General features: G+C 36.7%; 3 protein-coding genes and 2 pseudogenes across 7 annotated transcripts in view; 3 read left to right on the top strand and 2 right to left on the bottom strand.

The window, feature by feature from the left end:
- Mecom (MDS1 and EVI1 complex locus) overlaps positions 1–20,820 on the top strand; it is a 542,464-nt gene extending 521,644 nt beyond the window's left edge. For all 3 annotated transcript variants that reach the window (XM_026394988.2, XM_077795307.1, XM_077795308.1), the window contains 7 exons: positions 3,540–3,706; positions 4,798–4,875; positions 8,540–8,709; positions 10,692–10,836; positions 14,394–14,630; positions 15,473–15,656; positions 19,278–20,820. In XM_026394988.2, the coding sequence (XP_026250773.1) occupies positions 3,540–3,706; positions 4,798–4,875; positions 8,540–8,709; positions 10,692–10,836; positions 14,394–14,630; positions 15,473–15,656; positions 19,278–19,412 (1,116 nt within the window). In that variant the 3' untranslated portion in view covers positions 19,413–20,820. The remainder of the gene's footprint in view (positions 1–3,539; positions 3,707–4,797; positions 4,876–8,539; positions 8,710–10,691; positions 10,837–14,393; positions 14,631–15,472; positions 15,657–19,277) is intronic.
- Positions 20,821–264,671: 243,851 nt separating this feature from the next.
- LOC113187260 (EGF-like and EMI domain-containing protein 1) lies at positions 264,672–793,377 on the bottom strand. Its single transcript, XM_077795506.1, has 15 exons — positions 793,289–793,377; positions 733,685–733,819; positions 730,892–731,001; positions 729,341–729,445; positions 421,336–421,458; positions 353,383–353,505; positions 298,464–298,583; positions 296,626–296,748; positions 286,526–286,663; positions 282,442–282,564; positions 279,900–280,091; positions 273,582–273,710; positions 272,034–272,162; positions 268,368–268,502; positions 264,672–264,739 (listed from the first exon to the last, which is right to left on the bottom strand). The coding sequence occupies exons 1-15, from the start codon at positions 793,375–793,377 to the stop codon at positions 264,672–264,674; spliced, it is 1,842 nt and encodes a 613-aa protein (XP_077651632.1).
- An 85,923-nt stretch (positions 793,378–879,300) lies between these two features.
- LOC113187261 (sodium/myo-inositol cotransporter-like) lies at positions 879,301–894,276 on the bottom strand (annotated as a pseudogene).
- A 113,430-nt stretch (positions 894,277–1,007,706) lies between these two features.
- On the top strand, positions 1,007,707–1,086,503 carry Golim4 (golgi integral membrane protein 4). Of its 3 annotated transcripts, XM_026403654.2 has the most exons (16): positions 1,007,708–1,008,275; positions 1,048,869–1,048,943; positions 1,050,210–1,050,259; positions 1,051,855–1,051,908; positions 1,053,833–1,053,983; positions 1,058,544–1,058,626; positions 1,059,128–1,059,211; positions 1,062,534–1,062,698; positions 1,064,800–1,065,129; positions 1,067,297–1,067,550; positions 1,068,016–1,068,098; positions 1,070,100–1,070,209; positions 1,073,242–1,073,409; positions 1,073,732–1,073,800; positions 1,084,361–1,084,441; positions 1,084,771–1,086,503. In XM_026403654.2, exons 1-16 carry the CDS (start codon positions 1,008,089–1,008,091, stop codon positions 1,084,915–1,084,917), a joined length of 2,091 nt encoding a protein of 696 aa, XP_026259439.1. In that variant the 5' UTR covers positions 1,007,708–1,008,088; the 3' UTR covers positions 1,084,918–1,086,503. The 3 variants fall into 3 exon arrangements, with proteins under 3 accessions (XP_026259442.1, XP_026259441.1, XP_026259439.1); XM_026403657.2 differs by lacking the exon at positions 1,059,128–1,059,211 and having other exon boundaries at positions 1,007,707–1,008,275; XM_026403656.2 differs by lacking the exon at positions 1,084,361–1,084,441 and having other exon boundaries at positions 1,007,707–1,008,275.
- LOC113193242 (U2 spliceosomal RNA) lies at positions 1,019,060–1,019,237 on the top strand (annotated as a pseudogene).
- Positions 1,086,504–1,153,433: the final 66,930 nt, after the last annotated feature.

Raw genomic sequence — 1,153,433 nt, 5'->3', positions numbered from 1 at the left:
AGTTATTTTATGATAAAGACATGTGTAATTTAATTGTGAAACTTTAGGTCACATAATTCATGGTGCCTTTGGACATATCATTTCATATAATCAGGTTGTCATTTTAATAGTTTTAATGAGAAAATTTTTTTATGTCATCAGTCCTTGGCTGCCAGATAATAAATGTTAGGCTGAGCGCTTAGGACTCAGTTGATGATATCTTGCCTGCTGAAATGTTTTTAAAAATACTAGCTTTATTTGACTAGAGATATAGCTACATTTTTGGTAGGAGCTAGGGAATTGTGTCTAAATATTAGTTTGCGTCAGTATGAAGTTAATAGCCTCTTGGGGACTCAAAGGAGGTGAAACAACTTCCTCTTCCAGACATCTGGCTGCAGATACCATCAACAATTATTATATATGTAAATAAAAATTACTGTTCCATAGAAAAAAACTGTCATTTACTGATCTAAGATTAGCCTAAGACATCAATGGGTCACATGGTAATTCATTTCTAAAATATATGATCTAAGTTCTCTCCCCTTCAATTTCCCTATGCTCAGCAAATTTCTTATTCATAGTGGTACACATTACATTTTTAACGGATTTTTTTCATAATTAGAAAATATAAAGCCAGATATGTCCCATCCATTCCAATTAATTGATTTTTAAAATACTAGTTAGACTTTAAAATGAAGGTCAAAACTTGTTACATATTCTGTGAGTCAGGCCCGATAGAAGAAAAAGTTGGAGTTCTGCCCCATATGTTAGGTAAACTATCTTAACCCAATACCTTGATCTACAGTATAGACTAGAGTTGACATTGGTCACAGAGTTGCTAAACTACCCCAACTGGCAGATGCTAAGTCACTTCAGTTTTGATGGGGACACATTTTTTTCAACTGAGGTCAAGAGCTATAAGAGCAAATCTTAAGATGAAAGGAGTATTCAATGATAGGTTTTATGTCACTTTGGTTGTTGCTAGCTGAGCAGAATGTGCGTGTGTGCATGTGCATGCACACTCGACTACATGTGGTATTAAGAGCTATCCTTAGCTCACTTCCCATCTTCCTCCTCTCCCTTTCCTCCTCCGATTTAATCCTCTCTTCATTTGATATCAGAAGCCAAAGGTGGGGGTGGCTTCTAAGAGAAGCACTAGGCCATCCATATTCTTTCCCCTATTGTCTTTAAGAATGTCATTATTTAGCCATCATGTCCATAATATATTTTCTTGTGTCTTGATGGTTTTCTCAAATTGAAACAGTTTGAGATAAAGTAATCACAGTGATCTTTCTTCAAAGGAGCTAGCTATTAGCAGCTACTAAAGCAAGACACATTTCTCAACAGCCAATTGCTCTCAAATAACTTGAAGGACTTGTAGTTTATGTGTGCTAGAGATGAAAGCTGAGAATAATAGTAGTCATGAGTAAGCTATTTTCCATATAAAAGGGAAAGTGTTTCTATAAGATGTATTGCTGCAGGAATCTGAGTGTGTCAGCGGGACAGACCCTCCAGTGATTTAAAACCACTTGATAATGAAACTTTGCCCAAATATTAAATGTACATAAATAAAACATTTATAATCATCACCCATGCACTTACTGTTCTTCCCAATAAATACATGCAACCATGACCCTTACCCTTGCTTGTTACTGCTAATCAGCTTGAAGACCAGAGGTCATTTTTCACTTAGACAATGTATTCCACCGTGGAGGGAATATCAAAATGATTTTCTGCAAGGAACAATTAGAAGGAATAAATGCAAATAAAATAGTATCATAAAATATTTCTGGATTGATTTTTAATAAATAAAATCCAAAGTAGTGTGGAAATGTTAATGCCCTGCCTAGAAGGGGATAATGACTGTATTCTGCAGAGACAGAATTTCCTCCAACCTCTCTGAGCAACATCATCATTCCATATCTCTGCCCTGTGATCAGTATGTGTCAAAATCCTTCATAGTGACAAATGTGCTGTCCACTTGCATCTGTGGAGAATGTTTTAGCAGCTGAGTGATTATGAATCAAACCCTTGAGCTTATAGCCCTTACCGCCTCCCAATGCGTTCACATTTGTCGTCTGACAAGTAAATGTATCTTGACTTTCCTCTGAGATTTTTTTGCACTGTGTTTGATGAAAGACATTTGGCAAATTGGCAGTGGTACCCTGTACATTGCAATTTGTAGCTAGCATTAGGAGTCCGGGCATGAAATGAGAGGGCAGGTTTCAGGATAAAGAGAAAAGAAAGAGAGCTAACTAGAACATGAATAGGCATTTGAAGAATCAAACATAAAATATTTCCTTCATGAGAAGAGAATCGTGTTAGGGCCATTCTTGTTAGCATTTGGCTCTAGATTAAGAAGTTGGTGTAACTTCGTATTCCTTTTTTTTTTTTTGTAGGAAATGCTGTTTTTTATTTTTAATGTGAGCTTATAAATTAGATCTCTGTCTTTCTTGCTGTCTCATCAACGAAGTAGTTAGCCTCTTGGGTTGACCAGTTGCTTGGATTTGTGGTTATTACCATCTAGTCCTTATGTGTCCTCAGAAGCATACAGAATGCATTCAGAGCCTTTTAAGTAGGTATTTCCCCAGAGGTGTAAGGAGAACCAAAACTGTAAATAGTAAGTGATTTGATATAACAAGATGGCTTGTCTACTTAAAAATTTGGTTGTTAACCTAGCTTCCGCATAAAATGCAGGCACTGAGAAAACTTAACATTTTGAGAGGGCTTAAGGAGAGGAGAAGGTCCCTCTAACCGTAGACATTAAAGATCAAACTGACTTTAAAATGCCACCCTCTAATTGTGACTCTATCAACTGTGTGTGTAGGTAAATTAAAACTTGATTATTATAAGCAAAATCAATTAGGTTGTTAGAATTAGGCAAAATTTTTATTCATGTATATTTCTGTAAGAGTATGATTATGTGCCCATCTCCCCGTCTTATAAAGTGCACATCAAGTTACATGAAAACTTGATCAATTGTCATTTCAGCTCAAATCTTTATCCAGACAGATTAATATTTCATCAAAATTGTTCATATGTGATCCTACTTAAACATTCTGATACTAATTTAACATACTCTTAGGCAATATACCTCTTGTACATTTTCTTTCTTCTTTTTTTACTTTTTGGATTACACATATTTGACTTAAGCTGAGTCTTTGGTCTCATGATTTTTATTACCTAGGCAAGATATATATCATCTTTCCCTAAAATTCCAGTTTTTTATTGACATCCATAACAGTGCTATTAATTAAATAAAATGTTGATTTGATTTGATTACGTCTTTTAGGTATTTTATCAGATTGTTATAAAACATTTTAACTAAGGTCTTATGAGTAAAGTTCACCTAGCATCATATAAGCTTGGTTCTACCTTTATTTCCACAATCAAATATCTTGTGGTTTAATGTTGAGACCCTACAATTTTTTTTTCCAAACTCATTTTATTCAGAAAATTTGACCCTTTCCCATTAATAATGGTTTTTGTTTGCCAGTGATTAGTACAGAAGGAAAAATGTCTGATCAGACCCTGCATGGTCCTGTGCTTTTGCCTTTCAGATGTCAGCTATTGAAAACATGGCAGAAAAGCTAGAGAGCTTCAGTGCCCTGAAGCCCGAGGCCAGCGAGCTTCTCCAGTCGGTGCCCTCTATGTTCAACTTTAGAGCACCTCCCAATACCCTGCCTGAGAACCTACTGCGGAAGGGAAAAGAGCGTTATACCTGCAGGTAACCTGCAAAGTTAATTATGGCTGACTTTCCAAAAATCTCCCCTCTGATTTCAAAAGGCCCTTTTGTTTTTTCTGGAAATTATTCTTGATTGGATGACTAATAGAAACCATGATAGATTTCAGGCACTTCAAAGTGTTCTTTATTTAGTGAGATATAAAAATAGTGGTTTTAAAAAATTATTATTAAATGAGAATTTTAACACAGGCCATTTGGTTGTGATGAATGAGGTTGGAAACAGTCCAACTACTATCTACTTGTCTCACTTTGATATTTATGAATTTTCTTTCACAGTTAATTATTTTCATCCAAAGGTAAAATACTACTGTCCTCCAGTATACATTTATTAATTGTCATGGCAATGGGGAGTAACACCATTCGTGAAGGATGAATAGTTCATAAGTAAAAAAGAAAACTAGAGAATAAATTTTTTAGTTACTTATGAGTAGAAGAGTAAAGCTTGTCTTTATATTTCTGTTTTTCTGTATTAAAAAATAAATTAGATGCTTATAATTTTTTATTTGTCCTCAGAAAATTGTGCTATCTGACTCAGGCATATCAATTTATCTGCTCTTAGGAAAATGTGTCACTTTCTTTCCAGAAAGGCTTTTATGGGAACATACCTTGATGGATGAAGTCTCAGGATCTTGTCTGATCTGATACCACTCAATGTGCAGAGAGTTGTCACTATGGCTGACATGTAAAATGAGTTGAAACCTTTGAAATATGTTTACATCCACCCAGAATCACAAACTCTTGTCATTTTTTTATCCCCTTGTCTGGTTCAGTTTTGTGAATGTAAAGATACGGAGTTAATAAAAGAGGCATATGGGGGTCATCAAAACTAAAGTCTATTTTCATAAACTGCTTACTTATGCACGAGCAAATTCAACCAGATCTCTTAGTGCAGCCTTTATTTGTAGAGTTATTTATATCTGTAGAATGGCTTTGTTGCAAATTTTAAATACCAAAGACATGTGAGTTCCATGCAAGATTAATTAAATCAGGAATAAGCATCTGGCTGCTCTGCAGCGCGAGTGAAATAAAGTTGACTGTGCTGACTTTCTCTTATAAACATCTTTTCATAACAGATACTGTGGCAAGATTTTTCCAAGGTCTGCAAACCTAACACGACATTTGAGAACCCACACAGGAGAGCAGCCGTACAGGTCTGACAGTGATTCTTCTAAATATCTTGATAAATAATGTAAAATTCAAACTGCACTCCTAGGCACAAGTTTAAAGGAAGCTACTTTTATCTGTGGCTGAATGAATGTGTACTCAGTGCTGAGTCAAGGAAGAATTGTCTGATTGCTAGGATCTAAATTTAGAAGAGTCCCATATTCTTTAGCCAAGGCTTCCTACCTATCAGTTTAAAAGTTCTGGGTCAGAGTTTACTAAAGAATAAGCATTTAACAGACGCTAGTCATTTAAAAAATTATTTATTATTACTTCAGTGCTCTTTCTCAATCCCTACTATTTTAGTTGACAAAAATTAAAACATTACATCTTCCATTTCCCAAACCTTGACTCTCTGCTAGGAATTAATAGTCTATACATACTTTGTTTTCTCAGCACAGCAAACCAGTGTCCTCAGGTCACAATAGGAAGTTTAAAAAAAAAAAAAATCTTAAGCATCAGGAAGAGGGAAAAAAAAAACATATGTAACTGGAGATAAAACAGATAATATAGAGTATATTAAAGGAAAAGGGCCAATTCTATCAACAATTTCCTGAAGTACCTATTAGTTCATTCTATTAAATGTCAAAATTAGCAATATGACAAAAACATCTAATTTTAATGTTATTGTTTATAAAAGAAAGAAAATAAGCAACGTAGCCCCTTCCAGTTTTAAAATAAGACCTACATTTTTTAATGTGCAATTCTTCATGAACAGTATTAGGAACTCATATTTTTTCCAAGAAAGAATGGTATTTATCTCAAGTTATATCATAATTTCATTCTCCTTTGAAATTCTTATGCATTTCATGTGTTTAAAATTATTTGGGTCTGAATACTAACATTTTTTTTTAAATAAGTAAATTATACAGTTTCAGAGGTTTTTTGTTTGTTTGTTTTTTACATGCAAGAATGAGACAATGGGCAGAAGCCAATGCTCATTTGAAGATAATCAAAATTTTAGAACAATAGAAAGACTTAAACTCAAAAACATCACAGTGTTTTATAAATTTCCTTGATATCCTGCATATTTTATAAATCACTGATCATACATGATGTTTTTACTTTACACATAATAGGATGTGCTTAGTCAAAAAGATCTTTTAGAGATATTAACAATGGGAAATTTTCGATAATTTCTCCTTAGGAGAAAATTCCATCTTCTGGGGATTCTGATTAAGGAGAAGAAAAGATTTGCACCTTTATGTTTTGTTATGGCCCAGGGTACTGGTATGCAATGATGATACCATGCTCTACCTACTCCTTCTCTGTACCTGAATGCACTAGTTTTAATTTTTTCCTCATAAATTGTAGTACTGTACATGTATTTTTTAAAAAACAAAAACCAGCAGAGCTGGAGATCTTAAACAATGTTTTTTTCCAGCCCTTCCCTCTGTTTTGCAAATAAAGACAGGGAGGGAGGGGAGAGAGAGAAAGAAAGCTAGGGTGGGGGGAGGGAAGGAGAGGGAGGGAAGGAGGGAGAGAGGGAGGGGGAAAGAGAGAGAACCAGGCAAGAGCTCACTAACTGCCTCTGTGAAGTCTGGTACCAACAGAGTCGAAATTAAAATCCAGGCCCAGAACTCTCACATCTGGGTTTTTCTCTTACAATCCTCTTGACCACCTTATCTACATCCAATAACCAGGAAGGCCTGATAATATACTACTCATGATAGAATTATTCATTTTAAGAATTTCTGGAACTTTGATCTGATTTGAACTGATTATTTTTTTAACCATCTATTAATTCATTGGAGTAGAAAGGAATGATTTTTTAAAAGAATTTTTATTTAGACTGCTTACCCCTCTGGCCAAGATGTTAGCAGAAGAGAGATATAAGGTAACAGCTTATCATGATATAAAACATCCCTGTGGGCCAATTTTATTAAGATTTGAGAAGATGATGTCTACTAGATTTGGAAGAGCTCCTTTTGCTTATAATCAGGAAGTCGGAAGTATGTCCTAGACTATATCTCTCTTCCTCATGATTTGTGTAAAAAATGAGTGAAAATTTTTCTAAAATGTTTGATGGGAGTTTAGGTTTTCTCTGCAGTATTGGCTAAGTTGTTCGGCTTCATACAACATAATCGTGTTCCATGTACCTTGCTTCTATTACAGTGGGCCTTTGAATAAACAAAGCTATTTCAAAGTCAGCTGTGATTCCACATACTTATTTTTCAGAAGTAGAGGCTGAAAGGGTACAACCACTATCAACATGGGGTTCCACACAGTTTATCTTAATATGATAAGCAAGAAAAGTTGAGGAACTTCATGAGGCCAGAACAGTTTTTAAGGGGGAAGAATTAAAGCAGTCCTTAAGTTGGTTTACTCATACTACGCCAAAGCGACTATTCAACAGATTTGTTTTTCCTACTGAACTGCCTAGACTTTTGGTATCACGTAAGGACAGCTGTAGAAGCCCAAGGACCTGGAGTGGAATGGAGTGATTTCTGATTTAGAGCCCTTGAACTTGAGTCTGCAATCAGAAGAGGGAAGATAAGGGCCCTTCACACATGGAAGAATGAGTTAAGAATGTTCTGGCCACTGTTAGAAATTTTCACTTAAAAGTCACTTGGAAAAAGTCAGTTTTTTTTTTTTAAGCAACACACACACACACACACACACACACATACACACACACATCACAGCACATAAACAAATGATGGACTCTTTATCTTCTAATGCCAGTAGAGAATAACTCCATTAATTACAAAACCCACTTTTCTTCCTCATTGATAAGAACTGGTGGGTATGCTGGGGTCTTGCATTTTATATTTTTACTTGATACCAAAAAAAAAAAACTTTAAAATGATTTTATTTTATTTTTTAAATCTAATTGAAGGCAGAAACAATTAACCAACCAATAATAAGTGCTTTCTTGAAAACCTGACCTCCTTTGAATCTATACTGAGACTGCAAACTCCTGAAGAAACATTGAAATGGAAAATTAGGAGATAGGGAGAGGGAAGCTGATTGAAACCTTTGCTTTCATCTGGAAGAGTTAGTGGCAGCTTGACTTGCTTTTGCAGCAGTTTAAAGATTAATAAATGCTTTGGTATTCCCAATCACTAAAGGTGATGAAAATCACTGTCTTTGGCATCAGACAACACTGTTCTCATTGTCTCCATTTTAAAGGCTTGGAATGTTTATTGCTACTTTGGAGAAGATAAGAGAATGTTTTTAGGATTAGCAACAGATTAGGAGAATTTGCTAAGAAACTAATTAATCAGACTCTCCAATTTTGAATGAAGAAGTAATCTTTTACTTCAATGAATACATGAATTTGTTTTATGTTTGTTTAAAAAGAATCCAATTGTATTTACGCTAAGCAGAAGATAAAAGATTATTTCATTTCTTGATGTCCTTAGTTTTGTGAGGTTTATTTAAAATATTAGAAGTGAGTGCTGTAATAAACTTGGGAGCCATAGAATCACATAGAATCATAGAATCATATTGGTACATTTTTTTCATAAAGTCATGAAAATATAACCCTCAAAGTCTGTTGGAATTGAAATCTTGACTGTGTGAATAGTGTTCTTCCCTGTGCCTTTTCTAAACTGATATTTCATGGGTAATAATTTTTTATCTGTGTCTTATGAGTCTTGAGAAATATCTTTTGATTTGCTTGCAAGTATTTTCTCTGTGATTATTTTTCAGATGCAAATACTGTGACAGATCATTTAGCATATCTTCCAACTTGCAGCGGCATGTTCGCAACATCCACAATAAGGAGAAGCCCTTTAAGTGTCACTTATGTGACAGGTGTTTTGGTCAACAAACCAATTTAGACAGGCACCTAAAGAAACATGAGAATGGGAACATGTCTGGTAAGTATTTGTGTTACAAGAACAAAAATGACTTTATTTTTCACATTTTAAAAGATAATTGTGGTCTTCTTTCTTTCCATTTTGATTCCAACATCAGATCTTACTATAAATTTACAACCAAGAGTCCCTTGAGAATTTGGAATCACGGGAATGGTATGATCACAGGTCAATGGCCTTATTTGGACTATCATTATTATTATTATCTTATTGTGCTGGATTCGTTTCAAAGAGGAATCTCAAGAGAACCATGATTGTACTCACCGTAGACATCTGAATGGAGGTTTCCTGAATCACAGGGAACAATCTTTCCACCTGTTGTTCAGAATGTGTCCCTTTAGCATTTCCAGAGGGGCAGCTCCAGAATGCCACACTCTAAATATTAACCTAGAAACCATGGCTGCATTTGCAGGAGGACTGCAGTACAGGGAACCTCTCTTTGGTAACATTTTTGAAGTTTAGGCATAGAAAACTGTCAACATGATCAGAGCCACCCACAGCAATCCATGAAGGTGTCTTGTTTTTGTCACTAATTCTGAGGTAAAATTAAATCAAAAGTAATGAATCAAAAGAAAAAAAATAGCTTTCCCTTAAACCTACAAGCATATATTTAGTGGAAAGGACTGTAGGTCCTTTGTCTTTGGCTTCTTAGAGTCAGATACTAACTCAGTAACTAACATTGGCCTGGTGCATACATATGCAGAACCCACTAGTGCAGTCACAGGTTCTTTCTAGGATGTTAAGGAATGAATTAGAAAGTTGAGAACTCTTCTGGGGTTCAGATGGGGCTCAGGAAAAGAGATTTTAGGAGCAAAAAAAATATGGATTTACTACTAATCTTTATTTAAAGAGATTTGTTTATTATCAATCTTTCATTTATTGATCATGGTTTTAAAATGTGCCTATAAAAGCACATGGTTTATGATTTGAGTAGTGTGACTACTTATAGCTACATACTGTTCATTTCCCATACTATTCACTTCAAAGTAAAAAAAAAAGAAAGAAAATCTAACATTCATGGTTTTAAATATTAGATTTTAGTGCAGAAATCTAATCCGGTATCCAAAACAGGCCACACTTTCTAACCATGTGTTTACTCATAGCCTACTCCTGTAATTTTCTAATTAAAGCTATTTTGTAAAAAAAGAAAATCTAATGTGTAACTTTTCAAAGTTGAATAGTTATCTGTTAACACAGATTATGACTTCTTTAAATGAAAGGAACATTCTGATCTCTTGTTTTTGTCATATAGACTACTGTGATTAGCTATTAAATTGTAGATACTTTATGAGCAAGATAAACAGCATAAAGCGAATGTTGGTATAAAGTTTGACCATGTAAATAGTGCTTACGATTGTGCCAATGTATGTAAACACTGAAGTAGTCCTGTGAGATGGGTATTGTGATTCTAATTTTGTAGGCAAGAAAAGCTGAGGATCACCTTGTAGCAGGCTGATTCAAAATTGTTGACTTCTTATTAGATCAGCCCTTGGGCTGCTATGTTCTGAGCCTATCCATGGCATTGCCCAAGTCAAGATGCAGAATATTCAGTATGTTCTCAATCCCTATTTTGTAACATATGTTAGTACAGCAGTAATAAATATGCATTGATTGTAATCAGGACTGGGTACAGTTTCTTCTTTCTGAAACTATTTAAGACCTGTCTTTATTTGATTCACCCTATCTCTGCGTTAGATGAAGGAAAACATTTCCATGTGACAGTGAAGGTAGGGAAAGCTAGTGAAAGAAATGATATCCTTGGAGACTGTACCTCATGACTTTAATGGGTCAGAATATTTTCAAGGGATTTTGATGGGCATGCATATTTTGTTAAATTGGGAAGAATTCAACCTCCTAATGTTACTATTATTCAAAAGGTTGTGTTTTAAGAAACAACACTGATCAAATTAATAAGAAATGAGGTTGAAAATAAGTTGCCACATCAATAATAATCTTTGTCACAAAAGGCTTTCTGCTCCATTCAGGTACAGCAACCTCGTCACCTCACTCTGAACTGGAAAGTACAGGTGCGATTCTGGATGATAAAGAAGATGCTTATTTCACAGAAATCCGAAATTTCATTGGGAACAGCAACCATAGCAGCCAGTCTCCCAGGAATGCAGAGGAGAGGTAAAGCTGGTTTTTGCTTTTTAAACTCCTCCTCTAGGTTTCTAGAGGAGGAGGGAGAGAGGAACTTTTTAAACTCTGTGACATCTAAAATGAATGTATTTCTAAATATATTTTCTGGGCTCACTTTTGTAGTACTACTATTACTCCTTCCACCAATGACTAGTATTTATTTAGTGCATATTAAATACTATATACACATAATACTTGACCCTTTGGGATTGTGACTATAATTTTAGCAGTGAAGGAATGGAGACATGCAAGATTAAATGACTTGCTGAGGTCACAGAAGTAATAAATGGGATTCAACATGATTTCTCTGATTCCAGAACCCCTGACTTTACCTCCATTGTGCTTCTCTTGATAGCTAAACAAAATGTTTTATCAAAATTTCAAAAGGAAGCTGGGTGCGGTGACACACACCTATAATCCCAGCGGCTCAGGGGGCTGAAGCAGGAGGATCACGAATTCAAGACCAGCCTCAGCAACAGCGAGTTGCTAAGCAACTCAGTGAGTCCCTGTCTCTAAGTAAAGTACAAAATAGAGCTGGAGATGTGGCTCAGTAGTTGAGCACCCCTAAGTTCAATCCTCGGTATGCCCCCAAAAAATTTTTTCAAAAGGAGAATGGAAAACCCCCACAGAGATTCAATGGAATCACAGGTCATTATTAGCTACTATCATAGATCATATATTGTGTGTATTATACATAATTTAAAACTCTCTGTGTCTGTCTCTATCTCTCTCCTCCCTCCCTCTCTTTCTATATATATGTAAATATATATATATATATATATTTGTATATATTGATATGTATTTATATATGAAATACTCATTGAGTGTCCCTCAAATATCTGAAATTAATTAGGATTCTAACACTACTTCATGTTCTTTCAATTGGTGCACATTTAATTCTGGTGGTTTATTTCAGTGGTCATAATCATTCTTATTTTTAGTGATATGGTATACTTCCTCCCTTTTGTCAATATCAATTTCAAACATGTTAAAATAAATTTCCTTTATTTTAATTAGTTTCTCCATTAAGACGTGCTTTAAATAAACATTTTTACCAAATGTTAATGCTATTTATAAGAACTAACACCTACCACATTACCTTATATGCAAAGTTCATGAAAATTATTTTGCCAAAACTACTGGATGCAATTTTCCTTATGTATTAGTTATAATCAAGTATCTGAAATTGGGAAATACACTTTTCTGAACCTGACTATCCTGTGACTTTTTAAATTGGGATGCTGCATTGTAAATATTAATATAACATGAGACCTGTTAATGAAAGTTCAATTATTTTTCATTATACCAATTCCACTGGGTTAGTATGCTTCATTTTTAATGCTGGTAAACATCAAGGTTAATTATTTTAGGTAGTTTCTTCATTAAAATGTGCTTTAAATAAAATTTTTTTACCAAATAGCACAAAAACATACGACCACTTTTGTTCTCTACCTTGTATAAAAGCATATCCAAGGAAAAAGAGAGGGAAAGGTCTTTCTGGGTGTTCAAGACATCTGATAAGAACTATACATTGTGCTGTATCCTTCCTACTACTTGCTCCTTCATGTGCATGAGTGTGTTTGTGTGTGTATGTGTGTGTGTGTGTGTGTGTGTGTGAGAGAGAGAGAGAGAGACAGAGAGAGAGAAGGATACAGCAGATGATTCGAAAAGCAACATAGTAAAAGCAAGTAAGAAGCACAATCTTAAATTTTGATAATGATATTGACAAGATGCAAATTAAGAAAAAAAAATGAACAGAAGATACAGTTTGAATTCTGAGATGCCTGTTCAGATTTCCTAGCTCTTAACTGGAGAACTGTGAGTCTGTGTCACCACAACATCTGGCTTCAACATGTCTAAACAGCACAGAAGTAAGAAGGTTGAATCATCCAGCTTTTCCCTCCTCTGCTCCTATCAGGCTACTTTTGATGAATAATTTATCCCCTATAAATTGCCACATTTGAAAGCATAATTAACAAAAAGATTGTCTTAATTATGCTGGCTTTTGTTACTTTTGGTTTTCATCCATGCACTTTTGTTCTTTTACTTATTCTTTCATTTGAAAAAAAATAACAATTTTGATCTGTTCTAGCTAGCAAGTTGGCAGCGTATCTGGAAACTAATAATTTATGTCTGTGCGAAATATGTTTTCATCATTCTTTGATAAAAGAGGTTAAAAGATTGGTTATATAAAATGCTTAATAATAATGATATGACTTTTTCTGGTCAAATGAATTTTTAGTATGTGCATCTGTCATAGCCAAGATTGTTTTATTTATGGATTAATTTTATTCTGGAAATCTAAGTACTAAGCTCTGCTCATTTTTATATGAAAAAATTATGGGGATAAATTACTGATACCCAATCTTCCATAATCTGAAAAATGTTTACATTACTTGTGAAAGTCATACATGACTATAACAGTAATTTAACAGTCTCTCTGAGTTTTCTGAATTAATAAGTAGATAAAAGAGCAAGGCAAAATGGGAAAACTGTGAATGGCCCAGAAATTAGGATGTCTGAATAGCCATGATGGTTCTATCCCTAACAAGTGTTCTGAACTTGAGCAAAATATTCTCTAGAGCAAACTGTTTACACTTTGTAACCAATTACAATTTATAAATTTCATGTCAAAGCTGAAATCCAAATTACCCTTATTTTAATGTTCATTTGAGAGCCTGAGAAGCTTACTATAATTTCATAAATACCCTCAAGTATATTAAATTCCTGGGTAATTAATTTTTTAAATTATTCTTGATCTGCATATTACAACCTGTGTAAGCAAAATCTGATAAGAACTATAATAAAAATACTATATTATTTTGCATCATTATATTAGACCTGCTTCTTAAGAAAAACTTCAGAAATCAGTACAATTCCATTTTTATTCACTTCCTACTTCAGTATTTTCCTGGGAAACAAGGAACTTTTTCACACTCACACTATTAAGAATAATTTGGAGATATTACAAATAAATGAGGTATCCATCACTTTCAAGGTTGGGTGAAGTGTCCAAGTGGAGTTAACCACTAATGTCACCTAGGAAGAGTAAATACCAGTTGGTCCTTGGCTGCTAGTTACACGTTTTCTTCGAATTCATAGATTTATTTCAAATGGATGTGTTGAAGCTATTGTCAGTGTTGCTTGTTGTTATGAATTTTCCCCAGAAATCAACTCTTAAGTGGTGGGTACTTAAATGGTGATTAGGTACATTATGTAGAGAAAGTATTTGTGGGCTTTTTATATTATAAATAACAATATCATTTATAAGGCAAAGGTCTGATAAGAAATCAGAGTCTAAGATTGTTCTTCCGGTTCTGCCAGAAACTCCATTTATAATCTGAATAATCATTCAATTATTTTTTTCTTCATTTTCTTATTTATGGAATTATATTATTTTCTCAAGGTTGCCACAAAACTTAAACAACAAAAATTTCCCTTTGTAAGTTGAAAATCTAAAGTATTGTCAGGGAAAAGATAAGAAAACTAACTACATGTTTAAAAATTAAACCAATGATTGAAGCTTTTTATTCTTATGCTTTTGAAAGAATGAATGGCAGTCACTTTAAGGATGAAAAGGCTTTGGTGACCAGTCAAAATTCAGATTTATTGGATGATGAAGAAGTGGAAGATGAAGTGTTGTTAGATGAGGATGATGAAGACAATGATCTGACTGGGAAACCCAGAAAGGAATCAGTGGCAAGTAATTTACATGAAGGAAACACTGAGGATGACTTTGAAGAAGCCAGTGGTCTGGAGATGAGCTGTAAGACATCCCCAGTGAGGTGAGCACCTTTGGTGACTTCAGAAGCTAAGCCAGAGTAGACCCACACACGGTTGCAACTCCTCCTGCTCCGTTTGTCCCTTAGAACATTTCAGTGAGAAGGAATTTGTGAGTAATGAATTTTAAAAATTAAATTTGAATCAGCAAGGCACACACAGTGTATTGGTTTTACATAGAGGAACATGAGATGGCCATCAACATAATCTGAAAGCATATGAGTACATTAATGTTTGTGGAACGCTGGTTAACCCGGTAGGAAGGATAAGTGAAAATTACACAAACATGCAGTCATTTAATTTTAGACTTGACTTATGAAACCCAAAGGAAAATAGAGATTTCAGCATTATCTAATTCATTCAGTAATTCGGCGTGATCATCAGTCAAGTATTATTAAGATAAATTTCATTTCATTAGATATATATGTAATTTACATGGGTGATAAATTTTTAAATGGAAAAAAAAACCAAACAGTTAAATTGATGGGGATATTATATTTTCATGAAGATAATGTGTGCTGACTGCATATTTTCATATCTAGCTTGGCTTTACATGGAAATTTTAAATGTATGAATTCTGTCTTCACACATGGCTGGCTTAATGTGTCATTGACTTTATGTCAAATATATGCTTGACTTTAGTTATTCAAAATGTTAAGGGAAATATATTTCAAGATATACTTGTAAATATTTTAAAGAATCCAATCGCCACGTGTGCAACTTTATACTGCAAATACAGTACAGAGTTCAGCAGCTGTATAGGGTCAAATGAAAGTGATTTGATCAGATGACAAACTGAAAAAGGAAAAAAAAACTTCTGTGCTTTCCCATTGGTTGTTCATTTTAGGTATAAAGAGGAAGAATATAAAACTGGACTTTCTGCTCTAGATCATATAAGGCACTTCACAGATAGCCTCAAAATGAGGAAAATGGAAGATAATCAATATACTGAAGCTGAGCTGTCTTCTTTTAGTACTTCCCATGTGCCAGAGGAACTTAAACAGCCGTTACACAGAAAGTCCAAATCACAGGTACATGTTTTCCTGTAGTAAAGCATCATGGTGATGTTGTGCATGAAAACGTACATTTCCTTTGATTAGCAAAAAGTTGATAGTCTTTCTTCATAATATTCTTGAATCTAAGCAGGTTCAGATGCTTTATCCCTAGTGTTCCTCGCTGTACTCTGTATATGACAAACCCCAAAGAGTTCACCAGTGCAACAGTTGGCATGGCTGCATTCTGCGCAGAAATTCCTGGGGCACACCTCACCCTACTGCAATCTCTCCTTTACTTTGCAGTTCCCTTCCTTTGGTATATGTAGTCCATAAGATTTGTTTTCCACAAATAAATGCTTCAGAACAATTTTCTAATTATTTTGTATTTGAAAAATTTAATCTATGATTTTTTTGTCCACATAATTATGTTGCAAGATTTGGGGAAAACAAATTTTATTTTTTCCCCTTACTATAGGTAGTAAATTATTATGTATTTTTCATTAACAATTCATCAGACTATAGAACTTAGGAGTAAACTGAAGATTAGAAATGAAATGAGATGTCAAAGATCTACGCTAACTTAGTGGCAGATCTGGAAATAAAACCTACCAGGTTTTCTTGGACGAATGGATGGTACTTCATTTTACAGTAACTAAAAGCAAATCCATTGGAGGATCCATAAACATCAACTAAAAGGGCCTCTGTTCTTTTACTAGAGTTAAGAAAGTCAGTAGTTTCTTTTTGACATCTGTACTCAGCCACTATTCATTCAGGTCAACTAATGGTAAAAAGAAGTAGAAACATCCTCTTACCATCTTTATTGATCAAATTGATTGAATTGTTTGATCCATTGAGGTCATTTTTGAAGTGACCCAACCTGTCAAACAATATGACCATTATTAGCTTATATATTTGGAAATGATTTCCCTTTTTGGCTGAGATGTTCTGGGCTGGTCTTAAAAGACAAAACAGTAACATGTCAAGGACAGTGGGAAGACATTGTGTCAATGTGATAATATAGATCTTCAAATGTTATTCAATTCAATGAAAGGTCCAAGGTATTATGTATGGTGATAGACCAGGTAATGGTTATGACCAAGTTAATGGTCTCACCATACATATTGAAGTGAAGGCAGCCAGCCTCAACACTAGCGACTTCTATAGCCCACCCCCACTTCCTTGAGAGCATCTCTTAAGGACTATGCATGGGGACAATGTCCTCACTGTATCGGGGGCATATGGGGAAGATATTCCTTTCTTCTTCCTAATAGGGATGAAAGTGAACTTTTCAGTTTTTAATATTAAAAGTAAACCAGCAAGAATAGACCTCTCATTTTCACTTGGAGACATGCACAAAGAAGTAGCTAGTATTATTTTAACCCCTTTACTTCCCATTCTTCCTTCCTAGCAGATCAGAGATACCAGGGGGGATTTGTGCTCTCTTTAAATTTCTTTTAGTTATTCTATTCAAAATACTTTTCATTATAATATACAATATCTAAAACTTTCAGAAATGGTCAGATGTGATAGAAAGCAAAAAGGCCTATATTAGAGATAATATATATGAGATATATTTAAGTACTAGCAATTTGATATCAAATCCCTGCTTATTTAACTCTTACCATCACAAGTAATGCTAGCATTCTGTAAACTAACATTCTGCAATCCTAGCTCATACTTTTCTTCTTACTTGATTATATGATATATATTGATTTATAAACAGTGAGGCTTCGTGCAAATTGACTTTGTCTCATGAGACTCTTCATTCATTCATTCATTCATGGTTTACCAATTGTCAGTTATGTGCTAGACACTGATCCTTGTACATGAAAGTGTTCATTTCTTTTGATTATCAAAAGGTAGATATTCTATATTTGCCATTTTATTAGTATCTGAAGGTTCAGATGCTTTATTCAAAACATTTATACATTTACTCTCTGTGATTTTTATAGTGATTGAATCCAAAATAGTTGACCAATACTACAATAGCTGCATTCTGCATGGAATCTTCTCTGAAAAACCCTATTCTATAGAAATTAATTTTATGGAAATAGGTACTATCTATATAAGTGTGCTGAAGTAAGCTCTTTATGTAAGTTAGAATTTGTGATTCCTTCATAACCCTTGGAGGCAAGTACTTTTATTGTTATCGCCTTTTTGTATGAAGAAAGTAAAACTTCTGAGGTAAAGCAACTTGCCCAAGTTCACACAGCCGGGCAAGTAGAGGCAAGGTAGAATCCAGATTCAAACTCGGTATTCTAAAATTTTCTCTATACTCCCTTTCATCTTTCCCAAATACTGGAAAAAACAGCTATTAAAACTATTCCAAAATATTCTTTATTATTTTGATCTCCAAAAGTGGGCGCATAATTTGAGTAATTTAAGTTTGATGCTCACTTACCACATACTATAAACTCTACAAAGGAAAAGGACTCTATATTCTTTCCCTTGATTTCTTAGGGCCTAGTACAGTGCCTGGCATCCAGTACATACTTAATCAATATGTGTTAAATGGATACTGTGGTTTTGTACAGGTCCAGAAAGCAAATTGCATACATAAAAGTCAAATGTGTACATTCAGAGCGATGACCCAGCAAATCAAAATCAGCCTGTAAGGGCAGATTTCTAACTGAATGGCATGATTACCGAAGAAACCACAGACTGGCCACATGTCTCAGCATGACTCCCAGAGATGAAATTCTGCCTAACAACAGAGGCATTTTGTCTTTGTTTACAGACAGTGGAATGTCTTTGGCAGGACTTTAATGATTCCACTTCAACAGCATTTTGACAAGCAAGTTTAGCAATGGATGAGACCAACAATAGTAAATCAACAGTGAAAAGTTCACTCACAAGTCAAGACCAAACATTTCATTTGAATATTTCACTTGGCAGTAAATGGGGGATTCTCTGAACAGTTATTTAGAATTTGACATGATAATAGGGAAGAAAGACTATTTCTTTACAAAGCACCTTCATGCACCTTCTGCTTGGCAGGCGCCTGCGCACAAAACGCTTAGGACGTTGTTAGGTCTTGTGCTTCGTTTTATTTTTCTGGTGGAGCTGATTTGACCCACCCCAACACTCAAGGTCCTTGGGGGTTGGCTGTGACTGTTTCAAGCATGAAGAAAATTGGAGAAAGGACATTGGATTAAAAGTTGGGCAGAAGTCAGTTTTAGTTCTTCTATCTAGTTGAGTGATTTGGGCAGGTCATTTCCCCTTTGGAGGTCACAGTTACTAGAGTCAGACTACTCCATCAGACCACAGCTCTGTCAAGGCAGGTCTAGATCTATTAATTAGTGTTTTTAGCTTCAGTCTTAAGTACACAATAATCTCTTTGGTGAGCTGAACATATGTAAGATGGATGACTTTCCTTATGGTTATCCAGAAGGATGAAGTACTGTTGACCTTTTAGGTAGAATAATTAATTTTTGTTTGGTAAGATGCATCCCATTGGTGACCCCTAGATACTGTAGATCAACAGTGATCCCATGTCATATGTCATTTTAACAAAAATACATGCCCCCTTTACCAAACATAATCATGAATGATGCTCCTACCCAGGGTCCCCTCCCTTCCCAACATTCACCTACATTCTACAAATCAAAAGCGGTGTTTTTCAAATGCCATTTACTGGGTCTCTCCTTTTTACCTCAGGCATATGCTATGATGCTGTCATTGTCCGACAAGGAGTCCCTCCATTCTACATCCCACAGTTCTTCCAACGTGTGGCACAGCATGGCAAGGGCTGCTGCGGAATCCAGTGCCATCCAGTCCATCAGCCACGTATGACATTATCAAGGTTGACCAGAGTGGGACCAAGTCCAACAGTAGCATGGCTCTTTCATATAGGACTATGTACAAGACTGCTGAGCAGAATGCCTTATAAACCCGAAGGGTCACTCATTTAAAGTCTGGTGACCTTAAACTGAAATGATTAAAGAAAAAAGAAAGAAAGAAAAAGGAAACTATTTATTCTCAATATTTTGTTTTGCACAGCAAAGGCAGCTGCTGACTTCCGGAGGATCAGTTTGGCTTAAAATGAGTCAAGGAAAACCTTGCTGGGCAGAAGGCACCTTCTAGTTCCCCCGGCCCTAGGGTATGGGTGGGTGAGAGGGGCAGTTGAGCTGGCAGCATTGATACGATGAACACTCCATAGAAACTGAATTCTTGTTTGTACAAGATCACCTGACATGATTGGGAACAGTTGCTTTCAATTACAGATTTAAGTTTTTATTTTCCTTTGTTAAAGTTTTATGTAATTTAACCCTTTGAAGATGGAAGTAGTTGGATGAAATGCACAGTCAATTATTATAGAAATTGATAACAGGGAGAAATTGTTCCACAATTAACTTTTGCCTTCTTAAGTACATTGTTTAAAACTAGGGGAAAAGGGTATGTGTATATTGTAAACTATGGATGTTCATGCTCAAAGAGGTTAAGTCAGTGACCTAACCCATTCATCACCAATACCGCTGTACCACTAATAAAATGTTTGCCAAATCCTTGTAATAACATCTTAATTTTAGACAATCATGTCACTGTTTTTTAATGTTTAAATTTTTTTTGTGTGTGTTGCGTGTATCATGTATTTATTTGTTGGCAAACTCTGTTTGTTGATTAAAATAGCACTGTTCCAGTCAGCCACTATTTTATGACGTCTGAGGCACACCCCTTTCTGAATTTCAAGGACCAAGGTGACTCGACCTGTGTATGGGAGTGCCAAATGGTGTTTGGCTTTTCTTAACATTCCTTTTTTTGTTGTTATTGTTGTTTTTTTGTTTTGTTTTGTTTTTCCTTCTTAATGAACTAAATACGAATAGATGCAACTTAGTTTTTGTAATACTGAAATTGATTCAATTGTATAAACGATTATAATTTCTTTCATGAAAGCATGATTCTTCTGATTAAAAACTGTACCCCGTATTTTATGCTGGTCGTCTGCAAGCTTGTGCGACGTTATGTTCATGTTAATCCTATTTGTAAAATGAAGTGTTCCTGACATTATGTTAAAAGAGAAAAGTAAATAACAGACTGTATTCAGTTATTTTGCCCTTTATCCGAGGAACCAGATTTGTTTTCTTTTTTTGTTTGTAATCTCATTTTGAAATAATCGGCAAGTTGAGGTACTTTCTTCAAATGCTTTGTACAATATAAACTGTTATGCCTTTCAGTGCATTACTATGGGAGGAGCAACTAAAAAAAAATAAAGACTTACAAAAAGGATTATCCTCTCCCACTGTGTGGTGTTTTCCTTCTCATGTGATTTTAGTTCTCCTTTGGGGTCAAGTGATTTAAAGATACAGTGTTTGGGACCTTGATGTCCTAACAAAAACCTGGAATCTGAAGCATGTCTGTGTTGTTTTTCGATGACACACTGATAGCTCTTGATCAGCAATGAGTTGTGTTTGTGGTGCTGAACTTTCCACCACTACCCATGTACCCATTCCTGTGGACTGGCGTTCCATGTCCACAGCACCCACTTTCTCTAGGGCAGGAAGCAACTTAGTTTTTCTACTGGATTTTTCTGGATTTTACATGCCAAACAGAGCTTTCTTATTTTTGCAGCTAATAATACCAATACTGTTAACCTAATTCAAAAGGAGGGGAAAATACCTTTAACTTTCCTACATTCCTTTTAAGTTTTGAGCCACATGCAATCTATCTTTTTTTTTATAGTTTGCAATCAGAGTGTAAATATGGTTTTGCATTTTCTTACTTGTGGCAGAAAAAAGAAAGAAAAGAAAATATCACTGCATGGTGCTAAAAATTGTGCAAAATAATCATTTGGTGGTTACTCAATGTTTTCTGTCAAGTTTGATCTACTATAATTTCTCCAAGAATTTTAATTATGTTGAAAATGTAGGTTGTTTTCTGTTTTCACTGGTATAAGCAAGGACATTTTAATTTCCATGAATATACTTTGTTTCTGAGTGTTCACATATGTATATGCAGAGCTGGAGTGTAATGAGCGGAACTTGCGGAGAGAAGTTATCCTGTGGGGGAGCCATTATGAATTTTTTTTCTTTGCTCCTTTAATATAATGCCAATTTATTTTAGAATGGTTATTCCAATTTTGGCTGGCTGTAGGGGTTTCGCTTAACAAGTCCTGAAGAACAAATAAAGTTGACATGTGAAAATATATCCAGGGTAATTCCTTCCTTCATTTATTCATTCTTAGTCACAATATCAGAGAATCCCCTTGCATGGCTTTTGAGTGTTGTATAGGAATTAAAAACATGGGATAGATGTATTGATTTTTTTATTAGAAAGTATAGATAGGAGGAAGTATTCAGAAAATATACTTAAGCTATAAGTCCATAAATGAAGGAGAACAGGAATCTAGTATTTAGGACATAAGAATAACACATTGGAGAAAGTAGAGATGGGGAAGGTCTACACAGTATTTTGGTATTAAAAAATATACCTATAAACTTCAAAGCAATTCAAATACTCCCAGGGCTTCTTACTTCTCGTTAGACTTTGATCATGTCATTTCGGTTGTTCCCTGATGCTTACTTCCTCCAAATTCCAAAAAGGCTTTCAAGCCTTACATTTCTGCTTTTTTCTTTCTTTTTTTCCATTTATTTTGCCAACAGTTCACCACATGGCCCTGGGGGGAGGCAGTGAGTTGCATCGCAGACAATCTGAGACTTGGAAATGGAAGGCCTGGGTTTGAGTTCTGGCTCTACTGTTTACTGGCTTCAAAGTCTTGGGAAAGTCACATAGCTTCCAAAATCTCATCTGTGAAACCAGCATAATAAGCCCATTTCTGCTACTGCACAGTGTTTCTGTGAATGTCAAAATTCAAAATAAGGTTTTGAAAATATTAGGTCTAGGTTCTGCAAATGCAAGGCATTTTATAATTTTCATGGGAAGAATTAAAGGAATAGAGATATGTGTATGTACAATGTATACAAACACTATGCTAAGAGGAATGTTTTATAATATGAGGAATCTAGATCATGCAAAGGTAGATATGGAAGTTTCTTTAGAAGAATTTTTTTTTATGGTGCTGGGGATTGAACTAAGGGCCTTATTCATATTAAGTACACGCTCTATTATTAAGCTACATTCCCAGTTCCAAAGAAAGGTTAGCCCTTTGAAAACATGAAGTATTCAATACAATTGTTATTCTTCAGTGGATAAATAAAAATGGTATTTATTTATGATGTGCAATATATTTTTATATATGTTGTGGAATAACTAAATCAAATGAATTAGTACATGCATTATCACATAATTTTTGTGGTAAGAACACACAAAGCCTACTCTCAAGTATAAAATATATTGTTGGTAACTATAGTCACTATTATGTATTTAAATCTCTTGGAAATTTTTCCCATTATAATTCCAGAGAGCTCTCAAAAACTTTCAAGAATAGTCAAGAAAACACATTTGAAGAGTAAACACATTTATAATTTTATTTTCAGATAATAAATGTCTACCAATCTTAATCTGTACAGAATAAATAAAATAATAAATAAAGTGAATTATTCATTGTTATGGTTTAGATGTGGTGTCTCCCTCAAAAGCTCATATGTAAGGCAACACAAGAGGTTTGCAGAAGAAATGATTGGTTTCTAGCTTTAATATAATTAGTGGATTAATCCCTGATAGGATTAACTGAATAGTGACTGGAGGCAGGTGGGGTATGGTTGGAGGAAGTGATTCACTGGGGGCATAGCTATGGGGTATATATTTTGCATCTGGAGAATAGAGTCTCTCTCTGTTTTCTGATCACCATGTGAGCTGCTTCCCTCTGCCATACTTTTCCGCCATGATGTTCTGCCTCACCCCCAAGGCTAGAGGCATGAAACCGGCCTTCTGTGGACTAAGACTTCTGAACCTATGAGCCCTCAAATAAATTTTTCTCCTCTATAATTGTTCCAGTGGATTCCTTTAATAACAGCAGCAAAAAAAAAAAAAAAAAAAAAAAAAAAAAAAAAAAAAAAAGCACTACATAAAACAGAGTAGAACACTGGAGGTCAGAGAGTTTAAGAAATTTGCTCAAAGTAATCTAGCTAGGAAGCAGTTGGCAGAGAATTTGGGGAGGGAGGTACACTCAGTGTTTCAGACCTCCTGGTTCAGGTACAGTAGAACAAAAGCCAAAAAAGAATGTTCCAAAACAGGAAATGTACCCCGTGGAGATGGAGCCTGTTAGAGAGGTAAACATGCCCCTAGACATTTAGGCGACTAAGTTTTGGCTGTGAAGAACTTGCAAGGTGGGTGCCAAGGTGGTTCCCAGGGTTTTAAAATTCAGGTTATGTCAAGTCAGAACCAACAACACCAGTGCTTTTGAAAGATCCTAATTAATTCCTTAATAAGGGCCTTCGTCATCTTATTTGCAAATTCCTTGCAGGTGGCTTGAATTTCTTTCTTATCCTTTATGAAAAAGAAAGATTTATCCCAAATTTATGTTTTTTAATTCATTAATATGGCATAATTTAAGCCCTTTCTGAAATGGTTAACAGACTCATCATGAGAGAAAGTAAATGCAAAATCAAGTGCAGTTTGGAAGTGTACTTATCAGGTTCAAAGTAATTGCTAATGGGAGAAAGGGAGGGGGAGGGGAAAGAGTGCAAGAAGAAATTTAGCTAACTGATTGGGCCCAGAGCCCTAAGGAGAGTTAAAGGAGCTGGCCAACTCTTTCCCAAGAGATGGGTTAGTATTTAACTATTTATCATTTTTTTGTAACTATTTGTGAATAGGAGAGACTGTCTTTGGCACTATATATATTTTAAAAAATAAAAGAACTTCTCAGATCCATTAGTTGGTAAGATGGCTACTATTCAAAAAAGAAAATAACTATTGCTGGCATGAGCATGGAGAAATCAGAGCTCTGTGCTGTTGCTAGAAATGTAAAATAGTGCAGCCACTATGAAAAAAAGTGTAAAGGCACCTTAAAAAATTAGGATTATAACTCTGGGTGTATACCCAAAGGAATTAAAATCAGGTCTGTAAGAGAGATTTGTACATCCACGTTTATGGCAGCATTTTTTTCACAGTAGCCAAAAGATGGAAGTGATCCAGTGGCCATGGTAAATGAACAGAGAAATAAAATATAGTATGTACATACAATGGGATATTATTCTGTATGAATGGATAAAGAAAATGTGGTATGTATATACAATGGAGCATTACTTAGTCAGAAAGAAGAATGACTTCATGGCATTTGCAGGTTAATGGCTGGATCTGGAGATTATCATGCTAAGTGAAATAAGCCAGTCCCCAAAAGTCAAAGGTTGAATGATTTCTCTGATATGTGGAAGTTGTTCCAAAATAAAGAGGAGGGATGAAAATTAAAAAGAATAGAAGAACGATCAGTGGAGCAGATAAAAGGGAATGAAGGGAGGGGAGGAAAGATGGGATAGGGAATGGAATGACATAACATTCCTGTGTACATATATGAATACACCACAGTGAATCTCAACATCATGTATATCCATCCACAAGACATTATTTTAAAAAAAAAAAAAGTAAACAGCAAGTAGATCAGTAGAACAGAGGGAAGAGAACAGAGAGTAGGAGGAAGGGAGGGGAAGGGCAAGTACTGGGGACTAAATTAAAACAAATATTCTGTGCTTTTATAATTATGTCAAAATGCATTCTATTGTCATGTATAACTAAAAACATACCAATAAACAATAATAGGGGGAAAAGGAAGGAAATTTTAACGTGCTGTAATATGGATAAAACTTGAGAACATTTCATCAAGTGAAAAAGCCAATCACAAAAAAAGAAATATTCCCAAAATGAACCCCAATATTACGTATAACCATAACATACTAATAAAAGTGTAAACAGAGAGAAGTGCTCTGTGATTCCACTTATCGAGGCACCTAGAAAAGTCATTTCCTAGAGAGAGCAAGTGGAGGGGTGGCTGCCAGGGACTGGGAGGTGAGGAATGAGGAGTTCATAGGTATAGAATTTTAGTTTTCTAAGATGAAAAGAGTTTTAGAGGTTGGCTACACAGCAGTATGGATGTACCTGTCACTATTGAAGTGTACACTTACAATGGGTGAGATGATGCATTTTATGTAATGTCCCATTTGGCCACTATTAAAAAAGGAAAGAAAAATAATCCCTCCCTATCTCTGTGGTTCCTCAGACTGAAAGAATCCAATTCTATTCAACTTACTCTGAGAAACAAATTACCAGGTGGACCTGGGTGGGCTCATTACAATTGAGGAATAGATACAGAAACTGTGGTATATATACACAATGGAAGATTACACAGCATTAAGTAGAATAAAATCACGGCATTCACAGGTAAATGGATGGAGTCGGAGAATATCATGCTAAGCGAAGTAAGCCAATCCCCCAAAATACCAAAGTCCGAATGTTTTCTCTGATAAGTGGATGCTGATCCATAACAGGGAGGGAGAGGCATGGGAAAAATGGAGGAACTTTGATTGGGCAAAGAGGAGGGAAGGAAGGGGCAGTACATGGAGGCAGGAAAAGATGGTGGAGTGAGATGGACATCATTACCCTAGGTACATGTGTGACTGCACATTTGGTGTGACGCTCCATCCTGTACAACCATAGAAATGGAAAGTCGTGCTGCAATTGTGTACAGTAAATCAAAATGCATTCTGCTGTCATATATATACCTAATTAAAATAGATAAATCAATAGGTAAATAAATAAATAAATAAATAAATAAACAAGGATCGCTGGGACACAGCCCAGAACCAGTGGGTAGGCAATAGCAAGCAGAGGTAGGCAGCTTCTTAGATGATTATCAAGATGAAGCTACCATATCATGTTTAATCTTTTATTGCAACTCTGGGTTCAGATTAAAATTCTAGGGTGAGAGTGTGAAATGGGCCCTACTTAAGACTAGGAAGCAGCTGAAGGCCTCACTCACCGTGGAGCTCTAGAGGTATGGCTTCTCTGTTTGCTGCTGCTGCTGCTGCACAGAGGCTGTTCTTACTGCTGTTGCTGAAACCCTGATGGCCTTCAGGGACCTTTGGCTACTACCACCCCCATGCCTCACACCGCACCTCACTGGGAACAACCAGCAAGGAAGAATGGGGAGTGAGGTTTTGGAACATCTGGGTTCCTGTGATACTGAGGAAGGGTGCTGGGGTCCCATCCCATCATATCTGGCATACAACTGCCTAAACCAGACATGCATTCTGGACCAAAGGAGAAAGAAAGGCTCTAATTGCTCCCCACCGTGTGGAGTCTGGGACACTCCATGCCTGGTTCTTGCTTAACTCTCTAGTGTCTCCTTGATTGCTTGACTCAGATTTCCTGGGTTGTTATCAATCACCAAGTTCAAGTCTACTTTGGAGGACTTTGCAAGTGATACCCGGTGAACTTGGAGCACTCCTTCTTGTCTTCCTCTCCCAGAACCCCACCACCTCCTAAATGTCCCCATAATCTTAGTTGACTAAATAAACTTATTTTTAGATTTTTAACTGATACGTTACTCTTTCAGAGAAGCTTTCTGTGATATCTTTTCACTCTTTCCCACCTGTTAGTGTTGATTAATTAATCCTATTTTAGTCTCTTAATAGAACCAGTACCACGCATTTAACACACCTGTTACAATTTGTGATGTTGTGTGTGTGTTATTTAGGATCTGCTTTGTTAAAATCTTAGGCTCCGTGAATGCACATACGGTATCTACTTTAATCAGAGCTGTATTCCTAGGGACATATTGAGTCTATTCTGTAAAGTTTATAATCAATGACTAACTAAATATATTGTCTGAAAGGACACACACCAAACTGTCATCCCTGGTTACTTCTAGGAAGTGGGGAGGCAACTTTTTATATTGTATGCTTTTGATTATGTTTTTGATCAGAACAAATTACTCTTATCTTTTAAAAGAACACGTATTTATTTTTATGAGCATAAGTCATGATAAAGAAACTCTCAGTTTGGGAATTCATCCTAAGAAATTAACATTACACATTAGGACTTGCATACGTCAATGTCTGTTTAAAACATTGGTAGTAAGAAATCAATGAAAGAGACCCATGAAGTAAGCCATGCTGTCTGCATGCCCATGTTCAAGAACATGGACAGACAATGTCAGCATATCATTAACTGAAGAATCAGGTTACAAATATCTGGAAGCTATATATATATATACATATATACATACTATAATGTTTTCCTGGTTGGTGGGATCATGGATGGATTTTGTTTGCTCTACTCTTGTTGCTTATCTACATGTTTTTTACATTATCTAAAAATAAACATGTGTTGCTTTTTTTTTTTAAAGAGAGAGTAAGAGGAGAGAGAGAGAGAGAATTTTTAATATTTATTTTTTAGTTCTTGGCAGACACAACATCTTTGTTGGTATGTGGTGCTGAGGATAGAACCTGGGCCGCACGCATGCCAGGCGAGCGCGCTACCGCTTGAGCCACATCCCCAGCCCACATGTGTTGCTTTTTAAATGAGAAAATTATTATGAAAACACACAAAAAGTTCCTTTCATTTAGATAAATAGTGCAGAGTGTCCTTTGCCCAAAAAGATACCTTGTCCACAAGAGTGAAAGGTGACTTCTGATCATCAGCTCTGAGAGTTGGATGAGCCCCACCTGCTCACTATGGATGACAGGGAGATTTAGAATGAGGCATGAGGGTTTTGTTAAGGTCTGAGATCACACAGCTAATTTGTAGTTCAAACCTAGGTTTCTGCTTTCTAAGACACTGCAGTGAGGAGTGAGGGGAAGTCCTGGTGTCCAACAAGGGCACTCAGCCCAAAGGCTTGTATAATGAGCTCTGGAGTTGGAGTACCTTTAAATGTGTCCAAATTGACTATGCCATGGACACTGAACCCTATTTGTTTTATGTGCTATCAACTAAAAGAACACATGCCTTTAAGGCAACAAATTTATTGTTCATATGATAGAAGTAGAGTGCAGTACCCATTTCCCATCTCACTTCATATTGATTTCATTCCACTTTGGAGTTCTAACTCCTCATCAGAAATGGGCTTCTTTAACCAACTGAATGGTATGAGCTTATAAAAGCATAAGAATATTGGTAGAAAAAAATCTTGTGTAAGGACTGTGACCCGATGTGACATCTCAGAAGGCAAAGTAAACTTTCAGTCCTTTCTCTCCAACATGTCCCTAAAGGATAAAATTCTGGCCTCTTTCAATCATGTCTTATAGGCAGCAGCCTCTCTAAGTCAGGTTGAATAGAAAGCAAGCAATTGGAGAGCCCCCACCCGCAAAGAAGACAAGACAGGAGGCCTACCAGCTGCAATGAACTTGTTAAAAAATATCTTCTAGTCACCACCACTGAAGCCATCCTGGTCTGGGACAGTCAGATTCTCTTCACCTAAAATAATAACATTTCACTCTAGGGAGGGTGACATATTACATGCTTTATGTCAGCATTATTGTGATTTAACAAATTCAATCATTTTCTTTATAATAACCAGAGAGGGGAATATATATATATTTTAAAACAATCAGAGAAGTGTGAAAATGAATGCAAGGGGACATATTTGAGGCAGCATCTGAATGAGCAAGCCTGGGATGTATGAAGCAGCAGATGGTGGCAGAGCCATCTGAGCATTCTGTTTTCTAGTTGGGAGAAGTTGCCTTGAGAGGGAGAGAAGGTGGCAGACTTTCATATTGCTTTGCTTGCTCATTTTACTTTTTATGTTTTGGTGAGGAACCGTTCATTCTTCAAAATTCACTTGAAAGTTAAGGACTAAGATCTTCAAGATCTTCAACTTGACAGAAGAAAGAAGACAATATCAGAAGAACAAATTGTAAATATCAGTAAAGAATTTTTTAAATCATCTGCTGGGATAGTGTCAATTCAAAGTTTTCTTTTATAAACCTCCATGGACCAAAAATCTCTGACGAAAAGAGAATGATTTCAATTAGGCACAGTGGCTCACACCTGCAGGCGTGGCTACTCAGTAGGCTGAGACAGATTCCTGTAGTCAGCTTTTTATCATGGAGACCAAAATATCTGACAAGAACAACTTAGAAGGAAAGTTGATTTGGGGTTCATGGTTTCCGAGGTCTCTGTCTATGGTCTGCAGACTCCATTGCTATGGGCCAGTGGGGAGGCAGAGCATGAAGGCAGTAGAACTTGGCAGAGGAAAACTGCTCCCCTCATAGGGGTGAGAAAGGAGAGAAGGAGAGGGAGAGGGAGAGAGGGAGAGAGTACAAACCAGGGAAAAGATATAATCTCCAAGGGCATGTCCCCAGTAGTCTGCTTCCTCCAGCCACACTCCACCTGCTTACCCAACATGGTAAGTTGTCCTTTTGAATTATTAATCCATCAAATGAATTAATCCATTGATTAGATCACAGCTCCCTGATCATTAACAGAGGCTCTTTTGGGTGACACCTCATATCCAAACCATAACAAGGATGATTCTTGAGCTCAGAAGTTCAAGGCTAGTCTTGGCAACACAGCAAGACTCCATTTCAATAACAAAACCCTCCAAACCAAACAGCAACAACAAAAACCCTAAAAGGTGATTTTCGTTGTTTTAACCTTTGAATTTCTTCATGCAGAAATTAGCATTAAATTTATAGAAAATAATTTCCTTCTTAGTATCACTAATTTAGTGCCACCTTTGGCGCCTTTACTATTTTTTCATGTACTTAAAATCTGCAGTTTCTTGTCTATTTTCTTGCTATAAATATAATAAATTTTGTAGAAGTAACAAAAAAAGTGGTTGTTGAATTGTTTCAGGTTTTCCTAATATGCCATCCAAACATACAAAAAAATTAAAGAATAATTAGTGGAATTTTCTCTCATTAATTCTAGCAGAAGTGACTTGGGCGATTATATAGGCAACAGCAATATGGGAAGGGAACAGATGTAGAATCAAAAAAATCTGGAATCTTATTGGTTTTGCCCCAAGCTAGTTATATGACCTCATGCAAGAATAGCGTTTCCCAGAATTTAATTATTTAGCTATTGCTGCAATGTTTGCATTTCTAAACCCCTCAAACCCACCCATATCATAATTCACTTAACATTTCTTTGTCTTCATTCATTGTTTTACATCTTAATAATCTCATTTTAAAAGAATATGCAAATAGAAATCCACCTGCCATAAATACTATTTCTTCATGGGCGTATGCACCATGAGAAACTACGATGCTATTAGATCCTAACTAGACAATGTGATCAGTGCTGTTGCTTTGTGGAAATAGTGAAAAGAACACATTTGTGTTAAGGAGATACGTATGACTATCTCCGCCTACAAGACTTCTAAGGAGAAGCCCAGCCTTGCTGGACCAAATAATTTATTTGGCAAAGCACAAATTTCTCTATTCTCTTTCCTGAATGTGACAAAAGAAGAAAGCTCTAGGTTTCAGATGATGGAGCTCTTGGAGGGTGCAGCCTCAGCCTTGGTCCCTGAATGACAAGGGCACATACCTGCTTCCATCCTGAACATCCATCCATATAGGGCATAGACCGGGAATAAGAGATAAACTTCTATTCAATTCAGTCACTGAGGCTGTGGGTGTGTTTTATATTTTTTCCATCAGAGAAACCTAAGTTATCCTGCCTCTGACTGCACTTTTTCTATGTTTGCTTTTGGTTGACAAATCTCACCTCAGTCAGAATGGCAATTATCAAGAATACAAACAACAATGAATGTTGACGAGGATGTGGGGGAAAAGGCTCACTCATACATTGCTGCTGGGAATGCAAATTGGTACAACCATTATATAAAACAGTATGGAGAGTCCTCAGAAAACTTGGAATGGAACCACCATTTGACCCAGCTATCCCATTCTTTGGTTCATACCCAAAGGACTTAAAATCAGCATATTACAGTGATGCAGCCACATCAATGTTTATAGCAGCGCAATTCACAGTAGCTAAGCTATGGAACCCACCTAGATGGCCTTCAACAGATGAATGGATAAAGAAAATGTGAGATATATATATATATGATATATATATGATATATATATGATGGAATATTACTTCGCCTTAAAGAAGAATGAAATATGGCATTTGCTGGTAAATGTATAGGGCTGGAGAATACCATGCTAAGTGAAATAAGCCAATCCCCACAAAACCAAAGGTTGAATGTTTTCTCTGATGTGAGGATGCTAATTCACAATATGGCGCCGGGGTTGGGGGGGCCTCGCTAGGGAATAATTAAGGTACTTTGTATTAGACAGAGGGGAGTGAAGGGAAGGTAGGGGATTTGGGGTAGGAAAGTAAACAGTAGAATGAATCAGACATGATTACCCTATATACATATATAACTATACAAGCAGTGGGATTCTACATCATGTACAACCAGAATAATAAGAAATTATATTCCATCTATTTATGATGTATCAACGTGTATTCTATTGTCATGTATAGCTAATTAGAACAAACAATAAGTAAATAAAGAAATATTAACACTGCTAAAGAAATATTAACACTGATTGGGGACGTGGTTTTTCAGTATGATAACAAAAAATAGTTAAAATGAGAACAATTTACTTTCAGGTACTTCACATGTATCCCCATTACCTTATGACACATTGAGAACAATTAGTGAATCCTTTGATCCTTGGTTCCCTTATCAAAAAAAGTGATAGGAAAAAAATTATGATGATAAGAGAAAAATATATGTAGATGCCATTTATTCAGCATATGATGAAAATTTTTAGTAGTTTGTCTTAAAGTGGCATGAAGTTAAGCAACATAGCAAAATCTTGCTTTGGAAGGCAAATGTTTATTTAACACTATTTTAGCCTCTTGGGGTTCTAAGAAGCAAAGACGATCCTTTGATTGGGTAAGCCTGTCGGTGCTGAAGTGTTCAAGTGGAAGCCTGAATGTTGGAAAGGAATCCTCTGTGAATGATCTGGCTAGGGTGTGGCAGGCAAAAGGGAGAGTGATATAGTCCTCAGAGATCCCCGTGTATGAAAGAGTAGAATTCGGGGTATCAGATACTCAGAAAAGGAGTTTCAGAATAGAAGTTCCTCATTTGTGCCATATGGTTTGGAGGGAGAGCCAGTAGGACTTATTGATGGGTTGACTTGTAGTGTAATCAAATATTACCTAAAGCAATAGTTATCATTCATTGAATCCTTACCATGTTTATAGCACTGAGGATAATACTTTATTTTATTTTTAACCCTCACAACAATCCTGCCCATGAGATAGACAATATTATTATTCTCACCTTATGATCTGAGAAATCAAAGCTAAAGAAGTTAGGAAATTTACCCAAGATTTCACAGCAGGTTAATAAAAAGAGTTGGGAACCCACTTGGCTATATCTTACTCTGAATGATGGGCGCTTAGTCACTTCCCTTCATGCTGATGATGAGGGATATACTTCATTTTTTCCCAGAATTAACTAGCAGCTCTACTTTTCTGTATCAACTGTGTCCTGCTCCTTGTCTTTCAAATATTTAGAACTTGGTCATGAAGACAGTCTACGATCTATCCATGTGCTTAGAATTTTTGCCTGTGTAAACAAAACAGTTTGCAGAGGAATGTAAGGGTTGAGGACTACGAGAGCAGCCCAGTTATGCGGAGTAGGATGGATGCCACTTAACTTTGACCAATTACTCACATATGTCTTGAACATGAAAACTATTTGTTGGTTTCCTACAATTATTCATGGAACTGTGCAAGGTTCTGGGTCATTTCACAGTAGGTGGTTGCTTTCCAAACAAAGTCATTTCTGTATGCACTGAGTTTGGGTGAGTGTGGGGGGTGGGTAGAGAGGAAATGTAGAGGGGCTAGTGAAGTGATAGATGGATTGCAAACTTGGCTGTGACTTCATCAAGCTGGCTTTACAGAGAATCTCAGTAAAAATGGCATAACAAGAGGAAGCATGAAATGAAATGCTCGTGGCTTGACCTAGACAATCCAGTAAGGATAATGGTTGTTCTTAATTAATACATGACCATAGACAATTTTCTCTCATTAAGTCCCAGTTTCTTTAACTGTAAAATGGGGATGGTAATAACTACCACATTTGGGGACGATTATCAACATTGATGCATATAAAGAATGTGGTACCTAGTCTGTGTTCATTAGGTAGTACCAATAAATGATCAGTGTTGTGTTTTCATGAAAATCCCATCTGACTTAAAAAAATTTATTGTTATTCTCATCATCTTTTGGAAAAAGATAATATCTATTAATTTTAAATTTCTGGGTTTAAAGAAAAAAGAGTAATATAAGAGGAAAGAAAAAAAAGCATGAGATCTTATTCACAATAACCTCAAAAAAAAAATCTTGGGAATCAATCTAATAAAAGAGGTGAAAGATCCACAATGAAAGCTACAGAACATTAAAGAAGGAAATGAAGAAGACCTTAGAAGATGGAAAGATCTCCCATGTTCTTGGATAGGCAGAATTAATATTGTCAAAATGGCTATACTACCAAAAACACTATACAGATTTAATGCAATTCCTATTAAAATCCCTGTGACATTCTTCATAGAAATAGAAAAAGCAGTTATGAAATTCATTTGGAAAAATAATAGGACCAGATTAGCCAAAGCAATCCATAGTGAGAAAAATAAAGCAGGAGACATCTCAATACCAGACCTTAACTTATACTACAGAGCTGTAGTAACAAACCAGCATGGTTTGGGCACCAAAATAGGCATGAAGACCACTAGAATAGAAGACACAAAAACAAACCCACATAAATTGTCATCTCATACTAGACAAAGGCATCATAAATATATACTGGAGAAAACCTAGCCCATTCAACCCATGGTGCTGGGAAAACTGGAAATCCATATGTAGCAGAATGAAATTTGATCTCTGTCTTTCACTCTGCATAAAACTCAACTCAAAGTGGGTCAAATACCTAGGTATTAGAACAGAAATGCACCTACTAGAAGAAAATATAGGCCCAACAATCCAACATGTTGGACTTCCTCAATAAGGGGATGGTGTCAAACTAATATCTTCCTCATAGCAAAGAAAACAATCAAGAACATGAAGAGAGAGCCTACAGAATGGGAAAAAAAAAAAACCAAAAAACATTCCTGCCCATACCTCAAACAATGTGTTATTTCCCAGGCTATACAAAGAACTCAAAAAGCTTAATGGCAACCACAAAAATAAATAAAAAAAAATAAAAAGAAAGAAAGAAAAAACAAGTAACCCAATCAATAAATGGGCAAAGGGACTAAACAGACTTCTGAAAAAGAAGAAATACGAATGGCCAACAAATACATGAGAAAGTGTTCAACATCTCTAGCAGGTAGAGAAGTGCAAATTAAAACCACACTGAGATTTTACCGCACTCTAGTCAGAATGGCAACAATCAAGAGTAAAGGGCTGGGGTCATGGCTCGGTGGTGGATTGCTCGCCTAGCACGTGTGAAACCCTGGGTTGGATTCTCAGCACCACATAAAAATAAATAAATAAAATAAGAGGTATTGTGTCCATCTACAACTAAAAAAATATATTAAAAAAGAGAATTTGAAAATAAAGAATACAAGTAACAATAAAGGCTGATGAGGCTGTGAGGAAAAGCGTAGACTCATGTATTGCTGGTAGGCCTGCAAATTAGTGTAACCACTCTGGGAAGCAGTATGGAGAGTCCTCAAAAAAATAAGAATGAAAACACCATTTGACTGGGTTATACCACTTCTCATTATACAACTAAAGGAGTTAAAAATCAGCATATTACAGTGACACAGTCACACCAGTATTTATTGCAACACAATTCACAGTAGCTAAATTATGGAACCAGCCTAGGTATTCTTCAATAGAAAAAAAGATGAAGATAATATGATATATGTATATGTGTATATATATGAAGAAATATTACTAAGCCATAAATAAGAATGACTTTATGCCATTTGCCAGTAAGTGGATAGATCTGGAGACTATCATACTAAGAGAAATAAGCCAATCCCCCAAAACCAAAGGTCGAATGTTCTCTCTGATATGGGGATGCTTACACACAACAAGGTATGTGGGAGGGGAAGAATAGATGTTCAGAGGATTAGACAAAGTGTAATGAAGGGAAGAGGGAGGGAGGATAGGAATAGGAAAGACAATGGAATGAAACTGCCATAAGTTTCCTATGTACATATGTGAACACACCACAATGAATCTCCACATCATGTATATCCATAAGAATGGGATCCTAATTAGAATCAGATATACTCCATTGGATAAATATGTCAAAATTGACTCTCTGTCATATGTAACTTAAAAGAAGTAACGAAAAACTGTAACTCCAAAAAACTTAATAACTGCAATTAAATGCAACAAAATGGATAAATCCCACCAACACATTTGAAAGCGCAAGATCTTAGATGCAAAAGAATGCACACTGTGTTTTTCAGTTTATGTATTTGAAAAAGGCAATACTAATGTAAAATAGTAATGAGGATAGTGGTTACTTTGGCATAGGAGGGAAGAGTAATGACACAGATGTCATTAAAAGAAATTGTTAGTGTCAATTATGTTCTATTTCTCAGTCTGGGTCATGGTCACACAGATGTGTCCACTTTAGGTCTGGAGACTGGGAAGTACAAGACAGGGGTGAGAGCCTTCTTGCTGCATCATTTCATAGAACAGGGGCAAAGAGAGGGGAAAAGAGAGAAAGGCCATCCAGACGGATTCTTTTAATGTTATTATTTGCAAGAGATTGAAACCAAGGGTGTTTTACCACTGTGCTACATGCCCAACCCTTTTAAATTTTTATTTTGAGTCAGTGTCTCACCAAATTGTTTAGGGCCTTGCTAAATTGCCATCCCCCTGCTTCAGCATCCTGTCACTGGTATTACAGGCATGTGCCACCACACCTGGAAAATGTGTCCTTTTAGAAGGAACCTAGTCCAAAGTAAAAGAATCTACTACTGAGATAATGGCATTAATTCTTGAAGGCAGAATCTTCATGGCTTAATCATCTCTCGTTGGGCCCCATCTCTCAGTACTGTTGTATTGGGAATAAGTTTCCAGTCTATCCTTCTGGAGTGGACATAGTCAAACCATAGCACCCCACTAACCTGATAAAAATACCCCAACAACTGTGTGGAAGAATAGACTTGGGTTGCAACCTCATGGATTCCTCAGAGTTCTTCTCTAGTATATGGTAACTGGATAGATTAACTTCAAACCCCTACCCCTTGGAGCCACCTAGGTTTTCTTCCCATTTCTGTAAACTCTATGCCAAGAGGATCTCTGCTGACCTATGTGTGTGTGACAAGCTAGGTTACAAGTCCAAGATCCATCCACACTTGTTTCCCTGTTATGGTTTATTTATGGAATGTCTTCCCTAAAAATCTCATGTTTTGAAAGCATGATTCCTCAGAGAAGCTAGCTTCAGAGGTGGGGCTTTCAGGCAATGATTAAGGCTCTGACCTCACCAGTGGATTAATCCATTTGCTGGATTAATCCATTGATAGGTGAATGAGCTACTGGGTGGTAATCATAGGCAGGTAGGGCATTGCTAGAGGAAGTAGGTCACTGGGGGTATGCCCTGGAGGACTATAACTTGTCCCTGGGTTCTATGGTCTTTCTCTCTCTCTCTGCTGTCTGGATGCCATGTGCCATAACAGCTTTCTTCTGTGATGTCCCTCCACCATGATGTTTCTGCCTTGAAACCTGCCGACTGAGGACTAAGACCTCTGAAACTCAGAGTTAAAATACATTTTCCTCCTCTAAGTTGTTCTTGTCGGGTACTTCGGTCACAACAATGAAAAGCTGACTATTATACCCTGTCAGCCTCCACCCTAGGCTCCTCCTTGATCTTTAGGTTGTGCTCGCTGAAGCAGCATACTTTGATTTCTAGAGAGCTGATTGGAGGAAAAACCCCTAAAAAATTGAGGATGAAATATATCTTTTCATGCTTGAGGGGGTATCTTTTTTCATGCCTTTTTTTTTTCACAGAGGGGATAGGCTTCCATAGAGAAGAAGGGAAATTATGGATCAATTTGTAAATGGAGCAGGAGTTTAGTATTCTCAGAAGTTTATATTTCACTTCTCTGTAAACTATGAAACTGTCTGGTGAGAGAAAGCAGTTGGGGTTGGGGAAGGAGGAGAGTGATTGTGACAAATGCAAGGAATTGCATTTCTTAGGGAAAAAAATCTCTTTTTCAGTGGCAGGAGAGATGCTCAGAGATGAGTGGAAGTCCACTACCTGGACTTCAGGATCAAACTGAGTTTGGAGTAAAAAAAAAAATGTAGTTGCGACTAATTGTGTGATTGTGGGATTTTTCCTGTCTGTGGAGGAATAGGAGGCATAATGTTCACTACAAGGTAAATGCAGGATCACACTCAAAGGTGGTTTGGTGAACATTTAGTGGGTAATTACATAATTATTTTTGAGATTTTCCTTTCATATCAAGTCAGAGAAAATATAAATGGAAAAGATCTCCTTCCATTCCCCAAGCAAAATTGCTTGTTATAAGGGTCTCCAAGAATGCATGCCTCATTTCCAAAGTCCTGTTAGGGAAGAGATCTCCACTTCCTTTAGGAATTATTTCATATCCTAACAGTTCTTGTAGCCAGGAGGCTTATTTTTTTCTCCTTTTGATATTTAGTCCAACTTATATTCTTGTTGATTTCAACCTATTATTATTAGTCATTTCCTCATGGTTAGCTTCGGAATCTCTATCCCTTCCTGGTATTTACACCTTCCAAATATTATGTCGACTTATCACCTGGCCTGGCAATAACTGTTTAATAATACACATTTTTGGTTTATGCATAGGATGATGGCTTTACATCCTATAAACACACTCTACATGGATGTCTAGGGACTCAAGAAAATATACTTTTGTGTGAGTGAAAATATGTAGGCCATATATACCTGATATATGTAGTTACAATCTTCATAATCATTCATTTTAGATTTGCCAACTTGCACATGTGGAAATGTTCAATTTGTAATGTGATTATAACACAAAAACAAAACATGTTTGATACCTGTGGCTTGGTCGTTTCATGGTAAGTGCAGAAATTTCGAAAAACCGTGTTACATTTCATATTCCTGGCCAAGTCAAACTCTGAAAGTAGCTCTATAATTCTTGGGGAATCTCTTTAAGCAGACTTGTGTCAAGGCCAATTAGAATCCAAACAGCCTTTTTCTAATTGGGGTGAGGTATGCAGCTGAATAATTCTGTCATTAAGCAAACCCCTTATAAAGGTTACAACTCCAAGGCAAACCTCAGCCCCAGGCCTGAATAAACATGGGAGGTAGGAGTGCAGCATTCCACGCCTGGCACCTTCGCCCCATGCACCCTGGGGAGGAGGGTGTGGGATTTCTTCCTGTGCTATTGCATACACTTCTCCCTCCATGCCCTGCCATCTCTCATATGTAGCGAAGACATTGTAGAATTAAGGGGGCAAATGTAACGTTCCCATTAGCTCTTGCCTTGTCGAGAAGCCATTCTGTATTTCCTTTTTGGGGATAAGAGAATAGTGGAGAATTCTTCAGCACTAGTTCAACTCAATTTTGTGGTAAGTCCATGTCTGCTGTGGAATTCATGTCTTATCCCAATTTGAACTCTTCTGTCTTTTTCAGACTTGTTTCTCTCTAACACTTCTCATGACCCCAAACCACAGCTACTATCTTCCATGGACTTCTCTTTATGAGCGATCTATCTATCTATCTATCTATCTATCTATCTATCTATCTATCATCTATCCATCTATCATCTACCTATCTTCTATCTATCTATTTATCTATCATGTATCTACCTACCTATCAATCATCTAATCTTTGCTCATGTGATGGCTACTGATAGCAATATTTGTTCACTGTGCTTCACAGGCTTGACAAGTTGACTGACCTAGCTCAAATCTTGACTGTAATAATAGTTAAGACAGTATGTCATATCAAGTAAAGTATTAAATTTTTCTAAGTTTTGGCTTCCTCAACTTTACAGGATTTACTTCAGTATTGAACTCACAGTTTATCTTGGGGATTTAATTATCTTTAATTATATTAACACAAGATAAGTGCCCCCTACTACTAATAATTAATACTAATCATATCTAATTCTATGGTGTAGGTTGGGATCCCAGAGAAAGAAAACTTTGAAATGGAGACTTGTGTGCAGGAACTTTGTTGGGGAAAACCATGAGAATGTCAGAGGTATGATAAAGTAATAGCAAATACCTCAGTCCATCTTGTGAAGAACTCTGGAAACAATAGCCTTTAGAGTTGACCAATAGCATAGAAAGAAATAAAAAAATAATGCCCAGAATTAACTAGTCATTGTATGAGGATTGGTTCTGAGTAAGGAGGTCTTGGGTAAGGAGGCTGTCTTCATCTGAGGGTAGTATCAATAGTTGAAGTTCCGAGCTAGTTAGTGAAGAAGGGAAAACATGGATAGTGCAACATGTTTCAATAGTATTCAGTACAGCCCACTCTTGGTATTGCTTCACTTACAGGGAGAAGCTCCATCATAATTCTGGATAACCTTAAAAGAACATGAGGAGGGGAGCTACAGCAACTACTGCTGTAGCTGATCTTGAGGCTGCAACTGACACTCATCATCTCCCATCCTCTAGCATCCATTAATTCCCTTGGTTGACATATGTTCTGGGCTAGGTGACTTACCTTGTGGCTATAACACAGATTTTCTTCTTTTAGATATCTGACCTCATGGTTCCCGTGCCTTTCTCAGTTCATGGCTACTTCCTTTCTTAATTTACCATCGAAATCAGTGAGGGAGTATCAAGAAACACCCAGATGGATCCCATGAATACCAAATATATTCTTTCCTGTCCTCAGTTTATAATAGTATCTCTTCATATTTCTTGCTGAGGGCCATTACCAAGTAGGTATTGACGCATCGTAATCCTTGCCAGTGTACCCCATGTTAAATGGACTTGCCTTGGAAATTTGCTGCGACCTTGCTTGTGTGTTTGAGAAAGATGACCCTGCTCAAGGTGATCGAGGGTGGATCCAGGTTTGAGGAAGTATCCTGCAGGTTTGAGGAAGTATCCCGGTCCTTGGGCTTAGGGTGTTCCCGGTTTAAGGTGTTTCCCGGTGTAAGAATATGGGTTTTAGGGAAGTTGAGGTTGAAGATTATTGCTGCTGGGATTAGGGTGTTCCTGTTGCTTGTTCCCGTTGAGTTCTCGTGAGATTCAAATGGGATTTGGAAAAAGCCTCCTGGAGTAGGATTTGGGATCAGACATATTGGAATTTCCCCGGAACGCGTGTGGAGGCTGGTGTGAGATCGGGAATAAAGAATTGCTGTTTGAACCTACAAAGCTGTGGTGCCTCCTGATTCTGGTGCCCCCCAAGACATCGGCAATTTCTGATGATCAGGGTTAACTATCCTTGCTTTTCTTTCCTTTCCTTTTCTTTCTTTCCCTCTATCTCTTTTCTCTTTCTTTCTTTCTTCCTTCCTCTCTTTCTATTGTTCTCTTGATACAAGGAGCCCAAGATGACCAGGCACCACTGAAATTTAGTATTATATAATGCTAGTGAAAGCACTTTCCAGGTATGGGAAGCACAAATTCCCCCAAGTCAGTGGGAGTGATGGTAGTAAGATCACTCCTGTTTCTATTCCTTGGTTCTTGTTTTATGTATTAAAGACAGAGTTCAGTATTATGGTTATTTATTTTGGTTATATACTGCATCATGAAGGATAAGGTCCCATCCTCATTATTTATCAGCTCTAAGCTGGCCCCTGACTGCATTCTTCCATATTCTATCAGGACAACTGAGAGGAGCATTATGCAAAAATGTTCAATGGATGCCGTGACATGTGCCAACTGCCATATTTGTTTTCTGTACAGTATAGTTTGGATCAATATGATGTTATATGGGGTCCTTTGTTGGAGATCAGACTCTATACATCCTCAGTTGATGGTGCTGGCAGGGTCTTCTGGGAAAGGCAAGTTCATACTTAAAATTCATGTTGATTTAGCTGAAGATAAATTGTTGCCCTTTCATGGGGTCCATTGTTGTCAATTTGCCACCAAAATTGTTCTCCTTGAAATATGATGCCACATAAAAAACTCAGATTTGGTCTTTATTCCTGGAGACTTGGACGTTTGATAGTGGCAGCAGCTAGATAGTGTTCCATGAGAGTGAGCAGAGGCTCTTGATCTCATTCAGATCCTCCATTCCCCTCATCAGTCAACTGACTCATTCATTCTTTTTTTTTTTTTGCAGCTTTAATGAGGAATGACTGAAACAAAATTTAATATATTTAATTGTACACTGTGATGATTTGCTATATGTCTATATTGTGGAATAATTATCACAATTACATTTATTAACACATTCATCACTTCACATCATAACCTCTTGTGGGTGTGTGGTTTTGAGACCATTTAAGATATACTTTCCCAGAAAATTTCAAATATATGATACACTATTACTAACCATAGTTACCACACATTGCATTTGAACCTCAGAATTTACTTATCTCATAACCAAAAGTTTACACCCTTTGGCCAACATTCCTCCTTCCCCCTACCCCCGACCTCCAGCCTTAGCAACCATCATGGTATTCTGTGTTTCTATGAGTTTATGAGTCATTCTTTTTATTTTGTTGAGAGCCTCTTCTGTAACAAATGCTGTCTTTAAGTGACATTATGTGACACAAAGATCTTATCCATGCATTAATCTGTCCAAATTCCTTTGTTCTAAACTTCCTTGTACCATCTAATTATTTTTTTCCTTCAGGTTCCAGAGTAAACAGCTTTGAAGCCTTATGCGCAACAAACTGGACTTCTTATTTTCCGTACAAAGTATGTAACATGATGCCAAGGATGACTATGTTCACTGCTCAGAGCTTTTTCCTTTAGGAGAATATCCCATCACTTCTCTTTCTCATTGGCCCAGAATGAGGCTACTGTTTGGTTACAGCTCATTTGTGACCTGCACACCCAGACCAGACCAACTCATCCATGAATGTACCTCAATACTTCCTCCCCTCTGTCTGGTTCCTTCTCCTCACCATGTGACCATAGGTGTGAACTGTGAAAGACAGTACAATTGTGCTGGAGGACATAGGGATCTGAGCCATCAGTGAACATAGACTAAAGGGTAGTTTTCTTAGGGCCTCTGGCCCTACTCACCATAATACCAGATATATTGCTTCCATTTTAATATAGATTGCTGCTAGACTCATTCAAATTTATGACTCAGTGACTCTGGAAGAGCCCAGTTTATGATGGAAGGTTTTGGCCATGAGGTCACTTGATAGTCCATGATCATGCCCTTGGTGTATATGATGGCTAGCAGCACACCAAGAACTAGTATCCAAAAATTATGTGATTCTCATTTGCAATTCTCTGACTTTGCTCCACAACCTAATGATGTTGTGATATTCCATTGGGGCTTTCCATAAAAGCCATATAGCATCTTTGCTTTCCACTGATACCTCCTATATCATAGTGTCTCCTGTCATGTGGCACAGTGAGCATGTAACCTAATCCCTAATTGTGTAATATGCTCTCTCCACAACCCTGAGAGACTCACCAGAAACATATTACTTCTTTCTTAGTGATGGGAGTTATTCAGTGCGATAATTTGTCCTTTATATTGGATGGGATAACTATACTCCAAAGATATTCAGTGATATGAAGTTCTGAATTTTTATTAGGTTTATTTATACCCACCCCCACATTTCGAGAATACTTGTGTTTTACTAAGATCTCCAACATCCTTGTCATTTCTTGTTCATTATGGTTAAATAACGGGCCTTCATCTATATATGGAATTGATATAATTTATGAAGAATATTTATGTAGTGCAGGTCCTTTGTACTATATTATGATAGGGGATGGGAAAGGGAAAATAGACTAGAGGGCAAGATTTTTTCCTACTTATTCTTGTCTATCTTAAATAAATGTGAGGCATTCCTGATTTTTCTAATTAGACTATAAAAAATGCATTTACCAGATTAGTGGCTATATATAATCTGTCTGGGACTTCATTAATCTGCTCTAGCAAACATGTCATTTCTGGTTTAGCAACTACAATTGGGGCTGCTATTGAGTTTCTAATAGTCTATTGCCACATTTCAGGGCCTATTCCTCACTCAGTTTCCAGATCAGAGCCTCTACCATTCATTTGGAAAAAGGTAAAAAGCGAACATTTTAATAACTATTAGATATACTCAGAGCTGTCACTCCAACACTGCTGCTCACGGAAACCACTGTATCTACCTTGCTTCTGTGATTATTCCAGCTTCTATCCCCCTCTGCTGTCAGAGAGTTCTGTATAAGTATCTTCTGTTATTAGCCCTGACCTATCTGGGATATTCACCACAGAGGTTCTCAGTGATGCTGCCCTCCTCTGACGTGCAAGCTCCTTATTATCTTGGGAAATTATCTTTTGGCCTTCCTACAAAAAAAAAAAGTCTAGTGGGCTTTCCTGTCTTATGAAATGTAGGTACTGTACTATGTCCCTTTTTTCTTGGCTTTATAAAGATTCCTTCTTTTTTGTCTTCTAGAGTACCCTTGTAAGTGTATTTCAGTTATAATGGCATTAATTTCTAACAAACATCCAAGAGTATCCTAAAAGCACATTGACACTATCTCCTTGGCTCCTTTGCTGGAACATTAAATCCTGTATAGTGGTAGAGTGCTCCCATATTAATAAATTCTTCTTTATCCAACATTGTTTCAACCATCCTGTTATTGTTGGTGCATGTTGATTAGGCCCTGTTGTGATTTTGAAACATAGACTTGTTCTTTCCTTAGCAGGCCCTGGCCCTTTCCTTACTGGGTTTGTGTGGAGACTCCGTTCCAGCTATTATATTAAAAGACCAATTGGGGAGTTAGATCCGGGAAGGGGGATGTTGGTCTATAAAGTATCGACTTTGCATCATTTTCAGACAAAGGATAAGTATTGGCTGTGAACAGGCAGGGTGGGTCACTTATGCAGATTCAAAGATTTCATGAGAATCTGTAGGGATTCAAAATGTTTTAAGGGAATTACCCTGGTATCCGCAACCTGTCTTGGTGTCTTACTGCTTTACACCTAGGGCTGTGACCCTGGTATTATAGAACAGCCATGTTTGGAAATTGAATTTCTTTTGGGGCTTTGTTACTCATTAAGTTCTTGATCTGGTCCACAGCTTTTTCTGCTCGAAAGCTGCAGGGGCTAAGAGGCTCTTCATATGTTGTCATTTAGTCTTCAAGTAGTGAATAATTCTGTGAAGCCTTCATTTTCTTCCTCCACTGCATACACAGCCAACATTAGAAGACATAAAATTTGATAGTCTTGATAGTCTTTATCATTACATTTCTTCATTCTTTCTTCAATGTGATATATTGCACCTTTTAGTATATTCCCTTCCATCAGTATCTATATTTGTTATCTATCATTACATAACAAATTACCACCCCATTCAATTTAGTGAATTGAAATAGCAATAAACATTTGTTATCTTTCATAGCTTCCTTGGGTCAGTGATGAGGGAATGGTTAGGATGGAGAGTTTCCAGCTCAGGGTTTGTCATGGGTTGAGTTACATTTCAACCAGATCTGTGCTCATGAGAAAGGTTTGACTGGAGCTGTAATAGCCAGTCTCACATGGCTAGCTTTTGAGTTAGACCTCAGGGTTTCTCTACAGAGAAATAAGGACATAAATGTCCTTATGACATGGCAGTTAGCTGCACCTGGAGAAAGTGACCTGAGATACTAAGATAGAAATTTCCACGTGTTAACAACCTATCCTCAGAAATCATACATCATCACTTTGGTAATTTCTATTAAGTATATAGATCAACCTAGGGAAGAAATTGCTCAAGAGCATGCATTCCAGGAGGTAAGGCTAATTGGAGAACATCTTAGGCCTTTCACAGCATCCCATTCAAGTTTAGAATTAGTGAAAACTTTAACAGTTGCCCCACTATGCAAGCCAATGATCCTAATGTTCTCCTTAGACACTCTCCAAGAGGTCTCCATTACCAATTGGCCATCTATGATCTAGCTCCAAAATCCCATTTTGATCCTGCGTCCTTTGATCAGTCCCAGTGTTCATGTGCCAGGTTTTCTGGGAAATAGACTCTGGAGATTTTCATGTAAGTTGTTTCTGAAAGGTGCTGTTAAAATTGACACTGTACAGAAGAGGGGCACAGGAAACAAGATTGAACAGAGGAATAGCTGAGCTTTTATGCAGTTGCATCGAAGATGTCAGTGATACAAGAGGAACTCTGGAACTGAAATGCCCCTTTAGAGTAGCCCTGAATTAAGTCAAGGGAGCTGGATATTAACCACTAGCATCCCATCCAACAGTAATTAAGTAGATAGGTAAGTGGGTAGGTAGTTAGATGGTTCTATCTATCAATAAATCAGTTTATCTTTATTTCTATCCATATATCCATTTATCTATCTAATGAATTTGGCTATTTTCACAGCCACTTATTACTCTTGTCTAGGCCACAATACCAATTTATCATGGCCTTTGGTGTCTCTGTCATCTGAACCCCAGCTCCCCGTCCAGCCTCTTTTCTGACCATACTTCTCCTGGCTTATCCTTCTGTAGCACAAATGTCACCTTAACAGACAGGCCACATCTGCCCTCCTCATCATAAGTGCCACCACCCTGCACTCTCTTCTCCCACTGCTTCTCTGGTCATCATCAGACATCACAACATAGTAGATATGTGATTGCTTACTCACTCTGTGTTCATCTTCCACACAATATTATTTGGTTCACTGCTTAGAACTGTTTCTGATAAACAGTGTGGGTCCTATCAATATTTGTAAAAATGAATACATAAATCCATTATTGACAACTTAGTGTTATCAGATATCACATTGATGACCTGTGTTAAAATATTCCTGGGCCCTGATTGAACCAATACAAACCTGATATTATAATCAGAATTATCTTTTTGAGTTAAATTTGGCTTTAATTTTAAGGCAGAAGGCAGCCTTCTTCCTCCTCAGTGGCCCTATTTCTGTCTACACTATTGTCCTGTGAACTTCATTCTTGCAGAGTCTATTGTTCAGCTTTGCACCAACATACAATCCCCTAAGAATCAAAATGAAGGGTTAAAAAGGATATCATATCACCCAATTTTCCGTGGCTTCTTTTAACTCTTAGCATCTAGATCCTCAGCATTCCCATGACCAGTCTGACGTGTGAGCACTGTGGAGCTGTCTCCGAGGTTTCTCTGTCAACTGGCCTTGTCGTTGCTGTTCATTGTAAATTCTGAGTGTTTCAGGAAATAAAAAAGGGGCAAAATTACTACAATGAACTTATTCCTTGTAAACCTATTTGATGTCTGATATAAGAGCCTTTCTGTTGTTTTGAAATATTTAAGTTAACCAAGTTCAAGTAATATTTACCTATTTAAACATAAATGTCTGTAGTGGTAAATCCACAGAGATTACATCAACTTCGGCATTTATCAAAGTGCCTCATCTTTGTGTCTTTCTGCAATGTCTAGAAGATGTCTTAGGAAATCCAAGGGTAGAATAAACAAAAACAATACTATCATTTGGTAGATCAAATTCAGAAATACTTAAGTGTTTTTATAAAATTTTGGCCAAGCCACAGTGGATATTGTCTCTATTTTTTTTTTCTGTGTTTGTGTATTTGATTAGTCTTGCTGTGTTACTAGAATGTAAACATCATGAGAGAAGACATTAGTTTCTATTTTTTTTCAACTTATCTATATCTAAATCATCTAGAACATAGCCTGGCATGTATTAAACTCTTAATATATAACATTTCTTTTAAAAAATTAAGATCTGTTATTTTTTTCTGCTTATATGCTTTTGACATCCCTTAATGCCAATATTTAGTTTTACCAACCATAACTCACATTAAGATTTTTGTTGCTTTTATTTTCTGTGGAAAAATAATCTAACCCTTTAAAAAATATGTTCTTGATTTTATAAGTTTTCACAAAGTGTCTTACTTTTCTTAATCATATTTTGAGATCTCAAGAAGTGTAAAGCTCTCATCATCTCTAAAAAAAATCTAAGAAAATTAGAATTTTACCTCTTTAGAATGCCTGATATTTGATCCAGGTTGGCCATTAATTCATTCTCTCCCACAAATATGTATTGAGTCATATTTTATGTCAAGCATTAATCTTGCCTTGAAAACAGAAGTTGTCCTCATTGATCCTATACTTTGGAGGGAAAAATAGACATAGGACTAGTGAGTTCACCTGAGATGGATGTTGCAAAAGATTAATAATTGTGTGCTATGGGAGCCAACATTGAGCAGGGTGATGTCCCTGAGGAAATAATGCATAATTTAAATGTGACGGCTGAGTTGGTAGCATTCACTGAAAGAGTAGTAGAACAAAATGTTCCTGGTAGAGCAAGTAGCAAGTTCAAAGCTCTTGAGGAGATGGAGAAGTTGTTATACTAAGAACCAGGATCTATGTGGTATATGATGAGGCCAGAGAAACTGACAAGGTCCAAACTACGTAGATTTGATTTTGAAATTAGAGCAAGTGTTGTTTTAAACAGGAAATAACATGATCAGAGTTGGTTGGAGAAGTTCTTTAGCTTCGGTGTGTAGAATGATGTTAGAATTACCTTTTGCAAACGTTTGAAATATTATATGTGAGAAAAAATGGTGAATTGGGGCTGAGGTGTCATCAAGAGAGACAAGAAAAAATCCATAGAACAAGGGCTTGTATAGGAGATGGAATTGCCAGGACTCATTGAATGATGAATTTGGAAAGTGAAGAAAAGGATGGAGTCAACAATGACTTCTGGATTTTTTACTAAATCCATAAGCTGAATAGTGGGCACATACACTAAGATGGGAGATACTTAGTTGGGTAAATGTTAGTATGATTGTGATCATGTACTTCATATGACCAAAATGCTTGCAAAAATCTCTCTCCTCCAAATCTATTACTCTGTTGAAATTTTTAAGATTTTTAAGATTGAAATACAAAAATGTTGGAAGGGTTTTATAGATAATCTTCCTAATGTATCTCTATTGACTTCATATAAAAGTACTGTAGAATGATTATTCAGTGTCTATTTACTTCCAGCAAGAAGGAGCTAACTTTTACCTTAAGAGATACTACTGATTATCTCTTCATATCATCTCCTCCGGTCTCAGTACTAACCTGGAAGTCTTGACCATATTGGTAACTAGTAGACCTAACCTACTTGGCATAACAAATTGAAGCAAATAGGTTTAACTAGATAATATTCTACTGGGAGAATGTGAACTACAAGACTCTGAAGTAGTGGAGAGATGTTGTTGGGTTTGGGAAAATACAGAAATGGGTATAGAGTTGTTCCTGTGGCTAGACAGAGCTGAATACAAATTGAAAATATGGAGTCACAGAAGCCTGAAATCTCTCAAAGGATCATGCATTCCTTTGAAGAGAGAAGAATGTAACAGACTTAGAGAAAGAGGAATAGGTATCTTATGGTTTATGAGAGAACAGGGTAGAGAGGAGGTGCCATATACTATTTTGTTTGCCCTGAAGTGTGACTGCACTGACTGCAGTTTACAAGTATTTCCCTTGTCTTTCAATAATCTACTTTAAAAAATATATGCTAGAGCAAGATTTTCATTGCAACCATTAGGTATCTGTCTCAGACACTGTCATAAAGAAGATTCCCATTTAACAGATGCAGTGAATAGAATTTTCTTCCATACATGAAGTCATATCTTTCTTCCTGCAAATTATGTGCCTTGGTTCTTGTGATCCATATCGAATAAGTCCAATTCTATTATATTCATGTTCATTGAACATCAGAGGGTGCGTCTCTCGTCCAGGTCTTCTTTTCTTCACACAAAATATCCATTTTAATTATTCTTAATGTGATTTAATTTTCAGACCTCTCCCCGATTCTGCTACACTCATCTGAATATTTTATGATTTGGCAAACCTCTTAAAATAAGAGGCTCACAATTAAATGTAATACTTCATATATGATCAGAATAACATAGGCTATTTCGATCCATTGTAACTTTTTAGTAGCTAAATTTCTTTCCAGAAAATTCTTATATTTGTGCTTTTACTCTTTAGCATAGAACATTTCCTAGGAAAAATCACCTCGCCTCCGCAATTTATTTGGATTAAAACTCTATCACCTGGTAAAATGAAAATACTATTTTCAGTAAGGTAATGCATTTGTTACCACCAGCTACTTATATCTGAAGTAGTGGAGAGATGCTGTTGGGTTTGGGAAAATACAGAAATGGGTATAGAGTTGTGGTCCTTCCAGTGGGTCAGCTAAAAGATGCTAACTCCTATATTATCTATATTGAGAGAAGAATAAAGATTACTGGGCCAGAATACCCATGAATGTGTAGAAGTGGAGGGATTATGCTTCTAAGTCAATGAGAATATTGGGTAGGTTGAATAGATTTGGAAGAGAAGTCAATGTAAGTAAAGAAATTAAATGAGAGGTGGTAAGGTATGGTAAGCAAGTCGGTGACGGGCAGCACTTCTCTAATGATGAAGCATTCTCCAGATAGCTGCTTTCTTAAGATCAGTCCAGGAAGTAAAGAATCAAGAGCAAGCAGTTTCTGTTCTTCTGATCATGGGTGGTTGTCTATGACCAGTGAGGGTGATAAGATTAGCAAATATCTTTAAACTGTCATTGATCAGCTGCAGATCTGTTGATCTCTGCAGCCAGGTCCCACAAACTGGCATACCACCCTCAATATATCAGATTAGGTGATACTTTAATATCTGATCCTCATAACTCCTTATAGAAGAGAGTCAATGGTTGATTGTTAAATTTCATTTTCTTTTTTTTGTGTGTGTGAAATTGAGAAGCAAATGTAATAAGGCTTTTTACATAGTTATGGATGACTCCAGGGGCAGAGCCAGGAATAGACACCCCTTCTTTATACAGACTTGGATTTCCAGCCATGCAGAGCCCTGCCAATTGCAAACTGATCCGGTGTGTGCTGGCAATCTGTCCGTGAGCAGTAAGTGATCAAGCGCCACCCTTTCTGCAATAAGGCATTAACATGGACATCTGGCAAAAGTTACTTCTGCCAGGAGAATGCCTCTGCCCAGCTGTGGCTGGAGCTGCAGAAGATGAATTCTCTCACCGTCTCTCTGGGTCAAGTTTGCCTGAGGAGAGAGGCATTCAGTCAAAATAAGAAATCAAAGTAAAACATTTTCTTGCACCTTCTCAGGTCTTAGAGATACTCTCTGCAGTGCAGGTTTCAGTTAGCTTTCATAAGATCACAATGCTTAGTCTCATTAAGGTTATCAGTTCTGTCATGTATTATAAACCCTCCAATCAAGGCAGTGGGAACCAGTGTTTCTATTTAATACCCGGAGAAATGGTGGAAGTCAGCGATTGATACCAACACAATGATGGGAAAAAGTGTCCAGAGGTGCTGCTCACATAATCTCATTTTACAACATCTTGAAAATTCAATAGAAAAGGCTCCACTAACAATACCATTACACACCACTGATTATTGTTCTCAAATGTTCCTAAAGCTCTAAAAGCATAACTTAACAATAAAAATGCTCTATAAATACATCCCGACAATGTAGGTAACTGTATTTTTTCCCTTTAAAAACAAAAGCACCCTGTGTTAGTCACAGTCATATAATTTTACTTAGGCAATTTCTTGGCTAAAAGTAGATTATCACTTTAAAAACATCTAAATCTAAATCTAAATAAATGAGCTGTTACTTAACATTATGAAGTAATTCCAAATGATTTAGAAAAGGTAAAAAATATTGTGCATTGTAATAACTGCTACCTATTTAATATGTGATATATATTAGGAGAAATATTTTGTTTATTGTGTATTCTGTCTCATTTGCAAAGACATTTGTTGAAAATGAACAGAATTTCCTGGCAAAAATCATGTATGGTTTTAAAATTTCCTGCTACAAATGTGTCTATGATTCTTGATTTTTATCTTTGGCTATTAAGACTTTCAAAATACATATATATTTCAAATGAGTTAAAATGGTAGGAAGTTACTATAATATCCTGTCCAAAAAACAAACAGTTGAAAGCTATACATGAAATGCCAGCACTTGAAAAAAAAATTCGAACTCATTTAGAAAAATATATTTTGTGCTTCCTGTCTGTACTCACATCTTGGACCAAAAAAGGAGCAATACCAGTCTATAGGATCAAGAAAAACTTTCAATATTATTTTCCTAAGAATTTTATATTATTTCATTCTGCAATTGAAAGAAATAAAAAATAAATATTTTTTGTTTTAATGCTAAAACTGCTAAAATTTTAGTTTGGCAAGTCTAAATTTTAAATAATTTGAATACTATTGAAGACCTTAAAAATGATTTTCAAAACCATTGGTGAAATCCATATGCTTTTAAAAATTCATATTTACATCAAAATTCACTTTCAAAGTATCATATGGAATTCCTTGAAATTTGCTGACACAAAAATTTTAATGCAAATTAAAGTATTCACAATAGCAATTTAAAAATGAATGTCCTAAACTGTTTTATATTTTTACATATTGTTAACGTATGTCATTGAGAAATCTGTACATTCTTATTGAAGTACATCCAGAAAAATAATACTCATAACCTATCAGGATAAATTTCAAAACCTGTTTTCTACTAAGAATTCACAAAACTATCAGCTTACATTTTCTTTAAATGCTTTTAAAAATGATTATTTGAAGCTATATTCTTAGATGGTAATTTTATGTACTCTGCCAGATTTGTTTACAGTTTTTATAAACAACATTTATTGGAGAATGCAAGATCATCCGAAGAGAAAGTTTTAACTCCTTCAAACATAGTAAAATGATCAAACGTTTGGAATAGAAGCAAATTGTAAAAATGTGTCTTAACTGAGACGCTTTGCCCTAAGGAATCATGCCTTTGTGTTTGATGATTCTTCCATAAACCTGAGTTTATTTTTAAAAATTGACCCTTTTAATGCAAGAAGGTTGATGGAGAAAGAATTCCTCTTACGAGTTTTTCCACTAGACACTATAAAACTCCATCATAGCACCTTGCATTTTTGGCATCTGCAGTTGAAACTCACAGCTGAATATTGCCAGACCTTATTTTGAAAAACGGGGTTGTCTGTAGAATGCAAATCATCTGGATTAAAATTCAAGTCAAATAAGAAAACCTTATTATTTTTTTTTTAATTGAGGTTGAGTGGTGAGAAGACCAAAACTATCAGGACGTAAAGCAAATTCTCCAATATTTTAAACAAAATAATTGATTACAGTGTGCTAAATGCTTTATGAAAACAACTTTGTAATGTCATGGAGTAAAGAATGCATTCTTGAAATTAACTTTTAAATTAATGTTTTAAGGGAGAAAGAGTGAAAAAAAGAGAGAGAGAGGAATGAAGGAAAGGCAAGTGTAAAGATAAAAAGCAAAGAAAGCTAGGGTTGGCTTAGAAAGAGCCTTGGTCACATGCTTCCTGGTCTGTTGTGGTGTCACCACCTCCCCCACACACTGAGATATCTTGCCCATAGCATGGATTCTATGTGATCCTATCAAATATGGAAATATTTGGTATTTGAGTAAATTTTAAATTTTTTCTTGGATAGCTAGTGATTTTTAAATTCTCTTTTCTTTATTGAAGAAACTCAGACTTCATTCTTTACTGTTTTTGCATTATATTTATAGCTTCTGTATCAACCCAAATTCTCATTTTACAATGGTTTATATTAATACTCTAATGAACTATGTACTCACTTTGCTGAACACTCAATCTAGAAAGTACAAGCATTTATTGAGAAGTCTATTTACATGAAGAAGTGGCTCATGTGGAATTCAGTATTGTATATGTTTTATCTTTCTCAGGACAATAGTTTAAAATAAGTGTTGCAACCAGGAAGAGCAGAGAGGAGTCATAAACTTAGAAATTCTAAATAATTCAAGGATGTACATGGAAATAATGTTTCAAAACTGAAGTCAGAAGCAGCTGCTGGGGAAAAATTGTTGTTGTTGTTTTTTTTTTTTAAAGAGTCGCAGAAACAACAGTAGTATTATTTCAGGTTAGCTCACACCATTGTGTACATTTACAATGCTACATTTGTATGCTTACATTGATTTTGGAAAGAAAATTTAGACCACTTAAAACACATAAACACAGCAAATATAAAGAATCTTTCTAGTTCTTGCAGATCATATGTGTGACGCTATAGTAAGCAATACTGTTCTACTTGCAGAATGTATTCTAAAATATGATTCTATGTTTTTTTTAAAAGACTTACCTTACTTTTATTTGATGATGCATAATAAATGTGCAAATTTATGTGATTTAAAATAAGTAGAAGAGAGGATTTGAAATGTTTCACCATGAAAAATGATAAATGTTTGAGGTAATGATTTTATACTTTTAAAAGTAAATCTAAACTTGAATCGTAAGCCAAAGAATCACCCGTTCGCAAAGAAAATATAAAAATAAGACGTTATTTTTTTTCTCTTTTGTTTATTTCACAAATGTGCTGTATCTTGACATAGGATCAGGAAAAGGGACATTGGAGGTGGTTGACAATAAATGTGAAGCCAGTCATTATCCAGGCAGGTAGTTCCCAATTCTAAAATTGAACAAGATGTGGAAGCAGCTTATTTATTACTCATAATCCCTAGGTCTGAAGTGAGAATGGAGAAATGGGAAAAGGAAAGTAATTGAAACCGTATGGGCATAAATATTCAAGTTAAAGAAGATATTCTTCAAGACATCATTTGGAAAGAAGATAACTGATAATGATACAAGTAGAACCATTCTTCAGCTTATTTAAATTGGTTTAAAACAGTTTCCTTTTCATAGCAAGAATTATTCTAGCTCCCTAGACTAATATAAAGATACTACAAATATATTTACCACTATATTTAAGTATTAAAAATTTAAATTTCTCCAATATTTTAAACAAAATAATTGATTAAAGTGTGCTAAAAGCTTTATGAAAACAACTTTGTAATGTCATGAATTAAAAAATACATTCTTGAAATGAATTTTTAAATTAATGTTTTAAGATTATTTACAGTTACTTTTTCTTTGAGTGATGGTGATGTTTACCCTATAATTTACTGGGAAAAAACCCCACATCATTCATCTTTAAAATTTGAGAAAGAACAAGCCCTATATCGAGCATAACTTGGTAAATTTCAAATAACATTTCTAAATTTGTAAGCTGGTCTCTCCTCTTACCAGAGTGTACATTTGATCTATTCAAACCATGAGGCTATAAACAGTATATTTTGAGGAATTTTATTTTAGCTATTGGGAAAACTAAAATAATATATGGTTTGAATGCTAAAACATATAACAATATTAATTACTCTAATTAAAAGACTTCTTAATTCACATTGCTAGTTAACTTTCAAATACTGATGTTATTTTAATCTGGATATATTTTTATTCATAAGAATGCAAATTAATGGTATTTAAGAAGAAACTTACTTTTTAAATGTATTCCTAAAATGACAAGTTTTTTTTTCCTTTATTTTCTTTTGATTATCAAATGTATTGTTTCCTGTTTTTTATTTGGTATTACTCTAATACCCAAAAAGAACTTTCATGCAGTTGATTCTCATTAAAGCCAAACATTTCACCTGCGATATGATCTCCCATAATCAACTCTTCCATAGAATTAAAATTAAGAGCAATACTAAACCATGCCCCATCCCCGTGAATTACAGCTCACAGACAACAGCTGTAATATGCCAAGACTTGGCCATAGAAACATGGTGAACTGAGTGGCCACGGGCTAGATCCTGACTTCGCTGAGCACTTCAAATTTCCATTTTGATGATACTGTTATTGACTTATTCTGCATGGATTATCTTATTTAGATTACATGTGCATGGCATACATGAGTTACTCTCCCCACCCCTTCTGATCTTGACTTTCAGTACTTTTCAGTCCTGGATGTCTTCTCTGCTCTTTCCTCTGCAGTTTACTGGAAAGTGTGACATGAATAAAAGTTCTTTTTTATGTTCCTGTCATGTGAAAAAAAAAAAAAAAACACAATCCAAAACTGCACACTGGTCAAGAAGAGCAAGGAGGTTTCTTCTCCTCTACTATTTTCATCTTTTTGCAGTAGGTCCCTGTGGATTCTGTCATGAGGTCTCAGGCAGGTCTGAGAAAAAAGAATGCTGTGTTCTAGTGGAGATGTCTAGCTTTGGGCATAGAAGGGAAAAGTTTGTCATCCCAAATCCTGGTGCAAAGTTCAGCAAACGAGCAGCTATGCTCTTCTGAAAATCAGAAAATGATTTTGTGTTATTTACATGCCAATTTCAACTTATCTCTGGTTGGACCTGAGAAAAATAAATATCTAAAAATGGTTAATAATTGATGATAATTGGGGCTCAGTTATCTACCGTGAGTAATGTCTGAATTGAGGTTTCAGGTTACTGTAGACAAAAGTGTGAAGCCATAGTAAAAAACATAAAAACAAAAAAAAAAAAAATAAGAAGAAGGTTTATTCAGTTAAGAGAATCATTTATTGGTTAAAATAAATTTTAAAGCATTTCAAGGAAACCCAGAAACTCATGCATATCTTAAAATGTAGTTATGATTGAATACTTTATTCGGTGAGATTGAAGTGATTTTTTTTTTCATTTTTTTTTTCTGGTTAAGGTTCAAATGGGGAGAAAACCTATTGTCTCAGTTTCAAAAGTAAAGAGTTACCTACTTTTTTCCCCCACTGTAAAACTTAAGAAATTATCTAGATATTCTGATATTTAATGGGTTAGAAACCTTTTCCACTCCAAGTCTGATTGATCTTAAATTGCTGTATAACTTTTTACTTGGAAGCATAGCTAAGCAATAGCCATTATAGTCACTTTTTTTTAAAAAAAAATCTATTTTATAATTATATTCACAAAATGAAGAAAAGATCCCTTTAGAAGAAAAATATGTAAATTTAGAAGTATGTTTTCATAAATTCCTTCACATGTGTACAGTAACTATTTCTCATCAATAGCATATGTACAGATACATCGGCCCACAAATGTGTCTGATTATTGGGCCATCAATTTCACTCATACTAAATAAAGTAGTTTGACTTTATTATTTACATGATTCTTAAAATATGCAGACCATTGACCACACAAATAAACATGTGCTTTTGGATCAGTATAAAGCCTGGTGTTTATGAACAGGGTTCTTTGTGTTTTTAACAATATCTGGCACACTTAAGCAAAACTCTTTACTGAGACATGGAGCTTGGGTAATTGTGTGCTTCATGATCTGTGCCCCACAGGGGCCTCAACCTCTGCTCTTCAGGCAGACAAGAGTACAAAAATCTGTTTCTACAGTTTGACATTTTCTTTGCATGATTCGGTCAGTTGGTAAATCTCCACTTCACAGTTCTTAGAAGCCCAGATTTCCCGTTATGAAGCAATGTAGTTCTGATTACAGCATTATTGAAATCCAGGCATAGTACCTGTGTTCTGCCAGCAGTTCTACCTCTCATTTCCCACATTAACATGAACAACTTGGGATCTCTGCCTCCTTCTTCTTTGCTGTAGTGGTTTGGGGAGGTTGACAATTCTAGGGGTTGCAGCAGGTGAGGATGAAGACAGTAATCATCATCCACATTTCAAGTTATCCTGCAATGATCTTAAGTGGAGAAGAGAATCATGATGAATGGAACTAAAACTGAAAATGTTTTTTCTATGTAGAGCTATGGAACTAGCGCATCTGTTTTGGGCTCTAGTTCTGACTCTTACCAGCAAGTTCAGTTTGTGAGACAATATGAATATCTTCCAAAGGAACGCTGCCAAAGACTTCTAGAGGCACCTTGAAAAGCCTCAATCCTACCTCATATTGCATGATGAACCTGGTACATGGCACCATCTTGGCTCTCCTGATTTATATAGCAGGTTCCGAACTCATCTCCTCTGTCCTTTCATTCTTATCATCCTATAATTATTTCCCCACAGGTGAGGCTGAATTTTCTTTCAAAAATGAGCATAGGTGATATAGTTCGCCTCTTGCTGGAATGCTCCAGTGGCTTCTCACTGCACTCTGATCAACATCCAGGATCGTTTCTGTGACATCAAAAGCCAGACACTATCTGGGAAGAACCATTTTTTCTGACCTCATTTCTTACCACTCTCTCTGTTCCATGCATAATGGCTCCTCTCTGAAACCTTTGAGGTGGCTATTCCTTCATTTTAAAAGGCTCTTTACCTGCTCCATCTTACTGCCTTCCTTGCATTCATCCTTAAAGTCTCAGCTGGTCCCTCATGGCAGCTCCTTAGAGAACTCTTCCAGGAGCACTGCATCTAAAGAAATCCCTGAGGGAGTCTTCATTCTACCTTATTTTCTTCACTGCACTTATTAATCCCAATATTATTTAGTTGCTTTATTAGTTTACTTGTATTTTTTTTGTCTTTCTGTGCATGATGTATGCTATCTAAGGAAAATGATTTCACCTTATTCCTGTTGGACCATAGTTTACAGAGCACAGTCATCCAGTGGATGAAGACCAAATCATTGAGTTTACCTTAGTTTCTTCACTAAGAAGAAAAAGCTCAGGATGGGTTTCAGAGCCTCAATCTACTACAACTAACACGGAGTTCACTGATTTTCATTCACTTTTCCCATTGCCCTAGTTCTTGTCAGAATCCTACATTTATTTATTTATTCCAAGGTTTAAACTCAGGGACACTTCACCACTGTGCAACATGCCCAGTCCTTTCTATTGTTTATTTAGAGGCAGGGTCTTGCTAAGTTGCTGAGGGTCTGGCTAAACTGCTGAAGCTGGCCTCAAACTTGCAATCCTCCTGTGTTGGCATCCCAGGTCATGTGCCACCACATCTGGCAGAGCTTTACATTTATTTAGTTTCTATTACTGCCTAGAAATAGAACCCAAAACAGGTTCCCAGTCGGTATTGAAAAAAAATGGAATCTGATTTTTATTTTCAATAAGGTGAACAATCTCATACTTGCCCATTAACTTTACTAAAATAGCCAAATATTTACATATAAATAGAGAATAATTAGTGATAACACTCCCTCTTCTAACATCAGCAAGACCGTCTCAGTTCCTGAAATGTGAAGGCCATGCAAGCTAAGGAAGGGATAAAAATAATACTTGCAGTTTTTATAGAAACAACTTGCTAACAGTTTTTACCTATTACTGTGTCTGCTCACATAGAATGTCTTTAAGGAAGTGTTCTTACATGTCCCTATTCTAGATGGAGTTCATGTGAAGTGACTCATGCCAAGCAGAGGAAACACCACACGTTTCTGATCCCCACCCTACTCGAGCAAGACCATCCTTCCTTGCCTCCTGTGTCCCTACTTTCTGCCTATTTGCTGTTTGAATGTGTTTGCTCTTTTTTATTTCCCTTGGATTTATTAAAGTTCAAACTTATCCCCTTGTTTTTCATATTTTAAAGCATGCAGAAATGAAAGGTGAGGGAGTGGAAAGAACTGCCATTCAGGGAATAAGAAGGGTAGGAAGAGATTGTGGTAAGCATCGAGGGATCTTCGACAAAGAGAAGCTCGACAAAGCTTTTTAATAAAGAGAGGAAGACCAGTGCAAGGTTAAGTAATTCCTTTTCAAAGTTAGCCAGAGGAAGACTGGAAATGACTAGTGCATTTACTCATCCTTGACGGCAATGCTTTCCTTATTGTGCAACCAGAGCCTTGTGTCCTGTTTCCAAGTCATCCTGGGAGCCCAGCACTTGAGAGCATTTAAAGGCTCTGGCTCTCAAATAAAATTTGATTGGCTGCTAAAGACTAGATTTTCAGTTGTGATGGATAAAACAGTGGCATTTACTTCCTTTTCTGCTCTCAAGTCTCAATGACACAATTTAAAAAAAAAAAAAACTTTTCTGGGAAGGATAAAATACATGCTGAAGGGGTGCAGAGTTGCAACCAGTTAATAAGGGTAGCAGGGACACCTGCTCCAGTTCCACAAATGGAGAACAAAAAAATGGATAGCAACTTCAAGGTGCTTTGGACCATCTGTGGTTAAACTATGACTTGTCCATGGGTCTGCTTTGCCTTGTACCCACCAGCAGAGCCTATCATTTCCCAGAAGCATAAACGGAGGAAAATCTCAGATACCTTTTCCATCTGGAAGGGTTCAGTAATACGAGGAAAACGAGCCCCAAAGTGTGAACAGTTGGGGAAAAGCTATCTTTTCTATTAAGAAAATAGATGCCAGGCTTGTGGAGGCTGCAGAGTGTGTGAGATGCTTTCTTAGTTTCAGCAACACCGTTCCTGGGCCAAGTATTGAGCCCAAGTTTAGCATCTTAAATTGGAGATAATAATATATAGTTTGCAGTGTTGTTTTGAGGTCTAATCTAATAGGAGGTTCATAGGAGATATTTTGATGGTGGATAACTTTAGAAAATATAGGGATAATTCAAACTCAGCCAAAATTAAATAATTACTGATATCTTGTGCTAAGAAATGTAATATTCTTTACCAAATATGTAGTAATTGCAAATTCCCTATAAAATGATTTTTATCATTGTGTAAGCTATCCTCAGCTATACAGAGGCCACATGGAGTAATGAAGGTTCTTTTGAAATATGCTTCATCATACTAGTTACAGATTAAATGTAGACCTGAAAATCTACGAGAATATGGTTCTTTAAAACATTCAGAAAAAAATCAAATAGTTTAAATGCCAGGATGCTGGGTAGCTCATGGGTAAAAACGTAAGGAGGTTTTTGTTGTTGTTGTTTGTTTGTTTTGTTTTGTTTTTCCCTTGAAATAGAAAGGTATTTATGTTATGAAGTATGAAAATCTACTTGAGTGAATTTTTTAAAAATTGCTTATCTGGTTGTATTAGTTTCATTTAGACCCAACTTGATTTACCCTAGTAAATCAAGTTGTTGGGTAAATCAAGTTGTTATGTATTTTCTTTCACATTATTAAGAAAATGTGAATGTCACAGATTGTAGTTTATTAATTCATGGTTTCATTGCAACTTGATATATGGGGATTAAGCATCAAACCTCTCACAAATTCACCAAACTAATGTTTAATATTATGAAGATTATCTGCCAACACAAAAATAGCTTTTTTATGTTTTTACAAATTTTGAAAGCAACATACACTAACTGTTAAAAAACAAAACCAACCTAAAAAAAAAAAAAGCAAAAGGAAAACAAAACAAGCAAACAAACAAAACAGAAAATGAACTCAGACCTGAAGGAAGTTCTGAAAAAGAAAAACAAACATCTATAACGCCATTACCCAGGCAGACGGCCTTTTTGGTGTATATCATCCAGACATCTTTTAAAGCAGTCCCGGATTCTACCTAGCTGGATTCATACTATATGTGATGTTTTCAACCTCATTTTAAATTAAAATGGGCTGTGGAGATCAATATCAATGAACATGTATCTGTAGCATTTGTAATGGCTTTCATGAGAATCCATTTGTATAGGTATACCTTAATTTACTCATTTTCCTTTTTGAGACAATTCAAGTTCTTATTTTCCTAATTCTTCTTACTATTAAAACAAAGACATTTATTTGCCTGGTTGTATCCACGGAATTAATTACTAGCAATAAAATTGCTAGGTTAAAGGAAATTCACATTTTTAAATTTTTTGATATGGATTTCTAAACTAACTTTTGAAAGTTTTTCCCACTGTGACCTGTGTTTGTGTGTAGCTTTTTCTTTCTTGATATACCCAACATTGTTGTCCCTTTTAATCTGTGCTTATCTAGTAACATAAAATATGCTATTTCAACTTTCTTCTTTTTCTCCTTCTCCTTCTCCTTCTTCTTTTTCTATTGGGGCCTTTATCACTGAGCTACATTCCCAGCCATTTTTAAAAAAATTTATTTTGATACACTAATCCTCTTGTGTCAGCCTCCCAAACTGCTGGGATTACAGGCATGCATTACCATGCCCATAAATTTGCATTTTTTTTGTTTACTGATTACCATGAACAATTTTTGTCTGTATATTGACTATCATCCTACTTTTGCAAACTGCCTGCTTATTATTTATTATTTTTATGCTGGTCTTTAATGTTTTTCTAGACTAATGTCTAACAGCGTTTCATATATTAAGACTATTTGCTAGTCATTTTGCAAATTTATTATTTTAAAATTATTTTTAAAAATTAATAGCATCCACTTTCAAAGTAAAAAGTAGCAAAGCTAATATGGGCTAAAAGGAGCAGGGATGTGGGGCCAGGGTTGTCGTTCAGTGGTAGAGTGCTTGCCTAGCATGTGGGAGGCACTGGGTTTAATCCCCAGCACCACATAAAAATAGAAACAAATAAAATAAAGGTATTGTGTCCATCCATGACTGAAAAAAAATGTTTAAAAAAAAAATGAGCAGGGGTGCATAAAGAAATAGGGATGGACATTAGAGAAAGATCCAGGATGTCCCTAGATATTTTTTTTGAATAATGGTTAAATTATAATATGAAGAGTAGGATTAGACATTTAAAAAATTCCTAATAGTTAAGGTTTTAAAATTTTGACGATGCTCTAGAAAGAGTCACAGAAGTCTTCTGGGGTACTTTGTAAATGGGTTACCTACCTTTCTGTCAGGCTTGCATAATCCACAGGGATGGGCCAGATGACCTCTCAAGATGTCCCTTTGCTCTGGGGAATTATTTTCTTCTATTTTCACACATGAACTTGATTTTCTAAAAGCTTTGATTCTTTTCACTTAACTTACTCATGTTATCTATATTTGCCTTCCTAAATAGCTTTTCAAGAAGAAAAAAGTAAAGTGAATAAATTCTAAAGTATATTGCTAAATCCAAGAACAAGTATGAGTGGGCTTGTCTTTCAATCCTTCCTAATAGCAGAGAGCACACAGAACAGTGTGACTGTGAGTCATCTTCCTAAGCTTTAATTTCTTACTGCTCTCTTGTGGCCATTCAAATGAACTGTCCAGAGGCATTTTTTAAAAAAACAGATCCTATATTAATAGGAAAAAGTTTTCCAAGCAGAGTCATCTGATTTTGTTTATGTAAGAAATTTGGAGTTTTTGACATTTGAACATCAAGGACGTAAAATAATTTATTTTATTATTATGCTCTGGGATGGAATTGCAGAAAAGAAATGCCTGTTAATTTCTTCCTACTATTTTTTTTAAATAAAGCCAACCACATTGTTATTCATCTGTGAAGTCATCAAAAGGCTGAAGTTTGAAATATTTCTGGCCATCCTGAAGATAAAATAATGGAATTCCCAGCTTGTTCCCTTACTGTGGTTTTGGGACTATCAGTAGGGTCTAAGTTTAGTCTTCATAATTTAAAACAGCCTCTTCTTAAGGGAAAAAATAATTCAAATACTAGTTATATGTTAGAGTACAAATAAGACATAACTAATACATAAAATTATGTTGTTATATTTGGGTCATGTAAAAATCATCCATGAATACAGAGGACCCAGGAGTTGCATCTTAGAAATCTTAAGACAAACGGAATTGAAATGTTCTATTCTACAGTTATGTTAGTCATGGAAATTATGATGTACTCTGACAGATTTCTAATTCATTTTTCCTCAATTTCTGGGACCACATGTACTCAATCATGCCAGGATTTAAGCAGAGTTGGTCGATACTGTAATTAGCACACATGTATTTTTGTACCTAACATTCCTGCAGAGATGCACCCAGAGTGCCAAGGGTTAAGTTTCGTGAACCAATGCATCTTGGAGGTGCATCTATATGCCAGATCCTGGTTAAACAGTGGAAATACCCACCCTGGAAGGCATAGCCTCATAGAGTTTGTGTAGTTGACTATATGAGACAGACACAATCAAAGAATGACAAGAAGGTATGTAAAAATGCAACCATGGTAAGTGCTACAAAGAGGAGATGAAGATGTTATCAAGTTGAGAAAGTCAGATGAGGTTTTCCTGAGGATGTGATGCCACAGCCAAGATGTCAAGATGAGTAGGCAAAGAGGAGAAGAGCAGAAGGACCAGCATGTGCAACAGCCTTGCACTGAGAGGGAGCAAGGAGCTTTCAATGAAATGCAGGAGAGTCAAGGACTACAGTAAGAAAAGTAGAGGCAGTACGGGATGATTTGAAGTTGACATTTGCAGGTTTTGTGAGTTGTCAAGTAGATAGTATGACTTTATTATGGAGTGAAAGGAAGACATTGACATGATTTAATCAGGTAATGATAGGATTTCCTCGTGTTTGAAAGGATCATTCTTTTCAATGTGTGGAAAATAGACATAAGTTAGAGCAGTGAGAAGAGAGTTCCTTTCATGGGTGTGAAGAATGTAAATCAGAGGATAAAGGAGGTCTTATCCTTAGGGCTTGTATTAGATATCAGGGATGGGTGTGACAGAAGTGGTCTGGAAAACTCTTGGCTTAATAGCTTCAACAGCACATTGAATGCTGGTTATATTTACTGAGGGGGAAATACCAGAAAGTGACCTCTTTGGGAGAAAAGTTGAGTTGATGTATGGGAGACATTCAAGTGGAGACATCTAAAAGGCAGTTTGACATGTCAATCAAGAATTCAGAGGAGCAACCTGTGCTGGAAAGAGAATTTGAATGAATTTAATATTCTAATGGGTGAATTTTGATGAGATTGCTTGAGGGGTAGAAAAATGATATAAAGAGTAAACCTTGTAAGTAAAACTTGAAAAACTTAAATATTTATTTGTTAAGTAAAAAATAAATAAACAAGAACAGAGAGGGGTGGGAATATAGCAAAGGAGAGTGAGAAATACGACTATAGCAGATAGTATAAAATCATGAGTACATGGTACCAGAGAAATCAATGGACGATTGGAGTTAAAGCATAATGAGATGGGGGCTGGGATTGTGGCTCAGCGGTAGAGCGCTCGCCTAGCATGTGTGTGCGAGGCCCTGGATTCTATCCTCTCAGCTCCACATAAAAATAAATAAATAAAGATATTGTGTTCGATGACAACTAAAAATGAAATATTAAGCAAAATGAAGAAGAATACAGATGATTAATATGTGTGTTAGTCAGCTTTTCATTGCTGTGACTAAATATCTGAGAAATTAACTTAAAAATTATAGAGGTTTCAGTTCATGAGCAGTTGGCTGTGTTGTTTCTGGGCCCATGGGGAGGGAGAACATCATGGTTGGGAACAATTGATGGAGCAAAGCTACTCACCTGGTGGTGGCCAGGAAAAAGAGATATAGGAAGAAGAGGGGTTGGGGACAAAATATGACCTTCAAAAGCATGCCCCTAAGGATCAACTTCTTCTAATAAGGCATCATCGTCTAAACTTCTAGTACCTCTTAATAGCCCATTTTTTAAACTATAATTCTATCAATGGGTTGATCATTTCAGATCCAAACCATATCAGCATGTCAAGCATCTGACAAAGTAATAACAAATGATAATATCTAACACCTAAACATTAATACAAGTCAGTTATTTTCCCAGATCTTTATCATGTATGAGTTCATGGAATCCTCCCACTTGTACTATGACGTAGACGCTATTGTCATATTGAATTTGTGGGTGGAGCAAGTGAAGCACAGAGAGTTTAAGTACCTTGCTTAAGGACGCACAACTAGAAAACCAAGTGTGTAAGTCAGCCTTCCACTACTGCAACAAAGACCTGAGATAATAGAATTAATACTAAAAAAGGTTTGGTTTGTTTCATAGTTTTGGAGATTTCAGTGCATAATCAATTGGTTCCATCACTTTGGGGCCTGTGGGAAGGCAGTGCATCATCATGGGAAGAACATGGTTGAATAAAGCTATTCATTTCATAAACAGGACACAAAAAGAGAGACAGAGAGGAGGAAATGGGGGAGTCCATAATCTCCTTCAAGGGCATTCCCCCCATCACCTTAAGGCCTCAGATCTTAAGGTTTCTACCAGAAACCAATACTGCCACTCTGTGGAACCAGCATTTAACACGTGGGGCTTTGGGGACACCCAAGACGCAAACTATATCACCCAGGTGGTCTAACCTCAGAGTTCATGCTTTGTGTACCACTATTTTTCTGCTTCATGAAAATCCAAAGATAAAGACAGAAAAGTATATTTTTTACTTCAGTTACACGAAGGTCAACCATGACCTTCCCAAAAGCTGTTTGAGTGGAACAGCAGGGCTAGCAGCCACACTGGAGCGAATTGGAGAGCCAGGGAAGGTAAGGAAATGGACATTGCATTGAGTACAGCTGTACACATAGATTTCAAGAAGTGTCGATCTGAGAAATGTAGCTTGAATCAGGTCCAAAGACAGACATGTGCCAGGAAGACTCCTGTGAGCTCCGGGTAGCGATGGAAGATGCCAAAGATTCGGGTCATCACTCTATGGAAATGAGGGAGCGGTTCAGAAATGTATTGGGCTCTCAGTTCTCATTTCAAATGAGACCAATTTGTTGCATTACTTCTGATATTAAATTTTTGAGGTCAAAAACTATTTTACTCATCTCATTATCAATCCTGTTTCCAAACCCAAGTACTTATTACTGTGCTTTATATGTAACAGAGAGAAATGTGGTGCTGGGGAAAGTCACTCTTCATTGGCTGTGACTTTGGACAAATCCCAATATCCTGGTTCTTTAGCTGTAGAAGAGGGAAAACACCTCCCTGTCAGCATTTTGGGAAGAATTAAGAATAAAAATACTTTGTTAACAACCCTATTCCACATAAATGCTAGGTATTAATATAATAACTGTTATTGAAAAAAAAACAAAGGAACGTGAAAGGCAGGGAGAGAGCTATAGGTTTTGAGAGTTTCATTGGACTGGAAGAAACATAAGCCTATCAAAAAATGTGGGCACATAGTAGGTGCTCAATGAATTAATTGGTGTGTCCATTTGGAAAGGGCCAGAAGCAAAATATCCAACCACTGATCAGCCTGGTCTTTGCCTCAACACCACTCATGTGAGCACCTTGGCCAGCAGAGGGGGCGTGTCATGTCAGCAGTACTGATAGAAATGCATTTAACATAAATATTTGCTGATTGATTGATTGAACTGGACACATCATCAACATTGCAGCCCAAAACATTTCGACAAGTGATCTTGTGAGACTTGAGAGGCATAAGCCCGCCAGCACTATGGCAGCCAGACGTTTCCTGAATAGTCACACTGCAGCGCCCCAGATGAATTGCCCACCAGCGCCAATTAAACATAGCTGTAGTTAAGCTTTCAGGGTGGTAGAAAATGATCTGTAGGACAGTTTAGGATTCACTGGGGAGCAACCAGTCTGCAATATTCGTTTCATACATAATTTGAGAAGGGAAGTGGAGGAAGATGCAAGGAGTGCTGTGCTGTATCTGCATAGACTAAAGATTCTTCAACCAGATCAAGTCTGAGCATGTTTCAATCTTTAGAAACAATAAGATTTGTGGCTCTTTCAGACAGGACACCATGTCCTCTGAAATTTTTTTTTTTCAAGCACGCACATTATTTGTTAAAATACTTTGTAAAAATGCTAACTTTTTAAACAAAACAAACAAGCCTTAAGAACAATAGCAAACAGCAAATGAACCAAGGAGAAAAGAGTACATGTCTGTGTTTGAGTCCATAGGTCCTGACCCTGTTAATGGGAAGCAAACTATTTAGAAATATTTTCTATGTTTCATCTCTAGAGGAGTCATCATTCCCTACACTAGAGCGCCCTGGAGCCCCAGCTTCTGTCCTTGACCAAACCAGGGGATGCTGGTAGGATCAGGCACTAAATCAGGTCAAGGTCAAATGCAGACTTTTGTGCAACCTGAAGGAGGGTTATATTCCTTTTTAAACTTTCTCTTGGAGATTCTGTATTGGTGAGGTCCTTCAGGATAGGTGCTTTTTGGGATCTAGTGTTTCACTTGGTACAAATTCCACTTTGTGATAAGACTTTCTGTCTTTGGACATAAATTATCCCCCCGAATTAATCAAAGCCTGGAGGCCTGAGATTGAAACCTGGATTCTGCAACCTAGTTTGAAGAACCAGTTGAATGTAGCATAAATGTTACTTGATTCATTTTAGCAATAAAATTTAAAAGGCCTAGTCTTTTGTTGATGGGTGGGCCATCAAGCCCCTAAATTCTCTTGCAAAAAACCCCCCACAACTATACCCACTTAGGTTCATGAAAATGGCTTTTGTATCCCTCCTTGCAGTTAACAGAAACTTTCCTGGAAATGACATCTGCTGAAACCCACAGGTGGAACAGCTTTACCTCAAGATTGGATGAATCAATGCAGTCAATTGTGAGCCACACAGAAGGAAAACTCCATTATTCCCTGCTGGTGAAGAATGGAGTTCTTCTCATCCCCAGGATTCCATGTTCCATATTCTCTTCATTTACATGAAGAGGAAACCCCTCAGACTTCCATTTCTAAAGCCAAATTATCAGGTGATCTGTCACATTCCGTGTTCTGCTCTGCCATAGATTCACAATTTTTTTTCCCACTCAAGAAAACATATCAGGTGGAACATAAGGAAATGGTGATATCAATGCTTTATAGAGATGGCATTGATCTAATTAATAAAAACTAATAAATGATGGTACTTCATCACCAGTGACACACTGCAGTCACAACTGTTGTTGAGTTCTGTTTTCTAAGACAGACACCCAAGAGGAAGGTTTGACTTAGAATGAAGTGTAAAACCATCTGATGTTCACTATCTCCTCCAAGTTCCCGTTGAGTAGGCCTTCAGGAATCAGATGATGCTACATATAGCAAGAGCTTTTTTCTGTGACTGTACAGGGAAGAACCAGGCAAGAAAAAGAGCTCAGAAGTCACATTGACTCTGACATTTCCATGACTGTCCTGACATCATTTATTTTAGTTCATTACTCTCAAAACTATTCTTGGATTATTTTTGTAAATAAAAATGTTCTCTAGGAAACAAAGTTAACATGTTCATCCTGATAATTATGTCAAGAACTCTTAATTGCAGCTAAATACTCTCATACTACTCTTGTTCTCATTCCAAAATATCCAGCTATACAAATACTAAGTGAATATCTAATTAATATGTATTGAGATATACTATATTCTAAACTCTATTTATGTTCTACAGATAAAACGGAGAACAAAATAGCTTCTGTCATCACAGAGTTTACATCCTGGATGAGGAAATAAGTAACAAAAAAGCAATTATAACAAGGATTTAGGTCAACAATTATACATGTTGATGGGTAAACACTAGATGCTAACAAATTAAATAGCAAAATGCATTTAATCTCAAGTTCGAGGGAGGGTTCCATGCCTGGGGTCATGATAATTTAGCTGCTGCCTGAGGATTGATAGGGAGTTAGTGACACACTAATCAGGCAGAAGAATCTGAGCTTAAGTAAGAGTTCTAGTCAAATGGAATGCCATGTGCAAAGGAATCAAGACTAGGGATAAGTGGTCTGTGCAAAAAATTCAGAATAAAGTACCTCTGGGAGTTGAAGTTTCATAGTGGAGTGGCAGGATTAAGAAAAATCAGATAATCTAACTCTTCTAAGCCAAGTTAAGACTTTGGGTTATCATAAGGACTATAGGAAGCCATTTTAAAACTACCTAGGTAGTCGTGTTGTAGATTAGATTTGCATGTCAAAAGATTACTTGAGCATCACTGTAGAGAACAGAGGTACCCTTCACTACCCACATTTTTCAGTAGTAAAAGTTCATAGTGTCCCAACCCAGGAGTGATGAGACTTGAATAAACTTTTAAGTAACACCTGCCCCTAACCTCTTGCAACTTGCCGTACCAAATAGACTTGGATAACTTAATGTCCTGTCCTATCGGAACTCTTTCAGTTCAAGCTGAGGAAGCAGATTCAAAAAATCCCTGATTCAGGGAATGGAGAGTACCTGTAAGTTTCCGTGGGAAAAGACACTACTGGAGACACTACTTTTCTTCATGGTGCTTTAACTTTTACCCCAGTGACAGAGAATGTGTTAGATACACCAGGGAAAGAATGCAGAGTGAGAAAAGAAAGGCCATGTGAACCAATCCTGGTGGAGCACCAGTGTTGAAAGTGTATTTCAGAATCTTCAAAAAGGGGTGAGAACATGAAGTAGAGGAGGGGATGAGGGGTGTCTTCCTGTGAGATGGTAAAGATAGTTTCAGGAAGAAGTATGTGGTCAGTAGTGCCAAACGATACCGAGAGGTCCAATAAGAACAAGAGAAAAATAGTCTAGGAGATTTAGAGTCAAGAAGGCCATGGGGAGCAAGTTCACTGGGGTGATGGAGTGAAGAGATGGCAGAGAAATGAAGACAAGAAGCCTGCAAACGCAGAGAGCATGTTAAGGAAATTTAGTGTGGCAGAATATTTGGTGTTTGGTATAGATGGAAATGAGATTGACGACTAATAATTAACATGTGGATCAGATAGTTTTCTAAATATTTTACATTTATTGTCCCATTCAATCTCCACAAAACCCTATTAAATCACTTCTACTAAGCATATTTCCCAGATAGAAAAACTAAGGCAAAAAGACAGGGAATAGTTGCCCAAGGGTCCACTAAGTTTTGAAGCACCCTTCATCACAGTTGTACTGCAGCTGCTAATCAGTCCAAGGAGGTTATATATGGGTGCCCTTTCTCGATGTATACCACTGAAACACCTCCTACTTTATATTTGCTGAGTGAGAGTTCAAGTTAATCCTGCCCCCTCAAATGTTTAACTCCAAGGAAAAATCACATTAGTTTTTCTACTTCAACAATTTGTCCCACTTAGCCCTGAAAAATGAAAGAAAGACACTTCTGGATTTTGTACATTGGTAGCAATTAGCACCATTTGTTAGTCACACCATGTATTATAGAGTTAACTTGTGGGTTCCTGTGAAACCATTTGCCTTGGATGCCAACATTATTAGGCTCACTTGATTATTTGAAATAAGTATGAGGGGATCTAGCAAATGAGCTAAGACAAGGTAGAAGAAAGTAGTTTTATTTAAAGAGAGAGAGAGAGAGAGAGAGAGAGAGAGAGAGAGAGAGAGAGAGAATTTTTAATATTTATTTTTTAGTTTTTCGGCAGACACACATCTTTGTTTTTTTTTTTGTATGTGGTGCTGAGGATCGAACCCGGGCCACATGCATGCCAGGGGAGCGTGCTACCGCTTGAGCCACATCCCCAGCCCATTAAATTATTTTTTTTAAAACATTTTTACTTGTTCTTTTTAGTTACACATGGCAGTAGAATGTATTTTGACATATTACACCTACATGGAGTATAACTTCCCATTCTTGTGGTTGTACATAATGTGGAATTACCCTGGTCATGTATTCATATATGAATGTAGGAAAGTTATATCTGATTCAATCTACTGTCTTTCCCATTCCCATTCCTCCTTCCTTCCCTTCATTCCCCTTTGTCTAATCTAACGAACTTCTAGTCCTCCTCTCACAACTTTATTTTGTATCAGCATCCACATATCTGAGAGAATATTTGGTGTTTGGTTTTTTTAGGATTGGCTTATTTCACTTAGCATGATAGTCTCCAGTTCCATCCATTTACCAGCACATGCCATAATTCATTAGAAGAAATTATTTCTAAGAAGTGCTGAGAACCCAATGGCGGTTGTAGAGACCACGAATTTACTGTGGTATCTATCTACAAAATTATGTGATTTCCTCCAAATTATGTTCAGTTGCTGAGGTTAATGCACTGAGAAGGGAGTTGGTTGGATTCCTCTTGGCTTGGGCTCCTACCAACAGATGATGGAAAAATAATGAGTAAGGAAGTCAGGATATTAAAAGCAGAGTAGTCGAAATCATGGATCATGGGATTTAAGCTGTGTAAGAAAGGAAGTTAGGAGAGACTTGGTCAGAGAGAAAAGAAGGGTCAGAATTTCAATGGAATCACCTTCCTTACCTGAATCACTCTAGAGAGCCAATGTCTAGAACATTACCAGGTATCCAAAGGGCTTTCAATAATATGTTTAAGTGGCTAAACAAATGAGATTAAATCATTAGAAAGAACTGAGCAATTGTTAGAGAAAGTGAGAGTTTTATGTTAAGTAATTACAGAATCTTAATTTGAAATTTAAAAGCCAGAGCTGTTTCAGGTAAAGATTAAGGTCCAGATTTACAACTTGCTTGAGGATGCCTGAAGGGTATTGGGTAGGAAAGGGAAAGCCACTGGACATGAGGTCCATGTGCTGAGAGCCAGGAGTTGGTTTGGGCTGAGCATAAATCTTTTCAGGCCCTCAGGATGATAATAGAACCTGTGGAGAGAGTAGAAATGGAAACTCAGGCACCAAGGCAATCAGAGAGTGACAGGAATCAGGGAGTTGGAAGACAATGCAGAGGGGAGGACACAGGATGATATAACCAAAAGGGGCAGAGGTCAAAGAAAATTATTCCAGTTAATTTCACCCAATAATGTTAATGGTTAATGTGATCACTTCACTTGGCTAAAAAGTAGGTGACAATATAGGTTTTGTAGCCTTATTTACCTGTTTTCAAGGACCCAAATGAAACATTGATTGCCTGTCTGGAAAATTGTTTTATTCTGTGCCTTAGGGCATGAATCTTGTTTCTTTGTTTTTGGTATATGCCAACATTGGTTGAATCTCCAAGGAAAAATTTTATTTGAGGGTAATAATCAATCAATACCAAGAAAAAAAAAACATTCCAATGAGTTTGAGTTTTTGATAACTATCTTATAATGTTCACAAATTCTTATTATTCACTACTGTTTCTCAATAAGAATTATCTACTTACTCTTGACTCCCTTTACTATGGTGTGCATGATTTGAAGCAGGGTATGTCAAATACCTTGGGTTGGCCAGGGCCTTTTATTTTTTGCAATTGTATACTGTTTATTTGATGGTGTAGGTTGAAATTTCTTTCATTCACATTTGATAATACAGATATTTCATTTTCAGGTGATTTCTTTTTATTTGAATAATATTATGTAAAATGCTAAATTCTTTATTTTATGTCTTAGAACTAAAATTTATCTCAGCTAGAAACAAATAAAGGTAAGTGGTTCCTTTGTTTCATACTTGGAAGAGAAAATGGAAAATCTCACCAACAATTTCAGGATAAAAAATGACTTGGCTATTTTACTCCAAAGAGTTTTTTTTTTTCACTTGAATTATCTGAATATTTGTCTAATTCTACCCATCCATTTCTGTCAGGGAAAGACAGTGTCTGAATCAGAAACTCAAGAAAAACTTTCTAAGGCTTCAGTTCAAAAGTAGATGAAAATGTTCTGTCTAGGCTGTAAAATGTAGAAATTCGAATGCCAAAATATTAACAACAACAAAAAAATCTTCTACCTTGATGGCCAATAACTAGAATTTAGGAACAGAATCCAATCAATGAGTAGACCATTTCATAAAAGAGAGCTTTTGTGCTGAACTCCTTTTTTCCCCCTCTTTTTTTTTTTATAAGTTGAAAGTCACCAGGCACTATTTGATAGCTTGTTCTACCATTTCATAGTATTCTTTTCTTTTCACTATTTCAGCTATGCTACTCAAATGAGTTTCCATGGCCCCGTCCTCAAACGTTGTACAGGGCATGATGGCTTGTTTTGTTTGGCAAAATTCTCTAAAACGTGATTCATTGTCTGCAGGTGATTCATGGTTAGGAAATTAATTCTGAACTCTGCCAGTGATTGTGGTTGATTAAAGTCCAGAAGTCCCTGCCGTCTGTTCACTAGCACTCTTTGTCAACTGGAATATTTCTATAATAAAAAGAGCCGAAAGTCGATGTGCTTGATGCATGGAATTTACATGCATGTTTGCATCTTTTGAAACAGCTACTCAGGCCTACACAATTTTAACACTTGGCATGAAAATCATTCTAAAAGTGTCTGACTGAATGAATCACATTTTACAAATAAATATCTGTCAAATGGTGCAATTACTTCAGATTCAGTCATTAAGCCATAAAATAAAGAAGTAAATAGGATACATCTGCTGCAAAGTGCTATAGAAATGTGAGTTTCCTTCTCAAGTTTCTTGTCTTTAATATTTTAGACTAATTGGTAGAGTGATTCACTAGAAACATCTATCACTCCATCTCATCATGGCATCCCCCCCCCAAAAAAAAAGGAGGGGAAAAGACTTAGGAAGCCTTTTCATAGGAAATGAAAAAAAAAATTTCCCTAAGTGAAAAAAGAAAGCAAAAAAATGGGAATGGGCATAAAGCTTCCTTTGGTGTTTCACACTAAGGAGATGAACCAGACATCTCCTGAGAAGCACACCAATAGCTCATGGCGTTAACCCATTTCCTTCCACAGCAGAACATTTAGCTGAGTGCATGCTAATAAAAGTCGAGGTAGAGAGATTGTTCTCTGTGTAAATGAAAAAAAAATTCTTTATTTCTAGGGGATGGTTTTCTTAAATGAAGAAAGTAAATATACTGGGATGATGTGAACTTCATAATTCTCCACCTCTTTAACTTGGTCCGTGGCATAGAATTTATATTTGCAGGCAGGTGAGGGATTACAAGTGTTAAGCACATCTGTTGATATATTAATAGACAATATAAAACAGGTCTTCTTTCTCCACTTGGCCCCCTTTATGTTAATAAATGTAAAATAAATGACTAAATGTGAACATTTAGTTTGGTAAAATATTTAAAATATTTTTCATCGGAATTTGATTATAAAACAGTACAATTTTATTGTTATTATAACATAAAAGTAGTATGTTGTTAGTGTTAGAAAAAATAACAAAAAGAATTGGAAATTACACAGAATACTGCCATCTAGATAACTAATGTTGGAGTCTACATATCTTGTGGTTTTTCTGTTTTTCAAAGAATAATTGTAAGCCTAGACCTAAAGAGATTTCCCTGTTCCTGATTCCTCTTCTGACTTGACCATAAGAAGAACATACTCAGGCTAGTTTGATTCTCTAAAGGGGATGAAAGACTTCTGGAACATGTAGAGCAGAGCTGTCCCATCTGACCACAGGCCTACAGTGATGCATGAGTGATGATAACTGTATACTCATACAGAGTATATAGTGGTAATACGTGATTGTCATTTGGGGTTGACTCATTATGCAGCAATAGCTAACAGATACAAAGTGTTTACAGATAAATTTGTGTATATTAAAGGATATCATGCTTTGGAAGCACAATATCCTTAATCTGTTTTTTTAAAGTCACTATATAACCACACTTAGCATAAATAAATATTTCCATTTTTGTCTTCCTGCTAGAATGTGAAGTTGGTGAAAACAGATACAATTGAATGCCAATATCTGGCCAGGATCTGGCATTCTATAAGAACCTAAAAGGTGCATATAGACCAAATTAAAAATTTCATTAACAGCATTTTAATGGTTGTATTTATTCCATTATATATATATATATATATATATATATATATATATATATATATATATTCTATAATGCATCATGATTTCTCTACTTTATTCTTATTAAAATCTTTGTGCAGCCTTTCAGTTCAGTCTCTGTGCACATGTATGATTACTTCCTTGGAAAAAATTTCTGAGGAGTATAATTTTGGATCCACAGAAAGGACAGCAATTTAAATTTAAAAACCCAGTTTATTAGCATCTTAGCCATCACAATTTGGCAAATTGTCTTTTTTTTCCTTCTACTTTATTTGACTCATAATGTGGTTTTTCTAGATTCAAGTGAGAAAAAGAATGTTTTCAGATTGTCCCAAGCACAAGGAAGGTATATAATATTGGGAATTTTCCTGCCTAAAGATGAAGAAAATAGGCTATAAGCACTATATTTTTCTGTTGTTTTCTCTCTCTGCTTCTTATGGTTCCTGTCATTTCTAGTCTATGCAGCTCCTTTGAGGTTGTATGTGAGCAGAATTTTTTTCACCAACCTCTTCTGTGAAAGGGCTGCTCTCCTCCATGGCACCCCAGTAGGCCCATGGAGTAGGTAAGTGCAGAAACTGCAAATTACAGCCTGAAAATTCCAAAGACAGGACCTATCAAGGCCTTTGTGTACAACCCTATTATCTAGCTTTTGCACCTTTCAGTCTGGACAGGTTTAAAAGCCAAGGCCAGGAAGTTGACTAGAGGAGGAGAGAACTTATTAGCAACCGGAAGAGAGGTGTGCCCAGTAAAGTTGAGGGCCTTACACCCACAGCATTTGACTGAGCATAGTCTTTCAAATGGGCCATAATTGTGTCTGAGCCTCTTCCTTCCTCATCTCTAGGGATCATTCCACAACATAGACTTCACAGCGAACAAAGACACTAGCTTTACCGCTTTCTGTGTAGTACCTGTTGAAAGTACAATAGGCTTGTCAATCCATGGTAATGCTATTCCCACATTCTGCCAAGCACTGTATTTACTATCCAACGTAAATGACAGCAGGCTGACAGATTTTGTTAGCACGGACACTAGACATTAACTCTGCCCCATCTATTTTAATTGATGTGTACTACTATAGTTTAAGAAACTTTTGTTGGTTGTTTTCTAAATGAGACTAATTTCTATTTTAAGGCTGATATTATGTTCAGTTCAGGCTGAAGCTAAGGAAATCTAATCAGAAGAATTTCATTCTACCTTGACATAGGTTATATGGTTTGTAAAGATCAGAAAAAAATAGGGGGTGGGTTTTTTTTTTTTAGTTTCAAATAACTGTAATTTTAGCCCTCTTCTGATATCAGAATTGTCTTGGACGGATTGGAATATAATCCTTTTTAGCAGAGTTGAAACATTGACTCCAGGATCAGAACTCTACTCTGTATATAGAATAAAAGCTGAAAAGATTTGTGTTTCCAACTGTGCCTCACCCCCAAAACTCACCCCCAAAGAAAGCCATGTCTTGTCACTGTTGTAGGAAGTTGTGCTTGTAAGCAGCCTAATTCAAACCATTAAAATTGAAAGTACCATATTTCAGTAAAGATTTTCCCATTTATCCATGAAGTTCAATTTAATAAAAAAAAGCCTCTGAATTTTGAAACAAATTAGAAAGAGAAAAATGAAAAATGATACTCTCCATTTATGTTGGAAAATTGGAGACACAATTCAGGGCCTACCCTCACCCTCTCCTCCACAAAAAGACCAGATTTATACGTGTATTCAAAATGATATGAATAATTGGGGCAATTATTCAGAAATTTGGACTCGAATATTCAGGAATACTACATAAAAGTGTTTCAATTTTTTTGAGTTTGAATTATTTTGATAATGGGACCAATTCACCATTTTATATTACTTCTGCAGTATAGCAGTACCTTTATTATTGTTTAATTTATACACAATAATTTTCTTTCTCTCTCTCGCTCTCTCTCTCTCCCCAACCACCACCTCACTGCCCCCACAGGGGCACATTACCACTGAACTACTTCCCCAGAACTTTTTATTTTGAGACAGGGTCTACATTTTTGAGGCTGGCCTCCAACTTGAGATCCTTCTGCCTCAGCCTTCTGAGTCACTTGGATTACAGACATGCTCCACTATGCCAGGTTCTCCATAGACACTTCAAGAATACTGACTTTCAGGGCTGGGGGATGTGTCTCAGTGGTAGAGCACTTGCCTAGGATGTGTGAGGTACTGGGTTAGGTTCTCAGCACCTTCTACACAAACATAAGGGATTATTATTCCTATGATTCTAGGCAGAGCAATGAACCAAACAACCTACAACAAGTTGAGCAAACTTCCATACTGGTGGATATTTAAAATTTGCAGATTTCTTAATCTTTTTTCACCAATGATTCTAGGACACTGCAACAAATGTCTGTTCACAGTGTCACAGTTGGGGCTGTAGCTCCATGTTCATGAAGGACATGTGAAACCTGTTAGTGTTGGCACCATCATCAATAATAACTTTGCCATTTCCCTCAGCATGGGAATCAATCCCTGGGGTTGGATTTGCTAACACCAGCATGAGGTCTCTTATCTAATCAGAGCTAGACTTAGCCATATTTCAGTGCATTTGACAAGGAATGATGTAATGGTCTTAGTCGAAAATGAGATACGCAGTTGGCATTCGAATATCATATGGTAATATGATTGTTAACTGAATTACCAATAATAGGTTTACTAAAAGCGTAGTTTAAAATAGGATAATGGTTTTACTCTAGACTTTTTTTTTCCCCTTGGTTACCATGCTACTTAACCACACACATGTACATATGTGTCGACACACATATATATGTACTTATCTACAAAATAATAATGATATGCCTGTGAAAACAACCAGATTATGTCTGTTTTAAATAAAGAGAAGTCACCATTTTTTCATCATTTAAATTTTTTCCCACATATGGATGAGAAAAATAAAAATAAAAATCTTCTTTCTTGGATTCCAGGAGTGAGTTATTTTTTCCCATCTGTTCAGCATCTCTACCCTTCAGATGTTTTGAGGGTAACACAATAGTACATTCCATCCTTCATAAATTTCCACCAAAATTTCCATCAAACATATTATACAACGAACATGGACTAGGCTGCCTACCACTTACATAGCTAAAAAAGAAGGAATATTTGCAATTAATAAAGGGGATGATTTGATCTTTCTAGAAATAATGGATAAGATATAATATATAGCACAACTCCATGAAATATAGAGATATGACAAATAGACTAATTTTATATTAAACTATTGCTAGGAAAACTGCAAATGGAGGTCAATCTTTGACAGATCTAAAAATACAACCATGTGGATCAAATTTTCCAGTCACAGTTTCATCTTCATAGATTTTCTTTCCTTTGTAAAAAAATCTTGCTATTTCTGCAGAGGAGCTGATTAGACTGTCCACTTTAGTGCTGAGCAATGTGTTTCTGAAAATGAACTTCAGCCAACAATGCAGTCTATTTGCTGAGTGTTTTTTTAATCTGTCCAAGACCAGCCTTGTAGACCCTACACTTCTATTTGACAGTTTGCCTTCGGCATGAAGTCTCTGCTAGTGGCAGATGCTTGAATTTTCACATAAATAGTATCCCAGTTGAAAACTGTACTAAAAGAGACATGTCATTGGAACATAGAATTTTAAGCATCCTCTAATGATTAACATCCATTTACATGTATTGCTCTCACCAAGTTTTGGCTTGTACCTCTGGAAAAGTAAACAATATTATACATTTTCACCTCAATTCATAAACTTCAGAACAACTGAGCTAAAAGTTGAAATCATTCTTGGAATATTTTATTAAAATATCTCAGAGAAATTTGCTTTTTTTATGAACGCACTTATTCAACCCTAGGACTTTAATCACAATGGAATTGTTTTGTTTTTCTAGGCCACTTAAATACTGTTGCACAATTCAGTGCTCTAGTAATGCTAAGACATTCTGGGAAAAAGACTTTCACTAGAATGTAAGCTAAATCCAAATCATTAAATGATGAAATATCCCAAATAAGTAAATCTAGATAATTGAAGATTATTCCAAAAAGCAACCACATTTTTTTTGTGTGTTTAAAATTCATAGTGTTTTGGTAGAGTTTTCCCCAGAATGCACTTCATAACAAGCTATGAGCATTTTTTTTTGTTGCCTAATTCAGTTGGATGCAAATGCAATAAATATTACTAGTGGTGCCTACTTGTCTCATAACTTATCAGGAAGAAACTCTATTCCCATTTTGATACTATGTGAACCTTTCTCATGCATACATTTGATTAGCTTATGAGTAGACTCTGATCTGTGTTGCATAATTAGATTTCTTATTTTCAAAATAAGACTAAATGAAGGGACAGAATCTCAAATTTAGCTCTAGAATGTGATGCTAAGTTACTTCTGGCAGTCATAAACCCAGCTTGCAGTAGGAGAACATGACATGGAGAGAGACCAAGGTGAACAGAAAGACAGGAGTCAGTGAGGAAGAGTTGGGGAAGATCAATTTCTTTGTCCATTTATCCTTGAGGCATAACTGTACTTCAGTCCTTCATTTTTTATAATTACAAAAGATAACTGTCAAATAGAGGCATGTATATATTCAGAATTAGATTATCATTAGTGAATACAAGCTGCAGTCTAGTGTCCTCTTGAATCAGAAAGGAAATTTGTTCACTATCAATAAAAGCTCAATATAGTATCTTTTTATTTTCCAATAAATATATACCTCAGCACCAATTATAAAATCTTACTTTTTTGGAAACTAGATATTTCTGCCTCTTTATAATTTTGTAAGATTATCACATGCTTCTGTCTTTTCATTATAAATGTTTTTAGTACATTGAATTGGACGTCTTTAGGACATTTATAATACTAGGTGTTCTTTCAGAATCATGATGGTCATTTTGATCTGACTCTAATCATTTCAATTCTCATGCTACATTCTTTTAGTCTGGGAAGTTTTCAACCTTCAGAGAATTGACTTCTCTATGTCATTTACAAAAATTGTTCCATGTTGGAGTGATCCAATATTTTTCTTGATTTCTTTTCTCTCAATATCTTTGAAAACTGAAAAGTTCTTTTGGGTACTCTTTTCCTAGATGTGTGTGGAGTGTTAAGGCTCAGGTTATTTGGGACTTTAATACAATATGTTAATTTAAGCCAACTGTAAAAGTTTGTAGGGACCAGTTTCTGCTGAGACCACTGTTAAGTTGATAATTCACTAGAAGATTCACAGTACTCACTGAAAGCTATTATACTCAAGGTTACGGTTCATTACTAGGGAAGGGCACAGATTAAAATCTGCCAAGGGAGGAAGCACATGGGGCAGATCTAGGAAAGGTACCTGACATGAGGTTCCCTTGTCTTCCTGTGGAGTCAGAGATGGGATACTTTTTTGGCACTGATGTTGGATAGTACACAGGGAGTGTTGCCAACTGGGGAAAATGGTCTTAGGCTTCCATGTTTCAGCGTTTTTACTGAGGTTCAATTATATACTACCCACCTGGCTGCCTTCTTCTGGAGGTTGGACTGATACCTGTGGTCTTGATTCTTTTGAAGGCAAATCTGATGCTGTATGATCCACAGACTTTACTATAAATCACATATTTCGGCTCTTTGGTGGCTAAAGCCATAAGGCAAACAAAGACACACCTATTGGACATGACATTTTTACTGTGGTAAGATGACCAGTAATTGGAATTCTTACTAGACACAGAATCTATGAGTTGACACTGTTCTGCCAGCCTCCAGAAATAGGAGAAATAAATGTTTGTTGTTTAAGTCACTCATTCTGTGTTTTTTTTTTTGTTGTTGTTGTTATAGCAGGGAAAGATTCGTTTAATCAATAGGAAGGGGATGGCATACTTTGTTGCTTAGTTGGAAAATATAAAACTTTATTCCTACCTCGTAATGTTGAAAAATTGCAGATGGGTTGAATGAATGTTTAAAAGGACATAATTTTAAAGTCATAAAATATGTAGAAGAAAAAGATAAAACACTAACTTTTAATATAGATGTTCTCATGGAGCACTCTAAGAATTCAATAAAATGTGCAAGCAGTCATACAGTGTGTTCAATATTTCTAATGATGAGTAATGCAATTTATCAGGGAGAAGCTCTATTCCCAATCTTTGGAATTTTGCCTTGAATACACAAAATTTTTGCATAAATCCTACTCCTTTTTATTAAGTAGAACCATATTGAATGCATCTACACATACATAATTGCTCCAGCTGTATCTCTACTTGACACTTGACTCTTGCTTTGTGAGGAGGAGACAAAATTGGACAAAGGTACAGTTGATGATGGGTCATCCTGAGCTGTGTGTGACATGACTATTTTGCAGGCACTTATTGGCACCATATATTTATAAGTTTTGAAAATTAAAGAAGGTATGGGAAAGAGAGTGGGCAACTGATGGTGGCTTTTAAAAGTAAATTGACTTGCCACATGGAATATTTAAATTATGTATTCAAAAGTTAGGCCAATGGTTTAACACTGTTAGGTTTAGATGTGGTGTTCCCCAAAAGCTCATTGTGAGACAATGCAAGAATGTTTGGAGGAGAAATTATTGGATTATGACCTTAGCCCAATTAGTGGATTATTACCTGATGGGATTAACTGAAGTGGTAGTGTGTGGCTGGAGGAGATGGGAACTGGGGCATGGCTTTAGGGTATATATTTGTATCTCTCTCGGCTTCTTGAATCACTGTGATGTGAGCTGCTTCCCTCTGCCAAACACTTCTGCCATGTTCAGCCTTGCCTTCAGCCCCAAGAAATGTAACCAGCTTTCTACGGACTTGGAGGTCTGAAACCATGAGCCCTCAAACAAACTCTTGCTCTTCTACAGTTGTTCTGGTCATAACCTTTAGTCACAGCAGCGAGAAAGCTAATACAAACACATAATTTTTAAAGATGCTGTGATTAGCCTGAGTGTTTCTGAGGTGAGAAAGCAGATTTGTTTAATTGCTTAATCCTTACTTATTTAGTGTAAAATGCACCATGCTAGACTCTGGTTGTCCGGTGATGACTGGGAGGTTCTTCGCCTTTGTGGAGCTTATGATCTAGAAACAGATACAAATTTAAATTTTTCCAAAATATTTCACCATGTCCAATGCCATGACAGATTTTTCTGGTAGCCATGGAAACAAGATAAGTCTAATGGTGCCCAGAAAAAGTGATATCTAGGGTAAGAATTGCAGGATTTATAAGAAACAGTGAAGTTCATGAGATTGGGACAGAGAAGCATGTTGGGTGAGGAGGGAAAGAAAATTTCCATCAATCCCAGAGATGAAAGGAAACATGATTTTCCAAAAAGGCAGTATTTCATGGTGGAAGAGTCCAGAAATAGGATTGAAAGGGTAAGTAGGAAGAGCGTGAGTGGTCTTATTAGGCCATGTAAAATGATTAGAACTTAATCCTGTGGGCAGTGTAACACTGCTGGAAGTACAAATGACAAATCTGGTTGGAATTAGTGATCACAGTGACGAGGATAGAGAGGGCCATAACTAATGGAGGCAGAGCACATGGAGAGAAACAAGATTTCAAGGGTAGAGAAGACAAGGCCATTGGCTGTGGATGGTTGAGGGAATGCTGGATTCAAGAGTGCTGTCAAAGATTCTGACTTGGGTGCATGATGTGACATAGGAAACCAAACCCCAAAGAATATGTGGAAAAACGTATGGTGGCTTGAAGTTGGATGAACTGGACTTAAAAAGCTCTTGAAGCTTCCAAGTAGAGATAGAGCCGTACGGTTGTGTACATGTAGACAGAGGAAAAGGCATTATAAAAATGATTGATAAAATAGGAGAGAAAGAAACCTGAAAATTATAGATTATATAATTTGAACTAAAAAAATCTTTCTTCTTCAATCCTTAGTATGTGTGTTGTGCATAAGAGGGATTAAGTAAATATTTGTGAGATATAAATTTCAAACAACAAACTTTACCAAATTTGGCATACAATTTGATGATTTTTCCAAAAGTAGACAATTGTGTAGCCACACCTCAATGCTGATATGTAACGTTTTTGTCATTCTCAAAAGTTCCCCTGTGGCCCTCACAGTCCTACTCACCTAATTCTAGTCCCTGACACTGATCTTTGTGTCACTGTATTTTTGCCTTTAAAAACTTTCATATAAAGCAAACTGTTCAGTGTGAAGACTATCATATACGGCTTCTTAGTTTTTTCAAAATTTATTTATTTACTTTTATTGATGTATTATAATTATACATAATAGCGGATTCATTATGTCATATTCATATATGCACATAACATAATTTGATTAATCTCATTTCCCAGGGCCTTTCCTTTTTTGTCTCCTCTCTACTTCTGATGTACTTGCTCTACTCTGCTGATTACCATTTCAAATATTATTGTTTTATTTTTTTTTATTTTTTTTTTATTGTTGGTCGTTCAAAACATTACATAGTTCCTCATACATCATATTTCACAGTTTGATTCAAATGAGTTATGAACTCCCAATTTTATCCCGTATACAGATTACTGCATCACATCAGTTACCCTTCCATTGATTGACATATTGCCTTTCTGGTGTCTGATGTATTCTGCTGTCTATATTATTCTCTACTATCCCCCCTCCCCTCCCCTCCCCTCCCCTTTTCTCTCTCTACCCCTTCTACTGTAAATCACTTCTTCCATTTGAATTATCTTGTCTTACCCCTCCTTTCCTCTTATATGTCATTTTGTATAACCCTGAGGATCGCCTTCCATTTCCATGCGATTCCCCTTCTCGTTTCCTTTCCCTCCCACCTCTCAACCCTGTTAATGAAAATCTTCGTCTCAAGCTCTTCGTCCCTACCCTGTCCTTGTTTCCTCCCCTTATATCAGAGGAGTCATTTGGTATTTGTTTTTTAAAGATTGACTAGCTTCACTTAGCATAATCTGCTCTAATGCCATCCATTTCCCTCCAAATTCTATGATTTTGTCATTTTTAAATGCAGAGTAATACTCCATTGTGTATAAATGCCACATTTTTTTAATCCATTCATCTATTGAAGGGCATCTAGGCTGATTCCACAATCTTGCTATCGTGAATTGTGCTGCTATGAACATCGATGTAGCAGTGTCCCTGTAGCATGCTCTTATTAGGTCTTTAGGGAATAGACCGAGAAGGGGAATAGCTGGATCAAATGGTGGTTCCATTCCCAGCTTTCCAAGAAATCTCCATACTGCTTTCCAAATTGGCTGCACCAATTTGCAGTCCCACCAGCAATGAACAAGAGTGCCCTTTTCCCCACATCCTCTCCAGCACTTATTGTTGTTTGACTTCCTAATGGCTGCCAATCTTACTGGAGTGAGATGGTATCTTAGGGTAGTTTTGATTTGCATTTCTCTGACTGCTAGCGATGGTGAGCATTTTTTCATGTACTTATTGATTGATTGTATGTCCTCTTCTGAGAAGTGTCTGTTCAGGTCCTTTGCCCATTTATTGATTGGGTTACTTGTTGTCTTATTGTCTAATTTTTTGAGTTCTTTATATATTCTGGTTATTAGGGCTCTATCTGAAGTGTGTGGAGTAAAGATTTGTTCCCAGGATGTAGGCTCCCTGTTTATCTCTCTTATTGTTTCTTTTGCTGAGAAAAAACTTTTTAGTTTGAGTAAGTCCCATTTGTTGATTCTAGTTGTTAACTCTTGCGCTATGGGTGTCCTATTGAGGAATTTGGAGCCTGCTCCCACAGTATGTAGATCATAACCAACTTTTTCTTCTATCAGATGCCGTGTCTCTGATTTAATATCAAGCTCCTTGATCCATACGGGATGAAAAAGGCAATATCACAACAGACACTTCAGAAATACAGAAGATAATCAGAGACTATTTTGAAGCCTTATACTCCAATAAAATAGAAGATAGTGAAGGCATAGATAAATTCCTTAAGTCTTACGATCTGCCCAGATTGAACCAGGCGGATATAGACAACCTAAACAGACCAATAACAATAGAAGAAATAGAAGAAACCATCAAAAGACTACCAACTAAGAAAAGCCCAGGACCGGATGGGTATACAGCAGAGTTTTACAAAACCTTTAAAGAGGAACTAACACCAATACTTTTCAAGCTATTTCAGGAAATAGAAAAAGAGGGAGAACTTCCAAATTCATTCTACGAGGCCAACATCACCCTGATTCCGAAACCAGACAAAGACACTTCAAAGAAAGAAAACTACAGACCAATATCTCTAATGAACCTTGACGCAAAAATTCTCAATAAAATTCTGGCGAACCGGATTCAAATACATATCAAAAAAATTATACACCATGATCAAGTAGGATTCATCCATGGGATGCAAGGCTGGTTCAATATACGGAAATCAATAAATGTTATCCACCACATCAATAGACTAAAAAATAAGAACCATATGATAGTCTCGATAGACGCAGAAAAAGCATTCGACAAAGTACAGCATCCCTTTATGTTCAAAACTCTAGAAAAATTAGGGATAACAGGATCATACCTCAACATTGTAAAAGCAATATATGATAAGCCACAGGCCAGCATCATTCTGAATGGAGAAAAATTGAAGGCATTCCCTCTAAGATCTGGTACAAGACAGGGATGCCCTCTCTCACCACTTCTGTTCAACATAGTCCTCGAAACACTGGCAAGAGCAATTAGACAGACGAAAGAAATTAAAGGGATAAAAATTGGAAAAGAAGAACTTAAATTATCACTATTTGCAGATGATATGATTCTATACCTAGCAGACCCAAAAGGGTCTACAGAGAAGCTATTAGAGCTAATAAATGAATTCAGCAAAGTGGCAGGATATAAAATCAACACGCATAAATCAAAGGCATTCCTGTATATCAGCGACAAATCCTCTGAAACGGAAATGAGGACAACTACTCCATTCACAATATCCCCCCAAAAAATAAAATACTTGGGAATCAACCTAACAAAAGAGGTGAAAGATTTATACAATGAAAATTACAAAACCCTAAAGAAAGACATAGAAGAAGACCTTAGAAGATGGAAAAATATACCCTGCTCATGGATAGGCAGATCCAACATCATCAAAATGGCGATATTACCAAAAGTTCTCTATAAGTTCAATGCAATGCCAATCAAAATCCCAGCTGCATTTCTTGTAGAAATAGATAAAAGAATCATGAAATTCATATGGAATAATAAAAGACCCAGAATAGCAAAAACAATACTAAGCAGGAAGTGTGAATCAGGCGGTATAGCGATACCAGACTTCAAACTATACTACAGAGCAATAGTAACGAAAACAGCATGGTACTGGTACCAAAACAGGCGGGTGGACCAATGGTATAGAATAGAGGACACAGTAACCAATCCACAAAACTACAACTATCTTATATTTGATAAAGGGGCTAAAAGCATGCAATGGAGGAAGGATAGCATCTTCAACAAATGGTGCTGGGAAAACTGGAAATCCATTTGCACCAAAATGAATCTGAATCCCTATCTCTCGCCTTGCACAAAAGTTAACTCAAATATTATTGTTTTAATCAATGCAATACGTGTGTGTATGAATGCAGAATTCATTGTGATATATTCATACAGACATAGCATAACTTGGTAGAATTCATTCCCCAGTACTTCGATACCTTCCAATCCACCTTCCCTCTCAAACTCCCTCCTCTGCTCTATTGACCTTCCTTCTATTTTTATGAGGTTCCCCTTTTTAAAAATATTTAATATTTTCCTCTCTATCTTCTGTATATGAGAGAAAACATTTGACCCTTGACTTCCATTTACCAACAAATGATATAATTTCATTCTTTATGGCTGAGTTAAACTCTACTGTGCATATTTATCATATTTTCATTATCCATTTGCTTCTTGATAGGCACCTGGATTGTTCATGTAACCTGGCTATTGTGAATTGTACTACTATAAATGTAGATATGCATGTATCAATATAGTATGCTGATTTTGATCTTTTGGATGAATATTGAAGAGTGAAATAGCTGGGTTTGGGGGTGGTTCTGTTACTAGCTTGTTGAGAAATCTCCATTCTGCTTTCCAAAGTGGTTGTACTAATTTGAAGTCTCACCAACAATGTTTGAGTGTACTTTCCTCTACATAGTCTTGCCATCAATTCTTGTTAATTGTGTTTTTTATATTTATTTTAGTTGTAAATGAACACAATACCTTTATTGTGTTTGTTTAGGTTTGTTTTTTGTTTTTTTTAATGTGGTGCTGGAGATGGAACCCAGTGCTCCACACATGCTAGGCAAGCTCTCTACCACTGAGCCACAATCCAAGCCCATTAATTGTGTTCTTGATGATTGATGTTCTAATTGGTGTGAGAGAAAATCTCAGAGGAGCTTTGATTTGCATTTCCCTGATTTCTAAAGATATTGAACCTTTTCTCCATGTATTTTTGGCCATTTGTATTTCTTCTTTTGATAAACATTTGTTTAGATCCTTTGCTTATTTATTTATTTACTTTGTTTGGTGTTACGTGTTTTGAGTTCTTTATATATTAGACCTTCTATCAGAAAAGTAGCCGGCAATGATTTTCTCCTATTCTGTGGGCTGATAGTTGTTTTTAAGTCTATAACATTATTTTTTGTCCATTTGTTTGTTCTATCAATTACTGAGAAAAGGGTGTTAAAATCCCTGAATACAATTATAACTTTACTGTTTATCTTTTTAGTTTTCTTTCCTTCAGTTTTTGCTTAATGTATTTTTAAACTCTGTTTCAAGGTACACACACATTATATATATATATATATATATATATTTAGATAGATAGATATAGATATATATAGATATAGATATATAGATATGGATATAGATATATAATCTATATCTATATATATATATCCACACACCCACACATACATGTATATACACATATGTATACATACACACATATGTATATATTTATATGTATGTGTACATGTATCATATATGTATATGTATATATGGTACATGTACACACAAATATAGATATATATATGTTTATATATTTGTTCATTATGTCTATGAAACATCTCTCTTCATTATCAGAAATCTTTCTTATTCTGAGTTCTGTTTTTAATATTAGTATGGTAACTTTAGTTTTTTTAAAAAAATATGTTTTCATGGCATATCTATTCTCATCCTTTTATTTTTAACTTATTGCTATATTTATGTTTTATGGTTCATTTTAAGTATCAACTTAACAAATCATGATGTGCCCAGATATTTGATTACGCATTACCCTGGGTGGGTCTGTGAGGGTGTTTTTAGATGAGATTAACATTAGTAAAGCACATTGTCCTCTCCATTGTGGATGGGCCTCATCCAATCCACTGGAGGACTGAGTAGCACAAGAAAGAAGAAGTAAGGGAGAATGAATTTATTTATTTATTTATTTATTTATTTATTTATTTATTTATTTATTTATTTTTGCATGCCTTGAACATGTAGAAAAGCTGGGACATTGGTCTTCTCCTGCACTAGGACTGGGAAGTTATTTCTTCAATTCTCTCAATGTGTAGGCCCTCAGACTAGATCCATGACACAACCAATCATGGCTCTCCAGTTTGCAATTGTCATATTGTGATACTGTTCAGCCTCAAAAATTATATGAACAAATTCCATATTATAATTTCTGTATCTATCTTTCATTTGATATATTTCCTAAAGAATCCTGAGTAATATAATTTTAAATTGAGTTTTCTGTAAGAGACGATACTTTGGTTTCACTTTAAAAATCCAATGTGAATAGCTCTAAGTTTTTTTGTTTAGTTTTGTTTGACTTTTTTTTTCTCAATGATTTCTCTATTTCTTTGCTTGAAAAAAAATTATCTAGGTGGAATGTTGTCTCCTCTCTTCCTTCCTTCCTTCCATCCCTTCTTTCTTCCTTCTTTTGTCTTTTTCCTTCTCTTTCTTTCTAGACCTAAAAGATTTTACTTCATTGTCATTTAGCTTGCATAGTTTTAAATAGAGTGTTTGCTGTAATTCTTACATTTGTTCTATAATACGTATTTTTTTCTAGCATCTTTTAAGACTTTATTACTGTTTTAAAATAATTGATTATGATATAGCTTTGCATGTTGCTATTCATTTGTTTTTCCTGAGATTCTTAGTACATATTGTATTGATAAATAGATCATTTAGATAAAATTAGCATCATTTATTCAATTTCTCCTCTCTCTCACTCTCATTCTTCTTTCTTGGGAATCAAATTGCACAAATTTTATCAATAGATACTGTCTCATAGGTCAGTGATGCTTTGTTCATGTTTTTCAATTTTTATGTAATATTTTTTCACTTTAGATAGTTCAACTAAAATGCATTCATATTTTCTAATACAATAATTTTTAATAGTTTCTGTTATTATATTTTCTTTTGCAGTGATTAATAGGCTGCTAATCTCATCCAAATTATTTTAAGTTTTATGCACTGTATATTCTCCATTAGCAGTGCCATTGGTTTTTTGTTTTTTTTTTTACAATTTTTCCCTTCATTGTGCCATTCATGAATATGTGAAGCTTTTATATTATAACTGCTTCAATGTACTTTGCTGACAATTCCCTAATCTCTGTCATATCTAGAACTGTTTCTATTGATTGATGTTCTTCTGTAATAGGCGATACTTTCCTGCTTATTTAAAATATGTCTAATAATTTGTAAATGAATTACAAGCATTGTAAAATTTCTCTTATTGGTTGCAGGATCATACTGCATTTCTTTAATAGTATTGGAATATGTTTTGTTATAGAGTTGTACTATTTGGAATAATTTGGGTCATGTTGAGACTTGCTTTTAAACTTTGAGCAGAAACAAAGGAGCCTTTAGTCTATAATTAATATAGCACCCTACAAATGCTTGACTTTTTTGAGTATTCTACACTTTTATTGTAAGATAAGCTCTTTTTACTTTGGCTTGTGGGAACACAAACTACTCTCTGATTAGCAAGACTATGAGGGATTGTTCTGCCTATTGCCCTATGTTGGTTGTTTCTCTGAACTTGGAAATTCTTCTTTCAACATATGCTTATTAATATTAAAAAAACTCAAAGTTTTGTCTGCAGATTTTTGGAGATTTCTGACTTTTTGTACAGATCCCTGTAACTCCCTTCTCTCTGATACTCTTCTTCTAAATTCCATTTGTCTTGACCTCCCATATGTTTTTATCTCTCTCCTTAACTCTAAAGCACATTTTTGATTTTGTCTTCCTAAAGTATAGCATGGATACTGCCTCCAGGCATGAAGCTGATACAATTGTGTGTATCACCTTTTCTTCCCCTCTCCTCTCAGAGATTATAGTTTTATATTGTTTGATTTTCCAATGTCTGAAAATTGTGTGTGTATCAATTCTTTTTTTACATTTGCTTTAGATGAGGAGGTAATTCTGTTTCTGTTACTCTATTTTGGCCACAAGCATAAGTCAATATATAATTGTTTTTATGATAGAACTGTTCCAATTTGGGAAACATATCTACTAAATGAATTAACCTAGACAGGTTACTTAACTCATGAAAACCTTAATTTCCTAGCACATACAATGTTAATAATAATGCTTCCCATTTTGATATTTGGATTGTGATTAGGATCCCATGTGACAGAGGAAGGATTTTGTAAATAAAGAAGCTGTCTGCAAATGGTAAGATTGAGGGTTGTGGTGAGGGTGGTATTGATTATAATGATGATGACTCTTTTCTCTTCCATACCATCTTTAGATAGTAAAACTATGTGTTATAGTTTGGGTATGAAGTATCCCCTAAAACATCTTGTGCTAATAAAGACATGTTTGGAGGTGAAATGATTGGATTGTGAAAGATGCAAAGAAATATCAGTCCATCCTTGTTTTAATGGATGAACTGGGTTGTGATTGTAGGCAGGTGGAGTGTGGCTGGAGGAGGTAAGTCACTGGGAACATGCCTTGGCAGTTTGCATCTTCCCTGTGGCCCTTTCTCCCTTCATTCTTTCTGCTTCCTGGCTTCCACCATGCCATTCTCCCAGAATGTGGTGCCTCACTTAGTGCTCAGAGCAATGGACGTGGCTGTGATTAACCTGACCATGTGGTTCAGAAGTCTTTTGGAGCTGGCTTATGGGAGGAGTTCAGAAAAGTTTAGGAGGCAAGCTGGAAAACCTTTAGAATATTGTAAGCAGAGCTTAATGGGTGATTCTGGTGGGCGCTCAGAAGACCAGAATGCTGAATGAAATGTGGAGTGTGCTCACGAGGTTCCAGAGGAAATGAGGATTGCACTGGGAATTGGCCATTCGTGTTTACCCATGTCCCAAGATTTGGTGTGAGGCTGAATTTAAAACTGATGGGCTAATTAATCTGGTAGAGGAAATTTTAAAGCAGCACAGCATTGAGTCAGTGGCATGGATGTGGCTGGCAGCTCTTAGCCAGGCTTACTGTGAGAATTGAGAGCAGAAAGCAGAGCTAAAAGATTTTAAAAATTGAAGTTTGACCAGAAAAATGTATTTAAAACTGGGTACAAGAAAGGTAAAGTCATTAGATTATAATTACTAAAAGATGCTAAATTTGGTTATACCAACACAAAGTTGACTAACACATGATTTTTAGAAAGATTCACTTAGAAAAATTCTGTGAATAGTATCAATAATACTAATAACACTTACTCTATACCCTAGGTGTAGAGGTCCCACATCTTAACTGGTTTTAAGCAAAGAGCATATACTGGTTCATGATCTGGGAAGGTCAAATTGTAGGTCAAGCCTGCTTGAATCCAGAGGCCAAATGTTGTCAGTATCCTTCTTTTCTCTTTCTGTCTTCAATACTTTTGCCTCTCTTTCAGACTTTCTCCAGGTGGCAACAAGATGGTCATTGGCAACCCCATATTAGTATTCCAACAGCTTGGAAAAATGAGCAGACAGAAGGAAACTTTCAACAATTGTTTTGGCAGAAAAGTTCTGAATTTTGTTTAGAAGACTTTTCTCTTTTCTGAATCAACCACAGTGACCAGGAGAAAGTGCTATAACAAGGAGCCAGGTCTTGGAAACCAGGGACAATTGCCTAGATACTTGGGGTTCAAAGGTCAAATAGGATATCATCTTTGATGTTTCTGAGATAGTGAACTATGCTGCACAATGAGTCACAAGACAGGGTGAGGCCAGTTCTATTCAGCTAGTGATCAGGAAGAAGTTCACAATGTTTTCTATGTTTAGCACCCTTGCTTGCTACAATGGTACACTTTGATGCTTTGCTATGTGGGTTAATAAGAAAACAGGCAACTGGCAAGCAAGTTCTGAAAACAAAACCCTTCATAGCAACAGAAAAACACTAAATCACTTTAAATTACAGGATTATAAGTGGGAAATAATACTAGTATTGACCTACTCTGTCTTGTTTCACTTTCATATATAATATATTTAAGTTATATGTTTTGATTATTATCCGATATTGTTGATATTTTTGTTTGTTAATTATTTTTGAGACTAGACAATTAATTGCTTAAAGGCAGGAAAAAGACTATCTTTGCTTTATGTTCCCTTGAGGCTCAGGACAGTAGCCTACGCATATTAGAGTCTCTATTAATTATTTGTTTAATGTAAATAAATAACTAATAATAATTATAAATAACTAATGCTTGTTCTACATTTTGGTGTGTGAGATACATCTGAAGGGTTTACATTTAATTACTTGTATTCATCTGAGAATCCTGATATGTGTTATACTTATTCTTCTTTTGCAAATGTAGAAATTCACAAAAAAAGAGTTGCTACTTGCACAGAATCTTGTAACTAAGAATGAGGTTTCAAATCCAGGTAACCTGATTCCAGATTATTCTAACATGCACTAAAAAAAGTTGTATTGAATTACTTTACTAGAGAATAGGAAACAAAACAGAAAAATGAATAGTCAATAGCATTTGCCACCCATGAAAGAAACAGAAAGATTATTATTAGCTTTTGTAGAAGTACAAGGAAATTATCCATTAACTGGATGAGTCAAGCGATGATCCAAAGAAAAACCTTCACTGCTTAACCAATCATTTGGGTGATTGTTAGTATTGTAAGAGGGCTGATTCCCTCTTTGTTCTTACGTAGCCATGTAGAAATAAACAAATTTAAGCAACAGGTTGCTTCAACTATTGGTGATGCAAGAAACCACATTCTGAGTTCTTGTGACATCAAATTACTTGATTCATACAATAAAGCTTAATAAACCTAAACTATTGTAGAAGAAACCCAAGACTTTAGCAATAGCAATGGGAAAGGAACCTAGGATTACTATTTGCAACTGTATTGGAGACCTTTCTATTGATGAATCTCTTGATTTGTGGTGATTGCTATTTGTTTTAACTACAAATTGTGTAAAATCTAAATCAATAATCTTGGCTGGCTCCAGGAAACATTGCAATTTGAGTAAAGTCTCTGTTGTTTCTGTACTCTCCTTTGAGTATTGTCTTAGTAGAGCTTTGTCTTTGAGCAACTGAAATGCAAACTCAAACTAGTTTAAATAATAACAAAATTATCTTAAGTATGTTATAAGAGGTTCAGAAATAGGGCACCCTGGAGTTGATGAATAGCTCACAATGCTATCACAGGACTGGTTTGTTTTTATCTCTTCATTCTGGTAGCCACAGTGCTAGCTTGTTTCTCAGGCTGTTTGTCCCCTTGGTCTCAAGGTTGTTACCAGGAGCAACTAGCATCCTTTATTTATACATCCTCATTTACATAGACAGGATGAAGGATCTAGCTACCTGGGACAGCATCTTAAGAAATGGAAAGAACATATCATGTGGAAATAAATGATCAGAAGTCACAAATTTCTTGATACAATACTGATAAAATATTAGGTAAAGTCATGGACCATAAATTGAAAACCCACTTAATTAAAAACTTCAGTGAAGTAACTACTGAAATAAGAACTTAGAACATAGAAAGCACTGTATTAGCTGTTCATTTTTAAGAAGAAAGAGAAAGAAATAATATGAAGAAAAGCTGATATACTTGCTACAATAAAATTTAAGTTATATCTACAGTTAATTTGTTGATAGACAAACATAGTTCCTTTCTAGTTGTAAGTAAAAATACTAGAGTTTTCATGTGATATCCAAAAGTTTATTTTCATTTTTATTTTCCAACCACTATTAACATGAATCATGGAGATATTAGTTAGAATGCTCTTCAGTTTGTTGTAGAAAAATTGCATTGGTTCCCTTAACATTGTAAATACTTTGTTATTAGAGGTTAATTTTCCCTACCAATCATGTGACCCATAAATAATGACTATAGTGTTCCTCCTGACAAATCAGTAGGTAAGAGTTGAACACTCTCTTATTAAGTCGGGGATGTATTTCAAAACATTTCTTCACATAAAGAATGTTCATTGAACAATTAAAGTAAGTGACTATTAACAGATTCATTTAAAAATATAGTACAATGCAAAAATCCATGGTTCTGTACTGTGAGGCCTTCAGCACACACACAATTTTATTACTGTGAGGTAAAAATTGTCATACTTTGTCAGTTTGTTAGTGAAATTTTGGACTAAATGAGATTGCTTTCAGCTCTTAAGTTGTGTTTAAAACTATATAGCTCAAGAGAGAAGCTGTGACTGATACATTCAAAAATTTTGTCATCCTTCTCCAAAAATGATAACCTCCATGAATATTTGATAATAATGCAAAGCCGCAAGTCATCAATTCTCGATTTTGTGCTGGATATTTTAAGTACTACAGGAGCACCTCTCTAAACTGTGGAAGCTCAGATGGGACTAAGTGTCTCCTTTTGTCTGAAAACTTTACCACCCAGGAGTGTCACAAAGCCCCTAAAGGAAAATAAACAACTAATTATGTTGCATTTGACATTTACACTTAAGTTCACAAATGAATAAAGGAAATTTTAAAATTGTATATTTAAATTACAGCTAATGATGTTCAAAAAGGCAGTGATTAGATTAAGGTTGAGAAAGGAGATATTCAGCTTGTTCTAAAGATATTTATTGTTTGACTCAGTCCTATGAGTTTCATAAAATGAACATAAAATGTGCAAAATTTAAATATAGAATAAATAAAAAATTTCACATTTTAATTTTTTTAATAATTGTAATTCTGTATTGGTTCATGCATATGCTATTGTTTTGTTTGTTTGTTTTTAGGAGACAATAAGGAGAATTTCATACTTCCAGGAAAGAAAACCTCTTTAGCTAATAGATTCAAATACTTCAGAACATCAATTAATGATGCTGGGACTATGGGAGACAGAACAAACAGAACAGAAACTTTTTCTCTCAAAAGTTTATAATATAATGAGGGAGAAAATAATGAGGCTTTCTTACTGACAGGAAAGCAGTAAGAAAAGGTAAATCACATTTTCTTGTGAAAATGTTTACTATTCTAACATGGTTTTCTAAAGTAATTGTTCATGTAATTTGTTTCACTTACCTAATTACAGACACAGGATATCCCTGTGCTTAGGAATCCTTGTATTTGATATTATTTTCTAATGTTTATTTCTTCTCTTAAGTTTAGGAATTAATTCCATATCTAGGATCTGGGGTAAGCTTATAAGTCTTTCTATTGAGATTTCTGAAAAAATTCTTCAGGACATTTTTTATGTACTTGGATCCAGAGATCTTCAATTTCTCTTCATTTAGCCCCTGTTCCTAACCTGAGCAAAGGTGAAATATAACCTCTTTTAAATTCTTACTAAGGTTACTCTTGCTTTGCCATTATTTATAATGTTGCCATAAGGTCTGTGGTAGAGCTCAATGATAGAGTACTTGCCCAGCATGCAGGAGGACCAAGGTTCAATCCCAGCATAAAAACAAGCAAACAACAACAAAACTATAAAATGTTTCTGTGATATAATCTTAAGAGACCCTAAAACCAGAAAATGAACCCTGGGGCACTTTACTGCTGAGCCACAGCCACTGACCTTTTTTGTATATTATTTAGAGACAGGGTCTCACTGAGCTGCTTAAGGCCTTGCTAAATTATGGAGACTGAGTTTGAACTCCCAGTCCTCCTGCCTCAGCCTCTGGGATTACAGGTGTGTGCTACTGAATCCAGGTGTAAAGAATATATATCTCTTACACTTTAATCTCCCCCCAATTTTGAGTTGTCATTTAAAGGAAAGGAGAAAGGATAAATAGTAAGCAAAGTGAGCCACCAGGTAAGTGCTTTGGACAGAGAAAAATTTGTGCTTATGTTTTGGCTTTGTTTTCAAATAACAGAAAGAGAAGAGAAATTATTAGCTCTTCTGCCCAAATCGCATGAAGCCGAAAGCTTGTGGTGGTGGTAAACATAAAACAAACTTCTGATTCTCCATCTGTGCTCTAACCACTAGACTGCCATTTCCTGCTTAGTTTTCTGAAATACATCTTATTGATCCTGGACTTGATTGATATATAAAGTGAATTTAATAAACTTAAGGGTCATATAAAAATAAAATATGATTTATCAGTCGAAAGAATTTCCTGACCAAGGGTGCGCTTAGGAACATACCCCAAACCACAGCATTTCTCTAATGGTGTCTTTTAAAAATTCCTGACCTCCCACCACTTCTGCCCTGACAGATTTTTCCTGTTTTAGCAGTGCACTCTTATGCCATCAGGCAGCTTTCAGCGGCATTATTTATTCAGATAAAAACAACAGGAGTGGAGATGAGGGACTCATCAATTCCAAGGTAGACAGAAAAATGACTAAAATTATCTGGTTTGGAGTTACTTTCTTTTTCACCTCATAAACCATACCACACATTCATCAGGCATCCACTTTCTGATTACATTTCAACCTGACCGTTCTGTTTGTAGGCTCAAATAATGTTCACAGCCCTGTCTCAGTGTTTGTCTGGAGTTGCTGTGGTGCTGTGGGTCTTGCTCCTTGGTCTTCTAACTGTAGCATCAGAAGCTGAGACTTACTTCAAAAGTTCCTGCACCTCTATCTTTTTCCCTCAAGTCAGAAACCCATGAGAAACTCTGGGAGATAAGGGTTTGGTCCCCAAACCCTTAGTGCTAGGCTTTGGGTAAACTGAAAATGTACTTCAAGATTGATGTGTGTGCGTCCAAGTGAAAGGGAGACGAAGAAGACACAAGGCAACAGGGGGACAGACCCAGTCTGGGACTGATTTATGTGACCTGAGCTAATTGCCTATCATCTTTGACACCCAATCCTTTCCCCCTACTAAAAGCAATAGCACAGAAACAATAATGCCCACCTTCTTTACCTCACATTCTAGTGATCAGATTTCATGATGGACTGTAGAATCCTTTGAAACTCTTAGCATGTCCCAAATTATTGGCATTCGTTAACACAGATTCCTTAAACTTTGTTACATGTTTCATCTCAGGTGTGTGGATGTGGAGGTACCTTCATTGAGTCAATTACATGGCCCTCTTTCTCCATCCACTGAACTCTGTGCTAGCTATCTCGAGAGGTAGCACGGGATGACTATGGATATCGGAGAGAAGCAGGTTTCTGTCTAGTGCCCCACACCACATTTCCTGATCGAAACCAAACTCATTTGTTAACATTTCCCTAGTTCCTTCACTCTCCAGTCTGTGGAGCGCTTTGTGATAGTTTATTCCTGGTGGTGTACAAAGAGTTATCTCAAAGGTGTTTCTTTTACAGGAAAAGAATCAAGACATCAATGGATGAAGCGCTAATGTAGTCATTGGCAACCTCTCTTCCATTTCCTGGTTGGCTCATTGTTTACCTAATTGCCAGTAATAATATTTCATTGTGTAAAGAATGTTGGCACCAGAGGCCCAGGTTCCAGTTTATGGATGGCTCAGAGTTTATGAATTGATGCCCTCAGCAGGTTGCTGCCCTGATGAATGGCAATTACTGTGGCTCCCACAGAGGCAATTGTAGCTAGAGCATTTACTCCTTTCAAATAATTGCCCCTGAGAAGCTGAACAGGTAATTGTAACATCTGAAAACCATGCTTTTGGCTCAGAATCAAAGAGCATTAATCTCCATAACAGAGGTGTTTTGGAATAACCCAAAAGAGTTGTTAAAGAATGGTCTCTGGAGTGTTTAATTTTAAGATGGCTTGGAGAAACCTTAGTAAGAACTCCCCTCCCCAATGCAAATTATTATTTTTTTTCAGGCTTGAAATAATCTGTTTATTATGAGTACATTATAGATAGACATGATTTGGATATAAAGAAAATGAAATATTCACTATTTAAATAAGTTGGTGAATTCATTGGACAACTATAGCTATATTCAGTAAAGGCAAGAGACTTTTCCCATTTTCCCTTACCCATATTTCAGATTCAGTATTTACTTCTTTCTTTATTCCTTCGGAATTCTAAGTCCAAAACATAAGGGAAGAAGTTAATTATATCAGAAGGAAAATTTTTCCCTCTCTTCCTTTCTCTGTTTTCTTTTTTTTTTATTGTTGGTTGTTCAAAACATTACATAGTTCTTGATATATCATATTTCACACTTTGATTCAAGTGGGTTATGAACTCCCATTTTTACCCCGTATACAGATTGCAGAATCACATCAGTTACACTTCCATTGATTTACATATTGCCATACTAGTGTCTGTTGTATTCTGCTGCCTTTCCTATCCTCTACTATCCCCCCTCCCCTCCCCTCCCCTCCCCTCCCCTCTTCTCTCTCTACCCCCTCTACTGTAATTCATTTCTCCCCCTTGTATTATTTTTCCCTTTCCCCTCACTTCCTCTTGTATGTAATTTTGTATAACCCCGAGGGTCTCCTTCCATTTCCATGCAATTTCCCTTCTCTCTCCCATTCCCTCCCACCTCTCATCCCTGTTTAATGTTAGTCTTCTTCTCATGCTCTTCTTCCCTACTCTGTTCTTAGTTACTCTCCTTATATCAAAGAAGACATTTGGCATTTGTTTCTTAGGGATTGGCTAGCTTCACTTAGCATAATCTGCTCTAATGCCATCCATTTCCCTCCAAATTCTATGATTTTGTCATTTTTTAATGCAGAGTAATACTCCATTGTGTATAAATGCCACATTTTTTTTTTTATCCATTCGTCTATTGAAGGGCATCTAGGTTGCTTCCACAGTCTTGCTATTGTGAATTGTGCTGCTATGAACCCCAATGCAAATTAAAATGCTGTAAAGATACCCAGGTAACAGTTAAGGGTGCCACCTTTCTTTTTTGAAGTTGTTCTATCTTTTGGGTAAGTGAGTGATTTTAGACTTTGTACCTATCTCTACCTCTCCTTCGTGTGTTTTTAAAGGTTCTGTTCTGGCTACTTTAAACTTCCCATTAAGCACCCCTTCCCCAAAATGTTATGTGCTCATTCTCACCCCCCAGAGTACTTGTTTACACTGTTCTTTACATACATTGATAAATATAGGTCATGAAAAATGACAAATAGAATGATTTCAAATGAACTTTAATGTTATACTGTGATTTTGGTGAAGTCAGCTAAAATCGCTTTAATATTATAAGTATTGAGAAAATCTTGGAGGGATGCATATGTACTTTACAGAATCAAACAATCACCCGTGTTAAACCCTCTCTGTTTACTTTGGTGTCCTGGGAGAAATGGGAAATAGCCACATGGCATAATTTCTTTTTGCAAACTTTATTTTGGAGACAATATGAAGAGAGAGAAAAAAAACACAAAGAAACTAATTCATATTTTTTAATGGAAAAAAGAAAGTAAAATAGGGGAAAAATGGTAATGTATAATCACAGGTATAACTTTGAGGACTTCTGTGTGAAATCAGGTCCAGACGTCTTTAAAGGATGACATTGGAGGAAAGAGAGGAAATAAGAAAAAAAAGGAAGAAAAAACTATTTTGTTTTCAAATAGATTAGGGTGTAGAAAGATCATAAATTCATTTCAAATCTGGAATACTTGATGTTTAAACATTTATTCTTCTCAAATTGTTGGAAATAAGGCAGTGTGCTGAAAAGAAAACTGCCAGGTATGTTCAATCAAAGCATCATCATTCAAAGTGCCAGGGCTTTAAAACAGTGTTTCAGTCTCATCATATTTCAGACTGATTGGTAATGCCAAGAGCAATGATTGGAAGACTTCAGACTGAGTTATGAGTCAGTTCAGAAACACTCAACAATTAAAACAAAATCTTTGAAAAAGTAATTATGAACTTAGGCAGATATGGGATAAAATTATAAATTTAGGTAAAATTAAATATGTAGAAATCCTATAAGCCCACACGTGTATGCACAACTAGAAGGATCTAAAGCATGCCAAAATAAAGATAGACATAAATTATCTTGATATGCATTTACCTCAAGGCTTCAATACTTGAATCTCTCTCTTATATAATCATGGCCTTGTTCTGCTAATTAGATTATTGCAACTGAGAGGTATATAGCCTCATGGAACTGGCTGTGAATTTTTAGAGATCATCTGTTCCAGGTGCCTCCCTTAAGGCTGTTAAATACGTGAACTAAGGATGACAAACAGGTATTAACTTAAAGGCCAATTCCAATCCATTTGTAGTTGAGTGTCTAGAGCAACGTGTTGAGGGGAATTCTGAGGAAGAAGAGCCTTGTCTGCTTGATAATGTCTCCCATGACCATGCAAGAAGCTTCTCCACTGCTCAGGAGCGAGATCCCAGACACATACTGGGGTGGAGGTGGCTTGAGTGTAAAGCACTTGTCCTTATTAGTCAAAGCTATTTAGGTTCAAGAACACCCAATCAAAGGGGTACTTGATGGGATAATTACTACTTAGCCTGGATTACTTTTCCCCACCAAATTGTCTTTGATGTCTTAGGAGATTTCTTTTAATTGTTTAGGATATCTTGAAGAATCTGAAAATCATGCTACAAGTTCTTTGCTCTCCATTAGGTCTAAAATAAAAGAGGAAGAGCAAAAGGAACAGAAAGTAAGAGTCAAGAACATTAAGTGATTGGCATGTACTGTCAATGACTATTCTTTTCCCCATGCTTTTGTCGTTTAGATGGCTATGACAGCCTAGGCCTCTGCCTAGTTCATCATTTTTTCCATAAGTAACTCTACCAAATGCTTGGTTGAGCCATGTAACTGTGATGGTAATTGCAGACATTTATCCTAACTGCAAACTATTTATATCTAATAGCCATGCAGCATAAGAATTACTCACATTAAAGATGTGTCAAATTCACTTTGTGGTATGCCTTCAGTTAGCACAGGAATGAACCCTGTTAATTCCAGCTCATTTTTCATGAGGGCTCACCTCTTTGGCATAGTCTCCTGCCACAATTCAAAACAATCACAGGGTGTTGACATCCTCCATTGATTCCCTCTACCCTGAACTATTTTCATTCTCTCCCAACTGCCTATTCTCTCCTTCCGTGTGTCCTTTCTCCGCTCTTTACCTTCCACCTCTACTCTGAGGCATCCATTCATAAATTCAGCAAATATCCATTGATAATTACCTCGAACCAGTTAAAAAATGTGTGTGAGACACTGCAGTGGGTACTTTCCTATCTTCTCTTAATTCTTCACAGTATTCAAAAGAGTCCAACGTTGCTGTACCCATTTTGTGCTTGGACAAGTTGAGGTTCAGAGATGTCAAGTAATTTATTTAACATCCCAGAGTTAGAGAACACCTAGCAATTCTCTTTCCAGTGTTTCTCTTTCACTTGCAAATCACTATTTAATATGTGGCATCCATAATGGCAAAACATTATGTAAACTTTTATGGAACTTGTAAAGTAGAAATATACCAAATTAACTGCGTACCCTTTTTCAGGTCTACTTCTACTCAACCTGATGGCTCTGTCCTGTCCCCCATTGCTATTGCTAATATTGATCCTGTCCTTATCATATCATGCTCAGGACCAAAACCTTCTTCCTTAACATTTTTAGACTCTGTGGTACTTTCTTATATGTGATCTTCATGCAGATTGTTTTTTCTGCTTAAGGACTTGGAGTGTTATCTTGATTAATTTATAGAGAATCACATGAGTGGGTACAAAAGCAACTATATCATTTATAGTATATCCTCTGTATCATTTATGAATCTGTAACATACCCATTTATTCAACAAGTAGTCCTTGAATGTGTGGCTGTTTGTTATTAGGCTCTGTCAGAGGCAGAAGAATCAGACTTGGTCCTTTTGGCCAAAATGCTCTTAGGGAAAAGTGAGAACCCAAGGTTTACACACCAGAGCTATGATGCAAAGTGGGGGAAAAAAATGTCCTACAGAAAGAGAGGTGCTGTCTGAGAGTTCATGAAAGAAAATAGCTGGATAGAGCAGAAATCGTCAAGGGACAGCATTTGGGGTAGACCTTGAGGGAATACATTTCAGGCTCATAGACATGGAAAGAAGAGAAGAACTCATTGTAAAGACATGGCCAGTAGAACTGTATGGGGTGCCAGGAAATGCAAATTCTGCTCTCTTAGCTTTGGGCTTCTGCTCCTGGACACTCTCAGGGAGGTTAGTACTTCTTTTGGCTTTATAACACCGTTCACCTACTGAACTGTGCTTGTTCAGTTTCTAGAGTTTCCTAAAAATGAATTTCCCCCCCTCACTTTTTGCCACACCCCAGGCCTTTTCTATGCTTTAAACAGTTTGATTCTCTCTGTTCTAGTCAAAGATGCCTCTGTGTCTGTGTGCCAATGGTGTCCCAATCAGATTACAGTCTCTCCAAGGCCAGCGATGCATTCTTTCTATGCTCACATAAAACAGAGCACACAGCACACTCTCAATAAACACTGGATGCTTTATTAGGTCCTTAGTTATGAGTGAATGAAACTATCCACAGAAAATGTAGTTGAAAATGTCAAATGACTACTTCAGATTAATCTCAAATTGTCAGCTATGGAAAAAAGTATACATCAATTTAAGAAAGGGTACCACCAGATGATTCTTGCCACATTGCTTCTGTTAAAGGTATTTGTTCAATCAAAAACACTCAAGTTGGATGAGTATTGTGGTATGTATCTGGCTTTGAAGATCTATTTTGGGGCGATCTTAGGAAAGAAAAAAAAACCTTACTTGCTTCAGTTTTAAAACAACATTCTCAAGTGTATGCTGAAATGATTCATATTTATTAACTACTTAGATTGAGATATGTGCTTTTCAACCAGAATTATTTTCTCAAGTATAAAGTTTCTTTCTTTTTTCCCCATAGAAATTTGATTTTACTTATTAATGCAGAGTTATCACCAGGTTAAAATGCAGAGTCTAAAACTGCTGGATAATTTAAACAAAATTCTATTATTGAAATCTGCCTATGGGGTTGCCATGGCATAATTAAACTCCACTTGTTAAAAAAATCACTTAAAAACTGTCAAAAATTTGAGAACCCCAATTATATACATGTACCATGAACATTCACTTTCTTAGTTGACATTGAGCTGGTAAGTTTCACAAGTCCTACCATACAAGAAATTTAAAGGAAAAACTTATATTATTTTCTTTGACTTCAACTTGGCCTGAGATTGCTACCACCTCCTAAGTGTATACAGTTCCTTCAGAGAATGATTACCTCTTACTTCCCATTCTATCCATCTGCTAAGTCTTTTCTCATGTGAGAGAAAAGTCTTACAAACAACACATTTAGCTTTCAGCTTTTCCTATAATTACAGTTTCATGCCTCTCTTGTTTTTCCAATTCAGCTATGGCTTCTCCTATAGCAAAAGATGGCAATTTTCCTTGTATCTTAATTCTATTACAAGGTATATTGCTTTCATAGAAGAGAGTACAGAATGAGATATAGCAACTCAACTTATCTTTTACAATTAATTGCTAGAGTCTGGGGTTAGCTCAGTGGTAAGAGCACATGATGAGCTTGCATAAGGCCTTGGATTTGATGCTCAGCACTCAAAATAAGTAACTAAATAAGGTAATAAATTAAATAAATAACATATATTTTAAATAAAAGCAACATTGTTGGTTGTTTATCTAATAATTTAGTCAAACCATTGGCCATCTGGAAATGTGGCCAGGACAAGATAAATCTATATTAAAATGGCACAAATTCTGGATCATACTAGGAGTGTTTACTATACTGCTCAGTTGTTGAACATATATATGCAACTATTGGGCATATGCCTGGATCAAAAATGCTCAATGAGTTTGGATTTTTTTGTTGCAGAGTATTTACTTTGGTTGAGTAAGTCAGGTTTCCTGAGCATTCTACATATCTGCTTTAAAGTTTTTAGTTGACTCCTGTTCCCATGGCATAACCACATGGATCAGATTTGAAGTGTGCAAGTCACTTAGTGTTTTCCCAAACACACTGTTAACCTTGAGCCAAAGCAATTTTGCAAAACTGTTGATTGAGGCTTCTTGGCTGTGTCCTTCTATATTTTCCCTTTGACTTTGTAATTTTGTGACAATCTTTGCCCTCAAACCCTTTCTTCTAAAACACACATATTAGTGTGAATGCATCTTTTCTCACACATTTTGGTTACCACATTTAGTCAAAACTAATTAAATAAACACAGGGTTGCACTCAAAGATGTCTTAAAATATGCTTCATAATGATACCAAACATATTTAAATATGGTTCAACTTTCAAATCACAAACTTAGGGCCCCCCCAAAAATACCATGTCTTTGTGGAAAACACTGTGAAGATGTGCTAGGGAGATAGTATACTTTGCACGTGGAATCAGAAACATAGCTTAGTGACACGAAGGGAGGCTTCATTGAGTAAATGATCCAAGGACTAGGTATGAGAATAGGCCTGATTTTCCTATTGGGATAGGGGCAATTTGGGCATAAGGATGTGCATGAACAAAATGTGTGGAGCTCAGAGTCAAAGTCAAAAGGATTCAATCCATTGTATTATATATGATGTGGACTCAGAGTTATGGGAAAACAAGGATGAATAAAAGATGGTACCTACCATCATAATCTAGAGAAAAGCCAGCTTAAATAACTTTATTTTGAAAAAATGTAAATGGAACAAGTAGATAATCATATAATAAAGGAGAACATTATTGTGGACTGTAGAAAAGTGAAAGAAAATGACAATGGGATTTTTTTTTTTTCAGATAAAATGGCATTTGAGGTAGATCTTGAAAGATGAGCAGGAACATGAAAGACAGATTCAGAAGAAAGGGCCTTACTTGGGAAGAATGTGTGAGTGTGAATTAAAGCATGCATAGAATGCTCTTAGACTGTAACATGCCACTTGGACAGGAAAGTGAGACTCTTAGGTTGCAAGGTGGGAAACACAGGTTAGTGAGAGTGAATGCTGAAATAATCATTTATAGTTGATTGGCAGAATTCTTTGATTCATAAATGGAGGAACTTGGACAGCAGAATGAGGTGAAAGTGTCATGATTTGATTTCTGTCTTGAGTTCAGTAGAGAAGCTAAGTTTAGAGATTTCAGGCATTGTCCCTAAAGAATGGCCAATTGTCACTGTAGGAAGGACATGGTAAAATATTGCATTTATGTCAGTTGGGGTTTCTTCACTATGACCAAAATATCAAATAAGAACAATACAGAGGAGGAAAAAGTTTGTTTTTAGCTCATAGTTTCAGAGGTTCAGCCCTTGGTTGGTAGACTCCATGGCTCTGGGACAGAGGTGAGGTGGAGCATCCTGGCAAGAGGGTGTGGTGGAGGAGCCAGGAAGCAGAGAGAGAGAGCAGGAGGAGTCGAGGACAGAATATAGAATCCTCAAGGTTTTCCCAAGTGACCATCCATCTCCTCCAGTCATGCCCCACTTGCCTATAATCACCACCCAGTTCCATTCAAATTAAGCCAACAAGCTATCAAATGAATTAGTACTCTGATTAAGTTACAGAACTCAGAATCTAATCATTTCACCTCCTGTGTTAACATGGGGAGTTTTGGAGGGGAGGACACCTCATCTTCTAAACATAACAGTGTTTATATGAGCACACATGGATGAAGATGGAATTTGTGAAAATCTTTCATATCAATAGAGAAAGGAAATAGAAAAACCAGGAAAAGATTAATAAAGAGACTACAGGGAGACAGGGAAGAATATTCTGGTGCACGAAATCTTCCTTTTTTTTTTTTTTTTTCCTTTGAGAACACACTCAGACACATCACCACAGAGCTTGTGGGATTTTACTCTGTTGGACTTCATCAAATACCTGGCTTATATACTCAGCAAACCTTTAAAGTATTGAGATGATAGAGGACAAATCCTACAGTATGTAAAACCCTCATCTCCACTCTTTTTTATTCTGTCCTCCATCATGTAATCCAATCCAAATTCACTTATTCTATGAATCACCCTCTGAAAAATCCCTATATATATAATTTTGGGACTAAAACCACAGGGATAATTCTGAACTATAATTATGAAAGGTTTTCTTATTGTCGTTTGCTTGTTATACAAGGGATAAGAAATGACTAGAATGATATTCTGAATAGTCCTAAAAGACTTTTATAGACCCACACAAAATATTAACCCCAAATCTATTCCTTAGGGTACTTTAATATTAAACTAATAATTGATTTAGGACATTGCAGTAATCTACTCTTCACTATGGTAACAAAATACCTGAGATAATCAAATTTAAAAGATTTGAAATTATTTTGGCTCACAGTTTTGGAACTTTTGATCCATGTTTATTGACTCCCTTCCTTTTGGACCTGTGGTGAGTCAGCACATCATGGAAGGAAAATATGCTGGAGGAGGTTTATTCACCTCATGACTGGGAGTGGAAGAGTAGGGTCAGGGTGGCCCCAATATCCCTTTGGAGGTCATATTCCCATATTGCAGAAAGCCTGCAAGCTAGGCTCTAGCTCTTTAAGGTTCCATCACTTTCCAATGGTGCCACAGACAGGGGCTAAGCCTTTAACACATGGTCTGTGGCGTGGAATTTATTCAAACCATAACAGACACCATTAGGTAAAGTTTTTCTTCTAAGTATTTGTCCATTTATTGACATGAAGTAGTATGCACCATTATTTTATTTCCTTTGTCATCACTGTAGGATTGTAGTGATAATACCACTTTCATTCCTGACATTGGTAATTAATGCCCTCTCTCTCTTTTACTCCCTCTATATTGATCAGTGTTGCTTATTATTAATCCTATAGTCTTTTTAAAAATAATTATTTTTGCTTCTGTTAAATTTCTCTCTTGTATTTTTTATTTCACTAATTCCTACTATCATATTATATTATGATATTTTTAGATTTTGTTGTTTTTTATTTCTTGTTACTTTTTATTAGCTTTTGATTGGTATTTGATTTTTCATATTTTCTTCTTTATAAATAAATATGTGTATTCCCCAAGAAAGACTTTAGCTGCAACATCTCACAAATTTTGATTGCTATATTTTTATAACCATTAACCTTTTTTTTCTAATTTGCCTTGTGATTTCTTCCTTGACCCATGGGTTGTGTAGAATTGTCACAAGTTTCCAAATATATGTAGACTTACAGATATTTTTAAATTATTGTTTTGTCACTTCATGCTCCTATGTCAGGGTAAAATATTTTAAATGATTTCAGCCTTTTAAGGATAAAGATGCACTTTGTGGCTCAATATTTGCTCAATTTTGATGAATGTTTCAAGGGTACTTGTAAAGGATATAAATTTTGCAGGTGCTGAATGTGATGTTTTATATATGAACTTGAAATTATGTTCGGAGAATTTATTGCTGAAACAAAAATCAGGAAAGAAAGTGAAGGAAACAAGGAAAAGAAGACAGTTTTTCAGAGGGATTGGAGGAGGAAGTTGAAAAGGAAGAGGAACAGAAAGGAGGAAGAGGAGGAAGAGGAGAAAGAAGAGGAGGAGGAGGAGGAGAACCAGGAGGAGGAAGAGGAGGAGGAGGAGGAGGAAGAGGAGAAAGAGGAGGAGGAGGAGGAGGAGGAGGAGGAGGAGGAAGAGGAGGAGGAGGAAGAGGAGGAGGAGGAAGAGGAGGAGGAGGAAGAGGAGGAGGAGGAAGAGGAGGAGGAGGAGGAAGAGGAGGAGGAGGAGGAAGAGGACCAGGAGGAGGAGGAGGAGGAGGAGGAGGAGGAGGAAGAGGACCAGGAGGAGGAGGAGGAGGAGGAGGAGAAAACCACCACCACCAAGGCAGAGCTGAGACACCATTATATGATCTCCAGATGTGTTTCATCCTGAGGCTACCTCTCTCTGTTTCTGGGGTTGGGGTTTTTTACACCCTTTGTCTTTCTTGTGCCTGTCATTGCTTGTTGCTTCAATCAACCTCTCTGAGAAGTTCATGGTGCACTTGGTCCTGGATGCATCCCACTACCCTTTCCTCAGACTCTTTCTTGGTCCGCACATCTAAGATATCCACTGCCTGCACTGCTTGATTGCATGCCAGCTGGGGCTGAGACTGATCTTTCCCCATGTTTCCTTTCCCACTCCTAACCCTCTTTTAGGCCTTTGTTGGAGTCCTTGGCCATCTGCCTGACATCCAGATTTGCCTCATTCTGACAAGACAGAGTGTCTCACCTAGCTTCAGAACACCATCATTGGTGCCAACCAAAGTAGACCAGATACACCTTCCAAAATACCTCTCTGGGTTATTCCAAACCCAGGCTGAGGCCAGGATTTGTTTCAAAAACACATCACTGTAATTTTGTGTTGGGTGTCATTTCCCTACTTGGCAAGCTAGGGCTAGAAAAGTTGGAACAGAGATTTCCTGTTCACATGGCTCATATTCTCTCCTTTCTTTCAGATATACATATCTTTTACTTATACCATCTCTAATAGGACAGAGAGGCCTCAACTTTTACAATGACTCAGTGCATATTAGAAAGCAATGAACAGTCTACATTTTGTCTCCAATCTTCTCTAAATGTTTAAGCCAGACTGTTTTCTCCCAGAACCAAATGTTTTTGTGTGGATAGATAATTACCTGAATCAATATTTGTTTTGTATTTCTCCTTTCATATTGTCATTCAGCACTCTGTGTGTGTGTATTTTCTCTTTTTCTAGACCTAGGCAATTATACCTATCCTATAGGGTCCTTTCAAATCTTGAAGCCTCTGCTCACTATTGGCCTATTTGATACCATTTTAAAACTAATTACTAAAATAGTTAATTTTTTTTAACCACTTACTGGGATCAGTTGATAACTTCATTTAACTAACACTGTAACACATGATATAAAGATTCCTTGCCTCCAGAAATGGTTGGATGGGACCTTCCTTTTTTAAGGAAAAAATTCCTGTCCTTATGATACCTATGTTGGCCCTATGTTTATAGTTCACAAAAAATTTTCACCTGTTTTGTATTGTCTCCTTTAATTCTCGAAGATCAGACTAAGGCAGGATAGTGTTCTTACTCCAATTTTAAAAATGAAGAGGGCTGGTGAGGTAGCTCAGTGATAGAGCACTTGCTCAACATGAACATGGCCCTGGGTTTGATCCCCAGCACAGCAAAACAAGTGAACAAACAAGCAACAACAACAACAACACCAGAAATGATGAGCCTAAAATGTAGAGAGAATAAGTGACTTGCTCAAGGTCATATTCTTACTTGTGAAGAAGGAAGGATTGAACCAAATCTTCTTCCTCCGAGGGCTCTGACTCTTCTACTATAGCATGCTATTTTCTACTTTTTAAATTCCCCTTTGGCCTTTAGCAAAATCTTTCACAAGTCTTAAAAGACTTAACAAACAAAATGATTAAATAGATAAATGCCTTTTTCCTTTCCTCATTTAAATATTTATTCAGAAATAGACCTGGTTAAGATTTTCTTCAGAGTAAAAGAATTCCTCTATGAGTATAGAATATATATGGAAGGACATGGGCATTAATCAATATAAGAAATAACTAGAAATGACTAAAAGTTTCAGGACAGGATATGGATTCTGGTTTGATATCAATTTTTCAAAGTTCTAAATCAAGGTGTTCTCAGCCCTTGAGTGAATTACTTAAATACAGTCTAACTTCTGATCTCATGCCTTAATCTCATCTTGGATTCACTACTAGGTTCTGCTTTCTGTGTGGGCGCCCTTGTAGATGTCCAAAACACATAAGGATAACAGTCAAACTGACTGCATGATCATCTTCTCTGACCCTGCTCTCTTGGAGACACTGTGAGACATTTTGAGACAGTTCATGTTGCAGGATATATATATATTTTTTTCAGACTGGTACCATATTTCACAGTAATTGGCTTCTCGAATGTCCTGGAAGCTTTTGAAAATGTTAGACTATCTGTACATTGCCTTTCTGACATGTCAGTAGAGATTATGAAGTATTATCATTCACCATTAATTTGCTTTTCTGACTGAGAAAAGTGTACTTTCAAAAAAAAAAGAGGGAAATCTTAATGATAGGTTCTTGAATGTTAATCAGCATTACTATAAATTAGCTTTTGTGCTAGAACAGCCTGTTTGGTGCCAGGAACAATCCAAAAGCCTTACAATACAAAAAGGTGAGATTTTAACACAATACAGTCTAGACAGAATTGTGTGACAATACAGTCACATCATTACTGTGAAATTTAAAAACAAAATAAAATAAATGATGCAAAATTACTTTTAATTACTTCTTGGTGCCAGATTTTGCACCCTAGGCTGTTTTTTTCTTAAACTGATATATATATATATATATATATATATATATATATATATATATATATATATTTTCTGTTTTAGAAGTCTTCCGCTGCTTATATCTTGACCAGTAAATCCCCTGGCCACAGGCACTGATTTAAAATATGAGAGTTGGGGCTGAAATTTTACTTGTGCCCAAATTCTGCTTGGCCATCAGCTCTCAGCTCAGCCTGGCCTTTGCCAGTTCTTTGGTATACCTGTGTTGGGGAATGCAGACCCAGAGCCTTGCCAAGGCCAGGGCTAAGCTGGCAGGCCTGGAGTGCTGCTGCAAGTCAGGACAATGTCCTAGCAACCAAGTGACTCAGCTCTTCAATTATCTCATTATTCTCTTACCCTAAATTGGGAGAAAGCTCATAATTTCCTTCCAATATACTTTTTTTTTTTTTTTGCCACAATCCACTTTTCTTTTTAATTATAGGCAGGAAAAGAGGTTTCCACAGTGTTGATGAGTTTCTTTTCCTTACCACTTAGTCTTTTAAATAAGAATACATTCTTTGTGAACATATATGCATATATACATGCACACACATATGCATATAAATTAAAACTTCATCTGTTGCTTCCTTTAATCTCTATATTTTTAAAAATATACTTTCTTTTTTCTGTTAGCTTAGGATCAGTTCCAACTTCCAATCCCCAATTTAGATTACATGCTCTGAAACTAACTCCAAACATTAACTGAGTTTGAAGGTCACAGTGCTATTGATTGATTTCTAGTTATAATGTATGTTGTCCTAACATGAATTGTGCTTTTTTTTTTTTCTGAAACATTGGGCTGAGTCCAAAAATGCAAGGATCAAAGCATCTGGACTTGTTGCTTTCATGTTTGGCATATAAAGGGGCTGGCAGTCACCAATGTGGTCTTGGCTGGGCCCTCCTTGTTTTCATTCTCTGATGTGAAACAGTTGGGAATCACAGACCCTCCAACAGCTAGAGTGGACTCAATAAAAATTGGCTTAATAATCTGCCAAGCATTTGGAAGTGCCAGTCTCCAGTTTTTCAGGAGTTATTGGCCATGACATGTTCCTTTTTTTTTTTTTTTTTAAGAAAAGAATTTCCTGGGAAATTGGTTTTGAGATCAACATGTGAAAAAGGTAAACTATTCATCACAGTAAACCAACTTTATCATCTTTGATCTCATTTTCTTCATTATTTCATATGTTCCATTTTCCTTATATGATGGTTCCTTTCATCCATTTGTTTGTCTGCTCCTCTTGAAAAATCAAACCTGATATATAACAAATAACACAAAGTGCTCCAGCATGTGACAATTCTATTCAGGGTTCACTCATTTTGAAAGATATCTAGTCATTTTAAAGTTTCCAGTTTCTGAGATGTAAAATGTTCTATACTAAATAATTGAAATTTGATTCCACTAAAAATGAACTGAACATAATTATAAAACACTGTCTTCAATGGGAACATCTATTTTCATTAAATGAGCAGGTTGCCTGATCATTTTTTAGCATTAAACTCCAGGGAAATGTTATTATTTGTATTGAATCTTGTTATCAGAATTACTACTTAGGTGGAATTGTTATTTAAACTTGCATATATTTTCATTATTTAGAAAATTCCTTGGCTTTAGGTATAGTTTATATATTTATCACTATTTTTGTCTTTCTTTACCACTTTTGTTTTTCACCAAAAAATAGTCACCATACACATTCTATGGATTAAGATTTTCCAAGGGAAGGCTGTACTAAGCCAGGTGTGGTGGTGTGTGCCTGTGATCCCAGAGATTCCAGAGGCTAAAGCAGAAGGATTATAAATTCAAGGCCAGCCTTAGCAACTTAAGGAGGCCCTAAGAACTTAGCAAGACCTTGTCTCAAAATAAAAATCAAAAGGGCTGGGGTTGTAGCTCAGTAGTAAAGCGTCCCTGGGTTCAATCCCTGGTAGAGAGAGAGAGAAGGCTGTAGTAGCTAATGTAAGTTTAATAGTATTAGAAGTGGGGGTAGGGAGCAAAGTTGGGAGAGCAGATTAATCTGTGTATTAAAACTGTAGCTCTATTATGAATTTAACTACTGGTTCTACCCATTACAATTAGACAAAAGAAAATGATAGATAGCTTAAAAATTGGGGAGAAAGAAAATTACTGTTATTTGTTAATAATTATATTGTTCTATGGTGTGCATGTTGGAGTATGTAACAACAAATACCACAATTATTTATAGTTATGAGTCACTAAACGTAGGATATGGATATATATATATATATATATATATATATATATATATACACACACACACACACACACACACACACATATATAAAGATAAATATATATATATATATTTAGAAAGCTCAAGAAAATGAATTAAAGATATCAAAAAAAATAAACACATTTAGTAAATTTGTGGGGGAAATATTAATATGATAAAATCCCCTATCATCATATATTTCTTAAAAATGCTAAGAGGCAAAATGGATAGCACTTTTTATAAGAGCAATTGAAGATGAAATATGGAAGAATAAATTTAAAATGAATGCATAGATATATGAAAAGAAAATTATAAAATGCTTCTAAGGAAACAAAATAAGATTTAAATAAGTGCACATAATGTTTTTAACAGGAAGATACAAAACCTGAGGTTTTCCTTAATTAATCTATTTAATATTAAATTTTTAGAAAATATATTTTTTAGGAAGCAGAATGCTGTTTCTAAAACTTATGTGGAAAAATAAACAAACAAGTGTAGGAAGAACAATTCTGAAAAATGAAAGTAATAATGATGGAGGAAGTCCAATGTTAAACCACACTATAATGTTACAGTAATTAAAACAGTGTGGTGTCAGCATATGACTAGAAAGGCTGATTAATAGACCAAAAAGGCTATGAATAGACACATAGATACACACACACACACACACACATTCACACACATACAGAGTCATTTAGCATATGGTAAAGGTGGCCTTACAAATCAAAGGAAAGGATTTATTTAATAAATATGTTGGAACAACTGTGTAAACATCTGTTAGAAAATGAAGTTAAATCCCTAACTCAGATGCTATATAAAAATGAATCTCAAAATGGATCAGATGTGCAAATCCATAGAGATATGTTCTTATTTAAATCCACAGGAAAATGTTTTTGTGATTCAATTGTGGGAGTCCTTTGTGAGTCAGTTGTGAATTTAGAAGCCACTTTAAATGAAATAAACTCAATTGCATAAATGTTGAAGAATTCTGCATGGATTAAGAAACACCTAAAAAAATAAAAGTTAGTAAATTAATAAGTGGTATAAAAATAAAGGGATCATTTTCTTGGTATTTTAATATTGCCTTTGAGTAATTAGGTAAAATTTAATCCACTGAAATAGAAATGCCAAAATCATATAAAAGGTGACATAAATTGATCTAAAACAAAGGAAAATATTTTAACCACATTTAAAATGAAAAAAATTTTGTCTTAACATATTGCATTCTGCTGTCATATATGACAAATTAGAATAAAAAATTAAATATATATATTGATATAAATTTTTAGCTTTCCGTTTAGAAAAGAAAATGTAGGAGTTTGGCATATTATATTAATAAATGTATATCCTTACCAGCTGGAACTTTCTACAACAAGCATTTTTGGAGCACCTAAACTTTTAAAGTGTGTGTACCCTTTGACCAAGAAGTTCCAATTCTAGGATTTTGTTTTGCAAATATGCCTGCTCACGCATAGAATAATATGTATCTGGGTATTTTTTTTTGCAGAGTTGTTTTTAATGGGAACATTAAAACACCCAACTGGACTTTAATAAGAGTCTAGAAATAATTATATCATCCCCATAAAATAGAATATTACATTACAGTTAAGAGGATGCTGGAAAAGTTAGGAATTTTATTTTCTAACATAAAAGCAGTCTTGTGCTATCCTTGTGACACCATTATACTAGCAAGGAACCAGGTTCTTCTGTCTTTCTTTCGTTAATTCTTACCATGTGGTTTGCCACTTACTTATTGCAAGATGCCTGTTCCATTTCCAACATCTTATTGACATTTCAGGTAAAGAAAAGTGGAACTGTACATTCTGTACCCTTTCAGAAAACATTCTTGAAAGCCCCAACAACCAATTTCTGTTTTCCTCCCATTGATCAGAACTGTGTTGAACAGCCACCCAAATGGCAAGTTACCTTACCTTCTATTTTAGCTGGGGTGCATTTTTACCCTGAACAGATTGGACTTCCATGATATGGATTTGGTGATTGCTGGAGAGAAAGGAAATATAGATGCATGTGTCTTTGAGTATTATATGTGAAAAGGGTATCTGTAAGGAGTGCAAAACTGATGTTCTTGGTTTTCTCCTCCAAGGAAAATCAAGAGTTTTGATAAGTAAAGAGGTATTTTTTACTGTACTACCTTTGAATTTTATACATATATTACTTGTCCCCAAAATATTTTAATAAAAATTGTACTTCCTTTTAAAATACTTTTTCAAGGAATTTTCTTTAAAAGTTCTAATGCACATAATTTCTTAATCAAGTGCTCTAATATTAAGGAGATATTTTCTTACCATACATATAATTTATCCTTTATAAAAACATATTAACTTTCTTTCATGAATTTTGGGTCAAAACTTCAGTTTTGCTAATTATGGGTTGCATGGACTAAGGCAAATTACATCTAATTTCTTTAAATATCAGTTTTTTTCATATGAAACATGGGGGGAAATATTATTGATATGGCATTAAGCTAGATGAACACGTACAGTGCATTTAACATGGTACCAGGCACAGAGTAGTTGTTTCATAAGTGGGGATGTACCATTTCTTTTTTTTTTTTTTAGAATTTTTTATTAATTTTTTAAAAAAAATAAATGACAGCAGAATTGTAATGCATTACAATTCTTATTACATATATACAGCACAATTTTTCATATCTATGGTTGTATATAAAGTATGTTGACACCAATTTGTGTCTTCATACATGTACTTTATATAATGATGTCCATCACATTCCGCCATCCTGGCTAATCCCCTGCCCCTTCCCTTTCCTTCCTGCCCCTCTGCCCTATGTAGAATTCATCTATTCCTCCCATGCTCCCCCTCCCTACCCCACTATGAGTCAGCCTCCTTATATCAGAGAAAACATTTGGCATTTGTTTTTTTGGGATTGGCTAACTTTTACACTTAGCATTATTTCCTCCAATGCCATCCATTTACCATTTCTATTACTATTACAATAATTATTGTTTCTGACAACATGAACATGAAACCGTTTACTCTCTAAGTAGTATTAAAAAAAATAATAGTGCAAAGATTGCCAGTTCAACAAAATAGTAAGTAGCAGGGAGATCTGTAGTAAAGAATGGTAGCCTGGTACGTCTTAATCTGAGACTGAGAGCATGACAATTTTATAAGCATCACATTGTGTGATATAAACAGTTGAATCACTAGGCTCAGTACTGTCAAAGGATATATCCCCTAGATTGAATACTATATTTTCTTTTTTTTTTTTTTTTTTTTTTTTACCTCTTTTTTTTTTATTGTTGGTCGTTCAAAACATTACATAGTTCCTCATACATCATATTTCACAGTTTGATTCAAATGAGTTATGAACTCCCAATTTTATCCCGTATACAGATTACTGCATCACATCAGTTACCCTTCCATTGATTGACATATTGCCTTTCTGGTGTCTGATGTATTCTGCTGTCTATATTATTCTCTACTATCCCCCCTCCCCTCCCCTCCCCTCCCCTTTTCTCTCTCTACCCCTTCTACTGTAAATCACTTCTTCCATTTGAATTATCTTGTCTTACCCCTCCTTTCCTCTTATATGTCATTTTGTATAACCCTGAGGATCGCCTTCCATTTCCATGCGATTCCCCTTCTCGTTTCCTTTCCCTCCCACCTCTCAACCCTGTTAATGAAAATCTTCGTCTCAAGCTCTTCGTCCCTACCCTGTCCTTGTTTCCTCCCCTTATATCAGAGGAGTCATTTGGTATTTGTTTTTTAAAGATTGACTAGCTTCACTTAGCATAATCTGCTCTAATGCCATCCATTTCCCTCCAAATTCTATGATTTTGTCATTTTTAAATGCAGAGTAATACTCCATTGTGTATAAATGCCACATTTTTTTAATCCATTCATCTATTGAAGGGCATCTAGGCTGATTCCACAATCTTGCTATCGTGAATTGTGCTGCTATGAACATCGATGTAGCAGTGTCCCTGTAGCATGCTCTTATTAGGTCTTTAGGGAATAGACCGAGAAGGGGAATAGCTGGATCAAATGGTGGTTCCATTCCCAGCTTTCCAAGAAATCTCCATACTGCTTTCCAAATTGGCTGCACCAATTTGCAGTCCCACCAGCAATGAACAAGAGTGCCCTTTTCCCCACATCCTCTCCAGCACTTATTGTTGTTTGACTTCCTAATGGCTGCCAATCTTACTGGAGTGAGATGGTATCTTAGGGTAGTTTTGATTTGCATTTCTCTGACTGCTAGCGATGGTGAGCATTTTTTCATGTACTTATTGATTGATTGTATGTCCTCTTCTGAGAAGTGTCTGTTCAGGTCCTTTGCCCATTTATTGATTGGGTTACTTGTTGTCTTATTGTCTAATTTTTTGAGTTCTTTGTATATTCTGGTTATTAGGGCTCTATCTGAAGTGTGTGGAGTAAAGATTTGTTCCCAGGATGTAGGCTCCCTGTTTATCTCTCTTATTGTTTCTTTTGCTGAGAAAAAACTTTTTAGTTTGAGTAAGTCCCATTTGTTGATTCTAGTTGTTAACTCTTGCGCTATGGGTGTCCTATTGAGGAATTTGGAGCCTGCTCCCACAGTATGTAGATCATAACCAACTTTTTCTTCTATCAGATGCCGTGTCTCTGATTTAATATCAAGCTCCTTGATCCATTTTGAGTTAACTTTTGTGCAAGGCGAGAGATAGGGATTCAGATTCATTTTGATGCAAATGGATTTCCAGTTTTCCCAGCACCATTTGTTGAAGATGCTATCCTTCCTCCATTGCATGCTTTTAGCCCCTTTATCAAATATAAGATAGTTGTAGTTTTGTGGATTGGTTACTGTGTCCTCTATTCTATACCATTGGTCCACCCGCCTGTTTTGGTACCAGTACCATGCTGTTTTCGTTACTATTGCTCTGTAGTATAGTTTGAAGTCTGGTATCGCTATACCGCCTGATTCACACTTCCTGCTTAGTATTGTTTTTGCTATTCTGGGTCTTTTATTATTCCATATGAATTTCATGATTCTTTTATCTATTTCTACAAGAAATGCAGCTGGGATTTTGATTGGCATTGCATTGAACTTATAGAGAACTTTTGGTAATATCGCCATTTTGATGATGTTGGATCTGCCTATCCATGAGCAGGGTATATTTTTCCATCTTCTAAGGTCTTCTTCTATGTCTTTCTTTAGGGTTTTGTAATTTTCATTGTATAAATCTTTCACCTCTTTTGTTAGGTTGATTCCCAAGTATTTTATTTTTTGGGGGGATATTGTGAATGGAGTAGTTGTCCTCATTTCCGTTTCAGAGGATTTGTCGCTGATATACAGGAATGCCTTTGATTTATGCGTGTTGATTTTATATCCTGCCACTTTGCTGAATTCATTTATTAGCTCTAATAGCTTCTCTGTAGACCCTTTTGGGTCTGCTAGGTATAGAATCATATCATCTGCAAATAGTGATAATTTAAGTTCTTCTTTTCCAATTTTTATCCCTTTAATTTCTTTCGTCTGTCTAATTGCTCTTGCCAGTGTTTCGAGGACTATGTTGAACAGAAGTGGTGAGAGAGGGCATCCCTGTCTTGTACCAGATCTTAGAGGGAATGCCTTCAATTTTTCTCCATTCAGAATGATGCTGGCCTGTGGCTTATCATATATTGCTTTTACAATGTTGAGGTATGATCCTGTTATCCCTAATTTTTCTAGAGTTTTGAACATAAAGGGATGCTGTACTTTGTCGAATGCTTTTTCTGCGTCTATCGAGACTATCATATGGTTCTTATTTTTTAGTCTATTGATGTGGTGGATAACATTTATTGATTTCCGTATATTGAACCAGCCTTGCATCCCATGGATGAATCCTACTTGATCATGGTGTATAATTTTTTTGATATGTATTTGAATCCGGTTCGCCAGAATTTTATTGAGAATTTTTGCGTCAAGGTTCATTAGAGATATTGGTCTGTAGTTTTCTTTCTTTGAAGTGTCTTTGTCTGGTTTCGGAATCAGGGTGATGTTGGCCTCGTAGAATGAATTTGGAAGTTCTCCCTCTTTTTCTATTTCCTGAAATAGCTTGAAAAGTATTGGTGTTAGTTCCTCTTTAAAGGTTTTGTAAAACTCTGCTGTATACCCATCCGGTCCTGGGCTTTTCTTAGTTGGTAGTCTTTTGATGGTTTCTTCTATTTCTTCTATTGTTATTGGTCTGTTTAGGTTGTCTATATCCTCCTGGTTCAATCTGGGCAGATCATAAGACTCAAGGAATTTATCTATGCCTTCACTATCTTCTATTTTATTGGAGTATAAGGCTTCAAAATAGTCTCTGATTATCTTCTGTATTTCTGAAGTGTCTGTTGTGATATTGCCTTTTTCATCCCGTATGCTAGTAATCTGGGTTCTCTCTCTTCTTCTCTTCGTTAGCATGGCTAAGGGTCTGTCAATTTTATTTATTTTTTCAAAGAACCAGCTTTTAGTTTTGTCAATTTTTTCAATTGTTTCTTTTGTTTCAATTTCATTAATTTCAGCTCTGATTTTGATTATTTCTTGCCTTCTACTTCTTTTGCTGTTGTTTTGCTCCTCTTTTTCTAGGATTTTGAGATGAAGTATGAGATCATTTATTTGTTGGTTTTTTCTTTTTTTGAGGAATGAACTCCAAGCAATGAATTTTCCTCTTAGGACTGCTTTCAATGTGTCCCATAGATTCCGATATGTTGTGTCCGTGTTTTCATTTAACTCTAGGAATTTTTTAATTTCCTCCTTGATGTCTTCAATAACCCATATGTCACTCAGCAACCTGTTGTTCATTCTCCAAGTGATGCTTGATTTTTCCTTTCTTCTTTTATCATTGATTTTCAGTTTCATTCCATTATGATCAGATAAGATGCATGGTATTATCTCTACCCCTTTATATTGTCTAAGAGTTGCCCTGTGACATAATATATGGTCTATTTTTGAGAAGGTTCCATGTGCTGCTGAAAAAAAAGTGTAACTACTTGATGTTGGGTGGTAAAGTCTATATATGTCAATTAAGTCTAGGTTATTAATTGTGTTGTTGAGTTCTATAGTTTCCTTGTTTAACTTTTGTTTGGAAGATCTGTCCAGTGGTGAGAGAGGTGTGTTGAAGTCTCCCATGATGATTGTATGGTGGTCTATCAGACTCTTGAACTTGAGAAGAGTTTGCTGGATGAACACCGCTGCACCATTATTTGGGGCATATATATTTATGATTGTTATGTCTTGTTGGTTTATGGTTCCCTTGAGCAGTATGAAGTGTCCTTCTTTATCCCTTTTGATTAGCTTTGGCTTGAAATCTATTTTATTAGATATGAGTATGGACACGCCTGCTTGTTTCCGCTGTCCATATGAGTGGTATGATTTTTCCCAACCTTTCACCTTCAGTCTATGGATATCTTTTTCTATCAGATGCGTCTCCTGTAGACAGCATATTGTTGGGTCTTGTTTTGTGATCCATTCTACTAGCCTGTGTCTCTTAATTGGTGAGTTTAAGCCATTGACATTTAGGGTTATTATTGAGATATGGTTTGTACTTCTATCCATATTTGTTTGTTAATGTTACTAAACCTGATTTGTTATCCTCTTTGACTACTTTCCCCCCTTTACTGTCCTACCTCCCATTGTTGGTTTTCAATGTTATTTTCCATTTCCTCTTCCTGCAATGTTTTGCCAAGGATTTTTTGAAGAGATGGTTTTCTAGCTGCGAATTCTTTTAACTTTTGTTTATCATGGAAGGTTTTAATTTCATCTTCTAACCTGAAGCTTAATTTTGCCGGATACACGATTCTTGGTTGGAACCCATTTTCTTTCAGTGTTTGAAATATGTTATTCCAGGATCTTCTAGCTTTCAGAGTCTGTGTTGAGAGATCAGCTGTTATCCTGATTGGTTTACCCCTAAATGTAATCTGCTTCCTTTCCCTTGTAGCTTTTAAAATTCTTTCCTTATTCTGTATGTTGGACATCTTCACTATAATGTGTCTAGGTGTGGATCTCTTATGGTTTTGTACATTCGGCGTCCTGTAGGCTTCTAGGATTTGGGATTCTGTCTCATTCTTCAAGTCTGGGAAGTTTTCTCGTATTATTTCATTGAATAGGCTGTGTATTCCTCTGGTTTGGAGCTCTGTGCCTTCCTGTATCCCAATGACTCTTAAATTTGGTCTTTTGATATTGTCCCATATTTCTTGGATGTTCTGTTCATGGTTTCTTAGCAGACTTGCTGAGCTGTCTATGTTCTTTTCCAGTTGAAATACTTTGTCTTCATTGTCTGATGTTCTCTCTTCTAAGTGATCTACTCTGCTGGTAGTATTCTCAATTGAGTTTTTAAGTTGGTTTATTTTTTCCTGCAATTCTAGTATTTCTATTTGTTTGTTTTTTATTTCCTCTATCTCCCTGTGAAATTGATCTTTTACTTCCTGGATTTGTTTGTCAATGTGATCTTTCATTATCTGATTTTGCTGTCTCATGTCTTCCTTGAGACTCCAGATCATCTGAAGCATGTATATCCTGATCTCTCTATCTGACATTCCATCTGTTGCACCTATTACCTCTTCTAAAGTTGAGTTGACCTGCATTGCCTGTGGTCCTTTCTTTCCTTGTCTTTTCATACTGCTGGCGTTTCTTTCTGCTTGGTGAAACTGTTGTGTTTTGAAATTTTCCCTCTATTTATTTATATTGCTCTTGTATAGTTGAATAATCACCCTTGCAGGGCATGTAGTGGCTGTGATCCTCCTCCAATTGGTGTGATCCGTCTACCACGCTGGGAGGCCCTAGGTCTGCTCTGCTGGTCGGTCAAAGGTCCGCCTACCCAGCAGGTACGAGGGGCACCTCTATCACTCCGCAGGTTGCTGGGCCTAACCTCCCGATGGGTCAAAGGTTCCCCTAGCTTGCAGGGGGCTGCTCCCGGAGCGAGAGCTAGGCCTCCCGGGGGAGCCCGGATGGTGGAGGCCGACTGCCGGTTCAGGCGGGGTGGGCCAAGCCGCACTGGGTGCCGGCGGCTTGCAAACGCGGCTGGTATCAGCAGGACTTAACTCCTGCACCCGCTGCGGGGGCACCTTTATCGCCGAGTAGCTGCGGTCGCGTGGTTGGGACCCGGGCGGGTGGGGCCGCTTCTCCCAGGGCGAGAGCTGGGCCTCCCGGGGGAGCCCGTATGGCGGAGGACTGCCGGTTCAGGCGGGGCGGGCCAAGCCGCTCCGGGATCCCGCGGGTTGCAAAGGTGGCTGGCGTCTGCAGGACTTAACTTCTGCACCCGCCGCCGGTTCGGGCGGGGTGGGCCAAGCCGCTCAGGGTTCCCGCGAGTTGCAAAGGTGGCTGGCGTCTGCAGGACTTAACTTCTGCACCCACCACGAGGGCACCTTTATTGCCGAGTAGCTGTGGCTGCCTGGTTAGGAACCGGGCGGGTGGGGCCGCTTTTCCCTGGGCGACAGCTAGGCCTCCCGGGGGAGCCCGTATGGTGGAGGACTGCCGGTTCGGGCGGGGCTGGCCAAGCCGCTCAGGGATCCCGCGGGTTGCAAAGGCGGTTGGCGTCTGCAGGACTTAACTTCTGCACCCGCCGCCGCTTGGGCAGGGCGGGCCAAGCCGCTCAGGGTTCCCGCGGGTTGCAAAGGCGGCTGGCGTCTGCAGGATTTAACTTCTGCACCCGCCACGTGGGCACCTTTATTGCCGAGTAGCTGTGGCTGCCTGGTTAGGAACCGGGCGGGTGGGGCCGCTTTTCCCAGGGCGAGAGTTAGGCCTCCCGGGGGAGCCTGTATGTCGGAGGACTGCCGGTTCCGGCGGGGCGGGCCAAGCCACTCAGGGATCCCGCGGGTTGCAAAGGTGGCTGGCGTCTGCAGGACTTAACTTCTGCACCCGCCACGTGGGCACCTTTATTGCCGAGTAGCTGTGGCTGCCTGGTTAGGAACCGGGCGGGTGGGGCCGCTTTTCCCAGGGCGAGAGCTAGGCCTCCTGGGGGAGCCTGTATGTCGGAGGACTGCCGGTTCCGGCGGGGCGGGCCAAGCCACTCAGGGATCCCGCGGGTTGCAAAGGTGGCTTGGGTCTGCAGGACTTAACTTCTGCACCCACCACGAGGGCACCTTTATCTCCAAGTAGCTGAGGCCACCTGGTTAGAAACCGGGCGGGTGGGGCCGCTTCTCCCGGGGCGAGAGCTAGGCCTCCCGGGGGAGCCCGTATGGCGGAGGACTGCCGGTTCGGGCGGGGCGGGCCAAGCCGCCCAGGGATCCCGCGGGTTGCAAAGGCGGTTGGCGTCCGCAGGACTTAACTTCTGCACCCGCCGGTTCGGGCGGGGCGGGCTAAGCCGCTCAGGGTTCCCGCGGGTTGCAAAGGCGGCTGGCGTCTACAGGACTTAACTTCTGCACTCGCCACGTGGGCACCTTTATTGCCGAGTAGCTGTGGCTGCCTGGTTAGGAACCTGGCGGGTGGGGCCGCTTCTCCCAGGGCGAGAGCTAGGCCTCCCGGGGGAGCCCGTATGGCGGAGGACTGCCGGTTCGGGCGGGGCGGGCCAAGCCACTCAGGGTTCCCGGGGGTTGCAAAGGTGGCTGGCGTCTACAGGACTTAACTTCTGCACCCGCCACGTGGGCACCTTTATCGCTGAGTAGCTGTGGCTGCCAGGTTAGGAAGCGGGTGGGTGGGGCCGCTTCTCCCAGGGCGAGAGCTAGGCCTCCAGGGGGAGCCGCCTGCCGGAGCGGCTGATGGTTGGGGGACTAGACCTCTGTGCCCGCGTGGCCTTCCAAGATCCACTTCTCTGGGGCAACCTGTCACTTCGAGTAAACCTACCAGTTCACGGCAGCTCTCCTCTTAAGGAAGTTATGGTAGAAGTTCCTCCGTAGCTAGGCTGCAGCTGTTTCGATGAGTCTTTCATATCCCGTTAAAGTGGAGACGTTGGAGACGCTGCTTCCTCGCCGGCCGCCATGTTGGATTCCCCTCTCCACTTAATCGATTGAATACTATAAATGGTAGGTTCTGGACACTACAAATGAACAGTCTTGAGCAGGTTTTTGCCAGATTAAAAGGAAATTGAAATTTCTGACCCAGCTATAAATTTGTATCACCCCCAAATTTCATTGGCAACTTGTTGCAAAAAGTGACTATTCAAAAAGTCAGAATGAATCAAAGTGGTGGTGGTAGTTAAGTAAAAGACATATTTGAAAAGTGAACCTGTCAGAAACCTAAGATAATGCAACATGTCCATACTTTAAAATTCACAGTATTTCTAAATGACATTATTAGCATATGACCTACTGAAAACCAAAACAAAAAACAAAAATGAAATCTAAGCTAAGTGGCCCTTTCAGATTGCTAATGTTTTTCTAAATAAAATACTAAAATCGTTTATTAAGTAGCATGCTTTCTCTTGTGTACTATTTTCCCCAAAGAATCAAAGATTTTCTGTCTTCCATAGAAAGGCTTTGGTGCATATAATGTAAGACAAGAAAATTAGCTAGACAAATAGCTACTGGGTGATGAGCTAATAAGATCAATAGCTTTTCCACCATATCAGCTTTGCAAGAAATCCACCCAACTTATTCCTCAGAAAGAAAGTAGTGAAATATTCCATGTCCTAATTCTTAACGGTTGCCTGCTACAGTGAAATAATTAAGTTTTATTTTTGAAATCCTGGGGTCAGATCTACTGCCATGACACGCAATAGTTTACATTTAACACAGCTCAGCATTAAACACAGTTGACTATTTCAGAATATTATGGCTTTCTTTTAAAATTAAACATATGTTGAAATTGAAGAGTTTCCTTCATCGATTGAATATTGGCTCTATACAGAGTTTCAGAAATCTTTGTAAATCAACAATATATTCAAAATTTCCACTTTATTTCAAAGTTGGATATAACATTTACAATACATAGGCAAAGCAACTGGAAAAAAGAAAAAAAAATTGATGTAGTCCAGGGCTCCTGAAATGCAAGAGCAACAGCCTTAAATAGTAACCAAGTTGTTAGTCAGTTATTCAAAAAGGTTGTCTTTAACCCTTGGCCAGAATATGCAAGTCTTGCAGTTTTCCAAACCATTAAGTATATCAGTAACACAGATACACAGAGCAGCATGTTGAAGCCAAAGGAGCTGAATGTGTTCTTTGTGCTCCCTCATCCTGTGTCCTTCACCAGCACGGCTGTGTCTTACACATTTCAGTCTTTGAGATACTCCCTAAACATCCCCCTTCCTTCGCCTCAAAGCTGCTGAGGAGGGTCCTGAGGAGGGAAGGGACTACAGCAACTTGAATGAAGGTGGCACCGGGCCAAATGAAGAAAATGGCCCAATAATTACAGTCAGCCTTATAGATTTGTATGTTAATACCCCTATTTCTATAGTAAACATTTTGGCATTCATTTCAGAACCTTTGATTAGTTAAACATTTTAAGGTGGGAAGCACGTCTTTCCTCGCCTCTTCAAAGCATCAGCAAATTTTCACATATTATATTTGCACATATAATCTTTACAACTTAAGAGAGGTGCCTCTATGAGGGAGCATATGCAAGACATCGGAAGGGGGCTGGGGAGAGAGAAGGAAAGAAAATAATGTTGGGTTATACAACTCTTGTATCCTTAAAGACAGCTTGGAGACATGGAAACCATATGTGAACTTTTAGCTAATAAAATAAAAATGCCAAAATGTGGTGGCTAAAGCTATTGCACCCAAAATGTAATTGGACATATGCTCATTTACTTTCTTATAATCAAAACATTAAAAAACTGTTTTGAACTCAGGCTAGGTGTAAGTATTGGACTAACTTGATTTATGTAATTATCTCACATGGAAAGAATGCATTGGTGCCATGATGTTATTATTATATTAAGAAAAGTAAACAATGTATAAGCTGGAATAGATAATACTTAAGCAAAACCAAAAAGTTCCTATTGCCCATGTTGAAAAAAAGGAAAAAAGCTTATTAATTTCACACTGGAGCTATTTTCCAATGAACGTGCTGTTTGGCTAGTGTTCTCGCTGTAGATTTATCATATTCATGCAAATGAATGTCAGTCTGTTTGGGTAATCAATGCAAATTTCATTTTTTCAATCAAAAATAACAGCTTTTACTAGTCTGCTGAAATTGCCAGCATGTCAGGCTTTGGTTGCTAAACTCAGTTTATGCACTGGGTGAATCTGGATCTCACATGTGAGTTTGAAAATGTCAAGAGTATTGGGCTTCTCCTACCCAAAGGCTCTGTGCAGTTGGTTGATCTATTTATCTTCATTTATTGATTTGTTGGTTGGTTTATTGAACACTGAGCAAAAAGCAGTTGTTTAAAGAAGTGATAGCTCATATACAGCATAGTTAATTATGGCTTAAATATAGGAGAGAGAGCAAAATAAATTAGAAGATTTTTTTAACTTAAACAATTTTTGAAGGAAAATAAATGTGACTTATTAATAGAAAATTATTGGTATGTTTTAATTATGTCAGATGGCATTTGAGTGGGAACTTGAGAGATTAGCTGTCAGAATTTTAAAAAACCTAAAAATCAATTTTCCTTCCTCAAAACAAGGTAGCATAAAAAAACAAAATAAACACAGATTAAATATGTAGAGAATATTTGTAAAGCAACCTTTCAAATTATATAAGAGAGCATAATCTAGACATAGTAACATGGCAAGCTCTGACAATACATAAACATCTTGCAGTTAATGGTCTCATATTCTTACTAAAATTCCCAAGCCCTCTGTCTGCTCATACTTAACACTTATTGAATCATCATTCTACACTGAAGACACAAAGAATTATCATAAGGTAAAGTTTTACAGCAGAAGATATTTTGGGGCAAGGTTAATTTGAAGGAAAAATAACAAGAACCCAGTTGTGTGATTGACATATAGAGAGTCACAAAGGCCCGGGGAAACAAGGCAAAATTGGAAAGACAGACACCAGTGGGCCTGGAGAGAGTTGATCAAGTTAGATGATAATGTTGTTGAAAACCAAGGAACATTGTAAGATGCTTAGAGGGAAAAAAAAAGAAGTATTAAGTTTATTTAAAATATGCCAATAACGCTAGTTAATTCAGTACTTTGTTGAGGTTTAAAAATTAATTCATTGATTTATCATTACTAAATTTGCATAGGCCTCTGGTGTTGAAAGATTGGTATGAGGCTCAAAGAAGGAACAAAGAAGGCCCTGTGATTAATTTGATGGGTTTATATTCAAGACAGATGAGCAGGGGACGACTATCATGCAGTGATGAAGATCTGGCGTTGATTTGTGTCCATGAGAATGGAAGAAGGGACTCTCCTGACTGTGTGTGACCACTGAGTCTGAACTCGGCCCTTGCCTGTGTTTTGAGCACAAAAACACAGCCACTTAGAGTGACTGAAAGAAAGTATCGGGAAAAAAAACAAAACTTTAGAGAAAAAGGAAGCATGTCAATATAAGCAAAGAGAAATATGAAATATGAGGGAATAATAGTGAAAATTAACAATATCTTCATTTGCTTTCTCCTTTCTACAAAAGAAAATCAAATCCTAAGGAACAAGGGAAAATGAAAAAACCCTTACCTCATATAGAGTAATTACAGAGCATTTCTTCAATTTTCTCTGTTTATGCTAAGTATGCAGAGGGAAAGAGATCCTCTTAAATTAGTAATCAGAATAGCTATCAATTCTAACAAATTCTCAAAACTCTCTAATTGTTTAGCAGATGAAGGTTGTTATATCTTGCTCAAAGTTCCAGAAACAAACCTTAAAAACTCATGAGATATATATTCAAATATATAAGTTTTATATATATAATAAATGAATAAATATTAAAATATCTAATTATTAAATATTCACTATATGCCAGGCCACATGTCAAGTGACTTAGTGACACCCCTGGTAGCCAAAAGTACAGACATTAGAGTCAAACTGCCTAAGTTCAAACTGTCATTACTAACTTTGTGACTAACTTTGTTAGCTTTGACCAAGTATCCTTTCTTTTAGTTTCCTCATCTTTTGATAATCCAAATAATAGTATTCGCTTCATACCTCATAGGAACGCTGTGAAAATTAAATGGAATTTTGCAGGTAATGTGCTTAGAAGAAGGACCAAGCCTACAAGCAGCACACAATATACCTGAACCCTCACCGCACTTAAAGGTTGTGAAAACTGAAGCTCATGGATTTTAACAATTTTGTCTAAGTTCGTGCCTCCAGCTAGCAGAGCTGGGATTTTAACCCACGCTCGCTCCTCTGGCTAATCTGTCTTCACAGTGCTTTGTCCCTTCCTATGCACAACTGGCCCTCTGTCTTACCCTTTACTTGGCCCCCAGGTGTTGTTACCCTGAAAGGATCAGCCTCACAGCTCCATTTCCCTCCTGTCCAAAGACTGTCAGGCATTCCTCACTCTCCCCTGACCTCTGCAGAATTCAGTGAACCTAAGCTACAGATCTCAAAACTTAACTCATTCAAAAAGAAAAAAAAAAAAAAAACAGTCTTAATTTCTTCAGAAAAGCCAGAATGGCTCTTCCGTTTATTTGTTTGCTTAGGATCGTGTAACTCTCCAAGGAAAACATTTAAGATTCTGGAGAGTAGTTGATTTTCAGTGTTGAAAAAAATGACATGATAACTGGACAGAGTTGGATCCAGAGGGGGCAACAGCATATAAAATCAAGAGACACTTCAACCATCCTGTTAAAGTTAGAAAAATCCATTACCAAGTTGTAGAAGGAAAACAACTTGCGGAAATATCATCTAGGGCCGACCGTTTCCAATCACTGGTACTCCATTCATTATATGCTTGAGTGGTTCCAGGAACAACAGAAGACCGTGCGCTGCTACAATGCCAAGGACAAGAAAGGCAACCCAGTCTGTCGGGCTGACTTCCCCTCACTGCAGTCCCAACATTTCAGGCTTCGCTTCCCTTGCCCAGAGGAGTTAGTCACTTGGGAAGTGGACTTGTAGCCAGTCATCCTCCCTGCTCTCTTGTGCACCATCTGCTTCTTCTAGTCTTCAGGGGCCCAGCACACACACACACACTCAACTTCAAAGGGGCAAGAATGGCTCCTTGGTGCATCCTCATCCTACCTGCCTTAGGTCCTCATTTTAAGATCTACTGTCTGCTGATGCCATCTTTTTTTTTTTTTTCCCAGTGTCTCTCTTTTTTACACTATGCCTAAAAGATGGTTTCATTTCTAGATGAGGAAATTGATGCTCGTGATATTCAGCTTAAAAGACACACACTTAATAGACATAGGGGTTGTACAGGTTTGTTGAGTTCCAAAATCTGTGTTCTTTCACATGGCAGAGCTTAGGATGCTCTGGAAATATTTTTTAAAAATGCAGTCAATAATATAATAACTATACTAGAGTATAAGGAAAAAGACATAAAACTTCTGTTTGAGCAAATTCAGAAAACTGTGCCTTGGAATGAAATGGAAAAATTTGGCGAAGAAAGTATCTGGTATGACATTAAAGAAGAGAAGGAAGGCTGGGGATATAGCTCAGTTGGTAGAATGCTTGCCTCACACGCACAAGGCTTTGGGTTTGATCTTCAACACCCCTCCAAAAAAAGAAAAAGAAAAAGAAAGAAAGAAAAGAGAGAGAATGAGTTGTCTAATCAATATTCTGTCATAAGGAATGGGTGGGTGAGAGAAAGTTGAATTTTAGCTTGTCGAATAAATTGTCAATGGCCAAAACAAAATATGCAGCTGTACTGAAACACTGTTTTAAAATTTCTTTTGAAGTCCTTGTTCATTTGCATCTCACTCAAACTTATATGCTGAAATGTTTAAATTCTTTCTGAGCCTAAACACATGCATCCTAAACCTACTTTGCCAATGTAGTCAGCAATATGCTTGTTGTTGAAGCCTTAAATGAGAGCTTGAATTTGATGGAGAATCTCTAAATATTAAATTTAGATATTGTTTTGATATTAAGACTCTGGTAGCAACACTATATTAAGTCTAGATATTAAAATCATATTAATATATATACATAAAAAGAGCTATTTCCTTCACCTTAACCTTGACATGACATTATTTGATTCACAAAGCTAGTGATATCTGCTGCCAAACATTGGAGACTGGACCCTGGGGATTCCTTGAAAGGTCTCCCACTAGAGTGTTGCCCAGAGAATCTTTTAGATAACTATGTTTTTATCATTGGTTCTGGATTGAACTGTGGTTAATTTATCCCTTAGCTTTTTTGCTCTGCTTTTAAAAAGGTGTAACTTAAAATAATGAAACTGGCTTCACTGACTAACTTTCTATTTTCCACTCTCTGGAGAGTTTTGTCCTAATATCTTCAGCTCAGGAACGAATAAATTTATGCAGGGCTTGGGTTGGGGAACAGCTGGTACTGGAAGTGTTTCTCTTCTTTAAGCCCTCTCCCCTCCTTATCCAAACAGAGAAAAGACAGATCTGTTTTCTCCTACTCAGATGGAGTGGAGTGAAATCCAAGTCCTCCAAAAAAAGAGATGGAATGCTGTTCTACCTCACCGTTCACTCCTACTTCAAACTCGACTTTTGGACTCATGTCATTTTTAAAATGGTAAACCATTTTTCTAAGACATTAGCCTCCCAGGAGGTAGGTAAGGATTCATTCCAGTTTAAGCAACATTTAAACACATTTTTTTTTCTTTAAACACAGCAAAACAAACAATTCGGACACCAACTTCTCTCTTCCTTTTTAGACAATGACGTCTTAACCAACAACACAGAGCGTTTGACACTCCTCAAACTGCATTCTTTTGACCCTCCAGTCCTCCGAAAAGGGGTTTGGGAAGACGTGCACTGTTGAGAAGTTGCCAGTTAAGAAGTCAGTTTGGAAGCCACTTTAAACCAAAGTTGTGTAATCAGAACTGTTGGTCTTAAGTATGTGTTTGAGTAATGTATTAAATGGCATTAACATGGACAGTAAAACTCTTGCATTATTTTCTTCCCTGGGGGCATATAATGCGAAACTTCATTGACTGGAGCCAGTTTGGTAAATGGGGCAGAAAATGCCTGTAGAACTGATGTAATGTTATGAAGAAAGTGGAGCATAAGATGGCATATAAACTCTTAATGGCATTGTTTCCTAGATTCCCCATGTGCAGCAAAGTGGATACTGTTGCTGCCTGTAAGGGAACAGCATTACAATTAAAACAGCAGCGTGTTCATTTCCTGGCACACATATGAACTCGAGGCACAGATTAGAATTTATTTCATCAAGCTTTAATTTCATTTTCAGCCCCTTAAAAGTTCCATATCTCTTAAATATGCTGCCAGCAACCTGTTATCTGGTATAATGAAAAGCAGTGCAGCCACTCACCAAATAAAACCCCACATAAAACCTAAACCTCAGTTTCACTTTTCAAGCCCAGGTTTCATTGCTTCTTCCACCCACCCTTTCTCTCTGCCAGAGCCTCTAATGAGCAGCAACGAGGGCCAAATCCTGCCAAGTGTGAGCAGGTGGGCTTAATGGGATGTGAGAAGTAGCTTGCTTATAACCAGACTGCCATTCACTGGCAAGATCACATGGATACAAGGGTAAGAGAGAAAAAAATTTAAGCAAGGTGTTTACAAATATGAATGGAAATAAACCATACTGCTTGGTGTTAATACTCATCATATGTACGCATATTTAAAGAAAAGTTTCTGAAAATATTTCCCAACTTCTGTTAGATGTGACATAAGTGGCTTTCCAGTGGGGAGGAAGAGATTCCTTACTATTTTTACGAAGCCCCAAAGAACAGAAGCTGTTTGGACCCTATACCCATCCATCCATTCATCCATTCATTCATTCAGTTGTTCTGCCCTCCCACCCCCCAAAATCAAGTTTTCAAACTAATTAATTTTGCTTATTTCTTAGATAAAGCCATGCATATTACCATGGAGTTCATGAAACAAAACAGAATTATTTTATTGTAACTTTTGACCTGGTTATCTAGAAAAAAATTTTAACAGAAAGATCTTAAATGTTGATAGCCCAGTCCATGTTTGGTTTAAATTATGCTCTATGTATGTTCTAAGAAGGAAAAAATATACTAAAGAAACTCAAGGGTGAATGTGAAGATCAAAACATGATGATGTGGTATGGAAGGCATTTTGAAAGTGGTGAAATATTTTACAGACTTACAAGCTTATTATCTTTAAAGGTAAAATGGTTTAGGGAAAATAGTAGATAATGAGTTAGATTCAAATACAAATTATACAACTAACTGGTTGTATGAGTCTGCTTAGGTGACTTAGTCTCTTAAACACTTAGTTTCTTATTTAAGTACTTCTCCAACTATGGATAACAAACTTATCCATCTAACCCTCAGGCTCACGGAGAGCCCAATGTACTTAAATACACTTTTTCAAACTATAAATCACAAAAAAATTTGAAATTGATAAATTTCATATCAATGCACCTTAATTTACATTTGCATCATTCATGAGATTGAGCCTTTCCTAATTTTGCTTGGCAAAATATTACCTATTATGTGAAATTTCTGTTTGTACTTTCTGTCTAGTTTTCTATATTTTAACTGTATTATTGATTTGTGAGGTTTTTTTTTTAAGTTGAGACAAAACCTTATGTTGGTCACATATTTTGTAAATATCTTCTTTGTGATATGTTTTTGTCATTCTCTTCTGAGGTACAGAAGTTGTTAAGTCAATCTTATTAATCTTTTCTTGTGGTTAATTTTTAAAAATTATTTAAGAAAGTTTCCTTTACCCTACTTTCAGAGGAATTTCTCCTATAGTTTCTTCAAAATTTTTTGGTTTTCTATTTCACAGAGAAGACTTTAAAGCATTAACAAACAGCACAGAGCGTTTGACACTTCTCAAACGGCAAGGGAAGAGCAAGGGGCTAATGTATTTATATTTTATGGATTAACATTTTTTTTAGCAATGTTTCCTGGGTAGCCTTTCCTTTCCTCCATGATCTGTCATGCCACTGTAGACAGTTTCTTCTCTGCCTGAACTTGTATTCTGTCTTATTGATCAATCTGTCTAACCATGTGACAATTATCACTTTCTTAACTACTATGGCTTTATCATAATTCTTAATACCTATTAGGATAAACATTGCTACTGGTTCTTCTTTCTTATGAATGTCTTAGCCAATCTTAGCTCTTTTCTATGCACATACTAAGTTTGTATTTAAAAACTACATATAAAACTCTGAATTTCTACTGCAGCATTAAAGCTATAGATCAATTTGAGGATGGAGCTATTGATCAATTGAGCTATTGATCAATCTCAAGGACGTTTGATATCTTTCTAACTTTGGAGCTCTCTACGTATAAAATATCACTCCATTAATTTAGGCCCTGCTTAAATTACTTGGTAAAAGTGTTAAAATTTTGTTTTGTGTGCCTTTTATTAGATTTCCTTTAGTATACTAGAGTTTTCATCACTACTACTAGGTTATTTTGGAAAAATTATATTTTCTCTTTGTTGCCATTCTATAAAAATGCAAATGATTTTTGCATATGAATCTAATATTCTGCCAGCTTGCTCTATATCCTCATGCTATGCTCAACTACTTGTACTAGATTCTTTGGTGCCGTTTCTTCCTTTCCAAGTTTGCTTTATTTTCTCTTTATTTTCTCAGGGTATTTAGGGTGATGGTGACTTATCATATGACCTAATATACATGTGATAAAATTTTATAAATATTATTAATGTGTGTAAGCAGAATGTAAATTATATATAGAATTTAATTAGATCAAGCATGTGAAAACTTTTCTATATCTATATTAATTTTCATCTGATTTATCTAGGAATAATTAAAAGATACTCTTTTAAAATTCCTACTATGAAGAAGGATTTATTAATTTTACCGCACTTACATTTATTGAGATGGGGTCTTATTGTGTTACTTATGTTGGTCTCACACACCTGGGTTCCGGTGATCCTCCTACTTCAGTCTCCAGAGTACCGGGGACTACAGGCATGCACCACCATGTCTGCCTTCATTTTTACTCTCTGTATTTTGAGGTCATTTTATAGGATCATTCAAATGCTATCTCTATATAAATGGAATATTTATTATTATGTACTGATCCTATTTATATGAACTAGATTTTTTTGGGGGGGGTACCATGGGTTGAACCCAGTGGCACTTAACCACTGAGCCATATTCCCAGCATCCCCGCTTTTGTTTTTCAGCAGTTACTACTTACTATTTTTTAAATTTGTTCTTATTAGTTATACATGACAGTAGATGTATTTTCGGATATCATACATACATGGAGTAAACTTCTCATTTTTGTGGTTGTACATGAGTTGCACTGGTCTTGTATGCATATATAAATATAGGAAAGTTATGTCCAATTTATTCTACTGTCTTTCCCATTCCCACTGCCCTCCCTTACCCACACGCCCCCATCATATCCAGTGAACTTCTCCACACACCCTCACCAGTTCTGCGTCAACATCCTCATATCAGAAAGAACATTTGGCCTGTGGTGTTTTGGGATTGGCTTATTTTACTTAGCAAGATAGTCTCCAGTTCTGTCCATTTACTGGTAAATGCCATAATTTCATTCTTCTCTATGGCTAAGTAAAATTCCATTGAGTATATGTAACACATATTTGTTAACCATTCATCCATTTAAGGACACCTAGGTTGGTTCCATAGCTTAGCTACTGTGAATTGAGCTACTATGAACATTGATGGGGCTGAGTCACTATAGTATGCTGATTTTAAGTCCTTTGGTTGTATGCCAAGTAGTGGGATTCCTGGGTCAAATGGTGGTTCCATTCCAAATTTTCTAAGGAATCTTCATACTGCTTTCCAGACTGGTTGTACCTATGTGCAGTCCCACCACCAATGTATGAATGTACCTTTTTCCCGATCCTCTCCAACACTTATTGTTGTTTGTCTTCATAACAGCTGCCATTCTGACTGGAGTGAGATGAAATCTCAGTGTAGTTTTAATTTGCATTTTTATAATTGCTAGTTATGTTGAATAATTTTTCATGTATTTTTTGACCATTTGTATTTCTTCTGTGAAGTATCTGTTCAGTTTCTGTACCCATTTATTGATTGGGATATTTGATTTTCTGTTTGAGTTTTTTATCCTGTTTGAGTTATATATCTTGGAGATTAATGATCTCTCTGTGGTACAGGTGGTAAAGATTTTCTCCAATTCTGTAGGCTCTCTCTTCACATTCTTGATTGTTTCCTTTGTTATGAATAGGCTATTTAGTTTAACACCATCCCATTTATTGATTCTTGATTTCACTTCTTATGCTTTAGGAGTCTTGTTGAGGAATTCAGTTCCTAAGCTGACATAATGAATACTTGATAATGAAGACTTGGTTTACGTTTTCTTCTAGTAAACGTAGGGTCTCTGTTCTAATGCCTAAGTCCTTGGTCCACTTTAAGTTGAGTTACATGCCAGTTGAGAGATAAGGGTCTAATTTCATTTTATTATATGTGGATTTCCAGTTTTCCCAGCATCATTTGTTGAAGAGGCTATCTTTTCTCCAACATATGTTTTTGGCACCTTTGTCTAGTATGAGATAACTGTATTTATGTGGGTTTGTCTTTGTGTCTTTTATTCTGTACCATTGGTATTCATGTCTGTTTTGGTGCCAATACCATGCCTTTATATTATTATTATTATTATTATTATTATTATTATTTTACTATTGCTCTGTAGTATAATTTAAAGTCTGGTATTGTGATTCCTCCTGCTTCACTTTTCTTACTGAGGATTGTTTTGGCTATTTTGGGTCTCTTATTTCTTCAAATGAATTTCATGACTGCTTTTTCTATTTCTATTAAGAACATCATTGGAATTTTAATGGAAATTGCATTAAATCTGTATAGCACTTTTGGTAGTATGGCCATTTTGATAAAATTAATTCTGCCTATCCAAGAACATAGGGAATCTTTCCATCTTCTAAGGTCTTCTTCAATTTCTTTCTTTAGTGTTCTGTAGTTTTCATTGTAGAGGTCTTTCCCCTCTTTTGTTAGATTGATTCCTAAGTATTTTTTTTTAGGCTATTGTGAATGGAATAGTTTTCCCAGTTTCTCTTTCAGCTGACTCATCACTGATGTATAGGAACACAATTGATTTATGGGGGTTAATTTTATATCCTGAAACTTTGCTGAATTAATCTATGAGTTCTAGAGTTTTTCCTGTGGAGTTTTGGGTCTTCTAAATATAGTATCATGCTGTCATCAAATAGGAATAATTTGAGTTCTTATTTTCCTATCTGTATCCCTTTAATTTCTTTCTTCTGTCTAATTTCTCTGGCTAAATTTTCTAGGACTATATTGAATAGAAGTGGTAAAAGAAGACATCACTGTCTTGTCCCAGTTTTGAAAGGGAATGCTTCCAATTTTTCTCCATTTAGAATGATGTTTGCCTTGGGTTTAGCATATATACCTTTTACATGTTGAGGTATGTTCCTCCTATCCTTAATTTTTCTAGTGTTTTGAACATGAATGGATGCTGTATTTTGTCAAGAATACAAAATTTGTATTTTTCTGCATCTATTGAGATAATCTTATGGTTCTGTCTTTAAGTCTATTGATGTGATGAATTATGCTTATTGATTTCCATATGTTGAACCAACCTTGTATCCCTGAGATGAACCCTACTTGATCATGGTGCACTGTCTTTTAAATGTGTTTTTGTATGCTTTTTGCCAGTATTTCATTAAGAATTTTTTTGCCTATGTTCATCATGGATATTTGTCTGAAATTTTGTTTCCTTGATGTGTCTTTGTCTGGTTTTCATATCAGGGTGATACTAATATCATAGAATGAGTCTGGAAAGTTTTTCATCCTTTTCTATACCATGGAATAATTTGAGGGGGGTTGGGGTTAGTTCTTCTTTGAAGGGCTGGTAGAACTCAGCTGAGAATCTATCTGGTCCTGAGCTTTACTTTCTTGGCAAGCTTTTGATACCATTTTCAATTTCATTGTTTGAAATTGATTTGTTTAAGTTTTCTATGTCTTCCTAAATCAAAGTCAGTAGGTCTTATGTCACTAGAAATTTATTGATATCTTCAAGATTTCCTGAGGGTATGAATTTTCAAAATATCTTCTGCTTATCATTTGTATTTCAGTAGTGCCCATTGTGATATTTTCTTTTTCACCATGAATTTTAGTAATTTGAGTTTTCTCTTTCCTTTTATTCACTAGCTAGACTAGAGGTTTATAATTTTTTTAAAGAGAGAGAGAGAGAGAGAGAGAGAGAGAGAGAGAGACAGAGAATTTCAATATTTATTTTTTTAGTTTTCAGTGGACACAACATCTTTGTTTGTATGTGGTGCTGAGGATCAAACCCGGGCCGCACGCATGCCAGGTGAGCACGCTACCCCTTGAGCCACATCCCCAGCCCCTAGAGGTTTATAAATTTTATTGATTTTTTCAAAGTACCAACATTTTATTTTGTCAATTTTTTTGGATTACTTCTTTTGTTTAAATTTCATTGATTTAAGCTCTGATTTTAATTATTTCCTGTCTTCTGTTATGTTGGTGTTGATTTCTTCTTCTTTTTCTAGGGCTTTGAGATGTAATTTTAGGATATTTTATGACTTTCTATTCTTTTAATGAATAACCTCAATGCAATGAACTTTCCTATTAGCAATACCCTCATAGGGTCCCAGAGACTTTGATATGTTGTATTGCTAGTCTCATTTACCTCTAACTATTATTAATCTAAATTATTAATTATGTAATCTAAATTATTAATTGTGTTTTTAATTCTATAGCTTCTGTTTTTAGCTTTTGTTTAGAGAATCTATCCAGTATTGAGAAAGGTGTGTTAAAGTCACCCAGTATTATTGTGTTGTCATCTATTTGATTCTTGAAATTGAGAAGGATTTGTTTGATCCACATTGATACTCCATTTTTTGGAGCATAAATATTTATGATTGTTATATCTTGTTGATGTATAATTCCGTTAAGTAGTTTGAAATGTCCATCTTTGTCCCTTCTGATTAACTTTGGCAAGAAGTCCACTTTATCTGATTTGAGGATAGAAACCCCTGCTTGTTTACTAGATCCAGGTCAATGATATGTTTTTCCCCATCCTTTCACTTTCAGCCTGTGAATATCTTTGACTATGAGGTGAGTCTCTTGGAGACAGCATGTTATTGGATCTTGTTTTTTAATCCAATCTGCCAGTCTATGTCTTTTGATTGATGAGTTTAGGCCATTTATGTTCAATGTTATTATTGAGTCATGATTTTTATTTCTTGTCATTTATTTATTTCCAGTTTTTAATTTGAATTAGTTTCTCCATTGATTCACTGTTTTTTTTTTTTGTAGTTCCTCCCTCTTCTGTTTTTCACTTTTATTCTTCATTTCTTCTTCATGAAATATCTTATGGTTTGTAGTATGTCATTTTAAAACTTTTAGAACTTCTTTTCTCTTTGTGCATTAGGAGTGTCTCTTACAAATTATAGATACATCATTTCCTCAATTCAATGAAAGATCTGATTTAACTAAAGAATTAAAATTATCATTGACATGTTGATTAATATAAATTTTTACTTTAATATTTAGATTTTATAATGCTGTTTCTCCTTTCTTGTCTTCATATTATTGATTTATTGAGGTTGTTTTCAGCATTTTTTTCCTTTATTATATTGTTTTCTCTACTGCTTTGGACTTTGTACCATATATTTTATTTTATTTATCTTTCTTTTAAAAATATTTATTTTTTAGTTATAGGTGGACACAATATCTTTATTTTATTTTAATGTGGTGCTGAGGATCGAACCCAGTGCCTCACACATGCTAGGTGAGCACTCTACCTCTGAGCCACAACCGCAGCCCTACTTTATTTATCTTAAGTTTAAAGTTAAACAACATATAAATCTCCTCAACCAAAAATCTCTTAAAGAATATGCTTTGCAAAAATATGAAGATCAGTGGAACAAAATAGAAGACATAGAGATAAACCTACATAAATACAGTTATGTCATATTAGACAAAGGTGCCAAAAACATACATTGGAGAAAAGATAGCCTTTTCAACAAGTGGTGCTGAGAAAACTGAAAATCCATATGTAGTAGAATGAATTTGAACCCCTATCTCACACCCTGCATAAAACTCAAAGTGGATCAAGGACCTAGGCATTAGACCAGAGACCCTGCACTTAGTGGAAGAAAAAGTAGGGCCAACCCTTTATCATATTGGCACAAGAAATAAAATCAAGAATCAATAAATGGGATGGTATCAAACTAGATAGCTTATTCATAACAAAGGAAACAATAAAAAATGTGAAGAGAGAGCCTACAGAATGGGAGAAAATCTTTACCACCTGTACCACAGATGGATCATTAATCTCCAGGATATACCTTAGAAAACTTGGAATGGAACCACCCTTTGACCCAGTTATCCCACTCCTTGGCAAAAATCCAAAGGACTTAAAACCAATATACTATAGTGATGCAGCCTCATCAATGTTCATAATAGCTTAATTCACATTAGTTAAGCTATGGAACCAACCTAGGTGTCCTTAAATGGATGAATGGTTAACGAAAATGTGTTACATACACTCAATGGAATATCACTCAGCCATAGATAAGAAAGAAATTATGGCATTTGCCAGTAAATGGACAGAACTGGAGACTATCTTGCTAAGTGAAATAAGCCAATCCCAAACACCACAGGCCAAATGTCCTCTCTGATATGAGAATGCTGACTCACAATTGGTGAGGGGTGTGTAGGAGGAGTAGAAGTTCACTGGATATGACAGGGAGGAGTGTGGGTAAGGGAGGTCAGTGGGAATGGGAAGATAGTAGAATAGACTGGACATAACATTCCTATACTTATGTATGAATATAGAACCATTGTAACTCCATGTCATGTACAACCACAAGAAGAGGATCCTAATTAGAATACATTATACTCCATGTACTTACAATATGCCAAAATACCTTCTATTGTCATATATATCAAATGAACAAACAAACAAAAAGAATGTACCTTGCCCATGGACTGTCTATCTGTTCTATAATATATATTATTTATTACAAACATTTATCTATGTCTTTAATAAAAACCAATGTCACATTATGTAAATTATTTTGGAAAATAAATCAGTACAATCATTATGTTCACTTTTAAGAACAGAAACTATAGCAAGGATTTGAATGAAAAAAAATGTGAGTTCAGGTTCTGGCCCCAGAATTTTTTAACCTTGGATATGTTTCTTATAATCTCTAAACCAAAGATATTTCTGTAAAAAAATAGATGTAACAATATATACTACACAGATATTTATTTATTTATTCTTTAAATTTACTGATTGATTTGTTGGGGAATATTTATTTGAACCAACATGGGACTGATTATGCGCCAAATGCTGGCTATATAGTATGATAAACAAAATGTGTTTATATTCTTCCCTAGTGGTTTTACAGTTTTCAGAAAACTATACATTTTTAAAATTCATACATTAGCTGAGACAAATTCTCAGAAGAAAGAAATTGGTGTGAAATAATAGGCTGTTTCAATGATATCGTTTATGAAGTATATTGAATATAATAAGTGTATTTATAAAGTGTATTGTACTATATAATACAATAACATAGTAATACAAGCATATAGAAAGTGTATTGAATATAATATTGCATTTAGTATTGCATTTAGTAATTTGTGTCCAACTCAATCACTGCAAACTATGACTTTGACTCACCCATTTTAAAGTAAGAGATCAATAAGTTTTGTAAGCCAAGGGAAAGAAATCTTTGTGGATATAAAGTAGGAGTTAGAGCTTTAAAGCATTAGAAACTGAATCTGGTTCAGCAATGACCATATTCTTCAGAAATTAAAATTCCCTGGAATACTGAACACTTACCATTTACGAATTTACCTCTTAAATGGAAAATTACAAATAGTAATTAAATGAACCTAATAAAGTACGAAGAATTACTGGGAAGATAGAATAGATGAGTTCTTGTCAACTTATTGAGCTTTTGCCTTTGGATACTTGACAGACATTTTTGTAGTTTGGTTTGCCGCGAGTCTGTTCATAAATAAACTGTTTCTTCATGAGATCAGATAGAAATGACACTCATGCTACAAAAATCTTCAAGTTCTGAAAAAAATAGTAGGATTAGTGATGCAGTGATTTGATATTTAGATCATTTAATTACTATCTTTATTGAATATGTCTACATTTTCATTTATAGTTTTTACTAAAAATGAGAAGGGGGGAATGTTTTTATGGAGTCACGGAGAGCTAAATCTTCTACCACCATTTTTTTCTCCCTCTAAATGAAGTCTTCATTGTAGAAAAAACTAGTGGCTATGAAAATATAGTACTTTTACTTCTTACCAAACTAAAGAACATCAGGAAATAATTACAAACAGACTGGCATTTTTGTTGTTATTGTTTTGGATATTGTTGTTTACTTCTCTTGTATAGTGGACTATATTTCAAATAGTACCTCAAATTATTTGTTAAGTGATAGGTATCCTTCCCCACACTTAGAAAAGAAAAAAAGACAACAATTTTTTTCTTTTTTGGTACGGGGGATTGAACCCATGGGCACTTTACCACTGAGCTACATACCCAGCCCTTTTAATTTTTTTTATTATGAGATAAAGGTCTTGCTAAGTTGCTGGCCTTGAACTTGTAATCCTCCTGTCTCAGTCTCCCAAGTTGCTGGGATTCAAAATAATTTTTAATTAAAATGATAATAGTTGTAGTGACAGATATAATTATAGACTCCTTAGGCTGGGATGGGGGAAAATGTAAGAACAGAGGTCTGAACAAATGCATTTCGGGATGACCTGTAATGGATTTGGGGTAATGCTTATGATCTCTGAGGTGAGAGAGGTGGTGGAGACTTGCTATTTATTCACCAAATTGTGTACCTTTTCTTTCTGGACACAGACTACATTTCCCAGCCTCCCATTCACTTCATTTTTCACAATGAAGACAAAGAACAGTATGTCTAGAATATGAGTGATCCCTTAGGGAGTGTCTTAACATCAGACTGTGATTAAAATTAAAGGAAAACTACAACAACCCAATCCAGGCACTAATGGCTACTATTCATGGTTCAAACCATTCAAAATGCAGCTGTGGGTCACCCCACCAGGTAAATAACCACAACTAGCTGAGATGTTTGCTGAGATCAAAGGGAATATGAAATTATTAATATAAGAAGAGAGTTATAAATACCAATTGCAACCATGTGAACAGTTACTGAGTGTTTCTTCCTTATTTTGTTATGTGATTCTCTCTCTATACCAAATATCTGTGTTTACTTCCCTTTCTTATTATCTTTTAATGTAACATAAGAACTATTAGCTTTACATCACAGTATTTTAGTCACATGATATCAAGGAAAAGAGTGATTATTATACAATGACTTTGCATCGCATTTTAATGTGGTTTTGGTTATAAACTGAATGGTTTTTTATCATGTAAGACCTGAAATTGATTTCTTTGGAGATTAAATATGGTTTAAAGAAAATGCACATAAGTAATGAGTGGACTTGTGATGGTTAATTTTATGCATCAAATCAACTGCGTGATTGTGTCCAGGTATGTGTTCAACCTCATTCTGGATGTTTCTGGGAGGGAGATTTTTGGATAAAATTAACATTCAAATTGATTGACTTTCAGTAGATTCCCTCCATGATGTAGGTGGACCTCATCCAATCAGTTGAAGCCCTGAGTATACCAAAAAATAAAAACTTCACCACTCATGAGTAAGAGGAAATTCTACAGAAAGCATTCATTAAAATAAGCTCCTTACTGGGTCTCCAGCCTGGCAGCCCTCAGACTTGATTAGTAACACTGACTTTCTCTGTGTCTATAAGCAACTGACCTATCCCATAGATTTTTTAATTGCCAACTTCCACAATTACATAATTCAATTCCTTAAAAATAAATTTCTTTCTATTATTTACATGGTTCTATTTCCCTGGAGAACCCTGGCTAATATAGAGTCATTGAATGCTTTTGAAGAATGCTGTCTTAGTTTTCTGTCCTATACTTAAATATATGATTACCAATTAGCCATAATAAAGCTGCAGAGAGAACTCAATTAAATTCAATTTGACAAATATTCACCAAGTACCTTTTGCAATAGTAGAAATTTTAAAATTGTGGATTCAAATCTTAGTGGATAATTTTGAAGCTGTTATCTTTTGATCTCCAGAATATCATAGTGGAGTAGGCTATAAGATAAGCATGCTGTTAACCTCATCAAAAGTAGAATGTGATGAATTTCATATGTGAGATCTTACATGTGATTAGAGTTCAAAGAAGACAAGCTAAATTAGTTTCACAAATGAGGAAGGGCTTTTTAAGTCTACTACTTTTCTTTCTTTCTTTATCTTTTTTGCAATGCTTGAGATTGAACCCAGGTCTCCATATATGCTATCTATTGCTTTTCTATATCTCAGGAAATTCAAGTAGGATTTGAAATGAAAAACAATGCTATTTATACTAGTACCATAAAATTTCAAAATATTTAGGCATAAATTTAACCAATATATACTACATATATGTGAAAAAATATAAAACTCTGATGAAAGAAATCAAAGAAGAACTAAACAAATGGAGAAATAATTCATGTCCATTGCTAAGAAGACAACTTTGTCAAGATGTCAGTTCCTTCCAAATCAATCAATAGATTCAACTCACCACAGACAACAATCCCAGAAACCCATTTTGTAGATGTTGATGAAGTGAGTCTAAAGTTTAGATAAAAAAGTAAGGAATCCAAAATGTCTAACACAATATTGCTACAGAAGAACAAAGTTGAATACTGTTTAACTATAAAACTATAGCATCCACGGCAGTGTGAACAAATAGATCAATGGAACAGAACAGAGTTTAAAAATAGACTCACCTATAATAAATAGTGTTAATTAATCTTTAATGGATATCCAAAGATGACATGATGGGATATGGTTAGTCTCTTCAAAAATGATGCTGGAGCCAGCCGTGGTGGCACACGCCTGTAATCCCAGCATCTTGGGAGACGGAGACAGGAGGATTGCGAGTTCAAAGCCAGCCTCAGCAAAAATGAGGTGCTAAGCAATTCAGTGAGACACTGTCTTTAAATATAATACAAAATAGGGCTAAGGATGTGGCTCAGTGGTTGAGTGTCCCTGAGTTCAATCTCTATTAACCGCCCCCCCCCCCAAAAAAAAAAACCACAAATGATTCTGGAACAAGAAGACATTCACATGCAATAAATTTATTTTATTGCAGTTCTTACAGCCTCCCCCAAAATTAATTTGAAAAGTATCACAGATGTATATGTAAAACAAAACAAAACAAGACAAAAAACTATAAAACTCCTAGAAGAGAACAGGAGAATATCTAGATGAACTAGAATTAGGAAATGACTTTTGAAATACAACACCAAATCCATGCACAAAGCCAGGCACAATCCATGGAAGATAGACCCGACAATGCAGACTTCTTTAAAATTGGAAATGTGAAAATGTTTTTTCTGTGAAAGCCAGAAAAGACATAGCCTGAAAGAAAGTAAAAATCATAGCCTGAGAGAAAATACTTGCAAAAGACAAATCTGGTAAAGGATTCTTGTCTAAAATATATAAAGAAGTCTTAAAACTCAACAATAACACAACTCAAAAATGGCCCAAAAACTTTTACACCTCACAAAATATATAGTGATGGCAAATGAGCATATTAAAAGATATTTCACATTATATGTCATTGGAGGATTTCAAGTTGAAAACAATATCACTACATATCTGTCAGAATGGCCCAAATCTAGTACACTACAAACACCAAAAGATGATAAGGATGTGGAGCAGCAAAGACTTTGATGCATCAATGTAAGAATTAATTGCAAAGTGGTATAGGATACAGCTGGAATATAATATAATTTGAAATATAATTTTGACAGCTTCTTAGAAAACTAAACATATTTTTACTATAAAATCCAACAATTGTCATCCTTGTTATATACCCCAAAATGCTGAAAACACACATCTACACACACAAAAAAAAACTTCACAAAGAGATTTATAGCAGTTTTAGTCAAAATTACATACACTTGAAAGCTACCAAAATGTCTTTCAGCCAGTAAATGAATAAGTAAACTGCGGTGCTTACAGATAATGGATGTTATTCAATGCCAATAAGAAATAAGTTTTCAAGCCAGGAAAAAAACATGGAAGATATTTAAAAGTATATTAGTAAGTGAATTTATCCAATGTGAAAAGGTATATTCATTATATTCTCACTATATGACATTCTTAAAAGTTAAGTTACCGGTGATTTCCAGGGGGAAGGAGAGAGGCTTTTAATGCCTGTGAAACTATTCTGTATGATATCATAATGGTGGATACATGTCATTATAAATGTGCTGAAACTCATAGAATGTAAAACACCAAGAATGGTCCTTAATGTGAACTACGGATTCTGGGTTATAATGATGTGTCAATATAGGTTCATTATTTATAACACATATGTCACTGTGGTGAAGAATGTTGATAATGGCTAAGATTGTGCAGGGGCTAGGGCTACATGGGAACTCTTTGTATCTTGTGCCAATTTTGCTGTGAACCAAACTGCTCTAAAAGTAAAGTGTTATTTTGATATGGGCAAAGTCTGGACTCTAAAATATAAACAACATTTTTTGAAGAAAATGAAGACCTAATAAATTGAGTAATTATAATATGTTCACAAGTTGGAAGACTCAGTGTTGTTTAAATTGATGTATACATTCAACATAATTTAAATGAAAATACCACTGGGTATTTTTATAAAAGTAGAAAATGATAAGCTAGTTACAAATCCATGTGGAAAATCAAAGGAGCTAGCCTGCCAAAAGAACATTGTGAAAGAAGAGCAAGGCTAGAGAACTTAGAGTACCTGACTTCCAAACTTACCTACTGTAAGGTTATTGTAACTAGAACAGGATGGTATTGGCATGAGAATAGACAATACATTCAATGGAACAAAATAGGTATTCTAAAAATAAATCCACGCATTTATTATGGTCAATTTATTTTTGACAAAGGGACCAATGTAATTCAGCAAAGAAAGGTTAGTGTTTTCAACAAAGTATGCCAGAAAATTGGATATTCATATGGGAGAAAGAAAACTGCAAAAAAACCAAAAACCAACCTCTCTCTTTAACTCAGACACGTGCAGAATCTCTCAAAATGAATAATATATTTAAATGTAAAAGAAAATCTGATACAAATTTCTAGGGGGAAAAAGCATACACAAAAATCTTAGGCTACAAAATGCACAAATAATAATGTTTGATAAATTTGACTTCCTGAAAGTTAAAAAATAATGGTGACTCTTCAGAAGTCACCATTAAGAAAATCAATAGGTAATCCAAGGGCAGACAAAAGATCTTTCATATGCATATGAGAGATATAGTAACATATGCACACACATATTCTCATATATATATATATATATAAAGAATTTATTTTACATGTCATAATAAGAAAACAAACTGAGTTAAAATGAGTAAAACAACTTAAGCAGATTATTTTACCAAAGATATATAAATGGTGATAAGTCATGAAGAGAAGCCCAAACTCATTACTTCCCATCTGAACACAAATTTAAACCACAAGAGACACCATTTTGTACCCACTGAAATGGTTAAAATTAAGATAATGCCAGGTAATGGTGAGGCTGTGGATGTGGAGAGCCTAGAACCTCAGAACTGGTAGAATTGTAAAATTGTATGAAGCTTTGGAAACATGTGTACAGTTTCTTATAAAGGTAAATAAATATATACTTACCATCTGACTCTGCACTTCCACCTTATAAGTTTACCTAAAAGAAAAAATATATACTGCCTAAATAAAGCATAGCAACTTACTCAGGTAATGTATAACAGCCATACAAATTAATACTGTGTAACCATAAGGAATAAGTTCTTTCTGCATGCAACAATGTGGATAATTGTGAAAAACGTTTTACCAAGAAAATGGTGCCAAGAACAATCTTCATTCTGAAACTCCAGTGCCTCATGATAGAATTCAAAGCAGCACAATCTGGTTTTGAGAGTAGGGTATAGGTTGGGTAGGACACAAGGAAATAGTTGTGGGCAATAGAAATGTTCTAAATCTTCATCATGGTGATGGTTATGAGGGGTGTATGTATTTTATGTTACATGGAAACATTTTTGTCATATGTAGATTATACCTTAATCAAGTTGACTTTTAAGATGCTCTCAGCTTAGTGAGAAAAGATTCATGCATAAATCACACAGTAAATGCTAATATTGTATTACAACATGCCTCCAAAACCATGGGAGTTACTTACATATTTTATCAACTATACCCTTGATGTTCTAGTTTCATAATTATTCTTTTCAAAATTCCTTCCAAAAATTATATTTAAAAATACACTAGAATTTTCTTACCACGTTCTCAGACCTCTCACCTTGGTAATGACAAAGTTATTTTTACTCTTTAGAGGTACACTGGCTTCTGACCTAATGTTTCATATCTAAATTAACCCAATTTTCAAAATTATTATAAGAGAAATTCAAGAGCTGAGTTCTTCACATCAGCTGTGAGGGGACAAGATGAGCTATTTTCAGCAAGAACCACTGCTCTTGGATCTGGAATCAGAAAACTGGAAGGAAAAGAAGGGCTCGATTGAATGGATTCTATTAAAAGTAAACAGGTTTGTTTAAGGACAGTGAGGTGTGAGTTTTGACAGTATCCATTGCTAGTAGAAGTCTATACTAGTGTGGCATCTGTCTTCCCTTTCACCTAAGTCTTTCAAAACAGGAAGAGAAGATGGCTGACGTCATCATGAGAAGTAGCACTGAGAACACAAAAGTCTTCTATCTATGATAACATGCACTTCATTTTTCATATTCTTTTTAGTGGGGACAGAATTCAGAATAAAAATCCCAGTGAACTAGAATTCATCTGCCAATTGATCTCATTTTATGAACTGGTTATTGTGACCTTGTCTTTCTCCTCTCAATAAATTCTTTGATAAGACCACCACCCATTGTTAGTAATGTGCACTAACCAGTCCTTACCTCTTCTGTAGAAGTATTTAAAAAAAAAATCAAGGAAATGAAAAATATACAGTCCTCAAGATAAAGTTAATGATGTTATTTGTTTTAGTCAGCTTTTTCACTACTGTGACTAAAGGACCCACCAGAACAATTGTAGAGGAGGAAAGGTTTATTTTAGGGCTCACAGTTTCAGAGGCCATCCAAGGCTGTCTCCATTCCTTGGGGCTAGAGGTGAGGCTGATCATTATGGTGGGAGAGTGTAGCAGGGAGAAGCAGCTCACATGGTGATCAGAAGCAGAGAGAAAGACACACACTCCACTCTCCAGATACAAAATATATACCTATAGCCACGCCCCCGATGAACCACTTCCTCTAGCCTCATCCCACCTGCCTCCAGTTACCACTCGGTTAATTGCATCAGGGACTAATTCTCTGATGAGGGTAAGGTTATAACCCAGTTATTTCTCCTCCAAACCTTCTTGCATTTTCTCACACATGAGCTTTTGGGAGACACCTCACATGCAAGCCAAACATCGCTTCTATTGACTGGTACAATCGATGCGTCAATAATGCTGACTGGACCACAGGAACCTGAGGAACCAGGTACTTGGGCCAAAAGTTTGAGAATTAGGCAGACAGGTTTACCTCCTGGCTTCCTTGCTTCTGATCTTTTGAAACCCTCTTCCTCATCTTACAAATAAGAGTTCTAATATCTACCAAGTTATGTTTTATGAGGATTCAAGGAGATAAGGAATGTAAGCAGTGTCTGCAGTTCCTGGTAAACTGTGCCATGGACAGCGGCTTTGATTTTCACCAGGGGTTTTATTAGGAGTTAGGATTCCTGATTTCTGATCTTATGAAGTGTTTTAATAATGGGTGAGTATTAGTGTTTGTGCTCAAGTTTTCTTTTTTTCTAAATTGGAAAATCATACTTTCTCCATTTCTTATTTCCTATTAGATCATTAAAAGAATCTTAGGTAAAGGAATTTTGAGAATGACGATGAGCTTATTAAGAACATGCCCCATCTCATTGTGTTCGCAGTAGGAGTAGACAGGTAAAAAGGAAATATAAAAATAACTGATTTTTAATTGGGTGAAAGAACACTTTGGAGAAATGTATAATTGTGTAAATTATAGAATTTGAGTGCGATAAGAAGGCGAGAAACATGAGTGTATTAAAATCAGAATTGAAAATTGTGGATTATTTGAAAACTGTACACAAATGGGAAAAATGTTGGACACAAATTATTGCTTAAGACTTGTAGGAAGTAAAATTCAGCTTAGTTTTCTTTTTGGCATACTCCAACACACACACACACACACACACACACACACACACACACGTGATTAAGAGCTTTTTTTTTGTCATTTTCAAGAGTCACTGCTTCCTAGCATTTGGGGAGGCTTTGCAGGATAGGGCTCCCTACTTCTTAAGTGGCCCTCCTTGCATAACTCTGGGTTTTGAAGAGGTACGCCAGAGGCAAAGTGCACACTGTGTCATTTCCAGGATTTATGGAGAACCACATGCTTGAGGAAGAAGTTGCCAAGTACACATTTCATTTTGATTTAAAAGATAGTTAATGTCTAAAATTGAAAAGACACCAGCGATCATTAATAAAACAGGTACCAGGAACAAACAATTTAGAAACAGATCTCTTTGACGTGTAGCAAATTTGCAATTCGGTGGCTAAAGCAGGCTCCTAATAAAGCGAGAATCAGTTTTCTGAATGACAGTGTTCTGCGACTGAGGCATTGGATCCTCTTTGATGATGAAGAGGCAGATGGGGCATGTTGATATGTCACTGGAAATATCATTTTCTCTAGCTGTGCCATAAAGTTCTATTTATACCCTTGACTTCAATGCCACAATAAGGTTGCAAGAAGCTCCAATGTCTCACAAATGGATGCTTATAGAGGCATTAAATTGTCCAGGCTTAGTTGCCGTCTGGAGAAAATGAAGGGGCTGATGGTTACTGTAAATGTGGACCTTGCCATTGAAGGGTGATATATAAGACTGATGACTAATAAACATACCCTACATGGGAAACTTTTGAGTGATGACATCTTTTTTCTTTCACCCTTTTAAGTAGCCACAATAGCTGGGATTGTACTTAAGGAATATATGGGAAACAGACTAAGCCCCAAGGCAGATCACCCTGGCAGCTGTAGAAAGAGAAGGCTATACTTTCCCATGTATGTTATCTGCATTTCTCTATTGTTTCAACATCTGCAAGGGAGAACAGCTTGGTGCCCTGCATGCTGCACATTGAATGTCCAAGTCTGGTGGACAACTGTAGCTTCCTGCGTTAAGGAACACTACGTGGCCATGCTGCCGGGCTCTTTGGATGATCGTGCCTACAACAATTCTAGGTAATCTTGGGCACAATCGATTTCTACATTACCTCCTTCCTGATGTCCTAAACAAGGAAGAGAGTTGCACTCAGTTTACTATCTGTGATAGTAAAAGGGATATTGTGACAAGTGATAAAAAAACATTGTAATTTTGCAAAGTATAAGATATCTTATTTGGTAATGGCCGTTTAGACCAAAGAAGGAGTCCTTCACACCTTTTCCATGTGATTTATTCTATCTAGTTACCTAATTTTTGTCTGTAGATATGCATTTCTGGGTACAAAATTAGCCTGGTAGGCTAATTAGACACTATTGTGTCACTGGACATATTCCTACCCTTCTATCCTATGTAGCTGAGATTTTTCTATTAAAAAGTAAGCAAGTTGCGTACTCTTATTTCCTCCATTCTTGACCCTGTTAGATAAATTAAAGCCTGTAGACAAATCTCTCCAGTTTGGGGAATATTTTCCATTTCTTGCTTTTCTTCCCTAGAATCATCTGTTTAGAATGAAGACGAGTACCTGTCTGAATAAGGATCTGATCATTCTAGAATCACCTTACTGGGGACACAGTGGGGAACATGGATCTCCTCAGCCACGAAGTCCCTCAAATCAACATAAATGTCAATCTATGCCTTGATGTCTAGATTAACATCAAGGGTATCTCAAACTGCCTAGGCCTTCCTATATTGCTTGCATTGTAATTTAGATAAAGTAGACCCAAGGGTTTAGACTTTGAGAAGTGAATGGAAGATGTCTGAGGTCAGCATGACCTAACATGAGTAGCAGATAAACAAGACCAGCTTCCAGAGTCAATGCTAATCCTGGGAACAGCTCAAAGAACATTACTGCCCCTTCAATCCTTCCTTTTATCACATTTATTGCTAAGACCAAATGACAAAATATTGCATTTACAGTCTATTGCATTTCTAAGATAATGTGGTAAAACAGAGTATAAAGTTATTTAAAGAGCTTTTCGTCCCTACTCTCCTATCTCCACCCCCACTCTGCCCAACCACATAAAAATTAAAATGCTATCTAGACCTCATTGTAAGTCATAGGAAGGCTTACATGTTTCTATTGGCAACCCTGCTCCTTAACATCACTGTGCACCAAGAAACAGGACTGACGAAAACACAAAGGTAAGATTTGTTCTAGATGATTTATTCTGCTGTAATTTCTTCCAAGAGCACCCTACCCCCAACACACACACACACACACACACACACACACACACACACACCCTTTTTTTCCCTTAAATAAATAATGAGCTTTGGAAGTCCTTTAACCTGTTTTTCTTATAGACATCTTTCCAAAAGAAAATAGAGACAGTGTATTCTGGAAGTTTATGTAAGTTCCAAAAAAGGAGTCACTCTGGTGCAGTTTCAACCCTCAACTACAGCAGGTTTCTTTATGGTGACTATGACAAAGGGCAGGCTGTGCTGCGAAAATGCCAGCCATCTCTGTGTTCGAAAACCTTCTATCACTCTTCTTGATTTGACATGAAATATTAAACACCAGTTACCAGCAAAAAGTTATTGAACACAGATGTCCACTATCACTTTCAAATTGCTAAAGTCAATTTAGGTTTATATATTTTCTTTGCTTAAGCATTCACATGCAACGCAAATGTTCTGTGACAGTAATGATTTCACAATATACCCTTTCAATTAGGAAAGGACATCGTATATGTGTTTTCATTTTTAAAATGCCTATTTTTTTTTCTTTTTTTCATTCCAAAGCTTTCGGTCCCTCACTAAAAATGGGACCTTGGATTGAAAAATAAATAAAAAGAAAGAGCTCCACCTACTGATTCATTCTAAAACCTTTTTTCCCCCCTGTTCTCTTTTTTTGAATTGAAAATGCTCTTTGGCACAACAGAGACCTTGTGAACGTGTAACTCAAACTGTTTGGTTAAAAAAAGAAAAAAGAAAGAAAGAAACAGGAGTTGCCCCTATGGAAAGGAATTGGTTAGAATGGAGCTCTGTCTCTGTAACTAAGAAAGCCCCCTCCTCCTTTCTTGTGCCCCTCAGAAGCCCTAATTAATAAGTCTGCTTCAGGTTTAGTGCTCCCCAGGGACACGGGTTAACTGTGGCATTCCCTTTGGCTGAGTTTAACAGAATCCTGATGGGTCACACATTTTGCTCTATTACAATAATCGTATTCATGTCACTGGCTGCCCCCTTCTTACTGAAAGGGTTGGTGGGCGCTCTTTGAAAGGATTTACAGGGCCATTTCTCCCACCAGTGAAGTTGGAATTGTTCAGCACCTACCCTACTACTCCCCACCCGCACCACTGGCCAGACTCAAGTGATTTCATAGGGAAGTGAGGAAAAACATCCACTGGGAACCTGCAGGTCCAGGAGGCCAAGAGTAATTACTTGAGGAGGAACTGCCTGGGTTAGTACCCCGGGAGTGACGCTTGAGAGTCCCAACTGGACCAATGGCCCACTGTGACATCTGCCCGGTTTGCCCTGCTACTCTGTCTCTGAGAAGCTTTCAGAATCATTTTTAATACCTGCCTTGAAGCTCCTTTTTCAAAAAGCACACTCCTAGGAATCTCTCCCTGTGTGTGTCAAACCCCAGAGTTTCTTCATGATGCAGACGCATGTGACTGACTTCCTTGGGACTGGACTCTTGAAGGGTCACAGTGTCCTGGATCTTCCAGCTTCCATCCTGCTTCCTACACTACAGAATTTCTCTTAAGACGAAAGGACACTGGACTCCATTTGTCTCACACATTTGAGCAGGGGGCTATAGAAAATATTAGCAATAAGCAACAAGATGATATCTGGAAACCAACAGTGGAGTGATTTAAAGTTCCCTGCCTTTGAACCTGTCTGCTCAGTCATGCATTCTGTAGACATGATTAACTCACCATAGGACCCAGGTACTCCAAGTCTGAATCGAAAATGTTTATTCTTCCCCCAAATGAATCACACATCACCTATCACGGCAGAGTTGCCAAACTCTATGGTTTTCTTGTCATACATAAATTCAATAACTGACCACAGCCAGAGACAGAAATTTCTTATAAATCAAATAACTACATACATTAGAGGGAGAGGGAGGGAACACACTGCCACATTTCAGTCAATCAAAAATATGTGTAGTGAGGATCTACTGTGTCCAAGGTGCAGTGCTTTGTGTGGTGGGGGTATTTAATAAAATATGACCCAGCCCTAACCTCATGCCAGGAAATACCTACCTTACAGTGCTGCTCTGATGGGTATACACCATTACCCAGCGCAGTGCCTGGTGTGCAGTTAGTGACAGAGAGTCACTATTATCATTATTAGTCATATAATGTCATATCCAGACAATAGAAATGATGAAAATAGAAGAGATGCCCAAAATGATGGGTTACAGATATCAATTGTTTTGATGTCAGAAGAAAGGAAATCCCTGGAATCTCTCCTTGGATAGTTTCATGTAGGTGGTTTCAGTCTCATTATCATTTACCATTTTGGAAAGCTCATTATGTTCGAGGCACCAGGCAGAGCTCTTGAAAATTTCATCTCTTTTAATGTTCACTATCATAATGCTGTAAATTCTATCAACTCCATTTTACAGATAAGGAAAGGAGGCCCCAAGAGGCCCAGGAACATATTGTGTCACAAAGACTTGACACTGATGCTCAGGGTTTCTCCACTTACTCTCAGAGTAGAAAGAAAGGCAGAGGCCATCTTGTCCTAATGGCTTACTTGAAAAGTAACAAAGGAAAAAAAGCGACCTGTATGCATTCACATACCCAACCAGTGACATCACTGAAATTAGAAACCCAGGCTTCTGGTTTCAAGTTAGTGACATTTCCAATATTTTCACGTTTTTTCAATAAATCATAAGTCAATAGTCATTTTCTTGTTGTTGTACAAATGTAAAAAGACCATGCTAAGAAAAATCTTAGTGTTCTCTTGTCAATTTTACATCCTGTTCTTTGGGTGAGTAGGCACTTAGTGATTTCCTATTATTGAGAAATCATTCGCCTTACATTCCACTCCCCAACAGGGCACACACATTCACACCTACAGTATGCATACCCTGTTTTCACTCAGAAGGAAAACACAGGCTAAAATTATATCACAGCATGGGGGAGTTCTATTTAAGCCTAAACTTAGTTGAACCATTCCCTCTTCAAACTCACCTTTCAGCAGAACTTGGAGCTAATCTGTTTCCTAGGAACTCTCCATTTTAGGACAAGTGTAACAAATATCCACCAATAGATATTAATAATTGATCACACTGTAGTTTCTTTTATGGCTCATGAGTGGTCCCCAAATCAGTCAGACTACCAATGAATCAGATTGTCAAGTGAGATGAAAACTTTTCCTCATCATTACCCTTTTCTTTGGTGTACTATATCATTCTGTGTACCTCCTTTTTTTCTGTTATAGTTCTCTTCCGATTCTAAAGTTGCACCAAGTATAAAATCAAAAGCGGCATTGATATGACCCTGCAGTAAACAGCCTCTTTTTTTTCTTTTCTTTATTTATTTTTTTTAGTCATACATGACAGCAGAATGTATTTTGACATATAATACATACATGGAATGCACATACATCAATCATATTGTCTATTCTATTCTGCTGCCCTTCCTATCCTCCCTACTCCTCCAACCTCTTTTAAAAAGATCTATAACAGCAACAAACAAACAAAACAGTAGTTGTTTGCTTTCTATTATCTTTCAGATCATGAATTCATTTTTTTTAAGAATGCCATTATTTGTCACAAAGCAAACACCAGTGTTATTATCATGGATTAAAATACTGTAAGACCATGGATTAAAATACTGTAAGTGCCCAAAATGACCCTCTGTGCCTTTTGTCAATCACTCTTTCTCTCTCAAAAATTTCCATTACCTTGCTGGGATAATCATTATATTATTTTTCTTTATACCATGTAAATGTGTATTATCAAGTAATACACTTTTTTTCTATTTTTAGTATATACACATATGTGTTTGTATATCACATATATACAATACACATATATAAATGTATACATATATATGAAATATATACATATATATAATTTTTCCTTTCTCTTTTCACTCAACATTATATTCATCCATTTATGCGTATGCCACAAGTTATTTAACCATTCCCCTGTTAAAGGACATTGGGTTGTTTCCAAGTTTGACTATGGTAAACAATGCTGTCATGAACATTTTTGTGCATGCCTCCAGGTGTGCATGATCTACATAATTTGGGGTATATATTAAAGAGTAAAATTATAAGTACATACAACATAAGTACAGTTTCAGATTTATTAGATATATCTCTCCAAGGAGTTATAGCCATATTTAATCCTATTGCCTCCTAATGTCTATTATCAATATTTAAAAACAGTCTTTCTTGTAGATGGCTTTAATTTGCATTTCCTCATTACTATTTAGGTTAACTTTTCAGGTATTTAGTATACTCACTACATATGTCAATCATTGTGTGAATGTGTGTATAGTACTTTTCAGTTGTTTTCTTTTTTTTTCTTTCTTCTTTTGGATTGTCTGCTTTTTTCTTGTTCCTATGTGGCAGTTTCTTTATGTAATCAGGAAACAAGCTCTTTGCCAGTAATTTGTGTTTAAAGTATTATTTCCCTCTTGGTATTTTGCCTTTTCACTTTGTTGATTTGTACATTTTGATAAACCAAAACGTTCAATTTTAATATATCACTGCATTTATCAATCTTTCTTTTATGGCTATCACTTTTATTTCCATTTAAGAAGTTTTTTCTATTGTGACATTATGATGATATTCTACTATATTATCTCCTAGATGTTTTACCTTGCACATCTAAATATACCATAGCAATGAATTAATCTGTTACACGAAGTAGAGGTTGCATTTTTAAAATCTTCCTATGCATACTCAACTTCCACCAAATCATTTGTTGAGAAGAACATTATTTCTCCAATATTATAGTACCACCATTGTTACAAATATCATACCTACATATACATCAGTGTGTTGATGAGCTCTTGATTCTACTAATTTTATTTTCTTATGCCTTTATAAGCCAATATAATATAATTGCTATAGCATTTGAGTTTTGATATACAGAAGAACAATGCAAATCATTAATAATTAGTTAGAGAGAGATGAGTCTGTAGCACACACCAAGAAGGAACATTAAAAGAGGAATGAGAATTAAGATATGAATTATCTAGGGCTCAGTCTTTGGACCATTTCTCTTTTTTGCCTATACAGTACCTAGGTTGTTTCATTATCTCAAGATCTATATGGTAATGGTACAAAATTTCATATCTCTGGCCCAGAATTCTTCCCTGAACCCTGGACTAAATTCTGACCAAGAAGCTACTTGATATATCCAGCTGAAAATCTAACACAGACCTCAAATTTAATGTGCTTAAAACTGACCTCCTCATAGCTTCATCTCTCCGATAAACTTCTATCTCTTTATGACATCCTTCCCATCTTGGTTAAATAGAACCTCAATTCTTCCATAAGCCTTGAGGTTATTCTTATTTTATTGCTCCTCTTCTTCTCACACTGCACATTCATTGTATCACCAGATTTTCTTTGTTCTCCATGAAATTATATCCAAAATTAACTTCTTGTTCTCATTCCACTACTGACACTGGCCTAAACTATCATTTTATTACATGCCTGAATTGTTGCAGTAACTCCTAAGTGTTCTATGTTCTTCTGTTCTTATTCCCCATAATTCAGTCTCTATGCAAAAACTAATGATATATAACAAAAAAATTAAAAATGAAACACAAAATTGTTATTTGCATGCTAATTGTTCCTTTTGAACAAAGTTTAACAAGAATTTCCACATCATTCAGAGTAAAAACCAAAATTCTCACTACGTTAAATAACTACCTAAATAATCTAGTTCCATAATATTTCTCTGATTTATTCTCAATATTTTTCTCCACATTCTCTGTTCCAGTTACCTTGGCTTCAAACATCCCAGGCATGCTCCTTCCTTGGTGCTTTTAACTTAGCTGTTCCCCGTGCCTGGAACATTATTTGTTGTCTCCCTAGGGGACAGTCACCCATCTGTATTCCTCATTCCCTGTAGTCCTTCAAAGTTATCTCCTTTGTTGGACCATCCCTGAACACTCTGCCTAAAGTTCCACATCCATTATTTCATATTTACTTTCCATACTTTATTTTTCTCCTTACCACTTGTCATATCTAAGCAAAATAGGTATACCAGACAGTAAGGTATACCTATTTTGCTTATTTTATTGCTTACAGATCAGGAGGAGGATAGGAGAAGCCCAAATAATGGGTTTATAAATCTAATAGGTTGAGGAGTCTATCTATCAGATCTACTCCATGGACTGTGCCCCTCATGACTATATGTTATCTCAAAAGGCTTAATTAGGCTGATCATGTTTCTTTAAATCGTGTTTTGAAAAGTTCTTTATGATTGATCAGCTTCTGTAATCCATGAACATATTTGAACATTTTGACTATTAAATATGGTTGAAAACGGAAAAGATGGAGAGAGTTGGGAAAATGTTCGAATCAAATCTAATGTAAGCTCTTCTGAAATTAAACATTGTTATCAATTTTATAAGTAGCTGGTAGGTATATCTGCTGTTTTAGCTATGATTTTGTCAGTGTAGATGTAATAAAGCCTGAAATCTGATTGGCCTAAGAAAGAGGGCTTTTTACTTAATTCCAAGATACCATGCAGAAAACTCAAGTTATAATTTGGAAGATAACAGGAGCTCTATCCAAGCACTATCACATGAGGCACCCAATGAGTGAAATCACTATGTGCAACCTTCACTTAAGTAATGGATGTCTTTTTTCTCTCATTTATTTGATAATTTTTGTATCTATACAGTATCTATACAGACTTTTGGATATTTATTTTATGCTTTAGGTCATAATTCAATATGGACTTTTTTCAGTTATAATTATATGCATTTCATACTAGAAATTTTCCTCTCAGCCTGCTTTTGCTATATTCCACCACTTTTAATATTTTTATTTTTATTTTCCTTCAGTTCAAAATATTTTTAACTACTCTTGAGATGTCTTTGACTTATGTGTTACTTAGAAATGTGTTCTTTAATTTCCAAATAGGGTGAAAATTTCCAATGGTCTTTCTGTCCTTGATTTCTGGTTTAATTGCATTGTGGTCATAGAATATCCTCATATGATTTCTATAACTTTAAATTTATTGAGATCTATTTTGTGGTCCAGAATATGTTCTGTTTTAGAGAATTTTCCATGTGGTCTTGAAAAGAATGTGTGTTCTAGGGCAACATGAGGTATTCCATTGATGCCAATTAGATTCTGCTGATTGATGGTGAGGTTCAAGCCAACTTTATTTGCTTTTTGCCTGTTTGATTTAGCAATCACTGATAGAAGTGTGGAGAAATTTTCTATCTTCGGAGTGGATATGTCTATTTATCCTTGCAGTTCTATCAGGTTTTGCCTCATGCATTTTGATTATTGTTACTTGTATACAGGTTAACAATTATTCTTTCTTCTAAGATAATTGACAAGTAAGGTTTTCTTTATCTCTAACAGTTTTCCCTGTTCTGAAGTTGGCTCTGCCTGAAATTAATATAACTATTTCAGCTTTATTTTGTTTAGTTTTATCATATCTTTCTCCACCCTTTTTTTAACCAATCTGTGTTAATGTAATTACAATTATTTTCAAGTACGCAACATATAGTAGTGTCTTTCAAAAAACTAAATAAATAAAGTACTCCAACAATCTCTCTTTTAATTGGTATATACAGATCTTTCATCTTTAAAATGTTTATTGATCTAGTTAGATTAGTAGCTAACCTGTTATCATGGCTCTCCATTCTTTGAACTGGTCATTTATTTTTTCATTTTTTTAGAGCATTATAATTATACATAGTATTTGGGTTCATTTTGATAGAATAATACCTGCAATGAATTTTATTTCAATTCTGTTATGGTTTGGATGTTAGGTGTCCCCCAAAAGCTTACATGTGAGACAATGCAAGAGGGCTCAGAGGGGAAATGATTGGGTTGTGAAAACCTTAAACTAATCAGTAAGTCAATCCCTTGATGGGATTAACTGGGTGGGAACTGGAGGCAGGTGAGCTATGGCTGGGGGAGGTGGGTCACTGGGGGCGTGGCTTTGGGGTGTATATTTGTATTTGGCAGGTAGAGACCTCTCTATCTCTCTCCCTCCTTCCCTCCCTTTCTCCCTCTCCCTCCCACCCTCTCTCCTTCCCCCCCACCACTCCCTCTCTCTCTCCCCCCCATTCCTCCCTCTCTTTTCCTCCTACCCCACTCCTGCTCTCTGATCATTATGAGAGCTTCTTCCCTCTACCACACTCTTCCACCCTGATGTTCAGCCTCAACTCAAGCCCGGATGAATGGAGCCTGCAGTCTGTGGACTGAGACTTCTGAAACCGTGAGTCTCCAAATAAACGTGTCTTCCTCTACAGTTGCTCTGGTTGGGTCCTTTAGCAACAGCAGCAAAAAAGTTGACTAAAACAAATTCCCATTCCTCGTTCCCCTTTCCCTTCCCTCCTCACTCCCCTGTTCTTTCTCCACTTCACTATTGATCTTCCTTCACTATTAATTTATTTATTTTTGATTGGTATTGTGTGTGTCTCTGTGTATATATATATATATAGTAAAATTCTTTTGATACATTGTTATATGTATGTAACTATGTATGTAACATGCTATTGTTTAATTCATTCCATATTTCTATCCTTTTCCTTCTTTCTTCCCTCCCTGCCTTTCATTCTCCCTCTTCTTCTTTTCTACTGATCCACCAAAAGTTTATGATATCCAGTCTCATTTCCTGCCACCTTCTTTCCATTATTTTGCTGTAGCTCCCATATAGGAGAAAAAAATATTTGGCTTTTGATTTTATGAGTTTGACTTATTTCCACTTAGTATTATTTTCTTCATTTTCATTCATTTATCAGCAAATACCATTATGTCATTCTTCTTTATGGCTGACTATAACTCCATTGTGTATACCACATTTTCTTGATCCATTCATGTGTTGATGGGCATCTGGGTTGATTCTATAATCTGGCTATTGTGAATTGTTTATACTGATAATCTAATCCCCCTCTCCTTCTGGTTTGGTTGAGAATTGTATATGATTCTATTTTATCTTCATACTCTTCTAGAATTCACAGTAGACATTATGAATTAATCCAGATTCTCCTTCAAATACCACTACACTATTTCATATGTAGTGCAGACATCTATAAGCAGTTAATCTCAGTTCTTTGTTTCATTTCCAATGATATTGCCTTAATTCATTTAACTTTCCCGTATGTCATGATATTTACCTTATTATATTACTATAATTAGTTATGTATATTTTAGATAAAAAAGAAACAGTTATCTTTTAGGCAAATTAAGACAAAGAAAAGTAAAATATTTTAATCTTCTCTTCATTAATTCCTTCTCCAATGTTCTTTCTTGATGTTGTCCCAAGTTTCTGACTAACATAATTTTCCTTCTCCCTGAATAACATCCTTTATCATTTTTTTGCATGGCAAAAGTTGTAGTGATAGATACCTTAAGTTTTATTTGTCTGAGAAATTCTTTATACCTCTTTCACTTTTGAAGGATAATTGGGTGAATGTAGAATTGGAGCTTAGTGGATTTTTTCTCCCAATGCCTTAAAAATTTCACTCTACCTAACTCCTGTTTGCATGGCTTCTGAAGAAATGATTGCTGTGTTTTTTTGTCCTTGTTCCTCCATAAGTAAAATTGTTTTCCCTGCCTCTGACATCTTTTAAGATTATCTCCCTTTGAATATGATCTATAGACTTATATTTGTTATTTATTTATTTAGTGCTAGGGATTGAATCCAAAGTTTTGGGCATCTGAAGACATGCTCTACCACTGAGCAACACCAATCTTATAATTGTTATTATTTATCCTGCTTGATGAATTTGTATTTTGTGTCATTAGTTTTGAAACAAAAAATTTAAATTATCAGAAACTTTTACTTCAAGTAGTTCTTCTGCTTACATTTCTTTTCTTTTTTCCTTTCTCCTTCTGGGTATAATAAATATGTATATATTTTTAAGTTTTTAAAATTTCTCACAGTTCCTGGATGTTCCTTTTTGGTTTTTTACCCCAACCCTTTTAATCTTCTCTAATGTTCTTTTTTTTTTTTTTTTTGCATTTCAGATTGGGAAGTTTCTATTTATGTATCTTGAAGTTCACTAATTTTTTCCCTTTAATCTCATTTGGTATATTAATGAGTTAAACAAAGGCATGCTTCTGATAGCATTTTCTAAGTAATTATTTACACACATTGATGGAATTCACTGTGGTATTTCCATGCACGTATACATCATGCATTAATTGTGTCTCACCATCCTTCTTCAAACATTGAACTCTCCTACCTCTTCCCAGTCCCTTAAAGTCCTTCCTAATTTCTTCCTATTTCCCATGGCTCTTCATCTTTCCCATCTGTAATGATAACTATTCCGCTTTGTGCTTCTACTAGGTTCACTTATTTGTTTCCTTTAATGGGTAAGAACATGTGTCACTTGTCCTTCTCTGTCTGGCTTGTTTAACTCAACATAATGTTCTCTAGTTGCATCCGTGTTGCTTAAAATGACTATAGATTTCCTTTTTTTTCATGATGGAGTTGTATTCCATTGTACAAATATACCACATTTTCTTTATGCAGGCATACACCAAAGGGCATCTAGGCTGATTCCATATTTTGACTATTGTGAATAGTGTAATGGTTTGGATATTAGGTGTCTTGCTTGGCTACAGGAGGTAGAATCATGTCCTGGAAAGGTGCATTTCCCTGTGACCCCTTTCGCTCTCAGTTTATCTGCTTCCTGGTACCCATAAGCAGAGCAGTGCTCCTCCACTATATCCTTCCATCATGATATGCTTCCTAACATTTGGGCCCGGAGTAATGGACTAAATCTCTAAAACCAAGAAACAAAATAAACTTCCTCCTCTAAGTTGTTATTTTCAGATATTTTGGTTTCATTGATGAAAAGCTAATACAGAAATTGATACCAGAAGCGGGGACATTGTTGTGACAAAGCTGACTGTGTGAATCAGAGGTCTTTGGATCTGGTTTGCAGGAGGAGTTTGGAAATATTTGAAGATGAAGGTTGGTGAAGACTTATAATTTTGTAAGCAGAGGTTAATGGGTGATTCTCGTAGAATCTCAGAAGACCAGAATGCAAGCAAAAAAGATTGTTCTTATGAGGTTTCAGAGGGAAATGAGGATTATGTTATGAATGGGACTAGAGACACTAATGTTATGTTATGGCAAATAATTTGTGTACATTTTTACCATGCCTGAGATTTTGTGTGAGTCTGAATTTAAAGGTGAGGCACTAAATAATCTGGTGGAAGAAATTTCAACGCAGCAAAGCATTCAGGCAGCAAATACATGGATATTGCTGGTAGCTTTTAGTCTGGCTCACTGTGATAATGGGGGAGTAGAAGACAGAGCTGAAGGATTTCTAAAACTTTCAGTTTGGCCAGAAAAGTGTGTGTAAAGTTGGGGCCAAGAAAGTTGTGGCTGTTGAAGGGATTATAGCCACTGAATACACTGTAAGTACTTTTCACAGAGACAATAGGAAAGATTACTTGAGGGTAACTCAGGAATTTGCAAGATCACACCCATTGCAGTCTCAAGGGTATAGAAAGGAAAATTCTTTTGAGAAGAAATCATTTTGGTGCCCTGCCTGTGGAACAATCCATGAGCAGGAAGTTTTTTTCGCCATGCTCAGCTCAGAGGCCACTGCAGCCACAAGCCCAGGAGGCCCAGCTATGGGTGAGCTCGTGGTAGACCTTGGCATCATTCACATGGTGCTGGATCTGTAGGAATGTAGGGGATGATCATGAAGGCTTTCACCAAGATTTCCAAAGAAGGCTTGGGAGACTAGGCAAAGTATTAGAGTCCTTGCAGGATGCTCCCTGAGAGTGATGTGTGTGAAGCTGCAAAGGCAAAACTTAATTATGGAATGAAGACCCCAGTAATTAAGAGATGCCAGTAAGGTAGACTATTTGAAAAGAAGAGCTGGGGGCTACAGAGAGAGCTAGGCTAAAAGAGAAGCCTGTGCCCCCCAACTGGCAAGATCAAAGTGGTTGGACTACTCAAATGCATTGGATAACACACCTAATCATGTGTCATAGATGATGTGAGCAGAGCTATGGTATCTGTTTGCTCTGTTGGGTTTCAATCTTGTTTTGGTCTCACCCCTTCTTTCTATGCCCCTATTCCTCCTTTTTGGAATGGGAATGTTTACTGTATGCCACTGTATATTGGATGTAAGTAACTTGCTTTTATTCTTTACAGAGGCTCATAACCAAGACTTTGATTTGAGTCTCAGATGAAACTTTGGACTTGAACTTTTGGTCAATCCTGGAAATATTATATTAACACTGTGAAGGCTCTTTGAGATCAACTAAAGGCATTTTGCATTGGGAGATGGACATGAGCTTTTGGGAGCTCATGTGTGTCTCATGATGGGACAATGGGGTAGAATGTTATAGTTTGGATGTTAGGTGTCTACCCAAAGCTCCTGTGTTAACATAGGAATATTCAGAGGTGAAAAGATGGGATTCAGAAAGGTGTAACCGAATCAGTCCATCCTAATTTGAATGGACTGACTGGGTGGCAGCTGTAGGCAGGTAGGATATAAGTGGAGAAGGTGGGACACTAGGTTCATGCCCTGTAAAACCTTCCCCCTTCACTGCTTCCTGGCTCCCATGAATGGAGCAGCAGTCTTCCACCACACCTTTCCTCCATGTGCTCCCTCACACTGGGCCCAGAGCAACAGAGTTGGCCCACTATGGACAAAACCTATGAAGCCATGAGCCAAAAGAAAATGTTCTCTTTTTAAGTTGTTCTTCTCAGATATTTTGGTCATAGTAATGAAAAGTCAACTACCCATTAGGGCTGCAACAAATATCAAAGTGCAAGTATCATTTTGGTATAAAGATTTCTACTCCTTTTGGTACATATCCAGTAGAGGAAGTGCTGGATCTAGTGGTGGTTCTATTTTAAGCTTTCAGAGGAATCTCTATACTGTTTTCCATAATGGCTACATTAATTTACATGTCTACCGATCACATGTAAGAGTTCCATTTCTCCACATCCTCACCAGCATTTGTTTTCTTGTCTTTTTGATGATATGGCCATTCTAAATAAGGTGAGAATATACTTTGTTGTGGTTTTGACTTTTATTTGCCTGATGATTAGTGAGTAGATATATCTAATGTATTTATCAGCTAGTTGTATGTCTTTTTTTGAGAGTGTCTTTTTAGTTATTTAGCCCATTTTAATTGTTTTTTTTCCTTTGTTTTTTGATGTTATCTCTTTGAGCTTACTTATATATACTGGATGTCAAAACATTGTTAGATGTATCATTTGCAAATATTTTCTCCCATTCTGTAGGTTGTCTCTGAATCCTGTGGAGTGTTTCATTTACTATGCAGAAACATCTTGATTTGATGTGATTCCATTTGCCTCTTTTTACTGCTGGTATTGTTTTTGATTTCTAGGGTTTTATTTTGATTACTTATTAGACTTTTAGCTCTCTGCCTACTTTACTTTTTTTTTACTTTGACTTTTTTTTTTTACTCACACTCTTAGCATATTAGGGATAGTTAAATTCTCTATTTAATAATTTTAAAAATCTATGCCATATTTGTGCCTGATTGTGATGCTCACCTTGTCTTTTCAGACTGCATTTTTTTCTTGCATTTTAGCATGACTTATAATTTAAAAATTTATATAAGGTAATAGAAAGTAAGGTAAATGATTCTTAGTGTGAGAATTGATGTGCTGCTTAATGTCTGCTATAGCTGTGGGTACCAGAGGCTTAAGATTCCAATAATCTTGTTTTGTGTCTAAGAATTCCTCTTTGCAAAGAGTCTGCCTCTTTCAGTCCTTCAGCTATAATCCACTGGTTTTATACTGACACATAATGGCGGGTTTGGTGGAGGGGGCTGGGAGTTGTAAAATGCTGGAGAGAGGAAGAATTCTATAATCTTATGATTAAATTTTAGTTCTTTTAGTGAGCCTGTTAACTGTGTCCTTCACAGGTGTTTCTTGGTTTTTTCATCTTTAGGTGACACAGGAAGTTGTGGAGTGTGTGTGTGCTGGAATTCAAGAAAGGCCATTCTTAGGATGGTTTTAGCAGAGCTATTGGTAGACAATTTTCATCTGAACAGCAGGTTTTTATTATGGAAAACACTGTGGTCATATTTCACAATAGTCACTTTCCCTCTTACATTTCTAGAACCACAAGGGGATATTTTTTTGGTCTTTACAATGAGAACCTGTTATGCTTCCTAGAGATATAACCCATGAAATTATAATTCTCCCCCACTTTAAGAGACCTCCAGAGAAGAGAAACTACCAGTCATAGTTTAAAAACTCCTAGGGTTAATTAGAACAACAACAATAAACTCCTAGGTCCAGGTCAATGGGAAAAATAGAGTTTCATTCCCCACCAGGATTCAAAGGTTTATCTGTCTAGAAATTACTATTTCATTTCAAGAATCTAGTCGGGCTCTTCTTCTGTTGTGTGTTATTGGCTGGCATGTGGTGCTAAGCATCAAACCCAGTGCCTCACATGTGTGAGGCAAGTGCTCTACCATAGAACCACAGCCTCAGCCCCATATTTTCTTCAGAAGAGTTTCGGTTTACAACAAAATTTAATGGAAGGCAGGGACTTCTCATATACTCCCTTTCCCCAGCCATGCATAGCATCTCCTACTCTCAACATTCCACCACAGAATTGCTCACTGTACAATTGATTGATCACATACATAATATCAACACGTCATTATCACCCAAAATGTATAGTTTATATCAGGGTTCACACTTGGTACATTCTGTGGGTTTTAGCAAATGCGTGATGACATAAATCCATCATTCTAGTATCATACATAATAGTTTCATTTCCCTAAAATCCTCTACGCTCCTCTGATTCATCCTTCTCTCCTCCCATTTCCTGGCAATCACTGATCCTTTTTGTCTTAATAGTTTTGCCTTTTCCAGAATGTTGTGTAGCTGTAATCACACAGTATTTGATCTTTCTCAGCTTTTTCCATTCAATATGCATTTAAGTTCCCTCCAAGTCTTATTATACCTTGACAGCTTGTTTCTTTGTAGTGCTCAATTATATTCCATTAGATGAATGCACCTTCGTTCATTTATCCACTTACTTCCTGAAGAACATCTTAGGTGTTTCCAAGTTTTGACAATTATGAAGAAAGCTGCTATAAACAACTGTGTGCAGCTTTTTGTGTGAACATGTTTTCTGCTCCTTTGAGTCAATACCAAGGAACTCATTGGCTGCATCGCATGAAAAGATTACTATATATTAAAAGTAATTCTTCATGTCTGGTAGTGTTAGCCCTCCAACTCTGTATTCCTTTAACATTTTGTGTGGGCAAGTCTGACTCTTTTGGCTCTTTATACTTTTGCTTCTTTATACTCAGTTTGTCAATATCCACAGAATGATTTGCTGGAATTTTGACTGGCTTTTTGTTGAGCCTATAAATCAAGTTCGAAAGAAGTGATATTTTGAGAGTCTTTTCTTCCTCTTAACAGGAATACAAAGTATTTCTCCATTTGTTTAGCTCTTTGATGTTTTTCATTAGTGCTATTCTTTTCCTCACATAGATCTTGTGTATTTTTTTTTGTTGTTGTCAAATTTATACCTAAGTACTTCACTTTGGGGATGCTATTATAAATGGTATTTTAAAATTTCAAATTCCACTTGTTTGTTGCTGATCCATAGGAAAGTATTAAACTTTTGTATATTATCCTTGTATCCTAAAACCTTGCTATAATTCTGGGAGTTTGTTAGTTTGTTGATTGATTCTTTCAAGGTTTCTATATAGATGATTAGGTTACTTTAAACAAAGAGTTTTATTTATTCTTTCTTGGTTCAACACTGATCTCTTCTAGTATTTTTCTATCTCCTTGACTTACTATTTTCAGCAAAATATGTTTTTTCCCTCTGAAACTCATCATGTAGAGCATATCTATTTTATCTGCATTAGTAGGTCTTCTCTACCAGAATTTCTTTCCTACATACTCAACGTTGAAATAAGTTTAGCCTCCAATTTCAACATCCTAGAGCCAAGTATAGGTTTCAAGGAATCTCACAGTGTATTCCATCAATTTCACACAATTAACATAACTAATGTTAAAAACAATCTACTCAAACCAAAGCCAAGGATATTTCTGATGAAGAAATGAAAACTTAAAACTTACCATCAGACACCCATGATCATGTGTCACATTTTGTGGTTCTAAGTACTCAACAGAACAGACTGAACTGTAATTACCTGTATAATTTCAAAATACTGAAAGAAGAAAAACTATACCCAGAGGAAAATTAACTTGAAAAATAGCATAAATGAGTTTTATTTTTTTTAATTTTTAAATTGACCATTAAAATTTGAACATTTTTATAGAATACTGTCTGATGATTTAATATATGTATTTATTGTATAATCAAGATAAGCATATTTAACTCCTCTAATATTTATCATTTCTTTGTGATGAAAACTTCAAAATAATTTCTTCCAGCTTTGTGTGTGTGTGTGTGTGTGTGTGTGTGTGTGTATCCTGGTGCAAACAAAAATATAGGTATGTTTTACTAAAAGCATTCCTTTTCTCATATAACCCTTTCCCCTCTCTATTGGAGCATGTATTCTCTATTCTTTAAAGCCTAAAAATCATCTGCTTGTTGTAGGGGAAAAAACAGATTATTAGATATTACAATGGCTTATGACCTTCTAAAGGGTTACATGATTTAAACAGATACAGGGTATATTTATGACATAACATTTCCAAGAAGAACAATTGAAAAAAAGTCCCAAAGGGCTCCTTTGTTGGGTGAAAAAGGTCAAGGAAACTACTAGAAAATTATTTCAGATGGAATTTCTTCTTCTTATTATTATTGTACTGGGGATAGATTCCAGGGGGGTCTACCACTTGGTTACATCCCCAAACCTTCTTATTTTGTATTTTGGGACAGGGTCTCATTATGTTTTCCAGACTTGCCTGAAACTTATGATCCTCCTGCCTTCACCTCCTAAGTTATTGGGATTACAGGTGTGTGCCACTGTGCCAGCTTCAGATGCAATTTTTTTTTTATTGATTCAACTGTGTCTTCCTGCCTCTAAAAAAAAGGAGAGAGATTAAAATCCTAACCTCTAGTACCTCAGAATATGATCTTATTGTAAATTGAATCAATAAGGATATAATTAATTAAGATGAGGTAAAATTTGTTGAGCATCTAATGGGATTATTTTTGTTTAACTAGTGTCCTTATAAGAAGACTGTCACATAATGAGATGCAAACACAGAGAGGATATCACATGATAAATCTACATATCAGGGAATGCCAAAGATTACCAGAAAAGCTAGAAAGAAGATGGTGAAGGATTCACCCCCCCCCCCAGGTTTCAGAGGCTTCATGGGCCAGCTAATATCTTTGGACTTTTAGCATATAGGAATGTAAGACACCTATATATTTTTTTAAACCACACAGTTTGTGGTGTTTTGTTATGGCAGCCCTGGGAGACCAATAAACATACTTTCACTAATTTATTCATCTTTGAACATACAAACATTTTTTTTTCTCCTCTCCCAGTTGATCTTCTCATCAGTCCATCCCCTTCCAGATAGCTCAGGACATGGTGGAGGCAGCTTCTGTGTTGGCCAATTGGAACTTTCTGAAGGTCTTAAGTATTATGAGTCAGAAAATGGTAAAGCTTGTGTTTTACACAGATTTTTTGTTGCTGTGACTAAAATATCTGACAAGAACAATTTTAAAGGAGGAAATGTTTACTTGGGGGGCACACAGTTTCAGAGGTCTCAGTTGATAGATGGCCGGCTCCATTCCTTAGGGCTCAAAGTGAGATAGACCATCATGGTGGAAGAGTGTGGTGGAGAAAAGCAACTCAGGACTCACATCAGAAAGAAGAGAGAGACTCTTTTTGCCAATACAAAAGTTATACACCAAAGGCACACCACCAACGACCCACCTCTTCCAGCCACACCCTAATCACCCTCGGTTACCACTCCGTTAATCCCCCTCAGGGGATTAATTCACTGATTGGGTTAAGGCTTTCATAATCCAAATATCTCACCTCTGAATGTTTTTGCATAGTTTCACACATGAGCTTTTGGAGGACTCCTAATACCTAAACCCTAACAGTTTGTGAATGATATGTAAGGTCATTTAATCTAAGTACTACTTTTTTTTTTTTAATCTGTGTTGAAACTGAATCTTGAATAGGTTAATGAGCTGGATGATTTAGAGCAAAAGTTGTACTAGAGTGTGGGGCCCCAGACTACAAGTTTGGTTTTCTTTCCAATATGCTGGTTTTACAGGCAATCTGGACTTAATTTAACTTTATCCACTTCAAGAAAGGCAATTTATTATTTGCCTTACAAGTATTTATTTGATATTATGCCTTTATTATAAATACATTTCCAAATGTGAAAATAAATCCTTTGTCAGGCTTTTCACACAGATTTTAAAGGATCAGAGTACATGATTATAATACATTTCCTTCTGGTCCAGTTTGTATGCCCTGCATGTTGTGTTTAACATCAAATGATTTTTGACAGTGCTAAAAATGAAAAGAGAGTATCTTCTGTGAAATCTTATTTTCAAAATGCATTTCCCTGAATATTCATTTACTCATTTGCTGTTTTAATAATGAATTTTGTCCTTATCCCCAGAGGAAAGAGTCAAATTGACAAGCTCTGTTTAATCCTCTCAATGGGTCAAAAAGAATTCTTCCCAGTTACAAAGAAAACTTACATCAGTTACCCGATGTGATTCAGCAATCTGTATACGGGGTAAAATTGGGAGTTCATAACCCACTTGAACCAAACCGTGTAATATGATGTATTAAGAACTATGTAATATTTTGAAAGACCAATAATAAAAAAAAAAAAGAAAACTTACTATGGGAACACAAGATGCTGTAAACTCTTCCATTGTTACATGGAGAGTATCATATCCTTGTTTATCACCCAATACAGCCCCTGATTTATGTCTCTACTCCTCCTGAGGCAAAACAGAGGTGAGAAAGAGAGGAGAAGTCCCGGGGTCTCTCCCAAGATGGCAGCCTGCCATTAACCCTGGGCATACTGAAGTCAGAGGTTCCAGATTTTGCCTTCCAAAGCAGAGTTTCACTCTTCACCTCTTTTCTCAGGTAAAACTAATAAAGCAGTATTATGGAAAAGCTCATTTTTATTTTAAAGGAACCCAAGACAGCATAATGAATGTGTTATTTTTTTTCATTCAGCAAATATTTATGGAGAAATGCAATGCACTATGTTTGATCCTGAGGAAACACCACTAGAAAAGCATAAGTAAAAATAATTTTTTACAGAGTTTTTTTTTCTCCTAACTTGATGAAGAAGATAGGCATTGAATAAGAATTGAAAGTGTGCTGAGTCATATGAAAAAGTTTAGGGTACTATGAGTATATAAAATGTGATCAAGTAGTGGGTTAGTATAATGATAAATTTAGTGCAAAGTAATAGAAAATTTCTTTGAGAAAACTATATTTAAGCCCAAATCTGCAGGATGCATAGGAGTCAGGTAAGCAACTTGAATAAACTTGGGGAGGACTATCATATTATGTGACAAGAGTCCTACTTTGAGTGAGAGTTAGGGTTCCCCTTACTTTACAAAAGCAAAGGGAAACTTTAGAAAAGAATTTGAGTAAAGCTAATACTAGAGCTTAGAATGTTTTTGGAAAATGAGTTGAAAACTCCTTATCCTAAAAATGTATTATGAATAACAAGGGATAACTCAAACTGGGATACTCTCTTCAAAACTCTCATGGAAATAGAAACAGTAAAATGCTTCCATAATAGATTCAGCAATTTATAATAGCCCACCTCCTAGTGCAACTACTAATACCTTGTGGTTGTCAGGATGTTTGCTGCAAAGGAAAAAGGCAGTAGTTTTCCAAAATGTGGTGACAGTCTAGTCATAAAAGAACAGCCTGCTTCATTGTTATGAATATATGAATCATTCCAGTGGTTTACTGTGAATATTTTTTTTTTTTTACCATTTACAAGAAAACATCTGTGACAACTAAATGCATGATTAGCTGCAGAGTAGATTGCAATTTTGATTTTAAGGGTTGTTTTCCAAACTACCCTGAATTCACCCTTCACTTCTTTCAGGTACATGAGGAAGAACATGGGAGGTCTTTTCCAGAACTTTCTGGGTTGCTAGGAACAAATTCTTGAAGACTATCTTAAAATAAAGTTTTTGCTTCTCTCAGAACTTGAGGATTTTGTCAAGATTATCCTATTTTCAAAGAAGTCCACACTCCCTTTCACTCTCTCTCCAACCCCCAGGACATATCTTCAAGGTTAATGTTTAAGTGTTAATTAAGCCTAGCCATCTCTGAAGAGATAAGTAAGTAAACAGGCTGGCCAGGATAACAAGGTTTCCAAGAGTGGACATAAAGGAATGTTAATGCATCCTTCATAATGGAAACAACACATTTATAATCTCAGACTTAAAGTAACTATGGTTACAAAGCCTCGGGCTGCTTCACCTTCACTTGGTGCCTTTCACTGGGGATCCACCTCTGTCATCAGGAGAGAGTCTCCTTGTGCTAATGGCACTCAGTTTGTCACCATGAGAATACAAAGATTAAATACCTTATGAATAGAGAGTGCAAATTTCTTTATCTGCTTGAGAAGTGTCTTTTCAGGAAAGAAGACTTAGTCAACAAGAGGAAGTGTTCTCAGTTTAAGCTAACTCAATAAGAACCTTGGCTTTCTATTGTAGCTGAAGTGTTTTGTTATCCACGATTACCTGGCAAGTGCTTCAAGTCTTTGTAGGCTTCTTCCTGATGTTGACTGAGTGCTTCAAAAAGAATCTCTGCAGATACTTGGGGTGAAGGGGTCAAGAAGAGACTATCAATGTACAATTTAGAATACTGGATTTAGGAGAAACTGTTGGAGTTATCAAAGATGGTTTAAGATGTAGGAAATTGTTCAAACCATAACATCAGAGAAAAAGCAGGAATCTAAATTCTTTACATAATCTGTTTTTTAAAATGATACTAAACATATAAAAAGAAAGGAGGCATATGAAAATGTAAACAGTGTTTATCTTAAGGTTGGTAGTAAGAATGATTCACCACAGTAAATACATACTTCTAAACCAGGAGATATCCAGTAAGTTTTATATGAAATGAATTTTAAACTCTAACCACAGTTTTGGCAACTAGAAAAAGGACTCTGCTAATTTGGAATACTTTCAGAGGTGATTGACAAACAGCCTGAGAATCTGGGAAATACATTAATGATTTTTTACCAGCACTAGAGTGGGTAAGGTAACATGGAAGCTAACTTCAAATATTTAAAGGACTGTCAAGTAGCATCAAGATTTATTTTCCAAAGACTAGAGATTCTATGAAGAGAACCATTTTCTTTTTTTTTTTAAAGAGAAATAGAGCGAGAAAAAGAGAGAGAGAGAGAGAGAATTTTATTATTTATTTTTTAGTTTTCGGTGGGCACAACATCTTTGTATGTGGTGCTGAGAATCGAACCTGGGCCACACGCATGCCAGGCAAGCATGCTACTACTTGAACCACATCCCCAGCCTGAGAACCATTTTCTTAATTAAATGATTTTTTTTCTAGCAACAAAGAGACAGAATGGTATTCTAGAATTACTGAGGACATTTAAGACGAGGTTGAGTGGATATCAGTTTATAAAAATGATTGCTCCACTAGTTGAAAAATAAGATTTGGGTTTTTTAAGATCCTTAAAAACTGCTGCAAACTCCTATAATCTCAGCAGCTCAGGAGACTAAGGCAGGAGGATCACAAGTTTAAAGCCAGCCTCAATAATTTAATGAGGCCCTAAGCAAATTTGCAAGACCCTGTTTCAAAATAAAAATTTTTAAAAAAGAGCTGGGGGATGTGACTCAGTGGTGAAGTGCCTGTGGGTTTAATCCCTGGTACCAAAAAAGGAAAAAGAACAACAACAAAAAATTCTTAAAAACCTTGGATTCCTTTTTTTTTTTTTTTTAATGTATTGTACACATTTGCCACAATCTCTAGAGGTTGCAGTTCTTGGTTTTTCTTTTCTTCTTTGTTCTTTTCCCCACCTGACTTCCACCTCCCTCCTGCATTGACAGAAAGTGCTGACTTGTGCACTGGGGCAAATTGCCCTTGGAAACAATGCTAAAAGAGCAGCAAATTGCTCATAAGAAAGCTTCTGATTAAAGTAGAATCAGAAGCCACAGAAAAGAATGACTTGTCTAATTTTCCCCCATTTGTTAATTATGTACTTTTAGCAGAAGGGAAATGTTCTCTTAAGTTTGGGGTTTCCAGGGATGTAAGACAAATCATAGAAAATGAGATGGGCCCAAATAATGACTTATCTGATGGCACACTCCAACATCACTATGTTGTCCATCCTTTCCTCCAGTCCATCAATTTTCATGCCATTTTGCTTGGAAAGGGTCAAAGATATTTTTTGAACAACTTTCCCACACATTCCAGCCCTCTAATGTTTTTATTTTATTATTTCTTTTGAGACAGAGTCTAGCTAAATTGCCCAGGCTGGTCTTGAATTTGCAATTCTCCTGTCTCAGTTTCCCAAGTCACTGGAATTACTGGCATGTGCCACTGCACCCACATTTCAGTCCCTGAATTCAGGGTGCTCCTAGTGTGATAATGTGTGTGGCACTTACCTCTCAATGGCCCAAGATACGAAGAAAATATCCTTAACACCATTCATTCAGGAATCAGCTCAAGAGTACCAGATTTTTTTTTTTTTTTTACAAATACCAATGACTATCTTCTAATAGAAAGAATTTAATATAGATGTTTAGAATTTTAGATAATTTGGATATTCAGCAAATTTTTTCCACTCAAAACATAAAACCTGGAGGAATGATTCAGTTATTCACGTGTATTTCTTTGATAATATTTTTTAAAATATTTATTCCTTGGTTGTATATGTACACAATACCTTTATTTATTTTTATGTGGTACTGAGCATGGAACCCAGGGCCTCCGACATGCTAGATAAGCACTCCACCCCTGAGCCACAAACCTAGCCCCTTTCTTTGATAATATTAAAGGTGTAGATAATTTGAACAATTCTAACTTTGATTCTTAGATAGAAGATCATTCTCGTGGAAGGCAGATTATAGCTGGTTCTGGGGATTGAACCCAAGGATGATCTACCACTGAACTATATCCCCTGCCTTTTTTATTTTTTATTTTGACACAGGGTCTTGCTAAGTTTCTGAGGCTGGCCTGAAACTTGTTATCTTCCTGTCTTAGCCTGCCAAATCAGAACTGAAATTCTGATTTTCTGAGTGAGCCTCTAATTTCAAATATTTCATGGTAAACTTTCCTTTACCACACCTTGTGTTCTGACGCTTGGTTTGCAAAATACTGTCCCACACAAGTCAGTATTGATACCACACTCTATAAATGAAAGAATATATCAATAGTAACTTCCTCAGGGGCTGCCACAGGTGTTCAGTAGCTAACACACATGCAGTGCATGGAATAACATTCTGAGTTCAGTCATGAAGAGGAGACAAGGTTAGTAAGATCTTTTTTCTCACTTATTACAAGCTTCATAACTAAGACTCCTAAAAAAATCAATAAGAGAAAAGCATAAAAAAGTTCACTGAACCAAAGTTTTATGGGACCCAGGAGTTTCATCAATGAAAACCCAGAAAACCAGTAAAATTATGTCTTTTTATAGACACCTGTGCAAAGAAAGAGTATGATTGGATAACAAAAGGATATGACCTAATGACAATGAGCTGGGAGGAGCTTAGCAAGGTCTTTTTGTTCAGATTCTTGTTGGACTCTCTGTGACATTTCTTCCCTTCAGTTATAGGGCAGGACACCTCTGACATGAGGGTCTTCAGGAGAGGAAGGAGGTCAGAGAGGGACCTTCCTGTTTCTACACTTTTATCAATTTCCTTTAGCTTAAAACATGCAGTATGCCAACGTGTCATATTTGGGAATATTTTTTTCTGAACCCAACATATGAATGAAAAAATCTGTGTGCCATTATTATTGTTGTTAATGGGTAAAACACATTTATAGTCCAGATTCTACTGGGATTTGTCAAGCATCTATGTGTTCCAGGTATATAGATGTGCTTTTTGTATTCATTTAAATTCCTTGCTCACTAGGAGAGAGGAAAACCTTGTTCCTCTTGGTTCATATGAGTAAAATGATGTTCAAGGGATCAAGTGGTTGATTCTTTGCTGGAAGGATCATCTGGTTGCTTGAAACACCTAGCTGCATAGAGCTAAAAGCACCAGATAAATTCTCATGCCTTCAAAACTGAGGCAAAGAATCTTTAAGATGCCATCACTTGATTAATGTTTAATTACCCAAACAACTCATATTATTTAACAATAATAATAATGTGAAAATGTACACATTAACCTGTAAGGTGCATACTACATATGACGAAAGATATTCCATCTTGAGTTAGATGTGTTAAACTACCTGCCAAGATCACTTTGTATAGGATAAATGAGGGATCTAAAGTCACATGTCTGGATCCACACTGCAGCGCAGGAGGAGGCTGTGAAGTTTATACCTCTCAAGAAGAACAATGGATCTTCACAACAAGAAGTCCCAAATTCTTGTTTTCAATTCCTTGGTCTTTACATGATGCACATTATAATTAATTGTTTTGAATACAGAACTTTCTTTAGAAACATTTAATTCCTATGAAGGAGTTTTACTTTCAAATAAAGAAAAGCGTTCAACAAAATGGAAGACCTAAAATTGAGCCAGAAGATGCTGGTCCAAAAAGAAGAAATAACAGGTGTTAGCCCTTATTCCACACTCCTTCAGACTGGAATACAGTAGAGCAACCCTCTTGTTACTGTGAGCATGTGCTAAAGAAAACATAAAAATCTGGCCAAGTTGTTCAGTGAGTCTCATGAATACAGGAAGAAATGTTTACTTGTCTTGAGAATGGAATTCTAGTCCCTGTAGACTGTGAGCCAACTTCTAGAAGGAGGCCAGCATAAGCCTACTTGTATTGTCTAATCATTCTCTCTTCTGGGAACACTCTAATTTAGCTAAAACCAGGATTTGGATTTGGTCTCACTATAAATTAAAAGAATACTACATGGCTATGCAGCTCTGCTCAAGAGTTTATTTGCCCTTACATTAAAAAATAACTCAAGTTACTCTCGATGGATTCATTAGAAAACTGATTTTTCCACTTTATAGCTATTTTGCCTGGCAGATGGGATCTGGTTTTTTCCTTATGCTGCATTTTTTGAACTAAGTATATATGGTGGGATAGCAATATACTCTGCCGCCAACACAAAAGCCACATGCATATTTCAATAAAATTGCATTATTTTGGCATCTACTGTCCACATATGTTCATTTGGCTTTGGCTAGTCCAAGCCAATTATAGCCACAAGGGGAGTAGGTGTTTGAAATTTAAACAAAGAACTCTAAATTTTTGAAGGGAGAAGAGGCCTCTCGAAAGGTAGATCCATCTCTAACTCATTTTTAATGTAGCTGACAGTGCCATAAATCATTTGTTTGTTTCCCATTACTTGTTGGCTTCTGTGCCTTAGAAACCTGAAAAGAAAGCTTCTTTATACTTTGCATTGAGGGCTTAAGTATAAGTGGGACTCTGGATGAGTCTCTGAGAATGAATGGCTTTGCCATGCAGAGAGGAGGGAGCATTTCAAACAGAGAGAATGGCAGGGAGGTGTGGTGCATTCAGGGGGACAGCAAGTTGTCCTGTGTGGCTGGAGCACACATGGTGGCCTGAATGCAGACAGGATGGTGGGAGGGGCATGGCAGGGAAGATGGACTTCGGATGATGACAACTCTATACTCATGAATACTGAAAAACAGAACAGTACATTCTCCAAAGCATGACAGGAAACCCTGATGTATCTTCTTCCAAACAAAGAACATCTACAAATATAGGTTTGAACTTAACCGGACTAGTGACTAGGGGAACAAATTACCTAGAAGTATTGTTATAAAACTAAGAAGCAAAATACTCAATACTCTAGACAGATGACCCCATCATTTATAGTCATTCTGGTTTTTAGAAATTTGTTTGGGGATTTGTAAATAACAGGGTACAGATGGAATTACTGTGACTGGGTTTTGATCTAAACTGAAGGTCACTCAGAGATACCCTTTGTTAAATCACTGCTCATCTATGTGTCAAAAAAGAAAAACCCTAACTAAAATGTATTGTGTCATATATATTTTGTATGACACAAAATAAAGGCCGTTGACAATATGGCTTTGTGCTTCTTTGTAATTAGTATTTGGAGTGTGACCGAATTCTAAGTTGGATTTATCCAGATTTTATACTTCCCAAAACATTTAGCTATGGACTTTTATTCTGTGTGGTAGTGTTTTAGATTTGCATGCATAGTGTAGTCAGGAGCTCAGTCACCAGAACCAAGGAAACCTGAGCTCTGCACCTCTTAGGAGTCACATGACCTCAGCAAGTTATAAGATTCTTTCAAGTCTCAAGTTTCTCAACTGTTAAAAAGAAAAATCAGATGACTTCTCCTATCTACCAAGTAATTATTGTGAAGATTAAGTAAAAGTGTTTGAAAAATTCTTATTATGGTTCCTGGTAGGTACTAATAACCTGATAAATGTCATTAGTCAATTAAATAATTATTATTATCACCCAAAGATAAACATGCATAATCAGTTTGAGAAAAAACATCTGTATAAACAACTTTATCTGCACACTCAAGCCAGTTGATTGAGTACATTTTGCTTGATTAAATTATGATTACAAGGGGTAATGATATTAACAAAATAAAATACTTCAGTGTTTAAGAATAAATAATTGTGTTTTTGTAACAACATTATGAATCTTAAAATATAGAATATTTTTACAGATCACAAAGAAAAAAATCAGCATAAAACATTCAAGAAAAAACTTACACACAAATTCATGACAGAATAGACCAAGGAAATGAAGGGAAAAGGGAAACCTCTCAAAAAGATTAATTTGTCACAACAAATACTTTCAAATAACCAGAGTGGAAAAAACATCATGTCAGCTAGTGAATTGATACTGTCAAATAAAATGATGGGGATCTAAAAATACCAGACTTACTTAACCTTTTTAAAAATAGCTATCTTCTTATTTCTCAAGTTTAACCATTCATCCCCAATGTAATATTTTAGATATGTTTGTGACTTTTAACACATCATATCACAAAGAATGTACATTGTAGATGTAGACACATTCAGTTAAAATAAGCACCATTTTCATAATACCTAGGATTATTTTAAAAGATGTGAATTATTGAGTAAAGCCTCATGTTCTCAATTTTTTAAAGAATATAGGGATTAAAATACAGTTGCCATACTTATCTTTTCACCAACAAACTAAAATATAGTCTTTATGTAGTAATGGTCCTCAAATTATACAATGATATGATAAAAACTTGGGAAAAGAATTTGTTCTATTTCTAATTTGAATTTGGCCAATCTTTCTCCAAGTTTACATTTGAATGTATTTTCTTATTTAAGAAAATATTTCTTAAGCCAGGCACAATAGTCCATGCCTGTAATCCAATGGATCAGGAGGCTAAGGCAGGAGGATTCCAAGTTCAAAGCCATCCTCAGCAACTTAGAGAAGCCCCAAGCAATTTAGAGAGACCCTATCTCTAAATAAAATATAAAAAAGGGCTGAAGATGTGGCTCAGTGGTTAAGCACCCTTGGGTTCAAATCCCATTACCAAAAAGAAAACAATAATATTTTTTATTTAAGAAGATATTGTTAAAATATGTTGGCAGAAGAGTATTTTTAAACAGAAGATATGGAAACATAATAACATATGTTAAAGAAGATTTTAATTCAAACATTTCACCAATATTTAATATTTTCACCAATAAAACTTAAAAAAAATAGTGACCAATAATTGTGACTATACAAATATGGTAAAATATTTTGATGGAATTTCTCAGAAAGTTAACTGCCTGACTGATGATTTACTAAATTTCCATCATCATATATATTCATGTTTCATATATTTATTACATGTAAAATATATAGTTTTTCTATGTAGTGTCAATTCCAGCTTATATATGATTAAATATTTCAATAATTCATATTCCTCTTTGAGCACCATGATATTCAGAGGTGCTAACTCCTCATCATGTTTGAGAATTACCACTAGAAGGACACACACATCTTAATTGTCCATTTCTATGTAATTATTCTAAATTTCTTTGATTATATCTCTGTTGAGTAAGGAAACTATGAGGCAACATACATGGATAGTCACCTCCCTGAGGAACAGGTTCATTGATACTTTCTGGGATGTCCATCACAAGTGCTCTCACCCTAATGATAAGATGATAAACTTAATGCAACTTTTCCTTATAGTTGCAAAGGGGTATTAACCACTAATGCTTCTCACAGCTTTCTTTGGCCCTTATATAATCAACATAAAGGAGGAATTCATGCTTATATAACATCTATATGGGGGAATTATGTTTATCATTCATTACAGGAACTATCAAGTTGAGACAAATGAAGATATTGTTAAAATATGCTGGAAAAAAAACCCCAGAAAATATAGAGTTTGAATAATATATGTTAAAGAAGATCTAAAAATATTAAATGTAAAATTACTTTTCTTGGAAGACAATGAAATCATTACAGACCACTATCCTCTCATTGGCTTGAATTCTTTATATCTATATTTAACTGTTCCTCTCAGATGTAGTGTGAATGTCTAATAAGTGGCGACACCAGAAGCTTGAAATTTAGAAGGATTTTAGTAAAGCTCACTGACTCTCCTTGCCAAAATAATTTCTCACATGTCAGAAAGAAGGGACAGATCAAATGTCACAAGATGAGAGAAATCAAGAGAGCAGAGATAAGACTTAGAAAGTCTTGGTTTTAGAACTTGTTCATTGTAGGACTTGATCTCTTTGCCTTGGTTTCCTGGACTGTTAAACATAAGAACTGGGGACACCTTAGATCTCTCCTTTTCTGCACTTTTGTGATTGCAAGCATTCAGGGTTCTCTGCTTTATAAGAAATGATTCTCTGTTTTGTTGAGCTAAATAACATAGTATAGCAAAAATCAAAGATTAAGTATCTCAAATTATGAATACAGGCTGCATTATAGCCTGGTCATGCACAAATTGAGATTAAGTTTATTTATTAATTTATTAATTTTTAAATTCAAGTGGATGTCTATAAAAACCATGTAGAACTAGAGGTATCTTTAAATCAGATTTTGTGAATACAAATGTGTACGTTTATCTAAAATAAATTGCATTTTTCTTTCTTTCCTTTTTTTTTGGGGGGGGGTAAGTATTGAACCCAGAATCTCTTTACCTCTGAGCTACATCCCCAGTTCTTTTATTTTTTTATTTTGAGATGTCTTACATATATCATGGTAAATAAAACTCCTTTACAGAGAACAACATAAATTGTGCTCTGTATGTGTGTTTGGTTGGGGTGTAAGGGATAATTTATGTTAAATATTTTATTTGGTGAGCTGAAAGAAGTTCACGAGCCAATGATGCACAGATTATAATTCTAGCATGATCAGAATCCATATACTTCAATCATGATATGATAACAATTTATGTAACCATTCAGTGATTTTCAGAAAGTAATTATAATCATTCTAGTGAGATATTAAACATTGTTTCTTTGGAGTTTTTAATGCATTTAAATAATCGTTACAGGTTTTTCAAAATATGGTATGTGAAACTGCTATAAAATGCCCAGATGTTAGCAAAAGTTTGGTCTTTTATTTTCTAACACCTTTTTCTAACACCTATTCCTGTATAATTTTAGAGTATTTCATTTAAATACAACACATTTCACATCTTCATAACAGTCCTTAGTGTTTAAAAAAGTACTTACTCAATTTTTCATATTAATCAGACATGTAAAAGAAGAAGATCTTCTTAAAAGCCTTCATCAACATTCTGCTTTGTATTTCCAAAGCTCCATTTTGAGAAATATTTACTGGCTTATAGGGGATCCCTGGGAAGCTAGACAGGTCTTACTGAAAGAGATGTCTCAGGAATTTACTGGAAACACCATAAAAATGTGTGGTTGGGATGTCTGGATCAAGGATGTTTCTGGGCTTCACTTAACATTTATCCTTATTTTTGACTAAAAATATTACTTGGGACACTAGGTTTTCAAAATATTACTCAAAAAAGGAATTTCTGGTTGAAAAATTCGGAATCTTCTTATTGGAAATTCACAGACCACAATAATACACTTGAGTTCCCAACAGTTACCGCATTAAAATATATTATTTAGCTCTGTTTAAAGAGTATTTCCTCAGTTGTATGTGCTGGTGTGGTCTATATGAACCAACTAGATCGTTCCTTTTTTCTTTTTCCTTTTTACTAAATGCTACCAATTTGGGATTCCATCAAATACTCTTCAGGAAACACTGCTCCATTCCCCAAGGCCTTGAGATCCTCTGTATCATCATCTCAGTCTTGTGACTGTGGCAGGCCTGAGTGTAGTCCTGGAAACAGGCATTTAGGAAAACAGTAAAATCTTAGAAATCCCCGAGGGTTGTTCAAAATATGATTCCAAGTTCAACTGCTATTTCCTAGGGCACAGTGAGTTGTTTGTTGCATCATGCTTTTCCAGTATGTTCAGAAATACGATAAGTAATGAGCTCTGACAATGATATGTTCACTAAAATGAGTGCTTTCCAGCCCCTGGATTCCCAGAAAATGGATAACTGCTTACCTGGAAAACATGTCTGTGCTGCAGAAATTGCCATAAAATATGGAAAAAAATGATAAGAAGTTATATTTTGGTTATATGTTTGAATATAACCAAGCTTCAAATAACCAGAATTTTCAATGATTATGAAAAACTTCAGATGAGCAAGCATGACATGGATTGTCCATTCAAGTGGACCAATAACTTGAACTTGAAGCCCTGCTTGTAACTCAATTGTCAAAAAGAAGTTCTTCCTTAATTTAAAAAGAAATCCTTTGTGATAGTAACACAACAAGGTGAATGCACTTAGTGGCACTGAACAGTACACTGTTCAGTTAAGATGGTTAAGATGGCAAACTTTTTGCTACATGTGTTTTACCACAATTAAAAAAAATGAAATTATGCTTTGAGATCCACTTCAATAGCAATATATTTTTAGATATCTGTTAGAATTACATGCCTTGTAATAAAATCAGATTCCTAAAAGTATCTAAACCTAGCATGATAGAGGAGAGGCTGTCTCACTGGGAAACTCTCATCTCCACCAACAAAGAAGGCAGTAATGGGTGTGGGAAAGCACAAACAGTGGCCAGAATTGGGGAGTATATTCTCTGCTTTCACCACTTAAATCCTCATCACATTAGGGCTACAACAGCTTTGAAAGTGAAATTCCCTCCTGCATGCCCTTCTGTAAATTTGAAATGTAATTCATGATTTTTTTAAAAAAAAGTTACTTCACTTCCTCTAGTAGCATTGAGAGTAAAACTTGCTCTAAGTTTAGGTAGAAAACATTTGATTTATCATAGGGTGCATTAATATAGGGGAATTAACAAATTTGAGACATATTCCTAGGCAAGGATTAATGAGTTCTAAAAGGATGGAGAATGGTAAAATTGATTGCATAGCCAAGAATATCTAAAACCTTTGTTCATGTTGGCTAAGGTAGTCTCCTGATTGTAACTTTATGAGGACAGGAAATGTATCCATCCTGTTCAATACTATTTTTTTTCCTGGCTAAAACAGTACCTAGTGTAATATGTACCTAATAAAGATTTTTAAATGATTTAGTCATTAATTGTAATATGTACCTAATAAAGATTTTTAAATGATTTAGTCATTAATTGGTGATAATTCAAATTATTTATTAACTGAAAATAATTTACTTGATGTCACTTTTTAAGCATTACCAAAAATATTATTATTTTAGAGAAGCCCCAAACAACTTAGAAATGCAAAAAATAAATAAATAAATAAAAATCCTGTGTTTTTGGTAATGCTTAAAAAGTGACATTAAGTAAATTATTTTCAGTTAATAAATGATTTGAATTATCACCAATTAATCATTTAGATATCTAATCAGTCACAGGTTCCATCATTCACCAAATACTTTCTCAAATTCATCCAAATCTCACATATGGAATTTTATTCATAAGCCAATGACTACATTTCAAGAGACCAATATTGTCAACACTTAAGCACTTCGTATCCAGTTCTTCACAAGAATCTTTTTGTCTGTTGGACTATTGTTGAACTTTCCTCATGAAATCTGAGCAATAAAATTACATTTCATAAATGTTTTTGTATCCTTTTAGAAGCATTAATGTATAATTTCCTATATATTTTAAGATATTCCATGGAAGAAAAATACTTTAAAATATTAATATTATTTAAATTAATTAATAGTCCTCAAAATTTGAGCTATTTGCATACAAACATTAAAATGAGAAGTGATTAAATGTTTCATGTAATCCTGATATAAGATTTAGAGATGAAAAAAAAAGTACCAATATTTGGAAGAAAATGAAGAGGTATCCAACTGTTTTTAAATATATAACCCAGATTTCAGTGATTGGTATTGGAGTTTTCGATTTAGAAACACTAAAATGTAAACAGGAAAAGTTGGAACATAGTTTCCACATGATTAGCTAAAAAAGGACAAAACTTTGGAATCGCTTTGAAACCTATTTTAAAAGCTCAGCTACTTTGGTTTTTTTTCTATTACAGAATCATGAAAAGTTATTTCAACTGAATTGCATACATAACTCCTAGAGTGTAGACAGTTGCTATTATTTGTTCACTTCATCAAAATGCTCTTTTAAATTCTTGCTGCATCTGTATTACCAGGTCTTGGAGAAACCAAGGTGAAAGAGGCCCAGGAGAGGCCAGACCCTCTTTGCTATTTCTAACAAAGGAAATGCCATTCTTGCCACTAACTCTTGGAATGATTTCCAAGTTCTCTAAAAATAATTTAACCTGTGTCAAATAGCTGTCTCATCTGGAAAACTCAATAAATGAATGTAGAAGTTAGAAAGAGTAGGGAAAGTTAGGTGTTACACTGAAATGGTATATCCCAGGCATGTTGGGTTGGGACTCCAAATTAGCCAACACACTTCCATCCATCTGCTTACTTTTCTTTAAACTTGAACTATATTATTGCAGAAAAGCATAATAATCCCCACTCTGATCTTGTGTTTCAAATAAAAGTGCCTAAAGCATCACGGCACAAGCACTTTTGTAAAGAGGTTAAATATTAAGCGTGGATGAATTTCCTTTGGGGATCAGCAGTTCTATATTAAAGGACAGATTATTCAGAGATGAAAAGTAGGAGAAGTAATTTACAAACTATTCCTATTCACTGACAAGGATTCCAATTTTGCATTGAACTGTAGCTTAAAGAGTACATACCTAACAATAGATTCTTTACAATTTTGTGCAAATTATTTCTTGGTAACTAAATCACACTTTACCCAAATAGCTAAACCTCAGGCAAATCCTTATATAATGTGAAAGTGAACAGTATGCTTTATTTGTTCTAAGTATGATGGTTTTATATACTATTTTCTTCTTTTGAAACATTTTTAACATGGCAGTTATTAGAAACCATATTTTAAAATGATGTTATATGATTTTGGAAGGAAATTATATTTTATACATTTTTTGGCTATCATATTATTTGAGATTAACATTTATTATACATTCATCTACATGTGAAATATTGCCTCTAATGATTTTCAGAACGTGCTAGTGTCCTCAAGCAAGAGAACTGGACTATTTTAGGAAGTCTGACTGCACTGACCATTAATTTTTGCAGGATATCGCTCTGCTAAAGTTTGGAGCCTAAGTTTCTCCCAAAGGTCTTTGTGGTGAAGACGTGGTCTCCGGCATGGCACTATTGGGGAATGATGGAATGTTCAAGAGGAGGGGCCTAGTGGGAGGTCTTCAGGCCATTTGGAGCTTGTCCTTGAAGAGGGTAGTAGGTTCCTGACCATTTTCTCTTCTTCTTTCATATAGTGGCCATGAGATAAGCAGGTTTGCTCTACCATGTTTTCCCACGGTGATGTGCTGCCTGCATCCCAAGATGCCCAAAAGCAATAGGGCTAACCAGTCATGGACTGGAATAGCCCAATCTGTGACCCCAAATGAGCCTTTTTTCTTTAAAGTTGATAATCTCAGTATTTGTTATAGTATTGGAAAGCTGACTAGTACATATACAAAGATGATTTTTTTAAGGTAACCAAAATGACAATGGAAACATTCTGGATTTTAAACATTTTTCTATTTCATTTTTAATATGAAAGAGACAAGTTGTAAACATTTTTTAAAGAAAAGGGACTGTGGCAACTTTTATATTTGTTCTAGATGATTATATCAAGATGAAAGTGGAACTCCACTTGTCTAAAGAGTTTTGTGATAGTGCAAATATAGGTTCATGCTATGGCTTTCTTTCCTGCTTTCATAAGTGTGTGTGTGTGTGTGTGCGCGCGAGTGCCTGCCCGCTTGCCTCTACATGTGTATGTGCATGCATGTCCAGGGTGGAAAAGATTATGAAATAAGATAATATATGGAATGTCTAACCCTTGCCGAGAACTGGTGCTCAACTCTTGGCTTCTGACTAACAAAGAAATAGGTGATATATATATATATATATATATATATATATATATATATATATATATATATATATAAAATTTTGCCCAAAAAAATCCATAATTCTTTTCTTTCTACTAAACCTAGAGTTGCTCTTACGTCTTACTGGAGATTCTCAGGTAAGGAAAAGAAATCTGATTTCTTGTTATTTACCCTGTTTGAGTTACTGTCTTTAATAATTGCTAAAAATGAAAGGAGCACACAGGTGGATATCAGCCCAAGAGAGAATGTTGGTTTTATGCTGCTTAGTCTCTCTGTAGGTTAGATAGTTATATTCGAGAGAAATGAAAAATGTTGAGTAAGGAAAGTGGGCAAATGTTCAGAAAAAAACATGTTTTTTAATTGACTCCAACAAATAATTGGAATACTAATTACTATATAAATAGTTAAAATGCATGTAAATGTAATTCCAAATATTGAATAAAAATTAAAAAGTAAATTGTATCTCTTTTAAGACTAAGCAAAATTATTTATAAAGAATCCCTGAGGAAATGCTCTCTCCTTAGAATCTTTATTTCACTTAATGACATTAATTGTGGCATGGCTTTCCATGCAGGTAGGCTGAAATAGAGGAAGATACGTTTAAGAAAGATTAACAACTGTGTTGAATTGATAGCAATAAGTATTTTTCATCAATCCTGTCTTCAATTTATCCTAAATCAGTTTTGATTTAAAAGACTCTCTCGTCATTTGTATAAATAACATCTAGTCATGTACTTTTGCTGTTTTCTGTTTCTGAAAAAGCATGAGAAACGGGTAACCTGAGTAACATTTCCAGTCAAGAGAGTTATTGTTTGTTAATGTAAATTAGCTAGCAGTCTGAAAATATAAATGTTTATAAAATCTTTGAGAGCAAAAATAAAATTGTATTTATCATTGTGTCTTTCTTGGGCTTTTCCCAGGGCCCATTTTATGCTTACAAGTGGCTGTAAAATTATCCTAAATGATGAGCAATTTGAGTCAAGATTACCAATCTGGATTAAGAGTCTAAATCCAATCTGCTCCTAATTTATGGGAAATTCATGTCCCCCAGAGTAGGCTAAGCACTGGCCTTAACCACTTCTATCTGCTTTTATTTTCCTGCCTCCTGGCTAGTGACAGGAAAAACAGCACTAAACATTTTGATGATTCACTGTAAATATGTATGTCATCCTTTTCCCCTGATCTTTATGTGGCTAGAATCTTAAGAGTCTGCCACACCAAGAGTCATGTTTGAAATACAATACATTAGCAATGTGAAGCAGAATTAGCTGTGAAGCAGGATCCCCAGAATAAATAGATGAAATTCTAGACATTTCTAAAGAGGATCCAGCTCCTTAATGGCCACTGAGGTCTTCACTGAATAGGTGTGAATATTTCAGTGCAGTCCAACCTGAACTGAAAAGCAGTTCTTCCTTCCAAATTTAAATACCTCCTGTGCACATAAAAAAAGAGGTTCTTTTATTAGTCCAAATGTTACTGTGGTTCGGATCCTGAAAAAACATTCTCTTATTCTTGGGTTATGTTCTTCAGCAAAAGGAAGTTGGGAAGTTAGGCGAGGGATTGGACTAATGAGTGGAAGTGATAAACTGGAGACGTCCCGTTTTTCCCCCATAACAAGCAAGGCTGGGAAGAAGATGGTTGAGAAAGTACATCTCTCTGCCAAGTTCAGATGATAAACTGTGGGTGAACTTCAACCGAAGTCTATTAGCCAACCAATAATCTGCTGGTATTTGGTTACTGAGGATGGTCCAAACCATTTTCCTCGCAGGTTGGACCCATCCTCCTTGAGGGGCAAGTGCAGTTCCCATTGAGAGGGTTGCAAGTAGCTCCCTGAGCACATTGGCACTCCAGAGCACAGTTCCATCCATACTGGCCTGGCTTGCATTCTGTGAGAGAAAATAAGTAAAAATGACAGCAATTCAAATATGTTTCTCAAGCACACTTTTCTTCACTGTTACTTCTTGGAACATAATAGGAAAATGATAGACTTGAAAAAAAAAAAAACCTTTTTGTATCCTGTGGTATCTTTTTCCCATGCTAGAATGTTGTATAATAAAAGCAACTATTTCAAAAGCAACCAGGAGGAGGGTAGTGGGTAAGAAGGAAGTGAGTGACAAAATGGGAAGAGGAGAAGTCAGGACAGCTACTGATATTTTTAAAGTGCTTTCTCAGAATTAGATTATTCAATAACATTTATAGAAGTAGCATTGTGAGGGACACAGGGAAAATGGATTAGTTGCCTGGAGGTCAGAAAAAAGGCAAGATGCCCCCTGAATACACAATACCTGAGATTTGTCTTCAGGTTAAAAACACGATTATTTGTGCTTCTGTTGTTGAAAGTGAAATGGCTTTAAATTCAACTCTTTCATCTCTTAAAATATGTCAAAGGGCCACAGATCCCGTGTGTCTGCTGCTGCAAAATCCCGCTCTATGCACTGAGGGATTCAAACAATCTCTAAGTTGAATCGTACTATACTTACAACCAGTAGGAAAATGAAGGGAAGGAATAAAAAGTGTTAGCTTTATAAATAACTAAATGTGGAATAAAAGGGGGCAGCATGGGTGTTTGCTCTTAGTCTGGTATCCAGGAAAGAATTAGCAGAGAAAAAAAAAAAAGGTTCGTTTTTTGAAGGATTGTGAGGATAAGAAAGCCCAGCCCAGCCCACAGGCAAAAAGTAACCTCACATTTCCTGGCCAGTCAGGCAGGACTGGGAAGTCACTCAACTTACCAATGTTTAAGGACCAGAGAGACTTTGCTTTGCTTTCAGGACAGTCACCTACTTTTGTCCCATTAGCAAAGGGGGTTCTTCTTAATACATTAACTTAATTGATTTTAACAAATACCTTTAAGGTAGGCATGGCAGTGAGGTAAGCTCTCCCATTCTAGAGAGAAATAAATTGAGGTTTGATATGGCATAAGTGACCTTCTTAATTGTTACATCCTTGCTGAATGGCAGGGCTGCATTTCTGAATTCTCACCTAGTGTTCTTTCCTCTTCCTGCACTACTACGAAGAAGACATAAGGCATATGTAGAAGAAAGCTCAAAATAAGAAAGTAGCAGGTTGGAAAAAGTAAATTTTCAGAAATATCATTATAAACATGAGGATATAGGTAGGAGTGTTAATTTGAGCCCATGGGCAAAATTTTGTTGAATACATCTTTATTGCCTCAATATCCTCTTTTCTGGATTAGAGATTGGTTCCTCATAAATATTTCATGAGCAGTTGGATGCTTAGTTTTTCAAGTCTCTTGAAGGTGGGCTAAGTTGTGGTCTACCTCTCTCATCTTAATCAACTAATTAGATTAATTAGATTTTAAATATGAAGCAAATAGAAACACAAACCGATTTTGTAACTTTTTTTTTTTTTTTAAACAGGGCTCAATGTTAGCAAACAGCAATTCAATCTCTTCCTTCAGAAGGAAGCTTTGGAGGCAGAGCAAATGCTGCTTTTAAATGATTCTTTTCTCTAAACCACTGAGCTTTGTGAAAAAAAAATTAAGAAGTTATATGTTATTTCAAATTTAGCCCCACATGCCCACCTTGGTCCAGTGTACTGCAGGATTACTTAGTTTGGTGGTAAGACCACGTTTCCTTGTTTGAAAGAGTTATTAGTCAGGATCTCTCCTGAGCAGTACAGAATCTGATTTTAATTTATAAAAATACCACATTTTCATGTTATTAACGATGTGTATTTAAGACATCTGTTTGAATGTCTGAAAATGTTAATTTACCAAGGGGGGGAATAATCCAATAAAAAGTTGTTACATTCTTTTATGAATTAATATTATGGCTGTTTAATAGGCCCTTTACCAGAGTTCAAGTTAAAATGAGGTCTTTTATCTTTATGGCGCCTGCATAGACACAGCTGCTCACAGTTAATATCGCAGATGAACTGTGCCTAATTGAAAATAAAAATGCAAATAAAAGACCTGGTAGTGCATCTGTGTAGGCTGTGGGCACCTCCATGAGCTCATGACAAGAGGGACCTTGGGGTACCCATAGATCCACAGTAATGTGGCAATTTGCTTCTGGATGGTGAGAGATATGTGATACAGAAATTTAGACGATAGAAGATAGAGGCTTCTTTAACTTACATTCTGTCCATAAGCTCTCTTGGTTTAGTGATTAGTTTTAAAACACTGCTGGGTGCTATCCAATAAAACATTCTGTAGTGATGGACATGTCCTATATTGTGCTATCCAGATTGGTTGTGAATAACTTCATGTGTTCATTGGGTGCTTGAAGTATGTCCTGTGTAAGGGAGTAGGTGAATTTCAAGTTTTAAATTTAAATTGATTAGCAATATATGGTTAATGACTATCATATTGGACACTGCATATGGGCAAGCAAAATCACTTCCTATTCTTTCTGTCCCCTGAGAGGTGATATAATGGGGATGGTAAAAGTTCAGCTCTGAACCCAGACTATCTATTTCACATTCCTAATCTACCACTTCCTAGCTGTGTAACAGTGGGCAAGGTACTTAGCTGTTTTTTTTTTTTTTAATTTCAGCTTCCTCATCTATAACACGAGAGTGGTGATGACAGGAAGGGCACAGAAAATAAACTAAAATGCAAGTTACATAATGTGCACTCAATAAACATCTGTGGTTGTCTTCAGTGTTCAGGTGGGACCACAAATGCTACAAGCATTCTGCTTTTAGTGCCCATTCAATGAGTGACGTATGTACTGCAGATATTTGTTCTGATAGATTTAGTTGTTACAAGGTTCAAGTCCTCTGTCCACTCTGACTCGTGAAGAATGCTGAGAAGAGAAGAATCCTTTCCACAAACATTTGCTGAAGCTTATCGTGTGTTAAACTGTGCTCTAGGCTTTTTTTCTGGTAAAAGAAAAATTTAAAAATAATATGGACTGGACTCTCAAAAAGCTTATAGTACACATGGATCCGAAATTTAAATGACACAGTTTTGCAAAAAAAAAAAGAAAAGAAAAGAAAGAAGAGGAAGAAAGGGAGGGAGGGAGAAGAGAGAGAGAGAGAGAGAGAGAGAGAGAGAGAACCTCCCCCCCCCAAGGTTGGAAAAGCCAAAGGATTCCAAATCAATATTCATAACCTCCTGATCATATTATATACGTCTATGAAAAATGGAAGAAGAGATAATAAGGAATATAGCATTCTTGAGAGCAATTGGTGGTTTCTTATTCTGGAGTATATGTATACATTCACATACAGTATTGTCTACAGATAGCCTTGCACAAAGTCTGGAACCAGACTGTCTGGGTTTAAATCTTGGTTCTGCCGCTTGCTAACTTTCTGTGCTCCAGCTTTTTCTTCTGACAAATAGGAATATGACTGACTAGTGACAACCTTGTAAGGTTGTGGTTAGAACAAAAAGAACTGAGGCAAAATATTTAAGATAATCCCTGGCATTCAAAGAAAGCAGCTGCATTGCTATCCCTCAGAAGCAAGTGGGATGTACAGAGGTGAAAGTGCTGCTGAACAGCATTTTTTTTTTAATGAGCTAGAAGGTTACTGTGGCTTTCTTACCATTATCATAACCCCACGTTATAGGATCATAGATTATTAGTGCAGGAAATGATCTTAGAAATACATAGTCTTAGCCTTTCTCTTTTTGAAGATAATTAAAGTAAATTCTGACATTAAACACACTGTTTTGGGTCATATATGAGGCAGGCTCGGTCTTTCAGGACTATTGTGAATTATTTAAAGCCTTTTGATCTGGCGAGCATTCATCAAGTCTAATAATAAATGATTAGTCAGCAATCATCTCAGTCTATTCTATCCTCTTCTTAGGATAGTTCCTGAAGAATCAGAGCTTTTCATTCTGGGTCATTCTTCCTGTGATTGGAAAGGAAAATAAAGTATAGATTTCAATTTGCAGAGACTACCTGGGAGCTTCAGTCTCAAAAATATTTCTGGGACTGTGTATAATAATTACTTTATTCTGTTGAATTCTGTGAGTCACCTTTGTTATCAGGTTGACTATGTAGGTACTTACCTTATGCCCTCTGTCAACCAAATTGCCAGTGTGGGTGCCTGTGATGTAAGAATACAAACCTTGATTCATCTTGCTAAGGGGCAAGGTGTAAAGCAATATTCGGACAGTGTTCTTTAATAGAATGTTATTTCTAGCATAAAAGTGTCTGCAGATCTCTGTGTGAACATGAATCCGAGGGGAGTTCTGAGGTGCTCTGGCTCATACCGGCTTCACATCGAGCTCCAGTTCTCCCTGGTGGGCAAAGGCATTTCCCAGTTACTGGATGGCAGTAACTTTTTCCTTCACAGTCACAAAGCTGATGGCAGTTATCTCCAAACATTCCCAGCAGACACTCTACAAAGGAAAGAGAAACGCTGAAATATGAACCCCTTGAGCTTTCACTGATGGAAATGTGCTGTACCGTGGGTGTTTTAGTCAGCTTTTGCACCGCTGTGACTAAAGGATGCAACCAAAACAACTGTATAAAGGAGGAAAGGTTTATTTCGGGGCTCGTAGTTTCAGAGGTCTTAGACCAGAAAAGGCTGGCTCCATTCCTCATGGTAGAAGAATGGAGAATGGAGTGGAGGGACGCGGCTCACATGGTGATCAGAAAACAGAGAGAGGGGTCTCCACTTGCCAGATACAAACATATACCCTAAAGCCATGCCCCAATTCCCACCTCCTCCTGCCACACCCTACCACTTTAGTTACCACTTAGTTAATCCCAATCAGGGGATCAATTCACTGATTGGGTTAAGACTCTTACAACCCAATCATTTCTCCTCTGAACTTTTTTGCATAGTCTCACATGTGTGCTTTTGGGGGATACCTCACATCCAAACCGTAACATTGTGCTTTCCAATATGGTAGTCAATAGATACAATCGGCCACTTGAAATGTGTCATGTGTGACTATGGAGGTGAATTTTAAGTTCAATTAAACAGCAACATTCTGTTAATGACTACCACATTGAACAATGCAACCTTTAAATTGAGATTAATGATAAAATTATCAAGATAGCAAATAAAATCATCCAAATAGCAAAGTGGGATGACAAAGTGAGATTTGCTGGTCAGAAGAAGAAAGTTTTAGAATTCTCAGAAATAAGGTCCATTCTCATTTGATATTTAGGATTTAAAATTGACTTACTTTGACACTGGTTTATATTTTTGAGAAAATAAATAAACTGAAGATAGAAATTTAAGGAAGAATACCAAGTCTACTGGCTAAGAGTGTTATTTTTTTTTAACATTTTCCCTCAAAGCATTATTTATTGTGCATCTTTCTAGAAGATTATAAGTTCCATGTCTTCCATTATATTTCCAGAATTTAACACAGAAACAGGCATATAATAATTATCACTTTATTGAGTTACTAAATAATATATGAATAGAGGATGAATAAGAGATAAAATATGTAAAGCTTTAGTGACATCTGAGAATATGGTATGGGACTAATAGATATGCTTTTAAAAGGCCACAGACAATAACTTGATTTATCACTTAAAGTTAAATTTCTATTATCATTGTATTATTAACATCATCATGATTGTTGTAATTCTGTGCATAAGAATGTACATAAAATAGGTCAAAATGGTACTCATAGTTGTTAACCCAAAACTATGTAGTCTGCCTGGCATTACTTCTAATAGAATTGATCAGTCATTGAGGGTTTTATAATATTTCAAATTGAGTAGCCTAAGTTCTTATCTTTATATCTTCATAAACACTCATAGCTGTGATCACATTCTAGTGATAAATGCCTAAATCACCTCTTTTAATATTTTCATAGTCTTTGTATTAGTATCAGTACCATTGAACTCAATATATAAGTCATATTTCTTCAAAAATATTTAATGAACTCTTTCCTTTCATTCAGAGGTAGAATCTTCATCTGTTGAAGACTAACAGCTTCAACTGTGTTCTGAGATGTTAAACAATTTCATTTAAGGGAAAATAACATTTTTGTGCACAAAAGTCAACAACAAATCAGAAGGAACAATGAAGCATCAAAATCAGAAGGACCCATTAAAGTGGTCACTGAGTGAATTCCTGTTACTTTGATGTCAGAAACTATGAGATTGTTACATATTTTCAGTTTGGGTTTGCATGTCTGCCCCTGGTTAGGAAGATCTCACAGTCACACAGAATGTTCATGTCTTATGCTTAAAATGGCCCTGGCTATACCTTTTTCACACTGGCTGCCATGAAAACCTGCTGGGCAAATGCACTGTCCACTTCTTATATCACAGCTGCCTCCATTTTTGCAGTCACAGATGTGAGCACAATTCAAGCCATAAAAACCAGGTGGGCATGCTGGAAAATAGAAATGTCAAAATGCTATTTTAACTCTTAAAAATAAATAAAGGAAAAATTAATGAATATGCTCCAGGTCATTTGTTTCTAAAGACCAAATAAGGAGAAGGAAAAAGAAAATTTGAAAATAAGAAAAAGCTATATGGAGAAGCACATTGACAACAGTTTACTCATATGAATAAGTGAACATACAGATGCCATTCTCTGAGACTAGTTTAGAAACATCCATAAGATAATTTGAAATATCTTCAAGTATGTGGAATTTAGTTGCTCTGATGTACCATAGTTGGCAAAAACATCACTAAACCCTGTCAAACTATAAACACCTAAAAGAACAGTCTTCAAACTTCAGATTAAGGATAAATTTAATGATAATAATTTTGAATTGTTTTTTCATAAGACAGTGTCTGTGGAAGATGATTCATATAGTTTTTTTAAGAGAGAGAGAGAAGAGAGAGAGAGAATTTTGTAATATTTATTTTTCAGTTTTCAGTGGAAACAACATCTTTATTTTATTTTTATATGGTGCTGAGGATCGAATCCAGTGCCCCGAGCATGCCAGGCATCCCCAGTCCCCCATATAGTTTTTGATATTTAAAATCCTGGGAATGGACAACAGAGAGGGTATGAAGCACAGTGGGAAGGGGAGTAAAGGAGAGAGAAAGAGGATAAAAAACAGGAAATATGGTGCACATCTTACATGGATGTTGGAAATTTGGGGGGGAGGGGTACTGGGAATTGAACTCAGGGGCACTCAACCACTGAGCCTCATCCCCAGTCCTATTTTGTGTTTTATTTAGAAATAGGGCCTCACTGAATTGCTTAGTGCCTTGCTTTTTCTGAGGCTGACTTTGAACTCTAGATCCTCCTGTGCTAGCGTCTGAGCTTCTGGGATTACAGGTGTGTACCATCTTGCCTGGCCAGAAGTTGGAATTTATAGTCAATGAAATTTAATCATTGAAAATTTTCCTTACATCACCTATTAAATACAATACACAACTGCCTTCTGGTAAGTCCAGCATGTTCTATTTTTCCTCCAGAGTTGAAGATCACTACTTTTGTAAGTTACTTTTTGTAACCATTAGGAGTAATGGTTCACCTTTAGAAACCTTGTATCCAAGCAAATGTGTTTCTTTATAAGCTAAATTGTTATCTGCCTAAGGAGATGGTCCTCTTTGAAGTGTCCCAGAACTAAGCCTGACTAGGACAAAGTATTTCCATTTCTTATCTCCAGGTTTCCCTAGAGATGTGTCTGCCATCCACCTATGAAACAAAGTTTACTCACTCTTTAATTTCCATTATTTCCCCTTGTCTTTCTTTCTTTCCTTCTTTCCTTCTTTCCTTCCATCCATCATCCTTCCTTTCTCCTTTTTATCTCTCTCTGTCTCCCCTGGCTCCCTACCCCGTTTGGGGCACACAGAGCTGAGTTTGCCCATGTTGATGGAGTTGACCCTTCTCATGTCTGCATAGAGTTACTCAGGACAGAGATATCATTAGGAAAGACAATTAAGGAGTAGAAAAAGGAGACAAACACAAAAGGAAATAACAAAAGAAATATATATATATATATATATATATATATATATATATATATATATATATTCCTCCATTTACTGATCTTAAAAACAAACAATAAGTGGAAATCTAGTTCAGATTTTTTCTGCTTTTCATTCTTATGAAATTAATTTTAATTGAGACTGCATACAAAAATCAGATTTTTTCTATATTTAATTATGTATAAAACTAGGACCATAAAGGTAGCCTTGCCTGACCTTTTCATTCCCTTAAATAATACTATTCTTCCATGTTTCCTGGTTTGGAAGTTTAGAACCATCTTTGAATTTTTCATTTTCCTTATATCCACGACCACCTCAATCACTAATGCAGTCAATAGTTTTCTCAAAATGTTCATTCATTTCCATTTCATTCCAGTCCAGATTTTTAAAACCCTGGATTATCATTCAAGTTTCCCAGGTGTCCTCCACTGATGAGTCCTTTTCCTAATTATCAATAATGTACCCACATTCAGAGTTATTTAATCAGAGTGATATTTCTTATTTACTCAAAACCTTCCCTGATATCCCACTGCATGTAGGATAAAATCGATGGATTTCAAATAAATATTTTTCTTCTTTTATCTTTTATTCCAATTTCAAAAACAAAATAAAGAAACAAAAACCATAAGACATTTGTTCCCATAGTCCCTGATTCAAAAAAAAAAAAATCAACTTAGAATCATTGCCACAGTTCTAAACTCTCAAAGGCTTGGTAATATCTGTTCCTATGAAATACATTGGTCAGGATGAAACAAAAAGGAACATAGTTAATATCATTTCAGGGACTTTAGAAAATGCTTTTCATTCTAAATAACTAATATTCACTGAGCTTTTGCCAAAGTTCTCAGTGCTAAAGTTTCCAAGGTATCTTCTTACTTGGTCCTCATGACAACCTTAAAAGGCAGCTGGCTATTATTAGCTCCACTCTATAGATGGTGACACTGGGAGAGGTGGACCACACATGACTAATTCTAGAGCCTAAACTCTCAAATCTTAATCTCTTAACTGTCTTGTCCAATAGAACTCTCTGATGCCAAAGACAAATTACTCTATATTACTTGCATTCCTAATTTTAGCTGAAAATATAAATTAAGAGACAATATAAATCAACGTGTTCAAAGAGAACTTGAAAGCAGATATTTCAGAGTCAAGTCTAGATTAACATGACAGAAATAAGTAGCTTCCTCATCTGTTATTGCCTTTGGGCAGCTATCAGAAGAATAATTTTGTTCTGAAGGACTTGTGGTGGTTCTCAGGGCACATTATCTGCCAGTGTCTACTCCAAATAATCATGGGTGCATAGAACAATTTCTTGCAGAGAAGAACCAAAAAGAACTAAAAAGACCAATTTTTTTCAACATGGCAATTGTCAATGTTTAGAGATTAAATGTTAATTGTGAAATTAGCTCTAATTGCAAGAATATACACTAAAAGCTTTATAGTTTGATATAATGTGAATATATTACTTCTATGATTTGAATGTATTTTGAAAGCCTAGAAAAGTTACAAATACCATAGTATGACCATTAATTTCTCTGCTTACCATGCTCACAGCTTTGTCCATAATAACCTTGGAGGCATTCACAGCTTCCAGAAAACCTGTTGCAAATTCCATAGTTCCGACATGTGCAATTAAAATAGCAGTTTGGGCCATAATAACCAGGAGAACATTCTGAGAAAGAAACCATGAAGCCATTATTTTTAGTTAACAGACAACTGAGTTTAAAATGAGTTCAAAGGCTGGAAGGAAAAAAAAGAGACTTAATGAAAAAAATGAAAGCACATGAACCATTGGCTAGCTCAACGAATTAAAATAAAGCATGCACATGTACAGAATATTTTTTAAAGGATGGAGGAAATAACCATCAAAAAAGATAAATTTCAAAATTATAACCAAATAGATTTTTTAAATGAAATGGAAAATCTTACAGAAAACGACTTACCAAAATTGTCCTAATTTGAGGCAGAAACCTAGATGAGTCAATTACAATGAAAAAAAATATAAAATTGCTCCCATATTAAAAAGGGAAAGCATCAGTACTGGTTTACAGGGAAATTCTATAAATATTTACCAATGAGTTCATGACCTTGCCACTTCAACTATTCCAGTGCATTTAAAGGAAGGAACATTTCAAATATATTTTATTGAGTGATTATAATATCAATTCCAATACGGAACAAAATTGCATAAATAACTCTGCTCAATTTCTCTTATAAATATCAGTGCAGATTTGGTTTTAAAGGTATACAGATTCCAAAGGCACAATATGAAATAATGCATTATGACCAAATACTTATTCCTAACATATAAGGTCATTCAAAATTTAAAAATTCATAATATATCATATTTATCAGCCTAAAAGGAAAACTCATATTATTAATTTCATATGTGAAGAAAAGAAAGTTGTAATACATTGAAACAGTAAAATATTGAATAAGTTATAAAATTAATTAGTCATATTTTAATATGAATATTAAAGTATGGCATCATACTCAATAGGGAGCAAAATATCTGAACTAATGGAAAGATATACCATGTCTGTTCTTATGGGATGAGTTTATATAAGAATCTTAACTCTTCCTGAGAGAAAGTAGACACAGGGACAATAAAACATCTGATTATTTTTTGTTTTGTTTTTCATTTAGATATTTGATTATAAAGTTCACTTGGAAGAACAAATGAACAAGAATAGGAAGAAAAATTCTGGATAAGAAGAGCAATTGGAAGGACAGAACTTTCATATTAAACATATCTAATAAAGCCTCCATAATAAAATTAGTGTTGCATTTGTACAAAGAGAGGCCAGTAGAATATTATATTTAGAAGGGCTATTGGGTTTTATTCAGCTCCATACTCTCTCACTTTAGGTGGGAAAACCAGTCCACAGAGAGGCTACCCAAAGACAGCCTGCATGGTATTAGCAGAGTGGTGGTTAGCATATATATATATTTATCCATTCAAGTTGCAAGGTGTTCTTTTCTATATATCATGCTGTCAAATTTCATGACCATTAAATTAGAAGTGATGGATGGTGTATAATCACATTCATTGTGACCTAAAGAGCCATACACTCACAGTTGAAAACATCTAGATGAAAATTAACTGTAAATAAATAAACATACATGCAGACACACACACACACACACACGTATATTGTTTAAACTTAGGGCACCCTAAGTTTAGGCCTCCAGCACACTGTCTCACAACAAGAACCATTGTTCTGTATTCTGCCAAAATACAATTTTTCTTCTATAATAGTTGGCTCTAACTGTAGTTAGTAGCTGCTCTTCAGTGATGAACAAAATAATAAATTGTGGTTCAAGAAGAAAGTAACCATTAATGTTTGTCTTTTTCCATTTTTTAAAATATTTATCTTTTAGTTGTAGTTGGACACAATACCTTTATTTTATACATTCACTTTTTTTTTTTTTAACGTGGTGCTGTTGAACCCAGGGTTTCGCAAATGCAAAGCGAGTGCTCTACCGCTGAGCCACAACCCCAGCCCAATCTTTTTCCATTTTTATTAATTAAAACTTTCATATATTGTATAATATACACATGATAGACAAAGTATCAAGAAGTACAAGAATGTTATTGATAAATCAAAATATTTATACTAAATACATACATAACAATACAGGATTAAATTTTTCCTGATGAAGTCAAGTTTGGAGACTTCTGGCAGGTCACTATCACTTCCTTGCACTGGGTCTAATACTAATGTGAACTGGTTCTTTTCAGGCCACACATCCTCCACCCTGCCTGCCTCAAGGCCTCAGTGGTGACTGAGGTTCTCCAGTTCTGTGCCTAGAAATTGAAGGTTCAGAGGATGAGTTTATATACACAATGGCTTTGAACTTAAGAACTGGCTGAAGAGAGAATGAAATATTGGTCTCAGAGGAGCTCTTGCACATTAATAATATTTCAATTACTTAAGAAGTTTAAGAGTTTTCATGTGATATTCCAGTAACAAGATAATCAATATTTACATACCTATTTTTATTGGAAATGCATAAAAAACTTGCATGCACTTACTTGAAAAACAGTTTCTTCACTGGCCTCTATTATAACCAGTGATGATACACGCTAAAGGGTGTGTGTGTGTGTGTGTGTGTGTGCATGTGTGTGTGTGTGTGTGTGTATACATATATATATATATGTGTATATATATATACACACATATATATATGGAATCTTAAGGTACTATAACAACTTGCCTTTTTCACAATAATTTCCTGTCCACCCAAGACCACAGGTACAGCTTCCGTCCTCGATATTACAAAGTCCACCATTTTTACAGTTACAGTTTAATTCACAATTTGTGCCATATCTTGTCTGGGGACATCCTGCAGGAAAAAAAGTTTTTAAAATGTCAGACTGAATGAAAGTGTCATATGAGTAAACATCTTTCTGTACTCCAGATAAAGTAGCCATATCTAGACAGCAAAAGCATTACACAATTAAAGAATCCCCCAGATCTATCTGTAGGCTCACAAGCACATCACTGTTATTCATTCACTTTTCATTCACCCCATAAATATTTACTGAGCTTGTACTATGTGCCTGGCACACTGTGAACTGCAGCTATCCTAATGAATAATCAGCAATAATTCCCAATTAGAGGAGGGAGTATTTTATATAGTTAGTCTCATAATTGTTGAAGAAGAAAGATGAGCAGTTTGCTCCTTAACATTTGTGTACTGAAATCAAAAGAGCATTTCACCATAGAGCAGTGAAGAACACAAACTAAAATGCACTGCCAAGGGAAGTTAAGACAAAGGTAAGTGACAAGGACCAGACATAAGGAAAACTGAGACTCTCCTTCATGTCCAGGAGAAGCACCTGAGTGATGGGAAGTGCTACCAATGGAAGAGTGGAGCCCCCTAGCCTGAGAATAATGTTCACATTTAGTTGATTTTGTCATGAGGAATATGGGCCCAATATTGCCAGCTAATAGGATTTTTTTTCAGGAAAACTGAAAATCCATATTTTATATGAAATTATCCAAACTTTGAAAGTTGGCAACTAATTAAAATAGTTTTACAGCACGGTGGAAGTCAAACTATGCCAGCCAATTCAAACACATTTGTGGCTAGATTTGGCCAAGAGCCTGCCATTTATGACCTCCAGTTTATAGTATTTTTACATAATGATATTTTCCACATGAATTATCTCATTTAATGCTCACAAATACCCCTGTGATGTGGGTAACAGTATTCTTATTTTACTCTTGGGAAAATCGAAACTCAGAGACAGCCAGTAAGATTAAGAATCAAGACTCAAATTTAGAACATCTGACTTCTAATCAACTATTCTTTCAATTCCAGCTAGCAGGAGAGACATTAGAGATTTCTTTATTTTTTTAATTCCAGCTAGCAGGAAAAACATTAGACAGATTTTTTTTTTAAACTTGCCCAGAGGCATTGGTTAATACAAAGCAGAGCAGGTATTTGAATTCAATATGCATGACACTTTTCTTTATTTGACTGAATAGCTGCACTTAACTTTAGAACCAAATGAAAGAAGGGTTTTGATTTTGTTAGGTAACAGTTATAGTTGTATGATGAATGGTTGAATCTCCATTGCATTTGTAATAGGCTACCTTAAGTTCACCACCTTTAAGTTAACTTCCCTAAGTTAACGTTTGCCTTTAAGGCAAATTAAACCTTGAATTGCTTTGTTGGAACCCAGGGAACTGTGAAAATATAGAACTCCTACTACTACTACCTCTAACCCCTGCTATCCCAAGATATATATATATAATATATAATTTAGAAATGTTTCTGCAGGCCTAAGTCTTAGGATAATATTTAGACAGAATTGTGAATAGAACATGGCTCTTGTAGAGTTAAGGTTATTGCACAATTCTTTCAAACAGTACATAACAATATATATTATGGGATAAAGCATTCTATATGTACTCCAGTCTCCCTGATTCTCTTCTTAAATACCACCACCAGGTTTTCTCCATAGCATAGTTTCTCTTCTTTTAATGAGACTTACCCTGTCCACTCTATAGAAACCATTGGTCCACCCCATGCTCTCTGGCCCTAGTCAGTCTCCATTTGTAATCTTACCACATATTTTATGCCCTCTAGAATACATGTAATTCACTTCCTAATTATGTTTATTGCTTATTATCTTCCTTACCCTCTAGGAAGCAATTTGCAAGAATATTGTCTATTTTACACATATTGTTCTGTAAGCTTAAACAGGCATTGACTTCAATAAAAATTTGTCAAATTAAGTGGAGGATGACTGAATAGGTTCAGAAGTATTCCACATTAATGAAGTATTTGTAGGTGTATCTATCTTCCTCCTTTAACCTTTTTCTTTAAGCAAAAGGTTAATAGAGATGAATAATAACATAATTTTTGCTTTATTTGATAAATAAAATTCCCCCAAGATTTTTCCTAATTAGCATAGGACAGACCAGTTTTTAAAAAAAAATAAATAAAATAGGTGCATTAGAATTTATTTGATCACACAGAATTTATATTCCTCACTCCACAATTGATGGACAAGTAGATTGTTTAAAATAATTTTAGTATAAACAATGCCATAATGAATATATTATGTGTTTATTCAAATATAACATTATATTGGTAGAGCAAATTACCAGAAGGTTCTTTGGATAAAACAATATGTGCATTTTAAATTGTCGTTAACTTTATTAAATTTCTCTACAAAGAGATAAATACTAAGAAGTAGTATCAATGTGGCTCTATTTCAATGTTTAGTTAATGTAACATGCTATGAAAATCTGATGGGGGAGACAATGGGATGTAAATAGAACTTAACTTTGAATTTCTCACATTAGGAAAAGAGGCTGAACAGCTTTTGATAAGCTGTGGATCCTTTTTTATCTACATATAGTGACACTTCTTTATTAAGAAAGTCCTTTGTTGGTCTTTATTCTTTCAGAGTTTGTTTATCTTTTGATTTTGTGTGTGTGTGTGTGGTGGAGATATTTTATACTTTGAAGACACTTTTGGTTTTCCCTTAAACCCAGAAGACAATGTTATTTCTTTATCTTTCATGGTTTCATGATTTCAGATTTTTTTCTCAGCTTTATATATGGTCTCATAATTTCTTTTTAAAGTCCTATGTTAATTCTTGTATCCTCATGGTTTTTATCAATTGTCTTTAAGTACTTTATACAACCAGAAGTAATGTGGAGAACAAAGTTATATAAGATTTCCAACTTTACTTTTATCTAGATTGGTGGTCAATGGTCTTAATGTAACTTCTTACCTAAGTCATATTTTCCCTATTTTTACTTCAGTAATTCCTCATTTTCATTTTATTTTATTGTTTTATTGTTCTTTATTTTTATCACTTCTCATATACTAATGTATTCTAGAAGATAAATTTTCCTCTAATTACTGAATTAGCTTTACCCCAAGGGTTCTAGATTTCATGATTGTTGTTTTCAAATTTCTGGAATACCAATTTTATTTGCTTCTTTTTAAAAAATCTACTAGGTATTTAAGAAGGTTATTTTTAAATGATGTGGTACAGGTTTTTTTTTTCCTGGAAATAGCATAAGTTTTGTTATTACTGGAATATGTTCTATGGACACTTGAAATAAAATATGTATTCTCTTATTATTGGATGGAGCTGTCCATACATGTTGATAAGATCATTTTGATTGCGTTTTTCTATAGCCTTGCTGAATTTCTGTTCTATCAATTATTGACAAAGGGGTGTTGAAATCTCCAACTGTAATAATGAATTTGTCTGTTTTTCCCTTTAGAAGTATCAGACTTTTCTTCGTATATTTGGTGGGTGTGATATTTGAAGCAGACACATTTAGGAGTTCAGTGTCTTCTTAAGGAATGATTTCATCCTTATAAAATGGCCCTCTGTCACTGGTAATTTTTCTCTGCTCTGAAGTCTACTTCATCACATGGTATATTGTTTTCTATTCTTTTATTTCCAACTAATCTATATGTATGTTATATTCTCCTTATATTTATGCATATATAGGTAGACTGAAAGATAACGTTGTATGTTTTCTTTTGTATGGAATAGGACATTTTGAAGTACATACACATTGCAGAATGATTAAGAAATGTATTATCTCACATAGATTTTTTTGGTAATAGCATATAACATTCCCAGTTTACACTGCTCAAGAACTGCATTTGCTTATTCACTTTAGTTTCCTTACTGTACAGTAATCTCCTGAGATTCATTCCTCCTCTCTACCTGTAATTATGTACCTGCAACAAATATCTCCCAGGGCTCCCTCCTTCCAGTTTCAACTACCCAGCCTCTAACAATCATCATTATATTCTCCTTATATAAGATGAATTTTTCTGGATTCAGCTTAGGAGTTACATTATGTATTGTCTTTCTGTGCTTGGCTTACCGAATGTCCTTTGGGTTTATCCATGTTTTCACGAATGACAGAACATATTTTGATTGGTATATTTAGATGATTTTTTATATTCAATGTAATTGCTAACATTTTAAGTTTGTCATTTTGTTTTTTAGTTTGTTCCATGTTTTTCATTTTCCAACTTCTTTTTAATTACTTTAGCATTTTGAATGCAATCTGATTTATCTATAGCATTTTCCAGCTTATCTTTCCATATAGATTGTTCCTGATTCCTGTGGGTGTTACAGTATACATGTGTGACTTGTTATGCTCCACTGTGACATTTTTACCAATTTGAAAGAAGTGTAGAAACCTCAGATTCTTTATGTACCTTTACCCTCCCCATTTATAATGCAATTATCTTAAAAATTTCTTCTAAATCCATTGAGAACTACATTTTTGCTTCCTTTGTCAAGCATATTTTAGAAAAGAGAAGGAAAATAAATTTCATGTATCTGTAATTTATTCTTTCCTTTTTTGCAGTCTAAATTTCCTAATATTCTTCCTCATTTCTTTCAGTTTCAAGAATTTCCTTTAGGTATTTCTTTAAGTTAAGTCTACTGGCAATAAACATAATTTTCCTTCCTCTGAGGATATGTTTTTCTCCTTTATTCTTGGAGGATGCTTTCAGTGGATATAGGACTCTGGATTCAAAGTTTTTTGATTTTTGCTTTTTTTCTCTCAGCACATGGAAAATGCTGCATCTCTCCCCAAGGTTTTAATGAGAATTCTGCTGCCATTCGATGTGCACTTCCTCTTTAGCTGAGGTCTTTCTCTTTCACTGCTTTTCAGATTTTTTTTTTTTAATTTTCAGAAGTTGAAATGTGTTTTTCAAATATTTTTGAGTTTAACCTTTTTGGCAATCACTCATTTTCTTGACTTTGTAGACTTACTTTTTTTTGCTGTTGTTATATTTGAGACATTTTCAGTCATTTTTCCTTCAAATACTTGTTTGGCCTTCTCCATTTCTCCTCTCTTCTAGAACTCACTTTTCTTATGACATAAATGTTATATTTTTTATTGTAGTCTCAAGGTCCCCTGTGATTCCATTATCTATTTGTTTATTTATTTGAGAGTTGTTTGTTATTTTTTTCACTCTCTTATTCAGTATGATAATTTCTATGGTTCTGTATTAAAGTTCACTAATTTGTGGTTGTGTCCTGTTCATTCTCCTGCTTAATCCATCTCTTGAGCTATTTAAATTTTTGTTATTGCATTTTCTGGTTATAAAATTTCCATTTGGTTCTTCTTCATGTTTCTTATTCTTTACTGAGTCTTTTATATTTTTATTGGTTTTAATCACATTTGTTGTTGCTCATTGAATCATGTTTTGATGACTGGTTTAAAATACTTGTTAGACAAGTCTAACCTTAGTCTTCAAGGGCTGATATCTATTGTCTTTTATCAGTTAAGTGGACCTTGTCTGTTGTTAGTATGATGAATCATTTTTATTGAAACCTGGACATTTTTAATATTGTGAAGTGAGACTACAGATCTCATTTAAGTCTTTCACTTTTTTAAAGCTTCCTATGACATTGCACTGGCCAAGAGAGAGAGAGAGAGAGAGAGAGAGAGAGAGAGAGAGAGAGAGAGAGAAGGGATTGATTCAGCAAATAGGAGGTAAAGTCAAAGTTTCCCAGTTGGCCTTCAAGTGGGAAATCTGCTTCTTTCCTCCTAGGCCAGTTCAGAATCCTCACTAGGCCTCTGTAGACAGCAACTCCCCTAGAGGGGCAGAGGTGCTTCCATGTGGCTCTCCAGTGGACCTGCTCTGACACTGCATGGGATGGGCTCTTTGCTGCTTGGTGGTGATGGAAGTCCTACCCTTCCATTAGATCTCCCAGAGGGAAAGGCTGGTGACTCCTTACTGCCTGGTTGGGTGCAGGTTCTCATTCCCTATACTCCACACTGACAGCAAGGATGTCATTACCACCTGGACAAGGCTATAAGTCCCAACTCACAGGAGAGGGGTCGCTTTTCACATCCAGGTAGGCTCAGGAAAGTGCACACTTCATTCAGCCTTTACTGATAGAATCACAGTTAGGGATGCCGTTGTATTCTGTAGTGTTTGCAGAAGAAGACCAGTTATTGTCTAAAAGTTTTCTGTCTTGCTGAGCTGCCCCTATTCCTAGTCCTTCAACTGGACAAATTATCTCTCTGAGTTGTAGGCTTCTCCGACACTCATTCCAGGATACAAAAGACAAAAAGAAAGGCCAGAAGTCTTGCCATCGTGTTGTTCCTTAGGTGTATGAGGTCCCTAGCCAGTCTGCCTCTTTTTTCCACATTATGGTGATTTTTATGTTTGTTTTGTACATATGGTCTAGAATTTTAACTGTGTTCAGAGGGAAAACAGGGAAAAGTATGTGTATTCTATTATTATCTAAGTGAAAGTCTTATATAATTTTATATAATCTGGAGGATTTTCTTAACTGTGCATATAATATTATATAATAGAGTGAATTTCTTATTTATTACAACTTGACCACACAGTATGAATTGCAAGGGAATTAATATGGTTCTGTTTTCACATATTTTTTCTCATTTCTCTCCTCAATCTGATTTTAGTTGGCTATATTTTTGTTCTCAAGTTCTCAATTACAGCATTCTAAATTCTAGAATTTATACATATATACATACTTATTGATGTAACATCTGATACATACTGGTCCTCCCCTACCTGAAAACCTTGAGTGAAGAAATAAGATCCTTGTACTCCTTCACCTTCTCTGTTTTTCCTGTTTATAGCTTGTTAAAGTTATGTTAAAATTCTGCACAGTTAGAATTTATAATACTTACCTTCTGTCACTTAGTCATATTCCAACTGTTGTTTTAAACTTGGCCCTAATTAAAATGCCATATTTTAACTACAGAGATTTTCCATTTATTATTTCATTGCTCAAATTTACCTTTCAATTGTTTTCACAAAAATATTTTAAGGCTCTTAGATTTCCAACAACTTTTTATTTTTTTAAAAAGTTGTTTATTTGCCACCATGTTATATTCGAGTAATGATTTTAACTGTGAATAAAATACTTGATTTACATTTTTTCCAAGAACTGAATAGGCATTGATTAATCACATGCTAGCAATGAATACTGCTGTGAGTTATAAATCCAGGCTGATTTTACCCATTTTTAAGTGATCTTATATGTTCCTTTATATCCTCAACAGAGTTGCCCCTGGTCTGCCACCAATCATAACTATTATTTCCCAGAAATATAATAATAGGTAGCATCAGATCTTTTATTTCAGAGAAAAAAATCTTGAAAATTATATTTGAAGGTTTACCTCTTCCACTTATCATCTCTGTTCTTTTTCATTCCATTACTTCACTTTCCTTATTTTCAGCATACTCTCCAGGTTCCTAGTTGTATCATCAGCAGATTCTGACCTCCTGTTACCTGCTTCTAATGTGGCCTTCATTTGTATCATGTGAGGTTTAAAATTAATTTTACTTCTTCTCTGAGCTCTGCCAGCTTACTTTTTCATTTCCTTTTGTTGTCTTTTCATTTATTCCATGGACCCTTGTATCTCTGTACTGCACTCACATTTTATGGAAAACTCTTTTTCATTATGTCCTTTGAATTCTTGGAAGCCATTCTGGGTAATACCTTCATGAGTTCCATAGCAAAATCTTTCTGATCTACTTTCATCAGCTTTTTGTTTTTCCATTCCTTTTCTCCTTTGTCCTTCTTACAAAATTTGCACTAAAAAATGCAAGCAAAACTTTGAACCGTTTCACCTTTTTTGTTTCTAAAATGAGGGGAATGTTTTATTCACCAGCTTCATGTTTTTAATGCACCAGTTTTAAAAGTGTGGATCCAGGGCTAGGAAACTGACTTCAGCCATTTGGTTAGAATAAAGCTCCATATAATAGAAGTTACAGAATTTGTGTGTGTGTATATGTGTGTATGTGTGTGTGTACACATAGATGTGTAGATGTAGATGTGTACGTATGTATGCATGTGTATATGTTTGTGTATATGTGTATGCTTGTGCAAGTGTGTATCTGAGGATGCATGTGGGTTTGTGTATGTGTATGTGTGTAGCTATGAGTATGTATATGTACAGTTAGCCTCCCTTTAGCTACAAGGCTGCTAGTCACCCACACGGCTGCTTATGTTCTTGTCATAATACAGTGTAGAAAACATGATATGTCTGTATATTTTCTGTGCTTCCCTCCCATTTTCCTTCACCCTATGGTATCTCCTGTGACACACCTATTCACCCAGTCCTTGTTTTTCAATGAGGGGTCATTAGTTCTGCCCACCTGTGTGTGCCCAGGAGAAATAGCCATTTTGCTATCCCCACCTAAGACTGGAGGGGCCCAGTATCCTCTCTACCTGTACTCATTGAACTGAATTTGATACTTCTTCTATTGTTAGGATTATTATGATAACAATCAACATTATGATTTATAACAAGAAAGTTTTGTAGTTTTCAACAAAGATCATGTTTTTCTTTGTGTCTTCTGTTTTTCTTACCCTCTGTTGGCTTCTGAGGGTTGAAGAGGATATGCACTTCTTCAATTCCCATTATTTGATATCTCCAACATAAAATTTTTAGCAATTTTACAAAATTAGCCACAGTTACTTAAACATTCCCTCCCAGTCAAGAAAATTCATAAATTATTCTTTGTTTCTGTTTTCTATTTTTTAAACCTTATTTTGGACTGTTTCCTAAATAGTGCTACAGGTATGTGTACTTTCATGTCATTAAAGCAGCATTTAGAGAAGAAAGTGTTGTAAACAATGCCCATGTAATTATATTCCTTGGCACCAAATCTGCTTTAATGGTTTGGCTTAGTGCTTGGATGGACAAGGTAACTCTGCAGTCATTGTTACCTTGCTGACACCTGACTCCCATTTGTCCAGGGGGACACTGGCACCCTCCAGTCACCGGGTCACACTGTCCTGCACCACAGGAACACCTTTGGACACAATCCTGACCATAGTGATCTTCAGGACAAGCTGCAGGAAAAAGTAAGACAAAGTCGGACAAAACGAAACCACACTTTTCTTATAAACATTTTGCCAGTTGAGATTTTAAAAAATGTTTAAATACAATGCCGTTTCTCTTAATCAAATGGAATCTATTGTCTAGTTTTTAGTTTGGTTTGTAGTCTAAAAGTTTACTTTGAAAAAAAACAGAAGGAGGAACTCTTCAAATGTCACTTACTTTAGAGCTATTTTAGTTGAAATTAGAAACAGATAACCAAATATGTATTGTCAAAAATTTACATATGTCTTTTAAAAATTTGGATACCAGGCTAGGGATGTAGTTTAGTGGTAAAGCATTTGTCTAGCATGTATAGGGCTCTGGGTTCAATCCTCAATGCTGCAAAAAATAAAATAAACAAAACAAAATAATAAATAAGGAACACCAACTCTTCACAGCATGGATCGGGTCTCACTTTGCCACATGGCACTGGCTTAGGGTGTGTGTATATGTATATGTTTTTGCATTGCATATATATTATATTTATAATAATCTTGACTATGTTTATTCCTAAAGTCCATTATGGAATCTTAGTTTACAATCCTAAACATCAGTATAGGACCCATCATGTTTACATTCTCAAATACTGATTGATGTATTTGTACCTATTAATCTAATTAACTATTTATTTTGATTTATTCCAAAATTCAGTACAATGCTTACCAAAATGCAGTTAATACATAAGCAAAAATGACTATCTGTGAAAATCCAGGGAGGGGGAAAAATGGCAGCAACATAAACAAAAAACAATATCATCCATCCTTGACCTTGCATGAGAAGTGGGTTGAAAATTTGGCTCTAGTCTTCATAGTTAAGGCAAACGGAAGTGCTGATGTAGGAGATCACAGCTTTCTAAAGACAATGTGTTCCTAATGTTCAGGGAAACCACAGTTTTTGAAAATGCTTTGGCATGAGCATATTTGTCCATTGATTCTCTGAAGAACAAACACAAAGGAGTCAGCCAGGACCTTCCTTGGGAAATGTTTATGGCTTTGACTCAAAACTGAGCTGGCAGTAGAGACCTCAGAGGCTGTATCCATTAAGTGTCCATTGTCCCCTACCTGGATTCAAGACTTTTTCTTATTTGTTTTTTTTTTTTTTTTGTCCTCAGCACAGCAGAAAGAAAAATTAAACAGAGAAGTTACCTTTATACAAAGCAGACAGAACAGCTACCTGCCAGGGAAATACAAACATTTTGGGTATCTTCAGCACAGAACAACTTAGTCCTCGGTCCATGCACAAACTCAGCTTCCAAACAGGATCATGAATAAAGGAGCTTCACAATCCAATCACATAAGTTGAGGTGTGCATGCATGATAAAGCAGCTTTTCTATTTTGAAGATAGTTTCCAATGGTACTTTTGCCCTTTCACTGTGAGGTATGTGATAACAGAACACAGCCCCCAAACATAATGTGCAGCTCAATGAATGATCACAAAATGAACATCCTCATCAAAAGCTCCAGGCACCCAAATCGATAAGGCCAGGACTGCCCCCATTATGTGGGCTCCTTCTTGTTGCCTCCTCTATGTTCCAGAAAAAGATCATCATGATACTGACTTCAAACACTAGGGTCTCCTTCTGACTCAGAGTCACAGGGGATAAGTACATCCAGAGTTATTTGGGTTAAGCAAAAAACTACCCAAATATTTAGAAAATGAAAGATCTGATAACAATAAAATGTATTTGCTCTGTGTGTTCAAACCTGTACCTTTTTAAACGTTCTTCACCTTTCTGTCCCTTAAACTTTTTGTCAATAGTTTTTGTAATATGCAGCTAAGGTCTTCGGGTTTTGTGGTGCTATTTACTTTTTGGTGTTTACTTTTTGCTTACTTTGGAGCTAGCAAATTGCTAAGGATAAATGAAATGGTGGGACTTAGACAATGAGGTTGACATTGTGAATGCAGGAACCGCCAGTTTGCTCTGTTCTTGGCAAACAGATTTTCTAATCTTGACTTGGGGCCAGCATGGCTGGGGTGGGAGGGATTATGACCGAAAGGATCTCTTTTGTCACTTTCACCAACTTTAGCTCTCAACCAAAGTCTTTCGTGAGTATTCCTCAACCATGAATTTAAGAAAGCTTGTGTTTGCTGTTGCTGCAGTAAATTATTAAGCGAATTACAACATTTACTCTTCTAACTGCAGTCCTTAAAAACCTCAGCTTTAGCATATTTGGTACCTGTATCCAGCATGGAACCATCAGTATATCCATTCCATAATAGGTAAGAGTAACTTACTTTGGCTGCAGTCTGCTCCGATGAAGCCAGGAGGGCAGTTACAGGTGCCAATCATGGTATCACAGCTGCCGCCATTTAAGCACTTGCATGTCATTTGGCAATATGGGCCATAAGTGCCTTTTGGGCACCCTGTTAAAGAAATCCAAAACCATATGTGGTGGTATAACTTAAAACAGTCAGTGTTCAAACTTATACCCATAGACACGTGGTTAACTCAGCATTCCAATTATTGTTCTTTGGTATTTTCAGTCATTTCAAGCTACTGGTTCAAGGATGTGAGGATATGAGAATACATAGAGATAGATGGATATCAGTACCTGTTGCTGCTTAAGAAAACATTTGACTTAACTTGAGCTACCTTGGAAATCAACCTCTAAAGAAAGCTTAGAATGGAAGATTTTTCCTAAACAAGAGTATTTCATTCCAACCTAGAAAAATTTATTATTTTGCTTAATGTTTAAATGTTATAGTTTGTCTTGTCTGGAATGATCTAGACTTCTTTAATAAATGGAGGAATTCCTAAGATACCAAGTAAAGGATGCTTTTAATTTTCTGTTGTTTTCAATTGTCTATTTTCATATCCATAGATGTATACTCTACCAGCAGGATACCTATATAAGAGAAAATTAAGCATTCAAAGAATGTTTTTCTTTTCTTTTGAGATTCACATTTTTATAATCTCCACCCATGTCTTGTCTACAAACTCATAGTTCTTACCTGGAGTCTTAAATTTTGCTTATAGATTCAAAGAGTGACTCGGTTTTCCTTCTCTTCTCCTTCTAGTTTAAAAAAAATAAATTCTCTACAATGGAAATGGGAAGCCCAATAACCCAACATTGTTCAGATCAAGGTTTGTTTCTCTGGCATAGCTGTATAGCTGTTGTGTTTCTTTATTCCTCTTCTGTGAAAAATGATGGATTCACTTTGCATTCTCTCCTGCCATTCTCTCTTTCCAAGGGATATCATTTCTCAAAGCTAACTGACTGTTTTTTTTTTTTTGTTTTTTGTTTTTTGGTTTTTTTTTGGTGTAGAGCATCCTTTAGTATTCCCAAGTAGTTCTTTATCACCAGCCCTTATAAAAACTTAATAGAGTGTAATACTCACTATAAAATTAATGATTTAAAAATGTGTCTTCTTCTCTTCTTCCATTCACTAAGACAAAAAATTCTTCTGGCCCATCTAGCTGGGTTAGTACTGTGAATGTTTATAGTTTTTATCAAGTTACTAACATAGTCAAACAAATGTATGATGCTGAAAAATAATATTCAGTGACTTGGTTTTAGGAAAAAAAAAACACACACACAAGCTGAAAATTCAGAGATGGAAGCCACGAGTTGTGGTGTATCTTGCTGACATGTTGCTTCTAAAAAAAGAGGCTGAATTAACAACTGTTGATTAGTATGGAAAACTCTGGAGTCACATTACTGTGAAGTGAAAGATGGCATGAATTTCTGTGCAAGTAAAGAAAAGAGCAATCTTTATGAAATGAAAGTGATGCTCTTATTTGAGGAAATGTTGAACTGAGGATATAATTCTGAGTAACAAAGAGTCAGTATCTCAGTTGAAAGGAATGAAGGGCTTATATATAAATATTTGATGAATTCAAACAACTGATACATGTGATGGTCTCAATTTGAAGATAATTTTCACGTAAGTTGAAGTTCCTTGGGAAACATAATTTCCCTTTGGCATATACCCAACTGCACACTATCTTAATGGTGGCTTTACATTTGATTGCATCATCCCTAAGTATTCCTTTTTCATACAAAAAAAAAAAAACCACCTCATTTCTGGACTTCGACTTAATTATCCTTTTAAAACTGGGACACTGGATTTGATGAAATTAGCCTACTGATGAGAATGCCATCTTTCAAAGATAGTGTATGTGCTAACCTCTTAGTCCCCCAACTCATTAAATTTATATCAATACCATGGTACATATTTATAAAAGCAGTCTAAACTTTTTTCAAGAATAATTATTTTATTGATAATTCTACTTTCTCATTCAATTCTCTATTATGTGAAAGTTGAATTTCTGGAATCATGCACACAGGTCTTGCTCAAATGTTCACTGTATTTAACAAGGAAACACACCCAGGACATAATGATTTAATTTGGCTTTTCTGAGTAAAAGTCAGCTCTCCTCCCTCATCTCCTAATGTTCCATTTTGATCATTACTTGGCCTTTGCTTGATCTTTTACAATTATTTCTCCCTGGAAATCTTGTCTCCCTGGCAAAGGGTATTTAGTTATTTTCCATTGCAAAGTGATTTTTTCCCCCATCCTTGCACAATCCCCTTCTCTCACTTCTTCATTCCAAGAAGGAGCTTGGATTCACATTTACAGTTCTAATTTGTTTAAATATTAAAGATTAAGTTGCTTAGCATAAATGGCAAGTATCGATGCTACTGTATGCTCTGTTGCTATGAATGGCATTTGGTAGTTTCGTTAGAAACCTAGAACAAACAAGACTATTACCAAATCCTGAGACATAGCTCCCAAGTAAGTGAACAGCAAGAATCAGCTTTACACAGCCTGTTTTTCTAGTATTTGACCAGGTAATTCACATTAGCCATTGTTATACAGTATTGCTTTATTACTAAAAAGAGATACTAACATGTGATATTGCTGAATATTTATTGCTATGAACAACAACATTACAGCCAAGCATCCATGAATGACTTGATTTCTTACTCTTGGCCCTGGTAGGCTATTTTGTGGCCCATATTTCTCAGAGCATTCTATACCAAGTGTGAGGCTGTTCTGAATACTTTCAAAAGAACTGACTATGGTTATAGGGGACTCCTTAACTTTTCTTGGGAAGAGTAGATATAAACAGCATGTATAGCAAGTTGCAGAAATAAAAGGTTTTCAGGGTCTGTGCTACTTTAAGACCTCTCATGGGTCATAAGAAACATAATAGGGTGAGTTTGCCTCTACTGGACAGTTATTGTGTTTTTCCTACCTGTTATCCACATGCTGGGACTGACCTGCCTATGTGAATTAAGAAGTGGTGAGATTCTTATTGCAAGTTTGCCTGCTTCCTCTGACCTCTGCCGAGAGAAAATTTTAATTCTCTACTCTGAACCTGAGAACATGAAAGCCCAGTTGTTCTTGGCTGCGGCAACTTTTGCTTGGGAGCCAGCTACACCTTTTATGGATATTTTCTTGAATCTTTTTTCATAGTCCTGTAATTATAGTGGATGTTGCCAAGGAACCCTCGCAGCCACACTCACCACGTGTTGCTTGGAACTCAGCCAATTCCACCAGGCAGGGGAGCGGCTCCCTGACCCAGCCAGCCTCCTGTCGCAAGGTGAAGCCACCCTCCTTTATCCTGGGCTAGCTCCCCTTCTGAATGAAAGCATAACCTGGGTGTATGCAAACTGATCTTATTTTTATGAAGAGAAAGATGATATCCTGGATATCATGAAGGAAAATTTCTCAAGATAGGCATCTTCCTTTTCTCTAGTAGAAGGGTGTTTGAAATTTCCCATAATAGAAAACTCATAGAGATTGATTAATTTTATATTTAAGTTCTTCAGGTTAAGTTTGAATAACTGCAATAGTTCTGGGCCTCCAACAAGATATTAATTGAAACCATTTTCGTGGGTGTTTAATTGTGTTTTTAGCTGGTAATGTTTAAAGTTAGGAAAAATCAAGAAGTGACATTCAAAATATATATATTCTATGGCTTGTAGAAAATTAAATAGCTTGATCATGAGTTTATGTTTAAGTGATATTTGGGGGGAAATAAATCCCCAAATCAGTTGGATTCTTGTAGAATTAGGAAAGGAGAGCAGAGGAATCTGCTATGGGAAGGACTAGGAAAGAAAGAGAGTAGTCAGAGCCAAGTGTGTGTGTGTGTGGAGGAATGAAACTGAGGCCAAATCATTCTATTCTTAAACCAATAAAAAGTACATTATAAATAATTACAAGCTTAAAAATTAAGTAGCTGCCTGAACATTTTTACATGCTCCTTGGGATATTTTTTTTTCTTCTACATTTTTCAGCAACCATTTTCAATGTTAAAATGTCCTAACAAGTCAATATTAAAGTCTTGGTCTAGGGACTATTCTTTTTTATTACACAACAGGGAGCCAACTGGCATTTTGTCATCTAAGTGAGTTATCATTTACATTCTAGAATAAGAATTTGATTTGATTGTTCCTAAGCAGGCCCTGGAACTAACTTACTATATGAATCACTTTAACTACATTGTCATTTACCACATGTTGATTTATAATAATAAGTTCATACTTTCTTTTCTTTATCTCATTCTTTTCTTCTTGGATATTTGTGAAGAACTAGGGTATATTTTGAATAGAAAAGGCAAATAAAGGAATGATTTGCACAAGAAAATATAGGCTTTCAACTTCAAGGAAGAGATCCCACGGGATTTGGGATGAATTAACTTTTGCCTTTTCATATTCTGAGTGGTGACCCACCCTATTGGTGTCCCCTCAGTAAATTACAACTAAGCAGAGCCCACACTTACGGAGATGACAGTGGTTTCCATGGTAGCCAGGCAGACAGGTACATCTCCCTGTGACTGGGTGACACTCCTCATTCTCAGCTGAACACTGACATACCTGGTTACAGTCCTTCCCATATGTGCCTGGTGGACAAACTAAGGGGAAGAGGAAATGTAAACCCAGTGAATTAAATTTGTCTGTGTAAATATAGCTCTAAAAGTGAAAGCGGGGAAAAATTTATTAAATAAGACCATTGCCTACAGAAGTGTGCTGCCCTTCGGGATTTCGGTTTCATTAAATTTACTTGGGGATTACTTCACTGTTTGATTTTGTTTTGTTCAGTCAATTTGTGACCGACTGTCAAGGGCCAGCTGCAATTTTCTTGTCACTGAAAAAAATCATAGGGTGATGTCAGGTAAAATCAACTAAAATAATAGTATAATTCATGAGGGACCGCATATCTGGATAAAGATATTTTTTTTTTCTGATACAGCTGGTTTAAACTCTCAAGGTTGTTTCTCTCTGTACATTAGCATGTACTATATATGTGTCACTTGTCAGCCACTCTGCTCAGTTCTGCTGTTTCTTTTTTTACAAACCAAACAGTAAAAGCTTTCCCTCCAACTTTTAAATAAAATAATGTCTTTTTTTGGAGTAAATAAAAAGGTTTTCTGGGTATATTTCATCTTATAAAATGGAGTCAAGTAGACATTTTGAGTTTCATGGTTGTTTCACAGGAACATTCAAATGGAAAAAGTGGACAAGTTAAGTTGGTCATGAGGTTCTGCATGTCTAAAATTAAATAATAATTTCTGGACCAACCTTTCTATTTACAACTTAAAGATCTGGCATCAGGAGTATAAGAAAGAATTAAACTGTTTTGAAAGACCTGTGTTGGAGAAATTTTCAGTTGCTTTATTCTCTCCCCCCACATTTTTATTTGTGGTTACTATAAGTCCATACTGTCCCTTATTTTCTTAGCATCCACTATTCTTAAGAATATGTCATCTTCCAGCTTTCTTTAAGTAACAACGACAGCAAGGATAGAATTCCTAACTATGGGCCAGTGGTTACTTGCTCAGTACTAACATCAAAGACTGATAAAACTCAGGGTGAGTAACAACAACCACCAAACACACATGTACACACACAAAACACACACACATACAAAAAGAAACCCCAAAAATATTCACTAGAGGATTTTTCCTTTGATTTTTGACTGGGAAATTCACAAATGTGAGACCAATAAATGGGATCTGATTCAGCATCTGAACAGCCATTTATGTGCTCTGCTGTTGGTCTGGACGTTCTTTTATCTAGAAGTCAATGATTGTTCAAATATCTATCAAAGACATATTCATCCTGAATTTTCCACATACAACAAGAAGCACATCTGGATTTCCCATCTAAAAAGCTTATTTAACAGGTTGATAAGTGACTGAATAAGAACTACCAATGATGGTGGTATCTCGGAGGTGACAGGAGTAGATCTAGGATGTCCTTGCTCCCTTCAGCTCCTATCAGGAAGCACATGAGGAAAGGAACTGCTTAATGGGAGGTTTCTAGCAGGAAATGCTGACCAACAATCAAAACTGTCAAAATATGTGTCCTTAGAGACTTCTGAAAGCTTTAGAACCCCAGAGCTGAAATTACCAAAAATTGTTCCCATCATTGGGAAGACCCATTTTGGTCACAGGGATTGCATGAGCAAAAGCTTCTTCTCCCCACAGCAAATAATCCCACAAAAGAGTCCTCCAAAAAGATTAGTTACACTGAGAAATCCAAGTAGCTAGGCTGAGCATTATAGGGTTTGTGTAATAATTTGCAGTATCCTGATCTTCATACCCATTCCCCATCTGGTATAGGGCTTTGAGGGAAGTGACATTTGGGATGCTGTGCTATGAGAGAGCCATAAAAAAAGAAATTGTACAGGTCTGAAAGTATCCAGTGAAGGAGGTGTGGTCCAAGGTCAGGTGACCCTATGCTACCATTGACCTTATCTCTGGATTTGAAGAAGTTAGTTAAGCTCTAAGACTTTCAATTTTGTTTTCCACATAATGAGATTAATGGAATCTATCTCACAGATTGTTATTAGTAACACAGAGGACACAGTAACATATAGTAACATATAACTCTTAGTGCCTAGGCAACATGTATTCCCTCTCTACTAAAACACATTTAAAATCAGAATCAACTGTCCAAAAAAGGTGCTCCATGTAGACAAACCACAGAATAACTCTGCATAATTATGCAGAAACTTTGTCTAGCATTTAAAGACCATCTTTCCATGTATCTGCTATTCAGAGAAAAATATTTCTTAAAAACAAACAATGAAATCACTAGATAGGAAGTTTCTGTTACACATAAATCAAACTTTTCCACATTCTCATTAATTTCTCACTCTTTGGGGGCTTTATGAAACCATTCGCAACTGTTGGCTACTTTTCTATCTTTGGAGAACCCCAGAGACATTTTAAGCTTGGACTATTGAACTCTGGAGAAATCAAATTTTAGAAGATATAAATAATTTGCTCATGAAAAGTTGACCTCTTGGTGCTCTTACAGTCAGTTCTCCAGTGGATGTTTAAACATCATTAAAGGAATTTACAATTTGTACTGCAAAGTAATAAAATGAAAATGGAAATAAAGAAATGAAAGCAAGAAAAAAAAGCATTCTAAATGTTATGCAAAAAGAAGTTTTGAGAAATACTATAGCATTTCTCAGATTATTCAGTCACTCTGAAATACATTATCAATTGTCACTTGACTAAAAAACGTGACCAACTTAAGATTCAGAGGAAATCGAGTGAATGCACAGCCCAGTAGCCTCTGTTATTGGTAAGAGAAGGTCAAAAGGAACAAAAGCAATTCCTCTTGTTAGTTTATTTTCTTCTGCTTCCAGATGTACTTCACTGCAGTGTGTGATTTAGGTCCATCTTTCAAGACCTGCAGAATTCTGGAATCTTCAGAATTTCTTTCTGTCAAGAATTGTTTCCTGAATAACCCTATGGGCCAGGTTCTAAATAGTCAGCAAAATCAGATGTGATTTTTGTACACATCAAGCTCACAATACTGGGAAACAAAAACAATCAAATAGTTATTCTATCAAATATCTAATTTAAACATATTAAAAGAGTACGGGGTGCTATGAGGGAAATAACACCAGGGACCCCAATTTAGACACCAGGTGAGAGATGCGTGTTTGTTTGCAGATATGCTCTCTGAAGAGGTCATGACTTAACTAGAGCTGAAACACTAGAGAGTGGGTATGTAGGGAGAAATGGAGTGGGAGGAAAGAGTAGGGAGAAGAAGAAATTTCAGAGGGAAAATGCTGGTCATTTTCGAGAACATGGGCAAGAGTATATGTATGAGGGACAATGGTCACACTCTCATCAACATTTCATAGCCCATGGCTGCTGTAACAAGTTTGTATTTATAAATTAGTGACTTAAAACAACACAAAACCATTTTGTCACTGTTCTGAAGGCCAGAATTCTAAAATCCAGCTGCTGGCGGGGCTTTGTTCTTTTAGAGATTTAAGTAGAAAATCTACTTCTTTGCTTTATCAAGTTTCTGATTTATTTATTTTTATGTGGTGCTGAGGATCGAACCTAGGGCCTCACTTGTGTGAGGCAAGCGCTCTACCTCTGAGCTACAACCTCAGCCATCTTTTTGCTCTATCAAGTTTCTAGAAGCCACCTGCATTCCTTGGCTTGTGGCACCTCCTTCTATCTTCAACCAAAAGCTTAGGTTCTTACTTCTCTGCTTTATTTGTAAGAACTTTTGTGATGAAATTAAGCCCACCCAGATAACCAGAAAAAATCTCCCATCTCAAGATGCTTCACTTAATCATGTCAACAAAATCCTTTTGCCATGTAAAGTCATGCTTCAGGAATTAGGACATGGGTATTTTGGGAACCATTATTCATCCTACTGCAACTTCTATGCTCCGAATCATTTCAATTAACTTCTGATTTATTCCATAGAGGCTATGTTATCATACAGGGTCATGTTCTCAATAGTAACCTGATATATAACTCTTTATAAAAGTGAATACAAATCTCATATTTAACTATATTAGATTAAAATTTATGTGGAAAAACTATTGTCAATTATTTTAAAAGTAATTCTATTTATGGATCCAAAATAGGGGTTTTAATACAATGTCACCTTGAAAATGACTTGGGGGCTGGGCCTATAGCTCAGTGACAGAGTGATTGCCAAGCACATGTGAGGCACTGGGTTCAATCCTTAGCACTGCAGAGAAAATAATGCTAAGTGAAGTTAGCCAATCCCCAAAAAACAAATGCTGAATGTTTTCTCTGATATAAGGTGACTGACCCATAATGGGGTAGGGAGGGGAGCATGGGAGGAATAGAGGAACTCTAGATAGGGCAGAGGGGATGGGAGGGGCCAGGGGTTTAGCAATGATGGTGGAATGTGATAGACATCATTATCCAAAGTACATGTATGAAGTCATAAATTGATGTGAACATACTTTATATACAGAGATATGAAAATTGTGGTCTATATGTGTAATAAGAATTGTAATGCATTCCACTGTCTTGTATTTAAAAAATAAAATCAATTAAGTATTAAAAAATAAAATAAACAAAATAAAAGCATGCTGTCCATCTACAACTACCAAAAAAATTAAGATTAAAAAAAATGATGAGAGTCTTCAGAGAAGATCAGGATTCAGGAAAAATCTTTGGAATTGCCTTGGGATTCCCAAGACATGTAAAAGGAGACCCAAGAAGAAGAACTGTACATTGAAAAAAATATATACATGTAATGTTATTATATATTTATATGTTAGATATATTATATAAAAAGATAATAACATTGTTGTGCCATTTAAAAAATATTTTAGGGCTCCCAACTATCTTCAGAACAGCATTTACTTTCTATATAGATCTCCTTTAAGCCAGCATTATTGTGCACCTAGTAAGATAAACTGACATTAAACCACTTGACCAAATGACAAAGCCAATAAGTGTTATACTGAGGAAGAATACCAGGTGTTCTTAAGATGAGCTCTGAGATTCCTCTTTCCCAGGGCTGCTCTTAGGAAATAAGACTAATGTTAACATTATTTAGTCTTAAAGACATCTAGTGTTTTAACACACTAGATAGGAAAATCAGTCTGAAAATTTTACATTAAAATTTTTTTCTTTGGGTGTGCTGGTGCACACCTATAATAATCCCAGGAGCTCAGGGGGCTGAGGCAAGAGGATCACAAAAGACTGGAGATATTACTTTGTGATTAAATATCCCTGGGTTCAATCTCTGGTAATAATAATAGTAATAATAATAATAATAACAATAATTCTCATTTACATTTTATTAGCCATTGCAAGAACTGGTCAACCCAGTTTGAGCTAATGTATCTGATGATTTTTCTTAGTTGAAATCATTTGGGCAACCCAAGTGACCACAAAACATCTATGGATAGCTTCCACACAGACATATAAACCTACATTTTACTCTTTAAATTGACCAGTGAATATACTCATAAATAAAAATAAATGGTGATTTATTTTAATTTAGTATTACTTAAATCAGTTTGGCCATTGATTAACCTGGATATAGATAGTACCCAGAAAATTTTGGAAGAAGACAATTTGCTATTTTTTTATTATGGTTTTTATTAAAATTTAAGAAGCCAGCTTTGCTAAGATTCAAATTGAGACAAAGTGAATTAGAGAGACAAGTTGGTTAATCCTGTCAACCTTATAAACTCTGCACCTCAACTAATTAGATATTAGGCAACATTTTCTAATTTAACTTTCTGTTTCTGAGGAGTAAGAAGTGCCTTCTCAAAGGTAATTATCTACTTTTTCTATAAAATTTAAAGACAAATGAAATATCAACTAGAGTATTTAAAGAATTTGTTCTTATTTATCCGATCTATTGGTTTATATAATTATTGTACTGTCCTTGAGCAATATTCTGCATGGCAAACATTTTATAAAATGGCATATAGAAACCATACCTTTAAGAAAATGTAATTAATTAATTTTTTCTTGTTCAATCATGGCTGATTGGCATGAAATGCAGTAACTTCTTTAGTAAGACCCTGTGCAGACTGAGAAGAAGATCATTGTGCAACCCTAAGTTCTCAGTCCTTCTACTGTGGCAGTTACAAATTCCATACTATCTCCAGTAGCATAGTGTCCCTGACAAGCTAAATAAGCATTGGCAGAAAGAATAGTGTTTTGGATGGTTAAAAGAAGTGCCCTTTACCCTGCCAATTTTAAAATAAAATAGCTTACACTCTCATGGTAGACAGAGATGTATATTCAAATTTTGTCTAATACTTTGCTTTTCACAAATTGGGATTGACCTTCTGTGGTTTATGACAACATCTTTTTCTCAGGTCTTTATCAAAGGCCTGGAACCACCAGGGTGATAGATCAGCTGTCATCCACCCGTTCTTCAGAATGTCTTTGTATTAAACTAATGGTCCAGCAGAGCAGCCAGCCTGACAGGAAGGTTATTTATTTGCAATCTGGTAAAAGAACTGACAACTTCATTGTTTTAATTGTTCATTTTTCATAGGTTGATGCATTAGCTCACCGGATCTCTGTGCCTCATTCAGAGAATAAATATATGGGAGTCAGGGCATCAGAATAACTGGGTCCATCTTAAAGTTCAAGAAGCTGAAGCTGTGGATAGCCTTGGCTGGGATGACTTGCAGGCATCTAGCATTATTATTATTATTATTATTTTGGTCTTATCTCTGTTCTGCATCTCTTTCCTCTCTTTCAGGAAGACCTATGATGTCAGCTACTGATCTGATTGTTTTTTGAAACAATGTTCCTGGTTCTCACAGCCTATTAAAGGAGAATGGCTGAAGGGGACTGAGAGTCTCTATAGCTCAATCAGGGTGGGGGCCTGCCAGACTATGTCATAAAATCAGAGAGGCTCCAAACCTCACATATCATGAAATCATCAAGAATAGATAGAGCTCAGGTCAGAGTTTCTCAGAATCATGGGAAAACCTTTTGCTAACCCCCATAGCCTGGGATCCTTTAAGAGATTCTAATTCAGTGAATTTTTTTTTTTGGTGGGAACTATATATGTATAGTAGTATATTATGTATACATTTCATTTTTAAAAATCTAATATGAACTTGTGTTTGAGAACATCTAATCTCTAATCTAGACCAGTATCTTTAATCTATACATAGGTCTCTGATAGATTGAGCCATTGAATTAGGGCCAAAACCAATTAGTAGTAGAGCTAGAACTAGAATCCAGGGACCCAGACAAATCAGATAAATGACTTTTTAATTATCTCCCTCAGATACCATTTTCCACGAACCACTGAAGTAGATTTTGTCAATAGCTTCTGCATATACTAATATGTCAGGGCACAATATGGAGGTGATCATTTTCACTCAAAGCTCATCTCAAAATCTGGCCTTTAGAGAGCAGAGGGCATCTCCACAATTCAGTTACAAACATGGTTTTGTAACTGCTATGCTGACGCCCAAATTATATTATGACTTACTCTTTTCCTTCACATTAAAATTCAGAGCACTTCTAGGGAGATGATATTTCATTATTCTCAATGTTTCTGATACCTCATACAGGATCCAGAACACAGAAGGGGCTCAGTAACTGTTTAGGGGAAAAAAGGAAGAAAGGAAAGCAGAGAAAATAACTTTTCTAGCCCATTACTGTGTGTGTGTGTGTGTGTGTTTGTGTGTGTGTGTAGGTATATGCAAGCCTCCCTATATGGTACACTTATACATTCAATTGCTTATTGAACAATTAGCAACAGGAAGAGGATACTGTGCTTGGCATAGATGCCATAAAATTGAATGTGATTTGTATCTATTTTCAAGTATTAAACATACTGATTTGGGGGCTCGGGTTGTAGCTCAGTGTTAGAGTGCTTGCCTAGCCTGTGTGAGGCACTGGATTGGATTCTTAGCACAATAGACAAATAAATAAATAAATAGGTAAATAAATAAATAAAAGGTCCATTGACAACAATTTAAAAAATACTGATTTGGGAAGACAGGTAAAAAACTGATAGAGAAAAAAATCTAACTAGTGCTATGAACAAAGACATGTAAAAGGAGCTAAGTCACCTAAATAAAAAAATAGTTAATCTTATCAGGAGGGAATCAGGATGTCCTCAGGAGGTAGCACCAGAACTGAGGCTAGAAAAATGAGTAGAAATGCCCTAGTCAAAGGAACAACAGGAAAGACTAAAGTCTTTTAATGAAAGGGATAGTTATTTTTGCTTCATGACTGGAGGACAGGATGTAGGGATAAGTTTGGTGTCAGAGTTGAACTGATCCTCAAAAATGAGCATTTTCCCCAATATCATGAAGGTTTAATCTTAGCCTGATGATAATAAGCATATTGAACTGGAAGATGGGAACCCAGTTTGGGGGACACTGGAGACATCCTAGCAAGAGATAACTGTTTTAGTCAGCTTTTTTGCTATTGTGACTAAAAGATCTGACCAAAACAATTTTAGGGGAAGAAAAGTTTATTTGGGGGCTCATGATTTCAGAGTTCCCAGTCCATCAACAGCTGGCTCCATTCCTCCAGGCTCGAGGTGAGGCCGAACATCATGGCAGAGAGAAGCAGCTCACAAAGTGATCAGAAAACAGAGAGACTCCATTCCCTAGATACAAATACCCACCCCCAAGCCATGCTCCAATTCCCACCTTCTCCAGCCCTACCACTCAATTACCACTCAGTTAATCCTTATCACGGTTTTAATTCACTGACTGGGTTAAGACTCTTAGAACCCAATCATCTCTCCTCTGAAACTTCTTGCATTGTCTCACATGTAAGCTTTTGGGGGCCAACTCACACCCAAACCATAACAGATACCAAGAACTTGAGTTACTAAACTGGACAGCAAAGGGGATAGGAGCTGCACCAAAAAAAAATTTTTTTTGAGGTGGAATGGAAAGTACTGGATGAAAGATTGCATGAGAGATCAGAGGATAGCGGACAGCATCCCTCCCTTTCTAAACATTGATTCCATTGACTGTGTTTATTGTTTGTTTGCTTGCTTTTGCTATGCAGCTTCTCTAATTTGAAATGGCCTTAGAGTCTTATATTCCAAAAATATTAAGACATTGGTGTCAGAAGGTGACAGCAAACAAGGAAATCTGAACCGACATGCAGACATTCTGATACTTCTGATAACAGGTCTTGTCAGCTCAGCTTGGCAGTTGGAGCACTGGCTGGAGATGGTACAAGACAGGGCAGAGAAACTGAAGTCTTTAGAATGTGTCTACTCAGTGAGCTCAGGACTGGGAAGCAATATGAGCATGTGCTTTTTTAGAGAGTAAATCTGAGATAGGTCCTGAAAGCAACTTTTACTTGGCTCATTCCTTTTAGACTTCCTTTCTGAGTATGTGTTCATACAGGGCACAATACCTAATAAGTGTAAAGCTGATGGATTATATTAATAGCCTCAGAACAAGTGCATCCATTCAGAAAACCAAGGGTTAATTTATCCATAACTGTCTTTTAATCTTCTCCTTTGTTTTGGTTAGTTACTAAAAGATGAAAATAAGTAGCACTGTTAAAAATATTTGTGGTTAGGAGACTAGCCTTCAGTAGATATTCAGTACACAAGAACTCAAGGCAGGAGTAATGGCAAATGAAAGAAAATTTTGCAGAAAAATAAGAATGTCAAAAAATGAATTTCATGGAAACTTGAAGAAAGAATCACAATTAAACAGGTGACATTTTCTGAGTACCTATATGTGTCAGACACTATTCGAAGCCTTCTAGCTGTATTATCTCACTTGATAACCAAAGCAACCTCTGAGAGAGCAACTATTATCCTTTTCATTTTATAGGAGAAACTAAGGAAACAAATGTGAAGTCATTTCCCTAGAGGCAGCATTGTTAACTATGATATACTACCTCCCAGCAGTTACTACACTAATGGGTAACATGAACATGCCATATTGGTTCATGGGCCCTTGAAGAAGGATCTGTAATCCATGTCTTTACCTCACTTCACAGAATCAGTAAAGTTCAGTGAAAGAGATCTGTGCTGAGTATTGGAAGTTACCTATTCTTGCCTTTTGTTAGCCTGGGAGAGTTACCTATTCCCTAAGGTCCATATTGAATTCTGTAATTTCCATAGTTCCATTCAGTTTAAAATTTCAAATGATTTTTGTTATAACAATGATCAATAAAGCACTTTTAACAACGAGATTATGAGATTCTGATGCATTCTGCTTTGATATGAGTATATAATAAGTTGGCTAGACTATATTCATGACCATAGTAATTGTTATATTAGATTAAATCTCATAATTTTCTGTTCCTCTATTTAAAAAAAAAACCTTAAGCATTGAGTTTGAGATAGAATGTCACCAATAACTGCTTTGAGAAAAGACCTACAGAATTCAGAGGAAAGGAGTTGTCTAGAGAAAAAGGACATCCTTGTCCAATGTGCTAAGTTAGTGGATCTCACCAATTATACTCGATGCAAGAATTGTCCTTTGGAATGGTAATGGAGGATGTACATAATATCTATTTAGGACTCAGAGGCTGGATGGTGAGTGGTATGACAATTAGACAAAAACAGGACCAGAGAGAGTGCTGCTTACCTAGTAGACAAAAATCCCTGGAATCCAAAACACTTGAGTGCCTGTGCTTCTACTCAAGTTCATCAATACAACTTAAAGGGACATGCAAGACAACATTTATGTAATATAGCAGATAAAAGCAACATAATTCATGGTAATTATTTTCTCTTTTCAGATTTGCTACTAGAAGATGGGTAATTTTGTTTAATCTATAACCCCAGAGTGTTAATTTTTGGTATCCAAATAAAAAGAATCCTTAAGGAAAGGATCAATAAAATGAATCTTTCATGAAAATATTTCTTCATATCAATCAAGGTCCATGAAAGTCAACAAGTGATATTCCAGTACACCAATGTCAGTACACCAATGTCTGTATCAGTTACCAGCTCAAATCCTGATCTGAAAGTGAACATTATTCCCCATTTACCATTGTAAATATTTTAGCAGCAAAAATAGAAATATAAGAATAGAAGTTAAAGTTAAACCAGGTGCAGTGGTGCATGCCTGTAATCCCAGCAGCTCAGGAGTCTGAGGCAGGAGGATTGCAAGTTCAAAACCAGCCTCAAAAATTTAGCAAGGCCCTAAGGAACTTAGTGAGACCTTGTCTTAAAAAATAAAAAGGGCTGGGGATATGGCTCAGTTGTTAAGCGCTCAATCACTGATACAAAAAAAAAAAAAAGAAAAAGAAAAAGAAAAAAAATAGAAGTTAATGTCACTCTGCATGATGCAATAAAATGAAAAAACAATAGGAGAGTAAGTAGGTTTTTGTCAGCTCAAACCATATAGTTGTTATTTTCAGGGCTATGAAAGCAAATGCTCTTTTCTTAACACTGATAATTTAAATATGAATATAAACATTCACTCCAAAACAGCCTTGATGGCTGAATTCACTCAACTTGCAAATATTAATTAAAAACTTACTGTGCTATAGGCACGGAGGTTACTTGAGAAACACTCAAAGTTGACCAGATCTCAGGGTTTTTTTTTTTTATGTGAGTCACTCATATGAATTTCTTAAGAACAAGAAGATGCTTAAAGAAAACTGGCCTCTAACCTTCATAAATTGTGCATCTCTACTTTAGCTACTTTAACTGCCAACTCTCCAAAACAAACTCCAATTCAATTAGTAATAAAATATTACAACTCTCCACGAAGCTCTTTTCTTCCCTAGTGGCAATTTGCTTGGTCCAAAGTAAGGGACTGAAATCACTACTTCATTTTATCACCCTCTCCTTCCATATTGTCCTGAATAAGTCACATTCTTTCTTAATAATTTGAAAGCATTTTCATTTGTGCCCTGGGAATGACTAGAGGAGCTTTTAATATTATTAAGTCTAGATCAAATCAATCTAGTCTAAATAGAGCATGGGACTAATGCTTTCTAACCACACCTCCTTCTTACCAATTATTCATGACTCTATTGGTGGCCTTGTTAGAAAATCCTTGACATCTCTGATCAGAGGTTCCAGACACAGGCCACTTTCATACACTTTTGCTGGCAACCTTTGAACCAATCTGCCAAGTCAAAGCTCACCATCCGGTCCTAAAATCCAAGTGGTGATTCATTGTTTACAAACACAGAGACAGATTACCATTGTTAACTTGACCTTAGCCTCTAACTCCAAGTCCCAAACACTTGAAGACCTGGGCATCTTAACTAGAACAAGTCATAAATCAAATTACCTTCAGCACTACAAAGAAATGAATGGTTGGCATCTTATGAACTGTAAAGTGCTGTGGGTTTTCCCTGGAAGATGAAGTTCAGACTGATGACAAAAGACCCCATTACTTAATTAAGTTTAATAAAATATGGAGGAACAAACTTTGCCTCGGTTCCAAATAGTTTGATGAATCAATAGGCTTGTTCTGAGAATTAACTGCGTAGTTCTGGGGAGCAAAGTTTTTTTAAGATTATGAACGAGACAACAGAAAGGAAACTATCCTGTGACATGGATAATACTGTCTTAATTTCCTTGCTGCCACCAAATGAAATTAGTAAATTATATTCTATTAACAGGCTTGCTTGCAAGATTTAGAAGCAAGATAAGAGCAGAGAGGAAGGAGTAAAAAGGCTGCTAACTGGGAAACAAGGGGAAAATTTTTGCTCCAGAAAAAGACAAACGACTTTGGTAAAAGCAGAAGGTGCGGTGAGGTTGGTTAGGCCAGAGCTGAGTCCAGGCCAAACATGATCATCAAATAAGAATTTTACAAGTCAATTAAAACTCATCATGTCATGAGTTAGATGGCAATTTTATTAGATGTGGGTTGAACTGAATTGAAGCAGTATGGATCCACAATTGAGGAAAAGAGAGAGCTGGAACTTTAGATAATAATAGGTCATTATTATTCTTGGTTTGTGATATGAACTCTACTTTTTCCACTAAGTTTTGACTAGAAAATAGAGGTAGAAACTAAAATGTTTTTATGATTTTTAAAAATTGCGGATAAAATTTAATTTTTAAAACCAAAGTCAAAATGGAAAGGTGAAAAATGTCTAGTATTTATCAGGAACAACATGGATTCTAATATTTCAGGTTATATCTATCATTTACTTTTCTGCTTCAGATCTGGAAGGGGATAGAACTCCTTTCCAGTCCGGAGACATGTGACCCGTCAACATTATTGCTCTTGATGTCTCTATAAAAGTATTGGTTTTGCAAAACAAAACCTTTTTGAAAATTGTTCTAGGGGGGAAAAATCGCAAATAAGCCCTTTAGAGTGTTCTTCCCAGAATGCATTGTAATCTAATGTTTCCAACAAAAGATGATACATCCCAGAAACACTGCAGACATTTCTTCTTTTAAGAGTTTGCCAAAGTGTAAGCTCTTGTGACATCTGAAGGTTTAAACATTGGCACAGCTAGTTACTTAGAAACACGAACATTTCTTTTTGCCTCTGGAGAATGCAACCAAATAGAAAGTGGCATTCCCACACCTGACAATGCCAACAGCGCATGTGTCCACCAAAAGTCATGAGCAAGGTGTGCTCACACTGGGGAGACTGATGCATCTGTGCACCTCTTCCTGTCACCTAATCAACCTCTGTCAAAAGTGCTGGTTAAAATATGAACAAGTCAATTACTCACCTGGTTATTTTGCCTATTCTAACTAGTCTGATTTTTTTTCCTTTTAAATTACTGGGCTATTATTCATGTTACAAAGCCAAGCCTATATTATCTTCAGGGATTGGAAATGTATGGCTCCTTTTTCTACATATGAGTGTATAAATGTTTTTAAAGGAGACACTTTTGCAAGTTGACTGTAAAAATAGAATGTAGGACAACTTTTTATTTGTGTATATTTTTATGAACCAGAATTTCAATCATTTATAACTGCAGGAATCTTTGGACCAAAAAAGGGGTGAGAACTACAAGTGGGGCATCCCCCTGTGTAAGAGGAGAACGGCTGTTCTTATGGCCAATGTCAGGGAGGTGTGGGGATATCACTGAGAGAGAGTGGTAGTGTCATATGCTTGGTTGACAGTTCAACCCACAGAAATCATGTAATGAAGCTGAAAAAGGAAAATAATAAATCAGTTTTCCCTCTGTCTTGTGCATCTTCTATGTACCACTCTATTGTCTGGTAAATGTCTCAGTTCTGTTTCTAGGTTTCTGGACATAAATGTTTCAACCACTGGAAAATCGTTTAATTTTTTAGTCATGTTTAGAAGAATTTGACCCTCTGTAAAATTATTCATTACCTTTCTGACCTGGAGCATGGAGAATTTTATGCATAATATGTGCAATGGAGAATATGCAACAGTTTTTAAATATCCAGTCCAGAGGTCATTTTATACAACTGATAAGACATTACTGCACAGCTACAACTTCAGAATCCAAAATCATATTTTTCAACACAGAAAGTTATGGCAAAAGGCAGAAATAAATTCAAATTTATCTACACAAATCTCCTTTCTGGTTTGCATGAACACATTTTTATTAAATTATTATTTTTTTACAACAACACTCCACTCAGGAATTCATCCCATATACATAACTCATTTTTCACAGACAAAAGCCATATCCATATACCAGCTAATTCATTTTTCCTGATTCATATATATTTTCCTTTTCTCTCAATGCCATATTTTTAGTTCAGAAATTGTCAGTTAATAAAAATTCTGGCTCATTTCACCCCCTTTATTTAAAACACATTAGTTAATCACTAGAAATGGAAATTATATAGGACAATTAAAAATCCAAAATAAGAATATATTAAGCCCTCAGGTTACACTAATTCTTATTTGTAGGGGACACAGTAGAAGAAGAGTATATTTCCTTAGCACCAGAGAAGAACAGAATCCCCAGACCCAGAAAGGCTGGAACATGGATGTAAAACATTCTATTCTTTTTGTTTGTTTGTTTGATACTGGGGATTGAGCTAAGGGGCACTGGACCACTAAGCCACATCCCCAGTCCTATTTTGCATTTTCTTTAGAGACAGGGTCTCACTGACTTGCTTAGCACCTTGCTTTTGCTGAGGCTGGCTTTGAATTCATGATCCTCTTGCTTCAGCCTCCCAAGCTGCTGGGATTACAGGCATGTGCCACCATGTCCAGCAAACATTCCATTCTTAAGCTTTAGTATAAGTGACAACAAAACCAAGCAATGACAACAAAATGCCCACAGAAAAATAAGTCAACCAGTATATTGAAATAGTGATAAGCCTGGCATGGTGGTGCATGCCTGTATTTCCAGCAACTCAGGAGGCTGAGGAAGAAGGATCACAAGTTCAAAGTTAGTCTCAGCAATTTGGAGAGACACAGTCTCAAAATAAAATAAAATAAATAAAGCAGGCTGGGGACGTGGCTCAGTGGTTAAGCACCTCTGGGTTCAATTTTAAGGAAGGAAGGAAGGAAGGAAAGAAGGAAGAAGGAAGGAAGGAAGGAAGGAAGGAAGGAAGGAAGGAAGGAAGGAAGGAAGGAAGGAAGGAAGGAAGGAAAAGAAAGAAAGAAAGAAAGAAAGAAAGAAAGAAAGAAAGAAAGAAAGAAAGAAAGAAAGAAAGAAAGAAAGAAAGAAAAAGAAATAGATGCTCCAGGACAGCTAATGACTAATTCAATGCTGCTCCATCTGGGGGCTGGAGCTGCCCCATGTTAGGAAGCATAGGAAACACCTATGAAATGCTCTCTGCTTGAATACACCTCTCCTGCTCACCATTTCCCTAATGCATCCCCTTGAGTGAGACTTTCCTTTGAGTCTCTGGAATGTCCTTTATTTAATGCACTGTCCATATTTTATTAGTTAATCTAACACTGAAGTTCAGGAACCTTCTTCCCTGTTGGGAACTACTTGGACAAAGCTAAACACAGGCAGGTGGTGAGTAGAAAGAAGGAGAGAAGAGGAACTCAGATGGGGACAATGCTGGGAGGGCGGGTGGCAGCAGACAAGTCTTGCCTTCTTTGTTTTTTCTTTAAGGTGGACTTTTCCCTGGAGATGATATTTTGGGTATGTAGAATATACATGGCCATCACAAAAAGAGCCAGTTTTCCCTCAAGGGAAAATGAACACATCTGGTACAACAAATAAGCCAACTTTTATAATTTTATAACCTGCTACTTTGGGGGCATAATTAACCTAGTAATAAAAATATTTTGTTAGGGATAAAAATACTTGACATTTCAATTCTGGGCATTTTATTCTTTGCTAAAAACTAAGAGGAAAGGGTGTGTTTGTAGCTTAGAATGGAAAGAATGGGCAAATGATAATATCCGCTAAGGAGAAAGAAAGAAAGAGCCTTAGAAGGGTAAGTGAATTCAGATTAGAAATGTTGAGATTAATTAATTAATGATGGTGGAATGTGATGATCATTACTCTCCAAAGTGCATGGGTGAAGACACAAATTGGTGTGAATATACTGTGTATACAACCAGAGATATGAAAAATTGTGCTCTATATGTGTAATAAGAATTGCAATGCATTCTTCTGTCATATATAAATAAAAAATTACATAAAAATAAAATAAAAGGAGGTTATCATAAAAAAGAAATGTTGACATTATTTGTTAAATTTTTAAAAACTGATAATTATAATAGTGATGAAGGAAAAAGAGTATTGTTTGAAAATTTGGTCTTAACTGTATAATAGAAATGATAATATCTGACCACATTATTTTGCAGTTTTCAAAATAATAAAAACTTTTCAAGTGAAATAAAGTATTTGGGGAAATAGTAATCATTTATTTAGATGTACAACTGGTTTTATTATCACTAGTTTGCCTGAAGTATCTTTTCTAGTAATCCTGCTTCCACCTCTTGCTAAAATTTGTGAGACAATATTTACAAGTTTAAGACAATTTAAGTGGGAATAGTTAATTCATTCACTGAAGTAAGTTATTAAGGGTCTAGAAAATTTTAAAACTACCTACAAGATATTATTTTTCCTTTAGCAGGTCAGCAAAGACTACAAGGCTTTTATATTCCTAGTGTTTTTCAAGTTCAGGCCTAAAAAGCACTTTCACACACAGTCATGTGTGTGTGTGTGTGTAAATCAGTGAAAACAACTTCTTCGGGGTGGGAAAAATAGACCCAATTTACAAGAGTGATTCTATTTTTAAATAAACATGCCCCGAAATTAAACAGGAAATTTTAACTTCCAGAGAAATTCTCACAACTGTGCAAAGAAATAAATGCAAGAATGTTCACAGCAGCAATGTTTTTAATAGCAAAGTACTGAAAACAATCTAAATGTTACCTCTATGGGATTTATTAAAGAAATCATTTTAGAGACAAGCATCAGAATACTCTTCAACCGTATGAGAGAAAAGGCAAATCTGTGTACTGAGATAAAAAGGTGCTTTCAATATATTGTTATTGCATAAAAACTAAGTCAAACATAATAAGTGTTTAGTGCAATCACATTTTTTGGGAAAAAATATGCTTAGCTTAATTGTGGAAGGCGATGTAGAGCTCTCTAATGGTGGTTAGGTGAGAGGGGTGAGCTTGGAGAGAAAATCCACAGAGAAGCTTCTTTACACTCGGCACATTTCTACATCTATTTTAGAAAACTTATTATGATTTTGTGATATGTATGAGATATATAAAATAAAGACTTTGAGAGGAAATAATAGCATCTACCTTTTTCTTTTGAGCCTTGGTCCAGACTCCCAGTGAATGTGGGAGCTAGGGCCCTCTAGTGGACAACTTTAGCAATGCACTTCTCTTAAGGCTACTTAATACCACATTCCAGGAAAAGTCTCACCAAAAATCTTACATCAAATAATATCACAAAATTCAATGCTGTTGAATATATTTCTGAATTTAAAATTCCTGGAAATATCTTGATAAAATTTTAATTCATGATGTATTTTCTGTGCATAACATGACAGCATCCGCATACTCAGTTGCATTTCATGGGAAAGCTCTGAGCATGTCCATTTGCTGTGAGAGTACATTTGTTAGCATTAAAAAATGTTTCCATACAGGAAATTCTGACCTCCAGTAATTATCAAAGCTGGTTTCTAATTGAGAAACAGCCATTGCTTATGCCAATCTCTAAAGTAGAATCTCCATAGGCAGCTGTCACCTCAAGACTGAATCACTTATGTGAATAATGAAGGTGCCTATGTTCATGGGCTAATCTAAAACATTTCTAACAAGAGAAAATATTTCAAAACTATATATGGTTATGTCAACCGCCAAATTCCCTCGGTTGGGTTGAAGGCGTGCGGAGTTTCCTGTCAACTTGCGCTCTGAAGCAGAACAGTCTCCAGCCCCCAACCACTGTGGTTTGCTCCGTATTAACTATTGGCTACCTTGGAAATGTACCGTCTCTCATTGTAAAACTCCCCAAAGGGCAATTCAAATCACATTTAGAATTTCCTATTTACATTGCAATGGCCATGGCAGAAGTTTGAATGTCACAGTACAAATCTGGTACCAAATGCTGAGCGTGTTCAGCGGATTCGGTTTCAGAATTCACTTCACATGAACATATTTTCATCAAGTAAAAGGGGGAGGGAATGTCATGGGATAAGGTCATGTTATGAACTCTATATTTAACCCTTTATCATCTAGAACAAGTAAACTCGTGATTTTGCTCAGGCAAAAGAGAATCTACCAGACACATTTACATCATAATCTTGCCTTTTAAACTCGTATGCAAAAAAAGTGATGGAGCACAGGCCACTAATATTTCCAGATAAACACCAAGTGTGGGAAAGGGAAATTTTGGTTATATTAGCCTAGAAAATAAGAGGTAACTTTCCTGGAAAGGCTAATATTTTTCTAAACAAGTAATAAGGATTCCTAATTATTTCTCTTTCTTAAGCTGTGTCACTTGAAAAGATGTGTATTTGGGCATCATTTTTTATCTTCTGATATTTTTTCCCTAGTAGGTGGATTTTTAGGGTATATTGCAAAATGAATAAGTTGATATTATTTTTAGAAAACTTTGTTTTGTGTGCTTTGTTTTGCCTTTTTGTGTTTTTGTTATAACAAATGCTCTGTAAGAGGAAAATGTTATTCCAATTGGACACAGTTACACACATGCATAGTATCTTAATCTCTAGATTCTTTGGTTCATGCAACTGAGGAGAACTTGAAAGATTTCTGTCCAAACAGAGCAGGTCGGTAACCATGGCACTGAGAAGCACTGCTTCATGTCACTATAATGACTAGGTGGCTGAGTTCACCTCAGCCCAAGGTTCCCCATTTCAGACATGTACATTTATTTGCAGTAAATGATGATATGTCTACCAATTTATTATAATCCCACATTGAAATAATTTATTCTGACCTGTTTGTTTGAAGTTTGTTTAAAATAAACTGTACCTAAAGGCAATATGTGATTAGCATAGACTTCTAGACTCAAGAAAGAGACATATTATTTGGCTTCTAAATGGTTATAGGAAAATAACAGTCATCCCTTGGCTAAGACTGCCTTTAAACAGTCCTGACTTGGAAGACTTAAATTGCTGCCTTAATTTTAAAACTGATAGAACCCATTTGGGGCTTGGATTATATATGTTACCATCACATGAAGGAGAAGAATACATAAAGGCACACAGAGAAAGAAAGACCTGTCAGCATATGGCATATTCTCAAGAAAATAAGACATAGTTTGTTATTCAAAATCTATGGGGGTAGAAATTGGTTTTTCTTTCAAGATTTTGAATTTTTTAAAAGTGCTTGGAACCAGACACTTATACCGGGTTTTGATAATAAGTTGCCATAACACATTACCATATTAGACTGACACTTATACTTTCTTAAAGAAGCAGAATAGATCTTTTTAGAGACTCAAAATTCACCTCATAAATTTTGGATCATTTCATGTATCAACTCAAATGAGAAAGGAATAATGCAGTTCTTATCAAAGAAGACAGAAACTGGATACTTAGAAAATCATATAAATTAAAATAATTATGATTTTATAACATCTTAATGTGGCCTTGATGCAATGCTCAATGCCATTTTGTTAAAGCATATTATTTTAATCCTCATTGACAGCTAGTTTTAAAAATTCTGTGACAGCCATACCACACTCAATGGATACTACAGTATAATGAAAAATGAAGGATTGAAGGAATATGGCTCTATTTTAGCTCTGCAAAATGAAGGTGACAGTATTTACACTTTGCACCATCAGGTGTTGGAGATAAAGCATAAAGATCAGCTGAGCCAGGGCCTGGCATACAACAGCAATGGGAGGCTTTACTCCTGAATGACAAGTGGGTAAACTAAGAGACAAAGGTCTAGAGCAGCTAGAACTCAAAATTCTTATCAAGTCCTTAACTTTAACTGTGCATTCAAGCACAAAGTTTCCCTATCTTCCTTGATGTTCTATTACTGGATAATCATAGTCCCCAAAAGGAAGGAAAACCTTAGCCAAGTTGCTCATTCTGTAGAAACTACAGCAGGGAAGCACTTACTGTGAGTGGTCCTTTTATGACATAAGCCAGATCATGTCACTCTGCTCAAAGCCTTTCAGTGGTTCCCCCCATCTCAGTCTGCTAAAAGCAGAAGTCTTGCACTGGCCCCTAAGGTGCTATAAAATAGGCCCTTCCTCCTGCTTTTCTGGCTTCATCACTGTAGCTCTTTCTGTTTCTCCACTCCTGACCCATGAGCCTTAGTTGTTCTTAACTTCCCCACCTTGACTTCTGTCTGGCCTTCTGTTGACCCCTGTGAACTCTGTTGCCTGCTCTGCACTCCTGATCCCTTTTGCTCTATGCTGCTTGTATTTGTCCAACAGCACTTACCTTCTATTGTGCTACCAAAGGTACTTGTTTGTTATGTTGATTGCCTATTGCATGTTTTCTCTTGCTAGACTGTAAGCTCTAGGAGGACAGTGCTCTTTGCTTCCTTCATGGGTACAACCCAGCTAATCCCAAGATTATTGCTTGCATATAAAATATGGGTTTAGGATGTTAACCAGCAATTCCTGGAACACTCCATGTGAAGAGACCATATAAAAGAAGGTGCCAAGCCACACCAGTAATCAGAAAAATAAAAAATATATCTTTTAAAATCTGATGCAAGGTAGACACACTGTAGATAACCTACTTTGGCTGCGGTTGTGCCTCAATGTTAAGTTAGCAAAGTTGATGAAGGAATCAGTTTTTTTGTCTATTCAGCAAGTACCCGCGGATTACAAACCCAAAAGAAATGCTGAGACATGCACAAGCATATATATACGTAGAGAGATTTTTTGTAAACTAAGCAGCCCAAATGGCCTTTGTCTTCCCTTTAGAAAAATGGAAAACAAAGTTGTAGATCCTTCACATAACAGTGAGATTTTACACACATAAAAGAAATGGGACACATTCAACATTCATCATTCCAAATGAACTCCCAAAGCAATGCTGAGTTGAAACGACAAGTTTTCAGGTTGAGAGTCACAATATGATGCTATTGGTTCACCGGTGATTTCAAGCTTGCTTAACGTTGCTACATGTTGTAAGCGGAACACGATCTGAGCTCCCTGCCTGTGGTGCTCTGCGGAGCATCCAGCTCCGCCACAGGCTGTGCACACTCTTGCTCACACCAAGCACACCCTCTCACCCTGTTTCTGATTCTGCTCCAATTTTGAATGAAGTTCAGTGATTCTGCCCCAAGTACAAAGAATAGCAAGTTGTGCCCCTGAACTGTTTCCACCTAAACAGGCTTGTTTTAGTTTGACTATAGGGAGGGCTGTCCCCAATCTCAAAAGTTACGCAGAATGTTTGCATTAAATGATCTAGGTCCTGAGAGGTCAGCCATGACTTTTCTCGAGGGCTATTTTCATAGGCTTTATCTTGTTCCATGTGACATATCTCTAGCAATAGACCATTTGAGTTGCTATTTGTAGACGTAGCTCTTGATTTTGAGGGAAATAGAACTATTGTGTGGTTTCCAAATGGAAGATTATCAGAGAGATACCAAGTTTTTAAGATACAATCTAAATTTGCAAAATTTTAAGAATATAAACAGTTAACTCATGCATTTTCTACAATGCCAACAACATCATTTATTATTTGAAACAGGGCAAAACAACATATCATTTTCTAAATGCTCAAGAAAGAAGACTTTTCCCCTGCTTTTGAAACATTCCAATTTTTCACTAAATGCTTTACTTAGGATGGAAATGACCTAGAAGATTCCTGGCTCACAGCAAGAATTCTTCTTTTTCAATGTGAACATGTCTTTTTTTTTATGGTAAACATTGACAGGATGAGATTAGGCTGGTCCTGGGCAAAATTCATCAGAGGAATCCATATTCTTCAACTTCACCTAAAAGCCTTTCTTGCTATAACTCCTGGTAACAATGATTCTTATCTGACTTTCTGTAAGTCAACTCTGTTTCAGGGGCTACTAGCTTGAGACCATGAGTTATTCACAGGAGTTTTGTGACCTCTCTGAAACTGTTAGCAAAAATGAACTTGGGGGCTGTGATTGTGACTCAGTGGTAGAGGGCTCGCCTAACATGCATGAGGCACTGGGTTCAATTCTCAGCACCATATATAAATAAATGAATAAAATAAAGGTCCGTCAACATCTAAACAATACTAAAAAAAAAAAAAAAGAATGGGCACATCCGTTTTCTAGGAAGAACCAGCATAGTTTTGAGCAGTTCCTCTAACATTCAGAGAACCACCCCCCAAGAAACAAAAAGTTTGAAAAATGATGTTTTAAGCACTGGGGGCATGGCTGCCAGTAGTGTTCTTTCACAGGGTGCTTAAGTTGCTGATTCCTTTGTTCAATCTTCAAGAAAGTCTGATTCAATTGATCTGTGGTAAAGATCTGCCATTTTTATCAGGTACCTAGCAGATCCTGATGATGCAAGAGAAAATGATACAAAAGATTGCACCATTCCAAGGAATAAAATCACAGTTAAGTGTTGACTTCAAAGTCTTTGCCCCTAACCAATCTCTCTAGTCTTATTTCTTCTACTACTCACGCTGCCCTACATAGAGACAAATAGTTCTTCTGCTCATTTATTCCTGAATTCAAAGAATAACTATTGAATTCATTATAGGAGCCTGTGCTAGGTTTCAAAAGCAGAATGATTTTAGTTCACCCGAGTCAACCTCAGTTTGAAACTATTAACTGAAGAATTTCAGAAATAAACAATTAGGAAGTTTTTAATAACTTTTATTGCTGTATCTATTATAATTGTTCCATTTTATTATTATCTATTATTGCTAATCTCTTACTATACCTATGTATAAATTAAACTTTATCATAGTTATGTACATAGAGAAAAAAACCTGTGAGCATGCGTGTGTGTGTGTGTTTGGTGGTATCTGCTGTTTCAGCTATCCACTGGGGGTCTTGGGTCATATCATCCATGGATAAGGGGTACTACTGTATCAGCTTCTATTAGGGCTTCATTCTTATCTGTTCCCCTTCACTGGGTAAAGGACTATTGATCCTGGGGTACTCAGTCTCAATATTAACCACTCTGTGTAGCCAACCTAGATCCCTTGGAACAGATTTATGATTGTTTGTTTTTCCCAGTGGACCCCAGATGTTTTTTGTTTTGTTTTTCCTGTCTTAATTGCACCACAACCTATTTGTTATGTTTTGGTTTCGGGTTTCAGGGCTCTTCCTGGCCAGAAACCATGTAAAAGTCTTAATTAGGCTGCCTCCAATTCTAATGCTAGCGTCCTAATATTTGCTGAACAGATGAAGAAATCACCATGTGTTCATCTTTACCAATGAGATACTTCTGAAATTCAGGCATCCAGGAGGAGGATCCCCATGGTCAGGATCCTAAGCACAATGATGACTCTAAGGACAAAGTAATTTGGTTAGAATCTCTTCACTTAATCTGGCAGTGTCTGAAGAATGAGCTTCCCCCCACCAAAGAAAAACAAAACAAAAAACAAAACAAAAAACAGTTGCACAGATGGATGGGAACACATCCAGGCCGTGACCCCTCAGTGACCAAGGTGATTTTCAGCTCAGTGTGAGCCCCACAGCCTACCTATTTTATTCAGCTTTTTTAGCTGCTGTGACCAAAAGACCAGACAAGAACAATTTTAGGAGAGGAAATGTTTATTTGGGGGCTCACAGTTTTAGAGGTCTCAGTCCATAAATGGCCGGCTCCATTCCTCGGGGCTTTAGATGAGAAAGAATACTATGGTGGAAAAGTGTGGTGGAGAGAAGCAGCTCAAGACATCACACCTGGAAGCAGAGAGAGCTCTGCTCAACAAGCACAAAATACAAACTCCAAAGTCACGACCCCAGGGACCCACTTCCTCCAGCCACATCCTTCCTGCCTATAGTTACTACCAGTTAATCCCTGTCAGTGGATTAACACACTGATTGTATTAAAACTCTGCTAACCCAAGCATATGCGTTCTTGCATTGTATCACACAAAAGCTTTTGGGGGACACCTCACAGCTAAACTATAACACTACCCTAGAGTTAAGTCCCTCTTTAGATGATCTCAAAAGGTACCAGTCAGTGCACAGTCAGACCAGACTAGGAAAGAAACCACAGAGCAAATCAAGAGTCCATCTAAAGTTGGCTTTACCTTTAAAGTCCTTCCAGAAAACTTAAAATTTGCAGTAAAATAAAATAGCATTTCCTGAATCTTGGATGCAGTGAGGACAGAGAGGGTCAAACCACAGTGAGCATGCCTGGTGAAGAATACTTACTGGGTAACACCTGACTAGAGTTTTTGCGATTAGTTCTGCAGCCATTTATTAAGCACTCTCTTCATAGCCAAAGATAAAATAAATTGATTAAAATATGATTTTCCCCCCTCTAAATGAGTGCCTTAAATTTATTTTTGAGCTTAATATTTTTGAAGTATTTTATATATCTTTAAGAATAAGCTACACTACAAGTAATTTATATAGCATCCGTATTTTTATTCTATATGTGTTGTGAAATTAGTAGGATCTTACAATGTCATGTGTCTGTTCAGGTTATTGCTGAACACAATAACTTCCTTCATGTGTTGAGATGCTGGGAGCCTGTGCTTTGCATATAGATATTTACACATACACATACGGAGATGAGAACACATGCATAGAATTTGTTTCAGTACAAGACCTGTGAGGTTGATACACAAGTTTTAGTAGCTGTCCATTCCAGAAAGCACAATCAGAGGACAGTGGACAGAATCAAATTTATTTTTCAAATGAAACCTTCACTGAAAATTGAATTCACACTTACAAATGGAATATTTCACATGAAACCTGTGAGTTTTAGTTTTTCATCTTAGTCATGTCAGGAATCCTGATTATAGGGCCATCCTTCCTGTATGGCTAGACTACAGATGGGAAAGATGGGAAGTAGTTTAATGAATAGCCCCTGTGACAGGAGAGGGGATTGCCAATTCATTCCACCCTTTATTCCAAATATTTTTCTAAAGCCTAGAGGTCTTTCACATTTTTTAGTTTTCTTTTTCAAAACCATATTTTAATGTCTGATGTGTAATATTTGGTCATAATTGACTCCTGCTTCAATAATCCCCAAAGTCTGAAAGACTTATTCCTGATTGAGTGCAGCAACTCTCTGAGGTAGAGTTAGAGAGGGAATATTTGGCATAGCCTTTGATGGGAATGAAAACACTCACAGGTACTCTGCTTCCCAAGGAGGGCTTTAGGTTGCTGGATGACCCAATTGAGGGCAATGGGGACCCTTGTCTTCCTTTTTCCTGTGCACTCTTCAGTGGCCAGGAGCAGGTGGCCAAATTTAGCACTACCAGGGGAAGTATGTGTTTATCTATCCCAAGAAGGTGTGGTAGTCCATAACCATCATTCTCCAGCTTCAACTAGCACCAGTATCACTGGGAAGACTTTTAAAACACAGATTTAAGGGCATTACCTCTGAAGTTTTTGATTAGGTAGGTGAGATGGAGCTGAAAATTTTACATTTCTGACAAATTCACACAGGGTGATGATGTGTTGGTATGTGAACTGGCCAATGCCTAATAATACCTATAAAGATTTTTTTCTAGATTTTCTAGACACTGGAGATGCTCAATTTATATAGAAAAAGTTAATTAAAGCAGCGTCTTTTAGCAAAGGTCCTGATGGCATTCACTGGAAAGAAACTGAATTCATGAAGCCCATATTTCTACCTCTTTTAAGGTCTCCTCTGCTCTACCTTCTGAAATAATCCATGCACTCTATGTGCCATTGTAACACAGGGTAAACTACAAAAATAGCTAAAAATACTTGAATTATTATTTTTTGTTCTTTCTTTCTTTTTCTTTTCCTTTCTTTTTTCTTTTCTTTCTTTCTTTTTTTTTTTTTTTTTTTTTTTTTGGTGAGACCGTTTCTTTGATTTTCTTTTAATTGAAAAGGTTCTTTAAAACCACACGGTGGCGCTGTAATCACATGAGTGGCAGTCTCAGGATTGCAGAACTGGGTCTCTGAACCCATTATAAATTAAGAGATAATTCTGAAAGCTAAGCATCTGCAATTTTGGCATAACAATTATTGGCCCATAAAGTATAAATGACAAGTTGTAGCTAGATACCTTTACAAAAACTTCAGTCAGAGCTTTCAATATTTTTACAATGCCTGAGACAGAATGCATTCTTCTCCTCTGCCGTTTCATAGTGTGAAAACAACTTCACAAGAGCAAGCAACAGATCATTTCTTGTATGAGCTATGTAACAAATTCAATCAAAAATAACTCCCGCTTCAGTTTAGCAGATTACTGTGTGATAGCAAATTCACTTCTACACTTAAATCATTTTTGAAAAGTGAATTCTTTTCTCTAGCATTTTTAATTTTAGATATTTACATGCCTCTATATTTCTTGCAAAAAGTAAAATTCAGCTTTTGATTTTTTTTTTTTTTTTACTAAATTATCTACTTGGGTCCTTCGTATCTCTAAGTGAGATTTTAAGATGGCATTGAGTCTTTAGTGTATTCTGATTTACTAAATTGCTGTTAAGGTAGACACTATAATCTATGCAACTGTAAGATAAGCACAGAATTCTTAGATCAGGGTACTGTCAAAGTGAAGTTAGAGAGGGAAGAGTTGGCACAGCCTTTGATGGGAGATTACATTTAGCGATGCCAATTCCTGTCCTATAACAGAATACTTGGTACTATTAGCAGAAATGGTAGTTTCCTGGAGTTGGTGGGCTGGCTTAAAATGCCAACTTCTTTGTAATTGCATCTTGATATAGTGCTTTGATCACCCAAGCAACACAAAAACCAAATAATACCACAGCAAGTACCAATAGATAAGCATGTCAACAGAAGAGAACAATGGACCTAGAAATTTGCTTTGCAATCTGGAATTCAAAGTCTACCTTTGCCAAAGATAAAAGGACCCCCAAACACGAGCACCCAGGCTAATAGCAATCAACAACAACAACAAAAAACAAACAAACAGATGAAAAGAAAACAAAGAAAAGATGCAGAAAAGAGGGACATAAGGTGTCCCTCTCCATCCTCCTGAATATGTACAGACTTCTCACATCACCACTGACATGGATTCTGGTTCTTGATGCTGAACTTACATTTTGGATCAAAGTTTCCCTCTGGGCATTCTGAGTCAGACAAAGTACTCTGGGAATACATGGTGACATATTTCCCCAAATGCAGAGATCTGAGGGGTAAAGTCTATTAACCTAGAAAAAGAGAAGACTTGAGGTCTGAAATCATCACCTCCAATACAGATTAGAGATGCCATTACAATGTTATTTTGGGGATGGAGCTATTGCTCTGAGGTGGGTACTGTGTGCTGCACTTTATTGCCACGTGAGTTAGGTGGAATTGGCGTTCAGAGAGCCCGTGGGCACTGCGGTGCTCCACAGTACAGCAGCCGTGGCTACGGTCACAGAGGTTACAACTCCCCAGATCCTCATTGCAATTGATGGGCTGCACACAGTACTCAGAATTTCTTATTTACCCCACATCATCCAGGTTTGTCACCTGTTCTCCTGGTTGATCTATTACATATTCAGTCTGCTTATTGCATAGAGGTGTCCAGTTTTATTTTCTTCCAAATCTTGAAATCAAGTCTGTAAAGGGTGGGTATTAAAGTTTTTTAATTACACTCTGCATAAAATCTGTATCATGTATACATTCAGCCATTTATAGCATCAAGCTTATATGAGGTAGGTATTATTATCCCTATTTCAGATATAAAGCAACTGAGTCTTAAGAAGATCAAGTAACTTGCCCAAGACTACACAGTAGCAAAGCTGGGATTCCTGTGCAGGTAGGTCTAATAACCATAAATCCTTGTACATAGTTATCAACAGCATTTAAAACTGCTTTCTGTCATTACACTCCTCACCTTCTAGATGGTTATTCCTTCCCTTCTATGTACTCTTTCCATAGGAGAAAGATATTTTCACATCCAGACAATGTTTCCTGAAAAGGAACACGCTATCTTTTTTTTATCCAAATATATATTACATTCAGTTTATAAAAAGCCAGCTCTTTCTCTATGTAAATGCTACTTATTTTGAATACAGATGCATATGTTAACATTTAAAGAATATTCTATGTAATATTTATATGCATAATATGTATTAGCAATATGATGTTGGACAGTTATAATTTTATCAAAGCATAATTACTAAGATTACTATATGCACTATAATTCTTTTTGACAATTCAATCAGGCTTCAAAATTCAAAAGAGGTTTAACTTGCCTCATTGATTGATTTATTCATTATTTAGCTCTATTTTAAAAATGATTAAAATAATTTACACAAGAAGGAGAGTCCCATAAAATAGAATCTTTAAAGCATGTATAGAAGAACAATAGCCATGTAATAAAAGGAAAAAGAGAACAGTATCCAATAGTGTTTTTTTCCCACAGAAAACTGCTAAAATCATATGTGCTTTAGTTGTATTTCTAGTTGCAAAAGAAAACAAATAAACAAATAAAAATCCAATTCTCTAACTAAAAGAATGCTAACTTTTAAGAAAAGACACATATCTTTGACTTTTGTGTGGTGTGAGGTAAGGGTTAAGAGAAATATCTTCCTCTGTATGAATATTCATTAACCCCAGAACCATTAATTGAAAATACCTTCACATATTTACAGCACTGTAGGGTAATCTCTGTCATAAATCAACTAACTATATTAGTGGGTCATTTTCTCTAGTTTTTATTATCTTCTAGTAGTACATTTGACTCAACAGCAAATTATCTTAATCACTAAAGAATCTTATAGTAGTGTAAGTTTGGTGGGTCTATTCTTATTCTTCAAAATTGTCTTGGCTCTTTTCGAAACTTTTCCTTTCCAAATACGTTTTAGAGTGAGCTTGTTGATTCCAAAATACTGTGGGGATCTTGATTATGTTTGAGTTGGAGCTATAAATCACTTTGGATGGAATCTTCCAACCTATAACTACAGTATATGCTTCCATTTTCTTAGAGGTTCTTTCTTGTCTTTCACTAATATAGTATATTTTCAAGTTACAGGCATTATGAATCTTGTATCTATTTTTTTGACATTTGTTATTCTCTAATGTGATTATAAGTGGTATCTTAAAAAACCTCTTCTACCCATTTCTGATGTACAAATATTAGACTGTTTATTGACACAGTATCCAATGACCTTGCTAAAGTTACCAATTGGTTCTAATAATAAGTAGTTTCTTTTAGATTTCCTAGACAAATAATCATGTCATCTAAGAATAATGGTAGTTTTACATCTTCCTTTCCTGTAGGTCTCTTTGTGACTTGCTCCACTAGATGTAGCATTGATGACCATACAATGGTGAAAAGATGTGTTGGGAACAGTGTCCCTGTCCTGTTCCCCTTTTCTCAAGGAATGGTTTCAGCATTTTATTGCCAGTGGTTGCTGTATGTAAGTTCATAGGATTTTTAAAATCAGAATTTTGTCCTCTAACAATGTGTTTTTTAATTTGATTTGAATTTTATGAAATTTATCTATAAAAATCAGATTTATGATGCTCTTTTCCTAATTTGCTGAGAGAATATATATGTGCATGCATGTATGGCTGTGTTTTATTATAATGAGTATTGAATTTTATCACATAATTTTCTGCACCTATTAATATGATCATATAATTTTGTCCTCCCCCCCCAATAATGTAGTACACTGCACTGATTGGTTTTTAATTGCAAGACCACATTTGAATTCCTATTATAAACCCTCTGAGGCAAGACATACTATCCTTCATATATGCAGTTCAATGGATGGTAGATGTAAATGTGAAAGGTAAGACAATATAACTTCTAGGAGAAAACATAAGCAAATGTGTTCTTTATCTTAAATAAGCAAAAGATTCTCAACAAAGCTCAAAATTTAAACCCAAAGAGAAAAGAAAAAACAATGATAATTTGGACCATATTATAACTAAGAACTTTTGTTCATCCAAAGATATGATTAACAAAGTGAAATGTGAGGACCATAATCAGAACATAGGAAGAACCTCTGTAGACCAATAATAAAAAAATGGGCAGCCTACTGTAAACATGCTACTAGAATAGGGATTTCACAAAACAGAAAACACAAATGACATACACAAAAAATTATCAGAGGAGTACAAATTGAAATCACAATGTGATACAGTTATAAAATCCCCATCCCCAGAATTGCCAGAATGAAAAATACACACAATATCAAATGTTTTCAAGGATGGAACAAGTTGTTTGTAAACCTATACATTTATAAAAGCACTTTTCTAAATCTCTTTGGTAGCGTCTTACTAAAGGTAGATTCTGTATAACATATGATGCAGGAATTTCACTATTAGATATAGACCTAACAGAAATGCAGAATGTATTTATGGAATGTATGTAAAGGAATGTTCAAGGCAGCATTATTTATATCGGCCAAACACCAAAATCTACTCTAAAGCCTCAAGGTAAACCACGTCATGAGAAGCCCTATGAAGAGGCCCAAGTGGAGCTGAAGCCTCTGGCCAACACCACAAGAGTGAAGCACATTGTCTCAGGCAAGTCTTCAGAGACCCAGCCTGCTTGGTAACTTAAACATAATCTCATGAGAGACTGTGAACCAGAACCCCTATGGACCAAGCCATTCACCCACTCCTGACACTTAGAAGCTGTGTGAGATAATGTTCATTCTTTGAACAAATTTTGTTGCAAACTTGGGATACTTTGTTATGCAGCAATAGGTAACTAGTATTTTCACGAACAACATAATGGAGCATTGTGGGAAAATCATAAGATGAAACGCTAAATAGCAATGGAAATGAATAAATTACCACCACATGTGACATTACAGATAAATCTGACAAGGATGTTTAGTGAAAAAACCTGAACACTATAGAGCATATCATTATACACTAATTTACAGGGATCCAAATGAGGATGGTGGTGATCCTTGCATGAGGCCCATGGGGCTTCTAGGGAGTATTAATAATGTTCTGTTTGTTGATCTGAGTGCTGGTGACACAGATGTTTTCATTTTGAAAATAAATTATCCTGCTGTATGCTTCTGATTCATTCATCTTCTATATGTGTATGATATGATTCATTAAGCAGTTTATTTAGGTTGGAAAAAAACTATTGAGAATTTTTGAGGGCCTCTGAATTACACAGTGAACTACTATTTTAGTTTCTTAAAAGTACAGATTCACTTTATATGTTGCCCTTTCTTATACTGATTCTTTTTGTTGTTTGTTTGTTTTCTTATACTGACTTCTTGATTTTAAAAACTCAAGCACAAAATAGTGAATCATTGTGCCATGAAGATAATTCTCTAAGGAATTAAATTAATGAGGACCTACTATTTAGTTTCCCAATAATTAATTAATTTTGCAATAAGCTTAGCAGTGTTTCTTGAACTTTAATATGTATGTGAAATACCTAGGGGATTGACTTAAAATGGGGATACTCTGCCTCTACTCCTAGGGACTCTGATTCAGCAGGACTGTTAACAGGCCAAGAATATGTATTTTCAACAGGTATCCTGGTGATAATAATTTGTAAAACAAAGGAATAAAACTGCAGATAGGGCTGGGATTGTGGCTCAGTGGTAGAGCGCTTGTCTAGCATGTGTGAGGCACTGGGTGCAATTCTTAGCACCGCATAGAAATAAATAAAGCCCATTGACAACTAAAAAAATATTTTTAAAAATGTAGATACTTTTTGCAAGCTGGATAAATACTTTTGCTTTTGAATTCCAAATGGAAATCACAGCTTAATTGCATACACACAGGATATTTGGTGCTTTTATGAACTTCTCTTAAAAATGGGCCAAACAAATAAAGCTTAAATATAGAAGCTCTTATTTTAACTATCTTTAGAAAATAAAAATAAACACCTAGAGTTTGCTGCCTTCAGCATATAACTTCTGCTGCAGGAAGAATCGACACATCTATAGAAAATATAACATATACACTTGTTGCCCAATTAAATATCATTCTAATGAAAACATGTCCCCTCCACACCCATGTACTTAAATCAGAGTCCAAATAGTCAACTTCAAATCCTTCAAGAACAGTAAGCAAGTTTTAAAAATAAGGCAACAAAACAAATCCCAGTAAGATCACATTGGTTTCTTAGAACTTTATCTGTTTCTATGTTGCATCCCTGGGTACAGTTGGTTCGCAAATCTTCACTTGGTGTGGAAATGACTACGGCATGGAAAACATGATTCTGAGTTGGAGGGAAGAATAAGCAAGCACTCTCAAAGGACAGATCTCCAAATAACCTGTTTCCATGCAAATGTACTCATAACAAACAGAGTAAGGCAAAAGGAATCCTGAAGACATAGACATATAGGCAGAATTATTTATAAACTGTATTATTCTGAAACTGCCCAAGAGGCATCAGCAAGTCTTTAAAGGTCCCTTATGATCACTGTTATAAGTACTGCCGGAAATAACATACAGCAGTAATAAACCACGGGTAGCTACAGAAGCAGGCATACCATTTACTTTACCAAATGGGGTTTATTTTTCCTCTGTAGTCTCCTCTTAATAATATGAGGCCCAAAGTGAAGTCTGTGTCTGGATTTATGAAGTAAGTAAACACAGGGAGGTCCCAGCTCTTTGCACACACCAGCAGCCCTGTAATCACACAGCAGCTTGCTGGGCAGAGGATGTGGCTACCTGTGTTCTGTGCATTAGGTAGGCCTGTGGGTACTCATTAAATTCTTAATGGAGATGACAACACTCCACCCGATGAAGGATTATAAATGCAGCTACCCCAGGTGCAAAATTATGGGCCAGATTTCGAGCCCCCTAATGCTGAGGCACTGAAATTTCCCTAGGAACTACCACATGAACAGATGTGTGAACATACTTATCAACATCGCCACCTAGATTTCTCCTTTGTAAAATAACTAGCTGGCCCCTGTGAGGCAGGAAACATGTCCTCCTCTGGACAGAGACACCTTTAGAGTAATCAGCATCCTCAGAATATAACCATAATTTGGTAGTTCAGGGGAGCAAAGAATAACAAAGACACTGGAGTGCTGGCAGAAGTGAACTAGAAAAATGGATATTATATAGGCAGGTATATCCATATGCTTAAAACACAAATGCATCTGTATATATCTATATATCTCTCTATATAATACACACATCCAATCACATATGCAAATATAAACACATGTATATGTAAGAAAATAGACAAGAAAAAACCACTTTCAGAACATGCTAATATAAATATGAACATTACATGAAACAGGAAAACCACAACTACTTTAAACCAAATGTTGCAAAAGTGTTTTAATTTGTGCAAAACAACAATATGAAGTTGTCTATTAATTTTTCTCAAATGCAAATAGAATAATTCACTGAAGGTTAGAGATCATTCCAGACCTCATGTCTCATTTTTGACCCATGGAGCTTACCAAGAGTGTGTTGGCAAGATTTGGTATTTGAAGGGCCAACAATACTGCTTTTCACAATCTGGGAAGCAATTGGGAAAATTGACTATAAAACTGGCCTCAATCCTCCATCCAGCCTTGTAACCCTTCCCTTTGAAATGTAACTTTTCAGCTCTTCCCTTGAAGTGCTGGAGTTTATTTCCCTACCCCTTGATCCTGGGCTGGCTGACTTGCTTTGGCCGGTAGACCATGGCAGAAGTAACTGTGGGCCAATTCTGAGATAGGCCTTAGGAGGCCACCGTGGTTCAGGCAACTACAGCCAACCTGCCAGCTGACTGCAGACATGAGAGAGTTGAAATGATCCAGGTCTACACTAACACAACTACCTAGTCTATCCATGATCTCTTGAGAAATTACAGCTAGTGTTTCATTGCATTACATTTTGGGGCAGTGTGAGACACAGTAATAGCTACAGTTCTTGCTTACTTTTATGGTGAGTCACCTATCTAAGAAAAGAATATTTTTCACATTCTTTTTAAAATTCTGTATTATTGCCATCATTATCATTTTTGCTATATCATGTGATATGCAGTTCTTAGTACCCTGAACAATTATGATAAGCAATGGCTTTAGAAATCCAGGTTTCTGGTGTAGCCCTTTACCTAAATGAGAGGTCTGCTTCTAACCACAGAGACACTAGTTTCTAGCTGTTGACCCTCTGCATTAGAAACAGTAGTTCAAAGGAGCAGCAGCCAGTACAGAAAAGCAGTGGGAAGATTAAAAGTGATCTAGCATGGGATCCAGATGAAAAGTGGGTTGCATCATGAATAGGCAAACCTCACCATTTCATCCTCAACTGGTACTTTGAATTGAAAACAAAGTCAAAAGCTCAAAATGAATTGTGGTCAGGAAAAAAATGACTAGCATCTTTCAATCATCATGGTCAGGGACCAACTGTGATCACTTGTCTCACAACTTAAGTGAACAAAGACGAACACCTAATAGTCTTTCTCCCTGAAAAACCAAACTCTAATTGCTAAGCAAACAGACCTTTCACAAGCAAAGAAATCTGAAAATAACCTGGTATACAATCTATTACATATTTGAATTCAAATGATATAATGTTAAACATGGGCTCTCTAAAAACACTGGTGCTCACAACATATTGGAAAATCTACAACTTGGAAGAGATTGTAAAATATCATCAAGACAAAAAAAATAAACATTTCTATTCCCTTGACTCCTGCAGATTTACTGCTTTGGCTCAAGGGTAGCTTCCGCATGAAATCCTCTTCATGGAGACAAGCAACAGTGGGAAGGGTCACAGCTATTACTGCTTTTAAGCACTGTCACATGTGTTTCCATAGCCCAGTCCCCAAATACCAGCATCACTAGTTGCAAAGAAACATAAAATTTAAATGAGAATGAATTTCACACTTGAGGCAACAGGCAGCTTTACATTTGGATATGACATTCAGAGCTATGTAAAAATACTACTTTGCATACAGATTATTGAATGCTTTGCCTTGGAAACCAATTTATGTGCTGTATGCCAGGACCAAGGGAAAACAGGCGATGCTGACTGGCAGACTCCTTAATTCAAGTTCCAGGATTCCAAGAAGGAAGTGTAATTTCCCCCAAAGCATTATTTTATATATATATATATATATATATATATATATATATATATATATATATATATATATATCTTTTTTTTTAACGCCAAAAAGAAACCAGTAAACCTTTCGGGACAGATGCATAAGCACCTACGATAAAAGAAATATACCCTTTGAAAGGCAGAGAAACTATAATTTCCCCCAAATTGGAAGTGAAGGCAACTTTAGGAATTTACATAATCATGCTAAACCAAATAGTATAGTTCACTAGATTATCTTTTTTTAAAACTTAAAAGATCTTGGAAAATCATATCTAGATATTTAGAAAATTAAATGTCATCATAACAGTTACTAGTTTTTGAGGATCTACTGTGCCAAACTTCTTTTTAGATAGTAACCCTGGTCCTCACAACAATTCATCAACACAGGTAGTATGGTTATGTTGATTTGAAAGATGAGGGAAATGTTATATAATTCACCAGAGATCACATTTGAAATACATTAATGATTTAAACAAAAAAACAAGAAAATAATTTAAATTTATCCCTTCTACTTCTTTCTGTTACCCACAGCCTACCCCAGGGACTGCCTGGATTGGGGCTATTGGGATTGGGCTACCCGCCTACACAGGAAATAGACAAAAGATGGAAAAATGAATAGCGAACTTCAGGCAGTTTGATCCAGCTGCTTCTCCCTACTGGTCCCACAGAAGCGGTTACAATTTATAGCAACAAAAGCCAAATGATACATGTGTGTAGATTTTGTTGGCCTGATAAAGGGCAAAATGAGAGAAGGCAGGAAATATACATAAGCAGATTTAGGTACCCTGTGTTAGGCGAATGGGCAATCTTTCCCATCTTCTTGGGTGCCTCTCAGTGTGGGGGTCCCAGCCCATTAGCTTCCTTCTCTTGGCAGGAAAAATGTGTTCCCAATTGGGAGGATGGGGCAAATTCAGTCCGTTTCACTTCCACATTTATTATTATTATTTTTTTGGTGGCTGTATGAACACATCCAAGTCAGAATTCTCTAAGAATCAAAAAACTTCTCTGGACTTTCTTCTCATTCCCATTTCTCTTGCCCAGTTCCTTATAATTCTCAAAACTCCTCTATTCTTTATTTAGATATCTATTTTTAAATTTATCTTCTTATTCCCAGACTCTTGCTCAACTTACTTTCATGGTCACACGTCATGACAGCCTTGCACAGATTTAGACTAAAGGCTTCTCAACTGACATGACTTCTGACTGACCCTTGATTTACCCAACTAAGTTACATAAAGTTAAGGAGTGAACCTTGAAAGCATTCCTCCATACCAAAATTCTTTACCTGTATGCATCTTGCCATCATGTTTTTCATTTGTGAAAAACTATTGAGTTAATGTTTCTCTCTCTGTGTGTGTGTGTGTGTGTGTGTGTGTGTGTGTGTGTTCATAAGAATTTAGGGTTATGAGGAAGGCAGAGAGCCTTGTACTATGTATTCTTATTAGAGCAGATGTATGCTAATTCAGATAACCAAAAACCACTCAAACTCTGTGACCTCAAATATGGCATGCAATTAACCACTACTTAATATTAATTAATATTAATATTCTTTGCATAGTTTTAAAAGGGCTTGCCGTGGACTCATAAAATTATTAAAATTTAAAAAATTATCCCTGAACAGGTGAGTGTCCTATTTTACTGTCTTGTCAGGAGTGTAATGTGCTTGAATATCAAGTATGTGGGAATATGCAACTCTGTAAAGAGTAGCTTTTCAAATGCTTGCATGACACTCACTCTTGGAGCTATTCATGATCTAATACATAGTCTTTTCATGTTTTCAATTGATTTGTCTTATTTTAAATTTCCCAACACCTAGAAGAAGAAAAATGTATGAAATCCAAGATATGAAATCTTAAGAGTGCACATTAGTTACCAGAGAGAACACATAATTCAAGTTTGATGGAAATAATAAAGCATTTCAATAGTACTGTAACACTGAAGTGGGCATTGTTGTTTTCCTTAGAAAAAAAATTTCCATGTTTGAACAAAATAATAGATGTGAAAATTTTTTGTAAAGGCTGAAGTATCAAACAATTCTTTACCTTGGTATGATTATAGAGATGTATATCAGACTGCTTAATCTTGGTTTAAATTATAGACATCCTTTAATACCATGCAAACTTCTATGGATGCTACATATGAACGGGTTAGCATTCTCATTTTGCATTCTCTTAAATTTAAATTAATAATGAGCAACCTACAGTTGAAATAGGTAATGGGTATATTTCAGATTTTATCATATAATAAAATGTAATTTTCTGATGATAGCTCACACACATTATCCCTGAGGGAATATATCAGCAATTTCAATGACATTGCAGAGCTGCTTCTTCAAGATTTGAAAAGTTGCAGGGTGAGCTTCCAAAACACATTAATTATGTGGATACTCTCACAAAGGTAGACAAGCAGGAAGTCGGAGCACTTTGCCACTGCGCTAAAGGAAGGCACATTAAGTGGTCTGCAGGCTTCCTTCCCTTTCTTCTCCGTATTCAGACAATTGATTAATGATGGCACAAAAACACAGTTAGTAAGATCGACAGCATCTTAAAATAGCAGAAGGATATTTTTTTTCCAGTTTCTTGGACCTGTCATTTTTATTATAGAAGGGGGGAAAAAAAGCAAATACAGATATCTCAGACTGAGTATCACTATTGTCTCTGAAGCCAACAAGCAGTTATTTATTTCAACTTGAAAATAACTACTATGATCAATCAGGCATTTAAAATTGAGCCACTTCAAACTGTTTGAAAATTGATTAAATACACATACTTCAACTGATTTTCCCTTCACATTCTATCTCCCTCTGGGCCCAGGAGATTGAAATTATTTGTAATGTAGTCATAAACACTTTCCTTCAAGGTATTCCTAGAAAATGGATTATATTAGAAAATTACAAATATAGCGATGTATTGCTATCAGTTGTAAGGCATTCTTTAATTTTAGAGACATTAAAATGACCAAAAGTTGTTATTTAGAATGCCTAATGTAAATATGACATGCGTGTATGTGGGGAGCAAATGGGGGGGTGGATATATTAAATGTGACATGGGGAGAAAAGTTCAATGGGTTGAAAATTATTTCTAGAAGTATCCATCAGTAGAATTATTTGAATGTTTTCTTTGCAAGCTTCATGTAGAAAGAAATTTTTGAATATTTGACTTTATTTTAGCACTAATAACTCTCATGGCTTCTGAAACCTTCTATGATGACCTAAAACAAGAGAGATCGAGACTGAATAAAATTCATCAGTAGATAAGTGATGTATGCTGGTGACCAGGAGGGATAATGTATCTTGTAGAGAAAAGAAGATTTTAAGCATTCTGTTAGTAGAGAAAAAAAAAAAAAAGAATCAACCATTTTTATCGTTCACTCTCAAACTTTCTGAAAGAGTAGTCTATTGGTGCTATTTTTATCTCTTTACTTTCCATTTATTCTTTAATCCCAACCTGTATTTCACGTTGTGTCTTTTGTTGTTGTTGTTCTTTTTTCGAAAACTACTATGTACTAAATCTCAAGTTCTTCACTTGTCCTTCTTTTTTTCTTTTCTTTTTTTAAGCAGTATGTGAGACTGTGATTGTAGTTTTTTCTTGAAAGGCTTTCTTCTCTGGAATCACATCTCTTGAGTTTTTCTATTTCCTCTTCCCTTTTTCTAAAGCAGGAACCACAAACACAGGTCCCAGGGGCCAGGTAACACATAGGAGTCAGCAGGGGAGTCTCAGCCTGTGAACCTGCCAGAGCACCTAGGGACTACCCCACCTGGAGAGTGCCCACCCCTGAACAGCTGGTGAAAGGAGCTATTCACGCCCACCCAGGGATGAGGCCCAGTGTTCATATATCTTCTGATCTTAAAATAATGAGTCACCTATTTAAAAGGAATTTGCCTGCCATTTATAACATACCTGCAAGCCAAATTTGGCTTTTAGTTTCTTCTGCTCTAAGTAAATCTTAGTTTCATTCACTGGTCTCCCTTTCTGAAATTTCATCATCTCAAATTTAGGAAGTCACTGAGATGGTGCTCACAGTCCTCCTGACTTCCCCTCTGAATTTTCTGCTTAGTCATCCCATCAAGCCCATCTCCATGTGGATAGTTCTTCTACCCATACTTCTAGTTCTGTCTTTTCTTTCGAATTCTTAGGTTCTGATTTTTCCAACAAAGCATTGTTCATGCATGTCCTGTTAAGCATAACTCAAACACATTAACCAAATATTTTTTTTTATTTTTGGTCTTTATCATCACCTTCTCTTTTTGTTGTATGGTTTAACATTTTAGTCATTTTTCACCTTCTGTATGTATTCATTAAACTTTGTTTTTTTCTCTCTCTCTGAATTTATAGGGTTTTTTTGATAGGTAATATTTTCATAGTACTTAAAATTAGTCATTGGAATCAAACTGTTGGATTTCAATCCCAACTTTCTTACTTACCAAGTAGCCTCCCCGTGCCTCTTTCCCTTATCTGGAGATGACATCACAATATTATCTACTTCATGAGATTATAATGAGGATTTAAAAAGTAATGACTAGATAGCAGGCTACAAAATGAAATTTTCTTTGGGCCCAGATTTGCATAAGAGACTTAATGTGGGACAGATCATTTATTTGGGTCTTGCTAAGAAGAGCTAATCTAGTATTTTCTTTTCTATTTTTTTTTGTGTCTAAATTATGTGCTAATAAATGCTCTTCCAAGGGTACAACATATATTAACCTATTTGATCTTTATGAGAATCTGATAAGTGCTTTATTAATTCCATTTTATGGATGAGGAAATTAAGACAAATTAAGCAATTCCCTAATGAAACAGCTGAAGTAGAGAAGCCAGGGTATAAGAGGTTAGGAAGTCTGGCTTCTAGGTGCAGGTGTTCATTACCATGCCAAATAGCATCATTCAGTTGTCCAAGGATTGCTACCTTCCTTCTCCACTCTCCACACAGTACTTTCTTCTTGCCTTAAGCCAGTTGCAGAGGGTTTTGAGAAAACCACTTTGAAAACTTGGTCTATGCCTTCTGGAAACTGGGAGATCCATGAGCTGATATATAAATTTCATTTGAAGAGGACAGACTACAGAGTGTCACTTCTATGGACCATAGAACATTTTCTGTAGGCCAAATGCCACCCAAAAGGGTAGAGAACAAGAACAGTGCGAGGATAGAGTAAAGAGCCCCACCATTTCTCTTTCTCACTTCTGAGTGTGCATTAGGCTCGCACTAGACAAGGAATAAGCTTTAAGTTAGATTTGAAATTGAAGTTTTGATGGCATAGTGTAGGTGAATGGGGAAAGGGCAGGAAGAGTGACTGAAAACCACAGGGAGCCTTATGGGACAGGCAAGTACCTGGAAGATGAGGTCCTGGTATGTCAAAATCTCCCCCAGCCATAATTAATTATTAACTGCATCCCCTTAAGAAAAACTATTGTTTCAACTTTATGTCCCACCTTTCCGGTGGCCAGGATGTTCCATTATCACAAAAATTATGTCAAAACCACCCCCAACCATTCTTTGAGACCAGGATATCTCAGACCCTTACCAAAAAAAAAAAAAAAAAAAGGTTTGCTGAGGGCTATTCAAAGGGCAATATATAGATTAAGGGTTTATGAGAAATCAAGGCAACAAAAAAATGAGACCTAGAAATCCTTAAAAACCCCTGACTTGCTCTCCTCTCTCCTGAGAGGGTCCTCTTTCTCCCTTTTCTTATGCCTTCTAATAAACTGCTATTCCTTTACTAAGTGTCTGGTCTTGCATGGAATCCTGTTGAGCAAGACCACAAGGATCCACAGTGGGGACCTCTGAGCTGCCTCCCTCAGGCTCCCTCAGCAGGTCCCCTCTACAGCAAGAGAATTATGCTTTTTAATTACACAATCACCATTGAGAATTACTAGCAAAGTCTTGGTATCTTTCTGGATACTATTCAGAAGTAGAGAAAAATGAATCCACATGGAGGCCGGGTGGAGCAGATACACAGGCTGCACACTACAACTTGAGGTAATATTGATTTATTTCTCCAAAGCTTTAGATTTTCCTTATTACTTCCTTAATTGCTCAGAACACTCAAACTTAGATCCTATCTTACTCTAACATCTGTATTATTTAACACCACTTGGTCTGTGCTCTTAGGACTACCTGAGATGAACTTAATACTTGCCCACACTTCAAGGTTTTTTTGGGATATCAGCTAAACCATAAATCTTTTCAAGAAAGACTCAGGTATCCCCCTAGTAGGATTGATCATAGCCTTCTATCACACATTTATTATCTTATCCTCTTTTACAGTATAATTAAAATTAGTAATTTATATATCTTTCTTATTCACTAAATTCTGCATAAATTCCTTGGGGGTAAGAAGATGTCTTATCATTTTTAGTAATCCATATAGCACCAAGCAAACTACATGGATACAGAAGTTTCAATAGACAATCACAAAATTAAACCTTAATGAATATTATGACCAGAGACTTTATTCACCTTCAATGCATTCTGAAAAATTCTCCACCATATGGACCTTGTTAAAAATCTCTGCTTGCAAAAGAAACAATGATATTTGGATATAGTGGCAACAACAGCAAAAGGAAAATCAAATTACAGAGAACGAAGTTTCCTCTAATGTCAGACTGGTCCTTATATGTTTGCATACTAAGGAATTATAGCACAAGAATGAATACAAGCCAAAGAAGTAAAAATGAATATTCAGTCCCAAGTAGATAAAAATTGCAAGACACAGTAGACCATGAGCCCAACTAAGAACTCATAAAGGGTTTGTGCCTATACCCCTATGAAAGGTGTGTGTATTAGAGGGTAAAACTTTTGGATGACTCAGAACTTAGTTTATACTCTGCCAGATATTCAACACAAGACTCTGGAAGCCAGAAGCAAGAGTAATCATGGATTACTGGAGGCAGCTAGCCAACAATATTTACCAACACACAAAGAGAATTTTAAACACAGTTAAGATAAAAACAAAGAGAATCGGGACCACTCAGCATCTGCAGAATGTAGAGAAAATTCCTCAGATCGTTATTTATGCTAGATGAAGAACAGGATTTATGATCAGCTCCTGATTTACAGTATCTGTCATCAGTCTGGGTCCAGTTGGACAGGCAGGTACACTGGCTGGCATCATGGTCCCTCTGAGAACTGTCATTACCAGTGAGGTACAGTAGCAACATCGGCTGTAGAAATAGATTGGGCATGCTGCATAAAGACAAACAAAAGACCTCTCTCCTTCAGTAAACTGAGAACACTCTCTTGGCCCTTGACATTCCAACAATGCTCTGGACTGTGTCAACTTTTGGCAGCCTACATCTGTGGGGTTCAAAAGAGAAAAACATTCGTTGAACTACTTGACTACTCTGGTTTTTCTATGGAATACTTTCATGAAAATTTTTCTTTTCCTCTAAAATTCCCAAGCAGGTAGCTACAATATCACATGTTATTTCATTGCACAAATGTGTCATGTCCATATGTGCTTCTCTGATTCTCTAGTTCAGAATTACTAATTATATTATTGCAGCAAAGTCACTTAATGTTCCCTTGATTTGGATTCCTCATTCATAAAATGAGGGTAGATGAATACCAAATTCAGATGCCTGTTCTGAGGATTAAGTAAGAAATCTAATGGAAAACACCCAGCACCATAGATAACAGAGTTGGAGCTCAGTTAACAAGAGCTTTGAGTAATGTATTATCACTATGATACATGAGTTTCTATTGACCATATAGTGTTATTATTTACTACACATTGAACTATATATTATATATATTATTACCTAACTGAAACTTTCCTTTCCTTTCTTTTCACTAAGAGCCAGAGACATTTATTCATTTATCTAAGATGGCTATTTTATTTTAAAGAAGAGAATGCATACACTGAAGGTGTGTATAGAAGGAAATAAGTCAAGAATCTTCAGAGAAAAGCTAAGGGATCATAAAAACTTGACCACAAGCTGGGTGCAGTGGTACACACCTACAATCCCAGTGGCTCAGGAGGCTGAGACGGTAGGATTGCAAGTTCAAAGCCAGCCTCAGCAACTTAATGGGACCCTGTCTCAAAAATAAAAAATAAAAATGGGTAGAGGATGTAGTTCTGTGGTAAAGTGCCCCTGGGTTCAATCCCCAGTATAAAACAAAACACAACAAAAACAAACTTTACCCTTGTCTGATATTGTAAGTCTTCTAAAACATTGAAAAAGTTTCTGCAATTAAAGAAAGGAAGTTGAATCCAGTGGATGCTGAGAGCCATTGTCAAGTAGTGTAAGGGTCTGGCGAAACGTAGGAGGAAGAGACCATAAGAGACCAGCTTCGTGCAATAAGCAGGAGGGATTTTTATTGAGAAGGATCCTAATTCAGTGCGCTGAGGCTCTAAGCTCACTCAGGAAGGAAAAACAGCCCAGAGCCCAGAGTAGAGGTCAAGCAGAGCTTAAGTACACTTTTGGGGGAGGGCGGGGTGCTTTGCATACATCAGAACATATCATCATGAGGTGCGGGAAAACTGAACAACAACTCTGAGACATGATTAGTACATTCATTGGCGGGAACAGGCTGGGCAGGGGTGATTGGTCACTCCTAAGCGGGGTACACATTTAAACTGATTGGTTTTAGGGCCTAAATAACTACTTGACAAACTACGCAGAACCCTAGGTTATTAGACAACCAAGGAGTCAGGAGAAATATTTACTGGGCAGTTTCAGTATTGTCCTAACAGCTACAGGGATTACAGGTTCTGGGGGTAGCAGAGGAATTTTAACAATACCTAGTCCTTCACTTTTTAACTCAGGCCCTGTAGCTTGGAAACTTTACAATGCCCGGTCTTTTACACTTTAACTCAGGCTTTGCGGCTTAGAATCAGCTTAGAAATTTTATCCTTACAGTAGAAATGACGCATGGCAATTTCTTTGTCAGCCTACCCCATGTTGCTCAGAGGAAGGACTCTCCATTGTGGAAATGGGCTTGTCTTAGACTCAGGTCATTTGCAGTGACATTGCATGTAAGGTGACCTTGCTCAAGGACCAGGGCAGATCCAGGTTTAGGGCGGATCAGGGTTTAGGGCGCTCCTTGGGTTTAGGGTGCTCCTTGTGTTCAGGGTGGTTCCAGGTTTAAGGTGTATCCTGCTGGGAATAAGGCGTATCCTGCTGGGAATAGGGCGTATCTTGCTGCCTCAGGCACATCTGCTCCTTGAGTTCTCGGGGGATTCAGAGAGTATTTTGGGATACAGAGCCCAGTGGAGGTGTGGATTTCCCCCAGAACATTCGTGTAGAGTGCGGGTGACAGTTCGAGAATAAAGAGTTGCTGTTTGAATCTACAAGGTGTGAGTGGCTCGTGATTTTGTGCCCAGCAAGACTTCGGCAAGTGGAGCTGTGGTGCTGGGCATAAGCTACAACTTCCTTCTCCTCTCTCCCCTTGAACCATCTTAACAGGTCTAATAATTCAACCTAGGACACATGATATCCAGAAGTACAGTAATCTCGGTGTTTCTCAGGTCTCCTTTGTATTGGATGAGTTATTTCTCTGAAACTTAAAGCCCAACCTTCTTTACTAAGTTGTTAAGAATGTTCTTAATTGAATCAAGCCCATCAAATAGAGCATCTCATGTACAGAGAGAGCTGAAGAGTGCCAAAAAATGAATGATAGCCTTCATCATGCACAAACAGACAACTAATTATCAGGCACTATGATCAGTGATGTTATGGAAGAAAGAAATTTCATGGTTTGGTTTGTTTGCATAGGACTAAAAAATAAAATTCCTTGAAGAAATTTAACCAGCAATTATAATGGAAAAAAGATATTTAGTAAAGAACAATGAACTATGGTTCTTGTCGTTCCATATTTTAAATGTACATGGTGCTTGGGGGGAATTCAGGGCTGAAGTATGAGGGTCATCTCTGGAAGCACAGTTGTGGGTCCTATGATTAAATAGGTGGGTTCTATGTGAGAGTGGTCAATGTGAGGTGAGGGACAGGTTGATGATGAGCCTTTAACATTATGGTATTGTCACTTCTTGTGTATAGTATAAGTCAATGAGGCTTATTAAGGAATGACAAGATGAACTTTGTTCTTAATGATCTAACAGACAGGATGGAAGCTCATCCAGTAGGGGTGAGACTGCTCTTAGGTTGCATTCAATGTGTATATGTTAAAAAGGCAAGCTAATTTGAATATTAACTTTTTAAAAATACAGATATAAAGACAAATCTCCTCGAGACCAGGAGACCAGCTCTACCATCCCTCAACTTAATGTCTGCACCTCAGCTGCTCCAGGACTCCCTTCTCTGCCTCCTGATGATGGGGAGATGAACGCCTTGGTAATGACATACCCATTTGTCCTCAACCACATCCCTGTTTCAAAACCGAATTTGCACAATAGCTTCTTGAAAGGCCTGTCACTGCTTCAGTGTCGCCTCTGTCGCACTTCTCTGTGGGAGCTGACATTTTGCTGATACTTCATCAGGCTGGCCCACCTGCTGAGAACCAGATTGGTAAGGGAAATGCATCTCACTGCGGGAAAGGATGGGCGATGTATTATTTAAATACAATTTATTTTACGGCAACTTTAAAAATCAGATTTGCAATGGCTTCAGAGAAACAGAGGCTTTTTGCTGCATCTCACTTCTTTGTTTGTGGAGGTACTGAGGACTTTTAATTGTTCTTCTTAAGTTTTTCTTTTTATTCGTCTACTTCTTTTGTTGATTTTACATATAATCTTTTCTTTTTCTTCTACTTTAGATAACTGTCCTTTCTTTCTTCTTTTTTTAATAACAACTTGTCATAAAGAAAACGCCAGCCCTGGTTTGTGGTGGGTGTAGTAGAAATTGAAAATAGCTTATAGGTGGTTAAAAGAAGCAAATGATCCCTCTAGATCAGAATTTTACATGAATTCTAGAAAAAAAAAGGATAAATAAGGCTCTGTTTCAGGCTCAATATTTTTTTGGTCAGTTTTTTGAATCTTGTATGGGTTCAAACGATTGATTTTTGTCTTAAAAATAAACTAGACTAGCTAAATAGCCAATTTTTTGTTGGTTGGAGCTATTTGTTGGTTAATTCAACCAGAAAGGTCAAACTGGTTAGCTGTTTTAGAAAGAGCAATGTAAAACCACTACCTGAAAAGCAATCATTTCTTAATATAGAAGGAGAAAGTAAAGGTCATGAAATCATTTTGTGTATTCAGAACACAATGTTTGTCAGCCAGTGGTTTGTTGGAGCCATTACTACCAGCTTGGGACACCAACCATTAAATTTTCAGGAATTTTGTAAGCCATTTGACATCACATTGGTTGCTTGAAATGACCACGGTGGGAGTATTACACCATGGAAATAGGTGAACGCTACAACCCAGGTTTTTTATATTTCAGACAGCCAGTTGTTAAATATTTACCAGCTTTCCATTGGGAACTTAGACCTGTGTTCAATATGATTTCCATGAAGTTTCATCTAGTGATGTTGGAAACATGGTTGTATTTGTTATTAGAATCTCCCTCCTTATATCTGTTCCCTATTCTCTGTCACTTCACTTAGTTCAGAGGCCTATTTTATAAAGGTTTATGAAAAACATGGCAAAAATCAGAGATATATTAGCAAAATGATTAAGAGATAGAAAATCGAATTTCTGAAGAACGGCAAAGGAAACAAATGTTCAGGGGACATATTACTGAGGTTTTTTTTTTTTAAGTTTTGGTAGTATTGATGGACTGTGTTCAACATTCACAACAAAACAGAGAAAATTGGACTTCAATTAAAAGAGCAAGTTCAGTGAGACTGGTATTCACTGTCATGGGAACAGTGAAGATTCTCAAAGGCTACTTTAAGTAATGACAAAAATTGCGCACTGGTATTCACTACCTTACTACTTTTTACATTAACAACTTTTCCAAGGAAAAATTGTAAGGCAGTATATATGGAAAAGACAGAAACGTATAAAGGAGAAAAATACTTACCCACAGCCACTGTTAACAACAGCTGTCCTTTCTACTACAATTTTCCATGGGTTCCTGTTCTCATAAATTTGGATCATTCTCTATATACAGCATTTAACGTCAATTCTCCTGACAATAAACATTTATCAAAAAACACAAATCCTAACCGCCTAAGAATAGTCCACAGATGTATTATATAATGGTTTAATCATTCTCCCCTTGGATGGATATTTAGGCTGTTTCCATTTTGTACTTTTGCTATGAGAAATAATGTCAGGATAAAGAAAAAGCTAGGACCACTTCTCTGATTATTTGATAAAAGGCCTGATAGAAAGTTACAGTGCCCTTCCCAGAGGTGACACTTTTCCCAAGTTGTGAGGGCCTGGGAAGCCATCCACCTCCCTGTGCCACACACACCATGCAGGAAAAAGAAAAAAACCCACAAAACCCACACATTCGCATAAAACATTAACCAGCATAAGACATAATCTAGAGGGTTTCCTACCAGTAAAATAAAATACTTTTTAAAAGAAAAATTTCTCAAGTATGTGTATTTATAACTTCCAAACAATGGAATTTTTACAAAGCCAATAACTTTAGAAATAGCTTTTTGGTCTCTCCTGTCTATAAAAAATATTACTTTGTATCGCCTGTAAGTGTTTTTACAGTTCATTATGCAGAGTAAGTAGGTTTTAAAATTCTGTGAGCACCATAACAGGGTATTTAGAGATATGTTGTATGTTTTTCTTCAAATACAGGCCTTTTAAAAAGTGCCATACATAGTCTTTGTGAAGTATGTGTGAAGCATTTTTTTATGAGTTCTATCATTCAGTTTCACTCATTTTCCTAAATAACTTATTACCGTGATTATATAATACGTGTTTGTGTTTCTGTGATTAAAATCAAATAATAGCATGTCTCACTAAAACTGAACTGGACCAGGAGTTAGGGCACTTTTTGTCTAGTCAATTCAGTACATGTATCATAATCAGTTTGCCAATACAATTTAAACAACCATTGCTTTCACCACAAATTTCTCAGGACTATCATAAAATATTCTCTTGGGGTTTGAAATACTAGGATGGAAGCATTATAACACAGCACGACTATTAAAATTAATATTTGAGAGAATGAGCAGTTTATCTTTTCCTTGTTTTTAAATAATCTATTTATATCACCTGACAATTGAAACAATGTAAATTTTATTACTATCTGCTTAATAATAACTCCATTAATGTTGAGTTAAGACAAGAGAAAATGTCACTGCGCTTTGGAAAGAGCAAGAAACTACCTTTTGAATATGTAAATTCTTACCTTTAAATCTTTTTTTTTTTTTTTAAAGCAAACAACTAGGTTAGGGATAGTCAACTGCTGCTCTGGTAAACTTCTATACTATTTGAGATGATTGTCAACAGTGCCAGAATGATGGTCCTGAAATAAAAACTGTCTAGTTATATACAGAAAAACTGTCAGGCAAAGACCTGTCCTGTCACTTCTGCTTGAGGGTTATCCTTAGGGGTAGTAATGTATTTCCCCAAATGATCAGATGATTAGCTCTGTGCTAAATACTCTCCTGTATTATATTTTATGTTTATAGTTTATATTTCTGGTTTTGTTTGTTTTTAGAAAGTCCTAAGCACTCAGAACTCATTCAGACACAGCCTACATTTTAATAAAAGATAGCTAATCACAAAAAATAGAGTTTTGCTAATCTTTATTAGACAAAGTTGTAATAGTAATGTGGAAAACGCCATCATTACCATCCAGTTCACAGCTTTTCTCCAGCTCTCAAGCTACTCTGTTTCACTGCGGATGGGGCAGAGGAGATAAAGCAGTGGGGGTTAGCTTAGGTGTAGGTAAGAATCACAATCAGAAGAGGGTATGGCAGGATAGTAGTTCTGACTCTTTTAAACAGGTTCAATTTAGCTAATCACTTTTTAGCAGTTTATAATCTGCTCCCATTCTGTCAAGAATGATAATCCTAGTCTAGAATTTCTTAAAATGCATTTCAGTATAACATTAACTACTATACTCTGGGAGATTGGTTCCCCGAATGACTGCAACCATCTCACCCAGTTTGCAAGTCTCTGGCAATGAAATTTTGCTACTCCTCTGCATCAGGAGTTAGAACCTCTTTCTCCTCCCCCTAACTCTGGCTTGCCTCATGATTTGCTTTAAACAGTGGAATGCAGTGGAAATAATAATGTGTGGCTTCTGTGGCTACACTTTGAGACATCTGTAGCTTCTGCTCTCACGTTTTCTGTATGCTCCTTCTTGGAGTGTTGTCCTAACACTGCTGTGTGAGGAGGAAGTCCAATGGAAGAAATGCTATGCAGAGGAAAAGCCAGGTTGCATGGTTGAGAAGCCCAATTGTTCCCAGCTGATCAACTTCCTGAAATTGCCACACGAGTGATACATGAGCAACTAGCAGTGAGAGCCATCTCATCAACCCACAGGATCAAGAGAAATGATAAATTATTGTTTTAAGCCACAAAGTATTGGGGTGGATTGTTGTACAATGATAGCTGGAACAGCTTTCTAACAGCAACACCTTGTATAGCAGTCAATAAGAAAAGCATTTATAAAGCCAACAATTTTATTGACTCTGTTGGGTCTCCTTTCTAGGTTTATTACTTACACATTGTGCAGGATTTTCCCATGTAACCAGGAGCACAGGTACAGTTTCCAGTTTCTTTGTCACACTGACCTCCATTTTCACAGGGTCCACAGGAGAACCTGCATTCTGGTCCCCAGAGGCCATCAGGGCAGGCTTGTGAAATAGAGAGAGAAAGAAAGACTTGCAATAAAGCTCAAGATGGTCCCAGATTTCTACTGTTGCCTAAGTGAGTTGGCAAATGTGTGCGTGTGTGTCTGTGTGTGTGTGTGTGTGCACGTGTGCGTGTGTCTGAGCTGCAAAGAAAGAAACATTCTAGTAGCCTCTGAGGATTTATAGCACTTCCAAAAATATTCCCTGAAGAAATCAACATGATGCTCTATCTTGTCACTTTGGAAACACAGATACAGTGGTTGGCTTTTTGCTGAAAATGTAGTTTTTCAGACAGTAACAATGGAAGCAATTTTGATATATATCTTTGGAGGCAGTTGCACAGAACAAAACATGAAAATGAGATGTAATTTGTAAAGGAGGCATGGTGCTTGGGAAGTTGCCCCCAAATGCTTGCCTCAATCCTTTGCTCCCAGTCTTTGCTTTTTTTTTTTCCTAAGTCAGAATAATCACACCAGAGGTTTGCAAATTGTGGATTTTATGAAAGTATACAATGCACTCAAGAGAAATTGTGTGCTTCTTTGTTGAATGTCCTTTGAACTAGAAAAGGACAGTTGAAGCTGTATCAACACTGAGACTCGGAGGTCTCAGCATATGCTCTACCATCAAAATCACTGGAATTAGAAACCTAGTGGGAAGCATTCTTTTAACACAGGGAAAAAATGGTGAAATTTTCCAAAACATATGGTAATTATAGAAAGTCACAGTAATTGAAATCGAATCATGAAGTATCTTCTGAACTGGGCAGAGTGAATTATTTTCTGGGATTTTAGTACCTGATCTGATGATTGCTTACTCTGCACCAAGCACTTTATGTAAATTAGCTTATATTTCCATAAAAATTTCCCCGTGATCACTTTATTTTATTTTTTACATGAGATGTTAAGTGACCTACTCCTTCACCAAGCTAGAGAGTAGCAAAGGAAGGATTTGAACCCAGACCATTTGGCTTCTGAAACTGGAGCCATCAGCCACTGCAGTCAGCTTTCCCAGCTATACTAAGTACTCAGGACCTTCAGAGTCAATTAACCTGCCCTTAGAGACCCATGAGAGTTCAAATTTCAAAGTTCATCTAACGTGGAACTACTTTAACAATAATCTGTCATTCTTATTATGACATGAAGGTTATTATGGACCATCTTAAATGGACTTAAGGGAATTGCTGGACCAGAGGGTCCTCTACAGGTAACTGGGGTCCAAAATACCCCAGGCTATAAACTAATGGATATAGAAGGGAAAGGCATTGTCTGCTTTTAGAAAATAACCTTTTTTTCCTTTCTTTTCTTTTTTTTTTTTTTTTTTTTTTTTTTTTTTGGTATTTCACAGGTTAGTTGAAGAAACCAGCTCCTCTGTTCTTAGAAGTCACTGCTGATAAGCTAAATAAGGACTGGTGTTGATTGTGGAGAATACTGTTCATTAGTGCCATTGAAACAATTTGAAGTCTTTAATTAACTATTCATCTGCAATCTAGACACAGGTCTGGAGTTAAGATTTTTAAGGATCTGTCTGGCGCTAGGAGCACTTGGGCTACTTCACTCTTTTAAAAAGGAAAAAGAAAAACAACAGGCCTGATTTTCATCATGCACAACTCTTAAAGAGCTCTTTTTGCCTTGATTTCAGCTGCCAATCATGGCAAGCCCATTCACCCGCTCCAGTCTGATTCATAATTTCATTTTGTGGTTAGACAAAAATATCAGAATTGGACAAAGTTATCTGATTGAAAAATAATATGTTTTCCAGAGATTATGGTGACCTCTCTATTTTGCTGATTTACATATACTTTCAACTCATTTTCTTTCACAGTGGGAATCTCAGAAGCATTTTCCAATAAAGTATATTCAGCAGCTGCTTTAAGAAAAAGTTATCAGAATAAATTAAATTTACCCAGGTGTGTGGATATGGTATTATCTCCTTGGGCATTAGCTTCCAGGGCATGACTTCTCCATTGGGGAAAGAAAGAAGGGGCCAACTCTGGGTTTAAAAATCAGTTGAGGCAAGAGATTTAGAGAGTGACACAAGACCCACTTATACCATCTTAAACACGTTCATGTGATATGTGATATTCCCAGGTTCCTTTCCCCATTACCTAGAAACTCACAATCCAGCTATCTAAAGAGTTCACTCTCCACAAAATTCAGACGGACATTACTGCTAACATGCTTCAGTTCCACAGGCACAGAATAACCCGGAACAAAGTCACACTCCCCTTCTCATTCAGCTCCAGAAAAGCCTTTTAGACTCTCTGAAGACTGCAGTATAAGGAGCAGTTGAGGATACAAGAGGGTCAAGAACAACTGTCAATCTCAGTGCTTCCCTTTGTAAGTGAACTTGGTACATGATGGCTTCCTTTCAAACCCATTATCTTCTCCCAATTTTAAGCAACATTACCTTTTGGGTCCTGCAAAGGCAAAAAGTATCATAACTTATCATTAGTTATGATAATTGTATTTGTGGTATGGTCAGTATTTTGTATGTCAAGATTGTTCTAGGAGTTTAGGGATACTGGCATAAAATTGCAGATACTCTTCACACATGGGGTTCAGATTTTAGCAGGGAAGGACAGGCAATATATATTAGACAATATATAATTAGAATATGTGGTCTATTAGAATATGATAAGCATGAGAGAAAAAGAAAAATGTTCAGGGAAACTTGCAAGTTGCCATGTTAGATAGGGTGGGACTGATAAAATTCGGTGCAAAGGTGACATGAGGCTTTGAAAACACACACAAAAAATGCCCTGAAAAACCTAAGGAGGAGCATTCCATGAGTCCACAAGCCAGAAACAAAATCGCTGACATCTTGGGACCCTGTCTTCCAAATTTTCATGCAAATACACACACACACAGACACACACATGAATATATTACTTATAATTGAAATTATGCTATACATAAACCTTTCTATTTGTAGTTTAAATTTAAAAGTTATATAATATCTAAAAATTTGAGAAAGGACAATATTGATAGCCATTTTAAATTTTCCACAATTAAGCATCTTTGCATTTTATTTGTTTGAGTGACCCATTTTTAGATATAGAGAGAATAACTCTTTAATTCAGGAAGCCAGCAGTGTTCTTGGTTGATTAGTTCAGCTCAAAGAAGTGGACACAAGTAGCTCTCATCTTTTTTTCTGGACAAGATACTATATAATGTGATCTTTCCTCCTTTCTCAAGTCAGTAAGGGGATTGCTTATAACAGAATCTGAGAAGACAAGGTTAAATAACTATATTGCCCTGTGTCTCAGTTTCCTCACCTGCAAATAGGGGATTAATAAAGCATACCACACCACCTGAGGACACTGGTGGATTAACTAATTAATGATCATATGATGCTGAACAAAGGCTGAGTGTTATTATTAGAGAAGAAAGAAAAATCTATCATCAGATTGTACCTTTCTGGCATCTGTTGCCTTGGTAACCAGATTTGCAGGTGCAACTACCATTTTTGGCACTGCATTCCAGGGTGTTCTCCTCCACACACTGACATTCCAAAGAGCAGCCAGCTCCGTAGGCCCCCTTGGGACAGTCTGTGAGCAGATTGAAGCAAAATGGTCACCTGAAAACCACGCTTTGTTTATTTTAAATTGTTAGTGCACAGGCATGTCATTCTGTGGGGCCTGATTATGAGGAAAACAGGGGATCATCCTGACTGCCAAAATAAAATAAGGAAACAAATGTCTTTCAAATCAGACAATTCATTTGCTTTTTGGCAACTGGACATGAACAGTGAAGCCTAAACTACTTAAAAGGCTTTGGTGCTTCCAGGAGAGAAATTGCTTCTCAATGTGCTCCACTGGTGCCCATAGTTAATATTCTCCAAGGACTGCTGCCGCTGCCAGGACCCATAGCCATCCTGCTGCAGCATGGAGATGATGGACAAGCATTTATGTGAAGGCTTGCCATTGTTTCCACTCCCCTTCATTATATGGTAATCGGAAAAAATTTTACATCATGCAGATAGCACAAAGCTTTCACAGTGATAGTAGCGTAATCTTGACCACATCTTTGGCAAATGGTGCTTGCCCTCATGTCATTATCTTCCCCCTGCCATTGAGCTTTAGGGTTGGTCGTCAGCATTGGAATCCCAAATTGGAAAAAGTCCCACTTTTGCATTTAAGAAAACATACCTGTAGTTCCCTTTCTGAGGAGTTACTAGAATAATTCATTTCCCTTTCCAAAATGTTTCTCTGACATCGTTTCTTCCCTATTACAGATGTTCCAGGGACTTATCAAATGAGAGATCCTTTTAAGTGCCCTCCAGGCTCAAGGTAATTGTTTTGTGTGTCTTTATGGGCTTTGCTACAGAAAGTTGCTTGCAGAAAACAAAACACACCACTCCACTTGGTGGTAGATGGAGAGGGACAAGTAGAGATCATTCAAAGCAGTGGTTATAAAGGTACACCCAGGATGATCCTAGTGCCACTTGCCAGGGACACTCAGTTACCACTGAGGCAAAACAAAATTATTAACAGAATTTTGTTCTCAAAATCGTTCATGATTCCCCTGTCAAATTTTCTACAATGTTTAAGTCTGTAATTCTTTCTCAGACCCTCCAAGCCCCAGGGTTTCTCAGACTTCAGTCTGCCCTGATATAAGCCTCTTTTTATCATCTCAGAATACTACCCTAGATTGACTTTCATGTATTACTCTACCTGATTCAGCATATAGATTTGTGGCTCCGGGGACAACTCAGGCACAGTGGAATGCATAAATTTGACATTTGGGTATATTAAGAACATATAATTGTAGCAATACGTTTGGAAAAAAAGGGAAAGTAGAAGTAACCTCTGTTGGCAACCAAGTGCCTATTCAGGGTTTGTTATGTATTAAAATGTATTTTCAAAAAATTCATATATTGAAGTCCTAATTCTCTGGATCTCAGAATGTGTGTGATCTTATTTGGAAATTGCAGATGTAACTGGTGAAGTTATGATGAGGTCATACTAGAATAAGATGGCCTTTAATTCAAGGTGACTAGTATGTTTATAAATGGGGAAATCTGTCTACAGAGACATGCACATGGGGAGAAGAGCATATGAAGACTGGGTTATGCTGCTGCAGGACGAGGATCTACTAGAAGCTGGGAGGTCTAGATCCTTCTCTAGCCTCTTTAGAGGGATCATAACCCTGATAAAACCCTGAAATTGGACTTCTAGCCTCCACAACTGTGAGACAACGAATTTCTTTAAGCCACTTAGTTTGAGGTACTAGGTTATAGAAGCATTAAAAAAATTAATATAGGATTGTCAACTCAAGCTCCCTCAGAGACAGTCAAGTGACATTAATAAATGAAGCCTCAATTCCAAGAATAATGGAATTCCAAAGAATAGGATATGTGTGTTCTACTTGAAGATGGTCACATTCAAAATGCTAACCACCACTAGTAACAACAAACCTGATAGCATGAAAAGGAATAAAAATATGCTACGTTGATATTTAAAACTAAAACTTCAATTTTAGATGTTTCTGACAATTAGCTCTGAAAGTTTTCACTCAGATGTTTTATGATTAATTTGTGCCAAAACATCTAATATTATCTTGTCAAATATCCAAAAGCTATTACTAGCCAGGCACAATGGTACATGCCTGTAATCCCAGCAGCTCAGGAGGCTGAGGCAGGAGGATTTCAAATTCAAAGCCAGATTCAGAACTTAGTGAGGCCCTAAGCAACTTAGTGAGATCCTGTCTCAAAAATACAAAAAAAAAAAAAAAGAAAAGGAAAAAGAAAAAAAAAGAGCTGAGGATGTTAGTGGTTAAGCAATCCCAAGTATTAAAAAACCAAAAAAAAAAAAAAAAACCCAACCTATTACTAAATATGGGGTTACATATCTTTTATTTTGCTCATTTAAGACTAACCATTCCTCATGATCCATTGGCTTTCATATTGGAGTATTCACCACTGACTCTGTATTTTCCAGGTACATACCTTTTATAAATAGATAAGTCTCATGGATATTCAACTTAAGATAGACTATAAAACTCTAAAAGCTGTCTGTTATGAAGAGGTGGTCATGATACTGTTCAGGCAATAGGTATGTATGTCTGTATCCTCCTAAAATTCATATGTTGAAACCTACCCCCAGGGATGGTAGGTGGGAGTGGGGTCTTGAAGGTGAGTCATGAGTGGGATTCCTGCTCTTATAGAAGAGGCCCACAAGCCAATTTCCTTGTCCTGCCATATGAGGACACAGCAAATGGCATTGACCATGAACCAGAAAGCAGGCTTCAGGAGATGGAGACCTGAAATCCACAGTGCTTTGTGGTGGGACTGCCCAACCTCCAGGACTAAGTACATTTCTGATGTCTGCAAGCTTTCTGGTTTACACTATTCTGTTATAACAGTCCAAACAGACTGAGACACTGACATTCAGTCAGAAGAAATTCCTGGAGAAGTGGTTCCTTCAAGAGAAAGAGGAGGGAAATGGAATAGGTGGAGGAGTGGAGCTGAGATCACTCCAGCCCAGGGATTCCCGCACACAGCTCTAGGGCGGGCTGGTGAACATCCAGAGTTATCCTGCTGGGAGAAACTCTAAAAGACCCTGAGGGGGCCCCTATCTAGATATATATTTTAGTGTTTGTGTTTTGTTGCACCTTTTGGAAAAATGTGATCAATAAGGAGGATGGAAAATGAAGAGCCTCTTTTAGAAACTTGAGGAAGTAAATATTTGGGGCTAGATCCCAGAAAGAGACTCATTCTTGGCCCTTGATATTAAACTCCTGTAAAGTGTCACATGTCCTCTTAACCAAACTATTAACAATCCTTTCTCAATACTTGAGAGAAATATTAACTAGAAAAAAAAATGTAAAAAATTAAAAATAATTTAGGGAAATATTAACTAGAAAAAAAGTTAAAATCAGAAATATTTTCATTTATCTAGATTCTATAAAGAAATTAAATAAAAGCTAGAACACAATCATATATATATATATATATATATATATATATATATATATATATATATATATATAATGTTCTTACTCCTCTTTGTCTGATATATTCTCCATACATTTTGAGCCACCATGCTTTGCATAGAAAGCAACTGGCGTTTGTGACTTACTCAGATGACAAAATCTCCCATAGCGCCCTGCCTCACACATACAGGAACCAAATATCCTGTGGCAATGGCCGTTGTTGGCACAGTTACATTTTCTTCTGCAGTTTTTCCCAAAGAACCCTTTTGGGCATCCTGGAGGGTGAAAGGACAAACAAAGAAAACATTAACCCATATGCAAACCCTGCTAGAGCTGTTGCTGTATGAAATTGAGACACTGAAGACATTTCCAAGCTGGCTGGACTGAAGCTAGAGAGATATTTTGAAAATCACAGACATGATGCTGCATTCTCTGCTTAATACCCTGCGGCGACTTGCCACTGCTACAGGTTCGAAACCCGACTCAGCACTGCAAGCCCTGTGCTAGGGGAGCTCAAGTTGCACTACTATCTCCTCAACTGCCTTTTCTCCGCCTCCTTGGGGTTCTGCAGTGCATTGCACATCTTCCTGGCTTGGTCTAGAAAGCTAGCCCCTTGCTCTTCCCTTGTCTCCTCTGTTCATTCTGCAGACTTGTGCTTAAGTATTACTTCTCCAGAAGTCTCTTCCATCACACACAGTCGGCCTGTCCTCATGGTCTCATTTCCAGCCATGCATTAATAAATTTGTAATATCTATGCTTGTCTTGGACAAGACCACAGGCTCCACATGGAGGGACCAGGAACTTTCCTTTTACTTTTTTGTTATCATATCATATAGTTCTAGGCACAGTTCTTTGCAACCACTTAGTATATTTTTAAAATAGACAAACAAACATGGCTCACAGGGATATGCAAGTGGAATGCCAGAAGAAGCCTTCCTGTGCCTCTGAAAGTGAAGTAAATTTGGTTTCCGTCTTCCCAGTTCTGTGGTCTGTGAGAATCTAATAAACTCCCCATGATTTCTGGCAATCCCTAGAGATGTACATCCTCGCTGACTCTCTGCCTTCAGCTCTTGTGTCTGTACAAGCAGTGTCTTTATTTTTGTGCTTCATCAACCCATGTAGGAAATGTGGCCTTTTCACTGGTTTCCGTGAAAAATCCATACACAGCACTCATTGGCACTTTGTGAGATTTGTATCCATTTCTCCTTTCCTCTCTCCCTCCTCTCCTCTCTTTTCCTGACTTTCATCTCTCCTTCCCAGTTTGCCTTGGAAATCACATTGCTCTTTCTTTCACTATGCAAAGCAAATCAAGTCTTCCCAGGTTCTACATCCAAAACATAGTGTGTTATATTATACTATAAAACACACACACACACACACACACACACACACACACACACACACCTAGGCATATATGGACAAAAACTCAACTTTTTGCTCAGCAGGAAGAAAAATGCTTTCTTTGTCTCAAGATTCATCCTGCTTAGATCACAGTTGGCGATTTAATTATCAATTATGTTGTTCTGTTACACATGGCATCAGTCAAAGCCATTGCATCTTGTATGTATAGACACAGCCTTTGACTTCATCAGTAAAGGCTGCCTTGAAAAATGCAGATGAAACTTTGACTCAGTTTATTTCTATTAGAAACCTCAAGAAAAAGGTTCTCGTGTGACTGGCACAGACATTCCTACCATCTTCGCAAGTCTTCCCATGAACCCCTGGGGGGCACCGGCACCGTCCAGTCAGAAGATCACAGGTGACTCCATTCTGACACTTGCAGATGCTGTCACACTCTTTCCCATTTGTCCCTGGGGCACAAGCTGTGAAAAAAAATAGAAAGACAAACAAGAGGTGTAACCTATCTCTTGCATTACAAATGGAGGGGAAGAAAAAGCTCATCTATTATGATAGATACCAAGTAATTACAATCTCACTAGTTTGCAGACCCAGGAAAAAATCTCCAGCATATTCCTAGTTCATATGGCATAATCATTCCTGGGGGAATTATTGATGCAGCTAGTTAAAATAATGATGAGTGAAAGAAATGCTAACAAGGTTCAAATGTGAAATTTACCTCTTTCCTTAAACTCTAGCTCTCTGTTTCCAGAGCTGCCCAGACACCTTTGCTGAACCACTCCAACTAACCTTAATGAGAAACAAACCGTATCTTCTATTTTGAAAAATGGAAAGAAAACACATTAAAAAGTTCCATTTATTTTTTAACCAGAAATGAATGCAGCTAAGGTTCTCTTGAGGGTCCCAAGGTACTTGGCATAGTCAAAGATTGATGAAGTTAAGCAAACAATAGTTTTGTCGGGTTTGTTGGTTTTGGGGGAAGCGTTTAGTATTTGAATAAAAAAATATTTTGAGAAAAATGTCTGGTTTTATTTGAACTTGAGTAAATACAGTTGTTGAGGTAATTTTAGCAATCATTTTAATCGAAATTTTACCATAATAGGCTAAATATTACAAAACTACATTTACATTATTTCCTCCATCCACCCTTCCCCCACTATTCCAGATGCCAACGTGGAACTCAGCTTCTTATTCACCTTTTCTTTGCTTTCAAGCCACAATCTACTATAAAAGGGCAAGGATAAAAAAAAAAGAAGAGAGGAAAACAAAGGAAGAGAAGACACAGAGACCAGAAATGAACATTCATTGAGTTCTACCTTATTAATCTGTATGTAATAAGCGTCTGAATTCTCACAGCAACTATAGAAGGGACAGTTTAAAAAAATACACCTGTGAAGTGAAGCTGAAGAATTCTCAGTAGGTTCCACAGGGTCTAGATTATAGCAAGTCATCAATACAGGCAAACCTACACTATTATCTGGCACTGCCCCATGAAGCAGAATATTATATCATAAAATACAAGGATTTGCCAAATATTTCATTAGCACCCAATACAACAAAGATCTGGAGAAAAGAATTGGAAGACGTGTCCCTAACCATAGCTGGATGATTTGGAAGATATCATAAACCTTCCCTTCCATCTAGTCCATTCATCTGCCATATGAAATGATTCTTTTCTTCCCTAACCACAAAATAGTCTCGCAATAATAAATGATTTCAGCATGAAATTTCTTCAGAAGGAACAGGGTTCTAAAAATATGCTATTAAAATTAAATATGTGATAGTTTTAAAAATGTTTCATTATAATTACTTAGAGAAATTCCTGAGAAACCAAAGTAGATATTTTCATAATAGAACAATAAAGATATTGGGTCAGAAGATCTAATCTATGGGAAAGCCTACTTTCTAGATCCCTGATGAATGCTTTTTTTTCCCCCTTGCTGTGTTTTCAAAGCTGATAATCTTAAAAAATATGGGTAATGATTGATTGATCAACTCTATTTATTATAATTTATAGGAATTTTTAATATCCCCAACCCTCTTATTATTAATGAATTAATGAACATTTTTTTCATTACTGATAGATGGATTTGGATTGTCTTGTTTTCATTTTTGCAAGAATGATGAAAGAGGATGAAGAGAAATTGCTAATAAGTCATAGGTTTCTTTCATAAGTAGACTCCCCTTTTTAGGACCTCATGAGTATACAGAAGATGCTCAAGGTTTCCAAAGCCAAAGGGGCCATCCTATCTTTATTTTAATCAGCCAGCTTAATTGTAATATTTCTGTATTCAATTTTTTTTTAACTGATTCTTTTTTTTTTTTTTTTAGAGAGAGTGAGAGAGAGAGGGGGACAGAGAGAGAGAGAGAATTTTAACATTTATTTATTTTTTCTTAGTTCTCGGCAGACACAACATCTTTGTTGGTATGTGGTGCTGAGGATCGAACCCGGGCCGCACGCACGCCAGGCGAGCGCGCTACCGCTTGAGCCACATCCCCAGCCCCATTCAATTTATTTTGGAAATGTTTTATTTTGAAGTATTTGGCATGGAAATTCTGTTTTATTTATCATGCTACCATGTTAGAGATCAAGTGTTCTGAAGATGCATATTTATTAACACAGCTTACGATATAAGGTAAGTGCTCACTTCTTAAAAATCATGCAAAAACATATTCTTAATTCCAATTTTATATAATTGAGCATGTCCAATTACAGTTCAACATAGCTTTATAGCTGGGTGTCCCAATATCAATTTTTTAAAAATTTGTTTGTTTTTGTCATTTGTTCACTGAAGTAGTGGGTGCTCATGATATGGAGCAACTTACAACAAATTTACAGGAATAGGAACTGGACAAAGAGTCCATAGCCTAGTAAGTGAGTTTAATCCAATGTAGACAGTGAGTTTAATCCACTGGAAAGATAAATAGTTGTGTTAGACTGGGGTCACCATCTAGGACTTCATGCCATAGGCAGCATGGACCATCAAAGAAGGCCGTTTGACAAAAGGCACAAAGCTGCAAAGTCCAGGGAAGCAAGTAGCAGGTGTTTTAGTTTGCTGGAAATAATAGGCTGGGCAAAGAGTCGTGCCTAGGATAAAAACAAAAGGGATTTATGGGAGCCTGATTTTAGATGGTTACCAGTGACTGAACAAGAAGTGCACACCTTTCTACAGGCAACAGGGCCCTCTTAATTAAAGCTTCAGAGCAGCAGAGAAACATGATCGGAGGCTGCTTGAGAAAGATGCCCAAAATCCTAACAAGTAATCTTGGCTACACCACTTCACTGTGCCATGGCTCATGTTTTGCATCTATATCAGGTAATAGAAAAAAAAAATTGTGCTCTTTTTTTTTTTTGTGCAGGAGGTTCAGAAGAAAATCTGCTTATACCATCTTCCATGCCAATCACAAAGATTAAGACAAACCCTTCCAGGAAATGATGTGTATGCTGGATTTTTAAAAAGAAAACAAAGCAGTCAATATACTTTATTTTATCATAGGGTAGTTTTAACTCCAGAAAGCATATCTTCATTTAAAATATGAAGAGAAAAAGATTTTCCAGTGATAGCAACCCCAAATCTTTGTTATTTTCTCATAAGAAACTTGTAAAACACAATTAAACCAATGTAAATGGCTCTGTTAGCATATATAAAAATAGAGAAAAAGAAAAGAAAAAAGAACACAGAAACAAAAAACAGGCAGCAAGAAGTCAAGCAATTTCATTTAGTTTGCACTTTGTACCACAAATCCTTTCCTTTCCTCCCACCTCCCCTCATTAGGAATAGTTTGCCACAATCTGACGACTTATTTAAATGGAGGGATTTTAGAAGTCTAAAATATTAGGATCCTTTATTAACTTTTACATTTTATGGAGAAAAAAGAGACAAATCGTCTGCTTTCCCAGGAAACACAAAATCTCCTCTTGTGCTCAAAAGTTCTGTTTAAACCCTCAGCATTCATAGGCCTTCTGTATGAATAGCAAATGACTTGGTTTCTCACCCACATCAATTCTTTATTTTATCTCAACATTTTAGGGAGCACGACTTAAAGATAAAAAAAAAGCTGGGCTCAGTGGTGCCTGCCTGTAATCCCAGCAGCTCAGGAGGCTGAGGGAGGAGGATGGAGAGTTCAAAGCCAGCCTCAGCAACTTAGTGAGGCTCTGAGCAACTCAGTGAGACTCTGTCTCTAAGTAAAATATATAAAAGGCCTGATTAAGCACCCCTGGATTAAATCCCTGGTACCAAAAAAAGAGAGAACCTGTCCCCAGTAGCTAGTGGCCTGTACCATTTCTCAGGCTACTACTTAATTTCATTGCAAAGAAGAGCAGGAGCCCTGGGTCCTTCCCTCCAGGCATGTCTCTGTTCATGCAGTCCTCAGAGTTCAGGATGCAAGGCTGTCCCAAGGTGTGACCTAAATGACTGCAACATGATACTATCTTAGTTGGTTCCCGTCTACAATAGGAAATGGAAAGGAAATCCTTCTTTACTGAAAGAAAACCAGGATTCTTTTTTTTTTTTTAAAGAGAGAGAGAGAGAATTTTTAATATTTATTTATTTTTTTTAGTTTGGGGCGGACACAACATCTTTGTATGTGGTGCTGAGGATCGAACCCGGGCCTTAAGCATGCCAGGCGAGCGCACTACTGCTTGAGCCACATTGCCAGCCCCAAGGATTCTTGACAGCATACATTCTAAAGAGTCCCAGGAAAAGACCACAATAAAGAGATAGCTTTAAAATAGAACTCATTTTATTTTTTTCCCACAATTATATTAGAATACGTTCCCTAAAGAATATCTAGAGTCTTTAGAAAAAATAAAAAAAGAAATCACTCTTAATTCCAGAATACAATAATAACAAATATCCTAGGTAGTTTAGAAGTTTTCTTTACAGGTTTTATGTGCATGGCATTTTTAGAAATAATTTTTTATCAAAAAATATGCAAAAAATATGCAAAAAAATATGCAAAAAGTAGACAGATCCCAAATGTATACTTCAAAAAAAATTTTTAATGATGTAAACAACTTATATGCATGTCACTCAGGTCAAGATAATGGATATTACCAGCTACCTAAAATCTCAAAGGTGACTTGATGAGTGTGTCATTAACTTCATAAATTAAGCACAATACTGATTTCTAACACCAGAGATTATCTTCTCTTATTTCTGATATTACCAGCTACCTAAAATCTCAAAAGTGACTTGATGAGTGTGTCATTAACTTCATAAATTAAGCACAATACTGATTTCTAACACCAGAGATTATCTTCTCTTATTTCTGAAGTTATATAATGGGATTATGCAGTATGTGCTCTTTGGTATGAAACTTCTTTCATTAATATAATGTTCGTAAGATTCATTTACATTATGTGTATATTCCATTCCAAAAATATACCAAATGAATTTATTTCTCCATTCTGTACTTGAGGGAGATTACTTCAATTTGAATAAGTATGGATAGACTTTCATTCCTTTAAGGTCCATTCCTTTTAAGTTTTTTTTTTTTTTTTTTTTTTTTTTTTAGGGTGAGGTCTTTCAGATAAAATGATTTAAAAAGTTGCCATTTCCAACAAGGCCTCTCTACTTTGGCAGACCCTGAGCTACAACTTTTGCTCCCTTATCATCACTGTACTGCTGAGAGCTGTGCCTTGCTCCTTATCCTCTTAGCAGCTGTCTTTTGGATTTCCTGGCACAGTCCATATATTGGAAAATAGATGGAGGAGGGGGACACAGCAAGAGATGTGTCTGTTTCCCTTCTTTACAAAACTTACTCAGGTTAATCAAACTCTGACTGCCTTTTGCCCTGAATTACTTCCATTCTGATTTGAGTAGCCAAAGAAGGAAGCTTCGTTAACAAACATTAAAATATTCCTCTTTTCATGCAGAAGTCTTTAATGATATTATTATGATGATTTTTCCATAACATAAAATATTTCTGCTCTTCTACTGAATGCCTTATATAGCAGTCATCAAGCTTTTATATTGTTAAAAAACAACAAACAGAAGTAGAGCAAAATGAGTAGCTCTGTTTAACAAAGAAAGGGAAAAAAAACAGTTTTTGACTGGCTGTGCACAGTTAGTTTTGATAGAGGTTGTACTAATTTATTTTGATCAGAAATGATTTAATGCTTGAGCTCTGTTGCTTGGATATGGGAGAAAAACTGCTCACATTTTGAAGATATTTTCTTGGTCTACTTGGGCATATTAAACAACTGGTTCTCTATTTTAAAAATCTAGAAAGGAACAATATTTTAAGGCTCTTCAAGGTAGATTTTAATTATATAAAATGACTTCTAATAAAATTTTAATAATTATAAGAATTTGAAATACTGGTCCTTTCCCCCTTTTATGCAAATTTAAAGATTTTTCCAGTTCTTTTTCTCTGTATAACATAGCAAGGGCACCTCTTCACCCTGCGCCTTGATTTTTGCAAATACCTATACAGTGCCCCTTTATTGTGCAGGAGGAAGAAAGGCAAAAGGTGGTAAATTTGATAGAAGCTGTAAAGAAGTGATCTTGCTCCAACCTTTTTTGCAACCTTCATGTTAAAAACCATTTGATAGCATTAAATATTGATAATGACACTGCCTCAACAGAATATATGTGAGCTACCTAAAAATAAGGAGAGGCCAGTGTTATGAGATCAATTACTTTACTCACCAACTTTATGCAAAGCAGTTAGTTCCTGGAAATCCTTTTCCTCTTCTCCCTCATCTTCTTCCTCTTCATTAGAGGCAGCCGGGGCAGTAGCAACATAATGACCTAGCTGAGGTGGGCTCTGGAGTTGAAGTCCTGGAAACCTCACAATTTCTAATTCCTCTTCTTCACCCTCCAGCTCGTCATCATCTAAAGCTAAGACCACAGAGGAAATGCTGGGTTTCACATGTGGATTGGAAAGGGAAACAACTAATCAAGTGTGGACAGAGCAGTGAGGGTTTGAACCAAGCAGACCAGGGGAGGTCACCAACAGGCAACCACTTTGAGATGGCTAGTTCAAAAGTCTATTGTAAAGGAAAGGGAAGCTACTGGGAGTTGAATGTGAGGGAGAGAGAACAAAAGGGGAAGAGAGAGAGAGAGGGACAGGGAGAGGAAGAGAGCAAGAGGGAGAGGTAGAGAGGAAGAAGGAGGTAGAGATGGAAGAGAGGGAGGGAGGAGAAAGGGAGGGAGGGAGAAGCGAGGGAGGGAGGAAGGAAGGAAGGAAGGGGGAAAGAAACACAAACAGAAAGCAGGAAGGAAAGAAGGGGTAGGGAAGAAGGAGGGAGGGAGGGAGATCTCAGATTATGAAGACAGAAAGGGGAAGACACGTTGAGTTGAGGAATGTGTGGTTTTTATTGCTCTTGAAAGCAAGGTGAGGCCGAGGGTAGAGACCCTTTAGAAAAGACACAAGAAAATTCTTTAGTGACTCACAGATGCAAGTTTTCCTGTCACTTCCAATTCTGTAGCCTTCAGCACAGGTGCAGTCGTAGGTTCCCACAGAATTGATACATAGTTGGTCACAGACTATGCTGACATCCAGACACTCATCCACATCTAGGAGGATGTAAACAACATCTGCTTTTTGTGTTGTTTTTGTGGCCTTCGTTAGCCAATAACAGCACACTGCCATCTAGAAAGCAGGCACAGCCCCCTGATTCTTTCTCCAGTGTACCCTGCCAATTCTTTTTTCTTTGCTTATTTCCAAGCTTACCATATAGCTTATCTATATAAGTAAGGTCTTTCTGAGACCTTGATTATGAGAGTTAGATAAAGAACATAAAACTTAAATTCCATAGTTTTAGGCTCTGGCCCATTTTGGAGGATGTTCGTTCACTCTTGAATTCAAATATCGGATAGAACACTTAAGTCCGTGCATATATCTGCACAAGGATTGTGGAGAATTTTAGAGATGAAGGAACTCTAGTCTCTGACCTCATATGACTTAGTGGTTTATGACCAATCTGAGTCCAGACTTTGGTCAATGTGTACAAGATACTAAAAATTCACCAATGAAGCTGTATTTCTAGGCTTTGCCTGAGATTACAGATAGATTTTCCATTTGGATATGTGTACGCAAGTACGTACATTCATGCCATACAATCATTTCTTGGCTCACTCTGCTGAAGAGCAGATGGTACATAAAATTCAAAATTTTTTGTTGGCTCTGTTAATTGGCTACAATGTGGTAAATGGTAATATACTCTAGTATGTGTAGTATATATAGACTTCAGAGTTGTGTGGTTTTTTGCTGTTATCTATACTGCAAGGCTGCGGGGGTGGGGGGGCTTGATATCTACATAGAAAAAAATCTCAACAGAATTCAGGTAATTGTTTCTTTAAGAAAAGAAACATTATTTTCTCTGAGACACTGAAGCTATGTATTTGACCTGTTATTTGCGTAAAGATCAACATTCTGATCTTTGCTTTGATTTCAAGAAAAATATAGTTTGGAGTAATAGTGATTAAAATTGAAAACTTAAAGATTATACATCAAAGGTAACTTTTTAAAGAAAATCAAGTAAGCTATGACTTATGTGACCTAATTTTAATGGAATAAAGTTAACTGATTCTACTCACTATAGTCAAATGCCCCTATATCAAAAAACAGACAAGAAAATATAAGCTAGAAATCACTTGGAAATTAAGTTAGAAAATTGTAAGATGATTTATCTTAAAACATACATCAGCTATATATTAATATCAGATATATACAAGGGATTCTGGTACAGAATTATCATGAACTGATAATTGCTTTGCTATTGCTCTTGTCATTGGTTAAAATGACTCTCAATCAAGTTTGCTGTGGATGATTCCTATGGCACTGGGCTGTAACCTTCCAGAATCTCTTAATTGCTTATGTGTGTATATGCATGCATATGTGTATGTGTGTGAGATGGAGTGAAGGGTATCATGCACTAATGAATATGATGATAATAATAGCTACTTTTAGCTGAGTGATTTCTGTATGCCAACCATTGTACTTTCATTTATTACTTTTTAAAATTTACTTCACTAATCCTAATACTGCCTTCATTTTAAAGATGAGAATCTGAGGTTCACAGAAGTTGGAGCTGCCTAAGCCAACACCATAGTTTAATGGTAGAACCACATAGAAATCCAATCTCTTTTTAGTGTCTCAGCACTCTACCTTAGAGTAGAGGTAGAGCCGTCCTTCACTGATGGCCTCATCACAACCATTATTGCATGTTAGATCTCAGAAATTTACCATCACATCCACAACCGTCCAGACTGATCTGAAAGCCTTCCTGACAATGGCATTCATAGCCTCCTAAATAGTTGGTGCAGAGCTGGGCACAGCAGGCCTCTCCGTTCTCACACTCATCGAGATCTGCAGGGAAAAGGACACTCCTGTTATTGCAGAGATAGGAGTTTAGCCAACCTAAGGAAGCTCTGAGAAGCCTCATTTCCAAATTAAAACAGTGTTGCTACTGTTTTCTCTTTCTCAGGTCATATAGTACAAACACTGAAGAACACAAAGATGATAAGACCTACTTCTGGCTTAGGTTTCTAGCATGCTTCTTCTATGCCTGTTATTTATTTTAAAACAATGTAAATAATCTCGAAATGCATTTATAAGAACAAGAGAAGAAATCTCTGCTATTTTTTCTAATTCAAACAGCAATTTGAATGAATAAACCTGAAGAAACAAAAAAACAGCTTGAAAAAGATGAGACAAAGAATTCCATTTAGTAGCATTTGACAGCTACAGAAAGGAGACTATCTTAAACTCCATAATGTGCTTATTCTTCTAGAACTTCAGATCTCAAAGTGCTCTCCAGCAAAAGTCCCTTTCTCACACAACTGGGAAGAGAAGTGGTAATATACTCCTGAGAGAGGACAGAATGTTTATTTAACATATTGTGTTTTAACACATAGAATAGTTTAGAACATTTGTTTGAACATTTAGGTGATGCTTGACTAGGATGAGTGAGGTCTGGGGTTTTTTTTTTTTTGTTACAGCTGTGACATTGTTGCCTTGTCATGCCCAGCCCAATGCGCAGCTTTCTAAATGATGATCTTTAAGTCTCCTGCAGTAATATTATTCTAGAATTCTAGAAGCCTGAATGTTTCTTCCTAAAACACAATTGCCCTGGGGAAAACAGAAACATACCAGAAGATGTCAAACTGAACCCCTCAGCCAAAGAGTAATCTCTTTTGCCTTTGAAGTGCTCCTTTTTAATATAATGACCAAAGAGGAGCAACAAACACCTGCTTCTGCTTTCCTTAAGCTGGGCTCCTGGGAATTGTGTGGTCAACGTGTTTGGCTTTAAGCCCTTGGTTCAATTCAGCTCTCTCTGTTAAGTTGGGTGGTCTGTCATTGCTGAGTTTACAAAATCCCATTGCTCCATAACTACATGAGCAGCCACAGATAAAAAAAGGTCAGTGTCTCAATTAACCTGGGAAAAGGTACCAAACAACGCAAGGAAATGAAGACAAGAGACAGAAAGGAAAGAAAATGCAATCAGTCAATCAAGGTGAGGGGTCAATATAAAATATCTAAATGAAGGTCATTTGGAGACAAAACACGCTTTCTCCTGTAAAATATGATAAGCACTTTCACTTCAGATGAGCGTTTATTGGTGCATTGTAATTGTACATAACAGTGGGATTCATTGTTACATATTTGTATGTGCACACAACAGAACAGTATAATTTACTGGATTTCATTTATTAAAACTTCTGCCTTTTAGACAAAATAGCATGAACTTGGAGGATTAAAAACAGTTCAAAAATACAATTGTTTTATTTCATCTAAAATATTACCCTTTATTTACTTACTTAATTTATTTTTTTAATTTCCAAATTTTTAAAGAAGACTTCTTAACTACCACCAGAGCCTCCAAACATACAGGTCTCAAATAGCAAGATGCTGAAATGCCTCTTATAATTGGAAAATAAGCCCTTTGTTCTGACTGTTATATTATGATTCATTTTGGATTCTTCTTCGATTATCATTCCTCAGGAGCTATTTCTAGATTCTTTTATATATACCATTTTCAATTCTAAATTCATCTGCAACCCCATTCTTCCTCTACCACAAACCTTTCTTAGACTGCCCTGGTATTTCAGCTCTACATCCCTTGTTTTCTAAATTTCTTGATTTCTTTTCAGATCACATTTGCTGATATCTTCACTGACTCATTTTTTTCCTTTTAATTTTCCTCCCTTATGATGGTCATATCTTATCTAAATTGGACAATGTTATCAATATTGTCTCACTATGGACACATACTGCACCAGTTACCTATACATAAAAATTTAGCCCTAATTAAAAGTAGAGCACCAATTGTAGCCAGGCAAAATAATTAAACATTTCAGCTCTGACTTCTGAAAAGCATCATCTTCTTTATCTAATTTACAGTTACTTGTTAAAGCTCAGTAAGTTAGAATTAAAAACATATTTTCTAATAACTGGATAATTGTTAAATTTATTAAGTTTGTTGCTGGTTAGATGCTTGCATGTTATACATAGTAGTCTTTCAAATTGTGTTACAACTCTATCTAGGGTGTAGCACTGATAAGTTTTCCTATTCTGGCAAGACTGGTTGACCATTTGCATATTGGCTGAATTATTTTCACATTTCTTTGTACATTCACAATTTAAAAAAAATACTTGATACTAAAATAAGCTAAAAATTCTTTCATTTCCTTCATGCATAAATGTTTTTACAAAGCATCCATGACTTTAATCTGTTCCCAGGCAAATAAGCAAAGTATGTATATATGCACTCCAAATGAATCACTGCCTTTTACACTAAGTGAATATTTGTCTTTAGAAATAAGTATTTTTTTTATCATTGGAAAATGAAATAAATTTGAAATACCATAAAGAATGTAACACTGTCATGTTGACTGCTGAAATCTCATAAATATGCAATTTTCTGCATTTTGACCCTGGCAGATGCTATTTTTTTCTAACTGTAAATAAGAACTTTACTGAATTGTACTTTTCAAAGAATAAAGAAAGACATCAATTATAATTTGCAAAGACAAGATTTAGTAAAATTTCAGTTTCCCTTATCTAGTACTCAAACGAGGAATACAGATGGAAGGAAGGGAGGGAGGAAGAAAGGAAGAAGGAAGGAAAGAAGGAAGTAAGGAAGGAAGGAAGTCAGTTAGTCATTAATTTTCCATAAATATGAACATTTCGTGGTATAAAAAAAAAACAATTTTTTTTTCATTATACAAAAAGAGACAAGGAAAACAGTTGATTTCCATAAGTTAACCACTACAGACTCAGACAGCAATGTAAAAGGCAAGGTTGGATCAAGAAATATAAATAATGTCAGTGTTTTTCTTAAATAATTTATGAAACCAGATTACTGCAAAATATCTTGAGATTCATCCTCTCCCATCAATCAACCTATATTTAAAAAAATAATAAAACCTGCAGTTCTTAAATCATAGACTTTTACTTGTTTATTTATACTTCAGATTGTCTCTCACCCTAGTGAATAGCATGAAGTGGACCAAAGAATTTTTTTTTTTATCATTTACATTATAATTTTAAAAACAGCATCAGAAAAGAAGAGAAACAGATATAGTATCTTGATAAGTGATGGCAAATCACTGTTTAGGGGCTTGAAAGTGTCCTCAGAACCAAAGCCCATACTAATGTGATTTGATGCTCTATCTTTACAAAAGATATTCCTTCTCCCCACCCCTGACCTCCCCTCCAAAAAAAAAAAAAAAAAAAAAAAGGTCTTGATTAAACATTTCATTATGATGAAAGGACAGGGTGGAATATATTCTTATCATTGTCTCAAATGATATAATTCTAATAATATGTCAGGAGAGCTTAGCCATTAAAAATAGGTTTGGATTGGGATGTTAAAAATGATTATCTACCAAAGTTTTCTTTTGTAACATAGTTACCTGCTGTTTTAAAGTTGAATATTCATCCAAATCTTTACTAATTTGAAAACCAGTACATTTGATTTAGTTTCTGTTTGAGGCATGGGGCACATGATAGCATCTGTTGTTGGAATATGAATCACATGAGATGGTTAGGTAGACCTTGGGATATTTTCCTGAATTAAATTATTAAGCCCATATATTTTGTTAAAATGCTTTTAATCTCCTTAATTTCAAGGCAATATCTAATTGTAATGATATCTTCTGCCAAGTGATCTTTCCTTCACATTTATTTTGTAGCCAGAGACACTATCCAATCTAGTTCTCCTTGAAGTTTGAGATATGTCTCTCTTTATAGCAATGAGCATCAAGATGAAAGAATTAAATGAATCCAGGGCAACTTTTGAATGAAGATGGCATTGACCAAACATTACCTATGCACGTTTTCTCATCCGAATCAAGCTGGTGTCCATGGTTACAGGAACAAAGGGGTCCACCAATTGCATGTTCACAGTGATGGGAACAGCCACCATTGTTCTTTTCACAGCTATTGACAATTTCCAATTCAATTCCTTTCCAAAACAAGCAAAAGATGGTCATTAACATAACAAAAGAGAAACCTGAATATATGTCAACAATGAGCACACTTTCTCTGTTGAGAGGATGACAAACTTTATTGGAAATTTATCAACACTCTGTACATTTAAAAGTAAATGTCTGAGAGCTATTCAGCATTGTAAATATCTATACCATATTGAAATACTAATAAAGCTATAAATAATGTTAAGTTGACCAGATGATGCAGAAAGATGAAGATAAGCCCATCAGCGATTATTAAACACATAGTAAGGTAACTTAGGGAATTCTCAGTATCTTCAAGATAGAAAAGTACACGTATCGAATCAACAACCAGAAAGCAAATAAGTTGTTTTCCAGCTGACATTTCTTTCTCAGCTAATTGTATGTTATTATCTGTCCTTTTTTAGGGTCTACAAGTACATGAAACTACTGTTAAAAATAGCCTTGGGACAAAAGTATGTAAGTAACACCAGTGAATTAGCTGATCACATGTAAGTAGTGTCAAGTGGGTCTATTAGTCAGCTTTGATGTATATGACTCATTTGTAATGTTAACATACTATTACTTTGAAAACCAATTTGCCAATCCTGATAGAGGCTACTAATTGGGGACATACTAGTGAGCACTGGCTTCAGCATATGGATGTCAACTGTCCTGAGCATGCAGGTATTACAGCCTGAATTTCTAAGTGAGGAGATGAGAAATAAGAAAAGATTTTGAACCCATGTTACCAATATGGAGTTTAGATAGTCTGACTGCTGTTTTTAACCATTAGAGTCCATGTTCCTTCATCTGTGTTGTGTGGACACAGCTTTTCTACTGAGTGTCTATACTGATTCATTCCCTTCCCATCTTAATTGATGAATCCTTTGGAAGAAGATAGGGGGAAAAGAACAGGACAAGAGTATAGGATTGTGATACTTCTCGAAAGCACAAATCATCAACTGCCTAGATATTGGCTAGAATTTCAGAGATCAACCTTGACGATCCCTGATCCACAGCTTCGAGTTCTGGGCAGACAGTAGCCCTGCACGCTCCCAAAGCATCCGGTGCACATCCCTGTCATTGTGTTCAATCCACTATGCCATCATCATCTTGCATTACCCAGCTCATAACAGATATTCAAAATGGGTTTTGAATGATTGGATAAAGTAAAGATGGGTTATGCTAATCAATTATTGTTGAAAGCAAGAACCCTTTGGGGTTTAGAAACAACTAAACTAGTTGTTTTGTCCAAAGAAAATCAGACAGCCAAAAGAAAGATTAAAATTGTAAAGGAAACTGATTTTTTCAAATATTTTAAAATATACATTTGGGATCTATATTTTAACTTATGGGTCTGGTAGTGAAGGTAGGTATACACATCTCTATGAAACAGAATTGGGATTTTTTTCTTCCTTTTTACTTATGACTTCTATTGTCATTCTTACATTATTTTAAAGTATTTAAAAATCATATTTGATATCTGATAGTTCATCAAGTCTCACTCCACTCAGAATGGCAGCTATTATGAATAGGAACAACAGTAAATGTTGGTGAGGATGTGGGGGAAAAGACACACTCTTACACTGCTGGTGGGACTGCAAATTGGTGCAGACAATATGGAAAGTAGTATGGGGATTCCTTGGAAAATTGGGAATGGAACCATCATTTCACCCAGCTATCCCACTCCTTCGTGTACATCCAAAGAACTTAAAAACAGCTTATTACAGAGACACAGCCATATTAATGTTTATAGCAGCACAATTCACATTAGCTAAACTGTGGAACCAACCTAGATGCACTTCAATAAATGAATGGATAAAAAAAAAATGTGGCATATATACACAATGAAATATTACTCAGCAATAAATGAGAACAAAAATCATAGCATTTTCAGGTAAATGGATGGAGTTAGAGAATATAAAAGCTAAGTGAAGTTAGCCAGTCCCCAAAACCCAAAAGCCAAATGTTTTCTCTGATATAAGGAGGCTGATTCACAGTAGAGTAGGGAGGGAGAGCATGGGAGAAATAGAGGAACTCTAGATAGGGCAGAGGGGTGAGTGGGGCAGGGAGGGGGCATGGGGTTAGAAATGATGGTGGAATGTGATGGACACCATTATCCAAATACACGTATGAAGACACAAATTGGTGTCAACATACTTTGTATACAACCAGAGATATGAAAACTTTGTGCTGTATATGTGTAATATGAATTGTAATGCATTCCATTGTCATATATAAATAAAAAGATTGATATAAAAAAAGGAAATGTTGATTGCTAAGAATAATTAGAGCATTGCTGGTAGTAGAAGTCAGGTCTCCCAGGACAGTTTTACTAATATATAATGTTACCTTTCCCAGATTGCTTTCATGTAGTTAGAGTTTAGATAAATACTTGTTTTAAATTTTCTTTTTTGAATGATACTGTAAAAGTTAAATGATTTATTATATTTATTTGGATAGTTATACAATGCAAATTAAGACTTAAATATAACATTAAAACTTTTGTTTACAGATGAGAGATATGAGGTTCAGGAAGGATTAAGAAAACAGAGTTAATGAGAAGGAGAGTCTTCCATTTCAGAAGGGTTTTCCTATGTCATATTGAAGCCAGAATTAGACAGGCAGTCAGTGTAGATAGGTAAATCAGGTCAGATCAAGGAAGCCAATTTGAGTGAGTCTGGGAAGTTGAAGACTGTCCCCTGAGAGATCTTATCAAGAACCTGCCCCTGCTCCAAACTGTTGCCAGGATTTCCCCTCCCTACAGGGAGCTATAAGATTGTTACTGTGTCTTTGGCTACTCCATCCTGCCCTTCCCCCTTCAGCCCACCTTTCCCACCTTTTGGCCCTCCCACCCAGCATTCCTGGGCTTAGTCGCCTACACAGGAAGGAGAAAGGGGTAGGGGGCAGGAGAACAAAGCAAGCTTAGGACGTATAAAAAGGGCAGAACACCTCACTTCTTGGGATACCAAGATACCAGCTATGGCCCCCTTCTCCCTCCTGGGAGAAGTCTATGTTACCCCTTTTAAAATAAACCCTGCTTTATATGCTTACTCAGCGTGCTTCTCTAATGTTCAAACTTCAAACACATGGGGAAGCAGGACTCATCACTGGTAACGGTTGGTATCAATATGTGTTAACAGAAAATGATTTCAGTAGCGGGGCAACCTATTTCACTGAAAGGTATTAATAGTTCTAAGGGAGGCAGTATGAAAGTAGAAAGAACACAATATTCAAAGTCGAAAGACCTGGCATTTGCAGGGTATGCAAGAAGTTTGCACACCTGAAATCCTAGCAGTCAGTCGGGGAGGCTGAGGTAGGAGGATCTCAAGTTCAAAGCCAGCCTCAGCAAGGGTGAGGTGATAAGCAACTCAGTGAGAGGGACCCTGTCTCTAAATAAAATACAAAATAGGGCTGGGGATGTGACTTAGTGGCCCAGTGCCCCTGAGTTCAATCCCTGGTACCAAAAAAACAAATAAACAAACAAAAACCTGGCACTTTAAGGCCCTGCAATAATAACAAATTATTTTTTAACCTCTCATTCTCAACTTTTACCAATTATTAACATAGGGATTGGGTTATGTCAATGTTTGAAAACTAGTGGCCTGCAGAGAGAAAGAATTTGACCCCTAAGATGTTTTAAAAATTGAGAAAATTTTCATAAAATTCTGAATGCTTACAGTTTCTTTCCCTCCTTCCCTCCCTCTCTCCCTTCCTTCCTTTCTTTTTTTTTTTTAAACTAGAAATTGAACCTAGGGCACTTAACTACTGAGCCATATTCTCAGCCTTTTTTATTTTCAATTTCACTAAGTTGCAGAGGTCAGATTTGAACTTGGGATCCTCTTCCTTAGCTTCCTGAGATGCTGGGTTTACAGGTATACACCACAGAGCCTGGTTTACCTTTTCTTAAAAAATTAAAAGTCTTCTATTTTAAAAAAATAAATTAAAAAGCTAATAACCTATATTACAGTTATTCCAAAAAATAATCTTGCACTTTCATATAAACCTAAATATACTCTTATTACTTTGCAATTCTAGTCCTGGGGTATGTTTATGCAAGAAACTGTATAAAAATACTTACAGCAGTTTTCTTCATAAATTACCAAAAAAACTGAAAAAAACCTTCAATGTCCTTGAAGGGGTGCATAATAACCTAGCTATGGTATATCTATATAATAGCCTACTACGCACCCCCAAATAGAACTCTTTGGTGAGCAGCAACTTATCTAACTATCAAAGGCCTTATGCTGGATGAAAGGTTCTATACCTTGTGACTCCATTTATCTGACATTACTGAAAAAAACAAAAAGCCAGTGATGGAGAACAGATGTGTGGTTGCCAAAGGTTAGGGGTAGGGAACAGAGAGCAAGCCACAAATAGCACAGGGAGTTTTCTGGGATTGATGAAAATGTACTTAATTCTGATTGCAACAGTGGTTATGTAAATCTATGCCTGTGGTAAAACGGATAGAACTATATAATAAAAAAGAAAATTTTACCATCTGCTAATTTAAAAGATCCAATTGGAGAGAAGATAACCCTGTCTGGATCCCAGAGCTTTCTCTAGTGGACCTCACACTGCCTGATTTCCAGCAGTACTTGATATCTTTGGCCAAGTTCTTCCTTCTACCTTTACTTAGATTGCCTTTCAGGAAATCATACTTTTCAGGTTTTCATCATACTTTCCTGGACATTTCAGCCTTTCATGACCCTCTGTCATATTCTAGTTGCTAGGTGCAGAGGACACCAGCCTCAGTTCTCTGTCCATGGCTCCAGATGCCCTCACTTTGTAGGTGATCCCATTCTTGCTTATGGCCTAACTACTACTATCCCAGCCTTGCCTTTTATAAACTTCTAGATTATTCTATCTAGTTAGAATACAGGCAGAAACTGCCCAGTTCTCAGATCTATTTGGTCTCTCAAACTTCACCCAGTGAAGACAGAACTCATGATTTCCAAATATACCCCATCCCATTGTCCAAAACTCTTTTTCCACAGATCTCCACATTTTGGAAGTAGTCATTCCCATTCACCTCGTTCCGGAAGCCCCAAACCCAAGGGTCCATCCATTTTTCTGCAAGCAACATAATTTCTTTATTTTTTATGGCTAAAGTCACATGGACATTTTTTAAAAAAATGAATATCATAGCACCTTACTGTTTATTCAGAACTATCCCAATGCCTTCTCATCCCATTTAGAATAAAGTCTTAATTCTTGCTTACTTTTGCCCTGGCTTAATGGCCTTGTATGATGTGCCTCCTCCCACTCCCTGCCTACCATTCTGATTTCATTGCTTATTTATCTCCTTATTCACCACTTCTAGCCCAGACTGGCTTCTGACCAATTTCCTGAACCCACGAAGCTCAGCCCTACCTTAGAGTTTTAGTTCTCACTGCTCTTGCTTCTTGGATCTTCTTTTCATTACAAACAGGCTGAATATCCCTTATCTGAAATGTGTGGGACCGAAATGTCTTCCATTTTTAACTTTTTCAACTTGTAGAATATATACTTATATATAATGAGATCTCTTGCAGATGAGACACAAGTTTCAACATGAAAATCATTTGTTTCCTAGCCACTTTATATGTGTGGTCTGAAGGTAATTTTACGCAATATTTGTAGTGCACCTGCGCTTTGATTGCCTCCCACCACATGGGGTCAGGTGTGGAATTTTCCACTGTGCCATCATGTCAGGGCTCAGAAAGTTTCATATTTTGGAGCATTTGGGAGTTTGAATTTTTGAATTAGAAAGAGACAACCTGTATTATCAATATGTGTTGTGACAGAACATATTTATTTGATAGCTCTTCCATTTTCTATCTCTTCTGTATGAATTTTACATTCAACAAAGGGAATGTCTGACTTGTTGATCATTGTGTCTCTAGGCTGAGAACAGTGTCTGGCACATGGTGGGTGTTCACAAAGCACTTGGTTAGTTGAGTCAGAGAATCCAGACACATTGACAGAGTGCTTGCTCCTTTTGGGAAACACTTAGTAGGAAGTAAGCAGTAAGGGTCCTCTTTAGTACCAGAATTCCCTCTCCAGTTCAACGCAGTTCCCGTAGCTCTTTATTTCCTCATACTCAGCCTTCTTTACACATTTATATTTAGTCTTGTTCTGGTGCCTGAAGTAGATTCTACTTAAAGTACTGGAACCTACAATACATTTTCCAATATATATCAGAGTTTCAGGAGGGAAATCAGAAGTATCCATCTGAAGAATTGTATGTGGAATCATTTCATTCTTGCTGGTTTCCTGTGATATTGCATCAGTACAGTTCTATGTCTACTGATGGTAATCTAGTACAAATTAATGATAGTATAGTAACCTCTTTTAAAAAAAATCTGGGACTAAGCCAGGCATGGAGATGCACACCAGTAATTCCAGCTAATTGGGAAGCTAAGGCAGGAGGATTGCTGCCTTGGTAACTTAGTGATATTTTGTCTCAAGATAAAAAATATAAAGATCTAGAGATGTGGCTTTGTAGTCAATCATCCCTGGGTCTAATCCTCATTGCTGAACAAAAAATATATATGGGTACATATTTATGCACACACACACATACATGTGTATATATGTATACATATGATTATGCATGTGCATTTGTATATATATGCACATGAATAACCTGCTTTATACATATATGTGTATATGTGCATAGATGTATATGTATATATGTGTATATATGTATCAATATGATTAAAACAAGTTCAAACTCATATCTATAGCGGCCTACTAAAAGTAATTGACATTTTGAGTTCTTGATCCAGATGACAAATATGGCTTAATGTCATACTATTTTTTAAAAAGTCATACTAAAAATGATCCTCACAGATTACCATAGGTAGAAAATACATTATTTGTAATAAGTATTCATAAAACTCAATTTAAACTGTATTATGCATTTTTTTTGAAGGAAGGCTTGTCTAACCATGCTATGTCTGGAACTTTCCAATTTCTAATCGGAAATCAGTGAGAGGTACTTCATAGCTCAGTGTGAGGATTCAATGGTTATACTATAAAATGTTTTGAGACCCTCTCTCAAGAAATTACATCAATATAAAGCACTGTATTCTAGGCAAAAGGTAAACTAAGTCCCCTAAAATACACTTGTTAGAGATGATGGGCAATAATTCATTATTAAATATTACTATGCTCTGGAAAGATTTACTCTGCCTATAGGTTTTGAAACACCTCATAATACAAGTTTTCACCAAGAAAGCTTTATATGTGAGTAAATACTGAGGTCTGGTGATGACTTCAGAAAGAACTTAGCCAAATAGTCACATAAGGGAAATAAAAATTAAAATATATTTCTATTAAATGTATTCAACTATAGGGAAAATTACTTTCCCAACTAAATTCTACAGAATGTCTATTATTCATAAATCATTACCAATAATTATCCCCTCTTTCATGATAACTGAAAACACACCACTCAGACTACGAAAGTTTTATTTCATACATTCGTAAATGTATTCATCCCCTTAAACTGTGTCTATATTTAAAAAACCAAATATTAAAAATAAAGGAAAACCCATCAACATTTTTCTCTTCCTGAAAGGATTCCTTAGGGTATTCAGGAAAAGACTGACTTTAGAAATTGTATCTTAATCAGTAGTCAGTTTGTCCTTGCCATCTTATTTAGTTTGTTCTTTAAAAGGCAAATATCACCTTAGCAAAAACTTCAGTCTACAAACAGTAGAAATATACCAGAAGACTTGAAGGCCACACTGGCAAACCAAGAACTGCAGAATTTTATGCAGAGGAGACTAATGAATTCAGTGACCTTAATAATATCTCTTCAGGAGGGAGCTCAGTTAAAAATGCTAAAATACATATTCTATTAATCACCATATCAATGCCTCTTCTTGGTTAACAACAATAAAGAGACATGTAATATATATATAAACAGATGATGAAGTTGAAAGGGTAGTATATATAGCACTGAAAGACCCTCTTTCAAACCCAAGTTCTGTCACTTGCTGATTTTGGGTTATTGGGTTTTGGGCTCTAGTGTTGAATGGATAGTTTACAAAGATGGGGAAAAACAGAGAAGAACATCTCTGGGATGTAGACTTATAAGCAGCAGTTTGGTTTTGGCTCTGTCAATTTTGGTTTTAGAAGTCATAGAAATGAAGACATTGAGTATATAGTTAATTATATTCACATGTAGTTTAAACAAGAGAGACGTTGGAAATATTTGACATTGAAATAGAACACAGATGGAGAGGAAAGTATATTACTGCAGAAAGGAAATGAGAAATTTAAGAAGACTGAAGGTAGTCCACTGTGTTGAAAGATGCTGAGAGGCAAAGGAGTATAAAACCAGAGAAACTGCCATTTAATCTGGCAACATGGAGGTCTTGCCTGACCATGGAGGGGTGGAGATGGAGTCCTGATTAGTATGGACTGTAAGATGAGAAAAGAGAGACACTGATCATGGTCATCAAAAATTTTGCTGTGAAAGTTCTATTGGGATGTGGGCCCATGTGAACATACTTTCAAGACAGAAAGCACTTGACCATGTTTCTATGTTAATGAGAACATCCCAGAAGGCAGAAATGACTATTCAGAAAAGAGGGAGATAATTGCAAAAGCAAAGCTATGGCGATGTTAAGAGATAATGGAATCCAAATAAGATGGCTTTTGATAGAAATAGGGCCAACTCTTTCATACTAATAGGAGTGAAGGCTTCCCCATGTGATTCTAGCAAAGACTAGGAGATTGTTGGCAGGATAGATTGCCTACATTTTTGGATGAGGTCAGAGATAAGATGGGATAAAGGCAAAAGTATGGAAAGATAGTCAAAAAAAGATTTGGAAGAGCAAAGAGGGTGAAAGTGATATAATCTGGCATTATATGTGGGTCCTGCCATGCTGCTTAATCAACTTGAGTGTTACAGCATGAAATTTAAAACAAAACCAGTTAGCATGGCTATGCTTTGAACACAGCAAAACTTACCTGCTAGGGTAAAGATATGAACTAGAGAAAGCAGGGAAGAGGGCATTCAGAGAAGGTAGGATCAGAATATGGAAAATTTTATTGTCCATGGACGAAGACCACCTAAGAGGTAGAGATGAAGAAATCTGTCATAAACAAGAGAAAAACATCTGTCATTTGAAAAAGAGGGTGGGGAAAAGTAGGGATGAATAAGGATGGGAAATACTGAGGAAGAAAACTTGAGGAATTTGTATCAGCTAGTTCTAAGCTAAGTGAAATAGGAAATGTGTTCATCCATAGATGAAAACCAGTAGGGAAACCACGGTTTCCAACAAACAGCAACTACCACGGTGAGCTCAGCCCACTAACACGGCAACATATTCCTAATAAGGGGCATATTAAATTGTGTAACTGGACCTAGATAAGGATCAAGTTAAGGTCAGAGGACATGGATCAGATTTATTTGAAGAGAAGAGGTAGAGGGAAGAGTGAGAAAGACGGGAAAGTAGGATGAGCTGCTTAAAAAGCAAGCTGAGTGGAGATGGGGGAAGGAGGACAAAAGCCAGTGTGGAAGACATGCACCTGGGCCCCCACTGAGTCGAGCATGATATTGCAGCCTAGCATATCTCCTGCAGGATGGTTCCTTCACTCCTTCTAGTTCCTTTGCCTTCAGTTTTACATTGAGTTTTGTAGTGATTAATAAATAACGCATGGCAGCAGTGATAAAGAAAGGCACTACTTCACAAAGAAGAGCTCTCAAGCCCAAGAATCCCAAATCAGAAACCCCGAGGACTTAGTTCTTGCTTGCCCACATGGCAGATCATTACACTAACCATTTTCTTCTGACTCTGAGCCCCTCTTTCTTTATCGGTAAAATGGAGGGAGATGGACTTCTTATATAAGTAAACAGGGGGAAATTCTCAGGAGATTCTGCTTTGGCAAGATATGCAGTGTTGTTCTTCTGTTTACTGCATTTATTTAGTACCAGTCAAACATACTTATTTCCTGAGCAGCAGTTGTGGCCACTTACTGTAACACTGATGTCCATCAGCTCCCAGCTCAAAGCCAGGGTCGCAGGCACAAGTGAAGGACCCCACTGAGTTCACACAGCGATGACCACAGTGAGCAAGCCCTTCGGTGCATTCATTTATATCTGTAGAGAGAGAGACAATAGCCATGTCTTAGCAGCTCTAATTAAGACTTCTTTGTAAACTATAAAAATAAACTAACCTTCCCCCTCCATTTATCCCCTAGCATACAATGAAGGGTCAAATACCATATGGACTCCATATTCTTAGTATGAAGAGGGCATTTATAAAAAACAACTCTCCCTTACTTCTGCTGTTGGTCTTATGTGCTCATAAACACTTCTAGCTAGTAGAACCTACAATTTTCTATTAATTAAAAAAACAAAAGAAAAAAAATAGGTCCCTCAATAATACAGGTAGAAGTTAGTTATTAAAATTTGCCTTTAGGAATATATATCACACTCTGTTAATCAAAAACAGCACTGCTCTGGTTTAAATTAGACAATATGTGTGGCCGCTGGCAAGGCAGGTTTGGGGCTTTTATATGTAGCAATCCATGGTTTATGTTGTGCAAGGGAATGTTACAGGCAGGCCATGTGAACTCTGGAACCTTCTCTCTTGGTGTTGACCATTAATTCTATTCAGTGTGACTTCAGTTTTGAGGCGCCCACAATTTCTGCTTCTTCCTCTTAAAATGTCAGGTCTCATCATAATTATTTTTTAGTAGTATTTCCTCTTTCCACTGTCCTACATGTCTAAAACCAGGGCACAGAAGAGGAATACTCATTCTTTTAATATGTTCATAAAAATACAAATAGGAAGTAGTTTTAGGGATATATTTTATGGTTATAATGTATCAGGTCTTAAAAGGTTGAGAAAGATGGTAGAGATGTATGTATGTATGAATGTATGTATGTGTATATGTATGAATCTGTCTGCCTGCCTATTCATATTCATCAATTTTCAACTATTTAATAAGACCCTATTCTGTTCCAGGTGCAGATCTGTGGAAAGAGAAGTCTAAAGCAAAATGTTTTCCTTAGAATAGTAGGCTAACCGAATCCATAAAAACATTTTATCTTAGTTTTGGCTTGAAGGAATAAAACAAACTTAACACTAATTTCTATGTCTAATTATTTTTTCAATTTCACAAAATGTTTATCAGTTCTGTAAGTCAGGAAACATTTTTGTATTTTCCTAATTAATCTAAATAAGCTGTTTCTCATTACACGAAAATGTCATGATAAAAATGAAGGATTCTGCGATTTCTCAGAAGTTATTAAAACAAAGACTGTCCCACAGGAATGATTTCCTTTATCAGTCCTGGTCATGGAATAATTTATCACTTTCATCTTTGAATTGAAGTATGACTGTTTTGCTATTTCTGAGAAACAGAAATGTGTAACCTTGTATTTACAGAGTTTCTTTCTTTTTAATTTTAATTATTCCTACCTTCTGAGAACATTCATTTGCACACACTTGCTTTTCAAAGGTTATCCCCACCTTCTGCAGTCTATAATAAAAATCTCCCTGTGTGGTTATGAAAGGTTTTGAAATATTAATTCTAGAAGTCATTTCAGAATAAAAAAAAAACCCAGAAAACAAAAAGCATTAATTCTGAAGCTACACAAGGTCTTTTTTCTTAATTGTAACTAAGAATTTCACTTAGTTTTATAGCATTATAAAAATACCTTTCAGAGTGATCAAATAAGAATTTAAATGTTCCCTTTTACTCAGAAATGAAAACACCTTTGCTCCTAGCTGTTCTGCCTATTCAAAACTGAGCTACCACAAAATTTCAAACAATTACACAATTAAGCCATCAGCTTCCGCTTCCTACCTGCACAGGCCTTTTTGTCTTCAGACAGCTGGTACCCTGGGTGGCAGGCACACCTGGCCACGCCATTCTCACTCTGACACATGTGAGCACATCCATTCCCACCTATGCAGGGGTCCATCTCTGAAAGCAATTAAGCAGTGAGAGTTTACAATTCATTCAGTTTAGAAAGATGAGCCCAGTAGAAGGGCAGACAAAGAAGAACCAAGCAGCCCTAGAGCCCCTGGATTTCCCACCGAAAGATGGAAAGGACTGCACAAAGACATTTCCCCATTTCCTATGGAACCTGTTCAACAAAAGCATTCCCATTTTGTGATCTGAACCTCAAACTCAGACTAATCTAAATGTAGATCAAGGCCAAAGAAGAATTAATTCATTGTCACCCTTCCCCAAAGTATGCCTCCTGCTCTCTGGTATCTGATTGAAGAACCAGCAGAGACTCCTTCAGATACCTCTTGACCTTCCCTCCGGCTCTCTCCACCTTTTCTGTTTCTATGAGTAAGCAGGCTCATCCTTAAGTAAAGCCTATCTCGTCTACTAGGTCTGCTCTGCCTGTGAACAAGCAGTCATGGGGTCAGGAGAAGGAGGTCTGGAGAGATGGAGGGAGAGTCCTAGCTCTAGAAGGCATACAGGTAGCCCTGAAGAAGCTGAAATGCCTCCACTGGAATTAAATCAGCTGGCCTCCTTCTCTGCTTCACTTGCTCCTATTTTAATCATTCTTAGTCATATTATCTGGAAATTCAAAGCAATGGGAAGCCACAGGAGTCTGCACAGAGCTTATTTGTCAGTTTTTGTTTAGTGACTCTGGCCTGAATCTATGAATACAGACTTGCTTTGTCTTACAGGCTGCTGGAATGGGACCTCAGAATGTCCACTCCTGCCCCTGCCTGCTCCATGGGAAGCCAAGGCTTTATGAAAATATAAATAACACATACAGAACAATATACATTGTGCTGCTTCTTAATTTTTAGATATAGAGATATTGAGGTGAAATGTCGATGAATTTGGGGAGTGTTACCATTTGAACAATATCTTCTGAAGTACGAGCATGTTTTTCTTTTTATTTAGACCTTCAACAATTAATTAATTTATTATTTATTTCAACATTTCATAGTTTTCAGTATACACACCTGCACTTCTTTTGTTAAATTTGTACCTATGTGTCTTATTATTTTTTGATGCTGTTGTAAACGGAATTGTTATGCAATTTCATGTCTGGATTGTTCATTGATAGTATATTGAAATTCAATTTATTTTAATGTGTCAATCTGGTATTCTGCTGCTCTATTGAATTCCTTTATCAGTGTTAATGGGATTTTAAAGGTACTTCCAAGGATTGTCTTTTTAATAATTTTTTTGTTTTTTATTTAACTATTTAATTTCACAAATTTACTGAGTACAGTGTGATTAGAACTTTCTCTAGAGAATATGATATGCTATGTGCAAAAAATATTTTGCTTTTCTTCCTTCCCAAACTGGATGCTATTTATTTTGTTCTTACCTTATTGCTTTAGTGAAACCTTTAGTACGATGCTGAATAGACATACCATCTGAACGAGCTGACACCTTGTCTTATTCCTTATCTTAGAAGGAAAGCTTTTTTGCTATTTCATAATTACAAAATTATTATGAATGATGTTATCTATTTTTTTAATAAACTCCCTTCACTGGAATGAGGAATTTTCATTGTATCACAAATTTGTTAGGTAATTTTATTATGAAACAATATTAAAATTTTAAATTCTTTTTTTCACCCATTATTGATAAGATCATGGGGTTTTGTCCTTTACTTTTATGGTTTATCACAATAATTAATTTTTATATATTCTATTAATCTATTTTCCTGAAATAATTCTCACTTTGGTATACTGCACAACACTTCTATATGTTGTTGGATTTGATTTCTTTGTATTTTGTTGAGGATTTACATATCTATACTCATAGGGGATATCAGTCTACAATTTCTTTCTTGCAATATCTTTGGTTTTGTTATCAAGGTGATTCTGTACTCATGGTATGAATGTGAAGTGTTTCCTCCTCTTCTATATTTTGGAAACATTTGTGAATAATTTGTATTAGTTTTTTTTTAATGTGTATTGTCTTTCGTCATTGAAATATCTTGCCCAGGACTTTTCTTATTGGAAGCTTTAAAATGAGTTATTTAATCTCTTTACTTATTATATGTCTAATCAGATTTTCTATTTCTTCAGAAGTCAATTTCACTAATTCTCGGAATTTGTCTCTTTCATTTAAATTTGTTGTTTTAGAGTTGTTTGTAACATTTCTTTATTCTACTATTTATTTCTGTGGGGTCAGTAAACAGGATCCAGCTTTCATTCTTGGTTTTAGTAATTTAAGTCTTCCCTTTATTTTTCTTCATCTGTCTAGCTAGGAGTTTATCAATTTTATTGATCTTTTCAATGAAACACTTTTGTTTTTGTTTTATCTGTTGTTTTTCTATTCTCTATTTTATTAGTTTATACACTAATCTTTATTATTGTCTTTCTTTTTACTTTCTTTGGGTTTAGTTTGTTCTTGTTTCTCCATCATTTTGACGTGGGGAGTTGGGTTATTGGTTTAGATTCTTTTTCTTTTTCCACTACAGGCACTGGTGGCAATAAACTTCCCTCTAACACTCCTCTTAGCTATATCCCAAAGTTTTGTTACACTGTATATTTATTTTGACTCATCTGGAAGTATTAGCTAATTTTCCTCATGATTGTTTTCCTCTGATCCATTGGTTATTTGGAAATGTGACAACTTGCCTTAATAAATTCCTTTTAAATGTAGTTTTAGGATGACAGTGAAATTGAGAGGAAGGGTCCAGAGATTTTCTATATTCCCTGCTACAGTTTGGAACTAAAGCATCTCCCAAAGGAGCATGCATAAAGTCAATGGCACTATTGGGAAGTGGTAGGACCTTTAAGAGGTGGGGCCTAGTTGGAGGAAGTTAGATCATTGAAGTGTGACCTTGAAGAGGAAGTATTGGGAACCTGACCCCTTCGGCTCCTTTTTGCTTCCCAGCCACCATGAGTGACTTCCTCAGCCAAATGCTCCTGCCTTAATATGCTGCCTTGCCACAGGCCCAACGCAATAGGACCACTAAGACTGGGACCTCGGAAACTATGAGCCAAAGCAAGCATTTCTTCTTCTTCTTTTTTTTTTTTAGTTGATTTATCACAGATACTTATTACAGCAATTGAAAGCTAATACATACCCATGTCCCTACACCTGCATAGCCTTCCCATGATTACCATACTCCACCAGAGTGGGACATTTTTCTAAATTGGTGAATCTGCATGAACATATCATAGTTTAGCATTTACCTTTGGTAATACACACCCTGTGGGTGGAACAAATGTATAAAGCATATATCTACCATTATAATATCATACAGAGAATTTTCACTGCTATAAAAATTCTTTTTCTTCTGCTTATTCATCCCTCTCCTCACAGCAACTCCTAGCAACCACTGATCTTTTTATTATTGCCACAATTTTGTCTTTTGAAGGATGTAATATAGCTTGAATCATATACTAGGTAGCTTTTTCATAGTGGCTTTTTTCTTTGTATTAATTATTATTATCAACAAACATTAATTGTACAAATTAGTGGGATTCATTGTGATATTTACATCCATGCCTTTACATCATGCTTTGATCCTGTCAATCCACCTTTTTTCTATTCTCATTCCTTATACCCTACAGGTGTTCTTCCCATTTCACAGTAACCCCTCTCTTTCTTTTAGGTAATTTTTGTTTTCAGTTTCCATTTTCACGAAAGAGCATGTCTTTTGTGATACTTGTCTTTCTGGTTCTGATTTACTTTCTTGATATGTCCTCAAGTTCCATCCATTTTGCTGCAAATGAGAGGATTTCATTCTTCTTTATGGCTGAACAATACACCATTTTGTATATATGAGTTTTATATCTGTTGGTAGGCACCTAGGCTGATTATTAGCTGTTGTGAATTGAGCCCAGCAAATATGGGCATGTCTCTTTTCTAGGCTGACTTCCTTTCCTTCAAGTATATACCCAGGTATGATAGCTGCATTATGTGGTAGGTCTATTTGTAGTTTTAAAAGAATCTACATGTGACTTCCATAGTATTGCACTAATTTAAATTCTCACCAACAGTGTACAAGCATTTTTTTTTTAAACTCCACATCCTTGCTGAAATTTAAAAAAAATTAATTGGAGTGTGCTGGTACCTTGCTATAGTTTCGATTTGCATTTCCCTGATTGCTTATGATATTGAACCTTTTTCACATATTTATTGGCCATTCATCTTACTTCTTTTGAGAAGTATCTAGTCAGATCATTTGACCATTTTAATACTTTTGTTTGTATGTTTCAGGACTAGGAATTGAACTCAGGGCCTCTCTCACATGCGAGGCCACCATTATACCACTGAAGTATATCTCTGATTTTTGCTTTTGTTTTCTCTACTTCTGAAATCCTCTCAAAAAATTATTATTTGTGCCAACATTTTGAAGTGTTTCCCTTACGTTTTTCTTAATTAGTTTAAGGTCTTATATTAAGGTTCTTGATCCATTTTTAATTGCCATTTTTACAGGGTGAGATATATAAGGTCAGGTTTTGATCTTCTGTATGTGGATATCCAGCACCATTTGTTGAAGAGATTGTTTTTTGTCCTGTGGAAAGTTTTTTGTCAGCTTTGTTGAGAATCAGTTGGATGTAGTTGTGTGGATTTGTTCTGAGTTCTCTATTCTGTTCCTTCAGTCTATGTGTTCATTTTTATGCCAATACCATGCTGGTTTTATTACTATGGCTCTGTAGTATGTCTTGAAATCAGGTATTATGATGCCTCTTGCTTTGCTCTTTTTGCTCAAGATTGCTTTGACTCTTTGGAGTCTTTTGTGATTCCATATGAATTTTAGGATTTTTTTCTAGTTCTGTGTTAGGATTTTTTTCTAGTTCTCTGTAGAATGTCATTGGTGTTTTCACCAGGATTGCACTGAATCTGCAGATTGCTTTTTGTAATATAGCCAATTTAACAATATTAATTTTCCCAATCTATAAACACAGGAGGTTTTTCTACCTTTTAGTGTCTTTCAATTTCTTTCTCCAGTATTTTGTAATATTTACTGTAGTTTTCACTTTCTCAGTTAAGTTTATTCCTGTATATTTTATTTTATTTTTGTGGTTATTGTGAATGGAATTCCTTTTACTATTTCTTTCTCAGAAAATTATTAGCATATAAAAAAGATACTCATTTTGCATATTGATTTTCTGTTCTGCTACTTTACTGAATTCACATATTAGTTCTAAGAGGCTGTTGGTGAAATCTGTGTGTGTGTGTGTGTGTGTGTGTGTGTGTGTGTGTGTGTGTGTGTAGAATCATATCATTTATAAACAGGGATACTTTTGACTTCTTTCTTTGCTATTTGGATGCCTTTTATTTTGTTTTCTTGCCTAATTGTTCTACCTAAAATTTTCTAGCATTATTTTGAATAGGAGTCATGAATAGTTTAGAAAATATTGGTGCTAGTTCTTCTTTAAATGTTTGAGAAATTCAGCAGTGACACCATCTAATCCTGGGCTTTTTTTTTAATTGGGAGACTTTTTTGTTACTAATTCAGTGTCATTGCTTTCATTTGTCTATTCAGGTTTTGTTTAAATCCTCTTAATTTAATTATGCTAGGTCACATGTCTCCAGAAATTTGTCAAGTTCTTCCAGATTTTCCAACTTGTTACATAAAGTTTTTTTAAAAATGATTCCCAAATATCCTTTGAATTTCTGTGATATTAGTAGTTATGTCTCCTTTTTCTTTAATTTTATCTATTTGAGTCCTCTCCTTCTCCTTTCCCTCTCTCTCTCTCTCTCTCTCTCTCTCTCTCTCTTTCTCTCTGTCTCTCTCGCCTGACTAAAGATTTGTCAGTTTTGCTTCTTTTTCTAAAGAGCCAACTCTTTATTTCATTGTTCTTTTGTATCACTTTTAGACTCTATTTATTTCTGTTCTGATCTTTATAATTTATTTCCATTTAGTAATTTTATTTTCTTTCCTTTTACTAATTTATTCTTGATTTTCTAAAACCTTGAGATGCTAGGATTTTTTTTTAATCTAAGACCCTTTTTTTTCTTTTTCTTTCTTTAAATGTAGCATTCATTGCTATAAACTTTTCTCTTTTTTAATACTGTTTTTTTTTCTGTATTTCGCAGGTTTTGATATGTTTTGTTTCCATTTTCATTTGTTTTAAGGAAGTTTTAATCTCCCATTATGATTTCCTCAGTGACTCACTGTCATTCAAAATTGTGTTGGTCAGTCTTCACATATTAATATAACTTTCTCAAGTTTCTCTTGCTGTTGATTTCTAGTTTCATTCTATTGTGATCAGAAAAGATATAGGACATGTTTATAATTTTTTAAAATTTATTAAGACTTGATTTGTGGCTTAATATACGGTCCATTCTAAAGAAAGTTCCATGTGCTAATGAAAAGAATGTATATTGTACAGCTTTTGGACAACATGTTCTGTAGATGTAGTGTAGTTTAACACTGATGTTTCTTTGTTGATTTCTTCTTTTTCTGGTGAGAGTGGAGTATTGAAATCTCCCAATATTATTGTATTGGAACTTATCTCTCCCTTTAGGTGTAATAGTGTTTGGCTTGTAAAATTAGGTGTTCCAATATTAGGTCCATATTGATTTATAATTGGCATTTCTTCTCTGTGAATTGATTCCTTGATCATTATATGGTGGCTTCCTTGTCTCTTCATACTACTTTTGTCTTAAAGCCTATTTTTTCAAGTATAAATGTAGCAACTCCTGATTGGTTTTCAATTCTATGTGATTGGAAATTCATTTTCCATACTTTCACTTTCAATCTGTGCCTATAATCAGTTGCTTATAGGTGGCACACTATTGGGTTTTGTGTTTTACTCTATTCAGCCAATCTGAATATTTTAATTGGATAATCAATAGCATTTACAGAGTTATTGGAATTGTACCTGTATTTTGTTGATTTTCTTTTTTTGTAAGAGAGAGAGAGAGAGAGAGAGAGAGAGATAGTGATAGTTTTTGGCGGACACAACATCTTTGTATGTGGTGCTAAGGATTGAACATGCCAAGCGAGCTCGCTACCCCTGGAGCCACATCCCCAGCCCCTTGTTGATTTTCTTCTAGTTGTTTTTCATATTTTTTCTTCATTTTTCCTCATTCATCTTTGAACTTTGATGGTTTAATATATTGATAATATTTGATGTTTGATTTTTTAAAAATTTCTCATGTGTATACCTACTCTTCTAATAGGATTCGTATATCCACATAATTTCATAATGGTAGTTATTTTTTTCTCCTTTTCATTGTAGGACCACATTAAAATCATCTTTTGTAGTGCTGGTCTGGTAGTCTTAAATTTCCTTATCATTTATTTACCTTGGAAGGTCTTTATTTCTTCTTTGATTCAATAGGGTAGACTTGTTGGGTATAATATGTTTGGTTGGCAATTATTTTCTTTAAGACTTGAAACATATTGTTTCATGCCTTCCTAGCTTGAAGGTTGATCTAATAGGGTTGCCCTTAAATATGATTTCACAGTTTTTTTCTCACATATTTTAAAGTACTTCTTTGTCCTGCAGACTTGAAATTTTGACTATAATATCTAGCAGTGAGGATTTTTTCCAGTTATGTCTACATTGGGTTCCATTGAGTTTCTGTATCTGAATGTCAATATCTTTTCCAAGATCAGGGTAGTTTTCTGCTATTATTCCATTGAATAGGTATTCTATTCCCTTAATCTTTATTTTTCCCTTTTAGGTATGCCAATGATATGAACATTTAATTTTTTAATAATTTTCCAAATATCTTGCATACTCTCTTTATTCTTATTTTCCCCTTATTTCTCTCTAATTATGGTATTTTGAAATACCTGTCTTCAAGTTCTGATATTTTGCTTAACTTTGTCTATTCTGTTGTTGAGGCTTTCAATACTTTTTTCTTAAAAATCTGACTTATTGGGCTCTTCAGTTCCAAGATTTTGAATTGTTTTTTTTTCCAGAATATCTTTGTTAAATTTTATTTATATCCTGCATTGTCTTTCTAATTTTATTTAACTGTTTATCTGCATTCTTTTGGAATTTATTGAGTTTTTAAAAATACATCTTTTGAGTTATTTACTAGTCATTTCATCCACTTGAATATTTTAGGAATCTATTATTTAGAGAGTTTTGATCTTTCAGCAGTGTCATATTTCCTTATTTTTCACATCTCTTGTATTTCTTCATTAATGTTTGCACATTTGGTGAAATGGATACCTTACCATTTTTGTGGGTTGGCTTTCTTAGTAAGTGGCTTTCTCCTGAAGATATGTTTTGGGGTATTCATTTATTAGGCAATGTTAAGTTTATTTTCAGCTGAGTGCCCTAATATAATCTACCTGTAGCTCATTTAGCTATAATTAGTCAGTTTAGGCACAGTTTGTACCATATTAGAGTTAGACCCACTGTTTCTATTCATTGTGTAAAAATGGGAGCACTCCAGTAGATATGTGCAAACACAAGAGAGTGTACTCTGTGTGGTTTCTCCTATATAGAAGTGGGGTGGCCCCTGTCAGGTGATGGGGGTTCCTCATGTACTGTTAATATTGGCTGTGCCACTTGAATGGAACTGTGGCATTGGCTACTCCAGCACGGGTCAGGGGTCTGAAGCATTTATCTTCAAATTAGATACTGCTGTGGGTTCAAATGCTTTGCAGGGAATCATAGAGTCCCCTCTGTGACATTTCTACTCATTCTTATCAGTAGTGCATGATTAGACAAATGTGGGGCCAGCTGAATCGGCGGGGGGCGGGGGGGGGGCATATAGATTTCAGTAGTAACAAAAGTTGTGTTATTCTTCTTTGTTGCTACAATGGACAAGCCTTCCCACCTCAAAATCCCTGAACTGGGCAGGCCTGGTTATGGAGTCATGAATGACTTTTCTTCCCCTGATTTTTCTCACTTGTAGTGCCCTCCAGGGATTGAGTAGGAGTGGGTGGTGGCTGGAGCTGAAGTGCTTACAGGTGCAAGCAAGAGCATAACATGGCCAACACTAAGTGGTTTCTCTCCAGATCTTCTCAGATAATGAACACTTAGGGCTACAACTGGAGCCATGGTGATATTGCTGGAGACTTCCCAGCATGCCTCTATGGGCAAGGGAACAGCAGAAATTCAGAGTTCTCTCTATGACAGGTGTCCATCTGCAACACAGAGAGAGGATTGGTGGAAATCAACTGGATAATTACCTTCAGTCCTGAAACTCATGTGAAATCACACATGACTTGTTGCGTCCCTAGTCTCAAAGGGCAAGCTCCCTGATTCCCTGGTTTTTGGAGGCAGCAATCTCCAACATTCTTCACATTGAAGCATGCCTTTTCCACTGTGTAGCATCATCAGTGGGTTTGCATTAGACTACTGCTGCCCCAGCCAAGCCCCTGCCACACCTAGTCAAGCCTGGATTACAATCTGCTACCCACTGACCAATGCAGTAGAATGTCTGTTGGGTCTCAGACAAGGGAACACACAGGGGTGTCTGACTGCTACAGCAGTCCAAACTTAGTTATCTCAAGGTGGCTTTTGGCTCCAGCACCCTAGGGGCAGAGGTTATTGGGAGATGATGTGAATTCCTTTTTCACAGAGACTGGATTTTTTTTTATCAATATGTATCTGCATTTCTTATTTTTCAGAACTTGATAGACCATTTATTTTTAGTACTAAATAATATTCTATTGTTTGGATGTAGCAAAGCTTATATATTCACCTACTGAAAGATGTCTTGGTAGCTTCCAAGCTTTGACAATTATGATTAAGGCTGCTATAAACATCTCTGTGCCGGTTTTTCTCTGGATATAAATTTTCCATTTCTTTGGGCAAATTCTAATAAGCATTCTTGTTGGACTGTATAGTAAAAAATGTTTCTTTTTGTAAGAATCTGCATCTTCAAAAGTGTCTGTACTATTTTGTATAAGGAATCAGAGTTCCAGTGGCTCCACATCTTCATAAATTTTTGGTGCTATGAGCATTCTTGATTTTGATAATTTTAATTAGTATGTGATGGTATCTCCTTGACACTTTGACCTGAGTTTACCTAATGACCCATGATGTGGAACATGTTTTCATGTGCTCACTTGCTGTCTGTATATTTTCTTTGGTCCAATGCCTGTTAAGGTCCTTGGACCACTTATTTTAATTGTGTGTATGTGTGTGTTTACTGTTGAGTTTTAAGAGTTCTTTTCATATTTTGAAAAATAGTCTATTATCATATGTCTTTTGCAATTTTTTTCTCCTTCTCTATGACTTGTCTTCTCAGGATCTTGACATTATCTTTAATAAAGCAGAAAATCTTAATTTGAATGAAATCCAATTTATTAATTATTTCTGCAGTATGTATTTGGTGTTCAATCTAAAGATTGACTAACAAACCTGAGATGATCTAGACTTTCTAGATTTTCTCCTATGTTTTCATATAGGAGTTTCAATGTGTGTGTGTGTGTGTGTGTGTGTGTGTGTGTGTGTGTGTGTTGCTGGGGACGGAACCCAGATTTTTTGTGTGATGATTACATAAATTGATTTTAAAATATGGAATCAATCTTTTTTATTTGAGCTAAATCCCACTTGGTCCTAGTGTCTTCTTGTATTCACTGTTGAATTTAATTTACTACTATTTTGTAGAGGAGTTTTCTTTATGAGAAATACTGTTTTTGTCTAATTTTCTTTTCTGGTAACGTCTTTTATTTTGATTTGGGTATTAGGGTAATTCTGACATTGTAAAATGAATTAGGAAGTATTTCCTCTGATTCTCCTTTTTGAAAAATACCAAATCTCTTTTAAACTTATTACTTATGTATTTGTTAGAGTCTACTAGTGATCTTGTCTAGTTGTTTCTATTTTGGAAGATTATTAAGTATTGATTCAATTTTGTTACTTGATATAAGACTTCAGAGTCTATATTTCTTCTTGTATGAGTTTTGGCAGACTGTGTCTTTCAAGGAATTGAACAATTTCATCTATGTTATGAGGAGAAGTATACAAACTCGTATAAATAGTTGGATATTTCAACAATCCTCTAACTTTAACCAATAAAAAAATAACAGAATAATGGTAAGCACACAGGCATAGATTAAATAACCATAAATCAATTGATATTTATAGCAATGTTAGTCAACAATTGCAGTACATACATTTTCAAGTGCAAATAGAACATTGAACAAGATACACCATACTCTGAGTAAAAAAATAAAATCTTAATAAATATAAATCATTATAGTTTTAAAAAATATATTTTGATAATAATGGAATTTATCTAGAACATGAAATCAAAATAACATCTGAAAATTCCCTAATACTAAGAAATTAAACAACAGAATTCTGTTTTCCATGACTCAATCTTTCCAGGGGAAATTAGGAAATAATTATAAGCAAAGAAATATTATCAAAATGCACAGGAGAAAAACATAGTGTTAGAGAAATGTATCAGTTTAAGTACTTACATAAGAATATAAATGAAGCTGGAATTTAGAAACTACAGATAAAGAAACAAATTAACTCAAAATTAATCAAAAGTAATAAATATGAATTTTTAAATCTCTTCCTTGATATATTTTGCAAACCATTGTTTATTCAAGAGCATATTATTTCATCTCCAGGTGTTGGAGTAGTTTTTATTTTTTATTTATTTTGAATTTTTTAAATTTTTAAATTTGTTTTAATTAGTTACACATGAGAGTACAATGACTTTGATATATCATACATTTGAATCAGATAGGATATAATTTCTCATTTTTCTGAGTGTACAGGTTGCAGAATCATATTGGTCATGCAGTCACATATATACATACAGTAATAATAATGTCTGTTTCATTCTACTATCTTTCCTATCCCCCCCCTCCCCTCCCCTCCCTTCCCATCACTTCTCTCTACCTAATCTAAGGTAAGGCTATTTTTTTCTCACATCTTCATACATGTATTTTGTATAACAATGAGGGTCTCCTTCCACCATCCATGCAATTCTCCTTCTCCCTCCCTGTCCCTCCCACCTCTCTTCCCTATCTAGAGGTAATCTTCTTTCCATGCTCTTCCTCCCTACCCCATTTTGAGAAGAGAAAATTAGGCATTTTTGGGGGGGATTTGCTAACTTCACTTAGCATAATCTGCTCTAATGCCATCCATTTCCCTGCAAATGCCATGATCTTATTATTTTTTAGTGCTAAGGAATATTTCATTGTGTAGTTTTTATTTTTTATTTTATCATTGATTTCTAATTTCACTCCATTATGATCTGATAGAATGCAGGGTAGTATCTCTACTTTTTTATATTTATTAAGAGTTGCTTTACGGCAAATATATCACATAGCTAAACTGTGGAACCAACCTAGATGTCCTTCAGTAGATGAATGGATAAAGAAAATGTGGTGTATATACACAATGGAATATTACTCAGCATTAAAAGAGAATAAAATCATGGCATTTGAGGGTAAATATATGAAGCTGGAGAATATAATGCTAAGGGAAATTATCCAATCCCCCAAAACCATATGCCAAATGTTTTCTCTGATATAAGGAGGCTGATTCATAATGGGGTTGGGTGGGGGAGCATGGGAGGAATAGACGAACTCTAGATAGGGCAGAGGGGTGGGAGGGGAAAGGAGGTGGGGTTAGAAATGGGGTTAGAAATGATGGTGGAATGTGATGGGTATCATTATTTAAAAGTACATGTATGAAGACACAAATTGATGTGAATATACTTTGTATACAACCAGAGATAAAAAATTGTGCTCTATGTGTGTAACAAGAATTACATATATGTAATTCATACACATATGTAACATAATGTAATGCATTCCACTGTCATATATAACAAATTAGAATAAAAAATTAAAAAGTAATAAACATGAGTGAAATCAGTTAAAAAACCCTAAAATCATAAATAAAATCAAAGATTTTTTTAAAGCATCAATGAAATTGTCAAAGATCTAGTTAAGCTGATAAAAATATAACATTATGAATAATTTTACATGACTTTGTCTGAATATTTACATAAAATAGGCAAATACCTTTCAAAGAATAATTTAATATCATTTATCAAGACTGACTCAAGAAGTAATGGAACCCTTTAAAAGGAGCTTTATTTCTTTTTTAAAAATGGAATTCCAAAATGATTTTTTTCCCAAGGAAAATACTTTATCATAATGTCTTCACTGGTAAATTGTCTTAAACACTTAAAAATTATTCTAATCCCACACACACTCTTACAGAAAATAGTTGGGAAGCAATGCCTCTCAAGTTGCTTGATTAAGCCTACTGAACTAAACCAGATACACATTGCAAAACATTGAATTATAGAAAATAATCTGAATTAACCTAGATGCAGAAACTCCACATAACATCTTGACTAATGATTCTAAGCTTTGGCAGTAGGATAGAGCTCCTTCAACCCTTGTACACTGGGAGGAAATTTAAAGTTGGTCAACTCTAGAGGATAATTTGGCACTATTTCATAAGGATAAACAGGTACTTATCATATATTCTATTCTTGCTTATTTCTTCTGTAATAAAGTGTTGTTTAGTAATAAAAGGATAAAAGGCATGAACTACTAATATGTGCAGAAACCTAGATGAATTTTGAAAGAAATTTCTGCTGGGCAAAAGAAACCAGACACAAATAATTACATAGAGAATTATACTATTTATCTGATACTCCAGAATACACACATCTAATCTATAGTGATACACAGCAGATCATTGGTTGCTGGGATTGACAGTAGAAAGATTGTATGAAAAAAGTTCATAAAGTAAACTTTGGAGGTGATAGAAATATTCATCTTTATTGTGGTGATAGTTACATGGTATGTATCTTTTCATACATAAAATTAAAAATTATTATACTTTGTTGAATATAAATTATACTAGTAAAAATTGAATCCAAAAGGTAAACAATAATAATAAAAAGTAAGGGCTATTTTTGTTTGATTGCCTGTGATTTACATTATATCAGAGAAATTGATGTATATCATTCTTTCCATATGTTCCAGTGAATTTTGTGGCCTCATTCAGAGCAAGTACCATGTCTTATTTATTTTTCTATTCTAAAGATACTCAAATATACTTAATAAATGAACATTAATGTTTTAAATGACAATGTGAATAAATAACGTGCTTCTTAATTTATTTCCAAAGAAAACAGTTGTCATAAGCTATTTTATATTATCCTGGCTGGTTAGTCATTGTCCTCACTATCTGATTGACTAAGATCTAAATCTGTTCTTTTTCCAAGACTGAATTCTAGCTACAGCCTCCCTGCAAGGACACCTTTCTCTATTGTTCTCAGTGACCACTCTCATGATTGAAAGGAGCCTGCTTTTCTCAAATTGGATCCCTTACAATAGTACTTTTGGGGGATATTAATAAATACTGTATGATAAAAGTTTCAACATCAAAAAAGCTTGTGAATGAGAAAAAAAACTGTTCTCTGTGAATGTCTCAGAACCTTTAATATGTAATGCATTATGGTCACCCCAAAATGATGAGATCCTAACTTTGCACACAAATATGACCATGATAGCTTTATTATAAACTATCCAATTAATAAATCTTTCATGGAGCAGATATGAGAAATAATGATTGAAGACATACATTTAATTCTTTTACTACCTTTACTATCTTAAACTTTGAGGAGCAGCATATTCTGTACTTTTGAATAAGTTATAATTCCTTAAAGGCAGCCATAATACTCATTCATATACCTTGATATACCAATATATGGTTCAACCTATAAAGAAGATACGTGATACTCTGGTTTAATGGAAAGAGGATTTAGCTGTCAGAAATCTGATTTCAGATATTGGTTTGGCAGTTGCTAGAAAAGTCAAATGTTGTTTTGAATTACACTCAATAGATGCAACGTGACAGAACATCTCCCTGCCCTCTTAGAGCATCTAATTAGTATGTGAGATAAACAGTACCTGAGTAAACCAGTAAGAAAAAAAAATCATCACAGTTTATTGTGACTGATAAAAAAGAAATAGGAAGATGTACAAACAGTAGCTAGAGCATAAAGCCTTCAAGAATAAGGGAATAAAGCTTCCCTCTCAAAAGAAAAACTGTGGGCAAAGGTCTAGAGACACTAAGATAGGATAGGCTTAGCTTATTGTCATAGTCTGTTTTCTGTTGCTATCACAAAATGCCCAAGGCTAAGTTGTGCATAAAGAGAACAATTTTATTTAACTGACAGTTTTGGAAGCTGAAATTTAAAAACTGTGTGGCCCCATTGGGTCATCCTCTACGGAAGACCTTGTGGCAGATGGCATTGTGATGGTCAAAGTACACAGGAGGAAGACAGCACATGACAAGATAGGAAGCCAGAGATTCAAGGTCAGGCTTGCATTTTTGTAAATGATCATTCTAGAACTAATTCCATCAATCCCATATTAATCCATTCCTGAAGGTGATACTCCAAATGATCTAATTTTGCCATTGATTAGGTCCCACCTCTAAATGTCTTCCTCCCTCCCAACACTGCCATACTCAGGACCAAGTTTCAACATATATAAACACTTGGAGAACTCACTCCAACATATCCAAACCACATCCAAACTGTAGCACACGTTCAATGAACAAAAATGAAACCTCTTTAGCTGCATATGTCAGACATTATGGCTCAAGGTAATGATTTTGTAATGAATGCAATAGAAGTCATTAAAGATTATAAACAGAGAAGTAGTAGGGTTTTAAGTAAAATTCCCAGGTGTTCTGGGTTCAATAATCTCTTTTTATTATATTATCATAAATACACATATTTTATTAAGAAAATGCCTATTCCACAATGGTAATTCTTAAGTCACATAGTAGGCCACTCACTGCTTCTTAAATCACTCCATAGCTTTCACAATTACACACAGTTAATGCATTTTTAAATTCAAAAGAAATTGTTGTTTCCTTTGCACTTCCTACATGACTTGGATAATATAAATAAGTAGGTAATTTGGACAGATGACTTGGCAAGGATTTCACTAACTACATTAGTTTAACATTAGTTTAAAATAATGCATTGCAATTTATCTTGAACAGCTCAAACCTGGCTAGAAATCACTTTAAGGACTAAATTATTAGTCACAATTTTGGAAGATGCTTAAGTTAAAAAAAATAATTTTATTTTATGTATTCCCAAATACTAACTATTTCTTTAGGTAAGAACTATGGGATAAAATATATAAGATCAAAAAATTGGAAAATGACATCACCAAGATAGCAATGTAAGATTTTCCAGTAGTAGTAGGCTCAAAGAAACATCAATTTGAACAACCAGTCACACATGAAAACACCTTCACAAGAGCTAAAAAAATCAAGGTGTGAGATTATAGCATTTGATTGTAGGACAGAAATAAGAAAGATGCTCTGAGTTAGTAGGAAGGACAGTTTTGCATTGCCCGTATCACCTTATTCTATGTCCTGACAGCAAAAGAGGATGATACCCTCTGAAAGTATGGAGAGAGAGACCTTCTGCACAAGTGAAGGAGAATGAATTAGTCCCATAATTTTGCCATGGATATCATCACTAGTTCTTCCCAGTGAAACCCAGGACCAGGCCAAATCCTATGGTCCCAGGCTTCAGACCTGACAAAGCCTACATGTTTATCCCAATTCTAGATTGGACCCTGGGACCCCAGGCTCCTAGATGGCCCCATGGCCCTAAGCTTCAGACCTTTACCAGCAGTCCCAGACCACAGGCTGGCATCCACAAACCCAGGCTCCAGCCCTATCCTGGAACCCCAAGCTCCAGATCACCCAGCGTCCAGGCTCATTACAGTAGAACTTAGCATCAGGCTGGTCCTTGCAGTCCAGAGAGTGCCAGGATTACCCTCCTCATCAAGATCCAGATTGGCCAAAGTGCTTAGATGGGCCCTACGGACTTAGGCTCCAGGTCTGCCCAGTTGATCCAGATACCAAGCTAGGCTCACTGTACTTTAGCTTTAGGCCAGTCCCACAGACTCAGGACTAGGTCTGTCATTGTGGAAGGAGGCACCAGCACTATCCAAATGTCAAGCCAGACCTTGTTGACTCAGAGTCAAATAGCCTTCTATTGCCAGGTAACCCCTGTGCACCTTGGCTCCTGGTAGAACCCTGTGAAGCCAAGCTCTAGTACTTGCCTTAGAGTCTCAGTTGACAGGCCTGTTCTCAGTGGACTCAGAGTTTAGGATTATCCTGTGAACCCAGGTGTTAGGACAGCCAGGCTATGCATCCTTTCAGTTCTCCATGTATATGCAAGGCTTGGTGTTTGTGTGTGTGCGTGTGTGTGTGTGTGTGTATGTGTTTTAATTAAAATGTTACCATACTAGACACAGAATTCTGCATTTTTTAAAAATATTTTTTAGTTGTTGATGGACCTTTATTTTATTTGCTTACTTAAATGTGGTGCTGGGAATCAAACCTACTGCCTCACACATATGAGGCAAGCGCTCTACTGCTGAGCTAACAACTATAGTGCCCTACAGTTTTGTTTTGTTTTTAACTTTGTATCTCAGAGACTGTTTCATATCAGAACCTAAACTCCTTCATTTTAATCACTAAATAGTATCTTTTATAAAAAATGTATTAAAATCTATTTTACCAGGGCTAAGGTTGTGGCTCAGTGGTAGAGCACTCACTTCTCACATGTAAGGCACTGGGTCAGATCCTCAGTACCACATAAAAATAAAGTAAAGGTACTGTGTCCACCTACAAACAAAAAATATTTTTTAAAAAACCTGTTTAACTTTGCCAATTTATTTTAAACAACCCTACTAATAGTTTTTAGTTGTTTTGTAGGCCTAACAGAAGTATTCCTATCTTTATCTCAATAAAATGAGTTTTCTGCCTCTTATTAAATAAAAACAAAACTTTTTCCAATAACCAAAAAAAAAACAATTATTAAATTATACTACCTTTATGTGCAATCTAAAAATGTAGAATTCCTAGAACCAGAGAGTAGAATGATCTTTGCCAAGGGGACCTGGAGGAAGGTGCAAGGGAGAAAGGGGAAGATGTAAGTTAAAGGGCATAAAATTTCAGTTAGATAGAGTTAAGTTCTGCAGAGTTATTACACAACATGGTGTGTTATTCAGCTTCGCATCACTGTGAACAAATATCTGACAAAAACAACTCAGAAGAGGAAAAGTTTATTTGGGCTCACAGCTTCAGATGTTTAGTCCATGATCAACTAATTCCATTGCTCTGAGCCTGAGGTGAAGGGGAGCATGGTGGCCAAAGAACACAGTGGAGGAGGGCTAGTCAGGAAGAAGAGAGATGGGGTGGAGCCAGAGGAACCAGATGTAATCTTCAAGGGTGCACCCCTAGTGACTCCTCACTAACCCAGAGTTATCATAGGATATATTGCACAAAAAGCTGGAGAGGGATTCTTGAAGGATTGAATGAACCGTTCATCTACTTTGCAAGCTATTATAGCCAATTTACATCTCTGAAAGTTTGAGGAAAACCTCTTTTAGAATATACACAAATGTACCTTAAAGCAGTTAAATGTTATTTTCCTATAATCAGTGACACAAAGTTTGAGAGTAAGCCCCCCATTTTTCCCTAAAAGATTCTATATAATATTTTCTTGGGTTTTCCATTGAACAGATTTTATTCAAAGTTAAAGACAAAAGGATTACTGATGCTTTGGAAAGGATCTACCTAATTCTGACCTCAGATCTGATCTCTGATCTGTCTACGTCCTAATACACTCGTGGAACACTCTCATGGAACAAAATGCATATCCCCTTGGGCCCCAGTGTATTTGCTTAGGTATTTCACTAGTAGAGAGATTTCACCTATATCTGGATTCTTATTCCTGACTTTCAAAAAGGCCTGATAGCCAGTGATTCTATTCTAAGGGTGGAGATGTCCATGTTTAACAAAGAACAGCGTGTTTGAACAATGTGCATTTTTCCCAGTGACATCTTACTGGGAAACATGTCTTAGCCCCAAGAAATGTGTTCCTAAGGAAAAAAAATTTAGTTATATTGCAAATAGAAATAAATATCCACTCTAAAACCCCAATAGCTTCCTCAATTGTTAATATTTGAGATATAATGTGTTCCTTCCTTATCTGTGCAGAAAATCTGTCACAGGAGAGCTGTCTGGGACCTTGGTGTTTCTTTCTTTTGACTAATTTCTATTCCTCACGTAAAATGATTTAAATCCCTTTAGGTGGGGTTCCCTTAATACACTATAAACATCTATACCATTGTGCTATCACACTCCCTCTTTATGCATTTGACTTCCCCACAAGAAAGGAGCTTTCTGAGAGCAGAGACTATTGGTTTTTGTGTGAAAGAGCTCCTCAGTACAGCTCCAGTGCCTGGCCCATAATAGGAACTTGAAAATGTCTCTTCATGAAGGAAATGAAAGACAAAGCAACATGTGAGAGGATGGTGAAGAAAGTAAGCAGATTTTCCATCTGGTGAAATACTAAATGACTATTCCAAGCCTGTGGGAAGGAATCCTCAAAGCAAAAGTGAGATAAAACAATCATTTGGTACATGCTCTTTAAAAAAGAGACTGAAAACTTTCTAAACCTTTAGATTTTCCTTTCAAGTTCTGCTCATTACTAATATTATTCATTTCATATATACTCTATCTGTTCAAGTTCCTCAGAGTCAAGGCTTATTTCTAACACAGTATTATGGATCTCTTTCATCTAGTCCTAGATAAAATGCAAGAAATCTATTTAGTTCATGGAGAGAAGTGCCGTTGCAGTGGAGCTACTATAAGCTTAATGAACTGCATGTTCACTTTAAAGGCTAATCCAAACCAATTCAAGTTAGGGCCATTACGAGGCATACAAGGGTGCACACACATGAAATGCTCACTAAGAATCTAACTGGGATTCATAATTGACAGCATCTCGGTTTATGGGACAGTAAGATCGTATTAATCGCGGTATAATGTAAGACTTTGTATTGACTGAGCAGTGAAACTAGCCACATCTTCCTATGCAGCTGTAGTTTAGTCTAGCTGTCAATTTGGCAGTTCCTGGGTTACAAATTGTGGATACTATTGCTTAGCATTCATGTCTGGTTCACATCCCAGCAGCGGCAGTTCACCATCTACAATCACGTTTCCCAACTGCAGTCCAGCCCAGCTGGGGAGCCAATTTCCAACACAATTGCAACCAGCCCAGACAAGAGATCTGGTAGTCAAATGCCACATTCTCTGAGGCCTGGGAGACTGTTTTGTAAAGTATTAATAGATGTAGTAAAAAAGAAATGGATTAGGACTAGATCTTTTTTAAAGTTAAGGCATATTATTGAAAAAAAAAAGATTCTATTCCTCAGAATTTCTATGCTAATTATTGTCTAGAATATTCATGCTGACATTTAATACATTAAAACCTTGAAAAAGACAGAGAAAAGATCAAAGAGACATGAATTTATAGCCCGAGTCTGTCAAGGCCACTATATCTGGGACCTTGGGATAATCATGTGACTTTTTGGATCCTTAAGTCCCTTATCTGTAAAACAAACAAATAATTTATGTAAAGCAGCTAAGACAGTATCAGGAATATTATAGGCACTCAGTGAATGTTAGGCATTACTAGTGTAAGTGCAATAAACAGGAAGAATTAAAATGGACAGAAGGGTAATAGCTAGCATCAGAAAGAGATATCTTTCCATTTAAGTTATTCAAGTAAAACAACCATGATGGTATGAAAATCCAGAGCATATTTAGGCTTTTATATAAGTAAACAAAATGGAATTGATGAAATTTAAAAATAATCCTTATGCAGTAAGTGAACAGAATCAAGACAAATACCACAGTTAACAAAGTTTTCTCAATTCTTATTATTTTAAAGATACTGATAGAGAAAGATAAAATGATATTCCCACTGCCTTCAGGGAGCTCACACCACACGGAGCAAGGAACATGTACACAGGGAAAGAGATGAAGAAGGAAATGTTCAAGTATTAGAAGACAGAAACAAAGAGAGGCAGGAAAGAATAGAATCTCAAAATCCAAAGGAAGAGATTTTCAAGAAAATAAAGGGCTACTGGAGCAAATCTTGAGAGGTTAGGAATCAACAAAAAGGATTCATTTTGTGAGTGCTTTTCTGTGCTAAGTGTAGTTTCAGGCTCTTCACACATATTTGTTCGATACATCATTCAAGAAAGGTCCATTTAGTGGATGTTAGCAGGGAATAAAAATATGAATTTGGAAGAAACCACTGAGTTCCATTTCAAATTTTTTTAACAGAGAACATTAATGACAATATTATGCAAATTTTTATAGCATTCACTATGTTCAAGACATAATTGCAAGTTCTTTGCATGTATGCATTTGATCTTTGAAACAACTCAGGGAGGTACATGCAATTTTATTTCACTTATTTTTTTTTATCAGAGCATACATAGTAATTGGTTTCATCTCAACAAAATCATACATAAATAGAATTAGGTTCACATTCTTCCCCTTTTCCCTCCCCTCTTCCATCCACCATTCTCCTTCCTCTACTGATCTTCCTTTTGCTCATCTATTAATTATTTTTAACTTTTTTTCCTACTTATACCTAAAAGTGAAGTCCCCTGTGGTATACTTAAATATTCACATAACAGGATTTAAAAAAAAATTATTCTGCATTTCCTCCGCTTTTCTGACCCTCTTCCCCCAGCCCTTCATCTTCTTCTACTCCATTGTTCTTCCCTTTACTTTATGATATCTAATCCTCCCCTCCCTCTTTTCCTTATTTTGCTTTAGCTTTCACATATGAGAGAAAACATTTAACCCCTGATTTTTTTGAGATTGCCTTATTTCACTTAGTATGATAGAGTCAATTTCTATCCATTTACTTTTGTTCTTCTTTATGGCTGAATAAAAGTCCATTGGGCATATGTACTGCAATTTCTTAATTCATTCATCTTTTGATGGGCATCAGCGGTGTGAGCTCTCTGAAGGCAGTGGGAATATCATTTTATCTTTCTCTATCAGTATCTTTAAAATAATAAGAATTGAGAAAACTTTGTTAACTGTGGTATTTGTCTTGATTCTGTTCACTTACTGCATAAGAATTATTTTAAAATTTCATCAATTCCATTTTGTTTACTTATATAAAAGCCTAAATATGCTCTGGATTTTCATTTGATTCCACAAATTGGCTATTGTGAATTGTACTGTTATAAACACTTGAGGTGGCTGCATCACTACAGTATGCTGATTTTAGTTCTTTTGGATAAATACCAAGGAGTGACATAGCTGGGTCCCATGGTTCCATTCCTAGTTTTTTGATGAGTCTCCATACCACTTTCCAAAGTGGTTGTTCTAGTGGATGTTCTAGTCATTGTACTCTGCAGTCCCATCAGTTGTTGATGTACCTTTATTTTATTTACTTATTTATTTGTGGTGCTGAGAATAGAACCCAGTGCCTCACACATGGTAGGCAAGTGCTCTATCACTGAGCCACAACTCCACCCCAATACATATAATTTTAATCTCTGTTTTTCAGACAAGGAGATTAGAGCAGTAAATGTTTTCAAAGTCCCCCAGCTAAAATGTGATTGAACTGGCATTTGTGGAAATAGAGCACTTCAAACTCAGATAGTTTGGCTGCAATGGATATTTTCGCACTCTTTTGATGTTGAAAGGCCTGAGTTCTCTTATGACAGATATGGACACGGGATGCTGAGAAAGATAAATTATAAGGCATGGAATAAACCAAGCTGATGATAGCTTTTTGAAAGATAAGTGGAAAAGAGAACCAAAGTATGATATTAATGATGGATAAGGGATACAGGATAGCTAAAGGGGGAAATAATGCATCAGGAGATGGTAGGAAGAGTAAGACATATTTGACAATATATGGGAACTTATTCCTAAAACTCAGCATCCAAGTATTGAAACCCACCAAGAAGAGGCCCAGCAAAGGTTGTGATGGATAGTGTATATAAATTTTGAGCATAGGGTATGGTGATGTCATGAGCCTGGGTTCCAACCTTGACTCTGCCAAGAAACAGTTTTGTCACCATCTAGCTCCGTGCTTTATATTTCTAAGCAATTTAACATGATTGAGGTAACCAACTAAACACTATATATGCATTACCTTATTTAGCCTTCACTTGTAACCTTATGATGTCTGTGCTATTGTTATTCTCAAGTCTCAAAAGAAATAGACCAATGAGTTTAAGGAACTCAACGACACTTCTCAACATCACAGTGAGTGGGGGAGCTAGGACTCCAACCAGACCTATTTGATCCTGGATCACTATATCATGCTACATCTCTAATGACCCAATGCTGCCAGTGAGAAAAAAAAAAAACACACCAAAAAACAAGTTTTATAATTTTATACCCAACCCACAAATATGGACCATAGATAGGAAGGCAGGAGGCTAAGAACAATGATAGCTGGGGCCATTGGAAATCCCTTCTTTGAAATTATCTGTGTGCGTAGACAAACCCCAAGAACCCAGGTGGAGTGCTGAATGGGGAAAACTTATTCTCTTGTTTGAGCAATCTTTCTACAGAGGATGTTCATAGGGTAGGTGATAGAGGCAAGGGAGAGGATTTGAAGAGATCTGATAACATTAACTCATTTCAACAATGAGAGATACAATGGAAATGAATCTTTAGGAAATTATTTATCAAAAAGCTATATTTATTTTTAAAATATATTTTTAGATGTAGATGGAGACAATTTTTATTTTATTTTATTTTATTTTTATGTGATGCTGGGGATCAAACCCAGTGTTTCACATATGCAAGGCAAGCACTCTACCACTGAGCTACAATCTCAGCCCTATTGAAAAGTTATATTTTGGGGGGCTGGGGTTGTGGCTGAAGTGGTAGCGCGCTCGCCTGGCATGCGTGCGGCTTGGGTTGGATCCTCAGCACCACATACAAATAAAGATGTTGTGTCCACCGAAAACTAAAAAATAAAAAAAAGGAAAAGTTATTTTTTAATGGTACATAGAGAAATGTTGGCATACTGGTGTGCAACTTAGGAACTATATTTTTCAAGAAAAGTCAAATTTTCAAGTTCATGTATTGATAAGCCTTTTAATTTGGGGCTTAAATAATATCAAAGTGAAAAAAGTTCCAATTGTTTCAAAGTGCTACTATAGTTTAAAAACATGTCACAGCAATTTCCAGTTATAAAAGACATTTCCAGACACAATAATATTGGAAACAAGCCTAGTAGGAAATTCCACTAAATGGTAAATACAGTTATTTAATGTAAAGTGCATAATAGGTCACTGAAAGTCATTTAACCTTAATCCTTTATCTGGTCTTTATTCAGTTTCCAGATTATCTCTTTAATTATTTAAGAATTCAGGTGACTATTTTGTCAGGAAAAATTTCACAAAAATAAGAAACACAGAGCACTTTCCCAATCTGGACAAATCAGTCACCAATCCCCTAATGAGGATTCATTACATATTCAAGGAACCTTTCTAAGTATCAAATTTTGCCTTAAAATACTTCCTAAAATCCCTGTCTTAACATTTACCAAAATTGTATCAAACATATTTTATATTTCCAAAATATTTCTTAATTCCAAGGCAAGAAAAATATTATTAGACTTTTTTTCTCACAAGATACACAGTGGTGATATGATTCACTGAAAGTCAGAAAAGGATTTGAATTTAATGCTCTATTATTTCCAGTTTTCAGCCTACAGTTGCTAGACTGAACTGCATTTAGATTTAAGTTTGCATTAAAAATTTAATAACATAAATTGTGCAAATAACTATTGGGCTCTACAGCTTTAATCACTAGAATTTATCTTAAGGAAATCAGCGGGAACAAGAGCCAAAATTTATTAACAATAATCTGTTGTAATTTTCTTTAAAATAATAAGAATGTGCAAATTCAAGTAGCCAACATTAAGAAATTGTTATTGTGAAATTATTGAAAACAATGGCATGCTATGCATTATACAGCCAGGTTGAAAAAACTGGAGTTTCAAAGTTATAGTTCCTGGGTTAAATCAAGCTTTAGCCAGTTACATAGTATGAAATTTTGGGCCAATTATCAAATCTCTACTGTGCTCCATTTCTTCTTTTATAAGATGGGAATAGCAGAAGTGACCATCTTGCATGGTTTTTGTGAAATCTTAATGAGACAATGCATAAAAATATACTTTTCAGTACTGAGAGACTCAAAGAAAATTCTATATATGCTGTCATTACAATGTCATCATTAAGAAAACAGTAGAGAGTGATATCAATTAATTTGCAAAAATATTTTAATAAATCAAATTGTAAAATAGAATTTAAAAGTCTTGTTTTACAAAGGAGTGTTTATTTATGCACATAAAATACTAAAAAAGGTATATACTGGGCTGGGGCTATAGTTCAGTGGTGGAGTGTTTGCCTTGCATGTGTGAGGCACTGGATTCAATCCTCAGCACCACATAAAAATAAATAAATAAAGATTTTTTTAAAAAAAAGATATATACCAATATGTTAATCATTTTTACTTCTGTATGGTGGGATTGCAAGTGATTTTATTGTTCTTCATTTGTGTTATTTTATTATCCTTTCCCCCCACCAAATTTCTTTCAATGAACACATATTACTTTTATAATGGAAAGTATAAAGCCTTGGAAATAAATCGTGTGGCATGTATTGATCCCTGACAAAGTTTAAAGGATCTCAGTAGAAGTTGCTGTTATCAGTCTGTCAATAGTTCCTGAGGCAAGAGATGCTAATGAACCCAAAAAGACCACAGGGAGAGGGGAAGGTGTGGGGGGAGATTCGAGTATTCAATATAAAGTAATAGCACTTGAGGTTGATGACATTCAGACCGAAAGTCAATGTCTACAGAAAACACAAAAGTTGTGACTTTTACATTAAGACCACTACTGTTGAAGTAGAGAATGTTTCTAATTATCTGGAAATCTAGTAATTTCACCTTGAGTTAAATATGTAAAGTGATGATTAAATTTGTGAATTTCTTTATGTTTTGGGATCCTTTTTATGTGTAAGTCCAGTGGTAGACATCATTTCAGGGTCTGGGCAGGTTCATTCCCAGTGGAAGCCTGGGGACACCATTTTGGGATGATTTGTGAGCTAAGACACTGCTGAACCAGGACCAGTTACACCTCACTTTGCATTTGTATACCTGCTTGTGTAGAGGTTATGATCAATATCTGTTTTCTCTCTTTGCTCATTCTTACTCATTGCTGGACTTCCAATTCCTATTTCAGTGTGAATAAAGTGAGTTTAAACAAATCACCTAATCTCCTGGAGACTCACTATTTTATAATTTTCAAGTTTATTATTTAGGACTAAACTGCTGGGTTTCAAATCTTTTAATGCCATAGTAACTATGTTTTTTAACTTTTAAAAAAATTAACTTGTTTATTTTAATTAGATCTATATGACAGCAGAATGCATTTTGATTCATTGTACACAATTGCAGTACCACTTTTCATTTCTCTGGTTGCACATGATAAAAAATCCACTATTACTAGCAAATTCAATATGGAGTCTTTCTGATTAAATAGTGGATATAAAACCTAGAACAGTTCTACATGTCATGGACTGAATATTTGTGGCTCCCCAGAATTCATAGTTTGAAGCCCAAACCACTAATGTGATGGTGTTTAAAAGTGGGACTGGTGGGAGTTAATCACATTTAGATGAGGTCACAAGGGTGGAAGCCTGTGATGGGATTAGTGTCCTTACAAGAAGAGACCATAATTCTCTCCCTACTATGTGAGGACACAGGGAGAAGGTGATTGTCTTCAAGTCAAGAAAAGTGCTCTTACCAAGAACTAAATCTTCCAGCACCTTAATCTTCTGAGCTCCCAGAACTATGAGAAATAAATGCAATGTTGTTTCAGTGACTCAGTCTAATAGTATTTAGTCACAACAGTCCAAGATGATTAAGGTAACATCTATATTTTTCTCTCTCCACAGGTGTGCATGCACCACACACACACACACACACACACACACACACACACACACACACTCACACAGTATTTTCTCTGACTTACCTTCTACAACCTTTTAAATCAGTTTTAAGTTTCTGGGAGCACTTAATTTGAAAACTATTGAACTATGCAACCTTTAAATTTTTTTTCTATGAATTGGGGCATTTCAACAAAGGTTGTCCAGCTTTTCTCTTTTCTGCTTTCCAGTCTCTCATCCAATTAGCATGACCTTACGTTCCAGTTTTGGGAATATTCAGCCCTTTAGCCTATTTGTCCCACTCCTTGGTTTGTAATGCCAGAAGGGCAAGCATGATATTTCTTTATGATTTCTTATGATTTCTCAGGCACAGCATGGAGATACTCTTGAGCTCTCTCCTCTGCCTTGCCCGTGTCTTCCCTGTTTAGCTTGAAAAGGTTCCTCCATACTGTTGCTCTCCCTTCTTCCCTCACTGATCATCATCTTAAACTCATCAGTCCAATAGCTTTCTCATTACCATGTTCCCAATCATCCTATTACTGCTATCTCTTACTCCCAAACAGGAAATCCTAAAATTCTTTTCTCTTTCATTTTTCACCACATCCATCAGTTTCTTCCTCAATTGAGTTTTAACCCTTCCTATACATCTTTGCTGGAACTTGCTTAATCATTGCTGAATCTTTGCAAATCATTTCTGAATCACTGATTTTCCTAAAATGTCACCTTTACTCACCTCACTTCTAAATTGAAAACAGATACAGACTTCTTTGGCACTTTTTTTTCTTCATTGTCAAGTCTAAACCCTGAAATGTCCTAAAATTAGATTCCTCTACTCTCCCTATCAATTATTAACATTCAAGTTACATATAAATCTATTTTTAACTACCTACAAAGATAAATAAGAATGACATTACCCAATGTTGGTAGATTTGGAAGAACCATCCATCTTATACACCGGTGGAAGTATAAATTGGTTCCTTTTTCTTTTTTCTTTTTTAATTATAAGTGGACACAATACCTTTATTTTGTTTATTTATTTTTATGCAGAGCTGAGGATCAAACCCAGTGCCTCATACATGCTAGCTAAGTGTTCTACCACTGAGCTACAATCCCAGCCCTGGTTCCTTTTTCTTAAGGACAGATATGTAAATTGTATTCAAAACCCTAAAACACTACACATTGTATGCTTCATATGTAGAAATTTATCTTAAGGAAATAATCTGACCAGTGTCCAAAATTTATGCATTAGCACATTAATTTAAGCTTCCATTGACTGGGGACTAGACAAAAAATGATGGTAATTTGTACACTGGAACACTATCTAGACATAAAACATCAAGAAAACTTTGTACTTTTATATTTCAATAATAGAGATTTCACACATTTGAAATGTGAAAGCTTTCCACACTTGAATGTTTTCCACATTTTATTAATCTTAAAATTCATATTTTGGTGAATGTATTTTAGAGTAAAATATTTTAGATAGAAATTCTACTTGGGGGAAACATTATAAAAAAGAAAAAAAAACTTCAGAATGACAAGAATCTCTTTCATAAATGATGTGAAAATCAAATAACAAATTAGGAAAAATATTTAAATATATATTTATGCTTAGTATTCATTAATATTGAGATTATATAATAGATATATAATAAATTCCTACATATGTATTTGAAGGAAAAGGCACTGCCCATAGAAAAGTGGCCAAATGGCATGAAGCTGTGACACAATACAAAATGTGTTCTAATTGCTAAATAATCCATAAGCAAATTTCAACTTCATGTATTAAAAAGAAAAGGGCCAACATGAATAATGACAGGAAATACTGAGCCTTTCCACTGGTGAACCTAAGAATAAATGGGTTTTCTTACTCCTGGTGGAATTAAACACAGCTTCATAATTGTAGTTGGGCTACATATCAAAACTCATACTATTTGAACCCAAAATTACACTTTTGAGAATTTCACTTATGAAGAAATTAAGAATGTTAAAACATAGTTACAAAAGTGTTCACTGAAGCATTGTTCTTAATAGCAAGAGTAAAAAAATATAGTTGTTTTCTGTTAATGAAAAAATAATTAAGGACATTCACTACATTCATTCAATGGAAAGTTATACAGCTGTTAGAAATTATATAGCACAGGTTGAGTCACTTATTTGAAATCATTTGGATCAGAAGTATTTCAGATATCACATTTTTTCAGTGTTTGTAATTTTACATGTACATAATAAAATATCTTGGAATTGGGACTCAAGTCTAAACAAATATCCACTTATGTTTCATATACACCTTATGTGCTTGGCCTGAACATTATGCAATATTTTTAGTGTGCTTGCATTTTCACTGCAAACTGTCATATGAGGTCAGATGTGGGATTACTCGTGGTATCATGTTAGTGCTCAAAAAATTTCAGATTTGGTCATTAAGGCTGTTCAATCTGTATAAATATTTTAACTGACTTTGAAATATATTCATAAAATATGAGGTAAGGAAAAGAAACAGGTTAGTTGACAAAAATATACAACCACTGTGATTCCAGAACTGCCCCAAACAAAACAAAACAATATAAAAAGAACACATATAAGTTCTGGAAGAATGAATAACATGATAAAAGGCAAATCCACTGGTGTTGAGGTTTGTAGGATTAAGGGTGAAGTTCTTTTTTTTTTTTTCATTCATTGGGGTTTTTAAAATTTGTTTATTTGGGTTTTTTTGTTTTGTTTTAGTTCATCCTCAACAAACACTTATTGCTTTCTTAAGAAAGGGAAGAAAAAGCTAAAACACAATGGTAGGGACATGAGATGTATCTCCTATAAATAATAACTGAATGAAGGCACACATGGGCACAAGTTTTCTGAAGAGGGTTTCTAGAGGCGATTGGTGGTGTGTTTTCCTGTGTGTGTGTGTGTGTATGTGTGTGTGTGTGTGTGTGTGTGTGTGTGTGTGTCAGTGGGCAAGGGAAAGCACAAGCTGGGGCCTGAAGGGCCATGTCTGTGGACACTGATGTTTGCTAGTTCCTTACTCTCATGATCTGTTGGCCATGCACCTGCCCCAGGGGAATCTAAGCAAGTCATGGTGATTCTGGTCTTTTCTGTTTAATTCTTCCCATCCTAGCCTCAGTATCTTCTTCCCCCACTTAGCTTTGAGCTTATATGTCTCTACTGTTTCCTATTTACAGTTAAAGAAGATGATTTTAGGACAAGTTTATAAGAAGAAACCGAGGTACGACACATGGTTAAATCAGACAACACAGAAAATACGAGAGATGTAGAGAAAGAAAAGCCAGCATATCTGTTCTCTTCCCATGCTTTATTATGAACCTCAAGTGATGAGCAGATACTATTCCTGATTCATGAACAGCTGGAATTGCTTTGCTCATCAAGCCTCACATGCATTCGTCTAAAGCCATTGTCTTTGTATGCTCATTAATGGGGACTTTTCCCTCAAGTTGTTACCTCTGCTACCAGATAGTAGCTCAACTATTTCAGTATTGGTTTCCTTTTTTTATCTTTAGCTTTCATTTTTTTTTTTGGGGGGGCGGTAATCTCATTTATGAATGATGCCAAATTGTTTGGTAATTTCTACTGCTGGCCTCTGAGATGTTGCGCTTCTAATCTCAATCTCGTTGTATTCTCTTTACTTCTATGGGCAGTGACAAATTGCCAGCAAGATCACAGCCCTGTGTATATGAGCATTCCAAATGTCCTTCCAACTGACACAATGATTTTTTGTGGATGGGACTGGATAAGAATTAAGGTGCACCACAATTCATCTCAGAGGGCTGAATGTTTTCTAAAATCAACTTCTTCAGCACAATTTCATGTTTTCACACTTCTATTTAAAATTAGACAAATCAATATAATTAAATCAATTAATTCTCATTTGACTTTGTAATTGGAAAAACATAGCTCTTGATAGAAAAATAAAATATGTAACAGCAAAGTCCCAGTCAGTAAATTGAAATAAAATGTTCAAATATCAGTGAGATGATCTAAGTTAGAAGTTGAAAAATGGTCATGCTTCCCCATCAGTCTATTCAGTACTCCATGATTGGTTTCTAGGTACAGGGGTACTGCTACCAAACCTCAGTTCACAGCTGAATTAACATTTCAACTGAATTTACAATGAATCCTTCTCAGGGGCATAGCAATCACTCTTAAGTCCACTGCTAGACTAAAAGGAGGTGATCTATAAATATTTGTTGAACAAATGAAGGAAACTGTTTTTTGTCAGATTAGGATTAGATGACTGTAAACAGAAATCTGATTGTATCAACATTGGATTTAGTTAAACAGAGTAATGACTAATGTCTGTAGGACCGGGAAGACCATGTCACTTGGGGACTCTTGCAGTTTCCTATTATGTGTACCAGGATGCCAGAAGAAAAAAAAATGCAGCAAAATCACAGTCATGGGAAGTTTGTGTACAATATATAATACATTTTGTTAGTCATCTACATTATTCTGAAAGCAAGAAATCTTAAGCATTAATCATTTTCTTCCTCCTACTTCTTTCCAATATTGCTGTCTAATGATGGTGAACTGAAAATACAGGTGATGGATATCAGCTACCAAACGTCTATGAACTTTAGCAATGTCAATTCAGACAACAGATGGGATAAGGCTCAGAAAAATGGCCTTTGCTACTTTCCATTGCTTACTCTGAAAAACTACAGCAGAATCATCCAAAACTCAAACTATACATTTGATTTGATAAAAAAAATACATAATTTCAGTTGGAAAGAAGGCTTTTTTTTTTTTTTTTTGGTCCACCATGTGAAAAAATAGCTAGGGTAGTTTTTCTTTCTGTATATAACCAGAACCCCATCACCTTGCAATATTACACTCAAACCCAACTGTCCTCTTTCTTTTGCTTAGGAAAGTTATTCCAGATTGCATGAAAATCTGTCATTCTTTTGGACAATGCCAAGTGACCTAGAAATGATTCCTCATCAAAGAACTCCTAAAATGTAGTGTTTCTCTTTGATCATGAGAAGGTGCAAGGAAGGAGCAGCAATGATTCAAAACTACGGTACAAAGGGAGGTTGATTAGGAGAGCTTTATGGCCTAGTTGGAGATTTGCTGATGAGAAAACTAGGAGAGGGGGAAACATTCAGAAGGTAGGGAAAAGAAAAGAAACCCAAAGATGTATTAGAAAAAAAGCTGTAAGCATCTGGGGAATGAACACTGATGATAGTTTTATACAGAAGGAAATTTTAAAAAAAGTGTTTTGAAGAAAGAGAAGTCTTGAGCCTTCATTTTCATGGCAAGTACACTGTTTAGATTGCATGTTAGAGATGAATAAGACTTTCAGAAACTCAAAGGATGGTTTTCTTTAACTGTTACTTAAGTATCTGAGAAAAGTATCTTGCCTTACTGGAGAACGTGAAAATATACCCATTTGGGTTTTGCCCCAAGGAGCAGAGGGAGATGATGGATGAAGGCTTGAAGCTTCCTCGATTTCTTCCCACTTCTACTGAAGAATTGAGCTAGCATTCCAAACTTCCAAGTCATTTCAGAGAATTTTAATTAATTAAAAAAAAAAGAAACCAGTCTTTTATGTCTTACCTACACGCATGCACAAAAGGCAGACTTTTGTCAAAAACACTACTATGAACAAATACTAGGGAGTCCACAGTAACAAAATATGTAATGGAAAATAAAAGCCCTCACCCATCCGGCTTAGTTTGCGCTTTTAAGCATTCTCCAGAAATCTTTGTTTTGAGATTTCTTATAAACTCAATGGGATACTTAACATCACTTTAAATTCCTGAATCCTATCACAGCTCACCACCATGAATCACACAGCTATAGCTGGCTGCCCTTCTTCAAAGAGAATGAATATGAACCTAGAGCTACAAATAGTTTGAGAGACAAAAAAGTAAAAACTCAAAAAGTAGCAGCTGTTTATGGCAAGCAATGTGTGAAGTAGATTGTAGAGGGAAAAAAATTATATGAAAGACACAATGTTGCAAAATGGTACACAGTGCCAGAAAAGTTGTATTGCTCTCTACAAGTTGTTCCCTTGCAGCAGGTAATATGTGCTCACTGTGACTTCCTATCACAGTGTTTGCCATCTCATTTCAGCTGGTGGTGGGGAAAGCACCAGTGCCTGTAGTGTTCATCAGTGATGTGAATATACTCCAGCTCTCAGTCCCCATTGTTAACAGAGCAGGAGCTGACAGCTTGAATACTGGAAAAAGCAAGAAACAAAATAAAACAGATGTCAAAAGAATCCTGTGCTTGTTTGGGCATAACTAGCATGCTGGGGAAATCAATTGCCAAAGGGAATATATTTCTGTCTATTTCCTACCTACTCCTGAGGGTTTGGGGCTAATATATTTTGATATAACCCCCTTCCCCAAAGAAAACCATCACATATGCATTAATCCAAAACTCAAGACAAATCACATAATCATTATCTACAACATTCTCATTCTAATAAGATGCATTTCTTTCCTAGTGACAATGCTTCTCACATTGGGAGGACAATATCCTTTCAGGAAGTCAGAGTAATGAGAGAAAAATTTCCAGCTGCTACTACAATCCATAGCACATACGTGCCCACTATTGATATGAAATTCCCTCCATAAAGAGCCTTTGTATTGCTTTATTGAAAAATATATTTGTAAAGATTATAATAATCTCCTGGATTTTATCATTACTTAGTTCATAGAAACATGTCCTGCAAACAATTATCATCTAAAATTTCTCCTAGGGACTGGGGCTGTAGCTCAGTGGCAAAGCGTGTGCCCAGCACGTGTGAGGCACTGGGTTCGATCCTTAGCACCACATAAAAATAAATAAATTAAATAAAGGCATTCTGTCCATCTACAACTACAAAAATATATTTTTAAAAAATTCTCCTAAATGAGTATTAAGGAAATGAAAGATGAAGAACTATCCTGGGGTTTGGGAATGAACATGAAGAAATCAAATTTCCAAACCCAATTCTGAATTAGAGAAGATAGAGAACTCTCAAAGAAATATATTGTTATTCTTCTGTCCTCACATAATATTAATTCAGTGAGTTCCATGTTGGACAAGTAACCACAGGAGTTTCTCAGCTCCAGGACCTCAGTGACCAGCACATTGTATATAGGTTATGTTCAGACAGGGGCCAACTTCAAGGACCTTCAACCTACACAACTCCAAACACTGTTTTGAATGCTTTGCTATCGCCAGCTTAAAAACTCTTTTTTAAAAAAATATTTTTAGTTGTAGAAGGACACAATGCTTTTATTGAATTTATTTGTTATTTTTATGTGATGCTGAGGATCAAAACTAGTGTCTCAGATGTGCGAGGCAATAACTCCACCACTGAGCTACAACCCAGCCCCCTTGAAATTCTTAATACACTTTTTGACAAAAGGACACCACCTTTCATGTTTGTATTTGTAAGTTGTGTAGCTGGTCTTTCACTCTGTAAATATATGGAACGAATAAAAACAAACTGATAAAAGCAACCACTATCTAACATCTTCATTCTATGGAGTTCCAAAACTTTCAGCTATGTTTGGAGCTCTTCAAATTCAGGCTCTATAACATTCTTGAAAGTTAACCCAGCTTAAATGGCATTCAGATAAGTACTTTTAAAAATTCATTCCACAACTAAATTGTGTGAAGAACCAGATATCCAAATTATAAATATTAAGAGCCTCATGAATGAAATCTCTTTAGAAAAAAGAAAGAAAAAGTACATATCTATATGTCATTTCAGTGAATTGCAATGTAACCACTGTTTTCACCCTTTCCTACCACATGGTGAGGTATTCTGGAAATGGCTTGTAACTTAGAGAAATCAAGAGCCATAGAGACGACACATAGAGGAAGTGATGATCTTATTCATCCAACACTCAATTAATAGATATTGATGTTGTATTATATGCTGAGTCCTGGGATAGAAAGTACGAGTAATTTGAAAAGAAACATGCAGTTCAATGGCTATTTGAAAAGACTGACAATCCACAAAGTGGGGGGGAAGAAGTGGGAATCATGAAGGACAAGAGTGTGACACTTCCAAACAGCATCTGAACATTTGTCGAGTGGTTAAGTGTATAGAACAGATGGTCAGAAATGAAAAAAATATAGATGTTTCCATATAGGCAAAATGGTTTCTAATATTATCATAGTATCTACCCCTGTATTGATAAGCTGATCACCTTGGTGGTTTAGATTAACTGGGCTGTATGCCACAAATTAGAGTAATTTAGGCAATGTGTTTTAGAAATAAATATAAACAGGTTAGTTGACGAGTAGAATATTACATCAAAACCTAGCACATTAAAGACCTTAATACATTAGGTAAAAATAAAAATCACTGAATATGAGAATTATTATTCAAATATGGTATTGGGATACTTGTTGGAATATTGTAACTGGGAAACACACACATACACACATAATTTAAGTCCTTGCCTTTCACCATGCACCAAAGTAAATTCTCTAAAGATCAAACATTTATGCTGGGCATGGTGGTGCATGCCTGTAATCCCACCAGCTTGGGAGGCTGAGACAGGAGTATCATGAGTTCAGAGTCAGCCTCAGTAATTTAGAGAGGCCCTAATTAACTCAGTGAGACTCTGTCTCTAAATAAAATATAAAATCAGGCTGGGGATGTGGCTCATTGATCAAAAGCACCTGAGTTCAATCCCTGGTACCAAACAAACATACAAACAAAAAACCAAAACAACAACAACAAAAGATCAAGCATTTGAATCTAGCAAATATAGGATTTTTAAAGCTACGGAAGAAAGTGATACAAAATGAAAAGAAATGCACTACATAAAACTCCAACATGCATATATAAAAGAAGATAATTGAAAAACAGAAAATATCTGCAACAGACATAAGAAAAAAGGAAATGAAATAAATATTAGCTACATAAAAATGGAAGAAAGATATAATTAAAAGAAAAAAATGCATATGATGAATTAGCATATGAAATGATCCATAGTAATAATGAAATGTCATCCAAAATCACTGTCCTAGATACTAGTCCATTTTAGGAGTGATATGCACATTCTCAGCTGCTGGAGTTCAGGCAACTCATAAATTTCAGCTGAGTCTTTCTCTAGGAAGTGATACTCACTGACAAGAGTCATGAGGCTCAAGTTCACATCCACCACCTTATAGCAATCAGTAGCCAGCAGCCAACATCTAATGACTGGTCCAATGCAATAATATAAAGTCTTGCCACCTGACACAAAGGTGGGCCAATCTGAAAAGCCATCTCAGCTCTGAAAGTCCTACAGAATTGGCCAAGGCCCACTGCAACTGTATCTCCATTTTAACTCATCCCTCTGCCCAATTAGACTTCTCTCACCCTTCACCTTTATTGTTCCTCAGGGTGTGCTTCAACAAGCATCCTATATACACATCTCAGAGTTTGTTTTTTCCAGAGAGCCTTATCGACCATAGTCGGTAATGGAAGTAGGGTAAGAGAATTCTAGAACTGTAATGAGAAGTGGTCTCAGTTGCAACCCCATGACCAGTTGCTGGAACAGGGACTATGGTTCATTTCATTAACCTTCCTCTTGTAAATCCTGAAAAAGAAACCAACCAAAATCCTGGGGGAACCATTTCCACTAATTACTGCACTGGGCAAGTGGACCATTGCAGAGGCTCTGACTTACCACCCAGAACAGCACACATTCCTCAATGGCTAGCATTGTAAGCACACAGCTTCTGGCAAAATCCTCCATGAGTTGTTCTCAGGTGAGTGAGCCTCCTCATCCAAGGTCACAACCATCCCACTACAGGCTTCAGGTTGTTACAAGGATTTCAAGTCCCAGTTTCCTGGGAAAGATTTTTTTTTTCCTTTCCTTTTTTTTTTTTTTTTTTGATACTGGGGATTGAACCCAACGGGCACTGACCCACATCCTCTGCCCTTGTTTTTTTTTTAATATTTTATTTTGAGACAGGGTCATGCTAAGTTGCTAAGGGCTTGTCTAAATTGCTGAATCTGGCCTCAAACTTGCAAACCTCCTGCCTCAGCCTCCTAAATGGCTGGGGTTACAGGAGAATGCCAATACACCTGGCTAAGGCAAAATGATGTTGAAGAAACACCCCAGCTCTGGAGTTCTCTCTAAAGATTGACAGAGCACTAGTTGAAATTGTGTTTCCATTTGACTTCTCCCAGTGCCTTATACCATTCCCAATCCCTCACTTGCATAGTTCCCAGTAAACCTCACGCAAAAAAGCTTACAGCCTGTATTCTAGGAATCCAGCCTTTGACACTTATCATATTAGGGGAAATGATGAAACAAAAGTAAATACATAAATTTTATGTAGGTATAATGAAAAAAGTAAGTTTTTCCAATGTGTTGTAGATATAAATTTAAATTGATATTTTTCTGAAGAAAAATTTCATAATAAACATCATTTTTGTGGTAGTAATTCTATTTGTGCTGATTTATTTTAAGGGAATAACCCTGGAGATATTTAAAGATTTGGCTACACATGTACTCATATGGCCGTGTTCACTACATAAAGAAGGGAGAGAAAACAGAATAAAATCCACAAGGAGCTAAATCATTAATAAATTATATATCATAAAATAATACTTCTTATTAAAATGACTTTATAAAATATACATGGATGAGAATATATATATTTAAAAGTCTCTAAAATTCATATAAAGTATGATTTCATTTCTGTTAGGAAAGGAAAAGAAGTATGTATTCACTTACACTCAAGACTCCAAATCTGCTCTTTTCTCCTTGTAGGAAGCAGATGACTGGCAGACTGAGGACACTGTGTCAAGACTTTTGTTTCTGCTCTTAAGAAATTGTTTTCCTAGCTGCAGTAATGATAGGAAATTCCACATCACTTTGTCCTTTTTGAAAGTTAATAACCACACTTGTGTAACTGTTGTCCTAAGAACTTCCTCTTTAAATGGATGTTTTTAGGCTCTTTTAAATATGTATGCCTCTTTACATAATATCAAGGAAATCAAGGAAATGATTACCTACTAATGTCCCAACATTTAAAAAAAATTTAAATTGATGTCACCATGGGCCCTACTTTTTTTTTTTTTTGCCTTGAATAAAACCATATAAGAATTCAGAATTTATTTCCATCTAAAGAGCTTTTTGGTTGTCTCTGTGTTTACCAGCACTGGGACCCTGGGAAGAATCTCACAGCCAGGACAACTATGTCAGGGACTGTGAAATGTGGTCTTGTTGGGACAGGAGACTGGATCCCTTTGATGAGTTTCCCTTGGAGTCTTCTATTTCCCATTTAATTACAATCCAGAGAAGGGAGGTACTGTTTCATCTGCTAAGGAAAGAGGGAAGGCAGCCCTAGTTCAAAAGCTTCTAAAGCCCTAAAGAAGATTGGTTGATGACAGCTAGCTAGAAGCTAGATAAAACAAAACAAAACAAAACAAAAAACAAGGAAGCCATTACCCTGAGGTTGTCTCACTTAGATCTCTTATGTGAAGAAATCAAAACTAAACTTGGACAATTTTACAATTATTTTGTAATTGACTAAAACAAAGCAAAAAAAAAATGCAAAAGAACCCTGAGCCTTAGTCAAACAGATCTGATTAGTTATATAGCTACTTCCCATTGAACCACATCCAAAGAGGGGGGAAGGCCTGGCTGTCACAGTCAAGCCATTTCTCCACTTTGCTTCATGTTCAGGCTATAAAAGCTGACTGCTCATGCTCCTAGAATGCACCCCATCACCTTTCAGTTTGATGTTTCTTGATTCATGAATTATTTCTGGCTCAAATAAATTCTCAAACTTTATATTAAGCTTTTATTCTCACAACATTTAGATAAATATATAGACAGTAAAAGAACAATAGGTACATAGTATATTTATTAGATTTATCTTTACATTTGTTCCAAAGACCTATCCAGGCCCCAGTATGTAAGTGAAAAGACAATAGTTAACTGGTGATGAGGTTGATGGTTTGTAACTTTATATATATATATATATATATATATATATATATATATATATATATATATATCTTTTCATTCACATATATATCTGAATATAGGTACACAACATGTGTATGTGTGTATATATCTTGCTTTTATGCTAAAATTATAGCTTAAATACAGTGTGCTATTAAAAATAGTTAACTATGGCAACATTTATAACAAGGATGACAAAAATTATGCTTGCTTTATAAGACAATCTATGCATATGATATTTTAAGATGAAATTCACAATAGGCAAAGTACACCCAGCAGTAAATTCATAAAAAGATACATAAACAACAAATATATTTTTAGAACCTGAATTTAATAAAAGAGGTGAAAAATATCAAATTTTACTTAGCAAATTAGTGAGGAATAAAAAGGAAAGTAAAATTCAATGTCAATGATGTTAAGACGGGAACTATTAACAGAGTGGTAATGAATCAGTAAGTTGCATTAAAATTTGGGAAACAGTTTGACAAATGGAATCAAGAATTTTAAAAAATAACCATTGTTTTAACTACTTTTATTTAATCCCCCTGATAGAAATCTGACAAAGAAAACAACAGAATTTCTAGGAAACCACTTATTCAAATAAATATTAATATCAGTATTAGTTGGAAGAGAAAAAACACAATATATATGTTTATATCCATATGTACTGAAAAGTATTTGCCACCATTAAAATGAAGTTAACAAATATTTTAACTTAATAAATATTGGGATGGGTGTGTATGTGTTCTAGTGCTTTTTAAAATATAAATATATATAACGAAAAATAGCATGCTCTCAATTATAAAGGAAAAAAATACATATAAAATAGATTGGGATGAAATAAGTCCAAATGTTAACAATGGTTACCCTTGAGTGGTGAGATTATGGTTGCTTTATTCTTTCCTTATTTACATTATTTTGTACTTCCAATTTTTTTTGAACACTAAGGATATAATCTTTTGGATAAAAAACAAATGAAGTAGTCAAATAACATATAACAATTAAAAAAATCTGAGCTTTTCACAAAACCTTTCATTAAGTGTATATTATTAAACTAAGAAAGGTATTATATGGTAATTAGCTCAATAGACTATTAATTAAAATATCTGGGTTTTAATCCTTGCTCTGACAGTTCCTAGCAGCATGACTTTGTTCTCACCTATTTGCTGATTGTTTGATAATAGGGGATTTATTTAATTCCTGTAAGCTTCAGTTTTCACATCTTTAAAAAGATTATAATGAGTATTTGGCAGGATTGTTGAAGGGATTAAATAACTAAAAGAGAAAGAGACAAGCAATGTGCCTGACACCCTCTAGGTGTTCCATCAATGTTTGTTGAAGGTAAAACAGCTGGGTGGTTCCACTGTTGGAAATCACATTATTTTTTTTTAAAACATGTAAAAACAGCCTTACTTCACAGTTCTGGGTCACACTCCTCTACGCAGACAAAAAGAGTATCCTAAAAATACCTGAGCCTCCGGTAGTAACTAACTCCTCAGAGCAATGCAGTGAGAATATTAGTCCTATCTCTGAAACCTTTGTCTCCTTTTTATTTTCTTTTGTTCTGCATGTTTTTGGGCCATTTTTTTGTTATTGTTTGTTTTATTGTTCAGGGGGGACTGATTATTTATCTTGAATTATGTAGCCTAAATTAGCATCCTTTTAATTTTTTTACATATTAATTCATTCTATATTTGGAATGATATCATTTTATACTTTGAGTTCATATAAAATGTTTTTCTTCTAAAAGGAAGAATAAAAAAAAATAGAAAAGGAGGACCATCTGTATTCGATTCTGGAGAATGATGGACATTTTAGACATGGTAGTTCCAAAGGACTGCAAAGCAGAAATTAATCCCACTGCCTGTGGAGTTCTGAGGATGAGCAGGGCAGCAGATCTCATTTAGAATCCTCCTTTGCCATCTATTAAGAAGTGAGTATGGCAGAGCTGGCCATGGGGGAGGCTTTTTGATTCTCAATTCCTCTGAACATTGTCAGTGTTTAATCAATAGCTAGTCTGGGCATCATTAAACATGTGCTCTTGGTTCAAGGTCCTCTGATCGGGATGGTTGAGGGAATTGCTCAGTTTTGCTGTAAAGTGCAAAAAAAAAAAAAAAAAGGGTGCCCACATTCAGGTTAGCCTACTTAAAAGAGATACAATTTTAAACTGTATTGCATTAAATGAGACCTGTTTTAATGGGTCACATGGAATATCAATTATTCTTGATCTCCTAATTTTTGCTTCAAATGCAAGATGTATCCTACTGAATTTGAGATTCTGCACTTATTAATTTATGCTTGCTACAAGGAGAAGGGTTAGCAAATATGTCAGTCACTGGAATGAAGGAAGCCTATTCTTCCACATCTTAAATTTTGTAGTTCAATGATTCCATACAAGTTTAAATTCCTTGTACCATGGGCTTAATCAACTGTGTAACAAAGGCAGGACAGTCTGTTTCAACATTCTGAGTGGGGCTATAGAGGTTTAATATACAATTTTTTTCTTCCTAGTTTTAATCCATTGTTCTGATATGTACGTGATATGGCACTTAGCAAAACCTTCACTGGTCTCATGGATACACTAAGAGATGAAATAGTGTAGTTCTTACACCACAGGGTCTCATAAAAGTTATAATGAGAAATAAGGAAGATTATTAAATCATTTTCTTTTGGAAATAAGACCAGGTTGAAATTAGACTGTTTTCTAACCTAAAGAACTTAAAAATGTGAGTTGTAAGAATCAGGACATTCTCCACAGAGGAAAGAGGACTAATTAATCAGAGAGGTATGAAAATATATTTACATTTTTGTACCCTGAATCCAGGAGAAATGTTGAAATCTTGCACATTTTTTTTTCCAATGTGCAATATAGAAAATGTTGGAGGCAGAAAATCAATCAAACCATTCCACTGCAATTATTAAAAGCTTGAGTCATATACTATATTCACTTCTAAAATAAATGAGTGCGGGCACTGAGATACTATAAAGTAGAACAGGAATGGCATTCTTCATGCTATTGTTTTATAATCTATGAATCTCATTTGGTAGGGACCAACATGATGAAGGTTTCTAGTAAATTTGAAACCACACAGTATAAATCCTTCAAATCAAATTTCCAACAGTTCAAACAAGAATAAGTCATGGAATGCCCTTCTTTTTATTACAAGACATTGGGTTATTATTAAACAATCCAGCAAAGTTTTAGAACTTGATACAAATCCATGTACTTAGAATGCATATTCAAATGATTATATTGACTTTGATAAAGCTAATTTTAAAACTTTGTGAAAACTCCAACTAGAAAATTTTATGGAGTTTGTATGATACTATAATTTGTAAAATAAAATATATACAACTAAGAATCCATAGGAAAAAAGACAACTGCTTCCTGCCATTCATTTTCTTCACTATCATAATATTCCAAAATTCCAGATTCTTCAATCCATTCTTTACCCAATAATCTCTTTACCAGGTTTTTAAATCCCATAGGTGACTAACCCATTTTCCATATAACACTGTGTTGTGAGCCCTTCACATTTCAATTACTGACGTTTCCTTCCTTAACAAGCTTTAATAAAACCCCAGCACCTTACTTTTGTATAGACACAGTTTTGGTTTGATTTTGTACAACTGGATTCAGTGGGTCAGCTATACCCAAATAACATGGACTGGATCTCCTTCTTACAACAGGGTGACTTTTTCAAGTTGCTTCAACTTTCTAAGTCTCATTTTTTACAATAGTGAAACAGGACAACAATAGTGCCCACTTCACAGGGATTTTTATGAGGGTTTTTTCACACCAGACATTGGATGAACCAGTGGATGTAAAGTACTTAACACTGTGCCTCATGCTAACAAGTGTTTCATAAACATCAGGCATTGTTATCATTCAACAACATGTCCACGTCCACACAGCTTGTAGGCACAAAGCTGGGATTTTCACTTAGAGCATCTTAGTGCCAAGGCTTATGAGATTTCTGCTGTGTACTCTTTATATCAGATGTCTTAGGGGAGATTTGGATGGATGCTGGCTCCCATTCAATTCATAGTCAAATCCTCCAACATGGGACTAGAGTATAGAATTTCTACTTTGGTGATTGAAGTGAGAACCATAAGATTTAGACACCAGACACTGGGGAGGCAAGGTTGATATTCTGTTGAGAAAGCTTAAGATCCTGACTTGAACAAACAGAAGGCCAACCCTGAAGTCCAAGTGTGTCTATGGAATGAGTCAACTTTGTACTTGCCAAGAGGGAACATAGAGAATCTTCTTAAACTCTAAAACTTGAGATGAAATAAAACTCTAAATTGCCATACTGCATTGACTGGAAGAGAGAATTCATTATAAAGATTACCCGGCAGATGTATTTAACAATACCCCCATCTCCTTCTTCCCCTTTTTACGTTGTAAAGCACATCTCCATTCACTTCCCTCAGGTGATCTAAAAGAGGTAATCTGTAGAGATGTAAACCTGAGTCTGAAATTCCAAAACTTCTATGATACTCACCTCTGAGAACCCCAGTTCCAGTACTTTAAAATTCAAGATAATAACATTTGCCTGTTATGGTTGTTGTGAGGATTAGACATAATATTTTTAAATCATAGTAATTATTATTACTAACGTACGTGGCCAAAATGACCTACAAACTACAATTATCTGGATTCTAGTATTAATCACTAGTTTCATTAAAATGTCTGAAGCTGAGTACCAGACCACGCTTGGTGAGACAGGGTCTCACTAGGTTGCTTAGGGTCTCACTAAATCACTAAGGCTGACCTCAGACTTGGAATCCTTCTGTCTCAGCCTCCCAAGTTGCTGGGATTACAGGTGTGCACCACCATTCCAGGATTTGCTCAGCTTCTTCCTATCATGCAAGCCACAGGACTGATGCTTGAGGAGAGCTGCTTTCCTAGGTAAGGTTCCATCTCCCAGCAGCCTGGCTCCACCCACACCCTGGCTCCACCCACACCCTGGCTCCACCCACACCCGCCAGCCTATGGGCCAGAAGACACAGGTCTTGATGGTCAGGTCCGTTGTTAGTCTTGTTCTGTGATTACTGAAGGAAAGTTTCCTGAAAAACTTTCAGAGTCAGAATTCACAATTTATTTGCTGAATACCTCCTTATTTTGTCTCAAATTTAACCCTAACTTGGATTTTAACCCTAACTTGGGTCCTTGCTTGTTTAACAACACTTTCACCTCAGATTTCCATCTCTCATTTTCAGAATTTCTATGTATCAGCTTATAATTCAGCCTGAGTTTCTAGATGGTGACTTCAGCCCTTTCACCTGTGTCTGGTTTCTTACTCCTTGCTCTGTCCTGAGGTTAGAAATGACAGCTCAGACTCAAATCAAGCCTTGCTGTTGACCATCATTGGTAACCACACATGTCTTTATTAAGTGGTCACCGGACACCAGGCTCTAGGTCTGTCTAGGTATCCTTCCCATTCTTGTGGTGTGGAGCCAGTGCTTGTCCTACTGACATGCTCTCCCTCACTTGTCCTGGCAAAGGCAGCAATACCCAGGATTTTAGAGGACCAATATGCACACCATCCAGCTGAATGACAGGTTCATATCTCTGGTACAGCTGGGTTTTAAAATATTGTCCATGATGTCACTCATTCATTTTTGTGAGGATCCAGGTAACAAACGTAGGCTTAGATTTAGTATTTTAAAATTACATTTATATTTTGCTGACTTCCAAAGATGATTTGAGGTAGTGAACGGAGTAAAACACATTTATAATACAACTACTAACACTAAGGTTTAAAAGGAGAGGAAAAAAAAAGTACAAAAATAACGGTTGCAGAAAATAAGCACCACGTTATGAAGTGGGGTAGAGAAAGCTAAATTAAGAATATAGGTTAAATAGGGTCCCTGCAATTAAACCTTCAACTTAGTGTCCGGTTTCCTAGGAGGCAAAGTCATGCATTATAAAATTATTCTTATCTAATTAAGAAGAGATGATCATGAGGGAGACAAAATGTTCCTACTTCTAAACAAAGCATAACTTATGGCAAGGATCTTTATATTTTGAACACTGAATTAATACAGAGTCATGAAATAACATTAAACACTTTATTTCAGGCATATGCTAGAAACTGAGGACACAGAAGTAATATCAGTGGGATAGACAGACAAGTGAACCCTTTAGAGTTTATTGTGAGAGGTTCCATGTTAGAGTTGTGCTCTTGTTCTATGTGATAGTATAAAATAACACTTTAGAAGTCCAATCTTGACCCAGTTTTGAAAACATGACTGAAATCTCTTGGTTCCCCTTCACAGGAGTTAGCTAAGCCTGTAGGTTGGATACTTCTCCTATTAGGCTCTAATATTTCTGGGTTATAATGCATATGTCCAATTACAAGTCTAAATGTCAGGGTCCCCCAGACACTTAATACCCAAGAGTATCCCCTTCTTCCTTTGATTTGTAGAATTTTTCAAAATAACTAGTCTGCATGAAGATGAGGAGACTTAGCCTATCAGCACCCTGTTTACATATGCAAGCAGTTCTCTACCTTTCCAACTTGCTGTTACCCTGCCCAGGGACAACCCAGAGTGCAGCCCTGCTCAGCAGTGCTCTCTCATTCAAGGTTGTAAGTAACAAGTTCCGAGTTTCATTTAACTGAGTGTCTTTAGGTTATGTCTTGCCATCAGAAGAATCTTCAAACTTAAGAAACACGTGGTGCATTTGCTTTATGAATAAAGGAGTAGATCTAGGAAGTCTTCATAGAGGAAATGACTTCAAACTAAGGGCAGACAAACAATAGTAAAATAATAATTTTAAAAAAAAAGGTAGAGAAGAGGAAAACATGAGGAGAAGAGGAGAAGTGTTGTCATGCATCCAAACTAAGGGAGAAGCAGACACCAAGGCAGTGTGGCAGATAGAACACTAAGGGAAAGGAGTAAGATGGGATCTTCTTGGGTCCATTAGGGAATTGCAACTTTTCTTTGTGTCTGATGCTGGAGTCTGAAGCATACAGTAGAAATATGAGGCAAGACATTAGTAAATAGAAGTCAAAGCCTGAAGCATCTCTTTTTAAAAAAAAAAAAAATTTTAGTCATAGTTGGACACAATATCCTTATTTTATTTATTCATTTTTATGTGGTGCTGAGGATCAAACCCAATGCCTTGCAAGTGCTAGGTGAGTGCTCTCCCTCTGAGCCTCAACCCCAGCCTCAAAGCATCTCTTAAGCCACTGCAGGGCTTGGGATTAATTCTGAACACTAGGTAGAAATGAAAAGGGGTTTTAAGCATGGCAAAATAAATTTTTATCTACCTATTTATTTATTTATTTATTTATATTTATGGTACCGGGGATTGAACCCAGGGATATTCTACCATTGAGCTACATTCCCAGCCTTTTTTAATTAATTAATTAATTAATTTATTATTTTTGAGACATGCTCTCCCTAAGTGGCTGAGGCTGGCCTCAGACTTGAGATCCTCCTGCCTCAGCTTCCCCAGTAGCTGGGATTATAGGTGTGTATCATGGTGCTTGGCTTAATTTTTAAATTAGATGTTAAAAGGATTGCTCTGGCAGTACTTAAGATAATGGATTAAAACGGACATGTATACAGGATAGCAGTTAAGATAAATTGCAAAAACCTTTCTGAAATTATAAGGGCCTTAATTAGAGCAGTCATAGTGGAGGAATGCTATGGTGGTGGTGCCCATTTGCATTACTGGGGAATTAGATGTGTAGAATCAGAGGCAGGAAGCCATGAATAGGCTATGCTATCCTGGCCTGGAAAAAGGGTGACCTGAAGTCCTGACTCTCAAAAAGGTGAATGCAAGGGAAGAGTTGGTTGGGTGGGGAAGGAAGACTCAGTCTTAGACCCACCCTACTGCTAATGCAGGGGGACATCATCTAGGAGAAAGGAACTCAGGCAGTAGCCAAATCTATGGGTGGAGGTAACAAGGAGAGTGAGCTCCTCTAGGGATACTGACTTGGGCATCATTCCCCTCTAACTAATTGAGGTAGGTAAAACATTGTAAGGGAAAACAATCACAGTTGGCAAAGAAGAAAGGGACAAAATTTGAACTCTGAAGATCATGAGGACTTTCATGGTGGATAGAAATAAAAGACTCCATGAAAGAAGTTATGGAATCATTATAGGGAAGAGAATCAAGTGAAAATTCTCTTCAAGAGAAGAGAAATCAAGAAGGAAGGAAAGGTAACTACTTTCAAGATATGAAGCAAAATAAGGAATTAAAAGTGCTCCTTGAACTTAACAGTGAATTATTTATTAATAACCATGGCAAATGTTTTAGGGAGGAGTTTTTGTTTTTTTTTTTTTTTTAACATGGAGAGAAAGAAGCTGGTAAAAGAGGAGAGAGAAGATTCTAAGGAGGAGGTCAGGATGGGTTCTCAGATATGAGGAAACTAGTTTTAAAACACAGTTGAGCACCTTTTTCTTCTGACGTAAGAGCAAAGCAGACAGAGATGAGGGTTAATTCTTGGGTTTCTGGGTGGGATTACGATTTTCGAAGCCCCTTGGCTAAGGATTTGTATTCTCTGTAAAATAAAAGACATAGGTTATGAAATCACTAAATTCTCCCACCCACCAAAAAGATGTCTCTATGATTGTTATTTCAGAAAATTCAAAGTATGAAGTCCTGTGGTCTCTTTTTCTCAGTAGCTGAAAGCTGTACAGTGATACTAGGTTTGGATTTAAGTTTTCCATTTCTAGCTGGTATTTGCAAGCACTTACTCCTCCTGATTTTTTGAGATGCAGGAAGTTACTATTTTATGTTCAATGTCTTTTTTCATTTTATGCCCTGTAAAAATACATAAGTTGCCTGATGCTCTCTGCCCCCAGTGCTTTTGGAAACATTGAGTATAAATTTGCAACCTCCTGATAAATGAGAATGGGAGAATTCCATCATATAGTCAAAATATAGTTGTGAACATTGCTCTAAAAATAAAAAAAATAAAAATGCAAAAATGGAGAAGGTGTTAAAAGAATGAATATATATTTTAAAAGTCGATTGTCTTAGTCCATTGGTCAGCTATGACAAAATACCATAGACTGGGTAGCTCGTAAATAACAAAAAACTTATTTCTCATAATTCTGGAGGCTGAAAGTCCAAGATCAAGGCACCAGTTGATTATTATTGTCTGGTAAGGGTCAATTCTTTATAGACTGTGCCTTCTGTCTGCATGCTTATGTGGTGGAAGGAGCAAACAAATTCTCATGGGCCTCTTTAAATAAGAGTACTAACCCCATTTAGAAGGGCTCTACCCTGATCATCGAATCACTTCCCCAAAGGCCCTACCTCCTAATACTATCATTGATAGATTAAAATTTCAACATGCAAATTTGGAGAGAAGACACATTCTTACTATTGTACCTACCAACAAAGATGCACAATGGAAGCTATCTGATCCCCAAAGCAAGTTTGTACCTATGGCATCTGACCCTCCATAATTTTGTTTAGTACCATGATTTATGGCCAACTGCAGGAATTAGCTGATGTATACTGAGTGCTTGCTCAGTGTCAGGAAAAGAATCAAGGATTTAATTGATACTGTCACATTCGATACTGCACCCAACATAGAGACTACTGGCTAGATCAAAGCTACACACAATGTGTGTATATTTAAACTACATGATGAAGTTAACATTATCATCCCAAAGAGGAGGCAAAAATTATTCCCAAGATGTACCACTCTCATATTAGCATTATTTTTTTCTCACAATCCTAAATGCCATGATATATTTTCATAAATGTGTAATTTAAAGCTAACTTCTAGGATTCTTATTTGTACATATTGAAGAATCTCCAATTCTCAGTATCTCTGCATAGAATGAGTGCTCTGTTTGTGGGAAAATAATGTAGGAGTAGATAAATTATTGATCTAGGCCACTATTTATTGGGCATTCATTGTGTTCCAGTTACTATTTTAATCTCTTCACATTTGAGTTCATCCCACAGTGGGTATCCTACAATGCATTACGAAGTCAGTGAAGAAACACAGGAAACCAAAATTAATTACTGCTTAACATTAGGATTTTATTATTTGATACAATATGTACTATAAAATATTTTCTAAATATTTTATAAGTGGAACTAGAAAAAAATCCTAAAACTTATCCCAAAGGATGGCATGTTAAGATATTTCCCACAGAGAGAGAAGAAAAAGCACTAACCAAACATGAAGACCATTGTGCTAGCATTTCATTGTTTTGTCTTCTTTGTGTTTATTCTAACCTCGGGCACAGAGAGTGGAATTTATCACAGTGAGCAGTTCAAGGGACTTTCTCATCACACTCTGGTCCTTGGAAAAGTTTCTCATTTACTCTCAGCCTCATGGGTAACCATTGTTGTGTGTTAAGACACTCTTCTGTAAGATATGTGCTCTTGTGCAATGTATAATACTGAATATTGTAAATTATTTTCCTGGTTTTATTAGCTAAAGATACAAATATAGAGACAGAGATGACATAGCCTCTGAAAATTGGAGGGACTGAGTAACTGGGCCAAGATCACATAATTCTTACTTGATGTAGTGAGAATTCAAACTTCAATCTGTGTCTATCTAAAACTGCAAGTCTTATCTTCCTGAGCCTACAATCTGTAGAAAAATTGAAGGAAAAAAGAGAAAATTCTAAATGTGTTCCTGAAATTCAAGTGGATGAAAAAAGTTATTGAATTGAGTTTAATATTCAAAACTGTTTGAAAATTTGAGAAGCTCATCATTTTCCACAGTGTCACAGAATGGGGACAAGGTGGGCAGAGGGGAAGTGTTCTTTAAATTCAGCTTTCAAGAGTTAAATTTAACCATCTACCACACAAAAATGCTTAATATTTCTAGGGTGATGAATTTGATAATGACAGAGAGATGCCATCAATCTGACAAACTAAACAAATTTTTTAACCTGACATAGCCTTATTCAAGACATCAGCTGTCATCTGAAGTGAATTCTGTTTCTAATTTGTCTTCATAAATAATGCAACTAATTGAAAGGTAGTTACAATGAAAGTCTTTAACCTCTTTCATCTCCAATTTGAGGGAAATCTCTTGCGTTTCCTCGAAAGTATCTTCTTCTCCTCTTATCAAATAAAACTTAGACATCATTGATGAGAATATTGAGTTCAAAAACAAAAGAATCCATTGTGTGAAGACCAGCACTTCTAATGGTTTTCTCAGCTTTATATTTTTAAAGTTAGCATTATCTTAAAATATGAAACTTATGAAAATCTGATATAAAGAAATTTATTCAAGCTCCAAGTTTCAATGAGAAATTATTAAAATCATTATTTTAATCAACCTTCTCAGTTATACCTTCTTGCCACCCAACTTCTGCCTACTTGTAATTAAAGTATAACACTGACTTCACCATGTTATATATACACTTACCAACACAGAAAAAATCTTTAAATTTTAGTTCTGGGTAACCATTAATTTTTTCTTCTCATTTAGTAAGAATAAAACGGGGCCATTGAAGAAAAACAGATCCTGACCATTCCAAGCAACTGGAAATGAAGAATTCTTGTGTTAGAGATTGAAAGTAATTAAAATATCCTCTATCTAAATTTTCTTTATGCAGACATAAGTGATTCCATTTGTTTATTTGTGAATACATGTGTTAATAGACCTATGTGCCAAAGGTATGAAAGAGAGGAAAGAGAACTAGGCAAGCATTAAAATATTCAATCATTTCATAATTTCACCCCTCTGAGAGGGCCAATTTCAGCAAATACATCAGAGGAAGGACATGATTCTGAATGAGGATTTGAGCTGGTCATCTTTCATAAGATTGTTATATATCTATATAGTCATAAAAGCAACACAAATGACATGGCATTTCTTAAAGAAAAAAAGGAATATCTTCAGCTGGAGTATTCAGAGAAAGCTTAACAGGACAGATGATATTTAACATGGACCATGGTAAGTAGAGTTTTGATAGGGAAGGTGGTGGTGGGGGGTGTGAGATATATTGTAATTTAAGAGTAAAGTAAGGCATTAAAGTAGAGTGACTTAAGAGAACAGAGAGAAGCCAGGGTATTTTGGAGCCTATTTCCAAAATACAGGAGAGAAATATAAAGTATAAATTTATAGGTTGATGACATAAGGTAAGTTTCTGTTATTGATAGCTATTGTGAAAAATATATTGTTTTAACTTTTAGCTCCATTTATTATAACAGAATGTGAGAATTTCATCTAGCAGTGTCTTTATGATTTTCTTGGTCTATCTTTAAAAATATATATCAGATATTACTTGAAGGCATTGGATCAGGAGTGGTATTAGCTAGGTTTTCCTGAAACTGTTTTTCTTTCTCAGAGTGAAAGTTCCTTGATCTCTTTGGCTCTGAGTCTTCTTATCTCTAAGAAAGGAGTTGGGGCTGGATTATTCCTTGAATTCCTTCTAGATATGCTTCTATGATATGGAAAACAGTGCAAAAGCACCACCCACTGAATATTTTTTTTCAATAAAACATTTCTTATCCACTGATTTTTATTAAATTGGAATGTCAGTTTCTCACTTTTAAAAAAATTAAACTAGATCATGGAATCTTCACTCTGTTTCTATGCTTGATCTTTGTAAAGTCTTAGTTCTATAAACTTTTGTGTTTTTTTTCCAAATTTAATTACAGCTCTATAAGAGAGTTATTATGCACAATCCAATAGCTTTACTTAGTAGATGCTATGTAATGATTTAGTGATTTTGAAAATTCTGTAAATTATAACACTTCAGAGTGGAAGTAATTTTAAGAAAACTTTATCTGATTTCTACATTTTACACACAGGGAAAGTGGGATGTAGAGAGACTCAGTGACTTTCTGGAATTCACTTGCCAATCCGAATTCCACTGTACCATTGTCCCTAATCTACATGGATGAGATTGAATGGGCAAATAATATGAACATAAACATCTCTGACTTTCTAAACATTGCTAAAATGTAGTTTTTGTTTGTTGTTAATTGCAGTACTAGGTATTGAACTCAGAGCCTTTCACAGGTTAGGCAAGCACTCTACCACTGAGCTATATCCCCAATCCTTTTTATTTTAACTTAAGACAAGGTCTGGCTAAATTGCCTAGGCTGGTCTCAAACTTGCAGCTCTCCTGCCTTAGCCTTCCGCGTACCTTGGGTTACAGTCATGCACCACTACACCCAGCCTAGTTTTCCTTTTATAAGTTGTTGATCTTCAACTGTTAGTCTTGGTAACATCCATGTTAAGGCAGAACACTGAAAATCTGGTGAGGGTTCCACTTGTCTGCTTCTCTGTGCTGTGCTTGCTCTGTGCCACCAAACAATGGCAATTGTTTTCATTTGCTGTGATGCTCCTCACCTGAGGGACATCTCCACAGACTAGCTTTCCTGATTTCAGGACCATGACAGTGGGCCAGGTGCCATGCTACTCAAGGGCAGGAATGGAGGCCTCTGGCCTGGAATTTTATTGAATGTAGGCAGAAGCAGTCACTGACAACTTGGCCTCAGCCCATATTGCAGTATCATAAGTCAGTGTCATAATGTAAGTGTCATGAGACTCTCCCATGTATACTTCTTTTTAAGAAGTGCCTTCAAAAAGACAAAAAGATCTATGGGATATTTGGGGGTACCACAGACTTAAGAATCTTAGAGAAATTATAAGCCCTTCCCTCCAAAAAATTACATGCATTCCAAAACTTTACAGACAAATTTGTTATATGAAACTGAGACCACAAGGCCAAAATCATAAATTTTCATAGCTCCATCTTCTCTTCTGTGACTCTACCATTGGTCAAAACAAATTTCTAACATAATCTCCTAATATACATCAATCACGGTTCTCAGTTTTCTGTCAATTAAAATATCCCAAAGGAAAAGTGAGACAACTCAGTTTTAAAATTATTTAAAAAATAATGGAACCTTCCTACAATTTAATCCAAAATAAACTAATGTAACACTCAGTTCTCTATAGTAAAGCCTTTCTTTTAAAATAAATAAACAAACAAACAGTTGCCCTCAAGGTCATTTTATTAAACTTTGAATACAAAGTGCTGAAATTCTTCTTGAACTCCTTTTAACAAGACTGAGGTAATTATAAACTGTGTCAGATGTGTCTCTTGAGAGGAAACAAATACTTCTATGTGCGCATGTGACAATAGTATAAAATTTTTCATGAAGGTCAAGAGCTGGGTTTTAAGTCCAGTACTTCCTGTGCAATGGAATCCAAGGAGTTAAAGTCTTTGAAATAATTACACTCATGAATTTCCTACTTCTCATTAGCTTAATTTACTCATCATATATATACTTGAATCAATTTAATTTGCATACTATGTTGAAATTCTGCATAAAGAAATCAGTTTATGGAGTTGCAAATAAGCTATTATCATAGTGTCCATGTACATACACAATAAGAATTGGCTTTTAAGAAATGGGAATATAAAAGATAAACCATAACATCCTTATCCAACTCAACTTTTGACCTGATGTCATTAAAACAAAAATTGGAAAATTCAAGGGCAGTGATGGTAAGGAATAAAGAGAGCTTAATGATTTTACTCAGAAATAGCTAATAACTTCCAGGGTTTAGAGAACTAATTATTCTTGTAAACACAATTTAATTGGTAACTAGAGTGTTTATTTTGCCTTATCACAAAGACCAGATATCATTGATTCATATAAATCACTACTTTGCAAAAAAATTTGTATATCAGATACAAAAATTCACCAGCTCAGCTTTTACTGATAAATACCCCATCTGCAAGTATCAATAATCCTGCTGCTGCTAAATATTTTGTGACTCAGAGAATTAATAGAGGCAGCTTAAGGATGCTACCAGTGGAAGACCTTACAAGGTTGGGATTGGGGCTGGGAAAAGGAATCTCATTGCTAAGACCATTAATCCTGCCAAAAGAAGAGGGTGTTTTGATTAAATAAGTGTGCCTGTGCTCTGTTCCACAGCTTGTGTTTGCAGTAGATAGAATCATTATGATATTGGGCTCCCTAGATATTAGTACAATTACTTGACCTTGACTTTTGAAAAGTATTTTTTTTTTTTTGCTAACATACTTTCATAACTTGTTTCTCATACCAAAATCAGATTTATGACCAGGATGTCTTCACCTGTTTACCTTGGTCTTCTCTTACTTCATATAATACATAGTAAAATATAGAAAGAAGGAGAAAATGTTATGAAACTAGGGGAAACTGACTTCTATTACAAGTTTTGTGTAGAATAAATTATAAGATGCCTATAATCTTGGGTGGGTGGACTAGTTAACACATTCTATCTAAATAAAGCCAGCTATACTAAGTGCTACTTTTTAAAGAGATCGTTAGTTTTAAAGGGCACCTGGAGTTAAAAGTGTAATATATCATTACATCATCTTAGGATCATGACTTAATTAAAAAATACATTTATGTACATGACTTCAGTGAAAACAACAAGGAACATTTACACATTGTAAGGCTAGGACTGTTATTATTAAAGTTTATTCTATTTCTTCTCTTTATAGAAGTAGTATACACTTCTTAAATTTCTCATTTTAGGAAATTCATAAAAATTTAGAAACATACAAAGAAGATAAAAAGTAATAATGTAATCACACAAAAGTTATATTTAGGAACAGTGTGATGCAAATAAATATATTATAATGTAGATTCAATGTGTGCAGTTTTAATTGTGCTTGAGTAACTCTAAGGTCTTCGACATATAATCTGTTATAATATTCATGAGGACTGAATTTTAATCATGACTCTGATTTTGAATCCGGTTCTAAGCCCGGGTTGAAATGAGAAACTTATAGCTAATAATTACAAGGGCTCAGCATCCTCACTTCATTGTGGCTCTGTGCTGTACTTGCTTTACATAAGCAATAACCAACAAATTATACTTCTCTGAATACATCAGAAATTATATGCTATGGAAATACTCCCACATTTAGAGATTCAAGCTTTGCTTTTGAATGTTAATTTCTATATTTCTTTCCCCATGTTTCTTTTCTTTCAGTCTTTTAATAGCATTTTTTTTTTTTATTCTACAGGACAGAATTGTGCTTGAGAACTATCAGCTTCTATAGATATTTCCACAATAGGAAAACCTTTTCTTCCTGTCCCCACATGGGCAGGTCGATTTTCATTGAAAATGGCTTCAAGCTGGTTCTAATATTTACTCACTTATGCAGGTGCGTGCATCAGCATGGAGTCTGTATCCCGTATCACATTCACAGTGGAAGGTGCCCAGAGTGTTAATACAGCGCTGCTGGCAGCCTCCATTCACCACCGCACATTCATCGACATCTAGAGGAGGAAGACAGATGGCCAGGATTACAATGTCATTCCAATGTCAGCTTCAGAGAAGTGGCACAATATTTCTGTGATACACAGTATGTGTTATATTGTACAAAGGCAACATCTCTGTTGCCACAAATCTTTACCTGTTTGATCCACTTTGCTCTACTATGTAAACAAGAAAATGTAGGTAGAAACTTTATTGAGCTTTTTGAAGCCCAGAAACAATGAGCCTAGGAATTGTCTCACAGTTTTCTATTCTTCACACAGTAGATAATTAGACAGGTCCAAGATATATAGATATTTCCTTGTGGAAGAAAAACTGGAGGGAAGAATTACAATGAGCTACTCTATCTGGAGCAGCACAAACTAGTAGATAAAGACCTATTATTGGTCTGACATTGTTGAATAAAACCAGTAATGGAGTTAAGACCTTGAATCCCCTTCTCATATGCTGCAGTAGACATCAGGGCAAAGACAGATAAATTCAAATAAAACCATGGTTTGGTGTCCTTAAAAACATATCGACACATTTGTTCCACTGATTCAGCTTCTTCCTTCTCATTCAAGCTGCCATTTTCTGAATCACCATGTTGATATGAAAGGTTGCTTTATTTTTAAAAAAAATGGATAGAGGTCAAGACTTATGATATTTTATGATATAATATTAATTTTTTATTAGGCAAAAATCAGTTCATCTCTGTAAACCTATAGTTCCTTGTGCACTATGTAATCAGTGTATATATATATATATATATATATATATATATATATAATCATAAAAAGAAAATATCCATAAAGCATAAGGCTATGGAGGGATTTTTCAGGTAATCAGAGGATGAAGAACTTCTAAATGTTCTTGTTTCAGAATTTAAAAAATAAAAATCTATATCTTTGGCAAGTTCCAAAGAAAAAATCCTCTTCCAATGCAGGAAGTACAAGTCTCATGCACAGAATGTCCTCATTTTTCCTGCTCTTCATCCCAGACTTTGCAGCAAAGAATGTTGGGTGTGAATATTCTTCACCAAAATATAAATCATCCTACAAGACAATTATCAGCATAAAATACTCTGAGTGACATTCATTCCACAAGGCAAGTTCCTTATTCAAGAAGACATCAACATGGAGGATGAATACTATTGCAATGACTCACAATAACTGTCATGCAAAGATCTCATGATATCTAATGAATGTTTTATATTAAAATAAAGATGCAAGGATATGAGTGAAGGGAAACAAAAAAGCTTTCTTTTACATGGCATTGCTTTTTGTTGTTTTGTTTTAATATAAAAAGAAAGAAAGCATTATGAAGAACATATTAAGTCTCCAAACAAGAACCAGGAGATCACTATATTTTGCACAATTTAGTATTTTCCTTCAAAAATAAGTTAGTTTGGAGTAATCCCTGATATTTTAAAGAAATTTTATTTTAGATATGAGAATTACTGACTTTTCAAAGAACTAGAATTTTTATTACATTTTGAGTAATATGATAACCAAACCTCTAGGTCTTTTTTCATATAAACTAATATTAAACCAGAACTCTCCATTTGTTGCCTATACTTTATGCAGGACTTTAATATTTATGCAGGGTAAATTTTTATCTTTCTGTCTTCAGGGCATTATTCTGCAGAATTGATATATAATTTTGAATCTTAACTCCATCAAACTCCGACTTAGATATCTTTCCCAGGTTTTTTTTTTAATTTTGGACATATAAGTGAAACTCTTAATTCCCAAGAGTATTTCATTTCACATGATAAGTGACTTTGCCACTATTGAGAATTATATAGCACACTATTTATATGTTCTTGAGCACACTGAAAAACATTTTAAAGCATGTTCACAGGTATAAATAATTGACTGCTACTGAGAAAAGGGAGTCTGAGATGGGCATACTGGAGTTGAATGACAAAAAGATTTTTGTCAAATGTATAGTGTTCTATTTTTTTTCAAGAAAAAGTTGTCCTTGTGTTACTTTCATAACAAAACAAAAATTTGAAGAAAGAAGTATAATCTGACCACCCTGACCACCTCCTCCTGACTCACTCATGAAGTTTTAATAGCTTTTCATCAAAGGCACAAAGTTATTGAAAAAAAGAAAATCTCTGCGTTCATTCTAAAGACAAGTGGGCATAGATTTTGAGAACGAAATTTCTCTAAGTATGTTTTTATGTTTCCACATCATTAATCAACACCAGAGTTATAATTAAATACTATATTCTGTTTGAAACACAAACACAGGCTCATGTACCCACACACCCAAAGACCATCTAAATTTCTCTGTACTTTTAGACAGATGGTCACAGGAAAAATAGTTTATTGAATCTTACACACGTATCACCTTGCCTACCTGAGACTCAATTTTCTCACCTATAATGGGAACAATGATAGTCATATGTACTATGCTATGATTTTCTTCTCCATTCACATTTAAGATTTTGATACAGAGTGTTAAAAATTCTTGATTACATAGAGAAATTAAACAACAGGTAAGTTTACTTCACTAATTGGTAGATCTTACGTAAGACCATAAAAGAAGAGATGTGAGCCATATGAGAATTAGGGGAGGGATTCATTTTTCTTAGGGTGAGAAGGGAATGCTCAAGGGGAAAAATGAGAACTGAGTACTTGGAGAAGTGAGTGGACAATCCATAGATGCAGTGGTTAAAATGTGCACAGTGTATAAAATTCATCATTGCGATCTGTCAGGCTGGAGAATAGGGTTGGTAAAAGGAAGTGGTTGAGAAACAAACATAAAACCTTTTTTAATTAATTGGGATAGTAAAGCATTCCTCTTCTTGATTAACAATACAATACACTTCTGGGCAGTTGGAGCTGTAATAGGCTGTGTTCACGCAGTAGCAAAGCAAACTTATTAAAAGTTAAAAAAAATCAATCATTTATAGAGTGGTACCAAATGCTAAGTAATTGGTTTTTTTGTTGTTGTTGTTTCAGAATATACTGAATTAGCTGATTATTTGGGCATTGTGTAATCAATAGTTCTCAAACCTGGTGGCTCATTAGAATAACTTGGTGAGCATTTAGAAAATACAGAGGTTGTTCAATCCCTAGTACTATTAAAAAAAAGAAAGAAAGAAAGAAAGAAAGAAAGAAAGAAAGAAAGAAAGAAAGAAAGAAAGAAAGGGTTCCATTCTTACAGGGTCTGATTTAATTGATCTGGGTATAAGCCTGGGAATCAAAACATTTTAAAAGTACTCTTAAGTGATTGTAATGTGTAGCCATAGCCAAAATCACATTGTGTAGATAGGACTTCAATTACCAGTGTATTTTATTAAAAATGCAGATGCTGATTCTGTAGATCTGGTGTAGGGGATGAGAATCTGCATTTCCCACTTGATTCAAGATAAATCTGATGCTATCGATATGTGGACCATATTACAATTGGCAAGAGTAAAGATAGTCTTCTATTTAGCCATAACTGTCACGAGAATATGATGGTTGGCTCAACGTCTTAGTTGCTGGACTGACTCAGACCAGTTCAGTCCAAATAAATTCTCAATCAAAATACTTAAATATATAAAAATGTACATATTCGAATAAATAAAATTATAAAATATTTCAACTATTTACCACAAACCTCCAAAATAAGCTATCAATATTTTTCACAATATTCTTTCTAATAATTAATAACTTTAAGACAATTTTGGCATTATCTGTTGTGAGAAAGGATTCACTTCCGTAAATGAAGTAAAACATGAAGGAAACTTTGCTTCTTTTTTGATAGAGTACCTCTGATATAGGATAAAACCGGGTTAAATTGCTATGATATTAGACACTCAGGCTGAAGCTGTCACAAGTGATTTTCTTTTTCATCAAGATTCTGCTCCACAGAGTTAAAAACCAGAAATGTCAATATTACATTAAAATGTTATTATCAAGTATACTTCATGTGAAGAAACAATTTCTCAAAAAATTCTCTGAGTTATATCTTCATGTTAGATGCCTCCAGAAAGCCATGCCCTTAGAATTGGAACTCCAGGACACTGCTGGGAATAATGACAAAGTGATTAGAATTTTTTCAGTATTATCACTATGATATGGACCTAGGATTTCAGAATACAAAAAAAACTGTCAAAAATCAACTATGTTTGCTATTTTTCCTTTTAATATCTTTTTGGCTATATTTATTTCCCCAAATATTTCCCCAGATGGGCACAGAATTTAATAGCTTAAAGGAATTCACTTTATTATCAAAATGTATTTTGCACATAAAAGCTCCCTGAGACAACAATGATCCACTGTTGTTACCAAACAACCAAAGTTGGATCATATTATTTTTCTTAGATTTTGTGACTGTTTACACGAGAACCAGAGTAAGACAAATTATGCTTCCATTTGCATTTTAACATACTGTTCTCAGAGAGCTGCTCATTGAAAAATAAGTATTCTTGGGTTTGCTTATGTTAGAGATTGCATTGTACAAGAGTTAGGTATGGAGGAAATATCAAATGGTATGGTAAAGACACCATTATGTTTCCTATGTGGCCTTACTTTTACGAAGTGGCAATTACTCCAGATATCAAAACTTCTGACATTTACTTATAATTCCATAGTGTGTGATAGGAAAAATACCTTGAAGTCAAATATCCTTTTGTATCAAGCATTTATGGCATAGACTAATCACTCTAAAAATGTTCTATGAATGAATGAACGAATGAACGAGTGGCTTGAGAATCATGCACAACACTGGATCTTCCTATCTTCCCATATTCATCAATGAGATTTCTCAGAATTGGGCTCTTCAGATTTCTTTACTCTTTCTTCACTTCTGCAGCAGACACTTGATGTTTGCTTCTGAGTATTCAAAAGTAGCTTTTAAAATACAGGATACAATACAACTCCTAAATTGCTGATGAACACATTTAAACTGTGCCTGTAGTGAAGACTGATTGGTTGCCTGCTTGGGATTTTCCAGTCTTCTCTTTCCAAATAACTTTCAGGTTTTCCTTTGGAAATTCCATCTTTAACTTTAGATATGCCATGTAGTTTATATGGAATTGGTGAATACAGTCACTCTCCAAAGTCCAGGTGGACTTGCTATAATCTCATCTCCATTAATCACAACAATTGGATTGGGTTTTATCTGTCTTAGCATGGCTTTCTTGCAAATTGTGAACAAATTCAGATGTGAACCAATCAACATGAAGCTCAATATATAGGTTGGGAATCCTAGGACATAGGTATTCTCTTTCTCTGGAAATTGTAATGTATATGTGTGAGACATTTTGCAGTAGCCACTTGGCTACATGAATGAAGCAACATCAAAGATGAAGTCAACAAGTGGGATGGAATGGAAGGACTCAACAGAAGACTGGAGTTGGATCCCTGATTGAACAATATCTGAAGTTCTCACTACCTCTGAACTTGTTGGTCAAGTGACTCAATAACCCTCTTTTGTTATTTAAGCATCTAGATTCTGTTGCACATAAGCAAAATCATCCTTTACATACATGTGGGTAAAGCCAAGTGTGCCGAGGGAAGCCACTTAGTGCTGCTCAAAAGTAGATTTTATCATCTACTTTTTGAAGAGAGTTTTTTAAAAATATTTTTTTAGTTGTTGATAGACCTTTATTTTATTTATTTTTATATGGTGCTGAGAATTGAACACAGTGCGTCACACATGCTAGGCAAGCGCACTACCACTGAGCCTCAACCCTGGCCACTGAAGAGATGTTTTTAATCAGTAAAATGTTTCAAAATGTGCTTCATCAAGGGTCTAAGAAAGTTATGCTTTTTATTTATTCTGTGTAGTATCTATTGGGGAAATTATATTCTATCAAGGTTTTAATGAATTTGGGCATTTGGGACAATCTTGGTTCCTCTGTATTACATATGTTAAGGGTGTATCAAATTGCCTATACCAAGTCATGGTACATCTCATAGTGCCAGGATTGGTGAAATGCCTCCTTGAGTCATTTCTTCCCACTCTCCCTGTATATAATCCACCTGTATATAACCTGTATATAACCCCCATTTCCGCCCCGCTAATCTTTGCCCTCAGTTTTTTCCTTTTTTTCTTTTCTGGGCAGCTACAATCTGTGGTAGTTTGACTCCCTGATCCTACTTGGTAGGAAATGAATGAATGCTGATAACTTTGTGGATACTGTTATTTCCCTAATTCGTCCTCAGTTTTCTAACCCAGAACTTCACTAAGGAATAAAGGTAGAATATTTCAGCATAAAGCACTTAATTCAGAAAAAGAGGCAAATAGGACTCTTGAGGAGAATGCCAGTAATAAAGCGAGGCTGATTCATCATTTTTCCAAAATCCAGATGAAGGATGATGAAGACTTGACTCAAGGTACTAGTAGTAGAAATAGAGAGATATGGGCAGATAAAAAATAACTTAGATGAAATGGACACGCAGTAGCTATTAAGCGGAAGTGATGGAGAGAAATATTTCAAGGCTAATTGCCTTGAGCAATTGGAGGGATGGTTACGGCATTTGCTGATATAGCATGATTTGGAAAATAGTAGATATGAAGAGGAATAGTTCAGTTTTGAACTTAAATTACTTGATGGGCAAGTGAGATGGAAAGTTGGGGATATCTATTAGGCAACTGAGAATGTAGATTAAGATCAGGAGAAAAATATCTGTGGGACATTCAGCTACCATCCATTGACATGTACATCATTGATTCCTATTGATAATTCCCTTACATTCACTCATATTCAATCTCATGTCAGATTGTACTGCATCAGATTTACTTAATACATGTCAAATCTATTCTCATCTTCACTGTAACCACACTAACTTAACCTTTGAGGATGGTTAAAATGGCCTAAGAATAGCTCTCTCCACGTCCATCCTTGGGCTTTCCAATACCTTCTCCATGCTCTATCACAGTGAAGTGTTAAGAATAAAAATGTGATCAACTCCCTCACCCCTCACTCCTGCTGTGGTTTTATACCCTCTGATCACTTCTCATTGCTCTTAGGGTTCGACTGAACACCAGTGTGGTCTGCAAGTTCTTGCATGGTCTGATCTACATTTTACAATGTTTTAGCAACACTAATGTTTTTTAAGTTCCTTGAAGGCTGTATACCCACTTTTACTTCATCTTCACATATTTTACATAGTTACTACCTATAGACCCTATAGATGTTCACCCAAACACCACCACTTCAGAGAGGCCTGACATTTTCTTTGACTCTAGGTCAGATTTGATTTCCGTGTTACACTTTCTTGGTACTGCCTTCCCTTTGGAGCTATTAACTCATCTGCTGAGATAGATTCTTAGGTGTGAGTTAAGATATGCCTTCTTATAAGTTTGACTACTAAGGAGAAGGTTTGTCATTGAACAGGAAATTGTGATGGTGAGACAGAGTTTTTAACTCAGATTACTTATGACAGTATTTGCAGAAATACTGATACTCATGTGGAGGGACCAACAGAGTTAATTTAAAGATATATAAGAGAGAGGGGGGGGATTCTCAAATCATTAAGAACCTCAAATTACATTAATATGTGCCAATAGAAGATAGATGTGAGGAGAGAATCTGGCTGGGTATGCTAAGAATGTATGGCCCTGATCACTCTTCACCCAAGCCAGTTTTCAGGTCTGTATTTGCACGGAGAAATGAGCTAACATCTCCCTTGAGAAAAAGAACAGCCTTGTTTCCACTAATATAAAAGAAGTAGATTCCCCAAGCTCAGTGTTTCCCTGACACAAGGTAGCCAATTGCACACATAGGCATCCATAATAGGCCCTTTGTGCCACTGCTGTGGGATTTGGGGAAACATGGGGAATTGACACAAACAAATGAAACCCTGGCTACTGCTTTTGCCATGAATAATAAAGTCCTTTGCCTTTGACCTAGGAATCTCAAGTCTTCTGTCGGCATCCGTGAAACAGTAACTGTTAGGAGCCACAGCAAAAATATTGATACAGGCACCTTTGGATTTTATTGACTGCCAGCCAGCAATTCACATTCATATGGTAATTGGACTCATGCTGTCCAGCTGGGCCCATTTTCAGGACTCAGGTTACTCATGTCACTCTTGTAATGGGAGAGTTCCCATTGGTTGGGAAAGGATGGTAGGAGGGTGTTCCGGGGGAAGGGGAAACCCCCCCGGCTCAGGTAGAACACACACGTGGCGGACCCACCTGTTAGGGGACGCACACGGCCTCTCTCTAAATAAAACTTTGTCTCAGTTTGACTGGCTTGTGTTTTTGTGCCCAACCGGGTTGCAAGATTGCAAGCCCGTGTGCACTGACAGCTCAGCAGGGGATCGCTCAGCAGGGGTGCCGCAGGCAGTGCTCGGCAGCAGGAGCGGGACTCAGCCGGCCCGGGGCCGGGCAGTTTGCGGCATTTTGGTGGCCCTGTACTGGGAACGCCCAAAACTTAAAGGTGAGTAATATCACTCGCCCCTAAGGAAAGGCGACAGAATGGGTATTTCTGTTTTGATTTATTCTGCTCTTATTTCAGGCTCTCTAGCCTTACAATTTTTCCAGGCGAGTTGGGATAAATGGCTGACTCAAGGTTTGAAGTTATTCGGCCCTGAGAGAGAGAAAATTGACATAATCATTTTCCTCCTCTCCGTTTCTGTTTCATTCTGTTTTGGCTTTCTTCTATCCTATCTTATTGGGTTACGTTACCTTTATAGTAGATTAGAATCTAGTAAAAAACAAACCGAAAAACTGTTAAGTAAATTGTTAGAGGTCCAAGCCATGGCAGAAAACATATTAGGTCAAGCAAAACAAAAGGTCTCTCAAGCTAGTCAGATAGAAGAAAATTTGAACAAGGCAAGCTCAGGGAAAAAACGGTCGTCAGATAGGGAGGCTGCTACTAACTCCGTTCCACCACCAGAGGGCATAGTTCAACCAACAGCTTTACCTGCCTCCATAGATGATGAACGGAATCCTGAGGCGGGACCCCAAAAACTAGCATGCCCTGTAATTGAGCAGGGAGAAGAAAAAGAACGAGTTTACCGTGCCTTAGATTTCAAAATAATAAAACAATTAAAGGAAGCTGTAGCAGCCTACGGCCCGGCCGCTCCCTTCACATTCAGTATGGTCGAATCTATTACCGGCTGGAACTTAACACCAGCAGATTGGGCTAACGTGTGTAATTCTGTGCTAAATAGAGGACAGTATTTATTATGGAAAATTGCCAATGAGGAATTTTGCAAGGAGACAGCTAGGCAAAATGCAGAAGCAGGTTACCCTGAACGAGGCCTGAAAATGTTACTGGGAAAAGAAGAGTTTCAAGAACAGATGCAACAGCTCAGATATGATCCTGGCGTATACGCTCAAGTCGCTATAAATGCAATTAAGGCATGGAAAACTTTAAAGGGACAAGGGGATTTTCAAGGTCAACTATCTAAGATAATACAAGGAGTTAATGAGCCCTACGCTGACTTTGTAGCTAGACTTATTGAAGCAGCCTCTGAGACATTTGAAAATACAGAACAGGCAATGCCATTTATAAAACAGCTGGCTTACGATCAAGCAAATCGTTGCTGCAAAGAGGTCATTAGACCGTGGAAACAGGAAGATTTAAACACATATATTAAATTATGTAGAGACATTAATGAACAAGGACAAGTCATGGCAGCTGAAGTAAAACAGGCTTTAAGTACCAAGCCAAAAACATGCTATAATTGCAATCAAGAAGGGCATTTTAAAAGAAATTGCCCCATAGGAGGAGGGTTTAACAAAGCTAGGTATCAAAAGAGTAGAATCCCGGGTATTTGCCCACGATGCCATAGAGGGAGACATTGGGCTAATGAATGCCATTCTCAAACCACCATAGAGGGTATTCCGTTATCAAAAAATGGACAAAGACCAAGTGTCTACCCACGATATCGTGGAGAAAGGCATCAGGCCCCGTTGTCAAAAAACGAATTGGAGGGCCCAATGCCCCGGGGCCCAAAACCACAAATATACGGGGCAATGGAGGAACCCAGCAGCACCATCAAGGTGGTGCCCAGGACGCATTATCCATCAGATCCCTCATCAGACAGACTAGAGGGAGCGCAGGGTTGGACATCTGTGCCTCTGCCAGAGCAGTATTAACTCCAGAGATGGGAGTTCAAATCATTCCCACAGGAGTAAAAGGACCTCTTCCCCAGGGAACAGTAGGCTTATTATTAGGACGCAGTTCTTCTACACTTAAAGGACTTATGATAAGTCCTGGGGTAATTGATCCCGATTATGAGGGTGAAATAAAAATCATAGCTAGTTCTCCAAGAGGTATATCAGTAATTTCATCAGGAGATAGAATAGCACAGTTATTAATAATACCAAGCCTACATGATAAATTTTCCAGTTGTAATGTAGAAAGAGGTTCCAAGGGATTAGGCTCCACAGGTGTAGATTGGGCTATGCTATCTTTAAATTTAGATTCTCGCCCTATGCTAAAATTAAATATTCAAGGGCATGATTTTAATGGACTGCTGGACACAGGCGCTGACCTCAGCATCATATCTCGCCAGGAATGGCCTAAGCATTGGCCATTACAGCAAGCGACCCAAACGCTTAGAGGCCTAGGAGTGGCAACTAATCCCCATAGAAGTGCAATGGTATTAGATTGGAGGGATCCTGAAGGATGTGAAGGAACTATACAGCCCTATGTATTGGACCATCTCCCCATAAATTTATGGGGACGAGACGTCCTAGATCAATTAGGATTGACATTAACAAATAACGTCAATCCTAACGCGCCCACTACTAGGGCAAAACAAGGCTTTAAAAAAAAAAAGAGATTAAGAGATCAAGAACAAGATATAACAGCACCAATTCAAGTAGATCAAGAGATAGATAAACATGGATTGGGTTTTCAAAAAGGGCCACTGAGACAATCAAAATTACTTGGAAATCAGAAAGACCAGTGTGGGTTCCTCAGTGGCCCCTAACTAAAGAAAAGATACAAGTAGCCCATGATCTGGTCAAACAGCAATTAGCGGAAGGACATATACAACCTTCCGTATCTCCCCATAATACTCCCATTTTTGTTATTAAAAAGAAATCTGGTAAATGGAGATTATTACAAGATTTAAGAGCCATTAATAATGAGATGGTTATTATGGGACCTGCTCAATCAGGGATTCCCCAACTGTCTGCTTTACCAAAAACGTGGCATGTTCTAGCTATAGATATTAAAGATTGTTTCTTCTCAATTCCAATTCACCCCGAGGATAGTCCACATTTTGCATTTACTATCCCTGCACTGAATCATGAAGGTCCTGATCAGAGATATGAATGGAAAGTACTCCCTCAAGGGATGGCTAACAGCCCAACTTTGTGCCAAATTTATGTTGATAAAGCAATCCAGCCACTTAGAATTCAAAACCCTGAACTACAGATATTTCACTATATGGATGATGTGTTAATGGCACATAAAGATAAAAACACATTGCTAGAATGTTATGCCACGCTTACAAACTTATTAAAAAATTATAATCTAGAAATAGCAATAGATAAAGTACAATTAAATCTTCCAATTAATTATTTAGGAGTTCTATTATCCTCAACCATGGTCCGTCCACCAAAAATTCAAATACGAGTAGATCAACTCAAATCACTTAATGACTTTCAAAAGTTATTGGGAGATATAAATTGGATAAGGCCTTATCTAGGCATACCAACAGGAGAATTAGGACCTTTATTTGATATTTTAAAAGGTCCATCAGATCCAAATTCACCCCGCATGTTAACGCCTGAAGCTAGAAAGGCATTAAAAATCATTGAAACATATATGGAAAATATGCATTTGGATAGAATTGATATAAGTTTGCCTTTATTATTTATTGTATTACCGACAAAAAATATTCCTACAGGGGTATTTTGGCAAAAAGGTCCATTATTATGGATACATTTATCTTATTCTCCTAATACTATTCTTACTAGATATCCTGAGGCTGTAGGGCAATTAATACTCAAAGGAATAAAAGCAGCAAAAGGAGTGTTTGGGATTTCTCCCAATAAAATTATTACTCCATATACTATGGATCAAATTGATGAGTTAGCTAATGAGTTAAATACTTGGGCAATAATCATGTGTAAATCTAGTGTTGCATTTGATAATCACTTGCCATCTAATCCTTTGTTGTCCTTTTGGTCTAAGCATCCTGTAGTTTTTCCAAAAATGACAAGAAAAACCCCTATCACAAATGCTCCAAATATATTCACTGATGGGTCAAATAATGGTACAGCAGCAGTAGTTACTCCTGATCAAACTTTTACATTTTTAGTACCCAAACAATCAGCTCAAAAGGTAGAGCTCAATGCAGTATTGCAAGCTTTTATGATGTTCAAAGATTCTACATTTAATTTATTTTCTGATAGTCAGTATGTAGTTAATGCTATCGTATCTCTTGAAGATGCTGGTAGGATTTCTCCTTCCTCTACTGTTTTCTCTTTGTTCTCTGCTATACAAAGTCTAATCTGGGATAGAAAGGATCCATTCTTTATAGGACATATCAGAGCACATACAGGATTGCCTGGAGCCCTTAGTTTGGGTAATGAACTAGCAGATAAATCTACACATGACATACATATTTTCTCCACAATAGAAGAAGCTATAAATTTTCATAAAAGGTTCCATGTCAATGCTAATACTTTACAAAAACGTTTTAAAATAACTAAAGAACAAGCCAGACATATAATAAAACAATGTCAAAATTGTGTGACATTTTTGCCACAAGTTAATCTTGGAGTCAATCCTAGAGGACTGATACCTAACCATATTTGGCAGATGGACGTCACACACTTGCCAGAATTTGGAAAATTAAAATATTTACATGTTACAGTTGATACTTCTTCTGGATTTTTGATGGGCTCCCTTCATCCCGGAGAAAAAACTAAAGATGTTATAGCTCATTGCTTACAAAATTTTGCCACTGTGGGTGTTCCTAAACAGTTAAAAACCGATAACGGTCCTGGTTACATCTCCAAGTCTTTTAAACAATTTTGCTCATCATTTGGCATTACTCATATAACAGGAATCCCATACAACCCACAGGGACAAGGCATAGTTGAAAGAGCTCATCAAACTATAAAAATGTACTTATTAAAGCAAAGGGAGGGAATTAGTAAGGGGTATATATCCCCCAAAGATAAACTTAAAATAACCCTTTTTACTCTAAACTTTCTAAATTTGGATTCATCAGGACTTAGTGCTGCGGAAAGACATATGTATCCGAAAAATGTACATAAGCCTAAGGTACTTTGGAAAGATATTCTAACAGGACAATGGAAAGGTCCGGACCCAGTAATAGTCTGGAGTCGGGGCTCCGTCTGTGTTTTTCCACAGGAGGAACAGCAACCAATTTGGATTCCAGAGAGATTAACTAAAACAATTTCTACAGAAAAAGAAGATGATTTGACTCAAATCCATAACAGCTGATATCCAGAGTTCCAGCCTGGCTATTCTTGCATCTGCGACAGTGATTTACCACGGTGCCTTTTTCAATATCTATTTTATTATTTGCATTTTTCCCACATCATAAAGTTCCATTTTATTTTATTTTATTTTATTTTACCTTATTTTTTAAGCTCATACAAACCTAGGTTAATGTTTTTCTGATCAGTTTTATTTTTTTGACTGTGTTTTATTTATTTTTTTTTTTTTTTAACTGTAAAGTTTTTAAACATTGCAATGGAGATTTCACCTAGCTATAGCTACAAGGCCTTTATTTACTATTGTCTTATATGTTCTATGTTATGTATGCTGTTTTGTGTTGTATGTCTGTATGTGTGTATGTCCATATTTCATTTATAAGGAGCGCTCATGTATATATAGATACAAGTATTCAAAAAAAAAAAAATTTAGTCACGTGACTTATATGGTTTAATTTACTTTAGGTAAACAGCTGTTATTAAATTTTGTTTTTAAAGGTGGTTAACAGATATGTTTGTTTACTTTCACCTTTCCTTTTCATTATATTTCATAATTCTGTTCAGGATAATGTCTCTTTAGCAACATGGCCATAATTCCCATCTCCATCCCAGTGCCGGTGAAGACTAAGACCAAACTACAACTTTTATGATAGCTATCACTATAAACTGTATAAATTGATACATCAATCAAAATAACTCAATAAGACTGCTCAATCAAGGACTTAATTTACTTTGGGAGGAAATGGACATATTGATAGACTCCTCCAATTTGAACTGCTCAATCAAGGACTTAATTTACCTTGGGAGGAAATGGACATATTGATAGACTCCTCCACTTTGAACTGCTTACACAACTTGTCTGGACTATGTATCACCTGTATACATTGTGTTCTATTTGTTGTTACAGCGAACTGGTAGTGCTAAATATCTTAGCCGATGTGTCACCAGTGTTTCCATAGGAGCCGTCAATTGGCTTGGTGTCGTGGCAATTCTGCGTCTTTCTCCCTTCTGCTAGTGATGGTCTAAATTTGGGGGCCAACAGAGGTGAGGCAAGAACCTCACCCCCCCCACTGGCACCAAGGTTAAATTTGGGGGCCAACAGAGGTGAGGCAAGAACCTCACCCCCCCACTGGTGCATAGGCCTATTTACACAGGTATGGCTATATACTGGACCGGTAGTCAGTGACGGGTATGATTCGGTTACAGTGGTATCAACCTAAGCCAGGAGACTGACGCAATAAGGTCAGTTTTCCCATGACGGGTAAGAACCATATGTGAATTGGACATACCTAACAGGCACGGTCCCTAGCCACATTTGCCTGTTGTTTATTTAAACAGTAGGGGGCAGATGTTAGGAGCCACAGCAAAAATATTGATACAGGCACCTTTGGATTTTATTGACTGCCAGCCAGCAATTCACATTCATATGGTAATTGGACTCATGCTGTCCAGCTGGGCCCATTTTCAGGACTCAGGTTACTCATGTCACTCTTGTAATGGGAGAGTTCCCATTGGTTGGGAAAGGATGGTAGGAGGGTGTTCCGGGGGAAGGGGAAACCCCCCCCCCCCCCCGGCTCAGGTAGAACACACACGTGGCGGACCCACCTGTTAGGGGACGCACACGGCCTCTCTCTAAATAAAACTTTGTCTCAGTTTGACTGGCTTGTGTTTTTGTGCCCAACCGGGTTGCAAGATTGCAAGCCCGTGTGCACTGACAGCTCAGCAGGGGATCGCTCAGCAGGGGTGCCGCAGGCAGTGCTCGGCAGCAGGAGCGGGACTCAGCCGGCCTGGGGCCGGGCAGTTTGCGGCAAGTAACAACTTATTAGCATGAAAGTAGTGCAAAATCCCAGACCCTCTGTATTTCTTGATAGTATGCAGAATAAAAACCACACACAGGATCTTCTTCTATTCTGGATTAGAGTAGTGTGTGGCAGAATGAAAGAATCTGGGGACCCACCGAGGAATGTTCCTGTCTTCACGCTATCCTACTGATGCCTGTTGATTGCTTATAGCCCTGAAATTATTAGTAAAGCATGATCCAGGATAGATTCCTGTTCTGTCTGAGCCGGATTTGAAAATCTAATTCTTTGTGTTAGCTTAGAAGGGAGGAAGGAAGAGATGTCATACCATCATGCCTTCATGTGATTTTAAGGAACAGCAAGGAAACAAATACCCAAACCAGGAAACCAGTAACTTTACTGTTAGCTCTTTGAAATATATTTTGCTTCCCACTTTATTTCTAGCATCTATTTTAATGTGTGTTTCATAGTAGTTGCATCATAAATATCAGTCAAAAATGAAAAGAATTTATTGACAACCAAATTGACCAAAGAAGAAAGTCAAATTAAAAGAAAATGAGATTAAGAAAGAGGAGTGAGCGAAGGTAGGAGAATAGGTTGGCACCCAGGGAGGGGAGTCTTCAGAAAAGAGAAGGAACAATTGTTTTAAACACTTCAGATAGAGCCCTAATATCCAGAGTATACAAAGAACTCAAAAAATTAAACAATAAGATAACAACCCAATCAACAAATGGGCCAAAGACCTGAACAGACACTTCTCAGAGGAGGACATACAATCAATCAACAAGTACATGAAAAAATGCTCACCATCTCTAGCAGTCAGAGAAATGCAAATCAAAACCACCCTAAGATACCATCTCACTTCAGTAAGATTAGCAGCCATTATGAAGTCAAACAACAAGTGCTGGCGAGGATGTGGGGAAAGGGGTACTCATTGCTGGTAGGACTGCAAATTGGTGCGGCTAATTTGGAAAGCAGTATGGAGATTCCTGGGAAATCTGGGAATGGAACCACCATTTGACCCAGCTATTGCCCTTCTCGGACTATTCCCTTAAGACCTTAAAAGAGTGCACTACAGGAATACTGCCACATGGATGTTCATAGCAGCACAATTCACAACAGCTAGACTGTGGAACCAACCCAGATGCCCTTCAATAGATGAATGGATAAAAAAATGTGGCATTTATACACAATGGAGTATTATGCAGAACTATAAAATGACAAAATCATGGATTTTTCAGGGAAATGGATGGCATTAGAACAGATTATGCTAAGTGAAGCTAGCCAATCCCTAGAAAACAAATACCAAATGTCTTCTTTGATATAATGAGAGCAACTAAGAACAGAGCAGGGAGGAAGAGCAAGAGGAAAAGACATAAGGTGGGAGGGAAAGGGAGAGAAATGGGAAATTGCATGGAAATGGAAGGAGACCCTCATTGTTATACAAAATTCCATATAAGAGGTTGTGAGGGGAAAGGGAAAAAAACATGGAAGAGAATTAAATTACAGTAGATGGGGTAGAGAGAGAAGATGGGAGGGGAGGGGAGGGGGGATAGTAGAGGATAGGAAAGGTAGCAGAATACAACAGTTACTAATATGGCATTATGTAAAAATGTGGATGTGTAACCAATGTGATTCTGCAATCTGTATATGGGGTAAAAACAGGAGTTCATAACCCACTTGAATCTAAAGTATGAAATATGATATGTCAAGAGCTTTGTAATGTTTTGAACAACCAATAAAAATATGGCTAAAAATTGTTTTATTACTGCTAAAATAAAATGGGAATGGCAAATAATCTGGTAAATTTGGCAATGATAAGATCTTTCTGCTGCCATGCAGAATGTGAGTAGTAAGTTAAACATTTGGGGACCTCTAATTCTTTAATTTTTTTCCAAGCCCAGAATGACCTATTCTTTATTCCTTATTGAAAATGATTCTGGCAACATCATGTTTTCATGGAACTGTTATGTTTCTGCCTCATCTATGTCATGATTCAGTATCATCCATGATGACCACAGTGTGACAAAGCTCTGTTATATTGTGATACAATATTGTCATCAGACTTTTTCTGTGCATGGGAACAGAAAACAATGAAAATAAAGCATGTTCACAGAGACTACTAGAAACATAAATTTGACATATATTTAATGATACACAAAGTTATTTTGAGCTTCTTGATTAAGTAAAAGAAGGTGGGTGGGCCAATAAAACTTAGGATGAACAAATATTCATATAACTGTTTTGGCCTAGCCAATTGCCTCTACTTTTGTGTTCACTCAGTCCAAAATACATTGATTGTCTTCCAGTTTTCAAAGAAAATCCAAATACTCTGGGAGACGTGGGGAGAACTAAAGATAATAATTCCAGGAATAAATGAGTTAAGGTTTTCAGAAGCATAAACCTTGAACCAAACTCATATTTCACTCACTCCCTACGAAAATGAATGGTGTGTTCCTCTGAGATTTTAATTGTTGGATAGTGACTGTTTCCCTCTGTGTATAACATGACTTTAGCTTTCAGATGATGATTAGAAGGCATTTCCCAAAGGAATGGGGAATAGAGACATATCTAGACAGGAAGAAGAGAAACCACAGGAGATAGGAAAACCAATATGGGTTTGAAAATTGAAGGCAGATAATAAATAATGTCTGTCTGGTTGACTACTTGCTTGACTGAATAAACTGGATTTATCTAGATATTACTCAAACACCCTTCTGAAAGCCTTGAATAACTTAACTCAAGTAGTCTTAGGTTAGGGGAAGACATCTGGAGCCCTGGGTATTTAAGAAGTCATTGCATGGAGGGTTAAACTTTTCCTAGGTATAGGACAGAGTGCACACTGGGGTCTATAATAGAAAAGTATAAGGGAAGCTCCCAGGCCCAAACCTCTTTCTTACTGATTATTTGTGTCAACAGGAAAACTCTTCTAGGAAAGTGAATGTGTGACTAACATTCTCTTGTCAGTGGCTGTGTTGATTAGGTTTTATCTCCACATGGTTGGGATGCAGGGAAGAGGAAGATCTCTAATGGAAATGAGGGAGGGAAAAACAGATGAGCAGGGATAGCCTCAGGGCCTGGGAAAGCCCAAGGTCACTGGGCATCTGGGGTAGCAGGACATGAGTCCACAGGCTGGCAATTAAGACTCAGAAAAGGAGTTCAGGAACTGACTTCTCTGTTCTGTAACCTCCAATGGACCCTTTATAACCGACCATATTCCATATCCCAATCAAAAGGGTCATTTTAGCTTATCTGAACTAATTCCTTTTATGATATCCCAAAACTTCACATTTATCCCATGGATGGCAGTTTGATTATAATAATAATCATTGTAATAATGATTCATCAATATTGATTTTGAAAGGCTCTTGTGGATATTTTCATCTGCACAGAGTATTTTTGCTTTTCTCTTTTTTTCTTTCTTGTGGGCTGGGATAAAATGAGCCTGTTCCCACCTTTCTGCCCCATGTTCACCACCACTAAACCATTAGGTAGGCACAGGACCTATGGGACAAGTTGAGGACTCCATCTCCCTATCCACAGTGAGAAGTTCAAGGATGGGCATGTGACCCAAGCTAAATGATGCAGAATCCTGACAAGGACCTTTGATAAGTCCAGTTTCCTAATTGGAAATGCTATCTTTTCCGTGGAATCTGCAATTATAAATATAGGGAAAGCTTACAGATTTCAAGGGATGTAGTTTCCACCATGGGGAGAATCCACCTGAGAACAGACACCCCAGTGGGGAGCAGAATCAGGAGATGAAAACAGACAGCCTTCTAAGAGAGTGTTTAAGTGCCCGTATACAACTCTGCCTGATATCTTATGTTCTATCACACAGAGCACAGTTATATGTTTCATTTACTTATTATAACACCCCCCCCCCCAGTTAAATGGCAATAATAGCAAGTCAGTGTGATGTGGATCTCTCTCAGGTGCAACCAGATCAATCTTGATTAATTCATATAGTATCTCAAAATGAGGCCACTATTTTGGATGTAAGAATATCTTTAGAGAAAAGCATCTGCTATTCCATATCCCTGACAGGAAACTGTTTTGTCATTGCTTTGTCTCCTGAGTCCCTATGAGATAGGAATTGTTATTCTCAGGATATCTCTACGTCATTATTCATGTTTATCATTGTATGCTTTAAATAATATTTGGGGGACTGTCAAACAGTATGGCAATAATAAAAATATTTGCCAGAAAAGGTAAAGATTTTGACATGACTCTGTCAAACTGGTCCATAGACTCTTCTGTAGCCAACAGTTCTATATTCTGGATTCATCTAACAAAAGGCAGTGGCAGAGGGGAGCTGGCACATGTAGGTTCCTACAATTTGCTGCACACCTTAACTATTTTACCACCTTTTGTCTTTCCTGAAACTTCTTTGAGATAGGAATTATTATGAATTTTAAAGATGAAGCTAACATTCTCAGAAATTAAGCAATTTACTGAAGTCTTACTACTGACACATCTAGGATTTGAATTCAGATTTTTTAAAAATCTCAGATAATTTTGGGCCTGACACCAAAACTCTTTTAAATAAACTTTCTGTTCATATTATGATGGGTGGTTTAATAATTTTTGCTCTGCAGAAAGGAGAATAAGATGAATGGTTAGATGATAGCATGTTTAGTGTACACTCTGTTAACAATTACCTTTTGAGAGAATCCCTCTTCTTCCATTTTCCCCACCCAATATCCACTTTGTGATCTCATTATTGTCACTTACCAGTCAGCTGTTATGAGAAACTCAGGTTGGTAGCTGGATAGGTAGGTCTATAAGAAATAACAATGGTAGACCTATCCACAAAATTTTATTTATATACTTAGATATTTACTTCTATATTTTGAGTTGGTATTTTTATGAAACAAAAACAAAAAAACTTCCCTGTGTCTCAGAGCAAATAGAATGGGTCTTAATTTGCTAGGATAATTTCATGATGTTTTATATTCTATCACATTCCTCACCTAAGATTGTTCCCCTTGGGATATCAAATTATAATTGATAGCAGAGAGATTATAAACTGTAGAAGAGAAAATTGTTCTGTGAGAGGTTCTCTGGAGGTCCATAGATACCTGTCCAACTTATGCTCAAGAACTTGACTACTTAAACTTCTACTTTACATCTATTTACTTTATTATTACCGCTTGGGATACAATCTGCTTCTCTCTCTCTCTCTCTCTCTCTCTCTCTCTCTCTCTCTCTCTCTCTCTCTCCTCTCCTTCTCTGTCTCTCCCCCACCCCACCCCTTACCTCCTGCCACTTTTCCTGCCTTCCTCTACAGTGTTTGGTGACTTTTATCCAAGCCTCCATTTCAGGAAAATGTAATTATTAATTAGATACTTTTACAAATACAATTGCAAATAATAGGTTAGTATTCTGTATATGCCTGCTAACGTATGATTAGGGGAGAAATCTTTAAGACCTCTCCAATTGCCTTCCCATAATGTAAAGTTTCTTGTTTTCTTGGCAAATGAGATGACACAATTTTCAGGAAGGAGTAGGCAATATTAAACCACCTATATTTTCCCTGTGGAGATAGCAAGAATTTTGATTATCATGTTTAGAAACAACAATAAAGTCTTGCTGCTTTTCCTCCACCCCCAGGTTCAAAAATTATCTCAGTTTTGATTGACTGGTTTTCCTCTTCATGATGAGTCATACTTTCATGCATCCTGAGCTACTAATGTTTTAACTGGATTCCAGATGCCATGAACTTTATATTGTTGAGAGCTAGATAGCTTCGTATTCCTCTAAATATTATTGAGCTTTGCTCATCAATAAAACTTAGTTATTCGGAAACAGTCTGGTCCTTGTAGGCCTTGCTTTTCAGACTAGTTATGTGACAGGAGCAGCATTGAGTTGAGGGCTAAAAATACTCCAATACTGAGAGGAGATATTGATTATTCATTTCAGGGCTTTGTCATTATGAAGTTTTCCAGGCTGGCCGCTGGGAAGAGGCACTATTTCTGCCTCTTGTGCGAACACCATAGGGAACTGTTTCTTTCCTCAAATACTTGGGTTCTTCATCCTGAACCTGTGCAGCTCCCTCACATGCAAATGTGGGTCAGTCCTCTACTACATACTGTCCCTGTTTTGGCTGCCCACCAGTGTAGGTGTGAACTTGTTTTCAGGCTAAAATGCCTTAAAAATGAGATTGTCACCTCATTTCTCTATTCACTCTTAGGTAATTTTTTTTTAAGAGAGAGAGAGAGAGAGAATTTTTAATATTTATTTTTTAGTTTTCGGCGGACACAACATCTTTGTTGGTATGTGGTGCTGAGGATCGAACCCGGACCGCACGCATGCCAGGTGAGCGGATACCACTTGAGCCACATCCCCAGCCCCTCTTAGGTAATTTTTAAAAAATAATACACATGCAAATATCCAGTTTATGGTTATCTATAATAGGCTTATTCTAATTGTAGCTTACTCAGCCATTCTAAAAATATGCCTTCCTTTCTGAAGTTACCACAAATATTCCTTCTATCACATTCCCAAATACATAGAATGTAGTTATGTATAAGAGCACCAATAAAGTAGTTGTATACCAATTGCAATATATAAAATCACAAAAGTAGGACAAGGAATTAAAAATTAAATTCATATCCTGTTTCTTTTAGCACAAATGTTTGTCTCCTTAAATCATTTAAAGACTGCCCATTGTTTACTCCTTGTAAAATAATTTTAAAAAATTTAAATATACATAAATCCCTTAACAGAGGACAGCAGAGTAGAGCAAGTGGATCAGAGGGAGGGAAGAAGGGAAGGAAAGGGAAGTAATGAGGAATAAGATTGATCAAATTTTGTCATGGGCATATATGAATATGGCATATATGAATTTCACTGTAATATATAATTATAATGCACATATAAAAATATTGCTTATTAAAGGACCTGATTCAATGAGAAATATTCTGTGATGGAGGTTCCTGGAAACTGTGACTTCTGGCATGCCCCCTTCCTTGTTCCCTTCTTTTAATTTTGAAGTCATGCCTTTATGTTGAGGGTGGTGGTGCCTGGCACAGAGTCACCTTATTATGTGAGTTTCAGCCCAATTTCTAGCCAATGCCCATTAGACACCTTACTTCCACAGTTTCATACTCAGTGGGCTCTGTCTCCATCTCACTCCAGTCTCCAGCTCCCCAACCATTCTGGAGCACTGTCAATCAAAACTGTTCCCACTTTCAATTCTCAACCTGTTTGTATTTCTCACTCCACAATTTATCCTTCCAACACAGTATCTCCCTTGCCAATATTATCTATAATTTTGCCACATTATATGTCTCTTACAAATACCTAGGAAATGCTGGTCCTCAAATAATCCACTCTTTTTCAACTTCTGTAGTTTGTTGTGGAGTTTTGCTGGAGAGTATCATGTAGCCATGATGAATTATATCTCTGCAAGTGCTTTTTCTCCAACATCTGCTGGAATCCCCAGTGCTCAGTAGCAAGCATCTCCCATCAACCTCAACAGTGATTGCACACCCTATTTATTCTCTGCAATTTACTCTCAAATTTCACATCTTTTGCTCTCAGTGACTCTTAGAGAAAATATCAGTTAGAATAGTTCATGTTTACCTTATTATAATCCCAAGCAAGACTTTCATTTATGATATGTATATGTCATAAAATATAAATATATATTTACCTTTATTTTTATTATTCATATTTTCAATATCTCTCTATATATTTATTTATTATCTATCTATCTATACACATACACACACAAATATTTATCTATATTTCTCTATCTCAAATATTGGCAAAAAGAGTTAGCTAAAAACACCTATGTTTTTATTTTCCAAATCTTTATAGCTGAAAATTTCAAACCCAAAAAGTTGAAACAATTGTTAATGAACATTCTCATACTCTTCTTATTTGCCAAATTTTATTATTTTACTCCTATTTATCCTTTTATCATCTACCTGTATGTTTAAGTTATTTTGTACTTAAACCTTTGAAAATAACTTTTTAAGTTATTTTCATGAATAATTTAATATTTCTCTCTTTGGGAAAAAATTCTCCTACATGACTATATTACCTTTAACACAGCCAAGAAATTTAAAATGGGTAAAATAATGTTATCAAATGTATGTGTGAATATTATTATATCATAATTTGAGTGTGCATAAATACATATAATATATTCATAGGATATATTATTATATTATTTCTTATTTGTATTCCCTGAAAGGACCTTAAAGCAATGAATGCTAATTGAGAACAAATAAAGCAAATAAAGACATCTGGATCCCAGAAGTTAATTTTTTTTCTTTTTTTTTTTTCCTTCCTATTTTTTTTTTGCATGTGTGTGTGTGTGTGTGTGTGTGTGTGTGTGTGTGTGTGTGTTATGGTACAAACCCAGGACCTTGCACATGCTAGGACTAAGGTGTCCAATGGGCATTGGCTACTGTACCACCAAGCTATATCCTTAGTTTCTAGGACTTATTATTTCTTACCAAAGGAAACAGAGTTCTTGGATAAATAGCTGATTCCAGGCCTGAAGCAAGGGAAGTATAAGTTAAATCTAGAACATCTTTTGGTACTACAGATCTAGAAAGTACTCAGTCTTACAAATCCACTTATATTTGGAATTTAATTGTTTTTAACTTATCAAGAAATTGACACAGCAAATTCTTTGTATCTTTAATATTCTCTTCTCAACACCCTATCCAACTTATTATCTTCTTGTTTTCATTTAAAATTGTCCCACTATCATCATTTACTCATTGTTCATTCCCTCCTTGATCCATTGATTTTGGGTTATTAAGACATTAATTCTTTGAAAATTCTTTTGGGACAATCACAAAGAAACTTTCAGTCAAATGCAATGAGCATTTCTATTCCTCATTTTATTCTACCTCTTCATCATTGGACATTGTTGAACAACATTCTTGACTCACTCATTTGTCTTGGCTTCCTCAACACCAGTCTCCTAATTCTCCCACACCCTATTCTTCCTGGAGGCCCTTCACAGGTTGTTCTTTCTTTACTTTCATTTGGGTGTAGTGTTCTTCTGAGTCCCTGGCCTATCCTCCAAACACCTCACCATGGCGTGCAAAGTCCTGTATCTCTTCCACTGCCAAGAAAACTAGTAACTCATTTGGATGGGTAATCAGACTTTTTCTTTTTAAAATTTGTTCTTTTATTACCATCATTTCTATGTAAACTCTGGTCATTTTTTTTTTTTTTTGCCCTTGGACAGATGAGTTAAGATGTCTTTATGCTCTTCATCTTGTTCAATAGGGAGTGGGCTATATTACCTTTCCCATAGAATGAATGTGAGAAATAATAAAAAAAAGATAATTAGTCTAAAATAATTTCTCAAATGTTAGGGAAATAATAGTTACTTTTATTAACAGGAAAAACAACATTCACTAGATATTCTTGAGCACGGGATAATTAGGAGGTATTTTTCTAAGCACTCTACTTAATCCTCCAAATACATAAGTGGACACCAAGAAGAGCCCCATATTACAAATGGGGAAACTGAGGTACATGGAATTTAAGACATGGGTCCATATTCATGTGTCTACTATCAATACTACATCTGGATCCTGCTGGTATGACACCAGTATTAGGTTGTCCTCAGTCTTACTTGTACTGCAGTGTGTCTCTAGGTTTTATTCTGTCTCAGAGAACATGGCTCTTTCTGGAATGCATTTCTGTGCCCATGCTCTTTCTGGTTAAGATATCATTTAGGACTCAGTTCAAGTGGAGAGTTGATGTGCACTGACTTAGGTGGCTTCCATGTACACTCTTGGATATGTCTCTACTATTGCACTTGCCAAATGATGTCATCATTGTTGATTCCATGAGATGTTGTCTTTCATTTCTTCTCTAACAGTAGTTGGTACTGTGTTCAATTTCAACAAATATTTGTTAAATGAAAATGAAATACTGATTACACTTAAAATAAATTGGTTCATTTTGTCACTGTTTGGTTATTATCTAATCAGGGCCTCTCAGATTTTAACATGTGTGCAAAATACTTCAGGATCATGGTTAAAAGAACAATCTATCCTCAAGGTGTGGGTTAGGGCCCAAGATTCTGTATTACTAACAAACTCCAAGCCATAACAGTGCTTCTGCTCCTGGGTCACATTTTCAGTTTCAAGCAGCACTTAAACCAAATTCATTAAAATGAAGATTTCTAGAACTCTGAGATTTCTGATATTCTTATTCATCGAGTCTCAGTATAAGCCTCAGAACTCACCTTTTAGCAAGCTCTACCAGGTGTTTCTGATGTTTTATTCCAAAGATTACACTCTCTGTAACATAGACCTAAAATCTAAGATTTAAAGTAACTTATTCAACACAAGAGCCCCCACATAATTAAGAAATAATTATTTTATTCCTTTACCTAGTAAATCATGTACAGCTAATATTTAATGGCAGAATGGTATCCAATTGCTCGTTATGTATATCACAAAATCTTCAGTTTTCTTCATAGTTTTTGAAAACTGATAAGCTGCTGGTCCCTCTTTTTCTCTTCTAGTAATGGATATGGTAGAAATCCCTGATTTATCCAATTGTAGACTTTAAGAGGACCTTAAAGGATGAAGTATTCTGGACTCCTGCACACTATAGGAGGCCCTTCTTTAACATGTTTAACCAATGGCAACACAGACTCTAATTAAACACTTTGAGTTATGGAGAACTCAGCAGCTAATCCTTGTTAAGTCTCTCTATCTCTCCTGCTGTGGCATCTTCTTCTTCTCCTTGTTATTTTAAGGGAGTAAAATTCACAAGTATGCATCTATTCCATCAGGAAAAAATGAAATATTTTAAAACATTAAAAATATTATAAATGAGATATACAAATAAAATTATGGATATCTTGCCAATTTATTTAGCAAATTTGGTAACATTTTTAAGTTTATACTTTATTTCTATTGAGAATAAATGCTTTATGTTGGTTCACAAGTTGTACTTCCTTTTTCCTGAAATTTTTTACTTATTGTTTAATGACATTCTTTTGTTCTTTCCCTGTACCTTTTCTTTTCTATTGTTTATAAAACTAAAACCAGAATTTTTTTTATTTAGTTTTCCTTTCTTTTCCAACAGCTTTCAACCAAGCTTCCAAGAAAGATAAATTTAATTTAAAGTGCACCTCTAAACTATCTAGGACTTAGGTACTTAATTATAAATCCATTAAAATAATTGTATTCCCTTTTAATGTAGTCACTTAACCTGTAGTTAAAAGTGACTTCTATTATTATAAAATAGCTCATATATAATCTGATGCTCTATTGCTTAAAATTATCTCAGAAATATTAACACTTGTAAGTTAAATATAAATGTGCTGGATTCAAAACCCTGAAGTTACTCTTCACAAAATATATTTAACTATCCCAATTGAAAAAAAACAATATTTCTCTTTACATTTAAAAAAATCTCAGTCAAATAAATTGGAAGTGGGAGAAAAATAATTCAGGAATATTTCCCTCTCAAAATTTAAGATAACAGAAATTCTTTTTGGTCTAGAATTTATTTCCTAGAGACTTACTTCTTTTCTTTTTCTTTTCTTTTCTTTTTTTTTAGAGAGAGAGAGAGAGAATTTTTGAATATTTATTTTTTAGTTTTTGGTGGACACACCATCTTTATTTTATTTGTATGTGGTGCTGAGGATGGAACCCAGCGCCCCTCGCATGCCAGGTGAGCGCGCTACCACTTGAGCCACATCCCCAGCCCGAGAATTATTTCTTGATTACAATATGTGGCATATATGACAAAGCAAATTAATAAAATCAAACATAAAATAAAATAGTCAAATGATACATAACTGGCCTCTCAATAAAAGAATTAAATCTCTTATTTTCTGAAAACTTTAACAACATAAGACCTAAACTAGTTCTCAATCTGACCCCAAGCTTCCATTTGTTTATTACCCCATTCCTCTGACTACCATAATACTTATATTATTATAAGTCCAACATATATGTTTCAATATCTTAAAATCAAGAGAAAAATAAGCTTTGAGATTAAAAAATATATTTTCATATGTAATACTAACATATTTGTCTTTATGTCAAGGCAGTCATAAAATATACATTTTGAATTTTTTTTTCTTCTAGAGAAAGGGGTCTACTATAGGAAAAGTACCCATGGCCCATAAAACCCATAAATGTGGCTCTGTTATCCACTCATTCCCCTTTATCCCTAAAGACACTAACCAAGTACTGCATTATTGAAGATACTATTACTTATTATTCTATGTTGATACTCTTGAATTCTGCAATGATTATTCTAAGTTTTGTACATTTTTTTCACACATACACACAGTGTTGACTTCACAGTGCAACCACAAGGGTGTCTAACTAGAAGGGCCTTGTTATGGTTCAGATATGGGGTGTTTCCTCCAAAAGCTCATGTGTTAATGCAAGAATGTTCAGAGCTAAAGGAATAGATTATGAGAGGTATGACCTAATCAGTGGATTAATCCATTTGATGGTTTAATAATTTGAATGGACTGCAGTGTTGGGTGGTATCTATTGGCAGGTGGGGCATACTGGAGGAAGTAGGTCACTGGGGGCTTATATTTTGGTACCTTTTCTCTCTGTGCTTCCTCCTTGCCATGAACTGAGCAGCTTTCCTTCACCATACCCTTCTGCCATAATGTGGTGCCTCCCTTCAGGACCAGAATAATGGAGTTGGTTGACCATGGACTGAGTCTCTGAAACTGTGAGCCCCAAATATACTTTTCCATCTGTAAGTTGTTCTTGTCAGATATTTTGGTCTCATCAAGGAAAAGGTAACAGGCCTTTTTCCTTGAGGCTTGGTGCTACACCTCAAAACCGTTAGTAATTTTAACATGGAATTTGCATTTTGTAAGCGAGATGGACAATGGAGCATGTATTAGGGACTTGGAGCCTTACCTCACATATAGTTCCACCTCCTACTGGTGTGCCTGTTTGCTGTTGCCCAGTTCCTACTGCAGTTCCAGCCAGTGGCCACCACCTCTCTCTGTTCCCGCCCTTTGTGGGTCCCTGAACATATTTGGGAGAGCGTCAGGTAGTGCAGAATCTTCATGGTATCACAACAGGTGATAGCCACAGGCAGGCTCCACCCCAGACTGGTAGCACCACAGCACAGCTGAAGGGTGACTTAGTAGGGTTGAGCTTCAAGCAATCCAGTATTCTGAGAGTCCTAATGTAGTGGCTGCATTCACTTGGCATTTATCTATCTGCTGTGGAAAGGGGCACAAGCTGATGGGAAGTGGGCACTGAGGGCATGTATCCCTAGAGCATACATGTGCTGAATTATGGGGCTAGCCTTCCTGCAGCCTGGGTGTATCCACAACCCACCTTCTACTTCAAATATCTTCATGGCCAAGGAGCACAGAGCATAAGAGCAAATGGAAAATACCATGATAGTGAGGGAGGGAGGAAAAAAGGGAGGGCATGAAATAAATTTTTATATATTAATATCTTTAACAACACTCTTCTCCCTAATTTTTTGAATAAAGGACCAAATGTGTTCATTTTTCACTGGGTCCTATACTCCTCGCTTCTCAGGACCTATTCTCCTTTTATCTTATTGTGACCCTAAGCTAGTTAATGACTGCTCTCTTAACTTGTTTCTGACACAAAATGCCTTTTGTCCACTCTTCTTCCCCTTCTTCCTATAGATTCAAAATAAATTCTGCTACAGGATGCCCTCCATCTGTTTCTATTTCCATTCCCCAGGCTCCATAACATCAGTTATCCCCTTCAGTTTCAATCTCCTCTCTCCCTTCCCATTGGTTATTTATCCCTATCTTCCATTTTTGCACATTCTCTCCCCACCCCACACACCATTCTACTACCCCTCCTACTCCAAAAGCCAGTGGTCTAAAAATTATAGTCTCTGATTCATTGTCATCCCATCTGGTACTTTGATCATCTTGCCCTTCATGCTGCTAAAATTGCTTGGTCAAAGGTTACCTGCACTTCTGTTCCATCAAAAAAAAAAAAATTATCCCTGTCAAAGAGTTTCGAGACTTAATATCTAAAATGTGTTGTTTATTTATTAAAAGTTTTGGGTATCTTGGTAAATTCAAAAGTGAATTTTGATGACTCCTTGATGTCACTCAAACCCCTGTACTGGGAATGAACTTTTCATTTTCTGCATACCCAAATTCACTGTCTCTCTGGTCCTAGATAAATTCTTATCTACTATGAAGATCTTTTTTTGTTTGTTTGTTTCTTCAAGTAGAAATGGATTTAAGTTCTCAGGAAAACGACTATATTTTCTGCCCTTCTTTCATATGGACAGTCTACCTTTCCTGTAACTATTTGTAAGTATTTGTATTGTCCTCCATTGAAATATAAGTTTATTAGGAATAGGAAACATGGATGACTAATTTTCTATAGTTAGCATGCACATTACTCAATTTCGGAGTGATTTGGCATTCACTTAATTCTTGTGAAGTCAGTGAGAAGTGTTTTATCAGCTCCATTTGAGATACAAATGGAAACTGAAGCAGAGGTAGTTTAAGTAATTTGGGCAAGGTCAGACCGCAACTAAATGGCTGAGACAGGATCCAAACCCACAATTTCTGATGATAAATCTAGTACTCTTCCTACTATACTATCTATAATCATTTTTATATGATAGAGAAATGAGCCCCAGTGCTTAGCATATTATCTCGGGTATAGTAGACACCCTAGAGAGATATCAGTTAAAAAATGAATAATGTACACAAAGTACTTAGAAGCAAAACAACCTGCTTAATTGACATAAAAGAGATGTAATAAAACAGCTCACTTATCAAGAGACACATCTTCCATCTGAAAGAGTCGGTGGTGCCAAGAATATATTTAGCCAAAGTTAGAACTATTCCAACAAATGTTGCCGAACGGACACAGATTTAAGTCGATCATAATTTTAGAGAGTGGAACTAATTCAAAAAGGGAGAACGCTGTTAGCACCTGATGTGTCAGTGTAAGAAAAATACATTTCCAGGTTTATCATTTAAGAGATTCCAACTGCAGGCCAACAAACATAGATGAGGTTCTCAGTGAGAATTGAACAAGGAGGAGAAATTTGTAGGGCCTGAAGTCCTTTAGCAAAGAAAACATGCGTCTAGCCCCTGTGCTCTTTCTTCCACTACTGTTCTGAACGTGATTTTGTGGCTTCACAAAGGCAGCACAAATGAAAGAGATGGAAAAGTACAGGCTAGTAACATTCAAAGGGAAGCAAAAGCTGTCTGGATTCAAGCTGATAACGCTGAACTTGTCTAGGGATGGATTCTCTTGAAATTCGCACTTGATGCTCAAGGGGCTGTACCAAGAATTATCAGCTATAAGAAGGCACTCTAATTTAGCTTATGAAGCAGTTATTGCTCTGGTTGAATGGACATTGATTGGAAATTGGAAGAATGTGCTGTAGTGGGTCAGGATTTTATAATGCATGTCTCAAAAAAACGGGAAGTTTAACCCAACATATAAACTTTATTTAGAGGTAGACTTTAATTTATAGGATTGCACTGATTTATGAATAACCTGGTATTTGCTATTATGTATCACATAATGTTGTAGCAGAACCTGTCTTCTCAAAAAGGAGAGAAAGCCAGAGAAGAATCTGCCTACAGAAAAAGAACATATGGAAGAGACGAATATAAAAATATTTTTAAACAATACAATAGAAGATTTATTTTAGAATTAGCATTCCAGCCTTAAAAACATTTAGACAAGGATACTATTTAGAGTGGAAGGAAAAGTACTAGGGAATGAGGTTGATCAGATTATGTTATGCATATGTATGAATATAGCGTAAAGATTTCTACCATTACAGAAAATTACAGTGTACCAGTAAAAAATAAATTTAAAAAAGAATATTTGAACTTTTACAAAAATTTAAGCATCAAATAATACAGAGCAAAGTTTTCACTCCTTTTATCCTCATATTTTAATTTCTTTTTCATGTTGCATTTCTGTTTTATTTAGAAGGGAATAAATAAAATAAAATAAAATACAAAATTATCCATCTATTTAACAAAATAAATGAACTATAACAAATCAAATGAATATATGCTCAAAGAACACATATATATGTTTTAGCATGATTATGTAAAAATGGTAAATTTACCCTATGGAATATTATGCAACAGTTTTAAAAGAAAAGGCTGTATTTAGATGTGCAGACAAGAAAATGTCTATGTCATAATTCTAAGTTGGAGGGTAAGATGAATTTATGAATAATGCACATGTCATGCTATGGATATATGCATCTCTCTCTCTCTCTGCCTCAAAATTTCTAAATTCTAAGTAAATACTCAGAATCTACACACACATGTACTTTGTATGTGAACATACATGTGTTTTTGTAAATGCTTAGATCGAGACGACTAACAATGCACACAGAACTGATACACGGTGATTAAGTAAAGGAAGTGTAAGCGCAAAATGTAAAAATAGTTACTAAAGTTATTTTAGATTTCTCATTATTATTTATATATATTCTAATAATAATGGATAACTTCTACATGTTTTAAATTACATGCATTTTGTCTTCAAAGTGGGGAACTGAAGTCACTGATGGAACCTGGCAGTAGCTAATCACTATTTGTCCGATAGTGCAATATTACATAGTCTACATGTAATTCCTAGTTATCAATTGTGCTTCTTTTGCTTTAACATCCGCAGTAACTAAAGATGGATTACAAGCAAATATTACTGCTCATATTTAAAAATCAGAACTTAAGTGGAAAAAAAAACTTCAATATTTATCACAGAAGAGTTTTCACAAATTTGGTATGATCAGAGAACAGGTGTTCCTTTGCAACTTTTAATGTATGCTCAAATAATTACTATTAACAGATGACAGAATATGTTACAGCTAATCTCAATAATGATATGGCAGGGTATGGGGGAGAGGGAAGTTATCATTATTCTTATTAAGGTGTACTCACAAACTCTAAAGAAAATATAAAGCCCAAAAGGAATTATTATATATAATTCAAAACTGATTATTCTTGCTTTAGTCTTTCTTTTACATCTGAATCACATTTGATAGTGGCTGGTGGAATATTCTTTTAGCTACTCCACAGACAGTAATTATCTTCCTTCTATTCTAAATCTTTTATGCAAACCATATGGCACATTTAGAAATTTTGCAGGCTCTAATTAAAAGTGTCCATTCAAATTAAACAAGGTCACCAAAGAAACTATATTCAGACCTACTATTATATTTTTAGGGGAACTATCCATAAGGAGAAACATACAGACCCATTGTGAGTTGAATCTATTGCCATCTTCATGTGGATTTATAACACAAAATATCAGAAGACACAAGTACATAGTAGTTGGTCTCCGAAACATTCAAAGAAAACCTAAGGGCTGGGGTTGTGTCCCAGTGGTACAGCACGTGCCTCATACATGTGAGGCCCTGGGTTTGATCCTCAGCACCACATAAAAAAATAAATCGGGCTGAGGTTATAGCTCAGTGGTGGGAGGGCTTGCCTAGCATGTGTGAGGCACTGGGTTCGATTCTCAGCACCACACATAAATAAATAAAAGTTCTATCAACAACTTAAAAATTTTTTTAAAAAGTCTTTAAAAATAAATAAGTATATAAAAATAAAGATATTGTATTCATCTACAATTAAAAAATATTTTTTAAAAAAGAAAACTAAATGTCAGGGAGGCAAAGAAGTAGGCAAAGCACACAATACATGCTTCATCATTTTGTGTGACATAGCTCTGTTTCTCTACCAAACAGCTTGGTTTAACTCCTTGAATGTACTCTGCTTTTGGTGGGTGCTGCCTGATCTGTCACCCTAATGTCCCTTAAGGACTGGAGTGATCATTCGCTAGGTGCCAGGAGCACTGTACTCTACAGATCCCCAGCTGTTACCTCTCCTGGGGAGCTGTCTTTGCTCACCAGGGCCTCTTTATCCCAGTACTTGTTCCCTTCTGGAGTGGCCCATGTCCAGTGACTTGCCAGATGGAGTTTAAAAGCCTGACCTCTGGCTTCAAGTGAGGACAACCCATAAAGACCACCTGAGCCTCAAACTTGCCATGAGATGCGGAAGATTTTTTGTCATAGCTCCATACTCTATTTTCTCCTGCCTGTTTCTTTTTTTTCTACTCCCCTATAGCTGGAGATCCTAAGTGTATCTCCCAAATAATACATTTGCTGGTTAATCTCATGTCCGAGTCTGCTTCTTGTGACTGCGTATCTAAAAACTCAGGTTAAAAATCAAATTCAAAACAGAATAATTCACAAGAAGAAAAATTAAAAATACAGTAAAATGTTGGAAATGATTTGGTTTCCATATTTCTGTGAACGTATATTTCTGATCATGTAACATATTTCTTTGAAACAACACTTTGCTATTAATTTTTAAGAGGGAGTCCATTGGGGAAACTTGAATTTTCTTTCTGAAGCATCTGTGAGTTAAAGCAAAAAAAAAAAAAGTTCATGATGAAGGGAGGTAAAAGCATGCTAGAGACTAGATGTTTATTTAATCTAAGTAAAATTAATGAAAGGTCAATAATTTGGGGAAATAAATGAAAGGTCACCTGAGACGGAAACCCACCTTCAGAACCTAGACCGAGCACCCCTGACACTGTTACTGGAGAAGACAATGCAGCCAGCACAGGAGTGACACATTTTCAACCAAGAGTCACATAAACAACCTGTAGAGAAAAGTCTTTCTGGCAGGAAGAGCTGAGAAAAAATCCAAACTGTAAATTATTTTGACATGCTTTTTGAAAATAACAAAGCAGATACATTTCTGGTTAAATCAGTAAACTACAGATAATGACTTGTAATATAACAGAGACAAAGAACACTCATCCTCAGCCCACAGGGAAAACCTTAAAATGCACTTTCTAAAATGGGAGTTCATAACTCACTTGAATCTAATGTATGAAATATGATATGTCAAGATCTTTGTAATGTTTTGAACAACTAATAAAAAAATAAGAATAAAGTTCTCTGTTTACTTTTAAAAAATAAATAAAAAATAAAACTTCCCTAGACAAGCCTTTTCTCAAAAAAAAAAAAAAAAAAACCCTACCTTTTTTTTTATTTGATAGTTGTGTGTACACTTTGAATGGAGGCTGGAACATTTTTAGCCAACTGGAAAGGGGAAGATACTCTTCTTCAATTCATCTAATTGTTAATTTATGCTACAAAGAGAACTCTACTTTTTTGTTAGAATCACCTTTATTACTACAAATGCTTGAAAATTTTATACAAATCACCCCTATGAAAGTTCAACTATAATTTTAATTAATTCTGAACACAATATTATCTCAATGTGTGTGTGTATGTGCGTGTGTGTGTGTGTGTGTGTGTGTGTGTGTGTATATATATATATATATTGAACCTAGGGGTATTTAACGACTGAGTTACAACTCTAGCCCTTTCTTTTATGTTTTATTTAGAGACATGGTCTCCCTAAATTGCTGAAGTTGCCTTTGAACTTTTGATCCTCTTGCCTCAGCTTCCTGAGCTGCTGGGATTACAGGGGTGTGCCACAGTGCCTGGCTCTCTCAAAATATTTTTGAAATAAGAATAACATTTGGTATAAGAACAAAAATTACAGCATATGGATATCAAAGCTTTGTTTTAAAAATATATCATGTGAAAATACACTTCAACATTTAGTGCTTTTTTTCCCCTTATTAAAAATCTAAAAATAGAGCTTTACCAAGTTAATTGTTCATAAATATTTTAACCTAGAAAAATACCTTAGATTATTCCTAAAGATTCCTACATCAAATGTATGTCTAATATTCTCATGAATATTTTTACAGAGATTTGATACACATCTATCCAATTTAAATCACACATTATCAAAATGTCATCACAAAAGTAATATGCTGAATCTATTACGAATCTTTGAAAGCTTTTCTTCTAAAAGGAACTTGAATATTAAAAAGCTACTGTTTTTTCCTTACACCAAACTCACAAAGTTCAAGACCTTAATTTTTTTTCAATTAATATTGAAAAAAAAGAAGAAATCTAATACCTGGTTTTCAGAACATTTCTAAGCATAGATTTGAAGAAGCGAATGAGTTTTCAATATAATGAATACATTCTAGCATGCTCATTAGCATCTGATCCATACTTCTTAGAATATTTTATTAAAAACCATGACAATTTTCTTAGGAGATAGAGATAATGAGCCCTTTTATATAGTTATCTCCTGAGATGTTAAAGAACCGCAGAAAGGGTTAATTTACTCTCCACTTCCCCTAAATTGAAAGACAAAGATGACTAGAGCTGATGAATTCTTAGGTGGTTCCAACTTCCTAAAATTCTTTCTGATGTTATTGGTAATACTTTTTCACTTTAAAATATATTACTCTTTTCAAATGTGTCAATGAGTTCAACAGGAGAATAAAGAATTGAAGAAGACCAAGATGACAGGTGGGATTCCAGGATAAAAATTTTAAAATTACCCATAAAAAATGACTGAGGGGAGGCCATTCACAACCTTGGACTTTTAAGCAGATCCTATGCATGGGTATTTTTGTTAAAAAAAAAATTTAAAAAGGAAAAATGTGAATAACATGATGCAGATCACAAGGAAAAACCAAAAACTCATTTAACACATATTATGTATCAGTCTTAATTACATCTCTTCTCTACATAAATAATTAGCTAACTGGCTAAGGAAATAGGTTTCTTATTAAAGACTTATTAATATGCTTATTATGCTCTTGCATAAAACACTTAAAATATTTTTAGGGTCATAAAAGTCACATATTGCTATAGTGACAAGTGGATACTATGGTAAATCATTTTTAGAAAGAAAATTAAATATTCCATGAAGCCACTATTGGTAGAAGTTTGTTAACATTTTGGTGTATTTCTCTCTGGTCTTCACATATCTCATGTGTATCTGTATTTCTATCTTTATAAATTTATTTCCCAGACTCCATATCACTGTCTGCATCAATTCCTACTTCTATTTCTGCTTTATTTATTTTTCAATCTCTCTGTACGTACATCAATCTATCAGGTGATCCGCAAACGGTAGTTATCCTTCCATTTCATTGTCTCTTCTTTCAAGGCCATTCAAGGTACCTTTGTCGGAAATTTCTAGATTTTTCATTTCTTTTCTCTTTAGGAAAAATAAAAAGCAAATCTTTATCTGATGCTAATCACCTTTCATACCTCAACCTAAAACAGCTCTATCACCAGGTAATTAGAATTTCTTAAGCCCATTTCAATTTGGTTTGTGGCGCAAATTATGATATCTTCTAAATAAATTTTACTAGTATAGAGTTCAGATCAAGCTGTGTCTATATTTGGATTTTTCGCTGACTTGCATATCATTAACATTTTCTGTAAATGTAAACGTACATTTACATTCTGTAAATGAAATTTTTAAATTGTCAATTAATATTTCAGGGTATTTTTATATTTTTAATGAACTTTATAACCTACAAGTAAGTCCATAGCTAAATAAGAGGAGCAGATCAGAAACCAAGAATACTGCTACGTACCTGTAGCACTAGGAAATGACAGTAAGAATGAAGATGGGGTGGGAAATTATATAAAGCAGACAAAATACTTCTAAATATCAGAGTGTTACATTACATTGTTTGGGAAGGGTTAATATAATGCATGCATGTATGTAAAGTTCATCAGTGGGCAAAGTTAAATCAAATCCACATACTTTTATTAGAGATACAATGTATTCCACACCAAAGAGGAAATAAATGCCACTATATTTATAAGAGGAAATAAATTCTATTTTTTTATAAGAGGTAAGGAAATTCACTTTTCCTTCCTTTTTAAAATTTTTTCCCCTAAACAAAATGTTATCTGTGCTGATTTCCATTTAACAGAAAATTTAATCTTCATCCTTTGGCTGGGAAAAGTAGCATCTCTTCCCAGACTCTTGGACAGGGTCCTGGCAGGGTCCTCTCTTTAGTTCATAAGAGCCTCTCACATACAGCGCTGGCTCTCCAGACCCCTTGACAGGTTGCACCTCTGGCAAGCACAGCACTGGGATGGGTCCTTTGGCCCCGACCTTCACACCTAGAGGCCATTTCTTTGTGGCATTGTCAGGTCATGTTCTAGACTCCTGGGGTCACAGCAACAATGGGACAAGGCCCTGTTCTTATGAGATCCAGCATTATGTCCATCTCCCCTCCCACAACTCCCAAGCAACTTCTCCCTGCTTAAAATTCAGGTTGCTTCTACCTCTTTAACCCTTTTATATTTTCCTGAATTCTCTCCACACTCTAGTGTCCAGCAAAATCCCTTCATGTTGGTTAATACTTTTCAATATCTGACACATGGTGACTATTTTATGAGGCCAGTGGACAAAAAAAAAAAAAAAAAAAAAAAAAAGATGGAATTGTCCACAAAGATGGTAGAATACACTAATGATTTGGGTTAAATCAGACCTTTCTTTATAAACATAAATAAAATACTTTTAATAAAACTAGCTTACTTCTGTAGCACATTTTACAACACTTTCAAATACACCCTGTTTGGTTGCAAGTGTTCCTGGAATGAGACTCAGTGTATAAGTTATTAGTAAATAAGAGAACTAGGTCAATTTTTTTTTCAAATGGTAATTTCTTATTTTTTAATTGATTTTTTAAAAATAAATGACAGCAGAATGCATTACATTTCTTATTACACATATGGAGCACAATTTTTCATATCTCTGGTTGTTTATAAAATATGTTCACATTAATTCATGTCTTCATACGTGTACTTTGGATAATGATGTCCATCACATTCCACCATCATTTCTAACCCCATGTCCTCTCCCTTCTCCTCCCACCCCTCTGCCCAATCTAGAGTTCATCTTTTCCTCCCATGCTCCCTGACCCTACCCGACTATGAGTCAATCACCATATATCAGAGAAAACATTCGGCATTTGTTTTTTTGGGATTAGCTAACTTCACTTAGCATTATCTTCTCCAACTTCATCCATTTACCTACAGATGCCATGATTTTATTCTCTTTTATTGCTGGGTAATATTCCATTGTGTATATATGCCATTTTTTTTTATCCATTCATCTATGTAGGGCATCTAGGTTGGTTCCACAGTTTAGCTATTGTGAACTGGGCTGCTATAAACATTGATGTGGCTGTGTTCCTGTAGTATCCTGTTTTTAAGAATTATGTCAATTTAATGTAATGGTTCAGATTTGAATTTTTCCCAGCATATTAGGTCTTACCCCAGCAAATACATCTACATGTACACTGCACAACTGAACACAGCAAGTGTTTAGAGCTATATATTATGCCTCCCATATTCTTTTTTATTAACTAATTAATTAATTTTAATTAGATATATATGACAATAGAATGCATTTTTATTCATTGTACACAATCACAGCACAACTTTTCATTTCTCTGATTGTATACAATGTAGCATTGCACCATATGTCAGCAGCCATACATGTACTTAAGGTAATGGTGTCCAACTCATTCCACCATCTTTCCTGCCTCCATACCCACTTCCATATTCTTCTTCTTTGCTTGAGTCAGCCAAATTCTCACTTAGAAGCACATATATTCTTGCACTCAGCATACTTTTATCTGTCTTCATAGCCTCTCTTCTCCCTTATACCCCTCTTATGAAGTGGGTTCCCCCCCATCACACACGCTAAAGGTAAAGTCATATATTTACTGGACAATTTCTTCATTTGGAATTTATGTGTTTCAAACTGCATGTTTATATTATTTTGATCACTTTGAGAGACAGCTTTGGTTATAAAGTTACATTTGTTTGTAATTTTGTGTTAGTGCCATGAGGTTCTGTAAGAACTCATATTACAATTGAAATACTGGTAACTTGATTTTTTGAGTCTCTTAATAAAGGTAGGTAATTTTTCTTATTTTCCTTTCTGCATGGGCCCAGAGAGCTGAATGGTTTGTCTGTCATTTATATGGCAAGTAAATCACAGAAAAGAGATTGGAATCCTGGTCTGCTGACTGATATTCTAGGCCTCCTAACATAGTAACAAACTCAATGTCTTTAACAACAATCTATTATAGTTTGGATCTTAAATATTCACCAAAGTCCCAGGTGTTAAGAAGACTTGGTCCCCTGGCTGGCACTATTAGAGTGTTCTGGAAACTTTAAGAGGTGGGGCCTAATGGGAGGGCTTTAGATCACTGGGAATTCCCATTCCCTTGAAGGGACTGTGAGATACCAGTCACCTCCTCATTCTCTCTGCTTCCTTGCTGTGAGGTAAGTGGTTTTGTTCTGCCACATGTTCCTGCCAAGGTGTGCCACCATAGTTTTAACCCAATCTGTGAGCCAAAATAAGTCTTTTCTCTTTGTAAATTAATGGTCTCAGGTGTTTTGTTATAGTGATGAGAAGATAATATACTATCTGCATGCATTATTTTATTAATGCTGATCAAGTTTATAATTTAGCTTTTTACTGCTTTAGATTAATATTGAAAACTCTGAGGCTTATTTGCATGAACATAATTTGTCTGCCTGGCTACTCTTTTTTTGTGACTCCCTGAATACCTAGAATATAGTAAAGCCTTCTCATTCTACTCTCCATCCCCAGCCTGTCAAAATATAAACATAGTCATCCAGGTGAACTGCTTAGGGATTGAGGTCTTAAGAAGAATACGTGAATGCATAAATGAAAATCCCATCCTTACACATTGGTCCTGGTGTCTCAGAAGACTGATGTTTGCTGGAAATGAATAACAGACCTTCCTACCCAAGAAAAGAGAAAACATCTGGTTAAAATGGGCAAGTGAATTATTGGATCATCTTGCCATAGAGCAACATGAGATGATTCATTACAGATCTATCCATGACCATACAGCGTAAATTTACTGAGCACCTTCCTTGTATCAGATACATTTTTAGGCACTGAAATACAGAAACAAACATCCTACACTCTGGCAAAAACCAAAAAGGACCCTCATCAAAAGGTACAAATTAGCAGAATGGTTCTCAAACTGTAGGGCACTATACATCCAATTTACTTGGAGAGTTTGTTCAAATGCATTGCTAGCCTCTGCCCTCTAAGTTCCAAGTTCATAGGTCTGGGGTGGGGCCTGATCATCTGGGGTCTTAACAAATTCTTAGGTCGTGCTGAGGTTGCTGGTTACTTAACATAACTAGGCTTTTATCATCTGTAAAAATGGAGCTCAGTAAATAGTGCCTAACCCCAAAGGGTTGTTTTGAGGTTGAGAAGATCAATAGCCCAGAGCTTGGTACACGGTGAGAAGTCAACAAGGTTAGCTTCTATGATTATTTTTATGATTTTCATTATTATTCAGGGGTTTCAGGAGAATCCTTCCAAATGCTCTCTCTCTCCTACTTCATGATGTCTGAAATCCCTTGAACCAAAGACAAACTGATAAAAATTAAATAAAATTCCCTGAAAGGGTTTACTTCTAGTAATACCGGGGATTAAATCAGCAATCTCATATCCTTCTCATATTGTGCTTTTGATAAGATGGAGACCACTGGGGCTTTAATAGGAGTTGACAAAGGTGAAAGTGCTATCCCGAGGAGAACACAGAGGCAACAACACAAAAGAGCTGAAAGCAACTAAGTGAACTGAGACATTCTCCTGAGGTCTGCCCTGTCCCCTCTTAACTCCCATGCACGCCTATCCAGCCAGTGGAGTCCCTCCACACTCCACTGGCCTCCCTACACCACGTTATTATTATAATAGCTGAATCATTAAAGAAGAAAATGTCCGAATTCCTTTTTTCAGCTGAAAGTCTGCTGTTTTCAAAACTCAAGCTGTGTCCAGCTCTGTTATGTGACAGGCCCCCTGAACACTGCCTCAGCTGGACATGACACAGGTTGAAAATAAGGTTTGAATAAGGAATACAGAAAATAATGATTGATCTCCCATGGAAAATAGCTGCTTCTCGTTAACAGTTAAATGAATGCCCTCTCACAGGGCTTTGCAGAGTCCTCCAGAGAGATGCCAACAAAGACGTTGACAGTCCGAATGGAACAGAGCAAGTGCTCTCCATCAAGATCATTTCTTTCTTTTTTTTTTTAAGAGAGAGAGAGAGAGAGAGAGAGAGAGAGAGAGAGAGAGAGAAATATTTTAATATTTATTTTTCAGTTTTCGGTGGACACAACATCTTCATTTTATTTTTATGTGGTTCTGAGGATCAAACCCAGCGCCCCACGCATGCCAGGCGAGCACACTACCCCTTGAGCCACATCCCCAGCCCCATGATCATTTCTTTTAAACTTAGAAGGTATTAAAATCTCTAAACCCAAAAGGTGACATCTGCAGTAAGGCCTTCACATAATGAAACATCTCTTACACATAGGACAATGTAGGAAAAAGAAAAACTAAACAAAAAATCATATCACATTAGGTAACTAAGGCAAGCAAACTAATGAAGTAGACTTGTGATAAACTATTTTTTTTTTTACTTCTTGCTAAAGATGTGATGTCCTATCCAGTATATGAAAAACATACTTTTAATGAACTTGCCAATGAATGTTTTAATTTCTTTGTAGATACTCTAGGGTTAGAAAAAATCAGCATTTTTTTGTGAATAAAAATGTACATAATGTGGACACATAATTTAACTCCTGGATGAGATTTTAACCGTTGTCCCTAGGGGGAATACCAGGCAAGGTTTTTGGAACTGAGAAATAATGAGGATTGACTAAAAAGCACCATTTTAAAGAGACTACTTCATTTTTTTTCCCTAGATTCTACTATGATAAATCATCTTCCATTTTAAGTATTCTATCTTTTCTGTCTTGTTGTTTTTAAAAACTTCTTTGTTCTTGATGTCCTAAAATCTTCCTTAGAAAGTATGACTTTAATTTTAATTACATTTGCCACAGTTAATGTCTACTTCCAACCTAATTCTGGAATTCTCTGTCCTCTCTTCAGACATTGCTTCTCTGCCATTTCTCTTCTATTTCTGGGACTCCTAATATACCTGTATTAGAACCTCTGGCTGTCACCTGTATATCTTAACTTGTTGCATATTTAATTTAATCATGTCATCGACCTGAATGCTAAATGAAATCTCCCATCCCTTTCAGTTCACTAACTAGATCCATAATTTCAGCTAATTTTATTTTGTGCCCCTTGCTTTTGATTTATATCTAACAGGTTTTATTTCCCTATTTTCTTTCTGTATTCCTTCCTTTGCCTCTTTGAGGATCTTGACCATACTTATGTAAAAGCCATTTATGACAATTTCAATATGTGCTGTTGATAGAACCAAATTCATCTAACTCTTTAAGTTCTGCTCTTTCTTTCCTCTGCATGGATATTTTTCTATGTACTTTAAAATTTTAGTTTGCAAATTCAATTTGCATGAAAATATATTTTCTTTCTCTGTGCTCTCTGAACTCACTCATCCCTTTCTATCAGTTTTGCAGTTGCCTTCATCTGGACCATACAGAAAAGGTATTATTGCTGTAGGGGACAACCATACTTTTAACGGGGCTAATGCAGACACAGTCTAAACAAGCAGATAATCTGGCTTTGTTTTAACTCCCTCACCATCTGTGTTACCCAAATTAGAACAAATGCCTTAAGTCAGCCTCCTTTCAAAGCTAGGGAAATTCTGTCCTGGCCTCTGGTTTCCTGCAGTGAGTTTGGCCCTGGTATCCTGATACTATGGGTTCAAGTGTACCCCCGCCCTTCCCATTTCATACACTGAAGCTCTAACCACTAGGACCTCAGATGTGACCTTATTTAGAAACAAGATTGTTGCAGATGTGATTAGTTAAAATGAGGTCATACTGGAGTAGGGTAGGCATCTAATTTGATATGACTAGTGTCTTTATAAGAATACCATAGGAAGGGAAAGACACGCCCATAAGGAGAGCAGCATGTGAAAAGGAAAGCAGAGATTGGGGTTGATGCTGGCCAGGTAGATTGCTAGAAATTTACCAGAGGCCAAGAGAGACAGCTAGAGCATACTTTCCCTGTCTGCAGAAGCATAATCCTGCCAGCTCTTGGTCTTCAGACTTCAAGCCACCAGAGCTATGAAACAATAAATTTCTGCTATTTAAATCCCATCACTTATGTTAATTTGTATCACTAGCAAATCCGCCACAGGTAGGGTTCTTTTAGTCTTTGATATGAGTCCAATTCCCAGTGACTTGCCTCTTTCCAAACTTGGAGCCCCAAAGGTTTGTGACTTTAGCTAACTCCATCCATACCCACTGATGACTTGGCAATTCTGTTTCTTTTTTTGTTATATGAAAAAGTTTATACATTTGAATCTTAATTTTTTTTAGTATAGTTCTTCTCAATTTTAAAAATATATTTTATTTCCCTATTTTCTTTCTGTATTCCTTCCTCTGCCTCTTTGAGCATCTTGACCATACTTATGTAAAAGCCATTTATGACAATTTCAATATGTGCTTTTTGATAGAATCAAATTCATCTAACGCTTCTGCTCTTTCTTTCCTTTGAACTGATATTTTTCTATGTACTTTAAAATTTTAGGAGGCAAGTTCAATTTGCATGAAAGTATATTTTCTTTCTCTGAGCTCTCTGAACTCACTCATCCCTTTTTATCTGGAGAGGATGAAGAGAGTTTAATAGATAAACTCATATGTCACTTTTTTCTAAGTATTCCATAAAGACATATATTCTTTTATAATAGTAAAAGACATTTTAAGGCAGAGGGAGTCATTTAACAATGTATATTCTGATCTATGGTCTTAATATTTTACAAAGGAAAATGAAAAGTTGTGAAGAGGGAGAAAGTTAGGAGGCAAAGGAAAGACATCAACATTCCTCTCAGAGCATAAATTAGGATTTCTTCACACACAGATTCCATGGAACAGGCAAAAGTCTTACTCCATCAGTAATCAAAATCTATTGTCATTTCCACTTGCCTTTGAATTTCTTTAATATTTTCTAATCCACTGCTCTAGACCCAAAGTTTCCCTTAATTCTTCCACTAGCCGGCTCTTACCCACACGTCTGTTTAAGGAAGAAAAAAAAGTAATAAGTAATATGTTAAATTGGGTCCCATAAGAAATGAGAGTGCCAAGCTTCCTAGGCCTTCAGGGAAGCCAGGCATGAAGACATACTCTGCTACACAGAAACTAACATCCATATGCATTTGTGCTATTTTCATTGATGAACAGCTCGAGAAGGACTCGTTAATAAAACCTCTCAATGATTCCAGATTCAGAATGTCTGCAAACATCAGCCATGGCCCAGAAACAAATCAAACAACCTAGAAAATTTTAAATAGACTTGAACTCAGTGTGAAACATGCATTAAAAAAATCCAATAAAACTGAGATCTAGGTCATATACATAAAAGATAGAGAATAAATAAAATTAATATATAATGGTATTATCCCCTATAAAATTCGTATCAAAATTTTATTGTTTTTAAAAGGAAACATTTCTGAGCTATCTACTAACATTTTCAGCTTAAATTCTTCATTAGCGAGATTATGAATATCTTTACACAATATGTACATGGGGGCAGTTGGCACTGAGGAAGAAGTACTAGATTTGGAGTAAAAAAATGTTGATTCCTCAATTTACTCAATCAGAGAATTTTCTCAATCGTGAGAAAACTGTAATGGTTTTGAGCCTTACTTTCTTGATATGTAGAAATAGAAATACTAACGCCTTCCACTTTACATGGTAGATTATGTGACTAACAAAGTGTTAGTCAACAGTAAGCCTTTATTTACATTGTCATAAAATTCTGGGGGAAAAACTGAGAACAAAAATAAAATTCAGCATAGACTCATGATCTCTTTGAGAAGCAAAGAAATGTGATGGCATTGCTATTTCAACTTGTTAAAAGGTGTATGTGTATCTAGTCAGAAACTCCAGGAAGACTTAAGTGAATAGATGGCACTCAGATAGATTGGCCCTGACCTTTCTGCCTCATGTTCTGACTCAGCATGGTGGAGGTAGAGGTTTGAATGCTTTGGTTCACAGGGAGGGTTTGAGAGACCATGCACACATAAATTTATCTGGCTTCCTATTTGTGGATATATTAGTGGCTTAATAACCTGGACCGTTCTTCACAGTGAATCATGCTCCCAGGGAGTAAGGCTATTCAGGAATCCAAATTATAGATGAGAAAGTAGCCTTGTCACTATGAACAAAGAAAGTCACAGGCCTTTAACAGTTACAGCCACCGAGGTGAACAAACCCAGTGAATTTCTTTATTATATATTATTTCTCCTTTTTAAAAGCAGGATGGGCAGAAAAGCAAATTCTTCCTTCGGCAGAATCAGAAACATTTGGTTAGCCAACATTTATTTATTTTTTAATTCACTAATAAGCTAGGCTGTTACAGATACAGACATACATGCATATAAGAGGAGCTGTATTCAAGAATTTTTGAATCTAATAAGACAGACAAACACTAACTATAATAAAGATAGGATGAAGTGAGTCCTATGTAAGTTTTATGAAAATATGCAGCAAGAGGTGAAAAAAGAAACAGAAGCCAGCTACCATTGGGGCATGTAGGGTGACAGGAGTGTAGGCACTCTCCACACACTCTCCCATCCCATTTAACCTTCTCATAACTCTATGAGGTAGAGACATAACCCATATATCAGCTACAGTCACCTCGTCTTCTACAAATCTGGAAAAGATTGGCTCCGATAGTCCTTTTGCCATTGCATGCTATCAGTTGACAGGGTCAGTGGACAGTGGGGGAAATTATAGGTTCATGTGTAGGAGGCTGAGAAGACCTGCCACAAGCGAGGGCTTAGAACAGTGTGAGTGTCCTTGCTGCACTGATATTTTCATTTATTACAAGTAATAAATCACGAATACTCTTTATGGAATGTAATGTTGCTTTATGTTTTGATACTTATAATGATAAAACTTTAATAATTTAAGCATCTCTTATCCTATCTGTATTCTCCAAACTGTCCTAGTTTAGGCAATAAATGTAATGATTTTCCTACTGTGTGATCCTGATACTTACTTGGCCTTGCGCATCTGGGCAACAGCATATGGAGTTACTCTTGGATTCATCATGACTGTCCTTGAATTTCCATCCAGCCATAGAAAGCAGGGTTTTCTTTATTGATATTTATGTAGAGTAGATAATTGCCTACTATTTCACCAAACCTGAACTAGATCCAGTGCAGCTTTCAATGCTTAACCAGTACAAGAAGCTTGAAGTGGCTACTGGTAAGCTCAACATGTCATTCTATTAACCTCACCATAACAAGGAAGAATTTTATGTCACTGAATCTCCAGAATTCTTGCATTGTGATTATATTTCATATATAATCATATATATGATTTCATGTATATATATTTAATATATAATATTTCATATATACTTGCCAGAGAGGGAAACATAAAGATTCTATTTTATGAGCTAAATTTTTGGACATATTGATAAATGGTATTTTATTTATAAATTCATTCATATAAAATGTCATAAAATCAACATATATTTAGTAACATCCCTAAAAAATTGCCTTTATTAAAAAGGAATAGCGAAGGGGAAAAAAAAGGAGTAGTTCTTAGTAAATCAGGACATTTCTACAAAATTTGAGTAACATGCTCATTTATATGAAACAAAAAATAATGCCTAAAATAGTGGTTCCAAATTATAAGTCAGGTAATGGATCCTCTTGAATGATCCTAAATTATTCTTTCACTAGCATTAGGAAAAAAAAAAAACCCTGCATCTGAAAATAAATCCCCCAATTATCCTAATGCCTCATTAACATTAAAGGGAGTGTTTCTGACTCTTCATGTTAAAAATACCAAACTAAAATTAGCATGATCTCAGCAACAAAATTGAAAAATAAGAAGATATTGTAGATTTAATCATATAGAATATCATCAACATAACAAGAGGAAGTGGGGCCAAAAAACGTAATTTCAAAAGCCAGGTCTACTTGGCACATAGAGACATAATCTAAGCTAGCGTTTGAAATACTGCATTAGCAGTGACAGCCTAGGAGTGACATTCAGAAAAGCACACGGATACATCAAAGTGAAAAACAAATCCTGTAAGTATTACCTTTCATAGGGAAGCAGGGGGGCTCCCCTCTTTCTATGAGTCAAGTGAGCAGTTCTTTCAAGGAGATTAGATTCTCTTTGCAGGGCAGTGAAAACTGTCACTTATTGAATTGGACCCAGGAGCCCAGGATGTTAATTTATCTCATTTTGTCCTTCTGGTCTCATGCCAGATTAGGTAATCATTAGGGATGAAACAATGAGGACAGCCAATCAAACTAGAGGGAGAAATGATTTCAAATATGATATATTTTGTAACTTTGACCTACCTCTAGCCTCATGGTCTTTGGGAATTTAAAATAATTTGGATAAATGATAAGAAATAAATAGATTCATGAATTAGACATATGTGATTTGGACACTAATAAAAATGAACAAGAACAAATGATTAATGTTAATTTTAGTCCTGTAACTCCAAATCTTAATATCTGATCTGAATTTAGTTTGTTTAAGTGACATAGTAAAAAGTGTATTGCCTTTTAATGCCAAAGTGATAGCAGATGTCTAAGTTGTGCAATAAAGCATGAACATGAACCAAAATTCCTCTATTATGCTCAGTATGACTGCTAGCAAGTATGTAAAGTCTCTGTGTTTATTATTTTTAAAGATCTGCTATGAGTGCTAGTAGTCTAATAAGCACAACCTGGATTTTTTTTCTTTGTAGCTAATGATAAATAAAAACATTCTTGCACATTTTTAACAAACTTACATTTCATTATTTTTGTTTGTGTGAATATTTTTATTGGATGTAAAATATGCTAACATATAGGGAAACAGAATGGTGTCATTTTTAAGATATTTTTCATTGCAAAAGTGTTACATGCTCAAGAAAATGAAAATACTGCAGAGAAAAAACAGTTTAAACTTAAATTCTTTCTTCCTTTAGACCACCCCCTTAAATACTCCCTAACTCACAGGTCACACTGCTAATAATTTACTTTAAATTCATTCCAGACACTTTCAATACCAATTGTAACACATACATACATGCAGATATACAAGGATTAATATAGTGCAGATAATTTTTTCATTCTCATTCTCTCTGATGATTGCCTCATGTTTTAATTTTCTAGTGTTTTTGATTAAGGCAGGAAAGTCTAAGTAAATAAATATTTTTGTAAATAGGCCTGGAGACAGAAAGATACCTTCCCAGATAGAGAATCCGAGGAAAAAACAATTATATATAAAATACAATCACACTGATGAATTTGTTAATTGATTATCTTTTCCACAAACATTAGGTGAGGCAGAGGTTGTGGATTTTTATTTTATATAATATCATCATTGAGGAATTGCTCTGTGAGCAAAATGTCAATCATAAAACATTTGTGTTTTAACAAGCTGAGAGGTGTTTTTGCTTTAATCAACTCTTTCTTCTCATGCAGAATCACTTAGAAATGTTGGCATTTTCAATGAACTACATATTTGAGGAAATGAATGCAAGTCTGTACTTTGAAAATAAGAACAAAATGCAATTTTGTTTGTTAAATTACTCTAAATAGCAGTCTAACTGGATTTTTAAATAATTGAGCTTCCTGTCCCTTCAGCTACTAGTCTTTCAATATTAAACAACCCACTAACATTTTGCAGATAATCATGCCTAAAGTAATGCTTAAAATTGAGCTGCTAATGAGAGGGCTGGCAGATCTGAGCTTCTTGTGAAATCCATTATGGATTGTTTTAAAACTTTATTAAGGGTATATCAGATGGGTCCATAAAATACAGGGATGTTTCAATACAGATTGTGACTTTTATTAGTCCTCTTGTGAAAAATGGCATTGGTTTGATTTGAGATGGCAATAAAAAATATAGAGCCTGTTCCGGGGAACTCCATTTTCCCTGATCTTGAGATTTGTGATTAGTAGGCAAAGAATTTATATCACATAGCAGGCAAGGTAATGGACAAAATAAGATTTACCTCACCAAACATTACCATTGAAAGTCAAACAGGAAAAGCCAGGCTGATATGGTATTCTTCCTAATATTTCCTTTAAGCATATTCAAAATTTATACATTCTCTTTTGTCATGCTAAAGATGAAGAGTTAGATGACCTATTTATGGATATTAATAGTTATGTCTGTTCAAAACTACCAGAAAATGTTGAGAGCCCCACACTACCTTCATATACATTAAAAAAGGAAATCAATGCCATTATTTTAATTTATAATATGTTCCATCCACACACTTTTATAAAATTTCATTTACAGAGTAATTACAATGTTCTGTATGCTATGACAAAGTTTCCTACGCTTTTAGATTTACATAAACCGTATACCTCTCTGACTTTCATAATATCTCCTTTCATACACCATTCCACTCTGAAACTACATTCCTTTGTCAAAGAAAATTGTTATTTTTGGAGCAAAATATCTTAGTGGTTTAAAGACTATATTAAAGAAATACATGAATTTAAAGATAGGAACTCAGACATTAGAAATTAATCATATTTTCTAGATTATCCTTGAGAAATATTTGTGCCAATTCTATGCACTACTTTTCAAATCAAATTGTAATATAACATTTGCCTTATACAGCATCCTGAAAGTAGTTCCTTAACATTAAGAAGTGCAATGCTTCATTTAAAGTTTACTAATTTTTTTCTCTTTCAATAACTTTAATCTGTTTACTAACTTTTTATCCCTTCTAGTATTTATGGAGAATACATTCCAAGTCCTGTGTAAGGTATCAGTCAGGGATATTAGTATATTATGACATAATCTTTACATTTAAGGCATCCATAATCTGGTGAAAGAAATAGATAAGTTAACAAATAGATATAATTCTCACCCTTCTTTTTTTTAGTGTTAATACCATATAATTATCAAAGCACTCTCCCATAGTAAATTTCCGTACTTCTTGGCCACATACTTTTGTCATGAGAGTAGGGAAATAGGATCTTCCTGATAGGTGAAATTATAATCAGGTTATTAACCACTTCAGAAGAAGAAGAAATTACATTTCTATCTACCTCTACCTTTAGGGTCTATCTCAATATCTTCTGGTATTTTTTCCTTTGTAGTAGGCTATGTTTTGAAGATTACTCTTCTAATTATGTCAACCCAGGAAAACATTAACACACCATTAATTAATTACATCATGTTATCAATATCTTCCGTATTTGAAAATATCTTTAACATGAACATGTCCTTTTCATTGAAATGCTCATTAAATTTTCAAAAAAAAATCACATGAATAAAGCAGACAGACATTATTATCCACATTTTAGACATGGAAAAAGTCAGATTTTGTAAGTATAAGCAGAGACTGGACTGAATATATGGCTTTCTTCTGCCTTCTTTTGATGTCTTTCATGCACTTCCTCAAATTAAATGCATTCTAGTAATGATTATTATTTCATAAACAGTGTTTTAAAGTCCTAATCAATATTTAAAAAAAATATTTATAGGAAGTAATAGTCCTAGCACTCAAGCAAACACATTAATTTTACTCAAGTAAACACATTGATATAGGAAATAATAGTCCTAGCACTCAAGTAAAAACATTAACTTTTGAGACATATATTTTATATTTATGTTAATATTTGACCCATGTATTTAAATATTCAGTGATCATAACAAGTGAATTATTATTTCCAATTTTAATTTAAAAATGTGTTGAATAGCAGCATGATTTTTCAGCTGAAAAAGGCTGAAATATCTAGCCTCAACCTGCAGTGTGTATATGTATTTGTGTGTGTGTTTAGAGAATGTTTTGAGATTACCAAAAGTAATAATAGTTAAAATAGCAATGTATAAAGAGATCAGTTACAATAAATATTATTACAGTGAATTAGAAAATTATTTTCACCTAACAAATCATTGAAGATAAAGAAAGCTTATGTGAATATGAACTGGGTTTGTGTTGTCAGAGTATAGTAACAGTTAAAGAATTTATAAACATTGTTAATCAAAGATTTCCTCCACAAAAAGTTGTGTAGAAGTCAGCCAAGTCTCATTAAAAATAGTAAGTTATTCAAAGATAAGTCACAATCCAGTAATGATTTGAGGACATTTTATGAAGCCCAGATGAGATAAGGTAAGCAATATGTTAGCAGCAGGTCACTGCTTGCAAAGAGAGAAGAGTTGAGGAATGGGGAAAGGCTGTTGAGATTGATCTTTCCATCTCTAACTTTCTATCCAAGGAGTTATACTCAAGCAAGACTAGATGTCATCTTAGAAGTGTTGGCTAGTGGCTTCTTGAGATTTCTACCAAAATGACACTACTATGATGAATTTCCCTCAATCCAAGGCTATGTCACTTTGTTGTATTTCCAATTGCTTCAGGTGAATATATAAAATCCAAAAAAAAAAAAAATTGAATGGTTTACACCACAGTTTAAATGACAAGATCATGATAAGCCAAATAAATCACAAAGTTGTTTGACATCAAGCATGGAAACTGCATTAATCAGCTTTTGTTGTAATAACAAAAAACCTCATGGATATATAGCCACCAATATCTTTTCCTTGTTTAGGCAGCTGAGATTGGCTATGGCTCTATTCAGCTTTGTACCTCATACTGGTACTTAGACAAAAGGGTAGCCCTTGCTGAGACCTGCTTATTTTCATGACAGAGGGCAAAGAATGCAACATACCAGGCTGAACTGTACATTCACATTTAAAACTTCTGCTCAGAACCAACACTTATTCACGTCCGTTCACATGCTATGGACCCAAGCGGATCACATGACCAAGTTAGCCAATGGGTAGAAGAAATATCTTTGCCTTAGAGTGAGAAAAATTTATATGGCAAAGATCATGCATTTTACTAATTCTTTTGTTGGGTAGGGGAAGAATAACTGGGAACCATACTACTGTACATATGAAGCCTCTTATCTCCAAATTCACTCTTTTTGCCTTCTCCATGAAAATGGTTCTGAGCCCTTCAAATAATATCCTTTTGTAATTGGGCATGACATTAAGTCTTGCCAACAGAGAGCACTGGAGAGACATTGTACATCCTTTGGGACTGAATAAGATTAAGAACAGCCAAAGCAATTCTAAGCCAAAAAAGCACCTGTCTTCAAATTATTCTACAAAGCTATAGAAACAAAAACTGCATGGTATAGGCATAAAAATAGACAGATGGACCAATGGTACAGAATAGAAGACACAGAGACAAACCCACACATCTAGTTCTTTGAAAAAGATGCCAGAAACATACATTGGAGAAAAGACAGCCTTTTTTAACATATGATGCTGGGAAAACTGGTTATCCATGTAGAGAAGAATGAATCTAGACTTTATTTCTCACCCTGCACAAAAATCAACTCAAAATGGATCAAAGACCTATGAATTAAACCAGAAACCATGAAACTTCTGGAAAAAATATAGGGTCAACACTCGAGCTTATAGGCACAGGCAAAGACTTTATCGATAGGACTCCTAAAGCTCAGGAAATAATGCCAATATTTAATAAATGGGATGGCATCCAATTAAAAAGCTTCTGCACAGCAAAGTAAACAGTGTACTCCTCTAGTCAGGCTCCTGGTAGAACTTTTCCAGTGGCTGGCTCACCTGGAGAAGGTACTCTTCCATCTGGCTCCTGGAATCTGTACATCTTTTTCAGCACCTAGCTTTATGGTGTGCCCATTTTCCCCAGCACCTAGAGTCTATAATGCAGCCTGTTTCTCCAGCATTGCCCTTCTCTAGCATGATCGGCATCTAAGATTTGAAATTAGACAGTTGCATTGTACACAGCTTCTCCAGTCCTAGTTTCTCCAGTGCACACAGCTTCTCTGGTATGAGATTCTTCAAATCTGACTCCTGCTATGACTGGTGGCCAGTAGTACCCAAAGATCAGCATTTCCCCTTGTTCATCCCTTCAGCAATGTTGTACTGAAAAGATACTTCTCCATGACCACTTTTCTCTGGAATCCTTGAGAGCAGATTTCTAGCAAATTCCAGAAGCCAGATTTCCAAGTTTTGCTAGTGTGGCAACACAGTGACCTCTCTGCTAGTCACTAAACAATGGCTGTGCCTTTACCAACAGGGTCTGGATCTCAGCTCTCTGGGATCCTTTTTGGGTAAAATGGACTCAGTTCATCCCTGGAAGGAGGTTGTTGAAGCTCTATATTCCTTATAGAGGAATAATTCCTTATATATAATTCCTTATATTCTCTTTATTTCTTATTATTCAATTCCTTATTACATCATCCTCCTATCACAGGTAATAGTTCTTTATGTTAAACTTCCTGTGTTCAAATTAGTGTTTTTTTTCTCTCCCGATTGAACCCAAATTGATATAGGAATCATATTATAAGCTATCACAGACATCTAACAAATGGAATCATTTAGATGAAACTTGCTCAATGGGATAAATCAGCCTAAATTATTCACTTGCACATAGAACTGCGATTCTCTAAATTTGTTGGTTAATGCTCCATCATTCTTGGGCATGCTTGGATGTATTTTTCTCCTTATACATATCTTGCTTGTCAAATTCTTTCTTAAGCTCTGTCAGTAGTTAAGGTTATTGTCAGGCTCTTCAACCTTCTCTGAGAACAGATTTAATTCTCCACATTTTTGCTGTACTTGATTTTGACTTTCAGAGGACATTAATTTTCTTCATCTATCCAAATTGTTGTGCTTGGCCTCACCAGACCCCTCACTTAGGCCAATATCATATACACATTAGAAAGGACCCATGCAAAGCAACATTTTAAAAGGCACCACCTCCTTAAAGCTATAATTGCTACCTTTCATTTCTGATAAGTTTGTTAATGTATGATAACTATGAATTACATTATGTGAGTACATATAATGTATATCCAAAAAACACAAATAAAAATGTATACTTATGTTTTATTAAGAATCATACAGCTCTTTAAAATTTAATTTTTTTCTATAAAGCAGTACAGCATATATCAAGTATCCTGTTGGACACAAAAGAACTCAGCTCATACTTTTTATGAATATGTGCATATAATTTTTGCAGAAATATTTATAGAAACTATAGCTATTCCTCTCAGTTGAAAAAAAAATTGAGCAATTCAAAGAATTGTTTGAGAAATGATATTGTGTTTTATTTTCTTGTCTAAAATCTCCTCCAGACTACCAAGGTGAATAATTGATGGCAATAAGATCAACATGAATATGTTGAACACAGGGTAAATGTCTAATAATGGGCCTGAGCTGTGGGAATCTAAGATTTGTTATTATTATTATTTTAAGAGACTCAGAAACAACTTTTAAATGGAAAACAAGCTTCCCTTAAAGCAATGCCTAAAGGACCAGGCAGAATTTGTGGCTACTCTAATCTCTGATACAGTTTAATTCTGTGTATGCCTTGCTCTTTTCCACTCTCTAAATTGATATAATCTCAGATCTTACTAGATATCTGAGGCTCTCTTTATAGCTGTAAGCTTCAGGGAAGCCGTTTTATATTGCCATTATCACCTCTAGAATAACCTCTTTCACAGAATTCCAGCTTTTGGACAGATGTCTCAAGTTTTAAGTTGCTGCTTGTGAAATATGGAATTTACAGCCTGGAAGAAGATGCTGACATTTTTTCATTCAAAATTCCTCACTTTACAAATAAGGAAAGTAAGACACAAAGAAGAAAATAGACACATTCCCTGTTGTGTAGAGAGTGGATCTGAAGCCATCATGGAAGCCCCATTGAATGATCCCACAGTTTGAGCTCAGGTGGGCAAAACAGGTGGATCATTATCAGAATCAAAGTGCACTCCTTGTGAAGACAAGAGATTTAAATTACTACAGCTGAAGAAAGAGGGCTAGCCAAAGGGCACTTCAGAGATTTAAATTCTAAGGGTAAGTGTTGTCTCAGAACCCATTTCAATTTTATGGGGAGTAATCGGGGTGTCTACACATCATATGTCATGCTAACAATGTGAGGTGCTTAGAGATCTTTATTTTTACATCAGTTAGGGATCTTTACTTTTATTTGTTATATTTACTTGATAGAACAATATAGTTAACACTGTGAGATTCTGAGAGAATTATATGTGGTTTAAGCAAAAAAAAAATTTTTTTTCCAGGCAAACCTCTTTGTTTACTTGCTTATTTGTACATAAAGAATTGTTTTTCAAAGTTCTTGCCCAATTGTCTTTGCAAACCATCTGGCAATTCCATTTTTCATTGACATCTAACAAAAGGGAAATGGTAAATACAGCAACAGGAACAAAAGTATAGATAGGTCATCTCATCAAAGAGAACTTATTTACAACCAGATTGAAGCAGTGCTAAATATTATGCCCTGACAACATAATTAATAATAACATGCAGGGGAAGTCTCCATCTTTTATCTTACTTCTAATTAATTTGAAACTGACTTAACTTAGGATTTAATAGACAAAAATAGGAATTAGCATAAAAAGAAAGCCGAGGTTCATAATGAAGATAATAAGCAGATTCTGCCAGATGGTAATATCAAAACCTATGGCAGAGTCATGCATGGAAACCAAGTGCTGATTTTAAAATGAGAAATGATGAAGAAATCGTTTGGAATTGTTTTTTTTTTTTTATAATGGTAGAAAAACTTATACAGATTTTCTAGCAAATCTAGTTGGGATATGTTTAGTGTTTCTAAAAATACACTTATTCTGTCATGCTGTATTTGGCATTTCTGTTACCAATAATTTATTCCACATTATTTATAATCTTATTTTCAAAGAATTTGTTTTTACTGTTTTATGTGATGCTGGGGATTGAACCCAGGGCCTTGTGCATGCAAGGCAAGCACTCTACAAACTGAGATATATTCCCCAGCCCTCAAAGAATTTTATAATTTCCCATTTTCCCTGGGTTCAGTGTGTCATAAGAACTCACTGATCATTCTTTCCTTACACAACTTATAGATGTCAATAGATGAACTATTTCATTGGTCTATAAATTCTTTTCTTGTCACTTCCGTATCTTTCATCTTTGCCTATATCATTTTAAATATAAAGCCATTAGAAACTTTCAGAAATCACATTTACATTTTATCATTGCTCTACTCAAATATCTCACTTGGAAAATTGGTCATTTACCCAGTTATCTATAGGGTTTACCTTTTGAGTTATTACCCTCTGTGTAGCCCCCACATATCATCCATTGGTTTCTTGAACATATTTTCTGCCCATTGCCGTAGGTATTCTCTCTATCTTCAGAGCATGAATTAAGCCATTTTTCAGAACAAGTTCTACAAAATACTAAATCCTTGAGTTGTAAATATTTTATTTTCCAAAAGTTTTAAACCTGTTTGGGAAACCTGTGTTTTGTGCAACTTTGTGTAGTTAAATGCTGTCTTCTTTTTTAAAATATATTTTAGTTGTTGATAGATCTTATTTATTTATATGTGGTGCCAAGAATTGAACCCAGTGTCTCACACATGCCAGAACAAGTGCTCTACCACTGAGCCACAGCCCCTAAATATTGTCTTTTGTGCCTGGTTTTCCTTATGAGAACTTTAGGATGCAGTGTTCTGCAAAATCATTGGACAATGGACGGACCCCTTTTACATGAATGTAGTTGTTGATATAAATATATTCATACACATACACATATTGATCTCTACTTTTTAAAATAGTTTGACTTATCTAAATTTAAAACTCCAGAAGTATTAAATGTAGAGTTACCATAGAGCCAAGAAATTCAACTCCTAGGTAGATACCCAAAAGAAATTAAACTTATGAACACAGAAATAATTACACATGAATGTTTTTATCAGCACTGGTCATAATGACCAAAAGCTGAAGACATCCCAAATGTCCATCAACTGACAAATGCATAAACAGAAAGTGGTATGTCTATACAATGAAATGTTATTTGGCCATAAAAAAGGAATCGAGTACTGCTATATGATACAATGAGGATGAACCTTACAAACATTATGCTAAATAAAACAAGCCAGTCATGAAATATTACAAATTAGGTGATTCTAGTTATGTATCAGTCCAGAATAAGGAGGTTTATGGTGACTAAAGGCAAATTTGCTTAGAGCCAGGGGATTGATGGAAGAATAAGATGGTGATGCTAAAAGGAACAGGTTTTCCTGTTAAGGTGATAAAAATGTTCCAAAATTGACTGTGGTAATGACTGCATGTATTTGTGAATATACAAAAAAACCATTGAATCATATACTTTAGAAGGAGGAACTGCAGGGTATGTAGTATTAGCCATTTTTAAAAAAGTTCTAGAGACCATATTTCAAACTATTTTGTAATATCTAAACATATTATAATTAGTAAATGCTTAATAATTATCTGACAAACTGACCGAGAGAAAAAGCTAGGAAAAGACTTTCTACTTCGTGTGTTCTGTGGAGCAACAGCATTGTATCTCCTGGGAGCCTGTTAGTAATGTGGATTCTCAGGCCCATTCCACATCTGCTGAATTGGAGTCTGAATTTTAACAAGTTCTAAGGTGATTCACACACACACTAGAGTTTAGAAATCCTGTACTGCAGTATTAACTGTGGTATCTTCTAATTGTTGAGCACATCATACTTATGGAGCTATTTTACTTTCTCATGCCTTAGGGCTTATTGTAGGGATTAAATCAATTCACTTTTAATAAGGACAGCATCTAATGAATTACAATTAACCTCATTTTCTTGGCTGCAGTTTTAATGTGTTTTTCAGCACTCAGTCAGGCCTCCAAAGTGTGATGATTATTTAAAATATCGGAAGCAGAGAAGAGGTAATTTTTGCAGACCCCCATTGGATGGTATGTGCTATTAGTGGGAATGCTCTAAGATCTGAAGCATCAGCTTTTCTGAGCTTGTTGGAACTAGAGAACTTTGTAAGTTAGAATTGTGTGCATCAACTATACATAAAAATGTATTCCTTTTTACTGATTATTGTAATTTCTCCTGTCTATGGCCCCCTCTCTCTGACCTCTCATGCCCACATAAAGAAACTTGAGGCTTCATGGTTCTGTTCTTCTCCATACCAACTGGGGGTTAGTGGGACCCCGTGATATGCTGAATCAACCAAGGCTAATGTCTTTCATGGGTCTACTTCTAGCCAACAAGGGCCTTCTACAGTAAGCAATGCCCCTCTGTATCATCAGATGGCCCTATGATTGGAATATCATCAAAAGGTTTTATAATATACCACTGCATTTCTCAGTCTGCTACCTATAACATTATACTTCAAAAATAGTTATTGATTTATAAACAATTATCCTAAATATTTTGGTAAACAATCATAGAAGTCTACGCTTCTTTAAATGACAGAGGCCTACCACCCACTTTGTTAAAATGAGAACAACACATTTTAGGAAGATGTTCTAGATCCTTTAAATATGCTCTTCCTATTTATGGGAAATGTGAAATATGTGAATGTTTAGTTTGTAATAGCATGAAGTTCCCTACGTATTTATAGTACTTACTATTTTTGGGAATATACTTTTAACCAGTGGGACATCTGTATGGAAGATACAAAGTAAAAAGACAAATAAATATGCTTACTCTCAGGTGTTTGGTTTTTCTGGTGATGCATGTGGAACATATCCATGAAATGCATCCACTGGGACAAGTAAAATGAGTGACATCCATTTATTTTGATATTAGTTATATTGAAGAATATATAACGTAGTCTGTTAATCAGTTATTAACTAGAATAAATAATAAAAAGAGAAACTTAGCCTGAATTTATAAACTAAGGTATATAGTTCTTTCAGAAATAAGTGGCTTCATTTCTTTCTATGAGATACTGTGCTGAGGAGTGACTAGTTTGGAGAAGGTCACTAAAAACACAGACACATGAAAGCCAATAGCAAAATAACAAATCAATTTAAACTGGCATACTTTCTGATTAAAAATCACATCTATGTATTCATATCTCCCTTTCAGTATGTCTTTATTGAAAAAAATGTTTCCATTATTTAGAAATTGATAAAGGAATTTCTCATAGCAAGAATATTAAAAAATCAGTCAGTCATCCATGACTACTTTTTATGATAACAATAGAAAGTAATATGGATTTTGCAAGGGCAGGAACCAACCCTCAACATTTCAGAAGTCTAAAAGAGACCAGTCTTTAGAGTATGAACCACACCGATGTTTTGATAGGTGGGATTCCATAATCTAACAAAATATCTGCAGGGTAGACACACATCTGAGGAATTCAAGATAGTGTACTTCGGTTTGAAAATATTCTTGGAAACAAATTTTAAAAATATGATAATATGGGCTGAGGTCTTGGCTCAGTGGCAGAGTGCTTTCCTAGCAAGAGTGAGTCACTGGGTTCAATCCTCAGCACCACATGAAAATAAACAAATAAAATAAAGGCATTGTCTTTATCTATACCTAAAAATATTTCTAAAATATGATAATACGATTTTTAAAAAATAAGTTCATTTTTTAAAATACTGGGCAGAGAAACTAATGATTGTGAATGAAAATGAAAGGTCTGTTTTTCAGAATATAAAACCTATGTTAGGTTTCCTGAAATAGGATAAAAATTCAAGGAGCATAAACCAAACTTTGGGAAGAAGAACCCCTTGCTACCCATAACTCCCAGACATCCCCATACAGCCATTTGCCTGAATGGCTGCTTCTGTTTTGTTCTTTTGCAAAGGGGCACGGGTTGCTAACTGAGGCAGTCCATTGTCCTGTGCTAACATATTTTCCTGTTGTATTCATGATAAGAGGCCTCAGTGAGGGATGCCCTGTTTGTCAACCACAGACTTCTGAGGCTTATTTATTAAGTCTGTCTCTTTTGGTATACTCCCTGGGAAAGCTGAAAGAACCATACATCTGCATGTCCCTAATGACACTGGGAAAGTGAGCCACCTCATTTCAGGGAATTTGTATCAGTTAAGGTCTCTTGCAGTTTGCCTCACTACCAAATAAATGGTTGACTACCAAGAGTGTTAGCTGGAAGCTGAGGTTTTAAGATGACTGCTCTGAATTACTAGGGGGTGAATGATGGGCTTTATTTAAAAAATTGGTTTAAAAAGAAATAAAGTGGATTTTTACTCTGATAGCAGAGTTTCAGATTTAAAGGGTATATGTTTTCTTTCTAGTCTAAAAGACCCAGAGGCTTAATACCTTCAGAGTTTCTGCAAAGGATGGATGCCTTTGGTGTGGCAGGGGCAGCTTTGTTGTTAGAATCTCAGATGCCTTCCAGTGTCAATCAGGAGAGAAGAAAGCAACAGTAGGACCAGTGGTCCTAGGTATAATTCTGATAGGGAACTTGATTAAGAAAGTGAAGGAAATGAAGCAGTTTTTCAGTCCCAGGACTGAGTGATTAGTGTCTGTCCTTGTTCTTTGCAGCTCATTTCGATTCAACGGTGGGTTATCTCTTTCTCTTCTTAAGTCCCATAGCACTATGCCTGTGTCTGTCTTATATTTACTCTTGCTATCTTAGACTATAGTTGTTTGTGTATCCATCTTATCTCCTTTATTGAACTGGAAGCCCCTTGGAGAGAGAAAGATAACACTGGACATAGTTTTATCTTCAACAACAAATAGCAGAGGAGAGAATTAAAAAAAACAAAACAAAAAACAACGTGGACAGAAGTAAAATTTCCTAAGCATCTACTATGAAATAGGCCGATGTAACATGCTGGTACTTTCAAAGGATCCAGTAACAAGTTTATGTTGCTTGCCTGACTTTTGAATTAATAGAGATCTATCTAATCCAAAATAGGCAGATAGAGACAATATATCAGCTTTATTTGTGTTAAAATTATAACTGGAGGATAGGATTAATGGGTGCAGCAGTTGGGATTTCTAGGCAAACTATCCCACCTGATCACAGGTGTTGCTGGAAAATCTGTCTTCTCTATGGGTTGTCCTGCTCAAAGTGTACATGACAGCAGAGTAGTCCAGAATGGGCACTTTTTGCAGACATTTGTGGATCCCAAAGACAAAACAGGAAGGTGGATGGAACCACAGCCTACTTTCTTTCCCAAAACTCACCAGTGAGGTAATTCATGAGGTAATTCACTCTTCCTCCCTGGGGAAGAGTAGACTGAGTGAGTAAGGGGACAAAGAGACACCAGGAATGTTTTGCTAACAAACATTCATCTCTCTTCATATGGCCATGAAACTGGGTCTTCCCACCATTGAAGTGTTTTCCTACAACATCTCATTGAATCATCAATATCAGTTTAAGTATTGTTATCCTGGTTTTATAGAAAAAGAATAGGAAGCACATATGCTAAGCAACATGCTCTAAATCTAACTGTATGTAAATGTCAGAGGCAATGTTTGAAACCAAAGTGCATAAGAGAGAATTTTTTTTAAGGAGGATAGAAGTAAAATTTGTGTGCTCTCTGTTTGACCATGCACTGTACACAGATTCATGTTTGGTGAATGAATGAATGAATGAATAAATGAATGAGTAGAGAGAAAAATTCTGCATGTATCTACATAACTCGGGTATGTGTCTGTAATTTTAACTGACTCAACCTTTTTAAACACAATGAGTTTTGTATTGTAAGTGAGTCTTAATAAATTAAAAAAGGATAACTCTTTCTTTTGTACATGAAGGTAGGCTGTCTGGGAATGTTCTGAATTTTTTTCTGCAGTATGTATCAGTCTTCATCAGGGAACTGCTTCAACCTTGACATTCTGTTACAGCACAAGTTTAGGAGTTACTTCATAAATGACAAAGAGAAAAAAATACACAAAAGTAGACATTCCTTTATAATGTTTTCAAGTATTTTTATGAAGGCAAAAATAATGGTGTGTGTGGGCATTGAATATATACACATAATAGTGTTTTCTTCAATTACCAAAAGCCTTTAGTGTTTGGCAAAAATTCATGTTTTTCCTTAGTTGAAATGGTACACAGAAACATTATAACTTTCTCTAAATGTAGGAAGAATTATCATAAAAGAGGATTCTGATCAGTTAAATTTTCTGAACAAAAAAAATTAAATAAATAAGTAAAGTCAAAGAGGTTTTAAATTGCCAGGTGTGTGTATGCCTGTTAATTCTAGCTACTCAAGAGCTGAGGAAGGAGGATCACAAGCTTGAGGTCCTGTTTAAAAATTTAAAAAATAAATAAATAAAAAGAGCTGGGGATGCAGATCAGTGGTAAAATGCACCCCTGGTTCAATTCCGAGCAACACATACATACTCACATACATTCAGGTGTCCGCACACACACAGATGGTTTAAACTTCAGCAAGAACAATACAGACTACAAATAGGGAAGGCTTTCCTAATATGATAGTAAGGTTATTAAGCAGATAACCCCGTCTTGGAAATTTCCCATCAGCATAAATAACCAACTGCTTTAGATAAAATGCTATTATTGAGTACGGAGTTGGCCTTGGTGAACTTGCAAAGCATATGAAATAATTATTTGTCTTCTGTTTTTTTCACTTAAGGTTTCACAAAGTAACTTTATGCCCAGGATGCTTAATGATACTCTAGCCAGTCCTGGTTCTTTCTATAGCTACATATTTCTACCTCCTCAGTTGGCAGCATCTTTGAGGGGACCAGAGAAAGCCCAGCACCTCCTAGAATGAACCAAAGAGTTAACTGGATCCCATTAGAGGAATTTGCAAGACCAGCCTGTCGAACAATCTCTTGGAAGCCCAGGAACACAGCTACAGGGGCAGAGATTAATTATTTACTATTTCTGGATCTCAAAGATGTTCTTATGGAAACTGAAGCTTTTTGTGTCCTCTCTCTCACTGCATTTCCCGCCCCCCCACCCCTGTGCCAAAAATTTGTGGATTAAATTATGATCAATAGTTCGTGATACAAGTCTTTGTCATACTTCCTCTCATTCTACTGTCATTCTTGATGCTCACAGAGGGCTCCTTGCTTCCTGGATGGATATCACTGCCTCAGTGGAATCCCTTCTTTTCTTTTTTAATAAATGGGATCTTACTGTGTTGCCCAGGCTAGACCCAAACTTCTGGGCTCAAGCAGTCTTTCTGCCTCAGCCTCCAGGTAACCAGGACTGTAGGCATGCACCCTTGTACTGGCCTACTTTTTCTATTTCCTGTTTAGACTCCTTCCCTGCCCCTCCTCTTCTTTCTCTGCATCAATGAGAGAAACTCCATGATGGAACAAAACATAATTTGTATTACTCTGGTATTCTCAAATACCCAACTACATCTAGTAGTTACCCAGAAGATATTACTGGCCAGATTGATGGATCAATTGAGAAGAATGACAAATGAAAAAAGGAGAACTAGATTGTGTTTCTACTTCTACAAATGAATTGTTTGAAACTGAGAGAATGACCAATTAGAATTTCTGTTTATTTACATTAATTTCTGTCCTTGGTTGATCATGGCCTCTATGAGTTGACGGCCCTGGGCCAATGCAGCACTGTGACTCTGTGGTTCTGATTAACCTGCTCTGTATCTAGTGCATGCTGCTTATCAACCACATCCAAGGGAAAGGACACTGGAAAGGATACATATTGAACAAGAAAGCCTGGCATATAGTGCCACTTTGTTCACCAACTAACTTTATGAACTGGTGCAAGACATTTAATTTCTCTGAGATTTCATCTATAGAAGCTTTTTATTCAGTTCAAATATCCTATGACTTACAACAATGGCATTCTGAATTAGAATTTCTGTTTATTTACATTATCACATCCAATGTGTTTTGGGGGAAATATCACTCTAAAATATAAGTAAAATTACTTTAAAATATTGTAACAATCAGTTAATGAAATCACATGCCTTTATGAATGGATAATGTATGTTCATTTATTTCTCTCAAGCAGAAGAATTTGTCTCAAGTGTCTAATCAATGTTTATTAGCTTTGTTAGTTAACTTATTAAAATGTACAGTAATTATTCAAAAAAGTTTCTTGACTCCATGGGACTACTAGTCTCATTAGTTATGCTGCTGCACCAATGGTTTAGATAAGCCACATGAAGAAAGAGTTCAAGAAGTTCAAAGTTTTACTTATTCTCTAGAAATGAAAATGTGCTGTGCCCTTTCAAATATATCAGATTTACTTTGAGCAAATATTTACAGTAAGACCTACTGATAACCCAATGGCTTAACTGGTAAACTTTTAAATGACAACACCAACATGATTGGGATTTGTAGATAAGGAGATAAATGAAAGGTGTATTGACTGGGTGCTTGCATGTATTCACATTGAAAGAATGGGTGTTCATCCAACCATTCATTCAATGAATATTTATGGAATTCTATGGGATTGGAAAAGTGGAAAGACAAGATCCTTTAACTTGGGAATCCTTTTCCCAAGATTCCTAGTCTAATTAATAATAGTAGAAACCTATAAATAGTTACAGTGCTCTACTATAAGTTCTACACCATGGTATACACAAAAGGAAAGGAAAGGCAATGTGAAAACACTTTGTAAATAATGCCTAGAAATAAGAACCAATAGATTTAGACTCCTCACAAGGACCACAGGTGTTGGAATAAGATTCAGAATATAGAATGGCTATACATGAAATAGTAAAAGGAAAATATACAATGATAAAAATGAATATACATATAGAAAGGAACCTATGGATTTGAGAATAAGAAACATAAGACATCTAAAAATGTAAATTGTTGAAATCCAAACTCAATAGACGGGTTGAACATATGCAGTAAAGACAGAAAAGAAAATAAAATATATTAAAGAGACAAGGAGGCTAGCATGGGAAGGTCTAATCAGAGCCACAGAAGAGGATGCTGGGAAGAATCCTAGCCTCTACCACACATGTCAGCAGCACTCACTCTTCCCAGTTGTGCAAATGAATACACCCACATGTCTCTGGGGGACCAAATCACTTCAATGAAGAACCACTGTCATAAAGACCACGTGAGAAACAAAAATTACTGATCTATTTCATTCATGGTTGTGGGAACCAAAAGTCATATAGCAATAGAAAACTGAATTTCAAAGCAAATAAAATGCTAACATCCCATTGGATTATCACTTGAAATGCAAAGATAGTTGCATACTTGAAAATCTGTAAATGTCATAATGTTAACACACTAACAAAGAAGAAAAATCTTGTCCTTTGAGTGCATATATACATATATGTACATATATTAAAATATCCACAGCATCCAGTGGCAGGCAATGCCTTCTCCTCATTTGCTCCTTTGATCTGTTCCTTGTGAGAATCCATGTGAACTATGAATCAGAAAACATGCTTTAGGTTCAGCACTGTGCCTGAGATCAGGGGATACCAGTGCAACTGAGCTAATCAGAAGCTTCTGCTTCTCCACAAGTTTATATCTCTTTAGAGGAAAAAGTTGAAGAAAAAGATTAGCTAACAAGGCCATTTGCAAATGTTTCAATCCCATTTAAGAGCAGACTCTATATTTATTTTAATAGCACCACAAATGTCCACTAAAATGTTGATTTGTACTTAAAAAGCAATTCAAATATATATTAATGCCAAGAAAAAGTCTTTTAAAATGACTGCTTAATTCTATGGCTGTAGCACTCAACACAATGTTGTTTGAAACCAACTGACCTTTACCGTTTCGAGCTAGTGAAAGAACACGGATGACTCATTAGTGCACTCACATGAAATTTTTGCATAGTGGCTGGCACAATGCTCATTTGCTGTGACTTTAGAATGCACTGGATTGCAAAAGAACCTCTATTATTTTTTATTTAACTGTGTATATAAATAAATCTGAGATCATGGTATGCACAACAACTGAATAAGCTGAATCTCTAACATTACTATCTCCACCAAATAGTAGCTTACAGAAACAAGGAAAAGATGCTTAAATGAATGAGACTGAGGGAAGGATCCTTTGCGGGCAATGGGCTCCAATCCATGCTACTACCTGCGGTTCTACATTCTGGGAAGGGGCATGTCAATGTTACCTCATTATCAAACTCTTGAGTCTCACCAATACTGACCTCACTCTTACACAGTCTGTACAAGAGGACTTCAATTTAATGAAGCCATGGAAAGCTCTTTTCTCAATATTTTAACATTTACATGAGCCACCAAAGCAACTAACTTCAATTAAAATAGGATATGAATGAAATTAAATGAGCTAGGGGGTATAAAGTCTAACATGCTTTATCAACCTAACAGCTATTATAAAATAATAATAAAAACTGTTATACCTAACAATGGCTAATTACTGCACTCATCACCGGGAATGTATTCATAATAATGACAATGATGATCATAATAACACCCAACTAAAGAGAAACAGTAAGTTACTGCCTCACAGACAAGGGAAATGTCATGAAAAATGATATTCTAATTTTACAAGACTGCATTGTCTTTAATGGCCATCACCACCCTGGTCCAGACTCCTCCTCTTCCCTGTCATTGAATCCATACTGAGAACACTACCACCAAATAGTCACATCCAGAAATAAGCATGATGACACTTGACTAAAAAGAGCCTGGATGAATTTAGGACTTGCCTTTGTGAATTTCTACCTTTCCAGGCAGAGAACCCTGTCTGAGGTGAAGCCAATCTCAGGAAGGCTCGGATTCCCTTGTCCTTGAACACATCCAAAGTGTTTCCTGTTGCTGCCTGTCCAAGCCTGCTGGAAGACACTAATGAAAGGAATTGGATCAAAGATCTAAACTAGCAGTCCCCACACCCAGAGTCCCAGCCCCAGGCATCCTCTGTAGGGACATTTTTTGTCTATTCTTTCTCCTACCAACTTACTCACATGGGCCCCTCATTGGGAATAGATGTCATTAGGAAGAAAAAAAATTAGTGTGATTTTGTAAGGTCAATGGTAAAACACAATTAGGACTGATGCTTTTATACTGTGACCTTAAACTAATAAACAACAATCCTGAATATATAAAATGTTTGGGTATTTTAGCAACATGAATAGACAGGGGGAAAGTCAAAATAGTTATAAGGCATGGCACAAGTGTTCCCTTTAGTCTAAGATTTTTCTTCTTAAAGCTTAAGAGAAGGAAGCACTCTCTGGCTCCTATTCTGTTCCTGTAAGAGCAGCAACTGAGTTAATATGCAAAGGTACAATGCTCCTACTTTGTGCTAGCCACTATGCTAAGTAAGTGCTTATGTGCATTATCTTATTTAATTCTCATAGCAAATTTTGTGACTTTTTGATAACTAGCATTATCCTAAGTTTTACAGTTAAGAGAGTCTTAGAATGTTGAAATACCTTGCCCAAGGTTACACAAATAGTAAGTGACACAGCTAGAACTCAAACTCTAGTTCACTTAACCTCATGCTATAATGTCTTCAAACATCATTTTATAAGGTTTGGGCAAATGTTTCAATCTTTCCTTCTAATCAATGAACTCCTTCAGGGAAGAATTTATTCCTCATTAATTTTTATATTTCCAGAGCATGAAATAATGCCTAATACAGAGCAGAAATTCAGTGAGTGTCAAATGAATAAGATGACAAATCAATAAACAAAGGAAGGAAGGAATTAATTTAAAAAGGAGACAGAACATTGAAGTTTATGCAAAAAGTTAATTCTGCACTAAGAATACTATTCCTGTGGTTAGTTTTGTGCCTCTGCCTTTCTATTGTAGCAACATATGAGTATTTTATGATAAGCACCATTTTTACTTTAGAATTAAATGAAATGCTTTCAAAAATATGTACTTTACCCAGGGATTTAAATGAACGATTGAAATTCCATAATCAGAACATGACACAACCAAACCAGCATATAATCATATGTTTCCTATAATAAGCTACTTGAAGTGTTCTAATGGGTTACAATTTTGTAATCTAGGCATGAGAGGAAGATCTGTGCTCTTGACAATATTCAACACAAGCACTTCAACTGGCTCTGGATAAAAGAGAAACCCCTCTTTTGCATTGCATACATGCTCTCTTTTTTTCCTTATCAGTAAGCAGACAGTCTTAACTGTTACCTTCACATCCTCTGCCATCTTCTTCCAGCTGCTGGCCAGCTTGACATTTGCAATAATAACTGCCAATTGTATTACAGCACTGGTCCTGACAGCCACCATTGTCAATAGTACATTCATTTATATCTGCAATTGAATAGTTAAACAGAATCAATCTCCTGAAACTAAACACACAGAAAGAAATTTCAGTGGCTCTCCTAAAAATGAACCAGCACAGTGACATCATCCTTTGACTGCAGATTAAATGAAATGGACTGGCATCTCATTTTAGTTACAGCCAATGCACTCTAGGTTTGATGTAAAGAAAGAGACACATTATAATCTTTGGTATCTGAAATGCTACTTTTGAACAGTGAACTGAGGACATGGTGTGGCTTTTCATGTTTGTGACATGGATTTTGGTGACTTACAATACAGATCCAGATATTTCACATCCAAGTCATTGTTTGAGGATGAGTCTGAGAACAGAGACAGAGATTAGAGTCAGGACACTAGGTCACCTATTTGTTATCAGTACTTCAAATAAATAACTGCTGAGCATCTTCTCTTGCATATTCTGCAATGTGCCAGACAATGGGAGGAAGGTGAGCCGGTAGTTCTGTAGTTTCCAAAGGTTGACACCTAGCTGGGATTGAGGACTAACCAAGTGTAATATGTTGTGTTCATGGATTGGATATTCCCACTTCTAATCCTGTGACCAGACTTATTCTTTCAGACAGAGCTGAATTTTATGTATTCCTACTATCCAACTGTGGCTTACAAGTATTCTAACCTATCTGCAACTTTGACAGTGGCCTGTGAGGTGACTTGTTACCAAGGTTCCAAGGTTCCTTTTTTTTTTTCTTGATTGGGGATTGAGCCCAAGAGCTCTTTACCACTGAGCTATATATATATCCCAAGCCTTTTAAAATTTATATTTTAAGACAAAATCTAACTAAGTTGCTGAGGTTGACCTTGAACTTGCAATCCTTCCTGCATCCAGAATTGCTGAGATTATGTGTGCACCATTGCTCCCAGCTGATTTGCTACTGTAGTTATACTCAAAATACCATCTCACTCCAGTAAGATTGGCAGCCATTATGAAGTCAAACAACAACAAGTGCTGGCGAGGATGTGGGGGAAAGGGTACACTTGTACATTGCTGGTGGGACTGCAAATTGGTGCGGCCAATTTGGGAAGCAGTAAGGAGATTTCTTGGAAAGCTGGGAATGGAACCACCATTTGACCCAGCTATTCCCCTTCTCCGTCTATTCCCTAAAGACCTAAAAAGAGCATGCTACAGGGACACTGCTACATCGATGTTCACAGCAGCACAATTCACAATAGCAAGACTGTGGAACCAACCTAGATGCCCTTCAATAGACGAATGGATAAAAAAGTGTGGCATTTATACACAATGGAGTACTACTCTGCATTAAAAAATGACAAAATCATAGAATTTGCAGGGAAATGGATGGCATTAGAACAGATTATGCTAAGTGAAGCTATCCAATCCCTAAAAAACAAATGCCAAATGTTTTCTTTGATATAAGGAGAGTAACTAAGAACAGAGTAGGGAGGAAGAGCATGAGAAGAAGATTAACATTAAACAGGGGTGAGAGGTGGGAGGGAAAAGGAAAGAGAAGGGAAATTGCATGGAAATGGAAAGAGACCCTCATGGTTATACAAAATTACATACAAGAGGAAGTGGGGGGAAAGGGGAAAAAAACAAGGGGGAGAAATGAATTACAGTAGATGGGATAGAGAGAGAAGATGGGAGGGGAGGGGATGGGGGATAGTAGAGGATAGGAAAGGCAGCAGAATACAACAGACACTAGTATAGCAATATGTAAAACAGTGGATGTGTAACTGATGTGATGCTGCAATCTGTATACGGGGTAAAAATGGGAGTTCATAACCCACTGAAACAAAGTGTGAAATATGATATGTCAAGAACTATGTAATGTTTTGAACAACCAACAATAAAAATTAAAGGGAAAAAAATGGGCACCTCTACTTCATGTTGACAAGCTGACTTGGATAGATCTTTTCCCATGAGATGAGTGTGCCTGGAAGACACAGTGAGTGGAAAGTGCAGAGAAAGTGCATAGGTGAAGGTGGGAGAGAGTGTTAGAAGACCTAGAGAGAGAAAGAAAATGAGTTAGTCAGGAACAGCAGAAGCAAAATGAGAGCAAGACAGAGCTGTGCCATCATAATGTAGCCTGCAGAGAAGGGAACAACTGGATGCAGGAGCAACAAGGTACCAGGCAAAGGGATCTTGACTGTGCCTCTTGACTGGATACCATTGATTTTGTTTGTCCCTCAATGTGCTGCTGTTGAGACTGCTTTTACACATTGTTAGTTAACTTTTCATTGAAACTGTGTCTTATACATAGAAAAGTATACAATTCCTAACTACACACTTTAAAGATTTTGCAGAAATAAAAATATATCAATGCAATTTTTTTTCTTTATCATGTGTGTGTATGTGTTGCTGGGGATCAAACTCACGGCCTTGTGCATGCTAGGAAAGTGCTCTACCACTGAGCTACATCTTAGCTCACCAGTGCAATCTTAACACACCACTAGATCATGACTAGCACCCAAGAAAACCCTATCTTACTGAAGGTAACTGTCTTGATAATGTATATATAGAATCATATCATAAATAATTTGTGTGTCTCTGTGTGTGTGGCTTCTTTTGTCTGTAATTTCAGTTTACAACACATATCATCTTGTTGCAAATATTTATAGTTCATTCATTCTTATTACTGTATATTATTCTGTTCTACAAATATACCACAATATTTGTTTATCCATTTCACTGATGATGGACAATTGACTATTTTTTGATTTGTTTGTTTTTGGCTACTGTGAAAAGTGCTGCTGGTAACATTTCCATACATATCTTCAATGAACTTACATACACATTCCTGTTGGGTAATATATCTGAGACTGGCTTTTCTTGGCCAAAAGGTATGACATGTTCTACTTTAGTAGTTATAGCCAAATCGCCTTCTAAAGAGATTATTCTGATTTACACTCACACCAGCTGTGTATTGGGGACCAGATGCCACTCATTTATGCCAACATTTGGGATTTTCTGTTTTTTCATTTCAGCTCTTCTGAGGAGTTTATAATTGCATCATGTTGCAAATTTAATTTGAATTTTCCTGATTATTAATTAGGTTAAGCACATTTTCATGTTATTGGCCGTTTGGATGACATCTTGTTGAAATGCTTATTCAAATATTTTGTCCATTTGTTCAATTCTTAAAATATTGGTTCTTTTACTTGTTGGTTTTCAAGTGCAATGTTAAATAGAATTGATGGCAATGGTCATCTTTGTCTTCCTTCAGATCTTAGAAGGATAGTTTTTAATATTTCCTAGTAGGTTAATGTGTGCTGTAAGTTTGAAGATACATCTATATTTCTATTTCCATCTCCATCTATCTATCTAAAGAGATTAGTTTTATCAATTAAAAATTATTTCCACTTCTTGTTTTCTACATATTTGTATCATAAATAGATGGTAAATTTTATTTACTACTTTTTGTGAATCTATAACCATATGATCTTTCTTATAAATTCTGTAATGTAATGAATAACATTGATTGATCATTGCATCTCTGAAATAAATAAACTTGATCACGATACACTAATTTTTATATGTGTGTGTGTGTGTGTGTGTATATATATATATATATATATATATATATATATATATATATATCAGTCAGCTAATATTTTGCTGAGAATTTTATGATTAAGTTCATGGGAGACATTTGCCTGTACTTTTTGTATAATATTCTTATAGTACTAGGTTTTGGTGCCCATGTTGTACTGGATATGTAAAACAAATTGGAAGCTCTTTCTCTTTGTCTCATCTCTGAAGAAACTGTATAATATTGGTGTCATTTCTTACTTAAATGTTTGGATGAGTCCATTTATGATGCTATCTGGGGCCTGGGATTGTGTGTTTGTGTGAGTAAACTTATTAATAAATTTAATTTATTCAAAGGGGAACAAAGGGAAGGGAAGTGGGATGGAAAAAGGAAAGACAGTGGAATGAATCTGGCATAACTTTCCTATGTACATATGTGAATAGACCACAGGGAACCTCACCATCATGTATATCCACAAGAATTTTTTTTAAAATATGGGTAAATTACAGAAAGATCATCAGAGAAGGGGGTAGGGGTGAGGATAGGGGAGGGGACGGGGAGATATTGGAGACCTAATTAGAACAAGATAGATTCCATGCTTTCATAATTATGTCAAAATGAGTCTACTGTCATGTATAACTAAAAAGAACCAATGAAAAAGATTTTAAAAATCAATTTATTGACTATATATAATATTTAGTTTTTAATTTAAACATGTTAGAAAAGTTATGTTTTGAGAAATTTATCCATTTAATATAAATGTTCCAATGCACTGTTATTAAGCTCTTTATAATATTCTCATACTCTCTTTTAAATGTCTGTCCAATTTGAAGTTAGACCCCCTTCCCTATATTTGAAATTCATAATATGTGCATTCTTTCTCCTCCTCCTTCTTCTTCATACTAGAAATTGAATCCAGGGATGCTAAACCACTGAGCCATATCCTCAGCACCCCCTCCCTGCATTTTTATAATTTTATTTGAGACAGTCTTACTAAGTTGCTGAGGATGGCTTTGAACTTGTGGTCCTGCTGCCTCAGGTCCTGAGCTGCTGGGATTACAGGTATGCACTACCGTGCATGGCTCTTCTTTTCTCCTTGACCAGTTTTATAAGAGAGTTATCAATTTTATCTTCCCATCTATCATCTCTCTATTCTGTCTCAGCTCTCTGTCTTAGTTACCTCCCTCAGCTCTATATCATCTGTCTGTTTTAGTCTTTTCCAAGAAAAAGATTTTTTTGGTTTTATTAGTTTTTAAGTATTGCATATTTTCCAATTTAATTAATCTGTGCTACAATCTTTACTATTGCTTTTCTTCTACTTTGGGTTTCTCACAAGAAGGAGATTTAAATTGTTGCTTAGTTTTTCTTCTTTTAAAAATATTTCTGGTTATCTATCAACATGCATCTAGCTACCCCAACAACAAATGATTTAAAAAGACAATTGCTTGTTACTATTTTTCTCATTTCTGGGATTGAAGGCTTAGCTGGTTGGTCCTCACTTGTGGTCCCACGATGGCGGAATCAGTGGCAGGTGGGACTGTACTTATAGACAGGCTTTTCATTCCCATGCTGGGATAGGGCTGCAGTGGTTGGGACATGTGTGTGGCAGGTAGAGTGTTTCCCTCTCTCTCCATGCAGCCTCTCTGCTTAATGGTCTCCAGAGTTCAGATGTATTACATGGTGACTACCATTACCCTGAAGGACCATTCCCAGAGATCCAAACAGAAGCTACATGTTTCTTAGGATCTAGAAGTCATATAGAATCACTCCTCAGATATTTATTGACTAAGTCAGTCACAGGACAGCTGAGAATTCAGGAACAGGAGCAATACCTCCTCTGAACACAGCCTTGCTGAACCCAGTGTATTGCACCAATGTGTTCATTTGACGTGATATATTTTCCTAAAATTAAAGTATTAGCTATATCCCACAATTTTTGATATGTTTTATTTTAATTATCATTCAACTCAAAATATTGCATAATCTACACTGACATTTCTTTCTATGACTATTTAAAGTGTATGTTGGGTGTTTTTCAAATCTTTGAGGAAATTCTAATCATCTCGTTATTATGAAATACTAGATTAGTACCATGAACACAGATTATACTCTATGTGAGTTCGATTCTTCAAAATTTTCTAAAGCTTGACTATGTGAAATTAACACATGATCAATTTTGGCTAAAAAAAGTATATTTATTGGAAAAAAATGTATATTCTGCAATTGCCAGATGTGTTTCTTGTATGTAGACATGTGCAAATATATACAAATAAACAAAACATATACATACACACATATTTATATGTATATATTAAATGCCTATGAAAATGCATATGAAAATCCATTAATTACACTTTTAACTACATTAATTTCATTATTTTATGGATTATCTTTTATGTTTATTTTACAGTTAGTGAAAGAAGCATAGTAAAATCTTTCTGATTTTTACATTTGTCCTTTCATAAACACAATTTTTGTTTTGTCTAATTTGAAGTTTATTTTGAGGTGCATACAAATTTAGACCGCAACAGCATTCTAGTAGATAAAACCCTTTGTTATTATAAAATGTACCTCTTTAGATTTACCAATGTTTCTTTCATTAAAATTGACTTTTTGTGATGTTGGTATTGTTGTATAAGTTTTCTTTGGGTTAGTGTTTGCCTGAAATTTCATTTTTTTAAAGCTTACTTTGAACCATTTTCTATATTCATATATTTGAGAAATTTCCTCTCAACATTTTCTATAAATTTTATTTTAACATGTTAAAATGTTATTTTAAATATTCTATGTCTTTTATTAGACAAAGTAGAATTATAACATAGACTTTCAATGTAATTACTCACATGTTTGTATTAAATTTAACAGTTTGCTATTTTTTAACTTTCCCATATATTTTATGTTGCTTTTACCTCCATTATTTTTTGTCTTTAAATCTAATTTTTAGTGTTTATTTGCCCTCTGTTTAGATTGTCAGCCATATATTGCTTTATTATTTTTTCAGTAGTTACCCTGGATATTACAATCTCTATTACAAAAGTCTAATATAATTTGCATTTTAACTACTTCCAGATAATGCTAGAATCCACACTTCAACTCCCTTAATCTTGAACTTCTTATATTATTGTTATCATGTATTTTAATTTTATATATTTAGATAACATGGGCATTATTATTGCTATTTTGAATAACTGGTAGCCACTGTGGTTTATCTACATATGTATATTTTCTGGTACTTATTATTGCTTTCTGGATTTCTGTGTTTCCTTCTGGAACAATGATTCTTTTGTCTAAAAATTGTCTTAGTCTTTTCATATGTATCAGCTGGCAAAAATTCTTCTTCAGTTTTCTTTTTTGTCAAGAAATGATATTTTTTAAACTGAATTTTTAAATACAATTTTTATTTTAGAACATTTTTAGATTCTCAGAGAAATTGCAAACATAGTACAGAATTCCTCTGTACCCCATGTATCCCAGATTCTACTATTAGAAATATCTTACTTTATTATGGTCCATTCATTATAACTAATGAGTCACTATTGACATTTATTATTAAATAGTTCACACTGTATTCATATTTCCTTAGTTTTTACAGTTCCCTTTTTTTCCTGTCCCAGGATTCCCCTCTGGATGTGATATTACATATACTTCTCATATTTCTGTAGATTCCTCTTGGTATTAAGTTTCTCAGGCTTTCCTTGTTTATGATAACCTTGCATCTTAAGGAAGACTGTTCATCTTGTAGAATTACTCTCAACTTGAGTCTTTTTAATGACTTTTTCTTATTTTATACTTGCTTTTGGTGTTTCAAAGAGGAAGATCAGAGAGGTGAAGTGCTAATTTCATGTCAACATGACAACACTGTTAATGTTGACCTTGACCATGCCCCCGCCCCTGCTGATATAGTATTTGTCAGTTTCTCCACTTTATAGTAGTAAAATTATTCAATTTTTTGCCTTTTTAAATTGTAAGTTTTGGAAAAAGTCATGCATAGCTCATACCTCAGGAGTGGAGAATTAAGCTCTCCTTCTCCAGAGTGGGTATCTACATAAATAATTTGAAATTCTTCCATACACAAATTTGCCTGCATTTCATTTATTGCAAATTAAGTTTTGCAGAATATTTTAAAGGGGATGGAACTGTAGGTTGGCAGTTGGATTCCTTAAACACTAAAAGTCATTCCATTATCATTTAAATATCCTTTTGAAAATCATGCAACTGATTTTTGTCTACTTTTGAGATTTTCTATTTGTTTTTGTTCTTTATATAGTTGACTAATATATGCCTTGATATATTTTCTTCGTGGTTTTCCTCCATGGAGTTTGTAATGCCTCCTGATTTTGTAGTTTAGGTCTTTCAGTTTTAGAGAAATCGCTCCCACTATTACCTGCTCAAATATTGCTTTTTCCTTATTTCTCTGTTTTTGAGCTCTGTTATCTATGTATCATTTGTCTTGTGCTATTTTCTGTTTTAATATATTATGTACATATTTTTGTTCCTGGCTTCAGTCTAGATACAGTCTAGTGACCTGTCTTCCAGGTTATCAATTCTGTTATCAGCTGCTTATAATATCAATTAATCTCATTTATTTACTATACACTATCTTTTTCCTTTCCATTATTTGAAGTTTTTTTAATATATATATATTATCATTTCAGGTGAAATTTTCCAAGTTGTTATCAATTTTCTTGCACTCTTCTTTGCATTGTTTTATGACAATGGAATTGAACTTTGTAGACATTTCTTTCTTGCCATCTGGTCAATGTTGAGCCTTCTTAGTAGAGTGCATTGGAGGAAGGCGGCAGGAGGAAGTCTGCTCACGTTGGTGCCAATGCTTTATGTTTTTCAGACTTCTGTGTTGCACCTGAGATCAGGCTGCTGCTTTGTCAGTGAGAAGTATCTTTACCAGTAAGCAGTAACCCTGCTAGTGGTGAGTGGGGAGCTTAGTGGCGCATAACTTCCATCCAGTCTCACCAGTGCTCCAGCAAGCAGCTTCCAATGAATCTTTCCACCCACCACAATGGGCAGATTCCTGCCACACCTGTGAGAGCTTACTTTCATCCTGATTTGGGGATTCCATTCTTGGGTGTTCTTGAGTCCTACACACAGTGGCTACTATATATCTGCCATTCCTGTATTCTTCAATGTTCTCTTTACCACTCTTAGTATTTCATATCCAGCTTCTAATGAATAATTCTTTATGATTTTTTTCTCTGACCAACTCCCTTCTGTTATTTTAGTCACTTGCAGGACCTTGAATGATATGCCTATCCTCCAGTACCATGATCCCTCAAATTTTAGTTTTATGCTAGTTTTGAATTCATTTTTGACTTCCATGTTCATTTTGAACTCCTTTGTTTTCATACCAATGAGGCACAGACTTCTCAGCCTACTTGTTATGCCTATTTATAGAAATGTTATTTTCATATCTTTCAGCCTTTTCATTATGTCACTTATGAATCGATCCCTCCAGGTTTGGGAAGCTCACCTCATGGATTTCCTTGGCTGCAATGATATTCTCTGATGTCTTCCAATGAATGATTCTGATTTTAGATATAACTATTCTGGTTGTTCTCAGTAAGAGAATTAGTTTGTTACTATTTAACTAGGAAGAGAATGCTTATTTATATTATTTCTCAATCCTGTGTTAGTCAGAATTTCATCCTGATGACCAAAATACCTGACAAGAGCAACATAGAGTAGGAAACATTTATTTGAGTCATGATTTTCAAGGTTTTAGTCCACGGTTGGCTGACTCCAATGCTTTGTCCTAAGGTAAGAAAGAACGTGAGCTGAAGAAGGCAGGGGCTAGAGAACAAGATAGAGATTTCAAAGGCATGTCCCCAGCGACATACTTACATCAACCATGCCTCACTGTCCCACAGTTTCCATTTAGTAGTCCACTCAAATTATTAATCCATCAAATGGATTAATCCACTGGTAAGGTTAAAGCCCTCATGATCCAAATCATTTCCTAAAAGCCTTGCCTTTGCATATTGCTATATTGGAGACCAAGACTTTAAGTACATGAACCTTAGGGGGATATTCCAAGTCTAAACCATAATAATCCTCCTTACTTTTACTTAAGATTATTCCAAAGAAAATGCCATTTACGGAGACTTATGTAGTTGTTTATCTTTCTTACATATGATTCATTCAAGAAGCCAGGATTTCGTGACTCATAAACATAAAGTAATTAACAATGAATATAAGACTTTATAATTAGGTCCTGTGCTTTGTGCTGCAGAATATCATCATAGAGAAAAAGATTAATGAAGGTTGACTTCCCAAGGAACATCAGGGTATATGTTTAAAAATAAATTTGCGTATAACTTGCCAAGCTTAGTTTTCTGAGAAAGAGAAGATATGTTGTGATATCTCAGGTATCAAGAATCTCGTGATGCCACTTTTAAAAATTCATCTAAAACTATATTCAAAATGATGTAAGATTTAAACGAAGTTAGTCACCTTTTCCTATATAATATTTTGCAGATCTTATAATAAACTAATGAGACTATATGAAATTATGTTTATTCAGAAAAGTATGGTCACCAAAAAGAACACTAAAGATCATATGCTTTATGTGTGTGTGTGTGTGTGTGTGTGTGTGTGAAGTAAAAATGTTTGCAGCAATTTAAATGTTCATCCATATGGGAAGAATAATTAAGTAAATTGAATGTATCACATCAATGTAGTCTCCAGCAGTGATTTTTTTTCAAAAACTGCTACATTTTTTTCCATCAATTTCTTACTAATGTTGACCAGTACTAAAATATAACACCTAATGTAAAACCATGCTCTAGCAAAATTACTTCACTGGAAAACTAAGTGAATGTGGCTCATTCAACTTGCTTCTGCTTGGTTTTACTTGAATTATAGAATTTTTTAAAGTAATATTTGGTTTTCATGGCTCTGAACAGAGTTTTCTTGAAAAATAATTTATACTTTTGGATCAAACACATGCATTTCACATCCACACAGCCTATTCTTTCACACTGAGCAACCTCATTTATTCGTTTGACTGACTCTATGATATAAAAGGCTTGGCTTCATGTCCATAAGGACCCACAGAGCTGCTTCAGGAAAGGTCTGGGCAGGGAGCAAAGAGGCTGAGGGGGAGGATACCCTAGCAAATCAAATCCAGTCCATGAGTGAAAGCTGCTCTAATCCACTGTGCACATCGGGTAGCTCTCTACTTAAAATATATCTGAATAAAGTGACTGCTTTTCTATTAAAAAACATTTGAAAATTTTTCTTCCCTTAAACTGTCATATCTGATTATAGGGGAGATGAATGCAATACCTATTACTCATAATGTATATGAATATGTATATATCTGTAAGATAACATGAGAGAGAACCATTAATAAAGATGCTCAGTTTTAAGTCTAAAATATTAAAATAATAAATATTATGTGCAGGGGACCCTTTATGTAGGTTTATTTACCTTAAACCTAATAATTATGCACATTATTAATAAATGCAAAACTAAATTGGCCCCTTGCCTTCAGAAAACTCACAAACTGCTAATATTAAACTTGCACATTGGCAGGGGTTAAGAAATAAAAGATAATTAGAGGTTTTGTTGATCAGAGTAATTAGTGTATAAAAATGATACAGAAAGGACTTAAAGTCTCTTTCTTTTGTATGAGGAAAATTTTAGTAACACAAAACTGCTAAAAATATTTCACACATATATTTTGTATTTTGGGAACTAGAATAACACCAGGAATAGAAAATATAAATCAATATGTGCATACAAACTTTAAAATTTCCCTTTCAGAGTGTCCAAAATTCAAAGACAAATGAGAAATGAAGATAACGACATTGACACAAATAAGGAAAAGGTAAAAAACATTTACAATTATAAATAAATTTACATTTATTTAATATATATTAAATATATCATTATATTAAATGGGAAAATATGAACATTCCCAAACAGAAATTTGTTCTAATGAAATAAAATAAATTGAAAAAAAGTCAAATTTACAAATGTCCAATATCAAATGCTATTCAGTTGCATTAGTAACCAAAATAAAATAAGAGTAAAATAAAGTCAATACTATTCTTCCATTATTGGATTTATAAATATTAAAATATTAAAATCAGTGCTATTACTCATGGGTGGTCAGGATGTAGCATAAAGATGTACCATACTTTGCTATTAAAAGCACAAGTTAGAAATAACAGAGATTAAAGTGGCTACAAATATCAGAATATGCATGTACTTTTCTCCCCAGCAAATTCACTTTTAAGAACAAATCCTAAGGATATAATCACACTGTGCATAATGGTTTACATATTTTTTAAAGAGAGAGAGAGAGAGAGAGAGAGAGAGAGAGAGAGAGAATTTTAATATTTATTTATTTATTTATTTATTTATTTATTTATTTATTAGTTTTTGGCGGACACCACAGGAGGAAAAGTAGAAACTACCTGGATAGCAAACAATAGAACTTTAAGAAAAGTATAATGTATCCAAGTCAAGGACTACCATGCAGTAATTAATAATAATTTTCCTGAATAACATTTATTTACATTTGAAAATGTTTTTCCATATAAAGGGTGTTTTTACTTATATTTACATACATAAGGTATTCCCATATGTATGTATATATATCTAAACTATTTGTGCTTTGAAACACATAGTCAAATATGCTAACTTTGAATGAAATGATTATAGATGGTTTCTTGTCTTTTTTTTTACTATAATCATTATATAATGATTATAGATGGTTTGGGTTTTGTTGTTCTGTACTTGCTTGATTCCCAATTTCTTTGTGATAAGTATTCTTTCAGAAAAAAAAAATCCCAGCAAATGAACAGTAAAAAATTCTTTTAAGTTAAAACTTAAAAAATTCTTTTAAGTTAAAACCTTCCTTTTGTATATACTCTCTGCCATGGTGTTCAATGATATTAATTTTAATCCAAATTCTGAATTTACTTATGTTTTAGAATATTTAACAGAATATGCAGTGTGAATTTTTAAAAATAAATAATCTTCAAGACAGTGTATGTGTGTCTGGGTGTGTGTTACTGGGGACTGAACCCAAAAGCTTTCTGCACTGAATTACATCCCAGACTTTTTAAAAATTTTATTTTGAGATGGGACCTCACTAAATTGCTGAGGCTGGTCCTGAATTTGCCATGAACCTGCCTCAGCCTCTCAAGCAGCTGGGATTATAGGCTTGGGCCAACATGCATGGCAATCTCCAAGATTTTGATTAAATTGTTTCCTAAAGAACTAAAAGCTGCTCAATGGTACAGAAAGCCTGCATTCTTTTCAATCAATTTTCATGGCCAAGGCTGTATCATCCATCCAGTTGGATGCTGCTCCACACTTGAGAAAGCAGCAAGGCATATGAATGCTTTTGTGCTCTGGAAGACTCTCCAGATGCAAATGATGATGCCAACATTCTAGAATATCCTCAGTGGAAGGCATGTATTCCCCTGAGAATTCAAGCCACACTTATATGCTGAAGATTTGATAAAACAAAAGGATGTAACACTGTCTATACCACAAACCTCCTGTCAGGGCTAAAGTAGAACCCTTTAAGGACAACTAATTTTAACGGGCAGGCAACCTTCCTGAGTAGGTGCAAACTTCTAATGGAATGACTCTTGTCTAACTTCAGTTGGATCTTGATCTGTCAGGGCACAAATGAGTACAAGAGTCAACACCTTTGTGAAGGTTTTCTCTCTAACTTCATACATCTTAAAATTGTCATATTTATGGTAGAAAAAGAAAGAAAGAAAGCACTTATAGGGCTATTGTGAGAATCAAATGATATATGTTAAAAATGCTTAGCATAGCTTATTGAATAGAATATACCTTATAAATTGTAGCTATTATTATCATTAGCTAAACATTATTATTATTATTTTCTGCTTAAAAATGCAAGTCCAGTTCATAGAAGGTGCTCAGTTGCTTTCTTATTTATTTTTTATTGAACATGAATTCAATTTCAATATGCATAGAATTATGAATTCATAGGAAAATATATAACACTTCTTGATATATAACAAGGAAAACTCAAAATTAATATGTCTTTTCCTCTGATATTATTATTTTCATGCAATTATGCTATATGTATGTATAATTTAAATATTTTTAAATATTATCTGAATAAGCCAGCCAGAAGTTAGACTCCATTATCTGACCTTGTTCACTGGTCAGTTACATATTGACATTAATAAATGAGAAGTATGTACATAAATCTCCCATTCTGTTGTTTTCCACTTTGCTTTTTAAAAGTAAATAAAAACATGGCACACATTTTGTGGAATTGTGTACTCAGAAATAAATAAATGAAAATATAAAGTTGTTGTTATCAGATGAAAATCAGTGTTCATAAGTTAAAAATTTGAAAGCCATTGGCTTTGAAGATAGTTCTGAAAACAGGGTCAATACTTAGGATTTAAATTGCACTTTTATAAGATACTCATGGTATGATGGATTTCAGGCTGTTTCATGTGTCCAATGTCATTCAAGGTTGCAAATAAATTTGGTCTTTCAAAAGCAAGATGAATGACAAAAATTCTCTGACATATAGCAAATCTTCCAGGTTAGTCATGACAAAAGTTCAATGATATCATCAAGGCTATCAATCCATCTGTAATGACATACTACAGGCTCTTCAAGAATTAAATATGATGTTTGCAAGAGCAGTGTTGCATTTCTGCTTATAGTTCAAAAAGATACAATAGAACTGCAAATAAATATAAGGTCTCTAAAATTAGCTACACAAATTAGCTCTATTTTTCTACCTTTAAAGAAAATTTTGAGGGTGGGGTTCCTTATATTTGATTGTTTTCCTAAAACAGACTTCTATTTTAAGTTGTGTGTTCCATTCAGTATGTGGCTGTATAGTCTTAGTGATATTTTATATTGCATTCAAAATCTTGGCAAACACAGTGAACAGAGGGGACCACAACACAGAGAAAAAAGGCAAAATGAGAAATGTTTTCATTCAAACCAAATATATTTGACCCAACTTAGTATGTGTATTTTTGCTTTATTTTCAAAGAATTTTTGTTTGCTTTTTGAAAATTATCCGGAAGTATATAGCATCTTGCTTATCACAGTCATTTTCAAATCAATAGGTTTCATGAAGTGAGAACCTAAGCTTCTTATTGCAATTAGCATTTACAGCAAGTCAGTCAATTTTTCTTAGGTACCACACTTAATGTCATTCTCTTTAGGTTAAAGTAAGCTAAAGCATTCATTTACATCACTGGAAAATTCACAAATGCCCCAATGTCCTGTAACTTTATAACCTCATTGTTGAAACTATAGATGTATATATAAAATGTACTAAAAAAAAAGGTCTATCTGAACAACTTAGACAATGCCAATGGAATAACTTCAATACATGGCTTTAATTCTAGGATTTTCATTAAAATGGTGCAGATGTGGTCCAGTTCAAGACTGGTGTAGCTCACTCTATTTCAGTCATTAGAGGACAAAAAGAAACTCAAAACATAAATCTTGACCTTCATAGTCTCCTGAGGCCCCACCGAGTTTCTTCGTACACTATTCATTACAGATAGTGGAGATAAAGAAAGGAAAAATGAACAATCACAGCCATCAGACAACAGAATATCAAAAACTTCAGGCTCCAAAAACCAGGTTTGACTCTTTCTTCTACCATTTCTGTGAAATACTGTATACAATTTGCTTTGCACTTATGAAGCTTTTCTTATTCATTTGCAAAAGAGAATGATGATACTTTCTAGAAATATTGATATGCATAAATGTGATAAAACCTATGAAAATGGCTTATATATTTTGAAATCCAAACTAAGTGCATTCTCTGGTATGAAATACAAATGGTTTATTTTTTTTTCTTTCATATCTCTACTAGCAGACTTTTTAAAAAGATTCAGCAGAAATTCACTTAATAAAAGGAATTGTGGAAAAAAGCAAGATACTTTTGGGTAGAAAAGATCTTATATTAAAATATGCTGCTTCAAATAAGACATCAGAGCTTTGAAAACAGAGCCATTATATGAGTGCATCCATGTAATGTGGCCTACATTGCTACTAGGGATATATTTACTTTTTAAGAAGACATCAAAAGGTAAAGGAAATGCTAAAACTAAAATTATACTGATTTTAAAGTTATGTTATTGCTCACAAAACTTGTGATGAATCCGTAAACATCCCTAAAATTATTCACCTTCTTACCATAGTCTTTATCTGTTAATAATTAGGACATATTTAAAATATTTGAGATTTTATCTCATTTAAAAATTTTAACCTACGTTTTCAGTTAAAATTAATAATCACATACTAACTGTAGTGACATGGTCAAGGTTCTGGGGTTTGGGCTGAATCTGAATCTCAGATTCTCTGTTATTTGGTTAATTCACTTATCCCAATATTTTTCAGTGTCCTCATCTGTAAAATAAGTGATACAAATGAATCATTATGTGTAAAAAGAACAGTTTTATAGTAAAGGTTCAATAAATATAATATTATTACTATTATCATTACTTCTCAAATGGTAATTACATATAAAATGTATTCTTTCTCTCTCTCTGACTCCCCCCACCTTTTCTCCCTCTCTCTTTCTTATCTTTTCTTTTTTTTTTTTTTGGTTCTATTTATAGTAATGTAACCTTTCAAAGGAAATTGCCTATAGTTAAAATGCTTCTTGCAGTTTATAAATAATTTCCATCAAGAAGCTGCACAAAAATTGCTCCATTATGTGATATGATGAAAGGTCTGAAGTTTGTATAACACATAATCTTTTTTTTTTTTTTTTTGGGCGGGGGATACCGGAGAATAGACTCAGGGGCACTCAACCACTGCCACATCCTCAACCCTATTTTGTATTTTATTTAGAGACAGGGTCTCACTGGGTTGCCTAGTGCCTCGATATTGCTGAGGCTGGCTTTAAACTCATAATTCTCCTGCCTCGACCTCCAGAGCTGCTGGAATTACAGGTGTGTGCATATAGTCTTACTATAAGTTTTTCTTCATGAAGACAAAAAGTCACATGCAAAGTCTACAACACAGAAAAAAATCTGAGGAGACAATAAAAAAATTTTTATCTTTGGTCTATATTTCCTTTGTCTATATTTTCCTTAAATTATTATATAAAATAATAATTTTCCTTAAATTACTATATAAAATAATAATTTTATTATTAACATCGTTTAGTCATGGTGAATAATTAAAATTAGTAAACATATATTGTTTTACATAATCAGCAGTGGCACATCTGCACTGTAGTTTCACATTCATTTGAACTTCATGATCAGGGAGGTAGAATATGCCTTCTTATTAATACTGTTAAAATACAACGTGCTGATCATGCTAGGCATGGTTGAGAAACTTATCCCAGAAGGGTAGTAAGAAATCACATGAACCTCGGTAGCCTGAAGTAAAATGAGATATCCTAAATCTATCTTTTTGCCGGATTCTTGCGCTCCTTCATTCATGCATCATTACAGGACAATGGAAGGAACAGATGTCACATTAGTGTTAATAGTGTTTGCTTTACACATAACATTGATCTACCCTCTAGCATGTCAAGGAGATAAATTTTAAATGTAACTATTCATTTATTTATGAAACGCAGGCCCTTCATGACCTAGAAAGTCCCCTAGACCAGTCTGACAAATGCTGATGATTTCTGGATTGCAAACTCAACTACTGATTTACATTTCAGAATAAGGAAACTGAGGCTCTAAGGGAGTATCGTCATTTGTTCCTTACTAAATATATAAAGAGTGTCTTCTCTATGCTGAGCACAGGGAATCCAAGGATAAACCCCATAATTTTTTTTTAAAGAAGATAAACCCTCATTCCCATGTTGATAAGTTACTGGCTAGTATAGGAGATGCCATTTAACAAGTTGCTGTAAAATTAATCAAAGGAAAGGCTGAAGTTCAAGCTCAGGAAAATCCAAGTTTTCTGTCTTCATTATTTTCTAATCTGAGGTGCTATATCAGAACTTATTGTCTCACTGAAAGAATTTACCAGTCCCACCTCTATCTGAATTTTCATATCATTTGAATACAGATCAAAGTCATCACCTTGATGATGCAACATATATCTTCCCAATCACTGGACAATCAACTTTTACAATTGTGACAGCTGATGTATTTATGAGCTCCTTAAACCTTCTCTTTTGCTTCCTTTGTTTAATTTTCAACCATAAAAGAAAAAATCTCACTCTGTAAAAATATTTCTTGCTCCTCAGAATGTTGATTTGAAGAAGAGATGACGTAAAACACAGGTTTTATTGAAACCTGGAGGAATTTTCATAAAACTCAAGTAGCTCTTGAGTCAGATTTCAGATTTTGGCTCTACTGCTTATTAGCTCTGTGACTGCTTCTGTTTAATCTTGCTGTGTAACAAATCATCCTAAAATTTAGTGGCTGAAAATAACTATTATTTTGTTATTTCATAGACTCTGTCTTTGGGAATTTGGAAAGGCTTGTCTGGGCAACCCTGACCCCATACCTCTTATGGTTGTAGTCAGGTAGTGGCTGGAGCTGGAAGGTCAATGAAGAAGCAGAGATGTTGGGGATTGGCCAATTATCCCTCTCTCTCTCACCCCTTCTTTGTAATCTCCAGCTTCCTCTCATGGTCTCACTTGGGCTACTTTGGGCTTCATCAGAGCATGACAGCCAGGGGCAGCTGGGCTAGCAGCATGGCAGCTCAGGGTTCTGGCACATTTTTGGATGCGTCCCAGTGACTTAGGTGGATGTCTATCTTCTTTCTGACCTAAGTCCGTCTGCTACTTCCTGTTAGTTTCGCACAAGTCCCAAACCAATTTGGATTCAAGCAGAGGAATTAAGCTACCCCCTTAACGTGGTAATGGCAAAGCTTGCGAAGAACACAGAGAGAGGAAGATATCATTACAGCTATCTTTGGTAAAGAAAATCCTCCAGTGACCTTTATCAAACTTCCTAACTTCTTCAGGTGTCAGTTCCCCTATTTAAATAGGGACATTCTATATAGCTCCTCATAAGATTTTCTTGAGACTTTTAAGAAGGTAATATACTTTAAGTTCCTACTGTACCTGACATGCACACTATCACCCCATAAATTTTAGTTATAATTTATATCCTTAAGTCTCAGTGCAACTATCACCTCTGCTGGGAAGACTTCCCCATTTTTCTCACTGAGTTTTCACCCTCTTTAAACATACCATGGCTGTGAAGTTGCCTGTTATCTAACAGAACTTTCAGATTTTATTGTGATTATGCAGAGCACATAACATTGTGCCTCTATCCCCCAGTGATCTGTGAACTTCTCAGGAGCAGGAATCAAAATGGTTGTCCCATAATATAGGTGTTATTTGGGAGGCAGGGGATGATTCACTCTACAGGACATATACAAAGAGCAGTAATGAAAATGCAAATTATGGATAATGGTGAAAGCAAGGCAGGACAACACAAAGTAAAGAAGGTGGTGAATAAGCAGGTAATTCCTAACACTATAAGGAATGTTTGGCTTCCAGTTAGGTTTGCTCCTCTATCAACACTTTAAAGGTTACAATCACCTTAATGAGGAGTACCAGGAGACCAGATCTCCAGATGAGACAACATTGCTGTGAACTGGAAAACTCTGGTCCTGAAATAACACCTAGAAAGTAGGTTAAATTTGTTGTAATAGACTACCTCAGATTTGCTAGCATTCTTATCCTTGTAATTTAGCATTTAAAGTGTCCACAATTAAAAAGAACTTTTTTTTACTTAATGTCAGCTGCATTTGAGAATGAACAAAAGCTTTGAACCTGTAAATAATGTAAAACCACAGCATTTCATTCCTTTTAGAAGAGAAATCAACATTAATGTCAATCTAATGCAACAGAAATATCTGTTCTCGGGTATCATATAAAAATGTATGAGACCTTTATCAACAAGAAAGACTGCTGGCTCCTTATACTAACAGGAATGTACTTGTAAATCAGAGGACAGCCCTGCAAAACTATGAGCAGAATTTGGTTTCCTGATCTAAGAATAATCATTTGAATTCAATAAAAAAGAAAATCATAGCACATTAAAATTTCAAAAAGCCATTTGTGAATAATACAACCCTAGAATTTTCATTTTTCCCCCAGAGCCCAGAGATGTTTAAAATGAATTTTGCAGTTGAACTCTAGGAATGTCAGTTCTCAGAAACAACAGACGAAGAAACTCTAATTAGCTGTGATGAACGTTGATTATAGACCACGGATATAACAATGATTACAAAGAGAAAAAAAGAGGTGATGCAGCGGCCTACATATCAAGTGTGGTTGTGTAATTAGAGAAATTTAATCACAGCAGGCAAATGTGATGTATTTGTATTTGTACCATTTTGTGGATTCGCAGGCAGAACTGTCTTCAGAAAATACAAAAGGGATAAAAGCATGCCAGTCTTACATGCTTCCTCTCTAAACAATTTAATTGTTGAAAATAAACTGCTCTCTACACCCCACAGAAAGCCCATTTGTTTCTTAAAAAAAAAAAAAAAAAAAAAAAAAGAAGAAGAAGAGTGCTGTCACCTTAACAGAGTGTTCAAAATGGCCCTAGTTCGTTAGGATCAATGGAAGATGCACATGTGCTCATGGGGAAAAGTGGATGCTGTTTTTATCTGAAATATTTGATTTTAAAGGTCTGATTCCTCATTTGAATTTCTGAAAGGGAATAGAATAACTGTATCTAAAAATGAAGCCACAAACACATTAATGCTCTCAAGCTCTGTAAGATCAGTCAGAGTTTTGCTGGCTCATGAATAAATTCCCTAATATAAGAAGTCACTTGGCCAGCTGAACTCCCGCAGAAGATTCAGTAACCTGTTAAGAGGTCACAGGGTTTATCTTGAACAAGAGTCTGGCTTGCAGCTTGCTGTCTTTTGATTTCCTGATGAAGTGATGGATGAGAGGAAGAGGTCACTCAGGCACTACAAATCCAAACCAAACCAAAACAAAACAAAAATCCTCATAGAAACCTTAGCTGGCCCACATTATTCCCAGCAAGAAAGTTCTGTTTTGCTCTGATTACTTATAAAGCCTTTTCCCTGAGCAATTTTGTGTTTTTCTACTATTGTTCTATAATTAGGTGTTTGTGCTGGAATTAGGAGCAAATATGAAAAAGATGTTCTTTCATTACATTTACAAAAGGTATTTAAATTATCATTGGTGAAGTTGGATTAAATGTATAATTTATCATTATAACAATGTATCTTCATTTGCCGTGGAAACTTCACTTAAGTATAATAAAATAGAGAAATAGCATGAATCATTAAAAAGTTACACCCTGTTTTACACACTAATATTTTGCGTGCTTTCTTGAATATCTCTATATAGCATTTTTTAAAATTTCAACCAATACTATGCAAATCCATTCACCCATATGATAACCTCACTTGAGCTAGTCAGACAGGATTCCATCATCCTACCTACAATTCAAACTACAAAATAGTTTTTCTGATAGAAAGTGAATTTTGGTACAGGCATATTATGAAAATGGGAAGAAAACACACTCCATTTTCACTTACATGCACTAAAGATCCTCTATCAAAACAGATTTCCCCATTCCTTTTTTTTGTGCATACTCATAAGAAAAATTAAGTACCATTTTCCCATTCTTCTAACACATACATAAACCAAATCGATTTGAATGAACTTATATACCTGATGGGAGTTCCAAGACACTGGAGACAAATGATCAGTCGATGCTGTGAGTGGTGAACAAGGTGAATAAGATCTTCCATAAGAAGAAAGCTGGTTTGTGATTGTCAGATATCTTTTGCTGTGTTAAGATAATCAGTAAATTTCATATGAACTCTCTCAATGTTTAAATGTTAACACAGATGGGCATAGTGGCACATGCCTGCAATCCTAGCATTTCAGGAGGCTGAGGCAGAAGGATCACAAGTTCAAACCCAGCCTCAGAAACTTAGTGAGGGCTATGCAAGTTAGTCAGACCCTGTCTCAAAATAAAAAGGACTGGGGAGGTGGCCTAGTGGTTGAGTGGCCGTTGGTCCAATCCCTGGTATCAAAAAGAGAAAAAAAATGTTAACATAATTTATATGGACCAAACATGACATTCTTGGGGCTTATTTGCCCCCACCAGTTGCCAATTTGCATACTCTTCTGTTCTATGCTGCTGCCAAGATTATCAAGTGTAGGATGAAGTTCAGTGATGAGTTTTTGCCAGAGGGAGCAACAGAGGGTCACAGAGCTGGACCAGGCTGATTATACCCACCAGAGACAAACAACGCTTATAATTTAAGAGTTGACATAAATTACTGTGTGGGAACATGGCAATTTAAATATGCGAAAGTCTTCTCTAATAACCCACAATTACCCACTTTACTGGTATCCCCTGGATGTTTAAACATGAGGATGAAAATTAAAGCCCTCAGTTTTATATTAGTGTCTTTCAGAATTTTCACCTTTGGCTACAGGAAGATGGCATGCACAACAGAGAAATGGGACAAAACTCACTAGGCCACCTTTAGATCAACCCACTAAATGAAAAGAACATCCTTTCTACAACTTGGGAACTTTTCTCAAACCCAGAGTTTCACTGCCTTGACACTGAGAAAGCTGGAGAAGCCTACGTGAACAAGGACAAATGCTCAAAAGCAGGTGTAGCACGAGGTCTCCAGGAAGATGGGCTGAGCAGAGCTATCATATTCCACTTAGAAGGTAACTGGGGCCCAAACCAAAAGGGCCAACATCAAGGTAAGAAAAAATGAGACTCCATTTCTTGAAAGAATCTGCCATTTGGAGAGTGAAGGAGAAGCGGCTACTTGGATTGGAAGCAAGCGGGTACTTGGATTGGAAGCAAGGTCAGGCTAATGAAAGCAGTAAATAGAAATTGTCACTCTGCCTAAAAAATAGCACCTAGACTTCAATCCAAATGAAGGGTAAATTCCAATGCTACCCTGAAAAGCCTGAACTACAAAGAATCACATTCCCATGGACCTTCTCTAGCTTGCTTTCATTTGCTTCCACAATTCCAGCATAATAGGGTTTTAAGAATTAATGATATTCAAAGCACTGTTTGCGCAAAGACTCATGCTTTCCTCAGTATAATCCCACCAGGGTGTTATGGTCTAGATATTCCAAAAGGGAAAATGAAGCTCTGTGAAGTGATGTGCTCATGGCCACAGAGCTGGGAAGCAGAAAAATCAGGAAGAAAACTTGATAAGTCTTTAGATACTTAGTGTAATGACATAGTAAATGCACTTCTGTTTTTGAGCTGTGTATGCATATCCTCCCTCAGGGTCCCCCGGACTCTTTGTTAGGTGCTTCATCCTGTTCAGCATCAGTCTGATTCCTCTGATCCTGCTGTTCTTAGGCAATTATCCCTCACTCCGTCCAAAGAACCTCATGCAACATAATTCACTCACCCTGTTATTATAGGGTGAAATTACAATGAACTATGAAGAGTTTTGCTGTCATGCTCACCAAAAGGTACAGGACAGAGACAAAGACAATAACAATACCAAAAAAAAAAAAAAAGAAAGAAAGAAAAAAAAAGAAAAGAAAGAAAAAAAGGAAATGTGATACTGCTACAACAACAGGACTAGAGAAAGCCAGGGGGAGAGGGGCTATGAGCTTCTCACTGAAGACCAGAAATGATAAAGGGTGGGCTTTCCAATTTGAATGAAACCAGTGAAATTCAGAAAAAGGGAGAAAGACATGCATATGACAAAAATTAATTTCCATTTACTGTCTCATATGTCCCTAAAGGAGCATCAGGGAGAAGAAGTAATTTGGCAAATGCATGTTTTGTGTTTAAACATCAATTTTGATTTGTGATAGATACTTGTCTTTCAAATATTACATTTGCCATAACTAGAAAAAAAACTGAGAAAATAAACCCTCTAAACTGTAGATGCGTTAAATCCTATTCTGACTTTGAAAATAGAGAATTTCCGTAACCAAGAATTTCAGTAACAGTGACGATCTGTGACAAAAGGGAAATATAGCTTCATATGCTTTAAGAACCAGGGGCATAACTGTTTAGAATCTGGCATATCATAGATCCAAATTTAGAGGATCTTCAATAAAAAGAAATAAGTGAACAAGATAAATGTGTACCTGGAAAACACACCCCACACACCAACACACACACACAAACGCAGCTTCAGTGCAGCAGGCTAAATATTGGAGAAGACACTTACTTTCCAGAAGCTTGTGAATTGAGAAGTGCCTCTCACCTTTTACCTGCAGCCTCATCTCCCAAATGACAAAGCTGCTATTGATCATGATCAGCTGCCTAGTGCCTGAAAGCTAAAACCCAAGTAATTACTGCTGGTGGTTGAAGGGTTTTGTTTGGGTGAAGGGAGGGAGCTGGATTGAGATCATTATCCAACAATTTACGACTCTATAAACGACTGGTCAACCTGCATGTCTTTGAAACTAAACATCTAAAGCATTTTAATTACAGACAAACTTTTGGTAGAAAACTCAGCTCCCGGTATGAAGGCAAATTAATTCATGTCTGCACACACTGTAAGTATCCTCACCTTCAAATCTTCTTCCTTCTCTCCTCTCTCCCTCCCTCCACCAGCCATTGATACTGTGATTTCCTTTCCTGCTGGGGACAGCTGTGACTATAAAATGTGATTCATGGAAATATTAATGAACATTCTATTTTCCCTTTGTAATTTTCTTTTGTTTTCTTTATTCAAACCAAGAACTGGCAGCCTCCTGCTTTTGAAAGAGACATCAAAGGATCTCCTACTTATGGCCCTTGTGAAACATCTGTCACTTGGGAAAGTGGACTCATTGACAAAGTTTATCCTCAGTAAATCAAACCATTTGCTGAATCCCAAAATATAAGCTATATTTGCATATCTACTGCTCCCCAGGCATGGGGGCAACCTAGTTGGAGATCTGAGTTCTTAAGACCTCTGCGCTCAGCAACTTGAATTATTCCTCAAAGTCACCAATTTTACAGCAGACACCTACTCATCATCACTGGGTATCACTCCTGTGTTATACCAAATCACTCATGACTTTAACATATTAGAAATATTATTGCTTCTTCCTGTGTCTATTTTTCCATTTTTCTCTATTTCCTGCATCAGACCTCATTTTCTATACCTATTGTATCTCTCTATATTTACAGAAACTTTCCCTTCAAATTCCCCTCAAGTTGACAGTTGGTTCCATAATTTTCTAAAAAAAAAAAAAAATGTATCCTTAAAGTTACCAAGGGTCTCCTCATTGTAGGACAATGGTCTTTTCTCCACTGTAAATTGCCTTGAGCAGTACCAGGTAGAAAGAAAATTTCCTGAGTTGACACTAGGTTCTTCATGATATGAGCACTGTCTCTTTGTCTCCATTCTTTCAATCTGGCATGCCTATTTGATTCCTGTTTCTAGACTAATTGTCCTTTAAAGGCATTTGCATCTTACTATTTGGTAGCTCTCAGACTATCAGTGGCTCTACCTCTATTATTGCATTAGATCTCTATGGCTCCCCTGGCCTTGCTGGTCCTTCATGAGATGTGCACAACAGTTATTTGTTGATAGCCAAATTTAAGAAAGATTAATCTGGCATCTTGCATGCTATAAAGAATAAGAATCTATAGGATATAAAATGGAAGGGAAATTCCTAATTTGATTTCACTTGTACTCATTTTTAATCTCCAATTTCAGACTATCACACATTAGAATTTCAGTCCTTATGAGAAAAAATAAATAAAGTGAAAAAAAAAAGGTTTGAGAGAGCTGAGGAGTTAATAATCTCATTCTGTGAAGTTATTAATTATAGTTTTTCCCAGCTGCTTTATTTTTAGAAATGTATCTATGGCATTCCTAAGAGTGATCAGATGCAAAGCTCAATACCACTCACACATAAGTCTACAGTTATCACATATAACATAGGGAAATGGTAACTATTATGAATTCAATCTATTTGTTAATACTTCATTAATTGCATGTTAATAATTCTTCCTTGAAGCCTAACCCACAGAGAATTTCATTACCACTACCATTCAGGTGTCAAATCTCTTTTTAAACCAAAACAAAGAAAAATCTTTTATAAAAATGGATCTTTAGTTTTGTAGACAATAGGAACTGTGAAAAAAAGAAGATTAAATCTCCATCAGTTTAACTCACAAAGCAAATGCATAGGGAAATAGCATTATTCACCATTTAAACTGCCTAATTAGTCCTGGGAATTTTTTAAGTCTGTCCAAAGTAAAAGAATTCTACACCCAGTTGTAATAATGCTAAATTTCTAAATAGTAGGTTTAAGTAAATCCTCCACTGAAAGAAATAAATCACTTCTGTGCTGAGGAAGCTCTATTAAGATAGCATCTGAAAGATCTATCGAGCCCTGAAGTGAAATATATACATTTTTAAACGGATAAACATTGGGGAAAATGTCCGCTATGTTTTATAGGCAAATATTCCAGGGCTCCCTGATTTATTCTCAAGTAACAACCTTGACTCTTTAAACATTGTTTATGGTGGTCAGATGAAAACATATACAGCATTTTAATGCAAGCTATCTGCCTCGTAGGCTTCCTTTTGAGAGTAAAACACCCTTAAAGCATCATTTACTTTCACAAACAGCATATGCTCACCATGTGGCACCATTCTTGTTAACACCAAACTAGCAATTTGAGCTTAACAGCTTGGGAGCTCTGTTTATAATAATAATAGTATGCGATGTCAAGTCCTCAGAGTCTCAGATGTCAAAGGTGATCATGAACATAAATGCAAATTCTCAAAATCTGCTCTGCTGGGAAAATGATTCTTGTCAAGGCCAAAGAAGCCAGTAGACACAAATACTTGGTCTCCAGCCTCTAATAAGCCCAGGAATTGTCTTTCCAATTTCCCTGCTTCACCTTCATCTGGTTCTAATGTACACGCATGTCTAGTGAATTAGTTTCCCTTGGAGGAAATTTTTGTTGCCTTAAGAGTTTGCGATTTTCAATGAAGTGTCTCTGATCTGATACAAATTGTTGAAAGTTTTATATTTTCACTCTTCTTTTTTTATATGAGCTAACTGTTTACTTTTGGGGTGCCTTCGAACCTTCTAGCATTTCAGAATAATTTTTAAAACATAGCATTATCAAGAAACCTTAAGATTACAGCTGTGAAAACAGACCTATGTCATTATAATCAGTGAGAAAGTCCCTTAACTGGGATTTCAGAATATAAAAGGAGCCCATGCAGAGAATTGGCAGGGTAAGAACCAAACAGAGAAAAGAGAAATAAAAAGGAGAAAAAAAATCTATCAAGCAAAAAAAGGGGGTGTTTCTATTCTTGACAGCTCATTTGAAAAAAATAAAGTGATTTGGTATTTGGGTAAAAGACTTTTTTTAGGAAAGGGGCTATTGTTACTGCACTGGCTTGCATAATCGCTTTATGTATTGTATCTATTAAGGCACGTATTCTTTTCTATTTTAGATGGTTATTAGCCTATCTTTTCCCTAGAGAGTATGCCTTTTCAAACGCACAACCATGTTGTATGCATCTGCCAAAATAGCACCCAAGACACAGCAGATCTTCACTACTTGTAACCGAATAGATGACGGAGACTAGAAAAAGTACAGAAAACACATTTTTTTTTTTTTATCAGACTAAGATGCAGAAATGGGAAGGTCTTTGAGGAAGGAAATCCACATAAGCATTGCATTGAGGAAAACAAATGTTCAATATGCATTGACATACTATGGTAAACTGGCCACAGAGAGTAAGCAGATACTGTCACACCCATCCAGGGGAACCTCGTCCCTCAAGATGTCCTGTGTGTACCCCAGTGTATGATTTTCCCAGGCAAGAAACTCCCTGGTTGCAGAAGCAGAGCAGGCCTGCAATGCAGTTATTCATGTGATTTGGTTTTTCAGAATGGGATCTTAATAAGTAAGGTTGATGAGACACTCAAAAATCTTCCTGAAAGAGTAGTTCAGGTAAGCCAAAATGAGTGAGAGAGGGAAAAGATTTCAAAAGGGGGTTGACAGACAGAGGGACAGAGAAAGTGGAGTCTAGTTGTAGCTGGCTTCCAGGTACTGCCTCTCACACCTCTTTCTCTGTCCTCCTTTTTTAAGCCTCTCTAATTAGAGGCTACAAGGAATCTTCATTTTCTCCCCAAGTTCTATAAACAATGTCTGTTCCTCTAACTTTTCATCTCTTCCACCCTGAAGATGAAAAAAAAAAAAAAAAAGCCCTCTTGTTGTTTTATTTTCGTTGAAACATTATTGGGTCCCATTTTTCCTTTTAATTCAAATTTATTTGGATTAAACTTCTCCATTTCCATGAAAACCTTTTGCTTTTCTACCCACTGGACCACCTCCATTGCCTTCCAGACTGCTCTCACTGAGGTCACCAATGACCCCAACTGTAAAAATCTATGGACACTTTATGTTCACTGTAATGGATAACTGCTGCATTTGATATTATTGGTCTCCCTTAATCGTTGAACAAAACAGACAGTAATATGCAAGTTATGAACACTAATATAAGTGCTCAGTACAGTTTTTTTGCATATTATAAGTTCTAAAAATGTTCGCTAGCATTGTGCTATAATTTTTTTCAGTTGCCTTTGTGATTCGTCTTTTTGTGATTTCATCTTTTTGTGTCCATTTTTAAACACAAGCATAACCTTTTAAGTATAGGCATAATCCTCCAAATGCCCAATATATTCTTGCTGGATAACTCTAGTTACCTTTTACCTTTAACAATTATTGGGTTAAGACTACCACATCTATATCTGCAGCCCAGTGTTCTATTAACTGTTCATACATGAAATGTGGAAATTTCCTCTCTGCCCTCTGATATTTCACCTAAATGAACTGAAAATAGATACAAATTAATGAGAAAAAAGATACCCAGATTTTTTATGTGCAAAAGGTACCCTAGGAAGGTAATTACCCAGTAAGATTCTATAACTTATATATACCTTTCTTCATAAGAGAGAGGAAAATGTAGGTAATTTTGTGGGGTAGTAAATGATTTTCAGGGGAACTGAATGTGCCCAAAGAACAACAGATTGTGACAAAGTCTGTCTAGGTGTAATGACATTCCAGAGTCTTCCTTCCTGACATATGAGTTTAATCATCCTTGATTAATGGAATCCATGGGGTATGAGAGTGGGATCAAAGGTAATTTTCTCCCTTCTGACGGATCAAGTCTTTACTTCAATAGGTAAATTTCAGAGAAAAGTCCCTTCTTTCACTGGGGCACATGGGAGGAATCAGGGAAAGTTCGAAAGAGACCTTGATTCTATGGCAGCTTTCAAAGCCTTCCAATTTCCTTTATTTCAAAGTCCTCAGCATTTCAACACATTCTACCTAGGTGTGTCCTTGTCTAAGTACCAATAGTATCTAACTCTTTGATGGAGACCCATATCATGACTATTTCCTGGATCATGGTAAAGTATTCCCTGCTGAGAAGCACTCGTGAGCTCATACCTTTTTATCTGCTTCTTTCATTGGATGGGTGGCTGTACAACTTCCTATGAGCCCACACAATGTCATATTCATCCCTATGTTACCCAGACATAGTACAGAGCCATACCCACTGAATCAAAAATCCAAGTGTTCAATTCTCAATTTAGAAGACCTATTCTAATGGGAAATTATGTGTGTGTATGTGTGTGTGTGTGTGTGTGTGTGTGTGTGTGTGTGTGTATCTTCCCTGTTAAATTTGGTCTCAAGTTTTTTTTTTTTTTTTTTTTTTAAAAAGGGAAGCATCTGTAATACTTCAATAATGAGAAAAATACATGTTAAGGGGATGGTGACTGAAATTTCAAGATAAGAGCATGCATTTAAATTTAGAAATCAGATGAATCTTTGTTTCCAAAAGTGTTTGAATAGTAATATAATCTATTAAAAGAATGATTTACTATTTTGTCTTCAAGTATTTTTTTAGTTGTCAATGGATCTTTTATTTTATTTATTTATTTTAATGTGATGCTGAGGATCGAACCCAGGGCCTCATACATGCCAGGCAAGTGCTCTACCACAAAGCCACAACACCAGCCCCTGCTATTTTTAATATCTCCAGAAAACAGAACTTCTAATAATTCCACAGTATTCTAAGAAGAAAAAAAAAAAAAGTTAACTACCGGGGCTTCCATGTCAGATGCCATCACATCTATGGCTCCTTGTCAATTCATAATGGTAAATGTGCCACAGAAACAAATTTGTCATGGACATTTTCACAGCAATAAATATCACATTTTGGTGGCAATAGATAGAGTTATGACCACAGCCTCACATGTGTAATACTTGGTTTAGGGAATATGACATATGAAATGCACATTTGCTTGGACTTTCAAGTCTTTTCATGTTTTAAATGCTATGAACTGAGGAACATATTAGCTGTAACACACTAAGTGGTCCCCATAAGCCATACCCCAGCTGACTCTAGAAGACAAATGATCTAAATGAAATCAGATAGTCAACCCCAAGTGATAAGGCACCTGTAGTCCTAGCTATTGGATAGGCGGAGACAGAAGGAGCATAAATTCCAGGCCAGACTGGGCAACATAGTGAGACCCTGTCTCAGAAAAAGAAAAAGAATGTGATAGAATGGAAATGAGGATTAGTATATATTTTGAGACAGGGTTGCACTGTGTTGTCCAAGTTCACTCTAAACTCCTGGGCTCAAGAAATCCTCCCTCCTGCTTTCTCCTTCTTAGAAGCTGGGACAGCAGGCATGAAACACTTCGCCTGGCTGAAGATCAATATTAAAATCATTTGATCCCATTAATCAAAATGTTCTCCATTGCTTGAAGGCATGAAACTATTTAAATGACTTGATTTGCTAAAAACATCAATTGAAAGATAAAATATTAGAATCTCCACGTTCCCAAAGTAGTATATTATTAGTTGACTTCTAACTTAAAAACTTTATTATTGTAGCTCTTTTCTAACATTTCTTCTGCTTCTTCTTCTTGGCTTATTTTCCCTATACTCTCTCCTGACAAAAAAAAAAAAAAAAAAAAAAAAAGAAATCATGGTTACCCTGCCTTCTTTCTTTCACAATCCTTTTCTTTTTCTTTTATGTTATTAATTAAACAAATTTTCATATTCTAGACAACAGGCCATATACCACTAGAGCATTCTGAGTCTAATAGTCTTATCTTTATGGAATTAATCATCTGTTATTGATAAACATAATTGCGAAATTATTATAAAGCCTAGTAGAATTTAAAAGTAGTATATGAGGGGAAAGGACCATGAAAGATTTCAGACTAAGGAGATAACACCTCTGATGGGAGGACACCAGGAGTCTTAAAGAGGGAGGTGTCTAAGCCAACATGATATTTTGCAAGTATCAAGTGGCTGGGGATATACAGTCAACCTTTGGTTGTGAATACACGAAACTGGTTCCAGGAATCCCTGTAGACTCTCATCTGCAGATGCTCAAGTCCCTTATATAAAATGACATAGTATCTCCACAGAACCTACATATACTTTCCATATGCTCTAAATCATGTCTAGATTATGTATAATACCTAATACACTGTAAATGCTATGTAAATAGGGGTTATGCTGTATTGTCTAGGGAATAGGGGCAAGAAAACGCAGTCCACGCATATTCAATACAGAAGCAATTTTTTGAAAAATATTTTTGATTCCTGGTTGGTTAATGCATAACCGTGGATATTGAAAGTCAACTATATTAAGGAAAACATTATTTTTAACTTATATGAAAACAGAAAACACATGGTGTTTGACTCAGTAAATGTTATGGTTTGGATGTGAGGTGTCCCCCAAAAGCTCATGTGTGAGACAATGCTCGAAGGTCTGGAAGAGAAATGATTGGGTTATAACCTTAGCCTAATCAGTTAATTGATCCCTGATGGGATTAACAGGGTAGTGACTGGAGGCAGGTGGGGTATGTGGCTGGAGGAAGTGGTTCATTGGGGGTATGACTGTGGGGTATATATTTTGTATCTGAAGAGAAGAACCTCTGCTTCCCTATCATGATGCAAGCTGCTTCCCTCTGCCACAGTCTTTCACCATGATGTTCAGCCTCACCTTGACTCCTGAGGAAAGGAACCAACATTCTAGGGACTAAGACGTCTGAAGCCGTGAGCCCTCAAATAATTTTTTTTGTCCCTACAATTGTTCTGGTTGGGATATTTTAGTCACAGCAGTGAAAAAGCAGACCAAAACAGTAAATATAGAGCAAACATTAATTTTCTTTCTTCCTGTAGTGGTGTTATGGGCTAAACTGAATCTCTTCCCCAAATTCCTAAGTTGATGCCTTTGGTTCCCTGTACCTCAGAATGTGTCTGTATTTAGCGATAGTGCCTTTACAGAGGTAACAAGGTAGAATGAGGGTACATGGGTGGATCCTGACAAGATGACTGGTGTCCCTGTCAGACCAGGAGATTAGGACACAGACACAGAGGAAAGACCAAGTGAAGACACAACAGAAGGCAGCAATCTGCAGCCAAAGAGAGAGGCCTCAGAAGAAACCAATTCTGTTAGTAGCTTGGGCTTGGACCTATAGTCTCCAGAACACTGAGGAAATCAATTTCTGTTGATGAAAGCCACCCACCCAGTCTCTTTACTTCAAATCTCTACAGTTAAAGAGCTGATCTTTGGGGACTTGATCAGTCAATGGGAAATTGAATTAAAAATGTCCTAATGATCTGGGTATAGATGGAAAGGTTTGGCTTTTTTTGTTTGAAGTGGAGTCATGGGCAGAAGAATTTGGAAGATGGTTTTGGAGAGTACTGCATCACTGGATTAGATCAAATATAACACAATGGTGACCCAGACTGGCTCATTGACAGTGAGAAAGAGATTAACATAAAGTGTATTTAACTTGGACACTGATGATATAACCTAGAGCCAGAGATCCGGAAGGTTCAATAGTACTGAGCATTTAGCACAGTGAAGACATTTAACAGCAATAACAATGTTAGTATAACTTTCAAAATGTTAAAAACTTCATTTTCCTGAAAACAGAGGATTTTGTTCAACTTATTAATTAACAAGGAAACCAATAATACACATACACACAGAGGCAATCAGGAATGCTGAAATTAATTTGCTAATAAATGCCCAAATGGTTATTATTGTAAAATTATTTGGGTCATTTTTTTTCATAATGCAGAAATACAGTGTGTCTCAATGGGACAAAATATCTTTGAATTGCTGTGAAGAAGACTCATTTCCACAACTATCAGATTTATTTCTACAATTTAACTTTTATGCCTTCAGATTTATAAAATAATCCAGTCAATGGAAAGACAATCAAAGATGTATACTCTTCTAGGACTAGATAATTTGTTGTGGTATAGGTGTGAGGTGTCCCCCAAAAGCTCATGTGTGAGACAATGAAAGAAGGTTTACAAGAGAGATGATTGGGTTATGAGAGTCTTGACCCAATCAGTAAATAAATCCCCTGAGTGGTAACTGAAGGAAGGTAAAGTGTGGCTGGAAGAGGTGAGTTCCTGGGGGTATGCCTTTGGGGTATATATTTTTTTATCTGGCTAGTGAAGTTTCTCTCTTTCTCTCTGCTTTCCGATCATCATGTGAGCTGCTTCCCTCCACCACTCTCTTCCACCATGATTTCTGCCTCACCTCCCATCCTGAGTAATGGAGCCGGCTGTCTATGGACTGAGACCCCTGAAACTGTGAGTCCTAAAGTAAAGTTTTCTTCCCTTAAAATTGTTCTGGTCAGGTCTTTTAGTCACAGCAGCGAAGAAAGCATAATCCCTAGATGATTCTCTAAATGACATTCAGCACTCCAGTGAGAGGACGGATGCCCTGTATCCTCTTTGGCTCATTTCCAATCCTGAACTACATTTTTTCTGACAGTCAATGCAAGAGACACTTATTTTTCATTTTAGATATGTTAAATATGCGATGCCAAAGAAACACTCAGGGGAGAAAGTCCTGCATGCAATCAGAAATGTGAAGCTGCCTATCAGAAAAGTGACAAGTGGGAAGACATTTGTCAGCTCTGCTTGCTCTTTCTATATCTATAGGGTATTGATTTAGCATTCCAGCAACCCTCTTACAAGTTTTGCTTTCTTATACTTCCTCTTACCCAAACTCCTCCCTCCTCCATTAGTGACCTACCCCATGGTACCATAACCCTAAGCCAATCCCAAAAGGACATGACCCCTTGACTCTGGAAAGCCCCATGATGCCAATCCCAGGCTCTTCCCCACCTATCTAGCTCTGATGCAAGGACCTGGAGCCTATCCCATAGTGCCACAACTACAACTCCAAACCCCTACCCCCCAAAAGCTGAATACTGGAACATCTCAGGGCCTCTCTCAGCTCTGACAAATAAACTCTCTAGTGTATCTCTGCCTGGTCTCCATCTTTTCATTTCTCGCTTGCCCGTCTCCTGGTTCCTCGCTTTCCTTTCAATATCCCTCATCAGTGAGTTCATAAAATTGAGATTGGTGCTAGGCTGAAACCTGAGGAAACTGTTCAAGACTCCTCCTGCCCTCTGTCTTCCTCATTACCAATCTTCTTCACTGCGATCAGATGCCTCTACCAGGCTTTCATATCTTGGCTTTGTGTTCTTGGTATGGATTCTCTCCTTTGTTCTTGGTTCTGGTTGGTTATCCTTAGCTTTTCTTTTTGGCTAGCCTAGCACCTCAGACCCAGATTTCACCTAAAAGTTCTGGCAGGATATACTGGTACCAATCTAGACCTAAAAATGAAGAACCCAAATTCAGGTGAGTCCTGCCCAAAAAGAGGGGCCAGAAAAATGGATTTGAGTCACCTGCACAGAGATGAAAATTTTTCCCATTAATAAATGTGATTTCTGACTTTCACTCTGGCCTTCCATGTCTTCTGTGGTCACTAGCACTGGTCTCTTTTCCTCTGTCCTGAGTAATTGTCATGTGATTTGGAATTATCTCTGGTAACCTCTAAGTAAAGCATTCATTCATTCACTTATTCATAGTTTCACTCATTCATTTGCTTGCCAAAAAACTTCTGTCTGTTCAGGACTGTGCTGGGTGCCGGAAGGTATATAGACAAATAAAATATATCCTTGTCATCCAAAATTTGAACCACTGAGGGCTATAAAGCAATGAACATTTGACCTTTTCTAGTACATTCTAGGTCTGCACATGTCTGCTCAGAGGCCCTGAACATAAAGGAGCCATCTGTCAAAACAGACTAGACTGTAACCCTGAAGGGCTGGGAAGCAGAAATGAAACTCAAGGAGTTCTCCTAAGTCAAATCTAACTGTCATCCTCAGGATTTTGACAGTCATCACAGAGATTCTTGCTAATCCAAAATATGCCACAGTTTTACCTCAAATACACAGACACAAAAAATAAAGATGGCACATTAATGAATCTATAAGCTACTTTTTAAGTTTTACAATGATTTGACTGTATCTGTGACAAACTTAAATGTTTTAACAGTCAACAAAAATATCAATAGTTTTATTTCTCAGCAATGTTGGTTTAATTACCAGTCATCTAAAACTATTCAATCTAAATCTCATGTTTATCTTATAATTTCAAACTACCTTTCATTAGAATACACTTATTCTCATTTTAAAGACGTTTATTTGATCAAAGATGTGTTGGGCAATATCATGAAACTAATGAGGAAATTAATACAAGAGACTACAGCAGAGATGATCCTGCATATTTGTTATAAGTTAGTTGAAGGGATATGAATTTCTTTTCCATGATGATAATTGATGTGCTTCAATTAATGTGAAGAATTAAAAGCCCGAATTCCGTAGGAAATAGGTTGGATACTGTGGCCAGTGAAGCTGCTTATAAGTAATTTAGATTTTGTAAACAATTAACAATCTCCACTTCTCAAGGACTGGAAGAGATTAGAGATGCCCAAGAGCTCCTTCCTACACACACTTATTTCTTGCAGAATTCTGTCAATTCTTGATGAGCAATGAAATACCAGACTGCAGCAGGGTAGGACCATGAGTGTGCTTTTCTCACCCACAACCCCTTTGTGAAGAGAGAAATAACTACAAATAAGGCTCAACAGGTAGGCAGGCAGGTAGGTAGTAGGTAGGTAGGTAGACACGTGTTATTTAAGGTCTAATTAGCCTGAGGAGACTAAATTAAGGGCAGAAACAAACTTCTCCTCCCCAAAGTGACAAAGAATAGAGATGAAAATCTAAATACTAGCTCAGGAGAGACACATCCATTTGTGTCTTATTTACATGTATATATGTATAAAATTTTTCCTTTGTACATTTGGGGATAAGCCTGTCAAAAACTTCAGATAAGTAACTCAACTTACCATTACAAAAACTCCAATAATAAAATAATGTTAATATTGAAGCAAAATAATTTTGTAACCATTTCTAATAATGTAGACTTTAGGGATGGTCACAAAAGAGGAAAAGAACCAAAAAGGTTCATATTTATGTTGAACATTGTCCTTTGCCTCTTTCCCTAGTAAGCACTTTTAACTCTTACACAATTACTTCTTGTTATGGATGTAACAACATATCATTATGAGAAACCTACATTTTCAGAATTTTATTTTTAAAATTATCTCCAAGTAATGGGGTTGCATGGATGTCATGCTGTCCCTTAGTATGCCCAAAGAACTAGTAGGTTAGCTTTGAAAAAATAAAGATACATAAAAGGGGTGCATTTTCAAATTTACCAAGGTCATTAATGCACCAAATGTAAATGGTCTCCCATTTATCAAATGCCCTGGAGAAATCAGGAGATAATTGAAATGATAGATGAAGAGATGAAACTCTAGGCTAATGGACTGTATATCAATGAATCAATGTCACATTTATGTAAGCTTTTGGAAAATGATTCCTATTCTTTGCTTATTTTTTAAACCCCAGGAAGGTAAGTAATGGGAGGATTAAAACTGAATTAGAAAGAGACCCCAACAGTCCATTAAAAATATTTCTGCTAATACTTTTCTCATAATATTTTTGCTTTCCCCTGTACTAATTTTAGCAGAATTTATCATTATTTACACCTTTTTTGGGTATGCACTGCCTTTCTTTTTCCTTTTGTGAAATCATCGGTTCATGAATTATCTCACCTAGAGATCAATTCTTCTACTTCTCCCAATGACAAAGTTACAGGGAACTCCTGTAAAGAAAAATTAAGGATTGGTGTGCTAAATAAATAAATAAATAAATATTTTTTAAAAAAGATATTAAAGTGAAAAAAATCCCTTATATATGATTTAAAATGAATTCTATATTATCTAAAAGTAACTGATATATATTTTGGGTGACTTAGGTTTAAACCCCCCAAAGCAAAAACTTATTTCATAGAGCAGGTTATTTAAGGTCTAATCAGCCTGAGGAGAATAAATTAAGGGCAGAAACAAACTTCTCCTCCCCAAAGTGACCAAGAACAGAGATGAAAATCCAAATACTAGCTAAGGAGAGATATGTTAAAGTATAAATGTAAATCAAGTCATTAATAAATTTAAGGAGCAACAGAGGTCTTCCCAGGGCAAGTAGGGTTTTCTGTACATTGAACAGATGTGTCTTGACACCTTTAATTGACAGTTTCAAAAGGTGCCTGTGAAGAGTCATGCTTCTCTGAGTCAGGCCCAGATGTTGGGGCCCCACATGTCTACCAGAAGAGCAGCACCCGTAGGGGATCACAGGCACAGGCAAAGGGTCTCAGAGGAGAGGTTCTAGAAAGGACAGCAGCAGTCCTAGGTCAGGGTCACTACCTTGACAGTTGTTTCCATCAGAAGACACAGGAAATGATCTTCCTGATGATCTCAACCAGCCAATGGAAACTTCCTCCCAGGACTTCAGCTGAGAAGCATGGGCTACCAAGTTCAGCCCAAAGAGTAGGACCCAAAGGAAAGGGATTGCAGGAAATGCGTGGAAGAAATCTCATGGAATCAAAAAAGCTCAGATCCTAAACTCTGAATCACATTTGGGAATCTGAACTCTTGGTCATATAACCCCTAATTAATTCCCTGGAAGGATTTTGGTGGTTGATATGCATTCTGATTGTTAAAATATTATGTATTTCTACACCAGTTGTAAAATAATCTCTGAACTGATCCCCAAGTACCCATCACTCTTTGGACCACCTCTTTCCCTCCCTCCCAGGACTTCCCAGCCTGCTCTCAGTCCAGAAAAGAAGTCACCAGTGCCTTGTGGCAGGGGGCTTCCAGGATAGTCTATACTGGGATAGTATATATTTTTAATATCACCATTGTATAAATTCCACACTCAAGGTGAAGCACTAGATATTTTATTTTCTGAAGCTGGGTTGGTCAGGCTGACCTCAAACTCAAGATCCTCCTACCTTGGCCTCCCAAGTAGCTGGGGTGACAAGCAAGCACCAATGCTCCCAGTGCACTTACATTGTGGTGCTGTTTTTCATTCCAACGTCACTACATCAGCCCTACCTTTCATACTAGTCTTCCATATTCTTCACACAAAAGTAAGATATTTCCCCCCACCATCACCCTTATCTCTACTGTTAACAGAAAGAAATATTAATATAACTGTTTGGCATTGAATTCAAAGCTTCAATTACTGTTTCCAATTTCAGTGGTCCTTCCCAAGACTGGCACAGCATGAGATAAAGTGAATATGAGACGTCACTAATAAAGTGATAAAACTGATTGTCCCGTGTGGCTCATGGGATTTCCCCGATTACACTTTAGTTACGTCTTTTGTTTTGTTAGTAGATGAAAACTACCTTTCTGACCAAGAGGATTTCTTACATACACCAAATAAAATATGCATTCTCTTCTTCATGTACATGAAGCCTTTTTATAATAGGAAGATTTTGTGTTTCTAGAGAACTCCAGAATTTTAATTAGTCCTCCCACCCCCACCACGCTTTTTCTTTTCTGGCATTGTTGACATAATTTGCTCTAGAAGCAGGACACAGAATTTTATCTGGTATAAGGTAATGTGATCCATGTTACGAATGGCCTGTAAATCCAAAATGACCAAAATATAACAACCACACTGGGTACACCATTTTTATGAAGATAGAATTTTCAAAGGAGGACAAACAAATTATATTTAGTGGTTTGGTCCTGTCAGCACTAACTGATTACATAATTCTTCAGACAGTGGCCATAAGGTATATGTGAACACATCAAAGGGGCCACAAAAATGTTTGCATGGGTAGTTCAGGATAGCCGCTTATCCCAAGGTTTTATTCATCAGGATCCTGCTTTTCTTTTTCTTATATAGATTTCAGGAATTAAAATCATGGTATTTTGGGGTGTTGGGAAGGATGCTGACTGAATGCTCTTGCATTTTTTTTTTCATTGAATTCTGTTAATGGTAAAGGCAAAGAAAGACTGGGAGGGGAGTAATGTCAGTGCCAGTTTCATTTTCTTATCTGAACAAAACTGCAGTACCCACAGAAAGTGTTTTTATGTCATTGAGCCAACCTCCTTAAAGTAATTTCACTTAATACCAATTGTCTATTTATAGTAAGGAATCAGAGAGAAACAAGGAAAGAACCAGAGCAGAGAGCTGCTTAATCCTAGTGTGTTTATGTAGACACGTCCTAGATCCACATGAAGACAGTCAGCTAATCTTCATTATTTTGTGTTGGATATCTTTCAAATATTTTTTGCTCTGACTTCTATAGCAAAAACAATCAAAAATTGAATATGTAATTTTATATACATATAGTTTTACTAATACTGGGACATACTGTACTTTCTTTTTTTAAATCAGCTACTATATTTTTTAAAACTTAATAATATTACATGAACATTCTCAATCTATGGCCATTCTATAATCAGGTTCTTGTTGTTATTATTAGTAATGTGGATTGGACCCCAGCACACTTTATCACTGAGCTAAATACCCAGTTCTTTTTTATATTTTTTATTTTGAGACAGGATCTCATTAAGTTGCTGAGGGCCTATATAAGTTGCTCTGATGGGACTTGGACGTGAGATACTCCTGCTTCTAAATCTACAATCAGTTTTAATATTTCTATGGAAGTGCCATGATTTGAATAGAGAATTTCTTGTTAAAGAAGTTTAGTTTACTTCTATATTTTTTACTACTATAATGCTACTGTTAACATAAATATTTATGCTGAGTATACATGCTTATAATTTGAGTCCTTAATGTTGCTGAAAACAATTGTGCACAAATGAAGCTAACCTGTCATTTGTATGATGTTCTGAAAGTTCTACATACAAAGGAAATTTTGCAAGAGAACTCTGCATTTAATGTGATAATAGCGATTTCAATATTCTTCTCTCCTCAGAGACCTATTTCAAAGTGTCTGCTATGTACCCTGAAAATGAAAATGAATGTCACAATAATTTGCATTTTTAAAAAATGGGTTTTGATTTTTAAATTTTCAACTTAATATTTTGGACCAGAAACAAGATATTTTGTATGAAATTTGAATCATATTTGTAGAATATGAATCACAATTTATAATAAAAAGAAAATTATTCAATGAATTATGTTTAAATAAAGGATTGTCAATCTTGGGGAAAATCCATTTAGAGCCTCACCTCACATCATTTATCAAAACAGTTTTGAGTGGGCTAGAGTTATATGTGTTTTAAAACCTGTGAAATAACTAAAATGGGATACTAATCAAATATCTGAAGAGGGAATTTTTTTTATAATTAAAAGAACAAAAATATAAAGAAAATAATCATTATGTTTGTAAAATTATTTTCAAAACTTACATGTCATAAAAACAGAAAAAAAGGAAAGAATGAACCATAATGTTTGAAAATATATCAAAATATTAGATTGCCATCCTTATGGAAAACAGTATACTTATTAATAAGTAAATCACTAACTAGATTTGTAAGAAAAATCTGTATAAGGGCTATTCCCACCTTTAAAAAAACATTTTAAAAACATTATCCTCACTAGAAATAAAGTGAAAGTAAATTAGTACAATAATAATGCAGCATCTGTTTTTTTTGTGTGTGTACCATGGTTGCTTAATGACTGGGCCACATCCCCAGCCTGTTTTTATTTTATTTTTTAAAATTTTGAGATGGGGTCTCGCTAAGTTTCTGAGGCTGGCTTTGAATTTGCGATCCTCCTGACTCAGCCTCTTGAGCCACTGAGATTACAGGTGTGTGCCACTGCACCAGGCTGTAGCACGTTTTTAACCTATAAAATGTAACTGTATTTCAAATTATGAAATAAGATACAATAAGATCATGTTTGTTCTTTTAGGAATTACTTATAGAATAGCATGTAGGCATCTAAACTTTTGGAAATAATTATGTCAATATGAAATAAAATGCTGTACAATTGTGCCTTTCATTCATTGAAAATTTGATAATAACATGGAACCATTAATATTGTGTAGATTTGTATCCATTAATGCTGAAAGAGGCTTCAAAAACTATGAAAACATATATACGCATGTAAAAAAAAAAAGTCACACAGTGTAAAATCTCTGTTCCCATAATAAAGGAGCATAGTGTGTCCCCCAGGTAGAACATGCATGAATATCTGTTCAATGAGTACAATATAAATGTGTAGAAATCCCCCACCAAAAGGAGGAAGAAGGAGACTGCGAGGAAAAGCAGCCAATGCCAGAGCATTTGTACTAATACAGTGCAATTCTGAATAATTATTTTTCATGTTCCTGCTATCCTCATACTACTATCTTTTACTTAAATGGATTTTAATTAAAATTATAATTACAATAATATATTTCAGACTTTGTCCTAGAACAGTATAAACACTTCCAACTTGTTCTGTTTAATGCTCTGGTTAGTTGTAACCCTGAGACTGCTCCTTGTGGAAGCATTTTAGGAAATGAGGTTTTATGACATATTTCTTTTGCTTCTTCAGGAAATGAATCCCTACTTTGGTGGGAGGAATAAATACAAAAAAAGGGGGGGTTATGGAAAGAAATCATGGAAGAGATTATGTCTGAGAGTTGGCTAACATTTCCAAATTTCTGTAAAATTCTTGTATTGGTTGTTACTTGGGTGCAATTACCTGGAATACTTAAGCATGCAGTCTCCAGAGCAGCCACATCAAAGCCCAGAGATGCAAATTCATCAATGGTATCAATGAAAGGCTTGCTAGAGTTTGTGCAAGATATTTGGTGGAAATCCAAATTGAGGGGGCTCCATGAAATTTGATGAGCACATGAGAAGCTATTGGGCTCATTTGAGCAAGGGAATTACAGGAGCTCAAAGCCAAGGCATTTGATAGTATTCTCACCTCCACTCAGAGGTTGCCTTCATGTCACTCTGTCGAAGGCTCTCTGCTATTCTCAGCCCTTTCCTCCCATAGCTTTTAAGACATAATTGATTTCTATTTTATTCCCTTGGTACTCCTCTCTCTGCCATGTAACAGCCGGTTATTCTGTCCTGATGTGTCAATAAGATTCCCCTTTCACATAACAAGTGCATTTTAACAAAGGCCTTCTGGGGATAATACCTAAATCACGAAGGACAGAGAGATTTTATGTGCCAGCTCTGATGGATTGGATGTGGCTTCCTAAGTGTTGTGTGGAGACAGAATCTGACGTCATAGTCACTCTCAGTAGTAAGAATTACTGTGAATAGTAAGTTTCCCATTGAAATAAAATGGGGTCAACAATGGCACGGGTATGGTGTTTGCCAACATGGCCTTAACCCTCAAACAAGACAATTATTTCAGACAATGGAAGAGAAAATAATTCACCACACATAACAAATCATACCACATACATGGCTGCAGTGGGCATGGGACACAACAGCTACCAAACAAACAGGAATGTTTTATGCTTATGGAAGATTGGGGGGAAGGGGCATGGACAATAAGAAGCAAATCCCAAATATTCCAAAATCTTTCACACCATTCCATAAACATCCTTCCCTCGACTGATATTTACCTGAGACCAAGTTTTTACACTCATTTGTGCCAAATTTTTAAAAAAGAAAAAAGTATGTCCCCTCACCCCAGTAAAGGTTAACTTTTCTTCAACTTAAGAACTTTTTTAAAATTCTAAAATTAGATGGTTCCTTTTCCTTTTGGGGGGCTAAAACGGCTTCCTCTATGAAATTATGCTGATAGATGATTTTCCCCCCAATATGAGAGGGTCCTCATTTAAAAAAAAAAAAAAGGCAAAGTCTATCTTGGAACTTTTCTTTAGTCAGTAGAGTATCCAAGGTGACCTATTAATTTGCTTCCTCATCACAAGTTCAACTATGAACACATAGAAAATCTTTCTGCCATGTCATCTTTACTAGAAAAACCAAAGACCGAACATAGTTTTCCTCTTCATGAGAACACAGAGGCCACTGAAGGCTCATTTATTGTACTCTACGGTAACCATAAGCAGCTTCTTGTGCCTACTCTAAATGAACCCAGGCACCTTGTGTGTTGAATAGTTCTATAGGATTATTCTCCTCATGTTTCTTTCTTATCCATGAGTTTTGGTTTATCCACTGTGAGTGTTCTCTGTTGGAACTTGCCAGAATAATATTATCCTGGCCACTTTCTCTCCCTGAAATGATTCTAGTCAGAACTGGGAACATGCTTCATAGATTAAAGTTCATCACTTTAAGTGTTTGTCCATTGAAACATCTAACTTGGTTTAGGGGAAAAAAATATGTGATTATTTTGTGATTCTAAATTGTGCTCCACCGAGATATGTGGAAGTTACCAGAGACAGATCCACTTGACTCCCATTGCTAATCCCTGTTTTTCTTATGTAGAGGCCTAAGTCTCTCTTACAGCTGGTGGTGGCCAGTGTGACAGAGTGGCAGTTTACTGGAATGTAAATAGTAGTCTGTAGAGGGCTTCCAGGGGTCTTCCTAATACAGACAGATGCAGACATATTCTATTCCCTGCTTCAAACTTTGTAGGTGTAGATGAAGGCCTGGAGATGGAAAAGCCATTGTGAAACCATAGATGGAAAATCTGAAATAAAAGTGAGCATTCTTTGGATGCTGGGGTGGATAAATTAAAATAGCTGGGGTTCTTTGAGGTATTCTTGAGCTATGTTATCAGCCCTGCATGTCTTCCCCAGATCACTTATATTAGGAGACAAATATACTACTGACTGTTTAAGCTTCTCTTAGTTATTCACAGTTGAATATAGTCTATACCACACCTTGGTATCTCAAGAGGCAGATGACATGGAATTTGTTCTGTCTTTAAATATTCCTCAAGGATATTATGGAATTGCAAAATATGGTCAAGAGGAATTCAAAACTGCTGAAGACAGTTTCACATAAACCAAGGAAATATATATATCCAAAACACATTACGGCCCACCCCAGTTTTTTTTTTGAAGACTGAGAAGCGTCCATAAGCAAGTATTTCTAGAGCTTCAAGTCAAAAGAGCTTTGTTTTAGTACAAAATGATTCATTCCTGTTCTCTTACTCTCCCAAAAGTCAAACCAATAAAGTAAACTTCCTGATGCCAAAATGAATGTGGATATATTTTGGAAATTTGTCTTCTTTTATATCCTTCACTGAATGGCAATTCATCTATTATGGGAAAAAGTTGTCAATAAGTATCAGAAAACTCAGAGGCAGTTGTTCTGCAGTCAAAAGCGTGAGGAATTTAAGCAAGTAGCAGAGATCCTCACAATGGATTTAATAACCAACAATTTGGTACAAATTGAAATCAAATGTGTTCCATCTACAGGATGTTTATCATTGATTTTTTTCCTCTTTCATTTCAATAATAAGATGTTAAAATTCTGTGTGAAATAACTTTAGACACTGAAGAGCTCATCTGTGGGGTTTTTTTTTTAAGAGCTCATGTAAATGAAATAAAACAGAAATGTTTGTGTCAGCTTCTCTTCATTTTGCTTTTTATCATCTGATCACTCATGGACAGCACAAAAAGCTATGTTGCAATCCTATATATTCTGACTTCACAAATATTTGCAGTTTGTACTAAAATTCTCCCATTTGATCAGTGAAGGTCTGGACAGGAGTATCCTTGGCTAATTGGAAGAATTCCCACATCCCTCAGAGCTAGGCCATCTGCCTTGGGTGAAAAAGGTGGGTCTTATTTATCATAAGTAATATTAATAAGTCTAGCTCATCCAAAAGCCTCAATCTGAATGCAAAGAGGATAGCAGTTGTTGTTGTTTTTTTTTTTTTAATTCCTTGGTCTTTATTTAGCAAAAATACCTTTAAAGTACTACTAAAAAAATCAAATAACCACATGATTTTAAAAATTAGAAAATAAAACAAAAACAATCATGCAGAAACCCACAAACCTAAAAAAAATACTAATAGAATTTTTGTATTTTCCTGTTGGAAATGTCCTTAGTTTCTTTTGTCATTTACAAATTCATTATATATATTGATTTTATATTCTGCTTATGAGAACTTTTTCTCATAAGGATTTTCATATTGCTGCAAGCTTTCTAATCCTTTTGAACGACCATGGTATAATTCAAATTTAATACAGTATATATTTTTTACTTCTCTTTGGTCATGTTATTTTTAATACTATAATGTGTTGTTAAAAATGATGCACTAAAATCATATATCATGATTCTTTCTTTACAATATATTTTCCAAGGTGGAACTATTGGGTCAAAGGGTATGAATACTGTCATGGCTCTGTGTTTTTAAAAATACATTGTTGCCAAAAATATTTGGAAAATATTTATTCAGAATTTATGATGGCAGAGGGAACATGACATTCAGTTCCAAAATAGGTGGAAGCCACTCAAATTTCTTTCTGTCATAGCACTTCTTTTCCTCAGAGTCTTCCTAGGAATACTTACCTCTTTCATTGTTTTCTAAAGAAAGTGTTCACGTCCAAATACTAGGAAAGCACCTTTTCACTGCCTTAGATTGTTTGGGCTGCAGTGTAACAACAGAAATTTATTTCCCATGATTCTAGAGACAGGAAAGTCCCCAAGCAAGCCACTGGAACATCTGTTGTCTGGTGAGAGCATGTTTCCTGATTCATATAATGGTGACTTCTCACTGTGTCCTCATGTGGTGAAGGGGCAAGGCAGCTCTTGATCTTTTTCTCTTTTTTTTTCTGATTTTTTTAATTGGCACCTTACAACTACATACAATGGTCGGATTTGTTGTTCCATATTCATATGTGCACATAATACAACAATATAATTTTGTTCCCTAGTATCTCCCCTTTACTTCCCCTCCTCCCTCACCTTCCTCTAGCTTACTCGTATCCCTTCTATTTTCATAAGATCGCTTCCCGAAACACATAATTTCCTCCCTTTTTATTGGTCTAATTTCTACATATGACAGAAAAGATACCACTCTTTTTAAAAAAATTTTTTTTTTTTAATTTTTATGTGGTGCTGAGGATCGAACCCAGTACCTCAGGCATGCCAGGCGAGCGCATTACCACTTGAGCCACATCCCCAGCCCTGAGATACCAGCTCTTGATTGACTGAGTTTAGCTTATTTTACTTAACATAATGCTCTCAAATTCCACCTTTTTTTTTTTCCTCTTTCAAATGACATACTCTCTTTTATAAGGGCACTAATGTCATTCATGAAGAATGAGCCCAACTCACCTAATCACCTCCCCAAAGTTCACACTTTTTAATGTTATCACATGGGGGCGGGGTCAGGATTTCACCCCAAATATTTGGGAGGGGGCACAAACACACAGGCCATAGACCTTACTCACCTTGAGATTCACTTTACACAGAAAATTCTATGCTATCCTGTCAAAAAGGCAACTGTTTAAATTTGTTTGTCCAAGTTTCCCAAACATACCTCCCACTGAATTTCCCCCACCTTTTTCTAGCACTTGGTCTCATCTTTTCTTGGAAACATGCTCTAATGAACATGCCTTAAGAATAGATGATGTCCACAATCTATGTAGTTAAGAGGCATCCTTCCCCCAATCTGAGTCTTTTCTAGAAATTTTTTGCTGCCAAATGATGAGAGGACTAGCCTAAGGTAACTTTAGAAGAGTTTACACATAACAAGCTCAGGATTAGCCCAAATTTAGACTGTCTGGCTCCAAGTTTTCAGGTTCCCACAGGAAAGTGGGGAGGACTAGAAAAGGAAGAATTACATGTAATCTCCAGCTAGCTGATATCTGCTCACAAATGAACTCTTCTCCCTTTATTTCTTTTTTTCTCCCTGATTTGTTTAAATCATTCCTGATTTATCCGATTCTTTTTTTTTGCAATGAAGCTGCTGCAGTATCACAAATAAGAACATAATCACAGAAAAAAGAGAATCTCTAGGGTAACAGCAACTTGGATAGAATATTCCACATGAACTTGACACCTAGTGAATAACACTGCATGTCACCACTTGTTATTAATAGCAGTGTCAACTACACTTCTTCCTGATTAATGAAAGGGTTAAACACTTCCCTTAAGAGATAAATTGGCAGTTTCTTAGAATTTTCTTTCCATTTGATATTACCCCAACATCAGATAAATACCATTTTCAGGTAGTAATCTTAAATCACTTAACCAAAAGTCTTTGAGGCGTATAACACAAATAGACACAAGGCACTTCATAAAAGGCAATGGAAGGAACTAAATAATGAACAAAAACATACAGACAAGTCATAGGCCACTAAAAGTAGAAAACAGAAAATGGTAACAGGACCAACAACCCTGAGCTCATGCAGAAAAACAAAACAGAAGATTCACTATATAAACAAATGCTATTATTCACGAGGTTCATAATTTGTTCTACATGAAAGTCTGCAACTCTGATGTATAAAATAACATTCAAACCTAAAGTGAAGATTTCCTGGCCCATCTGGGGGATACTGTCTACAAATACTATTTGGCAATGTAAATAAAAAAACCTATCCTTAAAAATTTCAACTTTTATCATTTCACTCTCTGATAAATAATCTGAAAAATTGATAGAAAAGGAGTGAGTCTAAATATTTCAAAGCAATATTAGTAGTTAAAAGTGAAAAATCATACACTACAAAGACCTGTATTCAAGTCCTGATCCCCCACATGAAAATGTCAGATTTTGTGAAAAAGACTTGCTTGAGCATTCAGGTTCTTCATATATAAAAGATCACTTCTTGAAAGGGTTTTTGTGAGAATTAAGTAAGATAATGAAAGTGAAATATTTAGCATGATACCTATTACTAATTAAAGCATTATGAATTTTATTTGGGAGGCTGACTGACAAGATACAGGAATGATTTGGAATGAGACCTCACTTTACATTTTGGGCTGAAGCCCAGAGAAATGGAATAACTTTCTGCACTGGTAGAATCCAAGAGTTTTAATTCCTAATCTGGAGTCACCTGACATGACTTAACACTCTCATGCCTTTGGGTTTTGGAACCACATTAGAAGTGACTTCTATCCACAGGAGCAATTTCATCAATGTCATCTCAGAGCCATTCTTAAGACAGCAAGGCTGGATCACCAATGTATAATAAGATCTTTAATGAAATCAGTCCTCCAGGATTAAAGTGTTATTTCTCAATTTTCTCACACCAGACTTAAGTTGAGAAGGGACTACCACACAATAGTAAAGGAAAAGTTGGCATAATGAGCTTGTGGGGAGGTATAGCTAGAGAAGTGACAGTATCTTACTAAGAAGACTAAAGATTTTTTGTCTTTTTAGTTTTTGAATTTTGGCACTTGTGATACAAAAGTTAAAGCAGATTTTAGCCTGCATTAGCTAATTTTCCTTTACAAGCATTTCCCCCTTGTTTAAAACTATATCAGAGGGAAGCTGGCTGTGGTGGCTTAAAACTGTAATCCGATTTGAAGACTTCCCCAGGAGGATCCCAAATTCAGGTTTAGGCTCAGTACCTTAGCAAGGCCTCATCTCAATATATGAATAAATACAAAGTGTTAAGGCTGAGGGTGTAGCTCAGTGGTAGAGTATCCCTGGGTTCAATCACCAGTACTGCAAACAAAAAAAAAAAAGAAAGAAAAATATTTTGATGGAAAGGGAGGAATGAAGGCCATATTGTTTAGAGTTTAAAATCATTAAACATAAGACAAAGTACCAGATCTTTCTTCCACATGAGTTTTGAGATAAATAAATGAAAGCATATCATTTCAAGGATAATGGTATTGGGGGACAGGGACTCCTGAAAAGTTGGCTATGTCTAACCACACCCAAGATCAGGAGGGCATTATAAAAAATCTGCATCCCATTTCCTGAGATGGCACCGCTAATGGTCCATTTCTTCCATTAATGTGATGACATGGAAACTAATCTACTGGGTTTGTTTTTCCATCTGTCCTTGAAAATAAAAATATAGATGCAAATAGTGAAGCAGTAATTTAGGAAGAGCTCACTGCATCATTCATCTGGAGTTCAGATTTTAAGACATGGGACCAGGAATTTAGGAACTAGTGACTGGTTTCACAGCTTTACTGTCTCAACTTTTTTCTGCCTTTGAATCTAATAAACTTCTTACAAAATACCTGCTCTTACAGCATATTTTGTGGAGTCAAACCATAAGTATAGGCTTGGAAAACTTTGATAAACTATCCTTTATCTAAGTCATTCTGTATCACATATCCATGGGAATTACAAAAATGTCAATAATTAAAAGTGAGTTTCAAGGGCTGGGGTTGTAGCTCAGTGGAAGAACATTTGCCTAGCAGGTACGAAGAACTGAGTTCAATTCTCAGCATCACATACAAATAAATGAAATAAAGGTCCATCAAAACTAAAAGATGTTTAAATTTAAAAAAAAAATAGTTTCAAATATGGGAGTGAAAGGTGAACACAGGGATGAGGAAATAAATCAGATATGCAGGACTCAAACAAGGTATGTGCTTATTGAGCATGGGAGGATATAACATTGGGAGAACCTCTGAAGATAAAAGACTATAATGAGTAGCCTTGGTCTCAAACTAAGGGGCACATACATTGGTAACACGTTCATAAGGAATGTTTCCCTTTCCTGGAATTGATGACAAGCCTCAAAGCTGAGACCAAATAGACATTGATTATCTTGTGTTCTACAAAGAGCTGTCAACAATTATGTCAGGGCTAATTCAGAGATAGGCATGTAAGTATTACTGCACTTGCCACCCCAAATCTTATAATCAGAAGGCTGAGGATAGCGAGGAGTAGCCTGTATTCCTCTCACTTTGCAGGGCAACAATGGGAGATCTGAGACACTTCCCAGAAATAGCATCCTGGTTGTCTTGCAAGTGCCTTCCTACTACTGTTGGTTGCTAGTAAGAGCAGACCCTAGTTATGGGGTTGACCAGTTGGCAGGAAGTAAGGGAACTATGAAAGAATGTCAAAACTGTCAAGGAGGAGCCAGATTCTACACTGGGGACTATACTTTGAGGACTTCCCACAGAAACCTCTCTAAGGACACATCTGTTTGTTCTATGAGAAAGCTAAGCATGGGCTCCTGCCATATGGATCCTGTGTCTCTGCCTAAGACCTACCATGTCAATCTCAAATGTGTGTCAGAAGACCCAAATCTGGCCTGCTCATGGGACTCTTGCCTTTTATTCCTCATCCTAAATGTCTGACTCAACTTCAGAGAGGATAAGAAAAGAGCTCGCCTTTCTCTTCAAAGCAGTTCCCTCAAATTTAGGGTCAAAACTGAACTGGGAGAGAAGATACAAGATGAGAGTTTCAGAAGATATTAAGCATTCAGTAACTGAGCATGACTGAAAGAAACATGGAATTGACTGAGATAACAATATAGCTGATAGGAAAGCTAGGAACCGGGAGATGGGCGAGTGAGAAATGAAAACACAGAGACCAGGCAGAGAGATACACAGGAGAGTTTATTTGTCAAAGCTGACAAATAAAGGCACATCTCTCCATAGATGGAGAGAGGCAAAACAGACTTGGGGATCCAAACTTTTATGGGGCAGGGGCAGGGATTAGAGCTGAGTGGATCCTAATGTAGGCAGTTAAGGGTGGGGTTGATATGAGGGAGTGGTGAGCCTTTCTCAGAAAGACCCTTGAGCAGGAAAGCAACATTTTTCTTAAAATGGCGGCTGTCACTTAAGATGGCCCACCAAATGCTAAACAAGGACCTTACCATATTGAATGCCTGCTGAGAGTTCACTATGTACTAGGCACAGTTTCAATTGGTATAAATAATCTCTTATATCTTCACCACAGTCCTTTGAAATACAAACACTGTCATTTCCATTTGGTAGATGTCGGAATGATGCACAAAGGGTTAAGTATGTTTCCTGGGATGACATGAGATGACCATCTCCTGTTAGAACCAGGTGGCTCAGGTACTCACTACTGACACCACATTCTTCAAACTCTAGCAATTAGAAACTGTAAGGGAGGTAAAAAAAAAAATGCAGTTTAAAAAGACATTTGGAAAAGCAGAGCTATTTCCTATTACTCTCCCACTGAGTTCAACTGCTCAATAAACTGGTTGCATATACATATGAGAGGCATGATAAATGTTTATTGAAATGAGTTAATTCTGAAGAGACCAGGAATCTATTACACCATGTTGAGATGCTCTGATATTTCCAGATACTAGAAAACAATATCACTAGCCTCATGCTTTGTATTGTACTACTTGAAAATATAAAGAAAAATGTAAACAGGCTCATTTCCTCTTTAACTTACAGTAATTTCCTAAAAAGAAGTCAAGTTAGTTTACCTAATTTTTCTATTGACAAACCAGTGTTCATTACTAATTAAAACATGACTGCTTGACTTGTGAAGAAATGGTCCAGTTTCTATGTATGAAAGTGTGTTTAAAATATGTATTGTTGGCCAGGTGTGGTGGCACACACCCATAATCCCAGGCCTTGGGAGGCTGACGCAGGAGGACTGCAAGTTTGAGGTCAGCCTAGGCAACTTAGTGAGACCCTGTCTCAAAATTTAAAAAAATAAATAAATAAATAAAAAATGAAAGGGGCTGGGGAGGTGGCTCAGTGGTAAAGTGCCCCTGGGTTCAGTTCTCAGTACAAAAAAAAAAGGTATTATTTCCATTTATTTCCATGCTATTTCCAATACTTAAAATTAGGTACAATGACTTTATTTCCAGGACTCTGATGTAGAAGGGAGGTATCCCAAAAGGCCTCCGAATACTAATTCACAGAATTCTGTCCTACCCCCAGTGGCTCAGGAACACAATCACAGAAAGGCAGAGTCTCTCAAAAGTCATGTCAGTGGTCACTGCAGGTAATCTCTCTATTGAATTTAGCTAGGATGAGTGAAGTTTTAATTGCTTGGTCTTTCCTTTAATCACCATTTCTGAGCCTCAAATTGTGGCTTGTATTCAGTCTCTTATTGTAGATGCTTGTCCCTCCCCACCCCCCCCCACCCCCATGAACTAAAAGCAAATAGATATAAAACCTGAAGCTTCTCCGTCTCAGGTTATTTGTTTCCCCTCTTATTAACTGGGGAGCTTGTACTTCCTTTTGCCTTGCTCTTGTTTCAAATGTGTTATGAAAGGTTTTTCTTTCTCCTTGGTGACCTGCTCTAATTGGAACTCATTTTGTGTCTTGGCCTTTCTGACCGCCCGGCAGGCTTCTGCTGTTCCCTTACTCTCGTCCTTGCTGATCTGCCCTTGTTCTATTCAGCAGATAATTGCTTTTGCATTTCAGATCTTAAAAAACAGACGAGGCTTTGCAGATGGTGGACTCCTATGGTTTCCTTATCTTGCTTTTCATCTGTGAGGTTATCCCTATGCTTCGCCTTTCATAGGCTCTTATTTTTTTTTTTTTTTCACTTTTAAAATAATTCCCAGAACTCGCTTGCACCACTTTTCCTCTGAGAGTCGGTGTCTGCCAGATAGACCCTCAAACATGCTAAGCCCAATTGTGGGTCTGTTTCATCCCTCTCTGAATTCTGTTTCTTTGCTCCTTCTCCTTCCTTAGTATTCTGTCATTTCCCCAGCACGAGGGACGGAGTACTATAATTACTCTACTTGCCAGGTATTGAATTACTGGTTTCCTTGTTGCCTCTTTCATCTCAGACTATTGCTATAACTTCAAACAAATATCATTCCCATTGTGACAAGCCTAAGAAAATAAACCTAGAGCTATATAATCCAGAACATTCTTTCCCCAATGGCTGCATTTTTTTTTTTGTGGTCCGGTTATTTCCTCACATAAAGGTTCTTTTATAAGAAAGAACCTCCCGTCTTTCTTCTAGTTCAGCTAATCATTTTATTTTTATTTACATATTTATAAGGAACTTCAGGCATACAGCATTTTCAGAGCAATAAAGAGAACCAAAATCAAAACATGGTCTTTGCCCCAAGAGCTTACAATCTATTTTCATATTTTCGGTATTTTTCAGAACTGCCCTAAATGAGTCCTTTAGGAGAAAGCTTGAATACACAATAGTAATTGCAATATCTGCAGAACCCAGACAACTCAGAAATAAATTTATTTTATCCCAGACACAGCTATCAGGGTTGTGAATATGTAAATAGGTTCCGGCCTTTCACACCTGAATGAATGGATTATAGCCTGCAGAAAACCGGTTGGTTTGAGAGATTTAATTAAGACAGGAATGCAAGAGTTTTCTTGGGACAAACTGGATTATAGCATTTCATAGATAATATGCAAGAACTTATGAACATGCCATGTCACCCAGGTTAACATTAGTTGCTTGGATTTTGTTGCTGTGTCTCGATGACTTTTTGAATATAGCATTAAGCAAAAACTGTAACAATGCTGAAATTCTTTGCAGATAGGAGTGGTTAGCAGATGAATCAGGAATCTTTAAACAAACAAGCAATCAGAGGCAAGGGGTTACATACCCAGTTTTATTACCAGAAAATTTCACTGAAGCTTCTCAGAACTAAAAATATCTTCAAAGATGATTGCCTAAAAACATACGAATTAAAACTAAGATAAATAAGAACTGAAAGCTCCCTGAAGGTAGGGAATATTTTCTGTTTCAGTGTAAACCATGTTTTGGTCACTGTTTGATGTCTCTTCCTCTAGCCTCCCATGTGGTTTTGTAATTGTGACCCCGTGGATAACTGGCACCACTTGCCAGCCTTATGTGCTCCCAGACCCCCTTGTAATTCCTAGCATGAAACTCTGGGCTGCCCTGGGGTACTGCAATTACATCTCTGTCTTTACCACAAGACTATGAATTCTTTGATGGTGTCTTTGATCCCTGTGTCCCCAAGGCATTGCACAGAGCCTGACACAAAATAGGTTTTTCAATAAATGTGGGTTGATTGAATAAATGAATTAAGGGATAGATAGATAGATGGAATTAATTGAACTGAACTAATCATAAATGGTAATTTTATGTTCTAAGCTTAATCACTGTTCACTCTAACTCTCTCAGGAAATCTATTCATGTTCCTCATTTCTTTTCTCCCTAAATACACAGGCATCAATTGAATGATTCTAAAGGGTGCTGCACTGATTAGAAATCCTATTTTTGCTCCCCCAAATAGAAGTTTTTTAAAGTGTTTCTGTGTCTGTGTCGCCAAATATTTTATTGAACACTGTGCACCACTGCCTCGCTACTCAAGATTAAAAATAAATAGACGGGCAACTTCAGTATTTGATTTTGTAGTGATTTTGCAGATAGCCTTACTGTCTTTCATAGGAACATGACTTTCATCAAAAGAGAATCATTTTTCAAATCACTCTGAAACATCTTAAAGTATTTCAGAGGCGAAAGAGGACTCATTTCATTCCATTTTGCATTCAGAGAATGTTAATTTTGTTTGTATTAACAGTAAGTTTATTAATAGCATTTTTCAATGGCCCATATCAGTTATTGTGCCAGGTGTGAGATTAAAGAGCAAAAGAGGGCTGGGGATGTGGCTCAAGTGGTAGCGCGCTCGCCTGGCATGCGTGCAGCCCGGGTTCGATCCTCAGCACCACATACAAACAAGATGTTGTGTCCGTCAATAACTAAAAGAAATAAATATTTTAAAAATTCTCTCTCTCTCTCTCTCTCTCTCTCTCTCTCTCTCTCTTTCTCAAAAATAAAATAAAATAAAATAAAATAAAGAGCAAAAGAACAGAGAGGGAGGTTCTAACCTCATAGAACAAATTCAGTGGTCCTGAATGGCTCCAAGTGGTCCTTATGGTCCCCAGTCAGGAGCAGGACAGCTTCTGTTCCCTGTGCCTCATTGCCGACTGCATCTGGCTCATCTTTCCTGAGCTCTGCACTCTACATGAGACACCACTTCCAGCCTACTGCCCTCTGCACCACACCAAGTCTTGCATAAAAGGGAAAATTAAGCTCTCATTCAATAACGAACTATTGAGTAACTGTTGAGATAAGATGCAGCATGCTAGAGGCATAGGCAGTTTTTCATCAGTCTTTTAATGTCTTCCTGTCAAGTTACAGGATGGGAAGGCAGGAGTGGGGAGATCAGGAAATAGGAGCTTGTCAGGAAGAACACAGCTGAAGTCAGAAACCAGAATCAACTATTAAAAACAATTAAATCACAGTGTTTTGTTACAAAGAAAATCATTCATGCTTTGCCTTTTCTGAAAGGAATAATCACAATAGAATCACAAATTTATGCTAAGACAGAGATAGATGGTAAAAGAAAGACATGCTTTTCATTTTTTCCCCTCGGGGCATACATATGAATTTCCTTGTCCAAAGCCAGTGGCATTCAGAAAGTAGCAACTCAGTTTAAAGGGCACAATTCTGGATTTACAAATGGAGGCCATTATGGAAATACAAAGGCATTTGTTGGCTAATCTTCTGGATAACTGAATCATGATTAAATCTATATTTATCTATGTCTTATACATATAATATATACACCTCCCCTTTACTCACCAACTATAATTTTCTTCTCTGCTGTCTTCTTGGTCGTCATTAAGAGATTAAAACTTATAGATGTGATCTTGGTTCTGCAAAGGCAAGTCACCAAAAGTCTTGAAGGCATGAAGCAGACCTGTGCTAAAGTGTCAGGCTTTAACACAAGACCCAGTTGCCATAATAGGGAGACCCACCTTGCTTTAAACCTTAGATTTTCACAGATTTATTCTCACTAAAATGTGTTCCACAACACCTCTGAGCCCTTTTGTGGGAAAAGCAACTCAAATGAAAATAGTTACCAACTTTATTTAATATAAATTTCTAAAACTTAAAAAAAATGAGATTTGGGGGGTCTGCTCTGACTTTAAACACAGTGTATAAGAAGTGAGGGGTGGGGAAGCTTCATTTGAAACTTCCAAACTACGAGATGAGAGGCTCGCAAATTCAGTGATGACACTGCAACTTTCCCCAGAAGGTTCTGGTTGGAATCCTGCCCAACACATCAGCTGTTGGAATTGCTACCAAGGCAGGAAGACATCTATGGAAAATAATCATCTCATACATTACTAAATGATTGGCACAATCAACAATCTGAATGACAAGGAGAGTCAACATGGGGCCTCAGAAGAAATAAATCTTTCAAAAATTATTTCCTTTTAAATATTCCATGTATGGTAGGACAGTATCAGGATGCTGCACATATCAAGTGATACTTTAAATCTAATATTTCTATTTATATGTGTGAGTTCAACCACCTAAGTAAAACACTTATTTCTCATGTCACAACACACACACACACACACACACACACACACTGGTTTCTTTGGGTCAATTAAACAAAAAAGATACTTCACACACACACCTATCTTAAATGAGGAAAGTCACCAAGACAATATGTTTAAATAAATAAATAACATTTAAAAACCCCTGAGAAGTTCTGGGTTAGAGAAGATACTTCCAGATATGGTAATCAAATACAATTTTAATAATGTGATAAAATCTGGGTTGGGCTTTCACAGGTCAGAACTGCACCATTTGCGGATATAGGGAACGGAGAATAAAGGAGTTATTCTAGGAGAAGTTTATGAAATAGGACAAAGATGATAGATATCTTCATTCCTCATTCTCCTACTTCTTCACTGACTTTATCCCTCTTCAGATTCTGTCTCTTCTCCCAAGCTCTAAGGAGGACTGCCCACTGGAAGATGCTAAGCTAACTTAATAGAACGGAGAGAAGAGAAATGACAGGTAAATTCCAGAAACACTAGTAGTAGAGAAGCACTCTTTTCCAGAGGCCTTGAACTGGGAGTAAGGCAGTGTGAAGCTGTGGGTGGGAGGCTATGGTCTCACCACAAGTCCTGAGAGAGTTGCCATTTTATATAACAGCAATCAAAGTTGAGGTCAAGCAGCTGGTGAGCACCAGAACCCAAGAACAGGTTGATCTGATTGCAGCCCCAGGATCCTCCCTACACCAAATCCCCCTCATGTGTGTGGGAAGGGCCACGGCGATGAGTGTTGTAGCTGGAGCATGAGGTGAGAGGGGAGCTAGAGTGTGACTGAGAAGGGGTCGGCACCAGAGGGCTACAACATCTTAGTAGGAGCACAGGAAGGAAGTATCCAGGGATAAGTGAAGTAACTGAGCTTCCTTCAGCATCCTTGGAAAGGAAGAAAGAGATTAAGATGCTCAGAATTTAGCAACAGGACATGGTATCCAAAAATGGTGTACATGTAAGCCATACAACGCAGGAATCAAAGGGAGATTCCTGGGACTTTATTGGCTTGTAAGCCTTTTGGATTCACGTGGAAAAGCTGGGAGTAAATGTACTATGGTATGTCATCCTAGGCTCCAGTGTTGCTGGTTCTCAGATGCAGACTCTGCTGCCTGGAGAGGTCCCAGGGCCATCAATCTGGGGCCTGCTTGTCCAGTTAAAAACAGGAGAATAGCACCTGCCCAGTGTAGGAGCAGCAAATGTAACAGACACATTAGTGCCAGAATGAAGCTTTCTCTTTTATGTAATCAGGAGAATCAGGGAAGGAGGTGGAGGTGGAAGAAGGCACCGAAAAAGAGAAAGCTCAAGATAACTATCACTATGACTATCTGAAACACTTTGTAAAAGATATGAATAAAAGCCATAAATATATCTAAGATATTTCCCCCTAGTATTTATAGGGAATTTTAAAACTATCTCTTAGGAATCTGAAATGGCCTTTGCCATAAAACTGCCTCATTTCCATATCAACAATTATTGTCTCTCTAATAAGAGAGGAAAATATTCTAGCATGTTCTGGTCATGTTTATTTCTTTTTCCTTTACCTGTCATCTTCAAGCTTATCTCTGGCGATTAAATGATTTAACTCTGCTCATGGCAAAGGCTTGATGTGCCTTTTATTTAAACTGAGAATTCAGTGCTTAAAAAGAGACCTAAGCAAAACATTTTACAGACTATTCCTGAGAGAGCTCAGAATTAAATTGTTAAATGTTCTACTATAATGAAATTTTGTGTAATCAGCAGGGAAGTAGCTGTTGGCCATTTATCAGTTTTTCTAGCTGCATTTTTTATGCATGGGAAGCATAATTAGAAGCCTCCACAGGTGGAAAGCCTTATATAATAATTGCACATTTTATCAGAATGGTGCTCTTTAACTTGGAAATTTTAGAGCATTTTACAGTGATGGTCTATTAACTATAATAGCTATCACGTTTTCATATATTTTAATCTAAACTGGATGTAGAAGGGAGAAGGCACTTACAGAATTAACTTGACTTACCTAGATGTTATACTCGCGATCTCAATTGCTTCTAAATATGTGTAAATAGAGCAACAATTAGATTTTATGTACTACAGAATATTCCAGGGATAGAAACATGTTCACTGTATAAAGTATCAGGAATAATTAAAGCTTCTTTATGTCTTCAAAGTGCTTTTATGATCTACAAAGATGTTTATGTATGGTCCACTTTTGGTGCTTACAGCAATCCCCTCCCCATTTTAGAGATGAGGCGAGTTGCACTCAGAGGACCAGTAAGTACTTTGCCTGAGATTTCCTATTTGGGGACTGTCACTTAACATTCTGAGTCCAGGGGCAGCTCCCATGGGGCTTCCCATGGAATTTCTGAGGATGGAAAAGTTCTTGGTTTTGAGTCACAGTTTCCCTCATCTTTAAATGAGGATGAAACTAATTCACTTTAAGCTAAACTCTAAAAAAAAAAAAAAAAAATCTGAATTCCACTCTAATCAGGAAAAAAAGAGCCACAGTTGGAACTTAAGCAATATTGGTGCTTTGTGAGACAAAAGAATTAAGACTTTTATGGAAAGTCTTATCATTTTCTAGAAGACTGACGTCCTGAAGAGGGATTGAACCTTTGCTCCTCTCATATCTCTCCTTCTCCTCCTCCTTCATGCCTTCTTGTTAGTTTTTTTATTCATAAGGCAGAGAAAGAAATCTGACTCTTCCCATGGTGTTTGGGAGCATCATATTTATATATGAGAGTAGTATTGTTTAAACTTGATCATAACCTATTGTGGCTTATGAAAATAATTTAGTAGCCTGTACTAAGCATTTCAAAAAAATGAAATAGAATAAAACATGATAAAATGTAACAAAATATTAATAAAAATGAATCCTGATTTTTTTTAAAAAAGTCAATAAATTTGGAAGAAATAAGTAAAACGTTGGGCAGAGGTCTTTCAATATAATGTGGGCATTATTGGCCCAACCAAGAATTATTTAGGGAAATGAACTTAGTTTGCATTCTTGCTAACAAAGAGTCACAGATCTAGTGACATTACATATTCAATTGTACATTTTTATCTAGCAGAACTGCAAATCATTATGAAGAGCAAATTTATTATAGTAATTGGCTCATGAGACTATAGAGCCTGAGTAGTCCCATGATTGCTATGTACAACCCGGAGAACCACAGGGGCCACAGGTGTAATTCAGCCTAAATTCATAGCCTGAGATTAGGGGCAGTCAGGGTAGGAGAAGGGCTATACTGGTGTAAGCCCTGGAGTCTGAAGGTTTCAGAACCGAGAGCTCTGTCACTCAGGAGAAGATGGATATCCAGCTCTAGAAGAGAGAGAAATTGGGGGTGGGGACCCATTTAAGGGGGGACCTATGCTTCCTACTCGTTTTTCTCCTAGCAGCACTCTCTGAAGACTGGGGGAATGATGTCTGCCTACCTTGGCAGATCTACTCAAGAATGGATCTTCTTGAATCTACTGAGTTGTCTACTGATTCAAATGCTAATTTATTCTAGAAAGAGTCTCACACACACCAGGCATACCGTTTTCTACTTCCTGAGGCACTCCTGACCTAGTCAAATCAAAACATACAATTAACCATAATATTTAAGAATCATATATTTAACTTTTTTAAAAAAGTATATTTTGATAATCCTATGTAATAAGGACAAGTATTATTTTATACAACTTTGGTTCAGAGTATGAATATAATGTCACACTGTAACCTGCATTCATTATTACGGATCTTGTACAAAAGAGTTTGAGAATCACTGAGAATTTATCCAATGACCTCTTGAAATAGTCTCTGCTTCTCCATCTCAAATGATCTTGCTTTATGCTTCTATTTTTAAGCTTAAGCTACAACCAAACAATATTTTCTTTGATGTCTCTTTAAAAATTACCTTCAAGAAGTCCAAATCCTAGGAGTAATTTTTAAACTAACCAAAGTGTCAGAGGACTGATAGCAAATCTCTTCCTGGGGTGGAGAGTCCCCTGGGGTGTGAATTGGTAGTTAGGCCTGCAGCAGCAGCCTGTCAGTTGCTGAAAGGAAGCTCTGCTTCGTGGCCAGCTGATTTGCAGGGAAAGACTTGGAAAATGTCAGAAAAAGGGTAAAAGCACAGATATTACAAACCCAAAATAAATACAGGGGTGGCAGGAGGCATTTATTGACTTAGCACAAAATATCATGTGGCATTTCACAATAACAGCAAGATAACTACATGGGAATCCAATTCATAAATAACTGGAATCCCAGTAATAAGGACAGCAAAATCAGGGTACAGCCGGGTTACATTAAAGCCACAGCAAGAGGCCTGGCTCAGAATTTTCTCATTCAGACATGGTTTCCATCTGCCTGTTGGCATCATTTTAACTCTGGCTTCTACATAAGGCCTTCGTTGTGGCTTCTCCACTGGGAACACAGTTTCGCTTCTTTGATTCTCTACCAAAACAAGAGGGAATCCAAAAGGTTCGTGAAATTATGATTGGCAAAAACATGAAACTGTGTGGCTTTTTAAACTATAATTTCATTTTGAGAATCTGCAATAGTAGAAGTTACATTGTTCTCTGGAAGGAGGGAACAAAAAAGAAAAGCTAACAGAGAGGGCTGGAGCTGTGGCTCAGTGGTAGAGCGCTTGCCTAGCATGTACGAGGCCCTGGGTTCGATTCTCAGCACCACATAAAAAAAATAAATAAAATAAAGAGAGTGTGTCCATCTAGAATAATGGAAAGAGTTATGACTGGTGATATAGTGGATGCTTTAGAATGCTCTGGGGAAGTGATAAAACAAAGTGTTGTTTTTGTATTTAGATGACATTTCAATTGAAATATTTTGTTGCTGTTCAAGAAAATATCTTGATTCACATTTTTCAAGTAGTAGCATAGAATTTCTTACCCATAACAGGGCAGATTCCAAACATGAAAACTTGGCAATGGGTTAACTGGTCAGATACTCTCACTCCAGATGTGGTTGAATGTCACTAACAAGTTGTATGGTCTTTCTTTGGTCAAATCACCCTCCTCAGTCCAACTTCCTCAATTCAGGAAAACTATATGAAATTCCATAAAGAAGCAAGTAATAATGAAAAGTAGTGAGATAATAGAGTAATGTGTTCTAAAGATTACAGTATGCTGAAAAATATGAAACATTTTAATGCATTGTATTTTAAAAATTGCTACTTCTCAGTATTCAATGTTTTGTTTTATGACTTATAAAATTAACTTCCAATATTATAAAGGGTATCCATGGAAAAGTTATTAATATGACAACATTATATAAAAGTTCAGCCATGCCTGGCATTGTGATGCATGCCTGTAATCCCAGAGGCTCTGGAAGCTGAGATAGGAGAATCACGAGTTCAAGGCCAGCCTCAGCAATGGCAAGGTGCTAAGCAACTCAGTGAGACCCTGTCTCTAAATAAAATACAAAATAGGGCTGGGGATGTGGCTCAGTGGCCAAGTGCTTCTGAGTTCAATCCCCGGTACCAGTCTCCACAAAAAAAGTTCAGCTAAATTCTTGATTTCTCAAAATCCATTAAAAATTGCACTATTATTAAGGAGTGAAAAAGACTTAAAGGATGGTTTAATAAAATGCAAATCAAGCCAAAAAAAAAAAAACTGTATAGGATTTCCCCAGACTCAAACATTCTATCTAATGGAGGAAACTTATAAACCTGGTGGCAAAATGGAATCTCTCTTGAAAACCAGGAGTTTTTGCAGTTTTCACAGGTCAGAAAACATGAGATTGTGTGAAATGGCTGAAGAACATTTGCGTGCACAGAATTTAAAATAATCTTTCATTATCAAAAAAAATGAAAATTACACATTATATCCAATTTATTACCTAATGGCTTGGGGAAGAGACATGGACAGTTAGCCCTCTGACAAGCCACTCCTTAACTATGGAAACAACCAATATAATGGAATTAATGCTCTCAGGTGGCAAGCAATGGCTTGGAACTTTATAACCTACAGAAACAACCAATTTTCTCCTTCTCTGAAGACAAAGATTCCATTAGGTCAGCAAAGCATGACTTCCACAGATGCCCTACAACTCTGCTCTAATCAGATGGTATCTGCCACATATTGATGTATGGATTGTGGAATGCTTCCCTATAGAAACAGGTGCCTGGAAAATATGGAATTTGACATGTTGTGGTGTGAACTGATAAATACAATCAATAAGAGTGTAAGTTATAGGTTATAGATTAGTAAAAATATATATTATAGATATAAGATTTTGATAAATGAGATAAGTCAATGATAAAGCAAGAACTGTCATAGGCCTAAGACTCCATTTTGCTGCTTTTTATTAAAAAAAAAAAAGTTACAAGAGCTGTTTCTAAGAAACTGAAATGAAAGCTGTTTTCTTATGATATATTGTTTTCTATACTTTGTATCCCACAAAATGTACTTAACCCAGGATATGGTGGTCTTGGTGACTCAAGACTTTGAAGTAGATTCTCGCCCCTGCTAACCACCTGCTCAAACTCAGCATATGGTTGCTAACACCTGATCAAACCCAATATGCAATTGTCTAAGTTGCTGAGCTAATTGTTGTCTTACCTTCTATGATTGGCTTGCTTGCATGATGCTAAGGAAAGTCCCTGAGCTTGGGTTTTGTCCTTAAATTCCCAAGACACAGGCCAGGAAATTGCTCTTCTCCCACAGAGCTTCAGTCTCTTTGGGTGGGTGATAGTCACTGACCAGATAAATAAAGCTCTCTTTGATTTGAATTCAGACTTACAGTGTTTTCTGAAGCAGCTCCCCATAACAGGCAGAGTGACTCAGATTCTGGTTCTTAGGTTTGCCATGGATTAATAGTTCCCAAGGAGTGAATAACCTCACTCTACCAAGTTTTAAAATGAGCAACACTGACCTATAATAATTAAAAATAGATAAAAAACATATACATTAATACACTTGCAGATGGTGGTTTGATCTAAAAGGGGTTAAAGTGCCAAGAAGAAAAAAATCATTTATATAAAAAAAAAACTCTAAGAAATTAATGTTGTAAATATGCCTATGAACAAAGTGGTGCTTCAAAGAACAATTCTGGCAACATTGGCTACAATACTTTGAAAAAAAATAAGTGATATACTACTAACAAGCAGGCTTTATTTGTTTCTTAAAGCAGAACAGACAATTTTCTTTCAGAATAAAAGAGCATTTTTCTTTCATTTCTTTTCTCTTTATACAGATAAGAACCAAACCATATTTCTTTAAAGGTATCTCATGATAATTAATAATGTTTATGTAATTCCTTATGCATGACTGCGGAGAAGCCTTACAACAAAGAACTCTATGAAGTGCATACTACATATGCATTTATCTATTTTACATCTAGAATAATAAGAATGCTTTATCTATTTTATATATGTCAAAAGTAAAAATTCCAAAAGGTGGACCTGGCTTCCCTAAGATCACTTAGCTTATAACTTATTGGAACCAACAATCCAGTTCAAATCTCATTCAAAACTGAATAAGCTTTCATTTAGAAAAGACTTTTGTACATATCAATCTGAATTGCTAAAGGCGCACTATATTTGATGAAACTGATATTTCAGGGACACAGAGATATCTAAACTTACTTAGACATTTTTTACGCTACTTCAAAGGCAGAATATGCCTGTTTCCATGGCAGAAATATTTGAAAATACCACACCAAGTTTGATTATTAACCCCAGTGAGACAAAGAGTTCCTACAATTATATAAGAATGTGTCAGTGGTCAGATGTGCCTAAAAGGAAACCTTAATTTAATGACAATCAGCTTCTTCCAGTTTATTTGTCTCTGAAGGTAGAAGAAAGGTCTTTCTTGTTTCATTGTTCCCCTTCGACAATGATCAGAAAGGATATCAATTATTTTTGCCAGACAGGCTGTCACTGCCCCTGGTAAGTAAATACGATTTTAGAAGGTTTCATCTGAAAGGAGGTAAAATATATGTCACTTTCCTAATCAGCTGTCAGGCATCTTTTATTCTAACATGTTTTCAGAGAGGAGGATAGAATTGCCATTTCAGAAAGGTGATGGAAACTTTGAGTGTTCTCTGAGAAAATTATCTAAGCAAGGATGGTCTTCAAACATGTGGCAATTGTCACAAAATATTCTCCCTCCCCCAAAGAAGAATGAAAGGAAACAAAGTTACTTAAAGCAAGTGTCTAATTTTACTCTAAGATGTGAAACAGGCAGTAAGTGGTGAGTTGGTAAGCACCTGTGATTTGGTGAATAAATAAGTGAGCACCAAGAAGTCTTAATAAAAGGCTCTCGTGCAGTTAACAACTGCGTGGGTAACACATGGTAGCCTATGGTTTGGATCTGAGCAGTTTTAGTCAGCAAAGACAGTCTTGAGTCAGACCCTTGAAGGTCTTTCAAGCCCTGCTAGAGTAAAGAAAAATCAGATAAAAATCACAAAGTTCTAAATATTTTACTCTACTATTTTTATGTGTAAGAATGAAATAAATGAATGGATGTTCCTAAAAGGATAAAAAAAATGTGACATCTCTCTCTCTCTCTCTCTCTCTCTCTCTCTCTCTCTCTCTCTCTCTCTCTCTCACACACACACACACACACACACACACACACACACACACACTGGAGTTTTTTTCATTCATAAAAGAAAATGAAATTATGCCATTTGTAGGAAAATGGATGGAACTTAAGAACTTAACATTGTTAAGTAAAATAAATCAAACTGATAAAGTCAAGGAGAGTATATTTTCTCTCATCTATGGAAGCTAGAGAGGAAAATGGCAAAGAAAGGTGAGGGGAAGAATCTCATGAATATTGAAGGGAGATCAGTAGAGGAAAGGGACCAGGGGAAGGGAGGAGGAAGGGGAGAGGGAAAATACTGGGAAATAATTTTGGCCAAACTATATTGTTATATTGTGTTTATGTATGAATATGTGACAATAAGTCCCATCTTACATATGACATATTAATTAAAAATATAGAAAAAAAAGGATACTATACTGAGACCCAGAGATCACCCAAAAAAGCAGAATAAACACAGAAACTAATTGAATTGTTTCTTTTGCTCAGTCTTATTAAGGGAATACAAAATGAGAGTTGACAAATATTGTTATTAAACAGTGTTTGGGGCTCCCACTGCGTTTGGTGTTTCATCATGTATTTAACAGAAAACCCTCCCCGAGTTTTGGTCAATTCTTGTCAACACAAAAAATAAGAAGCAAATGCAAAAAAAAAGGAAAAGAAGAAGAAGGGTTAATGTGAAATTATAAGCAGTTTTATCATAATCTGATTTCCATTCATACTTTGCTTGTCTATTAAATGAAACTCAAAGTTTATGATGATCTTGGTTTCTTCCCATTTTCATGTGACTTAAACTATTTTAATAGCAGACTAATTTCTTATACTAAATGATTATGCTTATGAAACTGCAGAATATTTGTTCTTTCTCTGATCCGAATCCTTGCATGGCAGTAAGAAGCTGATAAGTGGCTAGAATCCAAACGTCTCAGGAAAGTGGGCTGCAGACAAATGTAATCATTTTACTTTGACATATTTATTTCTAAAACGAGAATTAATTTTTTTTCTTTGCTATGGCAGGTTGGTTTTCTTGGATTTACCCAGTTTAATCATTGATTCTGTTCTATTCTTGACAGTCACAGCTGTCAAAAATACTCTTAAAATTGTCAATCTTGGGTCAAGATGAAAATCTCAAGATTAGTAAAAAAAAATTAAACTATGTTTTTAAGTGGAGGGAAGAAATTATGAATATTATGGGATCATGTTGTCAATATATTTAAAGGACATTACATTCTTAGTAGAATCCAATAAGAAAAGGAGAATACAACCTCATAACTAGGCTGAATTTTTTTTCAGGATAAAAAAATCTCTTCCCATGCTTCAAAGAGCTAATAATAATACCCACATACACCTATCCACATCAACATCCTAATGCATTAACTTCATAACAGGAATTAAAAGAAAGATTAGAGTAAAATACTTTGATAAATAAAGCTTGCAATAATATTATTGAAAATTCCTTTTAAAAAATGCTTCCTCTTAATTGACATTTTACCCAGTTTGGCTTATCAACTAACTGTATGAAATCAAATGAGGATTAAAAGGAGTGGGACTGACAATTCTATTGCAGATTAAGAATTTATATTGCTGTTTTCAGGAAGCTGATGACAATAGCTAATTGTCCAGCTTGGCATACTCGTCCCCACTATGGCTCACAAATGGGCCATAAATAGCTAGTGGGATTATGATTTCATGTTGCCAATTATGTTAGGATGCTGACCGTTCAGGAGACTTCCGATTGCAGGATTCTTCCGTGAAGGCAACAATGCCTTCTAATCTAGCTTACTAGCTGAACACAAATAACAGTAAGTACTAAGTAATACCACAATACATTCTGCCACTAACCATGCACATTCAAGTGATGAAACACCTTCTTATTTTATTCAGCACATTCAGTGGGAAGGCTGGTTTTGAGTTTCATTAGCATTTTCAAAGCTTACACCAAGTTGCACTAATGGCAAATTGATGATTGTGTGTGATGGAGACTGCCTATAATTATATTTTAATCAGTAAATAACATTTAGCAGCATTTTCTAACCCCATAAAAGATCTTCCGTTGGGTGAGGAAATCTTCACAGACAAGCTCACTGAAAGAGCACTTAGCAACAGCAAATCAAATGCAGCCCTTCAATGAAGTTGTTAGATACACAACATCAGCAACCGCTGCCACACCGAGGGCTTGTTAAAAATCGATTCATTCTGGTGATCAAAGCTGAAAAATCGTTCCACAGTCTGCTTCATATCAATAGACAATTTTGTGCAGTACATCACACACACAAAAATAAGGTCTAGCGGCAGTACAGAGCATCAGAAATCTGGCTTCCAAAACAATATTTAAAATGGATTTCTGTCAGATGATAAAGAATGGGCTTAAATAGAACTCAGTGTCAAATAGAAAGGTTGGGCCTTTTAACAAAATAAAAGCAATCGAAGAAGCTTCTTTTCTAGTTTCAATATGTAAAAATGAAACAAAAAAAATAGAAAAACAAAAGGAAAGAAAAGAAAAGAAAAAGGAGGGAGGATGTGACACGGACTTTGATAAGTCTTTAAAACTGTCTTATCAAGGAATACTTTGTTTCTGCTGTCACATATTGTGAGTGTGACTACATGTGAACAGGTGGGGAGGTGCTCGAACTTATACATTTGATATCAATAATTATTTCATGGCTGACATGTATCTTTTTAAAAATAAGAAACAAAGTTCTTTGTTTAAACTACCCAGACATAACCATAAAATAAACAAATTCTTTTCTACAAGCCGGTAAAGAGAAATATATCAGGTATCCAGGCCTGTCATGTTAATTCTATAAGGTAAAAATAGGTATCATGCACATTTATGTGAAAAAGACTCCGTAGTTATTATTGTAAAAGCTCCAACTAAAATTAAACCACGCATACTATTTTCAATAAGAATTGAGCAATCAGTCATAATTACAGCCGAAATAAATGAATTGGAAAATAGCTGATTTAAAGAGGTCATACATAGTCTGAGTTTTAATTTGAAATTAATAATAGCATGACTTGTGCCTGGTAACAATTCCTTGTTGAAAATGAATTTAAAAAGCAGTGCCTGCCTGGAAGTAAATGTTTCCTATCTCACAGCTCCTTCCTCCTGATCATTAGAAAAGATCTGAAGGGATGAGCAACAAGATTATGGTCCTTCATGGCCCTTTCCAATTACAGGATAAGAGAAACTGTAGAGGTAGATAATGGTATGGTAAGCGGTAGAGAGATCTTGAGGTTGCTAAGACTGGTATGCTGTATGCAGTTATCTCTCCCACCCAGGAGATCTTGTCTACAGATAGGTGCATGATGACGTCCCCATCATTTCAAAGCTTAGATATTCTCTCTAGGAATACTTGAGGGAAGTCTACCCTTTGGAAAACACTTGTCCCCCTCTAAACAAAGAGACATCTAAGCCCCTTGCCCTATGAGGTATTATCTGTACATTAAAGTGCATACCTTATTCAATACACATCAGACCTTGAGCTGGTACATTCAATATCAGACACTGCTTCATTACCTCTTATTTATTTATTGTATTTCTCCAAATAGGAATGAATTCTAGCCATAATTAACTCTTCCTTTCAGAGCTTCACTTCTAATATTCCTTATGACTATATATCCAAAACATGATTTGGAATTATATGCCATGGATTAATCTTAGATTGGATGTAATCATATGACCTTCTAATAATAATTTTTCAAATTTCTGATTAAGTTAAAAGCTAATGAACATCCACTCTGTAAGATATTAACCCATAATATGAGTTATATAGTTTTCCCTTTTAGTTTGAGCAGTTAGTTCCTTCTAAATTGTGATGTATTCTATTTGGCACTTCCTGTGTTACATTTCTATTCTGTTGGTTGGTTGATTGGCTTAGTCTGACTCTTTGCCAATGTCATGAGCAAATGAAAGACAGACCGTGTATCTAACTGGTCTTAACAGTAGTAGTATCCAGGGTAGAGTTTACTCACACAAGGTGCTCAGGAAATATCTACTGGATTAATGCAGGTATTAATGCATAATATTGCCTTCTCGACCAGATGTTCACAATACAAAAGAAAAGTTGACACATTTTTCTCAGGTGTTTCAAAATCCCCTGTCTCTTGATGCTCTACCAGTTGTCTCTGGGATTCTCCAGACCGGAACTTCGTTGGGAGCATCCACTTATATTTTCTGCCTTTCACTCCAACTTATCAGTAACTTATCCAGAGTTACCCATGGCTACTTCATATTATACCCCTACATGTATTCATCTCTGTTCTGTCTAGAAATCATACTGAAATAATGATAATAAAACCTATCACAAAAAGATTATAGAGCAGGAGTTATGTCTGAATAAGAGGTCTCATTACAAACCTGGAAATCCTTTTGAGCAAATAAAAAAATGTAAAAGCGAAATGGATGTTAAACTTAGAGTTATCATAAAAAGCTGAGTTGCCTGATTAAAAACATCAACAACAACACAACAAAGATATTTAGTACTTATAGAATCAGAGTGGATGACTTAGGCAGGATATGAGGCTCAAAGTTGGGGGGACATTTTGAATATTGGATATTGAAACCTTGAATATTGAGACATTGTCAACAGAACTATTGATCCCCTGTGCCACTTAACCAAAAAATAGATGTACAGGGACAGGGTAGAAAACAGTATAAGATCTTGGGGGTCATCTGGTACATCTTCCCCACTTTTGTAGATGACCTTGGAAATTAGCAAATTCATATACCATGTTATCGCCTGTGTTGGGCAGGGAGTGGGGAGCTCTGACTTCCACTCTCATGCTCTCCCCAGCTCCCCTGGACCCCTGGACATCCTGTTATAGGTTCCACCAGGCCTCACAGCCTATCATTTTCCTGAAGAATGATGAAAGGAAGGATTTTGACAAGTCTCCTTGCTAGAGGGACAATTCTTGTCAGATAAAAAAGAAGCTACCTCCTACTTGTGTGAAGAGCTTCTTAAATAATTGTGGTTTAAAAGACTGTTCTCAAAAGGCCCTTCTAAAACTTAAAGGAAGTAAGGGAAAACACTGCTTATTAAGTAGCAAGGTAAGTAATGTTTTTAAATGAACACATCATTTTCTAGACATTGGCATGACATATTAGAAAGTATACTAAATGGGCTACTTGGGACAATGTGGTAACTTCCCTGAGTTGTAGTTTCCTTAAATAAACTGAGAACCATGATACTGAAAGCATTATTGAGGATTAATAGTGAAAACCCACATAAAACATTTAAAGACATCCTTAATACATAGTGTGCTCTGAAAATGTTAGTTTCTGTTACCAAATGAATATGTATTACTTTATAGTACTCTGGGGCTCATTATACAAAGAGCTTATTTGGTAGATTAAGTCTCACCTTATTAGATTTTTTTTCTTAAAGAGACTATGAATTTTTATATCAGTTTTATTAGCATGAAAACTTTTTTTGCTTGGATCGAAGCAAAAAATATTAAATCTTAAATGTTCCATGTTATCTAGTGCCACTCACTCCCCTACTACAAAGAAAAAATCCTCAGGAAGTAAAGTGATTTATCTAATATGATATAGTCAATAAGGCGTGGAACTAGGACTTGAACTTAATCTTCAAAGTTCAAGTGGGAAGCTCTACATTGCCTTCATTAAATTAACTAGGCATCAGGCTTTTTCCTGTGAAAAGAAAAGAAAAAAAGAAGAAGAAGGAAAAGAAAAGAGTCTACACCAAGCTTCTTTCTGGCATGAAAATTCTGCTTCAACAGAAGGTGGAAGGAAGAAAAAGAACAAACATTTCCAAGTACTCATCAAGTACCAGGTACTGTGTTGGATGATCTGGAGGATAATTTTACTCGTGTTGGTCCTATGCTAAAATTTGTTAGGAATGTAACAATACATATTTCCCACAAGAAACTTGAGTTGTTTTTAAACCTACCATTAAAATGATAATGAAAATTACAATGTAACAACATGAAAAATGCTGATGCTATGACATCCAGAGAAAAACTGGTATATAAAATTGCATATTCTATATAATTACAACTTTGAGTACTAGCTTTAGAGTTTGTTGGGTGCAGAATCAAGTCTTTATTCTGGGTTCTGTATGCTAGTGCCTAGTCCGAGAAGTATATGTTGAGTTAAATAGCACTAAGTTAAAGCAAAGAAAACTATAAGGCTGTACCCAGTAAAAGACTGAATTAATACACAAAAATGATAGTGACTGCTGCTGGGTTATCACAATAGGTTATGAATGAATCTTTCTTCTACTAATTTTTCACTAAATTGGAGGAATAAGAGTTCCCTTAATTTCTTACTCTGAGTTCAATCCACTGAAGGGTTGAAAAGAATAAGGTATGATGTTATCTACTCCATATTTCCTTATGGAGAATATGTCAGTTTTCCTTAACTTTCTAACTGTGGAGGAAGATGCGTGCAGAGTCTATGCTTTTCTGATATGTCCTTCTTTCCTATTCAATATTATTGTGCGTCAGCCTGTACTTCTTTTTCCAGAATCACAAGTGTCAATCAGGAAGGGGATACAGTCAGTTGAGGAAGATGTTGTCCCATAGAAAATGGAATGAAGCATTCATTAAAATGGTCACAGTGACAGATAATACATGTTTCAACATTTCTTCACCATTTATTTTTAGAATTTAAAAGATTCAAAAGTAAGACAGCAACCATAGAATGAATGAGAGGGACAAAAATTGTGAAAAAATAGCAGAGCTCTAGCCTACCTCACTATGTCTACTTCCCCTAGGTAGAATCAGAAAATATAAAAACCTTGGATTGCATGACAAGTCTCTTTGCATTGTTAAAAAAAATATCTAAAATTTGGAAATAAGGCAAAAGGATGACAGCAGGGTCTTCCATACTAGAACATTAGCAGGACAGCACAAGGTTCATTAAATTCTCTAGGGTACAGTTTTCCAACTTGAGAACTACTGAGATTAAAGTGGGATGATACTTTCTTGGGTGAGTGGAGAAAGGCAGGGAGGGATGTTTTGTGCATTGGAGGATGATTAACAGGATGGCTGGACTCATTCGATGTCGTAGCACCTTCCAGATTGCAAGAATAAAAATGTCTCCAGAATTTGCCAAATATACCCTGGGGGACAAAATCTCCTGTATTCCCAGGAACACTGCTCTTGGAAAATATATAATTTTTTGTTTGTGACTTACAATTGGTAAGTACCCAGAGTCTGTCAAATTACTTTTAAATTGTAGATTTCTCTCTAGTAGAAAAAAAAAGTACTCAAATGTTATGTTTTATTGTTCTGTTGAACATTAATTGGAAGCTTCTCTAACTTAGCAAACTCATATCATTACACCTTTCCCAAACAACAAGGTAAATGTCTGCTCCTTGAAGGTTCTTTAGACCCCTTCATCATCCTAAGGGTTCTCATTAATGAGTTAGATAGACTGTGACCTATCTCCTTGATATTTGTATCAGTCATGTTTTAAAGATTTTTAAAACCATACTTTGACAGCATTTTTTTTTTTCATCTTTTAAGAGGAAAACACATGTCATTCTTTCCCTCTGGTCAACCAGTTCTATGGGCCACAGAGTTACTTACTCCTGACTGCCCTGCCATGTACATATTTTATTCCTTTACTTCATGAATTATAAGTATTGCATGTTTATACAGGGGAGATAATCTGTCTAAATTCCACTTAATTAACATTTTAAAAGATAAGATTATTTTATTATACAATTACTTTCTCTCATTAAGAGGAGCAACCAATATTCAAATGAGCTTTGATTCAAAGAAGAAAACAAAACAACAAAAAAAACTTACACAATTATTAAACAATTGGAAAAGCAACCATCATTCACTATCCCCCTCCACCAACCAACACAGATCAACAAAATTCACATAGATGTGTGTATGGGCTGGTACAGAGACAAGCCAATTTCTTCCTTAAGCAGTCACAGAACAGCCACAGGGGGATCAAGGAGAGCCAGTAAGTTCAGCAATTGGATTTTGTAAATCACACAGTTTTAAAACTGAAAATGAAGGAATGGACTGTCTTTATAATAAGGTAGGACTACTGTACCTAACATTTTCTGCCACTTACTTATCTTTTTTTATAATAAAGAAAACAGACCCCTGGCCTAAGCAAAATGTCTGCCTGAGAATTAAAAGCGAAGTCTAGTTTTTATCTTTCAGGGGTTTATTTCCTAGTTTTACTTATTAAATTATTCTGCCTTTCCATTTTCCTTGTAATAGATTTAAATTTAAAGGAAAATCCAAATATGTAAGCAGTAGTATAGGTGGTAGAAGGATATGGCAAAAATCATGAATGTATTGAGTGAAATGTTCTGCTAGATAATATATACTTAAAATAGAACTTGGTTTATAATTGGTTGACCCCAAAGTATCTTCTTGGTGAGTTTTAAGCATTCGTTAAGAATTCTTATAGGCAAACTAGTGAAAAAGACTAAAGATGGGGGTAGGTCAGGAGACCTTCATTCAAATACTGGACCTCTCACTAGCTGGTTGTGAACTTTTAATGATTAAGCTGGCTAAACTCCAAGGTTATCATCTCTAAATCTCAGAACAAGTGACTTCTATGGGTCTTTTTGACTTTAAAATACAGAGATCAGCTACCATGATCCACACTGATCTCTCTTTTATACACCTATATCCATAATAGAACTTGGCACTGATTTATTTTCAGTTATTTCATGCCTTCTAGTTTTGTCTTTCCAGCAAGACTGTATTATTGCTGAGGAGAGGAATCACCTCAAATTCTTTTTTTTTTTTAATAAATTAAAGAGTAGTTTTTAAAATGCGGGCCAAATAGTTGCACTAAATGACCATGTGATCATTCCTTGATAATTGGCCAGCTTTTAGCTTTCAACAAAAATCTAAAGGATATTTTTATTAAAATTTAAGTGGAGTACCTATAAATATTTTAAAACGTGGAAAGTTGTTTAAGTTCACTCTCTTTTTAGGATAGTTTATTGTCTAAAGATGTTATGGCCTGGATGTTGTGAATGAGGTTTTATGAATGCAATTAGTGTCCTTATAAAAGCCACCCAGAGGAGTTGCTTGCCCCTTGCATTAGGTGGGAACACCACAGAAGGCTCTCTGTATGAACCAGGAAACTGGCAGCCACCAAACACAGAATATGCATGTGTCTTGACTATGAACTTCTCAGCTTCTAGGTCTGACAAACTAAGTCTACTCTAAAATATAAGAAGCTACCAACTCAAGCCTACCAAATTCATAAGGGAATTTATAAGGATAAATTTGGTGAATTTCTAACCTAGATAAATTGTCCAAGTGACTAAAGTACTTTAGAACTTTGCTGAATGATATACTAGGCACTAACTACGTGCAGCGACATAAATTAATTCCTGAATCTTATTACTCAAATTTTCAGCATCCTGTGGCTAAAGGCTACAAAATTGGCATACGTTATAGTTCATATCTATGTCATTGCAAAAAAAAATAATTTATTGTACTTCTCTAGAATATCCTGGAAAGTTCTTTAAAACAAGATAAAGTTTCGAGGAAACTGCATTTCTCCAAATCATTTACCAACAAAGGAAGTTTGGACAAAGATTTTGTTAAGTATCAGAGCCTAACAAAAATGGGGATATGTCATTGGTTAATTTTACTTATTTTTACATTAAAAGACCTTAAGTGGAATAAAGAAATACCATGTATACATAGGGAAGATTATATTAAAAATATGAAAGTCAAGTAAGAAAATAAAAAATAACTCTTCATTGGAAATGACTGTCATATTTTTCCAAGGGAGTCTACCAAAACCCATGGCCAGGAGCTATGTAATATACACTTGGCAGAACTTGCCTTTCTGGTGTGATTTTCTGTGCCAAAGATCTGGGCCTACAGATCTTTGGTCGAGAAATAAAAGGTCATTGTGAATGGCTCTTCTGGCCTAAGGGGTAACAATACATATCAATACCACCATGCCCCATGCTTCCCCAGCAAAACCAAATTATAGTATAATAAAGAAAAAAAAAAAACTTAACAAAAAGTGGTTTAATAAATAAAGGCCATAAATGAATTATCAGCAAAGATACAACACGTGCAATAAAGTATTTAACAATATATATTTTATTTACCTCAGTTTCTTTACTTCTCTTCATCTTACCAGATGGGTTATTTGAAATAACTCCAATCTCCTACACAGAAAAGTGGGATTCTGGCAGATCTTTAACTAGAGACTTTTTTTTTTTTTTTTTTTTTTGGCCCTATAGGCAAGCATATGTGAGTAAGGCTGGGTGTGGGGAAAAAAATGTGGTTGGAAAAAGAGTTGGTAGGTGCCCAAGCATAAAAGAAAGCCTCAGCAAAATCCACACTCTTGCTCTGCATCTGTGTCTGTCCACTGAGGAGTTAGCCCAGGACCATGAACAAAATGACCACCCCAGCTGGAGAAGCTGGAGGAGAAGAGGAAGAAACTTCAGATTTGCGAAATGTTGTCAAATCCTTAACTGAGGCATCCAGTCATTGTGCTCCAACGTGGTTCAAATCATTTGGAAAGGTCAAAATAATCCTTTTGGAGCATGAATTTTATCTGTTTCTCTTTTGCTTCTATCTGTACTCACACAGGTTTGTCCTGATGTTTTTCTTTTCTGGAAGTCCCAAATGAACATAAATAGGATTCCTTCAAAACGCAGGTATTCTCACAGCCTCTGAAACCAAGTATGGGTCGCCTTCCCGCTTGCAACAGGTCTCACCCACGCTTGATTTCACTGGCCACGAGAGCACATCTGGCAGGTCTAATGAACATCTGCAGTCAGGAGCAGCTGCAGAAGGCCAAAGGATAAATAAAGCAAGTGAAGGTGCTCTGAAATCCTGAAATAAATATCATTTTAGAAAAGAGCTGGTAAAATGGCTTAGAGGAAGACATTTCAGGTGCAATTTTCCATTCAGATTATCTGTACTGTCTCCAAGATAATTTGTAGTGACAGGCAAACATTCAACAACTCTTTTGAAATTTGTTTTGTATATATTTCTTTATGGTCTACTTTATATCATCTGGAAAATTCAACTACATAGTCTCATCCAATGTACTCTACACCAATCATTCTGAACCTAGATGTCTAACTTTTTTCCATCATCAGATTGTATTTACAAAGCGTGCACTTCCATAGAGTCCTTCTAACGTGGGTGTACATTTTTATGAGACATCAAGAGAAAAAGATATATAAATACAATCTAAGATATATTGCCAATACATAAATCCACTGAATTCCTTCACGGTACCTAAAACTTCATGTGACAAATTTGGTTTTAGAAAAATGTAGGGTTTAAGAAAAAAAAAGTAGACTGTATAATTTAAAAAAATTTTAAAGACTTGAGTTATGTTGTCTGTTAATTTGGGGTATTATAATTGTGTATCATAATCTTTCAATATGAAAACCAGAAGCTAAGTAACAGATGAAAAGCACACTGACATCCTTCTAAATTTGCAAAATGCAATTATAGTTCAGATAAGCTTATTAAATGAAACAAAAAAATCCCTGAGTCATAGCACAATAGAACTGAAAGATACCTCAGAAATAAGATCCTAGACCAACCCTGATTATTTAGAAATGGTATTGCAGATGTCCCTGTCCTTCTCTTTTATCTAAGTTTGGAAATGTGATACTTGAGGTTTCTAAAATCTGCAACCCACGCAGGTCCAACTTGCCTGAGTTCCATGCCTCTATGTACCCTCCAAAAAAGAATGACAACTGACAGCATTTCATGACTGATCCTAAAGAATGGCTTAGAAACTTCCCTGTTCCATTCTTTCCCTTTTCCTATTTGGTTCCATTTCTACCTGGCTCCTTATCAACTTCATTTCATTGTCATCTGCTCTTGTACCAACATTTAAACTTGATATTTGCATTCTGGATCTCTCTAAAGTGCTTTCTAAAAACAAAACAAAACAAAACAAAAAAACTGCCTTATAGTACAGTCTTTGGTTTTTACTTTTATGTTTTGCTGAGATAGGAAGACCCATCTTGTCTGGGTCTCTCCCCTCCACTATTATTACCACCAACATTCCTTCCTCCTCCCTGTCAGCTCCGTCCCTCATGTGAACACTGCACCTCTCAAGTGTGCCAGCCTGGAGAGAGGCCCTTAGTGAACAATTTCTAGTTTTAAAGTTATTGGATTTAACTTCTCAAGGCACTGTGCTTTCATTCCCAAGTGTCATTTTTACCAACAAAACTTTCTTTGTAGAAAGTTTCATGTCAGGATAGCATTTTCTCAAAGGGCACTGAAAACAGGGATCTTCCAGAGGGCCAGCATTAATTTGTGATGTGGGATGTACTGTAAAACATGATGTGGGATGTATCTGTGCAAGTGGAGACAGAGAAGATAAAAGGGATTTTCTAAGTGGACAATCAAAATAGAAAGGACATCTGAAGAAAAGAGAGAAAGGTGAGCAAAGAGAAGAGACAGGGGATATTCAGGAACTTCCAGAAGTTTATTATCACCAGAGGACTGGGGGGGGGGGGCAGTGACAGATGCAGAAAAGTGATGAAAGTTTGGACTTGAAGAAACACACTGCCAAAGACTCTGAATGCACTGCCAGGGAATACGGATGCTTTCCCAGGAAGTGATGTCATACTAGAGATTAATTAGAAAGCTCATGCAATTTTCAGGTGAAAAATGAAGAGGATATAAAATCAGACTGTGGTAGTGAAGATAGGAAAAGAATATTGAATCTCAGTACAACTTGAAAACTGGATATTGGGTGGAGGGAGCATTTTTCCCATGGTGATATCTGAGTTTCCAGCTTGTCTGATCATGAATACTGGAATGCCATTTACTCAGAAAAAAAAAAAAAAGAATGCATTAAGAGATGTAAAGAAGACAGAAAAGTAGCTCAATTTTAAACATGATGAATTTGAAATACTAGACTTAAGAATCGTAAGTTTTAAGACCCAGGAAACAGAAACAAAAAAAAAATGGTCAGGACATTCTAAGGACAGCATATAGAGAAAGTGTAATGACAGAAGACAAAAAACCAGGGACCCCAAATGGAAAGGAGAGAGTAAGATGGAAAAAGAAAAAAAAAAAGTGCATACAAAATTTTATACAGGCCATAGAGAGTCATATTATCATCCTAGAGAAATTTAAAGCTTTTAAAGTTTTTTGTATTATTTTTATCCAATCTCAGATTTTAACCATATTTGACATTAACATAGAAGGTATTTACTTTTTTGTTATTTTGAATGTAAATTTCAGCTGAGATTATTACAAGATTGCACATATTTCTACCATGCACATGCAGGTTCATAAGTGAAATAAATGCTTCATATAGCATTTATATTGATTTTCATGTAGTACAATTACCTTGAGGACCTCTAGTAGTCATTTACTTTACCTTATACTAAAGCTTCTTATAAAAATTGCTTTTTCATACTAACCCAGGAATATTCCTCCTTGAAATCAATTAGGAAAATAGATCTGTAAAGTTCATTTAAGCATACATATTACAGAAAAAGAAGGTTCTTACTTGTTCTTATTTGCTCATTGTCTTGTTCAGCACTCTGTTGAGAGTCAGAATTAAGCTTCAATATAATTCTTAATAAATACAACAACTGAGCATGTATCTTAACTTGTGCAAGGGCTCCGTCCGTCCTCCTAGCCTCATTGCTATGGACCAAATGCTCAGTTTAGTTGCAGATCAGCCCCATCAATTCCTGCACTCCTGTACTTTGCTTTGGACCCCTAATATCATTTTCCAAGAAAGTTTCATACAACCCTTTTTAAGAGCAGGTGGCCACCATACAGAAAGATAGAGCTTTAATATAATCTCCTCCATCCATATAAAAGACACCACAGGGAGCTGTCAGTAGGTGATAAGTAATCAGTCACATAATCTTTATTAAACACAGCACTCACCTCACCTCAAAGGACTGGGTATCCTTAAGCAGAAAGGGCCTATTGTTCCAGATTACTTTAGATTTAGCCTCAGGATCAAAGGAGTAATTTTATTTAATTTTTTTTAATCCTAAGCTTTTACATTGAGTATTTTCCTTGGGTGAAATTTTTTTTATCTTAATACTGATTTTTCTATCATAAAGGCTTGGGTTGAAGCAAATAGTCTCAACATGCAGAGATGGTTGCATTGAAACATTTTTTTGGGATCCTGTAGTATAAATCAATTTTTTATAACTGTAACTCCAAAGATTTCATGTCATCTTAAATCTTTGGATGCCTGTGTGTATTTTTTTATTCCACCAGTAATTACTTTTTTAAGGAGAAAAAAAAAAGAAATATTACCTACTCTATGGTTTCACCCAGTCTGAGACATAAATCTTTCACTTCAGGTACAGTATCAGATTACTCTTCCACTCACAATCAGGTCTTGATTGTGACTGAATCAAGTTTAGGGATCACAGTGTTGGGCCATCCAGACTTTGTTTTTAATAAGTCACTTCTGAGGGTCAACAGATGAAGAGTTCCATTATATTATTTTAGTCCATTATAAGCAGATTTGATGCAAACACTTGTTTTTTCACTGTGGAAATTATTACTGAAAAAGGACCTTTGGTATAATAAACTAAACTATAATGGCACCAATATGCAAGTTATATTTCTATTCATCTCAGCTTATTCTAGGGCCTTGTAAATTTCCCAACTATGGTGGCTAACAGTTTCCCCCTATATACAGCCGTGCAACTGGACAAATGTGAATTTAATCAGATGTGGTTTTCCATTTCCTGGAGGTAATATATTTAAAAATGATTACAATAATGTAGCATAGCCTCTTGCTCTTTTGAAAAGCCTCACTATCTTTAAATAATATACTTTCAACTCTAGTTATAAGTGAGTGTGTTCTCTTAGGTAGAAAATATAAATGCATTTGATATATGAAAATATTTTACCATTATTTTATGTCTAGCCAGCTTTCTATCAGAGTGGTATAATTACATACATTGGCTCAAAATAATGTGTTGTCACTGATGCTGTTTTGCTCTCTGCAAACATATTTGAAAAATTAGGAACCCCATCAAAAAATTAGGACATTTTTTCCCCTGTCCAATCAAATAGAAAGGTTAATAATTTCTCCACCTTGAAACACAGACAACTTATCAGCTCTGGCTGGAGGCCACTGTCTAAACTCAACCTTTTACCACTATATCCAGGAACCCTGTTATTTCAAAACATTCCTCCAAATGTCTGATCCTTAAAGCAGTGAATAGTCCTAAATTCTGGCTGCACATTAGACTCTCCTGGGAAGCTTTTTAAACACAAAGATACCTAGAAACTGTGATGACATTGGGCTGGGGCAGGACTTGAGCATCAATATTTTCACAAGCAGCTCAGGTGAGCTAAGTTCAGCCAGGTTGAGAACCACCGCCTACAGCAATCTCCTGGTTGTTCCCATCATCCATTCTCACTGCCAGTTTTACCAAGTCTTAGATCTAATCACTTTCCCTTCTCAAACACACAGAACCATCTACAGATCAAATCAATCTGGTTTTCAATATCTTCCTATCAAATAATTTGCATAATCTCACAGTGTTTTCTACATTCTGAGTACTATATTTTCTATATTCAAAAATTATTTGAAAGTGGTGAAAAAGACAATAGCAAGAAGAAACAAATGTCCATTATATATGTCCTTGACTATCTAAGTAATTTGCTTTTCCCAACCAAATTTCCACAATTCTCCCTACCACCATGCCTACATTTCCCCACCTTCAGTCATCATTGATTTAAAAATAAATGACAAACACAGAGACCCACATTGTCTAGGTAAAGATAAAAAAAAGTGGAAACCATGTACATTGGAGATGAGTAGCAGATGATTACACTAGTATCCCTCATTTACCACACCACCATGTATCCACATCTTTCTCAAAGTAACTTGATCATTCCTCCTATGAGAAGTGGATTCTATTTTTCCACCCTTTGAAAGTGAGTGGTTCTTGTAAGTAATTTCACCAAGAAAATACAATGGAAGTACCATTGCGTGTATTCTCAGGTTAGGCTTACCAGACCTGCAGCTGCTGTTTTTACCCTCTCAAAACACTCCTATCATCATTTGAAGAAAGCTTGCTTCCAGCGTATTGGAAAATAAAATGCAAGATAGAAAAGAGGTGCCACAGCCAACTGCCAGATTCTGCCCTGTGTGAGTGAGATCTTTTCGACCACCCAGCTCCAGCTGAGTTGTTACATTTATACAGCTGCATCAATGTTGTCTACAGGCATCAGCAGCAGGACCAGGAAAATAACCCACCAGGTAACCTCAACTTAAACTGCAGAATGATGAATGAATACATGGTTTCTGTTTTAATCTAGTAAGTATTGGGGTGGTTTATCATGCACCAAGAGATAATTGGTATAAAGGTTAATGTAATATTCAAAAGAATTGACTGTTTTGCTTGCTTTGCTATATGCATATTATACATAACTTAGTAGTTAATTTTTGAAGTTGCAACTTCATACAGTGTTTTGCAGTTCAACCTCTCCCCAATAAGTTCCATTAAAGTCATACATGTACATCTCATTTTCTTCCATGAATACTTTTAAAAAGAAGAGATAAGTGCCATAGCCATCTCTTAAAAATCCAGGAAATAAATTAGCCTGAAGTTTCTTTATAATTGCTATGTTATATAATTCACTTCATTTTCCTCTAGAGAACACAGTATAAAAAGGAAAATTCCTGGAGGGATTAAAACAAAATTGTTCTCTTGCTGAACCTCAGGATATTTCTAAGCTTGGCTACCTTTGATAACTTTTTCAAACCATTTCACTAAATATTCCTCCTAATGAAAAACCTCCTCAGAAATCTTTCCACAAAAATAGGGACAGTTGGAATATTTTGCAAATAATCTAACAGACTTTTCCTTCAGCATGAATCGTGGTTATGGCTGAAGAGAAATAAAGATTTGTGACTTTATTTTTGTATTTTGGGTTCTGAAGTGACTTGGAGATAACTGGCTATATTAGGTTTGTATTGCTGCTATAACAAATTACCCTTAACACAAATTTTCCCTCTCATTGTTGTGGAAGTCTGAAATCTGCTTCACTAATATAAAAGTAAGGTGTGGGAGAGACCATACTTTTTCTAGAAATCCAGAAGAGAATCCTTTTGCTTTCCTTTTCCAGTTTCCTGAGTAGCATTCCTTTCATCTCTTGGCTCATGTACCCTTCCCATCTTTAAAACTACCAGCAGAATCTTCAAACCTCTCTGCTTCCATCTCCACATCATCTTGTGGGTCAGAAACATTATGTCTGTTTGTCAATCCCTTCTCAGAACACTTGGGTCACCTGAAAAATACAGGATAATTTTCCCATTGCCACGTCCTTAGTTTAATCACATCTATGAAGTCCCTTTTGCCATATAAGGTAGCACAATCACGGATTAGGAGGTTAGGATATGGATGGAGGGAAATCTTATTTAGCCTACCATACTGCCTTGGGTTCTTTACTAGGGTCAGGATTCCTCAAGTAATTTCTGTGTTGAATTAACTCCAATTAGGAAAAGCAGCAAAAACCCGAGTTTACTATCCTACATGTACATGCTAAAATTTCTGTTTAAATCAAGCCACAAGAAAACCACCCATTAAGCTAAGCTTAAGTCAAAATTTGGGTTTAAAAGATAGCAAAAGTGGTCATTGAGGTGAAACTGTTCATTTTCCCAGAAATTTGTTCTATTTGAGAATATGAATATCATCATTTGTTTGCCAAGTTCAATAAAAACTTCATTGGAATGGTTGCTTCAAGGAGTTCTGGGTAAATATTGCCTTTTGTTTAAATTTGAACACAAACACAATTTAGTGGCTGCCTATTTAACTTTAACTATCATTTTTAATGTATTCTTACCTAACACAGTTTCATTTTATTAGCAGCATAAAAACAAACTTGAACCATAATTCTTCCACTGACAATGTTGCCTACTTGAAGGCATCATAAAGTTATAAGCACAGATTTATAATTCATACATTATTTAAAACAAAGAGATCCTTAATACATTTTATCTGCAAAAGAAAGTAATATATTTCAATTGACAATTATGTTAGAAGAGAGAATGATTCAAGCATGTATGCAGAAGTATTCAGACCATATAACTGAAATATAATATTTACATGTATGAAATCTCATTGACTCAGAAAATAAGTAATACACTATTTCTAATCTCTTGTAAAACAAATATTTTATAAGGTGAATCAGATAAAGAAAACAAAGCACTAAAATGCAAATACCTGTGAGGTTGACAGATAATCAGATGTGCATTAAAACATTATTATTAGACTAGATAAGACAAGCTTGAGAATATAATCTAAATACAATATTCAAAAGCAACAGTGTGCAAATTAACTGATTTTATGGGAACTCAGACTATTTATTTTTCAGGTTATAAAAATAAATGATAAATGATTTTAGTGGTTTTTGAGAGTTTGGGAAAGTAATGTCCAAAGCTAAAACACTGTTAACCAAAGGTCAGAATTGATAAATAAATCAATAGCAATTTACTATAAAGTTCAGTTTGTATTTAAAAGGCAAATATTGTGCAGTTTTTACTAACAGACTTTTCCTTCAGCATGAATCTTGGTTATGGCTGAAGAGAAATACAGATTTGTGACTTTAGGAAAAAAGAAACCCTCATAATTTTTATTCCATTCCCCCCCTAAACCTCACTAAAATGAAAATAAGAAATCAAGTATAAACAGCAGTGTACACAGAACAGGAAGGAGATGGGACATCAGGAGACAGGCAACAGTAGCTGGGTTTTGGAAAGACGAATGCAGACGGAAGAGGTGGTCAGTGAGCTGAACAGGAAGTCACTGCCTGAATAGAGGAAGTGGACTTGCCAGGATGATGAAGCCTGGTTAACAGGCACAATCCTTTTTAGGTTAGCGGTCAGTCACTAGGGACCTCTGAAGTCCAGGGAACACAGAGTGACTGGGAACAGAAGAATTGTTTCCAAGTCTCTATAAGGAAATCCAGACTCTCAGATCCCATGGGCAGACACATACCTGCTTTTTCCTCATGTGAAGTTTATGTTGAGATTCAGGGATACCAGATGAGGGTGAGGTGAAGTATTACACTGAAAAGAGAGGTCAAATATACTGTCCACTTTGAGTGGCACCAGGGAATTCTTTTCTGAGGAAACTGGCCCAAGAAAAAAGACCTATGGATTCTGATTAACATTCTGATGTCTCTCTCCAAAAAACGATCAAACAAAAATATAGCTGGTCCCTGTTTATTAACCCTAAGATGACTCTCTTCCTATACAAACACTACCTAGACACACATCATAAGATTTTCAGTCAGTCTTTTGTGTCCTTTGCTTTCAAATGTAAATGGTTAGTCAAAGATATATTTAAGGAAAAAAAAAAGAAAGACAAAAATAAACAGTAATTTAAAAATACAAAACCTTAAGGGAAATAGTGCATTTCATAAGAAAGAAACTAAATTGATAGTTGTCTGTGTTTTTAATTTACATGTATTTTCAGATATAAAATAAAATACTGCTGGTATTATACTTATGTAATATAATCAAGAAAGTATACATGGAAACATTTAGAAAACAGAATAAAACTCCTAGAAATTAAAATAATGGTTGTCCAAAAATGATCAAAAAAAGTTGAGGAAATCTCTCAGAATATAAAAATAAAACAAATGGATGGAAAAATAGGTGACTGAGCATACAGTGGAGAATCAATATTGATTAGTTAGGGTTCTAGAAAGAGAAATCAAAAAGATCAGACATGACCTAATAAATACTAGAGGATGATCTTCAGGTGGGGAAGGATGTGCTTTCTAGATTTAAAGAGTCAGCCAAATTCATAGCACAAATGATTGACAAAAGGTCCACACCAGGATACAATATAATGAAATTGCAGAATACCTGGTAGAAAGAAAAATTGTAAAAATCTAAAAAAAAAAAAAAAAAACCACCCAAAAAACCACCAGTCAGATACAATACATGGAGAACCTGAAGGTTATCAGATGATCAAACTGGAAGTTTGTCTAGAACAGAATGGAGTGCCGCCTTCCAAATTTAGAGGGGTAACTTTTTTCAGCCTAGAATTCTATAACCAGCCATATAATCAATCATATGTACGTGAAGGTTTAAGAAAGACTAGTTGAGACAGGTTTGATTTCAAGAAATTTACCCCTGTCAGTCTTTCTCAAGATGCAACTGAAAGCTGTTCACTATAAGAAATAACTGGATATGAAGACTGAATGTGAGAGAGGCAGAGGCAACTCCTGGAGTGAGAAGGTAGAGATGTCTCACACCAGCACTGTGCTGCAGACAAAGGGAGCCAACCTCACTGCAGCAGCGTCTGCTGGCTCCCAGGGAAGCCATCTTTAAAGAGAAAATAGGACACTTAGGTTCCTTCATGGGTTTGATCCCTTTCTATAACTCTCCAAGAACGTTTGCTGTGAATCAATGACAGTTACAGAGAAAAACATCTGAGGAAAAATGAAGCAATTACTGACTCCTCCCAAAAATGTTAGGAAAGAAATGTAATCATAGTACATGGAATGCCTTATTTATGATCAATATTCATATGGTTATATAAATAATAATAATTAAATAAAAATAAGTGGTGTAAGTAGGAAGATGGCAGAGAGAAAATGTATATAACAAGGGGAAGAAACAGACACGAAGAGAATTAAGTCCTCATTTTCTGCAGTACAAAGATCATAACTAGAACAGATATATCAGAAAGCAACAATAAAATCACATGTAGGAAGATAGAAATACACATGGGAAGAAACAACTATAAAAAGATTGATATAAGGTCTAGTCTAGTTAAGAGAGTAGGAGTGGTAAGGAGAGAGCTCCTCCCACAAAAAAAAATAATTAACCTTGTGTTATTCTTTCTTTGACTTTAAAAACTATGAACACTGTCTCTTTCACTAGATACAAATATAAGTTTATTGGAAGCACACATCTAACAAAAATCTTATAATCCATTAAAGGCTAGCCCTTTTCTATTTTTGTGTTCAAGGAAGTAATCCAAACATGTTTTGACATTGCGTACCAAATGTCACTGGACTCATTTGATTCCTAGCATTTCTATGACTCCAACTGCAATTTGCAGTGGCTTCAAGATGGCTCTAAGATAATTCCAAAGCTTTCAGCATAAATTGGTCCTCTTAAACACTGTGCATAATTTTTTTCTCAGGCTCCAGCTGACCAAATGGCAATCAAAATGAAACACAAACATGATGTTAATATTGCCTTATTGCTCACTGAGCATGGGAAAACACAAAGAAAAACACAACCGCCACTCACACCCTTTGAGGAAGCAGTTATTCATTGAGATGATTACATGTTGTCAAAGCATTAATTCAAGTGAAGGGGAAAAAATGCTTATATCTATTATTTCTAGGTACTGTGCCAGGTAAACAGGAAATAAAAATATGCAGAAGAAACAGTCACATCATTCAAGAAATTTATAATCAAGGAAATTAAAACACTGGCATGTTCTTAACTGACCTCCATTTATCTGACTTCCTGAACTAATCTTCATTCACCATTTCTTCTTTTAAACACAATGACATGACTGTGGTATGTTGGACACTTAAGGGAGTGACTATGCTTTCATAATGAGCTAATGAGCTTCTTCACCTAATTGAACTGTATACCTACAGCGAGACAGTGATGTTTGTTCCCAAAACATCTATTCTTTGCACTTTTAATTTTAATTATGTAAATTTGATTTTATTTTGTAGAAAAAAAATTGAGTTTTAAATTATACAGAACTAGTTGGAAGTTTTGGGAAATCTTGCTAATTGTAAAACACTGAAAAAGTATGATTGGATTAGGCATGGGGGAAAAAAATCATTAAATCCTGAAAGGATTTTTCACAGATAAATACTTTGCAACCATTTTTACATTTTTCACTTCTTGTTTAAGAAAATAATACTGGATATTGAAATGGTATGTAATGAATGTGGTTTATGCTAAAAATACAGTACTAAACATCTGAGAGATGATCCATATTCAAAGAAAAAAAGATCTGATTATCAAAAGATTGGTCATCGAAAGTATATTTATACATTTTAAGTTGAAATAAATGCTTCAGGTTGTCATGTACGAATTTGGAGTCCATACTGCAACCAACATGTTCATAAATAAGCCAATTTCTGATCCTAATTATACTCAATAAGAGGGCTTTTTACAATTGCTGTAGTCACTTGGGACCTTTTTCATTGCTTTAACCAAAACTGTTAGTGGAAAAACATTATTTGGTGCTCATAGTTTCAGAGATCTTAGTCTGTAGATGGCCAATTCAGTGTTCTGGGTCTAAGGTGAGAATATCAAGGCAGTAGGGTGCAGTGGAGGAAAGCAACTCAAGACCTGGCCATCAGGAAGCAGAGAGAGCTCTGCTCAGCAGGGACAAAATATATACCCCAAAGGCAGGCCCTGGTAGTCTACCTTCTCTAGCCATACCCTACCTGCCTGTGGTTACTACCCAGTTAATCCATTCAACTGGATTAATGTACTGATTAGGTTAAAACTCTCATAACCCAAAACTCTCATTCACCTCTAAATTTTCTTGCATTATCTAACACCTGAACTTTGGGAAGATACCTCATATCTTAGCCATAACAGGCCCCAAGGAATGTATTTATAATAGCATCTTTTAGTGTGGAGATGGACATGTTGTCTTATCACATTATCCACTCAATGTCAATTTTACTGTGGTCAGTAGACTAACTAATCATTCACATTTCCAATGTGGCTGGCTACACTTAGCAAAACAAACTGGTCTAATTTTAGGTATTTCACATAGAACTCAACCTATTACCAACTATTTTTATACTATTGAGCTATTAACATCATAAAGTTTTATTAAAGAAAAAATAATTACTGCAAGTTCTCAAAAAAAAAAAGAATTATAAATAGAAGGGAATTTTAGAAGCTCAGGTTGAAAAGGACCTGAGATGCCATATCACCTGACAACCTATATAATTTGTTAAAAATGGGGATACACTTGGAGCTTCAGGAGACCAGAAGATCACAGTTATAAGTGACCATGTCAGTACTAATTACCTTCTGATGGCAATAGAAAATACACTACCTTAAAAATCTTGTCTATTGAGTCTGAGGTATTAATTTTAGCCATCATGAAGAGAGGTTTCAAGCTATAGTATATTCCACGAAACAACTTGGTTTTCTTTGAAATGATGTGAACTAAAAATTAAAAGGCAAAAATTATGGCAGTTACTTTCTTTGAATCTTACTTAATTGGGCTTAGTTAAATTAGAATGTGTTGACTCAAATAACTCTCATTAATTATGTTTTAGGAATGCCACAAGCCAGTAGCACAAGATAAAACAAAATCATTCAATGTTATAGAATATTTATCAAAGGTATATATTACCACACTGTGACAAAAAAAAAATGATAGGTCAACTTTAAATTATGTGTTGAAGTACTTTGACAGTTGTCATCTAAGGATATGTGTGGCATTGTGAGAGCTGGAAAATTGGCTTAATAGTTTATCTCACTTTTTTAAAAATCAGATTTATTTTAATTGATATATCAAACACAAAAATGATACATATTAATGAGGTAACATGATATTTTGATCTAAGTACACACTGTATGATGTTTACATCAAGTTAAATATAACTATCTTCTTAAATATTTATGAAATCTTAATGGTGAAAACTTTCAAAATCACTCCTTCTACTTTTTTGAAATTTACAGTATATTATCTGCAGTTACCCTACTTCAGTAGCAAACCATAACTTACTCCCATCTACCTGTACCTTATGACACATGGATCACCCTTTCCCCATCCTCCTCTTCTCGTCCTCCTGTGCCTGGCTTACTTCACTTAACATCATGATCTCCAGTTCCATCCATGTTGTCACAAATGACAGGATTTTATTCTTTTTCCTATCTGAATCATATTCCATTGTGCCTATGTACCACACTGTCCTTATCCTTACATCTGGTAAATGGCCAACAGGTAAATAAAAGAATATTCAATATCATCAATTATCAATCATCAGTAGAGTCAGTTTCTACACATTGTTGTACATGCTCGTCCAGTATCTGAAAACTCATCTGCTCCATTGGTCATTACTCTCTTCTTGGAGATCTAGATTCTTCTGGACTCACAAACAGTAGTTCTAGGTTTTGATCTCTATTTTTCCCTTAACAGGTGGTTAAGTAGAGTTAATAAGCAATATCACCATTCCCCAATGTGAGATCACAGGAAATAGTCCTTTCTAAACCTTCTTAAGTTTGAGAAGATGCATTAAGTAAGAATACATACACATACATATTATAAAAATTCTATGGATTTGATTAGAATATAATAGAGATAACAATTTTCTTTAAATTAGAAAAGTTTATGTTTCTTAAGTTAGTTGGTTCTAAAAAATTAAATCCTCATTAAAAATAATTTTTTGGAGTTACAGAAAATTAAAAAATTCATGACAACTCAGAGTATAAGGAAATTTAAAAATCATCTAGTGCTATCACTCATGCTTGAGAACCTTTACTTCTCTCAGCAAGAAGGTGTTCATTGACTTCCACATTTCCCAGAAATAAGAAATTCTACCTTCTGATGCAGCCCATTCTATTTTTACAAAAACTGTAGCAGAGTAATTGTGAGAGAAGAAATCTGTCATTTTATTCTTTCTTTTGATCCCTACCCAGAGATCACTTGTATCTTACACCAAGGTTCAAAAATTCAAGTTCTGGTCATTAAGTATGATTTTTTTTGGTCAATCTTCTGTATTCCCACCCTTGTCTTTTCCATTGTTTGACGCATTTAGAGAAAGAAGCAAGAGACTTCCAACTGTGCTCACCAAATCTTCTGGTTTTCAACCTAAGTTTTGAGAAATACCAAAGATTTTTTGAGTTTCTGGATGACATTTAGTGTTACTAGCCCTACTACATAAAACATGCATCTCAGCAAGTTCTATCAAATAAGATGTTAGCTTCTCTTTTCCTGGGCATGTAATTATCATTAGCCAGTTCTTTTTTGCACTCATGTCTTTCATTCAAAAGAGAATCTCTAATTACAAGAATCTCTCACCAGTTTTGAGAGGAAGAAATAAGGTATGACAGTGACGAGCTTTTGAGTTCTGGAGCACGCCACTAGAAATTTGGCAGTTGATTTTTACAAGAAGCAATATAAAAGCAAGCAAATAAGTCAATCTAATATTCTTTATCATAAAATCAGCAAAGATGGCTACCAAGGCAAGTGATTACTAACAGAGCTGATTTTGTAATAGAAACCATTCTAATAAACAGGTGTTACTAGAGAAAGGGAATTAGATTTATAATAGTTACAATTTCTTTTATTCATCAACTGGCCAGTTTTCCATTAAAATTTTCTGAAGTTCCAGGTCAACAATTAAGTCCCAAATATTAGGACCTTACCAAACTTCAGCACTCCATTTTAGTAGTCTCATCTTACTTTAAATAAAGGCAAGCAAAATTTTATTTTAAGAGAAAGAAAACTCTGTCACTTTTCTACCTTACAACAGCAATATTCTAGTAACTGGTTTCCAAAGTGTAAAATATTTAACAACAATTTCTGTTAGTATAATTAATTTCTCTCAAAATCAATCTCTCCCAGTGAAGGCTAGTCCATCTGACATATCTGAGTGACTTTGTTTTATATGTAGATTCAGTTTGCATTTAAATCTCCACCCTAGTAAAGTCCAAATAAACAGAATCTGTTTATTGAAAGTTCAAGTATAGCAACTTGTTCTCCAGATTTTGTACAGGTTTTGTCATGATTAATTTGCTTCAGTTTCTTTGCTTTGTTTAGTTTTGCTGATTTGGCTTTGCCTTCTAATTCTTACCTCTTCAGACTGCACCCTGTTCTGTCCTTTGTGGATCGATTTACAGAAAAGCACAGCCTAGCAACTGCTCAGATTTTCACCTCCCAATGCACAAATTGTTGAAGCAAAACATGAATAGGTTGGAAATTTGATGGGAAAAAAAATACTTATATTTTTCCTCTCATCCATAAAATAAGAAAAGATGTTTTCAGCCAGATGTACTCCAAAGTAACCACACCAGGTAGAAGCACAAAAAATACCTCTCATTATAGGAAAAGTGATAAAACCTATCTGAGAGTGTTCCCTATCACCTGCTGTACAGATGTGTTAGTGGCCCATTGAGCAAGCAGAGTGTGTATAACTATGGCCACAGAAGACCTGGAACTCTGTCCAAAAATGAATGAAATTATGTTAATATATGAATAAAGCTTTGGCTAGTCCTTAGTATCTTTGAATTTTTCTACCTGAACTTTTCATTCAGTTGAAATGTGTTGCTACATCATGATAGAAATTTCCAGTTGGGGCTGAGCATAAAACCCATATATCATAATAAATTTCATATTTTCAAGGTTTAGAAAGTTGTTACTACTTAAAAACATTTGGATTATCCTATGAATTAATATCTTTGGATTGTTTTTGAAAATTATTTCCTTACTTAAGTGTGGATCTGACATTTTCAGCTTTACTGTTAAGAGACATGATTCAACAGCCCCTTTTAGGAGGCTTTAAGAAAAAATGAATATGCAAATATGGTTCTGCTCTCACTTAAAATGTAGGAAGAAGAATCTACTTCAAATATATATATATATGTGTGTGTGTGTGTGTGTGTGTGTGTGTATAAAAGATGCTTATGCTGTGTAGCACATAGAGAAAAAAAAATAATACATTAGTCTATTGGCATATGGACCAAACTACTAGAAATAAGTGATAAAATTCACACTACAGAAGCAGAATGTATAGTTTGGTGGCCAAAGATTGGCTTTGCATTCATACAGACCTGAATTTGAATTCCATATCTGCCTCACCCTTGTATGTTAAATTCAGACAAGTCACCTCTCTAATTTTTCCCATTAGGCACAAAAGACGGCAGTATATCAGGTTATGGTGAAGACTTTGTAATACCATTCATTCAATTTTCATTCAATTAATATGTTTTATGAAATATATCAGGCAGCATTCAATGCAATAGGAATATAGCAACAAAATTAAATTAAAAAAAATTTATATAAAGGACAAAGACATACCACTGAGGAAAGGACATTCGTGCCGAGGTAGAAAGGGGTGAGATGAAACCATCCAAGCAAAGTGCCTTTTAGGGAGAGTCAAATAAGTTCAAAGACTGTTTCAGAAGGAGTTCGAGAAGACAGAGAAATAGAGAGGAGGTCAGTATGGCTGGTAAATGGTAGAGAGTGAGGAAGACAATTTGGGGGAAGCAGGCAAGGAAAATCTTAAAGGCCTCTGTTCCTTGCTTGCTTGTAGTTGACTAGGACCTGAATGTTTACTGGCAAATAATAAGTTAATTCCTTTCAAGTGTGAAAATTAATATCATTTTAAATGTAACTATCAAAGCCATCCTCTTTATTTGATCACCACATTTTTTTTTTCTCCCTCCAGAGCTACGACAACTTGACCCTTGGTATCAATTCTACCTTAATTTTTAAGATCAATCTTAAAATCCAACAAAGGATGTGAAACTGTGTATAATATACAACAATAATACAAGTAACACACTGGGCATGGTAATGCACACCTGTAAGTCCACTGTTAAAGTCAGCAACTCAGGAGACTGATACAGGGGGATCACAAGTTTGAGGATAGCTTCATGGATTTAGTAAGACCCTTGGCAATTTAACAACATCCTGTCTCAAAAAATAGAAAGGATTAAGGATGTAGCTCAGTGGTAAGGTGCCCTGATTGAACCCCTAATTTTAAAAAAGCGGGGTAAGAAAGGAAAAAAGAAAGGGAGAGAGGGAGGGAGGAGATGAAAAGGAGATGTTTTGTTGGGGCAATAGATTATACCAGTCAGACCTCACAGGTTCCAGTCCAGGGAGCATATCAGACAAGTCACACTATTGCTAGAAACGTACCCTCCACAAGAGACAAAGCCATATAAATCCTGCCAAAGAGAAGCCAAGCCAGGATGGGCGTATCTGAAGGACTGAATCTTTTCCTATGGTATTTAATCATCCAAAAGAGATTATTTAAATTGAAAGTATCACTGATGCTCTAAACTGACAAATTTAAAGTTTATTTTCTCACTTTATTCTCAGTAGGATGAGAGCTTATTGGTTCTTGAAAATAAAATCAGAAACAGTATTCTATTTATAAATTTGCTGATAATTCCTTTCCAATACATACATAAGACAAAGACACATTTTAATATGTGTGCACATTATATACCAAAATGAAAATGTCATATATGTGTGATTAAACTGAATTCTATATTGATAATTCAAAATAAAGAAGCCAATGCATGTTAAAGCACTGCAAGCAGATCATCTGAATTAGATTTTTCAATCAAATTTGGATTTCAGCTTCTTATTTTTAACAAAAAGTCTCAAAATCACTTAGGTTTATAATACAAAGATTAACTGGTGATTTAATGATAAATGCTATAACATATAAAATAGGATAAAATAGTTTTTAAGGAACAAAGTATTTATTTCAGTTGATTTCTCTAACCAATTGAACATTCTTTCTTCTCCCATCTCTAATGTTGATATTATAATTGTTTCATTTATTATTTTCATTTTTGTAGCTCTTTCCTCTGAAGTAATCCTTTTCTGGGAGAAGAAAGATAACCTAATAGATTTTTCTATCTTTAATTTTGTAGGCTCTGTGAATTTTTAATGCTAATGCTTTAAAGAATTCTTCTTATTTAAATAAGATATTTGATAAAAAGTATTCTAGATAATCTTTCCACTAAATCTTTAACAGCAAAGCTTTAAAAAAAAAGAGTTATTACCATATGCTCTTTAATGCCTAAAGCAAAGATCTAGTATGGAATTGAGAATCATAATGAGGTCAATCTCAATTCCATCAATGTTATGTTCTATTAAAATCAAATCCAATCACATTCCTCATTTCAACCCAGCATGGCTTGGCTTTGAGGTATGTTCAGAAATGCACTTAAATTAGAAGAGAAACATTAACATTTTATCATATGAATGCCACTAATGGCTCGGAAGATTAGCAGTAACACATTCTGGAGACTTCTACTGAAAATACACTCTTAATAATATTCCCACACACCTAACTGCAACTGTGAGAGTTTTGGTTTCCACTAACAAAGCTCAGAGTTCTTGGTTTAAAAAAAGAAGAAGAAGAAGAAGAAGAAGAAGAAAATACAGCCTCACTGTCAATGAAAATCACTGAACAAAAAAATCCAGTTTTATTTGACATTTTCCCAGAAAATGATTTTTCATTTACTTCACCCCCAATTAATAAATATAAAGTAGGATCATTCTGAGGTGAGTAACCAATCATCCTAGGTAAATAATCTATGGGTTAAATTAATTTTCATATTTTTAGAAAGATTTTTTAATGGAAGAAGAGGTAGGTCTTCTCCATTGCCAGCAGGAAATTATATAAATTCATCACAATTCCAATACTCTTCTCCACATGTTATCTGTAGACACACAGCTCACAGGATCAAACATCCAGTTATGACAGTCTTTCAATTTGGAGCCAGAGGAAGACTAGTCTCACCATAAACAGCTTCCCAGTTAACCCTATTCTGTACGCCAACAGTACATTACTGAGAGCAATGAGGAGGTGAAAGATAATCCTTAATTTATGGCAGAAGTGTATTCCTTAATACTTTATTTCCTTTGAATGAATTCAATTTCTTGAGTGCCTCAATTATACAGCCAGCACTGTTCTAGATATGTCAGATACAGAAGCCATGCCTCATGGAGACTGATATCAGTATTCAGAAATGCATAGAATTGAAGACCTTTTAAGCTGTAAATTGTCTTAAAGGTCATGAAGAATGAATCATTTTACCTTTGAAGGAACTAAACTAAAGCCCAGAGAGTTAAAGAGCCTTTGCTAAAACCACAAGGCTAATTAATATTCTGCTGGGACTAGAATTCAGAAAGCTGACTCTCAGCCATTGCTCATTTGAACTTCAAAAAAGAAAAGCTACAGGTAGATGGGTGTTATGATATAAAGGATGTATACATCTGTTAAAAGATACACTTGGCACATTAAAATTTAAGCATTTATTTAAACAGACAATGTGATGGGCAGGTCCAAGTGGGCATATTTTGGGATTCTGCTGAAGGGGCATCAAGAGTCTGCTATTATAGAGAATCACAGAAGAAGAGCAAATAAATCACTTGATTGGTTAAATTTTGAAGGACTGCCTTATTTGTATTACCTTAGGAGTGGGGGAGTTCTGACAATATAGGTAATGTCTACTTGACTATGATTAGCTGAGCTTAATTTTCATTTTATTTTCAATTCTGAGTTATGTTTTGATTTCTTTAAGTAGGAACCCAAGACATTAGAGACACCTCAGCCCAGTATTTTAACATGTCAATTTTAACATGTTAATTTTAACATGTCAATGCTATGAAAAAACAAAATGTGGAAAATACTCAGGAAATGGCCATCCTTCAACTCTGAATTTCAATCACTGCTAAAATCACCTGTTCCTGACCTTAAATCTGTTATGACCAGGAAATGTCCATTATTCAAAAATGCATGGAAATAGGGGTTCTACTCATGCATATGAATTCTTCACAAGCTTGAAAAAGTTGATACTATCCTTAAGCCCTCTGGAGCTAAAAGCTTAGCACTGAAATGGACCCTTCTGAAACACATGATCTTCAGTTTCAACAGACGCCACGAGGTTTCCGTGCATCAAATCTGAAACCCTTCTTAGGAATTTGCTCTCACATGAGATATAGCATCAGATGGTCTCCCATTTGCCTTGAAGCTCCACATCTGCTTTATCCTCTGGCAAGAAGTGAAAGCATCCAAAGAGAAGGCAGTAGGAAGAGGAAGAGGAAGAAAGTGAGACTTAGGGAACTCTAGTGATGGAAGAAATTTCAGATGTTGACCAAAAAGTTTAGTATCTACAACAAATTTTTAAAAATATTTGTTATAAGAGTTTTTCTTTAGTATACATATAATAAAGCTAATTGTGCCTAGTACAATTAAAAATGTTCTAAAACTATCATTTTTAAGAGCTTTAGAAGTAAATTGCTTTATTTTTATTACTATACAAGTGGTATACAAAATTTTGCCTGGAGTTCTCTATTTTAAATACAAGCATCAAATATATATGAGTTAATTTTTAAATGCTTGGTCAGTAATTATAAAAAAGGGTTCAAACATTCTTAATGCCTAGTCTTTACATTTGGGAACAATTAGAATAAGAACTGTGATTCTCATTTAATATAATGAAAGGCAGAGAGTAAGAGATTTTCCTTTCCTCACTCTTGAGAGATCTGTATGTCTGTCTATCCATCTATCTATCTAGAGAGAGAGAAAGAAAGGACACAGGACACACACACACACACACACACACAATGAGAGAGAGAGAGAGAGAGAGAGAGAGAGAGAGAGAGAGAGAGAGAGAGCGAGCAGACCTGTGGATTTAGAAGCATGCTTAGGTTATGCTTAGGAAAAAGCTATGTCTGAGATTCATGTCACAGGTCTTTGGAAAAAGCCTGTGGCAAGGGTCAACAATTCAGGGAGATTCAATCAGAACACATTAAACTTTGAATTGGTGACTCGTAAATGGAAATTCTTAAATATAGTAAAAATTTGTACTAATTTTAAGGCCTACAAAATTGGACTAATGTGATATATACTTAGTGTGTTCCTTAATTGCTTTATTTTAATGCTCATAAAGTATTTATGTAAGAGCATTCAGTGGTTTATTCTCTATCTCTATCTCCCAATCCTATTTTTTCTCATTAGATTTCAAATAACTTAAGCTCTAAGTCAGCTACTTGAGAGTTTTCAGGAACCTAGTCATTAGGACAAATAAATTTCATGCAATTTCTGCTATGTAATTATCATTATTTTATCATTATTCCCTTTGTTGAATCATCTCTGAAATCCAAATATCCTATAAAATTTTTCCTGATGAATTCATTTAAAAATAGCTATTTTCATTCCCCAATTAAGAAACTCCCATGTCTTACCTTCACTTGCCACCATCTCAGAAACACTCATTTTGCAATATTTTTTTTATCAAATAGAGCACTTATAATCTTTGTTATTTCCTCAATTTCATATGTAGCCCGTGCATACTTTTGAAATGGCACCATGTTTTTCAGTTTATTTAGGGAAGCCTTTGTTAACCTACTTATGTTGACAATTTCCAAGTAAATGTCATAAAATATATAATTACCAGAACTTTTTAATTCCAATGAACAGATTTCTAGCCATCAGTGTCAAAAAAGCTACATAGTTCATACTCTGTTTTACTTTTTTCCTATTGGTTTTAGTTCAATAACATCTATTACAATAGCTGCTTTCAAAATATTTTAAGACCAAGACTGAAATCTCTTGTTAAGGATGTCATGAATCTCCATGTTTTCAAAGCTCCATGCTTTGTCATTGTTCATGTCATCCAGCTTAGATTTACAATCTAAGAAAAGTGTTCATGGGGTAAGATCAAGAAAGTATATAGTCTTTAATGATACACTTTTAAGAAACTAAATGTAAAATGGATCAGGTAAGATAAATATACAAATAGTAATGTTTAACTGTCAATGATCAAGTTTACTCAAGATCATATAAGCAACTGGCTGGTGGGAATTAGAAGAAAAGCCATACAGTTGAAATCATAAAGAATGCATCTTTCAGATGGTTTTGTTCACATACAAATATGCATTTAATTTTCCTCCATAACTTTTCATGGCTGGACAACTAGTTTCTTTTTAATGCTGAACAACTCCCATTTTTACCCCAAAATGGGAGTTCATAACCCAATTGAGTCAAATGTATAAAAGATGATATACCATGAGCTTTGTAATGTTTTGAACAACCAATAAAAAAATATAAAAAAATGCTGAACAACTAGTTTATTTTTTAATGCTGAACAACACATATTGTATGTATTGGGCTATATCCTACATGATTCCTACTATATGACATTCAGGAAAAGGCAAAACTATAGAGAAAGTAAAATGGTCAGTTGCCAGGATGTAGGTGAGAATGAGAAATGAATAGGTAGAGCACAAAGGATTTTTTAGGACAGCGAAACCACCCTGTATAGTACTATAATGGTTGATACATGACATATATTTGTAAAAATGAACATCAAAAGTGAGCTCTAATATAAAATTTGAACTTAAGGTGGTAACAATGTCCATATAAGTTCTTCACTTACAATAAGGGTACAACTCTAGTGGGGGATGTTGCTAATGGGGGAGGCTATACATGTGAGGTGGCAGGAGATATAAGAGAAATCTCTCTGTCTTCTGATTAATTTTTCTGTGAATCTAAAACTGCCCTCAAAATGTAATCTATCAAACAAAAATATGTGTGTGTTATGAAAATAGAAACAGAGGAAATGATACCCATCACAAGTTTTCTAAATCTCCAAATACATGGTCTACACCCCAAAATGGTACAGAAACACATACACACATATACACCCACTCCTGCATGATGCATTATATCCTTTTCTTATTAATTAAATGTCTCTTATGCTCATATTATAACATACTGTGTTTGGGATGGAAGGTGGAATAGAACCCTTTAATGCAATAAGGCATTCTTTACTGGTGATAGGTAACACCTAGGTCTTCAGAAAACCACAGATCTTTGCAAATTTAATTGATTTCTTTGATTGATGTAAATTGCTAGTGACTGTATATTGTGTCAGGCAATTCTCAAGTGGTTCTAGCTGACTCTGCAATGAGCCACTACATGGTCCAAAGTACTGTGAGGAATATATCACATCTTTAACCTCAAACAATAGAGCTCAATTTGCCTTGTTTAAAATTAAACACACCCTAAGTAATTGTACTCAAGATTCTGAAAGTTTTTGCTTCTTTAAACAGCATGAGCATGCACTAATAGCATTGCCTTTTATAATTTTGAGAATAAAAACCATTTTGGGGACCTGAGAAGAAAGGTAGCCTTCAAGGTATAGGCCTCAAAGCAAGGAATGAAAACATAAAAGCTGCTATGGTCTGCTTTAGACATCTTAGAATAGAGAATAATGGTCTCAGCTCCTGCCCTCATTCCTCCTGTGATCAGAGCTCCATTTGCAGTTAATGGGGACACCTTCTATAGGAAGCTTTTTAGAGGATGTGTGGATTGTGAACAGAATCACAGAACTGAAAAGTTCCACTGAATGTAGCCTCTGGGTTTCTCACCACTCACAGGTTCATAGACAAAGGAGAAAAGAGAAATGATACAATCAGCAGGTATTCCAAGAAGCAAGCAGTCCTGAGATGGCATCCAAGTGGCACTCCACAACACAGAAAAAAATACAATCCTTATCATAAGGTTCAAATCCTGGCTACCTTGCTTGAACTTGAGAAAATTTCTTAGTCTTGCTGAGACTTGTATGTGTTTTTTTTTTTTTCCCTAAAAAACATGATGATGATAATTCCTGCATTGCATGACTATGATGATAGTGTGTGAGATAGTCTCTAAGACACCACATACAGTGTCAGGATCCTCAAGAGTGCTCAGGAAAAGGTGGCTGTAAGATGATGATGGTGGCAATGACAATGAGGAGGATACTCACTGGCCACCACCATTATTATTAGGACCATTTGTAGCCTGATGTGGTGTGCTGCTTCTTGCCTTGGAGTCTTCACATGCTATTTCCTATCCTTTTCATTAAAGAATACTTCATCCTTCTGAAGAATTAGCCTCAGAACTGATGCCTCTAGAAAGATTTCCCCAATCCTTCTGGTTTGGCTCCCTTCCTCTGCTCTTCATATGCAGCAGAGCAAAGGGTAGGTGGCTGGGTCAAAAAACCCTGGAGGCCTGGAGCAGCTGAGTTCTAACGTTGGATTTAATGATGCTTGAGTTCTCATGCTGCAGACACTGTGCTAAGGGATGACAATAGATGGAGGAACAAATGAGATGTGGTTCCAGGCCATATAATTGCTTCCATTGTAGACTGAGAGCTTATACCAAAATTATGGCAAAAGCTGTAACAGAAGTATGTATAAAATTTTGTGAGAACACAGGAGGGAGAAATTAATTAAATCATGGGAAGACAGAAGGAGAAGTTTTGTGGAACATTTTAGTTATAAAATAACATCTGAGTTGGACCTTAAAGGGAGAGTACAAAAAGTTCCCTGAAAGGATGTCACCACAACAGCTTGTCATATTTATACAGGCAAACTACCTCTAAGGACTAAAGGGATTGTAGACAGCTCCAATGGAAATGGCAATAGATTATTCTACTTCTGAGCAACAAAGGACAGAAAATAGAAGAAAGTAGCTTATACTTACACTTTTTTTTTCCTTTGGTCCAAGGGGGATTTTTAATCAAAGTGAGGCTCGATAATGTGAGCACAGAGGCAATTTGGGGTGCTAATGCTAGCTCAGGTGATGGTAGGGTCACATTTGCTTCTCAGTGCTGGGATTGCAAGGTGGTTAAATGAATTGATGATTGCAAATTGCTTTGAAAATACACAATGCTGAATAAATGCCATGAATTACTGTTGTTCAATATACTCAGGAGACAAACTTGTCTCCAAACAGAAAGGTCTCTGAAAGATGGACTATGTTTAAAGACCTTTAGGAGCTTTCTTTTTCACACCGAGGATGAAATTTTTAGCTAGATTTATTCTAAAGCCATAATAATGCCTAAGGATAATCTTTTTAAAATGCCATTATAACAGAATAAATCTGAAATTGCTCATAAATGCCACTTACAGGAAACTTGAAGGAAAAAAAATGCATTAAACTAAAACAGTTTTGCCATCTCACTTAAAAATGTATTATAAGACAAAGAAAGCTTCCCATGGGAATGGTAGCTGTAATCGCTGACAGCAAATAAAAAGAAACAAATTAAAGCTATCTAACCCATATAAACATATAGACAGGCTTCTTTTGAAAAGATAGTGAAAGAAAGTACTCGAAGAAATTCCAATAGTCAATCATTCCTTGCTTCAAATTGTTTTAGGTAAGGTTTGGAAGTCTCCTCCAACCCCTTACAACTAGGAAATGTGATAGCAATATCATTACAACACATACAAATAATTAAAGGGAAGTACAATTAGTCATATAATGGAAATGATATTGCTATCACATTTCCTAGTTTATGCAGTAAATTTAATTACCTATTTTAATACTCAAAACATTGTGAAGTGGATAGAACAGGTGTTACCATTTTAAAAAGAAATTAAAACAAGCAGTTGAGGCTAAGAAAGTTTACATGACTAGAAAGATTTGAATTCCAGAGCTGATAGGCATCAGAATCTAAGTGACAAGTTCTACAAATGTCTAGATTAGTGACCTAGTGACATTATTTTTAAACACCGAGAAAACTCTTTAAAATCTTTATTCAAATAATAGACAGAGTTTTATGATAAGCTTTAAAAGAAGTGGTCAAAACATAAATCTTTTTTGACATAACAATAGAATTAATATTCATAGTATATAATTTTTAAATGAAGGCAATTATTTTGATAAAAAAATGCATTTGCATAATAAAACAGAGAGGTAACAATGTATTAGGCTAGCCTTTCCAAAAATGTGTTCTTTAGAACCCTCAAGATGCTGCCAAGTGCTCTGTATGAAAATTTTATATGCTAACACATGTTTGGGGGATGCTTAGTTGGTTGTCCCCTATTTCTTCACTCTCAGTCTATATTAATGCACAAAAATTTTTGCAATTTTGCAGCAAGAACCTGTCTAACTGATCATATTGCCTCCAAAATTGGCATTTCCTATCCTTGTGCTTCTTGGACTACAATATACATTTGTACAAGTTAAGAGTAGACAATTATAGGCAGAAATACCCCAAACTCCAAACTAAAGAATGGGCTATAGCTCTGGAATGACCACTTTAATAGCTAAAGACTAAAAGATGGAAAACAGTATTTTTTATGAAAACAAAGAAAAAGTTATTACTTCAAAGCACTTTGCTTATGGGATGCTGCTCCACCCCACCTCACTCTGGGCACCTAGGAATGAGTCCAGCTCCTTCTGCCATGCAGAGAATTTCAGTGGAAATATTGAGAAGTGGGATCTCAAACAGACAATTGCTCTTTCCAACATTTCAAGCAAGTTACATATTTTGTTACACTTGGATTATCAGTTAAATATAAAAAGAAAGAACAAGAGAAAAACATTCCTAAAGTAACACACAAGCTTGTTTCCTTACTCTATCTTCTGTAGAAACTACCGCATTTTAACTGTCTGTGGCTGCCAACGGTAGTCCTAGTCATCTAGATCAAAAGGAGTTCAAGGTATGAATCTTTTCCATCTGTTTTAGGGTGAGCAATTTTGTCAGTTTGTAACTTGCTTAGAGCAGGTTGGAGATGAATTAGCAACTGTATTGAAAAGAAGTTCTCATAATTCCCGATTAAAGTAATAATTAATCTAAATAGTTAGAACCATGGATCTCTGCTGAAGAGATGACTGGATGACTTTGTTTTAGAAATTGCAGAGAGGTTGCAAATTATATAAAGAGGTTCTGCATGGCTCCAGTTGCAAAGATTTGAGGCTGGGACTGTCTTGAATTAACATGTTGAAAGAAAAGAAAATGAAAACGATGCCCTAAATGGAGGTTCAGAGACTTGCACCCTGCCGCCTACTTTGCCATAAGCTAGCTGTCATTTAATTTGCTGAACCTCAGTTTCTTTAGCTGAAACCTGAAAATATTTTCCAACAGAATTTTCCACCACATTCTATCCCTAATGTTTTTGATTGGGAGGGGTTTGGAGTCAGACAGGATCAAACCCTGGCCCTGTCTTTCTTAACTATGTTTTCCTTTCAAACCTGATTTAAACTATTTTAGGACTCTGTTTCTTCTCATGCTGAAATGGGGATGATAATGGAACTTTCTTCATGATGTTTTTGTGAGTAATTTAATAAATTTAATGATAAAACATATAAAATGCTTTGTCTGGCACACAGTAGCATTCGAAGTGTGCAAGCTGTTATCATCATTAGAATTTAAGAAATCTTAATATGTCATCTGCTTCTCATAGTAAAGAGGGGAAAATTCTATAAACAGGTATAGGAATAATTGTTGATTTGGTAAAAAAAATACATGGTTTCTTATTATACACTGTCACAGAATTATAGTTCCTGCTTATATATATTAAATGGAATAAGAGTACCATACTAGAACTTAACGAAGACATGTTTTTGCTAATTGATGATCTCTTTCAAATCAGTTAATTTAAGTAATTCATTCCCATACTACTGTCTTGATATCTTCTGAAGATCTAATATCTACTAATGAAAATGACAGATACTCTCAACTGGGCTTTTGCTAATGGTCAACTTCTTTAGATCTTCTGAGTTTTAATTGCTGTGAGATTACACTCTCATTACAGCATCTTGACACTTAGTATGTACTATTTCAAAGTATAACACTTCATTTAGTCTAATTCATTTGATACCATTATTATCCATTCAAGAGTTGTAAGGATATGTGTCTGATTTCTCTCATCAACAAATGAAGATTGCATCACAGAATATTGAACATTTCCTTTTTTCTTTTTTGGTACTGGGGATTTTACCAGTGGCACTCTACCTCTGAGCTACATCCCCAACACTTTTTCAAATTTTATTTTGAGATGGGGTTTTCCAAGCTAGCCTGCACTTGATATCCTCCTGCTTCAGTCTCCTGAATGGCTAAAATTACAGGCATGAACCATATGCCAGTCTATTGGGAAGTTCTAAAAAAAAAAAAATAGTCTTTTCAGAAAGGCTGGCAAACAGGCACATACAAACCTAAGTTCAGAATGAAAGACACAATCGAGAGACATATTAAAACTCATAGTTTTTCTAAAATGTGACCCTCATGAGTGGTATTTCACACATAGTAGGTCCACAATAACAAACCACTGATAGAACCAATATGGTAAGGGAGAGACACATATTTCTAAAAGAAGTACCAAATCAAAAGGCTAAAGAAGTGGTAGCTGGAAGATATTTTTAAAAGGCTAATAAAAAATTAATGCACATAGAGATTTGAAAAAAATGAATTGGGGGCTGATAATTATTGATAGAGAGACAGAAAGAACACTGAGACATTTTGAGCAAATGTGTGGTATGAAATTTCACACACAAGAAGAGCCTTAAGACCCTCAGTCAATCTGAAAGGGATTCTTTAATATTAATCAATTCACAAATGTAGTAATTAAGAGGAAGAAGCAATTCTTATTTTAAGAAACATAAAAGAGCTCATCAGAGAGGAAGGCAGGGGATTTATTTTCCCACAATTTCTTTTGTACTGCTTGAACTTTTACCATGCATGAGAATTTATTTTCCTTTTGTTTTTCATTTTCCTTTCCTATCTTATCTTACTTTCTTTTTAGTTATTTTTAAAACTAAAAATCAGATTAGCTAGCTGCTAATAAAAACAGATTTAAAAAAAAACATAAAAAGATTTTTTTGGCTATTGCCGTTCTAGTTAACTGATTTCCTTAAACACATATATTTCCTTTGATAAACTTAGAAAATAATAAATTGGGTGAAGTCTGTCATAAATGTTCCAAAACTGAATTTAAATTAGTTTCTTTCACAAAAGAACTGACATGATAGGTTAAGAAAAAAAAAAATAAGAACATTGGTGCCTTACCACAAGAGTTTAAGCCAACTTCTTAGGAATTTGGTGACTGAAAAGTTAGACCAATTATAAGATTGTAGATTCCCAAAGCTGTGCTTAAAATAAATAATTTGCTAGGAGGACTTGAAGAAACCATGGAAAGCTATTATATTTACAGTTATAGTTTATAACAGAGCAAGATACAGACTGAAATTGGCCAAAGGAGTAAGGGAAGAATCTAGGGAAGTACCAAATATCGAGCTTCCATTGTCTGCTTGCCATCCTATAAGGCTTATCACTTTCATGGCACTGACGTGTGACAATACACACAGATAATTGACCCTAAGGGTACTTCTCCCAAACTTTGATATTCACTGTTTTTATTGGAGCTCAATTACATAGTAGGATTGCTTGATTTTCCATATGGTGGATCCAGTCTGCAGGCTAATTGATATTATGCGTCTCAAAACTCCCAGCCTAAGTCATTTGTCCTCAAATCACAGTTACAATAAAAAATAAAATAAAAATTAAACCCAAAATATAAAACTACTTAATGATGCCTTAATTGCACTACAAATAAAATTTAGTAGTAGCTTTCTTTCTACAGGCTTTCATTAAAAAAAAAAAAAACCTCAAAGAAATTTACCACCAAAAAAGAAGAATGATAAAGGTATAATATAGTTCAAACATATTTTAAAATGTAGAAATTATTTTAAATAAATTATTTATGGTACCCTGCCAGTCTTACAGTGGAGTGTTAATGTTTAATGTTAATTGATAAATAAAAATTGTTAATAAAATGTATTATGACATGATATTTTTAAAATAACAAAAATTATTTTTATATCTAGTACAGTATACTTAAGGTCCAAAGAAAAACTAATGTAAATGTTTAGGACATAACAAATTTGGTATAGACACAATTTGAATATCTGTCCCCTCCAAAATGAATGTTGAAATTTAATTGCCACTATAAAAGTACTAAGAGGTGAGGCCCTTAAGAGGTAATTAAGCCATAGGGTGAGGCTGGGTAAGACTGAAACTGTTAAAAAAAAAAAAAAAGGTGATTTTGACCCCTTCTGTATTTCTCTTGCCTTTCTTCCCTCCACCATGAGATGATGAAGCAAGAAGAACTTTATTCGAAGATAGCACATTAATTTTGGCCTTTTTAGTCTCCAGAACTGTGAAGAAATACATTTCTTTCCTTAATAAATTACCCAATCTCAGATACTTAAGCTATACCACACAACTGGGCTAAGATAAGCACCTACCATATCTTCTAAATTTACCAGGAGTCTAACTTTGACTATACACATTCTTTTTCCCTTAAAAATTTAAAGGCACCTTTAAAACTTCAGACTTGTATAGGACATATGAATTTAGCATTACTATGGTTTGAATATTTGACCCCTCCAAAATCATGTTGAAATTGAATTGCCATTTTAACAGTACTAAGAGGTGAGACCCTGAAGAGGTGATTAATATTCCCAGCAATATCTTCCTTTTTGTTAAGTATGCTAGAAGAGGTTTCTTATGCTGGCAATCAGGGTCCTGACTAAAACAGTTTCTGTATCAGTGCTGGCATATTTGGTTGAGGACCTGTCAATTTGACTAATGCAATTTTTACATGCTCTACACAAGAACCTCAATTCTGTAAGAGATCTATAAAGTATGTGACAACATGGTCAGTTAATTTTAAATATAGTTGGGGAGACAGAAATCACAAAAGAGAAATGATTACAGAACTATGCATAACTGAACACCAAGGAAAAAAAATATCCATTTTTCTGTGCAATAACAGGTCTGGAAAGGGAGAGAACAAAATAGAACGTCAGAGACTTTCTGGAAGAATGGCAGGATTGAATATAGAACAAAATCTAAACAAATGGTCCTTGTAGTAAGGAGTGTAAGTTCATAAAAGTCAATAAAGAAAAATACCAGTACATTCACTTAAACAAGGGTAATAAAATCCCACAATGAACAGCTTTGGACAGATTTTGATGTGAGAAGAATCAAGATTTTTGCTGATAAAATATACATTAGTAATGGAGTCAGCAGAGCTTGAGTTTGTAAAAACAAGTTCCACACAAATAGTCAGTCCTACCTCTGCTCATAATCAGACACACCTTGTTCACAAGGCTCCGCCCATTCTTCAGAAACTAGATGAGTCCCAGCAAGATAAGCATAGAAAGGTTACAGTACAGGTCCACAGGAATAGAAGATGGAAGAGAGGACCTACAAGAGAAAAGTGAGAGTGAGAGGCTTGTCAAATATAAGGAAGGAAAAAGAGTTACAAGAAGCACAACACAGGTTTAGAGAAGTAGTATTTCAAAGATTTCAGAACTGAGATATTTGCCACTGATGTAAAATACCAAGTAAAAAGTCATAACCAATGAAAACAATATTTCTGTGAACAACTACTTCTTGATTTTTTAAAGTAAGCCAGGTCCCTTAATTTTCCAAGTGGTTTTGTTTGTTTGTTTGTTTTAAGGTTCTTTTTAGACATACATCTCCCTGACTTCAGAATCTTAGGTATGGCTTTGACATGAGTGAGCCACATACTGAGGCATCAAACTACAGAGGTTTAAAACAGGACAATTCATGTAGGGAGACTAAGAAAGTTTTACTTACCACACTTCCTCTAGAGTTAAGTAATTGAATATAGTTCTAAAAACATACATTGGTAAGTAGGGTGTTGTAGTCAGCTTTTTCACCTCTCTGAACAAAATACCTGACAGGAACAATTAGAGGAGGAAAAATTTATTTGGGGGCTTACAATTTCAGAGGTCTCAGTCCATAGACATTTGGCTTCATTCCTTGGGGCCTGAGGTGAGGCAGAACATCATTGCAGAAGTATTTGGCAAAGGAAAGCAGCTCAGGATGTGATGATCAGGAAGCAGAGAGCTTCTCCACTCACTCACCCACCATGTATAAAATCTACACGCCACAGGTACACCCCAGTGACCACCTCCAGCAGCCACATCTTACTTGGCTACAGTTACCATCCAGTTAATCCCTATCAGGGGATTAATGCACAGATTAGGTTAATGTTCATAACCCAATCATTTCACCACTTTTTGTGTGGTCTCATACATGAACTTTTGGGGGACACCTAATATCTACACCATTCCATAAGGTGGCTATAATTTATCACTCAAATTGGGACTCTTTTGAGAGTTACGAGGGGTGTTGCTAATAATTGTGTTAAGACAAGGCACAAACCACACAGATATATAGCTACTTAATTAATAAGCCTCTCAGGAAATATAGGGGAATAAAAGCCCTTTATCATATTCCCCCGAGAATAAAAGTAGTCAGAGCAGGTTTTGTTGTTATTTTTTTCTCCTCTTAAGCTGAATATCATGATACTCTGGGGCCAGTGCTGCCCAGAACAATTGCCAGTGAGAAAAAAAAAAAAAAAAAGAAAGAAAGAAAGAAACAAAACAGCTCTTCTCTTGTAGCCAGTACTCTGATCCAGCCTGATTCCTGCTGCCTACCCTGTCTAAACAGGTTGAACATATATTTTAAGAGTATGAATCTAGGAGGGACACCAAAAAATTGTTAGTTTGAATTTACAATATCAAAAATATACAGTGACTACTCAGGAAGAGTTCTAGAAATACTAGAGACTCTTTTCTCTAAATTTCCTATCTGCCTAACCGAGCTTTCCTTCTCCTCACAAATATAGCATTTTCCTCTGAAAACCTTCCTCAGAAAAATTTTATCGGAAGTGTCACACCCCTCTTTCATTAGGATCCCTAAATCCTAAAGCTACAGAAGAAAGCCCCTTATATATTCAGAGCTATCCCAAGCAAGGAGCCTCCTGGAGATGATTTACATTAACAAAAGGCAGCCTTTGATAGCTATCTGGTTCAAACAGCCAGAGAACAGGGAGGGAACAGGACAGATGTAGGGAGTGGGCAGCTGAACCACCCAGTTTGATTCCATTTAGCCCCTGATACCAGGTAATTTCCAAACCTCGACTGGGAGTTGTTCATTCTAGATTTAGCCAGAGACAAAGACATTACGTGTGGAAACATGTAATTCACCCCACAGAAAGAGGCCCTAAAGGTCAATTCCACAGCCAAAGAAATTTTTGAAGAGAAGGCAGAAAACCCTCTGGGATCTAAAGCAAGGAAGAGATCACCCTGTGATAAAGAGATTAAGATGTGATGAGATTTGGGTTTCTCATCTGTCCCCTGTGAAGAGCAAGGCAAATGAGTCCGAATAGGAGGGTGCCTGACCATTAGGGTGGTGAGCACCTGAACAGTAAGCAAAAAGCCTGCTCCCAAGTGCTCCCAATCAGAAGAAGGCACCTGGCAAGGGGCACCCCTGTGCCAGGAGCCTTCAATTTCACTAACTAATAGCTCTATAGAAAATCCAAGTCAGGAATCATAGAGGTCGGGTTGCTGACTTGTGCCCTCCCTCGGTGACGGCTCTGGGCAATTTTACCATCCAGCTGTTCTGTTTTTCAAAACTAAAGTAATTGGAATTGAACTACAGAGCTTTGCTAAAACCCTAGCAATTAACAGTGCGGTTTCCCAAATTGCACTGTAATGGGAAAGTGTCCATCAATCAACCCAGTGAAATAACACATTTTCTCACCAGATGTGAGATTTAATATCTTCATAACTCCCTGGATTTACCACTTATGAATTGTCAGCCTTGCCTCAAGCTCTAAGAATTAATGGACTACATCCCTGCTATGCAAGGATGGTTTACAGTTGTAAAATATCCCCACCTTCATTTTAGATATATGTACCAAAATGTTCTTCGAAAGATATAATCAGAGAACATGCTAGATGGGAAAATTTCAACTGTATTTACTATGTTATGTATTATCATTGTCTAGGTAAATATAGTTCCCAGCATCTTAGCACAGAACATTTTTTTTTTTTTTTGCAACAGGAATAACCAGTTTATCACTGGCAGTGAACAATAAATTACAGTGTGAAGATGCAACAACTTTAAGTTTTACACTTCAGGATATCCTCTACAATTTTCTGGACAGAGTATGAAAATATCCTAAGTTTCTAATTCTGTATCTATATACAAGTTTCACTGTTCATCTTGGACTAAGAAAAGAATTCAAAGAATCCCACATATGTTCATTCTGTCACTACAGTTATCAGGTACATCAGTTCTCATTTTAATGTTCACTCCAATCTCAAACATATGAGCCATAGCCAGTATGAAGTTGCCTCCTGACAACAGCCCAGATAGATTCTCCTGCTGCCAGGACCACAAACTTTGCAGGTTTGGAGCCTGGCTTCCACCTGTGGGGAGGGAATATTGTGTCAGTGAAGATTACTCCACAGGCCTCAGAAGCCCAAGGGTACAAAGAGGAGAGGCCAGAAAAAAATTGTAGGAGATTTGGGCATGGGGTTTCTGATGGCATTTAGACAAGGTTCCCCAAAGGACATTATGTCTTAAGATTATCTTCACATCACAAGGGAATGTGTTATCAGACCTTGGGATCATCCAAATTATTATAGTTGGTTATTTCAGAAAAAAAAAATGTCAAAGAACTTCAGCATTATAAGAAAACTTTGAGATCATCTATTTCATTTCCTGATTTCATAATTTCATAAAATATTCAACAAAAAACTGTCAATCACACTACTGCTTCATCTGATACAACTCATTTGGCATAGCACATGTTATCTGAAATAGTCTGTCATTCATTCTCAACTGGTACCAATTAATTCTCCATCCCCATTAATATGGCTGTAGGAGATGACACTTTGAGATGAAGGGTAAAAGAGTACATTAGAGGACACAAAGAGATCACCTTGTCTACACAATAAAGAAATTTGATACATCTCTGTCTGATTTGCTATATTAAAGATTAAACTGGCAAAGCAATAATTATGTATTACAAAGAAGTTCAAAGCCCATAACACCAGGCTGATAAAATATAATTGAGAATGGTAAAATCAATTCAAATGATTACATGAATCCCCAACAACAGAGAAATAAATTACTATTTAATAAGTAGTGTTGGGCCAATCAGTATAGAAAAATTACCTTAGAGTCATTTCTTATACCACATACTATACTGAATTACAGAAGAGTCAGAGTTAAACATTTTATTGAAAACTAGAGGGAAAAAGAGCAGTTCCTCTCCAGCTGTGGCAAAGAGATACATTCCTGATACCAAAGAAGTAGAGTATAGGAGGATTTCATCAGAGGCAAGATGGGAAAGCACAGTTGTGTACAACTAAAACTTCCATGTAACAAAAAGAAAGCAACATGATACGACAATGTAATAAATATGTCTGAAAAAGATACACATGTATATATGCAAACACATACGTTTTTGCCTCCCGTTTCTGTAACTTTATGTTCTCTGCCCTGGAGGTCTTCCTTCCAGAGGGAAGAATGCTTCCATCAGGACCCACAAAAGTGATCCCCTTGACCTGGAAGGTAGGACTGCACCAGGCCACTTTGGGCTCCTGGCGCCTGGATCAAGAGGCAAAGAAGTGAGTTTTGGTGTTGACAGGGGTGACGGATCTTGACTACCAAAGGCTTACCAATTAGACTACTACTTCACAATGTGGGTCCAGAAGACCGTGTCTGGAATACAGGAGCTTTCTTAGAACATCTCTTAGTATTATCATGCTCTGTGATAACAATGGAAAATGAAAACAACTCAATCAATGTAGAACTAATAAATAATAGCTAAGACCGTTCAGGAATGACAGTTTAGATCACTCTACCAGGGTGCTTGTTGAAGGGAAAAGGAACACAGAATGGGTATTAGAAGATGGTAGTTACAAATACAGAAACAAGAATTTTCATGTGTATTTATTTCTTCTTTATTTGCTGTGAACATGATTGTTACATATATATTTTTTTCTTTCTTTCTTTATTCTCTTATTGCAAGACACATGATTTATTTCCATGTCATGGCATTTAGTATTACTAAGTTTTTAGAAAAAATGAAGGAGAAGAATAGACATCATTAGGGACTTTCTTTTGAAAAAGAGATCAGCATGTTTTGGGTTGTAGGGAGAATAGTTCTTTCACATTGTGCACAATTAGGGCCTTGTTATTGTCATTATTTGGGGATCAGTATGTCTTAAAGAGATGTGCATGGGTGCATAGTTGACAAATTAACTTTATGTGTCAATTTGGCCATAGAGTGCTCAGATTAAACCTTATTTATGGATGTGTCTGTGAGAGTGTTTCTGGATGAGATTAGCAATCAAATTGTTGGGCTCAGTGAAGTCAACTCTCCTCCCAGGAAGTGGGTGGCATCATCCAACTCCCTAACACCCTAAATAGAATCAAAGGCAGAGGAAGAAGTCATTCAGCCCTCTCTGCCTGCAGGCTTGCATTCCAACATTTCATTTCATTTTCTCTGGCCTCTGACTGGGATTTTCACCTCTGGCTCCTCTAGTTCTCCACAGGCAGACTTGGATTGGAACTATACCACCAGCTTTTTGGGGCCTTCAATTTCAGACTCCCTGATTTCTCAAGCCCCCATAATCACATGAGCCAATTCCTTATAATACATCTCCTTCTATGTTAATCCCGTTGATTCTGTTTCTTTGGAGAACATGAATGATACACACTCTTACTGATATGGTAGATAAAATGCACAATAGAAAGGCGTGATCTGGAACTTTGGGGAGGTAGAATACAAACCTAAAATGTCACCAACTGCAGGACTGCTTTAGGGCTGGCCACTAAACTGTGCACTTTATATTTATTTATTCATTTACACATACAACTTTCTTAGTGAGACAAAAAAATTATCTGTTTTGCTAACAGGATGGTTGAGAGTCAGAAAGGTTATTTTGCCTACACAATATTACAAAAACACTTGGAATATATTGCAGATTCTTAAAAGTTATTTGATTTCATACAAAACCTGGATTTCTAGTCTACATAAACATGGAAGTTTCTATACTAACAATGGGTCTTCATTTTTACAAAGCAACAAGCAGGCCTAAATGAGCAACCACTTCCCTGTTGTCACACACCTGACCAAACTACACTCAATCATCTTAAAGTGTGGAGAACTTATGTAGGATGTGAGTTTGGGATCTATCACTTATATATTGTTGAAACCTTTAAACAGTTTTTGTTCTTCTTAAACAGAAGTTTGGAAATATTTAGCAAGAATGAAAAAGTTATTAATGTTTAGGGACTTTATTTCAAAGAAAACCAACATTTACCCCTTCATCTCCAGCACCCCTTCCATCCCCCCCCCCCGCAAAAAAAATATTCACCCATAGTAGACAAAAAGACAGGGGAAATCTAAACACCTAACAGTATATGGATACCTAGGTAACTGAAGACATAGTAACAGGAGAAATTTCCATGTAGCTATAATCAGTGAAGGTATGCAATGAATGAGTGTGCAAAAATGGTAAATGAGAAAAGTCTTATCAAATAACACCAACTGTTTAAAGATCTAGGGCTTTACAGCAACACTGATCCAAAGTGAATGTGCAATGGAGTTAAGCTCTGCATTTATTAAATACCTTTCATATTAAAGTGTTTACAATCATAACAGAAATTTCTAAAAGGAGATACCTGTGCAGCCTCTTGTGTTCTTTTATGGGGTTGACCCATAAAATTCTTTTTATAAAAGCTGGTTTTGACAATGATTTTTTTTTTCTTTTTGTACCTGGGATTGAACCCAGAAGTGCTACATACACACCCACACATACATCTTTAAAAAAAAAAATTGAAATAGGGTCTTGCTAAGTTGCTTAGGGCCTCATTAAGTTGCTGAGGCCGGTTTTAAACTTTCCATGCTCCTGCCTCAGCCTTCCAAACCATTATGATTACAGGAATATACTATCACCCACAACCTTGACTATGCAATTATTGAAACACCTATTTCTGAATCTATATTAGGTCCCTATTTTGCTTTTCCCATATTTCCAGACTCTGAGAATCAAGAACTTTAACTTTCTATATCAAATAAAATCTCTTTAGTTCATTGAAAATGTACTTTTTCAAGTTCTTAATATTTGAAAGGGTGGAACAACTGATTAGACAAATTCTAATATTCTGTGTCCCTACAAATTAGGGAGGTAGGATTGTGTACATAAAGTGGGTAAAGACAATGGCTTTGGAATAAGCCACACCTGGTTTAAATCTTACCTCGAAATCTAAGCCATTAGCCTTTCTGATTCTCAGCCATCCTGTTAACAAAGATGATAATCATCTTTTTCTCATTAGCAACATTGGAAGTATAAATGAACTAATAAATGTAAAGTGCATAACTTAGTGTCCAGCCCTTAACAAGCTATCATGGCAGTTTCTATTATCTTTATTAAATAATGCAAGCATTAAGCTTGCTCTCTTATGAACATTCTGATGTAAGTCTACATCAGTTTTCTTCCTGATGTACTATTTTTTTTCTCTTGTTAGTGCCTTCTCAGGATTTTTTCTTCCTTCATTCTAAATGTAATTTTTGTTGTAGGATGGTAAGTATTATCTTCCAACATAGTGATGGCATTCTAAAAAGTGAGGGAAATACTCTATAGTAATAGTTATGATCAAGGTATGAAAGGCTACTGTAACCTTCAGCTATTAGCCTTACAGAAACCATAAAGTCTGATTCCATGGTTGCCAAAAGAAAATATAAGTATTGGAAATTGTTCTAAAACAAGAGTTTGCCAACAGAGGATCATTATCAACTCATTAACAAATCAAATACATTATAATAGACACTTCACACCTCAATTTTTTTTGAAATATTTTGGTAACTAGGAAGTATGTGATACAGGTTAAGCCTGTAAGAGCAGAATTGTGACAAAATTCCATTTTTTTTTTGTTTGCCATTTATCATTCCAAGTCCAAATAGGCTAACATTGTTCTCTAATGTTTTAATAACTAATAAACATTGCCTTTCATCTAGTGTATCAATTTTTTATTTGAAGAAATATTAAATGTTTATAGATATTCCAGTTGAAGTTTGCTCAAGATGGCAAGAATATAGTTGTGATATTTCATATTGCTAAAAAAAGGTAAGGAAACTCAATGCTCTTCAAAGGCAGATATGCTTCTGACTCACAGACAAATAAAAATATCCTAGTGATTTCTTTACAATTTGAAGGTCTATCCATTTAACATTTAAAGTAATGACAGAAACAAAAGGGGGTGGTATTCTGTTTCTTTTTAGATCATCTTCAGTTTTGTTTTAAATAGTTTACACTCCATGCAGATTTTAAGAGAAGTTTTTGAAGGTCAATATGAGCTTTGCTACATTTGGGAGTGAAAATAGGGATAAATATATTCCCCTAATATCTAAACTATGGACTTACCTACAGAGGAGGTAAAATGAACCTCATTGGTACTGGGGAATACACATGATAGAGTGTTTTAAAAATATTTGAAACCAGCTATATTAACTCCATAAGCCAGTAATATATTTGTTCTGTGTATTAAAAATAATACATGTATTTAATATTTATTGGTGTATAATAATTACAGACAATAGTGGGCTTCATTGTGACATATTTGGATAGGACATAATCTGATCAATTTCATCCTGATTACTTCCCCTTTCGCTCCTCCCCTGCATTCCTCCAGTCCCATACATTTGTTTGTCAATTAAAGGGGGGGGGGGAGAAAAAGGGTGGGGTGGGGGGAGAATGAGTGCCATCTTGTGGAGGGACCTACACCTACATATCTGTGATATCTTTGCCTTAACCTTTTCTTTTCTTTTCCTAGACAAAGCCTATGAAAGTTCAAAGGTTTTCCCAGACTTCGCCCCCTTACCTTTACTTGCCCTTCTTAGTATAAAGGAAATACTTTATTTTGCCAATGGAGAGTACACTGCAGGTTGGATCAAAGTGAAGGAATATTCCAGGAAAAATCAATACTGTTGTCCAGTCCAAGTAAGAAGGGAGTATTAATTATAAGATGTGCTGACAGTTTACAACCTAGTGGGCAATTACCAAAGGAAAAAGAGCAGGTCCCACAGGTCATTAAATAACTTATGGACGTGAGACCTTCAAAAATCCCATCTGTCCTGAGAAACTGAGGCAATTTACCAGATTTAGCATTTCCACGTTTCATAATCATGTGTATATAATTCATAGCCCCATTGATTTATTTTATAATGAAGTCAGGCACCGTGGTGACTTCTGTCATCCCAGCAATTCCAGATGCTGAAGCAGGAGGGTTGCAAGTTCCAAAATAAATTTTTTAATTGGATATATTTAACCTGGCATCATCATTAGAAAGGAGTTTGCTTTCAGCATACTTACAAAGGATCACCTAAATCAGAGAGGAATGATAACCACTAATTGCTTATATTGGTAATAATGCTAATGTTAATAATAATACTATCTGTGCTTTATTGAGCACAGCATGACAACAGATACTTTAGGTAACAAGAACCTTTTTTTCTTGTTTCTTTTTTCCTGGTACTAGGGATCTAATCCAGTGGTGCCTTACCACTGAGCTACATTCCCAGTCCTTTTAACAGGGTCTCACTAAGTTGCTGAGGGTCTCTTGCTAAGTTGCTGAGGCTGACCTCAAATTTAGGATCCTCTTGCCTCAGCCTCCCATGGCACCTAGTCTCCCTATCCCCCCACCCAACCCAGTACTAGAGTTGAATCCTGGGGCACTCTACCAGTGACTGCACTCCAGCTCTTTGTATTTTTTATTTTGAGACAAGGTCTCTCCAACTTGCCCAGGTTGTGCTTAAACTTTGAATCTTCATGCCTCAGACTCCAGAATCACCGGGAGTATAGACCATTTTGTGCATGCTGGGCATAAGAACCTTCTTAACAACCTGTAAGGTCAGTATTACATTATTTTTCAGCTAGGAAGATGAGTGATGGAGAGGATAAGTTATTCAAAATTAAAGAGCTAAATGTGAAAATTGGAATATGAATCAGAAATCATGACTTTCCTTGATACCAAGTTTACTCTCAGGTCTGAAATTTTTGAGACTTTGAAAGTAACTTCAGTCATAAATATAACCATCTTGAAAAATGAAATCCTTCCAAAATATGGCCTTAAATCCCATTTTAATTATTCTGGCTATGTGCCATTTTCCCAACATCCCAGCCAGGACTAGAATTATGAAAATCACTGTATGCTCCACTGAAAGACAATTTCATTAGCATAGAATTCAATCTAGTTGTTCTTCAGTGGGGAACAAAAATTACCCTCAATTGTAAACTTGTTACCTAGAGGCTTGCTTTTCAGTTTGCTATAACTTTTCAGCATTTGATAGATGCTAATTAACTGTAAACCATGAAATGATTCCATACTAACCCCCACCCTGAAGAGAATTTTCCAGTTTTCAAGTTTTGTATCTGATCATGAAACTTTTTAAAAAAGAGTAGAGACATTTCTTCCTTAAATTAAAATATTTAAATAGAATTTCAATAATATAAATTGAAAATGCACTCTAGTATAGTTATTTCACCTTTGCTAGAAATGTATATGAGAACTAGTTTTTATTGGTTTTGTCATGGTATCTTGTTTTCTTTTTGATCCCAATTATCTACCTTATCTATTTTTAGTAACAGATCACATGTCTAGGTAATTAGCAATGGAAAATGTAAAAATCACAAACATAATTTATAATAGCAGCATACTTTCTGTTGTTTTTTTTTTTTACATTAGTGCAAGATAGTAGGATCACATCCAAAAAATGTAAATTTTAGGAAAATGGTAATCCAAAAGCAGACAGATGAATTTCCATCTTTTGGTGTGTTTTTCCAATTTGTTTCATAGTTATAAGTAAAGACAAATTAGATAATAGATAATTCTTTATTCACAGTTCCTTTCCTTGTATATTTAAATTTCTGACTCTACAAATGATTAATTCAGGGACCCCTTTGGGGTTCACATTCCTCCTCTGATTGGAATAGTGATTTTTTTTTCAAATTTTAGAGCAGTGGCTTCCAACTTGTGAGTTACAGATCACTACAGAGATGTGGGATGATTGTAAGAATTCTAGGAAATCCTGTGTGCAAAAATATTTTATAAGTTGGACACACCATAGGCCATGAATTCTCAAGTCTCATATACGTAGATTAATACATCATTTATCAAATGTATGTTTTTGTTTTTAATTAACATAGTGCTAACTCATTTTACAGTTTATTGTCCCCATTGTCATTATTCTGCTTAATCTTATGTAACTAAGATATTTATGCAAGTATCACAGATGGGATCAGGTTGAAAAACATTGTTCAGAGGAGATGGTTACATCTCAATGTCACTGAGCACAGCAGATGCATGGAATTGCCCAACTGCAGCTTTACAGAAAGGTGAGAGAATGAAAAGGAATGCCATGGAGTATCAATCAACAGTGGCCCTTGCCTTCTCTATTTTTCTATTGCTTCTTCTAAGATGATATTAAGGTCTGCCAGCTCAAATATCAGAATGCAGGTAACTGAATGTGGACCAAAACCAAAAAAAAATTAAAAATATAAAATAATTAATTAATTATGACACTCAACCTCCTTCTTTTTCACCCTTCCTTGGAAATTATAGACTTTGGGTTGATTTTTGCCCTTATTCAGGAATAATCTGTGAAAATGCACAGGAAGGACCAGAGCAGTGGCTGCACTGAGGTTCTGGAAGGAAAGCAGAGCCCTGCAACTCTGGCTTCCTCAGCAGAGAGGTGCAGAGACCACTGAGCTTCCTGCTACCATGTGGAACTTCAAAAAGAATCATTTCAACGTAAAAGTTCAGCTGGTTGCTCTGTAGTGAAATAAATTATTTCAGCAGCTCCATTTTTGAAGTAACTCTATCAGAATTTTAAATCCTTTTCCATACATCCCCTAAGGGTGTGTGAGCTGAACCAAGCCTCCTTTCTGTTTTATGATTTCTTGGCTGACAGGAGTTCACAGCAAAAATAACTTCCGAACATCAATCAAGCTCTGTCCGTGTGCTCTTTTATTCGACATCCATCCCTTTCATGGTGATAATATACTCTTTTTCGCATTTAAAACATGACATTCAATACAAATCATTCATTTAGAAGAATTTCATATGAAATACAAACCTTATCAAATGTAGGAAAATTAATAGAAATCACGGAGGAAAAAAATGAAAGAACATAATAAAAATTTAGTGGAATCATCTTTCATTGTACTTAAAGAAACAAAATACAATTCCATGATGCACTGACTATGCCTGCACCCTTATTTGAAGTGCATGTATGTTGTGTGCTGTTGACCAGTGTGAAAGGGGGAAGGCAACATATTGTCAAAGAGAATGATCTGCCGTGAAAATGGAAAATACTAAAGAAGTTCATAAATCTTAAGATTTTTCTAGGTGTTTCATAAAAATTCCTTAAACTGTGGCTGGCAGGGAGTTAAAAGTGAAGTGGTTGTTTCTTGAAACAAAGTGTTTATCCAACTGCAGGTTGTAGCCCATTAGTGGGTTGTGAAATCAATTTGGAAGCATTGGTTGATGAAATCGAATAGAATAAAACAGATCAGAAAATACAGGGGGACACTGCATATAGCAAAGGTAAGGTTGTTTTTTTTTAAGTTAAGAATGCCTGTGTGCTAGCTAGCAATATAAATATATGACTTCCTGTGTACCAGATCAAAATGTTCAAAAACTGCACTAGTATATTTTATATCACCATAAAAGTATATAGCAAGTCAGGTCCTAGTGACAAAGCAATACCTGCAGTTTCTCTCTCTAGGCTCAAAGGATTGTGGTTTGCAAAGATGTTTGGAATACTTCTGTAGAAATCTTATTACAAAGGTTGCATGGAGTATATTACTTAATCCAAAGAAAATGTGCAAAACCTAGCAGGGTATTTTTGGAAGCACACTAGTCAAGGATCATGACTCTTTACTTTTATTTTAGGTAATAAATGTCTGGTTATTAAATATATAAATCAGTGTTGCCAACAGATTTAATTAAGATCATGTTCAATATGGAAAGGACAACATAGTGTCTTTTAAAAGGCACAAGCACACTTCTAGTCTCTGCATATTCTGAACACTAACTAGTAAGGGATTGCCATTACTCCAGTATGGAAGAGTTTTATCTATTTTGCAGGGGGAGCCAGTGAACAGTCACCCCCAGACCCATCATGTTTCTCACTATGCACGAATGTTTATGCACTTTGATTTTTACCAAAATATTTGTTCAATGAGGATGATGATGAAATAATACAACGAAGTTAAAAATGGCTGCATTTGTTGGGTAACTGCCGTAGGTCTAGGTGTTATTAATGTATGCCATGTAACTTTCAGAACAACTCAATAAGATATATTTCTTACTCTTATTTTGTGAGAAAAACAGAACTCAGAAAGATTGAATAATTAGTTGGAACGTCTCAAGATTTAAACTCAAAAGCCAAATTTCATCTCATTGCCTCTCAGGATAATGAGAACTAACTCCAAAGTTTTTCCTATCTTGAATATTAATATTTCAGGTTCTTAGTACCTGAGAGAGGAGGAAGGAAGAAAAGAAGTGAAGAGATTCAAGATTAATTTTCTGAAGCTAAGGTAATATGTTAGAACTTGAGGTTATGTACTTTTTATGATAAGTTACGGAAACAATAAATACATGATTTTTAAATGCTGTCAATCTATTTAAATATAGATCTTGGTAAATGGCACACAAGTGTATATATCCACAAGATGATAAATGTACATTCATGGACATCCCTAGAAAATAGGGGAAGAAAAAGAGAATGGCTGAGAGAAAGGGAAAGGCTGGTCAAATAGCTGCCTCCACAGAGGTCCCCACCTGCTATTGCCACACTTGACCTCCAGCTTGTGGCCTGAACTACCACATGTGAAGCCACTCCTCTGAATTAAAGATTTACTTCCTGTGAACTAAAAGGTAAAAGGTCACCTGGTATAAAGAAGACTGCGCATGCTGAGGGGTGAGACAGTGCTGGGTTCTCAACCCAGATCTATTCTTTCCCAGCCATGAGATTTCAGTAGAATAAACTGCACGTGGATTCAAGGTAGTGATTTATGAGGAAGGACCTTGATCATTTTGGGGGACTTCATGAGCACTCACAAAGTGATGGCAGCACTTTCTAATTAAAAATATTTCATAGTTCATTCCCCACTATAAGTGTGCTAACTTTTTTTTTTAAGAGAGAGAGAGAGAATTTTTTAATATTTATTTTTTAGTTTTTGGCAGACACAACATCTTTATTTGTATGTGGTGCCGAGGGTCGAACCCAGGCCGCAGGCATGCCAGGCGAGCGCACTACCGCTTGAGCCACATCCCCAGCCCAAATGTGCTAACTTCTAATATCTAATCTAAGTATTAGTCAATATGACGTATAAAACAATACTTCTCATCTCTTCTTATTCTTACCTCACTGACATATAGGTCAATCCAAGTATCTCCTATACTATGGTTTTCTAAATATTTTTCTTTAAAACAACATTATTTCTACTGAAATATTTTTTTATCACAAATGGCAAACTGGACATGAAGAACATGAGATACTTATCTAAATAGACAAGTTATCATTAAAATAAAAAACAAATTGTTCATCTACATTACTGCTTTAAATTACGAAAAACCATAGTTTGGAAGACTCAATTTAGCAGATTCAGAAAGAGAAGCCTTGATGGAATTAGAAAAGCGACTTGGTTCAATAAAGGATGTTCAAACAACTCTGCACACACATGCAAAAGGATTAATTTGGATACCCACCTCACACTGTGTGCAAAATTAACTCAAAATGGACTAAAGACCTAAATGTAAGAACTAAAACTATAGAACTCTTAGATGAAAATGCATGTATAAATCCCACTGCTGATGAGATTGTTAAATGGCATGTCCACTATTGAAAACATTTTGATAGCTGTTTAAAAGTTAAATATAGCAAGGCACAGTGATGCACGCTTGCTATCCTAGCGGCTTGGGAGGCTGAGGCAGGAGGATATCAAATTCAAAGGTAGCCTCAGCAGCTTATCTAGGCCCTAGGCAACCTGACTCAAAATAAAAACTAAACAAGGGTTAGAGATGTGGCTCAGTGGTTAAGTGCCCCTGGGCTCAATCTCTGGTATCCGTCCTCCCAAAAAAGAGAAAAAAAAGTAAAACACAGCAGTTTCACAACTGTGCATCTACTCAAGAGAATTAAAAACATGTTCATAAAAATCTTGTACATAAATGTTCATAGAAGCATTATAATAATCAAAAAGTGAAAACAGGGCTGGGCTGTAGCTCAGTGGCAGAGCACTTGCCTAGCATGTGTGAGGCACTGGGTCCAAACCTTAGCACCACATAAAAATAAGCAAAAAACAAAGGCATTCTGTCCATCTACAAGTACAAAAAAAATTTTTAAGTGAAAATAACTCAAATGAGCATAAATGAATGAATAAGCAAAATGTGTTATGCCCATACAAAGGAACATTATTCAGCATAAAAAGGAGGCAGTACTAACACAAGCTGCAAAGGGATAAACCTTGGAAATATTATGCTCAGTGAAAGAAGTCAGGCATCAGAAGGCCTTAAATCATTTGAGTCTATTTACAGGAAATGTTCAGAATAACAATTCCACAAGTTCTTACTAGACTACTGGTTGGGTTTCCTGGACCTGAAGGGAGGTTAGGAGTGCAGAGCTATCCAGAGTGGTTGCTTTCTAGAAAGATGAAGAGATTCTGAATGCAGATTTCAGTATTTTTTTTTTAAAAAAAGCATAGTTAGGAAGGGTAGGATGTGAATAAGAAGAGAATCTTAAAAATGAAAATGATTTGAACATGAGGATTCAGTGTCCATTCATCCATTCAACAAATATTTATTGAACACCTACTATGTACCAGGTGTTTTGATAGTAACTGAGGATACTAAACAAGTTCACCAAGCAATAATCAAGAAACTTTAGTGCTCTTGTAGAGTTTCTGAAAATTAAAAGTATAATGTTTGTTGGCTGACAAATATAATTTGAAGATCATAATAAGGAAGTTCCAGAAATGGATAATACTTATATACTAATTTTTCTTGGGGATTGTGAGGCTATTTGTTTAAAAAAAAAAAACAATATGGTGAGATCATGGTTAATGTTTTCTTTTTAGAAGTTCATTATTATTCTTTGTCATTTTTACAAGATTTTTAGGAAATTGAATCAAGTTTATACAACATCCCTCAGCATTCACCTCACCACGCTTTGACTTGTTCCTTTTTTCATGTTGAACCTCAATGCTCCAAGAGGAATGGAATCAAAGTCTGAGGATCCATGACCTTTCTGTTGCATCTCGAACATTTTCTCAAAGGAACTACTACCTCGCAGGGCACATGAACTGTTGTGCCCTGGAAGTGGCCAGTTGGTAGAATGTGTGTGAATATTCTAATATTCGAAACTTTTCCCTTAGTTGTCAATTGGGAATGTTTGTCTCACTTCCTTAGTTGGCATTTTTCCTTTCCCTCTTAAGGAATTTTTTCTCAGCGTGTGAAAAATACAGATCATTTTATTTCCTGTTGCTTGGCTTCAGGAACACCATGTTATACTAGCAGCATTTAGCTATGCACAACCCATGGGAAAGCATCTGCGTGCACTGCTCAGCAATTCCTAATAACCAGAGTCATTGTTGTCCTACAGATAAAAGTATGTCTCCCCCCACAATCCACAATTCTCTGCTGAAGTGTATCCATGCAATAGTTCATAAATGGGCTGTTGGGAGAATGAAAGCTTTAATGCAATAGACCTCTTTAAAAATGGTCTTGTTTCCAAATGCACATCCAAAGATAGTCTAAATCACCATCATCATCACCATCGCCATTATCGTCATCATCTCTTTAAGGGAGATCTATCTACCTACAGATACTGATTTAGGGTTAACTAACAAGAGGAGACCACTGAAGTTACACACAAGGGAAAGCCAAACTGTCACGTTATGCTCACAGTAAAAATAATGAGAGCAGAAAAACGAAAGTCTAGTCTGAGACCAAGCTCAAACCACCTATGGGGTTAATAGAACATTTTTGTGATACCCAGACCACTATAAAGCAAAAACAAACAAAATAAAAAAGGCATAATCAGATGTAAGCTACTGCCAGATTTGTATGATTGCTTTATTAATAGAAGTAATTTCATTTTTATTTCTCTTCTAGGATGCTTAGACTTACACTGATTAATTGAAATGTGTATAATTATAATTTTTCCATTTGTAGTGTCACAAAGCAAGAAAAAATAAAATGCTTCAATTCTTTTTTTTTTTACCCAGGAAATACATATAGTGTTAAATCATGAGGAGAAGAAATAATGTTAACATAAGGATTATGGAAGGAGTGGAAAGTGTAATTCACCATAAATCAGAAAATGTGAAGTTCAAGGTCAACTCTACCACTGGCTTTGCTATGAGGCTGTCCTCACATATAGAATAGATGAAATATAATCATGTCCTCAAAATGTTGCTAGAAAGAATTAATTAGGTTAAGTATATTAAAAATGTAACAACACAAACAAGCAAATATATGCTACTGGTCATAGTGCGCATATGATACTAATATGAGGGAAAACTGTCTTCATGTTTTAATTGTGGAATTTATGTTTGATGAGAGCAGGGACTTCTGTGTTCCCACCACTTAGAATGGTTCCTGGCATAGATCAGGCACTCAGTGATGTGCTGATATAATTAATGAATTCATATGTAATCTCTGCATTATTTTTCCTGAAAATTACATGATGAAAAAGTATCCTATATTTCTACTTCTGCTGCTTATAAAGAATAAAACATATGTTGTTTCATTTCACCAATTACTTGAAAGCAAAAAATAGCACATGCAATGCCATGTATGAGTCAGTACTGAGTACATGTTACATGAGTAAAAAAGGAGAATTTGAGATATTTCCTAATGATTTCTCCTGATTTTGTATTAAAGTTGACAGTAGACCTCAAGTCAGCAAGCAGGGAGTAGCACAACATGGTAATATCTGCAATCTCTGAGTCCACAGTCTATCCCTCAGAGAACCTGGACTGTTTTTTCTGACAGCTTATTAGAATCACACAAGACAGGTATAACCAGGGTCACTAAACTTTCTAAAAAAATGCTTTTCCAAAAAGAGGGATTTCTGTGAAAGAATTAGAATAGCACACATCTTTCTAGACAAAGGGGAACATATTTATTAAAAAAAACAATAATGGAAATGTATTGGTAAACATCCTCATGCACCAAATACATTTCAAGAGTTTTTCATGTTAACACCTTTCAAAATTGTATCAGGTAGGCACTTCATTTTCATTTTATCGAGAGGATGACAGAGTGACTAAGTTGTCCAACCTCCATAACTAGAAATCAAAAGCGATGAAGCCAAGTTTCAATTCAGTATTTCGCCCCTATCTCTTATGTTCCTTCCTCTGCTATCACTGTTTATTCATGGGGTAAGAGAATCAGAGCAACTTACCAAGTCACAGCCACATGAGAATTCCCCCATCTTCCTGCAAGTTAGGAATTGTGACTGGACATCATAAATTTCATGAGTCAATGAAGAACCTGGATGATTTTGGAACTGAGAGCCAATTACCTGGGGTAAAACTTGGTACATAAACTTGCTGTAGTGGTATAGATTGCTGATCAGCATCTGTAGGTGATTTTGAGTCAAATATGACATGATGGTTCTCAAAAATTGCTCCTGGCCTGGTATGGAGTCATTCTGTTCCCAGGATATGGAACCGAGTGGTTATCAACAGAAAAAGAGAGTTTAGGACATGAACAAGTAATTTAAAATTAAGTGCTATAAGAAATCAAGGGCAGCTGCAAAACCCTCTTTTTGGTAACTGAGTAACACAACCAAGGATTTAAGCCAGAAATTGTATCCATGAATACAGCAGTATACACAACCATACTTCATTAGCCTATAATTGATGCAGAGTGAGAAGAGGAGGGGCAGGGAAGGAATCTAAACAGGAAATAGAAAAAGTAGGCCAGCACAATGGTGCATGCCTACAGTCCTGGTTACCTGGAGGCTGAGGCAGAAAGACTGCTTGAGCCCAGAAGTTTGTGCCTGGGCAACACAGTAAGATCCCATTTCTTAAAAAAGAAAAGAAGGGATTCCATAGAGGCAGTGATCTCCATCCAGGAAGCAAGGAGCCCTCTGTGAGCATTAAAAATGACCAGTAGAATGAGAGGAAGTGTGACAAAGACTTGTATCACGAACTATTGATCATGATTTAACTCTCAAATTTTTGGCACAGGGGGTGGGGGAAACGCAGTGAGAGAGAGGACACAAAAAAGCTTCAGTTTCCATAAGAACATCTTTGGGATCCAGAAATGGTAAATAATTATCTCTGCCCCTGTTGCTGTGTTCCTGGGCTTCCAAGAGATTATTTGACAGGCTGGTCTTGCAAATTCCTCTAATGGGATCCAGTTAACTCTTTGGTTCATTCTAGGAGATGCTGGGCTTTCTCTGGTCCCCTCAAAGATGCTGCCAACTGAGGAGGTAGAAATATGTAGCTATAGAAAGAACCAGGACTGGCTAGAGTTTAGATCTTGGCTCCTGACTTTGCTGTCTGACCTGAATCACCTCAGTCAGCCTCTGAAGCATCCTGATAAGAGAGTGGTAGTAGTAATACACATGCCTCTGCAGATCAAGAGTAGGAAGAGAATAATGCTTGTTCCATATACAGTATCTTCTTTGTTCACCTCCATTATTAAAAACTATCAATAGCTTTCAACCACGGCTGCAAAATAAAATTATATGGGGGACAGAGCATAAATAATCCTAATAACCTGGTACCATTCCAGATAGTCTGGGTGGACATCTGTAAAGATGGTGCCAGACAAGGTTTTGTTTAAACATTCCCCAAGTGATTCTAACATTCAATCCTGTTCCATCTTGGGTCAATGCCTTACTTTCTTCCTACAGCTCTTACTCCCTCTGGAATGACCTAGCCTTTAAACCTAGTACTTCTGATAGTTTTCCAATTTCTGCCTCTGACTTGAAATATTAATTCTTACATTACTCCTCCACCAATAAGTTCTCAAACATCTGGAAATTCCATGAATCCACAATCATATACCCCACAGAAGGGTGTGTGTCCTCTTAAGTGGATTAAATCCACCGTTTAATAAACATTATTTATTACAGTTTAAGTTTGGGTTCTGAGGAATTAATGTGCCTATTTTTAACCACTTTGGTAAGTGATTAAATTTCAAATTTATGTGTGCTGTGGGGTAGGAGGGGGAAATAATTTAATTCTCACCTTCTGAAATAAGTCTATAGATATTGCCCAAATTAATAAATAAAATAGAAACTAAGCAAATTGTTAGTGCTATGTAGGTAGACAGACACACACACACACACACAACATACACACACACACATTTCTGAAAAAAATGGAAATGGGGACAGTAAGACTAAGGAGAACTGTCTTAACATTGTATAAGTGACTCTTTTAATTTATGTGCATGTAGACCCTTGATAAATTTTGTAGTAATCAAAATTTTGTAAAGGTAATAAGGACACATGCTCAGAGGCAGGTTTACCAGGAAGCTTCTGAAACTTTTGCTCCAGGCTCTCTCAATTCTATAAACCCCTTCCAAAGTTGTGGACCTAGTTTTGTAGACTTTGGAATTTCAGATTAGTTTTTGTTACATGGACTCTCAAGCATCATACTGGTTTAAGTCTCTGCAAAATCTGTTCAAACTTGTTCCAAATTTCCTTTGAAGTAAGCCACCTGCACAAGTTGGTTGTACCTCAAATACTTAACTTGAACCTGGACTGAATCTACTGTTCGAACTTGGCATTGACTGGGCTATTTGTTCACCCTTGCCTGAATATAAGAAGAGTTGAAGTTAGCTTGAATTCTTATTAGCTCTCACACAATCCTTTCTCTCTTTAAATTCATTCTTCTAGTCTTCTTATTTTTAGCCTGACAAACAGCTGGCCCAGCTGGAGGAACTACATCAACCACCAGCTGAGAGCTAACCTGGTCACATTGTATTTGTAGATTATACCCCCAGCAGTGGCCTGGGATCATTTGGAGGACATTTGTAGCAAACTGACTTCCACTTCCGTTCCCTGCCCCTGCCCCCGGAATTCAGATTATGAACAAACATTACCTAAAAATAAAACTGCTCAATGATCTCTAATCCAGCATTTTATTTTCTTATCCCATCGAATAAAAATAACCATAATTCTTTGTTTTATAAGTAATTTTCTCTCACTATCTACCTAGAATCAAAACCAATCCCATTTCTCTCAATCTCCTGTTCCCAGAGAAGCTTAATTATTTCGTTGCCAATAATGTTACTGAAAGAAAGATCTACCTCAAATTTATTATATGAACTGTATGTATGCTTATTTCATAGGTGCCGTTTTGAAAGAGACGCTGTTCTTACTGTTCTTCCTGAATTTGAGCTTTATCTGTGTAGAAAGTAATGTTTTTTAGTATGATCTTCTGAGAAGAAAAAAAACAAAACCTCATCACCTAAATTATTCCGTTATATCAAAGGCTGACAGTTCAATTCTCTGTAGAGAGATGTAGGGTCAAGCTTCAAGAGCAAAAGTAGCAGATTTCAACATAACATAATTTGGTGGGGACAGAAGGAAAGAGAGGCAGCAAATCATTCCACCGGCTTCCATGGGGACAAACATGTTTGTCTGCTGATGCCTTGAATTGTGTCCCCCACCACACCTCTCCCCCTGCTCCCAACAAGGATACAAACATCCATTAAAGGAGAGGATCATTTTACTTTGGAAGTAAAAATTAATAAGATGAAATATAGGAAACCTAAGAGATGGAATCCAGAACAGGTAAGTGTTAATAGTGACAAAGAGTTAGGGAAATATGAACACAGGCCAAAGACATCCTGGTGAAGATAGTACTGGGAAAGCAAGGGAGCAGGCCCCATTAGGTGGTCGTGGGACTAGTGCCAGTATAAATATTTCTGTATTTTTTTTCTGGAACAGAAATACATTTTGATGAAGTTGTTTAAAAAAAAACAAGCAGTAATTTTAAAAGTATAAAACTTTAAAAAATATATTTTAAGGTGATTCCTCAAATGTCACTTTAAGTGGATGTCTTGAGTTTTACTAATTCACCATTCTCTATTTAAACACTTGGAGAGATATCAATCCATGCAATAAGCATGCTTGTTATTTCTTCATGAACTCTCATCATTTAGCAACAAGTAAATCAGACTTAGACCTTGAAATATAAAATAAAAAGGTTTACCAACTCAAATTCAATTTATCATCTCTCACACCTTCTTTTCTCCAGGATATATCTTTTTCAACAATACTCATTCCAATATTTTGGTTTTATTTGCTATCTTCTTCTGACCTTCCTTTAATTAATAGTGTTGCTGTCTCTTTGTCTTAGAGGCTTTGATACCTGGGGAGTTGCTAAAGGTCACAGACAATATCTGATTGTCCATGCCTAAGAAAAATGTGAGTGTGTTTTTAGGAAGTGACATTCTGAGTTTTGCTGAGTCTTGCTGAAATCTGCTGAGTTATTTAATTGGCAAACAAATGTCTTCATCTACCTTGAAAGGCCTAATTGACAGAGTTGCAACATTAGCTCAGTAAAAATAGGATACTTTTTTGCAAAATTTCCTTTTGTAGCTCTTTGCTGTTTATCACCAGGTGACAAAATTATGCACTTACGTGAGGAAGTAGTTTAAATACAGTGCCAGCTGTGGCATATGACTGCCTGGGGCAGTTGGAAATGTTTCCACTGATACCTCTGAGAGAGAAAATCATCACTCAATCTAACCATAAAAGCTACATAGAGACAAAAATCAATCATTCTAAAAGAGCAAAGAAAAATATCATGTATCATAAATATACACTGGCAGCTCTACATTAATAATAGGTACATATTTATTTTTCAGATTTATAAAGTATCATGTCTCCGAAGAACATGCATATATGTGCATATGATGAAGATAAGTGTTAACCAATAACAAAACATTCTAATATCCAAGTATAAAATAATTATTTAAAAAAAGTAGAATTGTGTATTTTAAACTCTCTTGCAGATGAGAATAGCAGACTTGGAGGCATACAAAGTTGGTGCTTAAATGCATATCATTATACTATACCGTGTGTGAGTCTGCATTTTAATAAGATCACTGAAGACTCAGAAATGTTTTGCAAATTGGCTGCAGTCCACAAATCTTTAAAATTTATGGTCATATTCACTTTATTCTATGTACCCAGGTACCATTTCAACTTTCTAGGTGTTTGTTCTTCTCCAGAGGATACATATTTCAATTTCTCCAAAGTTATACTTGCTTAAAACTAAACTTCCATTTCTGCCACCTTGTAAATCATAACTCAGCTCTCAAAAATATTTTTAAACTTAAATAAAAACATTAAGTAATTCCAAATCTGTACTTCCTCAATTGTAAATTTCAACAACACCAAATCTCTCTTTTCTTTCTTGTATTGGATATTTTAAATCCTCAATCACTATTCTGTAATTTAAGAACTGCTAAAAATGCAAATAAACAGAATAAGTGTTGCTAATCATGACAAAGGAAATCACACTGCATAGTAAAAAGTTATCCTTCAGTGAGCAACATGAAGAGGGATAGAAAATACATACACAGGTATGTATATAGATAATAAAATTTTTTAGCACATACCCCCCCATTATTCAAAACCTAAGTTTTGTTTTCTTTATGTCAATTATGCAGTAAATAAGCAACAGCAATAAAAATGGAATAGATCATTATTTTCAGACAAGGTTGACCTTCTTTCCTACTTAGAGTTATCCAGAAAGGTGTAAACACCTGGAGAAGCTGTAAGATTAGAATGATCTGTTTTCCTAGAGTATGTTGTAAAATAGACATTTTATCAAGCTTGATAAAATTTGCCCTCAAAAGCACTTCCATGGGTCCCCCCCCCACCCTTGTGATCTTCACATAATTAACATTCTGCACAGCTGAAAGAGGAAAATGAATTGAGGATGCAGAGATACAAGATCATTCTAGGTGAGTTTTTCTGCCCTAAAATTAGATATTTCTAAAGCTGACCTACATGGGCTCTAAAAGGGGTGGTCACCCCTTATTTTTTTGAGAGGAAAAGGGCAAATTGAAAACTTCCTATCTTAAAGATAAAATATTTTCTTGGTTTGAATAATGTCTTGGACACACACACACACACACACACCCCTAACATTGAAAATCTTCCAACAAAGTTAACTTCTCTTCAGAGAAGCCTATATCAAAAGGAAGTAGATGTGTCCATAATTTTCAGTGATTAGAAATATTCACTTCTGCAGAAGAGCAAAGAAAATGCAGAGTCACCTCCCTGTGGTCAGTACTTGCTCCTTGGTGTCAGCCCTGGGTGTGCTTTCTGGTTGCTATCATTCTCTATTTCCTTATCTATTAAGTATGGTTATTTAGTGATAACCTGAAAAAATGCTCCATTCAAACCTTTCCCCAGAAGACATGCAAGATTTATAGCTTTGGTATTCCTCTGCTCTACACCTTCCACATGCTGACCTCATCCACCTCCCCTGCCATCTCAGTGCCCAGTAATTCATAGGAGGAAATGGATGCAATGGAGCAGGAACATTTTCCACCTTTCCATCACTATACATGCCAGTCTCTGCATCTATACCCACTCATTGCCTTCCTTCTGTGAAAGGCACAACCTGTCCCTGTTCAATAAAACGTTGAGCCCTTTACTTGAGCTCCAGCTCTCTCTCCAACTTATCATTCCAGGACATGACTGCTACAATTATCTCATCTCTCTTCTACATTTCCCCCTTTCAGCTAGAATTTTCCCATTAACATAAAGACTATGCTTAAGCACTCTTCTCTAGAAAATGTATTTCTAGTTCCCTCATTCTTTCTTACTGATCACTGTCCTTTTCTGCTCCAATTTCTCACTAAAACATATCAAAACTGTATTGAGTCCTGGTGTTTGTATTTCATTGCCTCCTATTCATTTTTAAAAATCTTTAAAAATTTATTTATTTTTATTGTTTGACTGGTTCTTATTAGTTATACACGACAGTAGAATCCATTTCTATAAAATTGCACAAGCATAGAATACATCTTAGTATAATTAGGACCCCATTTATGAGGGTGGGCATTGTGATGGGATTCACTTAGACGTTTTCATATGTACACATAGGAAAATAATGTTAGATTTATACAATCTTTCCTATCTCTATCCTCCTCCCTTCCTTTCATTCCCCTTTGTCTATCTACTGAACTTCTCTTTTCCCTTCCCCACTTTTATTGTGATTTAGGTTCCACATATTAACGAAAACATAAGAACTTTGGTTTTTTGGCTTAGCTTATTTCACTTAGCATGACAGTCTCCAGATCCGTCCACTGACTGGCAAATGTATTAAAGTCATTTTTATTCATGGCTGAGAAACATTCCATTGTGTACATATACCTTAATTGCTTTCTCCACTCAACTGTTGATAGGCATCTGGGTTTGTTCAATAGCTAGGCTATTGTGAATTGTGCTGCTATAAACATTGATGTGGCTCTATCACTGTAGTATGCTGATTTTACATCCTTTGGATATATGCTGAGGAGTGGATACCCTGGTCAAATGCTGCTTCCATTTCAAGTTTTCAGAGGAATCTCCATACTTCTTTCCAGAGTGGCTGCACCATTCTGCAGTTCCACCAGCAATGTATAAGTGTATTTCCCCCACACACATCCTTTCCCACATGTATTGTTACTTGTATTCTTGATAATTGCCATTCTGAATAAAGTAGATGAAATCTCAGTGTTGTGTTAATTTGCATATCTCTAATTGCTAGAGAAGTTGAACATTTTTTCATGTACTTGTTGATCATTCATATTTCTTCTTTTGAGAAGGATCTGTTCAGTTCCTTTGCCCGTTTATTGATTGGCTTATTTGTGTCTTTTTGGTGTTAAGCTCTTTCAATTCCTTCTATATCCTGGAAATTAACGCCCTATCTGAGTGCAGGTGGCAAAGATTTTCTCCTATTTTATAGGTTCTCTCTTTGTGAGCTCTTCATTGTTTCTTTTGCTGTGAAACCCTGAACCTGCTAGAAGAAAAGGTAGGCCCAACACGTCAACACATTGGTACAGAAACTGATTTTCCTGACAAAAAATAAAACTAAAAATCAATTAATGAAATGGCATCAAACTAAAAAGCTTCTCCCATTCATTTTTGGCAATCTGGTTCCAGTCCCCTCCCTTCTCCTGAACCTGCTCTCACTAAGATGGCCAAGGACCTTCACTTACCAGCACCCACTGTTCAGCAGCAGTCAGTATTCTTGACCATTATCTCCTTTTGAAATCTCTCCCACCCCCATTGTTACTATCTGTAACAGCACAATCTTCTGTTTCTTCTCCTAGATCACAGCTTAATGAAATGTCATCCTTAGGCATCCTATACCAGGAATGGGGAGTGGAGAAAAAACATATGTGTTCAGACCTTTGCTGAACTCTCCTTTTCTAACAGAAATTTAGGTATCAGGCTGTTTTTAGGCTTGGTTCTAAGTCTTGTTCTTTCTTTTAATTGTGATGGCAACAAATCCCACAGCATAAATCAATATCCCTCCTTTTGTGATTCCCAGATTCATGACTCCAAGTTAGACTTCTTTCCTTCAGTTCCACATTAAGCCCAGTAGCATACTTGCATCTCCATAAGGAAACATTTGGATTCTTTCTGGAAAACACTATCCCCACAATCTTTCATTTTTTAATCATACCCTCCTAATAGCCAGACTTCTGCTCAAGTTAGAAATCAATGAGTATCTTTTCTGCTCACCTACTAATTCTATCAACAATTCCTATCACGTATACTTCCAAAATATATTTCAAGCCACTCCCCTCTCTGGCTCCAGTATGATCATCCTATTACAAATCTCAGTCTAGTTCCTGACAAGGAATTTTCTACTACTTCACACATGTTCCTTTTAAAATGCATTGCCCATATCAGTCAAGGTGATCTTTTGAAAACAGAAATTAAATCACGTCACTTAGCTACTAAAATTTTTCAATGGCTTTGTAGTGCTCCTTCAATAATATCAATACCTTTTTTTTTTCTTTTTGGTACTGAGGCTTGAACCCAGGGGCATTTAAACACTAATCCACATACCCAGTCCTATTTTTAAGTAATTTTTAAATTTTGATCTTGCTAACTTTCTTAGGGCCTCACTAAGATGCTGAGGTTGACATTGAACTTGCAATCCTCCTGCCTCAGCTGCTGGGAATACTGGCATGTGCCACTGTACTCCACGATGCTTCTAGTAAACTTCTCTACCTTTCTTTCCTGTCTCTTACCTTATCACTTACTGTGCTTCAGCCTCAGTTGGTCTTTTTTATCCTTTTTGGACATTCTGAACTTGTTCCCACATTGGGCAGTTGAACTTTCTCTTTTCTTTGTCCTGAAAGATCTCCCAGAAATCACATAATGCTTCCTTCTTATTGTTCAGTTCTCTCCTTGCTTGCCACCTCCTTGGAGAGGTCTTCTGTGCCCACCTTCTCGAATACTATGCTCCCTGTTGCACCTGGCACTCATAAGCACACTGCCCCTTCAAGCTTTAATATATTAATTACTTCCGAAATGATTTTCTTTACCTAGTTGCTGACTGGTTTACTGTCTTTTTCCCTTGACTAGACTTTAAGCTTCATGAGAAACTCAGGGGTCTTTTCCACAGTTCTGTCTGCCAGCACTTTAGGACACTCTCCAGCCACTTGTAGGTACAAAGACAACAGTGATAACAACAATTGAATAAATGACTGACTCAGCAGAGAAGTTTTTATGTGATATCTGTCCATAGGCATATGCTCTATACCAAGGCATACAGAGTATCCAGAATCATCTGGAACTTGGTTGTTATTTTATACAGGTACTATAGAACGTCAAGAAATCCATGTTGATAAACATTTCTTCAGGGAAACAACACTGTCAGTTTCTAAAATGTTGCAAGGTAATTATGGTTATTTGCATTTTAGTTTGCATTAACTAAACCCATCACTCTTTTATAATAGGTTTCATCTTGCTTCTTTATAGTCTTCATCTTGATAAAAGGCACCACCCTATAATTAGCTGTTCAATCCAGAAATGTGGACTGCATTCTTGACCTCTCTTCTTATTTACACCATATAATTCCATCACCAACTTTTCACTGATTGCACCTTGAATTATACTTTGTCTTCATGTTGGCTATCAAATCTAATCCATAATTTTAATTTCCTTAGAACAGTTTAATATTGTGACATTTTTCATATTCTTACCAAAACCAAATTCTCCAACTAATAATAATGGTATTCCTCCTGAATCTCAGTTCCTTCAATAACTCAAGCTTTTCCTCAATTTGTGACCTTCACCCATAATGCTTACCTATCTGCAAGGCCCTTCTTCATCATTTTCATCCTGCTATTGCTTTCTCCTTATCAGGGGATTGTTATAATTATGGTGGCTGATCTAGCTTGCTAACCAGATTCATTTTCAGATGTGAATTATCCTTATATTGAGGAGAGCCACTTTACCTGAGGCCGTGTCCTTACCCAGTGACTGTATGTTGTGAGTGTGTGGGAAGTGCTGTACAAGGGCTAAGTCAGGGCCAGCTACTTCAAATGAGGAACAACTCAGAAGGACCACCACAGCTCCAGAAATCTCAGTGGGAATAGCCAAGCCTCTGCTGCAAGTACATCTCAGCTAAATCTCTGTCAATTCTCACTCCTTCCATGTCATTCTCAAAAGTAGCCCTGGTCAGACTCTTGATAGCAAATCTGTTCCCCAGGAACCCAATTTATGATGATATCTGTTCAAAAAGTTTTTCTCTAATATCTGAAAACCAAGTAAAACATCCCTCATCTTTGACCACCCTCCTTAACTCTATTATTTTCTCTCATTGCCACCCATTCTTTCCTTCATAAACCCAAATCCTAATGTGCAATTCTGCAGCATTCTGCAGGACAGGAACCTATCTAATAGGTGTGGGATATGTGGTTATTAAGTGTGAACACTTCACTCATTTTCATGGTAGATATCAATAAAGCATCTGTGCTGGTGTGACCTTTGAGATCCAGATGACCCAGAGGTTCTAAGGTATCATCGCTGTTGTTATGAAGCAAAGGGCATCATAGTCATAGCAATTTGAACCCAAGTAGAACACCACAAAGACAGGCTTCACCATTGCAAAGTCATCAGCTTAATAAAGCTATTTCCTTCATATTTCCACAAATTGAACCAATATTCAAGATAACTAAGATTTAAAGGTCTATATAAATACAGATCTACTTTGGCTCTGATGCTTCAGAAGATAGGTCATATAGACTTCCTAAAAATGTAAATTAATTTTAATTTTAGTTTCTTAAAAAGGTAGAAGGAAATTAAAAACACAAAGTATCTCTAGGCAAAATATTTAGTGAATGTCCTTTCAGATTCCAGTTACAAAGGTAATATTCTGGCTCAGCAAAGTAATTTTATTCCTGACCTTGATCCAAGCTTTAAATCTCACCCAATGCTACTGATGAATTGCATTTCAAAAGTTTTCCATGGTAATTATTATTGCCATTTTAGGAGTCATCTTAAAGAACAATACCTTATTAGGATAAGAACTTGATTTTCCCTTTCTTTAGAGAATTTCCTAGATAAAGGTCATTTGGGTCCACTTTTTATAATTATCACATAATCACTGGAACTATGAATAGCATCCTCTATTCAAGTGTCTCAAATGCCTTATCCTCATTAAGTTTAATCAACTGAGATATTTAGACCTTGACCCTGAACTGAAAATGTGCTTCCAATATGAGTAAGTGAATGTATGTGTGTGTATGCATGAGCTGGTTTAGTGAATTTTTTGTAAAGCACACATATCTTGGAAAAGGAAATGAAGATTGAGAATTTTTACTTGTGAAAATTTAAAATAATGATGGAAATTAAACCAACAAGAATATAAACTAATACAAATTAGAAAACAACAAAATTTGAGTAGAATTAAACTTGTCTCAAGGTCAATTCAAAATAAAACTGTGAAAAAAGGCCTGACTTGTAAATTTTTCATTAATAAAGTTCACTTTAAAGTGACCATTTTTCGTTTTGTTCCTTACAAACACAATAAAAAACCCAAAGGCCCAGTGTTTTGTTTGATATGCAGATGCTGATTCACAATAGATGGGATAGAGAAGAATGTAATTCCTGTGGACAAGGCTGAGGGGAGTGAAGAGAAGAGAGGGGTATAGGGTGGGAAGGATGGTGGAATGAATCCAACATTATTACCTTATGTACATATATGACTATGTGACCCATATGATTCTATATCATGTACAACCAGAAGAATGAGAAATTACACTGCATTTATGTATTATATGTCAAAATACATTCTGTGGAGTACAACTAATTAGAACAGATTAAAAAAAAATCTCAATTTAGAAATATTCTTCCACAATTGGCAAGAAAATAAAAACTACTTTAACAATCAGTTCTCAGAAAGTTCTGCCAATTATTTGTTCCTGAAAAATAAATATTAAAACATCTAAAAACTCCAGGAAAACATAAATAATTACATGAAACTCTTGAGTAATCATTTCATTTAATACTACATTATACTTTCAGCAGGAAAATGTAAATATTTATAATGTTTATATATAAGCAAAATACCAAGAGGAATCATGACATTTAGGTATATGCTATAACTCACTTATTGCATAAGCCATTGATCAAAAATACTTGTAGTCACACTGGAAAACATGTGGGTCCCCTAAGTGCATCTTAATACAGTTGTTCCTGATTTATATGGATCATAACATATATAGTACACTATATATGCAGAGACTTAAATCTGAAAGACTATGCACTAAAATATTAAGGATTATTACCATGGAATGGAACTTTATACTTTATCTTTGAAGAATTTATAGCATAATCAAGCATCCTTTTTACAAGCAGGAAAAAATGATAAAGAAGGATTTTTAGAAATGAATAATCTAAACTGTTCAGATATTCTTTGGCTAAGAAATTTGCATAAATTCTCTGTTAGTATTTGATGCAAAATCTTTCTTTAATTTTTTTTTTCTTATAGAGTATGTGTGTGATTTTGTGGTATTTGAGGTAAGGTTTTATTAAGATCTCATTTTCATCAAGGATACATTCATCTAAAGGAAAACCTGCCAACCAAAAGGAAAACCCTGAAAGATAACATTGCCAAAGTCAAAGAGCATATGTGAGGCATGTATTCTCCAGCCAAGCTGAACTCGATCCAAGCTATGTTCTTTGTCATAGTTATATCACAGCAGAAAAACTTGAGATGTAAAGATGTTCTCTAGTTTCCTATTTCTTCTGGAATCAAATCAGAGATTCCCTGCCAACCCTCACCCAAAACAGTAAAGGTAGCAACAAAACAGTTAAAAAATTAGTAATGTAAGAGTGCCTATTACCATACTAACAGTCAAGACTTTATTAAATATATATATAGCACAGAGACCAAAACCTCAGAAAGATGAACCTTTCCCTTTTTTTAAACTAATATCATAATCAGCCACAATGTTGAGACCTGAATTTTGCAGGATTCAAAGTATATTTTTACATAACTTTCATTTTTTTATTTGGAAGATCTAGTTTCACTCTTCTTTCTTTCAATATTAGTTGCTATAAAGGAATCAATAAAAAGAAATCCTATCACAAGTAAGGGATTTGTGGTATTGGAGAACAAGTAAAATTAAGAAAATTTGTGAAGTATTTATACATGTATTTCTTGATTTAACAAATATGAATTGGGCTAATCATATATTCTATGCATTGCAGTGAGTGATAAGCATATGAAAACAGAGTCTTAGAAGGCAACCTCTAGAAAAGGGTCACTTTCAGGAATGAATGACAATTCACCAAGTGGAAAAGAGGTCATTGCTGTAGAAATTCAGTGTCCAAAAGTAAGGAATGGAGAAATAGCAACCCTTAGAAAAGAAATTGGACATATTTACGCTGAAGCATAGGAAAATTCTATCTGATAGCTTAAAAATCATAGAATATTTACAATTTTAGAAGTCTCCTCTTCATAGTTTGGAATGCTTCATGTAGATTGTGCACCTTGAGGTAGAATGAGGAGCCAGAGGCACAGGAGATAACAATTACATTTGTATTTGACATGCTTAAGGATTTGGACTTAACCATCATCTACATCCCTGTTTCTCACCTGTTACATGCATAAGAATCATTGGTCATTCTGCTGTCTTCTGTAACTAATTAGAACAAAACAAAACAAAAAAAGAATCACTGAGGCATGTGCTAAAATATAGATCCTGTTTCAGCAGATGTGGGTAGATCCCAAGATTCTACAATTCTAACCAGTTCCCCAAAGATGCCCATTCTTCGGGGTCCTAGGATTATACTTAATGTAACAAGGTCACCGGGCAGTAAGTCTTAAAATTTCTGGTATGAATCACCTGGTAAACATGTAAGAATGTACACTGGTGGATATTTTACTGATTTTATAGAATCTGGAGTAAGTCTAAGAACCCACAATTTTTTGTGAGTACTCCAAGTGGTACTGAAGTAGAGGAGGTGGGCCTTCACTTACTGACACACTGACAAAAATGAAAGGTAGGAAGGTGTTCATTCTGGCATTTTGAAAAGCCAAAGCAATGTCAAGATGGAGGGTGAAGAATACTGGTGACTTTTTTAAAAGGGAAGAAATATCTAAAGATCATTTAGAAAAGTACAAAGAGGCCTTTAAATTTTAAAAAATGCTCAGAATAATAAGAGATTAATGACTCTGGACTGGATCAGTAACTGACTTGATTTTAAGTGCAAATGATTTCAGGATTCTTCCTTATGGCTGAATCTTTGCCCACAAAATGAATATACCAGCTTATACTTTAAGACTGGTCTAGTGATCTATGCCAAAGATTCCACTACTAATTATAGCTCATAGTTCTTGGAAAGAAAATATGAGTTAAGTGTAAATTTACCTATGATAAAATGAAGGCCCAGATGCTTCCTTTGCCTGCATTTAGTACTGCTGAGTGTGCTCTCACCAAAGATGAATGCTCCTGAGAGTCACATAGACTATCTATATATTCTGTGTACTGTACACTCATTTTAGGTTGCCTAAATGAGTTTAGGTTACTCAGTGGATATTATAAATATGCTGAATAAAAAACCTTTATGGTACTCTTTTTTAACTGTGTGTGATCATTTGTAACTTGAAAATAATACCATTTTGCTTCTAAAAACTGAATCTAAATGTCTCCCTCTGAAAAGTTTCCTAACATTACCATGCCTAGGAAAGTCTTAAATCCAGGCAGGTGTGAACAAATACCTATTACCATACAGACCTGGTGGCTGGACTAGTCATGTTGGACAAAGAATTAATGGGGACTTCATTTAAGATGGTAGCTATCAAGGGATCATGTCAAGTAAAGGTTTAAACAAATTCAGCTTTTTTTGTGTTATTTTTTTTTTTAGTCTGTATATACAAAATGTGGGACTTATACTGACCAACCTTCCAAATCCTAAATTTTACATAAAATAGTGGAACTTGTTCTGTTGACGAGGGACTAGAAAGGAAAATATAGTATCATAAAGGCACATTGCCATTTTTGCTTTCATAATTTTTTAATTTAGCAATGTACTTTTATCATTACAAAGTTGATTTTTTTTAAAATGAATATACATTTTTACAGTCAGAGGTAGGAATCACAGGCTGGTAATTTTTAAAAGTCTATCTTATGAATTAAAAAATAATGGGAACAAACCACACCTAGGGCTATTTTCTTGACATTTTTATTAATGTTACAGTTCTGCCTAAAAATGACTTTAAAAGGGTCCATAACATTCTGATGAATTGTATTTTCCAAAGATAACCACAACAATAGTTCATACTTCACTTGCTTTTCTCCAAGGTCATCTTGACACTCCACCAACAATTCCCTGCTCCTGTGTCTGGGTTGCCTTACTGACTTGCTTTGAATAGAATGTGGCAGTAGTAATGCCTTAGAATTTCTAAGGAGAGGCATGTTAATTATTTTGCTGTTGTGACCAATATGCCCAACAAAAACAATTTAGAGGAGCAAAAGTTTATTTTGGCTCATGGTTTCAGAGGTTCAGTCCATGATTGGCTGACTCTATTGCTTGGGGCCTGAAGTGAGGCGGAACATCGTGGGGGAAAGCTGGGAAAGCTGAGGAAAGCTGCTCATCTGGTGGCTGGGAAGCAGACTGGGGGTGCTGCAGGGAAGACGAACCCTTCCTGGACACATCCCCACTGATCTGCCTCCTCCAGCCATGCACCACCTACCTAGAGTTACTACCTAGTTACTACACTCAAGGTAGGATGGATTGATTAGGCTACAGCTCTCACAATCCAATCAGTTCACCTCGGAATATTCCTGTATTAATTCAAATGCTTTGCAGGAACTTCTCATATCCAAACTATAACACTAGCCTTGTAGCTTCCACTTGGGCCTCTTGCAAAATTCACTCTGAGAAGACCAAGCCCTGTGGACAGGCAACATATGAAGGGACTCCAGTTGACTTCCCAAGCTGGTAACTAATATCAACCCCTCTCCTCAATCTATCTTCCCCTGGGGTTTTGAAAAGCAATAATGAGCAGGCCCTCATCTCCCAGTCAGTTAAATCATGAATAACTTTATGAAATAATTCCCAGGTGATTATGATTGTGATTTTTATTTCAAGGTTGAAAACCACTGGTGCATAGGAAAACTATCAGGTGACAATAATCAACTTCCTTATATTCTTTCTGGGCTTTAAACCTGAAAAGTGATATCACACCCAAGTAGATATTAGTATGTTGAATATGCAGTTGTCCCATTCTTTAATTAAATATCTAGAAAATAGGGTTCAAATAATATTCCTTGAGTCATGCATTTTTATTTGATGTGGTTGTCCAAATAAAAAGAACCTATTATGTAAAGAATAGCAGCCAAATATATAATAGAAATTCCAAGAGACATACTTCTCTTTCCATTAGATTATTCCATAGTTCATAATTAATGAGGAGTGATATATGTGATGCAAATAAGTATTTGTAATACCAAGCAAAACAAAAACAAAAACAAAAAACGTGGTCCCCAACAGAAAAACCAGTTATCTTGACTTGATGGAATCAGTATGGCTACAAATGGGTTTAGTGTTCTGTGGTCACCATCTTGAGATTCCTACTCATTTTATCTTCATGTTTGTGCTAAGTAAATGGAGAACAACAAGCCAATAGAGCATGCATCAGAAACTTGGGGTTATTGCAAGGTGTCCTGCCTCTCCTGGACCTGTTCTCCCCTCTTCTAGTGTCATCCCTGGCCCAATGCCACTGTCACTCTGTGTATGGAGTGGTGGCAACTGGGCCTGGTCATAGAATAAAGGCCTGGGTGAGAGCACAGGAAAGTTAATCAGGCATGCACCAAGCCTCAGGTAGCTGCCAGCACTACAATGCACTAAGCTATCAACTCTTGCCCACCCCAAATTCTGGCATCTAGTGCCAGAGGTTGCAGTCCCTTGGAGGTCACCCATTCACTGCCTGTGGGAAGAGATTGACTTTCTTAGCTCCCAGTGGGAGGCTGCATTTTTTTTGACACCTAGTCCCACAACTGATATAGATTGCCCTACTCATCTTCATTTCTGAAGGAGTGATGCTTACACCAGCTGTGTGATAAATGACAGAGGTACAAACTCAGGCAAGTCTATATGTAGTAGCATTTTGTCACAATTACGTAAGTGTGATGTGTTAGATAAGAGCATAAAACTGGACTAATCACTCAACCACATTTCTCAGCCCGGGATGAAACAAAACGGATGTGCATGAACTGCATGACAGACAGGTGACAAGAAAGTGGAAGTCAGGCAGGGGGAAGAAGAGTCAAGAAATAACTTCTTCTGGTGGGAAACTCCTCAATTCCTGCAAATGAGAATTTGACCTTTATTTGCTTGTAAGCCAAAAAATAAAAATAATAATAATTCTAGTAAAAAAAATAGGTGTAAGACTGGGGTCATGGTTTTAAAATTCATTTTTTTTATGATTTACAAAATAGAATCTTGTAATTTAAAAATCTGTTATAAGAGTATTAAAATTTGCCATCTAATTTCTAATTTTAAGAATATCTACCTTATGACAAATGATCCAGTTATAAGAAGATTCCTGAATATTTACATTTACCAAAGGTCAATAAAAACTTTTATGTCACAACTAAAATGAGATTGATCTTTGACAGGGAGACTGTTAAGTATTTGGAGTTATTTATATGATTTACTCCAAGATTAAATTTGGTATTATAAAACTACAATTATCTTTGGAAACATTTCAAGAGTTTTTGTGACTTAAAGTTACTCATTACAAGACAGTTTCACTTACCAGGCCAGTGTTAAATTGAGGTTTCAGTATACCAAAATATTTCATTAACATTATATCACAGAAGTCTGGGATTGGATGATATTTTTTTTCCAGTTCCTTTGACAAGTTCCCGCTTTTTAAATGGTTGCCATTTGTGGTATTAATTTGGAAAGGAAAATATAGCAGAAAAAAAAAGCTAAGAAACATAAGTTGCATGTTTCTCAGTATCACAGCCAATAAACTGTCTCTAAAACAGACTGGCAGACATTCTGAAGTGCTACTAAAACAGGAGGCCAAGGAACATGAGAAGCCATGCAAAAGGATGCTGAAACCCTCAGAAGAGGAGAAACCACTTATTGCTTTTCTCACTCACTCCTCAATGTGAAAGGCAAGTAAAGAAAGATAAATGCCTTCTGGGACACATCCCCTAATGTGTAACAGAAAACTATCAGTCCCTAAGCAAAGAGATGGCTGCCCTTGTCTTTGATTAATTAGGCTATAAATCCTGGGAGGATAACCTGTATATTCAAGGACTGCAGAGGACTACAGGAAAGAGTATAGGAAAAGTTCAGGGAATATAAGATTCCAAAAACAGAATGCAAAGAGACTTAAAAGTCCTCTCCTTATCTTCACATGAAATATGAGCATCAGAAAGACTCAAAGCTGGAAGATATTCCCAAGGTTATTCTCCCTATCCAGTGCCACAGAGATGGCTTCCTTTAACCTGAATAATTATTCTTCCTAAAAATTGGAGCCAGAACAGCAAAAATTTTTAGAATTCTTTGGCCTTTAGAGAGGGTATCATACTCTGTAAAATTTAAGTTGCTGCTGGGTATATAATATATTTTTATTTTGTCTTTCAGAAAAATAAAACTGCCAGTTATATTCATAAGACATATTAATAATAAGACCCAGCCCAGTTTGAAAGTGTTAAATTGTGAAAAAAAAAATGTTCATTCCAGAATAGGTGGGATATGAGGTTTCATGTTTCTAAAGCACAACTGCTTTACCTGCAATATGTGGACAGCAGTTAATTTAAATTACTGAGAATTTGCTGTAATAAAGTAGGTTGCCCCACAAATGGAATCATAACATTTCAATGCTGAGAGCCATTGCCAAGTACGAATGACACATGGCAATTTCTTTGTCAGCCTACTCCATGTTGCTTAGAGGAAGGACTCTCCATTGTGGAAATGGGCTTGCCTTTGGACCCAGGTCATTTGCAGTGACAAGGCATGTATGCTTGAGTAAGGTGACCTTGCTCAAGGACCAGGGAGGATCCAGGTTTAGGGTGTATCCTGCTGGGATTAAGGAGTATCCCCCTCCTTGGGTTTAGGGCGGTTCCAGGTTTAAGGTGTACCTGCTGGGAATAGGGCGTATCCTGCTGCCTCAAGCACCCGCCTGCTCCTTGAGTTCCCTGAGTTCTCGAGGGATTCAGAAAATATTTGGGATTCAGAGCCTGGTGGAGTACGTAAATTTTGCCCAGAATGTGGATTTCCCCAGAACGTGTGTGTAAAGTGCCAGTGACAGTTCGAGAATAAAGAGTTGCTGTTTGAATCTACAAGGTGTGTGGTGGCTCGTGATTTTGTGCCCAGCCAGACTGCGGCATTTCAATCAGGTTTAACTAGTATTATTATTTTTTATGAATCTACTTGGACAAATGTCTTAAAGAATCTGTGCAATAGGTGAGGAAGGATCAAATCCTCACCTCGGATTATCATCACCTAGTTACAATTTTGTGAAAATTTCCACTTGAAATCCAGTGAACATACATAATCTTTTCAAGAAGGCAGGTTTGTGGAGTTGTTGGAATGCAGTGTCACAAACAGAATCACCAGACGTGCTGCTGGCCACCTCTTGGCTCTCCCACAGGGTCCTCCTTTAAAAATGCAGCCAGCTGAGCCCCCTCTCAGGGGCTCTAAGATGATCATAGCCAAAAGGAATATGGCTGCGAGTCATGATTAATATTGATCCTTTCTTTTTCTATGTGCTATGATTGTTCTATATGTTCTTTATATGAAACTCTTCTCTTTTCACTTGTGTATAGGGTGAAAAGGGAATATGAAGAGGGGCTCAAAATGCATGTACTTTTATGAAATTTTTTAAAATGTTGACTAGCAGTCACATTAAATCAGCTAAGTGAACCTATATTGCAGGTACAAAGGAGAGAGAGCCAGTGTTATTTTCCTGAGCGCAACACCAGAGGCTCAGTGCCTTTGAAATGCACTTGTAAGAAGTGTGATTGGTATCAGCTGTGAGGACAGAGTGACCAATACAGAAATAATGAGAAGGAGAGGCCTGCAGGCAGAAACACCAGAAGAGTATGATGAGTATGTGCATGACTGAAGATCAATATGTTCAGAAGATGATGGAATGGGTTTCAATGAGGGGAAAAAAATTGATTCAGATAGCTCTGCGTGCAGGAAGACCAAGGAGGACTGACAACCTGATACCTGCTGACACCGACATGAATGACATGGTGGCCTTCCCCTTATGTGTTGGCTACTTTTCTGTGCAAGGGAAAGATGGAGCTAAGGTGTGGGTATGAATAAATAAATGTGTTCTTATTTTCAGAAGCCCAAAATGCATCTTTGGAGTTGTTTTCAAACATAGGAGTCAACTTTGATCAAGTCAGTTCTAGTAAGATGGCTAATTTGCACGAGGCTCATAGTATGTAATTGATCCTTGGGAACAATGATTAAGCTTTCCATCTCTTAATCCAAAAATATATGGACTGGACCTGAACTCTCTACAACTCAGTCATCATCTTTGCAACTTTATCCTTATTATCATAGGTCTCAGATCTTAACTGAGAGGAGCTCCAGGCTGATGCTTTCACTTTAGATTATTAGAGGGGTGAGCATCACTCCTTACAGCAATGAACTTGGAGACCTGCCTGCAAAAACTGTTTTATCCAAATATTCAAAAACTAGAAAGTAGTTATGTAGACTGGTCAAGTATCCAACTCATTTTATGACATGGTAGTAATCCCTCTCTTGTATTCTCCCCTCTTGTCCCCCCTAATTGCAATTTATATACCTTATTAAACAGCATTTGTGCTAAAACAAATTAAAAATCATCAGGAAACTTGTATAGTTTTCTTCATCTTTCATATCTGTATAAAACAAACGTAGGTTCTTAAATCCATCATATAATAACGTTCAAGATTGCTTTTGAAAGTAATTGTTATCAATAGTTAAAGAAATCATCAACTTCCTGAAAGAAGTTTCTAAATACATTTTTAATACTTCAAAATTATAAAAGTAAGTTAAACAGCGCATTTTCAGACTTGAGGCATGGTTTTATGATTCTGCAAATATCAACTCTTAAGTTTCTACTTTAAACTTTTCAGGGGAGAGCTTTTTTCATTGAAAGAGGTTTTATTTACACCGTAGAAAACAGACAAGTGTTGGTATCTGCAGGGAAGATCTGATGTAGTTTTTAGAAAATATATGACTCCCGACTTCATAGAGTTTAAAATCTTGAGGCTGTTACAAATAAGTACCCTCACAAATTAAATACAGTAAAATAAAAGCTGTGATACTGGATGCTTACAGCAATACGTTGGAAGAAACATTTTGAAGACACATATTGAAAATTGTTGTTAGTTTTCTGTTATTGTAGCAAACACCTGAAATAAATCAACTTAAAAAGAGAGAAGGTTTACTTTGGCTCACAGTTTGAGAGGTTTTAGGTCATATTCAATTAGCTCCATTGCTTTGGGTTCTATTGTAGCACAATATGCCATGGCAGAGTGAGTAGCAGCAGAAGCCAATTGATCTCCTGGCTGGGAATTTCAAGAAAACAAGAGATGGGATCCCATAATCTCCTTTGAAGACCTGCCAATAACATAAAACCTCCTTGTAGGCCCCGTCTTTTTAACATTTTGCCATCCCCCAACAGCACCATGCTGAGGACCTAACCTTTAACACATGGGCCTTTTGGGGACATTTGAGATCTAAACTATAGCAGGCACCTTAACTAGAGTAGCATTTTAAGAAAAACCTCTCAAAAATATCCTCTAAACTGAGGCTTGAAATAATCACGGAATGAAGAACATGAGTCTTCCAAAGTACCACTTTTGCACAATAAGGCAGGGGGGTGGGCTAGGGAAGAACAGAGGTATTTTGGATTAGACAGAGAGGAGTGAAGGGAGAAGAGGAGGTATGGGAATAGGAAAGATAGAATTAATTGGACATTATTACCCTATGGCATATGAGATTACACAACCAGTATGATTCTACATCCTGTACATCCAGAAGAATAAGAAGTTATACTTCATTTATGTATGATGTATCAAAATGCATTCTACTATCATGTATAACTAACTAGAAAAAAATTTTTCAAATACCACTTTTTTTCTGGGTTTCCAGATTATTCATTGTATAATCCATTTCCCGATCACTTAGGGAAAAGGTAACCCCAAGACATCAGCTAATATTCTGCATTTATCTTTTACTCATGTCTTATTTATTATGGTTTTACTTAAAAGCAATAGCATCACTTCAACCTTGTGCAAGAAGAGGGAAATGCCCAAGTAAAATAATGGGATCATCACAAAACCTGGGGGATGAGAGAAATGTCAGAAGGAGCTCAAAGCAGGACCAGCAAAGCCAGCAGGAATGTGGGCTGCCTCTGCCTCATTCTGCCCCTTCCTACCTCTCCACCCCCACCCTATGTCTGTCCTTGCTTCCTCTCTCCCCCTACCCTTTGACAGATTCTCACTGCTGTTATGAATGTGCACATAGCACATTCAGAACCTGAGCTTATAAATCCTCATTTCTTGTCACCACAGAAATAATTGACAAGTTTTTCAAGCTCAATGAGAAATTTCTAGAGGAGAGATTCTGATTTTCCTAGCTTGATTCTGATGCTGTTACAGGATACAATTATATAGGAGAAAAGGGTTTCCTAGACTTAACAGAAGGTTGAATGAGCACATCTCATAGATGAAGCTGTGACCTTACAAACTCTTCAAATATGTCTGCTGCACCCTCCTCTTCAGGTTATCCAGGTTTTCAACCAACTTGTCTAGCACTCTAGACAAGTTATCCCATTATTGCACACCCAGATGACATGTCATTTATGCCTCAAACTCCAATGCAAACATTTTTGAACAAGTCTCTTTTTAAATATTTTTTCTCTGTTTCTGTATTAGTCAAGAAATCTAACACTGCAATATAATGTATTTGTTACTGTGGAATCCTTTTAGTATCCTAAAACTTCCTCTCACTTGAGTATTGAGACCCTGTGTTCTACTCTTCCCTTTCTTTTATTTTCCCACCTTTCCCCACTACTGTGATGTAGGTATCTCTTAAAGCTTGGTCCTTGACTTCAAGCTCTTTGCTCTTGCAAAAAAATGCACTCAATTCAATGGTATTAAATACCAGATTCTATGTTTCAGTCAATGATTCCTCTGTGTTCTTTGTACCCACACTTGAAAGCTTATCATTGTCTTTATCTCATTCCTGAATAACTAAAACTTACAGTTATCTTCCTGGTATTTATGCTTTCTTCTCTTCTATGATCATTCTTAAAATATATTTACATATTTCTCTGGCTCAAGAATTTAAAACAACAGTTTATTACATCTCAAAAGACAATTTCTAAAGAAAGTCCTACTTATTGATCTATTTTAACAAAGAAACTATCCTCAATTTGTTCCCTAATCTAGCAAAACCTGCCTCTGGACATCTCAACATTCTGTTTTTTCACTATTCCTTCTGTTGATAGTCTTATTCTTCCCAATCACAATATTTTTTAAATTCCTTGCCGCAGTCTGGCTGCAGCAAAATAACCGGGGGGTGACGAGCAACTTTTGTACATTGATACAGCAGGAGTGGGAGCCGTTTATTGTAGGACAGGAGGGGTATATATACATTCCACACAGCTTATCTTAATTAACATAAACTAGATACAGCAGTCAACCAATAAGGAATCTCCACACTTAATGGCTCACTGGCACCACCTCACAAACCACTCCCTCTGGCAAAATGCCAGGCCCCATCCTGACTTGTTTACAGACCCTAACAATTCCTTTTTGCTAGTCTAGGGCCATCATTTTTTTATACTTATTTTGTTTCATCCTACAGTGATCATTCCCTTCGTCCCTACACAGTGTTCTGTGTACTGTTGTTCAAATATTGCTTTAAGGACGTTATTTAGTGTTTACTTTCTCAATTAGATTTTAAAACCATGAGTACAGATACATGGTACTCTGCATGGTCAGGTATGCAATAGACCAGTGGCTGTCAACAGGCAGCCTGGAAGTCAAGATGGACCTATGGAGATACTTTGTACCTCATAGCTTTAACAGAGGTAATAATTCATTTTGAATATTGAAATATCCATATATTTCACATAAAATTGAGAATTCCAGATATCTTAAAAATGAAAATATATTCTGTGATTGGCAGAATAGCTCCCCCCAAATGCTTACACCTTAACCCATAGATCTGTGAATATGGGCCAATATAACGTTGCCAAGGGATGCCCATATAGTTAGCAAAGAACTTATTTCTGGCTGTATCTGTGATTATGTTTTGGAAGCAATTAGCATCTCCAGCAGCCAACTGAGTAAAGGATTGTTCTGACTCTCACCAGTGTGAGTGAGCATTATACAATACTTTGAGGGCCTCAATAAATCAAAAAAGTAGAGAAAGCATGAATTGACCCTCTTTGCTTGAGATGGGGCATTCATCACCTCCTGCCTTTAGCCATCAGTGCTCCTGTTTCTCAGGCTCTCAGAGTTAGACAAGGACTTACATCATCAGCACTCTGATTCAAATAAGATCTTCGAACTTGAAATAAATAACACCATCAGCTTTCTTGGTTCTCTAGCATGCAGACACCAAGATTTTTCAGGTAGGAAATGAGATTATCCCTATAATAAACATACTGTTACATATGTCTATACCTATCAGTCAGTCTATCTATCTATATCTATCTATCTATCTATCTATCTATCTATCTATCATCTATCTATCTGTCATCTACCATCAGTCTATGTCTTATTAGTTTCATTTCTCTGGTGAAACTTCACTAATAAACATGGTAAGGTTGAATCAAGACTACAGATGGAATTTACTAGTGAATTTATATTACACTAAAGATATTACCCTAATCATCCAGTTGGATCTGATGTAACATCACAGGGGTCCAGCCCTGCTAATGCCTTGTCTTTAGTTTAGTGAGACCCCTTTTACTTTAAAACTGTGAGATCATAAATGGGTCTTGCTTTTAGCCCCAAGGTGGTGCCAACTTGTCATAGCAGTCACAGGAAACAAATACACGTGCACCCATTAGGCCCCTGTTATTGCCTGACAACAACTCACAGGAGCTGAGTGGCAGCTGCACCCTTTATAGTTGAACACAGTTAGCACCCTTTCCTATCCTTGATATCTTCAGCATTTGACTTCATCAAATTTAAAACAGCCATTCAATGACTAAATGACTAAAATAAAAATTAAATCTACTAGGTCATATTAAAGCCTATCTTTTACAAATAAAAATAATAGGAAAATGTGCTCACAATTGAATGTAGGTCATAGAGTATGATGTCCTCAAATTTTATGTACAGCCCATAAAATTGTAGTTTTAGGTATGGCTATATCACTTTACATGATGATCTTGTTGCTGAGTAGAAAGATTTTGATGTACCATAGCAGGATTTCAGTAGGGCTAGATTGTATTAATATATAATTGTAAGTCAGGCTAATTGTATTAAAATATAATGTGCAAGCATTATATACTATAGCAGGTTTCAGAGAGAATTTTGAAGGCATCCTAAACTTGAAATGGAAAGAAAAGTCTAGCATCAATACAGTTATCCACAAACAATTGAGCTAATTAAGCATGTGTTCTTCATCCTGTTATTTAAGAACATCTGATAGCTAGTATTCTGCAAAATGAACAACTCCATATGTCTAATACTATCCATTTCTATGTGCTATACAAGTCTGAAAAGATATTACACAGTGCTCTTTTCCAAGACCAAACTCAGATGTTTAAAGCTTTTGACAATCATAGAACTGCTTTGTTTTTATCCTGAAAGCTTTTGGAGAACTTTATTCCCCCTGCCTGGCTAGTGAAACGATCATTCCAGAATTATTGTGACTTAGAAACAGGTACAAGGAGCTCCAGGCTGCAATGATTGGAGAATGAAATAGATTAAAAGAGATAAGATTCTTATTTTGTAAACTGAATGAAACCTCTGGATTCATGTGGCTCCAAGAAAACACCCTCACATCTGTGTCCCAGTTGGTGGGGATGCACTGCTGGAGACATAGCTGAGCCCATGTGCTGCTATTGTCCAACTTTTTGGATAAAGATTACAGTCACAATCATCATTCTGGTGATTCCAAATTGTTTAAAGGTGAACTGCATTTCAGAGGGTATATTGGTACAACACCCCAGAGAAGGAAATTTCGTAAAGCTGTTTTAGCATTCCCTTTTCCCTACAACAATTATTATTATTATTATTTTTTTTTTTTTGGAAAGAGATCCACAATTTTTTTTTTCTGTGGTACTGTTCGTGGAAGTCAAATAGATGTCACGATGACGAAATCCCAACCTAATTTCCTTATTCAAAAGTTCAGTCTTTTAATTGCCACAGACTTGTTATTCTACCTCTGAATGTCTCCCTCAGAATGGCTGTCAATCAAGCTAACCCACGGAATATGGAGTTTCTAGGCTGAAAACTCAACTTGTTCTCTAGCTAAAAGAATCTCTGCACTTGTGAACTTATCAAAGTCAAAAATGAACCCAAACAAATGATAGAAATTTGAAAACTCACTGTTCCACGGCCCTTTGGTATTAAATTGAATAAATTAGCCCAGGACCCCGTTCATGGAGTTCTGTGAAGGAATAACTGCTTGAGCTTTTCTCCCTGCTGTGAATTCACTCTCTAAAATGGCTACTTTTGAAGCCATTAGCCTTTCCAATAATTAAATTTGAATCACCAAGGGAGATTCCAAATTCAAGTACAGAGCTAATATTCATTGAATCATTGCTATTTGGCAAGCCTTTTTCTAGGCACTTTAAATATTGCTTTTTATTTAACAGCTTTAATAGGTATTTATTCTTATTTTCTCCAATTTGCAGATTAGAAAACCAAGGTCCAAAGAGGTCACACAGGCCAACAAGGTAAATAGAAAGCCATTCTGACTCCCTGTTCTTCCCATTACCACCAGCCGAAACCCCCAGAATGCCTGCTTTTACATAAACACTGCTGCAAAGGACCTTGGCCAATTCTAGTGCCTGGAACTTTTAGCTAAAATTGCCTTAATTTCCACAATTTCTTGTTAGTTCATGAAATATTTTATTTTATAAGCATTTTATATTGCAAACACTTTAAAACACAATTTTATACACAATAATGCACTCTAGTTGATTACCTCCAAATAATTGCAATGCCATTTTCAGCATAAGAAGACATCATTATAGATTCAATTAATTTGTAAGCTTTCACACACACATTGCTCAGGTTTCTACCTTTTTCCCCCCAAATACATGCTCATGGTCACTATATGATTCTCTCTTCAGTATAGTTTTATTTTATAATGGTTCCTAGAATGCTCAATTCAGAGCTATGTAATATGGTTGAGTAATTGATTAGAAATACACTGAAGTAAGCTTTTTCCAGTTTCTAATTTCCTTTTGTTCAAAAGCCTGAACTTCTTAGATAGGCACATATTCTTAAAAGCTTAGGGTTTTTTTAATTATTTTCTTATAATTTCTTATGATTCATATTTATTAAAGATAATAGAATGAATAAAAAATAAAAATTTTAAATCACATCGCTGTGCTATGATTTTTATATGTGTGTCTTTATTCTTTCATATGGAGAAATTTAAAAAATAATAATAATATTGTTCTATATTATCCTATTTCATTTAATTCCCTGGAAACAATTTTACATGTAATTAAATATTATTTTACATCACCATTTAAATGCCTACTTAGTATTCCATCATTTGAATAAGGCATAATTCAATTAATCTGCTATTGTTGAAGATAAAGTTGGTTCAAAACTTTTTGCCATTATAAAATGCAATTGCTAGGTAGAAGTATCACATTTCACATAAAAGATTCTCTCCTGACAGCACTTGCATAACCAATTAATATAACCACACTCAAACAAAGTTGAGGTGTTACATGTTTTTAAAAATATTTGTCAGTATGGGTTTTTATTTATTTAAGTCGAAGGTCCCACAAACACTCCTCCTGCTGACTTACACTGCCAAAACTGACCTACGCTTCAGAGCAACAAAAGTGATTTGTGGTGAATCATTACCAAAACACATTTATCAGCCCTTCCCAGTGCTCAGAGTGGAGTGATAATGGGCCTAGTAAGCCTGCTGACTCAATGAGGTGGACGGATTAAAAGAAAAAAAAAAAGCACTTAGAAAAATAGATACTTTAGGGGGAAAGGACACACATATGGCTAAGTGCACACCATGCAGCCATCTCACTCTCCTTTCTTTTACTGAATGGTGCTTTTACTGAATTGACAAAGAGGGCACTGGGTTCATAAATAGACTCTAACAGCACTTTCAGAGCACTTCAGTTCAATTATCATGAATTAACTTTAAAAACAGCATTAACTTTTCAGCATATACAATGTGCCCAAGAAAAAACAACATACTTAAAAGTACGTTCTCTATTATTAAACTTTTTCCTCATTTTTGCTTGAAACCAGTACGCAGCCTTCAAGAAAAGGTTTCTAGTTCAACTGATGGGATGTTACTTAGTCTCCAAAATTGTGTGCCTCTGGTTTAAGAGGGTTGGTTGATCAGACAACTATCCCTTCTGATGAAAGAGCACAGTCCATTTCTGAAGTAACACAGACAAAAATATGTGAGAAAATTTAGTTCCCTGGCCATTCCACTGTAATGCTTTGGGTCCTCAGGTATACAGCTCTGAATCTTAATAGCTCACCTGAACACAATCAATGATTAATTAATGATTCATAATAATAATGAGGCAATTTATACTTTTAATTTCCAGAGCCAAAAAATTTGTACATTTCATTCACAAACCCATTGCCTGCTTTTAATATGCTTCAAAAAATTGTAATTATGTTAAGTCATTTCTTAGAGGGAATCATATCAGAATCAGTTGAGAGGTGTTTTTCAAACTATATATCTCTATATTTTCCACTACATTACCTAGACTTTCTAGCATCACACAGGTACTGCTGGTACATGTGTCTGTTACCAGGATAATTTGATGTGGTCCCCTATTGATGTGGTGAGATACGTAGAGAGGTTTATCACAGGATCATAGCAAAGGGAACTAAGTTGTTCAGTGTATCATTCCAAATAGACTTTAGGAAGAAGCAATGTCAATAAATAATTATTGAACACCTACTATGTGCAGATAATTTTATTAGTATAGGTAATTTTATTTAATTTATTCCTTACAACTAGTCTGGGATAGTATCATTAATCTTGCTTGAAAGGTGAGGATAGAGGAAACAGCTTAGCAATATTCCCAAGGATAGATGATTAACAAGTGACAAGGTGGTACCCAAGACATGTCTCCTGACTTTAAAATCAAGTATTAAATGTATTTTATAATATAAAATATACTTTTCTGGTTGCCTTCCCTTTATATCCCTTACATAGGAAAGTCTTCTCAACTTTATTCTAAATTAATTCTTTCCAATCTATGAGTTTCTAATATTACTTATTATCCGTCAAACAAAACTCACAATATTTTAATATTACCCCGAGATCAATGAGAAATCTTATACTGATAGTATTTTAGTTAATATCCAGAAGATTTTCTACTCTTTTTATGAGATTTAAAAGATGCCAGGTTATTCTATGAGTTCATTAGCAACATATGTATAACCTTTCCTCTTAGATGCCAAATACATCTGCCAATGCAAATATCATTCATTTCAATTGATTCTTATTAAATTTATTTTTATCAGGTGATAATTTTTAACCAAGTCCATAAATTTCACAGGCACATCTACATTGCCTAAACACTCAAATTTCCAAGAAAACTCTCATTATTAATTTTTTCTTTAATCTGTGCTCTACATTTTAAATTGGAAGATACACTATTTCTGATTTTTTAAATTCTATCTAAAAGCAATGTCCCTTTTGATCAAGAATAAAATTATAAAGGTAGGAAGGGCAGAGTGAGAATCACCAATCCCTGCACAAAATTCATTCAACAACTGATGTACACAACTGTAGAGACTTTTTAAAAGCGAGAGTGTAAATTAATAATTTACTGTGGTTCATAATCCTATAATTCACTAAATTTTGTTGCTAGTTTAGGAAAAGTCAAAATTAATTTCTCAGCTATTTTATTTTATTCATTTTTATAATTTATCACATGTCAATCAAGACAGAGATCCCAAACAACTGTATTTAGAATATTTTACCAGCCTACATTAGATTTTTGGGCTTTGGTGAATAAGACAAGCCAGAAGCCCTTTATCTTTTAAAATGAAAGATTTCTCCTTGGAAGCACATCTTAATAAAACAGAGATTTTTTTTTTTTTTTTTTTTAGATTCTAATGATCATTACTAAGAACAGGTCTCAGCAGTCCTGGGGAAACATCTGTCCTACTAATGAGTAGGACAGGACTCATCTATTACAGGAACTACCACATGAGACATGAGGCTCAGTAAAATGAGTATAAGAAATTTCCAAACCTGTTTAAAAAATGGTCATGGGCAAAGTTTATAAGTGTACTGTAATTAATTACGATACTAAAATGTAAGACAGAACTCTGTAAAGTAAGAACACTACATATATAGTCTTCCAAACTCAATGATCACAGTAACAGCCTGGAAACTATTTTAAATGACACTTGGATTTTACTAAACTCTTTCAGGGTACACACAAAGTTTCCTCCTTTGTGAATAGATACAGAGTTTTTAATTTCAGTGAATTTTGGCTCCTTCACATTAACTATGTTTACTTGCAGCCTTGCCAACGGGTTTCAGAAATGTCCAAGCTGAGATGCAACTTTCTTCATACTGGACTTCTGACCTTCCAACATTAGATATCAAATTGTTTTTTGATATTTTTTTCCCTACAACTCAGAGCAGGATAGTTTAGATCAGGAAACTACATCTACAGCCTCTTGAATTCTGTGTTCAAAGTTTGTGTAAATGAGTTGGACACAGCTCACTCACTCAACTAGACTTCCTTCATGGAGGGGAGAATCTGTCCTCTGCTCCAAGAATTGAACGTGAGAAGAATTAGACATGGAAGATGAGGAGTGTCTATTTGTGGGCAGTGGAGTCTGATGTTTAATATCCAGCGCCATTCTCTCTCATCTTCCCAGGTCAAGCCTTCTCAACACTCAACTCATTGCTTACCGCACATGTCATTCCAGATCTTGCTGCTTTCAAGAAGTTCAATGGGTTTTGACAGCAGGGAGAATGCTCTATTGATCTTGGCAACGTAGGTGCCCTAAAATTATTTCTTTGAATCTGTGGTTTTTGTTGTTGTTGACGTTGTTGTTGAGGTCCTGGGGATGAAAACCAGGGTCTCCTGCATGCTAGGCCAGCACACTACCACTGAGCTGCATCCCCATTCCTGAATATAGTGGGATTATTTTTTCTCAGATATTTTCTCATAAAAAGAACAACAACAACAAAACTTATGGATGTTGCTTAATTAGCAAGCTTTGTGGGAAGATGGGAAACTATCAGGAAAAATTAAGAAAGGCTTTGAAAAGGGCAGAAAGGTTGCTGGACATCTTGTCTGGTATGCTTTTCTTGGTCACCTCTGCCTCTATTTGTCATTTAATGATTTAATAACACTGAAAATTGAAGAAAACTAACACAGATGGATCTTATCTATAGAAATTCAAATTAGTTGACTTCTTAGGAATGCTATTCATTTTTGCCTGCTAGACAGAGAATTTTAGCATCAACTTATACATTTGTGTTACCTTTCCTTTTTGCTTCTATCTCTCTAATTTTTTTTATTTTTAAATGTCCTTCCAACCAGCTGTACCATCTTCCTGGTTTTCTCATTAACTAATGAATCAAATAAAATCTTTGATATATGTTCATTTTATATTTGTATGAGCCATTAATTTGTCTTTTAAGAAATTATCTTTTAACATTTCTTATAAATGTTTCTCTTGGCTGACCATTCAAGTGTTTCTATAAACTTCATAGGTAGTCTTAGAGACTTTATTTGCCTTTTCAGAGAATAGTGAATATATTTTCTGACCGGTGTCACTGAGGTAAGATTATTATTTAATATACACTTAGAAAGCAAATTTATAAAATAATGGAATAAATGGTCTTTTAAAAATGCATCCTTTAACTACAAGTAAGAACCTAGGAATCAGTGTTTTTAAAATACAGCCACAATTAAGAAAAGTCTTTACTCCTATCCATGCTTACTGAAAGGATATTTTCCAGATTCATCTCTATTGATCCATCTAATCTCTAAACAGTAAACAAACTTGTACATTGTTCCCTTTTTATTTATCTTCTAAATTAAGAAGGCTTGAAAATTTTTCTGCTAGAAACTGATTGAGTGAAGGACTGATAATTTTTCTGCTAGAAACTGATTTAGTAAAGAAAATTAGGATTCTCACTGTACAGTACTAATGATCTAGCTGTGAAAATCTGTATTGAGAAAAACTCAGGAAGATAAGGGATGAATCTATCTTTTAGAGATCTTATCCCATAACAAAATGGTATACATTAGAATCACAAACCATTCTCCATTAATACAATAGGAACTGTTGCTTGGAAGATCCTTTTTGGGTCCCCTCAACATAGTCTACAGAATGTGTTAGTGTATGTGTGTGTGTGTGTGTGTGTGTGCGTGTGTATGTGTGTATGTGTGTGTGTGTGTGAGAGAGAGAGAGAGAGAGACAGAGAGAGAGAGAGAGAGAGAGAAAGAGAGAAATATTCATGTATTTATTCTCTCAGGTCCAATTTTGTCACATTGAAAATAAACCCTTTGTTAAGAATTGCTTAAAATTGGAACATACCTTGCAACTCTCATAAAGCACCTAGAGCACAGAAAAGGTACTGCACAAAACTTTTTCCAAGTTGCTTCATTAAGCCAATAAATTCTGAGTCCTTCAGGAGATATCAAACTTTATTGGACAAAGTCCATGAGACCAAAGACTAGAGGGGCTTATGAGCAAGTGTACAGTATTTTCACTTGGCAAATACCTACAAAAAGTTTTCAAATTTATGTAAAGCTTCTAGCACAGACTCATAAATATTAAGCCACAGAATGAGCTGCTTCTTCCTTTTAGTACTTCTTTCATCCGAAGGAGTTCTTGAAGGTCTCTTTATCTAATCCCTAGACAATGAAATTACCACAATTAATCTTTACGCTAATAAACTGTTTCAATGCATATTTGCGAATGGCCTAGGGAACCATAATTTAAAAAATAAATTTGATGAATGGATTATACTTTTAAACAGCTCATGATTAAAGCCAATTGGTAGTATACCTGTTTTGTTGTTTAACAAGATGTATTAGACTAAAAACATGAGAAACTAACCCTGAAGGAGGACCATAAAATATTAGGTGGATAATCTTATCTCCACACAGCATTTCTAAGCAAAAAAGAAAAAAATGTTCTTTCTCACCATAAGGTGGGAAAGGAGTCTCATTATCTTAGTCTGTTTTAGATGGACATTCTCTCAGAACAGCTAAGAATCATGAGGCATTTCAAAGAGGCAGATGACCTCATTATCTAAAACTTAGAGGAGGCGATAATGACTCAAGAGATGAATGAAGCTGGCTTCATTTTCTGGGATTATCAACTTTAATTAACAGAAATTATCCAGCAGAACAAATAGCTACCTAATGCATAAGAATGCACCTAGAAAAAAAATTCAAGACCACAAATGCACCCCTTTCCAATAATTACAAAGTGGAGACTAGGATTATGGTTTTTCGCCTAATACATTTACTCTATAAAAATGGACACATTATCAACTAATTAATATAGGCAGATGCAATACTGTATTACCAAAATTATGTGAATTTTCATGGAAATCAGACACTTTGACTTGTTTGCTATGTGTTTGACAGAAAAAATAAACAGCATATATAATGTGTCCAAAAATAATTAAATAAAAATCCTATTCTTATTTTAGAAGATGTCTTTTGTTTGAGTTCAGAAGTTGTGTATGCTGATCTGTACCTCCACTGGAGGTAGACTGTCTTTTCTGGTCAATAAGAAGTGACATCAAACAGCATAGAAGATTCAGAGAAAAAAATAGAACTTAAAATTAACTATTCCTTTTTTGATCCTGTAGTTTCTTGATAATTATCAAATAAGAGGGCACAGGCACTTTGTTCTTATAACAAAGAGAACCACTTATGAAAGTCAGAAAAAGCATGGGTAAGTTACATCTGAGTGAAACATGAAATTTAAAAAAGGTTGGCATTTCAGCTGATGGAAGGAAAGAAGAGTCCAAGGGCAATAACATTCTGTGAGAAGTTTCAAAACACCTAGAATGAATCTAAAGATCATGCTGTGATAGGCATCTTCCTAATCATTATTTTTAGAACATTTATAAAAGTTGTTTTAATGTTTACAGACAATATATATCTGAACTGAATCTCAGTATGCAAAATATTGCTTATAAGTATTCCAAAATATAACCCAAAGGAAAATACTTTTGTCAAGAGAACTAAAAATCAAAATAAATGTCTCCAAAGGGTTTTGGTAAAGGAGAGAAGAAATGATAAAGGTCTTCCTAGATATCTATACTAAGAAACAGTAGTTTCAACCATGTATAATGGTTTTTGTCAAATATAATGAAAGTACTCAAGTCTAATTTTAAAAAAGACAATGAAATCAACAATAGTTTCGATACTATAAAGGGAATATTTATCACATTATTTAGAGATATATTTTCATTCACAGGGACCCTGTAAAACTTCTTAATTGACTTCTTGGCATTTCCAATTGGAATATTCCATTTATAAGCTCAATCCATTTAATTATTTTTTACTTAAAATTGAATTAAAGTTTCTACCATAGTCAAAGGGAACTGAGTTTAAATCTAATTCAACTTGAACTCTGTTGGTATGCATGATTAATTGGCTCAAAAATTACAGTTGAGATGATTACTTAAATCCAAGATAAGAAATGCTATTACAAATGATAATAAAAAGATAAAGTAATTTTGTTAATGTTGAAAACTTGGTTATCTCAGAGCCCATGCTATAGAACGATTCATGGCTTTGTCCTTTAAAAAGCATTCATTTGGTAGTTCAGTAATTAACCCCAATTGGACAGACCCCTCTTCTCTATACCCCCAAAGAAAACTTATAAAACAACCAAAAAGAATCTCCTCTCAATTTCCAAACAACATAGAGTCAATAATATTCTTATTTAATTGGAGGGGAAAAGGAGATTCAATATTTTTGTAACTTTTAGGAGTTTTGGGCTTTATCCACCCTAATTGGCATAAATTCCAACTGAGATTTTTATAAATGTATCCATCATCTACTAATAGAAATATCTAGTTTTTATCTAAGATGAGAAATTTTTATTTAAAATGAAACTCTGTCAGTTCAGTGGTATTCAAGCCATTGATAAGCTATCTTGGCAAAGAATTATATTATCATTTTCAATAAATGAAGGTAAATAAACTCCATCATAGGCTTCTTAAAGTTATCTCATTAAAATTACACATTCAATATAGTCATTTTGAAAAGTATAAAAATTTTTAAAAAGGTACCATCTCATTATCCAGAGAGCATCACTAAATATATGACCATTGAAAACTGTAACTTAAATTACTTCATTTTTTTATAACACCATTTTGGTGATTGTAAACAGCTTCAGAATTTTGGGGTAGAAAGCTAAATGTCCCTTAAGGCAATTTTCTTGCTGAAAGAGTCATTTTTTTTTTGCAAACCGTGTGGTTAATCAGGCATTCAGTTGGCATTTTTCCATTACTTTGTTGTATATTACAGGGACAACATACAACAAAGCATTGTGGGTTTTGGTAGTGTTATAGAGCAGTTCTATTAGCAGAGTTGTACCTTTGCAGAGTTGGAAAATATTTTGTCTCCTAAGTCCACATTTGGATTATCCTATGATAAGATTTATCATTATTCTTTAGTGCATAGTATACTCTCATACAAACATTTTATCACAAAGAAATGGGAAGATTGAATCATAGCAGAGGACACATCACCCTAATCAGAGAATGTCTGACTTCATTCTCTATAGGCTAATCACCTTGTTTAGACTGAGTCCATTAAAATGTTATTTAAGATCAAACAATCTGAACTTTGGGAAATCTATAGGAATACAGTGATAATGACAAGTTGTGCAAATCAATGCATCCTCCTTATGAGAATAAATTTATTTTGCAGGAAATAAATGTTTTTATCATTAGTCATCCTGGGTCAGAAAATTCAGAGGGGGTGATCGTTATGGGAAATGCCTTCTTCTCTCTGTTGCTGCAGCACTTGGGCCATGACTCTAGGTGTGGACCTTTTTAGAAATTCCTATTTCAGGAAGTTGAACTTGTGTATGGAGACTTTCTGCAAAGATCAGATATGAGGTTTCAATTAGACTGTAAATTCTATAAATCATTACTGATAAAGCAAATTTGAACTCTTCTTATGTTGTTCCCATGCCTTTAGCAAAACTTTGAATAATTTTGTTGTGGGTTTTAGGGAGAAAGTGGTTCCTACTGCAAGACTAGAGAAGCAATGTTGATTGGCCAGTGGAGAGTAGCCAGTCCCATCAGAGTGGAAATCTCATAAGGTCCTTCAATACTTAGTTTAAGACTTGAGGCCAGAGCAAAGGCCAGAGAGGGATTTATTATAAAGCATGAATAAATGCACCCTGTGAAAACCTGTCAGAGATAACTGAGAGAACTCCAAGGGCCCTGCTTTTTGACAGGGTGGCTAGTGTGCAGAAATAGCACATAACCCCAAGCAGGTGAGTTTGATGGTTTAGGGAATGCATCTATAATTGTGTCATCATATCTGCTCCCCAAAATTATATTCTACTTTTGCTTTTAATAGCATAACATGAGCTTTCATACATGCAATTGAACTGTCATTGAATATAATTGTTATATATATATATATATATATATATATATATATATATATAATATGAATATATGAATGTTTAAAACAATATATTTATGAATTCATAACTGATAAATATGTCATTTTGCTTATAATATTTTTATGAATACTACTACTTAATTATTTCTCTTTACTGATGATTTAAGTTATTTTCCTTTTATATAACTTGGCCACATACATAATTTTCCATATTTGGGATAATTTCTTTATTACATGAATCAGCATTACTGATTCTATACCTAGGACAGGAGATACTGCTACTCAAGAAGAGTAAATGAAATGGAAGCAGTCTATACCGGATTGGGGGGAGGACAAACATCAAGGCTACTCCTTTCTCTCTGAAACAACGGAGAAGTCTCGTATTTCTGTTTCTTGCTTCCTGTCTATTGCACTCTCCTGAATTTCTTTGCAGTGCCAATTGATCCGCTTCTGTATGATTCTTATTTCCACCAAACTCAGTGTGTGATTTTACCCTCCTTGCAGCAATTCGGTCCCTCTATTAAAACCAAGCTTCTTCTCCTTCTGCCTAACTTATAGTTTCTATATTATGTAGTCAAAAGCTCCCATTAGTTGGGTGTGGTGACACACCCCTGTAATCCCAGCCACTTGGGATGCTGAGGCAGGATGATCACAAGTTCAAAGCCAGCCTCAGCAACTTAATGAAGCCCTAAGCATAGTGAGACCCTGTCTCAAAATGAAAAAAATAAAATAAAATAAAAATGGCTGGGGATGTGGCTCAGTGGTTAAGCATCCCTGGGTTCAATCCCTAGTACCAAACAAACAAAAAACTCACACTAAAATATTTAGTTAGAATACCAAGCACAGTACTGGTATTATCTGAGTCCACCATCAGTCTAATCATTCATGGAGAGAAAGTGAGAGATGAAAGGTCTTGTATTTTTTAAGGTTCTTCCTACCAGTTTCTCTGACTCATTCTGGTTCCGATAAAAATAAAATTGGATAGAATGTGGACAAAGTTCTGTCTTCAATATAAGAACATCTTTTGACTCCATATAAAAATTACAAAAAAATTGCTGAAAAATATGACTGTATATTTACTAGGGCTACTTCTAGATTTTTTTTCTTGTTGATATCTTCTAACATTTTTATTACTAGTATACAGTAATATTTATCTTAGGATTTACTACTTTCTTAAACTCCCTTATTCCAATTCTAAGAATTTTTATATCATTCTATAAAACTTTATGGGCAAACAACACTTATCTTCATATAATGATAATCTTATAATGTCCTTGCAATAATTTTTTCTCTGTTCTTACCTCTGACCTGAGTTCCAGAATTGGATAAACAACTGGCCACTCGAGTCTCCAATTGAGTATTTAATAAGCATGTTAGTCTTCAACCACTGTTCTCCATTCCTGCTCCACACAAACATTTTCTTCCTTATTAAATGATATCACCTCCTACCCTATTTCTTAGGCCAAAAACACAGGAGTTAACTTTTGTTTCATCTTTTATTTCTCATGTCTTACTTCCAATCCATCTTTCTGACCTGTCAGTTATCTTCCATATACTTGAATATTCCCACCCTTTGTATTCTGACCTTCTCACCCCAAGCCTTGTTTCTTCTCACCTGAATAATCATCATGAGCTCCTAACTTGCTTTCCTCTCTTCCCATCCCCCAACTTCCCACATTCAAACTCCACAGCCAAGGTGATCTTCCTAAGATGTAAACCATATCAAGACACACTCCTGCTTGACAATCTTAAAGAATATATCCTTAAAACCAGAATCTTCATTAAAAAATTAGATTTTTTTTCCACATAGGAACTACAAAAAGAATTCTAATGCTCACCAAGCAACAAAGTTATGAACTTTGAAGGACCAGATGTGTACTGTGTGGGAAACTCACCTTAGGAGAAGAGATTCTTCAGTCAAAGAAGAGAGAGGAGTTATAGAGTGAGTTCTGCTATGATTTTGGTGTACTCACTCCTATTCTGGAGAGCAGACATCTCCCTTCCTTTACTTAATGAAGTTACTTAGGATAATAAATTCTTCACTTCTGCCTGAGCTACTCTGAATTGGGTTTCTCTTACTTGTGATGGGGTTTTTAACTATTTCAATTAATGTGTAATGTTCCAGGATGAATTTTAAAACACAAAGCCCCTTCCTTAGGTCCTCTTGGGTACTTTCTAACTAGCATGTGTATACAAAGAACAATAGAGATGTTTTCTAGAAGGACAGCGGAGGAGGAAGCACCAGAAATCTGTCCCTTTATCTAGGCAATAATTGCATTGACCAAATCTCCCTGATACTTGGGGTCTGGCCTCAACTGAAGGCTTGCAAAGTCCAGGCCAAGGCTTGGATGGGAGATTGAGGTGAGTTGAGGTTTATCTCAGCTCTTACCGTGTAGTCGTTATTCAGCTCCCTTCCCTGAGCCCTGTGTTGTGCATTTGAGCCAAGAACAGCTTGAGCATGGACTGGAGGAGCCAGAGTGGGGGAAAAAATGGATCCTGTCCACTAAAGACCAGAGATCTGTGTTCTGATCATAGAGGTAGAGACAATGAGCAGTAGCCATTGTTGTTGCACCTGCTCCATTGTATCAAGGTACACCCCCTCTGGTTGAGGTGATTTCCATGAAATTGAAAGGATAGGCACATTTTTTCTCCTCTTTTATTTTTATCTCTCCTTCCAAGAGCCAGATATTGAAGACTACAGCATTCAAAAATAAATGCACAAACTAGGAAATTCAGAAAGTCTTGGCACATGCTCAGGGGGAATAGTGGGCTCAGAAAATATCTGAGATGACATTCAGATTTCACATCGGGTGATCCTTAGCATAGAGACAGCCCACAACAATCAAAAACACAGTGACAACAAAAACCAGCAAAATTTGGGGACGAGGGAGATTCTAATATGCAGAATTCCCACATTATTAGATGTAAATGCCTATTTTTTAATATTTATTTTTAGTTGTAGTTGTACAAAACACCTTTATTTATTTATTTTTACGTGGTGCTGAGGATGGAACCCAGGACCTTGCATGAGTTAGGTGAGTCTTCTACTACTGAGCCACAACCCCAGCCCCAGTAAATGTCTATTTTTTTAACAACAACAACAAAAAATCAAACCATGCAAAGAAGCAGGGATATATGGCATACTCAAAGAAAAAATAAACTGAAACTTTCCCTGATAAAGACCTGGAGGCAAATCTGCTACACAAAAATGTCAGAAGAGCTGTCTTAAAGATGCTTGGAGAACTAAAGAATGATGTGAGGGAAAAGTCAAGAAAATGATATATGAATCAAATGGAAATACAAATAAATAGAAGTAAAACATAAAAAAATTCTGCATCACAATAAATGAACTGACAAACTCATTAGAGGAATTTAAAGACGTATTTGAGTAGGCAGAAGAAAGAATTGGTGAGCTTAATAAGAGAAGAATGGGGGCCTGGGATTGTAGTTCAGTGGTAAAGTGCTTGCCCAGCACATGTGAAGCCCTAGGATCAATCATCAGCACCACATAAAAATAAATAAATAAAATAAAGGTATTGTGTTCATCTACAAGTAAAAATATATAAAAAGAAAATAGGAGAATGGAAAATATAGAGTCTGAGAAAAAGAAAGAAAAAAATATCAAGGAAAAGTGAACAAAACCTAGAGGTTCTGTGAGGCTCACCCAATGGACAAACATATTTAGTATGGAAGTCCCAGAAGCAGAATGTGGAAGAGAAAGGGCAAGAGAGAAAACTGGGAAAAGGACCAAAATATTCTCTAATTTGGTCAAAGACCTGAATATAAATATCCAAAAAGGTCAATGAGCTATATAATAAAATGATCAAAGAATCATTGAGACACACTGTAGTCAAACTTGTGAAAAATAAAGACAGCTATGAAAGGAGCAGACAGAAAAATCTTATCACACTCAGGAGATCAGAAGGCAATGGGATAATAGAAAACAAGTTTGTCAGGCAAGATTACAATACCTAGCAAAAATTTCCCTCCAAAATTAGGGACAAATTAAGACTTTCCTGGACAATCAAAAACTGAAGGAGTTATTACCAGTATACCTTCCCCTCACAAAATGCCAAAGGTAGTGTGGAAAGTTTAAATGAAAGGACACTAGATAGTACCTAGAAGCCATACAAAGAAATAAAGATCTTAGGAAAGGTCAATTCTAAGGCTCCACATAGTCTATTGATTGCCACTTCTTTCTTATAACTATCTGGTGCTGTGGTTTGGATTTGGATGTGGTTTATGCCCTAAGAGTTGTATTCTAGAAGCTTGGTCACTAGCATGTTGACGGCTTTTTTTTGTTTTGTTTTTGTTCTGTGCTGCTGGAGGTGGAATCCCAGAGCCTGGCAATGATGACAGCAGCTGAGGCAATAGTTATAACAGGGGTTAAAGAAGAAAGAAAAATAAATAGTTTTAGAATGAGGCATGTGCTCTACCACTGACTATTTGCACCCTCAGCCCTCTGTGGGTGATGTAAAGAGGCCGCAGGCTCTTTAAGACATGGGATTAGTAGGGGGTTATTACTGGCTCCTCCCCTCCCTTGAGCTTCTTACCTCACTATGTGATCCATCCTCCTTACCACATAATCTTACCACTGTCATGCTATCCAGTGCCAGGTCCTCACTAAAGCCAACCTGATATGGTACCATATTCTAGTACCTCTAACTGAAAGATAAGTACATTTCTTTTCTTTAAAATGTTACCCAGCCTCAGGTATTTTGTTGTTGTTCTTTTCATAAAAAACTGACTAATACATAAACTGGGTGGCATGAGTATAGAAATGGCAGTAAACTACCATAATAGTAAACACCTGTGTTAATAAGCTTATTGGCTCACAATTTTGAAGGTTTCAGTCCATGATCAGTTGGTCCCAGGGCTTTTGCCCTGTGGTGGCATTCTGAGGCAGGAACACATGAAGAAGCAAATCTGCATACCTCAGGACTCGCAAGTAAAAGATGAAAACGAAGGTCCTGGGGTCTCTCTGACCCTTTCAAGGCACACTCAAAGACCTTCCAATACTCCCCAGCTCTTAAAGGCTCCACTACCTCCCAATAGTACCAAGCCATAGACCATGTCCTTAACACCTGGGCCTTGAGGGACATTCCCCATCCAAGTTATAGCAATGAGCTATCAAGGCTTTTCAGGACTGGCAGCAGGGACGGCTATTGGTATGATGAGGATAATGACAGTATTTGGGGCAAAAATAACTGGGGCAAAAGAAGAAAGAAAAATGAATAGTTTTAGAGCTTGAGCAGACATGAAGGATTAGAACCTGAACCAGAGGGCTCAGGAAGGTGATCAAAGTAAAAAAAAAAAAAAGGTTTAGACTCAATTGGATGAAAAGCATAGGACTCTGAATGGAATGGCTTAATGACCTTGAATTTTAATTCCCACAAAAAATTACTGACATTCTCTAAAGTTCCAACTAGGTAAATTAAAGTTCTGGTGAAATGGTTTCCATAAGAATAAATACTTTTATATTCGCTTCTACACATTTGTGCTATTAATAATAGTATTCAGAGGACTTAACAATTTCACCCACAGGAAACAAAGAGTAACAATGTGTGCACTACAAAAAATAATATTAATATGTTTTTAGACAAGTTAACATATTCAGAGCCACCTCCTAGAAACTCCTTCTTTATAAATATTAGAAGTATTAAATACTAAAATTTAATCACTATTAATAAGGGTCCCAGTTCTGGACTTTTTATAATTAGGATGGCTTGACTGATGCAAAACAGCCTGGATGGTAATTATTGTGTCCTTTGATGTTGTATTCACAGATTAATTCTATGAGGCTGTTCATCTGATTCTTGGGCTTAGATGACAACAAAAAGAATTTAGGCTAATGATGAAAAAATCTTTTTTGACAGTTCAAGTTATTAAACACTGAAATAAGTTATAAAAGAGATTATTGAATCATTTTCTCTCAAAGCCTAAAAGAAAGCATAGATTCCCATCTCACTGAGATGACTTAATAATAGCAGCTTTTATTGGAGGCAGATGGAGGTCTGAATAACTGCCAAATTCTTTCAAATTTGATGATTCAAATCCTATACAGTTCGAAAAATACTTTGAATTGTGTGACAAAGTTCTTCGTGGCACCAGAAGTCTATGTCTGAATGCCACCACAGGGTACTGGTACTCATCACTTCTGTATTTTCATTTCTAACTCAAAGCTATATTTGTGGTAAGAAGAAATCAGGAAGCAGAAAGGCAGAAAAGAAGAAATAAAAAGATATTTATTATGTGTTTGGGATTTATCTACTTGGAATGATATAGAGTCTGAACTGGAACTAGCATTTCATGAGCACAAATTACATATGGGTTTCTACCACTCTGCCTGTGGCACAGGCTCTCATTCACCGTATTCTTCTATCTAAAGTACTATGATCATAACAAAATTCTACTTTGAATTACATAATAAAGAATCCATTTCTCATCTGAGGAAGAGGAGAGGGAGCTCTACAAATAAATGCCAAAGAAATTAAGATCTCTCACCTAACATTTTAGTATAGCTATGTCTAGGTTTCAGGTTCAATGCCGGAAACACGGCTTGGAGCAAAATCATCTAAGGCTACATTCTAAGAAAGTTTAAGTATTTGAATAAGGCTGTGCCATAAATGTTTACCAAAAGCATTTTTTTAAAGAATTCCATGTATCCTTTTGAAATAAAGAGAGATGTTTCATTAGTTTGTAGAGAGCCTTAGATTCTTTTATTAACTATTGTTCTCATATTATTGTTTGTTTTTCCACATACTAAGTGCATAGAAAACTTCTTAAAGAGAAAACACATCATTCACTGAGCTTTTGACCTAATCAATTTATTGACTTGGATGAAGAAAGAAAAACTCCAAGCTTCATAATACCACAATAATAATACTACAGAAAACAGTGCTGGAAAAAAGATGTGAATCCTTTGAGACTTAAATATTAAATTGGACACAGAGACAACATAAATGCAAAGGCAAACTCTGGAAGAACAGGGATTTCTTACAAAAATGATTTCAGGTTCTCAACAAAGTTATCTAATGAATTATGAAAGACATAATGCTTTTGGGGGAAAAAATGAAAGAAGGAAAGATAGAAGGGAGACAGGGAGGGGGGAAAAAGAAGGAGAAAAAGAAGGTGCACCTTGCATGGAACGAAGTTTTAGGCATAAAAACATAATTTGTTTAGCGACTTTAATATACACTGCTGTCTCTGATGGCTTCTTGGTAGCAAACAAATGGCTTATAAATCTTAAGTACACCGAGCTGCTTGTGAACATGCAATTGTGGTGACAATACATAAAGCATGGCAGAGTAAATGGTGCACCACTCTGATTCAACGCTTGCTGTCATTTTCGCAGAGATACACACACAACCATAGGCCATGTCTGAGTGACTCTGAAGGATATTGAAGAGGCGCCGAGCAAACACACACAGCTATATAAATCCACTCTCATCCGTGGGTAATTTAGAAGCAGAAATAAACCATGTTATTATAACACAATGTAGCCACTCTCAGTACCATAAAGACAATAAACATCAAAAAGACACTTTGAATGCTCCTATGAAGTCATAATGGAAATGACTTTCATATGGAAAATGCTCAAGCACTGTTTTCAAAGATTAATTCACTTGAAATTGATTTATTTAAAACCATTTTCAACTCCTGCAACCTGACATGCTTGGTTCTTGGTCATTAAGCAATGAGCCCCTTTTGATGTTAGCCCACATAATCACATTAGTAAAACTGAAATGTACAGCAAAGAATTTTATTAAAAAGTATAACTGCCAAGAGAAGATGGAAATTAAAAGCATTTCCACCCAATCACTGAAAATTGTATTCTCAGTAATTTCCTGGGTTAAAATGCCTGAAACTACAATATCTCTGTACCAGTATTTAAAATGAAACAAACAGCATTCTATTACCTCTAGCTACCCATACATGCAGAAGCTTATTGTTAAGTGAGAGAGATTGGCTATTATGAATCTAGTTGATTCAGTTCTCTGGATTATTATCTCAGAATTATAGCAATGACCAAGAGTAAGGTCAGGCCACTGGAGATATCATTTTTTTTTTGCTCCTTCCCCATTGTATGACTTCCTGGAAATGTTACAGAGTTGCTTTGCAATGTTAAATTATCTCATCACAAAAACGGGAGATGGTTCTTGCACTACAGCATAGGTTAGCCGCAGGAAATAAAAACAATAATAGATGGACCAGGCACCTGTACTCTGTGTAACAGCCCCCATGTTAGGCACTCATCTGTTATCTCATTTCATCTTTGAAGCCATCTGATGAGATATTTATTTCCTGCCTAAGGAGCATCCAAGTAGGGAAATGGGGATTTTAAACACATGCCTCATTTTCTATCCCATGATGCCTCCAGCAGAGAAACTATAAACTCAAGAACTGTATCAGAGGAATTTTTGAAAGTCACAAGCCTTACATCCTGTACCCCAGAGACTAATCACTCCTTAAATGTAGTCAGCATTAAGAGTTTTGTACAAACAACTACTTTCAGACTGTAAAGGAAAACTTAATTTGTAAAAGTACTGCGTACCAGGAAGAGATGATTTTTGACAGCAGTAACAAGGAGAGGTAGAAGGGGTATACTGGAACAGTGTTCCATCCAAGAAGCATCCAAGAAGTGTGGTCCACAGTTGTGTATAAGAATCACTTGCCGTGCTTGCCAGGGCAGAATTGAAAAAAAAAAAAAAAAAAAAGCTAGTCTACCTAATGTTATATTTCTCCTTCTCCTTCTCCTTCCCCCAGTCCCTTCCTCTTTCTGGTACTGGGGATCAAATGCAGGGCCTTCTCTGTACTAGACAAGTGCTCTACCCCTTAGCTATACCTCCAGTTCACAATACTTTCATTTTGGACATGGGACCTGATGCGATACTATACGAGCAGCACATTTTGAGAATAAATGTCCTGGAGACATAATATGGATTGTAAAATGTTGACCATCATATATTTACTCAATTTAATGCTGACACTCCATTCTTCACACTATACAATGCAAATGAACCTTCAGACCAAATCTCATTTCCATGTCACCATATTGGTACTTGCATATGAATTTGACTTCTCTGTTGAGGTAGGTATAATTTTTCCCCTCAAAAGATAAATTGACCCACAAATCATGAATGCAACTTTCTTTGGAAAAGAAAACTTGAAGACATAATAGTTAGGAGGCATAATTGTAGAAGGGAAAGAATATTATTATCATTTTGTTTGGGAAAGACAGGGGTGAGTACAAATATTGACTAACATTTTATGTTAAATAGAAAATACTGGTTTAAATGTGTGTGTAAAATTTTTGAGGATAACAATTAATAATAAAAGTGGGATGAATAAAATCCAAAAGACATAAAAGGAAATGTAAAATATTAAAAACTTGATCAATTTTTTGAAAAACAGAAATAAACAAAGGAATCATGCAAGAAAAATGAAGAGACAACTAGAAAATATAAAATAATAGAATACCAAATCAATAGGAACTAAATTAATTAATCTGATCATGTATTGGTTGTAACTCCTATCTCTCACCATGCACAAAACTCAACACAAAATGGATCAAGAACCTAGGAATTAAACCAGAGACTCTCCATCTAATAGAAGAAAAAGCAGGCCCTAATCTTCATCATGTGGGATTAGGCCCAACTTCCTTAATAAGACTCTTATAGCACAAGAATCAATAAATGGGATGGAATCAAACTAAAAAGTTTCTTCTCAGCAAAAGAAACAATCTGTGAGGTGAACAGACAGTCTACATCCTGGGAGAAAATTTTTATCCCTCATGTATCAGAGACAGCACTAATCTCTAGGGTATATAAAGAACTCAAAAAACTAAGCACCAACAAAAAAACAAAAAACCAAAAAAATAAAAAATAAATAACCCAGTGAACAAATGGGCCTAGGACCTGAACAGACACTTCTCAGAAGAGGATATATGATCAATCAACAAATATGTTAAAAATGTTCATCTTCTCTAGCATTTAGAGAAATGCAAATCCAAACATCATCTCACTCCAGTCAGAATGGCAGCTATTATGAAGACAGACAATAAGTGTTGGCGAGGATGTGGGAAAAAATGCACACTCATACATTGCTGGTGGGACTGCAAATTGGTTCAGCCAATATGGAAAGCAGTTTGGAGATTCTTTGGAAATCTGGGAATGGAACCACCATTTGACCTAGTTATCCCTCTCCTTGATCTATACCCAAAAGACTTAAAAACAGCATACTACAGGGACACAGCTACATGAATGTTTATAGCAGCACAATTCACAATAGCTAAACTGTGAAGCCAACCTAGATGCCCTTCAGTGGATGAATGGATAAAAAAATGTGGCATATTTACACAATGGAATTTTACTCAGCAATAAAAGAGAATAAAATCATTGTATTTGCAGGTAAATGGTGGGTGTCCTTGGAGAAGATAATGCTAAGTGAAATTAGCCAATCCCCAAAAAACAAATGCCGAATATTTTCTCTGATATAAGGAGGCTGACTCATAGTGGGGTAGGGAGGGGGAGCATGGGAGGAATAGATGAATTCTAGATAGGGAAGAGGGGTGGGAGGGAAAGGGAGGGAACAGGGGGTTAGAAAGGATGGTGGAATGTGATAGACATTATCATTCAAAATACATGTATGAAGACACAAATTGGTGTCAACATACTTTATATACAAACAGGGATATGAAAAAATATGTTGTATATGTGTAATAAGAATTGTAATGCATTCTGCTGTCATTTATTTTTTAAAAAAATCTATAAAAAATAGCTCAGAAATGTTGACATACAGGGCTAGGAAGAGTGCATTAGGCAAATGTGAAAATAATAAAAAAAATAAGTATAGTAATACTAACATCAATTAAATTCAAGAGCAAGAAGTCATATGTGATAACTAAATTTATAATCTACCAAAATATATGTCATTAACCTTCATACATTAATAATGTAGACCAAAAATAGATAATATTTCTAGTAAATACAGAGTAAATTTCTAGTATATATATAATGTTTCTATAAAACAAAACCAGAAATAAAAGAAGAGTGCTATATCTACAATAAAATTGGAGAATTGTATCCCAGGCCTGTCAGAAAGCAAGAGCTTAAGTAAATAGAAAATAGACAAAATATAAGAATATGTGATGGACTAACAAATGATTGAACACAAACACTGGCATGCACACATTCTTCTCCACTCCTTCCTTTGAGATTAGGAAATGTAATTTCACAAAATGCTCACCAAAAAATAATTATGTATTTGGCCATTAAAATATCAAATAAGCATCAGAATAGACATTCACCTTCTATTTTTTTGGGGGGGGTTGACTTATTTCACTAAGCATGATATTCTCCAGCTCCATCCATTTACCTGCAAATGCCAATATTTCACTCTTCTTTAAGGCTAGGTAATATTCCATTGTGGATATACACCACATTTTCTTTATCATTTATCTATAGAAGGACACCTGATTTAGTTCCACAGTTTAGTTACTGTGAGTTGAGCTGCTATAAATATTAATGTGTCTGTATCATTGTGATATGCTGATTTTAAGTCCTTTGGGTATAAACCGAGGAGTAGGGTAGCTGGGTCAAATGGTGGTTCCATTCACAATGAAGTGGTGGGTGGGGAGGAATATAGTTACTTTCAATTAGACAGAAGGGAGTAAAGGGAGGGGAGGGGGTATAGGGGTAGGAAAGTTAGTGGAATGAATCGGACATTATCACCCTATGTGCATATAAGACTACACAACCAGTGTGATTCTACATCATGTACAACCAGAAGAATCAGAAATTATACTCCATTTATGTTTGATGTGTCAAAGTGCATTCTACTGGCATGTATAACTAATTAGAACAAATTTTTAAAATTAAATAATTTCCCAAAGTAGAAAACTATCAAGCCTTAATCCTCAATGAAAAAAAATAAGATTTTTTTAAGAAAAAGAATAACCCAAATAGGACTACTCAAAAGAAAACAAAAGAAACAAATACTACTAAATTAAGAACTCTTAAAAAGGAAGAGAACACAAGTATTATGGGATGTAGTAAGAGATATACACAGAGGGAAACATGCAAACTCAAGCTCATTTATTGGGTGAAATAAAGATTCACAACATATGTCTTGTATAAATTGGGAATTGACTTTAAAATATATTTTGAATATGTTCACTGAAATATTCAAAATAAGCATCTGAATGATGTATTAAATATATGATCTATCCAGATATCCCTTATATAGTCAGTGATAAAGAACATCAGGCTGAGAGCCTAGAAACCTTGAATTTAGACCTGATAACTACTAATACTTTGGTTTATAAGACTTTGAACTTATTATCTTGTGTATATTTCAGATTCCATACTTGTAAAGGAAGGATGTTTGAAGTAGATATTTTTATAACATAAACATCTATATTATGTATTGTCTTTCTCAATATTACTACTAAATACTTTATTAAAATATGTCTATGACACTGTTCGACATTGGTTTCATATAACAAAGTAGAACTCAATCTGTGTTTGAGGATGTGTGTGCAAATATGCTTTTTCTGACATTAGATTTTAAGTCTGCAATTTCAAAAGTTAATCATAGGGTAGAATAACTTAAAAAATGAAAAAAATGGCAATTTTCATTCCTATGGTTTAGAATCTCTCTGTGATCTGAGAGAAACCTAGACCATAAGAATAAAAAGCCTTCCCTTCAGTGTTCATTTGAATCATCTAAAGCTGCCCAAACACATTTGCTGTCGCTATGACAAAGCAGACAAATGCATTTCTGAAGCAAACCATGTAAGTTTTCCTCCTTTTCAAACACATTAGGTAATCTGATTTTCCAATTAATGATACCTCTGGAATCTGTCTGGATCACTCATTAGTAAGCAGTTCAGATTAGTTGGATATGTTTTTCTTCAGTTCACTTTCTCCATGGGAAGGTGGAGTTTTTTCCCAACATGCAGTAAATACCTCCTAATAATTTCCAAACTGCCCATCTGTTTCAGTGCAAACTAGCTCTGTTTATCAAGCACCTTTTGCTCCATAGCCAGAATCAGCTTCTGTCTTTCTTGTGATAACCAGCAATCTACCTTCATGCTGACTTCTGTTAAACTTCAACTTCCACCTCAAATTCTGACCACCAACACTACTATTTTCTGTCCCTGTCCAACCCCCCATCTTAGGAAGAGGGAAGATGGGAACTAAAGAGAATCAAAAACACTATCTTGGAAATTACTATGGTGAACAGATTCAGAAGAATGAGAGTTATTCCAGGCACAAATACCAAAAAAACACCTCTATATTGAAATATAAAATTCTTTTCTTTTTGGTACTAGGGATTGAACCAAGGAGGGCACTTTATCATTGAGATATGCCTCCAGTCCTTTCAATATTTTGTTTTGAGATAAGGTCTCACTAAGTTGCTTAGGGCTTCACTAAGTTGCTGAGGCTGGCTTCGAATTTTTGATCCTCCTGCCTCTGCCTCCAGAAGCACGGAGATTAAAGGCATGCAGCACAGAACCTGGCAACATATATAATTCTATTTAATCCTTGAATGGTTGTAATGTTTTCATTATTACTATTTAAGTTGATAAAATAAGAAATATAAACTTAAAAGTTTCATTTCAGTATGGCCATGCCTAATTTATCAATTCAAATGAGTTTATTTGCATCAATTATACATGTCAATCAAGTATAATTATGCAATCTTTTCAAAAGCATCATCAAATACAAATAAAAATTCACTGCTGTTCAAGTCAAATATCACTAGACATCTTGAAAATGTAGCATAGTGTTAGTAAGAAATATTTTAATAAGATGCAGAGAAAGCTGTATCATATCTTCTTTTAGTTTGCTAATAATAATAAAGCAATTATACTACAGTCATTAATTTAATTAGAGCTTACGGTTTCCATATTCAGCACTGGTATTCACTGACTACTTAATAATATCAGGAAAATAATAAAACTAATGCCACAATAGCAGAAAAGCTATTAAACTGTATTAGGAAAATGTTTTAAGTCTATATTTTAATTTTTTAATCAAATCTAAATTAGTTTTGCAAGGATGCACAAATAAAAGTGAATGCTGCTGGGAATATTTTATTATGGGTGGGATATTGAAGAGAGTGCCAGCTCTATGTTATTCTTTATGTTAAAGATATCTCTTGCAGTTTTATTCTACCTGACTCATTTATCCAGCAAACATTCATCAAAAGACTTAAGAGAATGTGTTGGGAAGATCACTATGTCAGTAGCTTTCTAAGGTTTTTAGCTGTGAATCCATTTTTATAGATCAATATATGCAACCAATAATATTGGAACTCTAACCCTAAAACCAGGACAACTGGACCCCTGCAGAGTGTCAGCGTAAATCCTTAGGACTCCAAGGAATAGAGCTTACAAACTTCCAGAAAATATCCAATAAGCAAAAATAATATTAATATTAGTATAATCTCCTAACTGACTCATCTATTCATTCAAGAAATATATTTAAAGTGCTTCTTCCTGATATGTAACAATTATTCCTGATGTGAAGCAATCATAGTAAACTAAACAAAGTCCTTGCAACAATGGTATTTTCATGGCAATGAATGAGAGATCAAAAAAAAAAGGAAAAAAGAAAAAGAAAAAAAGAAGGAAAGAGAATGATTTGTCAAACAGTGACGAGAGTGATGAAATTAAAGAAAGTCAAAGGGAAATGAATGAAGCAGGAGGTTTGCTTTGATTTAGGTCCCTACTGACCTTGGAGCACCGCTTTTGCTGAAGAAGATGATGAACCACTTGGACAGTAGGAAGAGCAGTCCAGGTGGAGAGCACCGAGCAAAGGCCCTGATGCAACAGTCTACATGCCACCATCCAAGACAGCCAGGATGTATGAAGTGAGAGAGCAAAGGAGAAGGGGAGGAAATCAAATCAGAAATACAGGCAAGGGCTGAACCATGACAGGATGATAAAGTGCAAGGGTAAATCCAGGCAACTTTCACTCTCTCCCTCCTGAGTCAGAACTGAATACATTTAGATAGCAAAAATAACAGTTCCTAGTCTAAGCTAATTGGGATGGGAACCCATTGGAATATTGAGAGCAGGAGAGGGAGATGGTCTGATAAGCCTAACACTTTCTAAGATTAGCTCAGCTAATGATCTCAGTAATCTAAAAGGCCCTATTTGACCCCTGTTTTGTAAGATGAGAGGAAGAGTAATTTGCCTCAAGACAAAAAACCATTGAGTTAAATGAAAAGTTCAGTCCCAGAGTTCAACCTCTGAAATGCTCAGGCACCCAAATTAGAACAACTGAACTGTGCAAGATGCTATATTAAATATGCATGTAGAGTTTATTGGGAGGAAATGGTGCTCAATTGTACCTGAGATTCCAGGTAGTAAAACCTCCCAAGGTAGCTAATTTTTATTTATTTTATTTCATTTCTAGGTCAGCCATATAGAATGAGCAGGAATTCTTTGGGGAAACAGGAGAAAAAAAAAGAGCATTTTTGTAGAGGAGGCTGTGTGAATGGAGTTGCAGAAGTGTACCCAGCCTGATATACTGGAGATGAGACTTATCGTTCTCTGGGGTCTGACCATGTGATTCAAGACTGGGGACGGACACAGATGAAGCAGGCAGGTGAGCTTAGGAGGCCTTGCAGGTCACTGCAGTGTTTGGAATCAGGTGCAAGTCATGCAACTCTCTGGAGAGTTTAGAAAGGCAGCATCACAGGTAAAATTGTTTACAATTATCACTCTGACCTGGCTAGGATGCAGATGGAGTGAGGTGGCCAGGGAACCACTACAGGGGAGTTATTAAAAGAGGTAGGGCTAGAGTTGTAGCACAGTGGTGGAGCGCTTGCCTAGCTGCACTGGGTTCAAGCTTCAGCACCACATTAAAAACAAAGACATAAAAAATAAAAATTGAATTCTTAAAGAGAGGGAAAAAAAAAGGTAGGCCACAAGAAATAAAGAGAGCCGAGCGCACAACTGTAATCCCAGCAGTTCCAGAGGCTGAGGCAGGAGGATTACGAGTTCAAAGCCAGCCTCAGCAAGAGCAAGGCACTAAACAACTCAGTGAGACCCTGTCTCTAAATAAAATACAAAATAGGGCTGGGGATGTGGCTCAGTTGTCGAGTGCCCCCGGGTTCAATCCCCAGTGCCCCAAAACAAAATGAATAAAGAGAATCTGAACAAAGGCAGTGGAACAAGGAAGAATAACACTAACACTGAACAAATCATTTTGTGTCTCTTATCTAATTAATATAATGTCAATAATATTAGCTTTCAGACCATAGTGTTGTATTAGGATTAACATGAATAACCACCATCTATTAACTAGCTACCATGAATAAGATTAGACCTGATACATACATTATCTTGGGTGGTGACCTGAATGATGATACCAATATCCACGTAAGAACTAGACAAGGAGAATTACATTGACAGGGAAAAGGACAGGACTGGTTTACTTTTAGGTGTGATGAATCTGTGGAGATATTTGGTAGGTGACAGGCAAATATATGGGTCAGGAGGTCAGAGTAGTGTCTGGCTGGGGATACAGGTCTACAAGATAGGGACACATGAAAGGTAAAGAGAGCATGAAGCACAGGAGGAGCAATAGGTAAGGCAAAACCCTGTGGGACACTCTCATTTTGGCATATGTGAAAGAGGTTCACAAAGGAATGGCCGGGATGGTCAGAGCACTACCAGGAAATAAGCATGTACCAGAAACTAAAAGAGTAGGGAGTCTTATAGGAAGATTCCAATAGGGAACACTTCAAGTAGAAAAAGGGTGTCTACACGGTACATCCCAGAGATAGGTCAAGTGCAGTGAGATTAGGGAATTGAGAGCAGAAGTATAATTTGGGGAGGCTGAACAGTAAAAAGCAGCTGACGAAGAAAAGAGCTGTAAATGGGTCTCCCAATGTGGATGCCTGAGAGGGAAAAAGCAGAGTGGGATAGGGTAGTATCTACAGGGAGTTGCAGGATTGAAGAACTCAGAGACTTGAGCATGGGATAGGTTGGAGAGAGGGAGATGGCCCTAATGGAGTGAAAAATGCAGGCAAGGGAGAGAAAAAGAAGCTTTGGCACGTCTTAAATCCCAGGAGAGAAGGTAGATGCAGGGGGTAGAGAAGGGAGACCTTCCCAGAAGTCAACCTTGAAAGGCAGAGGGAACAAGTTTCCTGAGATGGCTGGGATTGTAAAAGACTTAACCATGGTTACTCCCAACGAAAATCTTAGACCGTGTTTGCTTTCTTCTTGCAACATTGCAATGTAACACCATTTATTATAGAGTAAGCTAATAAAAGAGGAAAAGGCTTTGGTGTCAGAAATGAAATCATATGTAGTCCTTTCCACTTGCTTCTTTTGAATCCATAAATAGGTTCCACGAGCCCCAGGTTCTTCATCTATAAAATGGAGCCAATAATACCTACCTCTCAGGACCATTGTACTAATGAGTGACATTACAAGGAGAACATATGGACTTAAATATAGTGGACACTCAGTAAGTGGAGCTAATGTCACTTCAGCCTTCATGACAACCTGTGAGCTAGCATTCAGGGGAAACTGAAGCACAAAGATCTTAAGTGACCTTCCTGGGGTCATTCAGTTGGTAAATGGTAACCAGAAGTCAGATCCAACCGCCCAATGTCAGGGTCCTCTCTCAACCAGTTCTTGTCATGACAAGAACTCCCTCCTTGACCAAACTCTCCCCAGGATCCGTGTAACCCTCTTCTCAAGTAAACTGTGACTGCTGTCTCATTCTTGGCCTCCTGAAGACAGTTGTAGCAAAGAATTATATTCAGCTGATTTATCAAGAATCCCATCCTTGATATTGAACTAAGTTCCTCTTAGTATATGTTCATCCACTGACCCTGCACTCTGTGCATTGGCTATAACTCCTCGGCTGTCTTTGCCATATTCACCGTTGAGCTCAACCTCTCCCCATCACAACAGTCTTAAATAAGGTCTTCCTTGCCTTTAAATTAATGTCTGCTATATTTTTTCTTTTATCATCATCATGCTGTATCATCTATGAAATGTGCTTAAAGAGCAATTTAGTAGTAATAAATTAAATCCAGAAGAAATGCAGCATAACATGACAGTTGGGGTGAGGCTGTCAGAGCAGGACTTCTAGGTTGGGATGTGGCTCTGCTACTTCCTACATTTGTGATCTTAGAAAAGTTGCCTATGCTCTCTGCTTTGATGGCCTCATCTGTAAGGCAGAGAGTAATGATAGTATCTACTTCACGGGTATTTTTAATGAAAATTTAACTGGAAGCAGCACAATTTATGTCTTAAAAATTGCTATTTTTAATGATTAAGAAATATGGGACTGGGGTTGTAGCTCAGTGGTAGATCACTTGCCTTGCATGCATGAGGCACTGGATTCAAATCTCAGTACCACATATAAATAAATAAATAAATAAATTGTGACCATCTAATGATTAAGGAATATGTATGTGCATGTGTGTGTGTGTGTGTGTGTGTGTTTGTGTGTGTGTGTATATATATATATATATATATATATATATATATATATATATTGCAAACACTGATCCATTTCATTATGCAAACCCTCCTGTCCAGGCACCTGCAAATCCCCACTATCCTATTGTATATTTTTCTTCTGTAGCATTTTTACCTTGTGTGCTATATGACTTACTCATTAATTATGTTTACTGTTTATGTTTTGTCTCCTTTTCTAAAATGCATATTTCTCAACAGAAAGAATTTACTCTGGGTGACTTATGGGAAGCATTTAAACATTATTTGTTGGATGAATTAAATATTGATGTTCAAGGAGGGCAGGTGAGAAAAAGCAGAGAGGAACGAATGGACGTGCAGAAGAATACTCAGGCTGTCAAGGCTAAAGCAACAGTTCTGTGGTTTTCTTCTCCCTGGGCAGAGAAGCGTCAGGTGTAGGGTTATTTTCTGACTTAAAAGTAGAACAAAGAGTGAATCAAAATAACAAGTAAAAGGAGGTCGGAAGGTTCATCTGAGACAAGCAAGAGGGAGTGGGCAGGAGTGCAGAGGGTACTTGTGGCTGGATTACATTTGGAGTGTTCAAACAAGAAGGAAGCCAGGGAATGGTGGAGAGCTCTCAGGTAGAAGAGTTCCCATGACTACTGCCAGGCCCATGATCAGCTGTCACAGTGCCTAGAAGTCACAGAAGTGGAAGAGAATACACCAGGGCACGAGGGCATAATTTAGCAAGTGCCCCCCCTGATAACAAACCAACAAAAACAAGAGCAGTGTTTCTCAGCTTTGTTTTTTCATTACCACCCACTACGGAGCCAAGTTAGACCTTTTTCCCCCTTAATTGTGCCCACCTATAGCCTTATGAAATTCTAACATCATAGATACGTTGTGTATCTTTCATGGTGTTGGGTAAGGTTGAACTTTAGAGGGTCACAAATGATTATAATGCTTAAGATTTTTTTCACCCACCAAGAACCAATTTTTGCTCCTTTGAAAATAACACTGCCCTGATTAAGAAAGCATGGCTCAGAGCCACAGATTTTTTTTTAACACTGAACCATTTGTTTTAATGTTTCTATAGATGGTACCTGGGTTTCTCAACCTCGGGAGTGTTAATACTTTGGGTCCAATAATTTTTTCATGCAGCAGTTGCCCTGTGGATGGTAGGACGTTGGGCAGTATTCCCAGCCTCTAGGCACTAAATGCTAGTAGCACTCCCTTCGAGTCCAGTAACCAAAAAATGTCCCCAAATACGGCCAAATGCCCCTTTTAGAGACAAAGGGAGGTTACAGGTTACAGAAACAGACATTTATTTACATTTCAAACTACATAGTAAAATAAAATTATTATAGACTGGTAGTTTTTTTTCCAGGTACCAACAAATTCCTCAGAAAGAACAATAAATATTGGACCATTTATAGCAAATATTTCAGAGAAATGATTTATCTTATGAAATGATCATTTTCTCAAAAGCTAATAATGTTCAATTTTATAATCCAGTACAAGTGTATCCTCCTGCTGCTCTCATGAATTTTATTCTGAATACCTGACCTGGCTTTTATTAAAATGGTCCCATGGTGTTGTATAGTTTTCACACAATCTTCCATTTATATGAATGTCTTTAATGTCACATATATAAAACTTCCAGAATTTAAATATACTAAATATGCAAAAAAATTAAACATTGTGCTCAGAGAAAGCACATGTGCAAAAACAAAGAGAATTTACAGTAGCCGTGATATGTAAGAAAACAAATCTAGACAGACAGCTAATGATTATTCATTGCTGCATATTATGTTATAGATTTTTTATCACATTTTATAATTATATACAGCTTTGTGATTAACTATTATTATCTCTGTTTCACAGGTGGGAAAATCACTACAGAGATGCTAGAATAAATAATCTAAATCCTGTTCCACAGATGGTGGCAGGACCTTGATTGAATTCAGCCTGATTTCTGCTCAGTCCATATCAGGCTTTTTGATTCACTTTTCTTCTTAAGTAAATACATGAATGTTTTCTACACTGTGATAAATTCCACAGATGATGCACAAGAATTTCTCTTAACCTGGGAAAAGATGTTTTGAGAAGCTGAAATCTCCTTTCAACATGAGAGAGGTCAGTTTATCGAAGCTTTAGTGGGATCCCTCTCATGTTAGAGCTGCTAAAGCAACACAAAAGGCAAAGACCAACTTATCTCCATCAACAATGGATCTCCAGGGCAGTCTTGTGTAACTTTTGATGTTTAATACTAAAGAAAAACAGGGACTATGTCTTTCACAGGATCTGCAGATCCAAAGAACTCTTAGAATTGGCACCATGAAGAAGATTACATCATACGGTCACCACATATGTGGCACAAGTTTTAAGGCCCTGTCCCAACTCTTCAGTGATTATTAGTGTGGTACTGAGCAGCAGACTTCTGTACCTGGCCACAAGTGAAGACCTGAATTTCAGTTGATGGACAGATCTGATGCCTTGTCAAAGGCCCGTTGAAGCCTAAGAGAAACTGGAAAATCAAGTCTTAAAAGATAGTTATTTTTAATGTTTTTCTCTATAGAAAATGAGGTAGAGTCTAGGATTTGGGCTTTTAGGCTGAGCTTGGGAAAAAATAAACTTCTGTACTAGTTATGCAGAAGTTCACTTCCAAGTGAGAATTCTATGATTTGAGATTTTAGCCTTTAAATTTATGTTTTAACTATAGGGATGAGAAAAAAAATAGATTAGTTTAAGGCAGTATATACTTATAAGCCTAAATTTTGTGGTATTAATTATATGATTTAAAGCCTTACTAGTGTATGGTGGTTCCCAGGCTTGTTAGAAATAACTACCACAGAACTGCTAATGCAGAGTCTGACTTGTAACAAGAACTCCACTTTCCTATGTCCATACATGAATATATGAGCTGCGAAACTCCACATCATGTACAACCACAAGAATGGGATCCTAACTAGAATAAGTTATGTTCCATGTATGTATAATGTGTCAAAATACACTCTACTATTATGTATATCTAAAAAGAACAATTAAAAAAAAAGAAAAATGAGGCTTTTCTATTCAAAATAACCTCTCAATACAGCAGAATGTTATATTATCTCCCCCATTCATTTAAAAACATTATTGAACACGTTCTTTTTACTAAGTGCAGTATTAGGAATTTAAATATGATACAAAAGGGTCAGTCTCTATCTTCACATGAGTTGTTATTGTAGGTAGGACAAACGTACAAGGCCCATATAGAGAGAAATGTACTGATGGGGTGAATGCTAAATACCTGACCTTGCTAAGGGGCAGGTGAAATTTTATGAAAGAGGTAATGTCCAGGCTGATATATAAATCTGAAGAGATATAAGGACAGTGAAAAATCTCATAATATTCCATTATCCTAGGCCAATCAATTACTATTTAGATTAATGTATTTGCTGACTAGTATGATATATTAATATATGGTATATATATATTACCTATAGCATAATATCTAAATATGCATTTAATATTAATGCCAAAAAAAGAAAGAACTCCAGGTGATCTGTATGCAGATTAAAGTTTGAAAAGCCAAATCAGAAATAGTATTTCTCCACAAGGATGGACTGCCCCTGTGGGCACTTAATGGAGATGCAGATACGAGGTCCCTCAACAGACACCCTAATTCAGAGTGCCACTTTTGAAATTGAGAACCATCATTGTTAATATGGAACCCAGTTAGTTCTCATCCATGTAAAAGTTGAAAAACACCATTTAACAGAGATCTGGGATTCTCTTCGTAACTTAAAAGACACAAAAAAGCTAGGGTTTTAAAACAGAATATTGAATATTGGAATATTGCTTTCGAAGTTGAAGAGAGCTAGGGCAAATTAGAGCTAATTATCAACAACAAGCAATTAAGCAGAGGTTAGCTGCAGGGGGAAATGGTTGGCTAGATCACATAGATATCCTGTGTCCCAGAAGTTAGCAGGAAGGACTCCCAGGGGAGAGATAAAAGACAATTTTTCAACTTGAGACAAGGGAGATAGGACCACTGAAGGAAACCTTGCAGTAGCCAGAGTTATATTTATCTTCCTGCCTAAGGCACTCACCAAATATGTGTTCTATAAATGCAAGTTGGCCTTCCTGCTGGAAGAGAAGGCACAAGGGTCGAGGAGTGCCCTCTATATCCTGGTTTACTAGAAAGGGATGAGCTCTTAGAAAAACCTTGTGAGCAAAAACCCACAAGCAAAGCAGAAAAGGAAAAGACTCTAGGAAGGTTTCATGGAATGAAAACTAAGCCTCGAAGCTCTGAGAGTGGGAAGAATACGGCAAAGAGGGAAAGAAAGAGAAATTTTACATGCTCACTACCCTGGTGTGGCCCATGAACCAGCAGCAGCTCTTTGTCCTTGAGACTGGTTAAAAATGCAGATTCATAGGCATGTCATCAAAGAATCTCTGAAAAGGACTCAGCAAGACCCCCAGGGTACCTTTATGTGTACTAAGATTTAACCAGCTCAGTGGTTCTCAAGATTGACTGCACATTAAAATCACCTGGAGAAACTTTCCCCAAAATACTGCCCTCCAGGATGTGTGGGAATGGATGCCAGCCAACAGCTTTTCTCAAAAGCTCTCTATATGTATTTGGTTGAAAACCACTGCTCTGTATCCTTAAAAGTTCTGAACTTTCAACAGGGGTATTAGACTCTAACATTTTTCAAAGAAGAAGGCCAGTATTTTTTTTTTAATTAAGCCAGTTTTCTATGTGCCCTAAAACTTTAAGGACTAGTAGATGGACAGAATTCTGGATGCTGATTTGGTGCATTGCTGTTAAACGCAAGGAAGGCACTGTATAATTGATATATATCAAGAGCTAATAGAGAGGCATGCTCTCTTCCTGCCCAAATGCACGGAACCCATCAGAGCCTCATCAATTCAGCTAATCCTCTGAGAATAGTGGAAAAACCGAACGAAATCTAAAATACCCCTCTAATGGCTTAAGTGTTTGTGAGAACAAGTGGTATTTGCATCTCTTCTTGCAGTTAAAGGTCATGACATTATAAGAGAACTGAGGATTTGAGATGTGAGTGTGTTTTAATAATCAGATAATCTTGAGTCTAAGGTGAAAGGTCTTTGTTCGAATCCATAACACACATGTATTAACTACTTCTGCTATGAACCTACACCGACACTTTTACATACTGAAAGCATCTTTTAAATGTATAAATTCTTATGGTAATTTTAGTGTCTTCTTATTGTGAAAGCAACTTAAAGTCAAAGAAAAGCATGAGATCACAAAATAGAAACTGAGCAGGATCTTTTAAACTGAAATGTAGAAAAGGAGAGAGAAAATGCTAAAATAAAGACTCAACTATTAGTCACCACCTAAAGTCTCAAAAGAATACCTTGGTAGAAGAATCCACAAATCCTCCATCATAGCTAACTTGAAAGATTATCAGGTATAATACTTAAAACTTAGGAAAACCAAAATGTATATAATAGAAATAAACAGTAAAATTAGATTGAAAACCTCATATGATTGGCAAACAAATTCTCATTAGTTTCCCTAACACATTAATTAGAACTCACAAATCAATGAAGCAATAAAAAAGTGGTTACCTTGTATAAAATGCTGCATGAGATGTAGAAGATATTCACTAAAATCTCAAACCTGAGGACAGAACATGGATGTATTTGAGGATGAAGAGAAAAACAGGGAATCTTATGATAGAGGAAATTGGTCTGGAATCAGTCATTTATTGTATTATTCTACAAAAATTCATTGCAAAATCATTTATTAAATAATACACTCTACAGTTGAAGGGTGGATAGCTAGTAGCTTGTAGATATTTAGGTTTCCTGGTGGTAAAGAGAACTCAGAGGTGATGTCAAGAAGAGAAAGCCTTCACCTAGCTGGCACAGCAAAGAGTAGAGAATATGATAAAAGTTTTACTTGTTTAACTCCCAACTATCTCTCAGGAGGGTGAAAAGTAATGAGAAGTACCCCTCTGAACACCATTCTGACTCAGTGGAAGAAATAATGGATTAAGAAAATCATGGAGGCCTGGGGAAATAATGACACCATTACATAGGATGTATACAGCACCTGTAATACTTATTGTAATACTTATAATCCCTGAAATTCAGGAAAGTTCAAAGTTTTCAAAGAAAAAAAACAGAGGTAAAAAAAAAAGGTAAAGATTTCAAGGATTTCTAGATTATATCTCCAGTAACAAAATAATGGGTGTACTTCAGTAATAAAAGAGATGATGTGTTGATTACAGGTGCACATGACTCCAATTCCAGTGGGTCAGGAGGCTGAAACAGGAGGATTGCAAGTTCAAAGCCAGCCTCAGGAACTTAGTGAGGACCTAAGCAACTTGATGAGATCCTGTTTCAAATTAAAATTAGTGGTTAAGTGCCCCTAGGTTCAATCCCCACTGTCAAAAAGGAAGGAAAAAGGGAAGGGGGTGGGGGATGAAAAATAGCACAAAACTGGTAAGAACATATAGGACAAGAAATCCAATAAACAGACTAAATGCTCAAATTAGACAACTACAATTTGATGCAGGAACAAGAACCTAGCCAAAAAAAAAAAAAAAAGTTCTTGAGATATTAGGTATGATAATGGACAATGTGGGACAAACAACAGAAGCAAGTAACTATTTATGGATTCTGTATTTTATATATTGTGAGCAAACTGTCCTTAATATGTAAAGCTATTTTTTCTTTCTTTCAGGGCTGGGGATCAAGCCTAGGGCTTTGTGTGTGCCAGGTAAGTGCTCTATCACCAAACTATATCCCCAGCCCCCTGGTCAAAATTCTTAAGGGATTCATCATCTCAAAATCCCTTCCCTCCAGAAACTATGGATATTTGGATACTTGACTTTCTGTGAATATGTTGTTATTTCAACTCTACTCTCTTCAAAAGGAATTGAAGCCTATCACACTTCAGTATGAGATGCACCTTCATCCAAAAATGTTCAATAAGCTTGTTTTAAGGAGAGTCTCTTTTTAACTACCCATATTTTGATTAACCTGCAAGAGACAATCTATAATTTGGGTTTTTTTTCCAATAATCTTTTATGTGCACTTTAGAAAATATTTTGGGAAATGCTTAGACTCAGAGCTATTGTAAGAGATGGATGAAACCTGGCATTTTAAATTCAGGTACAATTGAAATATGAAAATAGATTGAACTTATATTAACTTCTAAAATGTAGAATAGAGACAGTGAGTTTTTACAGCTTTCATTTGAAAGGAATAACACATTGAGTTGTCATTCTTCAAAATTATTCACTCAGCTGTCTGTGGCCATTCATATGATTTGGCAATATATATTGAGCCATCTAAATTTTAATATCCTTTAAAGTGTGACACTTCATATTCAGGTTTAAATAGCCATTTTTCATCCCAATTTAATAGAAAAAGTTAAAAAAATTCTCTGCAATATGTAGGGATCTCACAGTAGTGGTAAGTGAAATGCCAATTTTTAGATACCATGGATCAATTTTGAAGTGTGGATGATGATGAAATGATAAAAAGCACAGTGTCATGGTTTGACTTCAGTAGTGTCCAGTGACACTTGGAAGATCTTTTAATATTATTTTCAATCATGCATCCCCAAATTTCACCCCAAATTAATTTAAACTTCAAAAACATTAGGCTGACCAATGTTCTTTTTGAGCAACAAAATTTACTTCTGAGTCTGTTAACATGAATAATTATTCGAATTGGAAAATTAAGTCAATCTCTAAATCAACTAAATCCCACACTCTTTCTATTATGTCAATATTAAAATATATAGGAATCTTCCTTTAAGAGAAAATAAGATTCTTAAGAATATCTAAAATGGCAAGAGGGAGAAGGCATGTCATTGCTCACACATTTTTATTTTAGACTCTATCTGAACTAGTGTTATTTTCAAAGCTCAGCTATCATAACCTCTATTCATAATAAACCATGTCCACTAAATAATAACTTAAAAAACTAAACAAGTGGAACTTTAAAAGATTTTTTAAAATATACATAATTTAATCTCTACCCATTTTTAAACTTATGTAGACCATGGCAAATAATTAAAATTTCTTCAGTGGCAAAATCAAGTAAATTTTGACAGACAAGTATTCCTCCCAAAGTAATCAATATTAAGCAAGTGGAAACATTTTAAAACTCCCACACATACATTTAAAAATCTATTCTATTCTTCTTAAAATCCATTTGTTTTTGTCTGTTTTCTTTATTTTCCCCACTTTTGATAGACATAGGTAAAAATACTTCCCTCTTATATCCTCTGTAAGAAAAAATGCAGCACAAGTACAATAAATATGGGCTAGGGATATAATCAGGTAGATTAAGATTAATTGCTACAGATGTTATGTAAAGGGGACACCTACAATATAGCTTTAGCCAACTGTTTACTAGAAAGAATTGGGGAATGTTGTTATTAAATCCTCCATTTAAAAAAAATAAAAGAAATTCCAATCTTTGTGTTCACTTCTGAATTCCAAATTTTGCAACTGATAGTTATGGGCGTCTCCTGGGTACATGCTGGGACAGCACTGTCTGGCCCCCTAGTGGCTGGACTGGGTCGTGCAACTAGATCTGTATGCCAGCTTTTATCTCTGAGTTCATGACTTTCCAAAACTCTTTCCTCTCTGCTATGGCTACTAATATTCAAGATAGCCTCTGCTTTTTCAAGTCAGGTTCAGAATGAAGACTATTTAGTGTAACTGTCCTCTCATGATAAATGTGTCACATGAGTGAGAGATAAAACTTTTGTTATTTTGAACTGCTAAGATGTACATGGGTGTGGAGTTGTGTGTGGTGTTGTAAAAAGCTTATCCTGGCTGATTACAGCTACGAACTCCATTAAAAACATAAATACAACACTAAGTGGGCTAACCTACACACCACATCATGTGGATTGAATTTCTCGTGGACCACTGGTTTGCAGTCTAAATCACCTTGAGTGTGTTTAACACGAGGGCTTGTGTACATTGTACTCAATAAAAAATTAAACTAAAATCTTAGGTTGCTACACATAGCATATAACCCTGGCATTAATTTTTAAAGAGGAGGGGGAAAGGAGGAGGAGAAGAAGAAAGGAAGAAGAGGAAGAATAAGAGAATAACAATGAACAGAATGAAATGAGGTGCACAAAATTAAGGTGGTGAGAACCAGTTAATATTCTCCAATAGTCAAGACTGTACAGAAGTCCACTGTGCATCTATTGTACTTTCCAAATTCCCTTTTCTAAATATGTCTAGAGCCTTTCTTAAGCCTTCTTGATCTCACAGCCTGGGTTTTAAGCCTTTCTGTCCCTCTACTAAACATGTCAGGCTCAGTTCCTCTCTGGGAAAACCAGTCCGCTCTCAATGAGGATTTTATCTTGCTTAGAGTTCATGTCTTCATTGCTGTCAATATTTTGTTCCTTGTTACTATAGTACATTCATCTTTAAAATAAAGCCTGTCTGTAGGAATTCTTCATTTGAAGAGGTAGATGTTTATAATTCAGCGTAGTGGAGCCAGTTTATCTGAGTTCAAATAATTGGGAAAGTAATTGATATGTTACTTTGCCTTTGTCTCCTTATCTGCAAATTAAGGGTAATAAGATTAGCTTTCCTATCAGATTTTTAAGTACTTTGAACAGTGCCTGGCACATGGTAATTGCCATATATGTAAGTGTTTGTTAAATAAAGGAGCAAATAATTATATGCATGTTGGGAATATTAGGCTTCAGATTGCTGAGAAATATTGCCTGGCAGTTGGCAGAGTGGGGGATTTGAGGTGGGGGTTGAGGTAATTATCAACATCCTTCAAGTCCCACAGTATACTACTTTTCATTCCTGATATTCAACACACTCATTATTGTCAACAATAAGAATCCGCGTTGCCGCTGCCACTGCTGTTTAATCTTTGTGAATATTCCTACATCAGGCATACACGATTGGTGGTAAGAACTGAATTGCTGACAGTCATTTTTGTTATGTTACAACAGGTAGGAAACAGCATTTAACAATAATACATAAAAAGAGAGAGAAACCTACTCAGAAGCTAAATAAGACATCTGTCTCTTGCTATTGTCAATATATTTGAAAAGCTCTAACCCAACTCTTTGAAAACCTTATCTCAGAGCTTAAACTCCAGTGCAAAGGGAAAAATGTGTCATTTTAATAAGCCTTTGCTCTTAACTTGGAAAATGACTTGGCTTTTCAGTTTATCTCTTTTTATATAGTCAAGCATAAAATTTATGGGATGCATTCCATCAAAAGACTGCTACCTCATAAAATTTCTTTCCCAGTGTGTTCTGTATTCATATGCTACTCCATAAAAGTACAAGTGATGTGTTGGCTCTGTTTCTATACCCAGTTGTATTTACAGACTTCCGTTAGACAACCAACAAAAGCAACTGGGGCAGCTGCTGCTTGGACCCTAGCCCTCCACCAACCCCACATTGTTTTGGGGGTGTGCTTGTTATTCGAGCTGCTGCTTATTGTCATTTTGTACTGTGACAACCCACAGAGGATGGTTATATAACTCTGGGCATTCAAATCCTATCTTCTCCTGCTTCTCTCCCTTTCAAGCAGAGCCTGGGGAGGTGTACATGGGAACATAGAAGAATGCTTGCTTTTCCCAACAGACTTAGAAAGACCTTTTTGATTTCTCTAAGCTTACAGGTATCTGGATGGTAGTTTCAAGAAACATTTACAAATAATGAAGAAAACAACTCTCAAGCCACATGTAGAAAATTTCCAGAATTTGAAATTACTTTACAAAGTCAAAGGGAAATCTCTGAAAGAGACTACCATCTAGTCACGGAGTATATTACACTTAATGCAGATGTCTCTTGTCTCCATCTGAATCTCATTTATCTCCTGGGATAAACAATGTCTCATTATGAAAGTTGCTACTTTCTATGTTTGCTTCCATGTCCTCCCAACTTGACCTTATTGGCAATCTCTCAGGAAATTTCTATGATTGAAAATCTATTCATATTTCTTCAGACCTACTGTATTTGAAACTAAAAACAATTCTGTGTGGCAAATACATTCAATCCTTATGATACTACTGTCTTCTTCACTTTATGAAAAAGTTTTCAAATGTCTTTAAATCAAATGTCCAACTTCTGAGAGATTAAAAAAACAACAACTCATGGGCAATGTAGCTTTTGATGATGAACTCAAATCACAAACTCACCAATATAATTATTTTGTCTATTATTTGTCAAATTACAAAATCACCAATATAATTGTTTTTTTTTTTTGTCTATCAAAAAAAGCTAAAAACTTTTCTTAAGTTCTTTTTCTTTACTTCATGTTAATCAATGTCAAAATACAAGGTGTTTTGAATCTACTAATCACAAGTCAAATGACAAAAAAAAGAAAGCTTTGAAAATTTTGTTGATTAAGAGATTTGACATCAGCTATATTTCTGGAATTAGACATCATCAATATTTTCATACAGGATTTTACATTTTATTATGTACAGAAAAAGCTTCTTTTTGTCTAGCATGTATTCATTCTCCATTTCAATATTCAACAAGACAGCCTTATTAATTCTTCCTCCAAATTGCAAATATATTCATTTGAACAAGAGGAATCAGAAGTCCCACAGGGACACTACAATAAAAGCTATTTTCTTTTCAACAGAAGCAGATGTTTAAAGAAGTGATTCTAGAACTGTGTGTGGGACAAGAGGTGTGCATGGGTTGAATTACCTTATCACCCCAACCCCATCCTTTAAAAAAAAATCTAACTAGTAAATTCATCTGTTTCAAAGGGAGAATCAGAAGGAACTTACAGAAAGCTTGTAAAACTATTTGGACTTTTCTTTAGATGTTAAGCAATAGCTATTACAAAAGCAAATGTTTCATTTCCCATTATATCCATTTGCAAAGAAAATCACCTGCAGGGCCGTATAGAATAATAAGGTTTCAGCTTGAAGGCTAGATACACGTAAGTCCTTCACAAGCCACAGAGTGGCCTTGTGGCCTTTGTGTACCCATCTAGGAAGCCAACCTTGCCAAATCTGAGGCAAAATAGCAATAATAATTGTGAGTACTGGAAAGAAAAGCAAGCTAGCAGCTAGCAGCAAAGTAGTGTTAAAATAAGGCCAACGGAATGGAGGATGGCCAGTCCTGCGTATTAAGTGCTTATACTGTCACTTGGCTGCTTTTGGCTTGGAAGAAGTTGAGACCAAGAAAATAGAGAATCAGTAATATAAAACCTGAATGTAGAGTGCAGAGATGACAAAGATAAAACAGACACAGACGTAGTTCTATACCTCAAGAACTAAGAGTCACTTGAGAAAGTCAGACCAGTCAAGGGATACCTAAAACATAGCCCAATGAAAATTATGGTGAAAGAAAGTAAAGTGTAAGATTCACTTTACTTTCATATCCAACAAAGATTACAGAAAATTCTCCCCAAAGAATAGAGATATCTCAAAAAACTAAGAGATAATAATTATATTTTATAATATGTTTCTTTATTTGTTCATCACACACAAGAAAGAAAGAAAGAAAGAAAGAAAGAAAGAAAGAAAGAAAGGAAAATTGTAGCAGAATTTCCCAGACTACAAAGGAACCTGAAGATAGGACTATTGGTATGGTTTGGATGTGAGGTGTCCCCCAAGAGCTCACGTGTGAGACAATGCAAGAAGGTTCAGAAGAGAAATGATAGACTTATGATAGTCTTAGCATCGATGACTTAATCCCTGATAGGATTAACTGACTGGTAACTGGAAGCAGGTGGGGTGTGGCTGGAGGAAGTGGTTCTTTGGGGGTGTAGCTATGGGGTTTATATTTTGTATCTAGAGAGTGGAGTCTCTCTCTCTCTCTCTCTCTCTCTCTCTCTCTCTCTCTCTCTCTCTCTCTTTCTCTGCTTCTTGATCACCAGGATACCAGCTGCTTCCCTCCACCACACTCTCCCACCATGATGTTCAGATTCACCTCAAGCCCCAAGGAATGGAGCCTGCCTTCTCTGGACTAAGACCTCTGAAACCGTAAGCCCTCAAATAAACTTTTCCTCCCCTACAGTTGAGCTGGTCACATCCTTTAGTCACAGCAGTGAAAAAGGTGACTAAAACAACTACCTAGGTAGAGGTAACTGACATGAAGGTGTGAAGTTGAAAATACCCACAGCTTATCTGAAGATGTTGAAAGATTTTGGTGTGTCTGCACTCAGGATGAAAACAGTCGAAGAAGTTCAAGAGATGGTTAAGGTCAGAGATCCCAAAAGGTTTGATATACCTAGCCTAGGAATTTGCATTTTATTCTGCGGATGAGGAAACAATGAGCAATTTTGGGCACAGGAATGATATTTACAGATTTCTGCTTCAGAGCAGTCCTTCTGGTAACCTCAGGAAGAATGAATGAGGAGGAAGGAGGTGATCTACTGAAGGGTAAGTTAAGAAGCAACTGTACAGAGTCTTGAGAGCTTAAAAGGCAATGACAGTGAAAGAGTAGAGATGAAGGGACAGATTCATGCTATGTTCAGGAGACTGAATCAATAAGACTTGTGATGGATTGTATAAGGGGAGGAACAAGCCTCACATGTCTATTGGATTTCTTATTAGGTTGTGTCATTCACCTTGTTAGAATATATAGGAGGAGGAGCATACTGGAATAGATAGGAATAGAAGTTTAATTTAGAAGTCCCTGTGAGATATTAAAAAAGATCTATTTAATATCCAACATCTGGATATAGAGATTGAAAGTCCAGAGAGGTAGTCTAAGTTGCAGCATGTGTGAAACTGAAAACATGCTAAATGAAAAGTGCCAGCCTCATAGTGTATAATTCCATTTATACATCAATGCCTGGAACAGCCAAACCTACAGACATGGAAAGTATTACATGCTTGCTGGTTTGGGGGATAGAGAAAGTGAGTGGTGATGGTTAAAGGTGATGGTTAAAGGTATAGGGTTCCTTCATGGGGTGATGAAAATATTCCCAAACTTATTATGATGATTTTGGCAGAATGCTCTAAATACACTAAAAGCTATTGAATTGAATACTATGAATAAGAGTGGTATGGTATATAAATTGTATCTCAATAAAGTTGTGCAAAATGACGTGATAGGACTCTTGAAAACATAGATATTTCAATAAATAGATTTCAGTCAATAGATTCAAAGTTATTAACATCTCACTGGAAATTTCTTTATAGAAAGTAAATGTTTCCACTGAAATAAACAGTTGAAAACATCAACAATATATACATGTATTAGTCAGCTTTTTCATCACTGTGAAGAAAATACATGACAAGCAGAACTTAGAAGAGAAAAAAATTATTTTGAGCTCAGTTTCAGAGTTTTCAGTCCGCAGTCAGCCAACACAATTGCTCTGGGCCCAAGATGAGGCAGGATTTCATGGTAGAAGGGTGTGGAGGAGGAACGCTGCTTAGCTCATGGCAGCCAGAAAGAGAGAGAGAGAGAGAGAGAGAGAGAGAGAGAGAGAGAGAGAGAGAGAGAGTAGGAGGATCCATGAACAAAATATATAATCCCCAAGGCATGCCTCCAGTAATCTCCCTCCTCCCACCATGCCCCATCTGTCTACAGCTACCACCCAATAATCCACCAAGTGGACTGATTCACTGATTAGGTTATGGCTGTCATAATTTAATCATTTCACTTCCTGCATCTACTCAGGAGCTTTGGGGGAACACCCCTTATCTAAACCATGACATTAAGTATTAGAATAAATACTATTAAGTCTAATAAAGACTCTCTATTTGTTAGGTGAAAGGAAAGGTCAAAATGTAGGCAAGGGTTGTTTTATAACTACATCTGAGTAGTTAAATACAATTTTAATTTTTTTTTTTTTTTAGGGCAGAGGGGTTAGCGGGGAAGTTAAATACACTTTTAACCCATTTAGGTTACTTCATGCACAACTGTAGAGCATTTCATGGGATGGCTTTTGCACTTTTGTACCTATTACTTGTGTGGAGAGAAGCCACACAAGGAGACCATGCACTACCTAAGTTCTGCTTCTCTGCTTCCTTCACTACTATAAGCAATGAGAAAACAAGCACCAATTCAGAGTCAAAAAGATCTACTTTATACATTTACTTCTCAAGTTTTCCATAAGGAATATTTTGAAGAATTTAATAGAATTGGCACTTAAATAAATAAATAAATTTATAAACATATAAATTTTTTTGTAGTGGTAGGGGTGTTTGTCTAGTAGCCTCAATTTTCACCCAAAGGGCATTGTTGGTCCTTACACTTTCTGTATGTTCTTTATGATATCTGTCTGGCACAATGCTGCCAAAGGACATGTGACATGTCTGATGGCTGCAGAAGACAAAACAAAAATTTAAAGACTCATTAATGTTTTTAAATTATTTTTCATATGTTGAAAATAAGGTATCAGAACACATTATTTCTCTGAACTTAATAAAAATTGCTGAACTCTTACTGTGTGCTGAGATTTTGCCAAGTTCTGTATACTTTACCTAATTAATTTTTTGTCGCTTAACAGTCCTATGAGGTGGTTACTCTTTTATCTCCCCTTTGCAGATAAAAAAAAAATTTGTTTAAGTAATTTATCTAAGCTCACAAAGATTTCCCCACATTAAATGCAATAAATCTGTTAGAATATTTGTTTTTTGACCTTTAATTGATCAAAAGACTCCTAATGAAATACTTGAAGGTAGAATGGCTCAGAGTCAGAAAGACCTGTTTAAATCCTGAACTCTAAGAATCACAATTTACTCAAACATACAAGAAGGCCAATAATAGCTGAGTCCTGATTCACAGGGTCATAAGAAATTAATGCAAGTGAAAGTTACCAGGCACAGCAGGAAAATAATATTACTTTTTTGTTCTTAACCTACTTGAATTATAAATATTTCCTGAAGTCTACCATTACTTTTGGAAGGAACCATATCAGCAATTCCAGAAGAGTGAGGCATTTTCCAATATATTAGTATAAATGTACATTTGCTTATGATTAGAAGCTTTCCTTCAAATTGATGATGAGGTCATCCCAATCATTCCATCTTGTTCTTGTTAAAAGCCAGTTGTAGATTCTACCAGTCTTATTAAAGTCTGTTCCTTAATGGCTCCTACATAAAGAGTGTATCTCAATTTACTCAGAAAATAACCCCCCAAATGGGAACCTGCAAGTGACAAGGCAAGCTAAAGTATGTAGAAGTTATTTTGAGAGTGTATGGATCTGTGTCTTGTATGTGTGCCAGTACACACTCAGTAGTGATGAGGGATGGGACAAAGAAGAATGAGGGAACAAAGATATCAATCTAAAACAGTTCTTTGAGGCATACCTCTTTGGCATTGCACTCTTGTACATATAGGAAATATCCTTCACCACCTGATTTCTATAACCATTTATTCTCCTTTGGAAAAACAAAAAAGCCTGACCTACAAATGATGTATAAGGTATGAATAATGGTTATTTTTTTCAAAATATAATTAGGTGCACAGAGTAGTGACAGTTAAATGCATTCAACTATGTGCATAATCAGCCAGCTCTCTCATTGCATCTAGGATGGTGCTCTGGCTGAAATATGGGCAGAGCTCCAGTATCTCCTAGAACAGACTACACACTGCACTATGGTTCACAGAGGGATACACTGCATGAGTGCCTGCACTGTTTTCTTAGGGACCAGGACAATTCTACTGATGATATACATAAGGAGTGAGTTTTATTTTCAGTAAACATTCAATAAATAGGTTCAATAAATATTTATTGATCAACCATTAGGCCATCATGTAACAGCACTGTGAGGATACAGACGAACATGGGAGAAATCTGCTTTCTTCATGAAAGTTGTACTTGAAAAAATGATCAGGTAGCCAAATAATTCACTACCCAAAACAGACACTTTGAAAGTGCAAAGAGGCTCCATTAACAATTTAGTGTGGACGTGAGTGTTTGGTAGGGGCAAGTTAGAATATGGATTTGTTCATGCATTTACCCTATAGAGAAGGAAATAATTACAACAATTTTATTCAAAAAGATGACAAAATCAGGATGTAGTCAGTTAAGAAAACATAGTCTTTGCATGAGTCTTCTAAAACTTTTGCCTCTCAGGCAGTGAATAAAGTTTTAGCAAGTCCCTTTACTTCTCTTTCTTTAGACACACACACACACACACACACACACACACACACACAAAATTAGTAATTTGAATATCCTGCCCAATACAATAATTAAACTACAAACTGAATATCCATTATGACAGTGGTTCTCAATTTGGGCAGTGAGGTGATAAAAGAGGAGAGATATTATGCCTCAAGAGTCTTCCAGGAATATCTGGAGACATATACTTTTTGCACAACAGAGAAGAGAGGAAGCCACCTGCACCTAGTGAGTTGATACCAGGGACACTGCTAATCATCCTACAAAGAATCATCTGTTCCAAAATCTCAATAATGCTAAGCTTAATAGACCCTGCCTTAAAACATATCTCTCTGGCTCAGAGTCTACTGTAGACCTGAAATTCTGCACAGGTGACAAGAGAATGACATGATGCTTCATTCTCCCTGAGATTCCCTCCTTTACCCTATCTCGCAATAGCTTCTATTCCTCCTATTTGGGCCCAAAGGAATAAAGATTAGGGATCAAGGGCATATTCTTACAGCTGTTATTTATAATCTGGAAGATTTCTCTTTTGGATGTAGAAGATACACAATTGCTAGGTGTTAGTGTTGGTGGTTGTGTTGTTTTAAACAATCAGGGAATAGTTAACAGGACATAACTCCTCCCCCAGGGTAAAGGTCGGGAAGCATTGATTAAATTTAGTAAAGCAGAAGTTCTTGTTGACCTGAGCTGGAAACCTGTAAAGGGTGAGAGTTGTGAGCAGAAGTGACTTTATAAGCTCCTGCTCTTAGATAGACAGCCCAGGAGGCACAGAGCAAGGAAGGGGGAAAACGAGGGTGCGGGGCTGGGGCTGGTTCTTAGGAGATCTGTGAATGAGTTTAAGTGGAAATGGCCAGAGAAGACGGGATGGAGATTCAGACACACACAGGGAAGGGGAGGGAGGGAGAGAGGAAGATAGGAGGCAGGGGGAGGGGGAGAGGGAGGAAAGTGTGGAAAGGATGACAATTTTGATAAAGCATAATCCTTGAACAAAAAGGATAAGGAAGGGATAGGATTCACACACATGTGTGCTAGACTGGGGTATAGGAGGTCTCCTTCATAGCTCGTTATGACCTGGAGAAGAACTGGATTCCTTCTGCTTTATTTATACCTTGGAGCCTGGTGGTTCTTTGACTTAAGTCAATGAGACAGCTGCCTAATCCAAGAGGAAAATGACCTGAAGATGTGTCAGTAGAATAACCTTGTGCTGCTTCAAGGCTTTGCCTTCTGAAGGGCTCTCTATTAAAATGGAAATAAGTTACCTGAAAAGTCATCATCTGAAAATCAATTAACATATTTAGAAGGGTGAGTTTATCAATTCCTTGGTCAAGGGCTGGGACCAGGCAAGTCCATTATGGCATATATTGACAGCGTGGCACCTGCACACAGGCAGACACCCAGACTTTTGTAATAGAGAAAGATGTGGTAGAACAGACAAGGAAACAAGATCTGGAACACAAATCACAGTCTGAGAGGACTGGGTCCGGAACAGCATGAAGTTACCGATATCCTGGAGAGGAGACAAAAAGCTCCCCAATAAGACATTGATGCTATCAAGCCCAAACTCTGGCCCTTGAGAACTGCTCCCCAGATGCCCACTCACTTTATATACAATTCTTCATGAGAAAAGTAAAAGCAAAAGTGCCAGGGTCCACCAGAGTCAGTGGCCTGTGCCCCTGGACTCAGTGTCCCTTGCAGGATGACATCTTCAAGAAATCATCAGGATGTTCCACAATCACCCAAACTTTTCATGGGCTATCTGAGCATAGACCATAGTCTGCCAGCAGCACTAAGAGCCTCCCTGAGTCAGCCTGAGGCCTTGGCCACCATGACACTTAAACCGTGAAATCAAAGGATGCCGATGTACCTCAACCCAAGTCCCTGCAGTCCTGCTGCTGTAACACCATCTGAACTCTCCTATGCATTCACCATGTGTCAGCTGCCTACATGTGCCAGGGGTAGGGCCTTCTTTGCAATACAGATTTCATAGTCATCTCATTTCTGATATTTTATGTTCACTAAGATTTGGGAGAAACTAAGTGTCTTTGTCAGCTATAACAAAATACCATAGACAGAATGGCTTCAACAACAGGAATATACTCTCTCATAATCATGGAGACCAGGAAGTCTGACTGATTTCCCAGTCAGCTGAGTGATTCAGTTTCTGGTGAAGGTTCTCTGACTGGCTTCTTCTTGTGTCCTCCTTGAGGCATTTGTAGGGAGAGAGGTCTTTCTCTTTTTATTAGGATACTAATCCTATCATATCAGAACCCCATTCATTTAAACTTAATTGCCTTCTAAAAATTTCATCTCCAAACACAGTCATGTTGGGGGTTATAGATTCAACATTTGAATTGGGTGGGGCATAACGTGATATTCTAGGCCCCCACAACTCATGCTCTTGCCTGCAAAGTAAATTCAGCCCACCCCACATCCTCAAAAGTCTTAACTCATTTCAGCATCACTTCTAAACCTAAAGTCCAAGGTTTCATCAAAAATCTTAAAATCAGGTATGAGCCAGTTGAGGCCAGATTCCTTTCTGGCTATAAACTTGTGACACAAGACAAATTATATGCTTCCAAAATACAATGGTAGGATAGGCTTAGGATTCCCTCTCCTGCTCCAAAAGGAGAGAGTCCAGAAAAAGAAAGGAGCAACAGGACCTGAGAAAGTCCAAAATCTAACAAGACATATTTCATTAGATCTTAAGACTCAAAACTAATCCTCTGTGGCTTGATATTCCACCTTTACTGGGTTGGTGGCTCTGTCTTCTGTACCCAATAGGACAGTGAGTCCTGTCCTGATGGCCTTGCCAGGTTGGGTCACACTCCCAAAGCTCCAGGCAATCACATCCTTGTGGTTTCCGCAGGAAGCATATGACCTTGAAAACAAGCCAGGTTTTCAATCACCTGAATTGCATATGGATTATTCTTTTCTTGACGAGCAGCACACTTTTGTAGGTGAACAGCATTTTCACCCTGTCTTACAGGATCTAAGAAGTCTGACAGCCTTTCTCTGTTTCATTCCATCTTTGCTTCCTTTGGTTAAAAGTGGCAATGTTTCTGTTCATATAAACCATCAATTCCTTTACCAAGTGACAGTCCAGCCACACCCTTGGTCTTCTGTTCTGAATATCTTTCTCATTTTTAATGACATGGACAGGCAAGAATTTTCCCAAATCGTTTAGGTTTCTAGCTCCATTTTGCTTAACAATTTCTTCCTCAGTTCATTCTCTCTTCTTTTGCATTTTACTATGAACAGTAAGGAAGAGCCAAGCCATATTGCCAATACTCTGTTAACGGTGCAATTTCATCATTCATATGTTATACTCGCCTCAAAAATGCTAGATCAAAATTTACTCAAGTCCCTTGCCCTTGATAACAAAGATCACCTTTCCTCCAGTTTCCAATACCTGTTCCTCATTTCTATCTAAGACCTCATCACAATGACCTCTAATTCCATATTTCTACTCACATTTCATCATGATCATTTGTGTTCTATAACAAGATGCAGACTTCCTCTCCAGTTCTCTTCTTTTCTTTCTGAATCTTTACCAGTATCACCTTTTTTGGGGGGGTGGGGGGTGGTACCAGGGAGTAGACTCAGAGGAATTTAGCCACTGAGCCACATCCCTAGCCCTATTCTGTATTTTAGAGACAGGGTCTTACTGAGTTGCTTAGCACCTCTCTTTTGCTGAGGCTGGTTTTGAACTCACAATCCTACTCCCTTCAACCTCCCAGTTGGCTGGGATTGTAGGTGTGCATCACCACACCTCGCCAGAATCACCTTTAATATCTACATTTCTAACATGCACCTCAAAACTCTTCCAGCCTCTACTCATTACCCAGTTCCAGTGCTGCTTCTACATTCTAAAATTTTTGTTAAAGAAGCATCTCCACCTCTTGGCACCAAAATCTTTCTCCTTAAGCTTGGGATGTCCTAACAAAATAGCCTGGATGACTCAACAACAGAAATTAAATCTCTCACAGTTTTGGAGGTTGAAATCCATACCAAGATGCCAGAGTGGTCAGGTTTCAGTGTGACTTGTAAACAGCCACTTTCTCATGGGTCTCCATGTGACCTTTCCCCAGCCTGTGTGCACATGGAGAAAGAGAGAGGGAGAGAGGGTGGGGGAAGGCAAAGAGATGCCTTCTTCTTTCTATAAGGCCATCAACCCTCAAATCTTATTGGAATTAGAATCCCACATTTGTGTATTAATTTAACTATTTTTATCTCCTAAAAGCCCTATCAACAAATATAGTCCTATTGGAGGCTGGGATTTCACTGTATGAATTGGAGGGGGTCACAGGCACAATTTGGGCCATCATACCAAGAGTTCTGCACTTTTAGTCTACATCTGAGGTGAGCTTCCTATACACAGCCCGGGGACCAGGCTTTGAAGGACCCTGCTTTAGAACATGTCCTCATTCCTCTTTTTGAAAAGACACACAAACTAAGTTGTAACTGAATAAAATTCTAAAAAAAAAACCCATAACATTATACCTTACAAATAACTTCAACTGCATGTCAGTGCTGGTACAAATATCATTGCGTACAAGCCCTCGGAGAGACGAGAAAATGGGAAGCTATCATGATGAGTTTAAAAATATTTTTCTTGAATAAGATTTTTAGATAACCTTGAGAAGTATTGAGGGATAGCAATTTCTTTTAAAAGTAACTAAAAATGACAAGCACATACCAAACATTTACTTAAAAGAAACATTACAGTGGATAAAACCCAGTAGAAACTGTTGCTAAATAAATACAAATAGTCGGTTAGTGTGTAGGGCAATTATCTCTTACTCAAAACATTACATATGGAATACTGCATGCATCATTTCCTTCACGAAGGAAAACAAATTCTCTTAAATCCACCAGCAAGTTTTCCAACACAAATGGTCCAAACCTTTTGCCAATGGGCTGAGAGCCAGCTGACATATTTCCACCCACACCACGCAACCATCCACATTAGTTACTCTGCACAATGTGCTCGAGCATTATCACAAATGCTTGGGTTACCCAATTAACAATGGCATCGTATGTTTCCTTCTTCTCTATGAATATATTACCAAGCACACAATTTAACACATGAGTGGATTTTCTTTTCTTCAGACAAGCCTGAATGGTGGTGTCTGAGCAGCTTCAGACACAAGGAGCATGGCAGGTTGGAATGCTGTTTGCAGAGCTGTCTGCACTGCAGTGACAGGTCCAACGGCTGATGAAATGGACTTCTGAGGACTTAGCTTGCCACCAAAGTGTGAATCTATGAAGCCCTCAGGGAAGAAGGCTATCTCTATGCAAAGAAATTGTGTTAATACACGCATTTTTTTAAAGAGACCATCTAACTCAAAATAATCCAAACACTGTATGCCAGTGGAGACTTCCTGTTAGGGGGAAATAAAATCTTTCTGGTACTGTGGATTCTTCAAGAAGGAAGTAATTTTTTACCTGAAAAGTGTTAGAGATGAAGACCTTCCAAATAAAATGACTTACATTAACTATGAGAGCATGCTTCTCAAAATGTGACACATGTTCCACCTTTACTAGAAATGATTGGGAAACTTTAAAAAATACATTTGAAGATCCTTCCCCTTTACTGGACCCCAAAATTTCCAGAAACTGGTCCTGGACTGAGCATTTTCTAACCAGTTCTTCAACTCATTCAAAGGCACATGAGAGTTTTACTCAGCCAGGGTGGAGGTGGGAGATGAAAAAAGCATAGATTATCATCTTCCTCTACCATATTGTCCATAATCTTGCAGCACAAGAAGACCTGAGAGAAGTGAACAAAGCACATGAGTCCTAACAAAAAATAATATTTTTTTTAAGTTACATTCTCTATCTAGCTACCACACCACTTACAACCAAATTTCTTTTCTGTCTAGGACCCTGATGGCTCTTGTTCACTACAAAACAACAAATCCTTTTCAAAGCTAGGTCCTAGCTCCTTATTAGTCTCTCTAAATTGAGTATCAACCCCAGGAGCTTCTTCTCAAAGCACAATAGAAACAGTCTGCCTGTCTCTCTCTCCCTCTTTCCTATTCCAGTTTGGGTGTTAGGGGTCTCCCAAAAGTTCTCATGTGAGACAACACAAGAAGGTTCAGAGGAGAAATGATTGGGTTGTGAGAGTCTCAACCCAATCAGTGAATTAATCCCCTGATAGGGATTAACTGTGGTAACTGAAGGTGGGTAGGGTGTGGCTGGAGGAGGTGGGGCATTGGGGGTGTGGCTTTGGGCATATATTTTGTAGCTGGCTAGTGGAGCTTCTCTCTGCTTTCTGATCATCATGTGAGTTGCTGCCTTCTGCCACACTCTTCCACCATGATGTTCAGCCTCAAGCTCTGAGGAATGGAGTCTGCTGTCTATGGACTGAGACCTCTATTGTGCTGGTCAGGTCTTTTAGTCACAGCAGTGAAAAAGCCGATTAAGGCTATTCATCTCTTTCTCTCTCTCTCTCTCTCTCTCTCTCTCTCTCTCTCAGAAGAGAATGAAGCACAGTCTTATCAACTCTAATTTTTATCTGTGACTATGGGATGATTACTAGTTGATTGGTGAGTTGCTGAAATAACTAAAATTAACTAATCAACAGAATTACTTGGCAATCCATTCAGTATCTATGTATGTGGCCTCTCAATGCCTTTCAACATTCAATACCTGTCAACATTACAAAGCTCTCTCACACACACAACTTTTACTCCTTCCTATTCTAAGATGCACATTTTAAAACATCTGAAATCAGGTGCATCTATTAATTAAAGGCATCTTAAAAATGTTTGGTCTTTTCTGACAGCTGGGAACTGTGCCATCACTATTCCCCAACCCTTCTCCCCAGTGAGGAGAGAGCTGTTCGTATTTTCTGTCCTCCTCTTTCTAAAATCAAAGAACCCCTAGACTATACACTGGAAGGTTTTTCACCAAGCAACCATGCTGTAAGGAAGCACTAGATTTCTTTGCACCATTGCTTGGCTCTGATATCTGCCAGCTGAGGTAAAATAGAAAGGGAAAAAATGTACTCTTCTTTGTTTTAAATTGTTTAAAACAGAGGGAGGAAACTCATCTAGCACTTAGAGAGCTCTATTGATGCATAAGATGATGAAGCCTTAGTTCTCTCAGTACAGTTTTCTTTATCAACTATATCTAAAATAATCATGTGTCTTACATTTAATGACATGTTAGGGTTGATAAAATTTAGGGGAATGTGACAAAGTTTATAAATGGGAAACTGAATCTATGGGTTGGAGGAGCAAAGGACCTTTGGCCCTTTTTAATGGGCTATGGCAAAAAATAGATATTTAAGATCCTTACATTGAAATATTTCTTGTGCCTCTATTGCTTTAGTACCTGAGTGCTCCCACACCATCTATTGCCAGTTTCTACCTCTTGGGGCCTCTTTTGTAAGGCATTATTCCCTTTAATGGAGACACAAATTCTGACCATCACACAAGTGTCCCAGAAGTAGAAAAATACATGAGTCTTACCGAGTATTTGCCTCCCTATTATATTTAATTATTTACCTGTTTTCTCCTCTAGACTATAGGCTAAAAACCAGTTTGTTACTACTCATCTGTGATCTTCTCAATATCCAGTAAATTCCTGACACTCCATTGCCTATGCATAGTCTACAAAACATATTAATAGATGGCTATTGTTGTTAATGATCACTAAAGCATGGACCACCAGAGTTAGGGGTGATGTTTTTTTAGGACAAAATCCTATTGAAAAAAATCAGAGGACTCTATTCGAAAAGCTAGACAACTTTCTCATGATCACATCATTCATAAATAGCAGAACCACAGACTAGGTCTACTGATGACAATTATTCAGCTCTTTGCAGCATAAAATGCTGATGGGCATATTATCATTTTGACAAGCTACACCTATAAATGAGTGTATTAAAGGAATACATCTGTTACCTCTTCATTCTGCAGTAATTATGAATCAGGTGATAAAAGGCCCAAGAGTTTTCTCCCACGAGCTATGAGAAGCAAAACATGAGGTTAACGCTTTGCAGTCATTGCTAGTATAACAAAGCAAATGCATCACTTTTTAAAGTTCTTGTCTAAGTAAGAAACAGATGACACATACAAAACTCAAGTGAGCTTAAACTTTATCTCTTTTGTCCCATACCTCTTAAGTAAAAGGTTACAGTTCCTAAATCCAACATATTTAGCTGGAGAGAAACCTATGAAGAATGAGGTAACAATACCCACCTATCATCCAGTGGCAGAGATCCTTGTCAGGTTTTCAATGGGATGTGGTAATTCTGGATGCTGAAGCTAAATGCCAGCTTGTGCAATAAACGTTTATATAGTCTCGGTATCAACTTCTAAATATCACCATCATTTTATTATAATTGCTAATAGTAAAACTACAAATAGTGATGCCCATAATTTTCAATTATTGTACAACTTGGGGAAAAAAAGACCTCTTCCCTACATATAAGAACATTTCCCCCTGAGGTTTCATACAGCAAAGAGTTAAAATAAACTGCTGATAGTTACCCATTCTATAACTGGCTGCTACTCTCCTAGTAGGAAACCTTCAAAATGTAGCTCCACTGTCTGTGCCCCACATTCACCTGATTTCTCCTCAAGGCACCAGTTGAAATTATCTGAAAGTACTGACGGGGGGAAGAATGAGGGTGGACAGCAGAACTTTATGGTTTATGGTGATAACATCAATTCCTAACCCTTCCAAAACTGCATAAGACACTGATTTCTTTGCAAAATAAAATGTGCAAAGGCATATGAGAATCATTCATTTCAGTTTCATTACTGGTAATTGATCACACTGCCCAGAGGAAATCAGTCCATTTGTTTTTCATGAGCTAGCCTGGACAGAGGTCAGTATTCACATCTCTCCTTTATAATGAACTAATTATCAAAACAATGGGTACTTAATGAAAAGCATGGCCAAGGAAACATGTTTATTCTCATTCTTTTGAACTTTCAACTTAAAGAGATAAAGGACTCAGAGATAATATTTTTTTTGCTGATCCTTGTTACAATGAAATTTGGTTTTTCATCTTCATTCCAAATTCCCTTCTAAAAATTGATAATAAAATTGTGGATTCCCCTCTCTGAGATATAATAGATGCCCATTACAAACATTAAAAGAAGTGTCCACCCCCTCAAAAATGTTATCAGGCAGTCTCCCTCTAATTGGTTTGTATGCCTTGCAAAGAAAAATGTGAGCATACCTATAAACAGACTGACAGGTTGTCTGGTTCCACTGTGACTCTTACAAGTCCCTCTGTTCAGGGAGCTTCCAGAAAGTCCTCAGGCAATGCTCATTAGCAAAACACAGCTGATACTCACTCTTCCAAAGGTAATTGGCTGGGGGTAGAGTGAGAGAGAAAGAGTATTTCTTTCCTCTGACTGGGTCCCAAAGTCCAAAGATTTTAAAATACTATATATACCTCAACATTAAAACACCTAAAATCATCATTTTTTTTAAGGCAGAAACTTGTCTCCATTAAGGAGTTTGGCAATCTGGTTCACACCCTTCAGCTAAAGTTTCAGATCTCATTTCCTGCCTTGAGTCATATCAAAGATAAGGACCAAGACATATTGGCACTATTCAAGGTACTGACTACAGATATTAACCCATAGTCAATGATGACCTTTTTTGACAGATTTTAATATACTGATTTCTTACAGACTTTACACAGTCTTAATATATATCTATTACCCTATCCCCCAAAGGTTGTGATTCATTTAGCTACAACCACTTTAAAACGAATCCAGTCTATATTGCAATATGTTCAGAAGTGGCTTATGGCACCAGGGAGTGTATAATTATTCCCTCCCAGCTATTCAGTTTTGCTGACAGCAGATAATAATTGTGTAGACCTACACCCTACATAACTCTGGGGGGCTTTTCAAAGCAACAAATTTTGGAAAAAAAAATTAATGAAAAATATTCTGAAAATGGCAGCAGACAAAGCCAAGCACAGAACACTTACAATACAATATGGGGGCTGGACATGTTGGCATGCACCTGTATTTTCAGCTACTAGGGTGGCTGAGGCAGTAGAATCCCTTGATCCCAGGAATTCTGGACAATATAGTGAGATCTCCTCTCAAAAAGAAAAAAAAGATAAGGAAAAAGAAACAGAAAAGAAAGGAAAAAATGCAATTTAAATTGTCAGGAGGCCTATCAAATAGAATAGAGAAAAATAAAGAGGGGGGTGGGGTATGTATGTTATTGATTAGGATAATTTTTCTTATGATGAGTCTCTGAATTCCTATTTTAAATTCTAAAATTTGACTTCCTTTTGTAAAGAATGTTAATGATCATAAAATTTCACTTAGAAAAAGAAAGATGGTATACATTAGACTGAGATTACTTAGCTCTCTTTTTCTCAGGTACCTTCTGGAAGGGTGACTACCAAGGTTACAAACAAGTCTACAGAAATGTCTAGAAACCTGTACCACAATTCCCCAGAGAACATTCTCAGCTGTGATTCTCACTCTGGCTTTCCTTGCTAGGAGGATTTGATAAACAGTTCACTCTTGTGAACCCTAGTTTCATATTTTGGAAATACATTTCCCATATCAAAAATAATAATCCACAAAAAAATAATCTAAGCTGTGTCATAAAGATCATTGGGACAAATCATCTAAGAGCAGCAGCCTCAGAGGGGAACTCTTGGGCCTTACCAAAGAGGTGCCTGGAGAGGAAAAGAAAAGAAAGAAATAGCAAGAAACCTATCAGAAGGGGCTAATAAAGATGAATAAAAGATGGTACAGAAAAAAAAAAAAAGATTTCAGCCCATAAACCTCCCATGCACTAAGGCAGTACTGACAAGATCCCAACCTCTCCTTATCACCTTGGTCATACATCTTCATACACGCGGGTGCTACAGCAATCTCCATTATGTCTGTGCCTTATAAAGTATGGCTTAATGCCATTTTCTTCCTTGTCTGTGACACTCCCTTTAACGATCAAGCAGGAAGTGTCTGAATGGAAATACTTCAAGTAAAGCTATCATGTGAGTCCTTGTGTCAGCAGTCCAGGTGAGAAGCCTCCAACACCACCAAGGGGGAGGTGAGGGTGGTGTGAACACTTCATGTGTTGGAGAAAGGGTGACTTAGAGTCATGCTTCCTCTCATTGGCCCAGATAACATTACCTCATTTTATTATCTCAATTTCCTTTAATTTCTCTTTACCTTGCTCTGGGTCTCTGCAACTATTTCCTCTCTGGTTCTTGTCCTGTTATCATTATTTTTATATTTTTCTTTCTTCTTCTTTTTTTTTTTTTTTTTTTTTTGTAGCACCAGGAATTGAACCTAGGGATACTTAACCACTGAACCACATCCCTATCCCTTATTTACTTATTTTCTTATTTTAATACAGGGTCATGATAAATTGCTTAGGGCCTCACTAAGTTGGTGAGGCTGCCTTTGAACCTACAGTTCTCCTGCCTCAGCCTCCCCAGTCACTAAGATTACAGGCATGTGCCACTCTACCTGGCTCATTATTTTTATGTATCTATTTCTGTCCTTACTTGTCTGTTGAATTGAGACAAGGTATAAAATCATGGGTTAATTTGTTACCAAGAGAAGTTAAGGAATTTTATAAACAAAAAATAAGTATATTCTACTCTACACTCATAGAAAAAAGCACAGCATATAGTTCTATGCTTCCTAGTGGCCAATGTAAAATAGGAAATATGACAAATTACTTGAGTGTTTATGTAATGTGTGCAATAATCAGCATATCACATTATGTGCATAATAATATGCAAGTACCATTTCATTAGTGTCATGAACTGAATGTGTTCCTCCAAAATTCATACATTGAATATTAACCTACAACTTGATGATATTAGGAGATGGAGCCCTTGGGAAGTAATTAGGTCATGAGGGTAGAACTCTCCTGAATGGTATTATGCCCTTATAAGAGGAAATACAAGAACTTGTTCTTGCTCTCTGTCTCTGCCATGTGAGGATACAATGATAATATGATCATCTGCAAACAAGGAAGAAGACTCTCCCTAAAATGGATCTGTTGGGGCCCTGATCTTGGATTTTCAAACCTCAAAACTATAAAAAATGAACCTCTTTTATAAAGTTCCCCAAGTCTATGGTATCTGGCCTAAATTAAGACAATTAAGGAAGATAAATTTTACCCAGTAAAATATTCTAAGAAGAATTTGTCATGTGAATCTTTCTATAACGATGATCAAAATAATAATGATTATCATAATAGGATCATATATAGCTAACAAAGGCTGCAGAAATTTTACTATGGACAGAACTTAATCTAACTCTCAGTAAAGTAAAAAATATGATGTGAAAACGTAGAGTAACCAGAGCATGATGGCTCATATCTATAATCCCAGCAGCTCAGGAGGCTGAGGCAGGAGTATTGCAAGTTCGAGGCCAGCCTCAGCAACTTAGCAAGCCCCTAAGCAACGGAGCAAGATACTGTCTCAAAAAATAAAAATAAAAAAGGGCTGGTGATTAAGCTCAGTGGTTAAAGTGCCCCTGGGGGCTTCAATCTCTAGTACCAAAAGTAAATAAATAAAATAAAAAACAGTAAAATCTCCTCTGTGAGGCTCTGTGGCTACCTGGTGGTCTGACTTTACCTAGACTTGAGAATTTGGAAGAATGATTAGTTGACATTTCCACATTCACATTCAAAAAAAGTCCAAATGTAGTACAGATTGCCCACAAGGAAATGTCTCAGTAGTAAAACCACCCAGCCCTTCAAAGTGAGATTATTAATAGCTAATCTGAAATTATCATTAGATCTCTTCAGAGAAATGTGGAGAAAGCCAAGATCAAGTGACTGGATGAGACTGAGAGTCAAAAATAATGAAGTTGAATGGATTCAGACAAGCAAGGGTTAATACTAAAAACCAAGCAAATGTATCAGATAATTAATGAAATTGATTAATGAAAGGAGACCCCAGAGAGAGGGTACACATTATGGTCAATCGCCTAAGCCATTCATTTTATTTAAGCTTCATAGCATCTTTCTGGACTGACAAGGCAACTATCTTTTAGTAATTTTGGAGTAAAAACCCAAAGAACAGAAAAATTTGGACTAAAATCACAGGGAGTAAATGTTGGCATCACACAGGTATTCAGAATGTACCTAAGATAGCCTTTCCCATAGAGTCCAGATCTACAATTGGCAAAGATGACATTTTCTTTTGAAAATTAGAGCATGTTGTGTATTCTTACCCAGAAATCAGTAAACAATCCAGAAAGTGTTTGGAACATTGTAGTGGTGTTAACAACCAATAAAAAAAAAAAAAAAAGAATGGAAAAAAAAATAAAAATAAATAGAAGAAGTAAAAAAACAAACAAACAATGTCACAGAATATCTGTATCAGTTTCCCAGAATGACTTCTCAGAGGTCACATGGGGCCATGGAAGGTGGTCTCCACAAGGGCTTGGTAGAGGAGATGAGTGGAAACTGAAACCTATTCATGGGTCTCTGTTTTAGGATTATGAGTGCTCTGATGAAGGAGAGTGCCTTTTATTTATTATAAATGTTGTACACTAGCTGACAGGGACTCTGGGGACTGCCACAGGAGAGCCAAGTCAGACACAGGCAGAGGTGGGGGTGTTTCAGGAAGTGAGCAAGTGATCTACCTGGGCAGGTATGTTAAATGAAAAATTTCCAGAAAAGCCAGCCGTAGGTGCAGAACTGCACAGTTCAGGACTTGAGAAAGAAGCCACATTGGTGGCACTGTAACTTTGCATGTAGCACCATTCCCAAATGAACACTGAAACTATGGATTAGAGGAGGGAGGGAGCTCTTAGTAGCCCCTAGAGACTAAACTGTCCCAGTGATTGCACATAGAAATACTGAAGTTACAATACTGTTTGTTAATATCACATGAGGAATATTATAATAGTGATAAACAGTAAATTATAGAAGCCACTTAACAAGGGCTGTTTTACTTGTAGCCTACAATACTGTTAACAGCGTTTGTGATAACAATGTGCTCACTAAGAATTGAGAACATTCAAATCTAGAAGAGACAAAGAATTGGGGGAAAAATAGCTCACAGAGTGTTTGAAAGCTTGAATAGGCACAGGTGTGATAACTGGAAGTCAATTCTAACTGAAGAAAGAATGGTTGATAACTGCTAAGGATGTCAAGGATATTTCAGAAATGTGTACAAGATTCCTCAAAAGCTCTCCTTATAAAAACACTCTCTCAGTCCTCAGAACCTGCTGGCTGCTAGACTGATGAAAGTGATAATCAAGCAAAAAATACTCAGAACGAATATTGACAGAGAACTGAAAATGCCCATTAGGTTTCAAAGATTCAGTATGAAAATTTTATGAATAAGGGCTGGGAGCAGTCAGATCTTAGTTTAAATCCTGCCTTTGTCTTTGGTAAGACATAGCTTTGGGCAAGTCCCTTAACATCTAATAATAATAAGAGAAACTGTGGAACTATTAGGTATTCCTTTATATTTTAAAAAATTATTGAAGAACTCATAATTTTTATATATGGGGGTTTATATCTATCACTATCCACCATATGAGCAATTTAAACTGAGAATTAAAAAAATATTTACTCATCAATTTATTTAAATGGAAATAATAATAATAGGGCAGAGGGGTGGGAGGGGAAGGGAGGGGCAGGGAATTAGCAAGGATGGTGGAATGTGATGGACATCATTATCCAAAGTACATGTATGAAGACACAAATTGGTGTCAACATACTTTATATGCAACCAGAGATATGAAAAGTTGTGCTGTATATGTGTGACAAGAACTGTAATGCATTCTGCTGTCATTTAGTTTTTAAAAATCAATTTTAAAAATAAAAAATAATAATAATAAATATATTAACACATTTATACAAATAACCATATTTTCAAAATAGAATAAGGTCACATTTTATATTTTTGCAAATCTCTGTGGTTCTGACTAATAGAAAACAGCTGGATTCTTACAGCTGCCTGTGCATTCAATCTGTTGAAATAAGTTATTATGGTTGAAGTACAGGAAGAAAATCCAGCTACAAAGAGATATGTTGCTGGGGAAGGAAGGAATATTTCAATTATCTTTTAAGATAATGATGGATGTTCTCCTCTGAGAGTATACTGAAATTTGACAAGTGGTAGTTTCTTAAAGGTTAGTTGCAATGAGGTATCTGAAACCCAATAAGTGAATTTTGTGTTGTCTTTTACACTAAAGTTCATTACTCTGCCTTGCATGTGAAATGGATTGATGGATCTTTTACCAGTGCAGCAGAAGTGATTTTTTGCAAACATCGCAGTATTAACTCAAAGAATATTTTTAAAAATATGTATGCAAGTGTCATAATTTAATATAATTAATCATTTTTTCTGTTTCAGCAAAGATTTTTAAGTCAAACTGGCATTTTTTTAAAATCTAAGTGTGTGGCAATGAAGAGTACAATGATTATGAGCCCAGGCATGGTGGTGTGTCTCTATAATACCAATGGCTTGGGAGGCTAAGGCAGAAGGATCTCAAGTTTGAGGCCAACCTTAGCATATTAGGGAGATACTGCCTCAAAATTAAAAAAAAAAAAATCAAAAGGGGCTGGGGATGAAGCTCCATGGTAAAGTACCTCTGGATTCAATCCACAGCAGAATAAAGGGATGGGGAAGGGGAAGGGGGAGAAGGAGGACTGGTGAAAGGAGAAGGAGGAGGAGAAAAGGAAGAAGGAGGAGGAGGAGGAAAAAGAGGAAGAGGAGGAGGAGAAGAAAGCATAGAAGAAGAGTACAACGATCATGTATATGATATGTGATTTAGGACCACTGCCCTCATTTGTGTTAAGGTTTATTTTCACCCACTATTGCTTCGTATAATCAGTACAATTTTCACCACAGTGAAAAAATGATAATGGAATAATCTGCATTCACAGAATGCCTGAAAGTATCTTGGAAACACCTAGGGATCCAAAGACCTACACCTGGAGAACTGCTGGTGTTACTCAGAAACAGCAAAGATTCTGCAGACACCGAGAAAAAACAATCTGTGTACTGGTTTTATAAGAAATACAGTGCTATATTTTAAAAAGTCATATATTCCCTATCTTTAAAGAACTTGCAATGAAGTTATATTGGTGTAACAGACACACAATGATAATTTCAACCTGGCATATGACTACTGCTATCACATTATCAAGAAGTATACATGAAGGTAAAGAATAGGCAGGCTTCTTCTCTCATGGATTTTGTCTTAAATTTTTTAAATTTATTAATGCAAAATAATATATTTATTATAAAAAATATTTGTAAAACTACAAAGAAGAAAATATAATCAGTTTGACCTGCTCAAATTGGTACAGACAATAGTTTGGTATATTTGATTCTTTTTTCTTATAATATTTCTTATAGAATATTCTTTGCAGATTTGTGATAATCTCAAATATATGCAACTTATGTGCATTTTTACCTTGACATTATATTATAAAGAATATTCACAATACTGGAAGAAATTTCAGAAACATGACTTTTAATAATATCATGACATATTATTGAATAGGTAAGTCACAATCTACTTAACCATCCTCCTATATTGGATTTTTGGCATTATGTGGTGTTCTCATAATTCAATACAAATATAAATTTATTTCTGCATGTCATTTTATTTCCTTCAGGATGTGTTCCCTGAGGGTAAGATTATCTTAGGCTCTTACCAGTTAAAGCCAAGTTTAGTTCAGGTAAGGCTATATTTGTGCACTTTAAGTCATATAACAAACATATCTTATTTCTTTCTCTCACAAGTTTCCATTAAAAAAAAATCGTAATAGTTTTGGGGAAAAAAAGAAACTATAATATTTTTAATATGGAGGACAAGATGTCAACAAATTTTATATATTTGAAAAATTCCTGAAACACAAAAATCAGATGTCACCTGATCACAGAAAATAACAGCAGGAGAAACTCCAGTCCCCAACACTATTGCTTATTAACAGGGTTCTCCCAAAGAGCTTTCTAGAAGCTTCCAGTTCAAAGTCAGTGAGTAAAAGCACAGAAAGGACCCAGGATGCATCATGTGAGCAAGTCAACTAAAGCATTATATTTAGAATAGTTAGACCAGGTAAGCTCTCCTCTTCCTTTGCACATACAGGCCAGTGACTTCTTTCCTCAGGACTAGGCCCAGATAACTTTTCTCCTAAGATAATGGATCATCTGCCAGTGGGGAACTCGGGTATGAGTGTCAAAGACTCAGAGAAAGAAGCAGAACAGGGCTTTAAGAAATTTGAACCTCTATAATATATGACAGCAGAGTGAGCATACATCATCTGACCAAGAAAAGTAATTCACTGAAATCCCTTACTCCCCAAGCAAGTGCTCATTACTTGGTGTTAGAGAGCACCAGGGACAGCACACTCCTGGCCCATCAACACCACTGTGCAGAGCCTCCATCACTAAGCTGCACCCTTTACAGTTTCCAAACGAGAAACTCATATGTCAGGGAGTTTGGGGAAAAAAGACCTATTGCACTGCACAAAAATCCCAAATAAGCTACCTACACCAGTTCAACTAGTGCTTTACTCACAAACATAAAGAAATATCACCAGATATTGGAAGAATATTAATAGCATAAGAATAAGGAATCAAAACAAAGAAATAAATTAATAAACCCTCTAGAAAATGGAGTCAAATCAGTGGGGAAAAGGTTCTTCAAGATATTCTATTCAGTATCTTCAGAGAGAACCAAGAGGATATTATGTTCATAAATCAAGATAAGCCTTCAATGACAAGTCAGTAATTCAAGGACAAAAAAAAAGAGGGCTTAGAATTTTTTTTTAACAAAACTAATTAATTATGGGCTAAGTCAATTGTTTTTAAACTATTTTAATTAATAAGCATATAACACTGTATACATATATCCATATAATACATATGTGAAAATATACAGATAAATAAATATATGTATATATTCCAACAAATTATGCTTCTCCTCACAGCCATGCATTATCTGTGATAATTCTATTCATTTTTTAAAAGGGCTCATTAAATGTATTTCATGACTCATTGATAAGCTGTGATCCAGAGCACAAAAACAGTTGATTTAATTGTAGAATAAAACAACTGAACCCCGAGGAGTGGTTTATAGATCAAAATAAGGAAGTCTCAAAGAAAGAAAAGACCAGAAATGGGTTAAAAAAGTGGAAAGTCAGAAATCACATATGAAATATCCAGGAAGTACAAGATCCAAGCAGTAAGAAAGAAACAAAGAAGAGAAAGGAATAAACAAAATAATAAAACTAAACAGAAATATATGTTTTGGGGGAATAGTTTAAATAAGGTTGAGCAAGATTATTAAAACTTAAAAATAAAACCAACACATATATACATCCATGAATGTAATGTCGAAATTTCAGAATTCTAAGATTAAAAAAGACTCTGAAGGCTTCCAGAGAAAACAAATTACACACAATGCAAAAAGGACCTGTGCACACCTGACTTCACACTCCTTGTCTCCATTCCCAGTCACATTGTGCTTAGGGGAAAATCAAAGAGCATCAATTTTCAATCTTAAAGGAAAATATTGAATTTAAAATGTTATACCCTGCCAAATGAAAGTAGGGGGGAAACAGAAATAATTTCTGCAAATGCAAGTAAACAGAAGTTTTCTGCTCACACATTCTATGTGAAAAAAAAATGACTAAATCAGATTTTCCATCCAAACCAAGAAAACTCCAAGAGTAATGGGGACATGGAGTATAAAACACAGACAGTTGAAAGAAAAAGTAGGAAAAGGTAAGAAAAATGGGAAAGAAATAAAATCAATGACAACCAGTGCCAGGAAGAATAATTCTTGGAGCAACAAAGTTATGAAGACATAGAACTTTTCCACAGGTCCAATGACAGTGTGGCTTTACAGTGATATATACATGCAAAATCAAAACATTTTAATAATGTTATTGGGTTTTTAGCTTTTTAAAATCAATCTGTAGGAAAAGCACACAATAAATGTAGTGCCAGAAGATAATTTAAAATATTATAAAATTTGACAATGTAATAACAATGTGGCAAGTTATATAAAATAGAGGATGAAAGAAAAGAGGAATGGTAATGAAATCTATTGACTCCCTTGAACTGTGATAAGTTACATATTATACACACACACACACATGTACATGCATATACATTGGTAATAAATTACAAAACCTAGAAGAATTGAAAATATAAAAGCCTATAAATATTGACACAAAGTTGTTTTAAGCCACTAATTTTTGAAAATAGCAGACTATAAATATTATAGTTGATAATAATATTTGATTATCAAGTTGACAAACAAAGGTATGCGGCTTTAAGATTCTTACAATGCTTGCCAAAAAAGCTAAAAAATACTGAAAATACAAGTTTTCTCTAGAGACTGGGACTAGCAGGAAGGTGGATTGTAGAATTTTATCTTTACTTTTTATCCATCTATACTGTGTGAATCTTTAATCACATATATATGTGTATATGTGGGGACATATGTGTGGATGTTTTTTAAAGGAAGTTCTTATCACTTCACTTATCCTTCCTGAAAACTGTTATTTAAAAATATTTTTGTTCAATTGATGAGGAAAAAAATAGCATTTCATTTTATCATGAGAAATTTTAAATAACTAACTCCATTTTTAATCTCGTTTGTTAAATATATTCTTATACCATGAAATCATAAGGATTTACTTTTTACTGATTTACATGAGTATTTTTAAAACACATTAATACAATGAAACCTTTTCTTATCTTGTTTATGACAAATGCAGTCCCTGACTCCTCATGTACCTTATAAAATTATTTCTAGGGCATTTTTCTTTTTTACCTTAAGAAAGTGTTTCTGTCAATGTATACTAAGCTTTTGCCTTGGCACGTACAACTTTTATGCGCCCTGCACTTTCATGTATCATGAAAGAATGTCATGCCCTTTAAATACTTTTCCTATACTTGAATCTGCATTTTACATGGTAGGTGATTAAGGGTGATTTAGAACCATTTTGTGGATCTGGGATAAAAATCTAGGCCCCTGATGAGATACTCAAAGTTGTAGAGAAGGACTTTCAGGTGTTAAAACAAAACAAAAGCAAAAACCCTGTACCCTGTACCATGTCATGTAACATGTAACATGTGCATCTGTGTTTGTGTGCAGGTATATGTATCTGTATGTATGTGCACAGGCTGTATTTTCTCAGTTTACAGATTCCAAGAGGAGATTCCAAAAGTGATTAAGCAGATCAGTCGTGTGTCATCAGTGATCCAGGCTCTTTTATCTGCCCTACATATCTATAACTACAGGAAAAGACTTTCATTTTTTTCCATTCAACACGTCATGTTTGTAAAATAGCAGCTGATGCTCCAGAAAACACTAAAAGCCCTCTTTTTTTTTTTTTTTTTTCTGTGCGATTCTCCTGTTAGGATATCTATTCAGTTTTCCCTAATCCTCTCTTGCAGAGTTTCTCACAGTTCCATTCCCAAACCTCTGCAATCAGTCAAATGTAGTCTCTAACAGGACTGGGAAAGTGAATGGCTGGAAAACAGAAACATGAAAGTTAGACTAATCATGATTTTCAAGTTAGACCATTCCAACCTTGGGTTGGAAGACTGAATCCGAAACAAAGAAAATGAAGATCTTATTAGTAAGGAACAAACGGAGTGGAGAAGGTTCAAGCATAAAATTAATAAAGTAAGGTACCATAGCTATGTTTTTCAGAAGTATAGCCTTTTTGTGCTAAATTTACTATATATAATAACCAAAATTGATGCTGCTTTTCTGAAATGAGCTGTGCAATATTCTAAATTTTCTATGTTATGCAATGTTATGTGTACATACCTTTAAACATCTATAAGAACTCAGGTAAAATCTGATTTCAGAAACTTACGAACAATCTGACTTTAATTTTGTTTTCTTATTAGGATTGGTCTAACATTTGACTTCTTCTAGAATAAATTTTTGCAATTTGTATATTTTCTTTTCAGAAAAGTTTAATTTCATTTATGATTTCAAATTTAATAGCTTGTAGTTTAGTATAATATCATTTAAAATATTTTTAAGACTTCATTCATAATATCTGTATGAGCTCTAGTTTTCAACATTAGTTTTGTTATCTCTCATTCTTATTAATTTTAATACTATGTTCTATAAAATCAGGTCTTATGTTTGCTTTTTTTCTCTTTTATGAATTTCTGCCTTCAGTTGTATTATTTTTCACCTAATTTTTTATGCTTAGATTTTTATTTGTTTAATTTGTAGAATTAATTCTTGTCTATCAAAATGAAAGGATGTGAAGCTAAGAGTTTTTCCCTTACTTTCTGTTTTAAACACACTGCTTAAGATAATCATTCTCATTGCCATACTCCAGTTATAGCTCTTTGGTACTGAAGAATATTTTTCACTAAAAAAGTTCATTAAAATCTAGTCTATTTGCTTTCCTTAACTGTTTATTAATGAATATGTATGTTATCAAAGAGTGTACCCTGTATAATTTTAATTTTGAAGGGATTTTGTAAAGCAGTGTTTCCTAATTTTTAAAGAGGATATGGTCTTTGAAATGTACAAATTTCAATTTTATCTATATTATTTTAACCTGGTCAAATTTTACTAGTGGTATTATTTGATTTTCTTCATCTTTCATTGGCTGAATAAAATAGTAAATTCCTCTTAAACATTTATATTTGTCTATTCTACTTGTATTGCTAATAGTATCTGCCACATTCATTTCCTCTTACCATGTCAGTGAGATTATAACTTTCCTTTAAATCAAAGAAAAATAAATTCTTCCTGAAAAAAAATTGCCTAAAATTAACTCCTTTGGTTTTCTTTCTGTTTGTAACTGTCTGAATAGTCCATTTATTCTTTTGAAATTCTCTGTCCTTGGAAAAGCAGTTTTTAATCAAGTGTGAAAGACTTACATGTTAACAGAAGAGTTTATTTTAATTGGAAGAATAGGAGTTTATTTTAATTCACAGAACTGTTATATTTGATCTTCAATTTTATAAGTTTATGCTGCTTTATAATACTTTGATTTATAACTGTTAATACTTCTATATTCTCCAGTAATTTGCATACTGTACAAAATATTTTAACTCCACTAATGGTTATCTTTAAAATTACAAATTCCAAAGTCTTAATTTATCCTAAATTCCTAAATTATCAATAACCAATTAAAATTATAACTTTTTCTCTGTAGGTAATAAAGATAAGGGCACTTTGGCTGTCCTTACCCTCTACCACATTCTTTCAGGTTTTTAGTTAATATAAATTCAATCAATTTTTAATGATGTGATTGTTCACATTTCCCATCATATTTTAAGAATATAACTCTTCCACTGAATTTTATTAACAAATGTAAAACAATTATTATTTTTTATATTTATTTATTTATTGTACTATTTCAAGCTGATCTCCTTTTTTCATACAAAGATTTCATTTTTAACATCTCAATTTTAAGTTGCCTCAATTGGCAGAAGTACTCCTTAAAATAATCAATTTTCAACACACTTTTTTATTTGTCTTTTCAATTAAATTTTTAACCTAACGAATAGCTAGAAGTATATAACTTTTCAAAAATGTTGTGAATTGTGTGGAATCCTACCCAAGTTAATCCTCTTATTTTTTCACTTTAGTAATTATCATAAATTGCTCCTCATATTCCAGCAATAGACTAATTGTACGTCTTGGCATTTAACATTCTGAGTTTTTCCCCCCTCTGTGTCCTAGTGGGAATTATAATGATAATTCAGGCACTGCTCCTAAGATAATGTTTTACCCCAGATCTTGAAAACCTATCCTATTGTTGAACATTTGCTTTTTAAAAATAAATCTCAGAAGAAAGAATAAAGTAATGTAGAAAGCAAGTAAGAACTACTAAGGGAAGGAATCAAACTTTATTTGAATTTGGATGGCAATTTGATTATATAGAAATCCAAAGAGCATGAATAGCATGTGTGAAGTTTATAATCATGTCTAGGAAGGACACTACAGAGTTACCCATTTGTTGGCTTGGAACATGTTTCAGTCCAGTAGCTTATACTGGGGCAAATTAAAGTTTCTAAGATAAAAGAGCCTAAAATGTCACCCACACAATCCAAAGTCCAACTTCCAATCCTCGAAAGCTCTGCTTAGTGAGTATACTCCTACAAACATGTGCAACTTACTCTATCCTCATTTCAAAAGTTAACTCAAACTAACCTGGTCATTAACAGAAACTCTGTGTCCTTCTCTTGGGGTCTAACAAAGTCTAAGCTTGCTGGTTGCCATGGTCTATTTAATAAATTTTCCTAAGCTGTGGGGATAATAAGATAAGATATTTGGGAGAATTAAAATGTTAATTATGTGTACAGGTTGGTAAATATGCTCAGTGATTTGAACGGATTCATTATGTGAGCTTAAATTATTATTACAACAGTGAATGTCAACCATTCATGATACATTACCCTCATTACAAAATATTGACAACCAAATTCAACCGTGTGCTCTCCAAAAATTAATGACTACTATAAAATTACTCTCAATTTGCTCTTAAATAATTCCAGAAAAGTTCTTCTGACACTGGAAGCATTTACCCAAATAACTTACCTGTGCCTTCTCTCTAAGGAACTCAAGAGAGCTGCCAATAATAACACAGCATAGAAGCTCAGTGACATTATTCGACCATGATCACACAGCCAAGATGTGGCAGAAAGAAAATTGTGTCAGGTGTACCTGACACAAACCTGTGATGATGATGACTACCTCTTCCACAAATAACAGTAGCTATCATGTATGGAATATTCACCCTACGTACAAAGACCTTTGTAAACAGGCTTTATTTTTCTCCATTTTATCAAGAGTAAATAGAGGCTCAGAAATTTTTAAATATGTTGTATTAGCACTTCATGAAAGAACAACAACAAAAAAGAAAATGTGTATCTCATCAAGTCACTACACCTGTGGATAGTCCAGATAACAAGCATGAAATCTGATGGAACCATCTTTGAAGAACAGTATTATTGTTTAGAGAGTTTGGCATATAAATAATCAAGTCAGAATTCTTATTTCAGAAGGCAAAAAATGGGAAGAGAGCTCTTCTGGTGACAGGGACCAAGCCAGGAGAGGGCCATGGACATGCTTACGTGGGTTATTCTGCTGTGGCTCATTCATTTTGCAGCAGGGCGGGACCCAGCAGCAATTCAGCACTTCCCATTTATAAATACTGTAAATCATTCTTCTCTCTGGCTGTCTTCTCAGCTGCCCTCAGCATTTTGGGAAGGGGAAGGTCCCAGTGAGCCAGTTATCGTTTTGCTCAGGGCTAAGTATGAGCTCTTTATAGCCCTATGTGCTTGTCCACTGCCTATGATGTGTGCCAGCTTTGCTCATGTGAAACACAAACAACTCCCATGATTCAATTAAAGAGCAGCCCCTAAAACAGAAGATGAGATTAAAGTCATGCCATTATGGGGAGTGAATCAGCCAGGAACTGCCACATCTTTTACTGGGTATGAGGGAAATAACAATACTAATCTAACAAAAGGGTAGAATATGCCCATCTTTTCTAAAAGATATATGTTCTAATATATAACTTTCTAGATTAATTTTAAATGCATATGTGGGATACTGAGTGTTGAATCCATACACATCAATTTTTAGTGCTAGGTTTTCTAAATAAGTTTCTAGTTAATCAGATATGAGGCTGGCCTTACCGAAACATCTACTCACCTCCTGATTACCAAGTTTGATTTTAGCTGACCAGGAAGAATGAAATAGAATTCTCTTCCATTTTAGCTGATGGCAGAAGCCAATCATCATTCTATCAAATATTCTATACTTATTTGACACTCTCTTTTATTTTATGTTATATTCAACTTCATTTCCAAGATTAACACTGAAACCTAATCTAAACAAAACCATATAATCTATTTCATTGCCACTAACTATACAAAGACAGAAACTCTACACCTGCCATAACATATATTATGAACACAATCTCTCTGTCTTAAATCCTTTTAACAATACTGAAGTGGTATCTTAACCTCCCAATACATTAATAGAAATTAAAACAATTATTAACCAATCCTTGCTATCTACAGAGGATAGCAAGACACCATGTGAAGCACACCTAAAGATATAAGCAGAATACTATATAGCACATAAAAATAAAAATTTTTGGAACCAACCTAAAGACTCAATAAGAGACAGTCTTCTAAATATTAGTACAGTTTAATTATGGGTTATTTTTATTAAGAGACTATCATTAACATGAGCACAGATAATAACACAAATTTATTTTTAAAGGATACAATATTATCATAGACAGACAGATAAACACACACACATACACACACCTGTATACCTTCTACCCATGGTAGGCATGCATTCCACCCCTGTCCCACATCCCCAGTCAAAAAGCATATTTTTCAGATCCTGAAAGAGAGCATACTGCAATGTTAACAGTAGTAATCAGTTGGATAGTAAGATAATAGCTGATTTTAAAATAATAAATTTAATTCATTTTGCTTTTCAAAAATAAATGCTACATATTGTTATAATTGTAAAAATACTTATGTGTAAACTCTTTTGCACATCACAATATGCTACTAATATTCCTGCTATTTAATAAAATTATTTGAATAAAAATAAAGCTGAGAAAGTCTATTTTCTATTGATACAGCAATTTAGCTCATTTCCATAGGAGTTCCAGTTTATTATTAACCTAGGATTAAATAAAGTGCTATTATTCTTTTTTTAATATTTATTTTTTAGTTGTATCTTTATTTCACTTTTATGTGGTGCTGAGGATTGAACCCATGCATGCTAGGCAAGCACTCTACCACTGAGCCACAACCCCAGCCCTAAAGTGCTATTATTCTAATAATGCAACTTGAGACATCAAAACATTAATAGATATCAAGCATAAGGTAAGTATAATCTAAAATAAATGTTTGGGTAATAATTAAGCATTAGCATATAATTCTGACAAAATTACAGCATTTAATAAAAGCTGTTTAAATATGAATTTATTTATGCAAGTGTGATAGTCAAGATTATCTAGTGAGCACTATGTGTTAGGGGTTTATTTTCTTTTCCTGTCTTTTTTTCCCAGTGCTGAATATTAATCCCAGGGCCTTGTGCATGCTAGGTACGTGCTCTGCCACTGAGCTAAATCCTCAACCCCAGTGACTTATTTCCTTAAAATAGGTATTTCAATTCAAAGAACTCTTCATTAACTAATAATTGCTATGTGTGTATATATGTATGTATTTGCAGTGCTGGGGATTAAACCTAGGACCTCACACATGCTAGGAAGTGAGTGTTTGGCACTAAGCTACATATCCATCCCTGAAAATTTTAAATACAACTCAAGTTTACTAAAAAAAAATTAGCAAGAACTCAAGATTGAGTTATTATTCATAATACCAAATAATTTAAGATACTGGCTTACAAAATATTATTTCTGTAGAAGATGTATATCAAATATTTTGGTGCAACAAATGAGTAATTTGAAAACTAAAGTCAGAAGAATACTAGAATGAATTTCAAATATTTGTTCAAGGAGATATTATTCATAATGGAAGTAAGGAAGTCAATGTATGAGAGGTAATTCTTGACCTCATTCTCAAAATTTGACTTATTCATATAACTACAATCATAGGTACATAGTAAGGTAAATACTGGAACTATTAATTTATTTTTAAGGCATCAGAAATTATGTATATGTGTTTGTTATGTGCACATATTTGATATTTTTATTATAAATAATAATAAACATGTTCCAAGTGCCTGCTTCCATTGGTCAAATTGAGGTAAGAAAGAAGCTTGAGCAATCCTGAGTTGTATTCTTATTGCTTTTCCATAAGGAATGTGAACCTTGCCTAAGATAAGAAGCTTGAATAAGAGAAAAAAAGTAAAAGTCAGCCTGAAGTCAAATCCTTACGTCTACTCTTAACACACAACTGTTGAAATTACTGCATATAATATGAGATAAACATCTTCAGACTATCCCCCACACTCCTGCAAAAAGAAATCCCCCATGGGAAATAAAGGATTCGATAAATAATGAAAACTCTATCAACAATTCTAAGGTAACAGGGTTTTTTTCCCCCACATTTTAACATCTCTGAACTTGAAAGATACATCTTAAAATTGATAACACATTTAATAATTAATAATATCATATCAGTACTTAACCTATATGTGGTGAAGGACTACTATGTTTTTAATTTACCCTTCATTCTTTCCAATTATTTTTCTGTTATAATAGTTTGGAACAACATTTTCAATAGCATCCTGTTTGAGCCAACGAAATATTGTAATAGCCACTATTTTGTTTTGTTGCTTGTTTTAAATTTATTATTATAACTGGGACATAGAAATACAAAAATTGTACCTACTAAAGGGGTAATGTGGTGTTTTGACTCATATATGTTTTTTAATGACTAAAGGAGTTTAAACATATCTCCTCAAATATTTATGATTTCTTTATGATGAAAACTTTTAAAATCCTTTCCTATACTTTCTGAAGTATACAGCACATGGTCCGCATTTGTGGTCACCCTACTGTACAATTGCACACTAGAATTTCTTGCTCCTACTAACCATGACTTAGTAGTACTCATGGATTGAACATTCCCATCCCTTCTTCTCCTCACTCTCCCAAGTCTCTTATAAATCTATCCTTCTAGTCTCAATTTCCATGGATCAACTTTTTTATATTCTATATATGAGTGAGGTCATGCAATACTTGTTTTTCTGTGCCTCTCTTATTTCATTTAACAAAGTGATCTCTAATTCCATCCATGTTGTCACAAATGACAAGATTTAATTTTCACGGCTGAAAAGTATTCCATTGTGTATATGTACATTTTCTTTATCCATCAGTTGATGGACATTTAGGTTGTTTCCAGTTTATAGCTATTACGAATAGTGCTTATTGCATATAATTTTGAATTTTGATTAATTAATATATTTTCTTAAAGTAGGCCAACTGGTAAAATAAATATTTTACTTTTTTGCCAGAAATATTAAATGTCTGAAGGCAAGAATCAAGAAGAATAAAAATAAAGATACTACATCCTCTGGAAATGTCTGTCAAATTAAATATTTCTTGCTTTCAAGGACAGTTGCTTAATATCCTAATATTCTGTGTTACTTTGGTCCTTAAGTTTTTTGCCACTGGTGAAAAATTTGCTTCTTTTTTATAGTAAAACTTATATATGATTAAAAAAATTTGTCACTCCATAAAAGTAAAATAAAATATATATACCCATCACCTTACCAAAATTTTATAATGAATACATAATTCAAAACATCACACCACACACACCCCACATACACACATACACATACATACACACTCATCGTCAGTTAAAATAAAGAATTAATAAACTGTAATTGATATTCTCAGCCTAATGATAAAACCTGAATAATGTACAGCATAAGAAACATCTCACTTTGTGCTATGCAACCCCATAAGAAATAAAAGATCCTGCAAGTATGAAATAATAAATTAGATAGGAAATGTACTTAGGAACAAGGAAGGAAATAGATTAATAACGTAAGTCTAGGTCAAAACTAAGTCTGGCTTATTAATTATGAGGACTTTCAGTTTAAATTCTTCTATTATGCATTTTACAAGAAAAATTGCTTTGCATAAGAAAAGTTTCAAAATACAATGCAGTTTCTCTCTGTTAAAATAGTTCAGGACTCAAACTCTGAAGTGAATGGAGATTCTTTCTCAAAGAATCTTCTTGCTCACTACAGTAGTCCCAGTGTCTCTGAAAATGTTCAATCCATATTTGTTGACTTATGAATGAATGATATATAGAGGCATCTTCAAAAACGAAGGAATACTCTATACCCCCGATTGTAGCTTTTCTGTACGAATGTGATTTGCACCAATTACAAAGAAATAAAATAATTCACACCTCCCAATCCAGAGAGGTACAAGAGGAAAAAGCAAATGATAATCCAATTCTGGCAATTTGATCCAAACAAAGATGGCTTTCCCTATAGCATATCTCCCACCACATCAGGCTATAAAACTGAATAATAAATTCTTCTATCCATTAGAAAAGACACATTGATGGGTCTGACTGGCCAGTAGGAATCTCAGCTATAGCTACAATATAGTGTAACTCACAGCTAGGAATGTGCTCTGGAGCCTCATTATTTAATTAAGGGTAGGAATTACAAGAGCACTAAATGCAATGAAGCAGCACAATTTGCAAGGGTTCCGAATTTATGGTTTTCATTAATTAACATAAAGTAGTGTAGGCAAGTGAAATCAAGTGATCTGCTCAGCTATTAGAATTTTGAGAGTTAATTAATATAACAGCACAGATCATTGAGCTTAGAAATTATGAGTAACATATAGAATTTTAAGGAGTATCATGATGTTTTATAATTATAAGATATCTTTCTGTTCCTTCAAATTGTCTTCTTTTAAAGCTTAGTTTCCCCAGCTTAATTCAAGATCAGATGTAGCTACATCCACATGAAGAAAAAAAAAACAGTTTAAAAATTTGTGAATTCAATTTTGCAAACACTTATAATACATTATTTGCTTATTTACTTAACTGTAATGATTACAGACCATTAGTGGCCATTAATAAATAAAACTGTTTGCATTTCGCAGTGTGTTTGGATTTCAGACTTCTCAAATTTCTTACTAGCAAAGGAAACAAAATTATTTATTCTTATGACCACAGTTTTGAATGCAGATGAGTAAATCTTCATTTTTTCCCCTGGAATTGAGGCAAAACAGGAGTGGAATTGGAGGCTGGTTGAATTGCCGTGACTGCCATTATACACACTCTCAATAACCTGTGCTCCTGCTTGGGCTTCTCCTAATTTAAAAGCTATGGAGCATTGAGGGCTATTGTTCTTTTCATCTGCATGAAGAGCTGTGTAAGCAGAAGTCAAGTCTTGCCATTCCCATTCAAATTTAATTCTAATTCGTTAAAAATAGACATGCCTTGTAAACTGAATAGCATTTTCTATGATGTCTTTATAGATTCCTATTACATCGTACATTTAAAATTGCAGGAGAAAAAACCCTGAAGTTATTATAGTTGAGACACCAATGATCTGAAATTTTTTTCTCTGCCTGAGCTTAGATTCATATATTTATTTCACAATTACAATAATTATCATCTATTGAGTACCTAAAATATGTCAGAAGCTTTACTAGTGCTTTGCATAGATTGTCTCATTTTTGTGCAAAAAAGAATCTTGAAGGGTAGGTTCTCATTTTATTTTATTTATTTAAAAAAAGCTGTTAGTATCCTCCTAAAATTCAAATTCCGAATCCTTAGTGCCTCAGAATGTGATGCATCTGGAAATAGGGCTTTTAAAGAAGTAATTAAGGTAAAGTGACCTTATGCATGTGGGCTGTAATCAATATAAACTGTGTCCTTACAAAAAAAGGAAATCAAGACAGAGACAACACAGATCAAGGGGTAGCCCCAGGAAGACAGCCATCTGCAATCATGGAGAAAAGCCACAAGAGAAGCCAAACTTGTCGACCTCTTGATTCCAGACTTCCAGACTCCACAATAGTGAGACAATAAATTTCTATGGTTTAAGCCACCCATTCTGTGTTATTTTATGTTTGCTTAGCAAACTAATAAACAATAGTGTAGACATACGAACTCTCAACAATGCCTTTTCCACTAAATCTGGCTAACCAATGTTACTAACATGCATGGGAAAGATGTAAATTCCTGCCCCTCTGCTCCAACAACAACAGTTCTTTCTAGTAATTTTAAAATACAGAGAAAATAGTTGACAAGAAGAACTTACTTACACAAAACTATGATATGAAAACAGATAAAAATAATTTTATTTGAAGAAATACCAACAACCATCAGGGACCCCTGGCCTTATTGGCTGAGCCATTGACATCTGAGATGGCCAAACTGGCCCTCCTGCCGTGGTGGAGCAAAACAAGAACCTGGTTGAAAAAACCACTACAGGATACGCGGTGAGGTCTCTCTCAGGAGGTGTAGCATGTTCCTAGATTTGAGTTTTAAAATACTAAATAGTTCTATAATAACCTATCTGTTCAGTCCAATCAATGACAACATTAGAAGAAACTGATCAGTATACTCAAGACCCTTCTAACAATAAGCTGCCCACAATTGCAGTACCCTCCAGTTAAGGGATGAGGTTCCTGGTCAAGCAGCACAGATTGGATGGCAGACCACAGGGAACATCATTGGTGAGTGAGTCAAGGTCTCTCTTCTGGGCTAGAGATGAAAAACTGGAGTTTTTGACTTCTGTGGCACTACGGAGTTACTTCCAAATATGAGGATGGAGTAAACAGAGAGTAGCAGCCTGGTATGAAGCGACACTGATCAGGCATCTTCATGCATTTGACTCTTGGCTGAAATTGTGTATCTGCTAGATATCCCCAGATAGTTGGCAAAGGGCAACATGAAAACCCTCCAAAGTGACTTTACTGAGGTCAAATGGATAGATAGCAAACAGCACACCTTTAAATATACAATTTGATAAGTATTGATGTATGTATGTGCCCATGACACTCCCACCAAAATCAGCGTCATGAACATATTCATTATCCCCCAAAGCTTCCACTGACCCTTCGAAATTTCTCCCTCCAATCTTCCTCCAGTTTCCCTCCCCCTGAGCACCACTAGGCAAAAACTGATCTATTTTCTCTGCCTAAACATTAATTTACATTTCCTATAATTATATAAAATGCAACTACATTGTGTCCTTTTTCTCTAGCTTCATTCATTCAACATGATTATTTTGAGATTCATTCATAATGTGCATATAAATAGTTCACTCCTTTTTATTGCTAAGTAATGTTCCATTGTATGGTCACATCACAGTATCGATTCACCTGTTGATAAATATTAGATTCTTCTTTTTTCCCCCAGATATGGCTATTGCATATAAAGCTGCTATGAACATTTAAGCACATTTTATTTTGTCTGAACATATATACATTCACTTCTCTTGGGTAAATAAATACTAGGAGAGGAAGCCTGAGTGACATGAGAGTTATACATTTTAATTTCGTAAGAATTTGTCAAATTATTTGAAAAGTGATCATACCATTTTTATATTTCCACCTGTAGAGCACGAAAGTTCCAGATTTTGCACATTTTTTGCCAACATGGTCAGTCTTTTTAATTGTAGACATGCTACTAACTGTGTAGCTATATTTCCTTGTGGTTTTAATTTGCATTTCTCAAATGACTTACAATGTTGAACATCTTTTCATATACTATTTGCCATCTGTATATCATCCTTGATGATATAAATTTTTTGCCAACTTTTTTCTAAATTAAGTTGTTTCTTGTTGAGTTTGGATAATGCTGTCTGTATCCAGGACAAACATCCTTTATCAGATACATGTGTTGATTAAGTAATCTCACATTTTTGGATTATCTTTTCATATTCTCCACAGTGTACTTCTAAGAACATAAGCTTTTAAGTTTGATGAAGTACAATTTATCAATTTGATTTCTTAAAGCATTGAACTTTTGGTATTATAACTAAGAAATATTTTCTCTTACGTGTCCTTTAAGAAAATATATAGTCTTTGTTTTATATTTTAGATGTGTAATTCGTTTTGAATTCGTTTTTTTTCCTGTTCTGTTCTTTCTTGTTGCATATGGATATCCAATAATTCCAGCACCATTTGGTGAAAAAAAGGAAAAAAAAAGTATCCCTTATCCACTCCACTGAATTGGCTTTGCAGCTTTGTAGAAGATCAGCTGTCTGTGTGTGTATGTGTGGGACTATTTCTGGGCTCTCCTCTTTTGTGCCATTGATATATTTGTCTATCCTTATGCCAATACCATACTGTCTTGACTACTGAAGATTTCAACATCTTTGATTTCAGGTAATGTTAATTCTGTAACTTGTCTTCTATTGCAAACTTGTTTGGGCTATTTGACTACTTTAAATTTCCATATGAATTGTAAATTAAGTTACTCACTTTCTACCAACAAAATAAAAGATCTTCTGGGATCTTGATTAAAATTATATAGACTCTATACATCATCCTGGGATGTACTGACTTTGAACAGTATTGTGTCTTTTGATAAATCAACATGATATATCTCCCTTGTTTACTTAGGTTTTCTTTAATTTCTGTCAGCAGTGTTTTACAATTTCATATAGTTCTTTTATATATTTTCATTTATTTACTTGTTTATTTTTTTTCAGTGGTGCTGGGAATTGAACCCAGGGCTTGGTGTACCAGGCAAGCACTACCACTGAGCTATACCCTCAGGCTTCATCCTTTTATCTCTTTTGTCTCAATTAATCCAAACAATTTCATACTTTTAAAAAATTTTATTGTAAACAGTATTACTTTGTTACTTGAATATATGACTCACTGCTAATATATACAGTAAACACATTTAATATTTCAATATGTATCTTGTATCCTGCAACCTTGCTAAACTTACTTCTTAGTAATAGAATATTTTTAATCAGTTTTTAACAGATTTCCTACATAAAAAAACCTCATGTTCAAATAAGGCCAGTTTCACTTCTTTTCTAATCATGACATCTTTCTTTTGCTTGCCTAATTGTACTGGCTAGAATTTTTACACAATGTTGAACAGAAATGGTGAGGGTGTGTATTCTTACACTCCACCTTCCTAGGAAAGCATGCAGTGTTGTTATTGTTGTGGTTTTTTTGACCGCTAATCTTGATAGAAGCTGTAGAATTTTTTGTGGCTACTCTTTTTCAGGTTCAGGAGCTTCTTTTTCTTTTCCTACTTTGTTCAGAGATTTTTGTTTCATTTTGTTTTTCCTGTGCTGAGCCCCACCCACGGCAGGCAAACTCTGTACAGTGGCCTGGAAACAGAAGATCTTCTAAGGCCTTAAACTGGGTCAATCATAGGCAACACCTCATTTGATTTCTGTCTCTGAGATGACTGACTTTCATGGCCTGATACCTCATGATTTGAAAAACACTGTTTCATGTATTTTATCTGTTTTGAGAGAGTTCTTTCGGACAGAACCTATTTCCAGTTTCTGCCGCTCTATTGTGATCAGAAGTCGAAATCTCGCTCAATTAACATTTTAAATAGTTTAAAATGCATTTACCTCCTAGGAAAGTTGTCTATAATACAGTGTTATTTAGTGTATGGACAGCACTGAGGAGTTTTCAATTTGATAGACAAAAGCAAGTGAGAAAGGATTATTGTGAGGTTGAGGCATGCAGTCTCAGAAAGCACTTAACTATGAACTCTTCCTGTTTTTCAACTTGAGCTACATTTTAAGCAGTTAAGAGCTTATAGGCAGTTTTGTCAACTGAAGAAAAAAACAAAATTTCAGATTATTTTCAATATGTTCCCAATACGCTTTTTTAAAAACTTAAAATTCTGGGAGTGTAAGTAAGGGGAAAGATTGTAAACTGTTGGACAAAGGACAGTATCCAGAGATAAAATAAACCGAGAAGCAGGACAAATAGTTTTACCTACTATCTCTATGAATTATTAAAAATCAAGTTCATATTACTTTTGCCATATCACAGTCTATCAAAACCACTGTTAGGACATCAATTAAAATCTGGAAGTTTGCAAATATCACCATCCAGGGCCTTCTAGCCTCCCTGACCTGTCTAATACATACTTCATTATTGAATCTCTTTGTCTTCTGTATTTATGTCACGTCATCTCTTTGATCAGGAAAGTAAAATGAAAGGATTAATAAAAAATAGACAAACTTATAATTTGGATAGAAAAAAAAACAGAGGGTCTAGCAGCCTGATCTTTTAACTTTCTACCTATTTATTCTAGCTTTCTTACTATTTACAAGTAAAATGTACTACTTATGGATATTCTTACCAAAAATAAACTTTTATTTTCTTATTTCTGACATGCTTTTGGATTATCAAGGGTTGATATATTTTTTAAAGTGGCATTATGTAATTATTTACACACCTGCTTAAAATCATCATTGAGAATTCTTTATGGGAAAATAGCAAATCATTGCATTTTTTCCATGTTCTTCTATCTATTAAAAAATTACTTGGGATTGAGAACCAAAAAAGAGCTGATCTTTCTTACCAATATGAATATCTTTTTATTAGATAATTAAAATAACTCCCCATTTAAATGCTTTCCCTCTGCAGCTGGAAGCTCAGAACCAGTATAATAGTTAATGGACGAAAAGCATGGACTTGTGCCACCCCACCTGCTCCTCCTCTAGACATCATTAATCAAGCATGACAGGACTTCCCAATTGAACCCAATTGGACTCAAAATCTTTCTCAACATTATATTCTAGGTATCTGTGACCAATTGAGCAGAACTTGCACATAACATGAAATGTCTTTAACCAGCCTACATGACAGCTCTATCAGCTACCCCTCCTGCAAATGATTTCTTAAAAATTTCTCATTATCTATGTGTTAGTTTTATTGACGTGTCTTTTCATTATAAGTATAATCATATTTTTGAAAATTAAAAGATCCCAAAGCTCTCATGATTGCCAAAGGTTTTAAGTACACTTGTGAATGTAAATGAAGTGGTCCCTGAGGATAATTAGTAAAAAGAAAAAAAAAGAGAAAAGATGACTCGCAGCAAATTCAAACACAATGAAATTTATAATGTCATTGTTAATCATAAAAAAGAATTTTAAGAAATGATTAGAACTGCCAAATGGTGCATTCCTGTAATCCCAGCAGCTTGGGAGGCTAAGATAGGAGGATTGTGAGTTCAAATCCAGCCTCAGCAACCTAATGAGGCCCTAAGCAACTCAGCAAAACACTGTCTCTAAATAAAATACAAAAAGGGCCAGGGATGTGACTCAGTGGTTAAGAGTCCCTGGGTTCAATCCCTGGAGAGAGAGAGAGAGAGAGAGAGAAAGAGAGAGAGAGAGAGAGAGAGAGGTAAAGAAATGATTAGGACTTATTTTTTTAAAGTTAAAACTAAAAATTGTGATCATAAATTTACATAAATATACACCTTTAAGTACATATATGTGTAACTGTTTCTTATTTCTAATATGCTCTTGGATATTTAAGGTATATATAATATATGGTACATGTATCTATCTATCCACATAGATATACATATGGATACACATATATATCATACCATATTTTTATAATAATATTTGTGCATAATTTTTGAGGCAAATAAAGACTGGATGCAGTAACCCTGCCAAGAGTGCGAGGATAGTATCACTTTTTCAAATAAGATTGATTGATAAAATTATACAGCCTGATTTAGGGTTTCACAAATTCTGATCTGAGGACTGGTACAAGTTAAATTATTTTTCCTGGTCTACAACATGATACAAATATAAGTGAGAATGTTGAGAAACTTACAGCAATTGCTATGACATTTCTGTTGTACTTTGCAAAAGTATGAGACTGGGTTTGACTATGAAGAAAAATTTTAAAAACCCAGGTCCTTCATCACCAAAGCGCTTCAAAACAACATCATAACAGGTCATAATGCAAAAATATTTAAATAACACCCTAATTTGGAGGAAATCATCAAACCCCTCATGCCTAAAGTGTTTCATCTATAACACTGAGATAAGAAAGGCACCTACCTAGAAGGATTGTTATGGGGTTGGAATAAAATAATTCCTCAGGGACACAGCCTGTTGGCAGTCACTAGCACATACAGCCCCCAAAATTAAATATTGCACTTCCCCTATCCTTTCAACTAGATGTGGCCAAATGACTAAGTGCTCATCAGTGGAATAAAATCAAAAGTGATAAGTGTAACTTCTAGCTTTTATCACTAAAGGGAAGAAAACTATAACCAAGATAAATGCAAGAGCCTGGGTCTCTAAGCATCTTGGTGAGAAAAGGCATTGTATCTGTTCAGGCTTTTACAATTAAAAACATAAACTTCCAGTTTATCTGAACTCCTGTCATTGTGACATTTTGCCACACTTAACGAACCAATATCCCAACTGAGTTTTACATGTAAAGGCCTTGGAACAGTACTTGACATATGGTGTGCATTAAATAATTGATGACTATCTTTATTATTATTATTAGCTTCTTACATTCACAAGACTTTCACTTCAGAAGCACCATCTCTGACAATCCATGATGTTTATTTTTTTCTCCATCAAATGGCAACTAGTATCACTCTGCTAGACTCTTGTTTATTGATAATTTTGAGTAATTATTGAAGAACCATTTAACTACTATTCTGGTTGACTTTATTAAATCTCAACTTCTCTTCCTTTTCTTCTTTTTTTTTTTTTAGTACTGTGGATTGAACCTGGGAGTGCTCTACTACTGAGCTATATCCCCAGTCCTTTTCATTTTCTTGAGACAGGGTCTTGCTACTGTACCTGATGGGCCTTGAACTTAGCATCCTTCTGCCTCAGCCTCCCAAATTGCTGGGATTATAGGCTGTGCCTCCCATTACCATTTGGAAATGATTTGAATGTTATTGCTTAATTGCTTAATGCACATCTAACACATTGATCAGGAAAGTGTGTTATACTATATATTGATACTCTGTTCAGAAAAGGTGCAACACCATGGGATGGAACCAGAATGGGTATTTGAACAAAGGGACATCAGAGGGGGATACAGATATTGGTTCATTCGTGGATGGTTCAAAGTATGACCCCCGATCTATTAACTCATGTACTTTAATAAAGAGAACATACTTCTCACCAACTATCTGGCTATCCTGATATAGTCATTTGCTTAAGAAAAATATGGTAAGTTAATTCTATTCCTTTATTTACCAGTTTTCAAGATTCTACTTAATGATAGCATATTCATTAAGCTGATGCAGACACCCTTGAACCTTGGGCTTCTAATTTCACCTAGGTTTCTCATAACATAAGACTTGCTCTGCCAAAATTTAAAAAAATCTGTCAGAGCAGAAATGACAAGTTCCAAAATGATAGTGACACCTGTCAGCCTGAGCAGGTCTTTCTCGGCAGAGAGCTGAAGAACAGAACACAGACAGGTTCTCAACTCTGATTGTATAAAACATTCTCCCACCACAGTGACTCTTTGTTATTCCTAGGCTATTTTCCTCCCTGTTGAAAGTTTCCACTTTGTTCCTATAATTACTGTAACATCTGTTCCACAGTAGTTGACCCACTCACGAGAAACTAACTCAGTCATTTTCAAAATGTCTTTGTTAGGTTTGGTATTTGAGCCTTGGTGACAACAACCCAAGGATCATGATCATCTTCCTGTTAAAATGTGAGCAAGATTATGTCATTTCTCTGCTCATTCTCTCTGGTGACTTCCATCTCAGGATAGAAACTAAGTTCTTATAACAGCTTCTATGACATGCCCACCATAGGTGTCCTTCCACCCTTCTACCCACCCCATCTATTTGCCCCTTATCTTCACTTTCTGCAAGTCTGTGCTGGTGCTGAGGCACCCCAGATACATTCCTGACTCTGAGCCTTTGCCTTGGCCATTCTTTCTTCCTGGAATGTTCTCCAGGAATGTTCTTCCTGGAATGTACCCTCTCTGGGTGTCTTACCCAATTCTACTACCTCAGTGATATATTTTCTGACTACCATTATCCAAAGTGCAAACTTTCACACACCCTTACCTGGATTCCTACTGTCCTGGCCAATTTTGGTTTTTCTCCATAACACTTATCTCTTACACTAGAAAAATCTTACCAACTGATGTTTATTATTGGTTTTTCCACACTCCTTCAGGCCAGGACTTCCTGTGTTTTGTTCCCTGCTGCATGGCCAGCTCCTACAGTAGCACTTGGCTCCTCAGAACTGTTGTCTCAGAACAACTCAACACAGGGGTGAATTGTCCCAACTCCCCATAGGACTTGAATAACACTGATACGGCAGCCCTGTTTGGTTTCTGGGGTTAAAATTATAGATAAAAGACATGATTCTGCATAATTAGCTCAAAAACAAGACAGTGTGGGAAATGCGAGAAACAGAAAATAAAAACCAATTGTAGTGTTTCTCTGCCTTTGATTTCAATTTTATACAGCATTTTCAAAATAAAGGTTTATTTAATCTTTCTCAATGCCTAGATTATGACAGGAAAATAAAGGCAAATAACCCCCAACAACAACAAACAACTTTGCAAAGATTAATTATCTTTAAGAACAAATTAGAACAACTCCTCATGTCTCTGACACTCCTGTTTTTGGTAATATCACAAATCCAAAATAAACTCACAGAGCTGAAGGCCAACAAAGAACACTGTCAGCTCTCAGCCTAGAGAAAACTGCTTAGTAAGAACAGAAACAGACGTTTTTCCATTCAAGAACGAACGTGTTCCTCAAAATAAATTGTGTAGAATCTTGAGATATTGACAGATGATAAAGAAGAAGGGACTCAGGTATCAAATGGTAGTTTAACAAGGTTCTTTAAAACTTTTTGGAGATGTGTGTGTGTGTGTATGTGTGTGTGGTTGTGTATGTGTTTCTATACAGAGAGAGACAGAACAGACAGAACAACAGAAAATGAATTTGCCAAAGGAGTTATACTGTAGGCAGCTTTTCCCAAACCATTTTTGACCATAAATACCATCATGACTCACACTATTTTTTTTTTTCAACAGAGCACCTATGTTCAAATACACTTTGAGAAACCAAGGACTCTCAGACCTGAGTCCCTCGACTTAGAACTGTATATGAAAGTCAGTAACTGACTTCACAAACTTTGTTTTGTTTTTCTCTCCTGGGAAACCTTCAATCCTTTTTAAAGTACAACAACTGCATAAACACAAAGAGCAAGAAAAAAAGGAAAGGTATGTAAAGAAACATAAGGAATAAGACAGGAAGGCAAAATACCCAGTAGGAAGAGCAGGGTTATCTTGTTTAGTTTTTTAAAAGGGCAAAGCAAGTCCAATGAACCTCAGAGGCCCCTGAAGAGGATGCCAAACATTCATATCCATTTTATTCAGTATGGAAGAGGCTACATTGTAGTCACCATGTGTATCAGCTTTCTTGAGCTTCTACAACAAATGTGCCACAAACTGAGTGGCTTCAAAGAACAAAAAACTTATTTTTCCACAGTTCTGGAAGTAGAAGTCCAGAATCAAGGTGTTTGTAAGGCTAGTTCCTTCTCGAGGCTCTGAGGAACAATGAGTGTCTCCTATGCCTCTGATGACTGCAAGTAACCAGTGAAGGCCCACAAAGAACACTGTCAGCTCTCAGCCTAGAGAAAACTGCTGAGTAAGAAACAGACATTTTTCCATTTAAGACAGTGTTCCTTAAAATAATTTGGCTTATTAATAATTCTTCTCTCTTTGTGTCTATTTCCAAATTTCTCAGTTATAAGAATGCCAGTCTTTGGATTAGGGCCCACTCTACTCCAGTATGACCACATCTTAACCTAAATACAACGATGGAGGCCTTATTTCCAATAAATTCACAGGTTTCAGGTAGACATAAATTTTGGAAGAGCACTACTCAACTCATTACAGAATGTAAAGAATATGCCAACTATTTCTACCAAAGTAATTATCTTTTGTAAAGCATTTTTCAGTGAAAGAAAAAAACGATTTAACAAGGCCTGTGGTTCACGTGCATTCACTTCCACTTCATGTGGTTCACTTCCATTCAGCAATTTAGGAAGTGGAGGAAGGAGGATCACAAGTTCAAAGCCAGCCTCAACAAATTAATGAGACCCTATCTCAAAATAAATGTGCTGGGGATGTAGCTCAGTGCCCCTGTGTTCAATCCCCAGTCCTAAAAGAGGGGGTAATACATATGGGCTTTGGACATCTGTACAATTGCTGTTTCTCAGTATAGACTTCTCAGTCAGTGGTAGAAATTCTAGAGTGAAATTGAAGTCACCTGGCTCACAGGCCTCTGTAATCACTGTGAGAGAAGCCACAAGAATTTGGCCATGTTCAGCTCCAGTTGGGATGGGAAAATCATTTCTGCCCCTCACTATGAATTATGGTGAGAAGAATCTGCCAAACACAGAGGGTCTCAGGTACTCAATAGCCAATACAATGACACATGTCAGTGTAAAAGAAACCCAGTTATTTTCTCATGGCATGTAGCTCAGGGGAAGGGAGTTAAGGGATAGAACAGTGACTCAACAATGTCACAAGTCATGTCTGGGTAGCATGGCTTGTTGCCTCAAGGGTCTCAGGTGGCACCCTAGCCAAAAGGTCCAGCTTCAAGTCAGAAAGAAGGGGGTCAGAGCTCTGCCAACTTCCCTTTTATTGAAAAGGCAAAAGCTTTTTCAGAAAAACTCAACAGACATTTGCACATGTCTCTTTAACAGGAATTGTGTCATAAAGCCCACCCTGGAAATGAGGGAAACTGGGAAGTTATTTAGTTGAGTAGATTGCTACATCCTTCCCCAAACTGGAACTCTGTTACAACAAAAATGGAGAAGTGGAGATAGGATGAGCAATGAGCACTGTCTGCTTCAATTAGCACTGGGCCTGGAAGGGTGGTAAGAATCAGCCAGCTCCTCCCCATGCCATCTCCCCAGAGAACCTGTATTAGCCTGCTTCCTCTTGCTCCAACAAAATACAATGAATGGTTACTTTATAAAAAGACATTTATTTAGCTCAGAATCCAAGATTTGGAAGCCCCTGCAACTGACCTATGGTGAGGGTCATCACGATATGGTGAATGGCATCATGGTGGGAGGACATGCAAGGGGTAGACACTGCATGGTCAGAAAACTGGGGAAGGATGAGTATTGTCTTTTTTATAACAACCCACTCTCACCAGAACTAATGAGAGACCATGAGAAGTTCATTACTCCCTTCTGAAGGCCTCATCCCCAGTGACTGAATAACCTCACACTAGGCCCCACCTCTTAGGTCCTACCAGCTCAACACTAACACACTGAGGACCAAGCCTCCAGCCTATGAACCTCTGGGGGACAAACCACATCACTTCATCACAAGCTCCAACAAAACCAACATCATAAGAGCAGGATGTCTCTGTCCACAACATGTGTGTATGTGGGGGTGGGGAAGGTTGCTCTCAGAAGTCACTGGAAACAGAAAGAGCCCCCATTCTGGAATCTCTGTGATGTCACACTTGATACTTGTTTCCTTCCCTGTTGTTGTCACGGCACTCTGGGTGGCGACTCAGAAGTCTCTGGTGGCTTCATTTTGCTCAGAAGAGGAGGCCTGGTCATGGCATTCTCCAATGACTTGAAGCCCCCCCGGCCAACGTCCAGTTGGACATGCTTGGATTTTCCCTGGTTGTTTTGCCACTTTCAACATGCTGTGGCTGCTGAATGTCATGCTGTGTTCTTTGCCTTTCGGTGAGTCTCCATACAATCTGTCAGGTTTCTTACAAAGAGAAAGAAGGGAAAATAGACAGTGATATAGTGCAGAGGCAGGGAAGTGGAGAGAGAGGGTCAGGAGGGGAAGAAGGATCTATAGTCAGAAGCACAGAGGTCTAGAGTGCCTGCTGCATTTAGGGAACTTTGGGTGGCTGATAATGCTGGTGACATTTGGTGGAGTCTTCATGGTCTGTCCCTAGCCTGGATATTTAGATCCATCCTTCATGTCTGTGAGTCCGACCTCAGTGAGCCACTCCTCGTGGGGAGCACTGGGTTGCCCCAGACTAGAACTGAGTCTGCCTCTGGTTTCAGATTCAGGTGGCTTGTCCTCAATGGGAAGTGGGGCTTTTCCCTGGTTACTGGTCTCCTCTTTCTGGTCACCTTCAGCAGCCTGGTGTCCCTGCGCATTTCTGACCCCAGCATCTTACACCGAGGTAAGGCCTCAGACGTCTTGGCACTCAAGGAGGTGGCACTCAAGTGCTGAGCCCTACAGAGGTGACTTCTAAAGTGCTGGCCCACCTATGGCTCAGGATCCCTTCTCTCCATGCCATCATTACTTAGGCCCTGGAATTTCTTTTCCCAAGCCACTGAGGTGTGAAGATACAGAATCCTGGAGGTTTTCCAGTTGCGTTAGAAGGGAGGACTGGGCAGGCTGGCAGAGAGGCCAGCAGGCTCTTCTCAACCACACAGCTCCCTCTTCCTCCTTCCCATTTCACACAGGACTTCAAGCACTGATCAGTATTCCCATGGGTGGAGCCCTATGGAGAGCTCTTTTGGCTGGAAACCTCCTTTTCTTTGACTGCCAGCCCATTGGCTTGAACAGCTTGCTCAACAGGTGCTGAGATTCCCCTGCCCACCACCTTCCCACCCTTCTTGTTGCCCAGTGATGCTATAGGCTGTCCTGAGTAGCCACATGATGGAAGGGCCTCCTGCCACTGCCCAAACCTCTTCCCATGCCAGGCTCCTTTGAGCAGGACCCTGAGGCAGCATATATCACATGGATGTACCAAAAGGCATTTCAGATGGCCTGGTTCCCCTATTGTTCCTTCCACCGCCCACCTAAGTCCTTCCACTGTGAATACTGTAACTCTGTGTGGAGGTGATACTCCTCTTCCCTGTCCATCCACCAACCCATCAAGGGGCACCTGGCCAGTACTAGGAACCTCACAGCATAAGTGGGCCAGGAGTGGGTGAAAGTATGTCCTGCCCTTGTGTTGTTAAGTATCCTGAGATCAGAATAACACTGGAAGACACCCAGGTGCACTCTGAAAGGGACTCGGTCCTCAGTGGTGTAGCAGACTAGAAGAAACTGAGCTTGGTGAGGCCCACATTATAGAGTAGGACATGCCACTCCATGGGTCCTAGGTGTGATTTTGCAGAGGCAGAGGAAAGAGGGCACTGCCTGTGAGAGGCACACTTGTGCAAATAAGGCGCAGAAACTGAAAGTAGAATATTAATGAAATGATGAGAATGCGGCTCTAATTCAAGAACAAGGTAGCATGAGCAATGAAGTTGACCCTATGAGGGTCAAGATTAACAAGTTTGGGTGAAGTAAAAACCTGGGAGCCATGGTAGAATTTTTTAAAAAGGTTGTTTATTGAGGAATAATTATATTCAGTAAGATTCACCCTATTGGGTCTATGGTCAAGGATTTTGACAAATGGATACCGTCCTGCAATCTCCACCATTATCAAGGTTAGACCAATTTCATTACCCCAGAAAACCCTTTCATCATCATCTGTCAGTTTCTCTCTCTATATCCTTCTGGTTTTTCTTTGTCCAGAATCCTGTATAAATGGAATCTTTGCTTATTTAGCTTGGCTTCATTCTTTTAGTACAATGCATTTGAGATTCATCTTGTGTTGCTCCTCTCAGTTATGTTTCCTCTGAGTATTGTATGGATGCCCTTCAGTTATTTATACAACCACCAACTAAAGGATTTTTATATTGTATCTAGTTTTTCTGTAGTATTTCTGTTTTGTTTTGTTTATACCAGTGATTGAACCCAGGGATCCTTAATCACAGAGCTATATCCCCTGCCCCCCTGCTCTCTATAATTTCTTTAAAAAAGTTTTCTTTTTCATTTCATCTCTCACTAAGTTGTTTAGGGCTTCCCTAAGTTGCTGAGGATGGCTTTGAACTTGCAGTCCTCCAGCCTCAGTCTCAAAATCCACTGGGATTCAGGCCTGGGTCACTGTGCCAACCTAGTTTGGGGCAGGCATAAAGAAAGCTGCTACAAATATTGGTGTACAGGTATGTGAACATAAGTTTTCATTTCTGTTGGGTAAATTCTTAGGGGCAGTATTACTGAGTCATAAAGTAACCATTGGTGGAACTTTATAGGAAACTGCCAAATTTGTCTCCCCAAATCATTCCTAATTTCTACCAGCAATGCCTACGAATTTCAGTTGCTCCACATCCTCACCAATAGTCGACACTGTCATTTTTTGTTATTGTGCTCTGTCTTTTCATTGTAGCCCTTATAATAAATGAGTAGTGGCATCTCATTAAGCTTCACCAATATGTGTTTTCCTAATAAATAATGATGTTGAGCACATTTACATGTCTTCTTGGCCATCAGTATGTCTTTGGTAAAGTGTTTGCTGCAATCTTTTGCCCATTAAAAAAATTAGTTGTTTTCTTACTGAGTTTTCTATACTTGATTCAGATCTATGTTTTGCAAATCATTTGTTGCAATCTGTGGCTTGTCACTTCATTTTCTTCTTACCATCTTCCAAAGAAGCTGAAGTTCTAACTTTTGTTGTTTTTCCGGTACTGGAGATTGAATGAGGGATGTGTCTACCACTGAGTGCTGTTCATTCTACATGGAAACTTATGTCCTCTGTGAAGAAGAATTTTATCACCTCCTTTCCAATCTGTGTGTCTTTGTTTTTTTTTTCCTTTTTAGTGTTGAATAGGAATAATAGGAGTGGGCATCTTTGCCATGGGATTCTGTTAGTACGACAATCACTTGACTAAAGGCTCTTTCGGGAAGACTGTGGGCAGCGTCAATGGGGGAGGGGTAAGCTGCAGACCCCTAGACAGCTGAACGAGAGAGGAGCCTCTCTGCTCATCACCTCCCATCCTTTTAGTCACCACCCTACCACTGCCAAATCTGGTTCCCCTCCCACCTGTGACTCCTGTGCTTGGCCCTTATCCATCAGCCCTGTGGTCTGCCTGTCTTCTCCTCTCTCCAGCTTCACTCCATCATTGAGTTTGCCTGGCAGCCTTTTCCCTTCCTCCATCCTGTGGTTCTTCCAGCCCCAGGTCAGGCCATAGGCCATTGTCCTTCCTCCTCTGCTCAGAATGAGGCCTTCTAAGTCCAGGATCCCCAGTCTCAAGGGACCTAAATGTGGCCTGCCCTCTGGGATTCACCAGACAGGGCTCCTTTCCCTTACTTGCAGCACCCATTGCAGACACTGATTACATGCCCCCACTTTCATTCCCTCCCTATCCCATTCCCTGACTGCAACTCCTCCTGGAGCCACTTGCTTGGTGATTGGTAGCAAGGACTCTGGAGCCAGACCAAATAAGTCCAAATCACAGCTCTATAACATACCAGGCAGGAGACCTTGGGTATATGCTACTTAGCCACCTGGTCACTCAGTTACCCTGGTCACTCAGTTACCCTACCTGTATAAGAGGGAAGCATGGGTTTTGTCAGAAAAAGACACATAGAACAGTGGCTTATACCAGAAAGTGCCCTTTGTGCTCCTGTTACTATTATGACCATTCCTTCCCATGGTCATTTCCACATGTTTGTGCCTCATCTTAAAAGCCAAGCAAGACCTTCCCTTAGTGTTCCAGGCCTCCATTCCTCCTCTATTCCCAGCCCCAGCCCTTGCTGCCAGGATGATATGTTTATCAATGGCCAAAGCCAGCAGACATTGTTCAGACTACTCTTTCTATACTGGACACAGCCTCTGAAAACAGAAGTAGCTGAAACACCATCTTGTATTTCTAATGGTGAAATACTCTGGGCTTATAATCTTCATGTACCTGGGTGCTGTGGGCTGGGTTGCCTACTCTTTTCCCATGACACCCTCTCTCTGCACTACCCTGGACACTCCCCACAGAGCTCAGGGCCTTGTGTTGCTCTGCTCTCACCACCCTGAAAGTAGGCTGGCCATAGGCTGGCCATCCTGTTTACAGTGATTTCAACCTCCAGTGCAGTGACTGGGCTTTATGTTTTTGCTACTGGGTATTGAAACCACGGGTACTGAAACCTTAAATACCAAGCTACACCCACAGTCCTTTCTATTTTATATTTTGAAACATGTTCTCACTAAGTTGCCGAGGCTGGGCTCAAACTTGCCATCCTCCTGCCTCAGTCTTCCAAGTCACTTGGATCTTAGGCATTTCATCACCATGCCCAGCTTAACTAAAGCATCTTTAATGCACTGAAATATTTCTGGCTGGGGGTGTATCTGAGTAGTAAAGCGTGTGCTTAGCATGTGCAAGGCCCTGGGTTCTTTAATCCCCAGCAGAGAAAGAAAAGAAATCTGAATAAATGAATGAAACAACAAACAAAATAATCAACATGTGTGGGTAGTAGAAAAGAGAGAAAGGAACAGAAAGAAGCCTAATGCCCTGATACCCAGGATAAGGGGAAGAAGGAGAGGCAGCAGGAAGTTGGGCAGATGATGGGGCAAGAGGGAGATGACACTTGATTTTGGTCCTGGGGAGTGTGAGGGCGTTTGAGACATGGAATTGGAGCCAGAGCCCCAGAAGTAGAGTCGGTGAGAGAAGCTGGTCTGGGTGCTTCAGAGCTGTTGGATTCTATTTGTGTCTGATAGGAGTCCATGTGGGCAGAGGAAGGTATTCAAATTTACTGCTCAGTTCCTAAAAAGTATTAATTATAATTCCTTTAAGGATTTTTCTATACCTTATGTACAATCAATATTTTCTATACTTTATAAACATCTGATCATAAATTCTTTCTCCGCATTTAAAAATTCTGCAATTTCTTTTTTTTTAAATATTCTGCTGTTAAACTAATTTTTTTTCTGGTAATTTGGATTGAACCCAGGAGTGCTTTACCACTGAAGCTGCATCCCCAATCCTTGGTATATTTTGTTTTGAGATAGGGTCTCACTAAGCTGCTGAGGCTGGTCTTGAACTTGCAACCCTCTTGCCTCAGCCTCCCAAGTAACTGGGACTACAGGCGTGTACCACTGCACCTGGAAAGATACTAGTTTCTTAAGTGCTGTGAACACCTTAAAGGAGGCAGAGCCTCATAGAGCACAATGGTTCATGTTGCTTTTTGGACATGGAGGGATATTCCAGGGCTGTCCTGATGTGGAATCCTAGCTCCTTCTAATGAAGAGTAGTGGTGAAGATCAAAGTCTTCGTGCTGGGGCCATGGGAGAGTTTAGGGTGGAGAGAGGTGCTGCTGGGCCACTTCCCATTGTGGCAGAATATTCACGTGGTGAGACTCAAAGTGGTCTGACAGGGAGGAATGGGTGAGGTGGATGAATGGAGTGGGGGGAAATACAAAGTGGAATGCAGGGGATAAGAAGTCAGTGTTCAGGGGAGGGCTTGATCTTTGATCTTGACCTTTACTGCTCTGTTTACTTCAGCTGAGATTTTTCCTGGGCCATGTTATTTTTGTTGTTGTTGTTGTTGTTATTCATTTATTTTTTTTAGTTGTCAATGGACCTTTATTTATATGTGGTGCTAAGAATCGAACTCAGGGCCTCACACATCCTAGACAAGCACTCTACCACTGAGTCACCACCCCAGCCCCTGCACCATGTCATTTTTGACTAGAAATATACGACTGTGGCTCCAGAGGGAGGAGGGGACTAAGTGGGAGCCCATGACGGCCCTGCTCTCACCCAGGAACTCCCCACCACACTATCCCAGGAGTTCTTGGGCCTAACTCTGAACCTGTCGATTTTGACTCAGATGGGCAGGGCCCCTCAGGGAGGGGCAAGGCTCCAGCTACCTAAGAGGTGAGGAGTCGGGGGTGTGCATTGGGAGAGGAGTGTCTGTGGGTTGCACATGCATTGGGGGAAGACCCTGAGGTGGGGCTGGCCCTGGATTATGAACCTGGAAGGTATAGGGTTCAGATCACAGGGCTTCAGAGCACACCCAGGTGACCCTGGATAAAAAGACTGCACTGCTAACTAGATGGTTGGCCTTGGGCCTATCCCTTACCTTTCTGGACCTTGTCCTAGTAGTTTATGTTTTAAAGGAGATTTTTTTTTTTTTAATTGGAAACTTTTACTTGAAGTCCCATGTGAAGCTACAGAGTGGAGCATCAGGAGTGCCATGGGGTGGCTAACCCACAGTCTCTCCCAAGGGCCCTTGCAGTAACTTTTGGTGCCAGCCCTCTCCTTTGTCTGTTCTCCAGGGGTGCAGGGCCTTGCCTGTGAGCTGTGGGGTGGAGGTTAGGGAGAGCCCCATGTACTGACTCTATGTTTATCTTCCCATCAGCCCAGGGCTGCAGCAGGAGGCCCCCTCCCACCCAGTGATGTCAGGACGTGAGCCCCACATGGAGGCCTCTGGGGCCTGAGCCCTCACTTACTCCCCTGTGGGGAGTGCCCTGCCCCATGACTGTTTAATCTTTATAAATATTTTTTGTTGGTTTTTATGGATGCCCTGCCTGTCGGTGCTAGGTTCAGATAAGTGTGTTTCCTGGGGTGTGGGGAGGCTCTGAGGGGCTGGGACCAATGCCTCCTGGGAGGGAAGAGCATTGCTCTCTGGAGACCCAAGCCCAGGAAGCAACACTGTCTGGCCCCTTGACCTTGGGCAAGACACTCAGCATTTCTCTCATCCATAAAATGTGGCAAGAGTAATAATCACAGCAACTGACCTGGCTGGCTTCCTGACAAGGGCTGGAGATGAGAGGAGAGAAAACTGACCATCCAGGATAATACCAAGTGGCCCTTAAACTATTCCACAAAATAGAAATGATAGTTCTAGTTGTGTGTGCATATGTGTGTATTCTTTAGGGATGGGGGGAAGGGGATACAGAGAGAGAGAGAGAGAGAGAGAGAGAGAGAGAGAGAGATTGATTGATTGATTGTCTGTGATACTGAGGATCAAATGAACCCCAAGGCCTTATGCGTGGTAGGCAAACTACCACTGTGCTACACCCCCAGACCACTTTTATTTTCACACATAGTCTCTCTAAATTAACCATGCCGGTCTCCAACTTCGGGTCCTCCTGTCTCAGCTTCCCACATAGCCTCCCAAGGTGTTCACGAGTTCACTGCCATAACTGCCTTAGGGTATTCTATATGCACGATCTTGCCATGTGCAAATAGATAGTTTTTCTTCTTTCTTTCTCAGATGGATATTTAAATTTTTTTCTTGCCTAATTACTGTGGCTGTAACTTTTAATAAATATGATGTTAGATTTTTCATGAATGCCCTTCATCAGGTTGATGAAGTTTCCTTTTATCTTTTTTTTTTTGTGTGTGTGTGTTTAATTATGGAAAGGTATTAGATTTTGTCAAATGCTTCTTCCTCAAATGATCATGTTGATTTTTTTCCTTCACTATTAATGTAGTGTATTACTTAACTGACATTATTCCAAGATTTGGTGTTCAAGAATCTGTGTGAAAACACATTTTATAAACTAACTAGATGGTATGTGATAAGAATGTACATTATTCATAACCCACTTGAATCAAATGTATGAAATATGATATGTCAAGAGCTTTGTAATGTTTTGAACAGCCAATAAAAAAGAATGCACATTATTGTATAAAACCTTTGTACACATAGTAGTTAGTTGCAAGAAACCATTCTCAGTGAAGGAAAGTTGTATTCCAGATTTCAGTGTAAACTACTAGCAACCTTCAACTCTTTTGTTTTTGTTTTGTTTCTGTTTTCAAACTCTTCCACCCCAGTCTGAGTTATGAGGTCTGGAGTGTTTTCCTCCAATCGTGAGTATGATTACCAATATTGTCAATTCTTGCAATGATCTCATGAGATGTGGTCTGACATGTACCTTGCATTCATTACAGAAGCATGTGCCCACCAAGGTGATATCCTGCATGATGTTAGAGTCAGTTCTGGCCATCTCCCCAGTTCCCAGTTTAGCGATAATGTCTCAGATTATCAGTTACATGACATTTTGGGGAGAATGGGGTATACTAGAGATTTAACCCAGGGATGCTTTACCACTGAGTTTCATCCCCAATCCTTATTATTTTTAACTAAGTCATGGTCTCATTAAATTGCTGAGAATCTGATTAAGTTGTTGAGGCTGGCCTTAAACTTGCAATCCTCCTGTCTCAGCCTCCAGAGTCACTGGAATTATAGGCATCCACCTCCATGCCCAGGAATTTTATATGTTGAATCATCCTGCATTCCTGGGATTAATTCCAATGCTGCTGACTGGGTTGTTAGGTGCTGCTTTTTTTTTTTTTAAAGGATATTTGCGTCTATACTCATAAAGGGTATTACTCTTAGTTTTTCACTGTGATATCTTTGTCTGGCTTTGGTATCAGGGTAATATTGATCTGTAAAATGAGTTGGGATTTGTTCCCTCCTCTTTTACTTCTTGGTAGAGTTAGAGAAGGAGCGGTGTCTATTTTTAAAGGCTTGTTAGAATTTATCTGAGCACAGGAGATAGTTGAATGACAAGTGTATTTAATGGTTCTGATTAGCCTATAGTATCATGGCCTTATAATTGCCTTACCTCACAGCAAAATTTTAAAAATATACATAAAATATCAAATGAAAATCATTACTAGGAAAATAAATCAAATGAAATATCTATAATTTGTAATAAGAAAATGATCACCAACCAGGCACAGTGGTGCACACCCTGGAATCCCAGCACCTTGGCAGGCTGAAGCAGGAGGATTACAAGTTCAAACCCAGTCTCAGCCACTTAGTGAGATCCTGTCTCAAAATAAAAAAAGTAAAAGTGCTGGGGATGTAGCTCAGTGGCTAAGAATCCTGGTTCTTATTTTTGGTACCAGGTACCTGGTATCAAAAATAGGGCGGAGGGAGGAAAATGATTACCTTATGAGCAGTCAGAGAGGTAATCTCACATAAATTGGAAACTCTTATTTCTCATTAAATTGGAATTGTAAGCTCAGGTATAGACACTCACTACCTCTGCTTCAAGCCTATAGTAATGAAATACACATATTTATGTAGTTATGTTACATTTCATATATATGTAATAATTTAAAAGCATAAATTATGTAATAATTTATTCAGAAACAGGATGAGTAACTTAGTAGGCTTCTGGACTGGAACACATAGAAAATTTTAAGGAGGGGTGACACTGACTCCACCTATGTCGAGGGACGGGGACCAGACTCAGGCCATTACAAGGAGAGAATGGGCTTGGTTCTCCCGACTTCGTGAAAGGAGCCTCAACAAAATGGTGACAGGGACCACATTAAACTGTAGTCAGAGTAGTGGTAGTGAGTGGGACCCTAGAATATTTCTCATCCTGCCTTTGGTCAAGCATTCCCTGATTCAGCAGAAAGATTTTTGATCATATCAATATTCTTGCAGGAGAACCTAAATGTCAGTGCATGATCTAAATTTAAATATAGAAGAACTTGATACAAGTAATGGAAAATAGGTCAGTCAGAAGATACATAAGCTCAAGGAGAAGAGATAAAAACAAAACAAAATAACACTTCTTGTTTGTATTCTTAATAGCTGCCATTCTGACTGGAGTGAGATGAAATCTTAGAGTAGTTTTGATTTGCATTTCTCTAACTGCTAGAGATAATGGACATTTTTTCATATATTTTTTGATTGATTGTATATCACCTTCTGTAAAGTGTATGTTCAGTTCCTTGGCCCATTTATTGATTCGGTTATTTGGTATTTTTTTTTTTGAATTAAGCTTAGCTTTTCAGTTCTTTATATACCCTAGAGATCATTCACCTCACTGATTGTTTCCTTTGCTGAGAAAAAGCTTTTTAGTTTGAATCCATCCCATTTATTGATTCTTGATTTTAATTTTTGTGTTATAGGAGTCTAACTAAGGAAGTTGGGGGCTACTTTTTCTTCTGTTAGACACAGGGTCTCTGGTTTAATCCCTAGGTCCTTGATTCACTTTGAGTTGAGTTTTGTGCATGGTGAGAGATAGGGGCTTAATTTCATTTTGTTGCACATGGATTTCCAGTTTTCCCAGCACTATTTGTTGAAGAGACTATCTTTTCTCCAATATATGTTTGTGGCACCTCTGTCTAGTATGTGATAATTGTGTTTATGTGGGTTTGTCTCTGTATCTTCTATTCTGTACCATTGATCTACGAGTCTATTTTGGTGCCAATACCATGCCATTTTTGTTACTATTGCTCTGTGGTATAGTTTAAGGTCTGGTATACTGATGTCACTCACTTTACTCTTCTTGCTAAGGATTGCCTTTGGCTATTCTGGGTCTTGACCCAGCTATCCCACTCCCCAAATCTTAAAAATAGCCTACTACAGTGATGCAGCCACATCAATGTTCATAGCAGCACAATTCACAATAGCTACATTGTGGAACCAACCTACATGCCCTTCAATAGATGAGTAGATAAAGAAACTGGTATATACACACAATGGAATATTACTTAGCATTAAAAGATAATGAAATCTTGGCATTTGCAACTAAACAGATAAAGTTGGAGAATATCATGCCAAGTGAAATAGGCCAATCACAAAAAACCAAAGACCAGATATTTTCTCTGATTTGTGGATACTGATCCATAATGGGGGTGGGGGGAATGAAGCAACTTTGGATAGGGCAAAGGGGAAGGGGGCATTGGGGTAGGAAAGATGGTGGAATGACATGGACATCATTACCCTAGGTATGTGTATAAAGATGTGAATGGTGTGACTCTACTTTGTGGAAAACCAGAGAAATTAAAAATTGTAACTATGAATTGAAATGCATTCTGCTATCATGTATAACAAATTAGAATAGATTAATTTATATATAAAAAAACAGCAACGAGAACAACACAAAAAGACTCCTAATCGAAATGAATTCACAAAGAAAACTTTCATAACACATGGGGAAACTATCAAGAAAGACTGCTGGCATCCTAAACAATGGAGAGAATTCACTTGGGGGGAATGCAAACAATAAACTCTCTGAAATTTATTGACAAATGAATATGTTTAGAATACTTGGATAAATAAATGAGTAGCATAATTCAAGTATAAAAAATTATAAATAATTACAAATCCACATCATAGGATTATGATGAAGACAGTTATAAATGTTTAAAAAAAAGTAAAGTCACTGGAATGGGCATTTTTAAAAAGGAACTAATCATGACTGTAATAAAGCTACAGAAATAATTATTCAACTGAATATTATTTCAAGGAAATGAATAAAAACTCGAAAACTTGAGAGGCTACTTTATTCAGGAAGAATAAGCTACACTGCAGAAACAAATATCTTCCTATCCTCCAAATCTCAGTGGCTCAATCTAAGTTTATATAATCACTCACTCATGGCCCTCTTCCATACCTGCTGAAGCCGAAGAAAAGAACTGGACAGCCACACAAGGGCTTCTGCCCATATTTTATAGGCAATAATTTAGTTACCATGGTTTTGCTTAACTGCAAGGAGCTAAGAGGTAGAGCTCTTACACATGCCCTTGAAGAAATAAACATTCAAGTTGGTGAGCACTAGTGATGTCACTCTGCTCCCACACACTGCAAATAGAAGTTTCAGAAGCAATAAGTTAAGAGAATGGTGAAGAACCATTACTGAAAAAAAAAAAAAAGGAATCAACAATGCCTGAGAATTTTCAAAACTTAAGAAAATGTTTTCTCACAGAGAAAGTGGAAACTGGAAGAAAGAAAGATTAAATATAAATTCACATTTAGAGTTATCATAACAAGACTAGTGCACTTAAAGGATAAAGAGAAAACTTTCAAAGCTTCCTAAAACTATATATATAATATTACATATAATGACTAGGCTGACAGCCATCTTCTAATCAACTACAATTGAGATCAGAATATTCCAAAATGCTGAAAGGAAATACCTATCAATCTAAAATTATATGCTCAGCTCAAACTAACCTTTAACAGTGATGATATCTTCCAGACATTCAAGGACAAGGAAGAGCACCATCAACAGATACTTTCTACAAAGTTACTAAAGGATATATTTCTGAAAGAAGAAAGAAAGACTGGAATGTAGAAAATAGTGACAAAAGTAACTATTAAATATATTTGCAATTCTAATTAAACCGGGTATAAAAATTAATTTAGAAGTCTTTAATAACTTCAGGCATTAGAAAGATAACAGGAAACAGGGGATAGATAGATAGATTGGGGCAGAATTCTTTGCCATGCTCTAGAGGAGGAATTAAATGAATTTAGATGTTACTAGGAAAAAGCATAGTTAAATTTAATGTTTAATTGAAAGCTTTTTTGCATTAATATCCTCCAAATCCTATTTTGAGGGGTTTCTATAATAAAAACAACGAAACAAAAACAAATGTTGTTGTTGTGATAGTTTCTTTTTTGTTTAATCATTATGAAGTGTCTAAGGACTGATTTGGCTAATTTAAAAAGAATATTCAATTCGAGGTGCTGAAAAAGGAAAAGTGAGTAAGATTCTATTTTCAGTGACAACATTTGTAAAGTTAGTATCACAAGGCAGTCTAGAGAGTAATGGAAATGGTGCATTGAATGTCAAGAAGGAGACAACATCCTGGGGCCTAGTGGTGCAAGTACTATCTGACTAAGGCTGGAGGATAGCAGGTAGGGTGAAGGAAAACAGTTATTTCAGAGAGAAGAAAGAAAGTCAGTAGTCAGGGCAGTGGTATACAGCGTGGGACCAAGGATCAGCCTACCCTTGGCACCGACCAATTAAGGGCTTCTTTGCCTATACATCATACAAAACCGTTCATAAGGCTGACTAAATGATGGTTACCTTCTCATCATCACCATGCACCTGTTATTCTGTAAATATCAGTGACAAAATATCTTGAAAATAATATTGTGTTGTTCTAATTGATCTAAATAATTGCACGATATTATTGAGTTTCATAAAAAGAGCCATATACATATATGTTTCAAATTGGCATTTTTCAAATGAATCTTTTCATGAACAGTGTATTCTGTAGAGAAGTTCAGAAAACAACCAATAAACAACTAATGTCTACTGACACAACTAATTCCTAATAGATGAAGACTAAGCTACACATATTCATCTCCAGTGTTATTTTTTTTTTTTTGATAGTTCAGCACCGTTCAGTTTCCCTTCAGGTGCAATGTCTTCAACAGATGTAGTACTGTCTGTTCTTACATTTAATCAGTAGATTGTAAATGAGCGACGGTAGCACAGTCTTGTACAGAACAAACGGAACTTGAAGTACTTTAATCCTGTCATTCTATGTGACTGCTTGGAATTTTTATGTGTGTTTAAAATTTAAACAGTGAAGCAGTACAAACTATAACATGTAACACTTTCATTTGCTAATACAAATTCCATTGCATTTGCAGAATGTTTTATAGTATTTGAATTAAACCTTGAAGTTAAAATATATTCTAATTTCAATGTTGCTTTCAACCTAAAGAACAAATCAAGAAAATAAGAGCATTACTGATTATCCTGTGACTATTACCAGAAAATAATCTTGTTATGTAGTGCAAAAGAAAAAAATCTGCTCCGGGTGTTAAACATGCTAAATATGCAAGCTAGGAAGTATGTAAGGTAGGAAGTCCTGGCTATATGAGGTACAGTGAGTTGTATTTACTTCAAATAAAAGCTTTGTAGTAAATATGAAATAGAATGAGGTACAGCGAATTATAGAGTATCTACATAAAATAAAAGAAATGATCTGAATAAATGAGAAGTGTTGTATTTACTCTTGTGGTCATCTCAGTAAATTTATAGAGTCCTAGTTTCACAAAACAGTAAATAGGTTATAATAATTCCTTTATGAGATTCCTTTAAATTCCTCCATCATGGTGATCATATAGGAAGCCTGCTAAAGGTAATATCTCTGGGCCTCATTGGAAAACAAGTCACCCAGGGCTGCGGTGCTCTCCAGCCATCCCACTACCTGCTTTCCAAATTCTACCACTTTGTCCTAGTCCAAGCCCATATTCCCTTTCCTCCTACATCTTCCATCTCTCTTCTAACCATCCATAATATAAGTGCTTTACTTCTATCACAATCTCTGATGTAAAAAGAATTTTACTGCTGGCCAAACTATAGTGGCTCTTGTGCCTATTCTCCACCCATGGACAACTGACCATAGACTAAAAGAGATATGCTTTTTACTACATTTAGGCTACATTTGGGCACCCAGAGTTCATTCAACTGACAGTACTTTCCCCCTCACTTTCTTGTGCTCAACTCTTCCTTGCTCCTTAAGAAAATAATAGCATTTATTTCTGTTATAAAGCCTTCCCAATTTATCTAGTAATAACTCCTCATCCCCTTCGTCCCCACAGACTGTTTCTCACTAGGTAAATAGTGTCTTTTAGCCTTGGATTTGTAATCTACAAAATGGACCTAACAATGATACCAATCTTGTAGAATCCTGAGGGTAAAACGAGGTGAAGAGGTACATTTCAACTACCTGACATGAATGTTTTAGTTCTTCCATCTCTTAATTCTTATGTGCACAGGGCTATCAATTTATATCCCCTTCTCCTCTTCACCAGTACTGTGTGGCTTATGAGAGGAAATCAACTTTTTTTTCTTTCTTCTTTTTTAGTTTTACTCATTCTTTTTAGTTATACATAATAGTAAAATCCATTTTGGCATAATTATAAAAGCAGGGAATATATCTTGTTCTAATTCAGTCTCGGGTACCTCTCCTTCTCCTTCCCTCCCACCACCTCCTGCTCCCTTCCCTCTACTGATCTTTCTGACGTTCACTTATAGTATTTTTAAAATTAATTTCTTATGGATATACACAACAGTGAGATTCACTGTGGTACATTCATATATGTACATAGGAAATTATGTCAGATTCTTTCATTGTCTTTCCTTTCCCATCCCTCTTCCCTTTCTTTCATTCCTCTTTTTCTAATCCACCTTTTATTGTGGGTTAATTTCCATATATCAGAGAAAACATTCAATTTTATAATGAAAAATAAAACATAGTTCCTTGGACTACCAGATTTCTCAAAATCTAATTATTCAATGTTTCCCCAATAAATTAAAAATTACTGTTCCTAAATTCAATGCTTTTTATTTTAGCATCCCTCATTGTTACCCCCTCTCTCAAATATAAGTTTCAGAAGCACAAGGTCAAAAACTAGGAAGCAACTTCCTAAAAAAAATGTTGAAGCTGCCAGTCAAAATTCCCCCAAATTTACCTGTCGCAATTGTCTGAAATATGACTAGCTCTTTAGCTTTCCAATTCTTAGTGTTTATCCACTATTGCTGCTTTACATTTAATTCCTTCCTGAGTTCTACAAAGTTTGAGTACAGATTGAGAGCAAAATGTTTGCAATAACAAGCACTGATTATCACGAAAAAAGTTAAATCCAAAACTGCCTGTCCCAAATATGAAAACTCAGTCCAGTTTCTAAAATTAGCAAGCAACATGTCTCAATGTGCAACTATGACAAAGTGGAAGAGAGTGACATATGAGAAAATACCTCCCTAGATGTCAAACAAATAAGCGTTCAAGTTCCCACCAACACCCAACCTGCCATGTGACCTTGAACAAAGACTTAACCTTCTTCAAGCCCCTATTCCCCCTCAGCAACTGAGGATAATCAGCATCTCAGAATTGGTGCGATCACTAAATAACCTAATGTAATTCAAACACTTAGAGTCATAGCTAACACAGGAGATGAGTTCTGTAAGTGAGCACCATTATCATTGTAGTAATTCTGAATGATGTTGAAAAATAATTTTCTTGATTTGTGTTTCTTTTGTATTTGTAAAAGATAATAACTTAATTTTCTTTACAATGTAATTCTCTCTCTTTAACTTTTTCAATTGAAAGAATGATACACAAACCATCAATATACAGCTTGATAAATTTCCACAGCTTGACACATCATGTAAATTTTACCCAGATGACAAAGAGGACATTGCTAATGCCCCAGGAGCCCCTACTTTTCCTCACATCCAGGTCCAAACTCAAGGGTAATCAATACTACTAATTTCTTAGACCATGCACTAGTTTTGCCTGTTTTTGAACTTTACAAGAATTATACTGCACATACTTTGCTGGGTCTGAGTTTCCTTCACTCAACAATTATATCCAAGATCTACTCATGTTGTTGTGGGCAAATGAGTTAAGTTTTCCAATTATATACTTACAAAACTAAATTTTTTTAAATAGCCCTCAGAAAATAAAGTTATAGCTCTATATTACTTATCCTTACCTGCTTGATTAATAAGCTACAAATACAGTCCAAAAACATCAGGTATATAGTGGCACTCGTTGACTTTCATATAAAGTAGTTTTTAAAAAATAATTTCTGGCACCGCCTCTTACTGCTTTTCATATTCAGTATCCTGCACACGGAGACCATCTAAGAGAAGACGGAAGCTCATGAAACAGGAGAACACCACAAGGAGATCCATACGAACAGTAATTACTGTTCAAGTACATCTGAACTGTCATGAACAATAAGACCTTTGGGTTTTGTTCTGCCAGGCATAACAAGTACCTCCAATGTCACCCGTTTCCAAATTTGACTCCGACATGGGACAGAGGAGACTGGTGACAGATGGGCAAAATTTAGCATGCAGCTTGGACGGTCTTTGGGATGGAAGTCTTGTTATCTCTAACTTGCTGCCAAGTCCTGCATGTTGCTTTATAACAGACACCACTGGGAAACTGTGTAGCCTCAGCCAAAATCACAGACTTGAAATAACCAGATCTCCTCGCTGTTGGTGTCTGTAACATCTCACCCACATCGGGCTCCGCTGCAGTAATGAAATAGTCACCAGTAGGCACTGGAATGTGAAAAAGCATTTTGACACACCAGACTGGATTTTTTTTAGACTTAGGACAGGGGCTTATTGGATAGGAAATTCGTCATTTCTAAATCAGTTCTTCTTTGTTTTACTGAAGTATTTCAAATTCATTGGTCTTAAGGACAGATCTTACTACAAATATAGATGCTTTTAAACAACAATATAGATGCTTAAAGTTGAATATCAAAAACACATTTTAGGTATACCTAATCTAAATTTAAACAGAAGGAAATAATTTTTAGAATACTGGCTACTACCTATTGAGTTATATAGAAGTAATTATTAATAATTCATGAATAAATTAACCATACAACTACAGTCTTCAGGCCCTTCTGGTCAGTATAGCAAGTAAATGTGCTATAAAGCATTTCCTGATTGATACATAGAAACATACACATTTCAAAATGAACATTTTGGATTACATACCCTCTAGCTCCTACTAATTTGCCTTTATTTGAGTTAGTTCCATAGTTAAGAGTTTTTTCCTAAATCTTGATTAAGAATCTGTTTTTAGGGGAAAAAAAGACAGGAAAATATTTTAGCTATGATTTTTGTTAGTAAAACATAAAATGATGTTAGAATAGACTCTCATTAAGAAAAAATCCTTTTATGGATTTAATGACCTCCTCTCCACTAGGCTAGAAAATAGTTATCTACTTCAAACAATCTATTATCTACATCATCCTTCAGTGTTCTCCCTCCTCAAAATATATATCCATTATTACACTCATAGTAGGCAAGCTCTCTACAACTGAGCTATCTGCAGTTATGTTTAGCTGCAAATAACATAAAATAGTACTATAACAAAATAACCAATGCTCAGATGTAGACATTTTAACTATTATTCAGCTACTAAATGGAGACACCTGGGATCCAGGTATTTCTTTGTTTATGCCCTGCCTTTTTAGGCATATAAACCTGTGACCAATAAGATCTGAGAGTGAGTCAGGGCTGGGCACAGTGGTGGCCTCCTGGTGCAGCCTCCTATTCTGGAGGCTGAGGCAGGAAGATCACTTGAGTCCAGGCATTCAAGGCAAACCTGGACCATATGGCAAGACCTGATCTCAAAAACAAAATCAACAAAACCGAAAACAAATGAGAGTCTAAAACAAAAATAAAACGAAAGCAGTCATGTCGAGCTTTATTCTTAGCTGAAGAAAGGATGTAATACTTAGAGGTGTAACAGCCACCTTGCAACCATGATTCAGAAATGCCTTAAATAACTTAGTTTATTTTCCACAACCAGAAGTATAAGGTAATTCTACTCACTAGTCCAACTTCTAAATGAGGCAACAAGCAAAAAAAAAAAAAAAAAAAAAAAAAAAAGAAAGCTAAAATATCAAGGGTGGATAAGCCAAGGGTGGGTGCTTCCTTTTATGAAGAAAGTAAAGGCTTTTTCAAGAACTACCTTACTCTGCTTGCTCTTAGATCTCACTGGTTAAGATGGGATCACATGGCTGGGAAAGCAGGGAAAGGCAATGCCACACAGGACTGACATTGTCTTGGGCTAAACAAGAAAGAAAGGAAATGGTGGGTACAAGTAGCATGTTTGTCACAAAATCCTTCTGAATATTTTTGCACAGCAGAACTACTAATTATGTGATCCAAACTGTCCCTTTAAAACCTTACCTGCCATGATAACAATGCTAAAGTAGATCATGTAAACCCAATTCACCTATAACATCATAGCAGCCTAGTTTGAACATGAATATCTATCTTATGTATATGTCAGTGTATTTCACTACATGTCAGACCAGCATTTCATAAACATTTTGCATTTACCATTATCAGTCTGAGCTCACTAATGTGGCAATACCAGAAGAGCTCACTATCTATTATACCAGAGTTCACATTTCAGAGGATCCTAGAATTACTTCCACCATCCCAAGTTCTCTCTGAATCCCGAGGGTCAACTCAGAGGGGAAAGAATCTTTAAAATGTCTCTTGAGCCTGCTGCATTCTTATGCCCACACCCCGAAGGCAGTTCAAAAGGTCCCTGAAGTTAACTCTGAGTTCAGTGGCAACCAGCCAGTGAAAGCTGTCGTGTGATGCTGGTAGCTCCCTGCATTCTCTGGAGATGGCTCGATTGACATGAATCCACTACCTGCTAGAATAATCTAATTATACCTAAAGGTTTCAACTGAAAAGGCTTTATTCCAGGTCCCTGTCACTTTCCCTGTGGGTGAAGTCAGCTATCCAGTGACTTTCAAACACTCTCTGCATGTGGCTTTGTAACACATGAAGAAGTTCCTGAAATGTCAATCCTAAGGGACAAGTGTTCGTGTCACTGAAGCAATACATCATAACCTCTGCACTTTATGGATCTTTCAGACAAAAGTCAAAAGCTATGAAGGCCATGATGAAATTATTCCCGCTACCCAAGAGCTGATATTTCCAAAGAGAAGTGTATGTATGTTAGCAGTTGTGGGGATGAATTTGCACTATAGTAGCTCCTACAAAGCCTGTCCTATGAATAAAAAGCCCTCGGTTTCTAAAGCCTGAGAAATCTGGTAACATTCAGAGCATATGGATATTCATTTAAATAAGAAAAAAAAAGTTAAAAGTGTGACATTTCTTTTAACCCACAATTTTACAGCTGGAAGAAATCTTTTCCACTCTTAGATGGCATAATGTGACAATCCAAGCAACCACGCTTAAGGTCTGTAAATTCACCACTTTTCTTCTACTACCAAATTCCAAGATTTATTAAACATCTCCTTTCACACTACTCTGGGTTTTATGAGCCAACCAGATTTGACCTTTAAAATGATCGAAGCATCTGGATTATTTCAACTGATTTTCCTACTAGCAGTTTTTTAGTTCCCTATTATAATTCTAATTTCTATATGGCTCAAGACACAAAATATGGGTTCAGGGACATCAGAAGGATGTCTATTTCCATTTTTTAATTCATTAAGATATATTTAAAACTCTAGACCCATAAGTACTGGTGCATTATCAATAGTACTGGTGCTAGATATCACACAGATATCTTTCACACCTAGCTCCTGAATTAATCCCTCTAGTGCTGATTTTAATTCACAATTCTCAATCTTCATCTCTCTCAGAAATGCTCTTTCATACCCTAGACGCTGTTCTAAGTGCTACACCATTCTGGCCCAAGCTCAAAATTATTAAGATCAAAGGGAAGCATGACTTGGGCTATATAAATTTTATTCATACACACTCAGAATTTTTTTCTCAAAATCTCAAAGGGAATCTTCTTAATGGGGTTCTGTAATCACAACAGGTCAACAGAGTGCAAAAGAGTCCCAAGGCACAGTTGGAAGGTTCATTTCAGGGTCATAAGACCATCTAGTCTCTGAGTAGATGGAGTAACATTGTAACTTTCCTTGTGAACACTCACATTTACTGGATTTGCTAAAAATTGATTTGCAATCCCAGGTCATCTGTTTTCTCCTAGTCCCACATCTTCTGAATATAAAATAGGAAAACTAATGGTAACAGTTCCAGTACTTGGGATTCTTGCTGTGAACAAGTAAAAAAATATAATTGTTTCACATTTTGTAAAGTCACTATAATGTAACATGTCCCCATGTATTTGTGTCATTGCAGGAAACAGGATGAGAAAATTATGAGAAAACACCAATATGTAGGCAATCTGGATACTGGCCTCTTTTCAACCATTTATTAATGTTGCCTTAAGCAAGATGTTGTCTTTATTCATTAAGGACAGATGATCTTGTAGAATCCTTCTCCTTCATTGGGTCACTTGACCATTTCTCTAACCTTTCAGCAAACATGTAGCATTGTGTTCAGTATTGTGCTGAGTAATGAGGATACAAGAGGTAAAATGGTTCCACTGTGCTGGGGTCCTCTGCCAGCAGAGAATCTCAGAGTGTTACCAGGGACAGTGGCACACATCTGTAGTCCCAGTGACTTGGGAGGCTGATGCAGGAGTATTACAAGCAAGACCCTGTGTATTTATTTATTTTTTTAAGCAAGGTAGTGGGAGGAGCTGGGGCTGTAGCTCAGTGGTAGAGTGCCCCTGGGTTCAATCCCCAGAAGAGAAAAAAAAGAGAAAAAAGAAAACAAAATCTCAGTGTTGTTCTTGACAATAACATAGCTAGGATAGACAGAAAATACATTAATTTTGTCAATATCACCAAGTTCTCTTATTTCTCCTATAAAACAAAGACAAATGCACTTTACCTAATATGAGAATATTTAGTATAGGCAAATTATCTATATTTATATTACATAAATAATGACTAATATTTATTTTGAGCTCATTATATTTTGAAACATCCATTTAAATGCCTTATATGCATTATCTCATTTAGTCATAACAGTTTAAGATGTAAAGTAGTATTTTTGTCGCGATTTGTTAGCTTATACAAGTGTTACAAAAATTTGTAGCTAGAGGCCTACCTGACTCCAAAGCCCAGTTTTTTGAACTTGTATGTAATAATGTAATTTCTAACTTCCTGTATTTCTCAGCAAAACCTGTTTCATTATTTGTACACATTCATGTTAGTATTTAAAAAATCGATTTTGAAGGCAGAGAACTGCAGAATTGGAAGAGATTTTAGAAACCATCTAGTCCAATCTATTCATTTATGGTGAAAACATAGGGCTTGAAATTAGGGTTATAAATACATGCTGAATGAAAAGCTAAAAGGAATAAAGAGAAAAGCTGAATAGGGAAAAGGAAATGAGGAATCTTGCATTATTCCTTTTCATATTCCCAGTACTTACTACAGTTCTTGGTAAACAGTGAAAACTCAATATATGTTTGGTCAATTGGACTTGTTCCATGCTACAGGTTTTTAAACTAGAGTCTCTCAATGGTCAAGAGAGGCCTGGAGCACTTCACCTGCTTGAGGCTTGAAATCTATGAAAAATGGAAGAATGACACAACTGTGATATGTATTTAAATGTCTAATCCTGCCAGTTGATCTTTGTAAATTTAATGTATGGGTCCCAGATAATGTGTGATAACGTGTTACTCTACAATACCATCTCCTGTCAGCCTAGCCACAACTTTATGGACTTGGTATATCATAATATCCAATTATAAAAAACAAAGAACTTAGGCAACTTCTGCCATGTTCATAAAATTTAAAGTGATACAACATTTTGTATCTGATCTCCTTAGACATTAAAAAAATCCAAAAGAGCATTTATGCAAGAAATTTTTGTTACCAAATGCAAAAAAAATCACACAAAGTTCAGAGAGATAAAATTATTAAATTGGCAGTGTAGCGAACCAATGAAATTTAAAATAAAAGGTAAAACAAAATAAAATTCTCTCCTATTGTGTTCTACTAAGTTTGCCAATTTAATCAACATATTTGGAGACATTGTGAAGATTGTCCTTTTAAAATACAGTTAATAGAAATAGTACTAAATTATGTGGATGCTTAGAGATTCCTCATGTGTTGATTACCCAGATGCATGTTAGATTTTGCAGGAATTAGATTTGATATTATCTCCTTATTATGCAAAACCATGGAAAACATTTAATTAAAACTTAATTAAAATCTCCATGATGCTTCAACCCCATGGAGTCCATTTTTCAACAACAAGCAGGAAAGAAAGCCTCCAGGACAAACTGGTTTTGAAAAATGCAGCATTGGAATTAGCTTTTCTCAGTACCTGTATCTTTCTAACAGATTTTACAACTGCACATTTTTTCCATTTTCATCAGCCTTTAAATAAGCAACTGACTAATATTAGAACTAAGAATCATTCATTATAAGTAAGGGTATAGATTTGGACCAGTAACTAATGCCTCCTTTCTTTGACAGCTTTTCGTATCATTTGAAAACCGTGAAAAAATTCATATAGTACTATGTCTGTCACACAGTAGGCACCAAAGAATTAGATATTTCATAAAATTAATAAATATTAGATATATATTAACAATGCTAAGACCTTGATACAGTTTTTATTCCAAAATATGGGCACTGTCAGCTGTCATTATGATGAGAATGTTTTTATAAAAAAATACCTTCAGTAACAGGATATAGTATAGTTGTAATTGATCTACATGGAGGAGAAAATCCTTTAAACAAAGCCTTAGCCAAAGAATAGATGAGAATATGTTCAACATTATTGGCAATTAAGGAAATGCAAATCGAAACAATACTGAGATTTCATCTCACACCAGTCAGAATGGCAGTCATCAAGAATACAAATAATAATAAATTATGGAGAGGATGTGATGAAAAAGGAACGCTTTTACATCACTGGTGGGATGGAAAATTAGTACAATAACTATGGAATTTGGTCTGTAGTTTCTCAAAAGACTAGGCATGGAACCACCATCTGACCCAGCAAAACTACTCCTCAGTATTTATCCTGAAGAATTAAAGTCATCATACTACAGTGATACATGAATGCCCATGTTTACACCTTCACAATTAACAACAGCCAAACTATGGAACCAGTCTAGGTGTCCATAAATGGATGAATAAAAAATGTACTTATATGCAATTGAATTCAACCATTAAAGAAATGAAATTGTAGCATTTTCAGAAAAATGGACAGAACTAGTGTTCATTATGTTAAGTGAAATAGGTCAAACTCAGAAGATCAAGTTTGAATGTTTTCTCTCATATGCAGAAGGCAGATAGGAAAAAGGAAAAGAAAGGTGAGGGTGGATCTTCTCAAATTCAGCAGAGAAAAGGGACCAAAAGTAGGGGGGGGGGTGGGAAATGCTGGGGAAGTGATACTGGCCAAATTATGTTGTTATATTCTGTGAATGTATTAATATATAACAACAAATCCCATCAATATGTACAAATATAATGTAACAATTAAAAATGTTAAAGGTGGAGCCTAGTGGGAGGTCTTTGGGTCCACTGGGGATGTGGCTTCAGTCAAATTTTTGAAGCCCAGCCTCTCTAGCCTCATGAGATGAGATGGTCTACATTTGACAGGCTGTAGGTTACACAGATACATGCAATTTTCCAAATCTACAGAACTGTACACTTAGGATCTGTGTGTTTGTGTGTAAATTTTACTGCATGTTTTAAAGAATTAGTATGTGCATCACATACAATTCCTCTTGAGGAGATTCATCCTCGGAATACTATGTGTCTGTTGCACAGAGGTTCTGGTACTTCTTTTATAGAACTATATTTAGCCACCACAACACGTTTCTCTGGTATCGATGGCAGAAATTTCCTACAAGTGAAATTAACTTTCAGAAATACTCAGCACCATTCAGGGTCAAATCTGCACACACAAATGGTTAAGCTGGAAAAGAACTGTTTTAGTTATCCTGGTGGAGCAGACTAATTCAATGAGGCTGATTTTTCTCACAAACTGATTAATGTGATTAATCCAATTTAAGCATTCCAAAACCTTCTTGGGTAAATATGGAATCCCTTGGTTATATGTGGGTTAAAAGTGTCCAAGCCATTCTGTGTCACTTCTTTAAAGGGAGCAACTTCAATCATGTTTGGAAGGAATGGCAGAGTAAAGTATAATTGCACTGATAAGATAATTACACCTATTTTGTGACACACATACACACACACACACTCTATGGTTTAAAATAGATCTATACTGGGGAAGAAATATCTCATATTTTTGTCTGATTTAATATCTCGGAGACAGATATTCTCAGATGAAATTTTAATTTGCAATTATGCTCACATTTAATCCCTCCTAATAGAAAGAGGTCTTCTCTATTAAAATTTATTTACCATCTAATATGTATAATACGGCCATCACATTTGTCTCTCTCTTAGGACCCTGAGAAGACACTCTCTACAACTAGACTAAAACACAATAGAATTAACCTTTAACTTGCTATATGGGATAGCAGTCTCCACTATCAGTGTCTTGTTTTTTTCTTGTTTTTTTGGGTTGGAAATGTTAGATTCTCTTGTCACATAGCCTATGTTAGCAAAAGAAGAGAAGTAGACATCAGCAAGATGTCTGACCAGAAATGTCTGGTATGCTTTTCCCCAACAAAAAGAACCAAAACAAAGAAAAAGCCCCACCCATACTGGAGTGTTTGAGACAGAACACAAGACTGTAGGGGATGGGATGGAGATGTTTGAAGCACAGAGACTCCTGATGACCTTATAAAAATGGGAACTAAGAACACAGCATCTACTGTTCTGTCTCTCCAGTGAAGATCAACTAAACCAAACTGGACTTCACACAGTGGGGAAAGGATAAGCAGAAGGACCTTAGCAGTACTTGCTAACACCACAGACAACTGAAGTATTTGCTGCTCGGGAAGTCTGCAGAGCTCACAGATCACCCCTAAGCCCACCTTAGTGAGTTGCTGGGAAATCTGCACTGCTGTATGCTGCAGAAAAAAAAGCTTAGCCCATGCTGTGCCCTTCCCAACCTGGGCTTCTGCTGACAGGATCATCTTGAGATCCTGACCATTCAGAGGCCTATGAAGCAGCTGGAAGAGTGCCCCCAAAAGCTCAAGCTACAGGGTCCTGTGAACTATCCATATAGCTATCCTTACCCTCCTGTATCCTGGGAAGAGGCCAGGCAGTCTTTCCTGAGTGGCTTATCTACAGGGCATCCAGGAGGTAGCTGTGCAACCCACCCTGAGCAGTTTGTCCTGCCAAGGCCTCCAGGAGGCAGCTAAGTGATCCTGTACACACACCCTTAGACCCAGGTTATACCTGGGAAGTGTACTTTTAGATTTGACTCTTAGGTCCCTGAGAAGATACGTGCACAAGTCTCCAACACTGATGGCTGTCACAGTTAGACCCACTGGTACAGTCTGGTCCCCATGTGGCTCTCAGACACTGACAGGAACCTGGCCTCCACTACCTGGCACATTGTGCCATGCTGGCTGGACCCACTCAAGGAAACTAAAGGGTACCCTGAAGGTCACAGGTGACTTGTCACAGGACAAATCCAGAGCCACTGGTTAATTAGCCCTACTCGACAGAGCTACACCCCCATTATTTGCTCAGTCTCACAAACCTCAGCAGCCTGGGCTACTGAGACATGCAGAGACATCACCAATGATGATTATAGCTGAAACAGCTACAAAAATACATCATTGCACCTGGAACCACAGCCAACACAGCCTACCCAACACAACACCCTGGGACAAGGTTCCAGGATGAAATCTTCACTATGAAATCTGACCTATAAATTTGGCAGGGGAAACGGATCTGCCAGATGTGCAAATATCAATGTAATGACACAAAATGCATGAAAAAGCAAAGTGACATGACACCTCCAAAGTAACATAGTAACTCTTTAGCAACAGAACCCAAAGTAAAGAAAAATTGATGAACTGCCTGAAAAACTCTGCAAAAGAATTTGAAATAATCATTTTAAGGAAAGTTATTGATACTCAAGAGAATACAAGTCAACAAAATTAGGAAAACAACTTGTGATCAGAATGAAAAATTCAGCAAAGACATAGAGATCATAAAAGAACATATTTTGGAACTGAAGAACTCAATAAATGAAATAAAAAATGCAATTGAGAACCTCAAGACTAATTCAGGCAGGAACAATCATCTCTGAGCCTAATGACATACTTTTTTTCCAAAATAACTCACAGAAAAGAACAACAAGAAAACACTAGAAAGTATGAAAAAAAGCCAACAAGATTCATGGGATGCAACTAAGTAAACAAATAGTTGTATTATTGGTGTTTTCAGAAGAAGAGAGGGGGAAGAGCATAGAAAAGCTATTCAAAACAAAATAATGACTGTAAACTTTCCAAACACTGGGAAGGATACAAATATTCAGGTGTAGGAAGCTCAAAGATTCCAAGTAAATTTGTCCAAAAAAGGACATTTGAGGTATATCATAGCCAGATTTTCAAAAGTACAAGACAAAGAATTCACATAGAAAAGAATTTCCATTAGGTAGATCTCTCAGTATAAACCTTACAATTCAGGAGAGAAGCACATGATGTGTTCAAACTCTGCCCCCCAGCCAAAATAAAATAAAATAAAAACCTGCCAACCTAAGATATTTTACCCAGCAAACTATTCTTCAGAAATGAAGGAAAAATCAAATCTTTCCAAGACAACCAAAAGCTGAAGGAATTCATCACCCATAGAATGAACCTTACACATACATTTAAGGAAATTCTACACTAGAATTACAAGAACAATAACTTCCATCATAAAAACATATAAAAATATTAAACTCACCAATATAGCAGATATATAAAATAAAAAGAGAAAAGAATTAAATCTTACCAATACAGAACACTACCAAACCCCAAAGATAAACAATAACACAGGAAGAAAGGAACAAAGAATATACAAAACAACCATTGAAATCAACAAAAGACAAAAGCATGTCCTTATTTATATATAAAAACTGTGACTACAAATGAATTTAAATCCCAACAAAAATATTAAGACTGAATGGATTTAAGAAAAAGGACCCAAAAATATCTTACCACAAAGAAATTCCCTTCACCAGTAAAACACACATAGACTGCAAATGAAAGGGTGGGAAAAGATATTCCACAAAAAAGAAAAACAAATGGAGCAGGAGTAGCTATATTTATATCAGATAAAATATGTGTTGAGGTAGAAAGTATAAAGAAGGATAAAGAGGGCTTGAGGTAGAACGCTTGACTAGCATGCAGGAGGCCCTGGATTCAATCCAAGAATGAAAAAAAAGAGAGAGAGAGAGAGAGGAGGAGGGAAGGGAGGAAGGGAGGAAGGGAGGGAGGCAGAAAGGAGGGGAAAAAAGGAAGGAAGGGAGGAGGGAGGGAGGGAGGGGAAATAACTGTAAATACATATGCAGTCAACATTGGAACTCTAAATTACATGAATCAAACACTATTTGATTCAAAGGGAGCTATACACTCCAATACAATAATAATTCTGAACTTTAACATCCAACTTTCAACAATGGACAGATCATCCAGATAGAAAAATTTTTAAACTTTTGGACATATACTGCATTTCAGACCAAATAAAGCTGGCAGATATTCACAGAACACTTCATCCGATAGCTATAAAAGACACTTTTTTTTCTCATCTACACCTGGAACATCTCCAGGCTAGACAATATGTTAGGTAGCAAAATAAATCTCAACAAATTTTTAAAAAATCAAAATCATATCATTAATCTTTCTCTGATTACAATGGAATAAAACTAGAATTCACCAATAAGATAAACTTTAGAAATTGTACAACTATATGGAAATTAAACAATGTGGTTATTTACAATGACAAATACGTCAATGAATAAATCAAAAGGGAAATTAAAATCTTAAAACTAATGAAAATTCCTATGCAACATACTAAACCCTGTGGAGCACAGCAAAAATATGCTAAGAGGGAAGTTTATAAAATGCATGATTTTACTACAACAAAACCATAAACAAAAAACAACTTTTAAATAAAAGCATAATAATACAACTCAAGGAATTAGAGAAGAAAAAAACAAGCTAAATCCAAAATTAGCAGAAACAATGAAATAAAAAAGATCAACACAGAAATAAAACAGAAACTAAAAGAAAATTCCAAAAGATCAATCAAAAGTTGACTGAAAAGATAAGGAAAGTTGACAAACTTTTTTGCTAGATTAATCAAAAACAAAAAAGAGCTGGGCATGATGGCACATGTGTATAATCCCAGAAACTCTGGAAGGTGAGGCAGGAGAATTAAAAGTTTGAGGCTAGCCTCAATAACTTAAGGAGGCCCTAAGCAATTTAGCAAGCAAGATTCAGTCTCAAAATACAGGGCTGGGGATTTTTTGCTCATAGTTAAGTGCCACTGGGTTCAATTACTGGTACAAAAAAAAAAAAAAAAAGACTTAAATATCCAAAATCAGAGACAAGAAAAGGATGCTGATATCACAGAAATACAAAGGAAAAAGGATCATAGGGAAATATGATGAACAACTATACAGCAACAAATTGGAAAGTGTAGGGAAACAGATAAATTCCTAGGTATACATAACCTACCAAAATTGAACAATGAAGATGTAGAAAACTTGAACAGACCAATAATAATGAATGAAAAAAAAAGTAATGAAAATGACTCAGTAATAAAAAGAAAAGAAAAACCAGGACAGAATGGTTTCAACGTTGAAATTTTCCAAACTTTTAAGGAAGAACTAACAATTCTTCTCAAAACTGAAACTAACAATTCTTCTAGAAAATTGAATGGGTGGAACATTTCCAAATAATTCTACGCTTCCTGATATTTAACCAAACAAGAACATAATAAGAAATAAAACCACAAACCAATAACTCTGATGAACACAGATATAAAGATTCTCAACTAACACACTCAAAAGGTACATCAAAAAAGATGATATGCCACAATCAATCACTTACCTCAGGGATGCAAAGGTTATTCAGCATACACAAACAATGAACAATATTCCACATCAACGGAATGAACAACAAAAAACAATGTCATCTCAATAGATGCAGAAAAAGCATTTGATAAATTTCAACATTCTTCATGGATACCCTTCAATGAATGGGAACATAACTTGGTGCAATAATAGCTATATAGGACAAAGTCACAGCTAGCTTCACACTGAAATACAGAAAAACTGTATTTTCCTCTAAATTCAGAAAGAAAACCAGATGTCCACTTTCACTACTTTTATTCAACATAGAAGTGTGTTAGAGAAGTAAAACAAATGAAGAAAGAAAGAAAATACAAGTAGAAAAGGCAGGAATCAAATTATCCCTGTTTGCAGATGATATAATTTCATATATAGAAAAACCCAGACTTCTACCAAAAACTGTAAGAACTGATACACAAATTCAGTAAAGTTAACAGAATACAAAATCAACATACAAAAAATCAATAGCATTTTATACACCAATTATGAACTTGATGAATAAATCAAGAAAGGAAGCCCATTCATGATTAGCTACAAACATATATACTTAGGAATAAATTTAACCAAGGAAATAAAATACCTCTAAAATGAAAATCACAGAATCCTGGTGAACAAAAATTGAAGAGGGCTCACAAAATAGACATTCCATGTTTATGGGTCATATTTAATATTTTTAAAATGTCCATACTACTCAAAGCAATCTACAGATTTGATGCAGCCCACAACAAAATACCAATCTACATTCTTCACAGAACTGGAGGTAAAACAATTCTAAAACTCATATGAAGCCACAAAAGAGCCTGACTAGCTAAAGTAATCTTAAGCAAAATGATCAAAGCTGGAAGCATCACAATACCTGACCTCGGAACATAGTACAAAACTAGAGTGGCCTGCACAGATTTGCACAGGCATAAAAACTGACACAGGGATCACTGGAAGAGAATAGAGAATCCAGAAATAAATCCACACATTTATAGTCCATTGACTTTGACAAAGGTCCCAGAAATATACATTGGTAAAGGATAGTCTTAATAAATGGCACTGGGAAAACTGGATATTCATATGCAGAAGAATGGAACTATAGACCCCCAACTCTCTCCAGTTACAAATTCAGCTCAAAATGGATCAAATACCTAAATGCAACACCAAAAACTATGTAACTGCTAGAAAAAAGCATAGGGAAGCACTTCGAGATGTTGGCATAAGCAATTTTTAAAATAAGACCTCAAAAGCAGAAGTAACAAAAAATAGGCAAATAAGATTATATCAGACCATTAACAAAGTGATTGGATAACCTATAAAGTTAGAGAAACTACTTGAGAACTATTCATCCAACAAGGAGTTAATGTTGAGAATATACAAGAAACACACAAACACAACCCTGATTATAAAATAGACCAATGATCTGAATACACATTTCTTAAAAGTAGATATACAGATGGCCAACAGGTACATGAAAAAAATTTTCAACATCACTAATTATCAGGGAAATGTAAATCTAAACCACAACCAGGTATCATCTCACCCCAGTTAGAATGACTATTAAAAAAGACAAAAATAATGCTGACAAGGATGTGGAGCAAGGGAAACCCATGCACATTATTTGTGTGAATGTAAGTTAGTACAACCATTATGGAAATTAGTAGGAAGGTTGCTCAAAAAACTCAAATAGAACTAGTATAATACAACCCAGGTATCTCAACATTGGATAAATATCCCAAGGAAGTGAATTCAGTATGTGGGAGTTATACCTGTACTCTTGTTGTTTGACAACTGTATCCAAATAGACAAGAGACAGAATCAATTGTCATGTCCACTGATGAATGAATGGATTAAAAAAACATGGTATGTATACAGAATGGAATAATACTGAGCCATAAAATGGGTTAAATACTGTGATTTATTTAGGGATGGAACTGGAAGACAAGATGTTTAGTAAAACAAGTCAGGTTTCAGAACTAGCTTACAGAATATGTAAGACAAATACATGTTCTCAATCATACATGGAATCTAAAAAAATTGATTTCATAATAGTTGACAATAGAAATCATTAGAGGTTAAGAAGTCTAGGTTGGGCAGGGAGGTGGACATGGTGGAATTGAATACCAGGCAGCAAAATACAATGACACAATGAATAAACTGTAGCATTCTGCAACACAGTAGGGTTGCTACAGTTCATAATTTTATATTCTAGAAAGAACTAGATAGGAAGCATTTAAGGTTCCCATGAAAAAGAAATATTAAATGTTTAAGGAGATGGAAATTCTAATTGCACTGGTTTGATCATTATATATTGCATTTATGTATCAAATAAATCACACTGTATCCCATAAGTATGTATAATTCTTATGTGTCAATTAGACAAAGAAGGAAGGAAAGGAGGGAGAAAGGAAGGAAGGAAAGAAGGAAAAAGAAGAGGGAGGAAAGGAAGAAGGGAGGAAATGAAAGATGCAGCTATCAGAATAACCAGAGTACGGTCCTTAAAAAGAACTGGATATATAAACATAAATGGGTTTTATGCAATAATAAAGCCTTTGGTAAAGTAGATCTTGGAAACCTGAGTTTACCTTCTTATGATCAATTTGGTTCAGGCTAAATAAAAACAAAACAAATCCCTCTAATTTTAAAAGTTAGTTTTTCAAAATAAACAACCTACTTGAAGTTCTAGTTATCTATTGGGGGGCACTGGTACCAAAGTCAGAGTTCCAGTTTCTCTGTGCTAAATATGAAAGGTTTGAACTAGGTATCCTTCAAAGTTCCTCACGATGCTATTGTCATATTCTTCTATTTGTCTCTTTGATCTAAGTAAAATAGTAACCCAAAACCAATTAAAATTGCCACAGTTATTGCCTTAAGTCAGTGACACACAATATAACCAAATGACAGTGCAATGCAGATAGATAATCTTGAAATGCCTCTACACAAAATCTGTACAGAGATCTTCAGAGATTAGATAAATACATCCTAGGGATTTTAAAAGAACTTTAGGATAATTGTCTGCTTCTGTCCACTGTGGTTACAACTTTATTTCCAAAAAGTTCTGCTTTCCTATTTCACCATCCAGTGCTGCTTAATGATAATAATTCAATCTAAACTGCAACCACTCATTGTCAATAAGTTTTATGTCAATACGTTTTATGTCAAAGATAAAGAATGTTGTCCATCAATCTCCTTTTGGTGGAGTTAAACAATCCCACATGGTTTTTTCCTGTGGGTATTCTTTTCAAATAACTTCTCAAACAGCATCCTGTTTTAATCTTTGTGCTCACTCTCCAAGTCTGTAAGACTAGAAACCACAGATTAAAGAGCACCCAGACAAAGAGGTAACAAACTACAACCCCCAAGTCAAAGCTGCTTGTTTTTCTAAATAAAGTTTTATTGGAGCACAGCCACAGTCATTCCTGTATGTATTTATGTGTTGTCTAAAGGGACTTTATGTGCTTGCAATGGGGACTACATGGACTGCAAAGCATATATATTTAGCTTTTTATAGAACAATTTTTAGACCCCTGACCCAGTTAATGAAAGGTTAGGTTTCATTTTACTTATAAGCAAATAGGCCTGAGTAGTTTTATCCTATGCTTTTTTCAATATTTTCAGACTTCCCTTTCTAGTCTAAGTTGGAATTTATTAAATCTGGGATAATATAACATCCTAAAATATTGGGGATGGCAAATGCTTCAGGATGTCTTATAAGGTGTACAATGCAAGTTGGTAATCAATTTCCAGAAAAAAAAATTTTAAGTAACAAGTGATAAATATTCTTCCATAATCAGGGTACACAAAGAAACAGAGAGAGCCTTAGGATTCACTAAAGAAAGGCATACTGAGGTCCTGCATTTCTAATATTAGGTAACCTCTCTGTGATCTGATCCATTCTGCTTCCTAGCTGAAAGGTACACTGTGCATCCCTGAGGATACTACATCAACGCTCCCAGTGCAGGAACAGTATACATGTGAGCAGTGCTGGCTGGTATGAGACTGCCAGGCAGGGCCTCTGGAGAACCTGAGCCCAGCGGCTGCCCAAATGTATTAGCACTGACCTGCTCCAGATGGCTGCTGTGCAGTAGTGTGGGCTTAGAGTAATAGGTCTTCAGATATTTTCCAGGGAAACTGAAAGCCGGGCTACAAATTTCTCAGTACACAGTAAGAGTCAACACTATGGACCAAAACCTGCACCTGTGTCCATCTAAGGTTGGAAAAATCTCTAAGATGTATTTGTCAATTGAGATATGTATACTGAGGAGTTTTGGCCTTAGTAAAGCTCTTATTCTGGAAATAAGAGGCTTATTGAGAAACTAAGGCTTTGAAAGATTAAATTATCAGCTGTACTGATTGTAACTTGTGTAGAGTTATAGTTCTAGTCAGTGGTATTTTCAACATGCCCAACACATGCTTGTTCATTAAGGAGGATTTGAGGGATGCACAGAAAATCTAATAAAAGTTAAGGATGTTTTCAGACAAAAATATATGTAAGTGAAAACTCACCAAAAGTTCACTTACAATTTACAGGATTTCATACAATCATGAAGTTGATTCATGCAATCCCCTCCTCCAGGGTGTATGAACATCTGATTTAGTATTTTTTGATTCTTTAATATGAAGAATCCATAGTACTCCACTTATGTCCTAGAACACTAATCAGAACACATTCTAAATAGACTTCATTTACTACTCTCGTCCATTTATTTGACCATAATGTCACCTTGTTATACTAAAGCAAATTTATCAGACAGAATATGTCCATAAATTCCTAACAGTGGTTCTATATAATAGTCATTGTTGTGATTTTAAATTATCAGTGTGTTGTTCAAATAAACTAAGTTTTCACTTGACTTCAACCATGATAGGAAGAAAAATCTCCTCCTGGACACATTGATTTGCACATTATTGTCAAAAGCATTTTGTTAACCAGTTTCTTCCAGACAAAGAAAGTCCCCCCCCCCCAGAACACTTGGTGCACTGCTCTAAATGTTGGGGGATGTTTTGCTTGTGTATCCTTCCAATTATACTGTTAGGCACTTGAAGATGATGCAGTAACTTAAGCTCCTGAGCACACTGCCTGCCACAAATAAGCACTCTATTTAAGGTTGGATGAGTTAATATCATCCACACAAGACATTTCACCAGGTTAATTTGAAGGTTTTGTTCAATTATTTGTGTTCAGAGGCTAAAGCAGGAGGAACATAAGTTCAAGGCCAGCCTAGACAAGTTAGTGAGACATTTCCCAAAAAGTTAAAAAAGAAAAAAGTGTGTGGGGGAGGGGGGTGGATGTTGGGAGTATATTTTGGTAGAAGGGCTCCACCAAGTTTGAAACTGGAAGAGGAGGAGGAGGGAGGGGAGGGAAGAGGGAGGGAAGGGGGAGGGAAGGGGGAAGGGGAGGGAAGGGGGAAGGGAAGGGTAGGGGAAGGGAAGGGGGAGGGGGAGGGGAAGGAGGAATAATAATGAACAAAAATGACAGAAAGAAAGAAAGAAAGAAAGAAAGAAAGAAAGAAAGAAAGAAAGAAAGAAAGAAAGACAGACTAACAAAAAATGTGTCAAAATATATTTAAGATAAAAGCCAGGAACTGTGGTGGCACATACTTATAAACCCAGGGACTCTGGAGACTGAGGCAGGGGGATGGCAAGTTCAAGGCCAGGCTCAGCAACTTGGTGAGACCCTATCTCAAAATAAAAAATAAAAATGGCTGGGGATATAGCTCAGTGGTAGAGACCACTGAACCCCACTGGGTTCAATAGCCAGTACTGGGAGAAAAAAAAAAGATAACATTCAAGATGTGAACAGTATTTTTGCATTTGGTATTTTGTCTATTTTTAATCTTTTAAAAATTTTTATAAGAAAATAAGAGGTAAATGTTGACTATTTTAAAAAAACATTTATCTATATAGGAAGTTGGAGAATTAGCACAGAGAGAAAAAATGTTCTAAACCAGTTCCAAAGGAGGGTATGGCAGAAGAGAATTAATTGTGGAAGAAAATTTCTACTGTCATTCATCCAGCACAGTTTCCCAGCTTCTCTCGGGATGGACAAATGGCTAGGTAACACACAAAACAATTTGTCTGAATCTTATTTCAAACAACACAGTTGAACTCTCATTCTAAATTTTGAAAATTATCTAACATTACATAAAATAAATAATATATATAAAACAAATTCTTTATAAAAAGCCTAATACAATTTAGATAAAATTTGAATTTTATTCAATCATGATAATCTCAATAGAAAAATAATTAAACAGTTTTGTATATTTCCTTTATTTGCATTCTAGAAAAGTTTATTTTGAAGGCAAATTGTATAGAAGCCTAAGGTGAAAATTTTCAGAGGAAACACTTCATGGATTATTAACAAAATCAATGTAGTTACTAAGCATCTATAATTGGTAAAGTTCTTTCCTATAGAGAATATAAACAGTATCTTCCTAAGTGAGGAAGGCAAAGAAGAATAGGATCTCACAGGAGTCACCTTAAAAGGGCTACCACAGGACAAATCTGGGATAAGCTGAGCATTAAAATAAATAATGAGATTAAAGGATTATAACTCAGTGGATAAGCATCCATTAAGTCTACCGTGATACAAATAAATAAGCAAATAAGAAAAAAAATCTTCCTTATAACATAACTAATAAATGTAGAAGAAGTAATTAAATTAGAAAAATCAGCATTTGGCAAGAATTATCAATAGACACTAAAATCAATAGGTAAAAGTTTGAGAAGTATCAGACGAGTTCCATTGTCCCAATATATCTCTCCACTAAAATGCCTACTAATGACAAAAGGAAAAAAATAGTACCTTTACAGTGGTGAGTCCTGGCAGACACCCCCTTAGCCAAGAGACAGTTCTAAGCACCACCATGGGACCTGAACTCCTGTACCTTCTGATGCACTGAAAGCACATCATTTTTATCATTCTCCTGCCAGAACATGTGACCCAGATCCTGCATAAGGAATTACCAGCCAAACCCCAAATGAGGAACTTTCTACCAAATTTTGGCTCATATTAATTGAAAATATCCATAACTTATTTTTACTTTTTATATATTGGGGTACTGGGAATTGAACTCAGGGGCACTTTACAACCCCAGCCCTTTTTATTTTCACATTTTGAGAAAGGGCTTGGCTAAGTTGCTGAGGACCTCACTAAATTGCTGAAGCTGGCCTTGAACTTGCAATCTTCTTGCCTCAGTCTCCCAAATTGCTAGGACACTCCACCACGTGAAGCTAAAAATATCCATATCTCAAAATACAAAGAAATTTTTTTCCAGATCAGTGAGGGACTGTCCATATTACAAAGACACACACAAAAAAAAAGAAGAAGAAAATTTGGCCAATGACATTTTGTTGAAATCTGACTAAGGTTTATAGATTATAAAATAGGTTTGAATACATGATAATGTACATATTTTGAAAAACCTCCTATAGTTACATAAAATAATTTGTTTTATTAAGTGTTAAGGGGCATCAGGCCTGAAACTGACTCAACAGTGAAAGGTATTAAACAAAATATAAAAACGTAACACATATGTGTACCTGTGTGTGTATATGTATGTGTGTACACATAACTATTTAAGTTTTAATCAGTAGTTCCTTTTGATCCTCACTTGATTTGTAGTAAAGCATAAAAAGACTTTTTGTGTTTTCCCTGTCTCCCTCTTATTAGCAATTTAAAAGGCATGGGCAAGAAAACGAACAATTCAAGCATAATTCCCACCAGCCATTCTGTGTCCACAGTACTGCAGATAATCCTGAGTTAATACAAGCAGACAGTAAATTCTGTTTGTGTCAAATTTTCCCCATTTTTCCATTTTAACCTGCAGCTCTTTTTCTGTAAGAAAAAAATCTATATACTACACAAATAGATGAAGATATATAGATATTTTAAACCCATTTACAAAGGCAAGAACCTTTATCCCTCACTCTACCCATCTTTCCAAGTAAAGCAAAACTTCGAGCAATAAAAATACCAAACATTGATCATTTTGATTGCATCCAACCCTGCCCCCAATTTCCCGTGAACACTTTGGTCTCTCTTTGGAGGAAATTGTCCATTGGGTATCATCTTGGCAACTAACCTACTTTATACTGGTGCCTCTCACCAAGGACAGAAAGGGGCAGTTTTCCAATACCATTCCCTGCTGGCCCATGGAGCATTTGCTCTGGCAGCCTGAATCTTGAAGAAGGAAGACTTAACAGTCTGGAGGCCAGACTCCCTGCAGCACCAATACCATGCACAAACCAGATAGTGGTTCCCACTCCCCCCAGAACTCCCTGGTTGCTGTAAACTTTTTGCATCAGCCTTTCTACCTTTCCACTGATTTGTGCACCCCTCTCCTCCCCACTCATCTTCCAGTGAAATCCTTTTGGGGCTTAAAATAAACAGCCAGCTTCTGTTGCTTGGAACCAAGAATCCCAACTGACAAAAAACTTATTAGAATTTCTAAAATCACAATTTAAAATAAGTTTCTGCTACCTCTACTAATGGGAACCCGATAGGAGTCTGTTTACATGTGAGCAAATCTCTTTGGGGCACTTGCAAGTGTGGAGAGAAGATTGGCTTCACATTTGGGCATGGCCTCTCTGGCTATTTAGAGATAGGCTTCCACACAGATTAATTCCTACAAGAGGCAATTAAAGCTAAATTCTTTTGATGTGCTGGAAGTTGAGATAAAGATGAAAAACTATCCAACTCTCTCTAAATTTGCTAAAACATTTTAATTGAACATGTGGCCGTTTCCAGAGACTGTCCACTTGGTAGATGCTTTCTTTACCTGGAAATTTGCGATCACCACTGGCAACCTACAAACTATCTCTAAAAGATCATCCTCCAACGCCTCCTACAAAAATAAAATTTCTTCCACTAAGGGCTATTTTTTTCTACCACGAAGAAAAGCCTTTATTTTCACAAGGCAAATGGATTTCATAAGAAAAAAAAAATTAGTTATATTTTTTTATGAATGTGCATTTAAAAAACCATTGAAATGCTACTAATTTTAAAAGTTTATTGATTTCCTTTTTGCAACAAATAATATAAAATATGTTGAATGATCAGGAAGTACACTAATAATGAGTCTATTGTGATGGTAAACAAGAACATCATATCAGCAGTACAAAACTCCTAAATTTGTAATATAGTCCAAAGGCACTTATTTTGTGTTGGTCACACAAGCCCTTGTTCAAGCTCAGATGTGTAAACATAGCTGTATCTATAATTTTGGTCTAAATTAATTTAAGTTACAGCCAGTCCAGGGTAGTACTGTTTTAGGGTAATTATGCTATAAGAAAAATTATTCTCTAGAACCATCAGTACATTTGAAGAGTTCATCATTTATAGATAAATTACTTATATATATATAAGCTTTTCCTTTTTAAAATACTAATAATCAAGTCAAAACTTGTGTAAACTTTTAATGAGTCACTACTTCCCAGAAATAAATGCAGACACCTAATACTCTGTTTGCCATCAATCTGTGCATGTCATTCTCTCATCCTTTCACTTGCTACACTCTTGAATCCCTCACTCACAGATCTTCATAAGCTGCTCTCACATTTTGGAATACTGGTATACTCTCTTCCTGAATTCCTTTTCCATCCTTCTTTTCTAAGTCTACCCACAAGTCAAGATATAACTCTTTTGCTAACGTGCCCGAGAAGTACAGAGGAGGACCAATGGTAAAAAAGTGGAAATTTATCAACAGTAAGCCGTAAATTGATGAGAAAGATAATTTGGAATATGGTGTGTATAAAATACTATTAGAGGCTGGGAACAGGACATTGAACAAAACTTTAAAAAGTTCCTGCCTTCCTAGAGGTGCCATTCTGGTAGGTGACAACAAAAAAATAAATAAATACAAGTCTGCTAGAAAGTTCCAGTCAAGAAGAAAAAATAAATAAACAGAGTAAAGAGAATGGAAGATGCCAGGAAAACTGTTGGAGCCCAGCACACAGAAGCCAGTGTGGTAGAAAAGGAAAGTGGGCAGAGAGAAAGCTGGAAGGTGTGTGTTTGGCATGAAATTGATCATGAGGGCAGATCATGTGGCTTCTCATGCACTCAGTCAGTGGGGAGCCATTGCAGCATGTAGTCAATGGTATAGCATGGTCTGACCATGCCTTTGCCAGGGTCACTCAACTTGCTTTGTAAGAAAAGAAAGAAGAGCAGGGACTCAGCTATGAGGCTACTACACCAATCAAACCAAAAGAGGATGGTAGTTTGGATGAGGGTAGCAATGCAGATGGTGAAAAGTGACACCTTCTAGACATAATCTGAATACAGGAACAAAAGGATTGCTGGAAGGATTGGGCATGGGTTATCAAAGAAAAAAAAAAACACCAAGAATGACACTTTCAAATCTTTGGTCTTAGCAATTGAAAAAAAAAATCATGTTAACCATCAAGGAGGAAGCTCTGGGAGCAGTAAGTTCAGGAGAAGAAAGGTGCTCAGTTCTGGACATGGCCTTATCCTCTTTAAAATGCCAGGAGATGCTCTAGAAATACTTAGTTCTGAGAAATTGCTAAATACCAACCCTCCCAATTTTCAAAGAGCTTATCACCCATGGTGACACACTTCATATAATTAGAAGTGTTCAAGAATCAGACTCCGAGTGAGCAGTATATAAATAAGGTACTATGTTGGATATCAAAGCCTATGACACCAATAAGTTTCACAAATGTTGGGAAGTAAAACACCACTGACTTATCTAAGGGTAGAAAATTTTCAAGTTACCTCCTCCACTCATGTACATGAAATGTAGGACTTCTCATTCTAAAAAATCATTTAGGTTTCAACAGAAAATATGATTCAGATCAGTTCACAGTAAACTTTTTTGACAATTCTATCCTATATCATTTAGTAATGTGACATCCATGAGCAAATAGGGGAGCCCAGAGATATTTTGCCAGAATAGAACATAGTTTGGGTGACAAATAAATATTAGATTTCAGACATAAATAGCTGTATCACACATTTTATACTTGTTTTCTTCCCAGCTAAGCTATTTACACCTGGGTTAAAGATGGACTCCTTGGACAATGTCTATCTACTTGCCTGTCAATCAAGAAAGCTGACATTACCTAAAAAGTCAAAACTTACAATTACTTATTGGAGAAGCCCTCTGTCATTTCTCCAAATGGCAAATTATCATAAATGTAATATATTCTGATTTTTCCAAACCTCTAGGTATGTTTTATGGTTAAACATTTAATTTGAAAAAAATATTTGCCCATAAAGATTTAGGGAATATAAATAAAATCTGTATGCCAATGCATATGTAGTACCCTACCTTTCAAATGTTGTCAGTCCAGGAGTTGTGTAGAGGGTGGAAACTAGTTGACTATGTTATTAGTAAGCAAAATTATTACTATAGTTTGACCTTACAAAGCCTTGAATTTCACCCAACCCATTTGAACTTCAAATTTTAGAGTCCAAGCCCCATTAGGAGAAGCAAAATAACTTAGTGCATGAAAATATTCCAATTTGCATCCAATTTAAAGAGGAACATAAATGAGCTATTTTAGTAGATACCAACTGTTGCCACTCCTCCCTCATCAACACACAAACACACACACCACACACCACACACACACCCCTCTGCAATCTCTGGTTGAATGGATCAGGAAGTGTATGGGAAGGGCTTCCCATGAATCTGCTGAAACTCTGCCACAGCCAATAAAAAATTAAAATATGTGTCCCCCAGGACTGAAAAGCAGAAGGAGGACTGGAAAGATATCATTATTAATGCAAAGAGCAAAGCACAAAACCAGATTTGAGGTGGGTTCCTTTTTAATATAAAGTGACATTTCGTATAACCTCTGGACCAAGAGTCTGCACGTCTGATGTAGATAATTTCTTCAGAAATTGAGAACACCAAATTTGTGTGGGATAGCAGTAAATTGGGGTCGAAAATGACAGACAGTTTCAAGTTCCTGTTTGTCTCTGAATCAGTTCTGCAATGTTCTGATTATATTTTCATGCATTGGCCTATAGTTGGGTATTAATAGGATTTTTTGACAATTATGTGTAAAGGATGCAAAAGCAGCACCCATATTCTGACTGATGAATATTGTCTTTTCAAACTCTGTCAGCTTTCCTAAGCTTGGAAACAGCACAAGATTACTGTGAAGGAAAACAGATTCAGGTCAGCAACCCTGAATACAAAAGCTCCACTTGCAATATATTTGTAATAGTGAGAAAAGCAATTGCCCATGAATTCTTGGTGAACCAAAAGCAATTAGATTTAAAAAAAGGAAACCGTTAGAAATAAGTTTTCCATAAAAAAAAATAGCATAGACACTATTCCCATTACTGAAGTCCATCAGAACTGATGGTGTTTGTATCCGAATATTCCAAACTTGTTAAAAATAAATGGCATCATTTTTACTCAAGGTGACTAAGAAATAAAGTTGGTGCTTTCAACTTTGTGGATACCGTGACTGGGGCCTGTAGGATGCATTTAAGAGGTGAATTCAAAATCTGTCAGACATGGTAGGGTTTAAATCTCTCCACAAAACAAAATCTAATACAGTTCCTTTAATGCAAGCTGGGAAAGAGAGTGTGAGTAACAGTTTAATCAACCCCCAACAGCTAAATGGATAGATGAGAGCAGATAGGGGAAGCTGCCAAGCACAGAGAAGAACAGGAAGGGAAAGAACGAGGAATATCTTGTATTATAGATAGTGCTTTTCTTAGAGGCTCACAACACTGTACTGACTTCTCTAATTAATCCCTAAAACATCTAATGGGAGATTTGTGTGTGCAGGGAGGTAGTTTATTGCCTATCACATATAAGGAAACAAAGAATAAATCCCAGCCTGCTCAAGGTCATACAGGTGAAAAAGCCAGAAACAAAACTCAGATTTCCCAGTTCTTCCTTCTGCATTCAAACTGCACCTGATCTGCACATTCCTGTGTTCTTTGTGCTGGGGCTTTGGGACAAGAGGATAATTCAAATATAACCCCAAACACAATCAACCAAAAGGACCTCAAAGGGGCTTTTTCTCTTGAATCATATTTTTCTATTGTTAAAAATTTTATTTCATTTTATTAACACATAATACTTTAAAAGACAGGTAAATCTTTATTTGAACTATTCTTTTGATTTATTGCTTAACAACAATACAGGAAAAATTCCCTTAACATTTTTGAACTCTAAGCTACATGTGAAGAGAGCAACGATTCAGTCAGCTAGTGTTACCCACACTTGAAAAAATAAATAAATAAAAAATTTAAAAGCCCAAAGCCCAAAATGTATTTATTGAATCACACAAAGAAATTAAGAAAATGATTACCAATTATCTTGACAAGAATTCCTTAATTAATTGCCAGCACTAATACCATGCTATCTTCCCCATTATTAAAACAATGCGACTTCTATTAAAAACTATTCATTAAAGATTCATTCGTTTCTTATTGCATCCTGCTGTTTCATATCTTATGCAGCTAAAGGGCTGCTTCCTAGAGTATGAAGCACTGCTGTGCAGAGAAGCAACACCAACTATGGAATTTATGTGAGACACGTTATGCTTCTGAATGTTCTCTCTAGAAAATCATAAGTATATTATTTATAAAAGCAAACAGAAATAATGCATAGAGGTCGGGGGCAGGGTTCTGGGTGTGCACACACCCACAAACGCTAAGCTGTTGATATTTCTGCAAGGAATCCATTCTCTTGGGAACGTTAAGCATAAGAACTGTCTTCCTCATAGAATGGTAAGGGGACAGCAACCAAGAGTTGGTAACAATGAGAAATTTGTTGCATTCTGAAAGTCACTTGCATATCTTCCTCTCACAGATTTATAGCAGTGCTTCCCATGAGGGTTGATTCTTCACCCTCCCTCAAAGGATTTCTAGCAATATCTAGAGACATTTCATTCTTCCCCATTAGGAGCGGATACTCCTAGCATTCCACGAACAGAGACCAGAGATGCTGCTCAGTGTCTTTTAATGCACAGGATAGCCCCACAGCAGAGAATCAACCAGCCCACATATCAAGAGCACTGTTGAGAAACCTTGAGTTAGAGGGAAAATATTTGAGTTCAGCTACCAGTAGCCACTGTCGCTCTTAGAAGGCTCAGTCATGGCTAGGACCAGATCTAAGTTGGTACTTAAAATAATCCTACTAAGACAATTAGAACCTAAAGATTCTTTTCTACATTTTTCCCCATGTATGAGCCAAATAAAGAGCGGAGTATTTAGCTAACTAAGGATTTCTATAATTACCACCTAATGCCCCCACCCTCAACCTCACCCTAAAACCTACCCCTAATGCTAAGAATAGCTAACATTTTAAATTAGAAAGAATAAAAATCCTGTGTGTCTGACACATCTGAATCGAAGCCAAGGAGACAAACCAAACCTTAGTCTGCAACCTCCCTTGGGAAATCTTTGTTCATTTTAATACTTGTTCAGTCAGCTGTCTGACTGAATGACAAGGTTTTTATCTCTAATGTGAGTGGCTTTGAAGGCTACTTGCATTATCCATTCCTCAGCAACTGCTGCTGAAACCACAACGTTGCAAACTGATAATTAAATCCAGCTGCCTCTACTATGAATTCAATCATATCAACATTAGTAGCAATCTTAGTGGTTGTTGGTGGGTTTCTTCTTCCATTTCTAGACAACATAATTAACTTCACTAGCCTTCTTAGATTAAATGAAACTCAGAGCTAAAGAATACTATGAATTAAGCTACTATAAATACTATTCATGCAAAGGAATGCAGTGGATCATTAGGATGCTGAGTCGGTGCCAGAACATCACTTATTTGTGTCTGGCCATTTGACCTAATACACATTAATATTGTGTTCAACATATAGACTTAGTTTTAGGTTTCACTTGCAAAATCTCCTGTTAACTGACAATTTATAGCTCATGAAAAATTAACCCCAGAGCCTATAAACAAGACATGGTTCATAATGTAAAAGAGCCAACTTGTCAAACATTGTACCCACTGAAACAATATCAAAAGTGCTCTCATAGCTGTGGGTGAGTGTGTGTATGTGTGTGTGTGTGTGTGTGTGTGCACCTGTGTGCACTCACGTGCTTTCTACTTGATGGTAAGAGAGTATGTCACAGTTTAAATATTCTAAAATTATATGTTTTTTAAATTATGATGGCACCCAGAGTAGTACATAGCCCACAATGAACTATAATGCAAGCCATTTAACGAGCACTTGACATTATTTGCAAGAAAAAATTTCCATGATAGTAACACATTTCCTTGCATAAGTCTAATAATAGTTGTTTCATTTTTACAGACCAAAAGTTTCAAAATAAATAAATACTACCGTTTCTTTATAAATATGGCTTATTCAACAGCCAGTGGCTGTATTAATTTTTTATTGCTGCTGTAGCAAAGTACCACAAACTTAATGGCTTAAAAGAACAAAAATATACTCTTTCATAGTTCTGTTGTCAGAAATCCTACATAGGTCTCACTGGGCTAAAATCAAGTTGTGAACGGGGCAGGGTTCCTTGGGGGAAGCTCAAGAGAATTTGTTTCTTTGCTTTTTTCAGTTAAGAGTTTGCCTGAATTCACTGGCTAACTGCCCTCCTTCCTCCCTCTTCTAAGCCAACATCACAGCATCTTCATATTATTCTCTCTGATCACAGCTGGGTAAAGTTATCCACTCTGAAGAATTGTTGTGATTAGGGCACCCATCCAGACAAACAAGAAGTTTCCATATCTCAAGGTTCTTAATCATATCTGCAAAGTAGTCACAGGTTCTTAGGACACAGACATTCTGGGGGAGCTATTATTCTACGTACATGAGTGTTTACATGATTTTTACATTAATACATAATACATATTATCAGAATTAAAGATAAATGTCCCTGAATTAAGTAAGTTTGCTTATTTTTTTTTTTAGAGAGAGAGAGAGAATTTTAATATTTATTTTTTAGTTTTCGGAGGACACAACATCTTTGTTTGTATGTGGTGCTGAGGATCGAACCCGGGCCGCATGCATGCCAGGCGAGTGCGCTACCGCTTGAGCCACATCCCCAGCCCCAGTAAGTTTGCTTTTAAGAATTCAATATCCTTTTTCTTTTAATCACATATTATGATGGCAAAATATTACCTTTCATCAGAAAAGAAAATTGACAATGATGTTTAAAGTCCTAAGAGCGTAAATGAAATGAATTTAATGTCATAGAATAAGGTGGCTGATAAAAAAATCCTAACAGCCATGAGTTTGATCAAAGTACAAAAGAATTGTCTGCTTCACATTCTTCTAACATCCTAAGTGTTGAGCCCTAAGGACTTACAGAATAAATAAACAGGATGTCGCCAACCTCAGAATGGTTGATGACAAGCCTCGTGTCCAGAAATCATTCTCTTACCTACTTAGGGGGTAACCTATGACTTTAGAAATTGATTTTCACACTTCACCACGTGAAACCAATACGGTTTGTAACTGTGCATACATTGTCAGGGTAGGTTCAAACAATTCTTTTTAGTCACCATTTGGTGAGAAGGGCCTTTATCTTGGAGTAGGCCTTTGCCTGTTCTGGACACTCAAACCTACATGATGGATATCAGGGTTCCGGTCCAACAGTTAACATATTTCTGCTCAACAATTTGTGGGCTCCAGACTAGATCTAATGAGAATTACTAATTCTAATTGGTGGAGACTATCAACAGTTTGCTTAAATGGGCTAGACAGACACAATGGCTAAAATTTATGCAAATATAGTGTGACATAGTTCACTGAGTGCCTATGTCCGAGCTATTCTTCTAAGCATTGAGATATTAGCAGTGAACAAAACAGACAAAAAGTTCCATCCTTAATAAAAGACCATGCTATTGAGGTACACAGTCAATAATAAAGGTAGATAGTGTAATAGACAGTGTTAAATAGGAGAAAAGTGAGTTGTATGGAGGACAAGAAGTGTAAGGAGGGACGGATGGGATGTGGATGTAAAGACCAGGCCAAGCCTCACAGAGAAGGCAGCAGTGTACAGGTGTGGAAGCAGGTGTCACCTCATTAAGCAGGACTAGCTCAGAGGAAACTCTTCTTCCTGGGATCTGCCCTAATTCCTAATCGTCTATTAGCATTTTGGTCAAGTGTCACCTGCAGGTGGTCTTCTGAATCTCACACTGTAATAAGTACCATATTCATCTGGGTGGTTTTTATCACTAATTTCCAGGACGTCTCCCTTCGTATGAACAGTTTTTTGAAAGCTCAGGCGGCCAAGTCCACTGTGTATCTTCTTCTATCTCTGTGCTTATTTACTAAAACAGATACACACAAGTCTGGGCATTTTAAGGAGGCGACTCTCCCCCATTGCATGCATTTCACACCTAGAATCTCTTCAGATTCTTTTCTTGGCAAAGGGAAGGCTACATTTTAACAGCATGGGGCATCGTATTTATATTTACTCTAAATCACAGGAAGAGTGGCCACTGTTTCTGAATGGCAGCACACAACAAGAAGGATGGTGCTCCAAAAATACTTGTTCAGGATGGAGGTGTTTGTGTGCAGCATAATCCTCACCTTACAAGGTGAAACTTATGGTCCCCATTTTACATGTGACAAAACATGCTGAGAAAGGTTAAATAATCTTCCAAAGGTTGCATAGCTGATAGGCACAAAGGAAAGACTCTGCCTGAGCAAGCTCCCCCCAACCCCTTCAGCTGGAAGGCAGTTTCAGCCACCCTCTCACCTCTCATCACAGCCTCACTGAAATGCTCCTTTTTCCACCACAGTGGCCGTGGCATAAATCATGCCCTCCTGTCTCCCTGCATATTTTTTTTGTGTGATCTAACTAATTAATCTATGCTATAACTGGATGTTAAAATGGTACCACATTAAGATAAAAAAGCAAAATGAGCATTGTTTGAAATCCTCTGGGAGTGAATCAGTCTATCTTTCAATTTTTTTTCCCTAAATAGTTAAAGTCGAAACTTTCATGCCCTCTATGTAACTTGTCTTTTTAGTAGAAATATATATATAAAATATATCGTGAGTGTCTTGAGACCCATTCATGAGACCCTGAATAAACATGACATAATATCATCACTATTTAGGATCATGATTGGGCCATTAATTATTCACTATGTTCGATATGTCATTCTAGATATAGATCCACTTATAGTTTGTCCTATGAGCATAGCCAGGTCTAGCAAAAGGCCACACAACCCTATAACTCTGTGATTGACTCGTCCCTTTCACCTAAAAGCAAATGAAGAACATACCTGGCTGCTAGACACTGTAGCGTGGCTACTTCTCTGCCAAATGAGTTAATCATTCAATAAAAATATCAGGTAAGAACTGTTCCTCTTTTTCATTTTGTAGATGACATCATGAAGGTACAGAGAGAATAAATAGCCCTTCCCGGGTTACCAAATAGAAATCTGCAGAACTCGGCTAAAACATCATAAAGTCTAATTTCAGAATACTTTTAACCACTACACCCTATTGCCACAAATTAGAGGACAGAACAGCCATTATGTGGGATGCTATCCTTCCAGAAAATAATCATCCTTACTGATGCCGGCTGTTCACCACCACTCAGAGCAACAGAGAACATTAGCTAACGTTGACTAGCTAATGAAGCCAATCAAAGACAAGCCCTTTGGGGCTTGTACTCACCTGGAGAAGCTTATAGAGCAGCTCTGCAGAACTTGGATTCTGGAGTTGGGTTGCTTGAAATCAAATCCATGCTTTTTTGTTAATTAGCTGTGTGACCTTAGCAAAGTAACATAACTACCCTGTGTCCCAGCTTTAAGTAGTGATAATGAATATCTACTTCATAGAGATATTTCCAGGATTAAAAAAAAAGCAGTTTGCATGTAAAAGGCTTGCAACAGTGCCTGGCTAATATCAGGTGCTCAGTAAATGAACTAGTAGAGTTTCATCTGCATTAGTAAAGGCGAAAACACTCCACCATTTAAAATACTCATGCAGTAATAGAACAGGGATACTTTTCATCATCAATTCAGCAGCTGCAAAATTCCAGCAGAATGGAAAGAAATAAGAATAAAGCTTATGGGAATTCTAGGAATTCTAGGAAAATTCAAATCAAGCAATCTGGGGTCCAGTCTGAGCTCTGCCACTACCCAGAATCACAGCTGACACTCAAATATGCCAAGAGATATTGAGGTGTTCAATGGGTTTGCTCCAGTGTCTTGGGCACATGGTCCAGTCTGAAAACTAGCAAATATTAGCATTCAACAAATTAGTATGTCTCTGTGCCAACTGCTCAGAATAGTTAATGAAATATGTATTCTAGGCTATTTAATTTTATGTTAAAGCTTTTATTTCAACTATTTATAAAACTTGCAAAATTGATTACATAGTTCCTGAGTTAGTAAGCAAAATATGGTGAGGATCTGATCACAAATAAACTATGAACTTGTCAGTGTCAAGTATGTACTACAAGGAAAGCCAAAACACGTAATAAATATGGTCTTGAGCTCAAATAGTTTATGTGTATTTTGGGACAAGATGCAGACCACAGCAGAGGAAATGTATTAGCCAGCTTGGGCTGCCATAACAAAGAAAACCACAGACCAAGTAGCTTAAGCAAGAGGTATTTACATCTCACAGTTCTAAAAGCTGAGAGGTCCAAGGTCAAGGTGCCAGAAGGTAGAATCCATTCTGAGGCTTCTTCTCTTGGTTTGCAAGGATGCTAATCCTGTTCTATCCTGATCCTGCCCTTATAAATTCACTTGCTTTACCTCCTTATAGGCTCTACTTCCAAAGAGTCACAATGGGGAGTTAGGAATTCAACCTATGAATCTGAAAGGGGCATAATGAAGTTCATAACAGGAAATGTTCAGAACAAGAAATATTTGAAAGAAATAAAAATGTGATCAGAATTAAGACAAGAAATTATAATGAGTTGGTGAAACCAGAGTAGATTTTACAAAAATAAATAAATAAACTAAGGTCTAAAAAGCTCACAAGCTATAAACTTGAACTCATTCTACAACCCCAAAATGTAATTTCCTTTCCCATATTTCAGTTCCTGTTGATAGTGGCTTTGTGGAAGTCCATGAAGAATGGGCTTCAGGATGATTCTTCAGAAATGACTAAAGAAGAGACTCCATGGAAAGGATTCTATAATTTGCCTAACGTTTGCTATGAGAAGAAGAAGCAGGCATGAGAAAGTCCACCCCTCCCCTTCTGACTAGTGCTGCTTATTTCCACACTTCTCCTACATTCTATTCCTCCCTAGGTCCACTACCTACTGGCCTCTTTGTCCTCATTCTAGAGCTCTTCTCACTTTTGTGTTTTCCTAAACAATATATCCCATTCAACTGTGAAGACTCAGTTTTGTTTTGTTTTATTTAATTAGTAGTAGGGATTGAACACAGGGACACTTAACCACTGAGCCATTTTACTTTGAGACAGGGCCTCACTAAGTTGCTGAGGCTGGCTTTGAATATATGATCCTCCTGTATCAGCCTCCAGAGTCCATGGATTACAGGTGTGAGCCACCACACCCAGATAAAGACTCAAGCATTCTTTAGCAGCCTGTTCGTTCTGTTTAAGAACTCAGCTGTTAGCCAGCAACTCTGGAGGTTGAGGCAGAGGATCCCATTAGAAACCAACCTCAAAAGCTTAGTAAGACCCCATCTCAAAAAAAAAAGGGGGGGGATGGGAATATGTAGCTGAGTGGTAAGAGTGCTCCTGGATAATTTCTGATATTCACCCTCCCCCACGCCCCCCCCCCAAAAAAAATCCCAGCTGTTTATCATTATGGCCTCTAGAATACCTACAATTTAGATTCGCTTAGGATAAATTCTCAAAATGATAAGAAGAATATGAAGGTTGCTGGTGCTGAGAGGGCAGGCTGCCTGTAGGAATGCCTGCCTCTCTCAGGCCACAGAATCCACGGAATATAAGAGCAATAAGAGAACTTAGAAATTAGGTTTAATACCTTCCTCATATGAAGAATTATAACAAAGCCCAGAAAATTAATTCACTCTCCCAGGGAAAACACAAAGATTTTATAACATAAAGAAGGCCAGAACCTAGAAATTCTAAACCTAGCCTCTTTTCAAGAATTGGTCTACTACTCCCCTCCCCTAAACACTGTCTGCAAGAAGACAAGTCATCTTGCTGGTCTAAATGGTTGAAATTTATTCTGCCTTCTTGTTCACTCACTGCCATTTTAGATATCTGCTAGAAGGTTCTTAATATTTTGGAGTCCACTTCTTAGTGCTTCCTAAACCACTATTATATTTTTGCCTAAATATTACATAGCACATGTGCCTACTTTGTGGCTCCTAAGCACCTGGCATGTAGCAGATTGAACTAATGGTCACAGATTCTTAAAAAAAATAATAATAATAAATAAATAAATCTACTATCTTCTATACAATGCAGCATAACATGTTATATTTCAGAGATCCATAAAACCAATCTACCAATGTTCTGTGTATAATGACAGCTGGTATTTTCATTAATTGACACAAGTAATTTCAAAGTAGTGCTTGTTGCATCTAATTAATACTGATATTTGTTAGAGAATCCTAAAACTAATAATACACACCATTTATTAGGTTACTTACCATCTGCTTAGCACTTGAGGTCGGTACTACCGATACATGACTTTACTGATACTTTAATAACCCTGAAACTAAGCATAAGTGCCTTCATTATATAAATAAAAGCAAAGTAGAAGCAATCCAATCATTGGAGTGATTTTGTGAATGAAGTTACAGATTTTTGAAACTCATTCAAATGAATCCATACCAGAAATTACTCATTGTTTATTCCATGCACAATATACCATGTTGCTTGGGTTCATGGGTTTAAAATTTAAAAAGAACAAGAAGCCTCTCCCTTCTAAAATGTATACAATACCAAGTTCAACCCTTTTGAGATACAAAGGAGGCAAACCACCATGCCATTCAGATTTTCTGAGAAATGGTTGGATTTTTATGTCCCCAGTCTCCTCATGACCAAAGAAGCCCAAAAGGCTGAAGGATGTGCTATGAGATGCTTCTTGGGCCATGCTAAAGTCTTCTCTGTGGATGAAACACACTGGCCCAGACTCTGGTTGAACCTATAACCCAGTGTTTCATTAGAACTGCTTCTAACTAGCTAACTGTCTCAGACAGATTTACATAATGACATGAATGCTGAATATATACTTGAAAAGCCTTCAAAGAAAACAGTTTATTCTCTATAAACATCAGTTTTCACACCTCCAAACCATTTCCGAGACCCTTTATTCCAAATAAAAATTGCCTGAAAAATGTATACAGGACACTTAAGTGGTTCTTGTTGAGGCTTGCGATGGGATGTTTATGCCTATTTATAAACTTCTGCCATCCGAAATCTCCGTGCCGCTCTGGTATCTCACTCAGTCCCTCTCTTCCATTTTGATTAGGAGAAAAATGCAAACTACTCTCCTCTCTGCTCCACTTTTGCAAGGTTAGCCAGCACTTTGAGCCAGTAGCAATTGAAAGCTAGTAGCTAGAAAGTAATTTACTTCTTTGAGTCTCACTCTTCAGAGCCAGTACAATCTGAGCACATTTTTGCACCAAAGACATTAAGGGAGAATTCCTTTTCAAGTGGTTATTCTTGAATTCATTTACTTTTGACACACACAATGAAATCCCAATTCTCCTGCAGGCTGCCGTGGCTTTGTTTGCTATTTTGTGCACTGTCTATCTCCCTGCATCTTTGAAGGAACAGCTGCAGAAGTTTCTGAAACTTGTGAGTGCTTCTTCAAGATGGACTATTACCAGCAGAACTTAACTGGCTGATGATTTTCCAATCACCATTTTGCTGTTTCCTTTTTAAGGAGCGTGGAAAAAATGACAGGAGAGCCTCACTTTTAAACAGGTTCCATAAAGCATCTGAAGCTGTGGCAAGTGCACTTTCAAGCAATAAAACTGTTTCTGATGAATGGGACTATGATTTATAATGTGATAAAAACCTACAACATTGCTTTGAATCCACAGAAGAGAATCCTTGTTGGCCAGGAGTTATCTTAATAACCACAGGCAAGAGAAAGGGGAATCTGCATTTCCCCGTTAAACTACGAGGTCTCTAACACAATGCGTGACAAGAGTCATACAAGGCAGGAAACAGCAGTGTCAACTGCAAACACTGATTGACACAGTATCACAGTAAGGGACAGAATAAAGTTGAGATTGTTGGCTCTTCATTTGAGTTTCATTGCACATGCTGACCTTGAGCAATTTACTGGCTTTTGTTTATTGACTGCCCTTTGCCTCTCTCTTCTCATCTCTAAAATGGGGATGATAATAAAATACATCTTTCAGAGAGCTGCTGTGGGGAGTCAATGCACTGATATTTGAGTCAGTATATCTCTTCTATTTTAATTTGGAGAAAATGCCAAGTGCTCTCATACATAATAAGTGACAGTACTGTGAGGCAGGCACAAAGTAAATGCCTGATATATTTTAACTATTACACATGAAATTGGAGGTCATCTAGAGGTTTAGATTAAAAATGAACTATAGCACTGAACTGGTCCTATTATATCCAATCTTTGCTTGTGCCTGGTTACCCGTCCATTTCAATACAGAAAATATAAAGCCAGTCAGCATGATTAATCAATCCTTTTGCAACTGTGACCAGCCAGGAGATATACCTTTGAAGAAGTACAAACAAAATCAGCAGACATTTCCCCCTCTTACATTCTGCAAAGTTTTTCAAATAAATCTCTCATTCTTCCTTTTAATTTCAAAGATTTTACCTTCAAACATATCGGTTTCCCTCTTGTTTTCAAATAAAGATTTTATTTTCAGTATGGGAAAAGTCATGTTTTATGATTGACTGTAACAAAGCCAGATGATTTCTTCTAGGTATCTTAGTGCTTTAGAGAGTCTGACTAATCATATCTCAGTGTTCTGCATTCACCTTTTAACCTGAAAAATGTCAGGATATACAGTAATGTCATTACACTATAGGAATACACCAATTACAGAACTTTGGTATGCATTTACATTGCTGAGAGTAACTAGCAACTGTTTTGTACCTATGCCTCTTTGAAGAGAGACCTCCTAAAGGGACAGAGCTGAAGATAACAGATGCTGCCTGGTGACCAGGGCAGAAATGCTTTCCAGAGGTTTATGCCTAAAGGTATTGACATGCACACTCAATACATGCAAGCTTTAGTAAGTGATTATCAAGCAGGGTGTCTGGTAGACTACACCCCCCCCCCCAAGTCAAGCCAGCATGGGAAATGAAAATGTCTCCCACATCCCAGTGTGCCAGAAGACAGAATGTGAAAGAGACACATCTAGTCTATGAAACAACAACATCAAAGGCAAATTTATACTAAGAAGATTAGATAGGCAGATTTGCATCCCACTAGTTTCGGTCTGAAATAAGCCAATATGGGGAAAAAAAAACTTATTTTCAAATGTCCATTGCAATTTCATCTAAGTACCAAGATCACCTCTGGAGGAATATAAAAGAATCATAAGCCATAAATGCATCTTCTCTTCTTTTAACCCAATAGTTTCTCTATAAAATCAGGGAAGAGAAATTAGGAAAGCAACTGAGAGTCTCACTCTCATTTATTCAATAATAAATACACACTGAGTTCCTATCACAGGGGAGCAATCATCCAGAATTATTGCTTAGTAATCCACTCCCATCTTCATTTTAAAACTTATATTCTGCTTAAGTGTTTATAGGCAAAAGGAAGATGAGACTTATTCTTTTAAAAAGCTTTTGGCTTAATACTGTCTTTGACAACTGCTCTAAAGCTGCAAGAATTGTTTAAAAGATGCAATTCAATGCAAAGTTAACTTCACAACTGCTGGTTCCAAGAGGTTAGGAATTAGGCAAGAGAAACAGGTCAAGTGGAGTGAGAAGGCTAGCACAGGGGAGTCCTGCCAGAGAAGCCACAGGAGTGCTTCTCTAGCCCTGCTCCCAGGTGCTGAAGCCAGGCACTTGGTGTCAAAAAAAAAAAAGCCCTTTTCTTTCTCCTTGTGATGAAAAAAAAAAAAAAAGTTGCAGAGTAGACAAAGAAACAAGACAACGAAATTGGAAGTCTTCCGATGGCAAATTATTAATGCCTTCTCTTTGAGAAATTGCAAGCAGGCAGAAAAAGGTCTAACCTAAAGAGAAGGATCAAAGACTGAAATAAAAGCTTTGATGCCCAAGTTGCTCTGTAGCCCCAAAGCACTGTGGAGCCATGAGTGCAGCTGAGAAGATTGTTAACTCCAAACAAATTTTGGGATGGATTGGTTACTTAATCCGTGGAAGGACACAGGACTGGGTTTAGGTAGTGATTAAGTTACCTCCGAAATCTAGTGATGACATTTAGTTTGAAGAAAAATATTTACATTTCTTTGGGTATTTATTTATTTATTTATTTGCTCTGGAGGTTTTTTCATCCTTGAAAACACATGCTGTTGTGAATGATTGGTTCATATGAATATTTTATTTGATCAAAAGTTTATTTCTTTAAAAAATCATGTCATTGATTGGATTATGTGGCATGATATGAGACTAAGGAAGGAGGGTCTTTGGGAAAGCCCAGCTGAGCTGATCAGACAGCCACAACCCTGCAGCATTTTTCATTCTGAGACAATGACCCAAGCCACTGACATAATGACTCAAAGAAAAATAAACTGCCTTTAAGCCTAACTTTGCAGTCTCAGATTTAAAGCTGCACAACCATCGGTGGCAAGTTAAATGAAATTCGGATTAAGCCATTAATTCACTCATTCAACACATGTATTTCGAGCTCAATTTGATTCAAATTGTCCCTTGCTGGGGGCCAGATACAAAGAAGCTAAGATTCATTCAGTCCTTGCCTCAAAATCACCATCTAGAGATAACACAACATGAGAGTTTAAAGTGGCCTTAAGCATCTTTTTTTTTTCCTAGACCATTCATTTTATTTTTTTTAATTTTTTTTTGCAATTAGATACATTATTTATTATAATAAAATACACATCAACAAGCTCTTGCTCCATAAACCACAGTGTTTTATCACTGCTGCTTTGGAAGTATTGACAATTTTTTTACCTTAGCATCAAAGTGTTCCTCAATAGTGCCACACAGTTAAACTTGTTCTACATAATGTCCTCCTTGAGCTATTCATTCTAGTCAACTGGTCTACTCGGTGCCTGTACTCCTCTGTGCCTGTACTTCTCCATGTCTTATTCACATGACTCCCAGGTTCTTTCCATCCCTGGCAATTCTAAGACTATAATCTAACTTTTTAAACTCTGAGATCACTTCTCATTTGTACTTGATATAACTGCGTTGTTTGGCACTTGTGACCATCTCTGTATTCTTTTTTTTTTTTTATTGTTTGTTCAAAACCTTACACGGCTCTTGACATATCATATTTCAGACATTAGTTTCAAGTGAGTTATGAACTCCCATTTTTACCCCAAATACAGATTGCAGAATCACATCTGTTACACATCCACATTTTTATATAATGCCCTATTAGTAACTGTTGTATTCTGCTACCTTTCCTATCCTCTACTATCCCCCCTCCCCTCCCCTCCCATCTTCTCTCTCTATCCCATCTACTGTAATTCATTTCTCTCCTTGTTTTTTCTTCCAATTCCCCTCACAACCTCTTTTATGTAGTTTTTTGTAACAATGAGGGTCTCTTTCCATTTCCATGCAATTCCCCTTTTCTCTCTCTTTCCCTAGACCATTCATTTTAACTTTGCAATCTCTTTTTTGTAAATCCTACCCAGCTGTACATCTTCAATGAGAGGAAATTTTCTAAAGTTCTTCCTTTAAAAAGAAAAGTACAGATAAAATAGGGATTGATGTTATGTCCAAAAACAAACAAAATGAAGAATTAACCATATTAACTAAGCCTCTGAAATTAGATTTCATGTATTTTCTATTTTATCTTTGCTTAGTGGAAATGTTTGTGTAACTAGGTAAATAGCACATATACAAGAAGGATGTTAATGGACAGATATCAAAAGACTGTCTTTTAAGTAAAAAGCTATTTAGCATCACAATATTGAGCCTCACCTATTGATCCCTGGCTGATTCTCAGAGGCAACACTTTTGTGAAGATAAGTAAAACCAAGAGGACTGGATGCAGTTTAAAGCCACAAAGAAATATGGAAACTTGTCTTTTGTCCAACCAGATTAATTATTCTAGGACTCCACATGGCCAAGAGAGAGGACATACTGCATTTCTATACAACAGGTAGGGATATACAACAATTTTTAAACATGAGAGAAAATTTTGAATATATTAATAATGAACCTTTGGGTACAATGGGGACCACTTTTCCATGAAGTTTGAAAGATTGTTTGGTGGTTGTGTTGCCATAATTCAATCTTTACTATTCTGTAGTAAAAAAACAATTGATCCAGAATACTTGAAGAATGTTCTTATTCTCCAGAAAAATATGATTACCTTAAGGTCACATACATTTCATTATATTTAATAAGACAATGAAAGTATTTATTATTAGTTTGTGCTAAACAAAATATTGCTTACACTTTTAGAAAGAAATCACCTATTTCTCTTAACCACACCAAGAAAATTTCTTAACCATTGAGAGCCTTTCACTTTTATAATCAGATGATATATAGCCAAGTGTCTGCACAGTGATTTCTTGAATTAATAAATGAATGAGTATATAACATCTTCAATACAGTAACAGAGATACCCTTTGATTTTTATTTCTACATTATTGCTTTCTTATATCCTGTTCCACAGTACATCTTCTTTATGTACCATCAGTATTTATACACCAATCTAAGTTAACAGTGAATTTACCATTGAGCTTTCCTGATGTTCAGGATCATCTCTAACCCACCGCCAATGATACTTTTTTATAGTCAAAATGGTTCAGCTTTTAATTGTATGTTTTGTTTCTGGATAAGTATAAATCATCACAGCTAGTGTCTTACCTGAATGTTTCCTCCTTTGTATACATGAATAATCCAAGGGATGCAGCCATGTGATTTTTCTATTTTACTTTACCCACTTTGGGACCAAGAGAACACTACTCATCCCTCAGTATCCATAGGAGATTGGTTCTGTCTTCCCCCAGGATACCAAAATCCATATGCTAAGGTCCCTTATGTAATAGGCCACAGAATTTGTTTATTGGCTTTGTACGTCTTTCCCTAAGTAATCTCTAGATTACTTAAAATACCTAATGCTCTGTAAATAGTCCACAAATCACTATTATACTACATTGTGTAGGGAATAATGACAAGAAAAAATGACTGTCCATGTTCATAATTTTTCTTCAAATGTTTTCAATCTGCAACTGGCTGAATCTGAGGAACATGTTGATACAGAGAACCAACTATTTTTCTCTAGTAAATACCAGGTTGATGAAAGAAGAGGCACATCTACTTGGATATGGGCTGTAAGGAAAAGTAGTCTAATGGTTCTCTTCAGGTATTCCTGACACGCTCTTCAGCCAGCTGTAATATATTCTTACTTAATTCACAGATTTCATTTGACCCTTCTCCAAGGTTAGATGTAATATAAGCATCTCAACATAGAAGCAATTGCAGTATCCTGGAGAAGATTATTTGTGATAAATGAAAGCTAAGCAGGGGTCACAAGAACTTGTAACACAACAAAACATATCATCTTTTCTGTCAAAATGGGAAAAAATATCCTTCAGTTAAGTTATTTAAGTAAATATCCAGTTGTTAAATATTCTTTAACATATAGTTTTAAAAACCATTTTTAAACCATTATGATGACTTCAAGTAATGTTCACTCAAAATTCAGGCCGGTTCTTGAAACTTCAGGTTCTCCTGTACTTTATTCTTCCACTCCCCCATATACCCTTGTCTCCAGCATTGTTCAGAACTAACAGATTATAATAACGTTATTTTTGTACTTGCCTTCTGTGGTTTGCCATCTGATTCAATAAATGGGTGTGTTAAGCCATTACTTTCAACCCACTTGGGCAATCCAGACACTATTGTTCTTCACCAATGACGAGGAAAGCCCCCATTCAGTGCCATCCTGCACAGCTGAGCAGCCAGAGTGCTCCTTAATTTTCTCTGCATCCCACACTCACAAAGAAGTAGAACAGAAGCCAAAACTTTTCTTATTCTTGAAGAAAGAAAATAGATTTCCATTCTGTGAGAGTTTGGGTCAACTGTGAAATTTGAGGGAACAGTCTCCACCAGAGACCATCCTCACTTCTGACACCAACTGCAAGTTCCGGAGGGAGGTCCGAAAATCATCCCAACATTCCATAATTTGTTAGAAGGACACACAGAAGTCAGTAAAAGCTATTGAGTTGAAATCAACCAAGGGAAGAAGTGCATAGGAGAGTCTGGCGAGACACCAAAAGGACCTTCCATTGCCCTCTCCCCATGAGGCTAGAATGAGTTCATTTCCTCTTACCCATATGTGAAATTATGGCATTGACTAATGCCAACCAGAAAAACTATTCAATCTCCAGAGTTCAGGGTACTTGTTGCCTCTCCTTTAGATAAGTATGTTTGATTTTGACTGTCCATGGGATTGATTCTAGTCTCCAATTCAGTTCCTCTGGGCTTCACCCAAATCCCCTTTCCTTTGTTGGACATACTGGTGTGGTAAAAACCCTAGCTTAAGACCATGTAGGTGTGCCCAGCCCCACTTTAAGTTACATGGTTAGCCTAACTGTTGACTTAAGATCTCCAGGGAAAGAGGAGCCTACCAGGTATTCATATGCCAAGGGCTAGAGAATATCTCCCAGAAGCTGAGGTCAAAGACAGAACTCTCTTCTAGTAGTTAATATTTTTACTACAAACTTTCATTGTCTCTTAAGACTTTTGATTTGGGGCATGTGTCTCTATATTACACATACTCATTATCATTGTAAGCATGGCATTTTGAAAGTCAAGGGAGATTCATTTAATAAAACAGAGGGTACAAAAGTCAGGTTACATGAGACTATGTGGAGGCAAGGGAGGGAGTGTTTGGGATGGAATGCAGTGTGATGCTTGCTCAGAAACCCGGACTATGCATTATGGGCTTGGAGCAAATCTGGCAGGAGGTCTTACACATGGGCAATAATAAAGGAACAAACCACCACCAACATCTAGCACTTGCCTGGGAGGGGAAAGACACAGCCTGTTCCACAACTCAGATTAAAAACAACATGAACAGCAGCCTTCACAGCACATTTAGGGGGATTCCTCAAAGCTCCTCTACACACCTCCTGACTAACAGATCTATCACCATTTAGGTTTTGTGTCCTCTGGAGCCCCTATTAAAATGCAAATATGGTAAATCAGCAGTGTCCACAAATTCGTTAGTTTGAAGGTGTTTACTGAAAGAAGCAATTGAACTAAATTCTGATCGGCAAAGAAAAGGAAATAGAAAAAAATATATATTTATAAAAAACTGTAAGAGGGCCCAAAGGAAAAAGATGAGAAAGGGGCCCTCAGCCACCCTTGGCCTCATCCAGTGCACAGCGCAGCAAAAGAAAGGGCACATGGGACCACCGCAAGCCCTGCTTAACCCAGTAGCTCTGGGGCAATACCATAAAACTTTAGAGTTCAACATCTGGGCTGAAGTCTTGGCTCTGTTACTCACAAGCTGTGACTTGGGCAAATCAATTATGCTTTCTGGGTCTTTGTCACCTCAATTCTAATTTGGGAATAATATGAACTCTTTCACAGAGTGGGTGTGAGCTTAAATGAGGTAACATATGGGAAAGCACCTTGTTAAATGTGTCTTCTTCCCACTACTATACAAATGTGTTATTATTAGTTGAACAGAGTGGAAAAATAACTTTTGCTTTTTTATTATATGTGTGTGTGTGTGTGTGTACACCCCCCAAAAATAATAATGCTTCAAGTCAAGATACCCCCATTAAAAGGGCTTTAAAAGGTACATGGGTTTAAATACACCAGAATCAATACACTATTGTGTGGGAGTCACAATACAAATTAGCACATTGGAGACTCTGGAAAAGTCCTACAGAAAGGAACACTATTTAAGGTTATATAATGCAGCATTTCCCAAACATATTTAAACACAGAAACTTAATTTCATGTAACTCCTCTTAAAATACAATGAGAACAGTGATCCAGAGAATAAATTTTGAGAAACAGAGTACGTTAAGCAGATTATTCATGTCTAAAAACACAATAATAATTCATTATGTTATTCATATTCAGTGTTTCCTATGCTTGACCAATAAGTAAGAGGGTGCCCACCACAAATGCTCCTGTTGAGAACAGTGTCCTAACCTGTGCAGCTAAATATGCACCTACAAGATCATTTAGCTTCTCAAATCTCCTCTCACTGCTCTCTTCTCTTTACATTATGATAAAGGATTCAACTTTGGGCTGTCTTCTCCAGTCTCCTGATCTCTCTCAGGAAATACACTATTAAATCAAAAGAGCTAATACCTAGGTGAACTGGGTTCCCAGGACCCCAGGGCACCCTCTTGTCTGGAGAACACCTCTGAGGGGACAGGACCACCAGGTGCTTGCTCCCATCCCTACCTTTCAATGCCAGACTCACCAGAAATTCTTGAATGCAGAGAATCTTGGAAGTTTCATTTTTCTTCACTCAACATAAGATACTCTAATCATGTAAAAGGATTTTAATGATTGCTTATCATACTTAAAGTTCATAACAATGACCAGCCTAAACTCTAGGAGAGAGGAATGGAATGTGTCATTCCATATACAATATTACAAGAAGGCTTTTTTGGTAGAATAAGGAACTGATGGTCTCAAAAATAACTAAGTGAAACTGCCAAACCAAATTATGCTGTTAGTGCATTTCCAGCTCAGTATACCCGAAATGAATAAGGTTCTGTAAAATCTCACTACACACATACGCACATGCATGCACATATCACATACTTCAAATTCAAATGACAAGAACTTAGCTATACTATTCCAAAACATAGTGAATGCAGAATATGGATTTCTCAGTAAAGCGTGTTCCCTTTTCTTACTCAAGATCCCTTCTTTCACACTATGTTCATCATGTTCCCTCAGAAAAAATACAATTTAAACTCAAGTCAATCATCTAAAAAAGTCATTTTAAAGTCTTACTTTGTGCCTGAAAGAATAAGAGAAGTTTGATTTAAAACAACAATAAAATACATACACACACACACACACACACACACACACACACACAATGACCGTGTAAGATCTGACCATTGCAATGGTACATTTTCTTTTCCTTTGGGATTTCACCATATTTCCATAGTATTGTAACTACATTTTTAAAATATACCTTTACACACACAATGCCCCATCTTAAAATCTTCAGTGTAATTGCACATCCAGAGTTGAGATCCAAGCTATTTACCATGACAATAATCTGTGCCGTAGCATAAACTTTCAGTCTTATTTACCACAACTCCCACCAGGACGTGGTTCCTGTGGCAATTTGAATTATTTCTGAGAATGCTATTCATCATAGTATAAGGATTTGATTTCCTACTTCCATAACCAGAACATGGGCTTTCACTAGCAAAGCTTTTATGTATTCCCCAGGTCCTAAAAAGTCACTCAATACATGTATGTGTAGTGAGCAAACTTTTAAATGAAGATCATAATTTAGCTCATACTTAATAAATGAATATTGTTTCCTAAGCACAGGTTTGAATATTAAAACTAAATCCTCTATAACTCTTTCAAGGGAATTATATCAAGTATATTTTAATTAATAGAATGTTCTTCCATTTTAAAGAAAGAGCATTACATAGTGGTAAAAAAGATGAACTTGGGAGCCAGTAGGATCTCTGGAAATTTGCTTCACTTCTTATTTCCACTGTATTGCAAGGGTTTGAATATGGCTTTTTTCCCTCTGAAACTCATGTTGAAATTTAATCCTTATTATGAGTTATTAAAAGGTCCCATGTGGGGCCTTTGAGAGGTGGTAAGGATTCTGCGCTTACAAAGGAATTGACCCAATCATGTAATAAATAAACCAATGGATCAATGGATTAATGGATTATCTCAAGAGCAGGTCTCCTGTAAAACACAGTTTGGCCAAGTCTCAGGCTTGCTGCTTTTCTCTTGCCCTGTGAAGTCCTGTACCACCTAGAGACTGTGAGATATGGCCCCTCAGCCTTGGGCCAGAATCAGAAGCCAAAATAAATCCCTTTTTTCTATAATTTATCCAGTTTGTGGTATTGTATTATTAACAATAGGAAACAGGCTAAGAAATATGTCATCTCTAAAAGGGGCCTATTAATGGCACTTGTCTTATAGGATTATTGTGAATCTTAAATAAGCAACACATGCAGAGCACTTAGGAGAGCTCCCAGTGTATAAAATACATGATTTATGAGTTAACTATAATTATCATTATTATCCACATTCAACATGTTCTAGTTCATCACTAATTATACCATGTAGAATCAAATAACCCTGGATGGTGTTAGGTCATTCTCCTCTGAGTCTGTTGTATTTGCAAATATCAAATGATTATTATGCAGTCATTTTTTAGACTACATTTTAAAATTGCATTTAAAGAGTGCTAACAATGGCCACACAAACCTTATTTAAAAGGGAATGTTAACGAAAACATTTCTAAAACTTCAATTTTTCAGATCAGTGTCAGGATAGTAAATCTTCTGCATGGGTTCCCAACAGCCGGATTTTCTTTTCCTGGGTACACAGGAAGGGGTCAGATATTTCCTTGTTGAATCTCCTCATAAATGGTCCATCATACTTCAACATACTGGTTCCAATACCTATCAATATTGTCATAACCTCTGTCAAGTATATAAAGTGAATAAAGTCACCTTAATATGGACTTGCTAGAACCTTGCTGACGGTTTAGGCTCTCATACAATGCATCTTTGTGTGACAAACAAAATAATTATAGATTTTAACACTGTTGGTTCATGCTAAGAATGCATATCAATTTACCTCCACAATATAACCTGCATTTCATTTCATAATATTTCCTAACAATGCTCATTTTCGATTGCATTATTAAGTGTCATCAATTAATGATTTTTGCACATTTTCCAAATTAAATTGCCTTTCCAGACTAATTTTATAATTCAATTAAAATACGCCATCAAGTTTTCTTAGCATGACTTGCTCTTTATAAACCCCCTGCCACTTTTTCCCCATTTTCATTGTTTCAATAGGCTAACTGCTGAAATGAAGCTGTGGATAAAGCAACAATGTTTTCTAAATTTCCTATACTGGCTTGCTAGTGTTGCTGTAACAGAGTACCACACTGAGTGGCTTAAGAAATGAAATCTTGTTGTTTCACATTTCTGGAGGCAGGAAGTCCAAAATCAAGGTGTCAGCAGGGTTGCTTCCTTCTGAGGGCTGTGAGTAACAGTACTTTCCATGCCTCTCACTTAGCTTTAGGTAATTCACTGGAAATCTGGTGTACCTAGGCTTGTATCAGATGCATCATTCTGATCTCCAACTTCATTTTCTCATAGTATTCTCCCTGAATGCATGTGTACCTCTGTGTTCTAATTCTCCCTTTTCATAAGGGCAACAGTCATATTGGATTCAAACAAGGTCCATATGTTACAGTATGACCTCATCTTAACTAATAATTATATCTGCAACAATCCTATACCCAAATAAGATTACTTTCCTAGATCTTCAAATATAAATTTGGGGTGAGGGAGGTAGGGGATTAATTTCAACCATAAACTTCCCCAAAAAAATGCTCTTAAGGAAATGCCAATTGTATATAATCCTTTGATTCAAACTCCTATCCAAGCAGAAAAGATGGATCATACAGAGTCCACCAGACTCCTTGACTACAATCTACCCAATGGCTCAATGTTCAATATTTTCTCAGATTTCTCACAGGATGGGAAACAAAGCAACAGTAAGAGCCTTTCCTTTCTCTCTTTGAGCTCTTCCCTTATGATTCTCAAAGAATCAGTAAAAAGATGCGCTGCTTAGATAATACTTTCCAAATCGTGTGTTATCTCATAGGACTCTTCACAAGTAACTACCTGGCAGATACATAATTATACTAAATATTATTAAAAAGCCATCATTGTTTGGAAGTTTACAGGCTCCGGAGCTAGAACATATGTATTTGGACCCATATTTTCTGCTTTCTGGTTGTCTGACCTTCAACAAGTTTGTATGCCTAGCTGGGTATGAAAGTGGGACAAGTAAGAATATTCATATTATGGACCTGTAAGGATTAATAATGTAATACATTTAAAATGTTTACAATAATGCTTGATGCTTGGCAGATGCTAAGGAAAATTAAAGCTGTTGTTCTACAAATGATAACATTGAGTCAAGGAATATAAAATGCCTTCTCCAAGATAATGCATGCAGCTAATGGTTAGACCCAACCCCAACCTCAGAACTCTTGAGGACTTTTCCATGTCACTACATAACATTCCAGAAACAAGGATTTTTTTTTGTATGCCTAAATATCATACACCACACTTTGAAGTAATGCAGACAGTTTGGAACTCCTCCATAAGCACATGAGAATGAGTACCAATCAGTACTACCATAAGTTCAAGACACCAACTGTAGGACTACCTGGACAGAGAATGAACTTGGGAAAGGGAAGTCTTGTCAGAATCCCTTTACACAATCATATGTGTATAAGGTTCTAAAATAGTTGGTTTGTACCAAAAAAGACTAAGTAATTGCTGCCCTTGACCTTTGGGGGGGGGGGGGAGGAAAGCCATATTTTGCCATGTTCCATGTACATCTCTTACTGCAGGCAAAAGAACTACTACTTTCATTATTATTGTTGTTCATTGAACTTGCAGTACTCTTCCATGTCTCTGGGTAATGTACTATTTACTCTGCTAAATTTCGTATTATTCTGCTTATCTTTGAGAATAAGTAGTATTTTTATTTTCCAGTATTTTGAGAAAACTCCCTTACCTCCATTGCATGACAAAGATAAACCCTCTCCTGTTTCCTTTAGGACAGAAACATCCTTCATCACAGTACTTGTGAGCTGTATTCTAATCATTCGATTCCTGGTCTCTATTTCCTACTACACTAAGAATAGCCTAATTGTTTTGGCATCTGAAATACCTGCATACAGTCTGTTTTATTAATATTTACTAACTGCAACATGGAATGGATGAATATATGAATAAAAGAAAGAGACCTCAGAGACTTACGTTAAACCAGAGGGGTATTTTTATTTAACTTGACTTCTGACCAAGGAAGTCTTCTTGACTTCTGAGAAAAGGAAGATGGAATAAGTAGTGAGGAAAATAGGTGTAACTTTGTGTGTGATAATAAATCAGTTAATGAATCTCCAAGTTGTTCTGCCTGAATCCATAAAATTAAAAAGAGTGAAAGAATTTCACTACCAGCTATCTAGCCTGATTTGCATGTGTTCAAATCTTCAAAGTATTCCTTTTGATTCCTTTAATCAATAGCTATTTTAGAAAGCTCTTCATTACTTCCTAATTGTCCAAATTCATTTTCTTCATTTTTCCTTATTAGAGGCAGATTTTTCAAATGAGTTAAGTAGATCAGCAATTTTAGAATCATTATTAACTTCAAGCATTTTTCTCAGTTATTAGCATGTCCCTTCTCTCTCGAAGACTAGAGTCTTTTCTCCATTTTAAAAAAGCCATCTGGTTTATTTTTAAAACTTCTTTTTTTCCATATATCTCATATAAAGTCAACTTTACCCTATATTAGCAATCCATATTTACAATAATCCTGATCACAGTATCACATTGCTGGTGTGGGATTCAGATGCAGGGAAAACATTGTATATGTCAAAAAAGGAAGCAAATAACTAGGATTTAACTAGACTATATAATCCATTCTAACAAAATAAATTGGTAAAGCCATTTCTGAGGCACAAAAAAAAGAAAAACTTACAAATAATTTAAATAAATATTTTTATTCTTAAGCACATTAAAATTTTAAAACAGCTGGGCATAGTGGCACTCACCTATAATCCCAGAGGTTTGGAATACTGAGGCAAGAGAATCATGAGTTCAAATCCAGCCTCAGCAACTCAGCCAGGCCCTAAGCAACTCAGTGAGACTCTACCTCTAATAAAATACAAAAAGAGGATGGGAATGTGGCTCAGTGGTTAAGTGTCTCTGGGTTCAATTCCCTGTATCCAAAAAAAATCTTTTTTAAAAATATACATTGAAATCAACCATTCCACTATAGGGACTCTGTCCCACAAAATTAAAAACACCATATTACTGAAGCACTGATTATTGTGTAAAAAAAAATAAAGAAGTTGAAACAAATGAATGTTTATCAATAAAATGACTAGTTGCAAATTTCTGGTGAACTGGTATCAAAGAATATTATTCACCTATTTGTATATGACAACATGAGTTAAGAGAAAGATAGAAAGGAGTATTCAGCCAGTTGTTACTGGGGAGGGGAGAGTATGTTGGATGGGGAGAAGAAAAGGCAAAGGAAAAGAAGAAGAGCACTCAGGACAAAAACAGTATATAATATATGGGTAAGAATAAATGTGCCTAAGAGGATGACCACCATCACTTTCTAAAGGCAGGAGTACTGTGCAATGTTATTAACTGGGCTTTTTCCCCCTAAAATATATCTGTTTTATTTGAAATCTTGTATACATTAGTTTCCATGGTGATCAGTTTCTTAGGCTTTCAAAGTTGAAACCTTTTACAATTAGGAATTCCTGAACACAGGCATCCTCCCTTAAGCAGAATTCCTGAAACATAAAATATAGCTTAATGCTTGGTGGTCAAATAATAGATAAGAAAATAAAACCCAAACTTAGAAAATATCAATGGGACACTCATAAGTTTAACAGAAGTAATAAAATGTTGAAGGAAGTATCTGATACCAAGAATCAGTCCAGAACCACTAAGAACTAACTTGGCATTTTTATCATTTTAATTTTTTTCAATTTGTTTTCATTTGAGTTATTATTTATATAATTTGAAAAACATCACTACAGTTATTTTATTGCGAGATATATATAATTTATATAATTTGAAAAACATCACTATAATTATTTTATTGTGAGAAAGAGAGAGAGAGAGAGAATGAGAGCACATCAATCAGGCCAAGGCTTCTAAGCTCATAACCCAGAACTCAAATACAACCACAGGATAAGCAGTGTGTTAGAAAATCTACTGCAAGACTATAATCATCCTCCTTGATAGACTATATGTTCTATCAAGTACATTCCTTTTAAAGACAGTTCTTTGCTGATTTTAATTTCTAATCTTCCTTCAAATCTCAGCTAATGCCATTTCTTCTTAATTGGTTCTTAACTTCTTTCCCAAATTTGATTGATTTCCTAGAAAGTCTTCAAAATGCCTGCCTAAAACTCCCTTAAATTCACATAGTTTTTGTATCTCCTTTTATTTTGATAGATGAAAAGCAATACCATGTAGCAAATGTGTGAGCTCCCACCATTTCAGTTGAATAACTCTCAGGGTTTATCAATTCCTTTTAAAATTCTACAGGAGATATCATGTTGGGAGAAGGAATAGTGTTAAAAATCTAAAGGGGAGCACACTTGGACAATGTTACTGAAAAATGCAATGGAGACTGGAAAGATACTTTGTAAGATGGGGGTTCTCATGACTACTAAACTTTATGGTCCACAAACCTGTGGGAAAGGCAAGATGATTTTCGCCAACCAAAAATTGAAGAAAAAAAAAAAGAATCTACCTACATAAACTTAAGAAAGCATGTTAATTATTTTGGTGTATAAAAGTTGTTAAGATGCTAGAATAATCAAAATATCCAAGTACTGATGTGAAAAATAAAGAATAAATTAACTCAGGTATGATTTCCAGATCGTTATCATTACCATATGTCTCCTTCATTACCTTTCTCCTATGGGACTTAATGTTTTGCAAGATTTGCTTCTACCAAAACAAAAGCATTTACAAAGTAATAATTAATTTTTAAAAACTCTTAATGAATCAATGATATGTTCAATTAGCCGTCACAGTTACTGATTGCGATAAGGAAACCAGTGCTGTACATGCAGCTAAAACAATTTATTTAGAGACAAATACTCTGTTATCCCGGATCAATGTAGAATTTCTGCTACTTCTTTAAAATCATGAAATAGCTGAAGATACATCCTGCAGCTCAAAGCATCCACTGACCTCTATTTCAGAATCAGTGTTCCATAGTTAAAGAATAAATTGGGGTTAAAAAAGCAGTTTTATTTTAATTTTAATTTTTTTTAAAAAAAAGCAACTCAGAAGAGAGTATCAGGATTAATTTACAAGAAGAATAGCTTTGAGGTGACCCATGAAAAACGGGAGCCTTCACCTTTTGCCAAGGGCAGCAGGAACCCATGGACATGAATGATGAACTCTTAGCCATCTTCCAATTTCATTTATAAAGATCCAGACAGTAGAGAAAGAAGAAACCCATATCAGTAGAACACAATAAATGCAGAATTTTGGATAACTCTTTACATCTGTCCCGTCAACTTCTTTCAGCTAGGTTTTGTTTTGTTTTTTCTCCTCTAAAAAGCTAACTGCAGGTGCACCCATATCCTTTGGAGACTAGAATCAAATGATCAAGTCAAAGCAAATCCTTTTGAAACTATCCCATATCTCATGGCTGATGCAGTTAAGGACCAATAAGTGACCATTCTGAAATTTTCCTGTACTGTATGAAACATCTTAAATATACCAACCTCGAAAACCAGATTGCCAAGCAAGCATTGAAACTGAGAATCATGTAAGTTTTGAGTTTTTATTTTTGAACTTTTAAAATTAAGGCCATGAAAGTATTAAGTACCACAATACAAGGAATTCATGTGAATCCCACTTTGTTCATTCATAAACCATAGAGATCTCACAGAAGAATACCGTACCAGCAATTTCAAAGCAAGGCTCCGTGAAAGATTTAACATCTGAGGTCAGGATGAGGTTTTCTTATTAAGCTGCCATTTCCTTTACAAAGTGGACTATTTTGTACTTACCGCTACCCTTTGAACTCTTATAGTGAATAATTAAAACTAAACTACAAAGCATATTTTGTGAGGCTGATTACACTTTAGGTTGTAGGTTTCTGCTTAGTGGCTCCTTTTAAACACTCACCAATCCCCAAAGGGATGACCCTGCCATTAGTTTGCATTGACATAACTGGCTGTCCCTTAAAAGCAAAGCAGACAGTTCCAACTCATAATAAATGGTCTTGTTGGTGACTCACCATATTGACAGTGGGGTCCGTGAAATCCCTGTGAACACTGGCAATTCTGGACTTCACCATCTGAGCATTTCCTACTGTTGAAATGAGTTCCCATAGCAGAGATGGCTAAAAGGAGGGCAATCAAGGAGGGTGGGAGAATGGAGTTGAGAGAAAGAAAAAAATCATGAATATGGGCTCCATATTTTTAATATAACATATTCTAGACATTTCTCTTAGCCCCTTCAAAGCATGGATAAAGAGTGTTTTCATTACAAGTTAAGGCCTTACTGTCCAAAGCTTTAAACAATTCCTTGTGTAGGAATATTCCCATCACCTGAAAGCTTGTAGAAATGCAGAATTCCGGGCTCCATCCCAGGTCCACTGAATCAGATTCGTATTTCAACAAGACACCAGGTGATCCACATTCACATTCAAATTTGATAAGCACTAATCTAAAAAGTCTGCATGGATAAGACCATTGTGTGGTCAAAATGCATGGATAAGATGATTGTGTGGTCAAAACAAATCTAAAAATCAAATGAATTACTGATTCTTAATCAGAGGCAAAGGACTGTGATAGGTACCTTACCACCAACATAAAGAATTCATTTCAAAATTGTTAATTTCCAGAAGTTCATAACATAGTGAAATAGTATTGTGGGCAGCTCTTTTCGCTGATCTTAAACTAGTCAGCTGCAGTGGCCTCGAGCTTCATGTAAATAGACAATGACCCTTGTTGCACCACTCAACGCTAAGCCTGCTTAATATGGGAAGCCCGCAGCAACCTCACGCAGACATTCCAAGAGCAGAAAGCACACTAGGGAAGGAAGCAGGATGCCAACAAACTCCCTCAGGTACAGCAGAGCAGGAGAGATGAATTGTTGTGCTGTGGCGCTGCATTGATTGCAACACACGGAAGCATTTTAAGGGACTTCGCAATAACCATAAACACATAATGTAGGTAAAGGAGCCGCTAAACAGAATCATTTCTCCTGGCAAGAATGAACTACAGAATGCCACTAGTTTTGCTGCCCAAGTGCTGTCAAACATACCTGAAAGATTCTGAAACACCCGCACTAGAGGCTTGTAAGAGGACTGCATACCTCATCTTAAAAAGTAAACTGCCTCCAGAGTTCTGCAATTAATCATGACAAGCACAAGTGGAGAAATCCCATTTAGATTTAGTACAGTGATTTCCCTCTGGACTTCTGAATCAACTGTGGATTACAAATTTGATGATATGGGAAAGGGGCAAACAGAAAAGAGAAATGGAAGTCAAGGTAGAACCCGTCTGGCTTTAAATCAACTGTCTTTTAAATAAAGAGACAGAATATAAAGCAGCACTTCCATAGGTCCTGAGTCGTGACCTATCATTAGAAACGCTTAACAGAAAGGCTTTTTGTGCATTTTTGCACATGTCATGTGTGAATATTCAGTCCAAAGAGATGCTGTGAACTGTGGTGCTTCTAAAGATGCCGAAAACTTGACAGGCATAAGATGATTGAAGCCAAACACAGAGCAAAACCATTCCTTCTAATGACAGAGAGTTAGACAGGAAGAATTATAACTTACGGTGTAGGCAGCCAGGTTCATCATCCCATCGGCTCCAACCAGGGCAGCACCTGTAGACTGTCTGCCACTCCCTGTTGTATACCTGCCTGTAGATGGTATAGTACCGAGTCCTAAGGAACACAAGAATCTGGATCAGGGGAATGTAATGCTTCCTTTTAAGGCAAAGTTTTCACACACACACACACACACACACACACACACACACAAATCCCTCTCTCCAATTCAAATCCTATCATCTACAACAAGAGAGAAACATACATGATAGATACAGAGATATATGTATATATGTTTATATATATATATATGTACATGTGCATATAATCTCAATATATTATACACACATACCTCTTTACATAGGCAACCAAAATAAATTGTAAGTATAGGTCAATAAAAATTGAGAAGGACACCATGTGCGGTAGTAAAAAAAAAAACACCCTGAGGATCACTCAAGCTATCAAGAATTAAATTCAGGGCTGGAGCTGGAGCTCAGGGGCTACATGTGCTTGCCTACCATGTGTAGGGCATTGGTTTCGATCCACAGCACCACAGTAAAAAAGTAACAAGTAAAATAAAGGCATTCTGTCCATCTACAACTACAAAAATTGGGGGGTAGAAGAGAGAATTAAACCCAAAATTATAAAGAGAGTCAAGAAACCCTGAAAAATTGTGGATACATGCTTTTCAATGTGGCATTGAAGATCTCCGGGTATTGGTTCCACTACAGCACACAATCTCAACCATGGTTCTGTCACGTGCAGGGTGGCAACAGTTAGTCTTTAGTTCAAGGGTAAATGAAAATGATCAACTAATTCAATGGTGTGTGGCCCCCAAAGGAGCATAGTACATAAATAGATGTAAAATATACATGCGATGCTAAAGTCTCACAGGGAGGGGGCAATTGTGGGAAAGAAAAGCTTAAAAAGGCTCCTTAGGGAAGAGACCAGGAATAACACTGAAGTATTTGTGCTGACCTACCAATAGAGTATAATACTAATATCTCCAGTCTGATTTCCTTTCTGTCAGATCAATGTTATATTCATTATTTTTCCCCAAAGCACTATCATATTCTGTCCCCTTCAGACACCTTCCCCCCCACATTCCAGCCTAAATCCCCTCATTGTTCAAGGTCAATTTTACATTTTACTTCTTCCAATTTCTCTTTCTCCCCTGGCAATGAATATGCTCTTTCTCTTCTCTCAAAAATAGGGCTTATTGGCCATACCATAGCATTTTTTTTTACCACCTGGAAGTATAACCTAATATTTCAGAGTGTCTCTCTCTGATTAGAATATAAGTATAGGGTTGTATAGTAATGTACAAAGCCCCAAGCATCTTTCAATGCTGCCACCACTCTGAACCCAGAGTCATACACGGAATGTCTAAAACTACTAAGCTCTTGAGAATATAAATATGAAATCTGTTTTACTTATTTAGATTTCCTTTTCCCAATTCTGCATATCTATAAGGAATAATGGTATTTCTTTCTTTGGCTCAGACTAATACCAACAATGATTAAACCTCATGTGAGCAGTAGAGAAAATCTAAATGAAAAACCATTTACAAAACAAGTACTCTGATGAATAAATCATATGCCCTGTAAGTATGGTTTCCATTCTAATTTATTTTAAAATAAAATTTTTCTGCCACAGCATTATACTACCTAAAATATATTGGGTCCCTATCATGTACCAAGCATTGTGCCACATGTGCTAAATATATTTTCAGTTAATTCTCATAATACCCATGCATGGCATTGTTTTTCCAACTTTATAGACTAAGGCCAGAAAAATCTAGGAATTTTGTGTAAGACCACAGAGCAAGTAGAAGTCAGGGAAATTTTTCTGATCTAAATGTCAATTAAATATGCTTAGTTTGGACCAAAAATAAGAGTATTCACCTAAAGGTTGAACACACATGTGCACACACACACACACACACACACATGTGCACAACACAGTATATGTAAATATCCCCAACCATAAACTGTTTAGTCTTATCATACTGTACATAGTTCTATATTGTAAGTGTTCTGATATTTCTCTACCATGGCAAACCCAGCTATTTATAAATGTCCCCAACTTTCCACTGGCAATAATAGTATCAATACTAAATTCTTCATTAACCTGAAACTACATTTTTTTTTTAAGGTTAAGTATCTTGAGTTCAGATTCAGTTGACTGATTTACATGAAACTCAATCCCTCAGCAACAGTTTGTATCAATAGGTTCTTAGATGTTTTTAAAAACTATTTTAAAACTTTGAGAAAAAATAATATCTGCAGGAAGCCCTGGCTCCCAGAAAGCATTGTGGACACTGGCTTTTCTCTCCTCTTCCAGCCTGCCGAGTTAATCCTAATTCAAAGGCCATAATAAAGTTAAAGAAGCTCTAGGTTTCAAAGTGCTACAAGAGTACAAGGGCAGGTCAGAGGATGGTTCACAACTGTAGATCCCCTGGATCCAAGTCGTGCTAAATTTAGCACACCGACACAATATTCCTTGTTTCTGTCAGGCTTCTGATCTTTGGCTTTCAATGGTGTATCATGTCATGAGGTAAAATTAGTGGCATCTAGCCTAAAATACTTCACACATAAATGAAGCCCAAGTGAAGTGATCGTACATTCTGTCTCCGAAGAAAATACATTATTCTGAAAGTTCTTGGTGAGCGTACCTTATGCTCATTTACTTAAGCATGCAATTATTTCCCCAAATTTATTGGATGAAATATTTAGAAGCAGATGAGGCTTCTGGCTTTCATTAGTCATAATCACACGAAAAGAGGAGAAAGCACCCTCACCTTCTTTCATAACCCATGCACCAGGGTGGGCCGGTACAGCCTTGTTTCCAGAGCCTGGCGGTGTGCGTGAAGGCCCGAACACAGGGGTGCGCCAGTCCCACCACAGTCACCAGCTGTTCTTCACAAACATTGGGCCTTGAAAAAAGAACAGCAGTACTGTGTCAGAAATATATATGTTTTATATATGAAGCATGAATCATTTATTTTTCTATTTAACACAAAAAGTTCATGGCTTAAAAAATAAAGAGACAAATACAGGCAATCTAAAAAAATTTAAGCAGGTCAATTAAATGTAAAATTAAAAAATCCAGTACCAGGGAAAAGAAAAAAAAATCAGACTAGATTTTAAAGACCAGGAAAAATTTAAAAGGCAAATATACAAGTCATAACTTCCCACATGGGTAGAAAAAAATTGAGCCGCCAATTAAGTTCTGAGTTCTTTAGTAGCCAAAATTTTGAAAAAGAACAGTATGTTAGAAATTTCAATACCCATAAAGAAAAAGCAAGCCAATTCATCAAACGAAGTTAAATTTTTTCCTGGAAATTATTTCTGAACAATATTTTCCATCTGCACATTTAATTGGATTTCACATATAATGCTTGTTTAAACACAAATATTTTTCAACCAGCATCATAGTAATATCCCCTTATAAAAAGTTAATACCATTTTACAGGATTTTAGACCAGCCATCTTTAATTTTTAAATGAGTAGGGCTAGATTATACTGAAAGCCTGGAGTATCAGAATTATTATTTTAAAATAATCTCCTTTTGTAGTTTGAGGAATGCTTTTTTCTTAATGATGAATGATTTGCTAGTTCACATCATTTTGCATTGGAGAATACTACTCATTATAAGAGCAAGGTGGTCCAACCACTCCTGCTTCTTATGCATTCCAGTCATTTACAAGCCAAGCATTGAGGCCACTGAGAATGTGAAAGATGATTCAGACTTTAACCTTCCTGCCTTCAGGAAGGTCACAGTCTGACTGAGTCTCCCACACCTATAATTTGCTGAAAACCAATGAGCTCTGGGTCAGGAGCTTTAGTCAGCACTCCCCCAAAATACAAAACTGTGAACTTGTCCAGTGACACAATAATAATGCTGTTGAATGTCCAATGGTGCCTCCCAAACCACTTATCAGTTACATCATCAAGTGTGATTACAGTTTCTTTTGGTTATCACTTTTTTCCTGTGGCTCTAAATCTCACCATCTGATTTCACTTACAGCCCAATTCTCACTTCCAGATGTATTTCTAAAAGGCGATTGTTTGGACTGTTAAACTCACTTAAATTGAATAAATTTCATGATGAACTTTATTTATGAGTTTGCATAGCACACTTTAATATTTTAGGTAAATATTGTAATAAAACCAGGAAGTGTAAAAACTGCACATAAACCAGGCATCCATAAAATCTTTAAGAATTGGGCAGCAAGCCTAAAGAAAATCTTAGCTTTTAAAAATTCCATATTAGACTTTTTTTGTAAACTGCCATACATACACCTTTATGTGGCCTTACATGCTTTTTGTGACCCAACTATCCCTAATTAGAATGTGCTCACAGCACCTGTATTTTTGTCAACAGTTTGAAACCTTACACATCATCCCACCTTGAACTCCCCTTTGAATCTCTTTTTTATCTATCCACTCACTCATCCATCCATGCATTCAAAAAAATACTTATTGTGTAACTATATGTTTCAAAAGCATTGCCCCAAATAAGGACTTGGATATAAGCAGTTTTCTTAGGAGATACATAAAACACTGATCAGCAAGTGATAAAATGAGACACAGAAGAACAGCCAGCCAATAAAAGATGCATCATGGAGCCAAACATTGTGGACCATATCTCTCCAACAGGGTGAGGGACCCTGAGCATTTATACACTATTTCCTATTGGTGTTTGGTCTAGGGCTACTTCCTCCATGGAATTTCAGGCCCAAAGTGGTACAAGTGGTTTCTAGTTAGCATCTAGAAACCAAAGTGAATCCTCAAGCCAAGAAATGTATGCTGGCAGTTGAGAGCCTGGGAAGTGCACAGGAGTGAAGGAGAAGGTATCTGGGTGTGGCACTGCATTTCAGCTGTAAATATTACAAACAAAACAAAGTCCACATTCTCTGCCTATTTATCAATAATCAGAAAAGAAAGTAAAAGGCACCCAAATGGATACAAAAATGTGACACATTAGGGTAAAAATATCTGGGAGCTGAGCTGGAATTGAGGGAAGCATATTAGAGCTCATTAATGAGGAGAGGCTGTGCTGAAGAGGTGAACAATGAAGAGCAGACAGCCAGGGAAAAAAGCCAGAGAATGCCATTCAGGCAGAAGGAGGAGAGTGAGCAGGGGTGCTGTAAGAAAAAATGCTTGTCTTCCTAAGGCTCTGAAAGACCAAAATGGCTCAAATGATGGGGTGCTTGGTGAACTGGGCAGACCTTCCAGGCCAAAGACTTTGGATTTTATTCTCAGCACACAGGAATGCACACAGACTTCCAGAGCTCTGATTTTTGTATACATTTCTATAGCTGGGATGTGGAGCTGGGCTTGTGATACTCTGTCAGGCATTGGCTACAGCTTTTCTATAGCAAAGCTTTCCAAGACTTAGCCTCTGTCCTTCCCAACTCCGGGAAGATCTCCAGCCAGGGAGGCTACTCACCTTAGGTACCTGGACATTCCAAAAAAATCTGTCTAAATGAGCCCCATTAAATAGCCCCTTGTTAAGGGGTACATAAATTCTTACCTCTAGCTGTTCTGTGACCTGTTCCCTATAGGATACTCACACACGTGTGTGAAACAAACTTTTCTCCTATTAATTTGTATCAATTAATTCACACACCACTCAGATCTTGGTCTATAGCAGAATGGTTTTTCCTTCCTCCAACACATAGAAAAACTGAGTATTAAATTAAATTATTATACATGACTGTCAAAGACTGTCATGTATGGTATTAATTCTTCAAAATAAAGTATAAAAATATCTACCATCAATTAGTACTTTGAAACAATCAAGTCCTTTTCTGTTTAAATGTATTTAAATGTTGTGCATAAATGTGTACTTAACACTACGCATTCTTTGGTAACAGAAACATGGACATATATGTTTGTAACCCCCCACCCACAAACACAGACCCCTACATTCAAGCTGGTATGGTTTTCTTGATGAGTCTCTCACACTTAATAAAAGCTTTCCTCTGCTTTGTTTTGGATGTTTATTGAGATTCCCCATGAGTTATTTTGGATACTACATGTGATTTTGATCGTTCTCTACATATTCTAGGCTATTTTGTTGAAGATAAACAAGGTCATGATTATTGGATATACTTAGTAAATGGTTCCTTTCATTACACAGTGTTTCTCCTAACTCATGATGACATGTTTTGCATTGCTTTGATTTATCTTAAATCTGTCTGTCTGATGTTAACATTTTTATTCTGGCTTTCATTTGATTAACATTTTCTTACTTATATCTAGCTCTGTTACTTTAAGTATTGCATACATTATTTTATCAGTTTATAGCTACATTTAAATTTTTAATTTGTTAATTTATGTCTTTTAATAGGTAAAGTAAATATAGTTACACACATTTTCACTACAAGTGTAAATGGACTAGTGTCATCTCCCTCCATGGCTCCTGTTTACCAGCAGTGTGCATTAACTCTTTCCCTCTCTCTTATGCCTTTGGGATGAAAAATGTTTCCTATGTTCTGTTTTGCACAATTTCTTGGACATAGTTCTATATTATAATTCTAACATTTTAGTGGCTTCTTTTACATTTTATACCTATTATATGCCTTCTCTGTGATAGAATTGAACATTATTCCTTGTGATATAAGAAAGAATTTATCTGATCTTCATCCTAAGTTCCTGATAAGGGGCTTCTAAAATTCTTGAAAATGCCTTGTGATAGGAGTATCTTTCTAATGCTAATGAAGTGACTTAGGGGAAACGAGGTAGCTTCAGGATGAGGGCTGGTCACCAGAAAATCCAACCACAAGATCAGAGGGTAAAAACTTTTAGCTGCCTGGCCTCTGGGAAGGGGCCAGAAGAGGGTCTAGAACTTGGGTTAAATCACTGACCAACAATGCAACCCATCTGACTACCTGTGTAATGAAAGCCCAATAAAAACCCTGGACACCGAAGCTTAGCATATAATAACAACTACAATGCCTGAGTGCTATGAGTCATTATAGCAAACTACCAGAATTATTGAACCTAAGGAGGTCATGCAAAGCACTATATTTGTAGCTGATAAGAAGCAGGGGCAGCCTGGGGACCTCCTGAGACTTCCCACTTGCAGTGAAGGCAGTTGTGTGGAGGGTCATATCCTTAACCCAAGGGGTCTTCGCTAATGCCAGATAAATGTCAGAATTGAATAACAGCACAGCCAGGTAGTGTCTGTCAGGTTTGTTGAAACACAGTAGTCATTGTACATCTCTCCAAACAAGAAAAAAATTATAGCAACTTTTAACTACCAAATGACACACTAAAATGGAGATTTTTATTTGTTTTATTTATTTATTGATTGATTGATTCATTCATTCATTCATTCATTCATTCATTCATTCATTTTATACTGGGGTTTGAACCCAGTATCAGTGGCACTTAACCACTGAGCTACATCCCCCAACCTTTTATTATTTTTATTTTGAGACAGGGTCTCACTAAGTTGCTTAGGGCTTCACTAAGTTGCTGAAGCTGGTTCTTGAACTTGCAATCTCCTTGCCTCAGCTTCCCAAAGTCACTGAGATCATAGGTGTGTGCCACTATACCCAGATTGAAAGGGAGACTTTAACCGTTAGTAATTGATTAAATCACCAAACTATCTTGCCAAGTCCCAAGCTCAGCTATCTTTCTTATAATTTACACATCTCATATTTAATATAGGTATGCTTGGCTTTATTCCTTACAGGATTTAACACTTAATAATTTGACATTTTTCATAATTTTGAGTTATTTTTATTTATGCAGGAATTGGTAGTCTGGTGATTTTGACAGCTGCCTTCCTTGGAATTAGTTTCTTTATTCCTTTTAGACTAGTTTACTAGTTTGCAGGCTTGTCTTGATTGAAAAGTTATTTTCTCTCTCCTTACCTATCAAGGGCAAAAGGATTTTTAGGAGACATTTTCTTACTGTCTTAGAACTGTGACCAGGGACAAGAGATAAAAGCAAAAGCACTAAATGTTCCCACATTCCAGAGAGTGACACTGAAAACTTGTAAGACACCTCACTATGTGAAGTTCTTAAAGACTGGAAAACTAGGCTCACTGTTAGTTATCAACACCTACTCCCCCTTTTCTCTTTTCCCCTTACAATAAAAGACTGAGAAATGGGGGGGAAAGGAATGAAGTTGTTGACCTTGAGCCAGAAGAGAACCCAGCCTCTTTGCCCTGGCTGATCTTTGCTGTTCTTTGTTTAAAAGTGCAAAGTAATAGGCCCATTCTTGCAATTCTTTTGCAAGGGTTCCCTGGTGTTTGGAGTCTAAGTAAATGAGTGACAACTTTGGGTTTACAGATTTGTTAATTAAAGTTAGGAGATCTTGTTGATAAAAGAGCTAATAAAATAGGATTTACAGAGCTGTAGTAAGCTCTCACCCCATCTCAGTTCCCCCAGCCTTAGGAGGGTTCCTTTGGCTTCATGTACTAGACACAGAGATTAGTCTAGGAGAAGAAGCAGTCAGACTGCACAGGGCTGCTGCATCAAGGGATCACACATCCAACCAAAGAAGAGCTGAGCATGTGGACCACTGCTGGCAGCCAAAGAAGCACCGGGCTGCCCACTCTGCCATGACCCTTAGAGGTAGACCGGGTTGTTTGTACACACTTCTTCCAAGAACACTGGGTATATATACCACCTAAAATGGAGGGCACCAACCTCAGACCACAGCCAAGCAACGTCAGGCACCATTTCCACCATTAGCAGAAAGTCTACATCCTTAACCTGTTCCCCCTGCCCCTCCTAACCCAGGAGTTCCTAGGGTCATTAGAAGAACAATGGGAGAAGAAGGAGATGCCTTTTTCTCAGACCCAGACCACAAACAACTCTTGCCTTAGCCCTTGATAATTCCTTCAAGCTACAAGGGCTACACTTCTAGCTTATGATGTCAGAAAGGAGAAGCCAGGTTCTGAAATTTGAATTTTAAATCGAATCTTAAACTAAGTTAGAATAAGCTAATAACTCAAAGGGACTATCCAGCTTTGAAATTAGCTAGTGACATGTTGTAAAAATGGAGAAAAGGAACCAAGCAATGTAGTTTAATAATTAGAAAAACAATAATAAAAATAAATACAATCCTATGTCACATTCCAACACACTGAAACTTCTTCCAAACCAGCAGCCCTGGCAGATTGGTCTAGTTCCCTCCAACTGTCACCCTGGGTGTCCCAATCCAGAAGCTGTCAGCTTCAGGAAAATCACTGTCCCAAACAGCAGTGGCAGGGAGGAGAGACAACAGGAAAAGACAGTTCCTCATTTCATGTTGTGAGTTTGGCTTTGAGATACTATTGTTCTCTGGCACCTGGCCACTAAAATCGGAGCTACCTCTGCCTGTTTTCCAGACCCAGAGCTTAAGGAGCCTACTACACGGCTGCTTAGCATTTCTATACCTTTTCAAATTCCTCTAGAGATTTAATTTCAGGTTTTCACATAATACTGTTTTTACCACTATTATGTTAAAAATATTTTATATAGCTTTGATAGATTTTAATAAGTGAAGCCTCAAAATATGAATTTATGATACCATTTTCACCTGAAGTCCTAAGTTACCTTTTTAAGTTCATAAATAGGATCATTTTACTCGTCTAAAATATTGGTGCTTCCAGCCTCGTCCAGTGGCTGCCTGGAAAGTTATTTAATGAGGTATTCACCCTGAATAAGGGAATGTGTGACTTTGCCTGAGCAAGGCACCAGTAATGAAGATAATATGAATCAGTTAAGACATAGAAAGCATTCATAATAGAACCTGACACGTGAAATGTGCTTAGGAAATATTAGTTTTATAGTCTTTTTAGCTCATAAAGAAATTCGGAAGCTAAATTTCTCAAAGAAATATTATCTATAGAATCTTAACTTCAATCACTACTGATCTGTAGTACAGTAAAATAAATAAAAAGTAGATAGTGTGTCATTTCTTAAAAGAATCACAACTCAATATGACACTTCCTAATGAAAACACTAATTAAAATTAATACTGGCCACTGCTGCTGTCCGATCCTCTATCCCCTTAGGTGGGCATAAACTTGTACTGGCCAGTGTTAGGATAGGATTGAAGCACAGGTACCAATTTTCCTGTTCCCTAAGCTATTGGTATAATATTCTGGTATCAACAAAAGTACAATGACCTGAGGGACATCTTAAGGTATAGAGAAATCAAAATGAGGGGTAAAAAATGAATCCACCCTCATGTTTTGAAAGTTTATTACCAAACGCCACTTCCCTCTTTGTTTTAATGTGCTAGATCCCTCCACAGCTGCAAATTAATTTTCTCTGCTCCCTAAACGAATTACACGTAACCGTTTCTAAAAATGACTACAGACATGAAAGTCATTTTCACTTAATAACTAACTATTAATCTCATATTTCTTGGTGTCACTTTAGTATGAAGTGCAAACGAAAATTATGCTAAATATTGCAAATTTATGGCAAACACCAGCCCTTGATTTATATTATTATAGATGGTTTATCACCAGAAGCAATCTAAACAAAACTCCATCAGATAGATGTTACAATTTGTATTTATTTCTCCCAGCACTAAATGGTTCTTCAATTTCAGAACCATCATTAATATCTTATAAATGCAAATCTTAATTTCTTATTTTAATCTACAATGATTTCTCCAAGTCTTCAGAAGATTAGCTTTTACATAAAATATTCAAATAACAATTATAAATGATACTTTGTTTTCCCTGGGCAATCTATTAGCAATGATGCATAAACTATTTAAAAGGAATTGGGTGGTCTATATTGATCTGGGATATAATGGGCTAATAATGTGCCTCTTTTTCTTTTAAATGATCACCTTGCAACTTCGAATCAAATCATTGAAAAAGAAACCTTTTAAATGTTTGCAAATATCTTTAAATGTTTTGCCTACCTCCACAATCATCCAATTTTATTATATTTCCTTTCAGAATCTCTGGGAAGACTGAAGAAACCACTATATTGATCTTAATCAAGAGAAAACTGCAACTACTTAGATCTCTCTTATTTTTTATTGCCATCTTACTTATGACTTATAACCTGACCACATATACTGAAGAGCAGAGGAGACAACTAATCCTGACCACCCAGGCTGAGCTCCAGGATCAGAGGCCACTGTGTCTCTTCTTGCTGGTCCTCTCTAATCTGACCTTCTAAAGCTTCACCAACATCTTTTTGACTCAAGAACTTCATTAATGGAAATTCTCCACTGGCTGTAAAAACTCCCAACATGTCTCCTTGAAAAAATTAGAAGCTAGAACAACAATAGCTACAGAATTCCAAGCAGCCAACCCTGCATCTCATTTGCCAGATCTATCCAGCTGGCATCTCTTTGGCCTGAATGATTCTGCACCATTTTGTCTTCACTGCTCATCTCCTGAGCCTATGACAGGAAGCCCCTTATGAATATATTATTGATTCTACAGAGAAAAACACTGATTGATTTAGATTGTGCGCTTTCTTTATCTAAAAAAGGTTCATAGTGCTAATGTATGTTCAACCTCAAGTCATACATAGTGACATCAAGTAATTCAAAAATAATGGAAAGCACACTGCTTTGAAGATACTGTGATGAAGAATTCATGAATTCATTCTACAAGATTCCCCTGAGCATCTACAAGGTATCAACAATTGTGTCAGGGGCCTATAATATAATCAGAAATGAATTGTCTTTGAAGTTAATGAAATAATACTTGTTACAGCCCTGAAAGAAGTTAAAGAATGTTTTCATATTAGTACATGTTTCTGTAAACTTTGAAACGGATGGCCTCATATTATATAAGCCTCATGTTCCATAAAATTACTTTTAACCTGACCACACATAATGAAGAGCAGAGGAGACACTGATTAAAGCCAACTGAGATTGACTTTAATCAGGAGGCAAAAGACCCATATACTGAAAACTATAAAACACTGATGAGAAAAAATGAGGAAGAAATAAAAAGGTAATCCATAATCATTGATTTAGAAGAAACAGTACTCTTAAAATGCTCATAGTACTGAAGGCAGTGTATAGATTTAATGCAATCCCTACCAAAATTCCAATGACATTTTTCACAGGAACAGGGGAAAAAAAATCTAAAATTCACATGGAACCGCAAACAACTCCAGACAGGTAAGGCAATCTGCAAGGAAAAGAACAGAGCTTGAGGCATCATCCTACCTGATTGCACCATATGCTACAAAGCTATAGCAAACAAAACAGCATGACACTGGCTTAAAAAGAGACACACAAACCACTAGAACAGAATAAAGAGCCTAGAAATAAATCCAAGTATTTAAGAGTCAATTTTCTACAAAGACACTAAGCACACACTATGGTGAAAGGACAATCTCTTTTAATAAATAATGTTAGGACAACTGGATATCTACATGCAAAAGAATGAAGCTAGACCCTATCTCACATCACATATAAAAATTGCCGCAGTCTGGATGGGCACAATTCAGGAGCCACTTGTCAAAAGAAACGAACTTTATTTTTAGAACCACACAGGCCAAACAAAACAGCTCCTCAGGAAAAACCCTCAGAGCCCAACTGCCACCACCAGCTTCCCACAAGCCTCTTACACAAACACAAGCCTCACCACCTCCCACAATCCTCCTGCTCTTGAGGCCGATTGGCTGGGTCGCATGGGCGGAGCCAAAGAAGTCCCCCAATGAGCATCACCGCAGAGGAGCCAATCAGCTAGATGTTGCTGGGGCCGCTGTGAGCCAATCATCAGCTGGCAGTCTGAAAGTTTGCTGGCAGCTGGAAGTTCACTGGGGCCCCTTTGGCTGTGGCTCTCAACAAAAATCAGCTCCAAACAGATTAAAGAACTAAATGTATGGTTTAGAAAACACAGAGTAAAGAAAACATAAGAGTAAAGCTCCACATCACAGGCCTGGGAAATGCATTTTTGGACACGAAGCCAAAAGTACAGGCAATAAAAGCAAAAATAGGAAAATAAATTTATATCAAACTAAAAATCTTCTACACAACCAAGGAAACAATCAACAAAGTGACAAGACAATCTACAGGGTGAGGGAGAAAAATTTCGATCTATATATCTGATAAGAGATTAATATCCAATATAAGGACCTCAAACAATTTGACAGTAAGAACACAACCCAATTAAAAAATGAGCAAACGATCTGAATATAGACAGTTTTCCAAAAAAAAAACACTCAAATGGCCAACAAGTACATGAAAAAATCCTCAATACCAGGAATCATCAGAGAAATGCAAATTACAACCATAATGAGATATCATCTCACATCTATTAGAATGACTATTATCAGAATGATGAAAGATAAGTGTTAAAGAGGATGTGGAGAAAAGGGAGCCCTTGTGCACTATTGCTTGGAATGTAAATTAGTACAGCCCTATGGAAAAAAGTGGGGGCATTCCTCAAAAAAAAAATTAAAAAACAAAACTACTATATCATCCAGTAATCCCACTTCTGAGTATATATCCAAATGAAATGAAATCACTGTGCTAAAGACCTCTGCCCTTCTGTGTTCCTTACAGCATTATTCACAATAGCTAAGACAGAAAATCAACCTGAGTGTCCCATCAGTGGACTAATGAATAAAGAAAATGTGAGACACACACATAAACACACAAAATAGAACACTATCCAGCCTTAAAAAGAAAAGAGAGAAAATCTTGTCATTTGCAACAATCGATGAGACCTGGAGGACATTATGTTGATTGAAATAAGCTAAGCACAGAATGACATGTGTTAAATGATCTCACTTACAAATGGAATCTAAAAAGTTGAACTCAGAGCCAGTCATGATGGTACACGCCTATAATCCCAGTGACTTGGGAGACTAAAGCAGGAGGATGATCACAAGTTCAAAGCCGGCCTCAGCAACTTAGGAAGCCCTAAGCAACTCAACAAGACCCTATCTCTAAATGAAATATAAAAAAAGGGCTGGTGCTGTGGTTCAGTGGTTGAGCACACCTGGGTTCAATCCCCTGTATAAACTCAAAAGTAGAGACTAAAATAACCAGAGGTTGGGTAAGTAGGGAAGATATTGGGATATTGGTCCAAGGAAACAAAATTTCAGTTAGGAAGAATTTGTTCAAGAGATTATTGTACACCACAGTGACTACAGTTAATCACAGTGAAGAGCATTCTTGAAAATTATCAAGATGATAGATTTTTAACTCTTCACATCACAAAAAGTATCAAAAGGATGTAAGATAATGCATATGTTAATTAGCTGTTCAGTCATTCCACAATGTGTGTGTATTTCCAAAGGACATGTTGTACCTAGTAAACATGCAAATTTTATTTATCAATTAAAATGATTTTTTATATGAAAAAATTAAATCCTGAGATTTATCCCTGATATCTGAGGATAGGTTGTACATCTATTCTACAGACATAGTATAATAACATCCATTAATTACTAACTGGAAGACACAACTGGCAATATGGGAATCTCTAACATTAAAGCTTTACTTGAAAGAGTCATGCTATATTAAAGTCACTTCTGCCTGTCACATTTGGGTCAGAGAATCTTCCTTGCAGGAAGGTGAATGTCTTCTGTTAAATATTTCTTGTGCAGGTTAAAAGAATTTAGCCTTCTTTCATCAAAGATAATTGCCCTTACTCTTCAACATCATTTTTTTTTCACCAAAATTAAATTAAGGACCATAGGAAGGTACTAAAATAATACATTACTTGTACTGGGGACAAGGGTGGGAGCAAATAGAGAAGACTGATAATTGTCTTCAATTACCATGTAATATCACCTTTCCAAGGCCAAAGTGTCTGAGATAAATATAAGGTAAGTTTCAGGAAAAGGCTTTATAATAGATGTGTTTTTTCCACTGAAAAAATATTTGAATAAGTTATTGGTAAATCTATTGTCTCCTCTGAAAACACTTAAAAAGAAGATTTTTAATCTTCCACAGAAACATAGGTATTCAGAATGAGAATCCATTCCTCAGCATATTTTTTTTTTCAAATTTACTTTTTAAGACAGTAATAACTAGTTCTTACACAGGGAATCTCCTAAATCTCTGGTTAGCAAAGTGTCATCCCTGGACCGGCAGCATCAGCACCATCTCAGAACTTTTTAAACATGCCAATGCTTGGTTCCACCTGGATGGAACGAATCAGAAATTCTGGAGGAGTCGTCTAGCAATCTGGGTTTTAGATACTTCTGGGTGATTCTAATGTATGTTATAGTTTGAAAACTATACCCTAGAGATCTATCAACTGAGTCAGAAGCTCCCACATCTCCCCAAGCAGTCTTAAGTCAACCATGACCACCATCATCTTGCCTCTACTATCACAAAGTGTGGAGAGAGCAGGGAGAGGGTTGATGACAGGGGAGAAAAAGAGGAGACATTAAGTAGAAAGGAGAGAAGGGGGAAAAGAGAACCAGAAAAGGGGAAGAGAACTAGATGATTTCCATAAATTTCAATTTTTTTTTCACTTTAAAAAGGCCAAAATTCAGATCCACTTTTGTCTCTAGTGGCAGACTCACTGTTGTACAATTTTCAAACATGAAATGTGTATTTATTCCAACTGAGGTGTGTCCAGAGACAGTCTTGAGTCATAGCTCCAAATCAAGAATGATACTTGAACTGTGATAAGCACCTGATCATCTGGGAGTCTTGTCAAATATTCCAATACCAATGCCCTTCTTCTATTGAAGTCAGAAAACCGTTGCTCAGTGAGTTCCTCCCATTTCCGAGCCTCAAGAGCTGGTGCTACAATACTGAAACCTGATCTTAAGACCATTTAGAGGAATAATAAAACTGGAAACTTCTAAGTTGACTTCCTGGTTTATTGGATTATAAATTAAATTGAATGTTGAATTAAGAAAAAAACAGGATATGAAAAGGACTATTCCAACAAAAACCCTTTGTAACAATGGAGGGGAAAATAGTCATGTACCATGTATTTGCTCAGATTTTTTTTCTTTTTTATTGATTTTATTTTTTAAATACATGACAGCACAATGCATTACAATTCTTATTAAGCATATAGAGAACAATTTTTCATCTCTGTATATAAAGTATGTTCACACCAATTCATGTCTTCACACATGTACTTTGGATAATGATGTCCAACATTATCCATCATACATTGCTGGTGGGACTGCAAATAGGTACAGCCAATATAGAAAGCTGTGTGGAGATTCCTTGGAAAACTGGGAATGGAACCACCTTTTGACCCAGCTATCCCTCTCCTCAGTCTATACCCAAGGGACACCGCCACATCAATGTTTATAGCAGCATAATTCATAATAGCTGAACTGTGGAACCAACGTAGATACCCTTCAGTAGAGGAATGGATAAAAATAATGTTGCTCATATTTTAACACACAATTGATAGCATGGGATGTTCTGCATGATACAAGTTATTTGTAAAATTCAGCTTTTGATTAAAGGTTATACTACATAGGCAAACATAATATGTGATTATCCAACAATCGTTCACTAGGAACTACTCATTTCAACCCCCACGATTGGACAAACAACATGAACCTACCACCACTTCTAAGACTTATATTCATCTCTATAAAGCTACATGTCTATATATTCTTTGTGAAGATTACTATTTCTTTAGATCTTTAATCTACAGTATTCTTCACAGTATAAAGCACACTCTGGTTGATGCTTAATAAGTATATATTGAATAAAGGCATATTTTTAGTCAATCATCCAACATAAAAGGACATGGGTTTCCAGGACCTCATGAGTCTAGGGACATTGCATGGCATCCTTGGTTAGTTTAGATAATAAGGTCTTCCCTCAAATAATGTTCCAAGGTTCCCCTGAACTCAGGAAAGTTCTTGAACTCCAAATAAATAGTCAATAAGGGTACCAAGGGATGATTGCAAAAAGGAGCCTTTAATCCTCCTCCCTACAATTTCTACCACAGCCTCCAGAAATAGTCCAGATAATTACATATAAGCAGACCAAAACAGTTCAAGGATAAACATCTTGTCTCCCTTTCCAAACATATTGTTCTAACCTTCATATACAGATACTCTGGGTCAGACATAGATACATGCAGGCACCTTAATACCCAGAGAGTTTCAGTAAGAAAGAAAGATTATTGAAAGTCAAAGTCCTCCATCTACACATATTCTTGGCACTTCTCCTCTCCTCTTGCCTGTTTGTGGTCCATCACCTTTGGGTCATATCAGGTCCTAACCCATTGTTCTATTTGTGCACAAATCTCAGGACACGTACCAGTTTGCTCAAATTGCTTCCTATTTCTGACCCCATCCACTCAGCCATTCAAGAACCTTTGTACCAACCAGCTGTGGTGACCTCTTTCAGACTGAGCAACTGCTTCCACTGTCCCCCTCCCAGGCACAGTGTAGCTCACCCTAGCCAGCCTCTAGCTTCCATACTTGGGCACAATGGGGGAGGAGAGGTCCCTTATCACGGAGTGTTCAACCAGACTCATAGATGCCTTTTCTCTGAGGCCACTTTAGGAATGTGCTGAGAGGAAATAGTGAATGTTCACTGTCACACTAGAAAATACATAACTAAATCCAAACAGTATGATCCCAAGCAAACATGTAATACCTACGTTATGAATAAGCACAAATAAGACAAGAAGAATTTGGAACCAAAAGCTAACAAGCTTTTTTTCCAGCCTATTAGAACTACAAGTCTTTTATTGTTTGTTTTTAAACTTCCTTTATTTATTTTACAGATTTTCTATGGTGAGAGTACATCCTTATTTAATTGAGAAAATTATCATTTTAAAAAAAATGCACAGAGAGGCTGACTTGATTTTGGTCTTCAATTAAGTAAGTAAGAGTCAGACTGGTCATGATGACTTTTTATCTGCTGTAAAAAGATTAAAAACAAGAAGTGGAAAGAAGTTCATATTATAGAATTTGTTTTGAGGATCAAACCCAGGGCCTCATGAATGTTATGCAAGAGTTCTACCATTGAGCTACATCCTAAGCCCTATAGAATATCTTTTAATAAATAACGGTCTTAGATACTTAATAGCATATGTGGTTTGCCATAAATGCATATGTATTTTTTATACATTTAAACTGATTTTTCCATTTATTTATGTATTTATTTATTTGGTTTTCCTCCACATTTTCACTGGTAAATAATGATGGGATTTGTGGTTATATAGTCATACATGCAAACAACGTAACAATTTAATTTGGTCATTATCACTCCCCAGCACTTTCCTCCTACCTTCCCCTCCTTTCATGCCCTGGTCCCTTTTCCTCTACTCTACTGATTTCCCTTCAATTTTCATGAGATTCCCCTGGCCACACTTTTCTGTTCCTTTCCCTCTCTAGTCTCCACATCTGAGAGTAAATTTAACCCTTATACTTCTGAGTTTGAATTATTTTGCTTAACATAATGCTCTCAAGTTCCATCCATTTTCATGCAAACAACATAATTTTATTTTTATTTATGACTGAATTAAAATCCATTATATATATATATATATATATATATATATATCTCACATTGTCTTTAATCATTCATATATTCATGGACACCTATGCTGGTTCCAAAGTTTGACTATTGTGTTTTGCTACTATGAATATAAGTATGCATGTATCACTATAGTATGACTTTAGTTCTTTAAGATAAATACTAAGGAGTGGTATATCTGGGTTATATGGTGGTTCCATGCCTAGTCTTGAGGAACCTCCACACTGATTTCTATAGTTGTTTTACTAATTTACAATTCTGTCAACAAACATATACTGACTTTTAATGACTTTCACTGTCATCTTTCCTTCGATGAGTTGAGAGTTAATAATAACTGACCCAATCGCTGTATTATTGACATGTTGGCAGAAATCAGCTACTGAAAATAATATTTCTTACAATGTGCAACCTTCTGTCTTTTCAATTTTTATTATTATAAATATTAATTGTACAAAAAATGGGTTTCGACATTCTCATACACGCATATAATATACTTTGATCGTATCTGTCCTCCGAGTTACTCCCTCACGTCCCCTCCAGCTTTCTCTTTGTGACCTTCTCCTTCCCTAATAGACCTCCTTCTATTTTCCTGTCATCTTTTTTTTAAATTTCTAGATGCTATTGATGAGAAAAAACATGTGAAACTTGCTTTTCTAAAAGTATTTTCCAATTCCATTAATTTTCCTATGAATAACATAACTCTATTCTTCTTTATGATTGAATAATATTCCATTGTGTATATATACCTTATTTTCTTTACCTGTTCATCCACTGATAAGCAATATAGATTGATTCCATGACTTGGCTATCATGAACAGTGCTTCGGTAAACATGGATATGCAGGTATCTCTATTGTATGCTAACTTCAATTCCTTCAGGTATATACCCAGGAGGGATATAGCTGAATCATATGGTAATCTATTTTTAGTTTTTTTAGGATCCTGCATACTGATTTCCTTAGTGGTTGTACTAGTTTACATTCCAACAGTGCACAACAGTTCATATGAAACAACAAAGACCCCAAATAGCCAAATAATCCTGAGCAAAAAGAACAATGCTGGAGTCAACACAACACCTGAGTTTAAAATGTGCTATAGAACCAGTAATCCCAGCACCTAGGGAGGCTGAGACAGAAGAGTCACGAGTTCAAAACAATGGCGAAGCACTAAGCAACTTAGTGAGACCCTGTCTCTAAATAAAAATACAAAATAGGGCTGGCAATGTGGCTCAGTGGTCAACTGCTCTGAGTTCAATCCCTGGTACCCACTCCACCCCAAAAAATATACTATAGAACAACCAAAACAAAAGTAGCATAGTACTGGCACTAGAAAAGAAACATGGACCAATGGAACAGAAGGCAGGACCCAGCATAAACCCACACCTCTACAGTCATGATTCTGAACAAAGAATCTCTTCAAACAAAGGATAATCTCTCCAACAAAAAGGTGCTGGGAAAACTGGATATCCATGAGTAGAAGACTAAAACTAGATCCTCATCTCCTGTCTTGGACAAAAGTTAACTCTAAATGGATCAGAGATCTTAAAGTAGGACCTGGAAATTTAAAACTACTAGAGGAAAACACTGGAAAAGCATTTCAAGATGCTGGAACAGGCAAAGATTTCCTGACTAGGACTCCAATAGCTCAGGAAATAGCAAGAACTGGCAAATGGAATTACATGAAATTAAAGAACTTCTGCACAGCAGAGGAAACAATCAACAGAGTGAAAAGACGACCTCAAAAATGGGAGAAAAATCTCTGCCAGCTATATATAAAGAACTCAAAAAAATTAACAAAGGAACAAGGAATCCAAATCCAATCAATAAATGGGAAAATGAGCTGAACAGACACTTCTCAAAAGAAGTACAAATGGCTAATAATTATGTGAAAAAATGTTCACCATCTTTAGCCATCAGGGAAATGCAAATCAAAATTACACTGAGATTCCATCTCATCCAAGTCAGAATTGCTATCATCAAGAAAAGGAAAAATAACAAATGCTGGCAAGGATGCCATGGAGGAAAAAGGCTTTTCCTTTTTGTGAAGTCCCCTGCCCTGTGGATTTTTCTCCTTCCTGGTCTCCATCACGCAGGGCTCATGTAGAAGGAAGAGCTGCATGCTTATAAAATGTCTAGTGTGCTCCAGCAGTGTGTTAGGTATTTTAGATACAGGATTATGTATTAAAGTATTTAGAGGAATCCAGATACGAGGTTTAATGCCTCTTACAGGGAACTTCCCTAACAGCTGGCTTCGCCACATTTCGTTCTTCTATTCTTTAATGTCAAAATACTTTTTAGTTTCTTTTTACCAAGTGTACCTGATTCAATGTCTTAGCTGTACTAGCAGAAAAAAAAAAAGAAAGAAAGAAATTAAATAATAAAGGGAAGAAGGGAGGAGTCAGAAAGACAGGAAGGGAAACATCTGTGATGCCTTATTTTGTGTGTACACACAAAACATATATAAATATATATACACACATACATGTGCATTGACATACCAATTAAATGCATGTATTAGATGAATATATTAATTGCATACATAGACTTGTTATTCTATTTATTTGTTTAACAAGGTTTAGAGAATGAAAAGTGACTCCATTCAAAGACCAATTGCTACTTGCAAATGAGGATTCCTGGACACTCTTCTTTTATAGAGCAACTGCTAAGCTGAAAAAAAAATACTGGTATTGTCATCTTATTCCTTATGAAACCTTCTAAATTTCTCACCCACAGGGACCACCTACTTTTCTATATCCTGTTTCACTTAAGGCCCTCCTTCTATCACTTAGCCACAAAGTATGTACTATTCCTGGCTTTTCTTCCTCTTTAGTATTTTCATGTGTTTTAATGTTATCCCTCCTACAATAATAACAGTCATTAAGGACAGGTTAATACATCAGTATCTTCCATCATGCATAACCCGTGGGCACCTACCTAGGTTCTGAATGAACTGCTCTTACAATCCTTTCCCTTTCTCTGAAGCCCTATAGCACAGTGTTTTCTCCCATTGTTGTCACATACGTAATGCTGGGCTTGGGGTGTCAGTAGTTCACTGTAAGAGCAGAGCCAAGCCAGGCACACAGACTTGGGAGGCTAAGATCTGAGGATCAAAAGTTCAAGGTTAGTCTCAGAAACTTAGCAAGATCCTCATCAACTTAGTGAGATTCTGTCTCAAAAAATTTTTTTAAAAAAATTATAAACTAGGGACTGGGGCTGTAGCTCAGTGGTAAAGTACCTCTGGATTCAATCAGATATATATACATACAAAATTTTAAAATGGGCAAAGACAATGCCTCATCTATCTCTGTAGCCGCTTTAGGGATTTGTAATGGAACTGGTACATCATAGGTACTAACATCTGTGCATTAGTTTAAAATTATTAAAAATGGGATTCTGGCACATCATTAAGTCATCTAAGTGTAAGCATGGTTTTGTAAGGACCAAGGGGAGGTCAGGAGAATGATCCTCCCTTTACATGGATATTTTTAACATTAATATAGAATTTAAAAGTCCCCATAGCTTGATGGAAAAGTACAAATGCTGGAGTCCCACAATACCAGTTAAGGGACAGCTGCTAACACTCTCCACTTGTATGTTTTTGTTTTCAGATGTTTACTTTAGCAGCAAAAGTCTTTTCTTGATCTTCAAATTTGCAATTATCCAAGCAACACATGAATTGAAGATTTAAACAATATGAAAAATAACTGAACAAAACCTGAATATCCTTCTAAACAATATAAGAAATTACTAAAGAAAACTTTCTGCTTTGTACTTCTCTCTGCTCAGCCACCTCAAAATAACCACTACCTGCCACCTGCTGTACTACACTCTGATTCTTTCTATCTGCATTTACATATGTGTGCATAGAGTGATCCCTATTCATCCAAGTGGGATGAAGTCCAAGATCCCCAGTGGCTTTCTGAAACCACAGGTAATACTAAATGCTATACTATTTTTTTCTGGACATACATACCTATGATTAAAGTTTAATTTATAAATTAGGCACAGCAAGAAATTAACAGCAAATACTTTTAACAAAATAGAACAATTATAGCAATACATTTTAATAAAAGTGATATAAATGTGAATGTGATCTCTTTCTCTTTCCTTCTCTCTCAAAATATCTTTTTGTACTGTACTCAACCCTTTCCTTCTTGTGGATGAGAGATGATAAAATACGTATGAAAAGACAAAGTCTTGGTGAATGACATAGGCTTTTTGACACAGTGTTTAGACTACTATGTAGGAGTTATTTGACCATCAGCACTGCAATATTATGACAGTCAATCTAATAACCAGGACAGCTACTAAGTGAATAAACAGGCAGGTAACATATATATTGTGGATACACTGGACAAATGGTTGATTCACAAACTGAGCAGGACAGAGTAGAATGGCAGGAAATTTCATCACTATATTCAGAATAGGGCACAAATTAAAACTTATAATTGGGCTGGGGATGTGGCTCAAGCGGTAGTGCGCTCGCCTGGCATGCGTGCGGCCCAGGTTCGATCCTCAGCACCACATACCAACAAAGATGTTGTGTCCGCCGAGAACAAAAAATAAATAAATATTAAAAATTCTCTCTCTCTCTCTCTCCCCTCTCTTACTCTCTCTTTAAAAAAAAAACTTATAATTGTTCCTTTCTGGAATTTCCATTTAATAATTTGATTGTGTTTAACTAAATTGATTGTGTTTAACTAAATCATGGAAAGTCAAACCTCAGACATGGAGGGAGTATTTTTATTTTATTTTATTTTCATATTTGTCCCACTTTTTAATACTAGTTCAATGGCAATTAAATTTCAACATGAGTGTTGGAGGTGGCATTCAAACCACAGCACTTATAAAAACAGGAAGACACTGAGGTTCCATGGAAACCTGGATTTGCTTATGGTGCCTCTGTTCTCTGAAAGCTGCAGAAGTATAAAGATGAAGAGAAATATGTCCCTCCTAATTGCCTTGCAGGGTATCGGCAGTGTGAATTTACTTTTTCACATCCCCAGCTTTAACCAGAGCCAAATATATAAAGACCTGTTCACAGACATGACCACCTGACATTAAATTGTGACAAAAACAATACCCACCTGGGCTCCAGCCTACAGCTGATCTCTTTTGCCACATCCGCCTTCCTGCTACAAAAAGTGATACACCACATGTCTATCAATTCTGTATTTAAGACAGAGTCTCAAGACATATATTTTAAATCAGACCTGAAATGCTGATCAAAACTGTTTGAAGTTTTCCAGATGCAAGTACATTTATCTACAGCACTTCTAAAAATAAGAGGGAGAAAAGCCCAAAGCCTGTCAAAGTTAATTAGATTCATACAAAAAGCTTAACAGTCCTATGCAATGTTTTTACTCTGTTACATATAAATGCACAATAATTCCGTGAACACTAGGTTTAATTGCTCATAATATTTTAATTAAGGTTATGCTTTGTATAAATATCAACTCATCATTTACTGTGACTACAGTCCTATTTAAATGATGAAGTCAATTTGACAGTACATTCATGAAAAGAGAGCCTTTTAAGAGTTTTGCTCTTATGTGGTCTAGAATACTAATGGAGGTTAATTGTCAAAACAAGCCTAGTACAGACTTCAGAAGTATCTTCACATTTTAGTGATAGAGCAATGTAACCAGGTTTTCGTGTGACCTGCTGACCTAATGCCATGAATAACTTGAGGGCTATTACAAGTCTCCACGTCTGCTTCCTGAAAAACCAGAGTGCTTCTTTTTAATATTTACATTTTAAGGCTGCCCTTTCAACAGATACCCTTTAACTACTGTATTTGCGATTCAGATGATCAGATAATTAGATGTAAGATTAGATGCGCCAGAAGAGATGGCTGCCTCAATTAATCTTACAGTCTGCGCCTCTGCAAATCACTACTTGGTGTGTAACAGAAAATATCAAATTAAGTTTTCAGAGGCAGGGAAATTTCAAGTCTGAAGTCATTTTAATTCCATCTGAGGCAAGGATATAATTTATTACCATATTCTGAATTCATGTTCTCTTTTTCCAAAACACCAACTTTAATTAGAGAACTGAGCCTCGAAAGAGTAAAAATATGGGGAAAAAAATGCCTTCAAGTACCCCACCGGGATCACTGCTGAAGACAGTAACTCGAGTGAAGTCCATGGGTGCCCCAAGTGAGAATCAGGAGATCAGATGCCATAGGGAGGCTTCCCTGTCAAGGGGCTCTCACCCCTGGCCTTGGAAAGAGCAGCAAGGCATCTTCCTTCTGGCAAATACTCTGACTGCTTTCTTCCCTTCGCTTTTAGATTTCACATTCAAATTTCACAAATCACTATGTCTTCCAAAATGATCAAGTAATTTGTCTCATAAAGCAAAAGGAGATGCAAACATATTTCATATTGCCAGCTATATGTACTTTTTTTATAAATAGAATCGAATTTTTAACAGAATAGAAACATTAAATAAAAATAGACCTGGAAACTAGAAAACAGATGGCAACAAAAGATACCGGTATTTGTCCCTGGGTGCTATTAAGAGAGAAGTGCAAAATAACCAGCCCATTTAGACTCTTTTAGGATATTTGAAAGCTGCAGTCCAGGAATAAAGTCTTATAGCTTCTACTGAAATGTCCGAGCCTTTAAAGAAAGGAAGTGTGTAGGGTAGTTGTTTAAATATTCTAGTTCACAACTCCCAGATGTGAAATCTGAAGCTTGAATCCTATGCTAAGGTACTATAAGGACAAATCCGACTCTGAAATCATTTGCAGACTTTGCTTCATCAAGGAATGCTTTATTTGAAAATTGGGGTTCAGTTAATTGGAAAAGTCACCCTATTCGTTAGTTCAACAAAAAAAATTTTTTTTTGAAATGCAGAAAAGCTTTCAAAAAAGAAGCATCTGCAAAATAATTCCTAGGGGTAAGGAATCTTAATAAATAACAAGAGGGCAGGAATCAGTTGTCGCAAACTTATTTAATATTCCTCTGATCTCTGGATATGAGGGTGACAACACATGAAGACATGCTAACAACTTCAAGAACACCTGAAAGAGAAATCTGTTAATAGCAAACTGGAACAAGAATTGGTGAGCTTGACCTCATTTACTACCTGATACACCACTGAAAGAGTATGCTTTGCATATTTGTACCTTAAAGATTAGCTTCTGCAGGACAGAGGCCCCAACACCTCATTTTTCTCCTTTGAATTCACACAGTGGTTATACTGTCTATAACGGTGGGTGCTCTTTCATATGTATGCATAGATCCTACTCCCCAAACTAGATGTTAGGCATTTAAAGGTCAGAGGGATATTTTTTCCTATGTTTTTATTTCCTTTCATTACCTTATCTTGCACAGAGATAATGTACCAACTAGGGACTGGATAGGATGGAAGGAGGAATGGGAAGGAAAAAAAAGGGGTCAGAAGATAAGCAAGCTCTGAGTCCAAGGGCCTGCTTGTCAGTATCCTTTTCTTCTCTTCTGTTTTTCAGTGGTCTCAGCATTGACCAATCATTCTGCTGTCTCAGTGTATCAGAGTTCTCCCATTTCACCCATCCAAGCCTTCCTTCCCAAATTCTTTCATGAGCCTTCATTTTCATTTTCTAAGTTGTTCCCCTAGGATGAGCAGATGTCCTCTCTCAGCTGCCAAACTGGTCTTTTGGTCTTCTCACCTCCCAAGGTCATCTCCTAAAGCTCCAATGGTGCCCTTTCCTCCTCAAAACCTTTTTACAAAACAGTTAGCACATCACACATACCAGCTTCTATGCACTCTACCATCTACGTTCTCTGTGCCCAAGACCTCTGCCTCTCCACCTGCCCATCTCCATCAATCAAAAGCCCCATACCCCCCCCCCCCTCAAGGTTCAGCCTAAAGGCCCTCCCCGTCCAGGAAGGCCTTAAATGTCCTCTATGGTCCAAAGTCACTGTCGCCTGCTCTGTCTTCTCAGGAGTCTCTGTGCATTTCCCATGCAAACTTTACCAGATCTGTTACCATCAAATCCCCTGTAAATATTGCAAATTCCTTTAAAAAAAATACTATGTCTTGTCAAAATACCTTATATCTCACGATTTTTCCAAGAGTGGTTGCTTAGTAAATTTGTTTACTCATTATCATGTGCACTGGGAACCTTGTAACACACACACACACACACACACACACACACACACACACACACAGCACCAACCAATCTCAAATTATCAGGAAATTATAAGAGTTGATTCTTGGAGACCATTGACTTTTATCCTTCATTCTGAAAGCATATAAACATCTCAGTCAATTGAGAGTCTATCACTATTTAATATTCTTCTAGATAGTAATTCAAAATGTTTTAAATAAAATAGATATTTACGTTTTATTCATATTTTCCACCCACCTAATGGAAACATTTCTACCATCACATGCCTCCTATAAACAACACAAGCTCACATTTGAAGTCTCCTCCCTTTCTATGTTTTTCACAGGGTGCTTTCTTGTCTAGACAGTGCCTTTGGTGACTGTTCCCTGTTTTCATATGCATCAGCACTTCCCTCTTCCACTGTCCCTGAAAGGCCTCCACCCCTGACCTTCTTGGCCTAGGTGGGTGTTTTTTTTTTTGTTTTTTGTTTTTTTTTTTTTTTTACTATTCCTCATACATCCTAATAAGGCTCCACAAAACTTTCTGTAGCCATGACTTTCCAGCCACTTTTCATATAATCTTTGCCAAGAGCTTTCTAAAGACCGCAATGCATGCAGAACCTGTGGTGACTGCACCGCTGCCTCCCCACCTTCGGGCCTGAACAGTCTCTCCTTTCCAAAGTTTTAACAATCCTACTGCAACGTGACTCCTGTAACCCACCTAAAATTTTTCACACTGCAAGCTAAAAACACTGTTCTCTCCTTTTCTATTGCTAGGCATGAAGCATAACACTGTTCTTCAGTATAATTTGTCGGGGGAGGACCTTCAAGGTATGTCCCAAGAAACTCTTGACACACTTTTGGTTTTCTTTTGGATGATATTGTCTTTTATATTATTTATTCATTAGAAAACAAGAGTACATACACTTTTGTCTCCATCAGTGACATCTTATTTCTTTTATCCTTCCAACACAGTTATCTTTTCTAAGCTGATATCTTGTTTCAAAAGCCTATGAAGGATTGAAAGATTCGGCTTTAAGCTTGGAAACTTACAGTTGCTAATCCAGCCTTTCACACAATATGGTGGTGTGACCAGCTTCCCTTAAGATTTCACCTTCCGCAGGGAAATCCAAAAAGCGCACTAGTCCAGGAAACTTACACGTATTAGCAGAACACTTGAAATGTCCAATTAATAACGTGTTCTCATATTCCATACCAACCTTAATAAAGACACTGTACAGACCTCATGAAATGTTCACGTGAGACAGAGAAGGATAGAAAAGGACCATGGATCATCTATCACCAGGTAGAGAAGCCTTCTTGCCTTATATGCCTTAAGCATGACATGGTTACAAAAGGATCCTTTTAGAATGCTGAATTAATCAATTCTCTTTCTTTAATTTGGAGGGAAAGAAAAAGTGATCTGGAGCTGGTACTTTTCTCAATAGGACATTTAGAATAGAGTGAGAAGAAACTTTGCTGATGATTCATAAAGTCCTACTTATAATTCCTAAGATCCATTAAAATGGAGTACATGTTTTACTCACTTGCTGTGTCTTGATCACACTAACCCTCTGAGGATGAGCCCTCTAATCACCTATCCATCTTCTGAATAAAGAACAATGCCAGTTTGATACACTTAAGCCCCTGAAAAATAACCTGATTTATATTCTACAACTGAGCAAAGGCATGATTCTCCAGGTGATGTTCCTCTCACCCAATCAAAGTGCCCAACCATCCTATTTGGAATATCCATTTAAGTGAGAAGCCCTGATGTTCACACCACTTCACACACTCTGCCTGATTGGTACTTAAGTCCAAAGTATCAATTCAACACTAATTGAGGTGCCAATTCCCTCTAACTTTTTGTTTTCATAACCAACCCCAAACACACTGAATGTCATTTCATAAAAACATTAAAAGATAAAAATAAAAGATCTCATGATTTCTCCAAAGTTAATAAAGCAAAAGGCATCTCAATGATGTAATTATTTTCTATTTACTTGCCACACAGCAAATCAGTATATCTGGAAGAAACTATACACACATACTCAAACATAACACACACACAATATATATATATATGTAGTAGATTTCAGGTATTGTTGTCATAAATGTTACAGAAGAGAAATCAAATCTAATATATTGCTGGTGATATTTTAATTGACACCCTTCTGCAGAAGGACAATGTGAATACACAAATATACACTCACAGACACAGACATGCATACCAAAACCCCTGAAAACTTGACTCAATAATTTCACTAACATGAATTCATCCTCAAAAACTGAAGTACAAAGTCATTTATCACATCTTAAAAGAGTCAAAATTTAGAAATGACTCAAAATATTAATAATTGGGTAACATTACTAAATTATAGTACAACTTTAAGATAAAATACTTTGCAGCCCTAAAAGAGAGTATTTTCAAATAACATTTGACATGGGAAAATTCTCATGATTAAAAGTTAAATAAAAGCAACAGATACAAAATAGTAATTAAATCTAATCTTCATTTTTTAAAAAATAGAAAAAGATACCTTTTTCCAGCTCACATATAAAGATTCTAGTTAAAAATTCACTCACCCAAAAATTAATAATGATCATTACAAATTAGGTTCATAGGTTATTTGTGTTTTCTTACTTATATTTTTATATATTCCAACTAGCCAAAAGGGAATGTTTCATTTTATTAATTTATAATCAACCATTTTCTCATGTTCCTAACCCCTTATACACTGAGCTCTCTGTACCTATTTACTTGCAGACTATATGTGAGGTTTCCCAGGAAAGTACCCTTTCTTTTTGCCACTTGCCCTGACATTAACCATCTCCATCCTTCTGGATTACAAATAAATTTAATGGTGGTCATATTCTAACTGAATGGTAGGATTAGAAACATAAATTCCTGGAAGGGTAAAGGACCCTCAAATCCATGACATGTCTTCTTCAATCTCAAAACACTTTAAAGTTCTATTTTTGACTATAGGGGAGAGATGGAAATAAAGGCCATATTATTTACTGATAATTCGCCCTTTCAATATAGATTAAAGTCACCTTTTTATGTACTTTAAATTGCACTAATGCTAGAGACAGAAACTAGCTATGACCTAAGCTGCTTGATATCAATATGGAAATCCCATTATTGACTATTTTTGCAAAACTTGCATTTTTATGCACTAGAATAATCAAGGTTATCAAAACAGAACAAATGAGCTCCACTTGCTTGGAGCATAACTGTGTTTTAGTGTCTTAAGTTTGTCATAAATAATTAGATGAACTGGAAGCATTCTCCATTTCCACAGAAATTAGAAAAGTAATTATTCTTCTGTATGCTGATATAAGGTTTTATTTTTTTTCCCTACATTGGTCTCAAAATATAATTTGTTCTCTTTTCTAGCCAAAGTAAAAAAATAATGGATTATGGATTTATGAATTAGTATTAATTACTCTAAAGCTAAAATCAATGTATTTGAAAATTTTTCTTCAAAAGGCAAATGGTATCTATTTATTTATTTGTTTGCTTATTTTCCCATTCTTAAAAATATATACTGCAACTAAAGCACTGGGCTAGATCTTCAGGAAAGGTTCTTATTAAAACAAACCAATCTGTGAGAATTTAATGTGGATTTTTTTACTGCTATAAGAAATGAGACCAAAATCACTATAGCCATGCAATATGACAATAGTTTTCAAACATTTCTAAGCAAAATGACCTCTTTTATTCTTTGCCATACTAAGTCTTCTGCAAAACCCCAACATGTAAAAATGGACAAAACAGAGCTGCTTAATCTCATATTCCTCACACTTTCCTTTTCCCCAGAAGCCAAGCACCCCAACACACCCCTAATGAAATACTTTCTGGTTAGTAAAGTAATACTTTACTAGCTTCCTAGTTGATTTCTAAAGCATTTCAGTCCAGCTAAAACTCCCAATCTTACTTCTCCAATTATAATCTATAACCAGCTCTTTTTAAGTTCTTGCCAAGAGAAGTGACTAGAAGAACACTACTGTATACAGAGTGAGTGGTTTGGTACTCCAAACTACACAAGGATCAAGCATGATCTCATTAAGTTTCTGTGCTCAGGTCACATTAGTTTATTCTTCACCAAGAGTGTCTTTACTGAACTGATACTTAATGATAACCTTTACACTTTTTCCCCAAGGTTACTTTAAAAGAGAACATTTGCTTCAACAATTTTGTTGAAGGAACTGCCTGTGAAATCAGTGCTCATCATCTTTGGTCCCATGTGATTAATCTCTTTTTAAAAATCTGCACAAGGAAGAATTAACTCCTAAGAAACTATCTTGCTTTCCTCTTTTAGAGAACAGTAAAGCAACTAATCACTTCTTCCTTGTTATCTTGGCTTTCAAGATACTTAGGGTTAAATCTGAAGTTCAATGGTAGCAAGTATATGAGATTTTAGGATGTCACACCTCAGTTTTTCCACTCCATAGTGACAATTTTCTACTTTTTTTCCTTTTTTTGTTGTTATTATTAGTATTCTTACTATAAATGCCTTTGAATTCCTGATAGAACAAAAATTCTTCATGACTCATGAGCTAGCACTGTAATTGTATTAGTCTAAATCTGTAAATCCAGCTAACAGTATTACAATCAAGTCAATACTGCTCCATCATGTACACAATGCTATTATTAGGCTTTGCTGTATGGCTCTTGAAAATATCATTCATTGCTTGCCTAACTTCAGAAATATCTCAAAGCTCCCATACAGATTGCCAAAAATGGTTCTATTATAACATATGCACATTATCTCAGTAATCTGGAATGTAATTAGTCTAAGACTAGAAGCTTTGCATCGGGGCTTTCTTATTATCTCCTGACATCTTGAGCTTCAATTCCCTCTCACTTACTGCTCTACTCTTTCCAGACTACAGATCATCATCTTCTTTTCATAACTGTAAATCTAACCCAATAACAATAACCCAATTAAGTGCTTACTATGTACAGACACTGTTCTAAATTTCTTATATATAACACTTGATTAAATTTTCACAACCAGTATTACCCAACTTTAGAGAAGACAATACCATGGCTAAGTGAAGTTAACTCTCTTATCCAGGGTCAAATAGCAAATGAGAAGTGGAAAAGTCACAATCTGAACCCAGAGGTCAAGCCCCAGAGTTCATGCCCATCACTCCACAGCACGTTCCGTAGTGCCACCCTTGAATAGTATATTCTGCCACAAGAGATTAAGTAAAATACTAATAAGAAAACTTCCATGATTTGGCATATTTTTAAAGGAGGATAGTAGCAAAAGTTTTGAAAATAATTTCAACAGCTTCCAAAATAGGCCAGCATTTCATTTTCTTGAGCTGTCTTAAGTGAGAGGCTACTTGAAGATAAGAATGGGGAGATATTCTAAAGGTTCCTTCCTGCTCTGTCACTCTAAATTTTTATGCTTCTGGATAAAAAGAGTTTTATGCAAATGATGGGCAACTCCATTTCTTTAATTCCAGTTCTGTGTAATTTTTGCAACTAAATCAGTATGGTTACTATTGCAGATTATAAAATATTATTACTGTTCAGATACTGTTTCTGTATAGGGTGCTGCAGCAACAATAAAAAGCAATAAAGGAGGAGAAACATTCTCAAGAGATACAAATTCTTTTGAACACATTTTCTGCAACCAGGGAAGATATACCAGCACCCAAAGGAATACAGGAAACTTGACACTACATTTAAGCACAAGCATATTCTCTACTTCTTCATTTAAAAAAAGGAAAAAACAGCATTAAAATGCGCATACCAATAAACAGGCCATTTATTTACTTCTACTAATTAACAATTCCCCAGATCTCCTGAGTCTCTTCACATCTCCAAGCCCTCTCTCAAAGGATGTTCTCCTGGCAGGACCGCCAGCGATTCACAACTTGCTGAGTCCAGAGGGAGAAATGTCAGAGAAGAAAAGACACCCTAAAAACAAACATGTTAATTGAAAACATGAGATAAACACCAGCATCTTGCACCTCTATCCATTACACCTAACAGGCCAAGGGCAATAGTTTCTCTGCTTAAAATGTTTAAAAACCAAATTAGTGTGAACCCTATAGAAACAGTTAACTTTGCTCCACACAGTCATTACCTTCAGGAAAGACAACTCACAAACAAGAGCTCAAGAGCAGGAGCAGCAATTTCCAATTGTCCAAATTTAAAATATTATGAGACTCAATGCACATCACCACCAAAATAGGGTCTGCATATTCCCTTGGCTACTTCTAGTAGCCTCAATCGAGAACCTGAAAGGGCAGGGGCTTCCAAGAGGCAATGGTCAAGGTTGAGAGAGGACAGTCCAGAACTGAGGCAGAGATTTGATTATAATCGTCACTCAAATTAGTCTTAATAGAAATATCATTCCATCTAATCAAAAACTGAAAGTATAGAGAAGATGTACAAGATAGGAGAGGGAAGGGAAGAATAAATGAAGAAGAAACAAAAGAATAAAGTATTAAAAAGCCGAACAAATTAAGTCAAAGAAAAATATTTGAATGGTGGATTCTGGATTTTCCTTATAAAATATATTTAAATTTTCAATGCAGAAGCAATTTTGTGAGTTCAATATTATGTTAAAGGCATGGGGTTTAGAAGCAGACACGCTGGGATCAGGCCAAGCCTCCAGTCAATCAAAGATTAGTCGCGCTGAACTTTGGTCCTCTCATCTATAGAATGTTGATCATAAGAGCCAACAAGTGATTACTATTTTCCCCTAAATCTCCTTTCATATACATATTTATGGCAAAATATGACAGTAGGTTATCTATAATTTTATCTACAAAAAACAAATTTTCACTTATCACATATCAAAGCAATTTTCATGCTGCAGAGAATTTAAAAGTAAAATTTTCAATGCCTGCTTGCAAAAACTCTACTAAGTGGATACATCGTGTCCTATATCACCATCACTATACACAGTTAGTTTTCCCATATTGGACAGTGCCTTTAGATGGGAAAAGCATCCCTAAGAAGGAACACTGACTTGATACAGGGCTTGGGCATTGCCCTTCCCTTTTAACCACAAGGGAAAAGAGCAGAAATTTAGTTTTGCCCTTACTAAGCCAGGATGTCAGATTAAGCCAGCATTACTATTTAACCATGATCTATAAATAATGTCTCAGTTTATGTTATTTTACAATCTGAATAGAGGTTGCTATACTCTCCAAAAATTATCTTAACTAAATTCCAGATGCCAGATCAATAGTTACTTCATGAATCTTCCTAGCACTTTCACCTTGCTTCACAGATAAACCTACCTGCACAGACACTGTAAGGACAGAATTTCTCTAGAGAACTATTTTCAAACCCTATCTGCAATCACTAGACTATCCAATCAATATGAAATGAAAAACTGCAGTCCAGTGTATTGAGCTAAAATTCAACTATGAGATGTTTGTTCATGGCAGCTTGTATATTATTTAATCGAGATCTTGATGACAACTTTTTCCATTGTGGTTTGTGATAAATGCAATCAATCAACAAATATACACAGATCAATCATCTAACCACTTTGGATTGTCTGGAAACTTAGATGAAGTGCAAAGAAAAATAAGAACTATAATCAATGAAACTGAAATGCTGGAGGGAAACCAGACTCAGTTGATTTAAATATGCAGGTGTGGAACAGGACTTTGTAGCTGGTCTTTACTGTCCCCCGAGGCTTATTATATTAACTTTAAGTCAAAAGTTCACTTGATGTTTTTTGAAGAAGCTGTCATTTTTCATATTAATATCTGCTACTTCATATTACTAGCATTCATGTGCAAAGATTACATTTACCCTCTATCATATATAAATCTCATGCTAATAGCTTCTTGGGAAAATAGCATTGGGAGTATGTTACTTTGGGTTTAACCACAAGCCTTTGAAAGGTCATGATATTCAAGACAGCTCAAATGATGAACATAAAAACATTTTCTAGAATTATAAAATTGTTGCATGCATCTGGATTTTGTATAAGATTATTCTAAAGCACTTCAAGTTATTCAGTGAAATAGAGGAAAGATCAGTAAAATATAAAACGTGGCTTGACGTGCATTCCATGATCTTATTAAGTGATAAGCCAAAGCATGTTGTAGAAAAATATGAAACAAACAATATAAAACTCATTTTTTATATAGCAAGAATAGAGACTATACAACAGAGCCTACATTATCTTATTGATGAAAAAGTTTAATATTATGGAAAGAACATGATATAGTAGGAAATAAACAGAATTTAGAATCAAAATATTTTAGTTCTGCATGTAGTCTCCACAATTTAACTGAGTGACATGTTTCAGCTCAAAGTTGACCTAGCTGACAGTGATGGCACATGCCTATAATCCCAGACAGTGAAGATGCTGAGGCAGGTGGATCACAAGTTCAAGGCCAGCCTCAGCAATTTAGCAAGGCCCTAAGCAACTTAGCAGGATTTTGTTTCAAAAGATTAAAAGGGCTGGGGATGTGACTCAGTGGTTAAGAGCCCCTAGGTTCAATTCCTGGTACCAAAAATAAATAAACAAACAAACAATAAAATTTCACCTAACCTGTTTGAAGATTCTTCATCTGTAAAAATAAGATAGTCTCATCTCCTCTCTCTTTCTATCTCATTGAGTTTTGTAATAATTAAACAATATTTGTGAAAACACTTGGTAAATTTTAAAGCAATTTGTGGATCCTAATTATGAATCATGTTTCTTTGACTTTTTCCAAATGTCATCAGCTTTTCCACTTCAGAAATCAATTTTCCTATATCGTGTCACTGTCCAGCTTTGAAAAGATGGTTCACAAATGCAATTTTCCTTTGCTATCCAACTCCTTGATGTAATTAGAGATTAAGAGACACTACAGTTTCATCCATGCTGTAAATGTTTTCTAAAGATTCATAGCTTAAATGGTAGTTTCTTCCTGTGGACTTGTTTCCTCAACAAACATTTTCAGAGGTACTGGGCACAGAGATAATCAAGACCAAAAAAAAAAAAAAAAATCTCTCTTTCAAGGTCTTCTCTAATCTGATAAAGGAGTAATCTAAATAATCATACACTTATACAAAATCTGATAGCAATATGGATGTGAGAACTATGAGTATACAGAAAAGAAAACATTAAAGCTTTGCCTGTGGACCAGGAACCTTCACAAAGAGGACTCTAGAAAGATGAGTCCCTACTGCTCTCACTCATGATGGCCTGGACACAATACCTCAGAATACTTAATGATGAGAAAGAATCATATGAATTTATGCAATCTCTTCTTCTCTGCCTCTAAGACCATTAGGAAAAAAGCAAATAGGTGTTTGTAAGAGTTAAACACTCCTCCCAATAAACAAGTAATGTAGCACCTGATATTGTACAGGCAAAGGACTGGACAAGTCCAACCTTAACTTTCTAACCTCCAGATCATATCATCTTGGGAAACTCACGTTAGCTCACCAAAACCTGTTATTTTCTCATCAGAAAAATGGAAGAGTAATGGTGAGGAACTTAGCAAGCTTTTGTAGATGGTGGCTAAATTTGTGTCCCTTTGTTCCCAACCTACTGAGTTTTCTTGTCTCACTGTACTCATTGCCATGTCCTGTAGTTAACTGACTCCTTTCTTGAAAGTGGACTCCCCACAGATGGGAGTGGGCATTCCACTGGTGTTAGGGATGATGGATCCTAGTTAGTGATTAATATATCATTAACTCTTGAATAGGCACAGAACAGCTAGTCATAGAAGAAACAGACACCACTATGCAAAGCAGTATACAACAATTAAATTCATCTATTTATTCAGCAAGTAATTTATTAGCAACTACTATATACTAGTTTTTTTTTTTTTAATGTTGGGATACAACAGTGAACAAAAAGGATAAAAGTAATAAAGAACAAATAAATAAATTAAATAAGCAAAGCATATAATGATGTGATTATTTTAAGTGCTATGGGAAGAAAATGAAATAGGGAAGAGAGAAAGGGAAGATTAAGGTTTTGGGAGAATTGGAAGCTTCCCTTCAAAAGTGGCATTGGAGCAAGAACCTGAAGAAGATGAGACAGGGTGAAGAAACAGCAAGCTCCAAAGCCCTGAGACAGGAGAATTCCTCACCAGGAGCTGAGTGTGCCTCAAATAGGGTGAACCTGGAGGACAGTGGTCAGAGAGGACCAATGGGTTGTTTGGGGGTGGGGCAGGGGATGGGGATTGGGGTGGTGGGGGTGCTTTACCACACAAGGCCGGTGGGTCACAGTGAAAACATTGGCTTTTAATCTGAGTAACAAGAAAACCAAATGGAAGGTTTTGTGATAGACAAACACACACACACACACACACACACACACACACATACACACACCAAAAAAACTGACATTTTAACAGAAGTACCTTAGGACTAGGTTAGAGAAAATAGGAAGAGGCTTAAAGCAAGAGGTTGGCTAAGAGGCTGTATCAATAATTCAGATAGGAAATGCAGATGGTTTGGACCAGATGACCAAAAGGAAGATGTCAAGGAGTGGTCAGAGGCTGGATCTTTTATTTCAGGTAGTTTGTTTTGCGGAGTGCAAAACAAAACTGAGTCAAGGACTGAAGACAAAAAACAAAAAAACTAATGTCATGAAACATGTTACTTGGAGTTATGCAAACTAAAATGCAGGTAAGCAACTTCTGCGGAACAAAGGAAGACTGCCAGTTAAGAAGTGAATGGGCAAAACACAGCAAACACCACGGAGGAAAAAAATCCTTTGACCATAAGGCATAAAAATGTACAAGATGGAGGGTATGTTTGGGAGAGGTAGTGACATCCCACTCCAAGGGAGGCTGAAACAAGACCCTCATCCTCCAATGAGGAACAGTATCAGGGTGGGGGAGGGTGATGCAGGGAGCATGGTGTGAAGGGGAGGATGACAGCAGAAGGGGGAACATGGCAAAGTCATCAGAGAAGTGCAACTCTGAATTCCCTGTATTCCTGGACACAGTAGTCCTTGGGAGGGAAGGCAGGAAGACCCTATGTCTTCATCCTTGCAGTGATAACCAGTGACTCCTGACTTGGGGAATAAAAAGTTTTGCATTGTTTTAGAAGAAACTCAGGGAAGCTGGTGTCCACACCTACCTACTATTCAAACCCCTTACACCAACACAGCACTCCAGAGGGGAAAACCAAGGCATTGTTCAAAATCATCCAAATGGCCAAAAGTCCCCAAACAGGGTGAGAAACGTGTGTGTGTGTGTGTGTGTGTGTGTGTGTGTGTAGAGAGAGAGAGACAGAGAAAGAGAGAGAGAGAGAACCTATTTATCCCTGTGACTGTGAGAAAATCATTCATTTTACATTAAAAAGGAAACTGGAAAGAATTGTCACCACATCAAAGTAACCTCCTGTCTCCCTCAGCACTGTAGTTAGTGTGTGCCTACAAGTGCAACAATGGGGACACCCAGTAAATCTGAATAAATGAGTGAAAGGAGTGTCACATCACATACTCCCTAATTTGCTTACTAAAAATGTATGTTTCACTAGATGGGGAAAAAAAAAAGGTTCTATAGGTCCTGCTCCTTCACACACACACACACACATGCACTCACACTCACACAAATGGTGTTGCGGTCTCCAGGGACCCGAAATATACTAATTTTCAGAATTTGATAATTTAGTTCCCATAGCAACCATAAATCAGTCCTTTGAAGGGCACAATAGGAAGGATGTTCTGGTTGGAAACATTATTCTCTGACTACTGAGAAAAATGAAACCAAAGCCAAATCCGAGTAGCCCAACATAGCATTGTTTTAAAGGCCCAAGTTTCCTCTCTGACAGTATCAGTGCTAACCAGGCAGCGGCCTCATCCAAGGCTAAGGAAACCTTGAATTCCCAGGAGAGCTGGGAGAGGCGGGGGCGCCCCTGATTGCCTATAGATTCCAGGCCGCCCCGCCCAGCTCGCACCAGGCAGATCAAGGATGAATTTGTACCAGGCATTGGCTGTGCTCTTTTGGGCAAACCCATTTCCTGACAAACACGCTCGGTGCATTTTCACGGGAATCTTTCGCGTCTTTCAAAACTCAAACGCACATCAATAGAGCCAAATTTCCACACATTTCCACTTCAAATAATTGCTGAAAAGCCTTCACATAAGAATCCAATCTTCTCTGAGTTTGCCCCAGTAAAACTGTGCTAAGGAATGGGAAGGTGCTGCTACCCCATACAGAATATTGGAAACTTCAAAAAATTAATACTCAAAACTAGCAAAATAAATAAACCATAAAAATGCTAAAAAAAAAAAAAAGCCACGTCTATAATTTGCCAAGTATACTGTGACAGGTCACCAACAGACACTTTTTTAGTTCTTTGTTGTTAAATCGAGACTTGATCCAATTAACCAGATTGGAAAGATCATTTATCAAAGGAAAGTTAGAACTAAATCCAAGTTAGAGTTAAATCTGTTTTGTTCCAAACTCTTTTTTTGTTGTTGTTGCTGTTGTTATTTGGTTGGTCTATTGGTTTGGGGATGGGGGTACTGGGGATCAAACTCAGGGCCTCCTGAGTGCTAGGCAAGCACTTTACCACTGACCTACAGTCTCTGTCCCATCAAAAGGCTTTCTTTTAAAATTCCTGAACACAAATTCATGGAGTTCTCTAGTGTGGTACCTTTTGTGTCTCTTCACTAGCTCTCCAGATCCTGTCCCTTGCCCTGTCTACTCTAAAACTTCTCCTTTAGAAAACTCTCTCCATTTCCATCACAGATGATCCCTCTCAAATGACCCACCTTCCAGGAATTCTCACGTAGTTGTGCAGCTGGCAAACTAGCATCTTCTCCCAGAACACTCCTTTCTCTATCCACATTTCCAGCACAGTGATCTCAGGAGTTGGTAGCTTCCCTACAGATCTCTTTGTTTATTGTTTCTCCCTTGCCCTCCCTGCACCCCAGTGCACCCTGAGCTATGGTCCAACATTTCTGCATTCATTCTAAGAACAGCAGCCTGCAAGGGTTTCCTTCCACCTACTTTTGGCTATAGAGAAGAGACAGAAGATCAGGGTTGCTGTTGCCCAGTATCACTAAACCAGTCAATGAGAAAGCAATTCTTCATATTCCCGCCTAACACAACTTTTCTCAGGCCCAGGAAATACCAGACCCTTTCATAATGTTAATGACGCCACACATACTGTTTCCTCCACCTGGAAACTGTTAATCCCCTGTCCCCTGCACCTGGCTAATCCCAGCCTAAATTCCTAGCACTCAGCTTTTCAATCAATCCCTTTTACTGCAAGATGAATCTGGCCTCTCTGGACAGACCTGGTGACCTCTGTCCTGCCCACAGAGTATGGTTGCTTATTAATTGCTGGTCTCCCTCACTGGAATGCAAGTTCTTTTTGACAGGTGCCCTACTTGTCCTGACCCGGTTGTCCAGCCAACCCACAGCACATTGTCAGGTATACAGTATGTACTCAAAGCACATTTTGAAATGAATGTGTAACCGAACTGAAACAGATTTTCTGCTATCTAATTTCATGTTCTTTCCAATACACTGCTCTGCCTTTGAAAGTCAAAGTACTCATATGAAAAGTATGGCCAGAAGTTACAGAGCCCCAGATTGGTCAGCACTACTACAGAGTAGCCAGCATAAAGGGCAGTTCTCTCTTCTAGGAGGCTCCTTGAACTGTGATCTGACCTGTGGGAGAAGTGACTGAAATGTTCTCATATGCCAGCACCCAGTGATCCTGCCACCCTGAATCAGAACAACAGTCTCACAGGAGCATCTCAGCCACGAGGAGGCAGAAGCCCCTCTGCTAACATTACAGTTCACCAGAACATAAGAACAGGAGAGTGAGGACCATCTCTCCCCACACCTCCCTCGTGTATCTACTTAGCTAGACACAGGATATAGTGACAAATTTTGATAAATGAACAAGGGGTTCTTCTTGCACATGGCCTGTTTCTCTTCCCTGCACTGGCTCTTACCTCACTTTCTTAAAATGTTTCAGATTCTCTTATACAACCACAACTGCTCTCCCTCTCACCACTGTCCCCACTCTTTGGCTTCTGTTCTGCCTATTCTTGCTCACTCCACTCTCTCCTCCTATTCATTTCTTAGACCACTGTTATCAGAAACCCAGCCACATCCCACCCAGGGCACCAGAAAACCTCCTAATTAAAAAGAAAGGACATCTATTAGCTCTTGCTTCGCTTGTCCTTCCTGCAACATTTAATACCTCTCACCTTTCTTCTCGAAATTCTGCCTTCATTGTTAGGACTCTGCTCACAAAGTTCCCCTATGATCTTTGACAACACACATTCTGTATTCTTCACTGGTTTTCTCCCTTCCTCTCTCTCTCCAAATTCCCCTTATATATATTTTAACAATATAGTAAAGCTATATCTATTCAACTTTTTTTTTTACCAGGAGCCAACCCTATTATGTATACTTTAAAGTTTTAACTCATTTGTTTTACAACCACCCTATGACTCAATTATGTGTCATGGCCATGTTATAGTATAGAAACTGAAGAACAAGGGAACTATGCTATTTCCAGGACCACTGCCCACTCTACTCAGTGGTAGAACTAGGATTTGAACCCAAATAGAGCCCATAACTACTATTCTCTATTAATCCTCAAATTATAGTGGTTCTCAAGGGTACCTCTAAACCCACATAAATATGACGTGAGTGATCCTTCTCCCTTTCTTGGGTTTCATACTTGTACATCCAGATAACCCCAGATCATTGTTCTAGACATTGCTCTCTCAGCCCAAGTTCCATACATCCAACTGCCTGCTGAACACATTCAAAACAAACTCGTCACCTTTGTAATATCCTTGCAATTTGCTTTCCTTGGAGCCTTCTTTGCTTGCAGAGGACATCATCATGCACCCAGTTACCTAACTCACAGATAATAAAGTCTCTTTTTCTGCACCCTTACCTCCCACATCCAGCAATCGGTGATTTCATCAGTTCAGCTTCTTCCTCTGTATCACCTTTGTTCAGATCTCAATCTTATTCCAACTTGCGGGCCCCCTTCACACAACAGCCAGAGTGATTTCTCTAAACCACAGTTGGTCTCTTCTTGCTCCATGACAATACTTCAAGTAACTGGAATAGACTATGGCTATTTCTCAAGCCTTGTTGCACCTCATATCCTAATCTCGGTGACCTTGGCACTGGATGCTCATTCTTCTAGCCCCCAAACTCTGTCCTTGCAGCCCTCTCCCTTCACTGGGTCACTCTCCTTCCCCTTCCCACATACCCATTTTCTTTGGCTCCCTCTAACTCTGCCTATTTACTTGGGCATCTCTATAGTCTAAGAAACTTTCCTACCTCCCACATCCTCCTATAGCCCTCTGCACTCACTTCTCTCTATGGACCCACCATACCAAATTTTAATTATCTGTTTATTTGTCTTTTATGACTAGACTGGACTTTTTGGAATACAAACGGCATGTCTTACACCTTTCCACTACATAAGCACCTAACACAAGATCCACACAAAGTTGGGGCCCAAAAAATCTTTGTCAAATGAAATAGGAAATGCAAACATAGCTTTTGGAAGTTGGCCCTGCCTTTCCTCCTGAATTAAGTAGGCTGATGGATACACAGCTAACCGCATTTCAAATGAGAGAAGCAGATGGCTTTAAATCACATCAGCTCCAGCCAGGGAATATATACTCTTTTCCTTTCAAAACACCCTTAAATTGTCACTCTCAGTATTGATCTTTTTTTTTAAAAAAAAATAAATAAATAAAAGATATGGGGGGCTTTCTTTTAAATATTTAATGTAAATACAGGAAAATAATGAGAATTCTATGGCATGAACATAACTAAGATACAGTGGTGCCTCACTGATATACATTATTAAGAAATGAACTGATTCACATCAGATGACTTTCTGGATTAATGTGTATTTTTCCTTAAAGCATGTTTTTATATTTTTATAGATAATGGGAAAAAATCATTCCCAAATTTTTTATATATTTCTCTATTTTTATAATCAAATACACTTTAAAATATACTCAAGAACAGTAAATGGATATGATCTTTTAAAATTAAAGCACAGTTTCATGTTTGTTTAAACATTAACATACATTTTTGTATTTACATTTATATTTCTCTTTTGTCATTCTTCCAAAATGTTAATAGTGGATGACTCGGCTAGTGAAATTGTAAGATATTTTTGTTTTGTCATTTTTCTCTCACTTCTATTTTCTAATCTTCCTACAATAAAATGTAAAAATTCCATAATAAAAATATAAATTTAAAAAAAAATTAGAACTACATTGACTTGACTTTTATTTTTATTAATAACTTAAATCTATACCATGATCCAACTCCATGTTTATTATACTGATACAGTTAGAACCTAATAAAGTGAGCAAGATGCCTTGACCTAACCAACCTAGAAGGTCACAGCTAGAGTTCCTGGCAATGTATTCTGGGTTTTTCAACCCATCTCACCATCACTGTACAGCCAAATCTTACTTTTGCTATCAGTTCCTACTTTTAGAAGCTCCTTCTTTCTCTTTCCAAAGATGTTATTTGAAAATTTGCCAAAAGCAGTTGTAAAATAGAGGGATCCTTTCTTTGGATCTTGAAATATAAAGTGTGCCATTTTTAGAGCACAGACTTCGTGAGATCCATTTACACATACAATTTCCTGTAATAGTTGAGGGTGTGTTTGGACTTCAGAATGTGGTTCAGTTTCTAGATCCATGGTAACGAGCTATGTGACCTTGGACAAGCTACTTGACTTCTCTGAGGCTACATTTTCTCATTTATAAATAGGGAAAGCAATAAATATTGCATAGGGTTGTGATGATAAATAAGATAATGAGCAAAGTCCTACTCACTAAGTTTAAAACAATAGCAAGAACTCAATAGGTAACTCTTGTTATTTATTGCTATGGTTTGGATCTGGAATGTCTCTCAAAGTCTCATGCAACCCCCATGAAGCACTGTCCAGAGGTGGGGCTTTGGGGAAGTAACTGGAATAAGGGTTCTGACCCAATCAGTACATTAATCTACTGAGGGCTGAATAGACTGCTCGGAAGTGGGAGCTAGAAGTAGCTCACTGGGTAGGCCCTGGAATGGTTTATTTTCCAGGCCCTTTTCTTTCTTTCTCCCCCGACCACTCTACTTCCTGGATGTCATGAGCTGAACTTATTTCCTCCAACAAGCCCCTCCACCATGATGTTCTTCCTAAACCTGAGGCCCTGGGCAATGGAGTTGGCCAACCATGGACAGAGACCTCTGAAACCATGAGTCAAAATTAGATGTTCCTCCCCTAAGTTGTTCTTTTTTGGGTATTTTTTAATCACAACAATGAAAAGCTGACCATCACATTTAAGCTGCTATTGTTATTCACTTCCTGGTTCTTAATTATTTTTCAGATATAGAGACTGCCAGATAATTGAGTTCAAGATAAGCAAACTATTTCTATATGTAAGCAACTTGTTTCAGAAGTGTCACCTAAAAAGCCAAGTCACCTTAAAGTTTGAGTGGTATTTTTGAATGGAATTTTGAGAGAGAGAAAAAAAAAATAAGAGAGGGGGGGCATAAGACTGTAACCCTGAATCACCTACTTTCAGTCTGAAGAAGCCATGTCCCTGGCCTACTTGGTTCTGAATATGCATACATCAGTTAACATAGCACAAGGTGGTATGGCCCCTTCATCCTGCCTCCTCTGTGATGCTTCAACAGCCTTCAAATATAGGAAATTGCCTTTATCTATATTTGACCATTGCAGTAAGAGCAACCCAGATGGAGAATACATGATGACATATTATTACTGAACTACAAATGAACCAGAAAGGTTCTTTTGTGTATAATAGAATATTCAATATAATAATATAAAGGTTCTTTTATATAATAAAATTTTGTGCCACTGGTGGCTTAAAAGTGGTTTCTGACAAGAGTTGTCTTCAAGTGGCTGTGGTTGGTAATACGTTTTGGGTTGGAAAATAATTTCAGAGGCAGATAAAAATTTTAAAGTACTTTTTCTAACAAAAAGCAATAGATGTTCATTGTAGAAAAGTTGGCAAAAACTGAGAACTGTATGTGAGGAAATAAAAATTATCCATAATTCACAACCAAGAGATAAGCACTATTAAAATATTTTGATCCATGTTCCTCCTTTTGTGCTTACTGTCTTTATATTTATACATTTGTATATAAAATCATGCTGTTATAGGCATTTGTATCCTGCCTCTTTTTTGACTTATTATAATGTAAGCATTTTATAGGGCATTAAAATTCTTCATAAGCAATGTTTTTAATAGCTGCATAAATGTTCTATTGTAAGAATATCCCATAATTTACCTAACTGTTTCTACATTCTTGGGCATTTAGGCTCCTTCTTTTTATTTTTTTTTCTTTTTGGCTAAAATACTGAAATTTTAAAGATGGTTTTTAAGAGAAAGCAAGAAGTTTACTTCGTCCACAAATGAAGTACTCAAGGAAACAGACAGTGATGATGTGTTAGTGTAATGGATTCACTGCTAGCCTCAGGTTCAATCAGAATAGGCATTTATCTTTCCTTCAAGCAATAATTCATTTTAATTCAGACTTTCCATTCCTAGCTGCTTCCTCACAAACGTGTTTTCCATCTCACACAATTGCAATGACTCCACCATAAAGCTCACTTTTTTGACAGGTGGCATTTAATTTGTCTGTAGGTCAAAAGCCCTACTATCTCTTGTTGCCACACTGAACAGAGGCAGGAAGCCTCACTTACAATCCTCCTCATGTGAAACCCTCCTCCTCTGTGAGAATATTTACCTCTTCTTCAAGCTCAATCCCTGGCCAGTCTCTCTGATGCACAAGTGCCTTCCCTGGGTTTCCAAAGTCCTCCAGAGTTAACTTTTTTACCTAGGCCCTGAGCTCTCTTAAAATTATCTGTCTTTCTGGGCACTAGAGCTCCTCTCTATAAGAAAGGATTCTTCTCCACCATAAGAAGAACACTATTTCTTTAGAACAGGACTCTTTCCTTTACACTAGAAATTCATGCTAGAAACATAAATGTTCTACCTGTGTCACCATATGAAAAAGCTTAAACATTGAGATAATTGAAGTAGTCACAGCAAGAAGCAAAGCCTTTGGGAGGTGATTAATAATGCAACAGGTGGTCATGAAGACTCCACATACAAAAGAGAATATTTATAAGCACGTTGAATATAAAATGCAAGGCTCCATCCAGCAAAGTGAATTCAGCATTTCACTTGACTTTCCTTGAACCTCGTAGTTTACCAGAGTCTAAACATCTATAGATCTATCATGAGTGCCATCTAAATTAAAAATATAACATCTTGTTAGGGTCAAATAGGGACACATCACAAGACAAAGAGAATAAAATTTATGAAAAGATGAAACAGGAAAGTCTGAAGAGCAGAGGAGAGCAAATACTTCAGTGTCCACTTCTATTAATATTAAAACTGGTGCTTGGGGTACAGCAGCCTGATCCCAACCAGATCACCTTACACTTCAAAAGACCAGCACACTCTATGGAATCGGATACTACCAAAAGTAACCAACAGTGAGACCAATCAGCATTTATCCCTATTGCACAGAAAACAAAATTGGATTGAATAAAGTATCCAAATTATACAAAATGGTATTTTTTATCTTATCCTTATATCCCTAAATAATAGCTAAGTACAGTGCACATTGTTTTTCATTCAGATGAAATAATATGAAAAGTCCTTGCTATGTTGCCTGGAATGGAGATGCTACAGATGTCAACTGGCTGTTTCCTCTATACAGAAGCAATGAGTGGACTTAATAAAATGATAACAAAACTCCTTTTCATGCATTGCCCTTAATGGATCATCTAAACTCTACTTTTTTTATCATGAATGGGAACATCTTTAAATGATAAGATTCAATTACTTTTATTTTTTAAGCTTTTGACAGAGTATGTTATAAAATCTGGGGATAGTTGATGAAAACATCCATTAATATATGATGAAAGCTCCCCCCACCACTTTGGAACGCATGGAGCTGAACTTTCCATGCTTCTTATCAACCAAAATCCAGAATTCATACAAACAAAAGTAGTTGGACACTTCTTGGCTTTAAAGCAATTCCTTGTTATAAAACCTATTCCAATAAGCAAACTTTTGAAAGCCCAAATTACTGTTTGAAAAGCAATATGTTCTTTAAACACTAAAGACAAATACAGATTAGAATTATCTAGAATTCTTGGGGCTAAATTGATTGGAATTCAGAAGTTTCAGATCTTAGAAAACCAATGTAGTACATACATGCCCAGACATGTCTAGAGAGCCACACCTCAACCAAATATATTAATATTTCTTCAGGAAAACTTAAGGGACCTCATATAGATATGAATGAAGTCCATAATTAGATTCATGACAGCTCAGTGTAGGTTTTGCCACCTAATTGATTTGTGACAAATAACAGTAGCAACGACAAAAAAATGGTACCTGCCGGTGTTAGAATTTCAGGATTACGGATAAGGGATTGCAAAATTACTTTTGATTTTAGCATGCACTGTCAGGTATACTAGTCTACTGTGTAAATTAAAGGAGGATGAAAAATTTAAGAAATTAATAGAGACACTTTATGCTCATTTCATGTAGGAAAAAAATACCACTGGAAATAGAAAAAGCTTTTATGAAAATCACAAGATAAAAGAGCTAGTGACAAATGACTGATAAATATGTGCAGTAAAGCAGGTTGTAATTAGCTTGATTTAGCCTTTCCACAATGTACACATATTTGAAAACATCACATTGTTCACCATAAATATGTACAATCTTGTGAATCAGAATTTTCTAAATAAGAAATGTTTATAAAGTTGTGAACAATTAAAACTCTGTAGCTTGCTGTGAGAATGTAAAATAGTGCAGCTGCTATGGAAGACAGTACATAGGTTCCTTTAAAAATTAAAAGTAGAACTACCATATGATCCAACAATCCCACTTTTGATTATGTAGCCAGAAGAATTAAAAAAAAAATGAAAGTGGGATCTGGAAAAGATATTTGCATACCCGTGTTCATAGCAGCACCATTCATAATAACCAAGAGATATAAGGCAAGCAATGTCCATCAAGTGATGATAAAAAAAAAAAAAACATGGTATTTACTTTCAAAGGAACATTATCCAGCTTGAAAAGGAAGGAAATCTTGCCACATGCTACAACAGGAATGAACCTTCAGGACATTGTGCCACGTGAAATAAATCAGTGATAGGAAAGCAACTCCCAAGTATGATTGCACTTCTAACATGGCTCAACTCATAGAAATGGAATCTAGAATGGAATGTCAGGGGCTGAGTTTAATGGGCAGAGGTAAATAGGGTATGGAGTTTAATGGGCATAGAGTTTCCATCTTGTAAGATGAAAATATTCTCAAGACCCATGATAGAACAAAACGAACAGTCAACATTAGCAATTTACAAATAGTTAAAATAGTATATTCTATGTTTCTACCACAATTAAGAATTTTTTTTTGTTTTACAAAAAGACAGTGAAACTGAAGTATATATCCCTTAAACTAAAAATTAATTTAAAAAGCTTCTAGTGATGATTCAGCCTGTAAAAGCACCATCTTGGTATGATATTTAAAAATCTATCCTAATAGGCCTTTGCTACTTATCAGCCAAAACCTTCTGGATATGAGTACAAAGACTTATTTTAAAGACAAAGTAGAGCACTTTGGTTAAAGCATTATGGTCAAAACACAGAGGAGCCAGTTCCAGAAACTGACAAGCACACAAACATATTTCACTTTGTTGAGTTTTTTGTTTGTTTGTTTTGGTTTTTTGGTACTAAGAATTGAACCCAGGTGTGCTTAACCACTAAGTTCCATTATTGTTTGTTTTGAGACAGGTTCTCACTAAATTGCTTAAAGCCTTGCCAAGTTGCCAAGTCTAGCCTCCAACTTGTGATCCTCCTGCCTCATTCAGCCACCAGAGTTGCTGGGATTACAGGCATGTACTACCAGGCCCAGCTTCACTTCATTCTTCAGGCTTATAAATATATAGAAAACACATAATTTTAAAAAGGGATAAGTGATCACCTATTCCCAGTTATTACTATTTTTATATAATCTGCATCTTATTAGAATTATCAAATCTTGGTATTAAAAATAGATTCTTAGCACCCAAATAGTAATTTATTATAGCCTGATGATCTTGGGTCTTACTGGCTTTAATGCACTTTGCTGATAAAAGGCTTTTTGATCAATTTGACCTTAGTCTTTACCTCTTTCCATCTCATTCTACCCACAAAAAACATTTTTCTCTATCTATACACAAATTCTAGGTTTTTGTTATTATTAATAAGAAATATTAATTATTTAATTATTAATATATCTTATTAATATATTAATAATTAATTATTTAATTATTAATATATTAATATATCTTATTAATAAGATATATTAATAAGAAATATTGAGGACAAAAGCACATACTTTACCTTTTATTAGGGAGGGCTTAACATAAAGCTGGAGTCAAACAAAAAGCTACGGTTTGGGGCAGACATTCCTCTCCACTGAAATGACCAATGTTAAATAACTAATTATAACAAATCACATTAGTAACATTTTAAGACTAGTTAATTATCAGAGCACATATATCTTAGAACCCCCCCCCCAAAAAAAAGACTTGAAACGTATATCACTTTAAGTTTGGGGTATATATTTTTATTGGGGGGCAGTATGGGAGGTAGAGAAACATAAATTGAAAGTAGATTATCAGTGACTAGTTTTAATTCGACAATTATTAGTTTTACTTAGCCCTCAAAGAAATTGAAACCTAGCTGTAGAAATAATGTAGACAATGAAATAATAATTGACAGAAAGTGCTGACAGGGACATTAAGAGACTCTAGGATTCAGATGAGGGAGAGAGCTTTCTGACCTAACTGAAACAGGGCAATATATTAAAAAAAAAAAAAAATCCACCTTCATGCATCCTTGGCTACTACAAAAAAAGTTCTCAGTTGTTCATTGAACATCCCCCAGCCAAAAAATGTAGAGCCTTTACAACCAACACTAAGTCATTAGAATAGACTATGAACTCTCTGGTCCCTTAAATTTTAATGAACCTGAGCCCTTTAAAGGTGGCACTGAGAGCAACTTTAGCTGTGAAACAATTAAAATGTTAATGGGGTTTCTACTGTAAATAGATTTATGAAAGAAGGAGAATGCTGACTGAGCTGTTTCCTGGCCCACACTTGTTACTGTCAGTTGAATTCAAGCAAGATTTGCTTCACAGGAGATGTAAGGGATGCAGCCATATGATGGAATGGCTGGTTGCCTGTGGTGCTTCCTACATCAGAATTCATTTCAGTATTACATATACATGCCTAAAGCCCAACACAAATGCTATTCTGTTATCACATAATTGGCTAATGTGCATTGCTGTGTCTTGCGTTTCTACTTCTTTTATTTTACATTTGGCATTCCAGTACATTTAAAGGAAACCCATGTTCATTTTTGTTCATCCCAATACACAGAGAGTTCAAAAGTTCAAAAGATAAGAAGTGGTTCTCAGCATGAGTAAACTGTGAAATCGTTGGAAAATAAATTTTTGATGTCAAGATACATTGCCCGTTTATTCATGCTGAGAATTGTTTTCTTATCTTTTGGACTTTGAAAGCTGGGATAGACAAAATTTGTTTAAATTCCGTAATAAATAAAGATGCAATACAATTTGACTATTATTTTATTATGATATTCTTTCGCCCAGCTCTTATTGAGGCCTGAATGACAAATAAAATCATATAAATTGAAAGTGCACAATGTGGTGATTTGATACATATGTATTCTGAAATGATTACCACAATCCATTTACTTAACGAATCTATCACCTTACCTATTACCTTTTCTCTGTGTGTGATAAGACCATTTAAGATCTATTAGCAAATTTCAAGTATGCAATAAAGCATCACTAACTATGGGCACCATGCTGTAAATTAGATCCTCATATATATTTTTTTATTAACTAAACCCTTTAAAGTATTAGAAAAAAAATCTGCAGGTTCTGCCACTGAATATTAGTGCTTTGAGTTCCAGAAGGAAAAACTATTAAAAATTAGGTTGATTCTCCCCTGGTCAGCATCTACTACACCAAACTGTGAAAATAGTTTTCTTAATAATTCAGAGAAAGTACAGCTCAAGTCTCCTGGGGAGAGTCTCTTCTTTCAAGAGTAAAATCCACTAAAGCTCAGAATTACTATCAATTCCTAATTAACCATATCAATGAGGAGGAACATTAAACACCACTGAAAACTGTCCTCTGAGGAGTGACAAAACATTTTACAGATCACAAGTTGACAAGCCACATAATTTATACACAAGGAACCAAATTTACACAAAGTCTGCTAGAAGCATCTTTATTAATTCCAAACATGTCCTCATCATTGTCACATAGTTATCAAATAGATTTAAGAAAATGAAGACATCCAGGTAACTATGTCAAATTAAAAAAAAAAAAATGTCAGTTTAGGTTGCTGAGACAGACACAATGACTCCTGTGTGAGGGACCTGTGATAGAAGAGACATTTTGCTGGACCTTAGAGATTGGCCTGGAAGAGGAAGAGTTCATCAAGTTCACTGAGAACAAAGGCCCCAGGGCACCCAAATATGGTATATGTTTGGGGATCCTGGAATGCCCTGTATGTGCATGAGGACGCCACTCACCTAGAGTGTATGCTATCCCCAGAAGCTTCTGCTCTGCCTCCAACACCTTGTCCTGCCAGCTCTGCTGTCTTCCTGCCATGAATGCTCTTCTAATCCCAATCCCACCTCAGCTTCCAGAGCTGCCACAAAGTTTCTCGTGAATTTGGCTTCACCTTCCTTCTCAATACAGGAATGCTCTGGTCCTACTCCTTTATGATACCAAACTATTCTACAACAAGAAACACTACAGTTGATTATGGGGGAGAGACTCAATTTTACCCATCTTTGTAATATTTGCAGGTGCACGGAAAATGCCTTGGTGACTGTGAGTTGATGCTGATTCGTGCCCCATTGATAATTAATTCTTCTGGAGTAGTACTAAAAGAAGTTCTTTCTCTTGGCAATTGTGGCCATGGAATAATGAGCTGAAAATGACGGCAGATACCAATGAAATGTTTAGTCAGGGCTGGGGATGTGGCTCATCTGGCATGCACGAGGCGCTGGGTTCAATCCTCAGCACCACATAAAGATGTTGTGTCCATTGAAAACTTAAAAACAAATATTAAAAAAATTCTCTCTCTCTCTCTCTCTCTCTCTCTCTCTCTCTCTCTCTCTCTCTCTCTTTCTCTCTCTCTCTTTAAAAAAAAGTCAGGGTAGAAGGTATATGAGGCTCCTCTGTCAGAGTTTTCACATCTCATGGCCATGACCAAAAGTGATGGCTATGGCTCTGAGAGTTACAGTCTCAATGAGAACAATATTCTTCCATTGGGTATGTTTAGAGAACCTCAGGGGTGTCACTGTTCACTTTCCAAGATCCTACTTCATGTAACTTCCCTGAGGACTTCCGTTGCACTTAACCTCTCCTCCTTAGGCTCTTTTTCATCTGTCCTCCTCTTGTACATTCAGATTTCTAGATTTCTTTTCTCAGTGATCTTTTTCACTTAACTTACCTCCTATAACATCAGCATCAAGATAGAGCTCTGGCCCAGACCACTCTCCTGAGCCTCAAACACTTAGAGGGAGCTTCTCTAGAAAGTCTTCAACTGAAATTCCACAAAGACATATATGAATACCCACAGGGTCCCTGCCAAATTCATCCTCACATTCCTCCTTTCTCTGTTTCCAATTTTCTCCATTTTCTTGAGGCTACCCTCAACTCTTTCTCTCACTGCCTCACCCCCCCCACACACACACATTAACTTCTCTGATTATTAATCTTGCAGATCTCTCCCTTCCTTTCATCATCAGCACTATTGCCTTTGTTTGTAAGACTCACACTACTTCTCCCTAGACTACTGATAGAACCTCCAAATAGAACCTTCTGTCCCTCTGGTTTCATTCCTCTACGACTCATTCTGTATTTAAAAACATAAATACGATTAGGCCACACTTCTGCTTTTAGTCAGTATCCTCCTAGCTCCCCATCTACTATAATGTCCAAAGTCTTGATATTCAAGACCCTTCCTGAGCAATCCCACCTAAGATGCCCTAATCTCATTTTTTGCAGTAGTTCCATACAGATTCTTCCCTGCAGATAGACTGTTAAGCAAATGAGTTATGGTTTTCATAAAGGGGATATCTTGCCTTCTTGCTCTTCTCACCACCCAGAAACTACCACCATCACCACTCATTTAATCTCCACAAAAGAGTCAACCTCAGAAAAATAAGCTCTGGAAAAACCTACCCAGAAGTCCTGTATTTTCTTCCTTCCAGCTGGGTTGGAATATTGTGTAGGGAGGCTTTGGTCTATTTGTTTTTCTCCCTCTAAGTCTATGAGTTGTTTAAGGAAAGGGAATTGCCTTATCCCTCTCTGAATCCTCATTGCCTAACAAAGTACTTGACACTGAATAAATGTTTGTTGAATGATGTAACAAGAAAAGAAATCAGCCACATATTAAGCAACTGGGTTAGAGATTTGATTTCAATGTCAAAGGAGAAAAAAACAAATACTAGGGATTTGAAAACAACCCCTTGGGTAAGCTCACTAAACCTGTGTTCATCTAGTTCCAATGTGTTTCTACCTGCTAAAAAGAATTGAGAAGGTCGAGCGCCGAATTGAACAAAAGGGAGCAAAACTAGATTTAACCTCAGAAAAAACATACTGATAGAAATGGGAGGGAAAATGCTAGGGACGTTAGGTGATATTTCTTTAAGGTGTCCTGCATTTCTTACAAAAATAATTGACATCAAACTGGGAACAGAGCTCAGTGGTAGAGCACTTGCCTAGCATGCATCAGGCCCTGGGTTTCATGCCAGCACTGGAGGTAAGAAAAGCATTAAGAGTTTGCTTATTTTCTGAAAGGATATTTATATAGCAAACAGCCTGGGAAGGTAGAGAAAGGGTCTCTTGCCAGGGATAAGGACAGTGTTTTTTCCTGAGCATAATAATATAATTCTCTAAGAACAGATGTTATGCAGTTTTGCTAGTCGGCTTCTTGTGAGATTAGAGGTTTTCTTACATTCCAGGTTTCTCACCTATGACTGTGTGCACAGGATCCATTTGAGTCACTCCTCACTGCTCCTAGGAAACCAAGGTGGGATAGAGGTGCAAAGTAAGCCAAAGCAAACATGGCATGCATGCCACCTGCTGTGAACTAAAGGATGAATAAAGTCATCTGACTCAGGAATCTCATGTCTTCCGTGAGCAGCTATGAATTGTGGCAGACTAACTTGTTCCCATACAATGGAGCAAAATCTTAGACTCTTCACAGGGTGACAGGACTAAAGATAGAACAAAAACAAAAAAGAAGAAGTGATCAATCAATGTTTGTAAAATTGAATAATGCCAGAAAATAAGACTCTGATACTATATAGTAGTTAGAGCAAAGACTTTACAGTCAGTATAGGTTCATAACCTAACTCTTCTACTTATTAACTATATGACCTCTCTCTGAGCTTTATACCCTCATACATAGTTTCTTCAGAAAACCTTACCTTCCCTAGATTTCAATGTCTTCATCATAAAATAGAAATACTAACATTACATTCTGTTATAGTTGTTGTGAGAATTAAATGAGCCAAAATGTGCAAAAGGCTTAAATTGTTCCTGGCATATAAAGACTGATATTTAAGAAGTGCATTTTGATGCTTGAACTTCATTCCATAATCAGTTTTGAAGAAAGGAAATAACATTACTAGGTATTTACCAATTTACTTTAGAAATAAACCTTGATAAAAATTAAATGGTATATACACATATATGTTTATAGGCATATGTGTGTGTATTTCAACCATTAAAAATAAAGAAATCTGGCCTTTGCAACAATATGAATGGAACTAGAAATAATTATGTTAAGCCAAATAAGCCAGGCACAGAAGGGCAGATACCACATGATGTCACTCATATGAGGAATCTAAAAGGGTTCATTTCAAGAAGTTGAGATTAGAATGGTGGTATTAAATAGAGGATGTAGATACTGAAGAAAGGGATAGGGAAGAAGTATGGCAAAAGGTTGATTAATGTTTACTAAGTTACAGGAGCAAGAAATTCTTTTCTACAGCATAGTAAAGTGATTATAGATAATTATAATATTCTGTATGTTTTTCTAAAAAGTGAAAAAAGGAATTTGAACATTTTCAACATAAAAAATGTTGTAAGTTTGAGCCCATAGATAGGATTACCCTAATGTATACATGTATCAAAATATCACATTATATCACATGTACATATTTATGTTTATATATCAGTTAAAAATTAAAACTAAAAACATTTAAAAATTATTATATGGTACATATAATAAAAATAAAGAGAACTGAGAGGATATGAAAGAGAGGATCCACCAAGAGATAGCTGTAATAGTACAGGAGTAAAAACATCATAACTGGGATTTATGTGACAACAGAAATTAAATATAATTCAAGAAATATTTTATTGCTGGTACTTACAGGATTTAGCAAATGACAGAAATATAAATATTAACTTATATTTATACAATTGCTACATAAAAGGCCTTTTTATATACCTGAGGCTTATAATATGAGTAAACTCAGAGAAAAGTAACAGATGTAAGATGGTAAATGTAATAAAGGGAAAATAGGCAAATTGCCTAAAAAGATGTAGGAGACAATGATGACTATAGAGGCCTATGGATATTCTGAGTCTGAAACCCTGAAGTTTATAGTTGTGATAGCTTTCCATTGCTATGACAAAACACCTGAGGAAAAAAATGACTTAAGAGAGGCAAGATTTACTTTGACTCATGGCTTCAGAGGTTTTAGTCCACAGTTATTTGGCCCCATTGCTGTGAGCTTGAGGTAAGGAACATCATCATTGTAGGGATATAGTGTGGTGAAGCTAAGCTGCTCACCTTTTGGCTGTCAAGAAGTGGGAGTGGTGGGTCAGGAGACAAAAATGAACTTTTCAAATTCATGCCCCTCAGTGAACTACTTCCTCCAACTAGGCCCCATTTTCTAAAGTTTCCACCCCTTCCCAATAGCGCCCCCATCTGGCACTATTCAACACATGAACATGCAGAGGACATTCTAGATCCAAACTGTAACATTCCTTCTCTGGCCTCCAAAGGCTCATTCCCATCTCAAAAACAAACAAACAAACAAAAAACCATTCAGTCCATCTCCAAAAGGTCCATATAGTCTTAACAATTCCAGCATTGCTCAAAAGTCCCAGCTGGACAAACTTCAAACCCTGAAGCTCCATGTCTAGCATCCAGGTGCGTGGTGGCATGATGTGAGCTCCAAAAGGCTTGGCAGGCCCAACCCGGTAGCCTTACTGGCTGTAGTTAGTTCACATGGCCTTCCCCATGGGCTGGCTCTCCTTGCTGCCTGCAGCTTCTCTCAGCAGATGTTCCACATTCCTGGCACTGCTAACTTCCACAAATCTCCATTGTCCCTTCAGATTCACATGTTACTCTCACTGGCTACCCGCAGGAATTCTGACTCTGCCATACAAGCTTGGATTCTCAGGCCTTCTTTGGAAATCTTAATGGAAGCCTTCATGACCCTTCTAACTCCTGCATTCTGCATGCCTGCAAAACCAGCATCATGTGAATGATGCCAAGATCTGCTGCCAGCAGTCTTCTGAGTTCACACAAGAATCATACATTAAACTCTGTTTACAACATTCTAGGGATTCTCCAGTCTGAACCTCCAAGCCTTCTGAAACTTCGCCCACAAACCAGTTCCAAACGTTTCTGAACCACATGAATAGGCATACTCCCAGCAACAATCCTACCTCTTGGTACCGATTTTCTGTTAGTCAGCTTTCTGTTGCTGTGACAAAATACATGAGAATGGTAATTTAAAGGAGTTAAGATTTATTTTAGCCCATAGTTTCAGAGATTTCAATCCACACCTACTTGGTCTCATCACTGTGGACTTGAAATAAGGCAGAACATCATAGTAGGGGAGGGGTGCAGTGAAGCAAAGCTGCTCACCTCATAGCTACCACAAAGCAGGGGAAAGGGCTAGTGATATAATAAATTCTTCAAAGGCATGCCCCAGTGAACTATTTCCTCCAATCAGGATCTACTTCCTCAATTTTCTATTACCTCCAAATAGCACCATCAGCTGGGACCCAAGCCTTCAACATGTAAATCTCCAGGGGACATTCCAAATCCAAGCCATAACACCAGCTGAAAATGCCAAGTCTGTGCTCCAAAGAGGTTGAGCTACATGTGCACATCTGGGTCTCATCAGAACAGAAAATATGATGAAGTCATATGCGGTGGTGGGGGGGAGATGAACAGGGTAGTGTGTAAAGAACAGGGAAAGAAACAGAGATAGAAAGTAGAATGTAGGGGCCCATGGAAGAGAGCTACAACTAATACTAAGTGTCCCCAGGAAAAGCATAAGTAAAGATGTGGGAAAGTGGAAAACAGGAATAGCTGGTAATGTCATGTGCTACAGAAAAACAATAATGGGGCAAGTTCTGAAAAGATAGTCTCAGAGGCAGCCAGGCTGCAATGGGTTAATTTATCAATTATCAGAAAGTAGGTAGAAAGGAGAGAAAACAGTAGAAAGGAAAGAGTTGGAAATAAAAGAAAATAGATGACTTGGATGAATTATTCCAAAGATGGAATCTGGAACAACTAGGGAAAGGATTACCTTGAAACAAGAATAGGAAATTTATTGCCATGAGACAAAAAAGAAAGAAGTAAAGATATAGGAAAAATATTGAAATGGAGGACAGGGACATTGAGAAAATGCCTATAATGTCAATTTATCAATACAGTATGAATTGCTGAAACTACAAATCAAAGGTTTGGGTCTAAGTAGGAGAAAAGGAGAAAGAACACCTATGACTAAATATAAGTAAATAGACCCAACAAAGTAAAAAGATCAGAGAGTCTGGTAGTTCAAGAGTGTACAGTGGAGAGGTCAAGAGTCAAGGGACCCCCAGAGTATGGTGATTAGGGACAAGGTCCTAGAGTTAGTCAGGATAGGTCCAAAACTCATCCTGCTGCTTCTCAGATATGAAACAGCAGGCAAATTACCTAACCTCTTTATGCCTCATCTGAAGATAATATGATGATATTATCCACTTTGTATGATTGTCATTTGGATCAAAGATTCTAATAAAATACAAATTGCTAATAATAGAGTGTCTCTCATAGTGCACACAGCTTTGTTTTTTGAATTCATTATATGTTCATTAATGTGGTTGACCCACAAGAAAGAAACAAATTTTTGAAATGATTTACACTAATGAATAAATGACAGACCACAAATCATGCTTTAAAGTGGACTGCTACTAGTCCCAGACATCTCTAGTTTGCTCATGCTATGGTCTGAATATTTGTTTCCTTCTAAAATAACCTCAAGGTGGTGATTATCACCCTTTGAAAGGTGATTAGATTCTCAGGGTAGAACTCTCATGAAAGAGAGTAGTGCTCTTTTAAAATAGGTCCAAGGGAACTCATTTGACACTTTGATCCTATGAGGACACAGCTGGATTTAAAAACCACTAAACAGGCCCTGCCAAACACCAACCAACTAGACCTATCAATGCCTTGGATTATGGCTTTCAGGTCCAGAACTGTGAGAAATAAATATTTGTTCTTTATAAGCTATCCAATTTATGATATTTTTGTTATAGTATTTTGAACAAACTAAGATAGATCAATTTCAGGCTTTGTCATAAGTAAAAAAAAAATAAAAATAAAAATAAAAAATTCCAGCATAGTATGTGGGACAAGAGACAACTTTCAACTTCCTTTTACCACCAGATTATTATCATAGCTTCTTGAAAAATTCTATTTCTAAATCCATGGATTCTTTGTAAAATCTAAATCTCTGCCACTCCCATTCCGACCCCTGATTTTCTACATCAGCTACAGAAAGCTGAAATAAAACATACTTCTATACATTGTGTTGAACAGTATCACATTTAGCACACTTCAAATTTGTATGTCAAAACTGCCTATGTTGGGGTGGGGTTGTGGCTCAGTAGTAGAGTGCTTGATGAACATGTGTGAGGCCCTGGGTTTGATTCTCAGCACCACATATAAATAAGTAAAATAAAGTTCCATTGACAACCAAAAATAACTATTAAAAAAAAAACCCTGCCTATATTGGATATCCTCATGAGGGATGGATGTGAGAAGTCCTGCACAACTTAGAAGACTGCTGAGCCACAAAGTAGCCACACCTTCTTAAAATTCCCTCCACATACCAGAGAAATCCATGTATCCCAAGTTCCAGGAGATTAAGCCACTGGTTCTGCCTTTAGTCATTTCTGTCTGGCATGATAGCTCTAACACCTCCATGTTTAATACTTCTCATCATGTTACTATGCAAGTATTTACAAGAGTATATTACAAAGGATAAATTTTAATAGAATGCATTACAGCTAGTCATTTTCTTTGAGGTCTCAAAGATCTGGGTAGAGTTTATTTCCTCCTACTTAATCCCTCACAAAACATTTACAGAGCACCATTAACATAAGTAAACTCTTCAATATCCCTTTATCAAAATGCCATCACCAGTTACAACTCTGGATTTCATAATGCACTTACCAAGGATACCTTTCCCCACACCACATATCCCATTTAAGCGAAGTTCATCATTTTAGTACTTAAGTGCCTACAAGCATGAAGGAGTCTCCATGAGGCAAGAGAACTCACACCCATTGTAGGATAATCATCTTTCCAAACTAGCATCAAAAGCCAATATAACCCTATAGCTACTTCAACCATCAAAAGAGACCCCAAAGGTTTCAGTTCCATTCCCACTGAAAATGCTTGCTTTAAGAAGTTCTTAAAAATGGCCTGGGGGACTGGGGATATAGCTCATTTGGTAGCTTCTTGACAAATTCTAAGCCCCTGGATTCTTTGTAAGACCTAAATCTCTGCCACTCCCATTCTGACCCCTGAATGTCTATATTAGCTATAGAATGCTGAAATAAAACATACTTCTATACATTTATGCCTTGCATGCATAAGGCCCTAGGTTCAATCCCCAGCACCACCAAAAGAAAAAAAGAAAAAAAAAAAAAACAGGCTGGGCTGGATGTTCTAAAACAGGACATATGTTAAGAACCCCAGCTCTGGACTCAGACTGCCTGGATTCAGATCTTCTGAATTTTTGGAGTCTGAACTTAAACTTACTATGTCTCTTTCTTCATCATAAAATGGAAATAATAATGCCTGTCTATAGGGCTATTTTCAAGATTAAATGAAATAGTACATGAAAAGGATCTAGAAATCTGCCCAGCATCTAAGAAAGAATTCAAATAGATTAGTTATTAGCTGTGATTTCAAGTGTCTGCTTACATAGTGGGTACTTAAGCACTCTTTAGAGAATACTGATTTTATGAATCTGCCTAAACTTGAGTTATGCAAGGTTTCCTAAATACAACAAGAGCATTGCACAAATCAATTATCATTAGAACTGGAAAATCCATATACCATACATCTCTTTGTTTCATTAATAAAATATCTTTTGAAAATGAGCTTACTAAAAAAGTGTATAAATAAACAAAAGAAAATGTGTTTTCTTTCTGAGGACTACCCCATAAATAAAATACATTATGTTTAAACTGACCGCTAGTTAGCTGAACATTCATTTCCTAATTTCCCTTGTCTCTCTAGCTCCCCAAATCTGCACAAGTACAAGATCAGCTACATAAAACTCTTACCTGTGTTAATGACCTATAAATGCCAGTCAGTAAGATGATGCATTCTCATTAGTGGTCTTCACCTCATTAGAAGCCTGCTTTCACTGATAATGGACCTCAGAGGTCAATTTAAAAAAATCTAGGAAAGAACTCTCTTTAATTTAACAGATGGACAGGTGTTTGGAAGCCAAGAGCTGTTCATGGTTGCATTCCACATGCCTACGAAAATTGCAAAGACATCTGCAGAAACCTAGCACTAAATCCCAACATGGTTCCTATTGAAGAAGCCACCAATAACTCTAATACAAGAGAGGACAAAATATAAATTTGATTGGATTTCCCCATTTAGTTTTCTGAAAGTACTAAGAGTCATCAGAGTGATCTCAATAGCTCCCCCCTGGAAAACACATCTCTATTAAACAGTCAAGAATTTATATTGGTTTTAATATCTGATTTCATCTCATCTAATAAATAAATGAACTGCAGGAGCAGCCTCCTTAAAAAAAAAAAAAAAGTGCAAAGTCATCCCCCCAGCCTTTTCAACCAAAGAACCACTATTGGAACATGAGTTACAATAGTTAAGTAATGTTAAAAAAAAAAAAAAAAGTGGTTTATTTCTGTTGTTCCTCAAAACCTCCATTCCTTTCTCCAAAGGGATTATTCAGTCTCAATGTGCCTGGGTGATTCTGTGACTACCTAATAAGGCAAACTGGGATTCACGTAAATAAGGGCACTTGTGAAGGTAAGAACAGGGCTACTGGGCAAGTGTGCTAAAAAGCAATTTCTACGATATGAAGGCTTATGCATGCACAAGTTATCCAAAGTGAGATGTTCTCAGAGATAAGCTGAAAAGTCTAAAGCAACCTCTTCAAAATAAACAAGGCAAATCTTATCAATTCAAGAGAAATCACATTCACAAAAACTCCTTGCATTTCTGCCAAATATGTATTTACAAACTATGCAGGAAAGAACTTGTGTGATACGACTGATATCCTGGCCAAGTCTCAAGATTTATAGTTAGTGACATTTGCAGTAACCAGGTAGCAAATTGAATCTCACAGGAAAGGGATGAAATATGGAAATGTAAAGTGAGTCCAAAAATAGTATTTTTCTTACCCGAAAAAGTGAAGCCTGGGAAATATATGGATGGCTTTGTGTACTTATCTAAATCCCCTTTTCTATCATAAAATATTCACATTTCAGAAAAGCAAAATGAAGCAAAGAGGTAGCAAAGTAGAAAAAAAATATTCAAATGTTCAAAATACTGTCTGTTCATAACTGCTCCAGAGCAGAAAATGAAAAGCAGAATTTGATCTGGCTTTTCTTTCAGACCTTTCAATGATGATCCCGCTGATGCCACAGAATTCCGCAAAAACTTATCCAGACAGTCAAGGAGACCTTGTAATTTGCAAAGACTTGCCACAAGCATGTAGCTACACTTTACACAACGATCAAGACTTAATATTTCCTATCCTTCACTTTTGCTGACCTGTCAAAAAAAAAAAAAAAAAAAAACCATGTCCCATCCTCAGAGGATGCTTTCCAGTCATGTTCGGAACTCTTCAATTCTCTACTAAAAGGAGCAAGCATCTAAGCAGCTTCCCAAGTAGCTCATTCAGTGGTTGACACACTCATCTGTCACTTAGCCTCTCTCAAACCTGTGGAATAATCCATTCCTTGGACTTAATGATACCTCTTTAAAAAAAAAAATGTACAGGAGCTCATTGGTTTTTGTAAAGACAATGTCAAGAAACTCGCAATTCGACAGGATTTCATTTAAAATCCTTTTAGAAAGTGGAATCTGTAAAAGCTAATTACTCCCAAACAGGAAATTAACTGAAACACACGCACACACACACACACACACACACACACACCCCACAAACCACACACAATCACACACCAAGCACACGTGCACAACACTCAAACTGGAGAGGTGGGGGGAATCGGTCAGACGCTTAGAAAGTATGAGTTAGGTAAAAGGCACACGGCCCTGGGTCGTGGTTTCTGCTCCAGAGCTGAGGCTCCTAGAGGACACGCTGGTGACAGCGTTCCCGCGGCGCTCCGCCAGGGACAACCCAAAGATCCCTCTTGGTGCCTGCCGGCATATCATCCCTCCTTCCCTTCTCGGAGCGAAGGGCTCCGCCCGCGGTGACCGCAGCAGGTCAGGGTGGGGCGGGGGCGCACGGGCGCCGGCTCTCTCCACTCGTTCGGGAGCATGCGGGCGCCACTTACATGCCTGGCTGGAGCTGTAGGGCGCTTCCTGGCGGCCAGCTGGCGGCCACCCAAGCGCAGAAGCACCAGAGCCACAGTGGCGAGGTCATCTCAGCGAGGCCAAGCCACTCCGGCCACCGCCCGAACTGCGCGCTGTGCGCCGCTCGGAATCCGCCGAGTCCGAACCCGGCGCAGAAGTTGGGCTCGCCGGGCAGAAGTTGGAGTGCAGGGCTTGCGGGCCCGCGAGGTGCGTCTCCCTGAGGAGGGCGCGGCAGCGGCTCGGCCCCACCGGCGCCACAGGCGATTGGGATCCCAGGAGGAGCGGCCAGAGGAGCCCCCGAGGCGCGGTGGCCGGCGAGCTGCACGGTCCTGCTCCGCCGGGAGCGACTGGAGCAGAGCGAGCCCAGCGGCCCCGCAGCCCCCGCAGCCCGGGTGCCATGGAAACGCGCTCGCCGCCCTCCCGCCCCGGCCCCTCCGGAGCGCTTAAAGAGACAGCCCCGCTGCCACCGCCGGCTCGACGCGTTGTTGGGCGTCCCCCACCCCCCAGCGCCCTCCTCACCCCCCTCCTCTCCACGCCAGCGCTGCGGGGACTAGAAGCGGCGGGGGCTGGGCAGTGGGGGCAGTGGGAGAAGCAGCTGGGACGCAAAATCAGGGGTTTCGCTGAATACTCAGCCTGACTCTACTCCCAACCTCTTCTGATCCACCCTCTAAGCACACACACACCCCAAAGCCCGCTAAAGATGCTAAGCTGCTCTGGTTTTCAGCCTCACATACCAACCTGCTCAGAACCAACCAGCTGTGCATCTGCTACAAGCAGAGACCAAAAGAAGGCTGACTTTTGATTCACACTCCTTCAGCTCACTCCCTACCTCGAGTCTGGGGAGTAGGTCCGAACACCAGACTAAGGGAGGTGTGTTTGAAGTGAAAACCAAATGGTAGTTGATTGAGTCAAATCTCTTGCCAAATCGACAGTTGCAGGACACATCTTCAGCTCATCCAGAAATCCTAGTTACTCAAAATGAGATAATCTCCCTTCATTTTATTTGGCCACCGTCTCACTCAATTTAGGCACCAGAGTTATAGGAAGGAGCCAACAGTTCTATAAAACTACTCCATCCTTCCCTGCAAACCAACTCCCTTTCCCCAAAAATATACGGAGAAGCCGTCAGTTGCGAGCCCCCACGGCCCTTCCAGAAGGGAACAGCGTCTGCTCTGAACGCGAAGCTTGGGTTGCGGTGCTGGCTAGCGCTGCCCGGGACGCACAGCCAAGAGTAGCGCGGTCGCCAGCAGCTCCGGCCTGAGGCTATGCCTGTGCTCGGCGCCAGCTGCTGTCTGGAAGGCCGCAAACCTCTGGAGTCTGTTTCGTGAAAATAAAAATCTATGGTGCATTGTGCCCTCCAACAAGGACAGCCCAAGCTCTGGAGCCATCGTCTGCAGTTTAACCCTGCAGAAAATGGAACCGTCTGCAATGAAACAACTTTTTTTTCCTTTATTCCTAAACTTACCAAAAGTGTCTATCCAAGGACTCATTCATAATCAAACACTTAAAGCGATACCACCTGATTTCCACAGTCCTAGGACCCCTAAAATGATTTTTCTCAGAAGGTGTTTTTGGACTCCCTATTGCCTTTCATAGTTGAATTAACCATCTGGCTTTTAATTTCAGTCTTCTAAGCCTTTGTTCCCCTTTTTTCTCTTTCTGCTTTTTCTGTCACTAAAGAAGCAATTGGGCATTTACAGGAGGGACAGAGGAGCACACTTTTGGGGGGTTTCTGAAAAGGAATAAGAAGATGAGAGTGGGAGAGAACCACACTCCTGAATTTTTTAGCATTCTGTGACTTTGCTCTCCTTGTTTATTTAAGTTTGAAATTCATGCTAACTTGCAATGTTTTCTATTCCTCTTAGACTTATCTGTATATTTTTAACTTTTTAAATTCAAGTTTACAGTGAAAAATTCTGTAAAAACACAACTAAATGATATCTTTATCTTTTGGCAAATATCTTGAACACAGAATTTTAGAGCTGTTTACACAATAGAAATCATTATCTGACCCCTGTGTTTCATGAAAGAGGAATTAATTCTTACTTCCCTTTCTAAACACCAGTTATACATGAACCAGGCCTTCTCCAAACCCAAGAGATAGTGGACTTGGTGCTGACACCAGCTGTGGAGATGCATTCTCCTGTGGCTAACTCTCAATTAGTTCTGTTAACAATAGGCCCAGCACAGGTTAGTAAAATACACTGGTAATTTTAAAATTTAATTCTAAATTCTCCTAAAGAGAATTGATTACTCAGTTTCACCTCCTTTTCTTTTTCCTCTCCCTCTTCTAGGGAAGCACTATTGACAGTAAAATGACCAAAGGCAGGTGGGGCACTATAAGGATGGGAATTAAGAAACTGGATAAGCCATAATGATTACAGCTTCTGAACTAGTGTAATGATTGTATAGTGTATGTGTACAGGTACAAAGATTAACCCTCTCCATGGATTCAGTTTTCTAGTTTGTCCTTTGGATGAAACTTAAAGGCTCCAGTTTGTTTCAATACTGTTTGATCTTAATTGTTTTGATGAAAATTTATAGTGTACCTAAAGATGATGATATAGATTAACTGTTCCCTGAAATTTCCTGTGACTTGCTAAGCCTTTCTTTGCTTCTGGACTAGTTTTAACTCTGCAGGAGTCTATCTTCAACTAATCTCATTCCCTTTGGGTATGTAAAAAGTTTCTATACAATTTTCTTTATATTAAAGAAAGATAAATAAATTTAGTATAAGTCATGGCTGAAATTCAGAGCTATTTTAAGAGCTAAATAATACAAGAATATATGTGAATTATTTGATTGCATGATTGTTTAGTAAAGGACAGTTTAGGTACATGGAAAGTAAATCACAAATTAGAAAAATTTCCTCCCATGATTTTGAAAGCACTTTATTGTAGATGAACATTTAAAATAGTATGGATGTGACAGGCTAAATATTAGTGTACATTTCATAAAGTAATGTTGATTTTACATTATTCTAGCACGGCTTATAACAAGAAAACAATGCCATGTAAGCAATTATCCTTAAATGAAAAAGCAAATGCATTAAAGTTTTTACCATAAACTGACATGAATCCAGCACTTCCTTTGTAATTTGTGCATACAATTTAAAAATAACTGGTTATGTGGTTTGATTGGCTGGTTATGCCATATCTTTAAAACAGGAGAGCATTATGAAACCTGTTGGCTACAGTCTTACAGATTAAAATAGCAATAGTTTGGTGGTTTCAGGGTTCTATGAACACACAAATTGAGGCTAGATACAGAAGAAAAAGAAAAGAAAATACCAGTTAATTATACCTTTATTGCCCAGAGTGAAAGACATTAAATTAACAAAGAAAGAGAATGAGCCAGTTATACAAAGAATCAGTTTTAAAAATTAAGAGAAGTGTTATGCTAATAATACCGCTTGCTCAGACATAAATTTCATGGGGTACAAAAACCAGATTCATCATGAATTGGCTTTACTTTTGTGAATGATCTTTTACACTTGCCTACCTAGATAGGCTCTTAAAAATAGATTTGACAAAGTAGATGAGTGTTCTCTCAGAGAGGAGTCCAAAAGATTAGGAGAGGAGGGCGATCTCCAGTGGGCATGCCACATACCATTCTCTCTCCCTCCATACCTGCATCTAAGGCGTAATAAATCTAACGAGCGAGCTTCTTCCTTGTTAGGAGGTGGAGTAAGCCAATTTCATGCTTTATGTATGCTGGTTGTAAAAAGGAATGCTTACCTAAAAAGAAATAGATTCCGACCAGATGTTCTCAAAATCTTCCTCAGCTGCTGCTTGAAGCTTTACAGTCACCGAATACTTTATCTTCTCGTCTATCTTCTTCTAATTGAGAAATTGTTGATCCATGCAGTACGACAAGCAGGCTGCTGCAAAAACCTTCCTGCCAAAGCTTTTCAGCCCTGCTCTCCTTCTGCACAAAAACTTCTAGTGTCTATACGGGGACAGAAAAAAAAGAGCAGGCCACTTCATCTAGCAGGTGTTGTGGGTTGAAAGAGGAGGAGGTCAGAAAGCAATTCTTCAAAGGATAGCTTCTGTCACCTGAAAGTGTAATAAATTGCCATTACAGAAATGCCTACAAGCACTAATGAGCCATGTACATTGAAATCTTGATGTCAGGAAAAAATAGAATGAAATTCACCCAGGAACCAACTAGGATCGTCACACCAAGATGTGAATAATCATTCTTGCTTTGATTTCATCTGCCACTAAATTTTGTTCCTACAGACCTATATTCCTCTCTCTCTTTAAAGGGATTAAAAATTCAACATAAAACTCCTAAGATGTTTGTCTAGTGATTTATACATAATTACTCAGTGCTGTGATACTTATTGGTCATAATGACTTACAAATCATATGTAAGTGATAATGGAATTACTAGCTCTGAAATTACATATTCGTATTGGAACATAATTAGAAGCTTAGCCCAGACATACATTTGTACTTTTTTCTGAAACTATACTATGCATTTGCATAGCTGATGCTTTTCGGTATATATGGAATAAGACACACGTAACATTAAATTTACAATCTTCACCTTTCTTAACTGAACAGTTCAGTAGGGTTGTGTATATCCACATTGTTGTGCAACAGATCTGTAGAATGTCTTCATTTTGTAAAACCGAAGCTCCATACCCATTAATATAAATTCTCCCTCCTTCTCTCCAGCCCTTAGCAGTCACCTTTCTACTTTTTCTTTCTATATTGACCACTTTAGATATTTCACAGGAGAATCATAAAGTATTTGTTTTAGTTTTTGTGAAAGGCTTAGTATATTTAGCGTCTTTTCATTATTTTGATAAGAGGCATTCTAACAGGTGTGAGGTGAGATCTCATTTGATTTTAATTTGCATTTCCCTGATGATTAGAGATATCCAGCAACTTTTTATGCATCTGTTGGCTACTTTTATGTCTTTGGAAAATGTGTATTCAGATTCTCCTCCCATTTTTTAATTGGGTTATTTTTTTTTTTTTGCCCTTAAATTCTTTGATTTTCTTACATTGTTTGGATATTAATCCCTCATCAGAGGTATGGTTGGCAAATATTTTCTTCTATTTTTAGTTGTCCCTTCACTTGTTGATTATTTCCTTTGCTGTAAACATGTTCTTTAGTTTAATGTAAATCTATTTCTCTATTTTTGCTTTTGTTGACTATGCTTTGGGATTCATAGGCAAAAAAATTGTTGCCCAAAACCAATAATATGGCACTTTCCCTCTGTGTTTTATCTCACTAGTTTTACAGTTTTTAAAGTTTTATTCTTTAAGTCTTTACACCATTTAGAGTTGATTTTTAAATCTAGCATGGGATAAGGGTCTAATATCATTATTCATTAATAAATGGCAATTGTCCCAATGCCATTTGTTAAAAAGATCATCTTTTTCCCCATTGTGTGTTCTTGGTATCTTTGTAGGAAATCAGCTGATTCTAAATGCTTGGATCTATTTATTGACTCTCTATTTTGTTCCATTGGTCTGTGTCTGTTTTTATGACGACCTTACTGCTTTGATCACAATACTTTTGTAGTGTATGTTGAATCCAGGTATTGGGAGGCATCCAGCTTCATTCTTTTTGCTCAATGTTGCTCATGTTAGGCAACATGGACATTTTGGCAATTTGAATTTTCAGCACATGATCGTGAGATATCTTTCCACTTATTGTTGTCTTTTCAGTTTCTTTCATCTGTGTTTCATTAAGTTCATTATAGAGATCTTTCACCCCTTCATTAAATTTATTTCTAAGTGTTTTGTTTGGGGAGCTATTATTTGTTTTCTTGATTTCTTTTTTAGATACCTCATAGTATATGTTCAATTTATATTTTGCAACTTTACTGACTTTTTTAGTTCTAAAAGTTTGGGGGAGGAGTCATTTAGAGTTTTCTACATAGCAGAACATGTCATCTGCAAACAGTGACAATTTTACTTCTTTTTCATTATGGAAGCCTTTTAGTTCCTTTTTTTGCCAAATTGTTCTGGACCTAACTTTCAGTACTATGTTGTATAGAAGTGATGAGATTGCTCATCCTTGTCTTTCTGATCTTAGATAAAAAGATTTAAACTTTTTACTAGTGAATATTCTATTAGTTGTGGGCTTGTAACATATGACCTCCATTATAATGAGATTCATTCTTATATACCTAGCTTGCTGAGTGTTTTTATTATGAAAGCTCCTTGAATATTTTCAAATGCTTCTTCTACATCCATTGATGTAGGAGAGGATCATAAAACTTTTTGTCCTTCATTCTGTTAATTGACTGATTTTCCTATATTAGTTATGTTCCTAGGATAAGTCTCACTTGATTTTGGTAAATGATCTTATCATTGTGCAGATGAATTCTGTTTGGTAGTATTTGTTTAGAATTTTCATATGAATATTCATTGGGAATATTGGCCTCTAATTTTCTTTTCTTATAGTATTTTCATCTGGCTTTGGTGTCAAAGTAATGATGACCTTGTAAAGTGAGTTTGGAAAAAGTCCTTCCTTTTCAATTTTTGGAAGAATTTGACAATGATCAATATTAGTTTGTTTTTAGTGTTTGTTGGAATTCAGAAGTGGAGCCTAGGCTTATCTTTGATGGGAAATTTTTTTATTACTGATTTAGTCTTCTTACTCATTATTGGCCTGTTCAGGTTTTCTTTCTTTCTTTCTCTCTCTCTCTCTCTCTCTCTCTTTTTTTTTTTTTTTTTTTTTGGTTATATAGTCTTGTTAGATTATCTGTTTCTAGAAATTCACTTGACTCTTCTAGGTTATCCAGTTTATCACCACAGAATTTTTCATAGGTATTGTCTTATGATCCCTTGTATTTCTGTGGTATCAATTTTAATGTCTCCTCTATTATTTCTGAATTTACATATCTGAGTCTTCTGTCTTTCTAAGCCTAGTTAAAGATTTGTCAATTTTGTTTGTATTTTAAGTGAACCAATTATTATTTCTTTTTTAAAAAAATATTTTTATTTATTTAGTTTTCGGAGGACACAACATCTTTGTTTGTATGTGGTGCTGAGGATCCAACCCGGGCCGCACGCATGCCAGGCGAGCGCCCTACCGCTTGAGCCACATCCCAGCCCCCCAATTATTATTTTCATTGATTTTTCCCATTGTTTTTCTTTTTGACTTTATTTCATTGATTTCCCTCCCTTCTGCTAACTGAATTTATTTTTGTCATTTCTTTTCTGTTTTTTTTTTTTAAATATACGATTGCATTGTTTATCTGGGACCTTTTTTCTTTTTTGATATAGGCATTTATTACTATAAATTTCACTCTTAAAACAGCTTTTGCTGCAAATCACAGGTTTTGATGTATTGTGTATTCATTTTCATTTGTCTCAAGATATTTTTAATCTTTTAGTTTCTTCAGTGACCTAATGTTTATTCAAAAGCATGTTGCTTAATTTCCATATATTTGCAATTTTTATGAAATTACTCATTATTGACTTCTAGTTTCATACCATTGTGTTTGGAAAAGATATTTGATTTGATTTTAATAATCTATGCTGGTGAAGGTTTCAGATGTGCTTGAAAAAAATGTATATTCTGCTACTATTGGATAGAATATTTGTATATATCTACTAGGTCTATTTGGTCTAAAGTATAGTTCAAGGCCAATATCTCCTCAATTGATTCTCTGTCTAACATATTCATTGATGAAACTGGAGTTTTGTTGTCCCTTACTATTTTTCTGTTTCAGGCTTTCAACATATTGAAGTCCACTACTTTGTGGGATTTTTTTTTTGGTTATTAATAACAGGCAAATTTTAGTCCAATTCTTTGTGTCTTACTACCTCTGATAATTGATCATATTCAAACAGCCACTATCAATGCCTCTACACATAACCATGCTAAATAAGTTTTTAATAAATCTGATTATAAAGAAGCATATAATGGGTCAACACAGTCTAATATGTGCTTGATATTGGAGATTCTCTGACCTAGTTATTTAAGAAATAGCTGCAAAAGATACTACTACTATACCATTAGCTCACTTTTGCAAAATAAACATTCATATTTAGGAATGATCAAAACCAAACCTCCATAATGTAGTTTTCTATTTCTTTTCCAACTTGATAAGGATAATTTAGAAGAGAATTTTATAGAAGTACACCAATGAGGGAAATAGTAGTTGATGAACCCCAGTGTAAATAAGTAAAAATATCCACTTAAGAAAAAATGATCAATCCAGATGGCATATTCAAGCCCAAATCATGACTAAGACCATAATTTAAATTACAGAGATACAAACAATGTAATTTATGTATCATAAAACTCAACATTTTAAAGTGCAAAATTCAGTGTTCTTTAATATTTTCATAAGGCTGTAAAAATTATACCCCTATGTAATTCTTTAGCACAAATTTAGGGTACTTGAAAATTATTAACATAAATTTATATACAAACATACTACACATTTGCACCTGAAATATTTTTTTTTATAAATATACATTTTAATTTACTTGGGTAAATTTCTCTAGGCATGGATTTTCTGGGTTATATGACAACTTATTTATAACATGTTTTTTCAGATTTTTTTTCACATTTTTGCACCGGAAATATTTCTATGGTTTTGTATGTGTGTTTTATGTAGTAGATGAGATGGGTAGCTTCAGCTATATAGCTATGAAATTGATATCCAAAATACAGTCAACATATTGTCAAGAAAGTGAAAAGGAAACCAAGGGAATAAAATGAAATATTTATGAGTCATATCTGAGGTAGGTTTAGTATCCAGCATATAGAAAGAATGCTAACAGGGAGTTTAAAACATGGCAGAATAGAGGGGATTCACCTTCCTGGCTGCTCCATGACATGAAACCAAGAAAGCATATAGGCAGCTTCTCAGCAATATGGGCAAAAAAGATCAGTGGACTTTGCTGCAATTTAAAACTGGACATTCAAAGCAGATCGGAGACTCAGGAAGTTGGGTATAATAAAATAAGGAAAAATGTCACCCTAGCGGCATAGCCGCTGCCATGGCTGGGCCAAAAACACCAGCCAGAGTGCTCCCTCAGCCAGCAAAGTAGAGGGATAAGGGATTTAAAGGAACCCACATTTTTAAAAATATCTTTATTCCATTCATTTATTTTTATGTGATGCTGAGGAGCGAACCCAGGGCCCCACACATGCTAGGTGAGCACTCTATCACTGAGCCACAACTCCAGCCCCAAGAAACCTGCACTTTTAGGAGGCCTGAGGCATGTCTGGGTATGGAGCCTTTAGAGATCAAGGACATTGCCAACTAAACTGAAAGGCGAGCTACACAATATCCTTGTGGGGAAAGAAGCCACCATCTCTCCAGGCAACCTGTGAAGGACAAAGGAAGGAATCATTTTGCAGCCACAGTGCAGGAGTTGGCAGCTGAGAGAGTGAATTCCTGGCAAACTGGAGTTTGGCCTGAAATACAGACCAAGTAAACACACACTGCACAACATGGAGTGTGCTTAAGTGGTCAGAAAAAAAATCAAACATGGAGAGAGGTGTACACAGGAGACAACTGGTCATGGAAAACCACCCAGTTCTACCCCTATCCCTTCAACCTGGCTGCTTGCAAGAATGGAAGGGAGAGATGCATCTGTCTAGCAATTCAGAAGGTCAGGGGCAGGAGAGAAGGAATTTGAAGACTGAACCCAAGAACAGGAAACATGCAGTCCACAGGTGATATAGGATACTAAGAATTGGCTCCTCTACCACATGAGAGGAATCCAGAGGAGATCCCTAGGGCACAGTCTTCCAGCATGGACCAGCAAGTAATGGGCCCTGGAGGTTCACTGACTTAAAATTTCCAGGCCAATTGGCATTCAGCAAATAGCCTAGAACCCACCTAAGCCTAAACCTGCCTCCAGGAATTTGGCCTATGGGATTAACTCTCTCACTCCAGTAATCTGGAGGGTGCTCCAGAGGACCCCAACTAAAAATAATGAGAAGAGAAGCTGAGAAACTTTTGAACTCCAATGAAGAGAATTCTTTAACTTTTCATCAAGATTTTTTTATTGTCTTTTTAAAATTCTTTTTCTGTTTAATTGTGACCTTAATGATACATAGACATTTATACTTCTTCATTTCTAACATTTTTGAAGCCAGTTATTTTTCAAGGATTAGTTTTTTGTGAACTAGGATGTTTGGTTAGTATATTTTAGTTTTGTTTTATATTTTCTATTTTTAATTTATACTATATATATATTTTTTCTCCTACCTACTTCCTTTGATACTTTTTTCTCTCACTAACAACCAAGTCTCTATTGTTCTCTCTTTCACTGTTTCTTAAAATTTTACTTCTATCTTCTCTCCTCTTCCCTCATAGTCATCACATCCTATATCAATTCTGTTATCTTCATGTCCTCCATTTGAAATTGTAAACCCTTTTACAAGTTTGCTGTTTTTATTTTGGCAATAACTGATCATATCTTTTCTGTTATTGTGATAATTAACATAATAGACTTCATAGAAGAAACTATTCGGTTTAATGCAGTATATATATATTTTTAATGCAGTATATTGTTTGCATTTGTTGTTGTTATTATTTGTCTCTCCTTAAATAGTGTGGAACTGGAAAACTTCAGGGACACTATAAATCCAAAGGGTAGAAACTCAGTTGCCTCAGATCCATAATGTTGAATGGGTAGTCACAAAATCTAAGTGAAAAAGCAAGGGAACAAATCACCCCAAACAAACCAAGATACTCAATAACAGAATCCACCAACAACACAATATAAGAAATGTCAGAGAAGAGTTAAGAATGTACATTGTTAAATTTATCTGCAAAGTAAAGGACAGTATAAGGAGTGAAATTACAAAATAAAGTAAGTGAAAGATTACTTCAACAAAGAGATAGATTATGAAAAAGCAAAAAAAAAAAAAGCGGCAATCCTCAAAATAAAGGAATCAATAAACCAAATTAAAAATTCAATTGAAAGAATCACCAACAGACTAGATCACTTGGAAGACAGAGTTTCAGTCAATGAAGACAAAATATATAATCTTGTAAACAAAGATGACTGTGAAGAAAAAATATTAAGAGACCACAAACAAAATTTCTGAGAAATATGGGATATCCTGAAAAGAGCAAATTTAAGATTATATTGGGATAGATGAAGTCTCAATGATACAAACAAAGCAATGAACAATATTTTCAAAGAGATAATATCAGAAAATTTCCCAAACCTAAAGATTGAAATGAAAAATCAAATACAGGAGATTTATAGGACCCCAAATAAGCAAAATTACAAAGGACCCCCACAAAAGTACATTATTATGAAAATGCCTAACATACAGAATAAGAATACAATTTTAAAGACCTCCAGAGAAAAATAATAGGAACATTTAGAAAGAAACCAATCCAGATCTCAGCTGATCTCTCAACCCAGACCCACAGAGTTAGGAGTTCTTGGAATAATATATACCAAACTCTGAAAGAAATATGGATTCCAGTCAAGAATACTATTCTCAGCAAAATTAAGCTTCAAAATTGATAATGAAATAAAAAACTTCCATGATAAACAAAAGTTAAAAGGATTCACAACTAGAAAGCTGGCACTATTAAAACATACCCAGTAAGGTTTTCTTCAATAAGAAATGAAAAATAAAAGTGAAAACCAGCAAAGGGAGGAACTACACTAAAAGGAAAGTGAATCAATCTAATTCAAATTAAGAACCAGAAAAAATCAATATAACAGCACATAAAAAGCATATCTTAATAATAACCTTGAATGTAAGTGGCCTAAATTCATCAATCATTAAAAGATATAGACTGGCAGATCAGATTAAAAAAACAGGACCCAACAATATGCTGTCTCCAAGAGACTCGCCTTATAGGGAAGAAATTCACAGGCCAAAGGTAAAAGGATGAGGAAAAATGTATCATTTACATGGATCTCACAAACAAGCAGGAGTTTCTATCCTCATATCAGACAAAGTGGACTTCAAGCCAAATTTAATCCAGAAGGGACAAAGAAGGACATTTCATAATGCTTAATGGAATTATATATCAATAAGTCATAACAATCAGAAATATTTATGCCCCCTCCCAAATGGAGCATCAACGTAGATCAAACAAACCCTTCTCAACTTCAAGAATCAAATAAATCACAGAACAATAATACTGGGTGACTTTAACACACATCTCTCACCACTAGATAAATCCTCCAAACAAAAATAAAGAAGCTATAGAACAAAGAAATACAATTAATAATTTACACTTAACAGATATACATAAAATATTTCATCCATCAATGACTGAATATACCTTCTTCTCAACTTTCTCATCATATCTTAGACAACAAAGCAACCCTTAGCAAATACAAAAAAATAGAGATAATACCTTGCATTCTATAAGATCATAATGGAATAAAATTAGAAATCAGCAATAAAATTTTTAAAAAGTTACTCTAAAACCTGAAGATTGACTAATGCATTACTGAATGATGAATGAATAGCAGAAGAAATCAGGAATAAATTTAAAAACTCTTCAAGGTAAAAGAGAATAGCAATACAAAATATCAAAATCTCTGGAACACTATGAAGCAGTTCTAAGAGGAAAGTTCATTGCATTGAACTAATTAATTAAAAGAATAGAAAGTCATCAAATAAAAGACCTAACATTACATCTCAAAGCCCCAGAAAAAGAACAAAACAACACCAAAAGCAGTAAAAGATGGGAAATAATTAAAATCAGAGATGGAAATCAATGAAATTGAAACAAAAGAAACAATTTAAAAAATCAACAAAACAAAAGTTGATTCTTCAAAAAAAATAAATAAAATGGATAAACCCTTAGTCATGCTAACAAAGAGAAAGAGAGAGAAAACTCAAAATTACAAACATCTGCAATGAAAACAGAAATATCACAATGGTCACTACTGAAATAGAGATGATAATCAGACCTATTTTGAAAATTTACACTCGAATGAAATAAAAAATCTTGAAGAGATCAACAAAATTTTAGAGACATATAACCTACCCAAATTGAATCAGGAGGACATAGAAAATTTAAACAGATCAATTTCAAGCAATGAAATTGAAGATGACATCAAAAGCCTACCAAGAAAAAAAAAAAAAAGCCCAGGAGCAGATAGATTCTCAGCTGAGTTCTACCAGAGCTTCAAAGAAGAACAAACACCAATCTTCCTCAAAATATTCCATGAAATAGAAAAGAAGCTAACCCTTCCAAATTCATTCTATGAAGCTAATATGACCCTGATACAAAAACCAGACAAAGACATGTTAAGGAAAAAAAAATCAGACCAATATTCCCATTGAGCATAGATGCAAAAATTCTTAATAGCAGCTTATTGCATACAAAAACATATTAAAAAGATAGTGCACCATAATCAAGAGGAGTTCACCCCAAGGATACAAGGGTTGATTGAACATACGGAAATCAATAAACATAATCCATTGTATCAATAGACTTAAAGACAAGAATCTCATGATTATCTCAATTGATGCAGAGAAAGCATTTGACAAATTACAGCACCATTCATGTTCAAAACACTAGAAAAACTAGGGATAGTAGGAACATACCTCAACATGGTAAAAGCTATATATGATAAATCCAAGGCCAGCATCATTCTAGATGGAGAAAAATTTAAAACATTCCCCCGAAAAACTGGAAAAAAGACAGAGATCCCCTATTTTATCACTTCTGTTCAACATAGTCCTGGAAACGCTAGCCAGAGCAATTATACAGAAGAAAGAAATTCAATTGATACAAAGAGGGAAAGAAAAATTTAAACTATCCTATTTGCTGACACCACAATTCTATATTTAGAGTAGCCAAAAAACTCCACCAGAAAATTTCTAGAACTCATAAATGAATTCAGCAAAGCAGTAAGATATGAAATTAACACCCATAAATCAATTGCATTCCTGTGCATCAGTGATGATTCAATTGAAAGAGAAATTAGGAAAACTATCCCATTCACAAAAGCCTCAAATAAATAAAATGTTTGGGACTCAACCTAACAACAGAGGTGAGAGACCTCTACAATGAAAGCTATAAAACACTAAAGAAAAAAAAAATTGAAAAAGACATTAGAAGTTGGAAAGATCTCCCAACTTTGATAGGCAGAATTAATATTGTCAAAATGGCCATATTACCATTTACAGATTTAATGCAATTTCTATGAAGGTTCTGATGACATTCTATGTAGAAATAGAAAAAGCAGTCATGAAGCTCATTTGGAAAAATAAGAGACCCTAGAACAGTCAAAGCAATCCTCAGCAAGAAAAGTAAATCAGGAGGCATCACAATACTAGACTAAATTTACTACAGAGCTATAGTAACAAAAATAACATGGTACTGGCACCAAAATAGACATGAAGACCAATGGTACAGATTAGAAGATACAGAGACAAACTCACATAAATACAATTATCTCATATTAGACAAAGGCACTAAAAACATACATTGGAGAAAAGATAGCATCTTCAACAAATGGTGCTGGAAAAACTGAAAATCTATATGTAATAAAATGAAATTAGGCCTCTCTCTCTCCCACCCTGCATAAAATTCAACCCAAAGTGAATCAAGAACCTAGGCATTAGACCAGAGATCCTGCACCTACTAGAAGAAAAAGTAGGCCCAAATCTCAATCATTTCAGCTTAGGAACTGACTTCCTCAATGAGACTCCTAAAGTACATGAAGTAAAATCAAGAATCAATAAATGGGATGGTATCAAACTAAAATCAAACTAAATGGAATGGTATCAAACTAAAATTAAACTAAAAATTCTCATAGCAAAAGAAATAATCAAAAACATGGAGAGCCTACAGAATGGGAGAAAAATCTTTGCCACTGCACCTCCAAGATATATAGAGAGATATATAAAGAACTAAAAAAAAACTTAACACCAAAATAAAATAAAATAACACATCAATAGGGCAAAGGAATGAACAGACACTTCACAGAAGAAATATGAATGTTCAACAAATATATGTAAAAATGTTCAATATCTCTAGTGATTAGAGAAATGGAAATTAAAACTAGACTAGATTTCATCTCACTCCAGTCAGAATGGAAATTATAAAGAACACAAATAACAATAAATGTTGTGAAGATGTGGGGGGAAAGGTATACTCATACATTGCTGATGGGACTGCAAATTGATGTAATCACTTTGGAAAGCAGTATGGAGATTCCTTAGGAAATTTGGAATGAAACCACCTTTTCCCCACTCCTTTGCGTAAACCCAAAGTATTGAAAATCAGCATATCGTATTGACATAGCCATATCAATATTCATAACATCTCAATTCACAATAGCTAAGCTGTGGAACCAACCTAGGTTCTCTTCAATAGATGAATGGATAAAGAAAATGTGGTACATATACACAATGGACTATTACTCAGCCATAAAAAGAATGAAATATGGCATTTGTTGGTAAATTGATGGAACTGGAGACTCTCGTGTTACTGAAATAAGCCAATCCCCCAAAACCAAAGGCTGAATATTCTCTCTGATGTGTTGATACTGACTCACAACAGGTGCATGGAGGGGAGGAGTGGAGGTACACTGGATTGGACAGAGGAAGGGAGGGAGGATGGGAATGGGAAAGACAGTAGAATGAATCAGACATAACTTTCCTAAGTTGATATGTAAATATACAACCAATGAAACTCCACATCATGTAAAACCACAAGAATAAGAAGTTATACTCCATGTATGTATGATATGTCAAAATACATTCTACAGTCACATATAACTAAAAAGAACATTTTTTTAAAAAAGCTAACAACAATAAAAAGAAAAATGGGGAAATAATTTAAATAGACATTTCTCCAAAAGGAATGTATCTCATCTTTAGTCATTAGGTAAATGCAATTCAAACCCTGATGAGATGCTACTTGACACCTACTACACATAATGGAGAAAATGGAGATTTCACACATTGTGGTAGGAACATGAAATGGTACAGCCACTTTGAAAAACAGTTTGGCCATTCTTTTCAACATTTGACATGCAGTTACCATATGATTCAGAATTTCCATTGTTAGGTCAAGAGAATTTAAAGCATATGTCCACACAAACACTCAGGCAGGAATACTCATAGCAACATTATTTATAATAGCCCAAAGTGTAAAGTATCTACATGTTCATCATTTGATGGCTACATAAACAAAACGTGGCATACAGTGCAAGAGAATATTATTGAGCTATAAGTAACCAGTATTGATATATGATAGAACATCGGTAAACCTTGAAAATAATATGCTATTGAAACAAATCAGACACAAGAGGCTACATATTGAGTTATGACTATGTTTATACACAAGTTCCTTAGTAGATAAGTCCATATAGACAACAAGTATATAATAGTTTTCAGGAACCAGAGGCAGGAAGAAATTAGTAGTGATTGGTAGTGATTTCAGGGTGTTGAAATCATTTTGGATTAGATATTGTGATGGTTGCACCACTTTGTGAAAATATGAAAAAAAAAGGAATTGTAAACTTTAAAAGGGTTGAATTTTACAGTATGTGAACTACATTCTCATTTTTAAAAAAGTAAGTCTTCATACTATTGTCAAAGTGCAAGGTGTTTTCATACTGGTCCCTGGTGGTATGAGGGATGAAAAGAGGATTATGCCTGAATGAAAGTAGATTATATCACTATACATCCTATTTATTTCACCTGACTTTTTTTTTAATAGCAAGGCATTTTCAATAGAGTAAGCCATCTATTGACTTTCACTCTGAGGTAAGTTCTGTATCATCCTTGGGACCAGCTAATGAAGAGTTCACAGATTGGCTACTTTGAGTAAAGCTGCTATAATCAACATGACTGACCGCAGGGGTGTACCTGCCACTAAGTATATGATCCACTTATGAATGATTTAAGGCATTCAGCATTTTTAAGAGAGTTCATTTCAAACTTGTGTTCTACCTCTTGAATGTACATGAAAATAATTTTTTTTCCATTCATCATTTCTTTATATATCAGGAAGGGTGAGGTAGATGAAGAGCAAAAAGAGGAGGAGGAGGACAGGAAGTAGAGGAGAAGAGGAAGCAGAGTAAGAAGAATAATGTAAATAAATACTAAGGCAGATGCTACTGGGCAAAGAGTTCACTCAATTCTATGGAAGTCAGACATTTGATTTGTTTAATGTGATTAGTATACTGAAAGAAGAAGGTATAAACAATAGAAGAAGGATTATTTTGTGTCAAGATAAGCATCTCCTTGGATCATGAATGTTTCATGGGAATTATATGACATGTGACATAAAGGATGAATAGGACTAGTCATTTTTATGTGAATATGAAGGAATAGAATCAGACTTAATTTAACTAAAATTACATAGATAGACAGATAGTTTGTCAAAGAGTGGTCCCCAAACTAGCATCATCAGTATTTTTTGTGGCCTTATTAGAAATAATTCTTGAATTCTTCCCCTAACTACTGAATCAGACAGTCTGATAGTGAGCAAAGCAATTTGTGTTTTAACAAGCCCTTGAAGTGATTCTGATGCACACTAAAATTTTTACAACCACTGTTTTCAATAAATATGGCAAGTAGTTTCAAAAATAGATGTTTAGTCTTAAAAGAAAAAAAATAAATCCTAGAGAGGGTTCTGGTTTAGCAGAAGAAATTGACCACATTATTCGATATCTTTCCCTTCCCAAATCTCATTAAATGAAGAATAATGTTTTAAGTTATTATCCAATTAAGACAAACAAAAGAAGAGACAAACATGGGCCAACTACTTCAGGAATAGTTCAGAAGACAGAAGAATCCTGATAAGGATTCTCAACTGTCTTGGTAGATAGAATTCACAAAAGTCAAGGGGCAAGAAGATGATGCCTGAGGGAAGTGAGAGAAGAGTAAGTCCAGGAACCTAGTGCTTAAAGGCCCAAGCATCCTGAAAGGTGGGAGTGATGTATGAGCCTAACTGAGGATCTGGTTATAAACTATGTACACTAGGTTGACTCCCAGATGTCCCCTTCTCCTTAGGAGACAGGGGATGATTTATCTGGAGAAACTGAACTTCAGTAGCCCACCCTTAACAGGGAGGAGGCAGAGCACTCATCTTAAGAGGATTAGATGGTAGTCTACCTTATGAGCTGATGGGCCCCCATAGTTACTTTCATTTACAACTTTCAGAAAACCTGAATCAAAGTATATTTCTTACTTATGCAAGAGGTTGGAGGATTGTTTTCTGTAAACCCCAATGAAAACGCCAGTGATGTGTCACCTCCCAGTGACGTCTACCATTCAGCTATACCCACATACAAAACAGCTTCCTTCCAGTAACTTTTTGGTGCTTACTCTTTTTTTTTTTTTTTTTTTTTTTTTAAATGTTGTTCTTTTTTTTTTTTTTTTTTTTTTATTGGTCGTTCATAACATTACATAGTTCTTAATACATCATATTACACGGTTTGATTCAAGTGGATTATGAACTCCCGCTTTTACCCCGTATACAAATTGCTGTATCACATCAGTTACCCTTCCATTGATTGACATATTGCCTTTCTAGTGTCTGATGTATTCTGCTGTCTGTCCTATTCTCTACTATCCCCCCTCCCCTCCCCTCCCCTCCCCTCCCCTTTTCTCTCTCTACCCCTTCTACTGTAAATCATGTCTTCCATTTGTATTCTCTTGACTTACCCCTCCTTACCTCTTATATGACATTTTGTATAACCCTGAGGATCGCCTTCCATTTCCATGCAATTTCCCTTCTCACTCCCTTTCCCTCCCACCTCTCATCCCTGTTTACTGTAAATATTCTTCTCAAGCTCTTCGTCCCTACCCTGTCCTTGTTTACACCCCTTATATCAAAGGAGTCATTTGGTATTTGTTTTTTAAAGATTGACTAGCTTCACTTAGCATAATCTGCTCTAATGCCATCCATTTCCCTCCAAATTCTATAATTTTGTCATTTTTTAATGCAGAGTAATACTCCATAGTGTATAAATGCCACATTTTTTTTATCCATTCATCTATTGAAGGGCATCTAGGCTGGTTCCACAGTCTTGCTATCGTGAATTGAGCTGCTATGAACATCGATGTAGCAGTGTCCCTGTAGCATGCTCTTGTTAGGGCTTTAGGGAATAGACCGAGAAGGGGAATAGCTGGGTCAAATGGTGGTTCCATTCCCAGCTTTCCAAGAAATCTCCATACTGCTTTCCAAATTGGCTGCACCAATTTGCAGTCCCACCAGCAATGAACAAGAGTGCCCTTTTCCCCGCATCCTCTCCAGCACTTATTGTTGTTTGACTTCCTAATGGCTGCCAGTCTTACTGGAGTGAGATGGTATCTTAGGGTAGTTTTGATTTGCATTTCTCTGACTGCTAGCGATGGTGAGCATTTTTTCATGTACTTATTGATTGATTGTATGTCCTCCTCTGAGAAGTGTCTGTTCAGGTCCTTGGCCCATTTATTGATTGGGTTATTTGTTATCTTATTATCTAATTTTTTGAGTTCTTTGTATATTCTGGTTATTAGGGCTCTATCTGAAGTGTGTGGAGTAAAGATTTGTTCCCAGGATGTAGGCTCCCTATTTATCTCTCTTATTGTTTCTTTTGCTGAGAAAAAACTTTTTAGTTTGAGTAAGTCCCATTTGTTGATTCTATTTGTTAACTCTAGCGCTATGGGTGTCCTATTGAGGAATTTGGAGCCCGATCCCACAGCGTGTAGATCATAACCAACTTTTTCTTCTATCAGATGCCGTGTCTCTGATTTAATATCAAGCTCCTTGATCCATTTTGAGTTAACTTTTGTGCACGGCGAGAGATAGGGATTCTGATTCATTTTGGTGCAAATGGATTTCCAGTTTTCCCAGCACCATTTGTTGAAGATGCTATCCTTCCTCCATTGCATGCTTTTAGCCCCTTTATCAAAAATAAGATAGTTGTAGTTTTGTGGATTAGTTACTGTGTCCTCTATTCTGTACCATTGGTCCACCCGCCTGTTTTGGTACCAGTACCATGCTGTTTTTGTTACTATTGCTCTGTAGTATAGCTTGAAGTCTGGTATCGCTATACCGCCTGATTCACACTTCCTGCTTAGTATTGTTTTTGCTATTCTGGGTCTTTTATTATTCCATATGAATTTCATGATTCTTTTATCTATTTCTACAAGATATGCTGTTGGGATTTTGATTGGCATTGCATTGAACTTATAGAGAACTTTTGGTAATATCGCCATTTTGATGATGTTAGTTCTGCCTATCCATGAGCAGGGTATGTTTTTCCATCTTCTAAGGTCTTCTTCTATGTCTTTCTTTAGGGTTCTGTAATTTTCATTGTATAAATCTTTCACCTCTTTTGTTAGGTTGATTCCCAAGTATTTTATTTTTTGGGGGGATATTGTGAATGGAGTAGTTGTCCTCATTTCCGTTTCAGAGGATTTGTCGCTCATATACAGGAACGCCTTTGATTTATGCGTGTTGATCTTATATCCTGCCACTTTGCTGAATTCATTTATTAGCTCTAATAGCTTCTTTGTAGACCCTTTTGGGTCTGCTAGGTATAGAATCATATCATCTGCAAATAGTGATAATTTAAGTTCTTCTTTTCCTATTTTTATGCCTTTAATTTCTTTTGACTGTCTAATTGCTCTGGCCAGTGTTTCGAGGACTATGTTGAACAGAAGTGGTGAGAGAGGGCATCCCTGTCTTGTACCAGATCTTAGAGGGAATGCCTTCAATTTTTCTCCATTCAGAATGATGCTGGCCTGTGGCTTATCATAGATTGCTTTTACAATGTTGAGGTATGATCCTGTTATCCCTAATTTTTCTAGCGTTTTGAACATAAAGGGATGCTGTACTTTGTCGAATGCTTTTTCTGCATCTATTGAGATGATCATATGGTTCTTATTTTTAAGTCTATTGATGTGGTGAATAACATTTATTGATTTCCGTATATTAAACCAGCCTTGCATCCCAGGGATGAATCCTACTTGATCATGATGTATAATTTTTTTGATATGTATTTGAATCCGATTCGCCAGAATTTTATTGAGGATTTTTGCGTCAAGGTTCATTAGAGATATTGGTCTGTAGTTTTCCTTCTTTGATGTGTCTTTGTCTGGTTTCGGAATCAGGGTGATGTTGGCGTCGTAGAATGAATTTGGAAGTTCTCCCTCTTTTTCTATTTCCTGAAATAGCTTGAAAAGTATTGGTGTTAGTTCCTCTTTAAAGGTTTTGTAAAACTCTGCTGTATACCCATCCGGTCCTGGGCTTTTCTTAGTTGGTAGTCTTTTGATGGTTTCTTCTATTTCCTCTATTGTTATTGGTCTGTTTAGGTTGTCTATATCCTCCTGGCTCAATCTGGGCAGATCATAGGACTCAAGGAATTTATCTATGCCTTCACTATCTTCTATTTTATTGGAGTATAAGGATTCAAAGTAATTTCTGATTATCTTCTGTATTTCTGAAGTGTCTGTTGTGATATTGCCTTTTTCATCCCGTATGCTAGTAATTTGGGTTCTCTCTCCTCTTCTCTTCGTTAGCATGGCTAAGGGTCTGTCAATTTTATTTATTTTTTCAAAGAACCAGCTTTTAGTTTTGTCAATTTTTTCAATTGTTTCTTTTGTTTCAATTTCATTAATTTCAGCTCTGATTTTAATTATTTCTTGCCTTCTACTTCTTTTGCTGTTGTTTTGCTCTTCTTTTTCTAGGATTTTGAGATGAAGTATGAGATCATTTATTTGTTGGTTTTTTCTTTTTTTGAGGAATGAACTCCAAGCAATGAATTTTCCTCTTAGAACTGCTTTCAATGTGTCCCATAGATTCCGATATGTTGTGTCTGTGTTTTCATTTAACTCTAGGAATTTTTTAATTTCCTCCTTGATGTCTTCTAAAACCCATTGATCACTCAGCAACCTATTGTTCATTCTCCAGGTGATGCTTGCTTTTTCCTTTCTTCTTTTATCATTGATTTTCAGTTTCATTCCATTATGATCAGATAAGATACATGGTATTATCTCTACCCCTTTGTATTGTCTAAGAGTTGCCCTGTGACATAGTATATGGTCTATTTTTGAGAAGGTTCCATGTGCTGCTGAGAAAAAAGTGTAGCTACTTGATGTTGGGTGGTATAGTCTATATATGTCAATTAAGTCTAGGTTGTTAATTGTGTTATTGAGTTCTATAGTTTCCTTATTTAACTTTTGTTTGGAAGATCTGTCCAGTGGTGAGAGAGGTGTGTTGAAGTCTCCCATGATTATTGTATGTTGGTCTATTAGACTCTTGAACTTGAGAAGAGTTTGCTTGATGAATACAGCTGCACCATTATTTGGGGCATATATATTTATGATTGTTATGTCTTGTTGGTGTATGGTTCCCTTGAGCAGTATGAAGTGTCCTTCTATATCCCTTTTGATTAGCTTTGGCTTGAAATCTATTTTATTAGATATGAGTATGGACACTCCTGCTTGTTTCCGCGGTCCATATGAGTGATATGATTTTTCCCAACCTTTCACCTTCAGTCTATGTATATCTTTTCCTATCAAATGCGTCTCCTGTAGACAGCATATTGTTGGGTCTTGTTTTTTGATCCATTCTACTAGCCTGTGTCTCTTAATTGGTGAGTTTAAGCCATTAACATTTAGGGTTATTATTGAGATATGGTTTGTTCTTCTATCCATATTTGTTTATTGATGTTACTAAACCTGATTTGTTATCCTCTATGACTACTTTCCCCCCTTTACTGTCCTACCTCCCATTGTTGGTTTTCAATGTTGTTTTCCATTTCCTCTTCCTGTAATGTTTTGCCAAGGATTTTTTGAAGAGATGGTTTTCTAGCTGCGAATTCTTTTAACTTTTGTTTATTGTGGAAGGTTTTAATTTCATCTTCTAACCTGAAGCTTAATTTCGCCGGATACACGATTCTTGGTTGGAGCCCATTATCTTTCAGTGTTTGAAATATGTTATTCCAGGATCTTCTAGCTTTCAGAGTCTGTGTTGAGAGATCAGCTGTTATCCTGATTGGTTTACCCCTAAATGTAATCTGCTTTCTTTCTCTTGCAGCTTTTAAAATTCTCTCCTTATTCTGTATGTTGGACATCTTCATTATAATGTGTCTAGGTGTGGATCTCTTATGATTTTGCACATTCGGCGTCCTGTAGGCTTCTAGGATTTGGGATTCTGTCTCAATCTTCAATTCTGGGAAGTTTTCTCGTATTATTTCACTGAATAGACTGTTTATTCCTTTGGAATGGAGCTCTGTGCCTTCCTGTATCCCAATGACTCTTAAATTTGGTCTTTTGATATTGTCCCATAATTCTTGGATGTTCTGCTCATGGTTTCTTAGCAGACTTGCTGAGCTGTCTATGTTCTTTTCCAGTTGAAATACTTTGTCTTCATTGTCTGATGTTCTCTCTTCTAATTGATCTACTCTGCTGGTAGTATTCTCAATTGAGTTTTTAAGTTGGTTTATTGTTTCCTGCATTTCTAGAATTTCAATTTGTTTGTTTTTTATTACCTCTATCTCCCTGTGAAATTGATCTTTGACTTCCTGGATTTGTTTGTCAATGTGATCTTTCATTGTCTGATTTTGCTGTCTCATGTCTTCCTTGAGACTCCAGATCATCTGAAGCATATATATCCTGAACTCTTTATCTGATATTCCATCTGTTGCAGCTATTACCTCTTCTAAAGTTGAGTTGACCTGCATTGCTTGTGGTCCTTTCTTTCCTTGTCTTTTCATACTGCCCGCGTTTCTTTCTGCTTGGTGCAACTGTTGTGTTTTGAAATTTACCCCCTATTTATTTATGTTGCTCTTGTATACTTGAAAAGTCTCCCTTGCAGGTGCGGGCGGCGGCTGTGCCCCTACTCCAATTGGGGTGACGTGTCTATCACGCTGGCGGCTCTCTGGGCCTGTTCCGGGAGTGGAAGGCGGCTCTGCTCTGTCCCTATTACAATTGGGGTGTCGTGACTACAATGCTGGCAGATCGCTGGGCCTCTTCCGGGCGTGGGCGGTGGGCTTGGCTGGTGGGATTCCACCTAATGGCAGTCCCTAACCTCCCTGCTTGCTAATTAATGGCTTCTCTGAGGCGCCACGCCTTCTGTAGCTGCGGGGCAGGCCGCGCGAATCAGTTGGCCTGGATCTCCGGGGTCCTGCTGCTGGCTGTTTTGATGTTACAAGCTGTTGGAGAGTGGTGGTGTATTCTTCAGCTTTCCCGGATGGTGGCCACTGACTGCCTGGATGGAGTGTCCGCTGTTTTGATGTTGCACTCTGAAGGAGAGTGGCGGTGTATCCTTCAGCTTTCCCGGATGGTGGCCGCTGACTGGCTCGGCGGAGTGTCCGCTGTGGGGGATGGGACTGTACCGCTTCCTTCCCCTTCTGAGAACCCGTGCTCGGCCCAAGGGTCCGTGTGGGCTTGGCTGGTGGGATTCCACCTAATGGCCTTCCCTAACCTCCCTGCTTGCCAATTAATGGCTTCACTGAGGCGCCACGCCTTCTGTAGCCGCAGGGCAGGCCACGCGAATCAGTTGGCCTGGCTCTCCGGGCCCTGTTGCAGGCTGCTGGGATCCCTGGCACTCTATCACTTTGATTATTTCTGCTTGCCCCTCCCCCAGCGCTGGCTAGCCAGGTTTCCTTTTGGCTGCTACTGGGAGGAGGGGTTGGAGGTCAGGTGTCTCTGGTTTCCCCCTAGCCTGTATGGAGGCTCAGCTTGATACTCCCTCTCCCGGCAAGCCTAGGAGAGATTTTATGCGAATTCCCGCTGTCTGGGGGGTGAGCTGAATGACACCGACCTGTTTTGATGTCGCACTCTGAAGGAGAGTGGCGGTGTATCCTTCAGCTTTCCCGGATGGTGGCCGCTGACTGGCTCGGCGGAGTGTCCGCTGTGGGGGATGGGACTGTACCGCTTCCTTCCCCTTCTGAGAACCCGTGCTCGGCCCAAGGGTCCGTGTGGGCTTGGCTGGTGGGATTCCACCTAATGGCCTTCCCTAACCTCCCTGCTTGCCAATTAATGGCTTCACTGAGGCGCCACGCCTTCTGTAGCCGCAGGGCAGGCCACGCGAATCAGTTGGCCTGGCTCTCCGGGCCCTGTTGCAGGCTGCTGGGATCCCTGGCACTCTATCACTTTGATTATTTCTGCTTGCCCCTCCCCCAGCGCTGGCTAGCCAGGTTTCCTTTTGGCTGCTACTGGGAGGAGGGGTTGGAGGTCAGGTGTCTCTGGTTTCCCCCTAGCCTGTATGGAGGCTCAGCTTGATACTCCCTCTCCCGGCAAGCCTAGGAGAGATTTTATGCGAATTCCCGCTGTCTGGGGGGTGAGCTGAATGACACCGACCTGTTTTGATGTCGCACTCTGAAGGAGAGTGGCGGTGTATCCTTCAGCTTTCCCGGATGGTGGCCGCTGACTGGCTCGGCGGAGTGTCCGCTGTGGGGGATGGGACTGTACCGCTTCCTTCCCCTTCTGAGAACCCGTGCTCGGCCCAAGGGTCCGTGTGGGCTTGGCTGGTGGGATTCCACCTAATGGCCTTCCCTAACCTCCCTGCTTGCCAATTAATGGCTTCACTGAGGCGCCACGCCTTCTGTAGCCGCAGGGCAGGCCACGCGAATCAGTTGGCCTGGCTCTCCGGGCCCTGCTGCAGGCTGCTGGGATCCCTGGCACTCTATCACTTTGATTTTTTCTGCTTGCCCCTCCCCCAGCGCTGGCTAGCCAGGTTTCCTTTTGGCTGCTACTGGGAGGAGGGGTTGGAGGTCAGGTGTCTCTGGTTTCCCCCTAGCCTGTATGGAGGCTCAGCTTGATACTCCCTCTCCCGGCAAGCCTAGGAGAGATTTTATGCGAATTCCCGCTGTCTGGGGGGTGAGCTGAATGACACCGACCTGTTTTGATGTCGCACTCTGAAGGAGAGTGGCGGTGTATCCTTCAGCTTTCCCGGATGGTGGCCGCTGACTGGCTCGGCGGAGTGTCCGCTGTGGGGGATGGGACTGTACCGCTTCCTTCCCCTTCTGAGAACCCGTGCTCGGCCCAAGGGTCCGTGTGGGCTTGGCTGGTGGGATTCCACCTAATGGCCTTCCCTAACCTCCCTGCTTGCCAATTAATGGCTTCACTGGGGCGCCACGCCTTCTGTAGCCGCAGGGCAGGCCACGCGAATCAGTTGGCCTGGCTCTCCGGGCCCTGCTGCAGGCTGCTGGGATCCCTGGCACTCTATCACTTTGATTCTTTCTGCTTGCCCCTCTGGTGCTTACTCTTAACTACAAAGGGCTACCAGATGTCAAGAAGGCTTTCAGTATATAGGGACATACATAAAAATAATCTATTTATTTATATTTTTATTACTTTTAAAATTTATAAATGACAGCAGAATGCATTACAATTCTTATTACACATATAGAGCACAATTTTTCATATCTCTGGTTGAACACAAAGTATATTCACACCAATTTGTATCTTTATACATGTACTTTGGATAATAATGTCCATCACATCCCATCATCATTTATAATCCCATGCCCCCTTCCTTTTCCCCTCCCACCCCTTTACCTTATCTAGAGTTCGTCTATTCCTTCCATGCTCCCCTCCCTGTCCCACTATGAATCAGCCTCCTTATATCAGAGAAAACATTCAGCATTTGGTTTTTGGGGATTGGCTAACTTCACTCAGCATTATCTTCTCTAACTCCATCCATTTACCTGCAAATGCCATGATTTTATTCTCTTTTATTGCATGAAAGAAATTTTTTTAAAAAATATTTTTTTCTAATTAAAAAAAAATCTGAGAGAAGAGGGGAAATATTCTCCCCTCCAAAAACATATATCTTCAGGAAGAGAACAGATTATATTGCATTCATAGGAACAAACATATTTAGCTATAAAAAACCCAGAACATGAGAAATAGTTTTTTGAGATGAAGAATAAGATAACTAAAATGAAAAAAGTCAATAAAAAGATTAGTGATAAACCAAAGAAATCTTCCAGAAAGGAGAAGGGGCGAGGGAGAGAGAGATTAGGAAAGAAAGAAAATACAATAAAATGAGTAAATTAATCCAGAAGAACCAGGCAAAGAAGAAAGAGAAAACAAAGGTGAGGAAATTGTAAGTAAATAACTCAAGAACTGAAAGACATATCTCCAGACTGAAAAATGAAAACGTTGGCAGAGTATCTGGAGAAACAAAGACTCACATTAATGCACATCATTGTGAAATTTCCAGACACTTGGGACAGGGAGAAAACTCTACAAGGGACAGAGATGGTGTGCACAGAAGATTATATCATTCAGAATAATATTGTGCTCCAGAAAAGTAACACCAAAATGACATAGAACAGAAGAGGGAAATAATTTTTCATACTCAACTGAACCATCAACCCAGCATAAAACAAGACATTTTCAGACATACCATACTTAGAAAATGGACCTTCCAAACACCTCTTAGGAAGCTACTGGAGGAAATGCCTCAGTTGCATGGGGAAGCGAATTAAGAGAGCGAAAATATAATCAGAAAATAAGGCCTCTGGCAATTAAGAGGCAGAGAGAATTTCCAGGGAGGTAAATTTCATAGGAGATTTCCAAAGGAAAATTTTACAGCCCACGCTGTGGGTCAGAACTAAGAAGCCTCCTATATAATGGGAATAAGTAGGGAGTATCTGATGAAAACCTCCAGGGGATAAAATGGGAAGGAGTCATTTAGTGTATTTGAGAGTCATAGAAATTATTTCTAGGTATTAGAGCATTGGGGAGGAAAATTAACTACTTATTTTGAGGAAAAACGTGAGAAAGTTATTAACTATAGAAAAAACAATTTGTATAAGAAAATATTCTAGGATATTATGTGGCTTAGTTGTAAACAATATTCCCCTTTTAAAATGAGGTAAATATTTATACAGATTTATGACATAACCATACTGAAAACATAAGGAGGGGTTGGGAAGTGGCAGTTTAACAGATCCAAAACAAGAAGGAAGCCAATTAGTATACTTAATACTGATAAATTAAGAAATAGAAGAATGGGATATTCTATCAGATTGTGGTCTATGTGCAGAAAATAAAGCAATATTATAAGAACGAGAAGGGAGAGGCAGGCTTTTTGATAGTGTGATCAGGTCTTCTCTTAGCAGATACAGAATTCTTAGAAGGAATAGGCAGGAACCAGTCATGCCACATCTGGTGTACATATGTTCCAGGTGGAAGTGAGAGCAAGGTGCTAAGATTTTGAGGCAAGAATTAACTTAGTGTGTTCTAGAGAGAACAAGACCAGTAATCATTGAGCAAAGTCAGCAACATGGGGAAGATAAGAGACAAATCCAAATGGGAGAAAAAAATGTTTAGCTTCAAGATTGTACTATAGACCAGGCATGGTGGTGATCACACATAATCCCAGGGACTCAGGAATCTGAGGCAGGAGGATGGCAAGTTCAAGGCCAGACTCAGCAACTTAGTGAGACCCTGCCTCAAAATAAAAAATAAAAAGGGCTGGGGATGTAGCTCAGTGGTAAAGTGATCCTGGATTCTATCCCTAGGACCAAAGGGGGCATGGGAAATAGGTTGCATTATAATTTAAATGATTCAATGATTCAAAGAAAAGAAAAGCACTACCAAATTTGTATGCTTTATTCTATGGATTTCTCTTCCCTGTGTTATTCTATTGTACCTTCTTCAGCACTTTAGTACCATCAACCATTAACACCACAGGGCCCTATATTAGAGTAAACACTCAGAAAAAAAGTTCTTTGATTCAAATATCTGAATCTATTGCATGTCGGGGAATTAGTTCATTACCGCATAAATCATGCTCCGTCGCATTTCTAGCTTCTCCACTCCATTCTGCATTTCTCTATGTAATCTTCTTCATCCTGATTTCCTATCTGCATTTTAAACAGTAGTGACTTATAATATGTCACATTTTCTGAAAATACAAGACTCTTGTGTAGAAATTGTAATTAGGCTGGCTGGGCAATGTGCTATTATTAGTAAGAATTGTGATTTTTTAGAGTTGTGGGTTAATTGCTAATAACTGTATGCAGTGTTTTCCCTCAAGATGTTTTCTATTACAGTAATTAACTGAGCAGCTGGGAGAGCAGACATTAACCATTTGTCTTCACAGTAGCCCTCACTGGGGACTCTCCCAAAACCTTTGCACATGGCTTTATTTGTTGTTTGATAGGTAATCTAAGAGAAACCTAAAATGTATTGGAGTCTCACACTTTGTAGTGGATATAAAGTTTAAAGTATTTCTTTTTCTCTTTGGAAGGATTCTTGCTCACATAGGTGATGAATAGATTCTGGGAAACATAGAATGTCTTTTAGATAAATGGACTTATTTGGCTAGTTTTTATGTGCATATTTCTTAGTATCCTCACATAATGAAATTCTGTCACAGTGATTGTGTCAGAAGCCTGAGTGCCCAGAAGGCACCAATGGTTTATCTGTTTACAAATCAGATTGGACCAGTAAAAAAACTGGCTATACCAAAGAAAACTGTTCAGTGAAACTTAAGAAACTACCTTGCTTGATAGCCTTATTTTTTCCCAATATCCCAATATCTGAATTCCCATTTGACCTTTAATTCAGGTCTGCCCCTTGATTTTAGAATCCTGAATTTCCTTCTTGGTGATTCCTTTTATGAATTACTATGTGCCACTGTGACCCCATTCTCAAGACTACATAGCAAAATATGATGCTTGACCCAAGGTCTCCTTGCCAACACTGCTATTCATAACCTCCAATCTCTGTCAAGTTGTTTTCTAGAGCATGGGAAGAACAATGCCTTTTGCTAATGTATAGACATTCATTTTCTTTTTCAAGGAACATTTTTATTTAACACAATTAAAAAAAAAATGCCCAAACTACAAACAGAAACTAAGTACAGAAAGAATTTTGAAAATGAAGGTAGACTTTTAGGAAATTTTTAGGAATGTAACATTTATTTTTAATCCTCCCACCTATTGAATAAAATCATAAACCTACTACTGTTAAGATCTCATGCTTTTTCTAACTCTGACTTTCCAGAGGCAATAATTTTCTCTCCTCTTAAGATTACTCCTTTTTCCTTAAATCCAGAAAAGCTCTGGGTTTACACTGTCTAAGTATTAGTTGTTAGAGTCTCAAAAACAAGAATGCTATCTGATTTACTGTAATTCCTCAGAAGCCACATACACAGGGGCTCTGGCAAATAAGGCAGGTTTCAGCTTTCTTTCCCTCTTCAAAAAGATGTTGGGAATCTGATCCCTGTGCTATGGTGGGTGGTGGCTTAGCACAACTCCTTAGGCCACCCACATGGTATCAGTGGTCAAAAGGGAGATACACCCAGCTGAGAACGACCATGCTGAGACACACCATGCTTGGTCTGCCGGGTGAATAGCAGATAGACCTTCAGAAAGAGAGAGAAGGCCAAGGGGATTTGAAGACAAATGAGGCTGTCACATATATAAGGAAAACCCTCCATATACGTTAAATACTAGAAAACACACCAAGAACCTGGAACAACCATGGAAAGAAGTTGACAAGACAATCAGAATCAGGTAGAACATTCAGTGTGGTGTATTTACATTTAACACAAGTTTTGAAGCAGTTAGTGGAAAGATGTCACAGAGAAGTGTAATATAATGGCCTATCGGATCAGAGAGAGATTCAAACAAAAGTAAAGCAACAACCTGGATGTCTTTATGGGAGAGAAGTTTCTCAGACCATTAGTTGTGGAGGAGGAAGCTCTGAAGTCTGCTTCTTCATTTAGAAACCTTGACCCCATATGCTTAGTCTTCCTGTACAAAATTCAGACCTAAGTAATGCTTTCTGCTTAATTTTAAATAAATGGTGTTTTGGAGGGAAATGTTTTAATGAATCCTTTTTTATTGACTGATTGCTGAATTGATTTCAGAAATACTCTGCAAAGCATGAATCAAAATATACATTGAATTAGAAAATATTAGTTTGCATATTCCAAAAGAAGATATACTCTTCTTAACCTGCTCTCACAATTTTCCCTCCTGAGAAAACCCTTTTCAAATATACTCCTAGCAATAACTAATATTGGAAAGTTTAAAAAAATATATGGCAACATTTTCTATCCACTTAATGAACTTCATGTAAAAGAATTACATGAAATTTATTGTCTCAAGTTAATAGCCAAACATTTTAATTTATGGTCTGATTCCCCCATTCAATTTTATTTGAGTCCCTTAAGACAGGAAACGTGTCTTTTACACTCATTTATATCATCCAAAGCATTTGACAATATTTGATGAAGTCATATAGAATGATTGAAATTTTTTAATTACAACTAAATTTTTAACTTAGAAAACTATTTAGCAAATGAGCTTCTTAAACTATTATCAATATCTTGGACAACATAAAAAGAAAGATAATAACAATGCTTCTTTGGTTTAAAATACAAATACTGTCCCACCTAAGAAATGAGAACCAAGGACAAGTCTTGGCACTTGGTGAGTCCTTAATAAGCAGGGAAACACATAAGGTTTTATTTTAATTCAAGAACCACTCTTGTCAGCCCTTTAAAGAGAGTAGAAATTAAGCTATATCAAAGCTTGTCTTGGCCCAATTATAGAATGAGAATGAGGTATCTATGGAATGGTTCCAGAATAAGTTTCAAATCAGTTTGAATCCAGCTATTTGGTCCTTATTAGGACTTCAGGGGACAGCCAAGAATTACATTTAATTCATTATCTTGTTCTGAAAATGCTACAGTGGCTGCTACACAAATTGAAAGCAGCATTTACACAAGCTAATACCTATGGTATCTTTCCAATTTATCTTTTGGGCATTATCACCTCCCAGTGTACCTTCTTGAATGTTTGACATGTGGTCTGAATTCTCATTTTGTAGGATGATAGCTATTCACCTCAAAGAGAACATTGGAGAAAATGGCCCTGCGTTAAAGTGCTAAGAATGTTACCTGAAATACATTTTAAAAGATTTTAAAATAGCTACAGTCTTGTGGCAGAAATTGTGTTATGACCGTGCCTTTTAGGTAGTCCATTCTCTCTAGACTGAAGCTGCCGCATTATTGAGTTAATTCATTTCTGTTCGACTTGTGTGTCCAGCAATGTGGGGTAAATTCACAATGGAATTGTTGTCCCCCTTTGTGAAGCACTCATGACTACTGATTTTTGTATACCATTGTCCTTGGAAAGAAAGAAAATTTAAACAATATGTTTGTCTTTGTGATATGAAGGGTAAATAACAAATAAAATAAATAAAACTTGACACTCAAGATAGGAAAATGTTTCTCTAGGAAACTGAGAGGGATGATAGAGGAAGAAATGTTGCCCACATACAGAGTGACTTCTAATAGTTTATTGGTCTCACTGCTTAGCATCCCCTTTTATAGTGGGTTTTAACAAAAACCCTGTGTGCATATGAAATTGACAGTATAATCCTAGAATGCTTTATTTAACTAGAGACTAGCAACACCAAACACTGTATTGGCTCTCAGATATCAAGCAATGATACTCCAAGTGACTCATATTAATGCTTTATTTTGATATAAAGCCTTTCTTCCCCAAAGTACAAAGCACTTTCTTAAAATTGCCTTATTGGGATTTGTAACAACTTGAAGATGCCTAGAATCTGAGACCATAGAGTGTTAAGCTGAGATAATACCTTAAGGTTCCTGATTTCCAATCTAGCATTTCAAACGTTAATCATTACCTGTCCTTTCAGCTTCCAAAAATGCCAAAAATTATCCATTCGATATAAGATTTGAAAAAGGTTATATTTTAGAGGAGATTCTTTTAGAGTCTATAAACCATTAAGTAAAAGTTTAAAAATCAATTGTGTGAGAATTCAAGTAACTTTCTTTTTCAGCTAAGGATTTAAGTCCATTTTTCCATTCTATAGGAGAATAACATGAATGTTAAGGAATGTCAATAAAATAGATATTTTTCAGTAACTACACAAAATATTCTAAGAATTAAACACACTTTTTACTAATTCAAAATGTTTGGCTAACCACTCACTGCAGAAAACCTTCACCAGTCTCTAAAAGTGATATCAAGATTAACCTCATTAGGAAATACTCAGGATCATTTGGAAGATATAGCAAATGGAAGGGAATTCTTTTGGAAGAAAATTATGTCTTACTTTCTTATGCTATTGTTTCTAGTTTCTGACTAAACAACATGTGGTGTCTAAATTATAAATTCTGCCATGTAATGAATGTATCCAGAAATAAGCCTAAATCAAGACTCTGTAGAGGTACCAGTAAAGTGAGGTTTATGGTCCAAATGCCAGTCAAAGCCTTGGTTAGTATTTGGCCTTCCTGTTTTGTTGAGTTTAAAGTGATAAGCTAAGGCCTAACTCTGTGTTTTCCCCTCTGTTCTTTTTAGGACACATCTTCCCTTACATTACTCTTAATTGGTTGGTCCTTTGAAGTTGTATAAATCAATGGGGAGGAAAATCCTTTCCTACAGCAAGCGGCCCACAGCATCCCATTGAAATTTCACAAGGAGCATCAGTGAGCATATATTTTTTCCTCCAGTTTTGATAAGATGCACAATAACTTTACTCCAAACTGCCATTGCAATTTTAATTGAATTAAAATATTACAAAGGAGAAAAATGCATACATTTCAGTTTTAAATGATCTCACACTAGCAAAATCATGGGTCATCTTTGCTTTTTTCTAGATTCCATATACTTCCTCTTTCGATGGAGCAATAGTGTGTTTGGTTAATAGCCTCACTGTTTTCTGCTGTTAAGGGAACTGAAGTGCCATTAACACATATTAAAGTACCATTGATTCCATTAGTGCCGACAAGCACTAAATCCCAATTTCTTTTTAAATAAGCATTAAAACAAATGCAGATGTCCTTTATTAACAAGTAACATGCTGAGAAACTCTTATTGCAATTGTTTAATATATGAAAGATGTCTTAAAAGACTAAGTTAGAATCTTAAGGAGCTGAAATGCCAGAACTTGGGGATAATGATGGGCACACATGTAAAGGAATAAAAATGCATTTTCTCCACGCAGGATCCTATCCAAAATGCCATTTTACTCTGTCAGATTAAAATCACAATCATTTTTCATCTTTATAGGCCTCCAGATTCATATATTGTAACACGTAATTCCACATCAGTGCAGAGATACAATTTGTAGAGCTATGATAAACAGTACAATGATAAACAATACAATGATGAACAGGGAACTTAGATCCCAGAGATGGATGTGGATTGTTGAGCTTCTACCCCAGGGCTTCTACATGTGGTCTACATGATCAGATATTCCCATGGAATAGAGGAACATTTGCCTTAGAATCAAATGTATGGAGAAGATAAACATGTACCTGCACATCTGGCCTTCTTAAGAAAAATTCTTAAAAATTGTAGAGATCTTTGTTATGCCATAGGAACTTAGAAAATTTTAAACCTTAGAGCCAAATTTGTGACAAAATACAAGTATGTTTCATATACTTTATTAGACTCTTCCCTGAGCACTATTTAATTTCTTTACCTTTTATCTTCCTTATCTTCCATCTCTTTTTTTTTGCCTATTTCTAGTGTGCATTTTACTCTTTGAAGATATTCCTTATAATGTGTTTTTAGTAATTTTTAATAAAATTAGTTATCAAAAGACAAAAATGAGAGACTAGCTTGTTTTGTTTGCTACTGTATTTGCAGAGCCTAGAATAGTATCTGTTACATAGGAGGCATTCAGGAAATATTTGGTGAGTAAAGGAAAAGATGGTAGATGAGAGAAGGAGGTAGTTGTGTAGATAGTCTATAGAAAGTTATAAATAGTAATGAAAAGAAGGAAGAAAGGGGAATAAATTGAAAGAAAAAGAAAATGGAAAGGAAGAGATGAGAGAAATATTGACATCCCCATAAGAAAATAATTAGAGTTGTAATGATATTTATCCTAAAGGTGCTCAAATAATGTAAGATCACTTTGAACAAATCAATCAAATGTATATCAGATACTCATTATATTCCCAACCCTGCTAAGTGCTGGGAGGATTTAAAAGTACATAGCATGATCTCAACCCTCAAGAGTCTTATAGTAAATTTGGACAATCATAAAGTCTTAGAAATGTGGAAATTTTTCTCTACTTAAGGAAGTTTGAGCAGAGGAAGACTGGAAGCCATTGAACTCCAACTGTACAAACTAATGCATAACCTACTAGTTCCATGATTACTAACAGAAGACATAAGATTCTTTGTCAGAAGCAAAGAACTGAATTTCAGCAAAAAACAATAGCAGAAGTGCCAGCATATTTGAGCTCCTATAGTCCTTTCACAGAATATGTGGAAGTCCAGGAAGAACATGAGCGCAGTGTAGTGTGTGCTGCTGGAGAACCGTGAGCTGAGGGAATCTGCCACTCTTATAGCAAACATTAAGCAATCCTTGTTCTTGGTCTGGAAGGTAAATAAGTTCATCTTCTCAGACTCATGATTTTTCATCTTGTTTCCCAGCATTGTCACTTTCAGGAAGCCTGTCAAGGAAAATGAAAGGGCAAAGTCCTGGGGGCTGGGTTTGTGGCTCAGTGGTAGAGCGGTTGCCTCGTACATGTGAGGCACTGGGTTTGAACTCCAGCACCACATAAAAATAAATAAATAAACAAATGTATAAAAATAAAAAAGGAGCAAGGGCCTGATGGAGGATACATCTGTTATAGTATACGTACATCTGAGATACAACTGTGTATTGAGCTACAATGTTTAATTAAAAGATAAGCTGTAACTGTACACACTATGGCAGCCCACAGACATACTGAGAAGTGAGTGGAAAAACAGAAGAGTCACGGCAGAAAGTGATCATCACACATAATAGTCTGAGACAACTTGGAATAGATGGTAATGACCCCACCTCCACAAAAATGTCTATTATGGATATTTTGCCCATGTATAAGCACACATACAAGTCACTGGAGAATTATGTAGGGAGTGTGACAAGATATGTGAAACTGGATTTGCAGGGAGGGGTTCTGGAGAGAAAATCTGATAAGTTACTTTGTTGATAAAACTTATAGCTAAAGTGGAACTTATTTCCTGGGTCTCCAAGACATGTTTCCATTGTAAAAGGTTAGGAGAATAAAGCAAAAGGTTTAGTGTCTATGTCCATATACAATGTCCTGCATGCAACCAAACCTCCCAGGTGACATGACTTGGGTGGGCATCCTTTACAGTGTTCTCCACTAAGTCTATCTCCAGACTTTCACTGTAAGACCAACAAGGTCAGAATCTGTCTGCCTTCTTAAATACCTTTGAAAACATTTTCAGTATGTTCTCTTTAGGGAAAAAAAATGCGGCTCATTATATTTGGTTTGCACATGTAGGAACTTTCTGAAAAATTTTGTTGTTGGACAGCAGGGAGGTTGGAAACAGAAGGACACTAATGAAATTTGAAAAGAACATCTTTTTATCTCTCAGGGTTTTAGCTATTCTGGTTACTTGTTTATCTCCCAAAATTCTAACTTCCTCTTTTGATATAGAAATCTTCACTTCAATTCCCTGCAATATCAAAAGCAAAACAGCAACCATGATCTTTTAGATGAGGAATAAACAGCAGGCTAAATGAACTCCTCTGCAAAATGTTTTAATGTTGTAACAGTTTATAGTCAATAACTCATTAGTCATTTTACTTTAAAAAATTACAGCTTTACATAGAAATTCAGGTGGAAGAACCACAAGATCTTGCTACAAATCACCAGGATTTGTTTTTCTGCACAGTTATTTCCAGGTCACAATGTTTTTATGATTTTTTTTTCATATTTTAGAGGTGTGTTTATCATTGCATCCGTCCATATGCACAGGGGGATGACCTACATGAGTTCTAAGGGTCTAATCTGGATTGTGCTATCACCTGTTCATTGCTGCCAATAGCTTATTAGAGTTGCATAAACTGTGAAATTGCTCAGGTTTGATTTTTATAGTAAAATAATTATAAATCTCCAAGATACTCCATAGACATAATTTGATAAGTATGTCAGTATTTGTTAACAAGATGTTAGAAGAGATTCTGTTCATTTAGCTGTAAATAAATAAATCTAAGAATAAACATTTCAAAAAGAAGGAAACAAGAAGTTAAATATCATAAGCATAAAATTAGACTTCTTCAAACTCTTAATAAGTTTGCTTTATCCTAAATCTCACTCAAAACAGTTTTGACTGTCATAACAGGGTGCTTCTTGGTGATAATTCTAGTGGGCATCAATCTACTCCTCACTACTTAGCCTGGAGCCATGGGGTCTGGAATTACCTTCATTTGCTTAAGGTTCAGAACACCTTTTTTCTTTAGTCCTCCAACTAAAACACCCTGAAATAAAATGTCTGGACCAACAGACTGAACACCTTCAAAAAGTGTGTAACATAAGAAAATAGTGAGTATTGCATATATTTGTCATTCATACTTTTTCTCGATTATTGTTAAATAATAAGGTCAGATGATAACTATAATAAGCTATGCAAAAGTTTGCTCCATACTTACTTAAGGACAAAAACTTTTCACAATCAAGAAATATGAAAATAAAACAATTTTATTCTCTCAAATATTGACCAGAGACCAAAGTGGTAAATATTTGCATAGGAAAAATATTTGATTTATTTATATGGGACAGGGAGGGAGAAAAGAAAAAAACCTACCTATATACATATTGAGACTCATCTTTGGATGAATCTAGAGGCCATGAGGCCTCATCTTAGAGGGCCATGTAAGATTATAGAAATGATGCATATGAATTAGATAAGATAGCTGTGACATAATTTGTTCTTAATTTCACTTGTTGAAGGAGATTGGTTGACATTTATTTCTGGTTCTACCTACCAGTAAATGCTCATTCCCATTTCCATTCTGGGGATTGAACCCAGGGCTTTGCACATGCTGGGAGAGTGCTCTACCTCTGAGCTACATTCTCATCCCTATGTATTTATTCATTTATTTATAATTTTTTTCAGTTGTAGATGGACTGTCGCAGTCTTGGCTGGGCACAAGATCACGAGCCACTCACACTTTGTAGATTCAAACAGCAATTCTTTATTCCCGAACTCACACGGGCCTTCAACACACACGTTCTGGGGAAATCCCAGTACTCCCGCACAATTCACGTCCCAAATACTTTCTGAATTCCAGGAAAACTCAACGGGAACTCAGGCAGCAGGAACGCCCTATTCCCAGCAGGAATAACCTTCAACCTGGAACTTCCCTAAAACCCAGATTGTCTTAAACCGGGAACGCCTTAAACCCAAATTATCCTAAACTAGGATACTTCCTAAAACCTGCAGGATACACCCTAATCCTGGATCCACCCTGGTCCTTGAGCAGGATCACCTTTCTCAAAGACACATGCAATGTCACAGCGAATTTCCATTTAACGTGGGGTATGCTGGCAAGGAAATTTCGATGCATCATTCCTACTTGGCAATGGCCCTCAGCAATGGACAACATATTTTTGTTTTATTTATTTGTTTTATGTGGTGCTGAGGATCAAACCCAGTGCCTCACGCATGCAAGGCAAGCACTCAACCACTAAGCTACAACCCCAGGCCTTATTTATTTTTTATTTTGAGACAAATTTTCACTAAGTTTCCCCAACTGGCCTTGAATTTGAAATCCTCCTGTTTCAGCCTCCTGAGTAGATGGGATTACAGGCATGTGCCACCATTTACCATCTTTGGTTGAAAGAAATATATTTGCAAGTATAGGGACTAAGTACTTACTGCATGCCTTAGGTAGTTGTCTACTGTCTTTGTTTAATATAATTTCAATTTTTTTCTTCTTGTTAAAATTGTCAATATTATTATAAAGGGTCAACCTTTTTGTTAACAATGAAATAAAAAAGAAGAGACCCTTGAAATATTAAAAATATTAAAAATGAAACAACAGTATGATTCATCAATACCACTTTGGGGTATTATCCAGAGGATATGAAATCAATTTGTTAAAGACCACATTTAGGGGCTCAAGTGGTAGCACACTTGCCTGGCATGTGTGAGGCCCTGGGTTCGATTCTCAGCACCACATAAAAATAAAAAATAAAAATAAATATCACATTCATAGAGCATTTTTCACAATATCCAAGATATAGAATCAATCTAATTATCTATCACCTGATGAATAAAGAAAATGTAATATACAGTCTTGTGTCACTTAAAGATAATGGTATATTCTGAAAAATATATTAGGCATTTTTCATCCTGTACAAATATTATAGAGTATAATTACAGAAACTAAGATAGCTACATTCAGCAAATTATATTGCTCATTAGGCAAAATAGTCTTAGAATTGCCATATATGTTGTTGATGGAAATGTCTTTATGTAGCTCATGACTGAATATAATGATGGAATACTATTCAGCCTCAAAAACAAAGGAAAGAGAGGAAATACTTACTTTGATTTCAAAACATGAGACTTACAATTTTGTTTCTAATAAATGTTACTATTGCACTTAACACGCCAGTCTCTTCAGATTCTCCTGACAGAATTGTAAGTTTTGTCACAACAAATTAGAAATAGGCCTTTTGTAGTCTTAAAAGGTTACTTGGTTTCCAATACAGTTAAAATAAATTTCATCTCTCAACAATAGCAAATGCTGATGGCATTAGGTACTGACACCCAACAGTTGTAGATAAAAGATGCAGAAGGCAAGAAAGATGAAAAAGAGCCAAGCATAAAATTAGTTCTCTTTGCAGTTTTTCCAGTCAGGGCCTGCTTCTATTCCTCGTTGTTTTTACCTGGAAACTCAGTATTATATATACCAAAAATTAGAATTGTAAGATTTTCTCCCTAAGAGAAGATCCAAGGGTACTCATTAAGCTTTAACTGTAAAAGGTGTTAAAGGAAACTAATATTAGCATCAGCACTCTATGGTGACCAAGAGGAATAAAAATCTGAGGCAAAGATTAACACTGATCATGCTCCATAAAGTGGGTAGAATATCTAAGTGTATCTATGTGGCCTGACTGCCATAATTAAATAGTTACACAGACATGCACATTAATTGATTGATATTATAAGACTCAACTTTAATGGCATTTGCATTCTTGTGCTAACACAGTTGCTTGATACATGTCTCAGGCATTTATCAACATTAAGAGAGATATTACCAAATATATAAGGATGAGAAAATAGGGCCATTGTAAATTCAGAGAAAAAAAATCAAAAGGCATGAGTATCCTGCAAGACCTATGACTAGTAATGAGTCCTTTGTACAAAGGAAAGAAACAAAAAAAAAGTGCCAAAGAAACAAAAAAAAGGTGCCTTCAATGTGTGTTTTGTGAATTAAATGAAAATAAGTCATTAATACTGATCTAAGTGGGCACTTGCCTTTGTTTAGAAGAATGCAATATCAAATAGAATGGAACCTGAACTAAAATTTAGGAATCTTTAGCTTATAACCTACCTTTTGTCAATAGCATTGAGCTTCAAAGAACCATTTAACTTTTCTGCCCCTTGGTTTCCTCCTCTGTACAAGAACAGTTGGAGACAATAAACTCTGAGGGTCCTTCCCACCTCTAAAATGTGATGAGTTTTCCTAAGAAACAATACCTGTTCAAATGGACCTCTGCTGTTTTTGCCCCAAAAGTTCCATACTGGTGAAACCTATGGGTTTTTCCTTCCTTCTTTCTACTATGTGCTTTAGATGGAGCTGACTACACTTGGCTTCATAGTGGGGAATGTTTTCAGTGCTGACCATTGATTCTCTGGCCTAAGAGATATAAAAGCCCTTGCTATGTGATCCAGAACTCCAATAAGAAGCAGTGATAGTTTGAATTGCTGGGAAAATCAAAACTAAAGATGTTATGAAACTAGGACTCCTGGGGCTGACTTATAAAGCCAATAGTCAGAGGGTTGGGCAAATAGAGAAATAACATGATAACATTATTTGATCCCCTGAATCAAACCACACCCCCAAATCAAGGTAACCTGAAAACTTCCATTGTATGAATCAATGAGTTCCTTTTTAAGTTTCTGTTTGTTTAGGTGGATTTCGGGTCAATGGAAATGAGAATGTCCTTTTACTACTGCACATGCCCTATTGAGTGATTCAAAACCATTTGCTACCCATGAATCTTTCACTGTTCCATAGAGAGACCAATAGATCACCCATCCCATTTGCCCACTATGACAAAAATGAGGCCTCTATAACATGAAAAGAAAACCCCCTCCCTTCAATGTGTGTTTTGTGAATTTAATGAAAACAAGTCATTAATACTGATCTAAGTTAAAAGTCATGATATACTTGGTGTCTAACTGCTAGATATTTTTTTTTTAAAGAGAGAGTGAGAGAGGAGAGAGAGAGAGAGAGAATTTTTTTTTTAATATTTATTTTTTTTTAGTTCTCGGCAGACACAACATCTTTGTTGGTATGTGGTGCTGAGGATCGAACCCGGGCAGCACGCATGCCAGGCATGGGCGCGCTACCGCTGAGCCACATCTCCAGCCCAAACTGCTAGATATTTAAAGACCACCAAGATCAACTAAATAAAAGTTGACCTTAAAAAAAAAAAAAGAAAAAAAGAATCCACCAGTTTCCCTATTGATACTCTTCTCTGTTCTGGCATTCCAGACACAATTCAAGAAAATCTGTCTTTTTCAGCAAGTGATATGCCATTATTTTCCAATCTGCACCCTTGGAAGCAGTAATTTATGAAATGATTCATGTGTGTTTTCTTCACTGTATCAAAGAAGTCTGGGAACCAAACTCCGTTTTCACAATGCTTTGACTAACACAAAGGTCTTCAAATCAATCCCTCTCTGGGAAATTTACGTGACTATTGGTATATCCAAAATCTCTGATTAGTCTTATTTCTCATCATTTAATGAAGCATTTCCCAAACTACTTAGTTAAAAGTCCTTTCGTGTCCCACACATAATACCTACAAAAGAGGCTAGCACTCCACACAATTTATTTGGGGAGACATGCATTTGTCTCACATTCTCAGAGCCCTGTAAAAAAATTCTGCGTACAATTGGAATTCAGAGCCAAGTGTTTAAGCTTTTCTTTTAATTGGAATTATATCTTGTCCACTGGAAGATTCCTTAGTAAATGGAACCAAGTAAAATTATCCATATTTGATGTTTTTTGAATCATATCCAAGCTCTTTCTCCTCTGCACTGGGTCTCTTTCTTTTGCCCCTTCAGCTCCACTACCCTTCTCCACCCTCCTCTACCATAATCTACATTTATGGTCTTCAGGTTGGGTTTACTTAAATGAAAGCCACTGGGATATGGCAGGCAGAAATTTGGGAGGTCAGGGGTCTGTTGCCCTAACTCTCTCCCTGCCTCAAGATACCTTGGTTTATAAACAAGGCCACATTCTCAGTGGGCCTTCATTTTCTCAATGCTTTCTCTTAATCTTGACACTACTGGCTTCTTGGGCCTAAAAATTCTGTACTGTAGGCATCTGTCTAAATCCATCCCCGACTTCTACCTACTGGGTGCCAATAGCATCCCCAAAAGTATCCCCTTAGTTATGACAGTCCAAAATGTTCCCAGACATTTTCAGATGTCCCCCATGGGGCAAAAATCCTTCTATTCCCTACCCCACCCACATCATTGAGAACAAGGGACAGCTACTCTCTCTCTCCAGGTTTGTTAGTAATTCCTTCCCTTGGGTCTTTCAGGCCTATTAGTGGAACCCTCAGAGGTAGTAATGGAACCCTTGTTACTAGCACTGCAGTGTTTCTCTAACCCTAGCCAGTTCCTTTTGCTTTTATAAATAATCCTCTTATTAAAATTCTACTCCGTTTTCTCATTTGCTTGTGCTATAGATTGTTTTCCATCTTCAACCTTCCCCAATCCCACCAAATTGCTGTCTACCACTTAAAATCTTAATCTCTTTCTTTGAGTCCGGACACAAGTCCTTCTTATAAGAAGATGAAGCATTAACTGAGAGCTCACCACATGTCAAGTCTGGTGACTGACACTTACATATTGTGGTAAATATCTTAGTGGTTGGCTGCATTCCACACCCACCCCAGCAACCATTTTTCTCTCCTCAAAGAACCTTAATTTGGTTTCAGATAACGCCCCCGCCACACACACATAGCCTATCCTCTTCAAGCAGAGTTTCCCCTACTGCTAATTGATTACTCTAAATGTTACCCTATTTTTCCTTGCATGTGATTGGTTTAGAAGCCCAAATATGGACTATGCAGTAAAAGATATCACTTAAATCACAAGACTTTGGCTCACAAATAGGCACTGGGTATGATTTGGTGAATGAATAGAGAGGTTTGATGGATATTCTGAGAAAGATATTTCTTCATTCCAAAGACTGAGCCACCAAAAATGGCCTCTCTTTCTCTGAATTTTCTTTCTTCCCCCTTCCTCCCTCCCTCCTTCCTTCCTTCCTTCCTTCCTTCCTTCCTTCCTTCCTTCCTTCCTTCCTTCCTTCCTTCCTTCCTTCCTTCCCTCCTTCCTTCCCTGTACTGGGGATTGAACTCAGGAGCACTTGACCACTGACTCTCATCCCCAGCCTTATTTTGTATTTTATTTAGAAACTGGGTTTCACTGAGTTGCTTAGCACCTCGATTTTACTGAGGCTGGTTTTGAACTTGCAATCCTCTTGCCTCAGCCTCCCGAGCTGCTGGGATTACAGGCATGCACCATCATGCCTAGCTTCTTTCTCTGAATTTTCTTTGTACATTATAAGTCCTACAACTCTTGTAGCCATCTCAGTACTAGTGCCGGGAAGAAGTCGACACAGGCAGGAAGGCAAAAGGGAATAACTTACAAAGAAATAAAGCCACAGTTCAAACCATACCTAGTCACTGCCAAATATCTGAACTTTCTCAATTATATTATTCAATATATTCCTTCATTTTATCAAGAGTCTGAATTTGGATTTCTAATACTACTTATAATTAAAAGTTTCCTAGTAAAGCCATTCATACAATTTATTCAACAGTTGTGTGTTTTGTGCTTACTGTGAAATAGACTATACTAGGCACTGAAGCTACTGCAATCACCCATAGAGACCAGTAAGCAGGGTTATGTAGTAAAGGTTTTACATCAACTTTAAGAGATAGATGTAAATGACTGGGGCTGAACAGATTCTCAGCTCTGAGATGCTAAGTGATTTGTTATGGAACTCCAACTAGAAATTGTTGAAACTAGACTAGGTCTGACAACACAGCATTCCTATTGCATCCTTCTCTATTTGAATCAGCCATATTAAATCATCCATCTGTCACTTAATCTAGGACAGTGTCCACATAGAAAAGACGTAAAGTAGGTATGGTTTGATAAGAAGAAAGTAGTTAGATAATCTAGGAGCCTAGGGTCACTTCCATTAGAATAAAGGAAAACACAAATAGATACGGAGTTGCCCTCCCCTGACGATTTGGCCCTACTCTGGCTCTTGCTGATTCCATAGAGCTCTCAGAGTCTCCTCCACATTCTCCACCCTGTAGCCTCAGAGAAATCTCATTGACCCTCAACTGAGCTACCTTTGCTTTCCTCATGGAGCCAAGAGATCTCTTCTATATCCTTTTGCACAACCATGTCCTGGGCCTGCTTTTTAATCTATGCCTGTGTACCCACAGGAGTCAGTGTACAGATCTGCTTTCAATTGTCCCTCAAAATGATCACCACTCCTGTAGATGCCCTCATCCTAGTGTTTTAATTCTAGGGAACAAAAATCATGAAAAGTTTTTGTCAGCTTTCTTTGCAGATGAAAGGATCTGACCAGAACAGTTTTAGAGGAGGAAAAGTTTATTTAAGGGACTCACATTTTCAGAGGTCTTAGTCCATCCATAGAAATCCAGCTCTATTCCTTGGGGCTGAAGATGAGGCAGAACATCATGGCAGAAGAGTGTGGCAGAGGGAAGCAACTCACATGGTGATCAGGAAGCAGAGACAGAGAGACAGGCAGACAGACTACACTTCCCAGATACAAATATATATCCAAAGCAACACCCCAATTCCCACTTCCTCCAGCCACACCCTACCACCTCAGTTACCACTCAGTTAATCCTATCAGGGGATTAAACCACTGTTTGGGTTAAGGCTCTTATAATCCAATCATTTCTCCTCTGAACCTTCTTGCATTGTCTCACACATGAGCTTTTGGGGGACATCACATCTAAAGCATAACACACACATACCTGACCCTTCACTTTCTAGCCCATTCTTCTTCCCACTCACATGAGGTGGAAGGGGTGAGCTTCACACTTCTTCATGTTTTCACACCAATGACTGTGACCTCTTGCTGGGTACATAAAGTAGACTGGAACAGAGGCAAATGCCATTTTATTGATAACATTCCTCGCAAAGCTTTCCAGAAATCGTTCCTCCATTTCATTACACACTGACTATGTGGGGTCATTTTGAGAATTAAGTGAAATGACTTGAAAATTATTGATAAATGTAGTTGGGTGTGGTGGCGCATGCCTGTAATCCTAGTGGCTTGGGAGACTCTCAAGTTCAAAGCCAGCCTCAGCAAAAGTGAGGTGCTAAGCAATTCATTGAGACCCTGTCTCTAAATAAAATACAAAATAGGTCTGGGGATATGACTCAGTGGTTGAGTGTCCCTGAGTTCAATTCCTGGAACAACAACAAAAAAAAGTTGTTCATAAATGTAAAGGACCATACAAATTTAACTTATCAGATACTACTAAGTCACAAGAAAATAATTCATTTTTTCCTATATTCTGATTCTAATGTACTGTCATTTTGAAATTAAATTGCACAATTAAATAAAATATGCAACTATATACTGATATACTATAGAGCAAGATACTAATGAATAAGTTGCTGTTAGTAAGTGGTTAGCAAAACTTAAGACTCATAAAATAACATTTTAGAGTGACATAAACTTATTGATTCTCAATTGGTGGATCTCAGTCCTGGTTGAACAATAGAATCACCTGGAAAAGATTAAAATAATAATGATGTCCAGGCCCTACATTTAAACTGACTAATTTTTTTTTTCTTAAAGAGAATGAAATTACATGAACAAAGCAAAACAAACTATGAGTTATTAATATAAAAATTTGAACTTTTTAAAGTTGAGAGCACCCCGGGAAATCAAGGCCTCTGTATGTGAGTAAACTAATGTAAAAAAGCAGATGGCTCAGCCAGTCTATAATAGTATTTTCAAGGGCTAAAGAAATAAAAGGTGATTCTATCTGTCGTTGTTTCATTATTAGACAGAGAAACATGATGGATTTGCCAGATTTCTCCAGTTTTCCTGCTTCGAAGGTCCAGAATTACACCCAGGTTCTCGGAGACGGCAATAACATTTCCTTCCAGAGTCCCTGCCCTTTGGCTCTGGCTTCGCGGCATCAGCATCACTTCTCTGCCCATCAACCAAGTGGCAGCACAACTTCAGAGAAATGTGAAGTACTTTTTCCTCACTCTTAGACTGGTCTAAAACACCAGCTGGATCAGAAACCAGATGCCTGAGATAGAAATAGTCTTGTGTCGCTCGCTCTCAGGTTCCCAAGACAAATGGGTGGGGGCCAGAGCCGTGAAGGAGGTGCTTCTGGAGACAGCATTACAGTGGCAAAGTGAATCATTGCTGCCATTCAAAATGCATCCAAAAGAAACTAGAGTTTAGGGGGAGAAGAAGGGTTTTTTTTTTTTTTTTTTGGTTGCTTTTTGTGTGTGTGTGCGACTCTACAAGGATGGTGGTGACAGCAGCTGTGCCTCCCCCCCTTAGAAAGTCATTTTAGCGTTAGATTTTCCCTAAGGAGGAAGCAGATGGAGAGAAGCTTGACTTGCACATATGTGGCTGCTGCTGGCATTCTGCTGCTGCTACTGACCCTGGATTATCTGGAGAAATAGGACTTGGGAGGAGGGAGAGGATGATTATTCAAGAGGATCTTTGCAAACCTGCTGACCTAAAGCCCCAAGGGTGCATTCATATCAGGGGTCTTTGAAATTCTTCTAAGATGGTGACAACAGGCTATCATTTTGGGTAAAATTGTGACACCTCCCTGATCCCCTAGTAACTATGACAGGCACTGTAGGTGACAGCTACATAGATCAATAGGAATAGCACCGAATTCCTGGCCATGGACTGGTTATAGTCAAGTCTTCCAGCAGCAAGGTGAATTGAATCCCAGGCTGTGTTTTGACATAATCACCAACATATTTTCCTTTTGCAGACAGTGTACTTCCTACCTTCATGTCAACCTACAGAGAAGCACCTGCTCCATGCTAGCTACGTTACCCAGGAGAGTAACATAATTGGGTGAAAGCAAAGAGGAAGAAAAAAAAAAACCCAATCTGCCTTCTTCCTGACTTTGCTTCCAAAGATTTAAGCCTTGAGGACACAGTGAATTCATATAATGGATAAAACATTTGCTTGAAAGATAAAGACTCTCCTTTTCTGAAGCAAGGAGGAGAGATGAAAAGGGAGAGGATGAGAGCAGAGAGTTTAATGAAAAAGGGAAGACAGGGTCAAAGCTGTTAAAATCATGCAAATGAAAAATATTTTCAGCAGAGAAACCATAACATTTTTCAAGCATCTAGGAGCTGAATAGAAACTGAATTCTCATCCTCAAGCTAACTATCAGGCCTGCAGAAACATGCATGCACCCAAGTTTCTCCCAGTAGCTCCTTCCACTGGTGACTGCAACTGCGGAGGATTTCCCTTTGTGAGCAGCCAGCATTCTGTCAAGAGACCACCCAGCCATTGACAACTGTCTCAACCCAGGCACGTGGCTTTTGCCCTTCTGTGTACCTCAGATGCACATACCTTCACTACATCCAGAAGAATGAGAGTGGGCACTGATATCTGGGAAGCCTACTTCTTACTCTTAAGTAATCCTGAGGAGAACAAAATAAAACTGGTTAAGAGTATCCCAGAGCAAAGGAACTGGTAAGACATGCCTCCTTACAGATGTTATAGAGGGAACGCTATAAGCACAAATAAAGTAGAATAGAAATGAAAAAAGAAGGGCATTTGTATTTTGGAGACAAGAAAAGGATTGCCTTCATTGAGAAGATGGGTTGTTGGGGGCTCTTTCCAGGTAAGAGTTGCAACTAGAAAAGCAGAGCATCCAGAGAACTAGCACATCCAGGAACTTTTGGTAACATGAACCTACTAGAAGAGGCAATATAGTATAGTAGTGGTGGTCAAGGACATCAAATGCAACAGAAACTTTCTAAGATTCTGATGGACATCAGAAGTGCCCGTTGGACTTAGCTTTTGGGAGAATGTTGGTGTCTCTGGTTAGAGCAGTGCCCATGATGGTGAGATTGGAGGAAAGATTGTGTTAGGAGGGTGAACTGGAGGACAGGAAGTGAGAAGTACACTTGAAAGGCAATGGTTCTCTAAGTGTGCTCCCTGGACCAGTGGCATCAGTATCACATAGTGATGTGTTGGAAATGCAAATCTCACCTCCTCTCACCACACACTCAGATGTACCGAATCAGAGCACAAAAATGAGCCAGCATGTGGGCTTTCACTTTTCAAATCTTTGAATTGATTTCAGGGGCACTTAACCACTGAGCCACATCCCCACTCCCTTTAATTTTTTATTTTAAGACAGGGTCTCACTAAGTTGTTTAGGGCCTTGCTAAATTGCTGAAGTTGGCTTTGAACTTGCCATCCTCCTGCCTCAACCTCCAGAATTACTGAGGTTACATGTAATTCTGTAATTCTGATACATCTGATAGATATATACAATGTATAATGATCAAATCAGGGTAATTAGCATTTCTCTGTCTTTAAGAATTTGTCACTTATTTGTATTGGGAAGTTTTGAACTCTGTTCTTTGATCTGGCTCATGGGTCTCCATTTATACTTTTGTCCCAAGTCCCACAAAAGGTAGGGTGAGCTGATAATACTAAAGATAGTAAATCATAAATACCATGATAAAAATTATTTTGTGTTATAAAATAATACATCAACCATCTCATTTATAAATCCATCTCTGGAAAATTTCCTGCTTTTAACCACTTCCTTGGCATCCTATCAACTGAGTTTCCTACTCCTGTCTTTGAGAATTGGAACTAAACCACAGAGACCACATCAAAACCAAGGCACTCCTGTGCTCTGCCTAAGTGCCTGATGACCTTCTGGATGACATCAGAATCCTGTCCATAAGGAAGGTAAGAAAGAACAAAAAATAAGAATAAACCACAGAAGAGCTGAAGCCAAATATTAAGAAATCTCCTTTTTAACTCATACAAAAGAAAAATTCCAGGCATTACTCAGCCTCATTTTAAAGGTTTAAAATTAATGGCAGAAAAACAAAAGATCTGATGCATCAGTTTGGAAGAAATGCTGTTATCAAGTACTAAGTGTCCCTTAAGTAAAGTTATGGAAAATTGGAATAGAAATTCAATCTATTGCACAAATAGAAAATTATGTGGGAGACATAAAAGGAATGTGTTGGAAACTACGTAAACTCTAAAAATTAGGAATATCCTACTGAAACCATTTCTAGAGTACTTACTGGAGACCACTTAAAGTGACTAAAGCTGACAGCCTTGGGGAACTGTGGTATAGCTGAAGCCAAGTGTATGTGGAAGGGCCCCAGGGCTGGAGGCAGGTGGTAACAGAGATCAGTGACAGCTCCCACCTTCAGGGGCAGACATTCTGCCCTGCTGTCTGCTGGGAACTCTGAAAACTGGGACTGCTTTTAATGGGTATTGCTTATTACAAAGATAGACAATTTTAATTTCTTCCAAATTTGAAAGAAAGTACTGAGAATTTAGAACATGTCAGAATAGTATGTTCATCTCTGGCACACACAGCTTGAAAACACACTTTTTTTTCCATTTGAGCTAAAAATCACAAAGAATATTTTAGACTATGGCTCAGTTTCTTGTAGATAAATATTTGAGCACTCATGGCTGCATTGAAGAAATACTACCCATAATTATTGACTCTATTTTTTTTCAAAGATTCCCAAATATTATCTACCCTACTCTTTGCCAATTTTATCTGAAGGAGCCAGTAAAGAGTAGAACAGAAAACAAAGTGATGAATGGGAAGGGAAAACGATGTTTAGACAATAGAGTAACACTATTACTATCTCAGGTTTAGATAAAAACACTTCCCTATTGAAATAACTTTTTATATAACAGTTATTTGTTTGTTATAACTAGCCCATGAGGTTGGTATTTCTACATTCACTTTATTGAAGAAGAAAAAATGAAGGTCTAAAATTAAAAGTACTTGTCCAAGGTCACAAAGAACAGTTGTGAGGATTGGGCCAGAAAGAATGAAATAATTCCCAGTCTGCAGTTGTAAGATGAATGATCGTATTAGTGCTGCTGCTATTGTTATATGTTATAGCATTATATCATTTAATCCTATAAGCCAATAAGATAGGAATAGTTATTGTCTCTATTTCACCAACACATGGATAGAAGCTCAGTAACCTGGCCAAGTCATAACAGGTTGGAAAATGTCAAGCCATATTTGTCAGCTTATCTTTGGTTTTCAAATATAATGAAGGAAGGAGCCATGATTATCTTTTTCTATTCCTTTGTTGTTTTGTGCTTCACTTTCTTCATTCTAAACAGCCAACCTCAATTTAAAAAAAAATAAAGATAAAAAACAACTCTTAGTTCCCTTGGGCCAATATAAAATTGTCCACATCCCCAAGTAGAATTTTCAACCATCCTTCTTCCATTGGTCTTCATTTCCCTCCAATATATTTTCTTTATATCCTAAGTAGTCAAATTGAATCCCTTAAAAGTGCATCTTCTTATTCCCCTCCACATGTACTGTCTGAGATGCCAGTGTGGGATACAGTCTGCCAGTTACCTAACAATACCTAGTCTCCTCTTCTTGCATGAGAGGGATATCATTACTCTAAGTACATGTAAGAAGGCACAAATGGTGTGAGTCTACATTGTAAAGAACCAGAGATATGAAAAATTGTGCTATATATGGATAATATTAATTGAAATGCATTCTGCTGTCATATATAACAAATTAGAATAAATTTTTAAAAACCTGAAGTTTGGTTTTGTGCCAGTCAAAAACTGGTCCTCAAGTAGAATAATCATCAGGTACAGTTCTGGATAGCAAAAATGGAAGCAGAAGATGACTGAGAATATCTGGGAAGTTTTGCTTTCTTGGAAAGGACACAATCCCCTCTCCCTGTTGCTTTTTTTCTTCTTTTACCTGAGATGCTTAGGGAAGGCTAGAGATAGAGAATTTTGGATTCATAATTTCCATATGAATGTAAATCATATGCCAAAAATAGAGGAGCAGAAGGAGAAAAATTGTCTAGACTCAGATGAGACCAAGAGCCACTGTAACTGTCCTGCATGGCTGATCCCTGAGGTATTCTCAGAGCATAAACCCTTAGGAGAATAATCAACTATGAAATATTTCATGTAGTTAAAAAAATTCTTATCTACACCACAGTGTGCTAATGCTAAGGTAAGAGTATAATCAAATACATTAGCAAAAGAACAAGGACAAATCTGCTATCAACAAAACCATCAATAATTACAGCAGAACAGTACACACTGATGTTTCTGGGGTGTGCGTTTATACCCTTCAAAATGAGAAATCGAAGCAGATTCTCATGGGCTCTTGCAAAAGAGAGACATTTATTGAAAAGAGATACAATCAATAGAGAAAGCACAGGGACATTAAATGAAAATACAGCATAGAAATGATATTAAATGTTTATTTTATTAATTTGTAATTTTCTATGTATGCTTAACACTTTATGGTATTAAAGCAAATAAATTCTCCAGGTACCACTCTATCTAAAAGAAAAATTGTGAATTTGGGAAATGCTTTCTTCAAAGCCCCATATATTTTTTGCCATTTCCCTACTGAACTCTAACACCTTCAGATCCCACTAAGTCCCCATGGCTTCTGATGTAGTGCCTCATATATGTGAAACTCTGGGCTGGTTAAAACAGCCCCAAAACTCATTTGCCCTGTTTTTCAAATTTTTAAGACATGGACATGGTAAACAATCATAATAGATTAACAAGAAAATATGCTTCCCCCTTTATATAAAATACTCATGAAAAATGAACACAATTACAATAGACCTTTAAGGTATGACTGATCCCAGGTTCTTTGCGTACCATGGCACCCCAATGGGTCTTCTAATACCCCTTAAATGACCATCTGTAGGGAGCTGACCTGTTCCTTTTGCAGAGCCAGATCTGTCCCAGGTGAGGAAATCATCTCACAGGTGATGGTTAGATAAAATAATGCTCATCACTGACCTGTGATCCATAGACATATTCCTCTAGGATACTCCAAAGTACCTTTTTCTAAATTCCAACAGAACTCCACAATGTTCTTCAGTAGGCATGGTGTTAAGTCCCAAACTATCTTACTTTGATTTTATAGCTTCTAATCCTACACTTAGAAAGTAAACAGCTTCTTTAATTTAATTTACCATTTTCTTGCACAAACTTTTACATTGTGTTATTACATTTGTTTATCTAGTCCCTTAGGACATATGGATTAAAATGGCTATTAGAGGAGCTTTCATTTCTATTTAATTGAAAGTTACTGGTCAGAGAAGTGTTCTATGTAATTGTTCACATGGGATGTTAAAGAAAAAAATCCATACTGTATTTTCCCAGACCCAAGCAGATCCACATGATTTTCTTAACTTTGATATGCACTTCTTTTCCAAACACACACTGAACTCAAAGCCCTAACTGGTCTAGCTTAAAGCTCCAACTGTGAAAAGAATTTTTGTTGTTGAGATTCTTTTGTGGCTCTAAGCCTTTCTTTTTGGATTGATTAGTGGATGAGAAATTTGAACATTCAAGTCTTTATGATGGATGATTTTAAAAAATCAAATAATTCTAATTCCATATGGTTTTTCATAATAACTTTTTATAATGGTATCAATTTTACCCATTGTTCCCACTCGTTCCCCATTTTAGAGAATGAAATTCAGCATTTGCTGAAACGAAGTACCCAATGAACAATTACACTTAATGTGTATTTTCTCTTTTTCTGTCTCATAGTGTATTGAAGATATGGATTCAGACAGAATCTCTTTGCAAATATGGACAGCAGACTGCACTCTGTCTTTTCATGCTGTCATATTCCTTTGTTGATATCTCTGTTTTAAGATGAGTTTGCCCCATGCATCACCAATTGTCTTTTGTTTTCACGCTGCAGGGAAGACTGGGCTAATCCATATGTCACTATGAAACTTCAGGCCTCTCTGTTTGACAGGTAGCAAGCCTGACAGCAATCTATTGAAAATGCATTTTAGACAGCAATCTATTGAAAATGCATTTTAGACTATCATTTTTCCAGTCTAATTTACTCTTAATAAAATGACTTTGAAGACAAGGGGTCCACTTTGTGTTGGTTTACTTCTTTCAGATAATTGCATTTTGAGAAAGACACACTGACAGTTTTCACAAATACAAAAATGATAAAATTCCCTTGGGAATAAAATGAGATCGCTCCACAATAAATAGCGTCTTTTAGCCTAAATGATCCCAAAACACCTTGGTAACTGTGGACATTTAGATGACTCCCCAGGGGTAGGGAAGTAGCCAGACACTCATTCAAACCCTAGAGCAAGACATATTCTATTATGTGCAGTGGAAAAATCCAAGCACTCCCCTCCTTGCACACACATAAACACCTTTATAAAACATGGAACATTAATATTCTGTATGTATGTGTATGCTGAAATTCCTGGCAAAATATTATAAAAATATATGCATACAAAGTATTATAAAATGTGTATGCAAAACTAATAGCATCAACCTATTTCTTAATTAGGCATCATTTTTTTACATTCACTTCATGCTATATATTTTCTCATAGATCTTTTATTTCTTCCTTCTCCAAAGAAGAAAAAAATTATAAATGTTAATATCGACTTTTTCTTCCTTCATATCCTGTTACCCTGGCAAAATCATTGATCAAATTTCCAAATTTGAAAGAACAACTCCTTACAAACTTTTCCTCACATGAAATTTTGATCAAATTTTGCCCAAATGGATGCCTGATTACCCAGAAAAATGTGTTGATTTATCAGATGTTGATTTAACATCTGAGGAAAGATGTTATTCTTTCAACCATTACAATATTGCTAACATTTTTAAAACCCTCAGTTTCTTAAACTATATCATCAGCACCATCAACTGTTAATTATGTTGATTGAACCAAATTTTTTTTCCTGTGGGTAGAACATAATACAAAGAAGATGAATTTTAGTTAATTTTATAAACCGTCTTAATAACTTAAGTGGTCATCAATGCTATCTTTGTTATACCAATGATAATTAAATTCTAAGATGGAAGAAAAATAATGATTATATTTTTGAATGGAAAAAATAGTTAATTTTACTCCTATATTTACCTAGGATGTTGGATGCCGATTTATTTTCAATTGTATTACATATTTTGGCAAAAAGGAAGCTATTGTATTTCTATCCTTAACAAAACAAAGTTCTGTAACTGAACTTCTGCACCAAGAAAAGGACAAGGAAGCAAACCCCGAGTAAAAATGACAGGTTCCCTGGGAATATTCATGTCCCTCACTTGGTAATGTCCATCATCGTCCTTGGTCTGAGTCAAAAGAGGGAAATAATAAAGATCTATTCCTGAGAAATGTTCCACACCACCTCAATGGGTAAATCCAACATCACATATTTTGTGAAAATTTAAACTCATGTTGAACCTGCATCTGGGACTCTGTTTTGTAACCTCAAAATAATGGAAGGTTTTAATCTTTTCTCTTAAAAAAGTGTAGTGAGGCATTAACACTTGGAATATAATGTTTTGGTGCCATCTGGTGTATAATTTCCAGATTTGCAGCTTCACTTAAGGATCTAATGAAAAGTTTCTGAGGAAAGAAGGTCCTTCTGGACCTGAGGAAGGAAGGGAAAAAAATTATTAATCTTCACAAGTCATGAACAATGTGGCACCAACCACAAGATGTACTGGGAATTTTGTAAGGAGGTGAAGAAGATGGGTGTGGGACCAGGAGGGTGGGAGAAAGTGCCCATGGAGCTGAACTAGCAAGAACTCCAGCAAGGATAGGGAGTAGCAGGATGACCAAATCAGTGTTGGAAGTGGTCACGCATTTAGGTCTGAGTTAAGACTGCAAACCCCAAACACCTGGGCCAGGTGAAGTCTGATCTGGGCAGTTGTGCTTGTTCTGGGACCTGTGGAAGGGAGAAGTCAATAGTCATGTCCAGTAAATGTCTCTGGATGACAGCAATTGACTGTCTGGGTTTTTGAAGATTTCTTTACCCCCACAGGAAAAGAACTGAGCCCGGAATGGAAAATCAGAGGTAAGGTGGAGGCAGAAACTGTGTTACAAAGAGTCAAAGCTACAACTTAAAAAACTGGAGGACTCTCAGGTGCTACAAGGTGAAATTCATGGACTGCCCTACCACCATCAACTCAACCTTCAACAAACTAATAACTAATTATTCCTACTTTTCCTTTGTCAATATTGGAAAGCCATATAGTTTCCAAGCTGAAACACAGAGCCACTATAATTTCTCATGTTCCATACATAATTAACCCTAATGTCTTGTTGATTTCTCCCTTTATCTCTTGAATCTGCCCCTCTCTCTTCAACACTGTCACCACCTGGTTCAAGCAACTACTCTCTCACCTGGTTGATTGGATAGGCTCCTGACTCTTGTACCACCTTCCACTTCTCTCAATCCCAATCTGCTTTCCATATGGGAGACAAGGCTATATGCATTTTTAAAATGCAGTATTTATCATGGGGCCATCCTTGCTTAAACTCCTTCTGTCAGAACCCTAGCCCTAAGTTAAAGACCACATCCGAATATAAATTGCAAGTCTCTATATGATCATCTTTGCAGCATTACTCTGCACCCTGACCCCTGTGTGCACTCGGATTTTCCACTCTTGCTTTCTTTACAGCCAACTCTTCCAATAACCTGACTTTTGGCATTTGCTGCTCTCTTTGCCTGAGCAATTCTGCATTCCCATGTCATCTGGTGAACTCTCATTCATATTTCATTGTTTGAATTCAACTGATTCTCCCCTGGCCTTTTGCAGTCAAAACCCCTGTTTTTTTTCTTTTTAATATTTATTTTCTAGTTTTAGGTGGACACAATATCTTTATTTTATTTTTATGTGATGCTGAGGATCCAACCCACAGTGCCTCACACATGCTAGGTGAGCGCTCTACCACATAAGCCACAACCCCAGCCCCTACCAACCCCTGTTTTTAATGTCTAGGAGCTCCAAATTACTCTTATTTGAGTAAAAAATCACACTTGTAATTTTATTTTGGAAATTCTTAGAATATCTATCTTCCCTGATAGAATATTATTCCTATGAGAACAGAGCCTGCCTGTTTGTTGATTCACCATTGTACACACACTAAAACTAACACATTATTTAGATTAATAAATATTTAGTAAAGAAAGAAGGAAGAGAGGGAGAAAGTAAACAAGGAAAGGAGGAACATAATTATTATAGTAAAAACTTAGAGTTTTTTTAAAACACATAAATAAAAGTTTAATTAAGCTGACCATCAGAACCTTCTTTATCATCCAATGTATATTGTGAATACCCTTCTCTAATTCTAACAGCAAAGGGTTCCACATAATGTAGTAGTTAGGATGCTATTATTCATTTCCAACCCTGGCTCCCATGCTCACTGGCTTGGAAACCACAGTCAGTGACCTTCCCCCCTCTGTAAGTCGGTTGCTGTAAGCATGAAAAGGGGATCCCAATAGTACCTGCCTCACTGAGTTGAGAAAATCAGGTAGCTCAAATGAAGTTCTCAGTAATCCCTCTAAAAAATAGTAGGTTTTATCATCAGCTATAAACTCTGAACTCTGTTGAACTCTGTTGCAACACACGGTTACACATAGGTGTCAAGTTCAGACACATTCCATTTGCTTCTGCTTTCCCACTTCTTCCCCATTTCTTACTATCTGGGCCTATCTTGGTATTCTGCTTTCTACCATTATAACAAAATGCCTGAGATAAAATTCGTGAGATAATTAACTTATAAAAAAATATTTATTTAGATTATACTTTTGAAGGTTTCAGTTGGTGATTGAGTGATCCCATTACTTTGAGCTTCTAATATCAGAGTAAAAACGTGGCAGAATAAGCTGCAGGGGCTCATATCCTGAGAAACACATTCAGGATATCTCAGCAGGTGAAAGAAGATGGAATAGTAGACACGCTTTATTCAGAGGTGGCGACAGCCTTCAGCAGGTGACATAAATGAATGCATGCTAACTAGCAAATGTTTATGACCTTGAGTACACATGCTGCATTAGGGTGTTTATGACCTTGACTATAGTTGGCCAGAAGTCTCAGTGAGAGAGCCTTACCATAGCCATCCTGGGCCTGCCCTACACAGAGCAAACTGCTTACCTCATGAACCAGAAGCAAAGAATGAAAGAGGAAGAGACCAGGGCCCACAATCCGCTTCGAGGGCACACTCCCAATGATGCAAGAACCTTCCGTAAAACACCACCTCCTAAAAGTCCATAGTACCTCCCAATAGCACCACCCTGGAGACCTGGGGTGGGGCATTCAACAACCAAACTAAAATACTTGGAAAAAACTCTCCCTCCTCCCCCAAAAGATTTAATTCAAATGCTACCTTTCAGGAAATCTTTCATGCCCCCTTCATCAAAACTGACATATATTCAGTTAATGACTTCTATGGGGCCCCATGCACACTTGAGGAGCTCATATGACACTTACAATAAGTACACATATCCAGCAGCATATTGTCAAATTTCTACTTATAACATTTTTATGTAACAAAAACTGTTTAAGGGCTGGGTATATAGCTTAGTGGTTGAGTGCATGCCTAACATGCATGAAGCTCTGGCTTCAGTCCCCAGTACTACCAAAACTACAAAACATGAAAATAAAACACTTAAATATTTTAAGATCCTAATTTGGAGATAGATTGTGTTATTGAGTTTTCTTCTCAACCAGTTACTTTGAACTATAGTAATAATGATGGCACTTATTTCTTACTTCCAATGTGGTAGCATGGAGCTGTTTTAAAACCTAGGGGACTACAGAGTTAATAGGACAACCAGCAATAGAGTCTGTATACTGTGACACCAGGGGAAAGAAGAAGACAAGGACTGAGGAGGAAGTGGCCAGCTACAGGACAACACTTTGCTTGCATCAGTAGGAGATTCTGAGTAGGGACCTCTGAAAGATATAATAATGGCCAGAGAATAGTCAACTTCAATCGCCTGCCAGCCCAGGATGTCTTGTAACTATACCAAAAATGCAGGAACTTTTCATTCCTTCCATTCCCACTGATGGAAAATTCAGAGAAGATAAATTCTAAGTTTAAACAAAATCTGGAATTTTCATTATTTTGTGAAATCAGACTTTGTTTTCAGAATCAAGAAAGTATTTTCAACCTTGATTATCTGAAAAAAACTTTTAAATACATAAAATGTAGCAGAAAATTCATCAACTAACCTATTACCAATCAACACTTTGGGAAAGATTTCCTTGCTGAATAAAATTTAAAAGAACAATGGGAGGTAAAACAAAGATTCTTTCTTGTATGACCCATGAGAACTACTTGTTTAATATACTAGTTTTGCACATGGTATTTAATTCTCATAATACTATAACATATATCCTAGTATTTTTGAGTTATTTTATGATTTTAAAGATGAGTAAACTAAGATACAAAGAGTTATAGATAAGTTTTCTAAAGACATAAAACATACAGCCAGTTAACTCAGGATTTATGATATTAAATTCCAAATTTTGGTATTTAAGACAGTTTATATTTAATCTTGCTGCTGCAGGTAACTCAATATAATGTTATCATATGCAAGTATATTCAAAATCCCAAATTTATTCTTCTCATCCCTAGAAGTGGGGTTCTCACCAAAGCTCATCTTGTTCACTCACTCATTCTCCTCTGGAAACCCCAGTGCTTGGAAGCCCTCTTCCACAGAACACTAGGAAGCCAGCCCTGCCCTCTGCAACCCATGAAAGGGCTTCAAGGAAGTTTGGGGGTAGAGATTACTTCTTCTTTAGAACCCACAAAATAACCTTCTTTTCTGAACCTTGGAAAAATCTGTTTTTTTTTTTTTTCACTCTGGGGGAAATTATCTCTCCCTTTGATCTTTTCCTCTAACTAGATTGAGACCAGAGACTTTATATATTAAAAAGGTGAATTCCCAGATTCCTCTAAAAAATTGGAAGTCAGACCTCCCTGGGTTAACATCCCATAGAACAAAGGCTGGGACAGTGTGGCAGCTGCCACCTTTTTACTCAAGTCACACACCCTACAGTTATCACAGACCTCTCCAGCCCACTCCTCCCATCACACTTTAACTGCCAGAGCCCTCTAAATGTTTGGATTTGAAGCCTTGGCTTAGGGCTTTGGAAACAAACGCCAGGAAGGGTTGCTGGAACTTATTTGGCAAGTGTCATAATCTTCCTTGACAGAATGAAGCAGAGTAAGCTACATGCCATTCTGGATGACAGGAGCAAAAATTCAAAGCAAGTGTGTGGGGGGAAAGTATCAAAATGTGATTCATCTGCTAACTTTGCATAGTGAAGAAAATTGACTTGTATTGTTGTACACCTGACTTTTTAGTCTGCAATGCACACCTGCTCCCACTGAAGTGTAATGATGTGTTCAACATTCTGCATTGTACAGAACAGGCCTTCCATAAATATTTACTCAATCAGGTTGTCTTACTGTTCCAAAGTATGTTAGTCAAGAATATTTAAGATCAGCATCTGCGCCTAAACACAAATGAGAGAATGTTATAGAAATGTAGAGTGTATCAGTCTTATGTATACTAACAAATTTGCCTGCTCCCATTCTTTGGAAATGCAATGTGTACAGTTGAGAAAGACATATTTGATTGATGGCTTAATAATTAGTTCCCTGGGCCTTCAAACATTTTTAAAAATGGAGTCATTAGAAAGCTGTCCCTTTATCTTGGATATGCCATCTATACAGATCAAATTTCCACAAAATAACAAAGGATTCTGGAGAGTTACCTGGGTAAATTCAGTAACCTGGTATTTTCTCTGGGTAACAATGCTCTTGAATTGTCAATAAAAGAAAGGTTTGTCCTCTTTGGATAAATTTTTAAAGTAATTGAATGCATGTATATCTGACCCAAGAAATAATAAACAACCTCTTCTTAACTGTACAAGACCAATTCCCATAATACAAACACAGTACTTTACCCACAAGACCTCAAATCATTTCTACAACAATCCTCTGAGGTAGAGTTTGGAAATAGTTCCATTTTACAGGCAAAGAAACTAGGAATTAGGAAAGTTGAGTCACTTGTATATAATCACATAGCATAAGTACTTGTACAATCTGTGCTCAAATATAGTTCTGAAAGATTCTTATCTAAAGATGAAAGGGAGAAACTTCAAAATGAAATTGACCACATTATGCTATGTACACATATGAATATACTGCAACAAATTCCCCACCTTTAGTATATCTGTAATTAAAAGAACAATGAATAATTAAAATGAAGTCCCACAGAGGAAGGGAGACAGGGAAATGAATAAAAGGAAGTACTGGGGACTGAAATGGAGCAAATTATATTCCATGCATGTATGATTATTAAAAAATGAATCCCACACTCTTATCTATAAATGTAACACACTAATAAAAACATTTTAAAAAGATTAATTTCCTTCTGAAATAATTTCTTCCTTCTCTAAATTTCATTTCTCACCCTAACCATGTATCACTGCTAAAATTCCACCATCCAGAATTATTTTTGGGGGGCAGGGGGAAGAGGGACAGCTAATCAAAACATCAGAATTCTCCTGTTTCATTAAAACACTTATGTATAGGACATGCTAGGTGTCAGTTCTTGAAACCTTAATGTGGCTCACTGTAGTCAGTGGGTCCTGTCAGACATGCTGAACTAAATCCTAGGAGAGAGCCTCAACAGGGCAGAGGTGTGGTTGGGAAACACTGATGTACTCAGATGGGCAAGGCTGGGGTGGGGCTGGGGGCAGGGCAGAATAAAGTGTTATTCCTGGGAATAATTTGACAGTCCTGAGTGCCAAGGGTCCAGGGAAATGGGCTTCCCAGAGATGAGAATATTAATATATTAATGTAATATATTACATGGTCATGGTTGCCTTAAAATAATATTGTACATTCAAACATATAGTGAAAACATTTGGGCTTGAGGACCAAGTTCTGCCACATGGCTGAAATCTGTCCCTGTTGTTGGAACCATTTCCTTCTAGTCATGCTTCTTAAGATCTGGGGTCACTGCCAATACTGTTAAGAGAGTTCATGATTCCATAATTTATAGGATACCATTGGAGTAAATGGCCCCATATTGAGTCTAACTCATCAAAGGAGATTTTAATTGTCATTTATTATAAGCCACCATTCTTTCAACCCTATCTTTTGTAACTGCCTAATATTATCTCTTCTATGTCTCTGCCCGTTGCCATATCCAAAAATAAACACCAGTGGGAGAGACTTCTGCTATTGCCTTTGATAACCTCATCTTTTTGACCTTCACAGTATACAATATTAACAAAAAAACAAATCATAGCCTACAAGCAGTCACATATTTTTCAAGTTATCTAATTTTTATATAAGATACAGGAAACTTGATTTTCTCCAAGGACCATAAACAACATGGCTAAGGAAAATAACAGAATGTAGCAGTATTATTCTACAGGATTAGCGGAGCACATAGAAAAGCTCAGGTTGTAGGGTCATCTGGTCTGGGTTGAACCCCACTCTGCTATTGACTAGATACATGACCTTGTGCAAATTAATATCCCTAAGGCTTAGATTTCACATTTGAGTTTAATGCACCCATCACTCAGGGCGATGATTGAATAAGTTAATGTGCATAAAACATTTATTATAAAGCCTACCACAGAGTAACAAATGGTGGCTAATATTAAGAAAAATGTCAAAGGATAAACATCAGTGTGTCTTTCTCCTACCCCTCCCAGAGTTAAATATATTTAATCACTTACCAGGAAGAATTATGGAATACTTACAATAGTCTCATTTCTCTACAATTTCTTTTTACAAAACCTCCAGTAATAAAATGATTCATTTAGAAAAAGGAGAGAGAATAGGAAAAAAAAATTATACTAGCAAACCCACCTAATCTTCCTCAAGTTCCTCCTCCATAAAGAGAAGTGAGAAAAATCTATCAAAGTTGGGTAGATAAAACTTGCTCATATATGTAAAAATGTTTTATATACTCTATGTACAGTTTAAGCTTATAATATTATTATTTCTTATTTGGGATAGAAATGACTGAAGATGGAGTGTTAAATAGAAGAAAGAACACTCAATAACTGCCTCATCAAAAGTATCATTTCTGTCTAATTTTAATCCTTATTGCTGGAGGTCAATGTATACTGGTGTTTTTATTATCAATGGCAATGATGAATTATGAGATTAAATTATGCTGGGAAAGAAGACACCGTTACCATTACAGGGTCTCATTTCTTTGTAATATAGTTTCCCAGGTAGGTCAGATGAAAAGGAAATCACCTAAACTGCCATAGGGGCTTGTCTGCTGGCCCTGCATTTACCATTCTGGAACCATTCTGAAGCAGACATTTGTCCAACATTCATTTTCCAGAGCAGACTACAGGGTATTCTGGAATCAGTGTTTAAAATAACCTTGCTTAGCATTCTATATTGGATGGAGACAATTCCATTTGAGAGGCCTTTTTCAAGGACAAATTTAAATTTTCATTTAATTACGGTTTGCATATATGGTGAAACCTGGCAAAGTGAACATATTCATAGAGGAATGATTTCTATCCTATGTTGCTCCTAGATATGCACACACATATACACTCATTCCTAAGCATTGTTCCAGAAAGGCAAAATTTTCAGGTATGGGTCCAATTTAAGTGGTTTGTCTGAGCGAGTATTAGATAGGACTCACTTTGCCAGGCTGATGATTCTCTTTTCACATTTTAGACTCTCCTTAAGACTTGAATGTGCACATATCATAAGCTTTATTTATTGAAGTGGGTAAAATATTTTTAAAATAACTCTCTCTTCAGAGAGGGAACGATTTTCCTTGGAAAGAAAGAATATTATTAGCATGAAAATTAGAAAGTGTATTGATTTTAAAAAGGAGCATGCTCTGAGATCACACTGCCTGGGTTTAAATCCTGCTCTGCACGTGGCAGCTGTGTGACTCTGGGCACGTCTCTTTATTACTCTCCACTTCAGCTCTCTCATCTTTAACCTTGTTGCATGGACACAAAACTCACTAAATGTTGTGGACTTAGTCATTAGGCTGAGTGAGTGAAGATAAAGAACCCTAAGGGCAACAATAACACCAAATACAAGAAATCATACATTTATGTGCATAAAGGCTACCAGGTTGTGTGGTGTGTTTCCTTTCCAGTAAGAAGGCCATAGCTTACTTTATTTTTATCAATGTGGGTTTTTCAGCTAGTGCCTAATTTTAGTACTAGAATATTTCTTTCAGGAGTGAAGCTAAAGTTAACACCCAGGGTGACATGTTCAGTTTATCAGTATGTTTGTGAACAAAGTGAAGATTGCTACAAGTTAGTTCTAAAAGCAAATCTTAATCAGAGTACTTCATCCTTCCATGTGGTAATTTCCTTCTGCACCATTAATAAATGCTGTAAGTCTAAATGATTTCAATTGTTGATATTCTTTCTCAAGCATTCCTTTATAAAGGAACAAAGTCCTTGTCTTCTTGATTTCAAGAACATCTACACTCAATGAAATATAAACATCTATGTATTGGATTCTGTGAGCCCTGTATGCTACATTTCCAGGAAATCCTTCCTTTAAGATAATAACAGTCTAGTTCAGGAGTGCACAACTCCTGTTTATGGGCCAAATCGGTTCCACTGCCTGTTTTTGTACAGCCTGTGAGCTAAGAATGTTTTTTACTAAATGGTTAGAAAAAAATCAAGAGTAGTGTTTTATGATACATGAAACTCATATTTTACTTTCCATTAATAAGGTGTTGTTGGAACACGGCCACACACACTCATTTTCATGTTGTCTAGTTGGTTTTTATATTACAACAGCAGAAATGAGTGGTATAAGGAAATCATAAGAACCACAAGGTCTGAAATATTGAGTATCTGGGCCTTTAAGAAAATGTTGCTGACTCTCTGTCTAGCCTACCTCTATCCTCGAAAAGATGGAACACTGATATTCTAATAAGATCATAGCCAAGATTCTACTAGACAGAATATGCTGGTATTTATCTGATGATTAAAAAATAGTTTTCCACTTCAAGGCCAGATAGAAGAAAATAGGTCAGTTCTTTGCCAAATAATGATTTCTCATCATAAGAATTCCCCCCAGATTGTCTTATAGTGGTAGTCTGACCCTAACCATATGGAGACCGATTTTGGTTATTCAATTTTATTTTATTTTTAATTTTTTTTAGATTTATATATGACAGCAGAATGCATTACAATTCTTATTACATATATTGAGCACAATTTTTCATATCTCTGGTTGTATACACAGTATATTCACAACAATTCGTGTCTTCATACATGTACTTTGGATAGTAATGATCATCACATTCCACCATCATTAATTACCTCATGCCCCCTCCCTTCCCCTTTCAACCTCTTCCCTATCTAGAGTTTGTCTATTCCTCCCATGCTCCCGCTCCCTATCCCACTATGAATCAGCCTCCTTATATCAAAGAAAACATATGGCATTTGTTTTGGGAGGATTGGCTAACTTCACTTAGCATTTTCTTCTCTTAACTCCATCCATTTACCTGCAAATGCCATGATTTTATTCTCTTTTATTGCTGAGTAATATTCCATTGTGTATATATGCCACATTTTTAATCCATTCATCTATTCAAGGGAACAGATAGAACACTAATCACTGGCATATATAAAGAACTCAAAAAGCTAAACACCAAAAAAACAAATAACCCAATCAATAAATGGGCCAAGGACCTGAAGAGACACTTCTCAGAGAATGATGTACAATCAATCAACAAATACATGAAAAAATGTTCATCATCACTAGCAATTTGAGAAATGCAAATCAAAACCCACTCTAAGATTTCATCTCACTCCAGTCAGAATGGCAGCAATAAGTCTTGGTGAGGATGTGGAGGAAAAGGCACACTCATACACTGCTGGTGGGACTGCAAATTGGTGAAGCAAATATGGAAAGCAGTATGGGGATTTCTTGGAAAACTGGGAATGGAATCACCCCATTTGACCCAGCTATCCCTCTCCTCAGTCTATACCCAAAGGACTTAAAAACAGCATAGTACAGGGACACAGCCACATCAATGTTTATAACAGCAGGATTCACAATAGCTAAACTGTGGAACCAACCTAGATGTCCTTCAGTAGATGAATGGTTATTCTATTTTAAATATTAAATAGACAGCAAGTCAGAATTTCTGGCAATGAAACCAAACTACAAACCCACCCTCTATCCTGGGTAGTTGGTGACATGTTAATATCTGCCGTGCTAGCACCCTTTCTGGGAAAGTGGGGTAGAAGCTCCTCTTGCCTTGTTGGGTGGCAGTTAACATCCACTGAACCAAATCCTACTCTATTCCAGGCACTGTTCTCAGTTCTGGGGATACAGAGACGAACAGGAAAGCTAGGCCCCTGGGTCTCAGGGAACTTAAAACACAGTAGAAAACACAAACAGTAGAAAATGAATACACAAGAAAATTACCATAAAACACAGCCTGTTAACATATGATTCCACTTATATGAGGTACCTGAAGTGGTCATATTTCTAGAGACAGCAGAGATAGGAGTTACTAGGGGGTAAGGGAAGAGAAGAGTTATTATGTAAAAGGTGTAGAGTAGTTTCAGTTTTTCAAAGCTTATAGAGATGGATGGTGGTGATAGTTGAACAATGGCAATTTAGTTAACATCATTAATCTGTATGCTTAAAAAGAGTTAAGATGGCAACTTTTGCATTATATGTACATTATCACAATAAAAAGTAAAAAAAAATCTACAAGGATAATATGTGGTACTGATAGCCTTCTCTAAAAGGGAGGAAAAAAATACAGGTAATCTATCAAAAGGAAAAAAAAATAAGTGCACCTGATACCTTATCAGGAACATTAGACTAAAAAACTGTATTCAAATTCTATGCTAAAATTGCTTTCAATTTAAATTTCTATACCCAAATTATTAATTCACTGTAAAGGTAGAATAAAAATTTTCAAACAAAATAGAATATAAACACACACACACACATACACACACACACACAAAAAAACATAACAATGGTGTCTAACTGAGTGGCTACGTTTTATGTAAATGCATTTTCATCTTAAAAAATATTTTGAATAGGTTATTCATTCACATAGTTTTAAAACCAAAATATCCAAAATATATAAGGGTAAAATTGCCCTCTTCTTCTCACCTCCATATTCTCAGTTTGGTCCCACTGCACCACATAAAAATAAACAAATAGGGCTGGGGTTGTGGCTCAGCAGTAGAGCGCTTGCCTAGCACTTGCAAGGCCCTGGGTTCAATCCTCAGCACCACATAAAAATAAATAAAATAAAATAAAGATATTGTGTCCAACGACAACTAAAAAATAAATAATAAACAAATAAACAAATAAATAAATAAAGGTATTTTTTCCATCTACATCTAAAAAATATTTTTTAAAAACCCTAACAACCCAAAGTCAGCAGCATATTAAAAGATTATTTATCATTGCCACTGAGATTAATCTCAGGAATGCAAGAATAATTCAACATGTAAAAATGGAGTGTAGCTGGACACGGAGGCATACACCTATAATTCCAGTGACTCTGGAGGCTGAGACAGGAGGATTGCAAGTTTCATGCCAGCCTCAGCAACTTAGTCAGGTCCTCAACAATTTAATGAGACTCTGACTCAATTAAAAATAATAAGGACTGGGGATGAAACTCAGTGGTAAAACATCCCCGGGTTAAATTCCCAGTACACCTGACCCTCCAATAGGTGATAGATCACCAAACTGGGAACTGGGTAGATAGCCAAGACTGACTCCAACATCATGTAGGACCTCACCTTGGTGGGCACATGCTCCTGAAATGAATGCAAGATACATGTCAGACAAAATCTCATCAGATCATTGCAAGAATTGACAAAATTGGTAATCACACCCATGATTTGAGAAAAACATTCCAGACCTCATAACTCAGGCTGGGGTGGAAGAATTTGAAAACAGAAATAAGATACAAAAGAGTTGAAGGTGCCTAGTAGTTTACACTGAAATCTAGAATACCATTTTCCTGAGCTAAGAATGGTTTTTAGCAGTTAACTACTATGCGTAGAAAGGTTTTACATTAAAATGTGCATTCTTACTACATACTATGTAGCTAGTCTATAGAGTGATCCCTCTGAAGTTTTGTGAACATAACATCTTCATGTATTGGACCTGGTGAGCCATGCTATAAATTATTAAACACAAAAACTTGGAATAATATTAACTATTATTATTAATCATTAATTTACTATCATTATTTAATAATATTTATTATTCACATTAATAGTGAAGGAAAAAATTGACATGGTCATTTGATTCACATAGAACATTTGACAAAATCTAATATCTTTCCACAAGTAAAAGAGAAATACACACACACATACCAAAGGAAAAAGGAAACTTCCTAAACTCATGAAGGCCATTTATGAAAAATATAATATCATATTTATCAAAAGTTATAGCCACAGAAATTAGGCAATAAAATTTAAAATATCCAGTTGAGAAAGAATGAAGAAAAACTATCTATTTGCAGAAGGTTCCCAGATTGCCCTGGAGAAAACTCCAAAGGAAATGAACAGTGAGTGTCAGGGCCTGGGAGCTGGGGTAAGTGATCAGGGAAGAAGACCCAGCTTCATCCCACCCCACCTGTCCCAGGGTCCACCACTTGAGCCTCTGGTTTACCAACTCACTTGGGTCCCAGGGGTGCCCACAGGGTAATATAACAGTTCCTGGAATAGCCCTGGTTGAAGGGATTGTCACCCTGGAGTAATTGTCCCTAGAGGGAGATAGGGATGGGAAGAGGAGCTCAGAAACAGCAGGACTGGGCAAGACCATCTCTCCCAGTGACCTTCCCTAAGTTGGTCAGTTAAGCCAAGGCTCAACACAGGCCTGGAGCAAGACTCCAAGGCCAGGGAAGCCCAAGCGTGACCCAGAGCATCCTTCCTTCCTGGGATCCTAGGAAGTGTGTCCTCCCCCCACATATTTGAGAGCAGCTCTCCCCAGACACTGCTGACTCTGCACCCACCCCTCCTGCCTTCTCAGGGCTCCTCATCCCCTTGTTCCTCTCCCTGTGCAGCATCCTTGCTCTTTCTCCATTAGCCACACCTGTCCTCCCACCACATCCTTCCAGATGCCTTATAAGCTCTTCCTTGTGCTGCTTCACAACTACTCTGAAGACAGTGTCACTACTCTGCTCCCACTTCACTTTCCCATCTCTCATTTTTCCCTAAACACATGATTTCATTGAATTTCACTATCTGGGAGATCAGTGGCTGTGGGAATGCCAAATCACATTTTCCTAGTCAAAATCTCATGGTCCAGGAAAATCTGGGCTGAAGTAAACAAAGAAGTAAAGGTCAAGCTCAAGGTCAAGCTGACTGGCTTCTTCTCTCCCTGATTTCACTTTCTCCTTCCCCCTACTCCATCCACCTCACCCATTCCTCCCCACCAGACCAGGTTGAGGCTGACCACAGCTTCAAGGTTTTAGCTAGTGAATATTCTGTCACCATGAGAGGTGGCCCAGCAGTACCTCTCTCCACACCAAACCCTCCCACGGTACATGCATGAAGACTTTGATCTTCAACACTATTCTCCACGAGAAAAAACTAGGATTCCACATCAGGCCAGCTCTGGAATATCCCACTATGTCCAAGAAGCAACATGAACCACTATGCTCTGTGAGGCTCTGCCTTCTTTTATGTGTTCACAGTGCTTAAGAAACTAGTATCCTGCAAGGTGCAGTGGTGCATGTCTGTAGTACCAGTGACTTGGGAGGCTGAGGCGGGAGGATTGCAAGTTCAAGGCCAGCCTCAGCAACTTAGCAAGGCCCTCAGCAACTTAGTGAGACCCTATCTCAAAACAAAATGTGCCAAGGATTGGGGATGCAGCTTCAGTGGTGAAACACCCCTGGGTTTAATTCTTACTACCAGAAAAAAAAATTAGTTAATAGCAGAGTATAAAAAAGTTGCAGCATTTTTAAATCTGGAGGAAAAATTGTTGATTAGATGTTTATAAAGAATAGAAAATGTTGATTATACATAAGGTATAGAAAAATCCTTAAAGGAATAATAACTAAAAAAATTTTAAACACTGAGCAGTAAATTTGAATACCTCCCTCTCTCCACAAGGACTCCTATCAGAAACAAACAGAATTCAACAGCTCTGAAGCACCCAGACCAGCTTCTCTCATTGACTCCACTCCTGGGGCTCCTGATCCAATTCTGTGTCTCAAACACCCTCACACGCCACAGGACCAAAATAAGGTGGCATCTTCCTCTTGCCCCATCTTCTGCCCAACTTCCTGCTGCCTCTCCTTCTTCCCCTTATTCCTAGGGATCAGGGCATCAGGCTTCTTTCTGTTCCTTTCTCTCTTTTCTTCTATCCCTACGTGTTGATTGTTTCTTTTCTTTGTGTTCTGGGGATTGAAGAATGCAGGGCCTTGCACATGCTAAGCACACGCTTTACCACTCAGACACACCCCCATATAGAAATATTTCAGGGCATCAAAGATGCCTCAGTCAATCTGGGCATGGTGGTGCAAGCCTGAGAACCCAGTGACTTGGGAGACTGAGGCAGGAAGATGGTAAGTTCGAGACCAGCCTTGGCAACTTAGTGAGAATGTATTTCAAAATATAAAATAGAAAGGACTGGGGTGTAGTTCAGTGCTTACGGGCCTGTGGGTTCAATAACCAATAGCAAAAAATAAATAAATAAATAAATAAATAAAGGCCAGTCATTGCATTAGGGGTTGAAAGCACACTGCAAATATAGTATGGCCAGCCTAATTTCAGGGTTGTGAGGGCAGCAGCAACACAATGCCCTGAACTCTTTAGGGAGTGGCCAGGGTGGTAAAGAGAGGGTATCATGGAAAAAGAGTAGGCAACCAAGCCCACAGCACCCAGGTACATGCAGAGTAGAAATCCAGAGACTTACACAATAAGAAATGCAAGAGGGTTATTTTAGCTACTTCTGTTTTCAGAGACTGTCCAGTCCAGGAGTAATAGTCTGAAGAATGTCTGATGGCTTTGAGAGCATCATCATGATAGCAAGGGCTGGGGCTGAGCTGATGGGGGCCAGAAAGTGAAGGGTGGAGCTAATGAGCAGGGTCAACTCTTTCATGGAATAAGGCACAAAGGGTGAGAATGGGGAGGGGAGGCCTGGGAAGATAAGGGCAGGGTTTGCTTGGCTTTTAAGATGAGGCACAACCATGGGAAGGAATGGTAATAATAGTTATTGTCATACTAAAGGAATCCCATGGCAAAGATGCCAACTCTTATCATTCTTATTCAACACTAAAAAGAAATAAAATAAAGACACACAGTTTGGAACAAAGGTAATGGAACAGTTCTTCAGAGAGGACATGATTTTAAACGTAGAATGAACAACACCACTCAGCAGTAGAATACCCCTGATTGAATCACCAGTATTGAAACAACAACAGTAATAACTTCAGCTTCTTTGGAAAATGCTAAGAAGAAAATGAAGTGACAAGACACAGATTGCAAGAAAAAATTTACAAAGTATAGATCTGAATCCAGTATAGATAACTCATAAAACTCAGTAAGGAAACAATCCATTTTTTTTAAAGTGGGCAAAAGATTGAACCAAAACTTTACCAAAGACACACCTAAGGCCAAGAAGACATGAAAATATGCTCAACATACATAATTACTCATTAGGAAAACACACCTGGAGCTTTAATGAGGTACTACTCATTTATTACACAGGCTGTAACAAAAAGACAAAACAAAAACAACTGACAGTGTCAAATGTTGGTGAGAATGTAGAGCAAATGGAAATCTCATGCATTTTTGCTGTTAAAAATTAGGAATAGTACAATGGTTTCAGAGGACAAATTTGTCAATTTCCTATAAAGTTCCACGCATGGTTACCGTAAGACTCAGCAATGCCACCCCTAAGAATTCGCCCAACAGAAATGAAAACTTATGTTCACAATGCCTCTACACCAATGTTGGTAGCAACTTTATAACTGTGAAAAACTAGGTTGACACAGTGGCCCACACTTGAATCCCAGTTGTTGGGAGGCTGAGATTGGAGGACTGCAAGTTCAAAGCCAGCCTCAACAACTTAGAGAGGCCCTCAGTAACATAGTGAGACCCTGACTGAAAAACAATAACAACAACAAAAATTAAAGAAAAAATAAAGAGGGCAGAGGGTGGGGGATGGAGTTTTGCAGTTAAGCACCCTGGATTCAATCTCTGGTAGAAACAAAACAAAACAAAACAACAACACTGCAGAAAAAACTAGATACAATGTAAATAAAAATCCTTCAACTGGTTAATGTATAAATAATGTGCAGGGTGTACATATAGTACTATACTGCAATAAAAGGAAATAAATAATATTTATTTATGAGATATGAGAAACATGGATGAATCTCAAATGCATTGTACTAAATTAATAAAGCCAGACTAAACACTCAAAGATTCCATTTACATATGATTCTGGACAAAGAAAAAACAGAAAGATGTAGGGAGAGAAAATGACAACCGAAGATGATGCAATGATTTTCTGTGGTAATGATCGTGGTGGAGAGAGCAAGAGGATATCCATTTGTCAAAATCCTTGACCATAGACCAAATAGGGTGAATTTTATTGTGTGTAATTATTCTTCAATAAATGACTTTTTAAAAAAATCCTACCATGGCTCCCAGGATTTTACTTCATACAAACTAAACTCCATGCTTGAAGTTCTGAGCCTTGTTGATCTTGACCCTCACAGGGTCGACTTCATTGCCCATGCCACCTTGTGCTTGAATGAGAGCCATATCCTCATCAATCCTTTAACATCTTACTTTCAGGTTTCTGTGCTTTATTGCCCTGTGTGCCTCTCACAGGCAATGTCCTCCTGTCCTCTTCCTCTGCACAATCACACCTAGGTCCCTAGAGTGGCATGTTCTACTCTACAGCGCAGGCCTCACCAAACTTAGTTTCTTCCAGTCTGCTATACCTACTCCCTCTCAGAGTGCAAGATCCCCAGAACAGAGTAGCATCTGGCCTAAAGGTCTGGGTATCTAGTGTCAGAAAACCAAGGGATGGGAGAGGTGGCGCTGCCTTTTCTCCACATGACTCCACCAAGATCAGCACAGAGGTGATGCCCTTTGCATGTCAGCACCTATGGAAACAGGGCCATCCCCTCAGGCCAGGTGCAGAAACAGAGGTGATAACAGATGTAAGTGACCAAGAGCAGCTAAAAGCCACTTTTAGCAATATGGGAAGATGGTCTCATACCCAGCCCTGGCCCACTTATGCTGTGAGGTTCCTGGCATGACCAGGTGTCCAGTGATGGGTTAGTGAGTGAACAGGGAAGAGGAGTACTCACCTGTACACAGATGTTACAATATTCACAGTGGAAGGTCCTGGGTGGGCAACGGATGGAACAAAGGGGCATCTAGGTGATGTATGCTGCCTCAGGGTCCTGCTCAAAGGAGCCTGACATAGGAAGAGGTTGGGGCAGTGGCAGGAGGCCTTTTCATCATGTGGCTGCTCAGGACAGCCCCATAGCATCACTGGGCAATAAGAAAGGTGGGGAGGAGGTGGGCAGAGAAATACCTGTCCCTGTTGAGCAAGCTGTCCAATCCCATGGGCTGGCAGTCAAAGATAAGAGGGTTTCCAGCCACAAGAGCTCTTTATGGGACTCCCCACTTTGGAATAGCTATCAGTGCTTAAAGTTGGGTGTGAAATGGGAAGGAGGAAGAGGGAGCTGTGTGGTTTGGAAGAGCCTGCTGGCCTCTCTGCCAGCCTGCCCAGTCCTCCCTTCTAAAGCAACTGGAAAACCTCCAGGATTCTGTTTCTTCTCGCCTCAGTGGCTTGGGAAATGAAGTGCCAGGGCCTAAGTGATGATGACATTGAGAGAAGGGATCCTGAGCCATAGGTGGGGTCAGCACTTTAGAAATCACCCCTGTAGGCCTCAGCCCTTGGGGTGCCACCTGCTTCTCCATCAATGTAAGATGTTTAAGTCAGAGAAGTTCAGGGACACCAGGCTGCCAAAGGTGACCAGAAAGTGAAGGCCAGTAACCAGGCCAAAGACCCACTCCCCATTCAGAGCAAACCACCTGCATCTGAAATCAGAGGCTGACTCAGTTCTAGTCTGGGGCAACCCAGAGCTTCCCATGAGAACTGGATCTTCTGAGGTCAGACTCACAGACCACAAGGACAGATCTAAATATCCAGGCTAGAGACAGACCACAGAGACACCACCAAATGTCACCAGCACATTACCAGCCTCCCACAGTTCCCTAAATGCATCAGGCACTCTAGACCTCTGTGCTTCTAACTATATATCCTTCTTCCCCTCCTGACCCTCTCTCTTCACTTCCCTGCCTCTGCACTATATCATTGTCTATTTTCCCTTCTATCTCTTTTTAAGAAACCTGACAGATTGTATGGAGACTCATGGAAAGGCAAAGAACACAGCATGACATTCAGCAGCAATACCTCCTTGAAAGTAGCAAAAAGACTGTGGATAATCCAAGCATGTCCAACTGGATGTTGGGTGGGGGACTTCAAGTCATTGGAGAATGCTCTGAGTAGGTCTCCTATTCTGAGCAAAATGAAGCCACCAGTGACTTCGGCTGAGTTGACAACAAAGTGCCATGACAACAGCAGGAAAGGAAAGAAGTATCAAGTGTGACATCACAAAGATTCCAGAATGGGGACTCTGGCTGCTTCCAGTGACTTCTGAGAGCAACCTTCCCCACCACCACATTCACACATATTGTGGATAGGAAATCCTGCTCTTATGGTGTTGGCTTTGTTGGAGCTTGTGATGGTGTGATGAGGTTTGTCCCCCAGAGGTTCATAGGCTAAGCCTTGGTCCTCCGTGTGTCAGTGTTGAGGTGGTAGAACTTGTAAGACACATGGCTTAGTGAGAGTTAGTTCTGTCACTGGGCATCATGCCTCAAAAGGGAGTAATATACTTCTCATGGTCCTGTGAGAGGGGTGAATTATATAAAGGACAAAACTTATCCCTACCCAGGTTTCAGGTCATGCAATCTCTGCCCCTTACATGTACTGCCACCATGATGCCATTCACCATGTTATGATGACCTTCATCAAAGGTCAATCATAGGGCCTGCCAAATCTTGGACTCTGAGGTAAGTAATCATCATCTCTGTACAAAGTATGCATTCTGGGGTATTATGTTAGAGCAATAGGAAGCAGGCTAATACAGGTTCTCTGGGGAGATGACATGGGAGGAGCTGGCTGATTCTTACCACCCTTCCAGGCCCAGTGCTAATTGAAGCAGACAGAGCTCATTTATCCTATCTATCTCCCCTTATTCTTTTTTGTTGTAACAGACTTTCAATTTGAGGAAGAATATAGCAATCTACCCAACTAAATAGCTTCTAAAGTTTCCCTCATTTCCAGGGTGGGCTTTATGACACAATTCCGGTTAAGGAGACATGTGCAAATGTCTATTGAGGTTTTCTGGAAAAGCTTTTGCCTTTTCAATAAAAGGGAAGATGATGCAGTTGGTAGAGCTCTGCCCACCTTCTGTCTTGAAGCTAGACCTGGTGCCTGGGATGCTACATAGGACCCTTGAGGCAACAAGTCATGCTACCCAGGCATGACTTGTGACATTGTTGAATCCCTGTCCTGTCCTTCAACTGCCTCCCCCTGAGCTGCAGATTATGAGAAAATAACTGGGTTTCTGTTACACTGTATGTGTCATTATATTGGCCACTGAGCACCCGAAACCCTCTGTGTTTGGCAGATTCTGCCCACCATAGTTTTGGTGGGTGGCAGAAACCATTTTCCCATCTCAATTGGAGCTGAAATGGCCCAATACTTGTGGCTCCTCTGGCAGTGATTAGTGAGGCCTGTGACCCCGGTGACATAAATTTCACTCTGATAACACCAACTGAGAAGTCTGTGCTAAGATGCAGCAATTGTACAAATGTTCAAAGCCCACATGAAAAGCCCCCTTCCCTTTTTTGGGATTGGGAATTGAACCCAGGATCACTGAGCTACATCCCCTGCCCTAGTTTTGGGACAGGGTCTTATTAAGTTGCTAAGGCTGGCTTTGAACTTGTGATCTTCCTGCCTCAGCCTCTCAAAACACTGGGATTACAGGTTGTGCCACCATGCCTGGCCAAGGAAATTAAATTGATTAAAAATGGATCAGTACTGGTGGTATTGAGGCCTGGGAAAAGGACAGCCAGCTTAGATAATGAATGATTGGTTCAAGACGATGGGGGCTGATTCAAAAGGAAATAAAATGTTGATACCTTCAGAGGACTTCTCCCTTCTCCAACATTTTGCCAAGGTTGCTGCCTCTAGGGAATTATTCCTTCCAGCAAGGACTTGTTCATGGGTAGCCCCTGGGGGTGGCTCCCTTCCTGCCTTTCTGGGCTGATATGGAAAATAGGGAGAGGAATCAGGAGAGCTCTCTTCCTTCTGTTTGGCCACATAGGCAGGATGGGAGGGGGGGGTAACATGAAAAGAAAAAAACCCTGAAATCTGTAAAAGGTGCATGACACCCCCAGTTTTTCAGACAGCAGCTCTGGACTCCCTCCTCTTCAGTGTGTAACAGTGGTACACTTTATGCTTTGCATATATATGCTCTGCCACTAAACTGATTTTTTAAAAATTTATGATTCTTTCACTTCCTCTCTTCTCCCTGTTCCTCTGTAATTTCTCTTCCTCCCTCATCTTAGGGAAAACGAGATTATCTTTCTTCTCCATTTTAGACTGATTTATCTGTCCTTGAGTACAAATCCACTATAGGAACAAAGTAATCCAGACCTTGGGAATGGTACCAGAAAAATCTCAGAAGTGATATCTTCCAAATTAACAAGTGAGTCACAACTCCCACAGGAAATTCATGGAATGTAGCCTTTGAGTCACCTCTTTTATAGTCCCCTGTTTCTGCTGATGAGCAGAATCACAGGCTTATGGATAAGAGTCCCTTGTGTTTCTCTTGCAACAAATTTGGCATCCACCAGATGGGACCCAAGAGCAGACCTTGCTTAAGCTTTCTTGGGCAGGCCAGGCTCTCAAGGAAACCCATTCCATGCTGAGGATTCAAGGTTCAAGTGAACTTGTTGACAGCAACTGCAGGAGTGTTGGGAGAGGAGTGAGTTTGCCTTGGGTTGAACCAGAGGAGCTATTCTTGTGAGTAAAGGGAGGGACTGAGGGACCATCCCTGCAATTGCTGAAACTCCTTTTGCTTTGGGGAACTAACTCCACCTTTTCTCCCTGAATGGTATAGGTTGCTCCATCATGGTCCACTTTGAGAAAAAGGAAACTACACTCAGTAAGGTCACAACACCCTTGGCCATTCTGATAGGTCCCCCAGTGTGCACACTGACACCCTTGATTCTACACATCTGGTTTCCACTTTGTGGGAATATCTGCTCCCTCTTTGTGTGAACATCTGTGGCACTGCTAGAGTAGAATTCAAGGTTAAGCAGGAATTGGCAAAGTGGATCAAATAATTAGGTACAAGAACAGAAAAGCTATGCCTAATAGAAGAAAAAGTGGGCCCAAATCTTCCCCATGTTGCTTAGGAGCTGACTTCCTTAACAAGACTCCTAAATTATAAGAAGTAAGATCAAGAATCAATAAATGGGATGGATTCAAACTCAAAAGCTTCTTCTCAGCAAAGGAAACAACAATGTGAAAAGAGAACATGCAGAATGGGAGAAAATCTTTACCATGTGCACCTCAGATAGAGCACTAATCTCCAGGATATATATAGAACTCAAAAACTTAACACCAGAAAAAAATAAATAACCCAGTCAATAAGTAGGCTAAGGAACTGAACATACACTTTACAGAAGAATAAATACAAGTGAATAATAAATATACAAAAAAATGTTTAACATCTCTAGCAATGAAAGAAATGAAAATCAAAACCACTCTAAGATTTCATCTCACTCCAGTCAGAATGGCAATTATCAAGGATACAAGCAACAATAAATGTTGGTGAGGATGTGGGGGAAAAGGTACACTCATACTTTGCTTATGGGACTGCAAATTGGTGTAACAACTTTGAAAAGCAGTATGGAGATTCCTCAGAAAACTTGGAATGCAACCACCATTTGATCCAGCCAACCCCCTCCTTGGTTTATACCCAAAAGGCTTAAAATAAGCATACTACAGTGACACAGCCGCATCAATGTTTATAGCCACTCAATTCACAATAGCCAAACTATGGAACCAACCCAGATGCCCTTCAAGAGATGAAAGGATAAAGAAAGTATGGTATATATTCATAGTGAAATATTACTCAGCATTAAAGAATAATGAAATTATGGCATTTTCTGGTAAGTGGTTCGAACTGGAGACTCTCATGCTAAGTGAAATAAGCAAATTCCCCCCAAAACAAGAGATGAATGTTCTAATATGCTGATATTGACTTACAATAGGCAGGTATATGGAGGGGAAGGGAAGTTCCCCTGATTTAACAGGGCAGAGTTTGGGGTAGGGAAGCAGGATGGGAATGGGAAAGACAGTAGAATGAATCAGACATAACTGTCCTATGTTCATATATGAATACATGACTAGTGTAATTCCACATAATGTACAAAAAAATGGAAATTATATATATGTATATATGTGTATAAACATATCAAAATATGCCCTATGGTCATGTATAACTAAAAACTAAAAAGAACAAAAGAATCAGGAACAACAAAGCACTGTGTATTAAAAAAAAAAAAAAAGAGCTAGTAGAAACGAATGTTTTCACCACCAACAAATGATACATGTTTGAGAAGATGAATATGCTTACCCTGATTTGCCTATTACACAGTGCATGCATGTCTTAAAACATCAAAGAAAGGCCATTTGTATACAATTTTTATGTGTTAATTTAAAATATTATAAAGGATTTCAGAATGCTCAGAGTTGAGTGAATGAGGAAGGGAACAACAGGAGAAAAAAGTAGAAAGGGAGGAATAGGCAGGTGATTCACGCTAGAATAGTAGTTGATAAATGTCCAACCCTGTCTTCATTGAGAAACTGTCATGATAGGCTTCACTATTCCATCCCCTATGATATTTAAATCTCAGAAACAGCACTGGATTGACCATTACCAGGTCCAGAAAATGGTCAGCTAGGGAAAGCCACCATCCCTAACTCTGAACACTCCTACCGCTTTTCAAGTTTCCCCTGGTTGCTCATTTGCCCCCTTGAAGTCAACGAAGGAGACCAAATGTGCCTAAGATGAGATGTAAAGTCTCTGGTTTCCAAAGGCCCGCCTTAATAGAATGCTTCCCCATCAGAGCCTGTGTTTCCTTTTTTTTTTAACTATTGTTTTTTTTTTATTGGTCCATGTTATTTATGCAAAATGGTGGGTTTCATTGTGATGTTTTGATATAATTACATTTTATATATAGTCGAATATGAATATAACTATGTGCTTCCTCTTTTTATTCTATCAGCCTTGCTCTGATTCCTACCACCTTAGAATTGCTCTGGAGATTGATGACAGATGGGTCTCTTTGCCCAGTTTATAAATATACTACCTTTGCTAATTTTGTCTCTGACACAGTTTTATCTTTGACATCATGAAACGTTTACACCTTTTGCCTAAGAATAGAGTGCCACCTTACTCCAAGAAGGACGAGTGGAGGGAAAAATCAGCAAATGCTATTTTCATTTATTTATTTTGGGTACCTTCCATGCTTCCTAAATTCTGTCTCTCAATACTATTCCAAATACTTATTTCAACTCTAAAGTTGGCAGTTAGAGGAATTTGGTTTTTCCCCCCAATAAAAGACCTCTATATTGTCCAAAATATATGTAGACATAAACTTATGAAACTTTCAATGCCTTAAATAGTTTTCTCATGTGGTTTCCGTAAAGCAATATTATGGCTCAGAATGCATATTTAGAGAGTTATGATGATTTTTGAAAAAATTCTAATTATAGTTTAAATGACCTAATTGCTATTCAAAATCAGACACATGATACGTAATTCAATATATTTCTTTAAAATGTTATGCCAAGGATTAAAGTAAATTATAGTGTATTGTGCATAATTTCACCTTAATTATGTATTTCTGTGATTGGTTTCCAGATTTACTATTTCTGTTATCATTGTCAACCACCTTCCTCCTCCATAATTTTTCTTGCTTATAAGGGCATAATGCTGAAATGATGAAACTCTGAATTTTTTAATGGTCTTAAAAACAAGTGCATACTTAAAAGAAAGTTTAAAACAATATGAAAATGGATAAAGGAAGAGGTGAAATCTGTCCTGCTCATTTTACTTCTGTGAAGTAATCAAGATATAATGTGTGTGTGCATGCATGTGAGCATGTATGTGTTTTTAAAAAAGTTAGGAAGGAGGTTTTGTAAGAAGTTTACACAAATGTGCATTTAAAGGGCACCCAGTCCACACAAGATGGCGCTCACTCTGACAACAAACTTCCTGGGGACCCCCAAACCACTCTCAGATTCAATAATTCTCTAGAAGGACTCTGAATTCACTGAAAACTAATATACTAATGAGTATGTTTTATTACAGGAAAAAGATGTAGTTTAAAATCAGGGAATGAATGATGCATATAGAAAGGAGTCCAGGAAGTACTAAACATGGAGCTTTCTCTCCCTGGATTCAGGGTGCATTACTTTCCTGGCATAGATGTTTGACAATACACATGGAGTATTGCAACCTGGGAAATTCCTTGGAGCCACACTGCTTAGAGTTTGTACTGAGACACTGTGGCATCAACACTATAGGTAGATTTGTTTGCCTACACGATTGCTCTTGGTTTCCAGCCTGTCTGACACTCATGGCCCAAATCCCCTTCCTTAAATAAAATTGGTTGTTGTCCTGGTGTAATCACATCCCATCCAAAGCCTACCTGTGTGTGGTCGGCTCTCACCATATATTAATTTGTTAGACTATCTGGTGAACCAAGGCCCAGGCAAACAATCAATCTACTATCAGACCTATCAGACATTAAAGATACATTCCAGAAGGCAATATCAAAGGCCAGGTTCTTTTGGGGCAAGGTTGAATTCTTTATTACACAGGCTCCCAAGTGAAGAAACCATTAAAGGAGTAAAAACATTCATCCTGATTATTTTCAATTGATTTCAGACATCATTCTATGAAGTTCTTTAGAAGAAGGAATCAGTACTTTTTACCATATGGAGCATCTGCAAATGATGGGAGAAAATGGATGCTGCTCAATTTTTTGTTTCTCACGGCAGTTCTTTACTTCACTTGATTCCTGTTCTCTCCTACTCTGTTCACTCCTTTGAGTCTGATTACTGGAAGGCTGACCTGAGTTAGAAATAACTTATACAAATACCCACAGAAGTGGGCACGGGAGTGAGCCTTCCATTCGACATTTGTGCAACATGAATATGTTTCACTTGCAGAATTACCACTTAACAGTGACTTCCTTGCTCAGTTTAAGTGTTTATGGGTGTCCTATATATGGGATGCCAGGGCATAATAGATTCAATACAAAAGATAATATTTCTTTTCCACCATGAAAATATATTTCACTCTTTCTCCCTTGATCCCACTTTTCTCCTTCAAATATACAGACCACTCAGAAATTATCCTGTTTTCTCACTTTTGATGGAAAATAAGGAGAAATAGCTCTCTGCTATAGTTACGTTAAGACTTTGGGAGTATAGTAACTGAGTCTTGATTCCTAGTCTCTGAGTCAAATAAACCATCGAGAATGCTGGGGATTGTTGTGCCCCAAAGTGCATCTTCTTACCTAAATGGTTAGTGACTCCTTAGCTTTAGTGGACAGTTTCATGATGAGAATGACAAGCAGTTTCTCCAAAAAAAGTAGAAAATCTGAAATTCGTCCATTCCTTCATTGATTCAGGTGAAATTCACACAGCATTAGATTAATCATTGTGAAATGACTGTCTCAAGTAGCATCTGATACATTCAAATTGTTGTATAATCACCACTTCTGTCAATTGCAAAACACTTCTCAAAGTAAAACTGTACCCACACTAAGCAGTTTCTTCCCATCCCCCCCCCTCTGGCAACCATGCTAGGTTTTATTTCTATGAGTTTATCTGTTTTGGATATTTCATACAAATATAATTTTATCAAGAGATGGTGTTTTGTGTCTGGCTTCAGGAATCACTCAAATTTTAAATGTGGTCACAATGTTAGAACAACACCGATACCATCACTGGGATAAACAGATTTTAAGGTGGGTATGGCCTGCTGGCTGTTAGTTAACAGCCTCTTTCCTAGTTGAAAGAGTGGTAGAAGAGGCTACAGCCGAAACCTTAGTGAAAAGGAAGGGTCCTGGTGAAAATATTCTTTAGGAGATCAAGGAGTAGAGATAAGCCATCATTGATCCATAAGTCCAGGGAGGACACAGAATCCTGTAGAAATACTACCAGGAATCATAGTTTCCATACACAAGCCAAATACGATATTCTAGAAAATCCTCAAAAGTAGAGAATAGAGAAAAGTACTCTAACTTAGGCAATCAAGTAGACTCCAGACTCAAAATGCATGGAAGAAGCAAAGAAGGTTATGGGGTAAAATAGAAACATTAAAAATGACACCACTTGAAACTCAACTTGAAGCAAAATTCTTCTTTGATCTTTTTGCTTCTCCATCAGAAAAATGAGTATAAATATCCACCAGGCTGGATGGTTGTTAGAATAATCAATATTGTTTATAAAACAACTGGCACAAAGATAAGAGTCGTTAAGGAGGAATTATAGAAACAAGGCCAATATCTGTGGAGTATTAACCACTAATCTTGGGGTAAGCATTTTCCCTTTATCTACTTTCCTGTTCCCTGTGGGGTAGAACACTGTGTTCAGGCTCAGCAGGCACTGGGTTAGTGGATCCACCTTCAAAACCAGTATTGCTATGAGTTTGGAGGGAGTTTGGTTGTGGGTTATTAAATGGATTCCACAGTAATTTTGCTCATTGGAAAGGGTGGCAGATGGACAGTGTGACCCTCTATAATCTTTGTAGTTGTAGAAATGGCAGTTAGTGGAGGGATTAGGCCTTTTGATATTGCACTGCCAACTGGAAAGCTCTCAAATTTAGAAGGACAACTTCTGTATCAGACTAAGTAGGTCAATTTTTTTGTGCCTTTTCCATGAAATGCTCTCTGCCAAGCAGGAAGTGCAGATTCAGGGTCATTTGTTGGTTTGATAAAATTTATGTTTATCAAGTATTTTTTAGTATCTATCTCAACTTTAAAAAGTAATACCAAATAAGTCAACATTCCATAATACAAACAATATTTTGAGGTATTTGAAACCAATTTTACATCATAAAGGGATTTAAAGGCCTGAGACCAAGTCTTAAATATGACATAATCTGAAACAATGCCCATATTTTTTAATGCAGTGAGCTACACATACTGCACTAAGGAAAGGAAGGACCATCTCTTCCTCCATTAATTTTTGTTTTCTGAATAGCTTTGTGTATATTAATCATGAAAACTTTATGTGCTTTTTAGAAATTAAGTTCTTCTAATTAAACAACGTTAGTTGGAGGAAAAAAACAATTTGGAATTCAATATAACAAAGCAAATCAAGTCTGAAACTCATTTATGTCTCTTAAAAGACGAAATGCATGATTTGCCACATGAAGTCCTTTCCTGGGTTTTTTGGTGATCCTTGTCTTGAGTGGCAGTTGATGTTGATATAGGAAAGAAGGATGTGAAGCCTACTGGACAGATTTATACTATCATTTTAGCGGGTAGGGGATGAGAGATGAGGTGGGTTTTGTTAGATTCCTTCTTTTTAGAAGGTAGAGGCCACTGACAAGGGGAAGGTGCCGCAGTCTGGCTGGGCACAATTCAGGAGCCACTTGTCAAAAGAAACAAACTTTATTTTTAGAACACACATGCCCACCACACAGCTCTTCAGGAAAAACCCTCAGAGCCCAACTGCCACCATTGGCTTCCCACAAGCCTCTCTATCTCCCCCACCCCTCCTGCTCTTGAGGCCGATTGGCTAGGTTGCGTGGGTGGAGCCAAAAAAAGTCCCCCAATGAGCAGCTCTGTGGTCTGAAAGGGTGGGGAAACAGCCCAATGATCATCACCGAAGAGGAGCCAATCAGCTAGAAGTTGCTGGGGCCGCTGTGAGCCAATCATCAGCTGGCAGCTGGAAGTTTGCTGGGGCCCCTGTGAGCCAATCATCAGCTGGCAGCTGGAAGTTTGCTGGCAGCTGGAAGTTTGCTGGGGCCACTTCGGCTGTGGCTCTCAACAGGAAGGGAAGGAAAAAATTGTGGGGAAGGAAGCCCCATTTTTTGACTGATTCACCAATTGATTGCTTGGTTAGGCTAGAATTTGAAAAGCAAACAGGGAGCAGAAATCTGATTTAAACCACTATTTCCAAAAATAGTTACTGCTTTGGTGGTAAAATGATAACATTAGGTCAAATACACATTTTCTATTAATGTTTTTAAGCACCTTCTCTGTGACTAAGTGATGCTGATTTTACATTTACATTGGTGATATGTTGTTCTCTTTTTACATATATTTGTTTAAATAAAAAAATTAATACAAAAAGAGTTCTATGTAATATGCCAAAAATTATGAAGATTGTATAAGAAAAATTTGTGATTTGGGGAATATTAATTTCAATGAAAAAAAGCAGACAAATTCCTTAAATACGTCTAGTCCTAAAATGCACTGGTCATGAGAGTTGACATTCTAAGACTCCTGGCCTGTTTGAAGAACTAGATTTGGGGAATCTTCAGATTTTTTTTGTACAGAGACATAATTAGGTACGGTGGGTATCAGAAAACTGAGGCTCCTGGGCCAAATATTATGTACCACCTGGTTTTGTAAAGTTTTTCTGGAACACAGCCATGATGGAGAACATGCTTCTCCATTATAAGCAGATCTGAGTAGTTGCAACAGAGACTGCGTGGACTTCAAAAATATTTATTGATCTCACTTTTACCAAAAAATGTTTTGCCAATCCTCAATTTCCACTATGAAGTATCTAAGAGGTTTTTTTTTCTTTTTTAATTTTACTGATCCAGGAGAAGCGCAGCTCTTTTAGCCATTAAATCAATATTGAAACTCAACTTGAAGCATAATTCTTCTTTGATGCTTTTATTTCTCCATCAGAAAAATGAGTATAAATATCCACTGGGATATTTAATTTATTAAATCTATCAATATTGATTTAAATGTTTATAAATATTGATACTTTTAATTATTAATGTTCCCATGTTAATAGGTTAACAGAGATAGGTTATATTATAAATTTCAGTTTGCCAAAGTTCATCTCTTATATAAATAAATTACTATAATTCTATAACTACTTAAAATGTTAGTATAAAAAGGTCTATCCTCTGTAGGCCCAGATTTAAAATAAACCCATTACCTTACAGCTATTCCTTCTACCTTTGAGGGTGCACCATATTAATCATTAATTTTAGAGGAAAAGCAAACTCTCAATAAAGGACATTTTCTTCTGCTCAGTCTTAAGTAAAGCTCAATAGCAACTGTCATGTAATGGGTTTAGAGCAATACACTGAAAGAAATGGAGAACACTATCAATAAAGCCTCTTTAAAAATCTATCCACTTGGGATTTAGAGATGGCATGAAATGAAAGTGAAGGGAGGCAGTTTCAGTGATGACTCCTAGGAAGCTAAATTTAAAGCCCACTTTATTCCCTGCTACACTCCTTGATCTAAAGAGTAGATCTGATGGTCAGTTGCATAGTCAGTTTCTCTCTCCAGAGAACCAGGAAGAGATGGCTTGTTGGTGCTGAGGCAAAAAAATGGCGGCTCCCTGGGAAGAAGACTTGAGCTGGGCTGCTTGTGAGACACCTGGAGCTATGAAACTGATGCCTGGTGCTAGACTTCCCATAGATCCTGTGAAATTCTCCACATTTCCATAATTCCTACTACCTGTATTGAAAATAACTTTAATTAGTTAATCCAGATAGTATTTTTCAAATATTTGTGGATTGCTATCATATCTTCCTTGACTTTTCTTCTTCACATGAAATGTAACTATTTTAGAAAATGTCTCCTCAAAAAAAAATTTCTTTACTGAAAGAGAAAAATCTTAATAATATAAACAAATCAGTTTTAAAAACTGGAGTTTAATCCCAAACGCAGTGATGTGACCAGCACAGCGTAGACAAAGCGCTCTCATCTCCCTTACTCTAAACACTTGTACTAAATCATCCATAGGTCATATGTAGTTGTTAGTGTTTTAAAATGATACATCATATCATTAACCTTATATTTAATTAATTCAGTAATGTTTTTATAATTAAAGCTGACAGCAATCATTTTTGGGAGGGTGGTCATCAGCAACATTTATTTTACTTCCCCTGATGATCATTTGGTAATACAATTTTAATATGTAACTTTATAACAGATTTCATGATCATTATGTGGTTCATTAAACTTCAGTGGAAATAGGAAAAAACAGGTGGTGGTGGGGGAAGAATGGGATCAAATCCTCACTCCCAATATTCCACATACAGATGGTACAAAAATACCTAAAAGATAACATTCTTCCTCTCTTTTGGCAATCAGAATCCACAGACTCACACAATAAAATTAACCTGGCAAACTAACCTGTCTTGAAATACATAGCACACATTAGCGTTTCAGAACATAATTGATTGTACAACATGTGAGAATTAAGTTATTGTATTTTAAAATGGTAGTGTGAATTACAGAGACAGAAAAAAGAAATAAACAAATCTTCTACTTCAGCATTAATGTCTACCAAGACTTGGCAGAGAAGACAATATCTTATTCATGATACCTTAACATATATTCTGCTCTAAGATATCTGAGAATAATTGGTCTCTCCTTACTTTGGTATGGAATTTTTTAAACCACATTTTTAAACTTTTCGGTCTGTTTTGCTTCATTTAAAAGTTGAAGATTTACTTTAATCCATCTATGGGAAAATAAAGTCTTGCAAATAGATGATTTTCTGCTAAGTAAAATTTGGCTAAAACCTACAGTGTAAAAAATACCTAAGAGATGCAACAGTTACATAATTTTTTTCCCAAAGACTAGTGTTTTCTCATTATATGGAGAAATAAAAAAACATGAAAAATCCAAGAGAACACACAGCAAGAAATCCAATATTTAGTATGACTTTAACTTGTGGAGTCTCTTCTAACATTTGTAAACAGACATCTTCCTCCTCCTTCAAGTCTCTGAGACTCCTTTTGCTGATGCTTTTACTTTTAAATCCACAAAACCAGTCTCTGAACTTCCATTACTGGCTTCCATTCTCCATTTCTTTCTTTCTCTCTTTCTCACCCATGAAAGCCACTTGCCCATTGGAATAAGTATCTACTGGTATTTCTGCCTCCAAATGCCCCAAGGAAGCCACTGGGTTGCCTTCCTCTCTGCAGGTCACCAAAAGATTGACATCTTCAGGCTGAAATCCCTTAATTCTACCTTCAGATTTCCCATTGGGAATGACATAGATGATGTCCTCACTCATCTCCCTGCATTAAAGAATGCTCTTCTCCTGTATCTTGTATGGTTCATCTTTCTGAGAGCAGCTTTCCTTCATTCCAGCCATTCCACCATACAAAGCCCCTTGTTCATGGCAACACTTCCAGAAAATTGCCAAAAGGAATACGGTCACAACTAGGGAAGTCAGGTAATCTGCTACCTCCTGAATGTAAAGGTACAGCTGGCCTCCGTGCATCTCCATAGTGATTGATACCCATGCTATGCTGATCACCACCATAAAAGCCACAAATCCTCCCCAAAAATATTAGTGCCTGGGAGCTTACACTCTCAAGGATGAGTTTACATCAAGAGTGAATTTGGTACTTGATAAATATAGAGTCCAAGTTACTCATTAGATAATATATAATATCACATTGATAAATATAGAGTCCAAGTTACTCATTAGAGCTACAATGATGATGGCCATCATCAAGCCCCAAGGAACAAGCTTCATCACCAGCATGGGTAAGCCATATTGGAGTGCCCAGCTTGACTTCCACACTTCACTTGCATGCAGTATGCTCTGTGTTGATGCAAGCTATGTCATCAGTAAACAGTATTCTGGAAATCGTTCCTGGGAAAACTATCATAAACACTGACAGAAGCTTCAAGAAGCCAGCCTTAAGAGTAGAGCCTTTGGTGTAAGCAATGCTTCTGGCTACCAGAAGTTGCAAGTACAGTGACTTAGTTGGTCAGCACACCAGTACCACTGAAGCTGGGGTCTACACAAGAATGAATCTATGCCATGGAACAACATTGGAAACTTCTGTCAGGAATTACAGTGACTATCTGTCATCATTTTTAGGAATTCTCCCTTAGGGTAGACGTTACAAGAATTTGTGTTTAAAAAGTTGTATGTCAACAAGATGAAAGGGATATTAAGTGAGGCTGACATATACTTTCTCTTAACTTTCTCACCCACCAATCTCCATAATCATAAGTGTGAGCTCCCCAACAATCATGAGCAGAGCCTGCAGAGTGTCTGGGTAGATCACCTCAACAAGGCCTCTGGTGACAGTCAGCAAAGCAGTCATGCTCATCCAGTGAGCAGGATGACAGACTTATGGAAGTTCCAACCCAAAGACTCCTGGATAAAGAAGGCACCCAAATACAGATCCATGGAGAGCTTGGTGAAGATAAAGAGGTTCAGAGACAAGGCTGCAAAGTAGACCTGAATCCTATGGCCACCAAATCTCTTGGACAAGTATTCAGGCATGATGTATACCCCTGACTGGATGTAAATTGAATGAAAACCCATCCCAGAAATTGCAAATGCAGTAAGGCATCGAATTCCCATGTGCCCACTGCAAATTCACTCACAGCTCCAGATCCTGCTAGCCCAGTGAAGGGCTCACTCCCAATATTGCTCACAGAGAGGCACCAATTGCTACCCAGGCCATAGAGCTACTCACCATGAAGTATCCACTTAGGGTGCTTCTATTAGATTTCCACCTGGCCAAAAAAAAAAAAAAAAAAACAATGCACATCAGCAGGATAAAATGCAGGGCCACTGTGGCCATGTGTGCTATCTCCAGAACAGTCCTCGTTGTGGTAAATTGTGAATAAAAGCATCCAAATGACAGAAATGTCCAACTTTTTATTTATTTATTAGTAACCTCAGCCAAGTTTGTAAACCATACATGAACTGGATTGTACAGAGCAATACAGCAGGTCAAAGTCTTTGTCCTTTGGTTTCCTGTCTTGATGATAAACTCGGAAGGAGACAGTTTAAATTTCCCTCCTTTTCTTAATTGGGATTTGAGAATTTAGCTTGTACTCTTAATCCACACTCTGAAAGACCATTGGCATTTACTCAGGTGCTGGGGGAGCTATTCTGAGTTGAAGCTAAGTTTGGTGAAGCCTACTGTACCAACCCTGGTGGAAAGGGCCGAGTGCGTACATCGCACACTATGTTACCAAATTCTCCAAAGAATGGGGATTTCAGCCAGGACTTGCTGAATGCCTGACCCAGAACAGAGAAGGAACAGCTAGCTGCCTCCAAGGCAGGGAACTGAAGGGGAACCTGGCAGGGAAGTCCTGGCATTTGGGCCCAGTGTCTCCCAGGCAGCGAAAGCACCCAAATCATGTTTTCATTTCTAGACCCAGGTATATAAATTATACTCATCCCTAGCACGACATGATCCTATTAATTGACTCAGATTTCCAGTTTGCCAAAATTCATCTACGTTCATAATAATTAAATGCATAGCTCCTTGTGCTAGAGAACATTTTGCACACTTTCTATTATTTCATTTTTCATGATAATACCATCAGAAGTATGTTTCTTTGTCCTCGACTTCTTTCACTTCCCCCTCCACACCTCCACCAAAGAAGACATAAATCTTTCATTAAAGTTCATTTCTTGATGGAAGTAAATAGCAATCTTGGCATGACAGAATTATATAAATAACTGTATAAAGGGAAAGAAAAATTAAGATACATCATGAAAAAAAATGTGTTTGTCTCTACCGTGTACAAATAAGAAAAGGCTTATGTAGAAAGAGCAAAATGAAAATGATAATGAAATGGAGAGAGATTGGTTACTTGACCAAAGTTAAGAGAACCAGCAAGCAATGGGGCTGCTTTTAAAACCAAACCCCATGAAACTAATCAATATGTTCCATTGTCTACAAACTTTAACCAGACAACTGCCTTCTAAAACTCAATCTTCTTGATCATCAAGTTTTTTAAACATATTTTCTCGTCTTTATTCACATCATCGATTTTAAAAAAGAAACACTGTATAGAAAATATAGTCAGGAATACAGGATAGCAAGCTGCTAAAAACCTGTTTAAACTTTTATCTTTATATTTATCAGCACCCCTTTGGCTATGTTAAATCCACCTTATTGAGCTATTATCTCCTTTGCATTTCTAAAACTTTTCCTTAAAAATAAAGTAAGTCTAAGCTTATTTAAAAAAAAAATTCAGCTACATTATGCCCATAGATCCCACTGATAAAGCAGTCAAATTAATGTGTCAAAAAGAAGTTGTAGCCAAGCATAGTGGCACATGCCTGTAATCCCAGTGACTGGGGAGGTTGAGGCAGGAGGACTGCAATTTCAAAGCCAGCCTCAGTAACTTAGTAAGGCCCTGAGCAACTTAGTGAGACCCTGTATCAAATGAAAAATAGAAATTAAAAATAAAAAAGAGTTGGGGATATTGCTCAGTAGTTAAATGCTGCTGGGTTCAATCCCTAGTACAGAAGAAGACGGAGGAGGAAGTGGAGGAGGAATAAAAAATTATTGAACAACCCTTCTGGAAAAGAGTGCAGAAATCTATATCAAAGTTCACAAAAATATTCTTATTCAACCATCTCACAAAATCTCCCTTCAGGAATATAACAGAGAAAAATAATACAACTTTCTAAACATAAATATTTTTCTGAACTTTATATTTTTAGCATTATCCTATTTCTGTGTTCCTTATTGTTTAGAAAGGCAAACACATAAACATACTGAAAATAGAATTATGAATAAGCTACAGCTCTTAGTGAACTGCTACATTAACTTAATGATGTTTCTGAGAAATACATGTAGATATATATGAGCATTGCAAAATGCTCATATAAATCAAATGAATCATCAGGTACAAATGCATAAGTGTGATCTTTTTATTGCTCTATTTAACATGGGTCTATGATGTATATATAAATGTATGTGTAATAAGTAACTAGACTCCTATGCTGTGTTCTCCTGGTCTACCTTTTTGAACATTGCAAACTTCTGTCAGGAATTACAATCACTATCTGTCACCAGATGCTATTGCCAGGTGACTAATAATGCTCCAAGGAAAGCTCTCAAAATCACCAAAAGATAATAGGTTCTGCTTCTCCTAGAGTTTTCCAGATATCTGTTTTCAACTTTTCATGATGACTTGATAATTATCTGGAACCTATAGTTAAGTCTACTGAGCACCAAATCACTGAACACCAAAACATGTCCTTAACCAACAGTAATTTGTTATGGAAATGCCAGTGAGTTTACAAACTATATTTTCTCATGGTTTCTGTTCACCACCTGCTTGGGCACTGAATATCTCACATATTATGGATATTTCAACAAGGAACAATATAGAATTTATATTTTCAAGACATTTATTCACGTGTCTCCAAGATATTACCTAATATGGCTATCTCATGCCAATAAAACTGTTCTTCCCAATAAACCACAATGCTAGTCATTTTTTCCATGAACTGTTCATTGGAAGGTAGCAGGAATCAATAAGATTCTTTAGTTTTTCTATGGTTTAGTTTTGAAGGAAGCAGGAATCACAAAGAATTTTTAGGATGTGTCCCAAAAGCTCATATATGAGACAATGCAAGAAAGTTTAGAAGTAAAATGATTGGGTTATGAGAGCCTTAACCTCATTGGTGAATAAATCTCCTTGAATGGATTACCCAAGTGGTAGATGTAGGCAGGTGGGGAGTGGATGCAGAAGGTAGGTCACTGGGATGTGCCTTTAGGGTACATATTTTGTCCCTGGTGAGCTCTCTTTGCTTCCTGATGGCCATGTCCTGAGCTGCTTTCCTCCTTCACATCCTTCTGCTATTATGTTCTGCCTCACCTCCGGCCCAGAGCAATGGAGTCACCTGCCTACGGACTCATCTCTGAAACTCTGAGCACCACATAACCTTTTTGTCCTCTAAAATCGCTCTTGTCAGGTCTTTTGGTCACAGTGATGTAAAAGATAACTAAAATGAGGTCTTTTCAGTTGTGGTGGAGCCCACAGCAATGAAGACCACAATCTTGACCTTTTTTTTTTTGTCCTTAGCCTTAGAGATGTGATATATTATTCTTCTGGTATATTTGTATAGATTGTATACTGCTTGATGATACAGCAGCTAAAGAGGGGGGATTTTTACCTCCTCCTCACCATAGATTTGTATAAAATGTTTTATTATAAATAGATATATATTATGGGAGTGATTATATATTGTTTTTGGAAGTGCAATATTTCATATAAGGGGTTAAATGTGTCTAATTTTCAAAGACATTATATGGACATCTAGAAGGTGTAGATCTGATAATTTTCACTTTTCCAACACCGAATGGGTTCTAGCTAACACTTAAGTAATTAGGAGAAGCTGAGTTGATTTTGAATGACCTGCACTAGTCAAAAGTCAGAGAGGGAAAGGAAGAAAAAGAGAACTACTTTTCAGAGTTGGGAATTGAAGACTGGGACTCAAGAAAAAGTAAGTGTTGGAAGTCTAGAGGGTTAAATTCTTGAGAGTGAATGAGATTGACCAAATCGATGATGTGCATGTGAAGCAAAAATATACTAAAGTCTAAGAAAATTGATAAACCAGCCCTACTCAAACAGAAAAGGGAAATTTTAGTTAAAAGTACAGAAAAGGGGCTGAGGTTGTGGCTCAGCAGTAGAGCACTCACCTAGCACATGCAGGGCGCTGGGTTCGAACCTCAGCACCACATAAAAATAAAATATATTGTGTCCAACTACAACTAAAACAAAATATTTTTTTAAAAAGTACAGATAAAATTGTCACATTATTATATTAATTAAAAGAATCAATGCAATCGAGAAGGAAAACAAGTCAAGGAGAATGAGAATTCGAATACAACTCTCATTACCTTCAACAACAGTTAATTCTAGGGAGGGATTGGGCATGGAAATCAGACTGTCATAGTTGAAGAGAGAATAGAAGGTGAGTAACTAAAGATAATAAACATAAACTTTCTTAAGAAATCTTGTTTTGGATGAAGAAAGATTATTATTTGAAGTATAATTTCTTATAGCAAAAAAAATGTTACCTTAGAGGGTAATAACCTAGGTCAGCCCAGAGCACTTATTTAGTCCATAATGAAAACCAGAAATTGTTGATTGATGATTAAAAATAGAGGAAAATGGAAGATTCAAGAGAGAGTAGTTGCATCATGGAAAATGTTATTGTTTGATGGGAGGAAAAATTCTGGTATCTTATAGAAGGGCAAATGTAAATTAAAGGTAATATATTATATATCTCAAAATTTGTTATGAAAAATGAATTTAAAGGTACTTATCCAAAATATAATAAAAATTAAAGTAATAGATATGTTAATTTCCCTGAATTAATTACTATCTATCATGATGTGCCCAATAAATACAAATATTATGCATCAACCAAAAAATTTAAAACTTTTAAAAATATTCAAATTACACAACAAAATATCTTATGCCACTAAGCAACAGTTTTAAAATTATTTTTGGAGAAAAAACTAGAGAAGAGAAATGCTATTGCAACACTTATAATTTAAAAAACCTAGAAGATAGTGCATTTAATGCATAATAATGCTTTATGTCTTGAATGCTGGTATGTGATGAAAATAGATTTAATGAAAAGATTATAAACTATAAACTGAAATGTAATTTTCATGAAGGATTATGATGTGGCATTCCAGAAATTTTTAGTCTCAATCTTTCCTTTGTGTCTAATTTCACTTCTAAAAAATAATTATGTTGTCCTTTTATTCTTCTCCATCAATGACATTATTTTCATAGTTTCCAACTCTGTTGTGAGTTTTTTAGGTATTTATAAAAAAAAAAAAAGAGGAAGAGAGAAAAAAAAGTCATAGTAAAAAAGTATAAAAAGAAGCCAGTCAATTTTTAGTGTGGAGAAAAGAAGTTTTGTGGTTCAACCGCAGTTATCTTTTAAAGTACATTCATTTAAAAAATATATATATATATATATATATATATATATATATATATATATATATATATATATATTGTTATATTCAAGATGATCAAAAACATAGACATTTGAAGTGTTTATATTCCAATTTTTACTTAAAATGAAAAGGGCAAAATTGTGAGAGAGGCTCAAAGTTCCAAAAAGTCAACAATGAAGGAAGAATGAGAATAAAAGGGAAGCATTCAATTGACCAAGAAATTAAATAAATTTTCTCAATGAGTTTCCTGAGTTCTTTCCTTACTAATATATAATAAAATACTTCAGTTTTCCATTGAGTGAAATGAAGAATGATGAAACTGTACTCATCTATATCATCAAGGAGAGAAAATTCAACTCTCAAGGGGAAACTTCTTATTGTACCATAATGACTTCTCAGCCACAGGAAAACTAAATTTATTGGACAAGTGAGGTAGTATGTGGAAGTTCATGTATGTGAGGCATTATAAAGGAAAATAAAAGTGGACCTAAGTGTTTGCTTAAAACTTTTGAAAACTTTACTGCTATACATATCTCAACCTGAAAGAATTTAATGGGCCTGAAAATGTTAACCTGAACCATTGCTATAGGTTATATATGAAGAAATATTTAAGATAATAACTCAAGAGAGTCTGCCTTTTTTCCCCTAACCCCACCCCCTTCCATCTCCCACCCCCCTGATAAACTTAAAAATGACCCTCTCAGGTTCACATTCCTTCAATATTGAATTCTACAACTGTTTAAGGAATGAATAATACAAGTTCTATGCAAATTCTCAAAAAATAAAGGAGGAAGAAATATTTAACTTATTTTATAAGATCAGCATACTCTAGTCCTAAAACCATACACATAAAAACAAAAATCACACACCACTATTCTTTGTGAAAAGAAGATATAAAAATATTTAATAAAATCTTGACAAATAAGAAAAAGGAGATATATATATATCCTTCTTTTTCTTATTATATATATTATATATTCTTATATATATATACACTATATTCAGATAATTGGTGTGTAGAATAAAAGTGCATGATATTAAACTAAAGGATAAAAAACATGACCATCTCAATGGATTAAAAATCATTTTATATAATTTAAACTTGTTCTTAATAAACAAGTAAAATTTTTCACCAAATAAGAATTCAGAGAGCTTTCTTAATATAACATAATACCAAATGGTGAAAGATTACATGTTTTTTTCTTAAGATTGGGAACAAGAAAAGGATATTTCATGCTACACTCAAAGTCCTAGAAAATATGAATGCTATTTTTACTTAGCAATTTTATTTTCAATTTTTCCTTGATAATGACTGATTTATTCATTGATCCTACATTCTTTGATAAGAGGTTTCTAATGCAATAGCATTGCAAGCCCTGAAATATGTGGAGATACTTTTATTTTATTTTATTTTTTAGTTTCTTTTTTTTTCTTTTTTTAAATTAATTATTTATTTTTTTTAATGTTGGTTGTTCAAAACATTACATAGTTCTTGATATATCATATTTCACATTTTGATTCAAGCGGGTTATGAATTCCCATTTTACCCCGTATATAGCTTGCAGAATCACATCAGTTACACTTCATTGCTTTACATATTGATAAACTCATGTCTGTTGTATTCTGCTGCCTTTCCTATCCTCTACTATCCCCCTCCCCTCCCCTCCCCTCCCCTCTTCTCTCTCTACCCCCACTACTGTAATTCATTCCTCCCCCTTGTACTGTTTTTCCCTTTCCCCTCACTTCCTCTTGTATGTAATTTTGTATAACCCTGAGGGTCTCCTTCCATTTCCATGCAATTTCCCTTCTCTCTCCCTTTCCCTCCCACCTCTCATCCTTGTTTAATGTTGGTCTTCTTCTCGTGCTCTTCTTCCCTAGTCTGTTCTTAGTTACTCTCCTTATATCAAAGAAGACATTTGGCATTTGTTTTTTAGGGCTTGGCTAGCTTCGCTTAGCATAATCTGCTCTAATGCCATCCATTTCCCACCAAATTCTATGATTTTGTCATTTTTTAATGCAGAGTAATACTCCATTGTGTATAAATGCCACATTTTTTTTATCCATTCGTCTATTGAAGGGCATCTAGGTTGATTCCACAGTCTTGCTATTGTGAATTGTGCTGCTATGAACATCGATGTAGCAGTGTCCCTGTAGCATGCTCTTTTTAGGTCTTTAGGGAATAGACCGAGAAGGGGAATGGCTGGGTCAAATGGTGGTTCCATTCCCAGCTTTCCAAGAAATCTCCATACTGCTTTCCAAATTGGCTGCACCAATTTGCAGTCCCACCAACAATGTACAAGTGTACCCTTTTCCCCACAACCTCGCCAGCACTTATTGTTGTTCGACTTCATAATGGCTGTCAATCTTACTGGAATGAGATGGTATCTTAGGGTGGTTTTGATTTGCATTTCTCTGACTGCTAGAGATGGTGAGCATTTTTTTATGTACTTATTGATTGATTGTATGTCCTCCTCTGAGAAGTGTCTATTCAAGTCCTTGGCCCATTTGTTGATTGGTTTATTTGTTATCTTATTGTCTAATTTTCTGAGTTCTTTATATATTCTGGATATTAGGGCTCTATCTGAAGTGTGAGGAGTAAAGATTTGTTCCCATGATGTAGGCTCCCTATTTACCTCTCTTATTGTTTGTGGAGATACTTTTAAAAATAATGAATAGACATGCATATTAACAATTACAAACATTGCTTACAGAAAATAAATAACATCTTAGAGAATGGAGCAGATATACCATGTTCATTGATTCGAAATTTCAATAATGTTAAAATAATTTGTGCGCAACTGTTCTGTGAATTTAACCTAACCTCAAACAAAATCATAGCAGGCCACTTGCTATTGAAATTAAAAAGTTGATTCTATAAATAATATAGAAATTCAATGGGAACAAAGTTAGAGGACTTTTACTGGCGTAACGATAGAAATGAAAATCAGCGGAACAGATGGAGTCCATAAATTGACCCACTTATGTATCAATAATTGATGTTTCTTAAATAATTAAAGACAATCCAATGCTGGTAAAAATAAAATATTCAATAATTGATGCTAGAACAATTAACTAGCCATAGACAAAATACAAACCTTGTTATTTCATGGCATACATAAAAAATGTAAAATGTATTATAATCTCAAACATGATTAACAAACTTCTAGAAGAAAACATAAGATAAAATGTTTGAGGCATAATTTAGACAAATATTTCCTACTCAAACCCAAAAGATGAAAAAGAAATGTGTGTCACATGGATCATGCTACATGAATAAAACTAGACACAGAAAGACAAATAGTGTGTGTTCTCACTCCTTTGTGAAAGCTAAAAATAATTTATCTCATAGAAGAGGGTAGAGTAGCAATGTCTAGAGAATGGGAAAAGCAAAGTAAGAGGGATGAAGGATGGAGAGAAGATAGACAATGGGCAAGAAAATGCAGTTAGATAGGTGGAATTAATTCTGGTGTTCTAGAGCACCGTAGAACAACTGTAGTAGACAGTAATGTATGACATTTTAAAATAATTAGAAAGTTGGGGTTGTGGCTCAGTGGCAGAGTGCTTGCCTCGAACATGTTAGGTACTGGGTTCAATCACATAAAAATAAACAAACAAAATAAAGAAATTGTGTCTATCTATAACTTTAAAAAAATTAGAAAAGAGAGTCCAAGCATTCTCAGCACATAGAAATGACACATGTTTGAGGATGTAGAAATTATCCTGTTTTGATTTTATTTGTTGAACATATATATTGAATTATCATAGAATATCCCATAAATGTATACATATATTATTTGTCTGTCAAAAATAAATAAAACATACATACATAAACTTTTTTTTTCTTTTCTTTTTTTTTGGTACCAGGGATTCTTAACCAATGAGTCTTGTCCTTAGCCCTTTTCATTTTGAGCCAGGGTTTTAAGGTCAGCTGAGGCTGAACTTGTGATTCTCCTACCTCAGCCTCCCAAGTAGCTGGAATTATAGGCTCAGGCCACTGCACATCGCTGGCTTCAACTTTTGCTTTATAAAAAAAACAAAAAAACAACACTGGTAAACTTCTTGTCAAGACAAAATAGCACGGACTTATTTCTCCTTGTTCCTCCCCCTTAAATAAAAGTATAATTCCTGAAATAACACAAGAGGAAACTAAAGGAGAATTTCAAAAGGTGGTAAGAGGAACTGGGACAGGAGCACAGAACAGAACAACAGAGGACGGCAACTCAGACCTGGTGGTTCCCAACCCCTAACTTAGCAACAGAAATCAGTCCAGTAGGCCTGTTGCTCCTACACAGAGTTGCCCTGACAACTCTAGAAGAGCCGGATACCACTAGCAAAAGGTTTGGATCCTAGAGTCCTACAGCCAGGAAAGTTCTCTGCTCCCCCTCCAGGCATGGAACTTTCTACCTTTGTCTTGTAGGAAACACCAGCAAGAAAAAACCCTGCCTCAACAAGTTGACCATCTCAGGAATCCTCATTGCCCTCATAGACCTCATAGACCTAAGACTACTCTTCTTCACCAAGAGACAACAGGCTGCCATCCTCGGAAACATTTCTACCTCCCAGCACAAACAGGCCAGTGGGAATCCCTGAAAAAAAATAAAGGAAAAGTGAATAACACCATACTTCTCTAAAAATTAAGTTAGGATTCACATGCCCACAAAAATAAGTTAAGATTCACATGACAAATCTAAATGGTATATGCCTGCTGAAAAAAATCTCAGAGGAAAATAAAAATATACAGAGAATTGGGTGAAAATACAACATGCCAAAGTATGTAGAATGCAACTAAAATGGTCCTAAAGGGACATTTATTCCACTAAATATTAGAAACTTCTCAAATCAGTAATCAAAGTTCCTACCTAAAAAAAAAAAAAAAAAAAAAAACCAAAACCACAAAACCACCAAGATTGAAACAAACCCAAAGGTGAAAGTTAGGAAATAGAAAAATTTGAGCAGAAATCAATGAATTTGGTAATAGGAGGAAATCAGGTGAGAAAATCAGCGAAATAAAAGCTTGCTCTGAAACAGTCTGTAAAATTGGTAAACCTTTAACAAGACTGACAATAGTGGGGGAAAAAAAACACAAAAAAACAAAAAACAGGCCACCGTTACCAGTCCTGAAACAGAAGATATTACTACAGGTTCTATTGCCATTATAAAGCATAATAAGGCAATACTACAAACAATGTAGCACCCATACATTTAAAAACTTCGAAAAGATTAACTAATTCCTCAAATACCAGATACTACAAAAATTCCAACTAAAGGAACCAGATAATTTAATTTTCCTTAAATAATTAATTTATCATTAGAGAAGTTGAATTTGTACTCCTCCCCTTCCCTGGCAAAAAAAGAAAAAAAAATCTCCAGGCCCAAATTGTTTCACTGTAGAATTATATCAATTATTTAAAGAAGAACTAACACCAAATTTATATAATTTTTCCAGAAAATGAAAAAAGGAACATTTTCCAGCCTAGTCTACAAAAATTTATGATATATTTTCCAGCCTAGTCTACAATTTATGATGAATTTTAAAATAACTAGACAAAAAGAGATCCATATTACCCTAATACCAACACCAAATAGAGACTATAAAAGAAAACTGCAGATCAGAATTTCCCATGAATTTAGGTGGAAAAAATTCCTCATCCATAGATTAATAAACCAAGTGCAATAATGTATAAGAATAATCATATTCCATAACTAAAATTTATGGGAAATTCTGGTCTGCAGTTTTCTTTTATAGTATTAAAGCTTAGTTCAATGTTTGTAATTCAATCTATATATTTAAATCAATTAATTCAGAGAAAGCATTTGATAAAATACAACATGAAATGTTAAAAACTCTCATCAAATTAGGAATAAAGCAGAATTACTTCAAGGGCATCTACAAATAATCTATAGCTGATATCTTGAAATGTAAAAAGTGAAAAATTTGGTGCTTATTCACTTTTTGGGGGGATTGGTTACTGGGGCACTCAACCACTGAGCCACATCCCCAGCCCTATTTCATATTTTAATTAGAGCAAGGTCTCACTCAGTTGCTTAGTGCCTTGCTTTTTGCTGAGGCTGGCCTTGAACTTTTGATCCTCCTACCTCAGCTTCCTGGAATTACAGGTGTGCCACCGGGCCTTGCACTTATTCACTTGACCACTCTTATTCAATATACTACTTGAAGTTTTAAGCACTGAAGTAAGGGAAGGAGAAGACATAAAAGTTAAGCAGATTGTAAAGGAAGAAATTTAACTTCTCTTATTTGAATTTGTATTGATTCAAAGATCGAATACAGTACAGTATGACATTCTCCTCAAAATAAGATTGAATAGAGTACAGTATGGCATTCTCAAAATTCTAGCATACTTTTTTTGTGAGTATAGATAAAATTATTCTAAAATTGATATAAGGGGCTGGCATTGTGGCCCAATGGTAGAGTACTTGACTAATGTATTTGAGGCACTGGGTTAGATCCTCAGTACCACATAAAATAAATAAGTAAAATAAAGGCATTGTGTCCAACTACAAATAAAACATAAATATTATTTTTAAAAAAATTATATGGAAAGGCCCAAGCTTTCAAATGGCTAAAACAATCTTGACAAGAGTAAAATGAAAAGAGCCATCTACCCAACATTAGGACCTACCATATAGCCATGGTAATCATGGCAGTGAAGCCTTGTGGATGGATAGGTGCTTGCATCTCTTGGAACACAATAAAGAAACCAGAAATAGATCCACACAAACTTAATTGATTTCTGACAAAGGAAAACTAAATGTAGCAAGGACAGGCTTTTCAACAAATAGTGATGAAGCAATTGAATATTCATAGGCAAAAATTAAAGAAAAGAGGGAAATTAAGAAAAGAAAAAGAAAATAGTCATTTCAAACTAAACCTCACAGCTTATAAAAAGATTTTACTCAAAAGGGATCATTGACTTAAATGTAAAGCATAAAAATTTAGAAAATAAATAGGATAAAATCTTTGGGACTTGGCAAGAACTTCTTAGATGACACCAAAGCATAATCCATGCAAGAAGAAATTCATGAATTATACTTCAACAAGATTAAAAACTTTTATTTAGTATGTGAAGAAGGTGACATCATGCCAATTAAAAGAGATCTAAGCTTCACTCTTTCTTTAGGTCCACTTGAACTCTTATCATTTACATAAAATTGTTGCAGATCTCTTTGCCTACCACAAATCAACACTTCTTCTCCACCAAAGATATTGCTTCAAATTCCAAAATTTCTTTTTGCATTTTACTCTTTCGGAATTTAACATATGTTCCCTGTTAGTGATCCATTCATACAAAATTGGATGGCTCATCTTCCCAACTAGGCTGTAGGTAAGTCCAAACATCCCTTGGTGATTATCAGAATGAATCTACCAAGGAGCAATCTGGTAAATCTAACTCAAGGAAACATTTTCTTATATTTTTGTCCCCAATTTATTTAATTTTTAAAGGTAGATTTTAGTTTTAGAAGTTTTAGATATATGAAAATATTGAGGGGAGATCCAAGATGGTGGGCTAGAGGGAGGCAGCATTCTGTGTCTCTCTGTGACCTAGGACTCAGTAGTGAGAATACTGCTTCTCTGTGAGTTATAGAGGACACCCCACAGTTGCTCCCGTGCAGGAATCACAGCCACCATGCCCATGCAGGGCTCCAGGCCTTAGCATCAAAGTAGGTCTCCCAACTACTCACCCATGCAGGACTACCGGATGCCCAATTGGGACCACCAGTATCAGGACCTGCACAGAAATTTTGGCCACCCACTCCAGCAGAAATCCCAGACAGCACTCCCACACAGGACACCCAGCAGCTACCCACATACAGGAAACTCTGGCCACCAGTCTTGTGTGGACCCCCATCTACCAATGTAGGGCTCCACTGGTTGGAACTCTGCAGCAACTGAGAGAGTCCCCTACATGCAGTAGTCTGCCTGCACTAGGGGACATTGCACAGGCTCTGAAATCAGCTGACAGACACTTACTGCACAATACAGAGCTCATCTCTGAACACATCATCCTGCACCATCACCCAGCTCCCCCCACCCTACCTGACACCCCAACTCTGAAAGCCTCTGCCTCCATCTTGGATCATCTTCTCACCATCTTTACTGCAGGAAACTCCCAGTTTGGAACTCTGGCTGGCCAGGTACCCACAGTTTCTAACTCTCCCCTTCTCCCCAGCAGCCACTAACTGGGCACAGCGACTGCCCAATACAAAATAGTTCTCAGCAGCAGGTGCAGCAGGTGTGCAGTGCCCAAATGCAACACACAAGACCCCCTGGAGAGAAAGATCCCATATTAGGAAGTAGAAAGGGAAAGGGTGAGTGTGATACAGTTTAAAGACTAACATAGAGACCAGGAACTGGGAGGACCTCAGGCAAGATAAGGAGATAAGACCAGGTGCCTACATCACACCAGCAGGCCCCAAAGAATATCCTTGAGGTGCAGTCTCCCTTTGGAGGCTGGCAGGTGCCACACCCAACTTCCAGGTGCCCTCTACCCAAGACCAACCCTCCCACCCTAGTTACCTTTACCATCCTCAGGGTGGAGATACCAGCTAACAACAGATGACTCCAGATGAGATGGGAAGCAGGAAAGATACTGATCTCTAACCAAAACAATCCTTGTTTCTTCCTTTGAGATTTTTCTTTTTTTTTCTTTTTCCTTCTCCCTCTCTTATTCTCCCACTCTCACATCTGCAACCTATGTGATACTTCACATGAATTAGGACACTGAGGACTGGGATGTTGGAATAGTATAATTGTGTGGTATATTATTTTTTTCTTTCTCCAATTTTTATAATTTTAACATTTTTCTTCATATATATGTGTGCTTGTTTTATATAATCTACCGTCTTCCCATTCACTTGTCTACCCAAAATTACTTCCTGTCTCTTCTCCTTCTTCTTTAAATTTTGCTTTCACACTTCCTAAGATATAATATCTCTACATCCTCATCTCCTACTTCCTCAGCATATCATTCTACACCTCATCCCTGGTCCTTTGTTCATAATCAGAAGCTGTAAACCCTTTTGCAAACCTACTGATTATATTATAGATAATAATTGAATTCACCATTTCTGTACATTGTGACCAAACTATAAATATCTTAATAGCAACTACTTGATTTAAGGTTGTATATTGTTTATATTGGGATCTGTTAACATCATCCTTCACTTCAAAGGAGAGGTATTGGAGCCCTATAGGGGAATTAGGAGCTTATGGGGTAAAAATGATAACACCTCAGATCCAAAGTGTTAGAAGGGAAGATACACAAGCAATATGAAAAGACAAGAGAAGAAAGTGCCTTAAACAAATCAAGATACCACATTATTAGAATCCATGGCCAGCATAGCAGAAGACATCATAGAGAAGGAGTTCAGGATGTACATAATTAAAATGTTCTGTGAATTAAAGGACAATATGAGAGAGCAAAACAGGAGCAAAAGATTATTTTGACAAAGAGCTTCATCAACAAATAAAGGAAGCAAATGATTACTTCAATAGGGAGATAGAGGTTCTTATAAAAACCAAAGAGAAATTCTTGAAATGAAAAAAATCAATAAACCAAATTAAATGTTCAATTGAAAGCATCACTAACAGAATAGACCACTTGGAAGACCAGACCTCAGACAATGAAGACAAAATATATAATCTTGAAAAGAATGTAGACCACACAGTGAAAATGATAAGAAACCATGAGCAGAACATTCAAAAAATATGGGATAGCATAAAAAGACCAAATTTAAGAATTATTGGGATAGAGGAAGGCCTAGAGTTCCAAACCTAAGGAATGAACAATCTATTCAATGAAATAATTTTCCAAACATGAAGAATAAATTGGAAAATCAAATACAAGAGGCTTATAGGATGCCAAATGTACGAAAATCACAACAGATCCACACCAAGGCACATTATAATGAAAATACCTACATACAGAATAAGGAGAGAATTTTAAAAGTAAGGAGAGAAAGGAATTAAATTACATATAGGGGGAAATCAATTAGGTTATGTGCTGATTTCCCTGAAAGCTAGAAGATCCTATATAACAACATATATCAAGCTCTGAAAAAAAAAAGGGGGATGCCAACCAAGAATATTATATCCAGCAAAATTAAGCTTTCATTTGATGATAAAATAAAAACCTTCCACGATAAACAAATGTTAAAAGAATTTACAACTAGAAAGCCTGCACTACAGAACATCCTCAGCAAAATATTCCATGAAAAGGAAATGAAAAACAACAATGAAAATGAGCATGGGGAGGTATTACACTAAAGGAAAAACTAATCAAAGGAGAACCCAAGTCAAGTTAAATACCAAAACTAAACAAAAGGCCTGGTAATAAAAATCATGTCTCAATAATAACCCTGAATATTAATGGCCTAAACTCACCAACCAAAAGACACAGACTGGAAGCTTGGATTAAAAAAAAAAGACCCAATGCTGCCTCTAAGAGACTCATCTCATAGGAAAAGACATCCACAGACTGAAGGTGAAAGGTTGGGAAAAATCATATCACTTATATGGACTGTGGAAGCAAGCAGGAGTGTCCATCTTCATCAAATAAAGTAGATTTCAAGCCAAAATTAATCAAAAGGGATAAAGAAGGACATTTCTTATAGCATAAGGGAACCTTTCATAAACAAGACATAACAATAATAAATTTATATGCCCCAAACAATGGAGCGCCTATGTTCATCAAACAAACTCTTTTCAAGTTCAACAGTCAAATAGACCAAAACACAATAATTCTGGGTGACTTTAACACACATTTTTTACCATGGGATAGATCTTCCAAACAAAAGCTAAATTTTTGTTCAGCTCAACTATGTAACTCAATAATACAATCAATAATTTAGACTTATCTGTCATATAGAGAATATTTCTTCCTTCAATGAGTGAATACACTTTCTTCTCAGCAGCACATGTATACTTCTCTAAATAGACTATATATTATACCACAAAGCAACTCTTAGAAAATTCAGCAAAGTAGAGATATACCTGTATTCTATCAGATCATATTGGAATGAAATTTGAAATCAATGGTAAAATAAAAAATAAAACTACTCCAATACCTGGAGACTAAATAATATGCTACTGAATGAACAAAGCATTGCAGAAGACATCAAAGAGGAGATTAAAAAACTTTTAGAGGTAAATGAGAACACTGATACCACATATAGAAATCTCTGGGACACTATGAAGGCAGTAAAGTACTAAAAGGAAATTTCATTTTATGGAGTTCATTCCTAAAAGAAGAAAAAGTCAACAAATAAATGACTGAATATTACTTCTCAAAGCCCTAGAAAAAGAACAAATAAACATCAATATCAGTAGAAAATAGAAAATAATTAAGATCAGAGCTGAAATCAATGAAATTGACCCTTAGCCATGCTAATGAAGAGGAGATATAAAAACTCAAATTACTAACATTCCTGAAAAAGGAAATATCACAACAGACACTACAGAAATACAGAAGATAATTAGAAATAATTTTGAAAACTTGTTCTCCAATAAAATTGAACATATAGAAGGCAGCAAAAACTTTCTAGAGTCATATGATTTGCCCTCATTGAATCAGGATGATATACACAATTTAAACAGATCATTTTCAAATGATGAGATAGAAGACACCATCAGAAGACTATCAAGCAAGAAAAGCTTAGGACTGGATGGATACACAGCTGAGTTCTACAACACCTTTAAAGAAGAACTAATATCAATATCTTCAAATTATTTCATGAAATAGAAAAACAGGGAGCACTTCCATACTCATTCTATGAGGCCAGTATTATCCTGATTCCAAAACTAGGCGAAGATACATGAAAAATAAAAAACTTCAGACTAATATCTCTAGTGAACATAGGTGCAAAAATTCTCAATAAAATTCTGGCAAATTGAATACAAAAAGATAGTGCACCACCATCAAGTGGGGTTCATCCCAGAGATGGAAGGTTAATTCAACATATGGAAATCAATAAATGTAATTCATCACATCAATAGGCTTAAAGATAAGAATCATGTGATCATCTCAATAGGTGCAAAAAAGTATTTGACAAAATACAGAGTATCTTTATGTTCAAAATACCAGAAAAACTAGGGATAACAGGAACATATGTCAACATCATAAAAGCTATCTATGCTAAGGCCCAGTCCAACCTCATTCTAAATGGAAACATATTGAAAGCATTCTCTCTAAAAATTGGAACAAGACAGGGATGCCCCCTTTTACCACTTCAATTTAACATAGTTCTTGAAACACTGGCCAGAGCAATTAGACAGATGAAAGAAATTAAAGGGATACACATAGGAAAAGAAGAACTCAAAATAGCACTATTTCCCAATATGATTCCTACCTAGAAGACTGAAAAAATTCCACCAGAAAATTTCTAGAACTAGTAAATGAACTCAGCAAATAACAGGATATAAAACCAACACCCATAAATCAAAGGCATTTCTGTATATCAGTTACAAATCCTCTGAAAGGGAAATGAGGAAAATTACCCCATTTACAATAGCCTCAAGTAAATAAATAAATAAAATACGTGGGAATCAACTTAATGAAAGAGGTGAAAGACCTTTACAATAAAAACTACAGAATGATAAAAAAAGAAATTAAAGAAGACCTTAGAAGATGGAAAGATCTCCCTTGTTCTTAGATAGGCAAAATTAATATTGTCAAAATGACCACTACCAAAAGCACTATACAGATTTAATGAAATTCCAATAAAAATCCCAATGACATTCTTCATAGAAATAGAAAAAGCAGTCATGAAATTCATCTGGAAAAATAAGAGACCCAGAATAGCTAAAACAATCTTTAGCAAGAGGAGTGAAGCAGGTGGCATCACTATACCAGAACTTAAATTATACTACAGAGCAATAGTAACAAAAAGAGCATGGTATTGGCACAAAAACAAATTGGTAGACCAGTGAGTGGTGCAGAATAGAGGACAAAGAGACTAACCCATTATCTTACATTAGACAAAGACACCCAAAAGATACATTGGAGAAAAGATAGCCTCTTCAACAAATGGTTTTGGGAAAAATGGAAGTTCATATGCAATAAAATGAAATTAAGCCCCTATCTCTCACCATGCACAAAACTCAATTCAAAGTGGATCAAGGACCTAGGAGTTAAACCAGAGACCCTGCATCTAATAGAAGAAAAAGTAAGCCTAAATCTCCATCAGGTGGAATTAGGCCCAACTTCATTAATAAGACTCCTATAGCACAAGAATTAATATCAAGAATCAATAAATGGCATGGATTCGAACTAAATAGCTTCTTCTCAACAACAGAAACAATCAGTGAGGTGAATAGGAAGCCTACAGTTTTGGAGTAAATTTTTACCACATGCACATCACGTAGAGCACTAATCTCTAGAGTATAATAAGAATCAAAAATCTATACACCAAAAAATAAAATAACCCAATCACTAAATGGCCAAGGAAATGAACAGACACTTCTCAGAAGATGATATACAATCATTCAACAAATATATGAAAAAATGTTCTACATCTCTAGCAATTAGAGACATGCAAATCATAACTACTCTAAGATTTCATCTCACTCCCGTCAGAAAGGCAGCTATTAAGAATACAAACAATAATAAGTATGGGCAAGGATATGGGGGAAAAAGCATACTCATACATTGCTGGTGGGACTGCAAATTGGTACAGCCAATATGGAAAGCAGAATGGAGAATCCTTGGAAAACTTAGAATGGAATCACCATTTGACCCAGCTTATCCCACTCCTTGGTCTATACCCAAAGGACTTAAAAACAGCATACTACAGGGACACAGCCACATCATTGTTTATAACAACAACACAATTCATAATAGCTAAACTGTGGAACCAACCTAGGTGTCCTTAAAAAGATGAATGGATAAAGAAAATGTTATATATATATATATATATATATATATATATATATATATATATATATATATATATATACATATATATATGTATATATATATATACACATACATACATACACACACAATGGAATATTACTCAGCATTAAAAGAGAATAAAATCATGGCATTTGCAGGTAAATGGATGGAGTTGGAGAATATAATGCTAAGAGAATTAGCCAATGCCCAAAACCCAAATGCTGAATGTTTTCTCTGATATAAGGAGGCTGAATCATAATGGGGTTGGTGCGGGGAGCATGGATGGATTAGACAAAATCTAGATAGGGCAAAGGGGTGGGAGAGGATGGAAGGGCCCATGGGGGTAGAAAAATGGGAGAGGATGGAAGGGCACATGGGGGTAGAAAAATGGTGGAATGAGATGGACATCATTACCCTAAGCTCATGTATGAAGACATGAATGGTGACTATACTTTGTATACAACCAGAGATATGAAAAATTGTGCTCTATAGGTGTAATATGAATTGTAATGCATTCATATATACTGTCATATATAACAAATTAGAATTTAAAACATTGAGAAGGTAGTAAAGGTATTTCTGGTGTACTCTACAGCCAGTTTCCCCTGGTATTTAAATCTTATATTAGAGAACATTTGAATAAATATTGTTATGTTATTATTAAGTAAAAGCCCATAATTTTTTGGACTTCTTTAGTTTTCAAGTAATGTCCTTTTCCTATTCAAGGATCACATCCAGGATGTATTATAACTGTGTTTACTAGTCATGCTTACCCATTATGTCTCTTTAGACTCTTTAATGTGACTGTTTTAGACTTTCTCAAGAAAAATGCCTTTCAGAAATTTAATCAGGAGATAATTTTTCTCATAAGAATCGTCTAAGATATGTATTTCTTTTTCTAAAGATATTTTATGTTTATTGACTCTATCATAATTTCAAGGGGGGAAAAACTGAAGAAACTCACATCACCCATCTGACTACACCTGGCTCGTCAAATTCAGAAATATTTGAAACTAGTAAGTAGAAATCTATTTCCAGACATGTTTTCAAGGATATTGACTTGATGCTCCATTTCAATGCTTAGGGTCACCACATTGGGAAAGGCAGATTGTTTACTACCCAAGACACCTGGCTAAGTTTGGGATAAATCCCAGACCACTCTACTCCACAAACTGTACACCCATGGATTGTCTCTTTCTCTAGGAACTGCTTTTGTCATATTTGCACAATGATGATATTTGGACTGAGTGTGGTTGGTGTTTCCAAGTCCAATCAGTTGTATTAACACAATTGTTTCTTAAATTACAATTCTCCTGTGTCCAACTCAGTACCTATACCACTGTGGCCACTTACTAACTGCAATATGTGCAAAATCCTTTAGCATACCATATAAAATCTTTTGCTGTACAGCCTCAACTTAGCTAATTGGCCTCAGCTACCTTTACTATTCAAAATGTAGCCTGTGATCTAGCCATGTGAGGTGATTTGAACATACACTCTTTTGTGCCTCTAGAAAATGGAGCAAAAGATGCCCAAGAGAGATCTGGAGAATTCGAGGCCAAAATGACATGAACCTAAGGGAAGTTTCAAGACAGTTTTTATGGGTAATCATTGTGTCTGCAGTAAACAGCAGTAAAAGAGCAGCAGAATGTTGCAGAAGGTGACGGAAATAACTGAGAATGATGTAAACTCAAAGAAAGTCTGTGCTTAGAAATAAGAGCTGATTCATCATGACTTATGAGAGCCAACGTTCAAAGAGCAGACAGAAACAAAAAGCATCTCAGCTGAAGACTATATAAAGATAGCCCTGCAGGAAGCTAGATGAACCCTCCCTTGTGCAGCTGCCTCGCCATCATCAAACCCCCGGACTCAGACCTCACCAGGCCATGGGGCCTAGGAGTGCTTTAATGACTGATATTAAATTTTCACCATCAATAAAACAGAGGTTTAATATAAATATTAATTATGTCACAAAAATAATAAAGTTAGAATTTTGGGGGAACATCTGGGTTCATGGACTCAACTACAAATCATTACTAAGTCCCAATACTCATTAATGTGCCTGGTACATAGCAAGTGCGCAGTGGATGTTTATTGAAAGAGTGAGGAAAGCTCCTAATAATTATTTCAAGCCTTCCACAACGTCTGAAATCCTCGTCATTTTACTTTCTGTGGAATCCTCCAGAGGCCCGCTAGGTGGCGCCCGCCATCCGAAGTTCCTTCTTTCCTGGGCTGTTCAGATTTTTGTCCCAGTGACCCATGGTTTCCTGTGTGCAAAAGTCTTTTTGACTATTTCACTAGGCTTTTATATTTTCTTCCTATGTGATACTCCTGGGATATTTCCCCGCTAATCTTCCCAAGCTGTCTCAGTAACTGCTGAAGGGGGGAAAAATAGACTGAAGAAACTTGGTGCAGCTCGTTTAAATACCAGAATAGCTACAGTAAAAACATGCATTTTCCTCTCTTAAAAATACTTTTTCAAGGATTTGTTATATTTTGCTTGCCTTTGCGAGCCTGTCATACTTTTATGCTTCCCACTCTCATTTCTCCATCAGAAGTGATATTAACATTTTAAAGTAAATATTTTTGAAAGTTTTCTGTTTAGAATTGTCCAGATTTGGGGCAGGAACATAAGAAAGTGGATATGAATGGTTCCTAAACAGCTAGAAACGTTTACTTAGGAAACTAACTTCTCGAAATGTAATTTTAAAAATTTGGACTAAATCTATTATTTGAAGGTAAACAAGGGACTAGAAAGATCAGTTAAACACAAAGTACTCAACAGGGATTTGGTGAGATCATCTGCATATTCTCCCAGAGTCCATGCCAAAAGGACTCAATGCTTTAGAGCCTTTCACTCCCCTATTTCCAGAATTTTTTTTTTAAGAGAGAGAGAGAGAATTTTTTTTTTTTTAAGAGAGAGAGAATTTTTTAATACTTATTTTTTAGTTTTCGGCGGACATCTTTGTTTGTATGTGGTGCTGAGGATCGAACCCAGGCCACACGCATGCCAGGCGAGCGCGCTACCGCTTGAGCCACATCCCCAGCCCTCCAGAATTTTTTTTGATATTTATTTTTTAGCTGTAGTTGAATGCAATACCTTTATTTCACTTATTTATTTTTATGTGGTGCTGAGGGTCTAATCCTGGGTCTCACATGTGGGAGGGGAACACTCTTACCGCTGAGCCACATGTTTTAACTGATCTTTCTATGTATTTTGTTGTTTCTGGGGATTCTTGTCCTCATCTGGTCTACACCTTCTGCTGAGGCATCATCCTGGAAGTTCTTGTCACCACAAATTCCAATCCTAAAAATACTGCTCCCTATCCTACCCTTGGTATATATCCAAAGAAGTTAAAATTAGGATACTACAGTGACACAGCCACATTTATCCATTTATCTGTTATGTATCTACCTTATATATGAATATAGACAGATGAGTATATATTCATCTGTTTTATTTAGTGGTAAATACTGTACTGAGCCCTACTCACTACCCATAACACCTTAAGCAATAAATGAATGAAAAGGCAAGGTATGAATTATCAAAAGTTTCTTACCACTTAATCAGAGAAGCACTGTCCTAAAAATTTTGTAAACATTATCTCACTTAATTCTCTGAATATCCCACAAGGTAAATTCTAAAATTATTCTTTTGTACAATGTATTTCATAACTTAACTATAAACATATGCAAAATCAGTATGTGCAAATGAAGGGCTCGGATACTTTGCTTAGTATGCTTGACCAAAGCTCAATTTCTTAACCGCAAACCTGTGCTGCTTCCCCACAGATTGAATATGAGGAAACATTCTTTTGACTTTCAAACAAATTTAAAAAAAAAAAAAGATGACCATAGATCCTATAAGCTACTTCTGTGGGTTTAATACTGATTCCAGAAGGAAAGAAGGAAAAAAAAAATGTGTGACCTCTCAAGCATGATTTGTATTTAGTAAAAGGATGACTTGTCTTAAGACCAAGCAAACCCAAAGCAACCTCACTCTATTCTGAGCAGAAGGATGACTTTACTAGAAACCCAGGGAAGTATATCACTGGTATATAAGGTCCAGCATACCTTCCTGCCCTGCTGCACCATGAAGCATCTTGCCATTTTGGGTGTTGATCCCAGTTTCAAGGGGTGAGTACTGTTTTGTCTAAATCAGTGTTTCTCCAAGCACTGGTGCATAGAAATGCAATTCATAGTGTTTGGTGAAAGCTGATTTCCAGTGCCCATGACTAGTAGATCTAGAGGGCCAGTAATTTGCATCCAGGTGAATCTAGTAGAGATGGGCTGGAGTCACACTTCAGAAATGTGTTCTCCACTAATTATGAGTAATCATCATTTTGCCAGGAGCCTTAGCTTAAGCCACTGGGCATCAGATATTATCTTAGCAATGGTGACTGGACCAAATAGAGGTGCTAGGTTGACCCACCATCTCTGTGTGCCCAAGATGTTCTTGGTTTGAGCACAACAAGTTCCATGCCTCAGGAAGCCCCTCACTCCTAAGCAAATCAGGAATGACTAGGACCTAGTAGGTGTCCTAATCAAACTGAAAGAATAATCTTCCCTCTATTCTTTCCTTCCTGTCTTCCCTGAACTCCAACAAGGAATTATGTTACCCTTACTGCTACACAGTAAGCCCATCTTACAACCACAAAGTTGACCTGAGGAAAACACATGGGAGAAAGTATCGCCCACCTACAAGCAAAGTCACATCCATGGTTGTACCATGCCTGGGCCCTCCCAACCTCTATGCAGTAATAAATGTTCTTACTGTTTGTTCCAGGTTGATTTACCATTCCAGGCTTACAGGCAAAAATATCCTAACCAAGGTGGTTTGGGAGCTCAGGAGCTGCCAAAGAGGACAAAGTTTCTCTTAGACTAAATGAAGATGTAGACTTAAAAACAGGGTGGTGGTTGGGTAAATGCATTATTTTGGTTGTGGAGAAAGAATTTCTCTAGGTCCTCTTCTTCAAAGTGTGGAAAAAGGTTTGTGAGAACCCGAATCACTATATAATATATTCACCCATAGCTGTCCCAGTAGCCTAAATCAACAAGGTGAAATTATTAGACATAAACGTAAAGCCCTACTTCTAGGCCCCAAACAGTCATTCACTTCACAAGTGTAAGATGGTAAGAGACATGGCTTAAGAGGAGCGTGTGTGAAAGATTTAGGGATTCTGTTTGACTGTAAGCTCAATATATGCCAATGGTATGATGTGGTTGCCAAAAATGCTAATGCAATTGTGGTCTGCCTTACCAGAAGTGAAACAAAGATTTCCCCTGAGCCACACCAGCCACAGTAACCTTTAAAACAGGGGATTTATTCTTTCGTAGTCAACTGTGTTCTCCTGTTCAGTCCATGGGAATTCTAGGTACCTTTCTCCACCTTCTGGGAATTCTTTGGGGTTGTCTTATTATGACCTCGTCCTTCTGTTTTCCATTTTCTCAGCCCTAGGTTTATTTAGCTATCTGCATTATAAATTCTGACATCCAAACACTAAACACTAAAGAAAAGCAGATAAATGGGAGTGGTACAAACTACCTTCACCATTCTCAGCAAGGACTTCTAACCTGTGCAGTAATCTTTCATCTTTCCCAAACAGGGCTCTGTCCCATTCTCCAGTTATCTAGAGCCATCTCCTAAAGATGTCCATCCTACTTTACACTACAGAAACATGCCTCTTTTTCCATGAAAATGTAATGTGAATTGGTATAGCCCTCACCCTTAGGATGGTAGTCTGTGACTTCATGGGCATCTGCATGGAGAATCCATTCCAAATTAAGAGACAACAATACCATAGAGACCAACACCATCTCTGACTTTGTATCCCTGAGCACCTCCATATTTTTCACACATGCCGGTGCCACTGCTGTATGAGGAACCAAAGTGCCAGGGTCCTCCAGATGCCAGATAGGGCTTTGTTCCGACAACTCTTACCTAGAGTCAGGTATCTCCCAGAAATCAGGAAATGGGAGGGGAGTGCCCAAATGTCTCAGGGAATATAAATCTTACAGCTTTTTTTTTTTTTTGTGGCTTCCTTTTGGAGGAGTTATAAGTAAACATCTTATCCCTTCCCCCACACTACAACTAAAAAATAAATATATAAAAATATATATTTATTTTTTAGTTGTAGTTGTCAATACCTTAATTTTTTAATTTATTTTTATGTGGTGCTGAGGATCGAACCCAGGGCCTTGCACACGCTAGATGAGCGCTCTACTCCTGAGCCACAATTTCAGCCCCCCTTTTCCCACTTTTATTCCCCCAAAAAATCTCTGTCTTCTTTCTCATTTTACAGAACAATAAAGCTATTCTGGAAACTGACTTATATAACTGATTACTCTGGAGCCTGTTTGTCCAGTTTACCCACTGTGCCCAGGTATGCCTGTGGCCCTACCAAGGACACATCTCAGAGCCAAGATAAGTCTTCATGTGGAATAACTAGAGACCAACAAACAGGAAGTCAGATTCCTGACTTTTCACATTTGACTCTGACTTCTCTGCTCTTTCACATCAGTGGAAAGAGATTTTTCCTCCAGTCTTCACCACAGCTTACATGTGACATGCTGACACCAGCCACTTCTTCTGAGATCATTCCTTTCTAGAATTTTCACTCTTTTTCTTTTCAAGATTTTTTTGGGGGGACACACACACACACACCTTTTAAAAAATAATAGAACAAGAAATTTTTTAAAAATCATGGGCCAGTGACATAACTAATAGAAATGTGACCTAGTATATGAACTCTTCTCTATAAATGAATTCACACCTTTCTTTTCGTTTTCAGTATTATAAACTATAAATGAGATTGGTCAAGCAAGGACAGACTTTTCTTTTCTTCTTCTTCTTCTTCTTCTTCTTCTTCTTCTTCTTCTTCTTCTTCTTCTTCTCTCTCTCTCTCTCTCTCTCTCTCTCTCTCTCTCTCTCCTGTCCCACTCTTTGAGGGGTTTCATGTGAAGAGTACAGGGCTTCGGGGAATAGAGATTGAAAACAACTGTATATTTTCCTTTCTTTTTACATATTGAGGTTGAATTGCACAAGAAGAGAATACAGAGTCAGTTTTCTGTTCCTGAGACTCTCACAAATCCTTACAAGGTGCTCAAGGTCACTACAACCTGCTACAAGACCATGCCACAGTGAGGGCTCTGAGTAAGCAGAGGAGAGACAGCAGGTCCAGCACCTTCCTGTGGCCATGTAGCTCTAGCACATCTTTGTTCTCTTTCCTTCCAGCTCCTGGACCTCCACAGAAAGGCTGTCCCCAGCACCAGCATGCAAGGTGTGCAAGCTAAGTCACAGCTTCTCTGCTGTCAGTCTAGTGTTGCCATGTTTCCACATGGAGCCTTCACCTTCTGAGCTTCTGTCCAGCTTCCCCATGTCCCCTCCTCTCCTCTATTCAATCAACACCATGTGACTTCCCCTCCCTACCTGCTCCACAGTGACATCTCTCACTAAGGTCACCAGAATCCACTGTGTTGCTGAATGCAATGAACATTCTTGGTCCTTCACAACTTGGATTCTTTACAACATTAATTGCTAGTTTTTACCTTTTCTTGAAACTTTCTTCCTTGGTTTCCATGAAATCACTTGTTTTAGCCTCTCTTTCTGTCTCACAGGCCACTTAATCTCAGTCTTCTTAGCTGCCATCTCTTTAAGTAATAGTATTCTCTAAGATTCTGATCTTCCTCCTCTCTTCACTCTTTACCTCATCCTTAAGTGGAATTGTATGCACTCCTGTGGTCTTAATGACTACCTGCAGACTAACAATTTCACCTATAGACTAACAATTTACAAAGATGATCTGTCTTTAATACTGATCTCTCTTTTGAGTTGCAAACTCTTGTCCTCTAAATATTTGTTGGATGTCCAGTAAAAGACTTCCAATCCCACATGTTCACAACTGAACTTATTATCACTTCCCTCCAACCCAGCCTGTGGTTTGTATCTCTGTTAACAGCACCAAGCACACATAGCTAGGGGCTACCTTAATCTTCTGCATTTCCACCATTCTCCCACATCTTTCCTAGAAGTCAAAGCCTTGCATCTTCTATAGATGCTTAACTTTCAGAAGATCTACTCCAGGTCTCTATTATCATCTAGGTGATGGTAATACCCTCCTGAAAGTTCTCCCTACCTCTAAAACTTTACCTCTCTCTACAACCTGTTATCCTCATTATTACCAAATATTTTTTTTTCTAATAATATGCAAGTCTTATTTCCTTGCTCAAAATCCGTTAACAATGGCTTCTCACAGACTTCAAGACAAATATTAAATCTCTTATCATGAACTATAAGACCATTATTACCTGTTTTTAAGCTTCCTTCCTAGAACTGTCCAACTCGCTACTGAGAGTGACATACAGATCACAGGCTGTCCTGGCACCTAGAAAGAAAACCTATATGATTAAAGGGGAGGTAGCAAAGCCTTTTCTGTCTTTAAAATATTAGTAATTACTTGTGTGCTTGTGTATTTCTCCCAAAACTAGATTGTAGGGTCCCCAAAAGCAGTAATGGATTTTTTCCATATTTTTATTTTAAATATTTAGTTTTGTTCCTTTTCTATTACATTGTTTAATCAGTGAATGGAAGCAAAGAGGAAAAGAAAAAAGAAAAGATGAGGCAGAGATGGCAATACCAAGTGGGAGAGAGAAAAAGAGACTACAGAGATAAAAGGAAGAAAGGAAAGTCAGCCTTTAATGACACTGTTTTACTGTGACTGTCAAACTTTGTTCTGCTCTTGGCTTGTCTCCATCTTGCAAACATGCAGCCCCTAAAGCTTGCTATATAATTTTTTAATCAAGTAACCTAATAAAAGAATTTTTATTTGAGAGACAGAAAGAATATTTGCCCCAAAACATCTAAGAATCTTGTTGGAGAGCAAACATCTAAGCATCCGAAGACAGCTGGGGATATTTTTAAAGAAAAAGAGAAATGTTAGGAATTGAGCAGAATTATTCACTTGCATCTCATTAATATTTAACCTTAGGTATATCTTTAGCAATCTGGAGAGAGAATATTAAAGTTAGCCTATCTTCTAATTGAATATTCTAAGTATGCTAGACAACCGACCAAGACAAACTCAGGCCTGGAGTAATAACTGCTGAAGGAGTCAGCGGTGTTAGAGCCCTTTCTTCCTGTCTCCAGATACATATGACACACCATGTGACAGCTCTTGACTTTTGTCTCAAGTGCTTCATCTTTTCCCCAGCTGGTAAGATGGGATATAGGATATTCTGCATAATGTCCCAGTTGGGTAAGGCTGAACATGGAAAAGGGATTACAAGTACCAAGGCTTTCAGGAAAAAGCCCCAAATAGTAAAGGACTGTCATAAGATTCTGTCACCTCACGTGACGATCAGAGCAACTTGTCAGTTCCCAGGACGCATTTTCACTGATTAAGGTGAAAAACCTTGGTATCAAGATGATATTATTTCTTTTTCTTTCCATTACTTCCTCCTTCCTTCTCAGTAGCAGTTGTACACATTAGGAACTGAGGCTGATGTTGAAGGGGAAAATATTATATATTTTGACCTTTAAAACCCTTGGCCAAACATGAAAAAATGTTTAACATCCCTAGAAATCAGGGAAATGAAAATCAAAACTACTTGACTCCAGTTAAAATCATAACCAGCAAGAATACAGGTAATCATAAATGCTGGGGAGGATGTGGAGGGAAAGGAATACTTAAGTACTATTGAGATTGCACATTAATACAACCACTATGGAAATCAGCTCAGAGGTCACTCAAAAGACTAAACATGGAACCACCAAATGATCTAGTTATACTGCTTCTCAGTGTTTATCCAAAAGAATTAAAGTAAGCATGCTCTAGTGATATACATACCCTTGTTTATAGCCGCGCATTTCAAGTTATAAAATCAGACTATATGTCTCTCAGTAAAGGAATAGATAAGGAAAATATGGTGTATATAAATATACAATAGGGCTTTGTGCAGCCATAAAAAAGGATGAAATTATTTCATTTGCAGGACAATGGATAGAACTGGAGAACATTCATGTTGAGTAAAATAAGCCATAAAGTCAAAGGTCATATGTTGTCTCTCCTATGTGGAGGCTAGAGAGAAAAAAAATATTTTAAAAGGGACCCATAAAAATAGAAAGGAGACCAGTAGAGTGAAGGAGAGTGACCAGGGAGATAGAAGAGAGGAAGAAAAGCTGAGGTCCTGGGAGATAAAATTGATCAAATTATGTTGTGTGAATGTATGAATATGTCACAACCAATCCCACTATTATGTATAATGGTAATGCACCAATGTAGAGAACCTTGGCCAGAAATATATACTTTCAAGAGGGTTGATAGATTGCATTCTTATCTCTAGCCTGAGGAAGAAACTCGGAGGTAATAGCTCATGAATGACTCAAATGAATTGCACTCCGCATAGTGGAGCAAGTTTGCAAACAGCATGTGAGTGACTGAAGTCAAGGAGGGGCAGGGTTAGCAGGAGCCAGGTATCATCACTGTGATGGTAAATATTTTAGATTTGACCTTGAAGGCAATGATAATACATTAATATAAACATTTTAAGCTAAAAACTGAAACAGATTTGATTTTAGAAGATGATTCTGGCAGCAGATAGGAGAGAGAAGATGAAGGGGAAATCAGAAAGTTTTTGCAATAATCCAAGGCAGATATGAAAGGGTTCCAATATAGGCAGCAGAAATGAAGAGTAGTGGTCAAAAGGCCAGGGAGAGAAAGGGAGAAACTAGGGGAAGTAGAGAGTAGCCTGGAAGACTCTCGCCTCTAGCCATGTGACTTCAACTCCAGGTTGTTGTCTGGTTACACCAGTTGCTCCACAACATGACAAGTTGACAAGTGTTAGGGAAGACATCTTTCATACTCTTGCAAATCTGGGCATTCAAGGGAGAACTTCTGGGCTGGGGATGTAGCTCACAGGTAGAGCACTTGCTAGCATGTGCCCTGGGCTTGATACACACACACACACACACACACACACACACACACACACACACTGTGTCTCATCAGCACTACCCATTGGCAGTACCTATGGAGCATCCATGATCCCTAGGCTTTGCGCCAGACTCTCCTTGTTGCAGTTCTGTTAGTTACTCCTGATTAACAAAATCACTGCTGTAAAATGAAATCACTTCCATAAATACATGCTCCAAACATTGAAAACACAAGCATTTTTTAACTCTTGCATTTTTAAAAAGTCCAACATAAAAAATAAGCAGCATATTTGCCAGCTCAAATATTTGAAATGCACTTCTTGTTTTATTTATAATGTTCACTAACAGCTTACAATGCATTTTACTCTGGATATAAAAGAAAGAATAAGTGAAGAAAAATGAATATCATGAATCTGAAAAATTAAGAAAATTACTTCAGATAAAATCATACACTTACCCTGTTTTTCTCAAACCTAATGTCCATGATAATTGTATCTGGTGAATGTTAAATATTTACCTTCTAGATGCCAACTCTAGAGATTCTTATTTGGTGGATTCAAGAAGGAATCAGAATCTGAATTTTGTTTAGTTTCCCCAGGAAATTTTAATGTGGGTGATCCCCCCAAGCCAATATTTGAGACACATGAACTGTCTCACTTGTATATGGCCCATAGAGTATCAGCAAAACGTACCACATTTCTACCTCATTTACAAAGACTTTTGCCTGGTCTCTCACTGAATCCAGGTCTCCTCATTAGTTGTGAAATCAGGTTCATCAAAATGGTGAAAGAAAATCTTCTTACATTTTATTTACTTTGAGGAAAATCACGACACTGTATACTGTGGAAAGGGGGATATACTAGAGATCAGGAAGTCCTGCCCTTGGTCTGGCCTCCCAGTCTATGGACTGGAATTTGTGTAAGAAGTTTTCCATGCTTATGGGGGTCACAAGAATGTGGCACTTGATGTGAGATATAGTTCAAAATTGTGTAAATGGTTTGGAAACCTGGGTCAGGAACTGGATGAAATAGAAGGTCCAGACAATGAAGCAGGAAACCTGGCACAGGAGAGCTCTAACGACCTTGATCTCACATTAATTCTCCAGTTGATTCTGTGTGAAGCTGAGATAGAGATCAAAGCCACTGAAAAGTTTCTTCTGATGATGTTTATTGGCTCAGTTGCAAATGAAAAGGCTCAATTTCTAGTACCTTTTGGAAGTACTATTGATCTTTCTGAACTCAGCTCCAATATCACATCCTTAAGGAAGTCTCTTCTGGTCCTCACCCCACCCTCCTTCTATCTGTGATCTCTACTCTGCCGTCTTCACTCCTTTCAGACCATCCACTTGTTTGGGCAGTGATCCATTTTATATGTCTGGGGACCCTCACCTTAAAAGACATCTTGAAAACTGTAGAAAGAAGATGTTTTCCCTTCCTTAGGTTGGGAAAGAAAATATGTGACTCACAGTCTAAGAAACAGAAAGACATAATGGTTTTATCATGGCCCTGATAAATTTCAAGAACTTATTATTTGTCTCCTCCACTAGGTTCTTCAAGGGCATGATTTATTTGTGTTTGTATCCCCCATCTCATTTGGCATGTTGTCTGGCAGGTGACAGGCCCTCAGTAAATGCTAATTGAATTCTCAAGAATTCATAAATATTTATTTATTCTTAAATACATATTTAACCATCTTATAACTCATTTTCAACACTTACAAAAGGAAGATTGAACTATATTTTCTCTAAATCCCTTTGAGATCTAAAATTCAGGTTTTTTTTCCTCTTTGTAGCATACAAAAATAATATATATTAAAGAAGTTATATATATATATATATATACATATATATATATATCCTAAAATTTAATGTGTATTCTGTACATATGCAGATCTTGTTAGAATGCAAATTATAATTCGATAAGCCTGGATATGAACCTGAGATTGTGCATTGAATATAAGCTCCCAGGTCCTACATTTTGAGTAGCGTTATTTTAGGAGATGGAGCTGATACTATCCCTGACTAAGGTCATGTCATACACTTTAAGGTAGTTAAAGTCATAGTACAAGATTTCTTTGTTCAGATCCCAGCTCTGACAGTTCAGAGGAATAGTGGACAAGTCGTATTTGTGCCTCCGTGTCCTCTTCTGTAACATTATCCTCATGGATAATGATAGGCTTTCATGACATGAACAAATTAGTTCACATACAATTCTTCTGCTGGTGCTCACACTTAGTAAGTACCTTAGACATGAGCTCTACAGTTTCACTCTTTTACAGTCTTCTTGCTTTAGCAGTAATCCATATTTTTTATGTTTAGAAACACTCACATTAAACAACAACAACAACAACAACAAAACCTGAAAACCATAGAGAGAAGATATTTTCCCTTTCTTAGGTTTGGGAAGTAAATACAGAATCCATAGTTCAAGAAACAAAATTAGAAGAGGAAAAATAATTAACTCATCTTTTGTCCAGTGACAATATTCTCTCCCTTTCATCTCATCACTTCCCAATTGGTAACAGTGAAAACATGTACTTTTATCCCTTTCAGAAAAGGTAAAATGCAGGAACTGCAATCTATAATAAAAAGAAATTCCAGGGTCTGGGGTTGTGGCTCAGTGGTAGAGGACTTGCCTTGCATACATGAGGCACTGGGTTCAAACCCCAGCACCACATATTAAAAATAAACAAATAAATAAAATGGAGGTGTTGTGTCCATCTATAAATACAACTAAAAAAAAAAAAGAAAGAAAGAAAAAGAAAAGAAATTCCATCCAAAATATGAGTTGAAAATCAGTATAGCCATAAAGGTTAACAGAAACAAAATAAAACAAAACAAAACAAAAAACCCATACACAAAATAAAATCTACTAAGATACAAGGGTGATTTCCTAACATTAAAATAACAGTTCTTTAGCAAGCCAACTGTTTTTCAATTGTGAGGACAAGTGCATGGAGTAATGCATACATGGCATACCTTAAGGGTGTCTGAGTGGCAGGCTACTCCCCTCATGCTAGGCCTATGAGTGGCAGGCTGCTTACCTGTAGGCACAGTCCTGGGCATGAGGCCATGTGTTGCAGTCCCTGTGCTTGCTCTATAGCCCGCTCCTTGATTGGTCACTGCAAGGGCAGTTAGCAAAATGGCATTGGTGGCTGCCTATAATTTGCTTAGCTTCTGTCTGAGTATATACACATGGCAACTGCACAATAAAATCAGACCTGCTTCCTGCTTGGTCTCCAGAGGTCTTGATTAGTGACTCCACAGACACACTCTCCTCTACCCTGTTCCATGGACCTCCTTGTTGGACGAGAGGGAGCCCATGCATTCAATGACAGGTGTCTAACTCATAAGGGGTTATTATAATGCAAGAAGGCCATTCCAACCTGAAATAATTTAATAGAAAACAGAGTATTCATTTTCAGGAAAGGAGAAAAAGATAAGAGTCAGAGTGCCACATGGAAAGAAAAATACTCAGAGAATCTTCTATTATCAAGAGTCTTGTATTCCCATTAAGAAGGAGGGAGGGAAAAAGACAAAAGAGGTTCAAAACAAATATTACTGAGAACCCACTGTATGCCAAGTTCTTCATTCTGAGTCCTAAACATCCTAAACAGTGATGCTCTCTGTTCAAAGAGTTTCAAACCTCCTAACAAAAGAGGTGAAAGATTTATACAATGAAAATTACAGAAACCTAAAGAAAGACATAGAAGAAGACCTTAGAAGATGGAAAAATATATCCTGTTCATGGATAGGCAGAACTAACATCATCAAAATGGCGATATTACCAAAAGTTCTCTATAAGTTCAATGCAATGCCATTCAAAATCCCAACAGCATATCTTGTAGAAATCGATAAAAGAATCATGAAATTCATATGGAATAATAAAAGACCCAGAATAGCAAAAACAATACTAAGCAGGAAGTGTGAATCAGGCGGTATAGCGATACCAGACTTCAAACTATACTACAGAGCAATAGTAACAAAAACAGCATGGTACTGGTACCAAAACAGGCGGGTGGACCAATGGTACAGAATTGAGGACACAGTAACCAATCCACAAAACTACAACTATCTTATTTTTGATAAAGGGGCTAAAAGCATGCAATGGAGGAAAGATAGCATCTTCAACAAATGGTGCTGGGAAAACTGGAAATCCATTTGCACCAAAATGAATCTGAATCCCTATCTCTCCCCGTGCACAAAAGTTAACTCAAAATGGATCAAGGAGCTTGATATTAAATCAGAGACATGGCATCTGATAGAAGAAAAAGTTGGTTATGATCTACATACTGTGGGGTCGGGCTCCAAATTCCTCAATAGGACACCCATAGCGCTAGAGTTAACAAATAGAATCAACAAATGGGACTTACTCAAACTAAAAAGTTTTTTCTCAGCAAAAGAAACAATAAGAGAGATAAACAGGGAGCCTACTTCCTGGGAACAAATCTTTACTCCACACACTTCAGATAGAGCCCTAATAACCAGAATATACAAAGAACTCAAAAAATTAGACAATAAGATAACAAATAACCCAATCAATAAATGGGCCAAGGACCTGAATAGACACTTCTCAGAGGAGGACATACAATCAATCAACAAGTACATGAAAAAATGCTCACCATCGCTAGCAGTCAGAGAAATGCAAATCAAAACTACCCTAAGATACCATCTCACTCCAGTAAGACTGGCAGCCATTAGGAAGTCAAACAACAATAAGTGCTGGAGAGGATGTGGGGAAAAGGGCACTCTTGTTCATTGCTGGTGGGACTGCAAATTGGTGCAGCCAATTTGGAAAGCAGTATGGAGATTTCTCGGAAAGCTGGGAATGGAACCACCATTTGACCCAGCTATTCCCCTTCTCGGTCTATTCCCTAAAGCCCTAACAAGAGCATGCTACAGGGACACTGCTACATCGATGTTCATAGCAGCTCAATTCACGATAGCAAGACTGTGGAACCAGCCTAGATGCCCTTCAATAGATGAATGGATAAAAAAAATGTGGCATTTATATACTATGGAGTATTATTCTGCATTAAAAAATGACAAAATCATAGAATTTGGAGGAAAATGGATGGCATTAGAGCAGATTATGCTAAGTGAAGCTAGTCAATCTTTAAAAAACAAATACCAAATGACTCCTTTGATATAAGGGGAGTAAACAAGGACAGGGTAGGGACGAAGAGCTTGAGAAGAAGATTTACATTAAACAGGGATGAGAGGTGGGAGGGAAAGGGAGTGAGAAGGGAAATTGCATGGAAATGGAAGGCGATCCTCAGGGTTATACAAAATGTCATATAAGAGGAAAGGAGGGGCAAGACAAGATAATACAAATGGAAGAAATGATTTACAGTAGAAGGGGTAGAGAAAGAAAAGGGGAGGGGAGGGGAGGGGAGGGGAGGGGAGGGGGGATAGTAGAGAATAGGACAGACAGCAGAATACATCAGACACTAGAAAGGCAATATGTCAAGCAATGGAAGGGAAACTGATATGATACAGCAATTTGTATATGGGGTAAAAGGGGGTGTTCATAATCCACGTGAATCAAACTGTGCAATATGATGTATTATGAACTATGTAATGTTATGAACGACCAATAAAAAAAAAATAAAAAAAAAAAAGATGAAGAATCTTGTGAGTTTCTGACTCTCCTGACACTACCAAGAGTCAGAAGCTTATACTTGCCTGAACAAGGTTTGGCACAGCTTGGATCTAAGTATAGTCATAGTAGATTCTTTAAGACTCTAACTACTCCCCTTGTTTCACTTTGCAGGAACTTCTAGATTTGAGCTTTCTCAAGATTAAAACAAGTTTAAGATCATATATTAAATGGAAAGCCAAGACAAAATGAAGTGGAAATGAATATACTGTGCTAAAGATTCATTCCATCTTTGAATTTTGGAAAAGTAAATTCTGGGGCCCAGAAAGGTTGCAAGGCTGGTTAACAGTCCTGTCCGCTGGGTTTAGACTTTCCCTGGATTTCAGCCAGTATGTGGCTTGCCTTCTTTTAGTTTAACACACATGTAGAGAAGAGTATCTGCCTCATTTTTAAGCAGTGCCAGATACAAAACCCACAGGTTCATGAATTGTGCCCTGTCTTAACTTTGATTGCTTGGGTTGCCACTGCTCTTTGGATTAGGGTTTCCACTGGACCTCTGAACCATTGTTAAGTGATGAAGGTTAACCCGAGGAAGGGGGCAAGTAAACCCATGGCCCTAAAAGATGCTTGGTTACACCCAGAGATTAGATAACTCTTTACTTATAAATAAAATAGAACACAAAATAGAAAACCTGGGCTGTTGGTTTATTTTATATCCCATTATGCCACAAAATTCTTTTTATATTTTGATGTATATGCTGTCACTTTTAATGCTGAAACTAATCCATCCCTTTTGTTTGGACTACACACACACACATACTCTCACACACACATGCATGCAAATCAGTCTCTTTTTCACACTTAGAAAATTTCACCCTACATCATGTACAACCACAAAAATAAGATTCTAATTAGAATAAGTTATATTCCATGTATGTATAATATGTCGAAATATACTTTACTGTCATGTGTATCTAAAAAGAACAAATAAAAAAGTAAAAAAACAAAATATATAGGAAATTCAATAGTGGGATTTAAAAATTAATGAAGGGCTTGAATAAAAATTTCTAAAAATAGAACATACTAATGGGAAAAAAGACAAAATTCCAATTATTCAAATTTAAGTTCCTATTTAGAAGAAAGAAAATCTTTACTAACTATAGTCTTAAGAGAATCAAATAACTTAGCAATATTTCATCACTGTGAGCTTCCTGAAACAGAAAGATATATAAATATTGCAATTCTACCTTCATGTTTTCAAAGAATCAATGAATAAAAAGAAAGTAAAAATTGCATCCTGTGTGCAGGAATTTTTGACAGGCTTTAAAGAAGATTGAAAACTGAAAAAAGATTGCAATCCTGTTTTTCTTAACATAGCTTAGGATAAGATGTTCTAATAAAGAATGAATTAACATTCACATAGTGTTTAGATTAAATATTTACAAAGAATGGCCATTTCCTGGACACTGAAGTAATCTGAAAAATATAATTTAATGTTTCTTTGCTACATCAGAAGGTATTAACAATGTTACACATTTTGAGTGCTACAAAAATAACATCATCTAACAGAATTTATCTTGCTACTGCCCACATACAGACACCTTTAATGGGAGAATTAGCAGGTTAATAGAGCAACCAGTGTTTCACTAAAATAATATGTATCATTTGGGAAGATATATTCCCCTTTTTGTATTATATTTAAAATATAGTATTGAGAAATAAGTATTTTAGAGTTCATAAACTCCACATTCTCTTGCTAATCAAAATGTAATTGCACATGATTTCCGTTTCTACTTGTTGTTATTATAAACATGGATTTTGTTGTGATAGACATATTCCTCTCCAAAATCCCTATGTGACACACAGAGCTAAATAACTTAAGAGCCTTGTTTTAAATACATGAAAGCAAATCTAAGAGATCTAATTTTTCCTCCTAAATCAACTCTCAGTCTTTTTAAACAGAGGAAACTTCCCATTCAACTTACAATTATTATAAATTGACCAATTTTTCCATATAAGCTAGAAACAAAAAGCAGACTTGCTTTTGAAATTATTTGAAGTTTTTATGAGTCTTGAGAGTTATGTACTTCTGCAGTATTACAAAATGAACATTAATGTTTTCATTTTGGAGATTTGGAAGATTTATCTAGTAATTAATATTGATATATTGACTATAAAGAGCAGCTGTTTTATAAATGGACCTCACTAATGCAATCGATAGCATTTATTGAACGCATTAAACAGCAACCAAGCGTTAAAACAGAAATACAGACTGGAAACTGTGCATCCATTATGTTCATAATAAAAACTGACAAACTCCTAAAGTTTTTGCCATAGAGAAATGTCTAAAATGTTCATTTCCTTCATAATAAAAATAACTGGGTAGGAAACTAATTTGAGGATGGGGAAGAATAAGGACATTCTGCATCTCAAGAACATCAAAGGGGAAAACTCTTGAAAACTACAGCTTCTTAGTTACAAAACAAAGATAACAAAAGTCATAACTCTGAAAAATCATGGGAGAACTATATAACCAGCTGTCTGGGAAGTAGTTCTATAACTTCTCTGCAGCATCTCTATGGTGGACAGCTATGGTTCCCTCAACCCACTGTCACAGAAGCTACACATTTCATCTTGATTTTCTAAATCCTGCCTTTAAAAATTAAATTTAAAAAATTTTAATAATTTTCTTTATATTTTTTAATGTGGTGCTGAGGATCAAACCAGTGCCTCATATGTACTAGGCAAGTGCTATACCACGGAGCCACAGCTCCAGTCCGAGAACATATTTTTATTAAAGTATGTTTTTAAAATAATCTTTTAAGTGTATAATAATGCCCATGTAATCAGTTTGAAAAGATATATTAGTTAATATTTAAAAAAACTGAAAGAAAAAATGTACTAATATCACCATTTTATTATTTCCTGCTCTTAATTTTATTTTTGAATAGTAATTCATTCATAGAGTACAAAATTCAGAAGCTAACAATATTTTACAAAGTTTGATATATTGTTGAGAGACATGACTGTGCCCTAAGCAGTTCTAAAAATAGTCAATTGCCATTAATATCACATTTTATTCCTCGTCCATATCCTGATATGATATTTCAACCCTCTAGTTTTAACACTGTATGTGCACCTTCAATATTCTAAGACATTGCTTCAACCAAGAATGCAGAACATCATTAGGGTATAATTCATAAAGTAGGAAGTATTTAGATTTATATATACATATAGGCTTATGCCAACTCTTTATTTTAATGTCTTATCTCTCTCCTACTCAATAAAATGGCTACTAAAATAAGTTGTTTCTCCATCTTGTGTGGGAAATAGGAATAAGGAATATAATATAAAATAATGTAACATAGGGTTTGTTGCAAAAGATCTACTAGCATTGAGAAGTATGCCCAGTTTTAAGATTCTTATAACAATAACACAATTTTTTTATTTTAAAAATTTTTAAACAAAAATTTATGATGAAAAGCTAATGTGAAAAACCTAGCATATGGTCCAAATTCACACTGTTATAGATCAAGAGACTTAGGCCCAGGGAAATTAAGCAGCTTGCTCAAGATCGTATATCTAACAAATGACACATCTGAGACCAGAATCCAGTCTCTGGTCCCTGAATCTTGATCTCATTTTGCAGCTAAAATTATTTCCACTGATGCACATTGACTTTGAATGTCCTGCAAAGATAGTACATATTCAAATAATGAATAGGGTGTTCCCTTAGATCTTTGTAGGAATAAATTAATAAATAGAATAATGAAGGAATAAGATAAATTCATAGGCAATTTACTCATAATAATTTTGAAATTAAAATTAGACTGTTTGTAGGTTATTATCAAAATTATCACCTAGAGAGGCCCTCTTTATCTTATTGAAACCAAACTCTCTAAAATGATAGCCACACCCAAGAAATTGAACTCAGGATTAACTGTTCTTCTAGGCTGTCTAGCCCACCCTCTGTCCCTTGTCTTGGCCATCTTCTTTAATGCTTTTTTTGGCTTTATTCCCTCTCTGCTTTCAAAATTACAGCCTCCCCCCCCCTTTTGGTACTAGGGATTGAATCCAGGGGTGCTTAACCACTGAGCCACATCCCCAGCCCTTTCTATGTTTTATTTTGAGACAGTTTCTTGCTAAGTTGCTTAGAGCTTCACTAAGTTGCTGAGCCTCACTTTGAACTCATGATTCTCATGTCTCAGCTTCTTGAGCCACTGGGTTTATAGACATGCACTGCCATGCCCAGTTATAGCCTTTCTATTGCTACTCTCTTTTTCTCTCATTGTGATATGACCATTTGCACAATTAATTCTCTATAAATGGTCCCAAATTTCCTTCCTCTGTTCTTTTGTTGATCTTCACCTAGGGTTATATTTCTCATTGCCCAAAGAAAATCTCCTTTTGAGTATCTTAAGCAAATACCTCAAATTCAACCTGCTTAATAATGAATTTCTTTCTCCACCTAAAATGTCCCTCGATCGAATTCCATGCTTTTTATGTTCTTTTGATAAAGCAGGATCACAACTTTGGAGTCTTCTTTGGTTTCCAACACGTGTGCCATCACTAGACTTTGTAAGCTTTTTGTATAATTTATCTCTTAACCTCTCTTTATCCTACTTCAGTTGCCTCTTTCTTGTCTTTATTACCTAATTTGGGACTATTTCATAAAACTTTTAATTTTTCTCTTTTTGTCTCTGCTTTTCATCTTCTAGCTTGACTAATAGACCCATTCTTCAGATGAATCTTTATAGAAGGTGAATACTTGTATTCTCTTAGGATCCATCAAATCCACTTACTCTTTACCCAACACATTTTTTTCATGGTATCTGATTTTGTTTTTGACAATCTTATGATCATATAATTTCTAAAGTTGTTCTGATTATACACACACACACACACACACACACACACACACACACACTATATCATCTTCTTTTATTCTTCTTGTTTTGGTATTGGGAATTGAACCCAGGGACACTTTACCACTGAACTGCATTCCCAGCTCTATTTCTTATTTTAAGACAAGGGCTCTCAGAGTTGTTTAGACCTTGCTAAATTACTGAGGCTGGCCTCAAACTTAGGATCCTCCTACCTCAGCTTCCCAAGTCACTGGGATTACAGACCTGAGCCACTGTGACTGGCTATACTTTATCTTTCTAATGGATCAACAAAAGCACCAACCACATACCTACATGTGTGCAAGTATGCACATACACACACAAGCATATTGTGGTTTGAATGTGGTGTCCCCCAAAAGCTCACGTGTGAGACAATGCAAGAAGGTTCAGAGAAGAAATTATTGGGTTATTGGGTTATGACAGCCTTAACCCAATGAGTGAATTAATCAAATGATGAAATTAATTGAGTGGTAGCTGAAGGCAGCTGAGTGTGGCTGGAGGAGGTGAGGTATTAGGGGTGTGGCTTTGGAGTATATATTTGTATCTGGCAAGTGGAGATCTCTCTCTCTCTCTCTCTCTCTCTCTCTCTCTCTCCTTTCTGATCATTACATGAGCTGCTTTTCTGGGCCATATTTTTCTGCTGCGATGTCCTGCCTCACACCTTGAGCCCAGAGGAATAGCTATCTATGGATTGAGACCTCTAAAACCATGAGCCCCAAAATAAACTTTTCTTATTCTACACTTGTTCTGGTCTGGTCTTTTAGTTGTAACAGTGAAAAAGCTGATTAATAAGCAGCCATCTTGCATGTTTCTGTTTAAAAACAATCCTAAATTAAAATTTAGTCTGACTTGGATGGTAAAGAATTTTAAAATAATGTTTAATTTGTTATTGTATCTTGTCATGTTGATTTTCAAAAGCATCGTAATTTATAGGTCATGTATAAAATGTGAGTAGTGTTAAATATTTTTGATTTGCATTATCTATAAGCCATGCTAAAATTACTTTAAATAAGTAAAAGACAGCATTTTAGATACAGAGAAATATAATTAGATTGGCATAGTTAGGACCAAAAATGTAAAGTAGACATTGCTTCCTTATCTTCAGCCATTCCACGAACAGGCTAATGAACACAATTTGAGACAGAAGAAAATCTTGCTCAGTTTTGAGTCAGTGAAGGGATTTCCCCAGTATTCAAACATGTCAATATAAACAGTTACATAAGTTTAATGTAAGACCAGTAAGATTTGAAATGACATTCCTCAGCTTTGTGAAATGTTGAACAATACCCGTCTAGTCCTATCATATTTTTAGAAGAGGAAAACAGTACTTGCTGAACCAGAATTACAATGAAAATCAACAACAAATGACAAGATATATTATATCCATTTAGCCACAAGCCAAACTTACTTAAATCAGAACTGTCCATCAAAAATAATTCTGTCAGCCATTTATGATCTGAATTCTGGCGTTTGTAATCAATTAAATTATAATATACATGAAAAGACATGAGGCACTTCTATTTTGTAGTAAGGTGGGCAGTGCCCAAGTATTACTCTTTAATAGATGTTTTGAGATAAACTATTAAGTCTGCCGCTACTGCCTTCTTTTTAATGCCAGTGATCATTTTTGTTGCAGGGATGTATTTTCTAGGATTTTTCCAAAAACTCCATCAGTGGCTCCTCTCCCTGGCATTGAGAGAATCCAGGGCCTGACCTGCATTCCACCCAAACAGCCCCATCTTCTGGTTGCCTTTCTTTTCTGCGATGTAGCATTGGACACCCTCCTGAATGAAAATCTTCTTGCCTTTCTCAGCATTACCCATTTCTAATTTACTTTTTCATCATTCCCCCTGCTAAGGTTGACTTTTGGAAGTGGAACATCCCATTCACAATGACCAAGAACCTAAAGATCTCTATTCAAAGTCTTTATCTTGGCATCTAAGGCCGTACATAGCCCACTATGGCCTCATCTTCCCTGAAAACTTGAGCTTTAAGGCCTGCCCCACACAGCAAAGTGCCTCTGTAAAAGATTTGGTTCTAAACGTCTTACTCTGACTTGTCTCAATTGACTGACTATAACCTGCTTTTGATCCTTACAGTATTTGCCTTTAGAATTAAAGTTCCCTGGCCTGATACTCCTGATCATTCCTCTGCTGTTCAACTCTTCAAACCCTTCTCTTTAAACTTCTCTCCCTGACTGCTACTATTTTTTAATCATCTTGTTTGTTACCCTGACCAAAAGACCTAACAAGAACAATGTAGAGGAGGAACAGTTTATTTTAGCTCAGTCAGAGATTCAGTCCATGGTTGACCAACTTCACAGCTCCGAGCCTGAGATGAGGCAGAACATAATGGTGGAAGAATATGGTGGAGTAAAGCAGCTCAGGACATGAAAACCAGGAAGAAGAGGGAGAGCTAAGATCACCAGAGACAAAATATAACCCCCAAAAGCACTCCCCCAGTACTTCTTCTACCACACCCTACCTGCCTATAGTTACCACTTAGTTAATTAATATCAGTGAATTGACCCACTTATTAGTGAAAATTTTAATAACCTAATTGTTTCATTTGTGAACATTCTTTTATTGTCTCATACATGAGCTTTTGGGGAACTCAGATCTAAAGCATAGCAGTTACCATTAGTTATGCAAGAAAAACACTCTTCTTTTTTCTGGCACATTAAACATTGCCAAAATACTTCCACGCTCTTCTCTCCATACCTACTCTAGAGGTTGCTCTGTGTACACTCAAATACTTTCTAGACAACTATTGTCCATGACTGTTTGCTCCCAGACAGACAGATCTAATCAATGCCTCCTATGAATTATCAAGCATATCCATCTTGATTTTTGTTAGCACTGGTCTAAATTGTCTCCTCAAGCTTTCTTTGTTGATCTCATGTCCACCTCACTCAGTGCCCATCAAAATTACTTAAGCATTGCCCACAAAGAATACTTCCTCTGAAATCATATAGCAGCATGGTTACAAAGAGGTATCATGGGCTGGGTTGTGGCTCAGTGGTAGAGCACTTGCCTAGCATGTATGAGGCTCTGGGTTTGATTCTCAGCACCACATTAAAAAAAGAAAGAAAGAAAGGTATTGTGTACAACTACAATAAAAAATAAAAATATTTTTAAAAAGAAGTATCATGTAAGTTCCATATATATGAAACATATTTAAGTAAAAAATTTTCTTGCATGCACAAGGCCCTGAATTCAATCCTCAGCATACTCCCCCCCAAAAATTAGTAGGCTCATTACAAAAGTTAAAAAAAATGGATAAAATTAATTTTATGTTTAATTTTACTCAACATACCCAAAATTTTCATCACTTAAACATAAAACACTGAATTATTGAGATATTTTCACATTCTTTTTAAATTTTTCATTCTAAGTCATCAAAGTCATCAAAATCTGGTGTGCAGGGTTGCTGTGGCTCAGTGGTGGTGCACTTGCCTGGCATGTGTGAGGCACTGGGTTCGATTTTCAGAACCACATATAAATACTTAAATAAATAAAGGTCTATCAAGAACTAAAAAAATATATTTTAAAAAAAACTGGTGTGGATTTAGGGGGTTGGGGGTACTGGGGATTGAGCTCAGGGCCACTTTACCACTGAGTTACATCCCCAATCCTTTTCCCAGATAAGTTGTTTAGGACCTCACTAAGTTTCTGAGGCTCTCCTCGAACTTGTGATCCTCCTGGATCAGTCTCCCTAGTCATGGGATTAAAGGCATGTGCCACCATGCCTGCCTCTGGTGTGTATTATGTAGTTATAGAAAATTTCAATTCACATTAGTCATATTTCAGATGCCTAATAGAAACATGTGCTTTTGTGGGTGCTGTAATGGACAGCACAAGTCTATCATAGATGCTAATTTGTTTGGTATTTAGCATATGCTAGTGTGAAAAGTTAGTTACTAGGTTCTAGATTGTCAGCTCCTAGGGCTTGGGAATAGCCAGTGCCAGTACCCAGTGCTGGGGCACAAACCTGATAGGAAACAAGCACCAAATAAAGAGGCCAATATAACACACTGCATAAGAGCCAAAGTGAGATGAAGCTCAGTGCTGGATGCTCCACGCCTCCTCTATACCTTTCAGACCTGCCTCCACTAAGGTCCACTCAAGGAAGGAAGTAAAGTACTAGGCCAAATAATTTTTTTAATGATTAATAATTATAAATATGCTATGTTCTATAAAGTAGAGAGGTGCCAAGAATCTCAGAACTAAGGAAAATTCACCTAGTATTCAAATAAAATTTAAAATGAGAACTGAAAGGCATGTAAGACCCAAAGGAAAAGAGAGAAAGTGGTTCTGGGCAAAACCAATGGCCCGGGTGAAGGCCTTGAGGTAGGAAGAGGTTGAGAAAGGATCCTGAGAGGTTCCCTAGAACCTAAGTCCTGATGTGCTCTTGACATACTAACCAGGTTTCCTTAAAAACTTGAAGGAAATCCAGATGGGCTCGCAGCCGCTGCAAGTCTGTAATCCCAGGGGCTCCAAAGGCTGAGAGGGAAGAAGAGTGAGTTCCAAGCCACCCTCAGCAAAAAGAGAGGCACTGATCTATTGAATGTCTTCTTCTGAGAAGTGTCTGTTCAGGTCCTTGGCCTATTTAGATTGGGTTATTTGTTTTTGTGGTGTTTAGCTTTTTGAGTTCTATATATACCCTAGTGATTATTGCTCTATCTGATGTGTGAGGGGTAAAGATTTGCTCCCATGATGTAGACTCTCTGTTCACCTCACAGATTATTTCTTTTGCTAATAAGAAACTTTTTAGTTTGAGTCCATCCCATTTATTGATTCTTGATTTTAATTCTTGCGCCATAGGAGTCTTATTAAGGAAGTTGGGGCCTAATCCCACATGATGGAGATTAGGGCCTACTTTTTCTTCTCTTAGACGCAGGGTCTCTGGTTTTATTCCTGAGTCCTTGATCCATATTGAGTTGAGTTTTGTGCATGGTGAGAGATAGGGGTTTAATTTCATTTTGTTGCATATGGATTTCCAGTTTTCCCAGCACCATTTGTTGAAGAGGCTATCTTTTGTCCAATGCATGTTTTTGGCACCTTTGTCTAATATAAGATAATCAACAAATATATGAAAAAATGTTCATCATCACTAGCTATTAGAGAAGTGCAAATCAAAACCACTTTAAGATTTCATCTCACTCCAGTCAGAATAGCAGCTATTGTGAAGACAAACAAAAATAAGTGTTGGCAAGGATGTGCAGAAAAAGGTACACTCCTACACTGCTGGTGGGACTGCAAATTGGTACAGACAATAAGGAAAGCAGTATGGAGACTTCTTGGAAAATTGGGAATGGAGCCACCATTTGACCCAGTTATCTCACTTCTCGGTCTATACCCAAAGGACTTAAAAACAGCATACTACAGGAACATAGTCACATAAATGTTTATAGCAACACAATTCACAATAGCTAACTTGTAGAACCAACCTAGATGACCTTCAATAGATGAATGGATAAAAAAATGTGGCATATATACACAATGGAATATTACTCAAAAATAAAAGAAAATAAAATCATACCATTTGCAGGTAAATTGATGGAGTTAGAGAAGATAATGCTAAGTGAAGTTAGCCAATCCCAAAAAATCAAATGGTGAATGTTTTCTTTGATATAAGGAGGCTGATTCATGGTGGGATACAGAGCGGGAGCATAGGAGGAATAGATGAACTCTAGATAGGGCAGAGGGGTGGGAGAGAAAAGGATGGGGCGTGGGGTTAGAAATGATGGTGGAATGTGATGGACATTAATATCCAAAGTACATGTATTATGACACAAATTGGTGTGAATATACTTTGTATACAACCAGAGATTTGAAAAATTGTGCTCTATATGTGTAATAAGAATTGTAATGCATTCTGCTGTTATACATAAATTTTTTAAAAAGTGCTAAGCAACTCAGTGAAACCCTGTCTCTAAATAAAATACAAAATAGGGCTGGGGAAGTGGCTCAGTGGTTTAGTTCATTTTTAAATAGATTTTTATGTATGTTGTAAGAAGAGGGCCCAATTTCATGATATATGAATAGTGATCTTCCCAACACAATTGCTGAAGACACCATTATTTCTCCATTGTGTCTTCTTGATGGTCTTATTGGAATGTAGCTAACAACATATGCTTGGGTCCATTCCTGGGCTCTCTGTTCTACCCCATTGGTCTGCATGTCTGTTATTCTGACACTTTCATACTATTCTGATTAATATACCTTTGTAATGTAATTTGAAATAGGAAGAGATGTCTCCAACTTGTTTTTTTTCTTCTCTAATTGTTTTGACTATCCATGATCTTTTGTGATTCCACATATTTAAAATTTATATTTCTGTAAAAAATACTATTTCAGTTTTGAGAACAATTGTATTGAATGTATATAATGCTTTGAATGGTATGGAAATTAATTCCCATTATCTATCAATACATATTTTTTATTTTATTTGCATCTTCTTGCACTTTTTTCATCAATGTTTTATTTTTTTGGTGTTCAAATGTTTCACTTTCTTGATTAAATTAATTCCTAACTATTTTATTTTTGTTGTTGTTTTACATGAGATTATTTTTCTGAGATTTTTCAAATAGATCTGAAATATAAAGAATGCAACTGATTTGGGATGTTAATATTATATCCTGCTGTATTTTTGTGGGGTCTTTGAGGTTTTTTTAAATATAAAATCATGTTATCTGCAAACAGAGATAATTTTATGAATTACTTTCCAATTCGGATACCTTTTCTTCTTCTTAGCTGCTTGCTCTTGCTAATATTCCAGTCCTGTGTTGAATAAAAGTGGCAAAAGTGAGCCTCCTTGCCTTGGACCATATCTCAGAAGAAAAGTTTTCAGTTTTTCCTCATTGGCTACATTATCTATGGACTCTTCATAAATGACCTTTGTTAGGTCGAGGAAATTTTTTTCTATACCTATTCTGTTGAGAATTATTATCATGAAAGAATGTTGAATTGCATCAAATTAAGAAACTTCTGCAGATCAAAGGGGAAAAATCAACAGTGAAAAGTTAGTCTGTGGATTGAGAGAAAATATTTGCAAACCATGTATGTGATAAGGAACTCACAAAATGTATAAGGAACTCACAAAACTTAAAAGATGAATGACCAATGAGGAAAAAAAAAAGACACAAAACCCCAATTTAAGAAATGGTCAAAGGACCTGAATACATGACGAGGCGTTTTTCTAAAGAGGACAAAAATGGCTAACACTTGTATAAAAAGGTGTTGGACATTACTAATAATCAGGAAAATATAAATCAAACTCACAATGAGATATCACCTTCTACCAGTTAAGATTGCTATTATCAAAGAAGCAAAAGATAAGTATTGGTGAGGGCAAGGAGAAAAGAAAGAGAACCTTTGTACACTGTTGGTGGGAATGTAAATTGGTGCAGTCATTATGAAAAACAGTATGCAGTTTCCTCAAAAATAAAAAATAGAATTATTATATGACCCAGCAATCCCTCTGCTGGGCATGTATCCAAAGGAAATGAAATTAGCACATCATAGAGATAATCAGCACTCCCGTGTTTATTGTAGCACTATTCATGAAAACCAGATTGTAGAAATCATCTAAGGGTTCATCAACAAACGAATGAAGAATTTGTGAGGTGTGTAGTGTGTGTGTGTGTGTGTGTGTGTGTGTGTGTGTCTGTTGTTCAGCCTTAAGAAGAGAGAGATACTTCCATTTAGGACAATATACAGGAAACTAGAGGATGCTATCCTGAGTAACATAAGTCAAATGAAGGGAAATATTGCATAATCTAATTTACACATGGAACATAAAAAATAAGTTAAATACATAAAAACAGGGAGTAGAATTGTAGTTACCAGGGTCAGGAGAGGGAGAAAGTGGGAACGTGTGGTTCAAAAGCATACAAAGTTGCTGTTATATAAAGATGAATAAGTCTGGAGATCTAATGTATAGCACTAATGATATTATTGTGAATAATATTGTATACTGAAAGTTTGCTAAGAGAGTAGATTTTATCACACCAAAAGAAAAATAAGAAACAAAAGCTAACTATGGAAAGGGACATGTATGTTAATTAACTTACTTGTAACATTATTTTACTACATGTATTTATCAAAAACAGCATATTTCATACCTTAAAGATATACCATTTAAAAAAAATCAGCTTCCATCAAGGAGCTCTTGAGGGTGGTCACACCACAAATTTAGGGACAGAATTTTAACAAGACTTTGGGTCCCATCTTAATGAGTTTTCTTCAGGTTTTAGACTTTTTCCAATTCCATAATCTTTGGGACAGAGAACAGAACCAAAACTTCTGCATTCTGTCCCCAAAAGTAGAATTTTATGAAATGACCCTGAGAGAAAGTGGTCACTCAGACCCACTGGATTGATGTTTGAGAAAACAGGTGTCCTACAGTATCTTGTTAAATCATGAGCAACTCCTCAATTACTTGTCTTGGTGTTAAGCAATAAAGAAAAAAACTGTGAAGGGCAGCTAGTCTTATATCCCAGAATCCACCTATTAAATATAAACAGGAAGCCTATGAGCAGAAGGAAAGACAAAGCAGCTAAATCAAAGTTCTACTTTCCCCCAACTTTTGTTTAATTAAATGTGACAGAAAGTCACAACAATGCTGCTAAAATTATTTGTTTTTAATTGGCATCTCCTACACTCCCAAAATCAATGGGGGGAAAAAATCTCTGGCGGCTGTACTGGTGTGATCACAGCATAAAGCTCTTTCTATTTTTGAGTTCCTGCTTCCTATTATTCAAATGCACTTTGGAATTTTTCCTCCACAATTGAAGCATTGGTTGTTGCCCTGTTACTTAGTCAACATTGTAGGATTTTAATTGAGCATGGCTGTGTCTAGGAGGAAAAGGGCAGCAAGATTGTAAAGCAAACATCTTATCAGCATGGCCCAAGCCTTGTTAGTTGTTTTCCGTCTGATTTAAGATTTCTACACATGCCCGGAACTTTGCCACATTGCTGAATCAAAGTCTCCATTAAAACACTCCATTTATCAAGCCAAATCAATAGGATACGCAGTAAAGTTGGTACTTTTTTCCCCCCCAACATAATAAATCAATGGAATATCTTGAAATAATATATTTAATTCCTCATTCAGTTGTATTTTGAGTTTATTCAGCAATTGCATAATCAGTCAATGAGCCTACTTTTCTGGTCCAGAACTCCTGGGACATTCTCCAGCACATTTTTCTCCTCCATCAAGATAAATTATTACTAATATGTTATATAACCTAAGAGCCTAAGTAATTATTAAACAACATTTTTTTTTCCAACGGAATTTAAAACCTACAAAATTTTAAAACTTTTTGCATAAAGATAAGAAGCCAGCACTAGCCACAACTCTAACCCAGTGGACAATAACCATAGTGACAATGGAGTATGTGTTGAGCACTACTGGACATGTTGTTCTTCAAACACCTTTTTCTCATTCTTTTCCAACAGAACCCCATTTTTTTTTTACTTGAAAATGAACTTTCTTAACTCCCTTGCAAGCTGATGATGACCATGTGTTCTTGGCAATAAATAAATTTAAATTCTTGGTGAGTTTTCCAGGTGAGCTATTGTTTCCTGAAGGAGAGAGAGAGAGAGAGAGAGAGAGAGAGAGAGAGAGAGAGAGAGAGAGAGAGAGAAGAAAAAAACTTTCCCTTTTTTACTGCCTGGAGCTCATAACTGGTTATAAAGTAGCCATTTTGCAAAATTGAGGTGAAACCTTCCTGGCACAGGAGGTAGAACACAGAAACAAGATGATCTATATCCCTGATGGTACCTTTTGAGCAACTGCACACCAGTTCAAGGCTACCACCTCTAATATTTCTAACTATTTAAGAAGAAGAAACCTTTGGTCAAGGAAGAATGGTCATAATTTGTGACATGTAGCTGAAAGAAACCCAACTGATAGATGTTCTATGCATCCAGTGCAGTTGATATGCTAGTATAGCAAACCTTGTGGGGGTTGTTCTCCTACAATCAAGTGTCCCCGTAGCTGCCCAACACCAAGTGTGTTTTGGGGGTTCAGAGGTGAAAGAATAAGAGATTCTACCTTTCAGAAGCCTAAAATCTAATAGTTGAGACAAGTTTGTAAAAAGATCATTACAATATAGTGGTACTTATAAAGCCAGGGTTTCATAACAGTGTTGCCTAGGACAATATTGAAGTTATAAAATCATCTGTTATCATGCTTACCATATTATTTTATGATATACTCTGGCAATCTAGAGGCTCTGAGGAGTCCTTCACCAAGGCTACCTAACTTTCTTTTATCTACTATTTCTTTAAATTATTTAATAATAAAACCTTTATCCCCCCCATACCATTGGCAGTACCTCTTAATGTTCAAAGAAGCATTTTGGGAGAGGGGGTGGTTGTACTAGGGTTTGGACCCAGGGTACTTAACCACTGAGCCACATCCCCAGCACTTTAAAAAAAATTTAAATTTTGAGACAGAGTCTCCCTGACTTGATGAGGCTGGCTGTGACTTAGGACTACAAGCATGTGCCATCACAACAAGCCCAAGAAACATTTTTTTTTTTAAGGAATAGTGTACACTAAGACATTTAATAAAGTTATAATATCACTGCTTTGACAAATGTTAGCAGTAGAAATAATTCAGCCATATTTCAGTTATTCACATATTAGTACTTTTTATTGGTTCTCTTTAGTTATACATGACAATAGAATTTATTTAGACATGATTATAAAAGCATGGAATATGATTTGTTCTAATTCAGTCTACAGTACTTCCCTCCCTTCCATCCACTCCTGTTCCCTTCCCTTTACTCTATTAATCTTTCTGTTATATACTTATAGTTTTTTTTAACATTAGTGTCTTATGGATGTACACGATAGTGAGATTCACTGTGGTATATTCATGCATATACATAGGAAAGTTAGGTCAGATTTATTCCACTATCTTTCCTTATCCCATCCTTCCTCCCTTCCCTTCATTCCCATTTGTCTACTCTACTGATCTTTCTTCTATTCTTCTTTATTAACCCCCCTATCTTATTTTGGATTATCTCCCACATATCAGATAAAAAAAATTTGACTTTTGATTTGTGGGGATTAGCTTATTTCACTGAGCATGATAGACTGCAGATCCATCTATTTACCAACAAATACTCTAAATAGTCATTCCTCTTTATGACTGAGTAATACTCCATTGTGCATATATACCAAATTTTATTTATCCATTCACCTATTGAGGGGCATTGGTTCCATAGCTCCATAAATAAAGAGGAATGGGATAACTGGGTCAAATGATGGTTCCATTCCTAGTTGTTTGAATAATCTCCATATTGTTTTCCAGTATGGTTGCACCAATTTGCAGTCCCACCAACAATGTATGAGCATACCCTTTTCATAACATCCTTGCCAACATTTATTATTACTTGTGTTCTTGATAACTACCATTCTGACTGGAGTGAGATGAAGTTTTAATTTTCATTTCTCTAATTGCTAGAGATGTTGAACATTTTTCACATATTTGTTGCATTCATATTTCTTCTTTTGAGAAGTCCCTCTTTAGTTCCTTTGTCCATTTATTAACTGGGTTATTTGCTTTAGGTTATTTTTGTGTGTTAATTTTTTTTAGTTCTTCATATATCCTGAATATTAATGCCCTATCTATGAAGCAGGTGGCAAAGAATTTCTCTAATTCTGTAGGCTCTCTCTTCATGTTCTTCTTTTCTTTGCTGCAAAGAAGCTTTCTAATTTGATAACATCCATGTATTATTTTTTTTTATTTCCTTCTTGGCCTTGGGTTTGTTATATATAGAATTTATTTACAATGTTGAGTATGTTAAGAAAGTCAGTTTCTGAGACAACATGATGGATTGTTGAACCTACATTTTCTTCTAGCAGGTGCAGGGTTTCTGTTATAACTGCTAGATCTTTGATCCACTTTGAGTTGAGTTTTAAAGCAGGGTGACAGGGTTAAATTTCATTATACTACATATGGATTTTCAGTTTTCATTGTAATACATGTGGATTTTCCAGCACCATTAGTTAAAAAGGCTATCTTTTCTCCAACAGATGTTTTCGGCAATTTTGTCAAGTATAAGATTACTGTATTTATATGGGTTTGTCATATCTATCCTATTCTATTTGTCACTTCTATCCTATTCCATTGGTCTTTATTTCTGTTTTGGTGCCAGTGTTGTGCTGTTTTTGTTACCATAGCTCTGTAGTATAATTTAAAGTCTGGGATTGTGGTGCCTCCAGCTTCACTTTTCTCACTAAGGATTTCTTTGGCTATTATATGCCTCTTATTTTTCCAAATGAATTTCATGATGACTGCTTTTTCTATTTCTATGAAGAACGTCATGGAAATAGAATTTCAATAGGAATTAAATTGAATCTGTGTACCACTTTTAGTAGTGTGACCATTTTGACAATATTAATTCTGCCTATGTAAGAACATGGGAGGTTTTTCCTTTTTCTAAGGTCTTCTTCAACTTATTTCATATTATATAGTTTTCAGTATAGAGGTCCTTAACCTCTTATTAGATTGACTCCCAAGGGTTAGTTTTATTTGTTTGTGTTTTTGAGGCTGTTTGAATGAGATAGTTTGCCTAATTTCTTTTTCAGCAGGTTCATCCTTGGAGTATAGAAATGTGATTGATTTATAGGGGTTGATTTTGTATCTTGGTATTTCGATGAATTCATTTATGAGCTCTATAAGGCTTGTGGCCAAGATTTTGGGGTCTTCTAAATATAGGATCATGTCATTGGCAGACAGAAATAATTTTAGTTCTTCTTTTCCTATCCCTTTAATTTCCTAATTTTCCTAGCCCTTTAATTTCCTTCGCTTGCCTAATTGCTCTGGCTAGAGTTTCAAGAACTACATTGAATAGCAATAGTGAAAGTGGGCATCCTTGTCTTATTCCTGGTTTTAGTGGAAATGCTTCCTGTTTTTCTCCATTTAGAATAATGTTGGCCTTGGGTTCCTTATATATAGCCTTTACATTGTTAAACTATGTTTTTTCTATCCTTAGGTTTTCTAGTGTTTTAAACATGAATGGATGCTGTTGGCAAATGATTTTACTGCATCTATTGAGACAATAATGTGACTCTGTCTTAAAGTCTATTTATGTGGTGAATTCTATTTACTGATTTCTGTAAATCAGACCAATCAACCAACTTTGCATCCCTGGGATGAAACCCACTTGAGCTTTGTGCAGTATCATTTTAATGTGTTTTTGTATGTGGTTTGCCAATATTTTACTAATATTTCAATTATTCACATATTAGTAGTTTAAAAACAAACATTTATTGTGGGTTGAATTGTGTTCTTGCAAAAGATATATTGACATTATAATCCCTGATACCTGTCCATATGATTCTTATTTGTAAAAAGATCTTTGCCTATGTAATTAAACTGTAAGTAAATATGAGATAATGATAGATTAGTGAAGTCTCTAAAACAATCCCTTGTAAAAAAATGACAATGGTATCCTGTAAGAACAGAGGACACACAGACACACAAAGCAGAAGGCTATGTGAAGACAGAGGCATAGGGCTGTGGTGTATGTCAGTGGTAGAGCACTTGCTTAGCATGCATGAGGACCGGGGTTCAATCCCCAGCACACACAAAAAAATAATAATTAAAAGAGACAGAGGACAAAAGCAGAGATTAGAGAGTTGGAGCAGCAAGCCAAGGAATGCAGAATTGCTGGTAACTACTCTAGGTTAGACAAAAACCATAGAAGAGATTCTTCCTCTGGGCTTCCAAGAAAGAACCACCTGACTGGCACCTTGATTTAAGCTTGTGGCCTCCAGAACTACAAAAGAATACATTTCTATTATTCTAAACCACCTACTTCATGGCACACAGGAAAGTAATACATCAATGTACTTCCTGTTGGACTTCTCACAGTTCTATTTGTTCTTGAAATTTCTCTGGGTACTCTGTCTCCAGTCTAGCAACTGCAGGATGGGAAAGGAAAGTCTGGAAGAGTTTGAGCCCTGACTTAGACTATTTTCAACTCTTTGAATTTAGGCAAGTTACTCCGAGTCTATCTTCCCGATTATACCATAGAGATAAAAATTTTTATTCATAATATCAATCCATTCATTTGACGAGTACTGACTGAGAAGTAACTGTGTGTCAAGCACTGAGCAAGTCACATAGATAGATAATAAACAGGCAATTAATAAATCTTATGTCCTATAAAGGAAAAGCAGTTGCTAAAACAGGGTATATCCTGACCATCTAAGCTAGTCTCAGAGGTATTTCTGAGGATTAATTCAAATGTATATGAATGTGCTTTATAATCCTTACCTCAAAATACAAATATATTAGAAATAGGATCAGATGAGGCAATGAAAATGAATGTCTCTATTTCCTCTGGTGAAACTCATACACATAAAGAAAAAAAAAAGAACAAAATCAGAAACAAAGAACTATTCCTGGGATTTTTGAAGGACTGGCAGGAGATACCCTTGTAGGGATCATAAAAGGAGATAGGATATGAGGAATTCATGAATTTATTCAGCACTCATTCAACCAAGCAGAGTTAGTCATGCTCCTCACAGAGTTTAGCTAAACCCCATTCATCATGTACTGTAACTAAACAAGATGATTGATAATTGTTCCTTTTTCCTTCCAAAAAGAGATAAAATGAACAGTCATGTTTATTCACTAGGAGGTACACATAGGAAATATTACTGGTGTGCCAATAAAAGGAAGGCAAAGTAGTTATCCCTGTTACTTGGGCAAAACCTGTAAGAGAAGAGCACAAGTTATTTTAAATGAAACATCTTTGAAGTTATGGAGCTGAGTTTTGAAAGTTCAAGTTATTGATATCTGTCTGTGCCCAGATGAAGGTATAAAAATAATCTTCCTCAACAAACCTAGTCAGGGGTCATCTTCTGAGTTCTTTGGAGATTACCCAGACTTTGGAAAGACAATCTCCTCAAGCATTCAGAGGACTTGATTTTCCAATCCTCATGAAGTCAGCAGTCAAGAGTTTTCCATGCAAAGATAACTATTGTCTTTTGCAAATGTTAAAAGGTGGTAAAAGACCTCTTCTTCCAGAAATGAGTCATGCAGCAACTCTGAATATGAATTTCCAAAGATACATTATTGCTTATCTTCTAAATAAAACTGCATTGAAGCACAAAGGAGTCAAGAGAGGGTGAGCTCTGGACAAATGTGTTGAGCAACTGGATGTACCATCCCAACTCTTGTACCTCCCAGTTTCTTGATGCTAGTTTGGATTTGAAATGTCCCCTGAAGGCCTATGTGTTAGAGAATTGTTCCCCAGGGAGGTACAATTGGGAGATGATAGAAACTTTAAGAGGTGGCACCTAGTGAGAGGTCTTCCAATCACTGGGACATGCCCTGAAAGGGACCTGGTCTCTTTCTCTTTCTTTCACATCCCAGCCACAAGGTGAGTGATTTGCTTTACGACGTGAACCCTGCCAGAATGTGCTGCTTCATCATAGGCCCAGAGCCACAAGGCCAAATAATGATAGACTGAAACATCGAAAATTGTGAACCTAAATAAACCTGTCCTCTTTATAACTTGATTATTTCAGGTGTTTGTTATGGTAATGGAAAGCTGAACAACATACAAAGGTCTATAAATTCCCTTACCAATTTCTTCCTGAAATTTAAAAAAATAAAGAAAAAGAATAAATTTTAAAAAAATGATAGTATGTGTGGTATAAATAAACACACAAAGCTTTGGGGTTATTTTAAAAATATGTTCATAATTTTAAAAAAAGACATTTTACAGTTTCAGGACTTCATATGTTAAGGCTTTGATGTCAAACCCAACTTTTTGACATCAAATTGGATATATTTCATCCATTCAATATTCAAAGAAGAGTGGCCATAACTCCAAACCTTGCCAGCAGTAATTCAAAATCAAATACCTAATCAGCAAGAGGAGAGTTGTTTCATCAATTGTGAGGAAATCGTGGCAAACAAGACTCATGTGTTCAATCAGCATCAAGAGATTGTGAGGATAATGGCGTACATGAGTAGTATTTGAGTTGTAATTACATCTACTCTCTGAACCACTTACAATTATGTCCATAATTTTTCCTAAAACAATCTACACCTCTGGAGATGTGCTGCCATCACACCCTGAGAGCTCCAGATTCCTTCTCTTTGTCACTTCCACGGTTGTGGAGCTGAGAGGTTCAGCTGAAATGGTAGTACATTCACATGATTTGAATATGGAAAATGTTAGATTGAGCAGTAAGAGACAATTCATGAGGCAATTTGATACTCTCAGTGATGACAGAGGTAAGTTAGGGACTAACCAAGGACATCTAGAAAAAGCATGAGTAATTACAACAGGATCTTAGGCATTCGCGTGCACACGCGCACACACACACACACACACACACACACACACCTACATTCAAGCCAAGAGGACATGTAAATATAGTATCCAGTTATTTGTCTCAAATCCATAACTTCAACTTTAAAATGTTAGTTTTGAAAAATACATAAGAGGTCATCTGACATCTTATTTTACACGTGAGTGGACAAGGGCAGGAAAGGCAAGATTCCTTAGTCAAGGACAGAGTGTGCAGAGTTGGCTGGAATCTGGCTGGCCAGAACCTGATGCCAAGGTGAGGATGGGAACCTGGACATGAGTGAGCTGGAAAAGAGGAATCTGACCTGGAAAACATAGGAAGTCCTGCTCCTATCCTTTGCCCCCTCCGGGGGTCTGGGTGCTCACCTGCTGCAAATCAATGGCCACTTAGGTTCCTTCCACAATGCTCTTTTTGACAATCCATGGGTGCTATGTTTACTTTGTTTTCTTCAACTGAAAACCAGCATCTCAACTAACAGTAAACCCCAGTAAATCTGTATTCATCTGTGTACCTCTAAGTTGTAATTATATCTACTCTCTGAACCATTTACAATTATGTCCATAAAAGATGTGTTCCTTTAATTTACAGTATCTGATTGCTCAATGAGAATCCAGAGTTTCTCATTATGCTTTTATTAGTTTTGTTTCCTCTTTACACTTAAAATTCTGCATTGTTCAAGAGAAAATGCAATGAAACGAGTACATAAAGCAAAGTGTTGGTTTATATGTCACAATTAAGGGATTTCCTCCCCCTACCTGTTGCTCATAGCTTTTTTTTTTAAAAAAAAAAAAAAAAGTCATTTTGAACTTACAAGGACACAGGCAGAGGACTGATGTGTTTTGTGGCCCCTTGGCCTGAGAGGTGTCTTGTCTTACTTTCTTTCCCCAGGCTTAAGCTTTGAAGAGAACAAAGCAGTTCTGGAGCTTCTCTCCCTTCCCCAGAGTTATTATTATCTGAAGAGCAAAGAAAATAAAGTAGAATGTCGCTTCACTGCAATACTTCTCAATCTTTCATGCTTGTTTCATCTTGTGGTAGTTGTGGCAATGTTCCAGGCTAGGAGGAAAATAGGCTCTTACATGGGGGTGCTTAAGCAAAGAGTAATTTATTAGTGCTAATACAGATGAGTACATAGGAACTAAAATAAATAAACAGGAGGAATAAACCCTTTAGGCATGCTCACAACAATAAGGCCACTATTCCCTTAAGAGCCACTCCTTGGAAATAGCATTCTCTCTCAGTCTCCTTGTCTCTAAAACTTTGCACTCTCAATTGCTTTTTTTTTTTTTCACAGCCCCAGTTCATTCCTAGAACTGCATTTTCTCTGGTAAGTTCTACAGATTAAAAACAGAAGCATGTATTATTGACTAAATTCATGTCAGATATAATTGCTCTGTGAAGATTATTAAAATTGAAACAAGTTTATCTGTTCAGGTTTGCAATATGAATACAAAGTAGAAATGTCAGTGATTTTTACTTAACCAATAACCAAGGAGAAAGACTTTGCAACAGCTCTATTTTTTTTCCTGAGATACAAAAATATGTAGGCAATCACCCTTATTACACAGAACTTGTGTTTTTTTTTTTTAAAAAAGTGAAATTAAATTAATAGTTAAGTGAAAATCTTTCTAAATGCATAACAAGATTCCTCGACTCTACCAGTAAAGCAAACAAAATATAACTTAATTCTTTACGAATCTCGGGATTATCAAGTGAGTTCTAATCTTCCAGATTAAGAGAGTTTCTTTGTCACAGAGCAACATGGTTTCTCCTAAGTGATTGGGACCAGTTGGGCAGCTGCTAGGCAGAAGGGACTCCTCCAAACCTCTGAGCAACTGGTCATCAGATTCTTGTCATCGTGACAGTCAAATGAGGCCCTGCCATGACTGTTCTCAGAAGTTCTGGGAAAGAGTCCTATTTAACTCCTCCAGAGTAGAGTTTTGGCATGTGACCACAGCTACACCCAGAATTCCAGATGGGCCTGTCTCAGGAGTCTGTGGGGTGTTTGCTTCTTTATTTGGCTTTGTGCTGAATTGTATGTCATTTTCTGCCCACAACTTGGTGAAAGAGAACATCTCTGGGTTCCCTCCTAAGCATGTGCTCCCAATGCAAAAACAAGGCTTCCAAGTGCCAATCATAACTGAATAAAGGACAAAGAAATAAGAAAATTTATTCTCTCAAGTTACCTAAGTAATACTATCCAAAGAATGCACTCTACTTTCAATCCTATGGGTATTTCATGAAAATGTAATAATCCCCACCCTTAAATTAAGTGGAGAGTTAAGGTTATTAACATGTTTTAGAGTAACAAAGTAATTCAAACTCAGCGATAGCAACACTTGCTTTATAGATTTGAGCAAAACATTAATCTTTGAAAAATGCAGATATAATAAATAATTAGAATCCTCACCAGACAGCTACTAATTTAAACTCTTTCACATTCTTGTTCACTTGAAATATTTAAGAAAACACTATGAACAAAAAGAGATTTAAAGATCTTATGATTCACACTATCAAATGTTCCTTTCCCAAATTCTTTGATTATATACTGGTGCCAATTTTCTTCTTTTAATACTGAGTGCAATTTTACAATACTTTGATCCATCTCAAAATCCTATTACGGCTCCCTGTTTTCTAAAAAATGAAGCCCACGTGTGTTTATATCTTAGTGTTTTTAAGCTTACGCACTCTGGCCTAACTTATTGCTAGTTTATTTTCTATTTCTATACAAATACTTCCATACTATTAAATCTGTCATCATTTCTTGAGAAAGCTTTACATTGTCCTCAGGCCACTTCTACTATCAATTTCTATAGGAAGCCTCTGTGATCCTTCCAGATATCTTTTATCCAAATCTACTTTTTCCTCTGTACATGCCATGTGGCATTTATCATGTATCAAGCTGTGCTATTATCTTCACATATTTTATCTCACTTACTAGATTGTAAGTAACTTGATGGCAGAATATAGATTATCTTCCCCATATGGGTATTACTTATAACACCAAAAATGGGGTTTTGTATACACAAAATGAAGATAATAGAAAAATATTACATAATTATGAGTAAGGTCCCATTCAGTTGCAAAATAACAGAAACCCCACTGAAACTCGCTTTGTTTCTAAAAGAAGAATTCACTGGATCATATAAATGGGCAGTCCTAGCATACACCTGACCTGGAGTATAAAAAGATTGAAGAGAATATCATTTCAATTTTTTCTCTCAGTCTCACTACTCTTTTTGTGACTATATGACTTCATTTTTAATGGAGATGCTGGTCAAGAGAAGGACAAGCAGCCTCAGAGGGCATACTCCAAGGAAGACCATCCTTGGCTTAGCTGGGGTTTCAGATAGTCACATCAAGTCCAGAATGAGGGCACTCACAGGCAAATGATAAAAATATTTACAAAATTACACTACAAATTTCAAATTGAGTGAGCTTTTTAGGAATTTTTCAGATTGCCATGAGGGTTAACTCAATAACTTTAAAATTTTAGTGAAAATATCAAATGAATAAACATGAACTTGTGTTATTTTTAGGGAATATAAATGATATAAAAGCCAAAGTTACAATCACCAAGGAATCATAGTCTAGTAGGTAGTTGATAAAATTTGAGGTTCGACAAACAAAAGATTATAAAACATGGTATTAACCAAGAGTTAAATATTGAGCACACATTATAACCTTAGTAATAACTTAGGGTGATTGTGGAATAGATTAGTTACTGAAGATATTTTGGAGGTGGTGAGAAACACTCTTATTAACAAAAGAGGGATTGCTTTTTAATTGTTGGGATAGGTTAAGAAAGAATAAGATGGAAAGTCAAAGAACAAAATTTCAAAATAGACACTCTATTTGTAGAGACTTATTTATAGACTCACTTATAATGGAGAATTTATGTTGAAAATTGGGCCAGATGGTTATAGTGAAGTTAACTTAAAGAAGATTGTGAGTACTAGGTTTATGAGTTCAAAGATAGAGTTATTAGAATTTCACTACATGTAGGTTTCTAGATGAATGGAAATGGCAACCCAGCTGCAGGTTGTGATATAAGAAGTTGGAATATTTATGTTGTGACTTAGGGGCCACCACTTATGTTTATGCAGGTCGTGCAGTGCAGAACTTGTGTGGACATCAATCTCATTTCAGTGGGAATGGTGGTTCTTGGCACTACACTATTCTTATTATGCTGTATGGCTCATCTAGATGCCTTTTAGGAAACAAAGAACACACAAAATTTAAGCCAGGAGGAAGATAACTAGATTCAAAGTATAAGTTAGAAGGTTGAAGAGAAAAGTAGAGACTACATTATGGAGTTCTCTGGATGTGAGGCTAAGAAATTCAGAATTTCTCCTGTATTTAGTGCAGGGGATAGACTGGGGAGGTCTGTGCAGAGCCACCCCTGAGCTATTTGAGAAGTCTTCTCTCAGCCTTGAGCCAAGGAGATTTTGGTTTGGCATTGTAAGCTCTTTTGTGGCTCCTCCCACTTAATGGATTGCACAATGACCTCTGTCTTCCCTTGGCTAGAAAGACTGATCTCCTAGCTCTGGAGTTGGGAGTGACCTACTGGGAACTGGACAGCCCACCTCCTACCTTATTTGGTGAAGAACATTCTGTAGAAAGCCTTTGAAGTTCCCCCATAGAAATAAAGCAAATGTGAGCTCTCACTCTCTTTTTCTGGTGTGGAAGTTGACACTTAAGGTTGAAAAGCCATCCTGCCCTCACTTTCTAGAATTACTTTATTTGTAGTGTTGTTTTTTTCGCCACCTTCTTTTCTTAGCTATATTTCATAGCCAGCCTGCTTCATGCAGAGGAACCCCAAATTCTATCACCTGGGCAGGGGGGGTGGGTAAGAGAGGTCACTGAAGGATTTTGAATAGAATAATGGAAATGAATGAGTGATTTAGGAAAGTTAAATTTAAGTTACAGTGTTCAGGATAGATCCAAGGGACAGAAATTGATAAAATAGATAATCTTTAAAGGATTGTTAGAAATCAGGTGCAGTGGCCCAGGCCTATAATCCCAGTGGCCTGGGGGCCTGAGACAGGAAGATTGCAAGTTCAAAGCCAGCCTCAGCAATTACCCCCCCTCAAAAAATCATTAGACGAATGAAGAAGAAAGCAGACAAGTGAACCATAGAATAGAAAGCAAAGGCATGATTTAGTAGGTATTTTGAAAATTAAAAAAAAAAAAAAGAATGAAAAACCAGAAAGGGAATTTGTGAATTTTTTGCCAAAGAAAAGAAAATATATCCTGGGATCTATTATTATTACTTAGGTAGACATAAAAGACAAAATTGCAATTTTTTTGAAGTCACTCCCACCAGTGGTTATATTACTGGCAGTTATAATAGCTCTTTTCAGTTTGTAGTTTGCATAGTGCTTTCAAATATTTTTTTCCCATTTAGATATAGATATTTTTTGAAATCATGGAATTAGGTAAGATCCTAAGCCTAGGTCACATAGCTAAAAAGTAGAAATTGTCTTTTATCACCTATAACAGAATGCAATTTAATAATGTAATGACGAAAAGAAGATGGCGGCGAAGGGACTGCATCACCCCAGGGCGCCGCGTCACTAAGTGGGAGAAAGACGCTGCAAAACGGCTGAAGGCTATCTTTGGGAAGTTCCAGTGAAATTGAGGTGCTCCAGAATCTAGTGGACAGATTTCCATCGTGCGAAGTTCGGCTCTGAGAGCTCCATTTCCCCGCACGGAGGGTCGCATAGCCTGACAGGCGATCGCCCCGCGGCTGCAGTCTGTGGCGCGCACCAGGGAGCCGCAGGGTGCCGGAGCAGGGGAACAGCGATACGGATCCAGGGAGGCTCCCGCCAGTGGTACATCGGAGCCCTTAGTGCTGAGTTCCGGCTTTGGAACAGAGGAGAGAAGTGGCCCAGTTTGGTTCCAGACACTGGTCGGACCACAGTGGAGAACAGCAGCCGCCATTTCGGAGAGATGATGTAATCATCCCCGTGTTCTACTGATCTCAGCCCATTCAACTACGAACAGGTGATATCAGGCTGGTATTTGCCTGCGTCTAGCAGACAGATTTCTTGCTCAGGCTCGGGGCGGGGGTTCTTGTGGAGAATACTCCTAGAGGCTCGTGCCTGGCAAGGCGTGCGCCGGGCACTGAGCAGCTGGATTCGGGTTCCCGGGGCTAACCTGGCCCAGGTCTGAGGAAACTGCGGAGACTGCCGGCGGAGGCCAGCTCCAAGTGGAGCGTGCGCTGAGCTTGGGGCGACTGGGTTCTAACTCCTGGAACAGTTTTGGCCTGGGGCTGGGGAACCCGTGGGAGTCGCTCCCTGGAGCCAGCTCCCAGCGGAGAGTGTATCAGATCGGAGAGGCGGGGTTCCGGCTACCTAAGCTGCTTTGGCCCAAGGCTAGGGAACCGGCGGTGACTGCTTCTCAATCAGGGTCCGGCAGGGTGTTGTAGGGGCAGAGTGGACCTTCCTCCTGCACCCAGAGCAGGCCAAGTGACCCGCCGGCGTGGTACCATGACACCCCAAACGCAGCTGGGGCTGAAGAGAGCAGCTGCCCACGCCTAGAATAGGACCAGCGATTCCACGGCGCAGTAGCCAAGTAACCTCATTTGGAGTAGGGGCTGTGCGGAGCTGCCATCCGAGCAAGCAGGGCAGGCAGACCTGCCGCCAACTGGCAAGACAGGCCAGGTAGCTTGCCAGCGTGGTGGACACGTAACACCGAGGTAGTCGCGTCACACTGGTTGGAGTGGGGGTGGAGCAGGGTCGCCGCCCGGGTCCGGAGGGGGCTCAGCGACCCGTTAGAGAGGTAGTCAGGTACCCCCATTGGGAGTGGGGGCTGTGCAGAACTGCGACCCACCGGCCTAGAGGTCTGCCAGCGCGGTAGACTCGTCACACCAATTGGAGTGGGGGCCCAGCTGAGCCGCCACCCACATCCAGATCAGGACCAACGATCCCAGGGCGTGGTAGTTACCTTACCACAATTGGAGTGGGGGCAGAGCAAAGCCACCACCCGTGCCCGCTGCGGGGGCAGACCTGCGACCGATCAGCGGGGTAGACAGACCACCATAATTAGAGGAGGAGCACAGCCAATACCCGCCCTGCAAGGGAGACTTCCCAACTATACAGGAGCAACATAAATAAATAGGGGGTAAATTTCAAAAACACAACAGTGGCACCAAGCAGAAAGAAACGCCAGCAGTATGAAAAGACAAGGAAAGAAAGGACCACAAGCAATGCAGGTCAACTCAACTTTAGAAGAGGTAATAGCTGCAACAGATGGAATGTCAGATAAAGACATCAGGATTTATATGCTTCAGATGATCTGGAGTCTCAAGGAAGACATGAGACAGCAAAATCAGACAATGAAAGATCACATTGACAAACAAATCCAGGAAGTAAAAGATCAATTTCACAGGGAGATAGAGGTAATAAAAAACAAACAAATAGAAATTCTAGAAATGCAGGAAACTATAAACCAACTTAAAAACTCAATTGAGAATACTACCAGCAGAGTAGATCACTTAGAAGAGAGAACATCAGACAATGAAGACAAAGTATTTCAACTGGAAAAGAACATAGACAGCTCAGCAAGTCTGCTAAGAAACCATGAGCAGAACATCCAAGAATTATGGGATAATATCAAAAGACCAAATTTAAGAGTCATTGGGATACAGGAAGGCACAGAGCTCCAAACCAAAGGATTAAGCAATCTATTCAGTGAAATAATACAAGAAAACTTCCCAGACTTGAAGAATGAGACAGAATCCCAAATCCTAGAAGCCTACAGGACGCTGAATGTGCAAAATCATAAGAGATCCACACCTAGACACATTATAATGAAAATGTCCAACATACAGAATAAGGAGAGAATTTTAAAAGCTGCAAGAGAAAGAAAGCAGATTACATTTAGGGGTAAACCAATCAGGATAACAGCTGATCTCTCAACACAGACTCTGAAAGCTAGAAGATCCTGGAATAACATATTTCAAACACTGAAAGAAAATGGGTTCCAACCAAGAATCGTGTATCCGGCGAAATTAAGCTTCAGATTAGAAGATGAAATTAAAACCTTCCACGATAAACAAAAGTTAAAAGAATTTGCAGCTAGAAAACCATCTCTTCAAAAAATCCTTGGCAAAACATTACAGGAAGAGGAAATGGAAAATAACATTGAAAACCAACAATGGGAGATAGGACAGTAAAGGGGGGAAAGTAGTCAACGAGGATAACAAATCAGGATTAGTAACATCAATAAACAAATATGGATAGAAGAACAACCCATATCTCAATAATAACCCTAAATGTTAATGGCTTAAACTCACCAATTAAGAGACACAGGCTAGTAGAATGGATCACAAAACAAGACCCAACAATATGCTGTCTACAGGAGACGCATCTGATAGGAAAAGATATTCATAGACCGAAGGTGAAAGGCTGGGAAAAATCATACCACTCATATGGACTGCGGAAACAAGCAGGAGTGTCCATACTCATATCTAATAAAATAGATTTCAAGCCAAAGTTAATCAAAAGGGACAAAGAAGGACACTTCATACTGCTCAAGGGAACCATACACCAACAAGACATAACAATCATAAATATATATGCCCCAAATAATGGTGCAGCTGTGTTCATCAAGCAAACTCTTCTCAAGTTCAAGAGTCTAATAGACCACCATACAATAATCATGGGAGACTTCAACACACCTCTCTCACCACTGGACAGATCTTCCAAACAAAAGTTAAATAAGGAAACTATAGATCTCAATAACACAATTAACAATCTAGACTTAATTGACATATATAGACTATACCACCCAACATCAAGTAGTTACACTTTTTTCTCAGCAGCACATGGAACCTTCTCAAAAATAGATCATATATTATGTCACAGGGCAAATCTTAGACAATATAAAGGGGTAGAGATAATACCATGCATCTTATCTGATCATAATGGAATGAAACTGAAAATCAATGATAAAAGAAGGAAGGAAAAATCAAGCATCACTTGGAGAATGAACAATAGGTTGCTGAGTGATCAATGGGTTTTAGAAGACATTAAGGAGGAAATTAAAAACTTCCTGGAGTTAAATGAAAACACAGACACAACATATCGGAATCTATGGGACACATTGAAAGCAGTTCTAAGAGGAAAATTCATTGCTTGGAGTTCATTCCTCAAAAAAAGAAAAAACCAACAAATAAATGATCTCATACTTCATCTCAAAATCCTAGAAAAAGAAGAGCAAAACAACAGCAAAAGAAGTAGAAGGCAAGAAATAATTAAAATCAGAGCTGAAATTAATGAAATTGAAACAAAAGAAACAATTGAAAAAATTGACAAAACTAAAAGCTGGTTCTTTGAAAAAATAAATAAAATTGACAGACCCTTAGCCATGCTAACGAAGAGAAGAAGAGAGAGAACCCAAATTACTAGCATACGGGATGAAAAAGGCAATATCACAACAGACACTTCAGAAATACAGAAGATAATCAGAAATTATTTTGAATCCTTATACTCCAATAAAATAGAAGATAGTGAAGGCATAGATAAATTCCTTAAGTCTTATGATCTGCCCAGATTGAGTCAGGAGGATATAGACAACCTAAATAGACCAATAACAATAGAGGAAATAGAAGAAACCATCAAAAGACTACCAACTAAGAAAAGCCCAGGACAGGATGGGTATACAGCAGAGTTTTACAAAACCTTTAAAGAGGAACTAACACCAATACTTTTCAAGCTATTTCAGGAAATAGAAAAAGAGGGAGAACTTCCAAATTCATTCTACGAGGCCAACATCACCCTGATTCCGAAACCAGACAAAGACACTTCAAAGAAAGAAAACTACAGACCAATTTCTCTAATGAACCTAGATGCAAAAATCCTCAATAAAATTCTGCCGAATCGGATTCAAATACATATCAAAAAAATTATACACCATGATCAAGTAAGATTCATCCCTGGGATGCAAGGCTGGTTCAATATACGGAAATCAATAAATGTTATTCACCACATCAATAGACTTAAAAATAAAAACCATATGATCATCACGATAGATGCAGAAAAAGCATTCGACAAAGTACAGCATCCCTTTATGTTCAAAACTCTAGAAAAATTAGGGATAACAGGATCATACCTCAACATTGTAAAAGCAATCTATGATAATCCACAGGCCAGCATCATTCTGAATGGAGAAAAATTGAAGGCATTCCCTCTAAGATCTGGTACAAGACAGGGATGCCCTCTCTCACCACTTCTGTTCAACATAGTCCTCGAAACACTGGCCAGAGCAATTAGACAGACGAAAGAAATTAAAGGCATAAAAATAGGAAAAGAAGAACTTAAATTATCACTATTTGCAGATGATATGATTCTATACCTAGCAGACCCAAGAGGGTCTACAAAGAAGCAATTAGAGCTAATAAATGAATTCAGCAAAGTGGCAGGATATAAGATCAACACGCATAAATCAAAGGCATTCCTGTATATCAGCGACAAATCCTCTGAAATGGAAATGAGGAAAACTACTCCGTTCACAATATCCCCCCCAAAAATAAAATACTTGGGAATCAACCTAACAAAAGAGGTGAAAGATTTATACAATGAAAATTACAGAACACTAAAGAAAGATATAGAAGAAGACCTTAGAAGATGGAAAAATATACCCTGCTCATGGATAGGCAGAACCAACATCATCAAAATGGCGATATTACCAAAAGTTCTCTATAAGTTCAATGCAGTGCCAATCAAAATCCCAACAGCATTTCTTGTAGAAATAGATAAAAGAATCATGAAATTCATATGGAATAATAAAAGACCCAGAATAGCAAAAACAATGCTAAGCAGGAAGTGTGAATCAGGCGGTATAGCGATACCAGACTTCAAACTATACTACAGAGCAATAGTTACAAAAACAGCATGGTACTGGTACCAAAACAGGCGGGTGGACCAATGGTACAGAATAGAGGACACAGTAACCAATCCACAAAACTACAACTATCTTATATTTGATAAAGGGGCTAAAAGCATGCAATGGAGGAAGGATAGCATCTTCAACAAATGGTGCTGGGAAAACTGGAAATCCATTTGCATCAAAAAGAAGCTGAATCCCTATCTCTCGCCATGCACAAAAGTTAACTCAAAATGGATCAAGGAGCTTGATATTAAATCAGAGACACGGCATCTGATAGAAAAAAAAGTTGGTTATGATCTACATACTGTGGGATCGGGCCCCAAATTCCTCAATAGGACACCCATAGCGCAAGAGTTAACAACTAGAATCAACAAATGGGACTTACTCAAACTAAAAAGTTTCTTCTCAGCAAAAGAAACAATAAGAGAGATAAACAGGGAGCCTACATCCTGGGAACAAATCTTACTCCACACACTTCAGATAGAGCCCTAATAACCAGAATATACAAAGAACTCAAAAAATTAGACAATAAGATTACAAATAACCCAATCAATAAATGGGCCAAGGACCTGAACAGACACTTCTCAGAGGAGGACATGCAATCAATCAATAAGTACATGAAAAAATGCTCACCATCTCTAGCAGTCAGAGAAATGCAAATCAAAACTACCCTAAGATACCATCTCACTCCAGTAAGACTGGCAGCCATTAGGAAGTCAAACAACAATAAGTGCTGGAGAGGATGCGGGGAAAAGGGCACTCTTGTTCATTGCTGGTGGGACTGCAAATTGGTGCAGCCAATTTGGAAAGCAGTATGGAGATTTCTCGGAAAGCTGGGAATGGAACCACCATTCGACCCAGCTATTCCCCTTCTCGGTCTATTCCCTAAAGCCCTAACAAGAGCATGCTACAGGGACACTGCTACATCGATGTTCATAGCAGCTCAATTCACGATAGCAAGACTGTGGAACCAGCCTAGATGCCCTTCAATAGATGAATGTATAAAAAAAATGTGGCATTTATACACAATGGAGTATTACTCTGCATTAAAAAATGACAAAATCATAGAATTTGGAGGGAAATGGATGGCATTAGAGCAGATTATGCTAAGTGAAGCTAGTCAATCTTTAAAAAACAAATACCAAATGACTCCTTTGATATAAGGGGAGTAAACAAGGACAGGGTAGGGATGAAGAGCTTGAGAAGAAGATTTACATTAAACAGGGATGAGAGGTGGGAGGTAAAGGGAGTGAGAAGGGAAATTGCATGGAAATGGAAGGCGATCCTCAGGGTCATACAAAATGTCATATAAGAGGAAAGGAGGGGTAAGACAAGATAATACAAATGGAAGAAATGATTTACAGTAGAAGGGGTAGAGAGAGAAGAGGGGAGGGGAAGGGAGGGGAGGGGGGATAGTAGAGAATAGGACAGACAGCAGAATACATCAGACACTAGAAAGGCAATTTGTCAATCAATGGAAGGGTAACTGATGTGATTCAGCAATCTGTATACGGGGTATAATTGGGAGTTCATAACCCACTTGAATCAAATTGTGAAATATGATGTATTAAGAACTATGTAATGTTTTGAACGACCAACAATAAAAAAAAGACTATTTAAAATAATGTATTGGATGAACAGTCAACAAATTTTTAAAAAGATGTTCAGCATCTCTTGCAATTAGACAGAGGGGAATGAAGGGAGGGGAGGAGGCGTGGGGATAGGAAGGATAATAGCATGAATTGGACATCATTATCCTATGTGCATATGTGATTACATGACCAGTTTAATTCCACATCATATACAATTGGGAGAGTGAGAAGTTATATTCCATTTATGTATGATGTGTCAAAAATGCATTCTATTGTCATGTAAAACTAATTGGAATAAATAAAAAAATTTTTAAAAAAGAAAACCTGGGGAGCCCAAGTCCTGAAGAAGGCATCCACCAGTGGAATAATTGAACAGCACTTTTTTGTCCTTCTTCCATGTAAAGACAGAGCAGGACTGCCCTCACTACACATTGATACCAGCACCTTGACCTGAGACTGTTCAGCCTCCAGAACTATAATAAATAAATTTCAACTAAAAAAAAAAAAACTACACTCAGATTCCATCTTCTTCCCATCAGAATGGCAGTACAAGTAACAATAAATTTTGGCAAGGGTGTAGGGAAAACGGTACACTCATACATTGCTGGTGGGACTACAAATTGATTTAACCTCTCTGGAAAGCAGTATGGAGATTCCTCAGATACTTGGAATGGAACCACCATTTACCCAGCGATCCTAACTCCTCAGTATACATTCAAAGGTCTTAAGATCAGCATTCTATGGTAATGCAGCCACATCTATGTTTATAGCAGCATAATTCAAGCTATGGAGCTCACTTAGGTGCCCTTCAACAGAAGAATAAATTCTTAAAAATTGTGATTTTTATACCTCACACATGTTTTTTCACTTAAAAAACCTTTATATTTACACACACACACATACACACACACACACACACATATATATATATATATATTTATATATACATATCTATAATGGAGTATTAATCAGCCATAAAGAATGAATGATTTCATGACATTTTCAGGTAAATGGTTGTAACTGGAGACCATCATGCTAAGTGAAGTAAATCAATCCTCAAAAAACGAAGGTTGGAACTGATATGTGAAAGCTAACCCACAATAATGGGGAGAGAAGAAGAATAGAAGTTCAATGGATTAGACCAAGTGCAATAAAGGGAAGAGAGGGTGTAGGAAAAGAAAAGACAGTGGAATGAACCTAACATAACTTTCCTATGTACATATATGAATCTCAGCATCATGTCCATCAGCAAATTATAGTATGCTGTACAAGACTGGAGTCCTAACTAGAATAAGGTATATTCCATGCTTGGGTAATAATATCAAAATGGATTCTACTGTCATGCATACCCAAAAAGAACCAATAAAATTTTTAAAAAGTAAAAAAAAAAAATAATGTAATGACAAACTTTCCTATGTTTATTTAGACCAAAAAATCATAAACAGACAGGGATCTCAGCACATCCAAAATGGTCTTGTGTTCTGGTTTCCATTATTTTATGGCTCCAGGGACCATTGTTTCCTATCTTTCCTCTTCCTATTACTTATCTTCCTTTCAACATTTTAGAAAAATAAAAATTCTTTGACCCTATTTCCATCTACATCACTTTACTTCCCCATCCATCTAAGCTGCTGACACAGAAGTATATGTCTCTGTCTTCTCTGCAGTAAGTTACTTCTTAATCCATTCCACCTCTGCAATTGTTCTCCCTGAAGATAACAAGAACCTTCTCCTGGTCATTTCTATTGGAAATTTAACAGTATTTGTTGTGTTTAACCTCTCTGCAGTGGATGATATAATTTAACTTTCCTTTATTCTGGAAATTCCTGCCTTACTTTTCTGCTCTCATTCAGACTTATTTATTTTGCCTCTGTACCTGTAACTTTCTTCTGTCCTTTCAGGTTCAAAATCCTCCAGGGCTTCATCTTTCACTTTCTATTCTTCTCATTATGTATACTTTCTTTGGGGCATTCCATTCGCTCCCTCTAAAGCTTGTGTACTGATGGCTATATTTATGATTACATTTCCAATTGAGATTCAAAGCCATATATTTATAACTGAGTGTCCAATATAGGCTTTATAAAACATGCCTAGCACTGCATTTCTTACTTGCCCTTCACCTGCATCCTTCCTTCCCTATTGTCTTCAGAATTTATTGACCCACAATTCATAAAAGAATCTAAGGGAGGGGAGGGGGGATAGTAGGGGATAGGAAAGGTAGCAGAATACAACAGTCACTAATATGCCATTATGTAAAAATGTGAGTATGTAACAGATGTGATTCTGCAATCTGTATTTGGGGTAAAAATGGGAGTTCAAAACCCAATTGAGTCAAATGTATGAAAGATGATATATCATGAGCTCTGTAATGTTTTGAACAATCAATAAAAAAAAGAATCTAAGGTAGAAAACATGTAGGATCTTTGATTCCTTTATTTTCTTTTATCTTCCCTGGAGTAATTAATTTTACATGCCAACTTGACTAGGCCATAAGGAGCCCAGATATTTGTTTAAACATTTTCCTGGGTATATCTGTGAGGGTATTTTGAGATGAGATTAATATTTGAATCAGTAGGCCTGAAAAGCAGGTTGCCATCTCAAGTGGCCTCATTCAACATATGGGAGGCCTGAATAGAATAAAAAGCTGAGTAAGAAAGAATTCTCTTAAAAAAATTTTTTTTAGTTGTATATGAACAAAATACCTCTATTTTCTTTTTTTATTTTTTTATATGGTGCTGAGGATCAAACCCAGTGCCCCACACGTGCAAGGCAAGCCCTCAGCCACTGAGTCACAGTCTCTCAGCCCAGAAATAATTCTGTCAACTGTGTTAAAATAGAGAATTCAGTCTTCAGCCTTCAGGCTTGAACTTAGAATGGAACTTCTTCTCTTCGCCTTCCTGATTCTCAAACATTTGGACTCACACTTTACTAAAATTTCTCTTATGCTTCATCTTTCAGACTAAAATCTTGGACTTCATGGACTCCATAATTGTGTTAGCTAATTCCTTAAGGTGAAGGTGAATTTATTTCTATAAGATATATTAATATATATATTAATATATATTAATATATACCCTCATTTCTATTTTTCTGGAGTGTGTGTGTAAAATATATATATACAGATTTTAGTGTCAAGAGTGGGTCTAGAGGAATATATCTCTAAAGATTAGTTCTGTGGTTGCTGGAAGTAGATTTTGCTATGGTCTTAGTACTAATACACTGAAAATTTGGTGTTCCTCTGAAATAGTTTTGTTGAAACTTAATTCTCAGTGTGATAGTATTAAGAGGTGAGGTCTTTGAGAAGTGACTAAGTCAGGGGGGCTTTTTCTTCATAATATAAAAGATACATGTTTTCCCTTTCTGCATGTGAAGATGTGTCAAGAAGGTGCCATTATGAACCGGAGAACAAGTTCCCACCAGATACTGAACCCACTAGGGCCTTGATCTTGCACTTCCCAGCCTCCTAGAACCATGAGGAATAAATTTCTATTGTATATAAATTATCCAGTCTGAGTTATTTTTTGTAGCTGCCTGGATGAATTAAGACAGCTCTCCGATCTGATTAGATGTAGAGATACCAATGACTGTTTCTAATAGTAAAGGGATAATGATAGTCCATCAAATGATCTGGCAATAGGGGTAAGCAAAAATATCTCTTTTGGATACGCATCAAACACTTACAAAAAGCAAGCAGCTAGGTGACTGTGTAGATGATACTTCCAAACACTTTTGGAAATATAGCAAATATAAAAAGGTTGACTGCTCCTAAGGGAGCTGGAAAGAGTAATGAAAGAAAATGATAAGCTTAGAGATGTAAAATCCCAGTTCAAACATCTCATAAATGATCTGAAAGCTTCCATATGTGCCCTAAGGAGATTCTTCTCTTTTGTTGCTGCAAGGATGAAAATGCTGAAAAAAACAAATGCATAATCTAATCCTGCAATTTCCTGAATCAGAACACAAACTGAACTCGCAGTCCTGAACATTGCCTACTGTTAAAGTGAGGATACTGATTAGGAAAGTTAGGGTTCCATAAGTTTAAGGGGGACATATGAGGAGATCATAATGAAACTGAGGACTCTGAGGCCCTGAATTCTGATGTTTTCTTTGCCAAAGGAATCCACCTCTTCCTGTAGTACAAAAAGTGGTCTCCCCATCTCCAGTGGTCATAGCTACCCACACCCAGTGTTAACTGGCCTCTTCACCCTCATCTAATGGGATTAACCCTGCATTACCTGAGGAATCCATAATGGCCATCCCTGAGACAACTACCATGCAAGACCATGTAGACTCTCCTCAGGACACCCCCACCGCACCTCACTTTTATACCTATAACTAGACTCAAGTCCCAGTAGGAAGTACACAGTACGTTAAACTCTGAAAAAAAAAAACTAATTTATATGTACACAGGCAGAAATCAGGGAACATGTGGGAATGTACATGGTAGATATGGTGGTAGGAATGTAGAGTTGAATCCATCAGAATTTATTAATATGGGCTCACAAAGCCGAGATCCTATACAATGTTGCAGCTTTGAAAATTAGGAAGGGTTCTACCATCTTGTTTATTTCTTTCAAATATGAATGAAAAGGTGACCTACCATGAATGAATTATAATTGCCAGACATGCTTTGGTTTAACATAAATGAAGAGATTCAAAGGCTTTGGGAGAAATTATGAATATTAGATTGTACTTGTCATTTATTTCTAACTCATCCACTCTGGGAGAATCCAAAGTACATAATTTTCACCACAACTTTAAGAAATAAGTTTGTAATGGGGGCTCTAACAACCTTGAAGAGCTCTGTGATTACTCTTCTCTTTAGGCCAGAGCTCATAGTGGAGACTGAGTCACTGAATTGAAAAACCTAAATGCAATGACAATAATTAGATCTCAGGGTGGCAGGCCAACTAGGAGCACTCAGTCATCAAAGGCAAGATGGATATGGGTACTGTAATAGACAGCAGACTCAAAGTAACAATCCTAATAGTCTGATCAAGCTGGGGATGCAACTTCGAGGTAGAGCACCTGCTAGCATGCACAAGGCGCTGGGTTCGATCTCCCGCACAGAGGAGAAAAACAACAACAACAAAAGAATAGTCTAACCCATGAAGTCTCATACATGTGGCTAGTTTAACTTAATATTCCCATTAGTGAAACAAATGGAATGCCTACTAAATTCTTACATGATCTGTATAAGCAGAGAAGTTCTAGGTCAAGTTAATGAAGTCTAACCCAAGTCATAAAATAAAATAGATTCATAGTCCCTTCATCAATTCCCAGACTCCAGTCAGTTTATAAACATGGTTTATAGACTCGTTCAAATACAAGGAGCCAGTTCCCCTTGAAGAAGAACCCCCCAGTACAGTGCCCCCAAATCTATTCTGTTCATTTTTCTTCCAGCTTCCCTAAAGTGGACCTAAAGCCTTGAGCCAGAGTAAATATGCACTGGAGAGAAGGAAATAATAAAACTTTTCAAGGACTATCAGACTCTGGCTCTGATTGATAGTATTCCAGGAGACTGCAAATATTACTGTGTCCCATCAGTCATTAGAGTCTAGTGCATTTCAGGTGATCAGTGAAGTCTGAGCTCAGGTCTGTCTTACATTAGAGCAACAAGTCTCTGCTATGGTCTGAATGTTTGTGTCCCCTTAATAATTCTTATGTTGAAATCCTCACCCAGAAGGTGATGATATTTAGATGTAGGACCTTTGGGAACTTATTAGGCCAAGATGATGGATCCCTTAGAAGTGGCATTAATTCCTTTATAAAAGAAACTCCAGAGAGAAGCCTCATCCTTTCCATCATCTGAGATCACAGTCCAAAGGTACCTTCTATGTACCAGAAAATGGGCTCTCACTAGGCGCCAAAGTTAGTGACTCTTTAGACTTCAATTTCTCAGCCTCCAAAACTATGCAGAATAAATTTCCATTGTTATAAACAATCCAGAGTGCATAACTGGAATAGATTATAATGATCGATTTTAGTATCCACTTGACTGGATTAAGGGATATCCAGATAGCTTATAAAGAATTATGAATTCTCAATCATTGTATTAATAGGCACTGAGCAAGTCCTACTGAAAGGGAAAGCCAGGGCTTCAGCACTTGACTAGAATGACTGGGCTATACCAGGTGTTCTTGTGAGGGTGTTTCCAGAAGTCTGTAAGTCAATGGACTAATTTGGGGAAGATCTACCCTCCATGTGGATGGGCATCATCCAATAGGCAGAATTTCCAAATGAAACAAACAAACAAAAAAGGCAGAAAGATAAATTCTTTCTATCTCTTCTGAATTCAGGATGCCTTTTTCTTCTTGCTGCAGACATCAGAACTTTCGTGTTCTTCAACTTTTTGATTCCAGGACTGTCTGGGTACTCAGGCCTCTATCCTCAAAGTAAGAGTTACACCATCAGCTCTTCTGGTTTTGAGGGCATCAGACTTGATAAGCTATTCTTCCAATTTCCCTGGATCTCCAGCTTGCAGATGATCTCGTAGAACTTCTTAGCCTCCATAATTGAGTGACATCTGAGCCAGTTCCTTCATAGATCTTTTCTGATGTCTCTCTCCCTTTCCCCCCAACAAACATCTTATTGATTCTGTCTAGAGAAACCTGACTAAAACACAGATATACTTAGCAGCTGGCAGAATCCCCATATTGATTTAACTGACCTGTGGAAGGAGAAATATTATGAGAAAGGGCAAAGAGATGGAAGCCATTTCCACCCATGGATTCCTGAGCCTATGAATCTGGACTATGGGATAAACAGTGCAATGTGTTATCAAATGCTGATTCAGAGCATATAAACCTTTTGACCAGGCCTTAAAGGTCGGTCCTACCACCTGGCTAGTACTGTTTCTCATTTTTCAAAAGACCATTCTAATGTTCTGACAAATCATCTTCTGCAGATGTTGTGGGAAGCTTGTTAAGAACAGTGTACTCCATTGAGCATTGGTTCCTTGCTACACTTTATTTGCTGTGAAGCATTTTCCTTGATCAGAAGCAATGCTGTGTGAAATAACCATGATGATGGATAAGGCATAATGTGATGCCACAGATGGCAATTTTGGCAGAAGTTTTGTGTGTAGGCAAGACAAATCCTTATCCAGAGTGTTTTCTGCAGTGACTAGCTAGTTCTTTTCCACTACTATAATGAAATAGCTGAGGCTGGAAAACTTAAAAAAGAGGTTTATTTAGCTCAGAGTGCAAGCAGCTGGGCCTGTGGCTGCTCCACCTCAGGGTGGGTAGTGGCACTGTGGGCATGTTGGAGAGGAAGAGATTATGAGTGAGAGGAGAGAAAGAGGAAAGGCAAGGGTTGGGGTCAGGCTTGCTCTTTTTATACCATTTTCACCAGAACTAAAGCAGACTACTACCTCAATCCATTCTGAGGGCAGTGACCGGATCCCAAGGACATCTTACCAGGCTCCACCCCTAAAGGTTCCACCACCTCTCACACCACCACACTGGGGACCAACCTCCCAAAACATGAACTGTGGGGAATAAATCACATTGAACCACAGCTCTAGCTTTGCAGTGATCATCTTTGCATGTAAAAATGTTTTTCTGTGGCCCACATTATTTTTTACGGATGGATTCCTGGAAGGGAAAACATTAAATCAAAGGGCCTGAATATTTTATAGTATTTGAGCCATATTGCCAACTTGCTCTTCAGAAAACATGTAGTAATTCAGAGTTTCCTTTCAGCATCCCTTTAAAAAATGTTACCACATCAAATAAATCTTAACAGGAACTTTAAAAAATATGTTTACTGATTTTATTAGTGATAAAAGATTACTAGTATTAGTTTCATTTCTTTGATTACTAATGAAATTGAATAGTTTGCTACATATTTTCTGGTTGTTTCTCTTGTGAATTATCTGTTTATGAGTTTTGTGGCTTTTATTAATTATCTCTGTTTTTAACAACTTACTTAAAATCATATGATTTCAAGTTAAATCTGTGATTTAGAAAATCTACTTAATCTATACAAATATTTTCTCTGTATATTTAAAATTTTAGCCTTTGAAATGTGATCATTTTAATTATCAAGTAGTCAATCTATTTAGTTGTTATTTCTTCTAATGCTTCTCTACTTAAAAACATGTTTTGTATTTAAAATTAGATTAATTTTATCTCACATTTTCCTGCAGAATTCTTTTCTTTCCTTTCTCCCTTTGACTTTTTTCTTGTGAACTTCTGTTTTTTAAAATTTTATTTTGATGTACAGCAGGGATGAAAAGTAGATCCCATCTTTCAATAAAAATTCATTCAATCAATATTTATTTATTCAATAAAAATGTATTCAGGGCTAACTATGGATCAGACACAGTGTTAGATATGATAAGTGGAGGCAAATGTTGTTATGGATATCTTAGTCATATTTGAGATCTGTGGGAAAGGCCATCTGACTGATTATTATCATGGGAAAGGGGAATATGGAAATGTGTGTAGAGGTAACTCCGCATGCTAAGGATCCTGCTGCTCCTTTTGTATAGTGTGATATCACTCACTCCATGAAGAATCATATCTTATGATGAGGGATGTGCTCAACAATGTTAAAAACTGCGAAGGAACATAAAGCATCGTTTAATCCTAAAAACAACAGATTGATAATATTCACCCTTTGTTCTCTTTGTCTAATTACTTAAAAGTAAAAAGGTATAAAAGTAAGTTAAGCTGGAGGCTATAAAGGAAGAGTTCTTGTGTGAGAGTATCTAATAATAGTGATAATAAAGGACTGTAGAGTCACAAGTTTGTCCTGAATCTGTTTGAGCCTGATCTCATAGTACTACGAATCTTCCTAATCTCCTAAATAGATTAACTCCATCTGTTTTTACGGGTATACTTACGAGTTACTGTCTTTATGGTTTTTAGAGAATGGCTGACATAGAACTTACTTTTGTGCTAATTGTTTACAAAAAAGCAACGCTTTCCTGTCTTCTTTATTGTTGTCTTAGCATGATCCCTGACCTATGTATGCCTTGTCTGGTCCCCCACCAACTGCCACAATGGACCTCTAGATGAATACCCTGATGAATATGTTTTATAATCCTTACCTCAAAGTACAATATATTAGAAATAGGATCAGATGAATCAATTAAAATTATGAATGTTCCTATTTCTCATAAACATAAACATAAAGAAAAAAAAGAACAAAATCAGAAATAAAGAACTGTTCCTAGGGTTTTTGAAGGACTGGCAGGAGAAACCCTTGTAGGATCATAAAAGAGATAGGAAATCATGAATTTATTCAGCACTCATTCAACCAAGCAGAGTTGGCCATGCTCCCCTCACAGAGCTTAGCTACCCCATTCATCATGTACTGTAATTAAGATGGTTGATAACTATTCTATTTTCCTTCCAAAATGAAGGAAGACAAGAGGCTTTGCACACATCCTGAAGAGAGATCTCTGAGGAATTTCAGCTGACTCTTAAGAATAAATAGGAACAAGATCAGTTTTGACCAACTTGGTCTTAAAATACCTGGAAGGCGAGTATAACCTAAGCACAGTTCTACATGGACATTTAAAAGGAAAAATCAATGTTGTTTTTTTTAAAATGGAACTTAAGATGTACAATTGTTTCAGCCCTCCCAAAAGTAGGTAAAGCTGGAGGCTATAAAGGAAGGGTCCTTGTGTGAGAGTGCTTAATAATAATGATTGCAAAGGGCTCTAGAGTCACAAATATATTCTGAGTTAATTTGAGTCTGATCTCATAGATCTATAAATATTTCTAACTTCCTCCATTGATAAGCTTAATCAGTTTTTCACTGATAAGATTATGTGTTACTGTCCTCATGGTTTTCACAGACTGGCTAAAATAATAATTGCTTTTGTGTTAATTGTTTACAGAAATTAATGCTTTACTGACTGTTTATTGCTGTCTTAGTATGATTTCTACCCTCTGTATGCCTTGTTCAGTCACATGCATGTGTCACTGTGGACCTCGGGACTGCTCTGATGCTGAATATCCTAAAATGTCCACCCCCCTCCCTCCCACACACAGACACCTGATAGAGAACAAGCACTTTGGGTTACTCCCCCCAACTTCACTCTCTTTCAGCAGGAAGCCGTTTGGAGATGTTGTCACCCATTTTTCCATAGATATGGAATGTAGAAATTGACAGTGGGGAAATGTAACAGTGGACCACTTCATGCTTTTGGATATAACCCTTGAAGCTCTGCCCCTGCAATGGATTTTTTAAATGGATATGTTTGTTTCTCTTCCTCTCTCCCTGCTCCTCTCTTTAATGTCTCCTCCTCCCTAATCTCAGGGAAAAAAAGGATTACCTTTCTTTCCCATTTTAAGCAGATTCATCTGTCCTTGAGTACATAGGTACCCTAGGAAGGAAGTAATCTAGAATTTGGGGATGGTACCAGAAAATCTCAGAAATGACTATCTGCCAAATTAACAAGTGAATTACAACTCCAACAGAGAACTTATGGAATATAGCCTTGGGATCACCTCTTTTATAACCCCTGTTCCTAATGATGGGCAGAATCACAGTTTTTGGAACAGGAGTCCCCTGTTCTCTTTTATTAGTAAAGCAGTGATCATTTTTCCTTTTTTTCAAAAAAACTCCATGGGCTGGGGTTGTGGCTCAGTGTCAGAGTGCTCACCTAGCATGTGTGAGGCACTGGGTTCAATCCTCAGCACCACATAAAAATGAAATAAAGATACTTGTGTGTCCACCTACTACTAAAAAATAAGTATTCAAAAAAAACCATAACAATACAAAACTGTCCTTATGGTTGAATTGGCTTTGAGGACAAGGATGAAGCTTTCAGAAAGAGAGTATAAGGTCCTTCCTTAGCATCTGGACAGCCATCTTAAGTGACAGCCATCATTTTAAGGAAAAAGTTTCACTTTCCTGCCCAAGGACCTTTCTGAGAAAGGCTCATTACTCCCTCATACGAACCCAACCCTTAACCACCTGCAAAGGACCTGCCCAGCTCTGATCGCTGAGCCTCCCCCATAAAAGTTCCAGAACTCTTGCCTCTCTCACCTATAGAGTGATGACCTTTATTTGTCAGCTCTGACAAATAACTCTCACGTGTGTCTCTGCCAGGTCTCTGTCTTTCATTTCTCGCTTACCCGTCTCCTGTTCCTTGCTTTCCCTTCATTTTGGTGCTGAAACCTGGGATCAGGCTCCCCAGTGTGCCCGTCCCCTTTTCAAGGGTCACTGAGCATCCTCTGGCCCAGATCCGAATTCCACAATGGGGCCAGGCCCTTAATTCTGTCGAACGCCTTCTCTGCACCCACCACTGGACATTTCTCTGGTCTACCTAAATGACTATGGGTCCAGGATAGTGGACTGTGGATCATCAGGCACTCCCAGGGTTCTTGTGTGGTCGGGGGCACCCCCAGCCACAGCTTTCACAGCTACAGCTGATCCTTACTGTCAACCAAGTACATAGGTGGTCTTTTATTTGGGTCCTAGGTTTTGAGAAAAAAACACCCAGGATGATTGGGAGTTGTTCCTGGTGAGACTACCTCTCAGCCTTGGACTTCTGTCCCTTCTACAAACTTCAACTCATACTACATAGTCCCAGCTGGGTGCCCAAGTTCCTCTATGGGCTCCTGCCTCGATGCTTACCCAGTGGTGGTGACAACCCCATGTATTACTAACTGTCCTCTAGACTAGGTGATACTAGAGACCAGGGGACGCCCTACCTCTAAACTCACCTCCTACATCTCACGATGGGCAGCTCCTCATCCATTCCCTCCCATAGTCTCCCCCTCTAGGCTGCGTCCTGGATAACTTAAGTTCTCTTTCTCTTCCCCCAGACCTTACCCCCTTTCAAAACTTATCCTCTTGTGCAATCAGATCTGGCCTCAATATCCTTTGGATAACGACTCTAAATGGCTGCTTAATGCCACTCTAGATTCCAATATTATTAGGGATCTTTTCAACTATTGTGAGCATTCAGGAAAATGCAAAGAGATACCATACATTCAGGCCTTATCCTTTCTGCATTCTAAGCCCTCTCTCTGCAACTCTTGCTCTCCTGCACAAGTCCTCTTAGCTCTCACTTTCCCTACACGTGTTTCCAAAGGGACAGAAGATCCTACCTAGGACTCCTTCTCCTTTGACCCAGAGAATGAGCCCCACCACACCACAATTCTCTTTCTAGTGAAGCCTCCACAGCAACTGTCCCTTTGGCCCCTCCACCCATCTCTCCTCCTGCCACACACTCACAGGCTGCTGCTGCCCAACCCAAATCTCTGTGTCCTCTATGAAAGGTGGCTGGGGTAGATGGTGCAATCTGGGTTCATGTGCATTTCTCTTTGTCAGATGTTTCACAGATAGAAAGGTGGCTTGGGTCCTATACTTTGATATACCATGTATATCAAAGAGTTTCAATATATGACTCAATCATAGAATTTGACTTTCCACCATGTCCATATGATCTTTTCTAACACCCTCCTTCCCAAGGAGCTCAGACGAGTTTGGGAGAAGCTAGAAATTATGCTAATGAGGTACATCAGACGTCCCCTGCCCATCCGATTGACAATGAAGCAGTTCCTAATGGGAACCCCAGTTGGGATTATAATTTGCCTAGAGGAGTAACTAGTAGAAACCAATTCATTACCTACCTCATGGCAGGACTTAGAAAGGCAGCCCATAAGGCTATCAATTATGAAAGGCTCCAGGAAATCTTCCAAGATAAGAATGGAAACACCTCAGCATTCAGACCGCCTGACCAAGGCTTTATGACAATATACTAATCTGGACCCTGAGACTCCAGAGGGGAGACAACTATTAATGTCCAAATTTTTCCTCCCAGAGTTTCCCTGATATTAAGGCCAAACTAAGATGCCTCGAGAGGGGATCCCTAACTCCCCAAGCTGAGGTTCTGGAAGTGGCCTTTAAGGTGTATAACGAGAGAGACAAGAAGGAAGAGAAACAGAAGTATCCGATGCTCCCTCAAGCCATTGGTCCAGACTTAGCCTCTGTCCCTGGTATTGCTGGCCCACGGAAGGGTCCCTTGGGACTTCCCAAACCATGTTTTAAATGTGGTCAGATGGGTTGCTGGGCTCATATATGTCCTTGCAAGCCTTGAAAGCCTCTGGGCCCTTGTACTAAATGCCATCAGAAGGGACCCTGGGCCATTGATTGTCCCCCAGTCTATAGTGGTCCCCAGCCATCTGGCCTTTCAGGTTCCCCTTTCCAACTCCTAGGACTGGCTGCAGAGGACCGACAAGGCCCAGGTCCCCATCACTGACCACTACCATCACTCCACGGGATGGACCCTACTGTCTGGGATGTTTCAAGTCCTTCTATTGCCTCACACCATAAGGTCCATTCTCATCCCTCTCAAAGACCCCCTCCCATTTTCTGGCCCAATCACAATATTTGCTCTCCCGACAAAAACTCCAGGGCTTACAGCCTATCATTTACAAGACCTCTTGTGAAAGGGAGTCCTTAGACCTACTCATTCCCCTTATAACACCCCCATATTGGCAGTAAAAAAAGCCTAATGGTTCCTACTGCTTGGTCTAAGACCTCTGTTCTATCAACTCTGTGGTCATCCCAATCCATCCAATCTGCAGTGGTAACCAACCCTTATACTCTTCTCTCCACCATTTCTTCTGGGACCTCTTACTTCTCAGTACTAGACCTGAAAGATCCCCCTTTCTCTATTCCCCTCCATTTGACTCTCAAGACATCTTTGCCTTTACATGGACAGACCCTGAGCCCTATAACTCCACTCAGCTGACATGAACAGTTCTCCCCCAAGGGTTCCCATCAGCCTTCATATCTTTGGACAGGCCTTGGCTAAGAACCTAGCATCCATACTCAACCTATGGTGCTAGAGTATATTGATAACCCCCTTATTTGCAGTCCCTCCTTTGAGGTCAGTCATCAGGACACTTGTAAACTTCTTAAATTTCTTTCTGCCTGTGGCTATAGGGTTTCTCCATCCAAGGTACAGCTTTCCTTGGCAATCATAACATACCTAGGCCTCCTCCTGACCCCTACACACAAAGCCATTACAGTTAATATAAAGGACCTCATCTCTAATATACATATGTCTTCTGCTAAAGAAGAAAACCTTTCCTTTCTAGGTATGGCAGGATTCCTCAGAACTTGGATTCTTAACTAGTCAATATTGGCTAAGCTTCTATATAATGTGGCCCAGGGCACACTCTCTGAACCCCTATTGCACTCTGTTATAAAGCCCTTGACCCATGCTTCAGCAGGCCCTCCTCCAGGCCCCTGCTCTCCATCTCCCTGATCTCACATGCCCATTTCACCTTTAAGTGGCTGAAAAGCAGGAATTTGCTCTAAGGTCCTCATGCTGAGGCCAACCTTTGTCCCTGGGACTTATCTATAAAAGGGTATTGACCTTCCTGTTTGGGGATGGGCCCCTTGCCTACTAATGTTGGCCACAGCCTCTCTACTCATTAACAAGTTAAAAGAACTCACCTTTGGGCCCCCACTCACCATCCTGGCTTCCATCACCTAAAGGAATTCCTTACCTACAAGGGCTTACATTCCTTATCTCCATGCTGCCTTTTATCTCTACAGGTTTCCCTGATGGAAGATTCCAGTCTTACTTTCCACATGTGGTCACCTTTAAACCCTACTACTCTCTTCCCACCTCTTGTCCTCTTACCCATTATGCACTGAAACTCTGGAGGAGCTTCTTCCACATCCCTCCCACATACAGGAAGGCTCCTTGCTCCTAGCAACACACACATAGAGGGAGTTTGTCAGACAGAGTATACTATAGTCTCTCTAACCTTGGTTGTAGAGGCAGCTCCCCTGCCAATAATACATCCAAATCATCAGGCTGAACTTATTGCCCTCATAAGAGACTTCACTTTGGCAAAGGGAGCCTCCCTCAGTGTCTACACTGATCTTCCTGCTTAGCTCACCACCCTCTGATTCTTCACTACCCCTTGCTCCTTATCTTTTCTGGCCCCTTCTTGCATACATTAGGAACCTTCTTTGGTAATAAAGTAATACTCTTCTGGCAAAGTCTAGTTGTGCCTCTTCCCCTTCTCCCACTCTGTCTCCTGGCTACCTGATATGTTTTAACCCTCCCTACAGGTCCCCCTCCTCCTCCTCTCAACTCTCAAAGTGGAATGAACCCTATCTGGTAATTCTTACCACCCCCTTGGCAGCCTGTCTTGAGGGCATCCCATATTGGGCTTATAACAACCATTTAAAATGGTTTTCTCTGCCCTTTAATACAATGACATTCAGAGGCCCTCTCAAGATGTGTTTCTCCAAAGCCAGAACCCCCAACCTTCCTTCAGTTTCTGAGCTGCTGTGTGGTTCTGCAGAATCAAAGGGATCTTGATCTTTTTAAGGCCAAAAAGGGCAGACTTTGTATCTACATAAGGAATGCTATTTTTATGTCAATCAATCTGGTATAGTAAAGGACAAGATAAAACAACTCCAACAGGACCTTAAACATTGGAAACAACAGCTCTCCTCTACTGAAGGATGGCAGTTAAGTTACTCCCTTTTCTCCAGTGAGCACTTCCTTTTCTGACCCCTCTCCTTGTCATAGGCCTTCTGTTGATGCTTATCCCCTGGTCATTAAATTGGTTCAATACCAGATCCAAAAAATCTCTAATCAAACTTTAAACCAGCTTTTGTTACAGAAATACCAATCCCTCATCAAAAATTGGGGCACTGGGGACAGCATTCCATCACTGCTCAACCTGCATGATGACACCCCGTGCCTCTAATGAGGATTCAAATGCCACCCCTTTCCAGCAGGAAGCAGTTATAGAAGATTGACCTACGTCACTGTTCCCTAAGGGTCCCAATAAAAAACAAAAAGGGGGAATATAAGGTCCTTAGCATCTGGATGGCCATCTTAAATGACAGCCACCATTTTAAGGAAAAAAGTTTCACTTTCACACTCAAGGGCCTTTCTGAGAAAGGCTCACCACTCCCTCATACCAAACCAACCCTTAATCACCCACATTAGGATCCGCCTGTCTCTGATTCCTGAGCCTCCCTGATAAAAGTCCCAGCATTCAAGCCTGCTTTGCCTCTCTTTCCTATAGAGAGATGGCCTTTATTTGTCAGCTCTGACAAATAAACTCTCTTATGTATTTCTGCCTGGTCTCCATCCATCTTCCATTTCTCACTTACACGTCTCTCATTTCTCGATATCCCTTCAAAGAGCTCGCTCTCTCTCTCTCTCTCTCTCTCTCTCTCTTTCTCTCTCTTAATCTCTCTCTTTAAATAAATTTTTTTGTTTGCTCTTGCCTTGGCATTTTTGGGGTGTTGAATGTCCAACAGTGAAGAGAATAGAACACTATCCTGATTTTCAAGACCAGTTTAAGATGGGGGCTCTGTAGAGATCATCATCGGAGTAAGCTCCTCCACTCCATGTCTTTCTGTATTTTCTCTGGAGGACAGTAATGCCCACCCATCAGCTAATTAGAAGTAGTTAGTACAAGCTACCATCTACAAGACTTGGGTGCCTAGATTAACAGCCAAGGTGGCTTCTAATCCCTGTCCTGTAGGTTAGGCATGTTGGCTTCTGCCACTAGTAAATTCTTCCAAACCTTTAAACAATAGACACCACTCCATCTCAAACTCTACCAAGAAGTAGAAGAGTAAGGAACAAATCCCAACTCATATTACCCAGATACCAAAGCCAGACAAAGATAAGACAGGAAAAAACTTATGACTAATACACTTTATGGGTATAGATGCGAATGTCCTTAAAAAAAAAAAAAACTAAACCAAAGTCAGGAGCATATTTAAAAATTACATAACATTGTTTTGGGGTGTGGAAGACTCAATTTAAATTTTCCATTCATGAAAACATCACGTAATCCCTTACCCCTCTCCTCCTCTTTGAAGGGCACCAAATTCAAAAGTTTTCTTGACCAATCCCATGGGACACAGTGTCCACTCGCTGTTCCTGAGTCACCCTGCCAATCAGAACCTGCCACATTAATTACACAACCCTTCTTAAGCTGAAGCTTGCAAGCTCACGCTTTTTGCCCTCTTCCTCTTCTTTCTCTTTCTCTCTGCTCTTTTCCTCTCCCTCTCCCTCTCTGTCCTCCTTCTCTCCTCTCTCTGCTCTCTGCCTCTCCTTTTCTTCCCCTTTGAGCAGCCCCCCAATAAAATCTCTTAGTTGAATTTCCATCTTGGGTGAGTCACTCGCCTTTCAATTGTCACTGGGATTAACTTCAGGAATGCAAGAATGATTCAACATACAAAATGGAGTAGGGATCCAAGATGGTGGGCCAGAGGGAGGCAACATTCTATGTTGCTCCATGACCTGGGACTCAAGTTGTGAGAATACTGCTTCTCTGCAAGCGAAATCCCTGCTCCCGCATGAGAATCACAGCCACCATGCCCCTCCAGGGCTCCAGGCTTCAGCATCAGAGTAGATCTCCCAACTACTCACCCATGCAGGACTATTGGGTACCCAAGCAGGCACCATCAACACCTGAGCAGAACTTTTGGTCACCCATACAAGCAGAAATTACTGACGCCACTCCCACAGAGAACATCAGGCAGCTTCCCACCTGCAGGAACTCTGGCCAATACTTCTCTGTGGACCCCCATCTACTAACATGGGGCTCCCCTGGTTGTGGTCATCTTGGGACTCTGCAGCAGCAGGTAGTCCCCTACATGCAGTAGCCTGCCTGCATTCAAGAACTTCACACAGGCTCTGAAGTCAGCTGACAGCCACACACTGCACAAGCTCATCTTTGAACTCATCATCTAATACCATCACTCAGCTCCCCCCACAGGACCTGACATCCCACCGCTGAAAGCAGGCATCTCCATCTTGGGCCATCACCATCTTCAGTGGGGGCAACTCCCAGGTTTGGAACTCCAGCTGGCCAGGTACCCAGTTTCTAACTTCCCCGTCTCCCCAGCAGCCGCTACTCCGGCATAGTGACACTCTGATTACCTTCACTATCCTGAGGGTGGAGATATCAGCTAACAACAGATAACCCCACATGTTGGATAAGAAGGGAAGCAGGAAAGACATGGATTTCCAACCAAAACAATCCTGTTTCTTCCTTCAAGATTTTTTTCCCCTCTCCCTCCCTGTTCTCTCGCACTCACATCCCTAACATATGTAAAATCAAGTACTCTACATGAATTAGAATTTTGAAGATTGAGACACCTGAATAGTACATTACAGCTGTTAGATATATACTTTTGTCCCACCACTTTCTACTATTTTAACATTTTTTATTTTACTCAATATATATGTGTGTTTGTTTTATATACTCTACTGTCTTCCCACTTACTTGTCTACCCAAAATTACTTCCTCTCCCTTCTCCTGCTACTAACCTTCCTTTTTAGATTTCTTTCACACTTCCTAAGATACAACAACACTATATCCTCACCTCCTACCTCCTTAGCATATCATCCTACACCTCACCCCTGGTTCTTTGTCCACCATCAGAAACTGTACAACCTTTTAAAACCTACTGGGTATATTGTAGATAATAATTGAATTTACCATTTCTCTACATTGTGACCAAACTATAAACATCTTAAAAGCAAACATTTGTTTTTAGGGTGTATATTGTTTATATTGGGATCTGATAACATTGTCTTTTACCTCCATGGAGAGGTATTGAATCCCTTCAGGGGCACTATAAACCTATAGTGTAAAAACAATAATGCCTCAGGGTCCACAGTGCTAGAAGGGAAGACACAAAAGCAATATAAAAATACAAGGGAAGAAAGTGCCCCAAACATATCAAGATGCCACATTATTAGAATCCACAGCAGAAGAAATTAGAGAAGGAGTTCAGAATATACATTATTAAAATATTCTATGAATTAAAGGATGATATAAAAGAGCAAATGCAGGCAGCAAAATATCATTTTGATAAAGAATTACATAAACAAATACAGAAAGCAAAATATTACTTCAATAGGGAGACAGAGGTTCTAAAAAAAGAGAGAAATTCTTGAAATGAAAGAAACACTAAACCAAATTAAAAGTTCAATTGAAAGCATCACCAACAGATAAGACCATTTGTAAGACAGGACCCTTAGACAATGAAGACAAAATATATAATCTTTGTCTTCATGTAGACAGCACAGTGAAAAGGGTGAGAAACCATGAGCAGAACATTCAAGAAATATAGGATAGCATAAAAAGATCAAATTTAAGATTTATTGGGATAGATGAGGGCATAGAGTTCCAACCTAAAGGAATGAGCAATCTATTCAATGAAATAATATCAGAAATTTTTCCAAATACGGAAAATGAATTGGAAAGCCAAATTCAAGAGGCTTATCAGATGTCAAATATACAAAATCACAACAGATCCACAGGCACATTATAATGAAAATGACTAACATACAGAATAAGGAGAGAATTTTTAAAAGCCAGAGAAAAAGGAATAAGATTACATATAGGGGAAATCAATTAGATTATGTGCAGATATTGCAACCCAGACCCTGAAAGCTAGAAGATCCTGGAACAACATATATCAAGCTCTGAAAGAAAATGGATGCCAACCAAGAATTTTATATCCAGCAAAACTAAGCTTCAGACTTGATGATGAAATAAAAACCTACCATGATAAACAAAAGTTAAAAGAATTTACAACTCAAAAGCCTATACTACAGAACATACTCAGCAATATATTCCATGAAGAGGAATTGAAAAACAACAATGAAAATCAGCACAGGGAGGTGTTACACTAATGGAAAAACTAATCAAAGGAGAAATCAAGTCAAGTTAAATACAAAAATAAATCACCCAAAATGACTGGGAATACAAATTATGTCTTAATAATAACCCTGAATGTTAATGGCCTAAACTCACCAATCAAAAGACCTAGAGTTGCAGATTGGATTAAAAAACCAGACCAAATAATATGCTGCCTCCAAGAGACTCATCTCATAGGAAAAGACATCCACACACTGAAGGTGAAAGGTTGGGAAAAATCATACCATGCACATGGATTGCAGAAACAAGCAGGGGTTTCCATCCTCATATTAAATAAAATAGACTTCAAGCCAAAGTTAATGAAAAGGTATAAAGTAGGATATTTCATACTGCCCAAGGGAATCATACACCAACAATACATAACAATTAAAAATATGTATGCCCCAAACAATGGAGCATCTATGTTCATCAAACAAACTCTTCTCAAGTTCAAAAGTCAAATAGACCACAACAAATAATTTTGGGTGACTTTAACACACCCCTTTACCACTGAATAGATCTTCCAAACAAAAGCTAAACAAAGAACTTTAGATGTAACTGACATATATAGAATATTTCATCCTTCACCGAGCAAATACACTGTCTTCTCAGCAGCACATGGATCCTTCTCTAAAATAGACCATATATTATGCCGCAAAGCAACTCTTAGCAAATACAGCACAGTAGAGATATTACCCTGCTTTCTATCAGATCATAATGGAATGAAATTTGAAATCAATGATAAAATAAAAATTAAAGTCTACTCCAACACCTGGAGACTAAATAATATGCTACCAAATGAACAAAGGATTGCAAAAGACATCAAGGAGGAGATTAAAAAATTTTTAGAGGTGAATGAGAACACAGATACAACATATCAAAATCTCTGGGACACTATGAAAGCAGTTCTAAAAGGAAAGTTTATTGCATGGAGTTCATTCCTTAAAAGAAGAAAAAGTCAACAAATAAATGACCTTATACTACATCTCAAAGCCCTAGAAAAAGAAGAACAAATCAACACCCAAAGCAGTCGAAGGCAGGAAATAATTAAAATCAGAGCTGAAATCAATGAAATGAAAAACAAAAGAATCAATTGAAAAAAATTGACAAAACAAAAAGTCGGTTCTTTGACAAAATAAATAAAGTTGATAAACACTTAGCATTGCTAATGGAGAGAAGTAATGAGGAAACTGAAATTACTAACAAAGGTGATGAAAAAGAAAATATCACAACAGACACTACAGAAATACAGAAGATAATTAGAAATTATTTTGAAAACTTGTACTCCAATAAAATAGAAAATATTAAAGGCATTGACAAATTTCTAGAGTTATATGTTATACCCAAATTGCATCAAGATAATAGGCACAATTTAAACAGATCAATTTCAAGCGATGAAATAGAAGACATCATCAGAAGACTACCAACCAAGAAAAGCCCAGGACCGGATGGATACACAGCTGAGTTCTACAAAAACCTTTAAAGAAGAACTAATACCAATACTCTTCCATTTATTTCAGGAAATAGAAAAGGAGGGAGCACTTCCAAACTCATTCTATGAGGCCAGAATCACCCTGATTCCAAAACCAGGCAAAGACACATTAAATTAAAAAACAAAAAAAAAAAAAAACCTTCAGACTAGTATCTCTAATGAACATGGATGCAAAATTTCTCAATAAAATTCTGGCAAATTGAATACAAAAACAGAGTTCACCACCATCCAGTGGGGTTTATCCCAGGGATGCAAGGTTGGTTCAACATACGGAAATCAATAAATGTAATTCATCACATCAATAGATATAAAGATAAGAATCGTATGATCAACTCAATAGATGCAGAAAAAGCATTTGACAAAATATAGCACCGCTTCATGTTCAAAACATTAGAAAAACTAGGGATAACAGGAACATATCTCAACATTATAAAAGCAATCTTATAAGCTCCAGGCTAACATCACTGTAAATGGAGACAAATTGAAAGCATGTTCTCTAAAAACTGGAATAAGACAGGGTTGCTCTCTTTCATCACTTCTATTTAACACAGTTCTTGAAACACTGGCCAGAGATGAAAAAACATTAAAGATATACAGATAGGAAAAGAAGAACTCAAGTTAGAACTATTTGCTGACAATATGATTCTATAACTAGAAAACCTTAACATTAAGGAGGACCTCACTTTGGTGGGCACATATTCCTGCAATGAATGCAAGATACATGTCAAACCACGTCTCATCAGGTCATTGCAAGAATTGACAATATTGGTAATCACACCCATGATTAGAGAAAAACACTACAGATGGTAACTCAGGCTGGAGTGGAAGAGTTTGTAAACAAAAATAAGACTGCCACACAAAAGAGCTGAAGGTTGCTAATAGGTTACACTGAAATCTGGAATATCATTTTCCTAAGCTAACAATGGTTTTTAGCAGTTAACTACTAGGTGTAGAAAAGTTTTATATGATTATACACATTCTTATCACATACTATGAAGTTAGTTTATAGAGTGACCTCCCCCACCCGCCCTAGTTTTGTAAACATAGTAGCTTCACATCTTGGACCTGGAAGGTCATGCCATTAAGTATTAAACAATAAAAATGGATTAATGTTAATTATGTAGTACACCACACATTAATAGTGAAGAAAAAAGTCAACATGATCATTTGATGCATAAAAAGCAGTTGGCAAAATCTAATACCTTTCCATAATTAAAAAAGATATACACACACATACACACACAAACATACAACAACAACAACAAATATAAAAGGAAACTTCCTCAAACTCATGAAAGGCATTTATTAAGAATCTAAATTATATTTATTATTTATTGAAAGTTAGAACCACAGAAATTAGGCAAGAAAATTTTTTTGAAGTATCTACTTGAGAAAGAAAGAAAAAACTGTCTATTTGCAGATGGCAGGATCTCGCATATAGAAAACACAAAGCTGGATATGGCAAGTGAACTCATGTTCACTTGGGAGGCTATGTAAGAGGCTGAAACAGGAGGAACATAAGAAGGAGGTCAGCCTGTCAACTGGTCAGAACATGTCTGAATATAAGAAAGGACTGGGGATGTAGTTCAGTGGTAAAGTGGTTGCCTACTATGCATAAGGCACTGGGTTTGATTTGATTCTTAGTACCACACACAATCTCTCTCTCTCTCTCTCTCTCTCTCTCTCTCTCTCTCTCTCTCTCTCTCTCTCTCTCTTTCACACACACACACACACACACACACACACACATACACACACACTTAAAGAATATACACACATGCACACACAATTAGAACTGATAATAAATAAGTTTCCATTCTATTTTGTGGAATAGTTTGAGAGGCTCTTGGCATTATCCTGGATGGTCAGTTTTCTCTCCTCTCATCTCCAGCCCTTGCCAGGAAGCCAGCCAGGTCAGGTGCTGTGATTATCACTCTTGCCACATTTTAAGGATGAGAGAAATGCTAAGTGTTTCCCCAAGGTCTAAGGAGCCAGACAGTGTTGCTTCCTGGGCTTGGGTCTCCAGAGAGCCATACTTTTCCCTTCCAGGAGGCCAGCCCCTCAGTGTCTCTTACACCCCCAGGAAACACACTTACCTGAACCTAGAACAGACTGGCAGGGCAGCCATAAAAATCAATAAAACATGTTTCTAAGAATTAAACAGTCATGGGGGTCAAGGCACTCCCAACAGGGGAGTGAGTGAGGGCTCAGGCCCAAGAGGCCTCTATTTGGGGCTCACATCCTGGCATCACTGGGTGGGAGGGGGCCTCCTGCTGCAGCACTGGGCGGATGGGAAGATAAACACAGAGTCAGTACATGGGGCTTTTCCTCACCTCCACCCCAGAGCTCACAGGCAAGTCCCTGGGCCTCTGGAGGCAGGACAAAGGAGAGGGCTGGCACCAAAAGTTACTGTAAGAGTACCTGAGGAGCACCGAGGGTTACCTACCCCACTGCACTCTTAATGCTCCACTCTGTATGTTTCATATAAAACTTCAAGTAAAAATTCCCCCCCAAAAATTCCTTTAAAACATCATAAACTAGTGGACTAGTCTTAGTTCTCATTAATAGCTGAGGAAACTGAGGCCCAGAAAGATAAAGGGACTGGCCCAAGACCAACCAGCTAGTTAGCAGTGCAGTCTTTTTTGTTGTTGTTGTTGTTGTTGACTCCCTGTAAATACTTGGAGTTAGTCTTCCCAGCAGAAGCTACACACCTCAAATATACATCACTAAATATCTATCAGCTTTAGATTTGTGGGTTTCACAATGCTAAAATTAGCCTTTTTCTCTTTACTCTTTGTATGTATGTGATGGGGAGGCATATATCCGGTAAGTGATAATAAGATTAAAATAAAACATAATTCTTCTGATGGTGGACAACTCATAAGGAAGAATCCTAACACTTATAGTAGTCAAAGTTTTCCAGAGTAACAGTAGTAATTTTCCAAGAGAGAGGTAGAAAGATAAAGAAAAACTGATTATGAGAATGCTCAGAGGCTAAGGGCCAAAGAGAGCTCTAGTGTGTGAAAGCAGAGAAAATCCATGTCCATATTCAAGAGGAGAGAAAGAGTTCATCTTCCTTCCACCTTTTGGTTGTCTTTAGACCCCTGATGGTTGGATGATGTTTGCCCACACAGGTGAAGGTGGATCTTCTCTCCTCAATCTGCTCTTCTCTTCTGGAAGCACACTCACAGATACATCCAGAAATAAAGCTTTACTTGTATCTGAACATCTTTTATCCCAACCAAGGAGATACAAAAACTAACTACCATTCTTCTGTACTATTTTGCAGTAACTTGTAAGCAGAAATCTTAAAGAATATCCTTTGCAGGTCATGTTTTACATAAGAAAAAATAACCCTAATTTATAAATTTCACAAAAGCAATCAACATTAAAGAGAAAGATAAGACTCTTCCTGTCAATTATGCCTACTGACACTAAATATTAAAGATATAGTAGTTGATGTGCTGCAAACCTTTTCATTTTGTAATAAGCACCCTATGTGAATACCATGATTTAACTCTCACAACCACCTTGTGAGGCAGGAGTTACTATTTGAGTTACACAGACACAAAGCCCCAGTTCATACAAGGTCAAATAGTCACTGTCCAGGGAACATACAACCTGAAAGTGCTGCTGCCAAATTTTGAATGATATTGGATTATAAGGTCCTAGAAGACTGTGGCTATTTCTCTCTTCTTTATAAAATTCATAGAATTTATATCAATGCTTAATAATAAAGGATTTTAACATTTGTTAATGAAGTCATGAGTGAATAAATGAACTGCTATTTTTATTATTTCAAATAATGTGAATCTTCACTAGCTACAGCTCGTGGAAGTTAATGCATTGTGGAAAATAAAGATGGGATGGAGTATACCAAACCAGATCTTAACTTGTTCTTAAATAAAGGGAAGACAAATAGCCTAGATCATCCTTTGTTTTCTTATCACAGTGATAGTGTTTAATAAGAAAAGGGAGAGATTTTGATAATAATTTTTTAAAAACTAGCTTTGAGTTTTACTTAAGATGTAGTTTATTAGTGGTGGACTTTAGTGAAGAGAATGCTGTACCTCTACAAGAAGGGAGAATGATAGAGTATAGAAAATTATAATTATTTTCTCTAATAAGTACACTACTAGCTGCTGGTGGGGTTTTTGTTTGTTTGTTTATTTGTTTTGTTTTGTTTTGTGTGTGTGTGTGTGTGTGTGTGTGTGTCAGGTAGGTACTGGGGATTGAATTCAGGGGCACCACTGAGTTGCTTAGCACCTCACTTTTGCTGAGGCTGGCTTTGAACACCGTGATCCTCCTGCCTCGGCCTCCTGAGCCGCTGGCATTACAGGTATGTGCCACTGCACCCAGCTCTACTTGTGTTTTTATTCACACAACTCTGTTTATGAATAAATTTTATTCTCTCTTTATGCACTTGTTTTATTTTCTGAAATGACTATTTCTGTCTTTCACCTTTCTTTGGTGTTGGGGTTCTTTTCAATTGGCAGGTTATTGATTTATGTTCCATATATCAATTTCTTATTGATTTTATTTTATTTTTTTAATTTTTTTAGTTTTTTTTTTATTGTTGGTTGTTCAAAACATTACATAGTTCTTGATATATCGTATTTCACACTTTGATTCAAGTGGGTTATGAACTCCCATTTTTACCCCGGATACAGATTGCAGAATCACATCAGTTACACTTCCATTGATTTACATATTGCCATACTAGTGTCTGTTGTATTCTGCTGCCTTTCCTATCCTCTACTATCCCCCCTCCCCTCCCCTCCCCTCTTCTCTCTCTACCCCTTCTACTACAATTCATTTCTCCCCCTTGTATTATTTTTTCCTTTCCCCTCACTTCCTCTTGTATGTAATTTTGTATAACCCTGAGGGTCTCCTTCCATTTCCATGCAATTTCCCTTCTCTCTCCCTTTCCCTCCCACCTCTCATCCTTGTTTAATGTTAATCTTCTTCTCATGCTCTTCGTGCCTACTCTGTTCTTAGTTACTCTCCTTATATCAAAGAAGACATTTGGCATTTGTTTTTTAGGAATTGGCTAGCTTCACTTAGCATAATCTGCTCTAATGCCATCCATTTCCCTCCAAATTCTATGATTTTGTCATTTTTTAATGCAGAGTAATACTCCATTGTGTATAAATGCCACATTTTTTTAATCCATTCCTCTATTGAAAGGCATCTAGGTTGGTTCCACAGTCTTGCTATTGTGAATTGTGCTGCTATGAACATCGATGTAGCAGTGTCCCTGTAGCATGCTCTTTTTGGGTCTTTAGGGAATAGACCTAGAAGGGGAATAGCTGGGTCAAATGGTGGTTCCATTCCCAGCTTTCCAAGAAATTTCCATACTGCTTTCCAAATTGGCTGCACCAATTTGTAGTCCCACCAACAATGAACAAGTGTACTCTTTTCCCCACATCCTCACCAGCACTTGTTGTTTGACTTCATAATGGCTGCCAATCTTACTGGAGTGAGATGGTATCTTAGGGTAGTTTTGATTTGCATTTCTATGACTGCTAGCGATGGTGAGCATTTTTTCATGTACTTGTTGATTGATTGTATGTCCTCCACTGAGAAGTGTCTGTTCAGTTCCTTGGCCCATTTGTTGATTGGGTTATTTGTTATCTTATTGTCTAATTTTTTGAGTTCTTTGTATACTCTGGGTATTAGGGCTCTATCTGAAGTGTGAGGAGTAAAGATTTGTTCCCAGGATGTAGGCTCCCTATTTACCTCTCTTATTGTTTTTGTTTTTGTTTTTGTTTTTGTTTTTTTTTTTTTGCTGAGAAAAAAATTTTAGTTTGAGTAAGTCCCATTTGTTGATTCTAGTTATTAACTCTTGTGCTATGGGTGTCCTATTGAGGAATTTGGAGCCCGACCCCACAGTATGTATGTAGATCGTAGTCAACTTTTTCTTCTATCAGACGCTGTGTCTCTGATTTGATATCAAGCTCCTTGATCCATTTTGAGTTAACTTTTGTGCATGGCGAGAGAAAGGGATTCAGTTTCATTTTGTTGCATATGGATTTCCAGTTTTCCCAGCACCATTTGTTGAAGATGCTATCCTTCCTCCATTACATGCTTTTAGCCCCTTTATCAAATATAAGATAGTTGTAGTTTTTGTGGATTGGTTTCTGTGTCCTCTATTCTGTACTATTGGTCCACCCGCCTGTTTTGGTACCAGTACCATGCTGTTTTTGTTACTATTGCTCTGTAGTATAGTTTGAGGTCTGGTATCGCTATATAGTCTGATTCACACTTCCTGCTTAGCATTGTTTTTGCTATTCTGGGTCTTTTATTTTTCCATATGAATTTCATGATTGCTTTATCTATTTCTACAAGAAATGCCTTTGGGATTTTGATTGGCATTGCATTAAACCTATAGAGAACTTTTGGTAATATCGAAATTTTGATGATGTTAGTTCTGCCTATCCATGAACAGGGTATATTTTTCCATTTTCTAAGATCTTCTTCTATTTCTCTCTTTAGGGATCTGTAGTTTTCATTGTATAAGTCTTTCACCTCTTTTGTTAGGTTGATTCCCAAGTATTTTATTTTTTTGAGGATATTGTGAATGGAGTGGTTGTCCTCATTTCCATTTCAGAGGATTTGTCGCTGATATACAGGAATGCCTTTGATTTATGCGTGTTGATTTTATATCCTGCCACTTTGCTGAATTGATTTATTAGCTCTAATAGTTTCTTTGTAGACCGTTTTGGGTCTTCTAGGTATAAAATCATGTCATCTGCAAATAGTGATAATTTAAGTTCTTCTTTTCCTATTTTTATGCCTTTAATTTCTTTCGTCTCTGTAATTGCTCTGGCCAGTGTTTCGAGAACAGAACTTCTGTTTTGTTGAACAGAAGTGGTGAGAGAGGGCATCCCTGTCTTGTTCCAGATTTTAGAGGGAATGCCTTCAATTTTTCTCCATTCAGAATGATGCTAGCCTGAGGCTTAGCATAGATTGCTTTTACAATGTTGAGGTATGTTCCTGTTATCCCTAGTTTTTCTAGAGTTTTGAACATGAAGGGATGCTGTACTTTGTCGAATGCTTTTTCCGCATCTATCAAGATGATCATATGGTTCTTATTTTTAAGTCTATTGATGTGGTGAATAACATTTATTGATTTCCATATATTGAACCAGCCTTGCATCCCAGGGATGAATCCTACTTGATCATGGTGCATAATTTTTTTGATATGTTTTTGAATCCAATTAGCCAGAATTTTATTGAGGATTTTTGCATCTAGGTTCATTAGAGATATTGGTCTGTAGTTTTCTTTCTTTGAAGTGTCTTTGTCTGGTTTAGGAATCAGGGTGATGTTGGCCTCGTAGAATGAATTTGGAAGTTCTCCCTCTTTTTCTATTTCCTGAAATAGCTTGAAAAGTATTGGTATTAGTTCCTCTTTAAAGGTTTTGTAAAACTCTGCTGTATACCTATCCTGTCCTGGGCTTTTCTTAGTTGGTAGTCTTTTGATGGTTTCTTCTGTTTCCTCAATTGATATTGGTCTGTTTAGGTTGTCTATATTCTCCTGACTCAATCTGGGCAGATCATATAACTTAAGAAATTTTTCAATGCCTTCACTATCTTCTGTTTTATTGGAGTATAAGGATTCAAAATAATTTCTGATTATCTTCTGTATTTCTGAAGTGTCTGTTGTGATATTGCCTTTTTCATCCCATATGCTAGTAATTTGAGTTCTATCTCTTCTTCTCTTCGTTAGCATGGCTAAGGGTCTGTCAATTTTATTTATTTTTTCAAATAACCAACTTTTAGTTTTGTCAATTTTTCAATTGTTTGTTTTGTTTTGATTTCATTAATTTCAGCTCTGATTTTAATTATTTCTTGTCTTCTACTTCTTTTGCTGTTGTTTTGCTCTTCTTTTTCTAGGATTTTGAGATGAAGTATGAGATCATTTATTTGTTGGTTTTTTTCTTTTTTTAAGGAATGAACTCCAAGCAATGAATTTTCCTCTTAGAACTGCTTTCAATGTGTCCCATAGATTCGGATATGTTGTGTCTGTGTTTTCATTTATCTCTAAGAATTTTTTAATTTCCTCCTTGATGTCTTCTATAACCCATTGATCATTCAGTAACCTATTGTTCATTCTCCAAGTTATGCATGATTTTTCCTTGCTTCTTTTATCGTTGATTTTCAGTTTCATTCCATTATGATCAGATAAGATGCATGGTATTATCTCTACTCCTTTATATTATCTAAGAGTTGGCCTGTGACATAATATATGATCTATTTTTGAGAAGGATTCATGTGCTGCTGAGAAAAAAGTGTAACTGCTTGATGGTAGGTGGTATATTCTATATATGTCAATTAAGTCTAGGTTGTTAATTGTGTTATTGAGTTCTATAGTTTCCTTACTCAACTTTTGTTTGGAAGATCTGTCCAGTGGTGAGAGAAGTGTGTTGAAGTCTCCCATGATTATTGTATGGTGGTCTATTAGACTCTTGAACTTGAGAAGAGTTTGCTTGATGAACATAGCTGCACCATTGTTTGGGCCATATATATTTATGATTGTTATGTCTTGTTGGTGTATGGTTCCCTTGAGCAGTATGTAGTGTCCCTCTTTATCCCTTTTGATTAACTTTGGCTTGAAATCTATTTTATTTGATATGAGTATGGACACTCCTGCTTGTTTCCGAAGTCCATATGAGTGATATGATTTTTCCCAACCTTTCATCTTCAGTCTATGTATGTCTTTTCCTATCCAATGTGTCTCCTGTAGGCAGCATATTGTTGGGTCTTGTTTTGTGATCCATTCTACTAGGCTGTCTCTCTTAATTGGTGAGTTTAAGCCATTAACATTTAGGGTTATTATTGAGATATGGGTTGTTCTTCCAGCCATATTTGTTTATTTGTTACTAAACATGGTTTGTTTTTCTCTTTGATTATCCCCCCCCCCTTTACTGTCCTACCTCCTACTGTTGGTTTTCATTGTTATTTTCCATTTCCTCTTCCTGCAATGTTTTGCCGAGGATGTTTTGAAGAGACGGTTTTCTAGCTGCAAATTCTTTTAACTTTTGTTTATTGTGGAAGGTTTTAATTTCATCTTCCATCCTGAAGCTTAATTTCGCTAGATACACGATTCTTGGTTGGAACCCATTTTCTTTCAGTGTTTGAAATATGTTATTACAGGATCTTCTAGCTTTCAGAGTCTGTGTTGAAAGATCAGCTGTTATCCTGATCGGTTTACCCCTAAATGTAATCTGCTTCCTTTCTCTTGTAGCTTTTAAAATTCTCTCCTTATTCTGTATATTGGGCATCTTCATTATAATATGTCTAGGTGTGGATCTCTTATGATTTTGCACATTCAGCGTCCTGTAGGCTTCTAGGATTTGGGATTCTGTCTCATTCTTCAAGTCTGGGAAGTTTTCTCGTATTATTTCATTGAATAGATTGCTCATTCCTTTGGTTTGGACCTCTATACCTTCCTGTATCCCAATGACTCTTAAGTTTGGTCTCTTTATGTTATCCCATATTTCTTGGATGTTCTGCTCATGGTTCCTTAACAGTCTTGCTGAGCTGTCAATGTTCTTTTCAAGTTGAAATACTTTGTCTTCATTGTCTGATGTTCTATCTTCTAAGTGTTCTACTCTGCTGGTAGTATTCTCAATTGAGTTTTTAAGTTGGTTTATTGCTTCCTGCATTTCTAGGATTTCTGTTTGTTTGTTTTTTATTACCTCTAAATCCCTGTATAGTTGATCTTTTGCTTCTTGGATTTGTTTATGTAATTCATTGTCGAAGTGATCTTTCATTGTCTGATTTTGCTGTCTAATGTCTTCCTTGAGACTCCAGATCATCTGACGCATGTATATCCTGAATTCTTTATCTGACATTCCATTTGCTGCAGCTATTACCTCTTCTAAAGTTGAGTTGACCTGCATTGCTTGTGGTCCTTTCTTTCCTTGTCTTTTCATACTGCTCGCATTTCTTTCTGCTTGGTGAAACTATTGTGTTTTTGAAATTTTCCCCCTATATATTTATATTGCTCTTATAAAGTTGAAAAGTCTCCCTTGCAGGGATGGGCAGCGGCTGTGCCCCTACTCCAATTGGGGTGACGTGTCTACCATGCTGGGAGGCCACTGGGCCTCTTCCTCTGGTCAGACTCAGGTCTGCCTACCTTGCGGGCACGGGCGGCAGCTCTGCTCTGCCCCTACTCCAAATGGGGTGACATGTCTGCCGCGCCAGCAGGCCGCTGGGCCTGTTCCACTGGTCAGTCACAGGCCTGCCTACCTTACGGGCGCAGGCAGCGGCTCTGCTCTGCCCCTCTGGCCTGATGACAAAGTGAGAGAGACTCGGGTGTATGTGACTCACTTTCTGTACCAGGAGACCAACTGTCGCCGCTGGTATCGATGAAGTTATCTCCTCCGCCGCTTTCTGATGACCTCAGATCTCTGCCATGTTGGTATCCCATGCAAATGGCAGCATTTCGTTCCCTTTGCCGGGGGACCAATGCAACGGATGAGTCCTGACTGGCCCTCACAAGCCCCGTCTCAATCCTGTTGCCATTGCCTATGAAGGCTCCGTTGGTATTTACCTCCACAGTATTCAGCAGGACCCGGACCAAGAAGCAGTTTCCGCGGGTTCTTTAACCCTGGGCCAGAGCAGTTCCGGGCGATGAAAATCCTTCCTCTAGGTTTTGGAGCACCCCAATTTTGCTGGAAATTCTGCCTTAAAGCCGCTGCCGAATACGTCATAAACGCAGTGCAGCCCTTTTCCCCAGCAGTGCAGTCTTATCTTTGTCTTTCTAGGAACACCAGGGTATGCTCTGAAGCCCAGTGATGTGAACCCTGTGCCTTCCAGGTCCACAATCCTGCTTCTTAAACTCCATGTGCTTGAGCTTGAGGGCGAGCCCCACATTAAGGGCCTCCCTCAACATATGTGCAAACCCCAGAGAGCCCTCTCCCAATGCACTCCTGCTACTCCCTCACCTCCTAGATACCTACAGCTTTTCCATTCCATTGGGGGGGCCCTGTGCACCTGAGTTCAAATCAATAGGTTCAGAGTTGGGCCCAGGGAGGTCTGTGGGATGGTGTGGTGGGGAGAACCTGGGTGGGAGCAGGGCTGCCATGGGCTCTCTCAGTCCTCTCCTCCCTCTGGTGCCACACAGTTTCCAAAGTGTACCTAGGGAGTGACAGGCCAAATGCAAGGGGTCAATACCCACCTTGGCCTGGTCTCCCTGACCACCCTCACACCTTAGCTTGGAAAGCACAGAGCCCAAGGCTCCCAGCCAGGAGCCTCATCCAGGCTGCAGTTCCCCTCTACCACATTTCTTGAGGCAAGAATCTAGAAAGCCAAGAAGAGGGAAGTTCCCGGGATGCCCTGGAGAATAACCCCAAAGAAAATAGACAGTGAGTGTCAGGGCCTGGGAGCTGGGGTAAGGGATGAGGGAAGAAGATCCAGTTTCACCCCATACCACCAGCCCCAGGGTCCACCATGCCGCAATCTGGCTGGGCACAATTCAAGAGCCACTTGTCAAAAGAAACTAACTTTATTTTTAGAACTACAAACGCCAAACAAAACCGCTCCTCAGGAAAAAACCCTCAGAGCCCAACTGCCACCACCGGCTTCCCACAAGCCTCTCACCCCCACACCAGCCTCCCCACCTCCCACAATCCTCCTGCTCTTGAGGCCGATTGGCTGGGTTGCATGGGTGGAGCCAAAGAAGTCCCCTAATGAGCAGCTCCGTGGAGGAGCCAATCAGCTAGATGTTGCTGGGGCCGCTGTTAGCCAATCATCAGCTGGCAGTCTGAAGGGCAGGGAAACAGCCCAATGAACATCACCGCAGAGGAGCCAATCAGCTAGATGTTGCTGGGGCCGCTGTGAGCCAATCATCAGCTGGCAGTCTGAAGTTTCCTGGCAGCTGGAAGTTTGCTGGGGCCCCTTTGGCTGTGGCTCTCAACATCTCCCCCTCTCTGTTTAAACAACAAGCATGTGGCTTAGGGACAGTGCCTGCCTTAGGTTGTCCAATACTACATATGGTCCTTACCCGTCTTCAGATGAGCTGACCTCAGGGCGTCAGCCTCCTGTCTTAGGTTGGTACCATTGTAATTGGATCTTACCCGTCATTGACTACTGGTCCAGTATACAGCCACACCTGTGGAGAGGTCTTTGTATCAGCGGGGGGGTGAGGTTCTTTGCCTCACCTCTGTTGGCCCCCAAATTTTAGCTGAACAATCATGACAAGCAGAAGAGAGGAAGATACACCAAGCCAATTGACGGCTCTTGTTGGAAAAATTGTACCACTGATGACATCATCAGCAAAAATATCCCAACACTACCACAAGTCGCTGCACCAACAGATAGTTCACAATGCATACAAGTGAGTTCACAATGCATACAAGTGACACATAGTCTAGGCAAGTTCTGCAAGCAGTTCAGTGATGGCTATTGCAGAAGCTGTAGATTAGTTTTATCTTTGTCTTCACTGGCACTGGGATGAAGTTAGGAATTCTGGCAATAATGGCTAAAGAAAAAATTATGTAACATTCCAGAAGGCACTAAAAGAAAACAATTTTCTTAACAATTTACATTGTCTTCACTGGCACTGGGATGAAGATAGGAATTCTGGCAATAATGGCTAAAGAAAAAATTGTGTAACATTCCAGAAGGCACTAAAAGAAAACAATTTTCTTAACAATTTACATTATCTTGAAGAGAATTATTAAATATAATGAAAAGGAAAGGTGAAAATAAACAAACAGATCTGTTAACCTCCTTTTTTTTTTGTTCACATATTAAAACAATCCTCAACAGTTATTTACCCAATTTAAATCAAACCATTTAAATCATGTGAATAAAAAAAAAAATATTTGGATCCATTTTTTCATGAGCACTCATCATATATGATATATGGACATATGTACATTCAAACATATAACACAAAACACAAGTGTGCACACATAATATAATACATACAACACATAACATAATAGTAAAGGCCTTATAACTTTTTACAGGTGAAATCTCCATTGCAATGTTTAAAAACTCTATAGTCAAAAAAAAAAATAGAACTGATCAGCAAAACATTAACCTAGGTCTCTATGAGCTCAAAAAACAAAATAGAACTTCATGATATTGGAAAGGGCAATAATAAAATAGATATTGAAAAAAGCATCCTGGTTCTGTCGCAGATGTAAGGATAACCAAATTGGAGTTTTGGATATCAGCTGTTATGGATTTGAGCCAAATCATCTTCTTTTTGGTCTGTAGAAATCGCTTTAGTTAATTTCTCTGGAATCCAAATTGGCTGCTGTTCTTCCTGTGGAAACACACAAACAGGCCCCCGACTCCAGACAATCACTGGGTCAGGACCTTGGTTAATCTCTCTGGAATCCAAATCGGCTGCTGTTCTTCCTGTGGAAACAAACAAACAGACCCCCGACTCCAGACAATTACTGGGTCAGGACCTTTCCATTGTCCTGTTAGAATATCTTTCCAAAGTACCTTGTGCTTATGTACATTTTTTGGACACATATGCCTTTCTGCAGCACTAAGTCCTGATGAATCCAAATTTTAAAAGTTTAGAGTAAAAAGGGTTATCTTAAGTTTATCTTTGGGGAATATATACCCCTTCCCAATTCCGTATTTTTGCTTTAATAAGTACATTTTAATAGTTTGATGAGCTCTTTCAACTATGCCTTGTCCCTGTGGATTGTATGGGATTCCTGTTATATGAGTAATGCCAAATGATGAGCAAAATTGTTTAAAGAGGTAGAAGTATAACCAGGGGCATTATCTGTTTTTAACTGTTTTGGAATGCCCACAGTGGCAAAATTTTGTAAGCAATGAGCTGTAACATCTTTAGTTTTTTCTCCAGCATGAAGGGAGCCCATCAAAAATCCAGAAGAAGTATTAACTGTAACATGCAAATATTTTAATTTTCCAAATTCTGGCAGGTGTGTGACGTCCATCTGCCAAATATGGTTAGGTATCAATCCTCTAGGATTGACTCCAAGATTAACTTGTGGTAAAAAGGTTACACAATTTTGACATTGTTTTATTATTTGTCTAGCTTGTTCCTTAGTTATTTTAAAACGCTTTTGTAAAGTATTAGCATTGACATGGAACCTTTTATGAAAATTTATAGCTTCTTCTAGTGTAGAGAAAATATGTATGCCATGTGTAGTTTTATCTGCTAAATCATTGCCCAAACTAAGGGCTCCAGGCAATCCTGTATGTGCCCTGATATGTCCTATAAAGAATGGATCTTTTCTGTCCCAGATTGAACTTTGTATAGTGGAAAACAAAGAGAAAACAGTAGAAGAAGGGGAAATCCTACCAGCATCTTCAAGGGATACTATAGCATTAACTATATACTGACTATCAGAAAATAAATTAAATACCGAATCTTTAAACATCACAAAAGCTTGTAATACTGCATTAAGCTCTACCTTTTGAGCTGATTGTTTGGGTACTAAAAATGTAAAAGTTTGATCAGGTGTAACTATTGCTGCTGTACCATTATTTGACCCATCAGTGAATATATTTGGAGCATTCATGATAGGTGTTTTTCTTGTCATTTTTGGAAAAATTACAGGATGCGATGACCAAAAAGACAATAAAGGATTAGATGGTAAGTGGTTATCAAATGAAACATTAGATTTGCACATGATTATTGCCCAAGTATTTAACTCATTAGCTAATTCATCAATTTGATTCATAGTATATGGAGTAATAATTTTATTGGGAGAAATTCCAAACACTCCCTTTGCTGTTTTTATTCCTTTGAGTATTAATTGTCCTACAGCCTCAGGATATCTAGTAAGAATAGTGTTAGGAGAATAAGATAAATGTATCCATAATAATGGACCTTCTTGCCAAAATACTCCTGTAGGAATATTTTTTGTTGGTAGTACAATAAATAATAAAGGCAAACTTATATCAATTCTATCCAAATACATATTTTCCATATATGTTTCAATGATTTTTAATGCCTTTCTTGCTTCAGACATTAACATTCGGGTGAATTTGGATCTGATGGACCTTTTAGGATATCAAATAAAGGTCCCAATTCTTCTGTTGGAATACCTAGATAAGGCCTTATCCAATTTATGTCTCCTAATAACTTTTGAAAGTCATTAAGTGATTTGAGTTGATCTACTTGTATTTGAATTTTTGGTGGACGGACCATGGTTGAGGATAATAGAACTCCTAAATAATTAATTGGAAAATTTAATTGTACTTTATCTATTGCTATCTCTAGACTATAATTTTTTAATAAGTTTGTGAGTGTGGCATAACATTCTAGCAATGTGTTTTTAGCTTTGTGTGCTAATAATACATCATCCATATAGTGAAATATTTGTAGTTCAGGATTTTGATTTCTAAGTGGCTGGATTACTTTGTTAACATAAATTTGACACATAGTTGGGCTGTTAGCCATCCCTTGAGGGAATACTTTCCATTCATATCTCTGATCAGGACCTTCATGATTCAGTGCAGGGATAGTAATTGCAAAACGTGGACTATCCTCAGGATGAATTGGAATTGAAAAAAAACAATCTTTAATATCTATAACTAAAACATACCAAGTTTTTGGCAAAGCAGACAATTGAGGAATCCCCGATTGAGCAGGTCCCATAATGACCATTTCATTATTAATGGCTCTTAAATCTTGCAATAATCTCCATTTACCAGATTTCTTTTTGATGACAAAAATGGGAGTATTATGGGGAGATACAGAAGGTTGTATATGTCCTTCCGCTAATTGTTTTTTGACCAGATCATGGGCTACTTGTATCTTTTCTTTAGTCAAGGGCCACTGAGGAACCCATACTGGTCTTTCTGATTTCCATGTAATTTTTATTGTCTCAGTGGCCCTTTGTGAAAATCCAACCCATGTCTGTCTGTTCCTTGATCTATTTGTATTGGTGCTGCTATACCTTGTTCTTGTTTTTCTAATCTTTTTCCTTTCCTAAAACCTTGTCTAGCCATAATAGTGGGTGCATTTTGATTGATATTATTTGTTAATGTCAAACCTAATTGATCTAAGACATCTCGTCCCCATAAATTTACGGGAAGATGATCCAATACATATGGCTGTATAGTTCCTTCACATCCTTTAGGATCCTTCCAATCTAATATCATTGCATTTCTATGGGGATTAGTCACCACTCCTAGGCCTCGAAGCATTTGAGTGGCTTGTTGTAATGGCCAATGTTTTGGCCATTCTTGACGAGAGATGATGCTAAGGTCTGCACCTGTATCCAGTAGCCCATTAAATTCATGTCCTTGAATATTTAGTTTTAGCATGGGGCGAGAATCTAAATTTAAAGAAAGCATAGCCCAATCTACACCTGTGGAGCCTAATCCCTTGGAATCTCTTTCTACAGCATGACTGGAAAATTTATCATGTAGGCTTGGTATTATTAGTAACTGTGCTATTCTATCTCCTGGTGAAATTACTGATATACCCTTTGGAGAACTGGCTATAATTTTTATTTCACCTTCATAATCGGGATCAATTACCCCAGGACTTATCAAAAGTCCTTTTAGAGTAGAAGAGCTGCGTCCCAATAATAAGCCTACTGTTCCTTTGGGAAGAGGTCCTTTCACCCCTGTGGGAATGATTTGAACTCCCATCTCTGGAGTTAATACTGATCTGGCGGAGGTGCAGATGTCCAACCCTGCGCTCCCTCTGGTTTGTCTGATGAGGGATCTGATGGACAATGTGTCCTCGGCACTACCCTGATGGGGTTTCTGGGTTCCTCCAGTGCTCCGTATATTTGTGGTTTGGGGCCCTGGAGCATTGGGGCCCCCTGTCCATTTTTTGGCAACAGAGCCCGATGCCTTTGTTCACGATATTGTGGATAAACACCTTGTCCTTGTTCGTTTTTTGATAATGGAGTACCCTCTATGGTGGTTTGAGAACGGCATTCATTAGCCCAATGTCTCCCTCTACGGCATCGTGGGCAAATACCCGGTATTCTACTCCTTTGATACCTAGTTTTGTTAAACCCTCCTCCTATGGGGCAATTCCTTTTAAAATGTCCTGTTTGTTGACAATTGTAGCATGTTCTTGGCCTGGCATATAAAGCCTGTTTTACTGCAGCTGCCGCAATTTGCCCTTGTTCATTAATGTGTCTGGCATCTAAAGCCTGTTTTACTGCAGCTGCCATGACTTGCCCTTGTTCATTAATGTCTCTACATAATTTAATATATGTGTTTAAATCTTCCTGTTTCCATGGTCTAATGATATCTCTGCACCAACGATTCGCTTGGTCATAATCCAGTTGTTTTATTAATGGCATTGCTTGTTTTGTATTCCTAAAAATTCTGGTAGCTGTTTGAATAAGCCTATCTACAAATTCAGAGTAAGGTTCATTATCTCCTTGTATTACCTTAGATAATTGACCTTGTAAACCTCCATGTCCTTGTAAAGTGTTCCATGCCCTAATTGCCTCTACAGCACGCCAGGATCATATACAATTTGTTGCTGCTGATCCTCATAAGGTCCCTTTCCTAACAACATATGTAGATTTCTCTGAGGATAACCAGCTGCTGCATTTCGCCTAGCCATCTTCTTGCAAAATTCCTCATTGGCAACCTTCCATAACAGGTATTGACCTCCATTTAGCACAGCTTTACACATTTTAGCCCAATCTGCTGGCGTCATGTTCAAGTTGTTAATGGATTCGACCAAGCTTACAGTGAAGGGTGCTTGAGGACCATAGGTTGTTACAGCCTCTTTTAGCTCCTTCACTGTTTTGAAATTTAAAGCCTGGTAAATTTGCTGCCCTCCTACTTCAAATACAGGGCATGTTAATACTTGAGATCCTGTCTCAGGATCCCAACTATCAACTGCGGGGGTTGGGAGCCTCCTAGCATATGGAGGTGGTGCTGTTGATTGGACACTTATGCCCTCTGGTGATAGAATGCTGTTAGTAGCAGTCTCCTGTAGAGGTGGTGCTGTTGGTTGGACACTTACGCTCTCTGATAGAAAGGTGTTATGAGCAGTCTCCTGTTGTAACTTTTCCCCTGATGGCTTTTTCTGCTTTACACTTTCTTCCTCTGTCTGACTAGTTCGAAAGACCTTCTCTTTTACTTGAATCTTTTCCTCTGTCTGACTAACTTGAGAGACCTTCTCTTTTACTTGAATCAATATGTCTTCTCCTTCCTCTACCTTTGTCTGAACTGAAGGCTTTGGACTAAGCAAACCATATACGAACGTCCACAATGGCAATGTGCCAACTGGCAGAGTCCTTGGGTTGTTCTTTTCTATTCTTTTTAAATCTTCACCATGATGGTCCCACTGTGATATATTTAACAACTCCTCCTTTAAAAGCCATGGGCTACATTTTTGTATTGTATCAACGTATGCCCTGACTGCTCTTGATTTTACTGGGATGCCTCCTTCCTCTAACAATTTACTTAACAGTCTTTCGGTTTGTATTTTACTAATTGCTGATCCCGTATTTCTACTATAATACAACCCAACAAGATGACACCAAACAAAACCGAGACAGAATGAAATAAAGTTGGAACAACACAAAATCATTATAGCCTTTCTATCCTCCTGACATGTCCATCCGTCCTTTCTCCCTGTCTGTTCCTCAGACGCAAATAGTTTTTCCTCAGATGTGAGCGGTTTTTCTTCCGTCTCACTCATCTCCAGGGACAGGCAACTTAAAACAAAAATGAAGCAAAACAAAAGAGGAAACTTAGAATGGCTGCCCTCCTCTCGCCCTGTCCTCAGGGGCGAGCAGTTTACTTACCCTCAGTCGCTCCCCGTGCGAGCCACCAAATGCCGCAGTCTGGCTGGGCACAATTCAGGAGCCACTTGTCAAAAGAAACTAACTTTATTTTTAGAACTACAAACACCAAACAAAACCGCTCCTCAGGAAAAAACCCTCAGAGCCCAACTGCCACCACCGGCTTCCCACAAGCCTCCACCACTTTAAGCTTCTGGTTTACCAACTCAATTTGGTTCCAGGGGTGCACAGAGGGTGATCTAACTGTTCCTGGCACCGCCCTGATCGAAGGGGTTGTCCCCTTGAAGGAATTGTCCTTGGAGGGAGATAGGGATGGAGAGAGGAGCTCCGAACCAGCATACTGGGAAGGCAATCTCCTAATGACCCTCCTTAAATTGTTCAGGGCTCAACCCAGGCCTGGAGTAAGACTCCAAGGACAGGGAAACCAAAATGGCCCTAGGCCTCCAGCCTTCTAGGGCTCCTAGGAAGTGTGTCCTCCCTCAACCCACTTATGAGCAGCTCTCTCCAGATAGTGCTGACACTGCCCCTTCTCCTGCCTTCTCAGGGTTCCCTCATTACCTTACTCTGTCTCCACTGGCCATACATGTCCTCCCATCACGTCCTTCCAGATATCTTATAAGCTCTTCCTTATGCTGCTTCACAACTACTTCAAAGACACAAACCCTGCTCCCCTTCACTTTCTCACCTCTTATTTTCCCTAGTATGTGCCTTCATTTCAATATCTAGGAGAGCAGTGACAGTGGAAATGCTCAAGCATGTTGTCCTAGTCAAAACTCACATGGCCCAGGAAAATCTGGGTTGAAGTAAACTAAACAGTAAAGGTCGAGCTCAAAGGTCACTGCCCTGGACATTGACTGGCTTCTTCTTTGCTGTATTAAACTTTCTCCTTCACTCACTCCATTTATCCACCTCACCCATTCCTCCTCACCCATTCCTCCCCACTATAGCTTTAGCTAGTGAATATTCTCTCATCATGGGAAGTGGCCCAGCAATATCTCTCTCCACCCTAAACTCTCCCATGGCCAAAGCAAAAAGACTTTGATCTTCACCACTATTCTCCACTAGAATGAACTAGGATTCCACATCTGGGCAGCTCTGGAATATCCTACCATGTCCAAAAAGCAAATGAACCATTGTGCTCTAGGAGGCTCTGCCTCCTTTAATGTGTTCACAGCACATAAGAGACTAGTATTCTGCAAGGAGCAGTGGTGCACGCCTGAAGTCCCAGTGACTTGGGAGGCTGAGGCAGGAGGATTGCAAGTTCAAGGCCAGTCTCAGCAACTTAGCAAGGCCCTTAGAAACTTAGTGAGGCCCTATCTCAAAACAAAATGTACCAAGGATTAGGGATGCAGCTTCAGTGGTTCAATGCAGCACCCCTGAGTTCAATCCATACTATCAGAAAAAATCAATTAACAGCAGAGTATTAAAAAACTTGCAGAATTTTTAAATTTGGAGAAAGAGTTTTTGATTAGATGTTTAAAAAATATAGAAAATGTTGGTTGCACATAAGGTATAGAAAAAATCCTTAAAGGAAGGATAATTTAAAAAAATGTTTAAAAAGAGCTGAGCAGTAAATTTGAATTCCTTCCTCTGCTCACATGGAACCCTATCAGACACAAATAGAATCCAGTAGCTCTGAAGCACCCAGACCAGCTTCTCTCAGTGGCTCTACTCCTGGGGCTCCTGCTCCAATTCTGTGTATCAAATGCCTTCACACTTCACAGAACCAAAGTAAGATGGAATCTTCTTCTTGCCCCATTTTCTGCCCAACTTCCTGCTGCCTCTCCTTCTTCCCTTTTCCCAGAGAGATCAGGGCATCAGGCTTCTCGCTATTCCGTTCTCTCTTCTATTCCCACATGTTGATTCTTTTGTTTGTTGTTTCACTCATTTATTCAAATTCATTTTCTTTGTGTGCTGAGGATTGAAGAACTCAGGGCCGTACATATGCTAAGCACATGCTCTACCACTCAGATACACCGCCCCACCAGAAATATTTCAGGGCATCAAAGATGCCTCAGTCAAGCCAGGCATAGTTGTGCAAGATCCCAGAAACTAGGAAGACTGAAGCAGGAGGATGGCAAGGTAGAGACCAGCCAGAGCCACTTAGTGAGAACATGTTTCAAAAAAAAAAAAAAAAAAAATATATATATATATATATATATATATAGGGACTGGGGTGTAGTTTGGTGCTTAAAGACCTGAGGGTTCAATACCCAGTAGCAAAAACATAAAGCCCAGTCACTGCACTGGGGATGAAAGCACACTGTAAACAGCACAACCAGCCTACTTTCAGGGTGGCGAGGGCAGCAGCAACACAAGGCCCTGAGCTCTGTGGAAACTAGCCAGGTTAGTGCAGAGAGAGGATATCATGGCCCAGGAAAATCTGAGTTGAAGTAAACTAAACAGTAAAGGTCAAGCTCAAAGGTCACTCAGGGTGTAGTTTGGTGCTTAGGCAACCCAGTTCACAGCACCCAGGCACATGCAGAGGAGAAGCCCAGAGAATTACACAATAAGAAACAAAAGAGGGTTATTTCAGCTACTTCTGGTTTCAGAGGCTGTGTCTGATCCAGAGAGTGTAGTCTAAAGAACGTCTGCTGGCTTTGGCCATTGATGAGAGCATCATTGACAGAAAGGGCTGGGGCTGGGCTGATGTGTGACAGGAAGTGAAGGGTGGAGCTAGTGAGCAGAGTCAACTCTTTCAAGGAATAAACACAGAGGGTACAACAGCAGATATTAGGGTGGGGCTTTCTTGGCTTTTAAAATGAGGAGAAATGTGTTAATACCCACGAGAAGCAATGGTAATAATAGTAACAGCAGCACATAGGGCACTTTCTGGTCCAAGCCACTGTTCTGTGTGTTGTTTGTGAATTAACCCATTCTTCCCTCTTTTACAGATAGGAAAACAGAGTGATCAGGTGGCTAAGTAGCATACACAAGGTCTGTCTGCTGGTATGTTGTAGCTCTGTGATTTAGACTTCTGTGGTCTGGCTCCAGAGTCCTTGCTACGAAGCAACAAACAAGTGGCTCCAGGAGGAGTTGCAGTCAGGGAATGGAGTGAGGAGGGAATGAAAGTTGGAGCATGTAATCAGTGCCTGAAGTGGGTGCTGCAACTAATGGACAGGAGCCCTGTCTGGTGAATCCCAGAGGGCAGGCCACACTTAGGTTTCTTGAGACTAGGGCAATGGCCTATGGCCTAATCTGGGGCTGGAAGAACCACAGGATGGAGGAAGGGAAAAGGCTGCCAGGCAAACTCAATGATGGAGTGAAGCTGGAGAGAGGAGAAGACAGGCAGACCACAGGGCTGATGGATAAGGGCCAAGCACAGGAGTCACAGGTGGGAGGGGGACCAGATATGGCAGTGGTGGGGTGGTGACTAAAAGGATGGGAGGTGATGAGCAGAGAGGCTCCTCTCTCGTTCAGCTGTCTAGGGGTCTGCAGCTCCCCCCTCCCCCATTGATGCTGCCTGAAAGACATTGATGTCTTCCTGAAAGAGCCTTTAGTCAAGAGATTGTCATACTAAAGGAATCCCATGGCAAAGATGACCACTTCTATCATTCCTAGTCAACACTAAAAAGAAAAAAAAAATAAAGACACATGGATTGGAAAGGAGGTGATAAAACAGTTTTTCACAGAGGACATAATTTTCAACGTACAATGAGCAACACTACTTAGCAGTAGAGCACCCCTGATTCAATCACCAGTGTTGGAAAAAGAACAAAACTAAGAACTTCTACCAAAACTTTACCAAAGACATACCAATGGCCAAGAAGGCTTGAAAATATGCCCAACATCATTACTCATTAGGAAAACACAAACGGAAGCCTTAATAAAATGCCAATGCTCATATATTAGCCAGGTTACAATGAAATTACAAAATAAAATAACAACAAATGACAGTGTCAACTGTGGTAGGGATGTGAAGCAACTGGAATTCTCATGCATTGCTGGTAGAAATTAGGAATGATACAGTGTTTTGGAAGACAAACTTAGCAATTTCCTATTAAGTTCCACACATGGTTGCTTTATGACTCAGCAATGCCACACCTAAGAATTGACCCAATAGAAATGAAAATTTATGTTCACATGCCTGCACACTAATGTTGGTGGCAGCTTTATTTATAACTGTCAAAAACTATGTTATATAGTGACTCACACCTGAATCCCAGTGTAAGGGAGGCTGAGACTGGAGGACTGCAAGTTCAAAGCCAGCCTCAATAACTTAGCAAGGCCCTCAGCAACTTAGAGAAACCCTGATTGAAAAAGAAAAAAACTATTTTTAAAAAGGTGGGTATAGGGAGGCCAGGGATGTAGCTTTGTAGTTAAACATCCCTGAGTTCAATCCCTGGTACAAACAAAACAAAACAGAGACACTGCAGAAAAACTAGACACAGTGTAAAAACCCTTCAATTGGCAAATGAATAAATAATGTGTAGGGCATTCATATAATACTCTACAGCAATAAAAGGAAATAAAGAACTGATAGGAGCAATACAAGGATGAATCCCAAATGCATTGTACTAAATGAATGCAGCCAGGCTAAATAGGCAAAGACTCTCTTTATACAGATTCTGGCGAAAGAAAACCAGAAGAATGTAGGGAGAGAAATTGACAACAGAAGATGATGAAAGGATTTTCTGGAGTAGTGAAATTGGTCTAGCCTTGATCATGGTTGAGAGTGCAGGACAGTATCCATTTGTCAAAATCCTTGACCATAGGCCAAATAGGGTGAATTTTACTGTGTATAATTATGCCTCAATAAATGACTAAAAAAAAATCCTACATGGCTCCCAGGTTTTTATTTCATCCAAACTAAATTCTATAGTTGACTTTCTGGGCCTTGTTAATCTTGATCCCCACAGGGTCAACTTCATCACCCATGCCACCTTAATCTTAAATTAGAGCCATATCTTTATCATTCCAATATCATCCTTCTTTTGAGTTTCAGTGCCTTTTGCACAAGTGTGTCTCTCATAGGCAATGCCCTCCTGTCCTCTGCCTCTCCACAATCATACCTAGGTCCCTAGAGTGGCTACAGTGTGGGCCTCACCAAACTCTCAGTTTCTTCCAGTCTGCTATACCACTGAGGCCGGACACCCCCTCAGAGTGCTCCTGGGTGTCTGCTTGGTGTTACTCTGATTGAAGGATGCTTATCATCACAAGGGCAGGATGTACTTACTCACCTCCATACCCATCCCTCAAATAACACATAGCCCAGCACACAGGAGGCTCTGGAAGCAATACACCTAGGAAGGAGAATGACCAGTGAGCTCCAGGGAGAGGAGAGATCTGAGCTGCATCTTAAGGTGGGTTTGGAAGGACTAATGAGGCACCATCAGGGCCAAGGGCAGTGGAGAAGGCACAGAAAGTGCCAGGTGGCAGAGGTGCACAACCGGGTATCCCAGCACAAGCACTGGGCCCCACTTACCTGTGTAGTTGAGAATCTAGGCCCTCGAAGGGGCGCGTGATGGTGCTCACTGCTACAGCCTGGCTCAGCAGCCCCAAGATGAGAGGCAGCAGGGTGCAGGTGGCAGGGAGAGCCACTATGAAGCTGTGAGTTGGCTAAGAAGTCAAGCCTGGGGACATTTCCTCCCTGGACCCGCTCCTTGACACGACTCCACTCTCACTGGACCTGCCACCTACTCTTCCTCCCTGGACTGGACTGATAGTCCAGTAAAACCAAGGGAAACCTTACTCTACCATGCTGTCCTCCTTCCTGTCCCTTTTCAACCTTCATTACCCTTCTCTATGACCCACTAGATTCTTAACTGCACAGTCCATCCTACCCACTCCCCCATCTCCCTGCCCCGACTCACCTTCAACATGTCATTGATAGATCCTCCCAAGAGGCTTTTCTCTCTACTCCACGCACAACATCCCCTGCCCCCACTTATACCAACCCTTGGCTCTCTGCCCCTTCCTCCTCACAACCCCTGCTGTTCCCATCTGTGCCCTTGGGACTGTGTGGATATGCCATGGCTTTGTCCAAGAAGAATGGCATCTCTCTGGTGCACACAAAGAACATAACACACCTCACCAGCACAGCACCCAGGTAAAGGCAAAGTGACCCAAGTAGCAGCAGGAACAGCTGGCTATTACAGTGCCCCACATAGTTGTTCACCCACATACAGTGGTGGTCAAACTCCTAGGGGAGAGGAGGCAGGCCTCGAGGGTCTATCTGGCCTGGCCTCCATCATATTCAAATGCTCAGGCTTCCAACAAAGTGGCCCTCTAGGCCTACATGTGGGCTCCCATATCAGGATGAACCTGGCATTTCCACTGTTAGAGCACAGTCAGGACTCCATGGCTCACCAGGTCATCTCACATGAATGAGGTCTTTAGGGACTAGATTCTCCTGGTGTCACTCAGAGCAAGATATAGAATAACTCTGGACCTCTGTTTTCTCAGATACTAGATAAGCATGGAAAGAACTCCCTGACCCAGCCAGCCTTCTTCATTTGGAAACCCATGCAGGGTGTTCACATGAGAGAAGAGCACTTGGAAACCAGGAAAGACTCCAACTTGGACACCCAGATGAAGACAGGCAAAGACCCCCAGGAACACAGCAGCAGCTGGCCTAAGGGTCTGGGTATCTAGTATCAGCAAACCAGGGAGTGGGACAGGTGCTGCCTTTACTCCCCCTGACTCCACCAGGCTCTGTACGGATGTGATAGTCTTTTGCACATCAGCACCTGTGCAAACAGGGCCAGACTCTCAGGCCAGGTGCAGATACAGAGGTGATAAGAAACGTCAGCAACCGAGAGTAGCTGGGAGCCACTTTTAGCAGTGTGGAAAGATGGTCTCTTACCCATTCCTGGCCCACTTATGCTGTGAGGTTCCCAGTATTGGCCAGGTGCCCCTTGATGGGTTGGTGAGTGGACAGGGAAGAAGAGTATCACCTCCACACAGATGTTACAATATTCACAGTGGAAGGTCCTGGGTGGGCAGTGGAAGGAGCAATGGGGACACCAGGGTATCAGAAAAGCCTTTCGATACATCCAGGTAATGTATGCTGCCTCAGGGTCCTGCTCAAGGGAGCCTGGCATGGGAAGAGGTTTGAGCAATGGCAGGAGGCCTTTCCATCATGTGGCTACTCAGGACAACCCCATAGCATCACTAGGCAACAAGAAGGATGGGGAGGAGGTGGGCAGGGGAATTCCAGTCCCTGTTGAGCAAGCTGTCCAATCCCATGGGCTGGCAGTCAAAGATAAGAGGGTTTCCAGCCACAAGAGCTCTCTATAGGGCTCCCCACTTTGGAATAGTGATCAGTGCTTGAGGTTGGGTGTGAAATGGGAAGGAGGAAGAGGGAGCTGTGTGGTTTGGAAGAGCCTGCTGGCCTCTCTGCCAGCCTGCCCAGTCCTCCCTTCTAAAGCAACTGGAAAACCTCCAGGATTCTGTTTCTTCTCGCCTCAGTGGCTTGGGAAATGAAGTGCCAGGGCCTAAGTGAGGATGACATTGAGAGAAGGGATCATGAGCCATAGGTGGGGTCAGCACTTTAGAAATCACCCCTGTAGGCCTCAGCCCTTGGGGTGCCACTTCCTTCTCCCAGGGGTCTGAGGCTTTACCTGGCTGTAAGATACCTGGGTTAGAGAAGTTCAGGGACACCAGGCTGCCAAAGGTGACCAGAAAGAGGAAGGCAATAACCAGGGCAAAGCCATCTCCCCATTCAGAGTAAATCACCTGCATCTGAAACCAGAGGCTGACTCAGTTCTAGTCTGGGGCAACCCAGAGCTCCCCATGAGGACTGGATCTTCTGAGGTCAGACTCACAGACCACAAGGACAGATCTAAATATCCAGGCTAGAGACAGACCACAGAGACACCACCAAATGTCACCAACATTACCAGCCTCCCACAGTTCCCTAAATGCAGCAGGCACTCTAGACCTCTGTGCTTCTAACTATATATGCTTCTTCCCCTCCTGACCCTCTCTCTTCACTTCCCTGCCTCTGCACTATATCATTGTCTATTTTCCCTTCTATCTCTTTGTAAGAAACCTGACAGATTGTATGGAGACTCACGGAAAGGCAAAGAACACAGCATGACATTCAGCAGCAATACCTCCTTGAAAGAAGCAAAAAGACCGGGGATAATCCAAGCATGCCCAACTGGATGTTGGTGGGGGGCTTCAAGTCATTGGAGAATGCCATAACTAAGCCACCAATGACTTCTTCTGAGTTGACACCCAGAGTGCCATGACAACAGCAGGGAAGGAAAGAAGTATCAAGTGTGACATCACAGAGATTCCAGAATGGGGACTCTGGCTGCTTCCAGTGACTTCTGAGAGCAACCTTCCCCACCACCACAGAGAGCAACCTTTCCTCACCCCCATATATACATGTTGTGAACAGGGATGTCCTGCTCTTATGATGCTGGAGGTTATAAAGGAAGGATTCTTGTGTGGGAGTGCCTAATAATTTGATCGAAAAGGACTCTAGAGTCACAAATATATCCTGAGTTAATTTGAGACTGATCTCATAGACCTACAAATCTTCCTAAACTTCTTATATTGATAAACTTGATCTGTTTTTCATTGATAAGATTATGAGTTAACCGTCTTCATGCTTTTCAGAGACTGGCTGAAATATAATTGCTTTTTGCTAATTGTTTACAAAATAATGTTTTGCTGTCTTGTTTATTGTTGTGAATACATAGAAGCTTATAAGACCTTCATCCTTCAAACAAGTTTCTTGTTCAATTTGCCAGGCAATTTCTTCGATTTTCTTCTTTCTAGTAACTCTTGAAAAGATTTATTCAATAACTTATGAAGCCTCTCATATGGAAAATGAACTGTAAGAGGGTATTGCCTTAAGAAATAATGTTCCATACATGCTAATGACTAAAATGTAGCCTTCTTTGCTTCTTAGAATCTACGTTTAAATATAGCACCTTGTGTCTTACATCAATCCCACTCCCCTTTCAAGTACTAATAAATATGTGCCATACCAAAAAGCCAAAAACAAAAACTGAAACAAAACCCCTCAAACAAACCTTCTTTCAACAAGTTTCTTCCTGAAGCCACACCCGGTTTTATCTCCCTTCTCAGCCAAACATGTCAAAAGCAGAGTCCATCCTCAATGTGGCTCTTCACTTATTTACCTCTTACCTATTTATTTCCCAACTGATTGTGATCTTCTACCTCTGCCCCTGCTGTTAACTGCATGGCCTTTTTCAGGCTTTTCTTCCTTGCCTTCTGTTTAGTCCAGTCACTAACACTCCCCATTCTTCTAAAGATTTCTCTTCCCAATTCCTTTGGTTTTCTGGTAATTTCTCTTCCTGGACCCCGATTCCTTGATTTCTCCTTTTACCTCACTAGTAATTTCAATGTGTGGTAGAAGAACTTAGTTCCACTTAACCAACTCCCTGAGTTGGGGATGGTTCTCCTCTCTTTAACGTCAAGCTGTCAGACAGATACCACTTGCCTCTCTCCTTCATCTCCCAGGGCTGAGAACTCGTGGCACAGAAACTAATCTGTATTAAGCCTTGCATGTCTACTGATCTGTATGCTTGGTAGAAACAAGCATTTTTTCTAAAAAACAGATTGCATTTGCTATTTTAATTATGCAACTTAATCAAATATTATGTAAACTTAGAAATATGAGGGTGGATTAAAAAAAAAGAGTTGTTTCTATGAAAATTAAGAGAGTGCTTTGGGAACGCTTCATAGAGGTTGGTGGCTTAAGTAAAAATTACAGTCAAATTAGGTGAAAAATAAGATCAAGAAAAAGAATCCTCAAAAGCTAATTGTATTTTACCTTGAGATTACCTTACCATGCACCTCTCACTGATGGTCTGACTGAAATCTGTAAATGATGATGCTCTGTGGCTTAAAAGGCAAAGCTGAGGGCTGGGGTTGTAGTTCAGTGGTATGGCGTTTGCCTCACATGCATGCATGAGGCACTGGGTTTGATCCTCAGCACCCCCATAAAAATAAATAAGATAAGGATATTGTGTCCATCTTAAAAAAAAAAAAAAGGCAAAGCTAAAGCTGAGCTCTAACCAACAGCAGCCAAAAACAACCAACCAACCTCTAACAACAACCAAAAACATTGGTGCTACATTAAAAGACAATTTAATCAAAGTACACTTTGAGGTTTTAAGGTGACTATGCATCAATTTTATAATTCCCAGCTTTAACTGATTCTACTAAGGCCAGGTTCTCCCATGATTGCATAAGAAGGCATCTTCCTTCCCTGTTCTGCCCGCTCTGTGAGCAATTAAATTTCCAACCACAGCTTCAACACAGCTTTTAAACAAGTACCAAATCTGCATGCTCTTTGCATCAAGGATCACTGGTGCCTTCATCCCTGCATCCGCCACCTGCACTTTTGTCCCTGCACTGTGCCTTGTATGTGGTAACTATTTTTTTTTTAAAGCTGAGATTTAAAGTGTATTGAAAACATTAGTCTGCAAATGGTAACCCAAGAATTAGAAGTTGGGCTTCAAGGAAAGTCTCTCTCTCTCTCTCTCTCTCTCTCTCTCTCTCTCTCTCTCTCTCTCTCTCTCACACACACACACACACACACACACACACATCCCTTTGTTTTGAAGTCATAACATACTCCTACTCAACAATGAAAATGCTCCATTAATAATTATAATAGGAAATTATCATTTTAAGTTGGGTAGCTGAAGCTTAATTTAAAAAAATCATATCATATGTCATTTTTCAAAGCATATAGATAACATTAAGTACATTCATTTCATTTGAAAGTCTAAAGTTTCACTTCTCTCTTGAGCCCTGTGAACAGATTTCCTGTGAACCAGACAGGACAAATGTGATTATCCTTTCCTTTTTACAGATGAAAGAACTAATGGTCCTAACAGTTACTCACTTACTCAGGATTGAACCCAGAGGCACTTAACCACTGAGCCATATCTCCAGCCCTTTTTACTTTTTATTTTGAAACAGGGTTTCGTTACATTGCTTAGGGCCATGCTGAGATGAAGAGATCAGCTTTCAACTTGTGATCCTTCTGCCTCAGCCTCCTGAGTCACTGGGATTACAGATGTGTGCCACACCCCTGGCAATCACTTCCTCTGGACCTCACAGATAGTTTGTGACTCAAATGGGCTTTGTACCATGACACTATGCATATCAAGACATCTGTTTTTTTTTGGGGGGTGGGGGATACTGGGGATTGAACTCAGAGGCACTCCACCACTGAGCCACATCACCAGTCCTATTTTACATTTTATTTAGAGACAGGGTCTCCCTGAGTTGCTTAGCACCTCGCTTTTACTGAGGCAGGCTTTGAACTCACTATCTTCCTGTCTCAACCTACCAAGCTACTGGTATTACAGGCGCACGCCACCACGCCAGCTCACATCATGTATTAAATGCCCTTTTACAATTGGGCTGAAGCATCAAGGATCAGATAATGAAAAGTCAAACTTTGAGATCTAGGGCTGGGGTTGTAGCTCAATGGAAGAGCACTTGCCTAGCATGTGTGAGTCACTGAGTTCAATTCTCAGCACCACATTAAAAAAAAAAAAAAAGTCCATTGACAACTAAAAAAATACTTAAAAAAAAAAAACCCTTTAAGATCCATAGTCTTTGCTCATCTGCCCCTAGGATTACGTGCAGGATTATGCCAGTACACTTAAGTTCTTTAACACAGTTTCCAACAAAGTTCTCAGAAGGAAAAATAAATTAATAATTCATTTAAAATATCTTCCTATTAATTAACATATCCAATTTGCTTTCCTTTGATTAATAGTTATTTCAAGAAAAGAAACTGACAGTGATGGGAGTTTTGCCAAAGGGTTATTTTAGATTAGCCTACTTTGTCTTCAAGAAGGAAAGTCCAGTGTGTATGCATGTGGATGAAGTGAGGCTGTGAGAGAAGGGCATTGTCATTGTGAAAGCTCTGGAAAATTAAAAGCGGTTACTAAAATATTGTTTCCAGGGGTTGAAGAGTGGAATTACAGAATAAAATGGTAAACAGCAGTGTGATCCCAGATATTGTTTCTATCTCATAATTTTAATTTGGGCTGAATTTAATATTGTAATAACTTGATTCTTATTATATTTTATTAGACAAGTTATTTTATTTTAAGTAATGCTATTGATAACTCCTTTGTTATGACTTAAAATATTTTTGGAAAATATAGCATAAAGAATGCTTATGGGGGCTGGGGTTGTGCTTCAGTGGTAGAGTGCTTTGCCTAGCACATGTGAGGCACTGGGTTCAATCCTTAGCACCACATTAAATAAATAAAATAAAGGTATTGTGTTCATCTACAACTAAAAATGATTTTTTTAAAAAAGAATGCTTATGAAACAGAATATTATTTCCTTTAGGAATCGATTTTAAAATAAATGGTGATTATCTTACTCAAGAGTTAGCATTGGATACATCAGAAATATGACCAGTTATGTCTCATGAAAATTAACATATAACATTAATTATTAATATATATCATTTAACATTAAAATTATAATACCAATGGGGAGGGAAAGAAATAATATTGGCCAAATTATGTTATATTGTGTGCATGTACACATATTTAACAACAAATCCCACCATTATGTACAACCATAATGCACCAGTAAAAATATGGAAGAAATTATACCAGTTCTATAAAAGTCACAGAAAAGCCAAGTGTATCTTTTAGACAAAGAAATCCAACAACCTACATTTGAGTATGTGTGTGGGGGGGACATTAAAAATATTATGTTTTGAGGCTGGTAATGCAGCTCAATGGTAGAATGCTTGCCTAGCATGCAAGAGGCCCAGGGTCCAATTTCTAGCTACACACACACACACACACACACACACACACACACAGATTATGTTTTATGTTTTCCTGGATACTGATATTTCCTGTGGTCTCTGTTGTCTCTGAGTTACTAAAAGCTGTGCTATAGTGAAAAGCCAAATGAGCCATTGGAAGACTTCAAAAGTTTACTTCTGAGCTCATAGATGGTTCCCTTCTGTACATTCTAAAGTTCTATAGAACTAAACTCCCCCCCGAAAAGTACTGTGCTAGTTAGCTCATTATATACTAATTATGATAAGCACTAAGCAATAAACTCATAATTTCATGTGCTGCCTTGAATTTCAGAATTTAGGGTGTGCTTGATGGTCCAGTTTTAGAATATTGTCAAATATTGTCCAAGAAATTTGAAACAATAGTTCCTGCTTCTTCAGTCAAGCTATATATCTTGTGGCAGTAGGGCATCCTAAATAATTTTCTCCATTACCAAAGTACTGTGCTTTAGGGATGTTCACAGTTTTTTGTTTTGTTTTGTTTTGTTTTTACCTATGAAAGGTCATCATCTACCTCCCCCTTTACCTTTGCCTGACTCCTTAAATAGCTGAAAGCTGCAAATGTAGGGGTTGGCACCCAGAAACAGTGCTACCCAGCCATGCTTTTAGCCACCAGCTACTTCTTTCTTGGCTTATCTGCTGACAATTACCACCAGGTCCTGAGCAACATCCTGTGAAAAAGGAGTTATAACACATCTCTTACACAATCCTCAAAAACACAGAATACCTTAAATTTAGCTTCCATTACCTGCTGAAGGGTCCTGGTAAAGGTGGCAAGCAGCAAAGCAAGTGTGTTAATTAGGTGACAACAAGTGGATGAAGTGGCAAAAAGACAATTTTAAATAGAGTGGAAGTCTTGTAAAGGATAAAAGATACACGATTTCTGTAATTATTAAAAGGTTGAAACCATTGTTCATTGATACTAGCAAGCTGTTTTATTTTTTTATTTGGTGCATGATAATTATACATGCTGGTAATGTTTGTTGTTACATATTCATGCAAGGACACAGACTGATACCCTCCTTTCTCTCCCTTCCAATCCCTCCTGGTCTCCTTCATCTACTCCCTGGTCTCCTTTTTATTCATGATATGCTGTCTGTGCCCCCCCCCATCCACCCCTTTCCCCCTTTATCTCTCTATCTTTCACATGAGAAAAAAATATATGATCCTTGACTTTTTTACTTTAAAAAGCCATTTTTAAATTTTCCGTATTCATCTGTTTTAGGTGTTGATTTCCTTTGCAAATTAAAATACTGAATTCCATTTGTAGTAAAGAGATTTAAATAAAAACTTCAGACAATGGGAATTATTTACTCTATGATCCCAAACATTATTAATTTAGAACCATCTTTTTATTTTAAAGTATACATCCATTTTCTTTCCCAATTTTATTGTTCTCAATCTCCCCCAATTTGAAAATGAACATATTTGTTTAAAATGACAAATTCTCTTAAGCCAGAGAGAATGCTAAAGTTCCCAAATGTTAACTTAGCCCTTCTTGAATATAAGGTTTTGAGTCTCTTTAATTTCTTCCTAATTAGAAATAAAGTAATGTCAGTAAAATTCCTCAGGGTTTACAATTTTCAAATATTAAGCATATATTTTTAACTGTGTCAAATTATATTCATGTAGAAATATAATATTATAATATTTTTAAAATAATAAGGAAACAAAAAATAAAAGTAACAATAGACCTTCCAAGAGCAGTATAAGTAGCTCATATATTAAAAGCTCTACTCAAAAGCAATGTTATGTAAATTCAATAATAGATCCTGGATTCCTTTGTGTTAGCTGTTCAACTCTACTGATATCTTCAAGAAACTAGCAGAATACTTCACCTTGGAAATGTAACATTTTAAAGACACTGCCATTAGTGATTTTATGTACTTTTACACACTCTTCTTTTTTAAAAAAAATATTTATATTTTAGTTGGACACAATATCTTTATTTATTTATTTTTATGTGGTGCTGAAGATGGAACTCAGGGCCTTTCTTGTGCTAGGCGAGTGCTCTACTGCTGAGCCTCAACCCCAGCCCCTACACACTCTTCTTGAATTTGAAATAATAGATAAAGTTCAGGTAATAATTTTTCCTCCATTTCAAATTTTATGTGTTTTATAGTCTACATTCATTATATTCTGTAAAGTCAGACAGGAGCTTTAGGCAAAGAATACCTTTAGAGTCTGGAATTAGATGTGAAGCAATCAGAAGTTTAAAATGAGTAATCATGTATTCAAGAAGCATAAGAATTTCCCAAAGATCCCGAAATACAACTAAATACTGCATACTGAGTGATAGATGAGCAATAGTTTGCCAGTGCTCTGTAAAATTTCTTTTTCTTTTGTGGCCAAGAAAATTTTTCAATTCAAGTGTAGGCCAGAATAATTATTATAAACTAATTGCCTCCAAAGCAGTTTGGGTAGTGTTATGGATATTTGTATAGCAACTTTTTTTTTTTTTTACACTGAAAACAGAAGGAATTTTTAGGTATGAGGAATTCTACAGGGATCCCAGTAATTAATCAGTCTCAAAGTCTAAAACAGAAAGAGGGAAATTTAAAGTGTCAAATAACAAGTAAGGTCACATACTATTTACACAGAACAAGACTCCAAAAATACATTAAATTTCTTCTCAAATTAGGTACTTCTCATCATAATGAACCAAATACAATTTCTTAATATTACATGTTTAAAAAGAATGTGAACTTGGTTTCTACAGAAGAGAGATGGAAAGAGGATGCTGAACTAGATTCCAGTCTTGCTGAGCAACTAACTTTCTGCAAGACCTGGAAGTTTCTAATGCTATCAGTCACTTTGGTAAAATATGGCTTATTTACCAACATGTTCAATACCCTGTTTTAATAAGTAAGACAGTGTACTTGTAAGTGAAAGCATTTTGAACAATATAATGTGTTATTCTTCATTAGCAAAAAGGACATATCAGGCACATTTAATCTCTGCAGTAGTATAAATGTCACAGGCTAGCTTGGTTGTAAATTGGTTCACTTTATGGCTCTTGGCAACTTATAATTTCAGAGTCCACCTAAAAAATTCAGCAACAGGGACTAACTTTAGATTGTATTGGCTAAATACATCTACCCCTATCCTGAGCAGTCCCCATTATTGATGGTGACAACTAAGGTTCAGTTAGAATACATAAAAATTATGTACCACATTATTGTGGCACTTGAAAAATAATTTACTTACCTTAGAATTCAGATCAAGAGAAGAAATAATTATCATTTATGCGTAAATTCAATGCCCCCTCCAAGTACATAAAAAGAACACACTATTGATTTCTCTGCCGATATGGGATTATACATTTATTTTATTTTATTTTCCTTTTGACAAAGGGAACTGTTGTTGGCCTTTAAAATGTAATTTGCAAATGTAACTGATGTACTTTTTGCCACCAATAAAACAAATACATATGACAAAAAGAATGCAAGCTCATTTCATCCTGTAAGATTTGTTTTTAAATTATTCTATTTGCAGCCAGGGGAAATACATGAGATCATGTCTTTTTCTCTGCCAACAGCAAATTGATTTCCCCACCCCACGTGGACAGTTGAGCAGTACTAGTCTAGCAAGCTTAAAGTCTCGCAACTCCTGTCATACCATCTGTGACCACGCAAGCGTCTTGGTTAGTAAATTGGATGGGGCAAGACAGTCCACGGGGCATCTCCTGTTCAACTAAGGAGACTGTGCTGACTTTGTGGCTATCCTCTGTGGCTGCCGCATCACACAGAAGAGTGCAGGAAAAAAAAAACAGTGGAAGGAGTATTCAGCAGGGTGCACGCGGTTTCTGCCATCCACGTCTTCATCTGTGCAAATACTGTACTACTCCCCACGTGCCTTCCAAGAGCGCCCCCCTCCCTGCATATACACACACACGTGCACCCGGAACCTCACCCAGTTTCAGGCCCAGACTTGTCCCCCGCCCACCCAGAGTCTCCCGCTCCTCCACCTCTCCCCCACCCTCCCGGGCTCCACGTGGGCGCACCCCGGCGCCAGGCAATCGCGCGGCCCACGGAGCCCTGAGTCGGCCCCGATCCGGGAGGGAAGGCGCGGCCCGGGGTCGGACGGACAAAGCGTGTGTCCAATCGAGCCTAGCACTGCCTCCCCGAAGGGAGGGAGCGGCGGCTCGGACCGGCCCAATGAGCTGGGAGCCCGAGTGGGACTTCCTCCCGGAATCCCGTTGGCCAGAATAGCGGGGCCGTGGGTGACACGTAAGTTGGGTGGGAGGTGGCGGCGGCCGAGGCTCCAGCAGCCGGGTCAGTGACACTGTACCACCGTTCCCCAAACCCTGCCAAAGCAGCCTGCCCCCCCCACCTATCCACCCACCCGGCTAGGCAAGCGCGAGGGCGCCGCCCGGAGCCCGCTCCCTTTGTTGGGCTAGCACCCTCTCTTTTAGTGGCAACAAAGTCGTGCAGTGGGAGCCGGCGCGAGGGGGCGGGGAGCAGCCGGGGCGGGACTCCCGAGAGCCGCCGGGGACAGCGAGGCCAAAAAGTGGGGAGGAGGAAAAAAGCAGGCGGTGTCTGGGGACTGGCGCTAGGGCAGCCAGTTCTAAAGTATGCAGAGGGCCCCCTCCTGGGCCCGGGCACTCGCTGAGAGCGAGCCTTGCAGAAGTTTGGCGGCCCCTGCCCTGGCGGCGTTGATGGCTGTGCGCCCCGCGGCGCGCGGGGGCTGAGCGGGCGCCACTTCCCCTCCAGCCCCGCTTTTGTGTCTCGCGTCTCCTTATGCGGCGCCCGGCCACCTCCTGCGGTGGCCGCTGCTGAACGCACGCTCGGGCGGAGGAGAGGAGGCGACCGCTACCGCCGCAGCGCAGGGTTTAGGCGGGACTATGGGAAACGGGATGTGCTCCCGAAAACAGAAGCGGATCTTCCAGACGCTGCTGCTGCTGACCGTGGTATTTGGCTTTCTCTATGGCGCGATGCTCTATTACGAGCTGCAGACACAGCTGCGGAAAGCCGAGGCGGTGGCGCTCAAGTACCAGCAGCACCAGGAGTCCCTCTCTGCCCAGTTACAAGGTACAGTGGACGCGCGCGGCCCTTGGCCAACTTTGCCCCGTGCTTTCACCAGGGCTGGAAAAGTGACGTTTATTAGCCTTTGACACAGGGGCTGTCACCTCTGACCTTCAGGGACATCAGAATGAGCGGTGCAGGGCTCCCGCCCCCCCATCCCCCGCCCAAGTGTCAGGGGAGATGACATCCCCATTCTCTTCCTTCCTTTCAGCGGTTTCTTTTGAAATCTGTAGCACCAGTGCATCTTCCAGCGGGGCGTTTGGTGGGCGGGTGAGTATCAGGGAGTACTTTAACCCAGCACTTGTCAAAGGCCCAGCTACAGTCCAAGCAGGCATACTGGTAACTCTCCAGCCGCTTCTGCCAGCCTATCCCTGAGAGGTATGGTTCCATGGTTTCTAGGTGTTTGCTTTCCAGTTGACTTTACCGGTCGCCTAAGGAATGAGGAGTTGGGCAGAGATTTCTCAAACTCATGTTTTTCAAGGAAAAATAATAGCCCCAACTAGTATCAGCCCCAACTAGTATCAGGGACCAAAACCTGCTAGTTTTTTTTTTTTTTTTAAATTGTTACCTTAATAGGGTGATTTGGAGGTGTTGGGTGTGTGGGAAAAGCCAACACTACCTAACTTTTCACTATGTTGCAGGTATTTTGTCTTAAAAAAAAAAAAAAAGATTTGTCTTCCTGAGCATTTAATTCATCAGACAGCTGTGTGTGAGAGTGTGTGTGTGTGTGTGTGTGTGTCTGTCTGTCTTACAGTTAGCCTTGGGAAGTCAAAGGCCAGAAACAGTTTTTAACGTTGTCAGGCACAGCAAACATAATGTGCAAAATCTGTAGAAAGAATTAAAGCTTGTGTCCTTCTAGTTTGGAATATCATTTAATGTAAATTTAAGAAACATAAATGATGCATGACTGTACCATGTGGTCTTGTTAAGGACATAGTCATCACATATATGTATATATTTTTTGAAAGCTTTTAGCTTTTACCTCTACTTGTGGTTTGTTTTCAACACATATGTGGTCCTCCAACACCCCCCAAGTGATAAATAGTGAAATGCTGACAGTCTTAGCTGATAATGCAAATATAGCTTATTTTATAGTATTAGGCAGAAGCAAGCTGGAGGGTCCTTTTTGTTTGTGTGTGTGAATACAAATATGAAACAGATGCCTTTTCTTTGCTCCAGCTATTCCGGGTGTTTTCTAGTAAAAACTTTAAGATGAGAGAAAATGATACACAGCTGATTGCTTGGACTCATTTGTTCTTCCCAACTTAGAAAAAGAAAAGTATTTTTAGCCCACTGAGCTTTCATAGCCACAGGCAATGAAAATATGTGGCTGGGCTTGGCTCAAAAGGAAAACCTGTTTTGACATACTCTTAGGTTAAAAATTTTTCTTTAAGTATGTTCACATTTACCCATGAGTTGTTGGTATGACGAGGGTAAGGCAGGTGGGCATTATTTATTTAGAAGTTACCAGCAGTTTCCCTGTGAATTTCAGTGCACAAGGACCAACAGAAGAACTTGCTGTCTGCTAGTTCATGGGGTTGAGGGGAGACACAGGGACTGGACGATGACGACTGGATTTTCACAGAGTTGTGGCAGGGGCATGCATAGTGAGGTTGTGTGCCTTAGTTTCTTATTTAGGAGACCCAGGAAGGCAGGGCTTCATTTTCTCCATTACATCCTTGGCACTGTGTAGTACCTGATGCTCAAAAGGAGAATCCATATATATTAATTTAAACAACAAACAGGAATTATTCTGAACTGTGGTGAGAAGTTGATCCCAGGCACTTCTGTCTGCTTTATTAGGCTTTGCTTCTGTGTCTCTACTTTTTGAAAAATCAAACTAAACAACAAAATATTGTGCCCAAGTAGCTCTCTTGCCTTAACTGCCAAAGCTGGAACTTGTTGACAGAGGCCCTGGTTTCTAAATCACAGCTTTTTTTTGCACTATTCCACTTGAAAATCAAACTCAATTTCTTTTCTTTTTTTAATTTGTCTTTCTTCTTTGGTGGTTGTAGGGAGAGGGGTGGAAAATGGTAATAGGGATCATTAACATGCACAACTTTTGCTTTGTAGCAGGAGATGAAAATATTTCTACCTAGTTTGAATGGGTGGCTTTAAAGTTCATTTCCTAATTTACTCTCTTGCCATTTCCTCTTGGATTATAGTGATGCAACACTTAAAATATGACTATGTAGGAAGAATTATTTCACAAGCAGATTAAAGTTTCTTCTTTTTTTAATGGATTCACTCTTCTGTAACATTTTGAATTTCTTACGTTTGCAGGCCATTTAATGAACATTTTCTGATGGCATGCAACTTTTTCTTTCTTTTTGCAATGACAGATGATATTTTACTTAGCATTTTCATGTACTACCTGCAATGATGTGTTTTTAGAGCATCAGACTCTCCCTTCTTAAGACTTGTTAGTGAGATAAGATCTCTTGACCTGGCTTGGATTAGAATCAGTTAATTCTGAGCGGCCTTCTTTTAAAACCTGACTCTTGAAAAAATTCAAGTACTTTGGTTCTGATAATATACATTTTTTAAATGAGCATAGTTAGCTCATCTTCACATGAAGAGTAGGCTATACTCTAGAGATTCCTTTGAAAGTAGGTTACTTTTTACCCTGAGTACATTTTGTGGTGGAATAGTCCCATAAACAGGAGACAGTGAGAAGTGATATGGGAAAAGTTGAGAGACTAGCCTACCCTCTCCACCATGTCTGTGTCTGACCCTGTCATTCATTCAAACAAACAATCATCTGTCTATCCTTCCATCCATCCATCTATCCATCCATCCATCCGTCATCAATGTTTCTAGCTCCCATACTGGCACCTTAGTTACACTGAGGAGTAGTGCATAGGTCACATGCTGGTAGCAGAGTAGTGACAACCTTTGAACAGCACAGTATTTACTTTACACTTAATTTTTTTCCCACTGCTTTTCAAGTGCACCATTCTGTGTACCTATCAGTGGTGTTTCTTGGGCCTGACTGCCCATTAGAATCACTTAGCAGCTCCCAGACCAATTAAATCACAATCTGCAAGGGGTGGAACCCAAGCCCCAGTAGTCTTTAAAGCTCCCCAGGTAATTCCAGTGTGCAGCCATGGTTGAGGAACACAGCTTTATAATCTTAAAACTGAGCCACTTCATACATTTATTTTACTTGGTTAGGCCCCAGAGACATTTGCATCTTATCCTGAGCATGTGATTTAAAGCCAGACAGGTTTTTGGATTATGATTCAAATTCTAGTTCTGCGACTTTTTGTATGAACTTTGGCCTCATTTTTCTTATTTATAAAATGGAAGTTAGGATGACTCATTTTGCAGGGGTGTTTTGGGGATTAAATAAAATAATTCACATAGAACTCTTAGCGCATACCTGGCACACAGCTGCTCTTTAAAGACCAGCTGTTATTATTATTATTATTATCAGAGTTTGAGGGTTTGTCTCTTTTTCTCTTCCCAGGTTTGTACAAATTTTGAAATTGACAGAATTTGTTTTTGTAGTTAGCCACGTACTTTGGATATTTCTAAATGAACATCAAGGAGAATAGACAGGCATAAATCCAGGGACTTTACTCTGGAAAAGGATTCTTCCTTGATGTTTAAATATAGAATGAAGAGTATGGTTACTGATGGACTCTCTTCTAGATCATCCCAGATTAGGAGAGGGGTGCAACTTTAAGTGAAATACCATGTGCATTAAGATCTGGGAGAAAGATAACTGTGAAACAGTTTTATAAATAGTCTTTAGTGGCAAGGAGCCCCATGTTCCGAAAACACTGGGTTACAGTACTATGGTGCCTTTTATCTTCCATATGATGATCAAAAAAACATTGAAAAAGGTTTACATAATGTTTTAAATGTTCCTATTTCAGAAAAGTGTATTCTGGATAATTAAAATAAAAGAATTGGGTGCTTTTGAGAGTCACATTTGTTTAAGTTTATTGTCCTTTGTGTTATGCTCTCTGACACTTACTGTGGCCCACTAGTCTAAACATGAAGACTTCTTGTTGAAATTGGATACATGTTGATTTTCCACTTTGGCTGAATCTTCTTTCAAAACAGAAAAATCTCTTCAGTGAGGATCAAGTTTTTTTTTTTTTTTTTTAGTTCCTTCATCTTCCACTGCCTTGTCAGTAGGTACTCAGTAAATAGTAGGTCTGTATCTATCTAGTCTTCTCTCTGCCTGTGAATGTGCTTATTTATGGAGGGAAGTGAGGTGTAGTAGATGTAGTAGCTCAGGTCTGAGCTCATAGGCTTAACTCTCTGCTATCCTTTTTACTGTGATCTTTGGCAAGTGAGTGAACTTCCCTGTGACTCAGTTTCTTCATGTATAATAATTGGGATAATAGGATTTATAATAGGCTATCATGATCATTAGTGTTTGAACTTGCATTTGGTCTATTGGGGAGACTCAAGTGCAACAGAGTGGTTCACAGACCTCTAATATAGGTGTCAAGTCTGGGCAATGTTATGGTAGATGTAGTTGAAATCAAGTGCAAAGTTGGGATTTATTAATATCAATTAGACATTGTTGGTGAAATAGCTTCACTAATACGCATCATACGGTTTAAAAGTAGGTTTTTATCAAGTTGTTGTTTAAAAGAATGCTCTTTAAATTCAGTAGGTTTTTACGTATACATTCATTCCCCGATTGAAAGATAAAAAGCTCTAGTTACTTTTAAAAACTGATTCACTTTGCATATGATTCATACAAAAATATATAACCAGTTTTATACATGATGTGTGTCTTAGTCATCCCTGTAAAATGGAACATGCCAACTCTGTAATGAGAATAACTGGTTGACCATGTAAGAGAATTGTGTATTATGAAAGCACTTTTAGTGTGCATTCCAAAACCTTACCTCCACTTTTTAAATTTTTTTCCTGACTCGGCAAGGACAGTTTCCTGTAGGGTTGGGATATAAGACTGCATTTCAGTGGCTGAAGGAATAAGTGAATTGAAGTTGGAAAAATGAAGACCGAAGATGGAGCACCCAAAAGCAAAACAATAGAGAGGAACTAGAAGAGGGGAGGGAGAAAAAAGGGGATTGATATCAACTGATGACTTTTCAAGCACTGAGGAAGGTTCTTGTTCACATCTTCTAAAAAAGACAGTAGAGAATAGTGAAGGGAGAGCTCCTTCGGGCATCAAAGGTGGTGGTATTTACCAATAGGTTGATCTCAAGTAGACTGGGGACCTCTGTGAATTTCAGTTTCTTCACATTTGAATTAGGGCTAAGGAGGAGGTCTGTTTTGTACTTTTGTAGGAATTACAAATACTTTATCTAAAGTGACTAGCATGAGTCCTGGAGCACATTACTCCTACCGTGTATAAGATGACCAGGACTGCTGCTGCTGCTGCTGCTGGGTTAGTATTGGGCTTGCTTGTATTGGGCCTATCCTTTACTATATGTAGTAGGTACTGGTGTTATTAGTTGTGGCCTAAATGTGGCTGTTTTCAGAGCTATGTGCCCATGAAACTTTAAGACACACATTCTCTGTCTCTTCTAGCCTTTTTACGTTTTTTTTTGGGGGGGGGGAGGGGGGAGAAGAAAACCTGAAAACACTTTACAGAACAGCAGATAAGAGTTGCTGTTTTTCAGTTTGGCAACCAAATGTTCCTGTTTTATCATGAAGGACAAAATGTGTTGGGCAGTAGGTGATTTGTGAATTTTCTAGCTTTATTTAGGAATGAAAGGTATTTGAATGTAGCTTACTGTGAAAGAAAAATGGTAATATGTATTTCTCTTTGGATTCAGTGATATGTGGAGTAAATTTTTCATGGTAGGATTTGGAAGATTTATCTGAAGAGATTGAATTATTTTTAATACACATTTATTGAGTGCCTACCATGTTCAGGTTACTCTGCTAAGCATGTTGCATGCATGATACTGTTAATCAGCGATACTTTCATGTGACTGACCAGTCTGTGGCTTAGGTTAATTAACCTGGCAGTGAAGAGATGTGATCTAATGAAACTGAGCTTAGAACCCTAATGTGACTTTATAGCCTGTGTTTTTTCCATGACAAACCATTGCCCTCAAAATTATTTTAGTATCTCTCATGATGATATTAATGGCTGGAGAAAGTAGGTTAAGTGGGTCATCTGAGAATTCAAGATAAAATTAAGAGTTGGAAGTAACAGGTGTGATTATCTGAGGCAGCATCTCCAGGGTGTAGGATATTTGCTGCTGCTGTGGAAAATGATTTTGGTGGCAGTGGAATCGATTTCAGGTGGATGCAGATATTTCCTGAAATTGAATCATATGATGAAAAACTTATAATTCCATTTTAGTACTTTCTTGAAAAGGATAAACTAAGTTTGATGCTAGAATGTCTTTGCTAGATATGACTGCTCACCTGTTTTTCCAAAGAAAACAGACTGTGGGTAGCCAACAGACTGACAGCTAGAACTTAATAATTGTTTTGTCTTATGTTATATAATTTTAAGTTACATGATCTATTGATAACCATCCATTAATGCTGTTTAAATCAGATTTTTAATTGATGAGGCAGTGGTGTCAAGTTTTCTTTCCAGAAGTTTATTTTAGGGGAAAGTGAATCTTTGTTAACTAAGTATCCTACAGGTTTTGCATTGGTGTGATAAAAACTCATATAAGGAAGGGAAGGGGAATGGGCAAAGAAAGACAGTAGAATGAATTGGATATTACTCTCCTATGTTCGTATATGAATACATGATCAGTGTAACTCCACCTCCTTAAGTACAACCACAAGAATGGGAAGTTATACTCCATGTATTTATATTTCAAAATACATTCTACCATCATATATCACTAAAAGGAACAAATAAGAAAATTTTTAAAAAAGAACCCATGTGAGAGGTCTGAAGTTTAGAAATGTACTAACTGATCAAACCTTACACAAATACTGAATTTTACAGTTAATAAACTAAATTCTGAGATGGGTAAGTCATTTGCCATGTGTCTGAAGCTAAGCCCAGACTCGCAAACAAGATACTGTTCCTTCACTTCCCTGTTCTGTCTTTACAGACCCAACAACACCCTTTCCTCAGTTTGAATAGTAATAGGCACAGCTATTTTTAAACAATGCTGTGTATTTCTGAATGGCGTATTTGTGTTCTTTGTTTTTATTGGCGCATGAGTGCTTACACTGAGGACATGTCTGTCAGTCATTGCCTTCACTAATAAGCTTCACTAAACAGGCCCATGGCCTAGGGGGACATGGGTATGAAATAAATTGTTCTCTGTAAGAGTCTGACATTTAAAAAATATTGCTTTAACTATTTCTCATATATGAAATGTCACAATATGATAGATAGCGAACAGAGAAGTAAAAGACGTGCTGTCATTCTGAAGGATAGGTATTGTGGAACATTTGAATGATATCATTTGCTTTTTTTTGAGAGTAAGTGAATTAATATTATAATCATTTTAGAGGAATCAAACATTCCATTTTTCAGTTCACATTTAATTCAAAATTTCTTCCTTAATTGAAAATTTTGTAAGAAACAACAAAAATTTCAAATGAAGATATTTGAGAGGGCTTTGACATTGCTTATGTGCTGTCTTGACAATAGCTGGAATGCTAAAATTAATGATAAACAGGTTAAAATTGGCTAGGTGATAATTATTCGATTACTTAATTTGGTTTAAATAGAGTAATTAATCAAGTTTTACATTGGCCAGATTTAATGTTATAAATCTGTAATTTTTGTCATATTGTCTCAATATCACAACCTTTTAATAAGCTGAGAGGGAATTTTTAAAAGGACTTTGCATTCTGTTCAGAGGTTTGGATGCTCTAAAACAAGTTAAATAATACTGTCAAACATCACTTTTTAATTATTTTTTTTAGTTGTAGATGGACACAATACCTTTAGTTAATTAATTAATTAGCTGTTTTTTTTCTTTTTTAATGTGGTGCCGAGGATCAAACCCAGTGCCTCACAAGTGCTAGGCAAATGCTCTACCACTGAGCTACAACCCCAGCCCCAAACATCACTTCTGTTAGAACATGAAAACTAAATCCTCTTTACTATATCAGCTCAAAATCTGAAAGTCATCCAGGTTTGATCCAAGTGTGGTGAGCTTTCTTGGATATAATTCCTTATGTATAATTCTTCAAATACAGTTTCTCTTTCTCTGTGAAACTAAATTGTCCAATTATCTGCCTTTAACATAGACTACCTATGCTGCTTTTCTGTTCAAAAAAGGCAGAAAATGTCAAGTAGGGTAGGAGTCACTGGTCCTTAGCAATTCTAAAATCCAAGCTGGCAACTGCTCTTGATTAGGTCTTGAGGCCTGGCAATAATTTTCAATGTCTCTTGACACTACCTTTGGGCAAAGAGTGCTAACCTTTGAGTAATTCTGCCTTTTTAAATGAAAGGTAGAATATGTTTGCAGCTGAGTATTTTTTCAGATTTTCTGCCAGTAGAATTTTGGAGATCTGTGGCTTCTTTTTTCACTTCAGACTCATATTGACATTGTTTCTCCTGATACAGCCCTCTCAAAAATTTTGTGGGCTCCCTGCAAAACTTCTTGAAGTTTTTTTTTTTTTTTCCATTAGACAGAAGCCACACCCACCTTTCTCTTGGAGATTTGTCCTTCTCTACTTTGGTGTATGCTGAGACTGGTGAGGGACAAGGCCCTTAAACTTCCTGAAGATCTGTTTAGAGGATCTGAGACACTCTTTGGAGGTCCTGTGGTGGGACTGAAGGTACCTCAAGATGTTCCTTTTAATCCTCCAAATTTGTAATAAAGAGAGTTATGACCATACTCTCAGCTTTTGTCCTGAGATCATGTTTCTATGATAGTGTCCTGGTAATGCCTATTTACCTGTAGTGCCTTTCTTAATTTTAGCATGATTTTCTGTCTAGAGAGGCTGCGAATTTCTGAAACCATCGAATTCTGGCTTCTGGCTTTGTTTTTTGTTTAGCCCTTTTCCCCTCATTTGACCTTTTCCCTGTAGTTTGGTATTAAATAGCAAGAGGAAACCAAAGTGACATGTGTAACATTTTTCTAGGAAATCTTAACTGTTTATCTGTCAATTTTTACTTCCTATGTAAGTGCAGATGACTGGGTCACATAACTACACATAATGGTGTGTATTACTAAACTTTTGGGTATTCCATACTTCTTTGCTTTCTGATAAATTTTTCTCATGTTTGCTTAAATCCTTCCGTCTGTTTTCTTGAAGTCCAAACTTGTGTGTGCTATGTTCCCAAATTCTTACATTCTCAAAATACTCTTCTTACAGTCCACTACACAATTCCAAATCTACTTCTACTTCTCTAAAAGCTATGTTATCTCAAAATGAATTGACTTAGATCAACAAACATTATCTCCTAACATCTTTGGGAAAGAAATCTGGGCTTAGCTGGGTGACTCAAAGTCTCTCATGAAGTTGCAGTCAAGCTGCTGACCAGAGTTGAATTCCTCTCAGCACTTGACTGGAATTGAAGGGACTGATTCAGAGTTCACTCCTGGGGTTGTTGGCAGGTCTGGGAAGATCCACCTCCAACTTGCTTCAGCTCTGCAGGGCCCTTCACAGGAATGCCTCACAACATGGTGTCTGGCTGTGCTTAGGGCAAGAGATCCAAGAAAGCAAGAGGGATGTAAGCACTGAAAGAAAGTGAAAGTATTTTAATAATCTTGGAAGTGATATTCCATCACTTCCGCCATGTTTGGTTCCTTAGAATCGAATCACCAAGTTCAACCCAGACGCAAAGGAAAAGGGTTTGTGAGGATATGAAGAACAGAAGGTTGGAACCATTGGGGACTACCTCAGTCCCTGCCTACCATGAGGCAAGAATCCTTATTTGAATGTTATGTTGTCACTGTGGCCACATCATCATTACCAAAGTCATTGCATCCAGGTAGTACTTGCTATGTGCAGGCTGTGTTCTCAGTTATTTTCTTGGATTATTTACTAATACTTTTGAAAAAATACATATTAAAATGTGATTTGCTATAAAGTTCATAGTATATTAGCAAGAAGTGGCATTTGAAATCATGGCACTTGGAAGGAAAATCATCTGGTGCTTAACTATCTGACCTGGAAAAGTTAAAATTCCATATGACTCTCTGAAATATAAAGCAGCTAGTAGACTGTTGACAGAAATAACAAAGTGGAAGGTACCTTGTCATTGGGGGAGTTTCCAAACCCGTAGATAATAGGTTAAAATTTCCTCCTCCTAACAGGGACTGCATTTCCTTGGCAAGTAAATAGAAAGGGAGAACAGTGTGTCTCTTCAAGCAACATTTTTCACCTGCTTCTGACTTCATAGACTGGAGTCCTTGCTGAAGGACTTTTTTTTTTTTTTTGTAGTTGTAGATGGACAGAATGCCTTAATTTTGTTTGTTTATTTTTATGTGGTCATAAGGATCAAACCCAGTGCCTCACACAAGCCAGGCAAGTGCTCTGCCATTGATCTAAAGCCACAGCTCCAAGTCCTTGTTTTTTACTTTTTTTTCCCCACAAAATTTTACTGGTCTTGGATACTTTTGAAGCATTAATTGCATGACTGGTAATTTTAATTTTTTTCATTGACCCCTACTTTGAAAGTCAAGATTAAAAAAATTATGATATATGAATAGTATTATGTAGTATTAATAAAATAAAATCAAAAGTAAAGTATAAGAGCACATTATGAAAAAGTCATTAAGTATGTCTGGACAGTTGTAATTCTAAGTTCAGAGTATGTCCTCATTCTCTTAAACATGTTTTAGTCATTAGAAATACATAAGATAAGTATATCTACTTTAAATTTGACTTTCTTTGAACTTTCTGAAATGTATTTCATTGCTTTTCAGTCTTTGGCTAAGATCAAGTATAATATCTGTTATCAGCTTAATATCTGATACATCTTCTATCTGAAACATATATATTTTCATGTGAGATTGGATTTGGAAATGAGAATATTTTATCAACATTCGTTTTCATCCATGTTCCATTTGAGCTTTGAGGCAAGGTCTGCTCTTGTCACTGAAAAGTTGCTGATGAGTTTCTATAGCATCAGCCATCTCCCCAACCATCTCCCCCCCCACACACACCCCCCATCATTGCTGTGTGTGTGTGGCTGCCAGGTTGCTGCTGTGATACTCACTGGCACTGTGGGGTCTGTGGCCTTCTGCTCATGGTGGTATTTCCATGGATACCTTAAGACCCTTATGACATGATCTCTTTTCTATTCTCTGTTCCAAAAGCCAAAATGAATACAACCCCCACCTGTTCTGAAATGTATTGATGATGTGCATATGGTTCTTAAGGAGATTTACATATTATATTTTTCTTATATGATTTTCCTTTTGTTTTCTGAGTTTGGCTAAGATTCCTAGGGGCTAAACTGGAGGATACTTCCTCCTGTTGACACTAGCCAAGGAATCAGTGGCTGCCAGTTAGCTAGAATGATGGTATTTGTGAGTCTGTCTAAGACCCTTTGTATAGGGTTCAAGAACTCTCCTGAGGGGCCTACAGTAGCAATACTTTGAATAGGGCAGAACATTTATAAAGTCTGTTCTTTTTCTTATTCTTGGCCTCCAGCTGTTTCCAAGACAGTTTCCTATTTAGCAGCTACTCTTTGCCTAAGACCATATTGAGAGTTTTGTCTGTGACACTCTCTTTCTTACAGGTAACATTTTCAGTTTGGGATCCATGGGGGTCCATAAACCAATTTCCTAAAAACATGTCATTTCTGTATATGTGTCTTTTTCCAAGATGGAAACCTAGTTTTAATCAGATTCTCAAAGCATTAGTGACTTGAAAAAGGTTCGGAACCACTGCTTCAGGGTACATTCTTCCTTTTGAGGTCCTTTTAAGTTCATATTGGAATGTGAGCTCCTCTGGTCTCACCCCATGAACCTTTAGACATGGCTGCAAGGTACCTGAGTGTGAAATGGGGTTGTCATTGCTTGTCACTCTTCTCCTGAATCCATAACCAGTGTTCCCTGCCCCCAATTGGAATAAGTCTGTAATCAGAGACTTAAATGGCATTTAAAAAATTGCATTCCTAGAATCCACTAGCAGTTGCTTAGTAAATTTAATAAAAAGTCTTGAAATTATGAGAAATTTATACTTCCAGATTGCTTAATATTTATATCATTTGGTCTGAAAACAACCCTGTATTATAGAGTAAAGCAATATGCGTCATTATTACTATTTTAATTTTGAGAATCAAGTCACCCAGAAAGACAGTGGCACGTTTTGGATTTAATGCTCAAGTTGCTTGAATCCTAACTCAGGGCTTTTGCTATTATCCCCAGTTTCCAAGGCTTCCTTACCCTGGAACTAAAATGAGGTGTTATAGTATTCACAAAAACTTTCCACTTTATCTCCTTTGAAGCTATGAATTCAGATTCTTCCTGTTGAGAATACTCCCAGGTGGTGACTCACCTGGACTTTAAGAACTGGTGGCCTCAGAGTTCAACTGCCACTTGCCACCCCTCTTACCATCTCTGCCCTCTGTGTACATGGAAAGTCCTGATGGCTCCCCAAACTACTAATCCCTCTTGCCCCTTTGCTTTCCACTCTCAGCTTACCTTGTTCCTTCAGAATCCAGGCAGGCTCCCTAGGATCTGGGTTTCAGGGTTTTGAGGGAGATAGTCACTGTGGGGAACTTGGCTCTACCATCTATTCTGTTTCTGGCACATTGTTTTTTATCCAGAATTGGAGACTTAGGCTGTCTGCTTTAGCATGATTCCATTTCAGACTCCTCTGCATCCTGGTGCGTGGAAAGAGCTTAAGCTCACCCTAGAGTTCGGACATTCACCGTAGGCTACCAGGCAACTCAGACTTTACCTTGACTTCACAGAGGGGCTTTCAAGCTCACCACTCAACCAATTATCCGGCTGTGTGTTTTAGCTTCTAGATGTGGAAGTCATACCACTCCTCTAAATAAATCACAGATTGGTAGAGCAGGGAAAGTAAGAGCCCCTGTTGCAAATATCGCATATGGACATGTTTTGGTTTTGCCCATGCAGTGCTCTGAAAAATTTCATAGTAGTATCTACATGGAAAAATAAAAAAAGAAAAGCAGTTTTAGGTAAACATCCAGATTTCCAGCTTTGTTGGAAAAGTCATGAGGTCCCATAAGATGCGACCAGAATTCCTGTTTGGAATGGGATATGAGGGGGCATTAGTTGGCCAAAATACTACTTTAATTGCCTTGAGCATTCATATTACTAGCCCAGCCTCTGTAAGCACTTATGTTTGAAATTCTTTATCTCAAATAACTGTTTTATTTGTATCCATGAAGTCTATCCATGAAGAAAGTTACCCTCAGATAAATGGAATGACTTGACAGTTGTGCTGCCCAATACAGTAGTATCAGTGTGGCGATAGCACTAGAAGTATTAGTGTGACCAAGGAACTGAATCTCAAATTTTGTTAAATTTAAGTTTAAATTTTAAAAGGAGAGCACTGTGATTTTTTTTGTTGTTGTTGTTAAATATAACTTTATTTTACTTGGTACTGGTGGTACTTTGTCACTGACCTATATCTACAGTGTCATTTTATTTTTCATTTTGATACAGGGTCTCCCTAAATTGCCTAAGATGTCCTTGAATTTGTAATCTTCCTGCTGAATTAGCTGGGATTATAGGCAGGTGCCACCACACCCAGCTTCTGTAAAGCATAACTTTCTTGTTTTTGTGGGACTGCATTTCGGTTTAACTGTTGTGATGAACAGATTATTATTGCAGTCTTATATTGCACATATGCTTTCTATGTTTTCACATGTGGCTATTGGAAATTTTAAAAATCATAATTGCTTCAAAGAGCATTTCCTATGAATAGTGCTGACCTGACGGGGGCCACACAGCTTGTGGATGGCAGGCCTGGGATTGTCACAGATCTCTACCTGCCATGTGTTTCTTTTACTACTAAAGTACTGCGTGACTTTTCTTCTACTTCTCAAAACATTTTCATTATGACATCTAATCTCACCAGTGATTTGGTTTTCCTCATTTTTACATGGTATGCAATACAAAAGTGATTTTATATAAAATATAAAAAGAGCACTGTGGATTTTTTTTTGTTGTTAAATATAACTTTATTTTACCTGGTACTTGTAGTGAAAATTTAGAATGTGTATTATCAACAATGATAAGTTCAATATTAACAATTTTGAAATTAGTATTGTGACATACAGACACTACTTTTTAATCATTTTTTTTCATTGTAGGTAACACAGACCATTACATTAAAATTTGAGATCTTAGTGACTTATAGTAGCAAAGTTATAATAACAAACATAATCATGTTCCAGGTCTGTGGTTTGGCCATTATGGGCTGGGTTGGGACTGGGCCTGAACAACAGGCTTTTTGTTGGATTTCAGGTTGTCTCCTCATACCTCTAATCTATACCTGGAGCTGAAAGGATTGTGACCTGGGGATGGTCTTCTCATGGGAGATCACAGGAGCAGAAGAGGGTGAGTGTTAACACCTTGCAGGCGGCTCACTGTCAGTTCCATTTACATTCTGTGGATCAAACAGATCTCACAGACAAGCTCAACATAAATGGGAAGGTGAAGAGCACTCTGCCTACAGTGATGAGCGCTACAGAGTGCATGGTAGGATGTGGATGTGTAACTCCAGCATGAGGGGGGAAGCATTTGGAATGATGGCCCATGTACCACAGTCTGTTTCAAGATAGGGTACAGTGTGGAATCATAAAGCTCCTTTGTTTGGGCTGAGATTATAGCCCAGAGGTAGAGTCCTCGTAAGATAATCTTTCATATTTTTTTTTAGTTGCATATAGACACAGTACTTTTATTTTCTTTCTTTCTTTCTTTCTTTCTTTCTTTCTTTCTTTCTTTCTTTCTCTCTCTCTCTCTCTCTCTCTCTCTCTCTCTCTCTCTCTCTCTCTCTTTCTTTCTTTCTTTCTTTCTTTCTTTCTTTCTTTATTTTTTAATGTAGTGCTGAGACTCAAACCCAGTGCCTCACATGCGCTCTACCTCTGAGCCACAACCCCAGCCCCTCTGTAAAATAACCTTAATAACAGTTTGTGTTTTGCATTTTAAATCTTGTTTTTTTTTTTCTCATGTCTGTCAGTCTAATAATATCAGGAGCTGAAAATTCGTCTCTAGGTAAACAAATGTAGACTTGATTTATAAATGGATATTTCTTGTGAGTCATCTTGACATGCTTTTTGTACATATAATAGGAGAAGCAGTAAGAAGAGGCAGACCTTTTTTGACAGGATCATTTGTGCACTTTTTGTGAATAGTGCCTCCTTAGAAAATTTTCAGTGAGGACATGTAGATTCTTGTTAAGCCCTAATAATTGAAACTCTAAATGCTTTATGAAACTAGTGAATAGTCTGCCAGTTCCCAGTATATTTATTCTCTAACTTAAAGAAATACTTCTTGTTATTAACGTCATTCCTTTGGAAATATGTTGATGTGAAAAAAAAAAAACAAACTTGGCTTTATTTTTGGTTTTCCTCATCTCTGTTTTGTTAACTTAATTCTTTTTTCCTTCACTAGTTGTTGCTTAAACAGTCTGGTTGGCACCAGTCAAAACAGACACCAAAAGTTCTACTGATTACTTAGTTCTTTTATAAATGGAAAGGTCTTTGTTTCTAGGCCCCATAGATTTTTTTGTATTTTTTTAATATTTATTTTTTTAGTTGCAGTAGGACACAATACCTTTATTTTATTTATTTATTTTTATGTGGTGCTGAGGTTGAACCCATGGCCTCGCACGAGCTAGGTAAGCACTCTACCCCTGAGCCGCAACCCCAGCCCATAAGCCCCATAGTTTTGATAACAAGAGATAATGATTTTTTAAAAATACCTTTCTTTCTTTCTTTCTTTCTTTCTTTCTTTCTTTCTTTCTTTCTTTCTTTCTTTCTTTTTTTCCTTCTTTCTTTCCTTCTTTCTTTCTTTCTTTCATTTTTTATGTGGTGCTAAGGATTGAATCCAGGGCCTTGCACGTGCTAGGCAAGCACACTACTGCTGAGCTATAATCCCAGGCAAGATAATGATTTTTTTTAACGACCGTACAGATGATTTTTTTTTAAATTTTGAGTTAACCTAGATCACTAGATCACATTTAATGTTGCCACTGTCTAAATCTATTTGGGTGCTATGTCACTCAAAAACCAGAACCTGTTGGAATGCTATAGTTTACATGGATATGTTTTTCATTCAGTTGTGTTCACTCTACTTTTAAAATATGGATGTGTCCTTCATCTAACCAAGCCATGTTTTTATTTCTAACATCCTACTCTGAGTTACTGGAAATGATAAGTATCACCACTTGACTGGACGAGTAGAAGGCTTCCACTTGGTTTTCTTGCTGGCAGTCTTCATTCCCACAAGGTAGCCCAGTATTTTACAAAGATTATCATTTATAAAATGTAGATTAGGTAATGTTGCTTTCCATATCTTTGAAGGCTGTTTTAGCCCTTTTCTTCCAGCTTTCTTGTATGCCACTAACATACCTAATGCCATGAGGGCATTTTAGCTGTTTCAGGAACATTCCAAGTTCACATCTGTCTTAGCATCTTCATGCTACTATTCCGTCTGGAATGTTCTTCCTAAGATCTATTAATCACTAGTTATTCTTAATTCAGGTCTCTGCTCAGACTTCAGCTACTTAGGCCTCTTCCTGAAAAAGAAAAACAAATTGCTCTAAGATGTAATACCCTTAAGCAACAAAACCTTGGATATTTGTTATTTCATGTGGTTTCCTGAGGGTGCTCAGCTGAGTGGTTGGTTCTGCCTCAAGAGTTTTTCTTAAGGTTATAATCATGCTGTTAACAGGGGCTGCAGTCTTCTGGGAGAATCCACGTTTGACTCACGTGGCTCTTCCTCACTGTTGGCCAGGGACCTCAGTTTCTTACCACGTGTGCCCTTCCATAGAGTGTCTGCATGTCCTCGTGACATGGCAGCTGGCTTCCCACAGAGTAAGGGATCCAACAGAGAAGGAGCCTAATGTGGAAACCACAGTCTCTTATAACCATCCCTTGTGCTGTGTGCTAGTTGTCACACAGACCAACCCTGTACTGTGTGGGAGGGAAGTGTACAAGATGTGTTCAAGTACCAAGAGGTGGGGATCACTGGGGACAATGTCGGAGGCTGGCATGCTGTCCATGGAGATTTCACTGTGCTTTTGAAGCTGCACATTTGTGGTTTTACCTCTGAGGATTCTGTAGAGGTCATAACTACATCTCTTCTTTGACATGTTAAGAGGAAGACCTATATAAGCCATAAGAGAAATGCTTACAGAGGACTATCTTCATCACCTCTCCAAATTCTTCCTAACCTATCAGCCTACATTAGTTTCTTATTTGAAATTATAATGACCTGAAATCTCATTTGTATGTCACCTTGGATGTTGCCTACTTTGTTTGTCTGTCTTTCTACTATAAGATTATAAGGACTTCCCATGCAGAGAACTAGTATCTTCTATCCACTGTTACAGTCTTTGAGCTGAGGTCCAGGTCTGAACTACAGTACGTAATCACTTATTTATATATGGATAAGTAAGTTTGCTTTTTCAAGCCCTGGAGGTTTTATTTTAACCATTTATATGAAATCATTTCTGCATGCATGCCTGTATGGCAACATTGAATATGTGAAAAAAATTTAATGGCCTTAACTAATATTTACTCTGTGTATGTAGAAGGTACTGTGCTAGATACTGTGAAGTTGCCAACACAAATAAAACGTGGTCCCTACTCTCAAGCAGTCCTGTTAGTAGAGAAAGGCACACAATGATATGGGTCACATGAGGACAAATAAAATGAAGAGAGAAAAAAATTCAGAACTGGAGGAAGTATGAGAGTTGGAGGTGGCTCTGAGATGGAGCACCCTCTTGATGTCTCTACGGGTGTTATTTTGCTCTGTTATTAATACTGTGTTTCTTTTTAACATCCTCAGAATATAAGAAAGAAACAAACTATACTATCAGAACAAAAAAAATTAGAAAAGTTAAGTAAAAAAAATAGTTAAGAAAACCTCAGTATGTTATTCATGACTAAAAATACATGAAAGTCTATTTCACTATTCATGCTCATCATATGAAGAACAGTTTGCTCATATGTTAAATAGTCCTGTGCTATATATGTGTAATAAGAATTGTAATGCATTTTGCTATCATTTATATTTTAAAAAATGATAAAAAAGAAAATATGTTATGAATGGGGATAGGTATATTAATTAGGTCAATTATGGCAATAATTTTACAAAGCATGCATATATACATTTGTGTATGTGTGTGTGTGTATATATATATATGTATATATACTTAAAGTTCTATACTTTAAATATGTACAGATTTTATTGCTCAGTTATATTTCAGTGAAGTTGGAAAAAATGTAAAAAAAAACTATACATTTAGTAGTATATACAGAAATAAAATTATCTTACAACTTAAAAAAAATAGTCCTGGATCAGGGCACCTTTAGTATTAGTTCTGAGTCGTGATTTTTTTTTTTTTTTAATAGTACTCCTTGCTGTTGTCGGCTTCTTAGGGTAGTTATTGAATCTCCCTCTTTAAATTTGTTTCATCTGACTTTGCTGTGGGCTTGAAATCCAAATAACTAATCTTGGTAGGACTATATAGAATTATATATAAGGACTTAAGGCTATATATCCCCAATTTTTCTTTCAAGGAATTAAGTGTTAAGTGAGATTTTATTTTTAGTTTAGCTCTTTTTGGCCCACTTTTGCGTATGTCTGGGACTCACCTATTTTTTATTTTTTTAAAACTTCTTATATTTTACTTAGGGTTTTCTATTTAACTTTTTGATAGTGATTAATGTATCTTAGCTGGCTTTGAAGTAAGACTGCCCCATAACTCGGCCAAGTTTTAGTTTTTGGTCATGAAGCAAGGGTTGAGTCTTTCTGAGCCTCATTGAAAACAAACACATTTTCCTTACAGAGTTGGTGTTAAGTGGTAAATGAGTATGTTAAGGGCAGAATGTTACTCCTTAACAGTGTTTCCTTCCCATCATTGCTCAATGAGGTTGAACTAGATTCAAGCTCTGTTACTTTGTGCCCAGTGACAAACACCTTGGTAAGCAGCATCCACATTGCCTGCCCATAAACAAGGTTTATATCCTGTAGGGTAGGGCCTACCAGGAAGACCAGTCATTCAGACACCTTTCTTTCCAAAGATCCTAAGTGCAACTTGGGGTGATGCTAGTTGAGTTTCACTGCAGAGGGCTACTGGGAATTTGGCCCAAAGAAAACCGAGAATCTAGGACTGGCTTCAAAATTTTACTTGTTTTCTAGATATCCTTCAAGAGATTTGATACCCAGAAGCAGTTATTACTGCTGTGTGGTATTTCACGCCCTCCCTGGAGCTTAAAACCATGGAATTCAGTCACAGGCATCTCAGCCATGATGTTTCACGGGAGGATGTGCCAGTCACTGTAAATACCCAGTTAGAATAACATTCAGAGAGAGGAATTTTTAAATTAAAATTCTACAACCTCCATTAATTACCTGTGTTTTCCCACTCCTTCACATATTTTCTGAGGTTACCCACCCTTGTGATTTATTCAGTAGCAGAACCAGTGAAGTCAGCATTCTCTTTGTCATCAAGCAAAACCGGGTCATCAGCTTGGCCTCGTGAACTATCTTGTCTGCCTCAGAACATCTCATTTGAGTTCTGACTTCTTCCTGCTGCTCATTGCTTTGTTTTCCCCCTTGGGCCGGCTCCTGGCTTCCACCAGCTCCTTCACTCCGGGTTGCTAACTCCAGAATGTTGCTTGTCTCGTATCCATTCATCATCCAGCCTTGGGACAAGTGCTGGGACTCTGCTCTTGTCTTATTTTAAAGTCAGCTGAATTTCACTGAGTACTTGTTATGTGCCATACACTGAATTAGGCCCTTATCCTTGACATTATGGATTTAATGAATGAGGCTCAGAAAGGTTATGTGTCCAAATGACAAAGGGAATGAAATATAGAAGGAAGTTCAATGCAAGTCTGCTGACACCAAATGCAGTTTTTTCTTTCCAATTTAGTACAACTCCCCTTTCCTCCAGGAGTGCTTGAGTCTTCTGCGGCTCCAGTGGCTGCCCTATGCAGTGTGCCCCAGGCACCTGTCTCTGGTCCACTCTGGCTCTGTGAGGAGAGCCCTGGTCTGTGGGATAGGGAGAAAGCTATCACCTTCACTGTGGACTTCAAAAGGACTAGGTTTGGAATAGATTTAACACCTTAGGATAGAAAATGACCGCTCACTGAGAAAACTGAACTTACTCTCAAAAAGTATAAAATTGGGGAACTTCTGTCTGTCTTCAGTTTTTTTTCAGAATATAGGATTTCATTTCTAATCTGAAAAGTGTTAATTGAATCAATAAGCTTTCCCTTCAGGGTATAAAGCCATGTGCCTCATCTTGGCAAGTCACAGAAATGAATGGTTTTAAGTAACTCATTTAAGAACCTGTTAATAAAAATTAATGTGGTTTCCCTGGGTTGAAAAACAAAAGACAATTATTGGTTAATTAATGATCTATTAATTGGAGAATAGTAAAAATAATTTATTTTGGATTTATCATTTTTCTTTTTTCTTTTGGTTCTAGAGATTAAGCGCAGGTATGCTTTATCACTGAGCTATATCTGCAGTTGCTGGGCTTATAGGTGGGCACCACTGTGCCCCACTTCATCATGAATTTTTATACTACTTTGCTTCCAAATCTGTTTGGTGAGGTAGACAATATTTCAGAGATTTTATGGAGGCCACAGTGTGAGTGTCCTGCTCAGAAACTGATGAAATAGCTATGCACTTGCCCAAATTTGGAATGAGTGTAGACCCAAGTTCAAATTTGGACTCCAGTTAAATACCTGAATGACCTTTGGTAAGTTACAGCCACTTATCCTGTACCATTGCCTGTTAAAATAAAGAGTATTCTGGTTATCAGGGTTGTGAGAGCATTGACATGTGCCTAGTCATGGTAAGCATCTTGAAAAAGTGAGTCAGCCCCACCCGCCATTTATAGGTTAACACACTACAGCATCTGAAAAAACAAGTACTTACCTAATGGGGAGTTAGCAACTTCATCTTCCTATATACAAAGGCTCCAGAGTTGAAAACAAACCACATCAGACCAAGGATCTAAAGTGACACTAACTTAGAAAATAAAAATAGAGATCACATAAAGCTCTGATGACCCACTATAAGGTCTCTAGTAAGGAATGTAAGTGGAGCATATTATAATACATGCTATTTTTAGCAGGCATTTTTATTTCTCTCACACTATATATCTTTGAAAGGCTGTCGTTACCATTGTTCATTTATTTTATTCAGACTGTGAACATCAAAGCAGCAAAACTCAATTAGGTGGAATAGTCAGGAAATGGAATATTCTGGTGAATTTAGTTGTCAGTGTTAAATAGAAAACATTATCTTATCTTTTCTACTTGTATAGATTCTGGCCTCTATATAAAATCATTCTATTACATTTGAGTTTGTATTTTTTCTTCTCGAAAAGGAAGAGAAATCAGTTAAAAGAAAATCCTTTTAGTTTCAAGTTATATTATTGAAAAGCATTCCAAACAATTACTTGCTTTATTTCAGAAGTAAGAATGAGGATCACCAAAATATCAATTATCATTCTGTATTGGTGACATAGATCAGATATGAAGAATCAGTCCTTGGATAAAGAACCAGCTGTCCTTATGATAGAGTTTGATCTTTCTCATCTATATTTTTACCTATTTATTTAGTTTAGTTTTCTTTTTTTGATAGTGCTGGGGATCAAACCCAGGGCCTCCTAAATGCTATGCAGGTGCTTTACCACTGAGCTACATCCCCAGCTCCTGTTTTTTCCCTTCTAAAAATTGAGCGCATAAAGAAAAAAATCGTACTATGTGGAGTTAGATTAAAACAAGCATTATCATAATTCATTAATATGAAGTGAAAATACCAGTTTATGATTGTGTCAGTGTTTGAAAAGTGCAGAAATTTTGAGAAACAAAAGATGCCCACATTCATAGTGATGTTCCTCATCAAAGGAAACATCTGTAAAATTTTACTTTCATCTTTCATCTTTATTTACCAAGTCAAAGTAAATGGAAGCACAGTTCTTTTTCTAAATCTAAGTTGGTGTTTTGCTTTATGTATTCTTATTTCCAATTGGAATTTTAGAGAATGATAAGGAAAAAATAGATGAAAAAAAAACAACTGAAGCGTCTCTTCATGGTTTATAATATCTATACTTAATACTATAATGTTTTGTTTGGTATAGAGGAAAATGAACATTGTTTTTAAAAACTTTTTATTCTGTAAGAAGTTGATATGTAAAAAAAATCACATACTTGCTTTCAGGACTCAGGGGAAAAATTACTCTGAAAATGTAACTACTTAGAGGCCAAATTTTAAGAAAAAAACATATATATATTTTTTTGCTTTTTTCCTTAGAGTGTTAAATGATCAGTTTCTAATCATAGTCATTTTGTTGTAGTTGTTGGTTTCATTTTTTTTTTTTCATCACGGTAAGGAAAGAAAATCTGACAGAAAAATGCACCCATAATATCAGCATTTGTTTTATCTTGCATAGATTAATTAATTCTTACTCATTAACATTCTAAGGAAAATCTGTGAAAGTTATTTTCATTGTATAGTGTAGTATATTGGATACATATTTTCACCAGATAGTGATATTTTATAAATATATTAAAGTTAAGAATGAGAAATTAGGGGACTGGGGTTATGGCTCAGCGGTAGAGCACTTGCCTAGTGCGTGCAAGGCCCTGAGTTCAATCCTCAGCACCACATAAAAACAAACAAATAAATAAAGATTTGTGTCCAACTACAACTAACAACTAAATATTTTTTTTTTTTAAATGAGAAATTAGGGCTGGGACTGTGGCTCAGTGGCAGAGCACTTGCCTTCCACTTGTGAGGCACTGGGTTCAGTTCTCAGCACCACATAAAAATAAATAAATAAAATAAAGGCATGCTGTCCATCTACAACTACAAAAAAAATTTAAAAAAAGAATGAGAAATTAAACTCATAATTTCCTTTATTTCTGAGTTCTGAAGTTAAAAGAACTATAAAATTATTTTTTTATAAAACCAGAGAAACACCAGGCTAGAAAATATTAATTTATAATTTATTCTTGTTAGATTTTATATATATTCTTTTCAGAGCCACAAAACTTTTAAAAGGATATTGTAAATACTTGATTTCTATCCCATACATGTTACACACACACACACACACACACACACATATACTCTGCACATTGATAATGTAGAATTTGTTCTTTTGCCTTTCAGGAAATATAAGTCTTGGCTTTTTTATTTTTCAAATGTCTGTGTTATATTTTCCAGTGCGTTTGACGAGTGTGATTTACTGAGTTCAGTCAATATTTTAGCAACTACTTTCAAATCAGAAGGTGTCTTCCATATATTTTGTGCTACTATGACAGGGTTCATGAAAGTGGAGAATTTGTAAAGAACACAAATTCATTTCTGTTCTGGACCTGGGAACTCCAGGTTGAAGGGCTCACTTCTAGTGTGGACCCTTTTGCTGCTTTGTCCCATGGTGGAAGACAGACTGGCAAGAATGTTGAGAGAGTGAGAAAGAACTTACCAGAGTGTGAGAGGAAGAAATCGAACTGAAAGCCTCAAACTCTTTTATAATCAGTATTAATCCATTCATGGGGGAATGATTGATTAGACTATGAGGTCTCAACCCTCATGAATGGATTATTAGTGGATCTTTTAGAATGTCAAACCAAAAATTTTCTTAGTATTAGTAAACAAAGATGAAAGAATGAAGCATTGCTGGACATAGTGGGTGCACACGTGTAATCCCAGTGGCTAGGGAAGCTGAGACAGGAGGATTGCAAGTTCAAAGCCAGCCTCAGCAAAAGTGAGGCATTAAGCAACTTAGTGAGACCCTGTTTCTAAATAAAATACAAGATAGGGCTGGGATGTGGGTCAGTGGTTGAGTGCTCCTGAGTTCAATCCCGGTACAAAAAAAAAAAAAAAAAGAATGAAGCATGAATATTAACTAAAATTTGCCCTAATTCTCTTATTTCCTTGTATTCATGCAGATCTGAGGGGGAGCATATGTTACATGGACATGTGAAGGTAAATTAGAAGATAAGAGTCTCTTTTCTTTCTCACAGATTCATGAATGACACAAAATTACCATATTAAGTAGTTTCCTTTCCTTTTCTTATGAAGTAACTCTTCAGGATTCAGAAAAATGAAAGATCATACTACAGACCATACTACATCACCAAAATGTGTAATGCATTTTAAGTAAATGCATTTTTCAGTACTGTACACAAAAGATGAGCTATTGGTGAAAGAAAGGTCACTCTATCCCTGATGACTAGACAGAAGTGATTTCTAATTAGTACCTTACTTGTTCACCCACAGGTTATAGAGAAATTGGATATAAAACCTCTTGGTATATAACCTGTAAAGGACCATAAAAGCGTCGTTTATCATGACTGCTACTAAAGTATATTTTAAAGGACTTCTTTTCCTCAATATATAAACACTCATTCTCAAATCCATTTAACCTCTTAGTGACAGGTTTATCTACAAGGTGATAAAGGATAGAACCCTGATATTTAATGGAATGACTGTTCTTCCTGAGAAATTCTAATTTACATTTTTTCAATGGGAAAATAACATGAAGGTGAAATGTCTAGTATGCTAATGGGTCTTGGTTTAAGTACTATGATTATAATTAGTTGAACTCTTATTGCTTGAAAATGAATATGTAGTATAATAATGAATATCAGCTATTCATGTCCAAAATGATTATTGAATTGGTACAATCTGGAACTACTGAGGTTATTCTGTGCTTGAACTTCCTGTTTTCACCTACCTCCAAATTACTTGCAGCTGTCAAAACAATTTTAATCATTTTCAGATACTTTGCAGAAGAAAAAGGGCCATAAGCCCATCAGCTCCAGTTTTAGCCTTTCAGCTCAAAAGATGTTGTTCCTTGTGTTCTTTCTTTTTTTATATTCTCACTGGGTCCTCTTTTCTGTTAGGACAGTGTTCTTTTTGAACACACACCATTCTTAGGCTCTCAGATCTTAAACATTTATCCAGGTCATTTCATAATTCTGATTGTATGTCCTTGCCTACTAAACCAGATTGGAGAACCAGAGAATGTTAAAGAATGAAGAGGCCTTGTTTGTAAATCATTTGCTAAATGAAGTCTGAGGCATTAAATACTCTTCAGATTAAAAATTAAATCAAATTTCTGGGCTTCTAACCCCTGGCCCATTTCACCATGACAGGTGGCCTGCAGAAACACATAAGCAGATGTGTGCAGAGCCCTGCGTATTCCGTGGAGGAACCTAACATTCTCCTACCTGAGCCAAGGTGGTCTCCACACATACTTGGTTATCTCCCAGGACACATAAAAGTTTTTACTGGAGGATTAAATAGAAACTCATACATAAAATGGGGGAAATCTAAGCAGCCTCACACTTTAGATCCTCTTGCAGTCAGAGCAGTTGTGTTTGTGTGCATCTGCTGCTTTTATTGTTCATTCAATGTCAGAATAAGATAATGTGATTGCATTTGTCAATCATATAGAAAAGGAATGCCCCTCTCTTGGACAACTTAAGCATGTTATAGGGTCTTAGTTCACATGTAATAGTTTTCAAGTCATTGAAAATTTTAAGTGACAGAGTCGTCTTTTGTAAAATCCTTTTCCTTAAAAATTAGAGCCTTTACCAGCATTCTGCTAAACTGAATCTTTTTCTTTCTTATTCAAATTTAAGTCATTCAGAGTATTCAAAAGCAAATTTGAAATGAATCATATATTGCGGATACTACTGTAGATGCTTCTCGACTCACTGTGGGGTTGTATCCCAGTAAACTCACCATGAGTTGAAATTGACTTGATTCACAGCCAAGTTGGAAATGCATTGAGTGCACCTAACCTATGCACCATCCTGGCTTAGCACAATAGCACGCTTAAAGACCAGTTGCTTCTCCTCTGATCCCATGGCTGACTGGGTGCTTCAGCTCTCTGCCTCCAGAGAGTATTGTACGGCTTATTTCTATCCTGAGGAAAAAAATCAAAATGAAACATTCAAAGTATGGTTTCTGCTAAACACACAACACTTCCACACAGTTATGAAGTTGAACAACTGCAAGTGTATGGATGTGTTGAAGTCGAGGACCCTCTGTACATTTTCCCTTTACTATAAATGTGCATCTTTAAAATCACAGAATTTTCACATGGGTAGGATCTTGATGACTCAGCTCTTCAGCTACTTCATTCTACTGCTGAGGAATCAAAAAGTGAAGATTCTGACTCAGGGGACAGAACCGGATTTGTCAGTCAGATAGTTGCTGAGGAATCTTGGCTCTGGCTAGCATTATTTTCCTCAAACTACTTGAAAGTCCTCATTAAGTTATCTCTTGGCATTATCTGCTTCTGTTTGTTTTTCAGTTTATTTTTCCTTTATCTTTTTTTTCCTCCCAAGCTAATTTATCCCAGTCTCATTTAAGTTATTTTTCAGTAGATTTTATCTGAATTCTGATTATGGCATGGGGTGGAACAGAAAAATTCAAAGTCTAATCAAAATCCTGATATCAAATATTTTTTTCTTGCTTTTAGCATCTGGTTCTCTCCCTCTCCATACAGCCTAGCTATTGATTGATTTTTTTTTTTACTGTGTTTCCAAAACTCTCAATATGCTTTGTTAAATGTAGATATATTTTCTACCTTTCATATAAAAACTTTAGAGGTTTCCAGTGAATTCCTGTGCTTATAATGGTACAAATCAACTGTATTGAAATTAAAGTTTCTTAAAACTGGCCTCTTAGCAGTCTTGTATCAAATGTAACCATTTACATTTTTCATGTAAATATTTATATTCATGTATTTTTTGTGAAATAACATTTGATAGAAAGACTACAGTGGTAACATCACGTTCGGCCTTAGATGCATTTATTCTTTTGTTTGCAAAAATCAGTCGTTTAACGAATAGCATGTAGTGGTCTTGTACCAGACTCAAGGCTAGGACACAGGTTTATAAAGAGGTCAGTTTTCTCATAAGTAATCCCACAATGCAGTGGGAATGACAGATGTACACATAAAACATTTTAAAGAGACTAAGGACTACTGGGTGCGGTAGCACACACCTATAATCCCAGTGGCTTGGGAGGCTGAGACAAGAGGATGGCGAGTTCAAAGCCAGCCTCAGCAAAACTGAGGCACTAAGCAACTCAGTGAGTCCCTGTCTGTAAATAAAATACAAAATAGGACTGGGGGTGTGGCTCAGTGGGTGAGTGACCCTGGGTTCAATCCCCAGTACCAAAAAAAAAAAAAACAAAACAAAACCAAGACTATAGATTAAAAGGTACTAGGGGAGAAGAGGATGGATATCATCAGCCCAGGGAGGCCTCTGAGGTCTTGCCTTTACCAACTCAGTTGACTCTTCACATGATGCAGGACAGACCTGCCCACCAGTAAAGCTTTTATTACAAAACCTTCTACATCCTCCCGCCCTCATCAAATGTTTCCCACTATCCACCCTAAAACCCACATCTTCTTTAAATACTGTGTCCTCTCCTAAAGAATGAGGAGGAGTAACTCTTTTACACACTGTGCAGTGATTACTGATTAAAATTCCCACCCCAAGGCTGGGGTTGTAGCTCAGTGATTAAGCGCTTGCCTCACACGCATGAGGCACTGGGTTTGATCTTCAGTACTATATTAAAAAAAAATGAAGATATTGTATTTGTCTACAACTAAAATAAATATTAAAAAATAAAGAAAATAATGAAGTGTCCACCCCTTTCCCCTCATGTAGCAGTGCCCAGTATCTTAGGGCAAAAGATACCCATGTTCAGGGCCACATGTGTTTTTAAACCCTCAGGAAAGTATTCATTTTCTGTAGCAAATATGAGAAAAGGAAAAAATGAAATGGGAAGGGTGGCATAAGGAAATCTCTGACCTTTTATTTCAATTTTGTTGTGAACCTAAAACATTTTTTTTTTGAAGTCTGCAAATTTTTAGATTGTTGTCCTAAAGGAGAGCTTCAAGATGCCAGAAATGAGATTACAGGATTTTCACTGAGAATCCCAATCAAGCTGGTGAAGCAGATTTTAGATATACACTGTCAACTTTGTCTCCCCAGTGAAGATTTTTTTATAGTTTCTTATAACTCAGTTCTAAGATTCCTCAGTGGTAAACAGAAGCAGTTGAGCAGCTGGTAGTGATGGACATCGACATCGGATGCCAGGATGTTTCAAGGTGGCTGTGGAGGAAACAGGAATATACTCCAGGGGGTCCGATGTGGGTTTTAGTCATGTTAGTGGTGGGGATCATAGACCTTCCTCATAGTGGCCTTTCAGCTGCCAATAGCATGCACATTACTTAGATTAGTGTCCATGCTCCTCTGTGCTACCTTGATATCCCCATTCAACATGAAACACATCTAAAAATGGAACGAACGATGTACTTTCTCTTCATCTTCCTTGATCTTTGGTCCACATTTCACCCATCCTTGAATCTGTTTTTGTAGTATACTTTGAATCAGTCACTTTTGCGTTTTGAAACAGTACCCTAAACATATTTTGCTCCTGTTCATTCCCCTCCCTCTGTCAGTGATTACTGTATATGTGCACATACAAGTGAGTTTCCTTTCTCTTTGCAAAATCCCCCCTCAAAAAAGAAGACATCTCGTACTGGAATCGTACAAAGCCTCCGCTATTACTGGCTGCTTTCTTCACTGCTTTATTTCAAACAGCAGAGCACTGTGTGAGGAAGACACATTAGTCCAAAATGACCTTGTTTAATGTGGTTAGATATTTCTGGAGGGCACCTGACAAAATCTTTTTTTAAAGACTGCAGTATTGTTTAAAATAATGTGGGTATTTATTCCCAAGATTGTGTCCTCACAATTGCAAATGCAAAATGTCTTTGTAAGCAAGGCTTTTTATAACAACAAGCAAACAAAAAACAAAATCAATACATTCAGGAGCTGGTGATAGAAAAAGCATGAATATGCCCCCATGGAACAAATGGAAATGGCAATCATCCCGGTTTTCATCGCATCATCCCTGTGACTTAGGATGACGTCTCCAGGGCCGGCATCAGGCAGAAATCGCCCAAATGCCTTATCTCAAGCACTGAGAAGTGTGCTCTAGAAAATGGTCAGAAGAAGGAAAAAAATGACTTAAGTTGATGTGTACATAGATATTAGCCATATGAAGAATTTAAAAAATATCTAAATGTGTTTTATATTACATTTCACAGATAATTTTATTTATTTAACTAAAAATAACAAATGCCATGACTTTATATAGACAGGTAGCTATATCATAAATCTCTTGAATTTTTGGCAAATTATCAAATCATACATTCATAGAAGTAATAAATCAGCAGCGTACAACTGAGTGAGTTTTTACAAGGCAGACAGCATAGCCAGCGCTCACACCAAGAATCAAAACACCACACTGCCCCAAAATGTTCCCTCTTGCTGTCTTCCCATCATTGCCTGGGCCCCCGCCACATGCACAGCATAAACAGTAGCCTGTCTTCTGTCACCATAGATGAGGTTTGCTTGTTTTCTAACTTTTCATGAATAGAATCCTTGAGTAAGTCGCACTCTGCTGTCTGGCTTTTCTCCTTGAGGTTTCGTTGGTGGGATTCATCTAGGTGGTTACAGTACATTTGTTCACCTGGCTGGGTGGTGTTTCAGGTTTTGAACAGCTTCAACGGATTCATTATACTGTGATAGGTACTTGGGGTGGTTCCAGTTGGGAACTGTTGTAAACACTGCTGCTATTAAAACTCTCCTATGTGACTTTTGGTGAATCAATGTCAAGTGTTCGGTTGAGTGGATGCCTGGGAGTGGGATTTATGAGTCAAGGTGTGCCCTCAGCAGGTCTGAAAAACACTTGTAAACAGTTTTCTGTAACGGTGAGAGCAGTTTACATCCGTCAGCAAAGCATGAGCTTCCTCCTGCACGTTCTTGCTCTCAGTTTGTTTTCTGTCACTTTTATGTTTTGATGAGAAAATAGTGGTATGGCACTGCGATTGCAGCCGGAATTTCTCTGATGACTAATTGAACCTTTCATACATTTGATGGCCATTAAAATATCTTTTAAAAAACATTTATTAAAATGTGCCTGTTCATCTTCTTTGTCCCACTTTTTTTTTCACTTCCCTAAAGTTTTGTATATTCCATTTAGAAAAAAAAATCAACATTTTTACAAGATTGTGTCATTGGCATGTTGGCAAAACTGAAGATCTTCTTATATTTGGACAAAAGGAAATTTAACCTTCCTTTGGGCTTATTTTTATTTTATCTTTTGCATTGTGGCAACCTCCTAATTATTTTGTGAAACTGTGTTCTCTCTTAGATTCTCTTCTCTGTCTTCCACACACTTAGAGCTCTTTTTTTATAATCACACCGATCCAGTTAAATCATCTTTAGCACCAGCTCATTGGTTCTGCCCTTGCCTGTATCCCACCTTCCTGTCGGCTCTGTGGTAAACTCTGTGCTGACTCCAGTGTTGGCAGAATTCCCCTGTAAATGTCCACAGCAGTGGGTGCAGCACACTTGCTAAAGACTCAGGTTGCTGGGCCTTCTTTCTGGAAATTTGGAAGCAGTTGATTTGGGTTGAGGCCCAGGAGCTTATGATTTCAGCAGATACTGCAGATTATACTCATCTTCAGGAAGGTCTGAAGAATTTTGTTTTGGTCTTGGTGCTCGTACACATTTTCTCCGCTGTCTAGGTTTTTCTGTCCTTCCTCTAGTGTCATCGTTTCTCTGGGAGTCTAACTTGACGTTTCCAGACTGAGTCCATCACTGAATAATGAATAAATTCTTATTCCTGATCTTCCTCACAAACCTGTGGTACCAGCCACCTTCTCCATGTCAGCTGAGAATGCTCAGTGACTGCTCTTCGGCACCCGTGTAGAACCCGAGCTTGTCACCACCTCCCCGCTGGTCTTGCTGTGCCCTTTCCTCAGGCTGGACCCTTGTAGAGGGCCCCTCCTAATTACTTTCCCTGTTAGCACCTTGGACCCATTCAGTCGAACTGATCCCTGTGAAGTCAGCATTGCGTTTCTGCTCAGGACCCTGCAAGAGTTCTCCATTTCTCTGCAAGTCAAAGCCCAAGTCATCACAAGCCCTGCAAGACCCACAGATCCCTGCCCTTTCCCCTCCTTCACCCTGTGCTTTGGAAGGTGGCTCTTCCCTAGGCACACTGATCCCACCGACCTCACTGCTTCTCTTGGAACATCCCAGGAATGCTGGTGCTGTAGGGCCTCTGTGTGGGCTGCTCCCTCTCCCTAGAGCACTTGTCTCCTCGCTGCCTGTGAAACCAGCTGCTTCACTTTTTCAGGTTTGGCTCAAATGTCTCTTCAGTGAGACCTGCCCTTGCCATCTATTTAAAAATGAAACCTGGTTCACCCTCTCCATACCTCCCGTCTCCTTCTGTCTCTTTTATATTCTTTTCTCCCCCACTACCCGTGGCACCAATTACATTCTTATATATTATTTGCTGTTTATTAGTTATCATCTGTATCTCTCTGTCAGTATATAAACTCCTCAAAAACAGCTTTTTTTTTAAATGCCCGGACATACTGAGTGCTCACTTAAATATTTGATTTGTTAAATGAAATATTCAGGATGTAATAGAGATAAAAGACTTTAATTAGTATCTCTTTATAAGCCAGAATTTTATGAAAACCTTTTCCAAGATATGTTGCCCGTTTTCACATGTTGAAGTAAAAACTTGAAATTGAAGGTGATGAAGGCGATGAAGGTGGGAATGCTTGTTTACTGCTGCATTGATTTGATGGAAAAGCCAGGGGTAGCCAGGTTCATTCTGACCTGCATGTGAGTGTTCTCTGCAATACAACAGAAAAATCATTTTAAGGGTTGATACTTGAGCACTAAATTTTAGGATGTTCCCTCCTTGCTAGCATTTCTTAAAGTATTCTTAGAGGTAGGTTTCCATGGGGGGAGAAATATCAGATGACTAATGAAAATTAAATGTCCTTTTTTGTTTTATTCAAGCACATCAGTTTTGAAGAGTATATGCATAAATTCATAAATGCATTGTAAAGATAGTGTGCCTTTGCATATTTAGCTCATCCTAAGGGTATTCTTAACACACCTTTGTGTCAGTCTGTGGGACCAGGAAACTTCCTTCTGTCTCTTCCCCCTCTCCATTTCCTCTCCTTTCTCTCCTGCATTCGTTCCTGAAATACTATAGGCTCTTCAGATAAAATCTGACCTCTGCCACACAGGTTTATTGATAATATCTAACCTTAGAATAACTGGTTGCTATTACTCTGTATCCCTGCCTTCCGAACCTGTATATACCTATGCAGTCCTGCACGTCTTTAAGAATATAGCTTTGTTTTCTAGAGTGAAGCTTTGTCATGGGATAGGAGCATATTTTCCCCTCAGCACTCTAACAGATTCAGTTAGTAAAATGTGCTGGCTCAGCCAACCATTGCTTCGTCCCAGCCTGCCTAACCTTTGGTGATCTCTATAATCATCTTCTGTCTTACCTGTCTTAGCCTCTTCTGACAACTTAAATTGATTGATTGTAAGCCTTTGTAAGAGTAACTCCTACACCTTGGTGTTTCCCAGGGTGTCTGGAACATGTTGGGCTGTAATACAGTAGCTCTGTGCTGTTGAGAGAAGAATCCTTTCCCCAGAGTGAATAGATTGCGTCTGAAAATCAGAATGATTATTAGTGGCTTAACACTTGAAAGAATGCCAGAAAGAAAACTAGTGCACACAAATATATCCTAAGTCAGCTAGTACAGCCCTTGCTGGAAAAATCCGAATCTCAATTAGAGAGTGCATGGGGGAAAAGCCCAAGTATATTTTTATTTAAAATAGAAGAGGCAGTTAAGCACCAATTCAAATCATGGTTAAAATTTCCCCTTAAACTAGTTCATAGACTGTATGCATTAGCAAACTTAAAAATAGACATTTGTGTGAACTATTATAGGAACTTTATTGTGCAGTTAAAAAAAATACTGCAATTGCCATGCAGTAGAGAAGTATCTAATCAGACTGTTCTTTTTTTTTTTTTTTTTCCTTTCAGCATTCTGAAAGCATCTATATTTCAGGGCTGTGATTTAAGTAATGCTAATCTTATGAGCCTATACATCAACAGATGAATTTATATTTAATCTCTATTTTGTTATCTGTCTGTTCTCTGGGATGTGTGAGTACTAATGAGCCAGGCAGTGTAGGAATTCAGTTTAGGAATGCTGGGGCATAAAGGATGGCAGACACAGGAAGGAAAGAACAGACAGTCTTCAAAATACATTTGTTCATTGAATAAATATTATTGAATAGCATTAGCTATTAAGAACTGAGGGATGGAGACTGATGCAGTAATGGGGACCTGACATACAAAGGAGAAGAAAAAGGAATCAGCCAGTCACAGGCTACAAGGCTGGTAGTTTGTTCACTTATTCTCTCTCTCATTCATTCATCCACCCAACATCTATAGAATGCCTGTGATCCCTAGTAGTGCACCAGGGATATCAAAATGAAATTGAGCAAATGAAAAGCTTTTGTTCCAGTCAAGTTTTTGTTCTAGTGGGATAAGCATACAACAAAATATGTAGTAGATAGTAATCAGTGTTAGAAAAATTAAGTAGGAAAAGAGATTGGAAATTTTGAAGGTGGGAGACAGGTTGCAATATTGGAGAGGTGGTCCTTAGCAGGAAGATGTCTTTTTAGTAAAAATTTGACAGAAGTGAGGAATCTAGTCGTTTAGATACCTGGAGAAGATGCAGTGGAAACCCAAGAAAAAGGCAGTATGGGCCGCTGAGGTGATAGCACATTGGCATGTTCAGGGAGTAAGGAGGCCGTGGAGCCAGAACAGGATGAACAGTGGGTAAAGCCTTGTGAAGGCTTTTGGTTTCACTCAGCATATGAATTGGGAGGGGTTGCCCCATCCTGGCCTAGAACATGTAGTGTTGTTAATAATTGAATTCAGCTATAAACTGTGAAGGAGATTGGAAAGGTTGTGTGTGTCACTTAACTTTCTGTCACTACAACAAAGTACTTGAGGTAAGGTTTATTTCGGTACACAGTCTTGGAGGTTCCCATTCATAATCCATTCTTTGGTTCCATTTCTCTGGGTATGTGACAGCCATTGTGGTGGCAGTGCATGGCAGAAGAAAATTGCTTACATCATGAGACAGAGAACAGCAGAAAAAGAGGAAAAGGATGGTGGGTGGGGTCCCAAAATCTTCTTTGAAGGCTTACCGCCAATGACCTGAGAAGCTCTTGGTAGGCCTTGCCTTCTAGTGGTTCCACCTCCAAGTAGCACCACCCTGGGAACTAAGCCTTTCACATAACCTTTAGGGTACATTCCAGATCCAAGGTATAGCATTGTGAGACTGGACTGAGTGAGAAGTAAAAGCTGGACTTAATAAAGTTTGGAGTCATCTGTGAAGGACCACAGTGAGCCATGAACAGGGTGCAGAGAAGGCTATGCCTTAGGATCCCCTTTCTTCCCTACCACTGGGGGCTGCAGGAAGAACCTAGTATGAGCCTTGAAATGGCAATACTTGTCTGCTTCCTTTTTTCTTTTATTTATTTGTTTTATTTTTTTCGAAGGCGATCTCCTGTCTTCTTTCTTAGACTTGAAGTAAAATTATGAAAGGAAGAAAAGATAGTTGGAAAAAATGTATCTGTTGTGTTGTCTTCATGTTGAAACACCAGCACACTGTTCTGTGGAGGAGGGGTGGGCCCGTGCCTGGCTTCCACCCTACTTCCGGCTACCAGAACCATAACCCAAAGTTTTTCTTAAAGACTATAACAAATATCTAGGCCTTTAGGCCTCATAAACCTCCAAAACCTAAAATTGTTGGGTTCTGGGAACTGTGTGTATTGATTTCCTTTATGTGCCTTTTTAATTTTTTTTCTTTTTAGTTTGGGAGGGAGGGGTCGTCCTTCTTGCTCTGGTACTTTCCTCAGCCAGAGTTCTCCAAAGCACAGATGGGTTTGTTTAAACTTTGATCACACAGAGATGATAAAGTTGCTTCCAGATCTTGATGTGACTTTGATGCCAAGCCTGGGTCACTTGTTTGCTTTGTAAAGATAAAAACATCAGATTATAGTCTGAACTGAAAGCAAAGTTCCATGGGTTGTCACTGCCGCCACAGAAACATTGTGGTCCCTTGGCTTCAGGTGTTAAGGGACTTAGCAGTGATTTCTGCCTAATTTTGGAATGTCATTTTCTAATTCTGAATTGGAGCACTTTGCTCTGAACTGGGCATAAATACCTATTTTGCCCGCAAGTGAATATATACAGCTAATTTCTTTTGTGGCTTTCAGATGGAAGTCAGAGCTAAAATGGAAAATTGCTGCAGGAAGCTGGCATGTTTTTAAAACTCCTGAGTGTTTTTTAAGAGGAAATAAAACCTCTTTCCATTCTTCACTGCATGGAAAAAATTATATTCATTTTTCAGTAAGCAGGGGAGGAAATGAGTATTATGGATTTTCATATTTTTCTTATGAATGCTTGTGTTTCAGATCCTATTCCTGTTGCAGTCTAACTTTGCATTAAATAACTTGAACACTGAGATTGAGCCATTGTTTTTATACTTATTTTTCCTTAGGCTCGTTCGGTGCTGTGAGAATACTCATTATATACCATTTTTTTTTATCGTAGAGTATCTAGCAGCATTAGTTCATCTTGACTGATGCCCTTGACTCCATAGTATAAATAGAAAAACAGAGATCGGTGACAAGGATTGATTAGCAATCCTCCTTCTAAGAGCAACAGTAAACCTAGCTAGATAAATTGCCACTCTAAAAGCCTGAAAAATGTTAGTAAAAGAAATTAAGGGTATGCGTGTGAGCGTATGTGTTTAAATAGTGAAATTTTCTGGAAGTACTATAAGGACACAAAGATTCTATTTGGTATGGTTTACTCTCCAGTTTTTATTTAAAAAAAAAAGGCTTACAGGGTTAATGAGCTATGGGGATGTTTATTTGCTTCTCTGTTTACAGGGGAATTTTTGTAAGTAAAAGAAAACAGAACCATATTATTGCCATTCAAGTCAGTGTATATTTGGTAATATATTTGTGTTCTTTGTTTTTTATTAAACTTTAAATATAAGATGGGAAGGACTTATGAAAGATCATTTGATTCCTTCTCTTGTACATTTTTTTCTTTTCTTTTTTTTTTTTTTTTTTGGTACCCAAGATTTAACCCAGGGGACCCCTACCATTGAGTTACATCCCCATCCCTTTTTTTTTTTTAATTTTGAGACAGGGTTTGGGTTGCTGAGGGCCTTGCTGAGTTGCTGAGGCTGGCCTCAAACTTGCAATTGTCCTGCCCCAGCCTCCAGAGTACCATTGTGACCTGCCTCCTCTTGCACTTTTAAGCCAATAGATTGGTTAAAAAAACTTCAGCATTTTATATTGTTCACTGTGTGTCAGGCAATGTTCTGAGCACTTAATATATGAGTGTTCCCCCATGTATGATAGGGTTATGTCCTGATAAACTAATAAATTGAAAGTATTATAAGTTGAAAATGCGTTTCATACAGCTAACCTTCTGAGCATCATAAATTGGCAGCAGGGTACACTGCAGAGTGTGGGCTGTTCAGTCACTTGGCTGGCTGAGCTGCCACTTTCCAACTCTGCCCAACATTGCAAGAGAATGTTCAGTCACCTATCACCAGTCACTGTATAAATAAAAATGCAAAGTACTCTCTGCACTAAGTGTATATTGCTTTGTACCATTTTGAGGTCAAAGAATCAGAAGTTGAGGACTTCCTGCATATTTACTTATTTAACTGTGGTATGCATTTGAAGAAACAGGTAATGTTATTATCCCTAAAGACCCTAAAAGGAAACTCGGATGCTAAGAAATTCGGCAGCTCACCCCATAAAAAATGAATCTGGGATTTGAACTCAGGCACAGGTCTGTGCTCTTAGCCATTACATTACCACCTTCCTCTCCCCTCTGTGCTCCTCTTCCCCCTTCTTTCTAGACTTTTTAACCTGGGGTTGGTTTCCACTCTGCTGCCCTTTACCTAATGTGCCTTCCTCAGCTTATAGTTTAAGGCTTCTTTTTCTATTTCTCTTTCTCCTGAGAGTGATGAAGAACAGTGTGTCTCCACATTTCCATCACTCTTTGCTGCTCTGCTCTTTCCTCTTCCTGCATTGTGATATCCTCCAACCCTCAAGCCAAGTCTGACTTCTTAAGTTATATTACATCAGGACCAGAAGCTGCTGCTGAAATAATGGCTTGGCCAGTTCTGAGGGAGACATTATTAATAGTGCAATTACCTCATGGTTTCTTCATATATTCTTCATTCCTGTTTACCACATCTTTTTTTTTCCTACCATATTTGCAAAATCATATTTGTCTGGCCTTAGACCTTATAATTAGTGATGTGACTGTGTAGTCATGCATGTGTTTCAGATTTCCCCGGATCTTTGAATCTTTACCAGAGTGCACAAACACGCCTCCATGGGGGGTGGGGGGCATTGCACAGGCTTTATGTGAGTTATTTATGACAGTTTTTAAGTAAGTATCCTAGGGTCTCCTGGCTCTCCAGACATACTGCTGCTAATATGTCGAATGTGTAAATTCCCATTGAGAATGAGACTGTCAGAGACAGTTGTATGGTTCAGCTTGATAAATGGGTCCTTCGGACCTAGGTTGCACATTATCTTTTTGACTGAATTCCAGGGAAGAGAATACAGACTGAAACACCATCTCCTACCTCTTTGCAGCACACTCCACCTGGATCCCCCGTGCTCCCTCTCTGCTTGATCCAATCTGGTGGACTCTATTCTCTTTGACAATGAAATCACACTGATGAGTTGTCTGCTTCCTCAGTCAAAAATCATCACTACCTGATTCCCTGGAACCACACTTTGCAAGTGACTTGATAGTGATTGCTGCCTTATTTTACTAAGTAAATAACTTCACCAGATTTTAAATTCAGTTTTTTTCTCTATCCTTAGCTTTTCATAATAATATTTAACATTTAGAACCCGAGGTTGCTGGGGGTGGGTGATGAGCACCCCAGCCCTTGCATATGCCTCTTGACTGTCCTGCTCTTTATCATCATCACCATCATCATGGTGTTGCTGTGCTGGGGCTGTTTCCCCCTTAATGGGTGACCCCCATTCAGAAGCCCCTAGACTTAGGACTCACTGCCTCTGCTTCAACGGTTTCAGCAAGATCTTGCCTGTTCCTTCCTTTAAAAATGAAGCACATGCTTGCTGAAGTCCAGTCTGTAATGTCACCTACTATACCCAGATTCTCTTTTGTTTCCTTTTTTTTGTTTCCAGAACTAGGGCTAGAACTCAGGTCCTGGCACATACTAGGCAAATGCTCTACCACTGAGCAACATCCCCAGCCCTTTTTATTTATTTTGAGATAAGGTCTTGCTAAGTTGCCTGGGTTGGTCTTGAACTTCTGACATTCCTGCCTCAGCCTCCCAGTAGCTGGACTTACATGGGGGTGCCTCAGTGCTTGGCTTCAGATTCCCTTTTCACCTTCATGCTTATGTTCCTACAGCCTTCTACCCAGACCATAAGACTTTTGGCCAGTGGATTAGGAGAGATACCGTGTTTTTGTGCCCAGAAGGGCAGCTTAGGTGTTTCTGTAACACCCTATTCTTGCCTTTGTTGTATCATGATAGTATTTTAATTTAGTATTTAATTCCCCTTATGTTCCCTGTCATGGAATGAGCGCACAGTTTAGGGCTTGGCTTACTGAACCTATATAGTGTTAATCTTTGTCCTTTGTCTGTTTATCCACCAAATCATTCAAGATGAGGATATTAGTAGTGATCCAGGAAATCTTTTGATTTCAACAGGCTTTTGGAATTAACCCACACATATAAATGTTTGAAAAAATGTAGTTTCCCAACACTGGAATTTTAGTCCAGGTAGGGACCCATACATGTGGGGTTGTATTGAATCCCTTTGTAGTAATAATGAGGGAAAAGGATGTCTTGTGAATCAAATAGGCAGCCTGGTAAAGGACGGAAATGGGGCAGGGCTTATTTTGGTGATTGACTGAGGATCCATGCCATCAGGGGACTGCATCAGGTCAGTTTGTGTGGTCACAGGAGTCCCAGGTGTTTTGGCAGAGATGTTAGCAGGGGTGCTAGAAGGCACAGGGTCTGTGACAGCTGCATGTGGAATCCCAGGAAAGGGAGGCTTATGTGGGATGACAGGACGAGATGTAGTGTGGGAGAAGGTGGAGGATCCAGGAGATGGTGGCTGTGGTGGAAAAAGAGTGGCAGTTGCTGGAAAATGGCAGCTGAGATCGAGGGAAAAGGGCAGGAGAATCCCTTTAGCAGCACAAGCGGATAGTAGGGCTGGGGAGGCGAATTGCTGGGACCATGATGACTTTGGCAGCAGCCGGTAGCATTGGGGAAGTTGTGTGTATCATACCTGTCAGCTGGTGATTGATGGTGAAATCATGGAATGCCATGGAGCTCGGGTCTGGTAAAACAATGGAGTAACTGGGTTTGGCCTCACATGCCAGGGGATGAGATCATACTTACACAAGGCTGAACAAACAGGATCCAAAGGGTACATCAGAAATGTAATCCATCCTCTCCCCGTGTCCCCTCATTGCCTGTTCCAGGCACTCAGGCCGCCAAGTTTTCTGTTCATGGGTGAAGCCTAAGACAGACTTAGCTGCTTCTTCTGCTTTTTCTCAGATTTGGAAAAACAAAACATAACATTCAGTGGCTTATACCCACACAGTGTCCGTTTGGCAGTTTTTCTGTCTGGTCCCATGTCATTAAAAACACTTGGTTCATTCAAAGTTGGGCTTTTCTCTCTCTCTCTCGCAGCTTCTACTTCCTGCAGGTATGAATCCTGCAGCAGGGAAGAGAGCTGGGTTCAGTTTCTCCCTGGTTCCCCCAACACACTGCCTGTGCTCACCAGCATCCCTGGCCTCTGCAGAGTAGATGGGTGGGCGGGGAGGACAGAGGGTCTTACAGAACTGACATCTGTTGCCATTGACTTCTTTGGGCCTTGGCAGCTGGTAGACTTGCCTCATTCTTTTGTGGGCTCTTTTATGGATTCTTTGGAGAGTCTCTCCCCCCTCCAGCTCTGTGCTTCTCTTACCCGTTTGCCTTGACTTAGGCCAGGGTGGGATTGCACCTTCTCTTTCATCCCAGTGGTGTGCTGCCAAGGTTTCCTGACAAGGTTGGTCCAGGCAGTCTTTGCTCAGATGAAGATCATGTTGGTTTTGTAGTACTGAGGAGAGATCTGGGTGGAAATATAGTGGCTAACACAGGTGAGAGCAGGAAATAAAAATGTGGGGACAGCTGATCTGCAGGTGGTGGTTGAGGGTAAGAAGGTGGACATTGTTGGCCAGAAAGAGATAGTGAACCTCACAGAGATAACCTGCATTTGAAGACAGGGGAAGAAACAGTTTCTGGCAAAGAAAGCAGATGTATCAGAGTATTTACTTTAGAAAAGGGGACACTGTCTGGGAGTCAGCCAATAATTATGTATCTTAATATGTTTATCCCTTATCAAGAAAATAGAACGTATAATGCATTTGTTTTTATTATAATTGTGTAAGGGCCCTACACTGCTTTCTTCCTGTTTTGAACAGATGTCATTATTATGGTAGAATTTCTAATTCTTTGAAGAAAAACTTTTAACTCTTCTCTTTACAGTTGTGTACGAACATAGATCAAGATTAGAGAAATCCTTGCAAAAGGAAAGACTTGAACATAAGAAAGCAAAGGAGGGTAAGTAAATTGTGCCATGTGTCTTCTGTACTTTTTGTACAATTTTAAAGCATCATGGGCTTGATTATGACTTTTATTTATTTATTTTTTGGCTGAAATATTTTTCAAATCAACTTGAAATCAGTGTTCTAGATAGTCAGAGAAAGAGATATGCTAAGCATTGTGCAGCTATTCCTGCTTGAGATTACATTTGGAATCTTTTGTTTGTACCACCTGAAGGTAATTTATATATTGGTTATGTGTATTATTTCAGAAGTAAATGACTTTTTATCTGAATGTTACATATATATATATTATCAACATCTGGAACTTCTGTCCCAGATGGTGGGAGATAGCAAGCCCTATTCAGTAGATGACACTTTTGAGAGACATATAGATACCCATGTATAATACAATGAATAGATCACACTGTCTGCTGTCTTTTGAATTAAATATTTCTTTTTAATCCCTGAAACCCTTTATTGGCACAGCTGATTGGTTCGGTTTGAAAAAGTAACGTTGTATGCAGGTTTTAGGCAATGCTGTTGATTTTTGTTAGGATTTTCCTATAATGCACAACCCTCATCCAGCTCATGATTTGAAGTTAAAGTACAGTCTTATTTTTAGTTATTCATGTTTTGTGATAAATCTTGAAAACAGAGTCAGTATTCTGCCTGAACCCTTGGTAGGGTAGAAAGGTGAGTGGGGAGGTTTATATTGGTTGGGAGCTTGGCTGACCTTTCAGTTGGGCCTGTGTGAAGAACAGAAGTTAACATCATTACAGTGCTCTGAGAGGATGTGAGTCTTCTTGTCTTCAAATGCAGAGTGATTTTATAGAGCCATCTAGTGGATAATAAAGTTTTCAGAGCACTAAAGATGGCTTGGATGGCTTGATTTCTCTTTTTAGGGCCTGAAGAATTTTAGTATGCCATCTAGTGGATAGCCATAAATCACCCTTGTCTTCAGATGTGCAAGTATTTCCCCCCTCAATTTCAGAACAAATTAACCACAGAGAGATTCTAAGTGCACTTTTAATCAATTGGTTTTAATGTGAATTTTGTTGATGCAGAATTTACAACTACAAGGTAAGGAAGAAGACTGTAATGTTTTCTTCAAAATTTTCTAAAGCATTCAGAGGTAGTATAAAGCATATAAATCATCAAGTAGATTGATTTAAACCTAAATTTTTTTTTTGCAAGTCTGAGTAGTTTGCCTTTATTCTTCTAGATGTTTTACAGTTCCACAGTGAATGAGCTTATACTCTATTTTCTCCATTTTGTCTCCTAGATTTCCTTGTTTATAAATTAGAAGCACAAGAAACACTAAATAAAGGAAGGGTAAGTGTTTTTTGTTTGTTTGCTTTTGTTTTTTCTCCCCTTAATTTGTTTTCATGAAACTTGAAGGAAAGAGAAATACAATTGCAAAATATTTCATTCTGTTGATCACTAGGATTGTAGGACTGACAGAATTTTTTTTTTTGTTTGCTATCCAAAAAGCTCTAAGAGGAAGTTCTTAAAATACATTTTTTTAAAATCTACCTTTACTTATCACATTATTGATGATAGTGGTAAACTGAGAATAGCTTCAATGTTTAACAATACAGAGAAGATTATTTTTATTCACTCATTTGTTTATTGAATTTCTTGTTATAGGATGTCATGCTTTGCTTAGGTTTTGCAAGTGTAATCTTAACACAAGACCTGGCCTAGAGTTGGCATTTAAACACAATTGTGCAATGAATAAAGGAAGGAAGGAATGATATTGGCATTTAAAAATGTTTGTTAAGTCCAAATTTACTAGAAAAAAGCAAGTCATTCTCTTACTCCTAGAAAAATATTCAAGCCTTAGTTGAATAAAATGCTAGTGTTTGGGGGTATTAAAACTGAGAAAAGTCAGTTCTTTGAATTGCCTAGGAGACCTTCAGCTTTCAATTCTTACTTGATTTTAAAGCCTTAGCCAAAACCATGTGCATTCAATCTATTCTACATTTTGTAATGTGATTTTCTTTATAAGTTAAAGTCATAAGGCAGTGAAATAAAACGATAAAGCAAAAATGTAGCTTATTTTAGAAGTTGTGAGCATAAGAAAAAACAGACTTAAAAATATACTTGTGTTGGTGATGGAGAAAAGCAGGGGTGTGTTGGGTGTAGGTAAATCATAATAGCGAAGGGAGGGAACATTCCAGGTGTCTTTTGTATACTGACTAGATGTGGCTGCCCAGATAGTGGCAGTGTGTGAGGCCCCTACATGCAGATGCTCCACTGGACCCCAGATCTGCACCCCTGAAACATGGACCAGAACATGCAGATGAGCCACAGGCTTAAGCTCAGGTTCTGGCCCTGGCTCTGCTGCTTAATGAAGCATTTGCCCTGGGCCTGGTCCTTGGCCTATCTCCATTTCCCATTCTGTGGTAAAATCCATCTATGCTGAGTCTCTTACCCACCAAAAATGAGAGAAGGAACCTATCTGTTCTCTTCCCTCCCTTAAGTCGTGCTGAGCTTGTGACAACTGGGGTGCAGTTGACATGTCCCCTTTCCCCCCTTGCCTGGAGCACCCAGGGCAAGGTATTAGCCATGTGCTGTGATCATGTGTCTCACCAGTTCCTCCCTGTGTCTGGGCCTTGCTTGGTTCTTCAGACTATGAGAGGCAGAGCTCAATTATCTCTTTAAGGGCCCTGCCATCCTTTCATTTTATGATTCAATGTCCCACATTTTCTTCTCTAAAATCTAGCAAACCTATGAGAATATAAAAATTTTATTTCTGCTATTAAATAGAGAGGTAGCCCTAGAGACATCCAGTTTCAAGCATAGAATTCATTTTATCTTATACATGTGAAATAAATGAAAATCTTTTATTAGAACCTTGAAGCTGTCTTTAGCAAGAGAACCAGATTAGTTTCCTTTTGTTGACTTTTTTTTTTCCCAATTTACAGCAAGATTCCAATAGCAGATACAGTGCATTGAATGTCCAACATCAGATGTTGAAAGTGAGTAATTTAAAGTTGTTCTTCATGAATAAATGAAAGGATTAGTTAATATTTGGACTAATGATCTTTAAAGTGATTAAAGAAAGTTTACAGAGAGTTGGTTGTGTTATAGTATGTTAAAGCCATATTCAGTTAAAAATTACATAATAGTTGTAGTATCCCAACATACTATTCACGAAGAACATATTTGATGGACCACCTGATTTCTTTTACAACAGGCTCTTTGGGCCCCTCATTTCCTATTTTGCTGGGTTTTTTAAAATATTTTTTTTAGTTGTAGATGGACACAACCTTTATTTTATTTATTTATTTTTACAAGGTGCTGAGGATCGAACCCAGTGCCTCACGCATGCGAGGCAAGCACTGTACCACTGAGCCACAACTCCAGTCCTATTTTGCTGCTTTTATTGTTAAAATTGTTTATTTACTTTCTCAGTGATTTTCCTCAGGCATTTTCTTTTATCTAAGACAGACTGGAGACTGTAGAACTCTTAAAAATGCTTCCTTCGTGCTACCAATATTTAATAAATGTACTTTTACCTACCACAGGAACACAGTTTATTATTTAAACATTCTCCTTCCTTGGTCCTCGGGTAAAACTCATTACTGTGGGTCAGGAAGACCAAAGGAAAAACCTCATTGTTTCTGTCAAGCTAGAAGAGATGAGCATCACGTCATTCCACAGGGCGTGTGCAAATCCTGCCATCCACTCCGTCCCGCCAGCTCTTTGTTTTGTGTTTTCTTTTCCCCATATCAGTAGGGCACAGGCTTTTTATTGAAACCAGAACCTTTCCCATTATCATGAGTGCAGTACACAACTTAAAGTTGACTGTCATTTCTCAATAATCATTTGGAGGCTGTGGCATTTAACTGAACTATGATTTCATATTGGGTTATAATAAAAATAAGGTAAATAGAAATCAGTTCTAGAAATAATTGACTTATTACCTCCTGAAAAAGGAAAAGAGTCTGATTTGTTTATTTTTTCTCTTTATTAAACTGATTTACTTGAAAGGCTGAAAACCAAAGAAGAGAAATTTGGCCCGGTGTATCTGTGGGTTCTGCATCCATGTATTTAACCAGCCTGCATGTTTCTGGAATATTTGGGGAAAATTGAATCTGTAATGAACACATACAACTGCTTTCCTTAGCATTATTCCCTTTACAATATAGTAGTGATTTAAATAGCATTTACCTTGTATTAAGTATAATAAGCAATCTAGAGATGATTTAAAATATGGGGTGGGAGGACTCTGCAGAAGTTATATACAAATACTGTGCAATTAAGAGACTTGAGTGTCTGTGGCTTTTGCCATCCAAGGGGTGTCCTGGATCCAATCCTCCATGAACACTGAGGGTGTTGCTGGGAAACTAACAGATTGAAAAGAAGAAAGTTATAATATTTGTGGAGGGTAATTAGCTTTATCTCATTTCCACAGTAATTTGAGTCCCTCAGACTTTCTCTAAATCCCTCCCTTTTCCATCTATCATGCTAATTTCTTGTTTTTTTCCAATGATGCTAAAAATTAAGGGAAAAATTATTTTTGGCCTTGATCTAAACTATTCATTTGAAATATGGAGGAAATGGGAGATTGCTGCACAAAGGATCACCAAGCTGAGGAAAACAAAGCCAATGTCTGTATTTGTTCTTACTTCATTCAAGAAAAAATCAGGAAATGGGTTGTTAAGCTAGGTGTGGTTGTGCATGCCTGTAATTCCAGGGACTGGGGAGGATCACAAGTTCAAGACCAGCCTGGGCAATGTAGCAAGACCCTGTCTTAAAAAGGGAAGGGGATGTATCTCCATCGTGTTCAGGTGTCCCAGGTTCAGTCCCCAGTACCACGATAAAAAAAAGAAAGAAAAGAAAAAAGGGTGTTATATGATTTAGAGAATGTATATCTCTGCTCAAGTTTTTGTCTTGCAGAGTCAACATGAGGAGCTAAAGAAACAGCACAGTGACTTGGAAGAGGAACATCGTAAACAAGGAGAAGACTTCAGCAGAACATTCAATGACCACAAGCAGAAATATTTGCAACTTCAGGAAGAAAAGGAACAAGAACTTTCTAAGCTAAAAGGTATTTTGAAAATCAAATTATCCAGATGATATGTAAATAAGTAGTCATGTGAATGTTTCTGTAGAATAATACATTTTCATCTTGTTTGTTTTTATGTGGTGATTGATTTCCATGTATCTTGTTTACCTTTACCAGCTACTTGCTTCTTTGTAACTTTTCGTATTTATCTTAATGGATTTGTACAGGGAAGCAAAATAAATGGCTCAGCCTATTCTATTCTATTTCAGTGGGGCATATGGCCAATTTGGGCAAGACAGTTCTCTGAATGTGTGTTTTGAAACATTTAGTATCTTAGATTCCCTACCTGCTACATGTCTTCTGTGTTCCTTAGTTACTGTCATGATCAAAAATTGCTCCATACAGTTCCAAAACTCCCCAGGGTTTGCAGGGAGACCTCTGGTTGACAACTGAGAGGAGCTACAAAAAATTCAGTCTCTAGTTGCAGACTGCTGTGAACCTGGGCTTTTTCAAAGACTAATGTGATAATGGGCAAGTTGTGTTATCACCAAAGACTTCATTGTCCTTATCTGTTAAATAAGGATGACCATAAATGTATCCACCTAGTAGGGTATGGTGTGAGCAGGTAGAATAGTGCTCAGCAGACAGCGCATTCACTTCACTAACACCAGGGGCATAGTAATAGGGAAAAAAAAGGCATTACTTTTTTGAGTATGAATGAGTTCAGGAAACAAGGGCATTCTGCAGTCCAATGCCTTAGCGCTAAGTAAGTTTGGAGTGTGAGTGGTTTTAAAAGATACTTGGTACATGCAAAACCAGTTGTGAAATCTGAATAAGGCTATAATCATTTGTACTATGCAAACAAGTGGTATGGTTTTAGAAGAAGTATCCCCCAAAAGCTCATGTGTGAGAAGTAGGCCACATTTACTAAGATTCATGGAGGAAAGCTGGGTGATGGGCACATATGGCCTCTCTATACTTTTATTTTGTCTATAAATATCCCTCCCTCCCCCCCGCCAAAAAAAAGAACAAGCTATAACAAAAGCCCTGTAGAAATAGGTAAGCTATGACTGAGGCAATCATAGGAAGGGTTAAGGTGTTCTTGCTAGTTGGGCCAGTGTTAGCAGGTGGTACCCAAGACAGTGAATGTGTCCTTGGCATGTCTATCATAGTGGGCAGGTGGTGAGGGATTATTGGATACGGAAAACAAGAAAGACTAAACACTGGAAGCATTACAAAAGGTGGCATAAAAGAAGAGAAAACCAGAGGATTCTAGTGTCTGGGAAAGTCACAGCTTTGTGTGGAGGGGCAAGAGATATTAGCTTGTGGATACACTGTTTAGTGTTTGCTAACTTATGTAAATTCATTAAAATATATGGATAATACGTAGATCCAATAAGAAATGAGAAATAAAATTTTCTGGAGGCCTGATTTATACTTCGGTACATTCAACTTCAGCAATAACACTGAAAGACAGGTTTTTTTTTTTTTTTTTTTTTTAGGTCTTTTTACCCCTTACTCTTAAAATTCTTTTTAGTTATACTTGACAGTCTACTTTGACATATTTATACAAACATGGAGTATATCTTATTCTAATTAGGATCCCTGTCTTGTGGATGTACATGATGTGGAGATTCACTGTGGTATAGTAATATATGTTCATAGGAAAATTATGTCAGATTCATTTCCTTTATGCCACCTTTTGTAGATGCTTCCAGTGTTTAGTCTTTCTTGTTTAACCACCTTAACCCTTTCCTATTCCCAACCCCTCCCTTCCCTTCATTCCCCTTTGTCTAAACTACTGAATTTCTTAACTTTATTATTGTTTTAGTTGTGCTTTTTGTCACTATGACCAAAATACCTGTCAAGAACAATTTTAGAAGAGGAAAAGTCTATTTGGGGTCATGATTTCAGAGGTCTCAATATGTAGACAGCTGACTCCACTGCTCTGGTCCTGAGATGAGGAAGGACATCATGGCAGAGGAATGTGGTGGAGGATAGTGACTTAGGACATGACACCAGGAAGTGGAGAGACTGAGAGAGCTTTCCTCACCATGGACAAAATATGAACCCCAAAGGCATGTACCCCCAGTAACCCACCTCCTCTAGCCACACCCTGCCTTCCTACCATCTCCACCCAGTTAGTTCCTGTCAGTGGATTAATGCACTGGTTAGGTTATGGCTTTCATAACCCAGTCATTTTACCTCTCAACTCTCTTGCATTGTCTCACACATGAGCTTTTGGGGGACACTTCATCTAAACCATAACACTTACACAGAGCAGAAAGCAGAACTGGGGAAAATAGTAGGACACGTAGGTGGGTTCTGAGAACTGAACCTCATAATCTGATCTGAACTTCCTGGCACCCAGGACAAAAGGGGAAATACAGTAAGTATTGGGGGTTCAGTCATCAGAAAGAGAACATACCGGTGAGTTAGGAGAACAAAGACAGCAGTACTTCTGATACCAATTTTAAAAGAAACTTTTCTGGAGACCTGAAACAACCGAGTGTGGACAGTGACTTTGACACTTTCACAGACACTGTTCACACTAGCACCTTTGTTTGATTATGACTCTTGACAAAACCACAGGACAGTAAGTTAAAGCACCTTGTGATCAGTGCAGGTCAGTGGTGGCCAACTAAGTTGTAGAGTCCAAGCAATCTCTGGTAGTTGGATGTGATACAAGGAGAGAACTTGGGACTCCTAGCAAGGTGAGCCCGTAGCACAAAGCTAAGATAATTACCCTTCATTATCATCATTCTCATCGCCAGCATGGAACCAAGTGAACCTCTTCATGTGGATGATCTCATTTAATGTAACAGCTGCTGAGGTGTGTGTGTTGCTCAGCCTCATTCAACAAATTAAGACGTAGAGGCCTGCTCTAGTTAAACAGCTAGCTTAGGGAAGCCCAGCAAAGGCCCAGGGGCCACCACCATTAAGTTTATAGCCTGAAATTTCTTCAAACACTAGCACAGTTTTGGTATTTCAAATGTGTGTTGTGTTAGACTGAAGGCCACCATCCGATGGCACACATCATAGAGTCCTCTTAGATTGCCAGTGGTATTTACTCTTGAGAAAATCCATTTTTACATGTAGGTGTGCTACCCAGTTACTAGCCACACTTCCCACCTGATTCCTGATCTCTCCCCCAAACCCAATCACGAATCCAATGTCCACGGATCAGGAAAGGACTGTAAGGGAGTAAAAATGATCAGAGCTTTATGAAAGCTGGTGATTAATACTTTCCTTCCGTACTAAGCATACCTGGCGAGTTAGAGCCTTGGATGAAGGAGATGGCTGTTATTAGGGACAGTTTGCCCCAGGACAGTCCAGGTTCATACCTGCTGTCCCAACTAGGTGATCATAGAACCCACTTTACATCTCCAAAGCCTCTCTCATTGGAAAATGATTATATAGCCACCATACTAACACTCAGTTTCTGCACAGTGTTTTGAACATGAGAATTGGTCCCGTGTTGCTGGATTTTGTCAGAATCAGTTTCTTTATTTTGAAATGGTGGTGATGTGAGAGATACTATACAGGCCAGCATTTCAGGGGTCAGATGATATTTGTGGGTTGAATTTGGCTCAGCAACTGTCAGTTCTTCATCTGCAATGCCCAGATACAGGAAGTGATGAAAATCCACCAAGGTGATAAAAGAGATGGATCTAGAATCTTTAAGTGAAAAGTTTTCCCTGAACAGTAGTGCTTGGGAGAAGAAGACTTCATTCTGACTGCTACAGTCTTACATGGTTGCTCTGAAAACCAACAAACAAACAGAAATAACTGTCATATAGCTATTAGAAGTTGAGCTTGGATTAATTAAGAATTCAATGGTAAGAAAAAGAAAACATTTAGTTTTTTCACAGATAAGTAGGATTTTTCCTTGTCTGTCTGTAATTTTGTGAGCTGCCTTTGTAATTGAAGTACCTTTAGAGGACTATGCAAATTACACCGTGAGAAATAGAGTCTGTACTTGCTGATAACTTTAATTTTTGAAAAGACTCAAATCTGAGACCATTCCTGCGCTTTACATTTTATTCCTAAGGGCTTGCTTATTAACATAAATATTTCATTTTTAATTCATGTTTAGTTAAAAAATTTTTAATTTTCATCTACAACACATAGCTTGTGTAAAAGTAAACCACTGAGCTAGGTCCAGACAAATTCCCGTTATATCCCAACATCATGTAGTTTTTGTTGATTTGAATTGTTATCCTATCAAAATTCAAAGCAAATCCTAAAAATAAGTTATATAAGGCCAGACATGGTGGTATATGCCTGTAATCTCAGCCACTTGGGAGGCTGAAGCAGGAGAATCATAATTTTGAGGCTAGCCTCCACAATTTTAGTGGGACTTTGTCTCAAAAATAAAAAGAATATAAATGGCTGGAGATGTAGCTTAGTGGTATAGCACCCCTGGGTTCAGTTTCCAGTACTGGGACAGAGTGTGTGTGTGTGTGTGTGTGTGTGTGTGTGTGTGTGTGTGTGTGTAGGGGGTGGAGGGAAGATAGAGGCTTCAGGTTTAATAAAATAAAAAACCTGAGAATTTCAAGGCTTTATGTGTGTGTGGTTTTTCTTTTCCTTTTTCTAAAATAGAAACTGTGTACCACTTGAGAGAAGAGAATAGACAACTAAGGAAAGCTCACCAAGACATACATACACAGCTTCAAGATGTCAAGGTAAAATTTAACCAGACATTTGCCTTTTGGGTGTTTGCCTGCTATACTGTGTAGAATGACTTTAAAAGTCATCCCCTAATTGACCTGCTTTACAAATCCAGACTGTGACTGTGGGCTTTGCATAATTGGAATGTACCTGATATGTTCACCCTTTAGTATTGTAAGCTAAAGGTGGTCCGAAAATTGAAATATTTTCATTAATACTGAAATTATTCTTTGGTCAGATGGTTGCATATTAACAAGATTTTTATTGGCAAAGGCTTAAAAATAAAGAGAGATTTGTTGCTTTGGTTTTGATTTCATTGTAAATGGTTATAGTTGTGTAGCACATTTGAGATTTTGGAATACCACATAAATCATAGTCTTCTCTCTCCAATAATTTTTAAAGGCAACAATTGCTGCCACAACAAAAAAACAAGCAAGTAACATTGGGGTGCTCATACCAAAGAAGAACTTGTCTTATAATATAAAGTTCAACGTGTAAAATTCTCTTTTGTATAGCAACAGCATAAGAATTTACTCTCCGAGCATGAACAACTTGTAGTGACTTTGGAAGACCACAAGAGTGCACTAGCTGCTGCACAGGTTAGAAGGGTAGCAGCCTCTGTGGGTTCTTTTTACAGTCTGCTTAATATTTCTGAATTCCTTTATGCATGTGGACTCTGACAAGCCAGTGAGTTACTTAGGACAGAGCTATCCTAATCCTGAGCATATTGCATGCTTTTAAAATTCACTCTAGAGAATATTAAATAAATTCTTGATGATTCTTTTTTTTTTTTTTTGCACTGGTGATATGGTACATCTGACTATTTCTACCTCTACTGGAATCTACATGCAGTTATCTAATATTTATTTAAGTCACAGATTTTTGTCCTGTACATATGGCCTTTCACAACTAATCTGATCTGTGTCAACTCTTGGCATAGAATCTGTAGGATTTTATGATGCTAGCCACCTAAATAAATCATTGTTGGACTTTCTTCTATCCCTTCCTCATTCCAGCTTGCACACACTCCTTTTGGGACAAGGCTTATGTGGTATTGGTCAAAGTACAGAAAAGCAGAAGGGTCAATAGAGAAGGAAAAACAAGAGTCATAATCTCCATTTGTTCAAAGCCTGGAACAACTCCTGGTACAGGCAGGCAGGCCCTCGGCATATATTTACTGAATGAACAAGAACAAATACAATTGTTGCAGAGCTTATTAAAGTGCTGCTGTGTGGAGTGCTTCTGGTAGAAGCAAAGAAACAGGAATGGCTAGTTTAGTCACTGTGTTCAGCCAGGTCTTCACTTTTCTTCCAATTGAAGGAGTCACAAGAAAAGGGCAAAAGGAAACCACCTATCTCTGCTTATCAAGAGGCCATGCATTATTTTTGTCTTTATAAAATTTTTAAGCAGTATACTATATTAGACCCTGACCCAGCTCAGAGGCTGTAGCTTCTATCTTTTGTTTTTTAAAAGATGGTCATTAACTGGTTATCTCTACTAAACTGTTGCTGTGTGGTAATTTTTTACATGTATGTAAATTAAATTGACTTTAGAGGAGATTATTTCTTTCCAAGCCTTCTTTGTAAACTTTTATCAAGTGTTATTTTATGTGAAGCAGTTCTTTATACTATAAAACGTGGCAAGCAGATTTGAACACTGTGTGTAAAATATTAGACTAAGCCACAAATCTGAAAATCCATGCAAATATAAGTGAAACTGTTGATTTAATAGCCAAAAACAAATTCTATAATATATACACTGTCTGTATTAACTTTGTATTTTTTGTAAGAGAAGAAATATTTTATGTGTAGTTGTCTATTTTCCTTTGTTGGGAGGGTGCTCCAAGTTTTTCCTATTCTTTTTTAAATAGTTATATAACTAGGTACAATAGTTAATTAAAGCCATATGTCTTAGTTTGAGCTGCTGCCATGAAACACCATAGACTGTGGCTTATAAACAACATAAATTTATTTCTCATAGTTCTGGAGGATGGAAGTCCTAGGTGAGGATATCAGCATGATCAGATTCTTATGAAGTCATCTTCTAGATTGTAGACACTTGACTTCTCTGTGCATCCTCACAAAGCAGAAAGAGACTGAAAGAGCTATCAGAACCCCTATCATAGGCACTAATCCATTGGTGAGGGCTCTGTCCTCATGACCTAATTGACTTGCAAAATCCCCACCTTCTGATACCCTCACATGTGGGGTTAGGATTTCAGTTATGTGCATTTTGGAAAGATACAAAGAATCAGTCCATAATCAGTCCAAAGAATCAGTCCATAACCATGTTAGAACTTTCCTCAAAACTCTTCAGAGGGGGGCAGAAATATACTGTTTCAGGCATGTGCATTTCTCATGTAAATCATCTTAGGAGATTCTGTCTTGATAACTTGATTGTAAAGAATAGTTAAGAATTTTAGGGGCTCCAGATATGGCCTCTCCTGGCATGCGTGAGGCACTAGGTTCGATCCTCAGCACCACATAAAAGAAAATAAAGATATGTGTTCAACTAAAACTAAAATATATTAAAAAAGAATTTTATTTATTCTTCATAATCCAGTGAGGCATGTAACATTTTATAACTAAAAAACTGAGGCCAAAAGGGAAGTCAAGTGGCTGACCCAAGATTAGTGACCAGGAGTCAGACTTGAAGCTCAGGTCTGCCTGGTATTGAAGTGAGACCCCAACCCCCATCAGCCCCTTCAAATCATCATTTCTAGGGTGAGAGTCCAGGGATGTCCACCAGCCAGGTGGTGGTGCACTGTTATACAAATTTTATGATGGTGCTCCTTTGACATAGATTTAGCAAGCTAACTTCTTTACTTTTATGTAAAGTTTTTAAAAAAGCAGAAAGACACCTCTTCCTAGGGAAAGAAAACTGTGGGCAGTGTGCAGGGCTGTGGCCACAGAGGTCTGGCTGGCCGTGGCTCCATGTATCTGCTCTGCACTCTCCAATGAGGGAAGCAGCCTTGCCTGGGGATTTTGTTTAAGATTTCTGTGTTCTTTGTATGTGTTTATGTCAGTGCGTGTTTACACACACAGCATTTCTGCTTGCATGATAACAGAGTGGGTATATATGATGAGTTATATATACACAGTGTCTGTTGATGTATTTTCTACCTTTCCAGCTCCTAGTATTAAAAACATTACAGCCACACACACACATGTATCCCCCCAACAATTCCCACAGCATAAATCACACAGGTTTTCCTATATGAGTGTATTCCAGTTCTATTCTATAGCTGCATCACTACCTTTGTCACTTTGAAAGAAAAGGACATTCAGAATTGGGGAACAAAAATCCAGCTTTATTTCTTGCCTGTTTCTCTCCGCTTTCAAAAACGAAACAAACTAACTAACTAAAAAACAGAACACAGCATCAGAAGTGTTTTAGCAAGGCAGGAACCCTGTTTGAGCCCAAACTAACTAGCAACTTGGGTAGTGAGAGAAGCTTGCTTGAACAATTATGTTACACACACATACACATGCATATATTTCTTTTCACTGAAAAATGTTACCCAGACCATTATTGATAAAAGATATATGCACCTGTATTTGTATAACTGTCAATTTTAATAGATGTTTGAATGTGATAAAACTTGGATTGCATAGCTGTCTTACTTTTCATAATTATAGAGGAAAGTTATTTACAGAAGTTCTCTCTTTGTTTCATGTAGCATAAAACTAACATTTATCTTGGATACTTTTTCTGTTTCCTTTAACTCTAATTTGCATGTGCTCAAAAATGGTTAAGCATGTCTAAGGAAGAAGAGTAATGCATGAAAATAATCCACATATTTGTATTTAGGTATAATATTTTTGTCTAGTTCTCCAGTGTACTTAAATGCTCATCTATGATTGATATTTTTTCCCTCCTCAAATTGTGCAATTTACATTCAATTGTGCAATTTATATGCAGACTCAAGTTGCAGAATATAAGCAACTGAAAGATACTCTGAATAGAATCCCAAGCTTTCGAAATCCTGAAATAGCAGAGCCGCAGAATGCTACCCTTACCCAGGTGGCACGTTCTCCACGAGGTTACAATGCAGCAAGGGAGCAGCCAACCAGAGAGCCACAAGAGGTGAGAGACCAAACTCAATAACTAGATCACTTTCCTTGTCAGGCTGTCAACGGGGTGAACCACTCTCAATATTGCCCACTATAGAGAAGTGTTCAGAGAAGTTTTAGTGTATATCAGAATCCTCCATAGGGATTGTTAAAGCTCAGACTACTGAGCCCCAGCCCCACAGTTTCCTTAACTTACAAATTGAGTTATTTTGGGGTGAGGCCTGAGGATTTGCATTTCTAATTCAGATTCAGCTGGTCTGGGGAGAAGTTTGAGAGCTGCTATTGTAGTGTTTTCTGGAAAAGATGTTCCTGGCTTTGTCTTTTTCATGTGGATTTGTCTTAAAGGAATTGTAGTGTCTGAGTTTTTCAAGGTCAGTGGATATTTTTCCCTCTTTAAGATAGTGTGAGAAGGTCAAATGATCATGAGGATATTATGTGACAGCCCACCCAGGTATTAAAGTTAATATATTTGACCTTAGTGCAGTACTGAGTCCATACAAAGCCGGTCAAAATTTGCATTAAAACACTGCCTGGTGTATGAGTGCTGGTCCCATAATGCACTTTATTCTTATTTTTCATGAAAATTAAACCTGGATTAAGAATATTTCATAAGGGGGACATCAAAAGTATTGTCCTCCTTATCATTAATTCTTACATAGTTGTTTTTCAACCATGTATTTAATGAAAAATGAGAAATATTGTTATCTTCTCCCTGAAAAAATTATTTTCAACAATAAATGTTTGAGAAGACCTTCCTGCTTGTGGAAATAGTGGAGTTGATGTGACTGGTTAACAGGCAGGCTCAGTGTCCTCACGATTCTTGTTCTCCCTGGACCCTGTGTTAGCTGCTAACTTAAGAGAGTGTGTCCAGATCACTGGCCTGGCATTTGATTCTGTTCTTTCCTAGTATGATTCTGTTCTAGTTTCCTGGATTCATATTCTGATACTTCAGAGTCTTAGTTTGTTCATCTGTGCATTGGAGATGGTAGTTATTTGCTGTAACCTCCTTCACAGGGATATTGCAAAGATAAATGACCGGTGTTTCAAAGCACTTAGAGCCCTTGAGAGAAGTATTTGCAATAAAGCCAGGGCAGTGTTATGTCAAACTTTCCAGAGAGTTAAGGGCCTTGGTAAAATGTACACCTATGAAAGATGCCTAAGAAAGGGTTTTTCTCTCCTGTGTATTATTTATGTAGCCCAGCTTCTCAAGCTTGTTAATTATATCTCTGCTTGTCTGTGAATAGTGTTTTCACAATTATTTCAATTTGAGAGAGTAATCTCACTTGAAGAAGTTATTTATTTCCTGATGAAAAAGATTGAGGGTAAAGGGCATGACATACTCTCCTATCAATGCTGTATCACTTTCCCCACAGCTTCCTGTAACTCAAGTCACATAGAGATGTCTGAAAGTTAAAGTAAAAACTGATTTGAACCAATCAGTGAGAAGTATTCTTCAAAAAAAAAGACATTTATTTTTATTTCTTGCTATTCTGAGTTTTCTATGTTGACAATACAAAATATGTACAAAAGACCCTTTGTGGTTATAATTTTTTAAAATGCATTAAGAATATTTTATTGTATCTTGTTTAACAGGCATTTTTAAAACAACAGAGATACCCATTAGTAATGGCAATCTCTTTTAATTACCAGTAAACTAAACTAATAAAAAATAAACCCAATTCCTCTTTATTGCATCTTTATTCTTCTCTTTTCAAGTAATTAATTGCAAATCAAATTTACATAGAAAAAATTGTGCAAACATTTCCTCACTTCAAGGTTTTTTCCTTTTTTTTTCTGAGGAAAAGTAGGAGAGTTAGGTTGCTTTTTGGGGAAAGGTTTACTTCTGAGGTGTGGCTGCTTAGAGGATTCACTGCCCTGGTTATTGACTGTATTCTTTGGAGATGAAATTTTGCCCGTATTCTCTCCATCTTGTAGGTGAGATTATACAGTGGAATTTAAGTAGCTCCGTTGCTCCTATCTTTTTAAGTCAGGAGACTATGTATATTTCAAGACTCCAGAATTTTGCTTATGTTGTACCTCCAAGGACATGCTAATGAATGATATCACTGCTTTTGAAAAAGATGAGCAACATTTCCTATGGTTTGCTTGCCTAGGTGTCTCGCTATAGCAATGTGTGGCAGAAACATGAAGCAATGCCGAGAAGAACAGAAGACGCAAAACCTTATTTCCCCACCCAGAAAGAGGCACATTTTCAGACTGTGGCCCAGCCTAACCAACAAGTGGTACCCCCAGAGCCAGAGGCACATCAGGTGGAAGAGGAGCACAGAAAAGCCCTGGAAGAGGAGGAGATGGAGCAGGTTGGGCAGGCAGAACATCTGGAGGAAGAACATGATCCCTCACCAGAGGAGCAGGACCGAGAGTGGAAGGAACAGCAGGAACGAAATCAGGCAGCCAACCTCCTGGAGGGGCACGCTCAGGCCGAGGTGTGTGGTCACCCACCCACGTCCACTGGGATGGGGAACAAAAATAAAGTGGATCTTAAGTTTTTTTTTTTTTTTTTTTTTTTTTTTTTAAAAGGGCCAGACTGGGGCTATAGCTCAGTGGCAGAGCACTTGCCTAGCATGCCTAAGGCACTGGGTATGATCCTCAGCACCACATAAAAATAAATAAAATAAAGGCATTCTGCCCATCTACAAGTACAGAAGGAATTTTTTTTTAAAAAAATTATATATATATAAAAGAAAAATCTCTACAAAAATAGTTAGGTGATTTCACTAACCATCATGTGCACATATTTAAGTTGTCTTGTAATATTAATAGCACAGCTCTTACCTAGCTCAGAAAGATGGCTGGTGACAGGAGCAGTTGCTGCTGGTGTGTAGATGTGTCCTTGTTGTTAGTGGTGCAAGTAAGAGACTCATCCTCACATTATCGACAGGGTGGATGCGGGAGCACCTGATGGACACCTTCCCAAGATGGGGTCAAGTCCTGTCTTGAGCAGCTTGAGGCAGACAAAGGCTTCATTTTTCTGTGATCCATAGTCCCCCTCCTTCTGTTCAGTTTCGCCAGTTGGTGGGTTGGCTTTTGCCTGTTCTCTGTCAAGGATGAATCAAAAATCTTCTGTGACAAGCTGCTTTACCACTTAGGGACAGTGCACTAGGTGTGTGTGTTCAACAAGTTTTTGCTCAGACCCTGCTTCCTGCCCACACTCCTCTACATAAGTACACTTTTCCCTTTCTTAAAAAAGCAGCCATTATTGTAAGTAAAACTTCAAAAGAACTTGAAATCTATTTACACTTGAACGTAGCTAGGCACCTTTCTTCTTCTAGCTCTACACTGACCCCCAGCCACAGGGCATATGGCCTTTACCTGGATGCAATTACCTATTTATTCTTTTGTTTTTGTTTTGTACCAGGGATTGAAGGCAGGAGCTCTTAACCACTGAGCCACATCCCAAGCCCTTTTTATTTTTATTTTGAAACAGGGCCTTGCCAGGTTGCTGGGCTGGCTTTGAACTCATGATCCTCCTGCCTCAGCCTCCCAAGCCTCTGCGATAGGTTGATAGGTGGTCACCGCTATACCCAGCTGATCACCTGTTTATAACTCTGAAGCTTCAGGCTGAAACTTGAGGCTGCTTGAGGCTTCAGGCTGGGTAGGTGTGGCAGCCTTTGTAAGTGCCACCTTAGCCTGAGAAGCTCTGCCACTCTATGCCCTTCCGCAAGAGTTCTCCACTTGGTTCAGTTCCCCTCCATACTTTGCTTTCTTTCTGTAGCAGAGACTTTGTGTTTATGTTAGTCAAGGAGGGGAAGGGAAGATGGGGAAAAACTTGATGGAAGTGGAGTTTTAAATATTGCTGAATCTGCCAGGTGTGGTTGCATGTGCCTGTAATACTACCAGCTGGGGAGGCTGAAGCAGGAGGATCAAGAGTTTAAAGCCAGCCTTAGCAACTTAGAGAGGCCCTAAGCAACTCAGTAAGACTGTGTCTCTAAATAAAATATCAAAAAAGGCTGGAGATGTGGCTCAGTAGCTATGTCCCTGGGTTTAATCGCTAGTACCAAAAAAAAAAAAAAAAAAAAAAAAATTGCTGGATCTGATTTTTCTTTAATCAGACAATACTGTCTCTTCACCTATTCTTAGTTTCTTTGAAGGAGCTCAGTTCCTGATTTTTCACAGTAATCTGGAACTTGACATTATTATTTTGGCTGTACTTAGCCTGTGATGGGCATATACATTGCTGAAGTTAGTATCCCTAGATCTTTTAACTCTTTATAGAGAAACCCTCAGCTTCACATATTGCCCAATTAGTGTGAGGTTACCACGTGCCTGCTTATGTCAGAGCCTTGTAAACACAAATTTAATTATGGTCCAAAACTGATTTCTTGTGTTGTGCCCTGTGTTCCATTTGAGCAGAGAGCATATTGAAAGTCTGCCTTAATGCCAGCAAATTGGGAATAAAGTCACTAGATAAAGCCAAGGGCAATTCAGAGATAGCAGGAAAATAGGAGTTTCTGGGCTTTATTTGTAATCACAGTTCACATGACAAATAGGTTAATAAACCAGCCTGTCTCCTGAGTTTGTCATGGGAATGAAGGGAGAGAAACCCCTGGGGAGCCGAGCCCTCTTGTTCAGCATCAACTGTCTTTGCCCCAGGTGTACCCTTCAGCCCATCCGGGCACCAGGGTCCGTTCCCCATATGAGGAGCAATTGGAACAGCAGAGATTGGCCGCAAGGAGGGATGAGGAGGCCCAGCGGCTGCGAGAACACCAGGAAGCTTTGCACCAGCAGAGGCTGCAGGGACATTTGTTACGGCAGCAGCAGCAACAGCAGCTTCTGGCCCAGGAAATGGCCCAGCAGAGGCAAGACCAGCAGGAGGAGGACCAGCAGCGGCACCAGGAGCAGCTACGGTAGCCCTGTCCCTTCTCTCGATGGGCATAGAAGCCCCTCTCCCACTGCAAGCAGTTTTGTGTATTTGTGATCCAGGAACAGGAGGGGCTCATGTTGCTCATGTAGTCTAGGAAGAGCTGAGAATTGAGAATTAAAGGGCAAATCTTTAATTTTAAAAATAATCAGGTTTTTTTTTCTTCTCTAAAGCGATAGAGTAAGTCTCAAAGTAGCTTAGAAGACTTTGTGCTAACTTTTTAATTTTATCATTGAACGGTGCTTTACCTTTTTAATGTATCTGTTGGAAGCATATCTAGAACTTTCATCATACTTTATCATGTACCTAAAAGTTCAAAAAAAAAATTTTATGGCTTTTTAAAAGATGTTGAAAAATCTTGTTTATTACTACCTTAAAAGATAAATGACTTGTGTCAAACTGTGCCACTTAATTTGTATCCTTGAATATATAATGTTTGTGTCCCGGGCAGGCAGCAAGCTCATTATAATGCTATGGATAATGATATCGTTCAGGGAGCAGAGGACCAGGGAATCCAGGAAGAGGAAGGAGGTGGTAAGACTTCTCAGATGATGAATGTTTTAATAACATTACCTGGTTATATCAAACAATATCAGTGAGCCAGTGTCCCCTAATATCAACAAGCCAAATGCATACTTGAGTGAGGGCAAAGAAGTCATGCCTCTGTTGTCACTTCTTGAGTCTTCCTTGCCATAGTGCTCCATACTTGTCTGGGTTTGATCCGCAGTACCACAAAAAGAAAAGAGAACTGGTCAAGATAATCTCTCTTGTCTCCACTACTCTCCCCATCATTTAAGCTTCTTGCATATCAAATAGTTAATTTCTGACAAAGTATCACAGGATTATTATGCTTTGAGGAATTAATTCTACATTTTCTCCTGACCTTGGAAGTCTTTACATCATTGCCTTAAAAGTTTTTCAGATTAAATCAGCAGTGGCTTTCTCTCGTGATAAGCGCCTAGTCATGCATTCCTTGCTGTGATGATACAATTGGAAGTTAACTCTCCTTTTCTAGAGAGAGTCTAAAGTAAGATGACAACACCCCCCTCAACAGCTTGTTGTGCACTTAGTTGCCCTGAGAGTCAAGAGCCTATTCCCTTTTGTCCCCTGTGGTGACTTTGAGCTTTTTGTTTCTGTTATCAGTAAAACTGTTGAGCAACAGTTTTTCCCCTTCTTTATTTAATTAACCCCTTTATGAACTTGTAGCCTAATAGTGAGCTATCAGTAACTATTGTCTTTATATTAAATTAAATGCTCTCCATACTCTTTTTTTTGATTCTTTTTATTTTATTATTAGTTGTTCAAAACATTACAAAGCTCTTGACATATCATATTTCATACATTTGATTCAAGCAGATTATGAACTCCCATTTTTACCCCGTATACATATTGCAGATTCACATTGGTTCCACATCCACTTTTTTACCTTCTGCCATACTAGTGTCTGTTGTATTCTGCTGCCCTTCCTATCCTCTACTATCCCCCCTCCTCTCCCCTCCCCTCTCCTCCCATCTTCTCTCTCTACCCCATCTACTGTAATTCATTTCTCTCTCTTGTTTTTTCCCCCTTTCCCCTCACTTCCTCTTGTATATAATTTTGTATAACAATGAGGTCTCCTTCCTTTACCATGCAATTTCCCTTCTCTCTCTCTCTTTCCCTCCCCCCTCTCGACCCTGTTTAATGGTGATCATCTTCTCAGGCTCTTCCTCCCTGCTCTGTTCTTAGTTGCACTCCTTATATCAAAGAAGACATTTGGCATTTGTTTTTTAGGGATTGGCTAGCTTCACTTAGCATAATCTGCTCTAGTGTCATCCATTTCCCTGCAAATTCCATGATTTTGTCATTTAAAACTTTCCTCTTGTATCTGACTTTAAAAAAGTGATTCGCTCTTCTCCTGTGTGCTCTTAAAATTCTCTTCATCTAAGTATTTTTTAAAAAACTCTCCAGTTTTATGTGTGAGCATAACCGTGTGATGGCCTGTATTGTTGTGGTGTCCTTGTTGCCATAGTAGCGTCCGTGACAGGCCCTGTTTGTTTTTGAATTACACAGTTGAGATTATTTTGTCTTTCATTTCCTAATGACACCCCCCCAGCGTACCCTCACTGGAAATTTTCCATTACCTTTAATATTATCCAAAAATTAATTGATTATTTTAGCAATGTCCAACGGTCTAGACTTTTCTTTTATGAAGGAAGTTTGATTTGTGGTCCTTTTCCTGCCAAAGGGGGAAATGCAGCTTGTTAGAAACATTCTGCTGTCGTGTGTAACTGATTAGAACAAATTAAAGAAAAAAAAAATCAGCTTTGGGAAGTTAGAACAGTAACACTTCCCCCCCACACCCCCACCCAATCTCTTAGACACAGTCTGGGAAAAGGACAAAACCATGCAGAAAAACTGTTGAGTTAACCGAGGCATGGGAAAGAGTGGGTGACCTGGACTCGGTCTCCAGAGTCCTCCTGGAGGCTCTCCTTTGAGTTGAAAGGGAGGAATTCTGCTTGATTCTTTCAGCTGATTGTAGTTCCTTTGATTTGCTAGCCTATGAAAGAGACAACCAGCACCAAGACGAAGCAGAAGGAGACCCAGGAAATGGACAGGAGCCTCACGGACAAGGGCCCCCAGAAGCTGACCCGGAATCAGAGGCAGATGTAAGTATCCTCACCCCTGGACCTGCCACTTGGAAACGCACAGGCAGAAAGAAACCTTAAGCATTTGTCTGACTCTGATGTCCAGCCCCAGATGTGCATGTCGTTTCATCAGCACACAGAGGGCTTTGCATAATTACCTATAAGCAGCATAGTTCACCCTCAACCAGGATGTAGGGGGTGTGAGATGAGACGGGGTTAAAGGCTGTTTGGGGAAAAAATAATGTTGAAAGGTTTTCCCTTTGACACTTTTTAACTTAATAAAATTAAAACCTAGAAAAGTAAAATTTAGAGGCATTGAAATATGAGGTAACGCTGAAAGATGGAGGGGATAGGGCAGGCCAACAAGGAAGTTAGAGAAGTTACCCTTTCCTGAGCCTGTCCAGTGGCCTGCCAGGGTATGTGGCATGTGACTCTGTCACCTCCCAGTAGTCCAGGGACTATTTTAATAAATATGTTGGTGAAATATGTGGTTTCACTCATGAAAAGAAGTGCTCGAGTACCACAAGGGAGGAGAACATTTAAGTAGACATCTAACAACTGGCATCATTCTGTGCTTTCCAAAAAAGGAATGAGACCCCTGATTCACTTGGGTTGTCTAGGGCTTTGACCTTGCTTATAAGGGAGATAAGCCAACATCGAGTGAGTGATCATGTGTTATGTGTAGATGACGTTCGCAACTTATTTTAATTTCCTATCACCTTTTGTTGTTGTTGTTGTTGTTGTTGTTAGGGATTGGACCCAAAAGCTCTTGATCACTGAGCCGCATCCCCAGCTCTTTTTGTATTTGATTTTGAGACAGAGTCTCACTAAGTTGCTTAGGGCCTCACTAAGTTGCTGAGGTTGGCCTTGAACTGTGTGATCCTTCTGCCTTAGCATCCTGAGCTTCTGGAATTATAGGCATGCACCACTGCTCCTGGCTTCTTATCAACTTTTGCTATCATCTTTTGTTCTAGTAAAGCAACCCCCTGGGCTTATAATATTCAATCCCTACTGCCATGTGGATCCAGTTTATATTGATCCAGGGAATTGAAAAGAAGATCCATGTCCTTCCTTGATAATCACTGAGAGAGTCCTTCTGCTGGCCACTTTCAGCCCTTTTATGGAAATGGCTTTTCCACTTGACTCACAGAGCAGGTTTTTCTGCTGTATCCTCACTGTTATATAGGAAAGCATGCAGTAGGGACACAACCCTGAAATATTGTCTTGATAGAGCAAGGGTTAGAGAATGAGAGAGTGAGAGGCTGTCCCATGAGAGCAAGGAAGCAAGTGTGCATAGAGAGTGAAGGACAGTCACTTTGCTGGGAGTGGCTGGAGGCTGACTACTTGCCAGTGACTCTTCTTATCTCTCCACATTTTGGAGACATACTGGGAACACTGGTCTCTCTGTCATGCCTTCTTTTAATTAGAAGTTGTCAGCCCATTTGTCCCTCTTTGTCTTAGCTGTTTTATTTGAATTTAACTGTTTGTGCCTGTGAGCCCTCACTTATTACTTGGTCAGTCTTGGGACCATTGTGCACATTTTTAAGAACTATAGCAAGACATACTTAGTGATTTTTTTTTTTCTGAAGAGAGGGTGCTGCTGTTTTTCCTCTGTTCCCATACAGATTATTGCCAAAAATGAAGGAAATCTGTATGACAGGAGCTTATGGAGTAATTAGAAATTAGTGTAAAGGTGAGGATTTGTCACTGTATTCCTGAGAAGAGTGTTATTTGCACTTGAATGAAGTTTACGGCCAGGGGTGTACAGATAATAGATCAGCTGAGAGCAATGAGCTCTTGAACACGTTCAAGGTTCTTCAGCAAAGTGAAGTACAATCTTGTCTGGAGAACACCAGGAGAGACTGAATCTTACTGCGTAGCTTCAGTGTCTCTCCAAAGCAATTGCCACTTCAGTAAGTGTCCCATAGATGACCTGGGAGGGATTGGGGACACTCACAGCAAGCATCACCATTTCTGCCCTTCTCTGTTCCTAAAAGCTGAATTTTTGTTATGATGTGTGTTATTTGGAAGGTGCCTTGGGAACTTAAGTGGGAAATTGAAATAATTCTAAAGTTGATTGTTTGAAGGACATTTGTTGTCCCACAGTAACTGAGAACCACTCAAAGGTGGGTCTGGAGGTATATTTTTTTGTAATATGTTTCCAAAGATTTTCTCCTATCCCTTGCCAGTGTAGTCTCTCTGAGTTTCATAGTGGTGTTTCTTAAGGAAGAAATAGTTCAGCCAGGTGCTGTGGAACGCACCTGTAATCCCAGTGATTTAGGGAGCTGAGGCAGGAGGATCACAAGGTTGAGGTCACCCTTGGCAACTTGGTGAGAACCTGTCTCAAAATACAAGATGAAAAGGGCTGGGGATATATAGCTCAGTGGTAGAGCACCCTAGGGTTCGATACCCAGTACCAAAAATATAAATGAATGAATGAAAAATATAAATGAAATGAATGAATGAATGAATGAAGAAGGAAGGAAGGAACATGGTCCATACTACAAATGCACCATTTTCTGTAGTTAGTCCTTTTCTTGGCTTGGGTCTTCTCAGAGGTAGAGATCTTCCTTCCCATCAGCTGCTTTGCACTTACTTACATGTTTAAAATCGCTTGAAAGAGAGATTTGTATAAAAATCAACATCACCATGAAAAGAATTACCACTTCACCTATCTAAGTCTCCCGTATACATTAGCATTGATTTTTTTTTTCCTCCCACTTGGTTTTCCAACTTATTAGCTGTTTTGCTGGTTGTCTGTGTAGTTTTGTTCACATTTCTTGGTTTGCTAGCGTTTGGAAGACTGATGGAATAACTTGGCAGAAAGGAAGCACCGTTTATCCTTCCTTCTGATTCCTCAGCCTCTCACAAGTGAAGCAGGAGTTCTACCTTGTGACAGTGGGGTGCTTGGTACTTGTGAGCGCTGGCAGGGACAGGGATGAGCGATGCAGTGAAGGGTGATTTCATTTTCTGCCAGTGTGTGGCCTTTCAAATGAAATTAAACTTGATCCTCTGTTTTGAAGTGGCGGTTGGTTTTTATTAAAATTTTACAGCGGGCAGCTGTAGAGGATATAAACCCAGCAGATGACCCCAATAATCAAGGCGAAGATGAATTTGAGGAAGCCGAACAAGTGAGAGAAGAAAATTTGCCAGATGAAAACGAAGTGCCAAAACAAAGCGATCGAAAGCCAGGGAACGCAGACATGGAGGAGCATTTGGTGGTAAGCAGATGCCACTACCAAGGGTGGATTTAACCTGAGCACTTAAGTAAATGCCTGGTTTATGTAAAAGGTTAGTCCTAATCTGCACTGAGAGAAGGTTTGCCACTCTAGTGGTTTTGAGGCCATTATGTGAAACGACATGCCTGCACTCAGGGTAACAGACACCCTGTGCTTTGTGTTAGCAATGATTATTCATCATTTCCTGGCCACCAGTGCATTGTGAGTGCACTGTTCATGGTGGCATGCTCCTTCTTTGTCCCCAAGTATTATAGAAGGCATCTCCAATGTACAGTAACATGAGCCTCCCCTTTTGTTTCAACAGATGGCAGGAAATCCAGACCAGCAGGAGGATAATGTTGATGAACAGTACCAGGAAGAGGGAGAGGAGGAGGTAGGAAGATTGAATGCAGGAGGCTGATCAAGTTGTTTGGTCTGTCACACCAACCGTAAACAAACCCTGGCAGTATTGACTCTGACATTCCTTCCAGAGAAATGTTCAGAAAGACTTAGGCAGGGTACTACGAAAGGGTGGCTTAAGAGGAAATGAACCATGGCAGTGGAGACTTTTGGTTGGAAGGTAACAAAGCCGGGATAATAGAATCAATCTCTGATTCTCACCAGAAATTTCAAATAAAGCCGACTTTCCAGGAACGGCAGACAGATTTATGTGATCTTCATGAGAACATTTTCTCATGTCTCTTTCCATCACAAATGAGAGCACAAAGCTCTGCACCTTTGAGGGAGTATGGATTGACCCTGTCACTTTCTCTGGGGACATGTCCCCTGAGTCTGCCTCACAGGGATACCCCACAATGTCAGCTGGAATCCATGTTAACACCTGCCAGACATTTTTATTAGTTTTATAACCTTTCCCTCTGACCCCTTCCCTCATAAGACCTTTAGTATCTTAATTAAGTTCAACCAAAACAAGGTCTGGGAAGGCAACCCGACCTTGAGGAAGCCGAACAAGTGAGAGAAGAAAATTTGCCAGATGAAAAAGGAGAGCCAAGACAAAGCAATAGAAAACCAGAGAGCGCAGACATGGAGGAGCATTTGTCACTGTTCTCCGTGACAGAATACTTCTCTGGTATACATGGGGGCCTGGATTCAATTTCCAGCACCACAAAAACAGTGAAGAGAAGGGGAAGTATTGGAACTGTTTTGAATAAAATGCTTTTAGGTAGGATTTCTTAATAACTTCATTTTAGCTTGTAAGCTTCTGGCATATTATCATTAGTTAGCATCTATGGTGATGCCACATTCCTGTGCTCAATCAACTGGCAAAGGCTATTTGCTGCAGCCTTTTTTGCCATGGCTTTCTCCTACCTGGACACTTGCAGTACTTGGGAATATGATGGAAAATGATATGGATCAGGCCTTGACCCCACGTTTAGTCTCACTCAGGACCAGTAAGTAATTCCTGGATGAAATGCCTGGTTCAGAGCCACTCATCAGCCAGGTGTCTTGCAAATGCATGGCTTTATCCCTAAGGGAACCTCTGGGGAGGTTGACCATGACCCACTGAAGAAACACACCCACCACTGGACATCCTGTTCAGGAAGCATGTGCTCAGCACGGACTCAGTTCCCTGGCCTGGGTCTGCGTTCTTATTTTTACTATTTGCAGCTTCACGGAACTAATGCTAAAATCTGTGCTTATGCCAGGAAGACAGAAAAGAGTGTTGCCCTTTAATGGCCAGTGGCAACATCTCAAGTTATGTTCTGTCTAACAGGCTTGATCTTTCTATTCTCTATCTTTTTTCATCCTGCTGTTCATCTTAATCAAGACTCTGAGCTGTCTTATCAGAAAGAGAACATTAGAGAAGCCGCAGCCTTGAATATTAAGACATTTAGCAAGAAGAAGATATTCATCTGGGCTTCTCTGGTAACAGGATGTCTAGACTAATATTACTTTGTTTCATTATGTCAGATACCAGGAATCTTTGAGGGATTAAGAGAAAAGGGTTCACCTTGACTTCTTTTTAAAAATTCAGAAGGGTAAACATAAAAATTTAATCAGTATTTACTGATTCTTTTTCACTTTTGTATTATGATCAGGTAAGGTGGAAGAGAGAAATCCGGAGATCCGGTAGGGAGCAGGGTAGAAAAACAGGAATCACCAAGGCAAGGGGCAGGAGAGGGTGACAAGGCAAAGGAGGCTGTGCCTACCCAGTGCACCCTGAGGTTCAGCAGCCCCTCCCACCAGGTCAGCTGAATCGACAGGGCTGTTTTCCTCTTGTTGCACCAGCCCCAGGTTCTAATTCTTTTGCTTTGTTTATTCCCTGCCCAGAATTCTTATAATAGTGTTTGTCCCAGCTTTCTTAGCCTTCTTGCATAGGCTGCAGGTTGCCACCCTTTATTCAAGACTCTTCCCAGGTGAATGTTCCAAGGAGGCCCTGTGAACCTTTCTACTTCCCAGTGTCACTTTCCTCCTGTCCCCTGAACATCCCTTGTTCAGGAGGAGTTGTATTTTTCTGGTCTTTCCTGAGATGATTAGTTTTTGCATCTTTCCATCATTCCTAGGTCATATTCTGTAGAGGGGGGAGAAAGATGGTTGCCAAATACCATTTGAGCCCTAGTGATAATTCACAGCTGAAGCACTCAGCAAACTGTGGTTAAAATGAGGAAAATGAATTAGAAGCATCCATGGTATTGTTTATAATTGTATGTGAATCTGAGACAATATTTTTGGAAGCACTTTGAAAGCCATTTAATGCTGAGTGACCGCATGGTTCTCATCTCCAGTAAACCTGGCCACAGGGCTGTAGGGCTGCAGTGGCCTTCAGTTTCCTTCCCTCCCAGCCTGCAGCCAAACTCTGGCTGTCAGCATTTGCTCCCCAGGAGGAACTGTATCTTGCCAGTGGGGAACCTGTTCAGAGGAGGAGCCATCAGACTCACAAATCTGAACGACAAGTAGATCACCCAAAACAAGTGTGCTTTTAGGAAATTTGCACTATCCTTGTTTGTTTTTGTTTCTTTTTTGTTGTTGTTGGTATTTAAATCTTAGTGCAGCAGCATCATCTAAGACATAAAAATTATGATTATTGACCAGCAATCCTGATTTATTTGTTTGATGTCAGGATAAAGGGCATACAATAATGTCCTCTTCATATTGCTTACATCCTGTATATTTTATCTACTTTTCAGCAAATAGGACAAGTTATCACATAGGCAAAAAGTACTGTGTTATACTTCAGAATTATCTGAATGCTAAAATACATATATATAGATAGAGTGAATGCTTGAAAACTTGGAATGCTTTCATTGCTCAAACGTAGCAGAAAATAGATTAATCTGAACACTCAGGAAAGAGCAAGTCCAAAGTTATTTGCTCACCTTCAGTGACCAGCTATGTATACGTACCAACCCAGATCATGGCCTGGGACTCCCTAAGTTAAGAAGCTTCTGATGGGTGGAAACTCTTCCATTTAGCATGACCTTTCAGGCAGTGGTGTCCTTCATTCAAGCCGACTTTGCCAACGACTTCCTTGTCACCTGCTGCCTGCCTCATTGGATCCTAGCATTCTTGACTGCTCAGAGTTTAGCCAGCTAGTGCCTGGCTCATCCCACAGTGTCTTCTGTGTGTATGTAAACAAAGGTGTCAGCACACTTGGCTGGGACCCAGTAACTAGTGAAAGCACATTTTAGATTTAGTGATTTGGTTTGTTTTGTTTTGGCCATTTACTAAACTTTTCCTTATCACATAAGGTTCATTTCTCAAATGTCTAAAACGTTAGATTCCAGTGGAGGAACATGAGTAATGAGGACCCCTATGGGAAATCTTCAACAGAGTCACTGCCTCAGCCTCATCGGGATTCTAAAGAGGGTTTGGTATAGCAGATGTCATGGCTCCATCTACGCTATCAGACAGTAACACAGGGTGCCTCTGGTTCTGTCAAAGGGTATTTTAAAGGTCAATTAGAAATGCCACGCCATTCTTTTCAGTGATGCCTTTAAGATGAGTTTGAATTACTTTTACCCCAAACATTTAGAATATCTTATTAAAATAATGTGAATATAAGACTCTGTTTTTATATACTTGTATATGGCTGGAAAATTACAGTGTTCATTTGTGGATGGATTCCCTAAATTAAAGAGTAAATTAAATCAGTGGTTCTCAATAATATACTGATAACTGGTAAACAAGCTAAGTGTTTTATAATAGGTGCCGAGAATGAGAAAACAGGCTTCAGAGAAGGAAGATTATTCCCCAAGCTGGAGACATTCTTTACCCAGCATCTTAAGGAAATAGTTCTCTGTCTTTTTCTATGACCAAGAACCACCTTTTTTTTTTTTTTTTTTTTTTTTGGTACCAAGGTTTGAACCCAGAGTTGCTTTACCACTGAGCCACATCCCATCTTTTTAACTTTTTTATTTTGAGACAGGATCTTGCTAAGTTGCTTAGGACCTTGCTAAATTGCTGAGGCTGGCTTTGAACTCACCATCCTCCTGCCTCAGGCTCCTGAGCTGCTGCTGGGATTATAGGTGTATGCTATGGTGCCTAACCCAAGAATCATAGTGAAGAGTTTGTGAAAAATACAAATCCCTGGATTAAACTCTGCTCTAGGAAATTTTGGATCTTCTCTGTTCTGGGGCTTGGAATCAGTTCTTCAGAAGTCCCTTCCCCACCCCCAAGATGATGCTCATGTTTCAGGAACACCTTATTTAGAGGCAGACAATGGTGATGGACTTGGGGAAGTGTAACCCCCTGAACATTTATGCAGAATGCTGTGTCCAAGCACATTTGCCAAAGCATTTTTTGTTTCAGTCTTAAAAGCATCTATTGTTGTGGGGCAGGTCACTCAGAAAACATTCCAAGTCCCAGTTTTGTCCAAATTGAAGAGTCTTTATATAGCCAGCCAGCCAGCAACTGTTCCCTGCAGGACCCATAACTGTCTCTGCAAGGAACAGCCCCAAGCCTGAGCATTTTAGGATATTTAAAGGCAAAAACTATATCTGGGTTGACGTAGCGATAAGCAAACACATACAGAAGCTGGATTGGGCAAGTAGCAAGACAATGCAATGGATACATTGGTATTTTCCACTGGACTTTCCAGGTTGGCATAGCAGCAAGCAAGCAGAATGGGAGTGGGTCAAAATGACCCTAATTCAGTACAAGTTAGAGAATGGTTACTAACGTCTAGGTACATTGCCCAAGAAAAATGGAAAGCAAAGAGAACAATTTTACATTGTATAAAAATTATTATTTTGTGTTGCCAAGTATGTTATGCTAGGTAACTATTAATGGGTACAGAAGTGGGGCTTTCCCACAGGAAAAGCATTTCTTACATGATATGGGGTCTCAGAGTAAAATGGAGTCTGTTTGGTCATTGCCCATATCACTAAGATTCTCAAACCCTATACCCAACCCTTTTATTTTATACATAAGATATTTTGACCTTCAGAGAAGTTAGTTGAATTTTTCAAGGTCCCACAGCTTGTTATTTTGTTGTTAGAATCATACTTGAAGCCCTCTGCCCCCACAGGTCTGACTTCAAGGGATGTCATTTTTAAGGGCACCAGGCATGATAAGTGTATAGTTAATGTGGGAGAGTTCTGTATAGAAATTGGTAGATGCAGAAAGAAGGATGAAACTAGAAACTTGGTATCTTTGTAACCCCTAATTAAAGCCATTGATTTAATCATTAATCATCAATGGTGTTACTATATAAACAAGGTACTTTATCAGGGACAGATCAGACTACCACCATGTGAGCTCACTGACTGACCTTAGCCATTAGGACAGACATTATGTGTTTCCTGATGTGATGAAAATGTGAAATATTCAGCATCTTGAATTCTGACTAACTCATATTCAAGTTAAGTTTGATTTATAGAAAATAATGGGGACTAGAGAAATGAGTGAAGTGATACCATACAGAAGCAAATGAATCCAAAATGTGGGTGCTTCTATAGAACAAGTCAGTAGCATCAAGATAAAAATAATGGAGGGAAACCCATGTTATGCGTGGACTTTGGATCATGATTAGAACAAATCAAGTGTAAATAGGCATTATTGAGACAATCAGAAGAGTGTCATCAGATGATGCCACAGAATTATTGACTTTATCATGTGATTTTAGCATTATGTTTGTATAAAAAGGCGTCCATTTCTTTTAAAGGTGCATACCTTGACAAGAAATCGTAAGAATAAATAAAATCAACACGCATAAATCAAAGGCATTTCTGTATATCAGCGACAAAACTTCTGAAATGGAAATGAGGAAAAACACTCCATTCACAATATCCTCCAAAAAAATAAAATACTTGGGAATCAACCTAACAAAAGAGGTGAAAGACTTATACAATGAAAACTACAGAACCCTAAAGAGAGAAGTAGAAGAAGATCTTAGAAGATGAAAAAATATACCCTGTTCATGGATAGGCAGAACTAACATTATCAAAATGGCGATATTACCAAAAGTTCTCTATAGGTTTAATGCAATGCCAATCAAAATCCCAACGGCATTTCTTGTAGAAATAGATAAAGCAATCATGAAATTCATATGGAAAAATAAAAGACCCAGAATAGCAAAAGCAATTCTAAGCAGGAAGTGTGAATCAGGCGGTATAGCGATACCAGATTTCAAACTATATTACAGAGCAATAGTGACAAAAACAGCATGGTACTGGTACCAAAACAGGCGGGTGGACCAATGGTATAGAATAGAGGACACAGAGACTAATCCACAAAGTTACAACTATCTTATATTTGATAAAGGGGCTAAAAGCATGCAATGGAGGAAGGATAGCATCTTCAACAAATGGTGTTGGGAAAACTGGAAATCCATATGCAACAAAATGAAACTGAATCCCTTTCTCTCGCCATGCACAAAAGTTAACTCAAAATGGATCAAGGAGCTTGATATCAAATCAGAGACTCTTTGCCTGATAGAAGAAAAAGTTGGCTATGATTTACATATTGTGGGGTCAGGCTCCAAATTCCTTAATAGGACACCCATAGCACAAGAGTTAATAACAAGAATCAACAAATGGGACTTACTTAAACTAAAAAGTTTTTTCTCAGCAAGAGAAACAATAAGAGAGGTAAATAGGGAGCCTACATCCTGGGAACAAATTTTTACTCCTCACACTTCAGATAGAGCCCTAATATCCAGAGTATACAAAGAACTCAAAAAATTAGACAATAAGATAGCAAATAACCCAATCAACAAATGGGCCAAGGACCTGAACAGACACTTCTCAGAGGAGGATATACAATCAATCAACAAGTACATGAAAAAATGCTCACCATCTCTAGCAGTCAGAGAAATGCAAATCAAAACCACCCTAAGATACCATCTCACTCCAGTGAGATTGGCAGCCACTATGAAGTCAAACAACAACAAGTGCTGGCGAGGATGTGGAGAAAAGGGTACTCTTGTACATTGCTGGTGGGACTGCAAATTGGTACGGCCAATTTGGAAAGCAGTTTGGAGATTCCTGGGAAAGCTGGGAATGGAACCACCATTTGACCCTGCTATTGCCCTTCTCGGACTATTCCCTGAAGACCTTAAAAGAGCATGCTACAGGGATGCTGCCACATCGATGTTCATAGCAGCACAATTCACAATAGCTAGACTGTGGAACAAACCCAGATGCCCTTCAATAGATGAATGGATAAAAAAAAAATGTGGCATCTATACACAATGGAGTACTATGCAGCAGTAAAAAATGACAAAATCATAGAATTTGCAGGGAAATGGATGGCACTAGAGCAGATTATGCTTAGTGAAGCTAGTCAATCCCTAAAAAACAAATACCAAATGTCGTCTTTGATATAATGAGAGCAACTATGAACAGAGAGGGAGGAAGAGCAGGAAGAAAAGATTAACATTAAACAGAGACATGAGAAGGGAGGGAAAGGGAGAGAAAAGGGAAATTGCATGGAAATGAAGGGAGACCCTCATTGCTATACAAAATTACATATAAGAGGTTGTGAGGGGAATGGGAAAATAAACAAGGAGAGAAATGAATTACAGTAGATGGGGTAGAGAGAGAAGATGGGAGGGGAGGGGAGGGGGATAGTAGAGGATAGGAAAGGTAGCAGAATACAACAATTACTAATTGGGTATTATGTAAAATTGTGGATGTGTAAGCGACGTGATTCTGCAATCTGCATTTGGGGTAAAATTGGGAGTTCATAACCCACTTCAATCTAATGTATGAAATATGATATGTCAAGAGCTTTGTAATGTTGTGAACAACCAATAAAAATTTAAAAAAGAAAAAAAAATATATTACAACCATTTGGTTGTCCATTTATCTGCCCATTAGTGTTGAAGCTGTACCAATTTTTTGATTATTGTAAATAGTGCTGCTATAGATACATACTTCATGGAATACCTGCTCTTAGATTAGTTTTGTTGTTGTTGTTGTTGTTGTTGCTGCTCACACATTGGAGTGAAATTACCGGATCATATGGTAATTAAAGTTTACCATTTTGAGAAAAAAAAAAGAATAAATAATTGAAAAAATAGAAAAGTGATAGACAGTGGAAGTGTGGCAATATTGAGACAGTTGGAGCCCTGGAAGTATTTATAAAACTTTCATTGAATGATTATTTGCATGCACTTGAAGATTTTCATAATAGAAAGTTGAACTTACTGGGGTTTTTTTAATTATTATTTTTTAAATTGTTGTATATAGACACAATACCTTTTTTTTATTCATTTATTTTTATATGGTGCTAAGGATCGAACCCAGTGCCTCACCCGTGCTAGGCAAGCGCTCTACCACTGAGCCACAACCCCAGCCCAACATTATTGTTTATACAGACAGAAAGCTGCAGGGCTGAGGCTTTGGTGCAGGTCTGTCTGTCTCCACAGAGTATGTTAGGAGGTAGCAAATGCAGGCTGCAGCCTATTTTGTAAATAAAGTTTTATGGAGCACAGCCTTGCCTCTTTGTTGACACCTTGTTTATAGCTGTTTTTGTGCTATACTGGTGGAGTTTTGCAGTTTTGACAGAACTTATGGCCCAGAAAGACTAAATAATTACTGTCTGGACTTCGCTGCCCCAGATTTATGTACTCTTTCCACCATACTGCATAATTTTGAGGCAGTTCTTTCCTACTCTCAACTACACCATGTTTAGTGTTCACAAATTGAACTTTCATTATTACCCACATAGAAGACATCTTTGTTCATCAAAATACACAAGGACGCTTAAGCAATTTAACGTTTCAATTAGACCTTAATGAAGTCTGAAATAGGTGCTTCATTGTCTTCATTCCAATGTCCTGTGGGACATTGCTGTGAGGTTCTGTGACAAATGGCAGAAGAGATGTCATTGGACTACTGATTGAGCCATAGGGTGAGACAAGGGTATCCCTTAGCTTACTTCATCAGGAAATGTGAATATAGAGATGCTCTGTGCCTCTTTCTTCAAACTGTATTATTTGAAACCAGTTTCATTTAGGGGATGACTTCTATATGTCATCCCCATTAGCCAAATGTCTTCTAATCAGTACTGGGGGCTGATTAGAAGAGATTCACGAAGAGTTGGCTCTGTCTAAGGCATCTTTGAAGAGTCACCTTTGTAGGCTCCCGAAAGTCCACACTGTATCCAAAGATCTGGGAGTCCAGCTACCTTGAGGCAGCACTTGATTTGCTCCTGCTTAATTATAGTATCTGCTTACTTTCCATCCCTTGCCCATTTCTCAGATTTTCAACAACCACTACTCAACTCTTCCCAAAAAAACATGTATTTTTTTTTTTACTCCAGAGGACTTTTACTCCTATACCATGATCCTGGTCTGTACCAGGACACTACTTTATGCCTAACTGTGTTCAGCAGTTTAAAAAAAAAAAAAACATTAGAATGACCTAGACCTTTTGGTGTATGTGTGGTTTTCAAACTAGTTTGCAAGTTAGAAAACAAGTTATCTTGTATTTCTGTGATATATGGTTATTAAAGAGAGATTATTAAAGAGAGATTATTCAGTAAAAATTTAGATCCTTTCTTTGATTTGCATTTTGAGATAAGCAGTTGGGATCAATGAAACAGTAATAGTGGTATGCATAAAGGAAAACTATTTAAAACGGATGCTGTGTTAAAACACTAAATGGAGATAGGGATTTAAACTAATTTATTAGACTACTTCATACAGAAATTGAAATGATTGTGTTCTTTTCTCTGGGTATTTAAACGTGAGAGGTTTGTTCTTTTTTTCGGTATATTTGCCATTTTTATTAGTATATGACAAATTACATGAAGAGAATCAGAATTTTTGTCCATGAATAACTCAAGCATCTCAAGAGAACCTGACTTCTATATGTCATCCCCATTAGCCAAAAGGGTGAACTTATTTTCAAATTGGAATACATTGAAATATATTAAAAAAAAAAAGCTGAACCAAGGGCACTATGTCCCATGTTCTGTCACTGATATGCCCAGAGAACAGACCCATCAATTTTCTATTACTTTGAATATAGACAGTGGTATTTTTTTTGTGCTTTTATGGGGATAGTTTTTACATTGGTTTATTCAGTAACTCATTCACTCAACGATATTTATTAAGCATTTCAATGTGCCTTTTGTGCATCTGATTACTGAAGACCATGCATTCTATTAGAAGGTTCCTGCCTTCATACAACTTACTTTCTGTCAGAGCTTTCAGAGTTCTGAACAGTTCTCTCATTTTGCAAAGAGGGACCTATACTTTTATAAGCTGGAATTTCTTCAGGTGTTATCCTTGCAGAGTTAACTCTTATTCAGAGAAATCAGAAACTCAAACAAAAGGTCAGACCGAGAATCTGTCACATTGATCTTCGTGATAGGTGTATTAAACATTTCCTCATCCTTAATAGACAAGTGTGACTTTTTTTTTTCAAATTTACTTCTAGTGTAATTTTGTTCCTGCTATTTCAAATGAACTTTTTGGAAATCAAAACATGTCGCTTCAGGTGTTGAAATGATGAAAGCATCACATATTCTTTGTGGTTTGCTTTAGGTTCAGGAAGATTTGACTGAAGAGAAAAAAAGGGAACTGGAGCGTAATGCTGAGGAGACCTATGGTGAAAATGATGAAAACGTATGTTCAGGATAATATATTTCTACCGAGTGTATATGAGTGTGTGAATGTACACGCATGCGCTAGGTAGGATGTACATATGTGTAGTTGGGATAGGCACCAGTGGAGGATACCTGTAAGGTGCCCCTGAATTGAAGAAGTCCACCTAGAATTAGGAGACTGACCACATGCTGATGAGGAGAGGCTGTAGCACTGTTGCCTGTAGGATCATTTTTCTTCCCTTTCTCCCAAACTGAATGAATTCGCACCTTGTTTGTTTTAGGGAGAAATTGTCGATCACTTGCTCTATTCCCTATTTCTTAGTTTTTCTTTTTTCTTTTAATGTTAAGGCTGATGATAAGAACAACGATGGAGAAGAGCAAGACGTTAGACAGGACAACCGCCCCAAAGGTAGAGAGGAACACTATGAGGAGGAGGAGGAGGAGGAAGATGGGGCTGCCGTTGCTGAGAAATCCCATCGCAGAGCTGAAATGTAGCTGTGCCCAACTTCCGGACAGTGCTCAGCCAACAAATTTTTTTCAAGCTGCTTCGGAATCTGCCTACTGAACTCTAGGATATTTAATTACAAAAAATAAAGAATTTAGACTTTTTTTAACTTTTATATTAGAAATGCTCATACATTTATATGAATATATTTTGATAACGTAGGGTAGAACTTTTATATACAGGCTAATCATGACCAAGAAGAAAAACAGTAAAGCGTACCTTAGGCTCTGAATCACATTTCTCTCAAATCTGTGATGTTGGTAAGAGCACTGCTTTGGTGTATGTTTCAACTTGTTACCTTCCTGTCTTCTAGTTTCAAGGTGTTCTTTCATTTGCCTTTCATATAATACAGGATTGAAAAAACAAGACATTGCAAAGTGCTGTGCAAACTGTAAGGCGGATGGCTAGTTTTACTGATTGCTGCTCTTCTGAGGCTCTTGTGTATAATTCTGGTAGAGTTTTCATCAGTCTGTGTATCTCTGGAATGAGAGCTCTATACAGAGTGACATACAGATTTCAAAATGGAAAGCCATCTTGTTGTTGTTGTTGTTGCAGGGTAAATGTACTGTTTTTCAAGCATTTCAGATCAGTTAAGAAAATGTTTGGTGTTACTTCAAATCACAACTGTTCTGCTTGAGGGAAATCAAGCTTCAAAGTGAGATGCTATTAAGACTTGTATGGCAGTATCATGTACTTAATTTGGTATTTCAGTGTTCAAACAAGGTGTAACAGACACATCATTGTATCCACAATTTTGAAAGACAAAAATTGCCTAAAAAGAAAATCGATGTGTGTGTGTGTGTTGTTTTATACATAAGCACCTGTTCAGGATATTTTTTTCTGAAGTCACCTAATGATATCTGTCTTTCAGTATCTAGTTCCTCACCACAGTATGTATTTCTCCCTTAAGCTCTGTGCCTCAATATACAATCACTTTGATGCCAATTATGAATATGAAGGCATACCAAACTGTACAACTTCATAGGATTATTTTTCAAAATTATGTGGTGAAATATATACACAGTGATAAGATAGGCCCTTGTGGCTTTTCTACTTGCTGGGTACCAGCATGCTTTTTGCTAGTTTAATGACTATGAATTATAAAAAATCCCATAAAATAAGGAAATTAAAAGTCAAAAACTTCCCCTGAAATAACATATTTCAGTTACAAGCATAAATATTTTTAAATGTATAGAACTAGGTTATATAATTCATGTGTGTGGTTTTTAAAATAATACTTTCAAAGTAATAAAAACAAATTTCATTTTCTACCACTATTATATGAATGTAATTTTATTTTTTATTAACCACACTCATGTATGGTTTTGATTATCCCAGCTGAGCAATTGTGTATGCATAGGAATGTTTTGTTCAAATGTATTTTGGATTTCCAATGATGATGAATCAAATCTTACCTTTATGTATAGAAACCCTTTTATGTAATGTAAAATGTATAATATTGTACATAATATTCAGAATACAATTATTTTGGTAAATTAGTTTGTATTTTTAATGTCCCAGTTGCAGTATTTAATTATTTGAAACATATTGAAACAGGTAATAGTCAATAAAGCTCTAAAAAGCAAGTGCTAAATCTTTTAAAATGTGTAATTTCTTATTAGTTTCTGATCTAACATTTTTCACTTTTTCATAAAAAAATATTTTTAGAGATACTGATATGAATTAATGAGTTATAAAATGCCTTCCTCCCCCCATTTCTATTTTCCTTATCTTTTACTACTTGGATTGACAGTTGGATTGTTTCCCCCCTTACATTAAAAATAGAGCTCAAATTTTATTGTATCAAGTTAGTTCTGGGAGGAAAAAAAAAGAAATGGACAGAAAATATATGGTAGTGTCACGTATACACACACAATTTAAAAAAAAATATTAAATCCCCCAAGGAAGTAGCAGTCAGAACCTTTCTGGTCAATGTATGGCACCATGTTGGGGGCCCTTGTAACCAATGTTTACAGGAGAACTAAGACTGAGCTGACCTGTATTAATAACTGAAAATACCACTTGTATTTATCCTGCCAATTAATCTGTGACTTTGGTGCAACTGAAAGTCAAAAGATTTGGTATCAGTGACAATCAGCAGAAGGGGGAAAAACAACAACAACTACTGTTCAAACATAATAACCATTATCTCGGGATTCCAACATGGTGGCGGGCGCAGAGAGATCAAGTCTCTGACCTCTTCAGCTGTGTGGGCATAGGGAGTCGTAAACAATCTAAATTCTGTTTGCTCAGGATCACTAGGCAATGCTGAGCTGACGTGGATCTGGGGCGAACAGTCTGGGCCTCTCAGAACACACACTGAGCCCAGATCGGCTGAATTCAAGCTCCCGTTCACCTGCTTCCCGCAGACAAATAGCTGTGACTCAGCACTAATCCATCCAGCTGAAACAACTGGTCAGCCCTTTTGATCCTACAGAGGTAAATGCCAACCGAGCCTTTATAGGTAGTGGCCACAGGTTTGAAATGGGGCTTGGGAGAGACAGTAAGGACCCACCCGTTGCATTGGTCACCCGGCAAAGGGAAACGAACTGTCACCATTTGCAAGAGATACCACCATGGCAGAGAACTGACGTCACCAGACTGCGGCGGAGGAGATAACTTCATTGAAACCTGCGGCTACAGCATCAAATAAATTTATAGGAGTAAAAACAGTAACTCAGCAGTCAAACAGAACAAGAAGTAACATGAGCAGTTTGAAAAAGCAAGGAAGAAAAGGAGTACAAACAATGCAGGACCGCCTAAATATTCAGGAGGACCTAGAGTCATCAGAAAAATGGTCATATAAAGAACTCAAGGAACACCTTAGACAGATGGAATGGAACCTTAAAGAGGATACGAGACAGCAAATTCAAGCAGCGAAAGAACACATTGAGAATGAATTACATAAACAGATAAAAGAAGAAGTTAAGCATCTTTATCAGGAGATAGAGATTATAAAAAATAATCAAACAATAATTCCAGAAATGAAGGAAACGATAAACCAAATTAAAAACTCAATTGAGAGTATCACTAACAGAGTGGAGCAAGTAGAAGCCAGAACGTCAGATAATGAAGACAAAATATATCATCTTGATAATAACCATTATCTTAGCCGCGGATACCAGTGACTCATTCTTACGAAGGAAAATTATTTGAATGCATTGAAAGTCTTCAGAGTACAAGGAGTGTATGAAGTGCTAGCAAACCAGGCTGATAATATAAACTCTTTTACTGGATCATCTTTGTCAAGCACATTCTAACATCTTGGTAAACAACCTTGACCCTAGCCTCTGGTTGGAAAAATTGACTTAACCAGAGCCAATAATTGGACTTCATCTCTCTGAAAAGAAGTACATGATCAGTTTAGGCACTTGACCCCCAGTCACATCAATTTGATTTCCTTCTCTGGTATTTTTTTTTTTTTTGCTGGAAGGCAATCTATAGTATTCCTACACACTGTAGGACAATTCTTATCCTGGACTACCTGAAAGGACCCTTGCATAGCAATCCTCCTTGGAAGCTAGAGATATTTCCCTCTGTGTCAAAGAGCAGATTGATTCTCTGATTTGGATAAAGAAGATGATGTCTCCCTTCAGTACAAAACCTGAATAGGTTTGCTAGCATTTCACTTTATGAAGTGAAGGTTTCCTGAGCTCTGGGATCCTCAGCTGTGACACAAGCCCATTGTGAACATTCACTTATCCCCATGACACTTGTAAACCAAAGGAACTGATGTGAACACAAAGCCTATGCTACCTGCTGTATCATGAGCAACAAATCCTTTGTTTCTGCCTGAACAGACTAGTCCTGCTGCTAACATTTGGAAACTAACAGGCTAACTCGTTCAATTGCTACGTGGGTAAAACATTACCCTCACAATGCTTTGTATTCTTACAGGCTAGAACAAATAGAAAATAGCCCCTCATATTTCCCCTCCAATGGAAAAGCTTTTGTTTCATGAATCTAGCTTCCAGTGCTCATTTACTTAATTGTATGGAGAAAACAGTCAACAAGTGAAGTAGTGAAAAAAATCTAACCCATGAAAAGAAGCAAAAGGTAGAAGCAGAGATAAAAGAGTTGCGGCATTTTTCCAATCCCAGATCTCTCTATAACTAACGCCATCCCAGTCTACTTATAGGTTGTTTTATGTTATGGTTTGAATTTGAGGTATTCCAACCAAAGTTCCTGTTCATGCAGGAAATTCAATAGTAAAATTATTAGATTATGACACCTGTAAACTAATAATTCCATTCTCATTTGAATGGACGAATTGGGACATAAGTGTAGACAGGTGGGGCATAACTGGAAGAGGAAGGTCACTAGGTGTTTGCCCTGGAAGGTTCATCTTCCTGGCAGCCCCTTCCCCATTTCTTTCTCTGCTTCCTAACCCCGCCATGAGGTGAGAGACTTCCCTCTGCGGGCCCTTACCCCCGGGATGTGCTGCCTCACTTTGGGCCCAGATAAATGGGGTTGGCCATTTATGAACTAAGACCTCTAATACCATGAGCCCCAAATAAACTTCACCTCTTATAAGTTGTTCTTGTCAGGCATTTTGGTCTTGGTGATGAAAAAATTAAAACAGTTGATGAGCAAAAAACTTTACTTCATACTTTGACCAGTTACAAATGAATTTCTGTTACTTGCTACCTGAAGATTCCTGACTGATAGCAGATAATATTTAGCTCCTTCAAATCATGCTCATTTGTATCATGGTACATCTGCAAAATAATGTCCCCCAGAAACACTGTTCATCCCTTTATTCACTCTTTGTTGCTTTGCCTGGCTGATTGCTTTGGTTTCACATAGTGATTCCTCTGGTAAGAGGGGAATTCAACTCACTCAGATGTCCAGGTTGAATCCCTGCTCTGTCTTCCTATAATATTTGCACATCCATTTCATATCACAGGGTATGAAAGCAGCCTATAAACTTGTCTATTTTCTCCAAGCCCTATATGATTTGAGAGGGTCAAGACATACTGTTCATTGCTGTATCCTAACTACTGATGTACAGCAGATCTTCAATAAATGTTTATTTAACTGAATGTCTTATACTTCTTCTCTAAGTACAATCTTGATTGCTTCAATAGCATACAACAAATTAGTGGCAGAGCTAAGAATTCTTTCCAGGTAAATCTGATTCTGCCTTTAATTCCAAATATATGCAGGGTCATTTGGATTATTGTTCTGTGTCATATTCAGAGATTCATGTGTTAAGAAGGTGTGCTTTAAATTTTACAGTAACAAATCTTTAGAGAGTCAAAAATAAGTGAAATCTCAACCACAGAGTCTTGAGGAGGAACTAAGAAACTGGAATAAGTTGATCAGAGAAAGGGAAAATCAGAGCAATTTGTAGCATTGTATGTCTGTCCTTGAAGCTCAATTGAAGGACGAAAAATAAATCATTCCTTGAGAAACAGATGATGAAGCTATGAAATCAAGATAGGTTTTCAAATCAGAATATATTTAATAATCAATTATGTGTCAGGAGAGGCCTGCCAAAGTTGAAGAACAGGTGCAACATCCCCTTTGAAATTCCTTTGACTCTTTTTAGTGCGTTATGGTTACACATAACAGTGGGGTTCATTATAACATTCATACTCATAGAACAATCTTCTCTATTTCCTAGTAATAGCTCCTTCCTTCCACTCTTCCCTCCACCTGATTCCCTTCTTCTACTCCACTGATCTGGATGAGAGAAATACCCTCTGGCTGCTTGGATTGTGGCATGAAGGAAACACATCCCGAGCTGTCAAAAGTCCATACTTTTTATTTATTAATTTATTTTTTATTAATTTATTTTTAACTGATGTATTACAGTTATATATGTACAACTGGAGTGCATTGCCATATATTCATACATACACATAGAATAATTTGGTCAACTTTATTGCCCATTTCTTCCCAGTTGTCTCCCCTCCTCCCTTCACCTTCGTCCTCTGCTCCTAATCTATTGTTCTATTTTCTCAAGATCTCTGTTTTTTTTTATTATTTCTTTGTACTCTTCAACTTCCATATATGAGAGAAGACATTTAACCTTTGACTTTCCGAGTCTCCCTTTGACTCTTGTGCTATGAAAAGGCCGTTGGATATGGGGAATGAGCTCTGTGCTTTTGTCTGCACACCACCTGCTTTTCTGTTCTTTATTTGTAGCAGATCCTGGTACCACAGGAGTGGGCCCAAGACCTGAGCTAGACCAAACTTTTGCACCCCTTATACGAGGTCATAGGAAAGGAGGGATAAATCCCCAAACAGCCTTGCAGCCTCTCGCTTTGGGATTTCTTCATAAACCTGGATGAGAGAAATACCCTCCGGCTGCTTGGATTGTGGCAGGAAGCAAACACATCCGGAGCTGTCATGAGTCCATACTTTTATTCTCATAGAGAAAACCCAATTGCAGCAGGAAAACATTAGGCCATCACAGAAAAAAGGAGCAGGAATGTGGAAAAGGAGGAGGAGAAAAACATGGTAGGAAAATGAGAAACAAGAGACACAAGAAAGTGAATCATATTCAGATTCCCAGGGTCTGACGTCATTTGACTATTTGCCAATAAATTCCCAGCTCCCCCTCCCCACCCCACCCCTTTTTTTCTTAAGCTAGTTTAAGATTCTTAAACAGACTAAAGAAAATTGAGTTCAGCACTATTTTTTTTATGAGGAAGAATAATATTAGCCTGACAAAGGTGCCGCAGTCTGGCTGGGCACAAAATCACAAGCCACTCACAGCCTGTTTTTCTGATCAGTTTTATTTTTTGACTGTGGAGTTTTTAAACATTGCAATGGAGATTTCACCTAGATAAAGCTACAAGGCCTTTACTATTGTCTTATGTGTTGTACGTTTGTGTGCACTCTTGTGTTTTGTATTGTATGTCTGTATGTGCGTATGTCCATAGATCATATATGAGGAGCTCTCATGAAAAAATGGATCTGAATTTTTTTATTTACGTGATTTAAATGGTTTAATTTAAATTAGGTAAACAGCTGTTAAGGATTGTTTTTAAAGGAGGTTAACAGATCTGTTTACTTTCACCTTTCCTTTTCATTATATTTAATAATTCTGTTCAGGATAATGTCTCTTTGGCATCATTGCCAGAATTCCTATCTTCATCCCAGTGCCGGTGAAGACAAAGATAAAACCAAACTACAGCTTCTATGATAGCTATCACAGTAAACTGTATAAACTGATGCATCAATGAATATAACTCAACAAGTAATGCTCAATCAAGGAGTCGACTTACTTTGGGAGGAAATGGACATATTATAGACTCCTCTGCTTTGAACTGCTTGCAGAACTTGCCTGGACTATGTATCACTTGTATGCATTGTGAACTATTGTTTGGTGCAGTGAATTGTGGTAGTGCTGGCATATCTTTGCTGATGGTGTCACCAGTGATGCAATTTTTCCAAAGGAGCCGTCAATTGGCTTGGTGTCGTGGCATTTCTGTATCCTCCTCCCTTCTGCTAGTGATGGTCTAAAATCTGGGGGCCAACAGAGGTGAGGCAAAGAACCTCACCCCCCACTGGTGCATAGGCCTATCCACAAGTATGGCTGTATGCTGGACCAGTAGTCTGTGACGGGTATGATCCAATTGCAATGGTATCAACCTAAGACAGTTGGCTGACGCCTAGAGGCCTAGAGGTCAGTTCATCCCATGACAGGTAAGAACCATATGTTGAACTGGACAACCTACCAGGCATGATCCCTAAGCCACATTTGCTTGTTGTTTAATTAATCAGAAGAGGGGAGATGCTGAGAGCCATAGCTAAGTAAGAATGACACATGGCAATTTCCTTGTCAGCCTACCCCATGTTGCTTAGAGGGAGGACTCTCCATTGTGGAAATGGGCTTGCCTTGGACCCAGGTCATTTGCAGTGACATTGCATGTATGTTTGAGTAAGGTGACCCTGCTCAAGGACCAGGGTGGATGCAGGTTTAGGGAGGATCCTGCTGGATTAGGGTGGGTCCAGGTTTAGGGTGTATCCTGCTGAGAATAGGGAGTATCCCGATCCTTGGGTTTAGGGCGGTTCCAGGTTTAAGGTGGACCCTGCTGGGAATAGGGCGTATCCTGCTGCCTCAGGCATCCGCCCTCTCCTTCAGTTCCCGGGATTCAGAGAGTATTTTGGGATGCAGAGCCCAGTGGATTGGTGGATTTTCCCCAGAACGTGCATGTAGAGTGCCAGTGGATTTCCCCAGAACGTGCATGTAGAATGCTGGTGACAGTTCGGGAGTAAAGAGCTGCTGTTTGAATCTACAAGGCTGTGAGTGACTCGTGATTTTGTGCCCAGCCAGACTGTGGCACAAAGGAAATACTTTTGACTAACTTTTTAGTCATATTAACCCAAACATAGCAAATTTAAGTAAATGATTGCACGCCTTAAAAACAAACAAACATGGTTTTCCTCTTTGATCTGCCTTTGAGGCCCAGAGAATATGTAATAAAAGCTTAGGGATTATCCTAATGAAGTTAGGAATACTCATGTATCCCCATTCACTAATCTATACCAAAGATTGACAATTTGGGGGGACCAGGTAGTAACTCTGTTAGTCTGTTCGGGCCATAGGTCTTCTCTTGAACTTACTCAGATCTACTGTTGTACAATGAAAACTACCCAAAACAACATACAAGGGAGTGAGCGTGGCTATGTTCCAATAAAACTTTATTTATATAAACAGAAAAAAATAAAAAACTGGATTTGGCCTGCAGACTACATGGTCCAAATGCTTGCTGTAAAAACAATTATTTCAATAGAATATAGAGGATTCTGAGACATTCGGGTATTAAAGCTTTCTGGTTCTTTGCTCTGATCCCTTCTATTTTCATTTGACAAATCCTCAACATTATCTTAGCTTCTACATTTGTACACTATTTTAAGTAATTGGAAATGAAATACTTTTGTCCTTTACCATCTTGTCTGATCTTGTTCTCTCCATTCCCTGTATGTTACTAATGGAGCTTGAAATTAAATGTCATTTCTGTTTATCTGTTAACACATTTCTGTTTATCCATTAACACATACATAGCATTTCCCATAAAGTACATGTCTTCTAAAGAACTGGTTCATTGAAAAACATGGGCTTGAACAAGATGAGATGACATCTTTTGATCTGCTGTGTTCTTTCTTCTTTTAAGATCCGATTACAATGGGTGACCATTAATATATTAGAGTCAAATTTGTAGTCTCGGCTTTAAGAGGTTTTTTTGTTAGTTTTTTTCTTGCTGGTTTTTTTTTTTTTTTGTAAGTATCGGATTCCTTTTAAATTCATACATCCCCGCATATTTACTCTTTTTTTTTCCCACAAAGATGATCAAAACACCTTTTATGTTCCCTTACCCTTGCTACTTATCATTTATGGTGGTTTTTATAGTCTTCCCTTTAAGAGGTTGAGACTATTCCCCTTCCCTTGAGTGTGGACTAAGTCACTGACCTCCAACAAATAAATTTAATCAAAGTAATTGTGGGACTCAGAGATTTGATTGTATAATAAAATTGTGTCTTCTGTGCTGTGTCTCTTGGGTCACTCACTCTGGAAGAAGTCAGGGACCATGTCATGAGAATATTCCAACAGCCTTATGATGATACCAACATCTATGCGGCAAGGAATTGAGGACTCTGTCCAGCAACCAGGGAGGAACTGAGGCCTCCTGCTAGTAAGAGTGAGCCTGGAGCAAGCCTTCAGATGATTACAACCTGATTGTAGCCTCATGAAAAACTCTGAGCAAGAACTACTTAGATAAGTCATCCCAGATTCCTGGCCCACACAAAACACCAGATGATAAAGTTTACTTTTTTAAGTGTTGCAATAACTGGGTATGCAGCAATAGATAACTACAACATCTTCTAAGCAGTGCTTATGACTTAAAAGGGAGATGTCAGCTATAAAGATGATGTGCAGCTGCCTGGTGTACCTGGGCATCTGGCCAGCTGCTCTGCTGGAAGCCAGGCTTGGATGTGTTGGTGAGGGAAGACAGAATTCAACCTAATGAAATGAATAAGCCAATTTATTTGTTAAGATTTTAGATGATTTTTAAAAGATATTATTAGTACACTCTCCACCTTGGTTATTCATGTGAAAAGGTTTAAAATAGGGATGCCTAGGACTTAATCCCAGAGTTGCTGGATCAATTGCTTTGGGGGTGCAGTCTGGACATTAGGAATTTTAAATTTCCTTAGATGACTCTAAGGTATGGCCAAGGCTGGGAGCTACTGCTTTATAAGAAGTTGAAAGGACTAATGTTCCCACCTCACCATCTCTCCATCAGATGGTCATTAAATAAAACCAAATCTCAAACCAAATCTGCAAAGAAAATATTCACAGGCCAATGGAAAAAGACATCTAAAGTCTTATGAAAGCTCACTGAAGTCACAACACCTTGTTTTTCGGGGCGCATTCTAGAAATCATTAGTCATGAAGGATTTGCTCAGGACATATCCTATAATATTCCAGGAACAAAGTTCTGCAAGACTTCTGGTCATACCCTATGCCTTTGTCTGCCCTTCTGCAAGAGTGATGGACACACTAGATCCTCATTCCACTTGGTGAGAGGGTGGTGGTACCTGTACAATGCTCCCTCCAGCTCACCCACAATGTTGAACACAATCCTCCCTGCCCCAGGCCTATAAGACAATGTCCAGTGAGACAATGCTAATTTGAGATGCAGAGTGGGGAAGTGCCTGTGGCAGCTGCTTCTGGAATCTGAACTCTGGGGAGAGCCCCAGTTTCTCAATCCTGCTTGCATATCAGAATCACTGGGAAAACTTTTGCAAAAGATCCCAGCCTCCTCCATTCCAGTTTATCTAAGAAGCTCTAAGGGCAGAATTTTGGGCACGGACATTTTTCAAAAGCTTCCCCCAAAATCATGCTTGCCAAGGGAAGGGGTTATGGGGACATTTTGATTTGGAAAGGGTAGAACACACAAAGGAGTTTGGGGGAGCTACTTTCTGATTGTGAGGGTACTTATATAAATCTATGCCATCTATTAAGACTCACAAAACTGCACAGTAAATGAGAATAAAGGGTTCATTGTATTGTATGATAATTTGAAAAGTAAAATAATATAACCATTAAATTTTTTATAAAAGCCCTCGGATGATTTTAGTGTTCTGCCAGGGTTGAGTCACTGATTTGCTCCATCAAAGACTGATCAACCATCCCTAGGGGGTGAATTCATAATTAAGGTACTTTCCATGTCGACTTCCTGAGTGAACTAACCTCCTGTATCCACACCGACACCCACATCCTTGTATATAATACTTCAGTCTATGCAAAGTATCTTAAAATAAATTACAAATGCTGTAAAAGTGAGATATTGCTGTCTTTCACACATTCTCACTGGGGATTTCAGAATATTGCAGTGGGGAATTTGCACGAGTCAATAGTTCTATTAATCTCTTGCTCTTTGAGAAAAAAAATCATAATGGGATTGCTTTGCCTCTAAACAATGTTTCTCGAACCTATACACTGTGGCTTTTATAGAATAACAAAGAATCCCCAAAGGAGAGCATTTTGGCAGTTTAATTAGTTTCTATTGTGACTAGAACTACAGGAAGAAATAAATATACCATGACTCAGTGTATAAGAATATGTGTATATATTATATAAATGAACTAAAATTTCAAGAAACAATGCTCAGTCATGGGTCAGAATATGGCGATGCACTAGGGTAAACAAATCATGGTTGTTGTGCTCTAATAGTAGTATCAGGCATCTGTGTTTCTTCCTGATGTGGCAAGGAGACACCTTTGGATCCCTGGCAACACCATGCACTAGCTTTCCAAATATCTTAGTCTGAAGATGCCCCTCTGTGTTCTCTAGTAAAATGGGAATAACCTAAGCAATGTTCATGCTAGAGCTGGGGTCCCTGAATCTTCATCTGACTCATTCGACTCCCAGGTTTCTCTTCCCTCCTTCCACATCAAGTCTCATTGAGCAAGAGGATGGGTGTGGAACAGAAGCCATAAACTATTTCTTAGCTTAGAGGCCAGAAGACAACCTGGTTTCATCATCATCTCCCCCCCCCGACCTTCTTGCAGTACTGAGGATTGAATCCAGTGTTACTTTACCACTGAGCTACATTCACAGTACTTTTATCAATTTTTTAAATTTTTATTTTGAGATAGAATCTCATTATGTTGTTGAGGCTGGCCTCAAAAATGCAATCCTCCTGTCTGAGCCTCCTGATTAGCTGGGGTTATAGGCATGGGCCACCACACCTAGCCATCTTCTTCCTTTGAATGATATTATGTAGTAGCAGGGCCTTATCAGAGCTTTAAATAAACGAAATATTTAAAGATCTCCAGAACAGTATAAATTCTTTAATCTCCATTGATTTGAAACACACCAACTAGAGGCAGAAGAATAAATTAATTAGTCTAGCCAAAGAAAACAGAATAATAATCTAAGTTGATCTGCCTCATCCACCACTTACTTTTAAATAATCAAGCAGATTTTGCTTTCATAGATTCCACTTAGAGAAAATAAATAGCATATTAGGGAAAATAAAATGACCATCCAAGGTAAATAAAGTGTCATGCAAACACTCTCTATAGAAGGACATGTCCGCACAGCCCTGGTTGAATTCTTGACTGCTCACTCACATCCAAGGTATCCCAGGCAAATCTGGACCTAACAACTCAGCAATTATTGATTTTTCACTAGGGCACTTCATGAAAATCAATAGAGGCATGGAAATACTATGTTCTACTTACATAAATATAAACCATGCAAAATGCAGGTGAAACCAAGAAGTATCATGGTAATGCAAAAGCAGCCACTTCATTCAGGCTTTGGTTTCTGGTATTTATTTAGTTATTATTTATTATTTCTGCTATCCTGGGCAGAGTCAGGGAAAAGATGTTGTCCCACAGCAGCCATGTCTGCTATTTGCTCATAGTGTGGACAATACAGTTCAAAATCACAAATGTGCTGTTAAGCCAAGTGTCTATTGAAGACCAGACACTTTTTGTGAGACACATAGGAACACATTATATGCTTCATACCAATTTTGTGGTTAAGTTTGGGCTTTCCGTAATTGGAAACTCTGTGATGGTTTCTAGGTTGCAAAAGCTAGTGAAGAAGCTGCTTTGTTGAGATGGCTAAAGAGCACTCATTCATACATATTTAATAAGAACAAAACTAGTTTGGAAGAAAAATCACCTATAGCATAAACTTAGAAAGGAAAAAATGTCAGTATCTAACCTGAAAATAATACTTTTAAAAAATATTTTTTTGTTGTAGATGGACACAATGCCTTTATTTTATTTATTTATTTTTATGGGATGCTGAGGATCGAACCCAGTGTCTCACACATGCTAGGCAAGTGCTCTATCACTGAGCCACAACCTCAGCACTGAAAACAATACATTTAATCTCCCTGGGGACAATGGAATGAACTGCAAAATGAAATATGGGCTTCTCACCTAGAAAATGCATTTTTATTTAATGCACACACACACATTACTTTGTGGTTTTTTTTTTTTTTTTTTTTTTTTTTTTTGAAACACCAGTTAGCTACACAATAGGATAGCCAGGATCAGAAGCACCTATATCTGGGGCAGGGGATGTGGCTCAAGTGGTAGCGCGCTCTCCTGGCATGCGTGCGGCCCAGGTTCGATCCTCAGCACCACATACAAACAAAGATGTTGTATCCGCCGATAACTAAAAAATAAATATTAAAAAATTCTCTCTCTCTTTAAAAAAAAAAAAAAGAAGCACCTATATCTGAATGCCCTGGGAACCCTTTCCTGGCCCTGCATGCTCTATCCACAAGGTTGTAATAAATACCGATGAATTATAATAACACACTACTTATTTTTTTCCTTTTCCCTAACAATATTTGAAATTTTCCTTAACTAAGACCTGAAGACTTGAAATCCTCAATTGGAGATGAGTAGGTTGGTACATGTTTCTGTATGAATGAGGTAGGTTACCCACCTCCAAAGTCTGGGGTAGCTAAAATGACTATTGCTGAATCCTGGTGATTTGGGGCTGGGGCATCACTAGGTAAAATCCAGAGGGTTCTGATTGCCCATAAGAGGCAGAATGCAAATGGAGAAATGCAGAACAACTTGTCTAAAGCCTCCCCACCCTGTTTGTCTTTAGATCTGAATAGTGTAATAAAAATATTTTGTACTAAAGTTCAAAGATTATGGTCCTTTGCAAAGTATAGTTGCTTTCATCCCAACAGATTGCTGATCCCTTTTCTTTTTATCTTTCTTTCTTTTTTTTTTTTTTGGCCAGGAATTAAGCCTAGGGGTGTTCAATCACTGAGCCACATCCCCAGCCCTTTATTTATTTATTTATCCCTTTGTTTTTTATTTTGAGACAGTGTTTCACTAAGTTGCTTAGGACCTCGCTATGTTGCAAGGTCTTGAACCTGCAATCCTTCTGCCTCAGTTTCTCAAGCTGCTGGGATTACAGGCATGTGCCACCACACCAGGCTGATCCTGATTTATTAAATGCTTAGGTAGTTTTATTCTGCACCTCTACTTTGGAGCAGATAGAGCAGTTCCTAAAGCCTCTCTGTCCTCCCAGTTCACAGCCTCTTGGCTTCCATTTCCTGATTGCTGAAGAAGGCACCCAGGCACATTGAGGGTAATGGAATGGAGACCGTGATGCCAATGATTTTGTCTCCATTTTCCTCCTTCAGCTCCATGTCTGCAAATGTCCCTGGTTTTGGGGGACAGAAGACCTAAATTAATAAATACCTTTGTATCTGCACATGGAACAAGGTGCATATGTGAGTTTTAATCCTTTTTGGTATTCCTCTGTTTTTTATTCTCAGCTCTTAAAGTGACATATACTCCCTCCATATAGTCAGGCTTGGCTTTGGCCACCTGCTTCTCCACCTGACCATCCCTTCTCTTAACACTATTAGGCCTGTTTACCAGGCTGGATTCAAGATATTGTGAACCAAGACTCAGGGTGGAGGACCAGCTGGCCACAGGTCAACATCCCATGGTTTCCAGACTTTTTTTTAAAAATTGATATCATAAGAGTACCAAATAAAGAAAAGTCTAACACTAAGCAGGGGACTGAATTCTTTTTCTGTTTTTAGATAGCTTAGAAAAGCAAACATTGTATGGCTTGATGCCACTAGTAATTTTTATCTTTGTTATTGAGAATTACCTTATATAGAAATTTCAATTACCATTCAAGATTGCCATAGACATTAATAAATATATTCCATGAGAACTAAATAGTACTGTATTGACTTGGCATGTAGCTGAGGACCCCATATGAACTCAGGATCTGTTTAAATGAAAAGGTAACTCAGCATCTTTGTATCTTTGATGAATGAAGTTGGAGTGCAACATCTATTTGTATATATTCACCAGCCTAAAGTTTGAAGGGAAATCATTTGATTATTATACTGCCTCTCCAAGTGCCTTTTTCTCTACTGAGAAACTATAGTCATACGTTTATCTCACATATGAAAAATTAATGAGCTGTCAATTATATTTTCATGGCTAGAATAAAGAACTAGTCAGCACCTTCACCTCACACTCTTCTCTCATTTCTTTCTCTAGTTGTTTCTCCAAGGATACAATTCCAGAGCTACTTGAAGGCTGTAGCAACCAAACTCTTCCAGTGATTCAAGTACTTAAGTCCCCAATGTAAAATTTGAAAAAAGTTCAAACTGTAAATATTACTTTTATAACAAATTAAAATCACATATTTCTCCCTCCTGATGCTGGGAAATACACTTAGTCTCTTAAGTCTTATTAGAAAATCAAGAAACTGTTAAAGTAAGAAAAAAACTTGGTAGCATTAGGTTCCAATTCACATCACCATTATATTTTAAGTATAATTAATTGAGTTATATTTTCAGAGTTTAATATAGTTGCCAAGTGGCACCAAAGGCAAATTATAAACATGAAATTTTTCTCATTCCTTTTATTTCAAACTGAAGATCCTACTGTAAAAAGGGAGGGACTTACATGAGGAAATAAAACAAAGGGTTAAAACATGTTTGTAGAATTTACAAAATAGCTTCATAGAATCAGAACTGACTTGAGCAGGTTTTTAAATTTTGGCTACTTAAAAAATAATTACCAGATTTATTATCCAGTAATTTCAAATTTAATTAATGGATTAAATATAACATATTACTTCCAAAACCATTTATGATACTTGGAATTATTTTCAAAACTCTTGTCTGATCTTTACCTTCTATGAAGGCAAGGTCATTGTTTTGAAAAGACAATGGAAATAGGTCTGACTTGCCCTTAACCAAAAGTCCTATGAAATTAATTGTACAATATGAGAAGCATTATATGTCAGATAGGAATGAAACAATTCATACTGATGCTATTGGAGAAAATATAATACTAGCTTCACATCACTTTATAGTAACAAATAACTGCAGAGATTAAGCTTACTCAAAGGCTGAAATATTTAAATATTGCTTCAAAAGTGGCCATTTTATATAAATTAAGACCATATTTGGGGCTGGGGATGTGGCTCAAGCGGTAGCGCGCTCGCCTGGCATGCGTGCGGCCCGGGTTCGATCCTCAGCACCACATACCAACAAAGATGTTGTGTCCGCCTAGAACTAAAAAATAAATAAATATTAAAAAATTCTCTCTCTCTCTCTCTCACTCTCTCTTAAAAAAAAAAGACCATATTTGTTTAAAATAGGAATAGTGATGTTTATCATTTTTTTCTTGCTAATGTCCAAACAACTGATGTATTAGAAAATTTCTAAGAAAGAACAAATTTTAAAAATTAACATTAGTGTCTATATTCCTTTCCTAGAGCTGCCTTGCAACAATGCAAATTGGGGGTCTTAAAAAATAGAAATAATCCTCTAACAGTGATGGAGGATAGAGATCTGAAATCTAGGTGTCAGCAAGCTTCTTCCCTGCAGAGATTTGATGGGAAGATCTGCAGTACCTCTCCTGGAGGTTACTGGCAGCACCTGATGCTCCTTGGCTTGTAGCTGCATTGCCTCAGTCTCTGTTTCTGTGTCTCTCTGGTGGCACATAGTCTTTTTTTGGGGAGGGGGGCGGGGGTTCTGGGATTAAACTCAGGGGCACTCCACTACTGAGCCACATCCCAAGCCCTATTTTATGTTTTATTTAGACACAGGGTCTCACTCAGCTGCTTAGCACATTGCTTTTGCTGAGGCTGGCTTTGAACTCACCATGCTTCTGCCTCAGCCTCCTGAGACACTGAGATTACAGGCATGTGCCATGACTTGAGGCTAGTTTTTTTTTTTTTTTTTTAATAAAACTGCAGTCATTTGCAGTCCCGCCAGCAATGTATGAGTGTGCCTTTTCCCCCACATCCTAGCCAACACTTATTGTTGTTTTGTAATGCCAGATTCATGGGACCCCAAGAGACCTCCAGGAGCCAAATCCGATGCAATCACACAAGAGTCTTTATTGCAAGCTTGAGCCTGGACTCACACCGTTCCTGACGCAGCGGTCCCAGGGAGTGAGTCCTGGTCCTTTGTTCAGTGAGATTTTATAGGTTTGGGGGGATATCTATGCATCACAACATCACACAGCAAATCATTCTATACCACAGGAAAATAAAACAACAACTCTTAACATTGATTAGCACATTCACTGACGGGAACAAGTTGGTAGGGGTGATTGGTTAGTACAAGAGGGGATTTCTTTGAATTGATTGGTTTAAGCCACGAGGGGTGTACGTGCTAAACTACATGGTTTCCCAACATGTTATCAACCACCATAAACTACTGGGGGGTCATCTGGCAACCCAGGTATTTTCCCTGTCTCATGCTGATTGGTGGTTGCTAGGGCATTGCTATGGGTCTTCACCTAGCCTGACTGAGTCAGGGACACCTGGTGCAGCGGATCTCTCCTGTTATTTGCAGACAAACAACTCAGCAGGGTGGGTATGTGCCTAGAAAGGTTCTGTGGGTTTTTCCAAAGACAAGGGTCAAGCCCCATTCCTTAGGACAGGCCTTGAGGTAGGAGCTGGTGTTATTTATTTATTTTCAAAAATGGAGTCACATCAGTTTCGCAGTTTGTATTCTTGATAGCTGCCAATCTGAGTGGAGTGAGATGAAATCTTAGCGTAGTTTCAATTTGCATTTCTCTAATTGCTAGAGATGATGAACATTTTTTTTTCATAAATTTGTTAATTAATTGTATATCTTCTTCTTAGAAGTGTCTGTTCAGGTCCTTGACCCATTTATTGATTGGGTTATTTGTTTTTTTGGTGCTTAGCTTTTTGAGTCCTTTATAAACCCTAGAGATTAGTGCTCTATCTGATGTGTGAGGGGTTAAGATTTGCTCCCAAGATGTATACTCTCTGTTCACCTCACAGATTGTTACTTTTGCTGAGAAGAAACCTTTTGGTTTGAAACATCCCATTTATTGATTCTTGATTTTAATTCTTGTGCTATAGGAATGTTATTAAAGAAGTTGGGGCCTAATCCCACATGATGAAGATTATGGCCTACTTTTTCTTCTATTAGACGCAGGGTCTCTTGTTTAATTCCTAGGTCCTTGATCCACTTTGAGTTGAGTTTTGTGCATAGTTAGAGATAGGGGTTTAATTTCATTTTGTTTCATTTGAATTTCCAGTTTTCCAGCACCATTTGTTAAAGAAGCTATCTTTTCTCCAATGTATGTTTTTGGCACCTTTGTCTATTATAAGATAATTGTAATTTTGTGGGTTAGTCTCTGTGTCTTCTATTTTGTACCAATGGTCTACTGTATAGAGATTCTTTGGAAAACTGGGAATGGAACCACCATTTGACCCAGCTATCCCTCTCCTTGCTCTATATCCAAAGGACTTAAAAACAGCATACTACAGGGACACAGCCACATCAATGTTTACAGCAGCACAGTTCACAATAGCTAAACTGTAGAGCCAACCTAGATGCCCTTCAAAAGATGAATGGATAAAAAAAAATGTGGCATATATACACAATGGAATATTACTCAGCAATAAAAGAGAATAAAATCATGGCATTTGCAGGTAAGTGGATGAAGTTGGAGAATATAATGCTAAGTGAAGTTAGCCAATCCCCCAAAAACAATATAAGGAGGCTGATTCATAGTGGGGTAGGGAGGGGGAGCATGGGAGGAATAGAGGAACTCTAGATAGGGTAGAGGAGTGGGAGGGGAAGGGAGGGGACAGGGGATAGAAATGACCATCATTATCCAAAGTATACGTATGAAGACACAAATTAATGTGAATATACTTTATTTACAGCCAGAGATATGAAAAAATGTGCTGAACATGTGTAATATGAATTGTAATGCATTCCACTCTTATATATATGTAAAAGCCATTAAAAACTAAATCACATTGATATTTACAAAAATAAATAAAATTTAAAAGAAAAAGTAAAAAGACTGAAGATATAGATATAGAGCTTAATTTAACCCAATATGACTTTATCTTAACTTAATCATTTACTTGTGCAAAGACCCTATTTCCAAGTAAGGTTATATTCCAGGTGTCTGGTGAGACGTGAATTTTAAGTGAAAACTATTTAACCCAATACAGTGTCTTTACCTGTGCAAGGAGAGAATTGAGAGTTCAAAAAAGCTGCTCAAACCCGGTGCAATGTCACACACCTGTAATCCCAGTGGCTCAGGAGGCTGAGACAGGAGGATCACGAGTTCAAAGAAAGCCTCAGCAATTTAGCAAGGCCCTTAGCAACTCAGTGAGACCCTGTCTCTAATAAAATACAAAATAGGGCTGGAGATGTAGCTCAGTGTTAAAGTACCCCTGAGTTCCATCCCTGGTACTCCCTCCCCACCCCCCAAAAAAAAGCTGTTCAAAATATACTTTTAGTGTTCATATATATATTTATTTAGGAAGAAATGTTGTTTAATCTTGTTTTTAGTATATCAAAATATACTTTTTAGTGTTCAGATATATTTATTTAGGAAGAAATGTTTAATTTTTTAATGTTTTTATTAGTGCATTATAGTTATACATTGATAATGGAGTTCATTTGGACATAACCACACATGTATTGAATATAATTTCAGATGCTTAATTGCTATTTAATTTTATAGACTACAGAATTAGAAAATAACTCAGTATTTACTATTTTTAGGAAATGTTGGTATAGTCTTTGTATACTTTAGCAGAAAAAAATTCACCAAATATTTAGTAAATCCTTAATCTGTCTGACACATATGCATAGAACATTGGTCTTTCATTTATCTGAAACATAATTACTAGTGATTAAAATATTTATCATATCCTTCACTTCTTGCAGCATCTAAAGAAAGCCATAAGATATTGGAAATAAACATAAAAGACAGTACTTCTCCTCAAAACCTTTCACATAAAGATACAGTATATTATAAAAAGAGAGAGAGGTAGTTGGTGAGGACATTACTAGCTGCTACTTACCAGAGAGGTAATCCTGGGTAGGTTAGTAAACTCCGAGTCTGTTTCCTCATGTGTAAATGGGGTTGGTAATATTTGTATCTATCTCAGAAGATCATTGTGAGGATTTTTTTTTCACTGTGATCAAAATATCCAAAAGAACAACATAGATAAGGAAATGTTTATTTTGGCTCATAATTTCATGAGGTTCAGTCCATGGTCAATCAACTCCATAACTCTGGGATTGAGATGAGACAGAACATCATGGTGGAAGGGTGTGGTGGAGGAAAGTAGTTCACAATAGCCAGGGGAAAAGTGAGAGACCCTAAGATCGAGGGAGTGAGAAGGAGAATGAGGCACATCCAAAGTGACCTAACTCTCCTGTCATACAGTTAATCCATTAATTCACCAGTAGGTTACAGCTCTCATAATCTGATAATTTTTACCTCTGAACATTTTTTTTTTGCATTGTGTCACAAATGAACTTTGAGGGAACACCTCATATCTAAACCGTACAAGGATTAAGTGAACAGATCCATGGAAAGTGCTTAGAATGGTGCCTGAACACATGAAATATATGTATAGATGTTAGCTATTTTTATAAGGAAAAAAAATACTGCATATGAATATTTAAAAATGGTGTGGGAGAGTATTGCAAAGTCTTTTGGGGACCCAGATAGTCCCCAGAAAATGGCTTCCATAGAACACTGGGTATGTTGGTAGTTAGAAACAAATTTTTTGAAATTGCAATTGATTTTCTTATTGGCAGGAATCCTGTGTCTATTTCAATGTAATGAGTATTTTTTGCCTGGATAGTATAATGATTTATTTTTATGTGAATTTGCTGTTAAAAGGGAGTCAAGTGGAAAAAGTATATATTTGAAGAAAATTAAAGGCGTGGGTGTGTTTTTGATATACGTAGATTTGAATGATCTCCTTTGTGAAGTCCTATAACAATGGTCATAATAAAAGTCTGAACTCCCTCTCATATCCCATAAAAAGTAATACTGGTCCAAACAAAATGACACAGTCACTTTGAATGCACCTTAGTTATAGGTTTCTATTTCTAAAGAGGATTCCTCTTCTGCTATGGACCTCTCAGGTCAGCCATATTTCTTTCAATATTTGCTGTCCCAGACAAAAGGCTACCTCCCCAGAGCAGCTGGATTCCTCTGATATTGATTGTTTCTTCCCCCAAACTCAGTCAAAGCTGGTGTGGACATTGAATGGACACTGAGTGATCACAAAGCTCCTAGGAGTTCAACTCCACCCTGGCCACTGGGCAGTGTATTTTTGTTGGTTCATTTGTTTTCATCACCAATATTCAAGGGGGATAATAGGTGACAGGTGGTGGAAAGGAGAGAGTTTGGGGACTAACGAGGGACATGCAACACCTGCTGCTACAAATCCCAGCTATAATCCACTTACTGTGGTACAGCTGAGTTGGTACTACCCTGCTAAGAAGGAGGACAGACCAGATGTCCCCCAGCTACAATTTAGCAAATGTTCTACCTGAAAAAGAAGCTGTGGATTGCAACCTTCTCTCACAAGCCTCAATGTGCCTTCATTTCTTCTACCACATCTGTTTCCTGCAACTGAATTTTATGGTTACTGCTAAAAGAAGGGCAGGAATAAATTCTCATAAAATTAAACTAATGACAGATATTATCTTAAGTATTAATTAGGAAAGCTATAAAATAGAATTTCCCAAGGAGGTTGATAAGTGCTACAGGATAAATAGCTTCCTTGGTAAAATAAGGTTGGGAACATTAGGTTACACCATGGAAAGCTAAAATTGTTACAGTTCCATATAACTTACCGTCAAAAGTAGAATACATGTGAGAGAGAAAGGGAACACTATTGATAATTATATGGAACAAAGGTTAAAAGTAAATAAAAATTGGGCAAATACAAATATATAGTTACCCAATTTATTGCATGTCACTTGAGAATCTTCAGGATGATTAGCAAATGATTGCTTAGGAAAGAAATAGTATATAGCATTTCCCAAAACTATGTTTGGATCATGTTAAGGTCTGGGCTGAACAGTTTGTGAATGTTGGTTGTATTTAGAAGCAATAGATTCTTCACACTCTCACTTCAAATTCAAAAAGAAATTACATAAAACAAAAAGAGGGCATTATCATTTTCATATCAGTTTAAATGCCTATGGATGAAATTCCTTAATGAGGACTTTAATTGTGTAATATAAATCCTTGGGATTAAAGATTTCTAAGGATGGTTGATATCTTATTAGTTTTCTAATAATGTAATAAATCCCCAGGAGGAAATTGGTCTGTCCCTAAGATCCTTAGAACAGTGTATCTACTTTGCCTAAACTTTCATCATGGTGACTTTTGATTTTAAAAGAGTCTTTAACAGTTGTTTCAGGAAAATGCCTTATTTTAAGTCCTTTTCGTTTATGGACATAAGATCATTTAAGTGCAGATTCCTTGTTGCTGAAACTCTCTCTCTTATAATTCTAGAAAATGTTTCCAACTTTATAAAATGATAATGAGAGTTTAATGATTATCTTTACCCTCAAGGAAAAATGGTTTCTAGCACATTAGAGATATAGACTTTACTTTCCCTGAAAAAAAAAAAAAAAAAAAAAGCAACAACACGAACTTAGTTCTCAAGTTTAAATTCTCCAATGGTTAATTGGATATTATTTCTTAGCATGTTTCAATCTGTTTTCAGGGGGTCCCAAACTAAGTGATTAAAATTAACTGGAGGGCTGGGGATGTGGCTCAAGCGGTGGCGCGCTCGCCTGGCATGCGTGCGGCCCGGGTTCGATCCTCAGCACCACATACCAACAAAGATGTTGTGTCCGCTGAGAACTAAAAAATAAATATTAAAAAAAAATTCTCTCTCTCTCTCTCTCTCCTCTCTCACTCTCTCTTTAAAAAAAAAATTAACTGGAGGAAGAAAAGAGGAAAGAATCACTGTTTGAAGTGTGAAGAAGGCAGGGCACTATAGTTTAAAATAAAATTTAACCAGTCTTTCAAACAAAGGAACAGTATGAATGGACTTGTGTTGTTCCGTAACCTGGTTTAACCCTAAAGAACTGGGTTAAACCAGGAAGGTAAAGGAAGGTCTAGAGAGTGCTAAGAATCAGTAAGATGGAAGAATGTACTGGTTGCTTGTGAGTAGTAACAGTAACAGGGAAAGCTCAGCTTGCCTTAGAATAACATCTGGAATATTGTGCACACTCAACAAACAGATCAACATTCAGTGAATATTTGTTAAATGAATGAACGGCTCACAGGAATTAGGTCTTTCTCAGTGTTAATGCTAATACCTGGGTTAAAAAGTCATTTGAATATAGAGATTTAAGGATAATTTAGAACCATGTTTCTGATTCTTTCGAAATCATGAAACAGAGGAGGAAAAAGTGTGCTTATCCTTCACTTTTCACTTGAGTAAATAATTGAGATTCAAATTCTTTCCAATTTGATATAACATTTGGTTTACCTTTCTCAACCGACAATTTAAGAATAAAATGATATAACTGATATGAATGTATTAAGCAAGCATTCTGGATTATTACTCTCTAAGGGAATATCAATGATTTCCTTTGCATCAAATATCTATAGACAGAGAAGCTGTAATGCAGAGATGCATGGCTGCTGCATGTATATATGCAATTAATACATAGCATGGATCAGTGGTTCAGAATTTCTCAATGTGCTTTAGATTCACCTGGGCAGTTTTTATAACACATCCATGTCTCTGCCTTGCTCCAAGAAATTCTTATTTAATTAGTATGGATGAGGCCAAGGCATTTGGTATGTTTTTAATGCTCCCCAGACGATTCTATATGTAAGTGGAACTGAATGCTATTGTAAGACAAAGTTGGGTGTGGGGAGAAGCAAAAAAGAAAGAAGGAGGAAGCTAGAGCACACAATTTTTTTCTATATTAATTTATCAATTATTTACCAGATGTCTATTATATGCCAGGCACTGTTCTGGGCACTGGACACATATTTATGATCAATATAGAAAGTCTCTACCTTCCTTGAGTTTGTAATTTATTTAGAAAGGCAGACAATAAAAACATACATATCTCACTGATTTTCAGGTTTTTTAAGATTCAAAATACAAAAATCACATATATTTATGATATACAACAGAATGTTTTGATATATGTATACACATACATACACACACACACACACACACACACACACACACACACACACTGGGCAATGATTAAATGAATTAACAGAGTCAGCATCTCACATGCTTACCCTTTGTGGGCTAAGAACATTTATGATCTGCAAAGCAATATTCAACTATATAACCCATTACCTGTAGCCATCAAGCTATACAATAGATCTTCAGAACTTATTGCTCTTATGTGACTAAAACTTTATAGCCTTTGACCAACATCTCACCATTGAATGGCAAAAGCCATTCTATTCCCTGCTTATATTAGTTTAAATTCTTTGGATTTCCTATAGAAGTGAGAACATGTCTTTCTGTGTTGGGCTTAATTCACCTTCTGTGGTTGACTAAATGTGTAGTTTATATTATCAATACTATTATGTATAAATTTATACATAAATCATTATATATTTATTTATATATTACCTTGTACATGTACAAATATATACATTATATTATCTTTATCCATTTATTCATTGGTTGACACTTCAGTTGGTTTCATTTTTGTCTATTGTGAATTGCAATGCAAAGAACATAAGAGTTCAGATATGTCTTTGACACACCGGTATCATTTCCTTTGGATATATACCCAGAAGTGGAATTGATGGATTACCTGCTGGTTCTATTTTATCTATTAGGAACTTCCAGATTATTTTCCATCAGGAATATATTTATTTCCATTACCACCATCAGTGTGCAGGAGTTCATTCTTCTGCACATACTGGTAGTAGACATACTGACAAGGGTGATATGATATCTCATTGTGTTTTTAATTTGCATTTCACTGATGACTATTGAGACTGAGTATTTTTTTAGATGCCTATTTGCTATTCGTATTTCTTCTTTTATATCTTATTGATCTTAAGACACACATTTTCCATGATTAAATATCTCTAAAATCATTATACATTTTACAGTGGATGCGATAAGAAACACTGTAACATAGTTATTATGTTTTTTTCTTAATTGTAAACAAAATAATGCTGCATCTTATAATCTATATTTTAAATTCAATGAAGCACCAGATAAAGTCATGGAAATCAACTCTTCACAATCAACAAAATTTCAAGTCAAATAATCCAAAATTAAAAATTTCAGCTAACAAAGCAGTCATTAAGGGATTATTTACCAGGTCTTACATTCCCAAACCAACACTGTAGCCCCTCTGTAGATCCTACATATTTTGTTAAACAAACACCGTGAATTTTTAAAATGGATGCTATACATTTTGGACACAATTCTCCAAGAATCTCTCATATTTCTCCACATTTTGAGAATTGGCACACTGACTGCCCTTTGTTTCAGCCATCTTTATAAGGGTGTCGGGTTTAGCAAACAGTCTTGAAAGATGGAAATAATGTTTCCTGTAAAGCAAGGGGCAGGCATGCTTATTGGCCATTATGAAAGACTCATTTCCTAATCTCAAGAGTGTATCTCCTGTGGTTTCCTATAATATATCCTGCTGCATGTTCAGGTATCATCTCATCTTTGCATTGGCTTTTGGGAACTGGAGCTTGGGGAACCAGCACAAAATATATCAGTACTCTGGTTAGTACCTCTGTTGCTCTGATCAATAAACTATGCTGTGTCTCTGATCCATAAGTCTTACATCTTCTACAGGCATTCATGAAATTTTGGTGTTATAACTTGTTAGCTTGTGAATAAATTAAAATCTTAGACCTTTTACAGTTCATGTCAATCAATAATTCATTTAAATAACCTTTTTTTAATTTTGCTAATTTAGGAATACAGCAATCTATAAAGATGATTACTAGAACACAGTATTTTAAGAATTAAGATGGATGGAAGTCAACATAGACATTTTCAACATAAACAGCTAAAATAAATCAAAGATAGTCCAAACACTTGGGTCAGCTTCCCCTCAAAAATTCATGATTCTTTCCCTAGTTTCCAGAAATTAGCTAATTTTATAACCTAGAATCCGCTTAATGAAGGAAAGTTGAATTCCCTTAAGAAAAGGCAAAGAAGGACATAGTAACAATTACCAGTCCTTTCGCAAAGGCACATCTAAAGTAGCAATATAATGTCCTGTTGTGATTTGATATGGGGTCCCCCAAGAGCTCACCTGTGAGAAAATGCAAGGTTTGGAGGACACATGATTCACTGGTTAACTTTATCAGTGAACTAATCCCTGATGGGATTAACTGAGTGGTGATTGGAGGCTGGTGGGGCGTGGCTGGAGGAAATGGTTCATGGGGGCGTGGCTACGGGTATATATTTGCACCTAGCAGGTGGAGTCTCTGAGCTTCTAAATGTCGGAGTGAGCTGCTTCCCTCTTCCATCAGGATGTTCAGCTTCACCTCAAGCCCTGAGGAATGGAGCCGGCCTTCTATGGACAAGACTTCTGAAACTGTGAGTCTGCAAATAAGCTTTTCCTCCTCTATAGTTGTTCTGGTGGGGTCTTTAAGTCACAGCAGGGAAAAAGCTGACTAGAACATGTCCCTTGTTAGGGGGTGGTGGGGTGCCACTTCGTGTTCTGGAAGAAGTACTTTCCACAGTTGGAAAATGATTCTCACTCGTTTACCAGGGGACACCAAAGGTTGCCCTCATTGAGTGAAACGTGGCACAGAAAAGGTTTCTGCAATATAAACTTGTGGTACAAGGAGCTCTGCTGCTTGAATGATGTGGCCCAGAAACCTCTTTGGCATCCTGTAAGTATCATTGGGGGGGGGGGGGAAGAATGCATGAGTTTCTGGGAACCTTCTCTAGGGAAAAACTTCTTAAAAGAAGAAGGAAAAACAAACAAGTAAAGAAGAATGCTAGGAGGGAGAATAAGATCAGGGGGAGGAATAAAAGAAGAAGATTTAAAGAGATTCCTTGCACTTAGATGGTTCTCCCAGTATTATCTTAACTATCTAAAACAACTTTAAAGCAGTTTAAATGCCATTGAAAAGAATAGTTAAGCAAATTGCAGCATATTCAGACTCTGGAACACTATTGCAAACTGACAGTATTCAGAGAAAATGTTCATGTGTGTATGAGAGCATGTCAATAGGTACAAAGCAAATCGTCAACATCATCATCTATTCATGATAATAGCAGAAATATCAACCATCTATTCATTCTAATAGATAATTTACTGAGAGCACAGTACCTGGATGCTAACAATGTTGATATGGTGTCCAAGAGAGCAGGGATTTTTTCTTGTTCATTTCCACATTCCTCAAACCTAGAATAATTCTTGCAGTTTTGTATTTCAATAAAAATTATTAATCATTAAATTTTTGCAATAGCATATGAGATAGTTTTTAATTATTCCTAGTCATCTTTAAAATATTTTATCATAGATATTTGTATGCTAGTTTTTATTTACAACACAAAGACATTTCATCAACAATTCAAGTATTCTAATGAAGAAATACTCATTTTGGAGATGATTAGTTGAAATTCGAAAGTCATCCATCAGGAATCCATATGCCACAGGGTTTATATCAGTGTTTCAAATATCACTATGTGATTTTTCACTAATTATTAGCATAAGAAACATTTAGTTGTGATTTCTTATTGGCGAAATAAGTGATGTTCCAAATATGTTGATCAGCTAGTAATACTTCATAGATACCTACAAACTTGCTTGAGTGTTATATTTGGATCTGGAAAACCCCCTGTCCTAATAGCTCCGAGTTTGTACATAAGATTTCATCATCTATTCTAGCTAGAAGGATCCTCTTAGAAGAATCTTAAAATATTGCTAATATCTTTGCTTCTGAGTGAGAATTTTGAAGAATATTGCTGTGAAGTTATCTGAAGATATTGAGTTAGCATTCTTGTCACCAATGGAATGTTTGTATGATGGTAGAAATCAGCTTGAGCCTTGCTATCTTTCATGGCAGCAGGTTCTCTAGCAAAGAGAGAGTTTAAAAAGAGTCCTGATTATGGCAGGTACCATCTTCCATCTAAAGAATGTGACAATTGTGAGAACCATATATGCTTAAGTCAGATTGCAACAGAGAAATATCAATATCATCTCCATTTTATAGATGAGTAACTTATAGTTTAGAGAAAAAAAAATGTCAAAAACTAGTTACAGGTAGAGCCAGGATGGAAATCTGGGTATCATTCTAACATTCCTTTCCCTGAATTTAAAGCAGGCTAAAAAAAAAAAATAATAACCATGGGAGGAAAACAGCACCAAACCAAAAATTGTGCATTAAAAAAACTAGAAGAATGGGCTGAGATTGTGGCTCATCGGTAGAGTGCTCACCTAGCATGTGCAGGGTGCTGGGTTGGATCCTCAGCACCATGTATAAACAAACAAAACACAACTTAAATTAAGGTATTGTGTCCAACTACAACTAAAAAATTTTTAAATTTTTTTTTAAAAACCTAAAAGAAATTACACTAATATATTACTAATAATGGGATTATAGCTGATCTGTTTTCTTTCTACTTTTTAATACTACATAACTACACAAAATTCTTACAGATAACATTTATAAAGACAAAAAAAGAAAGAAAAAAAACCTAAACTTTTTTTTTTGTTTGTTTCCTTTTTAAAAGACATTCCTCGTTAAAGCAAACTTTCTTTCAGTATTCCTCAAAATAGGATTTATAGAGATTACAATATATTCACAGGCCAAGCAGTTCTTTTTATGTCATAGTTTTAAAATATGTTTGTGCTGTAGATACAAAATTTTTAAAATACAAAGAACTCAGCCAATGCATTATTTTCTATTATTTTAATTTTTTAATAATTCCTTTCTTAAAAACAGAATATTGGTTTTATTGACTAAAATAAAATGTTATCATTATTTCAAAGCCATATCAGAAGAAATGTTGAAAATGAATAGGAATAAATAAAAACTTTATGTTCTACTTTAAATTTCCTTTTGCATAGTTTATGTGAATATAATAATAAAATGCATTACAAATCTTGCTAAGCATACCCTGGGTGAAACAGGAGGTGGTATTTATGTTTCCTTGTTGTTGTTAATAATGAGAAAGCTCTAGTGTGCTTCACTTATATACTGTCTGAGTTTTTAATGCTGATGAATTAGAACATGATAAATATGCATCTGACTGGCTTTATGGATAAATAACTCTAGTATAGCGACACTTAGTCCTAAAATGGTTTTCAGTAAAGCAGTTGTTCACTGAGCTTTGTAGTAAGTTACTTTTCAATGTGTGAGATATTTTAAAAAGTTGGCTTTTGGTTAAGTTAAGAAAAATCTGTCAGCTAATGTGTAAAATTTTGCAAAGGGTCATGGAACAACAGCCTCTCTGATTCTTCTCTCTATACTCCAGTATATATATAGTTATTCATGTTTGTTTGTATGTGTGTGACTGGTGCAAGGTTTGAATTAATTTAATTTATTCTAATCTCACTAACAAAAAATGTTATATATGCCATCTGCTGGAATTGCACTATGTTACTTAGGCATTGCCCTCTACACTATTTCTATTTCTTCAATAGAAAAGTAAATTAATGCATTGATTATATCTTCAACCTAATATGTTAATGGGACTATGAACAACTATTTTTATGGTTGTGCTTATAAAATATATAGCAGCTCATTTGAGACTAATGACGAAATTAATTAAATTGCTTTTTGGCTCTTCCAGGGAAAGAGGCTGTGGCCTCTTGTGGGCTAGAAAGGTAGCTCTGGCCAAGTTGAATCATTCATTCTTCCAGAGTTTAGATGCCAAAGATTTTAAAGCCACTTGTTCTGAAACCATAGGAATACTAGCCAGGTGAAAGCAGTCTTTTATCTGTTTGAGTCTAAAGTACCCACTGATTGCTCAGGATGATAAATAGCTTCTGATCATTTAACTGAAGTGGACTCCTTTGAAAATTTTCCACATAAAGTTAACATTATCTTATAGATAAGATAATGGACTTGGGTGTCCATTAAAAACTGCTTAATAGGGGCTGGGGATGTGGCTCAAGTGGTAGCGCGCTCGCTTGGTATGCGTGCGACCCGGGTTCGATCCTCAGCACCACATACCAACAAAGATGTTGTGTCCGCCGAGAACTGAAAAATAAATATTAAAAATTCTCTCTCTCTCTCTCCCTCTCTCTCCCCTCTCTCACTCTCTCTTAAAAAAAAAACTGCTTAATACTTAACCTGTCTTAAAAACAAAACAAAAAGAAGTTTTATGCTATAATGAAAATTTTTCTTAAATAAATATTGAATAAAGTCCCTTGATATTTAGATATAAATTTATCTGATTAGTTATCAAACTAACAGTAATAAATACCTTGTTTCCTGTTTTATTAAAATTGGAAGAACTTTCAAAATTATAATTAATTTGCATCTTGGGTTCTCTTTTAGTAAAGTTAAAAACACTGTCTTAAAAATGTGTTATAAGTTTTGTTAGTTTGCTTTCAAGATAGCTTTTGTGTATGTGTGTATTGCATTATTTGTTTTAAATTAAGATTAATCTCCTATTCTCCAAGCATTTCTTAAACTGTGTTGTGTTGCAATTATGTTTCTTAAACTGTGCTGTGTTGCATATTCTTTCTGAGTAGATTATGAATTCCTTGAGGGGAAAGATTATTTCTGAGAATTTCAACCTCTGTCCTACAGGGATAGAGTCCTGAACATTTTGAAGCTGGACTTCAAAAAAAACCTTTGTTAAATTAATTAAATTTACACATTTAAAAAGAAAGAAAGGACTAGAGGAGATCCATGAGGGTATGCTAGAGGGAAGCAGCATTCTGTGTAATTCCGTGACCTGTGACTCAAGTAGTGGGAATAATGCTTCACTGGGAGTGATAGAAGACTCCCACATAGGAATCACAGCAGCTGTGCCCTCTCAGGGCTCCAGGCCTCAGTATCCCTGCAGGACCCCCAACTACTCACCCACACAAAGTTTCTGGGTGCCCAAGGGGGACCACTGACATCAGCACCCTATAGGACTCCTGGCTGTCTACCTGCACAGTATTCCCAGAGGCCATTGCTACACAGGACACCTGGCCGATACTCATGCCACTCCCATATGAACTCCCATCTACCAATGTGGGGCTCCCCCGTCGCCACCATCTTGGGACTCTGCAGCCACTGCCATAGTCCCCTATGCGCCTGTCTGCACCTGGAAACATCCTACAGGCTCTGAAGCCACAAAACTACCCACCATACAGCTGCATCTCTGAACACATCGCCCAACTCCATTGCCTGGCCCCCTCCCCACCGGATTCAACTCTCCATTGCTGAAAGCAGTCACCTCCACTTTAGATCACTATCCTCATCATCTTTACTTGGGGCAACTCCCAGTTTGGAACACCTGCTGGGCAGGTACCTAAAATCCCCAACACTCTCCTCTCCTCGCAGCTGCTAACCCCACACACAGACTTCCCAATACAAAACAGCTCTCCAAGACAGGTGCACCTCCCCCAGAGCACAACCCACAAGCCTTCTAGAGAGAAAGGTTCCCATTTGGAAGTAGAAAGGGAGAGGGTGAGTGAGATACAGTTTAGAGACTAATTTAGAGACCAGGAACTGTGAGGTTTACAAGTGATATAAGGAGAGCAGACCAGGAGCCTGTATCACATTAGTGGGCCCCAAAGGAGATCCTTGGGGTGCAGTCTCCCATCAGGGACCAGCAAATGCCATACCCAACTTCCAAATACCCTGCACCCAAGACCAACCCTCCCACCCTGGTTACCTCCACCATCCTGAGGGTGGAGATACCAGCTAACAACAGATGACCCCACCTATTGGATGAGAAGGGAAACAGGAAAGATATTGATCTCCAACCAAAACAATCCTTGTTTCTTCATTTGAGGCTTTTGTTTTGTTTTGTTTTCGTCTTTTTTCCCCCCTATATATTCTCCCACCCTCACATCCACAACATATATGAAACCAAGTGCTTTGCATGAATTAGGATATGAGGAATGTCAGAATAGTATATTACAGTTGTGTTGTGTAGTCTCTTTTCTCATTCTTTTACATTTGTAAAATTTTTCTCAATATTTATGTGTTTGTTTTATGAACTCTACTGTCTTCCCACTTGTTTAACCCAAATCATTTTCTCTCTTTTCTCCTTCTACTAACCATTTTCTTTACATTCCTCTTTCACACTTCCTAAGATCTACTAAGTCTATATCCTCAGCTCCTACCCCCTCAACATCTCATCCTATACTTCATCCCCGGTTCTTTGTCCACCATCAGAAACAGCAAACTCTTTTGCAAACCTACTGATTATTGTAGATAATAATTGAACTCACCATTTCTGTATATTGTGACCAAACTATAAATGTCTTAATAGCAACTATTTGGTTTATGGTTGTATATTGTTTGTATTGGGATCTGTTAACATTGTTCTTCCCCTCAAAGGAGATATTGAAACCTGCAGGGACACTATAAGCCTATAGGGTAAAAATGGTAATTCCTCAGATCCACAGTGCTAGAAAGGAAGACAAACAACCAACATGAAAAAAACAAGGGAAGAAAGTGCCCCCCCCCCAAAAAAAAAAAACATGTTGCTACATTATTAGAGTCGATGGCCGGCACAGCAGAAAAAATTACAGAGAATGAGTTCAGGATGTTTTTAAAATGTTCTGTGAATTAAAAGATGATAAAAGAGAGCAAATATGGGCAACAAAAGATCATTTTTATAAAGAACTTCATAAGCAAATACAGAAAGCAAAAGATTACTTCAATAAGGAGATAGAGATTCTGGAAAAAAAAACCCAAATCCTTGAAATGAAGGAAACAATAAATCAAATTAAAAGCTCAATTGAAAGCATTATCAACAGATTAGACTACTTGGAAGACAGGACCTCAGACAATGAAGACAAAATATATATTCTTGAAAAGAATGTAGACCATGTAATAAAGATGATAGGAAACCTTGAGCAGAATATTCATGAAATATGGGATAAAAAAAAAACTCACACACACACACACACAAAAATTTTTAAGAGTTATTGGGATAGAGGAAGGCATAGAATTCCAAATCAAAGGAATGAACAATTTATTCCCTGAAATAATATCAGAAAAATTTTCAACATGAGGAATGAATTGGAAAACCAACTATAACAGGCTTACAGGACACCAAATGTACAAAATCACAACAGATCCACACCAAGGCACATTATAATGAAAATTCCTAGCCTACAAAATAAGGAGAGAATTTTAAAAGCCACAAGAGAAAGGAATCAGATTACATATATGGGGAAACCAATTAGAATATCTGCCGATTTCTTAACCCAGACCCTGAAAGCTAAAAGATCCAAGAACAACATATACCAACCTCTAAAAGCAAATGGATGCCAACCAAGAATCTTATATACAGCAAAATTAAGCTTTACATTTGATGATGAAATAAAAACCTTCCATGATAAACAAATGTTAAAAGAATTTACAACTAGGAAGCCTGCACTACAGAACATCCTCAACGAAATATTCCAGGAGGAGGAAATGAAAAACAACAACAAAAATGGGCAAAGGGAGGTATTACCCTAAAACAAACTAATCAAAGTAGAAAGCAAGTCAAGTTAAGTACAAAAATAAACAAAAATTACTTGGGAATACAAATCATGTCTCAATAATAACCCTGAAAGTTAGTGGCCTAAACTCACCAATAAAAAGACATAGACTGTCAGATTGGATTTTATAAAAGGCTCAACAATATGACTCATCTCATAGGAAAAGACACCCACAAACTGAAGGTGAAAGGATGGGGAACAATCATACCACTCACATGAACTGCGGAAGCAAGCAGGGGTTTCCATCCACATATCAAATAAAGTAGACTTCAAACTAAAGTCAATCAAAAAGGATAAAGAAGGACACTACATACTGCTCAAGGGAATCATACACCAACAAGACATAACAATTATATATGCCTCAAACAATGGAGCATCTACATTCATCAAACTCTTCTCAAGTTTAATAGTCAAATAGACCACAACACAATAATTCTGGTTGACTTTAACACAATACTTTTACCACTGGACAGAGTTTCCAAACAAAAGATGAACAAAGAAATTATAGAACTCAATAATACAATCAATAACTTAGACTTAACTAACATAGATAGAATATTTCATCCTTCAATGAGTAAATATACTTTATTCTCAGCAGCACATGGATCCTTCTCTAAAATAGACCATATATTATGCCACAAAGTAAATCTTAGCAGATACAAAAAAATTAGAGCTATTACCTTGCATTCTATCAGATCACAATGGAATGAAATTAAAAATTAATGATAAAATAAAAAATAAAAGCTACTCCAACACTTGAAGACTAAATAATATACTATTGAATGAAGAAAGGGTTGCAGAGGACAACAAATAATAGATTGAAAAGTTCTTAGAGGTAAATGAGAACACTGATATAATATATTAAAATTTCTGGGACACTATGAAGGCAGGACTAAGAGGTAAGTTCATTGCATGGCGTTCATTCTTTAAAAGAAGAAAAAGTCAACAAACAAATAAATAATAAATGATAACATTACATCTCAAAGCCCTAGAAAAAGAAGAAATCAACACCAAAAACAGTAGGAGACAGGAAATAATTAAAATCAGAGCTAAAATCAATGAAATCAAAACAAAAGAAACAATTGAAGAACTTGACAAAACAAAAAGTTGGTTTGTTGAAAAAAAATAAAATTGATAAACCCTTAGCCATGCTAACAAAGAGAAAGAGAGAGAAAACTCAAATTACTATCATATGTAATGGAAAAGGAAATATCACAACAGACACTGCAGAAATACAGATGATTATTAGAAAATATTTTGAAAATTTGTACTCCAATAAAATAGAAAACATGAGGGCATTGACAAATTTCTAGAGTCATACAATTGGCCAAAACTGAATCAGGGTGATGTACACAATTTAAACAAATCAATTTCAAGTAATGAAATAGAAGACTCCATCAGAAGCCTACCAAGCAATAAAAGCCCAGGACCGGATGGATACACAGCTGAGTTCTACAAGACCTTCAAAGAAAAACTAATACCAATACTCTTAAAATTATTTTATGAAATAGAAAAAGAGGGAACACTCCAAACTCATTCTATGAGGTCAATATCATTCTGATTCCAAAACCAGGCAAAGACACATCAATGAAAAAAAAACCCCTCAATATCTCTAATGAACATAGATGCAAAAATTCTCAATAAAATTCTGGGAAATTGAGTACAAAAAATATCAAAAAGATAGTGCACCACGTGCAAGTGGGGTTCATCCAAGGGATGTAAGGTTGGTTCTACATATGGAAATCAAAAAAATGTAATTCATTACATCAACAGACTTAAAGATAAGAATCATATGATCATCTCAATAGATGCAGAGAAAACATTTGACAAAATACAGTACTCCTTCATGTTCAAAACACTAGAAAAACTAGGGATAACAACATATCTCAACATTGTGAAAGCTATCTATGCTAAGTCCTGGGCCAACATCATTCTAAATGAAGAAAAATTGAAAGCATTCCCTCTAAAAGTGGGGACAAGACAAGGATCCCTCTTTCACCCTTCTAGTGTTCTTGAACACTAGCTACAGTAATTAGACAGATGAAAGAAATTAAAGGGATATAGATAGGAAAAGAAGAACTCAAATTAGCACTATTTGCTGATGATATGATTCTATATCTAGAAGACCCCCCAAAAATCTATCAGAGAACTTCTATATCTAGTAAATGAATTCAGCAAGGTAGCTGGATATAAAATCAACACTCATAAATCAAAGGCATTTCTGTACATCAGTGACAAATTCTCTGAAAGGGAAATGAGGAACACTACTCCATTTACAGTATCATAAAATAAAATACTTGGGAATCAACAAAAAAGGTGAAATACCTCTACAATGAAAATTACAGAACCCTAAAGAAAGAAATTACAGAAGACCTTAGAAGATGGAAAGATCTCCCTTGTTCTTGGATAGGCAGAATTAATATCATCAAATAGGTCATACAACCAAAAGCACTGTACAGATTTAATGCAATTCCAATCAAAATGACATTCCTCATAGAAATAGAAAAAGTCGTCATGAAATTCATCTGGAAAAATAAGAAACCCAGAACAGTTAAAGCAATCCTTTGCAAGAAGAGTGAAGCAGGTGGCATCACAATACCAGAACTTAAATCATACTACAGAGTAATAGTAACAAAAACATCATGGTATTGGCACCAAAATAGACTTGTAGACCAATGATACAGAATAGAGGACACAGAGACAAACCCACATAATCACAGTTATATTAGACAAAGGTGCCAAAAACATATATTGGAGTAAAGATAGCCTTTTCAACAAATGGTCCTGGGAAAACTGGAAATCCATATACAACAAAATAAAATTAAATCCCTACCTCTCACCATACACAAAACTCAACTCAAAGTGGATGAAGGACCTAGGAATTAAACTAGAGACTCTGTGCTCTTGTTTAGATTAGGCCCTGACTTCCTTAATAAGACTCCTATAGTTCAAGAATTAAAATCAAGAATCAATAAATGAGATGGATTTAAAAAAAAAGGCTTCTTCTCAGCAAAAGACACAATCAGGGAGGTGAATAGAGAGCCTACAGAATGAGCGCAATTTTTTTTTTTGAAAATGCATATCAGATAATGCACTAATTTCTAGGATATATAAAGATCTCAAAAATCTTAACACCAAAAAACCAAATAACCCAATCAATAAATGGGCCAAGGAACAGAATAGACACTTTTCAGAAGGCGATAAAAAATCAATCAACAAATATATGAAAAAATGTTCAACATCTCTAGCAATTAGAGAAATGCATATCAAAACCACTCTTAAGATTTCATCTTACTCCAGTCACAATGGAAGTTATGAAGAATACAAACAACAATAAGTGTTGGCAAGGATGTGGAGAAAAAGTCACACTCATACATTGCTGATGGGACTGCAAATTGATGCAGCCAATCTGGAAAGCAGTATGGAGACTCCTTAGAAAATTGGGAATCACCATTTGACCCAGCTATCCTACTCCTTGGTGTATACCCAAAGGACTTAAAAATAGCATACTACAGGGACACAGCCACATCAATGTTTATATCAGCACAATTCATAATTGTTAAACTGTGGAACCAACCTAGATGTCCTTCAGTAGATGAATGGATAAAGAAAATGTGAGATACACACACACACACACACACACACACACACACACACTGGAATATTACTTAGCATTAGAAGAGTATAGAATCATGGCATTTGCAGATAAATGGATGGAGTTGAAGAGTATAATGCTAAGTGAAGTAAGGCAATCTCAAAAAATCAAATGCCAAGTGTTTTCTCTGATATATGGATGCTGATTCATAATGGGGATTGTGGTGAGCATAGGAGGAATAGACGAAATCTAGATAGGGCACAGAGGAGGAGGGGAAGGGAGGGGACATGAGGGTAGGAAAGGCAGTGGAATGAGATGGACATCATCACTCTCTCTATATATATGAAGACATGAATGGTGTGACTCTATGTTGTGTACAACCAGAGATATGAAAAATTGTGCTATGTATGTGTAATATGAATTGGAATGCATTCTGCTGTCAGATACAACAAATTAGCATAAATTTTAAAAAAGGAAGAATGGAAAAAGAGAGAGGGGGTTCAGAAAGGCAGAGGAAAGTAATGAAAATATTTAATAGAGAGGGGAATGTTATTTTAGAAAAGATCAAAGTGTTGGATTATTTTGTTATTTGAAGAAATAACCATGTGTTATAGGTTTCACATGTAAAAAATAAGTGAAAGTAAAAGATGGGGTTCCAGTATAGAGGCAAAATTGACCTAAGATACAGAGAAATTGCTAAAATATAACAAAATAAACAAAATGTCTTTGTGCTCTGAAAGGGAAATGAAGAAAACTACCCCATTTACAGTATCCTGTAAATTATTTAGGAAAAGGAATGGACTGGATGCTAGAGGAGTTGTTTCATATGTGAGGAGCATGGGGAACAGGAAGGATTCATAGAGAAGGAGCATTAAAATGGGATTTGAAGAGTACTATGGGTTTGGGATTTCAAAGGAGGAGAAGAAGAGAAAAGAGAAGGCATTGGAGGAAGAAGGATCTGCAGGAGCAATGGTACAGGTTTGAATCAGGAGCAACTGATCCTTAAGAGAGTCAAGATTTGAACCCAGGTCTGAATTTGAACCTAAGTTTTGTTAGAGGAATCTCTTTTCTCTTTCAAAACATCAAACTTTGCCCTTAGCTGCCTATACATGAACTATGTGATGGTTTTCCTGGGCCTTTAGAGTCAAAATATGAAGGCTAAATAGAAATTTCTTTGTATAGACTTTCTAAATGGATAGAAAAGATAGAGATGGAAAGCTGATGGTAGAGCTTCTCAGGGATGTAACTGTATTTAGAAATCATTTGTTCCCCCCACTTCCTTTTATTTTATTTATTTATTCAGTCTGCTGGGGATTGAACCCAGGGCCTTGTGCATGCAAGGCAAGCACTCTACCAACTGAGCTATATCCCCATCACATCTACCCCACCCCACACTTCTTTTTAAAGTGTGTCAGTTAGCTGGGTGTGGTGGTGCATGTCTATAATCCCAGCAGCTCTGGAGGCTAAGGCAGGAGTATTGTGGTTCAAAGTCAGCCTCAGCAACTTGGCAAGGTCCTAAGCAACTCAGCAAGGCCCCGTTTCTAAATAAAATATAAAGAAGTGCTGGAGATGTGGCTCAGTGTTTAAGCACTTCTGGGTTCAATCCTGAGTACAAACAAACAAAAAAAAGCCCAAAGCCAAATATGTTCAAATTAAAGTTCAGAGAGGTTAGACAAGTTTATCAATAGCAACAGGGAGTTAGTAACCAAGCTAAGCCTAGACCCTACTCTTCCTGCTAAGTGGTCCAGGTATATTTTTTGAGGGAGATGTAGAGCACTATCACTGGGAAGAGCCTAGATTGTGGAAGGCAGGCAGGGCTGGGTTCAAACCCTGTCTGTATACTCATTACTATATGAACTAGGGAACTGCACTGAGTTGGAGTCATCTCTTTAAAGACAGAGATAAGTTTATTTGTCCCATGAGTTTTTTGGGGGGATGAAATACTATAGTATAGTAGCTAAGAACATGATGAAGTTCTTGGTGTTTTTGTTTTTTGGTGAACCCTGTGTCACATGCACTCTAGGGAAGTGCTGTACAACTGACTGAGCTACATTCCCAGTTCTCACTGTAAAATTCCTAAATGTTCTGTGCTTATTTCTCATTGGAAAGTAACAGTATCTACTCATGGAATTGTTGTAAGGATTTAATTGGTTAAGCCCTCCAAGAAAGATTGATCAATAGAAGTGTTTAGGACGGTGACTGAACATACTAGAACCATCATCTTTTAATGAGGCAGGATCTAGGGTTTGAATCATCCTTTCCTCTCACCTTATCTATGTGACTCTGATGAACTTCTCTGTGCCTCAGTTACCCCATGTGTAAAATGCTGATAATAAAAATATCAGCTTAACAGAGTTATTAAATAAGCAAATGAATAAACAGATAAGTAACTTAGGACATGCTTGATATGTACTAAGCACTCTAAAAAAAGTACCTCCTTTTTAATTATCTAAAAACCACCAAAAAGTTGTTTCATCATTTTCTCTCCCAGTGATATAATTTTATGGAATCTATAAAACCTTAGAAAGTCGGGTTTAGAATGAGTTTTGTTGTAAATACTGAATGAACTGAAAATAAACACCCAACCCACAGCAATCAAAATAAGGAACAATGCAAATCTCAAGTTATTATCCACGTATAGAGAGATGGTAGTTTTGAAAAAGTTAAATTGATATCATTCAATTCTAGTTATCAGTAATTGCTTTTTCTAGAGAACTAAGAATTGCTTCCTTTTTGCCTTAAGACTCTTCTTTCATTAAAACTGAAGCAATTGTATTTTTAGGGAGAAGAAAGAAAATCCAGTGAACAAAGAAGTAATTTCTCAGCTTAGAAAAAATTTATATTATTATAAAAATTTTTTGATTTTATAATTTTAAGGAACAGGATAGATTTAAAACATAAATGTATTTCAAGATAAAAAGTACATTTTGAGTATGTATAGGTTCTGCAGTCACAAGGCTCAAAATTCAAGAAATATTAAAGAATATCTGGTGGAAATTCTCTCTGCCTCTTCTTTTCCAAATCCATCTATTTCCTACCCATACCTAATTTTTTTCTTTCCATTCTGACAACCAGTGTTTCTGGTTTTGGTCTAACCTTCCAGGTATATATTGGAGATTTTACAAATCAATGCACAAAGAGCCACTTCATTATTTTCATACCTTTATAATATTCCATCATGTGGATTTAGGATAATTTTTATTAGCTAGTCTTTTATTAATGGGCATGAATGTAGTATTCAATCTTTTACTACTTCAGTCCCACAATGAATAACCTCTTAAAAAGGGCATTCTGTGAGAGCAAGATTGTTGCTAGAGTATCAATTTCTAAAGGTAGAATTGCTGCTCAAGTTCAAGTATATTTAAAACTTATTAAATATTGCAAAATTACCCCCCCATAGAGGTGTTACTAATTTAAACTCCAACTGGAAATATATGAGAATTCTTCCAAACAGACGTTTGAAATAAATCTACAGCAAACATCAGTTTGGGGGCTTCCCCAACTTTGAAAATTTTGAAAAAGAGTGGGGCGGGTACAATGGAATGATCACTGAAATAAGGCCTAGAGACTGATGCTCCCTTGCCCGGCATTTCCTGCTGAGGTGACAAGGCTCCAGAGTACCCAGCTTGAAGTGGCTTAGCATTCTACATGGCATTAGTGGCAGGGTCAGGGAAAGATTCTATGGCCATGGGTCGGAGGGCAACTTTGAAGGGAGAAAGAAGCACATGAGGGTTTCTGGAACCCCCTTAAAGTTTGGTAATACTGAGAGGACAGTGGAAGAGAAGAGGACTGGGTTTGGGACCAGGAGGGCCATAGAGGACAGAAACCCTTAATCAGCAGTGATAGTCAGGTCTGCAGATACTAGGGACACCACAAGACTTGACGGGACCTGAAAGGTGGCTGTGTAGAATGTATTCTCCTGGGCCAAGTGAGGAAGACAGAGGATGTAGCAGGAGAAGATTCTTAGGCAGAGACCAACTAAGGCCTAACATCCATTATGACAGAATAGTACATAAACTTCCATCACACTGATGTAGGAGTACTACAGATATTTCTCAGATATGTCTTTCTTAGGTAATTTATTCCTATTTGCACATCACAAAACCTACTTCAGTAAATGTAAACATAAAAAGGCTCACAAAACTGCATAAGGAAACTCACAGGAACTCCCAAGTTTCCTGAGCCCTAAGCTAAAATGTAAAACCAGCAGGGACGCAGCCAGCAGAAAAGCCCAGAGGGGACCAGTCAGGACTGATCACCACTGAGTTCCTGATGCTGGGAAAGCATGCTAGGAGCTCCCCGACAGCTGTTCTAGAAGACCCAAGCACCTCTGCCACTCCACCTGCCTGTGTGAAAATGACTGGCAGCTGCCTCTTGTTGCCCACTTTAACCTCCAAATTTTGTTGGAATGGGGCCACACACCAGGGAACTTTGGTAGAGTTCCTGAGCCACAGTACAAGAAGACAAGCAAATAGATGTTGAAGTGGGTGTTGCATGAACCCAGTGATTGCATCTACCTCACCCCATCTTTCAACCCTGATCTTTATGTTGAAGAGTTTCATATTTACATGCATTTGAATGTCAGATCTGCATTTTAAACTTCCTGGCTGAGAAAAAAGACTTGTTCCCAGTGCAGAAGCAACACTTCTTTCTGATGTGAAAATAAGGGGATTTTTAAAAAAAATTTTATTTGTTTTAATTAGTTACACATGACAGTAGAATGGCCTTGACATATCATACATTTGAATCAGATGGGATATAATTTCTCATTATTCTGAGTGTACAGGTTGCAGAATCGCATTGGTCATGCAGTCACCTATATACACACAGCAATAATAATGTCTATTTCATTCTACAGTCCTTCCTATCTCCCCAACCCCTCCCCTCCCCTCCCATCACTTCTCTCTACCCAATCTAAGGTGATGCAATTCTTTTTTTTTTTAAGTGATTCTTTATCTTAAAGCTAACCTTGTCACCTGTATTTAGCATCTTTAGATAAGGTCTCTTGGGACATGTTCCTACCACCTTGTTTTCTGAGTTTTTGTTTTGAACAGGTCTCCTGAGACAACAACATGGCTATCATGTTTCACTTGGAAATGGGTTTTTAAAAAACAATTATTTTAAAAGATAAGATGTTCTGATTCTGATCTAACACACTAAACATAATTAATTAACCATTTAGGTTTTTTTCTGCATACTACTTGTATAGAATGGTGGGTTTCTTTGTGGGATGTCCCTACATACATAAAAATGTAATTTGACCAATTTCACTACCAGATACCCTCTCCCTCCCCTAATCCTCATTCTATACCCAAGTGGTCTCACTTCCAATTTCATGGCTCTTTTCTCCTTCCCTGTCTCCTTCTCTTTCTCCTTCTTCCCTGTTTTCAATATAGCTTCCACATATTAAAGAAAACAAGATAATTTTTCTCTCTGTCATAGTTCAGATGTGAGACATCACCCAAAAGTTCATGTCAGACAATGCAGGAATGTTCAGAGATGAAATGATTAGATCATAAGAGCTGTGACCTGATTGGTAGATTAATCCACTTGACGGATTAATAATTCAATCCACAGGTGATAATTGTAGGCATGTGGGGTGTAACTAGAGGAAACCAGTCACTGAGAGTGTGCCCTTGGGGCTTGTATTTTTTTGTCCTCTCTTGCTCTCTCTGCATCTGGTTGCCATGACCTAACAGCTTTCCTTTGCTGAGCCCTTCTCCCATCAGGATATTGTGCCACATCTTGGGCCTAGAGCAATAGAGTTGGCTGACCATGGAATGACCCTCTGAAATTATGAGCCAAAATAAACTTTTGCTCTTTTAAGTTGTTCTTGTCAAATATTTTCGTCTAGACGATGAAAATATGACTAACACACTCTGCATATGACTTATTTCACTCAAAAACTTCCCACTAAACAAAGACTTATTTATTTCTTGCTGTGGTGTTTCTGTGTAGGTGATTTGACCTGAAAGTTTTGATAGCATTCCCAGCAATGGCTCTCGCCAGATCTGACCACGTTTCCAGAATTCCCTGTTCATAGTCTCATTCTCTCAGTCATTTCATGGTTTGTCATATAACTTTACATCTTGTTTATAGTTTCCTGCAGTAAAAGGAAACTCGTAAGATATGTGAGTTAAAGAGAACTCTGTCCTGAGGGCTGGACAGCAGATTTTCAATGTGCCAAAAATGTGGTTATCAGAACCAGCAGCCAGGCGTGGTGGTGTACACTCCTGTAATCCCAGCAACTCAGAAGGCTGAGGCAGGAGGATTGTGCATTCAAATTAGAGACACCCTGTCTCAAAAGGACCAGGGATATAGCTCGGTGGTAAAGCACCCAGGGTTCAATCCCCACTACTACAAACAACAACAGCAAACACCAACAGAGAGGACTTTAAGCATATATGGAAGTGTTTTAGATGAAGGATAAACATAGAACATTGTGTTAGCTTTGACTTTTTCATTATAATAAATATTATAGTCTTTCAAGACACCAAGAGGGTTCAGAGACTTGGAGCACACAGCCTAAAGGCCACTAGTGGTTGTAAAATGCTTTGTCCCCTTTGCATTTCACTTTATTTCCTTGAAGGGTAAACTGAGTGCCTTTTCTTTAGTCTCTTTCCTGTAGCTTTTGAAAAGCTTATTCTATCTGACAACTCTGTTGGCATTTTGCCTGTTAAAGTCTTCAAGTAAAATAATAGTTTATGAAAGGAAGACACACACTCTCTGCTTTTTAAGTTTTCTTGGCTAAAATGTGCTTTTAAAAATCTACTTGGTAAACTTTGTGAGGAATTATTTTAAGGCTTTTGGGCAGTAGGAGTGGTGCATTAATTATTTCATGTTCATGAAACAAGTCTTTTAAAAGAATGGACCATGAGTAATTTCTGCTTCTCATTATTTTTTAAAGCTTCGCTAGAAGATGCCCTTTTCTCCTTAGGCACAGAAGCTTATTGTTTAAAGCTACAAGGGTGAATGATTTTGTTTTCTCCATAGGATTGCTCCTGCAAAAGCCAGATATTGATTCTTTTGTTAGCACTACAGCAAAGTAATTTTTAAAAACTTGTTCCTTCTTTTTCCTTAAAGATGAACATTTTAAATGCATGCTCCTGCTCTTTCTGATAAATCAATGCCTAATTTAAGTTCTCTACATCATTTCATACACTTTTTTTCTGACTGTGGCAATAATAAGATATAAATTTGGAAAAGTGAACATAAAAATATTTCTCATGTCAAGTCTTATGATTTTTCTCCTTAAGAGTTTCAAGAGAAACCATTTTATACAAAGCACTACAAGTGAGAATAAAGTTGCAGAAGAGACTTGTAGTTGAAGAAGGCTTTCACTTAATGATCTGATGCTATTCTGTGTCTACCCTAGGTTTATTGAAGAATAAACAATCTCTCAGTAACACAGACTTTATATTAGCTGAATGATAAAATGGCTATCCCTTAATTATAAATGTTTATTTTATACACCACTGATGGAATGCAAATTGGAACACTTTCAATTGGAGGATAATATGATATTCTTCACTAAAATTTTATTTTTTTGTTTTATATGCAACAATTCCACTTTTAGAAATTTACTCTGTGTATATGTGTTTCATGTGCAACATGACCAATGAACAGAGTAATTGCTGAATGCTGTCTCTCCATCAGGTTGGAAAACAATCTACATGTTCATATGTTGGCTTAAATTTAAAAAATATGGTGTACACATTTAACAGATGTCCTTGCAGCCACTTAAAACTAGATGAGGAAATGCTGTATGCACCAATGATGAAGTGATCTAAATGAAAAACCGAGGAGTAGAACAGCCTGTATAAAATGTTACTATTGCTGGGCATGGTGGCACATGCCTGTAATGCTAGCAGCTTGGGAGGTTGAGGCAGGAGGATCAGGAGTTCAAAGCCAGCCTCAGCAACTTAGTGAAGTCCTAAGGAGCTTAGTGAGACTCTAGGCATGTGGCTCAGTGGTTAAATGCCCCTGGGTTAAATTTCCAGTATAAAAAAAAAAAAAGAAAGTTACTATTTGTGTCATAGAAGGATAAATATATAAGTGTATATTTATATATTGCTTATTTATGCTCAAAATATGTTTGTAAATGTATCTCAGTAATCCCAAATAATAGTAGTTGCTAGTGGGGGGCAAAATTAGGAAGCCAGGGGTAAGAAATGGGGATAAGAACCATAGGGGTTCTGGTAGATGTTTAATAACTAGCTGGAGTGAGGGGAGACTTGATTTGTAGCACCTGCCAATCTCTGTGGTGTAAATATGCCACAGTGTCTATTTTCAAGATACCAGTGTGATGCCACTGAAAGCAGAGTTGGGAGAAGCTGTGCATAGTGGCTCTTACGAGCCTGTGCAATCCAGCTCTAGCAAAACACTCTCTCTGTCTCCATTTACCATGTCGCAGATGTTGGATTTTGAGCTATGTGAATGTATTAGTCATTTAAAAAATATGTAAAAGACAAAATATATGATCATGCTCAACTATTTGCAATTTAATGACTAGAGAATTTAAAGTTCAAAACCAAGACATCTTAGTAGGAATCAAGAAACAGACCTAGGAAAAAATAAGTATCATTTTGCTCAACATTAACTATTACTACTAGTGCTACCAAAAATACCAAAAATAAATAAATAAATAAAATCATCCTACTTTTGGAAAGTTTGTGAGGATTCTGGTTTCAGCAGTGTTTGACATTTTAAACAATCACTGCACAAATACAGAAAATTATCTTAGTAGGTCAATCAATAAGCAATCCTTTCATCTGCTTTTTCTTTCCTTTTTCAGGCCTGGAGATTGGCACTATGTAAAACTTGACTACTAGTTTTACATAGTAAAACTATGTACTTTCACCATTTCCAAAGTTATTGATTCTCAGCCCCACATACAGGGGTAAAAAGCATATTCAGGGGGTCTTTCCAAGCATGATTTCCTCCTCTTCAACCTATACTTGGTGGGGCTCCTTGCTAGCTTAATGGTACAAGCACGGTGAGGTCTCTCAGTTTTATTAGTGTTTTATTCCTCTGCATGCCTCATGTAATAGATTTCCAACAGATTCAATATCCCTTTCTATTCCACAAATCAATCCAGAACCCCAAGAGCTCACTCAATCCAAAGAAGCCACTCTTGCTTCTGAAGGCTCAATAGAAAAAAACATTTGAAAGTGACCAACCCATTTGGCTGTAGTTGGGGCTGTAGCTTCTGTTGCCACAAGTTAACTAGTGTTGAAATTAGTTTTCTGCAATATAGTGTATCCTTGTCCACTCACACAATAATTATGCTAATCAGACCCTTGCTTACCCTAGAGTTGTACTAGATTTGTTATACAAGATTAATCTATACCTTGTAGTGTCCCAGATGACCTTTAAAAGGTCAGTGAACCCCATACCACAGCTGTTGTAAATGTTGGCTCTTAAGAGGTCACAGCTGCAGCCTTGTCTAAACAATGACCTTAGAAAAACAGATGCCTCTTGTCCAGGAGGTCACACTTAACCCTCAAACGTTGGAGCAATCCAGAGCAAATTACTACTGATTGGGATAAAGATTGCCAGTCTCCTTATCTTGCTAGTCCATCCAAAGATGGACTGACTCTGTAGCTAGCACAAAGCCTAAAACAGTAGAGATTCAGTAATATGTATTAAACAATTGAATAAATAGATAAATACTTGGATATATGTTGCAGTATATAGATAGTCAATGTTTTATGAAGACAATATGTCAATATTTTCTTCTTTGGTGTCTAAGTTGCAAACATGGTAACAGAGATCTTCCCACCTTATAAAGAACTTTGTTCATGACTTCTTCAAGTGCTTGTAAGATTTCTAACAATCAGTTAAGAATTGAGTTTTTACTACTGTGGATCATACAGATCACCACTGTACCACTACATATTTATATTTAAACTATTCTCTCCTTCATATTGGAAGCCAACTTTATCAAAACTTAAGTAGAGGTGAGTACACTTCTTACCCCCTGGGAGGTGGAGTGGGATAGTTGCTGGAGCCAGCAGATATATGTTGTATTGAATTTAAAATTCCTTCAGAGCCGGATGTGGTGGTGCACACCTGTAATCCTAGCAGCTCCGGAGGTTGAGACAGGAGGATCACAAGTTCAAAGCCAGCCTCACACCCTGCCTCAAAATAAAAAATGTTAGGGATGTAGTTTAGTAGTTAAGAATCTCTGAGTTAAGCATCATAAGTCTAAAACTATCTCAAATATGATAGGAGAAAGACTGCAAAGTAGGAACTTTCTCAGGTAGCGGGAATAGCGTTATATAGAGGGGAGGGATGTGCTATAGATATCTGAGAAGCCAAAAGAAGGTCAAAGCTTTAGTGAACTAAGATTATGAGATAAATCCTGTAGATCCAAAAAGATCAAATCATACATACCCAAACCATGGAAAACTAAGTTATAGAAGTGACATGAGCCTATGTGAATCTTGTAAATATAACTTTACTGCTTTGTAAAGAATGAACTGCAGAGAGAAGAAATAAAGGACCAAACTGGGCAAGTGGCAGTGGGGATAGAGAATGATTGGAAGAGATAAATTGCCAAGACTTGACAATCCATTGGTTAATGGGAATGAGATAGAAGGAATAAAGGACGACTAAGATATTGGTTGAAAAAAAGAAGGTGGATGGACTTGCACTATGAGAGGAAAGTTGGTGAGAACAATTTGGGGCACATGATGTTTTGGGGGTCTGTAGGGTAACTAGGCAATCTGGAGAGAGTGGCTATAATTAAGAGAGGATAAAAGGAAAGATAGAAAAAAGAAAGAGAGTCATCTAGATTGGTATTCCCCTTTGGTAGCAATGGGGTGGGACCCCAGAGGGTGAATATAGAGGAACGTCTTCCAACAGATTCTAGTAGATCTTTCATAAGCAATTATGAACTGGAATTTCTGTGCCTTATTTCTAATGTAAGTAACTGAGACTGTTCTGAATATTTATTTTCCAGCTTTCTAATTTAAACAGAAAGGATAAATAATTATTTTATGGAGCTTACAGTTTGCAACATAACTAGAAATTAAATAGTATACTTATGAGATGTAGATCTTTTATTTTGAAAAATTCAGAAAGTAGATCAGATAGAATAAATATTGCTATAAATAAGCACATACAATAAGCAATCCAAAAGCATCCTGATTTTGTAAATCAAGCCATCAACCATCTAATACTTTTGGCAGGCAGAGAGGAGTTTGCAGCCAAATGAGAATTGTAAAGAACAGATGGCTGTCCTCAGGTGACAAATATTTAACATGAGCCATAGCAAGAATTCCTCAGTAGGCTAGAAATATCTTAATGACCTAAAAATCTATTTTAACTTTCTCTGCTTCAGTGAAAGGGGGCACCAAGCTCCCCAGCACCCTCAGGCCGTTGATTGTGATGTCTGTGCCTTTGAAGACAAACATCCATCAGAGCTTTATTGACAAGGTGGAAGAAGCTGTAGGACAGTGCTTACTGAACTTTTTTCATCATGGGGACTTTAGTGTTTCTGTGAGGTTGTTTTTCACAGCATCATTAGGCCAAAAGAAATATCTAACAATTCATTATATTAAGTAGTTAAGTCCAAACAAGTATTCATGTCCTAGAAATTTAGTAGCCATTTGAAAAAATAATACCCATACATTGAAAAATATTTTATATCAATCTTCAATAATCACAATTATGTCCTAATGGGATGTGTGCCCTCATTGGGCCCTGCATTTCTCAAACCTCAGAAACAAATTAGATACCACTAGCCATACTTCCTGTTCCACATTTATTTTTGTATATTCCTTGCTTTTTGTCATGTCAACTATAAAAAACTCAGGTCCTAAGAGGTGTGATGGCATCAAAAGAAATGTTACAAAAGCTGTGAATTACCTTGAGATTATAATTAATTCACAGGACCTCTGACAGGCAAGTATGACTATATTCCCCTTAAAAATATAAAATATCTCATGCCCCTTATGAACGTTCTATAGCACCTTGAAGTACCTTGGCACATAGTTGTAGAATGAAGCTTTAGAGAATTTGAGGGAAATCAGAAATAAAATTATGATCTGGGACCAGGAAAACATTTAGGAGATTATCTCTTTGGATGCCCAATTGGTTTCCTCTCTAAACTAAGATGCATGGAATTCATAGAAGACCTTATAATTTATTCCCAGTTATGTTTCGGCTTGAGTTCACATAACTTTTTTTCTAAGGAATATAATAAGTTTTCAACATAAAGCAATAACCTTTTATCCTAAGATCCTGTCAGAATTCTTAAGTAAAAAAAAATAAAGGTCAGACTATGTTACTATTTCAATGGACAGAATCCAGGAATCATGTAATTCTGACAAGATGTGATTTGTTTTCCTCGTGGAGTATATTGAGCTATTTCTCTGGCACTTGGTTAAAGGACACAGTGTCAGAGCTATTATCTATTAGAGGGGATGGAAAATGATTCTGCACCTAATCACTAGCAAGCCTAGAGATATTTTATTAGATGAATGAAATGTTAGCCTCCTATATCACCTTAATTGTGTTCCAAATTGGATCCCCAAATTAAGTCCTTGTTCTTGCTTCTTATTGCGTAACTTGCTTTATATATATATTTTTTTACTGTTGTGACAACGTATTCATTGTAAGTTATAATTTATCAGCTAAACTATATAATTATTAGGTAGACCAGGACAACTTCTAGCTACAAAGACAATTATGAAGAAAACTGATCTTCCTTTCACCAGTTTATTCATCATCAACCTAATTTTAAACTACATCATTTGTGAAGGCAAGAAGAGAAGGAAACAATTACGATTTCTTTTTCACATCTCTATATTCTACAATTCATTTTACCTTCTTTAAAGAATGTAGAACTTACAAGAATGCCATTAGTTAGATAAAGCAGTCTCTGAGTAAAATGTTCCTAAGAATTACTATTCAAACAGTCCCATCCATGTTCTGTTTACTATATACCATCTCTTTCTCCCTGCTAGCACACTTGAACAAGGCAATCAGACAGTGAAAAGCAATGTCTGATATGCATCCCTCCATTCTGGGATGATGGTCCCAGGACTAAGCTAAATTAGGGTCAAGGTCATAGCCTCAGGTCAGAATTTAGTGTCCCAACATGCAGTGTACAGAGAACACATTCCTGTTGTGCTTCCTTAGATTCCTGTGTTGAACTCAGGAGGGTACTTAGAAACTTCACCAAAGAATCCAAAGAATCATAAGTCACCATTTGAAATTAGAGCTAGGTTCAGGACTCTGGTCTCTGACACCAGTCTGGAGTTCCTTCTACTGTGTGTGTGTGTGTGTGTGTGTGTGTGTGTGTGTGTGTATGTATGTGTGTGTTCATTTTTTCTCATTTTTTTATGCACACACACCATATACATTTTTAAAACATGATTCAGTTATGTTTGGTTGGTACTAATACTTTTAATTAATATTTTTAAGCCCCTTTTTGTGTAAACAAACATATCCATATCATAATTATGGATGTAATAGTATAATGTGATGTAAAAAATGATTTATTGTGGATATTTTTAGTCTTCCTAATTTGTTACTATTATAGATAATATTTTCACAAACTCATAATTATATTTTGTATCTATATTTATATAATCTTTTTTGCATATAGTTTGATTAATTTCTCAGACTATATTCCTAGAAGTACATCTCTAGGGGGAAGTATGTTTATTAGGATTCCCTAGAGAAATAGAACCAATAGGATACATACATATAATATATGCATACACATGATGTGTGTATGCACATGATGTGAAGGTGTGATACATGTGTTATGTGTGTATATAAAGATATTTACAATAATAGTATATATGATGCATATACATGTATAATGTGTGTGTGGGGGGGGGGGTTAAGGTCAAAAAGAGTAGAGGGAGATTTGGCTGGTGAGTCAACGAGCTGGAAACACAGGGGAGACAATGCTATAACTTCCTGCTCAAGTCCAAAAACTAAGAACCAGGAAGGCCTGTGAAGTTTCAGTCTAAATGTCGCAGACTTGAGACCCAAGAAGAGCGAATGTTTCAGTTCGGTTCCAAAGGAAGGAAAAAACCAATGTCTCAATTTGCAGGCACCAGGACAGAAGGAATGCTCCCTCAGTGGACAGTCACAGTCAGCATTTTGGTTCTCTTTAGGCCTTCAACTAATTGGAAGAGGCTCATTCACACCAGGGACAGTAATCTGTTTAGTCTACCAATTTAAATGATAATCTCACCCCCAAAACACCCTTATTGAAATAACCAGAACAATGTTTATCTAAAAATCTCAGCAACCCCATTACCCAAATTGACAATAAAATTAACTATCACAGCCTGTGATCATTTTTAAGGTTTCTGATTCATATTTCCTAGGTTGGCCTCTTAATATTCTGTACTTAGAGGAAAGGCACACTCTAGCAGTGAAAGATGTCTACTGTCCCCCCATCCTTGTTGATCCTAGTCTTATCATTCTTTTGAAATTTTTATCAATATAGAATCAATATTCATTATTCATGAATTGGCCTACTCATTAAAATGTACTTTTAACTCCAAAATCAATACTCCAGACATTTTCCTGTCATTCATGAACATGAGCTGAGTGGCAAAAAATTTGAGTTTCACATTCCTAGCTAAGGTCAAACAAGGTCAGACAAGGCAGCATTCCACCTTCATATTTCAACTCTTATTCTACAAACCAATATATTTTTCATGGTCAATTTGGTGCCACAGTTTTTGCACTTTTGTATTTTTGTGGGTGGTTTTGCTGCTCATGATGGCCTCCAAGCATAGCAGTGAAATGATTTCTGTCTGGTATTCCCATGAGTAAGAAAGCTGTGATGTGCCTTCTGAAGAAAATGCCATGAGTCAGATGAGCTTCATTCAGGCTAGAGTTATAATGCTGCTGGAAATGGGTTCAATGTTATAAATCAACAATATGGTGAATCCAGAACAGGAAGAGGAAATTTGCTGATCTGTTCTTGAAGACACTGAAGTACATCTGTAGTCCATGATGATGTTATTGGCAAAGATGAAAGAGCAGAAAAATTGTGGATTCATGAGATGATGACCAATAAATAATGAAAAGTGGAAAGCCTTGTTGTGAGGCTGAAAGCCAATAAAATTTATGGTCATATTACCCAGGGTTAAGAAAATGATGAACCCTTCCTGGCTAGTGTTTTTTATAAATAGAAAATGCAGGGCTGGGATTATAGCTCATTTGTAGAGTGCTTGCTTAGTATGTCTGAGACACTGAATTCTATGCTCAGAATCACATAAAAATAAATAAATAAAGGTATTATGTTCATATACAACTAAAAATATTTTTTAAAGATAATGCATATAATTAAAGTTATATACAAATCATTTGATAAAAATGTGAGTAACAAATTCATAAGAAACTTATCCTATGTTCCTTTAAACAGTGGCTCAGTATTTGCTAGTTCCATCATCTAGGAACTTTGGAGAACATTACCACCTTGAATAACAAGAATCAACTGTGTGTACAGTGATCTCCTCTTATTGAGTTAGATATCTTTAATTATCACCGAGCTAAGACTTTTCATGTTTATAAATCATAGATATTTCTTATTTATCAAGAGACATAATATCTCATTCATTCATCAGTTGTTATCAAAAATCTGTTTAAAAAATTTTCTGGTTGTCTTTACTTCCTGAATTTTTTCTTTTTTCATATATAAAATGAACATATAATCATTTTTAAATTTTAATATTTTTGGTTTTATCAGCTGTAAAATGAAGGTGTTATATCCTGAATCCACTCTGAATTTATTACCAGCATGTACATTTTTGGAATCAATGACTGTTACAGTCTTTCTCAGGCAAAACATAATTAATGAGTTGCTATCTTGAGATCTATTACTCTGTCTTGAAGGATTGATGGGTCTGAAGAATTTTGGAGTGAAAATATTCCTGGAAGTCCTTATATAGATATATAAATAAATACTTGGATTGTTGGGCTAGACTTATTTATTGGTGTTAGGTTGATTCAGATTAGATAAAACCAGGACCCTTCTACCATCCTGTAACTATTCCAATTTTTGTTCTGTATTATAGAATGGATTTTAACTTGTTTTTCTTGTGTTCTTTATGTCTTTGCCTATTTCTAATTATGCATAGATGATTACCCTGGAGGCAAATTGATGTGCTTACCTCTCAATTTAGTTGACTGTCACAAAATCACTGCTAATAAGTAACATCATTTATGGTAATTCTAGCTAAAAAAATATAATCATCAAGATTTGTACTTAAGATCCCCAATTTCCAACTAAAATAAAAATAATCTTTAGTGCATAGCATGTAGAAGAGATAAAGTTAACAGTAGGAAGCCATTTTTATGCCAGAATCTTTAAATATTTTCCAGAGTTGTTTACTTTAAAAAAAAATCTGAACTTCTGACATTTCAGTATAACAAAATGTTTTCTATCCCTTCTCAGCTTTTGTTCAAATTGGCTTACTTATATTTCAGCTCCAAATCTACACTCATATTCCTTTGAATAGATCTTGCTTAGGTACTTCTAGTCCACCAGGAAGTATAATAGGTTTTCAGAAGATGCCAATTCAGAATTATTACATTTTTTCTCTTTTAAAAGAATTATCAGTGATGTTCATATATCAATAAGGAAAACTTGTATTCTAGGGAAGGAACTGTTGTGTTGGTGTGTCCTGTATAGTTATTACTGTGGATGACCACAGGGAAATCTGGAAAACTCACTTTTTTAAAAAAATATTATTTTAAAAAATGTTTTTCTTATGTATTTTGACATATTATACAAACATGGAGTATAATTTATTCTAATTAGGATTTCATTCCTGTGGTTGTACATGATGAGGAGTTATGCTGGTCATATATTCATATATGAACATAGGAAAGTTATGTCAGATTCATTCTACCATCAGAAAGTCCTATCACCCTACCCATTTCTTCAATCCCCTTTTTATAATTTAATGAACTTCATTGGATTAGGAAAATTCACTTTTCTAGACCTCTTTTCTCCTAGGCCAAGGGAATAGAATATAGCTTTGCTGTGGAAGACTGATTCAGAAGTGAGCAACATGAGTTTTATAGCATCCATTTTTTTTTTCTGGAATGGTTCATATCCATGATGTGCAACTTTCAGCCAGAGGAATTTCTTTATTGTATTAATTTTCTATCTTCTCTTGAATGTTCACCCTTTGATATTCATTAGCCCACCTTGTGAAACTATGAGTTCTTCAATATCCTTTAACAAGTTTTTTCTCTACTTAGATTAGGCAGACTGTATCTTGCTGTTTGAAAATTAGTTGAAAATATTCTGATGTTTTGTCAAAATTATATGTGCAATTTTTTAAAAGTTATAGTAAACATGAGAAACTTCTCTTTTTTTACTTCAAGCCTACAACCAGCGACATTTGTTTTCAACAGCTTTAGTTGATTCTTCTTTCCAAATATAAATTATGAGTATGTTACTTTTTCTTGACTTATCACATTTAGATATTTCTTGAAGATATACATTTCTCTTTACCAAACTCACTTCTCCTCCCTTCCTCTATCTTCCAAATATCTTTATAAAATATTTGCTTAAGTCATTGGTCAGTGTTTACTATGTAGATATTGTTTATTAATAAGCCAAGTAGTATATTATTATGATTACATTTTACTTTTATTCAGTCTTTTACTTTTCTTGAATTAATAATTGCCTTGTTCCCAGTCTTGTTAGATTTTCAATACATCTTTTCAAATTCTCTCTCAGATCACTATATAGCCACTGCTAATATTTTTCAAATGTTCCCAAAAATGTGATGATTTAGAATACTAACTTTTTGCTGTAAACTGAATGTTTGTATCTTCCCAAAATGCATATTTTGAAGCTTAATTCCAATGTGGGGTAATTTGGAGGTGGGGCCTTTGAAAGATGATTGGATCACAAGGCAGAGTAATTTTTCCTACATGGGATTAATGCCTATATAAAACATTCCAGAGAATTTCCTCACCCTTTCCACCATATAAGGTTAGTCAGTGTGAATGGAAGTGGGCCCTCACAGACACCGAATCAGCCAGTGCCTTGCCTGTGAACTTCCCAGCCTCCAAAACAGTGAGAAATAGATTTCTGTTGTTCATAAGCAACATAGGTTATGGTAATTTTGCAGCCCACATGAACTAAGAGCCTTTGTTCTTCCCATTTACATCTGAACTGTCACTTTGGTAGCTTTCTTGTGTTTGCTCCTCCATCATCTGGGCAACTGTCCATTTCTTTCTTATTTTAGTAGCACATTTTGATGGAACACATCTTACAGTAGCTTCCTGAAAATGTAGATATGAAATTTTGAGTTCCTGTTCTTTTTCAAATTCTTTGTTCAATCCCCCCGCTTCATCATTTGGGTATAAAATTAAGAATTTTTTTTTTTCTCACAGCACTTTTCTAACAGGAGCAATTCTCTTTTTTTAAGAAAAATCAAATTTCTCAATGATTTTTTAAAATTTCACTTTATGAACTCATTGCTATTAAAACAGTAAGGATAACTGCAATCTGTATTTTTGGGTGGGCATTTTTGCGTCTAAATATATTTTGGCATCACTAAAGGAGTTAAATATTTTACAATGTTAAAATTGTGAAATACCCTGTATACATTAAAAACAATGACTTTTGTTAATTAATAGGTTTTCAGTCATCTCCTTTAAGGCCCAAGAAAATTTAGTAAGCTATAGGATATCCAGTTCCAGTTGCAAGGATTAGAACAGTTTCGAATATTATTATTTCTAACAGTTCTGCCAGATAAATACCAAGATTCATAGGTATTGTAGTGACTTCTTTTATGCTTCTGTTCACTGACAGAAATCCTGGATTTTTCCATTAATCCAAAGACCTTTTGAAATGAAAATCCAAAAGCAGGGAAATTCAGTTTTAAATGTTGGGATGGAGAAAAAAAATGACATAAAAATGTTAGATAAAACTTAAGCGGTATTTCTATGAAACTGAGCTAAAATTCTCTATTAAACTTCAAACAAAGTTATATATGCTTCCCTATGAAAAATTAAGTCACTAATATTTTATTTATATATGATGTCAGTTCTGTATTCTGACATATTCCTTTGCCATAGTGTACACACAGGAAGTACTCAATAATTACGTGTAATATATTAATTAATAAGAGATGAAGCAAGAACTTAAATAAGAAAACTTACAGCTTTGTAGTGGAACACATGAAATTATGTAAATCTGGCAAATGGTAAATTAGAAAGTTTCTCTATTCCAAAGATTTCTTTTTCCTCCTCTATTTTTTTCTCAACATCTTATTTATCACTAAATTGCATGTTATGTTACCAACTCTTCTATTAGACTGTGAACTTTAGGAGAATTGGGTCTGTGATAACTCATCTTTGTATTTACCCCAACAGCCACCATTTTGCTTTGCACACAGAAGATGTTCAATCATGTCTTTATAATGAAGTCATTAAGTGAATCTTTAGTAGACTACCTATAGGTTTCAAAAATATTGTGGTGCCTTTCCAACAAGGGAATAAGTTGGAAGTTGCCTGGAAAAAGATTAATTTAAAAAAATCATGAGATATTAATGGACAGAGAGAATGGATAAGTATAAGAACACATCATTTAATAATTTCACAATAATTTAGCATCTTTTGAGGTTTTCTGCACTTTCATTTTATGTTATTTTTTAATTTTTTGGTTTAAGCATTGAACCCAAGGGTGCTTAACCACATCCCCAGCCCTTTTTAAGAAATATATATATTTTATTTAGAGACAGGATCTTGCTGAGTTGCTAAGTGCCTTGCTAAGTTGCTGAGACTGGCTTTGAACTTGAGATCTTCCTGCCTCAGCCTCCCCACTGATATTACAGGTGTGTGTCACTTCTCTGCTCTTTTAAAGATTATTATTTTTTTAACCAAGAAAAGACTTGATTACTGTCCTATTCTTGTTAGAATTAAAACCATACCTTAAACTCAAAAAATTGTCTTTTTCCAAAAGAAATAGAACTTTTGAAGTCTATTTATGAAAGTACTTAAGTAGGCCCCTCACAGGCCTTCCTTCATTAGGAAGTTGGAAAGGTAACCTTTTTTAATGGAGGAAAGATGGTGGTGGGGGTGGGAGAGATGTATGAAGGAATCTAAATAGATCTAGATATGTTAATTTGGGGGGAGAAAGTTAAAAGTCAGAATTCAGAAAGATGGTCTAGGTCTTGGATTCAGCTCAGATTCAGCTTGGCAAAGGGATTCAGTTTATCTGGATGACCCAGTGAGATCTGACAGCTCCCTTAACTATCCTATTGTGTTTGTCAGCGATCAAAGCTACTGGGTCATTATAGTTCTTATAATAATGCTGAGAACAAGTATCATCAAATTCAACTCCAGACACAATGCCTACTCAAATCACTGCCTTTTTTATTTTTATTTTTTAAACTAAAATTAGTTTTAACTAATACATAAAAACATAAAATTATACATATTAATGGGGTACATACACACACACACACACACACACACACACACACACACACCCATATACTTTGAGTAATGGCTAAATAAGTTTAAACATTTCCTCAAACATTAATCATATATTTTTGTAAAAACATTCAAAATCCTTTTCTTTTTTTTTTTAATGTACAGTATGTTGTCATTATCTACTGTCTCTCTATTGTGAAATACCACAGGAGGATTTATTTCTCCTAATTATAACTTAGTACCCATTGATCAACTCTTATCAACCTCACCCCTTCCCACTCCTCCCCACACTTCTGATGACCACCATTCCGCTTTCAAACTCTATGAGATCAACTCTAGATTCCATATGTAAGTAGTACTTTTCTTTATGTTCCTGGCTTATTTCACTTAGAACAGTGATTTCCAGTTCCATCCATGTTGTTATAAATGACAGAATTTCTTTCTTTTTATGAGTATTTTTTATCCATTAATTGGTTGATTAACACTTAGCCATATCTTCGCTATTATGAAGGGCACTGCAAAACATGGGAGTGCGGATGTCTCCTCAACATACTGATTTAATTTCTTTTGGATATATATCCAGGAGTGGGACAGCTGGATCATACGGTAGTTCTATTTTTAATTTTATGGGGAACCTCCACACTATTTTCCATAGTGACTGTACTAATTTCCATTCTTACCAGCAGTATGCAAATATTCCTTTTTCAACACACCCTCACCAGCTCTTGTTATTATTACTCTTTCTAATGGTAACCATTCTCACTGAGGGGAGGTGATATCTCATCATGGTTGGATTTGCATTTCCCTGATGACTGGTGATGTTGAACATGTTTCTTTTTTTTTTTTTTTTCATATACCTGTTGGCCATTTGTATGTCTTTCTTTAAGAAATGTTTATTTAGAATTTATAGTTTTTATAGTTTATTTTTAAATTGGGTCATTTGGGTTTATTGTTATTTGTTTATTGCTCTTTAGTTTTTTGAGTTCTCTGTATATTGTGGATATCAACAGCTTTTTAGATGTATAGTTGTAAATAGCTTGTCAGAGCCTAGTTTGAAGATATCTTCACCCATTCTATAGGTTTTCTCTGTGCTGTTATTTCCTTTGCTGTGCAGAAGGTTCTTAGATGGCTATAATTTCATTTGTTTATTTTTGGTTTTTGAAGTCTTCTCCAAAAAATCTTTGACCATTCCAACATCCTGACACACTGCCCCTGTTTTATTCTAGTAGTTTCTTCTCTTACATTTTTAGTCTTTAATGCATTTTGAGTTGTTTTTTGTGTGTTAACTGGTGAGAAACAGGGTCTATTACATTGATTACTATGTCTATTTTAATGCCAGTACTATGCTGTTTTAATTGCTGTACCATGTGGTATAGTTTGAAATCAAGTAATCTGATGCATCCATCTTTATTTGGTTTGCTGAGATACACAGAATTTTTTGTGGTTCCACATGAATATTAAGATTGTTTTTTCTATTTTTGTGAAAAATGACATTGGAACTTTGTTTGGGATTGTTGTATTGAATCTATAGATCACTTTGAATAACATGAGTATTTTAACAATGTTAATCCTCCGTATTTTTGAACACTGCTTATTTTTATTTTTATTTGTGTCTTCTTCAATTTCTTTCCTTTTTATTTTATTTATTTATTTTTATTTTTATTTTTTTGTGGTGCTGAGGATTGAATCCAGGGCCTTGTGCCTGTGAGGCAAGCACTCTACTAAGTGAGCTATATCCCCAGCCCTCTTTTAATTTTTAAAAAACAATTGTCATTATAATTGTGTTTATTTATGGGGTGCAGTTTGGTAATTTGATAGATTATAGGAGTATAATGATTATATTATAATATAACATTTCAGTATGTATACAATGTATGTTAATAAAATCAGGATAATTAATGTTTCCATTTCCTTATCATTGTATTTGGAGTCTTCAAGCCCCACTTCTATTTACTTGTAAAATATACAGTAGGAAACTGAACTGTTGTCCACCCACTGTACGGTATAATATTAGAACTTCTTCCTTCTATCTAATTGGCTTTGAGTACCTGTTAATCATCCTCCCTTTCGCCTCCTTGCCCACCACCCTTTCTAGCCTCTGATAGGCACTATTCTACAATCAAATCAACTTTTTTACATTACCACGTACAGAACAGCATATGTGACATTTATCTTTCTGTGCTTGATTTATTTTATTTAACAATGTCCTCCATTTCCATTCAATTTGGTGTAAACCATATTGGTCTCCCAGCTCCTTGGTAAATTAACTTCTAAGTATTTTATTTTTCTGAAACTATTACAAATGAAATTGTTTTCTTGATTTCTTTTTTGGATAGATTGTTATTAGTGTAAAGAAATGAAAGTGATTTTTGCATGTTAGTTTGTATCCTGCTACTTTTCTGAATTCAGTTATTAATTTTAATATGTTTTTTAAATGGATTCTTTAGGATTTTACAGGTAGGATCATGTCATCTATAAACAAGAACGATTTTATTTCTTTTTATCCTATTGGAAACCCCTTTACATCTTTTTGTTGTTGTTGTTGTTTGTAAAGGGTATGTATTCTATTGTTTGAGGATTCTTTATATTTGTTAGGGTTATATAGTCTAAAGTGTTCTTCTAGTCTAAAATTTCCTTATTAATTTTCTGTCTAGATGATCTGGATAGTGTGAAAATTTTGGGATTGAAGTGTCATTATTGTATTATAATCTGTCACTTACTCCTGATTGTTTGATATTTGTTTCTATATTTCAATGCTCCTATATTGTACACATATATATTTACAATTATTATATCTTGCTGAATTGACCCCTTTACCATTATATACTACCATTCTTTGTAGCTTTTTACAGTTTTGCCTTAAGTACATATTGTCTGGCATAAATATAGCTAACCTGACCCTTTTGGTTTTCATTTGCATGGGATATTTTTTTCCATCCCTCACTTTCAGTCTACATGTCTTAAAAAATGGAGTGAGTTGTCCACAACATGGAACTGAATCTTGCTTTCTTACCCATGCTCTTTCTCACTCGATGCTGTTTTCATTGGAAGATTTCATTCATTTACATTCAATATAATTATTGGTAGATAAGTACTTATCACTTACATTTTCTTCATTGTTTTTCTGATCTTCTGATCACTTTGTAAGCACTTTCCTTTGGGGGAATTTTCTTCTTTCTTGCTCTCTTCCTTTGTGGCTTGATGGTTTTCTACAGTGGGGTGCTTTTAATACTTTATATTTCAAGTGTCCACTATGGATGTTTAATTGTAGTTAACATGAAGCTTACATAAAATATTTAATTCTTATAACAGTCTTTTTCAAACTGAAAACAGATTAGCTTTGTCTACATACAACAGCTCTACACTTTTACTGCCTCATCTCATTTTTTTTAATGTCAGAATTGACATCATTTTGTAATATGTATTGCTTGATGACTTATTTTAATTGTGGTCATTTTTTTCTTTTATCCTCCTTCTAGAGATATTGTTTTACACACTACTGTTACGGTATTAGAATATTCTGAAAATGGCTTTGTATTACTTATGCCATTGACTTTTTTGCTTCAGTTGCATTATGTTATAATTTAGTGGCCTGTTGTTTTAGTAACTCTAGGAAAACAGGTTTAGTGATTATGAACTCCCTTAGCTTTTACTTTCTGGAAGAGTTTTAACTTATTTATATATATACATACAGGGATTGAACCCAGGGGCTCTTAACCTCTAAGCCACACCCCCAGCCCTTTTTTAAACTTTGAGAAAAGGTCTCACTGAGTTGCTTAGGGCCTTGCTAAGTTGCTGAGGCTGGCCTGGAACTCATGATCCTTATGCTTCAGCCTCTCAAGCCACTGGGATTACAGATGTGCACCATTGCACCTGCCTCATACTTCTTAAAAGTAGATTTTCTGGGTAAAGATTTCTTGTTTCCCTTCTTATTTTTTTTCTATCAGCGTTTTTAATACACCATCCTACCCTTTCCTCCTGCAGAGAAATCTGCTGATAATTGTATTAGGACCCAACTGTCTATGATTTATCTCTTATCTTTTTTGCTGTTCTTGGACTTTTTTCTTTGTCTTTGTTTTTGATATTCTGACTATTATATGTCTTGGTGAACTCCTCTTTGGATTGAATTTTATCAGAGACTTCTGCAGTTTCTGTACCTGGATATTGGCGTCTTCAAATTTTGCAAGTTTTGTATCTTCAAAAATATTTCCTGGCCTTTGTATTCCTTTCTTCTGTAACTCATAACTCCTATTGAATGTTGGGTTTTTGATCATGTTTCATACTTGTCATAGACCTTCCTCATTTTTTTTTTTTTTTTCGTTCTCTGTGGTTTTGCTCCTCTGGATAATTTCAAGTGTTCTGTCATCGAGCTTCCTGAGGCTTTCTTCTGCTTATTCAATTCTACTATTGAAACCTTCTATTGAATTTTCAGTGCAGTTATGATATTCTTCATCTCTAGAATTTCTATTTTTTAATTGTTTTTATTTTGTTGTCAAACTTCTTATCCCATTCACATATTATTTTCCAAATTTTATTCACTTTTCTTTTTGTATTTCTTGTAGTTCACTGAACTTCTTTAAGAATATTATTCTGAATACTTTGTCAGTTACTTCAGAGATCTCCATTTCTCTCGGGTCCATTGGTGGAGATTTACTAGTTGACTTTTGAGGTGTCATGATTGCCTGATTCTTTGTAATCCCTGAGTCCTTTTATTATTGTCTGTGCTGTTGACAAGACAGACTTTCACTATATAATCTAGCCTGTGATTCTGGAAGGACCAGCTAGTAGTGACTCTAAGCAGGTAGAGATTGTTGTAGGTTCTCCAGTTGGGTGCATTATTGCCTTTTCTTCAATGTCAGGTGAGGTACTGGCTAGTCACTCTGATGATCTTGAGTGAGCTTTTCACAGGATGTATTCCCTGTGACTAGCATTTCCACCATTTGGGCTCTGAATTTGGGCAAGTCTGTCGGATAAGCTCTGATATTATATGACTCCCTGCTTGCAACACACAAGACAAGAAACTATGCTCTGTTGAAATGTAGAATTGAGGACTGCCTCCCTTCCTGTCTTTATTTCTTCTGATTTGCACAGAGATGGGTATCTTTCTGCCTGGGAACTACTGCAGGTTGAACTTCTGCTGAGTTGAGCTGTTATTTATCCTCCCATATTAAATAAATACAGGCCCTACCCTTCACCAAAATGTACAGGCATCTCTCTTCCTCAGCAGAGCCTGGGGGTTGGCTCTGAGGGTGGGGGATGGAGGCTAGCCTTCAGGACTAAAGTTAAGACTGAATGTCCCATTGTGCCTCTGAGGATGATCAGCTCACCATTATGGATAGGCTCTACAGTTTATTCTCCTATTGGGTGCCACAACTGCCAGAAATCCAGAGCTATGACCAAGATCTGCCTACTGGTCACTATGAACACTGTCTTCTTGTTTTAACCTGATCCTGGGCAGGCTAGCCATGCTGTTCTCCCTGTGTACCCTGTGAGGTAAGACTAGAGCAGCCTTCCTGAGCAGCAACTCAGAAAGCTAGGAAGTCTGAATATGTGCCTCCAGTTCTCTTGTCCTTCTGTAGAAATGGGCTCAGAGGCCCCTCTATGTGGTGTACTGGCTTGGAAGGACCTAAAGGGGTGGAATAGTAGAAGTGAGACCATTCCTTTTATCCTTCTAAGGTAACTTTCATTCAGTTCTATGTACCATGTGGGTGTCTCAAGCTTCTTCCCAGGTATGGAGTTTTTCACAAACATTTACTTGTCTGAGTATAACTAGGAACTAGTCAAACTCTCTATGGGGAATTGGAGTGAAGACTGAGACTTCCTATTTTTGTCATCTAAGTCAAGCTTAACCTTCTTTTTGTAACATTTTTTGTGGAGTAATTCAGATATATATATATATATATATATAATTAAAATAAATATTTTAAGAGCCTATCATTATAATTTAGAAAATACCTTCTAGACATTTAAATAATAACTGCCTCAGCAAGTCATGACATCTATAAGGAGAATCTTGAAACATTTCTCTTAATTGCAAAGAACAAAAGCAAACAATGCTCACTAATAAAGATGTAACAAAATCAATTAAGAGTCTATATTAGTCAGAACTTAATGCAGTCAACAAATATTTATCAAGAACCTTCTATAGGTAGGAATTTTCCTGAGCACTTAGATTTGGCAGAAAACAAAAAAATATTCTTATCAAAGTGAATAATAAACACAACAAATTAATAAATTATATAGCAGAAGGTGAGAAGTGCTATACCACCAATAAAAGAATAAGGTATAAACACATGTGCTATGGTTTGGATATGGTTTGTCTTTTCCAAAAGTTATTTTGCATCTTAACCCTATAATAAAATAATAACAGGTGAGACCATGTGGGACCTTTAATGGATGACCAGGGTTCTGCCTTCATGAATCTACTAATGTAACAGGTAAATGGATTAATGAATTGGTGGGTTTTCTTGGGATTGATTCTGCTATAAGAGTCAATCTGGCTAGGTCTTCAGAGCTCTCTGTCTCTTGCCATGGAGCACTCTGTGTTACCTTGGGTATGATATTCTGATACCTGCCAGCAAGAAAGCCATCACTAGAATGGGATCCTTCAGCCTTGTTGGCCAAGATAAACCTTTTTCTTTACAACATACCCAGTCTGCTTCTTAGAAAAAGGACTAAGAAGAGCCTCAAAATATGTCCACGATGTATTTTTAAGCAAAACAAATTTTAAAAGTTTCATACAAATAGCTCAGTTTCCCTTTACATATAAATATACCCCCCAACACACACTCATCCACATCCACAACTATGCCTGTGTAGACTTAGGAAAGTATCCACAAAGACAGGCCTCAAACTGTTGACATAGTTCCCTGGATGAGATGGGGTTGGGAGGAGAGCAAACATTGGTGATCTATATACTGATGGATGTGTAGGCCGTTTCTTTGTATACTTTTAGTATTTTTCAAATTAAATTATTTTAACACTGTTCAGATAATTTTTAATACTTTGATAAACTTTTTTTCAAAATTTATTTAAATAAGTATCAGAAATTATTTATTGAAATAATCTCATGATTCTAATATTTTGGAAGGACATAATTCATTGAGAATTGAAGTAAAGCAATGCAAATTCTAATAAGAAACTTTTCTTATTATTGGTTCAAAACATTACATAGTTCTTGACATATCATATTTCATACATTTGATTCAAGTTGGTTATGAACTCCTATTTTTACCCCGTATACAGATTGCAGAATCACATCGATTACACATCCACGTTTTTACATATTGCCATACTAGTGACTGTTGTATTCTGCTACCTTTCCTATCCTCTACTATCCCTCCTCCCCTCCCTTCCCATCTTCTCTCTCTACCCCATCTACTGTAATTAATTTTTCTCCCTTGTTTTTTTCCCCTTTCCCCTCACATCCTCTTATATGTAATGCTGTATAACAATGAGGGTCTCCTTCCATTTCCATGCAATTTCCCTTCTCTCTCCCTTTCCCTCCCTCCTCTCATCCCTTTATGGGCATTAATTGATTATTTGAAGCCTATCTAGTTTAGAAAATGCTGCTATGGAGAAAGTGACTATATTGTTTTTTAAGACAGACAAATTAGCTCCACAGCTTTTTAATTTATGTTTTATTAAAGCCATCTAAATAATTACATTTAATAACTATATGGTCATATATATATATATATATATATATATATATATGTATGTGTGTATATATATACATATATATATATATATACATTTTATATTTGGAGATAATAATTTAAAAAATATCTATCCATATGCTTAACTACATCTTGTCCAATTGCGTTGAAATAGTTTTCATTTTAAGTCTTTAAATGTGGTAAATCAGTCTCTAGCTCTCTCTTTCTTGGCACCTGGAGATGTGCTCTATATTAGCATTCTGATATCAGGTTTTGGCCTGGGTTTGATTTACTGATATGCCATTTTGCTTGGCTAATAATGCATATCAAATGTGATGTGCATATAAATTATTAAGATAAAAGCAATATGTTAATAAAATAACCATGTATGTCAGCATTTCTTTTGATAATAAGCTAAGGTGCTTTGTATAGATAATGCATAAAACTTCCTTCCAAAAATTAGTAACATGGAAGAATTTCCTTAGTATTCAAAGTATAAAAGGCAAAATGAAATTACTGCAATAAGTAAGAAAGGAACTTATATCTAAGATTGAGGAGACCCAAGGCTTTAGGTAAATTTGAAAATTATTTTCTTTGGAAATTCCAGTATCAAAAGTTATCAGAGGCAGGTGTCTGTTGCCTCTTGGTTGATGATTTTCTCAAAATTTTGTCTGAATCCCTTCAAAGTAGTCACACAGCTTAATGACAGCCTGTAGCTGAGATGAGCTGACATAAAACTCTTTGGTCCATTTTAGATGGGTGACTTTATTCTGATTGGCTTCATTTGTAGACCTCATGAATACCACCTTGGCTCTGTTAGTTGGCAGAAGTATTTCAGTTTTACAGTTAATATATAAAAATTTAAATGCCACATTCAGGGGACATTAATAAGAGTGTTCCCTACTGTCTATATCATTTCCCACCCATCATCAAAACTTGACAGGTAGGCTTGTGATGAATACTTTAAAGGACTGAAAGCGTTATCTTTCACCAAGAAATGCCACTGTCAAGATGAATCAGATTTTGAACAAAAGCCAAAGCTTTAACAATGAAAAATCCCATTCTTATCCCAGTTATGCCAAAATATTCTGGTTAGCATTATTAATGAACAATGTGCTGCTATGGATTTACTGGAGAATATTCTGATTTCTTTTCATATATTTTGATCTGACTGCAATGACAATATGACTAATAGTGATATGAGAGCTAAACTAAGTATGTACTACACAAAATACTCTCAAATGTTTTATAGGGTCGTTTTGTTTTATTTGATAAAGATATGTTATCTTTTGAAGTAGATAATGCTATTATTTATTTATTTGAAAAAAAGGAAAAAGAAGGTTTACTGCTGTGCTAGTGAAGGAGAAACACAGGGGACTCCTGTCCCTGAGGCTGTGATTCTGCCTATCAGCAGGAACAGGGGCTTTAAAAGAAGTCATACAAAGGCCATATTCCACATGTTCTCTGTGGGAGTTGTAATTCACTTGTTAATTTGGAAGATATCACTTCTGAGATCTTCTGGTACCATCCCCAAAGTCTGGATTACTTCTTTCCCATGGTGGATGTGTACTCACAGACAGAAAAAAAATATGCCAAAAAATGGGGGAGAAAGGTAATTCTGTTTCCCTGAGATTAAGGAGAGGGAGAGATTAGGTAGGAGAGTGGAAGAGCACACATATTCAAACCATAAAGTCATACCCTGTAACACTCTGGAGAGGAGGGGGTCCAGAGCTAGAGACTAGAGCTAGTGCCTGAGAGAGTGAGAATGTCCTACACCTTTTATAGATTTCAGGTTTCCTTTTTTTCTCATGTCCCCCTCCTCCCATCCTGCCAAAAGGCTGGAAGGGAGCCATCTTAGTATCTCTCCCTATTTTCCCAGAAAGGCAGGGAGGGAGGTACCCAGAAGGCACTCATTAACAACTCCTTGCTGGAAGGAACAAGTCCCTGGAGGCAGGCAACCCTAGCAAAAAGTGGGAGGAGGAGGGTGTGCTATTTCCTTTTGAATCAGCCACCTTCATCCTGACACAATCATTCATTATCTTCACTGACCTTTTGCCCCCATCTCAGTGCCATCAGACCTGATCTATTTTTAATCAATTTAATTTACATGGCCAGACATGGTGGCACATGCCTGTAATCCCAGTGGCTTAGAAGACTGAGGCAGGAGGATCACAAGTTCTAAGCCAGCATCTCTGAGGGACCCCAAGAAGCACATTACTCTGTTTGGAGGGCAACATCCCTGGTGACCGAATTACCTCACACTAGGCCACACCTCTTACAGGTTCTACCACCTCCACACTGCCACACTGAGGACCAAGCCTCCAGCCTATGAACCTTTAGAGGACAAACCACATCACTTCATCACAAGCTCCAACAAAGCCAACACCAAAGAGCAGGAATTCCTATCCACAATATGTGTGTATGTGGGGGTGGGGAAGGTTGCTCTCAGAAGTCACTGGAAGCACACAGAGCCCCCATTCTGGAATCTCTGTGATGTCACACTTGATACTTCTTTTCTTCCCTGCTGTTGTCAGGGCACTCTGCATATCAACTCAGAAGAGGTCACTGGTGGCTTCATTTTTTTCAGAAGAGGAGGCCTGGTCATGGCATTCTCCAATGACTTGAAGCCCCAGCCAATGTCCAGTTGGACATGCTTGGATTATCCCCAGTCTTTTTGCTACTTTCAACATGCTGTGGCTGCTGAATGTCAGTGCTGTGTTCTCTGCCTTTCTGTGAGTCTCCATACAAGCTGTCAGGTTTCTTACAATGAGATAGAAGGGAAAATAAACAGTGATATAGTGCAGAGGCAGGGAAGTGGAGAGAGAGAGTCTGGAGGGGAAGAAGGATATATAGTTAGAAGCACAGAGGAACTATTG

Source organism: Urocitellus parryii, chromosome 2, assembly GCF_045843805.1.
Source record: "Urocitellus parryii isolate mUroPar1 chromosome 2, mUroPar1.hap1, whole genome shotgun sequence".
Classification (NCBI taxonomy): domain Eukaryota; kingdom Metazoa; phylum Chordata; class Mammalia; order Rodentia; family Sciuridae; genus Urocitellus; species Urocitellus parryii.
This window is presented reverse-complemented; position numbering and strand designations above follow the sequence as displayed.

Excerpts from the sequence above, each read along its gene's own strand:
- LOC113187260 (XM_077795506.1), bottom strand. The coding sequence starts at position 793,377 with ATGACCTCGCCACTGTGGCTCTGGTGCTTCTGCGCTTGGGTGGCCGCC. Across the intron at positions 733,820-793,288 it reads CTACAGCTCCAGCCAGGCAT|GCCCAATGTTTGTGAAGAAC; the intron begins GTAAGTGGCGCC and ends TCTTTTTTCAAG. Across the intron at positions 353,506-421,335 it reads AGATGGCAGAGGATGTGAAG|ATGTCGATGAATGTGCGGTG; the intron begins GTAACAGTTAAG and ends TTCCTCCTCTAG.
- Golim4 (XM_026403654.2), top strand. The coding sequence starts at position 1,008,089 with ATGGGAAACGGGATGTGCTCCCGAAAACAGAAGCGGATCTTCCAGACG. Across the intron at positions 1,070,210-1,073,241 it reads ACCCGGAATCAGAGGCAGAT|CGGGCAGCTGTAGAGGATAT; the intron begins GTAAGTATCCTC and ends AAAATTTTACAG. Across the intron at positions 1,073,410-1,073,731 it reads ACATGGAGGAGCATTTGGTG|ATGGCAGGAAATCCAGACCA; the intron begins GTAAGCAGATGC and ends TTGTTTCAACAG.